The 1153433-nt window shown below is 35.2% G+C and overlaps 15 protein-coding genes and 1 long non-coding RNA gene across 21 annotated transcripts; 7 read left to right on the top strand and 9 right to left on the bottom strand.

The window, feature by feature from the left end:
- The first annotated feature begins 106024 nt into the window (after window positions 1-106024).
- LOC141482209 (uncharacterized) lies at window positions 106025-107084 on the top strand. The gene is made up of 2 exons (XM_074175197.1): window positions 106025-106282; window positions 106346-107084. Exons 1-2 carry the CDS (start codon window positions 106128-106130, stop codon window positions 107049-107051), a joined length of 861 nt encoding a protein of 286 aa, XP_074031298.1. The 5' UTR covers window positions 106025-106127; the 3' UTR covers window positions 107052-107084.
- Window positions 107085-153856: 46772 nt separating this feature from the next.
- Window positions 153857-154700, bottom strand: LOC141482262 (uncharacterized). Its single transcript, XR_012465424.1, has 2 exons — window positions 154316-154700; window positions 153857-154255 (listed from the first exon to the last, which is right to left on the bottom strand). It is a non-coding gene; the product is annotated as an uncharacterized lncRNA (long non-coding RNA).
- A 98594-nt stretch (window positions 154701-253294) lies between these two features.
- On the top strand, window positions 253295-287322 carry LOC111514070 (UBX domain-containing protein 1). The gene is made up of 5 exons (XM_074175196.1): window positions 253295-253454; window positions 253518-253786; window positions 273048-273343; window positions 285123-285435; window positions 287085-287322. Exons 1-5 carry the CDS (start codon window positions 253402-253404, stop codon window positions 287123-287125), a joined length of 972 nt encoding a protein of 323 aa, XP_074031297.1. The 5' UTR covers window positions 253295-253401; the 3' UTR covers window positions 287126-287322.
- Window positions 287323-287954: 632 nt separating this feature from the next.
- On the bottom strand, window positions 287955-298806 carry RNaseX25 (Ribonuclease X25). 3 transcript variants are annotated; one of them, XM_023170316.2, is made up of 2 exons: window positions 298703-298806; window positions 287955-294701 (listed from the first exon to the last, which is right to left on the bottom strand). In XM_023170316.2, exon 2 carries the CDS (start codon window positions 294638-294640, stop codon window positions 293873-293875), a length of 768 nt encoding a protein of 255 aa, XP_023026084.2. In that variant the 5' UTR covers window positions 294641-294701; window positions 298703-298806; the 3' UTR covers window positions 287955-293872. The 3 variants fall into 3 exon arrangements, with proteins under 3 accessions (XP_023026084.2, XP_023026083.2, XP_023026082.2); XM_023170315.2 differs by lacking the exon at window positions 298703-298806 and adding an exon at window positions 297811-297969; XM_023170314.2 differs by lacking the exon at window positions 298703-298806 and adding an exon at window positions 296015-296290.
- Window positions 298807-303073: 4267 nt separating this feature from the next.
- Window positions 303074-303792, bottom strand: LOC111514072 (splicing factor 3B subunit 6). The gene is made up of 2 exons (XM_023170317.2): window positions 303636-303792; window positions 303074-303471 (listed from the first exon to the last, which is right to left on the bottom strand). The coding sequence occupies exons 1-2, from the start codon at window positions 303663-303665 to the stop codon at window positions 303136-303138; spliced, it is 366 nt and encodes a 121-aa protein (XP_023026085.1). The 5' UTR covers window positions 303666-303792; the 3' UTR covers window positions 303074-303135.
- Window positions 303793-316730: 12938 nt separating this feature from the next.
- On the bottom strand, window positions 316731-317416 carry LOC141482208 (splicing factor 3B subunit 6-like). Its single transcript, XM_074175195.1, has 2 exons — window positions 317258-317416; window positions 316731-317129 (listed from the first exon to the last, which is right to left on the bottom strand). Exons 1-2 carry the CDS (start codon window positions 317285-317287, stop codon window positions 316794-316796), a joined length of 366 nt encoding a protein of 121 aa, XP_074031296.1. The 5' UTR covers window positions 317288-317416; the 3' UTR covers window positions 316731-316793.
- Window positions 317417-343605: 26189 nt separating this feature from the next.
- Window positions 343606-350335, top strand: LOC141482246 (uncharacterized). The gene is made up of 2 exons (XM_074175252.1): window positions 343606-344495; window positions 350317-350335. The coding sequence occupies exons 1-2, from the start codon at window positions 343606-343608 to the stop codon at window positions 350333-350335; spliced, it is 909 nt and encodes a 302-aa protein (XP_074031353.1).
- Dhpr (Dihydropteridine reductase) lies at window positions 350228-355087 on the top strand. Its single transcript, XM_074175194.1, has 6 exons — window positions 350228-350448; window positions 350503-350586; window positions 351778-351880; window positions 352057-352197; window positions 353367-353559; window positions 354826-355087. The coding sequence occupies exons 1-6, from the start codon at window positions 350362-350364 to the stop codon at window positions 354923-354925; spliced, it is 708 nt and encodes a 235-aa protein (XP_074031295.1). The 5' UTR covers window positions 350228-350361; the 3' UTR covers window positions 354926-355087.
- Window positions 355088-363822: 8735 nt separating this feature from the next.
- On the bottom strand, window positions 363823-364407 carry NP15.6 (NADH dehydrogenase [ubiquinone] 1 beta subcomplex subunit NP15.6). The gene has a single exon (XM_023168667.2). It carries the CDS (start codon window positions 364311-364313, stop codon window positions 363882-363884), a length of 432 nt encoding a protein of 143 aa, XP_023024435.1. The 5' UTR covers window positions 364314-364407; the 3' UTR covers window positions 363823-363881.
- A 5374-nt stretch (window positions 364408-369781) lies between these two features.
- Rab3-GAP (Rab3 GTPase activating protein) lies at window positions 369782-403834 on the top strand. Its single transcript, XM_023168668.2, has 8 exons — window positions 369782-369989; window positions 370042-370825; window positions 382792-384350; window positions 387217-387675; window positions 394667-395120; window positions 395184-395370; window positions 399765-399962; window positions 403514-403834. The coding sequence occupies exons 1-8, from the start codon at window positions 369905-369907 to the stop codon at window positions 403664-403666; spliced, it is 3879 nt and encodes a 1292-aa protein (XP_023024436.2). The 5' UTR covers window positions 369782-369904; the 3' UTR covers window positions 403667-403834.
- Window positions 403835-412399: 8565 nt separating this feature from the next.
- On the top strand, window positions 412400-974437 carry Octalpha2R (alpha2-adrenergic-like octopamine receptor). 2 transcript variants are annotated; one of them, XM_074175189.1, is made up of 7 exons: window positions 412400-412596; window positions 632182-632529; window positions 669279-669522; window positions 822324-822509; window positions 846426-846653; window positions 882233-882776; window positions 890911-891359. In XM_074175189.1, the coding sequence occupies exons 2-7, from the start codon at window positions 632213-632215 to the stop codon at window positions 890949-890951; spliced, it is 1560 nt and encodes a 519-aa protein (XP_074031290.1). In that variant the 5' UTR covers window positions 412400-412596; window positions 632182-632212; the 3' UTR covers window positions 890952-891359. The 2 variants fall into 2 exon arrangements, with proteins under 2 accessions (XP_074031290.1, XP_074031289.1); XM_074175188.1 differs by lacking the exon at window positions 890911-891359 and adding an exon at window positions 974175-974437 and having other exon boundaries at window positions 412404-412596.
- LOC141482205 (uncharacterized) lies at window positions 580248-582343 on the top strand. The gene is made up of 2 exons (XM_074175187.1): window positions 580248-581325; window positions 581390-582343. Exons 1-2 carry the CDS (start codon window positions 581171-581173, stop codon window positions 582093-582095), a joined length of 861 nt encoding a protein of 286 aa, XP_074031288.1. The 5' UTR covers window positions 580248-581170; the 3' UTR covers window positions 582096-582343.
- LOC141482204 (uncharacterized) lies at window positions 691324-693563 on the bottom strand. The gene is made up of 2 exons (XM_074175186.1): window positions 692578-693563; window positions 691324-692514 (listed from the first exon to the last, which is right to left on the bottom strand). Exon 2 carries the CDS (start codon window positions 692508-692510, stop codon window positions 691389-691391), a length of 1122 nt encoding a protein of 373 aa, XP_074031287.1. The 5' UTR covers window positions 692511-692514; window positions 692578-693563; the 3' UTR covers window positions 691324-691388.
- Window positions 906104-910809, bottom strand: LOC141482207 (uncharacterized). The gene is made up of 4 exons (XM_074175193.1): window positions 910734-910809; window positions 910296-910493; window positions 909611-909830; window positions 906104-909100 (listed from the first exon to the last, which is right to left on the bottom strand). The coding sequence occupies exons 2-4, from the start codon at window positions 910433-910435 to the stop codon at window positions 908915-908917; spliced, it is 546 nt and encodes a 181-aa protein (XP_074031294.1). The 5' UTR covers window positions 910436-910493; window positions 910734-910809; the 3' UTR covers window positions 906104-908914.
- LOC141482206 (uncharacterized) lies at window positions 947839-950528 on the bottom strand. Of its 3 annotated transcripts, XM_074175191.1 has the most exons (5): window positions 950188-950528; window positions 949908-950072; window positions 949749-949850; window positions 949609-949685; window positions 947844-949260 (listed from the first exon to the last, which is right to left on the bottom strand). In XM_074175191.1, the coding sequence occupies exons 1-5, from the start codon at window positions 950195-950197 to the stop codon at window positions 949141-949143; spliced, it is 474 nt and encodes a 157-aa protein (XP_074031292.1). In that variant the 5' UTR covers window positions 950198-950528; the 3' UTR covers window positions 947844-949140. The 3 variants fall into 3 exon arrangements, with proteins under 3 accessions (XP_074031293.1, XP_074031291.1, XP_074031292.1); XM_074175192.1 differs by lacking the exon at window positions 949609-949685 and having other exon boundaries at window positions 947839-948440; XM_074175190.1 differs by lacking the exon at window positions 949609-949685 and having other exon boundaries at window positions 947841-949260.
- Window positions 974438-1064625: 90188 nt separating the features above from the next.
- LOC141482245 (uncharacterized) lies at window positions 1064626-1065369 on the bottom strand. Its single transcript, XM_074175251.1, has one exon. The coding sequence runs from the start codon at window positions 1065367-1065369 to the stop codon at window positions 1064626-1064628; it is 744 nt and encodes a 247-aa protein (XP_074031352.1).
- Between the last annotated feature and the right edge of the window lie 88064 nt (window positions 1065370-1153433).

The following is a 1153433-nucleotide window of genomic DNA, read 5'->3' as shown; positions in this document are numbered from 1 at the left end:
TTTGGGGGCCTGGTTTTCGTAAGGCTGCTACGGATAGTGTTACCGGATCTGAAACAGGTTCTAATGTTGTACTTGGAACCAATTCTTCTTATCCTCTCCGATAATCCTCTGATGTAGGGAAGTGCAAGCACTGGTTGTGACGGCTTCTCTTCCTTGCGAGGCTCCTGCTGTCTTTTAGCCAAAGTCGTTTCTACCATCGCTTTGGAGTATCATCAAGACTCTATTAGACCGTGCTTTTGGGCTCTGTAATACAAAGGAAGGTCTCGAGAAGGAACTAGACATCATCAAAAATGATCTTCAGCAGAATGGATACTGCATCTAATCATAAGAAGTGTCTGGTTCACGTTTGAAATAACAATGAGGTGATATTTATCAAAGTTGTTATCAACTGAGATTGACACTCCAAAACCCTTTCCTTATGATTATCTACGCAGTTAGGTTAGTGTACTTCATTACCGGTGAGTATTCAATGTTGAGTTTCATAAACAATTACAAATACTCAAAATACTTTGCATGCTGTAGTAGCTTGAGCTGGAATATTAATATGGCATGATGAATTCTGTAGTATTTCTGTAGTTTGGGTTCCAAACAAATTCACTGGATTTATGTGAAGATTGTTAGACCAATGATCATTTATGATGCAATTGCCGTGTGGCCGAAAGCTTTATAGAAAACGGCCCAAGCGAAGCTCTCTGGCTTACACACACAGGCTTGTCTGGCTATCAGTGGTGCCATCAGTAACACACCGTCAGTAGCCATGAAGATCCTTCTAAATTACCTCCTCTCCACATTTTTCTGGAGAGAAAGGCTAGATGGACTGCATACAGACTTGTGCACATTGCTAATTGCACAAATTAATTCAATGCAGAGTGCAACAGACTGTTGGTTGACATTGGAAGTCACAGCATTCTGGAAATGACCTCTGACTTTATGCCTCTAACTGTCAACTACGAACTGCCTTATAAAGTACTGGCCCCGAGTAGAGAAGGAAATATTAAGAGTAGATAGTTGTTGGTTCACAGATGGATCAAAAACCTTCCGGTTCTGGTGCAGGTGTTTTTAGTCGTAGACCCAGGGCAGAGATATCTACCTGCCTAGGAACGTATGCGACTGTATTTCAAGCGGCAATTTACGCTATTGAATTGTGTGCGCTATTGAATTGTGAGATTGAATAAATCCAACCTCGCACACAAGTCAATAAAAATATGCTCGGACAGTTGGTAGCTCTTGACTTCTATCGAGCAGCGTCTAAATTGTTAGCAAATTTCCAAAAACGATTCTCCTCGATATGAAGACTTAACAGATTGTCTCTGGTCTGGATTTTTGGCCATACTGACCTGGAAGGCAACGAAGCTGCTAACTCCCTTGCAAAGGAGGGTGCTTGCTGCAAGCAACTTCTTCGGACCAGAACCTGTCATTGGCATTGCTTCAGGCTCTGCCAAACAAACTTTGAACACCTGGATGGCAAGAAGATTTATGGACTACTGGCAGAATCTTCCAGGATTGGCTCACTCCACGGCGTTTATTCACCCTTCGCAGCTTGATACCGAACAGATGTTGGACTACAGTTGGGATGAACTACGATGTCTAACAGGCCTTATTACAGGTCACTGTCATTTGAATCATCATATATAGAGACACTGACTGTCGCCCCGCTGGGGACCGAGCAGGTTTTTAGAGTTCGGCAGAGCCGTACTCTCAACATCTGACCTGAAAGACCACTCACCATTCAAACTAATCGGCTTCGTTAAAAGGCTGGGTTCATTTGGCCGAGTGTGAATAGGTGTGAGTCACAATGAACCCTTGCGAGTTGCTGTGGAGGGTCGAATGACTTTAGACCTAACCTAACATATAATAATAATAATATAACGTCTTCATTCACCTAAAGTAAGAACACACAGCATATACAAGAAAATATTAAGGTGAATGGGCGGAGTGTCAGCAAAGCTGTTATCAAACTTAACCTTCAAGAAAAATAAATGAATTTGAAATGAATAGAAGAAAATCACAGTACAGTTATTATTCAGTCACCAAATCTTTTGTGTAAACGCATTAACCACAGCCAACATGAGGAAAGTGAACTACTCAAATGAATGCTCTTTGAGTCTTTTTTTTGAGTTTCTCAACGAGTAGGATCTGAATTCACTGGGCAAGAGATTGTAAAATTTAGCTGCCTTTTATGAGAAGCTGCGAATAAAAACAGAAGACCTGTATTCAGAAATTACTCGCACTGACCTGTTTCTAATGAAAAAGCTGTTAATATTTGAGAAATAATTCAATTTTTTCATTAAATAATGTGGCATTCCTGTCTTCAAGACATTGTGGGTGTTTCTCTGAGTAGGTGCAGTGTGCAGTGTCCTGATTTTCTCTAGTTACAGCCAACCTGATTCCTTCATGACCGGTGATATGTAGTCGTATTTTCGAAAGCCGAAAGAAAAACAAAAGCAAGTGTTTTGGATTCGTTTAAGACGGAGGGGATCAGTTTGAAGTAATGCGGAGCCATAAATGCTATCGCAATATGACACTTTCGAAATGATCGGCGCTCCACATAATTTCAATGTGAGTTGTTTGGTGAGTGATTTCCGATTTGGAACAGTTGCCTTGAGATTTTGAAAGACGTTTGAATCAAATGGCTAACGTGTTTTGTAAAGCGCAGTTCAGAATCAAACCACAGGCCTTCAGTTACAAAACGCAGGACGTTACTATTTATATGAATATGAAGACTATTTTTAGCAATATTTTCGGTCCAATGATCATTACTGCCAACTTTTTGGAGTTCAACTTCAATTTATGAGCTAATGAAATATCAAATATGGTCTTTAGATCACGATTAATGAGGTTTTGAGCGGAATCAATGTTAGGGAACTGAACAAAAAAAATCTTTTTTAAAATCTGTTTTCAAATCTGTTTTTCCGTTAACCAGCTGTCGCACCCCTACGAACGACAACCCTCAGAAGTCGAAACTTGTGCGAGCTAAGGATTAACGAGGTCTTACCTTTTAACGTGTGATTCCACACAAAGAAGTACAGTTGAGTATCATCTGCATTTGTCTACCGATAATAATAATTGGTTGCTTAGTATAGGTTGGGATCTGACGTAATTGCGCTTGAGTAATAATAATAATAATACGTACGGCACTCTTGCGGTATTGACGAGACATCGGTGTTGCCCTACGCTCCGGGGGATATTGAATCCGTTGTAGGGAACGAGAAGTGCCGAATTTATTGGAACTATTCGTTTCCCACCCTCAGGCTCATACAAGCTAATAAGCCTGATGTGGTCCTTCTCGACCACCAGAGCAAAACGATATTTGTCGTGGAGTTTTCAGCTCCTAGCGAGACGAATATCGTCAGAAAAGAGGAGAAAAAACGGATAAAATATCGATATTTTCTCTTCGAACTCCGCAGACTCTATCTAGGTCACTCTGTCAAGATAGTTGTTCCGATAATTATTGGAGTCCTTGGTGGAATGATTTCCTCTCTACTCTCGAATTTTAAAATCATACCGGCTTGCCGCACTAAGGCAGAAATCTTAGCCGCACAGATGCAGAAGGCTGTCATTCTTGGCTCACTGCGCTTGCTCAGGGCACATGATTCTCGGACCCAATGATCACTTACCCCACGGCGTGGGGAGTGGTCATTGGTTGATTATGCTGGCGCGCCCTCCCGAATGTATCGGGGCTTCGGGGGATAGGGCCTGACCAGCGCACACTACGGTGGAAAAAAAATAATAATAAATTGGCTTCATTGATAATACAAAAAAAAAACAATACCTTCAAATATATATTTGAAAATGGAAATAGGTTACAGGATATTCTGGTACTCCTTTGCGAAGTCTAGCTCAAAGCTACTCTAACTCAACCAACAAGCTACACTCCATAATGCACGCGAACATACAAAAATAAAAGACAATCAACAGTGATGGTGCCATGAAATGAGAAACGTAAATAAAATCAATAATTTGTGATTATCCTCTAAAGAGAGTTGATAAATAATTAACTTTAATTGATCTGTTGTTTATTAATTCATCTAATGAGCAAAAGTTGACATTACTGAGTATCATAAATATAATTTTTATTTTTTTATCTGAACTTCCTGATATTGAATCTCTTCAATTGCTTGGGCAATGAATTATATATTTGTTTGAAGGTGATTGACAATGTTTCGTGATGAATTTCACTAGTCCGGACTTCCATTGTCTACTATATAAAATGATTTGAAATCCCTGAAACAAGTAAAAAAGAATAATTAAAAAAGAATAGTTGAAAATAACAATTATATTAAGCAACAGTAAACCTGAAATGAAATGATAGTGAAATAACCTACAAGTAAAAATATAATAATTGAATAAATAAAAATTAAAGGAATGAAAAAAGGAAATAATAAAAAAATAAAAAAGTGTAGAGATTCCAAGTCACGTTAGTTCACGACGTTTCGATTGTTGGTATCTACAATCGTCTTCATTTCAGGTTTATTGTTGCTTAATATAATTGTTATTTTCAACTATTCTTTTTTAATTATTCTCTTTTACTTGTTTCAGGGATTTCAAATCATTTTATATAGTAGACAATGGAAGTCCGAACTAGTGAAAATGAATTATAGAGTTTTACAGCACAAAAAAAATATCTTTGAAACTGTGCAGTGCGCATAGTTGATTTGTTTTTATGTCTAATGTTTCTTGAGTGAATATTTTCATGCAGAATTAGTTTTTGTATTAAACGGGGAGAATGAGGAAGGGTAATCAATGTATGAACAAAACAACCCAAATGATGAATCAAACGGTTTTTCATATTGAGCCAGCGGGAGTTTTCAAAGGATTCAGAGATTGAGTCATACTTACGAAGTTCATAAATTAGGCGGCAACAAGAATTTTGCACTTGCTGTATTTTTTTTTATCTGAATCATATAAGTATGGTCACAGTAGTTGAAATGGCTTAGCACCAAACTACCACCGAACATTCTTTTTAGAGTTTGGCTCAAAATAAAACGATTACAGTAGGTATAACAGTTTTAATGAATTGTTACTGTCGAAATTTTTTTCGCTACGCCCTATCAAAAAACATCAGAGGACAAAATATCCTTAGAATAGTCCAAGGAAGAGTCCCTTACATTTTTGCCGAATGTTAAATAAACACCCCGTATATGTGCTTCTGAGGTCTTAGATGCGCATTAAGGAAGTATTTTCAAATAATTCAACTCAGATGCCCGTGTGGGGGTAAAAGGAGCGTGTTTACATATAAGAATCACTTTTCATCACTGTTTCTCCATAGCACTATATTTTCGGAGACTGAAATTTTGTGTGTAGGTTCGTTTTTTCTTATAGATGTGCAATAAGCAGAGCTTTTTGAATAGTACAACTGGGACGCCCCCACTTGGGATATGAGGGGCGCGTTCACATACGAAAATTACCTTTTCATCACTGTTTTTCCGTACCGCTATATTTTCGGAGGCTGAAATTTTGTATGTAGGTTTGTTTTATATTGTAGATGTGCAATTAGAAATGATTTTCAAATATTTCAACTGCAGGGGAAAATGGCGCCTTCATAAAATGAAGTTGCCTTTTCATCACTGTTTCTCCATACCCTAAAATTTTCAGTGGGTTAATTTATATACAGTATCAGCATTGCACCCGTTCGGAGCCGGAGCGGATCGCTAGTGGGACATGAACCAAAAGTCAGTTACAAGACAATGCATGCCAACAGAAACTACTTGAATATATTATATTGAAGTGATTGTATTAGGTTCACTGCACATCGACTAATGCCTATCCATCCATCTGGAAGCAAGCAAATGTTCTTCCGTTGTCCAAAAATTTTATTCCCGAAAGTTTGGGCGATCTCCGGCCAATTAGCATCTCATATGCGCTATCAAAAGTTTTTGAAGAAATATCAAACTTGCAGATGTGTGATTATCTGAATGGCTTCAATATATTACCTGAGTGTCAATCGTGGTTCAGACCTGACCACAGTTGTACGACTGCCCTCCTGAAAGTGATGGATAATGTGCACAGATCTATTGATAAGTAATAACAACTCTGTCTTCTGATATTATTGGACCATTCTAAGGCGTTCGATCGCATACACCATGAACTCGTCTTTGCTATTTTGGGCTACCCAGGGTTTTCATTACATGCTGTAGCACTACTGCAATCGTTTTCGAAGAGTTGTGTATAATAACAAAAAATCTGATTGAATACAAATTAAAAACGGTGTTCCTCAATATTCAATATTGGACCCTTTCTTGTTCGTTTATATACATCCCAATTTCATAGGTCATTGCAATTTGCAACCATGCATTTTTATGACGACGAGACTCAGCCATAGTAAAAATCAACCAGTAAGTCCACTTCCACTACTTCCATTCATAAATTCACAAAGTTCTCGGTCGCCTCGAAACGAAGTGCGGAGCGAATTTCGTTCTTTCAATAGGCGTGCGCTCATATAATAATGAAATTTAAGGTTATTATAGAATAGTCTCTGGTAAATTACTTATAACCAACTACAAAAACTGAAAACAATAATAACAACAGCGAATAAAGTAAACACAATATCAATTCCCAACCGTTCATTATAATTAATCCGATGTCCATGGTACCATCAAATCATAGTAGAAGCCAACCAGTAAGTCCACTCCCACTACTTTAACGAAGTGTGGAGCCAATTTCGTTCTTTTACCATAAGCGTGCGCTCATATAAAAAACGAAATTTAAGGTTATTATAGAATATTTTGTGGCAAATCACCTATAACCGACTACAAAATCTGAAAACAATAATAACCACAGCGAATAAACTAAACACCATATCACTATTTCCGACCGATGTCCGTAGTAACGTCAAATCCTTCGATACTACAGCACTGAACGCTTTGGATGAGAATCTAATCCTAAGAGCGGTTGAAGGTCCCCGGCAACTCGGGCGTATCACGTGGTAAGGGAGCCTACTGCTTGTATTATTCTACTGTGGTCAAATCCTTCGATACTACAGCACTGAACGCGTTGGATGAGAATCTCATCCTGAGAGTGGTTGAAGGTCCTTGGCATTTCGGGCGGAACACGTGGTAAGATATCCTACTGATTGCATTATTCGACTATGATTCAGCTGTACATGGAATTCGACGAGAATTCAATCAACGAGGCCCTATAACAAGTTATACCGATTTCGGTATTATTATGCTTGTCAACTAAATATTGCCTATCTGCTAATGCATCTAAATCTCATGTCATTATCTTTGGTAGAACAACGGCAAGAAATCGTTGTTCTGGCCTCATACATATTATAATAGATGGAACACAACTTTCCTTGAAAGGAGTTACAAAAAACTTGGGCCTATATCTTGACAACAGTCTGCGTTTCAAAACACACATTCCGCAAATTCTGAAACGAGGTTACGCAAATTTGATAATGATATATTCCAACATAGCATTTCTGAATAAAAAAAAAATTATACTCTGTAATGCTTTAGTTCTTTCACATGCCAACTACGCAGACGTGGTATATGGTCCGATAATTTTGGAGAGTGACAGTTTTAGAATCCAAAAGATCCAGAATACATGCGAGAACACGTTTCCTATTCCTTCGGGGATGTGAGTTGGTTTAACATTTTTTGGAAAACTCCTAGAGACAAAAAAAATCTTTTATCTTTTCGAAAAAATATCCTTTAGAACTGACGTACACTATCTTAATTCGAGATTCAGGACACATTCAACAATACCACAACATAAAACTTCTCTATTTCCCGGATCTTTCACTTACCATATTACCTACTCATATAATCGGAAAGCCATTGAATATAAACATCTGCCATTAAGAAGCTTCGAACGAAAGATTTAAAAAAATATCTTCTTTCGATAAATAGATCCAACTAATCGAATTATTTCGAAATCAATCAACCTTTCGCCAAGCTCAAAAATAAAATATATTTTGTATTTCAATTTAGCTGTATATATTTTTGATGCACTGTTCTTGATAGCATACTGATTTTTTTCTTTTTCTTTTGTTCTTTCGGTTGGGTGGAATAGCAGCTGCGATGATTCATCATACGCATGTATTGATTCCTGTCATTTGATTGGTTATAATTGTATGGAACCATCAATAAAAGCAATTATTATTATTATTAAGTATTATGGATTGGATTTTTGTAGTATTATATAAACTGTTCAACAAATAATAACCCATGGAATAAACATTATTAAAGTCAATTCATTGTTTCTTTTTCCAGATATAAACGAATATAAGTAACGGATCATAAAAGCTATGATAATTTTTGGTATCGAAGCTACTGACAAAAATATAGCCTTCAAAGTTTCCATTTGAACATAAAACTTGCTAGTCGTCACTTGAGAAATTCTTTGAATGTTCAATGATTAATAATAATAATAAATAAATCTTCATTTTTCAGTTAAAAAGCATAAATGTATGAATACATTCTAGCAGTAACTGACAAAGACGTCATAATTAATATAGAAATGAATTTAAATGATAAGAACTCAGTCATAAGTTATTAATATAAAAGAAGTAAAATATATAATTATAAAGAAATATAAAAAATTCATAGAACCTATCGACTAAATTAAATAAGACCCAACAAAATCCTATTAAAAAAAGGTTGAAAGTGTCAGAGCACAAATATAATATTTGAATTGTCAACGAGGAGACATCTTTATAAAATATACTATTATGTCATAAATTTACTAATACTGTAACAGTTCTTCTCAATAAGAAATGCTTCAAGTCTGGATTTAAAAATATTATTATTTGGAAATGTTTGGATAGAGACATCGAGGTGATTAAAAACTTTGCATCCCAAATATAAGTGACTTTTTTGGTATAGGTTAGTTCTATGCACAGCAGACACAAGAAGATTTCTGGATCTAGTGTCATATTGATGATCTGTTCTATTGAAGAATGTATCTTCATGTTTGTATACATATATGCACAGTTCATACAGATACAAGCCTGTCAAAGTTAATATCTTTAGTCGCTTAAAAGCCTCTCTACATGACTGCCTCCAATTTAGTCCTGCAACAATTCTCACAAATGATATGATAAGAACTTTAATGCATAACCATGTTTTCTTAACTTTTTACAAAGTATATCAACGTGTGGTTCCCAGCACAATTTATAGTCGATTGTTAGTCCAAGCAACTTAGTTGTTTCACTAGCATATACATTCATGTCATTGTCTTTGAAAATTTGAAACTGTTCCATAGTTCCCCTTAAAGTAAATTTCATCAAAGAAGTTTTAGATACATTTACCATTGAATGATTTATTTCGGACCACTCCATTACTTCATTGTATACCATTTCTGATGTTATCACAAGTTCAGTAGTATCTTCGCCAGTTATGAGTAGATTTGTATCATCAGCATATGATATTACTTAGACTTTAGAGATGTCAAGAAGGAAATTAATGAGATCATTAGCATAGATTAAAAATAACAACAGTCCAAGAATTGAGCCTTGGGGAACTCCCTGTTTAACAATGAGAGATTGAATCTGAGTTGTGTTGATGATTACACTCTGGGGTCGATCAGTTAAGTATGATTTCATTAAATTCAATGCTACACCCCTTATCCCATATCGCTCGAGCTTAATTAATAAGAGGTCATGATTAACACAATCAAAGGCCCTAGAAAAGTTGTACCAAACTTTCACTCAAAAGGGAAATTTTCAAAAATTTATCTAAATGGTACAATGCAGACGGCAGCTCTTCGTCGGTAGGCACTATGGGTTCGTTGGCACTATGGGTTCGAGCAAAATTTCAGTAATTTAAAGGTCAAAGGAAAATGAGAGGGGCGCCACTACAACTTTTTATAATATCTAGTCGAAGAGTACTTACTTGGAAAGTTGAGCAACCAAATAATGACTACTTAGATGGTATACCCAGAACTATTAGAGACTTGACCATAAGATGTTCGTAAGTTGATGAGTGTGAATCGACAAATAAATGAAACATAAACACATACAATTTTATTAAAATTTGGCTCTTCACTGATTCGGGAACAGTTTTTCAAAAGAAATTAAAAATTATGTTTCTGTTAGTGGATACTCAAATTATACTCAATTATCAGGTGGATTGTGTGCCATTTTTAGCCACACAGTACTGTGGTGGTTTTACATATGGTTGAGATACATAGTTATACCTGAGTATCAAAATCAGATTTTACAAATTAAATGGTTCTTAATATTAATAAAACCTGTTCACTGGAACCGTGGTAGGAGTCAACGGTGGAATTCTCCTGGATGAATTTTCAGCGGGGTCCAAAACTTCCACAATTCAAAAGGGTTTCATCAAAAATCATACGAAGCGTATCCTGATGATGGTCTGTCTTTCTTCCCAAAATAATCCGTTCCAAAAACGGTTAATCAAAAAAATTGTCTCTCCTTCAATTTACATTCCTCCGAAATAACGAAAAAAACTATTTTTCCAAGAACGATCCTTCCATAAAAACTATTCTTCCAACAAAAAAATCTGTCCTCTCTAAAAACTTTCTCTTGGCGAAGGTTGTTTTTTTATTTACCAAAAGTCGTGGGGAGGCTATGGACTTGATCTCAACGGCGTAACCCTGTTCGGGAAGGGCGTCAGGGTGATCGTTCGATGGAGTCTTGTGGGTCTAAATAAAACTTTGGAAGAAGGAAGCCAAAACCAGACAAATTCTGCCCTTCTTCCGTAACGACCGGTGCTCTCCACCATCAATCAACTCACCTCCTCACCGACTGAGTGACTCGGAGTGACTAACTTCCAGTCAGAGAATTCTTCCCCTTCCCATCTCCCTACTCGTGAAGATGGTGCAAACTGCCATTGTTGACACGTTCCACGCCACTCACCCAGACTGAATGGGTAAAAATCCTAACGCGTTCTGCTACATTCGGTCAGAAACCGAGGTGTCTATACTGCCTCTTGGCATCGTTAGCCATCTAGGACCACGCCAACACGAAAACAAACGAACGAACTCGGGTCGCCCCGAAAGATCTAAGAGAATTGTCCGAATTTATGGTAGGCAAGCAACTATACCACCATCGGTCTCTACAGAAAAACTTCTAAAATTAACAAAGTAAAGTAGCGAAAATTTAATTGCTACAAAGTCAATGAATAGCCTACAAATCTGGACTTTTTCATCCAAGGCTGTTATTACATTTTCTTGAAAATTATATAAAGCAGTTTCAGTATCTCTGCCATTTGTGAAACCATGCTGACTTGAAGATAGCAACTTATTCATAGTTAAGAATGAAAGCCGTTGATTTTTCATATTCAACTCATAAAGCTTGCTAAAACTTGGTAGAAAACTTATTCCTCTGTCGTTTTCAGTGAAGTGGGGGTCACCTTTTTTATGAACTGGGTTTATGAGCCCAGACTTGAGTTTGTTTGGGAAAATCCCTTTTTCTACTAACAAATTTATTAGAAAAGCCAGGGGAAAACACAGTTCCTGACTACATTTCTCAATAAGATTACTAGATATCCCATCATGCCCACATGAATACGTTTTTTTCAGGTTATGAATCAAATCTAATTCCTCAAATTCAGAAATTGGGGAAAAAATAGTGAAGTTGAACAAATAGGTAGGTATACTTTTTTGCGTAAGTTTAAGATCAATTCCGACTTTTCCTGGAATGGGTGTATAATGATTATTGAATTTCCCGACCATTTCTCTAGTGGATAATTCTGTTTCGTTCTCTTTTAAGGAAATTTCTGTTACTTGGTTGGATTTCTTTTTCAGTTGGTTAACCAACTGACATGTGGTTTTTGTTTCATTAGTTGAGTTGGCTATCCTCAGATCGATGTTTTTTTTCTATTCTCTCGCAACTGTTGCCTGTATCTTTTTGTTAATTGCTGGGAGATATCTCTATGTGATGCGACAACGTTAGCTAATTGAGAATATAATGTAACCAACTCTTTTAGTTTGATAATTTCATCCGGCACTACGATTTTGTTATAAATTGACCTCGATTCAATGCGTCTCATAGGAAAAGATAATTCAATATAGTACAAGGTAGTTCTGTAAAAAATATCGTATGCTGCATTGGGACATGTTTCAGTAAAAAGATCGTGCCAATCTTCATTTTCCAAGAATGTTTTAAAGTTGGAGATATTGTCTTCTGAAAAATATCTCTGGTATTTTAAAATTAAAATCTTGTTCTTACGAGCATGACATTTACCGATCTGAATGGGTATCTCAATGAACTGTGCATAATGATCTGAAAAACTTAAATTTATTACTGCTGTACTGTAGTCATTATCCTTAGAGGCGAGAAAATTATCAATGCATGTACTCGAGGCTGCCATCACCCTAGTAGGCTCGGTAATAGTTCTCATCATATTAAAACATTCCAGAAGATCCAGTAACCTATTCAAGTTGAGACTTTCAACATTAAAATTGATATTGAAGTCCCCACCAATAATAACATCGATACCATCCTTACCTAATTTCAATAGGAGACCATTCAACAACTCCAGAAATGAAGTAAAGTTAGTTTCAGGTGGTCTGTAAATACATATTGAAATTATTTAATTTTTTTTTAACCATATTCCACAACATTCCAGAACATGATCAACACAAAATGCGCTTAAATCTAAAACATCATAAAAATGATAAACTTATCATTTTTATACGCCACCATGAGCTAATGTTTTTCTACAATAACCTGTACAGATTGAAAAACTATTCAACTTTAAAACATCAAGTTAATTCTCATTTTACCAATGTTCAGACATAAAAAGAAAATCATGACTATAGTTTCTGTCGAAAATTAAATCTAATTGTGAGTTCTTATTACCTAGATATTGGATGTTCTGATGATATATGGAAATTTTAGAACTGGTGTGGCTAGATCCATTATTATTCATAAAAAAGAACTTTTAAGAGAAGGAGTTGGAGTTGGTAAGCTTTTCACTACCTTGGCTACTTCTAACTGAGAAACGGATTGGACAAGTTTAACTGTCCCAGTAGTTCTGTAAGAACTACTGGGACAGTATGCATTAACTTGAGAATAAATTCCTCAATCAACTTAACATGTGGTTTACTTGGCCATAAGATAACAAAGTCTTGCATGGTTAGGTTTGTGGAATTATCAAGTGCAGTTTTCACTAATTCAGTATCAGTTGCATTCGGTTTAATTATTGCCTCAACCACAAAATTATTTGACATCCTTGATAAATAGAAGGTCAAAAAACTAATAAATAGAGTTTATTCTATGATTTTCATCAAGTATCGGCCAGTTCTATTCAAATAGAAGGTCTCTACCATGGAACCCTGCGATGATTAAACTTTTTGGTTTGGGTTTGTTGAGGGCTTCATCTGTTAAAATAAGATTTATATTATTTTCAGGGATACTAAGCTCTGGATTTAAGATTCTTTGCTCCACGGATTTATTACAGGTCCCGGAGACATATGCATTAGGGAGGGTTTTATTATTATTATGAAGTTTAATTTGTTCACCTTATTTTTTCAATACGCAAAGCTATTTCATGAACATATCTCTTTCTTGTTCCAAAGTGTTAATGGAAACTATCATATTTCTCATCGTTTCATTTACGATTTCTAAATCTTTTTCTAAGTTATCCTTAAGATTTATTAAGCCTACATCTACGGCACTGGACACATTACTATCAGTTAATGTTTATATTGTTTTTTGTTTCACTAAGTTGGTTTGGATTCAACTGGTTTTGAGGTTTTCGTAGGGATGTGTTTTTGTTTTAGTTCTTCGATAGTATTCTTTAAATCACTAATGGTCTTTTTATGTTCATCTAGAGATGCATTATATTCGGATTCTAATTGTAAGGCTTCGTTCATCAGTGTTTCTTTTTCATTATTAAGTTCATTCATATGCTTGTCCTTCAGCAGACAATCAGATGATAAATCATTGATGGTTTGTTCTAACAAGCTTATTTCATTTAAGATGTTCGAGTCAACTTGATCTTCACAGCATATTATTATATTATCTTGCTTGAATTTCACCTTATTTTTGTAACTTCTCAATATGCAACTTCGATGGAAGACACTACTACACTTGAAACATACATAATGGATAAAAGGTTTAGATATACAACACTTAAAGGATATTTCAACGTGTTCTTCTTCACCTCACTACACTACCTTTCGCGACGCATGAACTGCAACATGGGCTATTTCAAAAAATGAAATATGGAATGTTATTTCATCCTATACTTCACCTTCAGTTTGGTTGAGAGTATGTATGCCATTATTTCGACAATACTATTTCACATACTAACTTCTGTTGAATTTTTTAATGAATAGTGTCTGTTTCAAAACTTTTTTTTTAAGTTTGCTGAAACCATTGCAGATAATATTCACTAGTGTGATTATCTAGTGAATAGCCATTCATTATGTATGTTCTTCTCTTGTGGAAATTTATTATCAGTATATTTCATGAATATTGATTTCAGTATAATTTGTCTGAATACTCTTTCGCTTTTTCATATTCATTATCAATTCATTTGATAGGCTGATTGATCATCTGCTCACCAGTTATCTTATGTACACAAATAGTTCATATATTCAATCTCCCCATTTACTTTACGTATAGAATTCCAAAAAACATACGTTCAAAAAATTCTTTGGCTTAGCGGCGAAAGATCTAATTCATTCTCATATGCGAAGTCAAATAGCGTTATTCTTGAACATTATGCCAAGACTGGAGAGGTACTAAAAGAATATCAGAACAAATCATCAGTTTATTGTTTTCTGTTACTAGAAGTTCCTTGGAAATTCAATATTGATATCACGCAACATCAGATCATGAGCTTTGCATGCAGTTTCAGACAAGAAAAGCATGAAGGCTTTATTTTCAATAACTTCAGCAAAGCCAAATCAATTTCTTCGCAATCATGTCGCTGGAATGGCAAAGGCTGTTTCTCAAAAGCTTGGAACACTGTTCCGAACTAGTAAACTGTACACACCTCAGCAACTTTTGATGCTTTATAAAGCTCAGATCAGACCTTTTTCGAAGCATTGTTCTCATGTACGGAGCTTTGCCCCTAAACATACCCTGAAGTTGCTGGATTCCATTCAGAAAAGAACCATCCGCCTGATTGGAGACGCGAACATCACATGCAACCTCGATAGCCTCGAACATCGAATGAAAATTGGAGATTTGTCTCTCTTCTGTAGATACTTTCACGGGAGGTGTATAAGTGACTTGGTTCATTCGATTCCACCAAGAGCGGTACATATCAGAAATACGCGATGAACTGTGACTGCTCATCGTTTTGAGGTTGAACTCAGTACACCCCGAACTTCATTGTTTGAGAAATCTTCCATTTGGAGAACTGCGTTTATGTGAAATAAATTTTCTGAGAACATTTTTTCAAATGGATTTAATCTCCAGCGATTCAAATCCAATGTGAATCGCTACTTTCGCACAGGCACCACTCTGAGAGCGCTTCAAGAATTTTCCTGTAGTGCTTGTGTTTTGTCTTAAAAAAAAAAACTCGTTTATTTTCGAAATAACATTCAACACTCATAATTAAAAGTGCCACACAAGATGGAACTTTGGAATGTATCACAAAGCCGATCACTAGGATCTTTCTGTCTGCGAGTTCATTCTAAAAAATCTGATAGGTTTCTAGCTGAGGAGCTTCCATCGCGAATGCTGCCTAATCTCTTTGAGATAATAATAATAATAATATTAATAATAATACTTTATTTCCATGAAGTCAACACATTAATATGAAGATACTCAAAGTTAATTATGAAAATTAAATAAGGCGATAGAAAAAGAAGAACAGACCTAATAATTGATAAAAAAATCTGCTAGTGCATAATAACAATTTTTAACAGATATGCTTTCAGTGATTGTTTAAAATTATACAGTTTTGTTGAAGCCATCTGGAAAATTACTGTAAATTCTAGGCCAGAATAAGTCACTTTTGAATTCGTAATTGGCACACGGAACTGGTTTGTGATCTTCGTATCGTATTGGTTAATACTCTTGTCCATTGTGAAACTTGGCTTATTTTTCAATACACATACACACATGCCAAATAAAGGGTCCCACATAAGCGCCTTCCAAATTTCGACAATTGATAACGGCCATCTTGTTGAAGCTGCATCTGTCAAATTAATTGTTATTTATACAGTGCCTTTTGCCAAATCACAATGAACGGTTTTAGCATTTTACAATACGTGCTGATAATGCAATTGTTTTATCAAAATGAGAGTTCTGTTCGGGCCAAGTACCGCGGGCTTCACACATTTTACGGTCGCCATAATCGTCCAACGGAGAAGACTATTCGCAATGTGGTAGATAAATTTGAGTCCATTGGTTAGTAAACGATCGACCAACACCCGTACGTCGACAAATCGCAAGATCTGCTGAAAACATCGCCGCTGTCTGTGAGAGTGTGTAGGCAGTCGACTTCGAATCATTCACAAAATCTCGGCCTTTCGCAGACCACAACTTAGCGAATTTGGTCAAGTGACTTGGGCCTGCACCCGTACAAAATTCATCTGACCCAGGAACTGAAAGTAAACGACCATAGACAACGACCTGTGTTCACTGAATGGCCTCTAGAGCAGTTGGCAACTGGCCATAATTGTCATTGAAAACTCTTCTTCAGCGATGTGGCCCATTTCTGAATGAATGGGTAAGTGAACAAACAATATTGTCGATTTTGGGACGATACCGATCCACATGAGATTCAAGAGCATCCGATTCATCCCGAAAAAGTCACTTTTTGGTGTGGATTATGCGCTGGCGGCGTCAGCGATCCATATTTGTTCGAGAAACACGTTTTCCAGGCCATCACTGTCAACGACGAGCACTATAGGTCGATGATTACCAACTTCTTTTGGCCTGAACTGGATGATCTGGATGGCGCTACGTGCCACACAGATCACGTTAAATTGGATATTCTACCAAGATCGTACGATTTGACCTCATTCACCTTTTTCTTGTGGGGGTTTTCTCAACTCGCAAGTATATGCGAATAAGCCACCAATCACAGCAGACCACGAATTCTACGCAACCTTTGCCATCGGTCAAATTCATCCCGATTTATGCGTCAGAGTCGTGAAAAATTGGACTTTTTGGACACGCTCCACCCGCAGAAGCTGTAGCGCACATTTGAACGATGTTATGTTTCACACATAATGGTATCAATAGGTCTTTCAAATCAATTAAAAATGTTGTTGAAATATCACACACTTTGTTTCATTTAAATATAAAGGTGGAAAGCGCTTAATGAAAATCCCTCTATATAGACTATATAGATTAAAATATTCTATTTTTCATAATACTGTTGACAAGGATCTCTTTGCATCAATAAAAAAAAATATCTAGAAATTTAGTTTAAATATCAAACTCATCCAGATAAATACCTAAAAACTCAACACTACTAGAAGCTATTTTCAGATGCAAAAATATATAAACATTGAATTACGAAAGTTTCCAGTGGATTTTACTTATTGTTTTTGACTTCTTAGCTATTTCAGACTTCGTGGTTGTAATCCAAATCAGGTCCAATAGAAACAGTGTAACTTTTCAAACGAATTGTTTTTAGCACTTGAATTACAACCTGTCAAATTTTAAAAAATCTATAACTTTCTTATACATTCAAATTTAGCCTTCCCTCTACATGTTTAAAACAACCTACTCTCAACTGTCTAGTCCAGTTTTCATCCTTTATACGAGGTCCGGCTATTAAATAACAAGACTGCGTGCTTAGAAGGTGCCCTAGAGGGGTGGGGAAAAAACGAATAGTGCGTTGGTATCTGGAAATCTTCTCTATTCACGTACCAAAACACGATTTCGTCATACTTTTAGTATTTGTGCAGTAGCGGTTTGAAAGGAACGTGTTTTTTTTTTTCTCGTGCCGAAAACCATGTGTGACGAAAAACAGGAGCAACATTTCAATCTAAAATTTCTCGTTGAATTGAAAAAACTCCTACTAAGTGCTATAACTTGTTGCAAGAGGCATATGATGACTGAATGGGTTCCAGAAGGTCAGACTGTCAACCAGACTTACCTTCTGACAGTTTTGGCAAAAATACCAGAAGGAGTTCGTAAGAATCGTCCTGAGTTGTGGAGGAACAACTCATGGATATTGCACCAGGACAACGCACCTGCCTTCAACACTCTATCTGTGAACCGGTATTTGGCCGATAAACGCACTCCAGTGCTTGAACATGCGCCGTACTCGCCAGATTTGACACACTGTGACTTTTTTGTTTCTGAAGATAAAATCTGCTTTGGAAGGGACACGATTTGTGTCGTTGGAAGCGGTAAAGCAAAAAACGGCAGAGCTCCCAAAGACCCTCACCAAGAAAGACTTCCAGCACTGCTTCGATCAATGGTGTCTGGCGATTAGGGGAGTATATTGAAAGAGAGCATTTGAATGTAGGATAATTTTTATAATAAAACCCTTTTTCGTAACCAATCTCGTTATTTAACAGCCGGACCTCATATCATGGAATTCACAATCATATTTTAGACCCATTCTATTTCAGACCCATTCTCCATGCCTCACAATTTTGGATTTGATAGTAAAATGAGATAGGAACTCAAGAGAATCAAATGAAGTCATGATATTTTCTGAGTACACCCTTCTAAGTGATCATCAATTTATTCAAAAATAGTTTTAAAATTTTTGTTATCTCCATGTTGAAAGGGAAATCGTCTTCATTCAAGTTCCCAAAAAGTTTCAGATCCGAATCCTTCAATTCTCTGGCTCTCAAATCGAATGGAATCTTTGTCAAAACTTCTTTTCAGTTACTAGTCCATTTTTCATCTGAAATACACATATTTTGTGTACTTCGGTAACATCAAAAATTATCTTCAAGGCTTCATCAATGGAGTCAAAGCTGTCTAGGTAGTCATCAACATAATGCTGTTCGCTAATTGCTCAGACTGCATCAGGAAATGCTTCTTCAAATCCTTTAGCTTTTCTTTCCTCATGACATATGTGGCAGATGTTGGGGATTCATCCGATACTCTTGAGGGGTACCATCTCCACCCCGCCAGAGGAATCTTTGGGCATTTCGATCTTCTTCCCTGACGTGAATTCGGTGAAACTACTCTTGAATATCTCCGGTGAAATTTATTCTCTTTTCTTTGAATCTAAACATCGTTCCTAATAAAGAATTCAACATATCAGGCCCTTTCATCAGATTATTATTGAGACATACTCAATTAATTTTTGCAGCAGAATCTAACACAAATCTGATTTTCTCTGTTTTTTTTTGGATTGATGACTACCATGAGTTACCATGGTAACTACCATGAGTTCTGATTATGTCTGACGTCATTGCAATTTTTTTTCATAGCTTTTTTGTAAGTATTCATCAAGATTTTTCGGGTGGGTTTTAAAAATGCAAAGATCTTTGGATACACACAAGCACCACAGGAAAATCCTTAAGTCGCTCTGAGTCAGGTGCTTGTGCGACAGTAGCAATTCACATTCGATTTGAATCGCTGGAGATTGAATACATTTGGAAAAAAGTTCCCAGGAAGTTTATTCCACATAAAAGCAGTTCTCCAAATGGGAGAGTTCTTAAACAGAAGAGTTCGAGGTGTACTGAGTTGAACCTCAAAAGGATGAGCAGCCACAGTCCGTCGCGTATCTCTGATATGTACCGCACTTCGAAACAACTAGTTTCACGTGAACATTAAATCAATTACACGAAAGAAAAAAGTACTTTTGGAAAAACTACTTCCATGTTAACAATTGATTGCACAATGTGAGAAGCATTCCTATAGATATCATTTGATTCAATTCCATAACGAATGTTTGTAGTTCAAACTGTAGAAAATGATTTTCGTGTAATTCAATGTTCATATGAAAGTAGTTGTTTCGCAACATTTATTTTCTTCCGGGTTATTCAAAGTTCACGAGAATGAAGTTGTTTCGAAGGGTTTTATTTTTCGTCAAGTTTGTGTCTGAAATAAACTCATGTGTATGATCTACACATGTTCAAAAAGAGTTTTCTGTTGAAGTTATTTTTGTTTTCCCACATTTTTTGTTCATTGGTGAAGAAGTAGTAAGCCAATAAGCTTTTTTGAACATATGCGATTCTGTTTTATTCACCAATACTAGATGAGTTTTCTCTTTATTAAAACTAAAGTTTCTCTTATAATGAAAAATTTTCAGTTTCAACATTACGAATATAGGGTTATGGGGATACGGTCGATAATTAAACGCTTAAAAACAATTCATATACCTCCAGGCTTTTCAGTGTTTCAGCAAAATTTGGTCTTATTATTGTGTTCATTGAATTAAGCCTGCTATGATGTTTCATTATACATTACAGTTTGCTCTTATCTGTTCTTCATCCAATTGAGTGCCTAGAGCGAAGCAAACTTTTTTCTAACTTTGAAGTTTGTTTTCATAAGTATTCATTTTGAAGAATGAGAATTAAAACTTCTTTTGTTCAGTATTAGTATCATGAGAAAACAATATTCTTTTGTATATTTAGTGAAGAAATTATCGAAAATCATAGAACATTTTCACAAATTGACAAATAAAAAAATTTTCAGTATATTTGAAAAAAAAAGCAAAAATATTTTCCATCCCTAATCCATTTCCATAATATCAACACCGCGAAAATGTTTTTGAAAGCGGGGATGTTAAAATACAATTCACAATTTTTCTATGTATGTCCGTGTCTTGTTATATTCTTGGATCTGAACAGAAACTAGCTAAAAGAGTTTCCTTAATGCTAGAAGAGTCGAAGTATAATGTTATTCTTTTCCATCGAATTCACAAAAACATAGGACTTATGTGATGGAATCGGCCAATATTTGATGAACATTCATAACGAATTCAAGAAACACTTCATTATGAGATTTTCCCTAAACTGTTTTACAAAAACTCAACACGTATTTCACTTTACAATAGCGGAGAAGTCTGTATAGCTTGAAGAAGCTATTGTATGGCGAGACATGTGTTGCGTTTTTTTAAAACTGTTTAGGGAAAATTTCTTGAAGGCGTAAGGCTTGTCGAATTGGGTTTTACATTATTATATTTTATTATCTATATTATTTCAACAAACTTGTGATGCACTGTTTGAAACTCTTGGTATAGTGCATTTCATTAAATTAAAATTATTAGCCACTTTCACCGGTTATACCCAACATATATATGAAGTGGTTTGAAACTCTGGCCTTTGAAGAAGCCCCGAGAAGGTAGTCCACAATGAATTGCCATTCTTAAACGTATTGATGAAGACAACCGACTCTAAATGGGAAACATCTGTATACCGAAAACACACTCACACGGGACAATATCTTAACCAGGAATCCAACCACCATCAATCGACTAAGAGAGGAATCATCAAGACTAGTAGACCGTGCTTTCGGGCTCTATAATACAAAGGAAGGTCTCAAAAAGGAAATGGGCATCATCAAAAATGACCTTCAACGGAATGGTTAGTCCAAAGTGATGGTGTAACAGACTTCAGCTAGAAGACAGCAAGAGCCTCACAAGGAAGAGAAGCCGCCACAACCAGTAATTTTACTTCCCTACATTTGGATTGTCGGAAAAGATAAAAAGAATCGGGTCCAAGTATAACATCAGAAACTGCTTCATATCTGAGAACACTATCCGTAGCAGCCTCACGAAAACCAGGCCACCAAACTTGGAATGCTATTCCAAGAATTGCATTCACTGGATACCCTGCAAGGGCGAAAAATAATATATCAATGAAGCTAAGAAGCCATTGAAAGTTCGTATTTCCGAGCAGAAGAAACACACACAGCGAGGAGAAACCAGCAAATCGGGAATAGCAAAGCATGTTTGGAGTCATCAACATAACATCAAGTGGGCTCAAGCGGAAATCATTCACAAGGAGGAACACTGGTTCCAGAGAAAATTCAAAGAAGCCATATATATGTTTTGCAACAACGCAGTGGAGAGATACGCAACATATGGAAACCTCTTATCAAGCGGAACACGACCAACTCCTGCCAAACGGTCAGTTCCCGCTAAAACCGATGAAGCGGAGAGAGGGAAGAGGGGATAAGTGAAATCACTCGAATGACCTTAAAATAGTCAGATTTCGGAGAATAAAGTGCAGTTATCACCCAAAGACGATTGTGAATACTAACAATCAAAACGTCGTGAAGTAACTTGGTTTGAAATCTTTTAATTGTTGATTTTCATTTCTTGTTAATAATTTTTTTAATTTTCGTCTCGTGTTAAGATTCCGATTTTGTGCTCGTTTCTTTTATTTCATTTCGCTGTAATTTCATTTTCTTCGCTTGATATATTTGTTATTTTTCAGATAATCTTTTTATTTTTTACAGGTTCTTTCAGAGAGTTTAAATCAATTTATATCATATTAGACAGTGGGATTCCGAACAAATGAAATGCACCACGAAACATTGTCAACCACCTTGAAACAAACTTTGGTGTAGTAATGAACACTACTGAAGTTTCATCCCAACACCAAACCGTTATTTTTAACACCTCGACACTTGTTTCAGTCACCAAGTGATCTTCTTCAAGAGGAAGATCAAACTAATTGAATTATTTCAATCTTTCTCTTGAAGATGGTCACTTGGTGATTGAAACACGTGTCGAGGTGTTGGAAATAATGGTTTGGTTGTGGCATAAAACTCCATTAATATTCATCTCAAGAAACATTGAAGGTTTCATGAACAAGATTTTCAAATGAAAAATACAAATTGAAGGAAACAATGATATATCAAACAAGAAATAAAGTAAAAAGTTTGATGAAATAGCAATAGTTTGAAAATATTGATATTATTCTGTCGACAGCTAATTAACGGAAAAACAGATTTCAAACAGATTTAAACAGAGTAAGAATGCTCATACAAAAATATTTTTGGGAGAGATTAATTTTTGGCAAAGAAAGTTTTTTGTCTTTCACTTCTCCATCTTGATACAGAAAATGTGGGAATCTTCCAAAGGAAGGAAGCAATCAATTTCAAAAATATAAACTTTTTTTATATACTTATATATGAACGGAAAACGCTTTTCTCTATTCCGTTTGAATTCCGTCAATTCGTATGAAATGGAATCAGATATCATTCACAGGATTCCTACACAATATAATCAATGAAAGAAGTATTTCACTTACATAGAACACTATCGTCCTCACTGCTAGACATCCGATATTTCACCGTAAGATACTAGCCTTATCGGCTCTTCAGTAGCAAATACGGATAATAGTATAAGAGAAAACACTCGATCGTTCATAATTGCGATTTTTTTTGTCACGGAATGGGTTGAATCCACCCATGTCATCAATGACAGTACGGAAATGACATTCATTTGATTAAATCCCAGCGATAGGAATCTTGTTTGAATTGAACGGGTTTCTTTTTAGGAGACATTAATTTTCGGTAAAGAAAGTTTTTGCCTTCTACTTCATCTTGATACAAAAAATATGGAAATCTTCCAAAGAACGTCAGAAAAAAATCAATTTCAAAAAATTTACTCTATACAAAGATGTGTACATCATGCAAAGAAGTAACTTTCAGACACAAACTGGAAGAAAAATCCCTATAGTCTTGAATTCATTCATCAATCACTTCTCGATTGATTTTCAATTTGTAGAACAAAAATTTTTCAGTCTCTTAATTCAATGTTCATCTGAAAGAAGTTGTTTCGAAGAATTTCTTTGTCCACTTTGTGTCTGAAAGGAACTGTTGTGTATGATCTACCTACATATATTCTGAAAGAGTTTTTTGTAGTTATTTTTTTTCTTACATCATTTGGAAGTTTACACATTGTTTGTTCAATGGTGGAGAAGAAGAAAAATAAAAAGCTATCTTCTAGATCTTTATCTGCCAATCCCTCAACTGGAATATACAAACATCATACATTTTCATAAAAAGTAACTTCACAATATGAAATATAAATTTCAAATTTATTTTATAAAACTATTATCAAGTCTTTCATACAAAAAGTTCATGCAATTTCTCAAACATTGACTGTTTCATACCTACAATTCCAAAAGATGTCTGTACATATTCATAAAGACATGCCAATCAGGTGTTTATGATCGATATTTCTCATATCAATATTCCATCACAGCAGAGTCGGCATTACTACTGGTATGCAAGTCTACAAAAAGAAAATATGTTTATACGAGTTTAAGTGCAATTCATTTCAGAAATCGTTCGTAGGCGATAAAAATGAAATTGGAAATGAGTGAACTGTGAATCATTGAAAAATTCCAACGACTCACATGCATTTCCACAAGTATTTGCCGAAATAGTTGACATTCCAATACTCTCGATTCAGAGAAATTACTAGCATGCTGTTAATTTTTCACGATAGAATTCAGAGAGGTCACTTAGGAAATAGTTATCAATATATGTATGTGCTAAAGTATTAGTGAGTAAATAGTGCTGATGGTGATTTTGGGTTCGAACCAGTTAGGTATTCAATGTTTAATTCAAACACGTGTAGGCACTGTTACAATGAAAGGATCAACTGAAGTTGAAAAGAAAATATCTCTTTCCGAACCTCAACTGCAACCATGAAATTAAATACATATTGTATGCCTTATAAAAGAAGGTGAAGTTAACTCATGGACAATATAGCGTCAACAATTGTTTTTCATGATACCAGAATGTCATCGTCATTTCTTTCAGGTTTGGAGACCAGCTCCCCTACCCTTTTGGCTGATTGTTGGTCTTGAGGGGGACCAATGGGTTCATGACTGATTGATGACGGCATGAAGTCCTTAGACATCAGTGCCGCCCTTCACGGGATACCCCTACCTGGCTGGGGTGGGATGGATGAGAAAGTTATTCATCCGTTAACGGGGGACATAAGGGCCTCATTCGACAGAGTGTCGGGGCCTTCTATATCGGGAGGGGTCGTCTACAGCATAATCTGTGGCTTCCCTAACTAACGGGTTTTCATGAGTTTCCGTTTTTTCGAAAACTCTCTCATTCCTCGACTGGATGGACTGCCGAATGGAAGGCAGCTGCAAATCTCTGCGGATGGCACGAACCAAGGAGCAATCACAATCATCCTAATTATCTTATTTTGCAACCTTTCCAAAATGGAAATGTTGGACGAAGCCGCTTGTCCCCAGACGCCTGAAGCGTACATGATGACAGGCTTGAACATCGTGTTATAGATCGTGATTTTGTTTTTCGTACTCATCTTTGATTTTCTGTTGATCAGAGGGTACAGACTGGCTATCCGACCCTCGATCTTAGATTTAACGTACATAATGTGCGGGTTCCAAGTGAGCCTACGGTCTATCAGAAGGCCGAGGTACTTTACCTGCGCTTGCCAGTCAATCTCCCTTCCAGAGATTCTCACTTTTCTGGCCGGAGAAGATAGTAATCTTCCCATGGTTATCGTCTTTTCCGGGTTAACTCGGAGGTACCAGCGCTCGAGGTCGTCCAATGCACGTTGCATGTAGACGACGCCGAGCTCTCGACCCATGGAAGATGAGAGAAGAGCCGTGTCATCGGCGTACAGGGATATCTTCACTCGTTCAGACCTAGGCAGGTCGCTGGTATATAGTGAATACAGCGTCGGAGAGAGCACGGCCCCCTGTGGCATTCCATCGAGGATCTCTCTGCTGTCAGACAGAGAGCCCTCTACTCTGACCTGAAAAGTTCTGTCTTTCAGGAAAGACCCGATCCACCGGATCAGGCCCCGAGGCAGGTCGAACGCGTTTAGCTTGTGCAGAAGACCTTCGTGCCATACTCGGTCGAAGGCCTTCGAAAGATCTAAAAGCACAATGTGCACTTTTTTGTTGTTGTTGAGCTCACTGATGGTGTTTTCGACCAACCTCAGAGCCTGTAATTCAGTGGAGTGATCTCTCCTGAAGCCGAATTGTTCGTTAGGCAGAACATTTCGGTCCTCAACTTCTTCGTTGAGTCTTTGCAGTACAACTCTTTCAGCCAGCTTAGCCGCCGACGAGAGTAGACTGATTGGGCGATAGTTCTGCGGGAACAGCTGGTTCTGACCCTGTTTTGGGAGCATGACGACGTCGTCATCCTCCCTGAGGAGTCGGTGAACCCGGTCTTCCAGCAGCATATCGCGATCGATGTCGTCATCGTCGTCAACGTTAACTTGAAACTGACGTTCCATCGTGTCTGCAAAGGCTAACGCCTTCTCGACGGGGGAGTAGCACACTCCGCGCTCTCCGTGAATGGGTGAGAGAGCAGTTTTCTTCCCCCTGAGCCTACGAGTGACTCGCCAAAGCTCGTCACTCCCAGGTTCGAAGGATTCCAAGAGCTCTTCCCACCTTTCGTTTCGATGCTCAATGATGGCCTGTTTGACTTGATTGGCCATCCTGTTCGCCGCTGTTTTGTCTCCTGGGAAAAGGGTTCGTTGATAGAGCCTTCTCAGGCGATTTCTCTCTCGTATCAAGGCTTTGATACGAGGGGGAAACTCGTTGTAGCTCTTCAGCGGACATTCCTTCCTGGAGGTGACCGCTCGGAAGGCATCATTCACAGAAAGCTCGAAACGAGCTGGGCTGTGAAGACATCCCATTCCTTCTTGGATCTCATGCGATAATCAGGGGGAGGAAGATCATTGCCCAATACCAGGATTACTGGATTATGATTGGAATCCAGTTCCGACAGAACGTAAATTCCGCTAGTCAGAGAGACGTTTCTGAGAAGCGTACTGTCTAGTACGTCAGGCCTAGTCTGCCCGCGATAGTATGTAGGCTCATCTGGTCCCAGCACAAGATATTCATGTCTGTCAACATGCGCATGGAGCGCTTGGCCGTTTCGATTTGTGGCTCTGCTCCAAGGTCTGTGCTTGGCATTGAAGTCGCCAGCAGCAATTGTCGGAATGTTGCTTTCCATCAGCAGTTCATCCAGAGATTCTGGGAGTAGACGAATGTTCGGAGGGTTGTAAATCGAGATTATTCTGTGACAACCCCTTCTCAGTTGAATTTCGACCCCCACGGCCTCAGTACCGTGCAATCGAGCACTGTTAATGCCGTATTGGACACACTGTAGGGATCGTTTGACAAAAATGCCAACTCCCCCTCCAGCACGTCCAACACGTTCTCTGTGAAAGAATCTGTAGTTTGGAATGACAATAGATTCGTTCCTCAGATGTGTCTCTTGGACTAGAGCCACATCTATGTTGTTCTCAGTTAAAAAATTCTCCAGCTTCTTTGAACGAATGCCATTAGCATTCCAAAAAACTATCTTCAGAGATCTAGGCAACGTTGGTTATCTAGACATTGGCAGTTCCGGTCATCACGTTAGTATTCACCGTGAACATTGTCTGTAGCACGGGGAATTTGACGAATAACTTTTTCATCTGATCCAGTGCGGCACAGATGTCTGAAACCTCCTGAGGCTGAGGTGAGGATTCAGGTCGAGGGGAGGTGGGCTTTGCAGAAGTACTTGTGCCCTTGGATGCAGCTTTTGCAAAGCTGACCCCCTCCTGGACGCGTCCAGACCCCGCAGGTCTCTCTGAGGAGGCTGGTTTTCTGGATGTAGCCTGCCTCTTTTTCTGTACTTTTGGGTACGCGGGGCAGCCGCGGTAGTTGGCTGTGTGAGCCCCCTTGCAGTTATTGCACTTCGGGGGCTCAGCCCTAGCCTTTTTGCAGGCACTGGTTAGGTGCCTGCCAGCGCATTTGACGCAGATGGGCACTGCCAAGCAATTGCGTTGGCAGTAACCAAAGCGCTGACATCGGTGGCATTGACCCACCGAAGTTTTTGCGTGCTGGGGTTCAACCTGAACCTTCACGCTTAAGAGGTCTTTGACCTCAAAAATATGCTTCTGGTCCCTGTTTACCAAAACGAGGACCAAAGGCATAGGTTTGCCAGCGCGCTTCATGCGCGTGACGCTGGTAAGGTCAAAGCCCTTTGCTTCGAGCTCCTCACGCACATCGTCGACTGCCAAGTGCTCTGGCACTCCCCTGATAACGGCACGTATTTGCCGCTCCTCAAGGAGCGAGTAAGTATGGTGAGGGATTTTTTTCTTCACCAAGAGTCTTGACAGTCGCCGATAGTCATCAGGAGACTCCGGCTGAACTTTAATGCCATCATGTAGATTGACGGCTTTTGAGAACTTGATGTTGTCCTGGGCCGTCAATTTTAACAGCGATACCCGTTTGTCCTTTTGTCGGCGGAATTTCGGTCTTTGAGACCTTTGTTTGTGTGTCATGTTTCGGAGGGGTAGGGGGGGTGGGCTCCTCGTCATGGACTGACCTGATAGTGCTTCCTGTAGTGGAGGCACTATCATTTACATTTACGTCGAGAGTTTCCATCTCGATTTCATTCGTGCCGCTTTTAGCGCTTTCGCTATGTGCGGCCATCTCACTGGCCTCATTTAGGGCCACTTGACGTGTGGTGGTCTCAGACTCGGAATGATAATTCCGAGCCTCGTCCTTGACGTTCTCAAGGACGACCTTCTTTTTAAGCTTTCTGCACTTTCTGGATAGTACTTGTTTATTGTCTGATTTAGGCTTTTCTTGCCGTATCCACTCATCTATGCGACGCTTGGATACGGATGGAAGCGGTGGGAATCCATCATTAAAACGTCCCTTCTTTGAGACCGAAGAGGAGAAGGAGGCTACGCTGTCGGTATCGCTGAAGTCTCTATCGGAAGCTGCTTTCCCACGGCTAGTCGGGGCCTTAGCCACTCCCTGATTACAAGCTGTCATAGACTGATAGTCGTCCCCAGGGCCCGGCGAAGCTCTGCCAAGCAGATCCGACTGGGACAGGCCAAGAGCGGAAATTAGTTGGCTTATAAAACCTATAATTTCGCCCTTCTCCTTCCCTACCAGGCTGCATAGCAGTTCCTCCATACTGCCGTGACTCGAACTTAACTTTTGAAAAACCCAGAAACAAGTTTGAGCACCATGAACGTATCGGAAATGATATATCTAAACGTACTCATCAAAAGTGTAGTCGTCTGCTCACAAACAAAACGAACACGCTATCGAAAGCGAGAAATATCACACCACTGCACGGCTGCAACATTCACAAGTAAACCGGTAAAAACACACTTGATCGCTTGGACACGTCTGCACACTACGAGGTTCAGCAATCGAATCTGTCTGTTAATGTATGTAATGTGTTGTGTGCTCAACTCCGTTTTTCATGATAATTTCTTTAAACTAATTAGGTAGTTGTGATGAAATGTTTGGAACCTTTGGTGTTGTAGAAAATATTACTGGAGTTCTAACGCAACATCAAACCGTTATTTTTAATACCACAATACGTGTTTGAATCACCAAATGATGGACTTTGTTTAAAAATTAATTTTACAATGTTACCTTATCTACTAGTCAGGTGAATCTGACAACTAAAAATATTAGTTCAACCAGTAAATTGTTGGTTATTGGTCCACCATCGTTATTCACGATATTATTATGTTGACTTATTGCTGAGCTCTCATAGGCGTCTAGATGCCTGTTGTTTACTTGTCTAACTAATATTAATGGAATGATTTTCTTGCAAAACAAGATGGGCAACTACTGATTTTTCAGGTTTTCCATATTTCAGGTGTGCTAAGTGTTTCTTATATCTTATTTTAATAGTTCTTTCAGTCTGTCCATAATATTTCAGCTCGCTGTCCTTGCATTTGATTTCGTGAATCACAGACTTTTCCCCCGTGGGTTGGGCTACCTATCGGGCACGTCCCCAGGTGGTAGATAGGGAAACGGCCAGGGAACTGGAGGCCCTGTCCGGGAAGCCAATGTGGCCTTACGGAAGGGGTCGCCGGACTCCTGGACAGTGGCAGGAATAAGTAGGGTGAGGGGAAATAAACCTCCTCAAAAGCCTTTGCGAACCATGCCACCGTGGAAAAGCCTACCCAAACTAAGGTGTAAGGAATCGTGCCGACAGCGGAATGGCCGCAGAGTTATATGCGGTTACGAACGATCCCCATGAAGAACCGGGCGAAACCTCATTGTAATCAGCCTTCCTCTGGTGATGCGAGGTTCTGCCAGTGGTGACCCACCCTTCCCTTGCTACTCGTGGGAACATACATGAATACGGACACAAAACAAACAGACAAAAAAACAACAAATCTCGAGGCTGTACAGCAATGCTCACCTCAATTTAGGGCGGGGGCTGGAGATGAACAGAAATGTTCACCCCAAGTTACCGCTCAGAATGAGGCTGGACATAGCAAAAATGTTGCTGAATGAAGATTGTTCCTTTATGATGGATGAGCCCACTGTATATAACTATGTTGTGGTTGTTATTTGAAAACATTCGAATTTGTTTACTTGTCAAAATATACGTTCCAAAAAAGTCATTAAATATATTTAATTATATTCAATCTTATACAAATTGTATCAGGTTATGGGCCCAGAATTAGACATTTCTCTTGTTCTTGTACTGCAATTAGAAGGCAGAATAAGTTAGATATACCTGTTCCTGATGAAATGTCCATATCAAATACTGCCGTCTCAGCCTCTTCCGAAAAACTCGAGGGAAGTGAAAATTATATCGACTGGAAGAACGCCATGGAAATTCATCTCATCAATTGCGAACTGTTGGAATATGTAGATAGAACAAAAGATGACAAAGAAGTCGGTTTTGAAGGTAAAAGTAAACGAGCACTTGCATCCATAGTGTCTGGTGTGAAAACTCATATCTACACTGAACTAAGGGAATTGAAAACAGGCAAAGAAATGTAGGATCGCTTAGCTAAAATCTTTGAACCCAAAGGATTTTCAAGAGTTGCTGCTTTAATCGAACAATTGTTAATGATAAAGTACAATGACTGTAGAGGCATGAATGATTACCTTTCAAAAAAGTAAAGTTAGCTAAACAACTTAAAGCAGTCGACCACGAAATAAAAGATGGTGTCTTAGCTGTACTTGTCTTTGTAAGTCTTCCGGATTATCACAAACCGTTAATCATAGCTTTGAAAAATTGTGCTGCTCAACTTATAACATACTTGGTAAAAAAACGTCTTTCTGCAGAAGCAGTCAAATTTGAAAACAGCAAGAAAGAACCCGCCTTCCTAATGAAGAAAGGACCAGTTAAAAAATGTTCAAAGGAAAATGTTACATCTGTCATAGAGTAGGTCATCTGTCAAAAGACTGTAGATACTCGAAAAGAAGTGAAAAGGCGAATGTAGCTGACATTAATGAATCCGGTTTGATTATACATTCTTCAGTCCTTGGTATTGGAAAGCTCAACCCAAATGACTGATATATTGATTCAGGAGCATCTGTTCACGTTACTGACAGAAAAGATTGGCTCAAAAACCTTGAAGCAATTGAAAATTAAGATACAATAGTTACTGCATCTGGAGAGAAGTTTGATATATAAGAAATTGGTGAAACTACTGTTCTTTTGAATGTCAATGGATATGAAGTCAAAACTCCAATCCGTGACATGAAATATGCACCTGGACTCAAATTCAATTTAATTTCATGCTGATAGTTAGGAAGGAAAGGATTGAAAACTACCTTTGAGAATTACGTATGTCAAATATCAAACATTTCTACAGGAAAAGTTATAGCAGTTGCAAATTTAACTGAAAGTGGGCTTTATAAATTGGATTGCATACAACAACGTGAAGAAATAATGTGTTATACACAATCACAAAAATGTTTGTCTCATGATATTTGGCACCGAAGACTAGGACATTTGAGTGCTGGTGGTATGAAGTTACTACAAGATGGATTTGCTGAAGGTCTCTGCTTTGTCAAATGTCACAGTGAAAAATTGTGTGACAGTTGTATTCAAGGAAAACAAACTAGAAAACCATTTCCGAAAGGTAAGGCTATAAGAGCCAGTGGAAAATTGGAACTCATCCATTCGGATATTTTCGGACCGATGCCAGAAAAATCAATTGGGAAAAAATTATACTTTGTCACATTCACTGATGATTTTACCCGAAAAACATTCGTTTATTTCCTGATTAACAAAAATGAGGTGTTAAAAAATTTAAAGAATTTTCAGCAAAGGTTGAAACAAGTACGGGTAATAAAATCGTCGCTATCAGAACTGATAATGGAACTGAGTATGTAAACCGAAATTTTCAAGAATATTCACGCCAAAAAGTATTCATCATCAAACAACAGTTGAATACACGCCAGAACAAAATGGTGTAGCGGAGAGGATAAACAGAACTCTATGTTTGAAGGTGATTGACAATATTTCGTGATGAATTTCACTACTCCGGACTTCCATTGTCTACTATATAAAATGATTTGAAATCCCTGAAACAACTAAAAAAAATAATTAAAAATGAGTAGCTGAAAATAACAATTATATTAAGCAAAATAAACCTGAAATGAAATAAAAGTAAAAATGATCTTCAACGGAATGGCTACTTCAAAGCGATGGTAGAAAAGACTTTGGCTGGAAGACAGCAGGAGCCTCGCAAGGAAGAGAAGCCGTCACAACCAGTGCTTGCACTTCCCTACATCAGAAGATTATCGGAGAGGATAAGAAGAATTGGTTCCAAGTACAACATCAGAACCTGATTCAGATCCGGTTACACTATCCGTAGCAGCCTCACGAAAACCAGGTTATCAAACGCGGACTGCGATTCCAAGAATTGCATTTACCGGATACCCTGTGAGTGCGGAAAATCCTATATTGGTGAAACTAAGAGGCCATTGAATGTTCGTATTGCCGAGCACAAGAAACACACACAGCGAGGGGGAACCAGCAAATCAGGAATAGCAGACCATGTTTGGACCCATCAACACAACATCGAGTGGTTCCAAGCTGAGATCTTCCACAGAGAGGAACATTGGTTTAGGAGAGAATTCAAGGAAGCCGCATACATGTTGTCCAACAACGTATTCAGCCAAGGCAGCGTAGAAATACGCAACATATGTAAACCCATCATCAAGCGAAAAATGGCCAACTCCCGCCAAAACGATCATCTCCCACGGAACCAGTGAAGCGGAAAATGGAAAACGGGGATAAGTGAAAGTACTCGAACGACCTACAAATAGTCATCTCTCGGAGGAATCAGTCCAGTCATCACTAGATACTAACAATCGAAACGTCGTGAACTAACGTGACTTAGAATCTCCCCATTTTTTATTTTTATTTCATTTTCTAATTTCTTCATTTCTATTTATTCAATTGTTCTATTTTTACTTGTATTTTATTTCACTATCATTTCATTTCAGGTTTATTTTGCTTAACATAATTGTTATTTTCAGCAACTCATTTTTAATTCTTCTTTTTTAGTTGTTTCAAGGATTTCAAATCATTTTATATAGTAGATAATGGAAGTCCGAATTAGTGAAATTCAAACAGAACTCTAGTTGAAAAGGCCCATTCAATGTTGCAAGATGCAAATTTATCCAAAGAATATTGGGCTTATTATCTGAAAAACAGAAGTCCTACCATTGCAGTTCATGGCAAAACCCCAGAAGAAGCGTGGAGCAGACGAAAACCAAATCTGGAAAATCTAAGAATTTTTGGCTGTGTCGCGTATGCTCACATACCCAAAGTGAAGAGAAAAAAATTTGACTCTCAAACACAAAACTACGTGTTTGTAGGTTATTGCGAAGATTCCAAGGCGTACCGGCTGATAAATATGAAAACACAGGATGTATGTAAGGCGCGTGATGTTATTTTTGACGAACAGAAAATATCTTCAACTAGTCTTCATTCTTCGGGAAACGTGTTTGAAGAAGAATATTGTGATGACAATATTTCCGAAACATATCCTACAGAAATGAAAAAACCGCAATATGAAGATATTCTTATTGAAAATGAACAAGCAAACCAAGAAAATAATGGAGAAATCAAGCAACGTCCAGCATGTGATACTAATGATTGCCGAAATGAACTAATAAACGTAGAAAACATATCCAAGCAACCAGAAAACAGGTACTGTTCACGAGAACGGAAACTGCCAGAAAATTTCAATGATTATGTTTTGCAAGCTGTCATGATAATGGAGGCAGTTAACGAACCAAAAAATGTTCATGAATCTCTCGATAGAAATGATTCTGAGCAATGGATAAGAGCGATGCAAGAAGAATATTCTTCTGTAGTAAAAATAAAACCTGGGAGCCCGTAATTCTTCCCGAAAACAGAAAACGAATTGCATATAAATGGATTTTCAAAAAAAAATGGAGATGGAAAAGTATTAAAATACAAAGTTCCCAAATTTATGGTTTGGATTTTGAAGAAACATTTTCTCCCGTTGTTAAAGGTACAACACTCCGTTTTCTGTTAGCATTGGCAGCTTTGAATAACTAGAATACTCATCAATTGGATGCTGTAACGGCATTCCTTCAACCAGAATCAATAGATGGTGAAATATACATGGAGCAACCTGAAGGTTTTGGAGAGAAATGCGACGGAATCAAGAAAGTGTGTAGACTACGAAAAGCGTTGTACTGCCTAAAACAGTCCAGTCGTCTTTGGAATCAAAATTTGGATGAAGAAATGAAAAGTATTGGTTTACTTCAAGCTAATTTTGACGTTTGTACGTATTACCATTTTGAAAAAAAATCATAATAGTAGCCATTTATGTGGATGACCTCCTCTTATTTTCAAATGACATAAATGGTTCAGAGAAGAACTTATGAAAAAGTTTGAAATGAAGGACCTTGGTGAAGCCAGTTACTGTCTGGGTATTCATATCACAAGAAACAGACAGTCTGGGCAAATATTTTTGGATCAGGAAGCTTATATTAACTAAATTTTGCAGAAATTCAACTTGACTTAGTGCAAACCAGTTTCAACCCCTTTGGAAGTTGGCAAAAAACTCAGCCTGTTCATGTGTCCTTCAAATGTTGAAGAAAAGGAGATGATGAAAAATGTGCCATACCAGATGGCTATTGGAAGTTTATTATATGCTGCTCAATCTACTAGACCATATATTGTGACAACAAGAGTGCAATAGATCTGTCAAAAAATGCTTCTCATCACGCTAGAACTGAACATATTGAAGTTCAGCAACATTTTGTCAGTGAAGCTGTCAGAAATGAAAAAATTATCGTCACAAAAGTTTCCACCGAGAAAATGGTTGCAGATTCTTTAACAAAAGCAGTCAATAGAAGAAAACACGAGTGGTGCAGATATCACATAGGGATTTCTACTTCTGTATTGGGCTCCTCATTAAGTGGGGGTGTTGCAGAATGAAGATTGTTCCTTTATGATGGATGAGCCCACTGTATATAACTATGTTGTAGTTGTTATTTGAAAACATTCGAGTTTGTTTACTTGTCAAAATATACGTTCCAAAAAAGTCATCAAGTATATTTAGTTATATTCAATCTTATACAAATTGTATCAAGACCACCTCGCGATGTAACACAAAGGCCAAGGCGTAAGCGTATTAGCGGCGCCGAAGCCAAGAGGAGAAATAGAGCGAAAGAGGCAGAAAAGGCAGCAACTATGAGTGCACCCTCCCCCTCTTCCACTCCATCTCCAACAACAAGGCCACCTCTTGCGACGGGCGCCAAGAGCTCCACCTTGAAAAAAGGCAAGGAACCGGCTGCCACTGCAGGAAAGCGCCCTCACGCGAGTACCTCCACGAAGGGAACCCCAATAAGGTTAAAGAAGCTGTGCAGCGACAGTAATGTCGCTGCACCTTCCAAAACCTTCGTGGAGGCCGCCTTGAGACACCTTAAGGTAGCCATCATAGATGAGACAAACCCGTACGGTAAGGTTACCGCAGAACAAAAATCTCATCAAAACACAACTGTTAGGAGCTGGACAAGATCATCTTCTCCGCCTCCAGCAACAACAGCAAACCGCCCACGTTCAAGTCATGAACATACTCCGGTGAGATCATCAGAGTGCTCTGCAACGACGACGTGACGCTAGAGTGGCTGAAGAAAGCAACGATGAATATTAAGCCGTGGAAGGAGGCATCACTTGCGGTCGTCGGCGTGGATAAGCTCCCAAAGTTTACCAAAGCCTCACTCTGGATCCCGGAGGACGTCTACAAGACGACATATGGTAAAAAGGAAAGGGTGCTGGGTCGGCTGAAGGCGCAGAACCCTGACCTGACGGTAGCAAGATGGTGCACTTCCCATCATGAGGCTAAGATGAACCCACCAGGGCACCTCTTCTTCGTCGGGATCGGGTTATGACTATCCTAAAGGAGAAGTCGATGCTACGCGTTCACCTCAATGACCATTAGGGTACCAAAGAAAGAAGTAGAGGGTACCTCTGGAGACCCTAGGTCCTCGGAAGTCGAGCCACCTAAAGTGGATATTGACCCCAAGGCCACCATGGGTCCCGAAAAAGAGGTCGAAGCATCTGAACAGATGACAGTCGATGACCTGACGGAGGAAGCACCCAAAAACAGCGAGACCACTTCCCTCCCAGTGGGGGAGCAGATAGACCTCTGAAGGTAACTTGAATCCAACAACTGTCTCATGGGCAAGGATGTTGGAAAAAAGATGAAAATAATACAATGCAACCTCCAAAACAAAAAGGCGGCAATGGTAACACTATGTCGCCACCTTGTATTGGAGGAGGCAATAGCATTGATCCAGGAACCCTGTATAATAAAGACCGAAATTACTGGTTTCAGTAGCCTAACTAGTCAAATTTTCAGCTTACCAAGCAATCAGCAACCTAGCATGGCTGTCTACGTTCCTAGGAAATACAGAGCCTTTTCGATGGCACAATTCAGCACCTCAGACCTCACTGCGGTTAAAGTTGAATGTCCAGTCAGAATAGGCAAATATATGGCGTTGATACTCGCATCGGTGTACCTCCCTTCAGATGCAGCCACCCTACCACCGATCAGAAAAATGGAGTTACTAGTGGATCACTGCCTCAACCAGAGGGTGGAGCTCATATTAACAAGGCAAAACGTACAAGACTCGAAGAGGACTGGGGTATATATCAAGCCAACCTCAGAGAGTTCAAAAAAGTCTGCAGACGAAAGCAAAGCGAAGCCTGGAGAGCCTATTGTGAGGCAGTTGAAACTTCCCACTAGCTTCTAGGCTACAGAAGGCACTCTCAAATGACCACCATAAGAGTATCGGCATCCTGACGAGGGAAAATGGCGACAAAGCCGCCAACCTCTAAGAAAGCGCTGAGATTCTTATGGAAACTCACTTCACAAGTTCTGTCTTTCCTGGAACGACGAACTGGATGGATGTACCAACAACACCCTCACAATACAACTGGCAATCTGCTAGTGCATTAATTGATGAGGACAAATTAAGATGGGCTATATCGGGCTTTTCCCCCTTCACGTCACCAGGACCTGACGGTATTAGACCAGCCCTACTTCAGTGGGGACTGGACACTCCTATGCCGCACCTGGTTGGAATATTCAGAGCCTCTCTAGCTCTGAGGTATATTCTCAGTAAGTAGAGAGAAGTGAGAGTAGTATTTATACCCAAACTAGGTAGGATGGATTACACCCTACCAAAAGCATTCCGACCAATTAGTCTCACATCGTTTTTCTTGAAAACCATGCAGAGGCTGTGTGAGCCACTTCATCCCACTTCATCCAAATCAGCATGCATATACTCCGGGAAGGTCTACTGAGTCGGCCCTTCACCATGTGGTTGGCAGAATCGAGAGATCATTGGACAACAAAGAATTCACCTAGGATATATTTAAAGATATCAAGGGAGCGTTTGATAAAACAAACTTTCCAACAATCACCCAGCAACTACACTCCAGTAATGTATCCCTGGTAGTAGGAGAATGGATATTCAAGATGCTCTCTATTAGAGCAATAAGTATCAATGTAGAATACATCACAGTGAAAGGACTGGTCATGAGGGGATGTCTACAGGGAGGGGTCTTATCACCCCTTCTCTGGAATATAGTTCCGGATACCCTGGATTCTACACAATTGCATACGCAGATAACATAGTTATCTTAGAGACCGGCAAATTTGTAAACACACAGTGCGATAAGGAACACTCACTGTCGATCAATCCCAAGAAGAGAGATGGTCCTTCTCACCAGGAAAAGAAGTTCAACGGGCTTAAAATCTCCCGAAATCTTCAAAAGCAAACTAAACTTCTCTGAAGAGGTGAAATACCTTGGTACTATCCTCGACAGGAAGCTAACATGTAACAGCTAACAGTAGAACATAAAGAGTATACGTGGCTTTTGAGCAATATCGGGAGACAGTGGAACGCGCATGGGGTCTTTCACCCCGTGTGGTCACCTGAATCTATACTGCAATAATGAGACCTATGTTACCGTATGGAGCCATTGCATGGGGACCGAGAGTTCTACAAGCAACGGCCATCCAAAAAATATATCAAATACAGCGACTGGCTTGTTCAAATATCACAGGAGCCATGAAAACAACACCAACCGCAGCAATGGAATTAATCACGGGTCTGACCCCTCTGTATCTGTACGTTAAGGAAGTTGCGTTAAAGGCCATGGTACGATTGCGCATGACTGGTGTAAACTTCGAAGTAGGAATGGGTCAATTGAGGCTACGCTTACTGCGCAACCTCTGTTGCAGGCAACAAGCCATGCAATTGAAACCAGGTTTGTGTTTAATAAACCCTATAAAATACAAATTAAGCAAAACATAGAGTCAGATGATATAAATGCAATACGAATTTATACAGACGGCTCAAAAACCAAAGAAGGCTCAGGATGTGGAGTGTACTCCAGATTACTAAGCCTAAGAATTGCACGTCGTCTTGATTTCATTCAGGTTGGAGCCTGGCCCCCTTACCCTTTGAACTGAAAGCCTAAGAATTAAGTGGGAAATGGGAATAAATACCAGAGTGGTCCAAATAGAATTGACTGGTATCTCAATCGCCACAAAAGGAATAACCAAGAAAGGAATTTTCTGCAAAAACATAACAATCTGCACTGATAGCACACAAGCCCTATCAGCATTGAACAGACAACGTATAACCTCAGGGCTAGTACTAGAGTGTCATCAAGATTTACTCAAAGCCTCGGTAGATAATAACATTGTCCTGAGGTGGGTTAAAGGGCACGACAAGAGTAAACGTAATCGCATTCCCGACTCTTCAGCCAAGGAAGAAATTTTAGGACCCAGTGGCACCTACGGCCTGATGACTTCGACAATTGCGTCAAGTCCCCATTTAATAAAATGGGTATAAAAATAAAACTCCACTTGGATGGCAATGACTTCAAATAGAGATGAATTTTTTTATGCTGAACAACTTTTCTGAAAAACATTTTCCGTAATTTCTCAAAATAAGAGTACTTTCTGTCTCGAAATCAAATATTTGAAGGCTCTTCGTATATTACGTATGTTTTACTACATTTTGGTGCATGTTCAGTTTTAGGGGATGCATAAACTTTTATCAAGAATAACATTTTGTCGAAAAACCCTTAATAAATAAGTTTCCCATATGGTGCATACTTTGGGGATAACACTGTAGAAAATAAAGGTTTGAAACTGAATCATTTGTGAGCAATGGAAAATAATAAACTCGAAAATTCAAACATCCTAATGAATGACCTACTGGATTTGAATATATCACCATTATTGAACTTATTTTCTTAAAAACCGAGAAAGAATTATTATTATTGATGTAGATGTGAGGTAATATGCTTCAGGTGATCATAATTGAAGAGGTTTAGGTAATTTTTTGGAGGTAGTCTCAATTATGGTTACCTGTAGTATATAAATATTAGTGTGGGAAGCAACTTGAAGTATTCAAATCACTTGATAAAGCTACTGTGTTAGCGAAACATGTGATATATGTTTTTCAAATGAAGTTTGTGGAGATCAAATCGTAAGGTATATTTTATAAAATTACTAGATGTTGCTCGCGGCTTCGCCCGCGTAGAATATGTTAGTTGTGGTACTAATTAGTACTATGTTGCTGTGTCGCTGCTGTTCCAATGTTTTGACAGAATCAGAATCAACGTACTTAGACGTACGCAGCGTTATAGAACAGTGCTTTCAAAAAAATTTCTACAGCGCCATCTACTGGTGAGTTACAGAAAAATTGATAGCCTAAAAACCTTTTCTATGAAAAATCACTTATATATGTCAAGTTTCATCACGATCGGTTGAGCGATGTAGAAGTTTATCACTTACCAACCAACCAACCAACAAACATCCATTTTTATATATTAGAATATGGATCTTCAACAAGTAACGGCATCAATCAGAAAATGTTAAATGAATCTTCAATACGAAAACCCATTGGAAAAACTAATTAATACAGTTTATTGTATGATTTTCACTGTAATATGGATTTTCATCTAGTATCGGCCAGTTCTATTCAATTATCGAAAACCCATAAGTGAATTCTTTCCAAACTAAGAAGATTATCATAACAAGAAACTTGAAAAACAGACCTGGTGATGTGAACTTATGAATAATGTTCCTGTATTTGTTTTGTCGAATTTATATGAAGCAATGATGCATTTTGCATTTTAACACTCAAATTTGGTCTGAATTAACGATACGTATGAATATTTCTTGAAAGTCTATAATTGGGAAGACTACAATAGTTACATTCATTTCTTAACTATTGATATCTCAGCAAATGAAATATGTAGATTACTCATCAGTCGAATAATAATCCAGCGCAATTTCTGAAAAAGCTTTTCATGATATGGATTAATTGAGAATATTATTATATTATCTGATGAACCGATTTCAGAGGGATAATCTAAAACAAATTAGAAAAAGGTATTTTTATATAATGGGTTGATAGGGGATTTCATTATCTGATCTGGGGATTTTTTATAAATTCCCAAAATATAGGAAAATATAGAATGAGTGCGAAATTCCACATAAAATATTTCAATACATGAAGATGTAATGATTTTACGTTGCTTGCGTTCGTACCACAGTTCAATAAATTATTACATCCTAATATTGAAAAAATTCAAATGAAAATGAGAATGATTTCATTTCATTACATATCATAATTGATATTATGAATTAGGTAAATCTAATTTTTCATTTCTGTGAATGAATGGCCAAACATTCTGATGATATTTTTTTAATTTCAAATACTCCGGTCTTTTATCGATATTATTATATTTATTAAAGATTATTCTAACTGTTTTGATTTTCTAGTACAGGGTTTCTCAGAGTGGGGTACACGTACCACTGTTCAATCATAGAGGGTACGCGATAAAATTTACGTGATGACGGCGGCCAGGCGTTGAATCAAACTGATTTCAAAAATATGTCTGTGATTGATTTTTGAACAGCTAGAAATCAAGAATATCCGAAGCTTTTCAGTAAAGCGATAAAATTTTTATTGCCCTTCGTGACAACCTATGTGGGTTTTCACACCTGGGGTGTGATAAATCACCCGAAGACGATTGTGGGTGGATACTAACAATCGAAACGTCGTGAAATAACTTGGTTTGGAATTTTTTAATTTTCATTCATTGTTAATAATTTTTTAAATTTCATCTCGTGTTAATAGTTCAAGTTATTTGGTTGTTGCCTTTATTTTATTTCATTGTCATTTCAGTTTCTTTGCTTGATATAATTGTTATATTTCAGATTATCTTTTTTAATTTTTTACAGATTTTTTCAGGAATTTCGAATCAATTTATATCATATTAGACAATGGAAGTCCGAACCATTGAAATGCACCACGAAACATTGTCAACCACTTTCAAACAAATATTTCTTTTCGATTTAACAGTAAAAGAGAATCTGTAATGGGAATCTATAACTGGAAAATGAGCCGGTTTACTGGTCAGTTCCTTATGAATTATTTCCGCCCCAGATGGCCATGAAGATAGTTTTTATTGAGGATTGCAATCGTCAGTACCTAAATTCTACTTCTTGCTTCTCAAATTAAAAAAAAAAAGATGAGGAAGGTTCTCCGAAATTTTACAAGAGGATGGTGATGAAATTTCTGGATCAGAAATATATTTTCCTCTATGTGCACTTGAGAAACAATTGGTTTTTGTTTACTCTTTGGTGTTGAATGATTTCAGTTATCTTGAAATTTTTTGGTTGATTCTATTATTTTCAGTTGAATTTTTCTCTTTTGTTGTACTGAAAGATCTAGTGTTAATATGAATTCAACAATCCAGCTTCATTCAATGGTTAATTTCTGTTTCAGGTTCCACTGATTTATCACTGTTTGTTTTGTAAGGATCCACTTTCTTCTGGATGGATTGCTCAGATTCGATATCAAATTCCTTCGATTTATTTATTTTGAGTAGGTTGTTTCATTATTCAAGTACAGCAACTATTGTTAATACATAGGTAGGTCGGTAGCCGTGCGGTTATACGTGGGTGCTTTGTTCGCTCTCTCAATCGACCGATGTGTGAGTCGTTGGTTCAAGCCGCAGACTGAACAATCGATTTCCACTTGCTATCGTCCAACCCGTGTTACGAATCACACGTTGAAAGGTAAGACCTCGTTAGTCCTTAGCTCGCACAAGTTTCGACTTCTGAGGGTTGTTCTTCGTAAGGCTGCGATAGCTGGTTAACGGAAAAAACATATTTTAAACAAAAACAACAGCATATTCTACAGTTTCGGCTTCTGATAGTAGAAAAGTAGTAGTTCATACATATTTGCAAGTTTTTCCCAACTCTTCGATCTCATTATCCAGTTCCATCAGATATTTATTTTTTCTATTCAAAATTGTTTTCCAGTTTGTTTTTGTGGAAACTAATATCGTTCATCTTGCTATGCAGTGTACCAATCATAACTTTCGGCGTTTTTTCATTCTTCTCATGCTGCTTTTCTACTTCATTCTCAAAATACTGCTCAATATTTGGTTCTTCTTTTTATTTTATTGATTAATGCATCTACGTGCTTCAATTTCTTTGGTGCATTTTTTTTAATATTCGATTCCCCTATATTCAGTTCTGATATATATGGCTTTGAAGTACACAGTAAAACTAATGCCCAAAGAAATGACCACATAATTACCAAAACTTTATCATCAAAAACACTTTTACAGAATATTATTACATGTATCAGTCGAAAAAAACATCAGTATCAATCAGTAGAAGTGGAATATTTATATATCTTTTCAAAACACAATGCAACACAAAACACATCAGATGATGCATCCATTGAGAAGCATCTCAGCAACAAAAAAATATAATTTTTTCCTTCAGAGATAATATTATGACAACTTTCATTCCACATAAACTGGGTTAATATGGAATACACTTCCTGAGAAGGTTTTTTCAAATGAACTTGATCTCCAACGATTCAAACCCAACGTGAATCGCTACTTTCGCATAGACATCGCTCTTAGATCGCCTTGAGGATTTTTCTGTATTGCTTATGTTGTGTCTTCAAAAAAACAATCGTTAAGTAATTTCGAGTATAAACTGAATAAAAAAAAAGGTTTTTGTATAATTCAATGTTCATATAAAAGTAATTATGAAAGTATCTTTCCTTTCGTGCAATTCAATATATATATGAAAGTAGTTGATTGGAGGGGGCTTTCTCTTCCAAATTTTACTGAAAGTTATTTATTCAATAATCACTTCATTGTGAGATTTTCACTAAACACTTTTATAAAAATGCAACGCGTGTTTCTCAAATACGATATGGATTTTCATCAAGTATCAGCCAGTTTGTTCATATGATCTACACATCTTTGTAAAGAGTTAATTTTTCAAATTAATTGCTCCCTTTCTTTCTTTGGAAGATTTCCACATTTCATGTATCCCAAGAATCAATCTCTCGTAAAAGTGTTCCCCTGAGACTTGCTACTTTTCTACATTCATTTTGTACAATGCAAACTATGGAAAAACACAAGTAAGCACTTTCACATCTCATCATTTCACCTTCTTTGCCACTTTTCAGTTCAATTATGGAAATTTTCCAAATGAAATTCTTGATTTAATAATATTGGTGTTTTCTGGTGACATCTCTCCATTTCAAGGTTACATACATTTGTGATTTTTCGCGATTGATAATTCAGATAAGAATCCACGCCGAGTTACCCTAGTAACAGAGGGTATTATTTCTGTTTGACAGCTTCACACCGAGGTCGGCCGTGATTTCTATGAGCCACAATGAGTGTTCAATGCAAAATTTTACTGCATGAAACTGCTTGAAAATTTTCGAACAATTGGAAGTGTTGCTAGAATCAGAGGAGCTACAAGAAACTCTATATAGTTACTCCCCTATAAACTGGAGAAAACCTACAGAGAGAGAAGATGGTCCTGACAGAATAATGCAGTTTTATGAGTTGATCTCCTCTCTCTAGGTTTCCTGGACGTTGCTTCCCACTCGGATGCATTTGTCCATCCTCTTCCTATCAAAATTGACAGGAGCGTCGTCGGTGGGGCGCAGCGGTCTTGCTCGAAGCAATGCTGCCACACCGTTTTGTCCAACTTTTTCAATCAAAAAGCACCAAAACCTTATCACCAAGTTGCCTCCTGCTCGGAAGGCGACTTATTATTATAGGATTGGTACAATCCGATTCCCCTGTGGACTTTCACCCCAACCGCTAACCGGCGTGAATGGGGGTAGATGTTACGTAAATCTACTTTAGGACTCCCACGTGGACATCCGGTCAACCCGGCCTCCATCCTGCGTGAATGAGAGTGCTGTTTCTCTCTAAACACTTATAAGAGTAACACAAATTATTTATTTTCATGGTGGCACCTTCTATGATGGCGGACACTCACAACACAAACTGAGTTCCATCTCCAACAATGACGTCCACGTACCTTCTTTGTGGATGTTCGTTATCGACACGTCCGTCCACCACCATATCAGAAACGAAACTGTCGTCCGAACGTTCGATTGCAAATCGACACTGCATAAGTATTCATTGAAGTGACAAATGCACTTATCTCTAAAACGAGAATGTTCACTGCTAAAATGTGTGATATTGTTCTGACATAAAAGACATAAAACTGAAAATAGTATTTTTATTACTAACGAAATTTAAATACTATATTATCGTTGTATGCCATTGGAATCAACCTTCATGTATTGCAAAAGATGTTACTCAGTTATTTCTCTTTGCAATGAATATTTATTTGAAAAATCTGACATACGCTAGTTGCACACACACCGATTTTGGACGGCCAGTATAAAATCGGCCGATATTTTATTGGTAGCGGGTGCTTGCACACTCACCGGATTTTTATCGGTCAAACAATCAGTTGCTTTGTTGTCGTAATTGGCACGCACTACCAAAACGAAGTTAATGCGTAGTAACTACAATTTCACCAAGCATTCGAAACTGGAATGGTCGGTAAAAAACCGGTGAGTATGCAAGAGTGTATTTAGTCATGTACGCCACTACTTCCCGGTACTGCCGGCGATACAGTGGCAGTGGACGGCTGTTCACCGGTATTTTACCGGTGACGATCACCAGTCGGCGTGTGTGCCAGGTCCCGTTCCCACATGTGGTTCACTATTGGAATTTGGACGACCGGTACAAAGTCGGCCGTCCAAAATCGATGTGTGTGCAACTAGCGATAGGGAGGCGAATTCTGAGTCACAAGTTCAAACATCAATAACTACGCAATCGGTTATCGAAATTCAATAAAATGAAAAATAAAGAATCAGAAATCTGTTTATCGAGTTGGAGTTTTTTGAAGATCCCCGTTATCATTTTGCTGCATAACAAATTTGATTATTTGGATGAATGGAAAATAGAATTTGTGACGCTTATAATAACCAGTGTCGCATGCAAGTGCAGATCAGAAACTTCATTTCCTTCTCGTTTATGAACGTAGACCTAGATGGTGAAACTGATCAGTTCATCACAATTTTTCAATTTCTTGCAGCGGAAGATTTTCAATGAATGTGAATAGTATGATTGATTTGGCTCAAATTCGGCAAAAGTGTTTCCGAAAGCAGAGTTCAGTGATTTATTATTTTTCATGGAGTGGAAAACGACATCAAAATGCTGATATAATTCATCATCTCATTTTTCCATTTGGGAGCAATCTCCTTGTTCAGAGAAAATTAATGATGAAAGAAGATAGCTACTCTCCATTTATAAAAGTGAGAGCATGTGACAAATTCAGCGACGGAAAACAAGTTCCCTGAAACGAAAGTGAAATATAAAAGTGATTTATTGAGAATGTGCGAAGCGAACGAAGGTAAGGGAATCATTGAAAAAACAAATTCAGTTATTATGAGAACAAGTTGGTTTGATGAAAAATTTTCAAGTTGTGAAATATATTTGGAAAATCATATTCAAGATTCAAGATTTATTTGTAGGTCATCATTTTTTCAGTTTTTGCAGTTATATTTACAGTTAATATTTCCCTCAGTGTGAGGATGGATGCACCTAAGTAACTAAAGTACTTGTGTTGTGCTTTCCATCTACCACTCAGGATATCATACCATTGAGGATATCAAGCGGATATTGAATTTACTTTTGATATTCTTGGATAATACGAAATTTGATTGACTTACCGCATGTAACGGGAATCGAAATTAATTTGTTTCAGAGAAAAAAAAAGAGCAACTGAAGGCACCTGTTCAAAAAATCCTTGATTGAATTCTGAATTCTGGATATATATAGTTCTTTTGTTTCTATGACACTCTAGCCCAAATTGAAAACTGTTGAAACACAAAACATGGGACTGGTTTGAAACAGTCAAAATGACAATTTTCCATCCAAAATTGGGCAAGTTCCATCATATTGAACAAAAAATTGTAAAATTCCTCAACATTGGCGACAGAGCTAGTGGAGATGAAATTAAAAAGCTGAATTAAGGTTGAAATTTGGTATGCAGGCTCAAATTCTATTTCCAAGCAACTTCTTCAATCAACTTTTTCAGATATTTCCAACGCGAAGCAAAATATCGAGCATTCGCCCTTTTGGATCGCAGTAGGCTGGGTTTGATGCTAACACTCGAGCTAAGTATTGCAAAAAGTGCAGACCCTGAAGCTCTACGCCTGTACCAAAAATCAAATTTCTCATTTCAAAAATGACTAACATACACAGATGTCTTCATCTTGAATGTGTCACACTGTATATATCTGTTAAATGTACTATATTTGTTTTTCCAATATCAGTTAAAGGAAATTTGAATTTTGAATACTACTAGAACTCTCACATATTTCGAAAAAGAAAACATTAATTTCTCAATATATCGACAAATAATTTAATTTCAAAATCCAAGGCTGAATGTTTAGAACCAGGTTGATAAATGAGAAATCCTTAATGTATTGAGTTATATGAATATTCCATGAAGAGAAAAGTGGTTTTCAAGAATTAAATGGTGATAGTGTGAGGAAATTATGTGCAGCTTTGGTTATGAACTACATATACATGTATGTGAAGCAGATAGTCAACATATACATAAACATATAACATAATAATGAGTCGAAACTTCCATACAGAATTATTTTTGACGTTTCTCGAGAAGTATTGCATATACAAAATTTGAAAATTGGAAACGAAGGCAATTGATAATGATATATTCTTCTGATTGATTCGACCGTTATGAAAATCCACAGTAATTTCATAAACTACACCTTACGATTTGATTTCCACATACTTTATTTGAGAAATATATCACGATATGTTTCGCTAACACAGTAGCTTCTTCAACAGTGATTTGAATTACTTCTTCAACAGTGATTTGAATCACTGTTGAAGAAGCTACTGTGTTAGCGAAACATGTCGTGATATATTTTTCAAATAAAGTTTGTGGAGATCAAATCGTTAGGTGTAGTTTGTGAAATGATATATTCGATTGGAATATTTTGAACCCACATTTGCTTCTGTTCATATTAGAGATTGGTAACAACTTTCAAATTAAAATTGAAAGTCCAGTATGTCTAGTGAATTTTCCATTCTTTTTAAGTTTCGATGTTATCTAGGGTGTATGATCTAAATCAAAGAGAGTGAGGCTCGTGGATAAAATATACAAAAAAGGTTGTAAACCGCGGACACGAGTTTCAATCTATTGGCCTCATCAGCGCGTTGCAGCCAAGTGCATATATATATAACCATTTGAAAAAAATTGTTTTTTTTCTATTGATAAAACTTTCCTATTGAATCAGTGAAGTTGAAGGTGAAAACTTCAAGAATAATTATTTCTTGTCAAAGAAAAAAATTCATATTGACTAAGTATAAATAAATAAAATAAATCAGTCAATTTACAGTAATCGCTGCAGACAACAACGATGAAATTAAAAAACAACAATCAAAATTAATTGGCGTTTCGGGGCGACTTTATCGATTCCAGTGGCGCATTTGCTTTTTCAGCTGCAGGAAAACCCGGAAAAACCTGCAGCACCACATCATCTGAAGATCTCTCTCATAAAACAAAATGTAGGATGTCTCCAGAGGCTCCAATAGATTCAATCGCCAGAACACTTCGTGACACAACCATCGTCAAACTTAAACCATTCCGTTTCGTCTTTGACCAATGCGTAATAATGGCCAGATTCAACGCCAGAACCACAGTGAACAATGACTGCATGAATATTATAATAGTGGTCTGCTAGATTGAAATGTTCATCTATTTCGAACCTTCCAAAGAGTTTCTTGCTTCCGTCAGAGGTTGAGTCTTGTTTGAAGATCATCAGTGTTATTATTAAATTGACTGGTGCCTCAGCTATACTTGTTTCCTTATAACAGTCAGTTAGTTTGACACATGTTTGGCAATACAGTCGATCATCACCTGTTAAAAATTCAATTTTCAGATGATTCATCAATAAGCTTTGCACGGACTGGTTATTAGTCATGTTAGGAAAAGCTAGATGAAGTTCCAGAAATTCACATAAGTTTTTACTACCTCTTGCTTTCTTCGTTCTACCTCTTGAACATTTACTACAAAGTAAACAAGTGAGGATTTTTCCAGCGAAAGATTTACAAACACAAGACGAGATGAACTGTATGGAATCATTCAATCCAGAGCGGTCAAGAGTATTGATTTTGTTATTGTTTTGCTCACGAAGGGTATAAAACTTTGATATCAGTATCATTTGGTTTGTATTCTGTTTCTGTAAGGTGTTGTGCTAATGTACATGATTTCTTTCCGTATCATATCGTTTCGTATCACTTGTATGTTATGTTATTCTATCATTGAAAATTCCAGATGGTGTTTCGGTATAATACAATTGTTACAAGGAATGTTTTAGATATATTTCCAAGATTAGGTATATATTTAGAAGAAACATTGATGGGCGAATCATCATTACAAAAATGTCTGTTGGTTATATCATAATTTGTATTACTGCCAGTATCGAATATTATTTTATTGAGTTTTCTGGGATAATAATTTTCCCTAAGAAGTTTTTGCTCGAGGAAAGGGTGTACTAATTTTTCTAATTTTTTTTTTAAACAGAGTATTGAATTGATTTTCATTTTTCATGAAATGAATAGTGATTGATATATCTTCCTAAATTAGTAAATGCGATATACCAATCAGTGATCAAACAATTATCAGTTCTATGGATAACTCTTGTATCAAGAAAAGAAAGGCTGTTATTATTCTTTATTTCGATAGAATTGTCATTTTTGATCATATCTATCGATATCAAGGATTTTATTTTCGGAATTTGTATCGTAACTGGTCAGCAGTTATGCATTTAAGATACAAATGTTGAAAATTTCTTTGGGTCAGCAGAAAGCGAGAAATGTGTACACTTTTCACACTATATTTCCAATATTTCGATATTCAAGGACAGCTTCACTTTTTTCAAATAATAGTCATTCCAGAAGGCACATGGAATAGTGGGGCTATTGTATCATAGATCCTAGAGCAAATTCCAGAAAATAATTCGAATATCATGGAAAAAAGCTCCTAAGATATTGTTGGAATTTACCCAATTAAGAAGAGGGGGGAACCCTCTACTGATATTATCGGCCTGATATTATTAGCATTTACTCAATCAGAAAAAGTGGGTATTGATAAGTTTGTTTATTTGTTTGAAGGTGGTTGACAATGTTTCGTGGTGCATTTCATTAGTTCAGACTTCCATTGTCTACTATGATATTATTTGAGTTGAAATCCCAGAAAGAATCTATAAAAAAATAAAAAGATGAGCTGAAAAATAACAATTATATCAAGCAAAGAAAATGAAATTACAATGAAATGAAATAAAAGCAACAACCAAAAATTAAAAAAAGAACTATTAACACGAGATGAAAATTAAAAATTATCAACATTAAATAAAAAATTCAAAGATTTCAAGCCAAGCTACTTCACTACGTTTCGATTGTTAGTATCCACAATCGTCTTCGGATGATAGCTTCATGGTCTATCAGTTTTTCTGGATTCCGATGATTTACTCGGAATTGATAATAGAATTACAAGAATGGAGAGTATTCCAATCTTGAGAAACGAACTGATCATTTTAGATTGATCCCATGAGTATACAAAAAATAATCACTCATTATCATCAGGGTTATCAATAACCTGAAGAGAGAATGAATATTATTGGAGTTTTTCCCAACACCAAATCGTTATTTTTACACCTCGACACGTGTTTCGATCACCAAGTGATCATCTTCAAGATGATTATTAAACTTATTATAAGCTATCTTCATTTATACCATACATGTATACGGGTATACCAAACATAGATACAGGTATCTACCTATTCTAGGTACCTGTGTCTTGACTCTTTCAAATTGATTTCACAGTTTGCCTTACCTACTTGTCTTAAATTAACTTTACAATGTGTCCTTATGTAATAGTCAATGGTAAAATCAATTTAAGACTATTAGATAAGGCAATATGTGAAATTAATTTTATATAGCTTAGAATATTTCAATTATTAGATTTACTTGACTTTTACAGAGGACACATTGTAAAATTATTCTAAAACAAGTAGATATGGAAAATTGTAAAATTAATTCAAGACACTCAAGACGCAGGTGCCTAGAACAGGTAGATACCTGTATCTATGTATGGTATACCTGTATACCTGTATGGTATAAATAAGGATAGCTTTGTAGGTATGATTAGTTCAATCTTCCTCTTGAAGATGATGACTTGGTGATCGAAACACGTGTCGAGGTGTTAAAATAACGATTTGGTATTGGGAAAAAACTCCAGTAATATTCATTACTACACCAAAGGTTCCAAACAGTGCATCATATGAAGAGAGAATATTGGATATCCCTTATTAGATCAATGGTAAAAAACTATAAAGAACTTCCCATACTACAGAAGGCAAATATGAAATGGATTATTTTGGCCCATTCACAGTCAAGATAGGGAGGCGAACTAAGGTGAGGTATGGAGTATTATCCTCACTATCAGAGCAATCCACAGTGAAGACGTGGCTTCGCGTAGATTCCTGTCCAGAAGAGGTGCTAACGAAATAATAGGGTCAGATAATGGTACCAATCATTTCAGATGAGTGAACCATGAGCTTTTGGAGACGCTTGATGAACTTCAACTGGAACCCTTTTATGATGAGTTGACCAGTCATGGTATAGTCTGGAAATTCAATTGTCCCCTTTCGCCATTAATGGGTGGAAGTTGGGTACGCTCAAAGGGCTGCTTCAAACGACGAACAGGCGTGCTGAAACAAAAACACCCAACAGACAAAGTTCTTCAGGAAATTTTCAACAAAGTTGAGTTCACAAGCTATAGTTGTCCTTTGAGTTCAGTGTCAGATGACCCATACAAGGTTCACCCCCAACGACATACTCATTGGAAAATCTGCGGATATTATATCACCTAGATTTCTTTCTGCTGATGATCTAGTACTCAGAAAGCAATGGAGGATGTCACAATATTTTTCAAACTCATTTTGGAAACGATGGTTGCGTGAATATCTTCCAATGCTTATTGGACGTTCTAAATGGACAAGGAGGGTGAAGTTGTTGTAATCAATGAACCAAATACTCCCAGGTGAATATAGCCACTCATTGTATATGTAAATACTACGACCAACCATTTCATTATTTTTTTATCTGATCAATTCCGTAGATTGTCGAGGAGAGTGGTGTGATGACCGCTACCTAAGACCTTCCGAATTATTTTTCAGTTTTCACTACTTCATTCACATCATTATTTTTTTAATAAAATCGTTTACCACAGAAAAAAATCACTTACTTCCTTTTCAAGTTTTTAGTTTCCAATTTTGTTACTCAATTCTTCTCATTCTATTTAGTTCGTTCAGTGCATCAGTATAACAAAGTAATATGTAATCCGCCATTTCGTATCTGTGGCCATCTTGAATTTGCATCTTTTTCAAAGTGTACTATTATTCTACTAGTCAAGCCCTGTCATTTAATACTCATATTGGGGTAGTTGTCAAACTGGATGATTACTCGTGGTCATCCCTAAAAGAAACAATCTCAGGTGTACCTCAGGAAAGTATTTTAGGACCCTTGACGTTTCCAGTGTTTATTTTTGATTACCCCACTTTCTTATCACATTGTCGAGTATATCTATACGCAGATGATATACAGTTATATTTGTCTTCTCATAACACCGATACAGAAAGTTGTGTGGCCAATATAAACACAAAACATTCCTATACTCGGAGAATCATGGACTGAAAATCAATCCAAATAAAATTTTGGCCTTATACATAGGGTCTCAAAAACAAATAGTTTAGACTCAGTGTAGCTTCAGGCTCACTTTCGATAACGCAGACATTGACTGAATAGACAGTGCTAAAAATCTTAGCGTAACCATAGATAGCTCTTTGTCTTCCCATGAACATGTGACAAACATTTTCAAAGTATAATTCTTCAAACTCAAATCGCTATATAAATTCAAGTATCAGTTATCAGAAGAAATGAAACTCAGGTTAGTTAAAACTCTTATTTACCTCCATATCGAGTATTGTTGTTTGGTGTATTACAATTTTTTGCCGCAATATAACAAACAGAAGTTACAACGTACAAAATGCTTGCGTGCGATTCGTATGCTGTAAACCATATGGTGAACATGTCACCCCATTTTTATTAAAAATGAAGGAGCTGAATGTGAGGTACAGAGTCCAATATTTGATGTTTTTGTTTAAGAAGCTTCAAACTGAAACACCTAGTTATTTATATAGTTTATTAAGCAGGCATTCTGACATACATATGGCCAATTTGAGAATTAACTCATTCAACATACCTAGGCACCGTACTTAAAATTGAAATCATAGATGCTTATTGCTCAGTGCTAATTTGAAAAATTTAAAATTCAATGTATGGTAGTGCAATGAAATTGTTGAATTGACCAAAATAATCTGTTTCTGTTTAAAATCTGTTTTTCCGTTAATCAGCTGTCGCTCCCATACGAACGAGAACTCTCAGAAGTTGAGAAACTAAAGACTAACGAGGTCTTACCTTTTAACGTGTGATTCCTAACACGGTAATGATGTGAAGAATATTAAGAGTTATTAGAAACTATTTGATGTATTCTTTTTTTCTCTTCTCTATTATTGTTATGATAGTAAATAAATAATTATTTTCTTATACTCACTGTATAATTTTTGGGAGGGGTGGACGATAGCCTTTTATGTATAAATGTATTTCAATGCATAATAAACGATATTATCATTATTATTTTTATTTTTTTCACCGTAGCGTGCGCTGATCAGGCCCTATCCCTCGAAGCCCCGATACATTCAGGAGGACTTGCCAGCATTATCAACCAATGACCACTCCCCACACCGTGGGGTAAGTTATCATTGGGTCCGAGAATCATGTGCCCTGAGCAAGCGGAGTAAGCCAAGAATGACAGTCTTCTGCATCTTTGCGGCTAAGATTATATATGTTATATTATTATATATATATATATATATATATATATATATATATATATAATATATATATATATATATATATATATATATATATACATATATATATATATATATATATATATATATATATATATATATATATATTATATTATTTTTTCCAACGCAATGTGCGCTGGTCAGGCCCTATCTATATAAATTCCAGTTGCCTTGATAATGGTGTTGTTACTGTTCGACAGTTGTAGATTACAGTATGCATCCTATCGACGAAAACAATCACAGCCTTTGAATATTTTGTGTCGAGTCAGTGTGAGAGGAAGAAAGACTTGCAGTATCACTAGTTCGGACTTCCATTGTCTACTATATAAAATGATTTGAAATACCTGAAACAACTAAAAAAGAAGAATTAAAAATGAATAGCTGAAAATAAGAATTATATTAACCAAAATAAACCTGAAATGAAATAATAGTGAAATAAAATACAAGTAAAAATAGAACAATTGAATAAATAAAAATAAAGAAATGAAAAAAGAAAGAAAATAAAAATAAAAAAGTGGAGAGATTCCAAGTCACGTTAGTTCACGACGTTTCGATTGTTAGTATCTACAATTGTCTTCGGGTGATGACTGGACTGATCCCCCGCTTTCCATTTTCCGCTTCACTGATTCCGTGGGAGATGACCGTTTTGGCGGAAGTTGGCCATTTTTCGCTTGATGATGGGTTTCCATATGTTGCGTATTTCTACGCTGGCTTGGCTGAATACGTTGTTGGACAACATGTATGCGGCTTCCTTGAATTTTCTCCTAAACCAATGTTCCTCTCAGTGCAAGATCTCAGCTTGGGACCACTCGATTGTGTTGATGGGTCCAAACATGGTCTGCTATTCCTGATTTGCTGGTTTCCCCTCGCTGTGTGTGTTTCTTGTGCTCGGCAATGCGAACATTCAATGGCATCTTAGTTTCACCAATATAGGATTTTCCGCACTCACAGGGTATTTGGTAAATGCAATTCTTGGAATCGCAGTCCGCGTTTGATGGCCTGGTTTTCGTGAGGCTGCTAGGGATAGTGTTACCGGATCTGAAGTAGATTCTGATGTTGTACTTGGAACCAATTCTTCTTATCCTCTCCGATAATCCTCTGATGTAGGGAAGTGCAAGCACTGGTTGTGACGGCTTCTCTTCCTTGCGAGGCTCCTGCTGTCTTCTAGCCAAAGTCTTTTCTACCATTGCTTTGGAGTAGCCATTCCGTTGAAGATCATTTTTGATGATGTCTAGTTCCTTTTCGAGACCTTCCTTCGTATTACAAAGCCCAAAAGCACGGTCTAATAGAGTCTTGATGATTCCTCTTTTAGTCGATTGATGGTGGTTGGATTCGTGGTTCAGATACTGTCCCGTATGAGTGGGTTTTCGGTATACAGATGTTTCCCACTTAGTGTCGGTCCTCTTCACCAAAACATCTAAGAATGGCAATTCTTTGTGGATTTCCTTCTCCATTGTGAAATTGATGGAAGGTCTCACGCTGTTGATGTGTTTCAGGAAGGCGTCTAGTTCAGTATTCCCATGGTTCCATATTATGAAGGTGTCGTCATATCTCAACCAGACTCGAGGTTTCTTGTGGGCTTCTTCAATGGCCAGAGTTTCTATGTCGGCTATGACTGGTGAAAGTGGCGATCCCATTGGCAGTCCCTCATCTTGTGTGAAGAATTCGTCCTTCATTTGGAAATAACAGTTTCGTACACAGCATCCTAGTAATTCCATGATTACTTCTATAGGTAGATTCGTTCTCTCTTTCAGGTTCCCGTCTTCGGATAGCTTTCTCTGTATGATTTGAAGTGCTTCTTCGACCGGAACGTTGGTGTGAAGGCTTTCCACGTCGAAACTAATTAGTTGATCTTCCTGTGTGACCTCAATTGACCCTAGTAGTTCGACGAAATGCCTTGAATTCTTCACAAAAGACGATGTTTTTCCTTGTAATGGTTATATTAAGGGAAGTAAAAATCTAGACAAGTTTTGAGTAGCCGAATCTCTGGAGCTGATGATCGGTCTAAGCGGAACGTCCTCCTTGTGGATTTTGGGTAGTCCATACAAGTGAGGGGGCTCACTGTGGTGCGGTGTTAGCGATGATCTTTCCTTGTCCGAAAAATAGACTTGGTGTTTTTTCAAAATCTGGTACAACTTCCTTTCGATTGATGCAGTAGGGTCCCGTACGATCTTTGTGTATCGTCCCTTCTGAAGGAACTCTTCGATCTTCTGTTCGTAGAGGACGGTATCCATTACCACAGTAGCGTTTCCTATATCAGCAGGTAGGATCTTGATGGTGTTGTCTCTACGTAGGCCGTTCAGAGCTCTACGTTCTTCATTGCTGATGTTAGATGTTGGAACTGGTTCTCGATCCAGCTGTTCTCTAATTTTCCATCTGAACTCTTCTGCCTCGGTCTGGTCAATAAGGGAACTGGTGGATTCCACTGCAGTAATTATCTCCAGATATTGGCGTAATGGCGAAATTTAGGCCTTTTCTCAACAAGGATTCCTCTATTCCCGTGAGCGGGCGGGAACTCATGTTGATGACGTTGGCGGCTTCATAGTAGTCCTGTTTTCGGTCTGTCAAGGATTCCTCTATTCCCGTGAGCGGGCGGGAACTCATGTTTATGACGTTGGCGGCTTCATAGTAGTCCTGTTTTCGGTCTGTATTTGTGCATTGTTTCCTCACTAACTTCCCCCACTTTCTGTTGTGGGTATTCTCCATGTCTTGTTATTTTCATTTTCTTTTTTCTTTTCTTTATTTTTATTTATTCAATTGTTCTATTTTTACTTGTATTTTTCTTCTTTTTTAATTGTTTCAGGGATTTCAAATCATTTTATATAGTAGACAATGGAAGTCCGAACTAGTGAAATTGATCATGAAACATTGTCAATCGCCTTCAAACAAAGACTTGCAGATTGTTCTGCAATGTATAGGAAGAAAGGTTTTGTCTTTCTACTTCTTCATTTCTATACAAGGAAATGTGGGAATCTTCCAAAGAAAGAAAGCAATCAATTTCAAGAAACTAACTCTATACAAAGATGTGATAATGTTGTTTCATCTAGATTGTATCTGCAAGAATGTTGAAGGTGTACACATTGTCTTGACGATTTCATTTGAAATTTATTTCTTCAAAATCAAAGAAACAATTTTTACTTTTTTTTAAAATAAATCATTTTATGTGCTTTCTGTATGAATTTATGGAAGGGTTTGATTCATGGGAACAATTTCCATACTTGTATATAGAGGACAGAAAGCAAATTTTGAACAAGGGTGAAATCACATCACAAAGATATATATATATATATATATATATATATATATATATATATATATCAAAAATTAAATAATTTGTGGACACAACACTCAAAAAAGGGAGGCAAACCGCGGACACGTGTTTCTGGCTATATATATATATATATATATATATATATATATATATATATATATATATATATATATATATATATATATATATATATATATATATATATATATATATATATATATATATATATATATATATATATATACTTTTTTATCAGATTCATACCAGTTGCCGTGGTTCGAAATTATAAGTGGAAATGATATTGATAATAACTTGTACAATTTCAATTCATTTTTAATCTCTACTTTTGACAGACACGCCCCTCTTAAAAAAGTTAAAATAACCAAACCACCCGCTCCTTGGCTCACTTAAAATCTCAGACTTCTTATGAAAGAACGTGATAAAGCCTTTCGAAAATTTAAAAAAACTAAATCTGTTGATGATCGTATGAGGTATAAAGAATTGAGAAATTATACCTTGTCAATAGTTAGAACTGAAAAAAGGACATATCTCAAGTCTGTCTGTTCTGAAAAAATACCACGCAAAACCTCGAATGTTCTTTCTAACCTCAATGTTCGTTCAAAAAAATAATATTCATTACTCGATCACCTCTCGAATCCCGATGGAATAAACAACTATTTTGCCCAATTCGTACAAAATGTTTGTAATAATTGTGATGAAAATATTGAATTTTATAGCAATAATTATTTAATCAGGCAAGATAACTTCTCATTTCGATTCGCTACTGAAGAAGATATTCATGAGATCCTGAATGATATTAACAGTCAAGCTTCAGGGGTTGATAATATTTCAATCAGAACATTGAAACTTTGTAGCCCGTTTATAGATAAATATATTACACATATCATCAATTGTTGTTTTGAACGTTCATATTTTCCAGACTTGTGGAAAATTTCCATTGGGAAACCCATTCCCAAAAATAATGATCCAGCTAGTTATTCTGATCTCAGAATTATCAATTTACTTCCAACCATGAGTAAAATTTTTGAAAGAGTTATTTATTTACAAACTAATGAATATTTCAATACCAATAATCTGTTATCAGTATCGCAATGTGGTTTTAGGCAGGGTTTTAGCACGGCTACAGCTCTTGCTACTGTTACACAAGACATTGTTGAGGGATTTGATAAGGGAATGATCTCTGGTACTACTAGATTTTTCGAAAGCATTCGTCACCATTAATCATGAGCTGATTTGCATGAAACTCAAATATTATGGTTTTGATAGTGCTGCCTCATTTCTCATCTGGTCTTATTTACTTGGTCGATCTCAAAAAGTGTTTGTTGATGGTCATCACTCCTTACCTCTTGATATTCTATCAGGAGTCCATCAAGAAATGTAAAATACAGGCGTATGCTGATGACATACAATTATACATGCACTTTAAAATCGATGAGTGTGCTGAGGCACAAAATCTCTTCAACACTGATCTTGATTTGATCAATGGGCTATCAAGTGAACATGATTTGGAAATTAATCCTAATAAAACAATGATGATGCACTTTAGATGGCAGAAGAATCGTAAATTTGCAGAAAACAATTTCCGTTTAGAAGTAGGTCATACAATCTTGACTCCTGTCAATACAGCTAAAAACTTAGGGTTGATGCCTGACACTGATCTCAGATTCACTAGTCATGTTAAAAATTTAATGAAAAAAGCTTATATGTCATTGAAACTGTTATACTGTAATCGTTTCATTTTGAGCCAACCTCTAAAAAGAATGCCTTGTGATAGTTTGGTGCTAAGCCATTTCAACTAGTCTGACTTCATATATGGGCCATACTTATATGATTCAGATAAAAAAAGAATACAAAAAGTGCAAAATTCTTGTTGCCGCCTAATTTATGGACTTCGTAAGTATGATTCAATTTCTGAAGCCTTTAAAAACTCCCGCTGGCTCAATATGAAAAACCGTATGATTCATCATTTGGGTTGTTTTGTTCATAAATTGATCACCCTTCCCCATTCTCCTCTTTTGATACAAAAACTAATTCTGCGTGAAAATATTCACTCAAGAAACATTAGACTTGAAAACTAATTAACTATGCCACAACATCGCACTGCACAGTTTCAGAGAGCATTTCTTTTTGGTGCTGTAAAACTCTATAATTCATTGCCCGAGCAATTGAAGAGATTCAATATCAGGAAATTCAAATACAAATATAAAAATTATATCTATAATATAATAATATATGTCAAGAAATAAGCTATAATTCAAGATGTATTAAAGATATCGCGGAACTGAAACACACTCAGAAGTTAAATGTGTTTTCAGAGTGTGGTGAATATATTATCTTGAATTATGTTGAAGAGAGATAGAGTCGAAATACAGTTCGAATTATACAGTGTACTTTACAAATGGGCGAATTGAAGTTATGTGTTTTTTGTTGACTTACCTTGTATCTCAATGATGAAGTGAATTCGAAAATCGACTGTTGATCTGAATTTATTTTTCAGACTTTCGCTGACTCCGCACCGAAAAAACATCAGGTAATATATTTTTTTCATTTCCATCTTTTTAACGTACCCCTGTTGAGTTTATGCCCAACTTTCTATTTCGTTTTTAGAAAATAATGGATAGATGTTATGATACTGAGGAGAATTTATATTTCAAAGGTTTTTTGATATATAATATAATAATGTCGCAACTCAGTACTCGCTTGGCTATCAACGAGAGAATTTTATTTGCTGTTTCAACCATTCATCATTCATCCAAATAATGAAAACACTCATTTGAAAATTTAATCAAATGTTCATTGTGAAGAAACGGAAAAAATACTTTAGGAATAAACCCACACTAAAATGTTAATAAAAAAAATACATTAAAACACAAAAACTCACATTACACTGTCACATTATCTGTTCATGATCTTGACCTCCCTCAATATTTATACGCTGACATGGCATCTTTTATCCGGTCACTATACTAAGGTAAAATGCTCAGTATTTGCGTATTTGGAGATTGTTTTATATTTCTATATCCAGTGATCGGATCAATTTCGATTTCTATGAACTTGGAATATTGAAAGATGGAATTCTGAATACTAAGTGTTTTTGTTTTAGAATATTGAAGTTGAGGTTGGAACAGCTTTCAATTCATGAATTCGCTTAAATGAATTTGAACGATTTAATGATTATTACTGGAGTTTTTTCCCAACACCAAATCGTTATTTTCAACACCTCGACACGTGTTTCAATCACCAAGTGATCATCTTCAACTCACTTACTTTCGTTGAAGCTTTTGGCGAAGTGCCATACAAATTAATTGTATCTCACTGAAAAGGCCATATTGAAACTTCAGAGATTGCATAGAAAATATTCAGAAATGACATCTCAAACGAGTGCCGATATTTTTGAAAGGTTTTATTTAGCTTCTCTCTTTGGTTGTTAGGGTCAAATGTAGTGATTGAATTTTGACAGATTGATTTTAAATTTGGTTCACACATTCAGTTTTGATGACAATACAATTCAATGTATCATTGTAAATCCAAAATTTCGGATTATATAATAATAATAACAATCTTAGCCGCACAGATGCAGAAGGCTATCATTTTTGGCTCACTGCACTTCCTCAGGGCACATGATTTTTGGACCCACTGATCACTTACCCCACGGTGTGGGGAGTGGTCGCCCTACGGGATGTATCGAGTATATATATATATATATATATATATATATATATATATATATATATATATATATATATATATAATATATATATATATATATATATATACGAATATGAAAGTTATTAGGTGACTTGATATAGAAACAGAAGTTAATATCGGACATAGCACTCAAGAAAGTGGCAAACCATAGACACGTGTTTTGGGCTTTTGGCCCATCATCAGTATGGTGCAGCCAAGTGTAAGGATGGGCAACACTCGGTTACCAAAAGATAGAAATACAAATGCACGGAGCCACCAGCAGGAGCCAACCGCACATTTGTGGTTTCAGTTGATAGATCTTGTGTTTACAAGAAAACTATCAAAATCAAAATAGCTGCCTCCCTATATATATATATATATATATATATATATATATATATATATATATATATATATAACTTTTTTTCCTAAAATCCTTCGTTACCAAGTAACGGGCCCTCGAAGTTACAAAATGAAAAATGTTTTTCTTTAATAACTTTTCAAGTGAATATTCAAAATCATCCGAATTTTGGTAATTGACTAAACAAATGAATTCCTTCGATGAGCTTTCATGCAGGAGTCAGTTGTTTTGCTACAAAGTCAGGAACGGACTACCCCCGATGGTCCACACCCCAAAACTTTGAAATGCCAGATATTTTTCAATATTTTTCAACAAATTAAGGTTACTTGGACAATTTTATGAATGAAAGTACTCGTGTGGAAAGTCGATCGAAGCAACGAGTCTTGATAAAAATGTAGTTTCACTCGACGACATCAAACCCGCTCGTCCACCATTATTTGAAATGAATAATTATCAAAGCAGAAATAATAATGATAACGTTAATTCAACAACATTTATCCTGAGATGTCTACCATTATTCGAAAATATTAGTTTTTAAGGAAAATGGAAATGATAGGTAAAATGTTCATAACGAATTTTTATAATGCAAACACGTTTAACTAACGAAACTCAAGAGCCTCAAGAGCAAACAGAAATGAAAAATCCGCTACAGAAACTGCTCGATATGACCACCTTCTCTCTCTATGCATTTTCTTAGTCTGCGAAGACACCCTCTTTGTACTTGAAATAGCATTCCAGGGTCGTTTCGTATGGCTTCACAATGTAATGTTGTTCTATTCAACAATGCATCTCTTGTGTGAATAGGTGTAGCGTAAACAAGGCTTCTTAGATGCCCCCACAGAAAGAAATCCAATGGATTTAAATCCGGAGACCGCGATGGCCATGAATATGGCCCACCTCTACCAATCCATCTATTGTGGAAAATATGGTTCAGATGGTCACGCACAATCAAACTAAAATGAGGAGCCATCATGCATAAACCACATATCTCTTCGGGTTTGCAATGGAACATGTTCCAAAAGTCCATTCAAATCGTTCTGAATGAACTCCAAATAACGTTCTCCGTTCAATCGGTCCTGTAGAACGAATGGTCCTATAAGATGGTTTCCTATGATACCAGCCCAAACATTCACGTTGAATTTCCGTTGGTGTTTGGTTTGCAATATCCCATGGGGATTTTCTTCGGCCCATATATGGAGATTATGAGAGTTGATAACTCCATCTCTACTGAAACCTGCTTCATCAGTGAATAAAACTCGATTAATAAAAGTCATATCCTCTCTGTGCCTATCCATGAACCAATTGGCATATTCCAGTCGTGCTGGAAAATCTTGAGGTGTCATGGCATGTACCTTCTGGATGTGAAATGGGTGGAGCAGTTGTTCCCTAATTATTCTATGAATAGTGGACTTGGATGTATGGAACTGTTCTGATAGATTTATGATGCTCATTGAAGGATCATCAGCGACGGCTTCCAAAATATTTTCCTCCAATACAACGGTACGTACACTCCTAGGAGCGCCCTCACCACCTCGTTTTGGCAAAACTGTACCTACAATAATATCGAAATAAAACAACGTGCTCAAATTAATTATCAATTATTACATACCTGTCTCCCTCAAGCTGCGATCGACACGCTCGAATGTTTCTCTTGACGGTACCGTTCGATCGGGAAAATGCTCGGAATACAGACGACGAGCTTCTGCAGCATTACAAAATGCTCGTCCATAAAATACATGCATATCTGCATATTCATTGAATGTAAACTGTTCGGCCATATCAAAAAAATTCAATATATCCTATAGAATATTGACAATACAATGATAGTCATATGACAACGCACCACCACTCAACAAAACAAAATCGCATTCCAGTTTCTCATTTTTTATCAAAACTTTCTAAAAGGTTTTTTTGTCAACATCTGTGAAAGAAATATTATTCCCTGGATATTTTTCACCTGATCATGTGCAGCAGTTTTTGTAGTTCATTCGTTTGCTTTTTATTAGTATAGTAAATATTTTTTCCGATGTGCGTTTTTTCAGCTAAATTTAGATTCGTGTTGAAGAATTTCTCCCATGAAATTATAATTATCAGTGAAACTCCTCAACAGTTTAGCTGTGAAGAAGAATTTGAAACATTCGAATGTTGAGTTTCATGAGATTCAGATAACTGATCAACACGAAACGTGATTATTCCACACGTATTATGTACATACAAAATATGGAATGAATTCGATATTTCATAGTAGAGTAGCTTGTCAGTTTAAAAACACCACGAATCTACAGAACTTGATATTTCTTTTGAAAAAATATCTGCTATCACAATTGTGACTGAAACTTTCATATAGGTACTGTACTTTTTGTTAACGACTTCATTTTAGCATACTTTGTATTATTCCTGTTATAAATGTTGTTGAATTAACGTTATCATTATTATTTCCGCTTTGATAATTATTCATTTCAAATAATGGTGGACGAGCGGGTTTGATGTCGTCGAGTAGAACTACATTTTTATCAAGACTCGTTGCTCCGATCGACTTTCCACACGAGTACTTTCATTCATAAAATTGTCCAAGTAACCTTATTTTGTTGAAAAATATTGAAAAATATCTGTCATTTCAAAGTTTTGGGGTGTGGACCATCGGGGGTAGTCCGTTCCTGACTTTGTAGCAAAACAACTGACTCCTGCATGAAAGCTCATCGACGGAATTCATTTGTTTAGTCAATTACCAAAATTTGGATGATTTTGAACATTCACTTGAAAAGTTATCAAAGAAAAACATTTTTCATTTTGTAACTTTGAGGGCCCGTAACTTGGTTACGAAGACTTTTAGGAAAAAAAGTTATATGAAGTACTGGTAATATTTTGACCCCATCTATACATTCCCGAGAGGAAAAGAGGAAGTTCAGGGACACCCTATATATATATATATATATATAATATATATATATATATATATATATTATATATATATATATATATATATATATATATATATATATAAATATATATTTACAAATGAAGATTTTATCGAGTGGGCATGATATAAATCAAAAATGGAACTATTCGTGGACACAACACTCCAAAAAGGGGGGCAAACCGCGGACACGAGTTTCTGGCTATTGGCCTCATCAGCGCGGTGCAGCCAAGTGTAAAGATGGGAACACTTATTTGCCGAAATCAGGAAACAACACAAACGCACGGAGTCAACAACAGGAGTCAACCGCACATTTGTGGTTCCAGTTAGAAGACCTAGAATTCCCAGGCCACATCTAACACGACCACGTAGGCAGCTATAGCTACCTGCTATAGCTGGTATTCTAATGTTTTCTAAATACTGAAGGTTTGGTACTTTTCAGCTTACCTTACATGCTTTTAATATATAACATTATCTTCCCCCTCAAATAAAATTAAAACATATATCTGTCAGGTTTTTTTATAGTTCTCAGTGATCTATGTAGTGGTTGGGTTTTCAAATTCGTGGACACAATTCGTGGACACAACACTCCAAAAAGGGGGGCAAACCGCGGACACGAGTTTCTGGCTATTGGCCTCATCAGCGCGGTGCAGCCAAGTGTAAAGATGGGAACACTTGTTTGCCGAAATCAGGAAACAACACAAACGCACGGAGTCAACAACAGGAGCCAATCGCACATTTGTGGTTCCAGTTAGAAGACCTAGAATTCCCAGGCTACATCTAACACGACCACTATAATGTTATATATTAACATATATATGTATGACTATGATAATAATGCAGAAAATAGCTTATCTGAAAACCCAACTACTACATTACGTATCACTGAGAACTATAAAAAAACCTGACAGAAGTAGTTGTTTACAGCTGATTCTCGGCCTCCCCCCACCACTATGACGTATTAATTGCTTTTTTTATTGGTTGTTGTTTGGTGAAGTTTTTTTGTTGTGCAGTGAAGTCAAGGCGTTGTGACCTTGAAGTGTCTGGTGCATGGATCGTTCAGATTTTTTTTCATATGAGATTTTGTGTGTTTATGTGTGTGTGTAGGAGAATGCACGGTACAGGGTTTCATCATGTGCTTGTTTGTCTATGTACAAACATACGTCTGCATACTTCGAAGATCCTCCAAGTAATAAATGCTCCATCGGTGTTAGGGCACCAAGTTAGTAGTGGAGTGACGTCACAGCAATAACCGTTCAACGGCTAGAGAGCGACATGTTCACTCCACGACGTGTGGCAGAGTAATGCGTATTCATCGGTCTGCCCTCACCTCTCCCGAAGCGATGAAGGTTCGCTCTAGCCCCGCTATCGATGGTGACACAACGGCAGCCGAGGACCGTTTGCCTAGCGTCTACCCTCTCCGAGACCGCAACGACCATTGCTTGCTCGTACCGGCAACTGTTATCGCATCAAGTTGGGAGATGGGCTTGGCTGTGACGTCAGGCATCTCTAGTGGATAGCAACTAGCAATGTGAATCTTTCACGGTTTCATGGTGGGGGTGACTCACACTGTTTAATATAAAAGAAATGCCTGGCACACTATGAAATCAGTAGACGAATATATCTGCAGCAGTTAGCAATTGGTAGAGTGTTATTCAGTTCGTAATAGAAGGAAGACGGTGAGTGTATTTGTCTGTTGGAAATTGTTTATATTTTCATATATATTTTCATCATGTCCGTTTCAAAAGTAGACTTGAATAAAATTAATAATTTGATTGTACAGGAGGTTGAAATACTAGAGCAAAAGGCCTTATCATCATTGCCAATTGATGAAGTGTACATAATTAAAAATATGTCAACTTATTCTACACGATTTGGTAAATCAATTTTATTAACTTTGCAAGATGTGAGCAATGATAAATTATTTAAAACATGGCTACCAAAACGTATTTCGTTGCAATTCAGTGATGACGATATATCTTGTATCAACTCATCAGGTGGTAAATATACGATGATGTATTTAGGACAGAGCCAACAAAGTTTTGCTGGCATGAAAACGCGATCTCTAGTCAAATTCAATATGATTGAATAATAGTAATAATTTATAGTGAATTTCTTTAGGTCATAGCTTACAAAGTTTTTTTGGTGTGAAAACGATAACTCTAGTCAAATTCAATATGATTGAATAATAATAGTAATTATAATGAATTTCTTATTGTTTTATTAATATTCATATATTAGATGATAATTATATGGAAATATAAACATTACTAACTTAGTTGAATACACTCACTTTGTAACTACAAGTAAAATGGGAATGTGAGTATTATATCACTGAAAAATTGGAGGTTGCTTATTGTTTTTTTTATTCGATTTCAGTTCCACCATTTAAAGATGTGGATGCAGTACGCAAGTCAAGATTGGGTCGATATTGTAGATCTCAAATCATCGGTTCAACATTTGTCGTCTAAATTGAAGGTGTTGGGTGATGGAGCCGAACATGCAAGCGTTTATGATATGAGTGTATGCTATGATGAAAAACAAATCGAATTATGCCTTCGTGATGCTGAGAACTATTGGAGTGGTGCAGAAGTTTGCAACAAATTTTTGGATAATGAATTGGAATTGTGGCAACTTTGTGAGGTTATGATTGAACTGAACCTAAGAAGATTCCTGTATAGCCTCCAACCATACTTGCCAGAATGGATTATTCATCACTTTGAATTGAATGATGAAAATCGAGAGGAAATTGAAGATGGTCGCGAAAATGATGATTATGAGGAAGAAGTTATTTTAGATAGTCTGTATGTTCCTGTAAATCATAAATAATGTCAAATAAAAAACTTTGTATTATTTTCATGTTTTATTTATTTAAATCTCATGAAATACAATAGAAAATGATTACAAAACAATAAATATGATATAAAATACAATACATGATATAAGTCAGTTACAAATAAAAAAAAAAGATCATAAAACAGTACATGATAGAGTGAAAAAAAAAGTGTCAATATCTGCTATGAACTGAACCATCCAATGCATTGTATGTTAAAACTGTATCATGCAAAATTAATGCATATACTTTAGTGTTGTCTGGAAACTTGGTCTTCCTCGTCTCAAACTCAATCTTTATATCAATAGTTGATGATTTTGTTGCATTCGGTTGATGGGAACAATCGATGACGAATAGTGGATTCTCTCTAAATTGTCCAATGTTCATCAGAGGTTCACTCATATCTTTATCATAATAACTTCGCTGGAAACTCTCAAAAGCATAATAAGCAGGAGCATCAAGTTTTTTATCGAAATTCAAATTCCAACGCTCATATGGATAAACTTCAGAATTCAAGTATACTCGAATACTATTGATATCAGCAGTTGTGAATTTTGTAATATCTTGTGTTCTATCTTCAGATGTGGTAGTACTTTGGAATGCGATGATGACAAAACGAGGAGTTTCCAATGCGTTAGTTGTTTTGATGGCCCATATGTCTGAAGAAGTCCCACGTAATGATGGTAGTTCATAGAGGTCCCACATACGATACGCCAACTTGATTTTGGCATTCAGACCGCTTTTGTTTATTCTACTCAAAAGTTTAAGCTTGTGTTTATCATCTGGTACAATATGTCTTATTTTCCATTCGATTTTATTTATTTCCAAATCAGCATCAACTTCACCTATATATGAGTTTTTGAATGATCGAGCGATAATCAAAATCAATTCCTGTTTGGCATTCAAGATACTTTTGTTGTAATCTTCAGCAAAACCCATCAAATATTTCAGTGGTAGTTTTCCACTAAAAACATGACTGTTTGTATCCAAGATATCTTGCTTCAATTGTGAAAGTCCCCAACCAGATGTCAATAATGTGTTAGCATGAGATTGTCCAAATGATATCATGGTTTTCATTGTAGATGTTATCCCAGGTTTTCTAACAACAGCCACTTGTTCACCACCCATTTCATAACGAATTTCGTCAAAGAGAAATGCAATTGCATTATTCGAGAGATAGCATGTTTTCGCTACATCTTTGGGGGTGAATTTACCTTCTATGTAAATGAAGCTCTCGGCAATATCTAGTATAACATCTTGATTATTGATTGCAATTCTGATTTCATCCGAATTCCTGAATAGCGGTGATCCATAGGGCTTATATGTGTGCTCATGTAAACTTATGAGAGAATGATCGAGCACTGGTTCATTGAATATATTCAACTTTTCATTGTTTGTTTCGAGCACCATTGTTATTTTCTCACTTTCAATCCAATCGATTTCAAAAATTTAAGATCACTCACAGACAGAGCGTTATGTGCTAACTGTTTAGCATACACTTGTGGAATGAGCTTCTTTTTATGCACACCTTTCTTTTTGATAGTGCAACTCGTTTGGGATTGTTCAATGCGATTTTGTCTATTATAAATGAAACCCATAACAACAGTTATTCGATTTTCTTCAATTCCAAAATAATGAAAATCTCTTCTTCACTTCCAAAATCGATAAGGTTATTTTTTTCATCCAAAATACGCACTGTAATGTTGTGAATCAATTGACGACCTTCTGGACTGACAGGCATATATATAATACTGTGTGGTTCTTTAGTAAGATTGTAGCCAGGTTCAACATCAATATCGAATGAGAAAAGAATGTGGGATTCTTCACCATTTATATATGAACCAGATATTATATTGCAATCTAAGCGGATAAGTCTCACAGTTGTAATGTTTATTGGTAATGATGATTCATGTATCTGATTTGGTGGAAATATTTCATGAGCGAACCCCATCATTTCTGCTATTGAATTTGGATGTGTCAGATCAATTTCATATTTGGATCGCATTTCACATTTGAATGTATTATTATTGGCGTGTAGATAGAAAATATCATCTGCAACGACATCATTTGGTTTTTTATCATGAAACAATCTGAACATGATATGTTTCTGTATGACGGCATTGATCTCTTCTATTTCATAAGCACCACATGGAATTTCAATTGTCAACTTTTGGGGTATCGATGAGTTGTCATTACTGATTCTAAAACTAACTAAGTTATTAGCTTCAGTTATATTATTGATTGTATTGCACCCATAGAATCCCAAAAGTCCTAATCCATAACGACTGTTCCTATCCAATTCAATTGGTGGAAAAAAATCCGCACTCAAGACACTTGTCCCGACAGCTTGTAGCTCGAACTTTCGTGACATGACTGATGAATATTTTGAAACACATTTCAATTTATTATTGTACACAGCAACAGCACATTTGAGACAATTTACACTTTTTGGAAGGTGTTGTATTGTAATAAGTATCATTTTTATTGATACCAATATTCACATCCTCTATATTACAAATACAACACATAGATTTCCGAGGTATAGGACCGTCATTAACATCCGATTCTGAATTTTGATCGTGGTGGTGGTGCTCATAACAATATCTATGTTTCATTATATCGATGTCATCTTGCAGATGCTTAGGCAACTTTTCCCAAACATATGCAATCTCATGTGCAACACATGCAAGTATCACTTCCTTAGGCATATTTGCAAGCATCACTTTATCCATTTTTTTCAAGGTACCATATTTTGAAAACATTCTAAGTGAAAACCCCATTCCCTTGATAGCCTCCCGATCCAGTTTTGGTGTTGAATCCATTTTTATTTGGAAAATTATTTAGAGAGAAACTGCAAGCACAAGTGACCACAGAGAACTGTATTAAATTTCTGTTGTCGATCATAGTTATATTTGATTTTTACATTCGAATATTTTCGAAAGAATCGAGTCAATTCCAATGGTGGGGGTAGATCTCCAAAACTATCGAAATATGTGACTTCTTTCCCACATTTTTTATATGCCACCCAATGTGTTCCTGGTCCACTTATTCCATCTAAATTAACAATAGCTGTCTCGTTTTGTTTTGGACCTGAAGATGGTAATCTATCACGCATAAAAACACCACGAAAATGTGGAATTTTCATTTTTTGTGCATAATAACTGAGATCGAGATCAGTAAGAGGCCTCTGAGGTAGGGGTTCAATTAGTTTTTTGTTTTGTTTGTGGCTTTGTATGGTTTTAAATATAGTCCTAAACCTTTACGGTATGGTTTGAGATATATTCCACTTCCGCGTTTGCCTAATGCTACAGCCTCCATGGTTTTATTGTGACGATTGGCTTCCATTAAAGCCGCTCTGCTGGCTTTTGCCGAATTCACGGCCTTGGTAATACCAGCAGCGGCTCCCGCCAAACTTCCTAGTGCGGATAGTCCAGCAAAAATTGGTATCAATGGTAAAAGTCCACCGATCTTGGGAACAGGAATTATGCGTGGTGTGCGGATTTTCTTCTTTCCACCGGCAGCTTTAAGGTATTTACGTGCCGCCTGCAATGCCACAGTGATAGCTTTTTTGCTATTATTCGTCACAAATTGATTCCCACCAGCTTTCTTCAATACATTTCGCACTTTATGGACTATCCCAGCACCAAATGCAACTTTTTTAATTTTATTTTTCTTCGTTTGTTTCCTCTTACATTTTTTCTTATTGGTACTACAACCCATGCCCATATGTCTTTTCGCTTTCATAATGTTGGTGACAAGTAATGCAGCTGCTCTTTCCCCAATACTCGCGTCCTTCGATTTAACCCTATCCCAAGCGCTGTATTCAAGTTCTTTGTCGGCTAAATGTCTTGCTGCAAGATCGGATGGATGCTTAGAATATTGAATATCGTGTTTTTTGCATTCAATATCTAATTTATTGATTCCAGGGTCGTTACGAGCTAAACGTTGTTTCAATTTTGTACCCGGTCCACAGTATTGATAACCTCGGGTAGATGTAATTCGAAAGGAAGTTTGTTTATTAAATCATTAACAAAACCACAACCTCTTTTAATTTTACGATCACTTTCAATACGTCCGTATCGTTTGATGGTACACATTGAAATGAATAAGCTAATAACATTTATATAGTCTCCAACCACGGCACGATGCGCATTGTAAAACAGAAAGAAAAGTTTGCTGTAGATAATCTAGATGAGAAATTTGGTTGTGGATTGAATGGACAAAGGGTATTCAGACATGGTCCACTACTTCCATCATCAGTTCGAGGACTCATTATAGGACCTTCAAATTGTGGAAAGACGAATGCAATGATATCACTATTAACACATCCACAAGGACTGAGATTTAGAAATGTGTATCTCTATTCGAAATCACTCAATCAACCTAAATATCAGTACTTGCGAAGTGTTTTGGAACCTATAAAAGGATTAGGTTTTTATACATTCAGCAATAATGCAGAAATAGTGGAACCCTCCGACGCTAAGCCTAATTCTGTTTTCATTTTCGATGATGTGATATGTGAAAAGCAAGATATTATTAGATCATATTTCTGTATGGGACGTCATAAGGATGTTGATTGTTTTTATCTAGCACAGACATATTCACGGGTACCCAAACAGTTAGTGCGTGACAATACCAATTTCATTATAATGTTCAAACAAGATGAGACGAATTTACATCACATTTATTCAGATCATGTTTCACCCGATGTAACATTCAAACAATTCCAATTGATGTGTGTTAAATGCTGGGAGGACCAATATGGATTTCTAGTCATTGATAAGGATAGAAAAATAGATGAAGGTAGATATCGCAAAGGATTCGATAGTTTTATATACCCATGATCTTGTTTTTGGAACTTATTCGATCACTGAATATTGTAGTGGTCACTTCACCAACGAATTAAGCTTTAATTCAAAAAAAGGGCATTATGAATACAAAAAAAGATCCTGAAAATAAAAACAATGAAATAAATTTGAAACGTCAACTAGTAGAGACAACAGAAGCTGTCAGGCAGAAATTCAACTCTATCAAGAATGATAATATTGAAAATCGTACGACACTTGAAAGATTGTATGAGCCCATAATGAAACCATTGAATGTTTTATCATCAAACGCTACTTCTAAATCACCAGTGTTATCACCAAATCATGGAACTGTTCAATCTACTTCAAATTATCCCATGAGTACTCCAATAGGAAGAAAACAATCTTTTGGTAGTGTATCATCTGTGAATAGTGACACGAGCACACTTCAAGACGATATGAGAACAACTCTATTCGAAACACCATCATCGTCCCACATCGATTCCTCGGATCCTGACATCTCACCTGTTATGAATGAAAGTGGTGAAGATGTTTTGATGAAACATTTGAATAATATAAAATCTAGAAATCCAGCATATGATGGAACATTTGGCGTACGTATGGATCTAATTACACAAAAGCTGAAAATGGGAAGTCTAGTGGTAAATTTCAAAGATGGAAACATTTCATTTTGGGATGCTAATAAAGTGAAAAAATATGAATGCGCAGGTAGTCCAGAATTGTATGATATGATTTTTTTGAAGAATCCACAAGATGTTGATAATGAAGAAACTCGTCAAGTATATTCCAAAATATTGAAAATAACGAATACTCCATATAAACAATATCATCTGAAGAATGGTTTTAAAAATACAAATTCTAAAAAATTTCGTGAAGTTATCAAACCTCTATTAGACTCACGACAATATCCAATAAGAAGTAGAAGTAAAATTGGTGGAGCACTCAAACGAGTGAAAATGGAGAAAATATATAATTCTAAACCTGTGAATTATGTGTACTGGAATTCACCGAAAGAGTTAGTTGCTCGCCTACGACTATTGGTAGCTTCAAAGTCAGCCGGACATACCGGACATGATAATGAAATAATTTCAATAATTGAAGAATTACGTGAAGAAGGTATAATATATTAACATATTCACATGTAATGATCACTGTCACATCATCATTCAATGCAGTAACATTATCACCTTTTCTCTTTAATCATATTGAAATAGAATGACTAATGAAATAAGTGATGTCAAACGACAAGTTGTTAATGAATTACATAAACCTGCAAGACGTAATTCTCGTAGAAGAATAACCACCATCAAAGGTTTTGCAGATCTATGGCAAATAGATTTAGCTGAACTGCAACCTTATGCAAAAAGTAATGAAGGATACCGATATATACTTGTAGTGATAGATTGTTACTCCAAATATCTGTGGACTGTAGCAGTTAAAGATAAAACAGGTAGTACAGTAACTAATGCAATGAAACATTACTGAAAGAAGCCAAATACTCCCCCAAACACATACAAAGCGATCAAGGGAAAGAATTTTTCAATAAAAGCTTCTCATCTCTCATGCGAGAATATAATATCAATCATTATTCAACATTTAGCACAAAGAAGGCAGCTATAGCAGAAAGAGTGATTCGTACAATAAAGGCATGGCTCTACAAGGAATTTTCGATGAGAGGTCACCACAAATGGCTTGATATTCTTCCAATTATAACTAGTAGATATAATAATAAAGTTCATCGTACAATAGGTATGGCACCCATCAATGTTGATTCAACAACAAAATTAAAATTCAAGGGTATCAATGGAATTGGAGGAAGACAAAGTAAACCCAAATTCCAATTAAATGATATTGTACGTATAAGTAAATACAAACATATTTTTGAAAAGTCTTACACTGCGAATTTTACCACGGAGCTATTCAAGATTGTTAAAATTAATAAAACCATCCCAACGACTTATAATCTTGAAGATATGAATGAACAGCCGATTAGAGGATGTTTTTACGAAGAAGAGTTATTACGAACCGAGAATCCTGACGTATATCTGATTGAGAAGGTGTTGAAGAGAAGAAAAAATAAAGTATATGTAAAGTGGTTAGGCCTTCCTAGCGAACAAAATTCTTGGATTGATGAATCAAATATGGTTTAAATGTATATAATAGTGACTTTTATGAATAAAGTAATATTAAAGTTCATTATTGTTTTCATTTCAATTATAAGTATGTGAACTGAAAAATATTGCAGCGGTAAACATTGCCCCAGCCATTCGCAATGTTCTGTGTATACCAAACCAAATTAATTGTATACTCCATTCCCGCTTATATTTTTCAACTCACGATATTGAAAACACATTATCATTCCCAAAACTAATCGCCGTCACTTTGAAATGCAGTATCCAACTCTTTTTGCCAATTATCTCTCACTGATAATGCTGTCTCATAAAGCTTAGTCGACTCCTCAAGCTCAGCCTGAGCTTGCATTCTCGAACGTTGATGGAATTGCTTATCTTCACCAATTTTTGAACGGAGTTCATCAGCATCTTTAGACATTCTAGCCAATTCAACCTTCGCTAATGCAATCTTGGCATCTAATGCTTCAAGAGTTTCATTATTAGCATTAATAGCTCGCTCACTCTTTTCAAGTTCAGCAATAGTCATCTGTGCCTTTACAAGACGGCATTTTGCTTTCCTTTTCATTTCCCCAAACCGATGGAGGGGACTGAAAGAAGATAGCGGTTCAGCTTTCAAATCACTCTTCATTTCTTTAGGAGTACCTTTTGGCTTCCTCTTCGATCTGTCACTTTTCGTTGCGGGTTTTTTCTGTCGCACAACACTTTTGGATTCTTTCTTTTCTTTGAAGTCAGTGACAATCGATGAAGATGCCTTAGTAACCTTCCTCTTGATTGTTCTAGATTTCTTATCAACACCAAGAGGAAGGGTAGATGAAGAGTGTTTGAGTGATGATAATTGCGAAACGATCGGATTTTCAATAATAATTTGCTCATTTGGTTCTGGCACATCTGCAAAGTTAACGAAGTCGTTAATATCAAAATCATTTATCGAATCTTGACTCGATAAATGTAATACTGGAATATTTTCAAAATCAGTCTGATCGATATCAACAAGTGGTGAACCATCTTCAGCAATCAATAGCGGCATAGAGCTCATGATTATTAAGGTCTGAGGAATGATATGTGATAGCAATAGAATGTGGATAGGAAAGGTGATGATGTTACTGAGACCTCACCATTTATAGAAGAAAATAAACTAGCGCATGCGCTCTTTCATCAACTGGCACATGCGCTCTCTCACTAAACTATTCACGCATGTAACAATCTTTGTCATTTAAGAGGAAAACATTGTGTTGCATGCATGTATTTTTAAATGTTAGAAAATAATACAAATAAATTCAAAATATATATATATATTTATTAATAATAGAGGACAATAACGATAATAAAAAATGAAAAATGTTAATATGTCTCTGTGGATGTGGAACGTTCTTTGACTCTATTCCTCAATAGTTGTTGCTCGTGCGTCAAACACCAACATTGAAAAAAATGGATTCTCCTATTGGGGTAGAGTTGACCAACCTTCTCACACAGATCCCAAGTACTTCTACATGCATTGCATACATGATTCCAACAATTCATGGAATATGTATCACAACGCAAACAACGTTGCAGTGGAGTTGGAACGGCAGCACAGGTACCACAAATATTTCTACAGATACCTATATTGTTAAATATTATAGGTTCGGAACACTTCAGACACTGTAACTGTTGTTGACGATAATTCGATTTTGTTCGCTTCGGTGGATGAGAAGGAGGCGATAGTTGAATCCGCAACACGCAATCACTACACATACCAGTACATGGATTGATTGAATCCTTAGGTCTACTTATTTGACAAAAGTAGCACACAATAGCCCCTGCAATCATCATTGGGTAGACACACACTTTTGGTTTTTCATTCCACTCTTTTGGAAACGGCATTTTACTAATTCGATTAGAAATATAAAGAGATGACTTACAGAAACTCTGAATGCTCTCTCCTATACCTACGATCTCTATTTATACAAATCAACATCATGTGGAAGTATAGTGGGATAACTTCTCCTACTATTCCACTCTAAACGAGTCAAGTGGGAGTCGCATCACCTCCTATATAAGTTGACTTGCAAACCTAGAGTTCATTCATTCACTCTCTACAACTGTGAGCAAACAACAACAAGATGAATTCTGCAAAAATAAATGCTGCATTAAATAGAATAGCTGCTGTTGATGAAAACAATTGGATAGACGAATCAGATGATGAGGATGTCAATGTTCCGCTAGAGGAAGTAATAGTTGAAGCAGAAGATGTTGGAGTCGATGAAGATGAGATAGACGAAGTTGAAAACGAGGCCAACCAAAGCGACGAAGATGATGACGTGATGGAGTTTGAGAGGGTCATGGATGAAGAAGGAGATGATGAAGGGATAGAAGCTGACACAACTGAAGGTGATGGTGCTATGAGGATCGGTATGCGAACACTCAATGTCAGTGAGACACTGGAAGATCCCTTGGATTTGTATTGTGCATTGGATGCATACGTATTGATCAGCACAATAGATGGAGAGAACAAAAAACTATGTTGGTGCTGCTTTCGGTTTTATTCGCATAGAAACAATAATGGAGGGTGGTATGCCCATGTCAACACCCACAACACTGTCTCAATTATGGAAATGGGACAGAATTGGTGTGAAGCTTGCGAGAGGCCACTAACAAACTTCACCCGAGTATCTACATGTATTATATGTAATAATGTCCAACCTGTGGCACAATAACCGTGGACCTACTGGTCAAAAAAAAAACAACAGCCCTTTTCAGGGCTACATTATTCACACAAACAGTAGTTAGTTGTATTAGTATTCATAGATTATGTGACAAATGAATACTTTGACTAATAAAAGTCTAAGTTGGAAATTTGTTAGTCTTTGAATATCTATACATTATATGACAAATAAATTACTATTTGTTAGTCTTTGAATATCTATACATTATATGACAAATAAATTACTACTTTGACTGAGAAGTCGAAATTTGGAATTTGATAGTCATTGAATATCTATGCATATGATGAGTACTACTTTAAATGAAAGTTGAAGTTGGCATTTGTCAATCATTCATATGCATATAATGATGAATACTTTCACATACATATATTTCGTTTGAGATTATAATGTTAACATAATGTTAACAATGGTATGAATCTGTTTCTGTTTGAAAGTATAATGGTAGCTCTGAAAAGAGCTATTTTTTTTATTGTTTCAGTCTTTAATTGTAGCCCTGAAAAGGGCTGTTATTTTTTTATTAATCCATGCAATGATATGGACTAACGCTCCTCATCATAATTATGGTATCGTCATCTGAATCAGATGATATACTAATGATATCATCCTCATAGTAGTCATCTGAATCAGATGATATACTCATGATGTCGTCGTCGTCATAATCAGCTGAATCAGATGATATACTAATCACATCATCCGCATTATTATCGTCAACAGCATCTATGTCGTCCTGAATACCTTGTTCCACTCGTTCTGCGAAATCATCAGGAAGATCATAGATTCGCTGCAGAAATTGAGCGAAGGTTGTACTCAAATGATCAGACGTTGAATCTATTTCATGTACTTGGATGGGTCCTGTACTCGACATTGTGGAAGAATGATATAGAACTGGGATTGTTGCTATATTTATATTGGAAGAAATGAAATGGAGGGGGTGAAATGTAGAACAGTGTTTGAGATTCGAAAACATCAAGAATGAAACTCTGAGCGATTATTAGGAGAAATTCTAGTGATTATTATGGAAAAAAAAACTAATAAGAGGGAGAGGAAGGGAGGAAGACACTGCCCCAGCCTCGCAGTGCCTCGTGTACACCAACCAAAAAGTGTGTACTCCGTGGAAGGAAAGGAAAGGAAATGATGGACGAGTAGATGATTATATGTCATCATCGGAATTGAGGACATCATCATCGATTAGGATTGGGGATGGCGGAGGACTATCCTCGATGAGGATAGGGGATGGTGGAGGACGTCTAACGTCAAGCTCGTCATCAGCATCATCACCAGAGTCGTCGTCGTCATCATCGTCGTCGTCGCTACTCATTGGGACAATGTCATCATAAGCAGGGTCCCACCATCCGTCAGGATCTGGATATTCCGAGTCATCCAAGTGTCCTTCGTCACTGCCAGTGACATGTTGAACTTGCATCCTGATGTCGTGATCCCGGTATTCGTATGGCGGACTGTGGGGTTCCGTGGTGGAAGAGACAACCTGTACCTGGCTGTTATCCCAGTAATTGAAGTTGTACCCCTGATCCGGGCAGCTATAGGGTTCGGAGGTTGAATCGGGTTCCATCTCGATGCTAGCTGATCAACTGAATGTTTCATCAGATGATTTCTACTTTTATACTTTCGAGAGGGAGTGGGAGAGGAGTGGAACATTGAGTAGGGGTAAATTGTAGTGTGACATAAGACATATTCAATGAGCAGGGGTAAATTGCAAAGTGACATAAGACATATTCAATGAAAGAGATACTTGAATGGATAAAATACAAATGAAATATACTTGTCGATTTCACTATGAAACATGTCTATTTTTTATTTTTTAAATTTTCTTCACATGAAATTATTTACAAGTGATTAGAGAACACAAAAATTGATGTGAGGTATTTATCTAGAAGAACTTGGAATTGAAATAAAAAAAATAATAATAATAAGAGGAAGTGAAGAAAAATGCTCCAACCATCGCATTGTTCAATGTGTACCAAACCAAAAAACAGTGTACACCCTTTATTTCACTTCCTTTTCCTTTATTCAATATAAACTTAACAAATATAAACTTAAAACTACCATAATTAAATACTCCTAACTAACCTAAAACTAATCTTATATTTACACTTCATCTACAAAAAGAGTGTCCATAACTGTCACTATTTTTTTGTACAGCTTTATCGAAGAGGTCTCTGCTTTACACCTTTCCTGCAGAGATGCATACTTCCGATCTATTTCGGCCATTTCCTTTTGGAGTTCCCTCCGTCGGTTATCCATTTCAGCCATTTGTCGCTTCATGGTAACCAACGCGGCCTCGCTAGATCGGGCAGCTCGTTCTGCTTTCTTGCATCTCTGCAGAAAAACACTCATCTTTTCACTAACCTCTCCGATAGGCTGTGGCACCAACACCTCAGGATCCGCCGGTGTCGCTGGCAGCGGTGGTAGTCGCGTCACCAACGGCGACAATATCACCAACTCCGGAGAAGGACTCCTCGGAATTTCCACTGCTGCTGGTGCTGCTGCTGGTGTGGAGGCCCTCTTACGAGAGGTCGAAAAACTACCTGCATAAGGATTAGTCCTATTGCAAGTAGCTCGGTACTTTGAAATAGGACCAACCTTTGCTGCAGGTCGTTGGCAAACCTTCTTCACAGCCCTGACTTCCTCCTCCTCCTCGAATAAGTCAGGGCTAGAAGATCTGCACCTAACTCGCGAACGCGAAGTGGTTGGCTGGTCAACCGTCACCGCTCTCGAAGATGCTGCCTCCTCCTGGTCAGCGGACACCGGCAGAATAGACGCCACAGCATTATTCACCTCCTGTGTATTGGTTGCCATTCTGAAAAAGAAGAAATAATACAAAGTTAGTTGATATAAAAAATAACATTCCTAATGTACTTACTCAAATATCAAGTTGGTCGTTGGAACGTACTGCCTTGTTGTGGAGTGGACTGCCCTCGATGAGATGACTTCTCGAACTGAATGTTGTGGAGTGCTCTCCGGAGGGTATCGACTTCGATGCGTGAGCGGTGGGAAAATGGTGGGAGCGCACATGCGCGATGAGGGTAGGGGTGTACATGCGCAAATGTTGGGAGTCGGGGGGCGGGGCTTCGGGGAGGGGAGGGGCGGGGCTTCGGAAAGGGGGCGGGGCTTCGGAAAGGGGCGGGGTATCCGAAAAGTTGGTGGCGACGGGGGGGGGGCGTGGCCCGTTAGGGCCACGCCCACTGCCTGGGCTCCGCCCAGGTGGGTGGGGCCTCCGGCCCCAGGTAGGCGGGACATCTGGAGAGACATCTACGCCCTCTTCGCGCACGCGTTCGTAACATAATATGCAACCGAACACCTAACCTAACGTATTAACGTATTAACGTAACCTAACCTAGTACGCTAACCTACCGCTATGCAACCGAACACCTAACCTATCGTATGTATTAACGTAACCTAACCTAGTACGCTAACCTACCGCTATGCAACCGAACACCTAACCGAACCTAACCTAACCTAACCTAACCTAACCTACAGTAACTATTAACCTAACCTAACCTAACGAGGGAATACTAACCTAACACCTAACCTAACGTAACTATGCAGCTAACCTAACGTAACTATTAACCTAACCTAACGAGGGAATACATTCACCATGTTGGTTCCATTAATACATCATCAGTTGGTTTTGGTTTTGGTTGTATTATTCTATGATTTGGATTAATGTTCAGTCCTGGATATCCCAGTCCACCTGATGATGATGGCCTGACTTTATAGTTTCTCTCCAAAACTTCTTTATGGTTTTTCTCCAATACTTCAACTCTCTGTTCCAGTACATCATACTTTTTCATTGTAGTCCCTGTTATGTTTGACATAGCATCAAATTTTTTATTTGTAGACGCTGTTATGTCAGACATTTTTATGTCTACATCACTTGTAAGTTTGTCAAATTTACGAGTGAAAGTTATCCGAGCCTCTGCAATTTTATCGTCAAATGCTTGCCGGGCGTCCCGAGCAATATTGCCTATTGTGGATTGTATTGCAGCTTGTAGGGCTAGAAGTATAACTTCCTTTGCTCCATTAATTTCCCCCTCAAGATATGATACAGTTACACAATCACTCTTGCCAATTGGTTCACTTGTATTTTTCAATATTTTCCTTTGCATGTCATAATGACCATCTTTTGTTAATTTAAAACCATTCCCAGGAGGACCTCGAATGACATTACCACCCCATTTTCTTTTTCTACCAAACTTATCGATTGTTTTAGACATTGTGCACTCTACGATGATTCTCTTCAAACTGATATTTCTGTCATTTACATTATACTATATATTGCAGTAATTGATTAGGGAAATAGAAATAATACAAATAAAATTTTAATCATTTTATATTCTTTACAGTAATACATATACATACACACATAATACATTAATATCACATTACTTCTATCATATATTATTAATTATAAATGGCTACATAAATATCAATATTGAATTTTCCGGTTTTGAAGATATTGAATGATATTTCAATCATTGATCTCGGCAGATAATAAATTAATCAATTGATCCAATGGAGTCTCCTGAGATTGTGATTGTTGAATAATATTACTTATCCAACGAATGTTCTCATTTGGATCGTTTTCATAAAATTCAATATCATTATGACCCCAAGGAAGAGTGTGGGTAGTATTCGGAATGATAAATCGTTTATCGTCGTGATATGATAATGCAACTTTATTTTTTAATTCAGTATACATATCATGTAACACGCTTCTAAATGAATTCATCTTTCTGAATATCATACCACCTTGTTCGACGATTTTTTGATAATCTTCGCATGTCAATTCATTCTTTATTACAGATCGTTTAACCCCTTTGGCTTTCTTAAATTCACCATCAACAGATTTCACACAATATGCTTTAGCACCTGTACCATAAAAACTCATGATTGGATCATTTGGAAATTCATCTTTGAAGTTACCCAAGACTGAACTTGTTACTGGAATATTGAATTGGTTAACTATACTGTAATTGGATGTATCAAATCTACTTATGTTAGTTTTTATGAATTCATAAAAATTTTCTGTGTTTACTTTAAGAATGAGCGAGTCGGTATCTGTGTAAAGTAAAGAGACATTTTCATCAAAGTGTTGTTTGATGCATCCATAGAAAAAGTCATACATGACTGTTTTAGATAATTCTAATATGGAAAATCCCAAATATAATGGTTTATCGTAATGAACCTTCACTCTACCCAATTGAATGGCAACGAAATTATCAGTGAAAATTGAACAATTTTTGAAATTTGGTTTGGCTATGAGAGTGCTGGCACCTATATTTTTCTTTATATTTTCCCAATGTGTAACGAGTCTAACATCAATTCGATTATCTACATTCTCCATTGTCTTTCCATACACCGCATTATTCATTAGTTTATAGAAATCTTTAACAGATTTGTTGTTAGACCTATTACGCATTTCAGTATTAAGTTCTATATAGGGTTTCATCCAGCATGATTGTTTGAATTTCAATACTCTATGTGTATTCATTACAATCAATCCATTTTTGACAGCTTGCTGTAGATTCTTATAATGAACAATATATTTTCTTTTATCATTCAAATTTGGAATTAATTTGGGAATTTTCGATTGTGTACGAGGTGGTATTATTTTTTCGACTAAAAATGGAAGGTCAGAATGTTTATCATGCAACTCTTGTGGATAATGAATGTCCACTTCAAATACATACCCATACGGACTATCAGTACTCACATCCATCACATCAAGATTAAGAATTTCATTTGGTGTCAACCATGTAAATTCACTTGTTGGTAGAGGTTGTGACATACTGTGACCGTATAGATTTGTTGCATCTAAATATGTAATGAATGTGGAAGGTTCGTTGGGATTATAATTGGGTAAAAATCTATTATTTGCTATATGTTTCCTCTCGCTACATTGACTAATTCCACCTCGTATACCTTTTTGAAAAAAGTGAATCATATCAATGTCAGTTAGTAATTCCAATTCAACATTAGTGAACTTCAACATGGCATCCCATGATAATCCAGGTGCAGTGTAATATTGTGCCGGATCTAAGTTATATATCTCTAAACTTGTGGTGCGGAAGTTTTCAAAAATATCACATAGTAGCAATACATCCGACTTCAAATACAAATCAGAGTATTCCCCCAAATTCTGACACTCGAATAAATTCCAAACTTTTCTAGCCCTATCATAATCAGTTTCCGATATATGTTCACAATTGAGTGTGTCATAAAACTGATTTTTTGTCGGAAGTAATGGATAATTCAATTTGTCAATGTCATCAACAAAACTATATGGAAATACACCTTTCTGTCTCATCAAATTGAATTTCTCAATTTGTGGGAAATGTTTGTGCATCTCCAAACATTGATCGGAGGTCAAGTTTGCACCCAACTTCTCCAACGAATTAGTCATGAATTTATAACTATCGATAAATCTCATTTTGAGATAATTCTTCCTAACCACACCATCTTTATCGGTATAGCTGTGTGTAAAGAGATGCTTCGTGAAAGATATATATTTCTCTTTAGTTTGCGGGATAACATCAACTTTCTCTTTATTCCTATACAATTCTTTTATGAATAAATGACAATCATAACCACTTAAATTATGAAAAATGATAGGTATGAAGTTTGGTATTTTGAAATTTAAATTACATTTCGAGTGAGCGGCATGTGATCTTTTCTTTCCTGTGACATGACAATGATCTCTTACTTTGACTTCACCATCAGTAAATGCTTTATTACATATACCACAAGTTCTGGCTGCAACAAACTGTTCTTCTTCTTCGACAGTTTGTGTATCCATTGGTTTAGGGTTTCTGAGATGATTTTCATGTATCTCTTTCAAATCATCTTCAATGCTACTCACAAATTTCTGAGCTGCATCTACACCCCTATATGTAACAAATTTTGTCAAATCATCATTATATGAACACTTTATCAAATAAGCAAATGAATATGGGGCATGTTTGAATGTTTTAATCGTGTATGAACTTCCAGGATTTGGCTCATTCACATGAATCGGTTTAAGCACTGATTCAAAATCAGCATACACTACAAATGGCACCCTCATTTGCCTCTCAAAGTTTTCAAACATTAGTTTATTTTCCGCAACCATTCTACCATATTTATTGATCTTTAAATTAGTAGTTGGTGTTGTGGTACTAATGTGATTACAATCATACATATTATGACGTAAAAGCAATCTCTCATCAGAAAAATATATCAAACATCCGTCACAAAAATATTTTTTCTGTCTATGAGCTGATAGTTGATTAGAAACTAATCTTGAAAGATCTTTGATCCAACAATAGTGACCATTACCGGAGTCATCAGTTATAAACAACAAATTGACATGTCTCCGGAATCTTCTCTGTGAGTATCGCAATGGACCAATCACTTCATACTTCATTTTACCCTTCTCAAATGTACTCTCTAAACCGTAAACATTAATTGAAATATCATTCCTATCTTCGAATATTTCGATACTCTTATTATTAACTTTAACCGGAAAATCCATACCTGTGACATCTAAAACAGTGGAAAAATGTGGATATGACGTAAGTTCGGACACTCGACTATCTGCAGGATATAATGCTGATGTTATAGCCCAAGCAAAACAATATTGATCTTCATTACGAACATTCACAACAGCTTTCTTCCATTGAATACATTGAGGCAGCTTCACATATGAACGTCCTTCCAGTGGACTGTATTTATTAATGTTGACCTCGAGAAACAATATTTTTTCACAAGTCCAACCTGAATTATAAAAAAAAAATATTACTATTCAATCTTATTGAAATTTTTAAAAAATAAATACCTGAGTCACGATCCTGGAACTCAGTCGTTTGAGCCACAATTACATCACGGAATCCATCAAAAACAGCATTCAAATCTGAAGATTGGTCCACTATTTTATTTTGGGAATTAAATGACTTCGTGTCCCTCGAATCATCAGTCTGAAGAATATAATTCCCAAAAACTTCCATATTCACCTTGATGCTTTTATGGATCCTGATGGCTGATTCCAGTAATTCAATGACCTTCTGCCTAATCTTATTGAAAAATGACATGTAGTCACTGGTTACAATCGAACTCTCCACCCTGTATGTAGCAATGCGGCAATTGAATGCATTCGTTATAATTTTAACACCGTCAGACAATTGAACACATGCATTATTTTTATGACTCATGGTTCTTCGGTGAGGATTCACTTGGCTCATAGGAATTGTCACATTACAACAATTGCACGTATACATAGGTGTTGCATTATCCACTCTCACCCGTTTCACTGCAGGCCCTCCTTGGCAACTCTGGAGCTGATGCCGACGAAGATTATCACTACGAGTGAAAGATTTACCACAGTCACAGGAATACATTTTATATAATAGTTCTCACTAACTCACTTGATGTAAACTGACATAGCCAACACTCGTACGCTTCTTAAATACACTCTGATAGGACCCGTCAAGACGTCATAGCCAACCCCACTTCTCAACTACATGCGCCAAGATTACCTCCCAACTGAATGCGATAACAGATGTCGATATACGAGCAAGCAGTGGTCGTTGCGGTCTCGGAGAGGGTAGACGCTAGGCAAACGGTCCTCGGCTGCCGTTGTGTCACCATCGATAGCGGGGCTAGAGCGAACCTTCATCGCTTCGGGAGAGGTGAGGGCAGACCGATGAATACGCATTACTCTGCCACACGTCGTGGAGTGAACATGTCGCTCTCTAGCCGTTGAACGGTTATTGCTGTGACGTCACTCCACTACTAACTTGGTGCCCTAACACCGATGGAGCATTTATTACTTGGAGGATCTTCGAAGTATGCAGACGTATGTTTGTACATAGACAAACAAGCACATGATGAAACCCTGTACCGTGCATTCTCCTACACACACACATAAACACACAAAATCTCATATGAAAAAAAAATCTGAACGATCCATGCACCAGACACTTCAAGGTCACAACGCCTTGACTTCACTGCACAACAAAAAAACTTCACCAAACAACAACCAATAAAAAAAGCAATTAATACGTCATAGTGGTGGGGGGAGGCCGAGAATCAGCTGTAAACAACTACTGACAGATACATGTTTTAATTTTATTTGAGGGGGAAGATAATGTTATATCTATATTATAATCATGTAAGGTAAGCTGAAAAGTACCAAACCTTCAGTATTTAGAAAACATTAGAATACCGGTTTGGAGAACTGTCGGTTTTACTGTCAAATAGGAATGAAGTTGTAGTGTCAGATAATTCTTTGTAATAAAGTTTGATTTCTAAGTATTTGTTCTGTATCCGAAAATACATAACATAATTGGCGACGAGGATGAACTGGTCAATAGTCTGAATCTGAGTCAAGTCGAACTGTAAAAATGTCTTTGGTGGGATCAATTGAACCTTTCAAACCTGGAAAGTCGGAAATATCTAGCTATATCGAGAGAATGGAGCAGTTTTTATGTAATAATATGAAAGAAGAGAAGAAAGTTCTATATATGTACTCAAGAGTCTTCTGAAGATATGAATGCGTTCATAATCGAATTGAAAAAATTATCTAAGCATTGTCAGTTTGAACAATTCTTAGATGATGCGCTTAGGGATGAGTTAGTCTGCGGCCTCAAATCAGAAAACGTCAAGAAAAAATTATTATCTGACGAAAATTTGACATTCAGTAAAGCCTGTCAGATAGCTCAAAGTATGGAACTCGCTGAAAACAAAGCCAAAATCATGGGAATTGATTTGGTGAGTAAAGTTGAAAGTCAAAGTCATTTCAGGTCAAGATTCAAACAGTCAAGTCCAGTCAGTAATGGTTCATCGAAGTGTAAACGATGTTTGCGATTACATATGAATAATTCAAAATGTCCTGCAACGCAATGGTAATGTTTTTCTTGCAATACCATAGGACATATGTCAAAATCCCCCATGTGCAAGAATCGTGTCCATTTTGTAGAAGAATTCGAGGGTGATTTTGAAGATCAAAACCTAAAGGCAAAGCAAGGAAACTCAGATAACGCAGAGGAAAAAGTATTTTATTCCATAATCAAAGGCATTGAAGAAGTTTATCAGTCGAGTAATGGTAAAACTAGTTCGGTCATGATTAAACTTTCAGTTGAAGGAAAAATTATTGAATTTGAATTAGATACAGGTTCTGATAGTTCTATTGTTTCTATAGAACTGTTCAAAAAGTTTTTTCCTACAGTTGAATTAGTTAAAGACAATGTGAAACTTAAAACATCATTTGGTCAAGTGAATGATTTGGTTTTCAAAGCTACCGTTGATGTCAAATGTATGAAAAATGGATGCAGTAAGAGTCTAGAATTGAAAGTGATTGATTTTGAGTCTGGTGTTTCGTTGTTAGGAAGATCATGGTCGAATGCTCTGATGCCTAACTGGAAAAATTTGAATGTTATGATACAATGATGGTAAATAATAATGTTTGTAGCAATAAGGTGGAAAATTTTATAAAGATATTGAAGAATGAGAATGAGAATGTGTTCAATCAAAATGAATGTATAAAAGAATTCATAGCGAATGTAAAGGTGAGAGATAACGTGACGCCAAAATTCTGTAAACCATACAGAATACCGTATGCCCTGAAAGACAGAGTTCGAGAGGAAATTAAAAATTTAGTCAAAGAAGGAATTTTACAACCAGTTGAAATGTCTGAATGGGCTAGTCGGATAGTGATGGTTCCTAAACCTAATGACAAAATCAGGATTTGTGGAGATTTACCATCAATCCAGTCATCGAAAACCAGTATTATCCTTTACCCACAGCTGAGGAAATATTTGCTTCATTGCCTGGAGGAAAATTGTTCTCAGTTGTGGATTTGAAAAATGCATATTTCCAAATTGAGGTTAGCGATGAAAGCAGAAGGTTGTTAACGATAAATACTCCTTCTGGTTTATTCTCATATACACGACTTGCATTTGGTGTTGAATCTGCACCGCATATATTTCAATCGGTAATAGAACCAATTCTGAAGAATATATCTGGGGTGCATTGTTATTTAGATGATTGTCTTATAACCGCAGAAAATCATCAGGAAATGAAGAATAGATTAAAACTTGTGTTCGATAGGTTCAAAAAATATAATGTTCGTATCAATTTAGATAAAAGTAATTTCTTTCTGAAAAAGGTTACATTTTTAGGTCACATGATTTCAGAAAAGGGAATTGAACCTACTGATAAAAAAATTAAGCTATTTTGAAAGCTCCTAAAAAATGTTCAACAGTTACAATCATATTTAGGGTTGTTGCATTATTATTCAAATTTTATACCAAAGTTATCAGAGAAATTATTACCTCTTTATAAACTACTGCAGAAAGGCGTTTCATGTCATAAGAATCGGGAAACTAATACATGTTTCGGAACTAGTAAAAAATTCTTATTGGGCTCGAACATTTTAATGGCTTTCAATCCTATATATCCAATTACACTGACTTGTGATTCGTTCCCATATGGAATAGGCTCTATATTAGCTCATGTACTACCTGATGGGAGTGAAAGACCAGTAATGTATGTTTCTGCTACACTTTCATCAGCAGAGAAAAATTATAGTCAGTTAGAAAAAGGAGCACTTAGTATAATCCATGGTGTTAAAAAGTTTCATAATTATTTATATGGCAGAAAATTCACATTAATCAATGATCATAAATCTTTACAGTATTTACTCTCACCTTCCAAACCATAACCCCCTGTGGCTGCTGCCAGAGTACAACGCTGGGCAGTTATACTTTCGGGGTATGATTATGAAATCAAACATAAGAAAGGTAAAAAATTTCCGCATGTAGATGCACTTTCTAGGCTCCCACTCAAATCTGAGAGTAGTGGAGAGACTATAAAATAGTTTTCAATAGTAAAAGAGTTGCCAATATCATTCAGAGATATTGCTAAAGAAACTCTGAAAGACAATACACTCAGGTGAGTTAAAGATTTCATTTTTATAGTTGGCCAATATCAAATAAAAATACAGATTCATTACCTCATTTCAGAATATGAGAATACCTTATTTTAGATCAAGGATGTATCACATACAATAATAGAGTTTCAATACCGAAACATTTACAACAAAGAGTTTTGTATTTACTCCATGATCAACACCCTGGAGTTGTTAAAATGAAAATGGTAGCATGACAATATGTTTATTGGAACAACTTGAACAGAGATATTGAAGATTTAGTAAAACAGTGTGAATGTTGTCAATTGAATGCAACAAATGTTCCTGAAACTCCTCTTACTTCTTGGTCATGGTATATAAGTGAATGGCAAAGATTACATTTGGATTTGGCATAAAAGAATGACATTAATTTTCTTATTCTCATAGATGCACACAGTAAATGTATAGATGCTTGGATACTCAGATCTACTAGTGCATCAAATATAATATCATGTTTGAGGCAATCTTTTGCTGTTTTCGGTCTACCCGATGAAATTCATACAGACAATGGACCTCAATTCAGCTCGGAAGATTTTATTTTATTCTGTACATCTAATGGAGTCAAAGTTGCGAAATCTCCTCCTTTGCATCCATCTTCAAATGGTATAACTGAAAGATGTATGTAGACTTTCAAGAATAATTTTTTGAAACAACTCTATGATGATAAAACTAATTGTCTGACAAATCAAGAAAAGCTTGACAATTTTCTTTTCTTCTATAGGAATATTCCACACAGTGTTACTCAGTTATCACCTGCTGAATTGATGCTTAAACAAAAACCTAAAACAAAATTATCTTTACTAAAACCGAATTTGAATGGATACATTAAAGATAAACAGACATATATCATAAAGAAAAGAAATAAAAATATTCATCCCAATAGATTCAAAGCATTCCAAGAGAAAGATGAAGTTTATGTTAAAAATGTACGTGGAGAGAGGAATAATTGGTCTAAGGGGATAGTGAAAGTGAGAGTAAGTCCGGTGACGTATATTGTGCTTGTGGGAGATAAACCAAGATATGTTCATATAGATCATCTTCGTAAGGTTTCAACATTATCTAATGATTTTTCTTCTATTGAAAACAACTCTTCATATGATGTTGATTCAGAAGATATAATATTACTTTCAGAAGGGAGAAGCAAAACTTCCAATTCAGAGAATGAAAATGAGCTGAATGGAGATGAATCTTGTGAGATTGACATACAATGCCCAGATCAGAATGAGAGAGTTTTGGTGAAAAAGAGTAATAACTATGACAATAATGCAGAAAATAGCTTTTCTGAAAACCCAACCACTACATTACGTATCACTGAGAACTATAAAAAAACCTGACAGATACATGTTTCAATTTTATTTGAGGGGGAAGATAATATATCTATATTATAATCATGTAAGGTAAGCTGAAAAGTACCAAACCTTCAGTATTTAGAAAACATTAGAATACCGGTTTGGAGAACTGTCGGTTTTACTGTCAAATAGGAATGAAGTTGTAGTGTCAGATAATTCTTTGTAATAAAGTTTGATTTCCAAGTATTTGTTCTGTATCCGAAAATACATAACATAATTGGCGACGAGGATGAACTGGTCAATAGTCTGAATCTGAGTCAAGTCGAACTGTAAAAATGTCTTTGGTGGGATCAATTGAACCTTTCAAACCTGGAAAGTCGGAAATATCTAGCTATATCGAGAGAATGGAGCAGTTTTTGTGTAATAATATGAAAGAAGAGAAAAAAGTTCTGTATATGTACTCAAGAGTCTTCTGAAGATATGAATGCGTTCATAATCGAATTGAAAAAATTATCTAAGCATTGTCAGTTTGAACAATTCTTAGATGATGCGCTTAGGGATGAGTTAGTCTGCGGCCTCAAATCAGAAAACGTCAAGAAAAAATTACTATCTGAGGAAAATTTGACATTCAGTAAAGCCTGTCAGATAGCTCAAAGTATGGAACTCGCTGAAAACAAAGCCAAAATCATGGGAATTGATTTGGTGAGTAAAGTTGAAAGTCAAAGTCATTTCAGGTCAAGATTCAGAGAATGAAAATGAGCTGAATGGAGATGAATCTTGTGAGATTGACATACAATGCCCAGATCAGAATGAGAGAGTTTTGGTGAAAAAGAGTAATAACTATGACAATAATGCAGAAAATAGCTTTTCTGAAAACCCAACCACTACATAGATCACTGAGAACTATAAAAAAACCTGACAGATACATGTTTTAATTTTATTTGGGGGGGAAGATAATGTTATATATTAAAAGCATGTAAGGTGAGCTGAAAAGTACCAAACCTTCAGTATTTAGAAAACATTAGAATACCAGCTATAGCAGGTAGCTATAGCTGCCTACGTGGTCGTGTTAGATGTAGCCTGGGAATTCTAGGTCTTCTAACTGGAACCACAAATGTGCGGTTGACTCCTGTTGTTGACTCCGTGCGTTTGTGTTGTTTCCTGATTTCGGCAAACAAGTGTTCCCATCTTTACACTTGGCTGCACCGCGCTGATGAGGCCAATAGCCAGAAACACGTGTTCACGGTTTGCCCCCTTTTTTGGAGTGTTGTGTCCACGAATTGTTTCATTTTTGATTTATATCATGCCCACTCGATAAAATCTTCATTTGTAAATATATATATTTATATATATATATATATATATATATATATATATATATATATATATATATATATATATATATATATAATATAAATTTTTCCGCCGTAGTGTGCGCTGGTTAAGCCCCATCCCCGAAGCCCCGATACATTCGAGAGGGCGACCACTCCCCACACCGTGGGGTAAGTGATCATTGGGTCCAAAAATCATGTGCCCTAAGCAAGCGCAGTGCCAAGTGCGGCTAAGATTATTATTAATATATAATTTGACATTTTGGATTCACAATGATACATTGAATTGTATTGTCATCAAAACTGAATGTGTGAACCAAATTTAAAATCAATCTGTCAACAGGCAGGGGGTCAAAATTCAATCACTACATTTGACCCTAACAACCAAAGAGAAAAGCTAAATAAAACCTTTCAAAAATTACGGCACTCGTTTGAGATGTCATTTCTGAATATTTTCTATGCAATCTCTGAAGTTTCAATATGGCCTTTTCAGTGAGATACAATTAATTTGTATGGCACTTTGCCGAAAGCTTTAACGAAAATAAGAGGCGTATTCAAACTGAAAGGATATAATATTGTCAAATATGAAAAATTATCATGAAATAATTCAAATTCATTCAATATTCCAAGTTCATAGAAATCTAAATTGATCCGATCACTGGATATATAAATAGAAAACAATCTCCAAATACGCAAACTTTGCACAGATTGCATTCTGAGCATTTTACCTTAGTATAGTGACCGGATCAAAGTTGCAATGTCAGCGTATGAATATTGAAGGAGGTCAAGATCATGAACAGACAGTATTGAGACATTCATTTCATCATCAGTAATGCAGCACATCTCTTTCTATTCAATTCTACTGGGTGGCACTATAATGTGAGTTTTTGGTGTTTTAATGTATTTTGTACATTAACATTTTAGTGTGAGTTTATTCCTAAAGTATTTATTCCGTTTCTTCACAATAAGTGTTTGATTATATTTTCAAATGAGTGCTTTCATTATTTGGATGAATGATGAATGGGTGAAACACCGAATAAAATCCTCTCGTTGATAGCCAAGCGAGTACTGAGTTGCGACATTATTATATTATGTTTCAAAAAACGAAATAGAAAGTTGGGCATAAATTCAACAGAGGTACGTTAAAAAGATGGAAAAGAAAAAATATATTACCTGATGTTTTTTCGGTGTGGAGTCAGCGAAACTTTGAAGAATAAATTTAGATCAACAGTCGATTTTCGAATTCACTTCATCATTGAGATACAAGGTAAGTCAACAAAAAAGACAACTTCAGTTCGCCCAATTGTAAAGTACGCTGTATAATTCGTACTGTATTTCGGCTCTAGCTCTCTTCAACATAATTCAAGATAATATATTCACCACACTCTGAAAACACATTTAACTTTTGAGTGTGTTTCAGTTCCGCGATATCTCGAAAACATCTTGAATAATAGCTTATTTCTTTACATATATTATTTCTCCTTACATTACCATTCAGAACCCGTATGAAACAATACTCTTCCAACTTTGAATTCTCATATTGTTCTGTTGGAACATTCATGATTTCAAAGACCATTGTAATAGAATATATAATTATTGAATTCCTTACTTCCCTTTTCTCCCTTCATTTTTGTCTAAGAGAATATCAGCCTTATATATATCTTTGTGATGTGATTTCACCCTTGTTCAAAATTTGCTTCCTGTCATCTATATACAAGTACGGAAATTGTTCCCATGAATCGAACCCTTCCATAAATTCATACGGAAAGCACATAAAATGATTTATTTTTGAAAAGAGTAAAAATTGTTTCTTTCATTTTGAAAAAACAAATTTCAAATGAAATCGTCAAGACAATGTGTACACCTTCAACATTATTGCAGATACAATCTAGACGAAACAACATTATCACATCTTTGTATAGAGTTAATTTCTTGAAATTGATTGCTTTCTTTCTTTGGAAGATTCCCACATTTTCTTGTATAGAAATGAAGAAGCAGAGAGACAAAACCTTTTTTCCTATAAATTATTTCCTCTCAAAACCATACCTTTTTCAATTTGCACATTATCCCCAAATGTATATTGAGCTACACAGAAATCACTTTCATTTTTCAATTTGTAGGTTCCTTTCCTACTCACTTTCAAAAATCAAAGACATTCAGATGATAGATTTCACTGTTTGCAGCTGATGAGAACAATCTGCAGGTCTTTCTTTCTCTCACACTGACTCGACACAAAATAATTCAAAGGATGTGATTGTTTTCGTCTATAGTATGCATACTGTAATCTACAACTGTCGAACAATAACAACGCCATTATCAAGGCAACTGGAATTTATACTGTGAAAATTGAAAATTAAAACTTCCGATGTTTTTATACCACTTATGTTTGTAACTGTCGTTACTGCAGTTTCCTTCTATAGGGGCATTTTCGAACGAATACAATAAACAGAACGAAACTTCAGTAACGTTTGTTAAAAATACAAGTGGAATAAAAACATAGAAAGTTTCATTTCTCAATTTTCATGATAACGGCTACATCCATCAAATTATTGAAATCTATTTTGAATAATTAGACCTCATTTCAAGTTACTTCATACAAATGTTATTTTTTGAACATTTTTGTGCAGTAATAGTTTATTGTGCCCGGCACTTCATGACACAAAGATTTTTCCAATAATTGAAGAAGGGTTGAACCAATCAGATGCAAGAGGTCTTCCGTAGGGGTGGGTTGTATTGTAAGGAGGTGGGATATCGCTCTTTTCCACCTTATGCCTGTGTGGTTGCTCTGGCCTCCGGCCTTCCCGGACCCAAGTCTCAAGGATTTCTTCAGGACTCCGTTCATGCCTGGGATCAACTGGAGTTTTAGATGACCCGTCTATATCATGCGCCACTGAGGGTCATGTGTTGAGTGGAATAAACTGGCCCCGCCATGAAGCCACCCCCAAGTCTACATCGACTTCGAAGTAACCTCCAGGCCTGCCTCCAAACTGGCGTTCTAGTTCATCCAACGTTTCTTTTTTCCGAAACTTATAAGAATGTCACTTCAGGGAAATAGCGAAGTCTGGCGTCTGAAGCCGTTTGCTGTCTCCTAGACGTTTGCTCTTTCGTGATCAATGGTGGCGTCGAAATTTGTTTTCTTTCGACAATTGTATGCCATCAAGTGTATGAAAGGGCATTCGAGGAGTTTCTACAACATATATAGGTATCTTCTCCTAGAGATTATTCGAAGCTTGTTGAATTACAAGTAAAACTCCGGGATTTCAGACGGAAAACTAAATGAAGTCTTTTCTGCTGCTATTCTCATAGTTCGGAATTTCCTCGATTAGACCTGTAGTTCGCTAGCCACTCTGTGACTTAGGATTCCTCTGATTCACACATGTGGTTGACAAACCCTACAGGAATCAGTCTTTCCTTAAGGTGGGGTCTATCGTTACTAGAGATCATCTCCTGACGATCACTAATCACCTGCAGTTCGTCGATTCGTCGCGTATTTGGAGTGTTCAGAGCCCTGAATAGGTTTAACAAAAATGAAATATTTTCCGGGCTACCCATGACTGGTATTTTCCCGCGATTTGAGGACGCCCTTATCTCTTGTGATATTGCGGTTTTTCTAGTTGCTCGTCACTCAACAAAGCCAACAGAGCCAAAAGTTTGTTTCTGTGCGACCAGGAGTAAGGAACGAATAGCCTCAAACTCAAGATTGACTTGTTGAGTGGTAGTAAGCCTCCAACTTGCTGATCCTCCTGGAGTACGGAAGATGTTGTTTCCGTAGAAAGCAGCTGTCTTATGAGTTTTGCGTCTGCTTTGTAACCTGACATGATTAGACGAAATCGTGCTGGAGCCACTGAGAGTACCTGAGGGAGGAGAAGTTTGCATTTCGAGTTCAAAAAATTCCTAACAATGACTCCGATGGAGTAGAATCAGCGGAATGAATTCACGGACAGCTATGACTCTACGTTCACCCTCTTTAGCGATTGTTACACTCCTAACCTTCAAGGTAAACTAAACTATGTTATAAGTATTTCGAAGCATATCTCATTGAATCGCACCCTAGGATAAGGGTCATCCGCAGGACGGATAAAAGGATTTAATGCACATCAGATGAATCCTGCCGTGAAGCCGGGTCGTACCTTCTTTTATCCATTTGGGCTCTGAAAAGAATCAAAATTGGTGAAAAATCAATTGCATCAAAACTTTTTATCACTTATAAAAGCTCATGATCATGATAAAAACTCACATAGATTCAACTTTCAAGACATAACCGAATAAAGAATATTACAATCCACTCATTTTATAGAAAAATTCCACCCAGAATCAGTAAATGCCCACTTTTGGCCACTGAACCAATCAGCATATACCTCGAAATAGTATTTGCACACAGTCGAAATAGCGAAATTTTTGGCGAACAAACTCATTGTATATGGATAATCTGACTTTTTAGACCTGTTTTTCTACACAGACTATCATTGACGATCTAACGATACCTAGCTCCATGTCACTCTTTGATGAGTCCATTGCACTCATTCCGAGCAGATTTCGCGGCAAGCAGCAAGCAAAAGTCGACCCTAATGACAATTTTCCTGCATTTTCAGAAAAAACCTCAATTTCATCTTTCCTACGATTTTCCTTCATCCTATGAAATATTCCGCATTCTACACATTACAGTTGGATCATGTATATCTCAATGTAGCAGACAGAAAAACGCATTGATGATTCCATGAAACTCGAAATTTCACCACACTTTGTTGAAGTAAAGTTCGCAAAGTTTTTCCAACTCACTACACTTTCCGAGCAAAATTCGTCTGCAATATACCCTACAGTTTCCGACGTCGAGCATTCACTACACTTTCCGTCAGAATAAAATCTCTATAAAATCTATATAATGTATACTTCATCTAATAATCGATTAACCCATGCTTCTTGGAAAAAAGCCGAATTTCCCTGTCTATCTGCTAAAAAAGACACACTTTCAGAAAATGTTTTTTTCTATTTAGAGTACTATAAACCATATATCATTATTACGAAAGATGCTTCTGAATCATAGACAATAATATTTCAGATATTGATTTCCTGAAATTATACTGAAAATCATGAAAAAGAGCATCTTCTAATCCAACGGCCAGCAACAGGCGGACCGCGGTCCGCAAAGGGAGCGCGAAATGTCGAACCTCGGACTGCCAAATATTGTATTCTGTTGTATACCAAGTATAAATTAATACGTAGATAAGGTATACTATACCTTTATTGATTAAAATAATATTTTTGAGTCACATATAATCCAACTTAGCACTTATTTCACTTCAATAAGTTGCCTACTTAACCTGTTTTACAAGTACCTACAACTAATATGGTTTGATTAGTTTCCTATCTAGCCTGTGTGTGTGTTTGTGCGAATTAGTCGATGTTGCGGCAGAATTGACAGATGTGTCTGCCAAGTTGTTGAATCTGTCAAAGCAATCACTTCAAATAGATAATTGATTTGCGAGAAGATGTGTCTTTGCAAATGTATAAAACGGTATCTACTGAAGAATTTTGAGCCAAACATTAAAATTGCAAGAAACTAGCGATAAATTTGGCCACTATCTTTGGCTCAACATACGTATGTGAAATATCTTTCTCATAATTGAATTTTTTGAAAAATATTTATCATTCGAGATTAACGGACGCCTAGAAAACACACTTGATTTGCTGTTCCTATCGAGAACAAAACTATAAAAAACTGGCTCAAGACCGTCAGTGTAGTTTCTCACATTAATCTTAGGTCTTGTGTTTTATCGGTGGGTAGCCGGGCGGTTCGACGTGACGTTCACTCAGTCAATCCCCAGGCTGAACGCTCGATTTTCATTTGTTATCGCCCAACACGTGTTAGAAATCACACGTTGATAGGTTAGACCTCGAAAGTCCTTAGCTCGCACAAGTTTCAACTTCTGAGGGTTGTCGTTCGTAGGGGTGCGATATCTGGTTAACGGAAAAGACATGGCTTCTTCAGGCAAGTTCATAATAATTCATAACGTGATTTGAAGTCAGAATTTAACATAGGTAGCACCTTATTATTGTTCGTTGTTTTTCTAGATCTCATTAAAATTTTCCCACAGTATCCGGACCCTACCTAAAACTACTTGTCGACCCTTCATCCCTAATCCATCAATGATGTTCACTCTGTGAAAGCGGATTGTATATTGAGATATCAGGCCAACAAAATCAATAATAATAATAATAGGTCTTTATTCCCAGAATGATACAAAATTCAGTTCTGTTTCTTGACAAAAAGCAGTCGGTCGTCCGACACCTAGTCCTGTTATGAGTATAAATGCAGCAAGGTCATTTTCAGCTTACGCAATAAGGTAGATCACTTCGACCATTGTCGCATCGCCACTGATAATTTTTATTTGATGGTAGTTGACAATGTTTTATGGTGAATTTCATTAGTTCGGTCTCCCATTGTCTAATATGATTTAATATCACCCGAAGACGATTGTGGATACCAATAATCGAAACGTCGTGGAGTAACTTGGCTTGGAATCTTTCAATTTTCAGTTCATTTAATTGTTCAATTTTTTGCCTGAATTTTTATTTTATTGTAATTTCATTTCAGGTTTTTTTGCCTTATATAATTATTATTTTCAACTATTCGTTTCAATTTCAAATTTTATTTGTTTTTCGCCATTGATAATGTCTGCCAAAGTAGCAGACAAAAAGTCAGTTATAAAAACCTGCAGACCACGGCTAATGAATCAGGAAATATCGAACATGCTGATTGGCTATATACATGAATATTTTAACTGAAATGTATTCCAAAACACTATTTTAAACATTGGCTCAGACAAACAACAGAATCATACTATCAAAGTCTGAACTTCTTGTAATTACATTTTCAAATTATTAGAAAAGTGGTCTGATGCACGTTTTCTCTGTGATATTGTTTTATTCGCTTCAAATAACGATGTTGGACCAATACCTAATAGTATACTATATAGCTTGTTAAAATAATATTTCATTTATTAGATTCACCTTACTATTACATAAGGACACATCGTAAAATTAATTTAAGAGTTGTAGGTAAGGCAGTATTGTGAAATTAATTTTATATAGCTTATAATATTTCGATCATTAGATTTACCCGACTATTACATAAGGATACATTGTAAAATCAATTCAAGACAAATAGATGAGGCAATATTGTGAAATTAATTTAAGACACAGGCACCCTGAACAGGTATCTATGGTATAAATAAGGATACCTTTGTAAGTATGATTAGTTTTATCTTCCTCTTGAAGATGATCACTTGGTGATCGAAACACGTGTCGAGGTGTCAAAATAACGGTTTGGTGTTGGGAAAAAACTCCAGTAATATTCGCTTCAAATGAAAAAAATGACTTTATATAAAAGAAAGAAAAGGTGAGAGCTGGAACTATTCATACGAATAATTGTCCAAAGCACCAAGTGAACGATTGTATAAAAGTGAATCAAGTATGCATTCGTAGATAAAACTGGGATCCCAATGCTTTGTTTTTGGACTCTGAATTAATCTAGTTGCCTGATTTCAGTGAATGTTGCAGGGAATAAAAGACAGTGATTTTTTTAAGCACACCGCCATGGAAACCTCTATTCACCTTGGTTAATCATGATTCGAATTTTCAGCTTGAAAAGGCTAACTATGGCTGCATCATTTGACATATTATGTGTTCTCATTTTGAAATTGCTTGATTTGACTCTATTATTTATCAGTTTGAGCAATGTTTTCCTTCGTTGGATCATTATTAAACTCCTCACTTTTTTTCGTAATCTGTGCCCTCTCTTAGTCTGCGCCCTAAGTCATATACTAGATTGTTGATCTGGGTAATACGGCCCTGATAACAGGTCGATATATTTTCAGCAATACTGATTTTCAATTGGTCTCTCAAGAGGTTTCTTTCAATCTTCTTTCTAATCAAAATTTATTTTACGTTTCCATGAAACTTCGGAACTCTTGTTGAGGTCACTATTATTTCAATTCCTTGCATATGTTAATCACTTCCCACTTTTTCGTAATCTTTTTTTAATTTTTTCCTGTATTTTCTCCACTTGATCCTACCTTTTATCTTACCGATTTGACCATCCTACTGGTTTTTATGGACGTTTCCGGTTTTTTGATATACATATCCCCATTCGTCGTTTTTCACTAAGCGCATTTCAAAAATTTTCAAAACAAATTCAGAACATTATCTCCTACATCGTTTATTCTTACCTCACATGAATTTTCATCTCGTGTGAACAAGACATCGGATTATGATAGTGAAATAAAATGAAATACAATTGACTTGATATTATTTTTTCAGTATGTTATACTATCGGTTTTTTTCAGTAGATAATGATTTCAACCACCCTCGTAAAAGTTTTTTATCACGTATTTGACACCAGTCGTTGGCTTCGAAATCGATCCTAACCGGTAAACTCAATTTCGTTCTACCATTAGGGACTTCAAAGTATTTTGACCTTAAAAGCTTTCAAATTCAATTAACCCCTGACCAAACTAGAGACAGGGTGTGGGTAATTGAATGAAACAATTTTTACAAGAACTCCGAAGCATCCATTAATGGTAGGTAAATAACTAGCTATGGAGGCGACATCCAGCTAGGATGAACAAATATTTAAGGAGTAAAATCCACAATGCTGAAAATTACTTTTCAACAAGACATCTGGTCCTAATGAAATGCTCTTCATCGTACTTAAAAAGTGTACAAATGAACTCGCACCAGTATTTTACAGACGTTTTAACCTATCTTACAAGGAAAGGGTTCTTCTTCTTGGAGCATTGCTCGGCGTTCAGCCAGTTGCCAAAAAAAGCAAGAAAAATCTTCCGCCATAAACAAATATATCCTTGAATATTTGGAAGGCTTCAGCATCTTGAGCAACCATCAATGTGGCTTTCGGAAACAGGCGACCTTCTATCGTATGTCACTCATATTTGGAATAACGCAATCGAGAAACATGGAGAATCAAGAGCTGTTGCGGTTGATATTTCTAAGGCTTTTTACCGTGTGTGGCATGAGGGCCTATTGTCCAAACTTTGATGCTATGGCTTGTTGGATCATTTTTGTGTATGACTCGTCAGCTTCCTGAGAAAACATTCATTGGAAGAAGCCGTAAATGGATATCTCTCGAATACTTTCACCATCAACGCTGGTTTTCCCAGGAATCCATATTGTCACCAACCCTTTTTTTATTGTGTATCAACGACTTACTGGAAAAACGAAGAATCCAAAATATTGGGAATGAAAGTTTTTGGCTTTCTACTACTCCATCTTGATACAAAAAAAAGAAGGATGAGGGAGTCTTCCAAAGAAAGGAAGGAAGTAACTCTATACATGGATGTGTAAGTAGGAGATTTGAGCCGGTTCTAAGCCTCCCCCCACCACTATGACGTATTAATTGCTTTTTTATTGGTTGTTGTTTGGTGAAGTCAATGTGATGTGACCTTGAAGGGTGTGGTGTATGGATCGTTCAGAAATTTTTTCCCGGTTCTAATCCTCCCCCCACCAATATGACGTGTTATTTGCTTCTTTTTGTTGTGCAGTGAAGTCAAGGCGTTGTGACCTTGAAGTGTCTGGTGCATGGATCGTTCAGATTTTTTTTTTCATATGAGATTTTCTGTGTGTATGTGTGTTTGTGTGTTAGAGAATGCACGGTACAGGGTTTCATCATGTGCTTGTTTGTCTATGTACAAACATACGTCTACATACTTCGAAGATCCTCCAAGTAATGAATGCTCCATCGGTGTGAGGGCACCAAGTTAGTAGTGGAGTGACGTCACAGCAATAACCGTTCAACGGCTAGAGAGCGACATGTTCACTCCACGACGTGTGGCAGAGTAATGCGTATTCATCGGTCTGCTCTCACCTCCCTCGATGTAGTGAAGGATGTGACGTAACGCCCCAGACTCGCCATCAATGGTGACACGCAGGCGGGCGAGGACTGTGCTAACGTCTGTCCTCTCCGAGAGCGCAACGACAATTGCTTGTTCGTATCGCTCTCGAAGCAGTGAATGATGTGACGTAACGCATCACCCTACCCTCGCTATTGATGGTGATACGCAGTCGGGCGAGGACTGTGCAAACGTCTGCCCTCTCTGAGAGCGCAACGACCACTGCTTGCTCGTGCCGGCAACTGTTATCGCATCAAATTGGGAGATGGGCTTGGCTGTGACGTCAGGCATCTCTAGTGGATGCATCGATGTGTCCTTACCTACCCTCACTCTCTACGGTGATGCGCAGGCGACGTGGATTGTGGTATTTAAGAAGCGGGCGAGTGTTGGTTATGTCAGTTTCCATCGAGTGAGTTAGTGAGAACATATCATAGAAAATGTATTCTTGTGAATGTGGTAAATCTTTTACCCGTAGTGACAACCTTCGTCGTCATCAGCTCCAAAGTTGCCAAGGAGGGCCATCAGTGAAACGAGTGAGATTAGATGACGCTGCAGCACCAATGTACACATGTAATTGTTGTAATGTGATGATTCCATTGACTCAAGTGAATTCTCACAATAGAACTCTACAACATAAGAATAATACATGTGTTCAATTCAGTGATGGTGTTCAAATTATAAAGAGCGCCTTCAAACGTCGGATTGCGACATACAGGGTGCAGAGTTCCATTGTTTCCACCGATTACATGTTATTCTTTAATGAAATCAGGCAGAAAGTTATAGAATTATTGGAATCGGCCATCAGGGTTCACAAAATCATCAAAGTGAATATGGAAGTATTTGGGAGTTATATTCTACAAACACAAGACCTGAAGGAAACCAAATCATTTAATTCACAGAATAGAACAGTTGATCAATCTACTGATTTGAATTCCTTATTTGATGGATTTCGAAATGGGATTATCGCTCAAACTACAGAATTCCAGGAACGTGATTCAGGTAAACATTTCTACCAAGTTTTAATTGGATGGATTAGTAATATTGTTCTGTATTTAAGGTTGGACTTGTGAAAAAATCATGTTTCTGGAGTTGAACATTAATAAATACAGCCCGCTCAGTGGATGTTCATATGTGAAGCTGCCTGAATGTATCGAGCGTAGGAAGGCCGTGGTTAATGTCCGTAATGAAGATCAGCATTGTTTTGCATGGGCTATCACTTCAGCACTACATCCTGCAATCGATAGAACATCAGAAGTTTCATCGTATCCACATTTCAGTACAGTCATAAATGTAACAGGTATGAATTTTCCGGTAAAGTTGAAAGATATTGTGAAATTTGAAGACAAGAATGATATTTCAGTTAATGTGTACGGTTTGGAAAGTAAATTCGAGAAGGGTAAAATAATGTATGAAATAATTGGACCATTACGTTACTCTCAGAGAAGACTTAGAAGACATGTCAATTTATTACTTATCACAGATGATTTCGGTAATAATCATTATTGTTGGATCAAAGATCTTTCAAGATTAGTTTCAAGCCAATTATCGGCTCATGAACATAAGAAATATTTTTGTGATGGCTGTTTATTATATTTTTCTAATGAACAATTACTATTACGTCATAAGATAAATGATTGTAATCACTTGAGTACTACAACACCATCAACCAATTTCAAAGTCAATAAATATGGGAAAACGGTACCTGAAAATATACTAACTTTTGAAAACTTTGAGAAACAAATGAAGGTACCATTTGTAGTGTATGCCGATTTTGAATCAGTACTGAAGCCGATTCAAACCACTAAACCAAATCCTGAATACTCGTATTCGATCAAGACATTCAAACATGAGCCTTATTCATTTGCTTATTTGATTAAATGTTCATACAATGATGATTTATCAAAATTTGTTTCGTATAGGGGTGTGGATGCAGCCCAGAAATTCGTTAGCAAAATCGAAGATGATTTGAAAAATATTTATGAAAATCATCTCAGGTTTCCTATTCCTATGGATGTACAAACTCCTGAGGAAGAGGAACAGTTTGCTTCTGCCACAAATTGTGGCATTTGTTCCAAACAATTCAATGATGGCGAAGTCAAAGTGAGGGATCATTGTCACCTCACAGGAAAAAAAAGGTCCCCTGCTGCTCATTCATCTTGTAATTTGAATTTTAAATTGCCAAATTTCATTCCTACAATTTTTCACAATCTCAGTGGATATGATTGTCATTTATTCATAAAGGAATTGTATAAAAACAAAGATAAAGTGGATGTCATCCCACAAACTAATGAGAAATATATATCTTTCACAAAACATCTCTTTACACACTCCTATACGGATAAAGATGGTAGGGTGAAGAAGAATTATTTGAAAATGAGATTCATTGATAGTTTCAGATTCATGCCTAGTTCTTTGGAGAATTTAGGTGCAAATTTAACATCTGATCAGTGTATCGAGATGCGCAAACATTTCCCACAAATTGAAAATTTCAATTTGATGAGAAAGAAAGGTGTATTTCCCTATAGTTTTGTTGATGACATCGAAAAACTGAATCATCCAAGACTTCCAACCAAAAATCAATTTTATGATAAACTCAATTGTGAACATATATCAGATAATGATTATGGGAGAGCTCAACTTGTTTGGAATTTATTCGAATGTCAGGATTTGGGTGAATACTCTGATTTATATTTAAAGTCAGATGTGTTACTATTATGTGACATTTTTGAAAACTTTAGAAATATATCTGTTGATAAATATAAATTGGATCCGGCACAATACTTCACTGCACCCGGATTATCGTGGGATGCCATGTTGAAATATACTAATATTGAATTGGAATTACTAACTGATATTGATATGGTTCACTTCTTTCAAAAAGGTATTCGTGGTGGAATAAGTCAATGTAGTGAAAGGAAACATAAAGCAAACAATACATTTTTACCGGATTATAATCCAAATGAACCATCTTCATTCATTTCATATTTGGATGCAACAAATCTATATGGTCACAGCATGTCGCAACCATTACCAACAGGTGAATTTTCATGGTTAGCACCTCATGAAATTCTCAATCTTGATATAATGAATGTGGATATTGATAGTCCTCATGGATATGTATTGGAAGTGGATATACATTATCCCCAAGAACTTCATGATAAACATTCCGATTTACCATTCTTAGTTGAACGTTTGATACCTCCATATGCAAAATCGAAAGTTCCCAAATTAATTCCAAATTTAAACGACAAAAGAAAATATATTGTTCACTATAGAAACTTACAGCAAGCTGTCAATCATGGTTTGATAGTGATGAACACACATAGAGTATTGAGGTTTAAGCAATCATGTTGGATGAAGCCTTATATAGATTTGAATACTGAAATGCGTAATAGGTCTAATAACAAATCTGAAAAAGATTTCTACAAACTAATGAATAATGCAGTCTATGGAAAAACAATGGAAAACGTAGACAATAGAATTGATGTTAGACTCATTACACATTGGGAAAATATAAAAAGAACTATAGGTGCTAGTTGTCTCATATCTCGACCAAATTTTAAAAATGCTCTATTTTTACAGAAAATTTTGTTGCCATTCAATTGGCTAGAGTAAAAGTTCATTATGATAAACCACTATATTTAGGATTTTCCATTCTAGAATTATCTAAAACAGTTATGTATGATTTTTTCTATGGATGTATCAAACAACAGTTTGGAGAAGATGCGTCCTTACTCTACACTGATACCGACTCCCTTATTCTCAAAGTAAATACAGACAATTTCTATGAATTTATCAAAAATAATATAAATAAGTTCGATACATCTAATTATAAAATAGGAAACCAATTCAATATTCCAGTGACAAAGTCAGTTCTGGGTAATTTCAAAGATGAATTCCCAAATGATCCAATAATCAGCTTTTACGGTACAGGTGCTAAAGCGTATTACGTGAAATCTGTTGATGGTGAACTGAAGAAGGCCAAAGGTGTGAAACGATCTGTTATAAAGAATGAATTGACATGTGAAGACTATGAAAAAATCATAGAAGAGGGAGGTATGATATTCAGGAAGATGAACTCGTTCAGAAGCGTATTGCATGATATTTACACTTAATTGAAAAATAAAGTCGCTTTATCGTATCATGACGACAAGAGATTCATCATTCCGAATACCACTCGAACTCTTCCATGGGGTCATAGTGATATAGAATTTTATCTAAATGATCCTAATGATAACATTCGTTGGGTGTCTGAAATCGTTCATTCTTTTTCTCAAGAGAGCGCCTTAGACCAACTAATCAATTTGTTGACTGTAGAGATGAATAATTGAATTATAATTCGAAGTATTATTGCTTATTCCTTCAAACCGGAACATTCTTATTTGTGATTATTTGTGATTATTGTATTATGTATTGTATATGTATCACTTCTACCAAGTTACTTAGATGAATAAAAAATGATAAAAATATTATTTGTTTCATTTCTATTTTCCTAACCAATTACTGTAAAGTATATAGCATAATGTAAATGAAAGAAATATCAGTTTGAAAAGAATCATCGTAGAGTGCACAATGTCTAAAACAATCGATAAGTTTGGTAGAAAAAGAAAATTGGGTGGTAATGTCATTCGAGGTCCTCCCGGGATTGGTTTTAAATTAACAAAAGATGGTCATTATGACATGCAAAGAAAAATATTGAAAAATATAAGCGAACCAATTGACAAGAGTGATTGTGTAACTGTATCATATCTTGAGGGGGAAATTAACGGAACAAAGGAGGTTATACTTCTAGCCCTACAAGCTGCAATACAATCCACAATAGGTAATATTGCTCGCGATGCCCGTCAAGCATTTGACGATAAAATTGCAGAGGCTCGGATAACTTTCACTCGTAAATTTGACAAACTTACAAATGATGTGGACATAAAAATGTCTGACATAACAGCGTCTACAAATAAAAAATTTGATGCTATGTCAAACATAACAGGGACTACAATGAAAAAGTATGATGTACTAGAAGAGAGAGTTGAAGTTTTGGAGAAAAGCCATAAAGTCAGGCTATCAGGTGAACTGGGATATCCAGGACTGGACATTGATCCAAATGTTAGAATAATAGAACCAAAACCAAAACCAACAGATGACATATTAATTGAACCAACATGGTGAATTTACTCCCGCGTTAGGTTAGATTAGATTAATACATACTGTAGGTTAGGGTCATACATACTCCCCTCCTCCCCCCGGGGTGGTGGCCCCATTACGCCCATTACGCCCAATTCGCTACGCTCCCGCGCCGGCGCGAGCGTAGCGAATTGGGGCGTAAGCCGCGCGGAGCGCGGCCCGCTTTCTTCCCACCATTGCTCACCCCGCCCACTTCCTACCATTTCTCGCCCCACCATATTCCAACCATTGCGCATGCACGCCCCCACCTCATTCCCTCCACTCCCAATGATGTTGATACCCCGAGGAGCACGTTCTTCTACATTCAGTACGACAACTCCAGTCATTCAGAGCAGTCCAGCCATACTCAACCAGAAGCAGTGTACTATACGACGAGGAGCTAAGTTTGAGTAAGTTAACAATGTACTTTAATTTTTTACATCTACTAACTTTGTATTATTTTACATTTTCAGAATGGCATCCAACACTCAGGAATTAAATAACGCTGTGGCATCCATCATGCCTATGACAGAGCAGGAGAAGGCATCCACTTCGCGAGTTAGGTGCAGATCTACCAGCCCTGACTTATTCGAGGAGGAGGAGGAAGTCAGGCCTGTAAAGAAGGTTTGCCAACGACCTGCAGCGAGGCTTGGTCCTATTTCTAAGTACCGAGCTACTTGCAATAGGACTAATCCTTATGCAGGTAGTTGGTCGACCGCTCCAAACAGCTCAAGGCCCTCCACACCACCCGCAGCAGTAGTGGAACAACCTAGGGCGCCTTCTCCGGAGGAGCCACCAGTCGTATTGTCCCCATCGGAGGAGGCTCCCATCGTATTCACTCCGTCGGTGGTGCCGCTTTCGCCGATGCTGGCAACACCGGTGACGAATCCTGAAGTGTTAGTGCCACAAGTGCGACAGCCTATCGGAGAGGTTAGTGAAATGTTGGACAGTTTTCTACAGAGATGTAAGGAAGCAGAACATGTTTCTCGAGCTAGTGAGGCCGCGTTGGTTAAAAGGAAGCGCGAAATGGCTGAAATTGTTAACCGACGGAGGGAAGTAGAAAAAGAAATAGCCGAACTAGATCGGAAGTATGCATCTCTGGAGAAAAAGTGTGAAGCAGATACCTCTTCGATAGAGACTTATAAAAAGTTAGTGACTTTTATAAAAACTTTCCCATAGATTAAGTGTAGGTGTAGTAAGATTAGTTTTAGGCTAGTTAGGAATATTTAATTAAGATAGTTTTAAGTTTATGTTTGTAATTTTAGGAAATAAAAATAAAATAAAAAAAAAAGAAGTGAAATTAAGGGTGTACATTGTTTTGGTTTGGTACACATTGAACAATGCGATGGTTGGAGCATTTTTCTTCACTTCGTCTTATTATTATTTCCTTTTTTTTTTATTTCAATTACAAGTTCTTCTATGCAAATACCTCACATCAATTTTTGTATTCTCTAATCTATTGTAAATAATCTCTTGGGAAGAAAATATGTTTCATAATGAAATCAATAAGTATATTTCATATAATTCATATAGTATTTTCAATTTTCTCTTTCATGAAATATAGCTCATGTCATTTTTGAAATTCATTCCCACTTAATCCCCTCTCCTCCCCACTCCTCCCCCACTCCCTTTCAAAAGTATAAAAGTAGGAATTATCTGTTGGAATATTCAGTTGATCAGCCACCTTCAACATGGAACCTGATTCAACTACTGAGCCGTACAGTGACCCAGCGCATCAACATCCTTACTGGGCTTCTATCCATGAAGGGTTCGTTACCTCCACGACGGCACCTCACTCGATGAATTATGATGACATAATTTATGATGATCGGATACAAGTGCTTCACGTTACTGGAACCGATCAAGCGGACCTGTCTGATGGGGATTATCCAGATCCCTATGATTGGCGGAATGATTACGAATGGGATACACAGTCCGGAAACACAGACGACGACGACAGCGATGACGATGATGACGGTGACGCTGACAATGAGTCCGATGATAGTCCTCCACCATCCCCTATCCTGATTGATGAAGTCCTGAATTCAGACGATGATATGTAATCGTTTCCTCGTTTCTCCCATCCTTTCTATTCCTTTCCTTTCCTTCCACGGAGTACACACTTTTTGGTTGGTGTACACGAGGCACTGCGAGGTTGGGGCAGTGTCTTTTTCCCTCTCCCTTATTAGTTTTTTTATAATAATCACTCAGAGTTTCTCATAATAATAATCACTTAGAATTTCAAGAAAATTGTCATTCTTATTGCTTTCGAATTTCAAACACTGAATTGTCCTACATTTACACTTCACCCCCTCCTTTTTTTTCAATATAAATAAAGCATCAATCCCAGTTCTATATCATTCTTCCACAATGTCGAGTGCTGATTCCACCACCGAACCGATGAGTGTACCAGAGTATTCTATGACGAGTACAGGCCCCATTCAGGTACATGGAATAGATTCAACGTTCGATCATTTCAGTACAAATTTTGCACAAATGCTGCAACGTATCTATGATCTACCTGATGATTTCCCGGCACGTATGGAAGAAGGTATGCAAGAGGAAGTAGAGGCAGAGTTAGAGATGGATGTCAATGAGTTAGACGATCTAGAGGATAACGAGCTAGATGATTATGCTAATGATGATGCCATTAGTATATCGTCTGATTCAGATGATTATGAGGATGACATCATCAGTATATCATCAGATACAGATGATGATACAATCATCATTGTTTCTGATGATGATGAGGAGCGTTAGTCCATACCATTGCATGGATTAATAAAAAAACAGCCCTTTTCAGGGCTATCATTATACTTTCAAACAGAAACAGGTTCATACCATTGTTAACATTATAGTCTCAAACAAAATGTATGTATGTAAAAGTATTCATCATTATATGCATACAATGATTGACAAAATGCCAACTTCAACTTTCATTTAAAGTAGTACTCATCATATGCATAGATATGACTATCAAATTCCAAATATTGACTTTTCAGTCAAAGTAGTAATTTATTTGTCATATAATGTATAGATATTCAAAGACTAACAAATTTCCAACTTAGACTTTTTATTAGTCAAAGTATTCATTTGTCATATAATCTATGAATACTAATACAACTAACTACTGTTTGTGTGAATAATGTAGCCCTGAAAAGGGCTGTTGTTTTTTTTTGACCAATAGGTCCAGGGTTATTCTGCCACAGGTTTCACATTATTGCATATTACGCAAGCTGATACTCTCGTGAAATTCGTAAGCGGTCTTTCACATGCCTCACACCAATATTGACCCATCTCCATCATAGAGACCGTATCGTGGATATTAACGTGTTGATACCAGCCACCGTTATTGTTCCTTATTGAATAAAATCGGAAACAGCACCAACATAACTTTTTTATGCTGCCATCAATCGTTTCGATCTGCACATGCGCATTCATCACGCAATATAAATCGGCAGGATCTTCTAAGGTATCGGTGATGTTGAGCATTCGGTGACTGATTCTCAAAGCGCTATCACCTTCAGATGAGTCTGCTACAACCCCTTCATCTTCACCTTCACCATCCACGACTAGCTCAACGACCATGTCTTCATCATCATCGCTCTCAGCCTCAATTTCAACTTCGTTGACTTCAAGGTCAATCTCCACTTCATCGACTCCAACACCTTCTTCAACTCCAACACCTTCTTCAAGTATCACTTCCTCTAGCGGAATGTTGACATCCTCATCATCTGTCTCTTCTATCCAATTATTTGTATCAATAGCAGATATTCTGTTTAATGCAGCAACTATTTTTTGAGTATTCATCTTAACGTTTTCTCACAGTTGCAGAGTGAATGAATGAACTCTAGGTTTGCAAGTCGACTTATATAGGTAGTGATGCGACTCCCACTTGACTCGTTTAGGGTGAAAGAGTAGGAGAAGTTATCCCACTATACTTTCACATGATGTTGATTTGTATAAATAGAGATCGTAGGTATAGGAGAGAGCATTCAGAGTTTCTGTAAGTCATCTCTTAATATTTCTAATCGAATTAGTAAAATGCCGTGTCCAAAAGAGTGGAATGAAAAACCAAAAGTGTGTGTCTACCCAATGATGATTGCAGGGGCTATTGTGTGCTACTTTTGTCAAATAAGTAGACCTAAGGATTCAATCAATCCATGTACTGGTATGTGTAGTGATTGCGTGTTGCGGATTCAACTATCGCCTCCTTCTCATCCACCGAAGCGAACAAAATCGGATTATCGTCAACAACAGTTACAGTGTCTGAAGTGTTCCGAACCTATAATATTTAACAATATAGGTATCTGTAGAAATATTTGTGGTACCTGTTGTGTTAGAAAATAATACAAATAAATTCAAAATATATATATATATATATATATATATATATATATATATATATATATATATATATATATATATATATATATATATATATATATTTTGAATTTATTTGTATTATTTTCTAACATTTAAAAATACATGCATGCAACACAAAGTTTTCCTCTTAAATGACAAAGATTGTTACATGCGTGAATAGTTTAGTGAGAGAGCGCATGTGCCAGTTGATGAAAGAGCGCATGCGCTGGTTTATTTTCTTCTATAAATGGTGAGGTCTCAGTAACATCATCACCTTTCCTATCCACATTCTATTGCTATCACATATCATTCCTCAGACCTTAATAATCATGAGCTCTATGCCGCTATTGATTGCTGAAGATGGTTCACCACTTGTTGATATCGATCAGACTAATTTTGAAAATATTCCAGTATCACATTTATCGAGTCAAGATTCGATAAATGATTTTGATATTAACGACTTCGTTAACTTTGCAGATGTGCCAGAACCAAATGAGCAAATTATTATTGAAAATCCGATCGTTTCGCAATTATCATCACTCAAACACTCTTCATCTACCCTTCCTCTTGGTGTTGATAAGAAATCTAGAACAATCAAGAGGAAGGTTACTAAGGCATCTTCATCGATTGTCACTGACTTTAAAGAAAAGAAAGAATCCAAAAGTGTTGTGCGACAGAAAAAACCCGCAACGAAAAGTGACAGATCGAAGAGGAAGCCAAAAGGTACTCCTAAAGAAATGAAGAGTGATTTGAAAGCTGAACCGCTATCTTCTTTCAGTCCCCTCCATCGGTTTGGGGAAATGAAAAGGAAAGCAAAATGCCGTCTTGTAAAGGCACAGATGACTATTGCTGAACTTGAAAAGAGTGAGCGAGCTATTAATGCTAATAATAAAACTCTTGATGCATTAGATGCCAAGATTGCATTAGCGAAGGTTGAATTGGCTAGAATGTCTAAAGATGCTGATGAACTCCATTCAAAAATTGGTAAAGATAAGCAATTCCATCAACGTTCGAGAATGCAAGCTCAGGCTGAGCTTGAGGAGTCGACTAAGCTTTATGAGACGGCATTATCAGTGAGAGATAATTGGCAAAAAGAGTTGGATACTGCATTTCAGAGTGACGGCGATTAGTTTTGGGAATGATAATGTGTTTTCAATATCGTGAGTTGAAAAATATAAGCGGGAATGGAGTATACAATTAATTTGGTTTGGTATACACAGAACATTGCGAATGGCTGGGGCAATGTTTACCGCTGCAATATTTTGCAATTCACATACTTATAATTGAAATGAAAACAATAATGAACTTTAATATTACTTTATTCATAAAAGTCACTATTAGATACATTCAAACCATATTTGATTCATCAATCCAAGAATTTTGTTCGCTAGGAAGACCTAACCACTTTACATATACTTTATTTTTTCTTCTCTTCAACACCTTCTCAATCAGATATACGTCAGGATTCTCGGTTCGTAATAACTCTTCTTCGTAAAAACATCCTCTAATCGGCTGTTCATTCATATCTTCAAGATTATAAGTCGTTGGGATGGTTTTATTAATTTTAACAATCTTGAATAGCTCCGTGGTAAAATTCGCAGTGTAAGACTTTTCAAAAATATTTTTGTATTTACTTATACGTACAATATCATTCAATTGGAATTTGGGTTTACTTTGTCTTCCTCCAATTCCATTGATACCCTTGAATTTCAATTTTGTTGTTGAATCAACATTGATGGGTGCCATACCTATTGTACGATGAACTTTATTATTATATCTACTAGTTATAATTGGAAGAATATCAAGCCATTTGTGGTGACCTCTCATCGAAAATTCCTTGTAGAGCCATGCCTTTATTGTACGAATCACTCTTTCTGCTATAGCTGCCTTCTTTGTGCTGAATGTTGAATAATGATTGATATTATATTCTCGCATGAGAGATGAGAAGCTTCTATTGAAAAATTCTTTCCCTTGATCGCTTTGTATATGTTTAGGGGAAAATTTGGCTTCCTTCAGTACATATTTCATTGCATTAGTTATTGTACTACCTGTTTTATCTTTAACTGGCACAGTCCATAGATATTTTGAGTAACAATCAATTACTACAAGTATATATCGGTATCCTTCATTACTTTTTGCATAAGGTTGTAGTTCAGCTAGATCTATTTGCCATAGATCTGCAAAACCTTTGATGGTAGTTATTCTTCTACGAAAATTACGTCTTGCAGGTCTATGTAATTCATTAACAAATTGTCGTTTGATATAACTTACTTCATTAGTCATTCTATTTCAATATGATCAAAGAGAAAAAAAGTGATAATGTTACTGCATTGAATGATGATGTGACAGTGATCATTACTTGTGGATATATATTAATATATTATACCTTCTTCACGTAATTCTTCAATTATTGAAATTATTTCATTATCATGTCCGGTATGTCCAGCTGACTTTGAAGCTACCAATAGTCGTAGGCGAGCAACTAACTCTTTCGGTGAATTCCAGTACACATAATTCGCAGGTTTAGAATTATATGTTTTCTCCATTTTCACTCGTTTGAGTGCTCCACCAATTTTACTTCTACTCCTTATTGGATATTGTCGTGAGTCTAATAGTGGTTTGATAACTTCACGAAATTTTTTAGAATTTGTATTTTTAAAACCATTCTTCAGATGATATTGTTTATATGGAGCATTCGTTATTTTCAATATTTTGGTATATACTTGACGAGTTTCTTCATTATCAACATCTTGTGGATTCTTCAAAAAGATCATATCATACAATTCTGGACTACCTGCGCATTCATATTTTTTCACTTTATTAGCATCCCAAAATGAAATGTTTTCATCTTTGAAATGTACCACTAGACTTCCCATTTTCAGCTTTTGTGTAATCGGATCCATACGTACACCAAATGTTCCATCATATGCTGGATTTCTAGATTTTACATTATTCCAATGTTCCATCAAAACATCTTCACCACTTTCATTCATAACAGGTGAGATGTCAGGATCCGAGGAATCGATGTGGGACGATGATGGTGTTTCGAATAGAGTTGTTCTCATATCGTCTTGAAGTGTGCTCGTGTCACTATTCACAGATGATACACCATCAAAAGATTGTTTTCTTCCTATTGGAGTACTCATGGGATAATTCGAAGTAGATTGAACAGATCCACGATTTGGTGATAACACTGCTGATTTAGAAGTAGTGTTTGATGATAAAACATTCAATGGTTTCATTATGGGCTCATACAATCTTTCAAGTGTCGTACGATTTTCAATATTATCATTCTTGATAGAGTTGAATTTCTGTCTGACAGCTTCTGTTGTCTCTACTAGTTGACGTTTCAAATTCATTTCATTGTTTTTATGTTCAGAATCGTTTTTTATATTCATAATGCCCTTTTTAAATTATAGCTCAATTCGTTGATGAAGTGACCTCTACAATATTCAGTGATCGAATAAGTTTCAAAAACAAGATCATGGGTATATAAAACTATCGAATCCTTTGCGATATCTACCTTCATCTATTTTTCTATCCTTATCAATTACTAGAAATGTATATTGATCCTCCCAGCATTTAACACACATCAATTGGAATTGTTTGAATGTTACATCGGGTGAAACATGATCTGAATAAATGTGATGTAAATTCGTCTCATCTTGTTTGAACATTATAATGAAATTGGTATTGTCACGCACTAACTGTTTGGGTACCCGTGAATATGTCTGTGCTAGATAAAAACAATCAACATCCTTATGACGTCCCATACAGAAATATGATCTAATAATATCTTGCTTTTCACATATCACATCATCGAAAATGAAAACAGAATTAGGCTTTGCGTCGGAGGGTTCCACTATTTCTGCATTATTGCTGAATGTATAAAAACCTAATCCTTTTATAGGTTCCAAAACACTTCGCAAGTACTGATATTTAGGTTGATTGAGTGATTTCGAATAGAGATACACATTTCTAAATCTCAATCCTTGTGGATGTGTTAATAGTGATATCATTGCATTCGTCTTTCCACAATTTGAAGGTCCTATAATGAGTCCTCGAACTGATGATGGAAGTAGTGGACCATGTCTGAATACTCTTTGTCCATTCAATCCACACCCAAATTTCTCATCTAGATTATCTACAGCAAACTTTTCTTTCTGTTTTACAATGCGCATCGTGCCGTGGTTGGAGACTATATAAATGTTATTAGCTTATTCATTTCAATGTGTACCATCAAACGATACGGACGTATTGAAAGTGATCGTAAAATTAAAAGAGGTTGTGGTTTTGTTAATGATTTAATAAACAAACTTCCTTTCGAATTACATCTACCCGGAGGATATCAATACTGTGGACCGGGTACAAAATTGAAACAACGTTTAGCTCGTAACGATCCTGGAATCAATAAATTAGATATTGAATGCAAAAAACACGATATTCAATATTCTGAGCATCCATCTGATCTTGCAGCAAGACATTTAGCCGACAAAGAACTTGAATACAGCGCTTGGGATAGGGTTAAATCGAAGGACGCGAGTATTGGGGAAAGAGCAGCTGCATTACTTGTCACCAACATTATGAAAGCGAAAAGACATATGGGCATGGGTTGTAGTACCAATAAGAAAAAATGTAAGAGGAAACAAATGAAAAAAAATAATATTAAAAAAGTTGCATTTGGTGCTGGGATAGTCCATAAAGTGCGAAATGTATTGAAGAAAGCTGGTGGGAATCAATTTGTGACGAATAATAGCAAAAAAGCTATCACTGTGGCATTGCAGGCGGCACGTAAATACCTTAAAGCTGCCGGTGGAAAGAAGAAAATCCGCACACCACGCATAATTCCTGTTCCCAAGATCGGTGGACTTTTACCATTGATACCAATTTTTGCTGGACTATCCGCACTAGGAAGTTTGGCGGGAGCCGCTGCTGGTATTACCAAGGCCGTGAATTCGGCAAAAGCCAGCAGAGCGGCTTTAATGGAAGCCAATCGTCACAATAAAACCATGGAGGCTGTAGCATTAGGCAAACGCGGAAGTGGAATATATCTTAAACCATACCGTAAAGGTTTAGGACTATATTTAAAACCATACAAAGCCACAAACAAAACAAAAAACTGATTGAACCCCTACCTCAGAGGCCTCTTACTGATCTCGATCTCAGTTATTATGCACAAAAAATGAAAATTCCACATTTTCGTGGTGTTTTTATGCGTGATAGATTACCATCTTCAGGTCCAAAACAAAACGAGACAGCTATTGTTAATTTAGATGGAATAAGTGGACCAGGAACACATTGGGTGGCATATAAAAAATGTGGGAAAGAAGTCACATATTTCGATAGTTTTGGAGATCTACCCCCACCATTGGAATTGACTCGATTCTTTCGAAAATGTTCGAATGTAAAAATCAAATATAACTATGATCGACAACAGAAATTTAATACAGTTCTCTGTGGTCACTTGTGCTTGCAGTTTCTCTCTAAATAATTTTCCAAATAAAAATGGATTCAACACCAAAACTGGATCGGGAGGCTATCAAGGGAATGGGGTTTTCACTTAGAATGTTTTCAAATTATGGTACCTTGAAAAAATGGATAAAGTGATGCTTGCAAATATGCCTAAGGAAGTGATACTTGCATGTGTTGCACATGAGATTGCATATGTTTGGGAAAAGTTGCCTAAGCATCTGCAAGATGACATCGATATAATGAAACATAGATATTGTTATGAGCACCACCACGATCAAAATTCAGATTCGGATGTTAATGATGGTCCTATACCTCGAAAATCTATGTGTTGTATCTGTAATATAGAGGATGTGAATATTGGTATCAATAAAAATGATACTTATTACAATGCAACACCTTCCAAAAAGTGTAAATTGTCTCAAATGTGCTGTTGCTGTGTACAATAATAAATTGAAATGTGTTTCAAAATATTCATCAGTCATGTCACGAAAGTTCGAGCTACAAGCTGTCGGGACAAATGTCTTGAGTGCGGATTTTTTTCCACCAATTGAATTGGATAGGAACAGTCGTTATGGATTAGGAATTTTGGGATTCTATGGATGCAATACAATCAATAATATAACTGAAGCTAATAACTTAGTTAGTTTTAGAATCAGTAATGACAACTCATCGATACCCCAAAAGTTGACAATTGAAATTCCATGTGGTGCTTACGAAATAGAAGAGATCAATGCCGTCATACAGAAACATATCATGTTCAGATTGTTTCATGATAAAAAACCAAATGATGTCGTTGCAGATGATATTTTCTATCTACACGCCAATAATAATACATTCAAATGTGAAATGCGATCCAAATATGAAATTGATCTGACACATCCAAATTCTATAGCAGAAATGATGGGGTTCGCTCATGGAATATTTCCACCAAATCAGATACATGAATCATCATTACCAATAAACATTACAACTGTGAGACTTATCCGCTTAGATTGCAATATAATATCAGGTTCATATATAAATGGTGAAGAATCTCACATTCTTTTCTCATTCGATATTGATGTTGAACCTGGCTACAATCTTACTAAAGAACCACACAGTATTATATGTATGCCTGTCAGTCCAGAAGGTCGTCAATTGATTCACAACATTACAGTGCGTATTTTGGATGAAAAAAATAACCTTATCGATTTTGGAAGTGAAGAAGAGATTTTCATTATTTTGGAATTGAAGAAAATCGAATAACTGTTGTTATGGGTTTCATTTACAATAGACAAAATCGCATTGAACATTCCCAAACGAGTTGCACTATCAAAAAGAAAGGTGTGCATAAAAAGAAAAGTGTGCATAAAAAGAAGCTCATTCCACAAGTGTATGCTAAACAGTTAGCACATAACGCTCTGTCTGTGAGTGATCTTAAATTTTTGAAATCGATTGGATTGAAAGTGAGAAAATAACAATGGTGCTCGAAACAAACAGTGAAAAGTTGAATATATTCAATGAACCAGTGCTCGATCATTCTCTCATAAGTTTACATGAGCACACATATAAGCCCTATGGATCACCGCTATTCAGGAATTCGGATGAAATCAGAATTGCAATCAATAATCAAGATGTTATACTAGATATTGCCGACAGCTTCATTTACATAGAAGGTAAATTCACCCCCAAAGATGTAGCGAAAACATGCTATCTCTCGAATAATGCAATTGCATTTCTCTTTGTCGAAATTCGTTATGAAATGGGTGGTGAACAAGTGGCTGTTGTTAGAAAACCTGGGATAACATCTACAATGAAAACCATGATATCATTTGGACAATCTCATGCTAACACATTATTGACATCTGGTTGGGGACTTTCACAATTGAAGCAAGATATCTTGGATACAAACAGTCATGTTTTTAGTGGAAAACTACCACTGAAATATTTGATGGGTTTTGCTGAAGATTACAACAAAAGTATCTTGAATGCCAAACAGGAATTGATTTTGATTATCGCTCGATCATTCAAAAACTCGTATATAGGTGAGGTTGATGCTGATTTGGAAATAAATAAAATCGAATGGAAAATAAGACATATTGTACCAGATGATAAACACAAGCTAAAACTTTTGAGTAGAATAAACAAAAGCGGTCTGAATGCCAAAATCAAGTTGGCGTATCGTATGTGGGACCTCTATGAACTACCATCATTACGTGGGACTTCTTCAGACATATGGGCCATCAAAACAACTAATGCATTGGAAACTCCTCGTTTTGTCATCATCGCATTCCAAAGTACTACCACATCTGAAGATAGAACACAGGATATTACAAAATTCACAACTGCTGATATCAATAGTATTCGAGTATACTTGAATTCTGAAGTTTATCCATATGAGCGTTGGAATTTGAATTTCGATAAAAAACTTGATGCTCCTGCTTATTATGCTTTTGAGAGTTTCCAGCGAAGTTATTATGATAAAGATATGAGTGAACCTCTGATGGACATTGGGCAATTTAGAGAGAATCCACTATTCGTCATCGATTGTTCCCATCAACCGAATGCAACAAAATCATCAACTATTGATATAAAGATTGAGTTTGAGACGAGGAAGACCAAGTTTCCAGACAACACTAAAGTATATGCATTAATTTTGCATGATACAGTTTTAACATACAATGCATTGGATGGTTCAGTTCATAGCAGATATTGACACTTTTTTTCACTCTATCATATTCTGTTTTATGATCTTTTTTTTATTTGTAACTGACTTATATCATGTATTGTATTTTATATCATATTTATCGTTTTGTAATCATTTTCTATTGTATTTCATGAGATTTAAATAAATAAAACATGAAAATAATACAAAGTTTTTTATTTGACATTATTTATGATTTACAGGAACATACAGACTATCTAAAATAACTTCTTCCTCATAATCATCATTTTCGCGACCATCTTCAATTTCCTCTCGATTTTCATCATTCAATTCAAAGTGATGAATAATCCATTCTGGCAAGTATGGTTGGAGGCTATACAGGAATCTTCTTAGGTTCAGTTCAATCATAACCTCACAAAGTTGCCACAATTCCAATTCATTATCCAAAAATTTGTTACAAACTTCTGCACCACTCCAATAGTTCTCAGCATCACGAAGGCATAATTCGATTTGTTTTTCATCATAGCATACACTCATATCATAATTGCTTGCATGTTCGGCTCCATCACCCAACACCTTCAATTTAGACGACAAATGTTGAACCGATGATTTGAGATCTACAACATCGACCCAATCTTGACTTGCGTACTGCATCCACATCTTCAAATGGTGGAACTGAAATCGAATAAAAAAAAACAATAAGCAACCTCCAATTTTTCAGTGATATAATACTCACATTCCCATTTTACTTGTAGTTACAAAGTGGGTGTATTCAACTAAGTTAGTAATGTTTATATTTCCATATAATTATCATCTAATATATGAATATTAATGAAACAATAAGAAATTCATTATAATTACTATTATTATTCAATCATATTGAATTTGACTAGAGTTAGCGTTTTCACACCAAAAAACTTTGTAAGCTATGACCTAAAGAAATTCGCTATAAATTATTACAATTATTATTCAATCATATTGAATTTAACTAGAGATCGCGTTTTCATGCCAGCAAAACTTTGTTGGCTCTGTCCTAAATACACCATCGTATATTTACCACCTGATGAGTTGATACAAGATATATCGTCATCACTGAATTGCAACGAAATACGTTTTGGTAGCCATGTTTTAAATAATTTATCATTGCTCACATCTTGCAAAGTTAATAAAATTGATTTACCAAATCGTGTAGAATAAATTGACATATTTTTAATTATGTACACTTCATCAATTGGCAATGATGATAAGGCCTTTTGCTCTAGTATTTCAACCTCCTGTACAATCAAATTATTAATTTTATTCAAGTCTACTTTTGAAACGGACATGATGATAATATATATGAAAATATAAACAATTTCCAACAGACAAATACACTCACCGTCTTCCTTCTATTACGAACTGAATAACACTCTACCAATTGCTAACTGCTGCAGATATATTCGTCTACTGATTTCATAGTGTGCCAGGCATTTCTTTTATATTAAACAGTGCGAGTCACCCCCACCATGAAACCGTGAAAGGTTCACATTGCTAGTTGCTATCCACTAGAGATGCCTGACGTCACAGCCAAGCCCATCTCCCAATTTGATGCGATAACAGTTGCCGGCACGAGCAAGCAGTGATCGTTGCGCTCTCGGAGAGGGCAGACGTTTGCACAGTCCTCGCCCGCCTGCGTGTCACCATCAATAGCGAGTCTGGGGCGTTACGTCACATCCTTCACTACATCGAGGGAGGTGAGAGCAGACCGATGAATACGCATTACTCTGCCACACGTCGTGGAGTGAACATGTCGCTCTCTAGCCGTTGAACGGTTATTGCTGTGACGTCACTCCACTACTAACTTGGTGCCCTCACACCGATGGAGCATTCATTACTTGGAGGATCTTCGAAGTTTGTAGACGTATTTTTGTACATAGACAAACAAGCACATGATGAAACCCTGTACCGTGCATTCTCTAACACACACACACACATACACACACAAAATCTCATATGAAAAAAAAAAAATCTGAACGATCCATGCACCAGACACTTCAAGGTCACAACGCCTTGACTTCACTGCACAACAAAAAAAAGCAAATAACACGTCATATTGGTGGGGGGAGGATTAGAACCGGGAAAAAATTTCTGAACAATCCATACACCACACCCTTCAAGGTCACATCACATTGACTTCACCAAACAACAACCAATAAAAAAGCAATTAATACGTCATAGTGGTGGGGGGAGGCTTAGAACCGGCTCAAATCTCCTACTTGTGTAGATCATGCAAAGTAACTTTCAGACACAAACTGAAAGAAAGTCCTCCTGAAACAGCTACTTTCATATAAACATTGAATTTGACGAAAGAAAAAATTCTTTCGAAACGAATACTTCTATATGAACACTGAATTATACGGAAGATACTTTTCTCTACTCAGTTTGTATTTCAAACATTTGTTGTGAAATAAAAATCAGATATCATTCACATGAGTTCTACTTTAAATGAATGGTAACAAATTGCACTTACATAGAACACTGCCATCCTCACTGGTATACACCGATGTTTCGCCTTGAGACACTTGCCCCAAGGCTCTTCAGTACCAAATTGGATAACATTATAGAAAATACACACACTTCATTCATGAATTACGATTTTTTAATGTCACAGAATAAGCTTGATCTGCTTATGTCATCGATGACATTGTAATGACATTCATTCACCTATTTGATCTAATCCCAGCCAAGAGGCATCTTATTTGAATTGAAGGGGTTATATTTTTTAGGAGTGAATAATTTTTGGAAAAGAAAGTTGTCTTTCTTCTACTCCATCTGATATAAAAAAAAAACACTTGCCCTAAGGCTCTTCAGAACCAAATTGGATAACATTATAGAAAATACACACACTTGATTCATTAATTACGACTTTTCAATGTCACGAAATAAGCTTGATGTCATCGATGACATAAGCAGATCAAGCTTATTCCGTGACATTAAAAAATCGTAATTCATGAATGAAGTATGTGTATTTTCTATATTGTTATCCAATTTGGTACTGAAGAGCCTTAGGGCAAGTGTCTTGAGGCGAAACATCGGTGTATACCAGTGAGGATGGCAGTGTTCTATGTAAGTGCAATTTGTTATCATTCATTTAAAGTAGAACTCATGTGAATGATATCTGATTTTTATTCCACAACGAATGTTTGAAATACAAACTGAGTAGAGAAAATTATCTTCTGTATAATTCAGTGTTCATATAGAAGTATTTGTTTCGAAAGAATTTTTTCTTTCGTATAATTCAATGTTTATATAAAAGTAGCTGTTTCAGGAGGCTGTCAGTTTGTGTCTGAAAGTTACTTCTTTGCATGATCTACACATCCATGTATAGAGTTACTTCCTTCCTTCCTTTGGAAGACTCCCTCATCCTTCTTTTTTTTGTATCAAGATGGAGTAGTCGAAAGCCAAAAACTTTCTTTCCCAAGTATTAATCACTCCAAAAAAATATAACCCCTTCAATTCAAATAAGATTTCTCTGGGCTGGGATTAAATCAAATAGGTGAATGAATGCCATTACGATGTCATCGATGACATAAACAGATCAAGCTTATTCCGTGACATTAAAAAATCGTAATTCATGAATGAAGTGTGTGTATTTTTTATAATGTTATGCAATTTGGTACTGAAGAGCCTTAGGGCAAGTGTCTTAAGGCGAAACATCGGTGTATACCAGTGAGGATGGCAGTGTTCTATGTAAGTGCAATTTGTTACCATTCATTTAAAGTAGAACTCATGTAAATGATATCTGATTTTTATTCCACAACGAATATTTGAAATATAAACTGAGTGGAGAAAAGTATCTTCTGTATAATTCAGTGTTCATATAGAAGTATTTGTTTCGAAAGAATTTTTTCTTTCGTATAATCCAATGTTTATATGAAAGTAGCTGTTTCAGGAGGACTTTTTTTCAGTTTGTGTCTGAAAGTTACTTCTCTGCATGATCTACACATCCATGTATAGAGTTACTTTCTTCCTTTCTTTGGAAGACTCCCTCATCCTTCTTTTTTTTGTATCAAGATGGAGTAGTAGAAAGCCAAAAACTTTCTTTCCCAAAAATTAATCACTACTAAAAAATATAACCCCTTCAATCCAAAATATTGCTTTATTGACGACTGTAATACCTAGCAATGTCAGTATTTCAAAACATAGAATCATTTGCATGAAATCCACAAATTTCACCGGCGACGTTCGAAAAAAATTATCGCTTTAAGAAAAAAATAAACCAAAAACAAACGATTTCAGTCATGAAGGAAATAACAGTTTAAAATTTATCAGCTAACTAGCGAGAAGGAGAAAATGTTTATGTAAGAACACTTGTGGGTCATATATTATTATTTCAAATACGGGACCGCTGGACGGAAATCTTGGATAAGATAAACAGCCTAGGTCATAGAGACTTGTAGATTGGCGACAGTAATCTAAACAAAAGGCTTTCGAAGTTTTGCTGAGTTAACAGTTTCGTGGGAAGTCGGAATTCTGAGACTTGAAACCGAGCTTAGCGTCCATTAAAAAAAAGGCGGGGTTATGGGTTAATTAATCATGATCTCGACTAATTGAAGTTGACCCCGAGAGAAAGAGAGCCTCCCGGAATTGGTCGAGGGAGGTGACGAAGATTTTGGAACAGGGAAACGGATCTTGAAAAAGTGGCCGGCGAGAGGCAGTGGGAAAAGAAAAGTCGTCTTCAAGCGTAGGGAAGCGAGTTAAAAGATTTTGAAAAAAAAAGTCGCGACGCCGCGGATCGAGGGGATAGAGCGGAATAACGTGCGGTCGAGCGTCTTATTTGAGCGATAATAAGTAATGTTTTAAAGATTGGAGAAATAGCGCGATTTATATGGGTTTATTAGGGAAATAAAGAAGTGTTAATTCGAGCGTATGAGCGTATATCTGGCGGATTTATAGTGAAATTTCGGAATAATAATTTTGTCTACCGTGGCCGGTAAAGCGAGTGAATTCTCTCCGTGAAGTGAGGTTTTTTCACGACATTGAATAATGGATCACTACGTCCCCTCGAGATAGAAACCTTTGGATTAGCCTAGGAAAAATTTGGAAAATAGTCGTTGGTGAGATTTATGTCTAAATAACATTTGTATGAATTTTGGGAAGGAGTTAGCCAAAAAGTAGTATACAGAGTGGCGCAAATGTTTTTCATGTGTTTTGATTCTTTTAAAGTTTCAAGCCAGTATTAAAATGTCATAGGCTGGTCGAGCTGAGTATTACAATCACTCTCCGTATACGATAGCATAGTCGGCGAAGGCACGCAAAAATAGATGTTGACGTTAGCAAGTAAAAACTAGTAGTACCTTCAGAACACTGTTTAGTTTTTTTAATTGTTTAGTGTCTTGCATACCAGAAATTTAGTTTGTTTTCCTTCGTTTTGTTTATCATCCACCGATTCTTATATTATTACATTTTTTTGTTGCTTTGTTGTTCCTCAGTTTTTTATTTTTTTATTATTCAATATAATATTTTATTTACAAGGTCGAGTTTTTTTTCAAAACTCCAACTTCGTAACCTCCTAGAAAAGGAAAAAAAGCTGCTAACTCTCAAAATTCTAAGATAAACCTACTTAAGGCCTTTTCTTCGTGCGAAAGGCCGAATTCATGTTTTCTTTCGGACATAGCCTACTAATCCAAAAAATTTGATGTGAAGTTAGTACTTCACAGAGTCCAAAACAAAATCATATTTTACACGACAGCACACTTGTCTCGTCGTTCAATTTGGATTCCAGGACATCGGCTGCGGATGCACATCTTCACCAGCAGCAAGAGGTTGCATATCTCAATAAAGATCTAGAAGTGACTCCGAATTGGGGTGAAACTAACCAGGTTTAATTCAATGCCACAAAAACCCAGGCGTCGGTTTTCTCCAACAAGAAAAGAAATGTCCCCGAACCAGAAAGTGTCAGGACAGACAATTCCGCTTTCTGCTTCGATGACTTTGCTAGAGGTTAAAATAGACACCAATATGTCTCGGCACAATCATGTACCTGGGCTTCTCAAAAGCTTGGAGTAGTCATTTAAAGGAACAATTCGTTCAGACCAGTCTCAACTCCCTACACTGTAGGTTAATGGACTGACACCTATCAGACAACTACTCCCTTGTCTAATACCACGAAGGGCATTGGATTGTATCCGACAGGTGTCAGTGCAGGAATCCTCATTGGAGTTATTCCTGCATACAGGGTGTAATTGAACAAGTGTAAACCATTTAAGGAGATGATTCCTCATCGAAAAAAAGATAGGATCTTTCATATAAAGAAATTTCATTGGAGCATCCCTTGTTGAGATACAGCCCCTTAAAGGAGGTACATGAAATTTGTATAACAATTTTTTTCACAAGCCCTAAAATTGTTACAATATTGAAATTAACCTGACGTTTTGTACTACCAAAAAGACACTTAGACAAAAATTCATTTGGTTTACCCCATGGTTGTAAGGGGTGGAAAACGCAACCCCTAATATTTATTTTCAATGTAACTTTTTGTCTTATTATTTGTTTACCATTTAAAAATTCAAAAGATGAAAAACTAGTTTATGAATTTCAGATTAAAGCCAGAACGATGTCAATTGTTCGTAAAGAATTCATTGAAATTATTGATAAAATAAATGAACTTTCTTTTGAAACTAAAACCAATTTTATTCCTTCGTAAGTAGAAGTATAAGCATTTGATGAAATGTTTTTTGTTGCCAATGATATTTTCACTTTATTAGAACGAAAGAGAGAGTTGAAACAATAGAATTTTCCTGCTAATGGAGGTTCTAGTGTTCAAGGTTTAAATGCGAAACTTCAACCTATTGAATCACCTAGATTCAGTGGCGTACCGGAAGAGTGGCCAACTTTCTATGAAATTTTCAAAAAGTTAGTTCATGAAAATGAAGGATATACTAATGTTGAAAAAGTTACTCATTTAGTTACGCATTTGGAGGGTTCAGCTAGGTCGGTTTGTGCTTCCATACCACCAACTGCCGATAATTATTCGGTAATTTTAAAAGCGCTAACGGCTAGATTTGATGATAAGAGAGCACTTGCTTAGTCTTACATAGAGAAAATATTGAATATTAAAACACTGCATACTGAATCTGAACAAGGATTAGAAAAATTTCTTTCCGGTTTTGTAGAACCAGTAAACGCACTCAAACAAATGAATTTAGATGACCTTGATCACGTTATATTTTTACATTTCGGTTTGGGAAAATTGGATACAGTAACTTCGAGATTATTCGAAAACAATAATCGTTCTAGCTCTAAAATACCAAAATTTGAATCACTTGTAAAATTTGTTACGGAGCAAACAAAAATTATTGGTCGCAGTAATAGTTCCAAATCAGTTTCTATGGGGAAATCTCATCCGCATTCATCGAATAAAAGTGTTTCTCATACAAAATCGTTTCCCAACGTCAACTACACATTAATAGCGCGAGAATAAAAATCAAGTTCTGGTGATATACATAATATGACCTCACAAAAACCCAAAGTTAGGGTTACTGGCTGTCAGTTGGGTACCTCACACGAATCCCATGTTTTGTATTACTGCCCTATATACAAAAAAATGAAAACTGAAGATAGGTGGACTTACGTTAAATCTAAAAAACTCTATTTTAATTGTCTGTCGCACTTGCATATGAGTAATGCATGTCAGTCTGGTAAGAGCTGTCAAATACAAGGTTGTACTAGGCGGCATCACAGTACACTTCACTATTCACACATCTCCAATACATCCAATATCGATTCAAGCGCATCTTTGAATGAAAATTTTTCAATTTCTCATTCTACACCCGCTCAAACTATTACTTCAATTGAAAATACTTGTCAAACATTTTGTTCTACTGATAGTTTTCATGATATTAATATGCCCTCGACAATTTTACTTGCCACAGTTACTGTTTTAGCTAAAGATTCACCTGGTATAACCCATAAACTTCGAGGTATTCTTGATTCTGGTTCACAATCGCACTTTATTGAATGAATGAATGAATACGTTTATTTAGGAAATCCTAATATACATACAATAATAATAATAATAATAATAAATCAGTAAACAATAATAATATGTCCTTAACCAACAATAATAATAACTAATAACTAGAGTCATACATATGACTGTAACCTAACAATGTTGAGAAATAAAATAGAAAAGGAAATGAAATTCAAAGTTAACTAACTTAGATAAGACTATACTAACAATTTAAAACATACTGATACATGATAATAAATGTTAAGGTTTAAGACTACTGATGTTCTGCATCATTGAGTCTTTTCCTACAAAATTGTGTTTGTTTTAATATAGTTGTTTAGTTTAGATTTAAATATATAAATACTTTCTCTTTGTTTTATGTCTCTTGGCAGCTTATTGAAATGGTTCAAACCTTTATAAAACAATATTTTCATTGAGCTGGTTAATCTGCATCTTGGCAAGTGAAAAAGATAACTATGTCTTGTCTCGTAGTTGTGAGTACTATCACGATAAATAATGAATTCATCAAAATAAGATGGTAACATATTATTAATAGTCTTAAAAATAAATATCATTGCTGATCTATAGAACCTTTCTTTTATTGATAACCATTGTAATGCGTCGAGCATAAACTTTATGCTTGTATAATGATTACATTTTAATATGACTCTCATTCCACGATTTTGTAGTTTTTGTAAAGTCGAAATTTTGTTTTGATCACACCCATATAGTAATGTACTACAATATTCGAAATGAGGCTGAATGATTGTGTTATATATAGTTACCTTGGAAGAAACTGACAAATGATAAGAGATTCGAGTAAAAAAGTAAAGTTTATTTGATATTTTTTTAGTTATGTATTTGAAGTGTGCATTATAAGATAAACAGTTGTCTAACATGAATCCCAGGTATTTAATTTCGGTTACAAATTCTATTTTTTCTTTATTAATTTCCAAAGAATAGTAATTTATGTTTATATATTTATATTTATTTGCTGTGGTCAGAATCATGGCTTTTGTTTTAGATACGTTTAGTTTTAATTTGTTGACGTTCAAGTATTTATGAATCTCCTCCAAGCAGCACACAAGCACACAAGACTTGTCGCAAATTAGGGCTCGTAACGGAATCTATACCTTGTGTTGTGAAAGGTATTAGTTCTTCTCCACTAAATGTCTCTGCCAGCACAATCCTCAAATTTCATTCACGCCTTGACAGTACACATAGGTATGTAGCACATGCACTTGTAGTCGAGAGTTTGGGTGAAAAACTATCGACTACACCTGTATCACTAGCACATCTCAAACACCTGAGAGGTCTAACACTTGCTGATACGCATTTCAATGAAACACTTGAAGTAGATCTACTCATTGGAGCAGAACTTTGGCCATTCATTATTGGCACAAGTAAGGTAATAGGTCCAGCGAATAGTCCTGTAGCTTTAGAAACTACACTGGTTATGTGGTAATGGGTCGTGCAGCTATTGATACAGTGACAAGGTCTGATTCGATCTGTTTTTTCTCACGTTTTCAGACTATGCAAATGCAAGTTCCACTTGAAGAATTTGTTTGTAGATTCTGGGAACTAGAAAATGTACCCACACACAGGCTAATGGGAACAGATGACGCAAAATGTGAAAAAATTTTCATGGATACTTACACTCGCAACACTAATGGAACATTCACTGTTCATCTTCCTTTTCGCAAATCGCCTGAACTTTTGGGTTCATACAAGGATGCTTGTGTAGCTAAATTTATTTCGCTCGAACGCAGACTTCATAAGAATCCATCGTTACGCTTATTATATTCAAAGACGATGGAGGAGTATTTTCACGATGGAACTACATCACCAGTTGGACACATCCATGAAGTTCCAGATGATTGTGCATACTATTCACCTCATCATGGAGTCCATCATCCTCATCATCCAACCACACCTCTACGCATTGTATTCAATGCCTCCGCACCAACAAGCACATCATTCTCCCTAAATGACTTGGGAATTGGCCCTAAATTACAAGCAGATATTTTCCATGTGTTGATACATTTCAGACTTTATCAATTCGTGTTGACAGCTGATCTGAAAAAAATGTTTTTGCAAATAAGAGTTGACCAACAAGATCGTCGTTTTCAGCGTTTCATCTGAAGATCAGATCCCAGCCAACCACTGATGGTTTATGTACTGAACAAGGTTATTTTTGGTAACACAAGTTCTCCTTATATGGCGAAAAGAGTTGTATGCCTTCTGGCTCAATTGGAAAGATCACGTTATCCACTTGCAGCTGCAGTTGCTGAGCGTGATAGTTATGTCGATGATATTGTGACATCTGTTAATTCAGAAACAGAGTTAATAGAGCTTCAATCTCAATTACAGGTAATGTTCGCATCAGGAGGTTTCACACTTTCTAAGTGGTCTTCCAATTCCCGTATACTGATGCATAGGATTCCGGAAGAATTTCATCTACATTCAACATTTGATTTTGATCAAGTACACTATTCCATAGTTCTTGGTGTCCAGTGAGTAACTCACAAGGATATATTCACATATACCATTGATATCAATAATTGGTCCTGTACGAAACGCACTATACTATCATTAACCATGAGTATATTTGATCCCTTAGGATTAGTTGCTCCTGTTACTTTGAAGGCCAAACTGATTTTGAAAGAACTGTGGAAACATAACATCGATTGGGACGATGATCAGTGGAAATTGTCAACCAATGGAAGGATTATAGAAGCTCACTCTCCTTGTTGAGAGGTTTGTTCATTGATCGTCACATAGGGTTAGTTGAAGGCGCACAGACATCATTGGTAGGCTTTGCTGATAGCTCTGCGTGTGCCTACGCTGCTTGCGTTTATGTACACACCTTTACTCAATTTTCTAAACCCGTCGTGAAACTGCTTTGCGCCAAATCAAAAATTACACCAAAACAAATGGTCACAATCCCAAGACTCGTGTTATGTGCCGCTTTGTTACTCTCAAAATTGATGAAATCTGTCATTGACAGTTATGCCTCTAGACATAAATTCCAATCAATATTTGCATTCACGGATTCCAAAGTCGCTTTATATTGGATACGTTCAGATCCCTCAAGGTGGAAAATCTTTGTAGGAAATCGCATCGCACAAATTCATGTGAATGTCGCTCCGCAGCATTGGCATCATATGTTAGGAGAAAATAATCCTGCTGATATCTTGTCAAGAGGTACAACACCCCAGGTTCTCCTTTCAGATTCACTATGGTGGAATCGAATTCGAATTGGCCTCTGGACACGAAAGATGAATCTTTAGAAATACCAGAAATGGAAGCTAAAGTCACTGTATTCGTTGCCACTACGCTTCCTGAAAATATTCTATCGAACTTGTTGGATCGTGTTTCTACGTTGAGAAAATTGTTAGGAATAATAGCATATATTTTCAGAGCATGTACACGCATAAATTTGAGGGTTCCCTTCATAAAAAGGAAAGAATTGCAGAGGGCAATGAAATTTTGGATTCAAAACATCCAGGCGCAATTTCATAATGATGAAACATCAAAATTGCGCAATAAATTAACAATTAACAGTCATATATGCTATCTAGACCCGTTTTTGAGTGAAGATATTCTTAAGGTAGGAGGTCGACTTCAAAACGCACTAAATTTATCGTATCATCAACGGCATCCCACATTACTTCCATCAAAAGGAAAGTTTGTAGATCTAGTTATTGATCAATACCATGTTGATTCTTTTCATGCGGGACAGCAAATTGTTCTTTCACAAATTCGGCAAAAATATTGGATTCCACATGCAATCACACGTATTCGTGCTCGAATTAATCGCTGCAATACCATCAATACACAAACCATCAATAACAAAAATGGCTCCACTGCCTGGATTTAGAGTTGAAAAATCTCATGTTTTTGAACGTGTTGGGGTTGATTATGCTGGTCCTTTTTCCATCACACCGTACCGACGGCGAGGACAACGCATTTTGACTAAAGCATACATGTTTGTTTGTGTGTCTTTCAGTGAAAGCTATACACATAGAACTTGCTTTTGATTTGTCAACAGAATGTTTTCTTGCCGCATACAAACGCTTTATTTTTCGCAGAGGTCCGTGTTCATTAATTCTGTCAGATGGAGGTACAAATTTTATTGGAGCACGTAGGAAATTGAACGAAATAGAGGAGCTGATCAATTCTACTTCATTCCAATCGCATGTTGGCTCAGAATTGGCTGGAAAAGGGGTTGAGTGGAAAATTACCCCGCCAGATGGACCCTGGTTCGGAGGAATTTGGGAAGCTAACATTAAAAGTGTTGAAGGACATCTTCAACGCTTCATTGGGGAACAAGTGCTCACATATGAAGAATTCAACACCGTACTTGTTCAGATTGAGGCAGTGTTAAATAGCAGACCATTGTGTTTATTGAATGATGATTCTCTAGCTCCTACTGCATTAACGCATGCACATTTTTGTACCGTAGGTGCAACATTAGATAAACTTCCAGCACAAAATGTTCAGAACGTGCCGTTAAATTGTCTCACTCGCTACCAAATGATGGATCGCATCGTTCAAGATTATTTGAAACGGTGGCGTACTGAATATCTTCATACTCTCCAGTCACGTGCTGAATGGACCAAAAGCACGAAATCCATTAAAGAAATAACTGTTGTAGTTCTCATGAAGGATAATGTTCCTCCCTTACGTTGGCCCCTTGGAGTCATCGAAAAGGTTTACCCAGGTAATGATGGTGAAATTAGGGTAGTCACGATTCGAACACACTTTGGAACAAACCGCCGCCCTGTGGGCAAAGTTTGCCCGCTTCCAACTCAATAATAATATTTCAATTGAGTTTATGTTATATGGTCCATAGTAATTATTGTTATGTCTCCAATTTGAATTTTTTTTTATTTTCAATTTTTTCTCTTAAATGTAAATTCAGAAACAATGTTTCAGGGTGGGGGGTTATGGAAGCGCAGGCTATAATGTTGTGTAGACCAGGCTTCACCCTTTGAATCAAAAAAACAAGGCAACTGGCATAAAAAGTTTGTTTGAAAAAAGTGAAAGAATATATATAGCAATCGCACGTTGAAAAGTCGAGAGTGGAAGGCTTTTTCCCCGCAATTATATCAAAATCAGTGTTTTGAGAGTGTTTTCAAAAGAAATCAACGAAGAGTAATAATTACTTGGTTCCACCAAGTGCCCAGTTGTTCATCCGATTATCGGTCAACAAATAGTGGAAAAAAGATTCCATTTTGATTTCCTTTCTTTTCCTTACCTTTCATCACCTACCTCACCAGAGCGAGAGATAAAGATGAAAGGAGAGAACGCAGATGAAAACGGGTGAATTTTATATACAGTTCGCATCGCATCTGAATAATTATTATTTATTTACGCAATTATCAATCGCACAAACACCTGTTTTATTCTAAACAAAAATGTCTCCTGGGTTTTTTGCCCAAAATAAACCAGTTCGCAGCAAAACATTATTTTACGTACAACTACAGAGATACATCGTCATAAATGCGAAAATACGAAAGTAATATATCTAGTAGGTCGCTATTAGCGATAGTGACAATCAAATTGGTATGACGCTGGCAGTTTGTGAATTTTCGAAATTGAGTTAATACTAATTGGGTCTTATTGTTCTGTTCTTAATTTGTTACTTCAATAATTCACTTGTTCACTTTTTGGCAGTACAAAACGTCAGGTTAATTTCAATATTGTAATTTCTTCAGTGCTTGTGAATAAAATTTTATGTACCCCCTTTGAGGGGCTGTATCTTAACAAGGGATGCTCCAATGAAGCATCTTTATATGAAAGATCTTATTTTTTTTCGATGAGGAATCATCTCCTTAAATGTTTTACACTTATTCAGTTACACCCTGTTTAAGAATTATTCTAGAAAAGACTTCGCTTCAGATATTATATAAAGCGATTATACATATGATATCAACTCCGTATTATTCCTCTGATATCTTTAGCGATTGTTAGGTATACTTACTTTTTTACTTATTTTCATAGTACAATTTACAGTGCAAGTATATATTACAATAAATATAAAATAATTTTTTGTCACTAGGGAGGGGAAAACATTACCTCAACATGTGATATTCTTGTGATGTAATGTCAAAACATCTCAAGGTGGGCTACAATATTTGGATTGCGTCGAGTGAAAAATAATAATGAACATTCAACTGAAATAAATTGGATATAACAAAGGAAGTAGAGTGTAGAGCGTACAAACATGTATATTTTGAAAGTTATCGAAAATATACTCATTCAAGTGAAAAAAAAAATGAGGATGAGAGAGAGGTAAATAGAGAATGGAGTAGAGAGATCATTGGTTGATATTAAATATATTTGAGTTCTCAAATGTCAAGTATTTGATCTTAAATTTGAAATAACATTATTTTTTCATAGTTTTGAGTTCCATAGGAAATACTTTGTTAAATTCAGCACCACAGTTAAAAATGTATGCTAACGGATATAATTTCCACATATCTAGTTTGTTTTTGTGATTCATTAATATATATTTTTGTGAATGTGAATTTATTTTTATTCAAAAACGTCCATTGAGGAAGTTATAAATATATAGACTACGGATATTCATCAATAATCAACATCAAACAGTTCATCTGTTGAGTAGATTCTGGGTTTCTTGAATAAAATGTTCAGGACAGTATTATGGGTGTTTTCAAGCCTGCTCAGGACACTATCACCCAAAAAGTGATACAATATGTCAATTCAGTTAGAGAGTTATATATCATCAATGATGTTTTTATCCGGAATATCACGGAGAGCATATAATTGTCTCATCAGCATAACGATCAAATTGTGAACCATTTCTATTTGAGGACATGAACAACAATTTGATATACAATCTACAGTCTGTAAGATGTATAGTACCTAAATGTTTTCCCTAAGGAACTCCTAGTGTGAGTTCTCTAGAGCTGCTGATAATATTATATTAGTAGCAAAGTTGAAACACAAATTCTGTAATTCTATAATTTGTTCAGGAACTTGGCATGATATACAGTATCAAAGGCTCTGGTGATATCAAGAACAATGGTAAATTATTTTTCAGATTCATCCAAGTCCCCCACAACTGTATTCATTGGGTCAAGTACTGCACATTCGGTATCATATTTTTTTCATTAAACCAAACTGCTCATCAGTAATAACTTGATTCTCTCTAGAAAAATTCCATTGAACATGTTTTCAAACTTATTTCAAACATCCTTGCAAAATTATTCATCATGAAGATAGGCATGTAGTTACCGAAATCATTATGTGAACCGATTTCAAATATAGGAATTACACAAGAGTATTTCCATTGGAAGGTTAGTATACCATTTCAGTAGATTGAACTAATGATAAGCACTTCAGGTGTCATTAGGTGTGAATATATATTTTTATAATAAATGAAGAGGTGCTGTCTGGTTGTGCCATTTCAGATCCAACATTCATAAAATACTTACTGACTACATTCAATTCGTTATTATTATTATTATTGTTATCAATTCAACCATCCTTATTTTTGATACTATAATTAGAGATACTAGAATTATGATTTTGTATATTCACTCTTCGTTGATTGAATTCAATATCATGCAGTTCCTCACGATATTTTCTCAAATCAGTTTCATATAAAAACTCAGAGACCTCTGGACCATTTCTTGTTATGGTTGTGACGTCACCTGTTATCCTCAATTCACTAGACAGGTTTCAATGAAATCTTTCTTTGTTACTTCTTCAATTTTCAGTATATTTGCCTCAGATGATACCAGTTCGTGAGTTTCACTCAGCAAACCACCGTTATTGTGGATGTGAGTTCGATTCCTGCTCTGAACCGATTGATATCCACTGCCTATGACCTGACCCGTGATAGAATCACAAGTTATAAGATAAGTTCTTTCGTTTGCACGAATCTCTTGAAGGCCGCATAAGATTGGCTATCTTTGGAGAATGACAGCTGATTGACGAAATAATTAATTTCAACTTCAGCTATATATTATTGTCAGTTTTTTCCTTTCATCACAATTTGTTTTTTACAGATTTCCTTTGAACTTCCATTTTCAACGGTTCACTGTCATTTCCACAATCCGACTCATGACATGTCAGTGCCAAATTTGTTAAAGAATGGAAGACTCAAACATCATCTTCTACTCTGGTAGAATATGTCTACCATGTTCAAGATATAAGTTCTAATTATATATGTATTCACTAGATCTGAAAAATGCAATGAAAAAATTTAAAAATTAATATGCCGCAGTGAAAAATTAAATCTGCGCATGTAGTGTGTAATGAAGTTTTACGAGTGTTGTGTATTTCACTCGGTTGTGAAATCACGCTTACGTCTATTTCCGCCCTTCCATTATGGCATATCAGGTGTATGGGAAATGTCCATTACCCCGACTGAGGTTGTAAAAGTTCTGCTCAATCTCATTTTTGTGCACATATTTCAGGACCTCGGAAACATCCAACGACGGACGTCAGTGTTATAATATATTACTCCACAGTATTTAGATGGTATGAGTTCACTGAAAATATAGGATGATTCATGATCATGTAACTTGTCATTTCATTATTTTTCATTTAAACATAAATTTGAATCCAATAAAATTTGTTTACTTTAATATATTCTATCATAACTGTTTCCGAGAGATTTTGAATTTATTGGATTTGTTTACGATCAACCAACTATTTTGAAAGTCTGCAACTAGATTTAGCACAGTCTAGGTACCTGGTAGTTACGGGGAGATTCAGGCTGCTGAGGAACATCCCATGGATACTCAACTGAGTAGAGGGGTTATTAAACATTTCGTGAGGTTTCATGAATTCAGCCCGATTGTAAGATCCTTCACTTGGTAATTTGTGTTTGGTCAATTCAAGGAACCCAGTTAAAATTTCAAAAATCTATCAACTGAAACCGAATTCTTACGATTATTTCAAAATTGTTTCGTTTTTATGAGTCTAATTTGAACTGTAATATCTCAGTGAATACTCATTCGAATCAATCAAAATAGGCATCATTTGAAGCAGTGCACTTCTGCCAACGTAACACAAGTCAGTTCATTCCGTCAGTATAAAAATTGGATGCTTGGAGTTCGATGAAGTAGACGAAGGCCGCTACCGGTGAGAATGTTATCTAAGTGCTTGAAAAGATGATAGTCAGTTGGCGAGAGGTCTGGGGAGTATGGTGGCTCAATTCGTTCAATTTTTGCACGATTATATGTTGTAACGTTTTCGTTTTCACTCACTGCGTATATTTTTATTTTAAGGTGAACAATGTTCAACCCTGTACATTGCTCCAGTTTAGGAACTGAAAAAGATAGTAATAAATTTAATATATTAATATAGTTTTCCCAAACCACCCAATCTGATAAAAACGTATCAACCTACCTCCCTTGAACACATGTACAGTGTCTACGGCCATGTAAATAATTATAAGTGTTCTATATAATTATTGGAATAATCTTGAGCTGACTCCTTCAACGTTCATTTCAACTCATTTCAACATTTCAACTTCAACTCTGTGTTGACAAATTTACCTTTCCGCATTCCATCTCTCTTTTCTTCTAATAAACTGTTAGACTTCGTTTAGTTCCGATAGTGTGTGAACTCTATGAAGAGACCACACATTTGACATAATTATTTCTGAGAACGACAAGAGTCGACAAGGTGAATTCAGATATGGAGTACCGATTCCTTTTAATTAGAAGCGAATCATGTTATGTGATGTATAATGGCAGAACCTTTTTGTGTTTGATATTGAAAATATTGTCTTTCGGAGAATCTAGTTGTCAATTCATTTACAGAAGAGAACCCTCTTGGTACCAGAGGTGAGTCCACTACTACATTGTGTTTTTATTATTCCAAGAATGATGAGAATATTCTTATAGGGTTTTCTTTCCTACGAAAAATGTTCTCAACGTAATCCCAAAGGATTTGGAAACGTTTACCAGGGCCACAAGAGTGTTCCTATTCACTGATTCGGCTCCATTTATCCATTTGGATGTCCTTTTTGACTCAAACGGAGGTAATTTTTACCATAGTCCGGATTTACCAATTCCTAGCCAGTAATAAGGCGAAAAGAAAAAATACAACCACTCTTCCTTTCTTACTGCCTGAGGACCTCATCTGTTCTACGGTTGTTACTTCTTTAGAATCAACGTTGGATGAAAGGCCAGTTATAGACGATAGAGTTCTTTCAGTATTATAGTTTCGATTTAATATTTAAGTTCTTACTTTCAATATTTAACTGTTTATATTTAACCATTCAAACAAACCACTCAAAATTATTTATAAAAATCTGCTATATCATCAATATTCAAGCCCTTTTGAAGTAACATAACTCACAAAAACATCTTATTTTCCATTAGGAAAAATTCATGAATTTTGGCCTGGGTACACGCTTCTTCTTATATATTTATATATACTGGTATCAGCAAGTTATCCGTCAAGTAGGCTTGAGAAGACTCAATATATATGATCGTATGCTTTGTTATAATTGGATAATAGTACCGTACGACTTAATATTTATCTCATTAAATAATATGAAATTGGATATGTCTTTCTTTTATTTCAGCTGTTGTATCTACTCTCTACCTTAGGTTCCTGATCTTTTCCAAATAAGACCTTATAAAAAAAGACAGTGGCGCCCTTATTGTATCCTTATTTTATTTAACAGAATCGCAGTAATCAATCCACTCCCATATGCCTCCGACGAACAGCTGCCGGAGCTACTTTTCCATGTTTTCCCTTTTGTAAAAAGACAAAACAGGGAAAAGGAATAACACTGACGCCTCAACGTGCAGGGCTTTGATTGCTTTCGATTCTTTTTTTTACTGTGTTGTTCTTCATTATTGAATTTTTTTTGCAGAAATTCATGAAATGAGAGTTAGATACAAACAGTGAAATAATTGAAAATCTATGACCCAGAGTTATATTCAGTACTAGAGTATTACTTGGTGACTATAATAGAATGGTTATGTTTTGAAATCCTTCATAAATCTCAGTTAAAGAGAAACAACAATCTCAGTTATCGCCTCTTTTTTTGAAATTCGTCGTATGTTTTATGTTGCCTTGTAGAAGTATTTGATATTGGAATGTACTGTTTTATTCCGTATTGGATTTGAATAATAGTTTTTGAATATATTCATGCACACATTTTTTTATGAGACCAAAGTATTAGTTTTGAATTTTGTTTCGCTGATACTGAGCACACATAATTTTTTAGTGATCTTATTTTTATTTGAATTGAAAAATTTAATACTTTCTGGATTTGTACAGGGTAAGACATAAAGTAACTCAAAATGAATCACGAAAAATAACAGGTGAATCATTTAGTTCATTATGAATTAGAGTATGAACTCGCTATACGTAAAGTTATTACGACACGTAACGTTTCCAACAAACGTAAAATGTTGAAAAGTTTTTTGGATAGAGAACAATTGATTCCAGATAGTACAATTGTTTTAGAGTCATATGCCTTTGATTTCAATAAAGAGCAAGATGATATTAATAAGACTCATACGCAAATTACAGCTAACATTATCGATTTTGCGGATATAGGGGATCCTAATGATAATCTTTTCCTCAGAACTGAGTCTAGGATAAGTCATGTTACTAATAGAATGAATCGATTGGAAAAGTTTTTTAGTACCTCAGGATAAAATTGACTTTCCAATCAGAGTCATTCGCGATTGTTTTGACGTTAGAAGCTGACTTATTCAATTGCATAAAAGCTGTTCCATATGAGACACTTTCGATAAGTAGTAATCTTTCTTCTCCAGTTGTACTGCCAACTGTTTGTCGTTCAAGTAACTCAATACCTATTTCTATTTGGAATGTTAAATTCAATGGAGATCGTAAAACGTATGAGTTTTTAGAACGAACCACTGAATATGCGCATTCACGCAAGTTTTCAGAAGTAGACCTGTTTGAATCAGCAGTTGAACTCTTTGATGGGGACGCTTCATATGGTTTCGAAGTATCAAATCATCTGTTAATATTAAAAATATAATATATTATTAAAATATTAAATTATAATTAAAATATTTAGGACCAGGAAAAAAGAAGCTGAAACAAAAAGAAAATGAATCCGTTTCTATTTATATTTCACATCTTGAAGTTTTTTTCAATAGACTTTCTCGACCTCCTGCCGAGATAACCAAAGTTAAACAAATGCGACAAAATCTTGCCTGAATACGTAAGCCAATTAGCTTTACAAGAAATCAATACAGTTTCAGAATTTTCCGCCTATTGTAAAAAGTTAGAAGAGGCGCATTATCTTTGGAATAAAGATAAACAGCGTTCTAGCCAAGTTTTTGAAATTCAACAAGAAAATGATAGAACAAGTTATAGGAAATTCAATAGCCGTTCTCAGAATAAACATTTCAGGCATTCTTTTAGGAATTCTAAAGGTAGTAATTCCACCACTTCTTCTCAAAAAAATGACCGACTAGAATTAAATTCAGATGTCAGTAGTCCTACTCCCAAAAAGAAAAATATTTGTTGGAAATGCGGTTTAGCTAACCATTTGTATCGAAATTGTAAGGCTGAAAGGAAGGTTTTCTGTTTCAAATGCGGCATGCCGAATATGAAAATCTGCAATTGTCATCGGTGTTCAGAACCAAAAAACGGATAGGGATAGGCTTGTGCAGTGACCAACAAGACGTCCAAATTAATAGAGTCACAAATAACAAAAACTATAGATACTCTAGTGGACATAACCATAAAGATATCTTTTTTAATTCCGATGTGAATCAAGAGTTAAATTATAGTTCAGATAATAATGATTGTATTGTAACCATTCCGCCAGTTTTTATGAAAAAGCCATTAGATAATTGTCCGTATATTAAACTTAAACTGTTAGATCAGGATATAACTGTTTTATTTGATAGCGGAGGTAATGCTTTCATTGTTGGCTCTAATAGATTGGAAACGGACAAAATGTTTATTACAATCGTTATGGAATTGAATCAGATGTCATCCATAGGATTCCTGCACAAATTAATGTAATGTACTAAATGAGAGAGGTAAAATTTCACTTACATGGAACACTGTCATCCTCACTGGTAGACATCTGATGTTTCGCCGTGAAACACTTACCTCATAAGCTCTTCATTACCAAATTTGAATAATTTTATAAGAAAATGCAGACAATTCATTCTAAATTACGATTTTATGTCACAGAATGATTTCAATCTACTCATGTCATCGATGTCAGTACGAAATGCCATTCATTCACATATTTTATCATAGCCTAGCGCAGGAATCTTGTTTAAATTGAAAGGGGTATATTCTTAGGAGAGAGTGAGTTTTGGGGAAGAAAGCTTCGGCTTTCTATTTCTCCATCCTAAAGATATACCCATTTCTATTCAAATAAGATTCCTTTTGCTGGAATGTCATCAAATTAGGTACTTTCGTCGATGACATGAGCAGATTGATTTCTTCCGTGACAAAAAGTAGTTATCCAGATTAAATACTGAAGAGCTAATAAGGCAAGTTTCTTACGGCGAAACATCGGATATGGACCAGTGAGGATGACAGAGTTCCATGTAAGTGAAATTTCACCTCTTCCATTTAGTATATTGTGTAGGAATCCTGTGAATGATATCTGATTCAATTCCATAACGAATGTTTGGAATAAAAACTGAATAGAGAAAAGTATTTTTGTATAATTCAGTGTTCATATAAAATAATTAGTTTCAAAAGTATATTTCTTTCCTGTAATTTAACGTTTATATGGAAGTAGCCATTTCGAAAAGGGCTTTTTCTTCCATGTTTATGTCTGAAAGTTACTTCTTCGCAAGATCTACACATAATTATTTTGAGTTACGTTCATAAAATTGATTGTTTCCTTTCTTTGGAAGATTCCCACATTTTTTGTATCAAGATGAAGAAGTAGAAAGCCAAACGTTTCTTTCCCAAAAATTTTCCTTTCCAAAAAATATACCCGCTTCAACTGATACGATATCCTAATAAACGTTTCAAGTAAACCAACTCCTTTGTTTGAATTCTGTGTTTTAGTGCTTTTCGTTTTATTCAAATGAGTTGATCCTCAGTAACAAGTATGAAAAAGGCATTCTTTTACTACTGTTTATTTATGTAGATGACGTCCAAATAAGATGATTTCATCAAGTTACTCATTTCGATACTTACGGTTGAACGTCCACAGACTGCCGCTCTTGCCTAAGCAATAAGAGCTAACCACTTTCAACTGGGCAAATACAATTCTATTAAGAAAAGGGCACGGTAATCAAAAATCGAAGAGTTAGACCAGAAGCCTAATTTAAGTTGTTTCGAATGAACTTGGATAAAAATTGAAGGATAAAATAAGATGAAAGTATTGAAAAAAGAATTTTGTGAATACAATATGATCTAAGGTTAAGTGGAAGAGCAATTGAATGATGACTTGTCATCGTGTAAATTGAACTTCGCCTTTTATCTTCATATAATAAATGAACTGTGCATGATTAATTTGCTTTAAATGTATTAGAAAATAATAAAGACGATATAACATTATTATGATCTCAAGAACCGTTCTTCCATCCAAATGGGATCCTGACCGATATTGTATCACATAACTCAGGGAGGAACAATACTTTTAAAACTTTCAGACTGAAACATTATGCATTGAATATTAAAATAATAAACTGTTACCTTTCATTTGTAGGTATTCTCGAATAACATAATAGCATCACTCCAGAATGTTTTTCAAATAAATTTCTGCAACTTCTGAAATTTCTTGCTCGATATCAACCTTGTTTCTCTATATGCTTCCTTCTTAGTAATCCAACTCGTTCCTGACCTGTTGTTGCGGCAGTATTCGTTGACTTTGTCCCAATTAGCTTCTGAAGGATATATTTGGAACAAATCACAAGTAAACGCTGAAAGGTAATGTTAGCTGAGGCTGAGCTTTGTGACCTACTAACAATCATGAAACATATTTCATTGTAATTGAAAACATGTTTCTAGTATTATGTCATTTGTAATTCAATGTAGAATTCAGGTAAATGAACTTATTAGCAGAACAGGGTTAAAAGCATAGGATGAAAAATGCTGTTCATCAAATGCGCAATTGTAACAAAAAACTTAATTTTGATGTAAGTGAATTATTTCGGAAAATCCCCCTCCTCTCAACTTTGAAAGGGGAAATATATCGAAGTCGACCAAAATCTGTATGGAAATGGTATCGTTTTTAATATTGAACAAAAGTCATTTTTTCGTCGAAAAAAATCACTTTTTATCGGGTATTTTCACCTCCCACAATCTAAAAAATCATAATTGTAATTGAGAACTTCATACACGTGTAACAAGGGCAAACTTTTCAGCTCACCCCGGTAACTGCGTAAATTCAAAGTATTTTTCACGAAGAAAAATGTTCTATTTATGAAATTATGTAATACTTATGTTAACGTTTCGGAAGCTAAAATCTGCCTCCGTCTTCAGAACTGGACAACATTTAAGTTTATATATAGTTTTTCCTTTGCTTATTATTTCTATTTCTCAGCTTCTTCGACGAAAAAACTTTTTTGACATCTGTGAAGAAGTTGACAAATAAAAAGAAGCAGCAAAAAAAATTGTGTATGAACATAAATTTTGTTCATTCCTGAAGACAGAAGCGGATTTTAGCCTCCGAAACGTTAAGATGAGTATATGAGTATTGTATAATTCCTTAGCTATTTTTTTGATAGGCAAAATTATTGAATACGACAAGTTACTGATGACTAGAACATTTTTTTTCGGTGTAAGCTAAAAAGTTTGCACTTTCTACACGTGTATAAAGTTCTCCCTTACAATTTTCAAATTTTTCAGATTGTGGAAGATGATAATAACCAAAGAAGGTCGGTAAAGACATTCTAGTACTTTTTGCAGGCAGAGCACTATCAACTTTTTTTGAATTAGGAAATGAAGTCTTGTTACCTTTCGCTCGAAAAGTATTTCAATTCAATTACTTTTACTGTTTTGAATTTAGATATTACAGGTTACATAGATATAGTTCATAATATGTGAGAAATGAATCGTATTCACACTAAAATTCATACAAAGGTTCTGACAAAAAAGCGCATTTCGATTTTTATCCTATTTGGGATTTTTTGTGATCGACTATATAGATAAAAATCTACACCATGTTACCCTGCAACAGAAAGTATTATGTTAGCTTGACAGCAGTCACTATGCACTGAAAATTCGGTTAATTTCATCTCGTTTGATTTTTCAAAAATGGTTCATGTCAGATCTTTTGTCGAAAAACCAGAAGAAATCCTTATTCACTTCGATGTCAGCCATAATTATTATGAAAGGTGAGGTGTTGCTAGAACTAGAGGAGCTGCAAAAACCAGTCACAGGTGAGAAACAGAAATCACTGCGGGTGCGTCTGCAATTCGCGACAACATTTGCTCGTGAGAATGGTGTCTCGACAACCACCACCGAAAAGTACGTTAGAAAACATACGTTCTATAAACGGAAGATATCATTCAAGTTGAATGAAAATGGATCAAAAAATGTTAACATATGGGAGTTGTTTTCCGGGTGTTTTGCCGTGGTCTGCAGGTTTCATGCCTGGCGTTTCGTCTACTACTGCGATTAACATTATCAAAAGCGATATGGTAACGGTTCAGTGTCCGATTAGTGCTCGAGTTGTTGTTCCCGTTCCGAATGAAGCTTACCCTTACAGAAGAAAACGGTTTTATGAGTTAATGTCTGAACGTTTGATTGCAAATCGAAAATGCATGAAAAGTGAAGGAATTGGCCGATACTTGACGAAAATACATAAAGTATTCAAGTCACACGTGGTTTAGCAAAACGCAACAACTGCAACACTTGTTTCAGTTTTCAGCTTTCTCAGGCATTTCCATAGTAGCTGATTTGTGCTTGATATAATGAAAATTAGGATCATATGACCTTCTAACTATGTAATGACTACGTAATAATTTCACCTAAGTTTGGGTAGAACAATTCTAAACATCATTAAAGGAACTTTCATCAAGTCATTAAATGGACCAGTAATGAACAAATTACAAATTGTGTCTTATATAATAACAATTTCAATCTATTCAAACCACAAGTTTCTCGATAAGTTTGTGAATCTAACCGACGCTGAGTTCACACAAAATGAAACTCGATTATTGGAAAACGGACCAAATTATAACATCAAACCAAATATCAATAAAGTGCAAGCATCGAATGTTTAGATATCGAAACAGAGCTGGCTGGCTCTGAGAGATATTTCAAATTCAAATAAGCATGAGACTGAACCCATTGATCAAATATATTTCAATAAGAAAATGACATTTGCAAAATCATATCAAAAAATAGCTAATGCTAATGACTTTATACTAACGAGAGCTGGTATTGCTATAGAACTGTTACTGCAGGTCGAACTGTTATTGCTATAGACCAGGGGTCTCCAAACTTTGTAGGCTTCGGGCCATAATGATTTTTTCAGTTTGTTCCAAGGGCCAACTTCTGCCCTTAACTATATTTCTAGACTAGGATAGTCGCAAAGTGCCTGACCTAAGCAAACTTACGCTTTTTTATCATTTCAATTATTATTGTGTATTGTGACACTTAACGACATCTAGTGGCGAGTAGTGATACTATGTACTATCTTTTTCAGCTACCGCTAGGTGACATTAGGCGTAATTAAATATTTGGAATTACCGCGTTGCTTCGAGAAAGTTCTGGTTCTAGCTAATGTATTATGATCCCCTCGAGATGCCAGTAATAATTGCATATAAAAAGGCTAACGGCGCAACTACAAGTCAGTCTGCGTAGAAAAGGCGAAGGAAGCGAAACTGTATATTGTGAAATAAAGTAACACCCGTCAATAAAAGTATTTTGATTTGACTTATTGTTTTTATGTGTGATTTGTTAGTATGGAGAAGAAGCGAAATATCGACAGTGAATGCAGAACGTTCCAAGAAAAATGGAACTTTCAGTATTTTGTGTTTGAGTCCAGTAATAAGGCGCTATGTTTAATTTGTAATGAAACCATAGCTGTTCTCAAAGACTATAACATTAAACGACACTATGAATCGGAAAATCTTCAAAGTTACTCCAAGTATACAGGAAGTTTGCGGAAGGAAAAATTTGAAGCTTTGAAACGCGGAATCAAATCGCAGCAATCTTTGTTTACCAAAGCGAATACTGAACAAGAATCTGCAACTCGCGCCAGCTTTCGTGTGGCTCTTGAAATCGGAAAACGTGGCAAACCATTCACCGATGGAGAAATGATAAAAGAATGCTTGATTGCAGTAGCCAAAGAAATATGCCCCGAAAAAGTAAATGTATTTAAAAGTATCAGTTTGTCAGCAAACACCGTGGCTCGAAGGGTGCAAGACATCGCAGAAAATATATCATCTCAACTGTCTGACAAAAATGGACATCATGAGTGGTTTTCTCTAGCATTGGATGAGTCGACGGATGTGTCAGATACTGCTCAGGTGTTGATTTTTATTCGCGGAGTAGATAAAAGCTATGAAGTGTATGAGGAACTTCATGATATTGATAGTATTCACGGCACGGCAACTGGGGCAGATATTTTTAAGGAAGTTGAAAATGCCATTAATAAAAAGAACCTCCGATGGAGAAATTTGAAATCTATAACAACTGATGGAGGCAAAAATATGTATGGTAAAAATAAAGGAGTGGTTGCACTTGTGTCAAAGGCTGTAGAAAATGATGGTGGTTCAAAACCATTAGTCTTACATTGTATCATTCATCAACAGTCCTTGTGCGGAAAATGTTTGGATATATCTGAAGTTCTAAAACCAGTCATATCAGTTGTTAACTTCATCAGATCCACCGGGCTGAATCACCGACAATTCCGTGAGTTTATTCGACAAATTGGAGAAAATGATTTATCATATCATACTGCCGTACGCTGGCTTAGTTGCGGAAAAGTCCTTAAGCGCTTTTTTGAACTTCGAGCAGAGATCGATTTTTTTTTAAATGAGAAGCAGCGCCCTTTTGCCGATTTAGAAAATAGTGAATGGATGTGGAAGTTAGCCTTCTATGTCGATTTAACAAATCATATGAACGAACTGAATTTGAGATTGCAAGAAGAAAGTCAGCTTCTCCCTGATTTATACACCAATATCAAATCCTCCAGGCAGAAAATAATACTATTTCAATCGCAATTACGTAAAATTCAGCCACACTACAGAGACTGAATTTTCTGTCAATTCTGCAATCGAAACTTTGAGTGCTTTGAAGATAAATTTTGATACTCGTTATTCAGATTTTGATGTCATTGCGAATGAAATTAAGCTTTTTCAAAATCCTTTTAATTCTGACATTGAAACCCTGGCTCCGGAAGTCCAAATGGAAATTATTGATTTACGGTGCAGTGATATGCTTAAGAACAAATATCAAAATCCATCTTTGTTGGAATTTTATAAGAGTCTTCCACTGAAACAATTTGATTACTTGCATTAATTTGCTCGTGGATTGTTTTCTGTTTTTGGTACTACTTACTTGTATGTGAAAACATTTTCCAAAATGAAGTACACAAAGAATGTTTACGGATCTCAATTAACCGATGAGCATCTTAAATCTCTTTTGATAATTGGTACAAGTAAAATTGATCCACAACTGCAAAGTATTGTCGGTGGAAAATCCCAATTACATAAATCTCATTAGTGTTTTTGTTTTACTGTGATTCATTTCAATTATTCGTTAGTTATTAATATGCTTAAACTTAGATACTTGAGTTAGGTTTTCTTTGTCATCATTTCTGTCGTTAAGTTTTCCCTTGCAAGTAAATAAAACCGAGTAATTATCATTCTGTGTTTTCTTCTTCAACTTATCACAGCAATAGTAACAACAATTAGGTAATCATTGGCTATCGCGGGCCAGATTGATGACAGTAAATCATTGGCTGTCGCGGGCCGGATTGATGACACTGGCAGGCCGGATTTGGCCCGCGGGCCGTAGTTTGGAGACCCCTGCTATAGACAAAAGTGACGAACTCATAACCACCTAAAATTCAATGTCTCAACAACTCACATTCGTTTTTAACGGCTACATCTGTGAAAATGTCAGAAATTGACATTAAAATACCTCTTTCTGATAACGCTGAATTTATAACGTTTTTATAACATATATTACCCAGTATTTCGCCAATTGAAACGATTGAGCTGAACTCGGACAGGAAATTCTACACATTCTTACTATCATTCTGCCTCGAAAATTGTTATTCGTGTAGCAAAGGGCTAATAATCGAAAACCCGTTGAGTCCTTGTTGAGTGGACAACCTTGAAAATGATATTCATAATGATCAGTTGATTAATAGTTTCTTATACTGGTATGGATACGTAGATGATATCTCAGTCTGTTTTGTTTATACAGGTAGGCAGTTGGGCAAGTTTGACGAATTTGTTAATTCCATTCACCCACCAATTCAATTTACCACTGAAATTGGGGTAAATAATTCAATAAAACTTCCAGACTTGACTATCAATAAATTCAATAATGACCATGATTTCGCAATTTTTCACAAACCATCTTATACGGACTGGCATACATAAATCCTCGATACACCCCTATCAACATAAAGAAGCAGCGTTCAATAGTATGCTTCACAGTATGTTGTCAAAAAATTATTTTCGAAAAAAAACTCTATCAACAACGGTTACAACGTAGTTATTATCGACTCCATTATTTAGTAGGTATAGATGTACTCGTGTTTCTTCTAGACTTTCATCTGTTTCTGAAATTTTCCAACGCAAAGATTACGAAATATTTGGTGATATATCTAGTTTCAATATATGTTTGATTGATCTGATTATTTTTGAGAGAAATCTTGGTGAAGAATACGTTATGCATTTCAATCAAATATCGAGGAAATTCGTCACATATTGAAGATTATCTGCCCAACTCTCATTGCATAGAACAGTGAAAACTAAAATTCCAATTCATTTCGAATGACCAGTATTGTCCAGTCATTATAGTAAGTTCACTTCGGAATTCGAGATACCCAGCTGTAAGTCTGTAAATACTTGTATATTTACACCCTAAAATTTGTCTCAAAACCTATATATGGTAGGGTGTAAGCAACTATTAAATTTCAAGGTCAAAGGTCACAAAAATCGGTTTTTTGCGCTTTTTTTGGAAATATCTCATTTTCTATGGGTTTTTTGCTATTTGTATTTATTATCAATATTGTAGAATACAAAATTCTCTACAAATTTTGCTTGAAAAAATTTTTTATAGGGTGAACCGTTTTCGAGATAGAGGGCGGAGAGCACGCGGTCACAGCATCACTTCAGATCAACCGGTGCCTCCGGTCGAAAACGCGCCATATATAGTTGATGAACTATCGATAAATCAATGATTATAAATATTTGTCAATTTTTATCAACTATTATATAATATTTTATCATTTTTTTCCTAACTTATCCACTTTTTATTCAGTATTAATTTATTTAACAACACTTATCTGCCCATGTAATTGCAGAATTGTTAATGAAAATATAGGAATTATATTTGAATTTTAACCTAATTAATATTTATAACTTTTCACATGGTGAAAAAAAAAACAAATAAATTATGAACTAATCTTTTTATTAAAAAAATATCATTGAATACATTTATTTTTATTGAAAGTAAAGAAATGGAATAAAGGGTACAAAAACTACAATTTATAATTTTAATCATCTTCTTCCTCTTCATCGTCGTCTTCTGGCTGCTCGTAAATTTCAAACTGGTCTTCATTATCGTCTTCAACGACATTTGTCTCAAGTTCTTCCATGATTTCGGCGTCAAAGGTTCCATCTTCGTTAATGACGCTCTGATATGGTAGAGCATTGAGACAAGCTTGCCCATTACATTGGCCACAAGCTAAAGAGCATTGCAAGCCCGCTTTCCTGCATCCGCATCGCGAACCACAACCACTCTTGCAGTTGCAGAAAATTGTATTTAGCAAATCTTCTGGAGCAGGTGGTAAAATTGTCATGATAGGCTCCAGAAAATCGTTTCGCATTGCTCAACCCCATACCTGGGGTTCCAAATCATGTCCTAACCAAGTTTGAACTTGATAATATACACGGTTGAAATGTTGATGAGCAGCTGCACTTGTTGGTGGAATATTTGAAAGCTGCACAGGTTTATTAAGTTTTGTAGACTTGACGTAATGCATATAACGAAGATGATCGAGACTTTTCACAGATTTCGGAGCATTATAGAATGCCAATAAGATTTGAGTTCCACTCTCTAATAATCTCTGGGCCGAACAATTTTCTTCCTCAAATGCTGCAGCTAGTTCATCCAAATTTGTCAGTTTCTCAAAAACTTTCAAAAATGATTTTTTCCCTTTTTAAAAAGCGCAGAAGTTGTGTCACAGCCACTTAATGCGTGCAGAAATAAAATATGTTTTTTAGAATGAGGATAATTATCAAAACTTTTAGTCGAGTATATCTCCGTTTTTACATTACCTTTCCCAACTTTTTTAAAGAAAATGTCTTGTTCGTAAGACAGTGTACGCCCAATTAAAATGACAAGTAAATCAATATCTTGTCCTATTATAACTGCAGTTTTTTTAGACTTTGATTCTTCAATTGCAGTTTCAACAATAAGAACATCCGCATCATCTCTGGCTTGTTTAGTAGTAATATTTGCAGCTTGTAATTTTTCAATTAACAAATTAATGAACTTATCTTTGTTATTTCGATTTGATAAGAATTTTCCTTGAGTAACTGGTACAACTATTGTTTCATCGAAACAAACTTCATACGTTTTTGAAAGTGCAGCAGGTCTTCTCTGCTGCTCCATAGCTTTTACGTTCTTACTGTAGTCTGAATATCCGTCAAATACAACAATTATTTTGGAACTGTAGTGCCTTTGTAAATAATTCATGTATTTATCAAAAATAATAGAAAAAGTATCTTCTCTGCTCCATACAATATGAATAGATATAGATTTAATGCATGAAGAAAATGATAAAGTATAATTTAATAGTTAATATAAATTGACAAATATTTATAATCATTGATTTATCGATAGTTCATCAACTATATATGGCGCGTTTTCGACCGGAGGCACCGGTTGACCTGAAGTGATGCTGTGACCGCGCGCTCTCCGCCCTCTATCTCGAAAACGGTTCACCGTATAAAAAATTTAAAAAAAAAAATTTGTAGAGAATTTTGTATTCTACAATATTGATAATAAATACAAATAGTAAAAAACCCCATAGGAAATGAGATATTTCCAAAAAAAGCGCAAAAAAACGATTTTTGTGACCTTTGACCTTGAAATTTAATAGTTGCTTACACCCTACCATATGTAGGTTTTGAGACAACTTTTAGGGTGTCAATATACAAGTATTTACAGACTTACAGCTGGGTATCTCGAATTCCGAGATTCTTACCTTATTTAAGCTTAAAAGACTGGATTAAGTAATTTCAACGTTTGTTTGAAGGTGACAATGTTTCATGATGAATTTCATTATTTCGGACTTTCATTATCTAATATTATATAAAATGATTTTAAATCCCTCAAAGAGCTAATAAAAAAGAAGGATTGAAAATGAAATATCTGAAAATTACAATTATATCAAGCAAAAAAACCTGAAATGAAATGACAGTAAAATAAGATACAAGTAAAAAAAGGACAATTGAACAAAAAATGAAAATAAAAATAGGGATTAAAAGTAAAAAGTTGAGAGATTCCAAGCCAAGTTACTTCACGACGTTTCGATTGTTGGTATCCACAATCGTCTTCGGGTGATGACTGAACTAATTCCACTGGACTGGACTGGACTAAAATAGCGATGACTATTCATGAGTCATTCTTGTACTCTTAATTATCTCCGCTTTCCTTTTTCCGCTTCACCGGTTTAGTGGGAGATGACCGTCTTGCGGGAGTTGTTGATTTTTCGCTTGATTATGGGTTTCCCTATGTTGCGTATCTCTACGCTAGCTTGGCTGAATACATTGTTGGACAACATGTATGCGGCTTCTTCAAATTTCTTCCTAAACCAATGTTCCTCCCTGTGTATGATCTCAACTTGGGACCACTCGATGTTATGTTGATGGGTAAAAACATGCTCTGCTTTTCCTGATTTGCTGGTTTTTCCTCGCTGTGTGTGTTTCTTGTGTTCGGCAATGCGAACATTCAATGGCCTCTTAGTTCCACCGATATTGTATTTCACTCACAGGGTATCCGGTAAATGCAATTCTTGGAATCGCAGTCCGCGTTTGGTGGCCTGGTTTTCGTGTGGCTGCTATGCATAGTAATTTCAAATTGAACAATGATCTACGATATAAATGGAAAAAATTACAAAAAACCTTGCAAAAAATGAAAACATTTCAATTCGGAACGGAATTAGTGCGTGAACGATAAAGTTAAAGACGTTTTGAATGGTAGATCTTATATTGTTCGAGATAATAGTGGAAACAGACATAGAAGAAATATAAATTTTTCATATAAAATAAATTTGTTCAACATAGACAAAAAAATTCCATTCAAATGATTTTGATGAGCTGATTCATCCTGGAGGTATACCTGTGACAAAATTGATATGAAAAATAGTCATAAAACTATAACAAAAAAAAAACAAATATTGAAATGACGAATTGAAATGGCTGGAATGAATATTCATCATCATCATTTTTTACCCAAGTACTCTTTCTTATCAAATCATTGCAGAACCATTTCATCGCCTGATGGATATATGACATTAGTAAAAATTATGTCAGAAAAAATGAGCTTAATTTTTTTCATTAAATTCTATCAATCATTATTTGAATTGAGAAGGTGCTGAGGAGGCGATGAGTCAAGTGTCTTAACTCGAAACATCGAATGTCCACTAGTTAGGATGACATTGTGCCATGTACGTGAAATTCTACTCTTCAATTCACTATAGTGTGTAGCAATCCTGTGAATGATATCTGATTCAATTCCATAACGAATGGTTGGAATACAAAATGTAATTCAATGTTTGTATAAAAGTAGCTTTTCCGAAAGGGCTTTTCTTCCATTTTATATCTGAAAGTTACTTCTTTGCATGACCTACACATCTTTGTATAGGGTTAATTTTTGAAGTTGATTGCTTTTATCATTTCTCTGGGACATTCCTAAATTTTTCAGTATAAAGATGTAGAAGTACCAAACCAAAACCTTCCTTTTCCAAAAATCAATCAATTATGAACATAATTGATTGATACACTAAGCCTATAGGTATTGAAGATGATATAGTAATAAGTTCGTTGAAAAATTAAACAAATTATTGTATCATTGTCTGCTTCCTTCATTTTGAAGAGTGTTCATCATCAAGGAGTACTTAGAATGACACATTTTCGCGTGAATTATGTCTGAATTTGAAATCTTTTCCCGTTTAAGGTCCGCACTGTATACCAAGAAATTGATGTTATTTGAGTTTCTAACCTTCCACAATCTGCGAAATACATAAAAAACTCAACAGAGAATCTACTCAAGTGTTAGGGCAAACTGAAAAGTTCACCGCAAAAAGTCACTGCATAATACAAACGTTAGAAGAGTCTAATCAGTCAGTGACTTGTAGAAGAAAGCTCAAAGAAATCGCATATATTTTTTGGTATTTAACAAGTGCATTTCAACTAACAATGTGAAATATTGCATCTTGTTGCCATTGCTAAGGTGACAGTTTGAATATCAAACTAAATTTTTGAGGAACATCCTGTATGTGTTTCATATGGACTATCGAATATGGAATTTCATACTTTTGACATTTGTCCAAAAGAGGTGTTTTCAACAATATTTTTTGACAAAATTTCAGATAGGCTGCATCCGCCGATTTAAAAAAAATGTATGTGAACTTACGTATCTTGACGTGCAGATTACGAATCTGATAGGTAAATTCGGTGTTTCCTCTCATTTCCAAAATTATAGACCTTCAAGGTTCCAAAACTTTTCACCCTTTCTTTTGCACAATACAAACTATAGAATCACAAGTATCCATTCGACTCATCACTTTCATACATTTATCCTTCTCTGACACTTCAGTTTGACAGTCAACAGTTTCTCCTATAAAAACTGGATTCAACAATGGATTCGTTTTCTGGTGACATCTCAATATATTTAGGTTATATACTCGTGACATTTCGAAAAAAAGCAGCTTCGTTAATTATTAGGTTGTTTCAGAAGTTTTGCTCGTTTTTATGAGTCTACTTCGAACTGTAATATCTCAGTAAATACTCAGTAAATGAGCACTATTCAAATCAATGCACTTTTGTCAACGTAACACGAATCGATTAGTCTCATCAGCATGAAAACTGTGAGCTCGGGACTCTCTGAAATCGACTCGATGAAATCTGCAAACGGGCATTGTTGTCTGCTACTGACGGAATTTTCGGTACATTTCGTCCATTTTCTCACAATATGAATCTTCTGTAATGGTTTGGCCTGGTTAGGTTAGGTTAGGTCCGAAGTGAGTGGGTCTATTCGACCCTCCACCGCAACCCGCAAAGGTTTATTGTGACTCGCACCTATTTACACTCGACCAAATAAACCCAGCTTCTTAACGGAACAGATTAGTTTGTATGGTGAGTGGTCTGTCAGGTCAGATAGTAAGAGTACGGCTCTGCCAAACCCCGGTCCCCAGCGGGGCAGGCACAAAGTATGTGCTCTGCTGTTCCATCATTTTCCAAACAGAGGCGACATACACTGTCTTTCGACAGTCCGAGTTTCTGCATATGATGATTCGAATGACAGCGACCTGTAAGAATGCCTGTTAGACATCGTAGTTCATCCCCAGTATAGTACAACTGTTTCGTATCAAGCTTCGAAGGGAGAATGAACGCCTTCGAGTGAGCCAATCCTGGAAGACTCTGCTAGAAGTCCCTAAATCTTCTTGCCATCCAGGTGTTCAATGTTTCTTTGACCAAGCCTAAAGTGATGCCAATGACAGGTTCTGGTCTATGAAGCTGTTTGCGGCACCCTCCTTGGCTTGGATGCAAAAAGTTATAGTGAATCACACTAGCCGCTGAACACCTTACAAAAAATATGGTCTTTTTGGTAGGTTATCGCCTTTTGGAAAGTGCCTGGGTGACTCATCGTTGCCCAACCACTCTCCTGAACGTTTTCTGTTGTAGATAATTCACTGTTCATCATCCGTGATGATTCGATCAAAAATTGGATCGTTTGGATTGCACAAAAGCAAAGAAAAACATACCTCGAAATGTGAAAATTTCTGTCGATCATTCATATCGTAGGGAACCCACTTTTCGAACTTTCAAACATTTCCAATAACTTTCAAACCATCAAAAACCGCATGAGAGCTGACACCCAGTTATTTCGACATCCAACGCATAGTTTGTGATGGGTCAGTATCCACCAGGGTCCTGAAATCCTCGTCCTAGACTATTGTAGGTCGACTTCTTTGGGGCTCATCTTCGAGGCTAAACTCTCCGGAACGAAATTTCACAAACCAATGTCGAATAGTGCGTTCATTTTTCGCGGTGTTTCGGTAGCGCTTTGGTTCGATTTGAATTCGTAGAGAAGAGGCAAAAATTTATGAATTTGTAAAAAAACACCATCAACGTATAGAGTACAAAACTCTCTATTGATCAGTATGTACTACACAGTAGAATAAATATTAATTGAGATATAGAGGTACACAAATACTTATGAAACAACGTGATAATGAAGTTTTACCTCCTCTATGATAATAATGATATCGTCATTCTCCCTTGCCCTCCTATTCGAGTTGAATCCAGGCACAATACCAGGTAAATTATGCCCTTGTTATTGTTAGTAAATGAAGTTGCTTCTATTTTGTAGCAATATAGTGAAACAGGGAACTCACACCTTTGATAATGTAAATGAACTCTTTGTAATGTATTTTCAGATTTCTTATTTTTGTTTGGATATATTTCATCTTATAACTTGATTATAGGTATATTCTTCCAATCAAAATAGTGAATCAGGTACTTTGAATTTTGTCTGCAATGGAATATTAGGTTATTGATCATTATAACACAATCTACAACCCTCTACTCCTACACAGAACAATAACTTGTCATTTTTTCCAGCAATAAACTGACCAATATTCCGCACGAACGTCCTGCTTCAATTTCATTTCAGTTAATAATTCCCATCTAATTTCAACATCTCAAATGGTATCAACTTCTGATAAAAGTGAGTTTCTTGATGACCAATCACCAGCAAAAACCAATTTACGAGTAATTTCCTTTTTGTAGTTGACACGTTGACTGACACGAGATTAACTTTGAGAATCAGTTGAGTTGCCTGGTGACAGATTACGTGTGAAATCGATGAGTAGCGGCTTTTTTCCAATTGCTCAATGTCATTGCTATATTTCTTTTTTAATATTTCCGCAATTTGGATTTTGCAACATACCAGTAACGTAGACAACTCACGTTCATAACTCAAGTCCTTTACATCAGAAAATGAATGATTTCTAATATAAGCCTTCACTATTCTCAAATTAGAATGATAAATATCAATATGGTCAGGAACGAATTGAGTAAACAAGTACGTTTTTTCCAATAAGTGATATTTGAAGTTCTCTGTGCTGATTAGTTCTTCTTTGAACTAACTGAACATGTTTTTATAGAAAATCGCCAAGGAAACAGTGTGTAGAAGTTCAAGTATTTCGACTTAATATTTGGAAGTGTATATGCCTCAATAATTTTCAAAAAGTAATCTATCCTTTTCAACATCAGCCTTATGAATACTAGGACTCACATAAAATCTAAAAATATACTTGTTATGTCTGCTGGTTCCATCTTCGATCTACATCAAACAGAAATCTAAATGTTAAGAAGTACCCACTGAAGTACTACTTGAACCTTCCTCTTTGCGTTACACCTTTCCTGCACGTCTCGGCGGTAGTTTATCCAGTAGAACCTGCCACGCACCCTCTCTAGTGTTCTATTCACTCTGAAATGCCCTTCAGTGCGACCGTCGTGGAGCTATTCGAGTATATTCGCGAAAGGATTATCTAAAGGATTATCTAAAATTTGTGGGTTCTTCATCCGGCTTTCCCATTTTCGAGTGAGTAGGTCATCCCAAATTCACATGGAGTCCCATTGGGGCCAGTAACCCTTTTTTGCTGGCCGTGCTTGAAAATCTTTTGCCATTTCGGCTTCACTTCTTTGTCAATCCATTCTTGTACAACTTTCAAGACAGGATCCTCCTTCTGCGCTACAATGATTTCTTGCCTCGTCATGAAGGTAGTGTCACCCTCGGAGGCTGTTAACGATTGTACCACACTATGGCTAGGTGATTCCCCACATCTTCTGTCTGTAACCATAGACAAGAAAACCGAATCAGCGGGAGGTAGGGGAGCTCGTCTCCCTATCAGAGCTGCCCATAAAAGATTCTTTGCCCGCTACCTTGTCACGTCTGGTAGAAAGTTCTTCCTCTGGTTACTGGGTATCCTTGTTCTCCTGGTGTTGGGAAAATTTGAATTCGGGTTTCAGGCATGGTCTTTTCGAGAGGCTATCTGCGTTTCCTTTCCGATGTCGAATTTCAAAATCGTAAGTTTGTAATGTTACGAACAACCTGGCTATATGTCTTTCCAGGGGTTTGAAGTTGGAGAGTCACTGAAGTGCTGGTCTGACCTGAACTAAAATTAACCTCTGGTAGAAGCCCATTATACATCAAAGTGGAGTGCAGTAGATTTGCAAAGAATAAAAACTCAAAGTCGTCTCCACAATTTATTATCCCCCTCAGATCTTAGAACGGTAAAACCATCAATCAGTATATGTTTCGAACCTATATAGGTTCATCATCACCTAATTATTTAAAATTCTACAATAAAAGAAGAACAACATAGTTAATACGATGAAGTATAAAATACTTACATGGAGAAGAAAATATTTTATGATAGAGAAAAGAAAATTGTCACATGTTACCAATGAACAAATGATCACAATAACATGTTAATAATATTGAAAAAATATTTTAAAAGTAGTAAAAACGACGGAAGTTTATAACATCATATCTTAGAACCTTCATACCCTCTTAATAACATCAAAATCATAAAACGGTACATGAAAACGAATTATAATGAAAGATATCTGAACTGAATTTAATGAAAAAGAAAAATCAACTGTCAAAAATAAATAAAGAGATAAAATCGAGATGACATCTCCCAACAGGAAGATCAAACTTGTTTGATCTTTCTCTTAAAGATGATCACTTGGCGATTGAAACACGTGTCGTGGTGTTAAAATAGCGGTTTGGTGTTGGGAAAAAAACTCCAGTAATATTCATTAATTATTGTTATGCTGTTCTTCTTTTGTTGTATAATTTTCAAAAATTAGCTGATGATGGACATATATAGGTTCGAGACATGTACTGATCGATGGTTTTATAATATAAATAATAATAAATTGTGGTAATTGTGATATTAAATTGTGGAAACGACTTTGAGTTTTCATTCTTCGCAAAACTGATCAAAAATGTACGGCCATATAAAAAGGAGTGCTAGTGATTCACCAATTTGACCACTTCGAGGAGCTCTTTTCTCGTGACGCACTATTTTTTCTGGTGTTTCTAGGGACTTACTGAAATAGCTAATGAAGATTTTCTCTTCTTTTTGTATCTGAAACAGTACTGTTCCTATTCCTCCTCCTGTGGATATGACAAGACTGGGGTACTGGGCTTTTTCAGGGCAGCAAATACTTGTTAGCGGTATGAGAACCAAACGATGGGTTTTTTCCCCTCATTCAAGACAGCGGTATGGCAATTCTTTCAAAGTCCTTCTCGATATGCTGGTAATAGCTTCAGAGCTCAAGGAAATTTACGTCATGCTTGCTCTTCGATGTTGGCCATTTTTGTACTGCCTTGATTTTATCTGGATCTATTTCAACTGCTTCTGAGAATACAACGTGTCCCAAAAAATCCACCCTTTCGTAGAAGAGGCATTACTTCTTGGAATTGATCTGCAAATGAGCATTCCGCAGCCCCGTGAAAATACTCCTCAAGTTTGACAGATGTTTTTCAGTCACTATAAGTCATCAAGATAGACCAAGCATGTTTTCTAGGTGATTTTTCTCAACACCAACTCCATCAAATTGCATAATTTGAACGTCATAAACTTGAACTGATATAATCCATATCCTCGGGGTGAAAGACCAGCTGCCAATTTCCGTTTTTCAGATCCAATGTTGAAAACCATCTGCATTCAGCCAAGATGTTCAGGGTATCATCTGTTCTGGGAAGAGGGTAACTGCCCTTCCTGATAACATCATTAAGTCTCCTGTAGTCTACGCAGAATCTTGTCAATCCATCATTACAACAGGTGACGACCAGGGACTGTTTGATTCCTCGATTTCTCCTTTCTCCATCATGTCTTCAATGATGAATGAAATTTTGAATAAGGACGTCATCTCAGTGGTTGACGTATGGGATCAGCATCGCCAGCCTAAGTCTCATTTCAGCTTTTTCATAGATCGAAACAGCTGTAGCTGTTTCCAGAGTGGGCGATACTGATAGCTTCTTCAAACTGATCCTGTTGGAAGTGTCGACTTTCATAATTGACCTCGTTACTCCATTATCAACGGTAGGAAGGCAATGATGATTATTCAGGAATCCGTCGACAACTAAGCTGTTACTGTTGCGTTCTGTCGTGGAAATCGAATACCTGGGGGCTTGGAATATAGCAGTCATAGCTCTACATTCCATAGCATAGCATCGCTCTAGTTCGGGTAATCTTGATCGCCAGTCTCTTCCTTCATCGAATGCTGAACGTGCGCGAAAGTCCCGCCTTAAGTCCCGCCTTAAATTTCCCTCTCTGCCGCAGTTATAGCATTCAGGCCGCCCTCTTGCCTTGAATGCAGTTCCATTCATCAAATATTCATTAAAGAGTTCCTCTAGACCTACCATGAGTCGGTTTGTTCCTTCGTCTTTCTTTTTTTTTTTTTTTTCATGGCCCGTTCCGTATAATGAAACTATGGAAACTAATCGAGTGGGTGAAGCTATCAGGTGCTTCTGGGTAGGCGAGTTTTACCAACCATTCGTCCTCAGCCGCAAACTCCTGCTGAATCCCGGATGGACTATGAGTTCTCACCTTCAACTGAGCTTGGTGAACTTGTTGAAGGTGCTCGCTACCATACCTGACCTCCAAAGCTAATACGACTGCTCAGTAATCCTTCTGCTTATTCACTAGAATGTTTTAAAAAATTTCAGAGGTCTTTCCTCGTAGTGCCAGTATGAGAGCTGTTGCTTTCCATTATTTTTCGCAGTGGCCTCAAATTGTCTGCGATAAATTAATTGTCCATGAAGATTCGCAATCGATGGTTGGAGTTCCAATAAAACTACTACCAAATAGGAGAGATGTCATTTCCAACTTCCATTTTTCAACAGTATTACTCTTCATCTTCGGTGATTCTATCAGAAGTTTCCGTAAAACCTCTCCAAATTGTTTATCAACTCCTTCAGGATTCTCTTAAAATTTCCTTTCAACCCCCTCAAGCTTCTCGACTATTTTTCAAATTTCGTCTTTGTTCTTTGAAATACTTTCTCAAATTGTTCCTGATTAAATTGTTGTACCTACCCTTCAATCATTTGTAAGATTTCAAATCTTCCAAAAGTACATCTGATTGTCTTCTTCTTGTTTTTCCTGAATATTCACCAATAATTTACGATCCGCTTCTCCGCCTATTTTTTGTTTTTCCTGAATACTTAATAGTGATTCACGATCTTCATTTCGGCAAAAACGTTCTTCTTTCCTCCTTCGTTCTTCATTCTCCACCAGGCCCGCTTGTGAAGCCTCAAACATTTTTTAAGTTCTTTCATCCCTCCTTGCTTCCACCATAAAACAGAAAATTTTCAGTCAATTAACTTCATTTCACTGCTACACTGACAATGCCACCAAACACTGAAGCTTCAAACTGATATTCACATGTCTATAGCCTCATCAAAACATCCCGATGAGCTATGGCGAGTCACCCGCAGGCTCGAGAAGAGGAAAACCGCCCCCTCCCCTCTTCACGGACAGCGCGGTATCTGCTACTCCCCCGCCGAGAAGGCGCTGGCCTTTGCAGACACAATGGAGAATCAGTTCCAACTTAACGTTGATCCGGACGATGATATCGACCGTGATATCCGGCTGGAGCAGCGAGTTCAGCGTATCCTCAGGGAGAATGACGACGACGTGATCCGTCCAGCTTCGGAGGAAGAACTGAGGGGGTATATCAGAGCCGCCAAACCAAAAAAGGCTCCGGGAATTGATTCAATCAACAATAGGTTGAAGCAGCTCCCGGAGAACTTTATCAGATACTTATTAGATATAATAAATAGCTCAATCGCCCTCAGATACTTCCCTCGAAGATGGAAGCATGCCGTAGTTGTCATGATTCCGAAACAGGGCCAGAACCCGCTGTTTCCCCAGAATCACCGACCGATTAGTCTGCTTTGCTCAGCGGCTAAGCTGGCTGAACGTGTTGTGCTGCAAAGGCTAACTGAAGAAGTTGAAGACCGAAATGTTCTGCCTGACGAACAATTCGGTTTCAGGAGGGCACACTCCACCGAGTTACAGGCCTTGAGACTGGTCGAAAACGCCATCTCAGAGCTGAATAACAGGAAGACTGTACACCTAGTCCTCCTGGATATTTCAAAAGCCTTCGACCGTGTATGGCACGAAGGCTTACTTCATAAAATGCTCGATTTCGACCTGCCTCGGGGCCTGATCCGGTGGATTAGGTCCTTCCTGAAAGGCAGATCATTTCAGGTCCGAGTTGAAGGAACCCTGTCTCCGGTCAGGGAAATCCAAGCTGGAGTGCCTCAAGGAGCTGTGCTGTCTCCACTATTATACAGCCTTTACGTGAGCGACCTCCCGAGGTTCAATCACGTGAAGACTTCCCTATACGCTGATGATACGGCTCTCCTCGCTTCTTCCATGGGACAGGGGTTGGCGGTCGTCTACATGCAACGCGCATTGGACGACCTCGAACGCTGGTACCTACAGTGGAAGATTCGGGTGAACCCAGACAAAACTCAGGCGATAGATTTGGGGAGGCGAAACGTTTCTCCAGACACAAGAGTCACGATCTCAGGCAGGGAGATCGAATGGCAAACGCGAGTCAAATACCTAGGTCTTTGGGTAGATCGCCGACTCACCTGGGCAAATCACATTGATTACATCAAAGGCAGGTTGCAAATGAGGACAGCCAAGCTCTATCCTCTAATAAATCGTAAATCGAAGTTGAATCTTAAGAACAAGATTTTATTATACAACACGATGTTCAAGCCTGTCATCATGTATGCTTCAGGCGTTTGGGGACAAACCGCTCCGACAAATCTCTCCATTCTGGAGAGATTGCAAAACAAAATCATTAGGATGCTGGTGAATGCTCCATGGTTCGTGCGGAATGAAGCCATCCGCAGAGATTTGAAGCTGTTAACCATACAGCAGTCCATTCAGTTGAGGAATCAGAGAGTTTTCGAGTCAGCGGAAACTCATGATAACCCATTAGTTAGGGAAGCTGTAGATTACACTATAGACGACCCCACTCGATTCAGAAGGCCCCGTCGCTCAGTTGAGTGAAGGCCCCACGACGTCTGTTAAAATGAACAGTTTGTTCATCAATACCCCAGTCAGGAAGGGGTACACAAGGCCAGAGCGGCATAGATGTCATTGACCTCTATGTCGTTAGCAAAACAACACCTTGAGATTTGAACCACTCGCCCCCATGGCGAACGACAGTTTAAAGGGTACGGGAAGAGATTTTCAACCTGACACATATCAAGATGGATTTCGTCATCAAAACATCCCGTACCACCCTGTCCAATAGACTTTACTTCGTCGATCTTGATGACCATGTCATAATTGATTTACGACGAACAGCGGCGGCCGGCATCATTTTTTTAGAGGATGATTCACAGCAATATGATATTTGAAACCCTGTTCAAATCCCAATAAGTTATCACAATTGGAACTTTTTTATGATTCTTTCTCGAGCTATATGTAGTTTTTGAGTCACTGAACCTTCCATTTATGATTCTAATTTGTTTATTATTTTGTAATAATTGTCACTGAACCATCTATTCATAATTCTAATTCATTTGTAATAATTCTTCTCGAGGGTGATTTTTTGTCACATTCCAAACATTACTACGAATTTTTCTCAGTTTTCATGTTGACTGGTCTGATCGCGTGAATTTGAAAGGCTCAGATTTAAAGTCACCATCAAATGAATGCATTTATCAATTTAAAATGAAATGACAAACTCCCATTCTTGGTATACGTACGACAACAGCGAATCGATAGGGAAGCGAAGAAATGATATATATATATATATATATATATATATATATATATATATATATATATATATATATATATATATATATATCTGTAGGAGAAAAAGGCCATTATTTTATTAACCTCAAAAACTCCCATGAGGCAATGTAATACTGAAACTTTTCTAATTTTCGGTTTTATAAACTACAAATCAAACTTTCAGTTTGCTATATTCCCAATGATCGAAGTTGTTGGAAGAACTCTGATATCAAGCGAAGTTTCCTATATTTATTATGTTTTGAATGATATCGGAAAATTATTTCTTTGGGGATCCTAAATAATTAATTGTTCAGAAAAGTGAAATGATTCAATTCGTATTGCCCTGTTGAGAGTAATAAAAAGTTTCACGTAGCCTTCGATTCATCGACAGTTTTTTTGCATACTGAATCTCAATATATTCACCGTTTTATGACTCGAAAACACTCATACTGAGACCTCTTCGTATGTAACGAAGTAGAACATTTTTTGGAAACCATTTAATAATTGCTATTCATTGGATACGAATATACCAATAAAACTAATCGTTTCAATTATGAGGATGTATAATTTCAATAATGTTACATAATTTGAAACATTGAATCGAATCATAATTTCTAAAAAAGATTATGATGATCATTTTTTGTATAACCTAGAATATACTTTTCTTACCCTCACTCTGAGACTTGAGTGATATAGATAAAATAGAAAATTCGTTAGACGTAACATGTGAAGCTATTAAATCTATAAATTCAATTCCAACCTTTTAGAGCGCAGAATGCAGTGATGAAGTGTCGTTATAGAATCCTTATCTTGAATCTAATATCTGTTTATCTGTTCTGTTTTGTTTAAAATCTGTTTTTCCGTTAATCAGCTGCCGCCCCCATACGAACGACAACTCTCAGAAGTTAAGAAATTTGTGCGAACTAAGGACTAACGAGGTCTTATCTTTTAACATGTGATTCCTAACACGGTGACAGTGTTTCATGTAAGTGAAATTTTTACCTTTCATTCAGTCTATTGTGAAGAAATCCTGTGAATGGTATCTGATTCAATTCCATAGCGAATGTTTGGAATACAAACTGAGTAGAGAAAAGTGTTTTCTGTATAATTCAATGTTCATATATATGTATTTGTTTCGAAAGGTTTTTTCTTTTGTGTAATTCAATGTTTATATGAAAGAAGCTATTTCAGGAAAGTTTTTTCTTCCAGGTTGTGTCTGAAAGTTACTTCTTTGCATGATCTACACATCTATGTATAAAGTTACTTCTTTTGAAATTGATCACTTCCTTCCTTTCTCTAGAAGATTCCCACATTTTTCTGTATCAAGATGGAGTAGTAGAAAGCCAAAAACTTTCTTTTCCAAAAATGTATCACTCCTAAAAATATAACCCTTTCAAATCAAATATCGAAAAAAATATAAGTAACGTTAGTGTTAGTGTTGATTAGTTACAATTTAGTGTCATTTCAGTAATGATGAATAATGAAAATATTCAATATTTTTCGTCAGTTCCACAATTAGACGTTGTTAAAATGAGTAAATATACTATACATATGTGATATGAAAATATTGTTAGTACACAGTTGCTTCAATTAAAATATCCATATTTTTGTTGTCAAAGTTGCGACTCTTATTACAAGCGATTCTAACATTATCAAATAACAGATTTTCATTTGTTGTCTCATTGGTTTTCTTTATGTTGTTGATTTCAACAATATTTTTTCAAAAGTGTAGATATGTCTATAAACTGTAATCTGTTAAAAGAAGTTATATGTGAAAATGTTTGTTCATAAAGTATAATAACTATTCTATATCGTACTATCAATATTGAATATGTTTTTTACACAACAATGCATGTGCAGAAGTGAATAGATGAGTAAAATGTGTCATCTTAGGACGATCTAGGAAATGACAGAAACCACTTCGGATCACGGTTTTCGCAAATCGAAACAAAATTTAACCGAAGAACACGCAATTCTAATGAAATATTATTATATTTCGGTAAAAATTGAAATGCAGTTGCAAATGATTATAAGCAATTGTAAACATTCTTGAGATTATCGTATTCTTAATAGATTATCATTCTTCAAAGTACAATCTTATACATGATCCTAAAAAAAAGGATCCACCTAATGGAAATAATGTTTCCTCGCCAGAATTGAAGACTGTCTCTTTTCTCACTTTTCACTATTTAAGTTCGGTTAGGTTAGTTTCATTCAACTCCTGATGATGCCAACTTAGTTAGCGAAACGCTTGACGAGAGACTATAATTTAGTTCTGATAGGAAAAAAGTGTTTTCATCAAATCTACCTTTAGAATAGATTCATTTCTCAATTGTATTTTCATTACCCAGAAAATTCAATATTTATCCAAGTTTACACGAATACGGAAGATCGCAATATCGTTACATCAGAGGAGGGAGTAATAAAACTATATCAAACAATTATCATCGATCTATTTATAAAAACTTTTGATAAAACGAAAAATATTAACCAATCAAAGACCATAGAAGTCCTTCCTTTTTACATTCCATTTTTATATTCCAAAGAGCAATAGGTAAGAACATCACCCCAAAAAGTAACACAGTTTTTAGCACTACCGCACCAAAAAATAAAGCCCCAACTGCCTTCCAAACGATGTATGCTTTGGTTAGTAGTGAAATAGATATTACCCAAGTTGCTCCTTTGGACCATTGAGGATAATGATGAGTCTTTCTTCCGTCATCTGAAAAATGTTGTATTTGCAAAACCTACAATCGCTCACAACCAAATTTAGCTGTTATTACCAGGTTGTATAATATTTCAAAATAGTTTAACTATCTACGATGAATACAAAAACAATGCAAAAGTTTTCATCAAATGGCTGTACCAAGCTCATTTATTTCCTAGCAATGAGAAATAATTCGTTTTCTCATAAAAAATCTATCATATTCTCAAACAGCGGACATTGACATCATCATCAGATACATTAAAATAAACATAATTACTGACAGTTTTACTACATAGAGTTTCATCAGTATCATTATAGGAACTATTAGCTGATTTTTCATTTTTTCCATATTGGGCTTCATTTGTATCATAGCAAACATTTTTTGTGGTTGATTAGAACTATCTGGTGTCACTTGATTCATAATATTGGAGAAGTTCATTTTTTGATGCAAAATCCTCATAGCTTCACCACTCAGGGATGGTCTCGGAAATGAAATCTTTATTTCACCTGTAAAAAGAATTATGTCATAGTACGGACTGAGTGATGGGTTTTGTATTATTCATCAATATTTGGTGTTAGATTCTATTGAAATTTCCATTTCTGAGAAAGGAATAAAGTCAATATAATTGAAAAATACGATTACAAATACACCAAATTCAAAATACAGTCAGTACATTTGAGACATAGCATGGTTCATAAATTAAATAGCAGAAAAAAGTAATAGAAAGTTAGAAACCTATTTGTCGCAGTCATAAAGTAATTCATTTCGAAGAATAATACGAAAAACCCAGTCTCTTTGGGTCTTCTCTGAAACAAGTTAGAACAATATGAAAATTGCATCGAAATCTGAAATGAAAAACGAAATAAGAAGTTTTGACAGTTTATAGGTTTTGCCTTTGACAGCCTCCAAAGGTTCCTCAGCGGGGTTTTTTGCGAGATATTTTCTTGAGTGCCTAATATCCATTCAATTAATTTCATTATTATCAAAAATAAGCTTCATATTGATTTTTGATATGGAAAAGGTGAAACTGTAACCTCGCATTGAAAAAATCGAAACCAAGCTTTTTTCAATCACCAAAATGCAATACTCTTTTCGAAGCGCGTTTCACCAACCAAGTTGGCGTCTTCAGGAGATAAAGGAAACTGAAGACGTCAACTTGGTCAGTGAAACGCGCGTCGATAAGAGTACTGCATTTCTGTTGATTGGAAGAAGTGCTCGTTTTGGAATCATCTACATTGTTGAAAGATAAAAATTCTCTACTTTCAGTTTCATCTTTTTCCACGTTATGTCACGTACTTCTTTGTTTCCAATAGGATTTTTTGTGAATCAATAATCTAGTTGAAATGAAAAACTGACATCAATTCGAATTTTTGAAATTCCGTTTGCCAGCTTCTGAGGCTAACATGTTTCATCCGTGAAGAGAATATCCCAAGAACATGCTGGCAAGAAACACCTAGTAAATAGATGGGTCGAAAACGAAACATGAATAGAAATTTACAATACAGTTTTTTGCTCGGGCAATATGCATCCATCTGACAAGATGAGTCAAACTTGCATGTTTTCTGAAAAAAGATGAATGTATCCTAACCGGATATAATAATGTAAGGACAGACAATTCCGTTTTCTGCTTCGATAAGATTGTTGGAGGTTAAAATGGACACCAATATGTCGTGGCACAATCATGTCGCTGGAATTGCAAAGGCTGCTTCTCACAAGCTAGGAATACTGTTCTGAACCAGAAAACTGTACACACCCCAGTAACTTTGAATGCTTCATGAAGCTCAGGGAAGACCTCCTCTCGAGTATTGTTCTCGTGTACGGAGCTCCACCCATACACTCCGCCCATAGTCAGGATCATCGAAGAAAGGTTGGAGATTCGTCTCTCTTTTATAGATACTTCCACATACTGGCACATTTGATTTCACCAAGAGCGATACATATCAAAAATACGCGACGGACTATGGCTGTTTAAGAACTCTTTCATTTGAAGAACTGCCTTTATGTAGAATAAACTTCCTGAAAACGTTTTTCCAAATGAGTTTAATCTCCAGTGGTGACTGTGCAAAAGTAGCGAAGGATATCGAGACTGGTCTGGGAATGTCATGAAGAACTGAATAAATGGGTGTACTGAAACCGACTGACTCTATACTAGCTGACATATATCTCAGAAATCGCATATTCTGAACCAGCTGTGGGGATATATTCAATTCGGTTTATTGACCAAAGAAACAATGAATGCTTATAATCAGAAACTATAACTAACTACAAAGTATTATAAAATAACAGAAATAACATAATTTTATGGATGTAGCCGTTGCTACGTGGTAGGAAATCATAATGAAGAAATGAGAATTGAAACTTTCTATGTTTTTTACCACTTTTATTTGTAACGTTAGTAACAAATAAAAGTGGTAAAAAACATAGAAACAAATACCATACTTTACCATGAACACATTATATCTAGAAATAAAAAATACCAAAATCTTTGTTACGCTATAAAATCAGTTAGTGGTTAATGAATACATAAAGCATCTCCACTCAAGGACTCTCCTAGAAGAGAACTGAATAAATGTTCATCAAAGCAAGTCTCGGCCCAGAACAATTACAGGGTTGGACACTGTCCATTGAGAGGGTACCTGCTCGACATGTTTTATGCGAATGCAAGACACTGGATAATTGAGGCAAGCAATATATGTACAACTACATTATGTTGATAAGAATATAACAAACATCCAACAAGGAACATGTACAAACTAGTACCGGAAACAATATTGTTGCAAAGGATGCCATGGTGTGAAACGTTATTACCCCTTGAGACTACAGTATTTTCCAGAAACTTGGAAGAAAAAGACAAGTCAGACGTCTACCAAACAAGTCTTCATAACTTGTCGCAGGGGAGGAAAAGTAGGGACATTATTTGAATTGAGGAGTTGATGGAAATGTTGAACAAAGACATCAAGAATGTATGCTGCTTCACATGATCACCGACATATTTTAATGAGTATAAAATACCATGGACCTGTATTCACAGACAACAAAAACGTCAAAGTGTTTGGATCTGATATATCAAACGATTTCTTTTTCAATATAATATTCAAATTGAAGAGCCATTTTCGTTTGACTCGGAATAAAAGTAAACCAATTCCAATCACCTTTACTTTATATCCAGTACAATAATAATAATAATAATATATGTCCTTTATTTTACGTGACGGAGTTTAGCAAAGCGCTATTCTTCCACTCAACCACTCAACTATACCTTCAGTAACTGCTAAAAAGGTTGTTCTCAGTATAAATACGGTGAGTGAAGTTAGTTTTCGAATCTTGAGTTACACAATGACACAACTAGCACCTTAATATCTAATAATAGGTAACCCCTGAAATACATGGTGTAACTAAATAAGTGTAAAACATTCAAGGAGGTGATTCCTCATCGAAAAAAAGATAGGATCTTTCATATAAAGAAATTTCATTGGAGCATCCCTTGTTAAGATAGAGCCCCTCAAAGGGGGTACATAAAATTTGTGTAAAAATTTTTTTCACAAGCACTGAAAAAGTTACAATATTTTAACCTGACGTTTTGTACTACCAAAAAGACACTTAGCCAGAAATGTATTTGGTTTACACAATGTTTGTAAGGGGTGGAAAACGCAACTCCTAAAATGTATTTCCAATGTAACTTTCTGTCTTATTATTTGTTTACCCTTTAAACATTTTTCTCCGATAGCCTGTTTCATTCTAAACAAAAAATATATTTTGAGTTTCTGCCCAAAATAAACCAGTTCGCAGCAAAAAATTGTTTTACGAACAACTACATAGATACATCGTACGAAACTGTTATATCTAGTAGGTCGCTATTAGCGATAGTGACAATTAAATTGGTATGATGCTGTCAGTTTGTGAATTTTCGATATTGAATTAATACTAATTGTGTGTTGTTGTTCTGTTCCTAATTTGTTACTTTAATAATTCACTTGTTATTAAACTGGCATATACAAATGAGGAAATGGCAGATATGCATTACGTTTAAGGTCTGTCGCAGGGGAATGGGTTAGAAGCTTCTAGAAGATATACTGAAATGTATCCTCAACGGCAGCATCCTTCACATAGAATATTTGCTCGACTTCATCAACGATTACGAGAATATGGTTCATTCGACAAAAGAACGCAGGATTTTGGTCGCCATAGAGAAGTACGAATACCACAGCTTGAGGAAGCAGTACTTAATTTGATTGAAGAACAACCTACTACCGGTACTAGAAAGATTGCTTTCCAGCTAAATATTGATCATATGACGGTATTTCGAATTTTAAAGGAACAACTCTTATATCCTTATCATCTGCAACGAGTACAGGCACTGTTACCGCGAGACATTACGAACCGTCTTGAATTTTGCAATTGGATGCTGGAAATGATTAGAAAAAATTGTGACTTTCTGAAGACGATAGAATTCATAGACGAATGTAGTTTTTCTCGGGACAAGATTACTAATTTTCATAATTACCACATCTGGGCTGATAAAAACCCTCACGCTTTTGTCGAAACTAACCATCAAGAACAGTTCTCTCTTAACGTGTGGCTCGGAGTTATTGGGGATGATTTAATTGGGCCTCATTTTCTACCTCCTCGATTAAATGGTGAGGCATACGTTCAATTTTTAGGAGAAGTACATCTAGTACTGCTGGACGAAGTTCCTTTGGGCGTCTGAAGGGATATGTTTTTTATGCATGATGGGGCTCCCGCCCATATCAGTCAAGTAGCACGTCAGCATTTACCTGAAACATTGATCTGTTTCTCCATACTGGTGAGTCCTAAGATGCTGAAGTTTGGTATATAGATGTTTCATAGGTCTTAGATGCGCACTAAGAAAGGATTTTCAAATATTCCAACTGGCCCTCCCGTCGAGGAGGTGAAAAAGGGACGTTTACATATGAAAATAATATTTCATTACATTTTCTCCGTACCGCTATATTTTCAGAGGCTGAAATTTTATATGTAGGTTCGTTATATGTTGTAGGAGCCAGCCGCAGGGGAAAAGGCGCGTTCATAAAGTAAAGTTACCTTTTCGTCTCTGTTTCCGCGTACCACTATATTTTTGGAGGCTGAATTCCGTATGCATTTTATATTTTTGATGTGCAATGAGAAAGAATTTTCAAATATTCTATCTGCGGATATATATTCTATCCATTAGGAATACAAGGGAAGCGTTTACATATTAAAATTACCTTTTCATCACTGTTTCTCCGTACCGTTATATTTTCGGAAGCTGAAATTTTGTATGTAGGTCCGTTCTATGTTATAGATGTGCAATAAAAAAATATTTTCAAATATTCCAACTGGAGCGTCATCCGCGGGGGAAAATACGCGTTTAAACTTCTCTGATTCATATCAAAGGCAATGAGAAAGTTGATATTTCTGAAAATGGATTCTCTTTTCTAGAATATTTTTGGAGACTCTTCGAAAGTGTTTGGAATGAAAAACTTCAATGAATAAAATAGCACGCAAAAAGTGCCAAAGATAAAGAGAATCAGAGAGATCGATAAAGGAAAGCGGAGAGATTACTCTACTGCAAAAAAATGAACAGTTTTTCGAGTTAGATAATAAAAATCACCTCATGACATTACAGAAAATAAAATGAAACTGTAAGAATTTTTCTTGTTCGGATATTGCTGAAAATTATTTGAAGCGCTCTGAGAAAGGTGCCTGTATGGAAATGGTTATTTACGGTGAGCTCAAATCACTGAAAAATATGTTCATTTGAAAAATAGAGCAAAATATATCGCATCCCACAATTACGGCGTGCTTCAAACTGGAGAGTAAAAGTATCTGTTGAATATAGACAATTCTCCAGGTAATTCACCTGAATGTGGATGGAATCTAGTAACTTCGAAAATATAATTCACTACAGAAGAGACACTCATCTAGGGTTGAAAGTTCAAGTTTCTGTGACCCATATTCGATGAGGGAGGTATATTCAAATCGTTTGAAATTTATTTGATTAGTAATTTCATTACAAATGAAAAATTACCCCGATGTCTCGGCAGGTTGTTGAGCCAATATTTCAACTGAACCATCTCAATTTCATCATATTACTACGGGCACCACGTAAAAAACATGTCGACGTCTCCGCAGCTCGCTTGCAATGTGAGCTTCAAGGTGTACAGCTTGTCAAATATAAGAAGAGACTTGACAATTATCTCTCTCTTTCTCTCTCTCCCTCTTTCTCTCCGTCTTCCTTTCCATATCTCTCTTACTCCCAACGTCTTCTAACGAAGGCACATCAATTGGGCGGGGCTTTCTCAAAATTCAGAAAGCTTTTTCTACATTTGACAAGCTGTACATCCTCCAGTGTCATTTGGATCATTTTCCTGAAAATAATTGCGTTTTGTATGAATAACAAGAGATTCGTTTTCATCAAGATATTCGTAGGTACTATGGAAAATAGGTAATTACCAGAGTCACTAAATTGTCAGTATAATGACATATTACTGCTGGAACATCAAGAGTAAATATAGTGAATAGCACAAAGACATAGGTGGGTCAGTAGGCGATGGAAACACATTCCAAGTAAAGACTAATGAACAATAGGAATACAGGAACTTTTTCTTGAATCTCAGACGAATAATCAATTCTACAATATTAACTGACCTTCAATTCTTATAAATCCGACATATGTACTTAATTGTATTGTTGTACCAAAAATTATTTCACGTATGTTATAACGATGAAACTGTTATCAGCAATAATTATCAATATATCAAGTAACGTCATATCCTCCAATTATAAAGATATAGAGTAGAGGTTAAAAAGAGACATTCGACTTTTGCAATTTAGCAATTCCAAGAAAAATATTATATTCGACATTTGATCATGTAACGTAATGACATCGGGGATTATTTTTCCATTATGCTTCCCCATACTGTTCGCTATATTCCTCACTTATTTGGGAATGAATCCCTGGATATGAGATGGTTAAATAATAAAACAAATATATATAAAGTGTTTTTTCCGGTTTCAAATTCGAATCATTTCAAAATATTGAGCCAACTCATTTCAGGTACTATTCATAAACTTACCAGTATCTATAAAAACTACATGATAATTGTTGATTATAATTGTAATTTCAGTTCTACTCCATTTCATTTCCACCATTCGTGCACTCCAGTTACTTCCGATGGTTGATAATGTGTTTTCTCCTTGTGACATGCGTTTTTGATATTCCTAATCATAACGGGAAATAGTAAAGCACCAATTATCAGAACTTTCTTCACTGCAAAGAGAGCTGAGAATACCATAACAAGGAGAACCATGATTTTCAACATTTTTGCGAAAATCAAAATCGGAATGAGATAAATGTGACGGGGTCTCTTCTTTCCTCTAGATGTACCATCTAAAATGAAATAAATCTCTGTAAAACATTTCATCAAATGGCGAGTGATTTATATGATATAAATGAGGAAATAACAAATTTTTAACTTATCTGGGTATACAGCACAAACACAACTATGTTGTTAGGAATTTCTAATTTATTCATTCCTCAGAACAAAACTCAATATTTCTATTTATTCATTTTTTTTTTATTTCAGTATTTTCAACCAATGAAACACTTTTGTAAATTTGCGAGTCTATATTATAAAACACTCACTAAAAAAATCAAATCACATCTGATGGAGCACAGCATGTGGACCATTAATAAACCGATTTTCAAAACCGATGAATGAATAGAACATCGTTAACAATATTCATTTTTCTGCATCCAAATCTAATAATCGGTGTGATAATACAAATATAAACCTATTTTTCCCTTGATAATCATTTCATGGATTTTCATTTATCACGTTTATATTCCAGTGAGAGTTATATTAAAACTATTTTTGGTCCATGGCTCTTAGTTATTTATCTTGAAGAGAAACGTGAAACAATTCCTCAATGTATGTGACAGAATAATAATTTGCCTCCAAACTATAAAATTCTCTTAGATTAACAATTCCTGGTTATATGTCACTCACATTTTGTTCTTTTATGTAATGAGGAAAAGCGGCAAAAATGCTAACAATAAAAATTGTTTTGTATCGGACAAAATATTCAAGAAGTAAGTTAAAAAGTTGTTATTTCTCCTAACAAGAAATTGATGTAAATTTATTTATCAATACACTCATGAGAAAAAGTTACATAAATTGAAGAAAATATTAAACCTTTCATTATTGAGGACCATTTAATGATTCACTCTCAAATTGTAGATTGAATTAAACTAAAAATGTGGTCAGAGCTTCCATACTATATATCAATCAACAATTTTATCTAACATATTTTATAAATCAGAAAATATTTCTATATGTTCTTTTTCGAAACTGGTCCTAGTGACCTCAGTAACCCCTATATTTTGATCTTTCAAAATCACTGTTTCCGATGCATAATTTGCTTTTTCAAATGTAATAAAAACTTTATAGTCATATGAAATGAGTAAAAAAATATGTTTAACGGTTTTATTGAAAAAAATAATTATGTAGATAATGTACTCATAGCTAAAAAATAATGCGGAAGGTCCTAGGTAGCAGTCATCACACCACTCTCCTCAGTGATCTACAGTATTGTTCAGATAAAAAAATAAAATCCTTGGGTGTATAGTATTTACATATTTAATCAAGTTATGCTTTCAGTACATTATCTACATCGTTATTATGTTTTTTTTTTATTTAAAACGTTTGACATATTTTTTTACATATTTTATTTTCAAGTTTCAAATTTCTAATTTTGTTACTCAATTATCATCATACTGTTTAATTCATTCAGTGCCTCAGTATAACAAGATTAATTTCTCGACAATTTGTCGCAATCTAACTCCTCAAACCTTCCAAAAACTTTACTCGACTTAGGGCCACGTATGCTTGCCCTTCTTCAAACAATTTCAAGCCTAAATACACAACTGCATGGTCTACAGTGCTGCCTTACATTTTGTGGACAGTGGAAGCCCATGACGAAATCAAGGGTTACATCCGTCTTTCAGCCATAACATAATTGAACTTTGCTGGAAACTGTATGGCTTTGGGGTGGATAACATTATCCTAAGTTGGTCTGAACTGCCGGTACACCTGTTTCGTACATTTGAGTTCGACAAAACACATGTCAAACAATTTCTGCAATGTAGCTGATAGCGCCATTCACCAATCCACCTTTCTCATAACTACCTCAATATGTTGAAACACAACATATTGAGGTAGTTATAAGAAAAAATGTGATCCGTCATTTGGTACCTACGGCCATCTTGAATTTGCATAGTGTACTACTATTCTACTAGTCAAGCCCTGTCATTTGATATCCATATTGAGGTAGTTGTGAAACAAAATGTAACCCGCCATATTTTGTAGCTACTACCATCTTGCATTTACAATGATTCAGAATATATTAAATTGTATTGTCATCAAAACTAAAGGTGTGAACCAAACATCAGATCCAACTAAATTTGACTCGAACAAATAGGACAAGCTGAATAAAATCGTTTAAAATTATTCAATTGGTTATCAATTAGAAAAACTGTTGATAGGTTTTTTTTCACGCCTTTAACGAGTAAAGTTTTGCCTCAGCTCAGCGGGGTCTCTTTTTTAATTAATTATTCATTTCAATTATTGATTAACACGCTTTTATTAGCTTCACCTGACTGTATGTATGTTTGTTTGCTTGTAACTCTCAAGCTCAGGATCTGTATTTCACAGAATTATCGGCATTATTGCTCGATCTATTCGCGGGAAGATATCGCTGTACGTTACCTCCTGGATATAATTCGAACTCACTCTACATGTATTTTTTCATTTGAAAAAAGTATATTTTTTATCAACACGCGCGCCTGCTACCTTGGGCTTGGTAGCTGATTTTCGCTCCGGAATCGGAAAATTTCAATTGTCATCTTTCTAAACAATATACGGCTGGTTGATCCCAAAGTTTAGATAAAATAAATATAGTTTAAAAAGACTAAAAAACACGCTTTCATAGCATACGAAACTGAAAAATGAAAAATAAATATAGTTCAAAAAACTCAAAAAACACGCTTTTAAAGAACATCGAACTAAAAAGTTATTTTTTAAAATAAGCTTGAAACAATAACGAACGAAAAATACTAGTATTATTCTGAAAAAGCGTGGGCGATTTGTGCCATATTTTTTGTATATCAAGCGCCCATCGCTTTTTTCACAATAATATTAGTATTTTTCGTTATTGTTTTAGGCTTATTTAAAAAAATATTTTCAACTTTTAAATTCGATGTTCTTTAAAAGCGTATTTTTTAGTTTTTTAAACCACATTCATTCAATGGCATTTTCTTGATACTGATTAAACCTGGTATAGTCGAAGTAAAGATATTGTGCACACTTAAAGTTGGCGGTAATCTCAAAGGCCAAAAAAACCAATACATAGAAATGAACCGGCTGCAAACTAGTCTACGTGGACTGTAGAATTGGCGGTTCGTATTGGGTAATTTTCACTAACCAAGTTTAATGATTGGCTGACGAGTGATAAATTTAATAATGAAGTCATGTTACGGCGACGAATATAAATCGGGGAATGCGGGGATGGTTATCGCCGTCATGCCATCAATGTTCAGTTTAGTGTGATGACAACGCATACTTTTTCCAGTGTAGTGATTCCAATAGCGATGATGAACAATGCGAAAAAGAGATGCCAGTAAATAAGATTCGGGTGCATTCGAATATTGAAACACAAAGAGTATGTTTCAATCTATATAAGATTCTACATCTCAAGTTTGGTTTCAAGAGGAACAAACTATCATTTGACCGACATTCTTTTCCCAACTGTACGTAAAATTGTCAAAAAAACCTGATGAACGCAAGACGCAATGTGATACAGGATTAACAAAACCATTCGATGTTCAGCTAATAAAATCATTGAGAAAAAAACAATATACGACTGTTACAAAAGCAATGAAATTTCTACAACTGAAATCATAAGGAAGAAATTGAATACTTCCGGCCATACGATAGGCTGCTATGACAAAACTCTTCAGAATTGGATAAAGAAACAAGGATTTAGATTTAAAATAATAAACAAACGTCAAGCAGTTATGAAAAGCAGAAGAATAGTGGAATTGCGTAACATATACTTATAACAAATAACTGAATATAGACAAGAACAAGGGCAAATTTTCTATTTGGACGAAACTTGGTGTGACATTCACGATACAGTTACGAAAGAGTGGACTGATGGTTCGAGAATGTGTACACCTATCATTCCTGCAAACAAAACTTGAAGGAATAGAAGTAATTGAAGAAGAAGTATCTAATATTACCAAAAAAAGACTGGCAGAAAAGGAATAAAAAGGTAATTTTAGTTGAAAAAGACTACATGGAGTTTGGCAATTATATATAAATGGTGGAAATACATTCATTATTGATTCAAATGACGACAGTGATATTGATACAGAGAATATGGAAAAGGAATTGTCAGAAATTTTCCAAGAAAGTTAGTGAAGTATTTTTGAAGCGATCGATTGTATATTGTATATGTGATTAAGTAGTATTCAGAAGTATTTTCCATTATCAGAGAGCTGTTGGTATATAGGTTGCACTATATCGTGAACTTGAACTATACATAGCTGGTTTCAGCCATAATAGACTCAAATAAATCTGTGTCTGAACTAGTGTTGGCAGCATTTTGTTTTATGAAACTTTTCTTAACTGCCTGAAAATGGAATATTCAATTGTCTGCGAAGTACACTAATGATTTGATGATTTTTAGAAAATTGCGATTATTTTAGGCGAGTCGCCCTATGATTACTTGTTTTTTCAGCTCAATAGTACTTCCTTCCAATTTTTTTACAGGGCTACCCGAATTTGAGTCTATGCATGGGAATCTCGTAAATGGTAAGAGACAGAGTCCAGGTCAAAATATTATTGGCATAAATTGCCAAAACAACTTTCAATGTCCTATCAGAATGTGATTATAGAATTCTTGGGAAAATCTTTTTAGACTGTCTCCGTCTCCATCTATACAAAAAATGAACTTTATATGAAAAATGAACTATCAGTATTTACGAAGATGTGTAGATCGTGCATCGTGCAAACTGGAAACAAAACATTTGCTGATGATGATGCATGATGTAATTTCCTTAATATAATTTGAAATAACTCACTTTTTTCTTTCTCCGAAAGTTTTCCACATTTTTTACATAAGTTGGAGAAGTACAAATTCCGAAAGAGTTTTTCCCTTAAACGTATCTCTCCCAAAAACATTCCCATTTCAATTTCCTAATCAAATACGATTATACAGGGTGTCGTACAATTTCGAACACCTTCAACTTTAAAATCTCAGAACAGCTTGAGTCGATTTTTGAATACCTATTATTCAATAGTACCCAAAAATAGGCAACTTTCCCACAATTTAAAACAGCACTGATTTAAATAGCACTGGTTATAATCAATATTTTCTCGTACTTCAAAAAAAATGAAAATATTAGTTTTATGAAATATGTGTATATTACATATTATTTGAAACTATATTTTGAATACTAGGAAAAAGGGGGTGACCGCCTCCTTTGATCGTCATCGCTCTTAACAGATCAGACATGAGTAGAAATAAATTATTCTTCATAACACTTCTCGTACGAATGAACAATAGTAATGATAATAAATCTACTGTATTCATTTAAAAAAAGAAAAATGTGGGCACAAGTGATAAAAGTAAATAAGATGAACAGGCAGATTATCAGCGTAAGCTGTTTTTAAAATCAACCTCACAAAAATTACTATTATTATTAAAAACAAGTATATAAGATGAATTAACCAACACAATAATACAAGCTTAACTTTCTATACAAGCTTAGCAAAAGTTACTAGCATTTAAGAAGTAGTTTCAAGCGTGTCTTAAACGTCATTACCGTGTAGAGTCTGAAATTACTGGGCAATTTATGATACAATGTAGAGGAAATATAGGAAGAAATTCTAGTAAAAGGTGCCGAGCTGTGTTTTCGAGTATAATAATGTTAGTCTGGAAAAAACTGTCTTAAGACTAATCAGTTATTTTTGTTAAAAGTAATTTATGTATAAATTTCACTAGTTCGGACTTCCATTGTCTACTATATAAAATGATTTAAAATCCCTGAAACAACTAAAAAAGAAGAATTGAAAATGAATACCTAGCTGAAAATAACAATTATATTAACCAAAATAAACCTGAAATGAAATAATAGTGAAACAAAATACAAGTAAAAATAGAACAATTGAATAAATAAAAATAAAGAAATGAAAAAAGAAAATGAAAATAAAAAGTGGAGAGATTCCAAGTCACGTTAGTTCACGACGTTTCGATTGTTAGTATCTACAATCGTCTTCGGGTGATGACTGGACTGATTCCTCCGAGATATGACTATTTATAGATCGTTCGAGTACTTTCACTTATCCCCGCTTTCCATTTTCCGCTTCACTGGTTCCGTGGGAGATGACCGTTTTGGCGGGAGTTGGCCATTTTTCGCTTTATGATGGGTTTCCATATGTTGCGTATTTCTACGCTGGCTTGGCTGAATACGTTGTTGGACAACATGTATGCGGCTTCCTTGAATTTTCTCCTAAACCAATGTTCTTCTCTGTGCAAGATCTCAGCTTGGGACCACTCGATGTTGTGTTGATGGGTCCAAACAAGGTCTGCTCGGCAATGCGAACATTCAATGGCCTCTTAGTTTCACCAATATAGGATTTTCCGCACTCACAGGGTATCCGATAAATGCAATTCTTGGAATCGCAGTCCGCGTTTGGTGGCCTGATTTTCGTGAGGCTGCTACGGATAGTGTTACCGGATCTGAAGCAGGTTCTGATGTTGTACTTGGAACCAATTCTTCTTATCCTCTCCGATAATCCTCTGATGTAGGGAAGTGCAAGCACTGGTTGTGACGGCTTCTCTTCCTTGCGAGGCTCCTGCTGTCTTCTAGCCAAAGTCTTTTCTACCATCGCTTTGGAGTAGCCATTCCCTTGAAGATCATTTTTGATGATGTCTAGTTCCTTCTCGAGACCTTCCTTCGTATTACAGAGCCCAAAAGCTCTAATAGAGTCTTGATGATTCCTCTTTTTGTCGATTGATGGTGGTTGGATTCGTGGTTCAGATACTGTCCCGTATGAGTGGGTTTTCGGTATACAGATGTTTCCCACTTAGTGTCGGTCCTCTTCATCGAAACGTCTAAGAATGGCAATTCGTTGTGGATTTCCTCCTCCATTTTGAAATTGATGGAAGGTCTCACGCTGTTGATGTGTTTCAGGAAGGCGTCTAGTTCAGTATTCCCATGGTTCCATATTATGAATGTGTCGTCAACATATCTCAACCAGACTCGCGGTTTCTTGTGGGCTTCTTCAATGGCTAGAGTTTCAAACCACTCCATATATATGTTAGCTATGACTGGTGAAAGTGGCGATCCCATTGGCAGTCCCTCATCTTGTGTAAAGAATTCGTCCTTCAGTTGGAAATAACAGCATCCTAGTAATTCCATGATCACTTCTATAGGTAGATTCGTTCTCTCTTTCAGGTTCCCGTCTTCGGATAGCTTTCTCTGTACTCACTCCAAATCATACAGAGAAAGTGAGTGCGGAAAATCCTATATTGGTGAAACTAAGAGGCCATTGAATGTTCGCATTGCCGAGCACAAGAAACACACACAGCGAAGGGAAACCAGCAAATCAGGAATAGCAGACCATGTTTGGATCCATCAACACAACATCGAGTGGTTCCAAGCTGAGATCTTGCACAGAGAGGAACATTGGTTTAGGAGAAAATTCAAGGAAGCCGCATACATGTTGTCCAACAACGTATTCAGCCAAGCCAGCGTAGAAATACGCAACATATGGAAACCCATTATCAAGCGAAAAATGGCCAACTCCCGCCAAAACGGTCATCTCCCACGGAACCAGTGAAGCGGAAAATGGAAAGCGGGGATAAGTGAAAGTACTCGAACGATCTATAAATAGTCATCTCTCGGAGGAATCAGTCCAGTCGTCACCCGAAGACAATTGTAGATACTAACAATCGAAACGTCGTGAACTAACGTTTTTTTATTTTTATTTTCTTTTTTCATTTCTTTATTTCATTTATTCAATTGTTCTATTTTTACTTGTATTTTATTTCACTATTATTTCATTTCAGGTTTATTTTGGTTAATATAATTGTTATTTTCAGCTATTCATTTTCAATTCTTCTTTTTTAGTTGTTTCAGGGATTTCAAATCATTTTATATAGTAGATAATGGAAGTCCGAACTAGTGAAATTCATCATGAACCATTGTCAATCACCTTCAAACAAACATAATTTATGTATGTTTGTAAAGATATGTAGAGTGCATAGTTTTTTAAGCCTTAACCATCCCAAGTCGTCAAACCTACTACTGATGTGCTTAAATTAACGTATACCGAAGGAAAATCTCAAACCAGAGTTTTGAATTTTTTGGAGGCGAAGAGAGTCGTGATGAATAAGGGCAGGTCCATAAATGCAATCGCAATATGATAATTTAGAAAAAGTTGAAGTTTCGCATTGCTTAAGTTTGAGTTATGTAGTAGGAATATCTCTATTGGAAAAAATTCGTCTGAGAATGTTATAATATGATTTGAAAAGATGACTGATATGTTCAGAATAGGTCTGCAATTTCCTCATCACATTGGATCAGCGTTTACAGTTTAGCGCACGATGTAAATTTTTCACCGGATATCCATGCAAATGACTAAATTTTTCACCGGATATCCATTCAAATGATTTTTTTTAGTAATTAAATATGAACATAAAATGAGATTAGTTTATTGAGAAATTCAGCAATTTTCGTCAACAAATGTGTCTGCATAAATACTCGATGGTAGTTCAAAAGTAGTATAAGTACCTATTTAAAATGATAGTGTTATATTTTTAGGAGAGATTGATTTTTGGGAAAAAAGGTTCTGGCTCTCTACTTATTCATCTTCATATCGAAAAATGTGGGAATCTGCCACATCTTCGTGAAGTTTATTTTGATTTCAATTGCTTTCTTTCCTTGGAGTATTCCGCCATTTTTTCAAAGATGGAGAAGTAGAAGGCCAAAACCTGTCTTTCCCAAAAATACTATAATTGTAATTTTCTTTCTTCTTCTTTTTTTCAGTAATGTTGTACATTTCGGAAAACATTCGGTTTTTTGTCTCCCTCCGCTTCGCGTCGGGAGATAACACAACCTCGAGCTAAAATCTAATACTTTTTCCCTTGTATAATAAATAAATATTTTTGGTATGTTTTCGCCTTTGGAAAGTGTCTGGGTCGCTCATCGGTGTCAAACCACTAACCTGAACGTCTCCTGTTGTCGTATAGGATCCATTCTTCATCACACGTAAAGATCCGATCAAAAAAAGAATCGTTTCGGTTGCACAAAAGCAAAAAAGAACAGACATCAAACCGTGACTATTTCTGTCGATCTTTTAAATCGTAGGGCACCGCTTTTCGTAGCTTTTTGAGCTTTCCAATACGTTCTGAGTCATCAAAAACCGCATGGAAGCTGACGGCCAGTTCTTCCGCCTTCACACGCATCGTTTGTGCTGGATCAGTCTCCACCAGGGTCCTTAAATTCTCGTCCTGGATTACTGTAGGTCGACCACTTCGGGGTTCATTTTCGAAGCTAAAATCTCCGGAACGAAATTCCGTAAACTAACTCATACAGTGCGTTTATTAACACCACTATTTCCAAATGCCTGGTTCGATTTGAACTGGTAGAGAAAAATTGGCCGACAATTGCTCATCGACATATAGTATTAAGACATATATTATTAAGCTGAAAAGATCCAAGACGTAAATAACTGAATTTTTTTAAGTTTTGACCGAACAAACGCACAATTTGGAATCAAAATTTTAATGTTGTAAGTATCCTTTACATAATATCACTATTCAAATTTGACAAAATTTAGAATAACTGTTTTCCATAATTTCAATAAAACATTTCAGAATCAAATCAAAAACTCTTCATTGAATGATCAATTGAATAACATCCAGATTAATTGAAAACAAATTAGATTGAAAAAAATCACATTTAATTTGTATAATATCTATCCACTTTGAAAAAACTCATTTTATCCAAACCATCCATAGTCAGGTTTCTCACAAGCAGCTTTTATGTTATTGTACACTGTCGGATATAATAATGCAGCCACCAGTAGTATCTTCAAAACTTTGAGAAGTACGAAGAAGGTCAAAGCCAACATGATTTTGATTTTCAGTAGTTTTATCAGGATAATCTTGGATATTTTCTTCAATTTAATCTTGTCCTTCCACACCAGCTGATGAAAAAAATCTAGAAATAAAAATAATAAAATTATTTAGACAGTTTTTCCTATATTTTCATTGTCGAAATTTAATAACAAATTTTTAACTTATCTTCCAAAATGCAACTCCGAGTATCAAATTACGTTTATGCAAATTCACTATAGTAATCACTGCAAACGTCACAATCACTCAATAATATTCAAAAACACGAATTTCGAATTATCCGGATTCCTGTAAGTTAAAAAGTTGTTATTAGACTATTCGAAAGTTGAATGACGTCTTTGTTCACTCAATAACACCAAAGAAATGTGTTACTCGTGAATGATAGTAACAGCAAAGATATTCAATGATTCTACTGTTGGGAAATAAATTTATCGTATTCACTCAGGGCGAAGTGTAGGTAAAAAATCCATTTTTTCCATAATTTTTTTTGAAGAAAGAAATAAGAGATATTATTTGTTAATGTGTTGTCGCTAAAACTGAAACTGAAATTAAGTTTAGAAGCTTCATGACATATTTTTTATGTATGTCATGGTAAAAGGATCGAAGTTGAAAGCATCCGAGAACAAATTTTGTACAATTTGTATTTTAGTAACACCTTCATTAATAATTTATCACTCACTTTTCAAATCAGTGATCATTTGTCAAAAAATTGTTGAATGTTTTCGCCGTCTATCAGCTGCTTATTTATCAAGTAGTCGAAATTCATTGGTACACTATAGATTTGTCAGTTGAAATTTTTAATAGATATGATGACAAATTTTGACATTCTGTTTTATAATGATCGGAAGTATAAGCATAAACTTGTTTGAGGAAGCTATTGTATAGCGAAACATGTGTCGTGGTTTTTGTAAAACCCATTTATAGTGAAAATCATACAATGAACTGTATTGATTAGTTTTTCAATATGGATTTTCATCAAGTATCGGTCAGTTCTATTCAATCATCCATTTTTTTTCATTCACTGAAAACGTCCAGATCGATTAAGTTCGTTTACTCAAGATCCTGTTTGTGTCTGGTTTACATACGCAGCTAATTCGTAATTATTTTGAAATAAAAGTTAATTTTTTCATCCAATATTTCTACATGATGAAACAAATTATATCTGAAATGATTCCTGCTATGAATATTTCATGATCAAGTTAGTGGTATATGAATATTCGAAATATATCTATCAGAAAGGTATATTTGACGTAATTCTCGTATACCCGTTCGAATGTGACTGACATGTGACACGTGCACTTCCTTACTGCCTTGAAATATTATCAGATTTCAAATTTTTGTTATTTCACTTTTCTATTTTTTTCACTTTTTCTCTGTTACTTTCAGTATCTGATAATATTTTCAAGCAACTGAAATTTTGGTTTTTCTCAGATATTTCATAACCAATTGATTTTTCGTGAAAAATATATTCTGATAAACTCTTTGAATTCAACACTGATTACACATATTTTCACATATTTACTGATTTACAGAATCGATAGAAAAATTTCATTAACATCTGTTAAGAAACTTTCTGAGAGGAACAGATAATGTTTTCATAAATTTTCAATTTCGTGTGTAAAGTTCTTGAAATTGAAGGTATTCGAAAGTAGTATATGTATGATCGTCATGCTCGTCATGAGACAGGAGCAATATCACGTCTCAATAATGTCATGTGAGGTTATAGCCAAACGTCAACCTGCGCAGAACTAACAACGGATGAACACTCGAAGTAACAATCCAGCATATTTCACCAATAACTAATGAAACATTTCAGGATACTCAGTTTAAAGACTCCCTCATACAGAAAAAAACATTCACAGAAATTCAATAGTTTTCAGATAAAAAGTATTCATTTTGAGAAAAGGTTATTATTATATTGTTACTCAATATTTGGTGAAAGTATAAAGAAAACATGCCTCCTTTTATGCCCAAAACCTCAGGAATAACATATCTTCGACTGCAGGATTATATGGTTCCTTCCCAGCCTGCTAACAAAGCCGTTGGCACGACGAAAGAGGAGATTCGCATCATGCCACCAATGGAGTTGATCAAAACACGCAGGGTGCTCCGCAGAATTAGACACAGAAACTGGGTTGGAGAAGACACAGAAACTGGGTTGTTTGGATGCAGAAGTTTGTAGTGTTCCTACAGAAGAAGCTAGCCGACGCATTAACACCGCCTTGCGGTTCGGAAGATCCAATGATGGGTATTCAAGATGGAGGCTAAGGTCACATTGGCGACACAACACGCGTCTCGGATTCAATGTGTGATGGATTTCAGGGCGACTAATCGGCCTATGACGCCCGCAATGCGGAAAATAGCCGCCAAATTACGACTTATCCATCACACTTTGACGCAAGGCGTGCTGCTGACCTCCAAACAGAACTGCCTTGATAGAATACGAATGTTTGTGGCTGAGAAGTCAATAGTGAGGCGAGCTATCAGTATCGCGAAAAAGCCTCAGGTTACGGGAGAAGCCTTCTCGCTTATCTGTTTTTGAAAAATTTGTTTTAAAATCTATTTTCCGCACCCCTACGAACGAAAACTCTCAAAACTCGAAACTTGTGCGAGCTAAGGACTAACGAGGTCTTATCTTTTAGCGTGTGGTTCATAACACAGGTAGGACGATAACAAGTGAAAATCGATCGCTCAGCCTGGGGCTTAGAGGGTGAACGAAGCACCCACATCAAACCGAAGGGCTACCTTCCGTCTTCGGGACTCCACATGTTGTGAATAATCCACCGACCACTGATCAGGACATCTGGAAGAACATCTACAAACACTCGTATCCACTCAACTCAGACACACCAGCCCCAGCGAATTATGAAGCTTTCAGCTGAGAGCTTCTTCAGCCTGTGTAACTAGAAAATCCCGGATGACGTTCGAAGAGTCCTGTGGGTTTCAAGAACTTTAATGCTCCAGGCCCAGATAGGTTGAACAGTTATTGGTAAAAAAAACCAAGCACCCCTCGCCATCTGGCCAGAGTTTTCAACTCACGGTTGTATGGAGAGCAGCCGATTTCCAATTGATTTGTCGAGGGCCAGACCGTCCTCATTTCCATAAGCGGAGAATTGTCGATTCGTGAGAATTACAGACTGACACCATGCTCAAATTCTTATTATAAGTTGTTTACGAGTATCTTATACACACACTCACCGCAGTTAACCGAGTATCCGAACGATATATGAGTAGATAGTATCGAAAATAGAAGTCGCTGGATGTAAAGAGAACCTGCTCATCGATAGATGTCTAACACAGGACTCGATACAGTATAAGCGTTACCTGTCTATGGCGTGGATGGATAGACTCGAGACATTTCATACAACATCTCATGAGATCATCTTGCATTTGCTCAGATGCCTTGCAGTACTCGACAAAATAGTGAGATACTCGAAGGTGTGAAACCCCTGGTAGCCGGAGTCATACAATCACCCATTTGTTTTTTATGATCTTAAACTGTATGCCTCTGGAGAAAAAGATAATAATAATAATTATTATTATTATTATTATCATTTGAGTCCTTGGTGGAATGATGTCCTCTCTAGTCTCGAATTTTAAAATCATACCGTCTTGCCGCACTAAGGCAGAAATCTTAGCCGCACAGATGCAGACGGCTGTCATTCTTGGCTCACTGCGCTTGCTCAGGGCACATGATTCTCGGACCCAATGATCACTTACCCCACGGTGTGGGGAGTGGTCATTGGTTGACACGCCCTCCTGGCACGCCCTCCCGAATGTATCGGGGCTTCGGGGAATAGGGCCTGACCAGCGCACACTACGGTGAAAAATAGTTTATTGCCTATAAAAATAACAAGATAATAACAAAAAACAAAATACAAGAGAGAAAAAAATTAAAATACGTTGTATTTGATTGCAAATGGCTTTTGGTTCAGATCGCGAATTTGCATTCGCATCTGCTCTTCCACCAATGCCGAAAATGTATAAAAATAAATAAATATAAATGAGGACTTGAAGAGAAGAAAAGAAGGAATCAAAAAAGGAAAGAGAAGGTAATATAAAAATATAGATATATAAATAGCTAAAACCTTTTTTCAGGATCCTCGCCGCGGACCTAGTTATTCTGAATGCTAACAGATGCTGTGTACACCTACTTTTAAAAATATTTTCTGACATGTGTAAACAAATGTTTTCCCATGTATGGAGATAATTTATTGTGGAAGAGATATTATAGGAAAGAGATCGTTTGAATATTTGTTTTTAATTTACAGGAATGTTAAGCACTGTCTTTTTACGCAAATTCAGGTTATGGATATCTGTTCTGTAAGACAAATGTTCATATAAGTAGGGAGTCTTCCTATATTTTAATATTTTAAAGAATATGTATGTTGCATGAAAACGTCTACGATTAAATATATTCAACCACTTCAAGTTTGCTAATTTGTTTGAAATTCTGGACCTTCTTCTGATACCAAATATTAAAATAATACAAGAGTTTTGAACTTTTTGTATGCGACACCTGTCTTTCTTCTCTAAACATGAGTGATACACAGCGTCACAGTGGTTGAAATGAGATAAAACAAGTGAATCACATAGCATTTTCTTGACATCTACATCCAAATATTGTCTATGGGGATATATCAGTTTCAATGATGAATAAGCAATTTTAAGTTGGTAGGTTAGTTATATGTTCATGAAATCTTAGTTTAGGCTAAAATCAACCCCAAATTTTTTGAATGCGATCTTAATTATATCTCAGAGTTTTCCATTTTCAAGCTGTTATTTTTTACTTCTTCCCTGATGCTATCACTTTCAAAAATAATAGCTTCTGATTTGTTTGGATTGATTTTCAACAAATGGTCAGTGGACGCTTTTAGAATCGTATTTAAATCAAACTTTATATCGGTTACTGCTTGACCTATACCTGAAGATTTGAAAGATAAATACATTTGAGAGTCATCTGCATAAAGGTGATATTTACAAGACTTCATCTTCTTGATCAATGTGGCAGTATAGAGGATATAGAAAAGAGGGCCTAAATGATGCCTTGAGGTACTCTTGTTTCAACGTCTTTCCAATTAGAGGAAATATCATTAATCTGTACTTTTTGTAATCTATTATCAAGATAAGATGATATCCAAATCACTGTTACATCACTGAACCCAAAAAAATGTAATATAGCAGTATTTCATGATTGATGGTGTCAAATGCTTTTGAATAATCCGACATAATCAAAATGGTGGCTTCATTTTTATCTATAGCTTCAATTGTGTCATCTTCGATCTCTAATAATGCTGTTGCACAACTGTAACCTTTTATTAAACCTGACTGTTTATGTCGCAAAATATTGTAACGATTGATGATATGGCACAATTGATTTTCTATTACTTTCTTCATAATTTTGAAACATGTCGGGAGAATATTTATTGACCTTGAATCATTGAAATTGTTTGGTTGATTATTTTTTGGTAGGGGGATCTTCATCAGTCCTTGAAGGTGATGGTTCACGCATGCTACCGGTATAAAATTCGGGATAGACAATTGTGTAACGGTCAATCTCAAAAGAAGACAATGTAGGGATTACGGAGAAGACGTGCAACTCGTAAAAGAAAGCATCCTGCTCCATCTGGATGTGGAAAAGACGTATACTCACCTCGTAGTGGAACAACGCCACTCACAAGTGATAACAACAGTGAAGAACTCTCTCCGCAACAAGTATCATCGCAAACTCCAACAGATCTGGTCATCGGATCTATCGGGAATAAACAAAGTCACTGCTGTGAACAGCTTGCCAAGAGAAGCTGTATCAACTCGATGTAAAGACCTGAAAGATGATGCATCTCCATAGGCATTTGTATCCCAATTAAAGACCTCGGCTCATCAAAGCGAGGTTTTCAAAGCAATAGGAAAAACGGATGAAATTTTGAAATTTTCCATTCGAAATCCACATACTTCATCCAGACCACTGTGTCAAGATGGAGATTCTGATTATTGGAGTCCTCAGTGGATTGATGCTCTCTCTACTCCCGAATCTAAAGATCATGCCATCAGAAATCATAGCTGGACGAATGCAGAAGGCTATCATTCTTGGTTCACTGCGCTTGCTCAGGGCACATGGTTCTCGGATCCAAAAATCACTTACCCCACTGTGTGAGGAGTGGTCATTGATTGATAATGCTGGCACACCCTCCCGAATGTATCGGGGCTTCGGGGAATAGGCCCCGACCAGCGCAATCTCAAGGGAAAAATAACAATAATAATTATTTTTATGACAACACGAATTGTATGGGATTTGTCAAATACACAGAGATACCAAATGTATTCTATTAAATAAAAATAGATGGGATGCATGAAAAGAAAATAAGTTGTTTTCATTTGTCAACTTCAGACAAAATTTTTCCATGAAGTAAATACATCCCGCCACAAGCATATCCCTCAATTTATTTTTGAAAGCATTCAAAGTCGAGGAATCGATAACATGATTCGGTAACTTATTGAAAAACTGTGGTCATACGATATTGGGAGATTTACATCCGAATTTATATAGTTCATATAATGATACATATGGACAAGGTGTTTGTTTTTAACGAGCTCAAAAGAGCATTTATTTTAATAAATGAAAACACAGAGATCAAAGATAAACAAACTTGGCAGAGTCAGTAGTCGAATTTTTTTAAAAAGTCCACACATGCATGGGTAGTAAATATCTTTTCAATTGCTTTGATGATTCTCTTCTGTACTAAGCATGAGCAAAACAGACCAGCCACATATAATAATTCCATTTATCTCTATTTGTGCATGATAAATAGTAGTAAGGTGCTTGCTCATTGAGAACACTACTCAAATTCCTAAGCATTCACACTAGTGTATTCAATTCATTAGAAACATATGCAGTGATTTCTGAAATTCGGGTTATCGTCAAAATGAATTCCTAGAAATTTAACTCATCATTATTTAATACAGCTGCCCCGAATGCAGATGTGAGTTGAGAGTATTATTTTTCTAATTGTGAAATCTAATCAATGTTGTTTCAGTTCTGTTCAGGAATAAAAAGTTTTCACTGAACGATATAATAGCGTCATTCAATATTCTACTACATTTCAATTCAAAAGCATGGTATGATTTTGCACAGATAGTAAATGAAGTGTCGTCAGCATAAATGGACATAGCATTCGCAGAGATACACCCAATTCCATTTGAAGATGATATAAACAGTATAGGCCTGAATTTGGACCCTTGCAGTACCCCATACTCGACTTTCACTTGATTAAAGTTGATATGGTGCTCTACTGAATCGTTGCGCTGAAAAATGCTGACATACTGCTTTCTACATTTTCAGGAAGTTTCTATCCAGTTCAAAGATCTTTCGCATATACCGTATTCGGCTAACATAACTAATAGGTATGAATGGTCGACGCAGTCGAATGCCCTGCTCAGATCGCAGAACACTACAACAGGGTACTTGCCTGCATAGTTATACTTCACAATATTATGATAAAATGAGTTGATGGCCGTAATTGTTAACTTACGGTTTGTAAATCCATGTTGATTGGTATCCAAAATATTACTTTTTTGCAAAAAAGTATTCAATCTTTATAAAAAGGCATATTCAAAGACTTTATATAGGAACATACGAATATTCAAACATTTTTTGAATAAGACTAGGAATTCCGTTGGAGGCTGAGGATTGTTTATGTTTGAGTAAATTGAATAATTCCTCTTCAGTGTACAGACACAATAGTGATTCATATTCTACAATATTTGTCTTCATCTGTCTATTACGAAAATGTGGTAAACCATTTGGAATTTCTTAGAGAATACTTCTGAAATGCTTATTGGAATTATCAGCAATCACACGTGGAGTCGTCACGCAAACATTATTGACTTTTATTCAAAATGTTATCAAGCTTCATTTTTATTTGTCAATTCCGAGACTACTTTCCAAGTTGTTCAACATACATTCTCATTATAACCTATTCTATCGCGATAGAAATTCTTTTTCGTTTATTGAATCAATACCTTGTGCCTTTTTCAGCTTCAAGATACACCAATTTCAGTTTAAAGGTAATAAAACTTAGACAATGCAAATTTCTGAACGTTGAGCTAGAGCTTTCAACTCCTTCACGTATGTTTATTGATATAATGTTTTCTCTAAGGAAAATTCGAATTGAAATGATAGATAAAAGATTGGTAGCCTGGTAGATTACGACCGTTCTGTGAACCGATGGTTCGATCCGCAAGGCCGGACGATCGATTTTCACTTCCTGTCGTCCAACCCGTGCTAGAAATCACACGTTGAAAGATAAGACTTCGTTAATCTTTAGCTCGCACAATTTTCGACTTTTGAGAAGTATAGTTCAGAGGGGGGCGACAACTGATAAACGGAAAAACAGATTTTATACAATTATATTCAGGTTACTTTGAATATATAGTTCATTCCAGTTTTCATTCCTAAGATTTTCTTCAAAATGATTTTATTGCATTCAGAGAAAATTCTTTGATAATATCAAATTACATTCATCCGTTACATTCATTTCATTAAAATCGTTCGACGGTTTGTCAATAACAAAAACAACTGCGTTATCATTCAAGTTGACGAATGAATGATCCAAACTCAAAACAGTATTATTACTAAACCTTTCTTATTAGAAATAAAATTAAAATCACCGTACATTATGATCTTTCTACATGGTTTGTATACGTTTTTGTATTTGTGTATTTACTGATGATAATAAATTGAATGAGAAACGTAATAAAAAACTGATATCATTGAAATTATATTGTCAACTTGCATTCGTAAATTTTTCATTGACATTAAATATTCAAAATGTATCCCACAGTAAAAGCGACAAAAGCGTAATTTAACTAAACCTATACTACATCTACTTTTATTGTGAAAATTGGTTTGATTCCATTTGAGATTCAACGAATTGAATTGTCTTCCGACGGGATTAAGTAATCTGCTCGTGTAAAATTTTCATAAAACTTTCGAAACGTGAAGTAACAAATGAGTGACATCACCGTAGTGATAAAAACTCATTAAAAATTCAGATTGTATGCATAATCTTTCAAGGATTGAAGTTTGAGAAGACCCATATCATTAATAATCAAATTAAATTGAGGGATGTAGCCGTTATTACGTGGTAGGAGATCATCATCAAAAATAGAACTTTATGTTTTTTACCACTTTTATTTGTAACTAATGTTACTGCAGTTTCCTCCTATAAGGTCATTTTCAAACAATTACAATAAACTGAAAATAAATCGTAATGTTAGCCCTTACATATTTACTGAAGTGAATAATGAAAGTCCTCAAGTTAATTGAGTACCTGAAATGTATTTACCTATGACAATGTGGATACGCTAATTTGGTGAGTAAACTAGATCGATTTGATCATTTAGTAGATTATATCCGCAATGCTTATGCATATGAATTTCCAATTGAGTTTCCAACCCTTGCTTGCATAGTGCAAAATTTCCATATCGTTTAGATTCGGGAACTAGTGGTTGCATTCCAAGGAATGATTTGAAAACGTCGAATCAGTTTCACCTAGTCTGAAGGGCGACGTTTTCAAAACATTCCTTGGAATGCAACCACAAGTTCCCGAATTTAAATGTTACCACGGAAATTTTGCACTATACAAACAAGGGTTGGAAACTCAATTATTTGGAATCCTTGGAAATTCATAAGAATAAGAATTGCGGATGTAATCTGGTAAATGATCAAATCGATCTGGTTTACTCGCCTATTTTCAAATTAGCGTATCCACATTGTTACAGGTAGACAAAATTCAGGTACTCAATTGAGTTAAGGACCTCTATTATTACCTACAGTAGATACAGGGCGTTCCAACGAAAACTTGACCCCCCTGTAAGTCAGAAACGGACGTGTAATCGAGAATTTTTCAATTTTTATTTCTAGAGGTACTAATTTTGATATGGAACTCATACCCAAAACTTCACTCCCTTACGGTCAGCAACTACCCCTCTATTTTTTTCAATGGCATTGGGGGTCGAGTGATACATAATTTGAAAAGTATTTTGTCCCTCTATTACTTCCGTAATTTTCTTCGAAATTGGTTAATTCGTTATTGAAAAATTAAATATTGAACGTTTTATTCAGGAAAAAACAGAAAATTCGCTGTCGCTCTTTTCATTGAGGAAATCCACAGAAGTAATATCAATGGCAACACAAGCAACGGATAAAGTGTTTAAAATGACCTTCATCTAGTTTCATACAATAATAGAGTCTACTTTCGAAAGCTTTCCTTACATTCCTTACATTATTGAAGATGTCCGGAGTCAGAAATCGACATTCCTGAACAATTCTCTGTCCACTGATATCATTTGTTGTTGATTTCCTCATTAAAATGAACGACGACGAATTTTCTGTTTTTTTTTAAATAAAACGTTCAACATTCAATTTCCCAATAACGAATGAACCAAGTTCGAAAAAAGTTACAGAGATAATAAAGAGACCAAATGCCTTTCAAATGATGTATCACTTGACCCCCCCATGGCATTGAAAAAAATAGGGGGGAAATTGCTGACCACAAGAGGGTGAAGTTTTGAGTATAATTTTTATATCAGAATTAGGCCTGCTAGAAATAAAAATTGACGTGTTCCTTAATATTTTCGATTACACGCCAGTTTCTGACTTACAGTCAAGTTTTCGTTGGAACGCCCTATATATAGGGGCTAACATTATGAATTATTTTCAGATTATTGTAATTGTTTGAACATTTTCCTATAGGACGAAACTGCAGTAGTATTAGTTACAAAAAACATAGAAAGTTTTATTTTTCTTTTTTCTTCATAATTAAATTGGATATTCGTAACATTTTCCAACTTGAGAATAGATAGTAACTGTATAACCTGAATAAAGAGATGTTTTACCATGGTTACAAAAATATTTTAATAGACCATATCAGATAAGGATTTCATTTGGGGCACATTTATTTTTTCGAAGTTGGCGAATCTGTTTATTTGTCATCAGTAATGCATGGTAATATTTAATAATATTACCTCAATTCAATATTGAGAATACTAAAAGACAAATAAATACAATAAAGACAGTAAATATAATTCAAAAATTATCATAATATAATCGAAATCGACTACATATCACAAGTGACACTAATGACATACACAGAGTACCCAACTCAGATAATATACGTGTGTTACAAACCAAACCCTTATTGATGTGGACGGTAAAAATGAATTTATTGGAAATTACTTCCTTCTTCAGTTAATGAATAATGAGAGTAGGTTAAAATTTCAAGAACGACCAAGCATTTATCATAAAAACAAGCACCCCATATGGGCCGATATGGATATAAAATGTTTCATAGCATGCGAGCAGACTGGATCGAGCCTAGACAGCAAGATACGAAAGAGTTTCTAGGTTTTCTTCTGAATGGTCTAAATTCTAAATGATGAAATATTGGAGTTGATAGATTTGTTTGAATATTACACTGAAGAGGGAATACGTCTGCCACGGGCAATGATTCAAGTGATGAGTGGAAGGTTATAGGATAAACAGATGATAGATATGTAAACAAAAGGACCAACTTTGTCAGTACATCAATAACCGACATATTTCAAGGGCAACTAAAGTGGAGCATACATCGTACCTGAGATCACATTACTGAGAATATCCAGCCTTTCCTCACGCTGCGTCTCAACATTGGGAAAGTAAAGACCGTCAGGGAAGCGCTTGAGGTATTCGTCTTCAAAAACAGATTAGAGGGGATGATTTCGTCAAAAACTAACGGCCAGGTAGAAGCGTGGGAGTAAGTACTACTCTGGGAACCCCCCGTTATCCTCATATTGCATTTAGTTTTTCGATTATAGCCACGGTAGTTGCAAGAAGATTATCAAGGCTTTGGAGTTTGAAATCGACTTGAAAATTGATTCGATACTGGTTTTTTCGAAAACACATTATCCAGAAGAGAAGCAGTACAATTGTTGGTTGAGGTATGATGATTCCTCGGTCAATAAGGTGCAGGAACACGAGTTCCTTATTTATTGTTCTACAGGCGCAGCGATACTATCTGACCTAAATACTTTTCACAAGCTTTGTCCACAAGATTTATTCTAAATGACAATAAAGTATATTATTATTATTATTATTATTATTATTATTTTTTTTTTTTCACCGTAGTGTGCGCTGGTCAGGCCCTATCCCCCGAAGCCCCGATACATTCGGGAGGGCGCGCCAGCATAATCAACCAATGACCACTCCCCACACCGTGGGGTAAGTGATCATTGGGTCCGAGAATCATGTGCCCTGAGCAAACGCAGTGAGCCAAGAATGACAGCCTTCTGCATCTGTGCGGCTAAGATTTCTGCCTTAATGCGGCAAGCCGGTATGATTTTGAGATTCGAGAGTAGAGAAGACATCATTCCACCAAGGACTCCAACAATCAGAACGACCATCTTGACAGAGTGATCTGGATAGAGTCTGCGGAGTTCGAAGAGAAAATCTCGATATTTTATCCGTTTTTCCTCCTCTTTTCTGACGATATTCGTCTCGCCAGGAGCTGAAAACTCCACGACAAATATCGTCTTGATCTGGTGGTCGAGAAGAACTACATCAGGCTTATTAGCTTGTATGAGCCTGAGGGTAGGGAACGAATAGTTCCAATAAATTCGGCACTTCTCGTTCCCCACAACGGATTCAATATCCCCCGGAGCGTAGGGCAACACCGGTGTCTCGTCAATACCGTAGGAATGCCGTAGATGATAATATAGCACCCTTAGGGCCGCGTTATGTCGATGGATATAGGCCGAGACCGCATATGCTGGACATGCTGATAGCAAGTGCATTAGGGTCTCGGGCGCCTCGCGGCAGGCCCTGCACCTTGTGTCAGGAACCTCTATACCCATCACGCGACTGCGGTAGACTAAGGTGTTGAAGACACCATCCTGGCAAGCCATGATGAACCCCTCAGTTTCCGACTTCAGCCCACTCGACCTGAGAAAAGCGAACGTCAGGCGCTTTGATAAGCCAAGGTCTTCAATGTTATTGAAGAAGACCCCATGAATCGGCTTATCCCTGTGTCTCCGCAGAAGTAAGGTGATCTCTGCGGCTTTTATCTGAGCTTTTTGCTGAACGGGTTCCAACTCGGTGACAGAGTTGTAGTCACCTCGTTCAGAGTCGAAAACTATACCGAGTTCATCAGCTGCTCGAGCAGCTGCCCTAAGGAGAAATGCTCCAATTCCTGCTCTCTCATGGTCACGAACCATGCAGAGAAGGGGATCCGAACTCCTGACGACTTTACAGGCTGTATCCAGTACCATTCTGTCATGTAGACACTCCAAACTCAAAAGTCCACGACCTCCCTGTTGTCGGGGGAAGTACAACCGTGGAACGGACGATTTGGGATGCAAACTCCTATAGAGATGCATCATTTTTCGGGTCCTTACGTCGAGTTGATACAGCTCCTCCCGTGTCCACTTCACTACTCCAAAGGAGTAGAGTAAGATTGGAACGGCAAGCATATTTGTTGCAGCTACTTTGTTCTTCCCCGACAGTTCCGATGACCAGATCTGTCGAAGTTTGTGCTGATACTTGCCGCGGAGAGAGTTTTTCACTGCAGTTACCTCTTGTGAGTGGCGTTGTTCCACCCCGAGGTAAGTATACGTCTCTCCGGCATCCAGATGGTGTAGGATGCTTCCATCTACGAGCTGCACATCCTCTCCGTAGTCCCCGCATCGTCCTCTTTTGAGATGAACCATTGCACATTTGTCTATCCCGAATTTCATACCGATAGCATGCGTGTACTCTTCCACCACCCTCAAGGACTGATAGAGATCCTTCTCTCCAGAGGCATAAAGTTTAAGATCATCCATATAAAACAGATGGGTGACCTTGTGCCTCCGGTTTCCGGGGGTGCCACAGTTATATCCTCGAGTCTTTCTGAGCGCAACGGATAATGGCAATAGTGAGATGCAGAATAGAAGGGGGCTGAGGGAATCACCCTGAAATACACCCCTTTTGAAAGTGACCCACCCTGTTTGAACTCTTGCTTGACCAGATGTTATGGTGAAGCGAGTTCGCCAAAGTGGTGTCAGTTGTTCAATGCATCTCACTATGTTGTCGGGTACCGCAAGGCATCTGAGCAAATGCAAGATGAGCTCATGCGAAATTGTATCAAATGCTTTACGGTAATCGATCCAGGCCATTATTATTATTATTATTATTATTATTATTATTATTATTATTATGAATATCGCCTTCTTAATCACCTTATGAGTAACGTACGAAATTTCTTGATCAAGTTTTTAACGATTTTTTGTTGGTTTCAATGGATTTTTCATTTCTTAATTCTGTTATTCGGTTGTATTGATTATTAGAAAAATAGATGGAATGAAAAAATAACAATACAAACATTATGTACTTTCTAGCCATTTTTCTAGCTGATCTCACTATTGCTATACCGGAAACGACCTACAAGGTCGCTTAAATGGGACAAAAGTTTCCTATTTTGGAGAACCAGAATTTTGTTCCTTCAGATCAAGAATAACAGTCGTCGTTTTTGAAATATTCGCCAAAAACTAGAATTGTCGAATTTCGTTTTTTGTTTTGACTCTACTGCCTCCATTTCGAATTATATAAAAGAGGCGGAGGAACTTCCGATACTGTAACATATTTGATACAATCTTATTTAAACCAATTCACAATGCGACGTTTTGTTCATTGGATATCCTCATCTACTTCATTTTTGTCAAATACGGATGTGTATAATACTGAATTTGCTGCTACAAAAATCAATAAAAAAAATAGAGGTCATTATTTGAAAAATCAAATTGATGATGAAATCTAATGAACAAAACTTTGGTTTGTTCATAAAAAATATGAAACAGAATTGAAAGTTCCTCTGCATTTTTCCGCAATAATCAACAAAATTCGAAAATTCTAGTATTTGGCTGATATTTCAAAACAACCATTAATATTCTCGATTTTAAAAAAAATTATTCTAGTTCTCCAAAATAGAAAACTTTCGTCCGATTAAACCGACCTTGTAGGTCTTACCATTCCGTCCAAAGGGGAGTTTTTGTACTAAAATGTAAGCTATGAATTCTTAAGTTTCCAAAATTACCATTAAAACATTAAAATAAAACAAAAATTCAATGAAGGATTAACTTTTTTCTTCTGTTTTTTTTGTCAAACGAGGATACTATTATTTCATATATAATAACTATATGATAATATATACTAACTATAACATATATAATAAGGTTGCAAAAAACCCAAACTCAAATTCAGGAATAATATTAGGAATTTCCACTGTCAGCCAGCTGTCTCCCTAATGGAACTTTCAAAGAATTTGATGAAAGTTGTGAATTCTACCAAAGTGTTCATTCTCTATCTCGAACGATAAAGTTATAATTTACTTTGAAATCTGTATTGAATATACTTGAAATTTGGTTCATCGAATACCAGATTATCATCTCATATATTTTTGTGATAGAAGGTGTCAATAGTGAATTTTTTGGTACACGATTTTATATACATGAATTAATGTATCCCTTTTATGATTTGTTTACCTGCACTCTTAGAGGAAATGGAGCTATTCAAATCCAGGCTTCTTCCTGTTCTTAATCCAATTCCTTGCGGTAAAATGAATGCTAAGCCATGCGAACCCAGAAATGCAAACATTCGTCTCATCAAGAATTTGAAAAACTTCTGGAACTCTGAATCATCTTCTTTGTATCTTGCTACAGTTGCTGTATCATCACTTTTATCCGAAATTTTAATGAAATTCACAACACTGCTATTAGTCCATTCGTAGTCAAAATCTCGAATAAACCTCAGGAAATTATATTTGGCACAGTAGTATTGATCTTTCGTTGTCGCACACTTCTCGAAGTTTTCTCTCACATATTCATCTTGCGCTTGAACACTCGTCAAACAAAAAAGTACTATCAAAGATATGACCAACATGTTGATTTTGAATGAAATGTTTCAATAAATTATCAATCACTCGCGTTCGCTTATATCTTCAAAAACGGTATCAGTAGGTTATTGAAATTGAAATCATGAAGTCTACGAAAATGAGTCGGAGCCATAATGTTGCATTAAATTTCATCCTCACCGATTAGTTTTAATGAAATTAAATTGGTTTAGTCAGTAATTTAATTAGTAGCATATCATACTTATGATGCACTGTTTGGAACCTTTGGTGTAGTAATGAATATTACTGGAGTTTATTCCCAAGATTAAAACTAGAAACTAGAGTTTCTAGTTTTAATCTTCCTTTTTGAAGGTGATCACTTGGTGATCGAAACACGTGTCGAAGTGTTAAAAATAACGATTTGGTGCTGGGAATGAACTCCAGTAATATTCAGTAGCATATCATAGTTTTTAGATTCTTCTATCAGTTCGTTTCGAAAATTTTGTCCGTTTTAATGTCATGTGTTTCTCTACCTCCATATCTCAATAAATATTCAATCTACTGTGTCGTTGTTCTGACCGATAAAGATCTTTGTACTATAGGTATACATCGATGCTGTTGATGTTTCCCCAAATTTCTATTTTTCAACCCTTCAGCTTTATCATTGTATGTCTTTAAGCGATTTTTGGCCAATTTTTCTCTACAAATTCAAATCAAGCAAAAAGCCGAAACAGCCCGAAGGCACTTAGGAATGATGAACGCACTGTTTGACTTTGTTTTGCGGAATTTTGATACGGAGATTTCAGCCTCGAAGACGAGTCTCGAAGTGGTCGACCTGCAGTAATTCAGGACGATGATTTGAGGATCCTGGTGGAGACTGACAAATTACAATCGGTGCGTGGGATGGCGGAAGAACTAAGTTCCACTTTCCATGCGGTTTTTGGTGATTTGAAACATATCAGAAAGGTCAAAAGGCTTTCAAAGTGGATGCTTCACGATTTAAACGGTCCATAGAAATTGTCACATTTCGGGGTCTATTCTTCTTTGCTTTTGCGCAACCAAACGATCCTTCCTTGGATCTGATTGCCACGTGTTATGAAAAATTAATCCACTATGACAACAGAAGACGTTTAGAACAGTGGTTGGACACCGATGAACCACCTATACAGTTTCCAAAGCCAAAAACCCACCAAAAATAGACCATGGTTATTGTATATCGGAGACTGGTGTGATTCCCTATAACTTTCTGCAACCAGGCCAAATCATCACAGCTTCTATTGTGAGAAAATCCACGAAATGTACCGAAAATTGTGGCAGCAGCAGCCGTCACTGGTCAACAGATGTGGTCTGATCCTGCTTCACGACAACGCCAGTCTGCACGTTTCACAAATCACCGTCCAAAAATTAAACGAGTTGATAGTCAAAGTTTTGCCTCACTCACCATACTCTCAAGAGGAAGATAAAACTTCCTCTTGAAGATGATCACTTGGTAATCGAAACACGTGTCGAGGTGTAAAAATAACGATTTGGTGTTGGAAAAAACTCCAGTAATATTCTTTACCTATCTCTATACTCGTATTTCTGTTATACCAATCCAAATCGTCCTACCATACCAATCTGAGCAGCTCATAGGCACCACAATAAGCAATATGGCATTACAAATTATCAATTTTAATTCTTGAATCGGTAAGAACCTATTTAACTGAAGATAACACAAAACCAAAATACTACCTTATCGCATCGGTTTGACAGATCGCTTGATAGTTGTAATTTTGTGATGACTTCTAAATATGATGTAAACATTGAAACTGGTATATTGAAGCTATCCTCAAAAGATGGACATATGCCATCGTGGACTTTTATACAGTGTCATTCCCAAAGTATGCACCATACGGGAAACTTCTTTTTTAAGGGTTTTTCGACGAAATGTTATTCTTGATAAAAGTTTATGCATCACCTAAAAATGAACATACACCAACAAAATACAGTAAAACACACGTAAAATACGAGAAGCCTTCAAATATTTGATTTTGAGACTGGAGTAAAGTACTCTTATTTTGAAAAATATCGGGAATTGAAATTCAAAAAAGTTGTTCAACAATGAAAAATATATCAAGATTTGAAGTTATGGCCATCCAAGCGAAGTTTTATTTTTTACCCATTTTTTAAATGACTACAAAAGAAAAAATTTGCTAAAACAATAAATAGACAGCATTCTGTATACGACGGTTCATTTCAAAAGCCTGTAATATTACGAATTACACAACTATGGTGTTAACCACGATCAATGTTTTTGAAGAGTAAAATAATTTTCAAAGTTTTTAATGCAAAGTTATTTTTATTTACTGAAAATTATATTGTATTGTAACAAGAACTTATTATTCAATGATATCAAATCACAAAATATCAAAATAAAATAGATATTTCGGAACAAACTCATTGATTTTATGAAGATTTTCTTGCCCAAAATAATTCTCCTAAATAATCTATAGAAAATCAATGAGTTTATTCCAAAATACCTATTTCAAATATATGTTTTGTAATTTGATATTATTGAATATTGAGTTCTTGTTACAATTCTGAATAATTTTGAGACAGGATGCTGTCTATTAATCGTTTTAACAAATTTTTTTCGTAGTTCACATTTAAAAAATGGGTAAAAAAATAAAACTTCACTTAAATGGCCATGACTTCAAATCTAGATGTATTCTTTGATACTGAACAACTTTTCTAAATAACATATCCCGAAATTTTTCAAAATGAGAGTACTTTACTTCATCTCAAAATCAAATATTTGAAGGCTCCCCGTATATTACGTGTGTTTTACTGTATTTTGTTGACGCATGTTTAGTTTTAGGAAATGCGCAAACTTTTATCAAGAATAAATTTTTGTCGAAAAACCCTTAATAAATATGTTTTCCATATGGTGCATACTTTGGGAATGACACTGAATATTATTGAAAAACAATAAAGGGTGAATTGTTTTTCATATCCCAAATACACATACATTGTGAAAAAGTACCGCCACTGCCCCGTCTCCTCACGGATAACTTCGTCTTACTTCAACCAATTCACACAAAACAATAAGCTATACTCACAAACCTTCCTCACAAACCTTCCAAATCTGTGTAGTTTTTGCGCGATTTGAGCTCAAAAACTGCAAAAGATTCTAAAGGTTGCTCACGATCAACCATCTCCCAAATTTTCCGTTCCGTCTCACTCTAATTATGTATGAACCATTTTATAAGTAAGTCGTCAATCAGGGGGTAGCTAGGTTTGGCGTCTCAAGCAAGCTAAGGGCCGGCTGGCAAACGCCTCCTCAAGACCAGTCCGAATCTGTCCGTTGAGTGATTCAATGTCCACTGAGAAACAGAATGTTTCTCTTTGTTCACGAGATGGAGCTGTCACTAGTTAACAATCTTTCTCTCAGATGAAGGTTTCCTACATGCAGTCAAGCCGCGTTGAAATCAATCGAGTCTCAGACACACTGCTATTTGAGTCGGATCTATCTTGCACTGATGAGAGGTTATACCTCGAAACCGGTCTGTAGGTGATTTTCTCAAAAGATTTTAGCATGGTCCTGCTGGATGAACGAGAAACATCTACAAGACTAACTTTGGTGAGGTAATTTGCATAAATGTCTGTCGGATATAAGTCAATGTTTAGCGTGGTATTAGCCGGGAAAGTAGTTGTTTTCCGGCAGGCTTTACCAGAACCTACTGCGTATGTACATTGGGAGAGATGAACGTTTTAAGATCTCCATTTCAAAATATTCATTTTCATATGAAATGTTTTCATAGTGTGTTTATTCAAAGAATTGTGACTACAACTTCTCGGATATTTCATGCAAGGCTACTTTTCTGGCTTCTGTAATCTAAAATAAAAGTTGCAAAAATTGAAATGATTTTTTCAATGCAAAGATGAATGAAAAACACTACTATATTATTGAGTATTTTTATAGCATGTATGCACATTTAGTGTTTCAAAATTCAAGACTTTTTCGTCTTTCAGACGAAACATAGTTATTAACGGACATTTCAATAAACAGAATATCAGTAAGCCGATACCGGTCTATTTTCTGTAATGATTATTAAGAGGAATTAATGTATATGATTCACAAAACTGAGTCAATCAATATCAACAACTCATTATCGAATATAAATTAGTAGGTTATTGAAAATTGTTCACGAATGCTGAATCTATTTTCAAATTATAAATGTCATAATTACCTCGGCCAGATATTAACAATTTTCATTTAATTTGACCTGTTTCCATTACCTTTAATTTTCTTGAAGCATATATTGGCTGTAAATTGAAGGCAGTCGATATATTTTCAAGAGAGATTAATTTTTGGGAGAGAAATATTTTGGATTTCTACTTTCCCATCTTCAATGTTTATTTGAAAGCAGTTATTTCTAGAGGGTTTTTTTCTTTCAATTTTTCGTTGATAGTTACTTCTTTGCATGATCTGCCCATCTTTGTAAACAGTTTATTTTGAAATTGATTGCTTTTTTCCTTCCTTTGGAAAATTCCCATATGTTTTGTATACAGATGGGGAAGTAGAACGCTTAAACCTTTTTTTCCAAATTTTGGCTATTTCAGGAAATTATCGTGTTCAATGATTCTAATGCGAATGGATATGTTGTAGATATCTAAATGATTACAAAAATATGTTTTAATATCCTGTTTTAATATACGTCACTTTGCTTACTATTGATTCCAAAAAAGTATATAATTTTCACAAACAAACTGAACGTGGGAAAAAACCTGTCCTAATTTTATTCCGAGACTGATTGCAGCAGGGTGCACAATGAAATACTTTTTAGTTAGAAATATTGGATAAAATATCAGACATCCTTTCCCGATTTTTATAAATGTATTGTATCAATGCTCATCCAACACTATGTGCCCAATATTTTACATAACCATTGTATGAAACATCCTCAACAAAGTTGCAACTCTAACCATTCATTTATATCTTAATATTACTTACACCCACAATTTTGTAGCACCCCCGATGATGGAAACAATTTATTAAATTTCCGAAAGCTTGGACAAACTTTAAAAAGTACTCTTTCATTTGCAAAGCCCCACTATTTGTTTAGTTCCATTCCTAATCATACAGCAACGACTACCCTCTCATATATATATATATATATATATATATATATATATATATATATATATATATATATATATAGAATAGTAGTTTTTCGGGGATTCGGTCTGATTAGAATAAATATTTACTCTTTTTAGCTGCCCGAGCTTTCGCTAATGTTTATTAGCTTTATCGAGGGCTGTAATATAAAAAGGACATGATAAATATAGATATATAAAACATAATAACGGATAAAACAGAATACCTGTGCTATTTGAGAATATTCAATTTGAAAATTTCAATTTTGAAAGAAGTCTTCAACATCAAAATGACAACTTTTTGACATTGAATAATGTGAAATACTTTTTCAAATTTTTATTATCGTTCATTATGGGGATTTATACTGTGTTACTATTACAGGATGTATTCAGATTTATATTTTTTGTTAGTAAAAATGAATAAATTTTGCTGAGGTTGTCGATGTCTGTCTTTTTGTTGATATTGTTTTCTTTAATTTTGATCTCAGCCATTTCCAGAAATTGCCTTTTATTTGAATCTGGTTCGAAATGGAGAATTTTGGTGTTAGTATAATTGGCTGAATGATCATTATCTAGAACATGTTCTGTGAGTGCACAAGAATTTCGTTTTAAATTTTTACAATTACTTTTATGAAGAGCTATGCGGGTTTTCAAATTGTTTTTTGTTTGACCTATATATATCTTATCACAATTGTTGCAGGGAATTTCGTAAACTACATGTGACTTTTCAAATAACGGATCTTCATCTTTCAATTTTGAATGTAGTTTAGTTAAGGGTTTAACTTTCCTTTGTGAAATTTTTATATTCTGTTCTTGTTTAAATACGTTTATGATTTTTCTGGACAATTCAGGGACATAAGGAATGGAAAAGTATTTGAAATTTGGATTTTCAGCTTTATTGTTCTCTCTGATGTTGATGATATTAGATGGAGTATTGTTTAACAATTCATTTAAAAATTTTGGAGGATAAGAATTAGTTAATAAAATATTGAATAATTGTTTTAAATTTTTTTCTACCAATGTAGGATGAGAAATTTTTTTTATTCGATTTTTTAAACCTAGAACTAAATTAATTTTCATTTTTTGTGGATGGCAGGATAAATAATTTATATATCTGCCTGAATTAGTGGGTTTAGTAAAATAATCTAAAATAACAGAGTTATCATCTTTCCTGATTAAAAGAGTATCTAAAAAAGGTACTGTTTTGTTTTTTTCTTTTTCTATGGTAAATTGAATAGATGGATTGTACTTGTTAAAAATGGTTTTTATATCATCAATTTTGTCAAAAGGTACAGCACATATTATATCATCCACAAACTTTTTTAAAAAAGGAACCTGAAATGATAATTTTGGAATACATTCATGTAATAAATCATCCATCACATACTGGGCTAAAATAGGTGATAAAGTTGATCCCATTGGAGTACCAAGTATTTGTTTATAATATTGGTTGTCATAAACGAAAACAGTAGTATCAAAAATGAAATCTATTAATTCTAAGAAGGCTGTTTTTGTTAATTTGGTATGATTAGTAATAATATTCCAATGTCTTTCAATGCTGTGTTTTACCAGATTTATTGGTATGTTATTAAAAAGTGATATAACATCCAAACTTATAATTTCGAAATTTTTAGGTAGTTTCATTCCTTGCATGAAAATAGAAAATTCAAAAGAATCTTTAATATAATATTGATTATTTGTATTATATGCATTGGTTAAAATTTCTGTAATGAACTTTGAGAGTTTACTATTTGGTGCATCAATGGATGACATGATAGGTCTCATTGAAAGACATTGGAATATTATTACTAATCATACCAAATTAACAAAAACAGCCTTCTTAGAATTAATAGATTTCATTTTTGATACTACTGTTTTCGTTTATAACAACCAATATTATAAACAAATACTTGGTACTCCAATGGGATCAACTTTATCACCTATTTTAGCCCAGTATGTGATGGATGATTTATTACATGAATGTATTCCAAAATTATCATTTCAGGTTCCTTTTTTAAAAAAGTTTGTGGATGATATAATATGTGCTGTACCTTTTGACAAAATTGATGATATAAAAACCATTTTTAACAATTACAATCCATCTATTCAATTTACCATAGAAAAAGAAAAAAACAAAACAGTACCTTTTTTAGATACTCTTTTAATCAGGAAAGATGATAACTCTGTTATTTTAGATTATTTTACTAAACCCACTAATTCAGGCAGATATATAAATTATTTATCCTGCCATCCACAAAAAATGAAAATTAATTTAGTTCTAGATTTAAAAAATCGAATAAAAAAATTTCTCATCCTACATTGGTAGAAAAAAATTCAAAACAATTATTCAATATTTTATTAACTAATTCTTATCCTCCAAAATTTTTAAATAAATTGTTATACAATACTCCATCTAATATCATCAACATCAGAGAGAACAATAAAGCTGAAAATCCAAATTTCAAATACTTTTCCATTCCTTATGTCCCTGAATTGTCCAGCAAAATCATAAACGTATTTAAACAAGAACAGAATATAAAAATTTCACAAAGGAAAGTTAAACCCTTAACTAAACTACATTCAAAATTGAAAGATGAAGATCCGTTATTTGAAAAGTCACATGTAGTTTACGAAATTCCCTGCAACAATTGTGATAAGATATATATAGGTCAAACAAAAAACAATTTGAAAACCCGCATAGCTCTTCATAAAAGTAATTGTAAAAATTTAAAACGAAATTCTTGTGCACTCACAGAACATGTTCTAGATAATGATCATTCAGCCAATTATACTAACACCAAAATTCTCCATTTCGAACCAGATTCAAATAAAAGGCAATTTCTGGAAATGGCTGAGATCAAAATTAAAGAAAACAATATCAACAAAAAGACAGACATCGACAACCTCAGCAAAATTTATTCATTTTTACTAACAAAAAATATAAATCTGAATACATCCTGTAATAGTAACACAGTATAAATCCCCATAATGAACGATAATAAAAATTTGAAAAAGTATTTCACATTATTCAATGTCAAAAAGTTGTCATTTTGATGTTGAAGACTTCTTTCAAAATTGAAATTTTCAAATTGAATATTCTCAAATAGCACAGGTATTCTGTTTTATCCGTTATTATGTTTTATATATCTATATTTATCATGTCCTTTTTATATTACAGCCCTCGATAAAGCTAATAAACATTAGCGAAAGCTCGGGCAGCTAAAAAGAGTAAATATTTATTCTAATCAGTCCGAATCCCCGAAAAACTACTATTCTATACATACATACGGTCGTTACACTATCAATTATATATATATATATATATATATATATATATATATATATATATATATATATATATATATATATAATGAATAACTACTCTTTGATCATTCCCATATTGATTTCAATTTGAGAGCCACCGGTAGACAGCAGCTTCAGCCTATTCGGCATCGTCAGTACCGGGCAGGCGGTCCTCGATTGAAGACAAAATGACGAAATCCATCTTGATTTTGTTCAGGTTGAAAATCTCTTCCCGTACCCTTTCGACTATCTCTCATCAGGAGGACGAGTGGTTCATAACTTAAAGTGTTTTTTGGTAACGGCATAAAGGTCAATGACATCTATGCCGCTCTGGCCTTATGTACCCCTTCCTGACTGGGGTATTGATGAACAAACTGTTCATTTTAACAGACGTCGTGGGGCCTTCACTCAACCGAGCGACGGGGCCGTCTGAATCGAGTGGGGTCGTCTATAGTGTAATCTACAGCTTCCCTAACTAACGGGTTATCATGAGTTTCCGCTGACTCGAAAACTCTCTGATTCCTCAACTGAATGAACTGCTGTATGGTTAACAGCTTCAAATCTCTGCGGATGGCGTCATTCCGCACGAACCATGGAGCATTCACCAGCATCCTAAGAAGTTTGTTTTGCAATCTCTCGAGAATGGAGAGATTTGTCGGAGCGGTTTGTCCCCAAGCGCCTGAAGCATACATAATGACAGGCTTGAACATCGTGTTGTATATTAAAATCTTGTTCTTAAGATTGAGTTTAGACTTTCGATTTATCAGAGGATAGAGTTTGGCTATCCTCATTTGTACTCTGTCCTTGATGTACTCAACGTTATTTATCCAGGTGAGTCGGCGGTCTACCCAGAGACCTAGGTATTTGACTCGCGTTTGCCATTCGATCTCCCTGCCTGAAATCGTGACTCTTGTACTGGAGAAACGTTGCGCCTCCCCAAATCTATCGCCTGGGTTTTTTCTGGATTCACCCGAATCTTCCATTCCAGGTACCAGCGTTCGAGGTCGTCCAATGCACGTTGCATGTAGACGACCGCCAACCCCCATTGAAGAAGCGAGGAGAGCCGTATCATCGGCGTATAGGGAAGTCTTCACGTGATCGAACCTCGGAAGGTCGCTCACGTAAAGGCTGTACAATAGTGGAGACAGCACAGCTCCTTGAGGCACTCCAGCTTGGATTTCCCTGACGGGAGACAAGGTTCCTTCAACTCAGACCTGAAATGATCTGCCCTTCGGAAAGAACCTAATCCACCGGTTCAGGCCCCGAGGCAGGTCGAAATCGAGCATTTTGTGTAGTAAGCCTTTGTGCCATACTCGGTCGAAGGCTTTTGAAATGTCCAGGAGGACAAGATGGACTGTCTTCCTGTTATTTAGCTCTGAGATGGAGTTTTCTCCTGAAACCGAATTGTTCATCAGGCAAAACATTTCGGTCTTCAACTTCTTCAGTTAGCCTTTGTAGCACAATACGTTCAGCCAGCTTAGCCGCTGAGCAAATCAGACTAATTGGACGATGATTCTGGGGAAATAACGGGTTCTGGCCCTGTTTCGGAATCATGACAACTACGGCATGCTTCCATCTTCGGGGGAAGTATCTGAGGGCGATTGAGCTGTTTATAATGTCTAACAAATATCTGATAAAGTTCTCCGGGAGCTGCTTCAACAACATATTGTTGATTGAATCAATTCCCGGAGGCTTTTTGGGTTTGGAGGCTCTAATGTACCCCCTCAGTTCTTCCTCCGTAGCTGGACGGATCACATCGTCGTCATTCTCCCTGAGGATGCGCTGAACTCGCTGTCCCAGTCGGATATCACGGTCAATATCATCATCCGGATCAACGTTAAGTTGAAACTGATTTTCCATTGTATCTGCAAAAGCCAACGCCTTCTCGGCGGAGGAGTAGCAGATACCGCGCTGTCCATGAAGAGGGGAAGGAGCAGTTTTCCTCTTCTCGAGCCTGCGGGTGACTCGCCATAGCTCATCATCTTCTGAGGAGTGCCAGAAGATGACAGTACTACCAACTGTCGAAAGAGCTCGCAGATAATTAATAGAAGATATAAAGCTTCAAATCCTTTTTGTAGAATTTAATATTGAAATATATATATATATATATATATATATATATATATATATATATATATATATATATGATGAGCTGTTTTCTCGGGTTTCGCTCCGTGTTCTGTGTATTTTCTCCCCATAAGGATTATTTTCACAACGTTTCGGCAAAGTCTCATTTGCCATCTTCTGGTGATGTCTGGTTTTTATATATATATATATATATATATATATATATATATATATATATATATATATATATATATATATGTATATATATATATATATATATATATATATATATATATATATATATATATATATATATATATGTATATATATATATATATATATATATATATATATATATATATATATAAATAGTTGAATGACAGTCTTTGCTGACTAGTTAAGAATATTCGAATATTTAAATATTTCGATGAAATGTATTATCATCTTCAAGGAAAAGCTATACAATTCGTATGATTATATGAAAATTATTACGAAAAGTCTCAAACTTACTATTGGATGGCCGTGTCGAAAAGAATGTTACATTCAAACAATTGAAGCATGTCAATACAATAAAACAAGTCACTACATTGAAAGAGGTTGACTTCTCACTGGATATAAAGAAGATTAGTGAATTAAAATTCACTAAATTTACTAAAAATCGTTATTTGTTTTGAAATTATGGATTACCGGTCACAGCTGTTATGTGATTCAGTTTGAAAAAGTGTGTTTGTTTGTCGATGATGAATAAAACAATAGAACAAAGGAGAATTGTTAAGGTACAAGTGTGATCAGAGACATCTGCTGTTCTATAAGAAAGTCGATGAGAAAACCTAAAAATCAAATATATCCAATTTAATATTGATTAATTGACAACACCCTTATTAGTCTTGAGGAAAACAAGTTAAGAGGTGTTGTTAAATGAAAATAAAACCCTGCCATAGGGAGGTTAGAAATTTCTTCAAAAAATAAAATATTTACTACATATTGACTACATCACATCTACTATCACTAATGATAATGACAAAAAGTCCATAGTAGCGCGGTCTACTAATATTATTACTAATATTATTACTCCCAGAAAACATATTAACAACAATTTTTTCCAACACTTTTTCATCAAAACAAAACGTTTTTAAAAGAATAATCCGAATCTCATAGTTACCAAATCTAATGGAGGCAATGTCACTGTGATTCTCGACTGTTACCAGTATATTACCCTTTCTACAGATCTCATTGAAAATTGTGATTCTTACTCACAAGTGAGTAAAGATCCCACATTACAAGTTCAACGTAATTGTAATGATTTAATTAAAAAAATATTAGTTCACTTCGATAAGTTACTGCGTGAGTTCAAAGTATTTTTGCAGAAAAAAATATGTTCAATAGCATATATTTCTCTGTTATAAATAGTGTTACTGATAAATAATAAATAACCATCAAATACTTATCCTGACAATTCGAAGGTTGAAATCTGCCTCCATTTTCAGATTTTTCAAATTTTTTTTAGGTTCGTTTCATTTTCAAACTTCCTCTATAGATGTCAAAAAACTTCTGTGGTGTGGCCGTGCTAGACGGTGCTAGACTGAACCACTCGACTGTCCTTGAAGGACGAACCTGAATGTAAAGACAATGAAATCTACCCTTACGAAGTTGCCATCTATCAGTGGAGATGCCATCTATCGAAGACGTTTCAAAATAAAGCGAACCAAAGAAAAAACTGTCAGATTCACTACATTTTTTCCAATTCAGAAGACGAATACAGATTTTATCTTCCAAAATTTTCAGATAAGTATCTATAAAATTCCTCAGCTCTTTTTTTGGTAGACAAAATGATTGAATAAGACAATTAGCCAATGAATTAAATACTTTTCTTTGTGGAAAGTAAATTGAATTTACAGAAACAACTTTATCCTTTCTACACCTGCATAAAGTTCTCCATTAAAATTTTTAAATTTTTCAGATAGTGAAAGGTGAAAATATTCAAAAGAGGTAGATAAAAACATTGATATCCTCCACATGTTAATGTTGTATGAAAAAATTGTCTATGAGAACTCATTAATACACTTTATTGTATTATTTTCACTATAAATGATTTTACAAAAATCACGACACGTAATACATGATCGCTTGAGAAAGCTATTGTAAAGCGAAACACGTGTCGTGGTTTTTGTAAAACCCTTTATAGTGAAAATCATACAATAAACTGTATTATTGAGTTTCAATATGGATTTTTCAAATGACGCGCCAAAAGAAAAATGTTTGTTGATAAAAGTTGCTATTTTCGGAATATATGGAGCATGCCGGCGTGAAGAGCTGTGCCATTTAATAATAGTAGATTAAATTAATGGACAAATCATTTATTGTTCAAATTGTATTGCATTGTTGGGAAAAACATTGACTATTTTAAAAAAATACGTTGCATTACGCCCTTCTGTTATCAATCATCAACGTTTTTTTCTAAACACTCAAATTATGAATGCAGTGCCAACCCAGTTAGTGCAATAATAATAAATAATAATAAATCTTTATTTCCCGTTGACAGTTACATGTATGGGAATTGTCAAGCCTAATTCTAAGGTTATTAAAAGTTTTGAAAAGCAAAATATGAATTTAGGATAAGGTATCACATACATTAATTTTCAATTAAAAATTCAGAAAGCGAATAAAAACATTTCTCTAATAAAAAATGTTTCAAATCTTTTTTGAAATGTCTCACATTTTTATGCTGCTTAATGATATCTGGGAGTGTGGTAAAAATTCGTGGCCCCATATACTGGAGGACAAAATATGCAGTATTCGCTTTCGCAAATGGAATATACATGGAGTGTTTATTTCTTGTATTATATCCATTAATATATTCAATCAATTCGAACAACGATCTATTTTCAAAAATATAAACAGCTATATCAAAAATGTATATTCATGGAAGAGGTAAAATTCCGTACATTTTGAAAATAGGTTTACATGAGTCCCTAGATGAAATATGTACTAAAGCACGTAATATGCGTTTTTGACAGATGAAAACATCCGATGCTGAGGTGGAATTTCCCCAGAGACATATAGCATACCTAAGCCTTGAATCAATTTGGGTGTAGTAATTTGCCAGTAGCTGTGCCTCATTGAGAACATTTCGAAGATTCAAAAGAATAAAATTCGGGGAATTCAATTTGCCCATTAGCTTATAACAGTGAGTTTTCCACCAAAAAATTTTCCTAGATATACCCCAAGAAATCTGATAGATTCTTGAGTGTTTGTCAAAATTGTCAGATTTACTCTAAAATCAAGATTTTGTATTGGCTTCTGACGATTGTGGAAACGTACTACCTCTGTTTTTGAAAAATGAAGAACGTTCATTGAAAAAATTTTATACATTATTCATCACATCACTACAATTAGCATTTAGTAAATTTGTGTCAGGTGAAGACAATACCAAAGATAAATCATCTGCATAGGCAGAGTGATGACAACTGTTCAAAATGGAATCAATCTGATTAATGTACAAAATAAACAACACAGGTCCCAAGACGGAACCTTGTGGGACACCCATATCAACATCCAGACATTCAGATTTTCTATTATATTTTGTATTATTAGAGTTTATTCGTATAGATATATATTGTTTCCTGTCCACCAGAAATGATTTAATCCATTTCAGTGGGAGACCCATCAAACCATAAAGTTCTAACAATTGTAATAGTTTTCCGTGTTTTATACAGTCAAATGCTCGGCTTAAATCGCAGAAGATTGTTGCTGGACATTCATCGGCAGCAATATATAAACACGTTTGGGTAAATGTCCTCTACCATTGCTGAGTTTCTGAAACTTCCGGAACCAAAGGAATATACAGGTCACTGTTTCAGGAAGTCTTCTGCTTCTTTGCTAGCAGAATCAGGAGCAAATATAACGGATATAAAGATGCTCGGAGAATGGAAGTCTACAACAGTAGCTGAGGGTTACATCGATCAATCGATTTCCTATAAAAATGCTATCGCTGAAAGAATAATACCAACAGCTAGCTTCAGCGTTACAGCATCGTCCTCTTCACTTCAAGAATTAAATGTTAATGCCCATGAAATTGTCATTTCTGATAGTTCAAATATATTACAAGGCTCTTCAACATCGCATGGTATTAATATCAGCAGTTATCCTAATTGTACTTTACATATTGATGTTCATGAATAATAATAATAATAATAATAATAATGTAATCAATGGATATAATACATTTGCAACATAATTTAATTGTATCTATATCTATTGTTCATAATAAAACTTCCTTGAAAATTGAATAATTATGTTTTGTTTATTGCTAGTTGGTCGAAAAAAATCGAGTTGAAAAATACTTTCAACATGAATTTCATACAATACTCTGAATATATGTATATATCTTCATTAATCGTTTCATATAGACAATTGGATTCTCGGATTCATCCCTATTTCTTGTAAAAACTCAAAACTGAAGACACATCGATTGTTTCAATACAATATACTTTGAAATTTTATAACTGAACCCTTTTCCACCGAAATTTTATTGAATATTTGACTTAGACTTATGCAATAGGAAAATCGCATGACTTCTTGTGAAACTATTATTGAAAATATTCACACAATCTGAAAAAAAATAAAAATTGTAATGGAGGCGTAAGCTCAGCGCATATTTTTATACCCGGAACTTCTCCTCAGATATAGATCTAACTAGCTACCCGTCTTGAAGGCAATTTGGATATGGCGAAATCGCAACAGATATCAGGGAACAACGTGTACTTCATCGAATGTTTCAAAAATGAATCAACAATATTGCCAAATTTTATCTTCCAAAACTCTGTCAAGAAAGTTGGAGAAAGGAAGGAATGAAGGAAGGAAGGAAGAAAAAAACTACAAAATACTTTTTTATCAATTTTGAACAGACGCAGTTTTTGGCCTCCGAAACATATATAGATTGATATCTGTACAATTTCTTAGAACTTTTTTATGGGTAAAATTATTAGATACGACAAGTTACCAATGAATTGACATTTCTCTCCACGAAAAATATTTTGAATCCACCCAGTAACTCATCGAGATGAACTAAAATGTTTACCCTTTCTACACCTGTATATATGAAGTTCTCTATTACAATTTTGATTTTTTCAGATTGTGGAGGCTAAAAATCGCCAAAACGGTTGATTGAAAACTCTGAATCTGGTCCCTGAATCAAGGGACCAGATTCGCTTTAAAAAAAGTGACGGCTTCAAAAATGATTTCCACTCGAGAAAAAGCACTGTCGTATCTCTTTGAAATAATTCAGTGCAAATCCCGCATAGACGCCAGTGACAAGAACTAAAAGTAGGTTTTTTCGAACAATCAAGTGAAAGTAAGTTGTTTAGAAAAAATGCCCTTCAATGCGTAGAAGATATATACTTCTTTTCACAAAAATATACCAAACGCCTGATGAAAAATAAAATTCTAGCAACATGTAGTTCAGATGTTAAGTCCTTTGGAAATTTGTTCATTTAAAATATCACAAAATGGGACAAAAAGCCATCTCCTTGAACATCAGCATGTTATGAGCAAACCTTGTATGAGGAATGAAAGACTTCTAAAAAAATCAATTTCAATAAAACTCCTTCAGAAATATGATTATGCGTACAAGTTTCTTTGAGAACAAACCAGAAATAAAAAATATTCTTAAAGCAACTACTAGCGAATATGTTGAATTACAGCTAATTATGCTAATGAATAAATTCCTCCCACCACTTTTGGTGCGAGAAAATCAAGAACCCATCTTCACGTCTCACCCCTCAAGTCTACAAACTTCGCAATGAAGGAGAGTTAGATGTTACAGTCAAAGGTAAACATTTACTAAAAGTGAATGAAAGTGATATTACAAGTGAAGACAAATCGAAGTGAATGCCAAGAGAAGATATTCAACACGTGTTAGTTGATTCTCTGCGGAGTGCAGAAGTGCTGACGTTGTTTTTCTCCTTTGAGATCAGGCAGGTGAGTTGTTATTTGCTTATTTATATCATTGTGCGAACTGTTAATTGCGTATAAGAAGTTTTCAATACTTTAGATATGTTATTAGCCGGTATGGAGGAACTGGCTACCTTGATTCTGGCCCATAGTAGGGCAGACATTAAAAAGTTGTTTGAATTAGTTCGAACAAGATTAGAGACATGCCCTCGACTGTACGATGAACTCGAACAGCGAGAGGAAAAACTTAAGAAGCCGAAGGAAGATTTCTCATACCTGCCACGAAGCAACCGTTTCAAACGGATCCGTATAGGATCAAACACAGGTAACTCAACAAACTCCAAATCCCCCGCCAATCAACATCAGGCAAAAGGATAGCTGGACTTGATTAAGAGAGCAGGCCATCCGGGAAAAGATCGGATTCACAAAGGACATCAAGACGGCTGATGGCATCAAAGTACAGCCAGAAAGCATTCCTGATTACAGGAATATGATGGCCCCACTAGAGAAGATGAAAATTTCTCACCATACATATAGTATGGCTGATGAAAAACCCCTCAGGGTTATCTTCCGCGGTGTCCCAGAATTCCTGGACATCAAAGACGAGTTCATTGCGAGAGGATTCGACATCTTGTCAATCTCCCGCATGAAAAAAGCTAATATCAAAGAGCTGCCGCTGGTTCTTGTGCTGATTCCCAAAGCACAAAGCCATATCTACGACATAAGAGACATCTTGAACATAAGAGTCTGAGCAGAGACTCAGCGACCTCGAACAACGGTAGGCCAGTGCTACCATTGCCAAAGATTTGAGCATACCCAGCGGAGCTGCAAAGCAATTCCTATCTGCGTAAAATGCGCCGGGTGTCATTTAACGTCCGAGTGCAAAAGAGATCGACAGTTGCCTGCGAAGTACAATAACTGTAAAGGTGCGCACCCCGCTAGCTTCCATGGATGTCCAACATTTCCTAGAATGCAGGACACCCGAAAGCACTTCGAGCAATCAGCCCCACGGCGGCAACCGGCCCCCATAAGGCAGCCTGTTCTCCCCCAGTAGCCAACAACATCAGAATGTTAATGCAGTCGAAGGCCTAGTCGCGGCGAGAATGATGACCTAGTTTCCCGCGCTACACACGATGTTCGCGACAAACACCTCCGTCACCACTAGTAACTTAATGGCTAGACGCCATACAGTACTTGATTCCTTCAAGATAGTCATCTGGAATGCCAACGGATTACTCAGGAAGAAACTCGATGTAGAGAACTTCCTGATAGAAAACGACGTGGATATTATGCTCCTGCAAGAGACCCACTCGCAAGGAAACACTATAGAGATCCCAAACTATGTCTTTTATAAAAAAAAGACAGAGTCGGTAGACGCGGAGGTGGCATAGCCATCCTCATAAACAGACAGATTGGACATGCTCAAATTGGTCTAGACGAGGATGCGCTAAATCGTTTAGAAGCTGTAGGTATCAAGTAAATCTTCAAATGGGTCTACACCGAATTATAACAGTATATAAGCCCCCTAACAACCGCATACAACCGGAAGCATTCAGTGCTATCCTGATAGAAACAGACAACGCGACGATAGCTGCAGGTGATTTCAACGCGAAACATACGCAGTTGAGTAGAGCCACCAATATGAATGGCCGAGCGCTTTACGATCACACCGATGAACACGGTTATCAGGTTTTGGGAACGCCGTTGTCTAGCTACTACCAAATACCGAACAGACCTGATGTTTTTGACATAGCAGTTGTCAGGAACATCACTCTCAACTGGGATATACATACATACATATATATATATATATATATATATATATATATATATATATATATATATATATATGATGTGTTGTTCTTCCGGGTGTTAATCCGTTCTGTACTATTCGATAGTCGACGTTTCGCCATCATCTCAGATGGCATTATCAAGACGAGTTACTGCTTCGCTTCGAGAGGTTACACCTCAGTTACACCTCTCGAAGCGAAGCAGTAACTCGTCTTGATAATGCCATCTGAGATGATGGCGAAACGTCGACTATCGAATAGTACAGAACGGATGAACACCCGGAAGAACAACACATCATATTCTACCATCCGTGAAAACCTACATTGTAATATATATATATATATATATATATATATATATATATATATATATAAGAAAAAAGTAGTCTTTTTGCTGACTAGTCAGAAAATAAGTGAAAACAATATTTGGGTATGCAGCAGGCCAAAAATTTTTAGTGTACTCTTATAACACAGATTCCAAGCTTTCGATAATCTTTATTATCATCATCAGGGATGCTACAATAAGGATAAAAAACAGTCATATTTATAAAATAATAATTCAACCCAACTTACAGTGTATGTGAGGTTATGTGGCAGGTTGAAAGAAATATGGACGTCACATATATGAAAAATTACTAAGATGGCACTTAGGACGTTACAGACAAACAATATATAGTAGATTTAATGATATATCATTATATTATCAAATTTAAAAAACCACCTGTTCCTTGAAGAGGAAACCACGTGCATGATTCAAAAAAATGGGATATGACATGTAATTCAAAATTAGCATGCGCTGTATACGCCAATTACAGGGCTTAACACGAATTGACATTCGACATCAAACAAATTGTTTGATCTGTGGCATAAAACCTTAACATTGTTGCAAATTGATTTTCGGGGTCTGGCTGTAGACATCGCATGTTTAAATTCCATTACATTTTAAAACCAACTAATTTTTGTATTTAAACAATATCTTAAAACTTATCCTAATGGATTTTATAATAAACAGTAATAATGAGAAAGGATGATGATGTATTGTATATGGAAGATTCAATCTGTGAGAAGAATACCATTAGATGAGATTTGATAATTTCTTGTTTTGTGATTATCCATACAAATTAAATAAGAGTAAATTTCACTTAGGTGATTTAAATCAGTTTTTTTATTCATGGAGTTTTGTGAGTGTGCTATATGTACCATTTCTAGGAAAAGTCTCTTGGTAGTGTTTTTTTCGGTTGATAAAATTTTAATTGAATTGTAATCCATACAGTGTCCTTGTTTAGAGACATGTTCACTCAAAGCACATCTCTCCGGGTGTAACCTACTGTCACTTTTGTGTGCTGTCATCCGATCTTTTAATAATCTAGATGTCTGTCCTATATATTCTTTGTCACAGTTTGTACATGGTATACAGTAAACTACATCCAAACAGTTGTTAAAGGGAGTTTTGTCTTTTAATTTTGAAAAAATCCTATCGATTGTTAAAACATTTTTGTTTGCAATTTTGATATTATTATTGGCAGACTTCAGGATTCTGGATAATCCTGGGTTGATATCTTTAATGTATGGAAGAGATGCATGAAAATTGGAAATTTGACTCACAGTGGGACCTGCAGTTTTTGCATTCAATGAAACATGTGAATGATCATTCACATTAGTTGAAGTATCGTTGATATTGTTAATATTTGATAATCTGAAATTGTTTGTATTTAAATTGTCTATGGATGAAGTGCTGTACAATAATTTTTTTAGGAATTGTGGTGGGTATGAGTTTTGCCTGCTGCATACCCAAATATTGTTTTAACTATATATATATATATATATATATATATATATATATATATATATATATATATATATATATATATATATATATATATATAACAATAATTAGTGACTGGATTAACTATAAATCGGTTTAATTCGTGAGGTTGCAGTCAATAGCTGGGCTGTTACAAAGAAAACTCTTTGTTATATGTCAAGCTTTCGGTATATTTCACACCTTCGTCAGGACAACTACAATAATAAGAAATTTTGTATACTGAATTGGATTTTTGTTTATTTGAAATTGGAGCTTTTACTTTACTGTATAATTTAGATATAGAAGGGACATTTGCTTCAGATATTTTGAGGTTATTAATTAGGAATACATTAATTAATTTTGGTGTCAATTCTTGAATATATGGGAGTTATTTATATATGAATGAAGGTATAACGTTGTTATGTTCAACTTCTTCATTATTTTGAAAGTTTGTTCTTTCACAAAATAAAATTCTGTTTACTAAAGATTTAGGATAAGAATTTTGGATCAGAATTTTACTGAAATTAGACAAACTTTGGTTTCGTAAATCGGGATGGGTAATTTTGATGATTCTGTTTTTTAATGATTTTATTAAATTGATTTTCATTTTACTTGGATGATAGGAATGGTAATTAATAAATCTATTACTTGATGTTGGTTTTCTGTACCATTCAGTGATGATAATATTTTGTTCTGATCTCAATAACTTCATATAGAGGAAAGGAATAGCGTTGTTTGTTTCCTCTTCAATAGTGAATTGGATATTGAGATCATATGAATTAAATACATTCAAAATTTCTTCTTTTCCATCTGCAGGTATGGTCAGAATCAAATCATCTACAAAACGTTTGATGAATGGAATACGGAAAGATAATTTTTGAATACATTCATCAATAAGCTCATCTAAAACAAAACTTGATAAAATTGGTGAAATGGTGGAACCCATAGGTGTGCCAAATATAAGCCTAGATGTTGTTTCACTTTTCTTTATCATACGCAATTATTTCTTGGGGACACTCTCCACACGCTGCAGAAGTCTTCGGCATGCAAAGAAAAGCTATAAGGGTACTGTCAGGCTTGAAGTACAGAGATGACTGCAAGGACTCCTTCAAAGTTCTACAAATACTTACAGTTCCCAGCTCTTACATTTTCCAGTGCCTTATATATATTAAAACCAACTTACATAAATACACAAGTCACTCTGACATATACATAATCACCACAACAGAAGTTCCAAAAACATATACCTAGATTATCAGAGAGTTTCAAAAAGTCGCAATGGAATCAACTACTATGCTCCAAAATTTTTCAATGCTCTACCCGAATCGATTAAGAATGCACATTTGAACACATTTAAGGTCCAAATTAAGCAACTGTTACTCAGGGGTGCCTTTTACGATTTCAACGAATTTGTAAATGCTGATTTTACAAAGATTTGTGAACTGTAGTATTTACAACAAGTTTTTTTTTGTACTTCGTATTACTATATATATATATATATATATATATATATATATATATATAAATATATATATATATATATATATATATATATAAATATATATATATATATATATATATATATATATATATATATATATATATATATATATATATGTATATTACCATTTTTATGTCTTTATCCTTTCCTGACTTGTGTAAACATTTTTAATGTCATCACACCAATAAAGAATTATTATTATTATTATTATGCCTCAGGAGTCTGTGTACTTACAGCAAAAACACACGTCGAAATTCTGAAACGGGTCCAGAATAAAATCCTTAGGATGTCAACGAACATTCTGTGATATGTACGGAACGTAAACATTAGACGGGACCTGAATCTGCCAACCATTCGGGAGAGTATTCAGCCCCGAAATAGAGGAGTTTTCGAAACTGCGGAAACTCATGAGAACCCCCAAGTCAGGGCCGCGGTAGATTACGCTATCGACGAGCCTTCCCGCTTTAAAAGGCCTCACATCTCCGCGAGGTGAGGACACTGGCTAGTGACCTCGGAAAGCTAGGAGTTGAACGGAGTTCAACAAATAACATGGCGACGAGAATTAGTCTCGACCGTGCAACGCAACTAGGCCTATATCACAGGCAGAGAGCACGAAAGAGTCAGATTTAAAAACCAACTCGATTTAATAAAGGCCGGTCCAGACGCTATATTTTGCACAACGTTTTATTTGCGCAGTTTAAAAATGGAATGAAAACGTTGCAATTGTTGGAGCGTCCACATGGTGCGGAGTTATCTGTGGATTTCGCTCAGTTTGTTATTTTATAAACTGGGGACAGTACTGTCCGCGAAGTTATCTCCGTATGAAAGATTGAAACGTCTCAGAAGTACCAAGCGTTCAAACTGGTCGCGGAAGTGTCTTCTAAAAAGGCAGCACTTTTCCCATATTACATTACTGCGTGAATTACGTGATGAACCTAATGATTGGAGGAACTACGTGAGAATGGACATAGAAACGTATACCTACCTATTTATTGGAATTAGTAACACCGCATATCATCATAGAAAATACTTGTATGAGAACAGCAATATCACCACATGAAAGGCTGACAGCAACTTTGAGATTGTTGGCAACTGGCAGAAGTTACAAAGACCTAGAATTCACAACATTAATATCGAAACAATCCTTAAGTGAAATCATTCCCGAAACATGCAAAGCTATCTTCAAGGTGCTGAAGAATGAATACTTGAAGGTAAGTAATAATGATATTGTCTATAAAAGATTTATATTTATATGAACCTTAAAAACATCAGTGTTTCACAATACTTTTAGTCCAGTCATTATAGTAAGTTCACCTCGGAATTCGAGATACCCAGCTGTAAGTCTGTAAATACTTGTATATTGACACCCTAAAAGTTGTCTCAAAACCTACATATGGTAGGGTGTAAGCAACTATCAAATTTCAAGGTCAAAGGTCACTTTGCGCTTTTTTGGAAATATCTCATCTCCTATGGGTTTTTTGCTACTTATATTCATTATCAATATTGTAGAATACAAAATTCTCTACAAATTTTGTTTGAAAAAATTTTTTATACGGTGAACCGTTTTCGAGATAGAGGGCGGAGAGCACGCGGTCACAGCATCACTTCAGGTCAACCGGTGCCTCCGGTCGAAAACGCGCCATATATAGTTGATGAACTATCGATAAATCAATGATTATAAATATTTGTCAATTTTTATTAACTATTATATTATATTTTATCATTTTTTCCTAACTTATCCACTTTTTATTCAGTATTAATTTATTTAACAACACTTACCTTCCCATGTAATTGCAGAATTGTTAATGAAAATATAGGAATTATATTTGAATTTTAACCTAATTATTATTTATAACTTCTTACATGATGAAAAAAAAAACAAATAAATTATGAATTAATCTTTTTATTAAAAAATATCATTGAATACATTTATTTTTATTGAAAGTAAAGAAATGGAATAAAGGGTACAAAAACTACAATTTATAATTTTAATCATCTTCTTCCTCTTCATCGTCGTCTTCTGGGTGCTGGTAAATTTCAAACTGGTCTTCATTATCGTCTTCAACGACATTTGTCTCAAGTTCTTCCATGATTTCGGGGTCAAGGGTTCCATCTTCGTTAATGTCGCTCTGATATGGTAGAGCATTGAGACAAGCTTGCCCATTACATTAGCCACAAGCTAAAGAGCATTGCAAGCCCGCTTTCCTGCATCCGCATCGCGAACCACAACCACTCTTGCAGTCGCAGAAAATTGTATTTAGCAAATCTTCTGGAGCAGGTGGTAAAATTGTCCTGATAGGCTCCAGAAAATCGTTTCGCATTGCCCAACCCCATACCTGGGGTTCCAAATCATGTCCTAACCAAGTTTGAACTTGATAATATACACGGTTGAAATGTTGATATTTGGGTAAGCAGAATGAAAATGCAGGCATGTGTCTCAGTTTGGTTGATATGTTGACAAGAAGTTTGCAGCAGAAGAGGGGGCAAGGACTTGATGTGTGTGTGTGTGTCTGTAGATCTTCTTCACCGTTCTGTGGGATGATGCGTGAAACTGCCGGAATTTGGCTATTTGTTTCATACTCATGAGTGCGTGTAAGTTGTTCTGGAACATAGTTATGTGGCATAGGCTGCGACTGCTGCGAGAAGGAGTGGTATGGTCCAACTTGTGAAGAAAGAGTATGTGGCATTCTAAATTGTTGGGGCATATTCTGTTGACGCCAATTCTGCCCATTCATTAAACCAAAATCATCTTGACGCTGGCTAGTCATATCAACAAGTTGAAAATTTCTTGTTAGTGTACCCAACTCCGCTTCGAATAAAACATCAGAAATTAGTTTCTGAGCGATTGCGTTTTGTGAACTAGGGACATCTCCGAGTTTATTACCAACATGTTTTCCAAACACGTGGAAAGCATCCTCTACCTGTAGCGACTCCAGTGTAACAATCCGAATATACGAGCATCGAGAAGTAAAATATGTAGGCACGAAGAACTGTTAAATTGATCAATTAACGCGAGACGACTCGCGAGACCAATTAGTTTAATTGAGCGAAAACCTCGATGCATTCTGTCCATCGGTATGGCAGCATCCGTCTGATAATCATAAAACTGTTAGCAATAATCACAACACAACAAAGTTTTTGTTTCGGGGTTGAAACTAGATGATTTTAATGTATTTCCACGTGTTAAAACCGAAAGTGACCATAAAAATTATATATTAGCTCTTGTTTTCAAGATATAGTATCATTATATTATATATATGTATATTGAGTTTTCAACAAATGAAATATTTCATCACCAACATTTGGTACACATGTTTGTTTACACCCCTCTTATCATCTGTTCTTAAGTAGTAAACATAACCTATGTGAGTTTGTCAATTGTACGCACGTGGTTGCTATTGAAATTATCGTGTGAAGTTGATTTTTAAATTAATTTAAGTGCTGATCTGAAATGCTTCGAAAGTGTGTGAATTCTGTCGATAGCTTTTGCTATATATGTGGTGAAATAACATTTAAGGCTCAGAAACGTAAAATGACACCTATCGTTAAGACAGCCTATGAACATTATTTTGGTGTGAAAGTTGGGGACCAAGATAAATCATGGGCTCCTCATATATGTTGTAATTCTTGTTCCGTCATATTGCGAGAGTGGCTGAAAAATAAAAACCGGGCAATGGCTTTTGTAGTACCTATGGTTTGACGTGAGCCTACCAATCATACAGACGACTGTTATTTCTTCTTAACTTCTCCCATTAAGCAAGGTTTATCTATGAAGAAAAGAGGAACGGTTAAATACCCTAATCTCCCATCTGCTCTTAGTAGGAGATTTGAGCCGGTTCTAAGCTTCCCCCCACCACTATGACGTCACGTGGGGTGGATGACCTAGACCGACTCATGTGACCCTGAGAAATATGTCGGTGCATGCCACCTTGAAAAATATGTATGGTGTATATGACCTTGAAAAATATGTCTGGTGCATAGGTGGTATGTGTACATCACAGATTACAGCAGGTTCTGGGCCTCCCCCTACCACTATGACGTATTAATTGTTTTTTTTTGTTGTTATTTAGTAACATCAAGGCGATGTGACCTTGAAGGGTCTGGTGCATGGATCGTTCAGAATTTTTTTCATATGAGATTGTGTGTGTGTGTGTGTGACATAGTGACGTAATTACATTTGATTGGTGTGTGTGTGAGAATGCACGGTACAGGGTTTCATCATGTGCTTGTCTATGTACAAACATACGTCTGCATACTTCGAAGATCCTTCAAGTAATAAATGTTCCATCGATGTGATCCCACCAAGTTAGTAGTGGTGTGACGTCACAGCATCAACCGTTCAACGGTAAGAGAGCGAGATGTTCACTCCACGACGTGCGGCTGAGTAATGCGTATTCATCGGCGTGCCCTCACCCCTATCGCTGCAGTGAAAGATGTGACGTAACGCATCGCTCTAGCCTCGCTATCGATGGTGACACGCAGACGGCCGAGGACTGTGCTAACATCTGCCCTCTCCGAGAGCGGAACGATCACTGCCTGTTGGTATGGACATTCAGTTGGGAGGTGGGCTTGGCTGTGACGTCAGGCATCTCTAGTGGGTAGCGAAGTAGGGTGAACTGAAGAGAGTTAAATAACGTGCATTTGTATAGATAATATTGTAGAATCTCGTGAAGTATTAATCTGAAAATTTCTCGTGAAGTAATAATCTGAAAATTATCAACTTGAGCTGTGCCAAGGTATGGTTAGGGCGAATTAGATACATATAACAATTGACAGAAATTCTCTCTATTATAGCAAAATTTGATCTCACATTTTCGCTTTGAAACCTCATTGAACTATTGAGGCCCGCGTCGGACTGCAAAGTTAAAGGTTATAAAATAATTGGAGATAAGTAATGAGAAGAGTTCATTGCATGTATTCAAATGATTCAACATGGAACAAACCAATGAAGCACAAGTGATAAGAAATGAGAGTTCAGAGAGTGGATTCTTGTTGCTTGTAACTATCCAATGGAATTTAAGATCTGGATCTTGTGCAATGTTATATTCATGATGACGAATGAAAGAACAGTTATTATTTAGGTCTATTTTATGTACGGAAAACACTGAAGAGAGTGAAATTGAATTACAGAATACATATTCGGAAGAGAAATAAATATAGTAGGATTTGGAAAAATCTTGAGGTTTGGTTAGAATTTAAAAATTGTCGAAAGAGACAACTGCTTTGATGAGCCGATTTTCTATAGTTTGTGCCTGTATTTCTTGGTCCCGCATGACAAAAACTTGTCGATTTTGATATTGCACGTAGCTTTTGCATTCTGTTTCGACCTTTACAGCATATGACATCAGCGTAACTATAACTGAAAAGTAGGCTGTGCCATCACTTTGATCGAAAATAAATTCATTCACCTGTCATTGTCAGATTTACCCGGCAAGTTTGGTTTGACTTTGAAATGAATTCAAGGTTATTATCTGCCCCAAAACAGATGCGTAGACTCAACACATAACATTTTACAGGAGAACAGACTGCCATTTCTCACGCATATGCATGTCTAACATGAACTAGGTACCGCATACTTAATGATGATTCAAAATGCTACACTATATTTTTTCTTGAAATATGATTACATTACAATTTGAACCAACATAGTGGATAATATTGACGTAACTTCAACTGAAACGTGGGTACCGCCTCACTTTGGTCTCTTTTTTTCCACACATTGGCAAATCCGATGGTGAAGTTTGGTTTAACCTTGAAACTGAATACTAGAATTTTCTCGAGGGTCGAGTTTTCATGTATGCCGATGACACAACATTGTGACGTCCCCAGATCTGAATGAAATTGAAACGAAACTAGTAATCAATGAATTCGAATGTTGGTATAGAAACAATCATTTAATAAATAATGGAAATAAAACAACATTTATCCAGTTCTCAAGTAAGTATCAGCGCCCTTTCCAAATAAATCTAAGTTTCGAAACTGAATTGTCTTTCAATAATCACATCGAATACTTGTGCACTTCTCTGAAAAACGTATTTTGCCTTCCTAACAATGAAATTAAATTGTTTGGGACATAATCTCTTGGATACATACTATGGTCTAGTGTATTCTAAGCTTAATATAGATATTACCATTTGGGGACACTCATCAGAAATAAATAGAATCTTTATAAGGCAAAAACGCTTCATTAGACTAATTTTTGATCTCAAATACAGAGAATATTGTAAGAAAACATTCCAAGACACAAATTTTTTTCACATTACCATGCATTTATCGTTACAAAATATTAAGCTACGTTCATGTACATTCCCATTTGCTAACAAGAAATGAGGAAACTCACTGTCATTAAACGAGACGGAGAAACGATTTCCATCGGGAAAAATAAACCATATTGAAAGAAATTTTCTCATATTCAAGACAAAAGTCAAAGACTTTTTGGTAACAAGTTGTTTTTACTTCCTGATAGAGTATGAAAATAATATTTTTGTGTAACATGTGCTGTTATTGATATAAGTGCTATAAGATAAAATATCTTTTGTAAAATGTGACGTGTCATATATACATCCATGTATCAAAAATGATGACTAAAATTTGTCTTTGACTTCTCCGTCAATGTCATGCTAGACGGAGATTTGTAGACATGTAGTGTCAACACTTGACATTTTACAGGAGAACAGACTGATATTTCTCACACATATGCATGCCTACATGAACTTCCGCATGCTTAAAAATGATGTAATAATTTAAAATGTCACACTACGTTTTTCTTTTCGAAACATGATTGATTACAAATCTGAAGTCATACAGTAGATGATTATGATATGATTTCCACTGAAAAGCAGGTTTGTTCTCACTTTGGTCTGTTTCTCCCCCACCATGTCAAGATCTGACAGAGCAGTTTAATTCACTGTCATTAAACGAGACGGAGACACGATTTCCATCAGGAAAAAATAAACCATAATGAAAGAAATTTTCTCATATTCAAGACAAAAGTCAAAGACTTTTTGGTAACAAGTTGTTTTTACTTCCTGATAGAGTATGAAAATAATATTTTTGTGTAACATGTGCTGTTATTGATATAAGTGCTATAAGATAAAATATCTTTTGTAAAATGTGACGTGTCATATATACATTCATGTATCAAAAATGATGACTAAAATTTGACTTTGACTTCTCCGTCAATGTCATGCTATACGGAGATTTGTAGACATGTAGTGTCAACACTTGACATTTTACAGGAGAACAGACTGATATTTCTCACATATATGCATGCCCTACATGAACTTCCGCATGCTTAAAAATGATGTAATAATTTAAAATGTCACACTACGTTTTTCTTTTCGAAACATGATTGATTACAAATCTGAAGCCATACAGTAGATGATTATGATATGATTTCCACTGAAAAGCAGGTTTGTTCTCACTCTGATCTGTTTCTCCCCCACCATGTCAAGATCTGACAGAGCAGTTTAATTCACTGTCATTAAACGAGACGGAGACACGATTTCCATCAGGAAAAAATAAACCAAAATGAAAGAAATTTTCTCATATTCAAGAAAAAAGTCAAAGACTTTCTGGTAACAAGTTATTTTTACTTTCTGATAGAGTATGAAAATAATATTTTTGTCTAACATGTGCTGTTATTGATTTTAGTGCTATAAGATAAAATATCTTTTGTAAAATGTGACGTGTCATATATACATTCATGTATCAAAAATGATGACTAAAATTTGACTTTGACTTCTCCGTCAATGTCATGCTAGACGGAGATTTGTAGACATGTAGTGTCAACACTTGACATTTTACAGGAGAACAGACTGATATTTCTCACATATATGCATGCCCTACATGAACTTCCGCATGCTTGAAAATGATGTAATAATTTAAAATGTCACACTACGTTTTTCTTTTCGAAACATGATTGATTACAAATCTGAAGCCATTCAGTAGATGATTTTGATATGATTTCCACTGAAAAACAGGTTTGTTCTCACTTTGGTCTGTTTCTCCCCCACCATGTCAAGATCTGACAAAGCAGTTTGGTTTGAGCTTGAAACTGAACGCCCAGGTTATGCTAGACGGAGATTTGCGGAGTTTCCAAAAGAGATGCGTAGGGTCATGCCGTTTTGCAGTAGAATTGATTGATTTTTCTCACACATGCATATGCTCGCCTAACAAGAACTTTCACGTATTGCAGTACAATCTAATCATTTGAAATTCAACACTATATTGCAGTATCTGACGGTGGAGTGTGGTTTGACTGTGAAAATGAATACAAAGTTCATTCTTAGCGAAAATCATGCTAAACGGGGTTTGGAAGTTCTTCAAAACAATGTATACAGTCATAACACACCATTTTGCAGCGAAAAAGACATATTTTTCCCACCTAAATATATTCTCGACATGAACTACTACATGTCGCAATACACATGTTTCAATTTGAAATGTATTACTATCTTCTTCTTAAAACCCAATATTATCCAAGATTCAAGCCAATATACCATATGACGTAAGCGTGTATTCAACTGAAAAGGAGGTATTTCCACACTTCAACCTGAAAACTGATTCCTCCCCTCCACCATTTCATGATCTGACCTTGAAGTTGAGTTTGATCTTCAACTTGACTACGTGGTCATTTTCTGTCGATGTCCTGCTATACTGGTTTGTGAGTCCCCAAATATTACATAATGCACACATTTTTCGTACATACACACGCATGCTTCACACCATGCATCCTTATGTTTATGTTGTAGTATTTTTCTCGAGAGAATTTATATGGTTGAAGCTGCGATGATTCTGCAACCGTATTAGGAATCACACGTTAAAAGGTAAGACCTCGTTAGTCCTTAGCTCGCAACTTCTCAACTTCTGAGAGTTGTCGTTCGTATGGGGGCGACAACTGATTAACGGAAAAACAGACTTTAAACAGAAACAGAACATTTACTTGCTGCATGATAAAGATACAGTAATGCAACTTGTCGCTATCGATTTGGGTACTGTAATAGCGGTATCAACATTTTTGTCAACATTTTTACTGTTGTTCCTGTGAATATAGTGTTTAAGACTAATATATCATCATAGAAATTCAGTTTTCTGATATACTATGATTCCATAAGACATGTGTCTCAATAGCAGATTTTATTCATATTCATATTTGGTCACATTACTTCTACCGCAAAGTTTTCCCCGCTAGGTAGTGCTGTTTCTAATTTACTGTTCGAGGAATATTTTCTGGCTCTCCATTTCGGTCAATCAGTTATTGTTGAACCTGCTTCTGCAATTTTGAACAATGTTTGTGCTGATTTGATGAAATATATCGCATCTACCTTGAGCCTCATAATAGATGAATACAAGGAGAAAACGGTGAAGGATAGACTTGAAGAGTGTTATAAGGCTTCTAAACGAATGAAAAAAGATCTGAAAAATACTACTACTATGGGTGGGAAACAAAATCTACTAGCATTCTTAATCAGATGAAATTTTAGATGAAGAAAGGAGCAGGCCTGATTAGCCGGAAAGAGACATCCTCTAATCGAGGACATCGGCTTTTAATTCGCGTATCCGGACTGAAGTGATTAGTAATCCCAAGCATAAGAACCCTACCTCATTTTTGATCGACTATAAGACCCTTTTTGTGAGTATAATTCAAAATGCATTGAAAAAGGATGCATTTTTAAAGGTTAATATTGTGGAGAATTTGAGGTTGTCAAAGGCGATCAAATCTTCAACGAATATAAGTATTTCTCAATATTTAACGCATCCATCCATAGTAACACTGAAATGAATATGTGGTTTGAGGATCATGTTATGGAGTCAATCATGATAAAGTTGGAAGAGTTTCAGGAACGTGACAGAGGTTAGACGTTGAAAGCAGTAGTGAATTTGGGGGTTACCGTAAACAAATTTGTGCCGCAGAGAGGTTCATCATACATTGAACTGCCTTCTCAAATCAATCATGATAATGCCTGCTTCGCTTGGGCCATTGTTTCGGCGTTGTATCCAGTTCCCCATGGACAACATTCGGATCACATTCTATCTTATCCTGACTATTCAAAAGTTCTGAAGTTGTGAGGTATTCACTTTCCGATGAAAATTATTCAGATAAATAGTTTCGAAGAGCAGAATGATCTCTCAGTCAATGTTTACACGTTGAAACTTTTTAAATCCAAGTATACTGTAATATCGCTAAGATTGAGCATAGCAAAAAATAAAAGCAAACATCTGAATCTACTCATGATTCAAGACATGTATTACGATGAAAGATGTAAGGATTCAATAAATGTCTATGATGTTAGGTCACCAACCAGAAAACACTTTGTTTGAATGAAAGATCTATCTAGTTTGGTGAGTAATCAACTCGACAACAATAATAGAAAAAAATATTTTTGCCATAGGTGTTTTCACTGTTTTTCCATGCAAGCAATGTTAGATAAACACCTTGAAGACTGCTCGAAGACACTTTTTGTTATAGAAAATATTGCATTGGATCTCAATGGAAGTGAAGATCTATCTAGTTTGGTGAGTAATCAACTCGACAACTATAATTGAAAAAAATATTTTTGCCATAGGTGTTTTCACTGTTTTTCCACGCATGCAATGTTAAATAAACACCTTGAAGACTGCTCGAAGACACTTTTTGTTATAGAAAATATTGCATTGGATCTCAATGGAAGTGTCGCCGTTAGGCCGATAACAAAGGAAAAGTATATCTCCTTCATTAAAAATATTTCTGGTAGCAAGAGCCACTTCAGATTTTTTTACTCATTCAGATTCATGAGTTTTTCGCTGGATACGTTAGTATCATATCTATCAGATTTCCAAATCTCATATCACAGTTCTTCAACCGCTCGAATGATGAAGAGTAGATTTTGACAAAAAAGGGTGTAATGCGGTATGACTATATCAATTCTTTCAAAAAATTCAATGAAGATTGTTTACCCCTTATCGAAACCTTTTACAACATATTGGAGGAAAAACCTTGTCCTAGGAGATCTTACTTACGTGCCAAGCTGATATGGGCTACTTTTAATATAAACACATCGGGTAAATATACGAATCTGTATTTGAAGACGGATGTTATGCTTCTGGCTATGTATTCGAGCAGTTCCGCTCAAGTTTTCATAAAACTTACGGTTTGGATCCTGCCCATTATTTCACTCTGCCTGGCTATACATGGAATGCTATGTTATTCAAAACGAAACAGCAACTTGAACTTCTCACCGATGTAGATCAGTTGATGTTTTTCGAAAAGGGAACAAGAGGTGGACTGAGTCAAGTTTGCTCCAAGCGAAGAGTCACAGCTAATAACAAATACATGGGTGATATCTTATGATAAAGCCAAAGCTGACTCATTCCTAATGTATTTCGATGTTAATAATCAATATGGTTGGGCAATGTCTCAATATCTACCATACGGCTGGTTTGAGTAGATGGACATCAACATTGATATCACAACTGTACCTGATGATGCCTCGGAAGGTTATATACTAGAAGTTGATATGGAGTATCCAAACAACCTTCACGATATGCATAAGGATTTACCGTTTTGCCCCGATCATGTGGATCCTAAGACAAAAAAATTTCGAACCGAAAGTACATCGGATGTGAAACAATTTAAATTGATGGCTACTCTACAGTCGAAGAAATAGTATGTTAATCATTACAGAAATCTCAAGCAGGCCTTAGAAAATGGTCTCATTTTGAACAAGATTCATCGTGTTCTAAAGTTCAAGCAGTCCACACATGGTTGAAGCCCTACAAAGGCTTGAACACACGTTTGCGAACTGCTGCCTCGATTGATATTGAAAAGAACCTATTCAAACTAATGCCGTATTTGATATGTACTGCTATCTTCAAAACTCAATTTTTGTCCCATATATATAAATATTTGTTTCAGGGAAAACTATGGAAAATCTGAGAAAGCACTCTGATGTTCGCCTTGTAACGAGTTGGGATGGGCGATATGGTGCCGAAGCCAGAATCTCCAATCCTCGGTTCAAGAGTTTGACTGTTTTCGATGAAAACTTGACTGCCATTGAAATGGAAAATGCAAAATATTCTTCAACAACAAACCTATATATGTTGGAATCGTAGTACTGGATTTGGCAAAGTTGACCACATATAATTTCCATTATGAATACATGGCTCCTAGGTATAGAGAAATTTTTTGCGCAGTTTATACTGACACGGACAGTTTGATTTATGAAATTATAAATTATGATCCATATGAGATGATAAAAAAATTATTGTCATCAGTATTTCGATACTAGCGATTATCAATCAGATATCATTTATAATATTCCCCGAGCGAATAAGAAAGTGATTGGATTGATGAAGGATGAGAACAACAGAAAGCTTATGCTCGACTTAATTGGACTCAGTTCTAAATTATACTCAACTAAAACTGCAACGTCAGAAGATCAAATCACTGATCTGAAAAAAAGATTGAAGCAGGAGAATTATGAAAATGATGAAATGAAACAAATTGTGGCCAATTTCGGAGTATCCAAGAAAGCGAAGGGCGTTAAACATAATGTTGTCAAAAAAATCGCTTTCGAAGATTACGTGGCCTGTTTGGAAAATTATACCGAAAAAGCAATCACACAAAAAAAAATTTATAAAATCCTATAAGCATAGGGTGTATTCAACAGAACAAACGAAGATTGCTCTGAATGCTAACGATGATAAACGCTATCTAATTCCTGAAACCTACCATACTCTTCCATGGGAACATTACTCAATTCAAAATGTATGAATATTGATTAATAACAATATCAACTACAAATTATTCTCGTCTCACATGAACGGTTCTATGTACGAGTGAAAATCACATATCACATTGAAAGTTTTTGTTAACATATTATCTTGTTGCTGATATACAGGTGTATTTTTGTGAGTCAAAGCAGAAATATTGGAAAAATGAACCCTAATGTCATTTATTTCGAATTGAACCACACACCTATTTTCTTTCGAAAGAGGTTTATATAGGGCTATTGGCATAAAAATTCAGTTTTGATCAAATTGCAGTATATTTCATAGCAAAGCACTCCATTAATTATGAATCTCGATATTATAGAAAATGCCAAGTCGAACAAACATGTTATTATCAGCATATACCCTTTTCAATATTAGTCCTTGTTGAGATTAAAATCTTTCATAATTACCAATCAACCACATCTATCCTTCCGCTATTCTAGACAAATATCTGCAATTTCATCAAAAGTCAAATATGGAGCTACATAATCGAAAATTGGTATGATGGAGATTGCGATCATACTGTTGGAATGGAACAATCACATTACAATTGTAGCGAATCAATTGTTTTGCTATTCGTCTGTAGTTTTGATCTAAATACATAACATCGATATCTTTATGTCTACACATTGAAAACATTTTCTCAAATTTGTACCAATATATTTCAAATACGCACTTGGTGTTATGAGAGTTTACTTGATTTTGAGATTTACTGGTGTGTAATTTTTCTGCGTATCACTAGAATGGCATTCAGTTTCAACCATTCTTAGCTGGAAATAAAGCCCAAACATAACGCATTTATGATTCAATACCGGACAGCCCTGTTTCGACCCGCCATAGCTCCCATCAGTGGTGTTACGTTGAACCACAAATTCATTGCTAGAATCAACTGTAATTGAAGAACAAGCTATAGTAAAGAAGCGGGTTTACATCTCTGCTCACGGCGGGGGTGGAGTTTGCAGACCGGTTTCGGGCAGTTTGGCCACTCGACTTTACGTTCATTATAGACTCGAAACCGGTCTGCAAACTCCACCCCCGCCGTGAGCAGAGATGTAAACCCGCTTCTTTACTATAGCTTGTTCTTCAATTACAGTTGATTCTAGCAATGAATTTGTGGTTCAACGTAACACCACTGATGGGAGCTATGGCGGGTCGAAACAGGGCTGTCCGGTATTGAATCATAAATGCGTTATGTTTGGGCTTTATTTCCAGCTAAGAATGGTTGAAACTGAATGCCATTCTACTGATACGCAGAAAAATTACACACCAGTAAATCTCAAAATCAAGTAAACTCTCATAACACCAAGTGCGTATTTGAAATATATTGGTACAAATTTGAGAAAATGTTTTCAATGTGTAGACATAAAGATATCGATGTTATGTATTTAGATCAAAACTACAGACGAATAGCAAAACAATTGATTCGCTACAATTGTAATGTGATTGTTCCATTCCAACAGTATGATCGCAATCTCCATCATACCAATTTTCGATTATGTAGCTCCATATTTGACTTTTGATGAAATTGCAGATATTTGTCTAGAATAGCGGAAGGATAGATGTGGTTGATTGGTAATTATGAAAGATTTTAATCTCAACAAGGACTAATATTGAAAAGGGTATATGCTGATAATAACATGTTTGTTCGACTTGGCATTTTCTATAATATCGAGATTCATAATTAATGGAGTGCTTTGCTATGAAATATACTGCAATTTGATCAAAACTGAATTTTTATGCCAATAGCCCTATATAAACCTCTTTCGAAAGAAAATAGGTGTGTGGTTCAATTCGAAATAAATGACATTAGGGTTCATTTTTCCAATATTTCTGCTTTGACTCACAAAAATACACCTGTATATCAGCAACAAGATAATATGTTAACAAAAACTTTCAATGTGATATGTGATTTTCACTCGTACATAGAACCGTTCATGTGAGACGAGAATAATTTGTAGTTGATATTGTTATTAATCAATATTCATACATTTTGAATTGAGTAATGTTCCCATGGAAGAGTATGGTAGGTTTCAGGAATTAGATAGCGTTTATCATCGTTAGCATTCAGAGCAATCTTCGTTTGTTCTGTTGAATACACCCTATGCTTATAGGATTTTATAAATTTTTTTTTGTGTGATTGCTTTTTCGGTATAATTTTCCAAACAGGCCACGTAATCTTCGAAAGCGATTTTTTTTGACAACATTATGTTTAACGCCCTTCGCTTTCTTGGATACTCCGAAATTGGCCACAATTTGTTTCATTTCATCATTTTCATAATTCTCCTGCTTCAATCTTTTTTTCAGATCAGTGATTTGATCTTCTGACGTTGCAGTTTTAGTTGAGTATAATTTAGAACTGAGTCCAATTAAGTCGAGCATAAGCTTTCTGTTGTTCTCATCCTTCATCAATCCAATCACTTTCTTATTCGCTCGGGGAATATTATAAATGATATCTGATTGATAATCGCTAGTATCGAAATACTGATGACAATAATTTTTTTATCATCTCATATGGATCATAATTTATAATTTCATAAATCAAACTGTCCGTGTCAGTATAAACTGCGCAAAAAATTTCTCTATACCTAGGAGCCATGTATTCATAATGGAAATTATATGTGGTCAACTTTGCCAAATCCAGTACTACGATTCCAACATATATAGGTTTGTTGAAGAATATTTTGCATTTTCCCATTTCAATGGCAGTCAAGTTTTCATCGAAAACAGTCAAACTCTTGAACCGAGGATTGGAGATTCTGGCTTCGGCACCATATCGCCCATCCCAACTCGTTACAAGGCGAACATCAGAGTGCTTTCTCAGATTTTCCATAGTTTTCCCTGAAACAAATATTTATATATATGGGACAAAAATTGAGTTTTGAAGATAGCAGTACATATCAAATACGGCATTAGTTTGAATAGGTTCTTTTCAATATCAATCGAGGCAGCAGTTCGCAAACGTGTGTTCAAGCCTTTGTAGGGCTTCAACCATGTGTGGACTGCTTGAACTTTAGAACACGATGAATCTTGTTCAAAATGAGACCATTTTCTAAGGCCTGCTTGAGATTTCTGTAATGATTACATACTATTTCTTCGACTGTAGAGTAGCCATCAATTTAAATTGTTTCACATCCGATGTACTTTCGGTTCGAAATTTTTTTGTCTTAGGATCCACATGATCGGGGCAAAACGGTAAATCCTTATGCATATCGTGAAGGTTGTTTGGATACTCCATATCAACTTCTAGTATATAACCTTCCGAGGCATCATCAGGTACAGTTGTGATATCAATGTTGATGTCCATCTACTCAAACCAGCCGTATGGTAGATATTGAGACATTGCCCAACCATATTGATTATTAACATCGAAATACATTAGGAATGAGTCAGCTTTGGCTTTATCATAAGATATCACCCATGTATTTGTTATTAGCTGTGACTCTTCGCTTGGAGCAAACTTGACTCAGTCCACCTCTTGTTCCCTTTTCGAAAAACATCAACTGATCTACATCGGTGAGAAGTTCAAGTTGCTGTTTCGTTTTGAATAACATAGCATTCCATGTATAGCCAGGCAGAGTGAAATAATGGGCAGGATCCAAACCGTAAGTTTTATGAAAACTTGAGCGGAACTGCTCGAATACATAGCCAGAAGCATAACATCCGTCTTCAAATACAGATTCGTATATTTACCCGATGTGTTTATATTAAAAGTAGCCCATATCAGCTTGGCACGTAAGTAAGATCTCCTAGGACAAGGTTTTTCCTCCAATATGTTGTAAAAGGTTTCGATAAGGGGTAAACAATCTTCATTGAATTTTTTGAAAGAATTGATATAGTCATACCGCATTACACCCTTTTTTGTCAAAATCTACTCTTCATCATTCGAGCGGTTGAAGAACTGTGATATGAGATTTGGAAATCTGATAGATATGATACTAACGTATCCAGCGAAAAACTCATGAATCTGAATGAGTAAAAAAATCTGAAGTGGCTCTTGCTACCAGAAATATTTTTAATGAAGGAGATATACTTTTCCTTTGTTATCGGCCTAACGGCGACACTTCCATTGAGATCCAATGCAATATTTTCTATAACAAAAAGTGTCTTCGAGCAGTCTTCAAGGTGTTTATTTAACATTGCATGCGTGGAAAAACAGTGAAAACACCTATGGCAAAAATATTTTTTTCAATTATAGTTGTCGAGTTGATTACTCACCAAACTAGATAGATCTTCACTTCCATTGAGATCCAATGCAATATTTTCTATAACAAAAAGTGTCTTCGAGCAGTCTTCAAGGTGTTTATCTAACATTGCTTGCATGGAAAAACAGTGAAAACACCTATGGCAAAAATATTTTTTTCTATTATTGTTGTCGAGTTGATTACTCACCAAACTAGATAGATCTTTCATTCAAACAAAGTGTTTTCTGGTTGGTGACCTAACATCATAGACATTTATTGAATCCTTACATCTTTCATCGTAATACATGTCTTGAATCATGAGTAGATTCAGATGTTTGCTTTTATTTTTTGCTATGCTCAATCTTAGCGATATTACAGTATACTTGGATTTAAAAAGTTTCAACGTGTAAACATTGACTGAGAGATCATTCTGCTCTTCGAAACTATTTATCTGAATAATTTTCATCGGAAAGTGAATACCTCACAACTTCAGAACTTTTGAATAGTCAGGATAAGATAGAATGTGATCCGAATGTTGTCCATGGGGAACTGGATACAACGCCGAAACAATGGCCCAAGCGAAGCAGGCATTATCATGATTGATTTGAGAAGGCAGTTCAATGTATGATGAACCTCTCTGCGGCACAAATTTGTTTACGGTAACCCCCAAATTCACTACTGCTTTCAACGTCTAACCTCTGTCACGTTCCTGAAACTCTTCCAACTTTATCATGATTGACTCCATAACATGATCCTCAAACCACATATTCATTTCAGTGTTACTATGGATGGATGCGTTAAATATTGAGAAATACTTATATTCGTTGAAGATTTGATCGCCTTTGACAACCTCAAATTCTCCACAATATTAACCTTTAAAAATGCATCCTTTTTCAATGCATTTTGAATTATACTCACAAAAAGGGTCTTATAGTCGATCAAAAATGAGGTAGGGTTCTTATGCTTGGGATTACTAATCACTTCAGTCCGGATACGCGAATTAAAAGCCGATGTCCTCGATTAGAGGATGTCTCTTTCCGGCTAATCAGGCCTGCTCCTTTCTTCATCTAAAATTTCATCTGATTAAGAATGCTAGTAGATTTTGTTTCCCACCCATAGTAGTAGTATTTTTCAGATCTTTTTTCATTCGTTTAGAAGCCTTATAACACTCTTCAAGTCTATCCTTCACCGTTTTCTCCTTGTATTCATCTATTATGAGGCTCAAGGTAGATGCGATATATTTCATCAAATCAGCACAAACATTGTTCAAAATTGCAGAAGCAGGTTCAACAATAACTGATTGACCGAAATGGAGAGCCAGAAAATATTCCTCGAACAGTAAATTAGAAACAGCACTACCTAGCGGGGAAAACTTTGCGGTAGAAGTAATGTGACCAAATATGAATATGAATAAAATCTGCTATTGAGACACATGTCTTATGGAATCATAGTATATCAGAAAACTGAATTTCTATGATGATATATTAGTCTTAAACACTATATTCACAGGAACAACAGTAAAAATGTTGACAAAAATGTTGATACCGCTATTACAGTACCCAAATCGATAGCGACAAGTTGCATTACTGTATCTTTATCATGCAGCAAGTAAATGTTCTGTTTCTGTTTAAAGTCTGTTTTTCCGTTAATCAGTTGTCGCCCCCATACGAACGACAACTCTCAGAAGTTGAGAAGTTGCGAGCTAAGGACTAACGAGGTCTTACCTTTTAACGTGTGATTCCTAATACGGTTGCAGAATCATCGCAGCTTCAACCATATAAATTCTCTCGAGAAAAATACTACAACATAAACATAAGGATGCATGGTGTGAAGCATGCGTGTGTATGTACGAAAAATGTGTGCATTATGTAATATTTGGGGACTCACAAACCAGTATAGCAGGACATCGACAGAAAATGACCACGTAGTCAAGTTGAAGATCAAACTCAACTTCAAGGTCAGATCATGAAATGGTGGAGGGGAGGAATCAGTTTTCAGGTTGAAGTGTGGAAATACCTCCTTTTCAGTTGAATACACGCTTACGTCATATGGTATATTGGCTTGAATCTTGGATAATATTGGGTTTTAAGAAGAAGATAGTAATACATTTCAAATTGAAACATGTGTATTGCGACATGTAGTAGTTCATGTCGAGAATATATTTAGGTGGGAAAAATATGTCTTTTTCGCTGCAAAATGGTGTGTTATGACTGTATACATTGTTTTGAAGAACTTCCAAACCCCGTTTAGCATGATTTTCGCTAAGAATGAACTTTGTATTCATTTTCACAGTCAAACCACACTCCACCGTCAGATACTGCAATATAGTGTTGAATTTCAAATGATTAGATTGTACTGCAATACGTGAAAGTTCTTGTTAGGCGAGCATATGCATGTGTGAGAAAAATCAATCAATTCTACTGCAAAACGGCATGACCCTACGCATCTCTTTTGGAAACTCCGCAAATCTCCGTCTAGCATAACCTGGGCGTTCAGTTTCAAGCTCAAACCAAACTGCTTTGTCAGATCTTGACATGGTGGGGGAGAAACAGACCAAAGTGAGAACAAACCTGTTTTTCAGTGGAAATCATATCAAAATCATCTACTGAATGGCTTCAGATTTGTAATCAATCATGTTTCGAAAAGAAAAACGTAGTGTGACATTTTAAATTATTACATCATTTTCAAGCATGCGGAAGTTCATGTAGGGCATGCATATATGTGAGAAATATCAGTCTGTTCTCCTGTAAAATGTCAAGTGTTGACACTACATGTCTACAAATCTCCGTCTAGCATGACATTGACGGAGAAGTCAAAGTCAAATTTTAGTCATCATTTTTGATACATGAATGTATATATGACACGTCACATTTTACAAAAGATATTTTATCTTATAGCACTAAAATCAATAACAGCACATGTTAGACAAAAATATTATTTTCATACTCTATCAGAAAGTAATAATAACTTGTTACCAGAAAGTCTTTGACTTTTTTCTTGAATATGAGAAAATTTCTTTCATTTTGGTTTATTTTTTCCTGATGGAAATCGTGTCTCCGTCTCGTTTAATGACAGTGAATTAAACTGCTCTGTCAGATCTTGACATGGTGGGGAGAAACAGATCAGAGTGAGAACAAACCTGCTTTTCAGTGGAAATCATATCATAATCATCTACTGTATGGCTTCAGATTTGTAATCAATCATGTTTCGAAAAGAAAAACGTAGTGTGACATTTTAAATTATTACATCATTTTTAAGCATGCGGAAGTTCATGTAGGGCATGCATATATGTGAGAAATATCAGTCTGTTCTCCTGTAAAATGTCAAGTGTTGACACTACATGTCTACAAATCTCCGTATAGCATGACATTGACGGAGAAGTCAAAGTCAAATTTTAGTCATCATTTTTGATACATGAATGTATATATGACACGTCACATTTTACAAAAGATATTTTATCTTATAGCACTTATATCAATAACAGCACATGTTACACAAAAATATTATTTTCATACTCTATCAGGAAGTAAAAACAACTTGTTACCAAAAAGTCTTTGACTTTTGTCTTGAATATGAGAAAATTTCTTTCATTATGGTTTATTTTTTCCTGATGGAAATCGTGTCTCCGTCTCGTTTAATGACAGTGAATTAAACTGCTCTGTCAGATCTTGACATGGTGGGGGAGAAACAGACCAAAGTGAGAACAAACCTGCTTTTCAGTGGAAATCATATCATAATCATCTACTGTATGACTTCAGATTTGTAATCAATCATGTTTCGAAAAGAAAAACGTAGTGTGACATTTTAAATTATTACATCATTTTTAAGCATGCGGAAGTTCATGTAGGCATGCATATGTGTGAGAAATATCAGTCTGTTCTCCTGTAAAATGTCAAGTGTTGACACTACATGTCTACAAATCTCCGTCTAGCATGACATTGACGGAGAAGTCAAAGACAAATTTTAGTCATCATTTTTGATACATGGATGTATATATGACACGTCACATTTTACAAAAGATATTTTATCTTATAGCACTTATATCAATAACAGCACATGTTACACAAAAATATTATTTTCATACTCTATCAGGAAGTAAAAACAACTTGTTACCAAAAAGTCTTTGACTTTTGTCTTGAATATGAGAAAATTTCTTTCAATATGGTTTATTTTTCCCGATGGAAATCGTTTCTCCGTCTCGTTTAATGACAGTGAATTTCCTCATTTCTTGTTAGCAAATGGGAATGTACATGAACGTAGCTTAATATTTTGTAACGATAAATGCATGGTAATGTGAAAAAAATTTGTGTCTTGGAATGTTTTCTTACAAGATTCTCTGTATTTGAGATCAAAAATTAGTCTAATGAAGCGTTTTTGCCTTATAAAGATTCTATTTATTTCTGATGAGTGTCCCCAAATGGTAATATCTATATTAAGCTTAGAATACACTAGACCATAGTATGTATCCAAGAGATTATGTCCCAAACAATTTAATTTCATTGTTAGGAAGGCAAAATACGTTTTTCAGAGAAGTGCACAAGTATTCGATGTGATTATTGAAAGACAATTCAGTTTCGAAACTTAGATTTATTTGGAAAGGGCGCTGATACTTACTTGAGAACTGGATAAATGTTGTTTTATTTCCATTATTTATTAAATGATTGTTTCTATACCAACATTCGAATTCATTGATTACTAGTTTCGTTTCAATTTCATTCAGATCTGGGGACGTCACAATGTTGTGTCATCGGCATACATGAAAACTCGACCCTCGAGAAAATTCTAGTATTCAGTTTCAAGGTTAAACCAAACTTCACCATCGGATTTGCCAATGTGTGGAAAAAAAGAGACCAAAGTGAGGCGGTACCCACGTTTCAGTTGAAGTTACGTCAATATCATCCACTATGTTGGTTCAAATTGTAATGTAATCATATTTCAAGAAAAAATATAGTGTAGCATTTTGAATCATCATTAAGTATGCGGTACCTAGTTCATGTTAGACATGCATATGCGTGAGAAATGGCAGTCTGTTCTCCTGTAAAATGTTATGTGTTGAGTCTACGCATCTGTTTTGGGGCAGATAATAACCTTGAATTCATTTCAAAGTCAAACCAAACTTGCCGGGTAAATCTGACAATGACAGGTGAATGAATTTATTTTCGATCAAAGTGATGGCACAGCCTACTTTTCAGTTATAGTTACGCTGATGTCATATGCTGTAAAGGTCGAAACAGAATGCAAAAGCTACGTGCAATATCAAAATCGACAAGTTTTTGTCATGCGGGACCAAGAAATACAGGCACAAACTATAGAAAATCGGCTCATCAAAGCAGTTGTCTCTTTCGACAATTTTTAAATTCTAACCAAACCTCAAGATTTTTCCAAATCCTACTATATTTATTTCTCTTCCGAATATGTATTCTGTAATTCAATTTCACTCTCTTCAGTGTTTTCCGTACATAAAATAGACCTAAATAATAACTGTTCTTTCATTCGTCATCATGAATATAACATTGCACAAGATCCAGATCTTAAATTCCATTGGATAGTTACAAGCAACAAGAATCCACTCTCTGAACTCTCATTTCTTATCACTTGTGCTTCATTGGTTTGTTCCATGTTGAATCATTTGAATACATGCAATGAACTCTTCTCATTACTTATCTCCAATTATTTTATAACCTTTAACTTTGCAGTCCGACGCGGGCCTCAATAGTTCAATGAGGTTTCAAAGCGAAAATGTGAGATCAAATTTTGCTATAATAGAGAGAATTTCTGTCAATTGTTATATGTATCTAATTCGCCCTAACCATACCTTGGCACAGCTCAAGTTGATAATTTTCAGATTATTACTTCACGAGAAATTTTCAGATTAATACTTCACGAGATTCTACAATATTATCTATACAAATGCACGTTATTTAACTCTCTTCAGTTCACCCTACTTCGCTACCCACTAGAGATGCCTGACGTCACAGCCAAGCCCACCTCCCAACTGAATGTCCATACCAACAGGCAGTGATCGTTCCGCTCTCGGAGAGGGCAGATGTTAGCACAGTCCTCGGCCGTCTGCGTGTCACCATCGATAGCGAGGCTAGAGCGATGCGTTACGTCACATCTTTCACTGCAGCGATAGGGGTGAGGGCACGCCGATGAATACGCATTACTCAGCCGCACGTCGTGGAGTGAACATCTCGCTCTCTTACCGTTGAACGGTTGATGCTGTGACGTCACACCACTACTAACTTGGTGGGATCACATCGATGGAACATTTATTACTTGAAGGATCTTCGAAGTATGCAGACGTATGTTTGTACATAGACAAGCACATGATGAAACCCTGTACCGTGCATTCTCACACACACACCAATCAAATGTAATTACGTCACTATGTCACACACACACACACACAATCTCATATGAAAAAAATTCTGAACGATCCATGCACCAGACCCTTCAAGGTCACATCGCCTTGATGTTACTAAATAACAACAAAAAAAAAACAATTAATACGTCATAGTGGTAGGGGAGGCCCAGAACCTGCTGTAATCTGTGATGTACACATACCACCTATGCACCAGACATATTTTTCAAGGTCATATACACCATACATATTTTTCAAGGTGGCATGCACCGACATATTTCTCAGGGTCACATGAGTCGGTCTAGGTCATCCACCCCACGTGACGTCATAGTGGTGGGGGGAGGCTTAGAACCGGCTCAAATCTCCTACTGCTCTTCGGCCTGTACCACACTCAGACAATTTGCCAGTCCCTTCTCCACCCCAAAACTATGAAATTTTAGAGGAAGGTGATGAAGACTGTTTAGAAGGAGCAACCCATCCTTCTACATCCTATGAACCTGATTTTGAGGTAAGCGATAGGTCTAGTGATCCGCACAGAATTAGTCAAGCAGAGTTGAGTGACCTTATAAGAGATCTTCGCTTGTCTAAGGAAAAGGCTGAGCTGTTAGGGTCAAGACTACAACAGTGGAATCTTCTAAAACATGATGTGAAAATATCACATTAGGTATTAGGTAACAAAAGAGATGATAACTTCACAGCATTGGTTAAAGAGCTTCTTCAAGCTTACCACCAACTTGGATGCAACATGTCCTTAAAAATTCATTTTCTTCAGTCTCATCTTAATTTCTTCCCACAAAACTGTGGAGCTGTGAGTGACGAACATGGAGAAAGATTCCATCAAGACATTGCCTTAATGGAACAGAGATATCAGGGCCGTTGGAATGAAACAATGCTTGCAGACTACTGCTGGTCTGTGTGTAGGGATGCTCCAGAAGTGTTTTATAAAAGACAAGCTAAACGACAGCGATCTTACAATGAATCGGATGGACTTAATTGAAATTTGGTGGTACAAACTTCTTTTATTTGTCAAAACACTAAGAATAATGTTTTTTTTTTATTAATTTTGTACTTAAAATATTCTAAAAGAAACATAACAATATTGTTTTATGTACTTTCACTTTTCACGTATAGTATAACTACTCTTTAAGATTAAGTACTGTGTATCTCAAAAACCAGAGCTAATAAAAATTTTTCATTGTTATTTTCGTTTTTATCACCCCAAAATTAGTAGAAATTGACTAATTTAGTGTAGGAAACATTCAAAAAATATTTTTTTGTTGTGTTGTGAATTTATTATAGAAAAAAAATGAGGGCAGACGGCCGCTTGAACAAAGGAAGTCACACAGCTGCGGACAACAGGTGTTCAGATTATTGCCTCATTATTCTGGATATAAATACAGGAGCAAAATTTGAATTAAATCAGTCTAGTTTGACCAGTCAAGATGAAACTATCTCCGTTAGTAATAAGTTTACGCGAAGTGTTAATCAGTCTAGTTTGAACCGTTGAACAGAAGTTATAACCGTCAGTGAAAGTAAATAATAAAAATGTAACCAGTCTAGTTCGAATCAGCGAAATTGAAGTGAACTCCGTCAGTAAAATGTCATGCGAAATGTTAGTTTCGGTTTAAATGGGAAAATAATCTTTGTTAGTGAATTTACGTGTAACAAAAAGTTTAAGCAGTTGGAAACAAAGTTTCATAACCACCGATATTATTGCCGAAATAAACAAAGACCGAAAAATTCTTCGAGCTTAGAATAAACCGGCCCAAGGAAAAGTAACAGCAAATTATTACGGAAAAATGATGTATTACAGCTCATTTTTACGTGAGTATCATTCAAAAAGAAAGACCGAATTTTCATTGGTAATTAAAGTGTAGACTTTATATCGAGAATAACAATCTCCGAAGATTTATAAAAAGGTGTTGTCACAGCCTCCTCTAAACTCTATTTTACGTAAATATCTGTGTTTAAATGATTGCGATTCGAAGAGTTATTGAATCCATGTTTGTCGTGTATCATATCTATACTATGGTTATTGCAAAACTTTACATATAAGGATATTTTAATTGGCATATATGTTTCTACCTAATATGTACTATGAATTGTGTGTAATGTTTATACCTTGTTGTCCATAGAAATTATGTCATGTCATCGTTACGAAACGATGTTTATTTAAATACCTTTTGAGATAATTGTGCTATGGGTTATTTCCATTTTGGTTTTGTATATTTGAGAATATAGTACAGGTGAACAGAGTCCCTGGTATGATAGCGAATTTCAATATTTTATGTGCCATGGTTTTTATTGTGTTGAAGTTGTGTATTTGTTTATTAATACTGTTATACTCGAATGTTAAAGATCTATTGATATTATGTTCCTTGTTGTTGAATTTGACATTGTAGAATTACAGAAAAATGAATCCTTGTAAATGATTGGTAAACATGTCTCACTGTCTCTTGTACATGAACTGGCGAGAAAAGTAATGATTATATATATTGGTATCGTTTCTGCTATGAGTTATCAGAATCGAGTAAGACGGCGTATCTGCTACTTAAAGTAAGACTGGTAGAAGGTAATGTTAGCGAATACACTTTCTATTTTTTAATTGATAATTGTCCGATATTATACGTTTAGATAATTACATGCACCTGATGTTCTTTGTTTTTGTGTTTACTATTGCAATATCAGTTTAATTCTTATTCAATAAATGTTTAAAATGTATGTTGGTTTGTCATTCAGTAGGTTTATAACAAACATCTAGTTAACCAAAGAAACCTCCTACCTGTTTGGGAACAGCCGCTCGATTCCAAACAGGAAGTTTATTATTGTGGCATACTCAAGTCGTTTTTGAATTTTCCCAAAACATCTTTCTCTGGCAACACAGCTCCCTTGTCGTTGAGAGGGTGAATTTGAACGATCTCTGAGTATGAAAGTCGGCCGGTTTGGGCCACGGTATAAAATCAGGTTGGCGACGTGGTTCATTCTTCACCTATGGTAAGTGTCCCAAAACATCAAACCATAGGGGCCCACCACACCAGTTTCTTTCCTACCAACTTCATAACGTCACTTGTGCCATCATCATTTGGAACTACCTTTCTCTTACGAGTTGAAGAGTGCGATCTTGAAGTATTTCGGGACAATGTTGCATTGGAACAAGAAGTTGATGCTTCGGAAAGAGGAGTAGCAGGCGCTTCAGCAGATAGAGCGTCAGCTGAACTCGTATGCACATCTTCTTCCATCTGAAAATATTAAACAATTATCGCAAATTGTAGGATGCATACTCACAGTCGTGTATTATGAAAATAACACGTTGGGGGCTAGATACCTTTGCCTGTAGGGAAGCGACGTGGTGGAAGGTTTTGCTGCTCACGATTTTTTTTTGTTTCAGTTTTCAAAGACTGAAGAGGAGTGGCTGGAAGTTGCAGCTGAGTTTGAACGACTGTGGCAGTTCCCTCATTGTTTAGGGTCAATTGACGGAAAACATATTAGGATTGTGCCACCTAAAGGAAGTGGGTCCTATTATTTCAATTACAAAAAAACCCACAGTGTTGTTCTTATGGCAATAGCCAATGCCAATTGCGAATTTTTGTATTGTGATATAGGCACAAACGGTAGGATCTCAGATGGAGGGGTCATAAATAACACTACATTTTATGAAAAGCTCGTTGACAACGAGTTGAGCATTCCAAAATACCGGTGCATTGGAAGTTCAAACAGAGTTTTAGGATACGTTTTTGTTAGTGATGAAGCTTTTGCTATGAGTCGAGAACTTCTTAAACCTTATCGACGAGAAGCATTAACAAGGGAGCGAAGAATTTTCAATTACCGCCTATCTAGGGCGAGACGTGTTGTTGAAAACACATTCGGAATTTTGGCTTCAAGATTTCGTATTTTCCACACAAGTATTAATTTGAAGCTGGACAACGTCGATACTGTAGTTCTTGCGTGTTGCGCTTTACACAACTTTTTGCGCAGAAGATCACCCCAAAACTACACACCTCCTGAAAGTATGGATCGGGAAAATATTTCTGAATGTACTATTGAATTAGGTGGAAGATGTGACCCACAATTATTACACGACCTACAGCGTGGAAGAAGAGGCCAGATTTTCAATAATGCTATCACAGTCAGAGAACAATTCAAAGAGTACTTCAATAACGAGGGGTCTGTTCCTTGGCAAGATAAATTTATAACTTTAAACAATTAATGGTGTCATGTATGTAAATAAATTAATAAAACGATTATATAAAGGAATTTTTTTCTTACCTGTTCTGATGGTTCATCAACTTCCGAGTCGTCATTTCAATCATGGTATTCCTAGATTTCCTTGGTGTCTCCTGATCATTTAGGAAGTGTAACAAATCAAAATCCCACAGAGCTGGCTTGTAGATTTCGTCTTCTCCAGCCCCAGATCGATTCGATTCATTGCATTTTGCTACTTCTTTACGGTAAACACTTCTCAACGAATTATTTTTTTAACAACTGTTTCTCTGTTTGCAGTAGCATCAATTTCTTTAAATTTTTCGACTTACATTTCGTACGCCTGCGCCTTCTTATCCCTGTCACTACACTCCTTAGATTTGATACGCCAAAGGCATGGAAAACTTTCATATAATGCAATAAATTCTGTGAGAAACTCCCGAGAACATTGCCGCAGGTCAGCCATTGTCGCTCAAAAACAAACTATTGTCACTCACAAACAACGAAACTGAGGAACAAAACAAGTCGGAAAAAGAAGCATCCGTCTACATGCACCGACTTGTCCGCGCAGTTCCAGGATATCTATGCTCCGAAGCTCAGTTATCGCTGCAACTGTACGCTCTTCGCGCCCGTTTCAAAACTGCACAGATTTCCAGTCCACACGTAACGTTTCATCTGCAACGTGTTGAACTGTGCAGACAACACGTTGTACAAAACGGAGCGTCTGGACCGGCCTTAAAAGACAGGCTTAGGCTGAGTCAAAAAAATAGTTATTAGTTCGAATAGGTTTCAGATATTTTATTGCTCTAAGGTAATTTTTTTATAAATCAAAAGGTGCCAATATTGAAAAACTTCAAAAAACGTGTTTTTGATATAATCGATTTATAATTGTGAAATGATCAGAAAAATACTATTGTTACGCTACGCTCTAAGGCAATAATTTTTCATGTAATTTCCAAGGTTGGCAATTCGAACGGTCCTCCCCTATTGATCATATTCGATAAGGATTCAGTAATGATCAGCTTTTATATTTCATTGTTGCAGTCATAAATCCAGTAATAAATATCTATATGATTGGTCAAAATAATTAGGATATCTGACATATTTGAACCTCTTCACATATTGAAGTTTCTAAAGAAGTTACATGCACCATTCAAAAGAAAGCACGATTTCAATAATTTTATAATGAAAGTGTGGTTCACACACAAGAAATCATGGCAGATCTAAAAAAACGCTATTTTCTTCATAAAAAAGCCAAGGAAAACAAACTACAATGTGACTGGGATAAATATAAAATAAGTCGTAATTTCGCTACCAAAAAGATACGAAATGAAACTAAGAAGTAAGTATTATGAATCAAAGATCGATGAAAATAAAGGAAACAGCTAGGCTTTGTGGAAAACACTGAAAGGTTTAGTAAAGGGAATTAGAAAACAAGAGTTCATAAGTATAGAATTTGATAGTGTTCCCATAACAAATGAAGCAAAAGTAGCAGAATATTTCAATTCGTTTTTCGTTGAAAGTTTGAAAGACCTTACCAACATTATAGTAATACCAATAAATGATTATAAGCATGTTCTCAGTTATGTTATCTCAACAAATGAGATTCTTGGGGAATTGAAACGAATATGTGCGAGTTAAAAAAATAATTTTTCCCCCAAGAAAAATAATACAGGTGATAATGGAATTAATTTAAATATAATTAAGTTAACATTTCAAATCGGTTTTGGACTTGATAAACTTATTGTTAACCACTAGAACATTTCCTTTGGAGAATTGCCACCATCGTTTCTATTGAAAAAACTACAAACACCTTTTTAGGATACCCTACCAATTTATGAGAAAATATTGGAAATCACAGTGAAAGATCAATTGATGAAATTTATAGCGAAACATAATATTTTGATTAAAAAACAATCTGGATTTAGGAAATCCCATTCATGTGAAACTGCACTGTAATTTCTAATCTCTTCATGGAAAGTTGATCTATCTAAAAAACGTATTATAGGTGTTGTCTTTCTGGATTTCAAAAGATCATTTGAGACGGTCAACATTGAGTTACTTTTAATGAAATTAAATAAGTATGGAATGTATTATAAAGTATTAAAATGGTTCACAAATTACCTCGCATATCGGAAGCAGCTAGTTATATAATAATCAAATGACATCCAGCACTTCAAATGTGATTTCAGGAGTCCCTCGAGGGTCAGTATTGGGTCCACTGCTATTCTTGCTGTACATAAGTGACATTGTAATGCATGTTAAAAGGTGTAAGATAAAACTGTTAGCCGAATACACTATGTTGCTTTGTTCTGGACACCTAATGAAATCTCAGAATGTTTGAATGAGGAGCTATCAAATATAAACGAGTGGTTATTTGACAACGGCCTTAAGTTGAATGTTAATAAAACAAAATGCATGTTGATAGGTAGCAAATATCGTTTAAGACAACTGCAAGATGAACAGCTATCAGTGAATATTTATATTAATAATGTCATCATTGAGAGGGTTGCAACTTTCAAATATTTGGGTATGGTATTAGATCAAGAATTGAACCTTAATGCGCACTGTAGTTATATTCAGAAGAAAATAGTCACGAAAATTCATCTTTTATATAGATTGAAAAATAAAATAAGTGAATATGCAAAATTAACAATATATAAATCAATAATAGCATCTCACACTGACTATTGCAGTACATTGCTCTATTTTGTAAGCAATAAAAATCTCAACAGACTACAGGAGCTTCAAAACAGATCCATGAGGGCAATATGAAGTTTTAATAAACGCACATCTGTGAAATACATGTTGGAAACACTGTCTCTCATGTCTACTGAACAAAGGATATCACAGAATATGCTAATATGTATAACTGAAATTAAACACAATATGTTGCCAAATTATTTAAGTGATTAGTTAATACAAGTAGTATTCATGCACACTCCACTAGAAATAGAATAGGAATTTTTTATATCAGCAGAGAGCACATAGGCAGGGCCGTAGCGAAAAGAAATACCAGGGGGGAGGGAAACCAAATTTTACCAACCCCACCAGCAAAATTTACCAACTTTCGAAAAAATGAAAGCCGAGGGATTAGTTACTACTATAATATATTAATTTTCTTACTTAGATTGGATGAATGTTTATGCCTGTTAGAGTATGCACAAACAAAAATGAATTTTGGTGATTATAAAAATAATAATGGAAATGTTTCTTCTTTGGACCAAGGTCCTTGGTCTTCCACCATATCCACCATGTATAGAAATATTCACTACAAACGGAAATAAACAACACTTAAATAATATTATGCTTATTGTTTTCTATTATTATTTCTTCTATCTTCACGGCCCGAAATTTCCCAACTTTTCCAAGTCAAAAAAACAGCGAAAAGTTGGGGACTGTTCTCTTACTTGGGAGAAATTAAACTTTTTTGAACTTTTCAAACAACTCAGAATTTCAAAGTATGGTTCTTCCCCTTTTCTTATTACCTCTCCCTTTATTTTCTCTCATTTTTATTTTTTTTAATTTCCATTCATTTTTTTACTATTATTTTTTTCTATCTTCACGGCCCAAAATTTCCCAACTTTTTCCCAAGTACAAAAAGCAGGGGGGAGAGGCTCTCCCCATCCCCCCCATGGCGACGGCCCTGCACGTAGGTTGTTACTCTTTGTATAGTTCTGGTCTGATTGCATTCAATAATTTGCTTAGTCATATAAAAAGCTGTAATTCATTGAATCCATTCGAAAGAAAATATACAGTGCTAGTCAAAAGTCCCCTCCCCCCTCGTATCTTTGGAACGGGTATACTTATAATAATGAAATTTGGAGGGTGGAAATAAACGGATGTAGGCTTCTTAACTGGTCATAACAGGTGACGCAATAGTCATAAATGACGTCACAAGGCCACTGTGACCAAAAATTTTAAATGGGACCCTATGGCAAGTGACAGCTCGTTTGAAAGGTATTGAAAATACCTATTCAGTCATACCAATTTTGTTTGGGTTTCGGCTGATTTTGATTGATAAATTGAAGAAATACGAAAATTATTGTTTCGCATTTAATTAATAAAGATTTTAAAGTACGCCTCTGGTTCATTGTCAAAAAGGTTGACGTGTTTGAATTATCTACTTGTCAAAAGTGTTTATACCTTGAAAATTTGCCTAAGCTATTGTTTAATGAGACGTTTAAGTGTTTACATAGGCAAAATGGTACGTACTGTAGCCGACAAAGTAGCAGCTATCTTAATAATTGGTGAATGTAGAAACAATTTCCATGCAGCGGAACGACTGTTTAATGAGAGGTACCCCGATCGCCCTATATCGAGGGTTTATTTGAGGGAGCTTCTTCGAAAGTTTCAAGCATCAGGTAGTGTTCAAGATGCCAAACGATCTGGTCGACCAACAATTAGTGATGACAAAAAAATTGACATACTTGGAGAAATGGTAGTGAACCCTACTTCTTCCACAGCCCAAGTTGCGTCTATCTGTGAAGTCAGTCAAAGGACAGTACATAGGGTGTTGGCTAAAAACAAATTTCATCCATACAAATTAAAAATGGTGCACCAACTTTCAGATGATGACCCCGACCGAAGACTAGAATTCTGTGAAACTATGTCCGATAAAATGAACCAACAACCAGGCTACATACAGACAATTTGTTTTAGTGACGAAAGTACTTTCTTTCTCAATGGAAATGTTAACACTCAAAATGTGAGGTATTGGAGTGACACAAATCCTCACATCTTTCGTGAAAAACATACTCAATTTCCAGAAAAAGTAAATGTTTGGGCAGGTATTTTGGAAAACCACATAGTTGGGCCTCTTTTTCTCAATGCTAACTTAACCGGTGAATTGTATCTGGAGATGTTACAAACTGATATTGAGGCGTTAATTCTTGAAATTCTAGAAGATAATCCAGATGAATTCGACAACTTGGAAATAACGTTTCAACAAGATGGTGCTCCTGCACACTATTACGGTGCAGTAAGACGTTACCTAGATGAAGAATATCGTGGTAGATGGATTGGACGACGAGGTTCGATCGAATGGCCAGCTCGGTCACCGGACCTTACACCATTAGATTTTTTTCTATGGGGGTACTTGAAATCTAAGGTTTACGCTACAGCACCTGACAGTATTGCCATTCTGAAACAACGAATTGTTGAAGAATGTAGGGCAATTTCCGCTGACACACTGGGACGAGTACGACAAGAGTTTAGCAATAGGATGCATTACTGCCAGGAAGTAGATGGAGCACATTTTGAACACTTATTATAAGAACTGGTTCTTAAATCTTTATTAATTAAATGCGAAACTATAATTTTCGTATTTCTTCAATTTATCAATCAAAATCAGCCGAAACCCAAACAAAATTGGTATGACTGAATAGGTATTTTCAATACCTTTCAAACGAGCTATCACTTGCCATAGGGTCCCATTTAAAATTTTTGGTCACAGTGGCCTTGTGACGTCATTTATGACTATTGCGTCACCTGTTATGACCAGTTAAGAAGCCTACATCCGTTTATTTCCATCCTCCAAATTTCATTATTAGAAGTATACCCGTTCAAAAGATACGAGGGGGGGAGGGGACTTTTGACTAGCACTGTATTGAATATATTTCAAGTAATAGTCATCAATAACTTGTTTTCTTGTTTTTACAATGTGATTTGTCTCTATTTTTTTATTTTTTGTTTTGTATTTTATAAGTGACTGACTGTATTATGAAGAGTATTATTTGCTAATAAAGAGTGATATCTAGATATAAATATCAATTCGTTTCACAACTTCAATTCTTGTCCAATATGGTCACCTGAACCGCTGTCGTGGACTGTGGGCTGTCCCCACAGTCAATTTCCACTTTTTACCATCAAATAAACGACTGAATAAAAAAGAGTGAAAATTCACTGACAGCTTTGTCAATAAGACCTAATGTTCTTTTGGCAATAAAGCATATTATATATATATATATATATATATATATATATATATATATATTATATATATATATATATATATATATATATATATATATATATATATATATATATATATATATATATATATATATATATAAACTATAATAGGGTCTACCGCATAATAAGTCTTTTACTGATTTTCGAAATACACATCAGCTATCCTCTAAAATTTTAATATGGTCAGGTAAATGATTAAACATCTTGAGACCATTATAATATATAGAGTAGAGGCTGGTATAGGTAATCTTAGGTCGTTAGATTGACGAAGGGTATAATAATTGGAGTAATCGCTAAATATCAATTTATGTTTGTTAATCAAACATACTGTTTTTAAAATAAAAATTCCGAAAACTCTCAAGATTTTATGTAATTCAAATAGGGGAGTCTCAACTTTTGGCCTTACACATGAATCTTTTAGCCATTTCTAAATAATGAACACCGTCTGCATTTGATTTTTGCAACATACTCCACACATACTCCACAGAAAGGAATTCCATACCTTAAATGTGACTCAACAAGTGAGAAATAAGCCTTGCATGAGCAAATGAAAACGTCATTTTTTATAATTATTTATTTTATATAACTCAAAATCATCTAATCATATATTTCTGTCAAGGCAAAAAACTAAACCTATTCTGCACTGAATATATGAGTTAAGTATTCAATTTACCAAAGACAAAATATATAATATATTCTGTCTGTTTAAAATCTGTTTTTTCGTTAATCAGCTGTCGCCCCCATCTCAGAAGATGAGAAACTATAAACTTTAAACGAGACACATATCGATTGTAATCGATAGCTCTCGTATGTTCCTCCTCATATATTACATTTTTGTGGGGTAATGTAGTACGAACAAATTCTGACAACTGACAACAGTAACAGTATTGCCGCAACTTGCAACGCTGTCATTTGTCGATAAGTTGAAGTCCAATTTATTAAATGTCATATTTCGTTGGTTATTTGAAAACGAAAATAATATAAAATAATTCTAATAAAAAATGTCCAGTGTTGTAGATACTCTGGTTGAAATGGGTTTCAGCAAACAAAAAGCGTAAGTGAAAAAGTAATATTGAACTTCATGGAACATAACCTGAAACTATTTCTCAAAAAATAGGGAATTGGCCTTAACAAGAACGGGAACTAATGATATACAGACTGCGATGGACTGGCTGTTATCTCATGAAGCCGACTTAGAATCGACTGAAACCAGTAATCCCTCTGAACCCAATATATCTGAACAACCAGTGGAGTTAAACAACATGGAAACTTCTACACCAGAAGAACCTACAGAACCAGCTCCATCAGCCAATTCAATAAAATGTGACGATTGTGGAAAGTTATTCAAAACCAGTGAGGAAGTAGAATTTCATGCTGCCAAGACTCGTAAGTTATTTTCTGAAAACCATATTCTTCTATTTCCCCATAACTTTGTTGAGGACTAATTGCAGATAAAGATATTTTGGTAATCATAATTCATGATCTACATATGGTCTATACACTTCAGTGATAAAAAGTAAGTACTCGAGGGAAATTAAATAACAACTAATCCCAGGCCAGAACGGTTTGTACTTATCTGAAGAAAAAGTACCTACTAAAGTAAAAGCGTAATTCAGCTGGTATTAGTCTCAGATCCAAATATGTATTTCACACCAGAAACTCAATTTTGCAACTAATATTTCTCTAGGGGATTCACAAACAGTGTGTTTTCCTCAGATGAACCATTACATAATTCTGGTCAGGGATTCCCCCAATCCTTGTAGTGATCTTTAAATAAAAAAAGTAATGTTACATTGTTTGAAAATAATGTTTGTGGAGGAGTCAGTGTATCTAGCTGGCTTTTTGGGTATTTAAAATAAACAGAGTGTAATAAAGATCAGAGTGAAAAATTCACATTGAAAAGGTACTATAAAGAGTTTGATAATCAGTAATTAACATATTTGATGAGTAATGTATTTTCCTCAAATATGTCAGTAGAGAATCTAGAAAGAAAGGAAACAAATATTGAAAAGTCTTTTGAGATTTTTATTTGCTTGCTTTACCTTTCAGTGATATACCTATTTCTGGTGAGTTCACCATATTCAATGTATTCTTTATTATTGAAATAATTGTGTTGTAGGTTTTCTACTTTGAAAATAAATTCTTTGAGGTTTCAAATCCAAGAAGTATTTTTGAAGAGTGACAGCACCCCACTCCCAAATTCCGTAATATAATTGTATTTGAACTAAGGAAAAATATAACATTTCAAAATTTGAATGTTTTTAAAAATGTTGACCAAGTTTAATTTGGATAATCACATCTTTTTTTTATAATGACTCGGTCATTACTCTAAGTATTTAATATTGAGTTAGAAGAATTAATAGGGTTGCTACCCAATTTAGTAAATGGAAGAGGTAACGTTTCACTTACATGGAACACTGTGATCCTCACTGGTGAACATCCAATGTTTTCGCACAAAACACTTGCTTTATCACCTCTTCTGTACAAAATCTGAATAACATTATAATATATAACTCGTGTCATCGATGACAGTACGTAATGACATTAATTTGCTTATTTAAACAAATCCCAGCCATAGGAATCTTGTTTAAATTGAAAGGGGTATATTTTTAGGTGAGATTTTTTAGTAAAAACATGGAGACAGAGAAAGCCAAAACCTTTCTTTCCCAAAAATTGATTACTTTCAAAAATATATTCCTTTTAGTTTATTTTTTTTTAATAATTTTGAAGTCTATTTCTTTTTCAAATGTTTTCAATGTGAAATATGCATGTCAAAACTATGTCATCAACAAAACTGAATAAAAGTCGCCCTAATATACCTCCTTGTGGGACCCCATAATGAAATTGTTCAAGTTTACTAAAAGTTTGATCAATTTTTACCTGGTAAATTCTACTCTCTAGTAATTGTTGAAGAGTATTGGTGTGAATTATTATTTTCTAAAACAATAGATATTTCAACTATTGTTAGATTTGATATAAGAGATATAGGTCTATTTTCATATGATTTATATATTGGTTTGAATATACCTGTTTTGAAGGATTGCTGACATTTATCAAAATTGATAATATTTATGAAATATGCTTAAAACTTGGGAATGATTTTGTTGATTATTCCTGTTTATTTGTTATTTGATCATTTTCTCATTCGATTGTAGAAATATTGTTACACTCTTAAATGTGTCAACTTAATATTTGACATCCTTTGATGGTATTGATGGAATTTCTGACGCCAGCCTTATAAATTTACATTACACCAAGCAACTTTGGTTTAGACATGGTAATCCAGAGGTCTGTGTGATTCAGAATTCGGTAGCTGGAAATTCAGATTTGACTTAACCTTATGGAGAGTCTAACCTGTTTACCAGCTACAAAGAAGTTTCACTATCTTGAAGAAAGAAATATACCGATCAGTCACATATCTTTATTTAAATCAATCCGGTACTATCAATGTTCGATCAGCTATTTACAGAGACGAATGGGGCTTGCAACAAAATTGAAGTGACAAATAAATAGTAAGCGGTCTAATGAAGCTTATCGGTGCTAAAGGACGTAAGCAAGCTAGAGGGGTTAGAAGCTCTACGTAATTTACTTTGAAAACAGTGTTTGTCTGTCACTAATCAGATTCATGCTATGTGGTATACAAGCGAACGGCTTTTACAGGGCTACAATAGAGCGAGAACTGCAAGACAAAGTGGAATCACTGATAAATGTCCCGAAATAGCAAGGGTTTGGCAACTGAGCAAGCCCAAGTGGAACCACCCACAAAGGGTAGAGTGAGAAATGATATTTATCGAAAAGCAAACACTCCCAACGCATCGCAACGCAAACTTCAACTCCTAATGACAACGGATAGACAGCAAATAAAGTCTGGTCAAGTGAGGTGTTGGTTTTGCTGGACTGTTGTTGACATCGCATGGTGGATCATATGGTTGGTCGGCTAAGGCTGAAGTGAAAATAGGCACACAACCTTCTCTGCGGTTTACCCTAGGTTCGGCCGACTGACTTCGGGGGGCTTCACTTTCGAATATATATTTCCTGAGCCAACCCTGAACTAACTTGTTTTCAAACTATATACCTTACTAGATATTTATTTTCAACCGAACTTAATCTTTAACAATCAATAATTGTATTGAATAATTTGTTTATATGCTATCTTTGACGGCAATCTCATAAGGATTATTACTGGGAAATGTCTTTGATGAATATGAATTTTACTGGAGTATTATCATTGTTTAGCAAGAGTTTTTATCATATTTTATCTATTTGTATTCAACAGTGTCATTGCTTTTTTATATAAACATTTGAATAGTTGTAAAAATAAGCTCATTTTGTGACCGGCTTTCTAGTTAAATAAAACGCTTGGTAAGGTACAAATGACTTCTAATTGTGTTGAGTTCAAATAGTCAGATTCAAATAAAGTGCGTTCAACCATTACTAGTGCTTCTACGAACCACCTCTACTCGAAGCCAACATAATTGGCGCAGTCGATAGGATTCCTGTACAGGCAAACCAACTGCCTGGTGATTGACAATTTTTCGACAGAAACTACAATACCACCACCAACCACAATGGAATAGATATTCTCTCACGTCATATAGGGGTGATTTTGGGCCCGAGTATTCAAGAGGTAGCTAACAGCCTTCCTGGAGGACTAAATATCCCTGGACGGGGTAAGTCTCTCACACAATTTCCTACCCTTTTTTTTAATTTTTTTCGTAGTATAGTGGTACTGAAATAATTATTCTCTCATAATAATGAAACTAGTTCGAATTCTGATTTAGAGAATCTAACTTTGAATTTGTTTTCTCAGAATTCAAATACCGAAACTAACAGTCAAGACTCTTTTCAGATATTATTTCGACATTCAGTAGAGATCCACGTGAACTTAATACAATTTCAATTCAATTCTTTATTTATCCATTCGAGCAAATACAGCTATAGGACAAGTCAAAAAACATATAGACATACAACAAAGTACAGTGAGTAAAATGATAAAATAAAATAAATTATGTACATGCATAACAAGAATTGCAGACAAAATAAAATTAACATAGGATAGTGAAATAATACATGTTTACAGGTTGTTCTTTAAAAAATTAATTCATAATAATCTTCTAGAGAGTAGGGACACAGATCAATTAGTATCTTTTTCACTTCAATAAGAAATTTCCGGTTTGAAAAGGATCTATATCTTTGTGGAAGTATGTGATGAAACATTTCAAAATTATAATAATAAAAAACCTAACTTCGGTGTCCTTGCAACTAATAAATAATTTGAAGGTGATTGACAATGTTTCGTGATGAATTTCACTAGTTCGGACTTCCATTGTCTACTATATAAAATGATTTGAAATCCCTTCGGGTGATGATCACCCGAAGACGATTGTAGATACCAACAATCGAAACGTCGTGAACTAACGTGACTTGGAATCTCTAAACTTTTTTATTTTTTTAATATTTTCTTTTTCCATTCCTTTAATTTTTATTTATTCAATTATTATATTTTTACTTGTAGGTTATTTCACTATCATTTCATTTCAGGTTTATTGTTGCTTAATATAATTGTTATTTTCAACTATTCTTTTTTAATTATTCTTTTTTACTTGTTTCAGGGATTTCAAATCATTTTATATAGTAGACAATGGAAGTCCAAACTAGTGAAATTCATAATAAATAATTATAAAGACATGACAAAGAAATCAAAAGTTACACAAATGAGAAATGTTGAAATAATAGTTTTGAGTACATCCTCTAAATATATCCCAGCAATTATTCAAATAAGTGTACGATTGAAAAATCCTGATTGCTTAGAAGATGTTATGAAGAATGCAATCGAGGAAGAGAATTGTTTTGTCTTTAGTAAATGAAGGTGAAAAGAATTCTTCTCAATCTTTACCAACACCAACTTTGAAACCATCCAAAGGTCAAATCAATTGTAACAGAAACAGACTAATCAGCTACATTTCAATGTACCAAATAATTTTCAAACCCTGCAATTTCGTTATGCATTCTCCAAAAGTTTCCCACTAATTAACAAGTTTCTGAAAGATCTTCAAACGTAAATGTTTGGACTCCAATAATTCAACAAGTAAATAAACCAATACCAATGTCTACTTCCACCAGACATTCACCTACAAGACAAAATTTCTTTAAACCACAGACTAAACTCAACTGACAACTTACACAATCTAACAGAACCTAATTCATCTTATGATGATAATTAGTTAGAACTGTCATGATACTGACATGATTAATGCAGAACCTGATTTTGAAATAAATAATCAACAAGAATGCTAATATGAATTTGATAATAATTGCCCAGTATTCAAAGAAAGCCTCAACAACTTGAAAAAAATTACTTTATCGGCCTCTGGAATGGAAACATCTAAGAATTTCATAATATAGATCAAATAAATTTACCTTTTATAAAAATGTCAGATTTAATTTTGAAATAGATTCTGATGGCCATATCTCATTGATCAACCCCCAACTTTTCAGATTATATTGTTATAAAACCAACTCTTATCAAAATTTCTTCATGGACAAAAAACTGCAAAATTTTAAACGCATATTCCAGCTTTTTCAAAATCTTCGACAAATCAACAAAATATTTTTACACTTTTTGACTTCCAGTCATTTTTTGATGGTCTCATAAGCTTTAGAGGTATCTCAGAAATATGGATTTTAATTGGAACCTTCAAAAAGAATATTTATATTGAAATAATATTTTTATCCCAGTCTATCGATGCCTACCTTCAGAATAAAAAATAACTGTAAATGAAAATGGAATTTTTAAAACAAATCTTCCAATTAACACACTAAGAGGTGGAACTTATTACTTTCCACATAAAGAAATTAATTTTCATTGTTTCATACCTGAAGGAATCGTGATTGTGAAAAATGTTCAAGATTTACTTGAAATTCGTAACGTTAACATTGAAGACACTTATGTTCTCAGATACCCTCTGCCAGTTTTACCAATTGATTCATTGGAAATATGTTATACTGAGAATAACTAACTTCCATGCCTACATAAACCAACAAAAAATAGAAAACATGTGTACCGTCATACAACTGCTTCTTCGGGCATGTTACGTTTTTGTAGAACTGTTTAGTGAAATCCTCATAATAAAGTGTTTTTTGAGTACGTTAGTTATGGATTTTCATCAAGTATCGGCCAATTTCATCATATATAGAAAACTTATTAATATTCATATCGATACTTCGTCAATATCAAGAAAAAAAATTCTTACTGTTATTGATAAGTTTTCCAAATTCGCCCAAGTATACCCAATGGTAGGAGTCGACTAAATGAATGTTCTAAAATCTACAAAACTACAAAAATAAATATAGATTTCATGATTGTTTAGCGAGTGAAAGCTGGGCATGACTTTACAACTCAGTGCATGCAGTAACTTCTACAGAAATTTTTTACGATATATTCAATTACCATTTTGATTCATGCTTTCCTAAAATAACAGTTGAAGAAAAAAACAATCGAAACAAACATATTCAACAGTCAAATCCACACTTAGTTCAACTCAAAGAAGATATGAAAATATTAAACACTATATTGAATTCCGGTAGTACTAATACTAATGAAACTGCTGCGTATAGAATGATTCTCAAGGAAAAGAAAATGGAGTATGAACATGAACTTTCTCAGCAAAAAAAGAATATTATAATTAATGATATCAGAGAATCAAGTAATAAACCTAAAACCATCTGGAAACATATCAATAATATTACTGGTAAAAAGATTTTAAATAATCAACTAGAGCATTCTCCAACTGAGTTCAACATTCATTTTTCCACCCAAGCTGATAAAATACTAGAACTTCTGCCCACTGCCAAAAAGTCATTTGAAGATTTCCTTTTACAATCCAACTTAGTTGCGCATACCTCACTTACTTTTCTACCAGCTACAGAAAAGGACATTCATGATGTAATCAACTGTGTTAGAAATTCACACGCTACAGATATTTTCGAACAGCACATTATTATTTAAAGAGAACATTGAATTTCTTGTTAGCCCCATCACTCATTTAATTAATACTATTTTGTGTGATGGGATATTTCCTGACAAATTGAAAATGGCAAAAGTAATACCCCTTCACAAGGGAGGAGACAGAAGAGAGCTCAACAATTATCGGGGAATAGCTTTAGTTCCCATCACGGCGAAAATGTATCTTAAAATCAGGGAATATTTTGAAAGTAATAAACTGTTCACTGAATGCCAGTTTGGGTTTCGGAATAGTAGATCTACATCTGATGCAGTGAAGAGATTTGTGGAGTTTGTAACTGAAGGATTTGAGGCCTCTTCTAACTCATTAGCTATTTTTGCGGATCTCAGCAAAGCTTTTGACTGCGATTGCCATTATATTCTTATAAAAAAGTTAAAATTTTATGGTTTTTCGCACATAGCTATACAATTGATGATCTCATATCTTCAAAACAGATCACAATCAGTGTACTGTAATAACCAAATCAGTGAAAGTTTTCCGGTAAACAACGGAGTTCCCCAAGGTAGTGTGTTGGACCACTTTCGTTTTTAATATATTTGAACGACTTACCTGGAAGTATGACTGCCTTGACAACTTTGTTTGCGGATGATGCAACATTCACTGTAAGAATTAGTGATAGATACTCAGTAATCCAGGAGTGGAAAGAAAATATAATACATCAATCCACAGAATGGTTCACCGCAAGTAAACTGATTCTCAACGAGAATAAAACCAAAACACTTATTTTTGGAAAGAAAAACACATCTGAAGAACACGTTTTATTTTTAGGACATAACATTGATCCGAGTCTGAGCTGAAAAAATCACATCCAGCAGTTAACTAACAGATTGTCCAAATCGATATTTGCAATCAGAAGACTTAAATCAGTTGTGAACTTGGAAGCTGCTCTCTCCACTTACTATGGAATGTTTCATAGTGTTATGGTTTATGGTATCGTTGACTGGGGATATTCCTGTCACATTACATCAGTATTTACCGTCCAGAAAAGAGCTATACCACTGAAAAATGCCCCATTAGCTAAATTTAAACTAGTACTCAAGCATCACCTCCTTCAAACCGCCTATTATGATATATCTGAATTTCAGTACTCATCATGTTGAATTTTATATATACCTCAGGTTTACCATTTTTATATGTAATTATTTTTTATTAATGATTATTGTCTGTTAGGTCCATGTTATATTCGTAAAGAAGATATTTATTTATAAGACATATGTACATATTGTGTCTATATATGTTCTATTATTTCATAAATTGTGTTAATTTTAATTGTTCACTGTGATATTTTACATTTATACATTTTTACTTTTTGAATCTACTGTATGTGACGTATGTATATACACTTCTGTGTAATGACATGAATAAAATATATATCTATCTATCTATCTAACTAGACGGTTTGTTAAACTTAATATCACATTATGGTACTCTGTACCATCGTATGTGATTTTATAATCAAAATTTTCATTTTGGCAAACTACATAAAATAAATATACATTACACAACGCAAAAAATCCTAATTCTAACAACTAGAGTAGAACGATTTCATTCCACATTTCTTGAACAAATAAAAATGAAAACACGTCAAAACCCCAAAGAAGTCCTCAACAATTTGATAAAGTACTATATTACATTATAATAATTCAGTTAATTCATCTACTACTTTTGAAATTGTCTCCGGGCATTATAACTCAATGCAACCTTTTGACACAGCGGAAATAGACATATCGAAATAAATTTCTGAAATTTGTGCAAACTACATAAAATAAATATACATTTTACTACGAGAAAAATCCAACTACTGTATGGAACGATTTCATTCAACAATTCTTGAACACTAATAATAAAACACGTCAACATTCCGAAATTCCTCAATAATTTAATAAAGTACTCCATGAATTGAAAGAGTATATTTTTAGGAGAGATACATTTTTGGAAAAGAAAGTTTTTGGCTTTCTACTTCTCCATCTTGATACAAAAAATGTGGGAATATCCCAAAGAAAGGAAGGAAGCAATTAATTTCAAAACATAACTCTATACAAAGATGTGTAGATCATGCAAAGAAGTAACTTTCGGGTACAATCTGGAAGAAAAACCCCTTCTGAAACAGCTATTTTCATATAATCAATGAACTATAGGAAAGAAAAATACTTTCGAAACAAATACTTTTATATAGTAAACGCTGAATTATAGGAAAAACACTATTCTCTATTCCGTTTGTATTCCAAAAATTCGTATAGAATCGAATCAGATATTATTCACAGGATTTCTAGACAATATTATCAATTGAGGATACTCTACAAAAACACACTTTTGTCTATTTTCCATGATATTTCTTTATTGTTGACTAATTTCGGTCATTACACCATTTTCAAAACCAGCTAGATTACATTTAAATCTGACTAATTTATACCTATGTTGCCTATCTTATAAATAATTTGGTACCTATATTATCTATACCTGGAATATCCCTGAACATAACAAAACAAAACTTTTGATATAATGTAGGTTTTGGGAACTGGATTATAGGTTCAGGAGAGGACTATTGTTTAGATCAAGGTGTTCCTTGAGGATAATAGAATTGGGATTTTTCTTTTACTTGTTTATTTCCATAGATTCCAACAGAAGACTACTTGCATGAACTCCCATCCACCTGCCAGACCAGTAGTTTCATATACCAATACTCCTAATTATAAGCTGTTGAAATTCTTAAATTGCAAATTCAGGGAGATCACTAATTTTAAACCTTCCCACACCATACAAAATTCTATATACCTGACAAACAAACTCAAGGACATAAAAATTAACAAAAACATTAAATTAGTATCGACATGAAGAACATGTTTCTAAATATTCCAACAAATGAATGCCTTCCCTTGATAAAAAACATATTAGATAGACATAATACTAACCCATATGTCAACAGTGAACTCTGTGAACTGTTCAACACGTGTTTAAAACAAAACTATTTTAAATTCAATAATTCATTTTATATACAAAACTCAGGCCTACCGATGGGATCACCGCTAAGTCCGTTACTAGCGGATATTTTCGTGAATAATTTAGAGAATTATCTCATTTTAAATAACTCTCTGTTCCATAAACATATTGTGTTCTGGTTTAGATATGTAGATGACATATTAGTAGGGTTCGATGGTTCAACGAGACAAATAACCCGTTGACTTGAAATTCCTCAGTGGTCTACACGATAAAATCAAATTCACCATAGAGATAGAAGAAACAATAAGATATTTTTTTTAGATATGGCAATATCTAAAAACAATGATAAACTCGACTTTAACATTTTCCGAAAAAACACATTCACAGATTGCACTTTAGTGCACCTTTTGACTCTTACAACCCGATTTCACAGAAATTATCTGCATTCAGGTCAATGATACATAGGGCTGCTTTCACAATACCCCTTTCTGATCAAAACCTCCGAAGTGAAATCGCAATAATTGAACAAATAGCAGTTAATAACAAAATACCTACTACTCTAGTTAACAACATTATAATGAAATATCAACAAAAATCAGTAATGAAAGAATTATATTCAATTTCCACAAGACCAGAACACAAATATATTATTATATTATTTAGGTAGAATATCCGAGAATTTAAAAAATTATCTTTCAAAATTCAATCTACAAACATCATACACATCCAAAGGAAATTTAGGAAACAGATTATTTAATGCTAAACTTAAATCTGGTATATATCAACTAGAATGTGGTGAATATACAGGCCCAACTGGTAGAAATTTTTATATAAGGTATCATGAACATGTCATTTCAGATAAAAAATCATTAATGTACGAACGAACATCTTCAAAATTCTAATCATAAAATAGATGAAGATAATTTATAAATCCTCCACACATGCGAAAAAGGGAAAATGATGAATCTGTTGGAATCTATGGAAATAAACAAGTCAAAGAAAAATCCCAATTCTATTATCTTCAACTTAAAACTTGATCTAAACAATAGTCCTCTCCTGAACCTATAATCCAATTCCCAAAACCTACATTGTATCAAAAGTTTTGTTTTGTTATGTTCATAGGTATAAATTAGTCAGATTTAAATGTAATCTACTTGTATTTGAAAATGGTGTAATGACCGAAACTAGTCAACAATAAAGAAATATCGTGAAAAATAGACAAAAGTTTGTTTTTTGTAGTGTATCCTCAGTTAACATGAATTTCCACAAAATAAACAGGTCGTCAATCAAAGAAGTAATAATATTAATGAAAGAAGTAAAATTTCACTTACATGGAACACTGTCATCCTCACTGCTAGATATCCGATGTTTCGCCGTAAGACACTTGCCTTATTGGCTCTTCAGTAGCAAATAAGGATAACATTATAAGGAAAAACACTACATCGTTCATATTTACGATTTTTTGTCACGGAATGGGTCGAATCCACCCATGTCATCGATGATGACAGTACGTAAATAACATTCATTCGCTCATTTGATTAAATCCCAGCTATAGGAATCTTGTTTGAATTGAAAGGGTATATTTTTAGGGGAGATTAATTTTTGGGAAAGAAGGTGCTCAATATTACATTATGATAATTCAGTTCATTCATATACTGAACCTACTTGATTTGAAATTGTCATTCCACAATTTTCGAATAGTAAGAATAAAAACACGTCAACATTTCAAAGAATTCCTCAATAATTTGATAAAGTACTCCATATAACATTATAATAATTCAGTGCATTCATCTACTGAATCTACTAGATTTGAAATTATCATTCCACAATTCTTGAACAGTAAGGAAAAGAGCCAAAGACAGTTTCCAAAAATGGTGAAATATATATGAAAGAGGAAACTAGAGAGAAACTTGCACCGGAATACACTGAGCTTTAGGAGTCTGAGAAATATGTATTTTGATTGGAAATTTCAAGGAGTATATTTATATCAAAATAATATTGTAATCCCAGTGCATGGATGCAGATTATACAATAATAACAATTGAACCAAACACAAAATAAATGTAAAACAGAATCGTCTTAATATTGGAAACATAACTTAAAAAGACACAATATATATTAATTAATTTTTGGTACTTTCAAATGGAACCAAAGTTTTTACTCTTAATCCTCATACTTTTTCACCCTAGCAATGAATTTATAAGTAGTAGTAATAACTTTATTCATCATTAAAGCAACCTACAGTTCCTTAAATAAATGCTTATCAGACTAGTCAATTATGGATTTACATACAATATCTCAATATCAAAATAATTATCTGATAAGGAAAAAAAAAATTACATTGAACATTCAAACTGTCGAGAATCTGCCTATCTTTCAGAAACTGCCAAAATCATCATACTGCCAAATACTCTTTCATAGAATAAAATGCATTATCAACAACAAATGCCAATAGTTAACTTTTCAATTGATTTAATTGTTCGAAACGTAAATAATCCTATTTTACCCATCAATGAAGAAACAACTGGAAGTATTTTGAGTTAACATACATTTGTAAGTTATCTAAATATTTCAGATTTTTTTAAAGAATATATCATGTAGATACGCAACTGAGTTTCATTAACGAGAAACAAAATTTAAACTATAATTCCGAATTATTATCGCGACAGGCAAATATTTTATCTACTGACATTAATCCCGTGCTAGGAATAGCACGCACAAATTTTGACTTCTGAGGGTTTTCATTCGGAGGAGGGCGACAGCTGGTTAACGAAAAAAAAAATCGTACCTAATTTGCTACTAAGAATATATAAATATATTTTATTCAAACGTAGGTCAAAGAATCAATATAATTCTGAATCATCTAAGTGACAATGACAAAATAAATCAAGATAAAATAAATGATGAAATCTCAGTAGCAAGATAATGTTTGACACACATAAATTGTACTATGTTTTAGATCAAATGACATATATTAAGTGGAAGTAGAACCTCTGTCGTAGAATAAATCCAAAAAAAGCACTGTTGCCGAACACCAAAACTGCAACACTCTTATCGACGCGCGTTTCACCAATTTAGTTGGAGTCTCTTTGACGCGAGTTTCACAAACCAAGTTGCCTACTTCATCTCCTGAAAACTCCAACTTGGTTGGTATCGCTCGTGTTGAGAAGAGTGTTGCAGCTGTGGTGTTTGGTAACTGTGTTTGTTTTGAATAAGTCAAATATACTTGTAAGTATCTCCAGAGCCAATTGAATCAAATTGTTAATGCAATAACATTTGCAAACTTCCATAGGGCACATCCGACATATCTGTCATCAATTGATTTGAATTCTGTCATAAAAAATTGACAAAATTATATGATGAAGAACTAGTTGCTGATTTCAAAAACCAACATAGTTATTCATTTTGGGGAATACAGTTGATTTTTACTAACGAGAGAATAATTTTTCTTATACACTTCCTATTACTGATGCCCATTACATTTCAAACATAGTTCCTATATCCCATTCCAATCCAAATAAAATCATTTCATCCCAAAAACCCTTCCTCATATTGTATGAGAGAACATAACTACTATACCAATACCAGGAAGATCTTTGTGCAGAAATAGAAGATGCATGCTAGTGACAAAATCACCTGCAATCCGAAGAAGACTACATCGCCATAGTCATGTTAAAGAACAAAGCCACCAATTGCAACATAGTGAATGTCCAATATGAAAAATTGCTCATGGTATTGATGATCTTGCAACAATGAAATTCAGCTTCCATCATTGATTATTTCTCACCTATTTACCAGGCTGGATAAACTGAAACTTTACCAAGATGAACCTAGAGCATGCACATATTTGTGTATTTTTGCAAATAAAAACAATTAGACAATTCAGTTTTTTCTTTATAAAACAATTACACACAATATAAACATAGTGGATAAAAAATGCCACTTATTTTCTGTCATTCTAAATAGGCAGAATGACAGGAAAGGTGTAATTTCTTATTCAATACCGATATAAAGCTGAGTTTTATTATTTCGAAATCTGCTCATAACAAAAACATACGTGAAGATATTACTTAGGTTAGGTTGTTTTGTACTTGAGTTAGGTTGTTTTGAATTGTGAAAGGTAAATTTTTTGTCAAAAAAGGTGACATTTTAGCTTTTTGATACTCAAACAACCTGGCTGTCACCACTTTTTGATCTTTCAACAAATGATATCAGTACTGCATTAAAGGAAGGAAATAATTTTATTCCTAGTAAAATAACATTTAAAAGTTAATATTCAGCAGTATTCCTTTGGAACACTCTATTGTAAACATGAATATTCTGTTTGAAGAATTTGAAGATGAAAAAATTTTCGAAAATGATATGAAAATTGTTGAATTAATTGACTATAGAATTCCAAAGAAACTAGGTACATCAAAGATTGAGTCATTTTGAAACTCTAGATGAATTTTATTTTTTCAAAGATTCAGAGTGAATAGAGAAATTATATTGCATTTACATTTCTGAATAATAATAAGTTGATGGATATAGCCGTTACTATGTGGTAGGAGAGCGTCATGAAAAATGGGAATTTGAACTTCCTCTTTTTTTTTATATTTGTTTGAAAATGTCCTTGTAGGACGAAACTGCAATAACATTAGTCACAAATACAAGTGGTATACAAACATAGGAAGTTTTAATTCTCATTTTTCATGATTTCCAAATAATATGTAAGTTCCTCATCTGTATTTTGAAATTTTGTGAAAAGATGAATAATGAAAATATAACTAAAATTCTAGCATCAATCAGTTACGTGAATGTCCTTGATTTTTTACAAGAGGAAAGAATCAGAGTTATTTTGACTAGATAGGTCTATAATATCTAGAATAATAAAGTTGCATGTGGAATCTCCAGGCTCAAACCACCGCTGGAAGAGTTCCATGGTAAAGTTAAGTTTTACGAGATTCCTAGATTTACCAGGGTAATTGGCTAAGTTGACGGTACCTGCATTTGAATCAATTCACCTGGCAAGGCATATGAGTTTTTGAGGTGTGAAATACAGTTTGGCTGGATTTGATAAGTGGTAATGATGCTGAATTTTATAGGAACTAAGCAAATTAGTTTTCTAATAATATACAAGTTACATACAATGCTGATATGAAAATAATGGACATATTTGCACGGTGGCCAGAATCCTCTAATGATATAACCATTTTCCTCAACAGTGAAAAATTTGTAAAAAAATTTTTATTAGGTACGTTTGCCTCAACAGTATCCTTGATGCAGAAATTTTGAAAATTAAAACAACTAAATAGTATTTACAGTATTTTTGGAAGGAAATTTAAAAACATCAATGTCTACTATATGTTTTATCAGGTGGTAGAGGGCTCGGCTTCATGAATTATTGCTTGACTCCATTACCTCAATTAAATAATGAATATGAATGAAAATATAACAAGTTTTACAACTCTACTAGAAATATTGTTGAATATTTAATCGGCATTTTCACGAACTACCCGAAACCGATTTGATATTCACAAACTTTATTTCCAAAAATATCACATGTTTCGCTATTACAGTACCTAGCATTTTCGTAGTGAATAACATATTTTTTCCGGTGTAGTTTATTAAATTACTATGGGTCTTCATCAAATAAAGACAAGAGTCAATCAGAAAATTAATCGGCCTTTGGAAAAGATGATTTCTTTGTTTAGTGTGTGGTATAAAACTAAAACTAGAAAATACTTTGCCTAGCTAAGGAAATGAATGAACCTGAGCCATCTGCTTCTGAGAATATAAAAGAAGATGAATTCGATTATTTAATAGTAGAGAAAATGATGTTAATCTTATTTAAAATCAGTTTATGGATGATAATTTTGCAAATTTGTAGCATACGTTAATGCAGTTTTGATTTTTACAGTGCCCAACCATGGGCATGAATATTTTCCGAAAGAAAAGATTACGTGTACAATAAAGATTTATTCAGTAATAAGCCTTTTTTTAACCAACTCATTAAATAATAATCACTCCATAATTCTCATAAACACATTGCTGAAATAGAAACAAATATTGTCTCATCATTGAAGTAGGAAAAACGACAAATTTTATATCTCACCATATTTTACAACTCTTGAATTTGTAGATTTTGATATTCAAATCTATCAGCCTCATATATTATTCTCTTTGTTTTTTAAGGACAAAACACAAGAACTACAGAAAAATCCTTAAGGCGCTCTAGGAGCGGTGCCTGTGCGAAATTAGCGACTAACGTTGAATTTGAATTGAATTGAATTTCCATTTGGAAAAACGTGCTCAGGAAGTTTATTCCACATAAACGCAGTTCTCCAAATGAAAGAGTTCTTGAACAGGGAAGTTCTAGTTGTACTAAGTTGAACCTCAAATCGATAAGCAGCCACAGTCCCTCGCGTATTTCTCATACATATCGCTCTTGGAGGAATCAAATGTGCCAAGTCACTTGAACATTTCCCGTGAAAGTATCTATAGAAGTGAGACAAACACCCAACCTTTTTTCGATGTTCCAGACTATCAAGGTTGCAAGTGATGTTCGCGTCTCCAATCAGGTCAATGGCTCTTTTTTAGATGGAATCCAACAGCTTCACCTTCAGGGTATGCTTAGGGGCGGAGAACATTCTTCCAAAGAAGGTCTGATCTGAGCTTTATAAAGCATCAAAAGTTTCTGAGGTGTGTACAGTTTTTTAGTTCGGAACAGTGTCCCAAGCTTTTGAGAAGCAGCCTTTGCAGTTCCATGTCGCTGGAACTGTAAGACACATTGGTGTCCATTTCAACCCCCAACAAACTTATCGAAGCAGAATTGTCTGTTCTGACATTATTATATCCGATTCAGAGACATTTATCTTTTTGGAGAAGCCCGATGCCTGAGTTTTTACGGCATTAAATTGAACCTTGTTAGTTTCACCCCAATTCGAAATCATTTCTAGATCCTTATTAATAAACGCAACGTCCTACTGCCGGTGAAGATGTATATCTGCAGCCTGTGTCCTAGAATCCAAATGGAATGACGAGACAAGTGTGCTGCCGTCAGCAAAGCAATATATTGGATTCTTGGGTTTTTCCAATACAATAAAAAGAGGGTTGGAAACTATCGAGAGATATCCATCGACGGCCACTTGCAGCGAATGTTCTTTCAAGAAGTTGGAGAGCCATACACAAAAATGATCCAACAAGACATAGCATCGAAGTTTGGCAAGCAAACTCTCATGCCACACACGGCCAAAGGTCTTATAAATATCAAGTGCAACATCTCTTGACTCTCCATGTTTCTCAATTACGTTATTCCAAATATAAGTGACATACGATAGAAGGTCGCCTGTTGATCTTTATTTTCGAAAGCCACATTGATGGTCGCTCAAGATGATGAAGCCTTCCAAATATTCAAGGATATATTTGTTTACGGCTTTCTCCATGGTTTTTTATATCACTGATAGCAAAGCGACTGGTGAATTCTAGTGTGGGAAGAGTCGGTGGTTGGTGCCTTTCTCAGAAAATCTACTGTGGAGTGGGACGCAAATTGTTCAGCTAGTAATTTTTTTTATTGCTGATGTTGCAATTGAACCATCCACTTGTATTAGTGGTGGAATTGTGGATTTTGTAAAGTATTGATTAACAGCTTTAGCTACCGGCCAGAAGGATCTGGACCCATTGGGATTGTCAAGCAGTTTATTCCTAATTATCTGATTGTGAAATTGTTTACTTTCATTCATTTTAAGTTTGCAGCTGTTGCGAATCAACAAACCTAGTTCGGTTTTCGGCACTGGAATTTTTGCGCCACTGCCGGTAGGCGAGATTTTTGAAGGCGACAGCTTACTCACAATTTTTGTTGAACCAAGGTTTGCCGTTAGAAGTTCGTTTCATTGAAAAAGGAATATATACATTCATGACTGGTAGAATAACTTCCGTGACCTCAGAAGCACAAGTTGATGGATCATTATAGCTGAAACAAACATCAAGCCAGGGAATGTTTCGGAAATGGTCTTAAAGATCCTCCCACATAGCAGATCTGTAATGCCAAACTTTGCGCGGCTTAGATTGTTCCCCAATATTTATCGGTAATTCACTCAACGCTAAAATGAGTTTGTGGTCAGAAGATCCCAATGAAGATCTCACGGTGACTGTGTTAATTTCTGGATTGGTTGTTAGGAATAGATCTAGAAGGCTAGCATATTCTCCATCACGGTCAGGAATCCTGGTTGGCTCATTTATAATCTCTATTGGTATTTTCACTAGTACAAGTATTTTTCAGTAGTTTCTTCTGCATTTATGCATGATTAGTCTTTCATCCACATGGCGTGTACACTTTTCTGCCAATTCGGAGGTTGTAAGAACCTTCACACTGTATCTGGTCATCGACAAGAAGAATTATATCTACACTAACTGAAAGATTTTCCTAAAATCCGAAAACATTACATTGCTGTGAGAAAGGCTGAATATAAGATCAGAAGACTATTAATAGTGATTTTTCTTTATTCAACTCAAGACATTCTAGCAGGTATTGTTTGAAAGAAGATACTAATGATAATAATTCCTTGATTGCATCTATTCATCACTGATAATGTTTCAGTTCCTCATGTTTCTTTTTCATAAACCATATCCGTAAATATTTGGAAAGCTTCAACATCTTGAGCGATTATCGATTACACGCTTGATATTTCTAAGGCTTTTGACCGTATGTGGCATGAAGGTTTGCTGGCCAAATTTCGACGCTACGTCTCTCCAGTTTCCTGAAAGAACGTTCCCTGCAAATAGCTGTCGATGCATATCTCTCGAATACTTTTACTTTTTGAAAAAAACAAAAATCCAATATATTGCTTTGCTGACGACAGCACACTTGTCTCGTCGTTCCAGTTGGATTCCAGGACATCGACTGCAGATGCACATCTTCACCGGCAGCAGGAGGTTGCATATCTTAATGAGGATCTAAAGGTGATTTCGAATTGGGGTGAAACAAACCAGGTACAATTCATGCCATGAAAACCCAGGCATCGGTTTTCTCAGAAAAGATAAATGTCTTAATGTTGGATATAATTATGTCAGGACCGGCAGTTCGGCTTTCTGCTTCGATAAGTTTGTTGGGGGTTAAAATGGACACCAATATGTCTTGGCACAATCATGTCGATGGAATTGCAAAGGCTGCTTCGCAAAAGCTTGAAACACCATTCCTAACCATGAAACTATGTATAGAGCTCCACTCCCAAACATACCCTGAAGCTGCTGGATTCCATCCAGAAATGAGCCATCCGCCTGATTAGAGACTCGAACATCACTTGCAACCTTGATAGTCCGAAACATCGAAGAAAGGTTGGAAATTTGTCACTTTATATATATATATATATATATATATATATATATATATATATATATATATATATATATATATATATATATATATATATATATATATATACTTTCACGGTACCGCCTTGAGGATTTTCCTGTAGTGCCTGTGTTTTGTTCTTGAAAAAATCTTTCTATCTTTCTTCATCCTCGAATTGAATAATTTCATTCAGGTAACTATTTATTTAGATGTGATATTTTCACTGGACAGTTTACAAAACCACACCACGTATATCTCTATATATTTAATAGCTTTCTCTAGCGTTTTGATACTACAGTCTAAAGTTTTATGTTATTGAATGAACATTTTTTCAGTGTTCAATATTTTCCAGGCCATGAAAATTTTTCCGAGTCAACGGAAGAGAAAAAACCTCTAACAGAAGAAGAGAAGAAAGAACAGTTGGCTAAAATCGAGGCAAAGTTAAAACAGCGAAGATTGGAACGTGAAGCCAGAGAAAAAGAGGAGGCTCTGATAAAAGAAAAAAACCGAATTAAGTCGGGAAAAGAACTTTTGGAAGCGAAAAAGAAGCATGAGGAATTAGAGATGAAAAAAATTCTTGAGCAAAGGAAAAGAGAAAAAGAAGAAGAAAGGATAGCCAAGCAGAGGGTTAGAGAACAAATTGAACAAGTAAGCGGAACACATAATTTTTTCTACAATTTGAAAAAAATGCTCATAGTCGTGAATTTTAAAAATGAAGATCAAAGTAGTTGCCCAGTTGCTTATAAAATCGATGACATTAAATCGAATATTTGGTTTCGATTTCAGTATATGCTTAGACTTACTTTTCCTGTGTGAAATTTAGTACTTAAATACAGTTGGAATGATGAAAGAATGTACATGTGTCATCAATTTGTGCACCTGATATAATTCCACAAACTGGAACAATCTAATGAAAACGAAACTATGTGACCACTATTCTGAAAAACCTCACATTTTGATAAAGAATTGCTTTTATTTTTGAATTTCACTTATAGTGAAAGCCGCCCCATATTACGGTTTTGGGTCAATTTCATAAAATTCGTCATCACTTCATTAATTATTCTATAAAAACATATTTCATATTTCACTTTCCTACTGTGATATCTTGCATTTCAAATGTTTCAGTATGTCGAACATTAGACAGAGTCATTCGTAATTTGAGATTAAGATTTATAATTACGGGGTCGTTCAACTATTACGTAACGCAATTTCTGAGGGTCTTATAAACTGTTACGATGCGTTACAGGGGCTGGAGGGGAGAGGGTATGTTATTCTCATTTTGTTTGCCAGTATTCGTCATTGTTTTAAATGCTTAATACGGAGAAGCATATTGAAGTGATCATCGCGCTTCCAACAATATACAAAGTGTAACTGAATAAGTGTAAAACATTTGAGGAGGTGATTCCTCATCGAATAAAAGATAGGATCTTTCATATAAATAAACTTCATTGGAGCATCCCTTGTTAAGATACAGGCCCTTAAAGGATGTACATAAAATTTGTATAACAATTTTTTTCACAAGCACTGAAAAAGTTACAATATTGAAATTAACCTGACGTTTTGTACTTCCAAAAAGACACTTAGCCAGTAACTTATTTGGTTTACCCCATGGTTGTAAGGGGTGGAAAACGCAACCCCTAAAATTTATTTCCAATGTAACTTTTTGTCTTATCATTTGTTTACCATTTAAAATATTATTTCCGATAGCCTGTTTCATTCTAAACAAAAAATGTTTCTTGGGTTTTTTGCCGAAAGTAAACCAGTTCACAGCAAAAAATTATTTTACGAACAACTACAGAGATACATCGTCATAAATGCGAACTGGGTTTATTGTTATTTTGTAGCTAGTACCTACATTAAACGATTAAAGGGTAATAAACAAAACTAATTTATTAATAACAAAACACACAACATGTAGAAATCATAGTAAGTGTTCAATATGTCTACCTCCAGACATTACGCATGCGTCTAGACGTCGGCGCATTGAGCGACATATTCGCTCAAATATTCCTGGAGTCTCTCTGATTACCCTGCACGCATCGTTGATGCGGTTTCTTAAGTCCTCTACTTCGCGAACAGGAGTACGATAAACCAAATGCTGTAAATGGCCCCAAATAGAGAAATCGAGAGGATTGAGATCCGGGGATCGAGCGGGCCAGTTCTGTGGTCCTCCTCGACCTATCCACTGATTTGCATATGTATCGTCTTCAGAAAGTCACAATTTCTTCTAATCATTTCCAGCATCCAATTGCAAAATTCAAGACGGTTAGGAAAGTCTCGCGGTAACAGTGCCTGTACTCGTTGCAGATGGTAAGGGTATAAGAGTTGTTCCTTTAAAATTCGAAATAGCGTCATATGATCAACATTTAGCTGGAAAGCAATGTTTCTAATACTGGTAGTAGGTTGTTCTTCAATCAAATTAAGTACTGCTTCCACAAGCTGTGGTGTTCATACTTCTCGATGGCAACCACAATCCTGCATTCTTTTGTCGAATGAACCATATTCTCGTAATCGTTGATGAAGTTGAACAAATATTCTATGTGAAGGATGCTGCCGTTGAGGATACATTTCAGCATATCTTCTAGAAGCTTCTAACCCATTCCCCTGCGACAGACCGTTAACGTAATGCACATCAGCCATTTCCTCATTTGTGTATGCCATTTTAATAACAAGTGAATTATTAAAGTAACAAATTGAGAACAGAACAACAACACACAATTAGTATTGATTCAATTTCGAAAATTCACAAACTGACAGCGTCATACCAATTTAATTGTCACTATCGCTAATAGCGACCTACTAGATAGATTAGTTTCGTATTTTCGCATTTTTGACAATGTATCTCTGTAGTTGTTCGTAAAAGAATTTTTTTCTGCGAACTGGTTTATTTTAGGCAAAAAACCCAAGAGACATTTTTTTGTTTAGAATGAAACAGGCTATCGGAAATAAATTTTTAAATGGTAAACAAATGATAAGACAAAAAGTTACATTGGAAATAAATTTTAGGGGTTGCGTTTTCCACCCCTTACAACCATGGGGTAAACCAAATAAATTTCTGGCTAAGTGTCTTTTTGGTAGTACAAAACGTCAGATTAATTTCAATATTGTAACTTTTTTAGTGTTTGTGACAAAAATTGTTATACAAATTTTATGTACCCTCTTTTAAGAGGCTGTATCTTAACAAGGGATGCTCCAATGAAATTGAATTAAGTCGCTTTGATACGAAAACTACGTTATTTGAATTATAGATTATTTTATATCAGTTAGCTTTCCGTTTTTTATTGCATTGCCAAAGGTTAAAATGAGTATGTGATTCAATTTCAAGAGATTATCAGTGAAAATGAAGGTGAAATAGTTGAAAGCATGAGAAGAACAATAAATGATGAAGCCGAAAATGTAGGTAGGGTCAGGATCAAATCAAGAAAATGGCGTGATTAAATGTAAGATTAGTAGTAAAAGTGTATTAGTTGAGCCTATCTTAACATGATTTAGTAAATGTTAATTTATGTGATCCTTAAATACTTATGATGCACTGTTTGGAACCAACAACGAGAATTCTGAAGAGTCTGGAATTTACGAAATTGAATGTAAGGACTGCGATGCAAAATATCATGGACAGACAAAAAGATCCATTAAAGTAAGATATAAGGAACACATAGCACACTTAAAATATGGAAGACCTGAAAAATCAGCAGTCGCTTATCATACTTTGCAACAAAACCATTCCATAGACTTCAGTTCATTAAGATTAGTTAGACAAGTTAACAACAACAGGCAACTAGATGAGAGTGTAGAAATAAGTGTAAGAAATAAATAAATAAGTAAACACAATAATGTTATGAATAACGATGACGGACCTATACCAAAGAGCATACTATATAGCTTGTTAAAATAAAATAAAACAATGTTGTTGGGTTTACTGATTACTACATAAGGACACATTGCAAAAATAAATTTGGATAGGCAATATTGTGAAATGAATCTTATATAGCTGAAAATTGTTTTATATGAACATATATTGTAAAATAATAGATAAGGCAAAATTGTAAAATTAATTTAGGTTGGTATACCTGTATGGTTGGTACGCCTGGATGGTTTACCTGTATGGGTTACCTTTAAATTAAATTTAAATATTTAAAATAAATAGGATTAACTCGCACTAGTTCTTAGTTTTAATCTTCCTCTTTGAAGATGATCACTTGGTGATCGAAACACGTGTCGAGGTGTTAAAAATAACGATTTGGTGTTAGGAAAAATCTCCAGTAATATTGATTTAAATAACAATATGAATAAAATAAACAATATATGCGTTACGTATAGTTAGAAATCATTTATTTTATTCATTATCGCAAACGCGATTAAAACAATAACAAAGGAATTTTAGCGACTTTTCATTACTTTGCTCAACGTAATTTTGACTTTTAGGGCAAAATGGTCACTTGGCGTTACGTAACGTCTAGGGTGGGGGAGGGGGTGCTGGAAAACGTTACGGCGAATAACATGGGTGGGGAGAGTCAAAAATTGCTTTATGTAATCCTTGAACGGACCTTACAGTATGAAATTTACCTACTGTGAAATATAATAATAATAGAGGTCTTAATTGAATTTTCATTTCAGTTTCACATAAGAATTATATAATTGTGCACGATTCACCATGACACTTAAGACTTTGATATACACTTTCGTTTTAAGAAATATAGACATTTATACTAAATTAATAAATCTCAGATCAGATTGGAGAATAACTAGTGAATAACTTTGATTAACAATGGAAAAAATAATTCACTTTTTTTTTCAAGGGAAATAACATTGTTAATGCTAAATTAATAATTTTCAGTTTGTACTAGTCAATAAATGTTTAATTTTATCAAAAAGCTAATAACTTTTTCCAAATGAAAAGGGGGTATTTGAAACCTCGTTTGTAGGTATTGCAATTATCTATCAAACACTTTTTAATTTTTGGAAACTGTATAAGCCGTTACTGAGAATAAGCTGTTTTATGTGTTTTAAGGATCTGCAAACAAACGATAAATATGATTTCTAAAAAACTCTATTGAAAATCCATTCAATTTGTGCTACAAACATATTGACGGACTTGAATTTTTGAATCAAATTTGCATAGAAACCCTACATAGTATGATATATGATGATGATGGTACCAATCTAACTTTGACGGGTAATTTTCAATTACTCGCTACACTTACATGGAACCTCATCAGCACCTTTTTGGATAATATTACAAGGTGTGAAGCAGAAATTTCATTCATATCATTAAGACTTCATGTTACGGAAGAGACAAATGTACTCGTGTCACGGTGACGGTATGTAAATATGCTCGTTGATTTAATCTCAGCCATGGGAAACTTGTTTAAACTGAAAGGAATATATCGAGAGGACCTTTTCTTTCAGTCTGTATCTGAAAGTAACTTATATGCATGAACTACACATCACATTTTATATTGAATTAAGGGTTTTCTTCCTTCCTTTAGAAGTTTTCTACAATTTCTGTATAAAAGATGAACAAGTATAAGTGGCTATTACCCAAAAACTGATTTCTTCTAAAAAAATACTTCTTTCAATTCAAACAAGATTTTCTATGCCTGAGATTGAATCATATGAATGTTTACGTACTGTCATCGTGAGTAGATTTGTCTCTTCCTTGATGTAAAGTCCTAATGTTATGAATGAAGTGCTTCATCTTGTAATTTTAACCGTAAAGCTGCTGATGAGTTAATAAGACAAATGTCTCATTCCGAATCTTCACAGTCCGCCATTGAGAATGACAGTGTTCCATGTAAGTGAATATCACCTCTTTCATATTCGATATTGTGTAGCAATCCTATGAATGATATCTGAATCGATTCCATCACAATAATTTCAAATTATGGTCAAATGCGCCTAAATAATGAAGCACTGACCGTATAATAAGAAGAAGAGTATAATTCGAATTATCTTGATAATTTATTCTATGTCTCGAATTATTATGAAAATTTTTTGCCAAAAAAATTATCCTATCAAATTTGTCTATTTCTAGTCATGTGTGTCGAAATAACCAATGAAACCATCATTACACCGATAACTACCCATGGATAGTTTTCACGGGTAGTTATCACTTATGTCATGACATTGCTAAGCAACCAACACAATAAAGTTGTTTGACATTTCAGTAATTCAATTTATTGCGAAAATGTCACTTCCTCGCTTTGGAACACCTATGCAGTAACCGAGGCAAATACAGCAAGATCAACGGAATATCATTATACGAATTGTTCTTTTAATAACTGTGTGTTCAATAAATAATTTTGTTCGAATTGCAAAAAATTTTCTCACCGAATATCCCTCGAACATTGATAAATAACTCATAATTTTATCACAACTTCCTCAAACACGTTATTTTAGGTTACATCCCTCCGCCTTCGGCGTCGGGATGTTACCAAATAACGTGCTTTCGAAAACTGTGATAAAATTATTTCGTTAGTAATCAATGTCCTTGGGATATTATAGCTGATAATCGAATTGTCGATTATTTCAATTCGAATTAGCTCATCACTAGTAGTTAGTAGATGATAGTTGTTCAACACATCAATTTAATCACTATTACCTTCCTGTTATCTCCCACATAAGTAAAATTTTAAATTCTGACTGTTTCATATATTAGATTGTGTAGCGATATCTGATTCAATTTCATAAAGTTTGGAGTAAACTGGATAGGAAAAAATTATTCTCGTATAATTCAATGATTATATGAAAGTAGTTGTTTCGAGGGAACTTTTTCTTTCGTGTAATTCAATGTTCATGTGCCCGTAGGTTGGGCTACCTATCGGGCGCATCCCCAGGTGGTGGATAGGATAACGGCCAGGGGACTGGAGGCAATGTCCGGGAAGCCAATGTGGCCTTACGGAAGAGGTCGCCGGACTCCTGGCCAGTGGCAGAAATGAGTAGGATAAGGGGAACTAAAACTCCCCAAAAGCCTTTGCAAAACATGCCACCGTGGACCAGCCTACCCAAGCTAAGGTGTAAGGAATCGTGCCGATAGCTGAATGGCCGCAGGGTGATATACGGTTACGAACGATCCCCTTGGGGAACTAGGCAAAACCTCATTGTAATCATAATAATAATAATAATATTTATTCACCATTTGTGATACATAGCGTATATATGGTAGGTCAATGATTATTTACAAAAAACAGAACGTCACTTATGAATAAAATTATGGGATCAAAGCTTGAATAAAAATTAATATTTGCATATACAAAGGTATAGGTACATATAGATATATAAAATGCTAATTAAAAAATGAATAAAAAAAAATAAAAAAAAAAATCTGAGCCGATGGCTGGGGATAAACAGAAATGTCCACCCCAATCTACCGCTTGGAATGAGGCTGGACATAGCAGATCACCTCGTAATGTAATACAGAGGACTAGGCGTAAGCCCATTTGCGGCGCCGAGGCCAAAAGGAGAAAAAGAGCGAAAGAGGCAGGAGTGGCAGCAACTATAAGTGCACCCTTCTCCTCCTCTCCAACTCCAACAGCAAGGGCACTGCGGCGGGCGCCAAGGGCTCAGCCTTGAATAAAGGCAAGGAACCGGTTGCCCCTGCAGAAAAGCTCCCTCACTTGTGCACCTCCATGGAGGAAACTCCAAGAAGGTTGAAGAAGCCGCTCAATGGCAGTGAGGTCGCTGCACCTTCCAAAACCTTCGCGGAGGCCACCGTGATACACCTCAAGATTGCCAAAGAGAGTATGTGTTCGGCGAGTCTTGGCCTACACCTGCCAATAATAATAATAATTTTTATTGGTCTCAAGAAACATGAAGTTTGTAGACAGGTCAGTAGAAAAATACATTTAAAAATTTATATAAGGTCATACATTAAAATTGGTTAGTGATAAAAAAATAGAAGGTATAACGCAATAGAAAAGCTAAATAATACATAAAAACAATGGCATTATACATTATAAATATATAGATAGATAGATAGATAGATAGATATGTTTATTCATCACTGAAGTTTTACAAGATACAGCATATAAACTTGCCTCCCTAAAACTTATCGGATTAGTCAGACATACAACAAATACAATTAGTATAAAAATAAAAGCATAAGCTACCCTATACCAATTTATATATACTATGAACGGAATGCTAAGAACTCGTCCATTGAATAAAAGGCATTTGAACATAAAAGATCAAACAATTTTGATTTAAATAATTTAAAGCTCTCAATTTCACCCATTAGTGTGACTGTGTGATTATAGCAAATAATTCCCTGATACATATATGAATTCTGTCCCAGTGATAAGCGAGAGAATGGCAAACGTATACAATTAGCGTTGCGTGTACTATAATTGTGGATCATAAAACCCCTCTCATGGCTGAAATGCCGTTTTTTTACCTCAAGAGTTATTAAATATATATATAAGCATGAAAGAGTTAGAATTCTCAAACGAACAAAGATTTCTCTACAGCTCTCTCGAGGGTTGGCTCTCACCATACATCTTAAAATTCTTTTCTGTATTATAAACACCTTTTGAATATGAGCAGAATTGCCCCAAACAATAAGACCATAACTCAGTGTGGACTGAACAAGACCATAATAAGCTAGCTTAAGAGTTTCCAGAGATACTGTTCCTTGTAGTTGTCGAATAACAAAGCAAACACTGCTTAGTTTGGATACAATATGATCTGTATGAACATTTCATGTGAGCTTCTGATCTATGTATACTCCAAGGAATTTACAATATTTTACTTGCTCTATGGACCTATGATCCATTCTTATTAATGGACTATGGTCAAGACTGATATTTTGTTGTTGAAATACCATAAAACAAGTTTTATTGATGTTGACTGATAATCCATTATTCTCGCACCATTGTTGGAATTCGCGCGCACATGTACTGCTAGTTGTAACAGTGCCTGCTAGAGATTTTTCAGCCACCAGCTGGTTTGTATCATCTGCATAGATAATCATTTTGCTATGAGATGTACATGAATATATAATATCATTAATGAAAGCAATAAATAGTGAAGGACCTAAAATAGAGCCTTGAGGTACACCAGTTGTTACTTTTAATCGGTTATATTTCACTTTGTCTACAACCACTATCTGTGACCTATCCTTTAAATAGGATTCTATCCAAGTGTTGGCCACTCCTCGAATACCTATCCTATAAAGTTTCTCTATTAATAATCTGTGATCTATAGTATCAAAAGCCCTACTAAGGTCATAATAAACGGCTATTGGATTTTGTTTTTCATTCAAGCAGTAATAAATATGGTTACATAATTCTTTTATAGCAGTTTCTGTAGATTTTTTATGCCTGAAGCCATGCTGACAATTTAGAATAAGATTATTTTGTTCTATAAAATTGCTTAACCGTGTATTGTAACTGCTTTCGAGGACTTTCGCGAATTGAGATTGTATACACACGTTTCTATAACTTCCGACGTCATTTCTAGATTCCTTACCCTTAAATATTGGCACAGACTTTGAGGTTTTGAGAACTTCTGGATATTTTCCTTTTTCATAGGATTTATTAATTATGAAAGATAGTGCATTACATATTATATCACTGACAAATTTAAGAGTAACCCCAGAAATATCATCAATTCCTGCAGAAGGTTTCTTAGTTGCTTTTTTTATAATGTCTTCGATTTCAGGTGGACTTGTCGGATACAGAAACATTGTGTTATAAGAAAAGGGGGAGAATTTATGGTTGTTCAGATCTGGTTTTGTATTTACCACATTCATGAAAAACTCATTGAAGTAATTACCTATTTTGAATTTATCATTTTCAAGTTTATCTTCTATATTTATTTGCAAAGTATGTATATAGATAATGATGAATTGTGCTATCAGTATAAATAAAACTACAGGTTTCTGTGGGTCATGAAGATATTTCTGTTTTTCTTGATGAATGTTTCGAATTCAAGTATACTAAAGAAACAGTTATTGGATAGTATCTGTTTTAATTGATTTTTGAATTGCGTCGAGGGTCTATTCCTAAACTCTGTGGGAAGAAGGTTGAAGAGCCGTATGTCGTCTCTTTGCGTTCGTTGCAGACGACATAATGGCACCAACAAATTGTGTTTGTGTCTGGTATCATGAGGGTGAATTGACGAGTGTGTTGCAGGTTCATTTATCTTTGACTTAACTGTTATTATACTTTGATAAATGAGCAGTGAGTAGATGGTCATGATTTTCAATGAAGGAAATAGTTCTCTACAACTGGTATCCCATTGTACATTTAAAATAGATCTTATTGCCGCTTTCTGCAATGTGAAAATTCTCGTAATATGTGTAGATACTGCATTACCGTAACATTGTATTCCATACATCAAGTGACTATGAAACAATGCATAGTACGCAGATACTGTTGCTTCCATGTTTGTGACATGTCGTATTTTTCTTAGTGCAAATATCACTTGCAACAGCTTGTTACTTAAACAGTTTATATGGGCTGTCCACCTCAGTTGTGGGTCTAAAACTATACCTAGAAATTTTATGTGCTCATTTTCAACCAAACTATTTGTACCATTTACACTAAAGATTTCACAACGGGTTTTGGTCTCATTCAAAAAAAGATCATTGGCTGTGAACCAAATCTTAGCATGTGCCATAATATCTTGATAAATAGGTAAATGATCGGTACCCTTTTCAAGTTGTATACAGAAAGTTGTGTCGTCGGCAAACATATTTGTTAGTAAATTATTGCAGGATATGGAATCTGGCATATCATTTATGTATATCAGAAATAAGAGTGGTCCCAGTACAGAACCCTGGGGCACCCCTCTCGTTACAGACATATACGAACCCATGACATTGTCAACAAGTACTGCTTGGCTACGATGAGATAAGTATGACTTGAAGAAATTAAGACAGGTACCACATATCCCGTATCTGTTTAGTTTTAATAAAAAAATCTGGTGGTCTACACAGTCAAATGCAGCTGATATGTCAGTGAAGATTCCCAAACAGTGTTTATTCTCCTCAAAACAGTTCTCAATGTATTCAGTCAAAGATTTTAGGGCATCACTACTGATGCCCTACTGGTAAGGACTTAATATATTATTTAAATTAAGGAAGCTAATTAATGAATTGTAAACTACTCTTTCTAGTATTTTTGAGAAAACAGGAAGAATAACTATTTGTCTAAAATTACTTGGCAATGAAGGATCTCCTTTTTTATGTAATGGGCACACCTTGCCTTTTTTTCATACCTTCGGGAAAAACACCTTCCGTCAAGCACGCGTTAATAACATCAGCTAGTGGTTCAGTTAGAAAAGGAGTACATATTTTAACGATAAACATATTAAAACCATCCAAATCTTCGCTTTTTTATTTTTGAAATTAACAATAACAGACTTAATATCTGATGGGGTGACTGGTTTGAAAAATAATGAATTATGTAATGGGGGTAATTTTATCAAAGTCTCAGGTTGAATATTAATTTTTTCTAATTTTTGGACAATGCTTTCGGCATTAGTAACGAAAAAGGTATTTAAATCATCTTCACTTAAGTTAACAGGTTTTACATGTTTTCTGTTTCTACCAATTTCTTTATTGACAATACTCCAGACTGTCTTCTGTTTGTTGTCAGATTCCATGATACGTTTATTGTTCAGTGTACATTTGGTACTGTCTAACAGTTTGTAATAATTCTTTTTATAGTCATTATATATTTTCGAGTTTTTAGAAGTTGGATGTTGTTTCTGCCAAGAGTGTAGGAACATTAATCTGTTTTTTGCATCATGAATTTCTGGTGTCAGCCAGTGTGATGTTGACCTGATAGATGGTCTTGCATTTTTTTGAGTGAAACATATATTATGGAAATAGCTGAAAGTTGAAATAAAAGCTGAATATTTAAAGTTGAATATAAAGGGGATGTCTCCTAGTGACCTGTCCACCTTCCTGGAAAGGAGAGGATGGACGATGACTTAGGAGGACAACTCCTCGGGGGATGTACAATAGGTCACATGTGGTCTAAGTGCTGTGGGTCTACACTCACCCTCCCTACTCTTCAGTAGTTGTTTCAAGAGGACTTTTTTCTTACAGTTTTGTCTTAAAGTAGCTTCTTTACATGACCAACGCATCTTTGTAAAGAGTTTATTTTGGACTGATTGCTTTCTTCCTTCCTTTGGAAATTTACCACAATTTTTGTATAATAGAGAAGTTGAAAAACAAAAAGCCATTTTTTTCAAAAATTGATCTGCTGAAAAATATACCTCTTTCGATTTATATTCAGTCTGTTTTCTAGTTCAGGTACTTTCTGATTAAAATAAAACTCTAACTCAATTCCAGAACATTCTCAGTCTTTCAAATTTGTTTTGTTACATTGTGCTTGAGTGTTAAGGTACTCCCTCAAACTAATGTTTTTCCATTGATATTTACCACGTAAATTATATAAAATTAATTTGAACACCTTTTTAGGATAAACTTGCCAGAAAAGCAAAATTTGGAAACTCAGTTCCCCCCAATGAAGCTGTTGGCATACCTAACCCTCCCAAATCTACTTCGGCGGTAACTACCACTAAAACAAATTATTCAGAGGTGAAGTTGCAAATACGTATGCCTGATGGCTCAGGATTGACCGAAACTTTTGGAGCTAAAGAACCTCTGTCTGCAGTCAGACTTTATATTCAGATGCATGGAAAGATTCCCGAAGACCCTTTCAACTTAATGACAAGTTTTCCTAAGAAAGTGTTCGGATCTGAAGATTATGACAAACCTTTGGATTCACTGGGTAAGTAATGAACAATTGTTACGGTTATTGAATTTTTTTTCACCCAACTCCTAACAAACTTTCTATAATGTTGAATTAGAGAAGGAGGAAGTTCATTTCAGTGTAATATAGAACAAGTAATTGACTTGAAAACCTCAAATCAGGTGTTAAAAAAAATATTTATTCATCAATTTCTATTTGTTCCTTTCAAAAATGTCCCCCTCAGATATAATACACTTATGACAGCATTTTTACCAATCCTTAAAGTAGTTCTGATATACACTTTTTGGTATTCCTTGAGCTCTCTCAGTGATTCAGTTTTTATCCCCTCACTCGTCACAAAACACCGTCCTTTCATGGATCTCCTCAAACTTGGGAAAAGAAAAAAGTCGCAGGGGGTCAAATCTGGTGAATACGGTAGCTGTGGCATGATTTATTTATTTATTTACGGAATGTCCATGATGATGGTGTTGTTTTTGGCCAAAAAATTACAAGCAAGTAATGACTAGTAACCAGGTGCACTATCGAGATGCAAAAGCCATGAAAATGTTTTTCTACATTACATTTTCTTCGTATTGCTTCTCACAAGCAGCGCATAACTTCAAGATAATACCATGTGGCAAGAACTCCTCATGCACTATGCCAGGTGGCATCAGGGAAAACAGCAGTGAGCTAAACTTGGCGTGCCTTTTTTGGACTTGGCTCTCCTGGGCTCTGCAATTGGGACAATTGGACTTCAGTGTCATTGTCAAAACCATATACCCATGATTCGTCACCAGTTATAACCCTTTTAAGCAAAACTGGTTCGCCGTTGACGTCATTCAACAATTCATGAGCGATGCTCATGTGATGGTTTTTTTGGTCAAAATTCATCAATTTTGAACGAATTTTGCTGACACATGCTTCATGCCAAAATTTCCTAAAAATTGCATAGCGTGAGCCAATCGATGTGTCGACAACCTACGCAACTTCTTTAACGATTATTTGACAATTCTCCATAACAATTTACTTCACTATCAGAAAATATATCACATATTGAACACATACACGTGTGTAATTTGGAAGGGTGAATAGATAAATAGAAAGGTAGAAAAAGGTAATATGAATTCGATTGGAACACTAGCGTAACTGTCAAGAAGGGCGGATGCAGCAACGATTTTTAAACCATTTTGTCTAATTTAGCTGTGATGATTTCGATGTCCTCAGTCAAATGAGGCTGTATTTCCTTCAATTTCTTATTGAATTGGTTCAGTATTTCACTATTGTTGTATCCAGTTATTGTTTTTTCTCTATCCCCAGAAAGTCCATAATATTATGACCTCAACCTTTCTAGCCTTAGACTGTCGCTCTGAAGATTCAAAGCGACTGTTGTCCCCAAGGAGGAAAATTATCACCTCCCCTATAATCGTTGATAATGAAGCTTTGGACTCAAAGATATGACAATGACCTAGTGTCATCCACATTTTTTATAAATTCTAAAAGAAGCTTCTTGTAGTCCACACTGTCTTGAATATAACCCGTATTACCCCCTATTTTGAGGAATTGCTCTAAATAGTGTTGTTCTGGTGCCTCCAACTGGGTCTCAAAATTAATTTGGGTTATTCTGAAATATTCTCTCTGGTAACTTTGAATTCAAATCAACCGTTTCATACTGAATTTTTTTATTCCAGGTTTGGCACCAACAGCGGTTCTCATTGTTAAAAAGAATTGAACTTCTAGTCTTACAATGTAACTGGTGAACTGAACTAAGAAGCGTTATACGGGGCTCACTTCAAAATTTTAATAACCTTATGATTGTAAGTTATATTTTTTTGCTTGTTATCAGTTCAAATTAAAAAAATTTTTCATTGATATTTGTATAAATATGCTTTGAGTGTGAAGATCAATAATAAAGTGGCGTTTATTTTGTATGACATTTTATTGGACTTGATTCAAAAATAAACTATTGATAGCTATGTAGCTTCAAAAAAAGATAAAACCTTTGTTTTTTATTAGTGAAAAAACCATTTAGTTCAAGTTTCCTTTTTTTGACTGTGTACAGGAAACAATATGTCGATAACACCTAAAAAGTAACATACAAATATACTAAATCAAAGAATGAAAAACTGGTTAGTGCACGACGGACATTAAATTATATCCGACAGTCATTTGTGAAAGTTTCATTACAGAGGAAAGTGTTACAAATGTTACTCGTTTGCCCACCAGCAGGATCTTGCTAAACTCCTTCAAGTGATCTCCTACAGACTGGTTTGAAGTATTACTCCTTGTCAGTGCAGAACGGATTTCCGTTTGGAGCTTTATTCTCAAAATGAACCTATACCGTGCTAAGAATTGCACGTTAAAAGGTAGGACCTCGTTAATCCGTAGCTTGCCCAAGTTTCTACTTTTCAGGGTCATCGTTCGTAGGGGGCAACAGCTGGTTAACAGAAAAATGAATTTCAACAAATTATATAGGAATGTTGGGAAAAGTGAATGTTACAAATTTCAATTTCAAATGGCTATTTCCTTAATAAAAAATGTTTGAAATGAACAGTTAACCATTTTAATGAAACAATTTATTGAAAGAACTTAAATATATTTACATTTGACATATATATTCATAAGTTTTACTATAGTTACCCCTAACTAAAACAAAATATGGAAGCGATCTCAAATATTTCCCAATTTTGTGGAATACACTACTAATTGAAGGGGCAATAGAGAATATTTCCAAAAACTCCTAGGTGAGAAATAGTTCAGTATTTATTTTTTCAAGGTGTGATCTTGGAATCTTATAATAATTATAATTGTTGCGACAGTAAAATATATTTCTTTTCTAATTCACTATTTTAGAATTCAATGACAAGAGTATTTAGGAAATTTTCCCATTGCTGCATCATCAAATACAACTATTTCATCCATAACTGAAATTGGTTGTTTTGGGATTATTAGGCCAAATTAATATCATGAAATGTTGTCATTTTTTGTGGTTCAAATGTTATATCACCTTCTGAATATTTAATAAGCCTTTTTCCTGAGAATAGTACAGCGAACGTGTCACGAGAGGCAGCACTAGTAGTAGGGACAAACATAAACTATTCACATGTAAAACAGTGTTATTTACGTAATAATAATTTATTATTTAAAAATATAAATCTGATATAAAAAAAGTATTATGTGCTAGTAGTATAATGCCAACAAAGCATTGCTGTTTTGCGAATTGTACGTCGGATAATCAATATCCGGAAGAAAACGTGTTTTTTATACCATTTATAAAACCTCATATTAATGAGGTTAGATGTGAGAAATGGATACATGCTTCAAGAAGAGTGAATTTAACAGTGCAAAAAATAAATAAATATTCATATGAATGCTCTAAACATGAAATGAATAGTAAACTTTTCATAGTTAATTACCATTGATTAGAAGGAGATATAACCTCAATCGTTCATTAACCTATATTAATTTATTATATTTAATTAAATTTATTTCATTACCATCTATATTTAATTCATATTTCACTCGGAAATGAATGTGAAGTTCATAATTATTTTAAATTTCTTTTATTACAGAATCTACCGCTACTCTTTTACTAGAGTTTGTCTGTCTATTAATTCACTTTTTTTCCAGTTACTTCTAAATTATGGCATGCAAGCCAACATTTTAATGTTACAAAATTGTTATCCTTTACAGTTGCAAATTTTAGTCTTGCCTCAGGAACATCTTCTTGTATTAAAAACATTCTGTTTTAATTGTTCTTTACCATATGTTTATGAGTATTAGGCAATGTTTGTCCCTACCGAACTACTACCGCAAAAGGCTACCTTTGTGGTTGCTAGGCTAACAGCAATTTTTTTTTCTTAATCATTCTTCATCTGAACTTGCATATAACCAGAAATTATTTTAACTGGCGGTCTAAGAGCCGAGCATAAATTAAATATTATCATCGGATCTTCAGATCCTGAGCTGGAACCAAGAATGCCCTCATATTTGGAGTATAATATAGGAAATATTTCATTTGAAATTGGTTCCTTGTGAATTGATTTTTGAGGCTGGTCTTCACATTCACAAAAAAACAACATTAAAGCTGATTTGTAAAACTTTATGTTTACTATATGAACGACCATAACTAATGTTCCCTCTAATCCAGAGACTGGTTATATTTATGTTACATCATTCAAATGAAATGTAGTCAGAAAAAGGCTTTTTATTTTGGCACCTTATATGACACATTAGATTTCAATCTATAAGAAATCTGCTAAGCTAGATGTTACCGTTATGATTTTTTTTTGTTTATCTTTTTCAGAACTGCTATACTCACGATATTGGTTAGTTTCATATTTAATTTTCTACGACTCTCCACGGCTAGAGCTATATTCTTCATGAAGTAAAACTAATTCAACAATCATAGTTGGAAGTCACAAAAATTGTTTCGAATGCAGTGAATGGAACTCTGGCTACTTGTCTTATATTCTTTTGCCGCTCCAAACATTAAATTAAATTAAAGTCAATTAAAAATACAAATACTATGTAGTGAAGGAAGGATAACCTTAAAGACATTTTTGTGTAGGAATCAATAATTCTCGGACCTCTGTGGGTAATTCAAAAATGCATATTCATTTTTCAGATACGACTTACATAACTTTCACACATATTCAGCTATTCAATAATTAGAAGATGACACATAAAATAGTATGATGACTACTTTACAATAATAGATATACATTATTATACTGTTTCGTCTTTACCTCTCTTTTTAGTTTAATTTTAAATCTTTTTTTTTCAACCTGGTGTTTACTGAAAGCATTTTTCTATTATTCGTTGTTCAATATCCAGACCGCGATATTACTGTGCTTGCCTCCATTTGTGACTAAATAGCGCAACCCCCGTATACGATATTCCGTCAAAAACGGTCGGGAGTGCGAGACAACGAAAGGGTCTTTCAAATGCTTGACAAGATGCTCAAGTGATGCATTAGATGAGTGTTGCAGTGAAATGTCTTGAGAGTAACAATATTGCCCAAACTATTCGAAACAAGTCGCTGGAATTCTGAAGGTAAGCACAGTTAGTTCTATTCAATTTGAAATATTTACTGCTTCTTTTCACCAATATGCAAAAGGATAACTTTCTAATTCATAGCCGGATACTCGTGATTTGAGTTTGAACGCTGTATTTGCGAATATATGTGGTTTCGTTCCTTTCAGAAAACACCAGGGTGGAAAAAAATAAAAATATAATAATAACCTCAAAATAAATTCAGAAGAGAGGTAAAGGTGGAACATATATAATGTGATCCATTCAAAATAGAAGCGGCATTATGATACATATATTTTTCAACAGATTAAAATGATCCTTTTTTCATTAGGTAGACATCGGAGAAGTCTACTAGAACCAAATTTCCTGAATAAGTTCATTTTCAAGTCCAACTTTCATTATTTCTCATTGTCAAAAATAAAAATTTATCTGAGTTTTTTTTTTTTATTTGACAACACCACTGGATATGGTTTCTGTTGAAATTTTGTCGGTTCATCATTAAAAACTTATAATAAAATTTGGAAAATATGTCATTCAATTATCTCATCAATTCAGTTCCACAACATTGATCAAAATTCTAACTACTACAATGAATTCAACATGGTTTTGGTTTATCGCTAATGAGATATTCATTAAAATTTGTTAATCATTAAGTTATAGGTAGAGAAAATTTGAAAAATTGGTCGTTCAATTTGTATTTGAGTTCTATCTAATAGTAATAAATTGGTCAGCTAATTAAATGGCACATTTTTCAACATAACTTTTACATAGACCATTTAAAAACTATGTGAATCCAGCGATATTTTGTCAAAAAAATCCCCAATTTCTTCCGATTTTTGACATTGAATAATAATAAAAGTTGTCTGAGTCATGAAATTTGTTGTTCTAGTTAATTTCTGGAATATCTGCCTAATGAAAAAAAAAACATTCCAGTCAGTTGAAAGCTGTATGTTTTATAAGAATGCTTCCATTTTGAATGGTATATGTCTATATTATAGAAAATATCCTTTTTTTGTAGAAGTGGCAGGAATAATGTGAAATTTGGGAGTAAACTGGTGCTCTGCTAAATATCATAGTTTATATGCCCAGTTGCTTGTTGACACATTTACTTCAGAAAACAGGGTTAATTTTGAAGTATAAAACTTGAAAAATTAATTTGAAAATTCAAATTTCCAATATTTCTGAACAAATTCTGCTAAAACTGTGTAATGAATTATTGGACCAACCATGCTCTATCGATTTGGACAAAAATGAAGAAAAACTTGTACATTCTCAATAATAATTAACTACCCGAACGTACAGGTAGAGAGTGGTTACTATGGCACTCCAGGCGACTTATTGACCTTTATGTGTTTTTCAAACCAGGTACGCGTATTAATATAAAATAAAATAAATTTCTTGTTTTTCAAATTACTATTGGAAGTTCAAGATTAACAATTCTCAATCCTCTATAATGTAAATTAATCTTTTTTGAAACTGATAATTCAGAACTATCAGACAGTGGAGAAACCCATCTACAGATCAAAATGCAGACGCCTGATTTTTTCTTAACCTATAATTTATATTGGGTAACTCCCTGAAAACTACTGGGATATTCAAGTGGTTACTAGTTTTATTTAATGTCAAAGGTAAAACAGAAATGTTTATGATATCTCAGGGACTATCCAGAATAGGATAGAATGATTAATTACTTATTGTGTCCATCATACAATTATATACATAGAAGTACCGTTTTTCAAACATATTCAAAAAACACTTTATTGCGAGATTTTCACAAAAACAGTTTTACAAAAACACAACATGTGTTTTATACAATAGCTTTTCAAATATTCGGCATTCTGATAAAAAAAATCACTGCTTCATTTATTTACCAGACAGAGGATACAGCAAGCAATCGTAAAAAGTACTTGGAACTTGGATGTGTTATATACAAACAAAAACTCAAATTTGTATATGTATCTGCCTAGTTCTTTCTGAAATGATGTATTATGTACTACTGTTTCAGTTGAAATCTTTATGTAGAAGAATAAAATGTTCTGTGATTTAAAACAAAGTGGTTGTTGAATTCTTCACTTCGATTTCTTGTTTCTTTTCTTATATTACTTGAAGAGAAAAAATATATTATGTATTAGTGATGTAGAAGTAATGAAATACAGTTTGGTTTTGGTATTTTGTTGTTTATTTTCTCTATTATCGAATTAGATTCAAATTAAGCCCTACTATCAGATGTGTTTTGTTCACATTGATCTTATTCCAAATTTTTCATTCCCACCAAAAGTTATTCGCTCTTCCCGAACAAAGATAACGAATAACTTTTGGTAGAAATGACTAAACCTGGGTGAAAACGAATTACAACTAGGATTGCTCTATATAGTCTCTAATTTTTATATTAAGATGAGATTCTTATGTTTTGCAAGATAATAGATATTTTGATAGCAGAACATTTTTGTAGTATTTTGCAAACAACTTTATTCAGTTATCAATTTAGAATCGTTACATGCGAAGATGTTAAATTTAATTGAATTCGTTAAGTTATAATTATCCTTTGTAGATACATTTTGCTTGTCAGTATATCAGTATGAAATATGAATGTCTCAAAGATAAAGCTAATCTTTCTTTTCTGAAGTACTTTCGAGTATGGTACATCTTGTGAGGAAAGAAACATCGAAGATGAGAATTTTTTTTAAAGTCTCCTGACATTCTTAGATAATTATACTATTTTCGCTATCATGGAGTTTAAAATTAGAAAAGATAATAGCTTTTTTCAATTTTTACTAGTTTTAACGTTTCGTCAATTTTGAGGAGTCAGTAAAAAGCATAGATATTATATACATTATATATAATAGAAACATACTGAATACCCATAGATCCCTGCTGGACAATAGTTGGTTCCCGAAAATATTTGTCATAATCTATTCTCGACTTCCATCATCGAAAAAAATTTTTGGATGGATCTTTCCCATCAATTGAAAATTGTATTCGCACCAATCAGAAAACTTTTGTATCATTGGATGTCGGGAATTTTTAGGGGCTTTTCTCCACTATAAATATAAAAATAGTCCCGGGTTACTGTGACAAAAGTAATTGCCTATCTATAAATTAACTTATATTGTTTTCTCCCAATTACCTAGTGTTAAGTACATGGTAGTGCTTAACCAATGGCAGACAGTAGCTGATGACTGATATTGATGTTTAACAATTACCATAAAAATTCATTTGTAACAAATAGAAATGGAGGTTTTTCTCACTGAATTAGTAAATTTCATATATTTAAATATATGGAAAAATAACGTTATTGATCAAGCCTAGGTACTTTTCTATTCAATGGAAGTAACTTTAAAATGTAATTACCCATTTGTTAAATTTTTTGTTTTCATTTTTTTTTTTTTAATAATACCCCAAATTAAAAATAAAAATTTCTATCAGAGCAAAATTTTCACCCAAGTCAAGTTGTAAACCAAATGAGAAACTTCAAGAACCTGTATATTCCTACATAGTACATCTGTTCTTCATAATGTTGCTTCAAAGCATTATCAGCATAATCTATCTGATAAGTTATATCATTGCTCGGTAATTCAGCAAGATACATAACAGGTTTTTTCACATTGCAGTTACTCAAGATAGATCCTTTTATCCTGTTAATAGGATTGGATGGATCACAATCTATGAGTTCCAAAGATTTGTTGAAGCAAATTCGGATTTCGTTAATCATAGAGTTTTTTGTTTTCCTATCAACAACACATTGTACAATAGGATCGACCTTTAGCACTGACTTGACAGCACCATATATCTGCTCAGGTGTGTAACCAGTACTCCGAGGGATAATATTACTTTTCGCTAAGATATTTGTGAGTTTGAATTCATTATTCCATGTCAGTCCCTGTGTAAAAAAATTTGTGACACTATCTAAAGCTGGTAGAATTGAAGAGCATGTACCATGTTTATCCCATTCGTGCTTCCAAAATGAATATAGTTTTGTGTTTGCTTCCACATTAGTCCAATGCTCTTTGAGCTCGTCCAAGAGAGGTTCCAGTTGACCAGGATCGAAGTGCATTGCCGAGGGACAGAAAAATGGTCCTTCCTTGCCCATTTTTGTTGGCCATATTCCGTGTATCGTCCACTGGCTTTTATCGGCGGGCAGGTTACAAGTATTATCAGGCTTGGTTTCTTCCCACTGACTACAAGAAGTAACAGGCCACCTCTGTGAAAACATCAAGTAGTCCCAGTCATGGTAAGGAGTTGGAGTCGGGTGTTTTCCCAGAGATTGATATGAACTGAAAAATAAAATGTGCGATTTTCTTTTCTACATGAAGCAGGTATTTGTTAAAGTTTTTTATAATGAGACAAAAATTGAATTTCACAATAAATTCAGAAAACCTGTTTACTGTCAAATCAAATCAAAATATACTTTATTGTCAGAAGATTTTGTATCCCATCGACAAAGATTTGTCGGTATAAATATAAGCATAACTAATGGTGTATAAATAAAAACTGGCAATAAATATAACATGGAATACACGTTTTAAAATGATTCATTAAAATACTCTTGCAAGCTATAATAGTTCACCTTATATAGGTGGATTTAAAATTTTACAAGTCAGAGGAAGAATTGCAGCATCTAGAGATGTAGAATACATGAAAAATCTCATTATTTTGGATTCCAAAAGTCATTGCACCTGATTACTCATTCTTCACTATCACGAGAAAATAGGGCATCATAGTCAAATTTTCATCGTAAAAAAACTCGAACACATTCTACAATTGTGTGCAGTGGTTTTAAGTGGTTGGAATGTTTGTTAATTTTGTAAGAATGGTTGTGTGAAACCTTGTTGGTCGGAAAGGTATTTCAGACCTTTCACATTTACAGGCGTGGATTATTTTGGATCGATGAATGTAACAATCGATAGGAGGCGAGAAAAGAGATATGGTGTATTATTCACATGCCTCAGTACAAGAGTTATTCATTTAGAAGTGTCTGTTTTCCTGAGAACAGACTCTGTCATAATGGCTAGACAAAAATTGGTAGGAAGACGAGGACGTTCAAAAAATATTTACTGTGACAATGCTACAAACTTTCATGGAGCAGATAAACAAATGAAAAAGGCCTGAATGAAATCAACAAAAACGAACTTTTGAGGTTTTTTCTGGTCAAGGTCAGAAATGTGTCCACACAGGAACAGTGTTCTGCGATCTTCAGGCGGCATTCGACTGTGTGTCACATGAAATCCTGCTTAAAAAATTGGAGTGGTTCAAATTTGAGGAAAACTCAATTAACCTTGTTAGATCATATCTATCGGAACATAGACAATACTTTTTTGTGAATATTAAGGCATCTGATACCAAAGAAATAAAAAACGGAGTCTACCAGGGTTCGGTTTTGGGACCAATTCTATACTTGATTTATGTGATTGATTTCAAGACTGAACATGACTCTGAGATTACGCAATTTGCTGACGACACATCATTAACGCTCCAAAATACAAATTACGAGGCTATAGTTGAAGAAATGAAAATAGCAGAGTCGAATGCTAATAGATGGCTGACAAATAATAAATTAAAATTGAATACAAATAAAACGCAACATTACTTTTTTACACACAAACAACTGCTTGTAGACCAAAATGAATCAATTAAATGTCTTGAATTCCAAATGGATCCAAAGCTCTCTTGGGAAAAACATGTAGATTTTATTTGCAAAAAATTGGCACCGAACATTTATACTATAAGAAGTTTAATGGGCATCTCATCTATTGAAACCATTATCACTGCTTATCATTCACTTTTTATGCCCCATATGTCTTATAGTCTTATGGGGGCACTTGCCTCATGCAAAAAGAGTGTTTGGACTGCAAAGAAAAGTTTTGCGAGTTATCTTCAAACTGGGTTATCAAGAAGACGTTAAAACAACATGTATTAATAATAAAATGTTTACATAACCTTCTCTGTACGTCAATTCGCGTATAAATTATGTAAAAAAATCCTCACTTATATCTACATCAAAACGATTTTCACTCACATAACACCAGACAATCACAACAGATTAAAATTGAATTCACAAGACTAAATCACTGCCGTTTTTCGAAAAATTATTATGGTCCTATTTTATTTATTAAACTACCAGATGATATAAAAAACTTAAATACAGCCTCGTTTGAAAATTATATCATATTTTGAATTTACAATCTACGTAGCTAGTGATATTTATATTGAAATTGTTCACATATCATTTCCTTGTTTGTTTATTTTTTATTTATTCATTTAATGTTTCATGGTATTCTTATGGTATATGATATTTGACAAAACCTTATAATACTATTGTATTGTTTATGGCGAATAAAGAATATTCATTCATTCATTCAACTCAATTTCTGGTTGTCCATGTGCACCCCATATGAAAAGTAGCTGGGAGATAATAGTAAAATCTGCATAGGCAGCATTAAAAGCTTTTTTTAAATGAACATGCTCCACTAGTACATGTACCTTCAGAAACAGTTTGTGAGGCAGGACCCCAGAAATGTAAATGAGATATTGTTTTCATCGTAGATGGTGATCTCCCACCCAATTGCAGTCCAAAACGAAGAGTAATTGTCTATCCAGGTCGTGATGCTAATGTAAGGAGTACCAATGTGAAAATACAGTTTGGAGGAAAGCAGTAAAGCTGTGCCATTTCAGATGTATTATGAATTTTTATTTCAAAGTTAGAGAATGACATTGTTTTATATATATATATATATATATATATATATATATATATATATATATATATATATATATATACATATATATATATATATATATATATATATATAAACTGAACGTAACTGACATACAACAGGATGACACGTTCAGTAAAGTAAAGTGAATCAACGGAGTCTCTCAGTCAAAAAATCAAAACTGCTCTACTTTGCCAAGCTTTCGCTTCTAATGGGAAGCTTCTTTAGGGAAGTAAAATTGAGTGAAAAACAATAAATTGAACATAAAATTGACGAAAGAAAGTTAAACATACATGTATGTTGTTTTTCACTCAATTTTACTGCCCAGAAGAGCTTCTCATTAGAAGCGAAAGCTTGGCAAAGTAGAGCAGAGTTTTAATTTTTTGATATATATATATATATATATAATATATATATATATATATATATATATATATATATGTATATATTTATATATATATATATATAAAAGGTCTGTTATAAGGTACTGTCAAGTCATTGCATATAAAAAAGGTTTAATAAAGTCCGATATGAAGCTAAAAAACAGGAAATATTGGTTTCAAACAAAAGTATTGCAAAAGCATATTAAACTTCAAGTAAAAGTTGGCTTAGACATCAAGAAATAGATAAAAATCATTGAACACAAAGGTTAATAGTGCATACATCTTACCAAGCATTTTGTATCGTCAGAATTATAAACAAACTCAGCTTAAACAATTCATGTAACATCTTCTAACTAGTTATCTTTTATTCTTTTATAAAAATACTTCCATCAGGTGTTCATTTTCACTTGTCATTTTGGTGGTATTGTCATTTCTTGTCAATTGATCATGTCCATGTGATAATGACAGATTATACACCCAAGAAGTCATTCTTTGAAAAAAGAATTGTTTTTTTATGTTTGTTATATTCAAGCAATATGCAAAATATTGGGTTAATAAACATCACATTCATTGCAAATGCCATACAAGAGCTGTATATAGGTAAACTTTCCACCAAAAAGTTTTTGAATTCTAATGAAGCATCCATTTTTTATTGTTATTTTGTTTTAATGTGATGGCTATGAGAAATAAACATTATTTCTATTATTATGTGAAATTATTTTTCGAAAATATTTAGATAGATATTTTATCTTATTATTCATTGTTGTATATTGTTCTGTGCAACAGTGATTTTATGCTGTTCTGTGATTAAAAAAATGTGTTAAAATTTGTGAATACGGACCTGAGTAGCGACTCTGACCATATCGAAAATGAAAACGCTAAACACAAATGCAAATAGTGTTGAAATTCGAGTGCAGTTCGAATTTTCGAAATTGTTTTGGATTCTTCCTACTGATACGATACTACATCATGCATTGAATTCGTAAAATGTTGAAAACTTCACTAAATACTAATACCAGTTGTTCAATGTATGTAATAATTGGTTGACTGACGATTCTTTAAATTTTTATATTTTTGTCAGAAAATGATCTTAAACGTTCTATACATTCGAAAATAATTTGTTTTAAGCAACAGTACTATTACTATATTTTATTAATGAAAAATTTATTTTTATCTCACCTTTCCAAACACTTAACGAGTAAACAAAAGTAGATGAATCGCTAAACAACTCAGCATAGAAAAATCCCAGAAAGTATATCAGTGCTGCCAACGTATTTCATGAACACATATTACATATATACCACGTTGTATGTAACCTGTGGTAGCCTCAGAGTAATCAGGTGGTAGCAGCATAAATTATTAGAATTAGAATGTTGGCATTGCTTGAGTTCTCAAAATTCACAAAGATATAACCACAGAGAAAAGGGCGTGACGAAATGAAAAATTGCGTAAGCACGAAATACGGACACAAGCCATGAAAAACTTATCAATAAAAAAGTTTTCTATGACAGTTTCTAAATTCTAACCAAACTTCACTAAATAGTAAATATAAACGGATAATAAATACACAGAAAGGAGTATATTTGATATAATTCAAAAAGAGGTGAATTATCGGATATAACATTCAAAAATGGAGCAAAACCGCGGACACGTGTTTCTGGCTATTGGCCTCGTCAACAGCGCGATGCAACCAAAAGTGTAAGGATGCGCAAACATTTTTTATCGAAAACTGCACATGTGCACGGAGTCACTAATAACAGAAGCCAACCGCACATTTGTGATTTGAGTTAGAAGATATATCATTCTTAGGCAACTACTAACTTGATCACGTAGGCAGCTAAAGCTTCCTGTACTTGACTGGTTACCTTCAAAATCAAGATTGAAAATCCAATTAAGTACTCGTTTCATTATGTATACCATTTTTGTATAACATACATTGTGAAAATGTATGTATGTAAATAACCAAAATTTGTGAAATTCTCGCTCGACCTAATGACTTGTTGGTAGCCACTATACCCGGTCGCATTATAAATCAAGGCCCGATTGTCAACGGCACACCTTGATGGTTCAAAGTGTGATGAATATATTTTTGTAGTTCAGTAGGAATATTTTCTCCAGCCACAGCCACCCCAATGTAGGCTAGGTCTACCACGTTTATACTTTATCAGCATGTTTGTCAAGGTGTTCATGTTCGAAAATAATATACATATTCCTAAGGTTTTTTGCTGAATTTTACACCAAAGAGCATGCATTCTCGCCATGTGTTATTTTAAGTTTATTCACAATAATTTTGTAAAAATAATCGAAACTAGAGTTTATGATATAGAAAGTGATTGCCATGATGGCTGGCAACTAAGGAAGAATTGTGATGGATTTGGCCGATACTTTTGATGAAAATTATCTCGTTATTGTGAGACTTTTGTTGTATGCCTTCAACTGCAATCCAGATTTTCTTAAAAGGAAAACTGGTGACGAATTATGGGTATATTACATCGAAACCAAAGTCCAATCATCCCAATGGAAGAGTCCACAGGAGAGCCGAGATAAAAAAAAATACGCCAAGTTCGATCAAATGTCAAGATTTTGCTCAATGTTTTCTTCGACTACTGTATCGTTGTGTATCAGGAGTTCTTGCTACATGGTCGTACAGATAAGGAGTATTATAAATATTACTGGAGTTTTTTCCCAACACTAAACCGTTATTTTAAACACCTCGACACGTGTTTCGATTCAGAGGAAGTCTGATCTTCCTCGAGGTGTCAAAAATAACGCTTTGGTGTTGGGAAAAAGCTCCAGTAATATCCATTACTACACCAAAGGTTTCAAACAGTGCATCACAAGTAAGGAGTATTATAGTAAAGTTATGCGCCGCTTGCATGAAACAATATACAAAGAAAACGTCCGGTATTGTGAAAAAATAATTCATGGCTTTTGCATGACGACTCTCACTTGTCATTGCTTGTTCATAATTTTTTGCCCAAACACCTTATCATGCCTCGGCCACCGTATTCACCAAGATTTGGCCGTTGCGACTGAGAGAGCTCAACAAAATACCAAAAAGTGCATTAAAGAACTGTTTCGAGGATTGGAAAAACCGCTGGCACAAGTGTATTATATCTGAGGGGAACTACTTTGATGGGGACAGAATAGAGGCGGTTGAATATTTATTTTTTGAGAAAAATAAAAATTCACCCCATTTTTTGAACAGACCTTGCATATCGTTTGTGAATTTGCAATTTCGACTTATCTGGTTTGTATTGTTTTTTACATATAAGAGATCATTTCATTGTGGGATTCTCACTGGACAGATTACAAAACCGCAACACGTGTTTCGCATACAATACATACATTATATTTACTATCACTTTATTTGTTCTCCATGCAATGCCTATTCTAAGTAGTTTGACTCATTCGGATAATTGAGGAGGTATTCATCAAGATATCTGATTGTTAGTATTTATGTACCTATACCTAAAGAATAGTTTTCATAATCTATATTCTAAATAATAATTTCATTTCTATCAGTATGAATAATGAAAAATATGATTTTTGTATAACCATGCAATATAAAGAAGTTTTATATAACCTTTATATTTGAAACAAAATGTTGATGCAGTAAAAAATCGCTCACCCCAAGGTATCATGAAGAAAAAATCACAAATATATTTCTGTTTACAAGTGTCGATCCATATGAATATGCAGTATGCCTATTAATTGCATATCTGAGTCAGTGAATCATTTGTTTACCTTTCACACATCTAACAACAGATACAATTTGCACTCTGATTTACAGTATTTCTTTATTCAGTAAGGTACTACACGAGTAATTCATAGTTGTGGAAATACAAGGGAACTTGTTTTTTAATTACATTTTTCTATATCTTTGCAATTAGACCCCTATACGCATGAATCCCAAAATTGTTTGTTTTTTAGGAAATAACAGTAAACTGTATTCCTACAGAGGTAGGTAGGGGAAGGTGGGGTAATAGCGCTCGCTTTTTTTTAATGTAGAATTTACAATTTTTTTTTGTACAGCAATCCTCAGTGGATTCTATTGAATATATAGATTTAACTTTTTTCACCAAAAACGCTGTTGCCCCAGGTGGCGGGGGCAATAGCATATAGTTGAAACGCATTTTCCCCATATCTACCAGTATGTCATTCAAATGGCAAAAAGAAATAATTAGACATCAAAATGTTTATTCCAAAGAAATGAAATAACTATAACCATATGATTATTGTCATATTACAAACATCTAAATAAAAATATTCAGGTATTCTGAAAAATTTAAAAAACTTTAGATAAAGAAATTAAATCAGTTGTTGAACTTAGTGGAACTTAATTGACTTTCAAGGTGCCGAATGACACCCCAAAATCCAAACAGGACTGCTGCCGCTTAGTCATCCCATGGAGAACTGGTTCTGGTAATTTCATTTTGATATTAGTGGAATGAGTGCAATGTCTAATACATTCGGTGAAATGAATTTTTCATGCATTTTATTACTTTTGCGGAAAAACGAAATTTCAAATTCATCATTTTTATCTTTGTCAGTCAACATTTTTCCAACGTAATAAATAATATTGTTTTCGCGTATTTTGAACTCCACTAACACGTAATTGTGCTTAATCTACGTAAATATTATTTAGGCTTTAATTATCACAAAAAAATATTGAAGGAAAGAAACAGTTTTGTACAAACCAAATGAATCATTTAGGAACAATTTAAAAGAATGGATCAAGTTGATCAAAAAGAAAATATCTAATATTTATAAGTATTTCAATGATCGATAATTCGGTACTGTTCCAGTACCCTTCAAAAACAGTCATTAATATAATAATAAATTAAGGAAAACCCAGTAGTTCAAAAAATATATTAATGTCACCAAATAGAAATTTTGAAATTATACTGATCAGCAATCTACCTTACAATAAAAACTTACTCAGAGACCAAACATCACATTTTTAATTTAGATATTTTTACAGTAAAATAATTGTCACCATGAGAAAGTATCAAGAAAAGCGCCTGGGTTAGCAATACATTTTAATTGTTAGAAAAAAATTTTTTTATCGTTATACAAAAAATTGTTGAAAACTCTAAAGTAAGGAAAAAAGATTTCAAGTTCAAAATTAACTCTTCAAATCTACTTTCACATGAACATTGAATTTTACGAAAATAAAAATACTTCATGTGAACATTGAGTTATATAAAAATCACCTTTTCCTATTTAGTTTGTACTTTAAATATTCGTTTTTAAATTAAATGAATGAAAAAATATTTTCGTATGAACATTGAATTTTATGAAAATATTTTTTCTTATTCAATTTGCACTCTATTCGTTATGGAATTCACTCACAACCTTCACCACGTCTGTCAAACGTACATACAATCACCAATTTCATATCTAACTATTGCAATTTGCACTGCATTGCTCATAACACGATATTGCATATTATTTATAACAATCAAATCATTTATTGTTATTTTCACCTCATCATTTGTGAATATTCTTTTTAGGGTTTGTCCCGTTTTGCATTCCACTGAAAATAAATTAATAGATAATAATATATTTATAAAGATTTCAAAAAACATGGTTTGTAGTATTTGAAAAATTCATGTATTAATTCCATATTTAGATTTCATTTTGTCAATTTCCTCTTGTTTCTTATCTATGTCAGTCTTCTTGAATGCTTTATTCGCCTGGTAATATAGAACGACAAGATATCGATTGCAGACATTGAATCCTGATAGATGGTCACAGGCATTTTTAGCATCAAATATGTCTTCAAACACCACAAATGCTGTTCCTCGAGTTTCGGGCGTATTTCCCACCCTTATCTGCCTAATTGCTCCATATTTTCCAAATATATCATACATTTCTTCACCTGTAATTTTGTAGGGAAGGTTTCTTACATATAGAATTCTGTTGATTTCTGGAGGCAATCGAACCTAAAAAAAAACATAAAAGTTAAATTTTTGTTTTCTCATAAACTACACCTCACGATTTGATCTCCACAAACTCATGAGGTGTAGTTTATGAAATTACTATGGATCTTCATCAAGTAACGATCGAATCAATCAGAAAATTAAATTTTTGATTTATTATAACTTACGTTTGCCTTTTTTTGCATAGCTAAAGCCATTTTTATGAGAAATTTTTGAAATATCTTCGCACAAAATACAAAATAACCTTTTCTTTTTGCTTTAACCACTATTGTTTGTTTTGAACGAATGTGAGTGTAGCTTGTCGTTTGTCAGTTTATGACTTCTTCTTATGCGTCTTCTTCTTCTTTCTCTATTAATGGCTTCAGCTGCCAGGGCTATCCAGCTAGGAGTTCCAGAATGATGTTGCTACTACTTACGGATGGCGGATGAATAAATCGCGTAATCACCGGAACTCTGTTATTCTAGTTATCTTTTTCTTTCTTCTTCTCTTCCAATGAACATATTTCTCAACGAAATATTTCATCATAATATAATAGATTGAATCGATCTGCACTATTTAAAGTAAAACAATCTTATTTAGCGGAGAACTGGCGCAGTGGTAGTGTACCCAACTCACAATCGAAAGGTCATTAGTTCGAACTCCACCTCGGGTGGGATAATTCTGCATCGTTACATGGTTGACGTACTGCGAATAGCCATCATACTTCCTTGGTGGCTCGGAGAGTCATTAACATTGCCTAGCCAGAACACGAGGTTCTATTATAATTTCTATATTAGTAGTATTCACCTAGCCAAGTATTTTATCTAATACATTTCTACAGTATCTGCTATCTCTTGTTTAATGTTTTCGTTAACAATATTGAAGTTTTCCTTTACTAAGCCTCCTCATTTTCTGTCTCTTTATAATAATTAGTATTTTCCTTACTTTCCAATCTTTCAGGTAAGATAACATTAGGACTGTCAGAAGGGTAGTTAATTATAGAATTGTTTTTAACTTAATGAACCTTCTATTACGGACTAGGACTGAACTATTTTTCATTTTAACTCTATATGTTCTTCTTCTAATTTTTTTCCCTCACCGCACTGGAAGAGCTTCATGAAGCAAGAGCCGAATCGATCCCTCTACGAAACCCTTCTCCACTTGGAAGGATCGATTGCAGCTTAAGAAATGGTTCTTATGCAGATTATGTGAAACATGTTCTTCCTTACGAATCAGTAGAGAGTTGTCCTGAAAATTTTGAGAATTAAATTGGATTAGATAATTTAGGAAACGCTTCATGGATAGCATTTTAGAAGTGTTGTTCATGACGAAAAATTTCAAGAATGAGGTTTTAATGATGAATGAGAACGAAAATGTTTCCTACTTATTCACAAAACTCGAACACCTGTTCATGCAGCTGCAGTTTCTTAAGAATGTATCATCTTTTCCTCCAACCGATTTCCTGGAGCCTTTGAAGTCCACTAGATACTCGTTAGGACAACAAGAGAATTGTTCTGAATTCTTGAAGTTCTTGTTGAATACTCTTCATGGGCAAAACAATAGCAAAATCAATTCTTCTGACCGATCTGAATTGAATGATTCCATACAGTCTATCTCGTCTGGTCTTTGTAAATCTTTTGCTGGAAAAATCCTCACTTGTTTACTTTGTAGTGAATGTTCAAGAGGTAGCAAAAACGTATATGTGAATTTCTGGAACTTCATCTAGCGTTTCCTAATATGACTAATAACCAGTCCGTACGAAACTTATTGTAAAATCATCTCAAAATGGAATTTTCAATAGGTGATGATCGACTGTATTGCCAAACATGCGCCAACTAACTGACTGTTTTGAGGAAACAAGTATAGCTGAGGCACCAGTCAATCTAATAATAACACTGATGATCTCCAAACAAGACTCAACTTCTGACGGAAGCACCAAACTCTTTCGAAGGTTCGAAATAGCTGAACACTTCAATCTAGCAGATCACTATTATAATATTCATGCAGTCATTGTTTACTGTGATTCTGGCGTTGAATTTGGTCATTATTACGCCTTGGTCAAAGACGAAAGGGATTGGTTTAACCCTTAAATGCATGATTTTTCGAATTTTTCCGAAATAAATGTTGATGGATAGAAATGTCAGAAAAAACAAAAAAAATAATTAAAAAATTCCTATTCATTTACATTGTTTATTTTCCCGGAAAAATGGGTATGTTGCCAAACGGCAACGTTGCGTACGAAAAGAAAAAAATTCATTCAATGTGGAAGTTATAAAAACAATTATTATTCTCATTTAGACATAGTGCCACACCACACCTTCTACATTTCGTGTGTGTGAAACCCTTACAACACGGATAGTTGCACCGCATCTTATTTTCCTCTATAACTGGCCAATGACCATATTGGTCTCTTCTGACATCTTTTGGTGGAATGTACTGAGCAGGTCCTTTTTTCTTTTCATTTTGTATCTCACCTTCAAGGCTACTGGGTCTGCCTCTTTTCGAAATTGTAGATTCCATCTTACACAAACATTCAGCTACCTCAGTACGAAATTGTGCTTGAAATATCGGTTTGGCTTGTTGGTCTTTAGCTGCGAATACTCTCCTACATAATATCCACGAATTCGCCATTGTGAGGTGAAGCAAATGGTAAAACAGACGAATATACCACTTTCTGCTCTTCAGGGATATTTTATATCTTCCAATGTTGCTACCCATCAGATCAACTCTACCCATATGGTGATTATACTCTTTCATCACGAAAGGACATTCCACCTCGATACTTTTTTTTTCTCCTTTCTAACGAAGCGTTTCACTAGACCTACAGGATCTTTGCCAGCGAAATTAAAGAGCATGGTGACGTACTTGTTATCTTTCCATATTACCGAAAATATATCCACATCATCTACCCTTGCCATATATTCAACACTTTCACCACGAGGGGCATTTTTCGATTCATTTTCCGTGGGTAACTTACAATCCGGTATCCGTTTTCTTTGAACGGTTCCCAAGCTGTATATCCCTAATTTGCTCGATGAACCATCAGTTGTACATTCGTATAATAATTATCATGATACAAATTTTTATTTTCCGGTATGATTCTAGACAGACGGATGACAACATTGAAAGATGCACCTATATCAGATTCGCCAGCAGGGCGATCGTGACAATTCTCCTGACCGGAATATATCTCAAAGTTATAAGAAAAACCAGAAACTCCAGCTAGCACGAACAATTTGAAACCCTATTTATGTGTTTTTTTTTGGTAGATATTGTTTCATGTAATGTCCAATCTTGGTCGAACACATCTGTTCATCTACACAAAGGTGTTGTTCAAGAGGAATACTGCAGAACTTTCTATTGAATTCATCAATTATATTGGCCGAATTTCATGCAGTCTATCATATCATGGCTGGTGGAATCGGATGAGATTGCCATTATTATTGAAATTAATGAACTGGCAAATTTTTTCGAATCTATTCAAGGACATAGTGCTTCTTATAGGCTCGAAGGGAAGACTATCACTCCAGTAGGATCGAACGTTGGTATGTGAACTAATGACGCCTAAAAAATTATTCTAATGAACTGTTTTATGTCCACGGGATTGTAAGAATCCTGTCTATTTGGATCATTTTGAACTAAGTAGAGATTTGTCTCACCTGTGATGTTTGTGATTATCTCTTCAGTGAAGAAGTGAGTGGATAATTGAAAAGGTGTTTCTAATGCTAACAACTCTTCATTTAGATTCGTATAACCATAAAACTCTAGTTGATGTTCATTCAAACGGAATCCCTTCTTTTTCCAAACAATTCTAGGTCTTGGAACTTTTTTCGTCACCTTCCTCCCGAGATTTGAGTCCGAGTTTGAGGTGGAAGGCAAAGGCATTTCGATTATTTCACTGGCTTCTATTCCCTCTTCTGGGATATTATTTTCATTCAAAATTTCTACTTATGAATCACCGCTTTGATCAGGAATGAATGGGGGATCTGCAATACTATCTGTAGGTATCTGAAAATTCAACATCGTCATCACTTTCCAAGCCAGTGAAATTCTCCCAATATTCCTCCAATTCTTTCCGTGATAAACGATCACAACGACTCATTCTGAAGAAACGTATATACAAAAAAAGGTGCCCGAATGCATAGTGTTGCCGAAAAGCAACAAAACATATTATCGATATCATGTGCAAACGGAACAATACAATGTCTGGAAAAAACAAAAATCGAAATTTCACAACTTACCTTCTATCTAATGAATTTTGCAATAAAAAATTAAGCTATGATTATTAGAAATAAATTCACGAACTTTCTTCAATAGAGCGGTAAGTAAAGTTAGGTTATGGTCTAAACACCTAATATATTGCAAACAAAATGAAAACGCCTTAGCTGGCCAACTGAATAGATAGAGCGCATCGATGCCTTTCGACAACGTCATGCATTCAGCTGTGATACAGGTTTTTCCGGGTTTTCCTCCAGCTGAAAAAGCAAATGCGCCACTGGAATCAATGAAGTCGCCCCGGAGCGCCAATTATTTTTTATTGTTGTTGTTTTATAATTAATTAAATAAAGTTTTATTTAACTCGAAATGTGACTTGATTAAGGTGTAACTGTAACCTCCGGCGTAAAATAAATTCAAAACGAGCACTCTTCCCAAACACTATAATTGTAAAACTTTTCTCAACGCGCGTTTCACCGAATAAGTAGAATTCATTTCCCGAAAATGTCAACTTGATCGGTGAAACGTGTGTCGAGAAGTGTGTTGACGTTCCGGTGTTTGGGAAAAGTGTATTGAGTTTCCTCTTAAATAAATCATTCTGTTTTGTGAATAAATAACTTTAATACTCTTGTATTTGTTTCAGAAGTTACATCAAAAATCAGAAATTAATCTAATATCAAAAAACTCATTATGACACTTTAATGTCATCGTAGCACAGAAGAAGTTTTGCTCGACCAAGTTTTTACACTTCCCCTATTTGAACAAAGCTTGTATCACAAAAAGAAAGAAATTAATCAGACGAGTCCCATCAGATTACATAGCTCTTGTAGGCGTGGTCTTGCTAATCTCTTCTTCATAGGTTTGTTCTGGTTCTACGAAATGAGCCTTTTTCCTGAGCATAGTACAGCGAACGTGTCACGAGAGGCAGCACTAGTAGTAAGGACAAGCAAACTATTCACATGTAAAACAGTGTTATTTACGTAATAATGATTTATTATTTAAAAATATAAATCTGATATAAAAAATTATTTTGTGCTGGTAAAATGCCAACGAAGCATTGCTGTTTTGCGAATTGTACGTCGGATAATCGATATCCGGAAGAGTACATTTTTTTTACCATTTATAAAACCTCATATTAATGAGGTTAGATTTAAGAAATGGATAGATGCTTCGAGGAGAGAGGAGTTAACAGTGGAAAAAATAAATAAACATTCATATGTATGCTCTAAACATGAAATGAATAGTACATTTTTCATAGTTGATTACCATTGATTAGAATGAGATATAACCTCAATCTTTTATTAAATTATACTCGTTTATTATATTTAATTAAATTTATTTCATTGCCATCTATATTTGATTCATATTTCACTTGGAAATAAATCTGAAATTTATAATTATTTTAAATTTATTTTATTACAGTTTGAATCTACCGCTACTCTTTTACTAGAGTCTGTATACCAACCCAGGTTCTAGGACGTCAGGATCATGCGCAGTTGATATAGAACGTTCTGGTTTATCGAGGATAATTTCGGATTGATGAATACTTTCTTCTGATTTCGATTGCGAAATTATCCTAAACTGTTTTGAACCGCCCCGAATCGTTCTTGCTTTCGAGGCTGAACTGTTCCCGTTGCTTATGCGCATTCATGTGGAAATTTGTTTGGGCCATTTTCTAGGATGTTTTTTTTATTTATTTGATTTAAATAATTGATGTTTAAGGTTAGATAACATTAGAACTAACTACAAGGATACGCTACATAACAAAATGGACATGATCAACAGTATTTTCCCGTCTTCCTCTCTTCATATATACGATAGGTGGCCCAGTGGTCTCCTCAAATTGCGTTCTGGTATAACCAAGTGTCCGAGACTATTTCGGACTGTTTGAGATTTTTTGTTTGTACGCATCATGTCTTGCGCAGTTTCCAAACAGTTTCGGATGTTACAACCAGAACAAAGAACAAACCTGTAGAACCAGAATGAACATCTGCTGCTAGCTAGCAGTTGCTCAGTTGGAGTTTGTTGAATTCCTAGGATTCATTCCGTCTCGCACTCTCTCATGACGAAATGTTTGATTGCTGTGTTTGGTTCTTCGATGCAATTCAGGATTTTGTGCTAACCTCACTGTAGCAGAATTATCCACTCGTAGAATGGGAATCTGTTTCAGATCAATAATTTTTCTAAACAATCCTATTAGCCAAATTATTTCTTTCGTTGCCTCATTAGCTGCTACAATCTCAGCTTCAGTAGTGGATGTTGCTACCATAGCCTGTCGCACTCCTTGAAAAGACAAGAACAATGATATTTGATGTCGAAATGAAAAAAAAATGTGGGGGGGAAAGAGGTTTTCGCAGCAACATATTTAACAAACAGAAGTTACAAACGATGTCTAAAGGAAAAAACTCCAACAGAAATGTGGGCAGGATTTAAACCAGATTTGTCTTGGTTCCAAGGCGTTTGTTCAAATACCTAAAGAAAAAAAAACACAATTAGATGAGAGAAGTGACATATGTAGAACATATGGAACACTATTAGACGATGAATCTTTCAAAATAGGAGTAGGACTTAGGATGGGTTCATCTATTTGTGTGCCTCATACTTGTGTTTGCGGTAATATAGTTGATGAGAAAGGTACACATGGTTTGAGTGGCAGGAGAAGTGCAGGGCGTACATCTCGTTCACCAAGTGAACGACATATTGAAACGAGCTATGTTGTCAGCGGACGTTCCTGCAATTCTGGAACCCTTAGGCACCTGCCGAGATGATGATAAACGACCAGATAGTATGTCTCTCATACCATGGAAATACGGTAAACCTGTGGTATGGGACTTCACTTGCGTTGACACGGTCGCGGCTTCCCATCTAGCCGGAAGTTCGAAGTCTGCTGGAACTGGAGCATTGTCTGGCGTTCCATCTGTTCTTTTGGTGTTTATGACACGGAGTCTCTGTTATTCGTTCATGAACTCGGAAGGAGAATAGGCCAAGCAACGAAAGATCACCGTTCTCTCTTTTTTGATAAAAAAAATCAGTATTGCTTTTCAACGTGGCAATGCTGCTTCTGTCCTTGAAACTATTCCTCCTTCACATAATTTTGATGAGATCAAGCATTGCCCTAATTTCAGTACGGAACTGAAATCTCTTCGAAACAAGCCGAGATATGTGGATATTCATCAGTCTCCTATCAAGGTTAATTCACAAGTGATTGATCCACCTTCTTCTTTTTCAGTGCGGTCAGTGGACTCACCCAAATATGAGTTGCAGTCCTCGTAGTTCTGGTTCCTTTTCAGTGGAAGAGCTTCATGAAGCAAGAGCCGAATCGATCCCTCTACGAAACCCTTCTTCACTTGGAAGGATCGATCGCAGCTTGAGAAATGGAGATTCTGTGAAACGTGTTCTTCCTTACGAATCAGTAGAGAGTTGTCTTGAAAATCTAGAGGAGAAAATTGGATTGAATAATTTAGAAAATTTACATGAAGAGTTTTTTACAAGTGTTGTTCATGACGAAGAATTTTAAGAACGAGGTTTCAATGACGAACGAGAACGGGAATGTTTTCTACTTATTCATCAAACTCAAACACCTGTTCATGCAGCTGTAGTTTCGTAAGAATCTATCATCTTTTCCTCCAACCGATTTCCTGGAGTCTACTAGATACTCCTTAGGACAACAAGAGGATTGTTCCGAATTCTTGGGGTTCTTGTTGAATACTATTCGTTAGCAAAACAATAGCAAAATCAATACTCCTGACCGCTCTGGATTGAATGATTCCGTACAGTCTATCTCGTCTTGTGTTTGTGAATCTTTTGCTGGATAAATCCTCACTTGTTCACTTTGTAGTAAATGTTCATGAGGTAGCGAAAACTTATGTGCATTTCTGGAACTTCATCTAGCTTTTCCTAATATGACTAATACGCAATGCTTGTGCAATGCTTATTGTTAAATCATCTGAAAATGGAATTTTCAACAGGTGATGATCGACTGTATTGCCAAACATGCGGAAAACTAACTGACTGTTATAAGGAAACAAGTATAGCTGAGGCACCAGTCAATCTAATAATAACACTGATGATCTTCGAACAAGACTCAACCTCTGACGGAATCAAGAAACTTGATCGAAATAGATGAACATTTCAATCTAGCAGACCACTAGATTATAAGATTCATGCAGTCATTGTTCACTGTGGGTCTGGCGTTAAATTTGGTCACTATTACGCTTTGGTCAAAGACAAAAGAGACAAGACTGGTTTAAGTTTGACGATAGTTGTGTCACGAAGTGTTCTGGCGTTGCATTGAATCTATTGAAGCCTCTGGAGACACCCTACATTTTGTTTTATAAGAGAGAGGACATTGGTAAATCAAGATCTTCAGATGATGTGGTGCTGCAGGTTTTTCCGGGTTTTCCTGCAGCTGAAAAAGCTTATGCGCCACTGGAATCAATGAAGTCGCCCCGGAGCGCCAATTAATTTTTATTGTTGTTTTTATTTTTATCGTTGTTTTAATAAATATAGAAATAGTTGATGAATTCTAATAGAATCAGAGATCATAGATTCAGAAAAGGAAACGAGGAATCTTGAAAGTCGTTTGTCAAATATTCAAAATGAACGTCAATCATTGAAATGCCATCAATAGAAACTATTTCTGAAGTAAATCGGAAAATAATTACAAAAAAGCCAATCTGGTTAGATGACTTTAAAATCTACATGGCACTAAATACAGATTCAATACTAGAAAATGTACCAGAAAACTATAAAGATATTGATCATTTACCACAAATGGATGCAATCAAATGGAAAAATGCAGTGAGAGAAGAATTAGACTCCTTGATGGAGAATAATACCTGGACTTTAGTGGACTTTCCTGAAAAAGTGAAACCTATAAATGGGTGTTCAAGCAGAAGAGAGTTACAAAGTTTTCAGCAGAAAGAAAATATTGATTACAAAGAAACGTATGATCCCGTTGCAAGATTAACAACAGTTTAGGTTATTAATGTCAGTAGCAGTCTATTACAGATACCCATTGTTCCAGATGGATGTTAAAACTGCCTTTTTGAATGGATATATGGAGGTTCTAGATGGAATGAATTGCGAGAATGGAAAAGTATGCAAGCTGAATAGGTCATTATATGGCTTGAAACAATCACCAAGATGTTGGAACGAACATTTCAATCAATACTTACCAATTTTACTGTTTATATACCGAATTCTGTGAAGAAATATTTGATTCTTTTTGTCGACGACTTACTTTATACTGGAAATAGCCAAAAGGAAATAGAGAGAGTGAAAAGAGAATTGAAAAAAGAATTATATGACTGACCTTGGTAAAGACCTTGGAAAACTGTAAATCAGTAAGTACTCCAATAGAAAAGGATTTGAAATTGGAGAAAATTTCTGACATTAGTCTGAAACCTGACAAACCATACAGGCAACTCATTGGTAGTCTTATGTTTATTATGCTAACTGCACGTCCAGATATTTGTTTTGCAGTAAATTATTTGAGTCGTTTTCAAGATTGTGCAGGAGATGAACACTGGAAACACCTCAAGAGAATTTTAAGATATCTGCGCAGAACTTCTGAACTGAAACTTTGTTACAGACGACTAGAAACGGCCCCAGTAATTATTGGTTTTGCTGATTCTGATTAGGCAAATGACACCGATAGGAAATCAACTTCTGTTATTTATTTAAATCATTTGGAAATCTGATTTCTTGGCAACAAAGAAACAACTTTGTGTTTGACTTTCAACTACTGAAGCTGAGTACATTGCTGCTTGTGAAGGAATTTGGTTGAAAAATCTGATAACTGACGTGAGAATAGATTTTTCTAGTCCTATACAGATGTTTGAGGACAATCAGGGATGTATTCAGCTTTCCAAGAATCCCGATACAAAACGGTCCAAACATATTGATATAAAATATCATTTCATCAGAGAAGAAGTATTAACTGTTTTATTCGTTACCCGAATAATGAAGACTAAACTTAACATTACTTTTATAAATACAGTTTGTTTTTCTGTTTTGTTTCACATCCAGCCACCATGTTACAATCTTCTGTTCTAACCCCACCTTTTCAGTGTTGCTAATACAGTCTAAACCTATATCATAAAATGTGTACTAACTAACATCTTTTAAACTTGAAGCCTGTATATAAATATTTATAACACACTATATAAAAAAATGTACATAAGAAATTATAATACACTCAACTGCATCAAGAGAAAACTTAACTACCTACCTAAATATTATTTAGGCTTTTATTATTACAAAAAAAATACTAAAGGAAAAAAAAACTGTCTGTTTAAAATTGTTTTTCCATTAATCAGCTGTCGCACCCCTACGAACGACAACCCTCAGAAGTCGAAACTTGTGCGAGCTAAGGATTAACGAGGTCTTACCTTTTAACGTGTGATTCCTAACAAGGGTTGGACGATAGTAAGTGAAGATCGATCGTTCAGACTAGGGCTTGAACCACCGACCAACACGGCGGTCAATTCGAGTGAGTGAACAAAGCACCCACGCCGAACCGCTTGGCTACCGAGCGACCAAGAAACAAGAATTGTGCTAGGAGATTATGGATCCGCTGTCATATTTCTAGAGGTAATAAAAAAAATTCCGATGATGATGCAAAGAAAGGGACCAGTACCCACTATACAGTTTTGTACAAACCAATTGAATTATTTAGGAACAACTTAAAAGAATAGATCAAGTTAATCAAAAAGGAAATATGTAATATTATTTATAAGTATTTCAATAATCTTTGAGAAACTAGTTATCGAGAGAATGGTTAACTTTCTGTTGAATTTTAAGATTCTTACTGACTGCCAGCACGGTTTTCGTAAAGGCAAGTCCACACAGTCAGCTGCCTGTAGTTTTGCTCCCTAGACAATGGTACGCACGTGGCAGGAATATTTTTTGACCTCTTACGTGCATTTGACTGTCTATCTTATGACTTTATTAAAACCAAACCTTTTAATCTAGGATTTAGGGGTGTATTTTTGCAATGGCTCAAACATTTTCTTTCAGACCGTACAATGTTGGTAAAAATAAAAGATACACTAATGTGATCCTCAACCAATCAGTTCAGGAGTTCCTCAAGGCTCTGTCCTGGGACCGCTTATCTTTCTATTATTCGTCTACCCAAATACTTCAACATCAACAACAATAGTCTCACTCTCTTTGCTGACGATACCTCGTTAGTGGTCTCAGCACACAGCCTAGAGGAATTGAAGTCATCAACGGAAAGGTTTATAACACACTTCTTAGCTTGGTGCAAGTTAAACAATCTGATTGTTAACTTGAATAAAACAAAATGTATCCATTTTAGTTCTTCCATCGGTCTTGATAAACATACTACTGTCTTTGATATTAGAGGGGTGAAATTGGTATCAACGAATTTTACAAAATTTCTAGGAGTCTATGTGGATGATTGCTTAAGATGGTCTGAACACATTACAGTCACTTGTAAAAAAGTTAACCAAGCGTACTATGCTCTCTCCAGAATAAAACATTTTATGCCCTTGCATGCCTTGCTGGACATATATTATAGCTTGGTCTACAGCTATTCTAGCTACAATGTGGTTCTTTGGGGATATGCCACCAACAAAGATAGGGTTTTTATTTCCCAAAAAAAAATTATCAGAAAATTATTTGATATCCCATGGAGAGAATCGTGCAAACAGCACTTCATATCATATCAAATCCTGCCATTCCCTTGTATTTACATATTTAAATGCTTACTATACATCCACGATAATTTAACAAAATATAATACAAATTCTTCTTACCACAGTTACTCAACCAGAAATGGAAAATTGTTAAGTACTCCTAGACACAGATCCTCTAAATTTGAACAGTCACCCAAATATATGGGAATAAAATTATTTAATCACCTACCTGATCACTTTAAACCCATGAGTTTGATGTCATTTGAAAGAGAAGTTAAAAATTTGCTCCTGTCTAAGACTTATTAGTGTCAGTGAATTCCTTTTAGACAACTTTAGCTGATTTTGTGGTCCAGACTTTAATCCAGATTTTATTATACATCCAATTTTGACTTATCTTGTTTTTTTTCCTTTATATTTTATACTTTAAAACTACTGAGATATTTTATCTTTATGTATGTTTATTTTCTTTATACTATTTTAACGTGTTGTACTGACATGTCCTATACGTTGTTAACGTCTCAAAGGATAAATAAATATTATTATTATATTATTATTAATCGTCGATAATTCGGTACTGTTCCAGTATCCTTCAAAAACAGTCATTACTATTCATGAAACTCTTGATGAAATAATAAAGTAAGGAAAACCCAGTAGTTCAAAAAAATATATTAATGTCGCCAAATAGAAATTTTCAAATTATACTGATCAGCAATCTACTGAACAACAAAAACTTGTTCACAGACCAAACATTCACATTTTTAATTTACATATCTTTACAGTAAAATAATTTTCTTATCAGTCAGTGGGCTATGCTTGAAGACTGACAGTAAACAAATCTAAAGAAATGAACTTAAAACATTCAAGCCAGTCTCGAATATACCTACACGGTAGGTTAAACGGATTGACGCCTATCAGAAAGCAACTACTCCCTTGGCTAATACCACGAAGGGCGTTGGATTATATCCGACAGGCGTCAGTGCAGGAATCTTCACAAAAAATTTCCTGCATATGCAATTGGCAATACAACTGAAAGAGTCGACCTTCAATTTTGGAACGGGCACACTTGCACACGTTATATTAGCCAGGGGAGTAGTTGTTTTCTGATAGGCGTCAGTTCATTTAACCTACTGTGTAGACATATTCGAGACTGGCTTGAAAGTTTAAAGTTCATTTCTTTAGATTAGTAAAATAATTGTCACAATGAGAAAGTATCAAGAAAAGCGTCTGAGTTTGATATACAAGCAAGCTATAAAAGTAAAGCCATTGAAGCAACCATCAGTAAGCCTAGTGAAGGTTGCGAGGGAATTAGAAATTCTAATTTCCTTGCAACCTTCACCAATTCTCTCAAACGTTCATACAATCACCATTTTTATATCTAACTATTGTAATTTGCACTGCACTGTTCATAATAATTAAATTATATATTTATCAAGATTTCAAAAAACATGGTTTGTAGTAATTGAAAAAATTCATGTATTAATTCCATATTTAGATTTCATTTTGTCAATTTCCTCTTGCTTCTTATCTATGTCAGTCTTCTTGAAAGCTTTATTGGCCTGGTAGTATAGAACGACAAGATATCGATTACAGACATTGAATCCTGATAGATGGTCACAGGCATTTTTAGCATCAAATATGTCTTCAAACACCACAAATGCTGTTCCTCGAGTTTCGGGCGTATTTCCCACCCTTATCTGCCTAATTGCTCCATATTTTCCAAATATATCATACATTTCTTCACCTGTAATTTTGTAGGGAAGGTTTCTTACATATAGGATTCTGTTGATTTCTGGAGGCAATCGAACCTACAAAAAAAACTTCTGTGATATATGCATTTATTGTTCAATAATAAGTTTTTAAAATTCCAAACAATTCATTAAATAAGAAAGTAATACAAATCATAAAATAATATTTTTGAATTATTATAACTTACGTTTGCCTTTTTTTGCATAGCTAAAGCCATTTTTTTCAGAAATAAAAAAAAAACTTCACACAAAATAACCTTTTCTCTTTGCTTCAACCACTATTATTTGTTTTGAACGAATGTGAGTGTAGCTTGTCGTTTGTCAGTTTATGACTGGCCGGATAGCCTTAGTTGCTGAGGACATTGAATCGGAAAGAAGAAGAAGACTGCTTTTCATGCTCTTCTTCTTTTTTTTTCCATCAATGACTTCAGCTGTCAACGCTATCAAGCCAGGAGTTCCAGAAAGATGTTACAACTACAGGTGGAACCCACACTGAAGTGGATCTGAGTCGGACCCAAACCCTACTTGGGTTTGCGCTAAAACAAAGTTCAACTGTAATTTGAAGTCAATCTAGTTGAATCATTGACACTGTTATCGGTTGTTCGGTATCAATTACTATATATCATGGTTGCCAGAACTGCATTGTTCTTCAATGCAAAGAACCCGTATAACCAATAATATAACTAACTGAATATCTTGGGACTGAAACAGGTTTCGAATATGGCCGATGAATAAATATCATAATTACTGGATCTTTGTTATTTTTTCTTTCTTCTTCCCTCCCAATGAGCATATTTCTCAACGAAAATTTCATCACAATATAATAGATAAAATTGATTTGCACGATTTAAAGTAAACCATTCTCATTCAGCGGTGAACTGGCGCAGTGGTAGTGTATCCGACTCACGATCGAAAGGTCATGAGTTCGATCCCCAACTCGACTAGATATTTTTCTGGAGGGAATTCATCTAGTTAAAGTTGGGATAATTCTGCATCGTTACATGGCTGGCGTTACTGCGAATAGTCATGGTATTTCCTTCCTCAATCGTAAGTATAAATATATTCATGATTTCTAATCGAAAATTCTTTATATCGGACCTCACAAACCGTACCGCTTGTTCATCAAATCTAAGAATGAATCACAAATTTTTGATTTTATGGAGTAAAGTTCATTATTTTTGAAATTAACATTTATCATTGTTATGAATTAGTTCATTTGAAATAATTTAATTTTAACGCAGTAAACCACGCGCTTTATTATAAAGCCATACATAAATAAAAATCTAGTTGGTGGTAGAAAAACTGACCTCATTTCCATAATCATTAATAATAAATCAGATTTTCTGTAGGAACTATTTGAACAGCTGAAATGATTTATTTTATAAATATATAATATTCCTCCGATTGTCAACTAAACCAACCGCCACTGTTTTATGGTCCAACTTACTTCAAATGTAAATAAATTCTCCATAACCTCTCATTATCCGCCACACCCCCCACCCGCGCCAATAACTTGTAAAAAAAAGGAAAGTTCGATTCCCGCTTCAAAATACATATATTGTATTGGTATAGGCATCGTATAGGCATGGCAGCTCTGTCTTATTATTACTCTGAGGCAGTGTTGTCAACTAGTAGAACTATAAAGTCGCTACACATGAATCGCTACACTGCTTCATATTCCGCTACGCTTGTATACCTGACACAATCAGCTGGCTCATGCGCCCTATCCAAAATTAAATACCACAGGACTTACAGTTCATAGTTTGTGTACAGTTCAGATACCACCAAATTGAACTGTCACTAATGTAAGTAATCAGGATAATGCTAATTTTCAATCGCGCAAATCAATAAATAGTACCTAATTTTATAAGTTTACAGCAGTTAATTCTTGAAAGCTGTCGTCTCGACCAAATATTTCTTAGCCTGGAAAAATGATTTTGAAAAGTAAAAATAAAAATGAATTTGTTCACGTACGTATAGTCACACTGAGCTCTTGAGCGATCATTCGCGACAGGTCTATCCATCTATTCAAGTTGGAATCAGACAAACAATGTTGAGAAAAAGTTTGTTTTCGAAACTTTTTGAATTTTTCTTAACATGTCTCATTCCCGTCAATTCCAACTGCGATAGCTCTTTCGCTCGAGTCATAATCAGATGAACTATCTTCTATTTCCACTGTAATTTGTTTCATATAAGTTATAATACTCGAGACAGTCGAGACTTTTAGTTTCAAGATATTGGAAGTTATATGGTTTATGATATGAATGAAAATATTCAAAAATATTCTTCTTCTCATTCATCATGTAATGGCTTCAGTACTAAGACCATAACGTATTAGCGGTCAGCATCGAGTGCTGTCTGCGGATATCCTTAGTTGCTGAGGCTATTGAATCGAAAAGAAGAAGGAGAGTGCTGTCCACTACCTCTTCTTCTTCCATATTTTTTTCAATATTGATTATAGAAAATTCCGCTACTTTATGTTCAAATCCGCTACGACGCTACCGCCGAGTAAATTCCGCTACAGAAGCGGAATTCCGCTACGGTTGGCAACTCTGCTCTGAGGTTTTGACCCGTCATAGGTGTCATTGGATTTCCCACCTCAAATTTTATGCGCGGCTGAACTATAGCGCAACCAACTGAATCTGATGGTTTACCAAGCGAGCCAAGTTGAGGCATGGAATATTATTACAGAGTGAGTCGTTGTAAGTGGTGGTCTTGTATTTTTGAAAAACTCGTGTGTAGTTTCAAAATGAACAAGTGTCGAGCTGTTGGTTGTTGTAATTTGCAAGGCGATGTCGGCATTATTTTTTTCGATTTCCAACTGACGAAAAAAGGTATGTTTTCCAGTTCCACTAGAAATCCACAAAGAAAAATAATTGTTGAACAACATTTTTTGATTTGGCTAGTATGTATCTGTATGAAAAATATTACTTTCACTGAAATCTCTGCAAAACTAAAGTATCAAATGTATATTCAAATAACCTTTTTTGGAGCCTACTGTTGCATACTTTTTTACCAATTCATCCACATCAATACTGGATATAAAAAGTATTCTGATTGAAGCTGTTAGGCACTTATCAAAAATTGGATTAAGAGTTAGGGGTATCATTACAGATTTAGGTTTTAATTTTTATACACTTGCCAGATAAGATGTCAAAGTGACTGTAGAGCAGCATCCATATTTCTTTGTTGATGAGAAAAACATTATCCAAATATTTGTTACAAACTTATTCTGCACCACTCCGATAGTTCTCAGCATCACGAAGACATAATCCGATTTGTTTTTCATCATAGCATACACTCATATCATAAATGCTTGCATGTTCGGCTCCATCACCCAACACCTTCAATTCAGACGACAAATGTTGAACCGATGATTTGAGATCTACAACATCGATCCAATTTCGACTTGCATACTGCATCCACATCTTTGAATGGTGGAACTGAAATCGAATTCAAAACAATAAGCAACCTCCAACTTGTTTCCATGATATAAATGAAGAAAATGGTGTCAAGTGTGAACATGTGTGACTGATTCTGAGAAAAGAAACCTTTCATATTGGGTTGAAACAAGTATTTACTCACGAAATTGAACTGGAAGTTTACTACTTAAGTGTTGTGTGAAATGGTGAAATTGTTTCCGGAAATATACGTGAGATCAATTAGTAATTTGATTAAGACAATCTACAGAATCGCCAAGTACCGTGAGTAATTAGTCTTGAATTCGCAAATCGCACCGATAAATACCTATCGGCGCACGCAAACTATCCTGCAACCTAGAAATTCAAATCCACATTTCTTTCTCATTTCTGTTCAGTTGATCAGTTGCTGCTGTGAAAGGAGTGTTCAGAAAAATAAATCAATGTTAATTTTTTACGTACAGACATGGGAAAAAATGATAGTCCAGTAACTCTTAATGATCTGTACTCCTTATTGGAAAAATCTTCTCAACGTAATGATCAACTGCACTCGGAGTTGAAAAATGAATTTATATCGGTGAAAGAGGATTTAGTAAAACAACTGTCTGCTATCCGGATCCAGAACAAAGAACTGATTGAAGAAAATGAAAAGATTCGTCAGCAGTTGAAGGAAGACAAAAAAAATATAACTTGATAATATACGGCTTGTGTGGCGAAGAATCTAATACGTACATTGATGTTTTGAATTTTATCAATGACACGTTGAAAATTTCTTGTGGGGAACAGAATGTTCGCGATATTTATAGAATAGGAAATAAAAATGATGATAAACATCCTCGACCTATCGTTGTGGAACTGGTGAAATATAGATTGAAAAGTAATATTTTCCAGAGTTCAAATATCTTGAAGAATTCAGGATTATATTTTGCCAACGACTATATTGCGGAAGATTATAGAGACAGAAAATTTCTAAGCAACCAACTTAAATTAGCACGGATTCAAGATCCCCGAGCAAGGTTAAAAAAATCTTCTATACTTTAACCATAACTCGTATTCCATCGACTCACTTAAGGCGAACCCATTGAAGGAAGCCACTTCACTAAATCCTCCTGCTGAGATATCGGCTCCTACCCCTAAGGACAATAAATTAGAGAAGAGATCGTCTGGGAGGTCGAAGAAATAAAAACTATTCGTGTTTGTTTGGGAAAGAAAGTTTTTGGCTTTCTACTACTCCATCTGATACAAAAAAATGGATGAGAGAATCTTCCAAAAAAAAAGGAAGGATTAATCAATTTGAAAATAAGTAACTCTATACATGGATGTATATATATACTCCTAAAAATATAACCCTTTCAAATCATATTCGTGTTTGTTATTATTTGAATTTATTGATTGTATTGTATTCATTGTTGCTATAATTATTATTGATTGATAGGTTTCCTTTTGAGTTCATTTTTGGTATATTAGATATCGATGTATATATACGCTTTTTTCCTCTCATAGGCCTTTTTGGCATGTGAGTAGGTCGGAAATATGAAAATAAATATATGCCATCTGAATATGAGATCATTGATCGCTCATTATAATGATTCCGTAAATTTAATTTTGTCAAATGATTTTGATATCATCACTCTGAGTGAAACTTGGCTGAACAATAATTGTCGTAATAGAGATATTTGTTTACCTGGTTACAATGTCGTGCGAAGGGATAGGAGCGGAGGGGCCACAGGAGGAGGGTTGGCTATTTATTTGAAAAACACTCTCAAATTTTCTAACCTTCCCAACAATGATAACATTGAGGAATTGTGGGTGAGTGTGAGGTTGCAAAACATGAGTCTTGCGGTAGGTTATATTTATAAGCCGCTTAAATTGAACCTGATAAATTTTCTCAATGAATTTGAAAACAATTTGATATCAATTGTACCTCAATTTGATGAAATCATCTGTATGGGCGATTTCAATGTGGATTTAGCAAATTTCAATAGTTTTTCTGTTCGGAAGTTGAATGAATTATTAATGAGTACTGGGTTGAAGCAGATAGTTAACTTTCCTACAAGAATATCTCAGAACACCTCTTCTATTTTAGACCTGATAATTGTTTCAGATCAATGCCAAGTTACGAATTGTAGTTCTCTTCATGTTCCACACATATCTGACCATGATTTGGTTTATTTTACCCTCAACCTGATTGGTGAAAGTGAAAGCAACGAAATTATTAAGTACAGAGACTTTAAAAATATTGATGGAGATCAATTATATACTGATTTACAGTCAATTCCGTGGCACCATATTTATGGCTTGGGTACCATTGACAAAAAAGTAACTTTTTTCAACGAGAAAATGAACACCTTACTGGAATTACATGCGCCTTTCAAAACAGCTTTCATTAGGAAAAAAACATAAACCTTGGATTAACGGCAATATCAAAATTATGATGAGAGAACGCGATAAAAAACTTAAAAAATTCAAACGAACCAAGAACATTTGCGATTTTGAAGAATACAAACACCTTAAAAATTTCACTAATAAATCAGTAGAGAGGGAGAAAAAAGCCTATTTGAATTTTCACATAAGCAGGCATACTAATAATGCATGGGACACCTTGAAAAACTCAACATATATTATAAGAAAAAGAAGAACGATATTACAGATCATCTTTCAGATGTGAATGACATAAATGATTTTTTTCCTAAACTCAGTTCCCACTGCCGGTAAAGGCTCGGACTTTGAACAGTACTACAGTGGTCGACTTGTTGGTCCCGATGTAAGTTGGAGTTTTAGTAGAATCGAGAATAACGACATTTTCAAGTATTTACTACCTCAGTTACTTTGGCAATAAAGTTCAGCAATATTTCGTATTTTCTATTCTCTTTCCCGAAACAGTGAAAAATGTATTTTGAAGGCATCATGAATATTTGAAATGACGGAAACTATAGAAAATAGTGAACACTGAACGAAAAATCCGAGCAGGGGGCGGTATACTTCTGTCAACATTTTAATCAGACACCCTGCCACCTTCATATTTTGTTATAGTGTTAACAAAAGGAAACGAAGAAATATAGCAGTGACGAAATCAAAAAACCGGCCGTCGGAGGCGGTACAAATTTACCAATATTTTCTCTGCCACTTTCATATTTCGTTATAGTGGTGACAACTGGAAATAAAAAAATATGTCAGCAGTGAAATCAAAAAACCGACCGTCGGGGGCGGTACAGATCCAGCAATATCTCTATTAGAGATTCTGCCTCCTTCATATTTTGGTATAGTGTTAAGAAATGGAAATGAAGAAATATGTCGGATGTGAAATCAAAAAACCGGCCGTCGGGGGCGGTACAGATCCAGCAATATTTTTATTAGAGACTCTGCCACCTTCATATTTTGGTATAGTGCTAAGAAATGGAAATGAAGAAATATGTCAGGTGTGAAATCAAAAATCCGGCCGTCAGGGGCGGTACAGATCCAGCAATATTTTTATTAGAGACTCTGCCACTTTCATATTTTGGTATATTGCTAAGAAATGGAAATGAAGAAATATGTCAGGTGTGAAATCAAAAAACCGGCCGTCAGGGGCGGTACAGATCCAGCAATATTTTTATTAGAGACCCTGACGGCCGGTTTTTTGATTTTTTGATTTCACACCTGACATATTTCTTCATTTCCATTTCTTAGCACTATACCAAAATATGAAGAAGGCACAGTCTCTAATAAAAATATTGCTGGATCTATACCGTCCCTGACGGCCGGTTTTTTGATTTCACACCTGACATATTTCTTCATTTCCATTTCTTAACACTATACCAAAATATGAAGGTGGCAGGGTCTCTAATAAAAATAATGCTGGATCTGTACCGCCCCTGACGGCCGGTTTTTTGATTTCACACCTGACATATTTCTTCATTTCCATTTCTTAGCACTATACCAAAATATGAAGGTGGCAGAGTCTCTAATCAAAATATTGCTGGGTCTGTACCGCCCCCGACGGCCGGTTTTTTGATTTCACACCTGACATATTTCTTCATTTCCATTTCTTAGCACTATACCAAAATATGAAGGTGGCAGAGTCTCTAATAAAAATATTGCTGGATCTGTACCGCCCCCGACGGCCGGTTTTTCGATTTCAAACCTGACATATTTCTTCATTTCCATTTCTTAACACTATACCAAAATATGAAGGTGGCAGAGTCTCTAATAAAAATATTGCTGGACCTGTACCGCCCCCGACGGCCGGTTTTTTGATTTCACATCCGACATATTTCTTCATTTCCATTTCTTAGCACTATACCAAAATATGAAGGTGGCAGAGTCTCTAATAAAAATATTGCTGGACCTGTACCGCCCCCGACGGCCGGTTTTTTGATTTCACATCCGACATATTTCTTCATTTCCATTTCTTAGCACTATACCAAAATATGAAAGTGGCAGAGTCTCTAATAAAGATATTGCTGGACCTGTACCGCCCCCGACGGCCGGTTTTTTGATTTCACATCCGACATATTTCTTCATTTCCATTTCTTAGCACTATACCAAAATATGAAAGTGGCAGAGTCTCTAATAAAAATATTGCTGGGTCTGTACCGCCCCCGACGGCCGGTTTTTTGATTTCACATCTGACATATTTCTTCATTTCCATTTCTTAACACTATACCAAAATATGAAGGAGGCAGAATCTCTAATAAAGATATTGCTGGATCTGTACCGCCCCCGACGGTCGGTTTTTTGATTTCACTGCTGATATATTTTTTTATTTCCAGTTGTCACCTCTATAACGAAATATGAAAGTGGCAGAGACTCTATTAAAAATATTGGTAAATTTGTACCGCTTCCGACGGCCGGTTTTTTGATTTCGTCACTGCTATATTTCTTCGTTTCCTTTTGTTAACACTATAACAAAATATGAAGGTGGCAGGGTGTCTGATTAAAATGTTGACAGAAGTATACCGCCCCCTGCTCGGATTTTTCGTTCAGTTTTCACTATTTTCTATAGTTTCCGTCATTTCAAATATTCATGATGCCTTCAAAATACATTTTTCACTGTTTCGGGAAAGATAATAGAAAATACGAAATATTGCTGAACTTTATTGCCAAAGTAACTGAGGTTATATCAGAATGCATTCGTAAAAGTATCTGGAAACTGAAAATTTTATTTGGATCTCGAGCCACTTTGAATTTGAATCTTAAAAAATGCTTTGCGAGTCTCTAGTTCTTCCTACTTTTACTTATTGCGATACAGTCTATAGCTCTTGCCTTACGGCAACATCTACGCAAAAAATCCAGAAAATCCAAAACTATTGTCTTCGTTTCATCTATGGTATTCGTAGGCGTCAACCCATCAGTCATAAGCTACGAGAAGCCGGGTGGCTAAATATGAAATCTCGCCGAAAACTTCACTGCTCCACCTTATATCACAAAATAATCACTACCCAAACTTCCTCCTACCTTTATAGAAAGATTGTGTTCCGCACTGACGTTCACAATCTTAATATAAGATCAAAAGGTACTATAACACCACCAATCCATAAATCATCATTGTTTGAGAGAAGGTTTTCCTATAATGTATCGACCACTTACAATGCTATTCCAAATAAGAATATGAAACTCTCCTCCTTTCGAAAAAATTTGTTTGAATTTATGAAATCCTCTAATATCTAGAAAGCGGTTATTTGAATCAGCACATATATCTATAGTTTCACTCAATTTTCATTAGTTATCTGCGATCTTTTATTCTTTTCTTCTGTTTGTCCAAAGGTTGAGTGGAAGACCATCTTTGTGCACTCCAGGTGCTCAAGATGAACTCCGCCTTTTCAGTTTGCATAGGAAATGTAGCGTATTTGACAGGTTTAATTTTTTTTTGTAATCCTGTGTTCTACTGAATAAAGAATATTATTATTATTATTATTATTATTATTTTTTTCACCGTAGTGTGCGCTGGTCAGGCCCTATCCCCCGAAGCCCCGATACATTCGGGAGGGCGCGCCAGCATAATCAACCAATGACCACTCCCCACACCGTGGGGTAAGTGATCATTGGGTCCGAGAATCATGTGCCCTGAGCAAACGCAGTGAGCCAAGAATGACAGCCTTCTGCATCTGTGCGGCTAAGATTTCTGCCTTAGTGCGGCAAGCCGGTATGATTTTGAGATTCGAGAGTAGAGAAGACATCATTCCACCAAGGACTCCAATAATCAGAACGACCATCTTGACAGAGTGATCTGGATAGAGTCTGCGGAGTTCGAAGAGAAAATCTCGATATTTTATCCGTTTTTCCTCCTCTTTTCTGACGATATTCGTCTCGCCAGGAGCTGAAAACTCCATGACAAATATCGTTTTGGTCTGGTGGTCGAGAAGGACTACATCAGGCTTATTAGCTTGTATGAGCCTGAGGGTGGGGAACGAATAGTTCCAATAAATTCGACACTTCTCGTTCCCCACAACGGATTCAATATCCCCCAGAGCGTAGGGCAACACCGGTGTCTCGTCAATACCGTAAGAGTGCCGTAGATGGTAATATAGCACTCTTAGGGCCGCGTTATGTCGATGGATATAGGCCGAGACCGCATATGCTGGACATGCTGATAGCAAGTGCATTAGGGTCTCGGGCGCTTCGCGGCAGGCCCTGCATCTTGTGTCAGGAACCTCTATACCCATCACGCGACTGCGGTAGACTAAGGTGTTGAAGACACCATCCTGGCAAGCCATGATGAACCCCTCAGTTTCCGACTTCAGCCCACTCGACCTGAGAAAAGCGAACGTCAGGCGCTTTGATAAGCCAAGGTCTTCAATGTTATTGAAGAAGACCCCATGCATCGGCTTATCCCTGTGTCTCTGCAGAAGTAAGGTGATCTCTGCGGCTTTTATCTGAGCTTTTTGCTGAACGGGTTCCAACTCGGTGACAGAGTTGTAGTCACCTCGTTCAGAGTCGAAAACTATACCGAGTTCATCAGCTGCTCGAGCAGCTGCCCTAAGGAGAAATGCTCCAATTCCTGCTCTCTCATGGTCACGGACCATGCAGAGAAGGGGATCCGAACTCCTGACGACTTTACAGGCTGTATCCAGTACCATTATGTCATGTAGACACTCCAAACTCAAAAGTCCACGACCTCCCTGTTGTCGGGGGAAGTACAACCGTGGAACGGACGATTTGGGATGCAAACTCCTATAGAGATGCATCATTTTTCGGGTCCTTACGTCGAGTTGATACAGCTCCTCCCGAGTCCACTTCACTACTCCAAAGGAGTAGAGTAAGATTGGAACGGCAAGCATATTTGTTGCAGCTACTTTGTTCTTCCCCGACAGTTCCGATGACCAGATCTGTCGAAGTTTGTGCTGATACTTGCCGCGGAGAGAGTTTTTCACTGCAGTTACCTCTTGTGAGTGGCGTTGTTCCACCCCGAGGTAAGTATACGTCTCTCCGGCATCCAGATGGTGTAGGATGCTTCCATCTACGAGCTGCACATCCTCTCCGTAGTCCCCGCATCGTCCTCTTTTGAGATGAACCATTGCACATTTGTCTATCCCGAATTTCATACCGATAGCATGCGTGTACTCTTCCACCACCCTCAAGGACTGATAGAGATCCTTCTCTCCAGAGGCATAAAGTTTAAGATCATCCATATAAAACAGATGGGTGACCTTGTGCCTCCGGTTTCCGGGGGTGCCACAGTTATACCCTCGAGTCTTTCTGAGCGCAACGGATAATGGCAATAGTGAGATGCAGAATAGAAGGGGGCTGAGGGAATCACCCTGAAATACACCCCTTCTGAAAGTGACCCACCCTTTTTGAACTCTTGCTTGACCAGATGTTATGGTGAGTATTCGTGTGTATAAGATGCTTGTAAACAACTTATAACACGAATTCAAGCATGTTATCGGTCTGTAATTCTTAGGAATCGACAAATCTCCGCTTTTGGGGATAAGAACGGTCCGCCCCTCGACAAACCAATCCGGAATCGGCTGCTCTCCATCGAGCCATGAGTTGAAAACTCTGGCCAGATGGTGGTGGGTACTTGGTAGTTTTTTCCACCAATAAGTGTTCAGCCCATCTGGGCCTGGAGCAGCAAAGTTCTTGGAACCAACGAGGGCCCTTCGAACGTCATCCGGGGTTATCGGGTTGCGCAGTTCATTGGGCTCAGGCTGTCGAAGCTCTCTGTTGAAAGCTTCGAACTGCGCTAGGGCTGGAGTGTCTAAGTTGAGTGGCTGCGGGTGTTCATAGATATCCTTCCAGAAGGATTCCACCTGATCAGCGGTCGGCGGATTATCCACAACACGTGGAGGCTCTTGGAATAAGCGAGAAGGTTTCTCGCGGAACCTAAGGTTTTCCGCGATACTTCTCGCGGATTATTATTATTATTATTATTATTATTATTATTATTATTATTATTATTATTATTATGATACTCACATTCCCATTTTACTTGTAGTTATGAAGTGAGTGTATTCAACTATGTTAGTAATGTTTATATTTCCATATAATTATCATCTAAATCATCTAATATATGAATATTATTAAAACAAAAAGAAATTCACTATGAATAATTACTATTATTATTCAAAAACTATAAATAATCACTATCATTATTCGGTCATATTGAATTTGACTAAAGATCGCGTTTTCATGCCTGCAAAACTTTGCGGGCTCTGACCAAATACACCATCGTATATTTACCACCCGATGAGTTGATACAAGTTATATCATCATCACTGAATTGCAACGAAATACGTTTTGGTAGCCATGTTTTAAATAATTTATCATTGCTTACATCTTCCAAAGTTAATAAAATTGATTTACCAAACTTTGTAGAATAAGTTGACATATTTTTAATTATGTACACTTCATCAATTGGCAATGATGATAAGGCCTTTTGCTCTAATATTTCAACCTCCTGTACAATCAAATTATTGATTTTATGGAAATATGTATGAAAATATAAACAATTTCCAACAGAAAAATACACTCACCGTCTTCCTTCTATTACGAACTGAATAACACTCTACCAATTGCTAACTGCTGCAGATATATTCGTCTACTGATTTCATAATGTGCCAGGCATTTCTTTTATGTAAAACAGCGCGAGTTACCCCCACCATAAAACCGTAGTAAATTTCGAAAGGCTCGCATTGATAGTTGTTAGCCACTAGAGATGTCTGACGTCACAGCCAAGCCCTCCTCCCAACTGGACGCGTTAACAGAAGTCGATACGAACAGACAGTGGTGGTTGCTCCATCGTAGAAGACAGACGCTAACACCGTATTCGTCGCATCGAGAGAGGTGAGGGCACACCGATGAATAGGCATTACTCAGCCACACGTCGTGTGGTTGAGTAATATAATAGTACTAATAGCGATAATGAGTAATGCGTATCTCGCTCTCCTACCGTTGAACGGTTGCTGCTGTGACGTCACACCACTACTAACTTGGTGGGCTCACACCGATGGAACATTCATTACTTGGAGGATCTTTGAAGTATGCAGACGTATGTTTGTACACAGACACGCGCATGATAAACCCTGTACCGTCCATTCACACACACACACACACCAACCAAATGTAATTACGTCATTATGTCACACACACACAAAATCTTATATAAAAAAAACTCTGAACGATCCATGCACCAGACACTTCAAGGTCACATCGCCTTGATGTTACTAAACAACAAAAAAAGCAATTAATACGTCATAGTGGTGGGGGGAGGCTTAGAACCGGCTCAAATCTCCTCACGAATTCAGAAGGCTGAAGAAACTATCGATGAATATCTTTAAGCACTGAAACAATTGTCGAAAGAATGTAACTTGAAATCTGTGACAGCAGAACAAAATCAGAATGATAGTATAAAAGATTTATTTCATCAGTTCGGACTTTCATTGTCTAATATAATATAAATTTATTTGAGATACCTGAAAGAATCTGTAAAAAATTAAAAAAGATTAACCGAAAAATAACAATTTCATTAAACAAAAATTGAAATTACAAAGAAATAACATTCAAGCAACAACCAAAAAAATAACAGTTATCACCCGAAGACGATTGTGGATACTAACAATCGAAACGTCGTGACGTAACTTCGTTTGGGATCTTTTAATTTTTAATTTTCATTTCTTGTTAATAATATTTTTTAATTTTTTTTAATTTTCAGCTTGTATTAATTAATGTTTCAATTTTTTTTTGAATGTTGCTTGTATGTTATTTCTTCATCGCCGGTTTGTACTTAACCAGTATACGACAGCGATTGCTTTTGATAAAGCTCGATCTCTGAAAATGGCTCAACTAAATTCTGTAAGTTTTTCATTGCCATCCTCGTCAATAAATGCGGCTTCAGTAGATCCATCATCCTGTTGTTATAGCAGGGGAGGCCACGATGCAAAATGGGGATTTACTCGAGCGTCATAGAGACCTATTAGGTTGCAAAGCTCAGATGATAAGAAGAAAAAAATGTTATATAATATATACCTTTTCATCGGTGGGGAAAGCTGCTATAGATTATTAAATATGTAAAAAAAAACTGTTGCATGGACATACTCGAGCGCGTCAGATAGTGATACCATCAATGTCCTACGTATTTTTAATAATGTTCGTATGTTAATCTAATCGTTTGCATGATGCGGGTGGTTGTACATAAGGGTTAAAAATGGAAAAAAAAATTAATAGAGCGCGTCAGATTAAGATATATATGGTTCATCTTTATGTTTTAGACGTGCTGTCTCATAATCTGGCGATTATCTAGAGGGATTCGCCTAATCTGACAAAAAAATATTTTTTTAATTTTTTTTAAATCATTGAACTTAATCAATTGAAAAGCTCAGGAAATAGCCTGCAAATAAATAAGGGTATGTTTTTTAAGTAGAATACTTGTATTTATAAAAAATAATTTTGAAAAAATGCTCAAAAAAATTTTTTTTTTAATCAATTGATTAATTAATGAAGAAAAGAGAAATGAAACTTTCTATGTTTTTACCACTTTTATTTGTAACTAACGTTACTGCAGTTACTCATACAATGTATAAGTTTGATAATTTCCTTATTGGACGAAACTGCAGTAATGTTAGTTACAAATAAAAGTGGTAAAAAACATAGAAAGTTTTATTTCTCTTTTCTTCATTATGATTTCCTACCACGTAGTAACGGCTACATCCATCAATTAATTGATTAATTAATCATCATCTTCATCACGAACGAGTCTCTGTGATCAGCTGTGATGGCGTCATGGCAACAGAATTCAGAGTGGGGACGGAGAGAGTAATAGATACAGAAAAAGTGAAAAAGGAATAGAAAGGCGTAGAGGGAAATATAGGCATCACGCAGCTGCACGCATTAAACTTTCTCGACGAATTTTTGCTATTTCGGCTTGCGGAAATCGTCAGATTATATATTTTTCGATATCCTTGAATTATTTCCTTCAAAATAAAAAAAAATTAGCTACGCTCGAGAATGTCGAGATGACGTTTTTTTTACAACTTTGCTGCCCTCCCCTTTCTTTACGTCACTCTCAAATTGTCAGATTACTGGAATATACACTTTTTAGCATGTAATTATTTCACCCTACCTTAATCAGACGCGAAATCTTTCATGGTAAATGCGTCTTGCAGCATTCGAGTTTCCATGAGCCATTCAATAACAGAAACGCATATCTGCCATTTCACTGTTAGTAAATTGAACCATGTTTTACAAAAATGGTTCGAAAAATAACCACTCAACACACTTTTTATAACAATTATGAATTGAAAACTTATAAAGTTGACAACAACTGTCAAGTTGTTTATTGAATGCTGTAATCGTTTTCCAAGGCAACCCTTGATTATTATTTATGGTATTTTCAGAAGAGTGCGAAATTCAATGATGCGGCGGCTAGACGGTTGTATTGAAAAATTGTGAAAATAATAATTTACAAAAGAAACATTTAATTCCCCATATATTTCTTGTGAGGTACAGGGATATGCAATTAGGTCGACTTTTTTTCTTAAAAACTAAGCAAGATTCGAAAAAAATTCAAGAGACAAAAAAAAGTTGTATTTCTAATTGTTCAATCTAATGAAATAATAATAATTGCACAAAAGTCAGTGGCGTACATTTTTGAGTCAAAAATATTTGTTCCAATCCCGCTCGAGACGCCACTGGACTTAATAAATTGAATCACGTTCGGGCTAAATTAGCTCTTTAATGTTATAAATACCATTACCAAATTACAACAAAATTAGGTAAAGGATATTTAAGAGATTTACGAATAACTTTTTTTTTTATTTTTATTTCAACACCCTGTATCTTGAGAACGAAGGATTTGCGGACCCATGTTTATTTGAACATTTCGTCTTAAAATTACCTGAAGAATCGTCTGTTGAATTTATGGTACATTCTTAATTAACACCCTGTATTGCGGCAAAAAATTGTAATACACCGAACAACAATACTCGATATGGGGGTAAATAAGAGCTTTGACTAGCCTGTCTTTCATTTCTTCAGATAAGTGTTTGTTGAATTTATACAGCGCATAAATTCACGCATAATTCACACACTATAAGTAATGTCTTGATTCACTGGGCATGCTCTGCCCAGTGAATTTAGACACTACTCCATATATAATTTCAAGAAAAAGTTGAAAACATATCTGAAGTCTTCTGGATAGATAAAATATTCATGTTATGCCTTGCTCATATGGTTTTCCCTTTGTCTCACCTTTGTGTATGTTTTGCTATATTTTACCTTATTTGAACTAAATAGATTTTTAATATTTACTTTGGAATTTATAACCTTTGTTTTTTCTTAGTCTCACAAAGATTCATGAACTACTCACTTACCAATGTATACTAGGTAATTATTTTTATATTTCTATATAAAATATGCTATCCCCCAGGTTAAGTTGTAAAACAGCCTCGGCTGAACTTCGCTCTTTCATTGTTTTTTGTATTTACTTTTTCTTTATAAACAATGTATGTCAATGAATAAAGCCCATTTATTATTATTATTATTTGAGTTTGAAGAATGAAAAACAAAGAGATAGCTATTGAGAAGTTTTAGAAGTTAATTTCGGTGGACCAAGGACTCCTCTCAAAATTTGCAGTTTAACCCAAGCGTCAGTCACACCGGATACTCATCGAATCGGAAATTCAAAGACTTCTCTCGGAAGGAATTATTGAGAAAAGTTAATCGACGGTCCATTGGGATGTTTTACCATTATGCGAAATGGATTCCAAAATATTCTGAAAAAATACAACCACTCATTCAAGTCAAATAATTTCCGATCAATTCATCATTGTAGAAGCTTTCGAACATTTTAAAGCGGACATCGCAAACTTCATGGTTACGTCCATCAGATGTTGCAATAGCTGCTTCATTTCCACAAAATGGAAGGCATTCTATTCAAGAACACTTTCCTAAAGTGAAAAACGGCATTCATTAGCTCCGTGTTAGGTTAGGTTCTTAGCTCGCACAAGTTTCTCATCTTCTGAGAGTTGTCGTTCGTATGGGGGCGACAGCTGAATAACGAAAAAACATATTTCAAACAGATTTTTTGTTAAACAGCTGTAGAAAATGAAGCGTAAGCCATCGTTGAAGCTCTCAAAAGATGGAAACAATATCTTATCACCGACCAAAAATCAGTTTAATAATAATAATAGTTATATTCCTTTATTTTATCATCTGGATGCACAAAGGTTACGTCTATGGAATAACAACACTTACGAAGTAGGATCTTTTTCTACCTTGATTTAAAAATATGAACATTAGGGGATGATTTTATATGATCATCAAGAATATTATAGAACTTACAACCAATACAATGAAAATTTCTTTTGTACAGAGATGTGCGATGAAAATCAGGCTGCAAGAGATTTCTATTACGGATGTTATAGCAGTTATTGTTATCTATTGCAAACTTATTTTTATTCTTATAGATATACGTGCAAGCTTCCAGTATATATAAACTATAAACTGTCAATACACCAAGAATTATAAAGTATGGTTCTCATATTCAATACTTTCCATAATTCGAATTGCGTATTTTTGAAGAATGAAGATTCGATTCATACCGGCACTGTTTCCCCAATTCAGTATACCATACTTCATGTGCGAGTGGAAATGTGCAAAGTACAGCGTAAGCAAGACATTTTTGCTGCAGTGGTCTTCCATATACGTTATGCTGTAACAACTACTTCCCAGCTTATTAGACAATAGTTCTATATGACTTGCCCATTGCAGATGTTTGTCGAAAATTACTCCTAAAAGTTTCACCTCATCACTACAAGTTATTTTGTTTTTCTGTATTTTTGAATAACACAGGTGATATTGGTTTGGAGCGCCTAGAAAATACTGTTACTGTTTTGTTGTGATTCAGTAACAGACAATTGTTTTCAGACCACCGAATGATATCTTCATAAATCCTCTCATGTCTATGCTTGTTCAAAAATTAGTAAATTGGTATCGTCTGCATAACACACTATTTTTATACCGTGGTTTCTTTCCATTAGACTGATTATATAGTTTACAAACAATAAAGGTCCCAATACAGATCCTTGAGTTACACCTGGATTTCATTCATGTTCGACAATAAACATAGAGGAAAAATGGAGAATGACAAAATTCAGATATGGCGTTTAGAACTATCAAGTTACCAATACGATATCATATACCGACCTGGAAAAGACAATGACATAACCGATGCATTATCGAGAATCTGTGCTAGTGCTAATAAAAACTTGTCAGAGTTGTTCGATATCCATCAACCTCTCTGTCACCCAGGTGTTACTCGAATGGTCCACTGGATACGTTCAAAAAATCTACCATATTCTATAGAGTTAATAAAGAGAATGACGTCATGTTCTGTTTATGCTGTAGTCAAGCCCCGTAACTCGTAACTACAAAATTAATGTCAATTAATTAAAGCAACTGTACCATTCGAACGTTTGGCTCTCGATTTCAAAGGACCATTACCATCTACATCAAGAAATCGATACCAGTTGACAGTGGATGAATATTCAAGATTTCCATTTGCTTCTCCAAGTTATGACTTATCTTCAGCAACTGTTATCAAACATCTCACGGTGCTATTCTCGCTATTTGGATTACCTAGTTATATCCATTCTGATCATGGTCCTTCATTTATGTCCTCGAAACTCAAAGGATTTTTTCAATCGAAAGGAATTGCCACAAGTCGAACTGCAGCATATAATCCTCAAGGCAATGGTCAGTGTGAACGAGAAAATGGAATTATTTGGAAAACAATTGAATTGGCTTTTCATTCCAGACGATTGAAAATATCCAAGTGGGAAACAGTGTTGCAAGGAACACTTCATTTCAGACGATCCCTCCTTTACACATCTATAAATGCTACACCCATGAACGGATGTTTTTACATAATCGAAAATCTGCTAATGGAAAATCAATGCCTTCTTGGCTAACAACTCCTGTGTAGTAAATCACCATCGATCTGATAGCGATCCCTTTATGGTCCAAATGATATATCATTTATAATCATATCCCCACAAGAAAAATGCACACTCCCCTGTGTGTGGGATCTTTCAGCCAAAAGGATTACTTTTTAATTTAATTGAATTTAACGGATTTGGAATTAGTGGTTGACTTAGTCAACTTAGTTGACTTAGTTGACTTAGTCCGCCCTTTGCAGGGCGGACGGCTTAATCACCAATTATGTCCTTAGAGGGTGAACTCGGCTATGGCTCAAGTCTTTTAAGGGTTCAAAGAAATGAAATCAAATCAATGTTTTCACAAACCAATACAATAAAGTAGGCCTAATGGTTGGATTATTCCTCTAACAGTCTAATTATCATCACCCAGGACAAAAGTATTTTAATTATTGATCTACTAGTATGTGACTTTTTTACGCCTTTTCTCGTACATTCAGTGTAACGATCAGTCTACTCAAATCCCAAGTATTGCTTATATATATTCAGTGTTCTTTTTTTATAAAATACTTATGGGTAATGAGGATCGGGTGACCCCCATTGCCCGCTAGTGATCACGATTTCCCGCAACGTAAAGGCATAATAATATAACTTTGTTATTCTGCTTTTAGATGCCGAAAGTACGAGTTAGAACTAGGTACCACACTAGCTTACTGGTCAACTGACACATTGAATAAAGCGTTGAAACTTATTGAAGAAGATGGGTTTTCTATACGAAAAGCCGCCAAAGATTCGAATATTCCACTCTCGAGTCTACAGTAAAGATTCAATAAAAAAATAACATAGCACCACGTTCAGGGCGACTGACTGTGTTTAGCGCTAAACAAGAAAAGCAATTGGCTGACTTGATAAAGGATATGGCTAATATTTTCTATGGGTGCACAGTTAAAGAAATAAAAAAGTGGCGTTTAAATATGCCGAAAACTTGAACTTAAACTGCTGCCATTCAAAAATTCAAATAATCAGTTACAATTAATAGCCCAGCGCCAGGCCAAGAAAGCTCTTCAGTACCTAACATATCAATGCAAGTTAATTCACCGCTACCACCGACGCCACCAGGAACTGTTAGCGCCGTTGATTGTCTAGTCCTTGGCCCATCAGTGGAAAGTGTTTCCCTAGCACCTGGTCCAGTGTATTTACCAGTCCCTGGCACATCAAAATAAGTTGCTCCAGCAGTCTCTAGTCTTGATATTGTGTCGAAAATAATTAAGTTGTTAGAGAAAAGCAATACAGACAACACTAGACAAAGTCGCCAAAAGCAGCAAACCAATAAAAAAAACTTGATAGAAAAAGAAAACAAAAAAAAGTAAAATCGTCTGCCAGGCCAAATATTAGGGAAAAGGAAAAATATAGCTAAGGGCGAGAGTCAAGGAAAGAAGACTAAAGTGCCAAAGAAGGGAACCGAAAGAGTAAAGAGAAAGGTTCTCCAGGAATCAAATGATACCTCTGTTTCAGACGTGGCTACTGATGATTTATATCAAGACGATGAGCTAGATGATGCTGGCGACGCAGGGAATACGTGCTTATTCTGCAACGAATTCGGCCAAAATAATGAGGTTTGGTCCAGGTGTACCTCATGTGGTTCATGGGCTCACGCAGATTGTCGGCAACTGTTATGTTAGCGATTTGTGTTAGATATTTGTATGATTCTCATTTCCCACAAGGTGACCACAATTACCCTTACCTCAGTGCAAGTTTATTTTTTTCACTTTTATATTTCCCAAAGATGATTATCAAAGTGATTATTACTAATCTCAAATGATATTGAAATATCTCCTATTTCAACTCACTCAAAAATTTTCCCACACTCAGGAAATCCAACTGACCTACTTTTGAATACGTACGAGACCCCTTTTACCTCAATTCAACTAGCCAAATAAAACGCGAATGGCTCTTAAATACCAAACTCACTTCGCGAAACACTGACTTGAAATATCTCGTATTTCAACTCACTTAAGAATTTCCCCACACTCAGGAAATCCAACTGACCTACTTTTGAGTACGTACGAGACCCCTTTTACATCAATTCAACTAGCCAAATAAAACGCGAATAGCTCTTAAATACCGAACTCACTTCGCGAAACAGTGACTTGAAATATCTCCTATTTCAACTCAGTCAAGAATTTCCAGAACTCTGTGGGATATTCTACTGACCTAATTGTGACTTCGAACGCTACTACCCTTTTCTTACCTCAAATCGTGGAATTGGCCGTGGTGGTAGTGCGCCCGTCTCACGGTCGGATACCCGTGGGTTCGATTCCCGTCGACCAGATATTTTTCTCGAGAGAATTTATCTGGTTGAAGCTGTCATGATTCTGCAACCGTGTTAGGAATCACACGTTAAAAGGTAAGACCCCGTTAGTCCTTAGATCGCACAAGTTTCTCAACTTCTGAGAGTTGTCGTTCGTATGGGGGCGACAGCTGATTAAGGGTAAAACAGATTTAAACAGTTTGTTTGAAGGTGGTTGACAATAAATTGACAAGTTGACTAATTTTTCGTTGTGCTAATTTCGAAGTGTAGAATCTATCTTTCGAGATGGAACAAGTCATAGAAACGATTTTCAATTTTACGAAAGTTCGTAGAAAGCCAAAAGAAGCAAGTCTGGCTATGATATCAACTATTATAGAATACTATGAAATAAGTAGTACCGAACTAGTGGAAGCATATAAATTCTTTGCAAAGAGAATGGACTTGAACTTGAGAAACAAAAAACCTCTAATTTATCGTCTTATCGACTCCGACTCTGACATCAGCGATCTGGATATTATGTCGGGCGAAGAAAGCCAAGAGGCAAAGGTCCCAAAAGAGGAAAAAAGAGCCAGAAGAGCTCAACAAATCAAACAGTTAAAACCCGGTTTTTCCCAGACTAAATGGACCAATAAGCCAAAATCAAATAAAACCATACCCGCCTTATCACAAAAGCCGGGCGTGGCACTGAAAGATCAAATTCAAAAGCCCACTCAGGAAACTGAGTCGGCAAACAGAAGTCCCGCCCCCTGACTCAATGGAAGTAGGCGACGAAGAACCAGTAATAGACAACCCGAAAAATGATCGGGCAGAAACACACAAAAAAGCTGATAAGCCTCCACCTATAACCATCCGCGCAAAAGTGGAAAGTGGAAAAGTGGAAAAAACTGTAAAGCAGTTCCAGTCTGCGTCAGATGTGCTGGACGGCACATGACCAAGGAATGCAAAAGACCTAAAACTCGCCCTTGCGATGCTTTAACTGCAAGGGAGAACACCCAGCGAGCTTCCATGGGTGCCCAGAACGCTCTGAAAATAAAAGGGCCTCAGATAGACCAAACGAAAACAGACAGACCACAAACCCAAGGCCTGTCGGAAGAAACACAATCAGGAGCGACGTCTCGTACGTGAGGGCCGTCTCATCGTCAGAGAACGCCTCTCCCGAAGGTCTCCCAACGGCATTAGGACAGCTGCAGGCGCTTCTAGTGAAGTTTCCGGTACTGCAATCCATGCTTGCCGGAAAATAAAACAAGAAATAGTGCCTAAACGGCCGCAAAGCCAAAGAAGTACGCTGCGACTTGCATACACAGGCCAAGAGCCAAAAGAAGCCGTTAGAGGACCATGCAATCCCCTGCCGCCCCGCCACAGGAACCCAAGAGAAACTCAAACAGCCGAAAGGATAAGGGGCCATAGGCCCATAAATCTGACTGAAATAAGATAACGAGTTTATGCTTGACAATGTTTCGTGGTGTATTTCATCAGTTCGGAGTTCCATTATCTAATATAATATAAATTGATTTGATAACCCTGAAAAAAAATAAAAAAGATTACCCGAAAATAACAATTTGTTTTAACAAAAGACTGAAATTACAAAGAAATAACATACAACAACCAAACAAATAAAAATTGAAATATTGATAAAAGCTGAAAAAAATAAAAAAAATAAAAATATTAACAAAAAATGAAAAAATAAAAATTAAAAGATTTCAAACCAAGTTATGTCACAACGTTTCGATTGTTAGTATCCACAATCGTCTTCGGGTGATAACTGGACTTCGAGGTCATTCGAGTGCTTTCACCTATCCCCTCTTCCCTCTTTCCGCTTCATTGGTTTTGGCGGGAGATGACCGTTTGGCGGGAGTTGGTCGTTTTTCGCTTGATTAGAGGGTTCCATATGTTACATATCTCTGCGCTAGCTTGATTAAATGTGTTGTTGGACAACATATACGCGGCTTCTTTGAATTTTCTCCTAAACCAGTGTTCCTCTTTGTGGATGATTTCAGCTTGAGCCGACTTGATGTTGTGTTGATGAGTACAAACATGCTCTGCTATTCCGGATTTGCTGGTTTCTCCTCGCTGTGTGTGTTTCTTGTGCTCAGCAATGCGAACTTTCAATGGCCTCTTAGTTTCACCGATGTATGATTCTCCGCACTCCCGGGGTATCCGGTAAATGCAATTCTTGGAATCGCAGTCTGCGTTTAGTGGCCTGGTTTTCGTGAGGCTGATACGGATAGTGTTCCCATATCTGAAGCAGGTCCTGATGTTATACTTGGACCCAGTCCGTCTTATCCTTTCCGACAATCCTCTGATGTAGGGAAGTACAAGTACTGGTTGTGGCGGCTTCTCTTCCATGTGGAATTCTTGCTGTCTTCTAGCTAAGGCCTGTTCTACCATCACTTTGGAGTAACCATTCCGTTGAAGGTCATTTTTGATGATACCTAGTTCCTTTTCGAGACCTTCCTTCGTATTACAGAGCCCAAGAGCACGGTCCAGTAGAGTCTTGATGATTTTTCTCTTAGTCGTTTGATGGTGGTTGGATTTCTGGTTCAGATACTGTCCTGTGTGAGTGGGTTTTCGATATACAGATGTTTCCCATTTAGTGTCGGTCCTCTTCACCAATACGTCTAAGAAAGACAATTCGTTGTGGATTTCCTTCTCCATTGTGGAAGTAATGGAAGGCCTTACGTTGTTGATGTGCTTTAGGAAAGTGTCTAGTTCTGCATTCCCATGGTTCCATATTATGAAGGTGTCGTCTATGTATCTCAACCAGACTCGGAGCTTCTTCAATGGCCAAAGTTTCGAACCATTCCATATATAAATTTGCTATAACAGGTGAAAGTGGCGATCCCATTGGCAGTCCCTCATCTTGCGTAAAGAATTCGTCCTTCAGTTGGACGTAGCAGTTTCGTACACAGCATCCTACTAATTCCATGATTACTTGTATCGGTAAGTTTGTTCTATCTTTCAGGTTCCCATCTTCGGATAGCTTCTTCTGTATGATTTGAAGTGCTTCTTCGACAGGAACGTTGGTGTATAGGCTTTCTACGTAAAACTGATCAGTTGATCCTGCTCTTTGACTTCGATTTCCCCTAGTAGTTCAACGAAATGCCTTGAATTTTTCACAAAAAATACCTTGCAGTGGTTTAATTATTGGTAGAAAAAATCTGGACAAGTTCTAAGTGGCTGAATCTCTGGAGCTCATGATCGGTCTGAACAGAACATCCTTTTTGTGGATTTTGGGTAGTCCATACAAGTGAGGGGGCTTACAAGTGCGGTGTTAGCGATGATCTCTCTTTTTCCGGTGTTTTTTGGTGTTTTTTCAAAGTCTGGTACAACTTCCTTTCAATTGATGCAGTAGGGTCTCTTACGATCTTCGTGTATTTTACTTTCTGAAGCACTTCTTCGATCTTCTGTTCATAGAGATCAGTATCCATCACAACAGTAGCGTTTCCCTTATCTGCAGGTAAGATCTTGATGGTGTTGTCTCTACGTAGCCTGTTTAGGGCTCTTCGTTCTTCATTGCTGATGTTAGAAGTTTTTTTCATTTTTTGTTAATAATAATTTTAATTTTTTTCAATTTTTTCAGCTTTTATCAATATTTCAATTTTTATTTGTTTGGTTGTTGTTGTATGTTGTAATTTTCAGTTTTTTGTTTAATAAAATTGTTATTTTCATGTTAATCTCTTTAATTTTTTTTAGGGTTATCAAATCAATTTATATTATATTAGACAATGGAAGTCCGAACTGATGAGATTTAAACAGATTAAACAAAAATTAAACGCGAATAACTCCCGAATACCGATATCAGTTCTCGAAACAGTGACTTGAAATCAAGTCAAGTAGCCAAATAAAATGCTAATAACTAACAGAACGAGATCACTTCGCGAAACAGTGACTTGAAATATCTTCCTTTAACTTGAAATTCAATTTACACAGAGCCCAAGTCCTTCATACGACTTTGTGCCTCACTGATTGATTAGTGTCTTTTGGTTCAGTCACTCAAACTGCTTGGTTGAAGTTTTTATTCACAGTCCAGTGTGTCTTAGGTAAGACAGGGTAAAGTTGAGTGATTGGCAGTCTGCTGGGGCTTTGTGATGATTGGCAATGTTTTCGGTTCGTCTTGATGGGGCTGCCTGGAACGCTCCCGTTGAATTACCCATCAGGTTAGGGTATTCCACAAACTTGCTAGCAATGATATTCCACAGTCTATGATTTGATACAGGTGAACATCATTCAGGGTATATATAAATATACAAATCCAACTTAGCAAATATGCTTCATGTTCGATGATAAAACATTCATAAGCAGTGTAATTTGCTATGAATTTGATATCGGTGCTTGTCAAAATTCGTAATACTGTTAATGATATTCTTGTCCACACATTCCCTAGAAAATGTCAACTCGTCAACAATGAATATAACTGCTATAATCGGAACCAATTAATCGGCGAAATGTTGCAGGAGTTATAAAATTAATTTGAACTAGAGTTTAAATTAAACTTCGAACTAGAATTTGAGCTTTAGTTCAAACCAAATTTTCGAAACGGGCTCTAAAAATGTCCAGCAGTGCATTCGTTCATCTTTGATATTCGAGAAAGAAGTTTTCAGTCGATACCATAGATGTCATTATCGTATGGGAAGATGTCGTCGCCGTCACTTTCACATGCTCTCTGTACACTCTTTCTTTCATGTTTAAAAAAGTGGAATTTCGGAAATTGAGAGTGAGAGAGAATTTCGGAAAGTGGAATTTCGGAAATTGAGAGTGGTAGAGGATTTGGAAATGCTCCTGGAAATCGAATATTACTCCAGAGTAGTTTTAATACATATATATATATATATATATATATATATATATATATATATATATATATATATATATATATATATATATATATATGATGTGTTGTTTTTCCGGGGAGGAGACATTGAGAAATTTCAAACATTTTGAAAAGCTCCGATCAAAAACATCAACACTCGCTTGCGACATCATCTTTTTGATACGATGCAGAGACAACCATATAACACCAACATGCACGAGACTATCCTACCACCTGAAAACAAGAAGAAGTAGCGAGATCCTGAAAAAGGCAAGCTTGTCACTTCTAAGAGAACACATAAGAGAGAAGCGCAAAATTTTAGTAGCTACAGAGAAGGAAACATATCAACTACATATACCACTGAGCCAGACCCTGCACCCTTACATCTGGACCGAAATTGACAAAATCACCGCCTGGAGAACAGAGACAAACACACAAATGAAAACAGAAAAAGTTTGAGCATCTCGGACACACCACCAAGTCCAACACGACTTCCGAAACCAAAACGGTAGTGTATAATATTTCGGATCACTCTCTCACCGACGACGAGACATACGTACTCAGTAGAGGTTTCAATTTTGCCATCACACCAAAATCAGTCCCAAATGAGGAAATAATCTCCAGTTTGGAAGCCACCGTACAAGACATGCCACCAGAGACCGCAGAGGATATACGACATGAAGTTGCACATGTCCTAAAAACACAAAAACCACCCAAATCCAACTTACCAAGGAAAGAAAGAAATGCCTTTCAGAACTTGAAAAAGAACAAGAACATTATAATAACACCGGCAGACAAAGGCAATGCGACAGTAGTCATGAATACCACGGACTATCAGAAAAAGATGATGAACATCCTCCAAGACGGTTCTTATAAACCATCAGCCAGAGACCCGACGACATATTTAGAGAAAACCACAAAGGCCAAAATCCAGTCTTTCAAGCTAGGTCGGGAAATCGAGCAGAAAACCATACCTCGAGAAAAGTCCAGCAAATGCCCGAAGTTGTATGGCCTTCCAAAAATTCACAAGACGGACGTTCCACTAAGACCAATAGTGAGTGCCATCAACTCACCGACACAAAATCTAGAGAAATACTTATCCAAAATCATGCAACCAAAAACGGAGCTGGCAGAATTTTATGTGAGAAACTCAGAGCACTTGGTGGACATCATTAAAAACATCAAACTAAACGACACCGACCTTCTTGCCAGCCTAGACATAAAATCCCTCTACCCGAGTATACCCATAAACGAAGCCCTAGCCACCATTAGAACTGATCATAGCTTTCCGCAACATGTCACGGATCTAGCAGAGCACTGCCTTAAAAACACCTATTTCATATTTGACAAACAGATCTATAAACAGGTAGAGGGAGCTCCGATGGGTTCCTCCCTATCGCCCGTGATCGCAAACCTGTTCATGATGCACTTCGAGAAAGAAGCACTTAACAACGCTCGCCTCAAACCCACCCTGTGGAAAAGATATGTAGACGACATATTCATCATCTGGCCCCACGGAAAACAAGAACTAGACCGGTTTGTGACCTACCTGAACAACATCCATCCCCGCATCCAGTTCACTACCGAAAGAGAGGAGAACAGGCAGCTACCTTTCCTAGACCTACTTATAACACAAAAACCAACTGGCAACTTGGGTTATACAGTTTACCGAAAACCCACACACACCAACCGCTACCTACAAGCAGCATCACACCACCACCCTACCCAGCTACAATCCGTAGCCAACACCTTAATATCCCGCAGTTTCCGCCTAACAGAACCCACAAACAGGGCAACAGAATTGAGGGAGACAACAAAGGCTCTGCGACAAAATGGCTACGGACCAAAAATCATTCAAAAGGCCATCGACAGATAAAGAAGAACCAAAAAAACATCCATTAGATCGACAGAAGACTCTCCACATGACACACAATCTGTGACACTACCTTATGTCAAAGGTGTGACCGACAAAATCGGGAGAATACTAAGACGTAAAAACATCCGGACAACCTACAAACCGCACAAAACGATATCCAGTTGGCTGCCCAGACCGAAAGAGAGAATTTCCCTAGAAAACCAAGGAGTATATAGCATCACATGCGAGGACTGTGGTCAACAATATATCGGTCAGACCAACAGACGTATATCTGCCAGAACCCAGGAGCACAAAAACTCGATAAGAACAAAACAAACCTCCTCTGCCCTCTTTCAACACCATCTACAAACAGGTCACAAGATTAATTTTGAGTCCACAAAACAGATAGCACAGGTGCAAAACCCAAGAATTCGACAAATCAGGGAAGCTATCGAAATCGAAAAGCAAGGCCTCATCAACAAAAGGGATGACTCACTAAACATCCCAAGGATTTGAAAAACAATAATTAAAAACAACCACCAAAGACAACCCCAAATTGATAATGAACCATCGCAGGTAGGAGAACCGCCAGAAGCCATTAACAACCCTCAGGTAGAAAAACAGGTAGGAGAACCGCCAAAAGCCATCAACAACCCTCAGGTGGAAAAACAGGTAACAAATCCATACAACTTACGCAAGAGTAACCATATAAAAACACCACAAGAAGAACCTAACACCAGTTACACCTCTCGAAGCGAAGCAGTAACTCGTCTTGATAATGCCATCTGAGATGATGGCGAAACGTCGACTATCGAATAGTACACAACGGATGAACACCCGGAAAAACAACACATCATATTCTACCATCCGTGAAAACCTACATTGTAATATATATATATATATATATATATATATATATATATATATATATATATATATATATATATATATATATATATATATATATATATATATATATATATATATATAGTGTGACCCATTTTTAATGGAAACACCCCCCAAGTTGTAAATCGATTTCAATATTTTTTTTTAAATGTCAAGTACTAAAATGTCTACCTTGGGACAAAATTTGAAATGTTTATTAAAGTTTCAGGGCATACTACGATATTTTTTCTTAGTCGAAAATCGGGATTTTTTATTAACGACTTTTTTATTGAAAAAAATCACTACGCCACTGAATTCAGAGTGCCTCTAAATAGGTGTGACCGAAATTTCATGAAAAAAAATATCCATTATTAACAAAGTTATAACAACTCAAAAATTCGAAAACTCACACAGCTAACAGTCACAATATATCATTTTTTTATGATTTCAACAATAAAGTGCCGCCAGATGAAAAAAAAACAAATAGCGTAAATATTTTTAATGAAAATAACGGAATTACATTCACACAATTCAACTAACAATGAAGCAAAAAATTTTAATAAACGTAACTAATAACTAATTATTGAAATGTTTCGATTAAATGTTTCGATTCAGTGCAATAATTAATTCTAACTCATATTCTAGTAGCCTCTACTAATCCACCACTTATTTCGATACATGTGTCGTAGCGCTTACAAATGTTTCTGGTTATGTTCCTTAGTTATTGAGGGCTAATATCTGCACATACCTGTCGAATTCTTGCACAAAGTTCATTTCTATCTCTTGAGCGGTTTTTGTAAACCTTTTGTGTGAGAAGTCCCCAGAGAAAAAAGTCCAAAACTGTGAGGTCTGGAGATCTGGGTGGCCACTCTATAAACGGACTACCATGGCCTATCCATCGGTTTGGAAAATGTTCATTAAGCCATTGCCTCACAGCTCTGGCACAATGAACTGAACACCCATCTGTCTGTTTAAAAAAATCTGTTTTTCCGTTAACCAGCTGTCGCACCCCTACGAACGACAACCCTCAGAAGTAGAAACTTGTGCGAGCTAAGGATTAACGAGGTCTTACCTTTTAACGTGTGATTCCTAACACGGGACAATTAAATTTGATCGTTCATTGATTGGCAGCTCGTGAATAGCATCCCAAAACTCTGTGTTTAAAAATTCTAGAAACCTCTGCGCATTAATGTTTTCCTCAAAAAAGAAAGGACCAATAATTCGTTCGTTCAATATCCCACACCATACGTTGATTTTTTGGGAATACTGGCTTTTACAGTTTATTACCCAGTTAGGATTATCCGCTGCCCAATAGCGACAATTCTGTGATGACACTACTCCATTTGTAGTGAAAGTGGCTCCGCTTTTGGGGATAAGAACGGTCCGCCCCTCGACAAACCAATCCGGAATCGGCTGCTCTCCATCGAGCCATGAGTTGAAAACTCTGGCCAGATGATGGTGGGTACTTGGTAGTTTTTTCCACCAATAAGTGTTCAGCCCATCTGGGCCTGGAGCAGCAAAGTTCTTGGAACCAACGAGGGCCCTTCGAACGTCATCCGGGGTTATCGGGTTGCGCAGTTCATTGGGCTCAGGCTGTCGAAGCTCTCTGTTGAAAGCTTCGAACTGCGCTAGGGCTGGAGTGTCTAAGTTGAGTGGCTGCGGGTGTTCATAGATATCCTTCCAGAAGGATTCCACCTGATCAGCGGTCGGCGGATTATCCACAACACGTGGAGGCTCTTGGAATGAGCGAGAAGGTTTCTCGCGGAACCTAAGGTTTTCCGCGATACTTCTCGCTCGCCTCACTAGTGACTTCTTAGCAGCCACTAGCATTCGTATCCTATCAAGGCAGTGCTGTTTGGTGGTCAGCAGCACGCCTTGGCTCAAAGTGTGATGGATACGTCGTAGATTGGCGGCTATTCGCCGCACTGCGGGCGTGAAAGGCCTGTTGGCTGCCCTGTAATCCATCACACATTGGATACGAGACGCGTGTTGTCTCGCCGACGTGATTTTAGCCTCCATCTTGTGTACACGCCGTTCAATCTTCCGAGCCGCAAGGCCGGGATTTCGTCCTTCCGATTCGGAAAGCGATTGGACGACGTTATACACGGCGGTGTTGATTTGCCAGATGTCAGCCTCTTCTGTTAGAACACTATGAACCTCCGCATCCAAACGAGCCAGTTCTTGTGGCTTCAGGGGCTTAATCCTGTGGAGCGCCCTGCGTGTTCTGATTGTCGTCTCCATTGGTGGTATGGTGCTGGTCTCCTCTCCAGCCGTGCCAACGGGTGGTAGAACTGCCACTTCCACCACTTCGTTAGCAGGCTGGAAAGGAGCTATATAGCCCTGCCGCCGAAGATAGGATACGTAATCCCTAAGGTTTTGGGCGGAAAAGGCGGCATGCTCCGGATGTGTTTCACACCACAGAGCATGCAATCTCGCCATGTACCCTCTTCGCGCGGGCTCGCTACTCTCGTAGCAATGTATAAGGCTATCTCTTAGTTCATGCGTCCACTCAAAACGTCCGTTTTCATTGCCAGGGTTGTCATCAGTAGGCAAATCATCGTTTTGGGCCCCACCACCTTGCCTCTGACCCCTCCGAGCGGGTCGATTGTGGGGGCCCCTTCCTTGATTATTGGGAACCAAGTGTTGGGTCCACCGGGTGGTTAGCCCTGTGGACCCACGGCCGGCACCGGAGGAAGAATAGAGTTCTCCTTCCCGGGTACGCCTGGGCTGCCGGTCCGGTTTTGCACCAGTTGCTCGGGTAAGTGGTGTCGCAACTCACCAAAGGCCAAGGGTGTTAGTGGCCATCCCTGCTTATTTATTATTATTATTATTATTATTTTTTTTTTTTTCACCGTAGTGTGCGCTGGTCAGGCCCTATCCCCCGAAGCCCCGATACATTCGGGAGGGCGCGCCAGCATTATCAACCAATGACCACTCCCCACACCGTGGGGTAAGTGATCATTGGGTCCGAGAATCATGTGCCCTGAGCAAACGCAGTGAGCCAAGAATGACAGCCTTCTGCATCTGTGCGGCTAAGATTTCTATTATTCTATATCTAAGATTTCTATTATTATTATTATTATTATTATTATTATTATTATTATTATTATTATTATTATTATTATTATTATTATTATTATTATTATTATTATTATTATTATGAACAATATTCCAGGCGTCTTGCTTCGTCGCCTTCTTGAAGTGTGTGTAAAAATTTTGGCTTGAAAGGTTTGATATTCTTCGCCTTCAGACATCTCCGAATAGTTTCTCGTGGAATATTCAAATCTAAAGTGGCATTCCTTATACTGGCATTAGGATTATTTCCGAAATAATCTGAAATGATTTGATCATTCCTGTCATTCCTGTTTCGTCTTTGTACAGGATTACTTTTTAACATCATTTTTGATACTGCACCAGTTTCATTGAATATTTTATTTATTTTAATTACCGTACCGCAGCTAATACGAGGACCATCTGGATGTCTCTCATTAAATACTCTACAACCCTCTCTAGCACTTCTAACGTCATCTCCCGAAAGGCGTACAATTTCAATTTTCTCTCTTACGCTCAATCTTGCAGCCATGACACAAAATAATTCGAAGAACTGTAAGGTGAATATTATTGACAATATAGTATAGTATAGTACACTTAAATCTTTCACAAGTGTCAAGCTGTAATATCATTTCCATGGCAACTAAGATTTTAATTGAAATATTAGGTCTTAGTTTTAGTTATTTTGCGTGAAAACTTGAATTTAATTCCGTTATTTTCATTAAAAATATTTACGCTATTTGTTTTTTTTTCATTTGGCGGCACTTTATTGTTGAAATCATAAAAAAAATATTCTCATGGCTATATCTGTTGATATAGGGTGTTTTTTGTGACTGTTAACTGTGTGAGTTTTCGAATTTTTGAGTTGTTATAACTTTGTTAATAATGGATATTTTTTCATGAAATTTTGGTCACACCTATTTAGAGGCACTCTGAATTCAGTGGCGTAGTGATTTTTTTCAATAAAAAAATCGCTAATAAAAAATCCCGATTTTTGACTATGAAAAAATATCATAGTATGCCCTGAAACTTTAAAACATTTCAAATTTTGTCCCAAGGTAGACCTTTTAGTACTTGACATTTCAAAAAAAATTATTAAAATCGGTTTACAACTTCAAATTTTAGGGGGGTCTTTCCATTAAAAATGGGTCACACTGTATATATATTTTTATATTTTTTAAATATAATTTCTAGAAACCTTATGATAAGGGATCTTTTTGCAATTTTATGATATCTATCTGAAATTAAACATTTTACACGACACATCTATTTAATATATTCAATAAATACTTCATTGTAAGATAGCTTCTTCAGGCGTGTTGTGTTTTTGAAAAACTATTCAGTGAAAATCTTACAATGAGGTGTTTTTCGTACACGTTATGGATTTTCATCAAGTATCGAAATGTATGACTTTTTCTCTACCCACCAGCCTCGCAACAATGGCAACACGGGAAAAACCGATAACCTCAATAATAACAACCTTAGATTGTTACCACAACCACCGGTCAAGGTTATTTGAAAGGAAATCACAAGATACCTTTTTCGATCTATTTATCTGTTGTGCAGAACTAGAACAGAAGTGTAATTCATTGATCTTACATTTTTACAGACATGGCACAAGCTGGACGTGTAATCATATATGGAGGTAGAGGAGCTCTTGGTGCTAAATGTGTCTCTCAGTTTAAAGCAAATAACTTTGTAAGTATTAACATTCGCCTAACAATATGCTGGATAATATATAATCGCTTTTAGTGGGTTGGGTCGATCGATATGGCTGAAAACCCAGAAGCAGATGTTAATATTTTGGTGAAAAAGGATGAAAACCTACAACAACAGGTGGGTGTGATTATCAATACCTCATGAAATGTTTGGGAGTTACAAATAAATTTGTCTAAAAGATATTACGAAATATTTGAATCTTGAGGTTGAAGAAACAGACAATTTGATGAAATTTTTCATTGAGCCATAGTATTTTTAGTAGAATGCATGGTTTGCCAAGATTGGGCTTCAACCTGATAAACCTTAGTGTGTTATTTCCCGCAACAAAACTCAATTATTTGGATATTAACTATTCAGTATTAAAAAAAAGACTCATTTCACAAGTGTTGTCATAGTTGTAAGTTGATGTCAGTACTTCTATGTGAAATATATTGAAAAATTTGGAATAAAACCCATATATATTTTCTGAGTGGTGTCTCGAAATATTGAATGGATGTGGTTGGTTGCTGTAATAGAGATCTTGGAAGAGGCTTTGGACTTTGTTAGCGGAATATCCCAGATTGTTTCCAAAATTCCAGTTAACACTCATAATCCTCTATCATTAAAATGTAATGTTTCTTGAGAGTTGAGCATCTCTATCACAAAGAAGGTACTTGGAGTCTTCTGTCTCTTGTTAGAGTAAATAACACTGTCTTGTATACAATTGTTTTAAGTTTGGTAGTTATTTTAATAGATATCTTGAAGAAAAAAGTTGCAGCCTACAAGATATCTGTAGGTGATTCAAATTTTTATTTTCTATAGTTTTCAAGATAGTGAAGGCAAATAATAACCAAGATACTTGATAGGGAAGTTCAGTGATTATGCCTAAATGATACTTGAATGAACATCATTAATCACTCCTAAAAATATAACCCCTTCAATTCAAATCATTTTTATTTACTTCAAAGCCTTAACAATTACATCAGCCTGAAACTTTTCTTGAAAAATACACAGAAACTTTGGAAAAATGTTTTTCAAAACCTACTAATCTAATCTAACAGTTCTTTTGTTACAGAACTTGCTAGGAGTTGGTGACTTTAAACAAGATCATAATTCCATCACCTATCTGAAAAAGTTTGTGAGAATTGTTCAAAATCATCAATTCATAGCAAATATTGGTCAGTAGTCTTCAGCTTGTTTCGAACATTTTTGTTTTATAGTCACTGAATTAACTTAAGTACTTTGCCCATGACTTTTCTGTAGCATGCCATTTCTCGTAAGATTATTGATATATCCTTCATCAATAAGCTTGACTTTTTTTATTTCAAGGAGAGTTCTATTCTTGATTCAGTAAATTCAGCACTGAATGGGTCAAAACTTGATGGTATTTTCTGTGTAGCAGGAGGATGGGCTGGAGGAAATGCAGCAAAAGGTATTTAAAAAATATTTGTTTTTCTTAATGGAAAAATAACAACGTACACTGCTTACATAGTACAGTACGTTGTTATTGTCCCTAGTAAGTATGGTAGTCCCGGAACTCCTTAGATATAATAAATACAAATTCAAAATATATAAAACTGTACAACTCATTTTCATTTTTTTTTTCAGATCTGGTAAAAAATGCTGAGCTCATGTGGCAACAAAGTGTTTGCAGTTCACTGATCTCCGCCAGCATAGCTGCAAAACATTTGAAAGATGGTGGAGTTGTTCAACTCACAGGAGCAAAGGCTGCTTTGGAAGGAACACCAGGCAAATATATTTTCCTTTAGTATTTATATGAGTGCATTGTGTTAAGGTATTCACTCATTATTTGAGCTATTTTGCTTAATAGTTGCTCTCTCACAAGTATATAAAAGAAAAATAATCTCAATTGTAAGTGACACTGTTCTACCCAAGAGTTACACAAACCTTTAGGAAAGTGGTAACTTGCCAACAGGTTTTTATTGATTCCAACATAATGTTGGGTCTGCAGTAGCTAGAATGGTTTTTCATTCCCTTTTTGAATCCCATCTTCGTTATGGTATTTACTTTTGGGGTGTGTGTTCTACCACATGCCTTCAATCAGTATTACTGATATAAAAACATGCAATACGATGCATATGTAAAGCTAAGCCTAGGGATTTTTGTCTGACTCTTTTTGCCTCTAACAGAATCCGAACTGTGGTCTCCTTATTTATATACGAAACAATCAATTTTGGGGTGTCTGTTCTACCACATGCCTTCAATCAGTATTACTCATACAAAAACATGCAATACGATGCATATGTAAAGCTAAGCCTAGGGATTTTTGTCTGAATCTTTTTGCCTCTAACAGAATACCAACTGTGGTCTCCTTATTTATATATGAAACAATCTTCCTTCTCTTTAAAAATAAGAACTTGTTCAACAACTTGGACGAGCCAATGTATCAAACCAGGCAAAGATTCAGCTTTAAATTACCTCTGCCTTCTTCGGCTCTAATTAAAGATTCCATTATTTACAACCGTCTCAAAAAGTTCAATCACCTTCCTCAAGCTATAAGAACCATAAATGACCCTAGCGCTCTTAAGAAAAAGTAGGAAAACCTGCTTTCTGTGAGATCTTAGCAGAATTCTACGATGATAATTTTAATTAAGTATGACCAACTGTAATTTTATTTATATTTCGCACAAGGCTTTGTCAATAATAATTTATTCTTCGAACAATAAAGTATATTTTAAATAAAAAAAGCCAGCTGATTCATCAAGATCTGATGCACTAAAAATGATACCAAATTGGCATAGCTATATTTAAGCTATGTAAAAATGTTCAAAGTCCTAATGATATTTTTGGTTCATTTCTTTTTACTGTAGTTGCTCAGCTTAAATATTTTTTTTAACTCATATTGAACAATGATGCTAGTTTTTGTACTTTTTTAATTAAGATTTCATATTTTTCAGGAATGATAGGTTATGGTATGGCAAAAGCAGCAGTTCATCATCTAACAAAATCTTTATCTCTGAAGGATAGTGGTCTTCCTGAGGGAGCCTATGCAGTTGCAGTACTGCCTATTACATTAGATACTCCAATGAACAGAAAATGGATGCCAAAAGCAGATTTTTCATCTTGGACATCTCTTGAGTTTGTATCTCAGTAAGTCAACTTTTTGCAAATATTTATATAATATACTCAATTGAAATTGTAAATGTGAAACAGAAGAAATCACTGCAGTTTTGAAAAAAATAATAAATTTTTATCACTTTCATTTTAGTTGAACAATAATCACTATGAAATTGTATTTGTGAAAAACTGCTTACTTTGATGGAAAATTCACTTCATTTCTAACTGTGCTTTTTTGTAACATGTTAACCACCAAAACAGAATGGTTTTTATGCCCTTCAGGCCCTTGCATTTTTCACAAGGTGAATTTGCAATGGTCTAATTCAATCATGAATTGTCATGAAAAATGAAGGTTATTTATTTCTCATACAAAAAAGCTTTGAATTTGAGACTTGACACTAGGCTCACATAGCCTGTAATGCATCTGAGTCATGTGGGTTAGAAGGCGATAACATTGCAAAAAAATCGTATACTGAACCCTAAAGGAATTATAAATAAATTACTCAAGAAGGGAGATATTGCAGCAATTGAAATTAATGCAGGTATTGTTGTACTAGAGTGGAAGGGTGAACATTAAAATCTTTGTATAGGTAAGAAACACTCGGTAGCATCAACATCAATTCAAAGGCATGATGAACAAATTGAAAAAACTATTTTGTTTTGTGATTATAACAGTAAGTGTTTTATAGATGTTTCTGATCAATTGAAAGGTCATTTTTCATCATTGAAAAATGCTATACCTAATTAAAATGTTAATGGAAATCAAAGAAAAAATCGTTAAAAGCTAACTGAAAATCTATACCAGAAATACAGCGCCAGAATGAAAATGAGGACCATAATGAATTAGATGAAGATCAATTTTATCTGGAGAACTTTGTTGATGTGTGGATTGTTATGAAAAATAAAAAATGATGAAAGTAATATGATTCAGATGCATAACCTGTGATAAATTCTTCTATTGTTTTCTTGAAATATCTAAGTTTAATAAATGGGGATTCATGATATATGTAAAATGAATTATAGATATTATAAATGAAAACATCCAATGAAAAAATCTACTGTTTCATTCCATGAAAAATTCACGTCACTTGTGATTTCTGATCCTGAACAGATTTATAAACAATACATAAGCGGAATTTGTTAAATTTCATAAATGTCATTAATGATATTTGGCAACTACGCAATTGAAATTAAATTTTTCCTTTTTTTTACTTGTTCAAATTGATTATATTTTGATAGTTTAGTAGTTTTCAGTGTTTCTGTGACATGTTAAAACCAATATTTTCATTTATTTTGAAGGTTATTCTTGGATTGGGCATCCGGAAAAAATCTTCCAGAAAATGGTAGCCTGCTCCAATTGGTAACTAAAAACAACCAGACCGAGGTTGTTCCATCTTGAAATGCTAAGAAGACGTGACTGAAAACAAAATGAATCGAACAAAATAGAATCTTTATAACATTAAACAAATCTACATATATGTTGCATGTTGGGAAATGTTATGGACATATATATCTCTCTGTACATTATGATTTTTATATCAATATATTTTTTGTTATTTGATGTTGATAAACTGATTTATCAATAGGTAATTTTATTTAGAATCTGAATTCCCAGAACACTTAGAGGATTGGGTATTATTGTTTTTTACATTAGAATATTTTTTCTGATTCCATCAACATCGAATGTCTAACAAAAATTACTGTGCCTCATGTTGACCGTATTTGAAGTATGACTTCAGAAATTAAACTTGTGGTTGGTATGAGGACTACATTTTTCGACAATAATGAGAAAATTAGATGGTTTATCATTATGGTAGTTCTAGTTTCAATTCCAATTTTTCCCTCATGGGTTTGTAGGTAGGTTAACAACTAAAAAGAAATATCTTATTTTCCAAATGGAGTCATATTTACTTCAATTCACAATTGAATGCTACCGAGTTCTATATATGTGCTGTTAAGAAACTAATTTATTATGACAATGTTTTTTATTTATGGTTTCTGCATTGAATCTGGTTGTTTCAAGTGAACTTTGTTCTTGAAATATTGAATTTTTTGTTGTATGTCCTTATTCACTCTGTTTTTAAAAAAAAATTTTAGGAATGCAGTGATGTTATGAGAAAAATTGGAGTAGATAGATCCAATTTGTAGTAAGCCGTGAATATTGGGTTAAAACATTTGTAACACCATCCTCTATTAACTTGATCGACCCTAGCAACAACCGTCTAGGATATTTTTTAGGACTCCCAAGTAGTACAGCTTGTCAAATCTAGGAAGAAACTTGAAAGATCTCTCTCGCTCTCATAGTCTTCTAACGAACGTACCTCTAGTGGGCGGGACCATAATAGAATTCAGAAAGCTCTTCCTACATCCTATTTCTATCAACTTTTTCACGACACAGTGCTGCTGTTGGTGTGATTTTCATTGCTCCTGTTATTCCCAAACAAATGAGTTTGCATTCTGCTTGATTTATTAGGGTCTAGGATATTATTTTCAATAAAAAAAAAAGAAAATAAAGAAATTATGGACAATAAAGTGCTTCATTACGTCACTGAAAGACTCTGTAGACGTAATTTTGGTTATTCTTAAATTGTTTGTTGCATTGCCTGCAGCTAAGGTTTCCGTTATCCAATCTTATTATGTTCAGATGCTGCAATATATAACTGGAATCAACTTATTTTTAAAGAAATAGACTGTGTGATCTTCCAAATAAGGCAAAGACCTATCGACAAGCAACTTTCAGTTAAACTGGTATGAACATGATCCAGTAGATCCAAATGTTGATAGAAACTACTTGAGAAATTTCTACTTTGCAGAAATTCAGTCAACCTTGGCCTATGGCATATTACCATGGGGAGAGTGCCGGCACCACACAAGGTCTTTTCTCATAAAAAAAAAACAGTATTGCGGACTACAACGAAAAAGTCACTGATTTCTAATATATTTCTAATATATATATATATATATATAAAGAGAGATTTTATCGAGTGGGTATGATATAAAAATCAAAAATGAAACAATTAGTGGACACAACACTCCAAAAGTGGGGCAAACCGCGGACACGTGTTTCTGGCTATTGGCCTCATCAGCGCGGTGCAGCCAAGTGTAATGATGGGCAGCACTTGTTTGCCGAAAGCAGGAAACAACACATATGCACGGAGTCAACAACAGGAGCCAACCGCACATTTGTGGTTCCAGTTAGAAGACCTAGAATTCCCAGGCTACATCTAACATGACCACGTAGGCAGGATATAAAAATCAAAAATGAAACAATTAGTGGACACAACACTCCAAAAGTGGGGCAAACCGCGGACACGTGTTTCTGGCTATTGGCCTCATCAGCGCAGTACAGCCAAGTGTAAAGATGGGCAGCACTTGTTTGCCGAAAGCAGGAAACACACATCGTCAATACCAGGCCGGCGGTCCTCGATTGAAAAAAAAATGTGAATTATCAAGAAAATTACTTAAAAAATAACAGTAAACGCAAGCAAGACATAAGTGGAACCACCTTTTGGTGGTGTGGCACATTTAAGATGAAGGCACCTCTGTATTTTAGTCATTTTTAAAAGCAGAGATTTGATTTTTGGTACAGACGTTGAACTTCATGGGCCACAATTTTTGCAATGCGTAGCCTGTGTGACAGTTGAACCCAGTCTACTGCGATCCCGCGAAAAAGGAATATTCTCGATATTTTGCTTCGCGTTGGAGATACTGAAATAAGTTGCTTAGAAATCGATTTTGACACTACATACCAAATTTCATTTCAAAATTAGAAATTTGCCTTTTCTTTGTAATTTTCGTATTCAAGTCCGATTTTCAATTAATGGTTCCGAATAAGAAGCTATAGAAATGATAAAATAGTTAAAATCGATGAAGTAAGTGTATTCATAATGAATATTAGGTTTTTCATTCTTATTCCTACATCGATTTCCAAGCAATTTTTTCAAATAACTTATTTCGGTATCATCAACGCGAAGCAAAAATCGAGAATTTTTCCTTTTCGCAGGAACATAGTAGGCTGAGTTCAAGGCTGTCACTCGGGCTAAGGATGGCGAAAAGTGGGGCCCATAAAGGTCTGTACCAAAAATCAAATATCTGCTACTCAGACGGTTCACTCCGTCTGAAATGACCTGGTACTGACGAGGAGCAAGTACTCCAAAATCGGTGGTCGTCCTGACCAATAGGAAGTTACTTGCGACGAATTTTCCAAATGGAAAACGTTGCACAGGTGCCTGATGGTTTTTCGTCAGCTTTCCGTCGGGTATCTACCACATGTATCTACAAAGTCATAGGTTCACATGAGAGGAAAGGTCTCATGATTCTGATTCTGGAGTCTCTAAATGAACAGCTTTCCAGTAGGTCTATGTAACAATCAGTAATTTTTAATCATAGCGATTAGTTAATTGTTTACTCTTCTATGTCTTTATGCTCAATAATTCTTTCTATTCGACTGCTTTCTCATATCAGTTCCTTGAATTTATGTATTTATCAGAGGTGGTGTTAAAATAAAACTTTATTATTGATACTACATAGAAATAACGAATAAGATCCCATATACGGGGTATGTTCATAAAATAAGGTGAATTTTAATTTTTCTCAAGAAATATTTATTTATTTATTTATTTATATTTTATCATGATCATATCATCTTTCCTCCTAAAGTTGAAAATGAGGGACTAATGTGGAAATATTTATTTATTTTACTAGTAGAATTTTTTTTTTGTTTTGGCAAATAAAACCTCATGATTGTCCAAACACCCAATTTTGGTACTCATACGAGTAACAATCTTTTGTTACTAACAGCAAAAAGAAAAAAATGCGCTGGGATTTGAACTCGTGAAACCCGTGATCATCATATTGTACCATTCACTTGACACCACTGGTATTCTTTTACAAAACTATAATTTCCATCTTAGAGTCATTCCACTGACCGTATTTATTTTGTGAATCAAAATATATCTGCTATAATGATAACACTGAAGCCGTTTTTGTATAGAACAGAAAATACCGGAGTGTCATATTAATGCGGTTGGAAAAAAATGTGTTCGATTCGATAAAACAGAATTATTATGCGTATACAGGCTGATTCACGGTGGATGGCACATTAGACGTTTCTGGTGAACCAGACAACGGATCACTTTGAAAATTTAATGGAGAGCATATTCGGACATTCTCTAGCCAACTAAAATATTTTCGACAATGCGGTGTTGCCGCTTCTATTAGAAAGCAGTAGCAACTTTGATTTTTCAAATGGAACACTCTGTATATAATATTATTTTTGGAATCTCCAACGATTGCCCGACAACTTTTCTTGATATTTCCCTATACCTATCTGTTACCGTTTTCGAAATAAAAATTAATTTCAATTTTTTTCTTCGAAAATCATGACTTCTAAAAATGCCGATATCTTTTAGTTAAGAAGTACTATGATATCGAAATTTGGTTTGGAGTTAGGTGATACTTGGACACTTCCCACACGTCAGCCTAATCTCCGTTACTTCAATACAGGGTGGTAAAAAAATACAGTTTTTTCGTTTGCTTGAAAAAGTTGCTGAAATTTGATTATTTTAAATGGAACACCCTGTATATTATTGAAAATTCGGAAAGCTGCTGAAATTTGCTTTCTTTCTATGTATATCATACCTATACCTAACTAGTCAAGTTTCGGACTTATGAACATTTATTTGTGAAAATGTCCCTTCAGAATGGTATTTCCATTCGGTATTTGGTAAGCAGGCCATGATTACTATTTGACAGTAGCGTTGTGACATTCTCCTAATAATATCGACATTTTCGTCACTTCAGAAGTTGCAAATACCTTCAAAACGATGGAACAAAACTATTCAAACGAAGTTCTTATGAATTTGTTTATTATTTTTGGACAGTGTGACAAAATTATCAGCAGAACATGTAGAAAGTTCAATGAAATGTATCCGAATCTACCGCCAATGAACCTCAAGAAATATATATATATATATATATATATATATATATATATATATATATATATATATATATATATATATATATATATATATATATATATATATATATATATATTTCTTGAGGTTCATTGTCGGTTCTTGAGGTGTAAATATATATATATATATATATTTACATATATATACCAGAAATACCTCGTATTATAGTACCTCAAGAATTCACTCAGAACTCCCTAGGAAGTCCAACTGACCTACTTCTGAGTTAGCTACTGACTTTTTACCTCAAGTCAGTTTTACCTTAAATCAGCTAGCTAAATAAAACGCGAATAATAACTACTGAAGTCACCTCGCGACCCAGTGTCTTGAAACACCTAGCACGAGCTTCCCCAGCGACCTCCACAAAGGGCCAACTGCCCCAGTCAAGAGCCCCCAAACGACCCTGGGGTCCGCGCACGACTGACTCAATTATTTCCCAAAACTTTTCACCTTAAATCTGTTAGGAGATGTAATTCAAATTTTCTGAAATTATTTCCAAACCTGGTACTCTTAACGTTCTCTACATGTCCGGCGGATAAGTCCGCAAGAATTATTACCTACAGATTCCCGCTATTTCTAATGTATCGAACCTGCTGCTGATACTGCAAGGGTTATTTGGATATTTTCTCTGTCTCGAATAGTAAACTATCCCAGACGGATTCATCAATTTTATCATGTCGTTAAAATCAACGATGACACCCTGAACACTCAGAAAATAAATTTCGATATTTATTATACTTTCAAGTACCTCTTGACAGTTATTCTAAATGGGGTATACAGACTGGATAATATATATTTATGACCCTTAATGACATGATAATGAAATGAATGATGAGGTTGAATGTTTCAAAATATCAATTTCCTTAAACATCCAGCAGTTCATTTTAACGACTTTTCTTCTAAATGGCTTGGCTCTGGTTGGCCTTAAGGTTATTACTGAAAGCTGATAGAGGTTCCCTTTTTCTACGAAAACCCATCTATTTTGGTAATCAATATTCAACGAAAAATAATATATACCTAACTTATTACAAGCGAACGAATGTTTATCTTATTTGTTATTAGGTTATGTTAGGTTAAGTCCGAAGTAAGTGGGTCTATTCGACCCTCCACCGCAACCCACAAGGGTTTATTGTGACTCACACCTATTTACACTCGACGAAATAAACCCAGCTTCTTAACGAAGCCGATTAGTTTGTATGGTGAGAGGTCTTTCAGGTCAGATGGTAAGAGTACGACTCTACCGAACTCTATAATCCTGATTTGGTCCCCAACTGGGCAGGGACAAAGTATGTGCTCTGCTGTTTCATCATTTTCCAAACACACTGTCATCCGACAGTCCGAGTCTCTGCATATGATGATTCAAGTGACAGTAAGACATGTAAGAAGGACTGTTACACAATGTAGTTCATCGGTAATGTAGTCCAACAACTATTTGGTATCAAGCTCCGAAGGGTGAATAAGTGCCATGGAGTGAACCCATCTTGGACGTTTCTGCCAGACGTCCATAAATCTTCTTGCTATCCAAGAGTTCAATCTTTGTTTGGCAAAGCCTAAAGCGATGCCAATGACAGGTTCTGGTCCGATGAAGCTGCTTGCAGCACCAGTCCACCAGTCCTCTCTACTAGGGAACAGTACTTTTGAAGGCAGTTCGTAGTTGACAGTTGGAGGCATAAAGTCAGAGGTCATTTCCAGAATGTGGTGACTTCCAGTGTCAACCAACAGTCTGTTGCACTCTACATTAATAAATTGATTTGTGCAATTAGCAATGTGCACAAGTGTATATGCAGTCCATCTAGCCTCTCTCTCTCCAGGAGAGGAGGTAGATCTAGAAGGATCTCCATGGCCGCTGACGGTGTGGTACTGATGAAACCACTGATGGACAAACAAGCCTGTCTCTGTAAGCCAGAGAGCTTCGCCTGGGTCGTTTTCTGTGAAGCATTCGGTCACCAGACAATTGCATAAGTGATCATTGGTCTAACAATCATCAGATAAATCCAATGGATTTGTTTGGTACCTAAACCCCAAGTTTTACCACAAATCCTTTGACATGTCTATAGGGACAGTCTGGCTTTGTGTAAAACTTTTTCCAAGTGAGCGATCTAGGTGAGTTTTTTATCAAGGACAAAAGATATTTCACCACCGTTCCAAATGGAATGACCTCACCATTGAGGGAAAGTGGCTTTAGATCGTCCAATTTTCTCCTTCTGGTGAAGGGGATTATCACAGTTTTGTTTGGGATTGACAGACTTCTGCTCCCTCAGGCACCAACTGTGAACAACGTCCATCGTGCTTTGGAGGATATTACAAGCTACCCTTCCCGACGTGGACCTTGTCAAGATGACAAGGTCATCTGCATAAGCTTGCAAATCTACTTTTTTTCTGTCGAGGGTATCAAGGAGACTGTCCATCAGGAGCGACCACAGAAGGGGAGATAGTACTCCACCTTGAGGGTAGTAACCCTGAACCTAATGGCCTCGCCTTGAAGAGTCGTAGTTGCAGTTCTGCTTATCAGCGTGGCATAGATCCAGCCAGTTATGGTCGATTATGTTCCTCTCCTAGCCAGAGATGATCCTCTGTAGATTTAGGTTGTGCATTGTCAAATGCTCCTTCGTCAAGGGATTGAGAGATTTTCTCTACAAGGTTGGGGGTATGCATGCAGGGGGTATGCATATAATGCCACCCTGCTGATGTGTCCGTCCAGTATCCTCTCAAGTCCTTTCAACAGGAAGGATGTAAGGCTTATTGGTCGTATCGTATTTATTATCAACAGGAACATAAAAAAATTAATAAAATATGAATTTTCTAATGATGGTGGAATTTATATTGAAACATTTATTATCGATATTTATAATTTAGGGTCTTGAGTAATATATTGCAATAGCTGCTAAGATTTTTGAGATTATTAGAATATTAAAGTCACATTATGTTTTCATGTATATTTTAATTATATATCATTTTTTTAATATTTCAGTACCCAAAAATTATAACAGTAGTCACAAAAAATTATCTATGTTTCACATCTGCCAGGCGTCCTGTGACGGCTCACTTTTTTCCTATTTCTTTCATTTCATTTTCGGTAACAAATTATACAAACAGATTATGAATTTTTTGTTACAGTGGAAATAACTAGAACTGTTTCTGTATTTCTGAGTGAATTTTGAATTATATTTAACAAAAATTTATTATACTGATTGGCTATGACTGTTGGATTTCCATCAAAAGATAATTGGTGTGATGTGTCCTTACCATGTATCGCATTATGAGTGCTCTCTCCACAAGCATTTCATCTTGTATAACTTTATTTTAATAGGATCGCAACCCTTTTTTACTCAACAAAATATTACAGTATTCTTCTGGATTCAGTGTTGAAAAGTTTAGCCAGGCGTTCAATGTATTTCTGTGTGTGCCTGGCTAACTCTATAACTTCTGGATTTAATTTCACTCCTTTTACCCTTTCATGAACGTTTTCAGATGAAAGCATTCCTGAAACAATTGGCAGAACACATAACTGAAATGGTTCCATTGCTCATCAACTGTACTACTTTCAATATGATATAATTTTGACCACTTCAAAGATTTTAATTTACTTACTATTTAAAAGCTAATTTTCTGTATATTCTGGTCTGAAAAAGGAGAGTAAATAATATGTGGGTATGTAGATTCTCAAGTATAACAGCGAATGTTTTCATCGAATTTGAAATGTGTTGTGAATTTGATTTAGTGGAGTAATTGGACATTGATGTATTAGGAATAACTAGAGGTAAGTCAGCAAAAATTCTAAAAGAATTTGGTTCTTGCAGTATAATACATCAATAATATAAATAATTGAAATAAACCCCAAACATTTTTTTTTCAGTAAGGCATAATGAATTTTACTCCAGTATGATTTTATCCACTCCTTCGTATATTTCCAATGCTATAAAGTGTGATCTACAGGTTTCTTCAAAATTAACTCTTTATCAAAAGAAATTTTGACCAATGAATTGAACAGGCAGCAAATTATGAGTTGAAAAACACATTGTGGAAATACATTGTCTTCTACGAGGTAGAGCAGACAAGTGAACGCTTCGCTCATATAAGAGCATATATTTCAACGTGTCTCAAATCATAACTTACAACTCATTAAATTGTACAGCTGTCTTACACCGGGTCTCATTTTATTAAAACACTATAAAAATAATTGAGTTTGCATGACAATTACTAAATTTTTTGTATCATTTAAACGTTTGAAAACTGTATAGTTGCATATATTTTACCACTCAAAGTGAAATATTTAAACTTCCATTATTTATATATTTACAAAAAAAAATAATATTCAAACTTTTCATAGATTGGGATATTTTAATGTCAAATATTATTTACATACATTACAATTAACAGTTAAATAATGATTTCAGTATCCCCCAATTCCTCATCAGTGGGAAGTACAATTTTGGCAGGATCAATTAAGTTGGGATCGACAAGAGGTAAATTGTTTTCTTCCCTTCTTCGCAGCTCTAGAAAAGCTTCCCGCTGTGCCCAATCTCTGAGGTTGTAATCTGGCATATATGCCCAAAAGAATCCACCAACAACTAAACACAAGGTAACAGATGCAAACATTATCGAATGCATAGCATTTCTGTCAGCTTCTTTGGACTCGAAATTATACCCATAACTAACCCAGTTCTTGCTAACAGGAGTTTTAACTTGAGCCTTGCTGACTTCGACTGAAACGGTGTCATGACTCTTTTTAGATGTTGAAACAAGTCTTCTAGATACGGCAGGAAGAATTTTTCTGAAGAGAGATTGCTGAACAACAATAAGTCCTGCCATAATTTAAATAAAAATCTTTTACACTTAATTATTTAGAGGTTATGTGTTGTTATATCACTTCAGGGATGGGATGGATATATGAGGGGTTTCAAAATGTCAAAGATTGTGGCCGCCACCTTTATGATGTCATTGGAGGAAAGTAAGGTTAAGTTTGAACTGATATAGTATATACAGGGTAAAAAGAGAAATTAAAATTTCTATGTTTTTCACCACTTTTAATTATAACTAATATATATATATATATATATATATATATATATATATATATATATATATATATATATATATATATATATATATATAGGATGAAACTGCAGTAACGTTAGTTACAATTAAAAGTGGTAAAAACAGAAATTGTCATTTCTCTTTTCATTATGATCTCCTACCACGTAGTAACAACGGCTACATCCATCAATTTATATACAGGGTGTTTCAAATTAAGTCCGCACCATTGCCAACTCCGTCATTATTTATGCTACGAATTCGCTTAAATGGGCAAACTAGTAGCATTTTTAATGGCCTTCTCGATGCCGAAAACAAAAAAATTTACTGTTGCGTTTTCAAAATATTTCATAAAGTGATATTTTTTAAAATGGAACACCTTATGTTTCGATTCGTAATAACATTCACAACAAAGCTCATATCACCTTTCTTCCTGAAGTTGAAAATTACCGACTTATGTGGAGTACAAAAAAAATCTTTGTTTTTGCGAATAAAGACCTATGAAATATCGAGTAAATATTCAAAAACACCGCCTTTTTCTTGAACACATATTTGGGCCCTTCTCTTTACAATATGTGTTGCTTTCAACAAAATTCGGCCATCAATTCTAATAATAGTTACAATATAATTTTTCAGTTCATATACATTGTTATGTTTTATTTTGTACACCTCATTTTTCATTAATCCACAAAAATAAAAAATCTAGAGGTGTCATGTCTGGTGAACGAGGAGGCCACTTATCACGGCCATTTGTAGCAATTCATCAGTTTCCAAAACAGTCTCGCAAAATTTTTTACGCCACTGAATGTATGTGCTAGTGCTCCATCTTGCTGAGAAGAGATCATCCGACAAGCTTCCAGATCAAGATCATCGAAACACTCTTCCAACACTTTTGTTAATAAATTAATGTAACGGGGTCCGTTCAAAGAACCATGGCGGAAAGATGGACCGATAATTCTGCCTCTAAATAGACCATACCAAACAATACTAAATCGTAATTGCGGATTGTGGGGATGCTCTAGAAATGGGTTATGTCTTTTCCAATAATGAAAATTCTTTCTATTATGCATCCCACAATTTGAAAAATTTGCCTCATCGCCTCATATAATATTTCTATAGAAGTTTGGATCTTGTCTGCATTTATTCATAAACCACCCAAAAACCCCATTCGCCTCTCAGGGTCACCCGGTTCTAGTGTTTGCACTGGTCTTAACTCATAAGGAGAAATCTTATATTTCTTCAGAATTCGTTGAATAACAGATTTCTCTAGAAAAATCTCTTATGGAATTATTCGGATTTACCTCAATGGCTAAAACGTCAATTTCTGTATCTGCAGATATCACAAAACATTTTTTAGTTCTCCTCTTCCTAAATCGACGATGAAGCACAGCAAAAAACACTGATTAGGTAATTCACGATCGAGGAACGAATTGCTGTAGTGTGTGAGTGCTCTTACGCTATTTTTCCGGTAAACCAAGTAGGATTCTGAATATCACATTTTTCTTGACGGAAAAACGGCATTACGAAAAATATTCCAACAGTAGTTGACAGTTACAGCGTATTCAAGACATTTTCATGATATACTTGAGAATATTTGACAAATAATATTTGAAACAAGTTTCAAGGCATCTTGATTACCTATACAGGCTGATTCACGGTGGATGGCACATTAGACGTTTCTGGTGAACCAGACAACGGATCACTTTGAAAATTTAACGGAGGGCATATTCGGACATTCTCTAGCCAACTAAAATATTTTCGACAATGCGGTGTTGCCGCTTCTATTAGAAAGCAGTAGCAACTTTGATTTTTCAAATGGAACACTCTGTATATAATATTATTTTTGGAATCTCCAACAATTGCCCGACAACTTTTCTTGATATGTCCCTATACCTATCTGTTATCGTTTTCGAAATAAAAATTAATTTCAATTTTTTTCTTCGAAAATCATGACTTCTAAAAATGTCGATATCTTTTATCGACATAGTTAAGAAGTACTATGATATCGAAATTTGGTTTAGAGTTAGGTGATACTTGGACACTTCCCACACGTCAGCATAACCTTCGTTACTTCAATACAGGGTGGTAAAAAAATACAGTTTTTTCGTTTGTTTGAAAAAGTTGCTGAAATTTGATTATTTTAAATGGAACACCCTGTATATTATTGAAAATTCGGAAAGCTGCTGAAATTTGCTTTCTTTCTATGTATATCATACCTATACCTAACTAGTCAAGTTTCGGACTTATGAACATTTATTTGTGAAAATGTCCCTTCAGAATGGTATTTCCATTCGGTATTTGGTAAGCAGGCCATGATTACTATTTGACAGTAGCGTTGTGACATTCTCCTAATAATATCGACATTTTCGTCACTTCAGAAGTTGCAAATACCTTCAAAACGATGGAACAAAACTATTCAAACGAAGTTCTTATGAATTTGTTTATTATTTTTGGACAGTGTGAGAAAATTATCAGCAGAACATGTAGAAAGTTCAATGAAATGTATCCGAATCTACCGCCAATGAACCTCAAGAAATTTATACGAATTCAGAACAATTTCAATGCATTTGGATAACTTTGATAATTATTCGCGGTTTGATTCAGTTTAGTTGATTTAGAGAACATTTTCGAGTTTCTGGTATGAGTTTGGGACAATTTTAGGAATAAGTGACTTTTGTTGGAGACTTCAGGAGAGTATCCATCCACGATTGGCTCCACGTCTTCTTGAGGGACTTCTTTCTCGATTCTGGCAATTTTCACGATCGGTTCGCAGGTGCCTACGACTTGTCCTTTTTGATAGTCACCCTGTTATCATAAGAGTTGATTATTCTTACTGAAATGATCTGATTGTTACCATTTACGAGGGATCTGGTCACGAAAATTCTTGCTTCAGAGCCATTGGATGGCTCTATCAATGCTGTGCCTACGCCGCCAGGTCCAGCAATGTAACTTACATTTACTGGCTACAGGAATATTTTTTGTGCTGTTTCTTATCTGTCTCGCAACTATCAGATGTATGTTATATTGTCCAATGAGCAGTGAATGTTTTTCGTGATCTATATCTTTTATTGGAAATTTTTCCAATCGGACAACAATTTTAGAAACAGTCACGTCTAAACGAACGGAATTTTGTTCACCATGACATATCCGTTTGTCCATTGTAGACAAAGTGATTCCTTCGTTCTAGTTAGCCTAAGTGTCTACTACTTCTGCATCTAATAGTGTCACCGTAAACGCCTCATCACAAAGAGCAAGAATCAGGACAAAACTTCATGAAACGTATAATTCTATACGAAATACTTTCAGTAGAATTGTAGTGAAAGGTTTATTAACAGAGTATACACTTCCTCGATTATTATGATTAGTATCTCTTCCTATCGCTACCTGAATTCTATTGACTTTCAATTCTTCGGGTGATAAAAGGATATTATGATGAAGTTCACAGCCGTTCGTTCCACAAACCTTCCTCTTTACACATTTTAATTTTTTATTATTCTTTTGAATGCAACTGAGGCATAGTTTTTTTTTCGGTAACCGTTTTCCATCTCTTATTCATAGTCATCAAAATTCATGTGTGGACAAAAGCTTTCTTGATATATTTTGTCACTATAAACACACGTCTTGTGAATGTTTTGGGTGAGACTATGGTATACTCTTTCATTTCCCTTTACTTGATTTGTAAATTTGTGTGAGAATGTTTCATTGTATGGGGTACTAACATTACATACAAAGCTTGCTTTCACGTTCAACTACAAAGATAAATATTCTAAATTTATATCACCATTTTTTATTCCTACCTTTTCACCCCAGGTTAATTTCATTGAAACCGTAATATTCGTTAGTAATTCTTGGATAAATTGGGAATTCTCGAGATAACGTTTACTTCCTGTACTTTTCATGATTGAAACCATGTTGCTTGCCTCTGTAAAATAATGAATCAGCTTCACAAAGCTATTTTCTCTTATGTAAGGAAGGTTATTGATTCTATTCATCAAAGTGTCTATGATGTATTCAGGACTTTCGAACATTTTCTCTAAAGTTTCAATCACAAAGTCTACGTTATTGTCAGTTAACATCATTCCTGCAACTGTTGTCGCTGCTTCCCCTTTCAGAAATCTCTACAGCTTCAGTATGAGCTCTTCATTGCTGTAGACACGAAACTTGTGGAGATTCTTGAAAGACTTATGGAACAGGAGCCAATCTTGGGGACTGCCATCAAACTGTGGAAAATCCTTTTCTAATATTTTTCGCATGTGAAATTTATCTGGATTCATTACTTCATGTGATGGTGGGGTTTGAGTTGCTGAAACTGTGAGAGAAAACGTCCTGGGAAGTTTTGCAACAGTTGTTGCAGCTGTTGTACTTCTTTTGATGTGATATTGCCTGGTTTCTCTTTACGAAATTGTCCTTCTACCTTGGAGATATTGTCAGTGGGTTTCTCAGTTTTTTTCTTGTTCTTCAACTAATTCTCTCCTGATATTTTCGCTCCTTGCTTCTGATTGAGCCTAACTGTTGCCTCCTTACGCATCTATCTCGGCTTTACGTAGTTCTTATTCGAGTTGAAGGTGTAAACTGTCAGCTTTTTCCCTCTTTTCAACTCTCTACGGTTCTTTTCTTCCAGTGGTTCTTTCAGTTCTAGCTCTTTAGAGCTATTCTTTTTCTTCCCTAATCCAAACTACTTCGTTGAGGCTCTCGAGTGCTTCGAGTGAACCAAACATTTTGTTTTGTTATCTACAGGGTCATGTTAACAAATTGAAGACAAAATTGATAAAAATATTATTAAAATGATATAACAGGTCTTCTTTTATGATAATTTGATAATTGGTTTTTGACATAGATGCATGGAATAATTCATTTCAACTTTTACATTTGTATTGTTTCCGAAAACTATAGAAAGTTTCTATGAAAAGTTAGAGAAAGTTTTAATGACATTTTTTGAAATTTTAGAGTACAGGGAGAATACCCCAGCCTTATTATGATAATATTTTTAAAGGTTGGGCCGAGATTGATTCAGTCGTTCAAAACTTTTTGTGCCTTCTGTATAGGCCTGACATTCTTCAATTTTCAGGCTATGTTTATTGGGTGACTTTAAATGAGCATGCCCCTGAAAAAGATAAAAAAGAAATTGACATCAGTAATTTACCTATCTTGAGAAATTTAGTATCCGTAGATTCAGACTATTTAGAGGAAAGGTGATTTGACCTGGCAACATTGTTAGAAAAGTTCGTCATTCAAACCTTTTTTGTCATCTGGTCATTTGTCAAATACACACAGAAGGCAGTTTTACAGATGTTATGAAAAAGTGTTTGATTTTGATTTTTTGACAAAGGCATGCAATTCGGAAATTCTCATAAATATTTCCGACAAAAATGTCGTGTGAGGTTCGCTTGATAGCTCACATAAAAGAAATCGATGAAATAAGGAGATGTTTATTCCCAACAGATGATCAAAGAGGTTTGGTAATTTTATTGTCTTATAATTTTTTATTATATTCAATTATTTGTAGGTACTGACAGCTGGTTACAACTGTGTAAAATATCTCTTTCACCTATTGGCGATGTAATTGCCATAGCAAATGAGAGGAAAATTGTAATTCTCACTTCCAAATGGGACTCTGAATCCTCCTTGGATTATTTTCATATCACTTACTCTGGAAGTATTCATGAATATGACAAAGTTAAAGCACTTGTTTGTATACCGATCATTGATCATAAAGACAAAACACATGATTGGACCTGCATTCTAGTGGGTTTTGATTCAGGGCATGTTAGGTGCTATACAGAAACTTGCGAAATTCTTTTCGAGGAACAATTTCATGCTGAAAAAATTATTTCAATAAAATGCCAGTCTCAGCATAATTCGAGATCAGACATATCAATTTTTTCTGGAGAAAAAATATATATTCAGTATCAAAGTATTATATGCTTTTTAAGGGGAGCAGATTTTTTCCCTATGTTGAAAAAGATCAAAAGTGAATTTGACAAAGGTGTTACATTAAATCATACTCCAGTCATACTTCCCAAGAAATGGGGATTCCAAGACCAGTCTGTTATAAATGACAGTGCAGTAGTTGGTGTAGGTTTTCCTTGTACTTTCGACTATTTGACTTCAATTTCCACTTGTGGGGGATTTGATACCCGGAGACAATTGGAGACACCTCTTATCACTCTGGTGTTAGCAGCTGGTTCTAAACCATTTTTGGGATATCATTATGCTCCTGAAGCAGGATATCAGCACGAACTAATTGATGTTGCCAAAGCAGTTGCTAGTAAACTGATATCAGCATTGCCGTAAGTAAAATACCTAAGAAACAATTTTTATCAAATATTATAGGTATATGAATGATTTTTTAAACTCAAAGTATCCACATTTAGTCTTCTTATATGTTATATGAATGATATTAATATATTCAAAAATCATCCAAAAAACCTTCAAAATTCAAAAGTAATTTTTCAGTTACAATAAGAGAATAATGAAAAAGTTTTACTGAAACAGATCAAGATATGAAAGAAAACGAACAGTTTACAAAACTGCGACACGTGGTCCACTACACAATAGTATCAAGCATTTTCATACATGTTTTATGAAAATGTTTAAGGAAACTATTGTATAGCGAAACACATGTTGTGGTTTTGTGAACTGTCCAGTGGAAATATCAGCCAATTCCATGATATGAAATGAAAATATTAATATCCCAACTCTAATTGAACTTTGTACATTAAAAATATATGTTTTTTAACCAAAATATTAGCAAATATCCCTGACACTTTTCGAATATCATTTGGAATATTAATGATCCCAGCTATTTAATAAAATGAGATTTCCAAATGCATTTCAGAAGGCAATTTTTCTGAAGAATACTGACACATTTTTCTTAAATTGTAAATTGTTCAGTGAAAATCTCTTAACAAAGCATTATGTAAATGAAGTTGTTGGATATTTTAATCGAATATCTGCTATTTCTTTCATTCTTTATAATAAGTTTTATATGGGTTGAAATCAAAATGATAACTCAAAAAAATCCATTGAGAAACTCATATTTCAGTGTAGTTAACTTTGTTTGAAATTGCCATGGAGTATCATATGTTCGATTAGCTTTGATGTTGAATTGTTTTGATTTTTTTTTGATGGAATGTAAGACACTGTTCAATTTCGAAAATATGTTGCAACTTTATGTTTCTTAGTGATGCTTATCTATTTTCTTGCTACTCTGCTACTTGATAGATTACTATACCAATCGAGTTGATAATGGCAACATATTTTGGCCATTGTGACTGAACAAATAAAAATGGGCCCACTGATGAAGCATTGGATATGCTTAAGACCTCATTCACTAGAATTCACGATGGCAGTAAATATATCACATTCTGCGAATCCAGATTTGATTGAGTTGTAAGGAAAACTCTAAATTCTTCAAAGAAGGCTTGACATTCTTTAAGAAAGAGTTGAGAATTTTTTTGATGAAATTTGTGAAAGCTATTTTGCAGGATTTTATGCCTGACGTTTCGTCTACTACTGCGGCAGACCTTATCAAACGCATTGTGGTAACGGTCGCAGTGCCCGAATTGGTGCTTGAATTGTTGTTCCTGTTGTTTCGACTGCATTACCTACGATGTTCATATTTGACTCTGGTTTTATATTATTATAAGCGGGCGTAGTTTGGTTTCTCTCAGTTGGATTACCTGACCTTGTTTGTGTACCTGCAAGGACAGGTAGTAAGATTGCATTGTCTGTTTTTGAAAGTATTCCTGTTTTTTTTTATTTCTTTTGCCTCTCGATAGTAATTTCGAGTTTGATTGAGTATTACTGTTTCTTCGAATGTGATTATGTGAGTACCTTGTTGAGTTCATATTCGGCAACAGCTGATTTGTTGGTTTGTCTGAGTCGAAAATTTCTCATGTATTCAGAGAGACTGGTACCCACACTTCTTTTCGTGGTTCCAATGTAGACCAACCCGCAGCTACAAGGAATCTGGTATACCCCGGGAATTGCTAAAGGTTCTCTGGGGTCCTTAGCTGATCTTAAACTCTGTCTGATACATTCTTAGATTGTTAAAAGTTGACTTCCTTCTGGAGAAAAACTATCCTTTGATTGAATCATATCTAACCAAAAAATCGCGTGTTTGGCTGAAAAACCCTACTTTTCCCCTAAAAGTTTCATTGAAGGAGCGCATTCATAGTATTTTTATGTACCGAAGTTGAGAAAGAAGAAAGAATCAAACTTGCAACCTCTAGTTCGGAACATCAGAAGTTTGGAACGAAAGAGATATCTAACGAATTTCCCACCGTACCGGATTAATGCATACCTAAATGTTAAAAAAATATAGGAGACATATCTGCCTCTGATTTATTCAAAATTCCACCTGGCTATTCTGTTCTTAGTTGCCTGGAGTCAATAGAAACTGGAAAGCAGGCTCTTATTGTTTATCTACATGGTAGAAACATGTCAAGATACGTACGAGTATTGATTGATATATAATGGTTCTAAAAGATCATATATAAATAAATTATAGCCACAGATATGAACTTGGGGCCCATTGGATCAGAAAAAATGGTACATGCACTTTTTGGAGAAATAGAAATATACGCCATTTTTCATTGTTGTTATAGTGTGAACTTACAAAGCCTGCATGGAAAATATTATTGCACTGTCGAATTATTTAACCCACTAGATGCAACAACTCTATGAATTGAGTATCTATATAACTGAGACAGGTCCAATTGACATTCCTATAGATTTATGTAGCCAGAAAACTGTTATCTGACCATTGTTATGTTATAAAGTATGATTTATTTTTCATGAAAACTAATTCTGGTTGGAGCTTCATGGGAAAAACAGAAAATCCTTTTTCAATGATTGAAAAATCTAATTCTATGTTACAGTCTGAAGTGATATCTTCAATTACAGATCTTAGTGAAGAAAATGAGAGACTATGAAACCAGTTAGGAAAGACATTGATGGCAGATACCAAGTTGATGTGCAGTGGATCATGGGTCATCCTTCTTCATCGAAAAATTTCAGAATGATTGAGAATTTTCTATACTCTTTAATGAGAAAACTGGACAAAGATGGATACTATATAATGATGTCTTCTGAGAATGGTTGGTTGAAGGAGTTATTAAAGAGATACCAATAGATGAGGTCAATAGCGAAGGTGTTTTCCTATCACATCAACAATTAGTGAAACCAACTAGTAGTACAACCAAACTTAGCTCCTTTTTCGATGCTTTAGCCAAACTAAGAGATTATACAACCTTGAATTAATGTCTCTAGAAGGGTATCAACTTGATTAGGTTGATATTTGCAGCCCTGCTAAACTTTCTTTACATCGAAAATTGGAGTAAAGGTAAAAAATGAGCAAGACTTTTTAAGATTTCTTGGGTATGATAAAGATAAGAAGCTAACATTTTATTGAAATTCGAGAGTAGTTCTTGAAATCAACACAAGTTGATGGTTCTTTTAGCCACAAATTATAAATTGTCGGCTTAACGTTCATCACATTCAAAATATTCTGCCTACTATTTAAGAATAAATAATGAAACCTTCAATAAAATGCATAGTATTTCGGAAATTAGTGATCTCAGAATAGTAAATATAAATGCCTGTAGCATAAGGAAAAAGGCGAATCCTCAATAATTTTTCACTATGAAACTATTAGTTTTGATTCATTGTTCATGAATCCTTGGGCTCGAGCAAGAGTCTTGAATATTTCTTTGTGTTTATTCCTCTTTGCATTAGTTTGGAATTGAAAACTTGTACACTAATGGTATTCGGTCACGATACGTTAAATTTACAACTAAATCCTCAGCAAAATATCCCAATACTTCTATTGTTAACTTACTTAAGAGCGTCTGTTTTTTATTATGCCAAAAATTGTAAAGTTCATGTGACGTACCTAGACACATCTTGTTACAAGACATACGGTCTTAACCACGTACATAGACCATTCTGTATATCTGTATCTGTAGACTAGAGAGGGTGAGTGTAGGCTCACAGCACTTAGGCCACATGTGACCCATTGTACATCCTCCCAAGGAGTTGTCTTCCTAGGTCATCGTCCATCCTGTCCTTTCCAGGAAGGTGGACAGGTCTCTGCGAGACATCTCCTTTATATCGGCAGGTGAAGGCCAAGATTTGCCGACGATAACTCTGGACATTCATATAGGACATGCCTGACAGTTTCATCTTCCTATTCACACATCCTGCATAGTGGTGTGTCCTAGCCCCATCTTAAGGAGGTGTTTCCTTAGTTGACAGTGGCCAGTCAGAAATCCTACTACTGTGCAAACTTGCATCCTTTGATTCCATCCCATCTCTTTAGGGGTTGAGCTTGGGTGTAATGTTTGGCTAGTTCCATAATTGTTGTTGAAGTCATCAGGCCGTAGGTGCCACTGGGTCCTAAAATTCTTAGTCCAGCCGCTTCCTTGACTAAAGAGTCGGAAATGCGATTAACTTCACTCCTGTCATGCCCTTTAACCCACCTCAGGATAATGTTATTATCTACCGAGGCTTTGGCTAAATCTTGTTGGCACTCTAGTAATAGCTCTGAGGTGACACGTTGTCTGTTCAAGGCTAATAGGGCTTGTCTGCTATCAGTGCAGATTGTTGTGTTTTTGCCAGAAATTCTTTTCCTGGTTATTTCTTTTGAGATATCAGCCAGTTCTGTTTGGACCACGCTGGTATTTTTTCCCATTCCCCACTTAATCCTTAGGCTTAATGATCTGGAGTACACTTCACTTCCTGAGCCCTCTTTGGTTTTTGAGCCGTCTGTATATATGCGTATTGCATTTGTAGCATCTCACTCGGTGTTCTGTTTTATTTGTATTTTGTAAGGTTTATTAAACACAAACCTGGGTTCAATTGCATCACTGGTTGCCTGCAGCAGAGGTTGCGCAGTAAGCGGCCATAGGCTCAGCTTCAATTGACCCATTCCTACTTCGAGTTTTACACCAGCCATGCGCAATCGTAACATGGCCACTAACGCAACCTCTTTAACGTACAGTTCCAGAGGGGTCAGACCAGTAATCAATTCCATTGCCGCGTTACGGGTTGTTCTCATGGCTCTTGTGATGTTGCTTGTAGAACTTTCGGTCCTCATGCAATGGCTCCGTACGTTAACATAGGTCTTAGTATTGCAGTGTAGATCCAGGTACCACACGAGGTGAAAGACTCCATGCGCCTCCTACTGTCCTTCGACATTACTCATAAGCCACATATTCTCTTTTTGCTCTACTCCATGTTAGCTTCCTGTCGAGGATAGTACCAAGGTATTTCACCTTTTCAGAGAAGTTTAGTTTGCTTTTGAAGATTTCGTGAGGTTTTAAGCCCGATAAACTTTTTTTTCTGGTGAAAAGAACCATCTCCGTCTTTTTGGAATTGATTGACATTTAGTGTTCCTTACACCATGTTTCTATTAATTTGAGCCCATCCTGTGCTATATCGCACAGTGTGTTCACAAATTTGCCGGTCTGCATGAAAACTATGTCATCTGCATATGCAATTGTGTAGAATTCATTATTGTTGAAGTGCTTAATCAGGGTATCCAGAACTATGTTCCAGAGAAGGGGTGATAAGACCCCTCCCTGTGGACATCCCCTCATGACCGGTCCTCCCACTGTGATGTCTTCTACATTGATAATTATTGCATTACTAGAGAGCATCTTGAGTATCTATTCTTTTACTGCCAGGGGTTCATTCCTGGAGTGTAGTTGCTGGGTAATTGTTGGAAAGGTTGTTTTATCAAACACTCCCTCGATATCTATAAATACACCCAGGGTGGATTCTTTGTTGTCCAATGATCTCTCGATTCTGACAACCACATAGTGAAGGGCCGAATCAGTAGACCTTCCCGGAGTATATTCATGCTGATTTGGATGAAGTGGGTTGTGAACTAGTACTTCATCTCTTATGTAACGCTCACATAGTCTCTCCATAGTTTTTAAAAAGAACGATGTGAGACTAATTGGTCGGAATGCTTTTGGTAAGGTGTAGTCCATCCTACCTGCCATTTATTTATTATTTACAGAGAATGTGATAAAGTAATTTCAAGGATATGTGATACATTTGCCACCCGATTTCCGGAAAAAAAGAAACCATCACCAAGTACTGTCAAGAACATTATACTAAACTTCAAGAATTTTGGATCCATAAGAGACAATGTGGAGAAAAATGACCAAAAAAAATTAAATGGATATCAAAGAATATATTTAAATAGAATGAAGAGTTACAAAAAATATTTTAATAAATGTTGAAATTGATGCCCTTGAACTTCTACACATTTCTCGTACTTTCTTAGCAATTCTTCATGGGTGGCTCTCCTCACTGACTGAGAGTTAAGTTATTAAAATTCAGTTCTGATTCTTCGCATGCAAACTTACTTGGGGTTACTGCGGTATTATAAACATTATTTTTGACTGTTCCCCAGATAAAAAATCGAGTACTGTCAGATCTGGGGAGCGGGTCGGTCAAAGATGTGGTCCGTTGTTGGCTATCCATTGACCTATGAAACATATTTTGCAGTTGATTACATTTAGTAGCAGTACAATACATTTCTATGATCAGCCAGCGGCAAATTTTATAGGTAGTTGATTACAAAATTGTGTAATATGTTACGATAACGCTCACCTGGAAATTATTAAATGTTGTTTTATAACTAGAAGAATCAAAACTGTCTTCAGTTGCCATTTGAATTGTCTTCATAAAATTCTAAGGCTACTTTGCTGTCATTTCTTATGGCACAATTAACATTAAATTGCCAGAACTCTTGAAAATTTAATTCTCTAAATGAATGTACATTTGTGTCACTGCAATAATGGGAATTTCGTCGATTAAAAATTCCATTAAGGACAAAACACAAGCACTACAGAAAAATCCTTAAGGCGCTCTCAGAGCGGTGCCTGTGCGAAAGTAGCGATTCACATTGGATTTTAATCGCTGGAGATTAAATATGCATTCGGAAAAGGGTTCTCAGGAAGTTTATTCCACATGAACGCAGTTCTTTAGATGAGAGAGTTCTTAAACATTGAAGTTCGAGGTGTACTGAGTTGAACCTCAAAACGATGAATACCTACAATCCGTCGCGTATTTCTGATATGTACCGCTCTTGGTGGAATCAAATGTGCCAAGTCACTTGGACACTTCCCATTCAAATAATATTATCCAAAAAAACATTTTCTTGAGATCGAAGTGAAATTAATTCACAGAACTCTAATCTTCGTGAAAAGTCGGTATCTTTTAAGATGTTTAATTTTGGAAAAGACTTATGGATGAAACTTGAGGTTTTGTAAAATTCTTAGTATTGCTGCCTGAGATAATCTTGAGTATGCCTCAAAATATCCCTTCATTTATTATTGACAATTTGCAAACGACAAGTAGTGACATTATCGTATCAATTGATTGTTTTCTAATACCGCGCCGTCGTGGCCAACTGACAGAATTTAGAAACTATATAGTAAGTGATCTGTCGATAGAAAAATATCAAATTGCAAATATATCGAAAACTACTAGTTTTCGGAATACGTATCCTCATATAAAGTTCCACTTATTTTTAATGCTTAATAAGATTAAATAATAAAAATGGGGGTTTCCATTTGAAAAAAGTCACTTTAGACGATTTATTAAATTTCATCGTTTTTTGATCACCCTGTATTGATAATTATCGAAATTTCATATAAAGTCTAATAAATTTGGTTCCCCTCTACAAGGAACCCGACCAAAACATAATGATGAAGGTTTCCTTATAGGAAAAATTGATATTATTGAAGAGTCTGCAAACATCATTTTTGACATAAAAACTTGAATATGTCAATAACGATTAGACTTAGATATAGGACATTATACACAAAAAGTACTTAGATTCTTATGTAGGATCCAAAAATGTAATGATATGTAGGGTGTTCCATTCAAAATAACGAAGTTGACAGCTACTTTGAAAATATTTTAACTGAGTTGCCCCCATCGACTTTAGTATTGTCAAATTTTCAGATATATATATATATATATATATATATATATATATATATATATATAGGGTGAATATATATATATATATATATATATATATATATATATATATATATATATTTATATATATATATATATATATATATATATATATATATATATATATATATATATATATTTATATATATATATATATATATATATATATATATATATATATATATATATATATATATATATATATATATAATATATATATAAATATATATATAAATATATATATATATATATATATATATATATATATATATATATATATATATATATATATATATATATAGGGTGAATATATACAGGGTCCTGCAACAGTGGCGCGGTGTTCCATATCTCTATATAGGAAGCAGATAGGAATCTAATTTTCTATAATATTACCTTATTGCTCGAGCTCGACAAAATAAAAATATTGGCGGTCACACAGGGTGTTCGATTTTTTCTGGGCGGATCCCAACTGTGTCTTTTTAAATGGCAACCTATATTTTTTATCGCTTTTTCGGTTTCTTCATAGAAAATAAAATAAACTTTATGTATATCTGCACTTCGAAAATATTGATGGTTTTCGAGATATCTAGCATGACAGGTTTTTTTTTCCAATATTCGTCACTCAGAATATTTGAAATTATAAAGTGGTGCCAAGTCCAGTTGAAATTTTTTTTTTGTTGAATATTCTACATTGGTAACTCTCTCAAACGATATATCTGAAATCGACCTGTGATATACAGGGTATGAAAAACCGCTTGCCAAATATTGTAAATGAAAATTTGCAAAATCTTCCTTATATTAAATGGAACACCCTGTATATTATTGATCCACAAGAAGCGCCAACGAAACCTCTACAAATTTCATTAAGTATTCCCTATGGCTAAGTTCAATAGTTTTTCTTAAATGAGCATTTCTTTCGAAAAATGGTCATTTTTTCAAAGCGAAATCCATTTGACGACTGATGAGAATATACAAAAAATACCCTTTCCTTAAAATATCGCCCATTCCTAAAATTACCTGTTGCTAGATAAATAAGTTGCGAATTACACCACAAAATGATCGTTCTTGAATAGTTACAATAATTTCAAAAATCTCGGAATTTGTGCCATATTCTTTCGGTCTAAAACAACCTTTCAGCGAATGAAATATTTATTGGAAATCAAGTAGTCTGGCAAATGACAGAACAAAATATTTGGCTGCAAATGAATATTGAAATTTTTAGTCAATCGTGAAGTTGAACTGTCGGTATAATTTCATCAGAATGTTGTTATCAGAAAGTGATTTGATTGATATGATTTTCATATTAGGTGAATCAGACAGGAATTGTTTATTGGCAAGTAGAATTTATTCTCAACGGTATCCAGATAGAAGGCATCCAGATGAAAGATCTTTCCGAAAGGTCTTGGGACGATTCGTTGAAACTGGATCTATTAATTATTCCAAACAAGAGCGCATCAAGCCAGCTACTAATGAAGATAATGAATTGCAAGTTCTTCTTGCTGTTGAAGAAGATCCTAGTAGGAGTCAACGACAAATTGGGGAAATAGTGGATATAAGTGAGAGATCAGTGCAACGAGTATTGAAGAAACATCGCTTGCATCCATACCACGTTCAGTTACATCAAGAACTACTGTATGCTGATTTCGAGAAAAGAGTGAGATTTTGCAATTGGGCCATGAACAAAATTCGTCGAAACGAATATTTTTTCAATAATATTTTATGGTCGGATGAATCGACATTCCATAAAAATGGATTTGTAAATCGACATAATTACCATTATTATGCGACAGAAAATCCTCACTTATTGAGACAGGTGGATTATCAACATAGGTGGTCGATAAATGTCTGGGGAGGCATCATTGGAGAATATGTAATTGGTCCATACTTTTTTGAGGGACATATGAATGGTGCAATGTATCTCAATTTCTTACGAAATGATTTACCAGGTTTGTTAGATGATATTCCTCTTGACCTCCGCAATAGAATGTGGTTACAACATGATGGTGCACCTGCTCACTATTCGGCAGAAGTGAGAGATCATCTAAATGAAGTATTTCCCAATAAATGGATAGGACGGAATGGGCCTGTACGGTGGCCCGCTAGATCACCAGATTTGACGAAACTAGATTTTTTCTTATGGGGATACATAAAAAATATGGTTTACGTTGAGCCACCAACTTCTCCCGAAAATATGCGACTTAGAATAACGAATGCTTTTCGCAGCATTACACCAGCTGTCTTGCGCAGGGTAGAACAGTCTTTCAAACATAGACTTCAGCTCTGCATTCAAGAAAATGGAAGACATGTTGAACATATTTTATAAAAGTTTCATTATCAACCTTAATTAAACTCTCCCTTTTGTAGTTTTGTAATTTGCCAGTTGACAAATTTGAATATCTAGAACTCAAGCTCTGAATGAATATAATAACATGAAAAAAATAGTTATTTATAATGTTTCTTTCTTTTAACTTGTTTGGTTTGATATTGCACGATTTATGAGTGAAATTCTGCATCCAATGAAAAAATAATTTTCCATTTAGCAAAAAGTGATAGGTACATACATTTATTTCGTTAAAAAATATTTGTTTGGACACCTTCTAATGTACAAAATTGAAACAAGATATCTTTCGTATATTTTTATCAGTCGTCAAATGGATTTCGCTTTGAAAAAATGACCATTTTTCGAAAGAAATGCTCATTTAAGAAAAACTATTGAACTTAGCCATAGGGAATACTTAATGAAATTTGTAGAGGTTTCGTTGGCGCTTCTTATGGATCAATAATATACAGGGTGTTCCATTTAATCTAAGGAAGATTTTGCAAATTTTCATTTACAATATTTGGCAAGCGGTTTTTCATACCCTGTATATCACAGGTCGATTTCAGATATATCGTTTGAGAGAGTTACCAATGTAGAATATTCGACCAAAAAAAAATTTCAACTGGACTTGGCACCACTTTATAATTTCAAATATTCTGAGTGACGAATATTGGAAAAAAAAAACCTGTCATGCTAGATATCTCGAAAACCGTCAATATTTTCGAAGTGCAGATATACATAAAGTTTATTTTATTTTCTATGAAGAAACCGAAAAAGCGATAAAAAATATAGGTTGCCATTTAAAAAGACACAGTTGGGATCCGCCCAGAAAAAATCGAACACCCTGTGTGACCGCCAATATTTTTATTTTGTCGAGCTCGAGCAATAAGGTAATATTATAGAAAATTAGATTCCTATCTGCTTCCTATATAGAGATATGGAACACCGCGCCACTGTTGCAGGACCCTGTATATATATATATATATATATATATATATATACAAAATCGAGAAAGGTTAATGCAGTCAAGCTGATGGAAAATAATGAAAATCAAAAGAATAATAAATAAGTACCATTCTGATCATTCCCATATTGATATCAATTTAAGAGCCACCGGTAGACAGCTGTTTCAGCCTATTGGGCATCATCAGTACCGGGCAGGCGGTCCTCGATTGAAGATAAAATGTGACCAGAATGTCATTGTGAATTCTTCCAGGTTTGGAGACCGGCTCCCCTACCCTTTTGGCTGATTGTTGGTCTTGAGAGGGACCAATGGGTTCATGACTGATTGATGACGGCATGAAGTCCTTAGATATCAGTGCCGCCCTTCACGGGATACCCCTACCTGGCTGGGGTGGGATGGATGAGAAAGTTATTCATCCGTTAACGGGGGACATGAGGGCCTCATTCGACAGAGTGTCGGGGCCTTCTATATCGGGAGGGGTCGTCTACAGCATAATCTGTGGCTTCCCTAACTAATAAAATGTGAAAAACTAAGAAAAGTACTTAATAGAAATAACTGCGTAAACGCAAGAGAGACATAAGTGGAACCACCTAGTGGTGTGACACCCAAGTCAACTTGCCAAGTTGACTTGGGTGTCATCTTTGGCTTTATCTTTGACCACCAGACCATAGATGTGTATGATATCATGGGTTTAACCACCATCATGTATAGCCAATATACCATGTTTTTTCATAGGTGCGTCTGGCGAGCAACCTCCGCTTTCCTTTTTATCCAGTCCAAGTGTTGGTTCCAGGTCAGTTTGGAATCTAGAATTACTCCCAGACATTAAACCTCCCCCGACAGTGTGTTTATATTATTTGTTCTGTATACTCTTCTTTTTATTCACTATTCGTTTGTGTATATGAACAACTTGCTTCTCAAAATATATGTATAGTTATTTTGTAGTAAAATCGCTTTTCTGTATTTTGTAGGGAATGGCTCACTGGTACAAAATCTCAACCACCAAAACAGATACCATTAGCCATGCAACCTGCTGAAAATATGCTATATGAGTTTGGTCTATGCGACCTGGAACGTACTTCTACAGAAATAATCATGTCTCCAGATCACAAACTAGTAGCAGTATGTGATGCGCTTGGTCGAGTTTTAGTTGTTGATTCTTTGCGAGGAATAACCTTGAAGATATTCAAGGGTTACAGGGATGCTCAGTGTTCTTTCACTCAAGTTCTCGAAGAAAAAAAAGGAAAAAATAAATCTGGTGATAAAGTAGCAACGTTTTTAAATATTTATTCCCCTAAAAAGGGTACTCTGGAGATTTTTTCCTTACAACTGGGAAATAGGATAGCTACTTTCACAGCTTCCAAACATAGTATTTTACATTACTTTAATTATGGCCTAATGGGATTCACCACATCAAGAAGAAGTAAATATATTTGTCCGTACACTACCATTCTCATTGACAATGATGGTCAGATGAAGGGAATTTCAATACCATTTCATTTTGCTTTGCCTGAGAAAAATAATAAACGTATCAGAGATATCCATCTGTATAAAAAGTTACGAAATCTTATTAAATCTGGTGAGACCGAAAAGGAAAAGTTGATAAGGGAAGCCACTAATACTTGTAAAGAGTTAAAAACAATCGAATTTCAGTCTCAAACAATTGATATGCTATTAGGAACTGAAAGTGTTTCTGCCACAGATAATTTAAATTGTATTGAGTGCATACAACACAACTTAGCAGATGATCTTACTGAAGAAGGAGAACATCTGAAATCTAGGTGCGAAAAGGCTTCTACTTTACTGAAATTATATTTATTTGCTACTAGCCTATCTGATCGTGACATGGAAAGCGGCGGCTCAACTCAGCAAGATAAGATTTTCCTCATAGATGAAAAAGAAATGGAAACTATAAAACGGTTATTGGATTTGAGAGATGTGAATAGTGATGTTAATCTCGGTGAGGTACATGTGTCTTTTACAGAAGACTCATCATTCTCTTCCGCTGAATTTTTGTCAGTATTCGATCTATCCAAAAATGATGGTATACATCTCAATGAAACCGTGAGCGAGACCAGTCTGTATAAAACTTCGGAAGTTTTATTCAAGCCTTATATTACAGGAAACCATAATTTGGAAGTGTTTCAAAAGGAAATAATGAAAACTGGACTTGCTACAAAGTATTTATTTCACCTCTTCATCAATTTTTGGGTTAACCGACCAATGCATATCAAGGATAGTTTGGAAAAAGAGTTAGGTAATTTATCCAAATTGATTTACACTTTAGCCAAAACTGCTGATGAAGAAGTTATCAAAATAGAGTATAGTGAAATTTCACAATTTTGGAGTGAGGTTCGTTCCCTCTTGGCAAAGTCTATCAGACCTTTGTCTGCACTCACAGCTGCTACTGTTTGTAAACAAGTGACCCAAGTCATCGAAACTGAATTGCACTCGGATGAATCTTCAAATTTGGACGATTTCAATATGGAGGTGTTGACACAGGAAATTTTGGAATGGTCAATGTTAATAGGTGAGTTTGTCTAACAAAGAGAACAGAACAGTTTCACTCCAAAATATCCTCTGGTTGTTATTTGTATCCATATGCTTGAAGGTTTCTACTCTCTTGGTGAGAGCGCTATCTTCGTGTAAAAGCTACATGACCACATTCAAACAAATGACAGGGCTATTCAACATTTCAATCTTTCATGTGGGTGTTTTCTTTCGCTTGTGCTGATAAAACATACATCCTTGAGAGGCTGTTACCATTGCGGATTATCGAAGATGTTTCCAGGTTTGGATGTTGAACTAACTTAATCCCTCACATTAGCTGAACCACGAGCACCGATTTTGGAGATCACCCTTGTCATTTTACCTTTTTCTAAGATTTCTCCATTTTCAAATGATTTTTGCCACTGTTCAATCATTCAATCCCTCCCCTTGCCCTAAGCTCTGAATCCTATCTCATCCAACAAATATTTCTTGTAGAATTCTTTATTTAGGGTTGTGATGTTTCAATTAAATTCATCTTCTTCTGTTCATTCAAAAGCTTTCGTCTAGGTGTGACTTCTATTAGTTTCAGGTGTCGCTTTTCTCAACTTCAAACTCAAGAACCTATCAGATGAATATTACTGGAGTTTTTTCCTAACACCAAATCGTTATTTTTACACCTCGACACGTGTTTCGATCACCAAGTGATCATCTTCAAGAGGAAGATAAAACTAGAAACTACTCAAAATTAAAGCTATTTATGCTATTCTGGTACGTCATACTGGTAGGTAATCAGTAATACCACTCATAGAAGTGTACCACCCTAAATTAATTTTACCTTTCTATTATTTTACAATATGTCCTTATGTATGTTTAAATGTTACAGCTATTTTCAGCTATATAAAATTAGTTTCACAATATTGCCTATCTAAATATATTTACAATGTGTCTTTTTGTAGTAATCAGTAAACCCAACATTATTATTTCAACAAGCTATATAGTATGCTATTTGGTATTGGTCCGTTATCGTTATTCATAATATTATTATGTTTACTCATTTCTACACTCTCATAGGCATCTAGTTGCCTGTTGTTGTTAACTTGTCTAACTAATCTTAAAGAACTGAAGTCTATGGAATGGTTTTGTTGCAAAATATGATGGGCGACTGCTGATTCTTCAGGTCTTCCATATTTTAAGTGTGCTATGTGTTCCTTATATCTCACTTTAAAAGATCTTTTTGTCTGTCCATAATATTTTTCATCGCAGTCCTTACATTCAATTTCGTAAATTCCAGACTTTTCCGAATTTTCGACTTTGTCTTTTGGACTTCCCAAAAGGCTCTGCAGTGTATGACTTGTTTTAAAAACCACCTTCATACCTAGTTCCTTGAAAATCTTTCCAAAGTTCTTCGTATATTGGTGGTATGGAACTGAGATGTATTTATCTTGGTTTTTGTCCTTTCTGAAAGTCGAGATTTCGTTCATTCTTAACCTAAACTTCTTTTTCCTAATTATGTCATCTACAATACCCCTCTCAGGAATATTCCTGACAGTTCACATCACTGTGGACAGCACAAACGTGCTGGGTTGAATTTTTTGGTGCATCGTCTTTTGACTTTCCCTCTAACACATGATAGGTTCACAAAAGAAAAACGTACAATACAGGAAATAGCAGCCACTAACGGTTTCCCGAGGGGTATTGTAGATGACATAATTAGGAAAGAGAAGTTTAGGTTAAGAATGAACGAAATCTCGACTTTCAGAAAGGACAAAAACCAAGATAAATACATCTCAGTTCCATACCACCAATATACGAAGAACTTTGGAAAGATTTTCAAGGAACTAGGTATGAAGGTGGTTTTTTAAACAAGTCATACACTGCAGAGCCTTTTGGGAAGTCCAAAACAAAGTCGAGAATTCGGAAAAGTCTGGAATTTACGAAATTGAATGTAAGGATTGCGATGCAAAATATTATGGACAGACAAAAAGATCTATTAAAGTGAGATATAAGGAACACATATTTTGCAACAAAACCATTCCATAGACTTCAGTTCTTTAAGATTAGTTAGACAAGTTAACAACAACAGGCAACTATATGCCTATGAGAGTGTAGAAATGAGTAAACATAATTATATTATGAATAACGATAACGGACCAATACCAAATAGCATACTATATAGCTTGTTGAAATAATATTGTTGGGTTTACTGATTACTACAAAAAGACACATTGTAAATATATTTAGATAGGCAATATTGTGAAACTAATTTTATATAGCTGAAAATAGCTGTAACATTTAAACATACATAAGGACATATTGTAAAATAATAGAAAGGTAAAATTAATTTAGGGTGGTACACTTCTATGAGTGGTATTACTGATTACCTACCTGTATGACGTACCAGAATAGCATAAATAGCTTTAGTTTTGAGTAGTTTCTAGTTTTATCTTCCTCTTGAAGATGATCACTTGGTGATCAAAACACGTGTCGAGGTGTAAAAATAACGATTTGGTGTTGGGAAAAAACTCCAGTAATATTCATTACTAGACCAAAGGTTCCAAACAGTACATCATAAGTAACCTATCATATGACATCATCCAGTTTAAGGTGTCACTTCATCCCTAAGGTCTAGCATCGTTACTCTAAAAGTCTGAAATTAGTTTGATGGAAAAATTTTCATGACCATTTGGAGAGGCAGATCTCATTACTATCTTTTTATTATATTTATAATATTCAATCCATTTAAGGAACTGTACACTCTGAAGCTGAAACAGTTTTCATAATTTTTGCTCTATGAAGGTTGTATCTCAAAGTCTCAGCAACGTATTTATAATTTCAGAGGGTGGAATAGTGGTGGGGCTGATGGGTCTGTGTTTATTTAAAAAAATAATATTTACTCTTTTCAACAGGAAAACTTGAAGATGTTTCGTTTCTCAGCATCATTCTCTCTACTAAACCAACCGTTAATGACTGCCCCCTACCGAAGCTCCAAATTGATAATATAAATGTGAGCCTTGAATATGTTTTACAACAAGGAAGAGGTAGTGTAACTGAATTAGTGGCAAAGTGGTTCACATCAATGGGAGTGAATCAGGATAATATTAATTGGAATGAAACACTTGAAGATGATAAAAAAGAATCCGAACCAGCATATGCCCATTTGGACCATGATATTAACCATGAAAAAATTTTTCAGCAATTAAATTTGTTGAAAACAAAATTTCCTTATAGCCTAGAAAGTAGTTCTCTGCTGGCAAATATGGCTTGGGAATATGCTCAGGCATGGCAAAGGAACATTCAGAATTTAGATAACTTAGAAGCAGCAGTGCAATGTCTCAATTCAATTAAAGAGGTGAAAATTAAACAAGGTGAGTATATCAGAAAAAAAAATCTGTTTTAAAATCTGTTTTTCCGTTAACTAGAAACAATAAATAGTTTTAAAAAAGTTCATTAGGAAGGTACTTAGAAACAATTATTCAATTTTATTGCTTTAACTTAATGAAAGGACATCATTATGAAAACCACTGCCAGTAAATAATTAAAAGATAATCTGATAATTAATAGGTAAAAGTCGAGAAGAGAAGAAAGAAAAAAATGTGAAATGCCTTTCAAGTAAAATTTTATGATAACAAAACTTAGGTACATAAATGTTATTGTGATACATGTTAAAAGGTGTAAGATAAAATTGTTTGCCGACGACACTATGTTGTACTATTCTGGGACAACTAATGAAATCTCAAAATGTTTGAATGAGAAACTATCAAATCTAAACGAGTGGTTATGTGACAAAGGCTTCAAGTTGAATGAAAATATAACAAAATGCCTTTTAATAGGTAGCAAATATCATTCAAGACAACTGCAAGGTTGTCAACAGCTGTCATTGAATCTTTATAATGATGATGTTAACATTGCAAGGGTAAACTTTTAAATATCTGGGAGTGGTATTAGATCAAGAATTGAACCTTAATGCGCACTGTAGTTATATTCAGAAGAAAATAGGCACAAAAATTCATCTTTTACATAGATTGAAAAATAAAATAAGTGAATATGCTAAATTAACAATATTTAAATCAATAATAGCATCCCACTTTGACTATTGCAGTACATTACTCTATTTTGTGAGTAATAACAATCTAAACAGATTACAGAAGCTTCAAAACAGATCCATGAGGGCAATATTAAGTTGTAATAAACACACATCTATGGAATACATGTTGGAAACACTGTCTCTTATATCTGCTGAACTAAGGAAAACACTGAATATGCTAATATTTATATTTAAAATTAAAAACAATATGTTGCTAAATTATCTGAGTGATCAGTTAACCTGCACAAGTAGTATTCATACACACTCCACTAGAAATAGAATAGGAAATTTTTATATCAACAGAGAACATATATAGGTTGTGACTCGTTGTATAGTTCTGGTCTGATTGCATTTAATAATTTTCCAAGTCATATAAAAAGGTGTGATTCATTAAATTCATTCAAAAGAAAATGTAGTGAATATATTTCAAGTTATAGTCAACAATAATTCGTCTTGTTTTCTAGTTTCTTGTTTTTTAAATGTGACTTGTCTCTATTTTTATCTTTTTTTTGTTTTATATTTTATAAGTGACTGACTACTATGAAGAGCATTATTTGCTAATAAAGAGTAATAATAATAATAATTCGACATAATGGCAGGATGTTGGCTTTAACAAGTACCTGATGAGGTAAAGGCCGCTTTTCAAAATATTTGTACATTTTGGTATGCTGTATGAAGTCCAAATTTGACAGTTTTTAGATATTCTTGGATCTCTATTTTTTTTCTATATAATTCTTCTTGGATATTATAACACCTGATCTGATTTCATGATTTTTCATATTATGGATTCGTTTCTTGAAACATTTGAAACATAACTAAACAAATTACAGACAAATAAAACAAAGTAGCAAAATCATGCGTCGCGAAAACGGCTAAACCGATTTTCATGATTTTTTTGTATAAGTTGTAAAAGTCTCTGCCCGGAGTAGCATAAAAACTATTGAAACATCAAAAAATTACGTTTTGTTTGTTGGGTTATAACAGTTGTCATGGTTCCTGAAAAAACAATTGCGGTTATGACATTTGTGATTGTGTGTATGAATAATTGCTATATCATAATAGAAGAGAAGTCAGATTATTTACAATGCCCCATGCCAGAAGATTGAATATTTCATGGCGAAGTGGTAAATCAATTAGACTACGAAATATTCCACATTAATCTACTGCAGTCGTCTTTTTTGAAGATTTTCACTTTTCACATTATGAAAAAATAAAAATCGTAATGGAGAACTTGATACATGTGTAGAAGGGTGAACTGAAAAGTTCACCCTGATAAGTTATTGTATGAAGTAAAATTGTTTTTTTAATGGTAATTGTTCTATTCAATACTATTCTTTTGAATTTTATTTAGGAGCTAAACAATTGGTATAGATGAATTTTATTAGTTTGGACTTCCATTGTCTAATATGATATTATATGATTTGAAATCCCCAAAAGAACAAATAAAATTGAAAAGTAAAATGAATAGCTGAAAATAACAATTATATTAAGCAAAAAAACCCTGAAATGGAATTACAATAAATTAAACAAAAAATTGAAAACTGACCAATTGAAATGAAATAAAAATTAAAAAATTTCAAGTCAACTTACTTCACGACGAATGACAATTATATTAAACAAAAAAACCCTGAAATGGAATTACAATAAATTAAGCGAAAAATTGAACAATTGAAATGAAATAAAAATTAAACGATTTCAAGCCAAGTTACTTCACGACTTTCCAATGATAGTATCTACAATTGTCTTCGGGTGATGACTGGACTATTCCTCCAAGAGATGCTAATTTATAGGCCGTTGGATCGCTTTAATCCCCCTTTTCCCTCTCACCGGTTGAGCGGGCGATGACCGTTTGGCGGGAGTTGACCGTTTTCCACTTGATTATGGGTTTCTATATGTTGCGTATTTCTATGCTACATTGACTGAATGCATCGTTGGACAACATATATGCAGCTTATTTGGATTTCCTCCGGATCTGAAGCTAGTTCTGATGTTGTATTTGGACCCAATTCTTCTTATCCTTTTTGACAATCTTCTGATGTAGGGAAGTGCAAGCACTGGTTGTGAAGGCTTCTCTTCCTCGCGAGGCTATTGCTGTCTTCTAGCTAAAGTCTGTTCCACTATCACTGTGGAGTAACCATTTTGTTGAAGATCTTTTTTGATGATGCCTATTTCCTTCTCGAGACATTTCTTCGTATTACATAGCCCGAAAGCACGGTCTACTAGAGTCTTGATGATTCCTCTTTTGGTAAATTAATGGGGGTTGGATTCGTGATTCAGGTACTGTCCCTCATGAGTGGGTTTTCAGTATACAAATGTTTCCCACTTAGTGTTGGTCCTCTTCACCAATATGTCTAAGAATGGCAAATCATTGTGGACTTCGTTCTTCATTGTGAAAGTAACGGAAGGTTTTTAGTTCTGTATTCTCGGAGGAATAGTCTAGTCATCACCCGAAGACGATTGTGGATACTAACAATCAAAACGTCATGATGTAACTTGGCTTGAAATCTTTCAACTTTTAATTTTTGATTTTTTCATTTCTTGTTGATTGTTCAATTTTCAATTGTTGCTTGTATTTATTTCATTGTAATTTCAGTTCAGGGTTTTTCGTTTATAGGATATGCACGTTAAGAAGAGAATGATGTCACAAGATGACACGTTACGGCGTTGCCAACATGTACACTATTTTGAACTTTAAAATTTTTTTCTACTGTTGATTTGTTTTATTGCTATTAACCTTACTTACTATTAACTTACCTAATTGAAACAGTGGCACTTCACCTTTTTTTTCATAATAACTAATGAAAAATAAAATATTTCATTTAAATTCGTTTAATTGTATATATTTTTTAATTACAATTCGTCATCATCATTGTCATAATCATCATCTGAACATTTTTCCTGTCAAACCCAACTTCTCTATCCCAATATAATTTTATGTTTTGTTCGGTATGTCGAATAGTTTCAGCCCATACATCAGGTGTAGCTTTGTCTAAAGTTTCTTTCCATATAGCCCGGGATTTGTCAGCTGAAGTGCCATCTCTTCCCACATTATCCCTATAAACATTTTTTGTTAATCCCCAAATATGTTCAGTGGGATTGAACATGCAGTGATACGGTGGAAGACGAAGCACTTGATGCCCATATTTTTCTGCAGGCGTATCAGCTTCATATATAGATAGTGGTTTATTCCTACAACGTAAATTTATAATGTATTAATTCAGCTTGAATAACAATCTCATTAACTTATTTGAGAAAAGTATTTTCAAAGGGAATGTTATTTTTGATAACCATTCTTGGATATCAGCTTTCTTCGATGTTGATGTTGGGGCTTCATTAATAACAGTGCTGTGATAACTTGCCTTATTAATGAGCAGAGCTGAAGGTTCTTCTAAATTTATTAATAGTTTGTATTCAAACCAATGCAGAAAATTTTGTTGTTTCTTTTTTCCGTGGTAATTACAATTCTTTGTTTTGGAACAAATAATTAGGAGTACCCCACGAATAAACCCAGTACCGCATCCAGCATGAAGTACAATATATTTTGAAATAAAAAAATCAGCTAGTGTATTTTGTTTTCATTTTATGGTTGTATTTACCTTGCACCACCAACCTTAGTCTTTATGACACTTTTTACGTTGGAATGTTTCCAGGATCGCCCTGGTGGTACCATCTTTGAATACCCAAGTTTCATCCAAGAATACAAACTGGCCTAAACCCTCTTTCTTAAGTCATGTAATCATGTAAAAGGGAATACGTTTCATTGCAATACTAGTCAGCTCCATCTCTTTTGTATGTAAAACGAATTTTCTTCAGAATTTTCCATAAAGATGTCTTACAACATTTGAAAAGATCACGTTCTTCCAGTTCATCTTTCAAAGTTTTCAAATTGATATGTTTTCGTGAAATTATTGTTGTCGTCAAATATTTTATATTGAATAAATCAATACAAAATACCTACTGGTTTTGTACACGTCATAGATCACATTTCGAATGGCAGTTTGATCGAAATCATCAATATCTACCACTGGTTTCACCCGTTTTCGCTGTTTCGATGTATTGCTGAATACTTCACCTCTATTAGATTTAGTCGCAATATGGTTTACAGTAATAATATTCAGCTTCAAGGCATCTGCAACCCTCTGAAATCAACAATCGACAAATATTCAATCTAACCTAACATTTATATATTCGCTGTATAATTTTTGTTTAGTTCTTATAGTTGTAGGATAGGTAATTGATACAATTAATATAACTTACATCTCTGACAGCAGTTAGTGGAAGTAAAGGTCCTCCATTCTCGCGTTCTCTTTCAAAGTATTCTATTAAAGACGCTATTATTTGTTGAGACTATTTCGACAATGCTTTAGGCATATTGAATATACGCAGGTCTTATCAAGAGAAATGATTAGTTCTGAAAAGTTTTCGATTCGGTAACGTTTGAAATTTTACTCAGTTGAGCAACTTACAAAATGAAATTTTACTAGTTTCATTGCTTTTGAACGCATTTATTTGGAAATTTTAACGTTCGTATGTCGGATATACAAAATTACCAAAAATGACGTCATTCTATTCTAAACGTGAATATCCTATAATGTAATTGTTATTTTCAGTTATTCCTTTTAATTTTATTGATTCTTTCAGGGATTTCAAATCATTTTATATCATATTAGATAATGGAAGTCCGATCTAATGAAATGCATTTAGATGTTATATTCACCATAATTGAAAAAAAAAGTATAATTTTTGCACACCACGAAAGACTGAATTGAAGATGTGATTCAACATTATTCTTCTTGAATATTACTGGAGTTTTTCCCACCACCAAATCGTTTTATTATTCTTGGTGGCTCTGGTAGCGTAGTCTAGAGAATGCGAGAGCCAGGTTCAAATCACGGTAGGGTCACATCTTTCCAATTTAGTTTTTTATTCATTGACGTCTGCATACAGAAAATCCACTCTTTCATACTCACACGTCTTGGTATGTAATAGTTTCCTCGAGCAAGAATTTTACAGAAAACTATTAGTAAGATTCAATATTAATTTTCGTCAAGAATTGGTCAGTTCCATTTGAGAAGTCAGTCAAATCTACACATTTGAACAATGTTTCTATGTAATACATTCCTTATATTGAGGTTTTCTTAACTTGTTTAGAAATTCTACAGTTGATTTGAAGCAATATTTGGTAGTGATCTGTTATTTGACACAGAATGAAGTTTAACTTTCATAACTTTTTATAAATGTATAACGTAAACATTTTTCTGTTGAATAATTACAACACATGGATAGACAAAAAATAATTTGATGGCCTACTACTAGTCTCCTCCATGGTTTAAATAACAAAACACATTTAGTTTTTCTATCCATATCATTCCTTGTTAGTTCATTTCCTCCAACACCCCACAGTTTCTTTATGAAGAAAGATTTTGATACCCAGATAGGTCCAAAGTGAGTGGGTCTATTCGACCCTCCACATAAATATACTATCTACTACCTAGATAGTATATTTATGTGTATGTTAGTAATCTTTCTTGAGACTCTCAAAGTATACCCAATCATCTATTTTTTTTAAAGTTTCAGTTCATATTTATTAATTTTTGTTGTTGTACACGAAAGAAAAAAAATCTTTTGAAACAAATACTTTTACATGAACACTGAATTGTACAGAAGATACTTTTCTCTACTCAGTTTGTATTCCAAACATTCGTTATGGAATGAAATTCAAATATCATTCACAGGAGTTCTACTTTAAATGAATGGTAATAAATTGCACTTATATGGAACACTGTCATCCTCACTGGTATACATCGATGTTTCGCCATAAGACACTTGCCTTAGGGCTCGTCAGTACCAAATTGGATAACATTATAGAAAATACACACAATTCCCAAAAATTAATCACTCCTAAAAATATAACCCCTTCAATCTTCATTATATTTTACAATTTTTCCATTATCATGTATAGTATGCATTCCCATATATAAAGGATTAGCATAACCTACTTGCAGTAAAATACAATTATTGATAAAAATGCCTATGAGAGAACAGAACTGTTAGACTTATTCTTCTCTACTTATTTTCTTTTTTATTTGGGTTGGACCTTTAAGTATATTTGATGAAGGTGCATTTCATCGTTCAGGTAAGTTTCCTTACAAGAGTGATAACTTTCAAGTTGTGATTGAATACTTACACTATGACTCACTGACCATAATTTTTTTTTTGTAGTTGTAGTTAGCCTTCTTTTCAAATATTCGATTACCATTTTTCCGTTTCAGGTATTTTCCAGTTGATTTGGAACACTAATATGAAAATTGTCTTTGAAAATATCTGTCAACTCATCAATAAAGTGGGAAAACTTCCAAAAGAACGTCTTTGTAGACAAGACACAGGCCTGTCTGACAAACAAATATCTTCATTTACAGAAATTTCCGATGCATTTTTGGGGAATTTTCTGCATACTATATATGCCAGCCATGATGCGCCTGAACCTGAATTGATATTCGAAAATATTTGGGAATACGAAGGTCAGCCATTAGTAGAACTTGCAGTTCATCAAAGAGAAGTGAATGTTCAGTTATTGCAAGCACACTGTCAGCTCAGTTTGGTTATAGAGTTGATTACTATGGTTCCTATCAAGTTCAAGAAGCCCATCGACAATCTTTTTCCATCTTCAATTGTCAGTGTATTTTTTTTTGATTTTCAGAAAAAATGCCAGTTGATTGACACTAGGTAGGTATTCTCATTAAGAGGTAGCTTAGAATGGAAAATTTATAATTTGTTGTATAATTGCAGAACAGATGAGAAATTGAATGAATTTAGAGAACAATTCCTCCTCAGATTGATTTCAACTAGCATGGAAAGCATTACCGTCGACGAACATGAAGAAATTCATTCAGCAGACCACTCTAAATGTATGTTCAAATGTATCGACTTGGCTGGAATTTGGTACTTGGATGTTGAATATTTCAGGCGCTATCAGGTAACTAATTTTTTCTTTGGTTGGCATCAAACGTCAGTTTTAGTGACATTTATCGACCATAGAAGTTAGATTTTCAATGTTTAGGCATTAAAAATGAGTTTTTTAATGCCTAGGCGTGAAAAATGACTTTTTTTTGAAATCTTGCTCTGCATAAGCTGTCGACCAAAAAAAACATACTCTAATAATTAATGACAGAACAGAGTTATTGTAAGTATATTTTTGTGGGAAACATTCTTGGCCTTGAATGGCCACACTTGACCTTGAGCTATGTGCGCGTCATATGACCTTCTTTGACTCCTCAATACATGACCTTGAGAACTATAGCCCCCCCCCTTGTTGATAATTCCTATACATGCCATGAGAACATGCTTCCACACTCAGTTGAGATCACCTAAAGTATTTGGTGAATTCCAAGGTGACAGCAAGTTTCTACCAATCCAAGGAGTGAACATGATCGTCATAGAGATGAACATATTTTATATTCTCAAATCATAATTTCACTATATTTTTGAAATGGACGATTTGAAATTTGACATTGAATATATTAATTTCGCAATAATTCAACAAACTGAGACTTTAGAGCAGAATCCTATAACATCCCTGGTTATTGATAAATAAGTGCTTTTCCACATGATAAATCTATTCAAATAACATCAAAGGATGAGGAAAATAATACTTCTTTCAAAACATGCCACAGAGCGATTCAAGGAAGACATCATTTGTGAATTCATCAGAAGCCAAATTAACGTTTACATTATATAGGTCAGAATTCTCAGGATTATAAGGATTAATGTTCCTGGAGTGGCCCTAATTTATCTGTTAATAGTGAAAATATGGTAGACTGATATAGAATACGTATCGGCTCACTTCGAGCATGTTCAAATTTCAAGTGAGGGCTTATTTTGTACATCATCATTTTCAAACAAACGAATTCAATTTGTGTTTTTTAAGAGCTCTTTCTACTACAAATATGTGGATTTCATATTCAGCCGTAGATTTGGATTCTGCTATAAGAAGGATGTCTTGGGAATTAGCTGATCTGAGTTTTGATGCTGTACATTCATCAAATTATTATCTGAGTATATGCTATGATGCCGAAGAGGTGCGAAAACTTTTGGAGCTCAGCGAGAAGTATGAGCTTGGCGTGCTAATGATTGAAGCAGACTTGAAGTCTTTTCTTTCTCACATATACACCTACCTGCTACAGAATATCATAAAGCTATACCAATTGAAACCATGGAGATCCAACCTACAGGAGGAGGTGGAGGATCTAGAAGAGAGAGAAGGTGTAGTTTTGGATAATTGTGTTGTAGATATTTGAAATATGCTAAATATGCTATATATATCTGCATTTGAATGAAAACTATGTTGCAACTATATTTGCTTGTATCTGTTTGTATGATGAATGAAAGGCATAAAAATTATATAGTCTTTCGTTTATATCAGATTCGAGTATTTCCTTATAATTTAAATATCAATATTATCATATTCCAGTTTGCACAGAGCCATTAAGGGAATTATAAGAGAAAATAGCACCGCGAAGGAAGAGTGCATATACTTTGGTGTGCGCTGGAAGCTTGACTTTACGTGTTTCAATTGTGATATTGACAGTGAATGATTTCATAGCATTGAGTTGGTGGGAACAGTTGATAATGAATAGACATTATGGTCGACCGTACTCCCTATCGCCTGGCTATCAATGAAAGGGAGGCAGTTCGATAAATAACAGAAGATTTGGTGAGGAATAACATCAAGTGAATCACCGTTTGTCAGTCCTGTGCTTTTGAATGTGCGTAGATTTTCGCAAACTTAACCACTTCACAATTGAAAAACTCTTTCCTCTGCCACTTATCGACGACCAATTGGACAGACTGGACAAGAGACGTTAGTTCACATCTTTGGATATGGCTTTCGGTTTCCATCAGATACCGATCGAGGAGGGATTTATTCATCCGCCGCGCGGACGGTCACTTTGATTATCTGCGGATGCCATTCGGGCTTGCCAATGCTCCGCCTGCATTTCAGAGAGCGCTTAACTTTGTTCTCGGTAATCTGAAGGATTCAATTGCCCTAGTTTATCTCGACATTTTGATACCTAGTGCGACTTTGGAGGAGGAATTTGATATCCTTCGGCGTGTACTAGACGCACTTTCTACCGCAGGTGTTTCTTTAGATATTGACAAATTCCGTTTTCTTCAATCGTCCCTGGAATACCTTTGAAGTGAAGTCTCAGGTGACGGCGTAAGAATCGAAAAAATGAAAGGCAGGTAAAAGCTGAGATTTTTTCCTGATTTGATGAATCAATTTTTCTTTGCAATTCAAGCATTGACTTTGTCGAGAGTGTCGCCCTTGTCAGGGAGGCCATCTAAGAATTAATCACCCGATGAAGAATATTTTGTTGAGCCGCCGTCGGTCATAGGAAGCTATGACGTCGAATCATAATTGCGTTATTGAAAGGGAATAAAGGGTGTTAAGCAAAGTACGATCATTGTTTCTATCAATAGATTCTTTTCCCACTAGGTTGGCGTTACACTATTTTTCTCGCTCGGATACCTATAGTGTGTACAGTGTTGTTTACTCCAGTATACATAACCTGTGTTATAGTTAATGAATATTTTTTTAAAGAACCAAACATAAAATATGTTTGACAGTGATAACTTAGAAAGTGAAATTGAGCAGCTCCCTGCAAAGAAATCAAAATCACACTACTACACACTATCAAGTCATCAGTGAGTTATTTATATTTTATAATTAAAGTGTGCATTAAGCCTGCGTATATTTGGACTGTCTCAAGGGTCAGTAAATGTAAAATCTACTCTCTTGGTAGATTAAAATGTACACAATTTTACTATTTTCAATTCAATTATTAATCAATTTTAATTTCATTCTTATGAAAAATACTGCACTAAAAAACTTGCTTGAAGAATAAATTTCATAAGGACTGACAAAATTGTATTTCAAAATCAGCTAATAGCGAGTAGCGTACGAATATTTATGTTATTTGTTATTAACAGGAATATCAAAAAATTAATCAACTAATTAATTTTCCAATGATTGTGGAATTTATATTGAAACATTAATATTCATAGTTTAAGATCTTTAGTAACATATTGCAATAACTAGGTAAGATTTGTACATGAGAGATGATTTCTGTATGGTCGCAGATGTTCAACAATTTTTAAAACCAATAAAGAAAAACTACCATTGATTTTCAATGTAAATTGATGTAAATTGTAAATTGATGTATTTCAATGTAAATTTTGCAAAATATAGATCAATGCCATTTATTACGTTCCTCCAAGAAGAAATTGAATTGCAAATTAACAAGAATCCAAGAGAACCCACTATCAGATTTGAAACAATAGATGCTATATTTATTAGATATCTTGATAATATGTCCAATACTTTTGTAACATAGTTCAATTATCATCGATCAATTGTCAATATAATACCGTCAGAGGCAACATCGAATATAACTATTACCAAAGTCACTGATTGAAAGAATTGAGTTGTCACAATTTGAAATGAATGTTTAAATTTTTTATTTTTGTAATTAATGAAAATGAATGTTTATTGTATAAACAATCATCATTTTCTGGAAAAAAACCGTTATATTTCATTTTTACATTATGCCGTATTAGTTTCTGTCGTTTTTTATGCATTATACTTGTACAAAATAATTTCGATGTTTTACATCTGCCAGGCGTCCTGTGACAGATTACAATTTTTTTAATAGCTGGTAATTTTTACTTGTTATGTTTGCTTCCGATTCAGTTTGTGGTTCTTGTCCTAAATTTTATATTGGCCAAACTGGAAGAACATTTTCAAAAAGAATAAAAGAACATATAAGTAGTTTTTTGAATGGAAACACCAATTCTACATTTGCGAATCATCTTTTGACAGAGGGGCCCGAGTTCAATCATGATTATGACATATTGCAATTGGAAGGGAAAGGTTCAAAACTAAACCTTTTGGAATGCTTAGAAATCAATAGATTCAGGAATTCGAGATTATTACTCAATGATCTAATAGATTTGAATTGTTCCTCTTTAGTGAATATAGTTTACAATGAGGAAGTTGGTAATTAGGATATATATTAAAAGTAGGTAAAATGACGTCTCAGGGAAAACTTGTATTATTTATTTTCCAGTTCAATGAGTTGTTCCTAACAAGGTAAATATTTCAGGTAGTAATAGTTATTAGGATCAAGATTAGTGTAGAAGCATGACACAGAATTTGTGTTTTTTTTTAATATATTCCCAACTCGATTCTGGTTGTCTAATATACAGGACAGTATAGCCGCTCTGTTATACCCCTAATAATAATATATCCAAATTCATTCAAATATGACCCTGTTGTTTCCTCACATATTAATTTGATCATCTTTGTTGCAGGTGGCGCAATTATTCATGAAAGGTTATGATAGTTTGGCAAATTGGTTCGCCGGTCAGGTGACCACTAGAAAAGAACTAGGGAAATTATTGTTAATAGTAACTGGAAAGAGATTAAGATTATTTTTGTCCACTGCTCCGAAAAAACGTGATAATTTCACAGCATTAACTCCCACTGTGTCAATGTACTTGAGGTCATTGGTAAGTAAACAGTAATTTTACAAAACATAGTGTTACCCATACGGGTTCTTTAAGAAGTGGCATTCTTTTAATTAATTCAATTCCCTTGTAGTCTTAAGATGAAATTATGGACACAAATAAAGACACATTGTAGATGTATCAATTTATATAACGATTTGAAATATTTGAAATTATCCAGCTACCCTTAAATAACAATACTTTAAACAACTTCATCCAATAATATCAAATCATATGTTCCTGATCTTTCAGAAAAATAATTGATAAAATCTACAAACTTTTACATCCAGGTATCAAAATCATATTAAGACAGATGAAGAATAAATCTATTAGGTTGTTTTAAAAGTTTTGTCCGTTTTAATGTAATGTGTTTTGTAGCTCCATATCTCAATAAATATTAATTCTACTGTGTCGTGGTATTTACTGATCTATAGAGATTTTGTACAGTACACATTGATGCTGTTATTATTATTATGATGCATTGATGCTTGTTATTATTATTATTATTTTTCCAAATTTTAAATTTTTCTAATGATACATTGCGAGTAGGTGTTAAATAAGCTGCTATCAGCCAGTAGAATAATATGCAGTACAACATCCTGATAAATGTAATAACTGGAACCTCTATACCCATTACTCTTATATGAATATACCATTCAAGAGTTTTGCGAAAGAGATGTTTTCGAAAACATAGAGTGTGAAGCACAAGGAGTAAACAAAACGTGGGCTTCTATTATCTTGTTAAGGGATCACTTACTGCAAGAAACCAACCAAATTGTCAGGAAAATATATTGATTCAATGAAGTTTGTTACAAGAAAAACAATAAGCGAAGTTCGAGGAGAAATTATAGATAGATTTAATTGATGATTTTTTCATACTTTCCTCAAGAATTAGATACATTTCTGATGAAAATAAAGTAATCAATCTCTAGCTTTACTGAAAGCTATTGGTGTGGGCTATTTTAGGATTACAGGATGTGCTGTTTGAAAAAACTAAGAAAAAAGTGATCCCGAGTTTTGTTTACCACTGTATTGAAAAAATACCATAAGGTAAACTTATGGAGACGAAATGAAAATACACTAGCTTCAAGAATATTTCTTTGAAAAATTTCTTCATTTCATTTGAGCAAGTAGGAGATATTCGTTATTGAATGAACCCATTTTTTGACATAAATTTCACTATAACTTCTGAAACACCCGGTATGAATCTAAACAATCCTAAATATTTGACAAGCACTCTGCCCAAGAAATTCAATCGAGTGAAAATATCTGGAGCATTCTATTTAAAAAAAACATAAGTTTGGCCTGTCACACATTCATTGGACATCCTGTAATAATTATTGAAACATAGCTTTTATTAATCTCTACAACTTTTTCCCGGAACATTTTTTTGTAACTCTAATAGGGAAGCACCTATCTTCCACCTACCTTTCATTAATACACCCTGTATATTTTTCAGAAATAGCTCTTATAAATTCTGATATGTGGTTTGTATTCGGGAAGTTACCTATTTGATGAACCCGCAAATTAGAAAAAAAATCAACAGCTTCGAAATTTTTAAGAGTCTGTTGCAATTTTTTTGTTTATTTAGATTGTTTGATATTTTTTTTCCACATAAATTTGAGGGTATTTGGTTATTTTTTCACATAATTCGCAAATTTTTACAACACTTTCAGAGGGATAAATTAAATTACCCTTGTCCCTCATTAAAGCATAAATAGAGTTGGTTTCATTAGAAAACAAGCTATCAATGAATGTACTCATCACAATGTAAAACTGTTAGAATTTTTACTGCAAATCCCACCATACAAATAGTAACTTGCTTGCCAACTTTCATAAGTGAAGTGTCACTCCGAGAAAAAGTTTTATTTTTGTTTGCACTATAGTATTAAAACACACTAAAACAGAACACCGAACCATTTTGATTTAGAAAACTCAACGGTTATGATAAACTAAAAGATTTATTAAACATTTCTTGTAACAATACAGAAATCAAAGCAGAAGAATCATGATATGAGATACATGAGAATCATGAGATACAAATTGACAGAATTTACTGAGGATACACTATAAAAACACACTTTTGTCTATTTTCCACTATATTTCTTTATTGTTGACCGGTTTCGGCTATTACACCATTTTCAAAACTAACTGAACCAGATCCCAAAACCTACATTATATTGAAAGCTTTGTTATGTTCATGGATTTTACAGGTATATGAAACGCAGGTATCAGGTATATCAAATCATTTATGATAGAATAAGCAACATAGGTATAAATTACTCAGATTCAAATGTAATCAGTTAGTTTTGAAAATGGTGTAATAGCTGAAACCGGTCAACAATAAAGAAATATAGTGGAAAATAGACAAAAGTGTGTTTTTGTAGTGTATCCTCAGTGAACATGAATTTCCACAAAATAAATAAGTCGCCAATCGAAGAAGTGACAGAATTTAGTTCATAAAGAAAAAGAAAAAAACGCCTCAAAGGTGCTGCTTAGTTCCCTCCTGTTCATAAAAGAGAAAATATGCCTCCTCACTCACAAGCGATTTTAGTGAAATTGGGGACACGTGTCCCCACGTGCTACTATATGGGTGTCTGCAATATGCTGTGTAATGCCTGTTGTAAGTAGTCCCACTGTGATTCGAAAGTGCATATACATATTTTATAACGACAAAGAACCACATTGTCTGCTGCATAATTGCTCATATCTAATCCTTCTAAAGAAAAGTCAACGGCAACATTCAATTTGCATTTTCTTCTTTCCTTGCACCTCGAACACGTTGGTTTTTCATCTTCATCCAGAGTTTCCTATCTTGTGAAGGAATCCAAGCATTATGACAAACTCAATTGGCCAGTTCTTTGTGGCATGGGGAGAGACAAATCCCAGAAAGGTTCTAAGGCTACTGATGAGTGTCCACAGTGTGTGCACTTCCTAGTTAAATGCATTTTCACAAGAAGTGAACTCTACAAATACTGAATCACAACTAATATGCTGCGATTTATCTTAACATAAGTTTACCATACTTCAGTCGTTACTCGGCAATTTCAGTACTATTCCCTTGGTTTCTATTTCCATGATTTCTACATCTTTGTGAGAAGTTTTTATTGAAGTTTATTACTTTCATCCTTACTTTGGAAGTTCCTCATATTTTTTTTTGTATAACCACCAATCTCCTTTTTCAATTTTTTTTTGAGAACAGATTGTGTTGAAAAACCAGTGGAAACTTTGTATTCGGGTGACTACTACAATATTTTGGAAAGAATCAAAAACAATTTTACCCTTTCAGTAAATGAAAATAAAATCAATCGACAGATTTTTCAAATGAAAATTTACCTGAAAATTCAAACATTTCAAAAACACCAAGTGGAATTGTTATGAAGAAATCAGAATAATTAAGTAAAAATCCAGAAATAGTCTAATAATGAAATTATTGATAAATTTATTCCTAGTTTTAATCTACAGGTGTTCGGAAACATATTATCAAATTGGGAATCTTGTCAGTTTCTACTATTTCACTCATTGTTTATAATTACATTTTTTCTAATTTTCAGGATGAAGAAGAGTGCTCTCCTGTGCCCCTCAGAAAAATAACTCAATTAGCAAATCTAACTCATCACTGTTTGGTTCAGAACTATGAAGAGACTCATAAACTTGCTTCGTTATTATATGATGCATGCAAAAATTTAGAAGCAATTCATTTATGAAATAATTAAAATTATTTAAAGTATTTAGAAGAAAAAATTGTTACCAATTGCATTTTTAGATACTATTTTACCAAATAAGGTGTTTTGTTTGTTTATTAAGATTTAATGTTTATACAAGTTGAATATATCATGTGATCCTTCATACAATAAATTTACTATACATTTAAATATGTCTTGGTTCACAGTTATAACAAATATAAACTAATTCTATTGATAGACCTCAACGATGTCTGATCCTTGACTGCAATTACTAATCTGTCACTTTGATCAATGAATATAATTTTGTGAAATAAAATGTTTTTTGGATAGGATGTTCGCTTCTAAAATGTTAAGTGAACCTATAGACAAGTTGTTGGAAAATGAAAAGTCGGGGATATATGAAATAAGCTCTGCGGACTGTGCAGAAAAATATACCGGTCAGACTAAGCAAGCTTTCAAAACTCGTTTCAAAGAACACGCAATACATATTGGATTTCGATGACCTGAAGACGCCAACTTGGTTGGTGAAACGCGCATCAAGAAAAGTATTGCATATCTAGTGATTGAAGAATTGTTTTTTGAATTAAAAGAACAGAGACGATTGTAATAATATTGCCGATGAGGTTTCAACTGTCAAGTAATTTATTCATGTATATACACGGGCAAGCCCAATTCAGATATAAGTAGTACAGTGCTATGTAGTACTTGATGCAATACAGTGGATTAAAAGTAAGTTATAACAATAATACGATTCCGAAGTAAGATAACAGATAGTTGGGAAAGAAAGGTTTTGGCTTTCTACTACTCCATCTTGATACAAAAAAAAAGGATGAGGGAATCTTCCAAAGAAAGGAAGGAAGTAATCAATTTGAAAATAAGTAACTCTATACGTGGATGTGTAGTAAATCATGCAAAGAAGTAACTTTCAGACACAAAAAAAAATATATAATTCAATTCAAAAATATATAATTCAATTCAAATAACAAATAGATTGTTTAAAAAAAATGAAAATGTATAACAATATGAACTAACATATTTCTTACAGGCAAGTAACACTAGACACAATACAACAACACAAGCACAGAGTATTAGATGGCTAAGTGAAGAATATGGTTTTTAAAGCGGGATACTGATATATTAAAGATTTGAAGGTAATTTAAAGAGTTAGCCAATTAAAGAGTTCTGGGAATAAAGCCGTTATATGAATAATTAAATCTGTGAAAAGAAACTTGAAACGTTTGCACCTGTCTAGTTGAACGACTGGGGACATGTAAAGATATTTTGGAGAGAAGCTCGGGACTGATACTCAGTCCGTTGATAATTTTAAATAGAAGTATTAAATCTCTATATGAAATTATTTCAAAGATTGAGGAAGCTAACCTTTGATACTTCGATATTAACAAATACAACTGAAGTCATATTAAACTGGTGGTCATATTAAACCCCAAATTGATCTGGAATCAACCGGCTTCATGCACCTATGAAAAGCCGCGGGTATTGAAACCAAACGTGGAATATTGTGTATACACAAGAGTGGGAAAACTCATGACATCTTATGCATCTTTGGTTTGGTGAGTGAAGATGAAACAAGTGAAAGATATTACCAAATCAAGCAAGGTACAAATTCTTGCTTGTTTGGGAATAATATGGTCAATGAGAACCACACAGATGCATTGACTCTACCCCTTTTACATATTGTGATAATGGAAGATGCACTAGAGGGCTAATTCAGAATAGAAAACATACAGAGTTACAAGGAATTGGGTAAAACATAAGTTTTGGACCCATGTGTAGAATGAACATATACATGAATGTATTGATATCTAGGTAGCTTAAACTGGTTTCGTGGATACAAATATTGCGTTAAGTCGACCAAAGTTGAGAAAACTGAGTTTTGAGTATGGAAATATCATCATATTCCGGCTTTTGAAAGGGTTAAGAAATAAGGAGATTTACGAAGATAAGCGATCAATGTTCATGAAAAATTGTATTTCAAGTTTTAAAAAAGATAGGTACATTTTTCATTGTAGATGACCGATTGGAGAGGCCAGTTTCTGTATCCACATCCAAAGATACTAATGCAGTTCATAACATGATTTTATCAAACCGTCGTATTGGGCTAACCCAGTGTTTCTCAACACTGGGGCGCCGTGGTACACGGGTGAGTCTCAAGTTACAACGTTCCACAACATAGATAACTGAGAGTAAAGGTAATGAGTCGGTACCTATTAATAAAAATCCTCTGATAATACGATAATATCGGTAATTGCAAAATGCAATCCGTTCAGACAGCCACCTACCTACTTTTATTAATGAAATATCTAGTGTAGTCTTTACGTTCGGGGCGCCGCGATAACCTTCAAAAAACATGAGGGAGCCGTGAATTCGAAAAGTTTGAGAAACACTGGGCTAACCTGAATATCTGAGGCACTGAATTTTTCATATATTTCACGCAGACCGGACATTCGTACATGAGAAAAAATTCTGCAAAATTGATCTGCAAAAGTCGGGATGTTCACAAGGAGCATGCAAGTGTAGAGTATCGCTCTACACTTGCATGCTCTAGATCAAATGAAAATACACGATCTTATTGATATGAAAAATCCCCACCAATCATTATACATACCAACCACACTTTATACATTGTAGTGTTTTCCGCTAATAATTATCCTTCTCTATGAAACCAGTGAAATCCTGTTAATCTCACAAGAAAGCACATCTAACCTAACCTAACGACCTAACCTTAAGATAAGTGACAAGATTATCTTTTGTAGGGGTCTTGTTTATTTCTTATACTTACTTTATTTTATACACATTTTCAATGTAACCACTGCCATTCACGAAATAAATTGATTGATTGATTGATTCGTGTTTGTTTTGAAAAAGATGCAACCTTCTTAGACAATGTTACCTTACTCAAATACATTGTACATTTTTATGACCCAGAATCAAAGCAACAATCGATGGAATGAAGAAACTGGTTTCCAAGTCTTGAAGAATTTCTTGCTTCAATCTATCAGAATTACCAAGGAATAATCATGATCTATTTTCTGGAAAAGGGTAGAACAATAACTGGAAATTATATTCGATCACTCTACGAGGAAAAATAATGCAGGACGATATCCCTACTTACAAATCGCATGTTGTCATGCCAACAATTCGTTATTTAGGGACAGCATTACTTGAACACCCACCCTTATTCCCCAGATTTGTCTTCGTCTGACCATCATGTCTTTCGTCAACTGATCCAATGTGCAGATCTGGTTCCCAATCATGAGGAGGGTATGTTGATTGATGAAATACTTCAATATTCAAATTTTGTTTGCTTGTCTAGTATGCCAAAAATGTTTCAATACATCTCTCGCGCGTTGAAAAAAGTATTGCAGTTCTGGTCGTTGGGAAAAGTGCTTGTTTTGAATTTATTTTACGCCAGAGGTTCCAGTTTTACCTTTAACCATTAATTTTGATGGAATCCTATCAAAAAAATCATACTGTCAATCTACGTTGAAATGTAGTGGGGTGACAATTTAGGTTTGAGATGGGCCGCAAGTGGATCTTATTGATCTATCATGTTTCTGTATTGACAAAGATTTTGAAACTTGTGGTATCGAGTATTAGCAAATAAATAGGAAGAATTTAATAATTATGAATTGTAGCAGGTCACCTTCTGGTTATGCTGGTAAATGTGAGATTTCTCACGTGAATAGGGTGGATTGGCTGTACTGTGTTGAACCAAATAATTACCGATAACATTTTGGTACTTGTGTTATTCTTAATATAGTAACGATTTATTTTCCCAAAAAACATACAATGTTTATAGCAGGTCAAAAATTAAAAAAAATTATTAGCGATTTTTTACAAAAAATCTGACTACACCACTGGATTCGTGATGTTTTCAAATGGTCTATGTCAAAGTTACGAAGAAATGCATCTAATAATAAAATACAAATGAATAAAATTAGAAAAATATGCTGTTTAATCAACTCACCACTTCAATTTCAGAAGTTTCATCTATGTTCTGACTACACCACTGGATTTAGGAGCTCTCGAGATATCACTGGTAAAAATTATGAGGGAGTAGAATTTGAAAAATATGTCGTTTGAAATGTATGAATCATATAAATGAATCCGATTATGAAACAAACTTCAATGTCAATAATTCCAAATCAAAAAACACCTGCATTTATTTCGAGTTTCTCTTATTCACATGCAATGCACAAAATAAAAGTATTCCGTAATTTTTCTCATCAGTAACCTTAGAGTAATTGCAGCACACGCTTGCTGAATTCTTGTGAATAGTTCCGCTTGATGCCTTGGTTGTGATTTGTAGACATTTTGTGTGACATAGCCTCATAGGAAAAAATCCAGTACAGTAAGGTGAGGCAATCTAGGTGGCCACCCAATTAATCTACTCCCCCGTTCTATCCAACGATTAGGGCAGTTTTGATTCAGCAAACTCTTTCACAATTTCCGCATTATGATCAGAACATTAATCTAACTGAAAATATAAATTTCTTGTTTCTGCAATGGGAAGGAAGTTCATCTATTGCGTCCAACAATTCATTCTTTAAAAATTGGAAGAAATTTACGGCATTGATGTTGCTGCCAAAAAAATAATGGTCCAATTATTCTCTCATTCAGTATTTCACACCAAACATTTACTTTTTCTGAATACTGCCTTTTACAGTTAATCACCCTGTTAGAATTTTCAGTGGCCCAATATCGAATATTTTGTGATGAAACCACTCCATTTGTTGTGAAACTAGCTTCACCACTGAATCAAATATTTTTTTTTAAATGTCTGTCGTTAAGGTACTGGTCTTGGTCCCATAAGCAAAATTCCAAACGTTTTTCTTGATCACCCGGTTCTAGAGTGTGCAAAAATTTTGGTTTAAATGCCTTCAATTTGTTTTTTCGCAGACATCGCCTAATATTCTCCTCAGGAAAGTTCAAATCTGAGCTGGCCACACTTAAACTATTATTTGGATTATTTCTGAAATAATCTTATATAGCAACACTGGGATCAGTTTGAAAAACGCTCTGTTAAAGCGTTTTTTTTTAAAAAAAAATTGTAAGGACGAACATTCGTTGCAAAATATGATATTACAAGACTGGTAATTAAAATTAAAATTCATTAAGTTCAAGGTTATCACCTTCCATGGTATGTACGAAAATCATCAGGTTTTGAATTTGTTGAAAGCCCATCACATTGTGTGTTTTTAATTTCAAATGGAAAAAATTTATTATTTTGTAATTGACAAAAGTGCCATATTTATGATTTAAAATGAAAATGTACTCGAGAATAAGTACTCGAAAATAAGTACTCGAAAATACGATTTCTGCGAAAAATATGGGCCCTTGTCAATTCTTTATTTAACGCCGCTCTTTGAACAACGTGGACAGGTTCTTTTTAACGAGTATCTATTGACGTGTATATATTCAATTATAGTTTTCCTTAGATACATTATCTTCCAATGAATTTTGATTACGCATAATGTATTCAAAATTTTTCTATCATCGAAATTCAAAATACTATCATTTTGTCAATCAGTGACTGCTCGTGCATTGGAGAACAGGGGAGGCTAAAGTCATAAAGACTATATACACACAGAAAAGCCTGCCGGAGGCGCGAAAATTTTTTGGGGTACCGCACCTATTTAAAGCAAAATACGTAATTTTTGCATAAATGCAAACAAAAATTGTGTATTGCCGAAAATCATACGTATAAAACTGACCATTAAAAAAACAAAAACAAGGAAAAAGGGTTGTCTTTGAGTTATTTAATATAAGTGAACTCTTCTCAGTCAATAAATAATAATACTTTTCTCTTCTAATATAAGTTTTGTTAAAAATTGCTACAAATATTTTATAAGCACACGTACTTAATTATGCTTATCTTTGACATATCTAAAAACGATTGAAAATTGTGATGTACAGGTAATATCGGTAGTTTCATCAATTTCCCATGTAAAAAAAGAAACACTTTCAATCTCCTTGCTTATATTTTCCTTAATAATATATGCCACACTGTCTATAAGCTCATTTTGGATGGTTTTTGAGGTGCCCAAAAAAACGTTACCGTTTAAAAAAGTGCCAAATTGGGAATCTTATTTGCTCTATAACATTAAAAGTTCCCTGTAATTGCCGCGATTAATCGAATCTTCGGTTTCATCGTGTCCGCGAAAAGCTATTTTGTTTGCTAAACAATTTTAATTTACAAGACGAAAATAAATGCTCTTTAAATTTTAAATGTCTGTAGAACGAGGTGAATTTTTTAAATCGGGGTATCCTATTTTAGACTACGTTTGGTATACGGTTTGTACGGAAAATGAAACACATGGCCAACAAAAAAGTTTTTCTCGTTTAATGGAGCCGGTTAACCAATCGCATTTATCGTACCAACTAATATTAAATCCTCGATTTTGTCGATTATCTGACGCTTTAATTGAATTCACATTTTGTTGAGGCCTTCCCAGAGTTTTGATAATGTAAAATTTATTATCATAAGATGAATACCTAAAATTATTTGTCAGCAACCAATCGACTATATCATTTTTTAATTTCGTATAACTTATCCATAAATGGAAAAAAAAACTTACCGAAAAGTGAAAACCTGAAAACACCTTGAAATTGAAAGAAAACACTTTAAAAACACATTAAAAATATTACCAAAAGCACTGCTATAATACAATACTGCCTGTTTTATACACAAATAACAAATATTATCAAGAAACGATTTACCGAAATATTTTTCAGTCCCAGTCCGTCACGGCATCCCGTCCGAATAATTAAATAAAAAACAAACGCGGCCGTACACTGTAATTTCTGCAACTAAAAGTATAAATCGGGACGTATATCGCTGGTTGGATCGTCTTCGCGAAGCTTGTATTTTTTAAAACGGTCGGAGGCTTGGCTCCCTTGCAACGTATGGAATTTATTATTTCGGGTTGATGGTTTATTCGTTATTCGTTCATGGGCGGTGCGTTTGAGATTTGTTGATGCAGGATACAGTGTGGTACGTACTACATAGTGAGCGATAGTGTTTTTTCGGGCATATTATGTATTTATATTAAAAATTAATGGTAAAGTAATGATACTCAAGCATTTTTAGAAAAAAATAATCATAATTATCTGTCAATATCTTTTAATTTATTGCGATAAATAATCTCGAATTTTATGGGGAGGCTAAGCCTCCCTTGCCTCCTCTGACGAGCCGCCGCTGCTGTCAATAGGATTAACTCTTTCCATAATACAGCATAGTCATTATTGTTTTTACCGACCAGAAGCTCCAACATCAACTAACGATCACTTCCATACCGTGAGGTAAGTAATCATTGAAATCAAGAATCATGTGCCCTGAGCTGACACGATGAGCCAAGTATGACATGCTTCTGTATTTTACAGCATAGATTTCTTTCGTATTGAGGTAGGCTGCTATAATTTTGAAATTGGAGAGCAGAGAAAAGATATTATTCCACCAGGATTCCAACAATTAAAACTGTTTCAACAGAGTGGTGTGGACAGAGTCTGTGGAGTTCAAAGAGAAAGTCTCGATATTTATTATTATTTTTAACCTAAGGTTGCGCTGGTCGGGCCTATCAACCGAAGCCCCGATACATTCAGAGGGCGCGCCAGCATTATCAACCAATGACAATTCCCTACGCCGTGAGATAGGTGATCATTGGGTCCGAGATCACGTGACCTAAGCAAGCGCAGTGAGCCAAGAATGACAGTCTTCTGCATTTGCCTGCTTTTGTTTATCATTGATATTATTTTAATCACCAGATCTTTTTGTGATCTGGTTTCAAATATAGATAGGCTATTCGTCAGTTTGAAATGTCGATTAACCACAAACGACATTTTGAACCCTCGATTATAAATAGTCGACAATCTAAGGAGACTAATTGATTAAAAAATGAAAGTGTTCTGTGGCGTGGCTACAAAAATTCAATATAGTTATTGCTATATGCTTTCAACTCTATTGAATATTACTGGAGCTTTTTTCCAACAACAAACCGTTATTTTAACAACTCGACACGTGTTTGGATCGCCTAGTAATCATCTTCATGATGAAGATTTTACTCTTGAAGATGATCACTCGGTAATCGAAACATATGTCGAAGTGTTAAAATACCGGTTTGATGTTGGGAAAAAACTCCAGTAATATTCATTACTACACCAAAGGTTCCAAACAGTGCATCACAAGTTCAACTCTATTGTTCGCAGACACTTTTTCGCACCATTGAAGTGAAAATTATTTTCATCCCGATATTTAATAACTTCCGTTAAAAAAGGATTTCGTCCGAATGTACTTTTTTTTTGACTATACTCGTAGTAACAAAAGTTTTGTAATTATTTTTCAAAAATCATGTTCTTTTTCATGCTCTTCAAACATTTCCTAGACATTTCAGTTATCAAATGTAAGTATTAGATTATTTCAAGTTTTGTTCGTTTGTCGACTTAATTGTATCCCGAACACCCAATTTTCATGCTGATGGAATTAATCGACTTGTGTTGAGCTGACAAAAGTACACTGATTCAAATGTCGCTTAATTCGACTAAATTGTATAAGTATTCACAAGGAAAATCAATGACTAACCTGTTCATATTAATACCACTGCTTTCAGTACTTTTAAACTCCCTTCAAAGAAAATGTTGATGCTAATTTGTACTCTACTAGTTTGTTATGCTTTTTGCAGAATAATAAGAAAGCGGGCTATGACTTACCCGATCGTAAAAACTGAAGACAATTAAATTCAGTTCATTCGAAAAATAGTTTTCGGTTCTTGGAAGTGTGAATATAATTTCGGAATTTAAACTTTGTGCTAATTAATGAAGTTCGGTGTTTGCTCATATGTCGGTTTTTGTATTGAATGTGTAGTGGTGATATGAGCCCTTATAGGATACAACAATGAATTGGATGTCAAAAACAAAAGCAAAGTAGGCAAAAGGTAAATGCATATTTATCAAATACTTTCTGATTATTTCTTCAAACGGAAATGATGAAAGTAATAAATATCGTCTTCTTGAAATAGGCAGAATGAGAAACTTCTCGAAAAAAAGAAAAAAATCATGTATCGACGAAAATTATTCATCAATAGAATTCATATAGCTGGGGTCAGAGTACCTACATAAATTTGATTTTGAAGGAACGTGCTGATTTCTGTCATGCAATTTCGATTGGTCAATGTGAAGGAACGAATTTTTTTCCAAGAAGGTATGTGTCAAATATTCGATGAACATTCCAATATTTCATTGAATCGATTATCAAATTATTATGAAATATACTTTACGGCCTATTCTCATATTCTCAAAGAATTTCATAATAATTGGTGGAACCGTTTTGGGGAAGTGAGACCATGAGCACTGACAAAAAACAACATTTTATTCATTTGTTTTAATTGTAGATGAAAACTAACTGGGGTATCAAAGGCAGGGCCGGACTTTGGATTATTATTAGGAGGGTCAGGGTTTGATCTTGGCGCCCTTAAATAATAGAGGATGATTCATTCGACTTCAATATAAATTTCATCTGCTTACTGGAAATTTAGGTTGCATCAGTATGTCTTGAAAAGGTTTGTGAAGTTTGTGCAAATTATTCACCTCTGGTAAACTTGATGACGTCCTTCTACTTGCGCTAAGTCGTCTTAAGTCCTACTCGTGTAACATTGTATTCATCGATGATAATAGACACAAACTGAAACAGCTACTTTCATATAAACATCGTGTGGATGATATCTGATTTTTATTCCACAACGAATGTTTGAAATACAAACTGAGTAGAGAAAAGTATCTTCTGTATAATTCAGTGTTCATATAGAAGTATTTGTTTCGAAAGAATTTTTTTCTTTCGTGTAATTCAATGTTTATATGAAAGTAGCTGTTTCAGGAGGACTTTTTTTCAGTTTGTGTCTGAAAGTTACTTCTTTGCGTGATCTACACATCCATGTATAGAGTTACTTATTTTAAAATTGATTACTTCCTTCCTTTCCTTGGAAGATTCCGTCATCCTTGTTTTTTGTATCAAGATGGAGGAGTAGAAAGCCAAAAACTTTCTTTCCCAAAAATTTTAAATGTTTTTAAAAGGTAATATTCTTCACTTGAATGTAACAATAACAGGCATCTAGATGCCTATGAGAGTCTAGAAATAAGTAAACATAATTATATTATGAATAACGATGTTGGACCCATACCAAATAATAAGGTATTTACCTATTCAACCCCATATTTGTGAAAATAGCTCTTTCGAAGAAGAAATTACATCTTGAATGAAATATTGAGTAAACAAACTAATCATTGTATGATTTTCACTATAAGTGATTTACAAAAACTGTGACACGTGTTTCGCTATACAATAGCTTCTTCAAGCATAGGTAGTTTATGCTTGAAGAAGCTATCGTATAGCGAAGCACGTGTCGCGGTTTTTGTAAAACCCTTATAGTGAATATCATACAATAAACTGTATTTATTAGTTTTTCAATATATGGATTTTCATCAAGTATCGGCCAGTTTTATTCAATTATGAAATATTGAGTGTTTCATTTGAAGAAATCAAGAAAAAAACTAATGAGTTTCGGTTCACAACGTATGAGAAAAAAAGATTAAGGTCAAACTATCATTCAATAATGAGAAATCATATTTTCAAAACATCTTCAAAACAAAAAAATATTATTCAAATCAGCTTTAATTGACAATGTGAGCGGTTGAATATATTGACTTTTTGACGTAATTTCTGGCATAACTTCTCAACTTCTTGGTATATACCTATATAATCCTACAATTTCCAAAAGTATTTTTCTAACGAAATCGCAAATCAACAAACATATCTCATTACATTAAAAAAAAATTTATAAGCCACACTTTTATTGGATACCCTGAATATTGAATATTGTATATTGATATTTGGAACTTTTATACGACACATTTTATGATAACTTCACTGCTTCATCTCAAACTTCTTATAGAAGTTAGATGTGACATACGCTGTGTACGAAAATTTGCTGCTGAAAGCTTTGATGTTTTGGTACCATGGTTGTAAAAGTTTGAAGTATTTAGATTATATTACGTCATTTTATGCACAGGGCTCATTCGATTCGGAATGACCTCTAGCAAATTTTTGAACAATTTCAAGAGGGGCTCGAAAAAATTGCAAGAATTTCAAACAATTTTGTAAAAGAAGGAACTTCATCACCAATATTCATAATTTTAATTTAGAGGCGAAAATGGCGCTGAAAGCGGGGGATTCGCTTTTCGCATGCGCTGACCGATACGTACCTTTGAACAATTAGAATCATTTTAATCCATTAAGTATCGTTCTTAAGAAAAAAAATCACATACCTTCTAGACACTTGAATAAACGAAGATCCATGGAAACATTTTTCCCCATGATTACTTTATTCCATATACTTTAGTTAATCAATTAATTTTTAGAAGTTCTAAATTTACATGAAAACCTTGATAATTTTTAAATAAAACCTGAAATTTTGTTCATTTCATGAAGCTTTTCTTGAAAGCCTTCAAAAAGCCTAAAAATGATTTTTCATAATTTTGAGCTCTATTTGTTTAAAAAATAGTCATAAACAAATGTATCGTTTACAAGCTATTTGAAATTTTTTTGGGGGATTTTTATCAGTGATTATTAGGTATTATGATTTTTAAAAACAAAATTGTTTTTCAAAAAAATTTTTTCTTAAAAACGCATTTGTTGATTAAAAGTTTTCAGAAACGATTTTTTCTAAATCATAATTTTTTTATCTCTTCAATATTCTGAAAAAAACTTTTTTTTATGCATATATTTTTTATTCATTTAACAAACAATTGGTTTCAAACAAATTAATTTTCATGATATATATTTTTTTAAAATTACAAAAAAAAACAAAAACATCCATGTGTCACTTTTTGTGTAAAAATTTTTTTCTCAATTTTTTAATTTTTTTTCTATTTTTGCGTTTGGCAATTCCTCATGGTTCTCAATCATTGTTATTGAAATAACTCAAAATAGATCTAAAAATTATGAAAAATTATTTTCATGTAACTTCAAAAAATAAGAATACGAATAACTTTGAATATCGAATTTTTTTTATTGCTTCAATTGAATTTTTCACTTTTTAACGTCTTTGATTATTAATAACAAAGTGGAAAATCAAAATGTTTTACTTTTTCCAACGGGAATCTTTTGTGAAAGCTTTCAAGGAAAGCACCAAAAAGTGAACAAAATTTGAGGTTTTCAGTTTAAAAATTATCAGGATTTTTATGTAAATTTAAAACTTGTAAAAACTAGTTAATTAACTGCAGATTATCTAATAAAATCATCACGAGAAATTTTTTTCCATGGATTTTTATTTATTCAAGTGTCTAGGTATATGACTTTTTTCTTAATAATGATATTTAATTGGTTAAATAATTGTTATTGTTCGAAGGTCCGTACGGTCACCGCGTGCGGGACGCGCATCGCATGCTTTTAGCGCTATTTTCGCCTCTAAATTTAAATTATAAATATATGTGATAGAGTTCCGGGAGGTAGGATTTCTTTTAGGAAATTTCCTCCTCTTTGAGGAGGGTGCTGCAAGAAGCTTCATCGGACCAGAACCTGTCATTGGCATCGTTTTAGGCTTTGCCAAACACACATTGAACACCTGGATGGCAAGAGGATTAATGGACTTCTGGCAGAATCTTCCAGGATTGGCGTTTATTCACCCTTCGAAGCTTGATACCAAACAGTTGTTGGACTACAGTAGAGATGAACTACGATGTCTAACATACCTTCTTAGAGGTCACTGTCATTTGAATCATCATATGCAGAGGCTTGTACTGTCGGAAGACAGTGTGTGTCGTCTCTGGGGACCGAATCAGGTCGTTAAAGTTCGGCAGAGCCGTACTTTCACCATCTGACCTGAAAGACTACTCACCATACAAACTAATCGGCTTCGTTGAAAATCTGGGTTTATTTGGTCGAGTGTGAATAGGTGTGAGCCACAATAAATCCTTGCGGATTGTGGTAGAGGGTCGAATAGACCCACTCACTCGAATACCTTTAATATTTTCCGAGATATTTGCAAAAAACCAAACCCCCCTATTTTTTAATAAATTGTTTATAACTTTTGCAATTTTTTCGAGCCCCTCTTGAAATTTTTCAAAAAGTTGCTACATGCCATTTCGAATCGAATGAGCCCTGGATCATAATTTTTGGTGTCCTTGGATAGAAGTTCCAAAAAAGGATCTTGTGACCCAGACTACATGGACGAATATAAAATTCAACAACACTTGCAAAAAATTAAATTATTTTATCAAAATGGGTGTTCTGTTTGTGCAACGTATCACGCGCTTCACCCATTCTACGATCCTTCCCCATGCCCCCTCCCGGGTTGAGTGTCCTGAGTTGAAATCTTCTCCACAGGTTAACGTGTGCAGAACATCCCATCTCGTCCATCCACCCCCGCTCCTCCGGAGCGGTCATCAACTTACTTATGGGCACTTCAGCAAGATTGACATCTGACCTTCTTTGATCGAAAGTCAGCCTCTTGGTGCTTCTAATTTCTGATCTGTTGAATTGTTTTATCATGACTTTCCTAACTGAATTATTGTTTGGGGTCCCCAAAAACTAACCGGAGACGAGTGTCTTCAGTCGCGAGCAAGTGTTGGTTCTCAGTGAATCTGAAAATGAGATCAATTTGAAGTCTGGTTAAGAAATTTCAATACTTACCGGAGTCGCCTGACAGCGACTCTCGGGGGTGGTTTTTGGTTCTGCTTCGTTGGCCTCCTGTGTTTGTCCCTCTCTCGGGGGTCATTCCTGTTTAGTGCATTATGTAGGTCGCTTAGCGCTAGATTGTCGTGTGCTCAAATTCTGTCAAACGTGTCCTCTGCGTGTATCCTCATGTATGCGTAGTGTCCATTTAGGATGACGTTTCTTTCCGGGTGTATCATCCTTCGGGTGAACAGTATTCCCTGTGACGTGCGCTTGGCTTGTTGATCTCTCCAGCAGAGCTGTGTTGTCCGCGTAGATCGCCAACTTGTTAAAGTTGTTCTCCAGCTTGGGCACGTCTGCCGTGTATATCGAGAAGAGGTGTGGCGCATCGTTGAGAGGTCTTGTCCTACTCTGCAGCGGCATCGCCTGTCAGCTAGAAAAGACTCGATAAATCTTACCATTGGTTTCGTGTAACCAAAGTTGATCATTTTGGCCAAAAGTCCATCTTGCCAGTCTCTGTCAAACGCCTTGGAGACGTCTAAGAAAATCGCTCCGGTGTTGTATCCTTTGCCGAGGTTGAAGCTTTCCGTGGCAAAGTCTACTACCCTCAGAACTTGCAACTCTGTCGAGTGATCGTGTGGTAGTATTCCTAGTTCGTTGGTTGGATCCTCTAATCTTTTCAGGATGACACGTTCTGCCACTTTTCTTGAGGAAGGGGTTAAGCTGATTGGCCTGTGGTTATCCGGGAATATGTGGTTTTTCATTGGCTTCGGGATATGGATAACCATCGCTTCCTTAAACGGGTACGAGAAGTGCTGCAGTATGAGTATAGCATTTAAGATGTTTGTTATTGCTGCTATACCCTTTCGAGGTAGGACTTTCAGAGCCCGGTTTGTTATTTGGTCTGGACCTGTCGCTTTTCGAGTAGCTAGACGTCTTACGATATCTTTCACTTCCTTGGGAGATGTTGGTGCCAGGGGTTGCGCGTTGTCCCTTCTTTGTCTTCTGAGTCTATGAACCGTCGTTTCCACCTGTGTCTCTATTTCTTCTAATTAGTCTGTGAACGGGACGTCGTTCTCTCTACACTGCCTTTCGAAATTGTCCGCGAATGATTCCGCTTTCTCTTGGTCCGTGTAGACTATTCCCTGCCCACCGTGTATTGGCGGGTATGGCTTTCGAGATCCCTTCCCAAGACTTTTCTGCATCCATCATGCAGATGTGTATTTAGTTCTAGTGTAGATGTGTTGATCTCGGATTGCTTTTAGTTCTTCTCGCAGTATTCTGTCGGCTCTTTGCTTACACCTTTTGTTCATTGGTGCGCGAGTCCGTTGATATCGTCTTTTCAGGCATCTTCTGATTCTAATGAGCTCCATCGTTTCTGGTGGGAGATGCTCTTGTATGTTGAAGCGCTGTGTTGGGACTTCCCGTGCGCTTCTTTCCATTGTTTGGGTGATCGTCTGTTGCAGCTCATGTGTGGCGTTCTTCAGATCGTTCTTTGTTTCGATACGTGGTATGTCTCCTATCGCATCGTGTATGGTGCGCTGGAATCTTTTCCAGTCGATGATTTTTTTTGTTGGATTATCTGGTTCCACTTCACCTCTTCCTATTGTAAATGAAATGGGGTTGTGGTCTGATGATCCTTCGTCTAGTTTTTCTGCATCCTTCATGCAGATGTGTATTTAGTTCTTCCAGAAGGGTTGTCCATTGTTGATCTCGGATTGCTTTTAGTTCTTCTCGCAGTATTCTGTCGGCTCTTTGCTTACACCTTTTGTTCATTGGTGCGCGAGTCCGTTGATATCGTCTTTTCAGGCATCTTCTGATTCTAATGAGCTCCATCGTTTCTGGTGGGAGATGCTCTTGTATGTTGAAGCGCTGTGTTGGGACTTCCCGTGCGCTTCTTTCCATTGTTTGGGTGATCGTCTGTTGCAGCTCATGTGTGGCGTTCTTCAGATCGTTCTTTGTTTCGATACGTGGTATGTCTCCTATCGCATGGTGTATGGTGCGCTGGAATCTTTTCCAGCCGATGATTTTTTTTGTTGGATTATCTGGTTCCACTTCACCTCTTCCTATTGTAAATGAAATGGGGTTGTGGTCTGATGATCCTTCGTCTAGTATTTCCATCTCCGTAGTAGTGATGTTCGGCACTATCGCGACGTCAAGAATGTCTGGAACTTGGTCTTCTCGTGGGTGATATGTTGGTGATTCTGGTGCTACTACCATGATATCCTCAAATTCTTCTAGTATTCTGGCTAGCTCTCTGCCTCTTTGGTAACTGTTGGGTGATGATCTGGGAACATTTATGCTATGTTGATTCTCTATCTAGTCTTATACCTTGCAGAGGCAGGTATACCGATGAAATTTTCAGCTGTTTGTAGCGTTTCAGTTTCACTCTGACCGATACTGCTTCTCCGAGTTATATTTCTGGCTTTCTGTCTTCGTGTTGCGCTAGGTCGGTTTTTACTAGCAACGCCGCACCCCCAGCGGCGTGGCGCCATCCTGGCCTCTCTGTCCTATATAGGTTGTATCCCAAGATGCGGTAGTTCTTTTCACTCCTGTAGTGCCATGACGTCTATGTCTAGTCGTGATAGCAGTTCCAGTAGCTCGTTTCTCCTTTCTGTGAAACCGTTGATGTTCCACGATCCTATCGATCAAAGAACTGACATCTATGGCACTGTGATATGTTTGCTCTGTTTACTCTTTGCGGTTCAGCTCGCACAAAGAGGTTTGAGGTAGGTTTGAGTCCTTTCGTTATTCGATTCAGTTTGCACCACTTTTTCAATGGCTACCGTTTACGTCTCCATGTCTTTCATGTGTTTGGTTTTTCCTTGAGCCAATCGTCTTCTAGTGCGGCGGTTTGTTTTTTTTTTGCACTTTCTCGAATCCGTCTTCCGAGTCGGATTCGGTGTTTGCTGCTGGGCCATGTGGCCTTTTGGGAGCTTTCGGGTCCGCTTTATTTTTCCCTTATTCCGGGTTTTTTTTGTCGCTTTTTTGTTTTGTGCTTCCTTCTTCAGGGAGTGTGTTTTCACTCACCTTATTTTTTCCTTCTTCAGGGATTTTTTCAGAGGGTGTTTTTTATTTTGTTTTTGCGCTTCATTCTTCAGGGAGTTCTTTTCCTTTGACATAGCCGTTTTCCTTTTCCGTATTTTCTTTCTCCATGCTTGTCCGCTCCTGTTCTATTTCAGCTATCCTATTTTTCAGCATCTGCATCACTTCCTGCATGACTCTCAGGTCTCTCTCGTACTGACTGACTGTTCACCTCCCATAACTGGCGTATCTCGTCTTTCTGCTCCTCGTTCTTTTCCCTCAGTCTTTTGTTTTCCTGCTCCATTTTTCAATGTGGTAGGTAGTAAGATCTGTAATGAAGAAACGAATTATATTTGTGCATGCACACACACTTTAGTTCTGAAAAGAACTAGTCGCGTTTTTTCTGTGTTCTGTGTTTTTGTCACTCAACACTAGTCACTTCCACTTGTTTCACTCACAGCGCTATCTTTTCATATTACATTCACTTTCTCAACTTAACACATTACTAGGAGATGTTCTCTCTTCGGCGTCTGGTATCGAACTCATGCGCTCCACCCAGAGAAGCCGTGGCGGACTTTTAAACGATGTTATATTCTACATATAATGATAACACTAGGTCTTTCAAACGAATACAAAATTTCGATGAAATCACACACACACACACTTTCACACTTTGTTTTATTTTAATTTAAAGATAGGAAGCACTTAATGAAAGGCCCTATATAATCATTATTTTTCGTTTAGTATGGGGAATAACAATAAAATTGGTCTTTGCGGGCTATGCATGAAAAATAAAGGTAATTTTCATGGTTTTACATTTTTCTCGACTTTTCTTGCAGATTCTCCTCTCGTCTTGTCTCCCAAGATGAAGCAATCTCTGGTCTTGTCGATAGACGACTTGCAAAAAATATATGAAAACCGTACAAAAACTTTCAGCACAGTATAGGTGTTTTAGCATTCTACTATGGTTATTTTATCGACTTTAACAAGATTTAACAAGATTTTTCACTATCTACAACTAAAGCATGAGGCTGAAAAAAATTAGTACTATACAAAACCATACCCTAACTCCCTAAAAAATGTCCCCCTCAACTAATACTAAACTAGTAAAGTACTAGCCATGCCAGAAGAATCTATTGTATAGAGAAACGTTTTTTGATTTTGTAGATGGTTCTGTGAGAATCTCACACTAAAATGTTATTTAATACATTTAAACGGAAATGGACTTTAAACTAAAAACGTTTCCACTGCACAAATGGTGATGGTATGCCATCTATCCCTTGCATAGCTGTTAGTCTAAGGGCCAGCTTAAATCTGACAACACATTTTTTACGGCATCTGTAATTTCGTCCAGTGACTCCTATACCCAGTAAACAAGCAATGAGTATTAGCTAAGCCCGTCCGCGGTAGGTTTGTGTCCTTAAGTATTGTAACGAATTAAAGAATTAACTGTCTTAAACAAATTTATTTTAACAATACTTCACTATCACAACTAATTTATTTACACCACTCAGTAACTAATGCTTAATTTATCTTCACCGTTTGTTTACCGCTCGATTCGCTTTCTTGGTACAGACTACTCTTCGGGACGAATAGCGACGTTTTTATATCGTCAACGAACGTTCCGGATCCCTCTGCGGATTTCGGGACCCATCTGGAGTTTTCGCGGTATGCGTCATGCGTTGGCTGACAGGGACACCGGTCAGGGCCGGCTTCAGATTCATTACATTGCCCCCTCCTTAAATACGTTTCGCCCCGAAATGTCATCCTTGGCGTGTGTCGATACCTGCACTGTGAAGTTCGATGGAAGTAACACTCCACAGTCTTTATGCTCGGTCGTGTAAGATGGTTACCACATACCAAAATCTGGATGCCGCTGGATCTGAAGATCGTTTCCAACATGCTTCTCACAATTCTCCAGTCCAGCCTGTCGAGCCCAGAGGCTAATTTCGGGATCGCCAACTCCACGAGATTCTGGTCGAGCATCGTCTCCTTCAGCCTAGTAAGACTCCTCCAGACATCTTCATAGGACGGTTTGTCTCGAGAATGCTTTTTGGTCACCAAGTAGAAGATGTTTCTCTGACCCTTCTTCAACTGTAGCACTCCTCCGACTTCTGGATTCTGTTCTCGTAATGTTTGAAGCTGACCGAATTTCTTGTTGAATACCACAGCGATGCCCTTGGACATTTGGAGATCCTTTGCCACGCAGTGCGCTGGGGCGTAATCAACTGGAACGTTGAAAAGGTCTCGTGGCTCTTCTCGAGTAACCCCATGTACGACCTTCTGTCCGTTCGAGTATAAGGACATGAATTGCTGGAACGTCATTTCATCCTCTGGTGGTCTGAGGGTGCGAACTTGGTCGTGATTTCCAGCATAAGGAGCCAGTCTATTAAAATGGACGACCCTAGGCTTTCCTCGAGGTGGCTTATGGATTCGGTAGACGAGGTCATTAATCTTTTTCATGATTTTGTACGGACCTTCCCACGAGTTCCGCAACTTCGGTGATAAACCACGGCGGCGCTTAGGATTGTACAGCCAAACTAGGTCGCCGATTTCGAATCCTCCAGCATTCGCCTTGATGTCATAGGCCTCCTTCATCCTATCGCTGGCACTCCGGATGTTCAGACGGACTCGTTCATGAATGTCGTCCATTCTCTGCCGAAGCTTGCTGACATAGTCTTTCCCCGCAGGGTCTTGTTCTGGAGGCATCCCAAATTTTAGGTCGCAAGGAAGCCGCAGCTCTCGTCCCATTATAATACTGGCAGGGGTTTGCCCGGTTGACTCGTGCACTGCCGAACGATAAGCCAGCGATTCTCTCGAAAGGACTACCCACGTTATACTGGCGCATTGGAGCTTTCGGTCGTATCCTAGGTCCGTTACTGGCAGCGCATACAGCACACTTTCTGCACCAGTCCTTGACGTCGGCTTGACAATTATCCCAGTAAAACCGTTGTCTTACTTTCTGGAGGGTCTTCGTTACTCCCAGATGTCCTCCAGTGACTCCATCATGGATTTCTTTGAGCACCTCCCGTCGTCTGCTCCGGGGTACCACTGTCTGGTGCCTTTCTTCTGCACCGTCTTCAGACTCCAACAACCGCTTCAGAACCCCGTTTTCAAGTAACTCAAGTAAGGCCTTATATGCCGAAACCGGTCGTAACGAATGAATAAACACAGTAGAAACTAGACAAAAGTATTTTCTTTATTCTAATAAGTCATCAATCGAACGAGGAAAAAGGTTTATTGATGTTAGTAAAATATATACACAACTTGGTCCACTTCTAACTAAAACCTTAATGGGTTTCCACGCTTTCACTGGTTGTTGTTACAATCCTGTTTTTTTTAAATCGGGGCAAAAAAATCTTTGACGTTACTGAAAAATAACTCGAATTTCAATAAAGCATTCGCTGCTTTCGGTGACATTAGCCTTACTGAGGATACCTTAGTGACCTGTTTAATGTTATCCAGAAGTACACTTGCAGTATGTATAATGATAAAAAATCCATCGATGTTAATGATGGGAGATTTCAGCTGTTCGTTAATTCCTACAAGGCTGCAAATATGAACGAAAATTTTAATAAAAAGTTCGGAGCTTTGATGCAAACTTGATCCCTCCATGTAAATCTGAAGTGTACCAACAAGTTTTAAGGACGCATTATATATCTAGCATTTTGAAAAATGCTCATGCGAAAAGGACCAACATCACTGAGCCCACTGAAATATGGCTGGGTGGAGATGGAAAACCGTTAGGTACGTGTTTAAGTAGTTCAAAGGAGACCAAATTCCTTGCTTTGTCAGCGACTTGATTCTGAATCCTGAAGGAAATGCCATATTGTAACATTCATTTTAATTAATATAAGCTTAATTAAACATTTGTTTTTTATTTTCTCAGAATCTGACTTGGAGGATGAAGATGACTTGTCACTTGTTGGAGACGATTCCGTTGAAGTTGAAAATTAATTATAAAATATTTCATCATTATTTTATCATTATAAATTATTTTCAAAAATAAATATATTCTGATATGAATAATTGGATATATTTAATTAATGTTTGTTACATCTTCATAATAATTTCATATTTGCTACAGCCTTATACATAATGTTACAGCCATAATAAGGAAAGAAGTTTCCTTATTATGCACATTTAGAGTAGTAAATGTGTTCGTTTAATTGTCATATTTATATTTTTTTCACATTTACTAATATAATTTCAATGTTATATAAATTCTATGGATGTGAAAATTACAACTGTGGACATACGAATGCACGGGCTGCAGGTAATGTTTTGCTGTAAACTGGATAGTTACAACCGGAAAAAATGTCAGCCATTTTCAATATTAGCTTAAAATAGTTCAACAAATGATATATTAAAATGGCAGACACCGTAAAATACTTTGAAAAAAAAATTCTTTTTCGAATTTTGAAAAGTGGCTGCCGGGATGTTGCAATCTTCAAAATCAGCAGCCATAGTTATTTTTCAATTTTTCAGGAGGTATATTATAACATATTGAAACGTCAGACGCCGTAAAATACTTTGAAAATTCACTTAATTTTCATAACTGACTCACCTGAGGGACACCAAACCTACCGCAGCCGGGCTTAGCTAGTACCCATTACTTGTTTATTGGGTATAGGAGTCTCACTGGACGAAATTTCAGATACCGTAAAAAATGTGTTGTCAGATATAAGGTGGCTCTTAGACTATGTTATCCACTGTCACATGACAATCTTGCCGTACCTTTTGACCACAGTAGAAAGTTAAAGACCCAGTAGCACATTAGAAAGCTAAAGACCGACGATCAATGTGTGAAAGCTTAGCTCACTCGAAGACCGTGGAGTTATGAACTGGTTTGATTGACAACAAATTTTCGCTTCTTCAGAAAAATTATTATAATCGCGAAACGCTAGCAAAGACGTAGATTTTGTGTTTCATTGTCCAACAGCCTGCGATTTCCCTACAAATTCAACTACTAGACGAAATTTCAATAAATAAAAAGTTGATCGTAAAAGTGCTTAATCCAACAAATAATAGGTCGCCTTAAAAACAAATTTTCGGAAAATGGAAAGTCGGGAATGTATGACATGAGCTGTGAGGACTGTGACAAAAATACATCGGTTAGATTGAGCGAGCTATTGAAACTTGTTTCAAAGAACACGTAGCACATATTCGATTTCGGAGACCAGAAATATCTATTGTCGCTCAATATGCCTTGGACACGTTTATAGAGTGATTGAAAACTATCTGAAATTGTTGAGATGGGTGCACTAGATTTTCGGATGTTTTCGAAGGTTCTTGAAATAGCAAAGTGTGGCATGAGAACAGTGGTCACATTGCAAACAGTCCATTGTTCGATGAATCACAAAATTAGTGGGAACTTTTACGAACAGCAATTTTCCCGCGAGGTTCTACCCTGAATCGTTGATGTGTGAATGAAAATGAGAGTGTATCTCTTCAGACCAGTTTTATAGTTACAAATTGGTGAATTTCATCTACTGGTGTTTGGGTACAGGATTAGTTTTGGATTTATTTTATGACAGAGGTTCTAGTTCTACTTTTAATTTCAGGATCGAATCTTGATGTTGGAGGGGGATTTTTACCGCTTTATCCCCTCCCTCGTAAATCCGCCCTTGAAATCACCATACGGAGGCAACGGCTTAATAATCGCTTAGGACCTAACCTAACGTTACTGTATCTTCTTAGAATATCTATTGGTTCACTACACCTATTTAAGGAAACAACGAAAAAAAAAACGAGAAAAAAAGAAGTTCATCAGTGCACTCTCTATCATAATCACAGAATATATCTACAAAAACATGTCGGTTGTGTGTAATGCTCCGCCGTTCCCCCGGAGCGGGAAGAGTGCTACCCTTCGTTGTGCTATTTGTTTTTCACCTTACTCTGAAAATGATAATAGATCTAGTCTGTTGCTTTTATATATTCTATTAGAAAATTAATATTTCCAAATGAAAAAATGAGAATTGAAACTTTCATTTGTAACTAACGTTACTGCAGTTTCGTTCTATAAGGACATTTTCAAACTTATACATTAGTTACAAATAAAAGTGGTAAAAAACATAAAAAGTTTCAATTCTCTTTCCTTCATTATGATCTCCTACCACGTAGTAACGGCTACATTCATCAATTTATTAATATTTCTGAATGAAATCTTGAAATATTCATCTTTTCCAACTACTTATATCGTACTACGGAAATCAACTACTTCCCCGGCTGATAACACGTTGGATATTATATCTGACAGTGATTTAGGAAAGATGTTTCTCGTTCATCCATCAGCAGGACCATAATGAAAGTATTCGGGATACTACCTCTCATCAGTACAGGAAAGATCCGACTCAAACAGTAAAGTGCCTGGGATGCCTGGGACCCGATTGATTTCAATGCACCTCAACTACATGTACAGTCTCATCCCCAAAGTATGCTCTATATGAGAAACTTATTTATTAAGGGTTATTTGACAAAATGTTATTCCTGATAAAAGTTTGTGCATCCCCTAAAACTGAACAAACATCATGGAAATACAGTAAAACACACGTAATATACGAGGAGCCTTCAAATATTTGTTTGTCAGACAAGAGTAAAGTACTTATTTTGAAAAATCTCGGGAAACGTTATTTAGAAAAATTGTTCAGCATTGGAAAATACATCTAGATTTGAAGTCATCGTTATCTAAGTGAAGTTTTTTTTAATGGGGACTACGAAAAGAAAGATTTTTGCTAAAACGATAAGTAGACAGCATCCTGTATAAGACAGTTTATTTTAAAAACCTGTAATATTACGAATCACACAACTATGATATTAACCACGGTCAATTTTTTTGAAGAGTAAAATAATTTTCAGAGTTTTTGGTGCAAAGTTATTTTTATTTTTTGTTAACACCGAAAATTACTCAAAATTGTACAGTTTTGTAACAAGAACTTAATATTCAGTAATATCAAATCACAAAACATCAAAATAAAAAAGGTATTTTGGAACAAACTCATTGAGTTTCTAGAGGTTATCTTGGAGAATTATTTTGGACAAGAAAATCTCCAGAAAATCAATGAGTTTGTTCCAAAATACCTATTTTATTTTGATGTTTTGTGATTTGATATTATTGAATATTAAGTTCTTGTTACGGTACTGTATAATTTTGAGTAATTTTCGGTGTTGAAAATTATTTTACTCTTAAAAAATTGACCGTGGTTAACACCATAGTTGTGTAATTTGTAATATTGCAGGGTTTTAAAATAAAACGTCGTATACAGGATGCTATCTATTTATAGTTTTAGCAAATTTTTGTTTTCGTAGACCCCATTTGAAAAAATGGGTATTTTTCAATGCTGAACAACTTTTCTGAATAATATTTTCCGAGATTTTTCAAAATAAGAGTACTTTACTCTTGTCGTGTGTTTTACTGTATTTCGTTGCTGCATGTTTAGTTTTAGGGGATGCACAAACTTTTTATTAAGAATAACTTTTTGTTGAAAAACTCTTAATGAAGAAGTTTCCCATATGGTGCATACTTTGGGGATGACACTGTATAAAACTTGTTTCTAAAGGAAATATTGTTAACTAGTAATAGCTTCATCTCGTGAACAAAGCCTCACGTGGGGAAGAAACATCGCATATACTCTAACAAAGATCAAACCGGGTCTGAATACTTGGGTTTTTATAGGATCACCTCGAGTGTGGAAACCTCAATGCTTGAGAGAAGGGTGATGGTTCAAATCACCGATGACTAGCGAATTACTCATGAAGCAAAGCCAAAAAAATAGAAGAAAATGAATTCAATGATAAACTGCACCTACAGCTCATAACACTATTCACGTTATTATTAAATCTGTTTTGAAGTTTTCAAATTTCACTTTAGGCCTGTTAAACATCTCATTCCTAATTGAACCATATCGCAGTATTACTTCGAGTTTATATGACGATAGGAATTTTCATTGATTCGTTCGATAACTATGACTTTAGAATTCAAAGAATGTAATTAATACAAATAGTCGACTTAGATGATGGAATGTTGAGTTGAAACACTTTAGTTTTTGTCAGGAAACACCCTGTTCATTGTTTATCATTAAAACCAGCGTTTTGAAAAAAAAAACAAACAATAGCGAAATGTTGCCAGTCGTGACACGACAACAAAACAAGTAATGTATGGAATTCCAGAATGCCCTGGAAACCATAATTAATTTTCATTTACATAATTACTGTTTTCGAAACAAGAACCATCATTTGAATGTTTGATAAATTATGTGAGGATTTCGAGATCCACGTGCAATGAATTTTCCTTCTGCTGGTGACTGCCCTATATTCTGATGATTTATTTGTGAACTTTTTGTAAATACAAGAGTTTTTAGGGAAATAAAGGTTTCGGCTTTATACTTCTTCATCTATAAACAAAAAAAATTTGGGAAACTTCCAGATCAATAATTTCCAAATGAATAATTTCAAAATAAACTCTTCACTGAGATGTGTAGATCATGCATAGAAGTTACTGAATAGGAAACAAGTGTTTTTTGTATAATTCAATGAAAGTAGTTTTTCGAAAGTATTTTTTTCGTATAATTGGATATGGAAGTAGTTGTTTCAAAAGGGTTTTTTTCCAGTTTCTATCTGAGAATTACTTCAATATTACACGGGAAAAACAAAAAATGCGGTTTTTCGTTTTTTTTCGAATGGATTTGTTATTTTCAAGAATATCAAAAAATGGAAAAAAAATGTTATTGTATACGAAGCGTACTATGACGATTCAATAATAAATATTCGATAAAACGTTTCGTGTCAACATGGCCACCATCAACTTTTTTTTTAAGTACGGATCTGTCTTTTGTATTATAGATATTGATAAAGCAATAAAGTACAATCCAAGAGTATAACTCGAGAAGGGCGAAAGTCTCCCGTACCAGTTACCTTCAATCGTTTTCGTATCTTTTATGGTTTAGAAGCAATATTACCACATGATGAAAGAAACGGCCTATATATATACCCCTTTCGATTTGATATTTTTTCGTATGATTTACCCCCCCCCCCATCCCCGTATTTTAAAAATATGAGAAATCAAAAGAAATTATTGATTTTATATTCAAAGTGAACATTTTCAAGGAACAATTTTAGCCCTTCCCGTTCAACGCCCTAAAAAGGTTCAATCTTGAATGGCCAAAGTGGCGATTTGTGGGGGATTTAAATCTGAGAAAATGTTTTCACAAGAACGTTGTTCTTCAAATGGAAGATTTTTTGAAAAGGGCAGCTAAAGTATGTCACGTACTTCTGATACTGTTGTCGGTGGAATTGAACAGGCTCGATTAACAACATATTTTTCGTGCATTTATCTCTAGAAAACAACAGACACGACATCAACTTGAATATGCCTAGGGGTGGAGCTCCATAAATGCAAGCAATATTCCACAGGTTTTAATCGTATTTGAGTTTCATTGAGCAGTAAAACTTGACGAGATGTGCACAACTCTTTGGTTCGAAATAGTGTTTAAATTTTGTGAGAAGTCGATTCTGCCATTCCAGAATTGCCATGATTGTGCCAAGACATGGGTATTAGTATCCAAATTAATCGACGCAAGTAGCAGAATTGTGTGCTCCTGACGTTTTGTTCTGTTCTGCCTCATTCACCTTCTTAAAGAAAACTGATGCCTGAGTTTTCACAGCATTAACTTCTAATTGATTTTAGTCTTTCTGTCACCCCGTTCCAATATTTTTTCCAGATCCTCAATACGATATAAAACCTCTTGCCGGAGATTGCCATGGCATTGGCAGCCAGCTAATGTTCGAACACTCAAATAGTTTGAAGAGAAAAGTATGCTGTCGTCAGCCAAGCAAACTATTGGATTTTTTGTATTTTTCAATAGAATCGTTAACGGTTCGTTCAATAATTACGTAATGGAATTTGGGAGGAGGGGGAGTCGTTTAAAGCGTTACGATGCGTTACCGGGGCAAGAGGGGGTTCGAACAACGTGTTAGGTTGTTTTCAAATTTAAATATAGAACTAGGAAATTAAAGTCCCCTAATTTGGCAATCCTTTTCGTTTCATGTTTCACAGTTAATTCCTCGACTTTACTGTATGTTGATTTTATTTTGTTCAAGTTGTCAGTATTAGTCATTGTTTTATATGCGTAATACGGAGGAGCATATTGGAGTGATTATCGCGCTTGCAACAAAATATTTTTCAAGCCTATTTTATTCATTGCTAACAAATCACGTTTTTTGGATTGTCATTTTAGTACGAAAAGTACGTTGTTTGAATATAAATAAAATAAACAATATACGCATTGCGTATAGTTGTATAGTTATAACTCTTTTGTTTCATTCATTATTACGGCAAACGCGAATAAAACAATAACAAAGGTATTTTAGCGACTAGCCAGTACTTTGGTCAACATAATTGTGATTTTTAGGTGAAAATGGTTACGTAACGTTTAAGGTGGGGGAGGCGGGTACTGAAAAACATTACGGTACGTTACATAGGGAAGAAGAAGGGTAAACAATCTTCAAAAATAGCGTTACGTAATACTTGAACATCCCCTAAGGAGTCTTCAACGAAGATGTTCTGAGAAGCTATAACATTATAGTTTAATTAGTAAAATTTCATGACAGATACTGCAAGAGGTCTTAGAAATATTGTCAGCCGCAGCTCGAGATTGTATTTTTGAATGGTTTTGGTCTAAAGATTTGTGTCATATTTATATGTATAAGAAGATGCCTGTTGAACTTTATTTCTGGAAACCGTATGGATGATCGTTTGAGATGTTGAAGCATTCCAAATTCCACTGCTAGTGAAGCAACTAGTCTCTAGTTATTTGAAAGCTTTTTCTATCACTTATTGGGAATGGGCTGAACACAAGCAGTCTTCCAACAGGAAGAAGAAACCCCATTTTGTAAGACAATATGAAGATCCTGCAGAACAATAGTACAATTCAATGTTTTTTTTAAGACGAAACAAGTACTATTGGAAAATCTTCAAGACGCTCTGGGAGCGATGCCTCTGCGAAAGTAGCCATTCACGTTGGATTTGAATCGCTGGAGATTAAATTCATTTGGAAAAACGTTCTCAGGAAATTTATTCCACATAAACGCAGTTCTCTAAATGAAAGAGTTGTTGAACAGTGAAATTTGATGTCCACTGAGTTGAACCCCAAAACGATGTGCAGCCACAGTTCGTCGCGTATTTCTGATATGTACCTCTCTTGGTGGAATCAAATGTGCCAAGTCACTTGAACACCTCTCGTGAAAGCATCTATAAAGGGGAGACAAATCTCCAACTTTTTTTCGGTGTTCCAGACTATCAAGATTGCAAGTGATGTTCGCGTCTCCAATCAGGCGAATGGATTTTTTTGGATGAAATCCAGTAGCTTCAGGGTATGCTTAGAGGCGGAGCTCCATACGTGAGAACAATACTACAAAGAAGGTCTGATCTGAGCTATATAAAGCATTGAAAGTTGTTGAGATGTGTACAGTTTTCTGTTCAAAGCTTTTGAGAAGCAACCTTTGCAATTCCAGCAACATGATGGTGCCCAGACATATTTTTTTTTATTAAGCTTAATCCCCAACAAACTTATCGAAGCAGATAGCGGAAATTTCTGTCCTCACATTATTATATCAGGTTCGGAAACATTTATCTTTTTGAAGATGGTGCACTTTTTGAGTACGATGACAGGTACTTCATCAGGAACAGACCTTTTGTTGATGTTGAGCTGTTTCACTATTCTTTTGATTAAACGCTGTCGAAAAGTAATATCGACTATTCCATCTGCTTGTGTTGGTGGTGTAATTTTAGATGTGACGGAATTTTTATTAACGGAATACGTCATTGACCAGAACGATCTACGAGTATAACCGTTGGGACCATCGAAAAGTTAATTTGTTATTCATTAATTCTTATTGCATGTGTTGCGAGCATTAACACAGCTGATAACGATTTTTGGCACTGGAATTTTTACACCACTTAGAAGCGATATTCTGCTTGCAACTTCTATATAAGTATGGTTTCTCGTTAGAGGCTAACTTTATTGAAAAAGTAATGTATATCCACGCCTCAGTTACCTTAGAAACACTTGTTGATGAATCATCAGATCTTTAGCAGATCTATAGTCCCAAACTCCACTACATTCACTCAAAACTGAAATGAGTTAATGGTCACATGACTACAGATGAGACCTAATGGTGATTTTTAAAGTTCAGGATTGGTTATTATGTATTATGGTTGTTATAGGAAGACTAACAAATTGTTTGTCTTGGTCAGGAAACCTTGTTAGCTTGTTTGTAATCTGAATAAGTCACTGCTTATTGCAAAAGCCTAGACTTCGCATCCTTACTCATCATTGATATTTGGAAATTTAGGTCAAATGGTTTTGTAAACACTGAAATCGACAAATTCAGATTTCTCAGCATTGGGATTCTTGAAAAATAGTGCCCTGTATTGTGTGTCGCTTGAAGGTAGATAGACGCGATGTGAATCTAGTGATTCATTTATCTTAAAACACACAAAATTGAGGTTTGGAGGTTCTAGTGTTTACTCTTGTTGGTGAGAGAAGTTACATCAGATAAAGAGATAAATTCCAAAGTGATATGTAAATCGGAAACGAAAGCCTTAGCCTGGGAAAGTTAAGTTGACGGGAATTGTTTGTCTATGGGTTCTCAGTGGCTCCTTAGTGATTAACAACTTCATTCAATACCACAAAAAATTTCTCCTTTCACGATCCCATAGACGATGTCTTCCTGAAAGTGCTACAAATCACTACATATGATTTGTACTACATGTGTATTCTACCTGAAATCATTGATTCGTATCGGAAAGAGGAAGTGTATTCTGTCAAATACAAATAGAGAGTTTCATAGTGAGTGAAGAATTAGTTTTCTTCATCTCTGCTGGACTCCATCCAGAAAAGAGCCATCCTCCCGATTGGAGACACGAACATCACTTGCAACCTTGATAGTCTGGAACATCGAAGAAATATTGGATATTTGTCTCTCTTTTATAGATACTTTCACGGGAGGCGTTCAATTGACTACCAAGGGTGGTACATATCAGAAATAAGTGAAGGACTGTGGTTGCTCATCGTATTGAGGTTCATCTCAGTACAACTCAAACTTCACTGTCACATTTTTTCAAATGAATTTGATCTACAGCGATTCAAATCCAACGTGAATTGCTACTTTCGCACAGGCACCGCTGTAGTGCTTGTGTTCTGTCTTAAAAAAAGTGAAATGCGCATCGAAAGGAGTATTGCATTTCTGGCGGTTGGGAAAGGGTTTGTTTTTTGATATCAATGTAACTCCCAACAATAAGAAAATACACCACTTGAAAGTTTTGAAAAAAACTGTTTAGTGCACCATTTATGTCTTCAATTCTTAAACATAAAGTGGAAATTCTGATTTTTCGAAATTTTTCAACGATGATATTTGCTAAAGTGTTCATAGAATAGCTCGAAGATAGAAAAAATTGCAGGCTTCAATTTTAAAAATTATCAAGGAAACCTTCAACTCATATAAAACTGTTAATTGACAAAATCATAAATCAGAGTGAAATTGCGATAAAAATTATTTGTCAGCTCAGTATTGTTCATTGAACCATCTATCAAGTACCTAATTTTTTCATTCTTTGATACTCATATTTGTGCTATAGATTCGAAAAGTATGATTTTTTTGTTGAAGTTTCTGATCTTCAAGGATTTTTTTTTCAGATTCTAAATAAATTATTCATAACTATTCCTAAGCACAACTTGGTTCAAATCATGAATTACTCTGCGTGAAATTTCGAATCAATTCATACGTCAATCAAAACTTTCGATGAAGGCGAACTGAAATTATGTCTAATAGTTAGGTTAGGTTAGGTTAGGTCCAAAGTGGGTGGGTATATGTGACCCTCCACCGAAACCTGCAAGGGTTTATTGTGGTCCACACCTATTCTCACTCGGCCAAACAAACCCAGCTTCTTGAGCCGATTGGTTTGTATGGTGAGTGATCTTTCAGGTCAGATGGTAAGAGTACGGCTCTGCCGAACTCTGAAGACCTGATTCGGTCCCCACCGGGGCAAGCACAATAGGTATAGTATGTTTGACTCTAACTGGTATTGACTTATAAACTGCAATAAACTACCTGGTTTAATCCCATTGTGTATTAGTGAAGTGTAATGTTGTGATTTTCTTCTCTTTATTTGATTCGGGTTTTACAACTTAAGAGTCTAATTGGTTTTATTATAATCGTTTAGCCAATATCATACACCGTGAAACCTATTATATCAAAAATTGCTATTCAATTCATTTATATTCGTTCATATTCTGAATTCCTTAACACCTTTCTAGATGATAGAGGTTTGTACTTCGAATACTCAATAAGTGAATAAAATCATTTGAGTGGAATGAGATAAATTTCGAATCTATTAGAATTTACTGGAATTCTAGATTTGATACCACGAACTCAAATAGATATCCAATAACGTATAATATAAATCATTTAAAAGCTTCCTGATATAATAAACCTATTCTAGTCTAGTTCACAAGTTGAAAATGGTAGAAATTTGATGAGGATAATGGTCGGAAAAATACGTGCCATGGCGCAATCGATCCGGAATGATATTTAGACAAATGTGCTAGAACCGGTTTTTAGCACATGAAAAATTGATAAACTTATAAACAAATTAAGATGTAAAAGAAGTTATTTGGTTTTCGCAAATATCTCAGAAACTATAAAAAAATTAGGAAATTAAAAAAGAGAGGAAAATTTCCAAAATTGTTCAAGAAATGGTGGAACACATTTTGAACATTTAATGCGATATCGCGTGAGACGGAAACTCAAAAAATATAACGTGAGACATTCCGTTATAATGTTAATTTTTTTCGATTTATTATTTCGTTACATTCTCTTTCGCAACTGTTTCTTTTTCAGTGTGGTGTATTATATTATTAACTATGTGCTTGCAACGATAATTAGAAATTCGATTTCCCATTTTGATGCGGTGTTTCTTGAAAGAAATACATATGTTGTAATATGTCTATGAATTTGTTATCACAATGACTACCAAAATGTATATAAAAAATATACAGGTTCGTATTTGAAAAAATATTGATGATGGATTTCAGTGAACAAAACGTCGCATTGAAAAAAGGGGTCCAAGCAGATTATAAAAAACCTGAAATAAAGTAAAGTAAAATTTTGATATTGAAAATGAAGGTGATAGGGCAAAATCAAAATTTGTCAGTTTTTTGCAAATATCTCAGAAACGGTTGAAGATTTTATCGATCTGAGAATATCATTATAAAATAAGGGTGTATTCTGAATATTATAAAAAATTTATTCTCGTTGGAAAAAAATCTTGAAGTGAATTATGGAAGAGGTTAGGTAATTATTAATTAACAATATTTACTTGACTGTTAAAATTTTTTTTTATCAGTGCACTTCATATGATAACCTCATTAAAGTTGGAAAAATTTCAATATTTTGTTTAATATAATTTTTTCATAGTTACAATAAATGAATAATCGCTGTAATATGATAGTTTTTATATATTCATCATCATATTTTCGTTTTTCTTTTGAATGTAATAGACTTTTTATAATTGTGGAATTATAAAACAACGATAAAAATAAAAACAACAAAAAAAATCAATTGGCGCTCCGGGGCGACTTCATTGATTCCAGTGGCGCATTTGCTTTTTCAGCTGCAGGAAAACCCGGAATGTATAATATTTCTATGTTTGAATAATTAGTTAGAAATGCTTTCTATTTCGAAAGTCATTATTGACATTTCTCTACGAGTTGACATTTTTTTAATGAATTTTGTTTATTAATTAAATAATTTGTTTTGAACAAATTCCTAACCGCGATATATTTCTTTTGATGAACTGCTAAAAATTATAGAAGCGATCATATATTTCAAAATTTTGAAGGTAATTTCTTTTGATTTTATTGCATTTTTGAAAATTATGTGCTACAAAAATTGTTTGTCATTCGATGTGTAAACAAAATAATTAGTATAACTCTGAAACTATAAAAAATATGAAAATGAACATTGAATATATTTCTATAGAGAGTTGATAGATCTTACAAAAGAGATTTTCAACAAAGTTGTAACTATCATTGATCAAATGTTATATGCATCTATTCATAAAATAACAGTTTTTTTAATATTTTGCGCAATTTTTTCACTTCTATCATGATAAATAACGCAAATATGATGATAATATACCTTCAAGGAAATGTTGTTTATTGATTCGATTTGCAACCGATGCAATTGTTTATTTAAAAATAATTAGATTTTTCATCCAATAATGTATTATTCATACTCAAAAATATACTAAACGTTAATGTTTCGACCTTGCACTATTTTTGAAAATGATAAAACGATTTATAATAATAATTTGCGGTTCAAATCAATTTCAATTAAAATTATCACAAATATAGCTGAATAATTATGAAAATTACAAGAAAATAAATTAATAGAAGGAAAGCCAAATTATTTTGAATCTGTTGCAGATTGAATCAGTGAAAGACATTTTCTTGAAGGTACGAGTATATTGTCATATTTGCGTTATTTGTAATGCTAGATGTAAAAAAAATAGAGAAAAACGTAAAAAATGCCTGTTATTTTTTATTGATAACGGGTTCAAATTTACAGTTTTCGACTGATTCAACCATTTGAAATAAAAAAAGATAATGAAAAGTTGAAAATTGTTGTTTTGATACTATAGAAAAATTATAATAATTTTGTTTTAACTATTATGACGTGATCTTATTAAGCACGAGAAGTGAAACATGTTTTGGAAAATTATTTGAACATTTTTTGTGGTCTTTAATAAAGACGCAAGTCAAGTAAAATATTGTTAATTAGTAATTAGTAATATCAGTTATAATAATAATTAGTAATATTGTTAATTAATAATCCACCTTGAGACTTTCTTCAACATGAATCAATTTTCATAGTGTTCAGAATACACTCATTTTTTTAAATGTTCAAATTATTGTATAATATTTAAAAGAGAAATATTTTTTGCGACGTACTTGCTTTAAATCAAAATTATGAATAATAGAAGATATACATTGTTACGATCTTCATTCGGGTTAGAAGGCCGTTTCGGGAGGTGGGACTTCTTTTTGGAAATTTCCTGATTTTGAAGGACTTTTTTTCGATTTCATAATTCTAAATAGTGTTTGAAACCTTTGCAAAATTCTAAATGTGGTTAAAATATGGCGCTAGATAGCGTCAGCGCCATACTCTACATTTACGCATGTGCATGGAGAGTTGAGGATTTTGAGAAATATTCGGGTGAAAGTATTCAATTTGACAAATATTTGCTGAATTTCCTTGAGCTAATTATTGGAAAACTCTCAGTTCTGCGAGATGTATAGCAACAATCTTTGTTACATGGGCTCCTCTCCAAGAAAAATATTCGTCGAATACGGTCAGTACACTTGGAAGGAAAAGGCGGAAATGCAGTTCACTCCTCTACTACTATATTGACCTTCATATGTCCATGATCAGCTGTTGAGGAATTTTCTGTCCCCAAAACCAAATCCGAAGATCCGACGCCCGCCCGAGGCGCGCGACGCCCTACGCATGCTTCGATCGGGAGCGGCCCCGACGAACAGTGTGCCGTCGAGTAGCGCGGAGCGAAGATGCTCAAAAATGAGCCCCCTTTCGAGATGCTCGCCGAAATAGATGACGAGGACCCCAACCTCGATCATATGGGCCTCAAAAGAGGCACTAAACACCCTCTGTTCAAATATTCTTTTTAAACTAGCTAGTGTTCAGTGTCGTCGATTTTGTTCAAACAGATATTTTTGTTCGTTTCATATTTTACCGTGTTCGGATAATTACGGGTACTGTATATAGTGTGTTTAGGGACCAACATATGTATCTTTCATTATAAAATACCTTATAGTGTTAGAATTTGTGAAATTCAAGGTGAATATTACTGCAGTAGTTAGTCAGTTAGTAGTAGAGCTTAGTGCATCTATATTTGAAAACACCCTCTTACTATCACACCAATTATTACATATTCAATTGGAAACCTTCTCTTGATTTTAGAAGCTGAAGATAATCCTGAATACGAATGCAGTTTAAAACAATTGCTAAGAAATGTTTCGTCCATTGAATATCTTTTTCTTAATTTTAGGAACAAATGCGGTTTGACTCCACCTTAAAATCTACAAATACAAAAATCATTTGACATACTTATTCCGTTTTGTATACAATGTATTGAGCCCACAAGTAATAGGATCGTGAATTGATTGAACATTCTGAATAAGACTACAACCCAATCCCCAGTTAGGAAAAACGAGGCAACAAATGTGTGCGAAATCAAATTTATTGGCTCCTGAAAACGGTAAAAATATTTTCAACAATGGAATAACTGGGTTGATGTGAAATCATATGGGCCTCCAAAGAGGCACTGAATAATCTCTGTTCTAATTTTCTTTCAAACAGTGTCGTCGATTTTGTTCAAATAGATATATTTGTTTGTTTAACGTTTTACTGTGTTTGCACGATTATGGAAGTTTTACAAATTCGTGAAGGTGAAGGTAATACTAAACACTGAGGAAATTTACTGCACTCGGAGATAAATAATTCAATCCTTGAATGTCGTTTTGTTGACATAAGGTCGCAATTTTATGAACTGATTGAATGCTTCATTTTGCAACGTTACCCATATTGGTGCTGAAAAGGCATTAAGGCAAGTGACATTGATGATGACAGTGTTACATGTAAGGAAATTTTTCATCTTTCATGTACTATATTGTGTAGCAATCCTGTGAAAGATTTTTTATTAAATCCCTAAAAAGATGATTGAATTACAAAGTGAAGAAGAAAAATTGTTTTCTGTATAAGTCAATGTATATATAAAAGTAGTTTCCAAAGTATTTTTTCTTTCCTCTAATTCAATATTAACATGAATGTAGTCGTTTAGGGAGTTGTTCAGCTGGTGTCTGAAAGTTTCTTCTTGGCATGATCAACACACCTTATTTATTTTGAAATTATTTGAAGAATCCCGCATTTTTTTTTGTATAAAGAGGGAGAAGTAGAGAGCCAAAACCCTGCTTTCCAAAAATTGATCTCTTCAAAAAATATATCCTTTGGAATCTGAACAGAATACATAATCAACACATGCAGAAGAGTGATTATTTGAAATAATCATTTGTTTGCGATCATTTTTTGGTTGAAAATTTAGAATGAACAGTGGTAAACCCAACCCTATCATTAATAAAAACAAGGCAACAAATGTACAGTATCTGGTCTTGAATGCTGGCAAGGAAAAACGCATTCTTGTCCATAGAGTAGTCAATAGTATGTTTATAGAGTGAAACTTTTTGTCATAAATAACCTTATAGAGTTAGAAGTTGTGAAATTTTTGATAAATCACTGCAGTAGTTCGTAGAACTTGATAACTAGCAGAGATTTTCTCAATACCACTATACCAGGACTATGGCTAGGAAACAATGGTCCTATTAACTGGCCACCACATTCACCTGACTTCATTGCGGTGCTTCATTGAAGAAAATGTATTCGGCTCTCTTTTGGCAATATTGACGAATTGAAAGAAACAATAAGGAAGGCTCACATGGCTATAACTCCACAAATGCTGGAAAATTGTCATAAAAATACTATTGCAAGAACGAATGTGTTTGAGGAACGATGGACGGCAATTTGAACATTCAATAAGATATCGGGAACGACTTAGATGGTTAGGAATATTTTGACAATATTTTTTTTGTGTTTTGTTACTTGGTATATTACAGGTTTATCCGATATGTGGAGTTTATGTATAGCTTTCAGTTCTAGACACAAAAAAATATTGATGCCTACTTTTTTGAGGTAGCTGTGACAGAAAATTGTATAACCATGCAGTGATTATGAGAAAAACGTCGGGAAACACATGTATTTCAATACATAGCTGAAATTGTTATTAAAGTGACTAGCTACAAAAATCGATGAAAAAACTAGTGGTCCGTATTCAAAAAATGAAGTTGATGATGAAATATAGTGGACAAAACGTCGCTTCATCATATCAAACTATGACAAATATGAAACATCAGTATATAAAGAATTCAAGTGAGTTCTAGAAATTTAGCGCTTGATTTGTTCTCGATGACACTTCCATTGAGAGTTATTGAAATGTTATCAATACTGCCCCGAAAAGATATTGAATTGATACTATCAGTATCTGAAGATAAGGTTTTATGGAGATCTGAGGTATTATTACCATGCCATAAAATAGTGGTATTCTGCAATTAACGTGAATTTGTCCTCCATATTCAACGATGTGAGATCTTTGTTTACAAAAAAGATGATGAGACCAAGAATAGACCCCTGAGGGACCATTGTGCGATATTAGATGCGGTTGATAAAAAACTTGACCTTTAAACAATTTGAATTCTAGCGGTAAGATATGATTCGAACCACTTCCGAGTCATTCCTCAATGCCATAATAAAACAATTTTCTGAGCGGTATTCCATGATTTAAACTATCGGATTCGTTAGACAAATCATCACAGAACACTGCTGCAGGTAAATCTGATTGTTCACATTGTTATAAATTTCGTACAGAAGGTTACAATACGGCAGCGGAATAACTACCGATGTTTTAAAGAAGGTAGGAAAATAGTCAACTTCAAAGGAATCACTAATAATAATTATTGCTGAAATACTAAAAATTACTTCAGGACGATTATCAAATATTTTCATTATTTCATCAATTCCGGAGGCTTTTTTGTTTTAACGGTTCTTACTGTCTCTTTCAATTCTTTGACATCTGTTGGATATAAGTGAATTCATCTCTGTCAAATATATGTTAGAATTTGCCGATCCTTGATGAAAATCCATAACCAACGTAAGTATTTAAAAAACACTTCATTGTGAGATTTTCACTACTTGTAACAAAAAGCAACACTTGTTTCGCCATGCAACGGCCTCTTCGGGTGTGTCTTTACTAACTATATTCTACATATTCAATGCTTTATACAGGGTGTTTATCAAACCTGCGGCAAGGGACTATTTGGACTATTTTAAGAATATTTTGTCCTTTGATGATTTTTGATAAGGCGTTTTGTTTCGAAGATACGGAGCGAAGAAGAATTTCGACAATAACAATTTATTATCAAAAATTACATGTAATGTTTCTAAATCTACAAGAACTGTAGTACCAACGGAATTGTTAGATTCTTTATCACTTGTAGGTCCAGTGAAGTACAGTATACTTTTATATCGGCTACGTTAATAATTTTAAAATTACCAAAATTGTTATTGTCGAAATTTTTTTTCGCCCCGTATCCTCGAAACAAAGCGCCCTATCAAAAATCATCGATGAATAAAATATCCTTAGAATAGTCCAAGGAATAGTCCCTTCATTTTTTGCCGCATATTCAATAAACACCCTGTATACCTAATTTTACAATTTGAAGTACCTACATTTCAAGTACCCGAGTTTTTCAAATGTGGAAACTCAGTTTCCACTGAATTGAATAATTCGCCATAATTTATTCATGTAGTTCCTGACCTTTTCAGGTATATTAATTCATCAGAAAGTAGGCAAACAAGTAGGTGATATGTTAGAGTATGAAATAGTTGTAACTTATTATTAACGCTTGAGAAAGCTATTGAATAGCGAAACACGGTCGCGGTTTTTGTTAAACCCTTCATAGTGAAAATAATACAATGACTGTATAATGAGTTTTAATGAGTTTAACTTCTATAGTTAGTAAATACACGACTGAAGAAGCCATAGTATGGCGAAGTGTTTTTCAAATACGACTGTCAAATATGTTCTTCAAGTGTATGAGAGGATCATGACGAGTTTTCCAACTACTGTACAGTAAAATTTGTTATGATCATCAGTAGATGCTCAGCTATCCCCCTAACAATTATTTTCTTCACCTCGAAATTCATTTACAATTCATCGGGTTTCTTTAGATTTGTTATTGAATTGATCAATTTTTTTTCTATAAAAGTTTCTTCTAGGTTTTTTCTAGCATACATAAATTTTTTTTGTGAATTCTTCGGTATTGTTTAATAATTTCAAGTGAGGAATCGTCGTTGTTGTCCAAATTTCTAGATAAAATTTTTATCCTTCAGTAAGCCTTTACTTCTTTTGCTTTATTTTGATCTTTTGATATAGACGTGAATCCTCAATGACGTTAACAAGAAAATTGTAGAATGTACCTGATAGATTGCTTATTTTCAGAACATGAAACTCAATTCATTTATTTTGTTGTGTAACGTTCCTGTGTACGATATTTGTTTCAATTTCGTTACGATGTTCTGTGTAATTCAATGTTGATATTCATGTAAGTACTTGTTTCGAATGGATTTTCTCTTTCGTTTATACAGTGCATTTCTTTAACGCCCCTTCCCCTTTCATTTTTTGAACGGGTCAACTCAAAAAATTGAAATTTGGTATAATGGAATTAATGCAGGAATACTTTATTTTGAAGTGAAATTGACAGATTAAACATTTAAGATGGCGACTGGGCGCCAGCTGGGAAAAAAATTGAATGGAAAGGGGGTCTTTTGACAGATCATTTTGAAGCTCCTGACGAATATTTTACAACCCTAGAATATGAAGTCAATATCTTCACCTACTACAAAATCGCGGAACATTTAATAATTTCCTGAAAACAAACACATTAATATTGATATTTCTAGAAATATTCCTTTTTATCTGCCATTTGGCAGTTCTAACAACCCGATAAGGTTAGTTAAGTTATTTTTTGTTTATAAAAACGAGAAAAATGTCAGTACGACAATGAACATTATTGTTCAGTTAGAATATTCTCATTTAGTTTTCGGTTTTACTAGTAGGAAGGTACCACGTCAAAAATTTCTAAAATGGTCAATTCTCGTCCATTGGAAGAAAAAATTTAAGCGATTTTTATTCATGGTGCGACACATAACTTTCACGAGACCGATATGATTCACAATGAACGTTTTCCGAATCGTCCTATCTGTAGAAAATATTTGAGGGAATTTGTATCCAAACTCACAACTATCGGTAGTGTACATAACAAAAAGCTCCCAGATCATCCGTCCATTCCGGAAGAAAAGCAAGTGCAAATAATTGGTGAGATGATAGTAAATTCTGAACTGTCTACTCATCCCGTTGCGAATGTTTGTGAGGTATCTCCTTCTACTGTGTGGAGACTTTTGAAGAGGAATAGGTATCATCCATACAAAATTAAAATCATACACCAATTAACTGAAGATGACACCGATCGAAGGACAGAATTCTGCGGAATCATGACGGAAATCATTGCAAGGCATCCTACCTATCTCCACAATATTTGTATTTGCGACGAATGTACATTTTTTTAAACGACAATGTACACAGACAAACCCTCACGTTTTCCGGAATATTCAGAAATAAGTAACGTTTGGGTAGGAATTTCGGGAAACCATAATGTAGGACCTCTATTAATTGATCAACTACTGTTGACCCTCTCATCACTGAAATCGTCGAATCGATATCCATATCGAATGAATTCAATATGGATATTGTATTCCAACAAGATGGAGCACCACCACATTACTCCAGACAAGTATTAAATTATTTGGATACTATTTTTCCCGGTCGTTGGATTGACCGTCGATGTCCTACAGAATGGCCAGCCCGCTCGCCAGATTCGACATCTATGGACTTTTTTATGATACTATTTGCAGCAAAAGGTGTACGAAACCGAACCTGTTTCAATATTGGATATACGGCCGAGAATAATAAATATTTGTGGAGATATTGACGTTACTGTGTTCGAAAATGTTCATCGTGAAATATCAGATATGCTGTTCATATGTCAAGAAGTTCAAGGCAACCATTTTGAGCATCTTCTGAACTGACCTCGAACTCATTACCTCATAATATGTAGTTAAATGTCAATGTATTCAGTTAATTATTAAAAGTTTCGCCATTTTATAGTAGTTGAAGATATTGACATTTCATTCTAGGGGTGTGAAGCATTTGTCAGGAGCTTCAAAAAGTTGTGTCACAAGACCCCCCTTTTCATTTAATTTTTTTCCCAGATGGCACCCAGTAGCCATCTTGAAAGTTTCATCTGTCAATTTCACTTCAAAATAAAGTATTCATTTTTTATTTTCATTGATCCAATTTTAAATTTTTTGAGTTAAACCGTTCAAAAAATAAAAGGGTGGGGAGACATCAAAGAAAAGCACTATAAAGGGCTTTTCATGATGAGCGTTAATTAGCCGTTTCTGGCTAACTATTCAACGGATCAACCTGAACATTCCACAGTATGCATAAGTCAATATGACCTACACGCCTAAAATATTTTAGATGAAGCGGCGTTGTCGCTTCTACTATAAAGTAGCGGCTTCTTTGATTTTTCAGATGGAACACCCCGTATATAATATTATATTATGATTCATTATCACTTTGTCAACAAATTCATATACTATTTCCCTATACCTATCTATTACCGTTTAGAAGATATATATTAATTTCGATATTTTTTTTACCAAACATGAACTTTTATAAATGCTGATAATCTTGAACTCTCTTGCACTAAAACGATCAAATTTGAAATGGAGTGGAGTGATACTATGAGGATCTTCACTTCGAGTCATATTTCATTTGCCTCATACAGGGTCTTCAAAAAATGCAGATACTTTGATCTCATGAAAAAATGAGTGGAACTCAATTTTTTCAAATGGAACACCCTATATATTTCAACATTTTTGAGCTCTACATCCAATTTTTGAATAACTTCGTTCAGATAATACTATTTCTATTTTGAACTGTTTTCGAGATAAACTGTTTCAAACGGAAATTGACGTGGTTTTTTTGCTCTTTTTTTTGAATTCATCACTTATTTTGGATATTCAACATTTTTTTTATACTAAGTAATATTTATTTTTCATCCAGTTTTTTAACTGTCTCAGATCAGTCAATTCAAAATTGGTATGTATGTACCTAGGTCATATTGACTTATGCATACTGTGAAATTTTCAGGTTGATCCGTTAAATAGTTTGTCAGAAACGGCTAATTAACGCTCATTATATATGTTTAAAGTTTTTACTCATGAATTGCATTACTTTCTTCCTGTACTCGAAAGTTTTCAGGTTTCTTTATAGTTGATGATGTTGGTGTGTAAGGCCTAAAAGTTTTTGTCAAGAATTATTTTTCTCAGGAGTGAAAAAACTATTTTCTGTTCAATATTCAAAAATAATTCCTTTCAAAAAATTTGGAAACATATCTGGGGTATTTTAAAGAATACAGGAATATCATAAATTTCTGAAAAACATTTTGTTCGTCAAATATTACAAAGAAGTTGCATCCTCAAAAACCTATAATTATTTTTTGAAAGAATACCAATTTCGAAAAACTATATTTTGGTTTGAAATAAACCTATATAGAAAACCTCGCAGGTTGAAATGTAAATTTATTCCTGATCACGTGTGAGTAAGAAAGAATATATCTCGCCCAACTCTGAGATCATAAATTGGTTGATACCTCAGATGTGGATCCTGACACTGAATAAATGAATAGTAATAGTAATACTCGCAATCAAATTCAAGAACTACAACCACCAACAGGGACATCGAGATCTTTAACATTGATGCATTAGAGGGAAAAGCACATTTTTTCCTGATGTCGATTGCGGGACAACCAGTTTAATCTTTTGATTCACTGATGAATCGGTTTCAGAGCCTCGAGGAAAAGTCATTCATCACCGACACATAAGATCCGGGTGACATACAGGGTGATGGATCGCCATTTGAAAAGTATTCTTATATTGCTCATTCAGGAAAAAGTTTATTTCAGACCAATTCGTTACTGGCAAGAAGAAAACGATTGTGAATTGTACAGCACTAATATCAAGATAATGGACAGTTATTATGATTAGTGGGGGAAAGGAATATTGAGATGTGAATAAATCTTTTTAAAAGCTTTGAATATAGTTGAAAGCATTCTTGTCGAATGCTAGAGTTTCAGAAATATATTGTCGAACAAAATGTTAACAGATTTGAAATTTTTGGTTTAAGTGGAATACTTCAGTTGCATGTAATAAGTTTGCACTACTATAACGAAATAAGAGATAACGAAACCTACGATAAACTCTTCAGTTTTGACAATGTTTTACTCCACACTTGTTTTTAAAGAATATATCATTAAATGTTAGTTTTTCTACAAAAGAGGGTTTTGATTTATTTGTTTTATTTGTTTTGAATCGTGTATGAGGTACTTTAATTTTTGAAAAAGTAATGTGTATGTAAAAGTAATACACATTCATGATAATGAAACAAAATATTTTGAAATTTTCACTATTTCAACCACCCACAATTTTTTCATATATTTCAGTATTAAACCAGAGATAATTTAAATTTTGTTCTGTTCAATACAATTCATATGATACAACTTAGAGTTTCAAAATGATCATCATTACGAGAGGGTGAATTTCACTAGTTCGGACTTCCATTGTCTACTATATAAAATGATTTGAAATCCCTGAAACAACTAAAAAAGAAAAATTAAAAATGAGATAGCTGAAAATAATGATTATATTAACCAAAATAAACCTGAAATGAAATAATAGTGGAATAAAATACGAGTAAAAATAGAACAATTGAATGAATAAAAATAAAGAAATGAAAAAAGAAAGAAAACAAAAATAAAAAGTGAAGAGATTCTAAGTCACGTTAGTTCACGACGTTTCGATTGTCAGTATCTACAATCGTCTTCGGGTGATGACTGGACTGATGACTATTTATAGGTTATAGTCATCTCTCGGAGGAATCAGTCCAGTCATCACCCGAAGACGATTGTAGATACTAACAATCGAAACGTCGTGAACTAACGTGACTTGGAATCTCTCCACTTTTAATTTTTATTTTCTTTCTTTTTTCATTTCTTTATTTTTATTTATTCAATTGTTCTATTTTTACTTGTATTTTATTTCACTATTATTTCATTTCAGGTTTATTTTGGTTAATATAATTATTATTTTCATTTTTAATTCTTTTTTTTTAGTTGTTTCAGGGATTTCAAATCATTTTATATAGTAGACAATGGAAGTCCGAACTAGTGAAATTCATCATGAAACATTGTCAATCACCTTCAAACATTACGAGAAGGTCTTTGTAAGTTGACTTTTATTTTCAAATTACCCCAAAAAATATTCATAAGGCGTTTTTGAAGGTGTATAGGCATATTGTCTAGAAAGTCTCGGATCATGGTATGAGAAAAGCGTAAGTATTCTTGAGGATTGAAATCACCTTTGAAAAAATTAGGCCGCACTGGAATTTTTATTTTCTTTGGCCCAATTTTTAGAGCTGACAATTCGGTTTGAAATGAAGGTGACTTCGTCTGAATACATAATGTGAAAAGGGTCTAGTACCATAAAAAAAACTTTAATATACGTCACTGAATTTCCGCCCCGGCTCCGCACATGTGCAATGCTGATACTAAATATAAATCCACCCACCGGAAATTTAAAGGCATGGGGGAACAGTGATGAAAAGATAATTTTGTTTTATGAACGTTACTTTTTTCCCCACTACTGGCGACCTAGTTGAAATATTTAAGAATCATTTCTTATTGTACCTACATCTACGATATAAAATGAACCTACATACGATATTTCAGCGGTACAGAGAAACAGTGATGAAAAGGTAACTTTACTTGATGAACGCGCCGTTTTCCCACGGCGCCCCAGTTCGAATATTTAAAAATCGTTGCACATCTATAATATAAAACGAACCCACATACAAAATTTTAGCCTCCAAAAATGTAGCGGTACAAACGCGTCTTTTCTCTTGCGGCTGGCGCCTCAGTTGGAATATTTAAAAACACAATTCCTTAGTACGCATCTGAGACCTAAGAAGCACCAATATACCAAATTTTAGCTTCCTAGAACTTAACAGTAAGGAGTAACAGAGATGAATGAGTGAGTGTTTAGTGAGTGACTTTCGTGACAGAGTGACACTCTGGGTTACAAGATCCTTTTTTTGGAACTTCTGTCCAAGGGCACAGAAAATTATGATCCAGGGATCATTCGATTCGGAATGACATCTAGCAACTTTTTGAAAAATTTCAAGAGGGGCTCAAAAATAGCAAAATATATGAACAATTTAGAAAAAAAGGGGGTTTGGCTTTTTTGCAAATATTTCGGAAAATATTAAAGATACCCGAAACTTGAGAAAAAATCCTTAAAGAAATTTCCTGAAAAAAAGGCCCACCTCCGTGAACTCTTTCACCAATATTTGGAGGCGAAAAAAGCGCCAAAAGCGGGCATGCGCGTCCCGCACGCGCTGACTGATACGGACCTTTGAACAATAAAAATTATTTCAGCCCATTGAATATCATTATTAAGAAAAAAAATTCACATACCTTCTAGACACTTGAATAAACAAAAATCCATGGAAAAAAATTTGCCGTGATTATTTTATTAGATATACTTTAGTTAATTAACAAATTTTGACAAGTTTCAAATTAACATACAAACCCTGATAATTTTTAAACTGGAAACCTCAATTTTTTTTCACTTCTTGGAACTTTTTTGAAAGCCTTCAAAAAAGATTTCCGTTGGAAAAATAAAAAAAAAAAGATTTTCCACTTTGTTATTAATAATCAAAGACGTTAAAAAGTGGAAAATTCAATTGAAGCAATGAATTTTTTTTTAATTCAAATTTATTCGTATTTTTATTATTCCAAGAATTTTTCTGGGAATTTTTATCAGTAATGAATATTATGATTGTCAAAAACAATTGAAAAAAAATTCCAGTTGCCCAAAAACGCATTTGTTGATTCATAATTTTTTTGCTACTTAGTATGAATATTAAGGAACGATTTTTTTTGTAACCATAATTTTTATTTCTCTTTGATATTCTGAATTTTTTTTCAATTTATATATTCTCTATTTATTCAGTAAACAATTTGTTTTAAACAAATTGATTTTGACGATATATATTTTTTTTAAATACTACAAAAAAAAAACAAAAACAACCATGTGTCACCAAATGCAAAAATAGAAAAATATTAAAAAAATTGAAAAAAAATCAGAATTTTTTCTAACAAAAAGTGACACATGGTTGACACATGTATATCGTTAAAATTAATTTGATTGAAACAAATTGTTCATTGAATAAATGAAAAAAATTTAATTGAAGAAAGTTGTTTTTCAGAATATCAAAGAAAAATATAAATTATGATTGAAAAAAAATTCGTTGTTCAATATTAAAAAATTGTTAATCAACAAATGCGTTTCAAGCAATTAAAAATTCATTCAATGTGATATATCCATTCTTTGCTGTATGAGGTGTATTTATTCATTCATTTATTCAGTCTTCAACATACATCTTGAATTATTGTAGTAGGGTGCATTTTAATAATATGGAGTTTCAATAGTTACAGCTTGGTAAATCTAGCTGTCCACTACCAACTTTCATCAGAACAAGAACTTTGGATTGAATAAATTTGGCCCCCCATGCCCCCTCCCGTTGAGTGCCCCGAGTTGAAATCTTCTCCACACGGTTACTGTGTGCAGAACATCCCATCTCATCCATCCACCGCCGCTCCTCCGGAGCGGTCCTCAACTTACTGATGGGCACTTCAGCAAGATTGACATCTGACCTCTTTTAGTCGAAAGTCAGCCTTTAGGTGCTTTTGCTTTCTAATCTGTTATTTGCTTTCCTAACTGAATTTTTGCATGGGGTCCCCAAAAACTAACCGGGGACGAGTTTCTTTTGTGGCAACCATTTTTGTTTCTCAGTGAATCTGAAAATGAGATGACATCGAAATCTGGTTAAGAAATTTTTATACTTACCGAAGCCGCCTGACAGCGACTCTCGGGGGTGGTCTCTGGTTAATAAATTCGGCAAGTGTTGACAACTGCACATATACCAGTAGGGAACGGAAACCCCAATTATTATTGAAAGATAACAAGTGATATATTATTGCAAATAATAGATACGTACATTCTCATCAGAGTTAAATGAATTGAGAGAAAATGGATAATATTACAACCCATAATTGAATGCATAGTTACTAGATATGATTATGAAACGTAGCAGGTAGATAATCTAAAAAAATATTGCTTGCAATATTGATAATAACATACTGTTGATACATGATTTTCGTCAGAAAGTGTTTCGATTCCGGATACATTAGCTACAATCTTCATCCTCTGAAACGTCATACCCATATTCCTCAAATTTTGTTGCTGGTTCACAACGAGATTTCCATTGCTCGGAAAAAGTTGTTGCAATTGAAAGTAACATTTTTATTTGCCACGTAATCTTTCAATCCAGCCCAAATCAACTCAGTTAGATTCGACTCCGGGTGTCATGGTGGTAATCGTACAACGTTGTGATTTGCTGTTAGAAAGAGCAGATCTATTTCCTTTTGGTTCATAGTTGTTAACGAAGGTATATTATCTGGTTTTCAGCATGTTTTTTCCAAATAGAAAATTGGTCGATGTCGTGCATTATCGATCACAGGTCATAGAATTTGTCCAACTGAGTTTCAAACTTTCTGTTGGTCTAGTAGCACGTAATTTCTCAGCCAATACAGCATCATCCCTGGTCACCGTAAAACCTCCATCAAAAAGAGCATTGGTGCTGGTTTTACCTTTTCGGCCAGTTAATTCTACAGGAGTTATTCTTAATAAAATTTCAGACTCCATGATTCAGGTTACAGTTCTGTTTCAGATTCTTTATGTAACAAAGGATGATGTTTGTGAAGGCAGCCATTAACATCATACGTTTTCTTGCTTTTACAAAGTTTTATGTGATGTGATGATCCTAAACAACTGAAATTTACTTTATTTTGTGTCACCCAGTCCCAACGTTTCTCAACTTAAATTTTTTTGAAGTTGTGGCGCTTTTCTACTTTATGTCCGTCTTTCTTCTTACATTCGAATGTTGCTTTTTCTGGTTTTTATCCAGTTCTCTTTCAGGAACAACGTACATTATGGCCTCACTTATTTCTTCAAGCCAAAGAGAAAATTTTACAATTGTGACAGACTTTTTCAGATGTTTTAATTCCAATACTTGTTTTCCCCATTATATTTTTGAATTTGTGCTCAATTTGATCACTGCGTCGTTCAAAAGGTTTGTATTCAACAAATATTCATCATGTTTTAAACTGACAGATTTTGAATTTTATTGGAAAAGTCTGAAATGTTGTCTAATCTGTCTTCTCTCAAGTTGGGAATCGTCCTCACACAATCTACTAGGTCTTGTATAATTATATCGGGTCTACCGAATCGTTTTTTTCAGTGTTTTGATAATTTTTTCGACTTCTTGAGTAGAACTTAGCAAGGCGTAAAGAGATTCTCTGGCTTTATCTCTTAGACATTTCTGAAGTCGCACAATATTTTCGGCATTGGAAAATCCACAAATTTTTGTTGTTTCTTTGAACTGATTAACAAAATTAATCCACGCTCTAGCTTGTCTAGAAAATATTTGAAGTTCCTTGCTGAGCGACTGTCTGGCCATGAATTTGTTCAGTTTCTGGTCTTTCGTCATATCTTCATGAGAGAAACTGTGAAGTTGCATTTTCTCCATGTTATCATTTGTTGATTTTACCCATTTTTTAATGAACGACGATTTACTAGTTTGTGTTTCCGTTTTTTGTCTTGTTTTGAAGAAATGGATACACCACGGTTTTCAAGTTCAGCTTTTTTGAACATAGCTTCTTTCTCTATTAGATGTTCAAGTTCAATTTCCAACTGTCTGCGTCGAATTGATTTACTACTTGAAGCTTTACTACTTTCAGGAACTCTAATTGATATATTTGAAAGTATTTCTTCCCTTTTACTTTCAAATTCTACCGGGATTTGTAGTTTTTCCATAATTTGCAAATTTTTGTTTTTTTAGATATGTCATGGATTTGACTGCCGTTGTGAAAAATTACTGGTACTTTTGCCCTTATCCTTTCACTTCTTCTTAAAGGTATTGAACGTGAAGGTGATGCAAACATCTTACACAGGGTTGTTTTTATTGAAAACTCGAAGGACCACTTAAGTGTCTGACTTAGTTTTACTTTTGAACTTGGTCAAGACTTTGGTTTTGTTTGATATATAGAAAATGAGAAGATAATTCTTCGCATCGTCAACAACAACTTTTTTTTTACAAATTACCCTCTGAATTGTTTTCGTACATGGTTGAACAGGAAAATTAACGCAAACATACTTTGAAATTGAATAAACAAGATTAACAATAACAAACGTTTTAAATTAAACTTCCGTAGGAACAACGCTTCTTAACGGCAAGTTTGGAATCAGCTTATAATTACAAACTTCATCTCGTTGTGATAATCATCTGTATTAAAATTTGATTTCCATCTCATGTGAGCGTTAGACGCAAACCCATTTCAACCACCCGCATGTATTATGATCAGATGTTGCTGTTCACTAACATATTATTTCATACTGTAACGAATTAAAGAATTAACTGTCTTGAAAAAATTTATTTTTAACAATATTTCACTATTACAACTAATTTATGTACAACACTTAGCAACTAACGCTTAATTTATCTTTACAGATTTCTTTCTTTAAACGCACGATTCACTTTCTAAGTATAGACTGACTCCCTCTAGGTATGGGAGGTCGGCTTTATATATCGGCAACGATCACTGCAGATCTCTCTCGTCATTTCGGCACTCATCTAGAATTGTCGTTGCGATTCGTTGACCGTATTCTTTTTGCGAAGAGTCATATCTTTGGTCGCTGAGATATCGGTCAGGGGCCAATTCAACACGCCAATATCCACTTTTCAAATCCAAAGTCGAGAAAATTGTGGAGCCGGCTAGCGTGTCTAGGGTGTCGTCGATTCTTGGAAGAGGGTAGCTGTCTTTCTTCGTCACCTGATTTAGTTGGCGATAATCCACACAAAACCTTGTCGAGCCGTCCTTCTTCTCCACTAATACGACTGGGAAAGACAGGGGCTGTCAGAAGGTTCGATGACTCCTTCTTTTTCCATATCGCTGACTATCTTGTCTGCCTCTTCTTTCTTCGCAAGGGGGAGTCTTCTAGCTAATTGCCGGATTGGTCGGGCATTCCCCGTGTCGATTTTATGCTGACCCACATTGGTTCTGCCGCCTTTTCCTTCTCCAATATCGAAGATTTCCTGGTACTTCTTGAGTAACTCCCTCAATTTAGATCGGTGAGTTGATGGTATGTCCTTGGAGGTGATGTCAATTAATTCCTCCAACTCTTCAGGCAAGTTGTTGGCTTGGCTAACTGAACTGCGTACACTCCGTACGACATAGGAAATGGACGAACAGTGCCCCAGCATTGCTCCCTTATTCAAGGTCACGGGAAAGTAGTTGACATTCATGACCCTGACCGGCACAACTTCATCAACACGCAACAGGGTCTTCCCCAGTGCGATTCCTCGTCCAATTTGCTACGCAAATTGGACATTTGCTACGCACATGTCCATTTTTCCCACAGTTCCAGCATCTTATTTGTTTTCTCTCAGGCAACACTCCTTTCATTACTTTCTTGATGGTGGCCTCAATATCAGCAGGCACTTTTCCATCTTCCTCGATAGCTCGAACTTTGCTCTGGATTTTGCAGGATTGTTTTCAGCCTCAAACTCCAGAGCGCTTGCCAGTGCATCAACGATATGCTTGGGATGGGCTAGCGTCAAGGCTTGCCTTGTTTCTTGGTCGCGAAGTCCATCCAAGAATGCCTGAACTGCTAACCGCTCCGTTACATTTTCGGGTGTAGCAGGATATGCCAGACATGCCAGACGCACCAATCGAGCTATGTCGGCTTCAAACTCCTGTAGAGATTTTCCTGATTTCTGGCAGCGGTTTTTTCAGCTGTGAATAGTAAACTTGCTTTAGGTGGGCCTGTCCATACCGCAGCTCAAAATTCTTCATGAGTTGGTCATAGTCTTCATGTTCTTGGGCTGTGAGAGTTTGCAGAATATTCGTTGCTTCTCCACGCAACGTCAATGTTAATGCTACCGCCTTTTCTCCTGCATTCCATCCATTCGCTCTGGCCGCAGCTCCAAATTGTCGGCGATAATTTGCCCAAGGAGTCTTTCCGTCGAACTGGGGCGGCTTCATGGAGAGCTTTCCTGGTTCAGAACTGGGTTTGACATCTTTCAGTTCCGGAATTGAGTTTTCAGTAACCGTTTCTGTGGGGTGGGCAGAATTAACGATTTGGTTTTGCAACTTGCTAATTGTTTTCTTTATCTCGCTGATTTCTGCCTGCACTCCGCCTTTGATTTCTTCTACTTCCGTAGAAGTAGAAGAACTCTAACTCTAGGAGTTCTTCTTTCAAGCTATTCGAATTCTCTAGAAAATTTCTTCCAAGCTTTTCGAATTTTCCAGCAGCTTGTCTTCCAATCTCTTCGAGTTTTCCAGAAGTTTCTCCTCCAGACACTTCGAATTTTGTTGAAGTTCATCTTTTAAACTCTTCGAATCTTCAAGGTTTGCCGAATTTTGTTGAAGTCCATCGAGTTTCCTCATTATTGAACCCAAATCACCCTTCGAATAAATATGTTTCGGGATCTTCTCCTGATTCAATCAAGTTATCCCACAGTCTCTTCTGGAGTACTGATTTCTTTCCAGAACAATCTAGCTCTCTCTCCTCCAATTCTTTCTTCAACTCAGCAACTCTCAAGTCCACTAGGCGCACTTTCCTTGAACACATTTTGTCTCTTACTGTCTATTGTCCACAAAACTGAATATGTCCACTTATTTCAATCGAGTCCGAAACTCTTTATTCATTTTAACAAGTCTATTTTTCGCGAGAAAGGTCTATCAGTTTATGTTTCCGTACTCCGGTACTGCCCACTTCGCGAAACACAACGAATCAACAGTCTATCTGCGCGAAAGTTTTATAGTCAATTTTACCGTAATACAAAGATTGTCCACAAAGCGTCCACTTCTGGTCACCAATTGTAACGAATTAAAGAATTAACTGTCTTAAAATTTTTTTTTTTAACAAAATATCACTGTCACAACTAATTTATGTACAACACTTAGCAACTAACGCTTAATTTATCTTCACAGATTTTTTTCTTTGAACGCACGATTCACTTTCTAAGTATAGACTGACTCCCTCTAGGAACGGGAGGCCGGCTTTATATAGCGGCAACGATCACTGCAGATCTCTCTCGTCATTTCGGCACTCATCTAGAATTGTCGTTGCGGTTCGTCGACCGCATTCTTTTCGCGATGAGTCATATGTTTGGTCGCTGAGATATCGGTCAGGGCCGGTTTCAGATTCATTACAATACCTTCCATGGTATGATCACTCCATACGTAATAATAGGTCGCGCCTATAGTTCGCGCGCAAACTTTTTTGGCCACAATTACTTGGTCTTGAACCTTCAAAGTTAAAATATAATTTTACTTATCATTACTATTATTTCCCACCTAAATGAATTGTTATTCTATCCGCCAATGCTTCCGCTTGCATACATCTAAATGAATTGTTCACAGTTTCTCTGCTTTCTCCACTGGGCATTTTCGTTCACTGTTCTCAGGCATTTTCAAAAACAACGAATACCTCACAGATCACCACACTGAATGATTTACCCACTGAATGTACTAACACGATGTCCACTACAAGAGTTCCTCGATGTTAATGAGCTCTCGCTCATTAACAGCGCCGGCTTGTCTACTGCACATCCGATATTCAGAGGTACGGCTAAATTTGCCAAGCTGTACTCAATTGTCATATGATCGAAGGCTTGAGCTTGATCCTTGTAAGTCAATTGAAAATATATGACAAAACAACAGTAAATGAAATGATAAATAAAAAATATTCGACATAAAAAATAAGAAATGAGAAATATCAGTGAACAAAATGAAAAGATAATATTCTGATTTATAAATTAACGGCAAATTCTAGAATTTACAAAAAACCATAATTTCGTTGAGGGTTGAATAATTTTCTGTAACTATATGTCAATATTATTTGTTTTTTGTTTCATAAATATAATGTCCATAAAATGTCTTTCAATATAAATTATGCATGTTTCATAAAACAATCGACTGATTGTGAAGGCCCCTTTCATTTTGTACCAAAGTCTTATAATCTACTACCTACCCACAGATCTCAAAGTAATCACAAATATGAAAAAAATAAAATCTCATCAAAATTAATTCGTGAAAGAAAGTTCAACAGTTTTTCGAATCAATTAATGTCACTCACCTTTGACATGCCTTCACATTTATCAGCCTTTCGTGCTTACTCGCCTTTTATTTTTACCATTTCCTCCATTTCACTCAAGTACGAAAAAAAAACAAATTGTTTTGTTGAACATCAGTACTTATTAAAATGATAATGTTCATAATTTCTGTCACTACACTATGTGAATGGGGAAGCACGATACAGGCATTTTCATGCTCATTTGTATCAAATATATATCAAGTGAAATGATTCTAAATCTACAGTGCGACCTACTTGAAAGCGAGACATTTCCCCGAAACTTGCATCTTTTCTCCGATTTCGAAGAACTTTACTTTGGGACCAAATATCATTTTCTTTCTACATAAACCAAAGCCTGCGCGAATATTTTCGTAGGTTAAAATATAAGAAATCGTATCAGCGAAGTTTTAGAAAAAATTTAAAATAATCATTGGACTGTGTATCTTCTCAAATGGTGGTATACCAAATTACATTAAAAAAGTATTCAATATCAATAATTCTGTGGTCGAATCCACATTCACGTTATATCATGATGGAATGTTTACTGCACACATCTTAAATGGTTTTAAAATTTTGGTGAGTTGCCGTGAAACACCGTGCGGATATGCAAAATTGCGCTCTTTTTATTTGGCACTGAAATTAAAAGAATATTGTTGATTATTGTTGCTGCTGTCAAAAACTGTATTGAAACAGTAACGTCAGATTATGCCCGATTAGTGAGAAAAATATTTAATAAAGCGGTAAGAATTAGTGATTTATCATTTATCAAGATAAAATTGAACTTGTGCGCTTTGTCGGAGATAATGCTTTTTTGGCAAGAGAGGCTGCCAGATAATTTCATAACAGACATCCTGATAAACTTTCAGTGAGCAGCAGTACGGTGAACCGTATATATTCTGTTTTTAACGAAACAGGTTGTGTATCGAGGCATATGCTCAAAAACAGAAACAATCCACATCGTGAGAATAGAAATGGTATGCGAATATTGCAATATTTTTGTAATAATCCTTCTTCAAGCTTGCGAACGGCTAGTTTTAACTTAAATATCCCTAGAGAAAATATCAGGAGATGCCTTGTAAAAAATAATATCAAACCATTCAAGCCAAAATTTTACACACTCTGAAACTGGGAGATGACGAAAGAAGGTTACAATTGTATTTGTGGGCTCAAGGAGAATAGTTGCATGATAAAAACTTCTAAAAAACAATTTTGTTTAGTGATGAAGCTACATTTCTTGCAAATGGACTAGCGTCGTCTGGAAAATCAGGGTACTGGTCTGCGAATAATCCCAATTGGGTTATAAACGCAAAAAGGAAATATTCCCATAAAATAAATGTGTGGTGAGGAATAATCCATGATAAGATTATCGGTCCGTTTTTCTTCGAACTTAATCTGGATGCAATTATATTTTTAGACTTTTTGAGAAATGAGTTTTGGGATCGCCTGAATTTGAAGTTTCAATTAGAATATTCTTCTGTACATAATGCAGTTATTGTAGTAGAATGGCTGAACAATAATTATGGAAATTGATGGATAGGTCTAAATAGTCTTTACATTGAGTGGCCGCCGAGATCACCGGACCTGACACCGCTAGTCCAAACTTCAGTCACTAGAAGAACTACGCATCAGAATATCTGCAGCTTGTATAGAAATTGCAACAGAACAACTGAAAAAAGTTATATTGAATATCAGAAGAAGGTATGACAAGTGCATTACAATGAATGGCGAAATGGTTGAAACAACAAAAATTCGATGAATGTTCATTCGTGTTTCTGTGTACAATAATTTGTTGAATATTGTTTTTCAATTGTTCAATTTGTTCAATGATCAATTGATCAGAATGAATATGTTCATTCGTTTATCAAATTTGCCACATAGTTATCAAGGATTACTCGATGTTTATTTTAATTTTCAGTCCATTAGATTAGAATTAATTCATAGCAAAAATGTCTTTGATTCGACCATAGAGTTATTCATATTGGATTTTTTTTTAATAAAATTTGATAAACCATCATTTGAGAGGATACCCAGTCCAATCGCTAATACTATTTCTTGTATTTCAACCTATAAAAATATTAGGCCTGCTGCCTTCGTTCATGTGGACAGAAAATGATATTTGATCCCAAAGTAAAGTTTTTTGAGCTCTACAATTCAAAATAATGTTCTTGGAAATCGGAAAAAGATGAAAATTTTAGGGAGGTGGATCACACTGTATACACTGTTGGTATAATAACAACGGCACATTGTTGTTCCTAATTATCTCTGAGTGGAAAGTCACTTGCCGTCGTCAATGTAGTAGTAGGCAAGGATTATTGTAGTATAGTGGACCCAGAAATCAATGCTAGCTATTTTTTATATTATTTTCTTCATCAATGAATTAAAGTTGTGAGCTGATGCAGCTAATACTCAAATACCTTAGAATAGCTACAGGGTACCTACTTTTTTGTGTACTGTCATTTGGATGCTGTTTTCCGTATTTATCCAATTCATTTATTCAATTTATTCATCTATATGAACTGGCTGATATTTGAAATATTTGAAAAAAATATTTGAAATATTTGAAATCCATATTGAGACTCACGAGTTATTTATTTATTTAATGGTCATGAAATATACAAACAAACACCAGGCGCACTAGAGTAACTACATTATTACATAATTCGTATACCTTTACAGTAGTAGGTATAAAACTATAAAATTAACATTAGTACACAATGATCTAATATCGTATCTAATATCGTATAAGTTGATAAGTTGTAGAATTCCTGACATTAAAGTAACAATTCAACTTTGACTTAAACTAAAATAATATTTTCAAATTTTCAATTCTCTCCTACTCCGAATAATTACAGATTTCGATTCACAACTTATCCTTAATCCACCAGAAACAAATTTAATTATATACCTACCCTTCGATAAAAGAGTCTTTCTTTAGATATTTCATAGCTGAAAATTTTGAACACAATGATTGAAATTATCGCAACGGATAACTTATCAATTGAAATAATTTATCGAAAGTGTCCAATGTTCGTTTTTGACACTGACATGGATATATGATGTGTGATGTATTATTATAATCTCGACTGACTTCAATCAATCAGATGGTAATCGATAACAGTATACAACCCTCGCATATAATAAACTCCTTTGTAAATCACAAACCTGTTGATCAATTCTTTTGTAAAGTTAATGAGACATGCACTGTTACATGCACTGTTCCAACACGGGTGGTTTTGATGTCTTAATTTGGTTTACTCTGTCAATTCGACAACAAAAATTTCAGGAAACTAATTTGTGAAATTTGTGAAAAAAATTGTCCCCAAAAAAATTCCACCAATAAGTATTCTTTATAATTTGCTGAATAGTCAAACGTGCAAATTTTCCTGTTGTGCTGTCTACTAAAAAGGCCTTCTGTTGTGAATTATTTTTTCTTGGCGATTTTGATTTACCTGTTATTCAGCTGAATGACTGACAAATTTACCACTCACTTGAAATGTTAGACTATGAAATCAATTATTGAAATTGAAAACTGGAACAGTTCCTGTAGAATAAATCCAAAAACTAGCACTTGTTCCAATCACCAGAAATGCAATACTGCGGCAGATATCATTAGGGGTATATGCGTTCACTGCGAGAGTGAAGGATATAGAGGAATTATTTGAATTTTTCATAGTGTATCAAAAAAACATTATTGTTTATATATTATGTATCTATCGGTCACCCATAACAGAGGTAAGCACTTTTCTTATTTGACTAGAATTTTTGCTGAACGAACTGCCTCTCAAATCAACTATTATACTTACAGAAGACTTCAGGATACTAATTCTATTTATGTCTAGTTGCTGAGTAACTCATTACGATCATTCAACCTATTTATGCATGTCGCAAGTCCTACTCGTCTAACTAAGCAAGGCAGTTGCACTATTGATTATTAATGTAGCAACCTGAATGATAAATTTATAACGTGTTATGTGGCTTCACCATGAAGCTACCCATTTGACAACTAACATTGAATAAATTGAGAATTTCCTCTAGATATTTGCGATCCCTAAACTATACAAGTAACTTTAACAACGGTGAGTCATTAATTGAATATATTAATCAATAATGATTTATGGTTTTACCGCTCTAACATCTGATGCTGACATTAAATTGTGGCGATGACTTTGAGTTCTTATTCTTCGTAAATCTACTGCACTTTGAGGTATAATGGACTTCTACTAGAGGTTATATTAATAATTACCGAAGAATCAATAGGATAGTTCTTAAATATGCTAAAAGTAACTTCCATGCGAAAAGGATTGCTAAAGCTAATAACAAATCTAAAGAAACCTTGTAAATGAAGTTAGAGGTAAGGAAAGTAACTCTCAGGTGAATACTTCGGTATCTGCAGATGATCTGAACCAATTTTACTGTACCACAGCTGAAAAACTGATAAATAATACTGTAATTCCATACGATCCTCTTATGAACCTAAAACACATTTGTCACGATAAATTCACTTCATATCCAACTGATGTTAGAGAATTGAAAGACAAGATAAAACCATTGAGAACAAAAAAGCTTCTAGATTTGATGATATATCTATGAATTAATTGATAATCTTCCTAAAGTGACTTTGGCTGTTTTAGCATTGATTATAAATAACTCCTTCGAAGTTGGCTATTTTCGTACCTTTCTCAAAACATCTGTAGTTATCCCGCTTTACAAGGGCGGCAATCAAGACGAAGTCTCAAACTTTCGTCCAATTTGTCTTATTTCCTCATTAGTCGAACTAATAGAAAAAATTAAAAAAAAAATGTTTGACTGATTTCTTTATGTCACATAATATAATAATTTGCAACAATCTGGATTCCAACCGAAAAAGTGTACAAATGACGCTATATTGACCCTTCTGAAAGAAGTTTAACAAGATTAACAATCGTGATTTAGCTCCAGCGAAGTTTAGTGATTTATCCAAAGCATTCGATTGTGTAAATCATAGAATACTGCTCAGAAAAGTGTATTTTTATGTTATTGATAGAACGACTCATAAGTGGTTTGAATCTTACTTCTTCGGTACGAGTCAAATAGTTAAAATGCTCACTTTATCATCAACTGCAGCTATTATAAACAGTGGAGTCTCTCAAGGGTCTATTGTTGGTCCCATTATCTTTTTTATGTATATAAATGATGTGACATATAAAGGAAAATTTCAAGTTATTCGCAGATTATACCACAATACTATGGCAGAGTAAAAATAACTCAGATCTTCACAAGAACCCATATGAATTCTGTGTTTGTACTTCAAGAACGATACGTTATCTATCCAAAATGAAACAAGAAGACTACTGAATGCCTATATTCATCAGAAATAATATTTTGCCAGCTTATGCGATTTTCATATTAGAAACGCCCTGTTTGATAAACAAGCATAGATATGAATTTCCTTTGGTCTCCTCTAACTATTCCACTCGTCAGACTGACGATTTCAGACTGCCTATACCCACCTCGACACTCAACTACCTTGGCAATTTAGAATTTAGAAAAGCAATCAAAGTTTTACTCTCGGATAGACTCTATTATAGTTTGAACGAATGTTATGACGATAACTTCCACTGAACACTTATTCTGAAATACATCGTACCCCAAGTTCCATCTAGCATCTTCAATAACTTATACCATTTTTATGTTTTGTGTAATTTTTCTCTTGATTTTTATTTTCCTATTTCTTATCATCACGTTTTACACATGTGGAAATATTTTTTGTTGTAGTAAACATCGGTTTTTAGCAAATTTTTATATGTATATGTATGTATATACAGGGTGGCCCACCACATTCGCCTCGGTATTTCTACGAAAAATGAAGAGAGTTGGGGAAAAACTTTCAGCACAGTTATATGTGGGTCCATGAGGAGCCTATTCCAAAATTATTTTGAAATATACAGGGTGACTCCCAAAAAAGTTACATACCAAAGTTTTTTCTTATGGCACACCCTATATATATTTTTTAGATACTATAGACAAAATAAAGGTGAGTTACTATTATATTTCCCATACTTTAAACCGACCGTTTCTGAGAAATTTAAAAATACAGACTATAATTTTTCACCCTGTACCGCAAGCTGCTCGTGATTAAATGTATTGCTTAGCTCAAAGGTTGAAGTTAACTACCACCTGAAATTTCCAATGCAATATTATTCCGAATGGCGAAAAAAATTGCTTGAAAATTTGGACATACATTCAATTAAATAACTTCTTGAAGTTGAATGAAACACTCCGTATTCAGTGGTGTAATTTGACGCAGGAGTAGATTCCCTTTAAAACTATACTAGGGTTCTCTATACATATCACTTCTGCTTTTTACACAAAACGCGTTTTTATATTTTACCTAAGAGTAAATTTTTTATCTTCAAAATGGAACACGCTTTACTGTAATGATAAGCCTAAAGAGCGTTTAAAACACCTTTTTATCGAAGAATACGTAGATTTGCTAAAAGCACAAGATTTTTAAAAATGAGGTGTATTTAAAGTAAAATGCAGGCAAATGTAAAAACTAAAATTTATTGCCATTTCTGAAATATTAAAAAGCATTCTTCAAAAGAAGAAGAAGATGCATGTGTCTTAATTATTGAGGCAAAATATGTCAAATTCGCTTGTTCCTTAGCAACTATATTAGACTTCATAGTGGAATAAATACTAAAATTACAATATTGGGTCAATAAATCATACATTTACAATTTCCTATAAAACCTGTTCTACTATTTTTTCAATAATAGTAGGCTCTGGCCTAGATAACGATAATTATTATTATGAAACGAAAAGTATTTGACAGTGACACAACTTGTTAATCAAACCATTAAGATTGTTTTAACTAGTTTAAAATTAGTGTCATTTTAAAATATTGTAAAATGATAACGAATTGATATGATTTTGATAATCGGTCAGTGTGAAGAAAACTGTTTATTAGCGTCAAGAGTATATGACTAAAGGTATCCTAACAGAAGTCATCCTAACAAGCGTTCACTGGAAAAGTTGTTACAGCTTTTCCGAAGAACAGGCAGTGCATCTTATAATATGCAAGAACGGCAAAAACCTAATAATATTGCATTGAAAATTTCATGTGGTAGTTAACTTTAACCTTCGAGCTAAGCAGTACATTCAATCACGAGCAGCTCGTTACACGTTATAGGGTGAAAATAACTTTTAAATTATGGTCTGTATTTTTAAATTTCTCCAAATTTTTCAGAAACGATCAGTTTTAAGTATGGGAAGTATAATAGTAAGTCACCTTTATTTTGTCTATAGTATCTAAAAATATAAAAATATAGGGTGTTTCATAAGAGCAAATATAACTTTGGTATGTAACTTTTTTGGGAGTCACCCTGTGTATTTAAAAATAATTTTGGAATATGCTCCTCATGGACCCACATATAACTGTGCTAAAAGTTTTTCCCTAACTCTCTTCATTTCTCGAAGAAATACTGAGGCGAATGTGGTGGGCCACCCTGTATACGTATAGATATTTTTATAGATCTTAAATTATATAGACTCAGTATTTGCTTGTTTACATTTTTATCTTATTCACACACGCTTTGTCAATAAGATTAATTCTTCTGACAATAAAGCTTATTTATTATTATTATTATTATATCAAAGTCTCTAAAATAATTAACCTCCCATGCCTCGACCCGGGTTGAGTGCTCTGAAGTAGAAGCTCCCCCTCCCAAGCTAGTTAGCGAGGATAACCTAATACCCCAATCCATCCACCCCCGCTCTCCGAGCGGTCCTCAACTTACTGATGGGCACTTCAGCAAGATTGACATCAGACCTCTTTTGGTCGAAAGTCAGCCTTTAGGTGCTATTCTTTCGCGATCGATTAAATGTTTTGTCGTGATTATTCCTAACTGAATTTTTGCACGGGGGCCCCCAAAAACTAACCGGCGGCTTTTGTTATTAGCATCGAGCATTCCTCAGTGGATCTAAGGAGAAGTGAATCGCGGTCGAGTTGTTCTGCGTTGAACCTACCTGAAAGAGAGTTTGTCTGATTTGTTCTATGCTTACCTGAGCCGCCTGACGGCGACTCGTGGGGGTGGTCGTTGGTGTTGCTTGGTCGGCCACGGTTGTTTATCCTTTTTCTCGGAATCTGGGGTCATCCATATTCAATGCATCGTGTAGATCGCGTAACGCTGGGTTGTAGTGCGATCTGATTCTATCGAACACGCTTTCTGCGTGTTCTTTCATATACACGTTCACGTATTGCGGGTCCAGGTCTAGGTCTCTGTGTATAAATCTGTTGGGAATCTAGTGCGGTGCGTTTACGGCGGTTCTTACCCTCGCATTCATAAACGACTGTGCAGGCATACAGTATTATGGGCATGAGAACGGTTTTGATCATCAGCAACTTTACTTTCAACCCCATGTTGCTTCTGCGTCCTATGATAGGTGCCAGGCGTTGTCTAGCATGTCTAGCCATTCCGATTTTTTGCCGTACGTGATACTGAAATGTTAATTTCCTGTCTAAGATGACCCCCAGGTATGTCGCTTTGTTGGTCCACGGAATCTTTTGTCCGTTGAAGGTGACGTTGCCTTCTGGTTGTACAAACCTGCGGGTGAACAGTATCGCCCGACTCTTGTTAGGGTTTATACTGATCTTCCACAGGTTGGCCCACTCCTCTAATCTGTCTGCCTGTTGCTGCAAGTACCTCGTGACACGCACTTGGCTCGTGGATCTCGCCAGCAGGGCTGTGTCGTCCGCGTAGAGCGCCAACTTGTTGAAGTTGTTCTCTGGCTTGGGCACGTCCGCTGTGTATACGGAGAAGAGGTGTGGCGCAAGGACTGCTCCTTGCGGGACCTCTGCTTCCAGTAGTCGAATTGTAGATAATTCGTCTCCTACTCTGCATCGGCATCGCCTGTCACCTAGAAAAGACTGAATTAACCTTACCATTGGTTTTGAATATCCAAAATCGCTCATTTTGGCCAGTAGTCTGTCATGCCAAACTATGTCGAACGCCTTGGCGACGTCTAAGAAGACGTGTTGTATTCTTTGCCGAGGTTGAAGCCTTCGGTTGCGAAGTCTACTACCCTCAAGACTTGTAGCTCTGTTGAGTGTTCCGATCTAAAACCGAATTGTTCGACGGAAAGGATTCCTAGCTCTCTAGTTTGATCTTCTAGTCTCTTCAAGAAGACACGCTCCACCACTTCGCCTATGGAAGGCAGTAAGCTTATTGGCCTATGATTATCTAGGAACAGGTGGTTCTTCTTGGGCTTCGGGATGTGGATTACCGTTGCCTCTTTGAACGGGTACGGGAAGTGCTGCAATCTGAGTATAGCGTTTGTGATGTTTGTTACGGCTGCTATACCCTTGCGCGGTGGTACTTTCAGTGCCCGGTTTGTTATGTTGTCCGGGCCTGGTGTTTTCCGATTGGATAGACGTCTTAGGATGTCTTTCACTTTTTCGGGAGATGTCGTGGCCAGGGGTTGCATGTTGTCCGTTGTCTTAGCCTTCGTACCGTTCTTTCCACCTGTCTCTCTATTTCGTCTACCTCGTCCGTGAACGGAACGTCGTTCTCTCTGCACTGCCTTTCGAAGTTGTCCGCGAATGCGTCCGCCTTCTCCTGGTCAGCGTAGATGATTCCTTGCTCGCCGTGTATAAGCGGGCATGGCTGTCGAGGTCCGTTCCTGAATACTTTCTGCATTCTTCATGCAGACTGGTCTTCAGTGTTCAGTTCTTCTATACGGGTAGTCCATTGTCTCTCTCGGATAGCTTTCAATTCTTTTTTCAGTATCCTGTTGGCTCTTTGCATGCACCTTCTGTTCATAGGCGCGCGAGTCTTTTGGTATGGTCTTTTCAGGCATCTTCTTATCCTGATCTTCCATCGTTTCTGGTGGGAGCTGTTTTAGGAAGTTGAAGTGTGGAGCTGGGACTTTCCGTGCGCTTCTTTCCATTTTTTGGATGATCGCCTGTTGCAGCTGGTGTGTGGCGTTCTCCAGATCCGTTCTTGTTTCTATGCGTGGTATCTCACCCATCGCATTGTGTATGGCGCGCTGTAATATGAGATACCAGTCGATGACTTGCTTTGTTGGGTTGTCTGTTTCCACTTCACCTCTTCCTATTGTGAATAGAATGGGGTTGTGGTCTAACGAACCTTCGACTAGTACTCCCATCTCCGTAGTTTCGATGTTCTGCACTAGTGCGATGTCGAGAATGTCAGGAACTTGATCTTCCCGCGCGTAGTATGTTTGGGGTGTTCGGTGCTACTACCGCGATGTCCTCAAATTCTTCTAGGATTCTGCCTATTTCTCTGCCTCTCCTATTTCCATACCTACAGTTCCAGTCTCGCGACGACTTTGCATTGAAGTCGCCGTGGTGGTCTGGGAATATTTCTGCCATGTCGGTTCTTTCTAGTCTTATATCTTGCGGAGGCAGGTATACCGACGATATTTTTAGCTGCGCGTAGCGTCTCAGTTTGAATTTGACCGCTACTGCTTCTCCGAGTTGGACTTCGAGTTTTCTATCTTCATTCTGCGTTAGGTCTGTCGTCTATGTCTAGACGCGATAGCAGCTCCAGTAGCTCGTTTCGCCTATTTATGGAACCGTTTATGTTTCATGATCCTACTAATAATCTTTCCGGGACTCGTGCAGGCATTACTGTTGTCCGGGTGCCTGTATTAAGGCAGCTAAGACCATTTGCGCGATCTTCTGCTGCTCAGATAATTGGAACAGCTCGTTTCTTCCGGCTTTCTGCGCCTTTGGTGCTGGTCTTCTTAGGGCTGGTTGCTGACACGGCCTTTGGTTCTCCGCTTGTCGAGGCTTGTTCCAAGTTGTTGGTGCTTGTCTAGGTTTTCGGAACATCCTACATCCTCTGTAGCTGGCTGGGTGCGCTTCTAGACAGTTCGCGCTTCTGGACAGTTCGCGCATTTTGCTGGATTCTCCTTTGGTTTTTTGCAGTATCTGCTTTCGTGGTTTTCACCACATTTTACTGAAAATACCTTTTCAACACCAAAACAGAAATACTGTTTTAGGAGAGGTTAATTTTTTTGGAAAGAAAGGTTTCGGCTTTCTACTTCTCCACCGGTTTTTAAAAAAATGTGAGAATTTTACAAAGAAAGGAAGGATTTGACTTTCAAAATAAACTCTTCAGAAAGATGTGTAAATTATACAAACAAGTAACTTTCAGACATGAACTGAAAAAAAAGCCCCCTCAAAACAACTACTGTTTGGGTAATTACCCAATTGAGAAAAATGAAATAATGTATCGACAATATAGATCAATGCTATTGAATAAAAGTATTTTTCAGACTTGATGATTTCATGGCGCCATACCGATAAAAAAAGCATTAAGTATTTCTGGAAATCTGGTCTTTGAAACACTCGCTTAATTTTTAAGCACTCAGGCTTCACAGTCGTGCTCGCTAAGTCGCGTCTTTTTGAAGACTTCCACATTCACTTAAATTTTGATATTCTCACTATTCTCCAAGCATTGCATTGAATGAATTATTCAGGTTGTTACTAAATGAAAAAGAAATAAAACAGCGTTTTCGTGATTAGAAAAGTACAGTGGAAAACTTTTCAGATCTATTTGTGATTCTTGACTAATATGACCAGAGAATATTTGCATCGATTCAATTGTCGAATTCTAAAATTTCTGCAAAATGATGAACCTCCATAAGAATCTTGCATCCTCAATCGCCAATTCCACAATAGTGCTTCCTCCATTGAAAGACAAACCCTACTGTCAAGTCTGGAGAGTCTACATGATAGAATGAATCTGGATAAGTAAGATTATCAGGAGTCTAGTTTTTTTTTTCTTTCATCAGTATGTAATGTTCTGAAAATGAAGATTGCAGGATTTTTCTTCAAATAACTACCCGAGCTCGATATTCGATTTCGTTTTTAATTCGACATTCAAAACACTTCTGTGGATATATGGATGAATTTAAGACTGGGGTCTGCTTCAATAACATTGAGGAGCTCGTTTGAGTTATGTCTTCCTTTTTAGTTAAGGTACTAAAGTATTTCAAGTTATTCGACTCCTTCCGTAGTCAGAATATTTTTTTCAGGAAATTTTGTAGACAATTGGATGCGGAAAATGTGGGAAAAAAATTGACAAACCGTTTTAACAATTTCAATATCAGTTTGCTAGCAAATCATGACGCAAAATAATGAATGTTCGATTTATTCGACCCTATCATCTAACATACGATATTAAGTTAAGGATTATTTCAGTTAACGTTTCTCCATTTAGTGTAAATTCTAGTTTTCAGCTGATGGATAAGACATGATGTATTGGCCATCTCCTCATCAGACTTGAATTCTATGGCCTTTTTATCTGTATGGGTATTTCAAATAGTGAGAATGTATTGAACGGAATTTACGTGCAAGATTTGATAGGGCAGTTTTTGACTTCTGAGATTGAAAGGACAACATTTTCTCATGATGATCATAAATGAGTACAGAAGAACTACATTCCTGACAAAGATGAATAATTACTAATTATGTGGATAATAGGTGGAATTTGTAATGTTACACTACAGTTTTTGGAATTCATTATTTGTTCACTCTATATAAGCTACCTACCTGATTCCCAATTGTTTAAAAAATCTGTTCAAAATCTGTTTTTCCGTTAACCAGCTGTCGCAGCCCTACGAACAACAACCCTCAGAAGTCTAAACTTGTGCGAGCTAAGAATTACCTTTTAACGTGCGATTCCTAACACGGGTTGTACGATATCAAAGGAAATCGATCGTTCAGCTTGGGGCTTGAACCCACGTCGAACTCACCGGCTACCGACCTACGTGTCATATCAGTAATTGCACAACATGAGTAATATGGTTTCTGTAAAATTCAATTATACAAGAAAGAGAACATCATTTCATCTGATATTTATTTCAATTAACAAGACTTCATTCGATTTTCCACTGAGAAATAATGTTCGGGGGTCCCGTTTCTCTACATGTTTTGAATCTACTGAATCGGTAAAATTAATTCTAGTAAATATGTAAATTATAAAAAAACTTTATGAAACTTTCAGCTTCAAACTGCGTTCAAAGTCTGCAAAAATAAATTGATTCCACTTCTGAGAAAACCAAATTCAATTATTGAGTTGTTTCAAAAGTTTTGTTCATTTTTATGGTTCTACTTCAAGCTATAATCTCTTAGTAAATACTCACTGAAGTAAATCTAAACAAGCGCCATTTCAATTAGTTCACTTTTTGTTCTACCGGTGTGAAAGTTATCGAAATGCTTGAAAAGTATGGTGGTATCGACGCTCGATTCGTTTGATTTTCGGATGATTTGTGAAACGTGCGGACGGGATTGTCGGTTCTCTTCTGTTGAGCGTTGCCGGCTGCTGACGCAATTTTCAGTGCATTTCGTCGATTTCGTCACAAATAATACGACTGCTGTGTTTCGGTTGCAGAAAGTCATAGTGAAACACACCAGCCGATGACCACTTAACCATGGTCTTTTTTGGTGGTGGAGATAAAACAAATGGCAATAATTATACCAATATCACTAATATTACACGTGTCCAAAATATTCGAAAAACTGTTGAAAAATAGACCAGCATCATTCATTAATTCAAACAGCTTACTGTCGACAATTCGGTTTTAAAGAAAAAACATCTACTCAAGATGCCATACTACCTTTGACTAATGCATTATATAACGATTTCAATGAGAGCAAACCATGTTCATCGTAGTGTTCGTATTTTTCAGACTCATTTAAAGTTTTCGACAGTGTAAGTCATTTTTTACTTTTGCAATCGCTAAAAGATCTTGGCACTGAAAATATAGGCTTTAAAACTGGAATATGTGGATCAGTATTGAAACATCAGTTGAATGTGGTATTCTCCAGGGTACTGTAGTATATATTCTATCCATTCCTGTTAAATATATACATAAATGGATTGTTTTCTTCGAGAAATCAATGCAAAACTATCAAATTTGCAGATGACACTGCCATTTTTCAACAGGTAAATGACAAGCAAACGCTCAAAATGAAGGCTCAAGCAGATTTTAGTATAATGAAAAACTGGCTCGATTATAACTTACCCAGCATAAATTTTGATGAAAAATTTATGATGAGTGTTAAAAGTAGTATTTAATTTTATTAGTGAAAAAGTTTTCATGAACAAAATAAAACTTACTTTCAACACAAATATCATACAAGTTTTTGCACAACTGTCTTGTTTTCATAAAAAAATACATAAATTTGATACCTATTTCTATGAAAACACATTTTGACATCATCTCTTGTCAGTTAACTATTTGCTGTGAAGTATCCCTGTCAGGTGACAACAAATCACCTGGTTACCAACAAAAAATATTGTTTACAGCTCACACATTTTATATAAAGTCACATTTTAAGTTCATGCTCGTGTTTGATGTCTTGAATAATGAAAAACAATAGTGAGGAATTTTGTGTTCCGTCTTCTTAGTCTATCTGGAGGAGAAATCAAAAATATGAAACTCGTCGATATTTTTGGGCAAGTTTTTAATGATAAAGTCGACTGTGCTAATACAAACAAATGCTTCAAAATAAGAGCATTCTCAAAGCGGAAAAATGAAAGTTGTAGGCCCAAAAAATCAAAAACTCTTACGTTTGAGATTTATAAATGAGGCGCCAGATGAAAAATATTTGATGATAAAAGTTGTTACTATTTTCGGAACATATGGAGCTTGCCGGCGTGAAGAGCTGTGCCATTTATTAATAGAAGGCATTAAATCAATGGATAACTCATTGATTGTTCAAATTCCAAATACAAAAAACGAATAGGTCGTTCTTTTTGAATTGTTGAAAAAACATTGAGTATTTTAATGAATACGTTGCATTACTCCCTTCTCTTATCAATCATCAAAGTTTTTTCTGAAATACTCAAATTATAAATGCAGTGTCAACCCAGTTCATATAAACACGTCTGGGAAACTGCCCTATTCCATTGCTGAGTTTCTGAACCTCTCGGAACCAAAGGGATATACAGGTCACTGTTTCTGAAGGTCTTCTGCTTCTTTGCTAGCAGAATCAGCAGCAAATAAAACGGATATTAAGGAGCACGGAGGATAGAAGTCTACAACAGTAGCTAGTGGTTACATCGAACAATCTATTTCTTATAAAAACGCTATTGCTGAAAGAATGATCCCGACAGCTAACTCCAGCGTTACAGCATCGTCCTCTCCACTTTAAGAGTTAAATGTTAAAGCCCATGAAATTGTCAATTCAGATAGTTCAAATATATTACAAGGCTCTTCAAAATCGCAAGGTATTAATATCAGCAGTTGTTCCAATTGTACTTCTCATATTGATGTCCATAAATAATACAAATATTGATGTAATTAATGTATATAATACATTTGTGATATAATTTAATTTTATCTATATCTATCATTCATAATAAAACTTCCTTGAAAATTGAATAATTATGTTTTGTTTATTGCTATTTGGTTGAAAAAAATCGTGTTAAAAATATTTTCAACACGCTACTTTGTAAATATCATCTTTTTATACTCTTGACAACCATTAATAATGTTACTTTCAATGACAGTTGTACAAAAAATATCTTACATTTCTCCTGCAACAGTTTCAGATCTAAATCTTACGATCACCTGATAGTTAATATTCAAGGAAAACATAAAGCGTGTTATCTGTAACATAAAAGTGAAATACTGAATATGAAATTGTACAAACATACATTATTAAGAAATGACAAAGTAATCTTTATAAAATCGGATGTCCGAAAAAAAATGTCATCTCATCAACATCCAAAATTGTATGCCACTCCCTTGTTGAAAGTAATTCACGATATGGTATACTTGCCGGTGGTACTGCCCTCAGAACATAAATTCAACCCCTTGTAGTGTTACAATGGAGGTTTATAGAACTAAGCCTTGATAAATCCTGGGGATACCCATCAGACGAACTTCATTCAGAGAGTGGAATTTTGGTTGTGTGGTAACTATATTACCTAACTCTGAACTTGACATTTCAATCTATATGTCACTTGGCCCGTCACCCATGTCATAATTATCTAAGTTTGCCACCGGTCGTTTACTTTTTCAGCATCAAACAAAAGCTCAATTTTAGAAAAGAATTGAAAACATTCATTTGTGATTCTGTGGTATCATTTGTTGATGATATAATTGAAGAAAGATAATAATAAAGTGCCAGTATCATCGTTGTAATGATATTATGTAAGTTTGAAGTTGGCATTAGCATTAAAATTTTATTGTTTTTTACAGCCACTCACGGCTCTCTCATAGTGAGGTTTATATTTTCGACTACTGGACATTTATTTATGTGTTATATTGTATTTTATTTTTATTTCATTCTCGCATGTTTTACTCATTTCCAAAAAAAAGTGCTAATTCACCTATCGAGTACAATCATTCATATTCAGTCTTTTGCTCAATAAGTTAAGCAAATTATTATTATTATTTCCATTGTTATTATTTCTATGAATAATATTATTATTATCACCCAAATAGATAACCATTTGTAGAAATAGGCTTAAAGGAGTTCCAAAAAACTGATTTAGTTTCTCCTCTTCGTCTGATCTTGTGTTGAAAGTTTGAAAATATGATGGAGTATATTATCGAAACCAACGGGATTGTTTCATGATTTTTGGTTTATAGTTCACTTGAGAGAAATTTCAAATTGAAAAACAGTGCACTTTGTTTCAGCTCTCTAAGTACCGTAGTTTTCCCGTAATTAATTATAAAAAATCGAATGTGGTAGGGTGGTGGCGTCACGGCCCTATTCCCGCTCTTGTTCGATTGACCAATAGGAACAATACAATGCCAAATCGTAAAATTTACGAAGCCTGATTATCAATTCAAATATGGAAGTGTATATGAACCCGTTAACGTTTCAATTAATGAAAAATTTTCCACATGAAATAAAATGTACACGAAAAATCATGTTTGGAAATGAGTTCTATATCTGAAATCAGTACACAAAGTCGAAAGATCACGAGGTATTCACCTAAACTATGATTTTATGTATTATTTAATAATATACAGTTATGAAAATGAAAAAATATAGCAAATTGGATTAATGAATCATTTCAAATATTCAATTTATTCTACAATCCTCAATCTGTACAATTACAATTGATTCTAGAAAAAAAATATCCAACATACATACCTGTTTCTAATATTGCTACTGAATTCAAGCATTATAGGCTCGCTTGAGTAATCTGTTGAATCTTCCAAAACTTGGGAGGAAGGTTGAATGAGGTCAAGTATAGACCGAATTGATTGTACTCGAACTGATCCAATAAAAGCTTCTGAGGTAATACCACTAATCATATGATAAAATTCAATGAAGTTTAAAAAAAAAATCGTCGAAACTTGTGCGAGCTAAGGATTAACGAGGTCTTACCTTTTAACGTGTGATTCCTAACACGGGTTGGACGGTAGCAAGTGAAGATCGATCGTTCAGACTAGGGCTTGAACCACCGACCAACACGGCAGTCAATTCGAGTGAGTGAACAAAGCACCCACGCCGAACCGCTTGGCTACCGACTGACCGAAGTAAAATGTATCATACTTTCAGCAACAGTATTAACTCCGGATAATACTTTCTGTGGAGGATAATTGAAGTTGAAATAAAAAACTGTGTTATCAAATTCAATATTCCCGTCCACCTTTCATTTATAGTCACTTTTTAAATGATTTCATTTCTATAAAGTCTTGGAAGAGAAGAAGGATTGTAGTTCTTTCTTTTCAATACTTTCACCCATTTTTTTTCTCATCATTTTATCCTTTGGGAACCTAAACTCATTATATGGAATAACTCATCTATAAACCAATGCCCTTTCTGTTTTCTTGTGCCTTTCTACACAATTAAAATCAGCACAAGAATGCACTCTATTAATAATAATATTCCTATTAATATTCAAATATAACTCTAAAACACTTTTAAAACACACACAAAGTAAACTCGATAAAAAACGAATTGTTCTCACGCGAGCTGTCAGCTAAGAAAAAGTTGAAATTCAATGTTGCGAAAACAAGCAGAATGGATCCGATATGACATACATTTTCAATGCCGGATAAACCAATAAATTGTGACATGTGTACTCCATTTTCCTGAGAAAATGAACGATCAATTGAAATTTCCTATAATTATTCATTCATTTTTGTTATGAACGAAGCCAGCAAACAAATAAATATACAATAATAAGATCGATCAAATCCACGAATTAAGCATGAAAATGAACAATAATATATGCCTTGATAACTGATATAGTACAAGTTATATCTAAATATGATTCTAAATAGAATTTAACGAGCTGTATTTTCAAATGGTTTTCAAATGTTCATGAACCCTAATAAAATAAATCAATTATTCATTCATACCACCCACCAAAAATAAGAAATTCAACGTTACTGGTATATTAGCCATATTGACATCCAGTCAGCCAGCGTACTCTGTAGTGTTTGCAAAAATGTGCTCTTTCTAATGTCAATGGTTTCTATACATAATTTCGTATTTTAGTCAAAATAATTTCAAAATGAATGTTGAGTCTAGTTTTGTTAAAGCTGACTTCGACAACTTACCAAGAGTCGATTTTGAAGTGATCGATGAATTTTACTTGAAAAATTTGCAATACTTTGGTACCGAAATGAAGAATGAAAAATTGAAACGGTGGGTGGTATATTTAGTAGGTCCCTTTTATTTTTATGACATTCATTTCATACTTTGTATTTTATCGAAGTGTGGAAAGCTTCGATTTAATTTTTATTTTAACTCGGCCAAGGTAGTAATGGTAAAATTGAATCTAAAAATAACCTGAAAAAATATTTTTCGGAATGTAAACTAATGACATGGAATATGCAGCAAAATAGGCATCCGCCGAGACCTACCTTTCACAAAAAAAAATACTTCAATTAGATAATTGTAACAGTTGTTTTCACACCGAGTTGACAACAATAACAACGAAAATGGCGTCTGTCAAATTGGATTGATTGGATAATAAAAACCTCAATAGATATATTTTGAAGCGGGTGTTGTAGTATCATTTTCTGTACAAATTATGGCCGAGAGGGGTGGCGGGTAATGAGGGGTTATGGAGAGTTTGTTTACATTTGAAGTAAGTTGGACCATAAAACAGTGGCGTTTGGTTTAGTATATAATCGGAGGGATATTATATATTTATGAAATAGATTATTTCAGGTGAAAATGTATTCTGTTAAAATAGTTCCTACAGGAAATCTGATTTTTATTATTGATTATGGAAATAAGACCAGTTTTTCTACCACCAACTAGATTTTTATTCATGTATGGCTTTATAATCAAGCGCGTGGTTTACTGGGTAAAAATTGAATTATTTCAAATGAACTAATTCATAACACTGATAAATGTTAATTTTGAAAGTAATGAACTTTGCTTCATAAAATCAAATGAAGAAATTGGTGATTTATTCTCAGATTTGATAAACAAGCGGTACGGTTTGTGAGGTCCGATATAAAGAATTTTTGATTAAAAATCATGAATATTCATAATTACGGTTGAGGTTTGATATTATTATATGATTTCATTCAAAATTGGTATCAAGGAGTCTTTGTGGACCGACATTGTGTTTTTTTTCAATAATTTAAACTGACGAATTCTATTATTACGAAAAATCATTAATGTAAATGAAAAAAACTGTATACAGAAATGAAAAATATGTTTTTCAAATGTGTGCCATAAGTCATGTTCATTCTGTGATCAACAAATTAAAAATCTTTCTGCTCAATGTTCAGTTTGTATACTAAAAAGTTATTCTAGTGCAACCGTTTTTAAATCTGTTATTGCTCACTTAACAACTAACTTACGTCATACAAAGAATATGATTTCCGTTTTAGTTTTATTTTCTTTGCACGAGGCTCTCGCGTTGCATACAGGCAATATTCAATAAGAAATGACGGTTGTCATTATTTTTAATCTTTTTTAACCCCTAGATACCAATTTGGCATGAAATCATCAATCGAAAATTCTTCATATCGGACCTCACAAACCGTACCGTTTGTTTATAAAACCTGAGAATATATCACAAATTTCTTCATCTGATTATATGAAGCAAAGTTCGTTACTTTTGAAATTAACATTTATCATTGTTATGAATTAGTTCATATGAAATAATTTAATTTTAACCCAGCAAACCACGCGCTTCATTATAAAGCCATACATAAATGAAAATCTAGTAGGTGGTAGAAAAACTGGCCCCATTTCCATATTCAATAACGATAAATCAGATTTCCTGTAGAAATTATTTGAACAGAATACATTTTCACCTGAAATGATTTATTTTATGAATATATAATACTATCCCTCCGATTATCAACTAAACCAACCGCCACTGTTTTATGGTCCAACTTACTTCCCGTAAACAAACAAAGTTATGCTGCCTTCAATGTAAGGATGAAAAGGCCTCTCTATTGTCTTTTGTTACTCTGAGTTAAAAACCAATACACTTGGCAACTCCGCTCTAGACACGATCAATTTTATTGGTCAACAGACACGCGGCCAATTTGAATTCTTGCTTTTCAAATTGTTCTTTTTTCTGAAAATGTAAAGAGATTTTGGGACCGATAAGGCTTGATAAATATAATATACCCCTAACTCGATCAGTCTATAAGCAAACCACTATCATTTTCCATAACATGAAACAAGCCCATTGACGATATATTTGATGACAGATAGAAAACTTGTCATGATGAGTTGAATTTTCTTTTTCTTCTAATCTCTAATCAAGACACGCTACTTCAAAGATACGTAATTGATTGAAATTAATTATACTTCGGAAGCAAAGTAAAGCGGTATTGGGCATATTCAAATCATCTGATATCTTCCACACGATCTGAAAAAAATATATTCATCTTTGTTTTTTTCTTCAGTTTTGCCAGTTTGCATACATAAAACCATCCAGTATGAATATCTTCTAGTAAAAGGAGTTCTTTGTATTCTCCTTTGTGTTTCAGAATGGAAAATGTTCGTTGTCAGAACCTCGTTTAATAAGATATGGTGGTCGGCGTCGAATAAAAACGAAGTAATGTTGCGTAGTATCGTAGAAGTATAATTCATGATTAATTATTCATATGGATTGGAACCCATATATAAACAAATTGAGAACATCCTCAGTTTGGAAGAAGTAACGGAGATTACTCCAATTTTCCAACATTATTATATAGCATTAGTAGAGCTTGTTTTATTTCTTTCGCAAGCATGTTCCGTAGTCGCATATTCTTGAACAACTTATCATTTAATGAATAACAGTAGTAAGTGGCTTCACCATATTCATTAATATTAGAATAAATATTACTGGAGTTTTTTCCCAACACCAAACCTCCCTTAAAACACGTCGACACGTGTTTTGAACACCATTATCAATTTCAAGAGGAAGAATAAACTAAATATACATACAATGTTATCCTTATTTATACCATAGATACATCTTCTAGGCACCTGCGTGTTGAGTATCTTGAATTAATTTCACAATATTGCCTTATTTACTAGTCTTGAATTGATTTTACAATGTGTCCAAAGTAATAGTCAGCTGAATCTAATAATTAAAATATTATTTCCTAAAAGGCTCTGTAGTGCATGACTTGTTTTAAAAACCACCTTCATACCTGGTTCCTCGAAAATTTTTCCAAAGTTTTTCGGGTATTAGTAGTACGGAACTGAGATATATTTATCTTGTTTTTCGTCGTTTTTAAAAGTCGAGATTTCGTTCATTCCCAACCTAAACTTTTTCTTCCTTGTTATGCCCTCGAGAAACTATTACAGAAAATAGCAGGTTTTTCGAGGGGTATTGTAGATGATATAACAAGAAAGGAAAAATTTAGGCTAAGAATGAATGAAATCTCGACTTTTGAAAACGACAAAAAACAAGATAAATATAAAAATCAGCAATCGCCCATCATATTTTGCTACAAAACCATTCTATAGACTTCAGTTCATTAAGATCAGTCAGACAAGTTAACAACAGGCATCTAGATGCCTGTGAGAGTGTAGAAATTAGTAAATATAATAATATTATGAATAACGATTGTGAACCAATATCTCATAGTATAGAAAATACTAAGGTAGATATCAAACTACTTCACAGTAACATAAGAAGTGTTAATAAGAATCTTGACCAAATGAAAGTATTACTAGAAGAAACCAAACATATTTTTTACATAATACTTCTATCTAGACTTGGCAAATTAGAGATATAAACCTATATAATATGACTGGGTATAATCTCATTTACAATCATGGTAGCGTGAACCAAAATGATGAAGTTATTGTATTTATTGAAAATAATTTATATTTCACTCATGATATAATACATTTATCAAATGGAATCAAAATTATATAGCTGAAAGTTGAACTATACAATTAAAATATACATTCAACATCTATTTACAGATCACCATCTACATCAACTAATAATTTCATCGAAAGTTTGTCAGAATTTCTAGAATCTTGTGAAGATAACAATATTAACGATCATATTCTGATAGGAGATATCAATATTAATATAATGGAGAATGATGACATCACAAATAACTATCTTAATACGCTTAATGCTCATGGATTCATATCTTATATAAATTCGGTAACAAGGATTAACTCTAGTACTTGTATAGATCATTGTTTCATAAAAGATACGACAAATAACTACAAATACAATTCATTCGTCCTTGAAACAGATATAACTGATCACTTCTCTATTGCACTACAAATTATCTCACCTGAAACAAAGAAAAAACCATCTGATTTATTGAAATATAAAAAATTCATTGATAACAAAAAAACTAAAACATATGCGAGGAAAATTGGCTTGATTTATACTTGACAGATGATATTGAACTTGCCACTCGAATATTAATTCAAAAAACCAACAAAATCGTGGAAAAAAGTACAAACACAATTAAAGTTAGTAGAAAAAACATGAAAAGGAATCCGTGAATAACTGATGGTATACTGAAGTCTATTGAGGAGAAAACCAATCTTTACATAACAATGAAAGGCAACGTAACAGAAATAAATAAAATAAAATATTAACAGTACAAAAATAGACTGAAAAAAATAATTGGAGAAGCCAAAATTAATTTTCATCGAAACAAAATTGAAAATGATAAAAGAGAATCCTCTGAACTGTGGAAAACTATTAATGAAATGACAAATAAAGGGAGTAACGAGAAAACAATCAAAGAAATTCAATTTAATGATGGTTCTATGATCACTGAACCAGAAAAGAATTGCTAACAAATTTGTTGAACACTATAGCAAAATTGGTAAAATCTTGGTGGATGAAATACAAAAAGACCAAATTATAAAAAAAATAAACCAAAAACCCAAATTATGAATTCTTCATTCCTAAGAAAAACTGATGAATGTGAAGTCTTGCAAGTTAATCAGAAGTTGAAGAATGAAAAATCCTCCGGAATTGACACTATTAGAGCTGAAACTATTGAACTAATAGCAAAAGAACTGGCAATACCATTAACATACATAATAAACTGGTCACTCAGTAGTGGATTTGTCCAGCTCCATTCAAGTGTGCTGTTATTTCACCAATATTCAAGTCTGGAAATAAGCTCAAAGTGAATAACTACCGCCCAATATCCGTAATTACAAACTTTGCAAAAATATTCGAAACATCTTGAAATCACGCATTGAAAAATACCTAACAAAATATAAAATCTTATCAAACAATCAATTCGGATTTCAAAAGGGAAAATCAACTACTACGAACAAAATCAGTAAATATTTAGACGAAAAATCACCATTGTTATGTATATTTGTAGACTTGAAGAAAGCATTTGATACAGTTAGCCATGATCAAAATCTAGAGGTACTTGATAGTATTGGATTCAGAGGAACATTCCACCAACTCCTCTATAGTTATCTTCATAAAAGGAACCAATGTGTGAAAATCAAAGACACTCTCAGTGAATCTCGAATAGTACAATATGGTGTACCCCAAGGGACAGTTCTGGGTCCAATCCTCTTTAATATTTACCCAAACGATATTTTTATAGTAGATGTGGAAGGAGACATAATAAGCTTCGCAGATGACACAGTAGTCATTTACAAATCGGAAACGTGGAACTGTCTGAAAGAAAAAGTTGGAGGAAATTTCAAAGCTATAATTCATTGGTTTGAAAGTAAACTATTGAGTATTATTACGGCCAAAAAATTTCACATTACCTTCACATTTACCAAGTTCCAAATCACTACTTATAAAATATGATAATGTGACTCTCTCTATTTCTTCAGTAAATAAAATAGAGTATTTTGGTATATATATAGATGCCCATTTGAAATGGGATGCACATATTAACTATTTGGTGAAAAAATCACGTAGTGTTACATATAGATTGAAATACATGACACCCTACCTAGACATAACTCAAATGATCATGCTATACTATACCTTGTTTGAAACTCACCTCTCCTATGGAATAGTTGCCTGGGGAGCAGCAAGTAATTCTCATATAAAAATATTACAACAAATTCAAAAATTAACTCTGAAAATAACCACAAATAAAAAAAGAACTTACCCCGCAGAAGCGCTATATAAGGAAACATTGACTTGAGACATAAGGCAACTCTACTTCTTCAAAACTGTTTTAAGGCAACACAAAAATAAACATGAATTTAGAAAAATTGAACACCATTATGTAACTCGCCACAAAATGAATTCAACCCATGTACCAGAATCAAAAAATACTTTACAAAAGTGTTATACTTAAATTGAAGGGGTTATATTTTTAGGAGTGATTAATTTTTGGGAAAGAAAATTTTTGGCTTTCTACTACTCCATTTTGATACAAAAAACAAAGACAAGGATGAGGGAATCTTCCAAGGAAAGGAAGGAAGTAATCAATTTTAAAATAAGTAACTTTATACATGAATGTGTAGATCATGCAAAGAAGTAACTTTCAGACACAAACTGAAAGAAAGTCCTCCTGAAACAGCTACTTTCACATAAACATTGAATTACACGAAAGAAAAATATTCTTTCGAAATAAATACTTCTATATGAACACTGAATTATACAGAAGATACTTTTCTCTATTCAGTTTGTATTTCAAACATTCGTTGTGGAATAAAAATCAGATATCATTCATATGAGTTCTACTTTAAATGAATGGTAATAAATTGCACTTACATGAAACACTGTCACCCTCACTGGTATACACCGATGTTTCGCCTTAAGACACTTGCCACAAGGTTCTTCAGTAATTCATGAATGAACTGTGTGTATTTTCTATAATGTTATCCAATTTGGTACTGAAGAGCCTTGTGGCAAGTGTCTTAAGGCGAAACATCGGTGTATTGGTATACAGTGTTTCCTCATTCAGCTCTGGTTTACTTTTCAGCCGACTCGTGCTAGGAATCGCACTTCAAAAGGTGAGTCTCATCAGTTTTAGACTTTTGAGGGTTGTTAGAAGGAGCCACACCTGTTTGATGGAAACACAGTTTTTTTTTTCAATAGGGTTGTCCAAATATTTCTTTTAGAAAGCTTTCGTAATCTTTTAATACCTGTACGAAAGCCGCAGGCTTCAGAATACTTTACGATCATATGGAACGTTCTGTACGCACCACCCTCGGAATCCAATTAAAAGTACTATAAATAGGCACATAACGTATGCAGTTATTAAATGGAATTGATTCCTTTCTGCATCAGTAATAAATGAAATCATATGGAAATAGATTTATATTTCAGAGAAATCTAAGGTTCTAGTCGTAAATTTAATGCACTTCGATACACAATTAAATAATAATTTTTCAAAAATAGCTTGAAAGTGTATTTGAAACTAGTGGTTATGACTAGTAGTGATTGAGAATCTAATATAGTCTTATACCTCTGATTGGCGTATATGATTCACTGAACGTCAAAATATTCACTCTTGTTATTTTGAACTGACTGAAAGGAGAGGACACTTTTTATTTGTGTGAGTACGAATGCTTTTTATGGGGTTATTTCTTTGCTATTTATATATGTCAAAATTGATATGTGTGATTGATGTCTTGTTTATTTTGTGGTAATTCATGATCACTTCAATGAAATGAAAAAAACACTTTTGTATGATTACCACTAGTCAATTTTATTTATACGATCGGTTTCGGGTTCAACCCCTTTATCAAGTATAAAACTGAAATGTGAAATTAGAAAAACTCGGTTATGTTATGAGTTTTTAGGTAAGAAAGGACGGGTACTTAAACGAACCAGGGTGCCTACTTCAATATTCAACGCTGAAGATTATCGGGGTAAATTCAAGAGTGGAGACCTACATGAATCGAGTTGCTCGTTGAGGAGCTTTCAGCAAATCCATTTTCTTAGTTCATTACATATGTGTAGGGTTTTGAGGTTATCTTTATTTAATTTGTGTTTTGATTCTTGAAGATCTTCATACATTGTAGATTTTTTGTACAAACAGACGTGTTTACGGAGCCTAACGTCAACATTTCTACCGGTTTGGCCTGTATATGCTACAGAGTATTTGCCATACTTCATTCCATATATACCTGATTTTTTCATTCTATCTCGTTTGGGTTTTGCATTAAAATAGACTTAGTGGAAAAGTAGAAGTTGAACAAATATAAAATAAAATATAAAAGTAAAACATTGTAAAAGTTAAATGGAAATACAATCTACATATTACATAATAACATAATATAAAATTACGAGTAACGATAATCATTAATATAGAAAAGCACTTTGAAAAAATATCATATAATAATTACTAGTTAAATACAAACTTCAGAAAACGTGAGTATATAATATAAAAGTTGATAAAAACTACACTATAAGAATGTAAATGTAGAAGTTGAAAGAATATAAAATAAAATATCAATATAAAGTATTGAAAAAGTTAAATCGAAATAAAATCTGCGTATCCATATTAAGATGTAAGGATAATTGTAAATATGGATAAGCACTTTGAAAAAAATATCACATAGTAATAACTGGTAAAATACAAAGTTTAGAAAACTGTTGAGCTTATTCAGCACCTGAGAGTGACTTCTTGTAATTTATTGTGTTCTATAGCGTGTAGTATATATCGTTCTGTAGTTGTAACCATTACTTTATATGAGTTTTCAATAATGATGCAATAATGAAGGGACAGTATTCTCTACTCAAAAATAACTTAGATAAGTTGTTGAAGTTGGCAAAGAAAAACCATTCTCAAAAATTATTAATGATTCCTATGATAATTTCAATTCGTAAATGAATTCTGCAATAAAACCAAATAGAAAACGATAATGCCGAATATTTGTTTAATCGATAGTACACTTACAAAAAACACCGTGGAAAAATGTTATGTATTCAATGAATATTATGTAGATATGAATCTTAGTCAAACTTATGCAATCAGAATTGTTGAACCTATCAATTATAAAAAAAGAACAATTCACTTGAAAAATTCTATGATTCTTTTTGATACAAATAATGAATGTGATGTACATGATGTGATAATGTAATTGAAAAATGAAAAATTACCTAGCTACGATGGATCCGATCAGAAACGTTGAAAACAACTGTAAACGGAATTGAAACTTCATTGGTTTTCCCAATTGACGAATGTTTCGATAAAGGATGTTTCTCACATACATTCATAATTGGCATAATAAAACCATCAGATAAAAAAGCGAAACCTTTGATGATTATCTACATACAGAAATACATTATATTTATTTCGATGAGCTGAAATAATATCAATGAAAATATCCGAAATGAACAGTATAAATGTCATGAAAATGAAATGACAAAAGTATCAGTGACGCAATGAATCTTTGGATTGGCATCCTTCTATTTCTACACATTTTCGAAAATGTCTTTTCATGTAATAATTATTGTCCTTGACAAATTTCTTTGCTGTATTGTTGCGAAAGCATTCACAATCCAATTTCTCGGGTCTTTCATATTTTCTACTTCACTTCACACCCTCACACACAACCCTCGTAATACTACAAAAACAGATACGACAAAAACACCAATCAAGGAAAACACCACCGAACGACCAAACACAAGACACAACTCAACATCGAAGTAATCACCGCCTTTTCACACTGTTTATCTTTAGGTTTATAAGTTCAAATCAAACCACGTCTCTAGTCTCATGCATTCCCAGATTGGGTCAAATCCCCTAATTAATCAATCTGCTGATCATATTCTATATTCTATTACTCTACTACTAATTCTATTACTCTATTGCTAATTCTAAAACCCAAAAATAGATCAGTATATACGCAATTTCAAAGTCAGCAAAATAATAACTTATCCATTGGAAGATGTAATGTTTTAACTATCAATTCATTGAACAATAACTTCAAAATATTAAGCATGAATATTCGTAGCATCAATAAAAATCTTGATCTGTTTAAAATTCTTCTAGAAGGGTTGAATTCAGACATAGATTGCTTGATTCTCACTGAAACATGGAATATTGTTGACCAAACTCTATACACTATTGACGGATATGACATGCTATATAATGAAAGTCACTATAATCAAAATGATGGGGTTGTAGTTTATGTGAAAACATCATTGAATTACACTTTTAACCGGACTGAAATTTATAATAATAATAACATAATGGACATTAAAATATCCACTACAGGTAGAAAAAATATAATTGTTACAGCAATCTATCGATCCCCAGATTCAGATGCTAGAGAATTCATAAATAGATTGAATTTATTTCTAGAAAACACCAAGAATACTGATGATATTTGTATATTTGCTGGAGATCTTAACATCAATTTATTAGATCCCGACCAAGATGTATGTTCGGATTATCTGAATACTTTGAATGAGCATGGTTATATATCTACAATCAACAAACCGACAAGGGTCCAAGCCAAAATCGAGTGTTGATATTCAAGACCAAATAATACCAATAATCCTGGAAACATCGATAACAGACCACTATACAACTATTCTTCAAATTATGTTAGAAAATTAAACTCGTAATAACAACAAACAAACTAAAATTATCAAGTTCATTAATGAAAAAAAACTCAACGATACGTTCAAAAGTATAAACTGGGACCTGGTATTCTTTTCTAATGATACAGATTCTGCGACAAATATATTTATTGATATTATTTCTGATTCGGTGAATGCATGTACTGAGGAAAGAAAATTCAATAGGAGACATAAAAAAATTGTACCTTGGATTACTGATGATTTATTGAACTCTATAAATAAAAAAAATAAAATGAAAAAAGCTCACCTAAGAGAACCTTATGATACTGAACTGATTTCAAAATGTATAGAAATAGACTAAACACTATCATAAAAAAAAAACTAAATCAAAATATTATAAAGATCGAATAGAACAAAGCAATCATAATACAAAAAAATTATGGGAAGTAGTACAAGAAATTAGTGAAACTGAAGAAACACACGAATATATTGACTCCGTTTTTGACGAAAGTGGACGGGTGTTGACAGACAGAAGAGATATAGCCAACGAATTCAATTCCACATTTTCAGGTATGGGTAGGAAAATGGCCAACAAAATCAAAAAAGATCCAAATTTTGTCTCAAGACGAATAAATATGTCCAACTCGTTAGTCTTCATTCCGGTAGACTCAGCTGAACTCCAGATCATAATAGGAGAACTGAATAATAAAAAGGCAGTTGGTACTGACAATCTCAGAGCTGAAACAATTAAAATTATATGTTATCATATTCTTGACCCTTTGAAGCATATTGTGAACAAATGCATTGAACAAGGTACATTCCCGTCAGCATTTAAGAATTCAGTAGTAATTCCCGTACATAAAAAAGGAGATACTCAAGAAAGAACTAATTATCGTCCCATATCTTTAGTAACCCACCTTTCGAAAATATTTGCAAAAATAATTAAAAACAGATTAGTCTCTTTCCTCAACAAATATAAAATCTTATCAGAACATCAATTTGGCTTCAGACAGAAGACATCTACTGAAGACGCAATAATTGCTTTAACAACAAAAATAAAAGGAGTTTGGTCCTGACTGCGACACGCTTAACAGCTAGTACGTTCGTGTCCGAGTATTTCTGATTTGATAGTAACCTATATTGATGATATTCACCTGTGTGTGATATAATCATAGAATCCAACTGAATAATAATTTATTGAGTACACAATCATCTTCAAAACTCTATAAATAGCGGAAATCAGCTATACAAAACAAGGCTTTGAATCCTTATCTCCAAAAAACCTTGTCGTCAATCGCTCTTCTTTTTCAAGACAGAGCCGGCATCAGGGCAGATGCTTTTATTTTGGGAACAAGATGATCGATGCACAACTTGAAAAATTACAAAGGATTTTTTCAGAATCGTAATACAGATGGAAGAGCGAGTGGTGGAACGGCTATTTACATTCAATCAAACAAAATAGTCAACAAAATCGATCTAAAAACAAATTTGGAACCAACAGCGGTTACTATTCTAGCACCAGAAAAATTTTCTGTATGCAACATTTACCTACCACCGAACATTGTTATAGATGAACAAGATCTGAAAACTCTGTTAGACCAAATCCCGTCACAACGAGTTATCGTTCGAGACTTCAATGCACACAATATTGACTGGGGATCAGATTATACGAACATTAGGGGACGCAAACTGGAGAATATTTTCAATAATGACGACCTTGTTGTACTCAACGATGGTTCTAAAACCAAGTTTGACACGTCTACTGGAAATTTATCGGTACTCGATCTAGCAATTTGTGATCCCAACACATTGACACGCATAGAATGGGAAATATTGGATGATTTATTTGGTAGCGACCACTATTCCATAATTATATTACACGACTCAAGACAAACTCCCTCCAGAAGTGATGAAGTACTATGCAGAAAATGGAACATTAAAAATGCAAAATGGGATCAGTATTCAAGCTCAATTGAAAACAACATCGACAGAGTTGAGATTTCGAATGAAATAGACATAACCATTGAAAACTTCAATGACCTCATAATAGATGCTGCGAATACGTCAATCGGAAAGACAAAACAGCTGAAAAAACGTAAACCTGTACCGTGGTGGAACAAAGCATGTGAGACTGCAATAAAAGCAAGCAAAACCGCACTAAGGAGATATAAAAATCTCAAAACGAAGGAGAGCAAGACTGAATTTCACAAATGCAAAGCACATGCGAGACTTATCACGAAAAAAAGAATCTTGGAGAACCTATACACAAAGCATTAATAGTAATACACCAATGAATACAGTGTTGAAAAAAGTCAAGAGTATCTCAGGTATACATTCAAACTACGGTATAGCCGCATCAGATAAAAATGGATTGATTATCACTCAGAAAGAAGATATAGCTAGAGTATTTGCAGAACCCTACAGCCAACAATCGTCCAGTGAAAACTTTGATAAAGCATTCATCACATACAAATCTGAGAAGGAATCCTCGCCAATAATAATAACATACAATAAAGATCCAATATACTACCCAATCACTAATGAGGAATTCCATGAAGCACTGATCTCAATGAAAGATACCTCCTCAGGTCCAGATGATATACCAGCTTCCTTCTTGAGGAAACTACCGAAAGTTGTAAGGAACCTTCTCTAACGAATTATCAATATAATTTGGACCGAACGGAAGTTTCTCCAAATTTGGAGACAAGCACTAATCATACCCATTTTGAAGCCAAATAAATCAGCCCTTGAAACACAATATTATTATGTTTACTTATTTCTACACTCTCAGAGGCATCTAGTTGCCTGTTGTTGTTAACAAGTCTAACTAATCTCAATGAACTGAAGTCTATGGAATGATTTTGTTGCAAAATATGATGAGCGTTTGCTGATTTTTCAGGTTTTGAGTGTGCTATGTGTTCCTTATATCTCACTTCGATAAATATTTTTGTCTGTCCATAATATTTTGCATCGAAGTCCTTACATTCAATTTCGTAAATTCCAGACTTTTCCGAATCCTCGACTTTGTCTTTTGGACTTTCCAAAAGGCTCTGTGGTGTATGACTTGCTTTAAAAACCACCTTCATACTTGGTTCCTTGAAAATCTTTCCAAAGTTCTTCGTATATTGGTGGTATGGAACTGAGATGTATTGATCTTGGTTTTTGTCCTTTTTGAAAGTCGAGATTTCGTTCATTCTTAACCTAAACTACTTCTTCCTTATTATGTCATTTACCATACCCCTCGAGAAACCGTTAGTGGCTGCTATTTCCTGTGTTGTACGTTTTTCTTTTGTGAAACTATCATGTGTTAGAGGGAAAGTCAAAAGACGATGCACCAAAAAATTCAACCCGGCACGTTTGTGCTGTCCACAATGATGTGAACTGTTAGGAATATACCTGTGTGCTTGTTTCTTTTCTTAATATATCTAAATATATATCTAAGTTAACCCTCCATATTGGCTCCTCATCACCAAAACGTCAAGAAATGGTAGTTGTCCCTTATTTTCTAACTCATACGTGAATTTTATTGATGGACATCTATTATTCAAAAATAAAACAAACTCCTGAATATTCGATTTTTTGGTATTGAATATCATGAAAATATCACCCACATACCTTAGCTAAATCCTAGGAAAATACTTTGACCTTTCTTTGGTTTCCATTTCGAATCTGTTCATGAACAGGTCTGCCAGGTAGGGGAAAAAGGGATTTCTCATGGCCGTTCCTTCCTGTTGTTCATAAAAGCAACCTTCTACTTGAAACCGATTTTGTTTCATACACAAATTAGTAAGAGAAACGGATTTTATCGATTTCGTTATCACTGAAATTATTTTTCTCTAGTAATTTCCTGAGGTATTGCTAGGGGTTCTTGGACAATTTCGCATACGGTCCGTTAGTAATGAGAGTATTGACCCTTTCATAGTGGTCCGATTTATCCAGAATAACTACTTTGTTACCTTTTTCGGCTTTGAAAGCCGTTACCAAAGATGATTACCGAACTAAAAGACGTCCTCAAGAAATGCGACAACATACTCATCCCTCAACTGAAACGGAAGTTACAACTTTCCAACCCAATTGGGTCGAAACTATATTGCCTCCCAAAAATCCACAAACCGGGAAAATCAATGCGTCCCATCGTGTCAGCTATTGGAGCTCCTACCTACCAAATAGCAAAGTGGCTCACTAAGGAATTTGAACCAGGTTTCGGTATAAAAAACTCTTTAGAGTTCATACAACATACAAAACCCATAGTTCTGCAAGAAGGTGAGATTTTGATTTCATTTGATGTTAGTTCCTTATTTCCTAGCGTCCCAATTTCACAGACCTTACAACATCAGGGAATTACTAGAGAAAAATAATTTTAATAGTAACGAAATCGATGAATTCGTTTCTCTTACTAATTTTTGTATGAAACAAAATCGGTTCCAGGTAGAACGTTGTTTTTATGAACAACAGGAAGGAACGGCCATGGGAAATCCCTTGTCCTCCTACCTGGCAGACCTGTTCATGAACAGATTCGAAATGGAAACCAAAGAAAAGTAAAATTATTTTCCTAGGATTTGGCTAAGGTATGTGGATGATATTTTCATTTTCGCGATATTCGATACCAAAAAATCGAATATTCAGGACTTTGTTTCCTTTTTAAATAATAGATGTCCATCAATAAAATTCACGTATGAGTTAGAAAATAAGGGACAACTACTATTTCTTGACGTTTTGGTAATGAGGAGCCAATGTGGAGGGTTAGAATACGATATATTTAGAAAAGAAACAAGTACGTACAGGTATATTCCTGACAGTTCACATCACTGTGGACAGAACAAACGTGCTGGGTTGAATTTTTTGGTGCATCGTCTTTTGACTTTCCCTGTAACACATGATAGGTTCACAAAAGAAAAACGTACAATACAGGAAATAGCAGCCACTAACGGTTTCTCGAGGGGTATTGTAGATGACATGATAAGGAAGAAGAAGTTTAGGTTAAAAATGAACGAAATCTTGACTTTCAGAAAGGACAAAAACCAAGATAAATACATCTCAGTTCCATACCACCAATATACAAAGAACTTTGGAAAGATTTACAAGGAACCAAGTATGAAGGTGGTTTTTCAAACAAGTCATACACTACAGAGCCTTTTGGAAAGTCCAAAAGACAAAGTCGAGAATTCGGAAAAGTCCGGAATTTACGAAATTGAATGTAAGGACTGCGATGCGAAATATTATGGACAGACAAAAAGATCTATTGAAGTGAGATATAAGGAAAAATCAACAGTCGCCCAACATATTTTGCAACAAAACCATTCCATAGACTTCAGTTCTTTGAGATTAGTTAGACAAGTTAACAACAACAGGCAACTAGATGCCTATAAGAGTGTAGAAATATGTGAACATAATAATATTATGAATAACGATGATGGACCAATACCAAATAGCATACTATAAAGCTTGTTGAAATAATATTGTTGGGTTTACTGATTATTACATAAGGACACATTGCTAATATATTTAGATAGGCAATATTGTGAAATTAATTTTTATATAGCTGAAAATTGTTTTATATATAGCTATAACATTTAAACATTACATAAGGACATATTGTAAAATAATAGATAAGGCTAATTGTGAAATTAATTTAGGGTGGTATACCTGTATGGGTGGTATACCTGTATGGTTTACCTGTATGATATATTTGTATAGCATAAATTGCTTTAGTTTCGCGAAGTTTCCAGTTTTATCTTCCTCTTGAAGATGATCACTTGGTGATCAAAACACGCGTCGAGGTGTTGAAAATAACTATTTGGTGTTGGGAAAAAACTTCAGTAATATTCTTTACTACACCAAAGGTTCCAAACAGTACATCGTAAATGTATGATCAACCTCTGTCAAATAATAAGGACGGGTCCCATCATGTTGAAACAAATTCCATTGTTGAAATGGTTAAGGCTTTCGTGGCCGAGGTTTTCAGTGTAACTATTTTCCAGATTTGAAGGTCGTGGATTTTTGAAATTTCTCCCTGACGTTTTGCTGTCGCGAGTGGCTACCTTCCTCAAAGCTTTATACAGGTTGTTTATTGAACATACAGCAAAAAATCGAGGGACTATTCCTTGGAATATTTTAAGGATATTTGGTCCTTTGATGATTTTCGATAGGGCGCTTTGTTTCGAAGATATAGGGCGAAAAAGAATTTCGAGATTAACAATTTTGGTAATTTTAAAATTATTAACGTAGTAAATAACGTAAATCATTACGACAAACGTAATGAAAGTATAGCGTACTACACTGGGCCTACCAAGTAATAAAAAATCTAACAATTCCGTTGCTATCTATCAACAACATTCCGATAACTATAAACGGCTGCAGACATTCAATTTTAATAATGTCTCGTAAGTGATCCTGGTATTTTTGAAAGAGTTTAGGAGTCGATGAGGAGAATATTGGACTTCTGCATCTGAGCGGGGGTCAATCATTTTTAATAGTTATTGTAGATTGAGAAACAAAACATGCAATTTTTGGTAATAAATTCTTTTGTCGAAATTCTTTTTGATTCGTATCTTCGAAACAAAGCATCCAATCAAAAATAATCAAAAAACAAAATATGCTTAGAATAGTCCAAGAAATAGTTATTTCAATTTTTGCCGCATGTTTATTGGAACCCTGTAGTTCCTGAGTTAATAGCTCCCATGACTGAATATTACCGCTGAGTAACGGTAACGCTGGCTTTGGTAAATTACGTAAAGCGTGTTTATGTTGATTCGGGTAGTCTGGGGTAATTATATCTTGTACTTGAATTTGGTAAATTGTGAATAACGTTCGTTGACTCTTTTCTATGCTGTTTGCTATTCTTGCAATTCTCAGAATGGGATTTCATATTCGATTGCGGTTTACTGCTACTTCTTTTCTTTTGAAATTATACTTGCGTTTGTATGGTATCCCAGGTCGGAAGCAATGAGTTCCGTATTTTCGAACAGAATTATGTAGTTTCCTTCACTGAGTGCGCGTTCTGCCACAGCCGACTTGTCCGTTTGGCCTTGTCTGCTGTTTTTTCCATGTTCCTTTAGCCTTCTTCCCATGGATCGTTTGGTGATTCCGATGTATATTTTCCCACAAGTGCACGGTATGCGATGAACCTCTGCTGCCGATAGTGGGACTCTTTTGTCTTCAGCCGACCTGAGGCTTTGTTGTATTTTTTGGTGGGTTTGAAAATCGTTTTAATGTCGTGTTTCCCCAAGAGTTTTCCAATTCTGTCTGTGACTCTGAAGTGCGCGTGCAAACATCTGAGCTTTTTCCACGGTTCTTCCAGCAGACAATGAAAATGCCACGGTTATTCTCAAAAAGGAAAGAATTTTACAGCAAAATTGAAGATCTATTGGACCCTGCACACTACCGCAAAATTGAACGGAACCCAACACAATCAATGTTGTGGAACATTAACAAAATCATTAAATCTTCCTCGCTGTCGAAAACCATTCTCAGACCTGAAGCCGTTCCACCCAGATTCTACGGTCTTCCGAAAGTACTCAAAACCAACATGCCACTGAGATTAATAGTCAGTGCCCCAGGCTCAACTTATTGAATACCAAAATTAGGAATTTAAAAAATTCAGGATGAATGAATGAATAATAATACGCTGTCAAAAATTTTTCATCATGATTTTTCAGTTTATTATGCAGCAGTTAATTGACAATTTTTTTATACTCAAACAGCAACATTGCCAGTGCGATATGTGTTAGATAACAAATCTGACATTTTTTTTGAGGATCTAAGAATAGGTTTCCGTTTACTCAGGTTGGAAATGAAAAATCTTCATTATTCATTGGATTTTTTTTTAATAATACTATCAATCCGATTTTTATGATCAGAAGCTACATGAAAATGATTTTCAAGAACTTTCATATGCTCAACAAATACGTTGTTTATAAAATGATTCAACACTTTTTTAGGAAAAATAATTTTTGATGCAAAAAAATCTTTTTGAAAACATTTTTTTATTGCTTGAAAACGGATTTGTTGTTTTTTTTCTATCACTTGTAATTGATAGTAGGGAACCATTTCTTGAAATTATCTCGCTCTTTGATAACTGAAAAAAATTTTGGTATCTATTTGATTTTTTTCAAATAAACACTTTGCTAAAAATAGTAAAAAAAATATATACCTATATATTTTTTTCTCTTTCTATACGTTTCAACGAGAACAACCTTGTATTATTCATTGAGGAAAAAAATATTTCTTTGAGTTACGATTAAAAAACTCTTATCCATTCATTCATTCCATTTATACCATTTGTTTATGAAAAAAAATATTTCAGGATTTTTTTACTTTTATGTTTGCATATCCTATCAACTATAATGAATGTAACTATATCACTCAGATAACTTTTTATCCGACGTATATTTATCAATAATTTCAGCTTATCAAGTTTACTTTGAATCTATTATTTTATGAATTGTAAATAAAGGTTAGTTAACCAAAAATTTTGTTACCAAATTTTTTAGCCTTAGCATCTTTAAAACTAAAAATGGACTAAAAATTGTGCTTAAGTTTGCATTTGAGTTTTTTTATTAATACTTGTTTATATTTGCATTTAGTGAAAACGGTATTTGAAATTAAAAAAAGTCATCAAAACGCTATTTCGAATAAAATGACACTTCTTTGATATTTTTCGGAGGCGGAGAAAAAAGTTTGACTTGAAAGGCACTTGTCGGCTAAAAATATCTCTCAGAGAATTTTACTAGTTCGCACTTCCATTGTTTAATATGATATGATTTCAAAACGAGGACCTGGAAGATAGAAATAACTTACCTATAGGAGTTATCGTGGAATTACTTGAATGCTGTATACGGAACTGCTATTTCAAACTGAAGGAGGAATTCTACACGCAAGATGAGGGACTGCCAATAGAATCGCCACTTTCACCAGTTATAGCCAACATTTAGGTGGAGTGGTTTTTTACAACTGTCCATTGAAGAAGCGCCCCAAGTCTGGTTGAGATACGTTGACGACACTTTCATGATGACATGGAACCATGGGAGTACAGAAATATACACTTATTCGAAGCATATTCAACAGCGTGAAACCTTCCATCACCTTCACAATGGAGAAGGAAGTCCACAACGAATTGCCATTGCTCGTCGTATTGGTGGGAAACATCTGTATACCAAAAATTCACCCACACGGGACATTATCTGAATCACGAATCTAACCACCATCAATCTACCGAGAGAGAAATCATCAAAACTCTAGTGGATCGTGCTTTCATGCTCTGTAATACGAAGGAAGGTCTCGAGAACTAGGCATCATCAAAAATGGAATGGTTATTCCAAAGTGATGGAGAAACAGATTTCGGCTAGAAGATAGCAAGAGCCCCACAAGGAAGAGAGCAGCGCTCTACCTTCCCTACGTCAGAACCTGCTTCAAATTCGGAAACACCATCCGTAACAGCCTCACGAAAACCAGGACACCGAAAACCAGACTACGATTCCGAGAGTTGCATTTACTGGATACCCATTGAAAGTCTGCATTGTCGAGTACAAGAAAACCACTCAGCAAGAAAAAACCAGCAAATCATGAATAGCAGAGCATGCTTGGATTCATCAATATAACAAGTGGTCCCAAGCTGATATCAGCCAAAGGGAGGTACACTGGTTCAAGAGAAAATTCAGAGAGGCTGCATATATGTTGTCCTACGATGTATTTAGCCAAGTAAGTGTAGAGATACACAACACATGGAAACCTTCAATTATATGAAAAAAACAGCCAACTCCAGCTAAACCGGTGAAGCGGAAAGTGGCAATTTTAGCTTAAATTTTTGATTTTTTTTGTTCTTTCAGAGTTTTGAAATCATATCATATAATATTAGGCAATGAAAAGTCCGAACTAGTGAAATTCACCATGAAACATTGTCAATCATTTTCAAACTAATATCTCTTACCGTTAACGAGATTCCCATGAATAGAAACGAATTTGCATTTGTATATATATCGAGTAAATACTCACTGTTCGGACACCTAGTACAAACAATAAATAATAATTCATCGATAAAAAAACTATCAAAATGCCAGTAGTATTCTCAATGGGAAAATATTTCAGAATCGAAGCCATTTCTAAATCACAATCATGGTAACCGAGGGATGACATTTTCGTGTATTCATTCAGGTTTGAAAGAATGAAATGAATCCTGCTCCAGGGAGATACGAATTTCCGTTCAGATTTTGAAGGAAATAAATTACAGTTCAGATCTTGGAGCTCTTTCGTAGTTGGCTCATCTTTTTCCGAGAGGGACTTCTTGGGGGTTAGCTCCTAGATTGGTAGGGATTCGTCTTTGAGTTCTTGAATAAGTGCCTCTTTCAAATAACGTTCTTTGTGCTATGAGCTAAAACACACCGAATATATCTTACTCATGTGAATTTTCCCAGGTCTACAAAGTAAATAGTTTTACAATTCGTTTTATTGTCATTGCCAAATTGTGAATCAACGTTTTCATATTCGAGTAAATTGATTTTATATAGAGATAGATACAATTGATTTAGTAAATTGTGCGATTAGTACGGAAAATAGGACGTTTCATACAAGTTTGGCCAGATTATATCGAAGTACTTGAAAATATGGTAGTTGATTGGCAAGGGATCTGGGGAGTATAGTGGGTAAAGCAGAACTACGATGCTCAATTCGTTCAATTTCCAAACGGTGATTTTTGAAACGTGCATTCGGGCGTTGTCATGGAGCAGCATCGGACCTTTTTTGTTGACCAGTGTCGGCTGCTACTAACAAAATTTTTGGTACATTTCGTCCATTTCCTCATCATATCACTCTGCTGTGATGGTTTGGCCCGGTTGAAAAAAATCAAAGTGAAACACACCAGCCTCTGGCCACCATACAGTAACCATAGCCTTGTCGGCTTGGGAAATTGCCTGGGTGTTTCAACAGTGTCCAATCACTATCCTGAAAGTCTTCTGTTGTTATAGGTTATCCATTTTTCATCACACGTGATGATCCCATAGAAAGATTATTGTTTTGGTTGCGCAAAAAAATAAGAGCCTTCAAATCGTGAATCACCCTTTTTTTGTTTTTTTTTGACCTTTTCAATACGTTATAAACTATAAAAACCGCATGGGAGCTGACGTTAAGTTCTTCCGTCATTCCACGCACCGTTTGTGATGGGTCAGTCTCCACCCATCAAATCTTCGTCATGGATTACTATAGGTCGGCCACTTGGGGGATCATCTTCGAGGCTGAAATCTCCGGAACGAAATTTCGCAAACCAACGTCGAACAGTGCGTTCATTGAAGCTTGTCGCCCACTTGTCCGGCACAGCACAGCACGGTCCGTCACGTCAAAATACGGATAGGATTGGAACAATGAAAATGAATGGACAATCACCCACTAGCCAGACACGGTACACCAAAGAGCGTCCGCCGCCGGAAAGGATTCTAGCTCTTCGATCCTGACCGGCAAATAACGGAACGTGCTGTGATGGACTGACCAAGTGAGCGCTTTGCCGGCCAGCGCTTGCCACCATCAACTTGTCCAAAAGTGCCTGGGAAGTTTCTGTCCTTCTGTTGTTTCCATCAGTTGACAGCACAGTTTCCGACCTATGAAAAAAATGGACGAGGAAAAATTGTGTTGCTTATTGAGGCAGGCTCTAAAATATCCAGAAGTTCTGAAAATTTACCTGGAGTCATTCGGAAATACTGAAAAAATTTCTTCTCGTCTTCTTTCAGATTGTTGAAAAGATGATGAAACTCTCCCAGGTTTGCCCTCTCTTGATTTTTTTTTTGACTATTTTCTTCTATATTCAATAATGCGGCCACTATAATGAGACTTCTTCGTCAAAACTGCTAGTGATAGACATGTTTCTGCTCGATTTCTTCGAAATCGAACAAACAGCACCTTCAATATGCTGGTTGTAGCTGGACAAGTGGCGATGCTACTACCCGTAGCCATCAGGCGACGGATAGCACCGTGCTGCCCGTCGCCTAGGATTAGGCGTCGGATTACCAATAAATTGGTGAAGTTTGTGGGGATGGATGAATTTTCGTTTATTATTTTTTCACGCCTAAACAGCTCAACGGATTCAATATGAGTTGGTATATAGATAGATCGTGACCTGGAATAACACATAGGGTAGGTTTCCACGGTGATGTGGGTAAAATAGCGGGGAACAGCTGATATTGTTTGAGTGGGTATCTATTGATTCACTGACCCTCTTATATTAACGTATAGCCGAACTACTGAACCAATAATCTTGAACTATGCAGGTGGTTTCTTTGTATAGCGTAAATAAGCACCAAGAAAAGGAATCAGGAATTTCCACCCAAGGAGGAAAATAGTGGTTGAAGTTTGAAACCTGAAGATTTGGATTAGTAAGAAAATATTGTAACCATTTGTTCAAAATGGTCTGTCACGAAACTTAATGTGACAAACCAAATTCTGGGCGGGCGAAGTCGCGGGCAACAACTAGTAATTTATATTTTTACTAAAGGTAATGAATAGCTTGGGGAATCGAATTATCTTACCTATAAAGAAATTTGCAAAACTAACACAACCATCAACGACGTCTGCCCTCACGGGCCTGCTCGCGTTCAGGTCGCGTTCTCGGCGATGGTGCTTCACTGCTTAGACCGCTCTTCTACCCAGTAATGGCTTACTGCGTTGCGTCAAGTTGATCTTATATTTTTGAACGATTCGTCCAAATTTCCTTGTGTAAAAGACGAAGTTTTTCTATATTGAATACTCGAAATGACAATTGTATCAACTTTTATAAGAATTTGCAGAGGTAGATATATTCTATGGCGGACTTTTGAGTAGAACAATTCAAGATATACAATCTTATGGTACATTATCTGCATATAACTCCACGCCAAGATAGCTCTCAGGAAGCAAGAATTTTTTCGACCTAATCAATACGCATCGTTGTATTATAACAAAAATTACACATAAACCTTCGTAAATTGTAGTATGTATGTTATTCAGATGTAGAAGCTGTATTCATGTAGAGTTTCATCTAAATCCGTTCAGTCGTTTAGGTGTGAAAGAGCCACAAACATACATACATACATTTATACATCCTCACAAACTTTCACATTTATAATATTAGTATAGAATATAGATATCCTATATATAATGCAAAACTACCTCGTATTGGTTTGGATACTTCATTGTATAATGGTCTATATATGATGACTTCATTCACGAGTTTGAGAAAATGTCCCAAATATTATCTGTTCTGTCTCATTCAGTGCAAATTTCGGGATTTCTGGTGTAAGTTGAGTGAGTACTTCCATGACTCATCCTGACAAGTACTACCATAAGTGTTTATTATTTCAATGAAAATATTTTGGGGCGGAAGTAAAAAAGATGGGGTATAACGCAATAAGCTCAGTAGCTGCAGTGTTTTCCGGAGACTTTGAAGAAATATACCAAACAAATGACATCCAAGTAGCAGAAAAAATATATATAGCAATATCATACCAAAATTCACCATTCTCATATTCCATGTATCAAAACTAGGCTGAATTTTACACAAAATATAATTTTGAAGAATGGACAAAACATATATTTTTACGAGTATTCTATGAGAATAATCTTGTGAAATTGGAAAAGAGAGGCATCAAATTTTCTCAGGTTTTTTAATTTTCTCGAATGAAGATGAATTGCCATTGATTATTTGTCGTGAATACAATATTTTCAACAAAACGGTGCCCCTTCCCATAATATAGCAATAGTAAGGAAAACATTCAGATGCAATATTCCCAACAATAGAGATTGGAAACTATGGACCAATTGCCTGATCAGCTTGATTTTCAGATTTTTGTTTGGCGGTACATAAAGGATGGATTTTTTCTGACAACTAGTTCCCATTATGCTGAAAAATTGTCACAGAAATTTTATGGGCAGCCAACCTATCTGCATTCAACAAATAGGTCATCGATTCGAGCATCCAAAGTAGTTCGTCATGTTGAATTAATTTTCTGTATTGTTTTTACTTTTCCCAAAAATTGATTGCAAAATAAACTATTTTTCTCTTTGATTGTTGTCAATGATGATGCTAGTTATTTTGAATGAAACGCAATTGAAATATCAAGTGTGAATTTTCACTGAATTGTTATTTTATCGCTGTATCAATATTTTGAATAGAAAAAGTATTTGAAAGGGAATTGATACTGGCCGTGTTGACACAAAACGTATGATGAGAGATTTATTGTAACATCGTTATACTACATTTTGAATACAATGAAACCCTTTTCCAATTTTTAATATTTTTTGAAATAACAATTCCATTCGTAAAAACCCAAAAGCGACACCTGTTTAATTCAAGGAAGGCGAAAGTCGCTGTAAATTTTTTTCCACCATTGTTACGGTTTAGAATGGGTCGGCAAGTAGTTTTAGGTGGGGTTCGGATACTGTGGGAAAATTATAACGGGGTCCAGAAAAAAAAACAAATAATGAAAATAAAAGACCTCTTATCATTGTGAGAAACTACACCGACGGTCTTGAGTCAATTTTTTATAGTTTGGTTCTCGAGAGGAACAGCAAATTTGAATCGTGAGCGTCTGTTAATCTCAAATGATATTTGTTTTTCAAAAAATTCATCTTTGAGACAGATATTTCACATATGTATGTCGAGCCAAACATAGTGGCCAAGTTGATATCTAGTCTTTTACAATTTTCATATTTTTTTTCGACGTGTTTGGCCCAAAATTCTTCAGTTCTATACATTTGCAAAAACACATCTTCTTGCAAATCAATTATCTCCATTTGAAGTAATGCTTTTGACAGATTAAACAACTTTGTAGCCACATCTGTCCATTTTGCCGATGCATCAATGCCAATGGAGATTTAAGAAACGGAGATAGCATGCCTGCAAAGACTTGGAATCTTGTAGCAAATTCGTTCTTAAGATCGGCCAGAAATTTCACAAACTCTGCAATGTCTTCTTCAGAGGTCTCCTTTTTAAATTTAAGAATTGTCGGAAAATAAATGAATTCTTGTTCAACGATATCATTTCCAAAGATATCCAGCTCACGATGAAAATCAGACACCCTTTGTATCAGATCACATATCAATTTTCCATTTTCTTGTAACTCTGTACTGAGCGCATTCAAATATTTCAAAATATCTTTCAGAAAACTTACAACCAGCATATTGCGCTAGTTTTTCATAAACTCAAAGTGCTTTCTGGGTCCCTGCTTATCCAAGTTTTGCAAGAAGGAGGATACTTGTTCTTTTATTAGCCAGAAAAGTTCAATAATTTGACCTTTACTTAACTAACGAACATTGTTGTGTTGTGCATTTCATTAGTTCGGACTTCCATTGTCTAATATGGTATAAATTAATTTGAAATCCCTGAAGAATCTGTAAAAAATTTAAAAGATTAGCTGAAAAATAACTATTATATTAGGCAAAAAAACTAAAATTGCAATGAAATAAAATACAAACAACAACCAAAAAATAAAAAAATTAACTATAAAGACGAGATGAAAATTGAGAAATTATTAACAAAAAATGAAAAATAAAAAATTAAAGATTCCAAACCAAGTTACTATACGACGTTTTCATTCTCCACATTCGTCTTCGGGTGATAACTGGACTTATAGTCATAGAGGATAGTGCTTTCACCTATCCCCTATGAAAGCACTCGAATGACCTATTAATAGTCAGATCTCGGAGGAATAAATTCAGTTATCATCCGAAGACGATTGTGGATACTAACAATCGAAACGTCGTGTAGTAACTTGGTTTAGAATCTTTTAATTTTTTATTTTCCATTTCTTGTTAATAATTTTTTTATTTTCCAATCTCATGTTGATAGTTGAATTTTTTATTTTTTGATGGTTTGTATTTTATTTCATTGTAATTTCAGTTTTTTGCTTGGTATAATTGTTATTTTTCAGCTAAACTTTTCAATTTTTTACAGATTCTTTCAGGGATTTCAAATCAATTTATATCATATTAGACAATGGAAGTCCGAACCAATGAAGTGCACCTCGAAACATTGTCAACCACCTTCAAACATTGTTGTGTTGTAGTAAGTCAGAAAATGCTAAGTCACATTCAGAAAGTAACTCCTTGAAATGTCGGTGCTGAAGAGAAGAATGAGATCTCATAAAATTAATCAACTTGATCAAGTTGTCCATCACTTCTTTGAGTGTAGCACTAAGTTTTCCACAAAGGACTGCCTGGTGAATTATGCACGGATATGATATTAGACCTGAATTTTTATCTCTGATTCTCTTTACTACACCTTTTTCTTTGCCAATTATTGCTGGGGCCCCGTCAGTTGAAAGCGAAACCATTTTATCATAAGTGATGTTATATTTCGTAATAAAATCATCAATGGCCTTGAATAAGTGTTCTTCTCGAGTGTTACCTTTCAACGGCAATATTGCTAGCAACTCTTCCCTAAAAATCTGACACTCAATGTCAGAAAATTGACAGTTTTTCATCATCAACAATGTCACATGATTCATCAAGTGGGCTATATCTACTGAAAATGGTAATTTTGCAGTCCATCACGAATACCCGTAAAATAAAACTATGAATAATTATACTCACCAACTAAACTGAAATGTCTATAGGTTCGTTCCAACCAGCGTCAGAAACAGTTTCTGACTGTCAGGATTCTGCGCAGTAATGTGATTGCGTTCCAACGTGAGTTTCCAACCATTAGTAAACTATCAGTTTTCTGTTCCATCCAAGATTCAAACCTTTTCGAAATCTATCAGAATGGTTTGAGGATTATCTTCTAACCATTAATCTGACGCATGCGTATTCCGTATTACTGTTTCTGTTTTATGTTCATGTAACTTGCAAATAACATAACCTGCAGAAATTGTTATAAAATAAATTATGTATTTTTTGGCGCAGAAAAAATTAGGAATTCTTTAAGTGAACCTAAAATATGAACATCTTTAATTACACAAATTAATTATTGCGGTAATTACTTTTACCTCCCAGCTCCATGTTGAATAGTTGATTAGTGAATAGAATAGAAATATAAAATACTGCAACCTTCTTTTACTCTTATTTGCTGATGATACCCTTGTGTATACGGAAAACTGTGATTTAAAGGAAGACGTACAAAATATCAATATATCTTTAAAGAACATTAAATTATATCTACGAGTGAATAAACCCAAATTGAATATCAATAAATCTAAGGCAATGATGGTTACAACAAATTCGAATCAAAGAAAGATTGATACTAACGACGTTAATATCAGCATATTCAATAATCAACTCACAATTGTAAATGAAATTAAGTACTCAGGATTCATTATAGACCATCAATTAAATTTGATTAAGCATGCCCAATATACCATTAGAAAGATATGTAAGAAAATGTATTTTTTCTCTAGAATTTCAAAATCTTTGTCAACCTTCACTAGACTAACATGTTACAACTGTATAATGAGGCCACACTTTGACTACTGTGCCACACTGATGTATCTATTCAACCAAAATCAAATGGGACAGTTGCAGAAACTACAAAATCGAGGTATGAGAATCATTTTGAGATGCAACCAGTATACCTACCCCTATTGAATATATGTTGAATACTCTACAGTGGCAGCCGGTACATAAAAGACTGTATTATTTGAGCATGATTTTTATTTTCAAAATTTCGAGTGGGATATAACCATCTTAGCAGATATTTAGTTCGAAATAGTGACATTCATTCATATAACACAAGAACATGTAATACATTTTATATATCCTGAACAAACTATAAGAGTGGAATGATTTCATTGTTCTTTAAAGGTCTAGATAGTTTCAATAAGTTACCTGATGAAATAAAACATGTAAATTCCTTAAAAGTATTCAAAAAGTTATTATTAGACGCACTGTAAAATTATATACGTATATAAATTATTCATATATGCATAACTATATATTGTATATTAGGATTCCTAAAGTGAAGTCTACTACTACTGTCCAGAAATACACTTGATTAGATTTATTTTTGAAGGTTATGTTGAAATTCCATGCCAAACTTCAGTTGAACTATCAGCTGTTCCAATCAGAAATTTCAAATTAATCGGAAACCAATATCTACCAGACATGCGCGTTGACAACGATTTACAAACTGTTGGAAATCTGTTGGTGACTCAAGGTTGGAACGAACCTTATGTGAATTTTCATGCACAATTTTCGGTTAATATTTTTGGCGCATTCGCCACAGTTTAGAATTGTTTTTCGAATAGTCTCTGATGATTTACCTGTTATGGTCCTATTCACTAAAATTTTATGAGCCAAACGAATTGGTTATTTTTTCGAAATGAAATGAAGTTTGTAAAATACATATGTCTAAAAATGGAGATTTCTGAATTCCATAGAGTTAATGTTCAATAACAAAATAATTGCATATTATGATAATTGAATGTAGCCCCTAAATTCAGTCAGAGTAAAATTTTCATTACGAGTCGTCCAACCACAAAGTCAGTATCGAGTGAACTATTGATATGTGATAACAATAATATCCATCGCAAAAAGTTGGGCTCACGAATATGGTGAATAGGAAAATCATCAAGACCATTTGGTCTTTGATTCCACGCCTCACCTTTCCCTAGGTGAGGCGTGGAATCAGATAATATATCAACATAAATGCTACTCAAGTTGCTGAAATTATTTTTATGGACATGGACGATATATTCTTTTCTTGATAGCATGAATCGTTTTCACTATAGGAAGGTGTCGCCATAAAGAAAACTGGCTCGTCAAAAAATGCAATTTGAGAATAGACAAAAACGTAATAATGCATAACTAGAGAATTAGGAATGATCTGCTAGACAGTTCAAATAGTTCTGGATCTTGCTGATCAGTTTACATTCCACCATCAACACGAATGTTTTGTACCATAGCGAAAGTGAAATAGTATCCATTATGATTTACAATACCAGAAAATCCTTTTGACAGTGTATAACTGAGCAAATAATGAAACAGTGGATCTAGTCTAAAAAAACTTTGGAAACTTGCACCAGGGTATTGAAGACTTTTCAAACAAAGTTTTCCCTTCTAAACGGAAGATAATTCAGGTTGTACCCAGGCATGAGCTTTCGAATAATTATGAACCAGTTGCTTCATCATAATTGACATGGGAAATCACGGAGTAAAACTGACGGTTTTCTTACATTTATTGAGAGTAAAAGTGATTTTTCGCTCATTGTTACTCTTACATTCATTAAGTTATGTAAATTTGTTCGATTGATGATCTATTTATTTTGTGGAAATTCACATCAAATATAGGATAGTGAAAATAACTTTTGTCTAATTTCCACTGAAATTTTCATTTGTTACCACCGGTTTTGGTTTATTAAACCTTTCTCGAATAAACTCGAGTTTTCTTGAAAATGGTTTAATTAACCCAAACCAGTCGTACCAGATATAAATCTAAATGAAAATTGGACAAAAGTTATTTCTCTATCCTATATTCACGTCATGTAGAGTTTTACTTCCTATTTTAGATGTTTCATTTACAGAGTGGGCAAAATTGGACACTTTTGAAGGGAAACCCCTGATTTCAAACTAGATAGATGAAAACTGATGGCTGTGTCGAAGGGTAAAATTTTATGACAAACTCAATGGTGGAAACCGCATATCGTTTCTGAGTTACAGAAATTTTTTTCGAAAATGTGCATTTTCGAAAAGCTGCTGTAACTTTTTACCTGTCGAAAATGTCTCGTTTTTTATAAAAACATTTTCAAAGCACTTTTGTACGTATAATATAGTGGTGTGAAAAACTTGATTGTTTCAAATGAGATACATATTTCAAAAGAGTTTCAAATTACCTTTCCAAAAATGTAGCACACTTGATGTTTTTAAGTGTTTTCATGTGGACTTTGAAACAGACACTTTGATCAAGTAGGTTTTGGACGATGTGGCTATAAAACATAATGCAAATTTTTACTGGTTGCTGTCAAATTTTGATTTAGGCATTGAACATGCTCTTCAATTAATGATTTATGTTAAATTTTCAAACACAATCGCAATGAAGTATGAGAAAATTGCAGAATCAGTAAGCAATTTGTATCACGAGAGGTATCTAGAGAGAAGATAACCTTTTAGAGACATTTTCGCAAGATTGCGACACAACCTAATTGATGGTTGCCAATTCGAAAAGAAAACGCCAAAATTATATGTATGTAAGGAGTTGAAATAGTTGTTTTAGGAGCTGTTGAAAATAAATAATCCAAAAACGTCATCGCGAAAATTGAAACTATCAACAGGCCTACCGAGAACTAACGTTAGAAGTATTTCGAAAAACTACAAATTCAAGCCATACAGGACCACAAGAGTTCCTCAACTTACACTAGAAGATTTTGAACGCCACATGGCTTTTATCCAGTGGTTTCTGGAAAGTTATAACCAAGCGCGTGATTTTTCGTTAAGTTGTATTTGGACAGACGAAGCTTATGTGAGCAGTGCCGGCATTTTCAACCGCTACAATTCTTATACTTGGGCACAACAAAATCCTCATTCTATTGTGGATCCGAGAAGTCAAAGAAGATCTGGATTTGGCGTAATATTTATCCTCTTGTTGATGAATTGCCACTAGTGCAATTATCACCAAGTTTTTGGCTGCAAATTTTGGTAATAATTGGATAACCAACCAAGGATCCAAACGTTGGCCGGCCAGGTCACCGGACCTAATGCCTATGGACTTTTATCTCTAGGGAATATTGAAAGAACTCATTTTTTGATTTCCGATCAATTCCAGATACGAATTGGAAGCGGCATCATTATTATTATTATTACTGTTGAAATTGCATTCATTAGTAGTAAATATAGTATAATTTGTTATCAGTTTCATTGAAACTATGCGTTTCAATTACTGCTGTGGAAAGTTCTACCAGACATTTTTTTTCTGTTTTATCGCCACGTCGTCCAAAGCCTACTTGATCAACGTTTGTTTGAAGGTGATTGTTTCATGATGAATTTCATTAGTTCTGACTTCCGTTGCCTGATATTATATAAAATGATTTGAAATGCCTGAAAGAAATAAAAAAGAAGAAATTAAAAAAAAAATTAATAGCTGAAGATAACAATTATATTATTCAAAAAAACCTGAAATGAAATAATGGTGAAATAAAATACAAGTAGAAATAGAACAATTAAACAACAAAAAAAAACAAATAAAAAAAGGTAAGAGATTCAAAGCGGAGTTAGTTCACAATACTAACAATCGAAACGTCGTAAACTAACTCGACTTGGAATCTCTTAACTTTTCATTTTTTATTTTTATTTTTTTTTTCAATTATTCTATTTTTACTTGTATTTTATTTCACTATTATTTCATTTCAGGTTTTTTTGCTTGATGTAATTATTATTTTCAGCTATTAATCTTTTGATTTCTTTTTTTTCAGTTCTTTCAGGGATTTCAAATCATTTTATATGATATCAGGCAATGGAAGTCCGAACTAATGAAATTCACCTACTTGATCAAAGTGTGCGTTTCAAAGCCTACATAAAAAAGCAAAGGCTCTGTATTTCAAAGATGACTTTAGCAAAACATCAAGTATGATACACTTTTGTAAAGGTCATTCTAAGCTCCATTGAAGAATGCAGAAATGTACAGGGTGTCTCATCAAAAATTTTTTTTCCATCAATGAATATTGAAACATGAAATTTTTGAAAGGAAAAAAGTTACAGCAGTTTTTCGAAAATGCACATTTTTGAAAAACATAGTTTGACTCAGAAACGATGATAGATATCCATATGTGGTTTCCACCATTGAGTTTTTCATCAAATTTGTGCTCCAGACACAGCCATCAGTTTTCATCTATCTAGTTTGAAAACAGAATTTCTCCTTCAAAAGTGTCCCATTTGGCTCACTCAGTACAAGTAGAATATGCTTAAGTAAAGTGGTTTTTTCAAATGAATTCTTTCTCTGGAATATAAGAGAAAATATTTAATTGACATTGCAAATGGATATACAAACTGTTGTAGGGGTTGCAACCACCTAACTAGCGATAGTTTTTGGACTTCCAGTGAACTGTATTAGGAATGATAGATGAGAGCTTCTTATATATCAAGAGAGAAATCAAATTGAATTTTGCGAAGCATTCGAATCATTTCTTTCCCCATGCTAGGCCGACAACCGAGAGAGAGTATCATTAGGCGGTAAACCCAGTTTCAACCACGAGCGGAGAACTCAATGTATAGTATGTCACACAATATGTGATAGGTGAATGAATGAATAGGTGAATGAATTTGGAATTCTAATGAGTATATTATTGAAAATATAGTAAATAACCGAATAATCAAATCCAAACATATTTTACATTTAAAATAGTAGAAAAATAACTCGGAGAAAACTTCAGGAAAATATTTTCGAAACCAAAAACAAACCAAGAGTGATCGGCCATCTTTACTATAACAAGATTTTATATAGTAGTTAAGTAGAATAGAAGGTTTGACCACTCTTGTCATTATACCACCGATTGAATGCTTTCTCATTAATTTCTTCGTTACTCGTTTTTTTGGTTTCAATCTCACATCAGAAGATCTCATAATTTCCAGACACACTCCACTTTGAATGCTTTTCGGAATCTACTAATTAATGGAATTGAAAAGTAATTGGAGTACTTTCGCGTTCATTAATTGGATCACCAATGTTTGTTTGTTATCAATTTCATCACTGGCTTAATATTTCCTTTGATCAATGATAAACATTCCACGAGTTTCTTGTTTTTGCGAGATAATTTTAACGATTGAAGCTCCCAAATTGAAATTGATGGAAGCGTAAAGATTTTTAGATTCTTGAAGTGATCATCTCTACAGGATGAGCGTAATTGAAACTCCAACTATACTACGAATAATGCGCTTCTGTGCAATAAAAACATCTGATGATGAGGTGGATAGCTCCCAGAAGCGCACTCCTAGCCTGGAATCAATTTGAGCATGATATAATTTTACGAGTTGTTCCTCGTTGAGGACAAGTTTGAGATTTCTGAATTGATATGTGTAGGAGTTTAATTTGGATTGTAGTGTTCGACTTTTTGAACAATGTCTACATTAACGTAAGTTTCTGTTGATATTATCACATCGGAACAGCTTTTCTGACGGTTATGAAATCTAATGGATTTCGTTTTTTTCATGTTTAGGAGAAGGAGGTTTGCACTGAACCAATCTTTTAGATACGAGAATGTCTCATTGCATTTATCTGACAGAAGTTTGTCAGATTTGTCTGAAATGATCAGTGACGTATCATCTGTGTACATAGTGATAGAAGACTGAACTGGTAGGTCATTCAAATCATTCAGGTGTAATATAAAAAGAATAGGTCCCAAAAACGAGCCTTGAGGGACACCAATTGTGACTGCTCGTTTTGTAGACACAACATTGTCGATAAAAGCTTACTGGTTTCTTGAATCGAGGAAGCTGTGCAGCCAATGATGGGGAATGCCTCTCAATCCACCTTTCAACGACTCGATTGGAGTTATGAATAAATTGAACTGACTATTGTTCGTTGCGATATTCTGTTTCTTGTTATTCTTCACTCAATTCTGGAATGATGCAATCAAGAAAAATGAATGTCAAGGCCTCTGATTGTGTCAGGTATGATAATTTTTACTGACTGAGATTTAATGATTCATATTTTCCGAAAGATTTCAGTTCGTAGCTGTCAGACTTTTCCAAAAGTCGTGATGAAGAGAGGTTCTTTCGCAGATCCACATTGTTCTCAAGCTTCTTTTATTTTATTACTTATTTTGAAATACCAGAAATCCTATTCATATTTTTGAGGAAAAAAGTTTTTGGTTTCCTACTACCCCTTATTGATACAAAAATGAGGGTGAAAGAAAAAAATGTGGGAATGTTCCAAAGAAAGGAAGAAAGCAATCAATTTCAAAATAAGTAACTATACATACATGTGTAGATAATGCAAAGTAACTTTCAGACACAAACTGGAAGAGAAAGCCCTTCTGAGACAGCCACTTTCAAATAAACATTGAATTACACGAAAAAAATTCTTTCGAAACAAATACCTTTATATGAACACGAAATTATACAAAAAACCTTTTTCTCTACTCAGTTTATATTACAAACATTCTTTGGAAAATTCCCACTTTTTTTTATCAAGATAAAGTAATAGGAAGCCAAAAACTTCACTCCTGAAAATATAACATGTTTCACATGTTTTGCCACTTCGCGGCACATCTTCGAGGCTAAAATCTCCGGAATGAAATTTCGCAAACCAACGTGCGAACAGCATCAATGTATAGAGAATAGAATTCTCTATTCTTTATCGACCAGTATACACCACAACACAGTAGAATAAATATTTATTGAGGTATAAATATTTTATGAGGTATGGAACACATGACATTTAAACGAACAAAACTTATTAAAAAACCTTATTAACCTTATTAAAAAACCTTATTAACCTTATTAAAAAAACCTTCAACGCCAACAAAACCCACGAGTCAGTTTCTTTACCAAAACACGATTCTGCTAATCACGTTAGTTGGTTAGTTGAATTCAGTAAGAATATGTCTGGATATAATCACGTTGATAGAAAAGCAGAAGCAGTTTATCAGAAGTTCGTAGAAATTGTTTCGTACTAGAAAGTTGTACATACTTCAGTGCTTTATTAAACTTGAATCAGACTATGACATGCCTAAATCGACATAGTGCTCTCCAACATATACGGCGTTTTCTGTACAAGCATACCAACAAGCATACCCTGAGGCTACTTTATTAGCCTGATTGGACAGTCAAAGGCCACAAGAAATCTTAAGTGTGAATAACCAAAGGATAGAAAATCAAAGGAAGGTTGAAGACGTATGTTTCTTCTATAAATATTCTCATCGTGAATGAATGAAGAAGTACATGCCTACTACAGCTTCTCATTTCCACACCTTCTGAAAACTCATGCGGAGAACGACTTTCATGTGAAATAAACAGAAATTATTTCCGGTACAAAGACACTCTCAGAATGTCTTCAGTATTTTCCTGTAGCTATACTGAGGCGAAATAATAAAAGACTTCAGATTCCCTTCTCGGTATGTGCAGTGACCATGAAAATGAAAGAATTGGAACATTTCTTTTTATCTGTGCGAGTAGTCAATGAACCTGCTTTCGTTTTGAACATTGAACAAGATAAATAGAACTTTATTACCACTTTGGCCCACATTAGAGTCTCAGAGATCGCTATAGCGTATTAGAGCATATGACATTTTCCTTTTCCAGATTAGGTTGGTTCGAGTTAGCGATGGGGGACTGATATTGGCCTGTCAGGATACGATCTTCAACATACCTATATGAGTCGTATGTAACTTCAAATACAGCCTATATCTATAGGCACAAAGAGTGTACTTTGTTGATGAAACGCTTTTCAGATTTGGGCGAAATGATATGGAATTACGTGTTTAAGGATTTTGTGAGTTGTAGTCCACGACTTCTTGATCAAAAATGGTCACGGTCACAACGTTCCAAAATCTACAAATATCCAGTTATTGATTCCGAAGTTCGTGTTGACGGTCCAATGTAAGAGTGATGTCGGGTCATTTGTTTGACATGGATTTTTCAGAAAAAATATAGACCGAGGATGCAGGAATCATGACCATAACATTGATAACTCGACTATTGTCGAAATAGAAAATATACTCTTAATGACAAAACTACATTATTGGGTTCATTATGAGTTGGAGTACTTCAAGGTGACCATTTTAATGGCTCAAGGCGATAGGTCAGGTGGAGGTCGAAATGAAACAACAAAAAACGATTTTCATGGCAGAAAGTAGTTGCTGAGTTCGGAGCGAGCCATCTCAAGGTGACCTTGACTATGACTGAAGGTGGTATATCACTAGTTGGTCAGAATGAAAAAAATTTAAAATTTCAATTTCTTTCAAATAAATACATTTTTGAGTTTGGAAGTTGCAGGTTCGAAGATATTTTCTATATTGTAATCACTGAAAATATCGTGTCTGATTTCAGAATCTAGAAAATTACTTGAAACTGTCCAGGCCTGATTGTTTTCTACGTCCATCAATTCCAACTATTCTAGTTTTATTTCTCATATTCATAATTCTAATGAGTATATTATTGAAAATATAGTAATGAACCGAATAATCAAATCCAAACATATCTTACATTTAAAATAGTAGAAAAATAACTCGGAGAAAACTTCAGGAAAATATTTTCGAAACCAAAAACAAACCAAGAGTGATCGGCCATCTTTACTATTACAAGATTTTATATAGTAGTTGAGTAGAATAGAAGGTTTGACCACTCTTGTCATTATACCACCGATTGAATGCTTTCTCATTAATTTCTTCGTTACTCGTTTTTTTGGTTTCAATCTCACATCAGAAGATCTCATAATTTCCAGACACACTCCACTTTGAATGCTTTTCGGAATCTACTAATTAATGCCATCAATTCCAACTATTCTAGTTTTATTTCTCATATTCATATTTCAATTATAAAATTATTCCATTTGAAAGGAGTCACACATTTCTTCGTTAAAACAACCCCTTGTCAGTCACGCTCTTCCCGTAAACACCTATATGTCAAATATTTCAAAAAAGAATAATAGTTGGGTAGTTTTTTTACACTGTAATGGGGTTTATTCCGTATGAATAAAACAAATAAATAAATAAAAAACGCTCCTGTTTTTTGTCCCTTATATTCCGAAGAATATCAAGTGTTAGTAGCCTACAGCATCTAGTAATTTCTTCCCGTGAATTATCTGCATTAGTTGGTCGCGTTTCCAAGACTTTTCAATCATCTCCATAGAAAAAAGTCCAATGGAGTCAAATCAGGAGATCTGAGTGGTCAATATGTGAAACTTTCCTTTCCAATTCATCGATCTAGAAAATTATCATCTACGATATTTGGCACTAGTACTACGCATTGATTAGGAGCCATATCTTGTTGAAAAACTACTTCATTAAACGATAGAGTATCTAACTGGATGGCGTTTTTAATGCTGGGCATAACTTTATTATTAGCTACTTGAAATTAACTTTCCCATTTATGTTTGCTACCGAAAAGTAGCATATGAAAAGCTATAATATGCTTACTCCAAATTGCTGCCCAAATATTTAGTTTTTAGGGATATTGAGTGTTAATTTGGCGTGCCATATTGAGATTACTTCAGAAATATTGTAACTCGTCTATTCAGATGAAAGTTAGAATAATCCAAAAAACATTCACAGTACAACAAAGCTGGATTACGGTTGACGCGTTCGAGAAGATTTCAAAAATTCAACTCCTCTCACGAAATCATCTTCCAATGAATTGATGGATGTAGCTGTTACTACGTGATAGATCATGATGAAGAAAAGAGAATTGAAACTTTCTATGTTTTTACCACTTTTATTTGTAACTAACGTTACTGCAGTTTCGTCCTATAAGTACATTTTCAAACTTATACATTCAATGTATATTTGTAACTAACGTTACTGCAGTAACGATAGGTACAAATGAAAGTGGTTTCAATTCTCTTTCCTTCATTAAAATCATCTTCGTTTAATCGAGGAATTATTTCCATTTTCCAACAGTGGAATTGGTGTCGGTGACTCATTTCTGATGCTTGAAACAACTCAGTTGAAGTATTCATGAATTCATGTAACAATTTAATATATTTGTCTTATATTTCTACCCGGATGTTTGTTTTTGAAAACACGAGAAGTGCTCTTGCAGATGTTTGAAGTACATTCCACTCTGGAAGTATATGAACCGTTTCTATGAAAAAAGAGGAAATGAATGATATAATAACTCGACTTATCCATATCGGTTGATAATATAGTAGGTTTTTCCCTTGCTCAAGTATTTTCGGCACTTCTGAAATTTTGAAATATTGCGATTACATCGCTTTCACCCCGTTCATGAAACAATAATTTTGTTTCAAACATTTTTGTCGTTTTGTTTGTATCGTGGGCAAAATTTTTGGCCAACACTCATCAATAATACTTGCTGTATTTCTAGAGGGTTATTTGAAATGTGTGATTTGTATACCTCACTACCAGAGGATATTCCTCGCATTTCAAAATACAGGATACCTAAACCCTATTATTTTACCATCAGGTGATTGAAATTAAATCACGGTTGCTTCCCTTTCACACCTGGCTGAAATTAGCATTACTAATTCTAATAAATGTTCACGGGATGGTGTATCAGTTGGAAATTTGAATCACATTTATACTAAAGTACTTAAAGTACCTTGGGACAAAATTTGAAATGTTTATTAAAGTTAGTAGTGTAACAACGTATGTTCTGGCGCAATGGGAGTGGGGGTAACCTATCAGCGTCATCGAAATCGACGCAGGATGGAACGAGTATAGTAACGATTTTAGCGTGGAACTCCGCCCCTCGGCCCCCTTGGTACTCCACCTAACCTATCGGCCCCCTTGGTACTCCAACTAACCTATCAGCTCCCTCGGCCCCTTCAGTCACGTGATTTTAAATAAAAAAAGTTTATAGTTATGAGATTCGAACCTGGGTCGTCCGCGCCGTAGACATTGTCCTTAGCCTCTACACCATCGTAAGATATTGAAGTTAACTGCGAATGTTGGGTATTTATAGCTATCTAACATCAAAACAAATTGTGCGGTACAATAATTACTGTAAGAGATATTTTTCCGTAGATTGTAATCGTCATTATCATATTGAAGATAGGAAAATATACTTAGATTTGGGAAATAATTAATATTTCATGTAAAGAGGTGCATGTGTGTGTGTGTGTAAGAGCGAGAGGCGCGTGTGACGTAATCGATGCACAAATTTACGTGGCTTTGCGTAAATTGAGAGATTCATTTGAATAATTTATCGTACAGAATTGTTTCATGTCCTGTTATCAATAACCGCACAAAAATAGGCGCTCGATTGATCGATACAAAAGTATATGGAAACACCAAAGTTATAGAACACACAGAGTCATCTATGAGTCACTAGCTGAACTATCTATTGGTTGAAGAAGGACACTGTAAATACTAGACTCATAAGACTGCATCTGTCAAATGTCAATACATGCCAGCATGGCAGGTTCGGCGTTGCCAGTTGTACAATAAATCATTGTTTATGGAGTAATGTAGCGTTGCCGGTTTTGGAATTAATCGTGAACTACTCGACGAAAATTGGAAGCGCGAAAGTGATATATTTTATAATAATGAATCAGATTTCAGAAAAAACATTACAGATTAATGAGGCTGTATCGTTTCAAAGTGTGATCCCTCAATGTTACAAGGTATCTCAAAATACATCATTGAAAACAAACATGGCGTCGAAGTGTACAGGGTGCGTCAAAATACATAATTTAAGAAAAAACAACAGTTCCACGAGGCTGTAAGTTTTCAACGTGCGATCCCTCAATGTGTACAAGGTATCTCAAAATACATCATTGAAAAACAAATATGACGTCGAAGTGTACAGGGTGCGTCAAAATATATCATTTAAGGAAAAAAACATGTCGATTTGAAATATGATATTAATGTGTATACAGGGCGTTTCAAAATACATCATTTAAGAAAAAAACATGTCGATTCAACAGAAGTCTAGCGTTCCAACATGTCGGAAGTCTCGTATCTTTATTAACCAAGTTAGCATCATCAGGAGAAAGAGGAGATCCAAAAGTGTCGAGAGGTTAAGCTTTGTGGACTCAACGTGAGGGCAATGGGAGAGCGAAGTATTCGACAATGACATTTCAAAATACGTGGTTTTCCGTGCGTTTTCGATCGTTTTTCGTGCGTTTACGATCGTTTTTCGTGCGTTTACGATCGTTTTTCGTGCGTTTTCGATCGTTTTTTGCAAATTCAACAAACTTGTAATTAAAAAATGTTGGGTTATGAACAACTATAAGTTTATTCTAATTGCAGAAGCTTGATTCAAAACGCAGAATTTATTGACAAAGAAAATGAAAAAAATCATTGGATACTGAAACATATGATATATTTGGATTCCTTAGGGTGAGAAGGATTCGAATCCATCAAAAAACGACCACTTCCGGTTTTCACTTCCGGTCCTCCGATTTCGATGGTTTCAACATCAATGGATTCGTTTAGATGTCATGAAACATAATTAATCATTTGTCGAAGTCAAAAGGGCCTTATAACCTATTTTCATTATACTAGCAGCAACGGACCGATGTGGGTACTCATTTCAAATGATTTCATTTGTAGATTATGAAAAGTATAATATAGAGCGCCTAATGTGAAATAGCATAGAAATAATTGCACATTTGAAGAAAATCATATTTGAAATTAAAAGTTGTCGGGTTATGAACAACTACGAGTGTAATGTAATTGCAGAAGTTTGATTCAAAACACATAATTTGTTGACAAAAAAATGAAATAATCATCGTATACTGAAACATATGGTATTTTTAGATTCCTTAGGGTGAGAAGGTTTCGAATCCGTCAAAAACAGGTCACTTCCGGTTTTTACTTCCGGTCGTCCGATTCCGATGATTTTGACATCAATGGATTCGTTTAGATGTCAAAAAACATAGTTAATCATTTTACGAAGCCAAAAGGACCTCATAACCTATTTCGCTATACTAGTCGCAACAGGTCGGTGTGGGTACTCATTTCAAATGATTTAATGTGTAGACTATGGAAAATATAATATCGAGCGCCTAATATGAAACAGCATAGGAAGAATTGCAAAGAGAATCATTGAAAAAACTTCGGATCGTTACGTACATCATGTCAAATGAAAGAAGAAAAATTGTAGAATTCATCGACAACGAAAAAACAAATATGGTGCAACATATCAGAAGGGCACTAACCCACATCTTTATTAATGATAACTGAATCTCAACGTGCAGCACATCAAATGAAAGGGAAACGAATGCAGAATTCATCGACAGAGAAAAAGCAAATCTGACGCAACATGTCAGAAGGGCACAAAGCCACATTTTCGTTAATAATTGTCGAATCGTCACGTACAGCACGTCAAATGAAAGGAAAAGAAATGCAAAATTCATCGACAGAGAAAAAACAAATATGGCGCAGTATGTCAGAGTGACACTAAGCAACATATTTGTTAATGATAGTTGGATCTCAACGTGCAGCACATCAAATGAAAGAGAAACGAATGCAGAATTCATCAACAGAGAAAAAAAAACGGAGACGATGCCAAGAGGGCACAAAGTTGTATCTTCACTAATAATAGTCGCATCATCACATGTAGCACTCGAAATGAAATGGGGGAAAAAAAGCAGAATTCATGTGTTTGTTGCGCTATTCAAATCCAAGGTGACATGGATCAATGTCAACGCTGAATATGCATCTAACAAAGACTCTTTGATTTTCTTCTGTTTCATTTCAGAATATGTCATCACTAATTTTTATATTCAAACCCAAAGTGACATTGATCACTGTCAATATCGAATCTACATCCGGAGATACGCAGTTCTCAAAGCGACGAAACAAAAGCTCTTTGTTTCATTTTAAAATATGTCATCACTTATTTTACTATAAATACGTCATGCATGGCGAAATGAGTTAGTTGCATCCGTTGAAAGTGATACCAGTGACAAGTGCACCGATTCTATTTGAAAGTAAGTGTTTTAGGTTTGACTTTTTCCTCAGATGAATTTATTCAAATGTAATTTAATTGCAAGTTGTGGAGAATTGTTGAATCCTTTGATTTCCAAAATTTTTCTCGATATATATGTTGGATGATTTCAGTCAAATGTTTTACATGTCGTGGTTTGTTTGAGATAGTATTCGCATATATTGTGAATCAAAAAACATAAAGCTTTCATTTTTTATTTTTCACAGATGGATTTACAAAAGTTGAATGCAAGTTCGATCGTGAAGAGAAAGCCAAGTATCAAAGTAGCAGATTTGCCTGTGGAGATGCCGCAGAGGATATTCACTGGCAAAATCGTGAAAGGAAAATTTGGTGAGGCGGTCTTGTTAGATTTGGGAGATAAAGTATCATTTCTGCCCCACCGAGTGACGGAGGCGTATCGTCCTCACTTAGAAGAATTTTCATCAGGAAAATACGCTATTGTGTTCAAAGGGTTAATGGACATTGGGAAACCGAATCTTGTCGTTTCATTTGAGATTGTACAAAATTAAGGTTAGTACTGTTTCCAATTTTTTCTTTGTTTTATAGGCAAAGAGTTTTTGGGTGTATACAATATTTTTCATTCGGGTCAAAAATTCTCACTGACAGATATGATCCGCATAAAGTAGTGTTTTCATACAATATTTTTCCTTCACTTAGTACGTGCAGAATATGTGTTTTAAATTCTTTATTTTGGATGACACTTGATTTTTTATTTTCATTATAAGTGTAGCAATTACTTCATGAAAGACATTACCCTCTCTGTTGCCAAAAAAATTTTTTTAGTGTATGTTTTTATTGAAAAATCGAATTTATTTCAGTGTATTTTTTTATTGAAAAATCGAATTTATTTCAGAATAATACATCAACGTGTGCAGTATCAGTCAGAGTCATCTCAACAACAACATTCAAAACCGTCATAGCAACCTTTCCAGAACGAGTTTGAAATCTCAGCAGTTTCCATTTTTGTCAGTCTATAGTTGCACATTATGAGGCTAGAATTTGTCGATATTCAGTGATTTGTTGGACAAACTGCACCTATTCAATAAATATACAACCGTAGTGAATTTGGAAGACTTTGAAGATTCATCGTGGTGTGTTCCAAAATTCAAGAAAAACACGCCGTTCTGTATGGGGCATTCCAAAGGAAATTTGTTCAGCTGCAGTCTCAATAACGTTGATATTTTATATAAATGGCTTTATAATATACTACCAAAATAAATAAAATACATATCACACAAATCTTTTTTTGAAAATGAAAACTTATCTTATACAGGGAAAGTTGTCAAAAATATGCAATAACAAAAAATTATATACCAGATTTTATAGAGATGAAGAAACATCATATTGAAAGATACTAGGTTGACAAAAACAGGACATTTTAGAAATAAAGAAATTAAGTTTGTCTGTCATTTTAAATTCTGATTCGTTGGGTCGATATAACAAAAAGTGGCATTTTATATCTTGAATTTTATTCAGGACATTATCATAGATGATTGACATTTGACATTAAATTTCAAGTGTGATATTTGGAAATTCATTTCGTATTGTAGTTTTTTCGAAATTCCCATTCAAAATAGCATCCTTTGATATAGATACCGGACGAGTCTATTATGTGTAGATAACCTGAGTTTCAATTGTTCGGAGTTCTGAGTTCTTGTACATATAAACATAACAAAGTAACGATACAGAAAATATGAAAAATCGTCATAAAATAATTCAAATCCATTCAAGTGAATTCATGAATTGAAAGATATTTTAACCTCAACTTCGATATTCTGAAACAAAAACACATAGTATTCACAATTCCATCTTTCGTTATTCCAAGTTCATAGTCATCAAAATTGATACGATTATAATATATATAGGAATATAAAACTATCTTCAAATACAGTTGCATGAATGCACATCAAGCATTTTGTCGTAGTACGGTGACCGGGGCAAAGTTACAACTTCAGCATAATATGAATGTTTATAAATATTAGGGAAGGTCAAGATCATCAACAGGTATTAAGAAATTCATTCGGTGTCCAAAGCTTTCGGAATACAATGCAAATAATTTTCTTTATGACTATTCGTTCGATATTAAATATTATTACCTCAAAATATATCGAAATCATAACACGTTTGCGATTCATTTTTTCAGTTACATTTGAAAAGTGAGTTTCAGTTTGCAGAAATAATAGCCCACACATGTTGGAAATTTTACCATAGTGTGGTGAAAATCGTATTGAAAATTCTACGAAATATAAGCGCATACATACAGAGTGAATCAATATTTGAAATACGTCGTTTGGAACCCCCCATAACCCTTCTCTATCGAATTTTGGCAGAAATAATGCTGAGTCGTATTGTAGAGTTAACGTTCGAAATTGGGGAAAGTGAAGTATTCAACAGTTTTGCGTGCGACGGTTTTGCGTGCGTTTTCGAACAGTTTACGTGCCTTTATTCGTTATCGTTTCGTCGTTATTGTCGTTTTTTTTTCCTATTTCAATATGACAGTCATTTAACACTTAACGCGTTTCGCTTACCAAGTAAGCATCATCAGCAGATGACTAAAGTCCACGCTTTGTCGTATGAAGGTTCGTTTTGCGAATTTTCAGACTCCTGAACCGAACCTTGAGGAACAATCAGCCTAACTTCTGGTACAGAGTGGTGTCGTAAGCCAATCAGACTGGAGAAATCAAATATCAGTAGAATGATGGTTTTAGATGAAATTGAACTGAGGAATGTGGGTCGAATAATAATAATAATAGTGATAAAACATTAAAACTCAACTTGTGTTACAGAGTGGTGTCGGTCAGCCAATCAGAATGGAGGAATCAAATATCGGTCTAATAATTGTGTTAGATGATATTGAACTGGGGAATGCGGGTCGAGAAATAATAATAATAATGATAAAATATCAAAACTTTGAAAGTAACGTAGTCAGCGTAGGAGGTGGTGGCGTGTGTGAGGATTTGTGGAAATGAATGAGTTATTAGAAAAAAAATGGAGCAACTGTCAGAAGGGCACTAAGTTGTATATTCGCTGATAATAATCAAATCTTCGCTTACAGCACGTCAAATGAAAGGACAAAAAATCCAGAATTCATTGACGAGAGAATACAAAGATGACGCAACATGTCAGAAAGACATTAAGTCACAATTTCACTCATGATATTTGGATCTTAACGTGCAGCACATCAAATGAAAGAGAAACGAATGCAAAATGTTATCGACAAAGAAAAAACAAAGATGACGCAACATGTCAGAAAGGAACGAAGCCACATCTCCGTTAATGACAATCGAATCTCAACGTGCAGTACATTGACTGAAAAAGAAAAAAAAATGCAGAATTCATCGACAGAGAAAAAAAAAAACAAAGACAACGTAACATGTCAGAAGGGCAATGAGCCGTATTTTCGCTAATAATGATTTGTTCTCAACGTACAGCACATCAAATGAAATGGAAACGAATGCAGAATTCATCGACAGAGAAAAAACAAAGATGGCGCAACATGTCAGAAGTGCACTAACCTGCTTCTTCGTTAATAAAAGTCGCCTCGTCACGTGCAGCATATCAAAGAAAAAACAAAAGAGGCAACCAAAAGGGCACTGAACCATATTTTCGTCAATAATAGTCGGATCGTCGCATTTGACATGATTCATTCACTCAAAACTGAAATATTTAGACGATACCAAAGGAGATCTCACGGTGACTATACGTTCTGGTATGCTTTGTTAGGTATCGAATGATGCCTGCAATTTCGTTAATTCCAGCGACATGATTATTCCAAGACATATTGGTGTCCATTTGAACCTCAAAAAACTTATCGAAGCAGAAGGTGGAACCCCAAAAAATAGGAGATATAGTACACCAAGTCAGTGAAGAGCGGCATTTTTCTGCCGAAAAATGTTTGAATTTCTTCAAATTTTCCAAATATCTGTAACAGAAAGACAAAACTCAGCTGCGGAACGCTTCTATCTACTAAAGTTGAGTATGTGTCGGTAGTGTGTAACGAAGGTTTCCATTAAATTCACTGGTTGCGCCCTCTGGAGGATGTTTGTTGCGATACACCATAAATGACAATATTTATTGTTTATCATTTCGAATCCGTTGAATACAAGGGGTTTGGAAATAGAAAAAAACAACGTTTTAACGCTTTGTAGACGTGTTTGATGCTCTATGATCAACACCCGTTATCCATGTTTTCATTATTATCCCGATTGTATGACCACCAAACATTCAATATTATCGGGATTGAAGGGAGCTGATAGGTTAGGTGGAGTACCAAGGTGGCCGATAGGTTAGGTGGAGTACTAAGGGGGCACGCTGGATGGAACGAGTATCGTAGCGGTTTAAGCGTGTAACTCCGCCCCTTGGCCCCCTTGGTACTCCACCTAACCTATCGGCCACCTTGGTACTCCACCTAACCTATCAGCTCCCTTCAATCCCGATAATATTGAATGTTTGGTGGTCATACAATCGGGATAATAATGAAAACATGGATAACGGGTGTTGGTCATAGAGCATCAAACACGTCTACAAAGCGTTAAAACGTTGTTTTTTTCTATTTCCAAACCCCTTGTATTCAACGGATTCGAAATGATAAACAATAAATATTGTCATTTATGGTGTATCGCAACAAACATCCTCCAGAGGGCGCAACCAGTGAATTTAATGGAAACCTTCGTTACACACTACCGACACATACTTAACTTTAGTAGATAGAAGCGTTCCGCAGCTGAGTTTTGTCTTTCTGTTACAGATATTTGGAAAATTTGAAGAAATTCAAACATTTTTCGGCAGAAAAATGCCGCTCTTCACTGACTTGGTGTACTATATCTCCTATTTTTTGGGGTTCCACCTTCTGCTTCGATAAGTTTTTTGAGGTTCAAATGGACACCAATATGTCTTGGAATAATCATGTCGCTGGAATTAACGAAATTGCAGGCATCATTCGATACCTAACAAAGCATACCAGAACTTATAGTCACCGTGAGATCTCCTTTGGTATCGTCTAAATATTTCAGTTTTGAGTGAATGAATCATGTCAAATGCGACGATCCCACTATTATTGACGAAAATATGGTTCAGTGCCCTTTTGGTTGCCTCTTTTGTTTTTTCTTTGATATCCTGCACGTGACGAGGCGACTTTTATTAACGAAGAAGCAGGTTAGTGCACTTCTGACATGTTGCGCCATCTTTGTTTTTTCTCTGTCGATGAATTCTGCATTCGTTTCCATTTCATTTGATGTGCTGTACGTTGAGAACAAATCATTATTAGCGAAAATACGGCTCATTGCCCTTCTGACATGTTACGTTGTCTTTGTTTTTTTTTTTCTCTGTCGATGAATTCTGCATTTTTTTTTCTTTTTCAGTCAATGTACTGCACGTTGAGATTCGATTGTCATTAACGGAGATGTGGCTTCGTTCCTTTCTGACATGTTGCGTCATCTTTGTTTTTTCTTTGTCGATAACATTTTGCATTCGTTTCTCTTTCATTTGATGTGCTGCACGTTAAGATCCAAATATCATGAGTGAAATTGTGACTTAATGTCTTTCTGACATGTTGCGTCATCTTTGTATTCTCTCGTCAATGAATTCTGGATTTTTTGTCCTTTCATTTGACGTGCTGTAAGCGAAGATTTGATTATTATCAGCGAATATACAACTTAGTGCCCTTCTGACAGTTGCTCCATTTTTTTTCTAATAACTCATTCATTTCCACAAATCCTCACACACGCCACCACCTCCTACGCTGACTACGTTACTTTCAAAGTTTTGATATTTTATCATTATTATTATTATTTCTCGACCCGCATTCCCCAGTTCAATATCATCTAACACAATTATTAGACCGATATTTGATTCCTCCATTCTGATTGGCTGACCGACACCACTCTGTAACACAAGTTGAGTTTTAATGTTTTATCACTATTATTATTATTATTCGACCCACATTCCTCAGTTCAATTTCATCTAAAACCATCATTCTACTGATATTTGATTTCTCCAGTCTGATTGGCTTACGACACCACTCTGTACCAGAAGTTAGGCTGATTGTTCCTCAAGGTTCGGTTCAGGAGTCTGAAAATTCGCAAAACGAACCTTCATACGACAAAGCGTGGACTTTAGTCATCTGCTGATGATGCTTACTTGGTAAGCGAAACGCGTTAAGTGTTAAATGACTGTCATATTGAAATAGGAAAAAAAAACGACAATAACGACGAAACGATAACGAATAAAGGCACGTAAACTGTTCGAAAACGCACGCAAAACCGTCGCACGCAAAACTGTTGAATACTTCACTTTCCCCAATTTCGAACGTTAACTCTACAATACGACTCAGCATTATTTCTGCCAAAATTCGATAGAGAAGGGTTATGGGGGGTTCCAAACGACGTATTTCAAATATTGATTCACTCTGTATGTATGCGCTTATATTTCGTAGAATTTTCAATACGATTTTCACCACACTATGGTAAAATTTCCAACATGTGTGGGCTATTATTTCTGCAAACTGAAACTCACTTTTCAAATGTAACTGAAAAAATGAATCGCAAACGTGTTATGATTTCGATATATTTTGAGGTAATAATATTTAATATCGAACGAATAGTCATAGAGAAAATTATTTGCATTGTATTCCGAAAGCTTTGGACACCGAATGAATTTCTTAATACCTGTTGATGATCTTGACCTTCCCTAATATTTATAAACATTCATATTATGCTGAAGTTGTAACTTTGCCCCGGTCACCGTACTACGACAAAATGCTTGATGTGCATTCATGCAACTGTATTTGAAGATAGTTTTATATTCCTATATATATTATAATCGTATCAATTTTGATGACTATGAACTTGGAATAACGAAAGATGGAATTGTGAATACTATGTGTTTTTGTTTCAGAATATCGAAGTTGAGGTTAAAATATCTTTCAATTCATGAATTCACTTGAATGGATTTGAATTATTTTATGACGATTTTTCATATTTTCTGTATCGTTACTTTGTTATGTTTATATGTACAAGAACTCAGAACTCCGAACAATTGAAACTCAGGTTATCTACACATAATAGACTCGTCCGGTATCTATATCAAAGGATGCTATTTTGAATGGGAATTTCGAAAAAACTACAATACGAAATGAATTTCCAAATATCACACTTGAAATTTAATGTCAAATGTCAATCATCTATGATAATGTCCTGAATAAAATTCAAGATATAAAATGCCACTTTTTGTTATATCGACCCAACGAATCAGAATTTAAAATGACAGACAAACTTAATTTCTTTATTTCTAAAATGTCCTGTTTTTGTCAACCTAGTATCTTTCAATATGATGTTTCTTCATCTCTATAAAATCTGGTATATAATTTTTTGTTATTGCATATTTTTGACAACTTTCCCTGTATAAGATAAGTTTTCATTTTCAAAAAAAGATTTGTGTGATATGTATTTTATTTATTTTGGTAGTATATTATAAAGCCATTTATATAAAATATCAACGTTATTGAGACTGCAGCTGAACAAATTTCCTTTGGAATGCCCCATACAGAACGGCGTGTTTTTCTTGAATTTTGGAACACACCACGATGAATCTTCAAAGTCTTCCAAATTCACTACGGTTGTATATTTATTGAATAGGTGCAGTTTGTCCAACAAATCACTGAATATCGACAAATTCTAGCCTCATAATGTGCAACTATAGACTGACAAAAATGGAAACTGCTGAGATTTCAAACTCGTTCTGGAAAGGTTGCTATGACGGTTTTGAATGTTGTTGTTGAGATGACTCTGACTGATACTGCACACGTTGATGTATTATTCTGAAATAAATTCGATTTTTCAATAAAAAAATACACTGAAATAAATTCGATTTTTCAATAAAAACATACACTAAAAAAATTTTTTTGGCAACAGAGAGGGTAATGTCTTTCATGAAGTAATTGCTACACTTATAATGAAAATAAAAAATCAAGTGTCATCCAAAATAAAGAATTTAAAACACATATTCTGCACGTACTAAGTGAAGGAAAAATATTGTATGAAAACACTACTTTATGCGGATCATATCTGTCAGTGAGAATTTTTGACCCGAATGAAAAATATTGTATACACCCAAAAACTCTTTGCCTATAAAACAAAGAAAAAATTGGAAACAGTACTAACCTTAATTTTGTACAATCTCAAATGAAACGACAAGATTCGGTTTCCCAATGTCCATTAACCCTTTGAACACAATAGCGTATTTTCCTGATGAAAATTCTTCTAAGTGAGGACGATACGCCTCCGTCACTCGGTGGGGCAGAAATGATACTTTATCTCCCAAATCTAACAAGACCGCCTCACCAAATTTTCTATTCACGATTTTGCCAGTGAATATCCTCTGCGGCATCTCCACAGGCAAATCTGCTACTTTGATACTTGGCTTTCTCTTCACGATCGAACTTGCATTCAACTTTTGTAAATCCATCTGTGAAAAATAAAAAATGAAAGCTTTATGTTTTTTGATTCACAATATATGCGAATACTATCTCAAACAAACCACGACATGTAAAACATTTGACTGAAATCATCCAACATATATATCGAGAAAAATTTTGGAAATCAAAGGATTCAACAATTCTCCACAACTTGCAATTAAATTACATTTGAATAAATTCATCTGAGGAAAAAGTCAAACCTAAAACACTTACTTTCAAATAGAATCGGTGCACTTGTCACTGGTATCACTTTCAACGGATGCAACTAACTCATTTCGCCATGCATGACGTATTTATAGTAAAATAAGTGATGACATATTTTAAAATGAAACAAAGAGCTTTTGTTTCGTCGCTTTGAGAACTGCGTATCTCCGGATGTAGATTCGATATTGACAGTGATCAATGTCACTTTGGGTTTGAATATAAAAATTAGTGATGACATATTCTGAAATGAAACAGAAGAAAATCAAAGAGTCTTTGTTAGATGCATATTCAGCGTTGACATTGATCCATGTCACCTTGGATTTGAATAGCGCAACAAACACATGAATTCTGCTTTTTTTCCCCCATTTCATTTCGAGTGCTACATGTGATGATGCGACTATTATTAGTGAAGATACAACTTTGTGCCCTCTTGGCATCGTCTCCGTTTTTTTTTCTCTGTTGATGAATTCTGCATTCGTTTCTCTTTCATTTGATGTGCTGCACGTTGAGATCCAACTATCATTAACAAATATGTTGCTTAGTGTCACTCTGACATACTGCGCCATATTTGTTTTTTCTCTGTCGATGAATTTTGCATTTCTTTTCCTTTCATTTGACGTGCTGTACGTGACGATTCGACAATTATTAACGAAAATGTGGCTTTGTGCCCTTCTGACATGTTGCGTCAGATTTGCTTTTTCTCTGTCGATGAATTCTGCATTCGTTTCCCTTTCATTTGATGTGCTGCACGTTGAGATTCAGTTATCATTAATAAAGATGTGGGTTAGTGCCCTTCTGATATGTTGCACCATATTTGTTTTTTCGTTGTCGATGAATTCTACAATTTTTCTTCTTTCATTTGACATGATGTACGTAACGATCCGAAGTTTTTTCAATGATTCTCTTTGCAATTCTTCCTATGCTGTTTCATATTAGGCGCTCGATATTATATTTTCCATAGTCTACACATTAAATCATTTGAAATGAGTACCCACACCGACCTGTTGCGACTAGTATAGCGAAATAGGTTATGAGGTCCTTTTGGCTTCGTAAAATGATTAACTATGTTTTTTGACATCTAAACGAATCCATTGATGTCAAAATCATCGGAATCGGACGACCGGAAGTAAAAACCGGAAGTGACCTGTTTTTGACGGATTCGAAACCTTCTCACCCTAAGGAATCTAAAAATACCATATGTTTCAGTATACGATGATTATTTCATTTTTTTGTCAACAAATTATGTGTTTTGAATCAAACTTCTGCAATTACATTACACTCGTAGTTGTTCATAACCCGACAACTTTTAATTTCAAATATGATTTTCTTCAAATGTGCAATTATTTCTATGCTATTTCACATTAGGCGCTCTATATTATACTTTTCATAATCTACAAATGAAATCATTTGAAATGAGTACCCACATCGGTCCGTTGCTGCTAGTATAATGAAAATAGGTAATAAGGCCCTTTTGACTTCGACAAATGATTAATTATGTTTCATGACATCTAAACGAATCCATTGATGTTGAAACCATCGAAATCGGAGGACCGGAAGTGAAAACCGGAAGTGGTCGTTTTTTGATGGATTCGAATCCTTCTCACCCTAAGGAATCCAAATATATCATATGTTTCAGTATCCAATGATTTTTTTCATTTTCTTTGTCAATAAATTCTGCGTTTTGAATCAAGCTTCTGCAATTAGAATAAACTTATAGTTGTTCATAACCCAACATTTTTTAATTACAAGTTTGTTGAATTTGCAAAAAACGATCGAAAACGCACGAAAAACGATCGTAAACGCACGAAAAACGATCGTAAACGCACGAAAAACGATCGAAAACGCACGGAAAACCACGTATTTTGAAATGTCATTGTCGAATACTTCGCTCTCCCATTGCCCTCACGTTGAGTCCACAAAGCTTAACCTCTCGACACTTTTGGATCTCCTCTTTCTCCTGATGATGCTAACTTGGTTAATAAAGATACGAGACTTCCGACATGTTGGAACGCTAGACTTCTGTTGAATCGACATGTTTTTTTCTTAAATGATGTATTTTGAAACGCCCTGTATACACATTAATATCATATTTCAAATCGACATGTTTTTTTCCTTAAATGATATATTTTGACGCACCCTGTACACTTCGACGTCATATTTGTTTTTCAATGATGTATTTTGAGATACCTTGTACACATTGAGGGATCGCACGTTGAAAACTTACAGCCTCGTGGAACTGTTGTTTTTTCTTAAATTATGTATTTTGACGCACCCTGTACACTTCGACGCCATGTTTGTTTTCAATGATGTATTTTGAGATACCTTGTAACATTGAGGGATCACACTTTGAAACGATACAGCCTCATTAATCTGTAATGTTTTTTCTGAAATCTGATTCATTATTATAAAATATATCACTTTCGCGCTTCCAATTTTCGTCGAGTAGTTCACGATTAATTCCAAAACCGGCAACGCTACATTACTCCATAAACAATGATTTATTGTACAACTGGCAACGCCGAACCTGCCATGCTGGCATGTATTGACATTTGACAGATGCAGTCTTATGAGTCTAGTATTTACAGTGTCCTTCTTCAACCAATAGATAGTTCAGCTAGTGACTCATAGATGACTCTGTGTGTTCTATAACTTTGGTGTTTCCATATACTTTTGTATCGATCAATCGAGCGCCTATTTTTGTGCGGTTATTGATAACAGGACATGAAACAATTCTGTACGATAAATTATTCAAATGAATCTCTCAATTTACGCAAAGCCACGTAAATTTGTGCATCGATTACGTCACACGCGCCTCTCGCTCTTACACACACACACACATGCACCTCTTTACATGAAATATTAATTATTTCCCAAATCTAAGTATATTTTCCTATCTTCAATATGATAATGACGATTACAATCTACGGAAAAATATCTCTTACAGTAATTATTGTACCGCACAATTTGTTTTGATGTTAGATAGCTATAAATACCCAACATTCGCAGTTAACTTCAATATCTTACGATGGTGTAGAGGCTAAGGACAATGTCTACGGCGCGGACGACCCAGGTTCGAATCTCATAACTATAAACTTTTTTTATTTAAAATCACGTGACTGAAGGGGCCGAGGGAGCTGATAGGTTAGGTGGAGTACCAAGGGGGCCGATAGGTTAGGTGGAGTACCAAGGGGGCCGAGGGGCCGAGTTCCACGCTAAAATCGTTACTATACTCGTTCCATCCTGCGTCGATTTCGATGACGTTGATAGGTTACCCCCACTCCCATTGCGCCAGAACATACGTTGTTACACTACTAAAGTTTCAGGGCATACTACGATATTTTTTCTTAGTCGAAAATCGGGATATTTTATTAGCGATTTTTTTATTGAAAAAATCACTACGCCACTGGATTCAGAGTGCCTGTAAATAGGTGTGACCAAAATTTCATGAAAAAATATTCATTATTGACAAAGTTATGACAACTCAAAAATTCGAAAACTAACACAGCTAACAGTCACAATATACCATTTTTCTTATGATTTCAACAATAAAGTGTCACCAGATAAAAAAAAACAAATAGCGTAAATATTTTTAATGAAAATAACGGAATTACATTCACACAATTCAACTAACAATGAAGCAAAACATTTTAATACACGTAACTAATAACTAATTATTGAAATGTTTCGATTCAGTGCAACAATTAATTCTAACTCATATTCTAGTAGCCTCTACCAATCCACCACGTATTTCGATACATGTGTCGTAGCCCTTACGAATGTTTCTGATTACGTTCCTTAGTTCTTGAGGGCTAATATCTGCACATACCTGTCGAATTCTTGCACAAAGTTCATTTGTATCTCTTGAGCGTTTTTTGTAAACCTTTTGTATGAGAAGTCCCCAGAGAAAAAAGTCCAAAACTGTGATGTCTGGAGATCTGGGTGGCCACTCTATAAACGGTCTACCACGGCCTATCCATCGGTTTGGAAAATGTTCGTTAAGTCATTGCCTCACAGCTCTGGTATAATGAACTGAACACCCATCTAACTGGACAATTAAATTTGATCGTTCATTGATTGGCAGCTCGTGAATAGCATCCCAAAACTGTTTGAAAATTGTAGAAACCTCTGCGCATTAATGTTTTCCTCAAAAAAGAAAGGACCAATAATTCTTTCGTTCAATATCCCACACCAGACGTTGATTTTTTGGGAATACTGGCTTTTACAGTTTATTACCCAGTTATGATTATCCGCTGCCCAATAGCGACAATTCTGTGATGGCTGAAAGTGGCTGAAAGTGGCTTCGTCGGTATATAAAATATTTTTTAGAAAATTTCTATTGTTTAAATATTCCCCTTGGGCCCATAAACAATATTCCAGGCGTCTTGCTTCGTCGCCTTCTTGAAGTGTGTGTAAAAATTTTGGCTTGAAAGGTTTAATATTCTTCGCCTTGAGACATCTCCGAATAGTTTCTCGTGGAATATTCAAATCTAAAGTGCCATTCCTTATACTGGCATTAGGATTATTTCCGAAATAATCTAAAATGATTTGATCATTCCTGTCATTCCTGTTTCGTCTGTGTACAGGATTACGTTTTAACATCATTTTTGATACTGCATCAGTTTCATTGAATATTTTATTTATTTTATTTACCGTACCGCAGCTAATACGAGGACGATCTGGATGTCTCTCATTAAATACTCTACAAACCTCTCTAGCATTTCTAACGTCATCTCCCGAAAGGCGTACAATTTAAATTTTCTCTCTTACGCTCTATCTTGCAGCCATGACACAAAATAATTCGAAGAACTGTAAGGTGAATATTGTTGACAATAGTACACTTAAATCTTTCACAAGTGTAAAACTGTAATATAATTTCCATAGCAACTAAGATTTAAATTGAAATATTAGGTCTTAGTTTTCGTTAATTTGCGTGAAAACTTGAATGTAATTCCGTTATTTTCATTAAAAATATTTAGACTATTTGTTTTTTTTTTATGTGGCGGCACTTTATTGTTGAAATCATAAAAAAATATTCTCATGGCTATATCTGTTGATATAGGGTGTTTTTTGTGACTGTTAGCTGTGTGAGTTTTCGAATTTTTGAGTTGTCATAACTTTGTTAATAATGAATATTTTTTCATGAAATTTTGGTCACACCTGTTTAGAGGCATTTTGAATCCAGTGGCGTAGTGATTTTTTCAATAAAAAATCGCTAATAAAAATCCCGATTTTCTACTAAGAAAAAATATCGTAGTATGCCCTGAAACTTTAATAAACATTTCAAATTCTGTTCCAAGGTAGACCTTTTAGTACTTGACATTTCAAAAAAAAAATTAATAAAATCGGTTTACAACTTCAAATTTTAGGGGGGTGTTTCCATTAAAAATGGGTCACACTGTATAAATTATACGTGTTGCTACTGTGCACCTGAAGTAAATAATAACTTACAGCCTGATGCCGCCGGAGAGGTGAACAAAAAGTACCAGAAGGATGATAACAATAACCCAAGTTGGGGATGATTTTCCAAAAGTTTTCGTTCGGTTTTATTTAATTCAGATACTACTAACCACTAGATTTTTTCCTAATCAATTTTCATTATCAGGGGTGATGAAATACTATCTGGTGATATTGTCATGCCGTATGAAATAGTTGGTTCAAAAGGTGATAAACGTGAGGTTAACATGTTAACCTCCTACCCTATGAGTAGGATCCAAGGTCATTCCTTTTCGTATGGTTGATTATGTCGTTTGAACCATCTAATTAACACATCATGACGAAATCAATGAATGTTTCTGATATAAAAAAACAAATTCCACGAAAGTCGTACAGGATATCATCACCTTTGCAGATAGAGGATACTTTACAGAAAATGAAAATTGTTTTTGTTTTGCTGACGCATATTTTTTTGTACGACGTGACGTTTGAAGACGTAGGTACAAGAACTTTTGGCAAATTACCTTCCACCTTGGGTTATTACCTCCACTAGTACAACTGACGGCATGAGGCTGAAATTCATTTTCAATATCAGAACTAGGGAATTCATACATTTTTGAGAGGTATCAGATGACTTCTTGAAAATGTAGTAATGCCGGCACACTCTGCAAATGCATCAGGGAGATAGAGGAATGGTAAATTCGCCAGAAATTTTTTTTCTTACTCAAACTGGTGGAATACATACTATACATTTTCGACATTTCAACAATACCTCAATTAATGAAAGGTTGAAACAATACATACAGAGTGGTAATTTGAAAACTTCCAACCTTTATTATCTTCCTTCCAGTAAACAATATGAGGAATCGAAAAAGCAAGTCAATTTTATTGTCAAGGGGTACGTTTTAATGGACTATTTGTAGCCGTCGTGGTTCAACCTCCTAGGAGGGGTAGATGTTACCTTTAGAATTTTAAACGGGAAGGGGGGTCAAGTATCACATCATTTTGATTGCTTTCAATGGTACGTATACTCTGACTCATTATTTTTTTATGAGCATTGTTCGAAAAATAGCGTTCTAAACTAACAGAAGTAATCATTAGTAGGCCTATACTGAGATGCATGGTTTGACCAGAACAGGTAAGAATATTAGGTGGTACCGTTCCAACCGTATATTAGGGGTAACATCGGCCGTTAGCTGCAAATAATTTTCATCAAAAAGTAATCTAATGGTGGAATGTAGATGGTAGTAAAGTTGTGTTTAGTGAATGTTGAATTTTCAATTATTATCGCAGAAAATGTATCGATAGCCGTCTTTTGTTGCTACTTCTGCTATGAGAAGTTTCTGTTTTCAAGCAAAAAATTGGTTCGCAAATTTGAGCGATGTGATAGTATTGTGCATAAAGTTGTACCCGTTGGGCTGTTTAATGATTACTTTAATGAGTGTTGAAAGTGTAAAAATGACAGACAAAATTGAGATGATTATAATTTGTGGAGTAGTTGGAAAGTGCGCACAAAGGGTGGCATGTGTTTTTAACGAAAGACTTCCAAATTGTAATGTGAATCACCAGTATGTGTTTGACCTGGTGAATGAGTTTAACGAAACGGGTTCAGTGAAAGATAAAAAATAATAACCCCAGAGTACTGAATGAATAATCTCAAATTGAAGTTTTGGGAACATTTGTTGCAGAGCCTACAAGCTCCTTACGATCAGTATCAGAACAGACGCGAATGTCTCGCGAGACTGTAAGAAAAGCATTGAAAATGCATAGATGTCATTCTCAATAACATCCCTACTCTTCTTTTAGATATCTGTTTCAGCGATGACCGTTAATTTTTTCTGAATGGCACTGTTGTCGGTATTGGAGTGACGAAAACCCACATATTTTTGAAAAAAGGCATGCTGTTTGGACTGGTATTCTTGGATATGCCATAATTGGTCCATTATTTCTGGAAGGAAATTTGACTGGCAATCTGTACCTTGAATTGCTTGAAGAGACCATCGATCCTCTTATAACTCACGAGCCAGAAACTCAAATGTATGCAGAAGGTAATGAACTTATTATTTTCTTCTCGTCCATCAGTGGTTGAACGAGAGATTTCCGGATAGATGAATTGGCAGAAGTGGAGTAGTTGAATGGCCTCCGAAATCACCGGATTTAATACCCTCAGATTTCTTCCTTTAGGGACATCTTGAATCCGTTGTTTATAAAACAAATACTTCTGATATTGAAGAACTTAAAAGAAGAATTACAGCAGCAAGCCAGTCAATTCCTAGTGGAGATTTTCGTAATGTTAGAGGGGAGTTCGAAAACAGATTTAATAAGTGTTTAGAGCAAAATGAACAACATTTTATAACATAAGCGTAATAGGACAATAACCAACAAATAAAAAATCCCACGTGTAATACATTCATTTCTGTTATTGAAGTGTTGGAACGGTGCCACTTACTCTTCTAACCATTTATTGAAAGGAATCGATACAATAATGCAGGCCAATTCTAATTACATGTGTGAGTTTATAACGCCATTTTTCGGAATCTGCTGATCAAAAAATAAAACGTCAGGGTATCATTGAAAGCAGAATTGAACGTCAATCAAAATGATGTGCCACTTGACACCCCGTCCCATTCAAAATTGTAAGGGTAACATCTACCCCTCTTTTGGGGTTGACCCACGAGGGCTACAAATATTTCTTGAAAGTGTCTCCCTCGACTATAAAATTGATATGTTTTTTCGATTTCTCGTAGTATTTACTGCAAGGAAGATATTAAGAGTAGAAAATTTTCAAATTGACACTCTGTATATTTGAGATTTGTTACACTCAACTTCTGAATTTCATTATATCTAAGAATTTCGAGATATCTTCTCTATATAATTCATCAACTTGCCCGTTTTCAGTCTCTGAATTTTGTGTTTGACCTAATTTCCGCAACTTGGGAGTATAAGACAAAGGCATGTTTAATGATAGTTGACGACGGGAAATAATTTGTTTTCACAGCCTACTAGAAAAGAGATTTGATAACGAAAGTGGATAGAATGAAATTAGTTCCTAATCACATTTTCCCCTGTAGTTAAAGTTGGCAAAACTAATTAGAAACTGTGAACAATATGGAGTTTTCCCGCCATCATTTTCAATTTGTGATTTTCAAGGAAATGATATAGGTATAAGGATTGACTGAGTAATTATTGAATCTATTGTCGGGTTATTTCTCATTCAGATAATTCTATAAGACATTCCCCATGCAATTAGTTAAGGACCCCACTGGATGTATATCCGGATAACCTTCAATGGTTATTGGTTGAGCAAGTTCAAATATCATTCCTCTCAGTCGTATGGGGGTGTTAGGGAACTGATGGTCCATTGAGATTGAGACTGAGATGCAATTTTACATGAATTTTAACGAAGAGACAGAAGTCAATAAGTTTTGAGTGAAAGTAAATTCAAGAAAGTCAGAATTGAAAAGTCAAGCATGCACCTGGTTACACAAATTATATATTTTTGTTTTCCACTGAGTCTTTATCGCATTTTTAAATGATACATTTCGGTTCTTATTGAAAGTACTAAATGCATGAGAGTAATAAATGCATACGTTAGAGAAAACAAAATCCGGGCTGGTAGGCCGTGATCGAATTCAATATGTAGTACCAATCATTTCTACTAGGACGTCAGGATCATGCGCAGTTGATATAGAGCGTTCTGGTTTATTGAGAATAATTGCGGACCGATGAATCCTCTGTTCTGCGATGGTTTCGACTGCGAAATGATCCTAAACTGTTTCGAACCGTCCCGAATCGTTCTTGCTCTCGAGGCTGAACTGTTGAGAACTATTCCCGTTGCTCATGCGCATTCATGTGGAAATTTGTTGATTTGAATAATTGATGATTGACGATAGATAACATTTGAACTGACTATAAGGATACGTTACATAACAAAATGAACATGGTCAATAGTATTTTCTCGTCTTCATCTCTTCATATATACGATAGGTGGCATAGTGGTCTCCTCAAAAGCGTTCTGGTTCAAACAAGTGTCCAAGACTATTTCGGACTGTTTAAGATTTTTTGTTTGTACGCATCATGTCTTGCGCAGTTTCCAAACAGTTTCGGATGTTTGAACCAGAACAAACCTAAATATCAGATGATGGTGGTGTGGTGTTCATGTGAATGCCCACTCCTGATTGGTTCGTTTTTTTGTTAGGTTGTTCTGATTGGTTCACATTGTTGACAGGCATGCTGCTGGTGGGATGTTGATCGGAATTGTATGGAGATGTACGTGATGATGCTTCGATTTTTCAACCGTGACCGTGGAATTTTGGTTTACTCCTTTTGATATACTACTTACCCATTCCCTGTGCTTGATTTTGATTTCTCAAATCGCATTTTTTTAAGAAAAAAGCAGTTGTATTCGTTTTCATTTCTTTTTTATTACCCAGTTTCCATAATTTCTGACATTGTTGTTTTTGTTACAGGTGAGGATGGTGTATTCATACTCATGAGAAGTAAGTGCACATTCATTATTGATGGAATCAGTAACATTTTTCATGAAATCTCAAGGCTTTGTCCAATAATTATGTACAGGCCGTTTTTTAGCTGATTCCATTATCGCTATTTCGGAAACGGTTAGTTGAATTGGACAAAAATTTCCGATTTTGGGGAACGTGAATAATTTTTTTTCAGATCAAGAATGTTAGTGGTTGTTTTTAAAACATTCGTCAAAAACTAAAATTGCCCAATTTCGTTTGATTTTTCAAATACTAATCGGTATTGTAACACATAGTTGAATTTGGTATCACGATGAAAAAACTAGATATTCGTGATTGAGAAAATAAAGTTGATGATGAAATCTAATGCATGAAATGTCGCTTCGCAAATTGTTTCATATCAGACTATAATAAATGAGAAACAGTGTCGAAACTTCCCCCGACTATTTTTATATCATTCGAAATGAAGGCGGTGAAGTTAAAAACGAATTTTGACAATTCTGATATTTCAAAAATAACCATTGATATTCTAGATCATTCTTGAAATACGCAACCACAAAACATATATAGAACAAATTGTATATAGACGAAGTTGCCTACGAAGCCGAACAACTGGAAGATTTGGAATATATTGAACATAACTTTGAAGTAACCAAAAAGCAAATAGCAAAAATAAAAAAGCAAGAATAAAACTATAGAGTGGAATTCACTGCAAAATACAAAAAACATGCCACAAGAAGAAAACCTCTCAATCAGAGAATAACCGTAGCAAATACAACAGCAGAGTCTAATCTGGCGCAGAATAGATATAGGGAAACCAGAGCACTACGAAATAATCCAAAACCTTTTCAATACTGATTATATATTTTTTTATTATTCTTATGATAACCTTTTCATAATTTCTAATATTTCCACAATTACTTAATTGTACATGTGGTTTTATGCATACAATACCCTGTACTATAACATCCAATTTCGCATTGTAAATTATTGCTTGTAAATATTCAATATGGATCCATATATCCAATGAACAGAATCTAGAAACTAAAACAGTGGACGATTATAAGGAATACAATCACTTGCTAGGGCAAGAAAAAAATGACTGATGACTGCATGATATACATTGAAAATCATTCAACCTACACCGCAGACAAAACAGTTGAATAACATGAAAATTATTGTATTGAAGACCTTCCTACATAATATATCATATAATATTACAGGAATATACAGATCCACATCGACATGTCTGTATGAATATAACAACTCTCTTAATAATTTTCTGGAACAAAATGTCAATAATAAAGAAGATGTTAATATAATCGTGGGGGACATCAATATCAATATTTTGGATAACAATGATTACGGTATTGAATATTTGAATATCTTGAACTCATTTGGATATATATCAATAATAAATGAATATACCAGAATACAAGGAAACTCCAAAACATGTATCGACCACATTTTTACCAACAACAAACTAAAAAATGCCACTGTTGTCCCTATAATCATACATTCATCCATCACGGATCATTTTCCAATTATACTACAGATAAAGAATCCGCATCCTAAAGAACAAAGCACGAGCATTAATAGTGAATATACATGCTTCCTTAACAAAAAGAAGTTTTGTGAACAACTTGAATTAAAATCTTGAGGCGATACTTATAAAGAAAAAGATATTAATAAAATGGCTACCATGTTCAATAACAATTGAAATAAAAAAACTAAGAAAAGCATGGAAAAAGTGATAGATAGACGTTCAGAAATGGAAAGAAAGAAATGGATCACAAATGGACTAATAAAATCGATCAGCACCAAAAACACGCTGCACAAAAAAATTGCATGTCGATCCGAACAATGGACCCTTACAAACCCAATATAAAAAATTTAGAAACAAGCTAAATGAGACAATCGAAAATGCAAAAATAAATTTTTACAAAAATCAAATGAACAAATTGAAAAATACCCCCAACAAACTTTGGCAGGCTCTTAAAACTATTGATAAACCTAATTCTAAAGATACTATCATGCAAATCGAAACAGAAGACAAAATTATGCTCACAAGCAAACAAAAGATGGCAGAATATTTTGTTGATCATTACACAAAAGTTGGAAAAAAGTTAGGTACTTGAATAGGAAATAAAAAAATGTACTAGAATTTACAGAAAATGCACTTATGTCAACTCGTTTTATCCAGAAGAAACTAACGAAAGAGAAATACGGGAAATAATATTCAGCGCTAAAATCCGGGAAATCTCCTGGTATTGATAGAATAAAATCTGAAACATTAATAGAATTTGTCGATTATCTAACTGAACCCATTTCATTCATATTGAACAAATCCTTGCAGTCAGGTATATTCCCGGATATTTTCAAGCAGTTTCGGGTTAATGGGTATTTGAAGGTGAGATCCCGATAATACTAAGGACATTGTTGTGGGGAATGACAGCGGTTCAACAAGAAATATTTTGGAGCAGTTTCTAACATTGTAGTAGGATAGTCTGGGAATAAAAGGAAAATACTGAAATATGGTTGGGACCATATGTCAAAAAAGTATCCTGAGTCTGAGAAAGTGAAGACAATAATGGTATCTTTCTCTATGAAACGCCATATGTGGAATAGACAAATAACAATTAACGAATATCAAAAATAAAAGAGGTGGTCCATTGCAAAGCTAAGCTTAAACATCGACAGCCGAACGGGATTCATCCTGTGCCTTCCAATACAGGTTTGGAACCATAGGTCATAGGTCAATACTACTGGGCTTAACTATTCATGCATTTCTGAACTAAACTGTCCTCAAAGCCAGAAAAAGTAAAGGGAGTTATAGCCAGCGCCAAACGTGAAGGCGAGGTGTCGCGCAGGTATAGACTCTCCCAACTAAATTATTATTGGGCAACGATAAGCCCCTTGCCGGCCAGTGTACCTATTTTATTTGGTATTATAGGTACAGTTCATTAAAATATTATACAGTGTCATCTCCAAAGTATGCACCATATCGGAAACTTATTCATTAAGGGTTTTTCGACAAAAAGTTATTCGTGACAAAAGTTTGTGCTTCTCCTATAACTGAACATGTACCAACAAAATACAGTAAAACACACGTACATACATGTAGATTTGAAGTCATGGTCATCTAAGCGAAATTTAATTTTTTTTTTAATAGCGACTACGAAAAAAAATGCTGAAACGATGAATAGACAGCCTAAAAGAAAGGGATTTTATTCCTAGATTTGAATTTTCAGTATGTTATCAGGGAGAGTACGAAGAAAACGCACATTCCCAATAAATATTTTATGGACTGTTGAAGCAACATTAACAACTAATGGAACAGTAAGTTCACAGAACTGTAGATGGTGGGCTTTAGAAAACACTCATTTCACTATAAAGTGCAAGGACTAATACTCATTTAGGATAAATGTCCTATGTGGACTGTTAAACAATACTGTGAATGGTCTCTTCATAATTGATGGAAACCTTAATGCCAACGGATATTTGCAACTTTTACAAAAATATTTATTACCAGTTTTTAATCAAATGCCGCGTAGACAAAGAGAAAGAATTTGGTATCAGTAAGATGGAGCTAGTGTTCACTGTAGTGTATCAATACCACAATTTTTAAATGAAACATTCAATGGAAAATGTTTAGGACGTTACTCAGAGTGTCCAGTGCCAGCGCGCTCACCAGATTTAAACCCTTTTGGGGTTTATTGAAGAATGAAGTTTACAAATATCGTCCTTTTAGGTATAGAGAGCATTTTGAAACTGTGATTACTAATTGTGAACCGGAGCACATTACGAATGTAGTCAAGGATTGTGTTATAAGAACCGAAAAGTGCATGTTGCGGTATGGACATCATACTGAGATGTAAAATACTTCTTACGGAAACATATTTTTGTTTTTAAAGCGAATATTAGAATTATTTTGGACAAGAAAATCTCCAGAAAATCAATTTGTTTGTTCCGAAATACCTATTTTATTTTGATGTTTTATGATTTGATATTATTGAATATTGAGTTTTTGTTACAATACTGTAGAATTTTGAGTGATTTTCTCTGTTAACAAAAAAATAAAAATGACTGTGCACCAAAAACTTTGAAAATTATTTTACTCTTCAAAAAAATTGACCGTTGTTAACACCATAGTTGTGTAATTTGTAATATTACACAACATTATTACATGATGCTGTCTATTTATCGTTTCAGCAATTTTTTTTCGTATTCCCCATTTAATAAAACATCACTTAGATGGCCATGACTTCAAACTTTTCTAAATAACATTTCCCGAGATTTTTCAAAATAAGAGTACTTTACTCCTGTCTCAAAATCAAATATTTGAAGGCTTCTGGTATATAAAGTGTGTTTTACTGTATTCTGTTGGTGCATGTTTAGTTTTCAGGGATGCACACACTTTTATCAAGAATAACTTTTTGTCGAAAAACCCTTAATAAATAAGTTTCCGATATGGTGCATACTTTGGAAATAACACTGCGTAATGATACACTTATCCAAAAATGAACTTTTGTTAGGCGATGACATTTTTTCAGAAATAACACAAATTATTCAGACAATGCCAACAGCATAATTAGGCTTTTGTACACAGCATTTGTATGTCTTGCAAGAGCTATAGTTGGGGTTACATTGAAAATGAGTTTGTGCGCATGTGGATGGCTCGCAATCACGCTTGGCGCTTGCTGTACATCTCCTTCTACGAAGTCGCCATCTATGAGATGAACTACAAACCCAAACCCCAAATATTAAAGGTGAACAAGATTTTCCGAGAAGGTCCATCGCGAAGCCATGCCCTGACATCAACAGTCGATCGAGAATCGTCCTGTGTCTTCCAAAACGGCTTTCACTGTGAGGAAACTAGTTGCAACTAGATCCCAAAACAAAGTATTCGTGATCCAACCCAGAACAGTGCTATTTCGACCTGTCATAGATCTCATCAGTGGTGCTAGGCTGAAGTACGAAGATATTACTGGACTCAACTCCTTGGTCTTCCACCATTGATGAGACTTATGACGGGTTGGGAGAGTGCAGTTTGCCTCACAGTGAAAGTAACTGTGAAAGAAGAAAACTAATCACGTTCGGTGGTTGATGTCGAAGCTAGTCGTTGCAAAGGACAGCCTCGAGGAGCCTATTTCATTTTTGACATACGTGAATTTACTCTCCTGTAGATGCAATAGATGTGTCTTTGTAACGAGAGATGTTATCGCCTTTACTTTCTTACAATTGAGTCCAGCAATTCAGCCTAGCACCATTGATCAAAACACCGCTGTCTGCTGTTGGATCACGAATGCCTACTTTTTGGTGCTGGATTCTGCACATAACTGGTTGTTTGTCACCTTTGTCACTATATTTGTATGCTGACACTCAGTATAGAATTTGTCTATTCCGATCCGCATTTTTTTCAGTTATTGATGTCAGTTAGGAGGTCATCAATACCTTTAGTGCAGTCTGGATGTCTCTGTCTACGCAACAAAATGATACATTTCGGACAACTACTTGAGTAAAACAAGTCTCATTTGGCTATTTTGATGACCAGCTTTGCATTCCATCAACTTTACTTAGTTCAATTCACATATTGCGCATTAGAGAAAATGGCGTCAATCCCAATATAGATTCTAAAATGGGTAATTCAGTTGACTGATCAATGGCCCTAAAATAATGTAATAACAGAATTAACACGGAAAAGTACTTCGCAGTTGTGTTGTGCATGAAAAGTGTTTTCCTTCACAATACTTATCCTAATTTAATGAATGAATTATTTAACCATATCAGATCGTCAACTTTATGGAAACTATATAATAGAGAATTTATGTTTAGATTATTTAGTTCATGGCATAGTTCAATAGGACGATGTTTTGAGTTATGAAATCGCTGATTTTACTGAAATGGAATATGAAAGAAAGTTGAACGTTCACGTTCAGATTTCTGGGATCTGTTGAATATTGACAGATTTGAAATCTAGAAGGAATTTCTGTGCATGATCCACCCATTTCTGTAGAGAAGTTAACTACTTTCTTCCTTTTCTTGGAAGTTCCCGATAGTTTTTGTATACGGATAAATTGAAAGCCAAAACGTTTTTCTTGAAAACTGATGTCTTTTTAAAAATAATACTGTTTCACTTTTGGGAAAATTTCTGTGGCTGAAATTTGTTCAACCAATTGGTATGATTCTTTTTACATACTGTCATCGTAATGAGAGCGAAATTGTATCTTCCGTTGACATAAAGTCGTAATTTAATGGGAGAAATTATATTGTTTTGTCTTCAGAGTTATTCATAAACGTGCTGATGGATTGAAGACAAGTGTTTCCAGCTTGAAACTTCCAAGGGTTTCACTCCCACCTAGGTTGTCCACAACGGCACAAATATAAATTGTTGTCTACGAAGAACAAGTGGACTGAACGTAGAACATTTACCAGATCAGAGCGAGGTGAAACGACCGAATTCTAACGAAAACCAACAGGTCTCAGAGAGATGGTGCAGTTGTCCAACAACATAAAAAAGAGACTTCCAAACTACCAGCCAAAATAACGAATACTACTGATAAGGTATATAATCAAAATTATAAAGCTTTGACGTATTTTGGACAACCAACGGAAAAAGTGGCTTCATTTTTGAGGAAACGAGATATTAAAATTGCATATAGAACAAGTATTACGTTGAGAAAGTTAGTTAAAAATAATAAAGACAAGACATCCAAATTCGAGATATCGAGAGTTATTAAATTAAAATGTGGAACGTGCCATAAGGTATATATTGGTCAAACGAGCAGAACATTTAGGAATCGAATCCAGGAACATCATACGAGCTATGTGAATAAGAAAACAAATTCAACTTATTCGACTCATCTTCTAGAAAAAAATCATATTTTTAACGAAGAGTTCGAAATTTCGCACATAGAAAATAAAGGTTTGAAACTGAATCATTTGGAAGCAATGGAAATCAATAAACTTAAAAATTTAAACATTTTAATGAATGATCAACTGGATTTGAATAGATCACCATTATTAAACTTGTTTTCTTAAAATCCAAGAAATAATTATTATTGATGTAGATGTGAGGTAATATGCTTTAGGTAAACATAATCCAATAGGTACTTGCCTTAGGTAGAGATTCAGGTAATTTTTTGGAGGTTACTCAATTATGGTTACCTGTAGTATATAAATATTAATGTAAGAATATTTTGAAGTATTCATACACTTGAGAAAGCTACTGTGCTAGCGAAATATGTTGTGATTATATATTTTTTCAAATAAAGTTTGTGGGTAATCAAATCATGAGGTGAAGTTTTTGAAATTACTATGGATCTTCATCAAGTAACGGCTGAATCCATCAGAAAAAAAAAAACGAATCGTAGTCAGCACTTTCAGGTGTGCATCGGTTTTCAGTGATCAGAGCAACATAATTTCTATTTCGACCCTGAAAAAAAGGTCCAAGGCTTTGCAGGTGATAGGAAATGCGCCTGTATTGCTGATATAGTGGTTTTGAGGACGATTGTTCGACGAATCGTGATTGGAAAATGTGTTGAATTCAGATACAAAGGAAACAACATGCTTTTTTCGAGTATATTCAACTCGATGATGAGATATTATCGAACGTCCTGTATTATTAACTGAATTATTTGGAGAATGCTTTTTTTATCTCGTAAATTCCACTTTGAAACACTCAGCTGACCGCCGTGTTGGTCGGTGGTTCAAGCCGCAGGCTGAACAATCGATTTTCACGTGCTATTGTCCAATCCGTGTTAGAAATCACATGTTAAAAGGTAAGACCTCGAGCTCGAAAAAGTTTCGACTTCTGAGGGTTGTCGTTCGTAGGGTTGCGACAGCTGGTTAACGGAAAAACATATTTCAAACATGTATTTTTAAGAGGTAACCGCTAGATTGCTATCATAGTAGATTCATTATTGTCAAAAAATCTATACAGTTATAAGAGTATAAAAATTACAAAAAAATAACGTATATGGATCAACCTAGCATAAAGATTTTTCAGTTTTTAGAAAATACGGTGGTAAATATTGTTTATGAAACGAATAATAACTCAAGCATACATATTGAAATAACAAGACAATATTTGGGTTTCAGATATATCAGAAGTGTGTAAGTTGTGGATCATGTCCGATATTTAACATAGGTAGAACTGGAAGAACATATAAAGCACGCATGAAATAATATAGAAACAATTTTCAAAATGGAAGATAGATATGAGTTCGATCATGAATTCAATATTATCCATTTCTGAAAGACATATTTGAAACTCACCCTTCTGGAAATAGTGAAATATGTACCAGAACTGTAGAGGAAAAAGCTGCTTAAATAGGTAAATTTAACATGAGTTCCAAATTTTTTTTTGCGGAATACTGATTGGGAAAGTGTTCAATCAATATCTATTGATATATTCAAACGATTAACTAACTTCAGGTAAAGGTATAAGTAGTGCTTTCGTTGCGATACTTACGATTGGAATACTGAACATGAACGAAAATCGGGTGCGACGAGGAGGTACGCGAAATGGTAACATACTGAGAATTTCTGAAGAATCATTGTTATTCAAGAGTTTGTGCATGAATATCGTTGCTGATGATTGGCGTCGTTCTGAAGATGATATTTCAAATTTATGTCGTAGATTGAAAGACCTTGTTAAGTTATAGTTTGGCCACTTGTGATATCGCTTAAACAATAAATACCTCAAGAATTTGTTTTGAATTTTCTCTAGTTCTTTCATATAGGTTTGGTACTCCGAAAACCAAATGATGGAAGCAAACTCCAATTTCGGCCTTACCAAAGAAAAATAAACTAATTTAATAATGTCTATATCAGAGAATAAAGAAGTGTGTATAATTACAAAACCCAACATCCGACTACCAGATTTCATTATATCTCGCATATGATCAACAAATAAAAATTGTGTATTATATCTCAATCCAAGATCTTTGGTATCAGTTTTTCTTTCAAGAACCACACCATCAATCTCATACTAAATATGATTGGCTCCTTTATGCGAGTTATTGAGAAGACTGAACATTTATTAAGATTGAAGTATGATTTGTTCTTCAAACTTCAATCTAAGATGTTATTTATATCCTTTTGCAGATATGTACAGTCTCGAACTTTTTCGACTGATTTGAAGAGTTTCAAAACATCAGCAAAAAGAAGACAGTCCGAATATTTCAGAGTTTATGGTAAATCATTGATGAAAATGATGCACAGAAGTGGACCTAGATTTGATTCTTGTGGTACATCTGACCTAGCTGAAAATTTACCTGAAATTTTTCCATTATGTTTGATAATGAAAAACCGATTTTGAAGATGATTTTCTGTTAGTTCTAAAAAGTTTCTTGAAATATGTGATATCACTAATTTCATCTACCCATTTTACTAGGACTCAGTAGATTAGAAATGATATCAGGTTTTTCAGGTAGTTGAATTGAATGATTATCTGATTGAATCTCAGGTTGTAGGTGATATTGTCTAGTATGAAACGGTTACTTTTGAGTAATTTCATCATTCCAGCTCGAAAAAGGTATTGCATGGCGAAAAACATGTCGCGATTGTTATAAAACCCTTATGGTGAAGTTCTGACAGTTGAAATTATCATTATTATTCAATGTATCACTCAATGCTGATATGATATTTCCTAAAGTATATATCAGGTCTATCCAATTTATGTCTCTTTTTTCTGAATTTTCATCAAACCGACCAAATTGATAAAGGCAACTTTACACTCTTTCAGTAAGAAAAGAACTATTTTGCAGAACTAACTCTTCGATTTTATAGTAAAAATTGAATTCAAAACGAGTACTTTTTCCAAACACCAGAATGCAGTACTCTTTTCAATGCGTGTCTCACCATCCAAGTTGATATCTTCATGAGATGAAGTAGACAGTCCTCTGAAGACGCCGACTCGGTTGGGGAAACGCGCGTCGAGAAGGGTCTTATAGTTTTGGTGTTTGGGAATAGTGTTCGTTTGGTAATATCACTGCCCAAATCTTCCATCTTGATGATGTTGGAAGTTTCATAGTTGTCCTCCCAGGATCCTCAAGTACATTATTTCTTCATCAAAATTTACCATTTTCGATTGTATGCATTTTTTGTCTTGAAATAATATTTGTTTGTATGTTAACAAAACTGAAGAAATGATTTTTCTAGTTAATTTTATACATGAATAGTTCCATCAGTAAGTAATATTGCTGGAGATCGGAAAAATCCTGAGTTTGACGCCATCTTTTTTAATCAATATATTTTCCTTGCCAAAGTAGATCTAACTGAAAGTGAATGAAATGATGCTTCCCATCTTTGCTTGGGGATTCAATAACATAACCTATTCAGCACAAAGGGAAGATTTTGAGTCTTACATAACTTGTCAATCTTAACTTGTAGATTGTGGCATACCGATTAGGTATTCAAATTTCTGAATTTTAATTTTCACAGATCTGGAATTCTTCTGATGAGTCTCCAGCAGTACTCAAAATAACACATAATCCGAATAGTGACACCTTTTCTTATTTATTTTGATCATTTTCATTCCTGTTATGGTCAGGTTTACGAATTGACGTCAAAAAGTACTCTTTTTTTTGTTCACTCATTGAATTGTTTTTCATAGTGATTAACGTAGATTGAGAAGTGATGTCATACGGTGGGAGCCCTCTGTGTATATCTTCGAAAGGACTGATGGAACAGGTGGTAGCATCTGTCTGAACTTCGAATCGATACTGATTCTAGGTGTGAAGGATACATTTTTGAAAAAGTCTTTCTGTGCCTGTTATCGCCTGAGAACACGCAGTGATGATTTAAGTAAAAATTTTTGAGAATCATCCGTCAGAATAAATTCTAACTTTTGAGGTATTTTCAAATATTGATTTGAGAGCGGATTATATTAAATCCTATTTTGAATATGGTAATTTTAACTGATCGTAGAGTAGTCATGATTGTTTCACAACGGTTTTTGACATGTCTGGCTACACATAGGTCTTAAGTGGCTACTACTGATTACTGCATCTTGAATCTCAAGAATCGAAGGAGTGTAAAACGAAAGTCTTGAGTTTTCTAGATGTTTTTTTTTTGAAAATAGGATTTTGATGAGAACAGTTTAGTGCATTAAACTTTGGAATAAGACTCTGTATTTTGATATTTTTCCTATTAATGCAACCATTGGGAAGAAAATTTCAGAACTTTGACACTTTTGATTTCTTTATTGAGTGACGGTTCAAATTCAAGATTGATTGATAATTATTTGTTATTACTTCATTCATCTCAACGTTAGGGATGCGAAAAACCCATTGAAATTCTCAAATGAAGTGTATTTCTTATCTCATTGTTATGTTGACACTGTCTAATATCCCAGTGTAACCAAGTTGGTCTACAGTGACAAGTGTTGAAAAGGGTACAGTATTTCTGGAAATTTCTGCAGATGGCGTCCGAGTAAGAGCTTTTATTTGATAACACTTATCAGCATTTATAATTGAAATTCTATGGAAAAAAATCAAGAACTGACTACCAATGACTATAAATCAAGAGCTAGTAGTCATTACAATTGGGCAAAAATATTACTTCCTTGCTCTAAATCGAAAATAATATTGTTAGACACGATGAAATGAAATTATAGCAACTATTATTTTTATCAAGAATATTTTTGCTGTAATTAGTCGATCCATTGAGTAGCTATTGATGAATATTCTTTGAATGTACAGGGTGAGTCAACAAGATTCCCTCGGTCCGTTGCTTTCAGAGGAAACGATTTTTCGAACTGCTCAATTTTTTCTTTCAGTCATATCGATAAATACTACCTTTTGAAATTATTTTGTCGCATACTGTGTGATTCAGCCGAGCGTGGCCAACCAAAGTTTTATTTTTTTTTTCAAATAGAACACCCAATATATGATTACGTCATTCGATTCCATATTTCTTTTAGCTATCTAAGGATTTTTTCAAATTTCTATTGCGGCGTTGCCAAATTATTCCAGAAACACCCATTTTGCAGACAATATTTTTTATTCATCTTCCGCATGTCTATAGCAATTAAGTGGATTTTTTAAGAAATAGTTAGTCAACATCACTGATACAATTTCGGAAATCTCAACTTTCGAAAACAATATATAGGGTGCTCGGTGAAGTTCAATTCATTTTCAAACAGATTTCGTCATTTGTTTCAAATGTTTCAACATTTCACTACATTTTTTATCAATTACAATTTACAAATCAAGTTTTATTAATTGTTGTAACCACAAAAAATGTATTTCCTTACGTTCACTTACTTAAATTTATTATTCGAATATTCAAACTAATGGCTAGTACATTAGCATTTTTCATACCATCTAGTGATGTTATCAGCCAGCGGCTTCAACGCTAAAAAATGCGTTAAAAAGGAATATTCATACTGCTTTTGCCCAGTTATCCATGACTTACATCAAAAAATGAATCTCGGAATTTGTCAATAACGTCATGTGTTGAAGTTTCTTTCACGTGTAGATTGAATATTTTTCATTATGAATTATGTCTTGGAAGATATGGAGCAAATGGTGAATGTTTTGGGGAAAGTGACAGAAACTGCCTCCTTGCATCTAAGATTTACAAAGAGAAGTTCCCCGAAAGAAGACAATCAGATGAAAGGGCATTTCAGGCTCTTAAAACAAGATTTCAAAGAAATGGTGATGTCAATCACGAGAAGTATGAACGTGTCTGTCCTGTAACAAATGAAGACAATACATTTCAAATTGCTCTTCACTTTGTTGAAAATCCCTATAAGTACCCGAAACCTGAACAGGAAATGAGGATTTTCTCAAATCATCGTGTCTCTAATGATACGAGCAAGCAAATTTCATTCTTACTACATGCAATTGATGCAAGAGGAAAAGATTTTGAGAAACGTGTTCAATTTTGCCGATGGGTAATACAAAAGATCTATCAGGAAAATTATTTTTTCGATTTCGGATTATTTTCTGATGAAGCGACTTTTCATAAAAATGGAATTGTGAATCGGCATAACATGCCTTATTATGCAACGAAAATCTCCATTTCATTCGTTGCCTCAACCATCAACAGCGTTGGTCACTGAATGTTTGGGGTGAAATTCTCGGAAAAAGAGTTATCGGTCCGTACTCCAATGAAAAATGTAGTGAAATGTTGAAAAATTTCATACGAATGAAAAAATACATGGTGTTTCATTTGAAAAATTTTAATTGAAAATGAATGAAACTTGACCGGTTTTACTGAGCATCCTATATATTGTTTCCGAAAGTTGAGATTCACGAAACAATCCTAGAGATTTCGAATAACTATTTCTAAAAAATCCACTTAATTGCTGTAGACATGAGGAAGGTGAATTAAAAAATATTGTCTGCAAAATAGGTTTTTCTTGAATAACTCGGCAATGCTGCAATGGAAATTCGAAAACAAAAATTCCTTACAGAGTTAAGAAGGATAGAATCAAATGACGTATTTATATACTGGGTGTTCCATCTAAAAATATAACTTTGGTTGGCCACGCTCGGATGAATCAACCAGTATGTCAGAAAAAAATTTCAAAAGATAGTATTTATCGATATGACTGCCAAAAAGAAATTAGCAATTCGAAAAAGTGTTTTCCCTGATAGCAAAGGACCGAGGGAGTCAGAGTCCTTTTGAATTCATGACGGGAACTTGATTCTGAGGTCGAGAGGCGAAATATCGAAACTATTGATTCCATACAAGAAATATTAAGTTGTTTAATTTGATACATAATTTATCAATTTGATGAAACATTCAACCAACGAGTTTTGTTTATTTTGGAATATAATATTTCCTTTTAGGGCTACACAAAATCCAAGGTAAGCTTTCCACGGCCCGTTCAAATTAAATTACTATAAATGCTCGTTCCAATTCCAGGTTTATTTCAACCCGGAATTGTTTATGGAAAACACTGGATATGCTCAGGCAACCTTTTCATGTAATCTTGGGAAATTATTTTTAAATCTACATGTATTATAATGGTGGAGAATTGATTCGTTCTAGTTTTTTCTGTATCCTAAGTTATTGAAATCCAATTGAAGTATCGGGATCACCATCCAGGATCCTATTCATGAATGGTAGTCTGAAATGTTCCAACTATCAGGTTTACAGATGATTTGGCAATATGTGATGTTTTGTCATAGTAATTTCCTGCCGATTGCATAAATTTCAATATTCTATATTTGAAGGTATTATGAGTCTCAACAGAATTCTATTTTTTCTTTTCACTTATAATTGATTCATTAGGTGATATGTTATAAAATTCAAATTTTCACGCTTGAGTTCCAACTAATTTACTAGAAATATTTTAAACATATTATTTGCCATCCCCAATCACGACTCTTTTGCTCTCAAACAGAACAAATCTGCGAATTCGCAGACACAAATTGTAGGTATTTGTTGTTCAAATGTATATTTGATGAAATCCCCGGCATGGCGACAAATTCAAATATTTAACCATGGTAAACGACGACGATATATCAGCATCTGTTATTTAAGATGTATTTCAACAGTTTAGGATTCCTCCTTTTACTTTTCATTTTATCTCTTTTGTTATTTAATGTTCATAACATGCTTCAGAAGCTCCAAATTGAAACTGCCCCATTTGTTCAAATGTGTCTCACCATTTCTGTCACGTATACACATTTTCATACATATTATTGGTCTCTACGGTATTAGGTACCCAAGTGCTCACTCTACAATTTTATTATCCAGCACGCCACTGGGGGAATTCCATTGGAATTGTGTTTGAGCTACGCTTTGCCTCTGTATCCACTTTTTGGTGATTCAAGCTGTTTGTTACATTCAGTTCAGAACACACAAACGACCAGAAATTATGAATTTCTTTTGCGTTAATACTATTAATCGGATTGAAAAGGGGATATTTTTAGGAGAGGGTAGACTTTGGAAAAACAACTATTTCGCCCTTTACTTTGCCAGCTATATACATAAAATATGTGAACAATGAAATATTAACCAAGTTTTTCATATCGTTGTTCAAAGAATGCTTTTGCTCATTCCATTGGTTTAGACTTTCATTGTTTAATATGATTTTTAGATTTAACATTTAAGATTCATTGATCTTTTAGATACAAATAAGATAAGTCACATATATACTGTTTCGCCGTTTATTCGTGTTTCTCTGGATAAGACAGCTATATATTCGTCAGTAGAATGAACACAATTTGAAATCAATAGATATTTCAGATACTTTTTGAACAAGTATTGATTTAACTTTTTGACATGGGGAGGTAGAATATTGTATAAGTTTGCATCGATAGAGTTTCTACTTGACTTTTCCAGTCTGACTCTACTGGCCCTCAACAAATCACATCCTCTGGTCTCATGATCGTAGAAATCACAATTTCTGTTCAATGTTGATTCATTTTTATGACTATCTATCAAAAATTGATATAGATAAATAGAAGGTACTGTCATTATTTTCATCGAAACGAAATGAGGTCTACAGTAGTCTAAGAAACCAGCCCCAGATAATATCCTCACTGCCTTTTTTGTAACATAAATACCCTATTTGCGTTAGTACTATTTCTCCAGAGAATCGTTCCATATGAGAATGGAAAAAAGCATAGTAAGCTGATAATAGCGCCTGTTGAGAGATTATATCTTTCAATTTCCGAAGAACAAATGTGTATTTCGACAGTTTAATGCTGAGTTGTTCAATGTGCTCTAACCAGTTCCAATTATCATCTAAATGTATGCCTAAGAGTTTAACACTGTGTCCTTAAAACCCAAGAAGTGTTTGATGTAAAAATGATGTGTTGAGTTTTATTTTCATTTAACATTAGATTATTATGATAATATGATACAAAATAATTTGGAACCCAAAAGAACCAACACAATCGAAAAATGAATAGCTGAAAATAACAGCTATATTCAGCAAAAAAACTGTGAAATGAAATTACAATAAAATAAAATACAAGCAAAAAATTGAAGAACAAAAATTTGTATCTTCTGCTTAGAAGTGCTTCTCAAATATTTCACGTGCTTTGTCAAAATTAGAAGTACCTATAGATAATAAAGGGTACGACAAAATTGTCCTTTGGAGTGCTTCATGTGAGATTTGAACGTTAAACGGTTTAGTTTAACACACTGCGTTCTATTACTGAAAAATAATTTGATGAATTTTAGTGAGAGCTCATTACAACAAAAATAGTGAAGTTTGGAGTTCATGATTCATAGTGTCGAATGCTTCACTATAATCAATTGATATAAAGTGAGTTAATTCATTGTTGTCAGAAGACCGAAAAATGTCATCCGTAATTTTCAGTAGTTTGAGGAGAATTGCAAAATCATGTTTATCATTAAATTTAGTAATACATTAAATTAACAAAACCGAAAACTTTATCAAGGAGGGATATATACAAGAAAATGAATATTACTAAATAAAATTTCTGACATACAATCTTGCCTGCAATTTCTAACTTTCCAAACGGGGATATCCGTTTCACAAACTATTTGGAAAAAGCCACTTTGGAACATCGAATTTATCAGGTGAACTGAAATGTCAACAATATTTGTTTTTATCATTCTGATGGTTTTTGTTGATATTTTATCTATTGCTGAAGCGGCATTAGTTTTAAGGATGTCAATTCTCAATATTTCTGGAATCGTGACAGATGTCAAGAATATGGAGTTTTTTATTGGTTCATTTTTTAGGTCAGGTATTGATTCATAATCTTGAAGTGGGTTAAATCTTATCTTTCTTGCAATATTTTCTTCAACTTTGAGAAATGCTTCATTAGATATTTTATATATACATCAATCTCATATTCTTCATTTTCATTACATATAGTAGATGGTTCGCTTGATTCATTATTTGAAACAGAATATTTCATAAGTTGCCATATTTTTTTCGGTTTTTTTTGCATCCAGAGTTTTTTTAGTGAGTGATTTAGTGAGTATATTCCTATATTCCCTGTACTCTTGCCACATTGTTTCGTTATGTTTATCAGCCAAGCTTTTTTTTTCAAAGCATTGACTGTAAAAATTCATCAGTAATCCATGGTTTTAGTTCTTTAGTGACTTTGATATTATTATAATGGACACTTCCCAGATGATACATCAATTGCTGGTGAAAATTATCGAAAGCCTGGTCAATATCATCTTCATTATTCACGTTGCTCCAAGGTTCAGCTTGTAATCTTATATTGAGTGCATTATAATCAATTTTGGCGATTTGTATGAAATCATGAAGTCCCTCCACTTGTTTTATTATATTTTTGTGATGTTCAATAGTATGCTATAGTGATCAGTAATGGCTGTTGCAAAAGTAAATGATGTACAATGCTTTGCATCTATGGCATTGTCTATTCTCAAGGAAATATAATATAAACAAGTTTGGCTAACTTAAGAAATCCTGGCATTTTTACTTTCAAATATGAAGTATAGCCGTCAGAATTCAAAGTATTGGGATATGTATTTGGGCTCAGTTCATTTTGATCAGTTGAATTAATGTTGATGTCACCTATCGAAATGTTGAATTCAGATTTTCCATAATCTAGCGTGCTATACCAAAGTCAACGGGATTTGTTGAAGATAATCTATAAATTGTATTATATTCTCTGTTTATGTGTTGAAATTTTAGGTTTGTAAGAGTAACTTCTATAACTTTATGCTTTGTCACTAACAAATAATTTATTCCCTTCTTGATATAAATGATTATTCCATCACTTCTATTATTTTTACTTGAATTGTAATATATTGTGTAGTTTCTGAGACTGTAAATATCAATATACTCGAGATTCCATGTTTCTGTCATTATTATTATATGACAAGTAAACAAGAAAGACTCCGAGTAAACTGTAAACTCTTCAAATTTTTGTTTGTATACTACGAATATTCGTATGAAATATATTAAGTCCATTTGAGACTATCTTTTCACTAGTTTCGTCCAATTGTTCATTGTTTTCGACAATTTCCTGAACATTGTTATAATTTATAAATTCATCAATATACTCATTACAGTCATCCATTCGTATTTTCTATATCTAGAGCTCCTGACTATTGAAACGGTATTCAAAGTGAATCAAAAATCATTAAACAATAAATATATCAGAGATAGTGATTATGATGACTTAAATCCATAGTGCTCGTATTAATAGGAATTATAGCTAAATCATGATCAGTATTGAGAGAAAAAAAAACGATTACATTCGCATAAAAGTGGATGTTTTTATGAGATAACTGATACCTAATTGATAATATTTTGATTGGTCGGTCGGTAGCCAGGCGGTTCGACGTGGGTGCTTTTTTCACTCACTCGAATTTACTGCAGTGTTGGTCGATAGTTCAAGCCCTAGCCTGAACGATCGATTTTCTCTTGCTATCGTCCAATCCGTGTTAGGAATATCACGTTAAAAGGTAAGATATGGCTAATCCTTAGCTCGCACAAGTTTCGACTTCTGAGGGTTGTCGTTCGTAGGGGTGTGATAGCTGGTTAACGGAAAATAATAATTTAAACAGATTTTAAACATATTTTTCTTGATGGCTTTCTCATTTACATTCTCACTGGTAACAATATTTCCATGCATTGTCCATAAATTTTTGTGAACAAATTTTTTTGTTGCTTTCGTTAGTATCTAAAATCTTGCACTCGTTAGATCCTCCGTTATGCATATTTCAGTAAATTCAATTTTTTTTCTATTTCTCATTACTTCAGTTTAATCCATCATGTTATGGAAATTCACGATGATTGATCGAGGTTTATCATTTGTGCCATTTTTAGGTTTTTCTATTCTCTAACATTCCATGAGATGTTTTTGTTGTATATTCATTTTCTCGAAAACCTTTTCTACTTGCTCATTGTCCGTTCGTCTTGAATTTTCGGCAATACCATAAATCCTAATATTTTTCCTCTAGTTGTATTGCTCCATTTGATCAATTTTATCTTTCAGTTTCATGATTTCTTCCTCGTATTCAGCTGTACAATTCCTCATTTTTTTTCTCTATCCCGTCCATACTTTCCATTAGAATCGACATGAATTCTTTGTCTCGAGCGAGTTCATTCATTGGAGTTTTAATAACAATATTTACTTCCTGTAGCTGCTCCCATGTGAGTGGCATTTCCTATGAGTAAATTTCCACAACCGTTTTAGTCATCATTCACTTATTTGATAAGGTTTCGAAATTTTTAACTCTTATTTGAACTGACCACCGATAGACACGTCTACTCACTAAGGCCGTTCATAACATCATAAGATATACTGTAATGTATACTACACAAGAGGTAACAGCATTGAAGAACTCTCCGCGGCAAGTATCAGCACAAACTTTAACAGATCTGTTCATCAGAACTGTCGGGGAAAAACAAATTTGCTGCAACGAATATGCTTGCCGTCCCAATCTTAATTTTCTTATTTGGAGTAGTGAAGTGGACTCGGGAGGAGCTGTATCAACTCGACGTAAAGACCCGAAAATTGATGCATCTCTATAGGAGTTGCATCCAAAATCGTCCATTTCACGGTTGTACTTCCACCGACAACAGGAAGGCCATGGACTTTTGAGTTTGGAGAGTCTACATGACAGAATGGTACTAGATATAGCCTGTAAAGTCGTCAGGAGTTCGGATCCCATTCTCTGCATGTTCCATGACCATGCGAGAGCAGGAATTGAATGAAGTATTTCTCTTTAGGGCAGATGCTCGAGCAGCTGACGAGCTCGGTTTAGTTTTTGACACTGGACGAGGTGACCACAATTCTGTCACCGAGTTGGAACCCGTTCAGCAAAAAGCCCATATAAAAGACGCAGAGATCACCTCACTTCTGCGGAACACAAGGAAAAGCCAATGCATGGGGTCTTCTTCAATAAAATTGAAGACCTTGGCTTATCAAAGCGTCTGACTTTTGCTTTCCTCAGGTCGAGTGGCCTGAAGTCGGAAACTGAGGGGTTCATAATGACTTGCCAGGATGGTGTCTTCAACACCTCAGTCTACCGCAGTCGCGTGATGGGTATATAGCTTCCTGACACAAGATATAGGGCCTGCCGCAAGGCGCCCGAGACTCTAATGCACTTGTTATCAGCATGTCCAGCATATGCGGTCTCGGCCTATATACATCGACATAAAGCTGTCCTGAGAGTGCTATATTATCATCTATGGCACTCTTACGGTATTGACGAGACACGACGAGACACCGGTGTTGCCCTACGCTCCGGGGGATATTGAATCCGTTTGTAGGGAACAAGAAGTGCCAAATGTATTGGAACTATTCGTTTCCCACCCTCAAGCTCATACAATCTTAGACGCCTGATGTAGTCCTTTTAGACCACCAGAGCAAGACGATATTTGTCGTGGAGTTTTCAGCTGCTGGCGAGACAAATATCGTCCGAAAAAAAGAGGAAAAACGGATGAGATATCGAGGTTTTCTCTCCGAACTCCGCAGACTCTATCCAGACCACTCTGTCGAAATGATTATTGGAGTCCTTGTAGTAATAATAAAAATAACAGTCAGCTATTTACTGTAATATTTTTAATGGAAATATCCCGCAACCACAACCAAAATATATTTCACGTATTCTGTTCGATCGACTGTACAACTCTCTTCAATTTCACTTATCGCATAGTAGCCTTTTTTCTCCGAATCAGCTACTTTCTTATCCTTTGATATGTATTAGCGTAACAGGCGACTTTTCCAAGGGGTAGAAACACTGAGTCAATCTCCTTACACTTGATGGAATGATGCCTTCTCTACTCTCGAATCTTAAAATCATAACGGCCTGCCGCACTAAGGCTGAAATCTTAGCCGGACAGATGCAGAAGGCTGTCATTCTTGGCTCACTGCGCTTGCTGGGGAGTGGTCGTTGGTTGATAATGCTGGCGCGCCCTCTCGAATATATCGGGGCTTCAGGGGATAGGGCCTGACCAGCGTATACTTCGGCAAAAAAAAAACGTTCATTTCAAATAGAAGAAATTATACAATCAATGAATATAGAATAATTTTAACATGTTTACTCACAGAAGCAGGGGATTGCTTGTGTGTGAGACGAAGTAAGTAAATATTCAGTAAACATAATATAGAACATACATACGTAAATAGTTGAATGAATAATCATATTGACAACACTCATAATTGAAATATATGCAGTGAATGCGAAAATAACGATAACACTTGAAATTAAAATATATACCGCAAAAATGAGAGTCATTTTCGAGAAATTTGTGTCACAATCGGGTTATTTTGTCGCGAGCGGAAACTTCAATATTGAATTTGAGTATTTAATACACTCAAAAGTGACTCAAATACGATAAAATTTCATACAATCGAGGTATTTGGTCGTAATAATAAATTTCAATATCTATATTCAGATTAGACTATGGAATAATATATGATCCACAAGTTTTGTTTTCATTAGATTTTGTTGTTGACTATATCACTAAAAAAAGTTTTTTGATGTTTTGCATCCAAATTTTAAGTTTATGTTTGAATATACTGATGTTGTTAATAAATTTAAGTTCTGGAGGAAAATGAGCTAAGAAGCTTGTACATCGTTGTCAAATATTTTTTTCACTTTTGAGAATTTGGACAGTTGTGTTTCTTTTTCTAGTGGGATAATTATGATTGATGGCTTTCAGTTCTATTTTAGATTTGTATATGTTCATAATGATAGTTGGCAGTATAATTATGTTATATCTAGTGTTCCACTCACAATAAAAGAGTTCGTTACTGGAAGAGGCAAGTTTTTTTATTAGTAATTCTCAAAATCCTTCTTTGAAATACATTTACTTTTTCCAGGTGACAATCAAGTACTCCACCCCAACCCATGATTCCATATACCATTTGATAATTGGATTAACGACTAATATACTGTTTCAAAGTTATGTATATCCAGAAATTGTAATAAGTATCTGAATCGATCAATAATACCTCTAATGTTTTTTGTTGTGTGATTAGTATGCTTGTTCCAGCGTAAGTGCCTATCTATTATGATACCGAGATACTTGACAGACTCTACTTCTGGTATTGTTATATTTAAATCAACATATAGATTTCCCAGTTGAGATAAATTGTTAATGTAAGATGTGAATGAAAGGTAACGAGTTTCATCTATATTTAGCGTCAATTTACTATACTGAAAGTATTTTTAAATCAACTGAAAATCAGGTTAGGCAATGACTTTCACATCTTTCCACCTGCGGGCTGCATTGTATCATCAGCAAAGCTGAGAACTGTTTGTTTTATATTCATAGACAATGAACTGTTCATATACAAAGTAAATAATATTGGTCCTAACACAGTTCTTGTGGAACTCCACACGTGACAGTTCTCACCTCACTGATGACTCCATTTACGCATACCTGCTGCCGCCGATCAGTCAAATATCTCTTTGAGAACTCATGTACTTTTCCTCTTGTACCATACGAATATAATTCATTTAGTGGAATTTCATGGTTCACGGTGTCAAACGCTTTAGAGAGTTCCACGAAAATACCTAAAGCTGGTTTCTTCTTATCCACTGCTTCATACAATAATTTTGTATAGGCATATATAGCATCTTCAGTGGATTTACCTTCTATGAAACCGTATTGATGATTTGAGATGATTTAGCAGTTTTTCTATTATTTTAGACAGAGTTGAAATTAACGATATCGGTTTGTTGTTACTAACTTCTGATTCACTCCCTCCTTCATGTAATGGTTCAATGATACCCATTTTTAAGGATTTCGGAAAATAGGCTGGATCAAAACATGTATTTATTATATAATAGAAAGGAGCAACAATGAGAGTTTCAGCTCTCAAACCATTTTAATTTCAGGGAACTTTTTAGGTTTGAGACTATTGATAGTATAGATTATCTCTTTTTGGGTTGGTGGAAACAATTACATTGTGTGATTCAAAGGAGAAATTTTGTCTTCGAAATCAGTAGGATTTTCGATTTCTATTAAATTCATCTGACATTTTTTATCATCTGAGACAGGATTGTTCATCTCTGTTTTGACATTTGTGATTTTTACATGAGAGTGCATGAGAGTCTTTTTATTTTCCTGTATTAGTTTACTCATTTATTTGGAAGAAATAATATCTTATGAAGATTTCTAATCGGTGGTTGTATACGGGATCAATCGCATGAAAATAATGTACAACATCTTCAAGGAGATCGCAGTAATTTCTAGTTCTCTCTCAAGCAGTGGGGTAAGTTCAAACATTCAATATTTTGTCGAACCGATAGCGTATAAAATAAAACCATAACATCAACTCGAGCATTGAGAGGTAATGATGGTAATAAGTTCCATCCTTTCCTTGAGAATTGAATGGCGGACGTAGAAAATAGTAAAGGAATGTTACGATCATTTTTAAAGCATAGAAAGTCACATTGCAAATATCATCCCTCAACTCCAGTGCGAAAAATATTAGCTGTTCGCTTCTACGGGTTTTTCAGTTGGATAAGGAATATTCAATATATTCAACACATTGAGAACCTGCCTTTTCATGTAACCCCCTCCTTTCAAGTTTTGAATGGAAAAAGATATCGAATTCGGACAAAATTTGTATGTGAAGGAATCATTTTAGGTACTTCAACATCTTGAGCGATCATCAATATGGCTTTCGGAAACAAAGATGAACAGGCAATCTTCTATCGCATGCCACTATATTTGGAATAACGCAATAGAGAAATATAATGTTAGGCCAACAAACCCTCATGCCGTGTGTGGCATGAGGGTTTGTTGGCCTAACATTACATTTTTTTGTATGACTCTTTAACTTCCTGAAAAAATGTTAGCTGCAAGTAACTGTCGATGTATTTCTCTTAAATACTTTTATCACCAATCCTGTTGATCCCCAGGGATCCATATTATATTATCTACAACCCTTTTTCCATTGTATAATAACAACTTATTGGAAAAAACACCAAAAATTCAATATATTGCTTTGCTGACGACAGAACACTTGTCTCGTCATTTCATTTGGATTCCAGGACATCGGATGCGGATGCACATCTTCTCCGGCAACAGGAGGTTGCATATCTTGATAAAGACTAGTTCATGTTGGAACGAACATCGCATAAAAAGTGCTATTCAAAATGGCGTCGTGTTTATCGTAAAAAAGTTGAGAAAATCGAACTTTTTTGCGATTTCCGCAAAATATTATACGTCAACATACAATGAGGTTATATTGCTTTAACTCTCGTTTTTTAAGCCCATACATCGAAATTGAATCCAAAATGGACGAATGTGTCAGGTTGTTCAAATTATATCAACTTTACCGTAAAAAGCTTCATTGAGAAAACCTCGTCTTTATAGTGGAAAATATTTTCAAAAATAGAAGAAAATATGGAGAATATCACAATCTTGTGAGAGAAATATTTCATCTATTTCAGGCTCACTCTCTCATTATTCAATAAATTATCGAATTTGGTTGGCCCCTCATTAAAGAAAACTCATTTTACAAAAGAACCCCTCGCCCCTGCAGGCAGTAACGTTAAAATAAGTGGTTTGAAGACACGCTTCTATTAAACAAAACTTGAGAAAATTGTTAGTCCTATATTCTGATATGATGGGGTCTACTCTTAAAAGTCGTAATTCGTATGAGTCGTATGTCATCATTCAGGTTCATGTAATAAAATTCAAAATTCAACAATGAAATCCCAAGATATTGCCAGCTTCAACATGAACAGGGTATTTTGACAATTGAGGCAAATTTGCGGAACCGCAAAAATATTATCGCAATCGTTCTGATATGAACTCGCCTTAAGGATCTAGAGGTGATTTCGAATTGGGAAAATTTAGGCATCGGTTTTCTCCAGAAAGATAAATGTCTCCGAACCGGATATAAAAATGTCAGGACAGATAATTCCTCTTTGTGCTTCGATAAGTTTGTTGGGGATTAAAATGGACACCAATATGTCTTGGCACAATCATGTCGCCAGAATTGCAAAGAATACTTCTCAAAAGCTTGAAACACTATTTTGAACCAGAAAACTGTATACACCTCAGCAAATTTTCATGCTTTAAAAAGCTCAGATCAGACCTTCTTTGGAGTAATATTCTCATGTATAAAGCTCAGCCCCTGAGAATATCCTGAAGCTGCTGGATTCCATCCAGGAAAGAGCCATCCGCCTGATTGGGGACATTGTGATTTTGATAGTCTGGAACATCGAAAAAAGGTTGGAGCTTTGTCTTTCTTTTAAATATACTTTAATGGAAGGTGTTCAAGTGAATTGGCACATTTTATTCCACTCAGAGCGGTACATATCAGAAATACGCGACGGATTGTGGCTGGCTGCTCATCGTTTTGAAGTTCAACTCAGTACACCTCGAACTTCACTGTTTGGGAACTCTTTCATTTAGAGAACTGCGTTTGAGTGGAATAAACTTCCAGAGAAGGGGTTTTCAATTGAATTCAATCTCTAGCGATTCAAATCCAACGTGAAACCCTACTACTAAGGATTTTCCTGTAGTATTTTTGTTTTGTTCTTACAATTTTTTCAACCGTGAAATGAAGTCGTGATGTTATGAATGAATTGAGAGCTTCACGCAGTTGCCAAAGGCGAAAACCCACAAAAAACATGGTTACTGTATGGCGATAAGGTATTTTTGTCGCACAAAAAAAGATTCTCTGAATCTTGGCTGAAGTTAACCCACAAGCATCAGGCAGCGACCTATTCAAGCAATACAAAATATCAACATTTGTGGATATATTATATTTGAAATGTGCGTTTATATTAAAGTTTGGAAGACATAGCTCCTATCATAGTATTGACACGAGAAAGGGTAATAACTATAAATGCAACTGCCAAGTCTCCTTTTAATTCGGGATTGAAAATGTTCAACAATTCTCTTAGAGAGATTGATGAAATTCCTGTTTTCAAACGCAATTTGAAAATATTTTTACTGAATCTCTATACTGTGCAAGAATTTAACTGTGCAAGAATGTAACTGTATGATTTTTCATTATTTTTGCATTCACATACCTGACTATTTCAATACATGTTTATCTCTTATGGAAGATAAAAAATAATTTTATAGTAGTCAGCGGGTGGTGTGATTCACTATGCAACTATTCACACTGCAACTGAGTCATACCCTCACCACAGAGTCCTATTGTGAGAAAATCGACGGAATGTACCAAAAATCGCATCAGCAGGCACTGATCAACAGAAGAGTTCCCATCCCGGCCTTCGTCGACCTTATCGAATCCTGTGCATCCAATTTTCACGCTGACGTAATTAATCGAGTTGTGTTACGTTGACAAAAGTACACTGATTCAAATTGCCTTCATTTCGATAAAATCAAATACGTATTGAAATACACACATCGGAAAAGTCTAGGGATATTTTTAAAAATGGCAATAGTTTTTTTTTAGATCGCTTTAGGGAAAAAAATGTTGACGGGTGATTATTGAACGAATGTAACTTACAACAATATTTATTAAATGGTCAAAAATACTGAGTGCGCATATAAGCAAAACTGAAAAAAATATGGCTCTTCTATGGCACCCCGAAAAAAAATCATAATACAAAAAAAATTGGAATCAGTACAAAGTATGGCCTCCACGCTGGTTTATTACGGTCCTACATCTATCGTGCATCGACAAAATGAGATTGTCAATGTCTTGTTGAGGTACATTTGCCCATTCAGCGATTAAAAGCTCTCTCAATTGAAACGTTGTGTGAATGTTCCTCATATGCGAAGTAATTCTTCGTTGGAACATGTTCCACACATGCTCGATGGGATTCAGGTCCGGTGATTGTGCTGGCCATGTCAATACATCAACTCCTTCGTTGGTGAGCCAGTCAGTCAGTAGACGCGCGACATGTGGACAAGCATTATCGTGCATTAAGTGGAAGTTTTCACCAACAGCACCAGCAAACGGACGGACGATAGGGAGAAGAATGGTGTCGAGGTACTGTCGAGCTGTGAGGGAGCGATTTGGAAAAACGAGATCGGTTCTGCCGTCGATCATGATTCCGCCCCATAGCATTACTGTACCACCTCTGTATGTGTGGACGTGTCTCAAACGTTCATTATTTCCAGGTCGTCTCCACAGTCTTACTCGACGAGAATCTGGATGAAATCCAAATCTGGATTCGTCTGTAAACAAAACTGTGTCCCAATCATTTGCATCCCAGTTTTGATGTTCTTGACACCACTCTAATCTTCTACCGCGATTGTGGAGATCTGCTTCATGCAGTCGATTTCTGACAGTATCACGACCAATGGTTACCTGGTGCGTCTGTTGCAACACGTTAACCAACTCAGGTGCTGTGATTGTCGGTTGTCTTCTTGCGGTTAAGACCAAAAATCGGTCTTGAACTGCAGTTGTAGCGCGTCCTCGCTCTGGATGTTGTTCGGCTGGACTGCCAGTTTCACGGAAACGCCGCCACAATCAACTGATAACACTTTGGGAGACCCCCAAACGAAGAGCTACATCATTTTGTTGCATGCCACCTTGAAGAAGCCCTACAGCTCTATTCATCTCAGCCAATGGTAAGTGACGGCGTTCCATGTTAAAGCACAATATTTCCAGTTTATTTGCTAAGCAAGAACTGCATAGAATGTACAAACTCGACACTTTCAGATTATTCATTTTAGCCGGAAACCTACAGTTTCTAAAAAACTTGATAAAAGATTAGTTACCGTTTTTGAAGGCTTTGTTCAACCCATAGAAATCTACATGGTGGTCGAGTGTACCAATTTGATCGAAATTAAACGACCTCATGCATTTATTTTTATGATATTTAGTATGTTATAAAAATATCCCTAGACTTTTCCGATGTGTGTATATCTGATTACATTTCATAACGAATATTTGAAGTACAAACAGAATTGAAAAAAGTGATTTTTAAATAATTCACTGTTACATCAAAGTAGTTAAAAAGTAGTTTCAAAAGTATTTTTTTTTCGTGTAATTCAATGTTCGTATGGAAGTAGTTGTTTTGAAACGGCTTTCTCTTCCAGTTTGAAAGTAACTTCTATCTACACATCTTTGTGAAGAGTTGATTTTGGAATTGAACTATTTCTTTCTTCCATTGAAAGTATCACCCTTTTTTTTGTATAAAAATGTAGATGTAACACCAAATCGTTATTTTAATACATCGACACGTGTTTCGGTCACCAAGTGATCATCTTCGAGAGGAAGATTAAACTAATAGTGATAGTCAGGTAAATCAGATAATCGAAAAATTATTTCAATAAGCTGAATACTTTACTATTAGGTACTGGTCCACAATCGTTATTCATAATATTATATATTTTCTTATTTCTACACTCTCGTATGCATCTAAATGCCTATTGTTGTTAACTTGTCTAACTAATCTCAATGTGACTAAAGTCTATGGAATAGTTTTGTTGCAAAATATGCTGGGCGACTGCTGATTTTTTTGGTCATCCATATTCTAGGTGTGCTAAGTGTTCATTATATCTAATTTCAATAGATCTTTTAGTCTGTTCAAAACAATTTACATCGCAGTCCTTACATTATTTAATTTCGTGAATTCCGGACTTTTCCGAATTCTCGACTTTGTCCTTTGGATTTCCTTAAAGGCTCTGTAGTGTTTAACTTGTTTTAAATACTACCTTCATACCTATTCTCTTGAAAATATTTCCAAAGTTCTTCGTGCACTGGTTGTATGGAACTGAAGTATTATTATTTTGGTATGAAGGTGGTATTCAAAACAAGGCATACACTCGAGAATTCGGAAAAGTCTGGAATTTACGAAATCAAATCGACTGCGATGCAAAATATTATGGACAGACTAAAATATCTATTGAAATTAGATATAAGGAACACTCAACACACCTAAAATATGGAAAACCAGTAAAACCAGCAGTCACCTATCATTTTTGCAACAAAACTATTTCATAGACTTCAGTTAATTAAGATTATTCAGGCAAGTTAACAACAACAGGCATCTAGATGCCTACGAAAGTATAGAAATAAGTAAACATAATAATATTATGAATAACGATGGTGGACCAATACCTAAGGATATACTATTCAGCTTGTTGCAATAATATTTCAATTATCAGATTCACCTGACTATTACTTAAGGCCACATTGTAAATTTAATTTAAGACTAGTAGATAAGGCAACATTGTAAACTCAATTTAATTCAATTACTACGCAGGTACCTAGAAGAGGTATCTTTGGTATGAATAAGGATAACATTGTATGTATATCTAGTATAATCTTCCTCTTGAAGACGATCACTTGGTGATCGAAACACGTGTCGATGTGTTAAAAAAACGGTTTGGTTTTGAAATGAAACTTCAGTGATATTCATGGGGATGAAGAGCCAAAATCTTTTTTTTCCAAAAGCAATACCTCATGAAATATTCTTTTTTTAATGTAAAAACTCATCGAATTTCAAAAATTCAAAAAATTCACGAAAATTGCAATTGTGAAAAATATTGACGTTACAATGATGATTACAAATTTTTGCAACATAGATTTCATTTCCATCACCCGTTTCACTACGTAGTAGCGTTCTGAACTAGACTGGTATTCCACAGTGCTTTCAAATGTAATTCATACAAATTATCGACCTCAATTGAAAGAGATTACTAATTGATCACGACACAAAACTTCACTCACATACTAACTATCATCCTCAATGGTCAGCTTCGGAGTTTCGGAATAAAACACCTTCTTACCTCATCAGCCACCTTCATGGATAACATCACAAGGTTAATCACTCGTTTCATTGATAAAATTACGAGTTTACGTCATCATTAATTCATTCAAAAAATGCTACCCATCTGTCAATTTCCGTTCTGTTTTTTATTGTTTCATATTTTCATACTTTTATAGAGGACAGCGTTCATGAAAGTCTCAATGTGAAAAATTACCGGTAGATCACAAACTCAAATATTGTGATATCTAGTGAACCTGTAACTCATTCAACTGAACAACAAGAATACATCTATTGGACAATTTGTATACTATCAATGTATTAGATAACAAGATTTACAGTTGTCGAAATGTATTTCCACCAAAGTAACTTTCAATCTGGTTTCCTGCTGAAATCAAATCAAATTATGAATTATGTGCCCGCCAGCAAACAACTATCGAACCACACGACTGTAAATAGTTCTAAATTTTATATCGATGATTGATTTGTGGCCTGTAGTCAGTCGCTCAAAGCTCAGTGCTCAGTCTTGCGGTAAGCGCTGATCAATACAATACACCATTGGCATCGGTCAGCTGAAACTGATGTTTTCCCGATGATTATTCTTCGAAATTATTGCAAAGTCAAGGGCTTTGCTTCGCAGTATCTCCGTTATGGAATAAGTCTGATATGACTTTTTAGGAGTTTATGGAATATTTCTTTCATCAATAATTTATTGGAAACATAAAGTTTCTAGCTCGAAACTATTCCAGCTGAGCGAATAGCTGGTGCTTTTTTCGTGAAAAGTATTAGAGAAGTTTGGTTTTATCACTCAAAATGAAAAGATGGAAAAAGTTGCTGTGAGTGATAAAGTCTTACTATTTCAATCCAACAGTGGGAATATTGATTGTCCCATTACCTATATCCTCCTGAACCGACGTCCAATATTTTGAACGAACTACTCAGAGTGAAGACAAGCCTGAATAAGTATTGCATAGCAGAACAAGTGTTGCATTTTTGTTAAACTATGCAGTGAAAATCTCCCAATGAAATGTTTCTTGAATAATTTATTTTGTGGCTTCAAGTACCGATGTGCTATTATTATGGATAGTTCAGTGATGTTTACCAATTATGAATTTATAAATCAACCCCGAAAACGAGCGCTTTCAGACGTCCTACGTATGAGTTTTATATTTGAAATAACTATCTTGAAAAGATGAAGCACAGACTGAAATGACTTTAGGAAGGCTCAATATTGCCCAAACTTCAAATTTCCAACTGATTGTAACTGTATGGAGAATCTTGTTTGTAGCAGCTTGAAATATTTACTGTATAACAACAAACTAACTAACCTTCTTGTAGAAATTATGATAACATTTTTCGTCATCTCTATTCTGATCACACAAACAGTCACGCATGCACGCATACACACATATACTCCACTGCACCACTAATGACATTAATCACGAATGGTTTTTAATCTCTAAGATGCCACCTGGTAGACGCTGTTAATGAACAAATGATACAATTCAACGGAGTATGTGGTATTGAAAAAATCGTGTGAAATGAGCCTTATTGTGAGGAACTAAAAAATTCTGTTTGTTTGAAAGTGGTTGACAATGTTTCATGGTGAATTTTATTAGTTCGGACTTCCATTGTCTTATATGATGCTGATGTGATTTGAAAACTCTGAAAGAACATATAAAATTAAATTGATTAGCTACAAATATAAATTATATCAAGCAATAAAAACGTGAAATGAAATAACAATAGAATGAAAATGGACAGAAACTTAAAAAATGAACCATTACAAATCGAATTAAAAAAGCTTTCAAAGTAAATTACTTCACAACATTTCGATTGTTACTATCCACAATCATCTTCGGGTGATGACTAGACTATTCCTTCGAGAGATGACTATCTACAAGTCATTCAAAATCTATCACCTATCCCCTCTCGCCTCTATTCGCTTCACCGGTTTATCGGGAATTGACCGTTTTTCCACTTGATTATAGGTTTCCATATAATGCGTACTCTATGCTAGCTTGGCTGAAAGCATCCTTGGAAAACAGATATTCAGTTTCTTTGAACTTTCTTCCAAACTAGTGTTCCTCCTTGTGAATAATCCCAGCTTAGGACCACTTGATGTTATGTTGATGAGTCCAAACATGCTCTGCTATTCCCGATTTGCGGAAATAGCAGAGTGGTTCCTCCTGTGTGTTTTTCTTATGCTCGGCAATGAGAACTTTCAATTGCCTCATAGTTTCACCGATATAGAATTTGCCACACTAGTGAGACTGTTACGGATAGTGTTTCCCGATCTGAAGCAGGTTCTGATACTGTACTTGGACCCAATTCTTCTTATTCTTTTCGACAATCCTCTGACGTAGTGAAGGGCGAGCACTGGTTGTGACAGCTTCTCTTCCATGTGGAGCTCTTGCTGTCATCCAACAGATATCTATTCCACCATTACTTCGGAGTAACCATTCCGTTGAAATTATGTTTTGATGATGCTTAGCTTCTTGAGACCTTCTTTCGTATTACAGAGTTCGAAGACACGGTTTGCTAGAGTTCTGATGATTCATTGTTTGGTAGATTGATGGTGGTTAGATTTGTGATTCAGATACTGCCCCGTGTGAGTAAGTTTTCGGTGATGTTTTTCACTTAGTGTCGGTCCTCTTTACCAATACGTCTAAGAAAGGCAATTCGTTGTGGACTTCCTTCTCTATTATGAAGTTGATGGGATGTTTTACGCCTTTGATCTGCTTCAGAAAGGTGGTTGGTTTTGTAATTTCATTGTTCCATACTATGAAAGTGATGTCAAAGTATTTCAACCAGACTCGGGGCTTCTTGTAGTCTTGTTTAATGGCCATCAATTTCATTACACGTTTTTATTGCCCAATATAATTGATATTTGTAGCTAACTATATTAATTTGTTCTTCTCGAATTTCCGAATCACATTAGAATTATATTAGACAATGTGTAATCCGCGAGGATTCACTAATATATGCAAGCTCATGCTGCCAGTGAAGATGTGCATGCACAGCCGATGTCTTGGAATCCAAATGGAATGTCGAGACAGGGGTGCTGCCGTCAGCAAAGCAATACATTGGATTATTGGTTTTTTCCAATGAGTCGTTGATATACAATGAAAAGAGGGTTGGAGACAATACGAATCCTTGGGAAACACCAGCGTTGATGGTAAAAAAGTATTCCAGAGATATCCATCGACGGTCACTTGAAGGAAACGTTTTTTCAGGAAGCTGGAGAGCCACACACAAAAATGATCTGACAAGCCATATCATAGAATTTTGGCCAGCAAACCCTCATGCCACACACGATCAAAGGCCTTAGAAATATCAAGCTCAACAGCTCTTGACTCTCCATGTTTCTCGATTGCGTTATTTCAAATATGGGTGACATACGATAGAAGGTCGCCTGTTGATCTTTGTTTCCGAAAGCCATATTGATGATCGCTCAAGATGTTGAAGCATTCCATTTATTTAAGGATATGGTGGTTTTCGGCTTCCCACATGATTTTTGATATCACTGATAGCAAAGCGACTGGTCTATAGTTATTTGGAAGATTTTTCTTGCCCTTTTTTGGGAATAGGCAATCTTCTTTCAACAAGAAGGAATGACAAAAATCTTTTTTGATAGCTTTCGCGAGATTAGATCAATCTAAGAGGTAATTCATACAGGACGCCAAATAAATTAGGTTTTTAACCCACCGAAATATGATACAGTAAATCAATGGAAGAATGATTAGTTATTGAAGAATGTCTGGTGTATGGTTTTTGTTTGTATCAAGAAAAATCATATCAATGCTTTGCGAGAGCTTAGTTTTTGATTTCGCAGATTGTCTGTATGGTCCAAACCTCACAGTTTAAAAAAAAGATACAAAAAATACGAAATTCTTATTTTACATTGATTTTCTGTGTTCGTGAATATGAAAATATCACCCATACTTTGGAAGTTATAAACTGGTTGAATATGGATGACCGAATGTTGCTTCACTCTGCAAGCTTAACTTAAGTGATTAACGTTTCGGAAAATTATCCCTTTCCGTTTTCGAAACCTAGGTATTTACTATAAAAATCGCGCCTCAAATTGTGATAGTTCTAATTTATTTTGACACAAGTCAAAACAATGTAATGTCCAGATGTCACACGCGATAGTTTACATGAACACACACACTGGATGTTTTTTGAGTATTCAGTATCAATATTTGATTTTTTCAATTGTATTTTCTTTAATTTGTAGGCAAAATTTATGAATACAAGTTACTGACTAATTAATTTTTCGGGTGAAATTTCCAGTTTACCGTTAACTACACTTCAGAAGATTCTCTATTGATTAAGCTTTAATTTTTTCAGATTGTGGAGGTTATAAACATTAAAAAAAACTGTATGAAATTTGTGAATTTGTATTTTTGTTATGAAAAAATAAATTTTTACACTTTTTTTGTCACTGGTGAAAAATCAAATGAAAAGAGCCATATATTATTCAGAATTAAAAAAAAGGAGGAAATAAAAAAAATCATATCCTGAAATGATTTTCTCAAAAAACAGTGTGAAAATTTATTTGTTCATAACAGATTGCTATCAAATGGACATATGAAAAAATGGAAAAATTTAAATGGTTCGAAAAAACCGGTCCTTCAATATCGATAGAAGTGATTAATACATGCGTTTTTATGCAATAAAACATTTTCCAAATCATTTTTCCATTATCAGATTTTCAAATGGAAAGAATTCAATTCTCAAGAAAAATTTCAATTGAGTCATGAACGATGCATTGGCTTATAATAATTTTTTAAATGAGGAAAATAGAAATTTTATAAACCATTTGAAATATTGGAAAAGAAATTCGTTTATTAATTTATGTTTTTGAAATCCTTCATCATGAAACAAATAAATGAAAATTGAAGTTTTTTTTCGTCTTTGGGAAATTGCTCTAAAAAATCCAGGCTTCACTTTTAAGAGTTATCAAAGTTTTTATCTAAACCTTCAAAAAAATCAAGATTGAAAGTGAAATTGCGACGATTATTTTTTGCCAGCTCAATAATGTTTATTCAACTGCTACTCAAGTATATTATATTATTCATTTATTCATCTGTATTTATATTCAATGAGAGATAGGTATTTTTCTCTTTGAGAAAATATTCTCAAATTTGGAATATGTGCAATAGTTCTTGAGATATTCGCAAAAAACTAACTTATTTGTCCAACTGAATTTTATGTTATTTCTGAACTATTTATTAGCTTGACTTGGCTCAATTCTTGAAATACTCCCTGTGAAATTACGAATCAATTTCGATTTTTCATAAAGTCATGCTGAAATTAGATGTGTGGCCAGCCTTAAGATGGGTGTACACCTGCCTCAGGATGGGCGTACAGATCGAAATGTTGCCTAACGTTTCACCGTGTCGTAGACGATGTATTAACAATGTATTCATGAGGTGCCCGCATACCAGTTGAAACATTGTTCGAACTACTGCGTTTTGTTGTGAATCAAAATGTTGTGTGCGGCTAGCCTTAGCCGGTTTCCTCCTGTTTCGCCGTGTCGTAGTACTAGCGTGACAGCTCAGTCGTTAGGTATAATAATAGGTAGGGTTGGGATTACTTGGATTAACATCTACGCCATAATTTTGTCTTTTTGTTCATTTTATAATAGATGATATGGATATTCATGACTGTTTTTTATGCGGTATTATACGCTTATTCATAATTTTAGAAACAATTTTCGTTTCAATGTAGTAGCGTAGACCAATAGGCACCAGCGGTATTGATAATTTGTGCTACTGCATACATCAGTGAATGGTAACTCATTTTTATTGAAGGATGGTGATTAATTTCCGATATGAGCCTTTTGTGAGTTCTGAATTCTTTATGGAATCTGACGGGTAATGAAAATGGGCAAATGGATCAGAAGTATAAAAAGCTTGTATTTGCATTCAATCCATTCCAAACGTTGAAGTATCAGCGCTGACATAAATCCTCCAATTTATTTGAGAGATATTTCAAGTCTTTTATAGCTTCTACGAAACAGATAACTGTTTCATGACTGAGTTTGGGTGTTGGCTATGTATACTTAAATACCACCTAAAATAAAGTCATAAAATCGAGAAAACGTTCAAATCACTGGCACCAGTGTTGTGTTTTCAGCCCTTATTGTTGAAGATTTATTTTGGAATTGGATAATTCACATCAATACTTCTGTTGAAGTATTGATGTGAAGATCAGGAAGATCAGGTTTAGAAATCTTAGTTCCTTCAGCTGTTCATTTTGAACTTTCATTTCTGATTGATGAAATAAGAATCCATGTCAAATTGATATCATTCAATGAAGTGTTCCGTAATTTTCGAATTATCTGGTAAAAAATGTATTAGCTTTCATCAAATGTAATATGGTGTGTGATATATTTAGAATTATTAGTTGTTATCTGTTTTCCAGAGGAATAATTGAAAGAGTCAATGTCAGTGATTTTTCAATTTAAATCATCTATTACCTATTTAACTATTACAAAGACGCAAGCAGATAATTTATCAGACATAGCACTAAAGAAAGAGGCAAACCATATACACGTGTATCGGTATTTTGGCCTATCATGCAGCCAAGTGCGAAAAAGGCAAATACAAATGCACGGAGTTATTATCAGAAGCCAGCCACAGACCTGATTAGAATATTTTGAAAGTTTTGTCCGTTCTCACGAGTGTACTCGCAACTCAGTGAATAGGTTTTGATTCAATTAAATTGAAATAAGCGCCATTTGAATCAGTGCGGACGCGCGTTGTTGTGGAGTAGGATCGGACTTCCTCTGTTAACCACTGCCGATTACTGCTGCAATTTTTGGTACGTTTCGTCGACTTCCTCACAACAGGACTCTGCTGTGATGGTTTGCACCGATTGCAGAAAGTTATAGTGAATCATACCAGCTGCTGACCATCATACAGTATACATAGACTTCTGGTGGGTTTTCGCTTTTGAGAAGTGCCTGGGTGGATCATCAGTTTCCAACCACTGTCATGAACATCCCCTGTTATCGAAGAGGATCCACTTTTCATTATACTTGAGGATCTGATTCAAAAATAGTTTTGGTTCCGCGAAAGCAAAGAAGAACAGACCTAGAAATGTGACAATTTCTGTCGATAGCTCAAATTGTGAGGTAACCACTTTTCGAACTTTGCGACCTTTCCAAAACGTTTCAAACCATCAAAAACCGCAAGAGAACTGACGCCCAGTTATTCCACTTACCGACTCATCGTTTGTGGTGGATCAGCCTTCACCAGGGTTCTCAAATCCTTATCCTGGATGACTGTAGGACGACCACTTCGGGCCTCATCTTCGAAGCTAAAATCTCCGGAACGAAATTTGGCAAACCAACGTCGAGCATTCCGTTCATTAACACTATTATTATCGCCTGGCTGATTTTTTGGTTTATTTTGGCAGCGCTCTGGTAGTGTTTGAATTCGTAAAAAAAATTGGTCAAAAATCGCTCAACGAAATTATATAGTGATAATCTGAAAAGAGTCAAAAAATTAAAATTTGGAAAAAAGTGCAGCGTCAATGTATAACGTATAACATTCTCTATCGATCACTGCATACCACGACACGAGCAGATTTGTGTCTTCTGGTGACATGAAGTCGCATATCTGAAAAAACCCTTCATTGTAGATTTTTTTTGTTCGTTCTTTGGTAGTATTCCATATCTTTAGTTCAATGATGGAAATTTGAGAGCCGAAAGGCTTCTTTCCGAAAGAACTTAGCTCTGCTATTTTCAATTTGAATGAACTTCCTATGACTGGGAATAACTGACAGAATCAGTGTGATTATGTACTGACATTGTGAAGAATGCAGATTTGTTTCTTTCGGTGACATAGAGTCGTATGTCTAAAAAACATTCTTTATGAAGAGGTTTTATTGTAGTTATATTTTTGTTCGTTTCTTTGGTAGTATCCCACAACTTTAGTTCAATGACATAAAATTTGAAAGCCGAAAAGTTTTTTCCGAAAGAACTAATCTCTGCTCTTTTCAATATGAATGAAATTTCTATGACTGGAAATTACTGACAGCATGAATTCGATTATGTACTGACATTGTGAAGAATGCAGATTTGTTTCTTTCGATGACATAGAGTCGTATATCTAAAAAACACTCTTTATGAAGAGTTTCTATTATAGTTGTTTTTTTTTTTTCGTTTTTTGGTAGTATCCCATAACTTTAGTTCAATGACATAAAATTTGAAAGCCGAAAAGTTTTTTCCGAAAGAACTAATCTCTGCCCTTTTCAATTTGAATGAAATTCCTATAACTGAAAATAACTGACAGTATGAATTCGATTATGTACTGACATTGTGAAGAATGCAGATTTGTTTCTTCCGGTAGCATAGAGTCGTATATCTAAAAAGCACTCTTCATGAAGAGTTTTTATTGTAGTTATTTTTTTGTTCGTTTCTTTGGTAGTATCCCATAACTTTAGTTCAGTGACATAAAATTTGAAAGCCGAAAAGTTTTTTCCGAAAGAACTAATCTCTGCCCTTTTCAATTTGAATGAAATTTCTATGACTGGAAATAACTGACAGTATGAATTTGATTATGTACTGACATTGTGAAGAATGCAGATTTGTTTCTTTCGGTGACATAGAGTCGTATGTCTAAAAAAACATTCTTTATGAAGAGGTTTTATTGTAGTTATATTTTTGTTCGTTTCTTTGGTAGTATCCCACAACTTTAGTTCAATGACATAAAATTTGAAAGCCGAAAAGTTTTTTCCGAAAGAACTAATCTCTGCTCTTTTCAATATGAATGAAATTTCTATGACTGGAAATTACTGACAGCATGAATTCGATTATGTACTGACATTGTGAAGAATGCAGATTTGTTTCTTTCGATGACATAGAGTCGTATATCTAAAAAACACTCTTTATGAAGAGTTTCTATTATAGTTGTTTTTTTTTTCGTTTTTTTGGTAGTATCCCATAACTTTAGTTCAATGACATAAAATTTGAAAGCCGAAAAGTTTTTTTCCGAAAGAACTAATCTCTGCCCTTTTCAATTTGAATGAAATTCCTATAACTGAAAATAACTGACAGTATGAATTCGATTATGTACTGACATTGTGAAGAATGCAGATTTGTTTCTTCCGGTAGCATAGAGTCGTATATCTAAAAAGCACTCTTCATGAAGAGTTTTTATTGTAGTTATTTTTTTGTTCGTTTCTTTGGTAGTATCCCATAACTTTAGTTCAATGACATAAAATTTGAGAACCGAAAAGTTTTTTTCCAAAAGAACTAATCTCTGCCCTTTTCAATTTGAATGAAATTTCTATGACTGGAAATAACTGACAGTATGAATTCGATTATGTACTGACATTGTGAAGAATGCAGATTTGTTTCTTTCGGTGACATAGAGTCGTATGTCTAAAAAACATTCTTTATGAAGAGGTTTTATTGTAGTTATATTTTTGTTCGTTTCTTTGGTAGTATCCCACAACTTTAGTTCAATGACAAAATTTGAAAGCCGAAAAGTTTTTTCCGAAAGAACTAATCTCTGCTCTTTTCAATATGAATGAAATTTCTATGACTGGAAATTACTGACAGCATGAATTCGATTATTTACTGACATTGTGAAGAATGCAGATTTGTTTCTTTCGATGACATAGAGTCGTATATCTAAAAAACACTCTTTATGAAGAGTTTTTATTGTAGTTGTTTTTTTTTTCGTTTCTTTGGTAGTATCCCATAACTTTAGTTCAATGACATAAAATTTGAGAACCGAAAAGTTTTTTTCCGAAAGAACTAAGCTCTGCCCTTTTCAATTTGAATTAACTTCCTATGACTGGAAATAACTGGCAGAATCTGTTTTTCCGTTAATCAGCTGTCACCCCCATACGAACGACAACTCTCAGAAGTTGACAAACTTGTGCGAGCTAAGGACTAACAAGGTCTTACCTTTTAACGTGTGATTCCTAACTCGGATATGATTATGTACTGACATTGTGAAAAGAGCAGATTTGTTTCTTCCGGTGACATAAAGTCGTATATCTAAAAAACAATCTTCATGAATAGTCTTTAGTGTAGTTATTTTTTTGTTCATTTCTTTGGTAGTATCAGTAGGAGATTTGAGCCGGTTCTAAGCCTCCCCCCACCACTATGACGTATTAATTGCTTTTTTATTGGTTGTTGTTTGGTGAAGTCACTGTGATGTGACCATGAAGGGTGTGGTGTATGGATTGTTCAGAAATTTTTTCCCGGTTCTAATCCTCCCCCCACCAATATGACGTGTTATTTGCTTTTTTTTGTTGTGCAGTGAAGTCAAGGCGTTGTGACCTTGAAGTGTCTGGTGCATGGATCGTTCAGATTTTTTTTTTCATATGAGATTTTGTGTGTGTATGTGTGTGTGTGTGTGTGTTAGAGAATGCACGGTACAGGGTTTCATCATGTGCTTGTTTGTCTATGTACAAACATACGTCTGCATACTTCGAAGATCCTCCAAGTAATGAATGCTCCATCGGTGTGAGGGCACCAAGTTAGTAGTGGAGTGACGTCACAACAATAACCGTTCAACGGCTAGAGAGCGACATGTTCACTCCACGACGTGTGGCAGAGTAATGCGTATTCATCGGTCTGCTCTCACCTCCCTCGATGTAGTGAAGGATGTGACGTAACGCCCCAGACTCGCCATCAATGGTGACACGCAGGCGGGCGAGGACTGTGCTAACGTCTGTCTTCTCCGAGAGCGCAACGACAATTGCTTGTTCGGCTATCGCTCTCGAAGCAGTGAATGATGTGACGTAACGCATCACCCTACCCTCGCTATTGATGGTGACACGCAGGCGGGCGAGGACTGTGCAAACGTCTGCCCTCTCCGAGAGCGCAACGATCACTGCTTGCTCGTGCCGGCAACTCGCATCAAATTGGGAGATGGGCTTGGCTGTGACGTCAGGCATCTCTAGCGGATGCATCGATGTGTCCTTACCTACCCTCACTCTCTACGGTGATGCGCAGGCGACGTGGATTATGGTATTTAAGAAGCGGGCGAGTGTTGGTTATGTCAGTTTCCATCGAGTGAGTTAGTGAGAACATATCATAGAAAATGTATTCTTGTGAATGTGGTAAATCTTTTACCCGTAGTGACAACCTTCGTCGTCATCAGCTCCAGAGTTGCCAAGGAGGGCCATCAGTGAAACGAGTGAGATTAGATGACGCTGCAGCACCTATGTACACATGTAATTGTTGTAATGTGATGATTCCATTGACTCAAGTGAATTCTCACAATAGAACTCTACAACATAAGAATAATACATGTGTTCAATTCAGTGATGGTGTTCAAATTATAAAGAGCGCCTTCAAACGTCGGATTGCGACATACAGGGTGCAGAGTTCCATTGTTTCCACCGATTACATGTTATTCTTTAATGAAATCAGGCAGAAAGTTATAGAATTATTGGAATCGGCCATCAGGGTTCACAAAATCATCAAAGTGAATATGGAAGTATTTGGGAGTTATATTCTACAAACACAAGACCTGAAGGAAACCAAATCATTTAATTCACAGAATAGAACAGTTGATCAATCTACTGATTTGAATTCCTTATTTGATGGATTTCGAAATGGGATTATCGCTCAAACTACAGAATTCCAGGAACGTGATTCAGGTAAACATTTCTACCAAGTTTTAATTGGATGGATTAGTAATATTGTTCTGTATTTAAGGTTGGACTTGTGAAAAAATCATGTTTCTGGAGTTGAACATTAATAAATACAGCCCGCTCAGTGGATGTTCATATGTGAAGCTGCCTGAATGTATTGAGCGTAGGAAGGCCGTGGTTAATGTCCGTAATGAAGATCAGCATTGTTTTGCATGGGCTATCACTTCAGCACTACATCCTGCAATCGATAGAACATCAGAAGTTTCATCGTATCCACATTTCAGTACAGTCATAGATGTAACAGGTATGAATTTTCCGGTAAAGTTGAAAGATATTGTGAAATTTGAAGACAAGAATGATATTTCAGTTAATGTGTACGGTTTAGAAAGTAAATTCGAGAAGGGTAAAATAATGTATGAAATAATTGGACCATTACGTTACTCTCAGAGAAGACTTAGAAGACATGTCAATTTGTTACTTATCACAGATGATTTCGGTAATAATCATTATTGTTGGATCAAAGATCTTTCAAGATTAGTTTCAAGCCAATTATCGGCTCATGAACATAAGAAATATTTTTGTGATGGCTGTTTATTATATTTTTCTAATGAACAATTACTATTACGTCATAAGATAAATGATTGTAATCACTTGAGTACTACAACACCATCAACCAATTTCAAAGTCAATAAATATGGGAAAACGGTACCTGAAAATATACTAACTTTTGAAAACTTTGAGAAACAAATGAAGGTACCATTTGTAGTGTATGCAGATTTTGAATCAGTACTGAAGCCGATTCAAACCACTAAACCAAATCCTGAATACTCGTATTCGATCAAGACATTCAAACATGAGCCTTATTCATTTGCTTATTTGATTAAATGTTCATACAATGATGATTTATCAAAATTTGTTTCGTATAGGGGTGTGGATGCAGCCCAGAAATTCGTTAGCAAAATCGAAGATGATTTGAAAAATATTTATGAAAATCATCTCAGGTTTCCTATTCCTATGGATGTACAAACTCCTGAGGAAGAGGAACAGTTTGCTTCTGCCACAAATTGTGGCATTTGTTCCAAACAATTTAATGATGGCGAAGTCAAAGTGAGGGATCATTGTCACCTCACAGGAAAAAAAAGGTCCCCTGCTGCTCATTCATCTTGTAATTTGAATTTTAAATTGCCAAATTTCATTCCTATAATTTTTCACAATCTCAGTGGATATGATTGTCATTTATTCATAAAGGAATTGTATAAAAACAAAGATAAAGTGGATGTCATCCCACAAACTAATGAGAAATATATATCTTTCACAAAACATCTCTTTACACACTCCTATACGGATAAAGATGGTAGGGTGAAGAAGAATTATTTGAAAATGAGATTCATTGATAGTTTCAGATTCATGCCTAGTTCTTTGGAGAATTTAGGTGCAAATTTAACATCTGATCAGTGTATCGAGATGCGCAAACATTTCCCACAAATTGAAAATTTCAATTTGATGAGAAAGAAAGGTGTATTTCCCTATAGTTTTGTTGATGACATCGAAAAACTGAATCATCCAAGACTTCCAACCAAAAATCAATTTTATGATAAACTCAATTGTGAACATATATCAGATAATGATTATGGGAGAGCTCAACTTGTTTGGAATTTATTCGAATGTCAGGATTTGGGTGAATACTCTGATTTATATTTAAAGTCAGATGTGTTACTATTATGTGACATTTTTGAAAACTTTAGAAATATATCTGTTGATAAATATAAATTGGATCCGGCACAATACTTCACTGCACCCGGATTATCGTGGGATGCCATGTTGAAATATACTAATATTGAATTGGAATTACTAACTGATATTGATATGGTTCACTTCTTTCAAAAAGGTATTCGTGGTGGAATAAGTCAATGTAGTGAAAGGAAACATAAAGCAAACAATACATTTTTACCGGATTATAATCCAAATGAACCATCTTCATTCATTTCATATTTGGATGCAACAAATCTATATGGTCACAGCATGTCGCAACCATTACCAACAGGTGAATTTTCATGGTTAGCACCTCATGAAATTCTCAATCTTGATATAATGAATGTGGATATCGATAGTCCTTATGGATATGTATTGGAAGTGGATATACATTATCCCCAAGAACTTCATGATAAACATTCCGATTTACCATTCTTAGTTGAACGTTTGATACCTCCATATGCAAAATCGAAAGTTCCCAAATTAATTCCAAATTTAAACGACAAAAGAAAATATATTGTTCACTATAGAAACTTACAGCAAGCTGTCAATCATGGTTTGATAGTGATGAACACACATAGAGTATTGAGGTTTAAGCAATCATGTTGGATGAAGCCTTATATAGATTTGAATACTGAAATGCGTAATAGGTCTAATAACAAATCTGAAAAAGATTTCTACAAACTAATGAATAATGCAGTCTATGGAAAAACAATGGAAAACGTAGACAATAGAATTGATGTTAGACTCATTACACATTGGGAAAATATAAAAAGAACTATAGGTGCTAGTTGTCTCATATCTCGACCAAATTTTAAAAAATGCTCTATTTTTACAGAAAATTTTGTTGCCATTCAATTGGCTAGAGTAAAAGTTCATTATGATAAACCACTATATTTAGGATTTTCCATTCTAGAATTATCTAAAACAGTTATGTATGATTTTTTCTATGGATGTATCAAACAAGAGTTTGGAGAAGATGCGTCCTTACTCTACACTGATACCGACTCCCTTATTCTCAAAGTAAATACAGACAATTTCTATGAATTTATCAAAAATAATATAAATAAGTTCGATACATCTAATTATAAAATAGGAAACCAATTCAATATTCCAGTGACAAAGTCAGTTCTGGGTAATTTCAAAGATGAATTCCCAAATGATCCAATAATCAGCTTTTACGGTACAGGTGCTAAAGCGTATTACGTGAAATCTGTTGATGGTGAACTGAAGAAGGCCAAAGGTGTGAAACGATCTGTTATAAAGAATGAATTGACATGTGAAGACTATGAAAAAATCATTGAAGAGGGAGGTATGATATTCAGGAAGATGAACTCGTTCAGAAGCGTATTGCATGATATTTACACTGAATTGAAAAATAAAGTCGCTTTATCGTATCATGACGACAAGAGATTCATCATTCCGAATACCACTCGAACTCTTCCATGGGGTCATAGCGATATAGAATTTTATCGAAATGATCCTAATGATAACATTCGTTGGGTGTCTGAAATCATTCATTCTTTTTCTCAAGAGAGCGCCTTAGACCAACTAATCAATTTGTTGACTGTAGAGATGAATAATTGAATTATAATTCGAAGTATTATTGCTTATTCCTTCAAACCGGAACATTCTTATTTGTGATTATTTGTGATTATTGTATTATGTATTGTATATGTATCACTTTTACCACGTTACTTAGATGAATAAAAAATGATAAAAATATTATTTGTTTCATTTCTATTTTCCTAACCAATTACTGTAAAGTATATAGCATAATGTAAATGAAAGAAATATCAGTTTGAAAAGAATCATCGTAGAGTGCACAATGTCTAAAACAATCGATAAGTTTGGTAGAAAAAGAAAATTGGGTGGTAATGTCATTCGAGGTCCTCCCGGGATTGGTTTTAAATTAACAAAAGATGGTCATTATGACATGCAAAGAAAAATATTGAAAAATATAAGCGAACCAATTGACAAGAGTGATTGTGTAACTGTATCATATCTTGAGGGGGAAATTAACGGAACAAAGGAGGTTATACTTCTAGCCCTACAAGCTGCAATACAATCCACAATAGGTAATATTGCTCGCGATGCCCGTCAAGCATTTGACGATAAAATTGCAGAGGCTCGGATAACTTTCACTCGTAAATTTGACAAACTTACAAATGATGTGGACATAAAAATGTCTGACATAACAGCGTCTACAAATAAAAAATTTGATGCTATGTCAAACATAACAGGGACTACAATGAAAAAGTATGATGTACTAGAAGAGAGAGTTGAAGTTTTGGAGAAAAGCCATAAAGTCAGGCCATCAGGTGGACTGGGATATCCAGGACTGGACATTGATCCAAATGTTAGAATAATAGAACCAAAACCAACAGATGACGTATTAATTGAACCAACATGGTGAATTTACTCCCGCGTTAGGTTAGATTAGATTAATACATACAGTAGGTTAGGGTCATAGGTGTTAGGTTAGGTTAGGTTTCACGGCGCGCGAAGCGCGCGGGTGGGGGTGGGGGGCCACCGCGCCGGCGCGCGAAGCGCGCCGGCGCGGTGGCCCCATTACGCTCGCGCCGGCGCGCGAAGCGCGCCGGCGCGAGCGTAGCGAATTGGGGCGTAAGCCGCGCGGAGCGCGGCCCGCTTTCTTCCCACCATTGCTCACCCCGCCCACTTCCTACCATTTCTCGCCCCACCATATTCCAACCATTGCGCATGCACGCCCCCACCTCATTCCCTCCACTCCCAATGATGTTGATACCCCGAGGAGCACGTTCTTCTACATTCAGTACGACAACTCCAGTCATCCAGAGCAGTCCAGCCATACTCAACCAGAAGCAGTGTACTATACGACGAGGAGCTAAGTTTGAGTAAGTTAACAATGTACTTTAATTTTTTACATCTACTAACTTTGTATTATTTTACATTTTTTAGAATGGTATCCAACACTCAGGAATTAAATAACGCTGTGGCATCCATCATGCCTATGACAGAGCAGGAGAAGGCATCCACTTCGCGAGTTAGGTGCAGATCCACCAGCCCTGACTTATTCGAGGAGGAGGAGGAAGTCAGGCCTGTAAAGAAGGTTTGCCAACGACCTGCAGCGAAGGTTGGTCCTATTTCTAAGTACCGAGCTACTTGCAATAGGACTAATCCTTATGCAGGTAGTTGGTCGACCGCTCCAAACAGCTTAAGGCCCTCCACACCACCCGCAGCAGTAGTGGAACAACCTAGGGCGCCTTCTCCGGAGGAGCCACCAGTTGTATTGTCCCCATCGGAGGAGGCTCCCATCGTATTCACTCCGTCGGTGGTGCCGCTTTCGCCGATGCTGGCAACACCGGTGACGAATCCTGAAGTGTTAGTGCCACAAGTGCGACAGCCTATCGGAGAGGTTAGTGAAATGTTGGACAGTTTTCTACAGAGATGTAAGGAAGCAGAACATGCTTCTCGAGCTAGTGAGGCCGCGTTGGTTAAAAGGAAGCGCGAAATGGCTGAAATTGTTAACCGACGGAGGGAAGCAGAAAAAGTAATAGCCGAACTAGATCGGAAGTATGCATCTCTGGAGAAAAAGTGTGAAGCAGATACCTCTTCGATAGAGACTTATAAAAAGTTAGTGACTTTTATAAAAACTTTCCCATAGATTAAGTGTAAGTGTAGTAAGATTAGTTTTAGGTTAGTTAGGAATATTTAATTAAGATAGTTTTAAGTTTATGTTTGTAATTTTAGGAAATAAAAATAAAATAAAAAAAAAAGAAGTGAAATTAAGGGTGTACATTGTTTTGGTTTGGTACACATTGAACAATGCGATGGTTGGAGCATTTTTCTTCACTTCGTCTCATTATTATTTCCTTTTTTTATTTCAATTACAAGTTCTTCTATGCAAATACCTCACATCAATTTTTGTGTTCTCTGATCTATTGTAAATAATCTCTTGGGAAGAAAATATGTTTCATAATGAAATCAATAAGTATATTTCATATAATTCATATAGTATTTTCAATTTTCTCTTTCATGGAATATAGCTCATGTCATTTTTGAAATTCATTCCCACTTAATCCCCTCTCCTCCCCACTCCTCCCCCACTCCCTTTCAAAAGTATAAAAGTAGGAATTATCTGTTGGAATATTCAGTTGATCAGCCACCTTCAACATGGAACCTGATTCAACTACTGAGCCGTACAGTGACCCAGCGCATCAACATCCTTACTGGGCTTCTATCCATGAAGGTTTCGTTACCTCCACGACGGCACCTCACTCGATGGATTATGATGACATAATTTATGATGATCGGATACAAGTGCTTCACGTTACTGGAACCGATCAAGCGGACCTGTCTGATGGGGATTATCCAGATCCCTATGATTGGCGGAATGATTACGAATGGGATACACAGTCCGGAAACACAGACGACGACGACAGCGATGACGATGATGACGGTGACGCTGACAATGAGTCCGATGATAGTCCTCCACCATCCCCTATCCTGATTGATGAAGTCCTGAATTCAGACGATGATATGTAATCGTTTCCTCATTTCTCCCATCCTTTCTATTCCTTTCCTTTCCTTCCACGGAGTACACACTTTTTGGTTGGTGTACACGAGGCACTGCGAGGTTGGGGCAGTGTCTTTTTCCCTCTCCCTTATTAGTTTTTTTTATAATAATCACTCAGAGTTTCTCATAATAATAATCACTTAGAATTTCAAGAAAATTGTCATTCTTATTGCTTTCGAATTTCAAACACTGAATTGTTCTACATTTACACTTCACCCCCTCCTTTTTTTTCCAATATAAATAAAGCATCAATCCCAGTTCTATATCATTCTTCCACAATGTCGAGTGCTGATTCCACCACCGAACCGATGAGTGTACCAGAGTGTTCTATGACGAGTACAGGCCCCATCCAGGTACATGGAATAGATTCAACGTTCGATCATTTCAGTACAAATTTTGCACAAATGCTGCAACGTATCTATGATCTACCTGATGATTTCCCGGCACGTATGGAAGAAGGTATGCAAGAGGAAGTAGAGGCAGAGTTAGAGATGGATGTCAATGAGTTAGACGATCTAGAGGATAACGAGCTAGATAATTATGCTAATGATGATTCCATTAGTATATCGTCTGATTCAGATGATTATGAGGATGACATCATCAGTATATCATCAGATACAGATGATGATACAATCATCATTGTTTCTGATGATGATGAGGAGCGTTAGTCCATACCATTGCATGGATTAATAAAAAAAAACAGCCCTTTTCAGGGCTACAATTGAAGACTGAAACAATAAAAAAAAATAGCTCTTTTCAGAGCTATCATTATACTTTCAAACAGAAACAGGTTCATACCATTGTTAACATTATAGTCTCAAACAAAATGTATGTATGTAAAAGTATTCATCATTATATGCATACAATGATTGACAAAATGCCAACTTCAACTTTCATTTAAAGTAGTACTCATCATATGCATAGATATTCAATGACTATCAAATTCCAAATATCGACTTTTCAGTCAAAGTAGTAATTTATTTGTCATATAATGTATAGATATTCAAAGACTAACAAATTACTTAGACTTTTATTAGTCAAAGTATTCATTTGTCATATAATCTATGAATACTAATACAACTAACTACTGTTTGTGTGAATAATGTAGCCCTGAAAAGGGCTGTTGTTTTTTTTTGACCAGTAGGTCCACGGTTATTGTGCCACAGGTTGGACATTATTACATATAATACATGTAGATACTCGGGTGAAGTTTGTTAGTGGCCTCTCGCAAGCTTCACACCAATTCTGTCCCATTTCCATAATTGAGACAGTGTTGTGGGTGTTGACATGGGCATACCACCCTCCATTATTGTTTCTATGCGAATAAAACCGAAAGCAGCACCAACATAGTTTTTTGTTCTCTCCATCTATTGTGCTGATCAATACGTATGCATCCATTGCACAATACAAATCCAAGGGATCTTCCAGTGTCTCACTGACATTGAGCGTTCGCATACCGATCCTCAAAGCACCATCGCCTTCAGTTGTGTCAGCTTCTATCCCTTCATCATCTCCTTCTTCATCCATGACCCTCTCAAACTCCATCACGTCATCATCTTCGTCGCTTTGGTTGGCCTCGTTTTCAACTTCGTCTATCTCATCTTCATCGACTCCAACATCTTCTGCTTCAACTATCACTTCCTCTAGCGGAACATTGACATCCTCATCATCTGATTCGTCTATCCAATTGTTTTCATCAACAGCAGATATTCTATTTAATGCAGCATTTATTTTTGCAGAATTCATCTTGTTGTTGTTTGCTCACAGTTGTAGAGAGTGAATGAATGAACTCTAGGTTTGCAAGTCGACTTATATAGGAGGTGATGCGACTCCCACTTGACTCGTTTAGAGTGGAATAGTAGGAGAAGTTATCCCACTATACTTTCACATGATGTTGATTTGTATAAATAGAGATCGTAGGTGTAGGAGAGAGCATTCAGAGTTTCTGTAAGTCATCTCTTAATATTTCTAATCGAATTAGTAAAATGCCGTTTCCAAAAGAGTGGAATGAAAAACCAAAAGTGTGTGTCTACCCAATGATGATTGCAGGGGCTATTGTGTGCTACTTTTGTCAAATAAGTAGACCTAAGGATTCAATCAATCCATGTACTGGTATGTGTAGTGATTGCGTGTTGCGGATTCAACTATCGCCTCCTTCTCATCCACCGAAGCGAACAAAATCGGATTATCGTCAACAACAGTTACAGTGTCTGAAGTGTTCCGAACCTATAATATTTAACAATATAGGTATCTGTAGAAATATTTGCGGTACCTGTGCTGCCGTTCCAACTCCACTGCAACGTTGTTTGCGTTGTGATACATATTCCATGAATTGTTGGAATCATGTATGCAATGCATGTAGAAGTACTTGGGATCTGTGTGAGAAGGTTGGTCAACTCTACCCCAATAGGAGAATCCATTTTTTTCAATGTTGGTGTTTGACGCACGAGCAACAACTATTGAGGAATAGAGTCAAAGAACGTTCCACATCCACAGAGACATATTAACATTTTTCATTTTATATTTTTTATTATCGTTATTGTCCTCTATTATTAATAAATATATATATATATATATATATATATATTGAATTTATTTGTATTATTTTCTAACATTTAAAAATACATGCATGCAACACAAAGTTTTCCTCTTAAATGACAAAGATTGTTACATGCGTGAATAGTTTAGTGAGAGAGCGCATGTGCCAGTTGATGAAAGAGCGCATGCGCTAGTTTATTTTCTTCTATAAATGGTGAGGTCTCAGTAACATCATCACCTTTCCTATCCACATTCTATTGCTATCACATATCATTCCTCAGACCTTAATAATCATGAGCTCTATGCCGCTATTGATTGCTGAAGATGGTTCACCACTTATTGATATCGATCAGACTGATTTTGAAAATATTCCAGTATTACATTTATCCAGTCAAGATTCGCTAAATGATTTTGATATTAACGACTTCGTTAACTTTGCAGATGTGCCAGAACCAAATGAGCAAATTATTATTGAAAATCCGATCGTTTCGCAATTATCATCACTCAAACACTCTTCATCTACCCTTCCTCTTGGTGTTGATAAGAAATCTAGAACAATCAAGAGGAAGGTTACTAAGGCATCTTCATCGATTGTCACTGACTTTAAAGAAAAGAAAGAATCCAAAAGTGTTGTGCGACAGAAAAAACCCGCAACGAAAAGTGACAGATCGAAGAGGAAGCCAAAAGGTACTCCTAAAGAAATGAAGAGTGATTTGAAAGCTGAACCGCTATCTTCTTTCAGTCCCCTCCATCGGTTTGGGGAAATGAAAAGGAAAGCAAAATACCGTCTTGTAAAGGCACAGATGACTATTGCTGAACTTGAAAAGAGTGAGCGAGCTATTAATGCTAATAATGAAACTCTTGAAGCATTAGATGCCAAGATTGCATTAGCGAAGGTTGAATTGGCTAGAATGTCTAAAGATGCTGATGAACTCCGTTCAAAAATAGGTAAAGATAAGCAATTCCATCAACGTTCGAGAATGCAAGCTCAGGCTGAGCTTGAGCAGTCGACTAAGCTTTATGAGACGGCATTATCAGTGAGAGATAATTGGCAAAAGGAGTTGGATACTGCATTTCAAAGTGACGGCGATTAGTTTTGGGAATGATAATGTGTTTTCAATATCGTGAGTTGAAAAATATAAGCGGGAATGGAGTATACAATTAATTTGGTTTGGTATACACAGAACATTGCGAATGGCTGGGGCAATGTTTACCGCTGCAATATTTTTCAATTCACATACTTATAATTGAAATGAAAACAATAATGAACTTTAATATTACTTTATTCATAAAAGTCACTATTAGATACATTTAAACCATATTTGATTCATCAATCCAAGAATTTTGTTCGCTAGGAAGACCTAACCACTTTACATATACTTTATTTTTTCTTCTCTTCAACACCTTCTCAATCAGATATACGTCAGGATTCTCGGTTCGTAATAACTCTTCTTCGTAAAAACATCCTCTAATCGGCTGTTCATTCATATCTTCAAGATTATAAGTCGTTGGGATGGTTTTATTAATTTTAACAATCTTGAATAGCTCCGTGGTAAAATTCGCAGTGTAAGACTTTTCAAAAATATTTTTGTATTTACTTATACGTACAATATCATTCAATTGGAATTTGGGTTTACTTTGTCTTCCTCCAATTCCATTGATACCCTTGAATTTCAATTTTGTTGTTGAATCAACATTGATGGGTGCCATACCTATTGTACGATGAACTTTATTATTATATCTACTAGTTATAATTGGAAGAATATCAAGCCATTTGTGGTGACCTCTCATCGAAAATTCCTTGTAGAGCCATGCCTTTATTGTACGAATCACTCTTTCTGCTATAGCTGCCTTCTTTGTGCTGAATGTTGAATAATGATTGATATTATATTCTCGCATGAGAGATGAGAAGCTTCTATTAAAAAATTCTTTCCCTTGATCGCTTTGTATATGTTTAGGGGAAAATTTGGCTTTCTTCAGTACATATTTCATTGCATTAGTTATTGTACTACCTGTTTTATCTTTAACTGGCACAGTCCATAGATATTTTGAGTAACAATCAATTACTACAAGTATATATCGGTATCCTTCATTACTTTTTGCATAAGGTTGTAGTTCAGCTAGATCTATTTGCCATAGATCTGCAAAACCTTTGATGGTAGTTATTCTTCTACGAAAATTACGTCTTGCAGGTCTATGTAATTCATTAACAACTTGTCGTTTGATATCACTTACTTCATTAGTCATTCTATTTCAATATGATTAAAGAGACAAAAAGTGATAATGTTACTGCATTGAATGATGATGTGACAGTGATCATTACTTGTGGATATATATTAATATATTATACCTTCTTCACGTAATTCTTCAATTATTGAAATTATTTCATTATCATGTCCGGTATGTCCAGCTGACTTTGATGCTACCAATAGTCGTAGGCGAGCAACTAACTCTTTCGGTGAATTCCAGTACACATAATTCGCAGGTTTAGAATTATATGTTTTCTCCATTTTCACTCGTTTGAGTGCTCCACCAATTTTACTTCTACTCCTAATTGGATATTGTCGTGAGTCTAATAGTGGTTTGATGACTTCACGAAATTTTTTAGAATTTGTATTTTTAAAACCATTCTTCAGATGATATTGTTTATATGGAGCATTCGTTATTTTCAATATTTTGGAATATACTTGACGAGTTTCTTCATTATCAACATCTTGTGGATTCTTCAAAAAGATCATATCATATAATTCTGGACTACCTGCGCATTCATATTTTTTCACTTTATTAGCATCCCAAAATGAAATGTTTCCATCTTTGAAATGTACCACTAGACTTCCCATTTTCAGCTTTTGTGTAATTGGATCCATACGTACGCCAAATGTTCCATCATATGCTGGATTTCTAGATTTTACATTATTCAAATGTTTCATCAAAACATCTTCACCACTTTCATTCATAACAGGTGAGATGTCAGGATCCGAGGAATCGATGTGGGACGATGATGGTGTTTCGAATAGAGTTGTTCTCATATCGTCTTGAAGTGTGCTCGTGTCACTATTCACAGATGATACACCATCAAAAGATTGTTTTCTTCCTATTGGAGTACTCATGGGATAATTTGAAGTAGATTGAACAGATCCACGATTTGGTGATAACACTGCTGATTTAGAAGTAGCGTTTGATGATAAAACATTCAATGGTTTCATTATGGGCTCATACAATCTTTCAAGTGTCGAACGATTTTCAATATTATCATTCTTGATAGAGTTGAATTTCTGTCTGACAGCTTCTGTTGTCTCTACTAGTTGACGTTTCAAATTCATTTCATTGTTTTTATGTTCAGAATCGTTTTTTGTATTCATAATGCCCTTTTTAAATTATAGCTCAATTCGTTGATGAAGTGACCTCTACAATATTCAGTGATCGAATAAGTTTCAGAAACAAGATCATGGGTATATAAAACTATCGAATCCTTTGCGATATCTACCTTCATCTATTTTTCTATCCTTATCAATTACTAGAAATCCATATTGATCCTCCCAGCATTTAACACACATCAATTGGAATTGTTTGAATGTTACATCGGGTGAAACATGATCTGAATAAATGTGATGTAAATTCGTCTCATCTTGTTTGAACATTATAATGAAATTGGTATTGTCACGCACTAACTGTTTGGGTACCCGTGAATATGTCTGTGCTAGATAAAAACAATCAACATCCTTATGACGTCCCATACAGAAATATGATCTAATAATATCTTGCTTTTCACATATCACATCATCGAAAATGAAAACAGAATTAGGCTTAGCGTCGGAGGGTTCCACTATTTCTGCATTATTGCTGAATGTATAAAAACCTAATCCTTTTATAGGTTCCAAAACACTTCGCAAGTACTGATATTTAGGTTGATTGAGTGACTTCGAATAGAGATACACATTTCTAAATCTCAATCCTTGTGGATGTGTTAATAGTGATATCATTGCATTCGTCTTTCCACAATTTGAAGGTCCTATAATGAGTCCTCGAACTGATGATGGAAGTAGTGGACCATGTCTGAATACTCTTTGTCCATTCAATCCACACCCAAATTTCTCATCTAGATTATCTACAGCAAACTTTTCTTTCTGTTTTACAATGCGCATCGTGCCGTGGTTGGAGACTATATAAATGTTATTAGCTTATTCATTTCAATGTGTACCATCAAACGATACGGACGTATTGAAAGTGATCGTAAAATTAAAAGAGGTTGTGGTTTTGTTAATGATTTAATAAACAAACTTCCTTTCGAATTACATCTACCTGGAGGATATCAATACTGTGGACCGGGTACAAAATTGAAACAACGTTTAGCTCGTAACGATCCTGGAATCAATAAATTAGATATTGAATGCAAAAAACACGATATTCAATATTCTAAGCATCCATCTGATCTTGCAGCAAGACATTTAGCCGACAAAGAACTTGAATACAGCGCTTAGGATAGGGTTAAATCAAAGGACGCGAGTATTGGGGAAAGAGCAGCTGCATTACTTGTCACCAACATTATGAAAGCGAAAAGACATATGGGCATGGGTTGTAGTACCAATAAGAAAAAATGTAAGAGGAAACAATCGAAGAAAAATAATATTAAAAAAGTTGCATTTGGTGCTGGGATAGTCCATAAAGTGCGAAATGTATTGAAGAAAGCTGGTGGGAATCAATTTGTGACGAATAATAGCAAAAAAGCTATCACTGTGGCATTGCAGGCGGCACGTAAATACCTTAAAGCTGCCGGTGGAAAGAAGAAAATCCGCACACCACGCATAATTCCTGTTCCCAAGATCGGTGGACTTTTACCATTGATACCAATTTTTGCTGGACTATCCGCACTAGGAAGTTTGGCGGGAGCCGCTGCTGGTATTACCAAGGCCGTGAATTCGGCAAAAGCCAGCAGAGCGGCTTTAATGGAAGCCAATCGTCACAATAAAACCATGGAGGCTGTAGCATTAGGCAAACGCGGAAGTGGAATATATCTCAAACCATACCGTAAAGGTTTAGGACTATATTTAAAACCATACAAAGCCACAAACAAAACAAAAAACTGATTGAACCCCTACCTCAGAGGCCTCTTACTGATCTCGATCTCAGTTATTATGCACAAAAAATGAAAATTCCACATTTTCGTGGTGTTTTTATGCGTGATAGATTACCATCTTCAGGTCCAAAACAAAACGAGACAGCTATTGTTAATTTAGATGGAATAAGTGGACCAGGAACACATTGGGTGGCATATAAAAAATGTGGGAAAGAAGTCACATATTTCGATAGTTTTGGAGATCTACCCCCACCATTGGAATTGACTCGATTCTTTCGAAAATGTTCGAATGTAAAAATCAAATATAACTATGATCGACAACAGAAATTTGATACAGTTCTCTGTGGTCACTTGTGCTTGCAGTTTCTCTCTAAATAATTTTCCAAATAAAAATGGATTCAACACCAAAACTGGATCGGGAGGCTATCAAGGGAATGGGGTTTTCACTTAGAATGTTTTCAAAATATGGTACCTTGAAAAAAATGGATAAAGTGATGCTTGCAAATATGCCTAAGGAAGTGATACTTGCTTGTGTTGCACATGAGATTGCATATGTTTGGGAAAAGTTGCCTAAGCATCTGCAAGATGACATCGATATAATGAAACATAGATATTGTTATGAGCACCACCACGATCAAAATTCAGATTCGGATGTTAATGATGGTCCTATACCTCGAAAATCTATGTGTTGTATTTGTAATATAGAGGATGTGAATATTGGTATCAATAAAAATGATACTTATTACAATACAACACCTTCCAAAAAGTGTAAATTGTCTCAAATGTGCTGTTGCTGTGTACAATAATAAATTGAAATGTGTTTCAAAATATTCATCAGTCATGTCACGAAAGTTCGAGCTACAAGCTGTCGGGACAAGTGTCTTGAGTGCGGATTTTTTTCCACCAATTGAATTGGATAGGAACAGTCGTTATGGATTAGGACTTTTGGGATTCTATGGATGCAATACAATCAATAATATAACTGAAGCTAATAACTTAGTTAGTTTTAGAATCAGTAATGACAACTCATCGATACCCCAAAAGTTGACAATTGAAATTCCATGTGGTGCTTACGAAATAGAAGAGATCAATGCCGTCATACAGAAACATATCATGTTCAGATTGTTTCATGATAAAAAACCAAATGATATCGTTGCAGATGATATTTTCTATCTACACGCCAATAATAATACATTCAAATGTGAAATGCGATCCAAATATGAAATTGATCTGACACATCCAAATTCTATAGCAGAAATGATGGGGTTCGCTCATGGAATATTTCCACCAAATCAGATACATGAATCATCATTACCAATAAACATTACAACTGTGAGACTTATCCGCTTAGATTGCAATATAATATCAGGTTCATATATAAATGGTGAAGAATCTCACATTCTTTTCTCATTCGATATTGATGTTGAACCTGGCTACAATCTTACTAAAGAACCACACAGTATTATATATATGCCTGTCAGTCCAGAAGGTCGTCAATTGATTCACAACATTACAGTGCGTATTTTGGATGAAAAAAATAACCTTATCGATTTTGGAAGTGAAGAAGAGATTTTCATTATTTTGGAATTGAAGAAAATCGAATAACTGTTGTTATGGGTTTCATTTACAATAGACAAAATCGCATTGAACAATCCCAAACGAGTTGCACTATCAAAAAGAAAGGTGTGCATAAAAAGAAAAGTGTGCATAAAAAGAAGCTCATTCCACAAGTGTATGCTAAACAGTTAGCACATAACGCTCTGTCTGTGAGTGATCTTAAATTTTTGAAATCGATTGGATTGAAAGTGAGAAAATAACAATGGTGCTCGAAACAAACAGTGAAAAGTTGAATATATTCAATGAACCAGTGCTCGATCATTCTCTCATAAGTTTACATGAGCACACATATAAGCCCTATGGATCACCGCTATTCAGGAATTCGGATGAAATCAGAATTGCAATCAATAATCAAGATGTTATACTAGATATTGCCGACAGCTTCATTTACATAGAAGGTAAATTCACCCCCAAAGATGTAGCGAAAACATGCTATCTCTCGAATAATGCAATTGCATTTCTCTTTGACGAAATTCGTTATGAAATGGGTGGTGAACAAGTGGCTGTTGTTAGAAAACCTGGGATAACATCTACAATGAAAACCATGATATCATTTGGACAATCTCATGCTAACACATTATTGACATCTGGTTGGGGACTTTCACAATTGAAGCAAGATATCTTGGATACAAACAGTCATGTTTTTAGTGGAAAACTACCACTGAAATATTTGATGGGTTTTGCTGAAGATTACAACAAAAGTATCTTGAATGCCAAACAGGAATTGATTTTGATTATCGCTCGATCATTCAAAAACTCGTATATAGGTGAGGTTGATGCTGATTTGGAAATAAATAAAATCGAATGGAAAATAAGACATATTGTACCAGATGATAAACACAAGCTAAAACTTTTGAGTAGAATAAACAAAAGCGGTCTGAATGCCAAAATCAAGTTGGCGTATCGTATGTGGGACCTCTATGAACTACCATCATTACGTGGGACTTCTTCAGACATATGGGCCATCAAAACAACTAATGCATTGGAAACTCCTCGTTTTGTCATCATCGCATTCCAAAGTACTACCACATCTGAAGATAGAACACAGGATATTACAAAATTCACAACTGCTGATATCAATAGTATTCGAGTATACTTGAATTCTGAAGTTTATCCATATGAGCGTTGGAATTTGAATTTCGATAAAAAACTTGATGCTCCTGCTTATTATGCTTTTGAGAGTTTCCAGCGAAGTTATTATGATAAAGATATGAGTGAACCTCTGATGGACATTGGGCAATTTAGAGAGAATCCACTATTCGTCATCGATTGTTCCCATCAACCGAATGCAACAAAATCATCAACTATTGATATAAAGATTGAGTTTGAGACGAGGAAGACCAAGTTTCCAGACAACACTAAAGTATATGCATTAATTTTGCATGATACAGTTTTAACATACAATGCATTGGATGGTTCAGTTCATAGCAGATATTGACACTTTTTTTCACTCTATCATATACTGTTTTATGATCTTTTTTTTATTTGTAACTGACTTATATCATGTATTGTATTTTATATCATATTTATTGTTTTGTAATCATTTTCTATTGTATTTCATGAGATTTAAATAAATAAAACATGAAAATAATTCAAAGTTTTTTATTTGACATTATTTATGATTTACAGGAACATACAGACTATCTAAAATAACTTCTTCCTCATAATCATCATTTTCGCGACCATCTTCAATTTCCTCTCGATTTTCATCATTCAATTCAAAGTGATGAATAATCCATTCTGGCAAGTATGGTTGGAGGCTATACAGGAATCTTCTTAGGTTCAGTTCAATCATAACCTCACAAAGTTGCCACAATTCCAATTCATTATCCAAAAATTTGTTACAAACTTCTGCACCACTCCAATACTTCTCAGCATCACGAAGGCATAATTCGATTTGTTTTTCATCATAGCATACACTCATATCATAATTGCTTGCATGTTCGGCTCCATCACCCAACACCTTCAATTTAGACGACAAATGTTGAACCGATGATTTGAGATCTACAACATCGACCCAATCTTGACTTGCGTACTGCATCCACATCTTTAAATGGTGGAACTGAAATCGAATAAAAAAAAACAATAAGCAACCTCCAATTTTTCAGTGATATAATACTCACATTCCCATTTTACTTGTAGTTACAAAGTGGGTGTATTCAACTAAGTTAGTAATGTTTATATTTCCATATAATTATCATCTAATATATGAATATTAATAAAACAATAAGAAATTCATTATAATTACTATTATTATTCAATCATATTGAATTTGACTAGAGTTAGCGTTTTCACACCAAAAAACTTTGTAAGCTATGACCTAAAGAAATTCGCTATAAATTATTACAATTATTATTCAATCATATTGAATTTAACTAGAGATCGCGTTTTCATGCCAGCAAAACTTTGTTGGTTCTGTCCTAAATACACCATCGTATATTTACCACCTGATGAGTTGATACAAGATATATCGTCATCACTGAATTGCAACGAAATACGTTTTGGTAGCCATGTTTTAAATAATTTATCATTGCTCACATCTTGCAAAGTTAATAAAATTGATTTACCAAATCGTGTAGAATAAGTTGACATATTTTTAATTATGTACACTTCATCAATTGGCAATGATGATAAGGCCTTTTGCTCTAGTATTTCAACCTCCTGTACAATCAAATTATTAATTTTATTCAAGTCTACTTTTGAAACGGACATGATGATAATATATATGAAAATATAAACAATTTCCAACAGACAAATACACTCACCGTCTTCCTTCTATTACGAACTGAATAACACTCTACCAATTGCTAACTGCTGCAGATATATTCGTCTACTGATTTCATAGTGTGCCAGGCATTTCTTTTATATTAAACAGTGCGAGTCACCCCCACCATGAAACCGTGAAAGGTTCACATTGCTAGTTGCTATCCACTAGACATGCCTGACGTCACAGCCAAGCCCATCTCCCAATTTGATGCGAGTTGCCGGCACGAGCAAGCAGTGATCGTTGCGCTCTCGGAGAGGGCAGACGTTTGCACAGTCCTCGCCCGCCTGCGTGTCACCATCAATAGCGAGGGTAGGGTGATGCGTTACGTCACATCATTCACTGCTTCGAGAGCGATAGCCGAACAAGCAATTGTCGTTGCGCTCTCGGAGAAGACAGACGTTAGCACAGTCCTCGCCCGCCTGCGTGTCACCATTGATGGCGAGTCTGGGGCGTTACGTCACATCCTTCACTACATCGAGGGAGGTGAGAGCAGACCGATGAATACGCATTACTCTGCCACACGTCGTGGAGTGAACATGTCGCTCTCTAGCCGTTGAACGGTTATTGCTGTGACGTCACTCCACTACTAACTTGGTGCCCTCACACCGATGGAGCATTCATTACTTGGAGGATCTTCGAAGTATGCAGACGTATGTTTGTACATAGACAAACAAGCACATGATGAAACCCTGTACCGTGCATTCTCTAACACACACACACACACACATACACACACAAAATCTCATATGAAAAAAAAAATCTGAACGATCCATGCACCAGACACTTCAAGGTCACAACGCCTTGACTTCACTGCACAACAAAAAAAAGCAAATAACACGTCATATTGGTGGGGGGAGGATTAGAACCGGGAAAAAATTTCTGAACAATCCATACACCACACCCTTCAAGGTCACATCACAGTGACTTCACCAAACAACAACCAATAAAAAAGCAATTAATACGTCATAGTGGTGGGGGGAGGCTTAGAACCGGCTCAAATCTCCTACTAGTATCCCATAACTTTAGTTCAATGACGGATAATTTGAAAGCCGAAAACCTTTTTTCCGAAAGAACTAAGCTCTGCCCTTTTCAATTTGAATGAAATCCCTATGACTGGAAACAACTGACAGTATGAATGCGATTATGTACTGACATTGTGAAAATAGCAAATTTGTCTCTTTCGGTGACATAGAGTCGTATATATGAAAAAAACTATAAAGAGTTTTTATTGTAGTTCTTTTTTCGTTCGTTTCTTTGGTAGTATCCCATATCTTCAGTTCAATAAAAGATAATTTGAAAACCGAAAAGTTTTTACCGAAAGAACTAAGCTCTGCCGTTTTCAATTTGAATAAACTTCTTATGCATGGAAATAACTGACAGTATGAATGTGATTATGTATTGATATTGTGAAAAGAGCAAATTTGTCTCTTTCGGTGCCATAGAGTCGTATCTCTGAAAAAACTCTCTTCAAAGTGTTTTTCTTGTTTTTTTGTTCGTTCATTTGTTATTTTCCGATATTTTCAGTTCAATGACGAATAATTTGAAAGCCAAAAAATATTTTTTCCGAAAGAACTAAGCTCTTCTTTTCTCAATTGGAATGAACTTCCTATGAAATGGAGTAATGGCGATTTCTAGCGAGTACAGTTCTCCACTTTTGGATGTTTTGTGTTGTTAGATCTGAAAGTTCAGTATATGGTTTCACTATTCCTTATATTAGATACTTATTAGGAATAAACTGACTTGGTACTTGATGAACATCAATAACACAAAAATGTTTTAAACCTAATTGGAAAAAAATCGTGAAAATGATTTTGATGATACCTTTTGTGCTGTGTTCGTTTTTTGTGTCTTCCTGTAACATATTTGTTGTCGTGAATTTCAGAATCATTCGTTTGTTTGGTGAATCATAATAAATTCTTATCTATGTTTGTGACGATTGCTATTTCAAGTTATTTTTTCACTTTGGTCTGTTTGTGCTCGTCTGAGAACTGTTTTTTTTTGTTATCTTGAAATGTTTCATTGCACTTTCTATTAGTAGTATTTCCTCTGTTTGCAATAATGTTTTTTTTTTAATTTTCTATTGTTAAATCACTTATATGATTTTTTGTCAGCCTCAACCACCTACTCAATTCTGAAACGAGTTTCTGTTGATATTGAAGAAGGTTATACGTTTCTTCTTCATGCCTTTCAGCTTCTGAGATATACAGATTTTGTTCTCAACATTGCAATAAACTTATTCTTCATTCCATTATCTTCCTTCAGTTCATCAATGATACTATTTCGAATATCAAATTTTTCAGGATGCTCGTCTTCAATGTTTGTGCAGCAGTTTTGCATCAGATCGGGCCATCTAGAAATCAATTCATGGTTGTTCTATTATTGTCCAAAGCTATATGATATTTCATTTCAAAACATCCAGAAGATAAAGAAATTTGGTGAACTCAAAAGTAATATTAGCAATTGAATTTTTGAAAATGAAACTTCAATACTCGACATCTCCAGCTGATTTCTTTGGTGATGTATTTGCTTCCTGTGGCATCCAGGCTATTTGAATGTATGATAAATATGAAGTAATGACTCGATTGAACATGCAGGATATCTGCACTGTCTGGCCAGTCTCAAATTAAATACACTGTAGGTTGATGGACTGACACCTATAAGAAAACAACAACTTCCCTAACTAATACCACGAAGGGCGTTGGCTTATATTCAACAGGTATCAGTGCAGGAATCCTAATAGTATTTCATGCATGTATTGTTGGCGATACAACTGCTGGAATAGATTTTCAATCATTGGAACACTCTTGCAGACCGATTTCGGGCTGTTTGGCCACTCGTCAGTGCAAGGTAGTCTCTATCATCAACATGAGATTGAAGATTTTCCATTGAGAATGGAATTCCTTTCAGAGTATTATTTTTTGAACTATGCAGAAGTAAACGACAAACAACATGTTTATCGCCCCATCTGCCTGTGAACGAGGTAACCAGCCGCATATTCGAATTTGCCAATTCCTCGTATAACGAAGAAAACTTCACGAAGTGAGTGACAGTTGTCGGATATAATCCAACGCCCTTCAAGGTATTATCCAGGGAAGTAGTTGTTTTCTGATAGGAGTCCGTCCATTAACCTACAGTGTAGGTAATTTGAGAATGGTCTGAACGAGTTGTTCTTTTAGATAATTCAATTTACAGCCAGTCTCCAAATATGTCCACTCACTTTGTGAAATTTTGTGTTGTGTTGAATAAATTTGAAATCGAATTGAAATGTATTGAAAATTTTAAAACAAGATAGCCGCCATACCAATGTCGAAGCGTTATAACTCGGCGAAGGTTTGTGATACTTTGGTGGTGCTATAAATGTTGTATAATAAAAATTCTAGATTCAGAAGGCTTGGAAAACCTATTACCCAATGCTAGAATTTTACACCAGAACCCAGAACCCTACAAATTTGAATGAAAAACAATTCGTGTATTTATTACTCAAGAATTGGAAATATAAAAAAACTACATTACCTCTTTTTATGGAAGGAGGGTTCTCTCAAAATCAATGAATACCAGTGAATATATAGTTTTTGCTAGGGCCTTGAGCTTTGTTTTTGTTTCACTGAAATGTTGTTCGACACCGAATTTTTCATAAAAAAGCATTATTTCTTACCCAGATTTATTTTAGATCATTAACTTTGGTGCTATTCAAATTCCATTTAGGGTAACAGTTTTTCACACTGATCAATACCATACGTAACGTGACACAACTGTTTAATATGAAAATTTACGTTGAAATCCCAAAAACTTGGTACGAATTAATAAATCGAATAAACGTAGATTTTCTAGCGACCAATAGACAAAGACTAATTCAATCGTGGGTGTTTTGTCGTTATTCCGTAAACATTCGTAGGAATCATGCGTATCGATTGGAGTATCGGGAGTCAATATACATATTCACGGGGGGATTCTCGAGGTAATTGAAATAATTTTAATGTTGTCGCGGTATTTTAAACCGTGACATTACATGTTCTAAAAAAAAAAAATCTTTAAACCAAATCAAACCCATCAATTTATTATATTACACAATTCATATAATTTGTAAGCTTGACGCGGGATTCACCTGTATAGGTGAACAAGAATACAATATGTAACTTCACCTTGATAAAAGGAATTCTTCAAAAAAATTATATTGTCAATTTCACAAGTTTCATATCACATGAATTGTATAATTCAAGTAACCAACTGTTTCCATATGAAATTCATTTCCTTCGATTGGAAAAATCTAACTGAAGCTTGTTATTGAGAGTATTTTTTCGATAGTACAATTTACTGGAAAGAATCAGTCGTAACACCAGTCTATAAAACGAGTAGAAAATCAATCAAACAACTACAGGCCGATCGAACAATGCATTAAGAAAAGATTAATATGATTCTTTGATGAACATTCCGTTGTAACTAAACATCAGTACGACTTTCTGAATAAATTATGCACTGAAAGTGCTATTATGGACCTTGTTGAGAAGGCTGCCGATGCATTGGACAAGTCGAGGAAGTGTTTAACCATATTCCTTGATTTTGCCAAAGCATTTGACACCGTATCTCATAATCTACTGATAGAAAAATTATATACATATGGAGTGCGAGATAAGACATTATATAGTACAGGCTGATTCACGGTGGATGGCACATTAGACGTTTCTAGTGAACCAGACAACGGATCACTTTGAAAATTTAATGGAGGGCATGTTCGGACATTCTCTAGCCAACTAAAATATTTTCGACAATGCGGTGTTGCCGCTTCTATTAGAAAGCAGTAGCAACTTTGATTTTTCAAATGGAACACTCTGTATATAATATTATTTTTGGAATCTCCAACAATTGCCCGACAACTTTTCTTGATATTTCTCTATACCTATCTGTTACCGTTTTCGAAATAAAAATTAATTTCAATTTTTTTCTTCGAAAATCATGACTTCTAAAAATGCCGATATCTTTTAGTTAAGAAGTACTATGATTTCGAAATTTGGTTTGGAGTTAGGTGATACTTGGACACTTCCCACACGTCAGCCTAATCTCCGTTACTTCAATACAGGGTGGTAAAAAAATACAGTTTTTTCGTTTGCTTGAAAAAGTTGCTGAAATTTGATTATTTTAAATGGAACACCCTGTATATTATTGAAAATTCGGAAAGCTGCTGAAATTTGCTTTCTTTCTATGCATCATACCTATACCTAACTAGTCAAGTTTCGGACTTATGAACATTTATTTGTGAAAATGTCCCTTCAGAATGGTATTTCCATTCGGTATTTGGTAAGCAGGCCATGATTACTATTTGACAGTAGCGTTGTGACATTCTCCTAATAATATCGACATTTTCGTCACTTCAGAAGTTGCAAATACCTTCAAAACGATGGAACAAAACTATTCAAACGAAGTTCTTATGAATTTGTTTTTTATTTTTGGACAGTGTGACAAAATTATCAGCAGAACATGTAGAAAGTTCAATGAAATGTATCCGAATCTACCGCCAATGAACCTCAAGAAATTTATACGAATTCAGAACAATTTCAATATGTTTGGATAAACTTTAAAAAAGCACCAAGAAACTTGAAATTGGAAATATTGATATGAATAATTATAAAAAAATTAAAACAATCATGTGGAATATTTCAAAATATGTTCGAATCGCTGGCCGTTTACTTCCAAGCACTTTAAAATGCGGGTGTTGACAGCTTTCGTGGTGGCAGATCTGATTTCATTGGGATCCAAATCTTCAAATATTTGGGCAATCCTTTCTAACAATTCATCTCTCGAACGCACGGGTATTTTGTAAACTTTTTCTTTAAACATTCCCCACAAATAAAAATCTAATGGATTAAGATCGGGTGATCTCGCTGGCCAATTCCATGGTCCCAAGCGCCTCATCCACCGATCGTCAAATAGTCTATCCAGTTCTGCGCTCACTTCTCTTGTGCAATGTGCAGGAGCTCCGTCTAGTTGGTACCAACAGTTTCGATAATCTTCGAGTGGCAGATTATCCACGAAACTGTCTACAGTATTCTCCAAAATATTCAGGTAGCTTCTGGATGTTAATGACTCCTCGTATATCATGTACCTCAATTTGTTGTCCATCAACATGCAGAAGACATTAAAACTAAATTTTTCTTGAAATCCGGCTTCTTTTGTGACGTGAGGATTTTCACTGGACCAATAATGACGATTTTTTCTATTGAAAATCCCTTCTCTCAAAAATTTCGATTCATCAGTCCAAATAATTTTATTTAAAAAAAGTGGATCTTCTTGAATGCGTGTCAACAACATTTCACAAAATTCTACGCTCTGTTGAGGATCTTGAGGCTTCATTGCTTGAATTTTGGTGAATTTATAATCATGCATTTTATGTCTTCGCAAGATTCTTTGAACCGATGAATATTTTATACCCAAATCTTCTTCAGCACTTCTTATTGATGACTCGGGAAATGCGTGAAAATATGCTAAAACATTAATCTGGTTGTATTCGAAAGTTACGGGTCGAGGCAAGTTTCTTGGTGCTTTCAAAGTTGATCGAAATGCATTGAAATTGTTCTGAATTCGTATAAATTTCTTGAGATTCATTGGCGGTAGATTCGGATACATTTCATTGAACTTTCTACATGTTCTGCTGATAATTTTGTCACACTGTCCAAAAATAATAAACAAATTCATAAGAACTTCGTTTGAATAGTTTTGTTCCATCGTTTTGAAGGTATTTGCAACTCCTGAAGTGACGAAAATGTCGATATTATTAGGAGAATGTCACAACGCTACTGTCAAATAGTAATCATGGCCTGCTTACCAAATACCGAATGGAAATACCATTCTGAAGGGACATTTTCACAAATAAATGTTCATAAGTCCGAAACTTGACTAGTTAGGTATAGGTATGATATACATAGAAAGAAAGCAAATTTCAGCAGCTTTCCGAATTTTCAATAATATACAGGGTGTTCCATTTAAAATAATCAAATTTCAGCAACTTTTTCAAGCAAACGAAAAAACTGTATTTTTTTACCACCCTGTATTGAAGTAACAGAGATTAGGCTGACGTGTGGGAAGTGTCCAAGTATCACCTAACTCCAAACCAAATTTCGATATCATAGTACTTCCTAACTAAAAGATATCGGCATTTTTAGAAGTCATGATTTTCGAAGAGAAAAATTGAAATTAATTTTTATTTCGAAAACGGTAACAGATAATAGGGAAATATCAAGAAAAGTTGTCGGGCAATTGTTGGAGATTCCAAAAATAATATTATATACAGAGTGTTCCATTTGAAAAATCAAAGTTGCTACTGCTTTCTAATAGAAGCGGCAACACCGCATTGTCAAAAATATTTTATTTGGCTAGAGAATGTCCGAATATGCCCTCCATTAAATTTTCAAAGTGATCCGTTGTCTGGTTCACCAGAAACGTCTAATGTGCCATCCACCGTGAATCAGCCTGTATGTCTTGAAGAACTTATTAGGTAATAAATTACAAGAGATTGAATTGATGAACAGTTCAGTACCCCACAAGAAGTCACTATTGGCGTTCCTCAGGGAACTGTTCTTGGAACAGTTCTCTTTCTCATTACAGAAACAGAATCACAGAAATGACCGACTTTGTGGTGCACCTCATCTGCTATTCTGATAACACAGCTATTGTATTCACAGGAGAATCATGGGAAAATGTCTATTAACTTGCTGAAGACTGACTCCAAAAGACATGGCAAAACACTGATCACCCACACAGAACAAAATTAAAAATAACAAGTTTGAGATGCGACTCACATCAACCATGTACATGTGATATAATAGAAAAGACTTCAACTATCAAATACTTGGGTGTTATGCTGGACCAGCATTTCATGTGAGACTAACACATAAGTCAAGTCACAAAAAGATCGAGAAAGCGTATTCACACCTTCTGTACCCTATAAGATATTCTAGATAGGAAGAATTCGAGAATGTGTTATACATCTCTAGCCGAGTCGGTAATACGGTATTGTATAATAGCTAGGGGTGAAACATTTCATAGTATAATGAATTGCATGCGAACAGTGTAAAACACTTCATTAAAAATAATATTCAAAAAACGCAGATTGCATGCAAATGATTCTCTATATAGTGACACCGAATGACTAAACATCAAATCCTTATATACTTTCCAAAGCCTCATATGGATTTAGTCCAACATTGAAAAATATGACCAATGTATGTTTGAAGGTGGCTGACAATGTTTCGTGGTGTATTTCATCAGTTCGGACTTCCAATGTCTAATATAATATAAATTGATTTGATGAACCTGAAAAAAATCAAAAAAATTAACCAAAAATAACAATTTTATTAAACAAAAAACTGAAATTACAAAGAAATAACATACAAAAACCACCAAACGAATAAAAATTGAAATATTATTAAAAGCTGAAAAGGAGGGAAGAGGGGATAGGTGAAAGCACTCGAATGACCTATAAATAGTCAGATCTCGGAGAAATAAGTCCAGTTATCACCCGAAGACGATTGTGGATACTAACAATCGAAACTTTGTGACATAACTTGGTTTGAAATCTTTTAATTTTTTATTTTTTCATTTTTTGTTAATAATATTTTTAATTTTTTCAACTTTTATTAATATTTCAATTTTTATTTGTTTGGTTGTTATTGTATGTTATTTCTTTGTAATTTCAGTTTTTTGTTTAATAAAATTGTTATTTTCGGGTTATCAAATCAATTTATATTATATTAGACAATGGAAGTCCGAACTGATGAAATGACCAATGTAAATCCGAAGTGAGTAGATTCACTGAAAAAAATCAACACCTACCATTGTTTCACAAGACTCACGCTCAAAGATTTGTTTTTTTTTGGTCCAAAACTCTACAATATGCTTTCAGAACCTCAGAAAAATATCAACACTCTTCCTAAATGAAAAAAAATAAAATCATACCTCGCTGAAAATGCAACAATGTTTAACAATATCTTTTGAATCCCCTAGTATAAAACTGACACAAATTTATCATATCATACGAAAAGTCCAAAGAGTTTTCATTCATGAAATACCCGCTCTCGCTCCTTTCTTTGGTCCATTGCATTTACCTTCTCTCTCCAATATATTGTATAACCCATAATATGAAAACTTTTTGTTTCGTTTTCTATAGTCGTAAGAATTCATTCAAACTGAGATGATAGGCACAATACAAACATATTCTATGCTCATAACAGGGGAGCCTACGATGCAAAATGGAGATTTACTCGAGCGTCATTGAGACATATTAGGTTGCAAAGCTTAGATGATAAGAAGAAAAAAATGTAATATAATTTATACGTTTTCATCGGTGGGGGTAGCGGCTATAGATTTTTAAATATTTAAAAAAATACTGTTGCATGGACATACTTGAGCGCGTCAGATATTGATAGCATCAATGTCCTACGTATTTTTGATAATGTTGGTATGTTAATCTGATCGTTTGCATGATGTGGGTGGTTGTACGTAAAGGTAAAAAGTGGAAAGAAAAAAAAAATAATCGAGCGCGTTACATTTTCTAAAGGGGTGTTAAGTGCAACAAAAAAAAGGTCTCATTCAATAATCTGGCGATTTCGATCTGACACAAACTCGCGGTCATTATTATAATGTGCAAAAAAATTCGCCATTTTGAAACACTCAAGCGCGTCAGATTAAGATATATATGGTTCATCTTCATGTTTTAGACGTGCTGTCTCATAATCTCACGATTATCTAGAGGGATTCGCTTAATCTGACAAAAACAATATTTAAAAAAAAATTCAATTCATTGAACTTAATTGATTGAAAAGCTCAGGAAATATAGATAAGAAAGCTCAGGAAAGATAGAATGTATATTTTCTTTGATATCAGTATATTAATATGTATATGATTAACATTCATTTTATTTTTCTAATGAAAATCTTAAATTATTCCAAGGGGATGCACAAAACAAGCGCATCGAGTGCTTAGGAGAACCCTTGGGATGATAAAGGATAACTGTTATAATAATGTATATTCATGTAATTATTTTGATATGGAATAGAAAATAAAATTGAAAAATTGAAAAAACTACGTAAGAGTTTGGTGCTTCCGTCAGAGGTTGAGTCATGTTTGAAAATCATCAGTGTTATTATTAGATTGACTGGTGCCTCAGCTATACCTGGTTTCTTATAACAGTCACTTAGTTTGGCGCATGTTTGGCAATATAATCGATCATCACCTCTTAAAAGTTCCATTTTCAGATGATTTAACAATAAGCTTTGCACGGACTGGTTATTAGTGATATTAGGAAACGTTAGTTGAAGTTCCAGAGATTCACATACGTTTTTGATACCTCTTGAACGTTTACTACAAAGTAAACAAGTGAGGATTTTTCCAGCAAAAGCTTTACAAACTCAAGACGAAATAGACTGTACGGAATCATTCAATCCAGGGCGGTCAAGAGTATTGATTCTGTTATTGTTTTGCTCACAAAGAGTATTTAACAAGAACCCCAAGAATTCGAAACAATTCTCTTGTTCTAACGAGTCTTTAGTGTACTTCAAAGACTCCAGAAAATCGGTTGGAGGGAAAGATGATACATTCTCACGAAACTGCAGCTGCATGAATAGGTGTTTGAGTTTGATAAATAAGTAGAAAACATTTTCGTTCTCGTTCATCATAAAAACCTGGTTGCTGAAATTCTTCGTCATGAACGACACTGTAAAATGATATTCATGTAGCAAGTGTTTCCTAAATTATCCAATCCAATTTTGTTCTCAAGATTTTCAGAACAACTCTCTACTGATTCGTAGGGAAGAACATGTTTCACATAATCTTCATGAGAACCATTTCTCAAGCTGCAATCGATCCTTCCAAATGATGAAGAGTTCCGTAGACGGATCGATTCGGTTCTTGCTTCATGAAGCTCTTCCACTGAAAGGGAACCAGAACCACGAGAACTGCAACTTATATTTGAGGGGCAAGAATGACCTGAGTCCATTGACCGCACTGAAAAATAAGAACGTGGATCAATCACTTGCGAAATAACCTTGATAGGAGACTGATGAATATCCACAAATCTCGGCTTGTTTCGGAGAGATTTCAGTTCCGTACTGAAATGAGGGCAATGCATGATCTCATCAAAATTATGTGAAAGAGGAATAGTTCCAATGACCGAAGTAGCACTACCATGTTGAATACTAATACTAGTTCTTTCTATCAAAAAAGAGGTAGAACGGTGATCTTTCGTTGCTTGGCCTATTCTCCTTCCGAGTTCATGAACGGATAACAAATACTCCGGGCCATAAACACAGAAAGTTTCAACCGTTACTGGATGGAACAGATAGTTGTTACCAAGATTTTGGTATTTTTTCCGTTTGCCAGACAATGCTGCGGTTCCAGCAGACTTAACTTTCATCTGTATGGGAAGCCGCGATCGTATCAATGCAAGTGGAGTCCCATACCACAGTTTTACCGTAGAGAAACAAATTGAAATCGAGAATTCAAACAGAACCCTGTACAATTTGAAGACCATTCGATAGAATGTTCAATTAACGTTTCAATGAATTACACAAGTGACTTTTTCCTTCGAAAATAGCGCCGTAGAAACCAATTTCTCCAAATTTAATATGGCGATACTATGACATCTATGAAAATTTGTTGAACAACTTCATTTATTGAGGAAAAAAAGTCAATGGTTGCTCTGTTTTCAAATGAGATTTTGGAATTTAATTTTTCACTAGTTCATATTCTTGTCATCGATTTTTTTAAATGTGATTTTTCACTGCAATAATATCGAGAGCTCGCCACGATGCTAGAAGACTTCGAGGATACCGTAGTAGTCGCTCAGGAGTACCAACATTCTACCGAAGAGAAGACCAAGTCCCAAACATTATCGACGTCGCCATAGTGCAAAACATCGCTTCATCGGAGATGGGAGTACTAGTCGAAGGATCGTCAGACCATAACCCTATTCTGTTCACAGTACGAATAGGCGAAAGGGAACCAAATGCAACCGATGCAATAGGAGACATCCCTCGCATTGATATGAAGACCGGCCTGGAGAACGCCACAACACAGCTGCAACCGGCGATCATCCAATTTATGGAAAGGAGCGCTCGGGAAGTTACAGCAACGTGCTTCAATCTACAGGACCACATTATACCGGAAATAGTGAAGCTCATCAGACACATGCTCCAATGGACAAAAGGTATATGCACAGAGCCGGCAGAATCCTGAGACAAGAGCTGTGTGCACTTCAAGACCGACAATTGACAACCCGTCTGGAAGAATCAATACCGTAGATTAATATGCATGGAAAATGCTGGAAATCATGAGGAAGGGCTGCCGAAAACCATGTTCGCCAATACACGGTCAGTAAGATATTGTCTACACTTATTAGGAGAAAGCGGAAGCATTTCCTGACAATTTCGATAGACAGTGCAGAGAAAATGATGTCTCCATTACGAACGAAGTGAAAAAAATCGAAAACTAAGTCGAACAGACGGTGCGCTGGATAAGCCGATAGCGAAGGGGCAACGCGCAACCCCTGGCGCCAACATCACTCGAGGAAGTGGAAGGCATCGTAAGAAACCTTGCCAGGAAGGGCATATCAGCAATGACGGTTCCATATCTGTTAAAGGAGGCAACGGCCATTGACATACCGAAGCCGAAGAAAAACTACTTATTCCCGGACAACCAATAAGCTTAACTCCTTCGTTGAGGAAAGTGGCAGAACGGGACATATTGAAAAGACTAGAGGACAAAATCAACGAACTAGGATATCCTCCAGAACAAGCCCTTCTAATAAGCACAAGAACTACGACACTATCTGGACGCACGTTTCGTCAAATAGGCGTCTTCAGGAGATGAAATAAACTCAAGTCGCCAACTTTGTTGCTGGAACGTGTGTCGAAGTGAGTGTTGTATTTCTGGTGTTTGTAAAAATTGATTTTTTGTATTCATTCTAAGCCAGAGATTTCAGTTCAATTGTGGTTTACAAAAAATCAAGTGGCAAAATCTGGCGACAAATAGCCAGATTTCTCAAAATACGTTAACTGCTATGATCAGTTCGTAATATTTTCCGCAATATATTTTATTTTTTACAAATTCCGAATAGAACAGCGAGAAATAGCTGGAACACTGATGAAAATAATCACCACAAACAGTATTTGATGTAGAACCCGAAAAAGCATTCCAGATGAATATTCACATGCATTACACATTTTTGTAAGATCGTTAGAATGTTGAAATATTCAAGTAAATTGATTAAAAAAAAAACAGAAGTTGAAATGGAAACATTAAGTTTTTTGTGAAATTATGATTATCCATCTCTGATCAACAAGACTTCTAACAAAACTTCTCGTACGTTGCTTACACCATACATCAATTTAATCACTTATGTGTCTATTTTACTGCCGTAGTTAGTTACTTGAGTTGGCAACGTGGTAATCAGGATGGGCTATAGAAGGTGAAATTACACTGAATCCATCTAATTATTCCCAACAGAGTGACTTCAGAAGACTGATTGTTATTACAAATGATGTCATATGATCGCTTGAACGCAAAATACTCTTAATTTGATAGTTTTGGTTTGACGTATTTTCCATATAACCATCTTGTGCACCGTAAAAGTCTCATCGGAGCAATCTTTTTCAAATAATTACAAAAATTAAAGTTTTGTTTCAGTAGTATAAAAAAATCCGAATAGCGATGGGTCTACAGTATTTATATTATACAGCGTGATTCACGGTCGATGGTAGGTTAGACATTTCTGGAAACCGCAAAGCATTATTTTTCTGAAAATTTCACCTCTCACATTTCCTTACCTTTTATCGATCTAAAATATTTTCAGCATTGCGGCGTTGCCACTTCTATCAAAAAGTCCTAGCAATTATATTTTTTAAATGGATTTAATGTCCTATACCTATCTCTATCTGTTTTCGAGATAAAAAATAAATTGTGCTCCAAATTGTGGTCCAAAACATAGCCTTAATTGAAATTAAGTACATCAGTACTCTCAATTCATGAAAATTTTATATTTTGATGATAGTTTGGACAAACTCGAAATATTCAAATAACACCAAGAAATCGACTCCATATCATACAGGGCGTGCTAAAATTACTATTATTTCCATTGTGCATAAAAGTAGTCACAAGTTCATTTTTTCAATTGAAACCCCCTGTATATTACTCGGTAAATTGAAAGATGGTGAAAAATGCTTCAAAATGATGTATCATGTCCCCATACCTAAATCGTCAAGTTTTCTCAATAAAGTCGCTTCTTCTAGAAACATTATTTTTTTTCAGAATATGGATTTGGGTAGCAGTGGAATTATCAAGCTTATAGCAGTTCGGTTACTTTCATATCGACGGCGTTTCGAATCATTTTTCAGAATGAAGGCAAATATCGATTATTCAAACGAAGTTCTTATGAAATTATTTATTATACACATGAACAAAGTGATCAAATCATTGTCAGAACGTGTAAAAAATTCAACCAAATATATCCTGAATTAACACCAATGAAAGAGAGGAAGTTTGTAAGTTTACAAAATAATTTTTTTGACTATGGCTCAAAGTTTCCAGGGAACAACTGTACCAAAAATCAGTCATTTATAGGTAAAAAATAAGATGTTGTGGGCTGAAACATGTGAAAGTATAGACAATAACAGAATAGGATGATTCAAAATAACAAAATTGTAAACAAAATATCACATTTTCACAATAAATGCTGAAAATGTTGTCCATTACATTCTAAACACTTTAAAATGTTTTTTTGTACGCGACTTGTGGTTGCTTTTTCAATTTCCTGGGGATCCAGATCTTCAACACTCCGCACTGCACTATTCGCCGTCGCAATACTTCTTTGGTAGGCACTGAAGTACTGTATACCCTTTCTTTTGAAACACCCCATAAGAAAAAGTCAAGAGGCGTGAGATCGGGTGATCTCGGTGGCCAATCCCACGGCCCTAAATACCTAAACCAACGATCGTCGAAGAGTTCGTCAAGTTTCCTGGAAACTTCCTGGGTGGAATAAGCTGGCGCTCCGTCCAGTTGAAACCACGAATTCCTATATTCCTCTAAAGGCAAATTTTCAAGAAAATCGGTTACAGTCGTCCTTAATATTTGGAGATATCTCTCTGCATTCAGTGTGTCTTCTTCTGGCAATGATTTGATCACACTGTCCGTGTATAATAAATAATTTCATAAGAACTTCGTTTGAATAATCAATATTTGCATTCATTTTTGGCGATTTTTTGAAACACCGTCAATAACCATTTATCACCAAACTGTCATAAGCTTGATATTTCCACGGCTACCTAGAAATCAAATTCTTTAAAAATTATTTTTTGTACAACTGTTATTGAAAATATCTGATAGAAACACTTCAATCAGAACACCTACCAAAAATCATTTAGAAAAGTCCACACATGCAGTTCGTGCTATTGGTACTATTAAATCCCTGTGAAGTTACTGACGATGACGAAGTAGTATTCAGTCCAACTGTAGAAAGTCCTTCATGACTAACCAATAATCCTCCTCAAAATAACGTGAGTTGGCTTATGTAGTTGTAACATATGCCCTGTAATCCAAAGATCGTGTGTTCAGATCCCATGGACCCTATAATTTTTTTATTATCAGCAGTAACGTTATACAAAAAAATTTGTATGATACATTTGTTAAAAGTGATTTTATTTTGCTCGTGAGTTTGCTCCACTTGCTGACGCTCGTTTTGCAATAATCCCCACTCACAAAATAAAATGCCACTTTCAACACTTGTAGGTAAAACGTGAATAACAATTTTTCCACAAAAACGGCTTTATTAAGAAAACTTGACGATTTAGATATAGGGTCCAAACTATCATCAAAATATCAACTTTTCATGAATAGAGAGTACTGATGTATTAAATTTCAATTAAGGTTATTATTGAAAATCCTGGAATATATTGGCTTAAGAGATATCTTTTCAAAACTCCTCAGCACCTACTTATCAACACTCGTAAAATCGAAAATAGCTGCGTAAACGCAAGCGAAACATAAGTGGAACCACCTATTGGTGTGACACCCAAGTCAACTTGCCCAGTTTTTATGTCAGTGTTGGTGGTTTGACCAATCAACCGACAACTGCGGTAGCAGAAATTTGGGAAGCTAACCTGAAATGCCATCGGAAAACGAATCCACATATTTCTAGAAATGATATGAAATTTGGAACGGTTAATGCAGTCAAGATGCTGGAAAATAATTCCATGAAAATCAAAAAATAAATAGATAGGTACTTTTTGATCATTCCCATATAGATTTCAATTTAAGAACCACCGGTAGACAGCTGTTTCAGCCTATTAGGCATCGTTAACTTCCCAAATTTCTGCTACCGCAGTTGTCGGTTGATAGGTCAAACCACCAACACTGACATAAAAACTTGGCAAGTTGACTTGGGTGTCACACCAATAGGTGGTTCCACTTATGTTTCGCTCGCGTTTACGCAGCTATTTTCGATTTTTCTCATATATATATATATATATATATATATATATATATATATATATATATATATATATATTATATGCAAGCGCTTTCGACAGCTGGTCGTGCTATCATCTTCAAGGCTCTACTTGAACAATTTGAGTAGAACCTTGAAGATTATACTTCGACGCTACCGTGATGCGCCCAATTCTTAGTCCCTGCTGAGAAAGTTGCTTTTCCTATATTTTCGGTAATAGAATGGATACCCAAGTTATACATTCACATTTGCTGTAAATAAAATGCCTTGTTGGTACTAAGTTCAGGAAGTGGGTGTGTTCGTTGTAGGTCCATCGTTAAATAGCAAACACCTTCACTGTTTTTTGCATGGTCGCGGTCGGCACGTGGTAGTGCTAAGGCTGCCTTTGAATTTTCTTCATGTTCTTCGTTGCCTTTGCCGCTATCGCACGTACTACATGTATCGCTCCTCGGCTTTCTAAACGACTAGATGAATTCAGTGGAAAAAGTCTTGCAGTAGGTGAAATATTTTATTTTGAAACGAGTATCTTTATTTTCTTTCAAACACTTTTCTTGGTACACTTGTACATCTTCAAAATATTTATATAGAAAGAGAGTTATTTTTCTGAGTATTTTTGTTTCTTGAATAGTGATACTTTGGTGCTGGAAATAATCAGATATGTTGTTACATATCATCTGATTTACCTCGTTTATTGGGATTAGGTGCACGCAAACTTTCTGTAATGCCTTTTTAAAAATATTCTACCTTTATTTTGCCAATTTGATACAAAGAACAGAATGCTCTTTTGAATAAAGTCACCTATGTATTAATAATGATTACTTTATATAATAAAGAGGCAGACATATCATCTGATTCACCCCGTTTATTGGGATTAGGTGCATGCAAACTTTCTGTAATGCCTTTTCGAAAATATTCTACCTTTTTTTTGCCAATTTGATACAAAGAACAGAATGCTCTTTGGAATAATGTCACCTTTGTATTATTAATGATTACTTTATATATTAAAGAGGCAGACTTGTGACGAGCAGCATTTTTATGGGGCCTTGCAGGTACATTACAAGCGATACTTCTTAAAAGTAATATGTTTTTAATTCTCATCTAACATGTAAAATTTGGTAAATATGTTTTTTCTTTGTTCTGCTTTCAATTTATCACTACAATTATTCCTGCAATTATTTTCACAAAGCGTTTCTGAATTCACAGTCTTCTTTGGTTTTATTTTCCCTTTTTGGTCACCCTGACATTGCTGCAATATTTTTCTTCCACATATTTGTTTTTTGTGTCTCCTTCTTGTTGTTTTTTCGTCCAGTTTAAACACTTCTGTCTTTTCTATCTGTTTTTCATTTGTTAGATCTTTATTTTTATTTTAGTTACAGCTAATCCAATTGATGGTATTATTTATTTTTTTAAATTCAAACGTCGTTACCATTCTTGGTGTTTGACATTCATCTGTATCCGAAGAGTCGTAAGACAAGTTATCAGAAATAAATTCATCATCTTTAGAGTCTACTTGATAAGTTTCATTTTCGGAATCAGTGAGAGAGTCTGCAATGAAAAAAGTTTATAAATAAATTTTTTTTCCAATCAGCATCCCAATTTACCATTATTAGTCTGGTTCACATGTACTTTTTTTTGCTTATTTTAATGAAATTTACAGACGGTCCAAAAATTACGACCAAGGTGTCATTGGATTCGTATTTTTACCTAAAAAGTTTAAGGAATGGTCCGAGAAGGCGTTAAAAAAAACTGAACAAAAGTTATAAACAATTGTGTGAAAAAAATGGGGCTTTAGTTTTTTGAATATTTCGAAAAATTTTCAAAATTTTGGAAATTTGAAAGAAGATCTGAAAAGATCAATAAATTTTCGTAAAAAAAGTCCTGACTTCCGAAATTGTATCTAAATTATTAATAATTTTTACACAGCCCTGAAAATAGAGCCAAAAACAGGTAGTCTGGCTTCCGCGCGCACTCCGTCACTCTGACATAAAAACGAAAAAAAAGTGTTTGAACATATTAAATGCGAATATTGAGGAATGGAAAAATGCATGTAATGTTGGGATACATCAATAAACAATAATCCGCCGTCAAAATTTTTTTATCTCAATTTCAACATTAATTATGCATTTGTTAATTATTAACTTTTTTTGAATTGAAAGTTAATATAAAATCCCCTATAATTATTAAACTAAGACCCTAGCACTTCCTTTGGTGAAGTTATTCTTAATAGGCTAAAAAATAGAGATTACCGTTGCCAAAATGAAAAACTTGTTATTTTCTAATTTTTTAATAATAATTGAAAATCATAAATGAAAAAAAAAATACATAATTTTCGATTCATTGTTTCAATGTTTCATGGTTAAAAACTACTTAATAATATTTTTTTAATTTTTTTTCTGCTATTGTCAATAAATTTATCATAAACAAATACATTGTGTACAAGCAATTCGAATTTTTTTTTGCATTATGTTAACTGAAAAAAATCATGATTGGAAATGATGGTTCCTTAAAAAAATTTCGTCGTTGCTAAAAAATGCGATTGTTAATTAACACTTGTTTTTTGTGACTAAATATTTAAATCAAGGAACCGTTTTTATTAAATCATAAATTCTATTATTCGTAGAAAAAAATGTTTTATTTATTTTTTTAAATTTATTTACAAATTTTATTAAAACAATAATGAAACATAAAAACAACAATAAAAATTAATTGGCGTTCCGAGGCGACTTCATTGATTCCAGTGGCGCATTTGCTTTTTCAGCTGCAGGAAAACCCGGAAAAACCTGCAGCACCACATACATCATCTGAAGATCTTGATCTACCAATTTCCTCTCTCTTATAAAACAAAATGTAGGGTGTCTCCAGGGGCTCCAATAAATTCAATGCATCGCCATAACACTTCGTGACACGACTATCGTCAAACTTAAACCAGTCCGTTTCGTCTTTGACTGAGGTGTAATAATGATCAAATTCAACACCAGAACCACAGTGACCAATGACTGCATGAATATTATAACAGTGATTTGCTAGATTGAAATGTTCATCTATTTCGAACCTTCCAAAGAGTTTCTTGCTTATGTTATAAACAAATAGATTTTAAATTTTTTTTCAATACTTCATTCTGTAATAAAAGTAGCTATGTGTTTATTTTTAATTTTTTCTATTTTTTATAAAACTTTTAGTATTGTGATACCTTGATACTTGTCTTTTTCATCCGCTCCACCGCTTTTATAATTATAATAACTTTCAAACTATTGCAGATATGACAAATATGCTTCAAGTCTTTTGTGTTCATTATGAATTTATTATCAATATAAGCCTCTTACTAAAGTTGTAGCCCTATTATTTTTTTAATTATTGATTGTTATTTATTAAAAATTATAATTAATTATTGATTGTTATTTATTAAAAAAGGAACATTTTTTGAGTTTTCGTGGAATTCACAAAATCAAAAACATACAGAAAGTAATTTTGAACTTTATTAAATCATGCTTAGTATAGTTAAAAATTTCTAATTTTTTTCATTTTTTTTTGTAATCTTTTAGATCGTTTTAGTGGCGGTGGCTCATCATCTGTGGTTTCTTCTGTATTTTCTTGTCGTGATGTTCCTTGAACCTCTTCGACTTCTTCAAGTATCTGTTGAATTCCTATTGGATAATCTTGATAATCATTAAGTTCGTCTTCATTTCCATCGGGATTACTATCAGTAGCATTTAATCGAGCGATCATGATATCAGCATCATCATTGTCATCATCAAGTGATGGTCTTGTACTGTTAAAACATGTTTCCCCTATATTTTTACATCCACATCGATTAGTACACTCTTTTATGCAGGCACAATTAACCAGCTCAAGCAAGTCGTCAGACACCAGTTTTTCCGTTGTTTTTATTGGCAGGAACATTGTTTGACATTTGATCCAACCCCAATCTTCTGGATTCAAATTATAATTACCAATCCAAAACTGAACTTTGTAATATGTGCTGAATGATTGTGAATGTGTTGATATTGTTGTTGGAGGTACATTCGCTAAGTTGATCACAGTCTTTGATTTCGCAATCATACTTAAAAATCGAGAAACACGACACTGGCCTGATGTTGATTTAGTATCCAATTGACCGTACAAGGCTAGCATAATTCGCTTTCCAGCTACTTCGATATCTTGATGAGAGGCATCGGGATTGTAGAAGACTACCACGTATTGCATCAGCTGAGGATTTTTATCTATAATATCCAGCAATTTTTTTCCCTCTGCCGAAAATAGCGCTCGTTGTATCGCATCCTAGAAAGGCATATTTTTCAAATGTTTATTAATGCTAGTTTCATAAATGACATCCAACTGTTTGGTAGATACTCGCGGTTTCCACATTGGAATATAACTATACTTGAATGTTAATGATCCTAAAACTACTAAAAGTGCAAGTAATGAACTCCTTATGATTTATTGTTACATGAAAAGACTCAACTTATTTTTTAAATAACAATCAATGATTAAATGAATAATAGGGCTACAACTTCAGTAAAAGGCTTGAATTGTTAATAAATTCATAATCAACAAAAAAGACTTGAAGCATATTTATCATATCTGCAAATAAAAAAATAAGAGTTATTATAATTATTAAAGCGTTGAAGTGAATGAAAAAGACAAGGTATCACAATATTAAAAGTTTTATAGAAAATAGAGAAAAAAACACATACCTACATTTATTACCGAATGGAGTATTGAAAAAAATTATTTGTTTATAACAATTTCTTTTGAAATAAACAATTAAAAAAAGAATGGATATTTTTTTCAAAACCTTGATGAACGATAGAATTTATGATTTGAAATAAAAACGGTTCCTTAACTTCAATATTCAGTCACAAAAAACGATTGTTAATTTAAAAAAAAATCCGGATTGCTCACGAATAATGTATTTGTTAATAATAAATTTATTAACAATAGCAGTAAACAAATAAAAAATATTATCAAGTAGTTTTTAACCATGAGACATAAAAAACAAAAAAAAATTTTTATGTATTTTTTTAATTCATAATTTTGAATTGTTAATAAAAAAGGAGAAAATAACAATTTTTCATTTTGGCAACGATAATCTATTTTTTAGTCTATTAAGAATAACTTCACCAAAGGAAAAAATGCCAGGGTTATAGTTCAATAATTATAGGGGTTTTTATATTACCTTTCAATTCAAAAAAGTTATTAATTTACAAATGCATAATTATTGTTGAAATTGAGATAAAACTGTTTTGACTGCGGATTATTGTTAACTGATGTTTCCCAACATTACATGAATTTTTTCACTCCCTAATATTCGCATTTGATATGTTAAAATATTTTTTTTTGTTTTTCTGTCAGAGTGACAGAATGCGCGTGGAAGCCAGAGTACCCGTTTTTGGCTCTGTTTTCAGGGCTCTGTAAAAATTATAAATAATTAAGATATAGTTTCGGGAGTCGGTACTTTTTTACGCAAATTTATTGATCTTTTTCCAAATTTCCAAAATATTGAAAATTTTTCCAGATGTATCAAAAAAAAACTGAAGCCCCATTTTTTTTAACTCAATTGCGCAACTTTTTTAGCGCCTTTTCGGACCTTCCCTTAAACTTTCTAGGTAAAAATACGAATTCAATGACACCTTGGTCGTAATTTTTGGACCCGTCTGTAAAATTTCACAAACAAAAAGTACATGTGAACCAGATTATATTAACGTTTTCAGCAAAATTTTTGACGTTGGACTTTATGCGACAGGATTTTGATGGGCCAGCTATAATAAACACAAAACAAAAAAGTTTAAAAAAATTTGTGGCTTAAGGTATATTCATATTGATAATATCCAGACATTTTTCAATCCCGTCACAAGTCCTGTGACAAGTTATTACGCGTAGGTAATAGTACACTACTTTCGAAAACTTACCTTTTCGTTCTGTAAAATCACACTGTTCTTTATCCAGGCTTTTTAACGAATTTTTGAAAACCTTTGAATTCTCATTTTCCCCAATATCACCCTAATTTTAATTGACCTAAATATTTCTATTGCTTACTGCAGAATTAATTTATTTCTCGAAAAAAAGGTAATCAATAGTAAAGGAAAGCGATTTCATAATCGAATAAAAATCAAAACACACTTGCCCTGTTTGACGTTCAACTACTGACCTATTATTTTAGTGGATAAAGGAGACAAGTGTGAGTAAGGCTGTGACATTCAATGGATGAAGGAGGTATCTACTAGTTTCAGTACATAAAAGGGACTAGTTCGCTAGATACCTCTTTCATTCATAAACTTGTATTAGAAAATATGCACATATCTTCTTTTTGACGTACACATTCTCTTTATTTTTTTGCTACAAAGTTAAAGTTGAGTGACAAATTATCACTTACCCGTTTTATCTATAGGGATATGTCGATTTTTGACAAAAAGTTACTTACCATTTTATTTATTGATTATCCGTTTGACATATAAGTATGTATAGGATCTGTCCAGCAATGAAGAACACATGAAAACGCAGTGTCCGTATCAATATAAAAACACTTTAAAATTAACAAATAATATAAAACACATTACGAAAGAAAACTATTTTATGATATAAAAAATTCGTCTAGGTTATGAAAACAACTATCAATTAAATAAGATTTCGTGTGAATTCATTAATTTTATTGTCAATGTCTTTCGGTAACTTATTAAAGATATTTGAGCCCATCACATAAGGTGAATTAGAAGTAACCTTATATTTACAATACTGTATGTGGAAGTTATATTTTTGACGAGTATTCCTACTATGTATGATTTCAATGGTGATACATTTATGTTTGTTTTTAAAGACAAAAATTGACAATTCAAAAATATACATGCTGACAAGAGTTAAAATGTTAAATTGTCTATATAAACTTCTGCAAGAGGTCCTTTTTGAGGTTTTGGCCATTATTTCCAAAATATACTTCTGCGCAATGAATATATTTGATATTGAAGTCGAGTTACCCCACATACAAATGTCTCAGTCTGGAAGGTACTTGAGCATGGTATAGTGCCAAAAGATGCTGATCTGTCAAGATATCTGTTAGGTTTCTAAAGAGATAACCTAATGAGTTAATGTTACTTGTTGAATTCGAACAGTGTTGTTTCGATGTCAAACATGAATCAATGGTAGTTCCCAAAAAATCTGTCTCTTCTTTTCCCAGAATTGGCATGTTCATGTTTTTGTCGATTGTGAAATCTAACCAATTGTGTTTTGTTAGCATTGAGATAGAGAGAATTAGCTCCGCACCAGCTCATAACAGATTGCAAAGTATATTTACATTTGTCTAAAAGTGACTTTTCATTCATGTCAGATACTATTAAAGACGTATCGTCGGCATACATTGTTGAAGAAGTATCCCTAATATGTGATTCCAAATCATTTGTATATAAAAGGAACAATATAGGCCCTAATACTGATCCCTTGCGGAACACCCATTAAAATATTTAACAAACTTGACCTCCTTTATCCCCTCGACTTTTCGATCATTTTCATGAATGCACAAAGATGATAGATACTTTTGAACGTTCAACAAAAGTGAATGTATTTTTTTCCATAAATTTGAAGAGAAACATGTTCTGAAGATGTTACTTTATTGTATCACCTATTGATCTGGGACATTTCAGAAAGTATATTCCATTTTAAGTGACACATCATGTGTTTGAGAATATCCTTGATTTCTTAGTGCATAAATGGATTCCACTACATCGCATATAATTCTTAATTTTTATTATACTCCAAACCCATGTTGGATTTTCAAGGAGACATATGGTATCTTTCAAAAATGTATGATTTCCGTAGTCCTGTAGTAAAAAATGTGTCTTAGCCTAATGGCCCTATGGCCTAATGGCCCTATGGCCTAATGCATAGGTATTGTATTTGAAAATCGTGTAAAAGTAAAAACAATAACCAAAGTAGGGGTAATTTTACAAAAGTTTCTGAAAACATTTTTGTTTTCGAAAAAGATATTTCTAAATGTAAAAGGTGGACAAAATCCGGGCTGGTAGGCCGTAGTCGAATGGAACCTTAGTAGGCAACGTTCCGATAAGACTTTTGGTTCCATTCGACCATGGCAAACAACCCGGATTTCATTATTATTGATATCAAAAAAAGATAATTTTTTATGTTGAACCCTAATTCTAGGGTGAATATGGATCTTACAGCGTCTTATTGTGAAATAACGTGTATTTAACACGTTCAGGTTGTCTTCACAAAATATCGATATGGATGAAACAGTCTATCCTGAACCCTTGTGAGATTTGCTTATTCCATAAAATGGCGCAGTCGGTAGGATTCACACCTACGCTCTCAAAGGGAATCTGATTTCCGGTCAAACTAACATTTTTTTTGGACTAATTTGTGCAAACAAATAAATGAAACTGTACTTTTTCCTTGTAGAATATGTCCTAAACATATAGTGTCGAATGAAAAAAATTGTTGTACCCACCCTGTCTTGGCATAAAATAGGATGCGATATTTTGTATTATGCAAATTCAATGCATTTGTTAGTTGTGGATTATTACACGAAATTGGTTGAATTAAATCCTTTGAACATGTTCGCGTTTTCAGATACTGTCATGAAATGTTTGAAGGATTAATTTTGGTGCTGGGGAATATCGACGATATTAGTCTCGGACGTGAGTCCGCAGTTCAGTTCAATGGGACTTTGTACATAACATCTCTGAATCTCGTTATCCCTAATTAAATGGGATGGTGGACCGAACGAAACAAATAATCGAAAAAGTAATATCAAAAGCTTTTGAAAAGGGGGAATAATTTGAACTGATTCTACTAATGTACGAAAATACTCCAGTTGAATGTGGGATTTCCCCATCTCAGTTTATAAAGTTTAGGAATCTAGGAGATATTCTGTCTCCTTCGGATCAAGAACTGAAACTTCAGAAAGTCAATTTCGAGCACTATAATGATTCCAGGAACTATCTGAGACTGAAACAAAAACATTACTATAATAGAAATAGTCATGATCTTCGACCCTTACAGATTGACGATAGAGTAAGATATAGAAAGAGTTAGGTTCGACTTGAATATTTGGCAAGATTTTTGATAGACCAAGGGATCGTCATGTGGATTGAAAAATGAAGATGGGTCACAAGAAACGAGAAACTGTGGTTTGAAGATGATTGACAATGTTTCATGATGAATTTTATTAGTTCGGACTTCTATTGTCTACTATATAAAATGATTTGAAATCCCTGAAACAACTTAAAAAGAATAATTAAAAATGAATAGCTGAAAATAACAATTATATTTAGCAAAATAAACCTGAAATGAAATAATAGTGAAATAAACTACAAGTAAAAAAATATAACAAATGAATAAATAAAAACAAAATAAAAATAAAGGAATGAAAAAAGAAAATAAAAATAAAAAGTGTAGAAATTCCAAGTCACGTTAGTTCACGACGTTTTGATTGTTAGTATCTACAATCGTCTTCGGGTGATGACTGGACTGATTCCTCCGAGAGATGACTATTTATAGGTCGTTCAAATACTTTCACTTATCCCTGCTTTCCATTTTCCGCTTCACTGGTTCCGTGTGAGATGACCGTTTTGGCGGGAGTTGGCCATTTTTCGCTTGATGATGGGTTTCCATATGTTGCGTATTTCTACGCTGGCCTGGCTGAATACGTTATTGGACAACATGTATGCGGCTTCCTTGAATTTTCTCCTAAACCAATGTTCCTCTCTGTGCCAGATCTCAGCTTGGGAGCACTCGATGTTGTGTTGATGGTTCCAAACATGGTTTGCGATTCCTGATTTGCTGGTTTCCCCTCGCTGTGTGTGCTTCTTGTGCTCGGCAATGCGAACATTCAATGGACTCTTAGTTTCACCAATATAGGATTTTCCGCACTCACAGGGTATCCGGTAAATGCAATTCTTGGAATTGCAGTCCTCGTTTGGTGGCCTGGTTTTCGTGAAGCTGCTACGGATAGTGTTACCGGATCTGAAAAAGGTTCTGATGTTGTACTTGAAACCAATTCTTCTTATCCTCTCCAATAATCCTCTGATGTAGGGGTTGTGATGGCTCCTCTTCCTTGCGAGGCTCCTGCTGTCTTATAGCCGAAGTCTTTTCTACCATCGCTTTGGAGTAGCCATTCTGTTGAAGGTCATTTTTGATGATGTCTAGTTCCTTCTCGAGACCTTCCTTTGTATTACAGATCCCAAAAGCACGGTCTAATAGAGTCTTGATGATTCCTCTTTTAGTCGATTGATGGTGGTTGGATTCGTGGTTCAGATACTGTCCCGTATGAGTGGGTTTTCGGTATACATATGTTTCCCACTTAGTGTCGGTCCTCTTCACCAAAACGTCTAAGAATGGCAATTCGTTGTGGATTTCCTTCTCCTTTGTGAACGTGATGGAAGGTCTCACGCTGTTGATGTGTTTCAGGAAGGCGTCTAGTTCAGTATTCCCATGGTTCCATATTATGAAGGTGTCGTCAACATATCTCAACCAGACTCGGGGTTTCTTGTGGGGCTTCTTCAATGGCCAGAGTTTCAAACCACTTCATATATATGTTGGCTATGACTGGTGAAAGTGGCGATCCTATTGGCAGTCCCTTATCTTGTTTAAAGAATTCGTCCTTCGGAATTCGGAAAGAGAAACTGTGGGTTAATGGAAATTCTGCCAAATAACGTAGAAAATGCCTCTAAACAACAGCAACTTGAAAATGATAGTGATATTTACTTATAAACTAGTAGCCTATTTGAAATCATCAGTGATGAAGTTTTCAATGTCCCTTGTAGTTCATCAGGTAGAATCATTGAGAAGCCAGATCGATTAATGTATTTTTAGTTTGATTGTATCACTAACCATATTATTTTGTTTACCTAATATTGAGAATCGGAATGAAATTGTTATGTTTTTCACAGAATATCGATGTGAATAAAACGCAGTCTATCATGAACTTGCGTGTGATTTGATTCCTTCATAACGAACAAATTTATAGGACCTATCAAAATAAATGACTTGTTTGATATAAAAAATCAATTTCATTATGGCTATACGGGAGTTTATTACTTTTGCATCTAGAGGACCTTTTTCTGAAGATGATTTTTTCTTCTACTTTTCTGTCCCATTTCTTGTTTGTACGGCGTTTGGAGAAATTCATGTGACAACCTGCATCTAATTCATGAAAGTCGAACAAGAACATTCGGCAAATCACCCCCTCATTTGGGATATTGTTTTCACTTTCTCAAGATTTTCTATTGCGCTGTCTACATCCACTTCAGAATTATGATAATCATACACTCTCAAAAGGTATGAAATGATAATTCAGCATGGGCTTGCATTCTATAAGAGCACAGACGCAAATTTTTCATGCAAATACGAAAAATACGTTTTTTATGGAATTTTTCATTAACTTTACCGGCCTATGTTGGATTCAATAGATAATTTTACCTTCCACACGGTATTTAGACTTTCTGAAAATAGTTAGTTTCTTTAGTTTCTACAGGGTTTGTCGTGAATTATTACTGCACTATTACTGCAAGGCAGTGAATGAACACTATCCTGATCAGTGGATTGATTAGAGAACTCGTAAAAAGGCTCCAAAGTTATCCCGACCTAATGAAGGTAGCCACGAAAGTTATTGCCGCGAGAGGTCGCTGAGGGGCGTGAGGTCAGCTCTCGTGGTTCTTTCGTTGTTCATTTATGGAAATCAGGAACTTTTTCGAATCATCAGACGGGGAGTTAAAAAATCTGTTGAAGATGGCAGGTTTAAGATGGATGATTACCAGGGTGGACCGTATTAAAAGCGGTACTGCAGCTTAGATAGAGTTTTTGTGTGTCCTAACAGAAATCTATGAGAAGTAGGATATAAAAAAACTATGAATGGAAGGTTTGATATATTCAAAATTTCAGTACCGAAATGAAGATGAATAATAAAAAAAAATACAAAAAGTGAAAGTGACAATGAATAATAAAAATTTAACAGCTACAAAATGTTTCAATTGTTAGTATCCACAATTACCATCAGTCGATAACTGGTTTAGCTTTATTTTTAATTTTTTACATATTCTTAACCTGAACTACTAATTATTCGATCCATTAATGTATTCTTTTTTAGTCTATGTTTATTTTTGATCTCATTTTTCGAATATCTTTTTCTAACTGATATTTTTCATATTTCCTCGATTTATTTTTCCATTTAATCATTTCCTTCTCAGTTGGATTTCATTGCCAACTCGTAATTATTAGGAGTGGAATGCGTTTCACAACCGATAAGCCATTTGGCATGTTTATCATCTGTAAATTAGCGATCGAATCCACTCACGGATCGGAGACGCCCTGAGCAATGAAGGGTCATGTTATTGAGATCTAATTTATATGCCAAAAACTTGCAAAACGAACCTGAAATGAGCCAAAATCGAACATACATCTCTTAATACTTGAATAGATGTTTAATGTTAAACTGGTGTTGACTTCTCGCCCTCTAGCGCCCTCTGACGGGCACGGCGATGGTGGGCCTTATTCTAATGTAGATATTTATTATACCTGTGGAATTCAAAAGTGCTTTGTTCCCAACCAATTTCAGTTGAAAAACCTAGTTACTGAGACCTGAATAGTATTCAACATTGCCTGATAGTATTATGGTATAGTTTATATGAAGTCAGTTCGAATGGCATAAAAACTTAATAGTTACCGAACCAGATGTGGCTGGCATACTGTGAGTGGGGGGTAAAAAATTCATACGACGTCTGATAATTATATGTGGGAGGTTCTATAGAGGAATCAACTAGTAAATTTATCAGACCCGAATATTAGTCTCCCATTCAGCTGTTTGGATTGACTCCGTACAGAGTATAACCTATTTGAACCTATTTGAACATTTTTCACTCAAACCAGTTTCTTCTGAGTTCATTTCATTTTGAACTCTCCTGGAACATGTTTTTCAAATAGGTACAACATGCAACAATCAAAAATTCACGTCGTTTTCCGATATATTAAAATTCCATGATAGTAGGCACTGAATTCTCAGAAATATCATTGCATTAAAAACAAAACCATTGTTTGTTTAAAGGTGATTCACAATGTTTCATGATGAATTTCATTAGTTCGGACTTCCATTGTCTAATATTATATAAAATGATTTGAAATTCCTAAATGAACCAATACAAATGAAAAATCAAAAACAACAGCTGAAAATAACAAAGCAAAAAAACTCTGAAATGAAATTACAGTGAAATAAAATGCAAGTACAAAATAGAACAATTGAACAAAAAATAAAATTAAAAAATTAAGAGATTTCAAGCCAAGTTACTTCCCGAAGTTTCGATTGTTAGTACCTATCCACAATCGTCTTGGAATCTCTTGATTTTTTATTTTTTGTTCAATTGTTCTATTTTGTACCTCCTTGCATTTTATTTTACTGTAATTTGATTTCAGGTTTTTTTGCTTAATATAATTGTTATTTTCACCTATTGTTTTTAATTTTTCATTTGTATTGGTTCTTTTAGGGATTTCGAATCATTTTATATAATATTGGACAATGGTCCGAACTAATCCGAACTAATGAAAAATGTTGTCAGGTTGTGATTTTATATATTTTATCAGATGATGAATTGTATAGATTTACAACCTGACAACAATATTTTCATTTTAATGCAATGATATTTCTGAAAATTTTGTGTTTACTGATAATAGTAGGCGAATACAGAAAAAGTGTTCACCATCCTCCTCTAGATTATGTTTTTATAATGAGCTGAGATTTTCGTTATCGAATCTTTTGAGCGGAAGGACCGACAACAAAAAAACCAAAATACTAGATGAGATTATTGTTGAGAAAATGGAAAGATTATGGTCCGGATGAAATCATGAATGATTTGATCAATGATATGGATCTGAGATCATCCAATCACGAACTTGAGAACTTGTTGAATATACGGGAACCAAACGTTTTCGAACAGAATACAAATTACAGATATGTTATATCTGAACAGTTTCTTGCTGTTGTCGCTGACTGTTTCTACATAGAGAACTCTTTCACAAAAACACAGACAAGACATCAGTAGATGAACAAACTTGTTCCTGGCGCACTTCAAGGTCATGCGTCGCTGGTAAGTATTTCAGAGAGAAACTTTAGTGAGTGGAAGAGAGAAACGTGTGACGTCATCGACGCAGGATGGAACGAGTATCGTTGCGATTCACGTATGGAACTCGGCCCCCTTGCCCTCGCCCCCCATTAGTACTCCACATCACCGCTCAGGCCCTCGTGAAACTCCGCATTACCCCTTGGCCCTCTTGTCACGTTTCGGTCACGTGTTCCCAATTAAAAAAAGTTTATAGTCAAGAGAATCGAACCCAGGACGTCCGTGCGGTAGACATTGTCCTTAGCCTCTACACCAAGGTAAGATATTGGAAGTAATTGCGAATGTTGGGTATTTACAGCGTAAAACTTGTCGGGACCGAAATTGATTCATTTATATACTTGACCACATTTTTTTTGATTTCCGTAGAATGTAAGGGAAGTTGTAATCGTCATTATCATGTTGAAGATAGAAAAATATACTTAGATTTGGGAGATAATTAATATTTTATGTAAAGATGTGTATGTGTGTGTGTAAGAGCGAGAGACGCGTGTGACGTAATCGAGGCAAAGAGAGATGGAGATGGTATCGAGGTTTTACCGGTTGCTAGCGCAAGCAGGTGTTGCCAGTTGTACAACAAATCATTGTTTATGGAGTAATGTAGCGTTGCCGGTTTGAAAATGAAGGGTTAGGAATACGACTGTGTACGGGATGTCTCAAAATACATCATTTGAAGGAAAATGCCATTGCGTCGAAGTGTACAGGGTGCGTCAAAATATACCATTTAAGAAAAAAACATGTCGGTTCAACAGAAGTCTAGCATTCCAACATGCCAAAAGGGCACTAATTCTCGTATCTTTGTTAACCAAGTTAGCAGCATCGGGGGGAAGAGGATACCCAAGAGTGTCAAGGGGTTACGCGTTGTGAACTCAACGTGCGTGCTATGGGGGGGGGGCGAAGTATTCAACAATGACATTTCAAAATACGTGGTTTTCCATAAGTTCGACGGTTTTCCGTGCGTTTTCGATCGTTTATCATGGGTTTTAGATCGTTTTTGTGCGTTTTCGATCGTTTTTCGTGCGTTTTCGTGTGTTTTTCGTGCGTTTTCGTGCGTTTTACGTGCGCTTTCGATCGTTTTTCGGGCGTTTTCGACCGTTTTGCATACGTTATATATTTTTGTTTAGGGTATCATAAGGCGGTGAGTTTAGATATAAAATGAGAAATGATTTTGAATAGAAATTTATTATACATTTTTATTTTGGTAATATATCACAAAGCCATTTGTATAAAATATCTACGTTTCGGAGACTGCAATTGTAGTTGGTTCGCTTGCGAATGTGATGCATACAGTGTAAGACACCTTCGTTCTTGTCTGATGTGGAAACCATCCAAGTTGTATTGTCATAGCCCTCCAAATTCACAACGCGTGTAGGTATATTCAACTCGTGAAATTTTTCAATTTGAAAGTCATGTTTTTGATGTCCTCGCACATAAATGACATCGACATCTTGTAGATTTTCCGTGAGGATGGCATCCAATTAATTATATTCCACAAAGCCAGAGGAATACCTCAATACGGTATTCAAATAGGAAAATGGTGTGTTTGGCAGCAGTAAAAAGTTACTACACTGAATTCCAATCCTAATGGCTATTTCTTTAGGATGGAATTTTTGCTCGACGGTGAAGCCTTGAATATCTACAACAGCTATTCTTATGTTGACTCTTCGATTGATACTGAAGCAAAATCACATTTTCAGTTCCATTTTTCAATAATTTCGCTGAGTGGGAGGTGTTCTATGACAGTGTCGTGCACAATTATGCAATAGGCTCTTGTATGCAATAGGTGTGGAAGAGCGCTATTCTATCTTTCTCAGAAGATAGAAGAGCGAACGATGCCATTTGCTACATAACATCAATCAACCTTGTTCTTTGTAACTGCTTTTTGTGTAGCAATAAAAACATTTATTATTATTATTATTATTATTTTGAGGAAATCCCTCGGATGCTTCGATTTCAAGTTTTATATCAACACTGGAACTTTTGATGCTCTTTTCCCTTCTGGAACAATCGATGACAAAGAAAGCTTTGTCCGTAAAGACGGTGGAAGTGAGAAGAGTATTATGTTGATTAGTCATTTTGTAGCTGAGACCAAATTGTGAGTAGTTGAAATAAGCTTGCGAAAAATTCCCCTTTGCAAAATTCAAATGCATATTTTTCTCGGAGTAATTCTCACCGTTTAGAGTGAGCGTTATATTGGTGATATTCAAATGATTGAATATTGTTGGATCATTTTTGACTTTAGTGTGGTCACGATTTTTTTGGAAACATACAATCACATAGCGAGGGCTGTCGAGGAACGAGGAGGTCTTGACGGCCTATATCTTATTTTTTGCACCTTGTGTGAGAGCAGGCAGCATATGAAGTTCCCATTTTCTGAACGGTATGAGAATAGGAGTGTCTGCTTGGTTAGCTTTCAAAAGTTGCAATTCAATTTGATCATGCGGAAAGATTCGTTTAACTTTCAGTTCGATATTTTCAATTTTCAATTTAACTTCCGTTTTCGGCGTTAGTGCAGTAGGAGTCTCTTCTATTTTTTGAAACCGTTGCTATCATCTCCAGCTCGTACTAATCGAATGGTATGTTTACCGTAGAAAACACACTGATAATCGTTGAAGATATTCAAAAAATGCTTGATGGGTATGAGCATGTTGAATGTTAGATGAGTTGTGTTGATGACGCCTGTATTGTTGGGAAAAGTCCAACCGGAGGTGGCCAAGTGTTTGATATCTTCGTCGGTGTAGATGAGAAAGCTTCTAACAGTACTAACAATTCCAAGTTCACGAACTGCTTCCAATTCCCTACCACTCCGCTCATAACTAGCAGATTGAAACATGAAAGCGCCAGAATTGTTTACAAATGACACCTTACCGTCCCCTTTGGTCGTCTCAACTTTTGCACTAATGAACAGCAGACTATCGTACAAAGCATCGTAGGCATCATATTGATTGATGTTGATTTCAATAACATCGTTGTTGCGGAAAGATTTGACATATAGATAGTAGGTCCGCCATTCTACCTTCTGCATGGACTCACCGATTTGCCGTTTTTGGAAAATATTGAACACTTGATTGGCCAACATGATAACCATGAGATTCCGGAAACAATTTATTTTCCGTTGTCAATAGTTGTCGACTAGTGAAGGTCTTGGTGAAGACTGACTTGGGGTACGGAGGTGAATTATTTTTATAGATAGTAGGCACCATACTTCCGCTTCAATTCCAAGCGAATTATTATTGCTTCGTTTCGGAAATCCATGAGCCTAGAATTTTGGTCTAGCACTCGCAGCGTAATATTGTTTATTTCGTCTCTATGTGCAATAGGTAAGTAAATGGGGTGATTAGGTGTTTCGTCAATTGCATACCCAGGATCAACACCAACAGCAAATTCGTATATCGTATGAGTCGGTGTGTCGTTGTAGAAGGCTCCAAACGTAATGTTGCTATCTATGTGTATGGTGCGTACTTTAATGATATCCACAGGTAGATCGGATTCATGATGTAAGTTTGGCTTGAGAAGAGTAGATTAAAACCCCAGTATGTGAGTCAAGCTATTTGCAGGTCGGAAATCAATCGAGTGCTTCAGACAGAATATTTCACTTTTCAGAGTATTAATATTCGGTTTTTGATAGAAAAAATTCTCAGGGTTTTCCTTGAACGTTTTAGGCGTGATGTATTTGTTTATTAATTCTTCAATGTCATCAATTTCGTAAGATCCAACAGGTATATCGATGCTTTTCTGTTTAGTTTTGTCAGCGTTTTCATAGTAGTTGAATTTCGTACCTTCTTCAATGTTAGGTATACTGTTGTACGAATGGAAACTGAGCAAAGCCAAAGTATATTCAGAATCAGAATCTGATCGAATCGGTGGATTGAAAGCGATGAAGAGCGTCGAAGAACGACTCGTTAGCGTTAATATCATAGACATGACTGATATAATGTCAGTATGACATCTCCTTAAATAATGATTGAAACAACAACATCTTGAATAAAAATCATTTATTTTTACAATAAAAGCATTCTATTTGCGAACTTACAGGACCATAATACAAGTGCCCTTCTGACAGTTTCGCTATTATTTTTTGTAATAACTGTAATAATTGTAATAATTTCCACAAACCCTCACACACGCCACCACATCCCACGCTGACTACGTCACTTTCAAGATTTTAATGTTTTATCACTATTATTATTATTATTCGATCCACATTCTCCAGTTCAATTTCATTCAGCACAGTCAGTCGAACGATATTTGATTCCTCCATTCTGATTAGCTGACCGACACTACTCTGTAACAGAAGTTAGGTTGAGTGTTCTACAAGGTTCCGTTTAAGAATCTGAAAATTCTCAAAATGAATCTTCATATGACAAAGCATGGACTTTAGTCATTTCCTGATGATGCTTACTTGGTATCTTTCAGTGCAGGCTACTACTTCAAGTGTTCCTATGACGACAGTCATTCTCATTTCAAAAGCTATCGAGGTGAAGACTGTATTAAATGGTTTGCCGATGAGTTGTCTGATATTGCAAAATTTATTGAAACCAAAATTAAGAATATTGTGCCGATGACAGTGCCTTCAAATGATATCGGTGCTGCAACGACTTGTCATATTTGCGAAAAACTGTTCGCCTCCAAAGATGTTATTGTGTACGATCACGATCACTATAGGGGGGCGGTCCGCGGTTTAGCGCACCAAGCCCCTGTAATGTCAATTTTCGAAAATTATTCGTGGTACCCACTTTTCATAATCTTTCAGGCTACGACAGTCACTTCATTATTAGAGATATCGCAAAAAAAGGCTATGTGAGCATACTTCCCTCAAATAAAGAAAAATACATTTCCTTTACACAGAAGGATGCTGAAACTAAAGTTAAATTCCGATTTATAGATTCTTTTCGATTCATGGGAACATCGTTGAATGAATTAGTATCCACATTGGATCAAAATCATTTGGAAATTTTAAAGAAAGAATTTAGTCATTTAGATGATGAGAAATTCGCTCTTCTCAGCAGGAAGGAGGTATTTCCGTATGATTATATAGATACCATGGAAAATTTGAACATCAATGAGTTAACATCACGAGAAGAATTCTATAATAAATTAAATCATGAATACATAACAGAAGAGAAATATGCTCACGCACAAAATGTTTGGGAATCATTCAAAATTACAAATTTGGGATCGTATGCGGACCTATATTTGAAAACAGATATTTTATTACTGGCAGACGTTTTTGAAAATTTTCTTCAAAAAAGAATGGCAACTTATGGGTTGGACCCCGCATGGTATTATACTATGTCTGGGTACATGTGGGATGCCATGTTGAAGTATACGAAGTGTAAATTATAAATTTTAAAAGACATTGACATGATTATGTTTGTAGAAAAGGGGACAAGGGGCGGAATATCGGTTTGTTCGAATAGATATTCTGAAGCAGACGATAAATATATGGAAGCATACAATCCCGAAAAACCTTCGAAATATCTTTTATATTCAGACGTTGATAATTTATATGGGTGAGCAATGTCAGAATTTTTACCTTACGACGGTTTTCAGTGGGTGGAAAATTTTGATAAAGATGTAACTGAAATTCCTGACAATGCTTCAGAAGGCTACATATTGGAAGTTGGTTTGGAATACCCTGAGAGATTACATGATTCACATAAAGATTTTCCGTTTTGTCCAGAGCATCAAACACCACCAAATTCCAAACAAAAAAAATTAATGGGTACCGTGTATAATAAAGACAAATATATTTTGCATCATTGCAACTTGAAACAAGCATTGAAAAACGGTTTGATTCTAACTAAAATTCATCGGGTTATAAAATTCAAACAATCTGCACGGCTGCGTTCTTACATCGAGTTGAATACTCGTCTAAGGGCTGCAGCCACCAGTTCTTTTGGCAAAAATCTATATAAATTATTGGTAAATGCTATTCTTGGGAAAACGATGGAGAACATTCGGTTAAACAGGGTGGTCAAACTTGTGAATTCCTGGAACGGTCGTTATGGCGCCAAAAATTTGATTGCGAGCCCCCGATTTCAGAGTCGAATCGTTTTCGATACAGACTTGGTGGCTATTGAATTGAAAAATACTGAACTTATTTTCAATAAACCTCTGTTCATCGGAATGGCAATTTTATATATTTCAAAAACATGCATGTTTGATTTCCATTACGATTTCATGGTGCCCACTCTAGATATAGAAAATTGCAAGTTAATGTATACAGATACAGATAACTTCATCTACAAAATAACGTGTGAAGACGTCTATTCAGAACTCATAAATTTGATACTTCCGATTATTCGCCCGATAATAAGTTTCAAATTCCACTTGGGAATAAAAACATTTTAAGGGCGAATCTCGCAGTTACTTAACAGTTGAAGGGGAGGGGGACAATATGTGAATTCTGTTTCATCTAGAGAATAAAAGTAAAAAAATCACAATAAATGAAAGAAAAAAGTGAAAAGAAACATAAGTTAATCATCATCTTTTTTGTCTTTCTCATTTCAAACTATATCTTGATGAAAAATTTTAATAACGAACGTTACTGAGAGTTATTTTCTTTTCAGGGCACTACCAAACGCGACGTTTTTAGCTGCTATGGATGGAATCTTTTTCCTGGTCGACAATACAACGGGAAACGGATCAAATACGACAGTTGCCGTACCTCATTATCCCAGCGGTTACACTCTTCCACAAATCGTGGTGGCATCCATTGTGGTGACCCTGCTCATGATTGTTGTGGTGGTCGGAAATATGTTGGTGATAATAGCGATAACAACGGAAAAAGCATTGAAAAATATTCAGAACTGGTTCATAGCGTCTTTGGCCGTAGCTGACTTTTTTCTTGGATTAGTTATAATGCCGTTTTCATTAGCAAATGAGTTGATGGGATACTGGATTTTCGGAGCTTGGTGGTAAGTGTATAGTTTCACTCTACATCTGATAAGAATATTGATAAGGATGGGTCGAACATTTTTTGTTTTTAGTTTTGTATGGAGGTTATCAACAAGTCACACAATACAAAATGAAAACTGAATAGGAAAAAGGGCTTTTTTGTGTAATTTAATGTTCGTATGGAAGTAGTAGACATTTTTTAGACGAAACAAAAGCACTACAGAAAAATCTTCAAGGCGCTCTAAGAACGGTGACTGTGCGAAAGTAGCGATTCACCTTGGATTTGAATCGCTTGAGAATGAATTCCTTTAGAAGAACGTTCTCAGGAAGTTTATTTCACATGATTGCAGTTCTCCACAAGAAAGAGTTCCCAAATAATGAAGTTTGAAGTGTACTGAGTTGAATCTCAAAACGGTGAGCAGCCACAGTCCATCACGTATTTGTGATATGTACCGCTCCTGGTCGGATGAAATGTGCCAAGTTACTTGAACACTTCCCGTGAAAGTATCTATAAATCTTCAACCATCAAGGATGCAAGTGATGTTGGTGTCTCCAACCAGGCGGATAGCTCTCTAATCTATGGAATCCAGCAGCTTTAGGGTATACTGGGCGGCGGAGCTCCGTACATGGGAACAAAAACTCCAATCAAGGTCTGATCTGAGCTGCACGAAGCATCATAAGGTGCTTAGATGTGTACATTTTTTTTGTTCGAAACAGTGTTCCAAACTTTTGAGCGACATGATTGTGCCAAGCCATATTGGTATCCTTTTTGACCCACAACAAACTTAGCTAAGCAGAAAGCGGAATGGTCTGTCCTGACATCATCATATCCGGTTCGGAGACATTTATCTCTCTAGAGAAAACCGACGTCTGGGTTTTCGTGACATTGAATTGAATCTGGGTACTTTCCCTTCAATTCGAAATCACCTCTGGATTCTTAATAAGATATTCAACCTCCTGCTGCCGGTGAAGATATGTATTGGCAGCCGATGTCCTGGAATCCAAATGGAATGACGAGAAAAGTGTGCTGTCGTCGGCAAAGCAATGTAGTGGATTATTAGTTTCTTCCAATATGGATTCCTAGGGAACATCAGCCTTGGTGGTGAAAGTATTCGAGAGATATCCATCGACGGCCACTTGCAGGGAATGTTTTTTCAGGAAGCTGGAGAGCCATTGACAAATATGATCCGACAAGCCAAAGAATTGAAGTTTGGCCAGCAAACCCTTATAACACACACAGTCAAAGGCGTGTAATTCAATGTTTATATGACAGTAGTTGTTTCAAGAGGGGCTTTCTTGGAAGTTTCTCACATTATTTTGTAGGAAGATGGAGAAGTAGAAAACCTTTTTTTCCTAAAAACTATATTCTAAAAATATGCTCCTTCCAAAAAAAACTGGATACACTGACATTTCCATCAATTTCTAGAACTGATGCACTGTTTGCTTTGAGTTTTTTCTGAATCATGAATATTTCATTATCATCATATCATGAGAATAATACCTAATTACTTTAATCTCTGTTATAACTTGAGTAGCATATTTTATTAATTTTATTGAATTTTTTCATCCCATGATTCATATGATATTTCCAATTGGATTCTGTGAAAATATGAATGCTCCAGAGATTCACAAAGTACTGTTTGATCTCAATTCAAGAAAGACGATTTTTTTGGCCCCAGCTTAATGAATTTTCACCTTTTATAAACTGAAAGAGCACACTTTTCAGTTCACCCCGGTAAGTCACTACGTAAATCCAAAGTATTTTTCACAAAATAACTTTATTTATCAGTAACTTGGCTCATGTAATATATTGGCCTATCAGAAGAAATTAAACAGATACGTATCTTTAAATAGGTTGATGGATGTAGCCGTTACTATGTGGGAGGAAATCATTATGAAAAATGAGAATTAAAACTGTATATGTTTTATACCACTTGTATTTGTTATTAACGTTACTACAGTTTCGTCCTATACGAGGAAATGTTTGTTTTTTGTTGTTTTTGTTCTAAATTGTTGAACGTCCTAGACAGGTGTCAAAGTTCTTCTCATAACTATCGATGTCGACAGAAACAGACGATGAAATTGATTTTTTTTTCAAATAATTGTGAAGACAGTAAAATAGCGAGAACAAAATAAACGTGTGCGTCTCGGGACAGCCGTCAGAAGTGCTAACTTAAACTCATCTAATTTGAACTATTCAATAATGACGAACAACTAGAGACAAGCTTAGGTTATCACTTAAATTCTATGTATGCTAGTATGATAATGGGAGAAAAGGTTATTTATTATTAAAATCTTTTATTGATTATTTTGTGTATATGTACATATATTATAGCTACCATAAGCCCACTGTTACTTTTGTAGGATTGTATTTATGTACTTTGTATTTCATTCATGATGATAATCAGAAATTTTCACAATATAGATTTTATTCTCGATACGCGTTTCACTACAACAGAAGTTTTCTCAGTTGGACTAGCGTATCGAAAATATACAGTGCATTTCTTTAATGTCCCGCCCCCTTTCATTTATTGAACGGGACAACTCAAAAAATTGAAATTTGGGATAATGAAATTGATGCATGAATACTTCATTCTGAAATGAAATTGACAGATATGAAACTTTCAAGATCGCGACTGAGCGCTATCTGGGAAAAAAATTGAATGGAAAGGGGGATTTTGTGACACATCATTTTGAAACCCCTGACGAATACAAAATGGCGGAACATTTAGTAATTTCCTGAAGACAAAGACATTTATATCGATATTTCTAGAAATATTTCTTTTTATCTGCCGTATGGCGATTCCAACATCTTGATATGGTTTGTTAAGATTTTTTGTTTATAAAAACGACAAAAAATGTCAGTACGACAATGAACATAATTGTTCAGTTAGAATATTCTCATTTGGTTTTCGGTTTTACTAGTAGTACGTGTGACGCGTAACTTTCACGAGACCGAAAGGATTTTCAATGAACGTTTTCCGAATAGTCCAATCTGTAGAAAATATTTGAGGGAACTTGTATCCAAATTCACAACTACCGGTAGTATACCTACATAACGAATAGCCTTCAGCAAATGCGAATAATTGGTGAGATGGTAGTAAATTCTGAATAGTCTACTTAGTCCGTCGAGAATGTTTGTGAAGTGTCACCTTCTATTGTGTGGAGACTTTTGAAGAGGAATGTGTATCATCCATACAAAACTAAAATTTGTTTGAAGGTGGTTGACAATGTTTCGTGGTGTATTTCATCAGTTCGGACTTCCATATAATATAAATTGATTTGAAATTCCTGAGAAAATATTAAAAAGATCAACCGAAAATAACGATTATATTTGAACAAATAAACTGAAATTACAAAGAAATAAAATATAACCAAACAACAACCAAAAAATAAAAATTTAAATATTGTTAAAAGCTGAAAATTAAAAATTATTATTAACAAAAAATGAAAAATAAAAATAAAAAAAGATTTCAAGTTATATCACGTCGTCTCGATTGTGGATACCAACAATCAAAACGTTCAGTTTTTTTGTTCAAATTAAATTGTTATTTTCGGTTAATTTTTTTAATATTTTTCCAGGAATTTCAAATCAATTTATATTACATAAGACAATGGAAGTCCGAACTGATGAATTAAAATTAAAATGTTACACCAATCAACTGAAGATGACCCTGATCGAAAAACAGAATTCTGCGAAATCATGACGGAAACCATCGCAAGGCATCTTACCTATCTCCACAATATTTGTTTTAGTGACGAATGTACGTGTTTTATAAACGTGAATGTTTACAGACAAAATTGCCGTTATTGGAGTGACACCAACCCTCACGTTTTCCGGGAAATGCATACCCAATATCCAGAAAAAATTAACGTTTTGGCAGGAATATTGGGAAACCATATTGTAGGACCTCTATTCATTGATCAACATTCAACAGGGGAACTGTATTTGAATATGCTGACGGCCAGTCGCCATCTTGAAAGTTCCATCTGTAAATTTCACTTGAGAATAAAGTATTCATGCATTAATTTCATTATCCCAAATTTCAATATTTTGAGTTGACCCGTTCAAAAACTAAAAGGGGTGGCATTAAAGAAATGCACTGTATATTGTGAAGATTTGTGATTATTATTAAAATTAGTACTATTGAGTTCCATCATGTAACAGGCCAGTGTATTCGAAACTTTTTATTTTGTTTTGAAAAATGTTAGTTAAGTTTTTGCGTCATTTGGTTGACTTCTTTCAGAAGACTCACTTAAAGCTCCCACCAAATATCCAGATCCATAGGAAAACACTAGTAATGATAGCATTATTGTGCTCAAAACTCAAAACACTGATCCTCAGAACTAATTTACTCATGTTGGGCTTCAGATTGGTCAACTGTAACATTTAACTATCGTTCAATGTTTCATTATTTACGAAATCCCCATGAAACAACATAGTACTCATATTGTTCCCTCACCTGTATACTCGACGAAAGGAAATAATCTGAACCACATAGACAGAGAGATGTCGTTGATATAAAATTCCTGATGAAAATCAATTTTTAAAGTACACAACGAACCTATGAGGTGTTAAATTAAAAAGCCAACGAAACTTGAAACTTCGAGTATACTCTGGCGAGGGATTCCACTTCATATGATAATGAATAAACGCTAGTCTCAAAGGACTAAGATTTTAATTACGGGCCGTGTTCAAGATCAGTACAAGCGGCTTTACCGCTAGAGGAGAGATTGACATTATAATCAAATCAGTTAGAAATTGAAGAGATTTTGATGATGAATGGGATGCTGATGCAATACTCACCACATGAAAAAAACACTTCTCCATCTGATATTATCACTCATCTTGAAAAGAAAGATTTGGCTTGAGTGTAATACTTATAATTTAATAATATTGGCTATTATTGAATTCCTATTCTGGAATCAATGAAGTTGCCCCGGAGCGCCAATTATTTTTTATTGTTGTTTTTATTTTTATCGTTGTTTTACAATGAAAGTTATTCCTATTCCTGTTCGATAATTTCAATATTTGATTCAAAAAGAACAAACAGGTTATAATATGCAAAAAAAAAAATTATTTCAATTCAATTTTCCATTGTCTGATATTATATAATATGATTTGAATTATCTGAAGGATGCATGTTTGATGCAGGATCCCACAGAACGATTCGAAAACGATCAGAAAACGGATCATGAATCAGAAGATTCGCCAAGACATGGATAATACTCACAACGGGAAATGGTGAAAGTTGGTGAGGAAACAATGCCCAGTGAAAAACTTAAACAGGACAAACGAATCCGCCAACGTCGCTCACGGACATAGAGAAATCCTTTGCGCCAACATCTGTGTCCAATTTAAAAATATTTACTGCAGTGGTCAGTCCTCCATTGGTCAGTCATAACGAGGTATAAGAATTCAGATAGAAAATCAGGAAATAAACGGATCGAGAACCAGTTCCAACAAATGATATAAGCGATGGAGAACGAAGAGCTGTGAATGGCCTACGAAGAGATAACACCATCAAGGTCCCACCTGCAAATAAGGGAAACGCTATTGATGTGATGGATACTGATCTCTATGAACAAAAAATCGGAAATGTTCTTCAAAAGGGGCAATACCCGAATATTGTGCGGGACCGTACTGTATCAATTGAAAGGAAGTTGTACAAGACGTTGAAAAAACATCGAGTCTATTTTCCAGAAAAGGAGAGATCATCGCTAACACCGCACCACAGTAAGTCTCCTCATCTGTGTGGACTATCCAAACTCCATAAGAAGTTCCATTTCTCAAAATTCGTTCAGTTCTTTACTTGCAATTATATAACCACAACAAGAAAAACTTCATCTTTCGTGAGGTATTCGAAGCATTTCTTCGAAATACTGAGGCAATAAGTCACAGAGCAAGATAAATTATTCAGTTTCAAGACTCTACTGGATCGGGCTTTCGGGGTTAGTAATACGAAGAAAGCTCTCGAGAGGGAACTAGGCATCATCAAGAAAGATCTTTAACGGAATGGTTACTCCAAAGTGATTGTGGAACATATTTTGGCTAGAAGACAGCAAGCGCCTCACAAGGAAAAGAAGCCGTCAAAAAGGGTTTGACCTTTTCTACGTTAGAGGATTGTCCGAAAGGAAGAAAAAATTGGCTCCTAGTATATATCAGAACCTGCTTCAGATCCGGAAACACCATCCGTAGCACCTTCACGAAAACCAGGCTACTAAACGCGGACTGTGATTCCAAGAATTGCATTCACCGGATACCCTGTGAGTGTAGTGAATTCTAGATCGGTAAAACTGAGAGGCCATTGAAAGTCCGCATTGCCGAGCACAAGAGGAACACATAGTGAAGAGAAACCAGCAAATCAGGAATAGCAGTAGAGCAGAATATAGGTGGACTCATCTACCGGTGAAACGGAAAGAGGAAGGAGGGGATAAATGAGAGCGTTCGAATGAACTATAGCCATCTCTTCGAGAAACAGTCCAGTCATCACCTGAAGACGATTGTGGTTACTAACAATCGAATTGTTGTGAAGTAACGTGGTTTGAAATCTTTTCATTTTTTTATTTAATTTTTAGTTGTTCAATTTCCAATATTTGCTTATCTCCATTTCATTGTACTTTCATTTCATGGTTTATTTTAATATACCTAATTGTTATTTTCAGCTATTCATTTCAATTTTCAATTTTCATTGTTCTTTCAGAGATTTCAAATCATATTATATTATATTAGACAATGTGAGTCCCAACTAGTTAAATTTATTCTTTTACTCATATGACTTTTACTTTTATGAATGAGCCGTTTCAAACTAATATCATTTAACTTGCATATAACCTAAGCGGTGACGAATGTCGAAGACGATCCGAACTTCCTACATTCCTACATTTTTTTTCATTACTCTTTTGGTTTTAGGGATAGAACAGGTTCGTATCGGGGTGATATCGATATTATCGATTGTAAGTCACAGGTGTGACTACCACTCGACAGTGGCAACACGATTCATCTTCAATTTTGTGTAGCCATTTTGCCGTGCACCGAGTAAGTCTCTCACAGAAGAAACTCATTCTAAAGTGAGTCGTGGGATCGTATTGATCGCCAGGTACGGAAATGCAATAAGTTGGTTGGTGAATCGCCATGAAATTTCCTGCAGTGTATAGCTATAAAATTCTTCAATAATGGTGAAAGAGGTCAACAATAAAAAGCCCATTAGTGTTATTTAAACTGTGGAATTGAAATCGTAACGTCATGCTCATGGCAATTTTCATGGAATAAGCATTAAAGAAAAAGTAATCCAGTGTAATTATAGTTTCTGAAAACTAGCTACTTTACCTTGAATTTAATAAAGACATCTTCCATTATCATATATATCAATGATTTCGGGATTGCTAACAACTCCTGAATGAAATGAAGAAAGAAAAATGCGTTGTTCGTTGATGTTCATGGTTCTTGTGCCAAGCTATTCTATTTCCAGACTGTCAGAAATATACAGAAATATAGTAATGACTTGTACCGGTGTCAACAATTCAAATCAATATCAATGATGGCCGTTATTCAAGGATGCAGAGCGTCATTTCATGTGTCTGATCTTCAAAATCAAAAACAGACAACTTCACGGAAGTTACTGAAATCATGATTCATTTACTTACTGCTATTTGTAAAATTTTGAAAGCTATTCAGAGTTTCACTTCGAAATATAAATCTGTATTAAATTTTCATACATATTGCAGAAAAAACTATATTGAGAGTTTTACCAATATATTAGGACTCCCTGGATGTTTGAAAGCTGTAGTTCCACCTTTTTCAGATAAAACCCCGATTTTCAAGTTGAACTATATGAACTAAATATTGAAATGTTGATGGATCATTACATTCAGCCAATGTTTGACTGAAAGAATGTAGTGCGAAAGTTTGCGAAAGAATTTGTACAGCTAAACACGCGTTTCGATTGTTTGTGGTTTTGTAAACTGTCCAATGATCATCTCACAAGAAAACAGAGCGGTGGAGCTCCATCTTGTAGGAAGTGAGTAAGATTCACCTGCAACATCATATTACCAGCCGGATCAATTTGATTTTCCCAACTTCATAGTTTTTATTGAGGATAGCTTTGAGTAGAGCTTACCAGTTAAATTTTTCCCATAGAATTAAGGTCCACTAATAGTTTTCTCAAGAAAATCAGCCCAAACGTTCACTTTCTCTGGTCTCTTGTACGATCTTTTCTAAAAAGTGGCGGTTTTCATCGACGGTTGGTAACATGCTCATTGAGAAAAAAAAGTACACACATCAGTAAACCAAATATTGTGCAGAATATTTTGAAGCGAATTAACTAAAAGAACAATCTGTTCAGGCCAGTCTCGATTTACATACATTGTGGGTTAATGGACTGACACCTATCAGAAAACAACTATTCCTCTGGCTAATACCACAAAAGGCGTTGGATTTTATACAACAAGTGTTAGAGCAGGAATCTTCACAGAAGTATTTCCTATATGTGCTGTTGGCGATACAACTGCGGAAATCGATTTTCAATTATATGAATTGGCACACTTGTAGACCGGTTTCTATCTATTTGGTCTCTTGCCAGTGCAAGGTAGTGGCCATCATCAACCTGAAGTTGATGTTATTCCATAATTGAAAATCGAATTCCTTTCAGAGTATCATTCCTCTAACCAGGCTGAAGCGAACGGCCAACAACAAATTTGTCATCGCTCCATCTGGTAAAGAAGGTTCTAACCACCGTATATCCAAAATTTGGCCAATTCCTTGTATAAGGAAACACATTTTCACATATATTCATTAGGCATACTTGAAGACTGCTGTAAGTGAATCAAATTAACTAAAGAAACAATTTTTTCAGGCCAATCCTGACTTTATAGTGAAAATCATACGATAAACTGTATTCATGAGTTTTAATATGGATATTCATTAAGTTCCGGCCAGTTCTTTTCAATCAGTATCGACTTACCTTCACTGTAGGTAACGCCCTTTGTGGTATTAGCCGGGAAAACAGTTGTTTTCTGATAGGTGTCAGTCCATTAACCTATAATGAAGGTCTGAACGAATTATTCTTTCAGTTAATTTGATTTACTTACAGCAATCTTCAAGTATTCCCACTGAATATATGTGAAAGTTTTTTTCTTTATACGAGGAATTATGCGAATTTTGGATTGTTCATCAGATTGATCGATGACAAATTTGGGTTTTGTTGTTCGCTTCAACTCGGTTTTTGGAATGATACTCGGAAAGGATTTCGATTTGTAATAATAGAATATCAGCAACTTCAGGACGAGAGACCAAATAGCTCGAAACCGATCTGGAAATGCGGCCGTTCGTATGATTAGAAATCGATTCCAGCAGTTGTATCGCCAACAGCACATGCAAGAAATACTTCTGTGAAGATTCCTGCACTGATACCTATTGAATATAATCCAATACCCTTCGTGTTATCAGTCAGAGAAATCGTTGTTTTTTGATAGGTGTCAGTCTGTTAACCTGGCCTGAACAAATTGCCCTTTCAGTTCATTTGATTTACAGCAAGTCTTCAAGCATGCCCACTGAATATATGTGAAAAATATTTTGGATTTCATTTATGAAATCCGTTGGAGTTTCATAAATTCTTTTGTCGAAATTGTCATCATGAAGTTAAACACTTTTTATTTCATACGGGTGAAATTCATCCAATTTTAGTGCTTTCCGTGAGACCGTGAGACTTAGCGTGCTACAAGTATATATCGGTATACAAGTATATATCATCTGAAACAGAGTAATTTTTTTGTTAGCAAAGGAACCACTTTTACTGAAATAAGGTTGTTTGAAAAAGTTTTGTCCATTTTTATGAGTCTTCTTTGAACTGTAATACCTGTGAATGACTGTGAACGACAAAGGCCATCTCAGTCGACGTAGGCTGTTCTATTAGGGTCTATCAGTGAGGAAGTTATCGAAGTTCTTGGAAAAATGTTAGTCGGTTGGCAAGATATCTGGGGAGCATGATGCATGAGGCAGAACTTCGACGCTCAACTCGTTTAATTTTCGGACAGTGATTTGTGAAACGTGCGGAAGGGTGTTGCCATGAAGCAGGATCGGACCTCTTTTGTCGATCAGTTTCGCATTCTTCTGACGCAATTTTCAGTATATCCAGTCGATTTTGTCAAAATAGGACTCCGCTATGTCAATTTTGCCCGGTTGCAGAAAGTTATAGTAGATCACACCAGTTGCTGACCACCATACAGTAACCATGGTCTTATCTTGGTGGATTTCAGCCTTCGGAAAGTGCCTGGGTGACTCATGGGTGTCCAACCAGTGTCCTGACTATCTCCTGTTATCGTAGAGGATCAGTGTTTCATCACACGAACAGAATTTGGCAAACCAACGCGGAACACTGAGTTCAGTAACATTATCATTAACAAATGCTTGGTTGATTTTTTGGGGGCTGTTTCGGTAGCACTTTGATTCAATTTGAATTCGTGAAAAAATGACCAAAAACCCTCCAAAGATATCATATGGTGATAAGCTAAAAAGACGCAAAAATTAAAGCTCGGAAAAAATGAACATCTAAGTTCAAAATTCTCTGTCTCTCAGTATATACCATGACTCATTAGAATGAATATTTGTTGAGATATAGAGCTACAAAAACACGTAACATCAAAACAGACACCCAGCGAAAATTTGAAGGCATGGAGAAGAAGTGATGAGAAGATGATTTTGTTTTATGGACGCCCCTTTTCCTCCTGTGGCTGGCGCCCCAGTTGGAATATCTAAAAATCCTTTCTCATTGAACATCTTCAATATAAAACAAACCTACATACAGTATTTCAGCGTCCGAAATTATAGAGGTACGAAGAAACAGTAATGAAAATGTAATTTTCATATGTAAACAACCCAGTTTCATCCCTAGTGGCGTTGTCCCAGTTGGAGTATTTGAAAGTCCTTTCATATTGCACATTTACAACATAAAACAAACCTACAAACATAATTTCAGCCTTCAAAAATATAGTGTTACCAGGAAACAGTTATGAAAAGGTAATTTTCATATGTAAACGCGGCCCTCTGATTCTCCGTACCGGTGAGTCCTAGGAAGCTAAAATTGTGTATATACCGAGTGGTCCAACGAAAAGTATGTACCTTGCTTTTTTCCTTTTTTTGTAACTTAACGCAAAAATGCTCGGACAGATCAATTTTGCTTTTGAGGGGGACACATTTTAGATGTATTTTTCTACCTGTGCCTTCAACCCCCTAGCGAGGGTGAGTAATAACCCTGACATTTTAAATAGAAAGTGGGGTCGAGTGATATATCATTCGAAAGGACACAAAATTCGCTTTCTAATGATATCTAATTTGTTGTATTTACTTGAATAGTTATAAAAAAGCAAGATCATTTACTCGATATTTTTGGTGTTAATGAAAATGCGGAAAAAACAGCATTTTTATCACTACTACATTCCTCAATTTCTCTCGTGCGTTTTTTGGTTCAAATAACAACAGCAGATAAGTGTACAGAAAGAATTTAGGCAAACGTTCATTGATTCAGTTCGGTTGCTTTTGAAATTATTTCAACTTTACTGTAAAAATGATTCATTCCATTCCTGAATGAGTTGAAATTGTTAAACTTTATTATCAACATAATAGTTGTGCTAGACTTACTGCTCGCCTCTTCAATAACAGTCATCCCGAAAAAAATGTAAATGATTCGTACGTTGCCAAGTTAGTCCAAAAGTTTGTCGATACCGGATCTGTCTGTAATGTGAAACATCAGCCATGGAAACCGATCAGAAATGAAGCAGTGAAAGTCGCCGTTTTGGGACATGTCGAATTGGATCATACTCAAAGTACCCGTCAGCTTGCTGCAGCCTAAGGTGTCGCCCGTTCGTCCATAATACGGATATTAAAAGCCTATAAATTTCATCCATACAAAATTAAATTAGTACAGGAACTCAATGAAGATGATCCTGATGGAAGGCTGCAATTTTGTGAACAACTAGCCAGCTACTAATTGATGATCCGCACCTATCATTCAACACGTGCTTTTTCGATGAGAGTACATTTTTTTTGAATGGAGCTGTGAATAGGCATAATTGCCGTTACTGGGACGATAGTAACCAACACTTATTAGAAAAGGTCCGTACCCAGTAGCCTCAAAAAATCAATGTCTGGTGTGGCATATTAGGTAGTCATATCGTAGGGCCACTTTTCAATCCTGGAAATTCAACTGATGAGGTCTACCTGAACATGCTTGAAGATATAATTGATCCTCTCATAACAGAAATAATTGAAAATGACCAAAATCATAATGATGATCGGCTTCATTTCCAGCAAGATGGAGCACCTCCTCACTATGTTGGTCCGGTAAGGGATTTTTTAGATGACCGGTTTCCTGGACGGTGGATTGGAAAGAGAGGCCCCATCGAATGGCCTGCCAGGTCACCTGATTTATCGTCTTTGGACTTTTTCCTTTGGGGACACTTGAAGATCTTCGCCAACGAATTACAGCAGAATGCAGAAGTATAACACCTGATATGCTACAGAATGTTAGGAATAGATTTGAACAAAATCTGTATTATTGTATAGAAGCAAATGGGTCACATTTTCAGCACTTGCTGAAGTAGGATTCTACTAAGTCAATTACACATTTCAAAGTACTGGGTTGTAGTTGTTTTTCTCCGTAAAACCTACATGTTTAAGTGAAATACAACAAATTGGGTATCATTAGAAAAATAATTTTGTGCCCTTTCAAATGATATATCACTCGATCCCACTTTTCAATCAAAATTTTAGGGTTATTATTCACCCTCGCTAGGGGGTTGAAGGCACAAGTAGAAAAATACATCTAAAATGTGTCCCCCTCAAAAGAAAAATTGACCTGTCCGAGCATTTTTGCGTTAAGTTACAAAAAAAAAGAGAAAAGCAAGGTGCATACTTTTCGTTGGACCACTCGGTATATACACAATTTCAGCTTCCTAGGACTCACCGGTACGGAGAATCAGAGATGAATGAGTGAGTGACTTTCGCATTTATAAGTATAAGTTATATTGGGATATATTCATTTCATAGATCAAATCAACCTTTTCATCAATAAATTATGTCATTTGTGGATCAATACATAAAGAACTATGGAAGCGTAGGAGAACAAAAAATTATTTGTTTATTTGATCCACCATAATTTCGACTTAAAAGTCGAAATTTCGACTTATATCTCGTAGTTTCGACTTTTATCTCGTAATTTCGACTTTTTTCTCGTAATTTCGACTCCTATCTCGTAATTTCGACTTTTATCTCGTGAATTCGACTTTCATCTCGTAATTTCGACTTTTATCTCGTAATTTCGACTTTTATCTCGTAATTTCGACTTTTATCTCGTAGTTTCGACTTTTATCTCGTGATTTCGACTTTCATATCGTAATTTCGACTTGAAAGTCATAATTTTGACTCAAAAGTAGAAATATGGTTACTTGAGTGCATTATAATTTACTACGAGGTGATGTTAACAGGAGGTTCGTGAAATTGTTGTGTGATTGAAATATGTGTTTGAAAGTGGGATCAACCTTAAGCTACCCTAAGGTTAGAGAAAATCATTAACTCTGAATCAATCAATACTTTCAACAATAATCATTTCGAACTGAGGTTGAAACAAGAACAAATATTTCAGTTGAATATACATTTTAGAAGATGCTCGTGTCAATAATATTTCATTAAATTTTACCACACCATTTATTATTGCTCATCTGTAATTTTGAAGGTAATTGGAGGGTATTTCTTAAAAGGATGATGTCCCACAACTTTACGAACCGATGTGGGCACTGAAAATGAAGGAGAGGATACAAAAAGCCTTTCATGAAGTATTTACTGAATCAACAAATCGATCAAGTTTTTTTGTATGGAAAAAGCATGCACAATCAAAGGATAGAATCTTGGTGGTCTATATTACGTAAACATAATGCACAATACTGGATGAATTTATTTCAAACCCTAATAGAAGACAATTTATTTGATGCATCATTTTCGGACAAGTCTGTAGTTCAATTTTGTTTCATACCATTAGTACAAGTAAGAGATGAGTTGTTGTTAATTAATTTTTAATTTTAATTTTTATTTCAGAGTGATCTTGATCAAGTATGTTTTGAATGGAATATTCATAGAATACGGAAAACAAGAAATGCTATTGCTCCAGCTGGGAGAACAAGTATATTGTATGTGATGCCTTTCCTTTGTGGAGTTACAGATCACCTCATCAAGATTCCATCATTAGCTTTTAAACATTTTTCGTCGGAGTGTACATATCCCCGGACAGCCTGTGATGAAGATTTTTGGAAATCATGTTCAATTTTTATGAAACAAATAATTACACAAGGTCTCTAGATCCTTATGCCATGATTGATTTATACATTAACCTGAGAAGTGAATTAATTATGTTATTTGAATACATTTTGGATTGATAATTATGCATTATCAATCCAAAATTATCAATCCAGGTACTGAATAATAAATTCAGTACCTTTTTGAAAAAGTAAATGTTTTCCGCACAGTAGGAGAAAGTCGACTTTGGCCAAAATATTAGTTATTCATCATAGTAAATCAATCTGATCAGTAATATCCTTCCTTCATTATCAAAACTTATCTAAAATTCAGTTTTTCACTACAACTGACGAAATTTCTACTAGAAATTCATTACCATTTTGAAAGAATACTCTACACATTCATATCTTAAACGTCATGTAGAAACACAGTTTGCAATGGCAACCAAATAATACTTTTGGTATGTTCTTCGAAGAGATACAATGTTCATTTCTTAGGTATTTTGGGTTTTCTCTCCTCGTTTCGAAAAATCTCAGAGATCTAATGACGCAAAAAAATCAACTGGAGCAGAATGGTTCCCGAAGGTTCAATCAAAAAATGAGTAGGGTTCGAATATTCAATAAAATCGGTTTTTGTCATATTTCTTCGTAAAAAACATACCACTATGAGAAGATTGGAGAACTGTCGAAATTATTTGAAAAAAATGTCCATAATATGATATGTCTATAAGAATTAAAATAAAAGTCGAAATTACGAGATAAAAGTCGAAATTATGAGATAAAGTCGAAATTATAAGATAAAGTCGAAATTATGAGATAAAAGTCGAAATAACGAGATGAAAGTCGAAATTACGAGATAAAAGTCGAAATTTCGACTTTTAAGTCGAAATTATTATGGATCAAGTAAACAGATAATTTGTGGCCCTTCTACGCTTCCGTAAAGAACACTTTCAATTGTCAAAAAAATAATTGGAAGTGAAATTTCAACTTGTGCCAGTTCAAATCTGTTTTTGGCATATTTCTAGGGAGACGATTTTGAAACGTTTTCAATAATGCATGTCATTAGAGAAAAACATTCTGTACCGAAATGGAAAGGCAAGAAATTGTGATATATCCCCTCGAGACTATGGTGATTTCAGCTCCTCGAGGAGCCTGTATCAAATAAAAAAAAGAGATTGTAAAAGAAAGCACTTGGACTCAATTATTCCGAAAAGTTTCTGAAACTTCTTGAAGTTCTTGTTTTTCAATTCAAACTAGGAAAGGCACAGGAGTCAGCGAACACAGTGACATGAACATATCTAATGACTGCAAGAGTTCGTGACATGTGAAATTCTACACAATCAGTATTCTGCATTCCCAGGAAATAGGAGACATTTCCTCAAGTCTCTTATAATCGTCGCAATTATAGTCCTTGAGAGTTTATCAGACATGAAATACTCGCTGGAAACACATACTATATTAATTGATGTCTTTCACTACTAAGGAAAAGTTAACTCTAAGTAGTTTCCTCAATAACTACCACATATGCTACAGGGTAAGACGTTAGGAAGGGAAAATATTAAAAATGAATGTTAATCGTTTTGGCGATTTTTTCATCTAAATCCACGATCAGTTTCGAAATCCTCGAAGAGACCAACGACGAGACCTGGAGAGTAGGCAGATAGAGGTCTCGACGTCAAATCAGAAAACCTTTGCAGAGTGTCACTACTTGTTGTTTGTTATAAATTCATTCCAGAAATACAGATTTTTCATTATAGAATCAATACATAAAAGTGATGGAAGTGAAACTGATTGTTATCTGCACATAAGAGATATTTGAGAAAAACTATTATTTGGGGTATGTCTGTGCATTCGAATGTGCTAATCTGAAAAACGGTTCAACGATTTGAGTGGAAAAATGATAGTATAAAAAAACTTTGGTTGGTTTTTTCCTCAAACAGAGAAATGCAATACATTTTCTGCTGTTACAAATCTGGAAAACTCCAAAAGTTGAATTCTAGGCATCAGCGAATACCTAATAATTTGCTCAAAGCTACTTTTTTCATATTGGACCAAAATTCAGATTTTTCAAATATATTTCGAATCAAAGAGAATGTTTTATTAATCATATGAATTCTTTTTGGAAAGCAATCGGTAAATATCTAAGAGGTATAAATAACACACAGGAACAAATGTCCAATGTTTGCAACACAATTTTCGGAAAAATATTTTTTTCTAACAGGATTTTCAATGATCAATTTTCTTCATTATCGAAAAGTAACTGAAAAGGGTTACAGGCGGATTCAGAACTTGAAAACAATTCACCTTCGTTTCTTTTCGATAAAATATGTATATCACTATACATTATAAAAAAAGCCGCGTCTGATTGTCTTTTGAACGGATTTTCATATGATTCTCGCCAATAGACGGAGATTCTGATCATAGTTTCTCCCTTTTCTGTATACTCATTGCGTTTGTTCTATCACTTTGACTCGAATTCATATGAGCATGAAATTTCTACTCAGGTTTTTGCTGAAGAAGTTTGAAGTTAAAGTTCAAATATTCCTGTCACTATTTCAGTTACAACTAACTGATGGATTAGAGGAAACAAAATCGGGTTGATAGGTTGCGGTCGTATTGGACTTGCAGTATTACACGTTTCGCCTGCTACTGCGACAGACATTATCGGTGGTATATGCGTTGACTATGAGGACGAAGATATATTTCAAAGTCTTAGCAATGACAACTGAGACGATGAAAACGCAAATCAGATAAAATTACAAGAACAATTTGTTCAGGCCAGTCTTGATTTATCTACACTGTAGGTTGATCGACAGACACCTATCAGAAAACTACTATTCCCCTGGTTAATACCACGAAGGGCATCGGATTATATCCAGCAGGTGTCAGTGCAGGACTCTTTACAGAAGTATTTCCTGCATATGCTATTGTCGTTACAACTGCTGAAATCGATTTTCAATTAGAGGAACGGGCACACTTGCAGACCGGTTTCGGGCTCTTTGGCCTCTCGTCAGTGCAAGGTAGTGATCATCATCAACCTAAAGTTGATGATATTTCATAATTGAAAATAATGATAATAATGTCTTTATTTCCAATGAAAAATTAAAAGTTACATGATATTCGTCTGTTACTCAGAAATCCCAAGGGGAGTTCACCCGAAGGTGCTCTATCACTCAACCCTTGCTATTTTAAATATTCATAATATAACTTAAAGACTAACCTAACTAATCCTGAAACCTAAATTTATATAACACAGTTTTTGGCATTTGTCATTTGTTGTTTGTTGGGTCACCTGAATATTCACCACCAACAACAAAATGAAAAAAAAAGTTATATGGAAGATAACGAAAAATGACTACTTGTCAAACACAGATTATAAAGAAAGGGGTATTCGAAAGAGAGATGCATCGGGATGTGTTAACTTGCAGAAGACTTTCAAGCTCTGTTTTGAATTTATAAAAATTACTATGGTGTTTTATCGAATCGGGAATAGAATTATGAAGATGAGAAATCGAATACGAAAAACTTCTCTGGAAAACTGAGGTCTTGTGTTGTGTACATGTGATTACATTTTTGTTTCTCAAATTTAACTTGTGTACGTCTGTCCTGAATGTTATTTTACGATATAAATAAGGAATATTTCAATATAATACAATTTTATGAAATGAACATATTGAATGAAATTTGAACCTATCTTTCATGTTAAACCAGTCCAGTTCCGCAAGTTTGTGGGACACATGTTCATACTTCCTTATTCCATATATATATATATATATATATATATATATATATATATATATATATATATATATATATATATTTATATATATATATATATATATATATATATATATATATATATATATATATATATATATATATATATATATATATATATATATATATATATATATACAGGGTTCTGCAACAGTGGCGCGGTGTTCCATATCTCTATATAGGAAGCAGATAGGAATCTAATTTTCTATAATATTACCTTATTGCTCGAGCTCGACAAAATAAAAATATTGGCTGTCACACAGGGTGTTCGATTTTTTCTGGGCGGATCCCAACTGTGTCTTTTTAAATGGCAACCTATATTTTTTATCGCTTTTTCGGTTTCTTCATAGAAAATAAAATAAACTTTATGTATATCTGCACTTCGAAAATATTGACGGTTTTCGAGATATCTAGCATGACAGGTTTTTTTTTCCAATATTCGTCACTCAGAATATTTGAAATTATAAAGTGGTGCCAAGTCCAGTTGAAATTTTTTTTTGGTCGAATATTCTACATTGGTAACTCTCTCAAACGATATATCTGAAATCGACCTGTGATATACAGGGTATGAAAAACCGCTTGCCAAATATTGTAAATGAAAATTTGCAAAATCTTCCTTAGATTAAATGGAACACCCTGTATATTATTGATCCATAAGAAGCGCCAACGAAACCTCTACAAATTTCATTAAGTATTCCCTATGGCTAAGTTCAATAGTTTTTTTTAAATGAGCATTTCTTTCGAAAAATGGTCATTTTTTCAAAGCGAAATCAATTTGACGACTGATAAAAATATACGAAAGATATCTTGTTTCAATTTTGTACATTAGAAGGTGTCCAAACAAATATTTTTTAACGAAATAAATGTATGTACCTATCACTTTTTGCTAAATGGAAAATTATTTTTTCATTGGATGCAGAATTTCACTCATAAATCGTGCAATATCAAACCAAACAAGTTAAAAGAAAGAAACATTATAAATAACTATTTTTTTCATGTTATTATATTCATTCAGAGCTTGAGTTCTAGATATTCAAATTTGTCAACTGGCAAATTACAAAACTACAAAAGGGAGAGTTTAATTAAGGTTGATAATGAAACTTTTATAAAATATGTTCAACATGTCTTCCATTTTCTTGAATGCAGAGCTGAAGTCTATGTTTGAAAGTCTATGTGCGCAAGACAGCTGGTGTAATGCTGCGAAAAGCATTCGTTATTCTAAGTCGCATATTTTCGGGAGAAGTTGGTGGCTCAACGTAAACCATATTTTTTATGTATCCTCATAAGAAAAAATCTAGTTTCGTCAAATCTGGTGATCTAGCGGGCCACCGTACAGGCCCATTCCGTCCTATCCATTTATTGGGAAATACTTCATTTAGATGATCTCTCACTTCTGCCGAATAGTGAGCAGGTGCACCATCATGTTGTAACCACATTCCCTTGCGGAGGTCAAGAGGAATATCATCTAACAAACCTGGTAAATCATTTCGTAAGAAATTGAGATACATTGCACCATTCATATGTCCCTCAAAAAAGTATGGACCAATTACATATTCTCCAATGATGCCTCCCCAGACATTTATCGACCACCTATGTTGATAATCCACCTGTCTCAATAAGTGAGGATTTTCTGTCGCATAATAATGGTAATTATGTCGATTTACAAATCCATTTTTATGGAATGTCGATTCATCCGACCATAAAATATTATTGAAAAAATATTCGTTTCGACGAATTTTGTTCATGGCCCAATTGCAAAATCTCACTCTTTTCTCTAAATCAGCATACAGTAGTTCTTGATGTAACTGAACGTGGTATGGATGCAAGCGATGTTTCTTCAATACTCGTTGCACTGATCTCTCACTTATATCCACTATTTCCCAATTTGTCGTTGACTCCTACTAGGATCTTCTTCAACAGCAAGAAGAACTTGCAATTCATTATCTTTATTAGTAGCTGGCTTGATGCGCTCATGTTTGGAATAATTAATATATCCAGTTTCAACGAATCGTCCCAAGACCTTTCGGAAAGATCTTTCATCTGGATGCCTTCTATCTGGATACCGTTGAGAATAAACTCTACTTGCCAATAAACAATTCCTGTCTGATTCACCTAATATGAAAATCATATCAATCAAATCACTTTTTGATAACAACATTCTGATGAAATTATACCGACAGTTCAACTTCACGATTGCCAAAAAACTCAATATTCATTTGCAGCCAAATATTTTGTTCTGTCATTTGCCAGACTACTTGATTTCCAATAAATATTTCATTCGCTGAAAGGTTGTTTTAGACCGAAAGAATATGGCACAAATTCCGAGATTTTTGAAATTATTGTAACTATTCAAGAACGTCCATTTTGTGGTGTAATTCGAAACTTGTTTATCTAGCAACAGGTAATTTTAGGAATGGGCGATATTTTTAGGAAAGGGTATTTTTTGTATATTCTTATCAGTCGTCAAATGGATTTCGCTTTGAAAAAATGACCATTTTTCGAAAGAAATGCTCATTTAAGAAAAACTATTGAACTTAGCCATAGGGAATACTTAATGAAATTTGTAGAGGTTTCGTTGGCGCTTCTTATGGATCAATAATATACAGGGTGTTCCATTTAATATAAGGAAGATTTTGCAAATTTTCATTTACAATATTTGGCAAGCGGTTTTTCATACCCTGTATATCACAGGTCGATTTCAGATATATCGTTTGAGAGAGTTACCAATGTAGAATATTCGACCAAAAAAAAATTTCAACTGGACTTGGCACCACTTTATAATTTCAAATATTCTGAGTGACGAATATTGGAAAAAAAAACCTGTCATGCTAGATATCTCGAAAACCGTCAATATTTTCGAAGTGCAGATATACATAAAAGTTATTTTATTTTCTATGAAGAAACCGAAAAAGCGATAAAAAATATAGGTTGCCATTTAAAAAGACACAGTTGGGATCCGCCCAGAAAAAATCGAACACCCTGTGTGACCGCCAATATTTTTATTTTGTCGAGCTCGAGCAATAAGGTAATATTATAGAAAATTAGATTCCTATCTGCTTCCTATATGGAGATATGGAACACCGCGCCACTGTTGCAGGACCCTGTGTATATATATATATATATACAGGGTGTCCCTGGACTTCCTCTTTTCCTCTCGGGAATGTATAGACGGGGTCAAAATATCACCAGTACTTCATATAACTTTTTTTCCTAAAATCCTTCGTTACCAAGTAACGGGCCCTCGAAGTTACAAAATGAAAAATGTTTTTCTTTGATAACTTTTCAAGTGAATATTCAAAATCATCCAAATTTTGGTAATTGACTAAACAAATGAATTCCTTCGATGAGCTTTCATGCAGGAGTCAGTTGTTTTGCTACAAAGTCAGGAACGGACTACCCCCGATGGTCCACACCCCAAAACTTTGAAATGACAGATATTTTTCAATATTTTTCAACAAATTAAGGTTATTTGGACAATTTTATGAATAAAAGTACTCGTGTGGAAAGTCGATCGGAGCAACGAGTCTTGATAAAAATGTAGTTTCACTCGACGACATCAAAGCCGCTCGTCCACCATTATTTGAAATGAATAATTATCACAGCAGAAATAATAACGATAACGTTAATTCAACAACATTTATCCTGAGATGTCTACCATTATTCGAAAATATTAGTTTTTAAGGAAAATGGAAATGATAGGTAAAATGTTCATAACGAATTTTTATAATGCAAACACGTTTAACTAACGAAACTCAAGAGCCTCAAGAGCAAACAGAAATGAAAAATCCGCTACAGAAACTGCTCGATATGACCACCTTCTCTCTCTATACATTTTCTTAGTCTGCGAAGACACCCTCTCTGTACTTGAAATAGCATTCCAGGGTCGTTTCGTATGGCTTCACAATGTAATGTTATTCTATTCAACAATGCATCTCTTGTGTGAATAGGTGTAGTGTAAACAAGGCTTTTTAGATGCCCCCACAGAAAGAAATCCAATGGATTTAAATCCGGAGACCGCGATGGCCATGAATATGGCCCACCTCTACCAATCCATCTATTGTGGAAAATATGGTTCAGATGGTCACGCACAATCAAACTAAAATCAGGAGGAGCGCCATCATGCATAAACCACATATCTCTTCGGGTTTGCAATGGAACATGTTCCAAAAGTCCATTCAAATCGTTCTGAATGAACTCCAAATAACGTTCTCCATTCAATCGGTCCTGTAGAACGAATGGTCCTATAAGATGGTTTCCTATGATACCAGCCCAAACATTCACGTTGAATTTCCGTTGGTGTTTGGTTTGCAATATCCCATGGGGATTTTCTTCGGCCCATATATGGAGATTATGAGAGTTGATAACTCCATCTCTACTGAAACCTGCTTCATCAGTGAATAATACTCGATTAATAAAAGTCATATCCTCTCTTTGCCTATCCATGAACCAATTGGCATATTCCAGTCGTGCTGGAAAATCTTGAGGTGTCATGGCATGTACCTTCTGGATGTGAAATGGGTGGAGCAGTTGTTCCCTAATTATTCTATGAATAGTGGACTTGGATGTATGGAACTGTTCTGATAGATTTCTGATGCTCATTGAAGGATCATCAGCGACGGCTTCCAAAATATTTTCCTCCAATACAACGGTACGTACAGTCCTAGGAGCGCCCTCACCACCTCGTTTTGGCAAAACTGTACCTACAATAATATCGAAATAAAACAACGTGCTCATATTAATTATCAATTATTACATACCTGTCTCCCTCATACTGCGATCGACACGCTCGAATGTTTCTCTTGACGGTACCGTTCGATTGGAAAAATGCTCGGAATACAGACGACGAGCTTCTGCAGCATTACAAAATGCTCGTCCATAAAATACATGCATATCTGCATATTCATTGAATGTAAACTGTTCGGCCATATCAAAAAAATTCAAAATATCCTATAGAATATTGACAATACAATGATAGTCATATGACAACGCACCACTCAACAAAACAAAATCGCATTCCAGTTTCTCATTTTTTATCAAAACTTTCTAAAAGGTTTTTTTGTCAACATCTGTGAAAGAAATGGAACATAATTATTCCTTGGATATTTTTCACCTGATCATGTGCAGCCGTTTTTGTAGTTCATTCGTTTGCTTTTTATTAGTATAGTAAATATTTTTTCCGATGTGCATTTTTTCAGCTAAATTTAGATTCGTGTTAAAGAATTTCTTCCATAAAATTATAATTATCAGTGAAACTCCTCAACAGTTTAGCTGTGAAGAAGAATTTGAAACATTCGAATGTTGAGTTTCATGAGATTCAGATAACTGATCAACACGAAACGTGATTATTCCACACGTATTATGTACATACAAAATATGGAATGAATTCGATATTTCATAGTAGAGTAGCTTATTAGTTTAAAAATACCACGAATCTACAGAACTTGATATTTCTTTTGAAAAAATATCTGCTATCACAATTGTGACTTAAACTTCCATATAGGTACTGTACTTTTTGTTTACGACTTCATTTTAGCATACTTTGTATTATACCTGTTATAAATGTTGTTGAATTAACGTTATCATTATTATTTCTGCTTTGATAATTATTCATTTCAAATAATGGTGGACGAGCGGGTTTGATGTCGTCGAGTAGAACTAAATTTTTATCAAGACTCGTTGCTCCGATCGACTTTCCACACGAGTACTTTTATTCATAAAATTGTCCAAGTAACCTTAATTTGTTGAAAAATATTGAAAAATATCTGTCATTTCAAAGTTTTGGGGTGTAGACCATTGGGGGTAGTCCGTTCCTGACTTTGTAGCGAAACAATTGACTCCTGCATGAAAGCTCATCGACGGAATTCATTTGTTTAGTCAATTACCAAAATTTGGATGATTTTGAATATCCACTTGAAAAGTTATCAAAGAAAAACATTTTTCATTTTGTAACTTCGAGGGCCCGTAACTTGGTTACGAAGACTTTTAGGAAAAAAAGTTATATGAAGTACTGGTGATATTTTGACCTCATCTATACATTCCCGAGAGGAAAAGAGGAAGTCCAGGGATACCCTGTATATATAACGAATACAAGAGTTTTGAACACGTTGTACTCTGGACCAAGTATAGTAGTCAAGACAAGGTCGATAGACCGGAGAACAATTAATGAATTGTGATAAAACTAGAGACTCGCATAACATTTTCTTTATAGGTAAATTGAGGAACATTTTGTGAGGATATAGTAATCTTAATGGACCATAGGCTCTTTGAATATTTTGATTGATATGTTCTCTAAATCTTAACGACTCATCTAAAATTGAACCGAGATTTTTTGCATTACTTTCAATTCTAATTACTTCATTATTCAGGTGCAGTTTCAAGTTATTTTCAACTGATGATGCATGAGCATTGCTTCCAAATACTAGTGCTACTGATTTTTTCGGATTGAGCACCAAGGAATGCTGTTCGGCATCGTTTGATATAGTTTCTGAGTCATTGTTCAGCTTTCTAGCAGCGTTGTTCAGGTCATCAACTTCGAAAGGAAGGTATAGCTGAATGTCATCAGCATACATGTGTATTTCACAATGTTCAACATGTTAATGAAATTGGCTAGTATAAAGTGTAAAAAAAGTGGTCCCAGAACTGAGCCCCAAGAATTCCCAAGATGAAATTTCTAGCTGCAGATGATTGATTTCCCAATTTAACGCTTTGTGTACGATTGTTGAGATATGATTGACAAAGCTGCAGTGATTCCGTATAGACTCCACTTGTTTTCAAGATCTTTAGTAAAGTATCATGCCTAACCGTATCGAATGCTTTACCAAAGTCAAGCATTACCAATACCGTACTCTTATTTTTATCAAGTGATCCAATAATATTATCAGTTACTTGTAGAAGAGTCGTCGTGCAACTATGTCCCTTTCTGAATCCCGACTGAATATAGGGCAAGATTTTATTTTCATTAAGATGTTCAGATAGTTGACTAGCTAACATTTTCTCAAACAATTTAGATAAGCCAGTCGAAATGTTTAGAGGCCTGAGGTCAGAAAAATGTGAGGGAAAGGCAAGATGTAGGGACAACAAATTCCTTTCAGAGTATCATTTCTCTAACCAAGCTGAAGCGATCGACAAACAACAAATTTGTCAATAAATTGATGGATGCAGCCGTTACTACGTGGTAGAAAATCATAATGAAAAGAGAAATGAAAATTTCTATGTTTTTTACCACTTTTATTTGTAATTAACGTTACTGCAGTTTCGTCCTATACGGACATTTTCAAACTTATATTGTATAAGTCTATAACAAATTTGTCATCGCTCCATCTGGTAAACAAGGTACTTACCCACCGCATATCCAAAATTCGCTCAATTCTTTGTATAAGGAAGATTCTTGTACTGTCGTCTGCTAGATATCATCCAGCGCCCTTGGTGGTTTTAGCTGGGGGAATAGTTGTTTTCTGATGGGTGTCAGTCCATCAACCTACAGTGTAGGTAAATAGAGACTGGGCTGGACAAATTATTCTTGTAGTTAATTTGATTTACAGCCCACTGAATATATGTGAAGCTTTCTTTTCTTATACAAGGATTTGGGCGAATCATGGATATTATTTGGTTAATACCTTGTTTACCAGATGGAGTGATGCCAAATTTGTTATTTGTCGTTCGCTTCAGCTTGGTTAGAGAAATGATACTCTGAACGGAATTCGATTTCTGATTAAGGAATATCATCAACTTTAGGTCAAGAGGCCAAACAGCCCGAAACCGTTCTGCAAGTGTGACCGATTCCAGCGGTTGTATCGCCAATAGCATATGCAAGAAATACTTCTGTGAAGATATCTGCACTGATACTAACGCCCTTCGTGGTATTAGCCAGGAAAATAGTTGTTTTCTGATGAGTATCAGTCTGATGAGTATCAGTCGAGACTGGCTTGAACAAATTGTTCTAGTAGTAAATTTGATTTACAGCCAGTCTTCAAGTACGCCCACTGAATATATGTGAACAGATCAGATATTTATTTCAAGTATTAAGAAAATAAAGTTCATCGGCATGAGCGATACTTGATGAAAATATGTATCAAAACTCAATAACAGGGTTTACTGTGAGACACTTGTTTCACTATACAATAGAATCTTCAATCGGGTATAGAACAAATGTGCCATCTTGTTAATTTTTGGTAGAAAAATGTGAAATTGTTATACTTTTTTACAATAAGAATATCCCTGTATTTTAATCATGTTTGGTAGCAGATATTTGATTTCTGGTTCAGGAGAAAATGGGATTATCTGAGTGTAGTTCAGAGAATCAACTGGAGTTGTTGTTTTGCATAATGAAATCTGTGAGAGCATGTTTTCCACGTATGCTCTTGAAGCCACCGATGTCAGGTTTTAACTATTTTCATTTTAGATCCCACGTACAGATGTAGGACACTTATCACTTATTCAAATGAAGTAAGTTTATGACCTGTTTGCATAAATAGGTGACTGAAGAGGGTGTACTGTTTTTGAATACAAACTAGTCTCTTTATGAAGGAAAACTTTCTTGAATTCAAAACTAAGTCATTTTTAAATATTATTTTTCATTCCAATGAAATTTAGGAAAAACTGACTACTGAAGAAGCGAAAGGAGCAATTCTGATAGTAGGCTATTTTGATAGTCGAGTTGGAATAAAATATGAAATATAAAGCGAAATGATCAATAACCTAATACTCATCAACACATTCTTTGAACATTACGGCATACACAAGTATACAAGAGTGGTTGAAAGCAGAGAAGAAATGTTGATAATTGATTACACACTGATAGGTCAACAGATCTATAGTGAAGGATGTGAAAATAAGAAGGGGACCAGAAATAGGTGGGGACCACTACTTACTAACAACCACAATCAAAATAAAGATAGAAACTGAAGAAAACAACGAACGGAAAAAGCAAAGGTCCTATGAATTCCCAAACAAAGTTACGACAGAAAAATATTACCACTACTTACTAACAACCACAATCAAAATAAAGATAGAAACTGAAGAAAACAACGAACGGAAAAAGCAAAGGTCCTATGAATTCCCAAACAAAGTTACGACAGAAAAATATTAGGGCAGAGTGATCCAAAAGTTCGTCAATACAGCATATTTGATAGGAAATTCTACTACAGAACAAATTTGTATTACTCCAGAAGAACAATTTTAGAAGTAGCTATAGACGTATGTGAAATGAGTAGAAAAAAATTCAAATATGCGTTGTGGTTGAGACGAATAAAAGGCAAGCATAAGAACAAATGGAAAAAATATCTTGACAACAAAACAGCTGAAAACTACGAGGCGTATAAAGAACAAAGAAAGTTAGTCAAACAACTAGACTCAGGCGAGAAGAAACAAAAACGGAATGAATCTGGTGAAAAGATGAAAAAAGATAATGAAGAAAGTCACAAATTATTTTATAGAGTGCTGAGATCGCGAGAGAAAGATCGCTGAATAAACAAACATCGTATAAATATATACAATATAAATATGAGTACATACTTACAGAAGATAAGGAGAAAAGGTGGGAGAAATAATGTCAGGAGTTTCTAGATGCTGATAGTAACAACATTACTGATAGCGAACAACAACGATCAGTAGACGGTCATAATGAAGAATAAATAATGAATAAGAATTACAAGATATCAAGAAAAACTTGAAGATTGGGGAAGCAATAGGCTATGATAAAATAACAACTGGAATGATTGAGAAAATGGAAGAAACAGGAACTGAAGTACTTCTTATATTATACGACATAATATGGAAGATAGAGAAATTATCGAAAGATTTGTGAACACTACTGATAGTACCAATTATCAAGAAACGAGACAAAAAAAAATCAATAATTAAAATGGAATGAAGTTATTTAGCACATTTATAAAACAAATGATATCAAAAAATATATCAATAGAAAATACACTAGAAGAATCGCAAAGTGGTTTGGGAAATAGAACAAGTACGTATGACCACATATTTACCGTGAAACAGATAATAGAATACTAACAGCAAGAAGATATGCATAGCCTTTATAGACCTGGAAAAAGCATTCGATGTCATGAGCAACAACAGAAAATCTGAAACTTTCCCAGCATAGGAAGGATTGAGGCAAGTCAGGGAATTGAGTCCAGCATTATTGACAGTGCATTCAAATGAAATATTAAAGAAGTGTTTGACAAAAAACTACATGTTGGATACAGAAATCTACAGAAGGTAGGCATATCAGAAGAAGCTTTTGCAGGCTAAATTGTAATGTTCATAGAAAATGTCAAAAGAATCTACAGTAACACTTAAAAGCATTGAACGCATTATTGAAAAAAACGGTTTTTTATAATATAAATATTCTATTTGCGTTAATACTGTTTCCTCAGAGAATTGTACCGTATGGAATACATGAATGGAAAATAGCGTAGTGAGCTGACTAAAGTAATATATTGTTAGTTCAGTGTGTTTATGGGTCGTCTCAGTTATGAGTGTTCTGCTTTGATTTGCACCAAATGTTCTATGGTGTACGACTTGATGTGAAACATTTTTGCAAATTTTCATTCATTACACCTCTCGACATTCGAGATGATGTCGTGTTGTCACTCGACAAAATTATATCTTAGGTCGATATTTTTCAAAAAAAGAATGGTACTGGCTTACGTTAAAATGATGTATCCGTATCAACACTAGTAATGATTTTTTTGTAGGAAATATTCACTTCTATATGGGTGAATAATAACTTGAGAGTTCTCGAAGAGGCAATATTCTTCATTGTTCAAGAGGGTACCTGGTATTTTTGAAAGATGATGATTTTAACAAAAATTTCTTTACAGATTACTGAGGAACTTGCTATGAATGTTATCAAGATCTGAGAGAGTTCATTATTAATTAGTTTTAATGTCTGAGAGAAACTCTTCATTATGAATCAAATGGATATTTTTTAACTGAATATCTAAAGCCTTTTGAAGGAATCGAACTTTTAACATAAATCAATAAATCTTTCAGGTTGGAAGAATGATGAAATTTATGTAAGTACGATAAGAAATAGCCGTCAGACGATAAATTTTAAATTGAGTTCGAATCTCTCAACTGTTGCAATTTATGGATGCTTGCCATTATGTATATCAGATCCTCTTTTGGAAATGAATAATCATTCACGCCAAGAGAATGCAATACTTGTTATCGGGAAATGGAGTGCTCCAATTTCGTGACCAAACATTCAGTTCGTACAAAAAGTAACGAATGGCACATTGAAATATTTTGAATTCAATCTAGTCCTTGAATGAAGATTTTTTATGGTTTTCCACTTTTGAAATGATCTTACCATTCCATTTCATGAAACATTGGAGCTTGAAACTGTAAACTGGATGAATATTACTGGAGTTTTAACGCGACACCGACACCGAAACGTTATTTTCATCACCTCGACACGTGTTTAAATCATCAAGTGATCATCTCCAAGATGAAGTTTAATGTTACTCTTGAAGATGATCACTTGGTGATTGAAACACGTGTCGAGGTGATGAAAATAACGGTTTGGTGTTGGGATTAAACTACAGTAATATTCATTACTTCACTAAAGGTTCCAAATTCAATATCGTGAAGTCACAGACTGTCTGTGTTTTCGATTTTTAGTCGAACTAAGGGTGTTGGTGTGAATTACCGAACAATCTAAGCCGCGCAAAGTTTGGCATTACAAATCAGCTGAATGGGAGGACCTTCAAAACCATTTCCAAAATTTTCCCTGGCTAGATATTTGTTTTAGCTGTGAAGATCCATCAAATTGTGTTTCTCAAGTGATGGATGTTATTCTATAATTCATGGATGCTTATATTCCTTCTCAAATGAAACGACCATCTAACGGCAAACCTTGGTTCAGCAAAAATTGTGAACAGGCTGTCGCCTCCAAAAATGTCGCCTGGCGCAAAAATTCCAGTGCCGAAAACCGACCTAGGTTTGTTAATGCTCGCAACAGCTGCAAACTTAGGATAAATGAAAGCAAAGAACTTCAAAATCTGCTCACCAATCCCAACGGGTTTGATCCTTCTGGTCGGTAGCTTAAGCTGTTAATCAGAACTTTACAAAATCCACAATTCAATCACTAACACACGCGGATAGTTCAATTGCAATAACAGCCATAGAGAAACAAATCTACTAGCTGAACAATTTATGACTCACTCCACAGTCGATTTTCTGGGAAATGCACCACTCACTGTTTTCACACTAGAATCCACAATGCCGGAAATTACTTTTCGACAGCGTCTAGTCAGGCAAATTTTGAAACAGCTCAATATTAACAAGAAGTCTGGCCCTGATGAAGTACCCGTCATCTTAAAAAATGCGCAAATGAACTCACACTAGTATTTTGCAGACTTTTTATCCTGTCTTACAAGAAAGGGTTTTTTTCTTCTTGTTGAAAGGTTGCTCGCGTTCAGCCTATTCCCAAAAAGGGCAAGAACAATCTTCCAAATAACTATAGACCAGTCGCTTCGCTATCAGTGATATCAAAAATCATGGAGAAAGTCATAAACCACAATATCTTCGAATATTTGGAAGGCTTCAACATCTTGAGCGATCATCGATACTTTCGGAAACAAAGATCAACAGGCGGTCTTCTATGGTATGTCACCTATATTTGGAATAACACAATCGAGAAATATGGAGAATCAAGAGCTATTGCGCTTGATACTTCTAAGGCCTTTGACCATGTGTGGTATGAGGGTTTTCTGGCCAAACTTTCATGGTATGTCTTGTGGGATCATTTTTTTGAATGACTCTCCACCTTCCTGAAAGAACGCTGGAGTTCCCCAGGGATCCATATTGTCTCCAACCCTCTTTTTATTGTATATCAACGACGCATTGAAAAAAAAACAAGAATCCAATATATTGCTCTGCTGACGACAGAACACTTGTCTCGTCTTCTCATTCGGATTCCAGGACATCGGCTACATAGGCACATCCACCAGCAGCAGGAGGGTGCATATCTTAATGAGGATCTAGAAATGATTTTGAATTGGGGTGAAAGTAATCAGGTTCAATTCAATGCCACAAACACCCAGGCATCGGTTTTATCCAAGAAGATATAATAATGTCCGGTCTGATTCTTTGGAATCAATTTATATTATATTAGACAATGAAAGTCCGAACTGATGAAATAAGTGTATATTGGTTTGCGTTTCGTTTACCTGTATTGATGACTTTTTCCAATAATAAAAAGTTTCAATGAGCTTGTTATGTTTCCGTGCTCATTTCGTTCATTCATTACGAATCATTTGATTCTAATTGAACTTAGTTTTCCATCATTATTTTCACTGTGAAAAGTGCCATGCTGGAAATGTCTGTTTGTTTTATATTGAATATAGGTGTTTAATGAACTTTCTTCCACAATGAAATCATTTCCAGTGCTCGTAAAGTTTTACCGTGGTGACTGATCATATTTTTTGCAATGTACGTATATCATATTTCGAAAAAATAAAAATTATTGATATGGTTTGGAAATGAGTTTGCAGGTATCTTGATCCGAGATGTTCAGTGGTATCACACTATTTTTAACATTGTGTTTCATTCGTTATATCATCAGCCGCAGTAATTCTCCAAACAAACCTTGAATATTGTCCAGTCGGTATCTTTGAGGAGAAACCTTATCTAAATGACTAACTGAACGGGCCATGGATTCCCACCAAACGGACAAAACCATGAACAAATAGACACTGTGTCGATTTCTACAAAAAAGAAACTTCAGTTGTTAAAATAAGAAACAGTTGGAATACTTTGTGTCGCGGACGATTGTTTTTGTTAACAACGAAATGTTCCGTCGGCAGGCGGAAAAATGAAAAGTTATCGTTGTTTTGTCTGAGTTCTTGTAGGGTTTGCTATGTGAAAACAACGACAAGTGACAAAAATAAGCAACTATTCAGTTCACTATTTTGTTTTAACGCGTGACTGTATTCAAGGTGTTTCACTGTGGTGGGCATAAATCTCGATGATCTCATTCCTCCATTTATTCCTATGTCATCATCAAACAAATCAGCCATAATTTTATCCGTTTCATAATCTATTCGTCTCCTTTACAATAATCATATCCAGTATCTTGGTTTTTTTTCGTTTTCACTCAAAAGATAAGATTATGAAAAAAAAACGTAGTTTCTGAAAACGAAACCAAACGCAAGCGAGTCCGTTTGGCAGAAATTTGCCTCAATATCAATACTAATTTTTACCATAATATTTTCGTGGCCAATTCTGTAGTGTTTTTCAATTAAAAGGTTGTAGAATAATACTAGATGATTATTCATTATTGTGCTTCTAGTGTAGGAAAAAATAAATAACACTTGTATCGGTTACTTTATATTATTTTCCCACTTGTAAATTATATTGATTTCATTGCATTGCTTTCCTCCGATTTTTTTCTTCCAGCAAATGATCCCATTGTAGATATACTAACAAATGACCTCCTACTGGATTCATTCAATTCTTTCAGTCTTTATCAAATTATTGAGGTGCCTAATCTCATAACTTCTAATTCCGAAACATTTATAGGTATCATCCTTGTTTGAGACAAAGATGAACTGTCGTGTATTGAAATCTCTAAAGTAGGTGGAATATCCGACCATGTGGCAAAATCACCACCATACAATCAACTTTGAAAGTCAAATTTATTTCCTATTGTGATTTTGCCAGCTTCAATCGCGAACTCTAGCGTAATGATATCAGCATGATGATTTTAATGGATATGCTTCTGTACAAAAATATTATCCAATTATTTGACAGACACAACCCCATCCTTACCAAAAAGTTATTGAGCCACCAGTCCCGTGGCTTACTTATACTATCAAGAAAAGTATTGCTGTCAGAGATCGTGCCTTCAGGCACGGTCTCTGACAGCAATAATTTTCTGCAAACTCATTCTCCTACTGCTTGGAATAATTATAAAGATCTTAGGAATTACACAACAGGAGCTATTCGTCGTGAGAAAAAAACATACCTGGATTTTCTTCCTGCGAAAAAAAATTCTAAAGCAACTTGGAATACATTGCGATCACCAGAGAAAAAGTAACAACACAGAAATCCCGAATAAATTGAATGACTCATTAACATAAACTTCAGATCAACTCCTCAACCTAAGCGTTCAAACTATCAAATTTCATTATTAGAACGATACCGTTCTCTTCCAGTAATTGATAAACTTTTTGATTTCAGTGCGGCCTCGTCTGCAGTTATACAGAATTGCCTGAATCGTCTCAACAGTAACGCAGTCGGCTCAGACAATATCTCATTCCTAATGATCCATCTCTTAGATAGGTAATCATCTATTGGATCCGTTAACCTTTCTCGCTAATGCCATTTTAATTAAGAGTGTTTCCCAAGTTGTTGGAAGAACGGTGTGATTATTTCTTTAGCTGAGTGCAACTCCCCTTCGGATTTCTCTGACCTGAAGCCTATCACCATCCTACCTTGTCTTTCGAAAGTTGTTGAGATGATCAAGAAGGACGAAATTTGCAGCTTCATATATCTTAAAGTAACTGTTTCCAAATCGGGACTTACTAACCAAACAACTCAAATTAAAATTATGTGAGGCGTTAATCATTTCGAAAGTTTTATATTGCAATTGCATTCATGGCCCTGCGTTACTTCAGTCTGATTCCCTCCATCCTCAACGAATCCAAAACAGTTGCCTGGGTTTTCTTGGCATTCGAAAATACATCCACATATCAACGGTCATGAAGTAATCAGGTTGGCTGCAAAAATTGAATCATTTCCCAAATATCAACAGCTTCTCCACCAGAAACAGGTCTGTGCTGTTCATTCTTGAACACAAGTCTCTCTTTCTACTCACCGCTTCTTATACAATGCAGCTAAATTCTACAATCTCCTGCCCAGTGAATTCAGATCTTATACGTTGAAAAACTTAAAAAAGACTCAAAGAACATTTATTTGAGTAGTTCACTTTTCTCGTGCTGACCGTGGCTCATTCGTTCATGCCAAAGATTTGGTGACCGAATGATAATAATTTTTTGAATATGGATGTATGTACTGTAATTTCCTCTCATGCATTTCAAATTAAATTTTTTTTTCGAAGGTTGACTTTGAAAACAACTTTGCTAACACTCCGCATATTCATCTCAATATTTTTTTAGTATATTCTGTATGTTTCAACGTTAAGTGAATGAAGATGTTATTAGTATTATCGAAGTATGCGCTGGTCAGGCCCTATACCCTGAAGCCCCGATGCATTCGGGAGGCCGCGCCAGCATTATCAACCAACGACCACTCCCCACACCGTGGGGTAAGTGATCACTGGGGCCGAGAATCATGTGCCCTGAGCAAGTGCAGTGAGCCAAGAATGACAGCCTTCTGCATCTGTCCGGCTAAGATATCTGCCTTAGCGCAGCAGGCCGGTATGATTTTAAGATTCGAGAGTAGATATGGCATCATTCCACCAAGGACTCCAATAATCAGAACAACCGTCTTGACAGAGTGGTCTGGATAGAGTCTGCGGAGTTCGAAGAGAAAATCTTGATATTTTATCCATTTTTCCTCCTCTTTTCGGACGATATTCGTCTCGCCAGGAGCTGAAACTCCACGACAAATATCGTCTTGTGGGGAACGAATAGTTCCAATAAATTCGGCACTTCTCGTTTCCCACAACGGATTCAATAACCCCGGATCGTAGGGCAACACCGGTGTCTTGCCAATACCGTAAAAGTGCCGTAGATGGTAATAGATATAGCACTCTAGGGGCCGCATATGCTGGACATGCTGATAGCAAGTGCATAAGGATCTCGGGCACCTCGCGGCAGGCCCTGCATCATGTGTCAGGAACATCTATACCCATCACTCGACTGCGGCAGACTAAGGTGTTGAAGATACCATCCTGGCAAGTCATGATGAACCCCTCAGTTTCCGACTTCAGCCCACTCGACCTGAGGAAAACAAAAGTCAGGCGCTTTGTTGAGCCAAGCTCTCCCATGTTATTGAAGAAGACCACATGCATTGGCTTATCCTTGTGTTTCCGCAGAAGTGAGGTGATCTCTGCAGCTTTTATATGAGCTTTTTGCTGAACGGGTTCCAATTCGGTGACAGAGTTGTGGTCACCTCGTTCAGTGTCGAAAACTATACCGAGTTCATCACCTGCTCGAACAGCTGCCCTAGAGTGGAATGCTCCAATTCCTGCTCTCTCTTGGTCACGGACCATGCACGGACCATGTGTGTCACGTAGATACTCCAAACTTAAAAGTCCACGGCCTCCCTGTTGTCGGGGAAAGTACAACCGTGGAACGGACAATTTGGGATGCATCATATTTTGAGTCTTTACGTCGAGTTGATACAGCTCCACCCGAGTTCTACGTCACTACTCCAAATGAGTAGAGTAAGATTGGAACGGCAATAATATTTGTTCTAACAACTTTGTTCTTTCCCGACAGCTCCGATGACCAGATCTGTCGAAGTTTGTGCTGATATTTGCCGCGAAGAGAGTTCTTCACTGCTGTTACCTTTTGTGAGTGGCGTTGTTCCACCCCGAGGTGAGTACACGTCTCACCGGCATCCAAATGGTGTAGGATGCTTCTATCTACGAGCTACACATTCTTTCCGTGAACCCCGCATCGTCCTCTTTTGAGATGGACCACTGCACATTTGTCTATTCCGAATTTCATACCGATAGCATGCGTGTACTCTTCCACCACCCTCAAGGACTGATGGAGATCCTTCTCTCCAGAGGCATAAAGTTCAAAATCATCCATATAAAACAAATGGGTGACCTTGTGCCTTCGGTTTCTGGGGGATTTCGTCCTTCTGATTCGGAAAGCGATTGGACGACGCTATACACGGCGGTGTTGATTTGCCAGATGTCAGCCTCTTCTGTTAGAGCACTATGAACCACCGCATCCAAACAAACCAGTTCTTGTTGCTGCAGGGGCCTAATTATGTGAAGCGCCTAGCGTGTTCTGATTGATTCCATTGGTGGCATGATGCGAGTCTCCTCTCCAGCCGTACTAACGGGTGGTAGAACTGTCACTTCTATCATTTCGTTAGCAGGCTGCCGCCGAAGATAGGATACGTAATCCTTATGATTTTGGGCGAAAAAGTCGGCATGCTCCGGATATGTTTCACACCACATAGCATTCAATCTCACCATGTACCCTCTTCGCGCGGGCTCACTACTCTCGCAGCAATGCATCAGGCTATCGTTTAGCTCATGCGTCCACTCAAAACGTCCATTGTCATTGCCAGGGCCCCACCACCTTGTCTCTGACCCCACCGAGCGGGTTGATTGATAGGGCCCCTTCTTTGATTACTAGGAACCAAGTATTGGGTCTACCAAGTAGATAGCCCTGTGAACCCACGGCCGGCACCGAAGGGAGAGTAGTGTTCTCCTTCGCGGATGCGCCTGGGCTGCCGGTCCGGTTTTGCACCAGTTGCTCGGGTAAGAAGTCGCGCAACTCACCAAAGGCCAAGGGTGTTAGTGGCCATCCCTCGTTCATTATCGTTATTATTATAATTATGATTATTATAATTATTATTATTATCATTACGTGTTTTCTCGAAGCATTTGACATGCCTTTTGGTACTATGTTTCAAGTGGTATCATGCAGGATAGTTACGTTTTCACAACATTGGTTATAATATCAATCCCGAAATGATACAAGCGTAAAACCTTTTTATAACCAATAAAATTAAAACTGAAAACTGACGGATGATGTATTTTTTCTTTCAGGTGCGACGTTCACTCTGCCATGGATGTTCTTCTGAGTACGGCTTCAATCATGAATTTGTGTCTAATTTCCTTAGATCGATATTGGAGCATAACGCAGGCAGTGGAATATCTGAAGAAGCGAACGCCAATTAGAGCCATAGTGATGATTACCGCTGTTTGGTTGCTTTCGGCGGTTATTTGCATACCTCCGCTACTGGGTTGGAAAGTGGAACGAACCGCTGATGAGCAATATCCGAAGTGCCAGGTTAGTGTTAGAAACCATGTTCCACGATGAACTTTTATTTACTTTCAACCGGAAGAGACTAACTGCATTCAGAACGTATTTTGTAGATGCATGCACATAACTTTTCACTAAATCACTTGCTTTTGAAAAGATTTAGCCCGTCTGAAAAAAAAATTGGTTTATGTCACAAGAGGAACATCGAACTGCTTCCGAGAAATAAAGGCGGAACGATTAAAATGAGCATGAATAAACACACGAGAACTTTCGAATGTGATACTTCCTCTTTTCCTCACGGAAATGTATAGATGGGAAAAAATATCATCAGTATTTCATGTAATGTTTTTTATAATCTTTCGTTACCCTCGAAGTTACAAAATGAAAAATGTTTTTCTTTGAATTTTGATGATTGACTAAACAAATGAATTGCTTCAATGAGCTTTCATGCAGGAGTAGTCAGTTGTTGTGCTACAAAGTCAGCAACGACCTACTCCTGATGGTCCACATCCCAACACTTTGAAATAACAGATATTTTTCTCAATATTTCCTAACAAAATGAAGTTACTTAGACAATTTTCTGAATGAAAGTACTCGTGTGAAAAATCGATAGGCGCAACGAGCAATATCCAACCTGTGATGTCTACCATTATTCGAAAAGATCATTTTTTAATGAGAATAGAAATGAAAGATAAAATGTTCATAATAAATTTTCATAATGCAAACACGTTAACACGTTAAAACTCATTGTGTAAATATCAATCGTAAGTCTCAAGAGTAAACAAAAATGATAAATCAGCTACAAAGTCTGTTTGATTTGACCCCCTTTTCTTTCAATACATTTCCGTAGTCTGCGGAAATAGCAGGGTTGTTTGGCTACACTATGTATATTTATTCTATTCATCTATCGTGGAAAGTATGGTTCAGATGATCCTACACAATCAAACTTAATTGAGGAGGAGCTCCATCATGCAAAAACCACAGATTTTGACAAACAAACTATTCAGAAAGAAATAAAATAGTTGCGATGAAAAATGAGAAACTAGAATGCGATTGTGTTTTGTTGAGTGTTGCGTTGTCAATCTTCCATAGAATGTTTTGAAGGTTGTTGAAATGTATGCACAGTTTACACTCAACGAATATGCATTTCATGAACGAGCATTTTCTAATGCTGCAGAAGCTCTCTGTTTGTATTCCAAGTATTTTCCCAATCGAACGGTACCGGCAAAAGAAACGTTCGAGCGTGTCGATCGCAGCAAGGAGACAGGTATGTCTAATAGATAATTAATTGGAGCATGTTGTTTTATTTCGATATTATTGTAGGTACAGTTTTGCCAAAACGAGGTGGCTGTGCGTGGCTAGGGCTGTGCGTTGAAGGAAAATATTCTGGAAGCTGTCGCTGATGATCCTTCAATGAGCATAACAGTTGCATACATCCAAGTCCACTGTTCAAAGAATAATTAGGGAACAACTGCTCAACCTATATCACATCAAAAAAGTACATGCCATGACACCTGAAGATTTTCCAGCACGACTGGAATATGCCAATTGGTTCATGGAGAGAGAGATGGAGTTATCAACTCTCATAATCTCCACATACGGCCGAAGAAAATACCCATGGAATATTGCAAATCAATCCAAAAAACCTTGTTTACACTACACCTATTCACATAAGAGATTCCTTATTGAATAGAATAACATTACATAGTGAAGCCATACAAAACGACCCTGTAATGCTATATAAAGTACAGAGAGGGTGTCTTCGCAGACTTCGAAAATGTATTGAGAGAGAATGGGTTATATCGAGTAGTTTTTTAAGCCGATTTTTCATTTCTGTTTGCTCTTGAGGCTTGCCGTTGATATTTACACCATGAGTTTTGCTAAGTCGTGTTTGCATTATAAAAATTATTTATGCATATTTTACATATCATTTCTATTTTTTTATTTCTATTTTTATTCAAAATTGTTCTTTTCGAATAATGGTGGACATCTCAGGTTGGATGTCGTCGAAAGAAAGTGCATTTTTATCAAAAATCGTTGCTTCGATCGATTTTCAACAAGAGTACTTTCATTTAAAAAATTGTCTAAGTAACCTGAATTTGTTGAAAAATATTTAAAAATATCAGTCATTTCGAAGTTTTGGGGTGTGGATCATCAGGGGTAGTCCGTTCCTGACTTCGTAGTGTAACAAATGACTTCTACATGAAAGCTCATTAAAGCAAATAGTTCATTTAGTCAATCATCACAATTTGGTTGATTTTGAACATTCAATTGAAAAGTTAGCAAAGAAACCCATTTTTCATTTCATAAATTTGAGGGTGACGAAGGATTTTAGAAACAAAAGTTACATGAAGTAGGTACTGGTGATATTTCGACCCCATGAATACATCCCCGAGAGGAAAAGAGGAAGTCCAGGGACACTGTACACGGTTCTCGAGTTTGAAGTCAGTTTATATCACAGCGCAGATTAGTTCGAAAGCAAAAAAAGCGACAGTGAAATAAGTTCGATGACTACGAAGTGTGATCAAAGTGAAGTATATATATATATATATATATATATATATATATATATATATATATATATATATATATATATATATATATATATATTTATATAAAATCGACGAAGGTTAATGCAGTCAAGCTGCATATATATATATATATATATATATATATATATATATATATATATATATATATATATATATAAAATATATATATATATATAGATATATATATATATATATATATATATATATATATATATATATATATATATATATATATTGTAACGAATTAAACAATTAACTGTCCTAAACAAATTTATTTTAACAATACTTCACTATCACAACTAATTTATTTACACCACTCAGTAACTAACGCTTAATTTATCTTCACCGTTTGTTAACCGCTCGATTCGGGACGATTAGCGACGTTTTAATATCGTCAACGAACGTTCCGGATCCTTCTGCGGATTTCGGGACCCATCCGGAATTTTCGCGGTATGCGTCATACTGGGAACCGGTCAGGGCCGGCTTCAGATTCATTACATTGCCCCCTCCTTAAAGACGTTTCGCCCCGAAATGTCATCCTTGGCGTGTGTCGATACCTACGAACTCTCCATATTTGCACTGTGAAGTTCGATGGAAGTAACACTCCACAGTCTTTATGCTCGGTCGTGGAAGATGGTTACCACACACCAAAATCTGGATGCCGCTGGATCTGAAGATCGTTTCCAACATGCTTCTCACAATTCTCCAGTCCAGCCTGTCGAGCCCAGAGGCTAATTTCGGGATCGCCAACTCCACGAGATTTTGGTCGAGCATCGTCTCCTTCAGTCTAGTAAGACTCCTCCAGACATCTTCATAGGATGGTTTGTCTCGAGAATGCTTTTTGGTCACCAAGTAGAAGATGTTTCTCTGACCCTTCTTCAACTGTAGCACTCCTCCGACTTCTGGATTCTGTTCTCGTAATGTTTGAAGCTGACCAAATTTCTTGTTGAATACCACAGCGATGCCCTTGGACATTTGGAGATCCTCTGCCACGCAGTGCGCTAGGGCGTAATCAACTGGAACCTTGAAAAGGTCTCGTGGCTCTTCTCGAGTTACCCCATGTACGACCTTCTGTCCGTTCGAGTATAAAGACATGAATTGCTGGAACGTCATTTCATCCTCTGGTGGTCTGAGGGCGCGAACTTGGTCGTGATTTCCAGCATAAGGAGCCAGTCTATTAAAATGGACGACCCTAGGCTTTCCTCGAGGTGGCTTATGGATTCGGTAGACGAGGTCATTAATCTTTTTCATAATTTTGTACGGACCTTCCCACGAGTTCCGCAACTTCGGTGATAAACCACGGCGGCGCTTAGGATTGTACAGCCAAACTAGGTCGCCGATTTCGAATCCTCCAGCATTCGCCTTGATGTCATAGGCCTCCTTCATCCTATCGCTGGCACTCCGGATGTTCAGACGGACTCGTTCATGAATGTCGTCCATTCTCTGCCGAAGCTTGCTGACATAGTCTTCCCCCGCAGTGTCTTGTTCTGGAGGCATCCCAAATTTTAGGTCGCAAGGAAGCCGCAGCTCTCGTCTCATTATAATACTGGCAGGGGTTTGGCCGGTTGACTCGTGCACTGCCGAACGATAAGCCAGCAGGAACAGGTGGAGGTATTGGTCCCAGTCTCTTTGATGGTCAGAGACTACTTTGGACAAGTGGCGGTTTATAGTCCTATTCATTCGTTCCACCATTCCATCGGACTGTGGATGTAAGGCTGTGGTTCTGGTCTTTCGAATGTCCAACAGTTTACATATTTCTTGGAACAGGTTGGACTCAAAATTTCTGCCCTGGTCCGAATGCAGCACCAATGGGACACCGAATCGACATATCCATTCCTTTACCAGGACGTCAGCGACGGTAAAGGCTTCCTGGTTGGGCAGGGCATAGGCTTCTGCCCACTTGCTGAAGTAGTCCATGACTACCAGGATGTATTTGTTCCCATGGTGGGACTCTGGGAACGGGCCGGCGATATCGATGGCGATTCTCTCGAAAGGACTACCCACGTTATACTGGCGCATTGGAGCTTTCGGTCGTATCCTAGGTCCGTTACTGGCAGCACATACAGCACACTTTCTGCACCAGTCCTTGACGTCGGCTTGACAATTAACCCAGTAAAACTGTTGTCTTACTTTCTGGAGGGTCTTCGTTACTCCCAGATGTCCTCCAGTGACTCCATCATGGATTTCTTTGAGCACCTCCCGTCGTCTGCTCCTGGGTACCACTGTCTGGTGCCTTTCTTCTGCACCGTCTTCAGACTCCAACACCCGCTTCAGAACCCCGTTTTCCAAAGTAAGGGAGTTCCATTGTGCCCAGTAGGACTTGATCACTGGCGAATAACCTGCTACCTCCTGCCACGATGGTCTTCGATTACTTTTCTTCCATCCGATGACTAAACCAAGATCTGAGTCTTTCTCTTGGTCTTCCTTGATCTTATCATCCTCCCAGTTGTCGTCTACAGCTGTAGTTCTACAAATAGCTGCTTCCTTCTCTTCTGCTCGTCAACAATGTGAGCAGTCATCGGGGCAAGGTCTCCGTGATAGGGCATCTGCGTTTTTATGGCTAGTCCCAGCTCGATGTTCTATTTCGAAGTCAAATTCTTGTAATCTCTCAATCCAGCGCGCTACTTGGCCCTCGGGATTTTTGAACTGCAGAAGCCATTTGAGAGCTGCATGGTCCGTTCTCAACAGAAATCGTTTTCCATACACGTATTTGTAGAAATGCTCCACTCCTTTGACTACGGCCAACAGCTCTCGCCTGGTGACACAGTAATTACGCTCTGGTTTACTGAGCGTTTTGCTGAAGTAGCCAATAACTTTCTCCTGTCCATCCTGGATTTGAGAAAGAACTGCTCCAAGTCCCACGTTGCTGGCGTCCTTATCCAAAATGAACTTTCCGTCAAGTAAGGGGTAGCTCAAAACGGGAGCGTTGATCAAAGCTCTTTTCAGCTTCTTGAATGAGTCTTGGCATTCCTCAGACCACTGGAACTGGATCTGCCCTTCTGTGAGGCGAGTCAATGGTTTGGTGATGTTGGCAAACCCCAGCACATATCGGCGGTATTAGGTGCATAAACCAAGGAAGCTCCGAAGCTGATGTATGTCTTTTGGAATGGGCCAGTCCTTAACTGCTTTGATCTTTTGTTCGTCTACCGCCACTCCTTCCCCAGAGACAACGTGGCCAAGGTAACGGACTTCTTTCTGGAACAGATGGCATTTCTTGGGACTCAGTTTTAATCCAGAACTCCTCAGACGCATGAACACCTCCTCCAGATTTTTCAAATGATCGTTGAACGATTTTCCGACCACGATTATATCGTCGAGATACACTAGACACGTCTTCCATGAGAGACCTTTGAGAACCGTCTCCATCAATCTCTCGAAGGTCGTTGGAGCATTACAAAGCCCGAATGGCATAACCGTGAACTGCCACAATCCTGAGCCGATGGTGAAAGCTGTCTTTTCTCGATCTTCTGGGGCCAATTCAACTTGCCAATATCCACTCTTCAAATCCAAGGTCGAGAAAATTGTGGAGCCGGCTAGCGTGTCTAGGGTGTCGTCGATTCTTGGAAGAGGGTAGCTGTCTTTCTTTGTCACGTGATTTAGTTGGCGATAATCCACGCAGAACCTTGTCGAGCCGTCCTTCTTCTTCACTAACACGACTGGGGAAACCAGGGGCTGTCAGAAGGTTCGATAACTCCTTCTTTTCCCATATCGCTGACTATCTTGTCTTCTCTCTTGGCAAGAGGGAGTCTTCTAGCCGATTGCCGGATTGGTCGGGCATTCCCAGTGTCGATTCTATGCTGAACCACATTCGTTCTGCCGCCTTTTCCTTCTCCAGTATCGAAGATTTCTTGGTACCTCTTGACTAACTTCCTCAATTTAGATCGGTGAGTTGATGGTATGTCTTTGGAGGAAATGTCAATTAACTTCTCCAACTCTTTAGGCAAGTTGTTGGCTTGGCTAACTGAACTGCGTACACTCCGTATGACAGAGGAAATGGACAAACAGTGCCCCAGCATGGTTCCTTTCTTCAAGGTCACGGGAAAGTAGTTAACATTCATGACCCTGACTGGCACAACTTTATCAACACGCAACAGGGTCTTCCCCAGTGCGATTCCTCGTCCAATTTTCTCATCGTGTAGCTTGGGCTCGAACATTACCACCTTGCCGCTGCTCGCACTTCCGTCCAAGCGAGCCTCCAGGATGGTTTCAGCCCTTTCCGGTACGCACACGTCTTCGGCCAACAGGACTCTAATCATCTCTTCGCTTCTTCCATGAAGCACCAGCTCTTCTCCGTCGACACGTAGGATGCCGTCTTGAAAATTCAGCTCGAACCCTCTGGAATTCATTATGTCCATTCCAATGATCGCATCGTCCTCGATGTCCGCCACCAATGCACGATGTTTCAATTTTGTGCTGCCCAACACCAACTCAATTGGCAGTTCTCCAAGTACATTGGCTGACTCCCCTGTTGCAGTGCGTAACTTCCAGCTTGACGGTTCAATTCTTGCCGGTGTTTTGGCAAAGGTTGGTCCAAGAATGGTTCTCGTCGCACCTGTATCTAGCAGCATGGTGCAAGGCTCGTTGTTGATGAGGCCGTCTACGAAAACACCTTTGTCTTGTCGTTGGAGAACGGCAACATATGCGTTTTTTACGGGGGCTTGCTGGGTACAGGTCGACGATTGCCCCTTCTCATCGACCCCCTCTAGTTTTCCTGATTTGGTGTCTATTCTTTGAAAGCTGGACATTTGCTACGCACATGTCCAATTTTCCCACAGTTCCAGCATCTTATATTTTTCCTCTCAGGCAAAACTTCTTTCATTACTTTTCTGATGGTGGCCTCAATATCTGCAGGCACTTGTCCATCCTCCTCGATAGCTCGAACTTTGCTCTGGCTCTTGCAGGATTGTTTTACAGCCTCAAACTCCAGAGCGCTTGCCAGTGCATCCACGAGATGTTTGGGATGAGCTAGCCTCAAGGCCTGTCTCGTTTCTTGGTCGCGAAGTCCATCCAAGAATGCTTGAACTGCTAACCGCTCCATTACATTTTCGGGTGTAGCAGGATACGCCAGACGGACCAATCGAGCTATGTCGGCTTCAAACTCCTGTAGGGATTCTCCTGATTTCTGACAGCGGTTCTTGAGCTGTGAATGGTAAACGTGCTCTAGGTGGGCCTGTCCATACCGCAGTTCAAGATGCTTTACAAGTTGGTCAGAGTCTTCCTGTTCATGGGCCGTGAGGGTTTGCAGGATATTCGTTGCTTCTCCGCGCAACGCCAATGTTAATGCTACCGCCTTTTCTCCTGAATTCCATCCATTCGCTCTGGCCGCAGCTTCAAATTGTCGGCGGTAATTTGCCCAAGGAGTTTTTCCGTCAAACTGGGGCGGCTTCATAGAGAGCTTTCCTGGTTCAGAACTGAGTTTGATATCTTTCAGTTCCGGAATTGAATTTTCAGAAACCGTTTCTGTGGGGTGGGCAGAATTAACAATTTGGTTTTGCAACCTGCTAATTGTTTTCTTTATCTCGCTGATTTCTGCCTGAACTCCGCAGTAGGGTGCTAATGCCGACTGAACGCCTCCCCCCACCCCTTTTGACCTTGAGACGTCACACGACCTTGAATGACGTCGCCTAACCTTGAACGTCGTACACGTAGTATGAGCTTGAATGCGGTGTTTGACCTTGAGTGTGGGAGGTGACCTTGACGTTCGACACTTCGACTACCTTGAACTTGCTCCATGGCATTGAATGTTGACCTTGAATGAAATCGTGACGTGTACAAAATATAACCTTGAACAGTGGGCGTTCGGCGTTGTCCCCTCCCTTGTTGGTAATTCCTATATAAGTTCAGAATATCGTATGATGTCACCTAACCTTGAACGTCGTACACATAGTATGAGATTGAATGCGGTGTTTGACCTTGAGTGTGGGGTTTGACCTTGACGTTCGACACTTCGACTACCTTGAGCTTGCTCTGTGGCATTGCATGTTGACCTTGAATGAAATCGTGACGTGCACAGAATATAACCTTGAACAGTGGGGTTCGGCGTTGCCCCCTCCCTTGTTGGTAATTCCTATATAAGTTCAGAATATCATGCTTCCACATTCAGTTTAGACACTCTAAAATACCCAAATAGGTAAACAGAAGTATTTGTCGAATTCCAAAGTGAAGACAACGAGTATCAACCCATCCGAGAGGGCGTTTTCGTCAGTGAGGTGAATATATATTTTATTTTAATTAACCGTAATTTCACTATATTTATGAATATGGATAATTTGAAATTTGACATTGAAAAAATTAATTTTTCTATAACTCAACAAAGTGAAGCTTTAGAGCAGAAACCTATAAACGCTCTGGTTATTGATAAAGAATATAAAATTGAAAAAATGTCAATGTATTCCACACGATATGGTAAATCAATTCAAGTAGTTTTATTGGATGAGGAAAGTGATACTCCTTTTAAAGCATGGCTTCCAAAACGTGTCACAGAGCAATTACCAGAAGACTTCATTCGTGAAGTGAATTCATCCAAAGCCAAATTCACACTTACTTATATGGGTCAAAGTTCGCAGGATTATCCTGGTGCTAAAACCCGATCATTGATGAAATTCAATGTTTTAGATTGAACATTTTGAAATTATGAATTTTTTTTGTAAATAGTGAAAATATGGTAGATTAATATAAAATATGTATCAACTTGGTCACTTCATAGACATAGTCAGATTTCAAGTGAGTATTTTTTTTATATTATTTGCAAACTAATGAATGCCATTTATGAATTTTCAGAACTCACCATTCTATAAATATGTGGATGCAATATTCAGCCCAAGAGTGGCCGGAAGCAGTGGATTTGGATTCCGCCATAAGAAAAATGGCTTGGGAGATGGCTGATCTGAGTTTTGATGCTCTACATTCATCAAATTATGATTTGAGTGTATGTTACGATGCTGAAGAGGTGCGAAAACTTTTGGAGCTTAGTGAGAAGTATGAACTCGGTGTGGCATTGTGTCATAAATATTCATATGGGAGTAGAAATTTGGATGAGTTCTGTGAGTTAATAATTGAAGCAGACTTGAAACATTTTCTTCAAGACATATGCACCTACCTACCGCAAAATATCATAGAGAAATATCAATTGGAACCACAGAGTCCCAACCCGCAACTGGAAGAAGCGATAAATGATGGTGTTGTAAATATTTGAAATCTGTTGTATATGTTTGTGAATAAAATAATGTTTCAATCCATATTTGTTTGTATCTAATTGTTTGGTGAATAAAAGATATAACATAATTATTGAGTGTTTTATTATTCATCAATATCGAATATTTCATAGCATATTACATGTCAATATTATTACAATCCAGTTTGAACAGAGCCATTAAGAGCATTATATGATAGAACAGCATCGTGGAGGATGTGTGCATATACTTTGGTGTTTGCTGGAAACTTCACCTTGCGTGTTTCGAATTCTATTTTGATGTCGACAGTGGATGACTTCATAGCTTCGGGTTGATGGGAGCAGTCGATAATGAATAGTGGGTTGTTGCGAAAGCTACCAATATCCATCATCGGTTCACTCATAGTTTTATAATAGTAGCTACGTTGGAAGTTTTCATATGCATAGTAAGCTGATGAGTCTAACTTCTTGTCGAAATCCAGATTCCAACGCTCATATGGGTATACTTCAGAGTTCAGAGATAGTCGAATATTATTAATATTCACATGTGTGAATTTCGTTACATCTTTTGACATATTTTCGGATTGGTCGGTGTTTTGAAAGCCGATGATGATATATCGTGGTCTTTCGAGGCTGCTGGTTGTCTTCACCGCCCATATATCCGAGGATGTATCACGAAGTGTGGGTAATTCATAAAGGTCCCACATACGATAAGCCACCTTCACTTTAGCATTATTACCATTTTTATTTATGCGATTCAATAGTTTCAGTTTCTGTCGATCTTCCGGCACAATGTGCCTGATTCTCCATTCTATTTTATTGATTTCCAAATCTGCATCGACTTCTCCAATGAATGAATTTTTGAATGAGCGAGCTATAATCAAAATGAGCTCCTGCTTCACATTCATTATCCCCTTATTGTAATCTTCAGCAAAACCCATGAGATACTTCAAGGGTAATTTACCACTAAATACATTGCTAACGGAATCGAATATATCTTGTTTATTCACATCGAGTCCCCATCCTATCGGTAGTAGCGAATTTGCATGCGTTTTTCCGAATGATATCATCGTTTTCATTGTGGTAGTTATGCCAGGTTTTCGAACAACAACCACTTGCTCACCACCCATTTCATAGCGAATTTCGTCGAAGAGAAAGGCGAGAGCATTATTGGATAGGTAGCACCGCTTTGTGGCATCAGATGGTGTGAACTTCCCCTCGATATAAATGTAACTATCTGCAATATCGAGTATGAGATCTTGATAATTGATTGGAATTCGTATTTCATCTGAATTTTTGTAATATGGTGAACCATACGGCTTATATGTATGCTCATGAAGGCTGATGAGGGAATGGTCGAACATGGGCTCCTCGAACACTTCCAATTTATCACTTGTGGTGATTGTCGCCATGTTATTACTATTTTTTATATCGCACCTTCAAGCCAATAGATTTGAGAAAGTTCAGGCTACTAGCACTTATTCTATATCTTGACCGTTTGGCAGATATACGTGGAATGAATCGACTGCTGGATTTTCGCTTCTTTAAATGCACATGATCATAGCCTCCACCAAATACATTATGCTGACTCAACTGCTGCCGCTGCGGCAATCGCTGACTATTGAAGCACAACCCCATTTTTAGAAACGATAATCGCAGAATTTATAGTTCCATCAATGAATATCACCTGCTCAGCGTTAGGAAGTAACAAATACTGAGTAACAATTTGATCAACTTCAGCTTTATATTGACTTTTTTCACAGATAATCATCGCTCACCATCGTTTTTGCTCGATCGTTTGAATGCTTATCGAGGGTTGTTTTTTCAAATCAGATTGCAGCGATTTGATATCCTTATCCATATGCTCATACTTTTTTACAAATTCTACTAATTTCAGTCCAAGCGTAATGAGATCTTCCCTCACTGATACGGAATATTTTTCTACTCCATCTAATTTCAAATTAATTTTGTCAATATCAGTATCTAATTCTCCTCTCATCTTTGAGATGTAAAAACCGACATATCCTCGATTAACACAATCCGTACTCTCTTCAGGCTCTGCTATATTTTTCAAACGTTTATTTTCCATATCAAAGTTTCCATCGGTTGTTAATTTGAAACCAACTCCAGGCTGCCCACGCAAAACAGTATTTGAAACTGCCTTACTTCTGCGACCAAACTTATCGATGCTTCCTTTACTCATTTTCTTTATGATACACTAATGACAGTCATCGATGTTCTGAATCAACGTATGAGAAACGATGATTGTTACTAATGACTGTCGTCGATGTTGTGAATAAATATATGAGAAATGATGATTATTATAGCTTTATCAATTCCAATTTGACTATTATTTTTTCACCATTGAAATTGATCAGATTACCATTATCATCCAATATGCGAAGAGTGATATTGTCGAGGTACTGACGACCACCAGGTCGGATTGGCATATAAATAATATTTTGTGGCTCCTTGGTGAGTTTGTAACCGGGCTCTATATCAATATCAAATTCAAAGATGCTATGGATTTCATCGCCATTCGAATATGCTCCAGCTGTGACATTACAATCCACACGAATAATCCTCACCTTATTGATATTCACGGGCAATGTTGATTCATGTATTTCACCACAATTGAAAACATTGTCATCGAACCCTAGAAGTTCAGCAATGCTGTTTTCATGTTTGAGATGAATGTAATATTTCGATCGCATTTCACATTTCAGAGTGTTGTTGTTTGCACGTAGGAGAAATACTTCGTCGATATTTTCTTCAATTCCATTTTCTAGTTGCACTTCTTTGGATTTCATGAATCTTTGAATCACCTTATTAATTTCATCAATTTCATATGCCCCAGGTGGAATTTTTATAATAGTGGGGGGTGAGATAATTGTCTTCGAATAGCCGATAACATTATTCTTAGCATCTACATTGAATATGGAATTGTAGGAGTAGAAACCATGTAATCCCAGACCATAATTACTATTGGTATCCAATTCGATGGGTGGGTAGAAGTTGGCACTCAACTCGCTAGAGTATCCCGACAATGAAAACGTGCGTGACATGACTGACGAATTTTCGATGATTCATGTCTTTTTATTGCTGACAGCAGAAATTGTGGACCAATCGTCGCTTTTTCGGTGGTCTATCCATATCATTATGTGTGACTACATTCACATCATTCACTTTACAATAACAACAAAAAATTTTTCTTGTAGGTGGACCATCATTCATATCGGAATTACTACTGCTACCGCTAGAATCATTGTAATGCTCTTGACAGTACTGATACTTCAAAACATCAATATCATTTTGTAGGTTTTGTGGTAACTTATCCCATACAGATGCAATTTCATGTGATGCACACCCAATCAACACCTCTTTCGGCATATCAGCGAGTTGTTCTTTACTCATTTTTTGTAAAGTGCGTACTCTGGAATATGCGATCAATGAATGACTCATCCTCTTGATACTCTCCCTATCCTGTACTGGTGTTAACTCCATGTCTTGTTCTGAAGAAACTTCAAACACAAATGGCCACACCATACTGTTTTGAATCGTTGTTCACGCTTATAGTTATATGTGATAGTATTGATAGGATTCGAACCCATATAAAAATAGTGAATCAGTTCTTTGGGAGGGGGTAAATCGCCAAAACTATCAAAATATTTTATCGAAGTTCCCCTTTTTCTATATGCTACCCAATGTGTCCCTTGACCATGTCGACTATCCAAATTTACTATGGCAGATTCATATCGGAGTGGTCCTGATTTTGGTAAATCGTCACGCATATATACCCCCCGAAAATATGGAATCGTCATTTTCTTAGCGTAATAGTTGAGGTCGATATTGGAGAGAGCTCTTTCAGGTAGCAAATTTATGAGTTTTTTGAATTTTGAGGTTTCAAATAGACTCCTAATCCTTTGCGGTAAGGCTTCAAGTAGATACCACTTCCTTGTTTACCTATAGCAATTGCCTCCATGTGTTTATTATGGCGATTTGTCTCACTCAACTGCTCCCTACTCGCTTTTGCTGCTTGAACTGCTTTCGTTATACCAGCAGTAGCACCGGCTAAACTACCTAGTGCTGATAAACCAGCAAAAATTGGAATGAGTGGTAGTATTCCACCAATTTTAGGAATCGGTATGATTCGCGGTGTGCGAATTTTCTTTTTCCCACCTGCAGCCCTCATATATTTGCGTGCTGCTTTGAGTGCAATTTCAGCTGCTCTTTTAGAATTTTTGACAACAAATTCACTTCCACCCGCTTTGTGTAGAACATCACGCACTTTCTGAACAATCCCAGAACCAAAAGCTATCACCTTAGAAGCTTTCAATATTTTTTTAACTTTTTTTTTCTTAATAGAACGCTTTTTCTGCGGAATGTGTGACTGCTTGGGAGATGAGTCACAACCCATACCAAATCGGCGTTTCCCTTTCATTATATTCGTAACTAGCCAAGCAGCTCCTTTTTCTCCAATAGTAGCGTCTTTTGCTTTGACACGATTCCAAGCACTTTCTGCAAGCTCCTTATCCGCTATGTGTCTAGCTGCAAGATTATCGGGGTTCTGTGAATATGCAATATCGTGTTTTTTGCATGCAAAATCCAGCTGATTGACACCCGAATCACCTCTCAACAATCTTTTCTGCAATTTGGTGCCCGGACCGCAATACTGATAGCCAGGTAAGTGTAATTCAAATGGTAGATTATTGATGAGGGAATTGATCAATCCTCTACCAGTTTTATTTGAATGCAATTCAGTAGATCTGCATCGACTCATAACCCCTATTTAAATAAAGGAATCGATGTGGAACCCTGCTTATATAGTCTCCAACTGTCATACAATGCGCATATTGAAGCAGAAGCAGCAATTTTCCATCGATAATTTCGATGAAAAAGTGGGTGGTGGATCGGGAAGCGGTGTCAAACAACGTCACGGATCTTTACTTCCACTTTCTATTCGCGGCCTGATTATTGGACCTTCTAACTGTGGCAAGACAAATGTTATGATTTCTTTGCTAACGCATCCTCTAGGATTACGATTCGCAAATGTTTATCTTTATTCAAAGTCTCTTTATCAACCTAAATACGAGTATTTACGTGAAGTATTGTCTCCAATCGAAGGGTTGGGTTTTTACACTTTTGCCAATAATGCAGGTGAAATAGTAGAGCCTTCAGACGCCAAACCTGATTCGATATTCATTTTTGATGATGTTATGTGCGAGAAACAGGATGTTATACGATCATATTTCAGTATGGGTCGTCATAAAAATGTGGATTGTTTCTATTTAGCCCAAACATATTCACGAGTTCCGAAACAATTGATACGAGATAATGCAAATTTTATCGTAATGTTCAAACAAGATGATATGAATCTCAATCATATTTTTTCCGACCATGTATCACCAGATGTAACATATAAGCAATTTCAAGATATGTGTGCGAGATGTTGGGAAGATAAATATGGATTTTTAGTAATTGATAAGGATCGAGAAGTGGTAAATGGACGTTATCGAAAAGGATTCGACGCTTTCATATATCCTTGACGTTCTTGAAGAATTGAATCACTTGAGTGCTAGATAGTGGAGATAACACTTCATTATACAAATTCTTGGAGTGAATTATGGAGGGAAAAAATGATGATGAAATATGTTTAAAAAGAAAGTTAATTGAAGCAACGGACGCCGTTCGGAAGAAATTCAATTATATCAAAAGTAGTCGTCTAGGTGATCAATCAGCACTCGAGAGGATCTATGAGCCAATAATAACACCTTTGAAAGTAATATCTGCCAATACTGAAGGAGCATCTCAAATGAATCAAGTGATGCAGAAAACAAAGCCTGCTACACCATTAACAGCCAAAACTATAATTGAAAGTGAGTGGAAACCGAAATTTGAAGGGGCTTCCTCGAAGGATCTTCAAACCTCTCAATTGACAACTTTAGATTCACAATCACCTAATGTATTCGATGATGGTGATGAAGTACAAAAGCATATAAAAAAGTTACTATCAGGAAATCCCTCTTACGATACAGTCTTTGGAGTACACATGAACACTGAAACGGGAAATTTACAAATGGGAGTAGCTGATGTGGAATTTATCGATGAGAAAATTGTGTTTATGAAAAATGGTAAAACTATTGGCTCTTATCAGGGCACTCCAAAACTATATAACTTGATATTCATGAAAGTACCATCGAGAAATATCCCCTCTTCCGATATGACCACATATGGTGATATACTCAAATTAACAAAGGCTGCATATAAATACAATGAGAGAAAACAAGGTCTTCTATCGAATAATTGGAAGAAATATAGAGAAATAATCCTACCATTATTATCCAATGGAAACCCTAGTAGAGAAGGTGCTGGCATGATCAAAATACCCACCCAGAAAAAATATATCAGAAATAAGCATACAGATTATGTTTATTGGAATGAACTCGAAGAATTGATTGATCGCCTTCGACTACTTTGGAGTTCACGACTGGCTGGACATACCGGACATGATAATGAAATATTAGCCATAATTGAGGAATTACGTGAAGAAGGATTAGTCTATTGACCGCAATATCATGAACATGATGTTTGAAACTGGCTCAGTCGATCACAAACGATCTAACTATGCATACCACAATTGATAAATTTGGTCGTAGAAGAGGTGGTGTTAGTAAACCAATAGTTGGAAGATCTGGTGTTGGATTCATTCTCACACCAAATGGTGATTATGATATTCAGAATAAGCGGTTTCAAAATGTTGGTGAACCTGTAGACAGTAAAGATTCTGTTACTAAAGGATATGTTGACGATCACATTAGAAAAGTCAATGAGACAACTCTGAAGTATTTCCAAGAATTCATTGCATCAACGCTACGTAACATCGGAAAACATATTGATTCAAAACATAATGAGGTGCAAATAATCATTGACAAAAATGCACTCATCACTTCTGCATTAGCTGATCAATTGAGTAATGTGGAAAAGCGAACTGACGTAATAGCTAAGTTGGTTGATACTTTTACTAAGCGAGTCATTGAAGTTTAATAGTCAATCGTTACACTTGCACCTGAACAGTAGAAAAGTGATTCCTCATCTTTATCATCTTGAAGAAGTCTTAGAGCAGTAATATGAGTAATGCAAAATGGCAGGTTGTGAAAGAAATACACAAGCCGGCGCGTCGAAATTTCCCCCGTCGGAAGACAATAATAAAGGATTTTTCTGACTTGTGGCAGATGGATTTGATGGAAATGCAACCATATTCTAAAGAAAATGAGGGATGTAGGTACATCCTTATAGTTATCAACTGTTATTCAAAGTTTGTATGGTCAAGGCCGTTGAAGAATAAAACTGGTGATTCAGTTACTGCAGCTATGGCAAGCGTGTTGAAAGATGCTAAATATACTCCAAAAAATTTACAATCTGATCATGGTACTGAGTTCTATAATTCGAAATTCTCATCGTTAATGAAGAAACACAACATCAATCATTACTCAACATTCAGCACAAAAAAAGCTGCAATTGCAGAACGAGTAATCAGAACATTGAAGAGTTGGCTTTATAAGGAGTTTTCACTTCAAGGTCATTACAAGTGGTTGAACATTCTTCCTAGAATTACTCGTCAGTATAACAACAAAGTTCATCGTACGATTGGTATGAAACCTGCAGATGTGAAACAGTCTACTAAATTGTCAATGTATGCCAAATCTAAGAGTCCACATGTGAAACGTAAAAAAAGTACATTTAAAATTGGGGATAGTGTTCGAATCAGCAAATATAAAAATGCATTCGATAAAGGTTATACAGCAAATTTTACAGCTGAAATATTCAAAGTTGTGAAAGTTAATAATACAGAACCTATAACTTATGCATTAGAAGATGTGAATGGGCAACCAATCAAAGGCTGTTTTTATGGGCTGGAGTTGAATAAAACGAAAGATCCCAATACGTATTTGGTGGAGCGAGTTTTAAAAAGAAAAGGACATCGCCTCTATGTAAAGTGGCTGGGGTTCTCTGAAGATCACAACTCATGGATCGATGAAAATTCTTTAGTGTAATGACATTATCATGATTGTACTCAATATTAGATAAAAAATAAAAAAATTATGTATTAAAATTGTTTTATTTATTAAAAACTAAATAGAATAATAACCTTAGAAATGATGCAAGTAATATGTAAACTATTGGTTTTATTTTTCATAAATTCAACATATTGAAATCACTTCAAGATGTGTATGTTAGCATAAGATTTCCATGAATCCTCCGTCTCTCTATCCGCTCTTCATGGGTTAGACACCAGCACTCTCGAAAGTGGACATCTCTGTTGGGGTGAAATTGGCCGACATTCTCACACAATTGCCAATCATTTCTACAAGCACTGCATAAATTGTTCCAACAATCCACACTATATTCACCACATTGTAGACATCGCTGGACTAATGTATCGCAAGTCGCTACGCAATTTATGCATATATTCCTTGAAATGCCCATATTATTACACATAATCTCTTTCGAACATTCTCTGCACTGCTGGCGGTAGTCACTTACTTCTAGAGTTGAACCATTTATCCTCTTTCGAAGTGGGTCTGGATTCCTTGCCACAACACATCTACGACACAGGCCGGTACATGGGTTGATATATGTTTCAGGCCAATACCCATGGCAGTTGTAACACACTATATGTTTGCCAATTTTGATTGGAAAGCCGCGTATTGTCGGTTTTGTATCCCACTCTTTAGGGAAAGACATATTCACTGATAGATGTACAAATATTCAATCGATGAATTTAACTACACTCTCACGCTCCCATGTTTCCCTCTTATAAACAGGTACCGTGAAGAGTGGGGTAGAGTGGAGGGAGCTACCACCACCACTGTCAAAAATCATATAAAAATCGGTGAGTGATTGTAAACTTCAGTCAGTATTCAAGTATCACCACAAGAATACATTAATATGTCTGCCCAGAGAGCTGCTGTGTTAGCATTATTATCTCAGAGAGATATTAATAACCATGAGCTGGTGGAAGAGTTTGAAGACGTTGGACAGATAGTGGGTGTTGACGAAGAAAATGATGGTGGAGATATGCAGTATGAGGTGAATGAGCAAGGTGCAGAAGGTGGCTTAAATATCGAAGACGATGAGGCAATTGAGCAAGGTGTTGGGGATTTAGATATTGATGATGATGAAGAAGGTCTTGTTGAAGAAGATGAAGGTATCGCAACAGATTCGACTCACGAGACTGACGACAGCGGAGTAGTTATTGGCAATGTTGAGTGGTTGAATATCACTGAGACATTGGATGATCCGTTAGATTTGTATTGTGTAACGGATAGCCATGTCAGGATCAAAACGATTGACGGTGAAATAGAGAAGTTGTGTTGGTGTTGCTTCCGCTTTTATTCTGTGCGGAATAACAATGGAGGGTATTATGAGCACGTCGACATTCATTACACCGCCCGCTTCATGGAGATGGGGCAAACATGGTGTAAAGCATGTGATAGGCCTTTGACCAACTTTAGGAGAATAGCCGTCTGCATCATATGTAACAACACCCCACCTCTGGAGATGTAACCGTGGACCTTCGGGTCAACAAAAAAAACAGCCCTTTTCAGGGCTACATTATTTAAACAAAGAGTAGATATCTCATAATGAGATTGCAACAACACCCCATCTGCGGAGCAGTTACCGTGGACTTTCGGGTCAACAAAAATACAGCTCTTTTCAGAGCTACAAACAAAGTGTAGATATCTAATAATAAGATTGATCACTCAGTCAAAGAAATAGAATATTTTGAGTGTCACATAATCATACGAAGAGTAGTTTGTAATATATGGATATACCTCTAAAATGTACATCCATATACATATGAGGTATGCACAAATGTGTTATAGAATATGTAAGTTCTCTGAATATCTTATCTTTGTAAAATAAATCACATTGAAAAATGATTGTTTAAGCGTCCGAGTGGATTTGAATCTGTTTGATAACATACTAGCTCTCTCTTATCTGAACAATTGCAGAATTCATGTCAAGATTTGGAAATATAATTTTCATAAGACAATATTTCAAATTCGAGGGGTGTTTATTCAGAGTAGTCAATAAGAGTAATTGGTATTGTAATTCAGAATATTTATTTCAAAGGTAGAAAGGAGAGAGGGAGGTAGACACTGCCCCAACCACGCAGTGTCTCGTGTACACCAACCAAACAAAATGTGTACTCCGAGGAAGGATAAAGGATGGGTGAAATAGGGAAAAAAATAGGGAAAAAAAAGGAAAGGATTACAAGTCGTCGTCGTCGTCGCTGTCATCGGGTCGGGGGAAGTACTGCCACATCACCGAACCCTCAGAAAACGCCATTTCCTCCGCAAATGCGTCGTCGTCCCAGAGATCGTCATCATCATCATCCGAGCTGCTCGAGTCTTCGGAGTGGTCTTCGGTACTGGTCACATGCAGTACCTGGACCGAAGATGTGGAAGGGTGATGAGGCGTGGTGGTTGAATCGGCCTCCATATCTGGATTCTCCATATCGGAATCCTCCAACTGAAGATCCGGGAGTGGCGCTGTAGGTTCTTCCGCCTGGGGTCCGGTCGTGGAATCGGCTTCCTGGTATGTTGACATGCTGACGATAGCTACTCAACTGAAGATTACATTGAGGAACTCCTACATTTATACTCTTGCACAGGAGGGGGTATAGTGGGAGGCGGAGTGGGGGGGAGGTGGGGGTCGCAAAAAACGCGCCCCGGATGCAAGTGGTGGATGTTGAGCGCTAAAATTCGGCCGCTCAACATCCACCACTTGCATCCGGGCCGGATGCAAGTGGCGGATGTTGAGCGCCCCAGGCCGCGAAGCGGCCTGCTGAGCGATCGCTTCGCGATCGCCTATACAACCTTTCCCTTCGTTACTTATCCGAATATACATTGCTTGAAATTTCTTTATGATACGAATTTTTATCAACATTATTAAAATAATGTTCCAAAGATATTCAAAGATAATGATTAACTGTTTCCATTTTCTAATTAGTTCATTTTATAGCGAAACAACTAACGTTTCACCGCAAGGGTGTACCGATATAGCCCTATTTTTTTCACTACTACCAAATAGAGTGGTTAGGTTGAATGCTGCCCCACCCACGCAGCATTCCGTGTGCACCAACCAGGTACTATGTGCACTCCGAGGAAAACCTAACCTAACCTACCTGATCATCATCATCATCATCTATAATGATGATGTCAGGTTCGGGAGAATCAACCACCACGATGATATTTGGTGGAGCGATTTGATGATCTTCAAGCCACAGTTGATCCACAAGTTCTGGGCTGGCAAATTCATCATGTTCAAACTCATCTTCGTCTGAGGTTACATCTTGTTCTTCATTCAGCTCTATTGTTGTATCTGAATACCCATCGAATTCATCATCGGGAGATGTTGAATCAACTACAGCAACTTGAATGTCACCATAGGACCAATTCTCTGGTGGGGCAAAATGAGGTTCACTGGTGGAATCAGCTTCCCGAATAATTGGTGTTGCTTGATTCATGATGAACGAACAAGTTGAAGAATATTGAGAATACAATCTTATTTATATGATTTGAAGAAAGTGGGGTAGAGTAAGGGAAGGGGAATATGTGAAAAATAAAGACCCACTAGGTTATTTATTCAAGTATTGATGTGAGAATTGGGGAATAAATCCAATATAATATTAATTAGATTCATGATTTCATTTTTACACATTCACATAAATGAAATTTGTTTGAATAATGTTGAGAAAAGTAATGATGAGAGAAGTGTCAAAAGGTTTTGGAATTATACTCAGAGCATTACTAGAATCACTTTTATTTATTCTCTAGAAAAAATAACTATTTTACTATTCACACACTTTCAAATGATGGAAAGTCTATACAATTATTCTATTTAACTAATTTTATTCTATATACTACATGTGACTAGAAAATGACTAGAATGAAGGAATAAATACTGCCCCAACCACGCAGTATTTTGTGTGCAACAACCAAAATAGATATGCACTCCAATATTCCTTATTTTATTTTTTCATTCATAACATTCATAACCTTAAAATTAACATGCAAGTTTTTATTATATTCCTAAAATTACAATTTTTTTATTCTAAACATACATCTAACTTAAACTAAACAAAAATATATTTACAAAAGGGGTTAGGTATTAAGGAACCCCTGGCACATGGCATCCCATTCCTGAACAAGAGGTCCATATTTTTGGATGTAAGCCAAACTCTTTCCTTGTTGCGAATCTTCTTCTTGAAGTTTCGCCCTAAGGAAAGAGAGTCGCTTCTCTAATTCCAGTTTCTGGGCCTCGATGGTGGAAATATCCGCCATCAAGGCCCTTTTTCTGGAATCAGAACCATCCACAACCTTCTTTTCCCTCAAATATCTCTTTTTCACAGACTGTGCATAGGTAATAGACTCTTTGAGTTTATTACCCTCTACCACAGTCTGTGAAAGGACATTTTCCGGGCCAACCTCTTGTTCGGAATGCTCAACACGTACCTGGGGGGTGACTGGAGGGGGTGACGCATTCCGATGGACCTGGGGGGTGACTGGAGGGGGTGACGCATCCCGATGGACCTGGGCGACGACTTCCACCAAGTTCTGCACCTCCATCACTGGAAGGGGTGCTGTAGGCCAACCACCGTAAGATGAGTTCTTTTCACACTTTTTGCGAAAAGCACTCAACTTACCACCCCTCCCACCTTTGGCTTTGGATGCCTTCACAGGTGCGGACTTCTTCACAGGTGCGGACTTCTTCAAAGGTGCGGACTTCTTCATCTTCTTGGCCCTCTTCACCGGTTTCTCGAACTCATCCCCTGAATCGATGGGGGATAATGGTTCGATGGGCGATAAGAAGCTTTGAAGATGCGATAAATCCGCCAGAGACTCGTCCAGGTCCGGGTTGTAGACATTCAGTAAATCTTCAATTTGGGGTGCTGACGAAGAAGTTGGTCCACTGAATGTCGACAAAGTTGGTGGGGGGTCAATCTCCTCCTCCTCGGGGGTTGGTTTGAAGTCCTCGAAAAAGAACTTCAAGTCAGGAGCCGCCACTTCCTGGGTGGAAGTCATCCCCGGTGGTGGAATGGGAGCCGCCACTTCCTGGGTGGAAGTCATCCCCGGTGGTGGAATGGGAGCTGCAGCTGGTGTTGCAGCTGGTGGTTGTACCATGATGTCCTGTAGGACAACCACCCTCCTCCGCTCTACATCCTCCAACTGTCTCTCACTGAGAGTGGTAATCGGGGTCATCAGAGCATTCCTCAGAAAAGACATGATTCTAGAAAGAGAAAATGAAAATATTAGACAATATAATATAAATAGTATGGAAGTGTGTACTTACATCAAGCTGCTTGGAATTTTCAACTAAGTTGGCTGGCAGGTATCTCAGGTTGGCTGCTTCTTTCGAAGGAAGACTGCAATCGAATGATGAACTGTGGCCTCCTCCTCATGTTTTATAGCCGTATGCTCCCTACCACTTCGGGTGGGAATGGGAGTGGGGGTGGAAGTGGGGTAGGATAATTCGTTTGAAATATTCGACAAGTATGAATTTTACAATTTGTTGAACAAACCAGATAATGAGTGAAAAAATTCAATTACTCGATTGCTCTTCCAATAAGGCAATGAGTAAATTTAATTTCTTGTCACTTATACTGTTTTCATCTTTCAGTACATTCAAAAGAATTCTTAAATTTTGTTCGGAACTTGTCTGATAGAATTCAATATCGTTGTGGCCCCAAGGTAATGTCTTGGTGGTATTAGGAATGATGAATCGCTTATCATCATTATGTGATAGCGCGACTTTATTGCACATCAACGTGTAAATATCATGTAAATCACTCCTGAATACATTCATCTTTCTAAATATTATACCGCCTGTTTCAACAATCCTAATGTAATCTTCAATTGAAATTTGATTTTTTATAACGGATTTTTTAATACCTTTTGCTTTCTTTATTTCATCAGACACACTTTGTACATGATATGCTTTCGCACCGGTGCCATGGAAACTGATGATGGGATCACTCGGAAGTTCATCCTTCATATTTCCAATCACCGATTTGCTAACTGGCACATTGAATTTATTACCCAACCTATAGTTAGAAGTGTCAAATTTGTCAACATTTGCAATCATAAAATTATAAAAATTATCCGTCATTATTTTCAGTATCAAAGAATCCGTATCGGTATAGAGAAGAGAAGCTTGTGGTCCGTAATGTTTTTTGATGACATCATAGAAAAAGTCATAAATGACTGTTTTCGACATATCCAATATACTGAACCCCAAATACAATGGTTTATTATAACAAACCTTAACTTTATCCATATGTATGACGACAAAGTCTTCCGAAAATATGGATAATGTTTTGAAATTGGGACGAGCTATCAAAGCATTGGCACCCATACCTCTTCTTATGGATTCCCAATGTGTGACAATTCGAATGTCTCTTCTATTGTTTACATTTTCCATCGTTTTGCCAAATATGGAATTTATATTCAATTTGAAGTAACCCTTCTCAAACTTATTGGTAGCCTTATTTCTCAAATTTGTATTTAAATCGATATATTTTTTCAGCCACGGTGACTGATTGAATCTGAGAATTCTATGAGTTTTCATCACCATCAAACCATTACGGACCGCTTGTTTCAAATTCCTATAATGAACGATATATTTCTTTTTATCATTCAAATTAGGAATAAGTTTGGGTATTTTGGACTTTGAACCAGGTGGTATAATACTTTCAACCAAAAATGGTAAATCCGAATGTAGATCGTGTAACTCGACAGGATAATGCACATCTACTTCAAGTATGTATCCTTGGGGGCTATCATCTGGAATACTATTGATATCCAACTGACATATTTCACTGGCGGTCAACCAAGTGAACCCACCAAAAGGTAATGATTGAGACATGCTATGACCATACAGATTTGTTGCATCCAAATACATTATGAAAGATGAAGGTTCTTCGGGATTATAATTTGGAAGAAACTGATTGTTTGCAATATGCTTTCTCTCCGAACACTGGCTTACACCACCACGTATACCGTTTTGGAGAAAATGCACCATATCGATATCAGTTAATAATTCCAAGTTGACACCCGTATACTTCAACATAGCATCCCAAGAAAGACCTGGAGAAGTGAAATAGTGAGCAGGATCCAATTTATATGTATCTAAACTCATATTTCTAAAATTTTCAAAAATATCGCACAACAGTAGAACATCAGATTTTAGGTATATGTCAGAATATTCACCCAAATCTTGACAATTGAATGTGTTCCATACCTGCTTTACTCTATCATAATCCTCATCAGAAACATGTTTTTCATTTAATTTATCATAAAAGTCCACCTTTGATGGTATACTAGAATAATTTAATTTATCTAAAGAATCGATAAAACTGTACGGAAAAACACCTTTCTGCCTCATAAGTTGGAATTTATCCTGTTCGGGAAAATATTTTCTTGTTTCCACAAAATGTTTTTCATCTAAATTGTCACCTAACTCTTGAAGGGAAGCAGCCATAAATTTAAAACTATCGATGAACCTTAATTTCAAAAACTTATTTTTCGTCACTCCATTGTGATCTACTATTCTCTCCATAATTATATGTTTCGTGAAGGAAACATACTTTTCTTTAGTTTGAGCAATGACATCAACTTTTGTTTTGTTTGTGCATAACTCTTTTATGAACAAATGACAGTCATACCCACTGAGATTATGAAAAATTATGGGTATAAAGTTGGGCAATTTGAAATTGAGGTTACAAATACTATGTGCAGCTCCATTTCTTTTTTTCCCCGTTAGATGGCAGTGGTCACGCACCTTAATATCACCATCACCAAATGGTTCTCCACATATACCACATGTGGCGGCAATATTGAAATCATGCTCTTCCTCATCAGTCAATGGACTCATTGGAATGACTTTCTTCAAATATTTGTGATAAATATTGGTGACATCAGCCTCCAAGTTTGACACAAACACTTTAGCTGCATCAGCACCTCTATTTAGTACAAATTTAGATATAGAATCATCAAAAGAGCACTTTATGAGGTAAGAAAAAGCATATGGTTCATGAAGATATGTTCGATTTGTATAAGAATTAGCAGGATTTGGCTCATTAGTATGCACTGGTTTCAGAATAGATTCGAAATCAGCATATACAACGAATGGAACCCTCAACTGTTTCTCGATATTTTCAAATTTCAAAATATTCTCAGGTACCCTTTTACCAAATTTATCAACCCTGAAATTTGTGGATGGTGTCGTTGTCGATATGTGATTACAATCATTCAACTGATGTCGCAATAAAGTTCGTTCATTATCAAAGTACAATAAACAACCATCACAAAAATACTTTTTATGACCACGGGCAGATATTTGTGATGATACTAGTCTCGATAAATCCTTAATCCAACAATAATGACTATTACCAGAATCATCTGTAATAATCAACAGATTAACATGACTATTTAATCTACGTTTAGAATAGTGTAATGGACCCACAACTTCATATTCAATTCTACCATTTTTAAAAACATTTTCCAACCCATAAACATTGATAGAGCAATCGTTCATAACCTCAAACTTAGGAATATCTTTCAACTTAACTGGAAATTCCATACCTGCTACATTCAAGACGGTTGAGAAGTGGGGATATGATGAAATTTCATTAAGTTTCTGACTGGCAGGGTATAAAGCTGAAGTCACAGCCCACGCAAAGCAGCACTGATCTTGATTAAGAACATTCACCATACTTTTCTTCAATTCGATGAACCTTGGCAATTTGATGTATGAAGACCCTCCGAAGGGGCTATACTTGTTGATATTCACCTCCAAGTACAAAATTTTCTCAATGGTCCAACCTGAAAATATGGGTTTTCTCTATAAGTCCATCATCATCAACATTTTGACTAGATCACATACCTGAATCCCGATCTTGAAATTCCGCTGCTTTAACAGTTAAACTATCTGCAAAACTGCTATAAACCACATCCAAATCATTCGATTGATCAATTACTTCATTGGGACTATTAAATTATTTGATGTCTGAAAGATCCTTAGTTTGCAGACTGTACCGCCCAAACACTTCCATGTTCACTTTCATGCATTTATGGATATCCAACACTTCTTCGAGTAGTTTCACTACTTTCTGCTTAATTTCATTGAAGAATGTTGGGTAATCCATGTGGTGGTTTTCACTGTCCACTCGGTAGCTCACAATTCGACACTTGAAAGCTGTATTGACAATTTTCACACCTTCCCCATATTGAACACATGCATTTGTTCTGTGCTGCAACGTCCTCCGATGTACATTCATCTGATCGCTTGCAATAGTCAAATTGCAGCAAACGCATGTTTGCAGTGTTGGAAGTGCTGGGGGTGTCAACCGTTGCCTCTTCGATGTTGGAGGTCCATCACCATTTGCGGGTGTGCAGGAATCCCGCTGATGACGACGTAGGTTGTCACTACGAGTGAAACTTTTTTTACAATCAACGCACGAATACATCTTGTATATAGAAATATATACCGTACGATAAGGAGAATTTGAAATGAGTGAAACGTTCACACCACACTCCTTATAAAAGCCCAACTCCCCCCCCCCACCATAACCCAAATGAGAGCTACAAGGTCAACATTCAATGCCACAGAGCAAGCTCAAGGTAGTCGAAGTGACGAACGTCAATGTCAAACCCCACACTCAAGGTCAAACACCGCAACGCCTAATCCCACTGTATATTCTGTACACGTCACGATTTCATTCAAGGTCAACATTCAATGCCATGGAGCAAGCTCAAGGTAGTCGAAGTGTCGAACGTCAAGGTCAAACCCCACACTCAAGGTCAAACACCGCATTCAATCTCATACTATGTGTACGACGTTCAAGGTTAGGTGACGTCATACGATATTCTGAACTTATATAGGAATTACCAACAAGGGAGTGGACAACGCCGAACGCCCACTGTTCAAGGTTATATTCTGTACACGTCACGATTTCATTCAAGGTCAACATTCAATGCCATGGAGCAAGTTCAAGGTAGTCGAAGTGTCGAACGTCAAGGTCAAACCCCACACTCAAGGTCAAACACCGCATTCAAGCTCATACAACGTGTACGACGTTCAAGGTTAGGTGACGTCATTCAAGGTCGTGTGACGTCTCAAGGTCAAAAGGGGTGGGGGAGGCGTTCAGTCGGCATTAGCACCCTACTCTCCGCCTTTGATTTCTTCTACTTCTGTGTTCATTTCCTTCCTGATTTTATCTATCTCTGTCTCAATGGTTCCTATTCTTTCTTCGAGTAGGCTCGCCACACTACAAAGCTCTTTCTTCAAGCCTTCTGCATTCTCAAGAAGTTCTTCCTTCAAGCTATTCGAATTCTCTAGAAATTTATCTTCCAAACTTTTAGAATTTTCCAGAAGCTTCTCCTCCAGGCACTTCGAATTTTCCAGAAGCTTCTCCTCCAGACTTACCGAATTTTGTTGAAGTCCATCGAGTTTGCTCATTATTGAACTCCAATCACCCCCAGAAACTTCGAATAAATATGTTTCGGGATCTTCTCCTGATTCAATCAAGTTGTCCCATAGTCTCTTCTGGAGTACTGATTTTTTTCCGGAAGAATCTAGTTCCCTCTCCTCCAATTCTTGCTTCAATTCGGCGACTTTCAAGTCCACTAGGCGCACTTTTCTTGAACACATTTTATCTCTTACTGTCTATTTTACTCAAAACTGAATATGTCCACTTATTTAATGGAGTCCGAAACACTTATTTATTTTCACAAGTCTATTTTTCGCGAGAAAGGTCAATCAGTTTATATTTCCGTCGTCCGGTACTGTCCGCTTCGCGAAACACAATGAATCACCAGTCTATCTGCGCGAAAGTGCGAAAGTTTTATAGTCAATTTCACCGTAATACAAAAATTGTCCACCAAGCGCTCACAAATTTATTTTAAAAATCCACTTCTGATCACCAATTGTAACGAATTAAAGAATTAACTATCTTAAACAAATTTATTTTAACTAATTTATTTACACCACTCAGTAACTAACGTTCAATTTATCTTCACCGTTTGTTAACCCCTCGATTCGCTTTCTTGGTACAGACTACTCTTATATATATATATATATATATATATATATATATATATATATATATATATATATACATACAAATAGAGATTTTATCGAGTGTGCATGATATAAATCAAAAATGAATAATTTGTGGATACAACACTCCAAACAGGGGGGCAAACCGCGGACACGTGTTTCTGGCTATTGGCCTCATTAGCGCGGTGCAGCCAAGTGGGCAACACTTGTTTGCCGAAAGCAGGAATCAACACAAACGCACGAAGTCAACAACAGGAGCCAACCGCACATTTGTGGTTCCAGTTAGAAGACCTAGAATTCCCAGGCTACATCTAACACGACCACGTAGACAGCTATAGCTACCTGCGTGACTTCCGGGTCCAGGATATAAATACAAATAGAGATTTTATCGAGTGTGCATGATATAAATCAAAAATGAAAAATTCGTGGATACAACACTCCAAACAGGGGGGCAAACCGCAGACACGTGTTTCTGGCTATTGGCCTCATCACGTAATCACAACACAACACCGTAATCATACCTTAGCCAACATATTCACTAGATTCATCACCCTGCGACTACTTTTTCCTATTTCCAAGATTGAAGAGACCCCTGAAAGGACGGCGTTTAGCGATGATTGAGGAGATAAACACCGAATCGCTGAAAGAGCTCAAGGACATGCTTCGAGGATTGAAAAAAACGCTGCCACAAGTGTATTATATCTGAGAGGTACTACTTTGAAGGGGATGAAATAGAAATTGATGAATAAATAAATAATTTTTGAAAATTCCTCTTATTTTTTGAACGTCGTATATTTCATAATATATCATTTGATTCCATAGAGCAGAGTTGAAACTTTTTAGGCATCTTATAGAGTAATACATTTTCTGGTTAGTATCACGTCTACTTTTCAAAGAGCTGCTTGAAATTTTTCAATAGAGTAGGTTGCCTAAGAGTTATACACAATTTGCTTTAGTGAATTAACAGAAGTACAAAGAAGTAGAAGTAACAACAAAATCGATATGTTTCTGGAGTTTTATTATAAAAAATAAATTTCAAAGAGAATTTGGGTAGCTTAATATGATGAATGGAAGCATTCTAACTACCAAATAGTTAGGGTTATACATGATATTCATTCAATTTGCAAAACTCGTATTGATTTTGATAAAACAAATGGATATTCCACACACATTGTTGATCAACCAATTATTTAATGTGAGTATTGAAATAAATTCAAACGTTTTTAGCATGTACACATCTGACATTATCATATAAATTGATGATTGGAATCGAAATTCAATGCATTGTGTGTAGAGATGAGTTTTGTTTTTCAACCAATACACGAATATTTCTGATGACATCTATTATAGAGTGCAAGAGAGGAAAAAAATTATTAACAGCAAAAAATATTAAAGGAGGTAAAAAAAATTCTGTTATTGATATGAAAAATGAAATGAAATTGATTCATATCTATGAAGTGGGATGAATATCAAAATATACAAAGTTTGTATACTTAAAATTCTTTGAGAAAAATAGGCAGTGTTTTTGGTTTCACGAAATTAATATGTTCTTTCACGATATTTTAAAAAAAATCTTTTTGAGATTTTATTTTTTTTTGGTTTTTCTGTGTTATATTCTCAAACCTGAAGAATATCTTATTTAAAATTTGAAATACTGATGTTCCAAAAATCATATTTTGGTATTAAGTGCGTGAAATGAGTGTTTTCAGTGACGCATATGCCATGAAAACACAAATTTTATACATGAAATACAAAAACAATATTTTTTTTATTTTTTATGAACGAAAATTTACATCGTTTGAAATATATCAAGAAAATATGTGTTCAATAAAATCTTATTCAAAAGTTTTCCTTTTCTGAAAAGATTCAAAATAACTGGATTATACTTTCATATTTCACACATTTTATCCTTAATGTTATCAATACTTCCAATACAATTTCACAGCATCCAGTGGTCTTTCAGTGTTGTTACTAATAAAAACGATTGTTGATACGCCGCGTGTTTGACTGTTTCACTGATTGCTCCTAGTTGCTTCAATTTCAAGTTATTTTCAAGAAGATGGATGTTGATTATAATAGTCGTAGTGATACTCCAATAAATATATTTAAGAAAGCAAATGCAATAGTATCTAATATGTTACCGGTCAAAACCAAGTTAGTATATGAGAAAACATATGACCAATTTCGTGAATGGTGCGAAAATAAACATGCCAAAAAGGTTTCTAAAAATGTCCTTATATGCTATTAAAAAAAAAAAAATTAAAACCTCCTACGTTATTCAATGTAGAAGAGTTCATTGAATGTTGAGGAAAATAGTGATATAAGGAAGTTTTCAAAATGGGTCCCGCTCATTAAGAACAATAGAGTCAGATACCGAGAAAAGGAATCTAAAGTTTTATCAAAGAATGATATCAATAAATTCATTCGAGCTGCTGGTAACGAAACAAATTTACTTTATACGGTACAAATATAATCATGATTTTGTAAGATGAGTAGTAGCTTCAATATGTTTTATTTGTACGTTGTTTTAAATTTCGGTATTAGCGGTGCTTGTCGCCGTGAAGAATTATTACATATAACTATTGATGCCATTGAATATGCTACGGTGGCTGAAAATCTGCTTCCGTAGCAGAAGCATATACCGGGTGACTCTCTGAAGTGGCTCACCCCTATAACTTTTTTATTTTTGGAGATGGAAAATGAAATTTGAGGGTTGTGTATTATAGTTCAATTTGACATTTTTTGACATATTTACTTGCTTTGCCGTACTTCCGGTTTGACCGGAAATGACCCTGACTTTCGTTTTTTAAATGGGATATCTTATATATTTTTACTTGTTTCGATTGAGAATGACATCTAAATCCAACAATACTTCACTTGTCAATATTTGACAAATGAAATCATTTTTATTCTAATTTTTATTTTTTGATCTAGAATGCCATGGATCATATGAACCGCTTTATTATTGATCAAGTAACATGGGAAAACTACGACTTTGAGGCTTATGACTTCACAGTCGTTTTTAGAATTATTTCACAGTCGCAAATATGAATTTTTCCATTTACCTTGATTTTCTCGAATTGAAAGGGGGTGGCTCGTTGGCTTTTTGTGAAAAATCATTTTGTTTGATGCCACACACTTTCACTTCATTTTCTCTATTTTTCTGAATAATAGCAAAAAGTTGCAAATTGGTCCATTAAGGTTATACATTTTCAAAATGGGCTCCTCCTCGATCACGGCAAAGTTCAAATTTTTCATTTGTTTTGCGCATCACATTGATTAGCTGTTCCTCAGTGATGTTCTGGAATGCCACCCCCACTTTATGCTCTACTTCTTCACGAGTAGCTGATGTTGTATTGTGAACCTGACTTTAATTTTTCCCCAGAGAAAACAATCTAGCGGAGTAAGATTTGGTGATCTAGAATATGAAAAAGATTAATACATTTATGACAACTCAAGAATGTACCTCGCAGGCCACTGAATAGGTCAATAAATGCCAATCCACTTTTGTGGGAATGTGTCATTCAGATGTTTTCTTATGTCTTGAGATTTATGAGGTGGCGCTCCATCTTGTTCCTTATTGGCCCCAAAAGTTTTTCTTCGATAATACCCATCCAGCATTTGAAACCAAATCGCTCTTGAAAATTTCCTTCTTGTATCAGACATAAATTTGTTCGAGACCAGTACCTTTTATTATTCCCATTGCACATAGCCAAGTTGGTGAATCGGGTTTCATCTGAATAAATAATTTTAAATGGAAAACGTACATCATCTCTGTATTTAGTCAAAAACCAGTTGCAATAAGTCAATCTTCGGTTGTGATCGTTATCGTAAAGATGTTGGTGTAGTTGGTACTTGAATGATCCATAATTATATTTGTGAAGAATTCTCTAAACGAACGAATAACTTATATCACACTCAGAACAATTTGGCGAATTAACGCCGTACACGTCTACTTCTTTTTCTTCACTGACGATGAAGTTATTGACATTTGACAATAACTTGGCATTTATATGTCAAAAATGTAAATTGAACTATAATACACAACCCGCAAATTTCGTTTTCTATCTCCAATAATAATGAAGTTGTAGGGGTGAGCCACCTTAGAGAATCACCCGGTATAGAACAGCTTGAAAAACAAAATTGAGATTTCGAACAAAATATTGAATTGTCCATTTCCTTTCTAACGAATTGAAATATCTGATTAAATTGTGGAATCAACTCTTCAAGAAATATCTAACGTTTCTGATCAGCAGCGACACGGAACATCTTCGGGAATTTATGTAGGAAGTAATTGAATTGTTTTATGATGAATAATCATTTATTAAATGACTCTGTTAAAAATATATCCTTCAAAGAGTAATATTTTATATTTGTGTTATGAATTATTTTGGCAATGAAAAAAGTGTTTTTTTCACGATGAAAGAAAGCCTGTTTTTCACGGCGAAAACAGTGAATATTCACGTATCAATAAAGGTGCAGAAATGTCACCTGAGTTTTAAAGAATAAAATACTATTGCTATGGAAAACTTCTTCAGAAAATGCAAACAAGTGGAAAAAACTGATATTTCAAAAACATTTTTATCAGTTATTCCTATTTTATGACAAAATTTACAAGGTATTTTCACCCCCATTATACACATAGTCATACCAGTAGTCTGTTCATTATCGAAACAGATTTATTTATCAAGAATATACTGACCCGTTAGTTGATGAAAATAATAACACTATCCATGGCCATGATTATAACATTTTCCTATTGAAAATATTGATTTTTTAGCAAAATGTTTTTAACGAAACGACCAACTGAAATGTCAATTTTTACAAAAATGAAAATGATTTATTGAGGATTACTTGCTGAAGACTTGGAGTCATTATCGTTGTTTAAAGGAATTCCAGGAAAACAAATGGAATTCCTTGAACAATCAATCAATCAAACATTTATTGAATCAGTTTTCATTTACAATCACATTAGGCAAACATCATCATAAAATACTGGCTGATACAACAGGTCAAACTATTATAGAAAAACAAATACAAAGCATAACTTAAATAAAAATAAAATCACTAAGCTACAATTAAATTATGATTATGACTCAAGGAGAAACTCATCCACAGAGTAGTATGCTTTTTGCAATAGAAAAACCTTAAGCTTCCTTTTAAAGACATTGATGTTTGAGGACTTAATGTCATTACTAAGCTTATTATATAGTTTAATCCCACAGCACATGGGGTGATTCTTCGATACTGTCAATCTACTATAAGGCTGATAAAGTTGAAGGTTATTTCTGGTGAAATGTTCATGGATTTGCTCATTTCTAGGAATAATTGAAATATTTTCTCTTATATATATCAGAGTTTGGTAGATATACAAACTAGGCATTGTTAATACACTATAACGAATGAATAATGGCCTGCAGTTTGCACTTGAAGATGCCCCAGCCAGAATTCTGATTACCTTTTTCTGAATAACAAACACTTCATCAGCTTTAGCTGATAAGCCCCACTGTTCAAGACCATAGGAAATCACTGACTGAATTGAACTGTGGTATAAAAGCATGAGAACATCAAAAGAGACTGTTTGTTTCAACCTACGAAGTAAATATATATGTTTACTGAGCTTCAGTTTGACACTATCAACATGGAAACTCCAGGTAAGTTTATTATCAATATCAACACCCAAGAATTTAGTACAATTAACTTGATGTAAAGTTTCATTATTTAATCTTACCAAATAGCTTTTATCAATAGTAATATTTTTAGTAACAAAGTTGAGCATTTGAGATTTGGCAGAATTTAGCAGCAGACCATTTGTAGAACACCACTCCTCAATTTGATCAGTTACTTCATTAGCTTTGACAATTACTTCGGACATAGTTTCCGCAGATACCAAGATATTAGTGTCATCCGCAAAAATTATAATAATGGAAGCTTTCGAACAAAATTTCGGAAGATCGTTAATAAAAACCAAAAATAAAAGAGGTCCTAAAACAGAGCCTTGAGGTACCCCTCTTACTATACATTTACTTACAGAGTTAATTCCATTCACACAGACCAGCTGACTACGGCCAGTCAGGTAAGATCTAACCCAATTCAATGCAGGACCACGTATACCATAAAACTGCAATTTGTGTAGCAGTATGTCATGGTCAACGAGGTCAAAAGCTTTGCTCAAATCAAAAAATAACCCCAGAGTTTGCTGTTTGTTTTCCAAGATTTCCAACACATGTTTAATGAGTTGATCAATTGCGCCAAAAGTGGATTTATTTCTTCTATAAGCATTCTGACTAGAAGAAAATAATCTAAATGATTCAAAGTAATCATATAATCTTTGATAGAAACAGTATTCAATAATCTTAGAAAACTGACTAAGTAGCGATATAGGCCTGTAAGATGCATAGTCAGATCTCGAGCCCTTATTTTTATATATTGACAAAACCTTTGACATTTTCAGTATATCAGGAAACCTCCCCTCTATGAAAGTGGAGTTAACTATATGAGTCAAGGGCTCAGAAATTACATTGGCAACGTTTTTTATAACAAGAGCATGAATTTCATCAATACCGGACGATTTTTTCTTACAAACTTTTTTGATAACTTGTTCAATTTCCATCTTAGTTGCTGGATATAAAAAAATACTTTGATGTGAAGATGACATATAATTAATATTTTTAGTATCAGGTTTGGATATGCTACTGCTAACAGTTGAAAAATACTCACTAAAAAGGTTGCATATGGCAAAATCATCAGAAAGAAGGACCCCATCTTCAGCACTTTCTAGACAAGGTATTGCATTGCCAGAATAACCAGTCTGGGATTCCTTGATGATTTTCCAGGATTATTTCACTTTATTATCAGCAGAAGAGATTCTATCATCATTGCTAGTTTTCTTAGCATGTTTCAATTTATCCTGATATATTATTTTAAGTTGTTGATATTCCCTCTGATATAAACCATTTTTATATACTTTGTTCAGCTCAGATAACTCGGGTAACCTTCTACTGATTTCTCTCAACTCAGTAGTTATCCACCTGGAGTCACCAGATTTTTTTATCTTGACTACCTTTTTTGGAAATGAAGTATCAAAATAATAGGAAAATTTATTATAAAAACTATCAAACTTAGAATTTGCTTCAACTGAGTCATACACTGAAGACCAATCAGTCTCCAGCAGTAAACTAGAAAACTTCTCAATATTGTAGTCATTACAACATAGTTTTTTTTTATGCAGAGGCATTTACATAGATAATGTATACAGGGTGTAACTAAATAAGTGTAGAACATTTAAAGAGGTGATTCCTCATAGAAAAAAAAAAGGATCTTTCATAAAAAGAAATTTCATTGGAGCATCCCTTGTTAAGATACAACCCCTTGAAGGGAGTACATAAAATTTGTATAACAATTTTTTTCACAAGCACTAAAAAAGTTATAATATTGGTATTAACCTGACGTTTTGCACTACCAAAAAGACACAACCTGGAGTCACCAGATTTTTTTATCTTGACTACCTTTTTTGGAAATGAAGTATCAAAATAATAGGAAAATTTATTATAAAAACTATCAAACTTAGAATTTGCTTCAACTGAGTCATACACTGAAGACCAATCAGTCTCCAGCAGTAAACTAGAAAACTTCTCAATATTGTAGTCATTAAAACATCTCTTGTGAGTTTCTTGGTTATGGTCAACCTGATCATAGCAGAAAGTTGCCAGCTGGAAAGTGTGATCAGATATATAGGAATGATTAATGGAGTAACTAATAGGATTAGAAGTAGACAAAATATTATCAATACAAGTTGCTGAATCACCCCATATACGAGTAGGTTCACTTATAATAGCACTAATGTTATGTTGCTCAAGTATATTTATGAAGTCAGTTCTCTCATTAGTAAACCTTAACATATCTATGTTAAAGTCACCACAAGCTATTAATTCTAAGTTTTTATACTTACTATACAACATTACAAGTAATCGATCAAATGAATCAAAAAAAATTAAAGTATTACATTGAACGAAAACGCAAAACAATCATGCCTGATCTGTTCATGTGACAGCTTCAATATCAATTTGTGACTAGTAAATTTCAATCATCGACAAAATATATTCAATCAAATCGTAAAAGCCAATTATTTATTTCAATGAACTGCGATGAGTGGGAAAACGAAACATCATAAATAACATCTGGCGAAATTCAACGGACGACTAGTAATAGGTATAAGTAGTTAGTCTGGTCAAACAACGTGATCATAAAACCAAAGCAAATACTCCTAACAATTAACGTCCGCTGAATATCAACAAACCAACAGTAATATGACTTCGAACATGTTATAATGAACCACCAGCGATAGGTTATGGGTTTGAATGTTTAGTGATTTCAGCACGAACTTTGTACAAAGGTGGGTGCCAAATAGAAAAGTCGATAGGAACCTATCGGGGACAAAAAACTGTCACGAAAGTTCCAGATCCATTTCACAAAATGGCAGGAATTACTAAAATAACTTATGATTTGCACCTCGTACCTTTCACCGTTTCTACATCATCGGTGGTAATAATAATGATGAAACGCGAAGAAAGTGAACATTTCGAAATATTTACCTCTCTTTATGTTTTTACTTAATAGTTGGAGTTGCTGTTAGGCGTAAAATTTGTAGAATCTCGGAATTATCTACAACAGTTTTTAACAACAATAAAAAATGAGAACAAGGTAATAAATGTTTAAAAGAAAGTTTTCGAATTAATACGTGATACATAATATTTTCATAATGATTACAATATTAATTCATTCATATCTCGCAAAAAATTAAGAGTTACAGCAAAAATTATTATAACGTATATATACATTATAACATTATTGTTCATTATTGTCGTCCATTCCGGTAAGTCATAGTTGGTTTTGAATTTGAAATACATCCAGAGAATATTCAAATTAAAAAAACTGTGGGAGTTAAATTTGGTTCTTGCTCCGAAATTTTCATTTGACGCTTTTTGAACCCTTCACCAGAAGAAACACGATATACTTGAAGAGGTATATGTTCAGAAATAGTTTTCTGTGTTGAAATCTTATCTAAACCTTCAATTGATTCTCTAGCTTTCATTCCATTACTCAGAGTGACAATTTCAAAGGATCCTAAATTATGAAAAGTATTTTTACCAGCCAGTGTGTTGACGTTAAAATCTGCGTTATCGTGCACATATTGAACAAAAGCACCGGTCGTTATTTTTACAAGATTCGTAAAGGTTGTCGAAGCTTCGTAGATTTTTGTTTTTCAGTGTGATATGCAAAAGCCTGCAGCGTTACATATTTCAATTATTTTTTTGGAGGCAAATTTTCTATGGAGTCACAGCTAGTGCCACATGCAGTGCAGATATGAATGAGTGAGGCGTTACCGCAAATATTATCGCATGAGCTATATTGAGGTGTATTTCGTTTTTCATAATAATTAATGCACTCCGATTTACCTCTTTTGTCATTTGAAATCATTTCTGATAAAAGAATGATATGGATTTCGGTAGTGTGTTATGAACTTTGTCAAACATTAGAATATTATCATAATCCTGGGCCCGGGTATGTTATCGAATAAGTTCACCAGCAGCTTTTAAAAGGCGATAATCTTTTTATTCACTTTCTTTTGACCTCTGACTGTACCAATTATCAAATAATGTTTTGTATTCCTTTTGGTAAAGTATATTATTGTATTAGATCCAAATTTGCTAAAAAATGCAATATCACCCTCATAATGGTTCATTAGTCTCATTTTTATTGTTTCATCATCAGGAGTATGATTAGTTGTTGGAATACTTCTCAATTCTATCAGAGAAAACTGGTAGTCATCGTTTTTCCTAATATTTTTGAAAATCTGTCTACTAGAATTGTCAATAGATGATTTTCCCTCCTCTGGATCTGTTTTAAGGAAGTTTTTGAATGCACGTAACAAACCGCATGATATATCGATCCTTGATCCACTAAATCTAACAAGCCTACAACTCTTTCATGAAACTTGCGACACTTTTCTCTATTTGTCAAATCTAAAATCAAATAGTTTTTTTTATGCAGAGGTATTTACATAGATAATGTATACAGGGTGTAACTAAATAAGTGTAGAACATTTAAAGAGGTGATTCCTCATAGAAAAAAGATAGGATCTTTCATAAAAAGAAATTTCATTGGAGCATCCCTAGTTAAGATACATCCCCTTGAAGGGGGTACATAAAATTTGTATAACAATTTTTTTCACAAGCACTAAAAAAGTTATAATATTGGTATCAACCTGACGTTTTGCACTACCAAAAAGACACTTAACCTGAAATTTATTTGGTTTACCCCATGGTTGTAAGGGGTGGAAAACGCAACCTCTTAAATTCATTCATTAACTTTTTATCTTATCATTTGTTTACCATTTAAAAATTTATTTCCGATAGCCTGTTTCATTCTAAACAAAAAATGTCTCCTGGGTTTTTTGCCCAAAATAAACCAGTTCGCAGAAAAAATTATTTTACGAACAACTACAGAGATACATCGTCATAAATGCGAAAATACGAAACTAATCTATCTAGTAGGTCGGTATTAGCGATAGTGACAATCAAATTGATATGACGCTGTTGGTTTGTGGATTTTAGAAATTGAATTAATACTAATTGTGTGTTGTTTTTCTGTTCTTAATTTGTTACTTTAATAATTCACTTTTTATTAAAATGGCATACACAAATGAGGAAATGGCTGATATGCATTACGTTTACGGTCTGTCGCAGGGGAATGGGTTAGAAGCTTCTAGAAGATATGCTGAAATGTATCCTCAACGGCAGCATCCTTCACATAGAATATTTACTCGACTCCATCAACGATTACGAGAATATGGTTCATTCGACAAAAAACGCCGGATTGTGGTCGCCATCGAGAAGTACGAACACCACAGCCTGAGGAAGCAGTACTTAATTTGATTGAAGAACAACCTACTACCAGTACTAGAAAGATTGCTTTCCAGCTAAATGTTGATCATATGACGGTATTTAGAATTTTAAAGGAAAACTCTTATACCCTTGCCATCTGCAACGAGTACAGGCACTGTTACCGCGAGACTTCCCGAACCGTCTTGAATTTTGCAATTGGATGCTGAAAATTATTAGAAGAAATTGTGACTTTCTGAAGACGATAGAATTCACAGATGATAAGTAGTGGGAGACCCCTCAAACCATATAGTGCTAGCAATTCTAATAGTTCTCCGTGGTTTACACAGTCAAACGCTCGGCTTAAATCGCAGAATATTGCTGCTGTATATTCATCAGCAGCAATATGGCAATACAATTATTTGGTTAAAAAAGATAATATAGCGGTTGATATTGATTTTCCGTCCTGGAATCCATTTTATTTATCAGATAAAATCTTACGCTTCTCTTTAAAATCCAAAGACGGTCGAGAAAGACATATTCAAATGACGTTGAAAATACAGATGGAATAGTTATCGGTTTGTAATTTTCTAATTATTCAGAATTCTTTTTTTTGTGAGTCAGTATGACTTTTCCAATTTCAATAGCATTTGGAAATGAACCTGTTTGAAAAGATAAATTCACCAAATGAGTTAGGGTAGCAATAATATTCTCGAGGACATCCCTAAAATTAACCCTGGGATCTCATCTGATCCAGCAGAATTTTCATTTTTTATTCTTCTCTTTGAAAATAAAAGAAGTTCTCTTTCGGGAAACGGTTGCAAGAAAATGCCCACCTTATTGAAATCGTTGTTACGCTCGAGTTGACTAATTTTAGGAATATTGTTCGATAGATTAATAGGAGTGTTGATGAAGAATTGGTGAAAGAGAGAATCTATTTCAGATGCATCTTCTGTCAATTCTCCGTTATTATTGATTACTATATTTTGGTCAGTTTTCTTATACTTGTTTGATAATTCTGAAATAATTGTCCAAGATTTACGCATAGTATTTGATGATAGACAAATATTATGATACCAATACCAAATGGAAATTGACAATGTAGAATTTATCTCGTGTATTTTGTCGAAACCTGCTATGGGACAGTAAACATTTTTACCTTAGCTCGTAATAAAGGGTAGAAATTTCGCAAAATTACTTGTTCCTTCATTTATTGAATGAACACCATCTCTAGGTAATAATAACAACGTCCTCATTAGTAGACGTGGCTCCAATAGTTCTCTTCTACGTAAAATTGTGTTACGGTCACGTAAAATGTTGCTCACAACTATACTTCAGCACGACTGACCGACCGAAGTTTCGTACCCACGCGAGATACTTCTCCTTATCGCGCCGCGACGCCCCACTGTTGCAATCGCTTGACCGTCGCGATTTTCGTGCCCCCAGTCTCAGAGACCGCGTCAACAGCTGCGGTTGACCCTTCTTTGCTTCCTCCCACCTATCACATTGTGGCCAAAGGACAAGTTTGTAAAAGTTCTCCGTTTCAAAATATAACTTTGAATTATTTACAATCGAAGAAAACTCTGAAAAAGTAATAATCATTTTCTTAAATAATTGTAAAATTGAGATCGCATCAAGTTTTTTAAACTTTTTTTTTATATTGTTAAAAACACATCTCAAAAGTTTATATGAAGATTCATCCACTGGTCTTGGAATCCGATGCATTAATCTCCCATTCAACGGTTTCGTATATTCTACAATTGTGACAACTCAAGGTATATCAATATCAATCCACAATATAGCTTTTGAACTTAAAATGCTATTTATACACAATATTCATGCCATTAATTCATTTTCAAATGAGTTAAAATTACATTAGAATTTTTGCCTATTATTACTTTTTAATAACCGTTTATTCACATTTTTCTGACAAATGTTTATGCATTGCGTAAAACATGAGTACTTGAGTTGAGAATATTTTTCTGGCACCGCTGCGCGCTGTATGTATTAGTGAATCTTTTTCACTGAATATTGTAGCTGCATTTTTGACAACACTATAGATCTATCTAACGTTTCCTCTTTTTTCAGAAGCAGTTAGGTTTCTCAATTTTCGATGTTTTATACTTCAAACTATCTGCATTAATGATAGTGTTAAATCTAGATAAATGAGCTACGTTTATATAATCAGTCAGTTTTGAAAATAGCCTAACTCAACTATAGCATTATGTTTGAAACAATATGCCCGGGTTAACCAAACTTGGGAGTTATTGGTGTTTCATCAATGTTGTTGAGAGTTATTGAGTTTAATGCAATAACTTTCATCCCTTCAGAACAAATAATCTTGCTTGTTAGAAGCTATAATAATATGTCAATTTCTCCATACACTTGGTTGAATATCATATATATTCTAACAACTATTATCTTCATATATTTTGTATCACTTTCGTTTCAACAATACAAACAATACAATGCAAGGATCCGTCAATTTTTAATCGAATGGAACTTTCTGTTCCAGTATTTTCGATTCCACCACCTAGCTAGGGTGTCAATCACCACAAAATTTCAAAATGACATATTCAATGAGCTCACCTTGTTTTAACAACTGATGAATAATAGTGAAATACTTTCAATAGGTTTTTAATAGGCCGACTCACTGGACCTACGAATAATAGTACTTTGGAAGACTCGTTACCCATAATACCTAGTCAGCATAGAGTCGAAATAGAGCGATTAATTCTCAAAGTGAGTCTATTTTAGGACAATTCCTTCAGTCTTCTTTTCTAAATCTCATTATTATCCGTTGCGTTTGTTAAAACTCGAAGCTGGTGCTACAAAAATGCTTGTCATATCGATCTCAGTCTAGTTTTTTGAAGTAATGGGAAAAGCTGCTCCAACTAGACGTGGACACCCGAAAAATTCGCATGCTCATAACATCTGTTTCGTCTAGTTGAGACCGGTTCAGCAGAAGTTCCATATCGAACCCGCAGGCTCCAAAACGATAAGTCAAAAAATGAGGTTTCCGTCAGATATTGAGAGGTCGAACGTTTTCTCAGGATAGTGTCTTTAACACTTTGGTATACCGTAGTCGGGTGCAGGTATGTAGGTTTCTAACGAATTACAAGGTTTGCCACAAGGCACTATGCACTTGATGTTGGCATGCACAGTATTTGTGGTGTAACCTTATACCATTTGGCATAATATGGCCCTTCTAGTACTGTTCTACCATCTTTGGCACCATTGCGAATATAACGAGACATTATTGTTGTGTTATACTCGGAGATATATCGAATCCATTGTAGAGGATGAGGTATGTCAAATTCATTGAAACTTGTTGTTCTCCACTTCCAGACTGATCCGAAATGATAAACCTAATTCTCTTTGCCCATAATATTCAAAGTGAAGTGGGATTTATATCGTATGGAAAGAAAAGCAAAAAGAAATTAAATATTACCAGACTACTTGGTTGGGGTTCCTGAACTTGCCACAATTCTTTTCTCATCACCTCTTTTCGGGACAGAATCAAGCACCTCTTCTTACCTCATGGTGTATTACCCCACTGTTGATGGATAATTGGGGTTTCGGGAAGAGGGTTGAACCGAAATGACCTCTCTAGTCTCTAGTTTCTCAAAAATATTGAATACACAAAATAGGCGTGGTGTTTTGTGATAACATGCCAATATAAATATTTGCAAAGATTATTTTTGTATCAATTCAGAAAAAAATCATACGAACACATGATTAGATGTCCTAATTTTTGTACTTCTATCATTCTGAAACCTGTTTTGCAACTTAAATGCATCGTAAGACTTTTTCTGTTGTACAACATTATTTTATTATTTTTGCCAGTGATTTCCGTGCGGGATTTACACTCCTTCGTTTCTGCATGGCGTTTGATATATTTTCGCTTGAAGAACAGCTTTTCCATAGAAAAATTAAATTCCTTCTTATGTCAATCCTCCCACATACACACAAACACACTTTTGCACGTCGTTATGAAATTGGGTATTATTAGGGATTGAAAATGTATCTAGTAAATATCAGGTGGGCTGAAAAGTTCGTAGACTAACACACATATGGCGCTAATTGTATTTGGAGAAAAAAAGTGTTGTTACATCAAGACAATGCATCCTGTCACAAATCAATGGAAACGATAACGAAGTTGCATGAATTGGGCTTCGAATTGCTTCCGCATCCACCGTATTCACCAGATTTGGCCCCCATTGATTTTCTTTCGTTTTCAGACCTCAAGAGACCGCTGAAAATGAATTCAGTGACGGTGAAAGGTAATCTTCGAAACTGAGACCAATTTTTGATATAAAGACATAAACCGTACTCTAAAAATGGTATCGAAAAATTGTATGACCGCTATAGTCATTGAATCGCCTTCAAAGATAACTATATTGAATAAAAAATGAAATTTTATAAAAATATTTTTTATTTGTTAGCCTACGATCTTTTCATCCCAACAAGAAGCAGATTTTGTCGAGTTGTCTTATATTCTTTTATTTGAAAAAAACCATGATTCATTATACGAATCCAGAGTTTGTTTTCATACACCAGATATTGAGTTGAAAATTCGTTGTATAATAGATACTAACATTTTTTTCACTAACGAAACCGAAGTTGAAAACCCATTAACAAGCATGAAATCTGTTTTTTGTTGCGATGATTATTCAATAGGATCCTATTTCATTCATGGAATGTTGAAGGTGCCTAATAGGCTCATTTTCCTATTTTGATTTCAAAATGGAATCGGCACATAATTTGAATATTAGATGAAATAATTCTCTGATTGAATCTAATACTTCAGAAAACACCCTCAAGAAAACGATTCAGTTGTGTGTATACACCTGCCTATATTGCAGAAGCCTATAGAAATAACTGCGTAAACGCAAGCAAGACATAAGTGGAACCACCCCGCTTGCGTTTACGCAGTTATTTCTATTAAGTACTCTTCTTGGTTTTTCACATTTTGTCTTCAATCGAGGACCGCTCATAGATTGAAATTGTTATGGGAATGATCAGAATGGTACTTATATATGTATCTTTTGATTTTTATGGAAGTATTTTCCAGCAGCTTGACTGCCTTTCTCGACTTTATATATATATATATATATATATATATATATATATATATATATATATATATATATATATATATATATATGTATATGTATAATTGACTCGGTTTCCAATATAAATATTGAAATAACCGTAGGTAAAGATTCTATGCTCTCGAAAAAGGTGTTTACATGAATCCCGCATTTCGCTTTACATAAGTATCTGATAGCCCTTTTCTGCAAGACAAAAACCGACTGCATAAGTTGTTTACTGCAAACACCCCAAAAGGGTATACCATACCTTAGATGAGAGTCTATTAAGGCATAATATACTACTTTCGCTTCAGCAAACCCCAGTTCCTTTGGAATGTTTCTCCTGATGCCAATTTTTTGTTGATTGTGCAATATGCTGGGAGAATTTTAAATTTTCATCTAAATAAATTCTCAAAAATTTCAAAGTGGAGTTATTTTTTATTGTGTTATTGTCTAGGGGGATATCAGGTATATTACACTTGAATGCTAATATATTTGTTTTGCTAGTATTCAATGATAGAAGATTCGAGTCAAACCAATTCTTCACTTTTTTCATGTCTTGGCACATTTTGTTATGCAATCTGTTTTTGTTCTTGTCATGCCACACTAATAACACAGAGCCTTGAGGTACTCCACAATTTATCTCTCCCACGTCCGAGTTAGATGGAGTTCTTCCAAATTGTTTTATGTCAGAAAGGTATGAACTAATCCAAATATGACTGTTGTCCCTTTCAAACGCGTTGATTTCATCATGTTCACCGCTATTTGAAGTACATTTTAGTCCTTCCAGCAAGCTCAAAATAGCTTGTCCTAAAAAAACTTGGCCCCATTCGTCAGACGGATTCCATCTCTACTATAATTGCTCCTTCGCAGTGTGTTATTGCAATCCAGGAAGGATATTAGGTTATTATTTTGGAAGTGAAGTTTCTTGCGGATGGAAAGATTATTTTCATAAATCAGTTGATTCATATTCACATCGAATCTATAAGGTTCCGAGCTGATAATGGTGTGAGTGTTGCTGAGTTTGGAATTAACTAAGTCCAGTGAATTCGTGGAAAGACTTTTTGGCCATATTAATACAACGTCATTCTTAGTAAACTCCCTTGCAAAGTTGATAGCAGTATATACTGATTCCCGGTCCGAGGCATTTGGTTTTACAATGGATAGGATGGAATATTTTTCTGTTTGTTTAGATGAAGCGTCCCACAAGCCTTCACCGTGAGCGGACGATACAATTAACATTTTTTCTTTTTGACTGAATTAGTTGGGATTCTATTAAGTTTGCCTGGGTGTGGTGTCATTTTATTAATTTCCAGTTTCTTCCGCTTCAACACCTTTGTAGGAGATGAAGCAATTTCTCTTATGTAGTTTTCTTCTCTGATGTAGTTTTTTCTTGTGCTTTTTAGATGAGTCATTTCATTCTTCAGATGGAGAATTTCATTAGTGTGTGTAATATTGTTCATTTCCAGCGATCTAATCGTCCTAAGCATCTCTGAATTTATTTCTTGAAGGCTTTCTAAATCTCTAAACTGTTTTTGTAGCTCATCTGTTTTATGTCTTATTTCTCTTCCAGCAATTCATTTCTCTTTTTCATATCATTTATGCCTTTTTGCAATTGAGCTATTAATAGTTCATGTTCTCTCTGTTTATTTGAATACATTTGTTCCCTTTCATAGACTTCATTCTCAAAATCCTGGGTTAATTTTCTAGCACACATATAAACAGCTTCTGTTTTTTTAGAATCTTCCTCTAATTCATCTATCCTTCTCATTTATTCATTTATTTGTTCAAGTTTCTCATCTTCTATTTGATTTATTGTCTCATCTCGTTGGATTATATTTTTCTTCAATTTTTCAATATCATTTACTAGGGTGTCTGCATTTTTTTCCTCTGTGAATCCTTCAGCTCGCATTTTAGGGAACAGTATATTTTGAACCCACCAAGTTCTTTATGATTATATTTCCGGTCCAAACAACTTGGGTGAAAGATGTCCAAACATGTAATGCAAAAAAGGTTTCCAAAGTCTTTCTTGCAGCACTTGAATTTACGCTCCATTTGTGTGAATTTGTACGCCACTGGCAGGTGTTGAAAATTACTTTGAAGTCAATAAAAATCTATCCTATGTCCGCACTTTTCATAGACAATAAATACTCACTTATCAGCGTTTTTTTTATACACAAATTCACCTTCTTTAATTTTGCTTTCCTTTTTACGAGTTTCAATAACTTCATTTGGTACGCCTCTGGTAGGGTTCCCACTTGTCTTGCCAGATGTGGTAATTTATGTTAATTGCAGGCCCTTTTATGGTTCATTCACAGAATATCTGAACTTTTTAGACCCAATACACTATATCATTTTCATCAACTCAGGACCCGAAACTGATTTTATTTTTCACAAAAAATATTCGCGGCAATTTTACTGTCACCCTGATGTAAAATTTGAAATGTTCTATCGACAAAAAACCACACTAAAACTCTAGTTTCTGACGGAACTCTATCGACGCACGTGCGTACGTATTATTACATTTCAACAACATGTCGCTATAATTGCAAAGGCTGCTTCTCAAAAGCTTGGAACACTGTTCCGAACCAGAAAACTGTACACACCTTAGCAACTTTAGATCCTGTATGAAGCTCAGACATACCTTCGTTTGAGTGTGGTTCTCATGTATGGAGCTCCGCTTCTAAGCCATCCGCCTTATTGAAGACGGGAACATCACTTCCAACGTTGATAGTCTGGAACATCGAAAAAAGGCTGGAGATTTATCTCTCTTCTGTAGATATTCTCACGGGAACAGCCTCAGTTCGGACTGCTCATCGTTTTTGAGGTTCAACTCAGTACACCTCGAACTTCACTGTTTAGGAACTCTTCCATTTGGAAAACTGCGTTTATGTGAAATGAACTTCCTGAGTACGTTTTTCCAAATGAATTCAATCTCCAGAGATTCAAATCCAATGTGAATCACTACTTTCGCACAGTTTTGCCCTTGAAAAAAATTCAAATCACTTTTCAGACTTTCCAATCGGCTGTCACTTGAATTGAGTATTTCATGAATTATCATAATTGAAATGTTACATTATATGAGGTGGAATTTAGGATAATTTTACATTTACAGTGCAACCAGATTCTACCAAGGAAACTACGGTGTTAGCAAAACGCGTCTAGAAATAAAAAATGTTTATGAAAATTGTTCAATTATTATCATAGATGATGTTATTAATTTTCATCAGGTAATGGGTCAGTCAATTCATAATTAGATTTGATAAGTTAGTTCTTTCTATCACAATAACACTTGTTTCATTTATTTTTCTTTAATTTGTATCACACTGTTGGGAGATATTTTCCTAATAATTCGAATCATGATATAATATCGCAAATGTTCAATTCTATTCAACACTAGTAATTTATCATCCTTAAAAAAACACCATAATAATCTGCACAACTGATTATTGAAAGATCAATGTTGAGCTTTATTTCAGTCACGAACATTCATTATGATATCAATCGCTCCTAAAAAAGGTGAAATCATTTCGTTTACACCTTTTTCATTGAAATACATGCACGATTTATAGATGTCTAGCTAATATATGCTTCCGGTGATTTTTATCGTGAAACTGTGAAAGAACGGTTGAATCTAGACTTCGTTACGGAAAACATGAATAAACCAGTGATTTAATCTGACTAAGAATTTCTCTCTATTGTAAAAATCGACTGCAAGGGTAACATCATCTACAAATTGATACATAATGTTCAAAAATTAATAATGACGTTTCAAAGTGGGCCATCATATTGAAAAGTGAAAGGCTTATATAACTTGATAGGTGGAAAGAGAACTTCTAGTGTGAAATGAGGTTCTAGTGTGTGGAACCAGAACTCTAGAAAAACACTTTCATCGAAGCGAGTACCAAGTTGGCTAAGTTGTACTGAGTTTCTTAAAATAGTTTATTAGTCAATTCATCCTAAAAACTCAACGGGTTTTCCTTGAAGATTTGAGTGTTCATCGAATAAATAAAAATATGATACTCTTAACATCATCGGAATTTCAATATACAGGGCAGTATAATTGCACTGTTACACTCCCTTTGACTCAGGACGTGATTTCTTTCCAAACTCATTCACTGAACAAAAATTGAACATAAAATTGATCTTCACTAAAAATATTCCTGATCCATCGGTTGATCTATAGCTTTTCTTTTTTCTGAATGAATGTCATGTTTGGTTCTAACTTTCTACAAATTGATCTCTCGCCGATTGATCTACATGTGTTGGTCTTGTTTTTTGCTTCTTGGTTACCATGTTCTAGATAATATTTGATTTATCGAGCATCAGTTGCTGTCTTTGATCTGCTTTATGTATCCTGACTTCAATTTTTTCCTTCACTTTCGCCATGCTCTTTTCCCATGATGGCCTATTCATCACTGTTGACTTTCCGATGTAACCTGCTTCTTCTACATGTGAACCAATGACTTCTCTATAAAAACCTCTCGTAACTGGTTTTACCAAGAAGGTGCCGTCTATTTCTCGGCCAGCGGTTCTCTGATCTTGGTTGGTGGTTAGCAGATATAGGATTTCCAAGGCTCTCCAAGTTTGGAAGCAATAACTCCTGAAAATGTATGCAATTCAATTTCTTCTGGAATAAATTCCGTGTAAAACAGATTTCATTGAATTCTCTCAATCTGATATCAATAGTCTACTTGGATATAAAAATAGGGTTCAATGTTACTGTCCTGGTTCAATATTGCTTTCTCCAATTCTAAGATATTCTGAAAATAGCCATGTTACCATGAACGTGATGGTGAAAATAAGTTGTTCTTTCAGCTATACTTTGTTTCTGCTGGATCACCGTTCTCTTTTAATATATTCTGATGAATGTTCGGCTTCTTCTGAATATACAAAGATATCCCTGTTACGCAGCTCTTCCCTTGTGGTAATATTCAAAAGCTCCCAATCACTATGTCCTGTCGTGAAATAATTGCTTAGTCATAATATATGTAGTTTACTAAAGTGGTCTCCAAGTTGTTCATAAATATGTCTGCTAAAAGTGGACTAAGGGGTGAGCCCATTGGTAAACCTGAATCCTGTTTATAAAATTTGTTGTTGAACTGTAGGTAGCTCTGATTTAGGCACACATCGAAAGCTATTCAAACTTCAAAGGGTGTGATGTGGTACACTTTGGCTTGATATAATGTGTCTAAAATGAGGGGCTTACACTCGTTGTACGGTATGTTGGAGAGCAAGCGATTCTTTCCATCCAGACAGTCATAAATTAGCAGCCAACAATTCAATGTTCAATAATATTCTCGATGGACGTATTGAAGTTCTAGTGAATGAAAAAACTGTTCGTTTTCGATATAAATATACTAACAACACAAAATATTTCATAAAAACGATTTCAAAAAATTCAATTCAAGGTCCAATTTCATAATACTGGAAATGGTAATAAGTAGAGGTGAGAAGAATTTGTGTATACCTGTCCTCACTTCTAAATGAAGATTACCTGACCTTTATAAAAGCTGAACCGGATTGAATAATAATCATATTTGTGTTCATCAGCGCAGAGATAAAAGCTCATAGTTACGATGGAGAGTGCTCAAAACCGACTTAGCTCTCAGAAGCTCATACCAATGGCAATGTTTGGAAAAAGGAAAACTTTTCAGTATGAGAAACGGAATCCATTTGACATTTGGAGTGAAATCGAGTGTTTACAAGTAAATACTCAGTAAAAAGACACGTTTTCAAAGAACTATATTTGTCGGAGGATTATCGGAAGATCTCACCAACAGAGATATCCTGTCATATTCTGCCCAATTTGAAATGGTTGAAGAATTTTTTTTGCCCATCGACGAGACAACGAAACTGAGAAAAGGTTACGGGTTCATCAAATTTCAATACTCGCATGTTGTTCATGATCTGACGAAGATGCCGTACCATTTCATTAAGAATAGCTGTATTGTCGTTAAGGAAGCTACGACGGAATTGTGTCAATATGTTGGAGCAGATAGAGGGGGGCGTGGAACTCGATCGAATCGTGGCGGTCGACAGGGCAGCGGCGGGGCAGGTAGAAGGGGTTATTTATCCCAAAACCGTAATAAGGACGCCACTTTGAAAGGTAACCAGTGGAAGTATGCGCCTATTTATGGTAGAACAAAAGGAGTGTTTCGCTATTAATTGTTTATCTACGTTGGGGAAGCTTGTGTCCAATGCATCTATAGTTATGGAAAATTCAGTTATCTAAATTCTATAGAATAAGTTTTCAGTACTATTTTGTTATTATCGATATGTAATATAGTAAATATACACTGAAGGCGGCTGTTTTTCTTTCATTCTGAAGATTGTTATTCAATGATAGATATTCTTTTACAGACTCTGAAATATATAGATCTGCTCTGGGTGTCGATTGTTCTGCATTATAATCCCATTGATATAAATTAGTGAATGAAACAATATTTGTTGATTCAAATTCATATTTTCCTTGGGTGGGCACCGCATTGAGGCCTATACTTCGAAATTCAATACAATCTTCAAACTCTTATTTTTTCCCTTTGGGGGGAAAATTTCTAATTCCCTGCTCATTTACGCTATACAGAGAACACACCTGCATATTTCAAGATTCTAGGTTCAGTAGCTTTGGCTGTACGTTAATATAAGAGTGTCAGTCCGTTGGGATTAAACAGCTCAACGGACTTAAATGTAAGTTGAGAATTATAAATATATTATGAATTATAATTGATTAGGGAGAAATAAGCCTTGAAAGAAGGATTACGGCAATACAAAGATAATCTTTTACAATAACATGTTCATTGACGTTAAATGTCGGTCTTTCCTCCCCTCCAAAATATACAATTTCTTTTGCTTGTTTTTGGAGAACTTTTTCCCTGATTTTGTCTACAGAAGGTCTGAGCAAGTTGAACTTTGTACGTATATCATGTCCGAAAACTAAAACTGAAGGAGAAATACCTGTTGTGGAATGAACCGACGTTCTGTAATCGAACAGGAAATTGTTCAATGCTGCTGAAATATCAATATTTTTATTATTTCCAAGAGTTTTTCTCAATGAGTTTTTAACAATTTTTACTATTACCTCTGCAGCACCGTTTGACTGAGGATTGAAAGGAGGTGACGTTACTTGTGTAATATCGTAATTTTGCAAAAATGACTGAAATTCTGAACTTGTGAAATTCCGGGCATTGTCAGATACTAAATATTTGGGTATTCCAAATCGTGAAAATATAGAATGAAGTGCTTACATCGTAAAACTTGAAGTAATCGGTTTTGTAGCGAAAACTTCAATCCACTTAGAATGTGCATCTAGCACAATTAAAAAGTAATAATTCAAATATGGTCCAACATAATCGATATGTAATCTGTAAAAAACTTCTTCAGGTCATTTCCAAGGAATCAATGTATTTTTTTGGGGACTAGCCTTGATAGGAGAACAATTTTGACATTCTTTGGTTAACTTTTCGGTATCGTCATTGATACCCGGTCAATAAAAATGATTACGAGCAATACTTTTCATCTTGACGACACCTAAATGAGATGAATGAAGTTGCGCCAATATGTGCTTCATTTGTCCGTCTGGAATGACGATTCGATGATTCCAAAGTAAAATGTCATGTTCAATCGTAAGTTCGTGTCTAATTGAATACTATTGTTTGAATTTTGCATTATTCATTGAACTTCTAGGCCAACCAAATCTAACGTATTTGATTATTTTTTGTAAGACTTCGTCAAACTGTATGTGTTGCCTAATATGCTCAAAACGAACATTGGGCAATCCATTTTCTGAAAAATAGTTGATATAATCAACATCAACACATTTCCACCCACCATCACCTTCGTTAGATAAAGGTAAACGTGAAAGAGATCTGCATTATTTTTTGCGGATTTCACATATTCGATTTTATGGCGATAATTAGAGAGAATTACCGCCCAACGGCGTAATCTATTCGCTGAATACTGCAGTATACCCTTTTTTGGATTGAAAATTGCCATTAAAGGCTTATTATCGGTTATCAAAATGAACTATCTGTTGTACAAGTACTGGTTGAACTTGCACAAAGCATAAATAATACTGAGACCTTCTCTCTCAATCTGACTGTAACCTTTTTCGGCATCCGAGAGCGTACGGCTCCCATATGCTATAGGTTTCTCTTATCAAACGTCAAATACCATAAGAACTCGCGTCAGTTTCAGCTCATAGTCAGGATTATAATGTGTTAATACACTTACTGACATTACTGAATCTTTAATTTTTTTGAATGCGGAGTCACACTCACGACTCCAATTAAACGCTTTATCTTTTTTAAGCAAACTGTATCAGGGATTCAGCACTGTTGTTAGGTTTGGAATGAATTTACCATAATAATTTATCATTCCGAGTATGGATTTCAATTGGGTGACATTTTTAGGAACGGGAGCATTCTTTATCACAAAGAGTTTGTCTTGAGACGTATGCGACTCGAATATTGTACTTCAGACTGGTGAGAACTACATTTATCAGCACTGACTCTCAAACCGGCTTCTTGTAAACGACCAAGAACCTTTTCTAATCGCGAGTTGTGTTCAATATTATTTTTTACGCAAACCTAAATATCATTTAGAAAAACTACAGATCCTTAAATATTCTGCAGTAGGGATTCCATAATCTTTTGAAATTTGGCACATGTGCATGCAACACCGTACAGTAGACGTTGATATTGGAATAAAATCTAATGGGTGATATCGTAACCAACTCTTTATTTAAGCATATCTGGGGCAATTTTTGAAAAACTTGCCCCACCCTGTGTAATCTAGAAAATAAATCTTTTATACCCTAATGTAAGGGTCTGGGACGAAACAATTTAGGAGTTGTTAATGCATCTCTCAATTTTAACAGTACAGTTCTTTTATAAAAAGTACCGAGTCCCGGCGAAAATACTCCTTCATATTTTTTTATCATTTTTTCGATACTAGTATAAGTATCGGAGTAATTCACTGAAACCGTGATTTTCAGGTGGAAAAGGCTCATAAAATCACGTCCCAGTACTGGAATTGCCCCATTCTTCATGACAAATATATCTTTAACGTGAGACACATCATTATAAAATATTTTAACTTGAAAAATGCCTAAAGGTGCCATTACTTCGCCAATATAAAAATGCAAAACTTTGTGTGATGGAATGAGTGGATACTTTTTGAAATTGCTCGAATAAACGTTTTCTGAAACCGCTGAAATACTCGCCCCTGAGTCCAGTTGAAAACAATATTCTTTCTCGCCAATCATAACTTTGATATAATAAGGTTCATTACTCACCGAACATGAGTTGATCGAAAAACATTCATCATCGTTTACTTCTAGAAAATTTTGAAAATCTCTGGAATTGTTCTTCCTACCGTATTTATTTGGACATATTGGTGCCAGATGTCCCTTAATTATACGCGATAACGACACTTCTTCGATGGGTGGTTTGCCCTTCCACAAACTATACATATTTGAGTCGCACTTCCACTTGCACTTGTTAATGGTCGACTCGTTGCAGGATACGTAGTGTAACGATTCTCTTTGAGTGACACGTGATGAAGATCTGGTTCCGATTTGATAACAGGTTCCTCCAACAAGGTATTCTGCTTGGCAGCCATTTTGCATGAAGCTATACGAATAGCTTCGTTGAATGTACAGTCTTTCTTCTCCTCGAAAAGTATATCTTTTACTGCCCCATTTTAGGAACCAATAACAAAACGATATCTCAAGAGTATATCTAGTACATTTGCTTCGAATTCACAGCATGAAGCAAGACTTCTCACCCTTGCGGCCCATTCCGATGAACTTTCCTGCGGTAATTTTGTGGCATTGTAAAATTCATAATGATAGGCAAACACTGACTCGCTGCTTTTAAAATGGTCGTTAAACAATTCTGTCAAATCTTCAAACATCTTATTTTCAGGTTTATCAGGTAAGGCTAGGTTGTAGATTAATCTATAGGTTTTTATCCAGTCTGCGAATAAAGATTGTCCAATCACTAGTATCAGGATCAAACTCTTTGATATGCCCCAAATTTGCCATTTTATAGGATTCGTAAAAATAACTCACTCAAAAGTAATTTATTACTCGTCGCCAATCTTATTTCTGGAGTTTGGTGTTAATATGTAACAAATAAAATACTTTCCCCAATCGATAATATTATATATAACGAAAAGGATGTGAACAACAACTGAAAGATAATATGCTTTTACAATGCAGGAAACCAACGGACATTATAAAAACACTTCATAAGAATAATTTAAAAACAAAGCGGTATGTAGTACAGTCAGGGAAGTAGATATTTCGGAAACGAAATACACTACAGTATCTATAAAAATATCCGTTATCTATATCCTACTTCCACATTTCAGTTGCTATAAATGAAAACAAAAATTATACCAATCTTTATATAGTAGACGGTCGGTAGCCAAGCGGTTCGGAGTGGGTGCTTTGTTCACTCACTCGAATTGACTGCCGTGTTGGTCGGTGGTTCGAGCCATAGTCTGAACGATCGATCTTCACTTGCTATCGTCCAACCCGTGTTAGGAATCACACGTTGAAAGGTAAGATCTCGTTAATCCTTAGCTCGCACAAGTTTAGACTTCTGAGGGTTGTCTTTCGTAGGGGTGCGACAGCTGGTTAACGGAAAAACAGATTTTTTTTTATATAGTAGACGTACAGAAATAATTCAATGTAGTCAATGAAAATGACCACAAATATCGCTAACTCACCATTTATTTGGTTTTCTGAGGTAATAAATCTACAAAATACAGCGACGGCTTCCACGTTGAATCATTTTTGTTTTATTATTCTTTCATTATTTTTGGCGTGAAGTATTTTCACCAGAATAGTAACCTGCCATTCTACCAAATGCAACTTCGAACAACTTGTGAAGATTTTTTTTCATATACTGATCAATGGAGAAGTTTGTGATCTACGAATTCAAATTGAACCAAAGCTCTGCCAAAACAGACCAAAAAATCAACCAGGCATTTGGCAATGCTAGTGTTAATGAACTCACTTGTCGACGTTGGTTTGCGAAATTTTGTTCTGGAGATTCTATCCTCGAAGATGAGCCCCGAAGTAGTTGACATACAGTAATTCAGGATTTGAGGACCCTGGAAGAGAGTGGCTCATCACAAATGGTACGTGGGATGGCGGAGGACCTCGGCGTCAGCTCCTTTGCGGTTTTTGATGGTTTGAAACCTCTAAAAGTGAAAGCCCTTGAACGATCACCAGAAACTATTACCTTTCGAAGCGAGACACTTCCCGAAGGCGAAAACACACCAAAAAACACCAATGGTTATTGTATGATGGTCAGCGGCTGGTGAAAATCACTTCAACTTATTGTAACTGGGCCAAATCATAGCAGAGTCTTTTTGTGAGGAAATCGACGAAATGTACCAAAAATTGCGTCAGCAGCAGACGGCACTGTTCAATAGAAGGCCGATCCTATTCCATGACAACGCCCGTCCGCAGTGCCGTCTGCTACTGGTCTGTTGACCAGTAGTAGCCAGCAGGCAAAAACGGCCTTCGGCGAGTTAATCGAATCCCGAGCATCCAATTTTTATGCTAACGGAATTAATCGTGTTACGTTGGCAAAAGTGTACTCGTTCAAATGGCGCTTATTTCGAGTAAATTGAATAAGTATTTACTGGGATATTACAGTTTGAAGTAGACTCATGGAAACGGACAAACTTGAAAAAACCTAAAACAGCAAAAAAGTCAAGACAATATTTTACTCTTATACAGAATAAAAACAATTGCTGATCAGGTGGCTTTTCAAATTTTTTTCAAAAACAGAGACAGAGCCTATTCATTTTTTATGAGGGTGGTCTAAAAAGTTCCCGACTCCAACATGAAGAAAGCAGCACTCATAAATAAAAGCTTGTGAATTTCATTGTTCATCTGTTGACAGTTACTCACAAAATCGAGTATCGAGCTGTCATTAAATATTTGTTTTTGAAAGACAATACGTCTACGCAAATCAAAGATAAGCTGGATTTGGGCAGCTGCATTTGGATGTGGTCGTAAGACCTTGGGAGACGATGAACGTTCGCGACGTCACTACCGACGAAAACTACCTAAGTTCATCAAATGGTGCTAGACGATCGCCGAATCAAAGTCAGATAGCGGAGGTTATGAACATGTCAGAGAATGTGTTTGTCACATATTAAATTAACATTTAGGCATCAGAAAGCTGTCTGCGCGTTGGGTTCCGCGTTTACTCACATTAGACCAAAAACTTGTTTGAATGAATTTTCCAACGCTCTGTTGGCGCAGTGTTTAGACACAATAAATCTGAGTTTTGGCGCCGATTAATTACTGTAGATGATACTTTGGATACACATTATACGCCCGAAATGAAAATACAGTCCAAACAATGGCTGCAAAGAGGAAACCGGCTCCAAGAGAAGCGAAAACAGTTTTTTCGGCTGGGAAAGTGATGGCAACTGTGTTTTGGGATGGTCATGAAGTTGATTTATTCGATTATCTTCAAAAGGTAAAAACCATCACAGGAGCTTACTACGCATCATCACTTGACAAGCTGAAGACAGAACTTGCGGAAAAACGGTCACATTTGCAGAAAACATAACCTGTTTCAACAAGACAACACACCTTCTCCCACCTCAGCGAAAGTTATAGCGAAAATACACGAATTACGGTTTGAAATGCTTGACCATCTAGCTCCAAGCGACATCTCTTCAATCCCTCATCTGAAAATTGCGATCGTAGGACAGACGCAGAAATAACAGTCGTCGTGGTGGTTTGACGGTTCACGCCAAATCATAGGACTATTGAGGCTCAGGGGATACCTCTTGTTATTTTTTCATAATTGTAAAGACGTCACATACGTTTTACACGCTATATTCGGTATCCAGGGCTTGTTGTTCGTTTCCAATGGACGTTGAAAGTACTCCATGCAGGCATTTTTCACGAAGTCCGACACAATTAAACAGAATTTTTTGAATGTATATTTGCCACAAATGTAACAAAATCTATTTGAATTATTAACACAGGTTCTTCTAGACGAAACAATTTCAAAAAAAAACATATACTATGAAGACGTTGATGATTGCGATATCAATTGTCAAATAGAGAGTACCTTTTATGGGGGTATCTGAGAGTAGATTTGAAATGAGTGAGCTTGAATTAGTAAAAAACAGGTGAAAAATCTCATGTCACAAAAAAAAATTCTATTTTGTTGTACAGTATTGTGAGGAATGTATACAACTATTTTTATTTCATATTTGAGTTGCCTCACCACCATTTTTTTTCTTTTTTTTGAATTTGTTTTTTTAGTTAAGACACAATGGATTTCAGAAACTGTGCCTTGATACATACTTCAATTTATTATATTTTAAAATCAATTTTCTCACTCTGATTGAATAAAACAGCAACATACAAGAGCGAGAACTCGCCTAGAAAATCAATGATAATGTCGTTTGAAGTTATAATTTTTTCACGTAGAAAGTTGCGACCGTCAAACCCTCTACCTAAGCTCTGACAGTTTTGGAGAGCGCGGCATCATTACCAAGCAATAACCATTCCTCATACCGTTTATTGCAGCAAACCTCGAGAGTAGAGAGGATACATTCCATCAGGGAGTGTAAAACTCAGAAAAACCATTGCAACTGAGTGGTCTGAAATGAAAATAAGTCTGAAAAAATGACTTGTATCTTTTTTAGGTGGAAAACTTCTCGGTAGATAATAACATTATCCTGAGGTGGATTAAAGGGCACGAAAGGAGTAAAGGTAATCGCATTGCCGACTCTTTAGCCAAGGAAGCGGCTGGACTAAGAATTTCAGGACCAAGTGGCACCCACGGCCTGATGACTTCGACAATTGCGGAACTAGTCAAATGTTACACCCATGCTCAATCTTTAAAGAGATGGGATGAAATCAAAGGATGTAATCTTGCCAGGATCACCTTGGGCGACCCAGGGAAGCTGGCGCCGAAGAAATATCTGGCGATGACCAGGAAAAATCTACGCCTTACAGTAGGATTTCTGACTGGCCACTGTCAGCTAAGGAAACACCTACATAATATGGGGCTAGTGGACACACCTCTATGCAGGATGTGTGAACAGGAAGATGAGACTGTCAGGCATGTCCTGTGTGAGTGCCCGGAGTTATCGTCAATAAGAGAGTGTGTGATCGGCGAGTCTTGGCCTACACCTGCCGATATAAAGGAGATGTCTCCCAGCGACCTGTCCACCTTCCTGGAAAGGACAGGATGGACGACGACCTAGGAGGACAACTCCTTGGGAGGATGTACAATGAGTCACATGTGGCCTAAGTGCGTGGGCTTACAGTCACCCTCCCTACTCTACAGATACAGATAGGTGGAAAACTTTTCAGACTACCCACGTATAATACGGTAATTTATTTATTATCATGTAATATTTAACCTTCTACAATCTCAATAATGAACAAAGCCAAACTAATTAGAATCTGCTGCAGTGTAATGAAGTTACTGTGTAATATGAATCTGAAAAGTTGAATTACTGTTTTTGTAAAAAGTACTTATGAGTCACTTTTTCTCTTGTATTGGCTCTATGTACATTTGACTTTTTACTTAACAAATTTTTGTTCGAGAAAACATAAAAACTGATTTTGATATTATATAGACAAGGTACATTTGATATGTTGAGATGTACAAATCTAGTCCTACTAGATATATCAACCATAATAACTCCACAATTATAATTTGCTTATGTGCTATTGAAACATTATACGAGTGGTGAGACGAACCTGAAAGGCAAATACAATAATGTATTTGGGAGACAATGAACTGCAATGTGCTGTTCTTTTGCAAGAATAATTTCGAGATTTTTCATAAGATACTTCCTTTGTCATACACCTACCCAAACTTTACGCAGAACGATTTCTCCCACCGGCCATGACTCAGTCCGGTAGCTTTATTTCATAAAAACGATTCCAAAAATATCAATCCGGGGTATAAAATAGCTCTAGAATGGTCCAATTTCATAAACCTGGAAATGGTAATGAGTAGAGGTCAGAAGAATTTGTGTATACCTGTCCCCACTTCGAAATGAATACTACCTGTCCTGGAGGTCAGGTAATCTTTCAGCATGAATAAATACAAGCTGAACCGCATTGAATCATAATCATATTTGTGTTCATCAGCGCAGAGATAAAAGTTCATAGTTACGATGGAAAGTGCTCAAAACCGACTTTGCTCTCAAAAGCACATACCAAAGTCATTGTTTGGTGCCGTGAAGAGGAAAACTTTCCAGCATGAAAAACGGAATCCATTTGACATTTTGAGTGAAATCGAGTGTTTACAAGTAAATACTCAGAAAAAGACACCTTTTCAAAGAACTATATTTGTCGGAGGATTGTCGGAAGATCTCACCAACAGAGATATCCTGTCATATTTCGCTCAATTTGAAATGGTTGAAGAATTTTTCTTGCCTATCGACGAGACAACGAAACTGAAGGAAGGTCACGGGTTCATCAAATTTCAATACTCGCATGTTGTTCATGATCTGACGAAGATGCCGTACCATTTCATAAAGGAAAGCTGTATTGTCGTCAAGGAGGCCACGACGGAATTGTGTCAATATATTGGAGCAGATAGAGGGGGGCGTGGAACTCGATCGAATCGTGGAGGTCGACAGGGCAGCTGCGGAGCAGGTAGAAGAGGTTATTTATCCCAAAACCGTAATGAGGAAGCCACTTTGAGAATTACCCAGTGGAAGTATGCACCTATTTATGATGGAACAAAAGGAGTTTTTCGGCAGGCATAATTATTCATATGCTATCAATTGTATATCTTCGTTGAATAAGCTTGTGTTCAATGCATCTATAGTTATAAAAAATTCAGTTATCTGAACTCGATAGAATAAGTTTTCAATACATTTATGTTATTATCGATATATAGTATGGTAAATATGCACTACAAAATTACACTGTATACTAGTTACGTAAATCACTATTTATTGTTGTATGAATTCCCATGTAGAAATATACTGAATGATGTTGAACTGGCACCATGTCAATAATAACCTCGAAGGACCTATTGTCGTGCCGTGCCGTGAAGAGGAAAACTTTCCAGCATGAAAAACGGAATCCATTCGACATTTTGAGTGAAATCGAGTGTTTACAAGTAAATACTCAGAAAAAGACACGTTTTCAAAGAACTATATTTGTCGGAGGATTGTCGGAAGATCTCACCAACAGAGATATCCTGTCATATTTCGCTCAATTTGAAATGGTTGAAGAATTTTTCTTGCCTATCGACGAGACAACGAAACTGAAGAAAGGTTACGGGTTCATCAAATTTCAATACTCGCATGTTGTTCATGATCTGACGAAGATGCCGTACCATTTCATAAAGAAAAGCAGTATTGTCGTCAAGGAGGCCACGACGGAATTGTGTCAATATATTGGAGCAGATAGAGGGGGGCGTGGAACTCGATCGAATCGTGGGGGTCGACAGGGCAGCGGCGGAGCAGGCAGAAGAGGTTATTTATCCCAAAACCGTAATAAGGAAGCCACTTTGAGAATTAACCAGTGGAAGTATGCAACTATTTATGATGGAACAAAAGGAGTTTTTCGGCAGGCATAATTATTCATATGCTATCAATTGTTTATCTTCATTGAATAAGCTTGTGTTCAATGCATCTATAGTTATAAAAAATTCAGTTATCTGAACTCGATAGAATGAGTTTTCAATATATTTATGTTATTATCGATATATAATATGCTGAATATGCACTACAAAAATACACTGTCTACTAGTTACGTAAATCACTATTTATTGTTGTATGAATTCCCATGTAGAAATATACTGAATGATGTTGAACTGGCACCATGTCAATAATAACCTCGACGGACCTATTGAAGTTCTAGTGATTGAAAAAACTGTTCGTTTTCGATATAAACATATACTCTGCACAAAATATTTCATTAAAACGATTCCAAAAATATCAATCCAGGGTATAAAATAGCTCTAGTATGGTTCAATTTCATAAACCTGGAAATGGTAACCTCGAGTAGAGGTCAGAAGAATTTGTGTATACCTGTCCCCACTTCGAAATGAATACTACCTGTCCTGGAGGTCAGGTAGTCTTTCAGCACGAATAAATACAAGCTGAACCGCATTGAATCATAATCATATTTGTGTTCATCAGCGCAGAGATAAAAGTTCATAGTTACGATGGAAAGTGCTCAGAACCGACTTTGCTCTCAAAAGCACATACCAAAGTCATTGTTTGGTGCCGTGAAGAGGAAAACTTTCCAGTATGAAAAACGGAATCCATTTGACATTTTGAGTGAAATCGAGTGTTTACAAGTAAATACTCAGAGAAAGACACGTTTTCAAAGAACTATATTTGTCGGAGGATTGTCGGAAGATCTCACCAACAGAGATATCGTGTCATATTTTGCCCAATTTGAAATGGTTGAAGAATTTTTTTTGCCTATCGACGAGACAACGAAACTGAAGAAAGGTTACGGGTTCATCAAATTTCAATACTCGCATGTTGTTCATGATCTGACGAAGATGCCATACCATTTCATAAAGGAAAGCTGTATTGTCGTCAAGGAGGCCACGACGGAATTGTGTCAATATATTGGAGCAGATAGAGGGGGGCGTGGAACTCGATCGAATCGTGGGGGTCGACAGGGCAGCGGCGGAGCAGGCAGAAGAGGTTATTTATCCCAAAACCGTGATAAGGAAGCCACTTTGAGAATTAACCAGTGGAAGTATGCAACTATTTATGATGGAACAAAAAAAGTTTTTCGGCAGGCATAATTATTCATATGCTATCAATTGTTTATCTTCGTTGAATAAGCTTATGTTCAATGCATCTATAGTTATAAAAAATTCAGTTATCTGAACTCGATAGAATAAGTTTTCAATACTTTTGTTATCATCGATATATGATATGGTAAATATGCACTACAAAAATACACTGTCTACTAGTTACGTAAATCACTATTTATTGTTGTATGTATTCCCATGTAGAAATATACTGAATAATGTTAAACTGGCGCCATGTCAATAATAACCTCGACGGACCTGTTGAAGTTCTAGTGATTGGAAAACTGTTGTTGTATGAATTCTCATGTAGAAATATACTGAATAATGTTAAACTGGAACTCATGTCAATAATATTCTCGACGGACCTATTGAAGTTCTAATGATTGAAAAAACTGTTCGTTTTCGATATAAACATATACTCTGAACAGAATGGATACGATTCCAAAAATATCAATCAAGGGGATAAGATAGCTCTAGAATGGTCCAATTTCATAAACCTGGAAATGGTAATGAGTAGAGGTCAGAAGAATTTGTGTATACCTGTCTCCACTTCGAAATGAATACTACCTGTCCTGGAGGTCAGGAGCAGATAGAGGGAGGCGTGGAACTCGATCGGATCGTGGGGGTCGACAGGGCAGCGGCGGAGCAGGTAGAAGAGGTTATTCATCCCAAAACCGTAGTAAGGAAGCCACTTTGAGAATTAACCAGTGGAAGTATGCACCTATTCATGATAGAACAAAAGGAGTTTTTCGGCAGGCATATTTATTCATATGCTATCAATTGTTTATCTTCGTTGAATAAGCTTGTGTTCAATGCATCTATAGTTATAAGAAATTCAGTAATCTGAACTCGATAGATTAAGTTTTCAATACATTTATGTTATTATCGATATATAATGTAGTAAATATACACTCAAGGCGGTTTTTTTTCCATAATGAAGATGGTGATACTATGAAAGATGTTATTTTTCAGACTCTGAAAAACATATATGTGCGCTGGGTGTCGATTGTTCTGCGTTATATTCCCATTGATATCCATTAGTGAATGAAACAATCCTTGTTAAATCACTTTCATTCATATCTTTTTCTCAATAATAAAATCCGTATTCTTCAAAGTATAGAATGAATGATTAAGATAAAAATCGATAAGAATCAAATCACGTAATTTGGGTGAGCACCGCATTGAGGCCTATGCTTCCTAATTTTCTATCTATAATTCAGACATTGAATGACTGGTTTTGTGAAAATACGATCTGCCTGCGTAGAATTTGGTTTCTCACATTGAGTTTCATGACAAATAATTTGAAGCAAATAGTTGCAATATTTTTTTATCAACCCAAACCTTCAGGTTTTCAACTTGAAAAATGTCTAATTTCAATACAATCTTTGAACTCCTGTTCTTCCCTTCGGGTGAAAATTCCTGATTTCCTGCTCATTTACGCTATACAAAGAACATACCTGCATATTTCAAAATTATTGGTTCGGCTGTACGTTAATATAAGAGTGTCAGTCCGTTGAGACTAAACAGCCCAACGGACTTAAATGTAAGTTGAGAATTATAAAAATGTAATGAATTATAATTAATCAGGGAGAAATAAAAAAAGTACGAATGTTCATAGAGTTAGGGTACCTACCTGTCGAATTTATTGGGTTGTCTAAATTATATTTTGAAAAAATCCAAACAATTCACAAAAGAAATAACGACAGGACCGTAATTCAAAATTGTTGTTACTGATGATGATATTCATTTGAAATGAAACGTTATAAAAATACTCATCGGTAACAGTAATAAAAAAGACAGGCCCGTATTAAAAAAAAAGTTGTTGATTGTCATTTTGACACGAAACGTTTTATCAAATATTCATTATTACATCGTCATAGTACACTTCGAATACAATAACGTTTTTTTTCCATTTTTTAATATTCATCGAAATAACAGTTCCATTCGAAAAAAACGAAAAACAGCATTTTTGGTTTTCTCCGTATAACTCAAGAAGGGTGAGAGTTCTCGTAAATTTTCTTCGACCATTGTATTGTTCCTGATAACAGTTACCTGTTTCCTTTTTAATCGTCTTCTTATCTGTTACGTTTTGGAGTATAGCATGTTTTTTCAACAAACTCATAATAACATTTGACAGGAACTTGCTTTTGACAAGATATTGATTTTTGTGATGGATTTTCAGTCTTTTTTTACACGCTTCATATTAGCTTCACCTGTATGTATGCATGTTTGTTTAAAACTCTCTATTTCATTTCATATCGGGACCTGTATTTGACAGAATTATCGACAGTATTGCTTGATCTATTCGCGGGCAGATGGCGCTGTATGTTACCTCCTTGATATATCGACATCATTGCTTGATGTATTCGCGGACAGATGGCGCTTTACGCAACTGCCTTGATATATCGACGTTATTGCTTGATCTATTCGCGGGCAGATGGCGCTGTATGTAACCTCCTTGATATAATTCGAACTCACTTCAAATGTATTTCTTCATTTGAAAATAGTATTTTTTTATTAACATGCGCGCCTGCTGCCGTATTTGGTAGCTGATTTTCAGGTTCCCTCTCCGGAATCAAAAAATATCAATGGTTATTTTTCTGAACAATATACGACTGATTGATCCCATAGTTTAGGTGAAATAAATATAGTTTAAAAAGACTAAAAAACACGCTTTTATAGCATACGAAACTATGAAATGAAAAATGAATATAGTTTAAAAAACTAAAAAACACGCTCTTAAAGAACATCGAACTATAAAGTTGAAAATATTGTTTTTTTCAAATAAGCTTAAAACAATAACGAACGAAAAAATTATTGTGGAAAATCAAGCGCCCCTCCCTTTTTTCACAATAATACTAGTATATTTCGTTCGTTATTGTTTTAGGCTTATTTAAGAAAAATATTTTTAACTTTTTAGTTTGATGTTCTTTAAAAGCGTGCTTTTTAGTTTTTTAAACTATATTTATTCATTTATATCGACAGGGTTTCTTAAAGTATTAAGTATTCTTTCTAATATTTAGATGAGCGAGTCTAAGTGAAACAGATTTTTAAAGAGAATGACGCATTTTTTTCATGAATGTGACAAGTAAAAGCAAATACTACTGCCATTACTTCCATTACAAACAAATGGTTGTTTGCAAATAATTGTCAACATCTCCAATAAATTATTTTAGGGGTTATGAATCATAGTGCAGACTAAGACGCCAACGTTATAACTGTAATTAGTAACAGGAAGAGCTGAAAATGGATGACATATATCGTTTTCGTATTTTTGTTATCGAGCTCAACTTTCGAAAGACCAGTTGGGAGTAATGAAATAATTATATTCACGAAGAAGAATGAATAAACAGAAAGAGGAGTCTATACCCTCATTTATGTTCTCCCATCTTTGTGCTTGAAAATAAAATATGGTGAAATGATGACAGGAAAATTAAGGATGAAGAGAGTGTATGGAATTTGATTAGCAAAATAAAAATTTTCGACGTCGTTGAAACATGAAATCACAATGCTACAAAACAGTTGAGAGTTCTTCCTGCTTACTGATTTTCATTTCTGTGATATTTTTCTAGTATAAGTCAATCTAGACGGCATAATTTACGAAGACAGGTGGAAAAAACAAGCTCTGTTACGCCTGCGACGCAAAGTACGGATATCGCATTCAGAAAATGCCACAATTAGGTACTTTCTAGGACCAGTGTGAAGGTGGCCATGCGTTTTCATCCATGTGTTTGGTGAAAGAGAGGCGAGCGCGCTATTCCGCCATAGGTCGTTTCACCGCAATTATTCACATGGCTAGCCATGGAAATTTTTACATTGATAGACTCATTGCTGGAAACGAACTGATGTGATTGGAAATGATTCAAATGATGATGAAAATCCTTTTTTTATGAAATGAACCGCATTTTATTGAAATTGTACAAACAACTGATAATAATAGAAGCAGAAAAATAATTCCAAATAGAAATTCGTTGCTAGGAATATTTTTTCTGTCAATTAATTGAATACACCCCCAACTACCCTTATTTCAATTTTCATTAAAAAAAATCATAAGTCCTTGCAAAAACACATTGCTGAGAGTATTTTTTCATAAAACCATCGAATTTGGCATAATTATTGACCCCAGAGGAGTCACTGATTTTGTCTCACGAAAATACACCCCCTTCTACCATTAATTCAATTTAAATTGAAAAAATCATAACTCCTTGCAGAAACACATTGCTGGGAATATTTTTTCATGAAACCATCGAATTTGGCATGCTTATTAACCCCAGAGGGGTCACTGATTTTGTCTCACGAAAATACACCCCCTTCTACCCTTAATTCAATTTTCATTAGAAAAAATCATAACTCCTTGCTGAAACACATTGCTGGGAATTTTTTTTCATGAAACCATCGAATTTGGCATGCTTATCAACCCCAGAAGGGTCGCTGATTTTGTCTCACGAAAATACACCCCCTTCTACCCTCAATTCAATTTTCATTAGAAAAAATCATAACTCCTTGCAAAAACACATTGCTGAGAGTATTTTTTCATAAAACCATCGAATTTGGCATAATTATTGACCCCAGAGGAGTCACTGATTTTGTCTCACGAAAATACACCCCCTTCTACCATTAATTCAATTTAAATTGAAAAAATCATAACTCCTTGCAGAAACACATTGCTGGGAATATTTTTTCATGAAACCATCGAATTTGGCATGCTTATTAACCCCAGAGGGGTCACTGATTTTGTCTCACGAAAATACACCCCCTTCTACCCTTAATTCAATTTTCATTAGAAAAAATCATAACTCCTTGCTGAAACACATTGCTGGGAATTTTTTTTCATGAAACCATCGAATTTGGCATGCTTATCAACCCCAGAAGGGTCGCTGATTTTGTCTCACGAAAATACACCCCCTTCTACCCTCAATTCAATTTTCATTAGAAAAAATCATAACTCCTTGCAGAAACACATTGCTGGGAATATTTTTTCATGAAACCATCGAATTTGGCATGCTTATTAACCCCAGAAGGGTCGCTGATTTAGTCTCACGAAAGAACACCCCCAACTACCCTTAATTCACATTTCATTAAAAAAAATCATAAGTCCTTGCAAATACACATTGCTGGGAGTATTTTTTCATGAAACTATCGAATTTTGCAAGCTTGTTAACCCCAGAAGGGTCACTGATTTTGTCTCTCGAAAATACACCCCCTTCTACCCTTAATTCAATTTTCATTAGAAAAATTCATAACTCCTTGCAGAAACACATTGCTGGAAATATTTTTTCATGAAACCATCGAATTTTGCAAGCTTGTTAACCCCAGGAGGGTCGCTGATTTAGTCTCGCGAAAGAACACCCCCGACTACCCTTCATTCAATTTTCATTAATAAAAAAGCATAAGTCCTTGCGAAAACACATTGCTGGGAGTATTTTTTCATGAAACCATCGAATTTGGCATGCTTATTAACCCCAGAGGGGTCATTGATTTTGTCTCACGAAAATACACCCCCTTATACCCTTGATTCAATTTTCATTAGAAAAATTCATAACTCCTTGCAGAAACACATTTCTGGGAATATTTTTTCATGAAACCATCGAATTTGGCATGCTTATTAACCCCAGAGGGGTCACTGATTTTGTCTCACGAAAATACACCCCCTTCTACCCTTAATTCAATTTTCATTAGAAAAAATTATAACTCCTTGCAGAAACACATTGCTGGGAATATTATCTCATGAAACCATCGAATTTGGCATGCTCATCAACCCCAGAGGGGTCACTGATTTTGTCTCTCGAAAATACATCCCCTTCTACCCTTAATTCAATTTTCATTAGAAAAAATTATAACTCCTTGCAGAAACACATTGCTGGGAATATTATCTCATGAAACCATCGAATTTGGCATGCTCATTAACCCCAGAGGGGTCACTGATTTTGTCTCACGAAAATACACCCCCTTCTACACTTAATTCAATTTTCATTAGAAAAAATTATAACTCCTTGCAGAAAGACATTGCTGGGAATATTTTCTCATGAAACCATCGAATTTGGCATGCTTATCAACCCCAGAAGGGTCACTGATTTTGTCTCTCGAAAATACACCCCCTTCTACCCTTAATTCAATTTTCATTAGAAAAATTCATAACTCCTTGCAGAAACACATTGCTGGGAATATTTTTTCATGAAACCATCGAATTTTGCAAGCTTGTTAACCCCAGAAGGGTCGCTGATTTAGTCTCGCGAAAGAACACCCCCGACTACCCTTCATTCAATTTTCATTAATAAAAAAGCATAAGTCCTTGCGAAAACACATTGCTGGGAGTATTTTTTCATGAAACCATCGAATTTGGCATGCTCATCAACCCCAGAAGGGTCACTGATTTTGTCTCTCGAAAATACACCCCCTTCTACCCTTAATTCAATTTTCATTAGAAAAATTCATAACTCCTTGCAGAAACACATTGCTGGGAATATTTTTTCATGAAACCATCGAATTTTGCAAGCTTGTTAACCCCAGAAGGGTCGCTGATTTAGTCTCGCGAAAGAACACCCCCGACTACCCTTCATTCAATTTTCATTAATAAAAAAGCATAAGTCCTTGCGAAAACACATTGCTGGGAGTATTTTTTCATGAAACCATCGAATTTGGCATGCTTATTAACCCCAGAGGGGTCATTGATTTTGTCTCACGAAAATACACCCCCTTCTACCCTTGATTAAATTTTCATTAGAAAAATTCATAACTCCTTGCAGAAACACATTTCTGGGAATATTTTTTCATGAAACCATCGAATTTGGCATGCTTATTAACCCCAGAGGGGTCACTGATTTTGTCTCACAAAAATACACCCCTTTCTACCCTTAATTCAATTTTCATTAAAAAAAATCATAACTCCTTGCAGAAATACATTGCTGGGAAAATTTTTCCATGAAACCATCTAATTTGGCATGCTTATTAACCCCAGAAGGCCCTTCCACCCTTAATTCAATTTTCATAAAAAAAATTATAACTCTTCGCGAAAACACATTGAAAGTTCATTCATAACCGTAACTTTCTGTCAATAACTGAAGCAGATTATTAATTTTTTCCAGAATCATATTATTCGCAGCATTCACAATGGGTTTCCAATGATAGTGTTGAATAAGTTTCGAAAAACAAATCCATTGATCTAAGTTTTAGTCGTAGTATTCTCACGTAGAAAAAAATCATCTATTTCGAAACCACTATGCTCTTCAACTTGTAGATAGAAGGTGTTTGAGTTAACTTTCTTGGAGATCATTCCAGCAATGTGTTTCTGCAAGGAGTTATGATTTTTTCTAATGAAAATTGAATTAAGGGTAGAAGGGGGTGTATTTTCGTGAGACAAAATCAGTGACCCCTCTGGGGTTAATGAGCATGCCAAATTCGATGGTTTCATGAAAAAATATTTCCAGCAATGTGTTTCTGCAAGGAGTTATGATTTTTTCTAATGAAAATTGAATTAAGGGTAGAAGGGGGTGTATTTTCATGAGACAAAATCAGTGACCCCTCTGGAGTCAATAAGCATGCCAAATTCGATGTTTTTATGAAAAAATACTCTCAGCAATGTGTTTTTGCAAGGACTTATGCTTTTTTATTAATGAAAATTGAATTAATGGTAGTCGGGGGTGTTCTTTCGCGAGACTAAATCAGCGACCCTTCTGGGGTTAACAAGCTTGCAAAATTCGATGGTTTCATGAAAAATTACTCCCAGCAATGTGTTTTTGCAAGGACTTATGCTTTTTTATTAATAAAAATTGAATTAAGGGTAGTCGGGGGTGTTCATTCGCGAGACTAAATCAGCGACCCTTCTGGGTTTAACAAGCTCGCTGAATTCGATGATTTCATGAGAAAATATTCCCAGCAATGTGTTTCTGCAAGGGGTTATGATTTTTTTTTAATTAAAATTGAATTGAGGGTAGAAGGGGGTGTATTTTCGTGAGACAAAATCAGTGACCCATCTGGGCTTAATGAGCATGCCAAATTCGATGGTTTCATGAAAAAATATTCCCAGCAATGTGTTTCTGCAAGGAGTTATGATTTTTTCTAATGAAAATTGAATTGAGGGTAGAAGGGGGTGTGTTTTCGTGAGACAAAATCAGCGACCCTCCTGGGGTTGATAAGCATGCCAAATTCGATGGTTTCATGAAAAAAAATTCCCAGCAATGTGTTTCAGCAAGGAGTTATGATTTTTTCTAATGAAAATTGAATTAAGGGTAGAAGGGGGTGTATTTTCGTGAGACAAAATCAGTGACCCCTCTGGGGTTAATAAGCATGCCAAATTCGATGGTTTCATGAAAAAATATTCCCAGCAATGTGTTTCTGCAAGGAGTTATGATTTTTTTAATTAAAATTGAATTAAGGGTAGAAGGGGGTGTATTTTCGTGAGACAAAATCAGTGACCCCTCTGGGGTCAATAAGCATGCCAAATTCGATGGTTTTATGAAAAAATACTCTCAGCAATGTGTTTTTGCAAGGACTTATGATTTTTTTTAATGAAAATTGAATTAAGGGTAGTTGGGGGTGTATTCAATTAATTGACAGAAAAAATATTCCTAGCAACGAATTTCTATTTGGAATTATTTTTCTGCTTCTATTATTATCAGTTGTTTGTACAATTTCAATAAAATGCGGTTCATTTCATAAAAAAATGATTTTCATCATCATTTGAATCATTTCCAATCACATCAGTTCGTTTCCAGCAATGAGTCTATCAATGTAAAAATTTCCATGGCTAGCCATGTGAATAATTGCGGTGAAACGACCTATGGCGGAATAGCGCGCTCGCCTCTCTTTCACCAAACACATGGATGAAAACGCATGGCCACCTTCACACTGGTCTTTCTAGGTGCTTTTTAGGTACCGAAGTCAAAAATCAGCAACGCAATGAGAATAGTAATGAAATAATGATGAATATTATGGTGAATATTAAGGAAACACTATTAGGTGCTAATTGAGTGTTAAACGGTGAGGATCGTGAAATTTTCCAATTATTTAACAAAGGCTTCCAATTTCGCTAAACAACAGATCTAAGAATCAGGTCTTTCGAAAACGAGGACGAATGCTCAATCAGGTATAAACTAAGCGTGGTAATAACGTGCTAATGGGTGCTTGCAAGAAATTAAGATGAAAACGACCGTGAATAAGCGGAAAAAAAATTCGGGATACCTGATTTGAGAAAAAATTAACAATATACAATAAAGTCTTGAAATTTTCGTAAAATCATACATAGACAATCAAAATAAAGTGCTAAATTAAGTGCTCACTAGATATTCATAGTAAACCTAGATTATATAATGCCTATGGGGCTCATGGACCTGAAAACCATCATGACTAATGTACTGAGTTCCTATAGAACGTTCCTCAATGAATGAGGGCAAGAGAATAAAGTGCTAATTAGGTGCTCACTAGATATTCATAGTAAACCTAGATTCTATAATGCCTATGAGGCCCATGGACCTGAAAATCACCATGACTGATGTATTGAGTTCCTATAGAACGTTCCTCAATAAATGAGGGCAAGAGAATGAAGGGTTAATTAGGTGCTCACTAGATATTCATAGTAAACCTAGATTCTATAATGCCTATGGGGCTCATGGACCTGAAAACCACAATGACTGATGTACTGAGTTTTTATAGTACGTTTCTCAATACATAATGGTATGAGAATAAAGTGCTAATTATCATTAGATATTTATAGTAAATCTGGATTCCATTATTCCTATGGGGCTTCTTGATTGTCTATGTATTAGTATACGAGCATCTCAAGACTTCATTGCATATTGTTAATTTTTTTTCTCAAATCAGGTATCTTGCAAGCACCTGATTAGCACTTTATTACCACGCTTAGTTTATACCTGATTGAACATTCGTCCTTGTTTTCGAAAGACCTGATTCTTAGACCTGTTGTTTAGCGGAATTGGAAGCTTTTGTTTATTAATTAGAAAATTTTACGATCCTCACTTAATTAGCACCTAATATCGTTTCCTTAATATTCATCATTTCATTATTATTATCATTGCGTTGCTAGCATTACATAATGCTAGCAACGCAACTTTGAGTATTGAGTTGCGGTGTAAGTTCATAGCACCTGATTTTTTGACTTCGGTACCTAAAAAGCACCTAAAAAGTACCTAATTTTGGCATTTTGTAAATGCGATTTCTGTACTTTTTTTTTTAAATTACATTTATTTAATGTCGCACCAACCTCGAGGGTTATTAGCGACAATTCAAATTCCATAGTACATTGATTTCTTACAATAAATTTTCATATACGGTGCAGCAGCTTTATACGTCTTAGAAAGGCAATTAGTTTTTCATAGTTACAATTTTGTCCTAACACTGCTTCAATTGAAGGGGGGATGTCGTACTCGACTCTCTCGTTGGAGTAAGATGCGCACTCAGATAAAATATGTTTAACACTTATGGCACAGTCACAAACTTCACATGTAGGAGGGTTATTACCGTTGAGGATGTATTCATGAGTGAAGCGAGTATGCCCTAGTCGAAGACGTGATAGGATAACTTGCAATTTTATCGTTTTTGGAAGTGATTTCCAGGGTAAGACCAATGGTTTGATAGTTGATAACTTAGAGTTGGAGCCATTCCATTGCTGTTGCCACACGTTAGTAAGGATTTGTTTGTGAAAGGGTTTCAGGTCAGGGTGGGCAATTCTTTTTTCAATATCTGTGAGTGGGTTAGTAATAGCATTCTTTGCCAGCTGGTCGGCCCTCCTGAGAATGCAGTGCTTTCTGCTGGTAGTTTGAAGGAGTGATTGGAGGCAGTACTGGTGAATGCTGCCCCCACTCCTTCTTCTGATTTGGATGCGTCGGTGTATATTTGGATACAGTCTTCGAATTGTTGCAGTAGTTGTTGAAAAGTTGCATGAATTGAACTATGGTTGGTGTTATTTTTCTCAAATTTTTCTGAATTATTCAGAACAATGTTTTTTAATCATGTCGCGACCTCCTCAGCATGTGAAAATATTTTGCGATCACCCTACCCTCCGCTGTTCGTAAATGTTAATATGAAAGTAATTGTTTCGAGAGGGCTTTTTTCCAGTTTGTGACTGAAAGTTACCCTTTTGCATGAACTACACATCTTTGTATACAGGGTGTTTCAAATTGAGTCGGCACCTTTGTCAACTCCATTATTATTGATGCTACGAATTCGGGTAAATCGACAAACTAGTAGCATTTATAATGGCACTTTTGATGCTGATAGTATTAGAAAATTGACAGTCGCGTTCCCAAAATATTTCATAAAAAGATATTTTTGTAAATAAAGCACCATATATTTTATCATGCATTTCAATTCGTAAAAATATTCTCAACAACAAAGCTCAAATCACCTTTCTTCCTAAAGTTGACAACGATTGACTTATGTGCTAATATTTAGTTATTTCGCTAGTACAAAAAATTTCTTTGTTTTGGCAAATGAAAACTCATGATTGTCCAAACACCCAATTTTGGTACTTATACTGTCAGCAAAAAGAAAACATTGTGCTGGGATTTGAACTCGTGAAACCCGTGATCATCATGTCGTACTACTCACTTGACACTACTGAGCTATTTGGTATTAATTTACAAAATGATAATTTCCATCTGAAATCCATTCCCCTAGCCATATTTATTTTGTGAATCAAAATATGTGTGCTATAATAATAACATTGAAGCCGTATTTGTTTATAACATAAAATACTGGAGCGTCATATCAATGCTGTTGGGAAAATGTGTTCGATTCGGTATTAGCCAGGGAAGTAGTTCTTTTCTGATAGGTGTCAGTCCAATAACCTACTGTGTAGGGAGATGAGACTGGCCTGAACGAATTGTTCTTAGATAATTTGATTTATAGCCAGTCTTCAAGTATGCCCACTGACTATATGTGAAAGTTTTTTTTCCATATACGAGGAATTGGGCAAATTTCGGATATGCAGTTGGTTACCTCGTTCACAGGCAGATGGGGCGACGACAAACCTATTGTTTGTTGTAAGCTTCAGCTTAGTTCGAGGAATGATACTCTGACGGAATTCGATTTTCAATTATCGAAAATCATCGACTTTATGTTGATGATATACACTACCTTGCACTGATGAGTGGCCAAACAGCCCGAAACCGATCTGCAAGTGTGTTCCAATAATTGAAAATCTATTGCGGCAGTTGTATCGCCAACAGCATATGCAGGAATAACTTCTGTGAAAAATCCTGCATCGACACCTGTCGGATATAATCCAACGCCCTTCTTGGTATTAGCCAGGGGAGTAGTTGTTTTCTGATAGGTGTCAGTCCATTAACCTACTGTGTAGGGAGATGAGACTGGCCTGAACGAATTGTTCTTGGATGATTTGTTGTATAGCCAGTCTTCAAGTATGCCCACTGACTATATGTGAAAAAAAATTGATATGTTAAAATCCTACTTGGTTTGCCAGAAAAATTGTGTAAGAGCACTCCAACACTACAGCAATTCGTGAATTACCAAATCGGCGTTTTTTGCTGTGCCTCATCGTCGATTCAGAAACAATGAAAAAGTTTTTGAGAAGAGGTAAATCGTTTTGTAATATCTGAAGGTATAGAAATTGACGTTTTAGCCTATTTTGAGGGGAATCCAAATAATTCCATCACAGATCTATCTAGAAAAATAGCTGTTCCATCGTCTGTTATTCAACGAATTCTGAAGAAACATAAGATTTCTCCTTAAAGTTAAGACCAGTGCAAACACTAGAATCTAGTGACTCTAAGAGACGATTGGAGTTCTGTTGGTTGTTTACAAAAATTACATGTTTGCCTATATCTTCTTTATTCGCAGACATATTGAGAATCTGCCCACATTTTGCTAGTGGCACTTAATGTGAGCTATCAGAATATGTTCATGAATCTTTTATATAGGGTATCATCTGACTTGGGCCACCCCCATCTTTTAATTTTTAAATACGGACCTGTATTTTTTTGTTGTGGTTTTTGGATCGTAGACGTTTACTTTATAGTGAGAAATTAATTTTTATTTTATATTTCAGGATGTTCCGGTAATATTTGATTATAACTGGGTGAATAATTTCCTTTTAAATTACGGCCCTGGAAATTGGTTGACTGAGTGAAATAAAAACACAATAGCAACTTTCACGTCTCCTTATGTACTGTAGAGTTTTTAGAGAGTTTTTTTCTCAGTTTTAGATACCTATTAATATTTTTTCATATTTCCATTGCTCTGAGCATTTTCTACAATTAACTTCGAATACGAAAATCTTTTATGATTATCTGAAACAGATCTACGAAAAAATATATTATATGTGTTTTTATGAGCTGAAAAAGAAATGATAGCAATAATAACATCCGAAACGAACATTATAATTGTAATGAAAATTGAAATGAAGTAATTGGATTTCTTCCATTTCGAGACAAATAATGGGCAAATAAGATGACCTGCAAGATCACGAGATCTTACTTTTTTGGACTATTTTCTATGTGGGACAATGAAAAATAGGATTTACGCTGGCAGATAATCATAAGAGGTTTTCTTATTCAAAGTTCATTGAAGAAAACGGTCAGAGCAATGGAAAAAATATATTTAGGTACCTAAAAATAAAAAAAAACTCAAGAAAAACTTTACGATATATAGGGGGACGTGAAAGTTGCTATTGTGTTTTTATTCAACTCAGTTAACCAATTTCCAGGGCCGTAATTCAAAAAGGAATAATTCACACAATTATACTCAGTTACTACCGAAACATCCCGAAATATAAAATTTAATTTAATTTCTCAGTATGAAGTGAACGTCGACGATACAAAAACTACAACAAAAAATATAGGTTCGTATTTGAAAATTCAAGTCAGATGACACCCTGTATAAAAGATTCATTGACATATTCTGATATACCACATCAAGTGCCAATGGCAAAATGTGGACAGATTTTCAATATGTCTGCGAGTAAAGAAGATATAGGCAAAAACATTATTTGGGATTTTTTGGTTTTTCCTATATATCTCCAGAACCAGAAGAGCTTCATTCAATTTTTTCACATCATTGAATAGGTCTTTGAAATACGCAACTTTGCCACCATTCAACCGACACTCTATCTCTTATCGTTTACGAGATCCCCATGTACAGAAACGAATTTGAATAGCCCTGTATATATTGGCTATTGGCCTCATCAACGCGGTGCAGCAAAGTGCAAAGTTGAGCAACTCTTGTTTGCCGGAAATTGGAAACAACACATACCCATAGAGTTAGTAACGAGACTTGGGGGCAAGGGAGATTGCAACCTCGTCCTAGAGACATGTGAGTACATATATATATATATATATATATATATATATATATATATAAATATATATATATATATATATATATATATATATATATATATATATATATATATATATATATATATATATATATATATATATAGGGGGAAATTCGTGGACAGAACACTCAGGAAATACCGCGGACACATGTTTCTGGCTATTGGCCTCATATATATATATATATATATATATATATATATATATATTGATATTAAAATATATCATAAAAAGGATATGAAGCTTCAAAACTTCTATTTCTCATATGCGAGCGCTTTCGATAGCTGGCTGTGCTATCATCTTCAAGGCTCTACCCAAACTGCACGTTGTATCCTCTTGTTTGTTCTTTTATGCGATCAGAATGCCTTAGTGCAGGTTCTGTAGGTATTGTAGGTAAATTTGCCTGTATTTGGGTTATATCAGCTAATATCTTTTGTGTTGGATTTCCTTTAGGTTCATTGTTTCTAGAAATGTGTATTGTTTTGTGTAGTATATTGAATGTTAGGTCTTGTTGTGTTTTGATTTGTATTTGTTTCGATAAGTGAATTATGACTGTTAAATTCATGGATGTTGAAGTTTTACCAGATGTCCACACGGTTTCCTTTATTGACTTGTTTTATGAGTTTTATGTTCTCTGGTGGGGAAAAGTTATGTTTGTTTTCTATGGCGTATATTGCGAGGTTTGATTTTGCAGTCCGAGCATTGTATGCCGTACACACACCGTTTAGGTTTTTGTCTTCTTCTTTTCATAGCTTTTTTATGTTATTTTCATAAAACAAGTCAATAAAGGAAACCGTATGGACATACAGACATATTCAAAGAGTTAATGTAAATTTGTGCAATACCTGCAGTACCTGCACTAAGGCGTTTTGACCGCATAAAAGAACAAACGAGAGGATGAAACGGTCAGTTTGAGTAGAACCTTGAAGATGATAGCAGCTAGCTATAAGTACTATTCTGATAATTCCTATATTGATTTCAATTTAAGAGCCACCGATAGACAGCTGTTTCAGCCTATTGGGCATCGTCAGTACCGGGCAGGCGGCCCATCATCAGTATGGTGCAGCCAAGTGTAATGATGGGCAACACTTGGTTACAGAAAGAAAGAAATGTGAAAAGAGATATGTAAATCCATTCTTGTATATTAAAATTTTTTGGATGGCACCTTCGCTCGTAATAGAGGGTAGAAAAATCGCCAAAATAACTTCTTCCTTCATTTCTTAAATGAATACCATATCTAGGTAATAATATCTCCCTTCTCATTAGTAAACTTGGTTCCTATACTTCCACGTAAACTTGTGTTACGATGACGTGACATTTTGATCACAACACTACTTCAGCAAGACTGACAAATCAAAGGTTCGTGCTTCTCCGTCGCGATAGAGTGGGGGGAAATGGAAGCCAGACATCTGATGCAATGCGGTACGAAGTGGTTTAACCTTCCATAAGAAGTTATTACTTCAAAAAGTTGCCTCGATCACATATTCATTAAATGCAAATCATACAAATTATACAAATCGTACAGACATGACCACTTCATTAATAATTGAAAGATATAACTGGTTACAAAATGATACAATAGAGGTGAAGCACACGACTCATCGTTACACAGAATACTTAGAAATATCAAAAACTAAAACGAAAATTTCAACAGGTAAACTCTTTACGTAAATCAAGATCCGAACCTAGTAATGAACAAATTTATTTATCATCAAAAACAAGTGAAAGAAAAAAACAACGGAGGAAACATTCAAAACTCGCCAAGGGGTGAGTTTTGAATGTTTCCTCCGTAATTTTCTCCGTCCGTAACAAAAACAGAAATCTCCTTCACGAAAGCAAACATATCGCGATGAATTCAACCTTAAATTTTTTGAAATGGGGAATCACTTGTAGATAGAATTATGAGAGATCCAACCCAAAGAATATTTCCGAACACTCCTTCGAACTACAAGATTTCAATGTCAATTGGGACTAATGAACTGTTGAATATAATAATGGGCCTGAAAGATGGAAAAACTGTTAGAGAAGATGGCATAAAAGCAGAAACTATCAAAGTTGTATCCGAATACGTACTGCTTTCTGTTTAACACTTCTAAGTGTATAGACTTGGAAATCTGGCCTAATGAATTCAAACAGATAATTGTCATAGACATGAATGATGCCTTTGCCCTGTGCTGCCCTGGCTCGAAAGCCTTTCTGCTAGGCATCTTCTCTCTATCCTAGCATCACCACTGTCAAAGGACCCGTGCTCGTCCAAATCACTGAGGATCGAAGATCCATAACTTTAATGAAAAAACAAACCAAATTTACATTTCTTCACAACTTTCAAAAATAAACAAAAAATTGAACCATATACTCAAGTATATGTTTCTCTCTAAGGTAATACTAATTAAACTTAACTAAACGATTCTCTCTGAGGTATTGACAAATCATTTTCAACCCGTAAGAGTTCCACAAGTCAGTTAGCTTCTATTCCATGGTTGTCTGAATTGGTAAGATCGTCGTTACTTTAGCGTCATTTCTTTAGCAGCATCATTGGTAGCTTGCCCCTCATCCGCCCCTCTCATCTCTCACGACACTCTCTGCCCACTCGTTCGCCACACGTATCCATTCATTTCTCCTTCCATTCCTGTCTCTCATCTGCATTCCTCCCTTCTCTTGTTCCAGCCTTTCTTTCCATTCGCGTCACCCAGTTCTATCGCCGTCCATACATTTCTTTATCACATGTTCTGCCATTTCAGGCTCCCCCCATCCAGATGTACACGGCACCTCCCGTGCCAGGTTAAACCTAGCCAAGTATCCCGGGAAATTACCATGCCCCGTGAACAGCTGGACTGCCTTTCTCGACAGATCCCGACTGTTCTACAGAACCTGTATAACAGTCACCCAGTCATACTGTTGTCCCATTCTCGCCGCCATTCTTCCTTAATCCATTCCTTTATCCTCTTTCTCTCCTCACTCTTACTACTCATTCTCCTCAGGTTCCATGAAATACTATCCCTACGCATTCCTTTCTCCGCCTCCTTGGGGACCTTTTTATTACCGGGGTTGTCATGTAGGTGACCCTTGCGCCATACGATTACGGTCCGTGTCTCCCTTTTATACCTCTCCTCAATCATTCTCTGTATTCTAGCCACCCTTTTATTCCTCACACGCACCACTTTCATCCTTTCCACCGCAATTGCGGAGTCACTGATCACCCTTAGGTTCTCATTCATACCCCATATTTCTATCACCTTCTCTATCGCAATCAGTTCCGCTTCATTCACACTGCTCTGTTCGGGAATCCTCTCGTTCCTTAGAGCCCATTCACCTGAATTCCTTTCGTGCGCCCATCCAATACCCATTCTTTTCTCGTCCATTCTCGCTCCGGCATCCACATATACCTCGTCCATCCCTTCGTCCTGCGACTCCTCCAGTAAACCCCCTTGAATCCAGGGAAGTATCTTATCTATACCTTTCAATCTATCCTGAGTCTTTCTTTCCCCATTCATTCTCCATTCATGGTATCTAGCCCCAGCTTCTATATGAAGTGGGGCTATCCCCGTGATCACACTGAGCGCGGCTGTCGGCGCCGTCCTATATGCCCCACATGCGGCGATGAGAAAAGGCCTCTGGGCCGCGCCCAGCTGTCTCCTGATTCTACTATCATGCACTCTACTCCCCCACACTTGCACCCCATACATAGCTGCAGGTTTTTCTACCCTTTCATATTGTCATAGACAGTGGTAACCAAATGAAGAACAATTTTTATATCATTAATATGTCGAAGATCTTCCGAAAGATTTTGAATAACGGATTGACATCATTCATAACAGTATGTACTCATTTCCTGAAACCAATACGACTTTTAAAAAATACGTCAACGGAAGAAGCTGTTCTTGCAATGTCTGAAAAAATACACACATCAGTGGAAAAAGAACGTCTATGTCTATGTGTATTCATTGATCTTTCACAAATTACCTCCGAAATAGGAGCCAAGAGGTGAAAGTGCCTGACACAATGAGTAATTTGAGAGATATTGAATATGGCGTACCTCAGAAAACTGTATCGGGCCCTATTTGATTCAATTTGTATGTCAAAGATCTTTTTTCACTCGATCCCCAAGGAAACGCAAAAGGATATGTCGATGATACTGCCATCTTCTACGAAGCAGAAATATGGTCTGAGTTGAAACATGAAGTTGAAAATGATTTCAGGATTCAAAAAAAACTGGTTTGACATAGAGAAAACTAACTTCCTAATTTTCATGAATTTCACTAGTTCGGACTTCCATTGTCTACTATACAAAATGATTTGAAATCCCTGAAACAAGTAAAAAAAATAATTAAAAAAGAATAGTTGAAAATAACAATTATATTAAGCAACAATAAACCTGAAATGAAATGATAGTGAAATAACCTACAAGTAAAAATATAATAATTGAATAAATAAAAATTAAAGGAATGCAAAAAAGAAAATAATAAAAATAAAAAAAATAAAAAGTGTAGAGATTCCAAGTCACGTTAGTTCACGACGTTTCGATTGTTGGTATCTACAATCGTCTTCGGGTGATGACTGGACTGATTCCTCCGAGAGATGACTATTTTATAGGTCGTTGAAATACTTTCACTTTCTCTACTTTCCATTTTCCGCTTCACTGATTCCGTGAGAGATGACCGATTTGGCGGGAGTTGGTCATTTTCCGTTTGATGATGGGTTTCCATATGTTTCGTATATCTACGCTGGCCTGGCTGAATACGTTGTTGGACAACATGTATGCGGCTTCCTTAAATTTTCTCCTGAACCAATGTTCCTCTCTGTGCAAGATCTCAGCTTGGGACCACTCGATGTTGTGTTGATGGGTCCAAACATGGTCTGCTATTCCTGATTTGCTGGTTTCTCCTCGCTGTGTGTGCTTCTTGTGCTCGGCAATGCGAACATTCAATGGCCTCTTAGTTTCACCAATATAGGATTTTCCGCACTCACAGGGTATCCGGTAAATGCAATTCTTGGAATCGCAGTCCGCGTTTGGGGGCCTGGTTTTCGTGAGGCTGCTACGGATAGTGTTACCGGATCTGAAACAGGTTCTAATGTTGTACTTGGAACCAATTCTTCTTATCCTCTCCGATTGGTTCCAAGAGTTCCAAGAATTGGTTCCAAGTACAACATTAGAACCTGTTTCAGATCCGGTAACACTATCCGTAGCAGCCTCACGAAAACCAGGCCCCCAAACGCGGACTGCGATTCCAAGAATTGCATTTACCGGATACCCTGTGAGTGCGGAAAATCCTATATTGGTGAAACTAAGAGGCCATTGAATGTTCGCATTGCCGAGCACAAGAAGCACACACAGCGAGGAGAAACCAGCAAATCAGGAATAGCAGACCATGTTTGGACCCATCAACACAACATCGAGTGGTCCCAAGCTGAGATCTTGCACAGAGAGGAACACTGGTTCAGGAGAAAATTTAAGGAAGCCGCATACATGTTGTCCAACAACGTATTCAGCCAAGCCAGCGTAGATATACGAAACATATGGGAACCCATCATCAAACGGAAAATGACCAACACCCGCCAAATCGGTCATCTCTCACGGAATCAGTGAAGCGGAAAATGGAAAGTAGAGAAAGTGAAAGTATTTCAACGACCTATAAAATAGTCATCTCTCGGAGGAATCAGTCCAGTCATCACCCGAAGACGATTGTAGATACCAACAATCGAAACGTCGTGAACTAACGTGACTTGGAATCTCTACACTTTTTATTTTTTTTATTTTTATTATTTTCTTCTTTGCATTCCTTTAATTTTTATTTATTCAATTATTATATTTTTACTTGTAGGTTATTTCACTATCATTTCATTTCAGGTTTATTGTTGCTTAATATAATTGTTATTTTCAACTATTCTTTTTTAATTATTCTTTTTTACTTGTTTCAGGGATTTCAAATCATTTTATATAGTAGACAATGGAAGTCCGAACTAGTGAAATTCATCACGAAACATTGTCAATCACCTTCAAACAAGCGTTCCTAATTTTCAGTTGTAATAAAGCTGGAACTCGATATGAAAGTCCAAGATGGATCTTTTACAATTTATGCTGTAAAAAATGTTGAATAATTAGTTTATTTACACTCGTACATGAAGTTAGACATTCATATTGATCACATCATAAAAAAACTTCGAACAATTTTATATAAATTATATGTAATACATTAGGGAAAGTAATTTTCGATATGGAATTCTCCTGTAAGGCAGCTCTGATACATATAAATCCACTTGAAGTACTACAAAAAAGATCCCCAAATAAATTATGATGAAAACACAAGATATCTATCAGACTTGTTATATGAACAATTGTAAAGTCATGAATTTGAGGCAACTATTTTATGATTGTGTGAATGTGAAATTGCACTCAACCAGAGTTGTTATATGACCCACACATAATTATGACATACGCCAAAATAACACTACTACAAAAATCGCTTTTCCATAGGACATATGCATATATTGAAAAAAATTTATAAAAATTCTCAAAAGAGAATTGAAAAAAATATATTCTAGGAAGCGATAGAAAAATAATAACCGATTTTTCAGAAATAAAACCATGCACTAGATAAATGAAATAGACACAATTTACTTCACATCAATATGTTAATATACCTAGTCAAATTCATTCAATTACATCTACATTTGTTAGCCTAGTACTCATATTTTATCTACTATATTCCATATATACACTGATATTGTTCATGGTATTTTTGTTTCATCTCATTCCATACATTTACAGCATTTTAATGTGTTGCCTTAGATCTTAGTCTATTTTCATGTGATATGATTCATACACACACACACACACACACACACACACACTAGTAGTTACGCTCAATTCACGATAAAACAATTCAACTCCCAAATTTTACTTTTATCTGTCAACTTTTATCAATTCATTATATCATTTCACTACCCCATTACCATTTTTTGTTTTACACAGTTCCTAATCTAGTTATCTGATATTATTTATACATGTATTTTCTCATAATACTCTCATTATTTGTTTGTAAATATCGAAACAAGTGAAAGATCACTAATCGATTACAACTTTGTTTATTGTAATTCCATTACTATTATTTATATTTATATTTACCTATACTGAATATACTGAATAAAGTTTAATATGATCCCGCATAAACTTTTCACAATATATTTACTCACACACGAACACAAATAACGCTCATTCCATTTCAATCCAAACTAAATAGAGCACAACACGAATAACGGATGAGTTCAAATACATTTATTTCTACATTCTGTTGCCCCAACAATGTGTCGAAACAGTTGGTCTAATGAAGTTTGAATTGAAGTCCGGATGCAGGGAAGTATCGATTTGTCTCTACTGAGTGATCCTGGGTAGCATTGGAGAGTTGAACTCCAGCTTTCGGAGAACATACGATTGGTTCAGTGCATTCTGTGGAACATTAATTGAATTACACTTTTCCAATCTGATATTGGAGAAAAAAGTTTCATGGAAGTTGCCTGCAGAGAACCTAGAAAATTGAATTTGTGTAACGAAATTTTCTGAGGTTTCTTTGGCCGTATCACTGAAAAATTACGTCTTTGGATTTTTAATATATAGTGTCACCATTAAAGTGCGCACCATATGGGAATCTTTTTTTTAGAAAAGTTTCAATGAAGTTCAACTTCGGCACTTATTTGGGCTTCAGATTTAACTCAAAATGATGCGACCAACTGCGACCCACTGACGTTCAGTGTTTGTCAAATTCAACTTTTTTTTTTTTATTGAAAAAGTGCATTTCTAGACCGAATTTGACAAAAAGTTACTAGAAAAAGTTGTGTCTATGGCAATTTTATATCCATATGCCAAATTTTATGCAACTAGGATAAAGTTAACGTTTTGCTTATTTTTGACTGGTATCCCCTTTATTTGAAAAAACAAGTTCTGTTAATTGTCATCAATTCATGTATACATAACAAACTCATCATGGAGTTTAACTTTTCTGATAAATTTTTACTTATACGGACATTTTTAGAGATAAATTAAAAATGGGCTATAAAAATTTTAACATGACTGGTGCAAAGTTTCAATCACTTGGCTATTTTCTTAAACAAACGTCAGTACCTTCAATTTTGAAAAAGCAGACACAACCCAAAAACTGCAGTAAGTATTAATAAAATTACTAGAGTTGAAATTACATTAAAATTTTAATATTCAGTATTTAAAGATTATTTATAAACACTAACTAGGGCGGTAAGGATGCTTAATCACGTTGAATAAAATTTTTAAGTAGGTCTTGACAAACAAAATACATGCTATGGTAGTGTCAAGTTGTTGATTTACTTGTCAAATTTTTAACAGTTATTGTTGCAATAATGTCTCTTCAGGAAAGAATAGAAATAGTTTTGATATGTGATGAAAATACACCATACCGGCAAGTAGCTAACAATTTTAATGAACGGCATCCAGGAAAAAATGTTCAACATACTACTGTGTCAAGGATAATGACGAAATTCAAAGAAACAGGATCCGTAGCAAATCAATTTAAGAGAAAGCACACTCCAAGAAAATATGATGAGGAGGCCCAACTTAACATTTGTTAAAAAGTTATTGAACACGGGCAAACGAGCATAACCGATATTATAAAAAATACCGATTACAAGAGAGATAGTGTTAGAAAAATTTCATTAAAGAATACATTTTGGCCTTACAAGCCAAAATTCATTAACACATTGAAAGAACGAGATTTTGATATCCGTTTGGGGTTTTCATTCTGATTTCAAGGAGAGAGAGAAGAAAATGTAAAGTTTCCGTATAGAATTTTATGGACAGATGAGGCAACGTTCTCTTCAAATGGAACGGTAAATTCTCAAAATTGCCGATGGTGGGCCCAAAAAAATCCCAATTTCACAGTTGAATGTGGTGATCAGTATTCCTTTAAAAGTAATGTATGGTGTGGGATACTTAACGACCAAATAATTGGGCCATTTTTCTTTAGGGAAAATTTATCATCCGTCGGTTATCTCAACCTTTTTAATAATGACGTTAGTGAAGTTTTGGATAATATGCCTTCAAATATGCCTTCGACCTATGGTATCAGCTTGATGGCGCACCAATACATCACATGGTTGCTGTAAAACAGTCCCTCCAACAAATGTTCAGAGGCAGAGTTATTGGACGTAACTGGGAACATTATTGGCCACCTAGATCACCCGACTTGACGCCTTTAGACTTTTTCTTGTGGAGTCACCTGAAACAAAAAGTGTACCGAAGTAGACCATTTACTGACATACAACATCTGCAAAATACCATTTGCTGGGCAAATATAAATCCCCGATTTATTAAAAATGCAGTTACAGATGTTAGTAGAAGGACCGTAATTTGTATCGAACGTGGAGGACGACATACTGAAATGTAGGCTATAAGTGTTTGACAACCTCATTTAGATCAATAAGTAATTTTTTGTACCCATAATAATGATAATAGTTCCACCGAAATGATTTGCATTTATTTAGTTGTCTCTGCTTTTTCGAAATCAAAGGTTTGTTTAAGAAAATAGCCAAGTGATTGAAACTTTGCACCAGTCATGTTAAAAATTTTATAGCAAATTTTTAATTTCTCTCCAAAAATGTCCGTATGAGTAAAAATTTATCAGAAAAGATAAACTCCATGATGAGTTTGTTATGTATACATGAATTGATGACAATTAACCGAACTTGTTTTTTAAAATAAAGGGGATATCTGTCAAAAATAAGCAAAACGTTAACTTTATCCTAGTTGCATAAAATTTGGCATGTGGATATAAAATTGCCGTAGACACAACTTTTTCAAGTAACTTTTTGTTAAATTCGATCTAGAAATGCGCTTTTTCATTTTTTTTTCAAAAAAAAGTTGAATTTGACAAACACTGAACGTCAGTGGGTCGCAGTTGGCCGCATCATTTCAAGTTAAATTTAAAGCACAAACAAGTGCCGAAGTTGAACTTCGTTGAAACTTCTCGAAAAAAAAGTTTCCCATATGGTGTAGACTTTAATGGTGACACTGTATAAATAAGTGAGTGTTTTATCTGAATGATATGTTTTTGTAGCTAAATGAATTGGATATTTCTCTGCGTTATTTTATGAAACTTATAACACTATTCAACTGATCGTTCACGTTCATCATTCTTTTATAATTTGTTTTCGCAAATTCAGAAATTTATAATTTTATCTCTTTTGTAACCATTCTGGATCGAAGAGAATGTTTTCATAATTATACCTACAATATTTAATTACTGAAGTTTGATTATTTCGTGCTATTTCAGACTTCCTGTGAAAATTGATTTCGGAATTCAATTTAACGAGCGCGTGTTTCATTGTATCAATCTAGGAAAGGGTTATGAACGATTTATCATACTATTTCTATTTTGATAATTTCAAGGCATTCTAAAATCGCTCTCTATTTCTTTGACAAACTTGGTGCATGTAGTAAACTAAATGGTAAGTCCGACCAAGGGCGGTTTCAAATCAAAATTTCGGGGATGGGTAATTTCTTAATTTCGAGGAGAGTTATTTTCAGCAGAAATAATTTATATACGAGAGTATGTACGTGTATATATTACAAGCTTGGAATACTGTTCCGAACCAGAAAACTGTACACACCTCAGCAACTTTTGATGCTCAGATCAGACCTTCTTTGAAATATTGTTCTCTTGTATGAAGCTCTGCCCCTAAACATACCCCGAAGTTGCTGGATTCCATCCAGAAAAGAGCTATCCGCCTGATTAGAGACGCGAACACTTACAACATTGATAGTCTGGAACATCGAAGAAAGGTTGGAGATTTGTCCCTCTTCTATAGATACTTTCACGGAAATTGTTCAAATTACTTGGCACATTTGACTCCACCAAAAGCGGTACATATCAGAAATACGCGACGGAGTGTGGCTGCTCATCGTTTCAAGGTTCAACTCTTTATACCTCGAACTCACTGTTCAAGAACTCTTTTATTTGGAGATCTATGTTTATTTGGAATAAACGTCCTGAGAACTTTTTTTCCAAATGGATTTAATCTCCAGCGATTCAAATTCAATGTGAATCGCTACATTCACACAGGCACCGCTCTCAAAGTGCCTTGAGGAGTGCTTGTGTTTTGTTCTTAAAAAAAAACACTTATCTGAGATGTATGGAATGATCAGAACAATCAGTGTTCCGAAACACTAGAATCGCAAAACTTTTCGCGATGCGCGTTTTACCAATCAAGTTGGCGTCTTCAGGAGAATGATAATATCAATTCTCAATTCTGAAACTGGTCTCAATATATACCTAACAAGGTATACTTTCACTTCAAGATACACTTCAATGATTTCAGGTAGAAAAACATAAATAAATGCAAATGAATGATTAAAAGAGAAATATATTTCATATCTGAAAAAAAAACAAAGGCAATAAGGTTGTGGTATTGACCAAATCAGAATACTATGAGAAAATCCTGGGAAGTCACCTGGTGCGACCAATTGTCCCTTCTATAAGTGTCCTTACGAAACAAAAAAAATCAATGGCTGATAAATCAATTTGAAGACATCTCAATATCACAATTGAGTTCAAGGTCCGTTAATTCACATGAATCCATAGAATATATAGTAACATCTGGGCTGAAAAGTATTGGGCCTAAGGAAGAAAACGAGTTCTGTTTTGTTCGAAATTGGCTTCATTTGTACACGTAATCTACGTGAAGATCCACACAATCGTTGTTTAACATTTCAATACCACTTTTGTAGAACTATTTATCTTTTGCTACAAAACAGGCCTCAGTTTCAGCAATAACCTCTTCTTTGCAATTTCGCCCTTAAATCGCTCCATAAAACGTCATATAATATTCACTGTAGATGGTATTTCCCTTCTCAATATAATTGATGAATATTACACCACGCATATCCCAAAATACTGAGGCCATAACCTTCCAAGTCGATTTTTGTCCTTTCGGGTGCTTTGGACGAGATTCACCAGTTGCTCTCCAGTCAGATGACACGTTCTTTTCATATCTTCACAGTATCAGCTTTCTCACGCAACTTCACTTTTCGATCATTCAAAACGATTTTGTGAAATTTTTTTCATGTTTTCTGACGTCCACTGCGACCATCTAGAGGAAATTTTCCGCAATTTTTCACCCGAAATCGTTGATGTGTATCTGAAAGTGAAAGTTTACCATGTTAGATTTGAATAGAGAACAGTTTATGAGTCAGGAATCAGTGTACTTTTTTCCCTGGAGGAGCCAACTTTGTTGGTGAAACGTGCGTCGAGAAGAGTGTTGCGATTCTGTTGTTTGGTAACAGTGCTCATCTGGATTAATTTTACGTCAGATGTTTCAGTTCTGATGATGTGAAAAAATTAATCCACTGAAATCGTGGGTTCCATCATGCATATTTATGGAAAATATAGATTTCAATAACAAACATATCAATAATAATATTGAATATTCATTCAGAACTTGTGATGCACTACTTTTTCCCAACACCAAACCGTTATTTTAACACCTCGACACGTGTTTCCATCACCAAGTGATCATCTTCAAGAGGAAGGTACAGGTATACTTACAAAGTATACTAAGTTCTAGGTACCTGCGTCTTAAGTGTCTTGATTTAATTTGACAATATTGCCTTATCTATTAGTAATAAATTGATTATCACAATGTGTCGTTATATCCCACTAATTTGTATATGAAACAAAACCGGTTCCGGGTAGAAGGTTGCTTTTATGAACAACAGAAGGGAACAGCTATCGCTAATCCCTTGTCCCTACCTGGAAAACCTGTTCATGAGCAGATTCGAAATGGAAACCAAAGAAAAGTCAAAGAATATACCTAGGATATATGTAAGGTATCTGGATGATATTTTCGCGATATTCGATAACAAAAAATCGATTATCGAAGACTTTGTTTCCCTTTTAAATAACAGATTTCCATCAATGAAATCTGTTTAAATATGTCCATAGACTTCAGTTCATTAAGATTAGTTAGACAAGTTATCAACAACAACATGCATCTAGATTCCTATGAGAGTGTAGAAATGAGTGAACATAATAATATTATGAATAACTATGCTGGACCAAAAATTTGTAGTATACTATATAGCTTGTTAAAATAATATTTCATTTATTGGATTCACCTGACTATTACATAAGGACACATTGTAAAATTAATTTTAGACTAGTAGATAGGCCGATATTGTGAAATTGAATTTTATATAGCTTATAATATTTCAATTATTAGATGCACCTAATTGTTACAAAAGAATACATTGTGAAATTAATTTAAGACTAGTAGATAAGTCAATATTGTGAAATCAATTTAAGACACTCAAGACGCAGGTACCTGAATCAGGCATCTATAGCCTAAACAAGTATGTTAGTATGATTAATTTGATCTTCCTCTTGAAGATGATCACTTGGTGATCAAAACACGTATCGAGGTGTTGTAATAACGGTTTGGTATTGGAAAAAATTTCCAGTACTACACCATTACTACACCAAAGGTTCCAAACAGTTTATCATAAAAAATAGGGGTAAGAATCAAAATCTTATAATTTCTACAAATACAAATTAAACCTCGGTTGAAAGTGCTATAAGTAAGCTACTTAGGATCCATCTAGATGACGGATTGAACTGGACATATCATGTCGACAAACTGGCCAAGGAATTATCAAACGTAAAATTTATTATGATTCGTAGATTGAGGCAATTCGCCCGTATCAGAGCGGTCAAAGCTTTTGGACTCTTCCATAGTCATATGGCATAGTGTTGTGGAGAATTCTTGTTATTCTGAGAAAAGTTTGTCGTGCAAAAGAGAGTTATACGTCTGATATTTAATGCCAGCTGCAGAGATCATTGTCGCCCACTTTTTATATACATCAAAATTATGCTGCCTGTTTCAGCTTTCATATATGAAACAATAATTGAAATTCGTAAAAATAGATAAAACTACTACATTCTACAACCTTAACAACATGAATATCCAACGAGATCAGCAAATCTGATAAGAACTGAGAGATTCGGTCTATCTGTATCTCTTCGGTCTGAGCACCTAACAGAAAAAATCATTGAATTTTAAATTCCACAATAAATTATCATGTCACATGAAACAACTCAGTTCCTGATGTTTCAAGCGAAAACTGGAGTAATTTTTTTTAATCACTGTTTTCATTCTATTGATGAATATATGTTATACAACATAGATAATTTATGTGACTTCGAGTGAGTAACGATTGTTCTCATTTTTAACAACAGTTGTTTGATTATTTTATTGGATTTATTATTGTGTACATTGTTCTATTATACAACCATTGTGTATTCGAATATATATAACGATATATTTATAACTTTTGTGTTCTGATTTGCTACAAATATTTGTTCAAACGTGGCTACTAAATTATTCTGTTCTATTCATAAACTATTTATGGCACACCAGGAAAAAAATAGGTTTGACTCGAATCAAAAATTTTCATTTCATTGTATAAAAATTTTGTAGCATATCTGAAATGTTTGGAAAAAATCAATTTAATGAACCTTCTCTGCATTTCTTCCAACCATTGAAGATGAGTTTTTGAAGCTGAACTCCAATCAGAAGTTCGTAGATAGCTTTCCACTAGGAAGTTATAAAGTGTTAGCTTAGGGCATGTTAATTCCTCAATGAGTAACTGAAAAAATTATGGAACTCACTAAACTCTCGAAATATATCGAATGATATGACAAGATTCCCCTACTAGCAATTTCATATTTTATAATGGTTGTGAAAACGTTTCGAAGAAACAAATTACAAAACTGTATCTCTCCCAGAAATGTTTTCAAAGTGTTAATAAAATAGCTATAAATAGGAAATTGGCATCGTTTTATAGCACATTATATTCTTTAATAATATTTTGTAACTCCTTTTACAAACACTTCTAAACAGTTATATAAAAATTTCGGCAGTTACTATAACATTTTTTTGGCACTTCTAAAAAGTAGTTTCGTGAAGAATCTTATAAAATAACTGGAATACAATTTTATAAAAGTTTTTTTAGTAATTCCAAGTAAGCGTTATAAAATATAATGCAGCCTAAAGCGATAACGATGAAATAAAAAAGTGTTCAAAATATTTTTTGAAGGCGCAAGAAATTATTTTGTATTGGACACTAGGAAAATAGATATGTCACTTACTATAAACTAACCAAAAGAAAGGTTGGGGTCATTTTAATAATTTCAATTTTGTATGTATAAAACCGATAAAGACATTGTTTGTACTCCAAAGATTGATATTTCAACTGCGAATGAAATTTTATTGACAAATATATAGCCTATTTTAGTAAAATTTAAGCGCGCCTGTATTTCATTAAAATTTTTGGAAAAAATTATTAATTATACAAAAATTCACTTTGTCGACGTATTAATTTTCTAGTTGCAAATCAACTCAGTTTGTTCTAAATAATATAATCTTATAATATCTCTGTACTTTTCATCTGCAAATATTACTATATGTGCAGTATTTCATATTTTCAACTCATCTAATGTCAGTATTCCGAGTTGCGATCATTTTGAAATGGCGTCGTTCTATAAAATAATTTGGTATCAATAGCAAGAGTTTCAATGTATTTTAGCTTGTATGTTACCCCTATAAAACTGTTATTAAACACTTAGTTCTAGGAGTGATTGTATTGCAGCAGAGTCGGACTACTTTTAAAGCTATTGATATCTATAAAAATTAAGACTCGATTTCTCACGTATTGTTTGAATAAATCTCATCTGTCGGAATGTTTTGGCTAAGAAGCTTCTTCCATCGATTATAAAGGCTGAATTTTGAAGTAGTTTTGAGCTAGTGATTGGAGTGTACCTATATAAACATGGTGCGCTCCACTTAAATCGGAAGATTTTAATCGTTAATTATCCTGTTTTTAGCAAGAACCAAATTGAATCACGTGGGTCATCGTCTAAAACGAACCTCTTTTCTTAATTTTTTTTCAACGACCAATATTACACGACGTTATTAGGTATATATTTATTGGAACGCTAGTAAAATAAAACTTAACAAATTATACTTCATTGCTCGACCTCTAAAATAAATGTCAGCTGGTTTTCCTTAAGTGATGCATTTTATTCTTGGCGACAGCAAATATATATTAGCGGAAGTAATTTGATTTTATAACAGTTATTTTGTTGTTTTGGAATTATAGTAAATATGCCATACTATGAAATAGTTGGGAAATTATCATTGAAGTGATAATATGGTAATGCAAACAAAATTGTGTTTGGAAGCATTCCAATGAAATAATTTCATTAAAGTTACAGGAAGCAGTTATACAATGATTTCGAAATAGTTTTATAGAGAGCATACAAGCCTCACAGAAAAGTGCTGTGAAACTTCTACAAAACAATTTACTTTTATAGGAAAATATGTTTTATAAGTTAGTTGTATAAACGTTTCTGTGATAATTTCGTGACTATTTTATATCGTATTTATAATTTTATTTCATGAACGTTTCTACGACAGATTTATAAAACACATTCATTGCCTACAACTGCATTATATTCACGGCTCGTCTAATATAATCAATTAGCATTTTGGAAGTAATTATAAACAAACAACCAACAATATACCAAAAAAATGAGTGTTTTACTTGTCTTCTAGAAGTTTTCTGACTGCTCCTCAGCAATCTTTGAATTGTCATCCAGAAAAATATAATGAGTGAATTGAAATGAATGAACGAATTATTTGCTATAAGGAGAAAAGTCGTTCCAAAATTTTTCATCATTTCGACCATGAACTGGAGAAAGCACCATTTCGCTTAATGGAATTATGTCTCAAGAAATATATATCGGATGCCGGCATTTCCACGTATAACGCATTCCGCTCTTTATCTCCATTACGTTTCCGCTTTCGAAGTACCCTTTCCCTGGGGCATCCATCACAATCATTCACCGCCTAAATCTTACATTTTTCTGATTTCTGGCAATTTTCTCCTTTCTTGTTCCCGTATCCACGATGATTTCAATCGTGAAAATTGAAGCGAGTTGTAGAAAATAGAGAAGAGGTTCTTATTAGCGAAGCTATTTGGAACATACGACACAGCAAGCAATCCCTTTATTTTTTCGATACGTATTCATTCTTCAAGCTCAGCCAATAACACATGATGAGCAAAAAGAAAAATTGGTGATTTGTGATACAGAAAGACTTTTTTTCTCCCCATGAATAGCATGCTATTATATTGGATGCTATTATATTGATTTCTTAGTCCAAAAAAGGAGACTATATCAGGTTTCTATACTTTCTGTATCGGCATATGAAAAATTTGGTCTAGTACAAGAAAAACTTATCAACCAACTCGATACTATCAAACGAAAAGTTCTGCTGCTCAGAATAATGTCATTTCTCGGGATAAAAGCTTTTGGGCTCTCTACTTCACCACCTCCATACAAAAAATTGTGGAAAAAATAATTTTTTTATGAAGAGTGGGAAGTGGAAGACAGAAAGCTGCTTTTCTAAATGCTAATCTCTACTGAAAATTCATCCATTTTAGTTTAATATCAATTCTGATTTGAAATCTCAACAAGTATTCGGGTGATGACTTCACTCGAAGACGATTGTACATACTAACAATCGAAACGTCCTGAACTAACGTGGCTTGAAATCTCTTAACTTTTTATTGTTATTTTCATTTTATCATTCATCCAAAATATCTTATATTATTCAGATATAAAAAATATTGGGCTCGGTGGGGACATTTTCCATTGCGCTTTTCTGCGGATGTTCTCAATTTCAAAAAGGCAAATTCTTTGTTACTGTACTCAATATTGTTTTTTCCTTTCTCAAGCCTTTCTATATTTTGTCAATTGGAGGAATAATATTCAGAGAAGGGTGAAAGATGGAGTATCTTTACAATTTACTTTATATGTATATTCACAGTAACTACTTTATTTTACTAGACCAATAATTGAATCTGATGTTCTTTCCCGAATAACTTGAACAACTCGAATACTTCAAGTGAAATAACTTGACTTGAAATCTCTTGATTTTTTTTTTATTTCAATTGTTAAATTTTCAATATTGGACTATTTTTTTCATTATTACTTCATTCCAGGGTTTTTTGCTCAATATAATTGTTATTGTCAGCTACTCATTTTGATTTTCAATTTTATCTGTTCTTTCAGGGATTTCAAATCATATTAGACAATGGAAGCCCGAACTAATGATATTAAACATGAAACTTTCAAACAATTACGTAATCAAATGTTTGATCGTTTGAAGTATACCTTCATTCAAATAGTGACTGAAAGTTATTTTTTGGAGAAAATCAGTGTTCTGTATCGACCTTTCTGAGGAGTTTGACCTTTTTTTTGTCCGGATCTTTTTGCTGGCAACTCAAGCGCAGTACAATTGTTGATTTCTCAGTTTATCTTACTAACAACCTGTTGCGAAACCTAAACCCCAAACCTTCTGTATTCAGGCCAACAGGTTTCCATAACTATATTTTTGTTTCGCCTGTGAAGATAGTCTTTCCCACTAATTTTCACACCACTAAGTATTCAAAATATGGAATTTTGTGTCATGGCAGACGCCAAGGAATTCACAAGATGTTTTTGATTCAAGAAGATGTCCTAAAGATATTACTTTTTCGTCACCTTATTATTCATAACGTAAAGGTTTTTTAATTACTGGGTGGTATATAAACACCTAGTAGAATACGTTATTGGTTTCTCACCTCTGAGAGGAGTATTGTGATGCCTGAAGATGCTATTGTAGGTATACAGTGTGACTCACGGTCGATGGTCAGACGTTTCTGGAAAACGCAAAGCATGATTTTTCTGAAAATAACATCTCTCACATTTCCTTACCTGTTCTATCGATCTAAAATATTTTCAGCATTGCGGCGTTGCCACTTCTATGAAAAAGTCCTAGCAATTATATTTTTCTAAATGGAATGGTATATTAATACATTTTTGGAATCGCTCCAGTATTTACTGAACATCAAAAACATCAAAAATGTCACTCCATCTAGTGGACGAGGAACTAACCAACTGCACATCCGTAATTTTTCCCGATTCCTCTAAATAAGGAATAAAAACTTTCTTATTATGTTATGTTCGCTCCAACTTCGGAAGAGGAATGAAATACTCTGAAAGAATTCCGATTTTCAATTGTGGAATATCATTGACTTTAGGTCGATGATGGTCACTATCTTGCACTGATGAGTGGCTAATAAGCCCGAAACCGGTCTGCAAGTGTGCCCGTTCCATAATTGAAGGTCGACTCTTTCAGTTGTATTGCCAATTGCATATGCAGGACATTTTCTGTGAAGATTCCTGCACTGACGCCTGTCTGATATAATCCAACGCCCTTCGTGGTATTAGCCAGGGAAGTAGTTGTTTTCTGATAGGCGTCAGTCCATTAAACCTACTGTGTAGGTATATAGAGACTGGCTTGAACGTTTGAAGTTCCATTTGCTTTAGATTTGTTTATTGCCAGTCTTCAAGCATAGCCCATTGACTAATAAGAAAGTTTTTATTCCTTATTTAGAGGAATCGGGCAAATTACGGATGTGCAGTTGGTTAGTTCCTCGTCCACTAGATGGAGTGACATTTTTGATGTTCGCTCCAACTTCGGAAGAGGAATGAAATACTCTGAAAGAATTCCGATTTTCAATTGTGGAATATCATTGACTTTAGGTCGATGATGGTCACTATCTTGCACTGATGAGTGGCTAATAAGCCCGAAACCGGTCTGCAAGTGTGCCCGTTCCATAATTGAAGGTCGACTCTTTCAGTTGTATTGCCAATTGCATATGCAGGACATTTTCTGTGAAGATTCCTGCACTGACGCCTGTCTGATATAATCCAACGCCCTTCGTGGTATTAGCCAGGGGAGTAGTTGTTTTCTGATAGGCGTCAGTCCATTAAACCTACTGTGTAGGTATATAGAGACTGGCTTGAACGTTTGAAGTTCCATTTGCTTTAGATTTGTTTATTGCCAGTCTTCAAGCATAGCCCATTGACTAATAAGAAAAAAAAAAAAAAATGATCAAATCATTGCCAGAACTTGTAGAAAATTCAGCCAAATGTATCCTGAATTAACACCAATGAACGAGAGGAAGTTTGTAAAATTACAAAATAATTTCCTTAACTATGGCTCCATGTTAAAAGCGCCTTCAACATTACCAAAACCTGTTACTTCAAATGAGAACATTACTGTTAACGTTTTGGCATATTTTATGCATATCCAGAAGCTTCCATTCGCAGTGCAGAAAAAGATTTAGGTGTATCACATGCTTCAGTACAACGAATTTTGAAAAATCATGGAATGCATCCGTATAAATTTACCAAAGTTCAAGCTCTAAAAGCAGAAGACTTCGAACGAAGAATGCATTTTTTTGAATCCCTTTTAATTCATACAGAGGAAGATCGGGAATTTTTGTCAAAAATAATTTGGAGCGACGAATAAAAATTTACGAGGGATGGTATTTTCAATAAAAGGAATGAATATTTTTGGGCTGATCATAATCCTCATGTTACAAAAAAATGTGTTTTCAAGAAAAATTTGACCTGAATGTTTTCTGTATTCTGAAGAACAATCAAATTAGCTTTTTTATTTATGAAGACACACTGAATGCAGAGAGATATCTCCAAACATTAAGGACGACTGTAACCGATTTTCTTGAAAATTTGCCTTTAGAGGAATATAGGAATTCGTGGTTTCAACTGGACGGAGCGCCAGCTCATTCCACCCAGGAAGTTTCCAGAAAAATTGACGAACTCTTCGATGATCGTTGGTTTAGGCGTTTAGGGACGTGGGATTGGCCACCGATCTCACGCCACTTGACTTTTTTTTATGAAGTGTTTTAAAAGAAAGGGTATACAGTACTCCAGTGCCTACCAAAGAAGAATTGCGACGGCGAATAGTGCGGAGTATTGAAGATCTGGATTCCCAGGAAATTGAAAAAGCAACCACAAGTCGCGTACAAAAAAATATTTTAAAGTGTTTAGAATGTAATGGACATTTTCAGCATTTATTATGAAAATGTGATATTTTGTTTACAATTTTGTTATTTTGAATCATCCTATTCCGTTATTGTCTGTATTTTCACATGTTTTAGCCCACAAAATCTTACTTTTTACCTAGAAATGACTGATTTTTGGTACAGTTATTCCCTAGAAACTTTGAGCCATAGTTAAGAAAATTATTTTGTAACCTTCCTCTCGTTCATTGGTGTTAATTCAGGATACATTTGGTTGAATTTTTTACACGTTCTGACAATGATTTGATCACTTTGTTAATGTGCATAATAAATAATTTCATAAGAACTTCGTTTGAATAATCGATATTTGCATTCATTTTGGAAGATGATTCGAAACACCGTCGATAACTCTTAGTAAATTACTTATGAAAGTAACCGAACTGCTATAAGCTTGATAATTCCACTGCTACCTAAATCCAAAGCCAAAAAAAAAATAATGTTTCTAGAAGAAGCGACTTCATTGAGGAAACTTGACGGTTTAGGTGTAGGGACATGATATGTCATCTTGAAGCATTTTTCACCATCTTTCAATTTACCGAGTAATATTCAGGGGGTTTCATTCGAAAAAATGAACTTTCGACTACTTTTATGCACAATGGAGATAATAGTAATTTTAGCACGCCTTGTATGATATGGAGTCGATTTCTTGGTGTTATTTGAATATTTCGAGTTTGTCCAAACTATCATAAAAATATCAACTTTTCATGAATTGAGAGTACTGATGTACTTAATTTCAATTAAGGCTATGTTTTGGACCATATTTAGCACAATTCATTTTTTATCTCGAAAACAGATAGAGATAGGTATATGACATTATCAACAAAAAAGTATCAAAATACCAGAGTGATTCTAAAAATGTGATAATATGTGGGATGTTCCTTTCAAAAAAATAAAGTTGCTAGAACTTTTTTATGGAAGTAGCAACGCCGCAATGCTGAAAATATTTCAGATCGATAGAACAGGTAAGGAAATGTGAGAGGTGTTATTTTCAGAAAAATCATGCTTTGCGTTTTCCAGAAACGTCTAACCTACCATCGACCGTGAGTCAGCCTGTATAAAAAGAGGTGTCACGGTTTTCTAAATTTTCAAGTGGAAATCTTACACTAAAGTGTATTTTTTGAGTACGTTATAATGGATTCTGTTAAAGTATCGGTCAGTCCTATCATACTATTGATGTATACTTTACATACCATTCACAGTGCATTTCTTAAATATCCCTCCCCTTTTATTTTTTGAAATAATCAACTCAAAATATTGAAATTTGGGATGATCAAATGAATGCATGAATAATTTATTTTGAAGTGAAATTGGCAGATGAAACTTTCAAGATGGCGACTGGGCGGCATTTGTAAAAAAAGAATTGTATAGAAAGGGGGGTCATTTTGAAGCTCCTGACAAATACTTCACAATTCTAGAATATGAAGTCAATATATTCATTTAGTACAAAATGGCGAAACATTTAATAATTTCCTGAAGATTAACACATTTTGTTTATGAAAAATTGGAGTGACACCAACCCTCACGTTTTCCGGGATACAAATACTTAATATTCAGAAAAAATTAACGTTTGGGCAGGAATATTGGGAAAATATATTGTAGGACCTCTATTTACTGATCAAAATTCAACAGAGGAACTGTATTTGAATATGCTGGAAACTACTGTTGACCCTCTCATCACTGAAATCGTCTAAGCGAATCCTAATGAATTCGATATGGATATTGTATTCCAACAAGATGGAGCACCACCACTTTACTCCAGACAAGTAATAAACTATTTGGATACTACTTTCCCGGTCATTGGATTGGCCGTTAAGGTCCTACAGAATGTCTAGCCCGCTTGCTAGATTTGACACTTTGGACTTTTTTATGGGGCTATTTGAAGCAAAAGGTGTACAAAACTGAATCTGCTTCAATATTGGATATACGGCAGAGAATAATGAATATTTGTAGAGATATTGACATTACTGTGTTCGAAAATGTTCGGCGTGGAATATTGGATAGGCTGTTCATATGTCAAGAAGTTCAAGGCAACCATTTCGAGGATCTTCTGAACTGATCTCAAGCTATTACTTCATATTATGTAGTTAAATGTCAATGTATTCAGGCAATTATTAAAAGTTACGCCATTTTGTAGTAGTTGAGGATATTGACATTTTATTCTAGGGTTGTGAAGCATTTGTCATGAGCTTCAAAATGATGTGACACAAGATCCCCCTTTCCATTCAATTTTTTTCCCAGATGGCGTCCAGTCGCCATCTTGAAAGTTTCATCTGCCAATTTTATTTAAAAATAAAGTATTCATGCATTAATTTCATTATTCCAAATTCCAATTGTTTGAGTTAACCCGTTCAAAAAATAAAAGGCGGAGAGGACATTAAAGAAATGCACTGTGTTTTGAAAATGGTTTTATAACGGAATCAGAAAATTAAATCACTTCAACATTCCATTCAAAACAATCTTCACTACAACCTACTTCTACTCCATAATGATTTTTTTCGTCTCAAATTGTGAATTATTCTTATTCGGTTCCTACAATTTCTTAGTATTTTTGTAGGTAAAAGTCTGATTTTCAAACTAATCAGTCTGAATATCGTAGAAATATTCAATGTAGTACAGGATCCGATCTAGAGGGGTCCGACGTCTTTAATAATTTCTTTGAAATATTCAGATAATCAACAAAAGTAGCGATAACATTTTGCATTGAGTTTCAACAAGCCAGATGAATACATTTTTTGCTTTCTACTGTATATTAAAAAAAAACAGTTCAAATATAACCATTTCTGAGAAGATTTTGATTGTTATTAAAAGGAATTACATTGAAAGTCTGTTCAGACACAATGATGCTATTCAGTTGAAATTGTCAAAACGATAGGATGGGGTAGATTATTATAGAGTTTCTCATAAACATCAAGAGAACGCGAAAAACGTGAAACTCAAATTGAGCAGTCAGCTCATGCCGCATACTCGAGAAAGTTTCAACATTTTCTTTCGGAGTGGAAACTCGAAGTTTTTATAGATCATTAACCGCTCACTGCAATTTCATCTCACCAAGAATTTAACAAGTCATTTACGCCAATACAAAATTTATAATGGTTTGATACTTTTGAATGTTTTTTTTGCAGTATATACCTACTGGGATAATGTAATATTAGTAAGGATATTTTTTCATTCATAGGATTTTCAGAGTAATCAGATATATTCATGAACATTTACAGTAAGTTCGTCATCATTGAGGTACGAATCACTTTTAATCTGCATATTTTGCTTTTTTAGCAAAACTAAATTTAACAGAAACACCAATTCACAGAGAAATATCAACTTTAATAATCAAAATAATTTATGAAAAAAAGAGAATTAAAGTTTTTGGCTTTCTACTACTCCATCTTGTACAAAAAAATGTGGAAATCTTTCAAAGAAAGAAAAGAAGTAATCAATTTGAAAATAAGTAACTCTATACATGGATGTGTAGATCATGCAAAGAAGTAAATTTCAGACACAAACTGAAAGAAAATCCTCTTGAAACAGCTACTTTCATATAAACATTGAATTACACGAAAGAAAAAATTTCTTTCGAAACAAATACTTCTATATGAACACTGAATTATACAGAAGTTACTTTACTCTACTCAGTTTGTATTTCAAATATTCATTGTGGAATAAAAATCAGATGTCATTCACATGAGTTCTACTTCAAATGAATGGTAACAAATTGAACTTACATGGAACACTGTCATCCTCACTGGTATACATCGATGTTTCGCCGTAAGACACTTGCCCTAAGGCTCTTCAGTACCAAATTGGATAACATTATATATATTTTTAGGAGTGATTAATTTTTGGGAAAGAAAGTTTTTGGCTTTCTACTACTCCATCTTGTACAAAAAAGTGTGAAATCTTCCAAAGATAGAAAGGAAGTAATCAATTTGAAAATAAGTAACTCTATACATGGATGTGTAGATCATGTTATCCAATTTGGTACTGAAGAGCCTTAGGGCAAGTGTCTTACAAACTGAGTAGAGAAAAGTAACTTCTGTATAATTCAGTGTTCCTATAGAAGTATTTGTTTCGAAAGACTTTTTTTCTTTCGTGTAATTCAATGTTTATATGAAAGTAGCTGTTTCAGGAGGACTTTCTTTCAGTTTGTGTCTGAAAGTTACTTCTTTGCATGATCTAGACATCCATGTATAGAGTTACTTATTCTCAAATTGATTACTTCTTTCCTTTCTTTGGAAGATTTCCACATTGTTTTGTACAAGATGGAGTAGTAGAAAACCAAAAACTTTCTCTACCAAAAATTGATCACTCCTAAAAATATAAACCCTTCAATTCAGAGAATTCAACTTTCTATGTTTTTTACCACTTTTATTTGTAACTAACGTTACTGCAGTTTCGTCCTATGAGGACATTTTCAAACATTTTCGTCCTTATAGGACGAAATTGCAGTAACGTTAGTTACAAATAACGTAGTAACGGCTACATCCATCGATCCATTGAAAATCATTTATCTTGAACAGTTTGGGTTGAAAAATGACACCTGATTTCATTACTTTTGTATGAGTATATCTGATAGAATTTTCAAGTCGGGTGGGATTTGTAAAGATTATGTCCTGAAATAACGGGTCTTCCAACCCGTTATTTCAACCCAAATTTAACCTGTGAATTTTTGTAGAAGCATTTATGCAAAGTTTCAATATTTGGTTAAAACCATATTCAAATATTGGTTCAATTTGATTGCGATAGTGACATGAATTGAAATTGTGAAGAATGCTGCATAACTAGGCCCTGAGAGTCACGACTTAGATGTTTCATAGCTGTCAGTTTTATCGCTATTGGAAAAAAGCATTATTTCGAAAGAAACACCACAAGTTTAAAAAAAATGTAGTCGAAAAGTTGACATATTTTAACGACAACTTTGTTATTTAGCAATATCATGAGAGCAAGTAGCATATGAAACCACGAGTTCGTAAGAGGAGTGGTTTTATAAATTACTGTTTGCTCGATTGGTGTTGCTCAGAAATGACAGAGTTGGAGTTCAAAATAAGGCATATTTATCTGGGAACATTTTCAGTTCAAGTAGTGTTCATTTCGTGAAATATTCTCAGCTGAATGCATCGATATACGAACAAAATATCAATTTCCAATTTGAATCAATTTTATTACCTGAATAACAACACATTTCAAAAAGAACATTTGTTTGAAAGTAATGTTATTGAAGACAGAATGTTCGAATATATGAACAGCAGAGTCGGCATCCGAGTCATCCGACTGATTTGACGCAGCTAGATGTGTTAACTGTAGGTCACTTATTCATTTCGATTTTGATGAAACTGCTTCCATTCAGAATGACGTTTCAATTCGAGTAATTAACTCTGTTACGGGTCATGAATCCGCCCTTGATATAATTCATAGATAGACAGATTTAATATTGGTTCGTTTCAAAAGTTTTGTTCGTTTCTATGAATCTACTTCGAACTCTAATATCTCAATGAATATTAATTTGAAATAAGCGCCATTTGAATCAGTGCACTTTTGCTAACGTAACACAAGTCGAATTATTTCGTCAGCATCAAAATTGTGTGATGGACTCGATGAAGTCGACGAAGGCCGTTTTTGCCTGGTCCTGATTAGCAAAGATTTTACCAGTGAGATAGTTATCGAAGGCAGAATTCCGACGATAAATTTTCGGACGGTGATTCGTGAAATGTGCGAACGGGCATAGTCATGGAGCATGATAGGACCTCTTCTGTTTCTGCGTTTGGGAAGCGGCTGAGTGGTTAATTGGGGTTCAACTACTATCCTGTATGTCTCCAGGTGTGTCGCAGATGATCACACGGGACGATCCCACCAAAAAAAGGATCGGTTCGGAAGAACATACTTCAAAACGTGACAATTTCTGTCGATCTCTCAAATCCCAGAGCACTCAATTTTCGAGCTTTTTGACATTTGCAGTATGATTCAAATCATTATAAACCGCATAGGAGCTGTTCTTCCGCTATCTCACGCACAGTTTGTGATGGATCAGTCTCCATTAGGGTCTTCAAATCCTCGTTCTGGAATAGTGTAGGTCGACCATTTCGACGTTCATCTTCGAGAATAAAATCTTTGGAATGACATTCCGCAAGCCAACGTCTACAGTGCGTTCATTAAGACTGTCATTGCCAAATGCCTGGTTGATTTTTCGGCTGTTTCAGCAGCGCTTTGGTACAGTTTGAATTCGTGGACAAAAATTGGTTGAAAATTGCTTGAAGATAACATGAAGTAAAAAGCTGAGGAGAGGAAAAAAATTGAAATTGAAAAAAAAACAGCATCAATATATAAAGTACAAAATTCTCTATCGATCACTACATATCACGACATAGTAGAGTTGACACACATGCATATATCAAGAAGTTGCAATATGAATGGTTCCAAAAATAAAATGGTAATTGAGCATGTAAATATCAGATCTCTGAATATGGGGTTTGATGAATTTGTTCATTAGTATGATGTTGACATTCTTACAGTAAGCGAAACATGGCTACTTCTGGATAATCCAGATGAAATATATAATATAGCAGGGTATGTACTCAAGAGACAAGATCGCACATATGTAGAAGAGGAGGTGTGGCTCTATACATCAAAACGGGAATAAAATTTGCTGAATTTGCTCATGATCTAGGGTTTGATATTGAAGTGAAATACATAACCCTTACATTGAATAAACAAAAAACTCTTCTCTGTGTTATATATAGATCCCCGATCGACAGGCAATTCCTATCTGAATTCGATCATTTTTTATCACAGGTTACTCCATTCTTTGAAACTATACTGGTTTTGGGGGATATAAATGTAAACTTGCTCTGATAAAAAATGAACTATTACAAATTGTAAATGTTTACGATACGAAACAGATTGTAAATATTCCTATCAGAGTTAATGATCGTTCCAGCACCTTGATAGATCTAATATTTGCAACTTCTAATACTAATATCACTTTCGTTTGTAGACTTATCAAATGTGTCTGACCATTATATGATATTAGCTACACTTGAAAGTCCAAAACCAAGAAAACCAACAAAATTTATCATATATAGAAATTATTAAAATATTGATACTGCCGGATTCAACAGAGATTGTCACAATTTGAGTTGGTATGACATTCTCAAACTTCGCAATGTCAACGCAAAATTTGAGCTATTCAATAAGCTAGTTCTAGGCCTGGCTAATATGCTCCCCTGAAAAAACTACATATTCATACGCCATGAATAACTAATTCATGATGGACGAAGCCAAACGTAAATATCTTAAAAATAAAACACAAACTAACCTCGAATATTATAAACATCTTAGGAACTAAACTAACCAATCAATCAGAAGAGAGAAAGAGGCATATTTTAGATAAGGTATCCTAGGCAATTAACGCCCACTTAATTTCAAATCAATATATTATTTAATGAAATGATTGAATTGAAAAACTGTTTGGGAAAATAGTTTTATTGCCAATAAAGAATACAGAAAACTAACACATTAGTGCTGTCAGTCATCTAAGATTATGTAAACAAAGACTTTTTGAATAACCTGTCATGGGCGTCATTGAACATACAGTTTTTAGTAACGCCCATATGTCAATATACGTATTATCTTAATGAACATAAATATCTCGACTTAAAGCCGTACAAAATCTTAAAGTATATTATATTGTCTTTTTTAGATAGCATTATCATTATATGACCTACGAATACTACAATATTTAAATTTTGTAACACGTCCAACACATCTCGTCACTTCTACTTAATCATCTTTATCAAAAATATCTCACTTCTAACATGTGTTATAACTATAGAACATCAACATCTAAAAGATTTTTAATTCAAATATAGATAATTATGAAATGCTCATTGAGCGCTATTAAACTTAGATGACTATTGACGCCCCAGACTAGTGCGTCAATTAACGCCCTGAAATTAAGTACAACATTATAGCTTGAACATGAATGAGATCAGTAATCAACTAATTACTATATCCTAAGAACTATTCTCAGTATCAGAATCAGTCTTACCAACCTTTGGAATTTTGATACGTTTTATATTTATTCATTATGATACACATAAATTTTCGCCTTGTATAAATGCGCCCATACAGGCTATTAACGCCCAAACCTCACTCAACGGGGCGATATTACCTACCTGAATAGTACCTTATACCTAGATCTCATATTTTCACACATAATTACAAAAAAAAACAATCAAATCGTCAATGGAATATGAAATAAAGGTATCTAAAATGAACGCTAATCACAAAATTAGAAATGTAAATTATAGAAAATAAAGCAAAACTTTTGAATTTGTCGGAGTATTTTTTATAATAACACTGTGCGCTATCTGCATCCTTGATGTGTTGTTCTCAACTGAGTATTTGGTGGCGTGAGCCGCGCCGCGTCGCGTCCGAGTGTTCCTATTGGTATATTCTATGTGTGTGTAAAGTGTAACACAACTCGTGCAGCATCTCCGATTTTTAGCATTCGGGCGTTATTACACATTGGGCGTTAAATGCTATACCTACCTTATATTTTCTTACCTCACAATCAGAAAATATTCTGGCAAGCGGCAAATAACCTGAACTTTATCAAAAACAAACATTCTACCATTCCTGATCAGTTACTAGACGTTGAGAGTTTTAATAGTTATTTTATAAATTGCTCTAGTAATTCTAGTTTACCAGATACAAATATAATCGACTACTATAATACCCATAGTCATTCAAATGTACCTGATGCAGATTTCACCTTCAAAGGCATTGAAATTTTTGAGATATGCAAAATTATAAATAATATAAAAACCAACGTTGAAGGTTGTGATGGTATATCCTGAAAAATTTTGAAGCTGTGTACTTTTAGATGTCTTGAAGGATATAATAAACTGCTCTATTGATTCTTGAGAATATTCTGAATTGTGGAAAAAATCTATAATTTTACCAGTAGCAAAAACAGCTGCACCAGCAGATTTTAAAGATCTGAGGCCTATCAGCATCCTTTCTGCAACTTCGAAAATCATCGAACGTCACAGTAACTATTTAGAAGCAAATAGTTCACTCAACTCGAAACAATCTGGGTTAAAAAAAAAACATGGTACGAGCACTGCACTTATCAATATCGTAGATGATGCGAGAATGGCTATTGAAAACCAAAAAGTGACTTCTCTGATACTTTTGGATTTTTCAAAAGCTTTTGACACTATCAGTCACCCCGTATCAAAGCTCTGATAATCAGGTCTATCCTCTGGTAGTGTCAACTGGGTGAGGAGTTACTTCGAATCTCGATCACAATGTGTATCTGTAATGAAAAACCAATGTATAGTTAGATCCTTGATGAAAACCATTGAACGAAAAGTTACACAAAGATTTATTTTGGGGCCCATTTTTTTCACAATTTATATTTATTATTTTGACATGAATTGCAGTATCCATCATTGCGATAATTCTCAGATGGCTCTTCAATTCCCACCCAAATACTATAGAACTGCAGAAAATAACATTAACGAAGACCTAGAGGCGATAAAAAGATATTCTGACTCCCATTGCTTGAAAATTAATCCAAGTAAATCCCTAGTTTTGTTCATTGGCACCTCAAGCGCACTTTCGTATTCAGAACAAACAAATATGCAGATAAAATAATTATCAAATCGCACTAGTATTTCTAAAGGGGCACAACTCAAAAATCAATATGAAAAAAATCGATAAATATTTCTTTATCGATCATATAAACTGTATCAAGTTGATTCAGTATCATCTGAACTATATCAAGTTGATACAGTTTGGATTTTAATACAACTTGATACAGTTCAGATAAAGAAATATTTACCAACTTTTTCATAGTCTCAACTCAAACATACCGATTTTTGAGTTGTGGCATTTTAGAAATACTAGTGCGAAATGATAAAATAAATCCAGTGAACGTGGTCAAAAATTTAGGCGTTTATTTGGATAGCTCCCTAACTTTCTCTAAACACGAAAAATCGCTTTTATGAAACTGAAACACTTATATAACTATAAAAATGTTGCCGCTCCCAGTATAAAATATAAACTTTGTAACACTTTAATACTCAGCTTATTTGACTATGCCGATGTAGTATATACACATTCTGTTGCTGCATCTACAGCCAAGCAAATTCAACACGTTCAAAACTCCTGTATGTGTTACTCCTTCAATATACCATCTCGAGAACACATTACTCCGTATCTAAATAACCCTTCTGAGCTCAATATGGAGAAAGGAGGGGAACTCCATTTCAACACTTTAATTCACAATCTACCCGCAAAAAAGCTCAAGCTTAACAACCATGTACACAGAACTAGACATCATAACACAAATTTTGTCTTTCCAGTTCACAGCACCGCTTCTTATCGTAAATATTTCACTTGTGTAGCCGTACAACGTTGGAATGGTTTATCTATTGGAATAAAAAGAATTAAATATCACAAATTAAAAAAAAAATAAAACTCAAACTACTGAATGAAAAAAGACTCTTCAGATGAACTCTTTTCAATGCAAAACTGCAATAGAAGAACTGATAATACGATTTTCTACATATACATGTACTGTCTAGTTATTACAAATATTTCAAAGAGCAATACGTATAAGAATTCTTCAATAATTTCATTTCTATTTTTCTTCTTTAAGTTTTTTTTTTTGTTATACTTATATGTTTTCATTACTCATCTGTATACAAATATGTGAATTTGTTATTACCACAAAATTAGCTCAGGCATTTTTGTCTTGTATTAAAAAAACAGTTGTTTCCCAGGGAGAAGTGGAAGAGCAACTACGTTGAACTTCTCTCCTTTTTGCCCTCATATTTATCGAATTTTAAATACAATGTATTCGACATAATTGTAATAAAATATTTGGGTGAATAAACGTATTATTATTATTATCATTATTTCATTAAAGTGATTATGAATTACCACAAAATAAACAAGTCATCATTCACACATATAAGAGTTGATAATTACTGAGATATGAAGATACAAAAATTCAATATTGAAACGAACAAACCTTTGGAAATAATCCAATATCAACGTCATAAACCTGTCAGTGAATCGACCTTAGTTGTTATTTGGTATAAAAATAAATCTACATAGTTACGAATCCATTCTCATTAATTCGAATTAATTTTTGTGAAAAACCGCCACGGAATATTTCAGAAACGATCATTTTACTCAAGCTGTTCATAAACGAAATTGAAAATCATAAAAATACTCAACACAAAAACCTGACGACATGCAATGTCTCTTTTCCTGAAACAATCATAGTAGCAAAGTATTCTCCGGAAGTTCCCAGAACATGACCCTATTCAAACACAATTTTCGAGCGGAGTGATAATTTTGCAACCCTACCCATTTCCAGAAGTTATTCAGGAAATTTCTGCATTATATTTGTTAATGTTCAATTTGAGGAATTATTTTGATTCGAAATCAGATTCCATCATTGGAATGAAAGAATATTTCACCCTGGAAATATCATGGGAAATTATTCTCAAATATATGAAATGAAAATTTTACTATTCTTCAAACGACATTTTTTTGTGGAGGACTCAATAGTTACTGCGTAATATAAACTACTGGAAAGTCCAATTGGTCAGTAACTTGTCGTATTCACAAATTTTGTGTACGAATTGAAAAAAATACATTGAAAAAATTAAATATTGATACTAAGCTTTCTTAAGTGGATAACGTTTCGGAAAATAATCCTTTTCCGTTTTCAAAACCTGTACTCATCATGAAAATCTCGCCTCAAACTGTTATATTTCTAATTTTTTTTGACTTGTAGGCGAAATATATAAATACGACACGTTACTGACTAATTGGAATTTCCAGTAGTTTATATTAAGCATTAACTTTCCGGGATGAAATTTTCAATGAATGTCCTCTACTACACTTCAGCAGATTCTCTTTCGAATATTACTGAAGTTTTTCCCAACACCAAACCGTTATTTCAACACCTCGACAGGTGTTTCGATCACCAAGTGTTCATCCTCAAGTTTGATCTTCCTCTTTAAGATGATTACTTGGTGATCCAGATGTTAAAATAATGGTATGGTGTCGGAAAAATCTCCAGTAATATTCATTACTACACCAAAGGTTCCAATCAGTGCATCACAAGTACATATTCTCTATTGATTTATCTTTAATTTTTTCAGATTGCGGAAGGTTATAAACCCAAAAACAGTATAGAAAATTCTACTGATTGTTACGGAATGACTGATCTTATTCATACCAATATCTTGTTTATTTTGTATTCTGTACAGCTATCTGTTAAGTGATGTCAATGAAATCACCAAAGTTATCGGTGACCTTAAAAATAAAAAATCACCAGGACCAGATGAAATCAAGAATGAATATCTGAAATTAACAGTTGAATATATTGCAAGACCTTTGTGCCATATTTTCAATAAGTGTATGGAAAAAGGAAAATTTCCATCTGCTCTGAAGATGGGATATATTAAACCTATTTTCAAATCTGGAGATAGGCTTAATGCCTCTAACTACCGCCCGATATGCTTAACATCGTCTATAGCAAAATTATTGGAAAAAATTATAAAAATTCGATTGATGAACTATGTAAATAAACACAAAATTATTTCTCCCAAACAGTATGGATTCAGAGAAAGTATATCAACCCAGGATGCCATAGCTGATGTTATAAGTAGGATATATGAAAATGTAGATAAGAAAAAAGCATGCCTTGGAGTTTTTGTGGATCTTACAAAGGCTTTTGATACTTTGAGTCATGGGCTTTTGTTGGAAAAGTTGGAAAAAATAGGCATAAGAGGAGTTGCCCTTGATCTTTTCAGAGATTACTTGAGTAACAGAAAACAGAGAGTAAAAATTAGCGATGTAATTAGTGATGAAAAAAGAATAATTTGCGGTGTCCCACAGGGCACTGTACTTGGACCGATACTTTTTAATATTTACATAAACGAGCTCCTTAGCCTAAATACTTGTGGTTCTATAATATCGTTCGCTGATGATACTGTCATCATATATGAGGACAAAAACTGGTTGAATGTGAAAGATGCGGCAGAAAGAGACCTGAAACAGATAATAGAGTGGGTTAAAGAGAATTTGCTTACAGTAAATCTCAGTAAAACAAATGTTATCTGTTTTACATCATATGAGAAGTACTTACCCCCATATGAGTCAATAAAAATTAATAACCAAGATGTCAAACTAGTACTGTCAGTAAAGTATCTAGGTATTTTTATAGATTCGGTATTGAGATGGGATATACACATCGAAAAGTTGAAAAATAAACTCCGAGGACTAATGTTCAAGTTTTATAAATTAAGAAAAATACTTTCTGTTGCACAACTCAGGATCCTCTATTATGCACTAGTGGAATCTTTGCTGCAATATGGAATACTTGGTTGGGGTGGAGCAAACAAAACAATTGTCAAAACCCTTGAAAATGTGCAAAAACGAATCTTGAAAATAATATATCGCAAATCACTTCGATTTTCTTCTGATTCATTATATATCGAGTTACAAATTCTTGACATCAGACAGTTGTTTTCCAAAACGGCAATATTTTTTATCCTTCAGCGTAAACAGTATACAAGTAAATTAAGTCATCCATTCAATACAAGGGCCTTAATATCGTCCGATTTTGCCATACCCAAGGCAAATAAAGCAGTAGGTCAGAAATGTTTTACGTATTTAGGACCAAAATTGTACAACATAATGCCAAATTCTCTTAAAGCGATCCATAACAAATACAGTTTGAAGAGGGAACTCAAAAAATGGATACTTTCAGAAAATAGACATATTTTCCATGAACTGATTGATTCTCCTAAATGATTCATCCCATTTTTTTACAATGAGTTTTTTTTTTTTTTCCTTTGCTCTAGTTATTGTTCAATGTCTATGCTTTTCCGAGTAGATTGAAAATTAAGGAACCATTACTATAGTTATTCGTTTTTTTTCTTTGTATGTGTCTGTTATTACTAGAAATATTTTTACTTTTCAAAAATTAGAAAAATTATACTGAAATATGAGCAGTATTTATATTTTTAGGTAGTATTCATTGTTGCGTATTTGTATGATTAAGTATACCCATGGACAGGGTCTTCAAGAGCCTATATGGGAAAATATATTTCTGAAATATTTGTTTACAATGTCATACTTTCCATATTCTATAATCATGTAAAAACTGTTCTTTTGTAAATAAATATTATTATTATTATTATTATTATTATTAATTAAGTTATATTATCGTTATATTCTTATTATATTATTATTATTATACTACATTGATATTGGGGAAAATATCGGTCAGGCAAAATTTTCAACTGATGGCTGCTCTCATTGTCTTCATTATATTCCAGCGACTGACAAAAATCATTTTTACTGATTATATCAAATATTACGAGTAGGTTTACCAGTACGAACCTATATAATCCCTCCAATCAAGTTTCGAACGGGGCAGGATATCGGAAGAGGACAAATTTTCTGTAAAAATATATTATTTTGAGTAATCTTTAATGAAAAAACCAGTAGTGTGCAATCACTTTCCGCCAAAAGGGCTTTATAACTTCTTTAGAAATAGAAAGGGGAGACTTGTGATATTTCATATGGAAAGTATTTCAATTCTCTGAACGACGATTTATACTTTTCAAAATTAGAAAAGAGAAATGGACGTCGTTTGTTAGTAACATCTAATATCTAATGAAATAGTGTGTATCATTTTCAAAGGCATAAAACGATATATCTGTTTTAAAATCTGTTTTTCCGTTAATCAGCTGTCGCCCCCATATGAACTCGTAAATATGTATCTTTTTCATAAACAATCAGTTGATCACATGTTCAATATGTTTTCTTTGAACCTCCTGACAGTAAAGCAATCTATTTTCGAACTCATTTCTATTATTTCAAAATGTTTTCGAGATAATGCTAGTACAAGTGTCGATAATTTCGGGTCTCAGGTTGCCCAACATGAACTATCGATATGATATAACCCCGAGATGAGTCAAATCCAGTGAATGAGCTGGTCATTCCAAAGAACCGCGCTTACCAGTCCACATGCCTGGGTATGTGCTACGAAGCATTTTTAGACGGTGGTGGATGAGATATAATTCCTATAAGCAACTACAAGCAACACTACAGACGCAACGATTTTTATCTGCTTCTCATCCCAGACAGATTTTATTTCTACTTCTCTTTACAGCTTCAGTTGTTTGGAATTGTTCAATGAATTCTTTACAATTTTTTCGGCAGATCGGATTATAAGAAAATCTCGCATTGAATAAATACTCTTTCTGCCTAATGAAAATTACGGCCGGCTTTGGAGTGAATAAGGATTGATTTTGTGTTTTTCCTCTAAAGGTCTGGCGCGAACCAATTTTGAAAATTTGAACGTAATGAAATGAAGCAAATTTTCAGTATCACTAGATACATATGTCAAACTTATACAATACTCATTGTAACGAGTGTAACAAGATATTTGAATCGGATTAAAAACAGAAAGGCGATTTCTTGCCGAATGCTTTGGTTGAGTTTTATCCTAAATAAGATTCATTTCCGTGAACCATTTCTTTCTCTTACACATCACAAACATTATGTTACCTGTGATAACTAACTTGGAGCTGTTTCATTCCTCGTTTGCAAAGTTACCGAGTATTATTTTCCCAAGTCTCCAATTCACACATCAATAACTCCGCAACCGGCTATCCAAATTTGAAACAGTGAAGCTTGTTGTATAGAGAATGAAATACCTTTTAAAAGAATCTTCAAAGAAGTTGTTAGCGTCTTCTCTGTATCTGGTGATGTCACACCATTAGCTTTTCATCAAAAGGTATTAGACATGATTCCTTTGCATGGAAATAATGTCCTACTTTGATATCTTGCTCTGTTCAAAAGTCAGCACTGTATGTTTTTCATTGTTGACTATCAAATTCGAAAATGATATAGGTATATGGAAAATGAGGAATATAATTATTGTACCTTTGAATTTGCAATATTTTGTTTAATAAATACAGAAATTGCCACACTGCTTGAGCTATTATCTATTGTTCTTTAATTCGTGGAGTATGTGAGGAATTTTATGTAGAGATATGTTGAAAAACAAGGGCACAAGAAAGATCAGAGGCAAGTCGTATATCAAAAACTTGATTCTATATGTTTTTGATGAACTGAGACGTTAAAAAATAAGTGAAGTGAAGACACCAAAATGAGTGTTGTTGTGAAACTGAAGGTGAACAATTCTGGAAGTTGATCAAATCAAATCAAATTTATTCATCAAGTAACGTTTGTTTTTTGTAGCTGCCTGATTAGAAAATTAGAAAGTGCATAGTGCTAAATTTTTTCGCAAGAAAAAAGATGTGTTCCTTCCATGTCATCTTATGATCCATAATAATTTCCAGAAATTTGATAGAATTCACTTGTTCGATGCTTTTATTATTGATTTTTATCAGAAAACTAACATCATTGTTCATATTTTGCGTTAAAAATGTCATAAAAATAGTTTCAGGTACATTTACTGATAATTTATTATAACCGATTGCCCTCGGTTGTGACTTACTTTGATTCATGACTACTACTTGCTTCCTATTTTTCAAGTATGAAGCAATCCAATTATTTACCATACCTCTAACGCCAATACGGTACAATTTATCAAGTCAGAGTGTAAGACCAATTGTTTCAAATGCCCTACTGAGATCAGTGTATAGGGTTATCAGGCGTTCTTTCCCATTCAATGCAACGTATATATTCGTTAATAAGTCTACAAGTGCTGTTGTTGTGGATTTATTATTTCTGAAGCCATTTTGATAACTGAATATTAAATAAGGCACCGAAATTTTTTGGGAAATGTGTCTGAAGACATACATTTCGATAGTTCGTAATGTCCTTTCTGCACACTTTATTATGGTAAATTGAGATGGACTTTGATGTTTCAAATATTTCTTCGACATATTTTATAGTTTTCACAAAAATTCCATCTATGCCTTGATTCTCTTTACGTGTCCTTTTCATAACTTGGAAGAACTTATGAGGATTTTAAAAGATAGTTCAAGGACTTTGAAAAAAATTTCTTCAGTTCGAGTAGGTCTAAGCAGAAAATTCAAAATCGAAACTAAAGGACCTCATCCAATTGCGGAAATCAAGTATCTCATCTCAGAAACGACACTTTTTGATATATCGTATTGATTCTCCGTACGATAGGGCTGAGAAAAAAATTGAAAAATTGGTTTTACAAAAAAAAAAGGTTGTCATATTTCCTAAGACCCAATTAACAATGAGGACACATTGTCTGTTCGATAGTCTGCAGGAATTCGGACTTGCAGACTATGTTCATAGTTCGTAAGAAGGGTTTGGAGACGTGGGTTTTCGACATGAATTGAATATGAGGCAGCACCCAAAAATTTTTGAGGAAAAATTGAAGATAGGGCGACATCAAGAATTCATTCAATAAAACATTGGCCAAAAGGGGTATGTAGGACAGGACTGTCAGATTTACAAGATACTTGTAGTATTAAAAAAAAACCTAGTTCAGTCAATATATGTAGAAGATGATATTCAAAGTGCCAGCAAATTTTAGTTTCCATTAGAAGATGCAGTGCTTTCAGTTTAGTTTTTGATTAAGTCTCGAATAGTGTAGCAATACAGACAGTGTTGGACTATAAAATTAACAATTTTGAGGTTGAAACTATTTACGAAATGATTCTATGATTTGAAAATACTTCGCTTATGGAAATCGTGATGAAACACTAAGTGAAAAATCTCATTAGAGATGATTGGACCCGTTCGCTTGAAAGTAGAGTTGTAACCATTCACCCACTCTACGTAAAAATTAGTTCATTCCAATAGGAAAAGTAAATACAAATGGTAGATACCTTGGAAAAAATGTTGGTAATAGATATTAATCCTGTAGTTATTGACATTGATGAAGTATACGCCAGCTTACTATCGAACAAATTGATCCATCTCATCATAAAAGTACTACGGAACTGGCTCATTATGAGATGGAAACTGGTTTGCCGAACAGATTTAGTTTTTGCATCAATAGTAGTATAATAAGGAGAATAAAGAATATCCTCCACGTGCCATATCGCCTTTGTCCACCGCATTTGTAAATGGTACATTAGAATAAAAACCCACAGATCATGACTAACAATAGCTAGTTTAGACACGACATTAGATTATCACCGGCACAGCCAGACCTAAAAACTTTCTGCAAAGTTGAAGCCTAGTATAAAAATATTTGTTAACAAGTAAAAGGTAGTTGAGATGAACTTTGAAGAGTTTCAAAAGCGGTCCCTTATAACCTAACGGCGCCTCATTTTGTAAAATCAAATAGAAATGTATTTTTCAAAGTGGTTGACAATATTACATAGTGTATTTTACTAGCTTGGACTTCCATTGTCTAATATGATATAATATGATCTAAAACTGATCAGTTTTGACATGGAAAGCCTTCATACCAACGTTCCCGTCAAAGAAGCACTTCAAATCATATAGAGGAAGCTATCCGAAGATGGTGACCTAGAAGATAGAACAAACTTTTCTATAGAAGTGATCATGGATTTATTGAGATGTTGTGTGCGCCACTGCCATTTTCAATTGAAGGACGAACTCTTTACGCAAGACGAGGGACTGCCAATGCGATCGTTACTTGTACCGGTTATATCCAACATATATTGTAGTGGTTTGAAACTTTGACAATTGAAGAAACTCACAAGAAAAAGCAAGTTGGGTTGAGATTCGCTGACGACACCTTCATAGTATGGAACCAGAGAAATAAAGAACTATATACATTTCTGAAGCACACCAGCGTTGAACCTATCACCTCCACAATGGAGAAGAAAATCCACAACAAATTGCGATTCCTTGATGTATTGGTGAAGAGGACCAACACTTAGTGGAAAAGATCTGTATATTGAAAACCCACCCACACATGACAGGATCTAAATCACAAATCCAACCACCATCAATCTACCAAAAGGGGAATCATCAAGACTCTAGTGGATCGTGCTTTTGGGCTCTGTTAAAAAAACTAGACATCATCTTAAAATATCTTTAATGGTTACTCTAAAGTGTAAGTGTAACATATTTTGGCTAACAGACAACAAGAGCCTCACAAGGAAGAGAAGCCTTCACAGCCAGTGATTGCCCTTCCTTATGTCAGAGAATTGTCAAAAAGGATAAGGAGAATTGGGTCCATGTATAACATCAGAACCTGATTCAGATCCGGAAACACCATTCGTAGCAGCCACATGAAAACCAGGCCACCAAACGAGGACTGCGACTTTAAAAAATGCATTCACCGGATATCTTGTGAGTCCAGCAACTCTTTCATCGGTGAAACTAAGAGACCATTGAAATTCCACATTGTCGAGCACAAGAGGAATACATATCGAGGAGAAACCAGCAAATCGAGAATAGCAGAGCATATTTGGACTCATCAACATAAAATAAAGTGGTCTGAAGCTGAGATCATATGTAAGACTAACATTGGTTTAAGAGGACGTTCAAAGAAGCTGCATGTATGTTATCCAACGACGTATTCAGCTAAACTACTGTAGAGAAACGTAACATATAGAAACCTTCAATCAGGCGGTAAACCGGTCAACTTCCACTAAACCGGGAAGCGGAAAAATAGAAGAGGGGATAGGTGGAATCGGTCATCTCTCCCGGACTCCCAGAGAAATAGTCCAGTTATCACCCGAAGATGATTGTGGATACGTTGTGAAGTAACTTGGTTTGAAATCTCAATTTTTATTCAATTTCTAATTATTCACTTTTTAATTTTTTGCCTATTTTCATTTGATTGTATTCATTACTCGATATAATTGTTATTTTCAGCTATTCATTTCAATCTTATTTGTTATTCAGAGATTTCGAATCATTTGAATTGAAGGGGTTATATGTTTAGGAGTGATTAATTCATGGGAAAGAAAGTTTTTGGCTTTCTACTACTCCATTTTGTTACAAAAAAAGGATCAGGGAATCTTCCAAATAAAGAAAGGAAGTAATCAATTTGAAAATGAGTAACTCTATAAATGGATGTGTAGATCATGCAAAGAAGTTACTTTCAGACACAAACTGAAAGAAAGTCCTCCTGAAACAGCTAATTTCATATAAACATTGAATTACACGAAAGAAAAAAATTCTTTCGAAACAAATACTTCTATATGAACACTGAATTATACTAAAGATACTTTTCTCTACTCAATTTGTATTTCAAACATTCATTGTGGAATAAAAATCAGATATAATTCACATGAGTTCTACTTATGATGCACTGTTTGGATACTTTGGTATAGTACTGAATATTACTGGAAATTTTTCCCAACACCAACTCGTTATTTTCAACATCTCGACACGTGTTTCGATCACCAAGTGATCATCTTCGAAGAGGAAAATTAAATCTCAGTTTTAATCTTCCTCTTTGAAGATGATCACTTGGTGATCGAAACACGTGTCGGAGTGTTAAAAATAACGATTTAATGTTGGGAAAAAACTCCAGTAATATTCACATGAGTTTTACTTTGAATGAATGGTAACAAATTGCACTTACATGGAACACTGTCATCCTCACCGGTATACATCGATGTATAGAGTTACTCATTTCCAAATTGATTACTTCCTTCCTTTATTTGTAAGATTCCCTCATCCTTTTTTTGTATCAAGATGGAGTAGTAGAAAGCCAAAAACTTTTTTTACCAAAAATTTCAAATCATATTATATCATACTAGATTATGGAATTATGAATTAGTTAAATGTTTTTTGACTTCGAATGAAGAGACAGGCATACTCTGGACCCATTCAAGTTTTACGAAATTGTTTTGTTCGACAAAAAATTTTTGGTGAAAATTTATTATTTGCTGCAATGTTATTCGTAGCGGAAGCCTTCGATTAGAAAAGTGTACTTTGGAATATGAAGAAAATTTAGTACAACGAACGAAATAATATCGTGTCTGACTCTGACTCTGACTCTGAGTGGGAATTGATTTGCTTTCAATATTTTTTGATTATTATTCGAAGTTTTTTCACACATTCGAAGTTCATTCTGCATAGCAGTCACTGATGTTGCTGTCAATAAAGATTTCCAACTGAATCTGGTTCACTCTCTGCTATGAAATTATCGTTCTCTTCCATTTCATATTGTTCGCAGAGGAGAACTTCAAATCATTATTGAAGGAATGAAACCGTAAACTTCATATAATTCTTAAACTTTTTCACTTGCGTGCCGGGAACATCATATCAAGGGTATAAATGCAGAGGCGAGTGATTTAACTCCGTTGCTGAAAATGAACGGAATGGGATAGTGCTATTCATGCTCACTAGATAGACGTTTCAGGAGTTTTGCTAAGTTTCAGACCATCTGAGAACAGAGATTTATCTGTCGTGAAACTGAGAGAATATTCAGGGATATTCCATTCATTACAATTACGTTTAATTTGAATGTGACGTTTTCGAGGGGTGATTCATCATCTTCTTTCACTGTTCAGAAATTGCTTTCAGCTGAAGTTGACAGATTTTAGTCTCCGAGCGACAAATACAAATGTTCACTGTCGGTGAACGAGTCCACTTCAGTTATTTGCTCTCTAGGGGTATCAGGGAAGAAAGAAAAACGGATTCATTTGAAATCACGATTAATTTTTCGCGGTTTTGTGAGATAGGAATACAAGATTCATTTGGACTCAATTACAATTTTTGCAGATAAAATAATGGTATGAATATATTTCACCCGAGTATATAACAATTCACAATTGAACTTAACGATTGAACCATCACCGCTTTTCCTATCAGAATATAAACAACTAAATGAATAACAATGCTCTTGCCTGACACGCTCGAATTGACTAACGTTTGTTTGAAATTGTTCGACAATGTTTTGTCGTGCATTTCATTGATTTGGTCTCTCATTGTCTAATATGATATAAATTGATTTAAAATCCCTGAAAGAATCTGTAAAAAATTAAAAGAGTTAAAAAATTAAAAAAGAATAACACTCACCTATATTGAGCAAAAAACTGAAATAACAATGAGATGAAATACATGTAACAACCAAAAAATACAAAAAATTGAACTATTAACCCGAGATGAAAATCAAAAATTAAAAGATTCCAAACCAAGTTACTTCACGACTTTTCGATTTTTAGTTTCCACAATCGTCTTCGGGTGATAACTGGACTTAAAGACCACAGTCATCCTAATTTTGAACAGGTTGGAGCCTGGTTTCGTTACCCTTACGATTGGCGCTTGTCTGAAGGACAAATGGGTCATAACTGATCATGGGATTGCGGCATTCATGTCCTCAGACATCGGTACTGCCCTTTACAGTGAATATCTGTCTGGTTGGGGTGAGATGGATGAAAATATTGTACATCTGTTATCGGAGGACATGAGGGCCTCATTCGACAAAAAGTCTGGGCCTTCTATATTGGGAGGGGTCGTCTATAGCATAGTCTATGGCTTCCCTGACTAACGGATTATCGTGAGTTTCCGCACTATCAAAAATTTGCCGTTTCCTCGACTGAAAGGACTGCTGAATGAACGGCAGCTGCCAATCTCTGCGGATGGCTTTGTTCCGTATGAACCACGGAATCACAATCATCCTTATGTGGAATTGGCCGCGGTGGTAGTGCGTCCGACTCACGATCGGAAGGTCGTGTGTTCGATTCCCGCCTCGACCAGATATTTTTCTCGGGAGAATTTATCTGGTTGAAGCTGGAATGATTCTGCAACCGTGTTAGGAATCACACGTTAAAAGGTAAGACCTCGTTAGTCCTCAGCTCGCACAAGTTTCTCAACTTCTGAGAGTTGTCGTTCGTATGGGGCGGCAGCTGATTAACGGAAAAACATATTTCAAACATATTTCATATTTCAAACTTTCTTTGCAGAATGGAGATATTAGATGGAACCGCTTGTCCCGCATACATGATGACAGACTTGAACACCTTTTTGTAGATCGTAAGTTTGTTCTTCAGACTCTGTTTGGATCGTCTATCGATCAGAGCGTACAGACTTTTGATCTGACCCTTGATCTTTGCCTTCACGGTTATAATATGCGGGTTCCAGGTGAGCCTACGGTTTATTAGAAGGCCGGTTTTAGCGGAAGCTGACCGTTTGGCGGGAGTTAGTCGTGTTCTGCTTGATTAGAGGTTTCCATATGTTGCGTATCTCTACGCTAGCTTGGCTTAATGCGTTGTTGGACAACATATATGCGTCTTCTTTGAATTTTCTACTGAACTAGTGTTCCTCCTTGTGGATGATTTCAGCTTGAGCCCACTTGATGTTTTGTTGATGAGTCCAAACATGCTCTGCTATTCTTCTGCTAATCTTTTTTCATTTTTCAACTTTTTTAATTTTTTTCAGATTCAAATCAAATCAATTTATATCATATCAGACAATGGAAGTCCGAACTAATGAAATTGACTGACTAATTTCAATCCAATTTCTCCGGCCCTACATTTTTTTCGAGTACCGCGTTATTTTTTCACCCATGTCGATAATAGTTTCTTACACTATTACAGCCTAATTACATGAATGGAAAAATGAATTCATATAATTCTTGGAATACTTATGAAGGTGTAAAAATAGCAAATTGAATACCAGAACTGTAGAGATAAATACTATTTAAATGGCAATATCCAATAAATATTGTATGTATGTATTGTATGTATTTTATGTAGATACCACTGACTGAAATTCGTGGAAAATCTCTGGGGAGTAATGCCTGCACTCTTGAAATATGGTATGCGTATAACAAAAAATCAATCAAAATACGCCAAATAATTTGATGAGAAATATCCAGAGTTCTAGCGATCTTTCTCGTACTCGTCTCAGGATCTTCCTCAATTTCTTGCAGCACCGCTTCCTCAATTTCAGGAGTTCTTACTACACGAGGTCTACCTTCCGGAGTCCCTTTCTTGAAACTACCAGTTTCCCCAAGTCGACGATGAATATTTGAAAAGGTTCGGCTATCTGGTAAGGCACGATTAGGATATTTTTCCTGATGAATGCGCCTGGCTTCTGTTGCATTACCATCGGCAAGGCCATATACGTAATGCATTTGCGCCATTTCCGCATTCGTATAATTCACCATATTTACTGATATTCAGAAAAACAGCGGACTACCAAAATAACATCAATAAGACTTCAAAATCAATTGAAACGCGCTGTGACAGTTTTTAACACCAACACCTTACTTTAAACCAACATCAATATTAGCTACTGACGTTTGTACATACAGAAAATTCGTTTTTTATTGCTATGGTGGGTACGCTGTTTTTTCTGCTTTTAATCTTTAAAAGAAATCACATATCGACAAACTCCATATTTCCAAGAGGTGCAGTAAATAAATTCTGCTACACGTCATTTATTCCAGGATAACTAAATTAATGTTTTCAAAAATTATTAAGCGCTGCTGCGTTATGACGTAATTTTAATTGAGAACAGTGCATCTGACAACAAACAAATACCTTTCAGATCCTCAATTATTTTGCAATAAATCTGATCTCTTAGTTTGCTTTCAGTCGATGCACGGTATCGTGCATCGACGATACCGCATCAGATTTTTAAGGAATTTATCCTTAAGTAAAGCGATTTTTAATTTTTTGAGCGAAAACCATGCGTCGGACAAAGAAAACCCAGCAAATCAAATGTGCTCAAAAATGTATGGAGATTTTAAAAATAATTTTCAATTCAAGATAAAGCAGTGGCGTACTATTTTTTTCGCCAAAAATATACATTTTTATTGAGAACAGTGCATCTGACAACAAACAAATACCTTTCAGATCCTCAATTATTTTGCAATAAATCTGATCTCTTAGTTTGCTTTCAGTCGATGCACGGTATCGTGCATCGACGATACCGCATCAGATTTTTAAGGAATTTATCCTTAAGTAAAGCGATTTTTAATTTTTTGAGCGAAAACCATGCGTCGGACAAAGAAAACCCAGCAAATCAAATGTGCTCAAAAATGTATGGAGATTTTAAAAATAATTTTCAATTCAAGATAAAGCAGTGGCGTAGTATTTTTTTCGCCAAAAATATACATTTCAAAACTCGTACGTACGCCACTGGCAGAGAAAATTAAGAAAATTGTACATCAGAAAATGCGCCTTGAGGCACGGAACATATGTACCAAATATACCAAAGATGTCTACAAAATTATCTCAGTTATTATTAAGAAACTGATTATTTTTGAAAACTTTGCCACCCTGTATCTCAAAAGTTAAGGCGTTTAGGACATACGTCCATAGGAAGTTTTTTTCTTAAAATGGGTCTAAGAATTACCTCCTTAAATATTAGCATGTGTTTACGGAACACCCTGTATAACATGAGCGAAAATCGGGTGCGACTAGGAAGTACAGGAAATGGTGCCATAATTAGAATTTCTGGGGAATTAATGTTGTTATTCAAGATATTGTGCGTGAATATCATTGAAAATAACAGATTTCATTATATCTCGTATATGATTAACAAATGAAAAAAATTCATTATATCTCAACCTAAGATCTTTGGTTTCATTTTTTTTTGAAAACCATTTCAAAATTATATTCTTTATATTCAATTGGTTGGAGCCAGAACCATTTTATTCTAGAAAAATCGATCGGCAATGATTTAAAAGGTTATATTTTTAGGAGTGACTGATTTTTAGAAAAAAAGTTTTTAGTTTTCTACTACCATAAGCTGATACAAGAAAATGCGGGAATCTTTCTTAGGAAGGAGGGCTGTGTAGATGCAAAGAAATACATTTCAGATACAGACTATAAGAAAAAGGCCTCTGGAGAAAGCTATTTTCATTTAAACATTGAATTACACGAAGGAAATATACTTTTATATGAACGCAGAATTCCTCTAGATCACAATTTCCGGCGCTTGAACCAAGTGTTGCAAGTTGAATTAAGTTTGGCAAGTTCAACTTTATAATTGAAGTTGAATTCATTCTTTTGAGAACGTAGCCTTCTATAATTGTTTTGAACACATTGATTGTACGTGAAATAGTGAACAATATTTTCATTCATGAATGTATTATGTTTTTAAAAAATTTAATTTCTTTTGGGTAGGTACTGTTTTAATGAAACGACAACTCTCAGAAGTTGAGAAACTTGTGCGAGCTAAGGACTAACGAGGTCTTACATTTTAACGTGTGATTCCTAACACGGTTGCAGAATTATCCCAGCTTCAACCAGATAAATTCTATGTAGAAAAATATCTGGTCGAGGCAGGAATCGAACCCACGACCTTCCAATCGTGAGTCGAGCGCACTACCATCGCGGCCAATTCCACAATTCCTATAATTATACTATGAATAATTTGTGTGGACTATCTCATAAGTAACCATTTTTCATTGAATTTTGACGATTTTTCAATCGTAGATGTTATGAAACAGATTTCGGTAATCTACAGAAAATATACTGGGTGTTCCAAATTAGGTCGGCATCATTGCCAACTCCGTTATTACTGATGTTACGAATTCGGTTGAATGGGCAAACTAGTAGCAGATATGCGCATTCGGCATTTCGCAATGAAAAGCGAATTACACCTTCAATTCAGGTTTTTTGGTATTTGTATTTGTTTATTGCAATGATCTCAAACACACGCAAACACACATATAAATTACATCTTTACAATTTACACATATAAATTACAAGTTATATATATATATATATATATATATATATATATATATAGATATATATATATATATATATATATATATATATATATATATATATATATATATATATATATATATATATATATATATATATATATATATATATATATATATATACATATATATCATTATATCATTACATAGAGTACGTTAATTTGTAGCTGTTACAAAAAATAAAAAAGTATGCATATCTTAACTGATACATGAATATTACTGGAGTTGTTCCCATCACCAAACCGTAATTTCAACACTTCGACACGTGTTTCGATCATCAAGTGATCATCTTCAACAGGAAGATTAAACTAATCATACTTACAAAGCTATCCTTATTCATACCATAGATACCTGTTCTAGTTTTAAGTTAATTTTACAAAGTGTCCTTTCATAATATATATGTAGATCAAATAATTAAAATATTATAAGCTAAATAAAATTAATTTCACAATATTGCCCTGTCTGCTTGTCTTGAATAACTTTCACAATGTGTCCTTATGCGATAATCAGGTGGATCTAATGAATAAAATATTGTTTTAACGAGCGATATAGTATACTATTAGGTATTGGTCCACCATGGAATGGTTTTGTTGCAAAATATGATGGACGACTGCTGATTTCTCAGGTCTTCCATATATTAAATGTGCTAAGTGTTCCTTTTATCTCATTTTAATAGATCTTTTTGTCTGTCCATAATATTTTGCATCGCAGTCCTTATATTTAATTTCCTGAATTCCAGCCTTTTTCGAATTCTCGACTTCGTCTTTTTGACTTCCTGAAAGGCTCTGTAGTGTATGACTTGTTTGAAAAACCACCTTCATATCTAAATCCTTGAAAATCTTTTCAAAGTTCTTCGTTTATTGGTGGTATGAAACTGAGATATATTTATCTTGGTTTTTGTCTTTTCTGAAAGTCGAGATTTCGTTCATTCTTAACCAAAATTTCTTCTTCCTTATTATGTCATCTACAATACCACTCAAGGAACCGTTAGTGGCGGCTATTTCCTGTATTGTACGTTATATAACTCATACGTTACACTTTACAGACATTGTAGTGTTCGTCAAGTGAATATAGAGGATTTTCAATCAGATATTCCTTCAGAATTCGTTTGTAGATACTCATTGTATTGATTTCTTTGGAATGAGGAGGCAGTGCATTATATATTTTTATACAGTTATAGGACGGACCTTTCTCAAATAGACTTGTTTTATGTTGTGGAATGCGTAGATGTTTACTTACTATTGTTACTATATTACAAATGTATTTACTATTTGCAGGAAGTAAACTCCTTGTATCGAATGATGCATATCTCACGTTGCTCGCATATTCTCATATTGCTCACATTTTTTTTTTGAAAAACAAAACACAAGCACTACAGGAAATCCTTGAGGCGCTCTAAGGATGCTGCCTGTACGGAAGTAGCGGTTCACGTTGGATTTGAATTAATGGATGTTGATTTCATTTGGAAAAACGTTCCCAGGAAGTTATTCAAATGAGAGAGTTTTTGAACAGTGAAGTTTGGGGTGTACTGAGTTGACCCTCAGAACTATGAGCAGCCACATTCCGTCGAGTATTTCTGATATGTACTGCTCTTGGTGGAATCAAATGTGTCAAGTCACTTGAACATCTCTCGTGGTAGTATCAGTAAAAGAGATACAAATTTTCAACCTTTCTTCGATGTTGCAGACTATTAAGTTTGCAAGTAATGTTCGTGTCTCCAATCAGGCGGATGGCTTTTTACTGGATGGGATCCAGCAGCTTCAGGGTATGCTTAGGGGCGGAGCTCCATACATGAGAACAATACTCCAAAGAAGGTCTGATCTGAGCTTTATGAAGCATCGAACGTTGCTGAGATGTGTGCAGTTTTTCGGTTTGGATGGTGTTTCGAAAATTTGAGAAGTATGTTCTTATATCTGAGCAAAGAACAGTAGATCCTGGGTAGAATTACGGTCGGGTCACAATTTTTTCAACCCAGTTGTTTTTAGAATAGAATAGAATTTGAATTTCACTAGTTCGGACTTCCATTGTCTAATATATAAAATGATTCGGGATCCCTAAAACAATTGAAAAGAAGGATTAAAAATAAATTGCTGTAAATAACAATTATATTGAGCAAGAAAACCTGAAATGAAATAATAGTGAAATAAAATACTAGTAAAAATCAAAGAATTGAACAAAAAATAAAGAAATAGAAAATGAAAATGAAGATAAAAATAAAAAGTTGAGAGATTTCAAGCCAAGATAGTTCACGATGTTTCGATTGTTTGTATCCACAATCGTCTTCAGGTGATGATTGGATTGAATCCTCCGAGAGATGACTATTTATGGGTCGTTCGAGTACTTTCACTTATTCCCGATTTCCATTTTTTCCGCTTCATTGGTTCAGTGGGAGATGACCATTTTTTGCTTGATGATGGGTTTCTATATGTTGCGTATTCCTACGTTGGCTTGGCTGAATACGTTGTTGGACAACATATATGCGGCTTCCTTGAATTTTCTCCTAAACCAATGTTCCTCTCTGTGTAAGAGTGCAGCTTGGAACCACTCGATGTTGTGTTGATGGGTCCAAACATGGTCTGCTATTCCTGATTTGCTGGTTTCCCCTCACTGTGTGTGTTTCTTGTGATGGCCAATGCGAACATTCAATGGCCTCTTAGTTTCACCAATATAGGATTTTCCGCACTCACAGGGTATCCGGTAAATGGAATTCTTGGAATCGCAGTCCGCATTTGGTGGCCTGGTTTTCGTGAGGCTGCTACGGATAGTATTACCGGATCTGAAACGGGTTCTGATGTTGTACTTGGAACCAATTCTGCTTATCTTCGATAATCTAGGCTAGTTCCTTTTCGAGACCTTCCTTCGTGTTACAGAGCCCGAAAGCACGGTCTAATTGAGTCTTGATGATTCTTCTTTTAGTTGATTGATGGTGGTTGGATTCGTGGTTCAGATACTGTCCCGTATGAGTGGGTTTTCTGTATACAGATGTTTCCCACTTAGTGTCGGTCGTCTTCACCTCGTACTCGAACGACTCATAAGTAGTCATCTCTCGGACGAATCAGTCCAGTCATGGAAGTCCGAACTAGTGAAATTCATCATGAAACATTGTCAATCACCTTCAAACAAACGGAGAATAGAATTTACTCGTGAAATGCATACAAAAATAGTATTCGCATACGTCAATGGGATAAATAGTATATAAATTAAAATTAATGTAACACAATACAGTCAAATAAATACATAAATATTGTTGTATGAAAATGTATCTATTATTAGACACGCAACAAATTTGTTGATGAGCTGAAATAATTAAAATATTCTTTTAATGTGTTGAAGGCATTCTGTGAAAGAATACTCTAAATTTCCACTTTAAAAATGTTCATACTCATGTCCAAAGTCTAAAACTCATATGGTAACAGGTTAAAAAATTCGAAGATATATAAATGAAAGTTTTGCGATTTACCTAATCTATATTTGGGTAGCCTTACATTTGTTTTGTCCCTGGTATCATGGTAGTGTATGTTCTCCTGCTCAGTCAATTCATTTTTGACATAACACAGACATTCATATATGAAGCAAGATCGCAGAGTTAATATACGGAGATTTTTGAAAATAGGTTCAAAGTGATCGTTGTATTTAGCCTCTGCCATAATTCTTACTACTTTTTTGTAGTTTAGATATTATATCTAAATGACATGATGAACCCCAAACTATTAGTCCACATGTCATTATGCTGTGAAAAATGGCAAAATAAGCTACTCTTAAACAATCCGTTGTTGATATTATGTTGCTAAGTTGTCTTATCATATATATATATATACACGTGGATAGTCCCTTTGATAAATTGTGAATATGTGAAAACAAATTCAGAGATAAGTCAGAATATATTCCGAGAAGCTTGACTGGTTCATTATTTTTTATATTATTCATAGTTGAGAAATCTAACGTTTTGGTTTTATCATCATTTATACTGAAATAATTGCTTTTAGACCAGTTTCAGATGCATTAGCGTTAGAAAGTAGATTGTGAGGCATAGTTTCACTCAACAAAAAAGTTACATCATCAGCGTACATTATAGGAGACTCATTCATAAATAATAAATAATACAGAACCCAGAAGTGAACCCTGTGGTGCTTCATAATTGACTTTTGAAGGTTCTGATATCTCGCCATTGAATTTAACACGTTGCTGGCGGCCTGTGAGGTAGAATGTAAATAGATTCAGATATTTTCCTCTGATCAAATAATATTCTAATTTTTGTAATGATACAACCATGGTCCACCATATCAAACGCTTTGGACATGCCATAAAATTTCGCACAGCACAATTTACGCTCCTCAAAAGCTTCTAGAATATTTTTATACATTTCACAGATTGCACCGAGAGTAGATCTCGTCTGTCTGTAACCAAATTGAGCATTGCTGAATAAGTTCTTTATTTCAAAATATTCTAATAATCTATGTGTGCATATCGTAAATTTCATCTTCGGAATTTACAGACAGAAACTTTCGTTGTTTTTTATTTTGAATTGTTTTTCGCAATGAGATTCATGTTCAAATTGATAAAGGTATATTTTTAGGATAGATTAATTTTTGGGAAGGAAAGGTTTTGGCTTTTTACTTCTCCATCTTCATATGAAAAATGTCGGAATCTTTCGAAGAGAGTGAGAAAGTATGTAATCAAACTCAAAAAGTAACTTCATACAAAGATGTGTCGATCATGCAAAGAAGTAACTACTTTCATGAAAACTCTCAATTTCATGTTATGTTCGTATCATCGAGCAATTCCAGAGTTAATTGTCCAGAATTTTGTTGTCAAGCTGTTCACGATTAACAAATTTCATACATTGCGAACTAATATCTTGAAAGACTGAATTGACGATGATATGCCGGAATGATCAGATTATTCATTCATCTATTCATAATTTGATCCCATAATGAATATCATGATCTTGAAATGTCTTTTGAGCTGTCACTAGAAAAACGAAATTTAGATATTCAACGAGTTCAGATGTTAAACCCCTGGTTTTCCTTTTAAAATGCTGAAGGAAATTTTCCTCGCAATTTCTTCCATAAAATAACACTCAACTCTCAATTCTTCTACAGATTTTCTATCAGCGTATGGAAATTGAAATAAGTCATAGGATTTTTTTGTTTTATTTCACCTTGGCAGTGGAGCATTTCTTGCCATTAGAAATATCAAATTTCCGTTCCATCCGAGTGCTCGCTTGAGAGCCTGGGATTTGAGATAACGACGGCGTTATAAACCATTTTGACATCTGAAAATGCCTAATCAATAATCTTGAAGAGAGTCTTCCATTTGTATACCTGCAATCCGACTTAGTGGCGCAGAAATTGAAAACGGATGTGGTTCTTTTATGAAACATTCGTAATTCACTTATTTGAAATGAACAATTTACAGTTTTGCGGCTGTGGTTCAATAAAGTGATGAGATCAGACATGCAGGAATATCTTGTTTAGAAGTGCGTAGTATTGAAAAAGGTTACATCAAGCCCTTTTCAATGATGATAGAGTTGATTAATCATAAAGTCGTTGAAAAATTCTAATAATGACAATAATAGAAAATCATTTTCATGAATCACATCAGGTACAATCAGCATATCATGAATCAGAAGAAGAAGATCATTCAGTTAATTTCATCGATAATAATTTGCGTTCTTGTAGTATTACTATTGATGAAATTAACTGTGTAGTCTTCTTTTTTCAATTCATTATATATACTCAATGTTACTGTTATTTGATTAGTTTTAAGTTATCTATTTTCTTGATCTTAATACCGTTGAATTATTGTTGTTATGGTGTTGTTGTTTATGTAAATTTGACATTGTCAATAAAATAATTGTCCTGACTAAAAGTGGATATTTTTTGGCACGAAAGTTTGATACGAAATAACAGTTACTAATGTAACATAACACGTAACTTAAATTTCAGTTTTTCTACGAACACTTTGTTTTTTAATAATACCTTGAGAGCAAACAGCATAATGAAACCACGAGTCGGTATGGCCACTGGTTTTTAGCTGCTAGCTGATCGATTAGTATAATGCCGTTTAAGTTTTAAAACACATTTATCTGAGAAAATTTGAAGTTCGAATGGTAGTCGTAATAATTATTTTCTAAAATATTCTCAGCGGAATGCATCGATAAAAGAAAGAAACGTTAAATTAATTTTACTACCTGAATAACAAGAAATTTCTGACTGAAGTTGTGTTTGTCAACATAGCCGACCAACTTGAAATGGCACAAATTCAAAATAACGTGTCCATTCGAATTCAAAATATCTTATTATATACGAAAAAGTTTCGAATATGAACTTGAAATTCCTGGATATCATATGAAATTCTTGGTATTCAAGGAATTTGATTCGAAGGACTGTTGTCTTATTTTCGTGAGGTTATGTTGATCAGTCAAGTGTGCCAATTCAGTTTTGATTTCGGTATCTTGTATATTTTCATTGGTGTTGGTTATTTTTATTTGATTTACATATTCATATGAGTTGTCTCAGTAGAGTTAGTAACTATCATTGTCAATCATAATATCAAATTGTACCTGTTAGGTGAATGTATACAAACTATTGAGTCACAATCATATTCGAATATTTGATTTCATTGGTTCAACTTGATCAGTACAGTCACGTATGATTCAAGAATAATCACACCAGGGTGTGAATTTCATGACTGTCAATTTTATCGCTGTCGAAAAGAAGCGTTATATCAAAAATCGAAACGACCAAGCGCTCTATGCATATGTCGACAGGCATGAATATCTTGTGCTGAGTCCGGATGAGCCTACGTACTATTACAGGCAGACAAGGTCTGACGTACTAGACATCGCGCTTCTCAGAAACGTCTCTCTGACTAGCGAAATTAACGTTCTGTATGAATTGAATTCGGATCATAATCTAGTAATCCTGGTATTGGGCGATAATCTTCCTTCTTCTGAATATCATATGAGATCTTTGACGGACTGGAATATCTTCACAACCCAGCTCGTAGAGATGCGCGCCCCTCCTGAGGCACTTTGCTCTTTCGATGAACTCGACGCGGCAGTTGGACGTTTCGAGCTTTCTGTGAATGATGCGTTTCAAACAGCCACCTCAAGGAAGGAGTGTCCGCTGAGGAGCTACAACAAGTTTCCCCCTCGTATCAAAGCCTTGATACGGGAGAGAAATCGCCTGAGAAGGCTCTATCAGTAAACCCTTTTCCCAAGAGACAACATTTCGGAAGCAGAATGGCCAACCAAGTTGAACAGGCCATCATTGATCACCGAAACAAAAGGTGGGAGGAGCTCTTGGAATCCATAGAGCCTATGGAGAACGAGCTTTGGCGAGTCACCCGAAGACTCAGAGGGAGGACTGCTCCCTTATCCATTCACGGAGAGCGCGTAGTTGTGCTACTCCCCGACGACAAAGCGTTGGCCTTTGCAGACACCATGGAATGCCAGTTTCAACTCAACGTTAACGACGACATCGACCGCGACATTCTGTTGAAAGATCGGGTTTACCGTATCCTCAGGAAAGATGAAGACGATAATATCCGCCCGGCTTCTGTGGAAGAGCTGAAGGGTTACAACAGGGCCGCAAGACCGAGAAAGCTCCGGTGGTCGATTCAATAACCAATAAGTTGTTGCAGATGCTCCCGGAAACCTGGGTTGGAAGCCTAGTACTGATTATACACAGTTCGTTGTCCCTTAGAAGGTGGAAGCATGCGATCGTTTGTATGATCTCAAAACAGGGTCAGAACCAGCTGTTCCCGCAGAACTATCGCCCGATAAGTCTGCTCTCGTCGGCGGCTAAGCTGGCTGAAAGAGTCATTCTGCAGAGACTCAACGAAGGGGACAAAAATGTTCTGCCTGACGAACAGTTCGGCTTCAGGAGAGACCACTCCACTGAGTTAAAAAAGGCTCTGAGACTGGTCGAAAACACCATCGTGGAGCTGAACAAAAATCGAAAATTCTATGTCGTCCTACTTTGACCGTGTATTGCACGAAGGCCTTCTGCATAAATTAATCGCATTCGACCTGCCTCGGGCCCTGATCCGGTGGATTGGGTCTTTCCTGGAAAACAGAACATTTCAGGTTAGAGTAGAGGGCTCTCTGTCTGACAACAGAGATATCCTCGCTGGAGTGCCACAGGGGGCCATGCTCACTCCCATGCTATACTCCCTTTACACCTGCGACCTTCGAAGGTCAGAGCGGCTCTCCTCTCATTTTCCATGAGTCGGGAGCTCAGCGTCGTCTACATGCAACGTGCATTGGACGACCTCGAGCGCTGGTACTTCGAATGGGAGATCCGAGTGAACCCGGAAAATACTCAGGCGATAACCATGGGAAGGATGCTATCTTCTCCAGCCAGAAAAGTGAGGATCTCTGAAAGGGAGATCTACTGGCAAGCGCGGATAAAGTACCTCGATCTTCTAATAGACCGTAGGCTCACCTGGAACCCGCACATCACAACCGTGAAGGCAAAAATCGATGTTCAGATCAAAAGTCTGTACCCTCTGATCAAAAGACGTTCCAAAATGAGCCTGAAGAATGCAATTATGATCTATAAAACGCTTCGTTTTATAGATGGTGGTTCGTGGTTCGTATGGAACGAAGCCATCCGCAGAGATTTGCAGCTGCCTTACATTCAGCAGTCCATTCAGTCGAGGAATCGGCAAGTCATTGATTGCGCAGAAACCCACGATAATCCATTAGTTAGGTAATCTATAGATTATGCTGTAGACGACACCCCCCCGATTTAGAAGGCCCAGACACCATCGAATGAGGCCCCCATTTCCCCCGTTAAAAGATGAACAATATCATCATCCAAACACCCCAGCCAGGCAGGGGTCCACCGTGAAGGGCAGTACTGATATCTGAGGACAGTCATGCCGCCATCCCACAATCAGTCTTGACCTGTTTGTCCTTCTGACAAACACCAGTCAAAAGGGTAAGGGAGCCAGGATCCAACCTGATCAAACCAAGATGACTGTCGGAAGCGTTATATCACTTCAAAACTCTATGATGGTGGCCTAGCTTCAAAATTTTTATCGGATTCAAGAAAATATTCAAGTTTATAATTTTTTGAAATATTTTAAATGCCTACTGTCTTCTCACAAACTTGTCATTTCTAATCACTCATTCCAAAGTGAATGTTCACTTTTTAGTTACAAAATGAAGGTGAAGCTCAGTAAAATAATTCCATTCCAAAAATATGCCAGCATGAGATTCAGGTTCATTGGCCAGCAGCAGTTCAAGTCAAGTGAATGGATGGGCAGGTGCTGGTTGCAAGAACCACAAATGTGTGTATGGTTAGATTTTTCTGAGCGCAGTAACTGTGAAAACTGTGAAAAAGTAATATCACAAATGGTTTCTGTGGACTCGTTAACGTATGCTTCTTGGCTAAATTATTCTGATGCGATGATTTTTTTTTTCATTGAGAGGGGTATATTTTTAGGAGTTTTTGGGAAAACGAAGTTTTTGGTTTCCTATTATTCCATTTCTGAACGGAAAATGGGTGAAGTTCCCGAAAGAAGAGAACATCAATCAAGTTCAGAATAAACTCCTCACAAAGATGTAAAGATGCATACTTTCAGATGTTACCTGCTCCCGAAACAACTACTTCCAAATGAACATTGGAATAAATGGAAGAAAAAATACTTTAGGAACAACTACATTCATATGAATAATGAATTATACGAAAACAAACTATTTAGTTTGTACTCTAAAGATTTGTTAAATGGAATTGAATCAACTTTCATTCATAGCAAAGTTACATAATATAACACAAATGTTACGATATAAAATTTTACTCACATAGCGGGCTTCTTAGTTTCGGAAAAAACCTTGTTTTATTAGCTTGAAAGTGATTGACAGTATTTCATGGTGGATTTTACTAGTTTGGACTAATATGATTTGAAATCTATCAAAGAATGGCAATCTACACACATCGGAAAAGTCTAGGGATTTTTAAAAAATGGCAATAATTTGTTTTTAGATCGCTTTAGGGAAAAAAAAGTTGACGGGTGATAATTAAACGAATGTAACTTACAACAAAATTTATTAAATGGTCAAAAATACTGAGTGCGCATATAAGCAAAACTAAAAAAAAATATGACTCTTCTTTGGCACCTCGAAAAAAAATCATAATACAAAAAAAAATTGGAATCAGTACAAAGTATGGCCTCCACGCTGGTTTATTACGGCCCTACATCTATCATGCATCGACAAAATGAGATTGTCAATGTACATTTGACATTTGCCCATTCAGCGATTAAAAGCTCTCTCAATTGAAACGTTGTGTGAATGTTCCCCATATGCGGAGTAATTCTTCGTTGAAGCATGTCCCATACATGCTCGATGGGATTCAGGTCCGGTGATTGTGCTGGCCATGGCAATACATCAACTCCTTCGTTGGTGAGTCAGTCAGTCACTAGACGCGCGACATGTGGACGAGCATTTTCGTGCATTAGGTGGAAGTTTTCACCAACAGTACCAGCAAATGGAGGGACGATAGGTAGAAGAATGGTGTCGAGGTACTGTCGAGCTGAGAGGGAGCGATTTGGAAAAACGAGATCGGTTCTGCTGCCGATCATGATTCCGCCCCATAGCATTACTGTACCACCTCTGTATGTGTGGACTTCCTGGACGTGTCTCAAACGTTCATTATCTCCAGGTCGTCTCCACAGTCTTACTCGACGAGAATCTGAAGGAAATCCAAATCTGGATTCGTCTGTAAACAAAACATATATGTTGGTTATAATTAGTGAGAGTGGCGATCTCATTGGCAGTTCCTCATCTTGCGTAAAGAATTCGTGGTAAAGAGGACCGACATTAAGTGGGAAACAACTGTATACCAAAAAACTACCCACACGGGACAGTATCTGAATCACAAATTCAACCAACATTAATCTACCAAAAGAGGAATCAAAACTCCAGAGGATCGCATGTGAGTGCGGAAAATCCTATATCGGTAAAACTAAGAGGCCATTGAAAGTCCGCATTCTTGTGCACAAGAGAATCTCAAAGTGGAGAGAAACTAGCAAATCAGGAATAGAAGAGCATGTTTGGACTCATCAATATAACATGAAGTGGTCCGAAGCTGAGATCATCCACAGGTAGGAACACTGGTTCAAGATGAAGTTCAAAGAAGTGACATATACTTTATCCAACGACGCATTCAGCCCAGCTAGCGTAGAGATACGCAACTCATAGAAACCGGTGAATAGGCGGAAATCGATCAACTCCCGCTAAACCAGTAAAGCGGGAAGATGGAAGAGATGATAGGAGAAAGCATTCGAATGACCTATAGATCGTCATCTCTTGGAGGACGATTGTGAATACTAAAAATTAAAACTTCGTGAAGTAACTCGGTTTGAAATATTTCTTTTAATTTTTCAATTGTGTAATTTTTTGTCGGTTTTCATTTTTTTCCCTCTCTACTCTGTGGTCATTTATATTTTTTATTCTGATTAATTTATTAATTCAATTGTGAGTTCAACATATATTGTTGTCACCAAAACTTGCAAAGTGACATGATTCGAAAGAAACACCAAGTCAACGTAACATATTTGATGATGGCATTTCTGTGAAATGCGGAGAGCTCAATATTTCTTACTGTTTTCGGGATATGAATTAAGCTGAGTCATTGAGGAATCTGCTGAAGTATGATAACTGACTGAAAACATACTTTGTTCATTTTCATATTCCAAAATTCACTTTGAAACTTTCGCCACAATTGTGAATGGCTATATTATTATGCGTATCCGGAGCAGTTTGTGGAAAGAGCCCTCAATAAAGTTGGTAAAAGCAATACATAACGTATACAGATTCCACAATCATCACAAACCCAATATTAATACACATATACCTCACAAATAATGTTCCCGGCTTGTCTGAGAAATTAAGACGCACGGTTAAATTGAGACAACTTTTAGAACTACCCACACGTTGAAATATTATTTCATAGAAATGACGAGAGAGTGTATCTACAATATATTTCGTTATTGTATAAAAAGTTATATGGATGAAACCTCAAGACCTCTAGATGTGAAGAGAAATTTCCATCAAGAATATATGAGGAAAAGACAGATAACGGGATAGCGGAGCAGGACAACTCTTTGTGGAGGATGGCGCGACGTCTTGACAACAGATACGAACCCATGCCTACCATAGAGAGAGGTAATGAAAGTTGGGTGGCCGACGTTCAGAAGGCCCAGAGTGTTCGGCGAATATTTCCATAATGTTCACCGAACAACGTCAGACAGCACAGAAGAGCATAGAAACATCACCGAGACGGCGAGGAGGGTGCGTTCAATGCCTCCGTCACGCCTAAACCGTAAAGATCTTGCTAAAATCCTCCCCGACTTTGAGAAGGTGAGAGACACTATAAAACGCATGCTACAATACAAGGCCTTGGCAGCGATGGCATTGGAGCAATTCTACTCCGGAACCTGCCGCGCTCGTACAAATGGTATACATATATCATCAACGGGATAATCAGATTGCAACATTACCTACTGCCTGAAGCGCGCGGAGGTAATACCCATTCATAAGCCGGGAAAACCGAAGAACCAAAGAGAGAGCTACCGACCGATTTCGCTACTTAGCTCGGTCGCCGAGATTACGGACAAGATCCTATTGAGCAGACTTCTCCGTCTTCCCGTCTGGAGGAAAGTCTGAAACTTGTTCCGGAGAAACAGTTTGGATTCAGGCAGGCCTTTCACCAGAAGAAGAATACAGTCATGGTCCTGTTGAACATTCATAAAGCCTCTGACATCGTTTAGACAGAGGGATTCATCGCGAAAATGTGGACGGCACACATGCCTTTATACATAATAAGAATCTTGGATTCTTATCTGGTCAACCGGAAATTTAGGGTAAGAATACACCAAGCTATCTCTACGGATTTTTCAATGGAAGCAGGTGTTCCGCAGGGGTCCTGTTTATCCCCACACCTAAACCCTCTGTATACATATGACTTTCCAATGTTCGCAAAAACGAATGTAGGCATATATGCAGATGATACTGCCATATATGCACATTCTTACTCTAGTGAGGTGGTAACACGCCAAATACAGATTTACCTGGATCGGTTAGTTGTACCGTACATGGAGAAGAATAAGATAAGGCTAAGTCCGTCGAAGACTGAACTTGTCAATTTCACGAAGAAATTCACCGGCGTGAAGATCTTCAGGAAATTGACGATTCAAGGAAAGTGTGTGGAAGAACAGAAAAGTGCAAAGTATCTGGGAGTTACCATGGACAAGCGCTTGAATTTTCATGAGCACCCAAGTCTGGCAATTCAGAGAGCGGGAGCGGTGATTAAACGAAACTACTCTCTCATTGCACGAAATTCCAAACTGAGTGTGGACAACAAGCTCCTGATATATAAGCAAATCATCAGGCCAGCTATGTTGTACGCTTGTCCTGTGTTCTGTAGCCTTAAGAAGACTCCGTTGCGGAGACTCGAGACGATGCGGAATAAGGTGCTTCGTATCGTGTCTGAAAATACATACATTTCAACCCCTGCCGTCACGGTGGAATGATTTATGAAGCACTCGATATTTTCCATGAGCGACATGTAAATGACCGTTTGTAAGGTCATGAAAAAACTGGCATAGACATTCTGTCCTGGTTTTTTCATAAACTTTTTCCAGGGGTATCCAGCTAACCAACTCATCGACAGCTATGTTTTCATTTGAATGACCTGAATATCAAAACCATGTAATGATGTGCATGAGCCTTAGCGGCAGGAGGCACATTACCTAGTCGCTTTAATAAAGTCTATGTTTCTGGGTGAGCATCAACCCGCCTCCTCTCGGCGGGGACGCGAGGGCGCGTCTTGCTACTCTATCCTCAAGATAGAGATACTCATGAAATGTAGGCATGTAAATAGTTTATTTTAATAAAAAAGATTTTTGCTTTTGCATAATAGAGAGAAACAAAAATTATCACCAAAGAAACCTATGAAAAACCTAGAAAACTCGAAGAATCCGTATATATCCTTCCAGCAGGTAGCAAGTGTATTTCAAAAAATTGATGGATGTAGCCGTTACTACGTGGTAGGAAATCATAATGAAAAGAAAAATGAAAATTTCTATGTTTTTTCCCACATAAAAAAGTGGTAAAAACATAGAATTTTTCATTTCTCTTTTCAGTATTTCAAATAGCTTTGTGAAAGTGGATCATACCTGGTTTCCATTGCTGAGACGAGAGGTTGGAAGCAGAAATGTGAACCTTTACTGAATTATGAAAAACATCCAGTATATGTATTCATATAGACTCATGTATATTACATCTGTTCATTCTATTCCTTTCACGTATGTCAAAAGAAATACTTTATTCTACTTATAATCGAGACGAATTTTTTAAAGGGAAATTTGGGTAATGAAAACCGGAAAAAAGTTTCCGATACGTCGACCACTAAAGAAAGCTGATTATAGAATTATTTTTTCAACTGACTTTATTTTGAAACAAAATTTATGAAAACGACAGGTGTATGAAAAATTGGACTCTTCGGTGGTTTACGTTAAGCAGTAAATTTTTAGGGTTAACTTCACAATTTGCTCTTCATTTCACTTCAGCAGATTCTCTATTCATCAAACTTTGTTTATTTTTCAAATTGTGGAAGGTCATGGAAGTATACCTTCAAAACATTAGACGTATGACATGATGTTTTTTTACCTTCGGGTGTAGAATTTGAGATGATGCGCTCTTGTGGGTAAAAAGTTCTGTATTGAGACATTACGAAGGTACTGAAAGCCATACGATATTTTTGCTCCAATCGACAGTTCGAACTTTTCATAAAATATTCAACCATTTGAGCTGTCACGATTTTCAATTTTCCCCAAAGACTCCAAAACTTTTTCCTTGAATCTATCAATGAAATATGGAGTAATTTTTCTGAATACGGACTACTGAAAGACTAGCAATATATGAATGGAATTCTATGGGGAATTCTACCCTTGCCCTCAACTGTGGGGTTTGCATAATTCATAAAGGTATAGAGGGCATTACAAGCAGCCAACGGGCTGATCATTAATGCATTGATGCATTCGGTTCGTTATGTATGAGTGAACCAAAGACAAAGTGTTTCCGCATATATTGTTATTGCATAGTTCTCTGATGGAATGTTCATAATTCAGTAATGAAACGTTACAGAAAGTTCCAGAGCTTTGTGTACTTTCGGATTTGTAAATATTTCAGTTCAGTATTGCTATGATCGTTTTTTTCGCTAAAACACAAAACCAATAAAAATAGTTGATTTCAGGTCATTTGATTAAATACAACCAAGTAGAACAACATTATACTGAAAAACAGATTCTATGGATCGTTCTCAGTCTAATGTGGATATGAATATATTCTGTGAGAAAGAAAGAGTTTGGCTTTCTAATTATCCTTCTTGATACATAATCTTCAAAAAAGGAAGGAAGCAACGAATTTCAAAAAGAGAAACTCTATAAAAATGCGTAGATCATACAATGGAGTAACTTTCAGACATAAACTGGGAGAAAAAGCACACGAAAAAGGTTTTGAAACAGATAATTTTGATATGAACACTTATTAAAAAAAATACTTCTACCTATTCAGTTTGTACTCCAAACAATGTCAACTGGAATACCATCCATCAATTTTATAATGTAGATGAAATGCAAACTTTTTTCAATAACCAGGTTATGAATATATAGTTTGAAAAAAAAACAAAAATACTTGGAATACCCTGAGATTACTAGAAGTACTTCGTGATAAAAGTACACCTGAAATTCATCCACAATTAGAGAACTTGGATTTACTAAATGAACATTTCACTAATACAATGCCTCAATACAATCAAAAGCAATGCTGTAGGGTTTGATGGAATTTTTATTAGCATGCTAAACTTAGCATGCTAAACTTGATAGTACCGCATTTATTGGGGCATATTGCATATATTTTCAATTTTTCTATGAAATTCAATATATTCCCCTCTCTGTGGAAACACGCTAATGTCTGACCTTTAGCTAAATGTAATAATCCTGCAAAACTGTCTGATATAAGACCAATCAGTATTCTTCCAACTCTCTCGAAAGCGTTCGAAATGATAATCAAAGAACACGTTACGAGATATATTAGTATAACGAATCTTATGACTGAAGTTCAATCTGGATTCCGTCCTCAATACAGTACAACCACAGCATTGAATCTGATTACAGATGATATTTTCAGAACAATTGATGAGGAAAATTTGACCTGTCTCATTCTTTTAGACTATAGTAAAGCTTTCGATACTTACCCGTCTGTTTTATGAAATAAACTGAAATATTTTGGCTTCTCTGGCGGTGCAGTTTCACTCCTGGAGAGTTACTTAACTGGACGAACTCAAACTGTCAATTTGAATGGTGAACAATCTTCTTTTGTTTGAAGGTGGTTGACAATGTTTCGTGTTGTATTTCATCAGTTCGGACTTCCATTGTCTAATATAATATAAATCGATTTGAAATCCCTGAAAAAAATTAAAGATCAACCGAAAATAACAATTTTATAAACTGCTACTTCCAACTGAAGGACGAATTTTTTACGCAAGATGAGGGACTGCCAATGGAATCGCCACTTTCACCGATCATAGATAATATATATAGTGTGGTTTGAAACTCTGGCCACTAAAGAAGCCCCGAGTCTGGTTGAGATACGTAGACGACACTTTCATAATATGCAGAACTAGACATTTTCCTGAAGCACATCAACAACGTAAGTCCTTCCATCACTTTCACAATGGAGAAGGAAGTCCACAACGAATTGCCTTTCTTAGACGTATTGGTGAAGAGGACCGACACTGAATAGGAAACATCTGTATATCGAAAACCCACTCACACAGGACAGTAACTGAACCAGAAATCCAACCACCATCAATCGACTAAGAGAGGAATCATCAAGAATCCACTAGGCCGTACTTTCGAGCTCTGTAATACAAAGGAAGGTCTCGAAAAAGAAATAAGCATCATCAAAAATGACCTTCAACGGAATGGTTCTCCAGAGTGATGGTAAAACAGGCTTTAGCTAGAAGACAGCAAAAGCTCCACAAGGAAGAGAAGCCGCCACAACCAGTACTTGTACTTCCCTACATCAGAGGATTATCGGAAAGGATAAGAAGGATTGGGTCCAAGTATAACATCAGGACCTGCTTCAGATCTGGGAACACTATCCGTAGCAGCCTCACAAAAACTAGGCCACCAAACGCGGACTGCGATTCCAAGAATTGCATTTACCGGATACCCTGCGAGTGTGGAGAATCATACATCGGTGAAACTGAGAGGACATTGAAAGTTCGCATTGCTGAGCACGAGAAACACACACAGCGAGGAGAAACCAGCAAATCCAGAATAGCAGAGCATGTTTGGACTCATCAACATAATATCAAATGGGCTCAAGCTGAAATCATCCACAAAGAGAAACACTGGTTTAAGAATGAATGAAAGAAAATCGTTTATTCAAAATTTTTAGTTAATTACAATTCATTTATTAGGTATGTTTGTATGCTGCTATAGGCTAATGCCTCTTCAGGGTAACTGGTTTAGGAGAAAGTTCAAGGAAGCCGCATATATGTTGTCCAACAATGCATTTAGTCAAGCTAGCGTAGAGATATGTAGCATATGGAAACCTCTTATCAAGCGAAAAACGACCAACTCCCGCCAAACGGTCATCTCCCGGTAAAACCAATGAAGCGGAAAGAGGAAAAATGGGATAGGTGAAAGGTGAAAGCACCCGAATGACCTATAAATAGTCAGATCTCGGAGGAATAAGTCCAGTTATCACCCGAAGACGATTGTGAAACGTCGAAACGTCGTGACGTAACTTGATTTGGAATCTTTTAATTTTTATTTTTTATTTTTGTTAATAATATTTTTCAGTTTTCAGCTTTTATTATTATTTCGATTTTTTCATTTTCTGGTTGTAGCTTGTAAGTTATTTCCTTGTAATTTCAGTATTTTGTTTTAATAAAATTGTTATTTTCGGTTAATCTATTATTTTTTTCAGGGATTTCAAATCAATTTATATTATATTAGTCCGAACTGATGAAAAACCTCTACTCTTTGTTCTCTATATATCTGATTTCCACGGGTGCGTCAGATCAATCAGAATACACCACTACGCGGATGACAATCAATTATACATGTCGATCAGTTTTAGTGAAGTCATTTTTGCCAGGGATATCATAAACAGAAACTTGGAACTATTCTTTGATGCATCTCATGCACACAATTTGAAGCTCAATTAAAAAAAAATCGTAAGTGATGCTGTTTGGTTCCAAAGGAAAGAGAAACTCCGTCGCCAACTCACTCAATATAAGAATTATCAAAAGTCCTATTCAAAAATGAGAGCAAAAATTAGGGTTTTTGGATCGATACTGACCTAAGATTCATTAAGCATGTTAATCAGCTGTGTAAGGCCTCATATAAAGTGTTACGGCAGCTATAACCCAGTAACCACTTGATGTCAAAAAAACTGAATATTCTCCCGATTATCGTATTGCGACATTATTTATGGACCGGTCCTAGTTCAGCATAATGCGTTACAGTTGCAAAAAGTCCAAAATAATTGTATTCGATTCGCATACGGTATACGGAAATATGACCATATCAGTAATTCATTCAATGACTCACGTTGGTTGAAAATGAATTGAATTAGAGGAACACACCTCTTTGCTGTTACCCATGAAATTTTGCAATCAGGAACATTATTTTATTTGCGGAAAAGTGTTTTTTTTTGTCGCGAAAGAATGATTCACGTAATAAACATCAACTGCTCATTCCGAAACATGAAACCGCATTATACACACGTAATTTTTCAAACATTACAACAAAACTATACAATAGGTTACCCCATCAGCTCAAAGACCTCAGTTTGAAAAATTTCAAAAAACGTTTGAAAGTCGTCCTCCAAATAAGATAAATGATGTCTTTACTATCTGATGACTCTTGCAATGATTTTTGGCACATGTACAAACAGGCTTCAATTCTAACGATATGAAATTATTAAATTAAACAGCCACTTTACTTATCAATTTTATTATCACTATTTTTTTCACCTACTATATTCATACAGATATATTAATATTGAAGGTTTTTGTGGTACGTCCAAGGTTGGGTTTGAAAGCAGCTTTAATAAGCTGAACCCCGCCCATTCTTCATTCTTGTTAAACATTCATTTATAAACCATAGAATATGATGAATGAAGGCATCTTATTATTATCATTCGTCATGGCATTGAATCAGATATCATTCACAGGATTCCTACACAATATACTAAATGGAATAGTAAAATTTCACTTACATGGAACACTGTTATTCTCATTGATAGACAACTGGTTTTGACATTTTGAATTATGAATATAATTTTTTATTCAACTATCTTAAATGGAATATGATGAATGAAATTATCAAAATATCGATTATAAGGAAAATGTGTTATGTAAAAAATTTATAGGAACACATTTATCTATGGACATGTGAAATGTTCAAAAACAATTAGATGAAAATCTGGCAGCTGAAAAATTAGCATCTATTTCGAAAAGTTCACTGTGAACGCGAGAAAGAAAAATGATAAAGGATTCGAAAAGGCTATGGTTGAAACCGAACCAACAATTATTGAGATTCAAAAGAAATCATATCATGAAAAAAATGAAGTTCAGAAATGCTGCTTTTCCACAAACGATAGCTTTCCGTTATATAAATAACCAAAATGGTAGATTCGTGGTAAAAAATGCTACTGAGGAGTGGTATGGATAGTAGGTAGGGTGCTAATGCCGGTTATCAACCTCTCCGTACTACTTGACGTCAAATGATGTTAAACGAAGTTATATGAAGTTTGAGTTTGATATTCGACTCTGTCTTCGAAAAATTTCCTTGAGCTTGGGTCACTTCATATGATCTTGAATGTGTTTATACAATGTGGGCTGTTTCAACTTGAACGTTCGCGAAATCTTTAGTTTTATTATGTGTGGAAAGTTCCAGTTGAAACCTTTTTCTTTCATTGATGATTCAGAACATCACGCGTCAAACATTCAGTTACCTGACGTATTCGAATAGCTAATGAGTATTTTTTGAGTTTTGAGGTGACAGCAACAAGAAGTGAAGATCATCGTCAACATCGTTGAAGAGGTGAACATATTTCATGTTCCCAAAGCGTTATTTCAATATATCATTTCAACTTATATAGGTTGACGTCTTTCCTATCCTGGTGGGTACCAAAACCCGCTCATAACTTCAGTCTCTCTGTAAATAGTGTGAATACTGTAGATTAAATTAGCAAACTAGTTAAGGCAATTTGTGCTCTTTCTCCTAAAGATGTATGGATGGAGTATTCAGCTGAGGAGTGTCCGTAAGAGACGGATTTGAATTCTGCTGTAATGGACCCAAGTTTGGATGTCCCATATTCACTAAATAATGGTTTGAATGTATTTTAAGATGTTGAAGAAAACATTTGCAGTTCAATGAGAAGTAGGAGCTTGAGGTAGCATTGCCATCACCATTTGTGTGAAAACTTAAATTTGGATTAATTTTTCGAGCTGATGATTGAAGAAAATTTGAAGTTTTTTTTTTCCAACACGAACACTAAACGAACACAGAGTATCATAGAGAAACATCAGTTGGAACAATGGTAATCAAACTCAGAGAAGGAAGTAGAAGATGTGGAAGAATGATGAAGTGTAGCTTCGAGTGATGGCATTGTGAATATTTGAAATATGTTGTAAATATTATAAATGAAATGATGCTAGTACATTTGCTTATACCTATTCGTTAACTGAATAATAGGCAGGAAAACTACTGAATATTCCAATTATCACTATCGAACATTTAATGATGATTTCTATGTCAACCTTATCATAATCCAATGTGAACAGAGTCGTGAAGAGAATTCTAATGTCGACAGTGGACATCAGGGCATCAGTTGGGGTGAGCAGTCGATAATCGCCAAGCTGCGAATATTTATTATCAATTCACTCAAAGCTTTATCTTTGTAGGTGCGTTGACAGTTACCATATGCATAGTAAGCTGATGTGTCTGATCTTCAGTCCAAAGCCTATATGTATATACTACAGAGTTCAAATATAGTCGGATATTTTCAATACTCGCCTGTATCAATTTTGTCACTTCGAATTGGTCGGTATTTTGAAAGCCTATAATGATGTATTTAGGCCTCTCAAAGACTGTTGGTTGTCTAAACGACCCATATATCTGAAGTTGTATCTCGAAATGTGAGGAATTCATGAAGATTCCATATATGAAAAGACATTTTCATTTCAGAATTATTTTTGATGCGGTTCAGAGCTTTTTGTTCCTGGCGGTCTTCCAGTACAAAATGTCTGATTCTCCATTTCATTTTGTTGATAACCAATATCACGTCGATTTTTCCAATGGATGAATTTCCGAATGAGCGTGCTATAATCGGAATAGGCTCCCATTTAACATTCAATATTCCTTTGAAGTAATCTTCAATAAAATTTATGCGATACATCTAAAGTTATTCAGCGCTGAATACATGGGTAACATTATCCAATATATTTCGATCATTCACATCATACCATTCCACGTCATACGTTCATACCATTGTTTTCATTGTGATAGTTATACTGGATTTTCGATAAACAGCCACTTGCTCGCCATCCATTTCATAGCTAATTCCATCGAATAGAAAGGCAAGGGCATTATTGGTTAGAGAGCACTGCTTGGTGACATCTGCTGTCGCGAAGTTTCACTCGAAATGAATGTAACTGTAGGTAGTGTCGAAAATGGATTGGAATTCTGATCCCACCCAAATTCTTGTAATATGGTGAACCAGACGGCTTATATGTATGCTCATGAAGATGAAGGATTGGTCAAACATGGACTTCTTGAATATCTTCAGTTTATCAGTGATGATATAACTTGTTCTCATTTTGCACTTTCAAGCCAATGGATCTGAGGATGTTTGAGTCACTAGAGCTTATCCTATATCTCAACCGTCTGTTGTATACACGTGGAATGGGTCGACTTCTAGGTTCTTTTTCTTCAAATGAACATGATCGTTGTCCCACAAAATACATTGCGATGATTCAACTGATGCCGCTGCTGCAACCACTGTCTATTGAAGAAAAACATTTTTTTGTCTGTGATTATTCGATTCAGAAACAATCGTAGAGTTATCATGTCCAATTTGATCATTATGTTTTCACCTTGAAGAGTTATTAATCCTACAGCTTCATAATCATTTTCTTGCGCTGTTTAGATGACCATCCAATATCAGAATCTACTAGTACGTTCCGAAAAGTAGGTCAATGACTTTGAATTAAACATTCAAATCATCAGAATGTGAGAAGTATGATTCAGAATCTAAGTTAGTACTGAAGCTGCAAGCAGCTTCATCGAATCAGAACCTGTCATTGGCATCGCTTTAACCTTTGTCAAACAAAGATTGAACACCTGGATAACACCTGGATGGACTTCTGGCAGAATCTTCCAGAATTGGCTCACTCCAAGGCGTTTAATCACCCTCCGAAACTTGATACCAAACAGTTGTTGGACTACAGTAGAGATTAACTACGATGTCTTAAAAGCCTTCTTACAGGTCACTGTCATTTGAATCATCATACGCAGAGACTCGGACTGTTATAAGACAGTGTGTGTCGCCTCTGTTTGGAAAATGATGAACCATCATAGCACATACTTTGTGCCTGCCGCGCTGGGGACAAAATCAGATTTTTAGAGTTCGGCAGAGCCGTACAATCTGACCTGAAAGATCACTCACTAACAAACTAATCGGCTTAGTTGAGAAGTCGAGTGTGAATAGGTGTGAGCCACAATAAACTATTGCGGGTTGCGGTGAGGGGTCGAATAGACCCACTTCCTTTGGACCTAACCTAACCCAATCTATTACTGAAAACGCCTTATGAAAACACCTTGTTACAGATCGGGAAAATCTATTGTATATATTCTCGAATATTTGGAATATTCCAACGTATCGAACGATTATCAAAATAGTTTTTGAAAGCAGACCTTCCAACAAACTTATTTTATCTTCTTTTGGAACAATGCAGTTAAGAAACACCTAAGCTCCCAAACTGTTGCAACTTTTTCATAAGACTCAGAAGAATAGTAAACTTCGATGTTGAAGCCTGTCAGATAGTTTGCGATCGTTGTTTTCAGCTTTTTTTTTCTCAGTCATTCATGAGTCTCTACTATATATCCTCACTGTTAACGCTAGTGTTGTCTTCCACCGTTTTTTTTTATTATACATCAATGACCGAAGGCATTGCTTAAAAATCTAACGTTATTTTGTTGACGAAAGCATACTTGTCTCTTATTCGTTTTCGGTAACAGCAAACAGTCTCAATGAAAATTTGAAAGAAATTTTGTCGCGGGATAACAGTAACTAAGTAAAATTTGGTAGTATGAAAATCCAGGCACAAGTTTTCTCTAGGAAGGTTAATGTGGCTGAACCAAACATCTTCATATCATGACACCCAATTTCGCTAGCTGCGTCCCTTGAATTTTTAGATATCAAATTGAATATCATTCAGTCTTGGCACAATCACTTACTTGCATAGCAAAGTCTTCTTCTTAGAAACTCAGAACATACATCGAACTACTTTACTCTCAGTAACTTTTAATGATTTATAAAGTTCATATTTGACTTTCTTTGGACTATTGCTTACATGAACTTCAGTAAAACATTCAATTTGCTATTCAGTATATTTGGCAGTTTCTACCAGACTATCAAATCGTAATAGTCATTACGATAGGTATAGAACTATAATAGTATTTAGAGTATAATACTGATAGATAGGTAAAACTTAACTACAAAATTAGTTTATTATCAGAAGAATCGTGAAATACAAATCAACTAACAGAATTTAGCTTGATGAAAGAGAAAAAGAAAAAAAACTCAAAAGTGCTGCTTCGTTTCCTCCTGTTCATAAAAGAGATATGTGCCTCCTCACTCACAAGCGATTTTGGTGAAATTGAAGACACGTGTGAATCGTTGTATTCATTCCACGTGCCACTATAAGGGTGTCTACAATATGTTGTGTAATACCCATTGTAAGTAGTCCCACTGTGATTCGAAAGTGCATATAGATTGTAACGACAACGAGGCACATTGTCTGCTGCATAATTGCTCATATCTAATCCTTCTAAAGGAAAGTCAATGGTAACATTCAATTTGCCTCTGAATCTTTCCGTTGAAGAGAATATTTTTGAATGAATTATTAGAATACGTGGAATCTTATGGATTATTAGAGACTTTGTGCATTTTTGTCTTTCCTTGAACCTCTAACAGGTTGGTGTTTCATCTCCATCCAGGGTTTTCTCTTTTGTGAAGAAATCCAAGCATTGTGACAAACTCAATTGACCAGTTCTTTGTGGTATGGGGAGAGACAAATCCCAGAAAGGGTCGAATGTTACTGATGAGTATCCACAGTGTAAGCACTTCATAGTAGACTTTGATTGACCAACGAAAGTGTCTACAATCTCAGAGTTGTTCATGTTCAAGTATCTCAGCTAGGACTCCTGCACTTTTTCGCTGTCGCTCTCCGAGAGATAGATATTATGATATTTTATTTTACATGTTATATTCAACAACAAGAATATTATACAGTACGAATATTTTAAAAATAGGTGTCTCATGAAAGATATCTAAAAACACGTCAACTTAAATTTTTCACGGCCCATCTCATGATATACATTTGAGATACATTTCATCACCGGTGTTGGCATGATGACGTGTCGTCATGTCATGTCATGTGATACCTGATTCAAAAGGTCTACTAATCGATAATTCAATGGTATATTTATTTCAATATTTATTTATACAGGGTGAACCAAAACTTTTTATTAATTTAAATACAATGGAATCATAATAAATTTTCAATATTGAAAGCCGGAGAGTGAAATCATTTCTAGAGTTTTCGAAAACTTCGGGGGTTATTTGCGCAATCTCCGTTCTGATGCGTTTCAACTCTTCAAAATAATTTGGTCGATTGTGGTTAACTTTGCTCTGCAAGTATCCTCATGTAAAAGGCTAGCGGTATTGAATCCGAAGACCTTGGTGGCCATTCGAATTGTCCTCTTCTTCCTTACCTCGGAAAATAGTATTCAGGTAAGTTCGTACATCAACAGCGTAGTGTGGGGGCGCCTCATTCTGCTGAAACCACAAATCATCTCCATTTGGATTCAGTTGTGGCATCAGATGACCCCGAAGGAAGTGTAGATACCGAGCATCAGTTACGCTTTCTTCAGAAAAGTATGGCTCTATCATCTAATTGTTCAAAATTCCGGCCCAAACTTCCACTTTTTATGGACATTGTGTGCTATGCTCCTTTGGCCCAGTATCGATACGTCTGACGGTTTACGTGGCCGTTGAGCATAAAAGTAGCTTCATCTGAAAATATTATTATATGTATGAAACTCCGATCTGAGTTAAAGCGTTTCATAATGATCAGGTAGAATTCGACTCTTCTGTCAAAGTCATCTTCTAATAGCTCTTGTACCAGATAAACTTTATAGGAATGCCACATTTCTTTTTTCAACATTCTAACAACAGTCGATTGGTGTAAATTATTATCCAGTGCAACTTTCTTGAGCTGGTTGGGGATTTTCTTGGAACGCAAGTACACCTCAGGTTTTTGGGTTTCTGAAATCGATTTTCTACCAAAAAGCAGAAAAAAATCTCAAAACGATAATTAAATGGTTCGAAAGTAAATTATTGAGTATAAATATATCTAGAATATTTTACATTACCTTCACTTCGTATGCCAAAAATCTACCAGATTCCAAATCACTTCCAATAAAATACAATGACGTAGAACTTTCCGTTTTATCAATAGATTGAAATACCTTGGTATATATATTGACGCTCATCTAAAATGAGATGCACATATTGATAACTTAGTCAAAAAACTACAATTCGTTACAAATAAATTAAGATACGTGGGACCATACCTACAAACAGCCCAGATGCGAATGCTATACTATACATTGTTCGAAATCCATCTCACATACGGAATAATTACTTGGGGAGCAGCAGACACAACTTTTGTGGAATACCTAGAACAAATACAAAAATCAGTTTTGAAAATTATCCAACTCAAAAAAAGAACCTACCCGACCGACTCATCATATAAAGAAACATCAATTCTTGACATCAGAAAACTCTACTTTCTCAAAACTATAATGAGACAACATATTATTAGACATGAATTGAGGAAAATAGAACACAACTATGAAACTAACACGAAAATAATTTATATGTCCCGAATTCAAGGAAAACCATCCTTCAAAGGTCTTACTCATACCTAGCTCCTCGATTATGTAATCTCGTCCCATAATTAAAATAATATGTCTAATATTTCTGAAACGTTTTACCTTTTATTTATTTATTTATACTATTTTATATTTTGATTTTTGAAATTGTATTCATTAGTATTCCAATTTCTGCAGAACCCACGCACAGGTATATCCTTCTGTGGGATTTCTATATTTATTCGGAAATTGCTTCGTTCAACTTGTGACATATATTTGCCAATATATGTTATTGTTATTATTTCAGGGAGATCTTTAACATGGTCCGTTTCTCGAAGCTTTTCCTAATTTTACTAATTGTTGATTGAGAAACGGGATCTCGGTTGTGGTATTTAGTATTGGATAAATCACAAACTTCTGCCTTAGTCCTTAGTATATCTCCACCTCCTATCATAACTTAAATTTGTTTTCGTTCGGTTTCTATAGGTCTCGTCGCTAGATTATAGGTGATTAAAATATATTTATTAGAAACCAGCGACCGACCCGGCTTCGCACGGGTGCAATACTGATATCAAATAAAAATTCACCCACCGGAAATTTAAGACCATTTTTGGATGTGATGCCCACTGAGACGCCCCTGGACATAATAATTTCAATCTAGTTTGGGCGCCTTATTACTCAAATAACTAGCAAATAACTACCATTCTTTAAACTTCATAACCCTAAATCTCAGAAACGAAGCAACTCTGGACATATGTTCAAAAGAACTTTTTTCTTAAAACGAGCTACCGAATCACCCTCTGAAGTTTGGTATCGTAGTTAGGAGTTTAGCACTATTCTTACTGCACTTTTTTGGACCCATCCGTTCGAAGAACGACGCACCTGTGAAATAAACTTCCCGAGAAAGTGTCGAAACATCTCCATGAAAAAAGTCACTCCACTATTCATAATAATAAGTTATACACGTGAAGTGTATGAAAAAGCCGTTCAACTGAATGTATGTTTTTCTCTTTTTCACTGTTGAACGACTGGTCGGATTTATACGAAACTTTGCATTAATACAGCTTATAAATCAGAAAAACATATAGCCTACAATTTACAAAGGTTCTGTGTAATTTTGGTCATAATATAACGATAATTATTGAGCGAATCTAAAAAATTCTTACTTCATGAGAGCTATCTCAACGTGATCTGCCTATACTGTTAGAGTTACACGTAGATAATGTACCGTAATATTGTTCATCTTAAACAGTTCTTAATAAAAAGTCCGCGATAGCATATATCTACCTCTTATGTGGCAACCAATTTATGCAAAATACTGAACCATAAATACAATTAAATTGGACACTTTTTTCACAATGTACACTAAGTAATTTGAACGCATCGTTTAAAAGTTATCACGATGAGAATAACTTGACGCAACGCATTGAAACATTACGCGGTGCGTCTACTGTAAGACGATGGAGGACGATGTAGTGGGGTAGAGAAGCGGTCTAAGCAATGAAGTCACATCGCCGAGAACACGATCCGAATGTGAGCAGACGCGTGAGGGCAGAAGTCGTTGACGGTTGTGTTAGTTTTGCAAATTTCTTTATAAGTAACATAATTCGGTTCTCAGAGCTATTCATTGCTTAGTGCAGTTGGCAAATTTTCTCAATCACTGTATTTTTTAAGAAAAAATATAAATAACAAGATGTTGCCCGCTCTTATATTAACTTACAGCCGAAGCTACTGAAACTAGAACCTTGAAATATGCAGGTAGGTTCTTTGTAGCGCGTAAATAAACATCAAGAAATAAGTTTTGGGGTAATAAAAAATATTGTAAGTATTTGTTTGAAATGGTCTGTCACGAAAATTAATGTGACAAACCAAATTATACGCGGGCGAAGCTGCTCTTTTATTAGGAATAGTAACCACCATAAAACGAAGTATGGAAATCAATAATTCTTTTCTAACGGTCACTTCATTTTTATTTCAGCTCAGCGAAGAACTAGGCTACGTGCTCTATTCAGCTCTTGGGTCCTTCTATATCCCTTCCTGTATAATGGTATTTGTCTATATCAGGATATACTATGCCGCAAAAGCACGAGCTCGTCGAGGAATCAGAAAACCTCCCCGGCGGCAAGCACAGGATGCAGTAACGTGTTTCTCAAACAGCCCTGGGGTGAGTTTAAAATTATATTCGAAAAAAACAGGTATTTTGTGAAAACATAATTATGATATTTGGGGATAACATATATTCATACTTATATGCTAATGAGTGAAATAATAATTACTGAATGTTAGATGTTTGGACATACATTGTTTCAAATGGTGTTAACAATTTCAAAATTGAAATCAAGTTAATTGAAATGAAATAAAAATCACGAATGACCAAGACCAAACTGTTAGTTGAAAAAGAAATGATAAAAAAGAAATGAATGAAAAGCGAATATGGAATTCAAAAACATGCGAATGATAAGTTGTAAAGAAAATAAGTTGTGACCTGAAAAGAAAATCAATCTATAAATGGATAAAACAATAAGTGGAATGTCAATACAATGCAATTGAAGAATAATAATGAATGAAAATGAAATAATGAAGATAATTGACGAACAAGAAATAAGAAAAGAGATCTCAAACCATGCTAGATCGCGACAAGTAGCTTCAATATTTTTCTTCGTTAGAGTAGAGCGAAGATTAGCAGATGTTCGTCAAGCTCTATCGGAACCTGAAACTCGAGTAATTAATAATAATGATAATGAATAATTTCATTGAAAGCTTACTCAGTACTAGAGATACTAACCCAATCCAAGAATATCAGAATTCAACATCTGCACATGATAAATCGAGGCAGAAATTGCTCATTCTTTTGTAATCATTGATAGTTCACCAAATTATAACATTTGTAGGTTTCACAAGATAACGTTGAATACATTCCAATATCTATTCGTTTTTCCCCTCGCTTCTGATTATTATTTTATGGAAAATTCAAAAACAGTTTCGAATATGAGAAGTGTCATGGTATTTATTCCATGTTTTGGTGTTGTTAATGAATATTCTTTCCACCTTCTATTTGTTCACTATTTTTATTTTTTCAAACTGAAGATAATTGATTGAAGAATTAGTCAAATACATATATTCGTATATTTTTCTGTTATTCAGAGGTTAACCATAATGAATGATTTGTTCATTTCAAAACTAGCTCTCTTTCTCTACAAGTTATTGATTGGAGACATGAACATCAATTGCAACCTTGATAGTCTGGAACATCGAAGAGAAATTGGTCATGTACCTCTCTTTTATAAAAACTTACAAGGGAGGTGTTGAAGTGACTTGGCGGTACATATCAGAATTACACAGGTTCAACTCGGTACACCTCGAACTTTCCTCTTTAAGAACTCTTTCATTTGAGGAACTGCGTTTATGTGGAATTACCTTCTTGATAACGTTTTTCGAAATGAAATTAATCTGCAGCGATTCAAATCCAACGTAAATCGCTATTTTCGCATAGGTACTGCTCTTAGAATGACTGAAGTATTTTCCTGTAGTGCTTATGTTTGTTTCTTGAAAAATATATTTTATTTTCGTCAATATATGTATAAATCTTGCGATTTATAAAACAGGATGGATTCTTCAGGAACTGGTGACCCTCTTGATTTTTTCATATCTATAGAAGGTGTCGAATTGAAAACTTTCCACCTTTAATATCTTCCTTGTAGTAAACAGTATGAGGAATAAAAAAACAGGTCAATATTATTGTCGCGGGGGGGGAGCACTTTCAAGGACTATCTATAGCCCTCGTGGTTCAACCCTCTTTGAATTTTAAACGGGAAAGGCGTCAAGTGACAATTCTGCTCAATTCTGCTTCCAGTGGTACCCTGACTTGTTATTTTCTGACGAGCATTTTCCAAAAAATAACGTTGTAAACTAACAGAATCAATTATTAGTAGGCCTACAGTGAGATGCATGGTTTGACTAGAACTGGTACCTATATCTAGTCGAATTGAACAATATTATGCACTCTTAATGTTGTCGGAACTCTCAAAGGACCAATACATAAAAATGAACCGGCAGCAAACCAGTTTCACGTGGACTGTAGACTTGGCGGTTCGTATTGGATAATTTTTACTAAGCGAGTTTCATTATTGGCTGAAGATTCATTAAATTGAAATTGAAGTTATGTTACGGTGACGAACAAAAATCGGGAAATGCGGCCTTGGTTATCGCCGTCGTGTTCAGTTCAGGAACTGATCGCGATGTGAGAGTTGAAATTCGATATTGGTTCATTCATAATAACTTAAAAATTTTGTTATCTGTTTGAAATGTGGCGTCCTTGGACAAGTACTGATAGTAATAATGAGTTTGATAACAACGCAGACTTTTTCAGTGTAATGATTCTAATAGCGATGGTGAATAATGCGAAAAATCGATACCAGTGAATAAGATTCGGATGACCTTGAATATTGAAATAGAGAGAGTATGTTTCAATGTATATAAGAATCTACATCTTAAGTTTGGTTTCAAGAGAAACAAACTATTACAAATAGTCAAACAAATCTTATGAGCGCAAGACGCGATGTGATACAGGGTTATCTATATCTGTATATGTTCCTCTAATAAAATCATTGAAAAAACAAAATAGCACTGTTAAAAAAAGCAATGAGATTCCGACAGCTGAAATCATGAGAAATAAATTGAATACTTCCGGCCATAACGTGAGCTGCTGTGACAAAATTCTTCAGAATTGTATGAAGAAACTAGAATTTAGATGAAAAATAATGAACAAACGTCAAAGAGTTATGGAAAGCAAAAGAATAGTGGAATTTCGCAACAAATACTCAGAACAAATAACTAAATATAGAGAAGAACCCGGCAAATTTCTATTTGGGCAAAACTTGGTATAACACTCACGATACAGTTAGGAAAGGTGTACGGCTAACATGCCTGCAAACAAAGATCACGGCTAATCATTGTGCATTGTGGAGGAAGTGACGATGGGTTCCGAATTCTTGAAATTATATGAAAAAAAACTTGAGGACTATAATGTTGACTATCATAAGAACATGGAAGCTAATATTTTTGAGGAATGGTTTGAAAACACATTGATCCCAAATTTGAATGCGAATAATGTAATAGTTCTTGACAACGCTTCCTTTCATTCGCGAAGCTCATCAAACTATCGAATAAAAATGGATAACAATTTGTATTTTGAAGATTACTATACCAAAATACAACTACTTGAATTTTTAGAGACAAAACCATTTGAAAAAGTTTTGCTCTTGAGAATATTGCTGAAAAATATGGACATACCATACTGAAACTTCTTCCTATTTTTGTGTTTTCAATCCCATCGAGTTGATTTGGAGAAAATTGAAACAAAGCATTCGGCATAAAAATAATTTTCCAAAATTTGATAAGAAGGTAATATAGCTAATTGAAGAATTCTCTTATATTACCGAAGAAGACTGACAGAAAAGTAATAAAAAAGTAATTTTAGTTGCAAAAGGCACTTCCATATTAATGATGAAAATAAATTCATTATTGATTCAAATGACGACAGAGATAGTGAAACAAGGATTATGGAAGAGGAATTATAAGAAGCTTTCAAAGAAAGTTAGTGAGGTATTTTTGAGACGATCAATGCTTGCCGTTGGCAGTGATGGCCTGTTCTAGATTGTTTTTTCAATTCAACCGATCCTGTAGGTTTTTCAGTTTCTGACATAGCAATGTGGGATCAGCAAAAGACGGCCTGTATATATATATATATATATATATATATATATATATATATATATATATATATATATATATATATATATATATATATATATATATATATGTAGTCGGTAGCCAGGACGGTAGCTGGTTGCGTTGTCGTGAGTGATTCGTTTCACTTATTCAATCGATCATCTGGTGAAACGGTGGTTCGAGCCTAGAGGACGAACAATAGATTTCTACTGCCTATCGTCCAACTCAAACTAGGATTCGTACGTTAGAAGGTAAGGCTTCAATTATCCTCAGCTCGCACAAGTTTCGAGTTTTGAGGGTTGTCGTTCGTAAGAGAAATAACAGCTGGCTGACAGAGAAACAGATTTTTCATATATAACGTGTCTTCCTACAGGGACATCCCAACTTTGACAATTAGTAATGGTCCATCTTGTTGAAGCTACATCTGTCAAATCAGTTGTCATTTATTCAGTCTGTTTTTGCCAAATCACCATAGACAGATATAGCATTCTGTCACGGAATGAGTTGAATCTACTCATGTTATCGATGACAGTACGTAATGACATTCATTCGCTTATTTGATTGAATTAAAGTCGTAATTGAGTGTTTTTTCATTATTTCGTCATTCAGATTCGGTTCTAAAGAGCTGATAAAGCCGGAATTATATTATTGTGTCGTGACGCGCCACAAGTTTATCGTATATGTTTAAAATTATATTACTAAAGTGCAGTGTGTCGGGACGCGATCTGTCGTGACAGCGATCGGTTGATCTAGCTAGAGCATAGTCGTTTGCATTTATTTGTGCACAAGATATCGAACTAACTCACTGAACTTGTAAGAAAATATGGCATTGCATTTTTGTAATATCATTTCCCACTATACTTTACTCAAAGTGATTTTTTGACATCATGAAATATTGATGAAATCTTTCTCCATCACTAGTAAATGATATTCGCTTCGACTACCTGTCAGATCATTTACTGGATGAACCCAATATTTTCTCTTTTTTTCTTTTTTTTTAAGTAAACTTTACATTAGCAGACACGCAAGATTTTCTTGAATATCACTATCCGAATCGGAAGAAAGCATTGTAGATGCTCGCATGCGTTTCCTCCAAAGGCCACCACTGTATTGACTCGAAATAACTTCAGAACGCGCCCCGACACGACAGAATAGTCTGCACACTTGCCGTCACGTTAGTGAGCATCACAACAAACCACAACATATTAATGTAATTTCAGCTTAAGGCAGGTGTCTTACCGCGAAACACCGGATGTCTGCCAGTGAGGATGACACTGTTCCATGTAAAGCCGGAATTATATTATTAGGTCGTAGTGTGTCGTGACGCACCACAAGTATATCGTATGCATACATTTAGTATGTTTGGAATTATATCACTAACGTGCAGTGTGTCGGGGCGCGATATGACGTGACGGCGATCAGACGACTCCCGATCGGCGTCAGAACGATAGTAGGGTTATGACGCGTCAGAACACTCCACACTAGTATGTTTCTAATCTGACGCGTTAACCAGCTAGAGAATAGTTGTTTGCATTCATTTGTGCACAAGATGTCGAACGAACTCTTAACTTATTGAAAATACGGGTTTGCATTTTTTTGGTAAAATTTTCTACCATACTCATCAAATCGATTTTTTGACATCCTGAAATATTGATGAAATCTTTCTTCATCACTAGTAAATGATATTCGCTTCGACTACCTCTCAGATCAATAACTGGATGAACCCAATATTTTCTCTTTTTTCTTTCCTTTAAAAGTGAACTTTACATTAGCAGACATGCAAGGTTTTTTTGAATATCACTATCCGAATCGGAGGAGCTGATGCTCGCATGTGTTTACTCCAAAGGCCACCACTGTATTGACTGGAAATAACGTCAGAACGTGCCCCGACACGACAAAATAGTCTGCACATTCGCCGTCACGTCAGAGAGCATAACAACACACCACAATACCTAATACTGTAATTCCGGCTTAAGTGGAGTTTCATCTCTTTCATATACTATATTGTGTAGCAATTCTGTGAATGATATCTGATTCAATTCCATAACTAATGTTTGGAATAGAAACTGAATAGGGAAAAGTGTTTTTTGTATAATTCCGTGTTCATACAAAAGTATTCGTTTCGAAAGTATTTTTTGTCGTGTAACTCACTGTTTATATTATGAAACTATCTGTTTCTAAATGACTTTTTCTTCCAGTTTGTGTCTGAAAGTTGAAAACTTCCTTTCCCAAAAATTAATCTGTCTTGAGAACATACCCCTTTTAACATAAATATGATTACATTTATGATTCCAAATGAAGCAATTAGAGGACCTTTTTCCCATAACAAAAGAAACTTTGTCACCATTCACATCAAACGTTCACCAGAATCAAACTCCGTCCTTTTCCAGAACACAATGACTCAGTTGAAACCATTTCGAAACTCCATTAAAACTCATTAAATAATTACTCATTTCATCAACTTCTCGATCACCGTACACCAGTAATTTCACTTCAGACAACCACGTAGCACAGCTCTTTTTCCTGTCAAGCAAAATATATTTCAGAACTTTGCTTTGTATGATCTCGGTAACAGGCACATCATTTTGGGAAAAATGAGTTGAAGTATATTTTCCGTAGATTAGCTTTCACTTTCTCATGAACGACAACCCTTGGAAGTCTAAATTACTGTAAGCGAACAGTTCACGAAGTTCTGCCGTCTCCTAGCGCTGAATTGAATGAGTGCAACAAACCCGTGCTAACCAATCGGCTACTGCCTGAATCATTTGAAATATTCACGGACTGAATGAATCAGTTTATAGCAACAAAAAATGTTTTTATTGTTGTCAAACAATTTAGCCAAGATGAAACACAACGGAACAGTTATCTAGAAATGGGTTTACATTCTGGATAGATGTAAGGACCAGTAGTTTTGTACTGGTCCATGTTCTAATTTGTTAATATAAAGTTTTTGGTCATTGATTATTTCATTTGAATGGGGGAAAATGCACTTGAAAAGACGCTGAAAATCTAAAAAACATCAAACTGCACTGAATGATTCATTATAACGGGTTTTTCAATGGCCAGTGGTGGACTGGCCAATGTTGTTCTTGAAGAAATATGGACCGATGAAGCCTCAAGTCCAAAATACACACCAAACAGTGACTTTTTCGGGATTTTCTGATTGATTCGGCCGTAACTTGATGAAGATCCATAGTGATTTCAAAAACTACACCTCACGATTTGAATTTTTTTCGGGATGCATCATGAGAATTGGTATCGTTCCAAAATCGACAATTTTGTTTATTCATGTACCCATTCATTCAGAAATGAGCCTCATGTCTGAAGATGATTTTCAATGAAAATTAGGGCCAGTTGCTAACTGCTCCAGAGCCCATTCATGTCGTAGTCTATGGTCGTTTTTCTTCAGTTCCTTAGGTCAGTTGAATTTTGTACGGGTACAGACTCAAGTCACGATGCAAAATTCGCCAAGTAGTGGTCTGCGACTTCTTGTGAGTGACGCAAAATCGACTGCCTCGAATTCTCCTGCACACTCTCACAGGCAGCGGTGACATTTCCGTCAGATCTTGCGTTTCATCATATATAGTTGTTGGTAGATCGTTTACTGAACAAGTGGACTCAAATTCATCCACCACATTGCGAATCGTCTTCTCGGTAGAACGATTATGGCGACCATGACATGGGCGAAACGTGCGATACGTTGCCCGAACAGAACACCCATTTTGATAAAAAAAAAATTTCAGTTGCATTTGTTGATGAAAGTTATATCCCTACATGGTGATTTTGCAAAATCAACTGAATAAATGAAATAATTTGATAGATGTAGCTTGAACAAGATGACAGTTATCAATTGTCGAAGTTTGTTAGTTCCTGTTGGAAGGCCATATTGTATTATAAATTATTATCAGAGCTTATCAACCTGGTAGTTATACCTTCCACCTCACCATACAAAAATAATGTTTCATAACTATGGTGAGAAACTTCAGAGGGTGGTTCATTAGGTCGTTTTGAGAAAAAAAAGTTATGGATATATGTCCAGAGTTGCTTTGTTTATGAAATATCATAAATATCCTTGCTTCGATTCAGTTGATAGTCGCAGTTATTTTAATTGATGAGACGTTTATTTAGCACTAACTAGACTGAAATAATTGGCGTCTCAGTGGGCTCCACAACCAACAATATTTTATTTCATTTTTTCAGATTAAGTAACTGAAAATACAATTTTTTTGTCGCTACTGGGTAGGAGCTCATCATGAAAAATGAGAAATGTTTATTTTATGTTTCTTACCAATTGTATTCGTAACGGAATGTTATTGCAGTTGTGTTCTATTAGGACATTTTCAAATCATTACAATAAACTGAAAATCTATCTATATCTATATATACACCAATATTACGAATGTCAAAGTTTGTGAGGATGGATAAATGTATGTATGTATGTTTGTGGCTCTTTCACGCCTAAACGACTGAACGGATTTGGATGAAACTTTACAGAAATACAGTTTATACATCAGAATAACATGAAGGCTTCAATTTACATTTCAGAATATATGTCAAATTTTTATAATAGTTGTTACAATTGAAGTTTTAATCATTCAATATAATAATAACTTCATTCACAAGAGTGAGTGTACATTTTTTTCAAGGAAAAAGTTGAATGAAGTGCCTAGGTGATAAGTGCCACTGCACTTATCACCTAGGCAAACAATCAATAAGTATTATGAAGTGATGGATGTAGCCGTGGTAGGAAATCTTAATGAAAAAAGAAATGAAACTTTCTGTGTTTTTTACCACCACAAAAAACTGTTGGAGTATAGTTTGAAAATGTCCGTATAGGACGAAACTGCAGTAACGTTAGTTACAAATAAAAGTGGTAAAAGACATAGAAAGTTTCATTTCTCTTTTCAATAAGTGTTATATAATGAAAATAATACAAAATACAAAAAATAAAACAATAAAAGAGAATAATATTACATAACGAAAAATATAAATGATAATGAAATAATAAATGATGAAATAGTTAAAATAATTAAGAATAAAATAATAAAAAAGTTGAAATGAAAAAATTAAGATTAACAATATAGGTGATGCCTTGATGATATCATATTGCAAGAGAAATATCTGAATGAGGTATTTAAGGTGAGTAGATAAAAACCAAGATGACTAAATATTTGTTTGGGACCTTTTTTGTAAACTTCAGTCTAGAAGATTCATTACGAAATTTTTGTCATTTTCTTATATGAATTTTTCAATTCTTTTTCAAACAATAACAATATATTTCTTATCGCTTCCGGTATTGTAGTAAAAAGTTTTGCAGCAGTGAAAGAATACTTTGTGATATTGATTTTCTCACGATAACTAGATAAGTGAGTTTTTATGTCGAGTGATTTCTGAAGTGATATTTTATATTTGTACAAAAATGATATAGCTGTCGGAGATCCATAACATAACATTTCTTGTATAGTCGATCTGTTGGAAAACGTACATTTTCGAATACATTAGTTTTGAAAATCTCCTCTGGATAATTTCTGATTATTTCAAATGTACTCGCAAAACTGAGCCCCACGCTGTAATACCGTATCTCAGGTGTCTTTCCAATAAGGCGAAATATAGTTTTGTACTCCCTCCGTTAGTAAACATATTTTGAATAGTCGAAATCTATACAGTATTGATTAGTTTCAGATAAACTTTGTGCTTTCACACTAAGTAATTTGAAAGAATCGTTCAGAAGTTATCACGATAAAATTGTATTGACGCAACGCAGTAAGACATTACGCGTCGCAACTACTGTAAGACTACGAGGGACGATGCGCTGGGGTAGAGGGTCGTTCTTAGCGATGTAGAGAACGCGACCCAAACGCGGGCAGACGCGTGGGGGCAGGCGTCAATAACGGATATGTTAGTTACTGTATTTTTGAAGTAGAAATATGAATAACTACAAATAGTTGCAATATTTTTGTATCAACCCAAAATTTCAGGTTTACAACTTCAAAACTGACGAAATTCAATTCAATCTTTGAATCCCTATTTTTTCCTCTTGAGGGTGGGAATTCGCGATTTCCTGATGCTAATTTATGCTATACAAAGAACTCACCTGCATATTTCAAGATTTCAGTTTCAGTAGTTTTGGCTGTACGTTAGTATAGCCTGCAGTTACAGTGCAATCTTCCTGGTACTATTTGAAATATGCCCCTCTATCACATCAAGTAAAGCTTCTTTTAGTTCAGGCGATGTATCAGTTTCTGATCTTCCACCACCTGCATTTTTATTAAAACTCACAGTTTCATATAATCTTGCATGTAGATATCTAAATGTTTCTCTGTTAGGATATCTATTCTGGTAAATTATCCGTGTTTCCTCCGCATTTCCATTTGTTGATCCGTAAATGAAGTACATATCAGCCATTTTATCGTTAGGAAATTATTCATGATGAAATCACTGCTAATTAACAACTCTAACTTTCACTGATATATAAAGCAGTTGTTCATGATATGCAAAGCAACTTCAATTTTTTTCTCGAAAACGAAGCTAGTTTATTGATTAAAAAAAACACAACAACAAGTCAGTGGCGTAATTTTTTCCCCAATACTGTTGGCTATGGTGTCCAGTGAGACTCCACTGGACCTAAGAATTTCAATCTAGTTAAGGCTAAATTAGGGCCGCGTTACTTCAAATAACTGTAGCAAATTTCAACCAAATCGATGTGAAGATACTCATGATATTTTATAAATATCTTTTTTTTTTTTAACTTCAATGCCCTGTATTCCGGAAATGAAGCAACTAAGGTCATTTGTTGATGAGAACTATTTTTCCCAAAACTACCTTATACGAATCATCTGTTGAAATTTCGTACTGTAGTTAGGAATCACCTTGTACAGACTTATAAAATTTATCTATTATAAGAATTATGGCCATACCCTCAAATTCCATTATTCCAAGTATGTCTCGGTATTGACATTATTGACCGATCCGATTCTAAATTATTCACAGTTGGATTTACGACGAATGCTTTTTTAACATCTAATAATGTTTTGGTCATCCCCAAATATTATTACTATTTACTTTTTGTGTACCTCATTTAATATTCATTTTCTATTGATCAGCTACCGACCATTTCAGCTAAGAAATTGAATTATCGAAAACACTATTATGAATATTTCAGAGAATAGAATAAAACTCAAAATGAATCTGTCGTCAACTGAATGATAACATAACATTTTCAAAGTAAATTATTTATAACCTAACCTATCAACAGCATTTCAAAAACACATATCATAGTTTTCTGTTTTTGCTGTTTTTGGGTACTTTTCAGAATTTAAAAAATAAGCCGAGCTCAATCGATAGTGAATTTGCTATTTCGTATCTTGCGAAAATCAAAATCAGGTTATGTATTAAAGTATACAAGAAAAAGTCAATAAAGTCCCCAAACATTGCATTTTTTTATGTATATCAGGAAGGAATAATAAACGATTAGTTATATTCATCAGCAGTAACATATTTCAATAAGTAAAAATGAAATGTATTCTGCTTGCATGATTTTTTCTAATTCAGCTATTTGCTCCCAAAGAATGTTGATTATATCATGAAAATATCTTTTGTAGAAAATTATTTGACAATCTAGTTCATAATTTGCCTGAACAACTGTTTTCTGAATCATTTGTTCATTACTAAAAGTAAGTAAAATATAGAAATCTGAAATCCCAGATTTTTTTTCTGAAATTTTGCATATTGTGATAGTCTTTTGAGATATTTTTTTCAAAAACTTTTATATTGTAGCTGAATAAATAGTATACTTTCCTTTTTGTTTAATAAGTTCAAATTTCTGTCATTCAATAAACGTGAGATGACTTGAATCATGTTTGTCTCAGGATATGATGGGTATTTTGAGTATGTCAAATAGCTTCATATTGGCATGAATAGTTCATGGGCTAACATAAAAAAAATTGATTTAATTTGATTTAATTATTCAATATAGTCGCCTTCGAGGGAGACACAACGATTACAGTGGCCATACGCTTTTTTGATACCTATCATTTTTATAGTACGATTTGAATTTAGCCTCTAAATAGGCCTCAGTTTCGACCATTACTCCTACATCGGCGCTAAATGTCTGCCCAGCGAGCATTTTATTCTGATCTGAGAACAGAAAATAGTCGCTTGAGGACAGATCTGAAGAATATGGTGGATGCGAAAGCAATTCGAAGCCCATCTCGTGCATTTCTGCTATTGTTTTCTTTGATGGTGAAGCACTTTATTTTTCTTCAAATGAGGCTAGTTTAAAATAACCTTTCCAGCCGACTATTACATCTTAGCATGCTATGGAGTCGGTTCACCACGTGCATTTCACTCAGATGACGATGATTTTGATTCTGGTGTGGAAGGATGGAGCCGTATTTTATCCATTATTACATATCGACGCTCAAATTCGGATTTTTCATGGTGAAACAGCTTCAAACACTGCTCACGTTCCTTTGATATTTATAGTCACAGCTATGTCGATCAACTTAATATTAAGGTCATCAAAAAATTTTTTGTGAACCTCGTTTGAACTCAGCAAACCACTTCTCAACAGTTGATTTTCCTGGTGCAATCTTCGAATAATGTTTATGTTCATATTTAAGCCAAGACTTTGCTTCAATTGTTTTTTTTGTCACAAAAAAGCTATGCTTTATCAATACACGAAAGTCCTTTTCAACTATTTCCTTCAAACTAACAAAAGTTGCTCCACTGAAAATGTTCCATCTCACTGACTAATGATTCGACGGCTGTGAAATTTGTACGCGTAAGTTTAGGGTTACCGAAAATCATATGGATATACTACTACTAGCGCTATCTGTGTATCCGAAACAAAATCAATCTTCATACCCATTGCAACACCGAAACAACTGTTGATTTTTAAAGATAAAATCGCACTCGGTGAACTGGTAGAATTTAGATTATTTTACCTACTTGCTGAATTGTTTTCTGAAATTATTTGAAGGGATTGAATTACATCAGTTTCATTGAATCATGCGGTGCCCTGAAAACACCATGGAAGACAGACAATATTGTTGAAAGATCTTGTTGTATTAACCCCCAGATCAGTTTTCATTGCATTTGTTTTCTAGTATTGTTGTTCTTTGAATCACCGTTGTTCCTGTTGTTTCTTCCGTGTTTTTGTTCCCATTGTGTTTATTGTTCCTGTATTGGTGTTGGATATTGTTCCTTTGTTCCAGTTGTTTTCTGTTCGTGAGTTCCTGTTCATATTTCAATATTTCTGAAGTTCCCTTTTTAACTGATATCAGCTCATTTTGACTGACAAAGTTCAACATGGCACGTCTGTCACTTCAAGCAAAAATTGAAACTGTTTTAATTGTTGGTGAAGGGGTGAGGTCTTATCGTGAAGCGGCCGCTGAATTTGATAGAAAATACCCGCTAGAGGTAGCTGTACACCCTGGAACTGTACATAAAATATATAATCTATTCGTGAGCACCGGCCAAGTAACAAAGGACAGAAAAATTGTAAAACATCATATTGATGATGATACGATATTGGCGGCTAATCAAGCTGATCCTAGAATTAGTTTGGGAAACTTATCGCTTCAACTCAATATGAGCCGCAGTAAAATATGGAGGTGTTTAAAGAGGCTGAAATTGCATGCGTTCAAACCCAAATTTTTACATACTTTGCACGAGGGAGATGAAATCCGCCGTATGGAGCATTGTTTATGGATGCAGGGAAATTATCTCAATGACACGAATTTTTTAAAGTATATCTCATACAGTAATGAGGCTACCTTTACCACGAATGGTGTTGTATCTTCCCAGAACATGAGGTTTTGGCCTGAACAAAATGCAAATTGGGTGGTGACTTGTAAAGACCAAATATCTCAGAATGTTAATGTGTGGTGTGGTATCCTGAACGAAAATATTATCGGGCCATTTTTTTTCGATCAAAATTTGAATGGAAGACTATTCGTCCATTCAAATCTATCAATGGATAGATTTGAAAAATAAAGTTGATAAGGATAGGCCAACAAATAAGGAAGATCCTGACAACAAAATAAAAAGTAAATTATATGTGTGAAAACAAAAGTCGAGTTTCTCTTAAACGGCGGACAGTGTATATCATTTCACCCGAATGACCTATAAAATAGTCATCTCTCGGAGGAATCAGTCCAGTCATCACCCGAAGACGATTGTGGATACCAACAATCGAAACGTCGTGACGTAACTTGGTTTGGAATCTTTTAATTTTTATTTTTCATTTTTGTTAATAATATTTTTTAATTTTCAGGTTTTAATGATATTTGAATTTTTTATTTTCTGGTTGTAGTTTGTATGTTACTTCTTCGCAATTTCAGTTTTTTGTTTTAATAAAATTGTTATTTTCGGTTGATCTTTTATTTTTATTTTTTTCAGGGATTTCAAATCAATTTATATTATATCAGACAATGAAAGTCCGAACTGATGAAATAATAATAACGACGTTCATTAACCATACTCGGATATCTAAATAGACCTGACACGATGGAGTGTGATTGATTTCTATTTTATAGAACTGTGAGAGAGCCTCAAAATCTAATCAGATTTTTGTGGATAACCATTACGTTATAGCCAGTATATGAGAACTTCTGAGTTCCAAAAATTTATCTCAAACAAGAGTCTTGTAGTTTTTGGTAACGAAAGCTTTTCTTACTGTTGAACAAAGCCGATAGATCTAGTTACAGTAGGTGAGATGTGGGATACTATTGAAGATTCGCATAGACGTATTTTGAAAGTCTTGCTCATATACTTTTCCGAATGTGGAGGAGGCATGATGGCGAAATTTCAGAACATTGAAAATAATTTTTTGATTGCCTTCAGTTGATTCTCTTCTAGTTATATGTTTATATCAGCTTAGTTGTGAGCCTGAAATAATAAAATAGATGACTCGGAGGTATTCATAACTGAATGATGGGTCTTCGATATTTTCACAATTCGATATAGGTTTCCATTTTTTTTTCGTCAGCAAGTGCATTGAATCAAAAATAGGATAAGCATACATAAAAACATGTGAATGATTCAGAATATTCAGGAAGTTATATGTGTATATAATGTATAATAATGGTCCACGAGTCCGTGTTGGGAATCACACGTTGACAGGTGAGAACTCGTTAGTCCTCGCATAAGTTTCTCAACTTCTTAGAAGTTGTCGTTCGTTTGGGGGCGACAGTTGATTAACGGAAAAACAGATTTCAGAAAAGTTTTTTTAAATAGATCTTTATAAAAAAGCAAATGGAAATCTTTTGAAGGGAAAAAAAAACCGAAGATGTGTAGATCATAACTGTCAGACACAAAACGAAGAAATGTAGATACCTCTCGAACCAACTACTTTCAAATGAACATTGAATTACACAAAAACAATTTTTCTTATCCAGTTTATGCTTCAAATATTCGTTATGGATTGCTACACAATATAGCATATGAAAGTGGTGGAATTTCATTTATATGTAACATTTATTCGCTTATTTGATTCAATCCCAACCATAGGGATCTTGTTTATATTGGAAGGGGTATATTTGCGGAAGAGAATAGTCTTCACGAAAGAAAGCTTTTGGCTTCGCACTTTTCCATCTTTGTTTCTATAAGTTACTTTTCTGCATGATCTACACATATTTGTAAATAGATGGAAAAGTAGAAAGACAAAACATTTTTTTTCCAAAAATTAAAATCTACCAAAAATATACCGTTTCCATTTTGAATAGTGATATGTTGTAGTATTTGTTGTTTGCAAAAAGTGATTGTTCATTTTATTCGCATCTATTCGAAATTCGATTTTCCCTCAATTATCTTTTTCTGTTAGCTGCTGAATTCTTATGACAGTTATATAATTCCTTAGTTATTTTACACTGTACGGGTGTTTTTTGTTCATGAATTTTATTGTTATTCAGTAAGTTGATATTGAAAATACCTATGCATACAACCTTATTAAGTTTGGAACTATTTCAGAAGTGTTTCAATATTTGGAATATTTTCGTAGATTATAATTTGGAAATAGCATTCACTATGGATATTGACAAATTCATCAATAAAGTATCTTTGCCTCTCGTTCTCTGGGATATGCGTTCCTCAGAGAAAACCCGAAAAAATCCATACTTGTCAAATATTTTTATCGAACTGAACGCTGAAGTGGCAATAAAGAGAGTGTGTTGAGATATATGGTTTCACGTCGAGGTGTATTTTGATCAAAGGGATAGCCGACTCCTCATATGAGTGCAGTGATCCGGTAGCTGTTGGAAATTCAAATTCCTGTTTTGCTATATTACCAACGCATTCATCCGGGTCATGTGTCTTTCCGGTAAAATGATCGATTGGTTTACCTACTCAACTATCTTTTTGTCAAACCTAACTCTTTTTCTGTAATTTTTGAATTCCTGATTCATCCAAATATCGCAGACGAATTTTCAGTTCATACTGAAAACAGTTTGTGACGGATTTTTTTATTGAAAACGAATGAATCTTCGAAATGACTAGTTTCATGAACAGCAATGCTCAAATTGACAACTTGACAAAGATTGAAGGAAATTCCATCTTGAACTTGTGAGGCAAGTGCAGAGCAAACGACTATTTTCGCTACCTTTATATGCATATGATATCCCGTGTACAGGGTGTTTCAAATTCGATCCTCACCAATGGGACCTCGGAAACTATGAGAGATACGAAGATGGTTGAATTGGGTCAAAGCGCATTTATCTGACTAGCAATACGCCGTTGATGAAGTTCTGAAATTCAGAGTTTATCCAGAGATATCCGGAAAAAACATAAATTTCGGAAAATGGTTTTCATTTTTTCCTGGCTTCATTTTTGGAAAGATTCGAAAATAAATTGCACCTCCACATTGACACTTTTCCTCTGTTACATAATGTTGTTTTCAGTTTTGCTATCGGACGTTTCGTCTTCCGGCCACCATCATCAACTTTATTTTTTCTTATGGGCGCCATATTGAATTCTTTCTGTTTTGAATAGAAACAAATTTTACCTTTTCAATGATGTACCATAAAATATCATTTTTTTTTGAAAAACTGGAGATAATGAAAAAAATGTATTCTTATAATAATAGGCTTTGACTTTCAATTTGTTACACTCAATGACATCTTGTTATTGTACAAGTCATTGAATTTTTGACGAAAAATGGATTTCACGAATAAAGAAAAAAAGATATGATACAAATTTATTACAAATACGACAAAAACAATGTTAGGACATCGGAAATGTATTTAAAGTTGTATCTCGAAAGACAACAACTATATCGAATTGTGTTCAAGTCATTGGATCAGAATCTCACCGAGTTTAGTTCATTGAAAAATGAAAAAATACGGAGACAGAAGCAACAATCAAAATTTGATAAATGAGGTGTGTGTGAGGTAAGTTAGACATTGTATCCTTTTCAATAAAAAATAGAACTCTGAACAGATAACAATAATTAACAAAAATGTAAAACCAAAAAAAATTACAGAAAATGCTCAAAATGCTGGCATTGTTCATGATAATATAACTGTGTTGAAGGTCCTCAATATTTTGATATTTCATCTGACCATAAACTCTATTTTTCAGTGTACCCCAAAAGAATGTATCCATAATACTCAAGTCTGGAGACCTTGCTGGCCACCTCCCCGGCCTATCATTTCCTATCCATTTATCACCTAACTTTTCAGTCAGGTACCTAACTAGATACTCGTCTGGTAGTGTACGGTAGAACACCATCATGTTGAAACCAGATGTTGTTATAGTTAGCCAAAGGTAGTTCATCCAAAGTGTCTCTGAAAATCGACATTAGAAACTCGCGACAGGTTTATCCATTCGGAATTCTGTCAAATAAATAATCTGGTTAACGGAAAAACAGATTTCTCGGAACTCTCTGTGGTTGTATATGCTCCAAATGTGTTCGTTATTTCAGTTGAATATCCCACAATCCGTAAAAGTGCTTTCATCTGTCCAAATTACATTTTCCAGGAAAACAGAAAAATGAGGTCTTCTAATAAGCCAATCATAAAATTCTAATCACCTTTAGGATTCACCTTGATGCAACTTTTGAGATGTGTGTATTTTGTAACATTTCAATCCGCTTTTTTGAGATGTCTCCAAGCACGTGTCTGACAAATATTGATTTAGAAGGACGTGTAAATTTCTCCGGGTTCATATTAATCTGCAAATTATTAATTTTTATTGAAAAGGATATACATTTTCTTTAGTTTCCTGGTTCATTGTGTCACCGTATTTTCTCCTCGGTTTTTCAAATGAACCAAACTCGGTGAGATTTTGATCTCACTAGTTGGATGTGGTTGTTGTCTTTCAGGATACAAGTTTGAATACATTTCCGATATCCTAACACTGTTTCTATCGAACTTGTAATAAATTTGTATCATATCTCTTATTTCGTGAAAGCCATTTTCGCCAAAAATTCAATGACTTGTACACACAAACTGTCATCGAGTGTAACAAATTGGAGGTCAATTTTAGAAACATCAAAGTCAAAGCCTATTATGATTGATTTTTTCAATATCTTCAATATTCCAAAAAAGAATGATATTTCATGATATACCATTGAAAAAGTTAATTCTGATACTATTCAAAACAGTAAGAATCCAATGTAGCGTACATAAGAAAAAATTACGTTGAGGATGGTGGTTGGACGACGAAACGTCTGATACCAAATCTCAAAACACCGCTATGTAGCAGAAAAAAAGTGGCAATGTGAAAGTGCAATTTGTTTTTGAATCCTTCGAAAAATAAAGACAAAAAAAATAAAAACCTTTTTCCGAAATTTCTCTTTTTTCCGGATATCCCCGGATGTACTCAGAAACTTCTCAACGGCATATTGTTAATCAAATGAATGCGCAACTTTGCCCCAAATTAAACATCTTCGTATCTCTCATAATTTCCGAGTTACCAATGGTGAGGATCGAATTTGAAACAACCTATCTATATATATATATATATATATATATATATATATATATATATATATATATATATATATATATATATATGATGAGCTGTTTTCTCGGGTTTCGCTCCGTGTTCTGTGTATTTTCTCCCCATAAGGATTATTTTCACAACGTTTCGGCAAAGTCTCATTTGCCATCTTCTGGTGATGTCTGTTTTTTTCAACTAGACTGATTACTTCGAACTCTGTGTCTCAATTTATAGGGATGGATGTTTCCCTTTACCTATAAAGTATAAAAGCGGCTGCCAAGACCACACGGAAACAACAAAAAAATCGAGATACACCGGTCATAACAACCACACTACCATATATTGCAGGAACAACAGATAAAATCAGCAGAATTCTTCACCGACATAACATATCAACTTCGTTCGTACCAGAACGAACAATAAGGTCCATGCTTCGTAATCCCAAGGATCAGATACCACTGGAATCACAAGGAGTGTATGAAGTACCATGCCATGATTGTGACAGGACTTACATCGGCCAGACCAACAGACGAATTAACATTCGCAAAGATGAACACAAACTAGCAGTGAAGGGAAAAGTCACCACGTCTTCTCTCTTCCAACACGTACTTCAAACAGGACATAACATCAATTTCGACAACACAAAAATGCTAGCAAGCAACGAAAACTTTTACTCACGAACAATCAGAGAGGCAATCGAAATTGAAAAACGACCTAATAATATGAACAAGAGGGATGATGCGCAAAGATTACCAACAACATGGAGATCCGTTTTATCACTTCGCACAAGCAATCAGACCGCTCAACTTCAGAGGCAAAACTCGGTACATGACAATACAGGTACAATAACAGAGACAGGAGAGGCAGCTCAGGTAATAAGACCAAAACAGGTACTCGAACAAACACAGGTAGTGGCAGCAACGCAGGTAAAGGGAAACATCCATCCCTATAAATTGAGACACAGAGTTCGAAGTAATCAGTCTAGTTGAAAAAAACAGACATCACCAGAAGATGGCAAATGAGACTTTGCCGAAACGTTGTGAAAATAATCCTTATGGGGAGAAAATACACAGAACACGGAGCGAAACCCGAGAAAACAGCTCATCATACTTTATCCGTGAGAATCTTCGAGTTAACATATATATATATATATATATATATATATATATATATATATATATATATATATATATATGTATATATATATATATATATATATATATATATATATATATATATATATATATACGACAGGAAACAGTTTGGCAAATTTGACTAATGTTATACTTCCAACTCTGCAGTCCTTGATTGCAGTATTGATTATAAGTATATGATAGGACAAGGAACGCTATGATGGCGCTGATATAATTGAATATTTCTCTGAGAAAGTTCAAGCATTTAATCAAGAGTCATTTCCTCATGCTTTGTATTTTCACTGTAGTTCCCTTTTCTGAATTCAGTTATGGAAAATCAAAAAGTGTAAGGCCATTGTTAAGTCACTGGATGGCTGCACTGCAGTATTTATACAATTTATAATCACTTGCCTGCTTACATGAAAGCCATTACATACATTCGAAATGGAATCATGTTCATTGAAAATTCTTTTTGATGTAAAACAATTATAGCCGCACGAAAAACCAGTTGCTGGCATGACGACGCATGTCGTGGCGACGAGTCGTCATGCGCAAGCAACTGTGTGATTCTTTTCCTCATGGTTCAGCATTACGCTATCTCTTTTGCCACACTGAGATCGGATACCTATAGTGTATAAAGTTGTGTTTACTATAATATACATAGCCTGTGTTTAACTAAAAGAATATTTTTTTAAATAATTTCTGATGATTCAGAAAGTGAGCATGCTCCTGCAAAGAAAGCAAAATCACCCTACGACACACTATCAAGTCATCAGTTAGTACGATGTCTTTTTGTATTTATACAAACAGTTTTATTGAAAGTAATACAAATTATGAAAGTATGAAACAACAACAACAAAAATTAATAGGCGCTCCGAATTGACTTGCTTCCTCAGCTGCAGGAAAACCCGAAAAAACCTGCAGCACCGCATCATCTGAAGACCTTGATATGCCTTTCTTTCATAAAATAAATGAAATGTAGGGTTTCTCAAGAGGCTCCAATGAACTCAAGATATTGCCAGAATATTTAGTGAATTATATTTTATAATTTATCAAATTGTGCAGTAATCTTTTTTATAGCACATAATATTTTTGAATTAATCAATTGTTTCACAGATGCCAGGCGTCCCCTGGCGAGAATTTTTCTCTCCTGAATATCCTCTTATCCATCAGCATCATGTTGTGTTACAATTATATGTCTTCATCAATGTTATATTTTTTATTAGGAAGTATTTTTTCTTCTAAAGGTCACATTTATGAATTGACTTCATTTCTGTGATCATGTTGACATTTCTACATCATTTTTGACAAAAATTCTGAATATATTATCACCCTTATTATCATCATTATGGTTATGAATAGTTTTTCTAAGACGTTGTACCAGTTGGACCCTGTCTCCAAAGCCCCGATATATTCAAGAGACTCGCCGCGCCGGCTTTGTTGAGCCGTGGTTTTCAATGTTGTTGAAGAAGACCCATGCATCGGCTCATTCTTGTGCAGCCGCAGAAGTAAAGTGCTCTCTGCGGCTATTGCACAACGGGTTTTCAGCTCGATGACAATGTTGTGATTGCCTCGTTCAGTGTCGTTAACTAAACCAAGTATATCGGAGCTTGGGCAAATGTCAGTAGAAGATATGCTCAAATATGTGCTCTCCCATGGCAGAGAACGAGATTTGAATTCCTGATGACTTAACAGGCTGGCATCTAGATAATTCAAAGCTTGGGGGCTCTATCTTCGACGGTCCCACACATATGGAAGGCGCATCCACATCACTAATTACCTTTCCACACGGCGAGGTGACCAATCATTGGGTCCGATAATCCTGTGCCCTGAGCCAAGAATGACAACCTTCTGCATCTTTCCGATCAAGATTTCTGATTGAATACGGCAATCTGGCATGATCTTGAGAAATAAGGGAGTGAAGAAGGCATATAATTATCAAAATAATCACCTCAACAGAGTAGTTTGTATACCGTCTGCAGAGTTTCTCTCTTCAATTAGTTTGGTTCTGTTAATTATCAGTATTTCCGAAATCAAATGCAGTTTTTTTTTAACTATTTTTGTCTCATTGATTTCAAAATTTTGGATACACTGGAAATCTGATCCTGTAACATTGCGAAAAAACATGTTCAAACACATACAAGCAAAATAATTATAGCTTCCAAATAATTCAATACTGTTGAACAAGCTGAATCGAAACTAAAATTATGTGGAATGAGAACATTTAATTATATAACATATTCAAAGCCTATCGAAACTGCCCAACTTTGAAATTAAAATAAGTTATCACATCAATGCTCATTATTGAATATATTAAATCTGCTATCATTTCCTTCCCCAGATGAGAGGAGAAGTGAAATGATATTTACATATGTATTGTTTACTCTCTTGGGTATGTTATATTTAAGTGAATTGAATCTGCATAAATCCCAAGCCGTAGTTCTGGACAATGAAGAATCGTAATATTTTATATAACGACTCATTTCTCAATGAAAAAATTGGTGCTACATTACATCAATTGTCCAGGCGTAACTTTTGGATACGTCTGGTTTACTTCTTGGAGATTTGGGGATCACCACAGGAATTCTCTGCTTCCATTATTCGTTTATTTCACCTCGGACATTTCACATTTCAGAAATCCTACCAACTGCACCAGTCATTATATTTGAGTTATTCAAATACACGTTTTGAAAAACAATATGCCGAAATTACAATATGCCAAGATGAAATATGAACTAGTTGGGTTGAAACCTTGGTCAAATGAATGATGACGCTGTTGTATTTCCTTTGTGAATTTTACCAGTTCGTACTCCTTTTGTCTGATATAATTTGAAATCTATGAAAAAACAAATGAAATTAAAATGAATTGCTCCAATATCAATTATATTAAGCAATAAAACGTGGAAAGAAATTATAATAAAACACAAAACAATTGAATATTCAAGATGAAAATGACCACAGAGTACAAAGAAATAAAAATATAAATGAACCCAATGAAGAAGGAAGTCCACATCGGATTCATGTTCCTAGACGTATCGGTGAAGAGGACCAACACGAAGTGGAAAACAACTTTATACCGAAAACCCACTCACAAGGAACATTAACTGGATTACGAATTCAACCATAATCAATCCACCAAAAGAAGAATTATCAAGACTCCAGTGAGTCATGCTTTCGAACTCTGTAAATCGAAGAAAGGTATCGTGAAAGAACTAGGCATCATCAAAAAAGATATCCAACGGAGTGGTTACTTTAAAGTGATGGTGGAACAGACTTTGGCTGGAAGATAGCAAGAGGCTCACAAGGAAGAGAAGCCGGCAGTCACAACCAGTGCTTGTCCTTCCCTTCCTTACCAAACTGGGACTGCGATTTCAAGAATTGCATTTACCGGATACTCTGTGAGTGCGGCAAATCCTATATCGGTGAAACTGAGGGGCCACTGAAATTCCGCGTTGCCGAACACAAGAGAAACATCAGGGACGATGAACCAGCGAATTGGGAATATCAGAGCATGTTTGGACTCATCAACATAACATTAAGTGGTCCCAAGCTGAGACCAGGAACACTGGTTTAGGAGGAAGTTCTAAGAAGCTGCATATATGTTGTCTAATGAAGCATTCAGTCAGGGTAGCGTAGATATACGCAACATAGAGAAACCTCTAAACAATCGGAAAAACGGTAAACTCCCGCTAAACCCCTGAAGCGGAGAGGGAGAAGAAGGGGTAGGTGAAAGCATTCGAATGACCGGTAGTCATCTTTCAAAGGAATAATCTCATCATCACCAGAAGACGATTGTGAATACTAACAATCGAAACGTCTTGAAGTAACTTGGTTTGAAATCTTTTTTATTTTTCATTTTCTTTTTTGGTTTTTTATTTTCATTTCTTTTTACTCTGTGGTCATCATCATCTTTTATCTTGATTATTTCATTCGTTTCATCTCAATTCCATTTCACGTTCCATTACTTAAAATAATTGATATTTGAGCTACTCATTTCTATTTTATTTGTTCTTTCATAGATTTCAAGTCATATCAGAATCATATTAGACAATGGAAGTCCGAACTGGTAAAATCCACCATGAAACATTGTCAATCACTTTCAAACAAATGTTGTATTTCTTGGGTATACAGTATCTTCCTATTTGGAACTTTTTTGTATTTTCTTGTAATAGTGCTGGATTGTAGGTTGAATAGGAATCGAATTGAAGCTGTATGATTTCTGGACAGTGACGCCTTGCTTTTGTTTTTGATTTTTTAATAAAACCCGCTTTTTTCAACAGGTAGCAAAAAATGGCAGTGGAGGAGATACTCCCGCAGGGGGATCGATGGTGGATAGAAATAGTAACACATCGCCGCGGGACGGCGAAAGACAGATCGCCACGATCGAAGCCCACCCCAAGCCCATCGCTATCCCAACAGTAACTTGTGATTTGGCGTCGGACATATCCACCAGTGATAACGCCGAAAATGCAGGGACGGAACCTCAAGAACAGAAGGATACACTGAAAGTGAGTGGAAGATACATGTTAATAATTTTTATTAATGCCAGAAATTCTATTACTGATGCACACAAGTGATGTTAATCGTGATTTGTTACAAGTTTTATTGAAGGAATTTTCTTTATGTTTCTCATGCCAGTAACTCAAAGCAATATTACCGGATACATTCTTGTGATAATTGCGAATATCAAATATTCTACGGAAATGAATCGTTTCTTGAACCTCTTATTCACATAACTATTTGTAATTGTAATCAATAGGGTACCACTTTATGTGAAAGCAAATGAAAATATATTGAAAAATTATCGAAAAATTACCTTGTTATCGGGATTTCCTAAATTACATGAGGCTTGCGGCTTCCCTTGCATGTGATAAACTGCTGTAAGAATATCAGCACGACTTCACCGATCAGAACAGCCAACATTTGATAAGTCACGGATTGTTTCGGATGTATTCATCAACTCCTAAGATACCTTAGTTGTGATAACCACAAAATTTCATTCTCCTGACAAATCTGCAAACATACGAGAAAGGACTAGTCTAGTTCACTCCTCATCGTTTAGACTGTTTATATTAGGTAACAATTAAAAATGGAATGCCAGAAGAATCTGTTGTATCTTCGTAATGATATTTGGAACAATAGCCCAAAAACAACCGTATTCGAGAACCAACACCAGACAGTGCGGTTTTGACCCGCCGTAGGTCTCTCAATCTGACCTGTTCTAGTACTAATAATATTTCTGAGTTTCTCCCTCAGTTGTGCAAACAGTGCCTTCATTTCAAAACCATCCACCCCTAGTACTTCGTTTAGCAGGAAGAATTTGCCGTAGGCAAAAAACATGTCAATTAAGATATCGAAGTAGAAGTTTAAAACCAGTGCCAGTGGTATTTTAGGTTTAACCCCCTCACCCCCAGATATCCTCACTTAATAATTTTAAATAACACCCCCTATCTTGTAACACATCATTTTGAAGATCTTAAAAATCCTCACTCAACCTCGTTTAGAAAACTGAAATTGGTTGATCCGTTCTCGTGAAATAGGGAAGAGGGAAAATTAATTATGATGAAAAATAAAATAAAAGCTATTGCAATTGAATGAATGTGCCTTACTTTATTGGGTGTTCAAAATATTCACCATTGGTAGCTGAGAAATCTATTTTCGAATTCCTGTCGGACTTATGTAAATGTTTTGTTATTAATTTGTCTGCATGTGTCAGTAATCCTGTGTCTTAGATCTTGAATGCCCTGCGGGGGAGTTTTGTATACCATCGTCTTCAAATAACCCCAGAGAAAGAAATAAAATGGCGTTAAATCCGGAGATCTCGCCGGCCATTCCAGAGCGCCTCTTTTGCCAATCCATTTGTCAGGATACCGTTGATCGAGTCACTGTCGGACCTGCAATGCGTAGTGTGGCGGTGCGCCGTCCTGTTGAAAATGTAAATTTTGTTCATCCAAGAGCGGGTTGACTTCTTCATCAACTTGGCGTTCTAAGGACTGTGTTATGAGTGGATCGATTACATTTTCCAATTAGTTTAAATACAATCGGCCAGTTAAATTTTCTTCAATAAAAATAGGACCAATTATTTCGTTTCCCAGAATTCCAGACCAGACGTTTATTTTTTGTGGCAAATATTTTTTATTAAATTCGGGTCATTTTGAATTCTCGCAGTCATTATTTCACAAAATTCAATTCTCTTATCATAGTCATTCTCACTGAGTTGCTGAAGAATAATCATTAAGCAAGGAAAGAACTTGTTTAGTTTTAAAACTTTGTGTATAGAACCAACTGAAATATTTACTAACTTAGCAACTTTCGAAATTGAAGTAGTAGGCTCAACGGCGAATTGGCCTAAAATCTCAATCTGTGCGCGGCTTCCATAAGAACTCTCGGCTGCTTTACTGCTTTGTTGCACACAGAACCGGTCTCTTCACATTTTTGAACAAGGTTTGGAACATATCGGTGACTCATATTTTGGCCTGCATGCCTTTCATTAAAAACTCGGGCTGTTCTACGAGCACACCTATCTTCAGCACCATGAATGTTGCATGTTCATACATCACCTCTCTCATTTTAAATTTTTGGATTCCTTGACAGACATTCTCTCAAATTTCACTTTTCATTAAAACAACATGTTGATCATCCACGTGCTTTGTTCACTGGGATGTTTATTGAAATGTTTTGATTTTTTGTGTACTAATCAATGTATATGTATACAGTGATTAATAGCTAAATGGATGAATTCATTATTTCGGTCACTGTACATATATATATATATATAAAAAAACGGAATACATCAAACGTAAATTATAATTTGACATGTTTTAACGTAAAAGTCCCACCCCGACCTTGAACCTTCTTCGAATGACAGGTACAACCCCCTATTTTTCAAATGAGAAGTATAGGTTTGTTATATATCGTTTGAAAGTTCTCTTCATTCTCTATTCAAAAACGTTATCGCTTTCAAGTGTATTGCAACAATTAAAATAAAATCATTTAAAATTATGTGGTTACCGAAATTCCATAAAATACAATTGAAAACTAAAATTTAATGCAAAACGTAATGAAATATAGAATACGAGAAAGAATTATGGATGTTAACGAAGTTGATGTTCAAAATGTTCATCGCGAATGTCTTGGCAATATCCTAATCTCGAATAAAACTGTCTTCTTACATTATTTAACATATCAGACGTCACCGACCTAATCGCAAGCGTTATTCGTTCTTTTAAGTCAATCAAATCTGAAGGTTCAGTTTTGTACACATTGTTTTTTACATATCCTCATAAAACATTTATTAATAAAACAACGATAAAAATAAAATAAAAACAACAATAAAAATTAATTGGCGCTCCGAGAAGACTTCATTGATTCCAGTGGCGCATTTGTTTTTTCAGCTGCAGGAAAACCCGAAAAAACCTACAGCACCACATCATCTGAAGATCTTGATCTAACAATGTCCTCTCTTTTATAAAACAAAATGTAGGGTGTCTCCAGAGGCTCCAATAAATTCAATGCATCGCCAGAACACTTGGTGACATGACTATCGTCAAACTCAAACCAGTCCGTTTCGTCTTTGACCAAGGCGTAATAATGACCAAATTCAACGCCAGAACCACAGTGAACAATAACTGCAAGAATATTATAATAGTGGTCTGCTAGGTTGAGATGTTCATCTATTTCGAAACTTCCAAAGAGTGTCTTGATTCCGTTAGAGGTTGAGTCTTGTTTGAAAATCATCAGTGTTATTATTAGATTGACTGGAGCCTCAGCTATACTTGAGTCCTTATAACAGTCAGTTAGTTTGGCGCATGTTTGACAATACAGTCGATCATCACCTGTTAAAAATTCCATTTTCAGATGATTTAACAATAAGCTTTGCACGGACTGGTTATTAGTCATATTAGGAAAAGCTAGATGAAGTTCCAGAAATTCACATAAGTTTTCTGTACTTCTTGAACATTTACCACAAAGTAAACAAGTGAGGATTTTTCCAGCAAAAGATTTACAAACACAAGACGAGATGGGCATCCAGTCCAGAGCGGTCAGGAATATTGATTTTGCTATTGTTTTGCTCACGAAGAGTATTCAACAAGAACCCCAAGAATTCGGAACAATCCTCTTGTTGTCCTAACGAGTATCTAGTGGACTTCAAAGACTCCAGGAAATCGGTTGAAGGGAAAGATGATACCTTCTTACGAAACTGCAGCTGCATGAACAGGTGTTTGAGTTTGATGAATAAGAAGAAAACATTCTCGTTCTCGTTCATCATTAAAACTTCGTTCTTGAAATTCTTCGTCATGAACAACACTTGTAAAATGCTATTCATGTAGCAAGTGTTTCCTAAATTATCCAATCCAATTTTCTTCTCTAGATTTTCAGGACAACTATCTACTGATTCGTAAGGAAGAACATGTTTCACAGAATCTCCATAAGAACCATTTCTTAAGCTGCGATCGATCCTTCCAAGTGAAGAAGGGTTTCGTAGAGGGACCGATTCGGCTCTTGCTTCATGAAGCTCTTTCACTGAAAGGGAACCAGTTCTACGAGGACTGCAACTCATATTTGGGGAGCAAGAATGACCTGAGTCCACTAACCGCACTGAAGAAAAAGAAGGTGGATCAATCACTTGTGAATTAACCTTGATAGGAGACTGATGAATATCCACATATTTCGGCTTGTTTCGAAGAGGTTTCATTTCCGTACTAAAATTAGGGCAATGCATGATCTCATCAAAATTATGTGAAGGAGGAATAGTTCCAAGGACCGAAGCAGCATTGCTATCAAAAAAGGTGTAGAACGGTGATCTTTCGTTGTTTGGCCTATTCTCCTTCCAAGTTTATGAACGAATAACAGAGACTCCGGGCCATAAACACCAAAAGTTTCAACCGCTACTAGATGAAACAGATAGTTGTTTCCAAGATTTTGGTATTTTTTGCTTTTCAATTTCTCGCCAGACAATGCTGCAGTTCCAGCAGACTTGGAACTTTCGGCTAGATGGGAAGCCGCGACCGTGTCAACGCAAGTGAAGTCCCATAAAAAAATCTAATGATCGAACCTCGCCTCCCTATACACCGATTGGGAAATGTTGTATCGAGGTATTGCCGGACAATAACTTGGTGATGTAGTGGTGCTTCATCATGCTGAAACCATATCGTATTCACTAGAACTTGGGGATTTCCTGGATCAGGATATGAATTTGCCAAACTTGGAATGAATCAGTGCCAAATAATTATCGCCATTCAAGTTGTCGTCAATGAAAAAGGGAACAATGATACGGTTTCCTACAATCCCTGCTCAAACATTAACCTTTTGAGGGTATTGCGTGTGTTGATTTCTCATCCAGTGAGGAATTTCCGTTGACCAGTAGCAGCAATTTTGCCGATTAGCATGACCCTTAAGAGACAAAGTACACTCAACAGAAAACATAACATCTTCTGATTGGATGATATTGTTATCCAACATGTCCATCATTCGCTCAAAAAAATAAGTTCTTCTATCAAAATCGTCTTCCATTACCTCCTGCGTAGATATCATTTTATAGGGATACATTTCATTTTCTTTTAATTTGTTTACTATCGATGTGTGGCTAACATTGAATGTAGTAGATGTCTAGGTCAAACTCAAGCATCGCAATCTAATTTGAGTTCTTCACTCATTGCATTGGCAGCTGCTTTTTTTATATGCCCCACATGACCAAGCTTGCGAAACTGCTTATCTACTTTGCTCATTGTTCCTTGAGATATGGTAAATTAGGTAATTTCTCATGAAATAGGCGAGCTATTTCCTGTTGTGCTCGGGTTTTATCTCCGTGAGCAATCATTTGTAAAACTGTTATTTTAAGCATTTTCATTAATGTAACCATTTGTCAGACTTGAAGTTAACGAACTTAAAACTTCGAATAAAATACTGACATATAATGTGACATACAAAATAATTTGACAAGGAATTTTCAACTAACGTTGCCACGGAAATTACTTACAGTTTTTTAAAGGACACCATCTAAAAAGAACATTGCTATGGTTTTTGTTTACTTTTTTATTATCAATACTTCAACATGAAATAAGTTTTTTGTATATTGCAATAAGTTTTGAGTGTATTTTATTGGATTACGGTAACCACATGATTTTAATTTACTCTATCTTAACTGTTGCAATAAACTTGAAAGCGATAATATTTTTGAATAGAGAATGAAGAGACCTTCCAAACGATATACCACAAGCCAATACTCCACATTTAAAAAATTGGTGGTTGTACCTGTCATTCTACGGGAGTTGAAGGTAGGGGTAGTATTTTTCCGTTGAAGTATGTCAAATTATAATTTAAATTTAACTTGTTCCGGGATTTTGTTTGAATATGTAACATAACTGAAATAATGAATCAATTCCATTTGGCTTTTACACACTGTGTATAATTGGAAAAAGTTAATACAGTCTGCAGAAAAATAATTCCTTGAGAATAAAAAAAAATTAACAGATGAGTACTTTTCTGATTTGTATCAATTCAAGAGCCACTGCCAGACAGCGGATTCAGCCTGTTGGACATCATAGAAGTTTATGTCTAAAAGTGCTGCTGTATGCCACCGTACGCCACTATCAACAATTTGTTACAAATTCTTTTATTCAATTTTTTCGATTGCAGAAAATCGCTGAACACGCAAAACACCCATAATTTTTATGCCTCTCACCAATACACTAAACATGCTAAACAGCTGAGTGTACCAACAAAAAAATGAAAAAGTCGCTAATCGAATGTACTTAGTTCACGAAATTTTAACATTCACCTCATTTTTTGAATAGACCTAGTATATTAAATACAGTACAAATATTTCCTAGTCAAATAATGTGTCATTTCAATACACATTTCAAATATTAAACTACCAACCATGTCCACTGAAAACAGTTCTGTGCGGTTCCTTTGTGGACGTATTTATCGAATATGAACGCATTCACTCTGAATATAATTAATTCGAATTATAATTCAATTTATTCTGCCAACAGCGCGGTTGCTTTTAAACTTGTTTAATGAAGTAATTTACCATTTGAGTTACTTCTGGCAAAATATATATTAAGGCCACAACGGCACAACCACATATGCCGCTTGGCGTTCAAAACAGCAACTTCACTTTATGAAGTTAACATTGTTAATATTCAGATTTTGTATTGAAGGATTCCGCTCTCCTCGTGTTATATGCGGTTTCGTACCACTATACCACTTTTTGTTCCAGAGAGTACAGCCAAAGTGTATTTCGGCTTCAGGAGGGTCGTGATCGACCATTTTCATCTGTAAAAGTTTGTAAAGTGAACAGATGAATGAAAAAAGAAATTGAATAATGTCAATAACTGATTTTGTTATAATGTCCATGTTTCATTTTGATAGAATTGAATTGAGTTTCACAATTAACGGTTCTCTTCAATTCTTAACAACAAGTATTTGTCAGTATTTGTGTTCCTGAAGAACATCGAGAGTACAACATTCCAGAAATAATTCAAAAGTCGAAAATGCAATGATTTTTGAAAAGTTTCAAAAATTTTCAAATGAGATTTGAATGAAATTTGTTGAATTTCTAAATTTGTGTCACCCCAGAGTTGATAATTGATTCAATCTGCTATGTCACAAAATAGTTTACAAGCCAGCAACAGGTTTTTATCACCAATTGCCTCTCAAGCAATAACTTATGAAATGCTTCGAGAGAGTAGTGCCGTGAAGCCTCGTGAACGTCAGCTGCCGCTTGGAGTGTGGGTGGTGCCGTGTTATTCGCCTACTCATGTAAAAAAAATATTTTCAATCATTTCCTTCCATCTGAAAATTTGTACAACGACAGTTTAGACAATTATTTCACGTTTCAAAAAAGTCAGCTGACCTTACCGTGGTAAATTATGCGTCAGCTGCTCACACAAACATGTGAAAAATAATTATCTCCAGTGATTTCCTCTCAGCTGAAAATTTGTCAGATGACAGTTAATATGCTAGTTTGATTGAATAAAAACGTCAGTTGGCTCTATATTGGTGAAAAGGTCGTCGGTTGATGATGTGAAAGGTGCGGCGCGGGAGCCAGGTGTGAGCGCTAATCGCCTAATTGAATACGTCAGCTCACGGGTTTTCCACCTTCATATTGCCAGCTGAATTTTTTTATTATTATTGATATCGTATTAATAATCATATGGTAAATTTTCGACCGGGAGGAAATAACTCATCCAGGGTTATTCACACACGTATTTTGAATTAGGCTCAAATGAGTTACAATTTATAAATGATATATATATATATATATATATATATATATATATATATATATATATATATATATATGTATATATATATATATATATATATATATATATATATATATATATATATATATGAGTTACTGCTTCGCTTCGAGAGGTGTAACTCTCGAGCATATGGCATATGGCATACAAACTCCCCTACCTTGTCCAAAAGTTCTTCTCGATTCTCCGATGGCTTTGACATTTGTGTGAAGCAGTTTGTAAAATCGCAAAATACACATACATTAAAAATCGTAATTCATGAATGAAATGTGTGTATTTTCTATAATGTTATCCAATTTGGTACTGAAGAACCTTAGGGCAAGTGTCTTAAGGCGAAACATCGGTGTATACAAGTGAGAATGACAGTATTCTATGTAAGTGCAATTTGTTACCATTCATTTAAAGTAGAACTCATGTGAATGATACCTGATTTTTATTCCACAACGGATGTTTGAAATACAAACTAAGTAGAGAAAAGTATCTTCTGTATAATTCAGTATTCATATAGGAGTATTTGTTTCGACAGAATTTTTTTCTTTCGTATAATTCAATGTTTATATGAGGACTTTCTTTCAGTTAGTGTCTGAAAGTTACTTCTTTGCATGATCTACACATCCATGTAAAGAGTTACTTATTTTCAAATTGATTACTTCCTTCCTTTCTTTGGAAGATTCCCTCATCCTTTTTTTTTGTATCAAGATGGAGTAGTAGAAAGCCAAAAACTTTCTTTCCCAAAAATTAATCACTCCTAAAAATATAACCCCTTCAATTCATTATTTCAGTTAAGTTACATATTCAAACGAAATCCCGGCTTGTAATACATCGTTTGGAAGGTCTCTTCATTCTCTATTCAAAAATATTATCGCTTTCAAGTTTATTGCAACAGTTAAGAGTAAATTAAAATCATGTAATTACCGAAATTCAATAAAATACACTCAAAACTTATTGCAATATACACAAAAATTATTTCATGTTGAGGTATTGATAATTAAAAAGTAACCAAAAACCATAGTAATGTTCTTTTTAGATGGTGTTCTTTAAAAAACTGTGAGTAATTTCCGTGGCAACGTTAGTTGAAAACTCCGTGTCAAATTGTTTTGTATGTTACAACATTATATGTCAGTATTTCATTTAATGTTTTAAGTTCGTTAACTTCAAGTCTGACAAATGGTTACATTAACGAAAATGCTTGAAATAACAGTTTTACAAATGATTGCTCACGGAGATAAAACCCGAACACAACAGGAAGTAATTCGCCTATCTCATGAGAAATTACCTAATTTACCATATCTCAAGGAACAATAAGCAAAGTAGATAAGCAGTTTCGCAAGCTTGGTCATGTGGGGCATATAAAAAAGCAGCTGCCAATGCAATGAGTGGAGAACTCAAATTAAATTGTAATGCTTGAGTTTGAGGAAAACCCAGACATCTACTACATTCAATGTTAGCCATACATCGATACTAAACAAATTAAAAGAAAATTAAATGTATCCCTATAAAATGATATCTACTCAGGAGGGTATGGAAGACGATTTTAATAGAAGAACTTATTTTTTTGAGCGAATGATGGACATGTTGGATGAAGCTACCAAGCTGTCTGTATAGTGATTTTTGGCTTCTCTTAGTAAACGATAGAACAGTTTAGGTGTATGCACCGACTAATATTCCAGTAGAGACGAGTGTGGGTCTTATTATTATTATTATTACAAAAGAAAATGCTTGAGAAGGCGCCAAGTGATTTACAACAAAATGAAACATACACCTCTCTTAAAGCTGAAATCACTAAATCCAATTGGCTTATTTGCCAAATTATAGGTTAGTTGAAATTGAGGTAAATTTTCGTTTTGAGGGCAACCGGTGATTTTGAAAAAATTTTTGAGTGTCCTTACGTATTTTGATGCGTAGATTATGAATCTGAAAAAAAAAAGTGGCGCTCTCCCTTATTTACAAAGTTTCGGCCCTTCAAACTTCAAAAAAGGGCAACTTTTCGGCCTCCTTCTTCACAAAATGAACTATTGACAAACATAAGCATTTATTCACTAGGTCACCTTTGAACTTTTTTCCTCCTTCTTCGACACTTTTCATTTTAATAATGAACATTTTTCTTATAAAAAACTTAATTTTAAAACGAATGCTTCTCCTGGTGACATTCTTCTATTTCTAGGTTAGTTACTAGTGACATTTCAGAAAAAACTGTTGGTATTTGCCGCCGCCTACTATGTCAAATTCGTAATACACCACCAAAAACCAATTAACCATATAAAGAATGAAGGTAAAAAAATTTGAATCACTTTAGAAATATTGAGTGCATCAGTCGTACCAACCATGCCATTAACCTTAAAAACGTAAAATACAGAGATATGTAACCAAAAAGCAGCTGCGTACATTTTTTAACATTTTTATTGAAAAAATATTGATTATTGAAGTGAAAAGTGTCAAAGAAGGAGAAATAAGGTGTAAAGGTAACCTAGTGAATAAATGCTTGTGTCTTTAAATAGTTAATTTTGTGAAAAAGAAGGCTGAAAAATCGTCATTTTCTGAACTTTCAAAGGCCGTAACTTTGTGGATAAGGGAGAGCGCCGCTTTTTTCTTTCGGATTCGTAATCTTCGTATCAAAATACGTAAGTAAACTCAAAAATTTTTTCAAAATCGCCGGGTGCCCTCAAAACGAAAATTTACCGAAATTAAAAAATAGGTGAATGATATCAATAGGTCTCTACAATAGCAGTAAATATATTATAATACAAATTATAGAAAATTTGAAAGTGAATGCAAAGAAAAACTCTCGAATGATCGATTCCAGAATAAATTCTATAAAAATCAGTTTTTATCTCAGAAGGCACCTACTTATCAATCAGTAAAACTAAATTAGGCGAAATAAGTGTATATAAAGGCTTTTAGAAAAAAAATACTCGGTTTGTTCATGCACAGCAAGTGTTTTCCTTATGTGCGCGCACTAGGCAAAAAATAAAGTAACATCCACTGGATGGACGCTCGGTTAGTTTCAAAACCCGTGGTTTGAGTTTTTTCAATCAGACACTCATGATGACTTCAAAAGGTCATCATTAATTCAGGTGATTTTACCAGATTTATTCAGTTATCTGAAACATCTTATCTACTTCTGAATATGGAGTAAGTAAACTAACACAATGACAATTTTTCGATGATACTGTATTCAGTTCCAAACAAGTACTCAGAAACTACTTTTCAGAGTAATTTAACATCCTAAGAGAATACTGAAGACAGTGTAGACTTATACCTGTACAAATTTGTACACGTCCTTCTTCATTTTTTTTTTTGTAAACACTTGACGAGCCAAAGCTCCGTTAGCTTTCTTCTGTTACGATATTTTTCCTGTCATGTTTTGACACTTCTTCGAATTTTTCCTCAGGCGGTCTCTTTTTTATGGTGTGTATCACCAAAAAAAACTTTCCGTGTATTTTTTTTGCTGATTTACGAAATTTTCTGATGTAATCCTATACCTCAGAGTCGTATTGTGGACCAAAATTTTGTTTAAGAGCCCATTCATCAGTAAACTCATAAGCTTCATCGTCGTCTGTGATTCCTGGCACACATAAGAGAGGTAATTCATTACTGTTTATTATCCTACCCTATTTATTTCAATATCCGTTGTAGGAATCACACGTTGAAAGGTAAGACCTCGTTAGTCCTTAGCTCGCACAAGTTTCTCAACTTCTGAGAATTGTCGTTCGTATGGGGGCGACAGCTGATTAACGGAAAAACAGATTTCAGGTTTCAGATCTACGGAAAATTCTTGCTGATAGTGGGATTGTATATGTATACTTCCTCTTGAAAGACGACGGATGTGTATTGATAGACTGAGTAGCTGTAAGGTGAATCTCTAGTTATCCACAATGTGTATTTCTTGTTTTATTTTTGACCTGTCTGTGATTCTACCAAGCAATTTTTCGTGATGACTGTTCATATTCTTTCTTCACAGTTTCTGACTTCAACCGTCAACTTTTTATCGAAAGTATAATTCAGTGTGATATGGTCCAATATCATATTTGACTTCCGTTCCGCGTATTCCGGAATTGATATTTTTCTGTCTACCCAACCTTGCTGTTCCAGTTATAATAAGAAGTGAACAAGGTAGATTCCAATCCAATGTCGTGGATTCCATTGATTAGGTAATTTACAACAAAGCAGGTTTGTCACTCTTCATAAGCACTCATTTTCCTATGGCCACCAAACATTAAGAAAATATCATATCTGTCTAAAGGTGCATCTAGACAACTCAATACTATCCCTACCTTTCTTTCAACCAGTCGAAATGTTGGTTCTGCTGGGATCCAATATGACTCTTAGATATTCTCAATCTCGGAGTTGTAACGGTCCCAGTTCCTCTACATTGGTGAATGCTAATTTAATAGATTCAGATGGCAAGTTAGAAAGTCGAAAGGATTTTCAATTTCAATTCAAGTTCAAACTTGACAGAGAATCTTCTAATATGAATGTTTATAGACATTCTATGACTAGTATTCAACATTCACAATGCGATTTCGGTCTGTCTACCTCAAAGGAGGAAGCCTTTTCTTCTACAGGGTCGTTTCTGAAATTTTTTTCTTTCTGTGCTTGCTTCAATTCCCATTCAATGTATTTTCAATGTGGGTGCCGACCATTTTGTCTCCGATATTACGTCCGACCTTTTTACAATTTGTTTGAAACTTCCTTTTAAAAGACGTTGTGGTCACGATGTATGGCTCCGCTGAATTCCCTCGGGGAGAAAGTTTCATTAGAAGCAAGTATTCGCATAATTTCTCAACTAGTTTGCATCTTATCTTCTGGTCTTTCGAACTCGTCATATATGACCAACATTATTTTGAAAGCTGTTTTGGAGGCGATGTTTCATTTTGCGCTGAAGGGTTTGTTTTAGGCTGGAAGGGTTGCTTCTTCCTCATTGGATTTTTCTTCTGTTTGTAGGTCTGAGTTTATTGGATTTTTCATTCCTGTATTATTGTCCGGTATTGATTCTTTATCGAAGTCTGAGTTTCATCTAGTTGAGTTCACAGGTCGCCTATCGGATCCTTTGTATTTTATATTTCCCTTATAGGGTTTCTTTCTGGGGGAGTCATGTTCTTAGGATTCACAGGAATATACTCTTTCATAAAGTATTCCTTCGCCCATTTACCATCTCCGGGCTCCGACCCCGGGGAGTGTTTTTTCATTGAAGGTAGTATATCGGAAAGTCTGTATATCGTATCTGTAAGTCTGTAAGTCTGTTTATCGAAAAGTCTGTCCTTTTCTCCACACGTTCTGTGATGAAATTTTTGCGCACGCGCTTATAAATTATGGTGTTGATGCCTCAACTGCTCAGGACGAACACTGAGATATTTGACAGAACACCTAAGTCGGACGATATTATAGCTGAGGATAGCTATTTTCAGCAATCATTGTCACGGAATAATCAGTTTCAATTGTTTTTGTTGTTTATTGTTATCTTATATATTATCATAAATTTTCAATAATTTTCATAGAGAAATAATCAGTTTCCCTCATTTTTGTATCCTAATTTGTCCCCAATTATTGAGGTTGGATAATGAAAATGGTTCTTATCCTAAATATTTCTCAACAGCGTCAACAACATGGCTCTTTACCGAACTGCAAATTTATAGGAAGCAATTTTTCCAATATTTGAGCTACTACCCAAAATATCTCTTCGGTATCGAAATCAAGTAAAAGAAAAGAATGTTTGAACGTAGAATAAGTGATTTGCTTTTCAAGAAAAATATTTTATGGCAACGAAAAAAATTCGGAATAGTCGAAAGAGTCCGGACGCGAAAATAGATAACACCCTTTACTAAGTTGAATACTTCATTATAGCCTTCTGTATTCAAGAACCTTGAATACAGAAGTTTGTCACCAAAATTCAAATTGAATAGTTTCAGAAATAAACGAGGCATGGGTATATTAACATTTGGATGAATATCAAAATATTAACACATTTTTATGCTGCAAACGAAGCCTTTCAGTATGTGGTTAATGAAAATTATCCATAGTAGCACTCTCCCAAATATTTACATGACATTAAGAAACGCGCTATTCACTGTTTTTATTCATGTACTCACTTGATACACTGACGATATTTCATTTTACTGAACAAAACTCAGATAACGAGTAACATATTACAAGAGAAAGTGACTGAAAGAGGAAAACTCGAGAAGCCGCCATTTCTAATATTCTGAACAAACTCGATATTCCATGTCATCATTCATCAAAAGATGATGGAATGATATCCAGGGTATACATGTCAAAGTACTAATGACAACTGCAACAAACATTAGGAAATTGAAAACTGAACAAAGTAAATTTGTTGTTGATATGAACGAATGCTCATTTTGACAATAGCTCGAATTGAATAGCTTACGCAACTTGGCCACCGAGTTGAACACAATCCAAATGAGAGTATTTTTGTTGAAGCAATAATATACAGGTCTAGGCAATATTCAGAATACATTTTATCGTTGAAGAATACGGTTGTAAATATAAAATATTGGTTCATTACTCCTGCTGATTTTTTGATAGCATGTTTTCTGAATATCACGAGAAACATGACGTAGGTGTAATGAAAGATATAGATTTTTGGTCAATTCGTGTAAGAAACTTCGTGTACCATTCTTTAACAGGTCTGTATGATGATCAATTTGAGTTCAGTGAGTCATTTGTGTTAAGAACGATTGCCTTTAAATGAAGCTAGGAAAATTATATCTCTAACTTTTTTACGATGTTCTAAAGTCACTTCCAATGAGGTGAGTTTCTCTAACGTATTCCAAAAACACTTTATTGTGAGATTTTCACTAGATTGTTTTACAAAAACGCAACACGTGTTTCGCCATACAATGGCTTCATCTGGCTTGTCTTGTGACACGCCAGATGTAATTAACAAACTCTTCTGCGTTTAAATTAGGTGATGGGTGGGTATTTGAACTTTTTTTTTCCTCTTTCTTGGTTAATAATTTTCCATGTATCCCTGGCCCTATTATTCGAATTAAGAATGTAGGTGTCATATTTCAGACGTTTTGCTTCTTCAAGCGAGCAATTATAGTATTTCTTGAATTCTTTGAAGATCTCTTTATCCTGTGTCGAATTACTAGAATCACTTATTACTTTCAATGCATTCAATGTGTTTCGGATTTCTTTCAGTTCCTGATTGAAAAAATTCAATGATGATTTGCAGTTATTGTTGGCTGTCTTCCTTATTGGAAAATTTTTTGTAACTTGATATTGTAAGGAACTATTTAAATATTGCGATAAGATGTCGACGTCAGTACAAGTATGAAATATATTTATATCCAAGTTTTCGATTGATTCTTTGAATTTGGATAAGTTACGAGTTGTAACTTGACGAAATAAAATTTTTTCAGGACTAACATTGGAAGGTGCAATAATTTTAATATATTGACCTCGGTGATCAGATAAACATGTCTCTAATATCCCAACATCGTACAATGAAGAGTCGTGATTTGTAAGAATGTTGTCAATGCAAGAAGTGGTATCGGTTCTCGGATCAATTCTGGTGTACTCTTTTATAGTTATTTCCAGCCCAAAAGAAGTTGCAAGGTTTCTAATTTCTCTCGAAATACTGTTATCGATTTCAAAGTGTAAATTGAAATCGCCCGAAACGATTACTTGATTATATATGTCTGATAGATACGATAATAACTCTTCAAGTTTACTCATGAACAAATGAACATCTCCACGGGCACAAAATCTGTATAGAGTTATCAAAACGATGTTAAGTTCAGTTAATAATATTCTGCAAAACTCAGCATGAAATGCTACATTATATTTATTTAAATTCAGGCGTTTGAATTTAATGTGTGTTCTCACAAAAATTGCCACACCTCCATGTAAATTGTATTCTCTACAATATTCCGTTGCTAGATTAAATTGGTCAAATCTTATAGTGGAAAGAGTATTTTGCTGGAGCCAGTGTTCACTCAAGCAGACAATAGAAAACTCATTTTCGCTCAAAAAATGTGAAACCGCATCCATCTTATTAGACAAACATTGAATATTCAGATGTAGTATACACATTTCGGTGTTTATACAATTTTCACGTGACAGAGGAGACATCACTACTTCACTGCCTGCATCCCGTGCTTTGGGTAAAAAAACTTGCTGATGCATGCTCCTGCTGGCCATATATTAGGATTAATTGCAAGATCATAGTTGGTATGGTGAATATTCACCTTGAAGGAAGAGTAGTGACCTGGAAACTTCGGTACAATTGACTCGCATTCTACCTCTGGAGAGTGATTTTTCAACAGAGTAGTCAGTTCGACCAATGTGGTCTCCTTATCCACTCTACTGACGTGCAGTGCTGTAAACTTTGGAGCACCTTTTACCGTGAGCTCCGTATTTTTCCCGTATATAATTTGTTTTTTTCTGCATTTGTTTCTATTCTCCACCATTTTCCATCCTCGTTCATCACTCACATTTTTCGTATCAGTGTCTTTGGATAAATTCACGATTTCATTAATTTTTTGCTCACTTTCAATCCTCAGTAACTCGGCTCAGTAACTCGGCTTTGTTATCAATTGTTTTTCCTTTGAGGATTCACCTCGGGAATTCTCAGTTTTTGTTGGAATTTCTTTACTAGACTCTGGCTGTGGCCCACCAGACAACTCAGGTTTTTGTCTTGTGGTCATTCCATTATCGTTTTTACTCAATAAAGAAACCTTATCAACTGGATGTATGTCTAGATTAATGAGTTTTTTTAATAGTTCGATATGGTTGTTCAAAACTGAAATTTTGTTTCTCAGTTTATTTATCATATCATCCTTTTGTTTTATGATATATTTGAATATCCTTGGGTCCAGCTTACCTGCTGCATCATCCATGGCATCATAGAAATCAGAGTCTGGTGTATCGCACTGTTCGCACTTAAACTCCGAAGGAGGTGAATTTTCGTCAATGTTAGCACATTTGAGGTGTAATGTGATGAAACAAATTACACAATTGACCCCTTTGGCCACTTTTCTATTGCACTTCACACATTTGTTATTTGAATTCAAATGGAGCTCTCTAGACACGTCCGTTCCACTCGCCATATCGTATTATAATAGTTGAAACAAGTGATCGTTTCCAATTTATTTGATTCTAGCTAGCAGATACGTTTTTCTATGGAGATAGCTTAACACCCTGAAGAAAATATTCTTCGTCACGACAATATTCACATGAATAATATGAAAAGAAAAATCAGAAGTTCAGGTTCATTACGAGTTGAGTTGCACGAAAATATTCTACTAACTCTTTGACAATAGAAGGTGTTTCCACGGTGATTTTCCTTGGAAAGTTAATAAGAGATGTAGATGCTGATTACCTGCTTGGTATAAATCCTGCGTTTGCAGTTATTGTTTTTAATACTATTACAATATGCTCTAAAGCACACAATATAAAAAAGAAACCACACTCATCCAAAAATTTCAAAATCCCTTCTAGGTACTTAACTGACAAAATAATTCGACAAGGCAAAAATTCAGTTAGGAATCATCTACTGAATTAGTTTTCGTCAAATTTTCGTTTTTGAAGAACTCAACACAAAATCGCTTCAGGGTTTTTTATATCGCATTGATCTTTCCAACTTTTTCAACGTCGGAAAAATGTATTGATTGAACTTATCATGTTTTGAAAATATAAAAACAAAATTTTTGAATGCATATCAGCGTTTATTATTATTTTTTTGTTATCTTTCTCTGTGGTGAATTCATTACTCAGCTCAAGTCTGAAAATCAGACAGTTCAATGTAATTTGTTTGGAATAAAAAAATTGTCTATATTAGTAATACAACCGCAATTCAGATATATTTTTTTGGCGAAAGTGGCTTCTCCCACCAACAGGGTTGTTTTTCAGTTTTCATCTGGCCAAGAAAATTGGTGGCGATCCAATTTTCCCTTCCATTATTTTGAATTGAATGAACTCACGATTCAGTGCGCATCAATGGCAACCCTATTGTTATTTTCCTAGATCTTGAACAGACATCCAACGTAACAGTCTGGTTTTGACAATGTGTCCGGTATTCGAAAATAATAGCAATTGACTGAACATCAACTTCATTATAATGCCCTGCTGATTCAAAAAATAACCAGTGATAGACATTCAGAGGCTCGTGTTGACTACAACGATATGGTAGTTACTTCAAATGAAACGCTATAAAAATATCAAATGTGATATACCCTTGGATTGTGAATTTATAGTTTTATCAATATAAGTAATATAAAAGACAGGTCCGTATTTAAAAAAAATTGATGGTGGCCATGTTGAAACGATACGTTTTATCGAATATTTATTATTACATCGTCATAGTAAATTTCGACTACAATAACATTTTATTTTTCCATTTCTTGATGTTCCCAGAAATAACAATTCCATTCGAAAACAAAATGAAAACCATTTTTGGTTTTCCCCGTATAACTCGAGGAGGGTGAGAGCCCCCGTAAATTTTTTTCAACCATTGTATTGTTCCCGATGACAGTTACCTTTTCTCCATTTATTCGTCTAAGTTTTTGTTAATTTTAAAATATAGCAATGTTACCACATGATGAAAGAAACGGCCTGTATAATATCAGACAATGGAAATCCAAACTAATGAAATTCATCATGAAACATTGTCAATCACCTTCAATTCACAGAGTTGTTTTCTCATGAGAAACACCAAGAAAGCTCTACTTGCTAATGGTGTTTCTGTTTTATTTTTCATTAGATTTAACGTACTCTAGCACTATAAAATGTACTATGAGAACTTGAGCAATTAGAGAAACTCACCCCATTGGAAGTGACTTTAGAACATCGTAAAAAAGTTAGAGATATAATTTTTCTAGCTTCATTTAAAGGCAATCATTCTTATCACAAATGACCCACAGAACTCAGATTGATCATCATACAGACCTGTTGAAGTATGGTACACGAACTTTCCTACACGAATTGATCAAAAATCTATATCTTTCATCACACCTCCGTCATGTTTCTCGTGATATTCAGAAAACATGCTATCAAAAAATCAGCAGGAGTAATGAATCAATCTTTTATATTTGCAACCGTATTCTTCAACGATAAAATGTATTCTGAATATTGCCTAGACCTGTATATTATTGCTTCAACAAAAATACTCTCGTTTGAATTATGCTCAACTCGGTGGCCAAGTTGCGTAAGCTATTCAATTCGAGCTATTGTCAAAATGAGCATTCGTTCATATCAACAAGAAATTAACTTTGTTCAGTTTTCAATTTCCTAATGTTTGTTGCAGTTATCATTAGTACTTTGACATGTATACCCTGGATATCATTCCATCATCTTTTGATGAATGATGACATGGAATATCGAGTTTGTTCAGAATATTCGAAATGGCGGCTTCTAGACTTTTCCTCTTTCCGTCACTTTCTCTTGTAATATGTTACTCGTTATCTGAGTTTTGTTCAGGAAAATGAAATATCTTCAGTGTATCAAGTGAGTACATTAATAGAAACAGTGAATAGCGCATTTCTCAATGTCATTTAAATATTTGGGAGAGTACTACTATGGATGATTCTTATTAACCACATCCTAAAAGGCTTCGTTTGCAGCATAAAAATATGTTAATATTTCGATATTCATCCAAATGTTAATATACCCATGCCTCGTTTATTTCGGAAACTATTCAGTTTGAATTTTGGTGACAAACTTCTGTATTCAAGGTTCATGAAGAGGCTATAATGAAGTATTCAACTTAGTAAAGGGTGTTACATATTTTCGCGTCCGGACTCTTTCGACTATTCCGAATTTTTTTCGTTGCCATAAAATATTTTTCTTGAAAAGCAAATCACTTATTCTACGTTCAAACATTCTTTTCTTTTACTTGATTTCGATACCGAAGAGATATTTTGGGTAGTAGCTCAAATATTGGAAAAATTGCTTCATATAAATTTGCAGTTCGGTAAAGAACCATGTTGACGCTGTTGAGAAATATTTAGGATGAGAACCATTTTCATTATCCAACCTCAATAATTGGGGACAAATCAGGATACAAAAACTAAGAAAACTGATTATTTTTCTATGAAAATCATTAAATATTTATGATAATATATAAAATAACAATAAACAACAAAAACAATTGAAAATAGCTATCCTCAGCCATAATATCGTCCGTTCGTCCGTCCTGCCATAGATTTAGGTGTTCTGTCAAATATCTCAGTGTTCGTCCTGAGCAGTTGAGGCATCAACACCATAATTTATAAGCGCGTGCGCAAAAATTTCATCACAGAACGTGTGGAGAAAAGGACAGACTTTTCAATATACAGACTTACAGACTTACAGATACGATATACAGACTTTCCGATATACTACCTTCAATGAAAAAACACTTCTCGTGGTCGGAGCCCAGAGATGGTAAATGGGCGAAGGAATACTTTATGAAAAGAATCCTAAGAAGGATCCGATAGGCGACCTGTGAACTCAACTAGATGGAACTCAGACTTCGATAAGGAATCAATACCGGACAATGCTACAGGAATGATACAGGACCTACAAACAGAAGAAAAATCTAAAGAGGAAGAAGCAACCCTTCAGCGCAAAATGAAACATCGCCTTCAAAACAGGTTTCAAAATAATGTTGGTCACAGATGACGAGGTCGAAAGATCAGAAAAAAAGATGCAAAGTAGCTGAGGAATTATGCGAATACTTGCTTCTAATGAAACTTTCTCCCCGAGGGGATTCAGCGGAGCCATACATCGTGACCATAACAACTTTGAATAAGTAGTTTCAAACAAATTGTTAAAAGCTCAGACGCATTATAGGAGACAAAATGGTCGGTACCCACATTGAAAACATATTGAATGAGAATTAAAGCAAGCAAAGAAAGGAAACATTTCAGAAAGGACCCTGAAGAAGGAAAGGCTTCCTCTCTTGCAACATGGATGAATCTGTTACGGAATACGTGAAGAAGTTATTGATGACGAGTTCTATGATGATGAACCACTATCAACATTCGTCTCATAAAAACTCAAAAAGATAAAGATTCCAAGGAATATCCCAGTCTTGAACCAAATCTCGATAAATAAATATTACTGGATATTTATCCCAACACCAAACCGTTATTTCCAACACTTCGACTCGTATTTCCATTACTAAGTGATCATTTAGTTTTAATCTTCCTTTTGGAGAAGATTTAGTTTCAATCTTCCTCTTGAAGATGATCAGTTGGTGATCGAAACACGTGCCAAGGTGTTGAAAATAATGGTTTAGTGTTGGGGTAAAACTCCAGTAATATTCATTCCTACACCAAAAGTTCCAAACAGTGCATCACAAGTACAAATTTCAATAGTTGCGCTTTGATGCACCAGAGAAATAGTTTACATGTAACAGATACCATCAAGGTGGTTTTTGATGATGACGTTATGGACCTTCTGGTTTGGAATAAAAACATTTAACCATAGGGAGAAAAGTCGATGGAACTGTAAATATAACTCTTCGAAGGAATCAGATATATTTCTAAACTATAACATTTGTTTGGTATCCTGAATATAAAAATTTTCGAATTCGCCCCAATAGAAAAGAACCATCACATTTAAGGAGCCATACTGAATTAATATGGACCCTATGGCTCCAAACAGTTTATAGGAGGTAAACCCATTAGCTATAAATATTCGTTTCAGATAAGAGGACCAGGCTTGGTTACATGATCCACTACGACCAATATCAAGGATCTTCATAAATAAATTTGCTTTCAGGATGTAGCCTTACGAGATTAGGCGCCTGCGTGGTGATACGAAATACTGACCATATTATTTGTTTTCTATCTGACCGACTCTACTGAAAGAGCTCAGGCTTACAGAAATCAAAGGCACAAGAATCATCAGAGCCAAACAGATGCATATATGTTTTAGAATTGTACTGTATAAATGAAAAGACTGTAGCGTCATTGAATTGATCTCAAATGTTTCGCCTTATTTGCCTTCGTTAGAGGTTGAACGATGTTCTCAGTTCAGAATGAAACAAATTGTTTTTTTGGAAAAGAAAGTTTTCTCCGGTTGAAATGAACGATTTCAATTGTGGCCTGGGTCTGCGAACCTTATGAAAAAAAAGTAGCTACGGAAAAACCGTATCGTATGTTTCGGTCAACGGAATAGTGAATGGGTAGATTTTGGATATAATGGATGAATAGTGCCTATTACGTATCGTTATTACCGGATTCTCCACTATTTTCATTCCAAATCGTCGAATTTCATTTTGGGTTATAGTATTTTTTTTGATATCGCCGGATTCTCTCTATAATAATAGAGGATAAGTCTAAGGTATATTAATATTCAACGTCTCAGGATTGCGTCGGGTTTTTGCACATGAGGCATTTTATGATACCGTTTCGACCAGTATTTCCAATTCTCCCGAGGAATAGGAGTTTGCGGTAGTCTTCGAGGTAATAAAAGGGTTAGATACTATTTTTTTGGAACTAGAAAGAACGAGTTTTATTTATCTTCGATACAACATAAGACAGCTGGTACGGGAACTGATTAAGTCTCACCTTATCTCGTGAAACGTCCCGATTGTTTTCGCTTAAGGACATAGTGATAAGTACCACCCAGTGGATGTTTCTTTATTTTTTTGCCTAGTGCGCGCATATGAGGAAAACACTTGCTGTGCATGAACAAGCTTTTTCCTTGAAGCCTTTATATACACTTGTCTAGCTTAATTCAGTTTTACTAATAAGTAGGTGCGTTCTAAGATAAATACTGATTTTTATAGACTTTATTCTGGAACCTTTCTTTCGAGAGTTTTTCTTTGCATTTACCTCCAAATTCTCTATAATTTGTATTATAATATATTTACTGCTATTATAGAGACCTATTCATATCATTCACCTATTTTTTTATTTCAACTAACCTATAGTTTGGCAAGTAAGCCAATTGGATTTAGTGATTTCAGCTTTAAGAAAGGTGTATGTTTTATTTTGTTGTAGATCACTTGACGCCCTCTCATGCATTTTCTTGTCTGATAATAATAATAAGACCCACACTCGACTCCACTGAGATATTAGTCGGTGCATGTACCTAAACTGTTCTATCGCTTACTAAGAAAAGCCAAAAATCACGTAACAATGTGACTCTACAGACAGCTTGGTAGTTTCATAAGGAAGGTGGTGGAGATTTTGATCAGATTTCTTTCTGGGGGGTGGTTACAATTGAGTTTGTTGAAATATATCAAATGTTCTACCAGACATTATTGAAAATCAATAACACTATTCTTGATAGTTATTACAAATTACCAACTGGTAGTACAAGTTGTGCTGGTAGGTCAATTGATGAACCTACTGTTGTTGTGAAACGCGTATTGGAAATGAATTCCATGATATGAACATTTTCGATAATTATCATGAATCAGCATAGAGGTCTTTGTTTCACAACAAGGCAACATCATATGCACCAAGTGTAATGTTCCACCTCATCTTGAAGATTGTTTATTATTATTATTACACTTCGTTAAACAAACATTCAACGGCTGAAAGTAATCCATAAACCCGCCATTGCTGGTGCTTTCAGATTTATTGGTCATATCTAAGGAAGAAACAATATTATTTTCAAAAGAGTTTCAGGATAGTATGGAATGAAATAATGAGTTGAAAGAGCACGAGTCATAGAAAGACCGGAAGATATAGGAGCAACCAATAACATTTCCATGAATACACATCAAACAAAACTCAATTATTTCACCGACTGACTACGTACCACACAATACTTCCCCGGGGTTTTACATCAAATGAATGTTCAGCTTCAAAATAAATCCTTTCTGTAAATGCTGGAGGAATATCTCAATTTCATCGCTAGAAAACAACAAAGACTAACTTGAAACTATCCGAAATAATATGTTGAAATATCCGCAAGCGAATGTTAAGCAAACATCTGTTCATGCCTTAGGAAATAAACTACAACTATTCACTATTGCAGAGTTCAGATTGTATGGAATCCGACATTCGCATGAGATCGTATTTACAACAGTTGATAGGGTAAGTTTTTATGAACGAGACAGAAAGTACTGAAGTATGTATACTCGAACTGAAAAAGTTTTCTGAAACTGAAACAATAAATTACAAACCAATTTCGGGTCTAACCGAGATATGTTGTATCTAATCTTTTAATAAAAATTCATTATTATTTCATAATTGTTTCTCTGTAATCTTCGATTACAAAAAACATAATTTTCCATCAGGGCTATCATAACACATTTATACAGGATAATTGAAACAGAAACGTGCATACCAGTCTCTGGAAAATAACTGAATCTCCCCAATTTTGTTTTGAGTTATTTCAATTACTCATTGTAATTAGTTAGGGAATCATGAATTAGGCACTAGAGGCAGTAGCAAAATTATGAGTTACATCAAAATCTTTTGCAAAGTATTTGTCCCATCGAGCTTCCATTAGAAATTTGAGATGAAGGAGTGGAGTTGTCAATAAATTGTGATTCTTCAACATATTCAACATTGTGTAGCTTACTCGGTAGAAATATGGCGTATGAAAGTTTTTTGAAGAATGATTTACAAATGCTGGGGATCGCACGTTGAAAGGTGACACCTCGTCAGTCCTTATCACAAACATATTTACAGTTTTGAGGATTGCCGATCATAAAGAGCGACATCTGGTTAATGGATGAACAGATTTCGATAGCTCTTTTAACAAATAAATTCTGATTTCGTCATAAAAGTACTTTTATTATATCTCGTGAAACATCCCGATTGGATTCGCTTAAGGACATAGTGATAAGTACCACCCAGTGGATGTTTCTTTATTTTATTGCCTAGTGCTAACGTTATCATGTAGTCCTTGAAAAGTGACCTCGACAAAGTGCTTTTTGTTTTACATTCTCTCTGTAAATAAAGCTAGGAGAAAATAAAAACGAAATTCTCAAATTTCGGTTTTTCTCGGATATCTCCGAAACTTCTAGGAATATTGAAACTTTTTAAATGACATCGACCCCTTATCACTTACCGTTTCCGATATCCTCATGCTGTTCATTCTTATCTTGGACACAGTGTATATAGGATTGGTATTAAAGAGATAAATTCAGGAAGAACCACTTCTCATCAGTAACCAACGACAAAAGGGTTTATGATGGAGACGTCAGGTTAATTAATTTCAACCACTTTGTTGTATGGCCCCTAACTCCGAACAACAGGAAATAAAGAACGCTGTGAAAAATTCGTCAAAAAATGAGTGAACTATGAAAACATTAATTTGTAACATTTCATTGTAAAATTTTCCATGGTGATGGTACTTATTGTGGACCACTCAAAAGATGTTTCGGATTAAAAAAAAACACCGTTGATTCGCATGAAATTTTGAATATAAAAATATAGTTTTTTTGAATACTCATATACAATTGTGAGTTTGAATCATGTTACATGGAAATGAATGATGAAAATGAATAAATTTGTCTTTCAGTCTGAAAAAATAATTATATTGAATTTTGAGATTTCTTTGTTATCCACACTTCAAATAGGTCTAGTTCTAATGAATATTGAAAAAAATTGTTTTCATTCTCGACATTTTATACTAATTCATACAAAAATCATTTATTTTTATGATTTTTTTCTTACAAGCTTCCAACAGGTCTGTGACTTAATTTCACATGAACAAATAGAAAGTTATGATCTATAGATATACCTTATTGGATGATATTTAGTGGATCATCAAAATGAAAATTATCAATTACTTTGAACGGAGTGGTGGTAGGAACGAATGAATGATTGAGTGATCTTTTTATTACTGTGGAGAATGAGTACAAAATCATATTCAGAATTATAGCCAATAATCATCATAACTACATTTTTCTAGTATCAAATCGCATATTGCAATCATAATTCTTTTCAGCCGAAACCTTTTGAAACCTAATATTTTCACTTAGAAAATAAATTATCCAGGCAAGATTTTCGCTAAATTTTATTATGAAGAAAAGAGAAATGAAACTTTCTATGTTTATTAGCACTTTTATTTGTAACTAATGTTACTGCAGTTTCATCCTATACGGACATTTTCCAATTTATACCATTATTTAAGTCCGTATAGGACGAAACTGCAGTAACGTTAGTTACTTAGTTACTTAGTTACTTAGAAAGTTTCATTTCTCTTTTCTAATTTTCTACCACGTAGAAATGGCTACATCTATCAATTACAAAATTTAATTTCTCAACAACTTGCAATTATTTCATCCGGTGATTCACAATTAAAACTGTTATTTCGAATCAAGCACCTAATAGCCGCACATGAAGAAAATAAAAATCAGCAGAAAAACGAATCTACAAGCTGAACAATTTGCTTCCCATTCCACAGTCGATTTTCTGGAAAAGGAATTCCGACAATGTTTAGTCAGGCGAATTTTGAAACAGCCCAATATCAACAAGGCGGCTGGTCATGATGAAGTGCCCGTCATCATACTTGAAAAGTGCGCCAATGACCTCGCACCAGTATTTTGCAGACTCTTTAACCTCACTCACAAGACAGGAGTTTTTTCTTCTTGTTGGACGATTGTGTGCTTTCAGCCTATTTCAAAAAATAGGAAAGAAAAATCTTCCAAATAACTATAGACCGGTCGCTTTGCTATAAGTGGTAGGCTTTAACATTTTGAGTGATCATCAATATGGCTTTCGGAAACAAAGGTCAACAGGCGACCTTCTATCGTTTGTCACCCATGTTTGAAATAACGCAATCGAGAAACATGAGAGTTTGCTGGCCAAACTTCGATGCTATGGCTTGTAGAATCATTTTTGTGTTGGGCTCTCCAGCTTCCTGATAGAACGTTTCCTGCAGGTGGCCATCGATTGCTATCTCTTGAATACTTCTATCATCAACGCTGGTGTTCCCCAGGGATTCACATTGTATCAACACTCTTTTTATTGTGTAGTATCAACGACTTATCGGCAAAACCAAGAATCAAAAATATTACTTTCCTGAAGACAGCACATCTCGTTATTCCATTTGGATTCCAGAACATCGTTTGCGGATGCACATCTCCACGGGCAGCAGGAAGTTGCATATCTTAATGAGCATCTAGAGGTGATTTCGAATTGGGGTGAAAGTAACCAGATTCAATTCAATGCCATGAAAACCCAGACATCGGGATTCTTCAACAAGATAAATGCCTCCGAACAGGATATAATAATGTCAGGACAGATAATTCCGCTTTCTGCTTCGATAAGTTTGTTGGGGGTTTATATGGACACTAATATGTTTCGGTACAACCATGTCGCTGAAATTGCAAAGGCTGCTTCCCAATAGCTTGGAACCAAAAAACTGTACATACCTCAGCAACATTTGATGCTTTGAAAAGGTCAGATATGACTTTCTTTGAAGTATCGTTTACATGTATGGAGCTCCGCCCCTAAGCATACCCTGAAGCTGTTGGATTCCATTCAGAAAAGAGCTATCCGGCTGATTGAAAGCACGAACCTCACTTGTAACCTTGATGGTCTGGAACGTGAATCGCTATTTTCACATAGGTACCGCTCTTAGAGTGCCTTAGGAATTTTCCTGTAGTGCTTATGTTTTGTCCCTAAAAAAAGTTGATTTCAGTAACTAGCCGTGGTGAAAGAGAAAAGGCAACACTGTAATTTATCCTATGTTTGGAAGTCAGGTTTATTTCAGTGAGGAATTTAGTAGCTTGTATGTAGTTTCACAGCCGTGTAATCGATGAAATGATGAATTCGAAATATATTCGCTAGTAGAGTTTGACCAAATATTAGAATTTCAAGTAAAAGTGTTCAAGAAGTTCTTAAAAAATGGCAAATGATTAAAAGAGTGAGCTGGTGAATCATTTGGCAGTCACAGAGATAATTACACTTTTCAATGAATAAATATGTTTTGCAGTTGCTTCGTCAGTGAATGTATATGAAATTATACCTCTAAGAACAAATATGTCAGTTTTTTCTTCTCCAAAGATGAAGAAATGTCAAAAAAAGTGTATCTGCAATAGTTCATCCAATTTGATGAAGTGTTCCACTAATTTTTGTGAGTAAGATATCATTGAATATAGTCCACTGTAGGTACTATCTTTTCGAAATGGTTCTACTCAAAATGCCTTGCTGAGGGCTTCAAAGTTAGTAATAACCTCAGTACCTTCAATCATTTCAAATTTGTCTGAGTATCTTTAGAAACTTGTAGCCCACTGATCAATCGAAGGAAATTCACAAAAAGAAAAACAGATTTACTTCTTCTCAACAAGCACCTACCATTCCATACTATATTTGCAACATTTGTCCACAAATCTTAGCATCCCTTCAAATCATATTGTTGCTTGATTAACATTCCTTCGTCACTATTACTGGGTGATGGAATTGTTGTTCTTTCACTTGGGAATGGACTATGGATCTGGATATTTAATTGGGTCAATGATGCTTCGAAAACCATTTTAAATTTCACGATATCTTCAGCTTTTGAAAACTATCATCAAATGGTTAAATTACTGTCTGTTGGAAATATTATAGTGGAAATGGAAAAGTTTCGTCGGTCTGAGTGTTATCGACAAAGTTCAGAAGCGTAGCTTTCAAATTTTATGTGTTATAACTTGTAAATACAGAATCAATAGAAGTATGTTCAGAAAAATATCAAATTCTCAGAATCCATTAAGAAATGAAAAATCTTTATTTCATAGTCATGAAGACTTTGTTCGTGTCATGAAAAATACCCCAAACAACTACCAAACACTGATAAATGACCGATCATTATAGATTGATGTGTGAAATGGGTGGAAATGCTAGTTGCGCCCTTTCTAATTATTACTGCAACAATTTTCAAATGATTAACTATTCCATAACAACACACCTAATACACAAAAATCAAATCAGTAACATAGATTTTTTTTTTCGTGTAATTCAATGTTTATATGAAAGTAGCTGTTTCAGAAGGACTTTCTCTTTCAGTTTGTATCTGAAAGTTACTTCTTTTCATGATCTACACATCCATATAGTTACTTATTTTCAAATTGATTACTTCCTTCCTTTCTTTGGAAGATTCCCTCATCTTTTTTTGTATCAATTTTCCCAAAAATTAATCACTCCTAAAAATATAACCCCTTCAATTCAAATAACATAGTATTCCCAAAATCAATATCTTAAATGATAACAAATCATGGACAGATGACATATAAGTTGGTTTCCGTCACTCGTTTTCAGCACTGCACTAGGAGTACTACTATCTTTTTTCTTGGACTTCCGAATAAGATCGATACGGATAGTCGTGTGTTTATAGGAAATTATTTATTTATTTATTCATTTATTCATTTTTGTATTTAGGGTTATAATCAAGCAACTGCTTAATGCTGCTCTTTTATTACTGACTCGCAATATATTCGGTGAAAACCTCATTATATGAAAATAATAATTATTGTTATGAAAATCAATATGTTCTAAATCATGAATAGAATTCTAATACTTATACGTGAATACAGTTACATTGCATCTACGAGTAGTTACTGCCTAAAGCCGAATGGAAGGGAAAGTTATTGAAAATTATGTTTTTAAACCACTATAAACTTGTTTGGGAGGGAGAACAAAGTTGATATCTGACATTAACATGAAGTTGTTTGTTATTTTGATCATTGTGATGATAGTTGAACAGTTATTTGTTGATACATATGGTACATCAAAGAATGAGTCTTGTTCTTTTTTTCGGAATTCTCTCTTTCAGCAAAGATTTGGAATTGGGACAGTTATAATTTTTTTTACATATCTTATAACACATTAACACTATACTTGTCTGTCTTCTATTTCCTAGTCTGGGCATTTTGAATTCATTTCGTAGTCCTACTGATCTAATTGTATTATAATCGGGGTATACTTTTTGTAATATAAATATATCAGAAATCTGTTTTGAATTTTTCAAATCTATTTTTATGAACAATATAGGAAGGAAGCCATACTACAGTTCCATATTCAATTTAGGTCTGACTAAACTAACATAAAGTGTAGTAATCGTTTTAATATCATTAAAATGTGCACTTTGTCTCATTACAAATCCCATAACATAATCCAAATGTGGTTTGTACGGAGTATGGAGTTATAGCATATGCCTAAATCTTCGACAGTCTCTACCCCGGATGATTTAACATCAATCATTGAGTAATTATCTAGTGTCTTATTTAGTTTTCGGGTACAAGACGGGACACAGCATTTGGATACATTGAACGAAAGCTCATTTTCCACACTCCATGGATGAACACTATTGATGTCCTCGTGTTCCGTCTATGAAATTTAAGGTCATCTGCAAATAAGAGACACTCGAAGTACTTTAGATTTTGAGTTAGATCATTATTGAATATGAGAAAAATGTATGGACCGAGGTTTGATCCTTGAGGGCCTCCAGAGTTTGCGCAGAATTTCCCTATACAATAACTTCCATATTTGACTCTGAAATATCGGTATTTCAAATACGATGCAATCAATTTGAGTGCTTGGGTATCAACGCCATTTCTATGTAACATTTCCAGTATCAAATCATGATCAACTTTATGGAATGCCTTCTAAAACTCTGTATAAATAACATCGACCTGTTTATTGGTATCTAGATGGTTGAGAACATGATGGGTGAAGGTTAGTAGATTGATATCCGCTAGAATGATAGTAGATGTTAGTAGATTAGTAGATTTGTTGACGTCGACTTTTATGGAACAAATCCGTGCTGTTCATTACAAATGTTTTCGCCAAAACCCCCACACTTTTGTATAGATGAGATCTGTTCAAACAGTTTCGCAATCCTATTGGAACTCATACTGGCCTATAGTTTTTAATATCAGATACACTGCCAGACTTATGGATAGGTGTCACTAATGCTTCCTTCCATAATTCTGCAAACGTATTTGATTTTATTGATGAATCATAGATATAAAGAAGATACGAAAAGACTTCAATGGCGATAACATAAAGTCTTTCGGGCTTTGAACGAAGCCCCTGAGACGTCGATTTTTAAAATGACGCCATATGAAATTCACAGCAATTAGAAAACGATTCAATAACATCTTCAATCAAAACTGGAGGCCCAAACCAACTCTGTATTATCTGCTTTGAGGACAATCAGGACACTTCCTCCGATGCATCATTGCTTTTGATAACGTTTATCGCAATAGTCGACACTACTGAATAAGTTATGAAACTATAACTTGGTGTAGATGTATATCTGAAACTGCTTGAAAGCTATTTTTCGAAGAAGAAAGGGAATAATTTGTTGAGATCGAGTGAGTTCCACCACTTCTAATAAAGTTCAGGGCTGCATATATCACTATGTTGATGATACGTCGTGGCAGGTGATGAAATGAGGCACTATCAAAAGCTGAATTGTTTAATGATCTTAAAAAAGTGGATGTTAATCTGTTCAGTCTCAATTTCAATGAATATAAATTAATTTTCCATGTAAATTATAAAATCACCAAATAAGGTAATCTCTGAGAAGATCTATTATTTATAACAGGGGTGTCTAGAAAATGAAGCAGACAATTCATTGCTTTTATGTGATTCTGCTATACAAACTTTACCGGGAGGAAAATATGAAATATCGAAAACAATATTGACCAAAATCTAATATAAAATTATCTATCAACTCATTTGATTAATAAAAAATGTGAATTCAGGACAATAAAAAACTTTTCGGCTGAAATATGATTTCCGTTGTTTATCAGGCATTGTTTTTATTGATATAATCTTATGGAATCATCAGCTGTAAATATTTCAAACAGATATATTCAATGCAAAAGTTTGATTTGGAAAATATTCATCAACAATTCTCTCAAGAAGTATTGAGCGAACATAATTTGCTTCCTGTGTGACACTTTTTGGCCTTGTTCAGAAAAAAAGCTTTTTGATTCCAAACTTCCCTATTGTTTCACGAAAAGAATATGTAAAACTTCTAAAGGAAGAGAAAAATAATTGAATTCAAAATGAATCCGCAACAAAACTGGAAAAACAAGCCCCTCAAAACAACTACTTCCACATGAACATTTCAAGTCCGCATCGAAAATGAAATACTTCCCTCTGTGACCGAGATAAAAAATTCAGGATTATGGTTTGAGCCAAAACTTCGCTTTCCTTAACATGTCAGCTATCTGAAATAAACTTTTTATAAGTTTCTCAGGCAGCTGTTTCTAAATCGTGATTTGGTTAAAACTTAGATTATGCGAGTCACTGATCATGTCAATAATTTCTCATTGCTTTTGATATTCGGAAATACGACCATATATCCTCAGCTATGTAAGAATCAGGATTGTTATGATTTAGAACGCTGCGCTGCATATACTCACTAACACACATAAAGTTTTACTATCTCTTCAATCTGAAGGAGCTTAGAACATTCTCATCAATTAATAGTTTCACAAATATGATAGAACTGACCGATACTTGAGGGAAATCCATTATAACGTTTTCAAAAAACACTTTAATTTGTTATTTTCATCTGAAAGTGTGTTTTCTATACAAAATAGTTTTTTGTCACTTCACGGAACAGTTTAGTTTTGGTCATCCCCAAACACAAATCTTCTATCTTCACCCGTTACTTTTCATATAATGCACCCAGTTATTATAATCAACTATCCTGTGAGTTTTGATCGTATAAAATAAAAAACTTCAAAGGAGTCTAAAAACCTTTTTTTAACCCCCTCCCCTTGACATCAAACCGGAGTTTATTTTGCCACAAAATTTTCGAACCTATCGAGTTAGTACGATTCATACTGATATTTTAGATTCAATTATGAATGTTAGAATTATGTTGTATATTTTTTCATTGTCTTTAGGTAAAAAGACTGTTATATTGATTGAAAACGAAACATTCAAGAAAAGCAAATTATTTAAGAAATCCGTCCGATACAGCTCGAAGTTGGGACATGTGAATGGGATGTGATTTATATCCACTAAAGAAAAATTGTCACAAGAGCATAATGGAGATGTGGCTCCAAAAACATTCTTAACTGTCTAGTCTCTTGTCCCCGACCTTGGAAATACAAAAAATGATTTTCTACAGCGGTGACATCAACTAGTTTCCTGATCTCATCATCACAGTATCACTGTTAACTCGACTTTTTTGTTATTGTTATTTAATTATTGCTATTACCAGGTTGAGTTAAAAATGATACTCCGCCTATTCACCTTCATACTGAGTTTTTTTGTTTTCGTCTGTTTCGATTTTACTTTTTATGGTCAATGAAGATGTATTATTATTTTCTTTTTCCCGTAGTGTGCGCTGGTCAGGCCCTATCCCCCGAAGTCCCCTGACAAGCCATGATGAACCCCTCAGTTCCCGACTTCAGCCCACTTGACCTAAGAAAATAGCGAACGTCAGGCGCTTTGATAAGCCAAGGTCTCCAATGTTATTGAAGTAGACCCCATGCATTGGCTCATTCTTATTCGAGTTCATCAGCTGCTCGGGCAGCTGCCCTAAAGAGAAATGCTTTCTCATGGTCACGGACCATGCAGAAAAGGGGATCTGAATTCCTGACGACTTTACGGGCTATATCCATTACCAGTCTGTCACACTCCAAACTCAAAAGTTCACAGCTTCCCTGTTGTCGGGGGAAGTACAACCATGAAACGGACGATTTGGAATGCAAACTCCTATAGAGATACCTTATTTTTCGGATCTTTACGTCGAGTTGATACAGCTCCTCCACTTCACAACTCCAAACGAGTAGAGTGAGATTGGAATGGCAAGCATATTTGGTGCAGCAACTTTGTTGCTTTGATGACAGTTTTGATGACGAGATTTGTCAAAGTTTGTGCTGATACTTACTTCTTCATTGCTGTTTCCTCTTGTGAGTGGCGTTGTTCCACCCCGAGGTAAGTGTTGGTCTCTCAGGCATCCAAATGGTGTAGGATGCTTTCATCTACGAGCTGCACATCCTCCAGGAAGTCTCATCATCGTCCTCTCTTGAGATGGACCATTGCACATTTGTCCATCCCGAATTTGATACCGAAAGCATGCGTGTACTCTCCCACCACCCTCAAGGATTGATGGAGACTCTTTCCTCCAGAGGCATAAAGTTCAGGATCATCTAGATAAAATAAAAGGGTGACCTTGTGCCTCCAGTTTCCAGGGTGCCACAGTTATACCCTCGGATATTTCTGAGTGCAACGAATAATGGCAATAGTGAGATGCAGAAAAGAAAAGGACTGAGGGAATCGTCTTGAAATACACCCCTTCTGAAAGTGACCCACCCTGTTTGGACTCTGGCTAGACCAGATGTTATGGTGAAGTGAGTTCGTCAAAGTGGTATTAGTTGTTCAATGCATCTCACTATATAGTTAGGTACCGCAAGGCATCTGAGCAAATGAAAGATGAGCTCATGCGATATTGTATCAAATACCCTACGGCAATCGATCAGGGCCATAGAGAGGTTACGCTCATATTTTATGGAGTCCTGCGTTACACACCTATCAATGAGCAGGTTCCCCTTACATCCAGCTACTCCTCTTTTCGACCCTCTCTGCTCATATATCCGTTCGAACAATCGGTCAACTGCGGTGAGTATTCGTGTGTATAAGATGGTTGTGAACAACTTATAACACGGATTCAAGCATCTTATCGGTCTGTAATTCTTAAGAATCGACAAATCTCCGCTTTTGGGGATGGGAGCGGTCCGCCCCTCGACAAACCAATCCGGAATCGGCTGCTCTTTGTCCAGCCATGAGTTGAAAACTCTGGCAAGATGGCGGTGGGTGCTTGTTAGTTTTTCCACCAATATGTGTTCAGCCCATCTGGGTCTGGAGTAGCAAAGTTCTTGGAAACCACAAGGGCTCTTCGAACGTCATCTGGGGTTGTCGGATTGCGCAGTTCATTGAGCTCAGGCTGTCGAAGCTCTCTGTTGAAAGCTTCGAACTGCGCTAGGACTGGAGTGTCTGAGTTGAGTGACTGCGGGTATTCATAGGTATTTTTCCAGAAGGATTCCACCTGATCAACGGTCGGCGGATTGTTCACAACACGTGGATACTCTTGGAATAAGCGAGAATATTTCTCGCGGTACCTAAGGTTTTCCGCTATACTTCTCGCTCGCCCCACTAAGTGACTTCTTAGCAGCCACTAGCATTCTTATCCTATCAAGGCAGTGCTGTGGGTGGTCAGCAGCACGCATTGGCTTGAAGTTTAATGGATACGTCGAAGTTTGGTGGCTATTAGCCGCACTGCAGGCGTGAAAGGCCTGTTGGCCGCCCTGTAATCCATCACACATTGGATACGAGACGCGTGTTGTCTCTTCAACGTGATCTTAGCCTCCATTTAGTGTACTTGCCGTTCAATCTTCCGAATCGCAAGCCCGATATTTTGTCCTTTCGATTTGGAAAGCGATTGGACGACGCTATATACGGCGATATTGATTAGCTAGATGCCAGCCCGCTTCTGTCAGAACAATAAGAACCCCCGCATCCAAACAAGCCAGTTTTCGTGGCTTCAGGGGCCTAATTCTGTGGAGCGCCCTGCGTTTTCTGATTGACTGCATTGGTGGCATGATGCGTGTCTCCTCTCCAGCCGTGCCACCGGCTGGTAGAACTGCCACTTCTACCATTTCGTTAGCAGGCTGGGAAGGAGCTATATAGCCCTGCTGCCGAAGATAGGGTGTTTCGATTGCTTGAAAGAATTGAATTTTGGTATACAATCAACTAACACAATATAATAAGCATATTTTCTCTTGCTGAAGCGTGAGTGTGAAGCGACATATCCAAAATGGTACCTTATGTATCATTGCGGGACACTAACGAGTCGATTGATTGGTTTCATCGCCCATTCAATCTCAATACAACACACTCTCTCTGTTCAGTACTTTCAATAGAAACAAAAAAATATTTTCTTCTGTGTTTCAGGTGTTCAGTGCAGGTGTACCTCAGGTGATGCGGAATCCCCTGGCGCAGTGTCAATTTCGCGGTTCAACGTTGTCCGTAAACGGTGAGCTTCAACAACAAGCAGCAGCGTTTGCCAGGAGCCGTCAGCCGTCGATGGGCATCGACACAGACATGGTTAGCGAGTTCGACCCGAGCAGCTCCGACTCGGGCGTGGTGGCCCAATGTACAGCAGTGAAACCTCTGAAGTTGAGACTCTGTAAGCCGATTTTCGGCCGTAGTAAAAATACCAAAAATCGTAGCAAAACTGAGGAGAAGACGTCTCAGAAAGTGTCCTCGCCTAGTGAAAAAGTGGTACTAGAACATATTGTGCCGCGAGTGCAAAAACCCAGGGACCCAGAACGTGAAAAACGAAGGCTAGCTCGGAAGAAAGAGAAGAGAGCTACGCTGATTTTGGGGCTTATCATGGGGTCTTTCATAGCGTGTTGGCTGCCTTTCTTCTTCATGTACATATTGAGGCTGGCCTACGATATTCCCGGATTCGCCTTCTCGACGGCCTTTTGGCTCGGTGAGTTTCAATAAAATGATTCAACAAGGTTCAAAGTTCAAAGTTCAAAAAAGTTAATATAACACAACAAAACATCCACTACAATGACTCGATAAGTTTCAATACAATGATTCAAGAAAATTAAAATAGCTCATATGAAAGTAAATATAACAAAACATCCACTACAATGACCTGACAATGTGTAATTCATTGTCTGCTGTCGCTGAAGAAGTTGAATTGAATTGATTTGGAGTGAAAGCATTTTCATAAGAAGAGATGTCATCGCCTTTTCTCACTGAGGCTTGTTCATTGAGCGATCGATGTTGAAGCTTAGCTTTGCAACAGATCGTTCCAGAAGTCTTGTACATCATTGATATTCGTGATTTGAGTCATCTGTTGAACTCATAGATGATATAATTGTAAGGACAAATGTATTTCAGCAATAGATAAGTTCAACAATGCATCCTCAGTTTAACCACTCATCACTGATGATACTTGTTTGAAAGTGGTTGACAATGTTTCGTGGTGTATTTCATCAATTCGGACTTCCATTGTCTTATGATAATAATGATAATGATAATCTTTATTGGTTTCAAAGACCTAAAAGGTATAAAACAAGTCAAAAGAAATTTGAACATAGATTAGGCAAACAATACATGTACTTTAAAATGCTATAAGGAGCAAAGAGAGTTCACTACGAAGATAAGAACTCGTCCATAGTATAATATGAGTTATCCAGTGAGTATGTTTTCAGCGTTTTTCTGAATCTGAAGTAAGATACCTCCTGATCGATTTTTGTCAATAGGTGGTTGTAAACCCTAATTCCATTGGAAATAGGGCTATACAGGCATATATTTAACTGATTTTGGGATGTGTAAAGATGATAACTGAATCTTGTTGCGTAATTATGGATGTCATTATGACAGGGAATTTTGTTTCTGTTTTTATGTATATAACAGGAAACTTTCATTATATATATATATATATATATATATATATATATATATATATATATATATATATATATATATATATATATATATATATATATATATATATATATGCAGAAAAGTGGGAGTATATTCAATTATTTGAAAAGAGGTTTGCATCATTCTCTCTGATTTTTATTTAACATTGCACGTATGCATTTTTTGTACTAGGAATATTTTTTGTGCTGAAGACGACATGCATAACAAAATTCCATATGATAGTCGGGATTGTATTTCCGCAAAATAATAATTTCTAAGAACATTTATATCAATTACTCTCTGAAGACATCTGATCTGGTGAAGCTTACTATTCAATTTTTTTATTGTTTCACTTATGTGAGATTCCCAATCAAGTGTTTCGCTCATAGTTACACCTAGAAATTCAATGGTGTGGCACTTCTCTAGAGTCGTTTCCCCTAAATGAATCTCTATATTTTCAGCCGTTCTCTGTTTCGTGTGGTAAGTAATAAACTGTGTCTTGCTAGCATTGATATAAAGACTATTAATGGAGAACCATAGAATTATTTTTTCCAAGAGATCATTGAAAGCTTGTTGATTGAGATTGTGAGTTTTTTGTGATACTAATATGGAGAGATTATCAGCGTATAACGTTAATTTAAAATGTGAGAGGTATTTTACAATGTCTGCTATGTACGTTGAAAATAGAGCTGGAGCAAGAACACTTCCTTGAGGAACTCCAACTTCCACATGTGCAAGATGAGACTGGTGAATTGTGTTTTGACCGCTATTCTCATTGCAAGATATTTATACATACTGATATCTATTTTTGAGAAAAGATTCGAACCAGCTAAAAGCAGATCCCCTGATACCATAAGACCAAAGCTTGTCAAGTAGTCGATCGTGTGAAACACAATCAAAGGCTTTACTTAAGTCACAATATATGTCTATAGGGCTCTTTTTTTTTCTAATTCATTGAGAATGTGTACATATGTATCTGTGGTTGCCGTATATGTAGATTTAGATTTTCTGAATCCATGCTGTTCTTCTGGGATAATTCTCAACCTTGCAATAAATGAGTTTAGCCTCTCTAGCATACAATATTCAAAAAGTTTGGAAAAAACTGATGTAAGTGATATGGGTCTATAGTTATTCATTATATTTTTTCCTTCTTTTTATGGAGTGGAATCACTTTCGCTATTTTGAGAGCGTCGGGAAATATGCCTGTTTCTAGTGAAAAGTTTATTAGGTTTCACCAAATAATTTTTGAATTCTTTTATTATATTGTTAGGTAAGTCATCAGGTCCAGACGAACATTTATTTTTGAGTTTAGAGAATATATTCAGCATTTCTTCCTCGGTGAAAGTAAGTACAACCATTGAAGTAAGATTTCTGTTGAGGCTATGATCAAAGTTGTTACTTTCAACCTGTGGTATATCATCTATAACCAGTTTGGGCGCACCTATGAAAAACTGTCCAGGAGGTTTTATTTTTATTTTCAGATAATTGAATTAATTGGTTATAATGATTTCTTTTACAAGTTTCCACAATATTATGGTGTTTTCGTTTTTGTATTCGATAATGACCTTTCAAAATAGGGTAATTTTCTGAAGAATATACAGATCTTTCAACTGTACACTCGACCTTTTGATTTCATCGGTTATCCACGATTTTGGGACATTTTTGAGGATTTTATTCTTCATTGGAAATGTCCCAAAGAAATGACTTTGTAATGTATTCGACAATTTTTTATATTTTTCATTGCATTATAGTGCATCATATGTATCGCGCGAAATTCATTTTGTAAAATTTGGGCAAAGAGTATTTTATTTTTATTGCAATAGTCTTTGAAACAATTGACCTCTTCAATATGTTTACAGCATAACTTATGTGAGTTGATTTTAACAATTATTGTACTATGATCAGTACATATGTTATGGTTTTCCATAACATATGTACGTGCGTTATTAAAAATATTGTCAATTTTTGTATTAGAACTTGATGATATTCTTGTAGCCTGATAAACAATACTATGAAGGCCGTATTGTGCAAATATATCAAGTAGTTCCTCTCGTTCATGTGATAAGATTTTGAAATCTATATTAAAATCACCTCTAAGACCCATAAAAGTGAGTTTATGCTAAATATTTGGTGTAACATTCCCTGAAGTTTCTGGTAGAATGAATGGATGTTTCCTGTTGGTGATCTATAAATTGTAACTATTTTATGAGTTTCAAATACACATCCACAACATTCAAAAACTTTTTCAATACTTAGGTTGTTAATATTTAAATATTTGAAGGAGTTGTCAAAAGTTCTTGTTTTGCCCACAGGGCAGTACCACCACCCTTGTACATACCGCGACAGTAAGCACTCGCAAGGTTATATTCATCAATTGAAAAATTACTTACTCCAAAGTCCTTCAACCATGATTTTGTTACTGACAAAAACATTGGTTGCTGGACAGAAAGCTCTACTTCGAGCAAACTCTACTTGCTCCTTATACTTTGCATATTTGCATATAAAATGAAGTTTACTTTCCCTTCGTTCCTATCATCAATATTTTCGCCTTTGCTATCTATAAAAAATGAATGCTATTCCTTTGAGCATTCGTATACTGCCTATAGCGCCTGAAGTCAAATCTCTTGAAACCTACTCCTCTGGGCCAAAATTCTGGTGTATATAATTTTTCTTTGTGGTAGAAATCAGCCCCAACCATGAAACATTTCAGTTGGTTTGAATATGTTTGCAGCTCTTGAACTGTGACATCACTATTTTCTTCACCTCCTGTTTCCTCCGGGTGAAGCTTTTTTGATATGAACTCTTTTATTTGGGTGTCGTTTACGTTTCTGGTTACTCTGTATAGGTATAACCATCTTTCATATTTGCCCCTGTGAAGTCGGTTTTATCTTCACTAATGTCAATATATTTAGTTGGATTTCCTGATTTTCTATTTATGTTGTTATGGCGTCGACTGTTTCTACTCTTAGGCCGTACAAATTTTTTTCCATCACCACCATCACGGCCAGCGATACCAGTAGTTTCCCCTTGATATATGATTTCATTCATCAAACTCACTTGTTCTAGTTTGATCTTACTAGGCATCCCTGTTAGTTCAGGTAAATCATGTTTGTTTACAATTCTTTGGACTGCTGGGGATTCCTTACTAGGTAAAAAACTTGCAGGTGTATACGTTTTTTTTAGAATTTGACTGGATTTTGTTTTGTTCGGTTCATTTTTCGTTGGTGGCTTATCTGTTGTGTTTTTATAATCCTTTAGTTTTTCTTCTAGGTAGTGCGCATTTTGTTTCAATATATTGTTATTTTATTCAACGAAAGTCATTTTTTGTGGAGGAAAAAAATCAGTTTTTTATCGACTTTTTTTGGGTAATTGTTACCTTCCACAATCTGAAAAAATATAAAAATTATAATGGAGAACTTTATACAAGAGTAGAAGGGCAAACTTTTCATTTTCCCCGATAAGTTACTGCGTAAAAATCAAAGTATTTTTCACAAAGAAAAATCTTCTATTTATCAGTAACTTGTCGTATTTAACAATTTCGCCTATCAAAAAAAATAATTTCATAATTTCATATTTCAAAACTTGACATCTGTCGAAGAAGTAAAGAAATGAGCTATCAAAAAAGGAATAACTGCGTATATATTAGAATTTTTTATCCATTTCTGAAGATGGAGGCAGATTTTGGCCTCCGAAACGTAAAAGATAAGTATTATTTATTAATGATTTTTTTTGATAGGCAAAATTGTTAAATACGACAAGTTACTGATAAATAGAAGATTTTTCTTTGTGAAAAATACTTTGATTTTTACGCAGTAACTTATCGGGGTAAACTAAAAAGTTTGCTCTTCTACTCTTGTATAAAGTTCCCCATTATAATTTTTATATTTTTTCAGATTGTGGAAGGTAACAATTACCCAAAAAAGGTCGATAAAAAATTGTTATTTTCTAATAATAAATTGTACTTATCTTCTTTCTCTTTCAGCAGGGCTCTTAACATACGGTTTTCCATTTCCAGGTTTTCATATTTGTTAAGTTTGTCCTTTTTTGCGTCACTTACTGGGTATTGTTTTCTATCTAGCCCACAGCACTGTATTCTGGAATCACATATTTTGTAGCACTTAAGTTTGTTTTTAATCGCACATGAAAGATGGAGAACATTTCCACAAACAACGCAAATTATAGATTCACTTGGCTCTGTTTGGCAACATTTATGAGCCTTTTCACCGAAAATTTCATCTTTTAGTTGGATGATTTCTTCAAGCTCGTCGTCAGAAGACGCCATCTTGAATTATTCTTCAAATCAATTCATATTATATAATAATATTTGAAATCTCTGAAAAAAAAAATAAAAAGATTAACCGAAAATAATAATTTTATTAAACAAAAAAACTGAAATTACAAAGAAATAACATACAAGCAACAACTAAAATAATAAAAACTTGAAATATTAATAAAAGCTGAAAATTAAAAAATATTATTAACAAAAATTGAAAAATAAAAATTGAAAGATTCCAAACCAAGTTACGTCACGACGTTTAGATTGTTAGTATCCACAATCGTCTTCGGGTGATAACTGGACTTATTTCTCCGAAATCTCACTAATCATAGTTCATTCGAGTGCTTTCACCTATCCCCTCTTCCCTCTCTCGCTTCATTGGTTTTAGCGGGGGATAACCGTTTGGCGGGAGTTGGTCGTTTTTCGCTTGATTAGAGGTTTCCATATGTATCTCTCAGCGTATCTCTACGCTAGCTTTACTAAATGCGTTGTTGGACAACAAATACGCGGATTCTTTGAATTTTCTCCCAAACCAGTGTTCCTTTTTGTGGATGATTTCAGCTTGAGCACACTTGATATCATGTTGATGAGTCCAAACATGCTCTGCTATTTCGGATTTGCTGGTTTCTCCTCGCTGTGTGTGTTTCTTGGGCTCAGCAATGCGAGCTTTCAATGGCCTCTCAGTTTCATCGATGTATGATTCTCCGCACTCGCAGGGTATCCGGTAAATGCAATTCTTGGAATCGCAGTCCGGGTTTGGTGGCCTGGTTTTTGTGAGGCTGCTACGGATAGTGTTCTCAGATCTGAAGCAGGCCCTGATATTATACTTGGCCCCAATCCTTCTTATCCTTTCTGATAATCCTCTGATGTAGGGAAGTACAACTACTGGTTGTGGCGGCTTCTCTTCCTTGTGGAGCTCTTGCTGTCTTCTAGCTAAAGTCTGTTCTACCATCACTCTGGAGTAATCATTCCATCGAAAGTAATTTTTGATGATGCCTAGTTCCTTTTCGAGACCTTCCTTTGTATTACAGAGCCCGAAGGCAGGGTCTAGTAGAGTCTTGATGATTCCTGTCTTAGTCGATTGATGGTGGTTGGATTTCTGTTTCAAATACTGTCCTGTGTGAGTGGGTTTTCGATATACAGATGTTTCTCAATCAGTTTTTTAGTTTAATAAAATTGTTATTTTCGGTTTATCTTTTTAAGTTTTCAGAGATTTCAAATCAATTTATATTATATTAGATAATGAAAGTCCGAACTGATGAAATACTGATGAGACTTGTGGCACTTCTAACGAGGGCTGTCTAGTGCGGAGTCACGATTGTTCTGCTTTCGTGATCTGGTATCCATACTATTACTATACGATATCTAATACTATAGGAAATATTTCATATAGTATTCTAATATGTAAGCCCATACGTCCGCCCCTGGTGGGACGATTTTGATGAATTAATCTATAATGGTTAAGATTAACAGTATCGCTGGTAAAGACTGAGTGTAGCCAAATTTCGGATACCCCTACAATATCACAATTTGCACCTATAACTTGTTTTTAGAATCAAAAAAGTTTGCCACCAGTGATCTCTTATTGAAATGAGATATTTGTAGTTTCATTTCAATTCAGCTATTACTTACTACTAAGATTTCAGAGATGAAAAGGAAGTGAGAATGAGAAAATGAAATGAAGAAAATACTGAAGGATAGATCACACACGTAGACAATAAATATTCAAATTTCACCTCAAATTTGACTTGAATATATGAGCAGAAAATCATAAATCATGCAGGTATCAGCCCCGAAATATTAGAATATATTTTGAGTTTGAGAAGCTAACTAGCTGATAAAAATTAGAACCAAACAACAAATAATAATACAATGGATTGAAAAATATACATGTTTCGTTGTTAGTACAAGAATATTACGTTAAGTCTCGTTTTAAACTACTCACCGAGATGAGTATTTTACTGTTTACGTCCGTAAAAGAACTTGCAAATCGTTTAAATGCATTTCAGTAGAAAAGATATAATGTACCTATTTGATGCATAGAAAAACACTCTCCTGCTGTATTCGATACACGCATTCATTATTCTTCACGAAAATGTTGCCGTTGCGACACCACACATGTTTCTTCGTGAATTTGTCAATGGCACTTTTCATCAGGGCTGATCTAAATTCCGTTAAACCTTCTTGTATGGATATTCCCGTTGATTTCAGGTGATTTTTTCGATAACTCAAGATTTTTTCCGAAATATTGCACATTTTTATTTCTCGATATTTTTTACATGTTGTCCATCGCAATTTTCAACTCATTTTCCTTTCTTCAGAGAAACCAAATCATTTTTAGGATCTGATATCATTTGGTTATGTTTGCCTGGAATATCTTGATAATTTTGTACACTACACCTAGTAAATATTCTTCATTTTATTTTTAATGGTTGCTATTTGATCGAGATCCCGACTTGTAACACACATTGTTATTACCTTTTTAATCGAAGCAGGCGGTATGAACAAAAACAAAGGGTGCTGGATATTACAGAAACTTATCTATATCTTCACTCAATGACACGAAAGGCTATAACTTCATTACTTCACAACATGCATTGAAATAGTAAATTATCAGGACCGATGCGACAGCGTGAATTACTCATTTGCCATCTTTAAACGTATGTGTTTTTTTTCATTATCTTTTAAAAATATTTCAGTTGGCTATTCAACACTTGTAGTTCCTACAGATAAATATCAGTTAATTTACCATTAACATAAGGTCATTTGTGACACCATTGGTTCAGTACATCTTTTTGAATTGTTTTAGCTTGTATCACTTTTTCGAAAAGCTAGTTTATATCGAAATGTGGCAAAAATTTCAGGCAACACATAGTAGATTATAATAACCGAGTATTCATGTTATTTTCAGGTACAAAAATATGTACAAATGTGTGTTATTTCCTAAAATAAATATTAGAAATGGCTTCAATCCTCCTGAATACACATTCAATCACTCGATGCCTCAGTAGTTGTTCGCCGACTATTTCAACAGAATACACATCCTCTTTTATAAAACCTCAGGAAGAAGTCGATAGGGTTAAGATCAGGACTTCTGGCTGGCCAAGAAATGGATGCGCCAGGGCCCCTTTCAATCCAACGTCCGGGGTACAGAACGAAAAGATATTTCCTAAGACCGTTATCGAAATGCGCTGGAGCTCTATATTGCATTCGTTAATGCCACATATTTTGCCGTATTTCTAAATACACCTCTTTCAAGTATTCTGGATAATGGATGAAGAAATAATTGTTTGTCTAATTTCTACTGTGATTTTTATTTGTTACGACCATTTTCGGTTAATTAAACTATTTTCAAGTGAACTGGGGCATTTTGACAAATATATACAATGACACAAAGAATAATCAGTGTCTTATCTGAAATAACAAAATAATAATCATTCAACTCCAATAATATATCAAAATTACCGACTATTGATCCAAAACACTTGTGGATTGCTTCAAATACCAACGGATCCTACGAGTAAACTGACTATTTGGGATGTTTTTGTCATGTATGTAAGAAAAAGGGTCACTTAGCAACTGTTTGTAGGGAAAAACAAGTAAACAGAACTAACAAATTTCGTTCAAATAAAGAAACACAAAACTATCTGGAAGAATCAGCTGATCTTTCTTTGTACAGTTTAGATTGTGAAGTCATGCCAATATGATTAGAAATTTTCATTGGAGGGAAACCATACACATTTAATTTAGATACCGGTGCTTCTCACACTGTTTTTTTTAATAATTTCAAAGATTATTTTTTAGAAAAAACGGAGAAAAGATTTGATTTATACAATGGTGATCATATTATTCCATTGGGATATTTCAATCGTTTGGTTTCATTTAAAGATAAGCAAACTAATATGAATATTTATGTAGTTAAAGACGCAACCGGACCACTAGTTTTAGGCCGCGATTTTTTTAACGTGTTTCACGTCAATATTTCAGATACTATTTCCAGAGAAAATAACTATTTTCATGAGTTGCCAAGTGATATTCAAGGCATATTAGATGAGCATAAAATTATTTTTGAACCTGGCTTGGGTAGATTTAACAAAGGATTATTTTCAATCAATTTGAAAGCGAATTTCTCTACTAAATTTAAAAGAGCTCGCCCCCTTCCTTTCGCCATGAAGGATAGGGTTGACAAGGAGTTGGAGCGATTGGAATCATCAGGAGTCATAGAACCAGTGGATTATAATCCCTGGAGAACACAGGTTGTTCCCGTTTTGAAAAAAGATGGATCTGTCAGGTTATGCGGGGATTTTAAAGTCCTTTGAATCCTAGTATTAAGATTGACCAACATCCTCTTCCTCGAATTGAAGAGTTGTTTGTAAAATTGCAAAGCGGCGAAAGTTTATCCAAATTAGATCTAGCAAATGCATACACACAAGTATGTTTGGATGAAAAATCGAAAAATTATGTAACGATTTCAACACAAAGGATTATACCGCTACAACAGAGCCCCTTTTGGTATTGACAGTATTCCGGCCAAATTCCAAAAACACATGGAGTCGCTGTTGAATGGTATACCGGGTGTTGCAATATTTCTAGCTGGTTTGGAAATTGCTTTACATAAATGCGATTTTTTCAAATCACAAACATCTCATTTTGGTTTCAAAATCGACAAAGAAGGTTTACATACCTTTCAAGATAAGATATCGGCGATTGTTAATGCCCCAGTTCCAGAAAATATTAGTGAGTTGAACTCCTTTTTGAGAATGGTCAACTACTACGGTAAATATGTGAGGAATCTCTCAACTATTCTGAATCCTCTATAAAATGTGTTAAAAAATAAAATCATTTGGGATCGGTCACACAGTTGTAACAATGCTTTTCAACAGATAAAAGATATTCTTACTTCAGCTGAAGTGCTTGTTCATTACAATCCTGACCTAACCTCTACGATTAATCACTGACGCTTCTCAATATGGAGTTGGGTCAGTTTTAGCACATGTTATGGCCGATAGACAAGAACGGCCACTTTGCCTATGCATTTCGAACTTTATCCGAGGCGAAAAAAATTACTCGCAAATTGAGAAAGGGGATTTCTCAATTATTTTTGGACTGTGTAAGTTTAACCAATATCTTTATGGACGAAACTTCACACTTGTTACTGATCATAAACCAATCATATCCATTTTTAATCCAAATTAAAACATTCCTCAATTTTCTGCCAACAAAAACTAGGCAGTAATTTCATCCAATTAGGTACCGATACAATATTTAATTTATAAAATCGGATAATAATCGCGCAAATTCTTTGTCTAGATTGCCTACAGAAATATTGATATAAATTTTGTTGATTATTTTTCCAGAAATGATCTTTGCCCAATTAAATTTGAACAGGTAAGAGAAGAAACTTCAAAAATGTTAAATTATCGAAAATAATAAATTATAATGAAAAAGGAAGGCCAGGAAAGATAATGGATTCTTCGAAACCGTACCATAGAATTAGAAACGAACTTAGTGTGGAGAATGATTGCTTAATGTAGAACAATCGGTTAGTTATTCCTTTTACTTTGAGAGAAAATATTTTTAATAATCTCCATTTATCTCATTTAGGAGTGGTAAAAATGAAAAGTCTTGCTAGGTCATACTTCTGGTGGCCTGGTTTTGATAAAATTATTGAGCAGATATGTATGTTATGTGCAACTGTTTGTTACGAACAGCCTGATAAGGCTGTTCGTAACAAACCTTGGCGAACAGAAATATGGTCTAGGTTACACATAGATTTTATGGGTCCATTTTTAGGAAAATATTTTTTTATGGTCATAGCTGCACATTCAAAGTGGATAGAAGTGTTTATCATGAATTCAATCACTTCAAGTGCAACCAATAGTGTTCTCAGAACTCTATTTGCCAGATTCGGATTACCTCATCAATTGTATCTGATGATGCAACAACGTTTTGTTCAAATGAATTCCAGACCTTTTTGCCTTTGAATGGTATTAAACATATCACTTCCCCTTCTTTTCATCCGTCTCTAATGGTGCAGCCGAAAATGCCTTGAAAACTGCACTAGGCAAAAATAAAAATTTAGAAATCAGTATCGCGTCAAACATTTTTTTTGATTTTCGCAACACAAATCATTGCACTACAGGTGTAGGTCCAGCATGGTTGATGTTCAAAAGGAAATTACGTACTAGATTTGATTTGCTAAAACCAAATGAACAGGAAAATTGTGGTGAGGCGTGTCTTAAAACAGCAAGCCAAACACGTGAAAGATTATGGAGGCAAAAGATTTTCACAGTTTTCTGAAAACGAAAGTATCACTGTTAAAGATTATAGATTATCTAAAGTAACTTGGATTAAAGCACCCATTTTCAGGAAAATCGGAAAATCTACTTACTTGGTTAGGATTCCAGAATTAAATAATGTTATTTGGAAAAGACACTTGAATCAAAAAAAAAAAATATCATTTTAATATTTCTGCTCTAACTACAACTAGTAGTGTATCGACAGAAAAAAATTTTCAAACCGTTCCAAATGTTGATGATACTGTTGTAGAAAATGTGCGAGTGTCAGATATGAGAGAAAATATTAATACTTCAATTCTTAGACCCAGACGGGAAATAAAACCAGTTCAGAGACTGAATTACGATAGATTGTAAATAGTGTAACTGTAATTTTTTTGATTTCCCAGGGCCAGGAAGGAGCCAGTGGTATCAATTACACTTGGTATCTCAATGTATTAATCTTCAAAATGAAAGACATACACCAAAGTGTATTCTCAATACATTTTTTTGAATAGATTTAAAGGGTATGATGAATACTACGTTTGAGAACACTAATGAAAAAAATATATTAACGATGCTATGTATTTGATTATTTTCAAATTGTCAAAGTTTTGAACCCACTTCTTTATCACCTGTTCTTTTGCTATAGTTTGAGCTGATTAATTATCATGGTACAAAACACATTTTTATATACCAATTCATAGGTACCTATGACAATCAGAAAAAATGTTGATTTCGGTTTCGAAAATACCAAGGTTTGTTTATTATTGTTTGTCAACCATGAATTCATTGTAAGTTTTTTTACTGACTGAAAAGATTTGCAAAACTACTCGGCTTGTGGACTACGGATATGTTTCACAATGACATAAATAACTTGCTCTGCTGTAATTGAATATATTGTATGGAACATCTGGTGTTGGGGTATATTCAAGTATTTTTCTCACGACACCGAGTTGTCGACATACATTTTCCAATCTATAATCAAAAACTTCAGTAACTTGAAAGCTATTTGAGAACATTTGAAAGTCAGGTTATGAAAACTAATATGTGCATATGAAAACAATCAATCAAAAAACACATTATTGTCAGAAGAATACTTTCCTATTAGGTGATAAATTATATTTTCGAAGAATTAATTATTCAATGTCAATAATGTTTTAGAGGAATGACAGCTATTCTGCCGGAAATTGATAATAATAGTTTTTGAAAACAAAATAAAACCGAAACCTTTTGAACATAATTATGATACCAGAAGTAGAAAAAATACATTTGTATTATCAAGATGTCAAAAATTGGTGTATCATTTTCAGGAGAGAATAATTCTTGTGAAAAAAAGATGGCTTTGGAATTGATTCAGATATCATTTACAGCATTGCTACAAAAAATAGTACATGGAAGGAGTGAAATTTCTCCTACATGAAACACTGTCATACTCAATGGCGAACATCCGATGTTAAAGAATGAGACATTTGCCTTATTGCCTCTCCAGCACCAATCTGGATAACATTACAAGATGAATCACTACACTACTCAATTCATTCATTGAATTACGACTTCATGTCACGAATGTGTTGTATCGACTCTTGTCATCGATGACAATGCGTAATGAAATTTATTCGCTCATTTGATTCAATCCCAGCCATAGGAATCTTGTTTGAATTGAAAGGGGTGTATTTTCAGGGTAGATTCATTTGTGGCATAGAAAGTATTTGGTTCTCTATCCCTCCATCTTCATACAAAAATATGGAAATATTTCAAAGAAATGAAGACAATCAATTTCAAAATAAACTCTTCACAAAGATGTGTAGATCATGCAAAGAACTAACCTTCAGAAACAAAGTGAAAGAATATTCCCTCTTTCTCATGAACTGCTATAAATTGCGTTCTTCTTTTCTTTGAAAATTTTCGCATTTTTTGTGAAGATGGAGAAATAGAAAGCCAAAGCGTTTCTTTCCCAATCGAAAAATTCTGATAGATCCATCAAATCATCAATCAAAATGATTTAAAAACAAGTACTATTCTTCTTATTGTGAGAATTTTGATTTTTCGGCTTCATTCTCACTACACTGAGGTCTCAATCTGCCTACTTCTCAGGTAGTCACTCGCTGTAAGGATTTTATAACCTGACGCCAGGGTATCAATCTGATTACTCCTACATAATACTTTCACAAGATGTTAAGCTGTATCTCATATCTGAGAAGTCTACAATCTATATACTACTACTGCTTTTCCGTTAACCAGCTGTCGCACCCCTACGAACGACAACCGTCAGAGGTCGAAACTTGTGCGAGCTAAGGATTAACGAGGTCTTACCTTTCAACGTGTGATTCCTAATACGGGTTTGACGATAGCAAGTGAAAATAGATCGTTCAGACTTGAACCAGCGACCAACACGGCGGTCGATTTGAGTGGGTGAACAAAGCACCCACGTCGAAACCAATCAGCTACCGTCCGTAAAAGGATACTTCATTTTATGAATTCGCCTTTTTTCTCAGCAGGCTCTCCAGTTGAAATATTCAAAAATACTCTCTTATTGCACATCTACAAATGGTAATTTTCATATGTAAACGCGCTGCTTTCATCCCTACGGAGGGTGCCCAGTTGAAATATTCAAAAATCCTTTCTTATTCTACAACACGAAACAAACCTACATAAAAAATTTCAGCCTCGAAAATATAGCGGTACAAAGAAACAGACCCCCTTTTACCCTCCCGGGGGTTCCCAGTTGGAATATCTGGAAAATCCTTCCTTATTACGCATCTAGACTAAAAACTACCTATACCGAGTGTAACTAAATAGGTGTAAAAAATTTAAGGAGGTGATTCTTCATCGATAAAAAAATTGGTTCTTTCATATGGGTCATTTGAGTCTGTTTTCAAATCTGTTTAAAATCTGTTTTTCCGTTAACCAGCTGTCGCACCCCTACAAACGACAACCCTAAGAAGTCGAAACTTGTACGAGCTAAAGATTAACGAGGTCTTACCTTATCACGTGTGATTCTTAACACGGGTTGGACGATAGCAAGTGAAAATCGGTCGTTCGGCCTGCGGCTTGAACCACCGACTAACACGCCGGTCGATTGAATGAGTGAACAAAGTACCCACGTCGAACCGCCTGGCTACCGACCGCCCAAGTACTACCCCTTATCTCCTTATTTCCTTTCCTTCTTTGTGCGATGGACCCTGCTGGTTATATTACCCCCTATAGAGGAGATGGATGTTGAGGTTACAACTCCAACTGACCTCCCTGTAAATTTAGATCAGGAGCGAGAGCTCTTTAACTCTCCAACTCCTGATCCAATAACTGAACCTAAAAAAAGGTATGATGGTGCAGCCAGGAAACGACTGAATTATCTCCTCGAAAGCGGGGTACCTTAAGAAACCGCCTTGCACCAAATTCTTGAGCGGCGTACGCAGAATATATCTCAAGTGGAGGAACAAACCCCCCATAAGCAGGTTAGCAAACGTTTGCGCTCAAGTGATGATTCACCAAAACCAGAGGCGAAAAAGCCCTGCACGGTTTAATCTAAGGCATCGTCAGGTGTAGCTGACGTGCAAAAATCTTCATATGGGAAGGTTTTCGTGGGTATCAAGGTGGATATCTTGCACCTTGACTATTTGACTACCTCATTATTGATGAAAGAGCAGAGCATAGACTTCGTGCCTGCCCCGCTGGGGACCAAATCAGGTTTTCAGAGTTCGGCAGAGCCGTACTCTTACCATCTGACCTGAAAGACCACTCACCATACAAACTAATCGGCTTCGTTAAGAAGCTGGGTTTATTTGGTCGAGTGTGAATAGGTGTGCGGTGGAGACTCGAATAGACCCACTCACTTTGGACCTAACCTAACTTAACCTCTTTCTGCTCCACGGCTTTAATGGGAGATGATTGTTTGACGGGAGTTGCCAATTGTTCGCTTGATTATGGGATTCCATATGTTGCATATCTCTACGTTAACTTGGTTGCATACATTGTTGGACAACAATTATGCGGCTTCTTTGAATTTCCTCCTAAACCAGTGTTCATCCCTGTGTATGATCTCAGCTTGGGACCACTCAAAGTTATGTTGATAGGTCCAAACATGCTCTGCTATTCCTGATATGCTGGTTTCCCCGTGCTGTGTGTGTTTTTTGTGCTTGGCAATGCGGACTTTCAATGACCTCTTATTTTTACCGGTATGGGATTTTCCGCACTCACAGGGTATCCAGTGAATCCAATTCTTGGAATCACAGTCCGCGTTTGGTGGCCTGGTTTTCATGAGGCTGCTGCGAATAGTGTTTCCGGATCTGAAGCAGGTTCTGATGTTGTACTTGGACCCAATTCTTTTCATCCTTTCCGATAATCCTCTGATGTAGGAAAGTACTTGTACTGGTTATGGCGGCTTCTCTTCCTTGTGAGGCTCTTGCTATCTTTTAGCCAAAGTCTGTTCCACGACCGCTTTGGAGTAGTCATTCCGTTGAAAATAATTTTTGATGACGTCCAGTTCCTTCTCAAGATCTTCCTTCGTATTACAGAGCCCGAAAACACGGTCTTATAGAGTCTTGATGACTCCTCTTTTAGTCGATTGATGGTGATTGGATTCGTGGTTCAGATACTATCCCGTGTGAGTAGGTTTTCGGTATACAGTTGTTTCCCATCTCAATATCAGTATAAATAATGTAAATACTCGCAAGAACTCCAATAACAATCTGATAACCTCAAAATGTTAAACTATTTACGTAAGAAAGAGATCGAAAATGAAAATATACAATTTCAATATGAATATGAAAAGAAACCTAATGAACATTCATATAGTCCTAAAAAAGCAATATTTTCATACCCAAAAAATACTGAATTCATCAAACAAATAAAAATCAAATTAGACTGCAGCGATGATAAAGTCTCACTACCAAACACTATTTTTCAAAATCAGTATCAGAAAAAATCAAAACATTAGATTTACCTCAAAATCAATTTTCCTTCATCTATAACTCACCATTTAGTTCTATGTATTTTATTCTTTACAGTAACTCGAAACTGGAAACTATAATAATGAGTTTCAAAAATGAAACGACAGCAGGTGTTGACGAGATTCCTTTGAAAGTAGTTGGAACTTGTGCTAACTTGTCAAAAAACGTACTATCCTAGACGAAGGTATTTTTCCAAAGCAACTAAAAACAAAAGTCGTGCCAGTTTATATATGTGTTCTAGGTTCTATTTCGAAAATAATGGAAAAAGCTACAGTTTTTTGGAACAAAATAATTTGATAAGTTCTTGCACGGCTTGAGAAAAATTTTTCAATTACCTGATATAATCCAATATAGTTTTGATAGCATAAATGAAGGATACTACACAGTTGGTATATTTTTTATCAAAGTAGAGCTTTCGAAATAATCAACTGGAAGTATTTGAGTAAAAATATCTATAAAATGGGAATAAGAGGGTCAATTAATCAATGGTTTGAATCTTATGTGAGTATAACTGGAAAATAGTCGATAAAGTCAACGACAATAATTATTAGGATCGATTTGATATGAATCTGGGGGCCCCACAGACGAAAAGTTGCTTGGACCACTATTATTTCTACTTTATGTTAATGAACTACCCCAAAACATAAAGGAGGGTCGAGTTTTCATGTATGCCGATGCTGTGACGTCCCCAGATCTAAATTAAATTGAAAATAAAACGAAATTAGTAGTCAGTGAATTCGAATGTTGATGTAGAAATAATCATTGAATAAATGATGAAGATAAAATAACATTTATTCAGTTTTCAAGTGAGTATCAGCACCCTCCCAAATAAATCTAGGAATCGAAATATACAAAATTCCTTGGAACACAACTTTACATGAAATTTTCATTCAATTATCACATCGATTACTTGTGCACTTCTCTGAAAAAAACGTATTTGGCTTTCCCAACAATGAAATCAAATTTTCTTAGGCATAATCTCTAGTGTATTTTAAGCTTATTATAAATATTACCATTTGGGGACACTCATCAGAAATGAATAGAAACTTTAAAATGCAAAAACGTTCCATTAGAATAATTTTTGATCTCTAATACAGAGAATTCTGTAAGAAAACATTCCAAAACCAAAAAATTAATTTTACCATTTATTTAATTTTACAAAATATTAAGCTGCGTTCATACAAATTCCCATTTGCTAACACGAAATGAAAAAATTCACTTTCATCAAACAAAACAAAGAAACAAACGACTTCCACCAGAAAAAAATAAACCGAAATGAGTACAAAGGTTCGCCAAAATATTTCAACTTATTACCACAGAGCAAGGGAAACAAATTTTCTCACATTCACGAAAAAAAGTCGAAGGCTTTCTGGTAACAAGTTATTTTTACTTCCTGATAGAGTATGAAAATAATATTTTTGTGTAACATGTGTTGTAAATGATATGAGTGATATTATATAAAATATATTTGGTGAAATGTGAAGTGTCATATATATAGTCGTGTATCAAAAATGTTGAATAAATTTTGACTTTGACTTTTACTGGGTGACTTTTTTTTTATTATTCAGATTTTCAATATATAAAAAATGTAATACAAATTATGAAATTATGAAACAACAAAAATTAATAGACGCTCCGGGGCGACTTGATTGATCCCAGTGGCGCATTTGCTTTTTCAGCGGCAGGAAAATCCGAAAAAACCTGCAGCACCCCATCATCTGAAGATCTTGATCTGCCAATGTCCTTGTAGAATAAAATTTAGGGTGTCTCCGGAGGCTAGATGAAGTTTCAGAAAATCACATACGTTTTTGCTACCTCTTGAACATCAAAGTAAACTTGTCGGGATTTTTCCAGCAAGAGGTCAACAAACACAAGACGAGATAGACATTATGGAATAATTCAATCCAGAGCGGTAAGAAGTATTGATTTCGCTATTTTCCTGCTTAAGAAAAGTATTCAACAAGAACCTCAAGAATTCGGAACAATCCTCTTGTTGTGCTAACGAGTTTCTAGTGGACGGTTGGTGGAAAAAAAAATGGTACATTCTAACGAAACAGTAGCTGCATGAACAGTTGTTTGAGTTTGGTGAATAAGTAGGAAACGTTCTAGTTCTCGTTCATCGTTAAAACCTCGTTCTTGAAATTCTTCGTCATGAACAACACTCGTTAAATGCTATCTATGTAGTCAGTGTTTCCTAAATTTTCTAATCCAATTTTCTTTGCAAGATTTTTAGGACATCTGATTCGTAAGGAAAAACATGTTACACAAAATCTGCATCAGAAACATTTCTCAAGCTGCAATCGATACTTTCAAGTAATGAAGGGTTTCGTAGAGGGATTGACTGGGCTTTTTCACTTTTTCTACACAACAGAAATGTTGAAACTCTTCTCGATGCCCATATTACCAAACAAACTGACATCTTTAGAAGATGGACACTATACAGTATAATCATTTCCTACTGACACCAACTTGATTGGTATAAGGTATATTCTCTATAAACAGTCGTACTTTAAGACATAACGAAATATAATAACTCGTAATTAACATTAGACAGACATTCATATGATAAGAAAACATCTATCTTGAAAATTGAATCTAATTATATTGATCTGAATAATTTGTACTAGATTGAAAACCCATTCTCCACGCGTGATTTTTGTAATGATGAGAAAAACTAACTTTCATATGAAATATAGAGAATTCATAGGAATTTCAATGATGAAGGAAATTGCTGATAGGAGATCGCAGATAGACGTTTCAACTAGATTTGGTTGTCAACACAAATAAATTATTCCAGTTCAGTCTGGAATGAATCTTTGAATAATTTATTAATATTGCCGAATGAGTTCAAGTAAACATAATTCATTGAAGGCGTGTCAAATCTAATTTGATTGAATATTGGAAGCGCCTATTTTGTGTGTTACCATTATTCTAAGTTAACAATAGTTTGTCAAATAAGACATTTCATTTCCATTACTTTATCATCGGAGTTTATATCGACAATATGTCGAAGACTTTGAATAATTGATGACAATCGGAATATTTTATCATTAACGAATATATTCCTTTGCGGATATAATTGTTAGGAGAGGGATTGCTTCAAAGTCATACAAGGTGAGTATTTGGTTTCATCACAAAACTCAATGAATATTTTTTTTTTGATATGGGTGGAAATTTTTAATTTTGAAAATTTTAAAATTCACAAATAGCGATTATTATTATATTGTTGAATGAAAGTGGGCCATTCACTTGAATTTCGGTCAAAAATGGGAAGTTCTTTCGGAAGACATTGCCTTGTTAATATTGTTATCATCTGAGAAAGAGTCATTTGGTACATATTTTTATAGAAGGAACTGACTATTTTCAGAACGAGAATCTCTTATCAATTCAATTCATTAATATCGAATGCTCATCTCCATCGTCATGCCCGTTTGTCCACAAAGTTCTACTGTCGATCCAATATTTATCTTTTTTTTGTGAACAGTGTGAGGATGGTTTTTATAAAGTACCAGCCCTAATCAAGGAAGTATCAGAACTGAAAGAACTTGTTAAAAAACTGGAAAATAATGAAGAAAAATTCGCAAATAATGAAGACAATTTCCAAATATCGAATACAACTAGTGTATGTCAGATACCAGACATGGAAGAAGTGATATCTGAAATGCTGGATAGGCAAAATAGAGCCTCAAATTCAATAATTTACAATATTGATGCATCCCAGAAAAATACGCAAAATGAACGTAACTCAGGAGATGAGCAGGCAGTTGAATTCATTTTAGAGGATTATAACGTTAACAAAAACAATATTAAACTATTCAGGGTTGGAAAATTCAATGCAGCAAAAATTAGGCCACTTAAAGTTATTCTGAGCTCTCCAGAAGAAGCTAAACTTGTTTTAAAAAATAAATCAACAAAAATCCCAGGAATAAAAATATCCGGAGACCAAACCAAACCTCAATAAGAATATTTTAAACGTATTAAAGCCAAACTTGAAGAGTTCATAAGAAATGGTGATGATTCAAAAACAATAAAATTTATTAACAATAAACCAACCATAGTAAACAAAAATATTACTTCACAACACAAAAAACCGATAAAGGACCCTTATATCCACCTCTTTAGTGATATCATATACATGAACGCCCAAAGTTTGCTGCATAAAATTAACCAAATTCAAATAAGCATTTTATATTACTCTCCAAAAATAATTCTAGTTAGTCAGTCTGAAATTACTGCGTACAATGCGATTATCCAACCACATTTTGATTACTGTGCTTCTATTATTTTCTTTTTTAATCTTAATCAAACATCTCAATTACAAAAACTTCAAAATGGTGGTATGCGAATTGTTCTATAAGTGAATAGATTCACTGAAATCGGAATTATGTTACAAACTTTGCGGTGGCTACCAGTTTCTTTACGGTTGTATTACTTAACTATGACATTTATATATAAAATTCTGAATAACTTATCACCCCCATATTTTTCTGAATTTGTTAGTTTGAATTTAGAAGTGCACAAATATGCCACAAGAAATCATACTAATTTGCATTTATGCAGAACAAATAGGAGAAGTGCCATGAATTCTTTATTTTTCAAAGGGTTTGTTGCATACAATAAATTGCCAAATGAGATTAAATCTAGTCCATCATTAAGTATTTTTAAAAAACAGTTATTGAAATCTATTCACAATGCTAGATAGAATAAAACTCGGTAAGATAATATTAATAAATATAGTATTTGTATGTTGTTTTCTGCTTTTTATCATTGTATTGGAGCTACACCTATATTGCAATGTATTTTTAATAGCAAATGTATGTCGTTATTTTTCAAACTGTAAATGTTTATTTTCATTTTCTATGTTAGTAATATGTTTTATATAATATTGTGTAGATATTAGGATTACCTATTTCAATAAATATATTCTTCTTCTTACCAACTCTGCAAAGGCGTACCAAAATAATATTTTTATTTATTCAATCACATAGGTATTTACGTTAAAATTGTTACATTAGGTGGCGCTACCTGGTGTCAATGGTAAAACTGATTATATTTTCTTATTATGCCTAATACAGTACTTCAAAAAGAACAGAAAAATATACAAAATAATTATTATGTTCCTTTTATATAGAAATAGAACTACAAAGCAAAGAAATAATTACCTATGTTATGCTTATGAAGTTTCAGAATCCATTGACTCGTCCGAAGAGGAATCCCCAGTCACACTTGAAGCTATTATTAATTGGTCGAAAACAGTGGTTACCATTCCGTCCAATCTCCACATTTTCTCTCCTTCCTTGATCACATGGGCTACAGCATTAGCCCAATCTTCTTTCCGTATCCGTTCCATTGCGAGTTCTAATAAACGTTGGACATCAGAAATGTTATGTCACGTTTTCACGAGCTACGTAACCCTTAATTTGAGCCCAGAGTAATTCTTTCGGGTTTAACTCGCAATAGTAAGGAGGAAGTCTCAAAATGGTGATGCCTTCAGCACGAGCTATTGTATCCACCACATGCTGATGATATCTGTCACGATGCTGTTTAATGACACTCATAAGCTCGGCCTTAACCATGTCCTCGGAAAATGGAATTCCTTTTTGTCCTAACCAACTCTGCATGTCTGCTTTTCTGGTGGTTATAGTTGGCAGCTGTTTTACTAATCGGCTGTGATAAGAAGCGTTATCCATTCCTATTACCGAATTTGGCTCGACTCGTGAAAGAAGGAATTCAAATCATCATTCAAACCATCCATGTCTTCGTGATAATCCCCCGTTTTTTTTTATAAAAAAATTAGTGCACTATCGTCTAAAAAGCCACTCTCGCAACCTATATGGACGACAATTAGTCGTTGCCCTTTACCCGTTGGTCCGCGTAACCCTGTTGATAAACCGTCCACAAATGCTTGACGATAACCAGTTACAGTAGTATTTTGCCAGATCTTAGATACTGTGTGACCAGCATTCACCCACGTTTCGTCCAGATAATAAATATTTTTGTGAGCAGAACGCATTTCTTCTCTTTCTATTAAGACAGACTTACGGGATCGTTTGGCATACATAAATTTTAAATCTTTTATTATTTTCCTTAACTTCTCTTTGCTCATTTTTGGAATGAGATCATTATCCATTAACTTTGTCCTAATGGATTCGAGGGTTGACGCTTCATTCTCAAAAAAGAAAGAATGAATGGTATAGCGTACAAAATTTTTCTAGTAGGTACTCGTCCAATTCAATTTTTTTTCTACTACGACAATGTACTTTTGGAGCTTGCACAATCCCAGTCACCTTTTTTTCACGTACAATGCGTACAATTGTCGACACGAATATTCCCGTAAAAAATGAACACTGGGCTACAGCTTCCACTGTACGGAGTGTATTTTTTAAATTTTCGTACACTCGACAATCTGTTTTTCTTCTAACGACATAAACTTTCGCTTTCTTTGTACATTACTTGGACCTGCTACGGCATTAATCTTAATACTATAAAAATAATAAAATTCAATCATATTATTCCATGGACGTAGAAAAATAAATGGACTCGGCAAACCAATACCTTCAACACAGAATGTTTTGAAGCCGCTCGGTTCGGTGGCGAGCGGGTTACGGGGAAGGAGGAATCTTGCGATAGACTGTGACATACCCTCCAACGACAGTGGCGCACGCAATAAATTCAATATGGGCAATGTAAACGAAAATGTGCAAAATGTTATATACTTATGAAAACTTCAGAGATTTATTCATCAATTATTGTTAGAGATTATAGATATTTCCGATATCAATTACAGGAAAACTTCATTGTATTCGAAATAAATATAATTACTCGAAAAAATCGGCTCTTTTAAAAAACTGTTGAAAATTGATAAATAAAAAAAGAGGAAAAAGGAACAATGTTTTGAATTGTGTATTTTGATCTATTCTAGTTCTATCATATTGAAGGTACAAAATAACAATCACAAAACGGTATTTCTTTGTAATTTTAAGAGTAGATGGGTTACTAAAGTAATTAGTAAGAAGATAATATTCACCTTTTGATTGAATTTACAATTTGACTGTCTAATTTTCTTTAACCCACCATTATTTTGTCGTAGCAGACTTTCTCTCTCTAACAACGAAAATCATCAAAAGTGTCATTGCCTCTCCTTGAAATCAAAACTCATTGTTAGATTTTACATCAACTATTATTTTTGTGCTATCACCAGATATATTTTGCAACTATATCAACTTCATGAGGCTTTCGAAAAAGCTTGAATTTGGCTTCCTGCACGAAGAGGAAGTCTTTGTTTGCATCTCAGATGGTATCTTTTTCTTGTTCTGAGGTAGGATTGTAAATTAAACAACTCGAGTTTAAAGAATAACTGTAATGAAACAAATAAAACAATACAAAATAAACAACAATAACAACAATAAAAAAAAATTATTACAATTTGAAAAGGAACCAAATATAAATATATCCATGAATCCATACCGAATAATATCATATGAGAAATAGTGTCGGTTCACAATTGAAACTAGGCAATTAAAAATTAACCTTTTACAATTATATAGTATTATATAATCATATTGAAACAACTACCCAATAATTTTGATAAATAACCCACTCGATAATATGAATGAAAATATTTTTCAGAAATAGTTGTTTGAAATTAGAAACTTCGAAGAAGATGCAAACCCAAACACCAAACTGGAATCTCGCACTCTACATACGTTTCGCTAACCAAGTTAGCGCTAACTTGGTTAGTGAAACGGGCGTCGAGTGCGAGTGATTCCAGTTTGGTGTTTGGGTTTTCATCTTCTCCAAAGTTTCTAAGAGTTTTATTGATTTCGAAACAAAACAGTTTTTGTCAATATACTCCTAACTCGTTTTGTTGATGAATCTAATTTAGAGGATGTTTCATGATGAATTCTAATGTTGAAATATTTTTTTAAAATCAGTTTCAATAGCTACAATGAATGACCACCAATGGCATCTTCATCATACAAGTGATCACCAAAATAATCATATATTTTTGGTGGCATGTTTTTCAGAGTATTATTCACCAAAACATTCATTAGGTTTTTTATTCTATTACTGAATATGTTGTTAGTTTTATGGAAAAATCTAAAATACTTTTCAGCAACAACACAAACTTCTACTAATAACTTTAATGCTTCAGTGAGGTTTCGATATTCCTTTCTTATAAGCAGTGTAGAGGTAGTCTCATCATTTTCATGAAATAAAAGGGACTTACATCTAAAACGTGAAACAATATTTTCCAGGCTCCTCGACATATAACCCGCCATATAACAGACAGTATAATTAACATAATATGTTAAACACCCAGCAGAAGAATGGAGAAAATCCAACGCTCGTATGTCTTCACTCAGTTTATTCTCAAATATAAGAAAGATCTTCCCCATTCTCACTGATGGTAACTCGACCACTGTTACAAAATAATATCGAGGTTGCATCTCAGTTCAAAGAATTTCCCGTATCTCCAGCTTTTATTTCTGAATGAACTATCAACCTTTTATAAGCTGCCTCAAATTGTCTAGCAGTTGGATTGTTATTGAATCCCACACGACTTCTAACTGCTCCAAAGAACAATTCAACATGATCCTGGGATAATTTATAAGTTAGAATATATTTCAGTTTTCCAGATTCAACATAAGATTTGTAGAGGCCTTTGAGGCTTTCTATACAAATAAGAAATCCTAAAAAACCAGTTTTTCTCTTTGATTTCAATACCTCAACTTTTCCTGTAGACAGATGCAATATGTATTCCTCAATAATGTCAAGATAGTCGAAAAATTGCCTACTCGTTACAGGAGACAAAGGTTTTTTATAATTATATTCAGCAAATCTATTTTTTGCTTTGAAAATGTCGAATAAATCATTGAAGTAACAAGCGAACAATGCAGTTGCTTCCGCTCCTTGGAATTCAGGCAGTAATAAATCTTTACATAGATATATCAAAGAATCTGCTACACTTTCACATAGCGTTTGTGTGGCGATTTTGACTTTCATTTTTCCTCTAGTCCACAGTATGTGACGTTTTCGCAGTTTTGTTGCAGCATGTAACCCCTCATTATATTGAATGTTAATTAATTTGTCAAAATAATCTCAACTCACTTGATTTTTATCAGAGTCTTGCAAGTTCTTATAAGATCCTAAACAATTTCTTACCAATTTTATCATATGACATGGATCTAGAAATAAATATACCTTTTCCTTCGTAACAGGATGATTAAAATGAGTTTTCATTGGTGAAACATTGAAATCTGCTCCCAGAATTGAAGCCATCTTGAAATTGGCTGCAGTACTATCAAATGTTACAGAGGACACAATTACTCCAGTTTCATCAACCAACTCTAAACATTTCTTAACAAGACCAGCTTTGTCAGATCCAGAAAGACCATCTAAGAGAAAATATCCAACAGGTATTTTCCAACAACTGTTCAAACAAACTAGCATAAACACCAACACTTCTTCAGCTTCAAGAAGTTGATCGCTATCCAAATCAGTACCAATATCTACATACCCACAAAACTTTTTGCCAGTCCATTCAACTTGTTTTCGAATGGACATTTCATCAAAAATTAAATTACAAATAATATCACATTTTTTTTTGTTTAGCTGCATTAACTTTCAGTTTCAATGCTGTTAACACTTCTTTTGTCCACCCAGGAGCACCAGCAACTGATTGGTATCATTTTGATAAAGTTGTCGGGTGCGGTGAAGAATTATTGAATGTCGTCCTAACATAATTATATGCCTTAGTAGAATAAAAGCTCAGAGTTAGAGCAAATGATCTAAGTGCTGGTGTATATTTTTGAGTTCTGGGACCCTTAAGCATCCTTTTGGAAAGTTCAGATGTTGACTCTGACATAGAAGCCTGCAACAAAAAATATGCTAGATTTCTTTGAAGATCAAAAAGTTGTTATCACATGATTTATCATAATCGAGTATGTATGAATTCAAAAGAACATAAAATAGTAAGTTGCTGGAACTTTCAACTTCTCAGAATGAGTCGATTATTCATAAAAGAAAACTTTTGTTTCAATTCTTTCACAGAGTGTTGAGATGATAAACAAAATTAAAATTTTAGAGTAAGTGGAAAAAAAGGAGTTTTTGTATATGTTTAAACTGTACCCATAATGCTACTTGAAATGAAGTGTATAGAAAAAAATAAACACAAAACCCAATATATCCCATAATGCGCTACATATTATAGCACCGAAAATTTTTCAATCACTTCCTTATGACATCAAAGATGACTATTTCATTATCATTATCATATTTTCTGCTCGGCAAAGAAGTTCATGAGCAATCAACTCTACAAAAATCTATAATTTTCATACAATTTGTTGTGGTGGTGAAACGGATTGAAACCTTATTAACTCACTCTCAATGAACTTTCACAATCTTCACGGACCAAAGATTTAGCTTTCAAATGGTTTATCAGTGAATCCGAGTTTGTCACCTTGGACCGCAGTCTCCGCACTGACTGTTGTAAAGTTCTAATTTTAGTTTTCTGGCCTGTCAAGATTTTTTTCATTGTTTTCAGATTTCTTCTGACCTTACGAGGAGTTGAAAAATCACTGGTAGCTAGGTCATCAGGAGCTCTGAAATGAATATAAATGAAATTCAGTTTTTTATCAAAAACTGTTCATCTTTTTTTTAACATGTTATATTGAAGTTTATTAATTTAGTATTATTTCCCTATGAAATGAACATCGTTCATGTTTCTTGGGATTAATAAAGAATAATAATAATAATGTTCAAGCTGTTATTTGTATTCACAAGCATGCACATGTCAAAGAACATAATTCTGAATATTCTGGAAAACTATAAGATTAGACTGCAAATATCAACAATAATTAATTCACATTGAAATGACAAGCAGAAAAATACTGGCCTAAAATATCAAAATGAACTGAAATTATTTTTATTATTATTGCACGCATATTGTTACTATTGACGGATACAGATTTGGGAATCATGGTTACAAGTAGCTTACAAATACAGCTAACCCATTGCTTGTGATAACTTCCTAAAACTATTTCTCTGTTAGATTATTTTTCACTTACTTTCTCTTCTGCAAATTTGTGGGCGAGTTTGTTTCCTTTTCTGTGACTAAGTTATAAATTAGTTCAGTTTCGGATGCAGTCAATGTTTCTGGGCTAGAATCAATACATTTTTCATATTCGCCTTTTGAATGTATGCCCATTTCTGGAGTCAGAGTATGAGATATTCCGGTCTGATGAGTCTGCACATTGCTTCTTAATCTAAAAATTTTAGAATGCTCAGATTGGGCCAATTTCTAAATGGAAAACACTATTAGTTTCAAAATCCCACAGGAAACATTGGAACCAATTCAGTTTTCCTTTGATATTTTTTTTGGCACTGAGACTACAAAATTCCGTGAGCATAAAAGATCATTATTTGATTATTAGCACAATACCAGGAGCAGAAATAGTTATTAAAATGAGCCTCATGCATGTTACACCACCTGGGTTTGATCTTACCTCTTTAGTGGAGGGCCATCAATAGACTTCCAAAAAATTGTTTTCTGAAGCTGTATCTGTTGAATTTGTAGATGAGTCATCCTTTCTGAAACAAGTTAATTTATGTTACGAAAAAAATATTGTTAGAAAATGATAACTGTTGAATGATTACTATACCTTGAAGTTGGAGGAATATACTCTTGATTAAAAGACAAAGGACGGGCACCTTTTTTCAGGAATATTTTTCCACTGGATTTCACTTCAAACGTTTCTCCCTCAAAATGAACGGAACAAATTCTTGCATACTTTAGAGTATTTTCGGGGCGTTGTTTCAATCCCAAATTCTCAAACCAAACTGCTCTTTCAGTGTCATCAGTTGGAAATCTGAAAATTTTTGCTTTTCATTCATTAATACGTGTAGATAGAAATTATTAGAATTTGTATATTCAAAATGTTTTCATCTGAAAACATTGCATTTTACTGCGTGCCATGCAAAATGAATTTTGGTTTCATTTTGAAGTACCTATCTATAGCAATTCGAAACTCATTGTGATGCCTATGAGCAAAAACCTGTATTCACTCACCTGTGTAAGGTCAATTTTTAGTTAGAACATTGGGATTGCTTGCAAACCCAACAGTAAAGCACCATTATCAGTTTCTATCTATTATTTAACTATATATAAACCAAACACAGTAACAAATTCACTATTTTCAATAAATATCACAAACCAAACTATGTCAACACGAAGTGGAGGGAAACAGTAAACACTCTAGGATAACATAGACAAACAGAACAAGGCAGCAGTGTTGCCAATGGGAATTGTACAAAATGCATACCAACCTGTCGCCGATGTAATTATTCTATTCAATCAACTGTTTCTCTTTCCCTCTCTCTCTCACTAAATATATCATAATAAAGAGAGATATCCAAAATCCTTGCAGAATATCAAAATTCCTTACAAATTCCTTGCATATCTTTATTACTGCATTTCAGTTTCTGAATAATCGGCTTACTTGCTAATGCAGTAATTACTGGCAAATTGGCATCACTGCAAGGCAGGTAGTAGGCTTCCAAACGACAAATTCGACAGTGTTGCCACGAGTTCACTTGTAACGAACTGTGCCGATTTATATGGTATAGACAAATATTTTCGAAGTGAATGTGGCACTAGTTTAGGTTCTGAAATGTTTGATGTCTATTTTAACCTCATGAGAGAGGTCATAACTTCATGCTGTTGAATGTAATTTGTTAGTTTTGAAGTTCCGCACACTGATATTAAAGAATTATCACGGATTCAATATGGCAACGTCCATATCCACATCGTGATCTTAGAATGCTCCCATTCATTGGCTTCATTTAATGAGGTAAATAACTGAGTCCATTTATTTTTCTACGTCCATGTATTATTCAGCTATTTGTCAGTTGTTTACTTACCACAAAAACTATTTTAAAGTTGATGTATTTTGAAAAACACCTTATTGTGAGATTTTCACTAGAACAGATTAACAAATCCGCAACACGTGTTTTGCTGCACAGTAGCTTTTTCAAGCGTCTTCACTAACAAACTAAATCCTACATACATTGTGATTCATATACCCTTTTTGAAATATTACTATCTACCTAGAAACTAATAATATTCTAGGAACTGATTAATGACAGTCATACCTGTGTTTAACGAACATTTGTACCTTAGTTTAATGACTAGGTCAACTAATTATCTCACAATGAAGTGTGAATGTGATGAATCTCTATGATAATTTATTTTGAAAAACAAGTATGGGGCAACTCTATCTTATATTTTAAAATTAATAAATATAACAGTGTATTCAATAAATATAATAGAATATATTTAATAAATACAAAACAAAGTCACCTTCACAAGAAACAGAACACACTACGCCTATGCAGATAAGGACGCTTGATAATGAAGAAACCGAATGACTAGTTATGGCATTTTAAGGACGCAAATATAATAGACTTGCGAAGTATCGATCAGTTTACCGATGTTTCAAAGTATTTAACGAACTGGTTCACCTATTCCTCGTACATCCTATCGATATGCAGAAGCTATCTTGTTACGGGGGGCAAATTTTATGGAATCATCATACTTTTTATTCATTCACAATGGCGATGCATAGACAATAAAAATGACCCCGGTAAAAATGTTGTTCTAATATTGGACATTGTTGCCGTTAGTTCTCAGTTCAATTTGTATATGAGTTACCTTCAATTGAAAATTGTTATAGTATAGAAGCTCCTTCTCTAATGTCTTCTTCCTTATTGCCGTTTCGATTTCCGTTTCTTCAGTCTTATTTATTTATAAACACGGGCAAGCCCAACTCAGATATAAGTAGCACAATGCTATGTAGTACTTGATGCAACAGTTATAGGAATAATACATTTCCGAAGTAAGATAACAATTAGATTATTTAAGAAAAAATTAAAATGAATAAAATAATGAACTAATATAATTCTTAAAGTTATTTAAAGGGTTAGCCAATCGAAGAGTTCTGGGAATAAAGCTGTTATATGAATAATTGAATATGTGAAAAGAAACGTAAAATGTTTGCACCAGTCTAGTTGAACGACTGGGGACATGTAAAGATATTTTGGAGAGAAGCTCGGGGCTGATACTAGGTCCGTTGATAATTTTGAATAGAAGTATTAAATCTCTGTTTTCTTCGAGCTTCAAGAGAAGGTATGTTCAAAATGCATTCCAATGTAGTATAGTCATAGTATACAAGCATCTTGAAGGCACTATATCGCAGGAAATTGTGCTGTACGGCCTCGAGTTTCACTTTTTGTGGAATAATAATCGAGGTAAGATCTAACCAGAAAAAATAAAGAGATTCAAAGGCAGTGATGTTAGTGAAATCACGAGTGATTCTCTTTATAAAGCCAAGCATCTTCATATATTTTTTAATTACAGCGAAAATTTGTGATTTGTAGCCAAGTGTGGAGTCTAGGATCACACCTAGGTCTTTGGTTTGAATAGCAGAATGTAAGGTCCGATCATTTATACTATATTCGAAAGTGATTGGGTGATGTGTCCGATGAAAGCGAAGAATTTGAAGCTTGACTGCTCCCAATGCATTCATTTGATTTGAAAGGAGATTTTCTGATTGCTCTACGACTTTTAACTGCTGTCGTGACTACTTCAGATTCAGTTTCTAGCTTCTTTTTCTTCTTTTTTCAATATTTCACTGTACCTCAGGTTTTGAACAGGTTCACAAGCATTCATGCTTTCTATAGTGATGTTTTTTGCATATCTCGAAGGACCATATGTTTTTTAATTGCCTGTAAATTGTAGTTCAATTCGACTCGAAGGACCATGTGTTTTTGAATCACCTGTAAATGATAGTTTTTTCAATTTTTTGCCTATTGCCTATTTATTTAAATACAATAAATAAGCCTGATCAGGCGAGGGACATGAAATGCTTTTGTCGAGATGTCATAATAGGAGACAACCGTTAGGCATCAATTTTTATATCACACTTACGTTATTATTGTTGACATTCAGGAAAATAGGATTTCCTATTATTCGTCCAAAGTTTCTATTAGGGTACAATCGTTTATTACATTTCTTCTTGCATACCGTTATACAGAGTTTGTTTGAAGGTGGCTGACAATGTTTCGTGGTGTATTTCATCAGTTTGGACTTAAGATTTCAAACCAAGTTGTCACGACGTTTCGATTGTTAGTATCCACAATCGTCTTCGGATTATAACTGGGATGATAACCCAGTTATCAATCGTCTTCGGGTTATAACTGGGGTGATAACCCGGTTATCACCCGAAGACGATTGTGGATACTAACAATCGAAACGTCGTGACATAACTTGGTTTCAAATCTTTTATTTTTTTTATAATAATATTTTAAATTTTTTTCTTTCAGCTTTTTAATAATATTTCAATTTTTATTTGTTTGGTTGTTGCTTGCATGTTATTTCTTTGTAATTTCAATTTTTTGATTATTAAAATTTTTATTTTTGGTTAATCTTTTTAATTTTTTTCAGGGTTATCAAATCAATTTATATTATATTAGGCAATTGAAGTCCGAACTGATGAAATACGTTATACGTTTCACCAATATTTATAATTTCAATTTATAAATTGAAATTTATATAAAAACCCTGATAATTTTTCAAACTGATAATCTCAAATTTTTTTCACTTCTGGGAGCTTTTCTTGAAAGCCTTCAACAAAGATTCCCGTTGGAAAAATCAAAAAGTTTTGATTTTCCACTTTGTCATTAATAATCAAAAACGTTGAAAAGTGAAAAATTCTATTGAAGCAATTTTTTTTCAATAGTCAAATTTATTCATATTCTTATCATTTGATGTTATATACAGATGATTTTTCATATTTTTTGGCTCTATTTGTTTAAAAAATGTACTGTTCATAATATATTTAAAATTTTAGGGGATTTCTATCAGTGAAGAATATTATGATTTTCGAAAACAAAATCGTTTCTATAAAATATCTGTATTGCTTCAAAACGCATTTATTGATTAACAATTTTTTTTGCTACTAAATATGAATATTGAGAAACGATTTTTTTTAATCATAATTTCTATTTATCTTTGATATTCTGAAAGAATTATAGTTTCTCAATTCATTCAATAAACAATCTCTTTGTCGTATCTCGAATAGTTTATGAGTTATAAAGATTTAAATGCCATCAAAAACAGATTTAGGGGATATTTTAGTAAACAATTGTCAAAAAATTTGATAAATAATGGGGTTAGAGCATTTGTTCAAAATCTGAAAGGAGAACAGAAAAGAATTGAAGTGTCTTTGTCCTATCTCCATTAGTTTATGAGTTATTTTCATAACAATGATTGAGAACCATGAGGAATTGCCAAACGCAAGAATAGAAATATTTTAAACATTTTTCAAAAAATACAGAACATTTTTTTTTCACAAAAAGTGACACATGGTTGTAGTTGATTTTTTGGTAGTATTCAAAACAATATATCATAAAAATTAATTTGTTCAAAACAAATTGTTGAATGAATAAAGAAAATTTAAATTGAAAAAATAAATGCGTTTGAAACAATAAAAAAATCCTACAGAATCTATTTTATTTTTAAAAATAATAATACATAATACAATACATTTGTTTATAACAATTTTTCAAACAAATAGAGCTGAAAATTCTGAAAAATTATTTGTATATAACTTCAAATGATAAGAATACTATTCTAATACTATTGAAAAAACATTTGTTTTCATTGCTTCAATAGAATTTTTCAGTCTTCAACGTTTTTGATTATTAATAACAAAGTGAAAAATCAAAATTTTTTATTTTCCCAACAGGAACCTTTTTTGAAGGGAATCAAGGAAAGCTCCAAAAAGTGAAAAAAATGTGATGTTTTCAGTTTAGAAATCATCAGGGTTTTCATGTAAATTCAAAACTTGTAAAAATTAGTTTATTAACTAAAGTATATCTAATAAAATGATCACTGGAAAAATGTTTTCAATGGATTTTCATTTTTTTAAGTATCTAGAACGTTTGTGAATTTTTTTCCTATAAATGATATTCAATGGGTTGAAATAGTTTTTATTGTTCAAAGGTCCGTATCGGTCAGCGCGTGCGGGACGCGCATCGCCCGCTTTTAGCGCTATTTTTGCCTATAAATCAAAATTATAAATATTGTTGATAGAGTTTCGGGAGGTGGGACTTTTTTTTAGTAAATTTGCTCCTCTTTGAGGATCTTATTTAAAATTTTGGATATCTTCAAAATTTTCAGAGATATTTGCGAAAAACTAAACCCCACTTTTTTTTACTGAATTGCTTATAACTTCTGCAATTTTTTCGAGACCCTCTTGGAATTCTTCACAAAGTTGTTAGAGGTCATTCCGAATCGAATGAGCTCTGGATCATAATTTTCGGTGCCCTTGGATAGAAGTTTCAAAAAAAGGATCTTGTGATCCGGACCACAAGGGTTATTTTCAATGTGACATTATATTTTCAACGTGCTCAGCAATATCTTCTCAACGTGCCCGCTAGATCATTGGTGTTTGATTCTTTGGATGGGGTCATTCCTTCTACGCCCATAATCTCAGAGGCTACAGGCATGCTTTACATACCATAGCAGTTATCCAGTACTCTAAAGTAATCAAGATGCACGCGTTTCACAAACTTCAACACACTCAATTACAATTTTTGAATATATATTCATCACAGATATTTCAGAAATAGCTAGGACTCTTTACAGATATTACTTGATGTAGACATTGTTAACAAATAGTGAGATTGTAAAAGAATCACTCGGTGTTATGAAAATTGGGTGTAACTTGTTCACAAATATGATCAATAGCTGTATCTCAAAAACTTGAACCGTTAGAAAATTGGGAGGTGAGATTTGAAATTAGCAACCTTAAGTTATCAAACAACACTCATGGAAATTTATTCAAGAAAAAACCATAGACTTTTGTTTCCTTTTGTTTTCAGTGTGAGGAATTTCACCAGTTCATCCTGATGTGAATTTTATTGTGGAGTGTTTCAATGAAACATTAATTGAAATAATGATGACCTGTCTTTGAACTATCGTTCTTCAAACGATATAAATCTATCACTAGATAAGTATCAAGCGGATGATTATTTTCATTGTCTGTTTGTCTGTTATATTTCTCATATATTAAACTATTTTTCAATCTATTGATATTTCCAAAACAGTACTCTCTTTCATTTTTTTTTCAGCCTCATCATTTCTGTATCCCCCAAATATTTTCACTGTCTCTTACCAAACGCGTTTATGAAGGGTTTAGTATAATGAGAATAGTGGCTGCTCATTATCATTAGTTGCTCTCGTCATCAAGATTGTTGTTACGCCAGAAGATGGTGTTACATGACTATCGATAGTCTTCAGTTATGATAATGTCTTCTACGAATGATGAGAAACTTCAATTCGTTTTCAACTTTAAAATCCACTGAGCTCACTTCATTATAATAATGTCTATATTTCAATTGAATCTATACGTATTCTCAACGCTCTACCCAAAAATATTTTAGCGATAGTTTTCCCCAAATTACAATGAACAATATTGATGAACATTAACAGAAATTTCTTGACGTAACAGTTTTCACGCTATTTTCTGCAGCCTCTTTCAGTCTTCCCATCTCGACTGAACATTGCCGCTAACTGATGTTAAAACATATGTTACGGTTTCGTGTATAATTTGAATATTAAATACCTTCTTTCGTTTCTTATCAAGTAATAAGAAGCTTCTTCAGGGCAGTAAAATTGAGCAAAAAACAAAAAATTGAAGATATAAATTGACGTAAAAGTTAACATGTATACAAAAAAATCTGAAACAGCTGTCTACCGGTGGCTCTTAAATTGAAATCAATATGGGAATGATCAAAAAGTACTTATCTATTAATTTTTATATAAAATATATATGTATATATATATACATATACATATATATATATATATATATATATATATACAAATAGAGATTTTATCGAGTGTGCATGATATAAATCAAAAATTAAACAATTTGTGGACATTGGCCTCATCAGCGCGGTGCAACCAAGTGTAAAGATGGGAAACACTTGTTTGCCGAAATCAGGAAACAACACAAACGCACGGAGTCAACAACAGGAGCCAACCGCACATTTGTGGTTCCAGTTAGAAGACCTAGAATTCCCAGGCTACATCTAACATGACCACGGAGGCAGCTATAGCTACCTGCGTGACATCCGGGTCCAGGATAAATACAAATAGAGATTTTATCGAGTGTGCATGATATAAATCAAAAATTAAACAATTTGTGGACACAACACTCAAAAAAGGGGGGCAAACCGCGGACACGTGTTTCTGGCTATTGGCCTCATCAGCGCGGTGCAGCCAAGTGTAAAGATGGGAAACACTTGTTTGCCGAAATCAGGAAACAACACAAACGCACGGAGTCAACAACAGGAGCCAACCGCACATTTGTGGTTCCAGTTAGAAGACCTAGAATTCCCAGGCTACATCTAACATGACCACGGAGGCAGCTATAGCTACCTGCGTGACATCCGGGTCCAGGATAAATACAAATAGAGATTTTATCGAGTGTGCATGATATAAATCAAAAATTAAACAATTTGTGGACACAACACTCAAAAAAGGGGGGCAAACCGCGGACACGTGTTTCTGGCTATTGGCCTCATCAGCGCGGTGCAGCCAAGTGTAAAGATGGGAAACACTTGTTTGCCGAAATCAGGAAACAACACAAAAGCACGGAGTCAACAACAGGAGCCAACCGCACATTTGTGGTTCCAGTTAGAAGACCTAGAATTCCCAGGCTACATCTAACATGACCACGGAGGCAGCTATAGCGGTTTGCCCCCCTTTTTTGAGTGTTGTGTCCACAAATTGTTTAATTTTTGATTTATATATATATATATATATATATATATATATATATATATATATATATATATATATATATATATATATATATATATATATATATATATATATATATATGATATATTCTACCATCCGTGAAAACCTACATTGTAATATATATATATATATATATATATATATATATATATATATATATATATATATATATAATATATATATATATATATATATATATATATATATATATATAATATATATATATATATATATATATATATATATATATATATATATATATATATATATATATAATCTAGAAAGGTTAATGCAGGTCAAGCTGCTGGAAAAGAATTCCATGAAAATCAGAAAATAAATAGATAAGTACTTTTTGATCATTGATTGGTCAAACCACCAACACTGACATAAAAACTTGGCAAGTTGACTTGGGTGTCACACGAATAGGTGGTTTCACTTATGTTTCGCTTGCGTTCACGCAGCTATTTTCATCAAGTTTTTTCTCATTTTGTCTTCAATTGAAGACCGCCTGCCCGGTACTGACAATGCCCAATAGGCTGAAACAGCTGTCTACCAGTGGCTCTTGAATTGAAATCAGTATGGGAAGGATCGAAAAATACTTATCTATTTATTTTACATATGAACATGCCAATTTGAGCGAATTCACCAGGCCTTTTTCATTTCCACCCTCAATCTTCCTCATTCTGCCTCCGGAAGCCTCCAAGAGAAATCATCATTGTTGGAAGGGTAACATTAAAACCACTCCAGGAGCAGGCTATCTTTGGATGCTACTGTTAGGTTGTACCATTTACGAAGAAACTATATAGTTTGGCTGGCAGCTCGACTTGGCTATTCGTACACTCCATGCAAAGTAAGATCTTCTCTCATATATTCTCTCATAGAACCCAAGAACGAAACTAAATCTGTCACAGTCAATAAAGGATATAACTTGGATTCTGAACGGAAAACTCTGAGTAATCCATAAGTTTGCAACCACTCAAGGTTACCTACCTTATCACTGTATATTAATAGTATACTTCTAGGCCAGAAGCTTGTACTGATCACCTCCACATCCGTCTACATAATCGAACAGAATGTTCTCGGTGGAAAATTCTTTCTCCAGAATCCCTCTCCAAAGATCTCCGTCATTCAAATTTTGGCTTCAAAAATTAAACACCCTTTTTCACTAAGATCGAGGCATGTTACACGTATCTAGCAAACGCTTCTTTCAATACAGCTATACTGGCAGTTCATAGAGGAACTGTTATTCCATTTTGATACATAATCCAATATATTCGGGAAAAATATACTTTTTTGTAAAAATAATATAGATTGCGGAATATACTTCGTTTGACACAGCTCTTTTTTGGAAATACATGTTCTTTTTTCATTTGTGGCACAATATACCATTATCCACAATATCTTTGTTCGGGGTGTAACATTTCATTTTGTCACTCTCCATTTTATATTGCATGTGAGACTATCTGAATATGAAGAATACTTTTTTCCCGATTTCTACTTAGATTATAACATACTTATTATGGTCTGACCCTTCTGGACCTGTACGTTAAGGTGGTTGCGATAATGGCCATGTTATGATTGCTCACGGCTGATGTGAACCTCGAAGTACGAATGAATCAAGTAGGGCTTACTGCACAGCCTCTGCTGCAGACATCCAGTGATGCAATTGAACCCAGGTGTGTATTTAACAAAATACAAATAAAACAGAACACATATTCAGATGCTACAAATGCAATACGCATTCATACAATCGGCTCAAAAACCAAAGAAGGCTCAGGATGTGGAGTGTACTCCATGTCACTTAAACCTAAGAGTTGAGTGGAGAATGGGAAAAATACCTGCGTGGTTCAAACAGAACTGGCTGGTATCTCAATCGGTACAAAAGAAATAACCAGAAAAATAATGTCTGGCAAAAACATACCAATCCGCAATGATAGTAGACAAGCCTTATTAGCCTTAAACAGACAACGTCTTACCTCAGGGATAGTACTAGAGTGCCACCAAGATTTAGCCAAACTCTCGGTGGATAATAATATTATCCTGAGGTGGGTTAAAGGCCACGACAGGAGTAAACGTAATTGTATTGCTGACTCCCTAGTCGAAGAAGCGGCTGGACTAAAAATTTCAAGACCCAGTGATGACTAGGCTTGATGACTTCGACAATTGCGGAACTAGCCAAACATCACATCCATGCTTAATCCGTGAAGAGATGGGGTGGAATCAAAGGATTCAATCTTGCCAGGATCACCCTGGGCGACCTTGGGAAGCTAGGGCCGAAGAAATATTTGGCGATGACCAGGCTACTGTCAACTAAGGAAACACCTCCATAATATAGAGCTAGTGGACACACCTCTACGCAGGATGTGTGAACAGGAAGATGAAATTGTCAGGTATGTCATAAGGGATTTTGTGCAGAGTTATCTTCAATAAGAAAAGTGTTTTCGGCGTGTCTTGGCCCACACCTGCCGATATAAATGAGATAACTCCTAGTGACCTGTCCAACTCCTCGGTAAAATGTACCATGGATCACATGTGCTGAGAGTGCTGTGGGCCTACATTCACCCTTCCTACTCTACAGATACAGATACAGAACATACAGATTATTCAAATTTCTATTTTATATTTTCACAGATCTAGGATTCCTCTGAGCAGTCTGCAGCAATACACCGTAAATTATTGTCAAAATTCTGACAGCTATCATTCGGTCATAGTAAATAACGTGACTTGAGAATTGAGGTACAAAAAAGAATATTTACCTATGTTTGCGAGGATTAAAATCGGTGGGAGCTCTCTGTGTTCATGAACTGATGGAACAAGTGGAAACATTGCCTGGGTTCTGAAATAAAACCCATTCTATGTGTGTAGGATGAGATTTTGAAACAAATATGTTTCTGTCTTCACACGAAGAACACGCAGTGGTGATTGAATTGAACATTTTGAAAATCACCTAGCAGAAAATATTTTACATTTGGAAAGTTCTGTCAGACAAATCAAAAAAAAACTTCAAAGTGAAATCATTATTGCGGACAACGTTGTAATTTGGGTCGAATCAAAGTCATGCTTGTAGTAGACGTTCTTACCTGTATCGAATTAAAATCAAGATTGTAATTGAAGTTATTCTCGTAAGTGAGAAATAGAAGTCGGATCCCAAAATTGAAGACAGTCCTTAAACATCTGCCTAGGATCTAGCAGTAACTAGATCCTACATAACTGCTGACAAAGATTGACGGAGTTGATTGACGCGGTTGGTTACCTCGTTCATAGGCAGATGTGGCGAGGACAAACATGTTGTTGGTGGTCTGCTTCAGCCTAGTTCGAAAAATGATACTCTGAAGGAATTTGATTTTCAATTATTGGAAATCATCGATTTAATGTTGGTACTAGACAATAGACATTACCTTGCACTGACGAGTGGGCTAACATCCCGAAACCGTTCTACAAGTGTGTTCCAATAATTGAAAATCCATTGCGGCTGTTATATCCCCAACATCATATGCAGGAATAACTTCATTGAAGAATCCTGCACTGGCAACTGTCAGATATAATCAAACGCCTATCGTGGTATTAGCCAGGAAGTAGTTGTTTTCTGATAGGTGTCAGTTCATTAACCTACAATGTAGGTTATTTGGAACTGGCCTGAATTAATAGTTCTTTTGATTTAAAGCTAGTCTCCAAGTAGGCCCACTCAGTTTGTGGGATTTTTTGACAACTGGTTTTCCATATTTTGCATCGATTTGAGTATATGATTCAATTTATGGGTGGGATGATTATCTCAATATTGCATGCATGTATTTTGCTTATCAGTTGAACGATTACTGACAGTAGAAATAACATCATATACTCAGCTCTCTTTAGATGATCAACGTTTCGGAAAGTTATTCCCTTTCGTTCTCAAAATGAAAAAAAATTCACTTGTGGAGAATGCCCCAGTTATATTTCCTTTGGAAAGGGATTACTTTCTGAAACCTGAACCGTCTTAAGAAAGCTATGTGATTGTTTCTTCATTGATTATGCACTTGGAAGAGAAAAATTTGAATTCTCAATGGTTACTATTATGCAGAAACTATTCGATACCAACTTTTCAATTTTCCCTCCATCATACTTCAGCAGATTCTCTATTCAACAAACAAGAGATAATGATTCCTTCACGAAAAATGTTTTTCACAGTTAATTTGATCAAATTTCTTCATCTGAAGATCATTCATGAATTTCAGATTGAATACGATATCAATATTCTACTTTGAACCACAAATATACAAGGCTTTTCATGATGAGCGTTAATTAGCCGTTTCTGACAAACTATTCAACGGATAAACCTGAAAATTTCACAGTATGCATAAATCAATATGACCTACACGCCTAAAATATTTCAGACGAAGCGGCGTTGTCGCTTCTACTATAAAGTAGCGGCTTCTTTGATTTTTCAAATAGAACACCCCGTATATAATATCATATTATGATTCATTATCACTCTGTCAACAAATTCATATACTATTTCCCTATACCTATCTATCATCGTTTAGAAGATATAAAGTAATTTCGATATTTTTTTTTACCAAACATGAACTTTTATAAATGCTGATAATCTTGAACTCTCTTGCACTAAAACGATCAAATTTGAAATGGAGTGATACTATGAGGATCTTCACTCCGAGTCATATTTTCATTTGCCTCATACAGGGTCTTCAAAAAATGCAGATACTTTGATCTCATGAAAAAATGAGTGGAACTCAATTTTTTCAAATGGAACACCCTATATATTTCAACATTTTTGAGCTCTACATCCAATTTTAGATCAACTTTGTTCAGATAATACTATTTCTATTTTGAATCGTTTTCGAGATAAACTGTTTCAAACGGAAACTGACGTGGTTTTCTTGCTCGTTTTTTTGAATTCATCACTTATTTTGGATATTCAACATTTTTTTTTAATACTTAGTAATATTTCTTTTTGATCCAATTTTTTAACTGTCTTAGATCAGTCAATTCGAAAGTGGTATGTACCTACCTTAGAAAAAGTTACAATTTGTATACATTGAGGTATTAGTCTCTAACGTACAACAGTACACATTAATATTTTTCAATAGTGTGCTTTGGAAAAATAAATTAACCAATTATTTAACGTCAGACTTCCGTTGGTGGTTTTGACTACCTATTATAATAGAATAATGTCAAGATTAGGTTACAGTAATGATTTCTTGAATTTATTAATAATTTATGGTGAGTGCAATAGAATTGCAAGTAGAACATGCCGAGTATTTCATGAAAGATATCCACAACTTCCGAAATCGAATAATAATGTGATAAATCGACTACTAAAAAACTGTAGGTTGAATGGAACCTTCCGTTCAAAAATCATTGGTAAGAAGACTAAAGTGGATGATGATGACAATGGTATAACAGTTTTGGGATACTTTCATGCATTTCCAAATGCTTCTCCGCACGAGGCTGAAAGGGAGATAGGTATACCCTACGTGACAATTTGTCGAATTCTTAATAAGCATAAATGGCATCCCTATACGTTCTACTGTGTCCAACATTTGAAAGAGACTGATTTACCTCATAGAGTGGAATTCTTCGAATGGTTACTTATCAAGACTCACGAGGATGAACATTTCCTTGACAATATCATATGGACAGATGAGGCCAAGTTCACAAAAAATGAAGTTTTCAATAGACACAATAGTCATTATTGGGCGCCAGAAAATCCCCATGTTGTCCGCCAAAGGGGTTTTCAAGAAAGATGGCAATTCAATGTATTTTGTGCCATAAAGAATGAGTAAATTTTTTATATCGAGTTTTATGATGATAATTTGAATGCATCAAAATATGAAGATTTACTGAGGAATGGAATTCAAATGATTTTAAATAATAGACCAGAAAGAGAACGTGTATGGTACCAAATGGATGGTGCTCCACCCCATAATTCTCATTCAGTCAGCGAAGCTTTAACCGAAATCTTCAAAGACAGATGGATTGGTAATAATGGACCTTCTCGTTGGCCTCCTAGAACACCAGATGGCAATCCATTAGATTATTTCGTGTGGGGTTTCAGTAAAAATATGGTTTACTCTACTCCAATAACAACAATGGAAGATATGAAATCGAGAGTTACAACTGCTTTCAATAGTTTGACTCCAGTCTTGATCAGAAGCGCTACACATGACAATCTTTTGAAGAGATTACATTTTTGTTTAAGTAGAGGTGGAGATGTGTTTGAACATATTCTGAAATACACTGACGATTAAATTAACTCATTAATTTATGGGTTTATTATTTTCAGTTCGTGTTTCAGCGTTAATAAAACTATTGTTTGAAGAGAAGTTTCATTCTATGGTTGAGGAGTATTTTAATAATTATCTTTCCATTGTATTATCTGTGACTAATTGAGAAACGAAATCTGTTTTACAAAAATGAGTGATGAACAAGGAAACCATGTCAATTTCCGTTTGAAACAGTTTATCTCGAAAACGGTTCAAAATAAAAATAGTATCATCTGAAAATAGTTAAACTAAAATTGGATGTAGAGCTCAAAAATGTTGAAATATACAGGGTGTTCTATTTGAAAAAATTGAGTTCCACTCATTTTTTCATGAGATCAAAGTATCTGCATTTTTTGAAGACCCTGTATGAGGCAAATGAAAATATGACTCGGAGTGAAGATCCTCATAGTATCACTCCACTTCATTTCAAATTTGATCGTTTTAGTGCAAGATAGTTCAAGATTATCAGCATTTATAAAAGTTCATGTTTGGTAAAAAAAATATCGAAATTAATTTATATCTTCTAAACGGTAATAGATAGGTATAGGGAAATAGTATATGAATTTGTTGACAAAGTGATAATGAATCATAATATGATATTATATACGGGGTGTTCCATTTGAAAAAGCAAAGAAGCCGCTACTTTATAGTAGAAGCAACAACGTCGCTTCGTCTGAAATATTTTAGGCGTGTAGGTCATATTGACTTATGCATACTGTGGAATTTTCAGGTCGATCCGTTGAATAGTTTGCCAGAAAAGGCTAATTAACGCTTATTATGAAAAGCCCTGTATAGGAAACACTCTGTTCCTCAATGTATCAGATTAAACTGATGCAATAGACAATTCAAAGTTTTTATCCTATTTCTCGTAATACAATATCAATGAATTATCAAGTTTAAAGTGAAAAAAAAATATAAACTAGTTTATAGTCTTGAATATCACTGTATGAGTAAGTTTGTGAATTGAATTTTGAAGAGTAATATTTGGTCGGGGAAATTCTCAGAAAAACTGAATGAGCTGAATTATTGTGTTGTTTCCAAATTTTTGTCGAAATTTCATTAAATATTTATGATACTGTATCGTGTTTCTTGCCTCTTGCCAGCTTATTACTATATGATGTCGTTGAGCGATTTTCGGCCTAAGTTTCTCTAAGAATTCAAATTGAACCATAGCGCTGCTAATATAGACCGAAAAATTAACCAGGCAATTGGCAAAGATAGTGTTGATGAACGCACTGTTCGATGTTGATTTTAGAAATTTTTTTCCGAAGATTTCACCTATGAAAATAAGCCCTGGAGTGTTCGACATACGGAAATTCAGAACGAGGATTCGAAGACCCTGATGATGACTGATCCATCACAAACTATGCGTGGGATGGCGAAAGAACTGAGCTCCCATGCTGTTTTTGATGGTTTCAAACGTTGTGGAAAGGTCGAAAAGCTCCACGATTTGAACGATAGACACAAATTTTCACGTTTCGATGTCTGTTTTTTTTGCTTTAGCGCAACTAAAACGATCCTTTCCTCTATTGGATCGTGAATCGTGACGTTTGTAAAATGGGTCCTCTATGACAATAGGAGATATTCAGGACAGTGGCTGGATACCGATAAGCCACGCAGGCATTTGTTGGAGGCAAAAAACACACAAAAAAACCATAGGTGCTTTATGGTGGTCAGCGGCTAGTGTAATCCAACGATTATGGACATACAGAATTGCTTACTTACATATATCGCCACGTTAAACAAGCGCCGAGCACATGTGACGTAACAATGATGACACTTTTAGTAGCTGGGTGTTATTTTAACATTATTTGAGGATCATTTTCGGAAAGTATTACATTGTTTTTGTTTATTTTGATTGAATTTTTATTTAATTATACCAAATAGGTTTCTGAAAAATTAGGTATGTTATTGTGAAAGTCGTATTTTTGTGTGCTTTTGGACATTTTTTAAACTGGTGTAACGAGTAGACGCCATATAAGACTCTGTTATTTTCTTCTGTTCTGAGGTTTGTTTTTTACCATTGTGGAACTTTTTTTGTTTTTTGACCATTTTAAATTAAATTAAGGTAAATATTGGAAATATTCACATTTTTGTAAGTAATAGCAATATTTGTCTTATTATTGAATAACCTAGTGATTTTTAGTTAAAATGCCTGGTCGTATTTGTGCAGTATCAACTTGCAAAAGCAATCAGTTAACTTTAAAGAAAGGTGGTTGTACTGATGTAATATTTCACTCTTTTCCTATTGCTGAGGATATGGTTTCCACAACTTTGCAAATAGAATGGATTCGTCGCTGCAAAAGAGAAGATGAATTCACTCTCAAAAATGGATTTGTTTGTTCCAAACATTTTACAGAAAATGATTATGAACGATAACTTGAAAATGAATTGCTAGGTAAAAATTTTATTAATTCACCATTTAAAATAAATATGTTTTTTTATAGGTGTGCCTTTGCGTCGTAAATTAAAAAAATAAGCTGGAGACGATTTAACTGGCTTTGAGAAAACAGTTGTTCTACAATTTGATGAAATGAAAGTTAAATCTGTTCATAATATTACGTAACAAATGATGAAATTATGGGACCCCACAGTTACATGCAAGTTGTACAAGTTCGTGGGCTCTTTTTAAAGTGGAATCAGCCAGTCTATATTGCATTTGATCAAAAAATTACAAGGGAGATATTGCTAAATATTATTTCTGAATTGCAGAAAATTAATTATGATGTGGTGGCATGTGTAAGTGACTGTGGACGTGGGATTATGGAAAGAATTGGGGGTTGATCATAATAAAACCTTCTTTCTTCATCCTGGCACTGTTAAATATGTTTATATGTTTGCTGATGCTCCACATCGTTTAAAGCTCATTCGTAATTGGATACTTGACACAGGTTTCATTTTGTATGGAAATATAAAAATTACCAAAGAGCCCGTTCACGCACTCATTGGTTTAACAAATGCCGAAGTTAATCCCTGTTGGAAAATCAATCAATCTCACCTTGATTGTGAGGAAAGTCAAAGGCAGAATGTGAAAATGGCTGCTAAATTTTTATCACATACTGTAGCAAAGGCACTTTTACGGCACAAGCCATCTCCAAACAGTAACGGAACATTCGGAACATTAACGGAAAAACAGATTTTAAATAGATTTTTTGAACAGATTGAAAAAAATGAGGATTTGACTGAATTTATTGAATGTATTAATAATTGGTTTTACATTTTTAATAGTTATGTCAAAACTGGAACTGTTCCATTCAAAAGTGCTTATGGCACACATATACAGATGCAAGAAAACCACCTAACAAAGATTGTTGATCAAATATTTTCGATGCGACCAATTGGTAAAACTGGATTGCAAATTGCTTTTTAAGAATATGAAAGATTTGTTTAATATTGATTATGTATGCACCCATAAACTAAACCAAGATCTGTTTAAAAATCTGTTTAAAATTTATTTTTCCGTTAATCAGCTGTCGCCCCCATACGAACAACTCTCAGAAGTTGAGAAACTTGTGCGAGCTAAGGACTAACGGGGTCTTACATTTTAACATGTGATTCCTAACACGGATGAACTTGAAAGTCTGTTTTCTTAAATTAGAAGCCGTGGTCCAAATGAACATCCTAGTCCATTGGAAGCAATTTACCGAATCAGAATGATCATTTTGGGAAAAAAATTCTACCATCCTCCAGGCTGTAGTAAATACTGAAGAACCGACAATAGAAGAATATATTACTCCAAAAGTCATGAAAAATGTGGAAATTGAAATTAACGCAGACACAATTTCAGAGCAGACAATATGATCAAATTGCAGTAGCTCCTTTTCATTTAGTAGTTCTGCTATTTCTACTATCATTTCTTAAACTTCGAATACAAATATTTCAGAAATGACAGAGGACTCTTCAGAATGTATTGCTGGATACTTTGCTAAAAATCATAAAAATGATCTACCTGGTTTGGGCGATTATACTTATAAAATAAAAGCAGGAGACCATAATTATAATATACCTTCTTGGGTCCAGCAACATTCATTGGGAGCTCTTATTTAACCCACAGATAAATCTACTTATCTAACCCACAGATAAATTTAACCCACAGATAAAATTAACCACAGATAAAATTAAAAGCTTTTCGGAAAACAGCATTTAAATGGATTTGGAAAAGAGTCTGGAATTAAGTCGAAATACTCTTAAAAAAATTGCAGGAAGGGACGATTTTCCTTTAAATATTATTTTTGAATTTAGCAAACTGAGAAGAATTATCAGAATAAAATATAATAACTCGAAGGCCGACGAAAATAGGTCACTTGAAATAATTCAAACAATTCTGATAATAGAAAAAAATCGGAAATTGAATAAAATAATTCATTGGTCCTTTAAATTTATTTTTCTACATTCATGCAAAAAAAATTAATTCAAATATATTTAGTGGACAAAGAAGTTCTTTTCTGCTCTAATGTAGTGTTATAATATATCAAATTGTAGATTTATCAATTTCATCATTTATGGAACAAAGTTTAAGTTGAATTATTCTTTCTAAATTTTTCTTTTTCTCGATAAAAAATAAAAACCGCATCATGTATTTTCTGTCAGATAAATAAAAAAGTTGTTACACCTATAAACAATTCATTACTTACATATATTTTTGATTATTAGGCGTTTATTATAAAATATGAAACAAAAAGTTTAAGAACATTTTTTTCAGATTATACTGTTATCTGAAACAAAATTCATTACAAAGGTTATGTGAGAGTTACAGTTTTCGCGAGAATAATAAAAAATTGATGAAACCTGTTACTTTTAAAAAGGGAAAAATAGCTCGCCGTATCACCCACAAAAGAAAAATTTTCACTCAGTATCAATCCATTTATATCATGTATTCAATCCTATATGAAAATAATATTTCATAAGGGATTTACATGAAATATGTTTATTTTAATTTAAAAGTACAGTACCGAATCAATCCAGAGTCACCACTGTTACGTCACGAGAACACGTGACGTGTCTAACAAAATCGCAGAAGTAGGCAATCCTGTATGTCCATAGTCGTTGGGTGTAATCCACTATAACTTTTTGCTATGGGACCAACCATCACAGCAGAGTTCTATTGTGAAGAAATTAACAAAATGTACCAACATTTCTACAGTAGCAGCCGACATTGGTCAACAGAAGAGGTGCGATCCTGTTCCACGACAACGTCAGTCGGCACGTATTACGAATCACTAACCAGTCGAAGTTCTCCCTCACCCACCATAATCCCTGACCAACTCCAGGCATGAACGACTTTCGACTTAATCGAATCCCGAGCACCCAATTTTTATGATGTCGAAATTATTCGTTTTTTGTTACGTTGACAACACTGATTTGAATGACACTTATTTCGATTGAATTGAATAAGTATTCACTGAGATATTACAGTTCGAAGTTGACTCATAAGAACGAACGAAACTTCTGAAACGACTTTATAAATACAAATCTGGCAATATCAGAAGTAATATAGAAAATCCCGAAACACGTCAAATTCAAATTATAATCTGACACACTTCAACGGAAAAATGTTACCCCTACCTTCAACCCCCTTCGAATGACAGGTACAACCCCCAATTTTTTAAATGGTATAGACTTGTGATATATCATTTGAAAGGTCTCTTCATTCTCTATTCATCTTGGGGTATTGATAATAAAAGAAAGTTAGCAAAAACCATAGCAATGTTCTTTTTAAATGGTATTCTTTAAAAAACTGTAAATAATTTTCGTGAAAACGTTACTTTAAAACACCTTGTCAACTTGTTTTGTCTGTTACAACATTAGTTGTCAGTATTCAATTTCTAGTTTGAAGTTCGTAAACTTCAAGTCTGACAAATAGTTATATCAACGGAAATGCAGAAAATAACAGTTTTGCAATTGATTGCTTACGGAGATAAAACCCGAACACAACAGGAAGTAGCTCGCCTATTTTAATGAGAAATTTCTTGATTTACCGCCAATGTCTCAAGGAACAATGAGCAAAATAGAGAAGCAGTTTCGCGAGCTTTGTCATGTGGTGCAGATGAAAAAAGCAGCTGTCAATGCAATGAGTGATGAACTCAAATTAGATGTGATGCTTGAGTCTGAAAATAACCCACATACATCGAGTAGACAGGCATTCACTACATTCAATGTTTGCCATACATCGATAGTGAACATATCAAAATAAAATAAAATGCATACCTATAAAATGATACCTACTCAGGAGGTTATGGAAGACGATTTTGATAAAACTTATTTTTGTGAGCAAATGATGAACGGATAACAATATTATCCAATTGGAAGACGTTATGTTTTCTGACGAGTGTACTTCGTCTCTCAACGATCATGGTAATCGGCAAAATTACCGCTACTGGTCAACGAAAAATCCTCACTGGATAAGAGAAGAACACACGCAATAGAGAATGAAGAGACCTTTCGAACAATATATCACAAATCTATACTTCCCATTCAAAAAATTGGGGGATAAACCTGTCATTCGACGGGGGTTGAAGGTAGGGGTAGCATTTTCACGTTGAAGAATGTCAAATTATAATAAAAATAATGAATTTATTTCATTTGATTTGTACACACTGTATACTGCTGAATCAATTTAAAAAAAGGTTATTTGTCAAGAATGTAGAAGTTATTACTTCACTGTCATTCCAAAATATTGATCAAAATATGAAATTCAAAAGATCAATCAATTCCACATCAATTTCAGAACTTTCTCAAATCAAGATAAAACATTATATGTCAAAAATCTACAATTAAACATCTCAGAGGTTTAATACAGACCATCAATGTAATTTGTTCATTCCCCTTGATACTCATCTAGAGAATGCCCTTTGTTCCAAAACGGCATTCAGTTCTAATGTTTCAGTTTATTCACAGTTTCTGGATCTGAACATCTCCGGATATTTATTATAGCATTTAATCTGCAAGGTATACTTACTCTCTCTGTTACAGCGGTATTCTTGAAAATATCTGATGCGTCTTGTCTTTTGTTGTGGTATTATATTTATATACTTATATCCCTATTTCTTGAAAGGTTTTGCTTCTTTCATGACAATCCTTTTATAGAAATATACTGGTGGGTAGGTAGGTCCTACAAGGTTAGTTGGATCAAATAAACATTTTCTTATTGAATATCAATCAGAAGACAATCCATAGTTGATCCACTAAGAGGTTTAGAATAGACCATATCAATCAATCAATCAATTTATCAGTTAATGAAGTATTCAGTTACAATACAAGAGCCTACATTGTAACATTCTAACTTAGGTAACACGTTGGATATGCTTAACAAAGACAGACACCAATCAACCTAACATTATAAAATCAAAATCAAAATTAGACTATCGTAGTCAAAAATAATTATTTATTATACAAGGGAAAAAAGTATTAGATTTCAGCTCGAGAGCTATAATCTAATATTTTTCCCGTGTATAATACACAATTTGTTTCTGTGACGAAAAAAACGACGATTTAATATTGAAAAGTTCAATTTCTACCTTTACTTATGTATATACAGTGTGTCCAAGATAAGGATCCTAAGCATGGGAATCTCAGTACCTGTTGGAGATACAGCTTAGGTTAAATTAGGAAAAGGTTGTGTTCTTTAAAGCTTATTTACATGCCGTTTAGAAACTTGAAGAATTTTCATGGCCTGCTGAGATATTTGGGAAAAACGAGAATTTGACAATATCAATTTTATTTTTTTCTGACTTTATTTGAAAAGATATCAAAAAACAAATAACACTTTTTCATTGGCACTTTTAAGGTACTACACGATGGTATTTTTAGATTTCATATCCGACGTTTCGTTTTCAAGAAACCATCATCAACCTTATTTTTTTATATGACCCGAAACAAAAGTACACCCTGTATCTGATTCCATTTTTTATTACGAATTCAACGATGTATCACATGCCATTGTTTTCTTTTTAGTTTAAAGGAAAATTACATTTTTTTCTATTTTTAAAAAATCTTTAAGTAGGCGTTGCAAACAAATGCTTTGACGTAAATACCTGTCACCGAGCCTGTCAAATATTATTTAATTACACGATAAAATAGTAATTGTCGTTATCGTTAGCCTGTTTGTCGAGTTGTTGTTTTTAGAGTTATTGTTACTGTTGTCGTTATTATTGTTTATTGTTGAATAGATAATATTGTGTTATTATCGTCGAATATGCCGGGTGAGCATTATAGCCATGAAGAAAAGTTTGACATGCTAACGTGCTACATTTTGTGCCACAAAAATACTGTAAATACAGCAGCAATGTATCTAAATACATATCCAGAAAGAAAGCAGCCATGTAAGTCCATTTTCTTAGAGCTGGCTCGAAATTTAAAAGAATATGGTTCATTTAAAAAGCCTGTTTTATCTCGAAAAAAAAATCTTCAGAAGAAGCCCAAAATAATGTTTTACAAGCAGTTGTTGAGAACCCTGAAATATCAACTAGGCAAATCGAAAATAATGTAGGAGTAGCCAAATCCACAGCTCAATTTATTTTGCGTAAAATAGATATCACCCCTATAAATTTAGGATTTGCCAAGGACTTAAACCAGGGGATTTCGAACGGCGCCGACATTTTTGCGAATGGTATACACGCGCGTGTGAAGAAGATTATAATTTCCCTTCAAAAATAATATGGTCCGACGAAAGTATGGTCACTAATAATGGTATCTTCAACCGCCGCAAAACGCATTACTGGGCTCAGCAAAATCCGCGTGTTAAGAAAATATAAGACATCAAGAACGTTTTGGGTTTAATATGTGGTGTGCAATTTTAGGAACTAAAATACTAGGTCCGTTTTTTTACTATAATTCTTTGACCGCCGAACGATACCATCATTTATTGCAAAACTATGTAGAAGACTGTTTAGATAATTTACCTCTGGCACAGGTCAATAACTGTTGGTTTCAACAAGACGGTGCTCCTGCACATAATTCTAGACAAGTTCGAGAGTATCTTTCGCAGCGATTTCCTGGAAGGTGGATTGGAACCTTTAGTGAAGTGTCTTGGCCAGCGCGATCCCCTGACTTAACACCTCTGGGCTTCTTCATATGGGGTTTTGTTAAAAACCGGGTTTACCAACATTCTTTTGAAACTGAACAGCAATTACGAGAATGTGTAACTGTCGCATTTAACAGTATTACACCAGAGATGTTACGTGATGTTTTAAGTTCTACAGTTAGAAGATCATACTTATGTTTGGAAAATAACGGAAACCTGTTTGAACAACTCCTTTGAATTAAATAAAAAATGCATTAATTTCTTTATTGTTTTCATTACTTTAAAAAAATCATTATTAACCTACTTAAAAATACATTTTAAAAATAGAAAAAATGCAATTTTCCCTTAAACTAAAAAGAAAACAATGGCATGTGTTACATCGTTGAATTCGTAATAAAAAATGGAATCAGATACAGGGTGTACTTTTTTTTCGGGCTATTTAAAAAAATAAAGTTGATGATGGTTTTTTGAAAACGAAACGTCGGATATAAAAACTAAAAATACCATCGTGTAGTACCCAGAAAGTGCCAATGAAAAAGTGTTATTCGTTTTTTGATATCTTTTCAAATAAAGTCAGAAAAAAATAAAATTGATATTGTCAAATTCTCGTTTTTCCCAAATATCTCAGCAGGCCATGAAAATTCTTCAAGTTTCTAAATGGCATGTAAATAAGCTTTAAAGAACACAACTTTTTCCTAATTTAACCTGAGCTGTATCTCCAACAGGTACTGAGAGTCCCATGCTTAGGATCCTTATCTTGGACACACTGTATATATGAAATCGAGAAAGGTTAATCCAATCAAGCTGCTGGAAAATAATTCCATGAAAATTAAAAAAAATAATGAATAAGTATCATTCTGATCATTTTTCCATATTGAATTCAATTCAAGAGCCACCGGTAGACAGCTGTTTCAGCCTATTGGGCATCGTCAGTACCGGGCAGGCGGTTCTTGATTGAAGACAAAATGTGAAAAACCAAGAAAAGTACTTTATAGAAATAACTGCGTAAACGCAAGCGAGACATAAGTGAAACCACCTATTGGTGTGACACCCAAGTCAAACTTGGCAAGTTGACTTGGGTGTCACACTGCAACTACAGGTCCCACTGAGTTGGGTCAAATTTTCATTTTATATGCATCTCTTCCATACATTAAAGATATTAACCCAGGATTATCCAGAATCCTGAAGTCTGCCAATAATAATATTAAAATTGCAACAAAAATGTTTTAACAATTGATAGGATTTTTTCAAAATCAAAAGATAAAACTCCCTATAACAACTATTCGGATGTAGTTTACTGTATACTATGTATGAACTGTGACAAAGAATATATAGGACAGACATCTAGATTACTGAAGGATCGGATCACAGCACACAAAAGTGACAGTAGGTTACACCCGGAAAGATGTGCTTTGAGTGAAATGTCTCTAAACCAGGGCACTGTATGGATTGAAATTGTATCAACCGAAAAAACACTATCAAGAGGCTTTTCCTAGAAATGGTACATATAGCACATTCACAAAACTCTATGAATAAAAAAACCGATTTGAATCACCTAAGTGAAATTTACTCTTATTCAATTTGTATGGATAATCTCAAAATGAGAAATCACCAAATCTCATCTAATGGTATTCTTCTCACAGATTGAATCTTCCAGATACAATACATCATCATGTTTTTCATTATTATTGTTCGATATAAAATCCATTATGATCAGTTTTCTCACAAATTGTTAATATACATTTTCATCCAGATATTGTTTAAAAAATTTCTTTAGCTTCAAAGTGTAATGGAATCTAAACATGCAATGTCTACAGACAATCATGCTGAAATCAGCTGTTTTTTTTTTCAAACAATCGGTGAGAAGTTCATTTCTGTAGAAATTCGTCAAGGGATGGAAAGTACTAAGTGTAGGTCTGGAGACTGTGGAATCTTCTAAATTAAATTAATAAGTTTAAGATTGAACTTTCTCGCAGTAAAAAGTAAGTTGTGAATTGAATTGGGCTTTATACTTATTGCGTTCATGCCTCAATGTTATATGTAATAATTTATTTCATTCAAAATTTATATACAATTTCAACATAACATTACGATATTATTCCATTCATTTGTAAGTGTACGATAAGTAGAATAAAAAACCTAATGTTGGTATCAGCCTAGAGGATGAGAGGAATCCATAACGTGAAACGTAAACAACAGTAAAAACCGAGGTGAAAGATGTATCTCGCTTTCCGCTTTTCGGTAGACTAATACTGCTTGTCAAGATTAAAAATAAGACTCATTCTGATAAACAATGGATGTTCTTCGTTCCGTCTCGTTGTTTCAGAAAGTCTGTGGGAGTTCTTCGATTACTCGGAACGCTGTGAAAACGTGAACGAATCGAGGCGTAGAAGTAATTTCAGGCAGCAGTACGGTTATCATATCTTTCATTGGCCAGTTCATTTATTTAGTGAAATTGAAATACTCTGAAATAATATCATATATAATGACATAACGGACAAATCAATAGTTTGAATGTGGGAACAATGTTTATAGATACTGGATGACAAAGTTTTTTAGTGAATCGTATAGGTTCGAATTTTCACTGCCTGAAAATTTGTTGAAGATTTGAAATCTGTGAGAAGGCGAATATGAATGCGTTATTGAAAAGTCCAGTACCAAAACATTTGACGGGAACAAATAATATCAAAAAATGAAAATAGATAATCAATGAGTATAAAGTTCCAAATTAAAAAACTCTCATTTCTGAAAAAAATGAGAATTGGATTTGAATTTGAGCTATTCTTTGAAATACATTTTTTTTGAAGGACATCACTTCATACAGTTTTTTTTCTGTTTAGCTTCCCACAATCTGAAAAATAAAGAGAGCTAAATCAATAGAGAATCGGCTGGAGTGTGATGAAAAGAAAACAAAGTTCACCCCGAAAAGTTACTGCTTAATTAAAAAAAGTGAAGAGTTCGATGAATCAGTAACTTGTCGCATTCATGACTCTTTCATACAAGTTGAAGAAATTAAATATTTATACATAGTTTTCTTTATTGGTCGACGTTCCGGAAATTTTTTCTCGTTTTCAAAACCTGAAATGCGCTATAAAAGTCCCGTCTGAAATTATGATAGCTCTAATTCTTCCGGCAAACTATTCAACTATAAGTATTTAATTTCTTCCAATTGATGTTTCCAATTTGTGGGCAAAATTTATGAAAACGACAAGCAAGTTACTGACTAATTGGACTCTTCAGTGGTTTATATTACTGAGTAACTTTTCGGGGGGAACTCTCCAGTTTGCCCTTCGCTACACTTCAGTAGAGTAGTAGAATCTCTATTGATTCAGCATTCTCTATTTTTCAGATTGTGGAAGGTGATATATCCAAAAATCAGTAAAAAATCTAAGCTACTTCGTGACATTTCAATTTTTGATATCCACAAACATTTTTGGTGATAAATAGAACAATCATGAAACCTCGAATCCATTTATAGGTGAATTCTTTCCTCACCTTCCTTCTCTCAGTTTTGAGCGTAAGTGAACCGTCCTGCTTGACTCCATGCGTATCTGATCTCTGCACTAGCTTGTTTGAATTGATCTAGTTCACAGGTAACATTTCACACAATTTGAGTTTACCTTGATCGTAAATTTTAATCTATATGTCTTCTCATTCGTGATTCCACATAAGAGTAATTTACGAATCACGCCAAGTTGCACTTTCAAATAGTTTGAAAGTTATAAAACATTCAGTTGAACAAAAAACAGATGTTCGTTTTTTGCAAATAACTCAAAAACTCATGCAGATATTCAAATAATAATAATAATGATAACAATGATAATTGGTTCATACATAAGTAATCAGTACATACATAGCTATTATCAAATGGCAGGATTCATTTTTCACCTATGTTCACACATGGACAAAACTTGCTCTTCTATCCAACCTGATTCCTATTTGAAATTTTATTTCAAAAATAATAATTGAGCATAAATACAAATGAAGATTATGATTATTGGGTGAGAATAAATAAATAACAATTTATAACTGTATGGTATACAAGATATGATATAGATTGAAGGGGTTATATTTTTAGGGGTGATTAATATTTGGGAAAGAAAGTTTTTGGCTTTCTGCTACTCCATCTTGATACAAAAAATGTGGAAATCTTCCAAAGAAAGGAAGGAAGTAATTTGAAAATAAGTAACTCTATACATGCTTCTTTGCATGATCTTCACATCCATCTATAGAGTTACCTATTTTAAAATTACTTCCTTCCTTTCTTTGAAAGATTCCCACAATTTTTGTATCAAGATGGAGTAGTAGAAAGCTAAAAACTTTCTATCCCATGATATAGATATTAAAATGCCTACTTGACAGGTCTCAAGATATAGTGAAAATACCCAGCAAAATATCTCTCTTAAGTTTCTTTTTCAGCGCACCAGAAAAAATATGGATATATCCATTCGATAACCGGTTGTTTAGCCAGGGTAGAAAAAATAGAAAAGAGCCTCTGAATTGAGAGGTTTTATGTTTTGGTGTGGTAAGCTGATTTCGGAACCGAAGATTGAGTTTGTGAATGTCCGTCCTGTAACTGATTTTTCTATAAAGATAACTAGGTTTCTCGTCATTGATTATTTTATGAAACAAGACAGTAGAATGTGAAATGCGTCGCAACTCCATATTCAGCCATCCGATATATTTCAAATGGTGTGATATATGGTCGCGTCTTTTTGTTCTACTCTTCAGCCTCACGCATGAATTCTGTAGCTTTTGTGATCTATTCATGTCAGCTTCATGGAGTTTGGGACCATATACTACGTCCGCAAAATTAGCATGTGACAACACTAAAGATTCGCACAAGGTCATTTTGTTTTTTTTTTTCAACAGTGTTCTATTAGAATAAATCATTTTGAGATTGCTGTACCCTCGTTTAGGAATTTGCGATACGTGTCGTATGAATTTTAGAAATATCCTCAAGAGGTAACTCAAATCCGTTTGCAGTTATAGAAACCTTGTCTCAATAAAATATTCTCAAAGAGTAGGAAATCCCCAAATCGAATTATCCCATACTCGATGCATCGGTTTAAAACAATTTTTCAAAAAATGAAAAATCAGTAACAAAACATACTATTCGAAACTTTTTTAACATCTTTGATGGGAAAATTATTGGAATTGAATTTTGACATTTTCATAGCAAATGATCTTTTCAAAATTCTTAATATAATAATAATAATGATGATAATAATAATAATAGTAATAAGCAGGGATGGCCATTAACACCCTTGGCCTTTGGTGAGTTGCGACATCACTTATCCGAATGTATCGGGGCTTCGGGGGATAGGGCCTGACCAGCGCACATCACGGTGAAAAAATAATAATAATAATAATAACCTGTTCAGCAAAAAGCTTAGATAAAAGTCGCAGAGATTACCTTACTTCTGCGGAGACACAAGGATAAGCCAATGCATGGGGTCTTCTTCAATAACATTGGAGACCTTGGCTTATCAAAGCACCTGACCTTCGCTTTTCTCAGGTCGAGTGGGCTGAAGTCGGAAACTGAGGGGCTCATCACGTCTTGCCAGGATGGTGTCTTCTACACCTCAGTCTACCGCAGTCGCGTGATGGGTTTAGAGATTCCTGACACAAGGTGCAGGGCTTGCCGCAAGGCGCCCGAGACCCTAATGCACTTGCTATCAGCATGTCCAACATATGCGGTCTCGGCCTATATTCATCGACATAACGCGGCACTAAGAGTGCTATATTATCATCTACGGCACTCTTACGGTATTGACGAGACACCGGTGTTGCCCTACGCTCCGGGGGATATTGAATCCGTTGTGGGGAACGAGGAGTGCCGAATTTATTGAAACTATTCGTTTCCCACCCTCAGGCTCATACAAGCTGATAAGCCTGATGTGGTCCTTCTCGACCACCAGAGCAAAACGATATTTGTCTTGGAGTTTTCAGCTCCTGGCGAGACGAATATCGTCAGAAAAGAGGAGGAAAAACGGATAAAATATCGAGATGTTTCTCTTCGAACTCCGCAGACTCTATCCAGATCACTCTGTCAAGATGGTTGTTCTGATTATTGGAGTCCTTGGTGGAATGATGTCCTCTCTACTCACGAATCTTAAAATCATACCGGCTTGCCGCACTAAGGCAGAAATCTCAGCCTCACAGATGAAGAAGGCTGTCATTCTTGGCTCACTGCGCTTGCTCAGGGCACATGATTCTCGGACCCAATGATCAAATACCCCACGGTGTGGGGTAATTGATCATTGGGTCCGAGAATCATGTGCCAACCATTGTGTGGTTGATAATGCTGGCGCGCCCTCCCGAATGTATCGGGGCTTCGGGGGATAGGGACTGACCAGCGCACACTACGGTGAAAAAAATAAAATAAAATAATAATAATAATAATAATGTTTATTCATGAATATACAACAGCACAAGATGGTAACATGTAAACAAAGCAATACAAACAAACATGGAGAAACCCTCCTAAACCGAAGTTACGCGTGGGAATTCTTTAGTTGCACAATGCATAACTGACAACTAAAGGACACAAATGAATGATTAATTTTTTAAAAAGAAAGGTATGTATATATATATATATATATATATATATATATATATATATATATATATATATTTAAATGAAAATACATTCAGCAGTAAACGAGTATGACCGAACAATGACAACGTAGATATTTTATTTTGAAGTACCAACAAGAATCATTTATTTATTCATGAGTATATCATGAACAATATCTCTATTAGTATTATATATATACTTTTTGAAGATGGTTTTCATCAGGTTAAAATATTCATTTTATGAACATATGTTTTGTACAGATCAGATAAATAATTGAAAATTTTTGCACTGTGGTTTTTGTAAGAGTGTTGCCCAGTTGACCAAATTTCTGATTTTTTCAATAAAATAATGATTGTAGCCATTAGTTACTACGTGATAGGAGATCATCATGGAAAATGAGAATCAAAACTTCTTTTGTTTTCATACCACTTTATATTTGTGAGTAACGATAAGTACTGCAGTTTCGTCCTACAAGAACATTTTCAAACGAATACAACACACTCATTGTATTCGTAAACTTATTGTATTCGTTTGAAAATGTCGTTGTAGAACGAAACTACAGTAACGTTAGTAACAAATACGAAGTGATATAAAACATAAGAAGTTTTATCTCTCATTTTTCATGTTCATCAGATTTTTCATTTTTCAATATTCATGTTCAATGTTTTTTTTTTGTAGAATCGAAAGTTGGACTTTGCGTATGCAAGACGAACTATCCGTTTTTATTCGTATTTTCACTGCTCGATTGAAAATATGATCAATGGTGCTACAATTTCAGGCGATTGATTTTTTGTTCTGTTCAAGCACCTTTCCTTTGAGATCTTTAAAAAAAAGAACTCCTATTTTTTTGTTCAACTGTACTGTTTGTAACAAATAAATAACTTGTTGGCTTTACTTTTTCCAAATCATTGATTACACTGTGTGAAATTACGAATCCAATGAGAAATAAATCATAATTTTCGATCGAAATGGTACTTGGGATAAATCAATCAATCAATATTTAGTTCCACTTTTCGACATGGCTTACATGTATTGGAATTGTCAATTGGCAGGTAAATCAAATCAAATCAAATCAAAACTTTATTCACAAAAAACTCTTGTTTTGTTGACAAAGTAAAATATCACGTACAGAAATAAAATTTAGGAAGAATACACACAATTATGTAAAATATAAATGAAATAAGATAAAAATAAAATTGTTATATAAACAAGCAGTATATAAACATATTCATTTATCAATTATAAATTTTATTCAATAGAATATGTGTCAATAAATGAATAAAATATCAATCATAAAATGTTATTAGAACATTTTGTCAATTTTACGACTTATGATTTAACAGTGTAATCGAGTATCCTATACAGTACCCGTAGGTTTTTTGTGTATTTTCTAAAGCTGTCAATACTATCGTGGTTATACATTTTAACACCGTTATATAAAATGGATGAAGGGATGTAGAAGGCAATGGTGGTTTAAAATCATTTTTGTTTTTCATCCAGTGCTATGACACGAAGAAATACATATATTCAAATTTTGACCTATGTTTGTGTATAAGACACACAGTTTCCATTACAAAGAGAGCCACAACTGTCAATATATTTCTCTCTGCAAATAACTGCCAACATGAATTGCGCGGTCCTAGTTTGAACACATATCTAATGGCTCTCTTCTGCAGTTTGAGTACTGAATCTAGCAGACTAGAGTTACATGCCCCCCAGAAAGGAATGGCATATCTCAGTTGAGATTCAATTAATGCATAATATGCGTTCATAGCCGTGGCAGTACCAAGTTCTCTTGAAATAATTCTCATAGCATAGCAGCTTGAGGAGATTTTATTCTTCAATTGGTTAACGTGTGCTTCAAACTTCAATTGACTGTCAATATAAAGGCCCAATTTTGTGCAATATTTATTTTCAATTTTATCATTTTCTAGAGGTATATCTTCTAGAGATTACATTTATGTCTCTGATTATGTTATTATTCAGATCTTCAACAGTTTTACTATGCCATAAAATGGTGGTGTCGTCTGCAAAAAAGGTGATTTTTTCAGAAGTTTTTATACACAGTGAATCATTTATATATACAAGAAAGAAAGTGGGTCCCAAAACCGATCCTTGTGGCACTCCATAATTTATATTAATATAATTTGAAGTTACATCACTTTTTACGAGTTGACTGCACCCAGTTAGGTAGAAGTCGAACCAATCCAAAGTAAATCCCTCACAGCCGTAGCAATTTAGTTTCCGCAAAAGTATTTTGTGGTCTACATAGTCAAAAGCTTTCTTCAGGTCACAAAATACTGCTGCAGCTACTTCTCCGCCATTTATATCTGAATATACCTCATACAGGAAGGACAAAATTGCATCTTGGGTGTTCTTTTCAGCCTGAAATCCGAATTGATTTTCTTTGATGATTTTATGAGCAATAAAGAATTCATTGAGCCTTTTTTTTTTCACTAGTTCTTCAATTATTTTTGCTTGGGTCGGGATAAATGATATTGGACGATAGTTAGAGGGAGCATCTAAGCTACCGCCTTTGTGCAAGGGAATTATCACAGACTTTTTCGAGAATAAAGGAAATTTACCGTTGCGAAACGAAAGATTAATTGATGCGACAAGAGTTTCAAGCGCTACTCTTGGAGGAGATGTCATCGTATCCAGATGATTTTTCATTCCTAATATCCCTAAACATTTCGATAATTTCATCAAAACTAGTATCGTATAATATAAAAGTATCTCCGGTATGACAGATATGAACATTAATAAGAGGGTCGAAAGGAACAATTATGTTATTATTAACCTTGCGAGCAATTGAACACTAGCACTCATTGCTTTCGTCTGCACTGATTGAAATTTTAACACTGTTTCTTTTTTTAGGAGTCTCTCTTAGGTCATTTACTATGGACCACGTCTCCTTCATTTTATTATTCGCAGAGTTAATTCTATTTTGGAAATAGCTAGATTTGACAAGCTTGAGAATAGTTCGGTAAATTCTGAGGTAGTTATTAAAGTGGACATGGAAATCTGGATTCAAGCTGAACTTTCTTATATAACTAAGGGACCGTACATTTCTTGAGGACGTCTTGATATCAGGTGTTATCCAAGGTCTTTACGCTTTTTTTAATTTTCTGTATAGGAAATGATACACTGAAAAGTTCTGAAAGTTTGTTATAAAAAGCAACGAATGGTTCATTTAAATGTAAGACTCGTTCCCAGTCAAATTCAAGACAGTTCTCATAGAACCTCTTATAGTTTGCACTGCTATAAAACCGTCCATATTCATGTTCATATTCATGTTCATATGTTCTGTTACATCTAAAAGAATGGAGCATTCTATAGCTTCATGGTCAGATAGATCGGTGGAGATAGTTGTAGATGAAACTTTTTTTAGGTCATAATTAGTGCATACATAGTCAATACAGGTGGAGGAATAATTACAAATTCGAGTGTATGATCTGACGTGCATATTGAGGTTGAAGGATCGTAGGTCATTCACGAACTTGTGTAGCTGCACAATTTTTATTCACATAATTTATATTGCGATCGCCTCCTAAGATTCTTCATTAACTAAAATCATAGTTCCACCATGACCATAATTTCTACAATATTTGGAGAGAATCATGCAGTTTTCCATAAAACGTAGTTCTTTATCTACAAGCCAGTGTTTAGTCAAAAGGATAATTTTTGGAAATTTTTTATCTGCAAGTAATACAAACTTCTCATCAGCTTTGTAGCGAGTAAGTACGAATATTGAGTAAGAAAAGAGTGATGTTGTTGTACATTACCTTTGCCCTTTTTGAGTTTCCACGGGCTCTAAAAAAGATAAAGAAGTGGATTTTTCAAGACAGTTATTACTCGATATCTTATTGCATCTACATCTACAGTATTACCGCTTACATATAAGAGACAAGACATTACTTAATTAAGTAATCCAAACATTCTTTCTTTTTGCCTACTATCAATAAGGAATCGAAATGAATTGCATCTGTTACGTTTCTTGAATTTATTGATTTCTCTCTTAACTTTTTTAATGATGATCTTGTCCAGATATTGATTTTTTTACGACATTATTATTAAATTCGTGAATTTGCCAATGGGCAATATTTGCTTTAGTGCTAGAGTCAGATTTCTATTATTACTAACATTGTTGGCATTGAACATAATTATGACAAAATCTTTAGATCCATATTGTATCGTATCTTGAAAGATATTGCTTGTTGAATCCGATAGTTCTTTTTCCGACTCCAAAATTTTCCTAAATTGATGTGTTAAGTTTTTTTTTTGAAACTAAAGGAAAGTTCTCTGTGTATTGGTCCTCTATTATCATGAAATATACTGAAATATAATAAAAATTTACATTAAAAAGTTCTTTAACTTATGTTAAGACAATCTCTAAATATATATAACTCAAAGATGACTGACAGACTGACATAGTGATCTATCAACACACAGCCCAAACCACTGGATGAATCGTGCTGAAATTTGGCATGCAGGTGAATGTTATGACGTAGGCATCCGCTAAGAAAGGATTTTGATCAATTTTTCATTTTTCTTCAAGTTTGTATGAAACTTTGTCAACTTTAAACTGATCGGGCTGAGACTTTGCATGCATGAAGCTACTACATTTCACTCGTAAGGGGATAAAATAAGGGATGATGGAGGATGTAAATGTATTAGTTTGAACCTATCAGTACCTAATGGAACGAATAAACTAAGACGAACAAAATAATTTTGAGTTCCAAATGCTGACAATAGATGGCGTTAGTAGTATTTCGAAACGCTTTATCGTTGTGTTTTCACTGAGTTACATATACCCGATGATGACTGGCCGCCGTATCTACGTACATACTATACCTAAATATTTCTAGCGATTTTGGCTGTTCTTTTCTTGGCATATTTTGGATTGCATTTGCTTTGTTTCGGTTTAGTAGTTTTGGTTATAGACTCTGCATTGTATTTGGCATTTGTTTTGTTTTCGTTTGGTTTGAGTATAGGGTTTGTCGGTTAGACTTTTTCAAAATGGCTAAAGAAGATATAAACGTTAATGGAGAGGTTGAAGAATGTACTGTCGTCCCTATTGTTGGTGACGGTGGATGTTTGTTTCGTGCTCTCTCTTATTTAATGTACGGAACACAAGATAGAGCGATGGAGATGCGTTCAGATATGTGGTTAATGACTGGAGCAAGTTTTCAATTATGACCCACGACAGGAATGGTGATAGATACATAACACCTGACGAATATTTTGCTGATATTATGAAAAATGCTACTTATGGCGGATTTTGTGAGTTAATAGCAGCAGCATTGATATTCCCATTAAAGTTTGAAGTTTATAGAAATGGTCTCATATATACGGAATCTGGATCTAACGACTATCCGGTAGGGCGATTACGATTCAGTAAAGATTTGTCCTGTAGGCATTTTGATGCCTATCTTTTTATAGCAGCACAGAAAATTACTCGGCGTCGTATGGAGGTAGCTCTAGAAAAACATGATTTTGGAATTGATACACCTTCGCAACTGGAAGTTGATAAGGGTTGTCAGGAGGTACCTATTTCAGAGCGTGAACATTCATCTGTTGTATCTTCAATAAATTATGATGAAAATTCAATGAGAAGTTTATTGTCCCAATCTGAGTCTGTGACTCAGTCTGAGTCTGTGACATTGATAGAAAAAAAGGAAAACAAACGTAGGGCAAGGTTCACTAATTACACACGAAAAATCAAATAAAAAAAGCACAAAAAATATGGATAGACTCTACCTGAATGCCACCGTGAAGCTGTGTCTGAATATAAGAAAAAAAACCCTGATATACAGAGGCAAGCTGTCGCCACCTACCAGGCTGCACACTCTGGAAAACACAGGCACGCTGTCGCCACCTACCAGGCTGCACAGCCTGAAAAACACAGGCAATCTGTCGCCACCTACCAGGCTGCAAACCCTGAAAACCATAGACAATCTTCTGCACTATATCAGGCCAGAAATACCGTTGTGCATAGAGTGATTCAGTCACGGTATAGAGAAAATACAATTCAGCGTGTAAGGAGAAGGAAGTTGCTTTCGGGTTTGGCGTATGACCCAGATATTGCTTATGGAACTGATAGCAGTATAGTCTTAGGTTCTATGACGTACAAGTGTCAGTGGTGTAATGCCTTGAAGTGGAAAGATGAGACACCTGGCATGTGTTGTAGTGCCGGTAAAGTACAACTTGAGCTGTTTAAACAACTGCCTGAACCACTTTACAGTCTGGTTAATGATTTACACCCAAATCATGTACATTTCATGGATGATATCTGAAAATATAATGCCTGTTTTGAAATGAAATGAAAGAAGGTGGTTTTTTACCAACATTCAAAGTTTAAGGACAAGTCTATCATTTAATTGGAAGTATATTACCGGAACCTGGGCAGGATGCACAGTTTCTGCGAATTTATTTCGTCGGTGAAGATGATAGAGAAGCTAATATTCGATGTTTTAAATTTCCTGATTAGAGACCAAATTTAATCAAACAATTGCAGCTTATGTCACATGAGGTGAATCCATACATAAAAGATCTATAAACAGCCATTGATAAAATATCGCCTTCAGAGTCATTCAAGGACGTAATATATGCAGATAAAAAACCACAAACAGAACAAAGAGGTAGATTTAATGCACCAACGGTAAATGAAGTGGCTGTTGTATTGGTAGATCAGCATTTTGACCGAAGAAACATCATCTTCGAAAGCTGAAGTAACTCACTTCAGCATATCAGTGAGATACATCGAGCTAAAGACGCGCTGCAGTACCCGTTGAAGTTTTGCTTGGGGGATGATGGCTATTCAATCAACATACCACAATCCGATCCCACAACCATCGTCCATAGATATTCTAATAAGTCTGGTAACTCCTTTGATGTGGGTAAAATATGCCGCTTTTTTTGCGAGCGGTCGTAAATCATGCGGCTACCAGTAGAAATACGTTATACGAGGGTCAGTCAGCAGCGCGAACAATATGTTTACTCGAAAGTGTGTCTACGAGGGTCAGGCGTCAAGTGTTGATCATATTCATTATATATTATGTATTTATGTTTTTGTATGATCTTTCATTGAGATGATTATATAATATGAGATTCTAATAACAATAAATTGAGGAATATTTCGTTGTAATAACTGGCATGAATTATCTGATTTCTTAAATTATGGGCAGGTAAAAAGGTTGAGATACTTATAAAGGGACTCCACAATAAAAAGAAAATGAAGATGAATAATCTTTATTTACATATTACCTAATCAAATGGTGATTTGTTGTTTTCTTGAGTATACCCTGATAGTATAATTATAATCTATTCAGTATTTTGGCATATATATTTAGACACATTTCAAATATTTAGCTGGGGGTTGGTTGGAGTTAGGTCGAATAACTGAAACTACTATTATTTCGTTGCCGACGTTTCGACTTTTATAAAGTCATCTTCAGGGCACTACAAAGTTACAGTAAATCAGATATAAATACACACAAGATAAAAAAATATTGAAATTTGCGACAAGAATCACTTCTGCGAATGAGAGGTCAATATTGAGTACATTAATTTGGTACAATTCAATTGACCTCCTCTGTCCTCTACATTACATTTTTACTGTCAATTGAATTGTACCAAATTTACTCAATCTTGACCTCTCATCCGCAGAAGTGATTCTAGTCGCAAATTTTAATAATTTTTCACCTGTATGTGTGTATTTATATCTGATTCACTGCAACTTTGTAGTGCCCTGAGGATGACTTTATAAAAGTCGAAACGACGACGTCTCTTGACACATTATAAAATAAATTTGATTTGATTGACATTTCGTCAATGCATAAAATACAATCCTTAGTTTTACCTGACATCAAAGGTACTCTTAATTCCAAAATTTTAAAAATGAATTCATTGAATCCTGGGGTAATTTTCCAATGTTCAGTCAGCTTTCTCAGAGTAGAGGGAGATGGCAATCTCATAACTTTAGATAATTTCTTGTATGCTTCTGGTCCTAATAAAAATAAGCTCAAAGCAAAATGCTTGACTTCTTTAGAGTACCTGGCTCCTTTGGGATTTTTGTCGAGTAATGTCAGTTGATTTTTCATCAACATAGTGGCCTCCTGTGGGTACTGCTCGTCCAAAAATTGTTCAACATCTTCTCGTGTTACCGTTTTGCGCCTTTTCGAAGATTTGAGCTCGCTTTGCAGCTCCTTAATTCTTCTCCTGAGTCCTTGCTTTCTGGGACTGCTATCAGATAATTTGGAAGAAGTTTGACACGATACATCTATAAAGAAATTAGCACATATTAGAAGTGATTCGAGGAATAAATAGAAAGAATTTTAGGTTAGATTCAAGTACCAATTAGTGTATTTTTACTGAGGAATTAGGTCTTTTTGTGGAGAGAATGAAGTTTGAGGAACAATTTTTTGGTTTTCTTCTTCTCCAAATCAAAAAAATAGATGGACTCTTTATTCCCTTTTGTTAATGATTCAAACGTCTTTGAATGATATACATGAACCTATCAACAGAGAGTGTTTGTAATTTTTTTTTTGATTTTACTTCTTTCATGGAAGTTGTTATTTCTATTTTTTTTGATTTGGAGAAGAAGAAAGCCAAAAAATTGTATTTTCACCTTCCACGAATTCTTGAGATAACCCACTTTGGACTGATTTATTGATACATAATCAGTTTCTTTGTTGGGAATTAATTCTAAAAAACATTTGTAATATGAATGAGTGATTATGTTCATCATCATAGAGCTTTGGCATTTACCTTGTTCAACTTCATGACATGTATCTGTTTGTGTACACGCATCTAATTTTGAAGGAGCTAATACGCTGGAGGGACCTGGATTGTCATTGTTTTGATCATTACCTGAAAATAACTCATTCAAAAAAATATTCCATGCTTGTGAAGTGGAAAATTTTTTACCGTCCAATTTTGTTGGAAACTTTAAGGGCACAGCAGTGGTAAGTAAATGTTTTCCAGAGGAAGTGAAGGATTCATCGTCAAAATGTTTTCTACAAACTCGTATTCTAATGTAGGCTTGCTCAGGTGTTAAGTTAGCATATTTGTGGTCTCCAACAAAACCAAATGCTGCGAAATATAGTAAATATAGTTTGAACATTAGTTATAAATAGTATCTAAATCACATTACTACCGAAACATTTTTGACCTATAACTGACATTATGTATTTGATGAATTTATTACCTTGTGGCATCTTTGGGGAATCGAAAAAATGAAATATTTTCACGTAAACTATCACAAGAATCCACACTGCAAAAGGTACGGTGAGAAGTCATCACAACAATAAAAAATGTTCAAATAACTACAAGAATAAAAGTTCCAATAAAATGTTTATTTTACGCACTAAGTATAACTGGCCGGAACGATGCGAACTGTTCAATCGGAGACACTCTGTTAAACTGGCGCCCCCGTCAGACGGGCACTGACGACCGACCGGCCAGGCAAGGGACGCGCGAGGACGGAGGGTGATGATTTGGGTCGCTGCTGAGAGTGAGCGGACTTATTAGAATATCTATGGACGATGCCACAACTAAGTTGCCCTTGAAAATAACAGTCTCTGCTGTGAGTTTTTATTTATACAGAATAATGATCAGAGAAGAAAAAGATAACTTTTTGATCAGATATCGCGCTCTTTTTAGTCAATATTTGGTAGCAAATACGCAAAAATAGAAACAGAAAGACTAAACTACATAAAAAACAATCAAGCCAAATTGCGCGCAGATAATTATATTCATTTAAAAGATGCAATTGGACGGCAAGATACTGAAGCAAATCAGCTGGGACAAATGGTAGGACTTTCATCATCTTTTACTGGTGGACCAAGATACATGCACGAAAAAACGCAATACGCCATGACCTATGTTAGACATTACGGTCGTCCCGACTTTTTTATTACTTTTTCATGTAACCCACGCTGGAGTGACATAATCGATACGATATTATTTCGCGTGTCTTTCGATCAAGGTAAAAAAGATCATGGATTTGTTGATAAAAGGGAAAATATTCGGTGAAGTGAGATGCTATATGTATGTTTTATGGTTTCAACATCGCATCACTCCGGATCAATTGACAATATTATTTGTGCTGGAATACCTAACCCCGATCGTGATCCTGAGCTTTACGAAATTGTTAAAAGTAATATGATATATGGCCCCTGTGGTAGTTTGAACCGAAATTCTCCATGCTGCAAACGTTTTTCTAAGGCTCTTATTAATCAAACTCAAATTGGTGATGATGGTGATCCGCAGTACAGGAGACGTTCTCTGGATGACGGTGGATTCTCCGTCAATATCAAGGGTGTTATAATAGATAATCGTTGGGTGGTTTCTTATATTCCAATGCTATTAAGAACATGTAACGCTCACATGAACATAGAGTATTGCCATTCAGTGAAGTCAATCAAATACGTTTGCAAATATGTTAATAAAGGGTCAGATTAGGCTACGTTTACTTTAAAGAACAGGGAGGATGAAGTTACAACCTACGCAAGTGGTCGATATATAAGTTCAGCTGAAGCAATTTGGCGAATCCTTGAATTCCCAATACATGAGCGTTTTCCTCCTGTAGTGCACCTTGCTGTCCTTTTAGAAAATGGACAGGGAATTAATTTTAATGAGCAGAACTTGTGCGATGAATTGAGTATTCATCCTACAACTACACTCGTCTCCTTTTTCGATTTGTGTAACGTGTATGACTTTGCAAAAACATTGCTATACTCGGAAGTCCCTGCGTATTACGTTTGTAACAAGCGATCGTTTCAGAGAAGGAAGAGAGAAGTGAATGTTGAAGGATGGTCAGGAGTTAAAATGAACACGTTCTAGGTAGGGTTTATACTGTTCATCCAAACAATACAGAATTCTACCACCGAGGAAACTATGTGCGTCACTATTTGATATGTGAACAATTGATTGAAACATTTCTCTAAACCAGTGTTTCTGTAGATAATTTTAGCTTTTGATAACTTGATCTTATGTTTATGTTTCCAGAAATAGTAATTTGTACAAGAAATTCTTAGAGTCATTGTTCACGACTGATGGTTTGATTTTTGTGAGGCTGCTTGCTTCGAGTGATGTTCTCGGATCTGAAGCAGGCTTAAGAGCCACCGGTAGCTGTCTACCGAAGTCAATATGGAAATGATCAAAATGGTACTCATTTGTTTATTTTTTATTTTCATGGAATTATTTTCCAGCAGCTTGACTGCATTACCGGCAACATTAAGTGATACGGGATTGACTAAATTAAATAAAAGTAGCGCATGGATGTGCCTAATGATATGCCTTTCAGAAAGTTTCAATATTCTGAGTAGTTTCGGAGATATCCGAGAAAAACCAAAATTTGAGAATTTCGTTGTTATTTTTTTCTAGCTTTATTTTCGAACGAAATGTGAAACAAATAACACTTTGCCGTGTCCACTTTTTGAGGACTACACGAAGCAGAATTATTCTGCCATGTTTCGTCTTTTGGAAAACATTATCAACTTTGCATTTTTGAATGGGCCAAAACTAAAGTATACCCTGTATACGACTCCATTCTTCATTGTGAATACAGCAACGTATCACACATTATGATTTCATAACCATTTCTCGCGCGCTGGAAAAATGACATTTTGATACATGAAGTAAATTGATTGGTCTTATTTATAATAAATTTCAACTCACCACTTGCCGGAATTTTTGCGTTGTTGAATACAAAAATGATAAGTATTTACTTCAAACTAGACCGAATCCCCGAAAAAACACTCTACTCTTTAGCTGCCCGAGCTTTTGCTAATGTTTACAAGCTTTATCGAGGGCTAAAATATGAAAAAGGACATAATTAGTATAGATATAAAACATAATAATGGAAAAAACAGTAACATACCTGTGCTATGTGAGGATTATTACTTTATGAATTTGGATTTTGAGAGAAATCTTGAACACGAGAATGACATTTTTGAGATTGAATAATGTGGAATCCATTTTGTTATATCTACCTGAGCTGCATGAACTACCTATCGTATCACAAACATTCGGTGAAAGTGAACTTTGTCAAATAATTGAAAAATAGAGTGCTATTCGGTTGATAAATAATATTTTGTTCAATACACCAACGTCTCGAGAAACTAATAATTTAACTACCAATGTAACTACCCATTCTATCAATGACAATACGACTTGTGATGCCCCAATCCAATACATTTTCACAACCTTACCTTTGGGAGATCACTCCCAAACTATCTAGGATATTTCAGAGTTTACCGAACATAAAAATGGCTAAGAAAAGCCAAAAACTTTCTTTCCCAAAAATTAATCACTCCTAAAAATATAACCCCTTTAATTCAAACTAACAAAAGAATTCTAATCATACAGTCAATACAAAGCAAAGTCAAAGACAAGGTCCCCTTAATAAATCAAGTGAATGTTGTTTATAGTATTCCGTGTCAAGAATGTGATAAGATATATGTTGACCAAACTTTGCGATCATTAGGTGCTAGAATTACTTCGCACAAAAGTGACTGTGGATTACACCCAGAAAGATGTTCTTTAGCAGACCATGTGAATAAGTTTGACCACCATATGGATTATAACTCAATGAAAGTGTTAACCACTGAATCAATCTCAGTTAAGAGGTTCTTTCTAGAAATGTCCTACATTTTTGAAAACAACAATTATAAGAACAAAAGAATAGACATTAATCACCTAAGTGAAATTCATTCCTACTCATTGACTCCAGGCAAGAAATTTCACAATAATAATATCAATTTGAACAATTCCATTGTATAATCAGATCTTAATTTTGATCTCATCATAGAAATTTCAAACTGAAAAATTGTACATTATGAACTAGAGTTCACTTGGTACTCTTAGTGAAAAATTTTAAACCTTCTATCACTTGTCAGTAGTCAGTCTGTCATATTTGAAAATTCCAACCTCAAACTCAATCATTTGAATCTTGCACACACGAGGTCAACGACGGTCTGACAGAAAAATATATTTTCAAAAAAAATCTGAAGTCATTCAGAATTGTTTATCATTTCTCATCTTCACCAATACACCAATGTGTCATCATTTCTTATTCAACATCAATGTAACCATCCTCCCATAAGATATGAGTCATATTATATATATATATATATATATATATATATATATATATATATATATATATATACATATATATATATATATATTACAATTTAGGTTTTCACGGATGGTAGAATATGATGTATTGTTTTTCCGGGTGTTCATCCGTTGTGTACTATTCGATAGTCGACGTTTCGCCATCATCTCAGATGGCATTATCAAGACGAGTTACTGCTTCGCTTCGAGAGGTGTAATATATATATATATATATATATATATATATATATATATATATATATATATATATATATATATATATATATATATATATATATATATATATATATATATATATATATATATATATATATATATATAGAAAAAAAGGTTATTGGACAAAGCACTCATAGGAAGGTGGGTAAACCGCAGACCCGTGTTTCTGGCTATTTAGCCTTCGTCAGTACGGTACAGCCAAGTGTAAAGGATAGACAACACTTGGTTGCAAGAAAGGGGTCGAACAAGCAAGCGGATTCATCATCAGGGCCCACCTTCCTATGAGTGCTTTGTCCAATAACCTTTTTTCCATCGATAATACCATCTCACTCAATATCCCTCTATCTTTTTTTATTTATCTTGGACCCGGATGTCACGCAGGTTGCTATAGCTGCACGGAGTTGGGACTTAGTCCGTGTAATCACAAGGGCTTCCAATGATGACACGAAATCGCAATTAGCCCCCGATGATGAATCCGCGTGCTTGTTCGATATATGTTTATGTATATATATATATATATATATATATATATATATATATATATATATATCAAATTACTGCTGCATGTTCAATGAACAGCTTGTATACAATAACTTTGATACGTTATAAAAGTTAAATAGTCATTGTTGCAGTATTGATATTGATAATTCAGGTAACATTTTTTATTTCAGGGACATATTGCGGGTACCAAAAGCACATTGACTTTATCATTGTATATTTAAAGACTTGTTTGTCAAAATGTATCAGTTTACTGGTTGAACAAACCGTAATTAATTTTCTTCATCATATATTCAATTTCTACAAAATAAATAGATCATCAATGGAACAAGAGAAATCCATCACATTTTCTTTCCCATTATCATCTTTTCAGTCAATTACTTTGAAGATTCATACATCTCTAATTCATTCCGTTCCTCACTCACTTTCCACTCAACTCTTCCAACCTGGAAACTTTCCAAATACCGCATTCGAAACATTTGCTCTTTATTGAAGCCCCGGACAACTGTTTGTCCATAACCACAGCCATATGAACGCCAAGAGTAACGTGGGTAGTATATGTATGCGGGTGTAAGAACCTGAGTGCATTTTTGTTCTACTCGACTTCGAGTGACTTTGCATTTGAAATTCATCATAGAGAAAAGTACGTAGCTGTCGGGTTATATTCTCACAGTAGTAGCTACATCAAATATATAACTAGCGCTGTTACATGTTGAATCACAAATGCATTGTAGTCTAGTTCACATGCACTTTTTTTTGTAACATTTTTCTGCCCTGTTCAAAAATTACGACCAAGGTGTCATTCGATTCCTATTTTTGCCTAGAAAGTTTAAGGAAAGTTTCGAAAACGCGCCGATAAAAATTACAAAAGTTATAAACAATTAAGTGAAAAAAAGTGGGGCTTTAGTTTTTTCTTAATATCTCGGAAAATTTTCAAAATTTTGGAAATTTGAAAAAAGATTTGGAAAGATCAATGAATTTGCGTAAAAAAAAGTCTCGACTCCCGAAACTGTATCTCGATTATTTATAATTTTCACAGAGCCCTGAAAATAGAGCCAAAATCGGGTAGTCTGGCTTCCGCGCGCCTTTCGTCACTCTAACATAAAAACAAAAAAAATTATTTAAACATATTAAATGTAAATATTGAGGAATGAAAAAATTCATGTAATGTTAGGATACATCGATAAACAATAATCCGCAGTCAAAAAATTTCAATTCCAATTTTAACGTTAATTATAAATTTGTTAATTAATAACTTTTTCTGAATTGAAAGTTAATATAAAAATCCCTATAATTATAAAACTAAAACCCTGGCATTTTTTTCCTTTGGTGAAGTTATCCTTAATATGCAAAAAAATAGATTACCGATGCCAAAATAAAAAAATTGTTATTTTCAATTTTTTATTGACAATTGAAAATTATAATTTTATAAAAAATACATTACAAATTTTTTTTCCAATTTTTCATCGTATCAATGTCTCATGGCTGGAAACTAATTATTAATTTTTTTTTCAATTTTTTACAGCTATTGTTAATAAATTTATTATAAACAAATACATTGTTAATAAGCAATTCAAAATTTTTTTTGCATTATGTTAATGGGAAAAAAACATGATTAAAAAAAAATTGTTTCTTAAAAAATGTCTTTGTTGCTAAAAAATGCGTTTGTTGATTAACAATCGTTTTTTGCAAAATCAAGGAACCGTTTTTTTTAAATCATGAATTCTATTGTTCTTTTTTTATTCTTTCTTCAATTGTTTATTTAAAAAAATTGTTATAAACAATTTTTTGTTAATTTTTTTTCAATACTTTGTTTTATAATTCATTCTATTTTTTATAAAACTTTCAATATTGTGATACCTTGATACTTGTCGTTTTCATTCGCTCCTTCGCTTTTATAATTATAATAACTTTCAAACTATTGCAGTTATGATAAATATGCTTCAAGTCTTTTGTGTTCATTATGAATTTATTAACAATTCAAGCCTTTTACTAAAGTTGTAGTCCTATTATTTATTCAATTATTGATCGTTATTTATTAAAAAAAGAAAATTTTTTAAATCTTTTCAACATAAACTTCGTGTCATGTAACAATAAATCATAAGGATTTCATTACTTGCACGTTTAGTAGTTACGTACGATCATTAACATTCACTTATTGTCATATTTGTATGGAGTTTAAGCAAATTAAATGAATCAATTAGTCATTCTGTTAATTTAAGTTTACTCATTAACCTTCTTTAAATTTCCGATGCTCACAAATTTTTAAATTACTTTAAAATTCCGGTTTATACCTGTATGCGATATTCTTTTGTTACGTGGAAGAAACATCTGCTTACGGTTTTGGAGGGTTTACCTCCAAATGTATGGCATGCTCTCCAGAGCATGCCATACAGTTCTAGTATTCAGTTAACAGTGAAGTAGTTCGTATCGTTCGTGTATTTTATTCGTCTGGAATTTTGTTGTTAACATATTTATTATCAAAAATGGCCATTGATATTTCTGTGAGTTGTTTTATTTGTAGCAATCTACTTGAAGTATTACCCACGATTATTCTAAAAGAAAAAGCTATCAGTTCTTATATTTCTTATAGTCAAACTTTGACTGATGATAAACACAAACTTTTAGAGAACCTAACTGTAGTTAAAATTCACCGGAAGTGTCGAGATGATTATTAGTCTGCCAGACGTGTTGCTACAATGCCAGAACCTTCTATATTTCGTTCTTCATCACGTGGCTCCTAGGATTTCGATTTTTCACAATTGTGTCAAGTATCAAGGTATCACAATATTAAAAGTTTTATAAAAAATAGAATAAATTGAAAAAAAAACACATAGTTACTTTTATTATAGAACAAAGTATTGAAAAATAAAAAAAATGATTTGTTCATAATATTTTTTTTAATAAACAATTAAAAAAAGAATAAATAAAAAAGTTTTTTCAAAACCTTGAATAACAATAGAATTTATGATTTAAAAAAAAACGGTTACTTAATTTTAATATTTAGATGCAAAAAACGATTGTTAATTAACAAACGCATTTTTAGCAACAAAGAATTTTTTCAAGAAAACATTATTTTTCTAAAAATCCGATTTTTTTCAATTAACATAATGCAAAAAAAAAATTTGAATTGCTTATAAACAATGTATTTTTTTATAATAAATTTATTAACAATAGCTGTAAAAAAATAAAAAATAATATTATTAATTAGTTTTCAGCCATGAGACATTGAAACAATAAAAAATTAAAAAAAAAATTTGTAATGTATTTTTTATAAAATTATAATTTTCAATTGTTAATAAAAAGATTGAAAATAACAATTTTTTCATTTTGTCAAAAGTAATCTTTTTTGCCGTTTTAGCGCTGGTCGTTTATCTCGCCATTATGCAATTAATGATCTAATCAAAAGGGCTTTAACTTCAGCAAAAATTCCTGCGATTTTAGAACCCATAGGCACAAGTCGAGACGACGGAAAACGGCCGGATGGTATGACACTTGTTCCATGGAAAAATGGTAAATCTATTGTTTGGGACTTTACTTGTGTAGATACATTAGCAACTTGCCATCTTCCTGCTACTTCTGCGAAAGCCGGTGCTGCTGCTTCTTTAGGAGAAAGTTCCAAACTACGGAAATATCAGAATTTGGGAAATAATTATATCTTTCGCCCAATAGCTATTGAAACGTTTGGTGTTTTTGGCCCTGAAGCCTTATCTTTCATTAATGAAATTGGAAAAAAGGTAACCGATGAAACCCACGAATCAAGAGCCACATCTTTTCTCATTCAGAAAATTAGTATTGCCATCCAAAGAGGAAATGCAGCTTCGTTTTTCGGTACTCTCCCTGATTCCAAAAAACTTGATGAAATTTACTTGTTTCCTGAAAACAAATTTTATAAAGAAAAGAGAGGTAATAGGAAACCTCTTTATGAAATTAAAATAAAAGCAAATAAAAAAAAATACTTTATCTCAGCAAAATTCTCAAATGGGTTTCAAAGATATTTCGGATTGTTCAGTGATAAATTCTTCAGTTGAAACCTTTGGGTTAAATGGTTTAAAAAATATTGGTAACACCTGTTTCATGAACAGCGTAATTCAATGTTTATCAAATACGAGATGGTTATTGGAATATTTGAAAAATGATCAATTCATGAAAGATATCAATACTAGTATTTCTAGTATGAAGGGTGCCTTAATAAAATCTTTTGCAGAAGTCATCAAGGAGTTGTGGTCAGAAGATTCATTTGATAAAGTAGTAAATACAGCCTCCTTAAAAAATCAGATTCAAAGTTTTGCTCCTCGATTCATGGGTAATTCCCATCAAGACGCCCAGGAGTTTCTCCGTTATCTTTTAGAAGGATTACATGAAGAGGTTAATATAATTGATGAGAAACCTGAACCAATCTTAACGGAGATTGACGAAAAATTGAGCGACAGCGGAAATGGACAAGATCATGGCTCACATATTTGAGGATGCATAACTCTGAGATTGTAGATAATTTCGTTGGCCAATTGAAATCCACGATGAAATGCACACACTGTGGATACTCTTCAGTAACATTTGATCCTTTCTGGGATTTGTCTCTCTCCATACCACAAAGAACCGACCAATTGAGTTTGTGGCAATGCTTAGATTATTTTACAAGAGAAGAAACTTTGGATGGAATTGAAAAACCGACGTGTTCGAAATGCAAGGAAAGGAGAAAATGCGTAAAGTCCCTATCAATCCACAAGTTTCCCTATATTTTAGTAATACATTTAAAAAGATTCTCTCCAACGGAAAGTAGAGGCAAATTGAATGATGTCATCGAATTTCCTCTAGAAGGATTGGATATGGACAATTTTGCAGGAGAAAATGTGGCTACTTGTTATAATCTATATGCACTTTTAAATCACAGTGGGACTACTAACAGAGGACATTATGAAGCATACTGCAGACACCCGTATACTAGCGCGTGGCACAAATACAACGATTCACACGTGTAACCAATTTCACCAAAGTCGCTTGTGAGTGGAGAAGCATACGTCCTCTTTTATGTAAAGGATGGAACAAAATCGCGCCTTTAACCGAGGGAAAGTTTTACTCTTAGTTTCTTCAATTTTGTAATTTTTTTCAACTTCTCATTTTTGTAATTTCTGTTTACAAATATAATTCACTTCACCAAAGGAAAAAAATGCCAAGGTTTTGGTTTAATAATTATAGGGATTTTTATATTAACTTTCAATTCAGAAAAAGTTATTAATTAACAAATTTATGATTAACGTTAAAATTGGGATACAAATTTTTTGACTGCGGATCATTGTTCATTGATTATCCCAAATTTACACTAATTTTTTCATTCCTTAATATTTACATTTGATATGATTAAGTAATTTTTTTTGTTTTTATGTCAGAGTGACGAAAGGCGCGTGGAAGCCAGATTACCCGCTTTTGGCTATATTTTCAGGGATCTGTAAAAATTATAAATAATCGAGATACAGTTTCGGGAGTCGGGACTTTTCTAACGCAAATCTTTTTTCAAATTTCCAAAATTTTGAAAATTTTCCGAGATATTAAGAAAAAACTAAAGCCCCATTTTTTTTCACTTAATTGTTTATAACTTTTATAATTTTTATCGGCGCGTTTTCGGACCTATCCTTAAACTTTCTAGGCAAAAATACGAATCGAATGACAACTTGGTCGTAATTTTTGGACAGGACTGAAAAATGTCACCAAAAAGAGCTAAATCGAGTACATGTGAACCAGACTATTGTATTTGTGCTCTGTGCGACCAGTTGCCTTGCAGTGAACAAATGAGGATGAATCTCGTCGGTAGTTTATGTCAAAGCATGGCTCTGTAGCTGATCGCCTTGGGGAGCTTCATTTTGATATTCCAGGATTGAGTTCTTTGTCGGTTCATTCAACAGAATTTCCACGTGTGTAGTTGCAACAAATAATCCAAAATTATATGGAAACAAAACAGTTTCTGAAACCCATTTCACTAGTTTTAGATTCTGAAATGTTCGATGTCGATTTTTATTTCATGAAAAAAGGGTCGCAATTTGGAATTACTGAATAGAATTCGTTGGCAGTTCAGATCAGTGACCTGAGAATGTTCGTGAACGCCGACTTGACGAAATCAGATAATCAAATAGTGTTTTCCGGCAACTGAATTTTTAATATTTCTAGTACGAATAAGTATAGCTGGTTATTCCTGTCCAAAAGTTTAGTTTTTCTGGATACTAAGTGTGTATCTTTTCTGAATCGATGCGGATTTGCATTACTTCAGTGTCGATGACTTTCTCTATTCAGATCACCATTCAACATAAATTTACTTTTAACACTGCAACATATACCTTTAAGAAGTCTAGGTGAATTGTCTAATGCTCACAAAACTGAATTCTCAGGTCTGGCTCATGAAATGCCTGGAAAATGCCAGGCATTCACGGAAACCTACGTTGTGGATATGTTAGGAGAAATGAATATGTATGTTTCTTCGATACAGAATTCAAAATCTATCTCTTGCCCCTACAATATTATACGCAACGTATTTCTGTCTTCACTTACTTATACCTCCTTCTCAAATTCCGTTCGCCTCGCCCAATCACAATTTTCGTAACGCTGTCGTCACGCATTTACCAGCTTACTCCCAAGTCAAGCGCGCCTAAATAAGTTTCACTTCAAAAAAGTATTCTCGATATATCAGTCTTTGTCAGAATCCATAATGAGATATCTTATAATAGCATAAGGTGGTACTTTCAACAATCACATCAATAGCTCACAAATCACGCATAAATCAATTTTAAAAATAATATAAAGACATTAGCGTTTCTCAACTGATCATCTATATCAAGAAAATAATTTAGTTTTCATAAACTACACCTCACGATTTGATCTCCACAAATTTTATTTGAAAAATATATCACGAAATGTTTCGCTAACAAAGTAACTTCTTCAATAGTGATTTGAAAACTATGAATTGCTTCTTACGCTAATATTTACATATCACAGGTAACTACAATTGAGACTACTTCCGTCAAATTAATAATAAACCTCTACAATTCTTGTATATCAGAGGTACCTCTTCAATTATGATCACCTTAAGCATATTACCTCACTTCTACATCAATAATAATACTTCCTCGGTTTTTTCAAAAAACAAGTTCAATAGTGGTGATCTATTCAAATCCAAGTGGTCATTCATTATAATGTTTGAATTTTTTAGTTCATTAATTTCCATTGCTTCCAAATAATTCAGTTCCAAACCTTTATTTTTTATGTATAAAACTTCGAATCCTCCGTTAAAGATATTATTTTCTTCTGAAAGATGATTTGAATATGTTGAGTTTGTTTTCTCATTTACATAGCTCATATGATGTTCCTGGATTCGATTCCTGAATGTTTTGCCAGTTTGACCAATATATACCTCAAGACATGTTCCATCCTTCAATTTATATAGACCTGATTTCTCGAATTTGAATGTTTTTGTTTATTATTTTTAACTTACTTTCCCAATGTATTACTTGTTCTATATGCTATTTTAATATCTAATTTTCTCAAAAATAATAAAAATAAAGTTACTTTATCCGTTAGAGCTCTATAATTTACTTAATGTTAGATCATTATATAGTTACCCGTGTCTAGTATGGATTTTTTCACTTCAACAACTATGTAACCCATACAATAGTAAGAACTAAAGCAGTCAAGAATTCAAATGATGAAATGATTTTACCAAAAAAACACACACAAATATTTGTGTTCTATTACGGTCCAGAACTCTACAACCTACCTCCAGTATAATTGAAAACAATGAATAAAATTGATAAATTCATAATAGAAAATAAAAAAAATCAACATATACTGATAAAAGAAATTTATTCTCCCACATTGAATGACAATTCCAATACCATCTGTATCTTTCCTTTCACTTAATTCATATCTACTAGTTTTTATATTCTCTATGACTTTTGAATTTCATTTTTGCTAATTATATTACTATAGTTTTTTATCTTAAGTTTGTCATTTTGTTATTATAAAAACTGCATGCAAACTATTATCTGAATGAGTAAATCAATACAATACAGGCATTTCACTGCCTAGGTGAAAGTCGTCACTCATTCAAGATTATTGAAATATATTAACTCAAATGTATATACATACACAGAATTAGCCAATGACATGAAATCGAAAGTAGATATGAAACAAATTTGTGGCCAATAATATCTTCAAGGTCGGTGCCAAGCTGAAAAAAATAGACTCCTCATTTGTTACGATCAACTTACTTTCAATTTGGTTTTGTAAAATAAAATACTAATTTATACTTTCGCGTTAATTTCTTTTTGAAGTAGAATTGAATTCTTCAAATTACTTTTCATTCTTCAAAAGATTAGAGATCTTTATGGAGATTACGATAATGTAACCCAATAAAATTATAAATCATTACATTTGATGTTGAACTCAATAGTTGTTCAGCAAATTTTCTGAAGTTATGAATGTGCTCGCAATTTAATAGATTAAATTTGCTGCAGTCAGAATATAACCCTTGAATAATCCTCGCTTTTTGAATATACTGAAAGCTCTATTGAATTGACTTCATATCGTTTGGGTGAAAACTAATGGTTTGGTGATTTACGACGGCAGTCGTATAAATGCATTGGATTATAATCACTTGAGAGTTACCTATTCACTCACTTAGTCAGACTCTTACAGTTTGAACAAGCCTACTTTACGTTGATATTTTTTTGATATTTTCAACGTCTTGAAAATGCACACGACATGGAGTTGAGATGAATCAAATTCAGACAAATATAAGAAGATGATTTTTCTATCGAATGCCAAAAGGTCAACATCAACTTGAGTTTTCGCCCAGGCACTTATATAAGAAAGAATTGAATTCTTTTTGTCACTCCATAAATTATTGAAACTGCCTGATTTTCGAAAAATCAGCAGTGTATTTGGAAAGTATTTTTGTGAAATGTCGAAGATAGATAGATATACAGCTCTGAAAAATTTCGTTAGTATTCGTATGATCACAGAAATAATGTTCGTTATGATACAACTGATATACATTCAGACAATCCGATAAACATACGTATTATTTCCATCAACAAAAGTATTATGAAAAAAATCCGTTATTTTCGTTAACAAGCTGTCGCACCCCTACCAACGACAACTCTCAAAAATCTAAATTTGAGCGAGCTTAGGACAAACGAGGTCTTACCTGTGGAAGTGTAATTCCTAACACAGGGTTTGTAGCACGTAATTCAAAATAACATTATTTTAAATATATAAACAAGATAAACAGGGGAATAATAATCGAAAGCTGTAAATGATACAAAATTGGTTAAATCAGAATAAATTGACTGTTTAAGAGAATTTTAAAGATGGAGGAAATTCTCATTATGTATGATGGGTAAAGTCATTGCCAAGATAGCTGACTTACATCTGGGAATTCTTTTTTTCTGGTCCATTTAAACATTGAAATCGGTGAGAGTAAACCCCAGCATGTAAACTCCATGATTAAATATGTTATCTCATGATTTTCGTTGAGCTGATATCTAATCAGTTAGAAGTTTGTATTTCTACTGAAATGTTGAAAAAAATACTTCATTTCTAAGTAATTACGAACGAAACATAAACAAATACTCGAAGATTAGAGTTATCAGTTATGCAAATGGCAATTTTGAAGAAATCATTTTATAAAAGCAGAATAAACCCATTGTTTTGTTTCCTCATGAATTTTTTGGCAAGAGGTGGAGGTTGATGAAAAAAATCGGATTTTCTTTCACTTATGACTGTCATCCAAAAGTCGTCTGTTGTGGGATATTATATGTAGATTATTTCCATGCTTCAAATATTTTCAGATACATATTGCAACTTACATATGATCATCCCTTTTAGTGAGTTAATAAAAATATGTTAAGTATTTTTAATGATGTATATCAAACAAATAGTTGAGGGTCAAAGTTATAAGTGGTAGTGAACATTTCTTCCCTCAGAATCCATGTTAAAAACCAAAATTTCAAAAATCTAAGAGTATTAGTTGTCAGTACTAACTCACCAAGTCATATTAAATATTCAGTATTCTGTCAGGTTTCCCATTCAATCTTTCCAAATGATATTTCATGTTGTGGACACTGTTGCCCGTATTTCAATATACTTGAGCTTTCGTTTCCATCTTTCAAAAAGCATGAATTTTTCCGCATTTACCAGTTATAACGATTTGTGGCCCAGGTGGCTTTACGATAAATATGTCATTAGTACAAGGTGCAGTAGAGTTCACTTTGTAGATAATATTCGAATTTGATGAGATCGACTGATCCGAGTTGTTCACGGAATGACGGAATGAAGGAAAAGAACACAGTTATGCTCCTGCTGGATATAAGAGAAGCCTTCGACAAGGTGTGGACAGAAGGGTTTGTCACCAAAATAAGGTCGGCTGACATGCCTTTATTCGTGATAAGGATTCTTGCATCCTACCTGACCAACTGAACTTTTCATGTGAGAGTGGACCAAACCACATCTGCACATTACCCGATTGAGGCAGGTGTCCCGCAGGGATCCTGCTCAGCACCGCATCTATATTCATGTACACGTACGACTTTCCACCTCGGTTACTTTGGCAATAAAGTTCAGCAATATTTCGTATTTTCTATTCTCTTTCCCGAAACAGTGAAAAATGTATTTTGAAGGCATCATGAATATTTGAAATGACGGAAACTATAGAAAATAGTGAAAACTAAACGAAAAATCCGAGCAGGGGGTGGTATACTGTCTGTCTGTCTGTCTGTCTGATTTTAATCAGACAATCTGCCACCTTCATATTTTGTTATAGTGGTGACAACTGGAAATAAAAAAATATGTCAGAAATGAAATAAAAAAACCGGCCGTCGGGGGCGGTACAGATCCAGCAATATTTTTATTAGAGACTCTGCCACCTTTATATTTTGATATAGTGTTAAGAAATAGAAATAAAGATCTATGTTTGAGGTGAAATCAAAAAACCGGCCGTCGGGGGCGGTACAGATCCAGTAATATTTTTATTAGAGACTCTGCCACCTTCATGTTTTGGTATAGTGTTAAGAAATGGAAATAAAGATATATGGCCGAGGTGAAATAAAAAAACCGGCCGTCGGGGGCGGTACAGATCCAGCAATATTTTTATTAGAGACCTTGCCACCTTCATATTTTGGTATAGTGTTGAGAAATGGAAATGAAGAAATATGTCAGGTGTGAAATCAAATAACCGGCCGTCGGGGGCGGTACAGATCCAGCAATATTTTTATTAGAGACCCTGCCACCTTCATATTTTGGTATAGTGTTAAGAAATTGAAATGAAGAAATATGTCAGGGGTGAAATCAAAAAACCGGCCGTCGGGGGCGGTACAGATCCAGCAATATTTTTATTAGAGACCTTGCCACCTTCATATTTTGGTATAGTGTTAAGAAATGGAAATGAAGAAATATGTCAGGTGTGAAATCAAAAAACCGGCCGTCCGGGGCGGTACAGATCCAGCAATATTTTTATTAGAGACCCTGCCACCTTCATATTTTGGTATAGTGTTAAGGAATGGAAATGAAGAAATATGTCAGGCGTGAAATCAAAAAACCGGCCGTCAGGGGCGGTACAGATCCAGCAATATTTTTATTAGAGACCCTGCCACCTTCGTATTTTGGTATAGTGTTAAGAAATGGAAATGAAGAAATATGTCAGGCGTGAAATCAAAAAACCGGCCGTCCGGGGCGGTACAGATCCAGCAATATTTTTATTAGAGACCCTGCCACCTTCATATTTTGGTATAGTGTTAAGGAATGGAAATGAAGAAATATGTCAGGTGTGAAATCAAAAAACCGGCCGTCAGGGGCGGTACAGATCCAGCAATATTTTTATTAGAGACCTTGCCACCTTCATATTTTGGTATAGTGTTAAGAAATGGAAATGAAGAAATATGTCAGGTGTGAAATCAAAAAACCGGCCGTCTGGGGCGGTACAGATCCAGCAATATTTTTATTAGAGACCTTGCCACCTTCATATTTTGGTATAGTGTTAAGAAATGGAAATGAAGAAATATGTCAGGTGTGAAATCAAAAAACCGGCCGTCTGGGGCGGTACAGATCCAGCAATATTTTTATTAGAGACCCTGCCACCTTCGTATTTTGGTATAGTGTTAAGAAATGGAAATGAAGAAATATGTCAGGCGTGAAATCAAAAAACCGGCCGTCAGGGGCGGTACAGATCCAGCAATATTTTTATTAGAGACCTTGCCACCTTCATATTTTGGTATAGTGTTAAGAAATGGAAATGAAGAAATATGTCAGGTGTGAAATGAAAAAACCGCCAGATTTGACACCTTTGGAGTTTTTTATGGAGCTGTTTCAAGCGCAAAATTGTACGAAACTAAATCTGCTTCGATATTAGATATACGGCAGAGAATAATGCATATTTGTAGAAATATCGATGTTACAATTTTAGAAAAAATTGGACGTGAAATATCGATTAGGCTGTTCTTATGTCAAAAAGTTCAAGACAACCGTTTCGAACATTTTCTCAAGTGAAGTCAGCTTATTTCGTCAATTTATGAAGTTGAACATCGATGTATTCAAGTAATTTTTTAATGTGCCGCCATTTTGTAGTTGGTGAAAATAGTGATAAATGATTCATTCAAAAAATAAAAGGGAAAAACTTTAAGGAAAAGCACTGTAGAATTCAGTACGCAGTGTCTCCTATTTATTATAAATTTGTATTATTTTACCAATAGACTCCCGATTTGAATTTTATTCATATTAATTTTTTGATATTATATTGTGATATAGAGTTCAGTTTGTATTGTTATTGATTTATTATGTTTTTTTTTATATGTATGTCAAATGGGTTTAGATATAGATTTTTAAGATATTTTGTGTTTTGAGATTGTTTTGTTGTAAAATTTAGTTTGCCTTGACTTTGATTTATGATATAATTGCATTTTTTAGGATGATTTACGTTTTGTTTTTTTTTTGAGATTTTAATAAGTAATATATTTCAGTTTGCATTGCCATTCATTGTTTATAATTTTGGATTTATTTTGCATGTGCCGGTTTTAATTTCCTATCTGCCATTTCTCTTTATACTTAATCAATAAACTACAACAAAATATGAAAGTGATTGGGGCTCTAACGAAAGTATTGCTGGATCTGTACCACCGCCGAAGAACGGTTTTAATAAAAATATTGCTGGATCTGTACCGCCCCCGACGGCCGGTTTTTTGATTTCACACCTGACATATTTCTACATTTCCATTTCTTAACACTATACCAAAATATGAAGGTGGCAGGGTCTCTAATAAAAATATTGCTGGATCTGTACCGCCCCTGACGGCCGGTTTTTTGATTTCACACCTGACATATTTCTTCATTTCCATTTCTTAGCACTATACCAAAATATGAAAGTGGCAGAGTCTCTAATAAAAATATTGCTGGATCTGTACCGCCCCCGACAGCCGGTTTTTTGATTTCACACCTGACATATTTCTTCATTTCCATTTCTTAACATTATACCAAAATATGAAAGTGGCAGAGTCTCTAATAAAAATATTGCTGGATCTGTACCGCCCCCGACGGCCGGTTTTTTGATTTCACACCTGACATATTTCTACATTTCCATTTCTTAACACTATACCAAAATATGAAGGTGGCAGGGTCTCTAATAAAAATATTGCTGGATCTGTACCGCCCCTGACGGCCGGTTTTTTGATTTCACACCTGACATATTTCTTCATTTCCATTTCTTAGCACTATACCAAAATATGAAAGTGGCAGAGTCTCTAATAAAAATATTGCTGGATCTGTACCGCCCCCGACAGCCGGTTTTTTGATTTCACACCTGACATATTTCTTCATTTCCATTTCTTAACATTATACCAAAATATGAAAGTGGCAGAGTCTCTAATAAAAATATTGCTGGATCTGTACCGCCCCTGACGGCCGGTTTTTTGATTTCACACCTGACATATTTCTACATTTCCATTTCTTAACACTATACCAAAATATGAAGGTGGCAGAGCCTCTAATAAAAATATTGCTGGATCTGTACCGCCCCCGACGGCCGGTTTTTTAATTTCACACCTGACATATTTCTTCATTTTCATTTCTTAACACTATACCAAAATATGAAGGTGGCAGAGTCTCTCATAAAAATATTGCTGGATCTGTACCGCCCCCGACGGCAGGTTTTTTAATTTCACACTTGACATATTTCTTCATTTCCATTTCTCAACACTATACCAAAATATGAAGGTGGCAGAATCTCTGATAAAAATATTGCTGGATCTGTACCGCCCCCGACGGCCGGTTTTTTTATTTCACCTCTGACATATTACTTTATTTCCATTTCTTAACACTATACCAAAATATGAAGGAGGCAGAATCTCTAATAAAGATATTGCTGGATCTGTACCGCCCCCGACGGTCGGTTTTTTGATTTCACTGCTGACATATTTCTTTATTTCCAGTTGTCACCACTGTAACGAAATATGAAAGTGGCAGAGACTCTATTAAAAATATTGGTAAATTTGTACCGCCTCCGACGGCCGGTTTTTTGGTATCGTCACTGCTATATTTCTTCGTTTCCTTTTGTTAACACTATAACAAAATATGAAGGTGGCAGGGTGTCTGATTAAAATGTTGACAGAAGTATACCGCCCCCTGCTCGGATTTTTCGTTCAGTTTTCACTATTTTCTATAGTTTCCGTCATTTCAAATATTCATGATGCCTTCAAAATACATTTTTCACTGTTTCAGGAAAGAGAATAGAAAATACGAAATATTGCTGAACTTTATTGCCAAAGTAACTGAGGTCGACTTTCCCATGTTCTTGCAAACGAATGTGGGTATCTATGCGGACGATACCGCAATTAACGCGCATTCATTTTCGAGCGAGAGGCTAAGCAGCAACTGCAGATCCATTTCGGCAGGATGATCATGCTGTACTTTGACAGAAACAAAATTGAGATGAACATATCGAACACTGAGCAACTTTTTGAAGAAATTTATCGATGTAAAAATCTTTGGGAAGTTGAGAATCAAAGGCGTGAGCGTTGATGAGCAGAAAAACGCGCGATATCTGGGAGTTATCCTGGATAGGCGCCTTAATTTTCAGAAACAGTCGAATCTGGCGATCCAACGCACGTATCCGCACTGCAACAAAAAAATAAAGAGCATAGTTTCTTCTACATCTTCATTAGTGAAAGAGGTACACTCAAAGTAAACCTTTGAAAGTTCAAGAAATGACCCTTCCTATTGAGATTTTCTAGATAAACGAAGTAAAATATGACGTTTAAAAAGAAATGCGGAAATTCAAGCGTATTGGTAGAAAATTTCAATTATTGAAGTAATATTCGAAAACTTTCGTCGTTTGTTTCTTCCTACGTCATATTGTTTGACAATATTTCAATACATGATGTCATAGGGCAGCCATATTGAATTTGAAGTAAATGGTTCCTAAGCCGCCTTTTCAAATGGAAATGGCCACATGTGTTATATCGCTGGAAAAAAAATTTCACATTCGATCAACTGGTTGAAAAACTTGTACAGGGTTTCATTCGAAATTCTTGGCTTGGGTTTTTGTTCGGTTAACCCTGTATGAATTTTGAGTTGTTTCATTATCGAAAACGTCAGATTTGATGAAGTATATCTTTATTTCGAATTTCAAATTTCTCATCTCATGAACAATTGAATAGCGTCGTGTACAATGATTTCATAGTCACACGGAAAAAGTGTAGTATAGAAAAAGACCTTTAGAAAATTCACAATCGATACAAAGCATGGTTCGGTTTATTCATATCGACAGACTTTGTTCAATCGTGACAAAAAAACCAATACAAATATTTTACACTGTTTTTTGGGTTTATAACATCCTACAATCTGAAAAACTAAAAGCTTAATCAATTGGTCTCAGCTGTAGTGTAGTAAAGGGCAAACTGAAGAGTTCACCCCGAAAAGTTACTGTTTAATAGAAACTACTGAAAATTCCAATTAGTAAGTAACTTGTATTCTCAAATTTTACCTACAAATTGAAAAAATCAATTGAAAAACTTGAAATATACTTAGTTTTTTAAAGTGATTGATGTTTCTGAAAACTATCCTTTTCAGTTTTCGAAACCTGAAATTCACAATAAAAATCTCGCCCAAAACTGTGATAGTTTCAATTCATTTCGATCAAAGTCACTTCAGCACATTATCTATTGATTAAGATTTTATTTTTTCAGATTGTGTGATTTAATAAACCCCAAAAAACTGTGTTGAATATTGAGTCCAACACAAAAAATGTCTTTTAGAGAACATGACAAATATCTATCATAAAAAAATGAACCAGCAATGAATTTCCAGTTGTTTTTGATGTATTGAGGATAACAGATCAATTCGAATATGTAATCGAAGGTTTGCAATTCAACCATGATTCGAGTTCGTCTGAGCTGAAACTCAACAACAAGAATAAAAAACGGAAAGCACATTTCTGTTCCTTAGAGGAAAAATACTAGAAAATACAAAATGATATGTAATAATCAACTACCACACATTCATTCAAAACAAAGTTACATATTGAAGGTTATAATTACCAGAACAGACATGGAGTTTCAACGCTGTTCTCATTAATTTTTGAGAGAACACTTTCAGTCAGAGAATATGAAATAGGGACAGTAATTTCGGACTCATACTACGTCAATAGTCATCATATTGGAAAAATGGTACTTCGTGGTCTTATTTGACGAAGAAATCATCTATTCGTTAACAAAATTGTGTAGTCTATTGTTCTAGTTAATTGTTTCAGGAAAACGTTAAAAAAAATCTGTTTTTCCATCAACCAGCTGTCGCACCCCTACGAACGACAACCCTCAGAAGTCGAAACTTCTGCTAGCTAAAGATTAACGAGGTCTTACCTTTTAACGTGTGATACCTAACACGGGTTGGACGATAGCAAGTGAAAATCGATCGTTCAGACTAAGGCTTGAACCACTAACCGACACGGCAGTCAATTCGAGTGAGTGAACAAAGCACCCACGTCGAACCGCTTGGCTACCGACCGACGTCACTTGAATATTTTAACGAATTTGAATTGAAGACGTTATATTTTTAGGAGTGATGAATTTTTGGGAAAAAGTTTTTGACTTTCTACTACTCCATCTTGATACAAAAAAAATTTAGGAATCTTCCAAAGAAAGGAAGGAAGTAATCAATTTGAAAATGAGTAACTCTTTACATGGATGTGTAGATCATGCAAAGAAGCAACTTTCAGTCACAAACTGGAAGAAAGCTCTCATGAAACAGCTACTTTCATATAAACATTGAATTACACGAAAGAAAAAAATTCTTTTGAAACAAATACTCTTATATGAACACTGAATTATACAGAATATACTTTTCTCTACTCAGTTGGTATTCCAATCATTCATTATGGAATAAAATCAGATATCATTCGCAGCAGTTCTACTTTAAATGAATGGTAACAAATTGCACTTACATGGAACACTGTCATCCTCACTTGTAGACACCGATGTTTTGCCGTGAGACACTCGTCTTAGTGCTCCTCACTACCAATCTGGAAAATACACACAATTCATTCATGAATTACGATTTTTTATGTCACGGAATACGTTTTATCTACTTGTGTCATCGATGTACTTACATTACACCATGTATGTAAAAATTGTATATATTCTGACAATCCATTGAGAGTGTATATGGTAAGAAAATAACTTCTTTTTCATTTCTAAGATTCATTCAGAAATTCAATTTTCAATTTTTTTCTGTTAAAATTTTCAAAATCGACAATTTTGCTACAATTTAACCTATTCAATATACTGTACTTTTGGAGACTCACGAATTTGAATAGCCCTGCTTATAACCCCGTACTTCCACAATGAAATTACCTCAATCAGTGAACATATATGTGACATGTATATTAATATGATAATGTAAAAAAAGGTTATTTGATAATAAAATCTTCTATTGATAATTTTGTCTATAATCAAATGATGATATTGATAATCAATATCATCACTATTGGGCCATGTTTCACATAATGAAAAAAATATTACATGCTTCATAATACTGTCATGAATATATGTCTATCGCACACTAAACACTGGGCTTCGTCCGATGAGGAAGGAGGAGTCTGACTTTCGCTCACATATGCGTGAGAGAAAGGGAAGCCAGACAGACTGGCGTTGTAACACGTTAGGTAACGAAGCGGTTTACCCTACCATAAGAAGTTATAACTTAAAAAAAATTATAAAATCAATTCTATTCATAAGTTTTATGAGAAGATGGTTTACTCATAGAATTTTTTAATTCCGAAGAAATATGAAAGACTCGAAAATGAATGTTATGTCACCACCATTGGGACTCACCCCCTTTTTTAACCACGTTCCAAAAATTATATGATATATGTGAGAAGGAAAAAAGTAAATGAATGAGTATATGAGATGAGTATTCAATCAGTTATAGTGAATCAAATATCTAGTTAACCAAATTCCAAATATTCAGTTTCAAAAGTATTAATAAAACACTTAAATGTGAGATTTCTATTTGACAGTTTGCAAAACCGCGACACGTGTTTCGCTATACAACATCATCTTCAGGTGTCACGAACTACTATAAAAATATATCATAGAATTTGTTTAGTCAGTATTGGAACTCCTGAAGATGCTATTTTATAGTAAAACACGTGTCGCGGTTTTGTAAACTGGCAAGTGGATATCTCACATTGAAGTGTTTTTTTATATTTTATATTGTATATTGAATTGTTATCAAGTAACAGTCAATTCCATTATATTTGTGGAGCTTATGTTTCGTGAATCATCAAATCGACCTCAGAAACAAGTTGGCAATGTTGCCCACACAGTCAGAATAACAGGAATACAGAAATGAGAAGTCAAATTATGGAATGTGAATAAATTTTACGGTGTTGCCAATTACATAACAAATGCTATCACGATCATCGTTTTCACTCGGTTTTGAGAGAGTTATTTACGAAAAATCATAAAACAGGGTACCATGTTGTGGAATTGGCCGCGTTGGTAGTGCGCCCGACTCACGATCAGAAGATCGTGGGTTCGATTCCCGCCTCGACCAGATATTTTTCTCGAGAGAATTTATCTGGTTGAAGCTGGAATGATTCTGCAACCGTGTTAGGAATCACACGTTAAAAGGTAAGACCTCGTTAGTCCTTAGCTCGCACAGGTTCTCAACTTTTGAGAGTTGTCGTTCGTATGGAGGCGACAGCTGATTAACGGAAAAACAGATTTTGAACAGATGTAGTTTTCAACCATGCGATTATATCAACATCAGTGTAAAGCCCCATTTACATAGAATTTTTCTTTTCAGGTTACATGAACTCGGCGTTAAACCCTGTCATCTACACCATCTTCAACAAGGACTTTCGAAGAGCATTCAGAAGGATCCTGTTCAAGTGATGTTTAGCCTACGTGTGCTGCTACGAGTGTGTCAGTAGGAGAATACTTACTGCGCAGTATCGCAGTGCACCTAGCGCATTTTATCGACACTAATATACTTTTTCGACAATCCTAATCTCATGTTTACTCTTCAAAATCTGAAATTGGTAAATTATTCATATATTTTGGTTTTGCTGCTGTTGTATCTAGATCATTTTTACAATTCCATTGGTGAATATATAACGTAGACAAATTCTTATCTCTCAGTCTTTCATGTTGATTGAACTTATATTGATAAGAACTATTTCTAGAACTACCACTCTCGTATATAATTAATTTCGTTTCGTGACACATCCGATTGCTTCAACTATAAATCACCGATCATTTGATAGTTTGTTAAAAAAACGTTTCGTTCGACTATTGTAAACAAATACCAAGCTCTGATGGTATTCGAGAGGATTCATTACTACTTGAAAATAAACACATGAATTCCTCCGAAATGACCACTCGTTGTTATGGGACCAAGAGGACAAGAAATCCGCTACGAAATTAAATTTCAATGATATTATTTCATTCGTAATTACTGAGATGATGAAATACGTCAAAAATATCAGAATTCTTCATTTCTTTCATAGTTTTTGGAAGTTCCAAAGTTGAAGATGCAAATATAAATCAGTTAGATATTACTGCTTTTTTGAAAAAAGTACATTTTTGGTTTATAGTCATCCATAAATTATGTTAAAGGAATCCAAAAATGGATGAACACTTTTTTTATCATTATTGTATTATGTAACTGTACAGCATCCATTTTATACTTCATAAATATATCTGTGGAATTATGTTAACAAATTGAACTCTTATAAGGCTGGGGAATGCATTGAATGTTCGAAGAAAACATATTCGAATATTTTTTTGATTGAAGAATGTGCAATATTATATTGAAAAAAATCATAAAAACTATTCAGAAGATATATCAGAGCTCAATCAGTTTCAAACGCCGAAGTTTCGAATGATTCTTCAACTAAATTCTTATTTCATCAATTATACTTTTTTAACCCTTTTCATATTGAAATTATGACCTGGGTTCGGAGAAATTTTTTATTTGGTTCTTGTAATATCAAGATTTTGAATTTTTTCAAATCCCATATTTCCCAACAAGTAATTCAAAAATGATCTTTATGGGCTGATACCAATTTCCAACAATTTACAACAAAGTACCAATATAATTATGAAAGCGAATTTCTGAGAGTTCCATTAGCAATAAAATTACTCTCAAATTCCGAAATTGATATATATGGTTAATGGAACTGAATTCGGTAATTTATTCGATCACGACAGTAAATTGAAACTGAACTATAACAGCTATATAAAAATCATATAATTCTTCATTTTTACTTCAAATCATTGAGGTTATTGAAATTGTTGATTTATAAAAAAGAAAGTAACATAAATTGTGAAATTATGAAACAACAACAAAAATTAATTGGTGCTCTGGGGCGACTTGAATAATTCCAGTAGAGCATTTGCTTTTTCAGCTACAGGAAATCCCGGAAAAACCTGCAGCACCACATCATCTGTAGATCTTGAGCTGCCAATGTCCTCTCTTTTATCAAATAAAATATAGGGTGTTTCCAGAGGCTCCAATATATTCATAATACTGCCAGAATATTTAGTGACACGACTATCGTCAAATTTAAACCAGTCCATTTTGTCTTTGACCAATGCATAATAGTGACTAGATTCAACGCCAGAACCACAGTGAATAATTACTGCATGAAGATTATAATATTGGTCTACTAGATCGAAGTGTTCATCCAGATAAAAAAAAACAGATTTCGAACCTTCGTAAGAGTTTGGTGCTTCCGTCAGAGGTTGTGTCATGTTTGAAGATCATCAAAGTTATTATGAGATTGACTGGTGTCTCAGCTATACTTGTCTTATAATATTTAGTTAGTTTGGCAATACAGTTGATAATCACTCGTTAAAAGTTCTATTTTCAGATGATATAACAATAAGCTTTGCACGGACTGGTTATCAGTCATATTAGAAAACGGTAGTTGAAGTTCCAGAAAGTCACATACGTTTTTGCTACCTTTCGAACATGTGCTACAAAATTAACTGGTGAGGACTTTTCCAGCAGAAGATCTGCTGGAAAAATCCTTACCAATCATTTAGTTACAGAGCGGTCAGGAGTATTGATTCTGCCATTTTCCTGCTCACTAAGAATATTCAACAAGAACCTCAAGAATTCGGAACAATCCTTTTGTTGTCCTAACGAGTATCTAGTGGACTTCAAAGACTCTAGAGAATCGGTTGGTGAGAAAGATGATATAATATCTCCATAAAGATCTTTACTTATTTATTTACGATTTATTTACGTTTACCCATATGATGAAAATATTCCTTTTTTACCATTCCTTTTTAAGGAATACTATAATATTCTTCACAAACAACTATCGTTTTCAGTGACGATTATATACTATTCAATCAGAGAACAAAGATGCATTTTAGTCATCATTTCAGTGTTTCAATATATGCTCACATACTTTTTTCAAATCGATATGAGATATCTTCATGAAAATCATTTTCAATATAACATTTGATACTCGTTTCATCGGTTCCATTATTATTTCTATATTATTATTCTATTTTTATCATTATAGCTTCCGATAGGACTTTTCAACATCTAACAACTCCAACTGTAGGGGTAGCTAGGTAGGTAGGTCTAAAGTGAGTGGGTCCATTCGACCCTTCATCGCAACCCATAAGGGTTTACTGTGGCTTACACCTATTCACACTCGGCCAAATAAACCCAGCTTCTGAACGAAGCCGATTAGTTTGTATAGTGAGTGGTCTTTCAGGTCAGATGGTGAGAGTACGGATCTGCCGAACTCAAAGAACCTGATTCGGTCCTCAGCAAGGCAGGCACAAAGTATATGCTCTGCAGTTTCATCATTTTCCAGACAGAGGCGAGACATACTGTCTTCCCACAGTCCAAGTCTCTGCATGTGATGATTCAAATGACAGTGACCTGTAAGAAGGCCTGTTGAACATCGTAGTTCATCCCTACTGTAGTCCAACAACTGTTTGGAATCAAGCTTCGAAGGGTGAATGAACGCCGTGGAGTGAGCCAATCCAGGAAGATTCTGCCAGAAGTCCATAACTCTTCTTGCCATCCAGGTGTTAAGTGTTTGTTTGGCAAAGTTCAAAGCGATGCTAATGACAGGTTCTGGTCCAATGAAGCCGCTTGCAGCACCCTCCTTTGCAAGAGAGTCAGCAGTCATTGCCCTCCATGCCAGTATGGCCAGGAATCTAGACCAGAGACAATCTGTTTGGTCTTCCTATCAGGGAGAGTCTTTTTTGGCAGCTTTCAATACCACTTGACTGTCCGAGAATTTTTTTATTGACTTGTGAGTGAGGTTGGATTCATCCAATCTCTCCGCACACAATTCAATAGCGTGAATTTCCGCTTGAAATACAGTCGCATAAGTTCCTAGACAGGTAGATAACTCTGTCCTGGCTCTGTTACTGAAAACACCTGCATCAGAACCGGAAGGTGTTTTTGATCCATCTGTGAACCAACAACTATCTGCTCTTGATATTTCCTTCTCCCACTAGATCCAGTCCTCTCTACTTGGGAAAAGTACTTTATAAGGTAGTTCGTAGTTGACAGTTGGAGGCATGAAGTCAGAGGTCATTTCCAGAATGCTGTGACTTCCAATGTCAACCAACAGTCTGTTGCACTCTGCATTGAATTGATTTGAGCAATTGGCAATGTGCACAAGTCTGTATGCAGTCCATCTAGCCTCTCTTTCTAGAAAAATGTGGAGAGGAGGTAGATCTAGAAGGATCTCGATGGCCGCTGACGGTGTGGTCCGCTGACGGTGTGGTACTGATGGCACCACCGATAGCGAGACAAGCCTGTCTCTGTAAGCCAGAGAGCTTCGCTTGGGCCGTTTTCTGTGAAGCCTTCGGCCACCAAGCAATTGCACCATACGTGATCATTGGTCTGACAATCATCACATAAATCCAATGGATTTGTTTGGGGCCTGAACCCCAAGTTTTACCATAAATCCTTCAACATGTCCATAGAGACAGTCTGGCTTTGTGTAAAACTTTTTCCAAGTGAGCGTTCCAGGTGAGTCTTTTATCAAGGACAATGCCAAGATATTTCACCTCCGTTCCAAATGGAATGACCACACCATTGAGGGAAAGTGGCGTTAGATCGTCCAATTTCATTCTCTTGGTGAAGGGGATTAACACATTTTTGCTGGGGTTGACAGACATCTGCTCCCTCAGGCACCAACTGTGAACAACGTCCAACGCGCTTTGGATAATATCACAAGCTACCCTTCCTGACGTGGACCTTGCCAGGATGACAAGGTTATCTGCATAAGCTTGCAGATCAACTTTTCTTCTGTCGAGGGCATCAAGCAGACTATCCACCAGGAGCGACCACAGAAAGGGAGATAGTACCCCACCTTGAGGACAGCCTCTGGTGACTCTGAACCTGATAGCCTCGCCTTGAAGAGTCGTAGTTGCAGTTCTGTTTACTAGCATGGCATAGATCCAGCCAGTTATGGTCGATTCTACAAGCCTCTAGATTTAGGTAGTGCATTGTCAAATGCTCCTTCAATATCAAGAAATACAGCAACCGCAATCAATTTTTTGTCAAGGGATTGGCTAATTTTCTCAACGAGGTTGTTTAATGCTGAATCTGTTGATTTGCCGGTTTGATGAGCATGATGGTAGTTATTCAGTGGGGATGCATATAATGCTACCCTCCTGATATGTCCGTCCAGTATCCTCTCGAATCCTTTCAGCAGAAAGGATATAAGGCTGATTGGTCGTACTGTAGGGGACAGTAGACTATTTATTGCTCGAATAAAATCTTAGTATTTGAAACCAGTTTTTACTGAATCCATATCCATTTCTAATTCTCTCAATAAAAATGGATGTACCTTCATTGGATGCTTCATAAAGCTCACATTTGACCTTCTTTGAAGTATTGTCCTCCACTCCTAAGCATACCCTAGAGCTGCAGGATTCCATCCAGAAAATATAGTCTGAAACATCGAAGAAGGATTGGAAATGTGTCTTTCTTCTATAGATACTTTCACGGGAGGTGTTCAAGTGACTTGGCATTTTTGATTCCATCAGAAACACGCGGCGGACGGTGGCTGCTCATCGTTTCCAGGTTCAACAAAGTACACCTCGAACTTCACTGTTCCAGAACTTTTTCATTTGAAAATCTTCGTTGACGTGGAATGAACTTCCTGGGAACGTTTTTCCAAATGAATTCAATCTCCATTCAAATCCAACATGAATAGCTACTGTCGCACAGGCACCGCTCTCAGAACGCTTCAGGGACTTTCCTGTAGTGCTTGTATTTTATCCTTGGAAAAATATAAGTGCCTTAATTGAAGATGGCCAAAGTGAGAAAATTAGAAACTGTGAGAGGTACATAACAGTTGATTGAGGAAGAAATTGTCTGTTTCAGAGTTTATTCAGATGAGATTTCGAAATTCCAATTACTTTCGGAGATATTCGAAAAGAACCAAAATGCATTGATTTTGTGTTAATTATATTATGACCTTATTCAAGAAGATATTGAAAACGAAAATACTTCATCTCTGTTACTTTTTGCATTGAACAAGATGTCCTTCATACATTTTCCATCGGATGTTTTTTGTTCGAGAAACTATACCATATATTTTTCATATGGACCGAAAAATTAATGTATGTGGGGGAAAGTACAGTTCAGTAAGGGTGAAAAAATAGTGGTGAGTGACAGCTAACAAAAATTATGGAAAGGAGTAGGAGAGTGGGCAACAGATTGTCTGAATTGAAAATAAAGGATATTATGTTGGGCAGAAGGGTTAGGGAATGAGGAGGAGAGAGAGTGAAAGAGAAGTAATTAGATCACTAGAATAATTTTAGAAGGCTTGATTAATTGGATGAATGGTATAGGAAGTGAATGAAAATCACAATGGACAACATAAACGTACAGTTTATGAAATAATAAAACATACCGAAGCCATTTCAAAAACAAAACTTCAACTCAAACGATGTAACAAGTGGTTGACACTTCATCAATCGAGCTGACTGGAGTAGCAACAATGTTGACAACAACCGAAATAGAGACTGATCTTTAAACCGAAACAGACTGTCCAGAAGCATCAGGAAGTCGAAACAAGAGAATAAGGAAATGGGGATGATCAAGACTGTAGTCTTGGGGAAGAGAAGACTGTAGTTCTTGAGGCCAATAAGGAAGATTCGACATCAACAGTCGATAGTGCGTGAACAACTCCGAAGCAAGGAATGTATGAAATACGTTGAAAATATCACCGCAGTGGAGATGTACTGAAAGGGAAGTCTGATGAAGGTAGGCAAAGAAAGAAGAATAAATGTGAATGCTAGACAGAAACCGATTTCCCACAACCTGCTCGCAGATTTGATGTTCTGTGCCATATATCCAACAGTGGTGCAGGTTCGATTTCGTACACCTTCTACTTCAAATATTTCCGTAAAAAAGACTCAATCCGTCAAATCTAGCGAGCGAGCTGATCATTCAATAGGAACTCGATGGCCAACGAACGGGGAAATTATTGTCCATAACTTCAGCCTTCAAATGCAATATCTATATTAATTTCATGTAGAACGTAAATAATATTTTCCAACGTTCGATGAATAACTGTCCTACAATAATGTAGTTTCCCATGCAATATCCCTGCCCAAACATCAATATTTTCTGGATATTGTTTTTTGGTTGGTGTCACTCCAGTAAAGACAATTTTGTCTCAGAACGTTATCGTTGGAGATAATGTATATTCATCACTGAAATAAATATTTTGGAAAAAGGTAGAATGCCTTGCAATGTTTTCGGCTATTATTTCGCAAGTAACTTGTACATTTGGATTTTGTATGGATGATACTCATTTCTTTCTAGAAGTTTTCATATATGGAAAGGACAAAGTCCACAGATCGTAATGAAAAAAGTACTCTGTTGAATTGTTGGAACTAGTTTTTTTTCCGGAACGGACGGATAACCTGGAAGATTTTATTTTTGACGCTACTAGTAGTTGTAAATTCCGCTTAATATTTCATACAGATGAAACGATTCCTAAAATGATAGTTCGGTTTTGTGAAAGTTACGTGTTGTACCGAAAAATAAAAATCGCTTCGATGTGTGTGCTATGAAGGAGAATCAAACATTTGACTGTTATTTCATACATAATCTATCATCAAAACTGGAGAAAAGTTTGTTTTCAACATAATAACATTTCAAACCTTATCGATGTTGCCGTCTATGTACAGCAGGGAGAAACAAATATTTGAAAAAATATATTACAGATGTTAGTACATTTGTATTCAGGTAATTGTTGAATGTATTCCCATTTTGTGGTAGGTAAAGATATAAAAATATTCAGTTTCATTTTCGATGTGGTGTCGAGCTGACATCTTGAAATTTTCACTGTCAGTTCCACTTCATTATTTAAAATTTCAATTTTCTCAAGTGATACTTTTAGAAACTGAAAGAGTAGACATTGAAAAAGTACTGTTTGTCTATTATATGTTATACATTAGAATTTCCATATCATTTTGCATATATGGCGTATTTCCCAACTACGGTACGAAACTTCAGAGGGTGATTCATCAGATCTTTTAAAGAAAAAAGTTTTTAAGAACATCTGACTTCCACTGATATGACAACACTATCACTTTCTGCTGGTCTCCAAAGCAGGTGTTCATGATATGCAAAATAACAATTTTATTCAATGGGCGTACTTTGGCAAATTTCGGATATGCGGTTAATTATCTCATTCACAGACAGATGGGGCGATAACAAACCTTTGTTCGTGGAATGATACTCTGAATGAATTCGATTTTCAATTATCGGAAGTCATCGACTTTATATTGATGATAGACGACTGACCAAACAGCCCGAAACCGGTCTGCAAGTGTATTCCGATAATGGAAAATCTATTGCAGCAGTTGTATCATCAACAGCATATGCAGGAATAACTTCAGTGAAGAATCCAATGCCCCTTGTGGTATTTGCCAGGGGAGTAGTTGTTTTCTGATAGGTGTCAGTCCATTAACCTACAGTGTAAAGTGTTGAAACTGGCCTGAACGAATTGTTCCCTTAGATGATTCCATTTTGTTTTTTTTTTTCTAAAACGAAGCTAGATATATGAAAAAAGCACAGGCGAAAAAAAAGTTGTATTTTCAGTTGAATTATTTGAAAAAATAAAATACTACAAGTTAGTGGCGTACTTTTTTTTACCAATATTGTTGGCTGTGGTGCTCACTGAGACTCCACTGGACCTAATGATTTCCATCTAGTCAAGGCTAAATAAGCGTCTTATTACTGCAAGCAACTGTAGCACATTTCAACTGAATCGGTATAAGGATATTTATGGTATTTTATATATACCGATTCTTCGAACTTTAACGCTCTGTATCTCAGAAATCCCAGAAATATGTTCATACAAACTTTTTTTCTAATACTACCTAACCAATCATCCTCTGAAGTTTTGTACCGTAGTTAGGAAACACCCTGTAAAAATTATTCAACTAGAAAATGAGATGTCATTTTCAGGTTCATTTTTCACGTATGATAATAAAATTTTTGGATTTGTAACTTGTAACTTGTCTTGTAAATAAATAAACCTAGACTTATAGAGCTTATAGGGCAAGCTGGAAAGTTTGCCTGGAAAAATTACTGTGTTATATAATATGAACTTTCAAAGAATGAGAAAGTTTGTCAATATTTCGTGGTATTTATGATTTTTTTCATCAAATTATATGAAATTTAGCGAACTGGTAGTGTACACAATCCAAAGAGCGTAGGTTCAAATTCTCTTTTGATCAGATGTTCTTCCCCAAATAATGCATCTCATTGGAATTGAATTGATACTGACTAGTTACATGCCTGGCAAGACTGCGAATAAAAAAAAAAATCTGTTTTAAAATCTGTTTTTCCGTTAACCAGCTGTCGCACCCCTACGAACGACAACCCTCAGAAGTCGAAGCTTGTGCGAGCTAAGGATTAACGAGGTCTTACCTTTTAACGTGTGATTCCTAACACATAGTCATGATACTCCTTAGGTGGCTCGGATAGTCGCCAACATTGTCCTACTCAGAACATCAGAGTAATGAACGAAATGAAAATATGGAATTGATTAAAAAATTACTTTCATACTGTTCTCTGAAGACATGTTGATGTTAGAAAGTGTTCCTTGCCATTATTTGAATGTATTTCTCTCTCTCCAAAACTCACTCGACAAGAGGGTTTGAGAACTGCAAAATTGAATATGTATACAAGCATTTCCCTTCTATTTATATTTGTCGCAAAACTCCTGGAACATTCTTCAATTTGATTATTCATTGAGAAAACAGTATGATTCGAAAACGAAATAGTATAACCTTACAAAACGTCAAATATTTTGAAAGCTATAAATAATAAATTTTCCATCAATTCCATTCCATTGTCGAAATAAAACTAACATTTCATCAATTAGTAAACTTCTCAACTGTTTATTTGATTTGCTGGATGAGTCTTTATCTATCCGATGTGTACAACAACTTGAATGAATGAAAATACGAATTCTATTATAGTTTCGCAATTCAATAGTGAAATTTTTTTCGATTTACCTCATCAAATAAGCCATTTCACTGGTTCTTAAGAGTAATGAGCTCAAAATAATATTGCACTACAACCTCAGTAAAATATCCTAAACGAATCACGGAAATTCACAGTAGCCTACTCTTCATGGAAGTGAATCATAGAGAAACATTTAAAAATGAAATTAGTATAATTCTTTAAACATATCCAAATACGATTAGCGGTGATTATCAGTCATCTATATGAATTATAGGAAAATGTTAATATTGGTACTTCCCTGTAATTTCAGATTTTGAATCACATAAAAGAGAAACTGATTGATTTATCATTCATACTTATCATTTCTTTAAATTTTCTACTAACGGTAGTGAGAGAATATGATATATGCAGTGATGAACTATAATTGAATGGATCATTTATTAACTCAGGAAGTCTCAAAACATATATCCTCAACAAAAATTGTTTCTGTCATCTGAAAATTTTTACTTAATCTTCATCTCTTCGAAATCGATAAAAGTCAACGGATTTCTGAATTTTAGGCGAATCACTTCAGTACGATTCCATTAGTACCAGAAAAATCAAAAGTGAAGTGTTGATATAAGTTTATTTTCCTTTTTTGAAAAGTTTTGAGCGTTTCCAAAATTCACAAAAATCTGGCTATTATTGGAAGACAACTAGTCACTGCAAATATCATTTCATTTAATCATCTGAGAAGAGAGTCCATGAATTTTGGATTATTTTGCGAACAATTCTAATGAAATCAGCACCAATTCAATAACAATAATGATCATCCAGATATTGCCAGTAAACAAAAAATTGTTTGGATGCAACTTACAAAGAATTCAATATTTGTGGACGTACCGTGTTTTAATAAAAAATTATGGAGCAATGACTACCACTGTGATAATATAACGCTTTTATTCTGGTATTTATCGTAAGTAATTTGATCTACTTAAATACAAAATATTGTTAGGTGTTTCAAAATATATTTGATGTCTAGACATTCGTTTTTCCTATTTATATTATCTATAATTAGATATATTGAGTTTGTAACTAGAAGAGAGTGGTTGTTAGTTTGAAGTGTAGCCTCTTACTCTGATTTCCACTAACTTCTATCACTAATGAAGAATAAATGAAATTGGTTTCCCATCCTTGGTAATCATTTTGATTCACTATATCAAGTAGAATGACCAGATATAGTTTTGGGCAAAAACGATTCTAAGAAAGTTGAGAATGGTGATTTCATGTTATTCAATAAAATAAATTATATTGTTTTTGATACTGAATAGATTCAGTTGGTTATATGTCTGCATAATGATATCTTCGCGAAATGAGAATTATCGCGTTTTCTAGTAGCATGAAGTTCCGATCGGAATATTCAGGCTATATTGAAACACAACCACTATTTTCTAGGAAAATAAAGTATAATCATCGGTATGATACGGTGTGAATGTTGGGGAATGTACAAAGACAGGGTGGGGTATCAGTAACTGACAAATTTTTTCCATTATTTCTGTAGAGAAATATTAGCGTAAGTTAAGAATCACTTTCATTTCCAATTGAAATCTATCAGTTATTCATGCCCTATATGCCATTCTAAAAAGCAAATATATCAAAACCACTGGAGTCCCTTGGCCATCATTAATATGGCATTCCCTTCACCCAAATTTATATTCTATTTATATAAGAATTTTGCCTTCAAAAGGTCTCCAGCGGAAGTCTTCCATAGTGGGTACGATTAATTTGTATGTTTTTGCTGGGTATTCTTTATGAAAATAACTTTGAATTTGGAGTAGTATACCTGAAAATCAACATAATATGTATTTGACGAAAAAAAATTCTCTATGTAAATAATTGAAATAAATGTTTTCAAATATGAGATTCCATTGCAGGAGGGTTGATATATTTTGAAAATTCTGAGCTTTTGAAACGATAATGTATTCAGAAATTTTTGGTATTGAAAACTGATTGAAATATTCACTGATGAATCGAAAGCAAGGAAATTTTTCAAACTAATCATGTCAACTTCATAGACTTTGCTATAGTAGTTTCGACTCAAATTATCTGAAACTGTTTGATAATTGCGACTCCGATAAATCGAAAGTAAAGAAATTTTTCAAAAATTATCGAAATATTGAAAAATGTTCGGTTCTATTCACATGAGAACATTCATCAATCGTTTCATCTCCATAGACCCTTTTCTCGATCCAAATTATCTGTAGCTGATCGATAATTGCGACTCCAATACATCGTAAGTAACGAAATCTTTCAAAATATTGAAAACTTTCTGATTTCATTCAAATTAGATTATTCATCAATCTTTCCAACTTCATAGGCCTTGATATAGCGCTTTTGATCCAAATTGTCTGTAACTGTTTGATATTTGCAACTCCGATGAGTCAGAAGTAACGAAATTTTTCAAAATATTGAAAACTTTCTGGTTTTATTCAAATTAGGTTATTCATCAGTTATTTGACTTAACAGACTTTGTTATAGTGCTTTATCTGTAACTGTTTGATATTTGCAACTCCGATAAGTCGGAACTAACGGCATTTTTCAAAAATTTTCAACATATTGGAAAATTTCCTTTCCTACCCACAAACAAGCAAGAAACAAGAAGGAAACATTTTCAGAAAATTGCATATTTCTTTCTAACAATGTAACATTCTTCATTTGCTGAAATGATTATCATGAATTTTGCGTTCCTATCATACTTTTTTAGAATTTATGTGAATTGAACAATTATAATGTTCAATAATTCCGCGGTAATCAGCTGAAATTGAAAAACCAAAATACGCATTGTGTAACAAATCCAATTTATCATACTTTCTTGAAAATTCTATTGACTTATTTTGACTGACGAATTTGATTGAATATTCAAAAAAACAACTACGATTTGTTTATAGTTTGAATTGTCTTTAGTCAGATTTGTGTTTTCAATTCTGGAAGAATAAATAAAAAGTGGATTTCTTCCACTAATGGAAATTTCAGAAACTCATAACTCTGTACATTATTTCGCCCACTCAAATTGTTGCTATGTGTCCAAATCGATTGCATACCGACGGAAAATTTAATATAACATACTGGCTAAAAAGTACCAGGGTTTTGGTCTAACTCTCCTTGTTGATTTTCTTCACAACTTCACCCGTATTTCCCTCGATATACTTCCTACACTTTCTTATTGGCATTTTCCACTATTCAAAACAGTCTCCGTTGCTGTTCTTCTTCACAGCTGTTACTATATTAAACCTGGTTTCAATCAATGTTTCCGTCACTTCCGAGAACAAGAAAGTCACACGGCGTTAGATCTGGAAAGTAGGGTGGATGTTCCAACACAAGAATCCCATGCATAGCCAAAAATGACCTAATACTTAGTGCAGTGTGGGCTACAGCATCTAAGACTTGTTCCTTCACAAGTATAACTGCTTTCTTCTAGATGGAAGGTAAAACAGTATGATTCGTCACATGTACTACTCTTTTACAACTTTTTTTTGTGCTTCTCAAGGTGTCAAAACAAACTTCTTTTCATTAGTTTTTTCGTTCAGATTTGAGGTTTTTAGGCACCATTTTGAAATACACATTCGTCTAACTGATGTTTTTGCTAATTTTGATACTATCGGCATTTGCATCTAGACTCAAACAATAATCTTGATGGATGAAGTTGCCTATTATTTTCATCTTCTTTGAAACGTTTATAACACTCAAAAACCATGTACGTGATATTAATTCATCTCCATAGACTCGTTGTGAGTGAAAATGAGTTTTTATTGCGGATTTACCGAGTTTTTCTGAAAATTGTACTCAATTGAAACGCCTACTATTCTGCCGATGAGTAGCAGATAGAATATTCGACACGACCTAAGGCATCCAACTGGCTAGAAGGCAGAGGAGGTACGTCAGACGACTCGGAAATATAGTGTTTGACCTTGCGGCTCCAAAGTTTGTCTTAATTTTTCACGTTCATGCAAACATTTAATTTTCATTTACCAAACAGGTTTCAATAACGATACTTCGCTCTTTCGACATTGAGTTGAAGTATTTTCCATTAAATATACAGTATTACTCATCCAATTCCCAGAGCAGACCTATATGAACATAACAGGTTGATAATATGTAGTATTACTTTTCTTCATGATTGATGAGTTTCATGCATGTTTTGACATGAGCAAATATAAATTGGTCACGAATTCATAGCACAATCGATATATGTTTCAGATGCGGGTAATTCATAAACATTTTCAACATAGTAATCGTGTAGGTATTACGAAAAAATCTGATTGAATTCCCATGAAACAACAAAAGTAATATTTTTCGGTTTTTGTGGACAGAATTCATGAACTGAGAATATGTTTCAGCTCTCATAGCAGAAAGAATGTCACTATAAATTTTCACCTGCATACCTGCAAATTCTTTCTTTATCAAAAAATCTTTGCTTTAAATCATCATTGTTCATTGTTCCACTTCATTCAATCCAGCCGCTTGAACTCTACTGATTGAAAGTATGATTCCATGTATATACTTGTTACAAAGATGTTCATCAAGAACTGAATATAGGTAAGTTGCTTTTTTCAAACTAAAAATTGATTCTATAATGAAATATATATTTGAACAGAAAAATTCCAACTATAAGTTTTTCAGTTTGGAACTGAACAATTGCTACATTTAGAAATTTCAGGTGGAAATATCCACAAAAGCTTTACTATACGCGAAACAAATTACATTTCCAGAAAATTGTTAGTCAAAGTCACAGTGATAACGTTACTTTTTCAAATCATGATTTCAAAATGTATTTATTATAACTATTTATTATGACAATAATGCAGCTGGAATGCAAAAACTCACCACAAAATAAATGAATTCGAATTTATTCAAAATTCATGAAACTCATGGATTCTGTTGATGAATTGCTAAGACATAAATGGTATTGCAATGGAATTATAGTTCTGAAATATAGTAATTCAGGAAAAAAATATAAAAATTATTTTTCCAATACCCGCCTCATCTGATACTGAAACTCAAAAATGAAAATGTTTTTGTTTATTCTAAGTTTTAATAGTTGCCGTATGATATTGAATGATATTGAACGATGACGACTCTGATAGAAACATTTTTTTCAACCACATCGTCATCGTCATTATGCAATTTTGAAATTTTCTAGTTTGTTCATTCCAAAACATATATCGCAATTGATTTCTGACCTGATATTTCCGTCAGATTTACAATTAAAACCTCTCATGTCTTTCTGATATGTTGTTAGGTATTTTGACAACAAGCAACTACTGATTTTATTAACATGTTTTTTCAAGCGTGTTCATACTAACTCAATTCTGCCTACTTGAAGCTTTATAAACACTAGGTTAGGTTAGGTTAGGTCAAAAGTGAGTGGATCTATTCGACCCTCCACCGCAACCCGCAAGGGTTCATTTATAAACACTAATAAGGCGAATACCAGTCGAAAGGGTAAGAGAGCCAGGCTCCAACCTGTCCGAAAACAAGATGGCTGTCGGTAATAACAACTCTTTTATTTCACTTGTTGAAAAATACATAACAGTGGATAATTCTGTCAGTACAAAACAAGGTAAACGTCATAAGATTATATGGTTTTCATATACATATATTCACACATAAGTACCTATCTAAATATTTTGAAATATTTGAGATAAAAAGATAAAGGCAAAGATGTAAACACATAAAAGTAGTGAAATACTTCAACAGTAAAATTGAGTGTCATGGTAACAATTTTTTTTAGCACACTTAAAATATGGGAGACCTGAAAAATCAGCAGTCACCCATCATATTTTGCAACAAAACCATTCCATAGACTTCAGTTCATTAAGATTAGTTTTTTTATCAAACCTCTCTGGCATCAAACCGTTCATTATGTTTATTATTAAGTTTATTATGCCACATAATTTTCGAATCAATCAGAAAAGTTTAAAATAAGGGTAATGTCGAATGGTGACAAGAACGTTAAAAAAGAAAAAAAACACCTGAACTCAAATTTCTATGAGAACGGCTTTCAGTCTTGATTTGAAGATATTGACAATTGGCATTCGTTACCGAATTATCAGACTTATTGTAAAATTCTGGTTCAAAAGAAAGGTGGCTTTTTTGGTATATGGTGGTTCGTTGCATATGAGGTACCTATTAATAAGTTTTTAGAGCGGGCTAGGTATTTTTGCTGATTAAATGTAGAATTATGACCATTCTTCTACATGTATATGCCCAATTCATTAATAAAAATACCCGCCACAGTGAGAATTTTGAGTTCTTTGAAAATGTTTCTTCAAGATTGTCTCCATGCTATATGAGCAACAGTTGTCATGGTATATTTCGGCAGATGATCCAGTGCCCCAGTTCAGTATTCCATATCGTATATGACAGTGTATTGTTCAATAGTACAGCTTCAACAACACCTGTTTACTGGAATGGTTCGATAAAAACCTCAGTGCATAGCAATTTCTGCTGAGTTTGTCGCAAAAAGTTTCAATAGTTAAGACTATTCAAGAATTGCAACAGGTCATTTGCATGTATGAGAAACAGTAAGGGGCCAAAAATTGAGCCTTGTGGAACACTCTGTTCAATGGTCGCTAACTGATACACAGTTTTTTGAATCACTACTTTTGGGTCCTGCCCTGCAAATACTACTTTCAATGCGGTTCCCCTCACGCCATATCATTCCATTTCCTGAAGTAGAAGTATATGATTTATGATTTACACAACAATATGGCCATCTCCATACATAATTCCTCAACACATCCTCATCAGCATAAAATAGCAGATTCAATAGTTTGCTTCACAAACCATTGAATATTCTTCTACCGAAAGATATTTTCAGAGGAAATAATTGAGTTTCATCAAATAACTTGCTGTCAACAACAGCAAGTTGATGAAGAAATATATGATTTCGAATTTGAAAAATATAGGGTATGACCTTATGGACAAAGGCAGTATATGAAGCAGAAAAATGGAAAGGAAAGCTTCCAACTTTTTCTGATTGTCTAGAACTAAACCTCATATTTGGGATCTTGTTTTCAACACCCGATAGTGCTTTCTGATACTGAAGCTTCACAGAGTTTGATTGGCAAAATAACTTCTATAGATTAGGAAATACCAATACAATTCTTCTAAGAATGTTGAGATATCCTGAACATGTGTGTTGACTTTATTTAACTGATTCCAATAACTGTTATTTTCATGAAGAATACCTGCAAATATTTTTCCGGAAAAAATCGTACCTTGAGCTCGTGGGGTTCACTTTGATTCTCGAAAAAATTCTGCAACGAAACTATGGTGCTATTGACTGCTCGACGGCCCAATACAGGGCCCCTTCTTAGCCGGCCCTGATATAGCAGGAGCCTAAAAGCATGTCCTAATGTACAGATCTTTGAAATTTTCCATTAGCTACTCCTAAGCTGGTCCTGGTAATTACGACCAGCTTGGAGCCAGCCCTGTAATGGGCCCTTATGTGGCCCCGCGCTGCAGGATTCAAGTTCGCTATGAGCCCGCGGTCTTGCATCCAGCTAGCTCCATTATCTTGTTACATCTTTAGACTAATTAATCATTGTTGAACAGAATACCAATTATAACTATTCTACTGTCCTATATTTGTGTGTGTACGTTTTTTCGTGAATATAAAATAATTATAAAGTGACGAGTATAAATAAATGAATTTAATGACTGGATGATGTTTTGTTTCATTATTGCCCCAGAAAGAAACTCTATAATATGAATGAAAAATATTTTTCTATTCCATTCACTGATTCCTTCAAAATATCGTAGTGATGTGAACAGCTTGTGAGCTCTCCAGAAGAAAGAAAAAGAAAGGGTGATCAGAGAAAAAAAAGAGTAAGGTATTTATATTTTATACCATAAGTCTATATTGATAACGTGAACATTGTTGATGAACGAAAAAAAAAAAATACGAGAAATATACAAGTCTGCTGTCTGAGAGCTGTTTTGGTTTATTTACGTAATTCTTATATTTTCGGGTGTGCTGAATCCGAAAATGTTTTTCATTTTGTCATGGAACTTCACGTTTTTGACGATGTGGGTGGGTATCTATCTTAAACAAGTTATCATCTCAAAATAAAAGATGAAGTACGAAAAAAATTATTTTTATTCATGAATTCGTAACAAAACTTCTTTTTTATTTTGAATACATCAATATTCAGTAAGCATTGGTGAGAATTGAACACATTTCTATTTCCTTGAGAGTCCTATTGAGAGTCTTTTTGCTATATTTCCGTTTGTTAGAAGCATTTGGAAAGTCTCTCTGAAGCGTCCAACAATGTTCTACCATCATTGGGACCCTTTATTTTTCTGGGTCTTTTTTCCATTCCCTTAATATCTCAGTGAAATCATTTACCTTGCTTTTCATTCACATCAAACCGTTATTTACAACACTTCGAAACGTGTATCAATCACCAAGTGATCATCTTCAAGAGGAAGTTTAATCTTCCTCAAGAAGAAGTTTCAATCACCAAGTGATCATCTTCAAAAGGAAATTTAATCTTTCTCAAGAGAGAGTTTGATCTTTCTCGAAAGAAAGTTTAATCTTTCTCTTGAAGATGATCAATTGGTGATTGAAACACGTATCGAGGTGTTAAAAATAACGGTTTGGTATTGAGATAAACTCCAGTTATATTCATTACCACACCAAAGGTTCCAAACGATGCATTACAAGTCTTTTTTATTGCCTAAAAATTTTTCTATGTCCTCTTTGAGGATCAGTCATGGTTGTGAGGATTTGTGAATCAGTCATGAGCCATCTAATATCTGGTCCAACAAAAACACCTTCTTTCCACTTTGCTTCAAATACAAGGTACTTGAAGCAATTACCATTTCTTGGGAGTGACTTTAAAAATCGTTTCATCAACCCCAGCTTTATGTGAAGCGGTGGTAGAAGATCTTCTTGGTAATACACCAAAGTTTCATGCAGGACGTTTTTTTTGCCAACCTACCCTGAAGTTGCTGGATTTCATCCAGAAAAGAGCTCTCCGCCTGATTGGAGACGCGAACATCAAGTGCAACCTTGATAGCTTGGAACACCGAAGAACGTTTGGAGATGTGTCTCTCTTCTATAGATACTTTCACGGAAAGTGTTCAAGTGACTTGGCACATTTAACTCTACCAAAAGTGGTACATATCAGAAATACGCGACAGACTCAGTACACCTCGAATTTCACTGTTTAAGAATTCTTTCATCTAAAGAATTTGAAACGTTACTTTCGCACAGGCACCGCTCTGAGAGCGCCTTGAAAATTTTCCTGTAGTGCTTGTATTGTCCTAAAAAAAACACTCTGCAGTTCAGTGATTTGCTGGGTATCTTCAATCCCACAGAAAGCAAGAGAATTTGGTAAACCCAGTTTGTTCGAGCAACATGCCCAAGATTTTTAAATCACCGCAGAGTTGCTAACCGTGATCTTCATATTTTAATTCGCAAAAAATCAATTTCTTGAGGTGTAAGAAATTACCGACAGAAATGGAGGCATAGAAACCACCGTTATGAAGCAGAACTGCTTTAAGGCTTGTTTCTGAAGCATCTCTGAAAATACGCCACTGTGCTGGGTCATATAAAATATTAAATATTTTTTTGCTCGCGCCATACCATCGGAATCGGAAAGCTTTTTCTTGCTCTCAAACCAATTTCGAAGGTCTTCAACACATTGTTTGCAGACAAACTCTATTCTGATATCCAAGGGACCTATGTGACGGTATTTTAAGCAGAAATCTATACAACATAATTGTGTGCGGAGAGATTGGTAGAATCCAACCTCACACACAAGTCAATACAAATTTTCTCGGACAGTCAAGCGGCTTTGCAAGTTCTTGGCTTCTTAGAGCAACGTCTAAATTGGTAGAAAATTTACAAAAGCGAGTCTCCTCAATAGGAAGACTCAACAAATTGTCTCTGGTGTGTATTCCTGGCCACACTGACCTTGAAGGCAATGAGGCTGCAGACTTCCTTGCAGAGGAGGGTGCTGCTAGTAGTTTCATCGGACCAGAACCTGTCATTGGCATCGCTCTAGGTTTTACTAAACAAACATTGAACACCTGGATGGCAAAAAGATTTCAAAACTTCTGGAAAATATTTTGAAAAATTACAATAATTTTATGAATAAAACCTTTAAAAAAAAAACTACATTCACCTGAGCATTTGATTCCATGAAAAAAAAATCTTTTCGAAACAACTACTTTTATATGAACAATGAATTAAAAGAAAAATCATTTTGTATCATTTGGTGTGTACTATGAACATTCGTGATGGAATGAATATATAGATTTGGGAAGCTGAATATACTTATTGAATGAATGAATCGAAGAGTTTTGTTTGAAACTGTATAATTATAAATTCTTATTGCAAAGCGCTTTCATTCATTCACAAAACACTTTCGTTTCAATTAGATCACTTACTCTCAGGAGAGTACTGATGATGACGAAGGTTGAAAGCGCTTTGCAAAAAGAATTTACAATTATACACTTTTATACCTACCATTCTGTTGTAATGCAGCTGGAGCATCCCCGTTCGATCAGGTAACAATAAAACTGATACACCTTTCCACATCTTTCCTGAAAAGAAAATATGGGACCTCCATATTAAACATACCGTCAATAAATTGAGGACCATTCTATTCAAATTTAGGAAACCTTAAGAACTCCTACCCCTAAAATATCTCAAAACTTATTACTACTCGCTTGTGGAAAGTCATATCCGCTATGGAATAGTAGTTAAGGCAGGAGCATTGAATAGTCATATTTCTCAAATTGACATTATGCAAAGGTGTTTTCTTAAATTATTATTCTTTAAAAATGGTAGATACCACTCTGATAGATTATACATCGAAACTCATGTGTGAGATATACGACAGTTGTATTTTTAATGCTCTAGCATAAGATATCATACAAATAGACATACGGCACATCAGTACCACACCTGCCAAAAAGATCAGTATACCACACCCCTCATGGTCAGGTTCGTTACTCAAAGATCATTTACTTACTTTGCGCCTAAACTCTACAACCGAATTCCTGAAAATATAAAATCTATCACAAATATCTATCGCTTCAAAAAAGAGTTGAAAGAGCGTATTCTTCAGAGTCAGAGACTTGAACTTCTACGTCTCTTTGAATAGATGGGAAAAAACCATACGTACCTTTGTTATATTGTCCACTTACAATTCTGTAATACATATGTGTTTATACAGGCTGATTCACGGTGGATGGCACATCAGACGTTTCTGGTGAACCAGACAACGGATCACTTTGAAAATTTAATGGAGGGCATATTCGGACATTCTCTAGCCAACTAAAATATTTTCGACAATGCGGTGTTGCCGCTTCTATTAGAAAGCTGTAGCAACTTTGATTTTTCAAATGGAACACTCTGTATATAATATTATTTTTGGAATCTCCAACAATTGCCCGACAACTTTTCTTGATATTTCCCTATACCTATCTGTTACCGTTTTCGAAATAAAAATTAATTTCAATTTTTTTCTTCGAAAATCATGACTTCTAAAAATGCCGATATCTTTCAGTTAAGAAGTACCATGATATCGAAATTTGGTTTGGAGTCAGGTGATACTTGGACACTGGTAAAAAAATACAGTTTTTTCGTTTGCTTGAAAAAGTTGCTGAAATTTGATTATTTTAAATGGAACACCCTGTATATTATTGAAAATTCGGAAAGCTGCTGAAATTTGCTTTCTTTCTATGTATATCATACCTATACCTAACTAGTCAAGTTTCGGACTTATGAACATTTATTTGTGAAAATGTCCCTTCACAATGGTATTTCCATTCGGTATTTGATAAGCAGGCCATGATTACTATTTGACAGTAGCGTTGTGATATTCTCCTAATAATATCGATATTTTCGTCACTTCAGAAGTTGCAAATACCTTATTTTTGGACAGTGTGACAAAATTATCAGCAGAACATGTAGAAAGTTCAATGAAATATATCCGAATCTACCGCCAATGAACCTCAAGAAATTTATACGAATTCAGAACTATTTCAATATGTTTGGATAAACTTTAAAAAAGCACCAAGAAACTTGAAATTGGAAATATTGATATGAATAATCATAAAAAAGTAAAACAATCATGTGGAATATTTCAAAATATGTTCGAATCGCTGGCCGTTCACTTCCAAGCACTTTAAAATGCGGGTGTTGACTGCTTTCGTGGTGGCAGATCTGATTTCATTGGGATCCAAATCTTCAAATGTTTGGGCAATCCTTTCTAACAATTCATCTCTCGAACGCACGGGTATTTTGTAAACTTTTTCTTTAAACATTCCACACAAATAAAAATCTAATGGATTAAGATCGGGTGATCTCGCTGGCCAATTCCATGGTCCCAAGCGCCTCATCCACCGATCGTCAAATAGTCTATCCAGTTCTGCGCTCACTTCTCTTGTGCAATGTGCAGGAGCTCTGTCTAGTTGGTACCAACAGTTTCGATAATCTTCGAGTGGCAGATTATCCACGAAACTGTCCACAGTATTCTCCAAAATATTCAGGTAGCTTCTGGATGTTAATGACTCCTCGTATATCACGTACCTCAATTTGTTGTCCATCAACATGCAGAAGACATTAAAACTAAATTTTTCTTGAAATCCGGCTTCTTTTGCGACGTGAGGATTTTCACTGGACCAATAATGACGATTTTTTCTATTGAAAATCCCTTCTCTCGAAAATTTCGATTCATCAGTCCAAATAATTTTATTTAAAAAAAGTGGATCTTCTTGAATGCGTGTCAACAACATTTCGATCCTCTAATGATTAATCATTTGAAAAAGCTAATGTTTTAGCGAAACATGTTATGATTATTTTCAATAAAGTTAGTGGAGATCAAATCGTTTAAGTGTAGTTTGTGAAATTACTATGGATCTTCATCAAGTAACGGCCGAATCAATCAGAAAATTATTATTATTATACGAAAACGCTTCAATTCATTCATTAATTTGATATATGAAGGTATTGACATGAAATTGTCACTTAAAAGGAACACTATCATCGTGACTGGTATACTTTGAAGTTTCGAAACGAGACACTTGTCTAACCATCTCATCAACACCATTATGGATAACAATACAAGAGAAAACACTCATTTATTCATTAACATTACGACATTACGTCTGTGGGAGAGACATATCAGCTCTTGAAAACGATCACTCTCGTTTTCAAGTTCGTGTATTGTGTTTTCCAATAAACTTGTGTCTTCTTTGCCTTCTGCATTAGTTTCTGCACTACAACATTTGAACTTGGTTTCTAACAGAAATCTATTATTCCGTTCTTTTAACAGACAACTCTTGTGGAACACATTATGACACGTTATGCAAACATAATGAATAAAATATTTTTGCAACATTCAAAGATAACGCTACCGATTGTGCACATGTTGTTTGCTCGGTAGTCGGCACGACTACATAACATATAGAATCATAGTATGGGAAGTATCCCAGGGGGCCGATAGGGTACTCTACCTTCAGAAAAGAACAGTTAGAAATATCGTTGGAGTGGCCAGGAGAGTAAGCTATAAGAATATATTTGTACAGCTGGTAATCCTGACTTTCCATTTTTTGTATGTCATGAATGTACTGATATATGCCAAAACAGAGCTATCCTCATTCAGAGCACTGAGAAACAGTAGATATCACACAAGAAATGCAGTAATTCTGGAAGTGCCGAATCACCGTCTCCAAAACGTTGCCCAAAATACATGGCAATAACCTTGTATCATCATCTATCAAACTGCTACAAAGATCTTCCTTTGAATTAATTCAAAATGGTAGTCAAAAGTATCTTATTGAAAACAGCGTACTACTCTATGAGTGAGTATGTGAGAGACACAGAATTTATATTTTATGTATGCATGCATATTTTCATATTTTATATTTTATCAAATCATTTGTTATTATTGCTTCTAGATGTTTTTATGTATGATCTGTAATCTGTAATCTCTTCATAATTTGAGTCTCTCATTTGTATTATTGAAAATTCGCGTGGACAATATGTTCCTGACACCTCACTCGTTCTGTATTATGTAAAAAATTGTAATAAGAACCAATAACAAATAATTATTTACTTACACCCTTACTATTTTATTGAGTCCTTTTACATGCTTTCATGCACTTAGTCACATCAATAACTATATTAATGATATTCACTACAATTTATGTAAAATTTTTTCAATATAACTTTAGACAATTACTACAAAAATGATACGTTTTTCATCAACTGATCGGTGGGTGGGTAATTGGATGATCAGTGAGCTTCATTCAGGAGCTAGTCTGTGCACTGGTTGAATCCTCCTTTTCTCCGAAGATGAGATGAGATGACAAATGCGAATTTTCGTTTCGAATCTGAAGCGCAAAGAATGTTTTCGAATTAACATTCTAAAATAGTGTCACAAAAGTTATTCTGTTGCCTGGAATCCCACTAAATCCTTAATTCGTGAAGGGACAAAAACTGGTAGTCAAAAAAAAGTTCTACTATTTTTTTGATCACTATTGTATCGAATGATGCAACTATTTCACAGTCAGTATCTCAATTTCTCTCATCACGTTATGTTCCATTTGGAACGGAGGTGAAATATCTTTGCATTGTCCTGGAACGCTCACTTGGAGAAAGTTTTACACAAAGCCAGACTGTCTCTCTGGACATGTCGAAGAATTTGTGGTAAAACTTGGTGTTTAGGTCCCAAACAAATCCATCGGCTTCAAGTGATGATTGTCAGACCAATGATCACTTATGGTGAAATTATTGGTGACCGAAGGCTTCACAGAAAACGGCCCAAGGGAAGATCTGCAACAGACTGTTGGTTGACATTGGAAGTCACAGCATTCTGGAAATGACCTATGACTTTATGTCTCCAACTGTCAACTACGAACTGCCTTATTAAGTACTATTCCCGAGTAGAGAGGACTGGATCCTCCGGAAAAAGGAAATATTGAGAGCAGATAGTTGTTGGTTCACAGATGGATCAAAAACACCTTCCTATTCTGGTGCAGGTGTTTTCAGTCGCAGACCCAGGACAGAGTTATCTACCAGCCTAGGAACTTATGCGACTGTATTTCAAGCGGAAATTTGCGCTATAGAATTGTGTGTGGAGAGATTGGATAATCCAACCTCACTCACAAGTCAATAAAAATATTCTCTGACAGTCAAGCGGCGTTGAAAGCTCTTGGCTCCTTGGCTGGTAGCAAAATGCCAAAAAAGACTCTCCTCGATAGGAAGACTCAACATATTGTCTCTGGTCTGGATTCCTGACCATACTGGCGTGGAAGGCAATGAAGCTGCTGACTCTCTTGCAAAGGAGGGTGCTGCAAACGGCTTCATTGGACCAGAACCTGTCATTGGCATCGCTTTGGGCTTTGCCAAACAAACACTGAACACCTGGATGACAAGAAGAGTTATGGACTTCTGGCAGAATATTCCTGGATTGGCTCACTCCAAGGCGTTTATTCACCCTTTGAAGCTTGATTCCAAATATTTGTTGGAGTACAGTACAGTAGGGATGAACAGGCCTTCTTACATGTCACTGTCATTTGAATCATCACATGCAGAGACATGGACTGTCGGAAGACAGCGTGTGTCGTCTCTGTCTGGAAAATTATGAAACAGCAGAGCATATACTTTGTGCCTGTCCCGCTGTGAACCGAATCAGGTTCTTTGAGTTTGGTAGATCCGTGCTCTCACCATCTGACCTGAAAGACCACTCACCATACGAACTAATCGGCTTCGTTAAGAAGCTGGGTTTATTTGGCCGAGTGTGAATAGGTGTGAGCCACAATAAACCTTCTGGGCTGCGTTAGAGGATCGAATAGACCCACTCACATTAGACCTACCTACCTACCTATCACGGTTATACGAAGGTGACTGTGTATTATGGCGAAACCGCCGGTCCCTTTTAGCCCAGCGAAAGATTATATTTGTTATCAGCGCATTCGCCATTTCATTCAGGGCTGTTCAACATAATTTGTAAATACTCTTTTAGATGTCATACAGCGAAAGAAAGACCATTCAGGATCATGTTTCCAATACTAAAATGAAGAAACTGCAGGAGGGCATGATGGTGATTATCTGATAGATGGAAGCATATATAAGTTTTGTTGAAAAACCTCAAAATTTTATCGAGAAATTTCCATTTTTTTTGTTATTCACCAATGCTCTAGGAAGCAATAAGTATGATAAAACGAGTCCGGAGAACCAGCATTTCTATTAATTGAAGTTTGAATGTAAAAAAACACAAATTCATGATAGTTCGTACTGGATCCTCTATCGTTAAATGAATCTATTGAAAATACTTTCTCAAAACACTACAAAATACGGTTTCTCGACGTGCATTTCGCTAACCCAGTTAGCGTTCTCAGGAGATCGTTATGACTAAATTTACTACTATGTTAGTGTTTTTAAATGCCTGACTACTATCTGTTATTTTCTACCGGTTAGTAGTACCTATCTACTATCTACTATCTGTTACTGCTAAAATACCTGTTTTTAATACCTTTCATAATACATAAATTAGAGGTATTAGAAAACAGATAATTTAGCGTAGAAACAATAACAGGTAGTGGGTACTAACTATTAGGTAGTCGTAAGGCCACTATGATATGAAAAACTAACATAGTAGTAAAATTCAGTAAGGACGCTAACTTTTTTAGCGAAACGATCGTCGAGAGACCGTATTTTGTTCTGGTGTTGGAAAAGTGTTTTCAATAGATTCACATTCATATGAGAGAATTTTAAGGTTGAAACCAATATGCATTTTCGAGATACAAGTAACCGTCAAAATAATAATATGCACTGAAAACTCACAAACTTTATCATAACGTCTAGTTGAGCTATATACTGAAGTAGGTTATTTTTAGAAAAACGTGTATTCCGGGAAAATTCTGTCAGTACAAATCTATTTGCTTATCATTGTTGCATCAGCTATTCCACTCACAAATAGATGAATAGATAGATATCATTTTGTTGTTCTAATGAATACAATATCGAAGCGATTTTCCAGATTTTTTTTACCGTGTTCTGATTTTTACGTCTGACGTTGCGTCTACCACTGCCGAAGATATTATTTGTATAATAGTGCTTGAATTTGTCTTCAATATTATATTTTCATAGGTCAAGTGGCTCCGTTTCTCTTGATTGGATTACCTGACCTTGTTTGCTGACAACGAGAGGTAGCCAGATTCAATTGATGTTCATTGCCTCTTCCTTTCTATTGTAACCAATAATGTGTTTCTGAATTCCTATTGCCTTCCTATATATTCTTGGATAGTAATTTCGAGTTTATTCGAGTATTTCTGTCGGAATCTTCGACTGAGATAATGTGAGGTTTTTTTAAGAGCATGTTTAGCTACAGCTGATTTGTCGTTTTGTACAGAGCAAATGCATTTCTTGTGTTCAGAGAGACGGGTACCTATACTTATTATCCTGGTTCCAGAGTAGATCGACTCTTAGCTACAAGTAATCCAGTATATACCTAGTCCTGCTGAAGGCTTTCTGTTGTCATTAGCTGACTTCAGATTTTCTGTAACATATTTTCTCTCAAGCGCTTGGAAGTAGGCAGACACAAATTCTTAAAGTTCACTTCCATCATTGAAAACGAATACCACTTCATCGAATGACAGTTCAATCTTTCAGAGAATAATCATGGAAAGGGACGTTTATGAATAGAGTTGAACTCAGGAATGGCTGTCATTTCAGAGTTGAAAATCTTCCAAATTAATTTTCATAGACATCTCGCTTTGCTTTCGTACAGTAACCAGATAATAGAACAAATCAATATTTTCATAGTCGTCATTTGATACGAATTTCAGCAGAAATGTAAATGGCAACAACACATCATAGACAATGAATAATTTGAATTTCGTTAATTATCAATTATCAGTAATGCTTTATTTTGAAAAATCAGTATAAATCATGTAAACTGAGAATCCATTTCAGCAAATTGTCGTTTCTAACAGTATTCATTCAGAACTGAAATTCTATCAATTCGTAAAATCGATACGCAAACAACTAGCATATGAAAACATAAACTTCATATCGCAAAGGGATCCATCTAACATTTTCAAAAATCGACGTCAACTGGAGATATCTCTAGAAGTTTACGGGCGAACAATAAGTGAACACTATTCAGGGTGAAATATGGATGAACTTCAGAAAACGGGAGCTTGAAATATTCACGAGGGTCAATCTTTTATTCGAGCACTGATTTCAAACTTATTGATCTGAACTAAAACTCAAAGTTTTTCACAGGAATATGTTTGTCCATTAGATGTTCGTCTAGTCTCTACTGAAATGCACTTTTATTCTCAGATGTGGAATGGAGCCTGTTTTCCATATTATCTCTATTATTCAGAAACAGAGAGCTCATATACCCAATACTTGTCATGTTTGCTGACCCTCGAGGGGCTTACGAAACATCCTCGTGTTCACTATACTGGGGGCGCTTCGGCCGAAACAAGCTGAGAGGCATACACATTGAAATAATTATTCTTTCACATAGCATCGGTTTACATTCGTAATTCCAATTGAATGTCCTTGGTCTCAACGATGAAATTACCGCTGTCAGATTACATTTCGAATTCATTTTTGTTACCATAAAAGAAAATTGAAAACATCGTGATGGGAGGAAAGGGGTCACGTATCGATCAGCAGCTCATAACAGTTTTTGTTAGTTTCACACATATACAGTACTTCCATATATACTGTATGAGAAATAATTATTGATAGAATGTCAGATGAATGTATTTTTCTCAATTGTTTTTTTTTTCACATGAGTGTTTCAGAGGAAGCGACCCAACTGAGTTGAATAGAGGCAGCGGTATATTAGTAATTGAATAACTGAAACAAATTTCACTTCAAAATGTCTGTGAGTGTTTTACGATTTCAAGGATAACATAAAACAGTTCTGAAATACTGACAAGTTTCAACATTTTCAACTTATTTTTCTTCGTTACTTGCATCAGCACATCAAATGTCAGAAATGATAATTGGAAACATGTTGAAAACTGCAATAAATTTTCGACTAGCGAGAATATATCTGGGGATATACAAACAACGTTAATGACTAAATGACGGATTATGACTCCAAACGAACAAAATTTTCATCTACAAGAACAGAAAAGGATGGTAGAATTTTTAGTCAAATGAAAAGAAGTATGAAACACCGGACTTTTTAAAATCAATTATTGGAAATGGATTCGTCATCCATTCAGTGTTTGAGCACTGAATCTTGAAATGATATTTTGAGCATCATTTCGCCACAAGGAATGTTTTATAAATTGTTTACAATTTTTTGGAAAAAAAAGTTTTGGATTTCTAATTTTTGGAAGGAAAAAAGCAATTGAATTCAAAATGAAATAGTTACTTTCAGATACAAAATGAAGAAAAGGCTCCCTCGAAACAACTACATTTATATAAAAAATGAATTACCCGAAAAAATTAATACTTTCGATACAACTACTTCTATATGAATACGAAAAATATTTTTTTAAATGATGAGATATGAAACATTTACTCTGATAAATATGATCTCATGGATACATTCAATTGTCCAAAAGCTTATATCAGTGAATTCTCTCCAAATTCTCTGTAAAATCGAAATAAAAATCATATTTTCAGTGAATTTATTCTTCAACAGTTTATGGGTTGGTAATTAATCTAGTTATATTCGCGTATCAACAACCATTTGTTTTAATCAAGAGCTCTCATTCAGTATCACGCAAAAATTAAAAAATGAGTGATACCGATCAAGAAATTTGTGCTAACCCACCAAATATTACCGAGCAAGCAAATATTGTGATAAATAATTTGCTGCCAGCAAAATCAAGAGGAAACTACGAATATAATTTCGAAAATTTCATGAATTGGAGAGAGGAGAAAAACATAACTTCGTTTTCCAAAAATGTTCTTCTTGTTTATTTCCAAGATTTAGCAAAAACTTTGAAACCATCGTCATTATGGAAAATCTACTCCATGCTGAGGAGTACCTTGAATATCAAGAAAAATGTGGATATCATCAAATATTCCACATAACGTAACTCTTCAGATGTATTTATTCACTCACAAAATGGATATCAATTATGTTTAGTACTCATATCACTATCAGACAATACATCGGTAATTTCCAGAGTAGCTCAGTAGTAACATGTGTATAAAGGGCGTTCTAGCGAAAATTTGAGCCCCCTTGTAAGTGAGAAACGGACGTGTAATTGAAAATTTCAAAGAGCACAGCAATCTTTATCCCTAGGGGGACTGATTCTGATATGGAAATCATACCCGAAACTTCACCCCCTGCGGTCAGCAATTACCTCCCCTATTTTTTCAATAGACAGGGGGGTCGAGCGTTACATCTTTTGGTCCTCTATTACTTCTGTTATTTTTTTCCAGTTGGTTCATTAGTTATTGAGAAATTAAATGTTGAACGTTTCATTTAAGAAAAAACCGAAAATTCGCTGTTACTTATTTTATTGAGGAAATCAACAAAAGCAATATTGATGGAAACACAATCAACGGACAAAGTGTTCAAAATGACCTTCATTTAGTTCCATACAATGATACAGTCAACTTTCGTTGACTTACATTATTAAAACGCAAATCTGATGTTTATAAACCAAAGAAATCTTCGACGCTCACCAGTGAACAAACAAATCAATTCATTAAGGAAGCTCCAGACGACAAATATTTGTTTTTGAAGGTAACACAACTCCGCTTTTTTCTTTTTTATGAAATTTTTGTAACAATTTTCGAAATACCAAGACACAATATGAAGGTTAAAACTGAATTATTCAACCTCACCAGCCAATTTTATTCCATTTGCCAGACGCCTCTGAAGCAAAGCCTACTTCCTTCAATTCTATGAACTATAACAGCCAAGCAAGATGATTTGAAAATATTTCACCTGTTCCCATTGATATTTGACATTATTATATCATTTAAAACTCTTCAAATGTATTTATTCACTCACAAAATGAATATCAATTATGTTTAGTACTCATATCACTATCAGACAATACATCGGTAATTGCCAGAGTAGCTCAGTAGTATCATGTGTATAAAGGGCGTTCTAGCGAAAATTTGAGCCCCCCTATAAGTGAGAAACGGACGTGTAATTGAAAATTTCAAAGAGCACGGCAGTCTGCATTCCTAGGGAGACTAATTCTGATATGGAAATCATACCCGAAACTTCACCCCCCTGCGGTCAGCAATTACCTCCCCTATTTTTTCAATAGACAGGGGAGTCGAGCGATACATCTTTTGGTCCACTATTACTTTTGTTATTTTTTTCCAGTTGGTTCATTAGTTATTGAGAAATTAAATGTTGAACGTTTGATTTAACAAAAAACCGAAAATTTGCTGTCGCTTATTTTATTGAGGAAATCAACAAAAGTAATATCAATGGAAACACAATCAACGGACGAAGTGTTCAAAATGAACTTAATTCAGTTCCATACAATGATACAGTCAACTTTCGAAAGCGTTCCTTACATTATTGAAGATATCCGGAGTCAGAAATCAGCAGTCCCGAACAATTCTCTGTCGCAGGTTTTCTGTTTAACGTATTGATAGCTCACGTTGTCATCTGGATGATTCGTATTAGAACATTCATTATTTCGATAAAAGGTTGCATCAATTTCTATTCTTTCTTCAGTAGAATAAACCATATTGGAACACAGTGAACAAGGATGACTGAATATAATTCTTGAGGAAGTGTCAGTGGCCAACTACCTACTTTTTGTTCCGCAACTACTATATTCAACAAAATCTACCAGTGCAGAAAAAAGTAACAGTGTCGTCCATTTCAAAACGTTTACTTCTAATGAAATACATTCTACAAATCTTAGAAGACCTGCGACAGAGAATTGTTCGGGAATGCCGATTTCTGACTCCGGACATCTTCAATAATGTGAGGAACGCTTTCGAAAGTAGACTGCATTGTATGAAACCAAATGAAGGTCATTTCGAACACTACATCCATTGATTGTGTTGCCATTGATATTGCTTTTGCTGATTTTCCCAATAAAATGAGCGACAGCAAATTATCTGTTTTTTCTCAAATAAAACGTTCAACATTGAATTTCTCAACAACGAATGAATAAATTTCGAAAAAAATTACAGGTGTTATAGAGGGACAAAAAACCTTCCAAATGATGTATTACTCGATTCCTCATGCCGTTGAAAAGTATAGGGGGATAGTTGCTGACCCCTGGGGGGTGAAGTTTCGGGTATGATATCCATATCAGAATTGGTCCCCCTAGAAATTAACATTGACTTATTCTTTGGAACGCCCTATATAATGCATACATTTTTCTTATAAACCGAGGTCCAATCCCAGTGCTGGAAGTTTTTTTTTGTTTTTTTTTTACGTGAATGATATAATTATATATTGGTTATAGTTTTTGGAGGGTAGTGTTAAAATGAAATGATATTAACAATTTGAATTTATTTCTGGGTTGCAATGATTCACAACACAACAAAAAAATATTTTTTGAATGTTTCCTACACTAAATTAGTCAATTTCTACTAATTTTGGGGTGATAAAAACGAAAATAACAATGAAAAATTTTTATTAGCTCTGGTTTTTGAGATACACAGTACTTAATCTTAAAGAGTAGTTATACTATACGTGAAAAGTGAAAGTACATAAAACAATATTGTTATGTTTCTTTTAGAATATTTTAAGTACAAAATTAATAAAAGAAACATTATTCTTAGTGTTTTGACAAATAAAAGAAGTTTGTACCATCAAATTTCAATTAAGTACATCCGATTCATTGTAAGATCGCTGTCGTTTAGCTTGTCTTTTATAAAACACTTCTGGAGCATCCGTACACACAGACCAGCAGTAGTCTGCAAGCATTGCTTCATTCCAACGGCCCTGATATCTCTGTTCCATTAAGGCAATGTCTTGATGGAATCTTTCTCCATGTTCGTCACTCACAGCTCCACAGTTTTGTGGGAAGAAATTAAGATGGGAGTGAAAAAAATGAATTTTTAAGGACATGTTGCATCCAAGTTGGTGGTAAGCTTGAAGAAGCTCTTTAACCAATGCTGTAAAGTTATCATCTCTTTTGTTACCTAAAAACCCATGTACAACCCCCCTTAAAGGCTTCCCAGGCTCTTTTTTCATTTCCTGTTAAAATCATGTCAAAAGCAGGATCATTTACTATTTCACGGATTTGAGGCCCAATAAAGATGCTTTCCTTGACTTTAGCATCACTCAACCTGGGAAACTTTGCTCTCAAGTACTTAAAAGCTTGTCCTTCCTGGTCCATGGCCTTCACAAAGTTTTTCATTAGTCCCAACTTAATATGTAATGGGGGAAGGAGAACATCCTTAGGATCTACAAGAGGCTCGTAAACTACATTTTTCTCATTAGGGTTTAGGTCTCGTGTAGGCCAGTTCATTTTTTTATAGTGAGATTTTCTATCTCGACTGTTCCACAGACACAAAAAACAACAGTACTTGGTGAACCCTAATTGCATTCCTAGGAGTATAGCAATTACTTTCAGATCACCACAGATGTGCCACTTGTGTTGTTCATATTTGATTGATTGGAGAAGTGTTTTCATATTTATATACGTTTCCTTCATGTGAACTGCATGACCTATAGGAATAGAGGGTAGCTCTATATATGCAGAAGTACAGCTTTTAAGCTTAGTTTTGAAGAGTCTATAAACAGTCTCCATTCAGATGGAGTGTGATCCAAATTCAAGCAGTCCATCAAACCATTAACATCAGAACAAACTACGAGGTTTTCTTTTTTCTCAAAAAAATGAAGCAAATCTTTTTGACGCTGTCTGTACTGAGATATTTTCACATCATGTTTTAGAAGATTCCACTGTTGTAGTCTTGACCCTAACAGCTCAGCCTTTTCCTTAGACAAGCGAAGATCTCTTATAAGGTCACTCAACTCTGCTTGACTAATTCTGTGCGGATCACTAGACCTATCGCTTACCTGAAAATCAGGGTCATAGGATGTAGAAGGATGGGTTGCTCCTTCTAAACAGTCTTCATCACCTTCCTCTAAAATTTCATAGTTTTGTGGTGGAGAAGGGACTGGCAAATTGTCTGAGTGTGGTACAGGCCGAAAAGCAGATGGAAGATTAGGGTATTTAACCGTTCCTCTTTTCTTCATAGATAAACCTTGCTTAATGGGAGGAGAAGCAGAAATAACAGTCGTCTGTATGATTGGTAGGCTCACGCCAAACCATAGGTACTGCAAAAGCCATTGCCCGGTTTTTATTTTTCAGCCACTCTCGCAATATGACGGAACGAGAATTACAACATATATGAGGAGCCCATGATTTATCTTGGTCCCCAACTTTCACACCAAAATAATGTTCATAGGCTGTTTTAACGATAGGTGTCATTTTACGTTTCTGAGCCTTAAATGTTATTTCACCACATATATAGCAAAAGCTATCGACAGAATTCACACACTTTCGAGGCATTTCAGATCAGCACTTAAATTAATTTAAAAATCAACTTCACACGATAATTCCAATAGCAACCACGTGCGTACAATTGACAAACTCACATAGGTTATGTTTACTACTTAAGAACAGCTGATGAGAGGGGTGTTATGTAAACAAACATGTGTACCAACTGTTGGTGATGAAATATTTCATTTGTTGAAAACTCAATATACATTTATATATATATATATATATATATATATATATATATATATATATATATATATATATATATATATAATATAATGATACTATATCTTGAAAACAAGAGCTAATATATAATTTTTATGGTCACTTTCGGTTTTAACACGTGGAAATACATTAAAATCATTTAATTTCAACCCCGAAACAAAAACTTTGTTGTGTTGTGATTATTACCATTTCTGGAGCATGCTAAAAAAAGAACTGAAAGATATGCAAATAGATCATATTAAAGATATGGGTCAAGAACTATTTATACATCAAAGTACCGGACACAAAAACATTTATTGTTTCTTGCAATTTTTACAATATTCAAGAAAGTACATGAACTGTGACCAAAAACTGTTGACAACTACCAATTTTTTTGAATTATCAAAATGGGAAATGCACTCGTCAGGTTGTTGGACTTAATGGGTTGGGAGACCAACCAAAAATTATTGCCGAATTTTTATATTTGGGAAATCCAGAAACTGGACACTGGACACTGCTTCAGAAGGTTATCTGCAATCACCTTAGTTACTGGAGGGGGTGACCTAATGGCATTAAAGCGCCATGGTGTCTGGAAAAATCATATCGTGGCCGAAAGTTATGTCGATAATTTTATGGCATCCATGAGAAACACATCAAATGTACTCATGAATAGTATTGTAAACATTTGTATTCCTACTGTTTCACATTCTCAACAAAACGGAATGAGACTGTCTTCCTCCCACATTAACGGCGGAATATCATTGAATTAACTTTAAATTGAATGTAACTATAAATGTACATTATTATAACAAAAATGAACCCTAATTAGAATTTTCAATTCATTTAATTGTGTTATGACTGACTGACTGAATGAGTTGATTATCCAAAGCCATAATCTCAATAAAATATAAAGACCATTTCTTTTCACGGTCAGTCGTAGAAAAAGTATAGTACACATCTCGAGGATAAGGTCAATTACGTCGACTTCCGAATTATCGAACTCGGCTTACGCCTCGTGCTTACAATTTTCCGCTCATGGGTAATAGGTTTCTTATCCTACTTGGTACGTAATATACTATTTCCTATTCAGTTTGTTCTGCAAATATTCGTTATGGAACTGAATCAAATATTATTCACAAGATTGCTACATAATATATTATATGTAAATGTAAAATTTTACTTACATTAAACACTGTCATCGTCAATGGCAGACAACAATGTTTCGGAAGGAGACACTTGCCTTATTGCCTCTCTGGATAATATCACGAAATGAAGCACTCAATTCATTCATAACATTATGACTTTATGTCACGAATGAGTTGAATCTACTCATGTCACTATGACAGTACGTAACGACATTTGTTTATTTGATTCAATCTCAGTCATAGACATCTTGTTCCAATTGAAAGGGGAATTTTTTAAGGGAAATTAATTTTTGAAAATAAAAGGTTTTGGCTTTCTACTTCTCCATCTTTATACATAAAAGTGGGAAACTTCCGAAGAAAGGAGAAAAGCAATTGACTTCTAAATATACTCTTTAGGGGAGACCGGGGCAAGATGAAGTTCGGGGCAGCACGGGAAGTAAGCTTGTGTGCGTGAATAGTAATCGTGTTCGGAGCGGCGACAGCGCCATTTGCACGAACTTCACTCTCCGCTAGTGTGTCCAAGCAGAGCAAACAGGTTAGAACTCGTTTTTGCGTTGCAGAGAGAAAAAAGTGATATTGCAAGTGTTTTTACGCGATATTTGATTCGAAAACTGATGTACAGACATGTAAGTACCTATGTTAATGTATTATTTCAATCCCGAGCTTATTATAGTAGTCCAAAACATAATATTCAAACCAGATTTTTTCGCCGGTAAAGTTTGAGGTTAGAATTGCGTCATCTTTTTTACCTACGTGTGGATCGGGGCAAGATGATCGGGGCATAATGGGATACTATCCCGGTTTGCCCCGCCCTTGTGATTAAAATAACATTTTCTATGTACTGATAATGAAGTGACTGAAAAAGGTAAAGAACAAATAAAGACACTTGGAAAAAAGACTGCAAAGGAAATTAAAAAGACAACTGACAAGAACAACCTGCAGAAAAAGCGTCAAACCAAAAGGTGCAAAAAAGAAACTGAATCGGAAAATAGTTCATCCCAAGAAGAGGATGATGACTGTGCTTGCATCTATTGAGGGTACTTATACACAAAATCAACCGAAGGTTGGGTCATCTGCGGCGTGTGCCACGGTTGGGCGCATAATTCATGTGCCGGAGTAGATGAGGAAGATGAAGAGGCACACATTTGTGAACGCTGTCTACCCGATTGAAAAGCGTACTCGTTTTGCCCCACAGCGTTTCCCATCGTACCCCAGTTATGGGGCAAAACGGGAAATTTGCCGAGTTTATTTTTTCATTATTTACCAAAAAAAGTTCTGTCATTTTGCATGCTACAACGTTTAATTATAAGAGAGAAATATATAATGGTTACCTCTTTTGTTAAAGAATGTTATTAAAGAGTTGAATTTTCCTTGTATAACGAGTTTTGTCTTAGCTATCTCATCTTGCCCCAGTCTCCCCTACAAAGAGGGATATTCTTTCCAGTTTGTGTCTGGAAGCAACTTCTAGGCATGACCTACACATCTTGTAAGTATTTCAGTGTTTTTAGAAAAAATATTTAGTCTGTGGAGGCAAACGTTATTCGCCTAAGGCAAACAAGAAAGAAACAAACAAGTTTTCACTGATTCTATGAGAGCCTCACTACTAGTCGAGTAGAAACAGCAGATGAGATTTCGAAAGGAAATTGAAAATATAATCATTATTTTTCGTTCTGTATTGAGAATAAAAAAAAACTTTCTGTTTGAGAGCTGGGTATGAAAAATAAAGTGAATTTTTTGACTCATTGTCTTGTCTTGTTGAGAGAAAATTTTGCAAAAAAAATCTGCTCTTGTTTCGTTCGTACAGGACAAGAACCGAGAAACTCTTGATTTGATGACAACGTTAACCGAAATCAATTTACTGAGTTTTCGTGTATACTTTCCACCACAAAACTCTCTGTATTGGAAAGAAGTTCATTGATTTATATATAATTGTTGGTAGTTAGTGAATTTCATTGATTGAGATCTCTGGATTGTCAATATTTCGTGATGATTTTCTACAACTTATCTTTCTGAAAGCAAATCAGTAACGAAAGTATGTGCTGAATAAGATAGAAACGAAAAAACCTCTCAGACAAATATTCAATAACTAGTAAAGTAATCAGATGCAAATTGGTGTACGAGTATTTGGAACCGACATCAATCAGTAACCAGTCGGTCGTCATAATTAACTGACAAGTGAATACTTTCATCAAATTGTTATTTGGAAACTAGAGTATAACTAAAAAAATCGACTTTCGAGTGATTTACCAAACGTCGTTTTGTTATAAAAATTCAATTTATCAGTATATACTTCAGTGATATATGCTGTCAGAATGTTTGTTCCATTTATAAATGAAAGATCACTTCTCCAGAGAAATGAGACTTTTTGAAAACATTGGAAACATTTGTCCAACTATGAAATTGATAAAATGAATTATCACGAAAAACGAGAAATCTTTGAGTCTAACAGATATGGAACAAAATTGATTCCAAAGAAATTCGAAGCAAATAAAAACTTCCATCACCCAGTACCAAGAGAGATTTGTCACAAACGCTTGAAATAACTAATTGTCCTTATTTTTTATCCTAACAATTCAACAGTTTCACAAATAGATAGCTTACATCATTGTATAGGTCAATAGCTTATGTGTCACGAAAATTGTTAGAAACTAAAAAGAAATTGGTAAATATTGAAAGAGAAATTGTAATTAGGATAATAACAATGATAGAACTGATATTGTTAGGCTAGATTGATTAATTGCACTTGTTTTCCAGATTTCATACTGATGTGATGAGTGATGAAGAATCAATTTTTCATTACAGAAATAGTTATTTACATACAAGGGAAAAAGTATTAGATTTTAGCTCTCGTGTACAGAAAAAATAACTTCTTTGTACAACTCTCGTTAAAAGTAACATTTTTAATGGTTGCCAAGAGTATTAAAAGATGATGTTCACAAAGTTGCATGCTAAAAATATTTTCAACACTGGTATTATAAGTATTTTCAACACGATTTTTTTCGACCAAATAGCAATAAACAAAATAATTATTTAATTCTCAAGGTGGTTTTATTATGAAAAATAGATATGATTACAATTAAATTCTGTTACAAATGTATTATATATACTGTATATATAATACTGTATATATATACTGAACTATCTGAGTTGACAATTTCATGGGAATTAACATTCAATTTTTGAAGTGAAGAGGACGATGCTGTTATGCTGGATCTAGCTGTTGGGATTATTCTTTCAGCAATAGCGTTTTTATAAGAAATAGATTGATCGATGTAACCACCAGCTACTGTTGTAGACTTCCATCCTCCATGCTTTTTGATATGCGTTATATTTTTTCCTGATTCTGCTAGCAAAGAAGCAGAAGACCTTCTGAAACAATGACCACTATATTCCTTTGGTTCAGGCAGCTTCATGAACTCAGCAATGGTAGAGGACATTTTCCCAAACGTGTGTATACCAACTGTGTTGGTACTGTTCAGAATGTTATAACTTTTTATATTCTGTGTAGACGTTCAAGATCTGACAACATTTACTGTCTTGTATTGGTATGCAAATGTAAATAGGTATATTTCTGACGCTTGCCACATGTTGGGTTTTAGATAATTTCAAGTGATTTTAACATTAACATTTGTGCGACCAGGAGAGTAAAATTGGATACAGTCCACGAAGGTTGTGTTGTAATAATCTAAGAAAGTGAACAATATATACAGACAGCAAACGCTGGAATTTTTCTTGTTTAGAATAATTGGAATTTGAATTCAAGGGGATATACCCCAACATAGAGGTCCATACGAGACTGGATATATATTTAGAGATTGAAATACATTCAAAAAAAGTTTAACAGCTTTTCAAATTCAGTCGTTTGCTGTCGATCGGTATTGAGCTATTTCAAGTGGAGAATTAATTGGACGTTGAAACGTACGGACATACGTGAAACACGTAGTGCATCTCTGTGTAAGTCATTGGAGTGGAGTCGAGTCATTGAAGGCGGTATCGAGTGAGGATACGATACCTGGTGAAGTGTAGCTGATGTGAAACAGTGGCGGAGATAACTATTTATACTAAATTGGTGAGTCGTTCAATTATTTCCTTATTCCTGTTCAATTCGTTTCTGTGTCAATTTAGGGTGATTAAATTCAATTAGTAAGTCATATCAGAAAATCATTTAAAAGTTCTTAATCACAAAAGAGGTATTGTTAATTTTGCTCAAAACCAGAACTCAATTGATAATGATTCGATAGTGGAACTAGATACACGATTAAAAAAAGCTTCTTGTGTGCTTGACGAATTCGAGCAAATCCAAAGTGAGATAGATCTAGTTGTTACTGAGAAGGATTATCAGATTTAAGCTGAGAGTAGATTACATTTTGAATATCTGTAGAAAGAAAACTGCAAAAAATTCGGGAATGCGGGAAATGTACGTAGAGTTCATGGAGGAGTATTCCAGAATGGGACATATGTCAGGGAGTGAAGGATCAGTAGGTGAATCATCCTTTCACTTACCTCATCATGGAGTACTCAATGAGAGTAGCTCAACCACGTAACTTCGAGTAGTCTTCAATGGTTCCTCGGAAACATCTTCTGGACTTTCTCTGAACGATACACAGGGTCAAAGTTACAAGATGATTTGTTTATGGTTTTATTGAGGTTCAGAAAACATTCAGTGGTGGTATGCGCGGATATTGCAAAGATGTACCGCATGATATGGATTGATGCAGACTATCGGATGTATCAAAAAATAGTTTGGAGAGCAAATCCTGCTGAAGAATTAAAGGTGTACACTCTGAATACCGTAACGTATGGTCAGCCCCGTTCCTAGCAATAAGATGCTTGAAACAATTAGGTATTGATCATTCATCTGAATATCCAGCAGCCGCTGAGGTTATTTTGAAAAATTTTCATGTTGATGATATGTTAACTGATGCGGAATCCGTAGAGACGGCTATTGCCTTATGTCGGGATATTTCCTTCGTCCTCCGAGCGGACGGAATGAACTTGAGAAAATGGGTGTTAAAACATAAGGGCCTCCTTGAACAAATCAATAGTACTCTGGTTGATGAAAATGTTGTTCATTTCGGAGGAAAGGAGCAAAGTAAAACTTTGCGATTATATTGGCAGGATATCTTGAAATTTTCAATAGATTTTTCAATAAATAGAAACAAACATATAAAATAAACAAAGATACTATCTGATATTTCTAAGATATTTGATCCACTTGGTTTGGTAGCACCTTGTGTTATGATAGCAAAAATACTGATGCAAAAACTGTGTAGTGGAAAATAATCTTGGGATGAAACGTTGCTATTGGATTTGGATTACCAATGGAAAAAATTGCAATCTCAATTCTCCGTTCTAAATGAATTGAGCATTCCAAGACATACTCTAATGTCAAATTATGTTCAACTGAATATCCATGGTTTTTCAGACACATCATCGCAAGCATATGGTGCTTGTGTATATTCAAGAAGTATCGGAACAGATGGCAGTATCAAGGTATCCCTTCTCTGTTCTAAGGTCAAGTTTGCATCATCACGATCCCAAAATTGGAACAATGTGGAGCTCTTCTGCTCGTAAAACTGGTTACAATAGTCAAATAATCTTTATCGATACAATTTGATAACACCTACTAGTGGACAGATTCAACTGTTGTTCTTGGTTGAATAAAGATCTCTCTTCATCGACTACAGACATTTGTAAGTCATAGAGTAGCTCAAGTACAGAATCTTGTCATCTCACAAGAGTGGTACTATGTTAGTTCAGAACATAATCCAGCAGACATTATATCAAGAGGTATATATTCTGCTGAAATCATAAACTCACATATGTGGTCGAATGGTCCTGAGTGGCTTTCATTAGCCACTCAGCCATTAATGGTCCGGTGGAATGGCGTTAATCAGCGAAGACTTGTCAGAATTGATGAAGTTGGTCAAGACGAGTAATTACTCGATGCTTGAGATGAGAACAGTTAATCATGTGAATTCTAACTATTCTACTGCTGAAGAACTAAATAGAGCTATGACCTCACTGGAAATAAAGGTCTGTCAAATAAAAATTTGCATAAATTGAACCCCTTCATTGATGAAGAAGGGATACTCGGGGGAGGGGGGAAGATTTCAATTATCTAGCTGGACTATTCGAAAAAACATCTTATGTTGTTGTCGAGCAAACATAGGTTCTCTGTTGCTTTTTGAATCCGAACATAAAAAATTACCTTACGGTAGACCAAATTTGGTATTGACTTCAATTCGCGAAAACTATTGGGTTTCAGGTGGTGAAAATTTAGCTAGAAGGGTTACATATCAATGTTTTATGATTAATCCGAAACCACTTCAACAAGTTATGGGTGTACTTCCAAAGGAGAGAGTAACCCATACTTTCCCATTCCATATAACTGGTATAGACTATGCTGGTCCTTTTATTATGAAACATATCCACGGTGAAAGTGCCAAAGTCAACAAATGTTATATTTGCTTATTCATTTGTTTTTCTACCAAAGCAATCCACTCAGAGATTGTATCGGACTTGACAAGTGAGGCGTTTCTTACAACATTTCGGCGACATCTCAAGTGGTTTCTGACAATGGGTCTAACTTCATTGGAGCTGATGCTGAACTCAAACAACTAGCTGCGGTTCTCGAAAACCAAGCAGATTTTTTGAAAAATAATATTGAAAATGAAGGAATGGTTTATGGGAGGCAAGTGTTAATTCTTGTAAACACCATTTGAAATGAATATGGTGTAAAGGTTCGTTAACATATGAAGGATTCTCAAGTTTAATCATCCAGATTGATGAGGCAATCCTCAATTCACGTCCGCTATTCCCTTCATCGTTCCGCCCTGATGATATGGATGTCCTTACTTCTTTCCATTTCCTCAATGGACGACGTTTGACTTCGTTACCAGACCCAGATATTCGGGAAGTTACAACCAACACACTTTTTCACAGAGTTTTCTAGACCCTTCCAGAAAAATACTAAAAAAAGTCTAGATGATGAAAGAAATCTATGTTCCAAGAGTTCCTATGATCCAAAAAGATCATTTGAAGAACATAACAATTGTAATCATTCCTCTAATTGTAACTCTATTACTTTAGTCTTACTCAACATTCAGTCCCTTCGGAACAAATTAGATGAACTTTTTATATTTTTAAGTGACTTGAATTTTCCTACAATAGTCTTGCTTACGGAACATTGGTGTAATAAGCTCGAACCAATAAGCATTCCTGACTAAACTGTAATATCTAGATACTACAGAAACTGTTCTAATCATTGAGGAACTGTAATATCGATTAGGAATTCGGCTCTTGGTTAATTGACTTTCGTTCAAGTTGATAAGTTCCAAGACTTGTCCGAAGACAAATCGTTTGAGTTTTCCGTCTGCTATAGCAAAAAAAAATAATCTGTACATTTTATGTATTCACCGTTCACCTTCTGCTGATGTAGATATATTTTTTAATAACCTGAGTTATTTATTATCTGAATTATCTGTCAACTCATCTACATTATTGACTGGTGATTTTAACATAAATTATAACAATGAGGATTCGACAGACTCAGACTCACTCTGTAATTTATTTTTAACTTTTGACTTGAATATGCACGTTGATTCACATAATCGTGTTTCCAAATTCTCTAGCTCTTGTATTGACTATGTTTGTAGCAATTTTGAAGTACAGAACGTATCATGCTCAGTGATACCATCAGGTTTATCAGATCACGAAGCAATTACTTGTTCTGTACGTCTTGACTCATTAATTACACAACGTAAACTCAAGTTTGGGAGACTTTTTACAGCAGAACAAATTTCAATAGGTTTCATCAGAATTGTCTAAAAATTAACTGGGAAGGTATGCTGTCCCAAAGTGAACCTTTTCTCGCATTTCACAACGCGCTATTGAATGTATTCAATAAATCATTCCCCATGCAAAAAAGTAAGTAACCATGGATTAGAGCAGGATTGAAAATTTCTTCGAAAAATTTACGTACACTGCATAAGATACGAAAATTCACTGACAATCTTCACTTACATGACTTGTTCAATAACTACCGCAGAATATATAGATCCGCTATTAAGATAGTGAAGGAAATTCATTATGATAACCAAATTACTAAGTCGACTAATTAAATGAATGAAGCATGGATTGCTATCAGTGATCAGTGAATAAAAAAAATATGTGGAAATATCACTTAGTCCTGATAAAATCAATCATTATTATTGTTCGATTGCAAAAAACCTTAGTGAGAATATAGTGGTACCTTACGAACTCTTAATAAATCTTGAAGATGTCAAAATTGAGGATAACCTAATATTGTACGATACAAGTATTAGTGAATAAGTAGAAATTTTAAGGAATATAAAGAATAAAAATGCAACTGGTTATGTGGTGTCCCACAAGGATCAATTTTGGGACCCATCTCATTCTTATTATATGTCAGTGACATTGCAAATTTGAGCATTTCTGGAAATTTCACTCTTTTCGCTGATGACACGACGATATTGTGGAACGACAAAAACTCAAACTATTTACTCAATGCAAAATCTACTGATATGAAAAAAAAAATCAAAGAGTGGTGTGATACTAATTTGATATCCTTCAATATCACTAAAATAAACATTTTATCATTCAGATGTTGACCTGTCGGTTGGTGATAACTTAGTGATCAAGAACGAGACTCAATCTGAATTTCTAGGTATTCACATTGACAACAAGCTCAAATTCATTTGGCATATTGAACAACTTAAAAGTAAAATTTGTTCTGGATGTTACGCAATTATAGTAATTTCAATAAATTTGGGAATCAAAACTGCCAGAACGGTGTATTACGCCCTCGTTGAATCCCACCTAAGTTATGGAATAACGTTCTGGGAAGTATGCAATTCATTAGCACTTCTGTCTGTATTAGTACTGCAGAAACGGGCTATCAGGTATATGTGTAAAATTGAACCTCGTGATTCATGCAGACACAAATTCGCTGAGCAAAAGATTTTAACAGTGATTGCTTTGTTCCTATTTGAGGCTTCATGCCATTCTTATAATAGCACCCGTTCCACCGCGTTGAAATTGCCAATTCCTTTAACAAATTTGGCCAGGAATTCTATTGGTTACAATGGGGTCAAGATGTTTAATCACTTGCCCTCAGACAAGACATACAAATTTGACCAACAAAAAGTTTAGAATAAGAGTAATCACATTTTTGGCTGATACACCCTATCATAATTTGCAAGAGTTCTATAATGATGAATTTACGTGACAAAATGTGCCTATTTGAATTTAGGTCATATAAGATTTTTGTTTATATTCTTGTTTGGATATGAATGTCTGTTTGTCTGATGCAATGGGTGTGTTTATTTATGTTATATTATATATAAGTATATATATATATATATATATATATATATATATATATATATATATATATATATATATATATAAACAGAAGTTAATATCGGACATAGCACTCATGAAAGTGGCAAACCATAGACACGTGTTTCGGGCTTTTGGCCCATCATCAGTATGGTGCAGCCAAGTGTAAGGATGGGCAACACTTGGTTACCAAAAGATAGAAATACAAATGCACGGAGCCACCAACAGGAGCCAACCGCACATTTGTGGTTTCAGTTGATAGATCTCGTGTTCACAAGAAAACTATCAAAATCACCACGGAGGCAGCTATAGCTACCTGCGTGACATCCGGGTCCAGGAAATTATACAAATATGAAAGTTATTGAGTGTCTTGATATATAAACAGAAGTTAATATCGGACATAGCACTCATGAAAGTGGCAAACCATAGACACGTGTTTCGGGCTTTTGGCCCATCATCAGTATGGTGCAGCCAAGTGTAAGGATGGGCAACACTTGGTTACCAAAAGATAGAAATACAAATGCACGGAGCCACCAACAGGAGCCAACCGCACATTTGTGGTTTCAGTTGATAGATCTCGTGTTCACAAGAAAACTATCAAAATCACCACGGAGGCAGCTATAGCTACCTGCGTGACATCCGGGTCCAGGAAATTATACAAATATGAAAGTTATTGAGTGTCTTGATATATAAACAGAAGTTAATATCGGACATAGCACTCATGAAAGTGGCAAACCATAGACACGTGTTTCGGGCTTTTGGCCCATCATCAGTATGGTGCAGCCAAGTGTAAGGATGGGCAACACTTGGTTACCAAAAGATAGAAATACAAATGCACGGAGCCACCAACAGGAGCCAACCGCACATTTGTGGTTTCAGTTGATAGATCTCGTGTTCACAAGAAAACTATCAAAATCACCACGAGATCTATCAACTGAAACCACAAATGTGCGGTTGGCTCCTGTTGGTGGCTCCGTGCATTTGTATTTCTATCTTTTGGTAACCAAGTGTTGCCCATCCTTACACTTGGCTGCACCATACTGATGATGGGCCAAAAGCCCGAAACACGTGTCTATGGTTTGCCACTTTCATGAGTGCTATGTCCGATATTAACTTCTGTTTATATATCAAGACACTCAATAACTTTCATATTTGTATAATTTCCTGGACCCGGATGTCACGCAGGTAGCTATAGCTGCCTCCGTGGTGATTTTGATAGTTTTCTTGTGAACACGAGATCTATCAACTGAAACCACAAATGTGCGGTTGGCTCCTGTTGGTGGCTCCGTGCATTTGTATTTCTATCTTTTGGTAACCAAGTGTTGCCCATCCTTACACTTGGCTGCACCATACTGATGATGGGCCAAAAGCCCGAAACACGTGTCTATGGTTTGCCACTTTCATGAGTGCTATGTCCGATATTAACTTCTGTTTATATATCAAGACACTCAATAACTTTCATATTTGTATAATTTCCTGGACCCGGATGTCACGCAGGTAGCTATAGCTGCCTCCGTGGTGATTTTGATAGTTTTCTTGTGAACACGAGATCTATCAACTGAAACCACAAATGTGCGGTTGGCTCCTGTTGGTGGCTCCGTGCATTTGTATTTCTATCTTTTGGTAACCAAGTGTTGCCCATCCTTACACTTGGCTGCACCATACTGATGATGGGCCAAAAGCCCGAAACACGTGTCTATGGTTTGCCACTTTCATGAGTGCTATGTCCGATATTAACTTCTGTTTATATATCAAGACACTCAATAACTTTCATATTTGTATAATTTCCTGGACCCGGATGTCACGCAGGTAGCTATAGCTGCCTCCCTGGTGATTTTGATAGTTTTCTTGTGAACACGAGATCTATCAACTGAAACCACAAATGTGCGGTTGGCTCCTGTTGGTGGCTCCGTGCATTTGTATTTCTATCTTTTGGTAACCAAGTGTTGCCCATCCTTACACTTGGCTGCACCATACTGATGATGGGCCAAAAGCCCGAAACACGTGTCTATGGTTTGCCACTTTCATGAGTGCTATGTCCGATATTAACTTCTGTTTATATATCAAGACACTCAATAACTTTCATATTTGTATATATATATATATATATATATATATATATATATATATATATATATATATATATATATATATATATATATATATATGTATATGTGTATATATACTATAGTGTATGTTCTAACTCTACTATTTTCTAGGTGTTTTTATATTCACATTTTATATTTCTAGACTTACATTTGTATGTATTCTTCACGAGCTTTGTCCACAAGATTTATTCTTAATGACAATAAAGTATATTATTATTATTATTATTAAAAATGTTCTGTAGCGAAACGAAAATCAATATCATTTTATTGTCCTACTTCAGCATCTGAAAGCCATCTTTTGCTGTTCATTGAAGCATATAGGAAAGATTATAAACTTCATATGAAATAGTATATAGAGGAGAGTGATGTTGTGACTGATATCGTATGGCTCTTTTCTCAGTCATACAATTATATAAAAAAAATATATGGATTTAAATGAGCGTAGTTTTGCAGTCCCAGTCTTCCACGAAACTTGCGTCGAGGGATAGTGCTCCAGTTCTGGAAAAGAAGAAGTGTTGCATACAGAAATGATGTGCCCTGATCAGAAGCAGATGGAGTGAAAGAGATGGAGTCATATTTCCTTACAGAGATATCATTTATGAGATTCATTTATGAGTGATGAGACTTATAGCGGGACAATGCTGTCTGATGTTCGATCGTGAATGCTTTGTTGAGCTTTGGTTTTGACTAGCAGATGAAGAGTTTGTGGTGAACTCACAATATGACATATTCAAAAACGTTCTGTATTGAATCAAATAACATAGATGGCGACGAATCAGCTATTTTATCAGATATTGACTAAAATAATTCCACCCCATGGAAGTGAATTGTTGATTCAGTAATCGAACAAATTTTAGTTGTGATTGAAAACTATGGTTATTCGAACTGGTTCTTCAGAATGAAGACATTGGCTCTGAACGTTCCACCCATAAAGACGTCGAGCATCTTCATTGGAATTCGGTAGCGATGCGTTGCGACATCCTAGTTGGTAAACCCGTTTATGAGAACCTAGGTTGCGTCAGTGATATTCGTAGAACAGGATAGTGGGCCGAAATTTTCTGATTGTTTCGGGTGGTTTTGGGTTTAATGGGCCATCTGCTGAGAGCTGGATCTTTGGGATATTCCCCTGTCAACTTGTTTTCTAGGTTGAGACTCGTGTGATAATGACCTGAAGTTTGAAGCACGTCTGTTTTATCAAATCATATCTCATAGTCTTCTTGTAGTGCGTGTTCAACATAATCAAAATTTTCCATCTGTCTAAAACAGCAGGATCTCTCATGTTTTTTAAACGAGTTCTCATATATTGAGCCTCAGAAGCACGAAACATGGTGAACACTTGAGTTGGGAAGAGGACCAATGCGGTTGTTGGGCGAGCGAAGGTATGCAAATAGTTTTCAAGTGGGCTTTTGATGATGTTTCTATCATGTCAGTAATTTCGTAGGTTAACCGAGTCAACAATGGCTGCCTAGATGAGTACTTGCCTGTTTCACTCCTTTGGTTATATTATATTATGAAACTGTTGGCTTGGAGGGCATGGAGCAGATATTGTCTTCTAACTCCGAGGTGCACTAATTCATCAATACGGTCAGCTCATTGAGTGGGGATCTTGAGTACACTGACCACAGTGATGCCTAGAATTGCAGTATAGATAATAGGTATATGTATAAGTAACTGGGTGTCCAATACACTATAGGTCTCAGTCATCCATCTGGTCTTTTGAATAACTATCCGATGGTTGATAAGATTTGGTGATGGAGTGAATTCAAATCTGTAGTCCACATAATGAAGTCAGATCCTGGGCGTAGTGTTTCAAGAAAATGGGAGTTTGCATGAACAGGTTGGCTACCGGTGGACTGGTAGAGCTTCTCATGACGACACTGTCGATTTGTTCTTGCAGTTGTGAGAATGAGTAGGAGATAGTGTAAGAGAAAGAACCCGCAAAATGTTCGGAGTTTCTGTTAAAGGGACTATGGTGAAGAGAGGGAAAATGTCGAAGCTCAGCAGTAGTTTCCCAGTGAAATTCATTGAATGATTGATGAAGGATACATACGATAGGTGGGCTAAGCATCAGCAAAATCTAGTATTTCACAACTGAGTAATCGATGATACTGACAATCAGATTTGGGACAGCGCAAGATTTGTGTGTTTTTGGTAACCTGTAGGGAATAATTGGGTATGTTTCAGATCTATCAGTATATGTTCCGTAGGATCGTCAAAGCATGAAGTCAATGGTATTACTCAGAAGACGAGTTATCGCATGATGGTAAGCGGCTGGTTCTAGGAGGTCGTCGTAAGCAATACTGGTCATGATGTCGGTGGTATCTTCTTGATCACGAAAAAACGATATTGTTTTCTTGACTGACATTATTTTTTGGTGAAGTTGGAATTCTGGACTTTCACGTAGTGCAGAATCCGAGTCGTTTTCTCCCTGATCTCCCCGGCTCCTTCTGAAGAAAGATTGATGATGTTGAATTAGACATTGGCAACAACGTTCTGAGTTGAATTGATGCTATAATCCTTACCAGGAAGTCATAGAGATCCATGAATATCGAAACAACTTCAATCGGAAAGACGAAATCAAGCGGATCAAGAAATATAATATCCATGTCACATCTAACGTGATACCACACGAGCCAAGCAGTGAAGTTTACTTTATAAATATCAGTCGCAAAAAACTGCTTTCGATGAATGTTGAATATGCCTATTGCAGTTGTGGATAAAACGTTCGGAGCTGATCTCTCCGTTGGGGCATGGGTACGTAGCCCTAATAGTGTCATTCGACTTCTGGACATGAAATCGTGGAATTTAAGTTGCTTTACTTAACTTATACTGTGTCACACATAAAGTTCGTGACATATGAAAGTTTTTTATTCTATTAAAAAAAATAGAATATAGAATAGAATAGAATAGAATAGATAAATAGAATAGATATAATGAAAATTTGACTTCGTAGATAGTTTGTGCTTGAAAAATAAGTAAGAAGCAGCTTTTTTCCTTTCATATTTTTTTCGAAAATCCTGAATTTTTTTTTTTATACATTTCGAAAAATGACAAAAACAAAGGTACTCGGTTTCCAATTTTATACCCTTGCTCGAAATTTGAACTTTTTACTGTCACATCAACTTTTTCAATTCTTCGAATCTTTCGCTCTATCGATTCAAACGAAACATGATTCAAATTTTATAATTTTGATGAATACGAGACTTCACTGTCATATCTTCCCCAGACAATTCCTGCATTGGCCTGTTACCAGAAAAAGAACTGAATTACACCTCCAGAAATTCGTCTTTGTTGTTGCAAAATTCATTTACATTTCTCATGTCATTGGTGAGCTGATAAGGATTTTCAATGTATGGACGTTGATATGTCAGTAATCAAATAAATGTATTTTTCTTCATTCTTATTACACTCCTTCCCTTCCACAGATTTGTATCCCATTGGCTGCAAATGAGTTCGGAATATTTTGATGCAGTTTACATCCAATAATGTCACCGTTGAATATTATCTGTTAGATGTAGTTATCGAGAAAATAATAACGCTTCTTGAGTTGTTTTCATGGTTCTCATATTCATTTTCACCATTATTTGTGTAAATAACATTAAACCAAAATAACTATAACCGAATTCACAACATAACTTCATAACATTCATTGATTTATCTCAATAATCTTATAAAGAACCCGAATTCATCATTCAGTATGCCATCCTTTCCGTTATATAGAAATTATAGTCCTTTCATTCACAGACTCTGTGGCATTTTCAATAAATAGGGTATTAGCACAACACTTTCGAATGGTATTCTCTGAATGTTTCTTGTTTGCGAATAGTCTGTACTCATACACATACACATAGAAAAAAGTTAGATGGAGATAAGTCCGGTGATCTTGGTGACCAATAATCTTTCCAATATCGTCCTATCACTTTTCCCCTAAACACCTGACTGAGACACTGATTCGTTTGTACCGTTTGGTGGATCGGTGCCCCGTCAAGCTGATACCACAAATTCCGTCTAACACTTAGATGAAGATTATTCAAAACTTCAGACAACTGATTCATAATGAAATTATGTCTGCGTTCAATCTTTTTCCAGAAAAATATGGTCCAATTATTTTATTATTTGATAACCCACACCACAGAATTGTCTGGAATGAATATTGGTCACGACGTCACGGCATTCTATTACAAAATTTGGATTGGACCACGAGTGAAAATTTTGGGAAATGTTTCATTCGACATATAAGCTGCCTATGTACCTACAATGAAAATCCTACTCGTATATCGAAATCTCAAGAGTGTATGAACTTAGGCTTATAGGGATGGCATTTATTTTTGTGCAAAATTCTTCTGACGATTTTTCTGCTAACACCTGTATCTTCACTAATAGTCCTTATATTAGTTTTTTCGTTTTCAACAACGCTCAAACATACATTGAGTTGTTCTTCTTCATAATACTTTATTATGTGGTTTCTTGAAAAGATTGTTGACAGAGCCAGTTTCTTTGAATGTTGTCAATATTCTTCACACGGTACTGAAGTGAATATTTTTTCCTGGATGCCGGTGATTGAGAATATAAGCAACATCTCGATATGGCACATTCCCATCACATAAAAGAACGATTTCCACTTTGTCTTGTGTGGATAACATTGTAAATTATGATTATTTATACAGAAAAATATGATATTTTGGGTTAGTTTGGACAGAAAAATAATCAAACTGGATAGAAGGCTATTTGAAAAAGGAGTAAGAGTGTAATAAGAATGAAGAGAAATACGTTTATTCGTACGTTTATTCGTCCATACATTGAATATCCGAATCAGTTCAACAATGAAATTAATAAACTAGATGAACAACAACACAGACGAATATCTGGAGGTGTATTTATTTCTTTTTTCTGGTAACAGGCCAATGCGGGTATTTTCTGGGTAAGATATGACATTGAAGTCTCGTATTCATCAAAATAATGGAATTTAAATTATGTTTCGTTCAAATCGAGAAAGCGAAAGATTCGAAAAATTAAAAATATTGGAAAAAAGTCAAAGTGACAGTAGAGTCCAAATTCCGAACAAGGGTATGGAATTGGAAATTGAGCAACGTTTTTCATTAGCATGTTTGGAAATTCACAAAAAAAATGATTTTTTGAGGAATTTCGAACAAAATATCAAATTTGACAGATTTAGAGTAGCACACGACAAAAGAAAAGAGGCTGCGTTTTACTGTTTTTTTTTTGAGAACAAGCTTACTGCGAAGTGAAATTTTCAGAATCTATGTTTTCCATATGTCGCGAACTTTATGTGTGATACTGTATAAGAATTCGAAATGAAATACAAATGATTTTTTATCAAGTCATGATTTTAGCAAGATATACCGCTGCCTAAAATTTACATGTCATGTTTGCATCAACCGTTTTGAAACTATTGATCAGCGAATCTAATATTATAATTAACATGGGGAGTAACTTTCTATTTGTACTACGACGAGAGCACTTTCTTGTGCCGTAACGTACGACAATCTTTAATCCTATCTTCCTGTTCTGCATACAGAATCACGAATATACACAGATATAAGAGCCGTAGCTTCCCAAATGAACTTTGTAGAAGTGAACTAAATATATCACGGAATCCTTTGACTCTCAAATTTCAATGCGTAGAGAGAAATTAAATAATTCGAAATTTAAAAAAACAATAGAAATTGTGAGTTCAATAAATTAGTTAGTGATCAGTCATCAAAGTAAATAAATATTTCGATATGGAATTTCGAAACATACATTTCTCCCAACGTTTCTACACAGTAGGATCTGATAAATATCTGTCGGAAAACAACTACTCTTCCGGCTAATACCAGTATGAACAATGAATGGATGTTTCGAAATTTCATAGGTGAACTTTGAAGTAGCTTTTTCAGGGCGAAAATTCAGTACAATTCTGTATCATTGAAATGTAGAGTAAAAACACATGGAGTTTGTTAGAGATAATGTTTCATTTCCGTAATATCACGAAAAGAAAATTAAACAGTATTTGATGAGGAATTATGGTAGTCCAAAATTACGTTATTTTGAGGGTATATGAAAAATTATTCAATAAAAAAATACAAGAAAAAACAATTATTCAGTTTCTAATGAAACGGATCAAATATGATCATATGTATTTTCATGCTCAAAATATTCAGTAATGTTATACATATTGCATCGCAAACATATCTCATATGAGATCATCTTCTTTGAACTCATAAGGATAAAGATGATAAAAATTCTACAAATATTCGTTTATCAGACATATCACATCATCAAATTATTGGAAAACAAAATGGCAATCAACATTTCCACAAACGATATAGTTCTGTGCTATAGGGTGGGGAAGAAAGAAGATGGAGGCAAACCAAGAGGATATATTTTTGAAATTAAAAGATTTTGAAAAAAAGCTGGAGATATATAGGAAGAAAAAATTACTGAAAGGTTCTCTAATAGTAATTCGGGAAGATCTAACAAGCAATAGAATTGATTTACTGGCTCGTATAGTTGAAAAAACATCTCTGCAAAATGTATGGACAAATCTTGATTGCAAATCTCAAAAATAATTTCTCCCCAGGACCTGATGGAATAACTGCTAAAATGATAAAACATACTCACTCACAGATCATAGGACCATTGGCACATATTATAAATTCATCGTTTCAAACAGGAGCCGTACCGCGACAATGAAAATAATCAGTCGTAACACCAGTCTATAAGACGGGTAAAAAATCAATTAAACAACTACAGGCCGATCTCTGTCATTAACAATTTTGCAAAGATTTTCGAACAATGCATCAAAAAAGGTTATTATCATTCTTTGATTTGGCCAAAGCATTTGACACCGTATCCCATAATAGTCTACTGATAGAAAAATTATATACCTATGGAGTGCGAGATAATACACTAGATGTCTTGCAGAACTATTTAGCAAATAGATTACAAAGAGTTAAAATTGATGAACAGTTGAGTACCCCAGAAGAAGTCATTATTGGCGTTCCTCAGGGAACTGTTCTTCGACTAGGTTCTCATTCTTATTTAGATAAACAGTATCATAGAAATGAACGACTTTTGTGGTAACCTCATCTGCTATGCTGATGACACAGCTATTGTATACACAGAAGAGTTATGGTAAGATGTCTATAAACTTGCTGAAGACGGGCTCCAAAATATCAAGACATGGCTTGATTATAATCTAATTACTTTGAATGTAAGTAAGACGAAATTTATGACATTTTCTCTGCAAAACACTGAACACACAGAACAAAACTGAAATGAGATGCGAGTCACATCAACCATGTACATGTGATATAATAGAAAATACTTCAACTATCAAATACTTGGGTGTTATGCTAGACCAGCATTTCAGGTGGGATGAACACATAAATCACAAAAAGACTGAGAAAGCTTATTTACACCTTGTATAACCTACATTGATATTCTAGATAGAGAGAGAGAATGTGTTATACATCTTTAGCTGAGTCGGTAATACGGTATTGTATAATAGCTTGGGGTGGAACAATGACTTGCATGCAAACAGTGCAAAACCCTTCAATAAAAATAATATTCAAGAAACAGAGATTGCATGCAAGTAATACCAATATAATCTATATTGTTGACTATTTCTTTGATACTGTCAACGTAATATTTGTTTAAAACCTCGGGCATTTCACATATATCTTTCACAACTTGATTTTCACTCACCTCAATCTCCGTGAATCTAAGTTCTTTATTATTTTCAGGTGTCATTTCCTTCAATATCTTCCACAATTTAACAGAGTTTTGTTTGTTATTTTCAATTTGTTGTTCATAGTATTTACTTTTTTCTCGTCGAATTACTTTAACTGCTAAATTTCTTGTCTGTTTGTATTTCTCTAGATTTGAAGGAGATTTGTTTAAAATATATGCCTGATAACTAATATCCCTAGCTCGGGTAGCTTTTTGAACAGTGTCATTCCACCAATTTTTATACTTGGGAAAAATCTTAATATCTTTTATTGGTGCTACTTCATCTAATATTTTTATAAGCTTTAAATAAAAGTCATTGTATCTTTGATTTATATCTAGTCTATAATTCCATTGTATTTCAGATAGTTTTTCATTTATTTTAAGATAGTCAATATTTCTACTACGGCTTCTTATTACTACAGGTTCTCTATCATGTAAACTGTCATTGGTATAGATCAATATATTAAAATGTGTACTTATTTTGGGAATCTTTTTAATTTGTATACAGAAGTTTTCCGAATTTGTTAAAACTAGATCTATAATTGAACCACCGTTATCGTTATTAGATGGATGAGTAATATCATTGACTATATTCTTTAGACCATTGTCAGAAATAAAATGCTTTAATTCAACACTAGCTGTTGTATCTACCAGCCAATCAATGTTAAAATCACCCGTAACAACTATATTACAGTTATTGTCACATAAATATGTCACTACAATGCTTTCAAAAAAGTCTAGAAATATTAGAATAGATCCATTTGGTGATCGATATAAACTAACCACAATATAACTTACGTTTTTAAACATGAATTTAATCATCATAAGCCAGTACTGCTTTGGTTCACCAAATGACCTATTCCAAACTACATTCACTTGTTTGTCTGCATAAATAATAGCCCCTCAAGTATGTCGGCTATCACTGTTAATTCTATGAATATCATAGTTAAATATTGTTATTTCAGAATCAAATATATCATCAGTAAGATGTGTTTCTGACAAACATACCAGCAGAGGTTTTTTATTTAAAATTAGCGTTGAAATTTCTTCAAAATGATAGGGCAGACTCTGAGCATTCATTGATAAAATAAAACATTGCTTTTGAGTTGCTTCAGTATTTATGTGTCTAAGATACCTAGACCTACCTTCCGAAAATTTTCATCATTATCTTTAACTACACGAAAGAATTATTTTCTTTCGTGTAATTCAATGTTTATATGAAAGTAGCTGTTTCAGGAGGACTTTCTTTCAGTTTGTGTCTGAAAGTTACTTCTTTTACTTCTTTGCATGATCTACACATTCATGTATAGAGTTTCAAATTGATTATTTCCTTCCTTTCTTTAGAATATTCTCTCATCCCTTTTTTTTGTATCAGATGGAGTAGTAGAAAGCCAAAAACTTTCTTTCCAAAAAAATTAATCACTCCTAAAAATATAACCCCTTCCATTCAGATAAATTTATGTTTGTATGTTTGTTTGTCGCTCTTTCACGCCTAAACTACTGAACGGATTTGAATGAATCTTTACATGAATACAGCTCATACATCAGAATAACATATAAGTTACAATTTACAAAGGTTTTGTGTAATTTTGGTCACAATATTTATCTCTATAGGTATTAAGTAAGTTGTAAAAATTGTTGGTCCCTGAGAGCAAGCTATCTTGGCGTGTGCTACCTGTATCGTTGGAGTTACATAAAGATAATGTACCATAAAAAATTTTATCTCGAATTGTTCTACATGACAGTCCGCGATAGCATATATCTACCCCTTAATTTCATAAACTACACCTCACGATTTGATCTCCACAAACTTTATTCGACAAATATATAGTATAGTACGTATTGACCTGAACTATTCTGATAACCTATTATTGAAATCAGGTGTACCCCAAGGATCTATCCTTGGGCCTGTTCTCTTTTCGCTATAAACAAGTCAAATTATCAAACATTTGGAATATTGTCGAATGCACCTTTATGCAGACGATACACAAGTTTACTATTCATTGATCCTAATGACATTGCTGATGCACGTGAACGCATCAATATTGATATCAATGCATTTGTAGCTTCATCTTCAAACCACGGTCTACAAATTAATGCTAGTAAGTCAAGTATTCTATTCTTTGGCTAAAAAAAAATTGTAATATTGTTAAAAATCTTGTGGAAATCAAAATTGGACAAAATATACCCGAAGTGGTTGATTGTGCTAAAAACCTAGGAGTCATTATAGATAAGAATCTTCGTTTTGAAAAACATGTGATTGAACTAATTCGCAGAGCATATGGACATTTGAAATTGATATACAGTAGTAGATAATATTTATCAAGAAAAATCAAATCAATACTTTGCGAGAGCTTGGTTTTGTCCAATTTCAATATCGCAGATTGTCTGTATGGTCCAAATCTCACAGTTTTTTATGAAAAGAAAATACAAAAAATACAAAATTCTTGCTTGAAATTGATTTTCGGTATTTGTGAATATGAAAGCATTACCCATACTTTGAAATATATAAAGTGATTGAATATGAATAATCGGATATTGCTCCACTCTGCAAGCTTATATCATAGTATAACTGAAACTAAAACAACAGAATATCTATATAATAAAATAAAATTCCGAACTGACGTACATATATTGAACTTGAGGTTTGAAGGGCTTTTAACACCCCCATTGCACAAAACACAACAATATCTAAGATCCTACAGTTATCAGATCTCAAAAATTTATAATAAAATTTCGAACAGTTTGAAAGAGGTGAAAGTAGATAAGTTAAAAGAGAATCTGAAAAAAATTTATATTATATCAGAACATGATTTGCCAACACAATAGCTTTATCAAGTGATTTGAATACTTCAAGTTGCCAATTGTTCTGCCAGTTTGACCGATATATACATTAGGACACGTTCCACTACCTACTTAATTTACATACTCCTGATTTTTCGAATTTGGATGTTTTGTATTCATTATTTGTAACTAACTATCATTTATCAGTTGGAACTAATGAAGACAAAACATCCAAATTCGAGGAATCAGGAGTATATAAATTAAAGTGTCCTTAGTATATACCGGGTGTCAACGAATCTATTAGACAAGTCATAACTTCTAGACTATTAGGTGTATCAAAACGAGATTTGTTACAGATAAATGGTATGTGGAGAGGAGAATTTTCACATATTTTTCACTTTCCGGTCACTTCCGGTTTCAGCGGAAATGGCTCCGGTTCTGAATTTTTAAATGGAACACCCTGTATATTGTAACATTTTTGGATTTCTGAGACAATTCTGGATCAGAAACTGACATTTCTGGAAGTTTTTCAGCCTACTTGATTTTTTCAGAGTCACTTTTAAAATTGCATCTAGGTGGCCATGATCGGACGTAAACTAATCTATGAACCTGAAAAACTGAAAAACTTCCGGAAATATCAGTTTCTGATCCAGAATTGTCTCAGAAATCCAAAAATGTTACAATTTACAGGGTGTTCCATTTAAAAATTCAGAACCGGAGCCATTTCCGCTGAAACCGGAAGTGACCGGAAAGTGAAAAATATGTGAAAACATTCCTCTCCACATACCATTCAACTATACCAAATCTCATTTCAATTCTCCTAATAGTCTAGAAATTATGACTTGTCTAATAGATTCGTTGACACCCGGTATTGGTCAATTGTCATTTTGAGTATTTAATATAGATGAACTTTGTCTTTTACACTAAGTGATTTGGACGAATTGTTTAAAAATTGTTACGATAAAATTACCGCAGTAAGACATTACGCGTCGTGTCTACTGTAAGACGACAGGGACGATGCGCAAGGGTAGAGAGGCGGTCTGATCAATGAAGCACCATCCCCGAGAACGCGACCCGAATGCGGTCAGACGCGTGGGGGCAGACGTTGTTGACGGTTGTGTTAGGTTTGCAAAATTTCTTTATACATAACATAATTCGATTCTCGAAGCTATCCATCACTTAGTGCAGTTGGCATATTTTTTCATTTACTGTATTTTTGAAGTAAAAATATAAATTACTAGCTGTTGCCCGCGGCTTCGCCCGCATAGAAATTGTTTTTCACATTAAGTTTTGTGACAGACCGTTTTAAAAAAATTGTTACAATATTTTTTATCAACCCAAAACTTCAGGTTTCCAGTTTCAATACTGACGAAATTGAATACAATCTTTGAATCCGGAAATTGGATGTGGAAATTTCTGATTCCCTTACTCAATGCTTATTTACGCTATATAAAGAACCTAGCTGCATATTTCAAGATTTTATGTTCAGCAGCTTCGACTGTACGTTAATATAAGTATGTCAGTCGATCAATAGGTACCCACTTCATACAATAATAGCTGTCTCCCGCTGTTTCACATGCGTTACCGTGGAAACCTACCTTATGTGTTATTCCAGTTCATGATCTATGTATATACCAACTTACATTTGAATCCGTAGAACTATTTAGCTGTGAACAAATAAAAAACGCCAATATATACATTATATTCATCCATTACATTTATCCCGTAGAATTAGTAGAATTACCAATGTATATCATTCTGATTCTTTCAGATATTATTGCTGGTGCAAAATTTTATAAGTGGGTACCAATTGATTGACTGGCACTCTTATATTAACGTACAACCGTAGCTACTGAACCTAGAATTTCGAAATATACAGGTAGGTTCTTTGTATAGCGTAAATGAGCATTAAGAAAGGGAATCAGGAATTTACACCCCAAGGGGGAAAATAGGAGTTTGAAGATTGTATTGAATTTTGTCAGTTTCGAAGTTGGGAGCCTGAAGTTTCGGGTTATTGAAATAATATTGTAACTATTTGTTCAAAATGGTGTTCACGAAACTTAATGTGACAAAACCAAAATCTACGCGGGAGAAATTGCGGGCAACAACTAGTGCTTTTATACTAAAAATTTCTATCGTATTTTGTATGTACTTTTTCAGACATAGCCAAGCGGTTCGGCGTGTGTGCTTTGTTCACTCACTCGAATTGACTGCCGTGTTGGTCGGTGGTTCAAGCCCTAGTCTGAACGATCGATCTTCACTTGCTACCGTCCAACCCGTGTTAGGAATCACACGTTAAAAGGTAAGACCTCGTTAATCCTTAGCTCGCACAATTTTCGCCTTCTGAGGGTTGTCGTTCGTAGGGGTGCGACAACTGGTTAACGGAAAAACAGATTTTTTTTTAAACAGACATAAATACGATTAAGCTTTTGTTATGTTTATACAACAGTGGAAATTGTGATTCATCTCCTGAAGGAAAACGTTTTCAGGAAAAAGTAATTTTGATGTTGTCCGTGATTTCCAGAATGAAAAACATAGGTATTTTCACCAGTACACAGAAAATATGGTAGTGGTAGTGCATTGTTTTTTCACACTATCAGTTCTTGTATATTATACTAGCTTTGTTATTGATAAATATATTTTTATAAAATTCTGGTCACATCAATTTGAAAACACTGTAAATTCAATGGCGTAGTAGGTTTTTCGAGAAAATGTGCTCATGAAAATTATCCGTTTTTAATTACGAGAAAGTATTGTAGTATCCCTAGAGATGGGAATGAAGATTTTGAATTTCATTACGTGCTGACGATGAAAAATTTGTCAAAATTAGTAAATGAGTCAAGTTCACAGGGGTATTACTAATCTAAATATATACACCATATATTTTTACTTGGAAATGTTTCTTGTTCGATTCGAAGTTATTTCAAAATTTCCATCGCAATATCATCATTATGAATGTATTATTCCCATACCTTGTTCTCAAATCATGAGCAAAGTATGAATAATTCGATGAAAAAGTAACTGATACCCCTGAAGAACAGTGTTTTCATCATTTTGATTTCTTTTTCGAAAGAATCTGGTACCTTCCTCAATTATTCATGAGATTTTATATTCCTGATTTGTGACAGAATCCTCTCGATGGAATTCGTATATTAGAGTTGTATGTAAAAAAGGTAAATTCGACGCTACCCATTCCTTGCGAAATTCAATAACTTTCATCGTCTTCATTCAAAGGAATACCTACATTACGCCTGAATGATACTTCGACAAAAGAATTCGACTTCAGGAAAGGTATACCTACTCGTAATTGACAAGTAAGTGAATAATGAAAATGAATATCTGTAATTATAGGTGTATGAAATTGTTTTTGAATTGGAATCGATGGGTCAAACGATTAGTAAAACTTATCACTGAGAAAACAAGTTATTAGCATTTGATTTGAGGAAGTGTTACATCTTCACACTATTATTTCCGTTATATATATATATATATATATATATATATATTAATATACATCAGATTTTAGGTTCTTCCAGATTTTATAACGGTAAAATGTACTCATCTTTGATTTATGAGGATAACTTTCTACACAATATGAACATAGTTAATACAAGTTTCAACGAAAACAACTGAAAAGTATATTAAGTGTACCCTTTTTCAACAAATTTCCCAAGAGATTTTTTTCAGTTAACATAACTTTTTGAATTATGAACTGATTGAAATGTAATATTAAGGTAAAAGACAGCAACACATTATATATTTATTGTATTTATCAACCTACAATTCATTACATTCAATTCAAAACTTGAATGTTCGAAAAATTAACATTCATTCTCACCATCCTGAAATAGAGAGAGTTCAAAGAAAGTTCGAAATCATATCATGTGCACTGAAGTGAAAATTATAGGTAGCAACATTGGAAAACAACTTGAAAGTGCTAACTCTTCTTATGTTATGAAAATACAATTTATAGTAATATTATAGAAGAACTCTCATTTTACGTCCATTCAAACAGAAAAAAAATCACGAATTTCCTCTGGGAAGACATTCCAAAACTTGAAACTGTAGTAACAGAATTAAATTTTCCATGAACTCAGTAACATGTCAATATTTCTCATTATAGGAAATGAGTCCTTCGAAGAGAGAGTATTCACATTTCATATACCGGAGTTAGTAGGAAAATCCCTTACTGAAAAATCAGGTTGGACAGGTTGCACAAAATTATAATGAATCACACTAGTCGCTGACCACCATACAGTAACCATGATATTTCTTGGTGGGAACTTGGGTAACTCATCGGTAATATGAACCTGCCTAGGAATCTATGCGACTGCATTTCAAGCGGAAATTTAGAATTGTGTGCGGAGAGATTGGAAGAATCTAACATCTACCGAGCAACATCTAAATTGTTAGCAAACTGCCAAAAACGACTCTCCTCGATAGGAAGACTCAACAGATTGTCTCTGGTCTGAATTTCTGGCCATACTGGCTTGGAAGGCAATGAGGCTGCTGACTCCCTTGCAAAGAAGGGTGCTGCAAGCAGCTGCATCGGACCAGAACCTGTCATTGGCATCGCTTTAGGTTTTGCCAAAGATTGAACACCTGGATGGCAAGAAGATTAATAGACGACTGGCAGAATCTTCCAGGATCGGCTCACTCCAAGGCATTCATTCACCCTTCAAAGCTTGATACCAAACAGTTGTTGGACTATAGTAGGGATGGAATACAATGTCTAACAGGCCTTCTTACAGGTCACTGTCATTTGAAACATCATATATGCAGAGACTTGGACTTTCGGAAAACAGTGTGTGTTGCCTCTGTTCAGAAAAAGATGAAACAGCAGATCACATACTTTGTACCTGCCCCGCTGTGGACCTAATCAGGTTTCTAGAGTTCGGCAGGGCCGAACTACTGTCCTGAACGTTTCCTGTTGTCGTAGGAGACTCACCTTTCATCACACATGACGATCCGATTCAAAAAATGATTTTTTTTGGTTGTGCAAAAGCAAAAAAGAAAGCAACAATTTCTGCCGATGGTTCAAATCGAGGAGCACCAACTTTTCGACCTTCGTGACCTCTATAATAAATCATCAAAAACCGCATGGATTCTTCCGCCATCCCACGCATCGTTTGTGATGGGTCAGTCTCCATCAGTGTCCCAACAACCTCATGATGTAGATCCACAACTTTGCGGCTCGTCTTCGAGGCTGAAATCTCCGGTGCGATATTTCGCAACTGAACGTCGAACACTGCGTTTCATTAACACTATCAATATCAAATACCTGTTTTATGTTTCGGACTGTTTCGGTACCGTTTTGTTTCAATTTGAATTCGAAGATAAAAAATGGCAGAAAATCGCTTGACGAAATCATATATAATGAGCTGAAAAGAGGCAAAAAAATTACATTTGGAAGAAAAATGCACGGAATCAATATATAAATTATGAAATTCTCTATCGATCAAAATATACCACGACACAGTAGAATAAATATTTAATGAGATATGGAACTACAAAAACACAAGACATTGGAACGAACAGTCGAACAACCTAATATTTCAGTAGACGTCTCATGACCAATATTTTCCAAATGATTTTTCCCTAAGTAAAAAACGAATGAAATTTCATTACCAATCAAACATAAATGGGGACACTTTTACAAAAAATCCTTAGAATTCGATCACCTTGTTTTGATATACTACGGGTCCCATAAGACGGTTATTAAATACTGATATTGAATCAATATTTCACAAAGATTTTTAAGGCTTTGACATGTTCAGAATATTCATGTTGGAATGAAATATGACATGATGAAGGTATAAAACTTTATAGTTATGCCTGACGAATTGGCATTGCGTGATTTACCTTTTCCGAGACATGAAAACATGTTTTTCTGTGCCATACGTTTTATTACAGTATGCCCATTTTATGACAGGTTTGTGTATTTGCTTCGTTTGCAGATATAAGTAGATGAAAAATATTTTTATAGAAACATTTCATGAATGGAAAATGAGTTGAAAGTAATAACCGAATGATATGAGATTTTGGTCGTCGATTTTCTAGATAAATGTTCCATACAAATATATCAGTCAGAAAGTAGCCGCTTGATCGGAAAAATTCACTTATGAAATATTGATAACATTTATAATGCTGTTAGTGTATCCAGTAAATGTGGACTCACTGTGAATAACTTTTGGTACAATGATTTGGAGGAAAAATAAAAAACACGTCAACCATAGTATACAGGGAGACAAATTTTGACATACACAGATTTGATGTTACTTTTCCTATCGCATCCCCAAGAGCATGTAACCAATTTTTTTATGGATCACCCTATATTGTTTTGCAATATCAGATGCTCCATGATGAGTTGATTTCAACAAGAAATAAAACATATACTCTGAAGATTATGATTCGGGAGCTACAAATTATTTTAGTTGAAAACTAGCTTTTAGAACAATGATTTTCAGAAAAAAATAAAAAACACCTGAACAATAGTATACAGGGGACACATTTCGACATATTCACATTTAATCTAACTTTCCCTATCGCACCCCTAGAGCATATAACCATTTTTTTTATTGGATCAATTGTTTTGCAGTTCCATGATGAACAGATTTCAACAAAGTAGAATACATTATGGTCTGAAGGTCATAGTTTGGAAGCTAATAACTATTTGAGATGGAAACGAGTCACCCTGAATGAACTTCTGTACAATTTGTTACCTAGGTTTCATAGGTATTTTTGTGAAGTTTCCTTCAAAGAAGTCTTATTTTCCCTAGTTAAGTTTGAATTCGATACTCTCTCCATTTTGTATTTGTCTCATTCTATAATAACGGTTACTTACCAGGTGAAGTTACAATTGGTGTTTTTGTCAATGGGCTCATTTTACAATTTTTTTTTAATTTCATAATTTGAAAGTTTATTTTTCAAATAGTACATCTGCAAAAAATCTGAATTTTCACTCTTTATCTTCCCCCTCAAATCAATTGTTGAATGTGGCGTTCACCGAAACGGAGCGTGGTCAAGCTTGACGTCACATCAGTCGACTCGGCGACAAGGGAGTGCTGACGGATAAGCGAAATACGTGTGCTACGTTACATACTATTACAAGGTTTGAAACGTAATGAATGAATTTTACATAAATGCAATGTTTCACAACGATAGTTAGAGAAGGGGTCAGATTGATCTTTGGAGGGATAAACAAAGGTTTGGATTAACATAGGTAGGAGATATCATAATAGCGGGTAATTTCCAAGGTAAGTGATACAAGGAATAATTGGGGAATCAAAAATGTACGGGTTGCTTGAGAAAAGATATTTGGAAATATTGAATTTTATGAGCATGAGTGGATTAGAAAAACCCATAAATTCGAGACCAACTGGAAAACCCCGATTATGAATAATGAAAAATTAAATAACTCAAACAAGATTAGTTAACAAACAAGATATATATATATATATATATATAATATATATATATATATATATATATATATATATATATATATATATATATATATATATATATATATATATATAAATCAAAAATGAAACAATTCGTGGACATAACACTCCAAAAGAGGGGGCAAACCGCGGACACGTGTTTCTGGCTATTGGCCTCATCAGCGCGGTGCAGCCAAGTGTAAAGGTGGGCAACACTTGTTTGCCGAAAGCAGGAAACAACATATATGCACGGAGTCAACAACAGGAGCCAACCGCACATTTGTGGTTCCAGTTAGAAGACCTAGAATTCCCAGGCTACATCTAACATGACCACGTAGGCAGCTATAGCTACCTGCGTGACATCCGGGTCCAAGATATAAATACATGCAAAGATTTTATCGAGAGTGTTTGATGTACAAATCAAAAATGAAACAATTCGTGGACATAACACTCCAAAAGAGGAGAAGAAATGTATGACACAAATACGTTTCGGAATTATTGATCAAATTTATAGAAACTGGATCTGTCAACAATGAAAAGCATAACCGCTCAGGGGTTGTCAACAATGGAGCTATTTGTTCTGCAGTTTTAGAGCACGTTGGACTAATGGAAAATTCGCAATCTCTTACTGAGTTCCCTCAAGAATCAGGAATCAGTCGTACTAATGTTTTCAGGATTCTTCATGAGTACAAATTTCTTTCATATAAGATAAGTTTTACCGAACGGATCAACTTGTATCAGAATTTTTTGTATATAATTTGTTTTTCGGATGAATGTACTTTTGGTTTGAATGAAGACGTAAATCGGCGAAACTGTCGATACTGGAGTGATACGAATCCTCATTTATACCGTCAAGTTTCATACCCAACGACCTCAAAAACTGAATGTTTGGGCAAGAATTTTAGGTGACCACATCATAGGACATTTATTCATCGATGATAATTTGATTAGTGATAAATATTTGGATATGTTGGAGAATCGAATAATGCTGTGCATCAATATGACAATCGAGGAGGACATGAATTCATTCGAAAACGATATAGTTTCTCAGGTTTCTCAGCAGGATGGTGCACCTCTTCAGCTCCAGTGCGATCATTTTCAGATGATCATTTTCCTGTTCGCTGGATTGGCCGTTGGAAGTTGGTAGAAACGTTTTTGAACATTTACTATAGAAAATATTTTTCTTCATATTGTCCAGTCATCAGATTTTAATTCAAGAATTATTAAAAAATGTATTTTTCTGATTTATTGCTTCCATATTTGTCTCTAGAACGAATATTTCAAAATATGGCCTCCTGTATAATTGTTAACCTGTTTTTTTTATTTTTCCGGCAAATCATTATTTCAAAAGTTATTCAGGGTGGCTCCTTTTTCAACCCAAATATTTTGTAGCTCCAAACCATAAGCTTCAGACCATATGTTTTGTACTCTGTTGGAATGATAATGCAAAACAACATAGGGTGATCCATTAAAAAAAATTGGTGACATGCTCTGCGGATACGATAGGGGAAATACCATCAAATGGGAATATGCCAAAATGTGCCCTCCTGTATACTATTGTCAAAGTGTTTTTCATTTTTTCCCAAAATCATTATACCAAAAGTTTTTCAGGGTGACTCGTTTTAAACTGATTACACTGTATATATACGAGACACCTGCTCCGCCCTACGCTCCGGGGAATGGTTAATCCACTCTGAGTAATGGAAGGTGCTAAATTTTTGGGAAATATGTATTCTGATTTGTCGGTTCAGACAAAAAATCCTCTATGTACGAACATCTACAAGAAACAAACCAGAAAATAAGTGAGGAAAACCTCAAATTCTTACAAACATGTAGTAAAGGAAGGAAAATGAATTTGTTGGAAGCCATGGAAATCAATAAATCAAACTCAAAATATAGAACCCTTAACGAACAAACAGATTTGTGTAAGTCTCCACTTTTGAATTCATAAAAATGACAACGCAATCAATCATAGTTTGAAGTTTATGTAGTTGATATTAATGAATGTAGGTATATATATCTTATTACCTACTCTCGGATATATACACACCGATATTTCTCTCAGCTCAGTAGTGTTAGAATACTTGAGAATGATCATATGATCACCCGATGATCATATACCCCACCACTATATGGTAGCTCCTCAATGCCCAACATTTCATCATTCACAAAGCCTTATTATTGGATGACGAATGAAAATGGTAACACGATGATCTCAAGAACTAGTAAAAAATTTTCTTAGGCTCAAATTGTGAGGCTATATTTTTATGAGATATTGATTTGTGAGAATGAAAGTTTTTGGCCTTCTACATCTTGATGAAAAATCCTCCAAAGAAAGGAAGGAAGCAATCAAGATGTATCAAGATGGAGAAGTAGAAGGTCAAAAACTTTCTTTCTCAAGATTTTCATGAGGTTTTCACCAATGGCCGGAGTGATTCGATATGTGTAGAATTCACTTACTATCAAAACTATTCACTACATATTGATATTATTTTATAGATATACGAAAAATTTTACACTATACCCATTTCAATGTTCACAATGACAGACGCATCCGAGGTCATTATTATCAGTTACTAGATTGGGTACCCGGCTTCGCTAAGCATGTTGATATAAAATGATATGGTAATTGGAATAGAATGATAATTTTTGAATTATATCAAATCATATCAACGTCGTTACCTATTGGTGGCAATAACCATACAAAAAAAGGCTTTGAATGATCTACAAATTTCCAGAATATTTCGCAGCATTCTCTAGACTGTTCTTGAATATTTCTCAATGCCCTGAGATGTAACGGGATGTTTCCGAACATCCTAAACTATTCCCAATATTCTAAAACATTCTACAAATGTCAGGTAACTTCCGGAATATTCTTGAATGCTCTCGAACACTTACATATTCCAGACTGTGTATGAATTTCAAATGAGTTGAACTTCCAGTTCCCATATTTTCAAAAGCATACGGTAACCTAATTCTGGGATGAAAGATAGAAGGCTAAGAAAACATATGTATCCCTTGATCATTTTACAATGACCTGGAATATTCCAGCAGGATGTTCTCTCACGTTACAGACCACTGCTAAACATTTCTAGAAGGCAAGCATTATATTCCTTTTATTTTCAAAAAGTATGCTTTGCTATGTTTAACAAAAATCAATACATATATATCACAATAATCAAAGTCCCATATCCGTGAATCATATTCAGCATCATCGTTCTTAACCACACTTTCAAAACGCTTGGGATAATTCCATTGGACAAATTTAATATTTCCATTTTCAGAAGTATCAAAAAATCACAAGAATCGTAGAAAAAAAAGAAGGAAATAAAATTGCCTGCAATGAGTGCACGCAAAAGTAATCATTTCACTTTATCAGTTATTGATGAATGGGAAAATAGAAAGGCTTTGAAGAAATACCTACAGTTCAATTTTTCCCTTTCCAGAAGAAAAATTGGAGTACAATAGCTACACGCAATGGTACTTATTCCATTTCATCAGTTATTGATGAGTTCGAAGAAAAGAAGAAAATTAAATTGCGTACAATGAGTACACACAATGGTAATCATTTCACTTTATCGGTTATTGATTAATGGAAAAAAGGATGGGCTTTAGGGAAACAGCCACTGTTCAATTTTTCCATTTTCAAAAGAATCGGAAAATTACAAGAATCGTACGAAAAAAAAGAGAAAATATAATTGCGTACAATGAGAACACGGAATGGTAATTATTTCACTTCATCAGTTATTGATTGATTGTGAAAAGGGTAGGCTTTGAAGAAACTTCCACACTTCAACTTTTCCATTCCCAGAAGAATCGAAAAATTACAAGAATCGTACGATAAAAGAAAGAAGAAAGAAATTGCCTACAATAAGTACACGCAATGGTACTTATTCCATTTTATCTGTTATTGATGAGTGAGAGAGAGAATAGGCTTTGGAAAAACACTTACATTTCAATTTTCCATTCTCAGAATACTCGTTCGAAAAAAAGAAGAGTAAAAAAATGCGAACAATGAGTACACGAAATGGTAATTATTCCACTTCATCAGTTATTGATGAATTGAAAAAAAAAAACTGTTATCTATCTATATTTTTCAATTTTCAGAAGAATTGAAAAACTACAAAAATCTGTCGAAAAAAAGTAGGAAAAAAAATCACAAGAATCATTAGAAAAAAAGAAGGAAATAAATTTGCGTACAATGAGTACACGCAATGGTAATCATTTAGCTTTATCAGTTACTGATGAAAAAGGAAAGGCTTTGGGAAAACAGTCTCAGTTTAATTTTTCCATTTTCAGGAAATTCGAAAAATTACAAGATTTGTAGGAAAAGAAAAAGAAATAAGATTGCGTACAATAAGTACACGCAATGGTACTTATTCCAATTCATCAGTTATTGATGTGTGAGAGAAAGGGCTTTGGGAAAACACCTACATTTTCAGAAGAATCGAAAAATCACAAGAATCGTTAGAAAAAAAGAAGGAGATAAAATTGCGTACAATGAGCACACGCAATGGTAAATATTTCACTTCATCAGTTATTGATGATTGGGAAAACAGATAGGCTTCAGGGAAAGACCCACAGTTTGATTTTTCCATTTTCAGAAGTAACCAAAAATTACAAGAATCGTTTGAAAAAAAGAAAAAAAAAGTTGTGTACAAAAAGTACACACAATAATTCTTATTAGTCATTGATGAATGAGAAAAAGGTTAGGCTTTGAGGAAACATTCACGATTTGATTCTTTCATTTTCAAAAAAATCAAAAATTAATAGAATTATTCGAAAAAAAAAGGAAAAAAATTGCGTATAATGAGTACACGCAATGGTAATCATTTCACTTTATCAATTATTGATTAATGGAAAGGAGGATAGGCGTTGTGGAAACAGCCACAGTTCAATTTTTCCATTTTCAGAAGATTTGAAAAATTACAAGAAGCATACGAAGAAAAAAAGAAAATAAAATTGCGTTTAATGAATACACGGAATGGTAATTATTTCACCTCATCAGATATTGATGAATTGGAGAAAGGATAGGCTTTGGGGAAACACAGTTCAATTTTTCCATTTTCAAAAAAATCGAAAAATCACAAAATCGTATGGAAAAAAGAAGAAAATAAAATTGCGTACAATCAGTACACAGAATGATAATTATTCCACTCCATCAGTTATTGATGAATTAAAAAGGATAGGCTTTGAAGAAACACCCACAGTTCAATTTTTCCATTTTCAGAAGAATCGTACGATAAAAAGAAGAAAAAAAATTCGTACAATAAGTACACGTAATAGTACTTATTGCCTTTCATCAGTTATTGATGAGTGAGACAAAGAATGGGCTTTGGTAAAACACCTACAATTTGATTTTTCCATCTTCAGGAAGTTAGAAAAGTAACAAGTATCGTTAGAAAAAGGAAATGGAAATAAAATTGCGTACAATGAGTACGTACAATGAGAAATGGTAATCATTTCAATTTATCAGTTTTTGATGAATAGTAAAATAGTACAAAGAGTACACACAATAATTTTTATTAGTTATTGATTCATGAGGAAAAGGATAGGTTTTGAGGAAACAGTCACAGTTTAGTTTTTCCATTTTCAAAAGAATCGAAAAATTACAAAAATCGTACGAAAAGAAATAAGAAAAAGGTTGCGTAAAATGAGTACACGTAATGATACTTATTTCATTTCATCAGTCATTGATGAATGAGAAAAAATTCAGGCTTTGAGAAAATACCCACAGTTTAGTTTCTTCATCTCCAGAAAAATCGAAAAATCACAAAAATCGTACGAAGAGAAGAAAAAAAAAATTGCGTAAAATAAGTGCACGTAATGGTACTCATTACATTTCAGTAATTATGGATGAATGAAAAAAAGTATAGGCTTTGAGGAAATACACACAGTTTAATTTCTCCATTTCCAGAAGAATCGAAAAATTACAAAAATCGTACGAAAATAAAAAGAAAGAAAAATTTCGTAAACTGAGTACCTACACGTAATAGTACTCATTCCATTTCATCAGTTATCCATGAGTAAGAAAAAGTATGGGCTTTGAGGAAACACCCATACTTTAATTTTTCCATTTTCAGGAGAATCGAGAAATTACAAGAATCGTTAGAAAAAACACGAAAGTAAAATCGCGTACAATGAGTACACGCAATGATAATCATTTCACTTCATCATGGAAAAACGGATAGGCTTTGGGAAAACATCCACAGTTTAATTTTTCCATTTTCTAAAGAATCGAAAAATCACGAAAATCGTAGGAAAAAAAGAAGGAAATTAAATTTCGTACAATGAGTACACGCAATGATACTTATTCCTTATCATCAGTGATTGCTGGGTGAGAAAAAGGATAGGTTTTGAGAAAACACTCACAGTTTAATTTTCCATTTTCAAAAGAATCGACAAATTGCAAAAATCGTACGAAAAGAAATAAGAAAAAAGTTGCGTAAAATAAGTACACGTATTGATACTTATTTCATTTCATCAGTCATTGATGCATGAGAAAAAATTCAGGCTTTGAGAAAATACCCACAGTTTAGTTTCTTCATTTCCAGAAGAATCGAAAAATCACAAAAATTGTAGGATGAGAAGAAAGAAAAAAAATTGCGTTAAAATAAGTGCACGTAATGATACTCATTACATTTCAGTGATTATAGATGGATGAGAAAAAGTATAGGCTTTGAGGAAACACACACAGTTTAATTTCTCCATTTCCAGAAGAATCGAAAAATTACAAAAATCTTACGAAAATAAAAAGAAAGAAAAATTTCGTAAAATGAGTACCTACACGTAATGGTACTCATTCCATTTCATCAGTTATCCATGAGTAAGAAAAAGTATGTGCTTTGAGGAAATACCCACACTTTAATTTTTCCATTTTCAGGAGAATCGAGAAATTACAAGAATCGTTAAGAAAAACACTTCATCATGGAAAAACGGATAGGCTTTGGGAAAACACCCATAGTTCACTTTTTCCATTTCCAGAAGAATGGAAAAATTACAAAAATCGTACGAACATAAAAATAAAAAAAAGATAAGTACACGTAATGGTACTCATTTCATTTCATCAGTTTTGTATGAATGAGAAAAAGTATAGGCCTTGAAGTTTTCCATTTTCAGAAGGATCGAAAAAGACAAACATCTTTTGAAAAAAAGAAGAAGGAAAAAATGCGTACAAGGAGTACACACAATAATTTTTATCAGTTATTGATCATTGATAAAAAGGATAGGCTTTGAGAAAACACTCAATTTAATTTTTCCATTTTCGAATCGAAAAATCACAAGAATCGTTGAAAAAAAAGTAGGAAATAGAATTGTGTACAATGAGTATACGCAATGGTAACATTTGAATTCATCAGTTATTGATGAATGGTAAAAAAATGAACAACAGGAGGGAACGAATATGAGCAACCCCTTATACCCCTACGTGGTAAACCAGCTCATCAGCACATTCGAAATGGAAACCAAAGAAAAGTCAAAGTGTTTTGAAGATATGGCTAGGATATTTGATAACAAAAAATCGAATATTGAGGACGTTATTTCCTTTCAAAATAATAGATTTTCATCAATAAAATTCTCGTTATAAAATAAAGGACAACTTCCAATTCTTGATGTTTTGGTAATGAAAAGCCTATATGGAGGGTTAGATTACGATGTATTTACGAAAGAAACAAACACTTACATGTATAGTTTTCAAGAGAACAAATTTCTACTAGAATTCAAACTGTATTCAACACTGTAATATTTTTGACATCACAACTTTCGGCATTATGAGAAAACTTAAAATACTCTCTTGAGTTTCTGTTCAATTCAAAACTAGAAGGTCAACCTTAACACATGATTTCAATATTTGAAGTTTTGAAAATGAGTACTATGGAGTGATATGCAGTGTGACACACTTAAGATGAAGACATCCCTGTGATTTAGTCATTTTTGGAAGCAGATATTTGATTTTTGGTACAGGCATAGTCCTTCATAGGCCGCACTTTGCACAATACTTAGCTCGAGTAATAACCTTAGCCTTGCTGCGTTCCTGCGAAAAGGGCAAAATTATCGATATTTTGCTTCGCGTTGATGATACCGAAATAAGTTACGTGAAAAAATTGCTTGGAAATCAATTTTGACCCTACACACCAAATTTCTACGCAAAATTTAGAATTCGATTTTTTTGTAATTATCATATTCAAATCCGATTTTCAATTGATGGATCCGAATAAGAAGCTACAGAATTGCTAAAAGAGTCAAAATTGATGAAATAAATGTATTGAAAACTGTTGCAACACAAAGTATGATATTGCTTTGAAACATTGAGAATGACGGTTTTCCATCCAAAATTAGTCAAATTCGCAACCAATCACATTCAATAGGAAATTGAAGAATTCCTCAATATTGGCGACAGGCTAGTAAAGAAGACTAAATTCGATCATCTTAGATTTGGTGAAATGATAATTTTCAATTTTAGTTATTTCAATACATTTATTTCATCATTTCCTTAGCTTCTCATTAGGAACCATTAATTGAAAATCGGACTTGAATATGAATATTACAAAAAAATTGAACTTTAAAATTTTGGGTTGAAATCCGGTATGAAGGACCAGAATTGATTTCTAAACAATTTTTTTTGGTAACTTATTTCGGTATCTTTAACGCGAAGCAAGATATCGCGAACTTGCTATTTTCGCGGAATCGCAGTAGACTGTGTTTGAGCCTGTCATTCTCTATTTACAAAAATGACTGAAATACAGGGGTGTCTTCATCTCAAGGTGTCACATTGTGAAAATAGTTAATAATGTTTGCTTACGAGGGGATTATTAGCCACTCATAAGTGCAAGATCATGGCAAGGTCGATGATGGCCACTATCGTGCACTGTTGAGTGGCTAATGAGCCCGAAACCTGTCTGCAAGTGTTCCCGTTCCAAAATAGAGGGTAGACTCTTTCAGTTGTATTGCCAATTGCATATGCAGGAAATTTTTTGTGAAGATTCCTGCACTGACGCCTGTCGGATATAATCCAACGCCCTTAGTGGTATTAGCCAGGTAGTTATTTTCTGATAGGCGTCAGTCCATTCAATCTACTGTGTAGATAAATTTGAGACTGGCTTGAACGTTTGAAGTTCATTTCTTTAGATTTGTTTACTGCCAGTCATCAACAAAGCCCACTGACTAATAATGAAGTGAATGTTCAAATTTCTCAGGCTGAGTACATTCGACTAATTTATTTTTTTATTTTTCCATAGTCATCCATGTCGAATATATGTCCACAGTTTCAGCATGTTCAGCTCATTTGTGAGGAGCATGAAAGTTAAAAGTGTTTTGCATGTTTGGCAATTTTCTGCTATCGAAAAATTTGGATCAAAGAATTTGCATCAAATATTGTGTTAATAATGGAATTCAAAAATACTTGAAATGTTAACAGTGACATACGATGATTGTACTCTGAGTCAGAAAAATGTTTACTACAACTGGTATAAGCTTTTCAGAGAAGGTCGAGAAGATGTGAATAACGACCCTAGCCCTAGACGCCCCAACAAATCAACAATCGATGAAAATGTTGAGAAAATGAAGAAAATTGTTATGAAGAATCGTCGAATAACCAAAAGAGAAGTTGCCGAGGATGTCGGCTCATGCCATGCAATTTTTTAAAAAAATTTGGGCATGAAGTGTATGGCAGCGCAGTTAGTTTGAAAACTGCTGAATTTTGACAATAAAAACATCGCATATGTATCGCTGAGTTACTGGTGACGAATCATGGGTATATGTTAATGACATGGAAACCAAAATCCATTTTTTTCAATGGAAGAGCCCAGTAGAACTAAGATCAAAAAAATCACGCAAAGTTCAATCAGACGTTAAGGATTTGCTCACTATTTTTTTCGATTATCGTGGCGTAGTGCATCAGAAGTTCTTGCCACATGGTCGTTCGGTCAACAAGAACTATTATCTTGGAGGTATGCCTCGCTCGCAGAAAAAATACGGAGAAAAGTTTCAATATTGTGGAAAATTAATTAACTGCTTTCATCGTGTCTTCCATTAAGTGCTTCCTATCTTTTAAATTTAATAAAACAAAATGTGTGTCAGATAAAATCGTATATCTGTATTTGTTCGAAAGCCCTATTGATGCCATTATGTGTGAAATATTTGTGACAATTTTCTAGGCATCTGACGCATTAATCGTGCTGAATTTGACTGAATTTGGCATGGGTTATGTTGGCTTTGAGAACCGCTGTGATTTGTGGCTCATTTGCATATACCTGCGACTTGAGAAAACCCCACAATGAAAAGTCTAACAGGGTCAAATCGAATGATCTTGGTGGTTAGTTCACATCACCTTCACTTGAGATGACCATGTCTTCAACACGAATATCCCATGTGGCATGAGCTGTGTTACACGTTGCGCCGTCTTGTTGAAACCACATATCGTTGGTGTCCAGATCTTCCAATTCAAGCCAAAAAAAGTTGCTGATTCTCGACTTATAGTGCTTGCAGCCAACAGTGATGACTTGGCCAACGTAGTTCTCAAAGAAATATGAAACGATGACATCGCCAGCTCAAAATTTACATCAAACAGTGACTTTTTCGAAAAGAATTGGGATGAATTGTATATTGATATCGTCCAAAATTCATCCAGAAATGGGACTCATCGCTGGAGATGAGTTTCCGATGGAAATAAGGGACAGTTACCAACTGCTCCGATTCTCATTTAATGAACACATCTCGTTATCTATGGTCGTTCACCTTCAGTTCCTGGGTCATATGAATTTTAAGCATGTTCAGGCCCCATTCACGACGCAAAATTCGACAAGTTGTGGTGTAAGAAAAGCGGAGTTCTTGTGAGAGACGCGAAATTGACTTTCTCGGATTTTTCTGCACACTCTCGTAGACAGCGTTTCGTCGCCATACGGGTGTTGGTCGATCGATTAGTAAACCAGTGGACTCAAATCAATCCGCCACATCGCGAATAGTTCTCTTTGTAGAACGGTTGTGGTGACCCTAAAATAGGCGAACCGCAGGGTACGTTGTCCGAACAGAACACATATTTCAAACAAACAATTGTATTATTTTCATGTGTTGTTGAATGTTATATCCGTTCATGGTGATTTGGCAACACAGACTGAATAAATGACAACTAATTTGACAGATGTAGCTTTACCAAGATGACCGTTACCAATCGTCAAAGTTCGCAAGTTCCTGTTGACAGGCCCTATACATCACGATAAGTGATGTATAGGGCCTGTCAATAGCGATATTCAGTACGATAATGCTCACGCTTCATTGCTTGCTCATAATTTTTTATCCGAAAATAACATCGAAATCATGCCTCAGCTACCGTATTCACCAAATTTGCCTTGTTGCGACTTTTTCCTTTTCCCATGATTGAATAAGCCCATAAGAAGTCAGCGTTTTGCGACGATCTAACAGAGACTTCTTCAGGGGAGACAGAATAGAAATTGAAGAATAAATTATTATTTTTTTGTTAAATTAAAATTCACCTCATTTTTGAACACACCTCGTATATTTTGTAGTTCTAGGCCACGTTTCTTGATGGAATTCATGTCAGTCCTCCACTTAGTTGTCCAAATAATTGGAAGTAGGTACATATGTTTTTAAAATTCTCTGTTAACATAAATCCCACCTCCACAAAATGAAAATGTTTGATGAGTTGATGGTAGGTGATTCCAACAGAAGCATTTCATTTTGTGAAATCCTATCAAAACGCGACAATTGTAATTCAGAGTTATTGTATATCACGAGTTTCACAGATGATAGTACTTTTTTTTGATATCCCCAAAACCTCATGGTTTGAGCAGAACTTTTAAATAACCATATTGAAGAATCATTCTCTTCGAAGCAAGCCTGAACAATTATGAACATTTATGCAAGATATTCTGTGATGGAGAACCATCTCATGACTATCAACGTGTTGTATTGAATGGCTACCCAGGTACCCCGATTTGACTCCACTAAAGTTTTCTATCGAAATGGTTGAAATCAAGAGTCTTCGAGACGCAGACACCTGTAGATAATTTACCAAAAGAAATTTCTGGTTGCTGTAGGATACTTGTACCTGTTATTCTCTAAGATACTATTGTATACATGTGAACTGTGCTCAATTCATAGAATGTTTTTTTTTTCAATCAACTCCACTTTTTAGTGCAAAATTCATGCTAAAAGAAAGTTTTATTTTTTCTGTCATTGCTTATCGTTATGATGTTAAAAATTGTAAAGGATTAGATGCAGAATTGGAAAATCTTTCAGATTTCGTGTCGTTCGACTATTATTTCAATTTGAAATGAAAAATGGGGTATAATGATGAGGGATGATAAACAAGAAGTTGATTTTCATTTAGCAATGTGTCTCCCTGAGAATTCCAACCGCAAATCAAATGAGCTAGTCAAGGTGCACTGTACTGTTTTTAAAAAGTTTCTGAAAAATTTAATTTTTCTTTTAGGGATACAATATATAATTGCAGTACTAACATCAAAACTCTATTTTTTCAAGAACTCATATCGCACTATTTTCAATGGATGGTTTGTTCACCAAACATCCAACAATGTTAGTATATATAATTATTTTCTACAATTTACAACGAACAAAAATAATATCTAAGATTTATCACCTTAACTGTACCTGAAACAAACTCACTCCATATTACTCAAGCAACAAAGTATTTTGTTGTTTAGTTAACCTCACCTCTTCCACATAAATCAAGCCATATTTCGACTGCGCATGGGATAGAAAACGTTGATCAATACATGAACCAAAAAGTGAAGTAGAGCCGCCAGTGTCGCCACTCGCTATGATCTTGTTGTGGAATATTTCATGTTAGAATGCTTCGTTGAAAGATTAAGGTATTTTCATGGATTATTTCACCAATGCAATAAAATTTTTACTCAACCACAATTGACTTTGCCTTTCTCAAGTTTGTTTGAAGCTTCTGAGGTATCCTAGAAAACAAAACAACTCAGTATTATATAGAAAGCTCCCATCTTTTATACAAATTAGATCCTACAGGATGACTACGAAATCATTTTACGTGACGTCATTCAGTTGTTTCTGGTGTAAGAAATTTGAACCTAGAAAAAGAAGTATAGTTTTTATGAGGCACTCTTTATAATGAAAAACAATTTGAAACTCATTTTGGTTGACCCGAAAATGAATTTAACTCAACAATTTCAAACAGAGCCCTTTCGATGGAATGTAAAAATATTTTTTTAACGATATAATAAAATACACATAATACGACGTCGTAACATGTAATACCTTTGAACTTGTTGTGAAACAATTCAGTGTAGTGAATAAAAGAAGTAACTTTCAGACACAAACTGAAAAAAAAGGTATTTTTGAAACAACTACTTTCATAAAAACATTGAATCACACCGAAGAAAAAATATTGAATTATACAAAAACACTTTTTCTTATCAGTTTGTACTTCAAATATACTTCAAATAGGTGAATCTTCCTCATCGTCTATTACAGACTTCGAAGTTCCGGAATGAAACATTTGTCATATTGCCTCATCTGCGCTTTTTTAGATTATATTACGAGACTGAGTAATAGGGATCATGTTTCAGTAGAAAGCGGTATATCTTCATGCAAAACATTGTGGAAGTTTCCAAAAAACCTTTTTTGAGAAAAATGTATTTTTCCTTGAGAACATACATGTTGTGAATTGCCTCACATTCTTTTATTGGAATAATATTGGATTTTTCCGTATAATCATTAGTGTTGGTATGTCATATTGAATATTTTGTGCCTTACGAATCTTTTAAAAATTGTGCTGTCCGAAAAATTTTTTTGGACGCTGAGGAAAAGTGCTTATGCGAGTATTCTGTTGCAGCATCTCATATGCATTATGGCCTTACTCGTCGAGATCTACGATTTTGCAATAAATCTTTTTCTGCTTCCTGGGAAAACGAAGGTCGGACAGGAAAACAGTGGTATTTGGATTTTGTGAAGCGCAGAAAAACAATGAGCTTAAGAAAACCACAAGCGACAAACTAAGCCCGGTCTACTAGCTTCAACAAACCCAATGTTTCTACATTTTTTGAGAAGCTTAAGGGGTGTATAGAAAAATACCAGTTTACCGCTGATAAAATCTACAATTTGAATTAGATTGTCTGGTATTTGACCTTTTAATGAGAATATCTTCTAAGAACATGAGTTCATAGGATCATCACTAACTCATCGACCATATGATACACCATCTACATCACAAGGAGCCTCATCTTCACAGATGGCATCCGCATCCACAACAAATCTTTTCACAACTGCATCAGATATTCATCCATTCGCTGCTGCATCTCCATCAAACACGACTCCATCCACAAAAAATTTGACTCCATCCACATTTAAAACATTTATCTTCCCAGAAATGATACGCCCGTTTCCAAAAGCAGCTCCGAGACTGGCTTCCACTAAAGGAGGAAAAAAAAGGAAAATGCCAAATACTTACAGATACACCAGAAAAACTAGAACTTGAAGCCAATAAAAAAACAGTTATAAAAACACAAAAAACAAAGAAAGAAGCAGTTAAAAGAAAAGTAATGCAGTCATCATCTTCATCTTCAGATGAAGATGACATTGTTGTTTATGATGACGATTCTGACTTAGACGTTGGAGATATCGATGAAATGGATAGCACAGAAGAATGCCAGGATGAATCTACAACAAATTTTCGATTTGTCAGTAGGAAATTTCTGTCTTACTAAATCAATGTTGAAAAAAAGGATTCATTTTTATGTTTCAGAAGTAACTGCTATAAATGAGTCCATGTTTAACGGTGCAATATCTAAATAGAATTTGCACAAGCAATAAATTTTCTGGCCCAAGTGGTCCACATTTTGACATTGATATTCAAGATGTTTTGCATAACCTTACACCAATATGTCACGCTGGATTGTCAGAAAGACAAAAAGGGATACATGTCTTTGATTTAGACTTTGTGAAGTTCAATGTTGAATAGCAAATTTTTTCTGTTTTTTTTTCAAACCGGCTCACGGTACAAGACTACGTGGTCCATGGTACACTACTGGTTTGTACTTTGGACCAAATTGATTGTTAAAAATTAAAATCTAAATAGTATGTTTGTTTTTATTTTATTAGAATAACCTCTTAACATAATGTTCTAAGGTATATAAGCCACAAGTTAGCCCAAAAATTTTACGTTAAAATTTAAAAACCTGAATATTATTGAGCCTCAAAAAAGTCCGGTTCAAGGTACAAGCTTCTCCCCTACAAAATGAGGAGCGGGTATCGGTGGCCGTTTCTGGTTCTGATATAAATATAAATACGAAATAATATATCGACTCTTTTCGATATCTATGATTTATACTGCTTCAGGATTATTGAACATCAGAGAACAGAAGAAATGTAAATTTTGCAATGACAGACATAAAACTGAAGACTGTTCGGAAGTGAAGAAGTGGATTCTATCAGAGCGAAAGAAGAGATTGATTGATCTCGGCTGTTGCTATTTATGTCTCAAATTTGGACATATTGCTAAAAAATGCAGAGTCAATTCTATATGCTCGATTTGCAACGACAGACATGTTGATATTATGTGTTCGGAAACTGAAGCACTTGTACCACAGTTTGATGAAATTCCATTATCAGAATTACTAAATCCATGCCATTATTTACCATCGCCCTGTAAGGAAGAAAAATATCCCTACTACATAGATTAGACCAGTATTCAATGCTTCGGCTAAAGAAAAAGGCCATTCTGCGCTGAATCAGTGTCTAGAAAAAGAAATTAATCTCATTGAAACGATACCACCAATATTACTGAGATTCAGATTGGGAAAAATAAAATGGATTTTCGACATTCGAAAGGCTTTTCTTCAGATTGGCTTAACTTCTAGGTATAGAGACTTTCTGCGTTTGCTGTGGTTTGATGAAAATGGGGAATTTAAATTATTTCGGCAAGCTCGTGTTGTTTTTGGAGTTACTTGCAGTTCATTTTTGCTCGGTGCGGTAAAAGAGTACTACTTGAAAACATTTTTAGAGTCGAATACTTGAAATATATCGTTTTCAAATTGCTGGAGAATTTTTATGTCGATAACTGCGTGACTAGCTTAGGTAGCGAAGTAGATATGAAAGTCTTCATTGATGAGTCCACACTCCTTTTCAAAGATGCCAAATTTGTGTGATAACACTGAATTAACAACTTAGTTGTCCTCAGTTTTGAGTCTCAACTGAAATAGAAATTTGGAAACTCAGAAGTTGAATTCTGATTGGTGTAAAGATATCAACATAGATTTGATATCCAAGAAAATTGCAGAAAATTTGGAAGGATGAGATTGGATGGGATACGGAGGTGAGTGATGAAATTAAATCTAGTTTTTTGACTTGGGTGAAAAATATTCCTTGTCCAATGCATTCTAACATTCCTATATGTTTGGTGACGTCTGTCGAACGTTGGATTTTAGACTCATTTTGTGATGCAAGTCATTATTTTTATGCAACTGCCATTTTTCCAAGATCTGAATCCAGTCAAGGAGTTAATGTACAGCTAGTTTCTCCTACCAAACCAATGACCATACCTCGTCTGGAATTATCGTCATCCACTATTGGAGCAAGATTATCTAAGACAGAAACTGAAAATATGTCATCGAATGTACCAGTTTTTTGGTGGACTAATTCGACTACTGTTTTGGCATGAATTCAAAGAAAAGAGCATTGAAAACCTTTTATATGGAACCGGGATGAAGAAATACAAAAATTTACCAAGAAGAAAACACGGTTTCATCTTCCAGGTGCCTGTAATCCAGCCGATCTTCGTTCCAGAAGATGTTCTCCAAAACATTTAATTAGTCGGTCGGTAGCCAGGGGTTCTACGTGGGTGTTTTGTTCCCTTACTCGAACTGACTGCCGATTTTCACAATTTTCACTTGCTATCGTCCAACCCGTGTTAGGAATCACACGTTGAAAGGTAAGACCTCGTTAATCCTCAGTTTGCAGTCAAAAACAGATTTTAAACAGATATAGATTAAAATTGAAAGAGGATCTACGACGAAGAGTTAGAATTGAATACTCAGGCCATCTGAAAATGGTTTCGAGTGGAAAAATATCAAAGATTGCAGAGAGGGAGATGTTGTTTCAATTGGAGTGGACAACACGAAACCACTAAACTGGCCGTTAGCTATCACAGAAAAATTAATGCCTGAGAGAAATGGTAATTTTCGCGTTGTTCGCTTGAGATCAGGATATAGATTGAAATTGAAAGAGGATCTACGACGAAGAGTTAGAATTGAATACTCAGGCCACCTGAAAATGGTTTCGAGTGGAAAAATATCAAAGATTGCAGAGAGGGAGATGTTGTTTCAATTGGAGTGGACAACATGAAACCACTAAACTGACCGTTAGCTATCACAGAGAAATTAATGCCTGAGAAAAATGGAATTTTCACGTTGTTCGCTTGAGATCATGCGAGATATTAAGACCGCTATGAAGAATTTATCCTCTGGAGGACACCACGAGGTGTGGTAGAAAAGTAAAGTTTCATCAAGGTTGACAATGTGAAATTTGAGTTGATTTTCTGTTCTGGAAATTTGTAACTCAAGATGGGAGTCCTACATTTTTTTATTGGAATAATATTGGATCATTCTGTATAATTATTAGTGTTGATATGTCATATTGAACTAGAACGTTTCAATTGATCCTAGTCTTACGTAGAAGCTATTCCATCTCCATATTAGACGTTTTCACACACCAGGTAGGTGTTTTTCGAAGACTTGTTGATTTTAATGTAATAATGAATACTTTTGGAACAATCAGTATATACATCCAATGGAGGTCATTCAGTACTGGCCGGCTCGCAATATTCATTGACCGGTTTAGGGACGACCACCTAAGTGCGACGTTGTCAACTCAATTGTGAATACCAAATGTAAAATATGTAACACACATAACATGTAACATACTATAGTACATTCGGTATTTTCTGGACAGGCTGTCTGAATATTTAATAATTATGGTACTTGTGTATTGAAAATGTGTGCAAAATTTTTTTTTTGTTTGTTGGTAAAATCATCAGTAATTTTCGTTCGATTAGTTTAAAAAAGCAAATTCTGTTACGTGAAATGTTCCCACTTAATCGAACAACAAAACACATCGTCGTGCGTAGTTGAATAAGGGAAATCCCAATCATTAATGGTTCGATTTTGAATTCCTACTTCGTAAATTACCTGTAACCAGCCAGGCAGATCACTTGAAATATTTTATTATGTTATGATCAGCATTTTTTCATTTTTCAACAATCCTAGCTTACCAACGGTACCTCATGATATACTTCAAAAACCGTGGCTGCTGACATTTGCGAGTATAATGCAAAATATTTTTTTGCTCGAAATGGATAGGTTTTCTTGATGTGTTTGTTGTTGATAATCATCCGTTTGATTCGAAGGATTTCAAATTGTTTTCATATTCAGATTTACTCTCCGACATTTCGTCTTCTGGCAGTCATAATCAACTTTTTTCTTATTACTTCATAATAAATTTGATATGAATAGTACGAAAGCAGCACAAATTTATTTTGAAGTATTTCCGAAAAGACAACAGCCGAATATTATCCGCTATATTGGACAAATACTTGGCTGAGTAGGGTGTACTTCAAAAACCAAGAATGAAATCATGAGCTTGTTAAAAATGCACAAAAAGTATTACAACAAATGTTCGAAATGAAGGCCTTCCTCTTGAATATATAGGTGAGCTCATCATCTCAAATTGAGAACAGCCCTCACAATAACCCTTATTCTGATAGACCTCTTTCTCTCTAACTTTGTTGGATTTTGATTTCCAATGGGGTGTCATTGTCCAGGCTCCTTCTATCAAAGATGACAGGAGCTTCTTCGGTGGCCAGCATTGCTCTAAGCAGTGCTGCCATTCTTTTCAATGATGAAAATAATTCAAATTTTCTACTGTAGCCTTCTGCTTGGAAGAATTTTTGATTTTTTCCACATATATGTTTGAGTCGCCTCTTCTTCGTGAGACCTCAGGGTTTTTAAATTCACATACATCGCCCTCTTTACGTGATTATCCGAACCATCCCGGCCTGGATACCGGCGTGAATAAAGAGGACATTTCTGTTTGAACTTTCACATAAACTTCAACATATTGATTACTTTGCACAGTAGACAATCATAACGTACGCATCCGCGTACCTTCTTTGTGGACGGACGTTATCGGCACGTCCGTTCACTACAATGGCCACCAGAAATCTCCTTCTGATAGACTCTAATTGAGTGATGACATTTTCTATAAGTTCACCTACTGTGTGATCTTCTTGATCTCTATGGATTAAGTTCTTTAAAGTGCCCCACAAGAAAGTATCGAAAATTATAAGGCGAGGTTACCTTGCCGGCCACCTCATTGGTTTAGAATTTCCTAACCACCTATCAGGAAATCTTTGGTGTAAATATTCGCAAACTGCTCTTATACTGTGTGGAGGAGCCCCGTCATGCAGAAACCAGTAGCTGTTATAATTGGCCAGGGAAAACGTATCCATATATTCTTCGAATTCATTTCGTAAGAACCGAAGAAAGGTTTCCCTGTTCAAAGTATTAGAGAAGAAATAAGGTCCAAGTATTCGGTCGTTATAAATTCCAGCCCACACGTTCAACTAATTCGTGATATGACTTCTCTGAAGTGTCCTGGATTATTTTCACTCCAAATGTGCTCAATATAATTATTTAAAACATCAAATGAATCTTACTGGAGTTTTTTCCAACACCAAATCCTTATTTTTAACACCTCGACACGTGTTTCGATCACCAAGTGATCATCTTCTAGAGGAAGATTAAACTAAAAAACTTGTGAGCTAACTCTATTTATGCTATATAGGTATACCATACAGGTATACTACACACAAAGGTATACCACACCTTTGGTGTCTTGAATTAATTTTACAGTTTGCCTTATCTATTGATTTTACATATGTCCTTTTTTATCAGTTTAATCTTCCTCTTGAAGATGATCACTTGGTAATCGAAACACGTGTTGGGGTGTTGAGAATAACGATTTCGTGTTGGGAAAAAGCTCCAGTAATAATCGTTACTACACCGAAGGTTCCAAATAGTGCATCACAAGTACAAACCTATGACGTTTGATGAGTTTTGACAACTAGTGTTCATTAAACAAAATTTTTTGATGGAGTCATGACCACAGCAGATGCCGTTGTTTTTTTGAATACCTGTCGTTTCTGAATAGCAAATAATAACAAATTATACATCATTTCATAAACTACACCTCACGATTTGATCTCCACAAACTTTATTTGAAAAATATATCACGACATGTTTCGCTGAAACAGTAGCTTCATCAACAGTGATTTGAATACTACCTAGTATACTGGGTATACCTAGCATACAAATCACTGTGATTTGAATACTACCTAGTATACTAGGTATACCTAGTATTCAAATCACTGTTGATAAAGCTACTGTGTTAGCGGAACATGTCGTGATATATTTTTTAAATAAAGTGGAGATCAACTCGTGAGGTGTAGTTCATGAAATTACTATGGATCTTCATCAACTAATGGCGAATCAATCAGACAATTATATATCAATGATATCAAAATAGAAAGCACTGTTCGTCTTTATAAAAAAAGTGGAGCTCACTTACCCCACGGTGTGAGGAGTGGTCATTGGTTGATAATGCTGGCGCGCCCTCCCGAATGTATCGGGGCTTCGCGGGATAGGGCCTGACCAGCGCACACTACGGTGAAAAAAAAATAATAATAAAGACGAATATCGTCAGGAAAGAGGAGGAAAAACGGATAAAATATCGAGATTTTCTCTTCGAACTCCGCAGACTCCATCCAGATCACTCTGTCGAGATGGTTTTTCTGATTATGGGAGTCCTTGGTGGAATAATGTCCTCTCTACTCTCGAATCTTAAAATCATACCGGCTTGCCGCACTAAGACAAAAATCTCAGCCGCACAGATGCAGAAGGCTGTCATGATTCTCGGACCCAATGATCACTTACCCCACGGTGTGAGGAGTGGTCATTGGTTGATAATGCTGGCGCGCCCTCCCGAATGTATCGGGGCTTCGGGGGATAGGGCCTGATCAGCGCACACTACGGTGAGAAAAATAATAATAATACCCATCTGTCTTATATGGATGATTTTAAACTTTATGCCTCTGAAGTGAAGGATCTTCATCAGTCCTTGAGGGTGGTGGAAGAGTACACGCATGCTATCGGTATGAAATTCGGGATAGACAAATGTGCAATGGTCCATCTCAAAAGAGGACGATGCGGGGTCTACGGAGAGGATGTGCAGCTCGTAGATGAAAGCATCCTACACCATCTGGATGCCAGAGAGACGTATACTTACCTCGGGGTGGAACAACGCCACTCACAAGAGATAACAGCAGTGAAAAACTCTGTCCGCGGCAAGTATCAGCACAAACTTCGACAGCTCTGGTCATCGGAACTGTCGGGGAAGAACAAAGTTGCTGCAACAAATATGCTTGCCGTTCCAATCTTACTCTACTCGTATGGAGTCGTGAAGTGGACTCGGGAGGAGCTGTATCAACTCGACGTAAAGACCCGAAAAATGATGCATCTCTATAGGAGTTTGCATTCCAAATCGTCCGTTCCACGATTGTACTTCCCCCGATAACAGGAAGGCCTCGGACTTTTGAGTTTGGAGTGTCTACATGACAGAATGGTACTGGATACAGCAGCATGTCCAGCATATGCGGTCTCGGCCTATATCCATCGACATAACGCGGCCCTAAGAGTGCTATATTATCATTTGTCGTGGAGTTTTCAGCTCCTGGCGAGACGAATATCGTCATAAAAGAGGAGGAAAAACGGATAAAATATCGAGTTTTTCTCTTCGAACTCTATCCAGATTACCTTGTCAAGATAGTTGTTCTGATTATTGGAGTCCTTGGTGGAATAATGTCCTCTCTACTCTCGAATCTTAAAATCATACCGGCTTGCCACACTAAGGTAGAAATCTTAATCGCACAAATACAGAAGGCTATCATTCTTGGCTCAATGCGGTTGCTCAGGGCACATGATTCTTGGACCCAATGATCACTTACCTCACGGTGTGGGGAGTGGTCATTAGTTGATAATGCTGGCGCGCCCTCCCGAACGTATCGGGACTTCGGGGGGTAGGGCCTGACCAGCGCACACTACGGTGGAAAAAAAATACTAATGGCTTTCATTAATGGTTTCATTCCATTAAAACAAATCAAATGGCAGGATTCAATATCTGCGTATGATGAATCATCGCAGATATTGCTCTTCCATTCAACCGTGGGAACATGAATTTTCCTTTGCTCCTTGTCCTGGCCGACAGCCTTTCAATTGAGCATCTTCCCTCTATCTACCGCTACCACTACCAAGGGAACCCCTACTCCTCCTGACTCACCCCCTTCTCGCATCCCCGTCACAGAGCGACGACAATGCGGGAGGACGAACCAGCGGGGTAGAAGACCCTTTTTCTTTATTTATTTATCCAAACATTACAATATTCCAATATACATATACAATAATAAAAATAATAATGATCCTTGAACTACTAATACAAATACTAATGACATTAACAAAATAAATAATAATTCTAACAAAACTAATTCAGCTCTCTGCTCCCCAGACTCCCTTAAACAATACTAATATTCCTAATAACCTGTCTACCCCTAATTTTATTATCCCATCGCCCAGCCTGCCTTGACGGCCTGACAGGGCACTCATCCTTTTCCATCCCAGTTTCTGCCTCCGCTGTACGCCTCAGCTATCTTCTTTTGTCCTTTCATTCGTTACTGACGACATTCTCCGCCCATTCATTCACGAATCTTATTCAATCGTCCCTCTTTCCATTCCCTTCCCTGAGTGTAATATCACCTTTTTCTCTTTCCATTCTTTCTTTCCATTCGCGCCATCCAGTCCTGTCCCCATCCATGCATCTCTCAATCACGTGATTTGCCGTTTCCGGTTCTCCGTATCCACAGGGGCATGGCACTTCCGGTCCCAGGTTGAACCTAGCTAGGTATCCTGGGAAGTTTCCGTGCCCCGTCAGTAGCTGCACGGCCTTCCTCGACAGATCCAGCGGTTCGTGCCCTACTGTTTTACAAAACTTGTAAAACAGTCTCCCAGTCATTCCGCTCTCCCATTCCCTTTGCCAGTCATTCTTGATGCATTCCTTTATTCTCTTTCGTTCCTCATTCTTACTGCCTATCCTTCTCACCTCCCATGTCACATGATCTCTTTCTAACCCTTTTGTGGCTTCTTCATGCGCCTTTCGATTGCCTATGTTGTCGGCTGAGTGTCCTTTTCTCCATGTAAGTCCTGTCCGTGCTCCCCTTTCACTCCTCTCCTCAATCTTTCTCTGAATCATCACTGCTCTCTCATTCTTCGTTCTCCCCCTTTTCATCCATTCCACAGCCACTGCGGAGTCACTGACTATCATAACGTTCTCTTCCATACTCCATATATCCATCACCTTCTCGATCGCAATCATCTCCGCCTCATTCGCGCTGCTCTGTTCGTTGACTCTTTCATTCCCTGTGACCCATTCACCCTCCTCTCTCTTCCATGCCCATCCTATTCCTATTCTCTTTTCATCTAACCTTACCGCAGCATCCACATGCACCTCGGTCGTGCTTCCTTCCCCCGCTTCCCCCAGCAACATCCCTTGTATCCATGGGGATACCCTATCACCTCTTTTCACTCTGTCTTCAATCTTTCTTATCCCGTTCACGCTCCATTCCGTGTATCTGGCCTTGGTTTCCACATGTAGTGGTGCGATCCCTGTCATCACGCAGAGCGCCGCCGTTGGCGTTGTCCTATAAGCCCCGCTTGATGCTAGTAGGAAGGGCCTCTGCGCTGCGCTCAGCTGCCTTCTTACTCTACTGTCATGCACTCTGTATCCCCATACTTGGACCCCATATAGCATCACCGGTTTTGCTACCCTTTCATAGATGATTCTCACGCATTCTCTCCTCAGTCCTACATTCTTTCCGGTCCACCTCCTTAGCTTACCCGCCAATTCACTCATCTTCTTTCTCACCTCTTTGTGGTGGTCGATGAATAGCAATCCAGTGTCCACCACAACTCCGACGTATCTCACGTTCATTCTTATCTCTAGCTCTCTCTCATTTGTCCTGATGACCGGAAGTCTTTCATCCCTTCTCGCTGGTATGTACATGCATTCTGTCTTTCTTTCGTTATATTCCAGCCACATCTCTATTTCCCATGCTTTGCATTCATTACATACCAGCTTCCACCTTTCCTCTATGTTTCTGACGGAGTTGCCTTCGACGATGACCAGCTGATCGTCCGCGTAGGCTTGCACGTACACTCCATGCGCTCCAATGCCTTCTCTATCTTTCATCTTCTCCATTCTTTCGAACCATGCCTCCATCAGAATCAGCCATAGGGTCGGTCCCAGACTGGAACCCTGTGGACAGCCTCTGTTCACCGTTTCAGTGACTCTTCCACAGGAGACTGTTCTCTCCCCTATGAAACTCATGCATGTCCTACCCACGTTCTCTGGCATTCTCATCTTTCTCATTCCCCCTTCAATTGCTGTCGCCCACGCGGTGTTAAAGGCGTTGGACAGGTCTAACGCCACGACCAGACTGTGTCTCCTTGCTCTCTTGTTCTCTTTTATCCTTTCTACCATTTTCTCCACTGCCATGACTGTATCCATTCCCTCTCTGAAGCCATATTGCTCAGGAGAGAACTTCAACCCCCTCTCGCACCAGATTTGTATCCTACCGCTAAGAAGCCTGTCCAACACCCGTCCCATGCCTGTCAGTAAACTGATAGGCCTAGGCTTTCCGTCCTTCTTGGGTATCCACACAACCTTCGTTTGCTTCCACACTCCAGGGAAATGCCCTCTCTCCAAGCAGGCGTTGAATAATTGGGTCATACGTTCTCCCTTTCATTCTACAACCTTTCTTAGTACCTCATTAGGTACCCCATCCACTCCAGTGGCCTTACCGTCTTGTAGCTGTTCTGCTATTGCGTGCAGCTCCCCGACTGTAAAGGCCGACTGTTCTTCTCCCCATTCGTCCTGCTCTCTACCTCTTATTCGCCGCCGGTCCTGGTTATCGCTTCCTGGATCGTCCTTTGGGAAGTACTTCTTTATCAGCATCCTGCTGGTTTCTTCCTTCCCTTCGGTGAAGGTTCCGTCCTCTCTTTCGACATTCGATGGCATTTCCCTGGCCCTATCATCCTTGAGAAATCGATAGGCTCGGTCCCAGGGGTTTTCGTCCTGGATCCGTTCCACTCTCTCTCTCAGCCATGTGATTCTTGCATTCTCTATCATTCTTTTATACCTATTCCTCTCTCTTCTGTATTCATTCATTCGTCTCATCCTTTCTCCTTCCTCCCTCGTACTCTGTGCTTCTCTCCTTTTTCTCCTTACCTTTCTTCGTGTGCTTTCTAGCTCCACGTTCCACCACTCTTTCTCTGTGTCCACCACCCTTTCACTCCTAGGTATATGTCTCATACATGCCTCTTTCAGTATTCCTTGAAGCCTTTCCGCTTCCCTATCAATCTCCTCTTTTGTATCTAACCTTCCTGGGCAGTAATCGACGAGCATTTGCTCTAGCCCCTTCCCAGTTGGTTCTTCTTACATTCGTTACAGACACTCTTTTCATCTTCGGCAACCCCATCACGGTGAACTCTATCATTCTATGATCACTCAGTGTCTCATCCATACTGACCTTCCAATCGTTGACCTGCACGTTTTCACTTACGGTCAGGTCAACCCAACTCTCGCCTCTGTTGCTGTGGAAAGTGGCAGGACTACCACATGCATTCTCCATTGTGTATCCCTTTTCAGTTACCCAATCTAGTATATCCTCTCCTCTCTCGTCCGTGATGTTACCACCCCATGCCGTATTCTTTGCGTTCACGTCCCCAACCAGTATCTTTCGTCCTTCCCATTCATCAAAAATCATCCTAATTGCCTCCATTCGAATATTCCTTCTTCCACCTGGCTCATCATACACATTTATGATTCTCATGCTTTTCCTCTCATTTCCTACAATTATTCCTATCCCGTTCATGCTTCTTGCATTCATGAGGGCCAAGCTTTCAACCGTATTACGAACCCATGTCCTTACCTTTGTCCCGTCTCCCCCATCGTGTCTGACCCATCCCTCCCACTTTGGTTCCCTTATCCACGGCTCCTGCACACATACCACTGCGGCACCCCGCTCTTCCGCGGTCTTCCGCAGCAGTGCTGTAGCCTCACGTCCTTTGCCAACATTAATTTGTAGTACTAAGAACATTGTTCGTTTTCCTTCTTTGCAGCTCCACCCTCCTCAAATACACCGGGCACTTCGGATCTATTGCCGAGTACCTCCTCTCACTCGCATTCACTCCGGCTTCTCTTGCAGTTGATGCATCCGAGCCCCCTATCACCCCTACATTCACGCCCCTCATGCTGCCCTCCGCATTTGTGGCACGCCGGTTCCTGCTTACACGCTTTCGCAGTGTGTCCAAATCGGCAGCATTGGTAGCACACTGCGACGCTGTTGTGTTCTTCAACGTATATATTCATAAGATCAATACTGATTACTTCCATATTCATTAGTCTTCGAAAGAGCCTCGGATTCACTTCCACAATCACATTCTCCTTCCATTTATTCATTCTACATTCTCTCCTTTTCTTGATCTTAACCTGTTCCACATCCTCCTGTGAGAGCCCTTCACCCAGTTCGGGGTTCTGCGTCAGCAGGAGATGGATCAGTTCCAAATCCCCATATCCCTTCTCAACACCAGTGAGCATGACATGGGGATTTGGCTTTTGATCCTCCTTTACACTCACCCTACTCTCTTCCTGGAGCACGGACCTGATCATTCTACTCTCCTCTTCTGACTTACCTTTGACCACCACTTCACCACTCCGATTTCTAATTACAGCCTCGACGAAGTTCATGCATCCCCCTTTTATGAGCTGCTCCCTCACTATCCTCGCCGCCGGTGTCGCATCCTCTTGGTCTTTCTTGACTATTACAATCTCTTCACCTGCTGGTGGTGGTGTCTTCCATCCTTCCCTCGTTTGTGGCTGCTTAGTTCTTCCTATCTCTGTAGGATAGGTTATTCTACCCCTGTTACCCCTACGTCTAACTTTACGTCGGGTCTGTACCTCCTGAAATCCTTGTTCCCTTTCACCATCCGTCTCCATTTCCGTGGTTGTAATCCCACCTGATCCTTCCACTGATGTTGCCGTTCTCTGCCCTACAGAGATCTGTTCTGCTACCATGTTTTGCCGGGGTTGAATAGGTCCTTTTCTCAGGTGCCTCTCGATCTCCTCCACTATTTTTTTCATCCCTTTCCATTCACTTCCTATCCAATTAAACCATCCTACCATTCCTTCTAATCTTACAGTCACTGCTGTTATGAATTCCCTTTCTTTTTCATACCGACTCAGTCTCTGTTCTAACTCTTTCACTCTCTCCCCTAGCATACTATTTCTTACCTCTAGTTCGTGAAAACCTACATTGTAATATATATATATATATATATATATATATATATATATATATATATATATATATATATATATATATAGATATATATATATATATATATTCATATATATATATTCATATATATATATATATATATATATATATATATATATATATATATATATATATATATATATATATATATATATATATATATATATTCATATATATATATATATATATATATATATATATATATATATATATATATATATATATATATATATATATATATATATATATATATATATATATATATATATATATATATATATATATATATATATATATATATATATATATATATATATATATATATATATATACAGGGTCCTGCAACAGTGGCGCGGTGTTCCATATCTCTATATAGGAAGCAGATAGGAATCTAATTTTCTATAATATCACCTTATTGCTCGAGCTCGACAAAATAAAAATATTGGCGGTCACACAGGGTGTTCAATTTTTTCTGGGCGGATCCCACCTGTGTCTTTTTAAATGGCAACCTATATTTTTTATCGCTTTTTCGGTTTCTTCATAGAAAATAAAATAAACTTTATGTGAATCTGCACTTCGAAAATATTGACGGTTTTCGAGATATCTAGCATGAGAGGTTTTTTTTTCCAATATTCGTCACTCAGAATATTTGAAATTATAAAGTGGTGCAAAGTCCAGTTGAAATTTTTTTTTGGTCGAATATTCTACATTGGTAACTCTCTCAAACGATATATCTGAAATCGACCTGTGATATACAGGGTATGAAAAACCGCTTGCCAAATATTGTAAATGAAAATTTGCAAAATCTTCCTTATATTGAATGGAACACCCTGTATATTATTGATCCATAAGAAGCGCCAACGGAACCTCTACAAATTTCATTAAGTATTCCTTATGGCTAAGTTCAATAGTTTTTCTTAAATGAGCATTTCTTTCGAAAAATGGTCATTTTTTCAAAGCGAAATCCATTTGACGACTGATAAGAATATACAAAAAATACCCTTTCCTTAAAATATCGCCCATTCCTAAAATTATCTGTTGCTAGATAAACAAGTTGCGAATTACACCACAAAATGGACGTTCTTGAATAGTTACAATAATTTCAAAAATCTCGGAATTTGTGCCATATTCTTTCGATCTAAAACAACCTTTCAGCGAAAGAAATATTTATTGGAAATCAAGTAGTCTGGCAAATGACAGAACAAAATATTTGGATGCAAATGAATATTGAAATTTTTAGTCAATCGTGAAGTTGAACTGTCGGTATAATTTCATCAGAATGTTGTTATCAAAAAGTGATTTGATTGATATGATTTTCATATTAGGTGAATCAGACAGGAATTGTTTATTGGCAAGTAGAATTTATTCTCAACGGTATCCAGATAGAAGGCATCCAGATGAAAGATCTTTCCGAAAGGTCTTGGGACGATTCGTTGAAACTGGATCTATTAATTATTCCAAACATGGGCGCATCAAGCCAGCTACTAATGAAGAGAATGAATTGCAAGTTCTTCTTGCTGTTGAAGAAGATCCTAGTAGGAGTCAACGACAAATTGGGGAAATAGTGGATATAAGTGAGAGATCAGTGCAACGAGTATTGAAGAAACATCGCTTGCATCCATACCACGTTCAGTTACATCAAGAACTACTGTATGCTGATTTCGAGAAAAGAGTGAGATTTTGCAATTGGGCCATGAACAAAATTCGTCGAAACGAATATTTTTTCAATAATATTTTATGGTCGGATGAATCGACATTCCATAAAAATGGATTTGTAAATCGACATAATTACCATTATTATGCGACAGAAAATCCTCACTTATTGAGACAGTTGGATTATCAACATAGGTGGTCGATAAATGTCTGGGGAGGCATCATTGGAGAATATGTAATTGGTCCATACTTTTTTGAGGGACATATGAATGGTGCAATGTATCTCAATTTCTTACGAAATGATTTACCAGGTTTGTTAGATGATATTCCTCTTGATCTCCACAATAGAATGTGGTTACAACATGATGGTGCACCTGCTCACTATTCGGCAGAAGTGAGAGATCATCTAAATGAAGTATTTCCCAATAAACGGATAGGACGGAATGGGCCTGTACGGTGGCCCGCTAGATCACCAGATTTGACGAAACTAGATTTTTTCTTTTGGGGATACATAAAAAATATGGTTTACGTTGAGCCACCAACTTCTCCCGAAAATATGCGACTTAGAATAACGAATGCTTTTCGCAGCATTACACCAGCTGTCTTGCGCAGGGTAGAGCAGTCTTTCAAACATAGACTTCAGCTCTGCATTCAAGAAAATGGAAGACATGTTGAACATATTTTATAAAAGTTTCATTATCAACCTTAATTAAACTCTCCCTTTTGTAGTTTTGTAATTTGCCAGTTGACAAATTTGAATATCTAGAACTCAAGCTCTGAATGAATATAATAACATGAAAAAAATAGTTATTTATAATGTTTCTTTCTTTTAACTTGTTTGGTTTGATATTGCACGATTTATGAGTGAAATTCTGCTTCCAATGAAAAAATAATTTTCCATTTAGCAAAAAGTGATAGGTACATACATTTATTTCGTTGAAAAATATTTGTTTGGACACCTTCTAATGTACAAAATTGAAACAAGATATCTTTCGTATATTTTTATCAGTCGTCAAATGGATTTCGCTTTGAAAAAATGACCATTTTTCGAAAGAAATGCTCATTTAAGAAAAACTATTGAACTTAGCCATAGGGAATACTTAATGAAATTTGTAGAGGTTTCGTTGGCGCTTCTTATGGATCAATAATATACAGGGTGTTCCATTTAATCTAAGGAAGATTTTGCAAATTTTCATTTACAATATTTGGCAAGCGGTTTTTCATACCCTGTATATCACAGGTCGATTTCAGATATATCGTTTGAGAGAGTTACCAATGTAGAATATTCGATCAAAAAAAATTTCAACTGGACTTGTCACCACTTTATAATTTCAAATATTCTGAGTGACGAATATTGGAAAAAAAAAACCTGTCATGCTAGATATCTCGAAAACCGTCAATATTTTCGAAGTGCAGATATACATAAAGTTTATTTTATTTTCTATGAAGAAACCGAAAAAGCGATAAAAAATACAGGTTGCCATTTAAAAAGACACAGTTGGGATCCGCCCAGAAAAAATCGAACACCCTGTATGACCGCCAATATTTTTATTTCGTCGAGCTCGAGCAATAAGGTAATATTATAGAAAATTAGATTCCTATCTGCTTCCTATATAGAGATATGGAACACCGCGCCACTGTTGCAGGACCCTGTATATATATATATATATATATATATATATATATATATATATATATATATATATATATATATATATATATATATATATATATATATATATATATATATATCAAAATATCCATACAGAGTTGTCATAAGTCATATCGATGAAAGGAATGCAAAGGTGTACTTCGAAGTATAATGACTTTCATTTTGTCATATCCGTACAATATATAAAAAGAAATTTCGAAATGTGAATGAAAATATTTCAGTTGCATTGACTTACACACAAACACTATATATATATATATATATATATATATATATATATATATATATATATATATATATATATATATATATATATATTTACTGAATATGGAAAAGTTGCATAGAGACTACTAAAACCGTTGAATATATGAGGCATTTTATGAAAAAAATGCAATATTCTTGAGTTCTGACTCTCTAACGTCTTTTGGAAGATGTATTTTCGTTCATTTACTGATTGCCAATGAAACACGATATGGCTTTGTGGTATATCATTCAATCGCTGACTGCACTGGTCGAACATCAATAACCATGAGAGGAGTGAACCAAATTGTTAACTGCCGCCAACAAAACGTTATTGTATACCTTATATCCCCTTTCATGAAATGAATGACCTGCCAGACAACGCCTGGCACCTATCATAGGACGCAGAAGCAACATGGGATTGAAAGTAAAGTTGCTGATGATCAAAACCGTTCTCATGCCCATAATATTGTATGGCTGCACTGCCTGGAACCAGTGCGTATAGGCATACAGAAAGAAAATGTTGCAGAATGAAATGTTCTTCTGGATTCCATATTCAACCAACCCACATCCCCGAACTGATAGAATATATGTTTCCGTTTCCTCATACCCGTAATGAGCCTAATGCATGCAATCTGGAGTTTCTGGATTCCAACACAATTCAAAATTCCCGGACCATACATCACGTCTGCTTATTTGGCATGTGAAAGAACTGAAGCATCGCAGAGTATAATTTAACTTTTTTTATTCAGAAATGCTCTGTTGGAATATATTATTTCCAAAATTGTGTAACCTCGTTTTAGAATTTGGGAAATGTGTGTTTTAAAACGAAGACTGTTGTCAAGATATAGGCCCAAGTTTTTTGTAACTCCTTTCAAGGAAAGTTCTGTTCCATCTATTACAATATTTATGAGGCCAGAATAACGATTTCTCACCGTTGTTCTACCAAAGAGCATGACATTAGATTTAGATGCATTAAAAGATAGGCAATATTTAGTTGACAAAGATAATAACATATCGAGATCGGTATTACTTTGCCATAGGGCCTGGTTAATTGAATTCTCGTCAAATTCCATGTACAGCTGAGTATCGTCGGCATAACAATGTATGATTGCGAATTGCAGTGACCTATGAAATTGAGATGTGTATTAAACAAACAAGAGAGGGTCCAATATTGAAGCTTGAGGAACACCGTGTTTAGTTTGTATTGAGCTCTTTGAAAACGATTGCGGAGGTAACTATAAAGTAGTGCTACAGCATGTATTGAAAACCCTAGGTAGCCCAAAATAGCAAATAGGAGGTCATGGTGTATGCGATGGAACGCCTCAGAATAGTCCAATAATATTAGAAAACAGAGTTTGTTACTATCAATAGATATGTGCACATCATTTACAACTTTCACACACCGCAACCGTAAAAATTGATGATTGCTATAAGACGAAACGTCGGATAGTAAATCTGAAACGTGTAGTTGAAAAAAAGTATCAAGAAAAATGCTTTTTTGGTTTTCAGCTAAGTTGTCAAATAACTCTAGAAAAAAATTAAAATGAAAATTCCGATTTTCAGTTTTTTCCGAATAGTTCCGAAAAATATTCAAAGAAAGTCATTTTTTGTGGAGGAAAAATAGTTTTTTTATCGACCTTTTTTTTGAGTATTTGTTACCTTCCACAATCTGAAAAGTATGAAAATTATAATGGAGAACTTTATACAAGTGTAGAAGGGCAAACTTTCTAGTTTACCCCGAAAAATTTTGTTAAGCACAAAAAACGCAACTTTGTCCCAATTTAATATTCGACGTATATCCTGTAGTTTGGGAGATCCCAATTGTTGAGGTCGAATTTGAGTAACGCGTCTGAAGTTTTTATCTTTTCGACGTTTCGGCTTCTACTAGCGTTACGCTAGTTCCACACTCACACCGATTTTGGACGGCCGATTTTATACCGGTCGTCCAAATTCCAATAGTGAGCCACATGTGGCAATGGTACCTTGCACACATGCTTACCGGTTATCGACGCCGATCACCGGTAGGCATGTTTGCAATGTCCCGTTCCCTCATGTGGTTCACTATTGAAATTTGGACGACCGGTACAAAGTCGGCCGTCCAAAATCGGTGTGTGTGCAACTAGCGTTACTTGAGTCGCCCGACGGCGACTCGTCGGGGTGGTCGTTGATTTTGCTTTGTCGGAATCTGGGGTCATCCATATTCAACGCATCGTATAGATCGCGTAGCGCTGGGTTGTTGTGCGATCTGATTCCATCGAACCACTTTCTGCGTGTTCCCTCATATACATGTTCACATATTGCGTGTCCAGGTCTAGGTATTTACTTAAACCATTTATGAACAATATATCCATATATTAATAAAAAGACCTACGAACTGAATAAGAATAGAAAGTACTTGAAATCAAAACCAGAAATTGGACTCTGCCGAATTACAGTGACCTGCAATTCATAAACTGACAATTACCACATTTATTCGGTGTTTCTATATTGAATAGTTCGTTGTTCGCTGTAGATTTAGGACTTTCTTAGAATTAAGGAATTTTCTCTTTTGACAATTGATAAATTTATATATTTCTGAATCAAACATATTTTTACTTCTACAATTAAAAATGTTCTATATTTCCCAAGAACAATTGTGTCTTCTGTTTTCACTTTGCTTTGTTTTTATATATTCTATGAAATTGAAAGAATGGTTTTGAGACAAAATGAAATTCATTACACTTCGAAGTACACTTTTGAATTCATTTCATCGATATGACTTATGACAACTCTGTATGGATATTTTGAGAATTGAATTTCTGCGATTCAGAATAATAATTCAGTAATACTGAAATAATTGAATACAATTCGTAAATAGCAATTTCATAGAATTAGTATTCCTATAATCATCGTTATGCATACCTGAAAAAGTTGATATCGAACGTCCATTTAAAGTTGTTGTAAAACGCATGAGAACAAAGTTGGGATTATGAGTTCATCCAAACAGTATACTTTGCTGCTGAGCTTTGACTATGAAAATTTCAAATTGAAATGTGAATATTTTCTAGCAGAGATTCTTCCTTGGAAAAAGTTTTGATTGGCATTCTACTCCTCCATTTATCCTCAACATAAAATATGGTAATCTGTCACAGAAAAGAGGAAAATAATGAACTTTAATAAAAATTCCTCACAAAGATGTGTAGTTTATGCTCTTACATTTTTGTCAGGTACAAACTGGTAGAAAAAGCCCAATTGAAACGAATCATTTTCTTTATATAAACATTGGATGAGACGGACATTTTTTCTCACACAATCAGTACTCGAAATGTAGTAGATTTGTCGCTTCCGGAGACGTACAGTCGTCATTTCATATATAATATAATATTTTATATATAATGAAATTAGTTATTTTACTTGTAAATGTATGCAAAATAATGCCGTTGAAGAGATTATTTCGAAGTTTAACAGAAGTTTGAGTATTTTTCATGTAAGTGAAATTTTCATATTTATACTTTCTATCGAATATGAATATGATTGATAGTAGGTATCACATTGTGTAGCGCTCCTGAAGATTTTATATCTGTTTCAGTTCTCTCACGGATGTTTGGTTAGCTTACCATGATTGAAAGTGATTTTTGTGTAATTCAATGTTAACAACATTCTTGAAAGTAGTTGTTTGGGTTGGATTTCTTCTTCGTTTGTATTTGAAATTCATAATGGATATATATTTATATTCCAGATGAATCGAATACATTATGCAGAAAATATTTCCATAATTTAATAGTTGGGAATGAATATTTAGGATGATATCAGTTTGAAAACGTCATTTGAAGGCTTTACTGAACGCATTCATCATTTTGATTCCTCAGCGACCCATAAATCAAATTTTCATAACTTCCATCTATAAGATGTTCGCGCTGTTTCATTACCATATAATATTTGAAGAAATATAATGCACAAATTCCAAAACTCTTCTGACGTCTGTCGAAGAAGTTGAGATATAAATAATCAGAAGGAATAACTGCAAATATCTTAGAATGTTTTTGTCCATTTCTGAAAACGAAGGTTGTTTTTGGCCTCCGAAATGTAAAGATTGTAGAAGGTAACAAATACCCAACAAAGGTCAATGAAAAACTGATTTGCCTCCACAAAAAATGAGTTTCGTTAAATATATTTCACATGTTTTACGTTTGACCATTTCGTATTGAAACGTTCTGGATGGAATGGTTTATTTTTATTGCATTGTCACTCGAAAAGCGAAAAATAAAAAAGCATGAAAGATATTAGGAAAAAAAAAGAAAAATATCCAGCATCACTGGATAGATGCCATTCGGTACTGGTGCATACTTGGGTCTATTCGATGTCCTCCCATTACTCTCTCCATGAGTTTCTCTTATTTTTCCTCAGTGCCTTGTAGAATTCAAATAGGGAATTATTGTATTCATACCATGAAAATTATTCTCTTGCACTTCCGGAAGTCTTTCTAGTTTGATGTCTCATACTTGTCAGATCTTCATTCCACTAGAGACCAATCCTGTTAGATCTGTGGTTGACTGTGGGGTCAATGTTCGTTGAGACAGTAGCTCCCAGTAATCTGTCTGCTGCCAACTCCAATTATGTGGAGTATCTTATTTGATAGCTCATCCGGTCTAAGCAAATTATTAGGTCTGCCTTAAAGACTTCACAGTCTGTTTCCTTGGTAAATGACAAGATATGATTGATGTATTAGATCTCCTGTCTTCAAAGTGATTTTCTTCATCATATTTTTCTTTATATTATTTTTTCAAAATGTAGTACCCAACGTTGAGTCTAGTTTTTTCCTGAAACTTGTGTTCACAAAGGCAAGTTCATTTCTTTCATTTGAAGTGTATTGAATATTTACCATGATTGAACTGCAGTAAAAACCCACCCTTTGGTTACTGTTATCTGTCTATTCGGCAGGCAGTCTCTCAACTTTCTGGCTCGTGGCGGTTCGTGACTAACGTGAAGAAAGTAAGCTGATCCAGTAACGATGTCTTCACTCCTTTCCACGTTATTTATCTTCAATTTGTCCGTTGTCAAGTTCCTGGCATAAAAGTTACTCAATGAAAGGATATTTATAAGATACTTCATAAAAAAAACTGAGAAAAAAAGACACATCATCAGGAAATGACTAACACTAAGGAAAATATTCTGACATTATTTATGTTTTATTATGAAGAAACATTACATGTTTATGTTAGAGAAATACACATCTTGACTCTTTCTGGAATTTTAGAAAGTATCTGGATTATTTTGCTCTTTGCTCATCTTTCATGATCTTTGTTGCACCTACCTCTTGCAACCATAGAATATTTCGAGAGGTATCTATTCAGTGAATATACATTTCACTACACAATTTATCAACTTATTTTGAACCTGGAATTTGAGACGTGCATTGCGCTAACCATGTTTTCAAGTCTTTAGATATAATCAGGAAGTGATTAAGTCATCAGGATATGAATGAGTCGTAGTCATTATCTGTTGATGATAACTTTGGTAGTGGAATGATTGGAAAAAAAGTTCAAAAATTGGTAAATTTGAATATTGTCCGGTTAAATTTCTATTTAGATGAATATTTTTCTGAACACTAGATTGTGGGACGAGGCAGCATTGAGTGACCTTCGCAGTAATCAGATATTTTGCGATTTTTGTTTCAAGATAACGGAAAATGAAATCTTTAGAACGAAACCGGTGTCTCGAGAAGATATGACGAGGCCTGATATTTTTCTGAAACGTTGATGTAGTTCCTAATGTTGACTCTATTCCATTTTCTTACTGAAGTAAAGTAATGTGGCGATCTGGCGGGTTGGCTGTCCTTCTTCATCTTCCACTGTCTGTGCATGCTGTTTTTAGCGAGTGTATTGGCTTGAGATGTGGGGGCTGAGCAAACCGGCCATCGGATGCCTGCTTCCACGTAGCCTCGCTGGATACGGAAAGGACAGAATCACTTGTGGTTCCTAAGTCCTAAGGTGGGTGTATCCATGGCGAGAGGATAAATGACACTGAGCCTATCAGATGTCTCTACGGAACCTTCGAGATACCGGGCGTCCTCTCGTCGTAGCATCGCCTTGTCACGGTTATGCGGGGCTCTGCCGTGATTGACCTTCTTTCCCTAGCTACTCGTGGGACTTTTATGGATAGAGTAAAGTTAGAAGTTCTTTCTGGCGCTAAGTCTATAGAGGAGATGGATGTTGAGCTTACGACTCCAAGTGACATCCCTGTAAATTTAGATCAGGGGCGAGTCTACAGAGGAGATGGATGTCGAGTTTACGACTCCAACTGACCTCCCTGTAAATTTAGTTGAGGAGCGAGAGCTTTCCAACTCCTGATTCAATAACTGAACCTAAAAAAAGATATGGTGGTGCAGCCAGGAAACGACTGAATTATCTCCTCGGAAGCGGGGTACCTTAAGAAACCCCCTTGCACCAAATTCTTGGGCAGCGTACGCAGAATCTATCTCAAATGGAGGAAAAAACCCCCATAAGCAGGTTAGCAAACGTTTGCGCTCAAGTGATGATTCACCAAAACTAGAGGTGAAAAAGCCCTGCATGGTTGAATCAAAGGAATCGTTAGGTGTAGCTGACGTGCAAAAACCCTCATATGAGAAAGTTGTTGCAGGTATCGAAGTGGTAATCTTGGGACTATCCGACTACCTCATCAACGATGAAACAGCAGAGCATATACTTTCTGCCTGCCCCGCTGGGGACCAAATCTGGTTTTTAGAGTTCGGCAGAGCCGTACTCTAATCATCTGTCCTGAAATACCACTCACCATACAAACTAATCGGCTTGGTTAAGAAGCTGGGTTTAATTGGTCGAGTATGAATAGGTGTGAGTCACAATAAACCCTTGCGGGTTGCGGTGGAGGGTCCAATATACCCACTCTAACTCTGGACCTAACCCAACTCAACCTAATGTGGTGATCTGTGGTGATCTTCACAAAGAAACTTGATTATAGTGAGGTTTTCCCGTTGTATTTATATTGTCAAGATGTAATTAGTCGCATACAGACTCATAAGGCACCTGACCAGGACTATGTTGATGAAGCTCCGCTCTAAAAAGAGAAGAACTCATATATAATAACCACACATTTAAGGGTATCGATAGTTATTGATGAAAAAGTATTTATTTTAATGAGTTACCCTATAGATTTCTGCATATTTCAATAGATCTCAAAATTACTTACCTTTCCAAAAATTCAGCACAGTCAATGTTTCGCTATAGTCATTTTTGAAATACAGAGCTTTTAGGATTTTTCATGTAGACTTTGAAAGGCACACTTTGATCAAGTAGGCTTTGGAAGACGCGGCGGTAAACAGAATGCAAATCTTCACTGGTAGGTGTCAATTTTTGATTTGAGCAGTAAAGACGGTCTGTTAGTGGTTTTTGTTCAATTTTCGAACACATTTCCAATCAAGTATAAGAATTATGAAAAATGGGATGATGCAGACTAGCAACTAATTCGTATTACGAGGAATTCCAGAGAGAAGACAATACATATTTTGTGGACACTTTTGCAAGATTGCGACATAACCTAATTGATGGTAGTCAATTTGAAAAGAACGGCCAAAATTTTATAATCAATTAGAGATAAGGAGTTGAAAGAAATAGTCGTTTTAGGATCTGTTGAAAATAATCCCAAAAAGTCAATGCAAAATTTGAAAATCAACAGGCATACGCCGCATGGCTTTTTGATGGAAAGTTCCTGGTTCCTGGTTGCTGGAAAGTTGCAACCAATTGCGTGAATTTTTGTTGAATTGTATTTGGATATACGAAGCGTACAATTCTCATACTTGGGTACAACAAAATCCTCATTCTATTGTCGAGCACAGAAGTCAAGGGAGATTTGGATTGAGTGTGTGGGCACGTGTTTTCGGGAGTAGAGTCATCTGCCTGTTAATTTATATCACTCTCACATCTCAGAGGTATTTAAAAATTTTAGGGCGAAAAATTTATCCGTTTGTTGATGAATTTTCACTAATTTTGTTCAGAAAAATATATTTTCAATAATATGGGGCTTTGCCCCATACTGCATTCGTAACCAATCTTTTGGCTGCAAATAATGATAATAATTGCATAGCCAGCCAAGCACACAACCGTTGGCCAGCTGGTAGACATTTCGAACACCTTACCCGAAAAAATATATTTCATTGTTTGTTCTATGTCAATATTTTTCTTTTTGTTGAAGTTTCATTTATTAGTAGTGAATATACACACATCGGAAAAGTCTAGGGATATTTTTAAAAATGGCAATAATTTTTTTTTAGATCGCTTTAGGGAAAAAAGTTGACGGGTGATTATTAAACGAATGTAACTTACAACAAAATTTATTAAATGGTCAAAAATACTGATTGCGCTTATAAGCAAAACAAAAAAAAAATATGGCTCTCCTTTGGCACCCCGAAAAAAAATCATAATGTAAAAAAAATTAGAATCAGTACAAAGTATGGCCTCCACGCTGGTTTATTACGGCCCTACATCTATCGTGTATCGACAAAATGAGATTGTTAATGTCTTGTTGAGGTACATTTGCCCATTCAGCGATTAAAAGCTCTCAATTGAAACGTTGTGTGAATGTTCCCCATATGCGGAGTAATTCTTCGTTGAAGCATGTCCCACACATGCTCGATGGGATTCAGGTCCGGTGATAGTGCTGGCCATGGCAATACATCAACTCCTTCGTTGGTGAGCCAGTCAGTCACTAGACGCGCGACATGTAGACGAGCATTATCGTGCATTAGGTGGAAGTTTTCACCAACAGCATCAGCAAACGGACGGACGATAGGTAGAAGAATGGTGTCGAGGTACTATCGAGCTGTGAGGGAGCGATTTGGAAAAACGAGATCGGTTCTGCCGCCGATCATGATTCCGCCCCATAGCATTACTGTACCACCTCTGTATGTGTGGACTTCCTGGACGTGTCTCAAACGTTCATTATTTCCAGGTCGTCTCCACAGTCTTACTCGACGAGAATCTGGATGAAATCCAAATCTGGATTCGTCTGTAAACAAAACTGTGGCCCAATCATTTGCATCCCAGTTTTGATGTTCTTGACACCACTCTAATCTTCTACCGCGATTGCCTCTCGACAAAGGTGGACATCTTAGTGGCCTTCTGTTGTGGAGATCTGCTTCATGCAGTCGATTTCTGACAGTATCACGACCAATGGTTACCTGGTGCGTCTGCTGCAACACGTTAACCAACTCAGGTGCTGGGATTGTCGGTTGTCTTCTTGCGGTTAAGACCAAAAATCGGTCTTGAACTGCAGTTGTAGCGCGTCCTCGCCCTGGATGTTGTTCGGCTGAACTGCCAGTTTCACGAAAACGCCGCCACAATCGACTGATAACACTTTGGGAAACCCCCAAACGAAGAGCTACATCATTTTGTCGCATGCCACCTTGAAGAAGCCCTACAGCTCTATTCATCTCAGCCAATGGTAAGTGATGGCGTTCCATGTTAAAGCACAATATTTCCAGTTTAATTGCTGAGCAAGAACTGCATAGAATGTACAAACTCGACACTTTCAGATTATTCATTTTAGCCGAAAACCTACAGTTTGTAAAAAACTTGATAAAAGATTAGTTACCGTTTTTGCAGGCTTTGTTCAACCCATAGAAATCTACAGGGTGGTCGAGTGTACCAATTTCATCGAAATTAAACGACCTCATGCATTTATTTTTATGATATTTAGTATGTTATAAAAATATCCCTAGACTTTTCCGATGTGTGTATATAAATTGTTATCAGTTTCATTGAAACTATGGGTTTTTGTTACTGATGTGAAAAGCTTTATCAACATTTGATAGCTACTATCGAACAATTTCTTTCTATTTCATCGCTACGTGATCAAAGTGTGCGATTCAAAACATACAGGGTGAGTCAACAAGATTCCCTCGTTCCATTGGCTCGTGGCGTGGCCACCCAGATCACATGACCTGACCAAAATGGATTTTTTTGAGGGTATATCTATTGGATTGTCTACCAAACTCCTTCAACATCTATACTTCTATACTTCTTCAACATGACTATAGAAGTCATTAAACGAAGAATCACTAGAGTTTTCAGGAAAATCCCAGTGGATATGATGGTATGTGTAGAGGACTTGTTAAAAAAACGACTGACGTTATGTGTTCGACATTTTGAACAACTTTTGTAGGCGTTATTGTTCATATTGAAAACATTTTGAGTAAGTGAACGTAAATAAATGAATTTTTTGTGGCTACAATAATCAATAAAACTGGGTATGATTTATAAAATATCTGTTTTTCATTTGATACAAATGAAAAAATACAGGGTGTTGCATTTGAAAAAGTTGATTTATGTCTGTTTGAAAATGAATGAAACTTGACCGGTTTTACCGAGCACCCTAAATATTGTTTCCGAAAGTTGAAATTCCAGAATTTACCATAGTGATGTTGACTAACAATTTCTAAAAGAAATCCATTCAATTTCTGTAGACATGCTGGTGGTGTATTGAAAATAAATGTCTGCAAAATAGGTTTTTCTGGAATAACTTGGCAATGCCGCAATAGAAATTGGAAAAGAAAAATTCCTCAGAGAGATAAGAAAATGTGTAATCAAATGACGTATTTACTTAGTGAGTGTTTTTTTTAATATAACTTTGGTTGGCCACGCTAGGCTGAATCACCTATTATGCGAGAAATTTATTTTGAAAGATAGTATCCATCGATATGATTGCAGAAAAGTTGAGCCATTCGAAACATTGTTTTCCGTGATAGCAATGCACCAAGGGTACTATTGTTGACCCCGTACATGAAAAAATCTAAAAACTCTGTATTTCAAAGATGACTCCAGCAAAACATCAAATATTCTACATTCTTAGTAAAGTTATTTTGAGCTCTATTTATACATCATAGAAAAATAGTTCTTCATCAATAACTATTGATATCTCGTATGGAAATATAAACTTTTTCACACCATTGAATTCCAAGTAAAAAACTCCTTCAGAAATTATTTTTTAAAGAAAAAAAATTTGATACGAAAAGCAACTTTTCGAAAATGCACATTTTCGTTAAACATGCTTTAACTCAGAAGTGATGATAGATATCGACATGCGATTTTCCCAGGCTGTGCCTGGGAGTTTTACTCCCAGGCACAGCCATCAGTTCTCATTTATGTAATTTCCTTTCAAAAGTGTTCAATTTGACCCACTCTGTACAACAATTATCTGGATCAAAGTACTTACTTTTTACTGACGATGTCAAGACTCACAGTGTTATCATTCATTGAACAGATTGATATCCTTCACAACATCATTTGAACCGAATAGCATATTGATTTCTGGCAGATAGAAAAAATAAACTATTACATTGTGAAGCGCTACGCCATTTCCATTTTTTATTTCAAAGTGTATTCAACTTCAATGCAGGGTGTTCTTTATTCACTTTCGAATGAAATCATGTGCTTTTTCTCCCACGAACCCACATTGCAGTATAACATGTTCGGTCCATTACCATCTAGATTGTTTACCAAGTTCTACAAGAGGGTCTTCAATGGTTAAACTCTCTACTCCTATATCCAAGAGGGCGTGATAGCTTTTATAGGCTATCGAGACTTCGATCCACAATCTTTTATGCTCAGATATCTTTTGTGTTGCCAATACGATGACGGTGAGCAGTCTTTTCATGCAATTCAATGTCGGATGTTACCGGTGGTAATTTCTGAGAGCAGGCCATTGACAGTTCGGCAGTGAATGGGATATACAGTGTGGTCCAACGAAAACTTAACACCTCGAGTTTCCGGCGTTAACATGAAAATGTGGAAAATCGCTCGAACCCGTCAATTTCTGATTCGAGGGGGAACAACTGTTCCACTGTTTTCATCCCCGTGACTTCAACCCCCTAACGGGGGTGAGCACAACCCCTTGATTTTGAATAGGGATGAGGGGTGTTGAGATACCTCATTTTGAAGATCTTATCGTGTACTATCTGACCGTAAAATTTCGCTCCAAAATATCCATCGATAACGACATGACAGGTAAAAGAGTGGAAGAGTACGTACTTTTGTGATTACTTTATTAAATGTTCGAAATGGGCACCATCCACTTCCATGCAGTAATATAAGTTTTGCTGAAAACGTTCACGTACATTACTCAAGATGTCTGGTGTAATTTGACGGCATTCATTAATGATCCGAGTTCGCAAATCATCCAGTAACTCAGGCTGGGTAGCGTAAATCTTGGATTTCAGGTGACCCCATAGAAAAAAGTCCAGTGGAGCCAGATCCGGTGATCTGGGTGGCCACTCAATATGTCCCCTTCTTCCAATCCAGGCGTGAGGAAAATTGTCATCTAAAAACTGACGCACCGGTTGAACAAAGTGAGGTGGTGCGCCATCTTGTTGGAAAATGATCGTTTGATGGTCTTCTGCATTCTCCAATACTTGCACGAGGGCTGGATAAATAGCGTTCTCCAATAGATCGAGATAAAGTTGGCCTGTGAGATTACCGGGTAGAAAAAAAGGGCCGATTATGTGATTTCCATAAATACCCGCCCAAACATTTAATTTTTGGGGGCGCTGTGTATACACCTCACGAAATAATCGTGGATTTTCATCTGACCAATACCGACAGTTATGCCGGTTTACAATGCCGTTAAGGTAAAATGAACACTCGTCCGAAAAACAGATATCGAACATGTAGTTTTGATTGCAGTTAATTATTTCACTGATCACTTCACAGAACTGGAGTCGGCGATCGGGATCATCCTCATTCAGTTCCTGAACCAATCGTATCTTATACGGATGGAATTTATGTTGTTTCAGGATTCTCATGATTGTTGTGCGTGAAACACCAGATACCTCGGACAATTTCCTAGTACTAACGGTCGGATCCATTGCTATATGACCTAAGACAGCCACGTCCCTCGCTTCGTCTCTTTCATGCACCCTCTTTTTGTTTCCAACTGACCCAGTAGCGTCAAATTTGGCAACCAGTTGCACAACGTAAGCAGCGGATACATTTTTTCCAGGATGTCGTTCGTTAAATAAAGCCGCTGTTGTGCGCGCAGAGTCGTTATTTCGGAAAAATAATTTTATAATTTCCACCCTTTCTTCTACGGAATACACCATTTTAATTCCACTACAAATTTACAATCGCTTGTACACACTTGTACCGTTCTTAACAATTCACGATAGACTAAGGTACAAAAACAAGGTCCGTCTACTTTTTTGGACAAAAAATTAACCACTCAATACCTTTGAAATGCGTCGGATACGAATAATATTCTCGAGATAAATTCCATATTGCCTCTTTCACTATTTTCGCTGTTATTTCATTATCGATGGATATTTTGAAGTGAAATTTTACGGGCAGATAGTACACGATAAGATCTTCAAAATGAGGTATCTCAACACCCCTCATCCCTATTCAAAATCAAGGGGTTGTGCTCACCCCCGTTAGGGGGTTGAAGTCACGGGGATGAAAACAGCGGAAAAGTTGTTCCCCCTCGAATCAGCAATTGACGGGTTCGAGCGATTTTCCACATTTTCATGTTAACGCCGGAAAATCGAGGTGTTAAGTTTTCGTTGGACCACACTGTATAACTTTTTCACAGTATAATTGAAATTAAACCAAGTGTCTCTTTTCTTTTCCATTATCCGAAGATTCCACGCGACTGTGGAACAATTTTATAAATATGATACTTTTACAAACTCAATGAAGAGACGTCAATAGCAAACTTGAAGCAGAGACTTTCATTTATATTAGATGAATAAACATATAATGAATATCTTGTGGGGATATATTTTGAAATAAACAGTTGCATTAGATCAAGTATAACTTCTGACATTTCTTTTATTAGCAATACAAAACGTAGTCACTTCATAAATTTTATCTCTGCGTGACAAAACAAGGGCTCTGAATGATATCAAAATTCCAAGCAGCACACCGCTCTGAGAGCGGTGCTTATGCGAAAGTAGCAATTTATTGGATTTGATTCGCTATGGAGATTAAATCCATTTGGAAAAACGTTCTCAGGAAGTTTATTCCACATGAACGCAGTTTTCTAAATGAGAGAGTTATCAAATAGTGAAGTTCGAGGTCCATGAATGATATGAATAATACAGCAGGTTTTTGTTTTAGGCTTTCTATAAGATATTTGGGAAAGTAAGTTTTTGGCTTCCCCTTTATCCATCTTCATTCAAAAAAAAAGATGTATGAAGTTGGAGAAGTAGAAAGCCAAAATCTTTCTTCCCCAAAAAGTGTATCTCTCCTGAGAATATAAAACATCAATTCAAATAAAATGATACTCTTTCAAATGTTTTCGAGGGGATATCGTTCGATAGTAACAAATATTGTTTTGTATTGTACTTTATTGGTCAGTCATTGACTACACCTAATCCAAAATGTAAATAAAATTTGTTTATGAATAGAATATTGAATTCCACAATAATTGTTATATATTTTCACGAAATTTTTAAAATTTATGTACATGTTTCTAAAAATGGGTTTAATAATGTTACACACAGTTTATCAACTAACATTGAGGAAATCTAAATTCATAGTACATCGTACATTGATCGTAACAAATAAGTGCAGAAAGAGTATTTTAAAAGAACTCCTTAGTTCATACTTGGAAATTGTAAAAATAAAGGGTTTAGCACATTCGTATTGTTGGTGACCCTCGATAAACAATCAAATTGGTTCGATTGCAAAAACTTATGACGCTTGTAAGATGGGAGTAATCCACCAAAATTTGTTTCATGCAATTGGGATTGGCTTATGGAGCCGTGGACTAGAATTAATGCCAAGTTTTCCGGTTCAGTTGTTGGTAAACATTTCTTATTTGTACAAGATGCTACATCAAAATGGATTGAATGCTTTGAAGTAAGTAATAACATTTTTTAGGGAAATTTTCGAAAGATGTCGGTTACCCTTTCAACTGTGTACGGGCGATGCCGCAACATTTTTTTGTCTGCTAGATTCCGAAGTTTTTTCGATACCAATATCGTGGAACATATAACGGAGTTCCTTACCATCCTGCCACTAATGGACAAGTGGAAAGTACTGTCAATTTTGAAAGCATGACAATAAAAATGATATCGATTTCAATCGGATAATGAATCAATTCTTGATCCATTCCAGAAACACTTCGCAAACAACGGGTGAAATACCTGCAAAATCAAAGCTCGGACGGAAATTGCCATGTACTTTCAAATTATTTTTACCATCTATGCCAAATACTATCCACAGTAAACAAAACTTGCAAATGATAAATTTCAATATTACCCTGTATCGAACGCCCATATATCGTTGTCAAAACTCGATTACTTTTCATATTCATGTACTTCTATTCACGATCCACGACGGTTAGCTTGAATAGCATTTATTTCAGTAATGGATAAGTCAAGCTCAAATTAGTGGTGTTTATCAATTACATTCTATTCGAATAGTAGATTTAATATTCATATGGAACAGTTTTCTGAAAGAAGGCAAGCATAGGAATTCGTCTTCAGTGTTCTGAAATTCCCAATTAGGAATTTTCAGACGTTCTTCCCGTATAAAATTTTGCATACGATCAAAATGTTAACTTGTAGCGACCTGATTTATTGTCCTTATCCATGTTTAACTTGTTCTTCTTCATGCAGTGCATTTCTTTAATGCCCCCCCTTTTATTCTTGAACGGGTCAACTCAAAAAATTGAAATTTGGGAGAATGAAATTATTGCATGAATACTTTATTTTGGAGTGGAATTGACAGATGAAACTTTCAATATGGCGACTGGCGCCAGCGGGATAAAACTATAAGGATACATCATTTTGAAGCTCCAGACGAATACTTCACAACCCCAGAATATGAAGTCAATATCTTCACCTACTACAAAATGGCGGAACATTTAATAATTTCCTGAAGATAAGCACATTATTATCGATATTTCTAGAAATATTCCTTTTCATCTGCCATATGGCAATTCCAACAGCCCGATAAGCTTTGATAAGTTATTTTTTGTTTACGAAAACGTCAAAAAATGTCAGTACAACAATGAATATCATCGTTCGGATAGGATATTCTCATTTAGTTTTCGGTTTCACTAGTGGAAAGGTACCAACAATCTCTAAAATGGTCAATTCTCGTCCATTGAAAGAAAAAATTGAAGCGATTTTCATTCACGGTACGACGCGTAACTTTCACAATGGAGCACCACCACATTACTCCAGACAAGTAAGAAACCATTCGGATATTACTTTTCCCGGTCGTTGGATTGGCCGTCGAGGTCCTATAGAATGGCCAGCCCGCTCGCCAGATTTAACACATTTGGATTTTTTTATGGAGTTATTTGAAGCAAAAAGTGTACGAAACTGTACCTGCTTCAATATTGAATATACGGATAACAATGATGGATATTTGTAGAGATATTGTAGAGATATTGACGTTACTGTGTTCGAAAATGTTCGGCATAAAATATCGGATAGGCTGTTCATATGTCAAGTACTTCGAAGCAATCATTTCGAGTATCTTATGAAATGACTTCAAGTTAATTACCTCATATTATGTAGTTGAATGTCAATGTATACAGGCAATTATTAACAGTTCCACCATTTTGTAGCAGTTGAAGATATTGACATTATATTCTAGGGTTATGAAGCTTCTGTCTGGATCCCAAATTTAAATTTTTTGAGCTGACCCGTTCAAAAAATAAAAGGGGGAGACATTGAAAAAATGCACTGTATATTATCTACCTGTAGTTTTACCAGTCTGGTACGCTATGTAGATGTTTTGTTGAGTTAGCAGTCATTTTTTTATGCTGTTCCGGTATGTGAGTGTTTTGTAGGTGAATCGTTTTCAATGTGAGAGTATTCTTGATAATGGCCTGTTTGAATAGTTTTTTGCTAAGAATGTGATGAATCATGTTTGGGTTGTTTTCGGGTTGTAGTTGTTATTCACTGAAATTTGTTTTGCCAAATTCAATTCTTTATCAAAATTCTCTGTAGACATCGGGATACTAATGAGTCTGTGGATCATGCTATGGTCAATTGCTAATTTATGCTGATGGGGATGATAATTTGAATGATTGTTGATTGTTGTCTGCATAACTGGGTTCATGGTGAGTTGTGAAATCATGTTTGTTAATAATTTATGTATTTGTGAAATTTAAAAAATTTTTCGAATTCTCCGTTTCTAGTTCTATCATTAATTTCATATTTTTTGTGAATAAAGTTATTGTATTGAAGGAATTACTGTAATTGTCGACGATTTTCTGTGAAGCAAGCTATAATATGATCAGCATATCTATGAAAATTCGAATATTGTTGAATAGTTTTTTAAACTCGTTAATGAACATTTCAGCAAAAAAGGATTAACAATTATGTGTCCTTGTTCAATGTTGGTGTCAATGGTATCGACTGCTATGATCATTAGCCTCGTGTTTTGGGTAGGCAACGTTAATAACTTCCGAAGCCCCTTAAGATCACCATGGTTATTCAAAGTTCTTCAGCTATGAAACGTTGCAGAATCATCTCAACTCCAACTTGATGAATTCTCTGGAGAAAGATTTTTGTTGTTATATATGATATTATCGAATTGAAAATAATTTTCTTGGACATGTTGACAATAGTGAAAGGATATTGGAATGGTTTCATGCGTTTGAATAGCTTTTGAGTAGTATTTCTTTTATGATTTTGTATGAATCTTCTGGAGGAATGCTAAGCATGTATTCATGATATGGAAATAAATCAATTAGGTATTAAGTGGAAGATGTTTCTCATCAGTTCATGCGAGTTTTGAGATGAGAAATTAATGTAGTTTTTTATGGTATTCAATAACAATTTGGAAATTCTATACAAAGGTGTTGTTAGAAAAAATACTACTGGTCTGATGAAACGATGTTGTTTATGATATTTGAAATATGGTTTTAGAGAATGTGGGATAGACATAATGTATTTATATCTTCGTTCAGGTTTGATGACGGAGATAACTTGTTGGGTGAAGTTCTTTGAAACCATTTTCAATTTGTTCATTTGATCAACCAAGTACTATTTTGTTCGAAAGTGATTGACCATGTTTCATAGTGGACTAGACTTCCATAGTCTAATATGATTCGAAATCTATGGAAGAACAATGAAAATTGAAATGAATAGGTGAAATATCAATTATTGATGAGAGATAAAACGTGAAATGAAAAACTACAATAGTATGAATTGAATGAAATAATCAAGATGAAAATGACAAAAGAGTGAAATTAAATGAAAAGTGAAATAAAATAACAGAAAGCAGAAAAATGGAAAATGTGTTAAAAAAAATTAAAAATCTAGAAGATTTTAAACCAAGTTACTTCACGACGTTTCGATTGTTAGTGTGTTCACAATCCAGTGTTCGAAGATGATTGTCGATACTAACAATCGAAACATCGTGAAATAACTTGGTTTGGAATCTTTTCCATTCTTTAATTTCGTATAAATTTTTATTTTTTTATTATTTTGTATATTTCCATTCATATATACTCGCTAATTGTTACTTTAATTTTTCCATTTATTTTTACTCTGTGGTCGTTCTCATCATTCATCTAGATCAGGGGTCTCCAAACTACAGCCCGCGGGCCAAATCCGGCCCGCCAGTGTCGGCGACAGTGTCCGGCGACAGCAAATGATTACCTAATTGTTGTTACTATTGCTGTGATAAGTTGAAGAAGAGAACACAGAATGATAATTAGTCGGTTTTATTTACTTGCAAGGTAAAACTTAACAACAGAAATGATGATAAAGAAAACTTAACTTAAGTATCTAAGTTTAAGTATATTAATAACTAACAAATAATTGAAATGAATCACAGTAAAACAAAAACACTAATGAGATTTATGTAATTTTGATTTTCCAACGACAATACTTTGTAGTTGTGGATCAATTTTACTTGTACCAATTATCAAAAGAGATTTAAGATGCTCATCGGTTAATTGAGATCTGTAAACATTCTTTGTGTACTTCATCTTGGAAAACGTTTTCTCACACAAGTAAGTAGTACCAAAAACAGAAAACAACCCACGAGCAAATTTATGCAAATTATCAAATTGTTTCAGTGGAAAACTCTTATAAACATCCAACAAAGATGAATTTTGATATTTGTTCTTAAGCATATCACTGCACCGTAAATCAATAATTTCCATTTGGACTTCCGAAGCCAGGGTTTCAATGTCAGAATCAAAAGGATTTTGAAAAAGCTTGATTTCATCCGCAATGACATCAAAATCTGAAAAACGAGTATCAAAATTTATCTCAAAGCACTCAAAGTTTCGATTGCAAAATTGACGGGATATTCAGTCTCTGTAGTGTGGCTGAATATTTCACATGTTTCAAAATGTGTGAAACATTTTTTACGTAATTGTGATTGAAATAGTATCATTTTCTGCCTGAAGGATTTGATATTGATGTATAAATCAGGGAGAAGCTGTTTTTCTCCTTGCAATATCAAATTCAGTTCGTTCAAATGATTTGTCAAATCGACATAGAAGGCTAACTTCCACATCCACTCATTATTTTCTAAATCGGCAAAAGGGCGCTGCTTCTTATTTAAGAAAAAAATTGTTCTGCTCGAAGTTCAAAAAAGCGCTTAAGGACTTTTCCGCAACTAAGCCAGCGTACGGCAGTATGATATGGTGAATCATTTTCTCCAATCTGTTGAATAAACTCGCGGAATTGTCGGTGGATCAGCCCAGTGGATCTGATGAAGTTAACAACAGATGTGACTGGTTTAAGAACTTCAGACATATCCAAACATTTTCCGCACAAGGACTGTGCGGAACCACTATCATTTTCTACAGCCTTTGACACAAGTGCAACCACTCCTTTATTTTTACCATACATATTTTTGCCTCCATCAGTTGTTATAGATTTCAAATTTCTCAATCGAAGGTTCTTTTTATTAATGGCATTTTCAACTCCCTTAAAAATATCTGCCCCAGTTGTCGTGCCGTAAATACTATCAATATCAAGAAGTTCTTCATACACTTCATAGCTTTTATCTACTCCGCGAATAAAAATCAACCCCTGAGCAGTATCTGACACATCCGTTGACTCATCCAATGCTAGAGAAAACCACTCATGATGTCAATTTTTGTCAGACAGTTGATAATGATATATTTTTTGCGATGTCTTGCACCCTCCGAGCCACGGTGTTTGCTGACAAACTGACACTTTTAAATCAATTTACCTTTTCGGGGCATATTTCTTCGGCTAGTGCAATCAAGCATTCTTTTATCATTTCTCCATCGGTGAATGGTTTGCCACGTTTTCCGATTTCAAGAGCCACACGAAAGCTGGCGCGAGTTGCAGACTCTTGTTCAGTATTCGCTTTGGTGAACAAAGATTGCTGCGATTTGAGTCCGCGTTTCAAAACTTCAAATTTTTCCTTCCGCAAACTTCCTGTATACTTGGAGTAACTTTGAAAATGTTTCGATTCATAGTGTCGTTTAATGTTATAGTCTTTGAGAACAGCTATGGTTTCATTACAAATTAAGCATAGTGCCTTATTACTGGACTCAATCACAAAATACTGAAAGTTCCATTTTTCTTGAAACGTTCTGCATTCACTGTCGATTTTTCGCTTCTTTTCCATACTAACAAATCACACATGAAGACAATAAGTCAAATCAAAATATTTTTATTGACGGGTGTTACTTTATTTCACAATAGACACTTTCGCTTCCTTCGCCTTTCCTACGCAGACTAACTCGCAGTTGCGCTGCTAGCGTTTTTATATGTTATTATTACTGCCATGTCGAGGTGATCGGAATACACTAGCTAGAACCAGAACTTTCTCGAACCAACGCGGTAATTCCATATATTTAATTACGCCTAATGCCACCTAGCGGGTAGCTGAAAAAGATAGTACATAGTACCACTACTCGCCACTAGATGTCGTTAAGTGTCACAATACACAATAATAATTGAAATGCAAAAAAAGCGTAAGTTTGCTTAGGTCACGCACTTTGCAACTATCCTAGTCTAGAAATATAGTTAAGGGCAGAAATTGGCCCTTGACAAACTGAAAAAATCATTATGGCCCGGAGGCTTCAAAGTTTTGAGACCCCTGATCTAGATTATATCATTTTATTGTATTTGCATTTCTCGTTTTATTGATTATACAGTGTGTATGGAATAAATTCATTATTTCGGTTACGGTACATATTTCAACAAAATTTCGAAACACTTGAAATTTTAATAATGATTTGACATACTCCAACGGAAAAATGCTTCCCCTACCTTCAACCTCCGTCAAATGACAGGTATAACCACCTGTCATTTGACGCTTTCCATTTTTTGAATGGAAAGCATAGGCTTGTGATATATCGTTTGAAAGGTCTCTTCCTTCTCTATTGAAAAATGTTATCGCTTCCAAGTTCATTGCAACAATTAAGATATAATAAATTAAAACCATGTGATTACCTAAATTCGATAAAATACACTTAAAACTTATTGCAATATAGTCAAAACTCATTTCATGGTATAGAATAATAAGAAAGTGAGCAAAAACCATAGCAATGTTCTTTCTAAATGGTATCGTTTGAAAATCTGTAGATAATTTCCGTGGCTACTTCAGTTTAAAACGCCTTGTCAACTTCTGTATGTTACAACATTAGTTGTCAGTATTTTAATTTAGGTTTGAAGTTCCTCACTTTTAAGTTTGACAAATGGTTACATTAACGGAAATGCATAAAATAACAGTTTAGCAAACAATTGGTTACGGAAATAAAATCCAAACACAACAGAAAGTAGCTCGCCTAATTTCCTAATTTACAATACGCAAACAATAAGCAAAACAGAGAAGCAGTTTCGTGAGCTTAGTCATGTGATGCAGATAAAAAAGCAGCTGCCAATGCAATGAGTGATGAAATCAAATTAAATGTGATGCTTGAGTTTGAGGAAAACCCACATACATCGACTAGACAGACATCCATTACATTCAATGTTAGCCATACATCGATAGTAAACATATTATTGGAAAATGAAATGCATACCTGTAAAATGATACCTACTCAGGAGCTAATGGAAGATGATTTTCAATGAAGAACTTATTTTTGTGAGCAAATGATGAGCATGTTGGATAACAATGTCATCCAATTGGAAGACGTTATGTTTTCTGATGAGTGTACTTTGTCTCTTAACGGTCATGCTATTCGGCAAAATTGCTGCTACTGGTATCCGGAAAATAATCACTAGATGAGAGAAGAACACACGCAATACCCTCAAAAGGTTAATGTTTGGGCAGGGATTGTAGGAAACCATATCATTGGTCCCTTTTTCATTGAGGGCAACTTGAATGGCGATAATAATTTGGCACTACTTGATGCCACTTCAAGTTTAGCAAATTGTTATCCTTAAGTTTCAGTGAATACGATATGGTTCCAGCAGGATGAACCACCACATTACCAAGTTAATGTCCGGCAATTCCTCGATACATTTCCCAATCGGCGGATAAGTAGGCCAGCGCGATCACCTGATCTTTCATCATAAGATTTCTTCTTATGGGGATATGTTAAGAGCAATGTGTACAGAATTAAACCATCAGTTTTGAATGACTTAAAAGAACGAATAATGCTTGCGATTAGGTCTGTTACGCCTGATATGTTGAATAATGTTAGAAGACAGTTTAATTTGAGATTGGGATGTTGTCAAGATGTTTGCGGTGAATAGTTTGAACATCTTCTTCGTTAATATCCATAGTTCTTTTTTGTATTCTACATTTCATTACTTTTTGCATTACATTTCAGTTTTTGAGTGTATTTTATCGGATTTCGATAACTATATGATTTTAATTTATGTTATCCTAATTGTTGCAATAAACTTGAAAGCGATAATATTTTTGAATAGAGAATGAAGATACCTTTCAAACGATATATCACAAACCTATACTTCCCATTTGAAAAATTGTCATTCAAAGGGGGTTGAAGGTAGGGGTGGCATTGTTACGTTGAAGAATGACAAATTATAATTTACATTTGACGTGTTTCGGGATATTTTTTAAATATGTACAGTAGCCGAAATAATTAATTTATTCCATCTGACTTTTACACCCTGTAAATATACTGAATATTTTAGCTAGGTATTCATTCCAATTTTATATGTTCTTCCATATATTTCGAATCATATAAAAATCATATAAAACAATTAAAGTCCGAATCAGTGAAATCCAACGTACTGATTTGTATGAAGTCGACTATTTCGTTTATTTGAATGTCATTAAATATGGCGATGATTTGTTCCCTTTGTCTGCTTCTGTGAATGTGATGTTATCGTTACGGATAATTCTGTTTCATTGATTTTAGTGTTTCTGTTCAGAATTGCGCCTTTGTGGAATGGAAAGACATGATGATGTAAACTGAAGCTGATATGGAAGGTTTTGGATTTGAATACCTACAATTTCTGTTTTTTGCTGGATCGAGTATTTTAATATTATGTTTGAAACCTTAATTTATGAAATAGATTTCTGTTTTGGAGAATTTTTCATTGGTTAAGTTAACGAATCTTAAGTAGAAATGGTGATCTGAAATTTGTGTTGTGGGGTTATTCGATGATTTGTATTCACTAGGTGTTTTCAGTTCGTGTTTTTAAGTATTGCATTTTCTGTGATTGATACTTTCAACTTCTTTACTGGGAAGTAATTTTGTGTGTATTATTAACACATTAGTTACAACAAATTTTTCCTGAAGCCTACCATTGAATACGACAACTGAATTTAATATTTTTTTGATAGAGTATATTCGTAATCTGTGATCAATGTTTTCGTTATTCAGCTGTCGCCCCCTCATGGACGATAACTCTCAGAAGGAAGGAATATGAGGTGAGAATTGAAGAGATCTTGCCTTTCAACGTGGGATTCCCAGCATGGTTGAACAAATGAGTAGAAAGAACCACTCATGCTAACCAATCGGTTACCGTCTCTCCCTATATGAAATCACTTCCTCATAAATCCGCCTAAGCTTTGATTTTATGCAAAATATCATTTTGTTTGCTGAACCGTACCGAATTCCACCAGGAACAACAAAAACAAACAACTTTTTGCAGTCGCAATCGAGTATTAACTTCACCAATAAATACAAATTGAGGGATCGTAAACAAGAGGGGGTACTGGCAATGTAATTTTCTAATAAGTGTGATTGATCACTTGTTTACTGTATGGTAATTCATGATCACTTAAATGAAATGAATAAAAACGATTTTGTCTAAATACCACTGGAAAATTTTATTTATACGACCGGTTTCGGGTTTGATCCCATTATCAAGTATAAAACTCTTGATAATGGGATCAAACCCGAAACCGGTCGTATAAATAAAAAATTCCAGTGGTATTGAGACAAAAGTGTTTTATTCATTTCATTTAAATGTAATTTCCACTTTCAGGGACTCCTATATATGAAGATTGCGAAATTTCTGTTCCAAAGTATATTTGGATACGAAACGAAAGACTCTCTACTCAGAAAATGAACAATTTTTTCATAACCTCGGGATGACCGAAAAATTATTCTTTTAATGCAAAGTCATGTTCGCATTAGGAAATATTTCAAGACAAGACTGCAAAAAAAAACTGCCAAAACTTTCAGTCAGGAAATATTCCAATACACGTTTAGATTATCCGTATTCACGTAGCCAATCAGTTCCACCGAAACATTCAAACCAGTGATGGAGTAACCAAGTCAAACTGCTGAAGATGCATCCGGAATCAAAAACGTTACAAAATGTAAGGAATGAATTCATGGAGAACTCCTCTCACGAAAACGCCACTTATGGGATCGATAGAAGGCTCAATCCACGAATATCAAAGATAAACGAGGCTCCGCAAGGGAGTCAGTTGCGAATCCAAGCTCACTTTCCCACTACGAGGTTGATGTCGAAGTTTTGCTTCGCAACGAACTGATTTGAGAAGCCTCGTTTATTCTGATATTCATAGATTGTGTCTTTTGTCGACCGTATAGATGGCATTTTCGTGAGTAGAGATATCATAGTTTTCATTCACTCAGGCTTGTTCATTCGTAGTTCAGCACACCATTAATTTCTTTGGGAATTTGGTATAACATTTTATTGTGAGCATATGACTCTTTCACTAAACATAACCTAATTTGTTCTGTCGCATTGAATGAAAAGTTCCCCAAAGTGTAATTGAAATTATTGAATTCAATACATTATCATTCAAAAAAAGCATTGAATTACTCTAATTTAGTGAATAAAGTATCACAAACAGCTATTATATTTCATATCGGTGGAAAATATCCGACAGTTGAATTGTTCCATTAATCATTTCAATTCAAATAATGTATGAAACATTTCTAATGACCATGTTGCAAATTCACTGATTCGGACAACAATGATATACATTGATATCGTTGAATAATTAATATCGTTTTATTAAATTATGAGCATTCATTCAAAAATCTATATCGTTTGTCAAATAAAAATGACAAATTGAATCAAAAATGAAAAAAATTATAGACAAATGCCCGAAATTTTTTCATGATAGGGTGGAGTCCATGGTATGTTAGTTTAAGAATATCCAAAGAGACAGTGTCGTGCAGTTGTCGAATAACAAAGCAAATACTGCTCAATTTGGATACTTAATTTTTAATATGAATTTCCCATGTGAGCTTATGATCCACATAAATTCCAAGAAATTTAATGTGATCAACTTGTTCTATAGACTTATGATTCATCCTTATCAATTGACTATTATCATAACGAATATTCTTTGGCTGGAATAGCATGAAAAATATCTTTTGTATATTAACTGATAGTCCGTTATCGACACACCATTCATAAAACATATTTGCTGCAATATTTGATATTTCCACTGATTTTGCTAGATTAATCTCCGCGATTAACTGATTAATATCACCAGCATAAATGATGATTTCATTTTCGGATCTGCATAAACATGTTGTATCACTAATGAAAAGAATAAAAAGTAAAGGACCTAGAACCGATCCCTGTGGCACACCAACAGTTACATCTGAAGGATTTGACTTGACATATTCAATAATTACTATCTGTGTCCTGTTATTTAAGTAAGATGCAATCCACTTATTAGCCACAACCCAGACGCCCAGATTGTAGAGCTTATCTAATAATAGTATATGATCAATTGTGTCAAAAGCGCGACTCAGATCGAAAAATAGAGCAATAGGAATTTTTTCATCATTCAGATATTGATAGATTTGTGAGCAAAATACTTTAGTGGCAGTTTCAATGGATTTCTCATGTCTAAACCCGTGTTGACAATTTGAAATGAGATTGTTTTGTTCCAAAAAAGAAGTGAGTCGTATATTGAAGGTGTTGTCAATTACCTTGGCAAATTGGGATTGTACGCATACATTCCTGTAATTGCCCACATCTTCTCTGGATCCTTTCCCGATTTTGATATCTTTAATACCTTTGGATAATGTTCGTCAACAAACGACATGTTTATTATATGTGATAGTGGATAACATATTAAATCATTAACTTTTCCTACAGCTCTTCCGCAGATATCATCTACACCTGCAGAGGATTGTTTCGTTGTTTTTTTTATGATTTCATAGATCTCCTGTGGTGTGGATGGTCCTTAAAATATAGTATAATATCGAAAAATGTACGTTTCATGTTCTCCAAGTTCGGTTTAGTAGCTCCCACGTTCTTGAAGGATTCATTGAAGTGATCACAAATCTTTGTTTTATCTCTTTCCTGAATATTATTTATTGTCAGTTTTGATGGTAGTGGAGTTGGTGATTTATTTTTTGCTTCATTGATTATCTTCCAACTTTCCCTTGATATGTTATTGGCATTGTTTATTCTATTATTATTATATTCTAATCTAGCATTCTTGAGTTTTTCTCTATACTGAACCTTTAGACATTTATAACGTTCTATGATGAAATCATTTTGTGTATGTTTGACTATTTTCGACATTTCACATATCATTTGAGGAAGACTCTTCATTTCTGAGTTGAACCATGGCTTTTTGTTATTCTTGATTTTTTTTCTTTCTTAATGTGAAAACAAGTATCCATTTCAAAAACCTACAGTTTTTGAAATGGATACTTTAGTCCATTTTTCATTCAATACTAAGTTTCTGAAAGTTAAGTTAGATTCTGAAAAGTCCCGTTTGAATATAATTTCATCTGACAATCATTTAATGAACATGGAAATGTACAAATCTGAAATGTATGGTCTGATAAGTTTGAGTGTTCGATATTCGTTGACATAATGGATAGATTAGAGAATATTACATCTATACCAGTTGAAACAGTAGTAGAAATGCGAGTTGGTTCGTCAATGTGGTTTATCGTGTCAAATTCCTTGGAAAAATTGATTACTTTGTGAGTGTCTTTATTTTCAGTTAAAAAATTTACATTGATGTCACCACATACAAAGTAACGATTTGTTTTATCATAGATAAGGTTCATTAGACCATACATGCTTTCTATAAATATATCTAGATTGCTGTCAGGTGTTCTATATACAGTCACTACAAATAATTTGCCTATTCCAAGTTGATTCGCCATCATAACTATAGTTGCTTCAAAGTTTTTCTCCCGACAAGACTGAGATGGTTTTTTAGAAAAATACACGCACCATCATGATTATATTCTTTCCGACAAAATGATTTCCATGAGAGACATGTTATTTCATACATTTTCAACCAGTGTTCACTGATACAAACAATGTCAGTTTTGTTTATATCCAATAATATTTCCAAATCATCTGTTTTACCATTTAGACCATGAATATTGAAATGCATGAGATTGAAAGTTTTTACAATGTTTTTCCTGTTATTTGACGTTAGTTCTGACACAACCTTTTTTACTTGGTTTTCCTGTCCTATGCCTGTCTGAAAAAGAATTAGGTCTATTCTCCACCTTTCCTTCGAGAACATCTCTAATTTGATATTTTTCATAATAATATTTAAAATCAAATCTCTTGACCATAACACCTTGTCGCCAGAATTTAGGATCATAAAAATTATTTCTATACTTGAAGTTAGCTGCTACCATAAATTCTTTGGATCGGGCACCTTGGACAGTCTTAAGCTCCTTTATGATGGAGGGTTTATTTTCATCACTTGTTTCCTCTCTCAAATATGATGAGATATTTTTTTCCGATACATCTGATTTAACCTTATACAAGAACAACCACACCTTCAGTTCTTCGCTTTTAAATCTTCTTTGACTGTCACTTTCCCCTCTTAATTTTTTCGAGGATCCCCTTCTTCTTTTCTTCTCACATTCCTTCGGTATCTTCAGGTTCACTAATTGTTTTTATATATATGTACTCATTCATTTCAGATGTTTGAGCTTGTTTTAGTTCTTTCAAACAGTTATTTTCTGCATTTCTTCTGCAGTTCTAGAGTGGTTTGGCAACGCTGTTGTATTCAAACTATTTGAGGCCTTGTCAACATATGATACCTCTTTTTGTTTAGGAACTTCATTGTGACGTTTTTATTGGCTTTCTGAGGTTTTTTACTTGCATATTGATTGATTTTTGAAATCACTAAAATATGTTTTTCCGTTAATCAGCTGTCGCCCCTATACGAACGACAACTCTCAGAAGTTGAGAAACTTGTGCGAGCTAAGGACTAACGAAGTCTTACCTTTTAACGTGTGATTCCTAACACGGTTGCAGAATCATTCCAGAATTTCTTCCAGTAATTGATTATTTTTCTTCGAAAGTGTATTATTTTCCAATAATAATTTGAATTTTTTTTCTTGTTCTCTAAGTAACCTTTTCAGCATTTCGTTTTCAAATGAAAGCTTTGAATCAATTATTCCTGAATGTTGTGTTTTGCAGCAAACAATCCTTGTATCACATATTCTAAGTACACTTCAATTCATTTTTCACTGCACAGGATAGGTGAAATATCTCTCCGCATTCTATGCACACTATATTTTCTGTTGTTTTTGTTTGACAACACTTGAATTGTTTTTCATTAAAATTAGCTTCACTAATAACAGATAACACATCAGACGGCTGTTTGCCAGTTTCCGCCATCTTAGAGATATCTAAAATACATGGATACATATACTATCGATATCCATTGTATGGCCATCATATTCATTCAATTTTAGTAAAGAAAGAAAATTTTATTAACACTAATAAATACAGATTATTTCAATGGAGAACATTTTTATGGAGAGAAAGGAGGAGGTAGGAGTTAACGGAGGCTGAGAAAGAGGATTTATTACTGACTTCACAAAATGAGGAATGTGAATCAAATTATCTAAAAGAAGTATTCATTCAGGCCAGTCTCGAATCACCTAAACTGTGGGTTAATGGACTTACACCTATCAAAAAACAAGTACTTCCCTGGCTAATACCACGAAAATACCGAAAATGATTTGCAATTATTGGAACACACTTGCAGACCGGTTTCGGGTTGTTTGGCCACTCGTCAGTGTATCGATTCCGGCATTTGTATCGCCAACAGTATATACAGGAATAACTACAGTGATGAATCCTTCAGTGACATTTGTTGGATATAATCTAACACCCTTCGTAGTATCAGCCAGGGAACTAGATGTTTTCTGATAGATGTCAGTCCATTAACCTAGAGTGTAGGTGATTTGAGAGTGACCTTAGCGAATTGTTCTTTTACAGAATTTTATTAATAACCACCCGTTAAACAAAAAATCACATATTGGTAGTCAGATAATTTTGTAGCACGGAGTTGCATCACTCACTCATGAATGAGACTCCGTTATAACTCCTTTGAAACATGTACAGACGAAAAGACCTTGGTTTAATGGTTGAAAAAGTTATTTTGTCTATACTATATTTAATATGAATTTCTACAAAATGAATAGGTCATCAAATGAACAAATAACCTGACTAATCTCATTAGTTTATAAATACAAAAACTATCACTCATCATATCGGGTATTTTGCAATGAAAACGATTTATAAAAAACTTGCTAACTAGATGTTCGATAATGACAGAAATCAAGGTGATCAGAGATCACCGAACAGATTTTTCTACGGTTTTCACCAATAGACGACTTGATTCACGAGAAAGGTTTATGTGTGTGATAAATTACTATTTCGTGTGAAATGGTTGAGATATGATGATATTATTCGGGCAATATCACGGCGGTAGTGCTATCTTTACAAAGCCAAGGTACTTTTTTCGAAAACGCTGCCCAATCACTATGAGATTTGATAAAAATTGTTTACTATATAGGGAAGTCTGGGAATGATGGCGAGGTAAGTTGTTACAATCGACTTTTTTGTTAAATTGTCTATTGTGAGAAAATTACAAAAATTTTAATAACTTTTCAATCATATCATATAGCTGAATAGACATACTAATGATAAAAGAAATCAAATGTGTGAATTATTTGTTAACTTTTGTCATAATGACAATTATCTATAAAAATTGTAACAACGTGCTCCCCGCTCCCCTAGTCCGATTACCTAAAAAATCTATCGAGAATTTCGAATATTTGGGATTATTATTGCTCTCAGATGATCTGATCTTTTTAAAAATCGTCTTTCGGGAACAATAAATGCCACTTTTCCAATGATAAGCTGAACCGAGAACAAAATCACATTGCGATTCACGTTTCACTTACAGCATTGCGTCTAAAAATAGAAATGGTATGGCTAGCTTAGACGGTAAAAGAGACACTCAACGAGATTTCCTTCATATCGCTAGAGGCACGTATGCTCAACTTTTTGTTTGTCTACGAATACTAACAAGTTTCATCTTCTTGCAAGATCACGATAATACGGTACTAGAATTACTTTAGTAAGAATGGTTACTCATAAAAGTACGAATACAATTCCTACATGTTTGTTTATTCACTTAGGTATTCAGGGTCAGTAAATCGAACACGATTTAATTCCTTTGTCAATTTTTCATTTCAATCAACCGTTTATTATTGTGCGAATTGAGTGGATAAAATTTCCAAAATGTGAGTCAAAACAAATCTGGGAGAAAACGAAATTATCAATGAAATACTTTCAAGCAAACATTGAGAGTAAATAAACTCTTCAGTTTTACTTCGAATCGAGAAGACATATTGATAAATATTCCAAACGGCAAATTGTGAGTTTTTATTGTTAATTGAACTTCGTGAGACAACTTATTGCATTCGGAAGTTCTTGATTCGCGGAGGCAAGGGTACAGGTCCGGTCTTGATTTTTTATAGAAATTCAAAGTGCTGAAAAAGGTTAACAATTGAAAGCTCCCATTCGAACGCCATATACATAGATTTCTAGAAATACTGTACCCCTTTTCAACACTTGTCACTGTAGACCAACTTTGTTAGACCGGGATAGGAGACACTTCAAGAACACCAATAAAACAATGAATATGTTTACTTGGGAGTTTTAATAGGATTTTGGAATGAATGAATGAAAATACTGAACTATCACTATTGAACATAAATTTCACTAGATAAAGAAATTAGAGTAGGTATAAAGGTTCTGAGATGTTGGTTAGTCTGATATGGATCATACTATGGTGAGCTGCTAATTTATGTTGATGAGAATGGTTAATGGTCATTGATAGTTGTTTCTGCAAGGGTTGGTTTGTGGTAGATTTCGAAATCATGTTTGTTGTTGATTTATGTAATTGTGAGGTCTGAAAGTTATTGGTTTCTAGTTCTATTGTGAATTTTATGTTTTCGTGAATAGAATTCATGTATTAAAAAAATGGCTATAATTGTGTTGCTGTGAAGTAGGCTATAACGTCATCAATATACCTATTTCAATAAATACATGTTTTACCAGATAATTCGTCAAAAGAGTGTTGTCATCACCTACTGCTACATGGAAGAGGTCATAGGAAATTTGATATACCAGTAACTGATGAAGCTGATGACGTGTAGCGAAACGCGTTTTCCATCAATTAATGGGTTGGAATATCCATAATTTGAAACGAAATGATGATAATAATGCACCAACACTTGAAATATTCACATGTGAGGCCACACGCTTCATTGGCTTCACTGAGTTTCACATAATTGTAACACATGGGCTGAAAAGTCCCGGGGCTGAAAAAGAAAAACGCGTTCTTTGTTTCTGTTCAGAATTGGCTTCATTCATCTACGTCATCTCCATCAAGAGCAATACAATGATTCCAGCGCCGTCCTAATATTTCAATATCACTTTTATAGAACGATTTATCTATTGCCTCAAAATAGGTCTCTGTTTCAGCAAAAACCTCTTTATTCGAGCGTTGAGCATTTTTTGAGGTCTGCCAGTAGTCGGTGGGTGCCAAATCTGGCGAATACGGTGAATGTGGGAGTAATTCGTAGTTCAATTCATGTAGTTTTGCCATTGTTTTTTGATTGACTTGTGACACGGTGCGTTGTCTTGATGAAATAAAATGTTTTTCTCTACTATATTCGGTCGTTTCTTTGCAATTGGGGCCTTCAAACACTCCACTGTTGATGGTATTTTCTTTCTCAAGATAGACGATGAATATTATACCAGATACATTCCAAAATACTAAGGTCATAACCTTTCCAGACGATTGTTGTGCCTTCGGGCGCTTTGGACGAGGTTCATCGGTTACTCTTCACACAGATGACAATTGTTTTGATTCCGGAGTGAAGTGATGGATACATTTTTAATCCATTATCACATATCGACGCAAAAATTATGGTTTGTTATATTCAAACATGGCCAAACACTGCTCAGAATCATCAACACGTTCTTATTTTTTGGTCAACAGTGAGCTCGCGGGGAACCCACTTTGAACAGAGTTTCGTCATAGAGAAATGCTCATGGAATATAAAGCCAACACTTTTTTTTTATATTTCCACAATGTCAGCCAACTCACGAAACTTCACTTTTCGATTATTACAAAAAAATTGTGTATTTTTTTTGTTTTCTGGTTTTACTGCCTCATTTGGACGTCCACTGCTTTCTGATTCAACGGTGTCTCCGACCACGTTTGGAGTGGAAACCAAAGATTAATTGTTGTTTCTGATGAAGCGAACTTCTTATAACACTTCTCTAGCCACTGCATGGCTTGAACGGTATTTTTTCTTATCAAAAGCAGTGTAAAATTAAAACACGAAATAGTTTTTGATCAATTGTTTTAAAAATAACGAAAGTAGTGTCACTCTTAGTACAATAACAAACAAACTTATTGGTAGAATATCATGAAATTTCAAATGCTTCGTTTTGGTAGTTAGTACTAACTGAAAAAGCGGTGAATGCAATAAGACTAGCGCCATCTTTGTGTCAGGCCCGAGACTTTTCCGCCCATGTCAAACGAATGTCAATACATGATGATGGGGAACTCCCAATGGATCGAATAATCACTTCGCGTCCCTTTACTAATTGCGGCTTAGATTTTGCAGTTCCTTCTAATTAACGAGCCACGAAATCCATCTTGATTTTAATCAGGTTAAAAATCTCTTCCCGTACCCTTTCAACTGTCGTTCGCCATGGGGGCGAGTGGTTCAAATCTCAGAGTGTTGTTTTGCTAACGACATAGAGGTCAATGACATCTATGCCGCTCTGGCCTTGCGTACCCCTTCCTGACTGGGGTATTGATGAACAAACTGTTCATTTTAACAGACGTCGTGGGGCCTTCACTCAACTGAGCGACGGGGCCTTCTGAATTGAGTGGGGTCGTCTATAGTGTAATCTACAGCTTCCCTAACTAATGGGTTATCATGAGTTTTCGCTGATTCGAAAACTCTCTGATTCCTCAACTGAATGGACTGCTGTATGGTTAACAGCTTCAAATCTCTGCAGATGGCTTCATTCCGCACGAACCATGGAGCATTCACCAGCATCCTAATGATTTTGTTTTGCAATCTGTCCAGAGTGGAGAGATTTGTCGGGGCGGTTTGTCCCCAAGCGCCTGAAGCATACATAATGACAGGCTTGAACATCGTATTGTATAATAAAATCTTGTTCTTAAGACTCAGTTTTGATTTGCGATTTATCAGAGGATAGAGCTTAGCTGTCCTCATTTGTATCTTGTCTTTGATGTAATCAATGTGATTTGCCCAGGTGAGTCGGCGATCTACCCAAAGACCTAGGTATTTGACTCGCGTTTGCCATTCGATCTCCCTGCCTGAGATCGTGACTCTTGTGTCTGGAGAAACGTTGCGCCTCCCCAAATCTATCGCTTGAGTTTTATCTGGGTTCACCCGAATCTTCCACTGTAGGTACCAGCGTTTGAGGTCGTCCAAAGCGCGTTGCATGTAGACGACCGCCAACCTCTGTCCCATGGAAGAAGCGAGGAGAGCCGTATCATCGGCGTATAGGGAAGTCTTCACGTGATCGAACCTCGGAAGGTCGCTCACGTAAAGACTGTACAGTAGTGGAGACAGCACAGCTCCTTGAGGCACTCCAGCTTGGATTTCCCTGACCGGAGACAGGGTTCCTTCAACTCGGACCTGAAATGATCTGCCTTTCAGGAAGGACCTAATCCACCAGATCAGGCCCCGAGGCAGGTCGAAATTGAGCATTTTATGAAGTAAGCCTTCGTGCCATACTCGGTCGAAGGCTTTTGAAATATCCAGGAGGACTAGATGGACAGTCTTCCTGTTATTCAGCTCTGAGATGGCGTTTTCGACCAGTCTCAAGGCCTGCAGCTCGGTGGAGTGTGCCCTCCTGAAACCGAATTGTTCGTCAGGCAGAACATTTCGGTCTTCAACTTCTTCAGTTAGCCTTTGCAGCACAACACGTTCAGCCAGCTTAGCCTCTGAGCAGAGCAGACTAATCGGTCGGTGATTCTGGGGAAATAACGGGTTCTGGCCCTGTTTCGGAATCATGACAACTACGGCATGCTTCCATCTTCGAGGGAAGTATCTGAGGGCGATTGAGCTATTTATTATATCTAATAAGTATCTGATAAAGTTCTCCGGGAGCTGCTTCAACAACCTATTGTTGATTGAATCAATTCCCGGAGCCTTTTTTGGTTTGGAGGCTCTGATATACCTCCTCAGTTCTTCCTCCGAAGCTGGACGGATCACATCGTCGTCATTCTCCCTGAGGATACGCTGAACTCGTTGTTCCAGCCGGATATCACGGTCAATATCATCGTCCGGATCAACGTTAAGTTGGAATTGATTTTCCATTGTATCTGCAAAGGCCAGCGCCTTCTCGGCGGGGGAGTAGCAGATACCGCGCTGTCCGTGAAGAGGGGAGGGAGCAGTTTTCCTCTTCTCGAGCCTGCGGGTGACTCGCCATAGCTCATCATCCCCAGGTTCAAGAGATTCCAAACACTCGCTCCACCTCTCGTTTCTGTAATCAATGATGGCCCGTTTGACTTCGTTGGCCATCCTGTTAGCAGCAGTCTTGTCCCCAGGATAGAGGGTCCGCTGATGAACTCGTCTGAGTCGATTCCTCTCCCGGATAAGGTTCTTTATCCTGGGAGGGAACTCATTGTAGTTTCGCAGAGGACACTCCGTCCTGATTGTGGCTGCGCTGAAAGCGTTGTTCACAGACAGTTCGAAATCTGCCACTGCCGCGTCGAGACCGTTGCGAGTTTGAAGTGCCTCGCGGTCTGTAGGTGTCTCCACTAGATGAGCCTTGAAGGCTTCCCAATCCGTGGATGATCTCACGCGATATTCCTGAGGAGGGAGATCATCACCCAGCATCAGGATGACTGGATTATGATCTGAGTCTAATTCCGACAAAGTGTACACTTCGCAGGACATGGAGACGTTCCTGAGTAGTGCGATATCAAGCACGTCAGGTCTGTTATCCCCACGGAAGAACGTAGGCTCCATGCTGTCAGCATGGAGCGCTCGGCCGTTCCTATTGGTGATTCTGCTCCACAGATTGTGCTTGGCGTTGAAGTCACCAGCAGCAATTGTGGAGGTATCTGTCGACAACAGCAGTTCATCCAGTGATTCTGGGAGTAGACGATTCCGCGGAGGGTTGTAAACTGAGATTAGTCTATGACGACCTCTTCTCAGTTGGAGTTCAACGCCCGTGGCTTCTGTGCCGTGTAACCGATCCGAGTCAATGCCGAATTGTACGTGAGGAAGATTACTTTTGACAAAATTGCCAACTCCTCCTCCAGCACGTCCAACTCGTTCTCTATGGTAGAAACGGTAGTTTGGGATACCAAAAGGGTCGTTGTGCAGGTGGGTTTCCTGCACGAGTGCGACATCGATGTTGTGTTCTGTAAGAAAGTTTGTGAAGTCAAGTTTTTTACTTGTGATGTTATTGGCATTCCAAAATACAACCTTAAGAGAGCTAGGCAATGTTGGTTGTCTAGCCATTAACAAGTTTCAGTTATCACGCTGGTGTTCACCGTAAACATTTTCTCGAGTACGGGGAACTGAATGAAGAGTTTCTTCATCTGATCCAGAGCGGAGCAGATGTCACTAACCTTCGACGGACTAGGATCTCTAGGTGCTGGGGTCGGCTTAGCGGAGGTGTTGCCGCTCTTAGCCGCTCCTGCGTAGCTCATCCCTGGGCGCGTGCCAGATGCTCCGGCAGGACGCCTCCCAGGTGTGGATGCTTTTTGGGGGACATTTGCTGCCACCTTGGTCCTCCTGCGAACCTTGGGGAACTCAGGACAACCTCGATAGTTCGCGGTATGCACCCCCTTACAGTTGTTGCACTTAGGGGGTTCTGCCCTAGGCTTTTTGCATTCACCTGGAAGGTGTCTGCCGGCGCACTTGACGCAGAAGGGGATGGCCAAACAGTTTCTCTGGCTATGTCCAAACCGCTGACATCGGTGACCCTGTCCGACCAGTGTCCTCTGATGTTGGGGCTCAACGTTGATCTTAACGTTGAGCAGCTCCCTTTCGTCGTATATGTTCTTCTGATTTTGGCTCACTTGAACCAAAACCAGAGGAAGCGGGCGGTTTCCACGCATCATTCGGGACACTGATGTGGGTTGAAAGCCTTTCTTCACCAAGGCGTCCTCGATGTCAGCGATCTCCAGGTGTTCTGGGACTCCTCTGAAGACGGCTCTGAGTTGCCTGTCTTCAGGTAAGGTGTATGTGTGGTGAGGGATCTTTTCCCTCACCAGGAGTTTGGACATGTTCCTGTAGTCCTCTATCGTCGAAGGCTGTACCTTGATGCCGTCGGCCAGGTTCACAGCTTTCGTGTAGTTCACCTTGTGAAAGGTGGCTAGCTTAATGAATTGAACCCACTTGTCCTTCTGGCGAACGACAATTGGGGGAACGCGGGTTTTCTTGGCGCTTTGGGGCGCTCCAGAACGCGGGCGGGGTTGGGGGATGTTTCCCAAATCGTTGAGATTTTCAACCTGTTTACTCGGGCCACCCTGTATAGTGGCGAGAGAGATCTCTGATCTGTTTTCGAAGTCGTCAACCGACATTTCCATCTCTCCGTCAATGGAGGATTCGGTAGTCGATATCTCCGACTCTGAGACGCTGTGTTTTGCTTCTTTCCGAAGCTTGGTCTTCTTCGTTAGCCTTTTCGGCTTTGCTCCGGTGTTTTCTGCAACACTTGAAGGAGCCGGTTTGGGAGGAAGAGAAGGAAACTCCTCCGGTAGACGTCGCTTTTTGTTTGCCGGTTCTTGCGGCTTTGTCTGGGCCTTGTCTACTTTTGCATCTGGCGTAGAGGAGGTGGTGTTCGCGGAAGCACCTTCGGGGAAGGTGTTCTGTGACGGGCGCTCGAGAAGCTCTCTGACCCCTGGTGGGGGGACAGAGGGCGTCCGAGCTACCGCCCCAGGACTGCCTCTTAACAGCTCTGATGGACTCAGGCCCAGGCGGTCAAGTAATAAACCCATAAGGGTAATTACTTCACCCCTGTCCCTGGCCATCAGGCTGTCAAGCAGTTCCTCCATACTGCTGCGACTTAACAAAGTATTGAAACTTCCAGAAGCTATTGAGCACCAGGAAAGGAACGGAAATGAAATATCTAAACGTACTCACCAGAAACGTTTTCGCTCGCTCAAAAAAACACAACGCACCAAACTACACCGAGCCAGAAACACTGCAGCACGGCTGAACATTCACTAAGAAAATTGGCGGAAAAAAACACTAAATCGCTACGATACGTCTGTTCACTTCGGTATCCAGCAATCGAATCTGTGTATGTCAATGTAATGAATGTCATATGTCATGTCATGTATGTTATTAACGAGCCAGTGAGCTCAGGAACTATGAAATATGAAAAGCTGAAATGCAATTTTGAATAAATTCAAACGTTATATATCTTAGACGAGATTACTGAAGAATATCTAGTCAGACAGACAATGATACAAATTCATATATAACAAAGAGCTGCAGCCAAAAGAATTATAAGCTTCACTGAGATTGAAATTTCTGCCAATCGGGAAAGAAACACAGTTTGAGGCGTTTCGCGTGATTGTGTTACATGCTTTCGAATATGCCGAAGGAATATCAAATCAATACATGACGGAGAAACTCCAAAAAAATCGGAAATTCAAACTCCAGACATTTTATGAAAAAAATGCTGCAAAAAAATCCCGTAAAAGCTTTCAGTCGTACAATTGATTAATTCAGAGTTTCTGCTCACTTCAAAGTGAGGTGAATTTTGAAGTTCTCGAAACTATTTTCATTTCTACACCGATTCGACTGCACCATTATAAACCGATAATTCCAGATTATCAAAAAAATGCTGTGAAAGATTTTCATTTTTTTTTTCATTTATTGTTTCCACTGTTGGAGATTGAGAACAGCAAGTAGCTATATAGCATTTGCTTCTAATTTTTTAATCCAATTGTGAAGTAACTTTTATGAAAGTTCAATAATACAAGTACTTTACAAGAAACCAAATAACTGATTAAGAAAAAGTATTATTTGTTTCTGCCCAAATTTTTTCTTGAAAATTATTGTTGATGCCTTTTATATAAAGAATAGGTATTTGAACCAAATTTCTTTCAGAATTCATGAATTATGGCTGTTTATATCTATTTATAAATGGAAGTGCTCATCAAATGAACAATTCATTGAAAATACTCGAATATGAATAAATATTTTTTCGTTAACGATCCGACATTCTCAAACAAATGATAACCCTTAGTCGAATTAACGAGGTTTCATCTTTCAAAGTGCAATTTGAAGCATATTAGAATAGGGCACCATACATTCATAGTATATGATGAATTCTCAACGTCGAATGAATGAACTCGAACAATCTGACGATTGATTCATACTCGACAAGAAAAAGAAAATACCGCTGAAATGGAAAACGAATTACCTGAGCGACCCTTGTCTCTTTAAAAAGACTGGATACTCCTTTGGGCTAGGTGCTTTTGCCTCAGTTAATAGTTGATCAGATCCAACGTTTAGAAAGAGTTCAATTTCGGAAATGTGCAGTTATAACAGTCAAGAATAGACCAAGTATTTTGATGAAGTTCAAACTATTGATGAAAATGTTACTATCAATAATAGTTTTCGATTTTATATTGAAATATTTATGACATCTGTTTTTATCCAAAAATATTGAGTTCCACTGACTTTATAGAAAAAAATCAGCAACATATTGAAGTAACAATCGTTTCTATGATATTGTAAAAAAATGAAGTACTTCTTCAGATATAACACTTGAATTAGTGAACTAGCATAGAAATAGCAATATCATTCATTTGAAATACAGCGCAATATAACTAATGAATGGAAGAGTAATATAAAACTTCTCATGAAAAATACTTATTTTCAAATCCTCGTGATCCTCTTGGAACGAAGTGGATATGTTTTTCATTTATAGTAAATATAGTAAATAAATATGAAACTATCATAAAGAGAACACTAAAAAGGGAAATATCAGATATACCTATTAAACGTGGAATAATGAAAAAATAAGGTGAATGTTCAAATTTCGCGGGTTACGTACATTCTATCAGCGATTTATCAATTTTTTATGTTGGTGCAGCTGTTTAACATCTTCAGTTCATTGGTAAGAGACAAAAATCATGCTCATAGATTTTATATAATTGAAGTGTATGCTAACCAATTAACACAATTCAGACCTTGTATACATAAGTAGGTGTCTCTTTGGCTGACCCTCAACTGTGACACAGTAAACAAATGAATGAAGGTACTGTTATTCAACCAAAAGTACAGTTGTTACTCACATTGTTCTCACGTTTTTAGTCGAGCGAAAAAAAGTTTTCCAACAGAGTTTTCTGCGCTGATTTCTCCGGATAATTAGGCAATTAACAGAGGAATAATGATCACAATTGACTTAAACTCAATAATACTCAAACTTTAATCTGCAGAAAATCAATAGGTTCCCGAGCGATTTGAAGTGCAAAAATTAAGATTTGTATAAAGAGTTATTCGAATCCAAAATTGTAATTACTATTCTTGAGATAACGGAGTGAATCGGAGTAATCCAAAGATTTCAAGTAAATAACAATAATCAGTTAGTCCCATACTTGAGATTTCAAGTAGACTGCTGAAAATATATACAGGGTGTTTCTAACTACGGTACGGAACTTCAGGTCGTTTTAAAAAAATCTCAAGAACATATGCCCGGAGTTGCGTCATTTCTGAGATACAGGGCGTTGAATTAAAGAAACTGTTTTCATGAAATATCATAAATATCCTTACACCAATTTGATTGATATGCACTACAGTTATTTGAAGTAATGAGGCGCTAACCTGAACCTGACCTAACTAGATTGGAATTATTAGGTCCAGTTGAGTCTCAGTGGATACCACGATCAACAATATTGGGATGAAAGTACGCCACTGATTTGTTGTTGTAGTTTTTTATTTTTTCAGATTATTCAACTGCAAATACAACGTTTTTCGCCTCTATTTTCTTCATATCTAGCCCAATTTTCGAGAAAAAAATTTAAGCCAGGTTGCATAGTATGAACACCTGCTTAGGAGACTAGCTGACAGTGATAGTATTATATCATATCAGTGTCAGGTGACTAAGTGTCATATCAGTGAAAGTCAAAGTTGTCAATTGGCAGTGATTTCGTTATGAAAAATTCTACTAACGCTGAAATGGCTCACATGCACTCTATTTATGGATTAGCGAATGGAAATGCAGAAGAAACATAGATAATTTAAAGTTAGTTTAAAGTTAGTCAAAGTTGAGTCCACAGGAGTCGGTAACAAAGAAACAAACATACAAGTGGAGCTAATAAAAGTGTGTTAATAATAAATATAGTTTGAAAAACTGAAAAACACGCTTTTAAAGAACACCGAACTGAAAAGTTGAAAATATTTTTTTCAAATAAGCTTAAAACAATAACGAACGAAAAATACTAGTATTATTGTGAAAATAGCGACGGGCGCTTGATATACAAAAATTATGGCACAAAGCGCCCAAGTTTTTTTCACAATAATACTAGTTTTTTTCGTTCGTTGTTGTTTTAAGCTTATTAAAAAAAATATTTTTAACTTTTCAGTTCGATGTTTTTTAATAGCGTGGTTTTTAGTTTTTTCAACTATATTTATTTTTCATTTTTCAGTTTCGTATTCTATAAAAGCGTGTTTTTTAGTCTTTTTAAAATATATCCATTGTATCTAAAATTTAGGACCAATCAAGCGTATATTGTTTAGAAAAATGACCATGGATATTTTTTGATTTCGAAGAGGGAGTCTGAAAATCAGCTACCAAGCCCAAGGCAGCATGCGCGCGTGTTAATAAAAAAAAAATACTTTTTTCAAATGAAGAAATACTTGTGAGGTGAGTTCGAATAATATCAAGGAAACCTCCTTGATATAATAGGTATAACGTACAGCGCCATCTGCCCGCGAATAGATCAAGCAATAATGTCGATAATTCTGTCAAATACAGATCCCGTGCTTGAGAGTTACAAACAAACAAAAAAAACATACTTACGTAAATACATACAGGTGAAGCTAATAAAAGCGTTTCAATAAAAAAAATTAAGTTTGTGGAGATCAAATCGTAAGGTGCAGTTTATGAAATCACTTTTTGTTTATTCAATGAATATTATTATTGTTATTTTCATTGAATATAGATCATTCAGAACTACCCAGGTATCTTTCATTTACTTTTTTGTTCATTTGCCACCATGTAGAAGCAACATTTTTTGCTCCAAGTCTCGTGAGAATGACGTAATTATTTGCTGGTTTTCTTTTTTTATCCAATTATCGTCTCAAAGGGTTTTTTTTTATTTCTCGCTTACTTAGTTGAAACATAAATGAGAGGAGTAGAATACTGAAAAGTGGTCTTTCCAAAGTATACAGATCACAATTTCAAGAGAGAAGATAATTTTCTGTTAAATATTCAAACCAATGATATATAATTGAATTCATCTTCTTTTCAGAAATAGCACTTCTCAGTTCAGTTCAATAATTATCTGTGTTGTGTCGATCGATGGAATGAAATTGAATATCTATCTGTCTACTTCCAAGAAACGATTCAAATCATTTCCTGGTTCATAATGAATTCACCAATGCTATGATGAATTTGCGGTTATTTGTGGTTTGATAATTGAAGAGCAATCGCAGAGAATAAAATTGCAAAGATTGTTTACCTGCAATTATCTAGGAGAATTACGAAACAACTTAGCATTAATGATAATTTTTTAATAGGACTCAGCACATAATATTTCAATACAACTCAAGCCGTCACATAGCCTGACAGTTGCTATTTGGTTGATTAGTGACTTTTGGTACTTGAATTTTGGATAACTATTTTACGCATAAGGTTTCAAGTACGTTTATCGACTTTACCGCCACTGAATTTATATAAATTGAAACTTCAATAACGGAAAAATTATGATTATAATAATATAATTTTCAAAATAATTTATATTTAGGACGCATTTTGCTACAGGTAGCCTCATGAGTTACTGGTACATCAAAATATGTCTTTTATATAAGAGTAGCTAATGACAAAACTCATCAGATGAATAATTGAAACAAGTAGATTTTGGAAAAACAATTACAATTAAATATTACGACACAGGTAAAATATTGGCCTTCAATGTCAAAACTGTATAAAAATAACTAATACACTTCATTGTATGATTTTCACAGCCAATTTTGGTACTAATACGAATTATAGTGTGCATACTCAAAGGTGTCGGCGCTCTCAAAAGCCAAAACAATCAATACATAGAAATGAAGGCGCTGCCAACTAGTCCACGTGGACTGATGAATTGGTGGCTCGTATTGGATAATTTTTACAAACCGAGTGTTATGATTGGCTGAAGAGTCATAAAAGTGAATTTGAAGTTATGTTACGGTGACGTATAGAATGCGAGGATGGTTTTAGCCGTCATGTTGTCAATGTTCAGTTCAGGAACTGATAGCGATTTGAGTGTTGAAATTCGATATTGGTGCAGTTATAATTACTTGAAATTTTTGTTACCTGTTTAAAATGTGACGTCCTTGGACAAGTAATAATAGAAATAATGAGTGTGATAAATAACGCAGACTTTTTCCTGTGTAGTGATTTCAATAGCGATGGTGAACAATGCGAAAAAGAGATACCAGTGAATAAGAATCGGATACATTTAAATATAGGAATACAGACAGTATGTTCCAATGTATTTCAATATTTCACTAACTATCGTAGCGTACGGACGTGTTTGTGTGTGTCTCTGGATGAATTGAGTTGTTTATTTTATCCGAGTGAAAATGGTGGTTACTCGTACTAAAGTTGAGAGTAACAATGATAACCAACTAGTAGAAATAATCAAAATTTTATTCGAAGTGGAGCTAAAAAAAAGCACTCAAATATTATTGGACGAGATATCGAGTCTAAAAACAGATATAAAAAATCTTAAAGATTCTAATATCGAGTTGGTGCGACTCTTATGTGATGGGAAAAAAAGGCGAAGGAGAATTATTTGATATGGAACAGTCATTTATGTCAAGTTCATCAGCAGATACAGTGATTTCTGTCTCGGAAGGCAAAGAAAAAGGTACAATTGAAAAGCAGATATGGACTGAAGTAAAACGCAAAAAAAAGACTCCTAAAAACCAAACTGATTTGCAAGTTAATTCTATACCACAGCAGGAACAGATGCCCAAAAAAAGGGAGAAGAAAGAAACAAAATATCTCGTAGGAACACATTCTGTCGATAAGGATGATGATTTTAGCGGAGGTGAACCGAGGCTTTGGTTATATGCCGGACGCTGCAAACCACAGTCTACAACAGACAAGGTAAAGTCATATCTAGAAGAGCGATCTCCTGGGCATGAGTTTGAAGTTACCGAACTGAGTTCTCTTGGAAGATATAAATCTTTTAAAATTGGGGCAGACATGCAACTTCAGAATATTTTATACAATCCATCACATTGGCCCGAAAAAGTGATAATAAAGAGATTTCAATTTCGTAAATCTTTTCGACGGCACCGCCCGTCAAATGTCTCAAATGACTTCTGATTCAATGCTCAAATTAGTAGACTCATCATTAAAAAAAATTTTTAAAATTATGCATGTGAACTCTCAATGTATTTTAAATAAGACAAACCAAATCGAGGTTATTTTAAAAGATGGGAACCCAGATATTTTATGTGTTTCTGAAACTTGGTGTAGTGGCTTGAATATCAATACTATTCATTTCGAAGGTTATAAAATAGCTTCTCATTTCACTCGACGAAACCATATTCATGGTGGAGTGTTGATTTTGATAAAAAATTCATTAGTTTACAAGAATGAAACAAACCTGGATAACATGTCCTTAGAGTTAGAATATGAAACTTGTGCAATTTCTTTTTGTGTAAGTAGTATAAAATACTGTCTAATTTCATTATATAGACCTCCTAAAGGTTGTATGGAAATATTTGTGGATAGTTTGTTCAATGCTCTTGAATATTGTGACAAAAAATTCAATAATATCGTAATATGCGGAGATTTCAATATTAATTATTTATGTGACTCAAACGATAAAACATCTTTGAATGATTTATTACACAGTTTCAATCTTGGAATCAAAAGCCTTGAACCGACCAGAATTTTTACGTACTCAAATGGAAAAACTAGTACTTCAAAAATTGATTATTTCCTCACAAATATTTCAGAGGCAAAATATAATGAAAAAGTTATAAATGTGAATCTTGCAGACCACCTAAGCCTCTCTTTTGAGATTGTGAATTCCCAAATCAAAAGATACGATAATAGAAAAATAATTCATTTCGCGAACATCTGTAATGAAAATCTTGAAAATCTACGACTCTGTCTGGAAAGGGAAAACTTTTATTCAGTTTATGAAACCTCCAATTGTATTCAGTCTGCTTTTGAAGCTTTCGTAAATACTTTGAAATAATGGATTGATATAACATGTCCTACTGTGAAAAAGACCGTTAATCTTGAAACACAGTCGCTTAAAAACCAGTGGGTAACCGAAGAAATAGTTCTCATGGGAAAAAGTCTTAAAAATCTTTTTTGGTTAACTAAAAATGTAGATGATCCAAGAATTAACAAACATTATATAGACTCAAAAAAACTATATATACAAAAAATTTATGAAACAAAATATTCATTTTATCAGAATTCACTTGAAAATAAGAGTAACCATGAAAAACAAAAGAAAATCTGGAATATAGTAAAAAATCAAACAAGTAGAAATAAGGTGAGATTTAATCTTGAATTGTTAGTAAATAATAGAATTGTAAGCGATAAAAGTATAATTGCTAACAGTTTTGGTCTGTATTTTTCTACTGTAGCAAAGGATTTGATCAAGAAACATTTTTAATTTACAACCTTCAACGACTACACAACAATGCATGTAACTAAAACTTTTCATTTTACTCCTGTACACCCAATAGACATGTGTGAAATAATATCTAGCCTGAAAAACACAAATGCTGTGGGAATTGATTGCATTTCTACAAAACTTATAAAACATATCATGAACTGCATTTGTGAACCTCTAGCATACATGATAAATATTTCAACAGAAACTGGAATATTTCCTCACAAATTGAAAATTGGAACGGTTACGCCGATATTTAAAAAAAGGGATCCAACTATGATTGAGAACTACAGGCCTGTAACAGTCCCAACAGTATTGTGTAAAATTTTCGAAAGGTGTATCCATAATAAAATGCTGGCTTTTCTAGATAGATTTGGAATTATTTCCGAATTTCAACATGGTTACTGCCCAGGTAGGTCAACGGAAAGTGCATTTTACACTTTTTTCAAGTATGTCTATGATTCACTTGATAAACGAAAGTATGTTGGTGCCCTTTTCTTTGATTTATCGAAAGCTTTTGACATTATTGATCCAGCTATTATTTGCAGTAAATTATATTCACTTGGCTTCAGAGGTAATTTTCTATCGTGGCTTAAGTCCTACCTGAATCTAAGAAAAATACATGTTAAATTGATAATTGTCATTCTCAATCGTATGGCATGGATTTAGGAGTTCCTCAAGGATCTATTTTGGGACCTCTAATTTTTTACTTTACATTAATGACATGCCAGACTATGTTAGCACGAATTGTATTGTCTTATATGCGGATGATACAACTCTAGCAACTAATGCTGAAAGTCCCGAGGAACTTCAAGATAAACTGAACTTATTGTCATTTGAATTTACGAATTGGTGCAAGAAGAATTCATTAGTAGTTAATTCAAGTAAAACAGTATTGATGCAATTTTACTCTAGAACAACCAGAAAAATTGAAGAATTTGTTGTTAGGGTAGGAAATGAGAACATTGAGTCATCAGATAAAACCAAATTTCTTAGTACCTTGATAGATAGTAATATGGCATGGGAATCAAGTATAGCACAAGTGAGTAAAAAAGTTCATTCGGGTTACTTTGCTATTAGACAGTTAAAATCATTATTTAACAGAAAACAGCTGCTCAATGTTTATTTTGCCCTGGTATATTCCCACATTTCCTATAATATAGCTGTATGGGGTTGCTCCACCAAGCTACATAAAATATTTGTTTTCCAGAAAAGAGTTATGCGCTTCATATTCAAATTAGACAGACAGAAGTCATGTAAAACATATTTTATTGAACATGGAATTATGTGTGTACCATGTATATACATCTACAAGTGCATACTATTTTTTAAGAAATACATACATGATCATCACCGAAATTCTGAAATGCATTCGTACCCAACGAGACATGGTGATTTGATAAGACTTCAACAACATTCAACCTCGTTTTTTGAAAACTGCCCGTCTTTTGCTGGTGCAAAATTTTTTAATAATCTACCTCACATAATTAGAAGTGAAAAAAGCAATATTATCTTCAAAGCCAAACTTAAAAAGTTTCTGATTAGCGGTTGCTTTTACAGTATTGCAGAATATTTGAGTCAATGTGAGGACTAATAATAGATGCTATGTTAAGTTCTATTTGCCAACTAGTTTATCTATACCTATACCTATATGTATGTACGTTTATTTGCGTTCATTTATACTTATGTGTATGTATTATCTTTATCGTTGCATTTACACTTATATTTATAATTATATGTATGTATATTTATATTTATGTTTGTATGTATATATTTTATTTTCTATAAGACGTATCCTATATCATTTTTTGTGATCTTAAAGGATGTAATAAATATAAAAAAATATATATAAATATATGTGAGAATCTACATCTCAAGTTTAATTTCGAGGGAAACAAACTATTACAAGCAACATCAGATTTGACCAAAATTCCTTTCTCAATTATACGTGAAATAGTCAAAAACAAACCTTATAAACGCAAAAGGCAAGACATATATATATATATATATATATATTTTTTGAATGATGCAACTAATTTTCCTTTATTTTCCGTATTTTAATATTAATGTAAGTCACAAAAAGGATTTGAAGCTTTAAAACTTCTCTTTAATTATATGCGAGCGCTTTCGACAGCTGGTCGTGCTACCATCATAGTAGTAATAGTAGCTTGCACAAGTTTCTCAACTTCTGAGAGTTATCTTTCGTATGGGAGCGACAGCTGATTAACGGAAAAACAGATTTTGAACAGACAGACAGAACAGATATTAGCGTCAACCAACTTCCACTTGAAAAATTTTAGAGAGAAAAACATTTGGCTGGATTCGATTCAAGAAACTTGTTATAGTGTCAAAAGAAGATTTTAATTGAATTTGTTACCTACGACTAAACAACCTAAGATAACGTTGTCCTTCTGATACCATAATGACATTCGGAAATAATCTTATTATACGTTTTTCATAAATTTTTCGAATAATATAAAACAATATTTTGATACGGATGAGATGTACCTGTGATTTGCAACTACTAACAACTTCCTGTTTTGATGGAATGATAATTTCATTTTAAACTATTTGAAATCGATTTGACAAATACAACCGGAATGAGTGAGTCGTTCTGATGTTTTCATGAATTCAACCAAATTGAAAATATTTTCCTCCAATACCTTTTCTATTTAATTTTCTTCAACGTCAATTCAAAATAATAGCTGAATAGAAAATGTGGAATATACACATAAAAAAATGTGGAAATGTTATAAAACAAGGAAGCCGGAACCTTTCTTTCCCAAAAATTATTTTCTCCTGAAACTGTACCCCTTTCAATTCAATAGATGAATGTTATTGAATACAAATAACAGAGTAAGCTATATTTGTGGTGTAATTTTGGTATCCTTCAGTATAGTGAGAAATATATTCATTACTTAAAAAACAAAAAAGAATTCTTAGATGTATCCCAAATCTAAATCTAGAAGGAGCTCTTCTAAAGACATTTTGACATTTCCCTCGTACTTCTTGGGTCGTGTCTGCTTTATAAAAAAATATTTCAACCTGTTTTCCAGAAGTTGTGGTCAATATTTCAATACTTTGAATATTAACAACAGGAATTGTAACAAACTAGCTATTCCCAGTCATAACTCTACATATTATGAGAAAGGAGCTTTATAATTTATGAACTTGGACTAATCCGATCTATTTATTGTTAATTGGATATGGATGTAATAAATTCAAATTTGAATAATAAAAACAGTAAAGTGTGAATTTACATCGAGAACGAAACTAGTTTGTGTTGTTGAGAGAAACCATAAATGTTCTGTTTCTGAGACTGTATTTTTCAATTTTCCAAAAAACATCTGAAGGTGTTGATATGGCATTACTTCTATCATTGCGCTTTGCAGAGTATGGAAACCCTTACGTTCAACAAAGTAATTCTGCTGATATAATAATTTTCAATTGTTTAATTGACTGTTAGTAGTACAACAAAACCGTAACTGGACGCCAACATCCTGAATGCAATTTGATTCATTCAATTGACTCCTGTTTTACTTTAATTTATTTCATTATCGAAAATCAATGAATCTTTGGCCTAAATGGAATTATTGTTATTGAATTGAATTGAAGTGACAATATTATTCGAAAAATGTTGAGTATTCAAATTCATTGAAGTGAATTCTCAAAATGTTCTCAATTTTCTTGTTTATATAGTATATTGCTTGATTCCTTCTAGTTATCAGCGAGATATAATATTTTTGATATTATATCTACACACAGGGTGTCCCACCCAATAACTTCGTTATTTGTGAAGCTGAAAAATGAAACTAAGGCGATACTGATAAGGGTCAGGATGCCCTTCTGGGATTATTTTCGAATTTGTTGTTACCATTGCAGGTTTGAAGAAACCAATTCCAACTTTGTTTTTTGAAATAGCACTCACAAAAAATTTCTACTTTTTTGTAGTTTCTACGTCACTGTAAAAAAAGTTAGTTTGAAAAAACGAAGCTCTTTTCGCATATAGGGCCGTCGTAATACGGAATTCATTCCTGGCGTTTTGCTAGCACATGTGGCTAGCTTGTTCAGAAGTGCTTTCCAGTGGCGTAGCTTGAGGGTGGTGGTGGGGGCCATCCCTCCTATGCGGCATACGAAAGGGGCGGGATCGATATTATGAATTGTAGAGGGCAAGCTTACGATAACGCTGCCACGATGGCTGAATGCCACAGGTGTGCAGCAGCGGATAAAATATATCAACCCCTGTGCCAAGTTTTTCCTTGCTTTAATCATTCTTTAAACCTAGTTTGCCCACATGCAGCTGTAGTTGAAATACATTTTCTCACTCTTTTTGATACGTTAGAACGCTGTTTCACTTTTTTTTTCTACGTCGAGGCATCGGTGGGAGGTTCTCCTTGCAGCCACTGGAAAGAGTTTGAGAAGAGTTCTGAACATACGTTAGAACGCTAGAGGAGATGCTGTAAACTCCATTAGACACAATTACAAAGAAACAATGACTGTATTGGAAAAACTAATGAATGCAGGTATGGATGCAGAATATTTATTAGTCGCTGTGCAATCATTTTTGAGTTACTATGGCTTCTGGTATCCGGTACTGCGTGAGGTTAATGATAGTAAAAAATATTTGCAAACCTAGGGACTGAATATACACCAGTGTGCTCAGAAAATGAATGCTTTATAGACCTTATTACAAAAAATTGAGGGATGTAGTCGTGACTACGTGGCAGGAAATAATAATGAAGGAAAGAGAAATGAAACTTTCTGTTTTTCACCACTTTCATTTGTGACTAACATTATTGCAGTTTCGTCCTATACGGAAATGTGAAACTTATATTGTATAAGTTTGAAAAATTGTATGAGTTTGAAAATGTTCGTATAGAACGAAACTGCAGTAACGTTAGTTGCAAATGAAAGTGGTTGAGAACAAAGAAAGTTTCATTTCTCTTTTCTCCTCTATTACAAAAAATTGTCAGGAAATTGTACACCGAGCTCTCCAATATTCTAAAGGTGTATGTGAACAATTAGAAATTTGTTTGGAACCCTCAAGACGAATCAGGAAGATGCATATTAATTTCTGCCTGAGGCGAACAATGTTTACTTCAGTGGCAAAATCAAGCAGCTGCAAAATCTAGTGCAAAATATGCCTTTTCAATTCCTGCCATAAGCAAAGTTGATTCTGAAATGAGTTTTTCAAAACTTAAATCAATTGAAAATTAGCTAAGATCGAATATGTCCACCTTAAGTTTAAAAAATAAAGCCATTCTTGCCTTAAGGAAACGATATAAATGTTGATATAGATGGTTGGGTGAAGGAATTTGCATTTGAAAAAACATGTAACTTACAGTTTTGATTGAACTTTCATGCAGAAAAATATTCTAGCTTAGGGATTGGTGCGGGTTGACAGATTTATCTAGTGATCTCTTCGATGCCGATGTTAAGTCTACCCTGCAGACTGCAGTGGAAATATTGCTTTTCATTATTCAAAGTTCATCTCAATTACTGTAATAAAATCGTTGAATCCCCTCAAGCACATAGTTGATAGTTATCAACGATTCTCCTAACTCAAAATCCAAAGTGAGTTTTTTTTGTTATCGCCGTTAGGAAATTCCAGTTGGCTCTTGACTGCCACATAAGTATAACCCGTTTGTTCTTGTTGTTTTCATTATTATCTGTAGGTATGAACCTAGAGTCAAGTTATTCATTTCAATAGATGAACTTTCTGGAAATATATGATGTATGTATGTACATAATATGTTCCTTCTGAAGTAGTTATGAGTTTATCTACATTTCACTTTAAAAATAAATAACAAGGGGCGGCGTATTTCCGGCCGGCCCCAGACGGCGAAAACCCACGCGACGCCACTGGTGATTCCATCTCGTAAGTTGAGAGCGGACTGTTGTATCGAGGCGATGCCGCACTAGTTTGTAAGAGTGGTAGGAGAATCTGGGCGGAGCGCTATGTTGCTATCTTCGATCTATTGAGAAAAAGCTTCATATTTGGTGAACTTTACTGTTACTTACTTCTTATTGAAGTTAGACGTGTGTTTTTGAATCCCTATCGAGTCCCGTACTAATCAATTCGACTTATAGTATCCTTCATCTGGCTCTAGTAACTTAATTCATACAAAGAGAATTTGGTGATCTTCCTCCCTGAAAGCATATTTCGCAACTGCTGACTTATATTCTGCCCCAATCTGCAATTTCATCGGTGTTCCTTCATTCTTGTGGGCACATGCAAATTTTTGTGATTCCTATGTATACTTCACCACACTATGCAATATGCAATATATCTCCGTAACTGAAATTTGGTAATTGAGAATATTTTTCAGGTCATTTGTTGGTTTGAAGATTCTTTTATGGTGTGTTTACCTAGGGTTGAGAGTAGGTACATTTCAGAAATACGCAACGGACTGTGGCTGCTCATTGTTTTGAGTTTCAACTTCAAATCCAACGTGAATCGCTACTTTCACACAAGCAGCACTTCTAGAGCGCCTTACGGATTTTCCTGTAGTGCTTATATTTTGTTCTTGAAAAAAGTAGGTAATTTGTTTATCCGAGCTCTAGCGTACCGAAGCTTTTGGTGTCAGAACCTTATCATTTCAGATATTGCACATTCGTTCGATTGAGGTGACTGAGTTCTTCACTCAGTTATTGATTGTCTGACGCGTTCTACAGGTATCTTTTTGTTTTTGACAGGGATCATGATTGGAAAGTGACTTTTCCAATGAAATCATCTCTGAAGAAGCTAGTTACACGTGCTAGCGAAACGTCAGAAAAGTTTTCACATTACAACGGCCCTCAAATCCGACAGTTATTCTAATGTTATTTTAACAGTGATATGGAGAATCAATTATTGTTACCACACAAGCATGTATCAACTTCAAAATAACAACTATTTGAAAAATGGTTTTAGTATAGTTTGTGATGTTTAAAGAGTAAATCCTGATAGTTCAACCATTTTGTTGGTTCCCGAACAATATTTGTCTTATAAGAACTCGAAGAAAAATAGTCTGAATAAACTGACAATTCGACGTGTGACTCACGAGATTTTAATGGAAACCTGTTGATGACCGTGAGTGAATGCCATTAAGAAAATCAGTGCAAATACTGAATTGACTACTTTTGTATTTTTTCACTTCACACAAAACGTCGGAAAGTATCAGAGACGCTGTCATCAGCGTTTTGCATAAATACGAAAACCCAAAAGTTCAACGAGCTGATTTTGCTGTCATTATAATTCTCAATGAATTAGTTAACTATAACTTGTAGTTCATCAACACAGTAACTAGATGCCAACATCCGGTATGCAATATTGTTTATTTGAATAATTTTTGTCTAACTTTGCTTATTCGAATTTATTGTAGAAAATTAACGTGTCTTTGACATAATTGACATGCCCACTGATATGCCCACTGACATATAGTCAGTGGGCATACTTGAAAACTGGCTATAAATCAAATCATCTGAAAGAACAATTCGTTCAGGCCAGTCTCAACTCCCTACACAGTAGGTTAATGGACTGACACCTATCAGAAAACAACTACTCCCCTGGCTAATACCACGAAGGGCGTTGGATTATATCTGATAGGTGTCAGTGTAGGATGCTTCACTGAAGTCATTCCTGCAGATGGGGCGATGACAAATGTATTGTTTGTTGTCCGCTTCAGCCTAGTTCAAGGAATGATACTCTGAAGGAATTCAATTTTCAATTATCAGAAAACATCGACTTTATGCTGATGTTGTATGTTGTATAACCAACAGCATGTGCAGGAATAACTTCAGTGAATCATCCTGAACTGACACCTGTCAGATATAATTCATTTCCCTTCGTGGTATTAGTCAGTGGAGTAGTTGATTTCTGATAGGTGTTAGTCCATTAACCTACAATGTAGGGACTTGAGACTGGCCTGAACGATTTATTATTTCAGATGACTTGGTTCATAGCCAGTCTTCAAGTATGCCCACTGACTATAATATGTGAAATTCAGTCTTTCCTTATACGATGAATTGGACAAATTTAGGTTATGCGATTGGTTACCTCGTTTACAGTCACATGGTGCGATGACAAACCTGTTGTTTGTTGTCCGCTTCAGCCTAGTTCGAGAAATGATACTCTAAAGGAATTCAATTTTCAATTATCGGAAATCATCGACTTTATGTTGATAAGAGACACTACCTTGCACAGACGGATGGGCAGCAGCCCGAAACCGGTCTAATAATTGAAAATTTATTGCGGCAGTTGTGTCGCCAACAGCATATGCAGGAATAACTTGAGTGAAGCATCCTGCACTGACATCGAACGGATATAATTCAACGCCCTTCGTGGTATTAGCCAGGGGAGTACTTGTTTTCTGAGTGTAGAGAGTTGATATTGGCCTGAACGAATTGTTCTTTTAGATGAATTGATACATATTATTGATTTCAATCTTGTGACAACAAACACATTCATAATCAACAGCAATGAATTTCATTTTCAAATTCCAGGAATTGTCAGTGTTGTCAGTGAATATCTAGCTTATTGGAAACATTTTTTTTTAATATTTTTTGCATGCAAAATTTCATCGACTATAAAATTTACCAATGTTTCTTCATGAATTAGTCAGTCTTATTTTTGATTCGATGAACCTCATTGGTGTTACGACCATCCACAAGAGTTTTGTTAATTGTTCTGTTGTACCTACATAGTTATGGCAGTATTTATAATCATATTATTTTGTCGATTATTACAAGGTTCACAACTGAATTTTTTTTCTCTACTTAGTGTTTTGTTTACTTTAATTAACCTTTTTGTTTTCATATTCACATTGTAAATTCCGAAAAATCTCCATATTCTTCATAATGATATGATTAGATGGGTATTATGGCACATCTTTCAATAACTGATCAGTTTTCATTGAACTTTTCGAAATTTTAAAGGCTCTCAGAAAGAAAAACACATTCACCATCATCAGTTATCTATCACCAGGGATAACACCTGCTTATCTAATATATAAATACTGTATATTCTTTCATTGACACTAAAAAACAATTACTTCTGCGGCCCCACAACTCCTGAAAAAAGCCCCCAAAAAAGGTAAGAAATATCCTATGTATTAATATTTTAACAGAAATCAAAATGACTGCATCACTGAGAGATATAAACGTATCAATGAAATAAATATCGAAATGAACATTTACCTCTCGTGACGTAGGATCTGATAAATAACAATAATTTTATTCGCAATAACGAAATACATATACTGAATTTCAATCATTCACAGATTTGCAAATATAAGAGTTCAGTGATTTATGTTCTGGCGAACCTGTCTGTGACAACTACTCACAAGCAGAACTATTATAATAAACAAATTCAATTAATGAATACTGCTAGCGAAACAAGTTCCGAAAAGAGAGGCAACAGATAAATGGAAATTGTAATATTCAGTTCGACCCGCTGTTCTATCTGAGATATGTGTTAATTGAGTTAACTCATTTTTTTCTCTACTCGAAATCAATTTTGACACATGAAAAAAAGTTCTATTCGTTTTGAGGACATTCTTCTTGAAAATAGGTTTGCTATAAATAATTCTTGTACTTTCTGGCAATGTATTATACACGGTGTAACATAAGTACTTTAAAATATTCAAGTGACGTATTCCTGAGACAATTAAAAAAAAAGTTCATATGAACTTGTGTCCGAAAATGCTTCATTTCGGAGATACGGGGTGTTGAAATTGAATTTTTTTGTTCGCTTTTTGAAAATAACTCTTGCACAAAATAAGTTATCTGCACGTGGGAAATCATAATTTCGTATTAATTTTCATGTATCATCTAGAGGGCGCTGCGTACGCTGTCATTATTCATTTCAAATTGCCCTAACTTTTTTGGCAGTGAACTTTTGATACATTTCATGAAAAAACCTAATTTCCACACCTTTTCCAAGTAAAAAAGGTACACTTCTTCAACAACGCTGGAGGTGATCGTTTTCGAGATATTCACAATTTTCTATATCGATGCATATTACTTAGCTCGTATGGCGCTAAGTGAACTTGCTGAGAATATTACAAAAACTAAGTATGTGGTGGATCTCGTCAAAATAAAAAACTTTTTCCGATTAAATGTTAAACGAAAAATGATTCGTTTTCAAAATACAGATTGTTGAAATTTTCCAAAACATGTAAGGTTTTTGTCATGAGTGTTTTACAATTTTAGTTATTTTCATCAAACTTTATACGCAGTATACCCGTACAAACTGCTTCTTAACTGAGCATTATGGAACTGCTTATTCAATCCAAATTGAAATATTGGTCAGGTTTAATTATTCAATTAGAAAGTACTACATTTCGGAGTTTGTAGAAAAAACAATTCGGAGAACTACTATGTTATTTATTAGGAAAATGAATATATAAAAATTAAACGACACAACTATTATAACAACTGTTCAAAGTGACGATCCCCAACAGTAATGCAATCTTCTGTTTTCCTCATCAAAGAATTCCGCACCCGTTGAAAAATGCCCGGAGTGTTACTTATCGTTTCGCAGCAAGCTATGATGCGATCCCTCAACATTTCCTCGTATCAATGGGGCTAGCATAAACTAGTGATTTTAGGTGTACCCAAAAAAATTAATGTGATTGAGGTCCGGTGATCTCGGGGGCCAACGCTCAGTGCCTCCTCTTCCAATCCATTGTTGGGGATATGCTACGTCTGAAAAATTTCTTGCTATCACACTAAAATGAGCAGGAGCTCCATCGTGCATATACCAAGAGTGATTTCGGAGACCAATGGGAACATCTTCCATAAGTTGGGGAAGCTCGTGTTCCAAAAAATGTAGGTGAGCATCTCCATTCAAACGTAAGGGGAGAAAATAGGGCTCAATCAAATAATCCCCAATTATGCCTACCCATTCATTAAAAGATAATGTGTCTTGGAAATGAGTTTCCGTTATCGCATGTGGGTTATCTTCCGCCCAGATGTGGTTGTTATGGAAGTTCATGATATCTTTTCTTGAAAAATTAGCTTCATCTGTGAAGAGGATTTTTGATAAAATTTGCGGATGTTGTTCGACTTTTCTCCGAATCCATTGAGCAAATTCGATACGTGGTTGGAAATCACGTAGTGTAAGTACCTGGACACGCTGAATATGATAAGGATATAATTGCTGTTCTTTTAAAATTCTGTAAACTGTCATGTGACTCACATTTAAAGTTTGACTAATTTCTTCGAGAACCGCCTCCTCCAATTCTACAGTTCTTGTAGTCCGTGGCCATCCTTCTGCAGAATTTGTTTCAAAGCTTTCAGATTCGGAAAGCCGCCGGAAAAGATTCGCAAATGTTGCTGCACAAGAAGCCACGCGTTAGGGATACCTTTCCTGATAGATGCGTCTGGCCTCGCTTGAATTTCCGTCAGCCAAGCCGTATGCAAAAACCATATTAGCCATTTCAGCATTCGTGAAGTCGGGCATGGTACCAAAAATCACTTTACAAACTCCGAACTGTGAATTTGTCAATTAAGTGACAGCAAACTATTTTTATAAAGAAACTTTCATAGCCTACTCGATTCAATTAACTCAATTTGCAAGCGGAGACTGACAAAAATTATTGAAATCAAATTTAGCTATAAAGTAATATGCGTCGATATAGAAAATTGTAAATATTTTGGAAACGATCACCTCTATCGTTGTTGAGAAGGTGTACCTTTTTTACTTGGAAAAGGTGTGGGAATTAGGTTTTTTCATGAAAAGTACCAAAAGTTTACTGTCAAAAAAGTTCATATAGACTTTTTTCTGAAAATTGTCTCAGGAATATATGTCACTTGAATATTTTAACGTACTTATCTTACACCCTGTATATTTTAGGTACTAGATAGGTACCTTACTGCTTTCTGTGCTCCTGAAATTTTGAGATAATCTGAAACTAACGCCCAAGTTCAAAATATGTCGGGTTATTTGATGCCAAATTCAAAATATGTTTGACATATGATTTTTGTTTTTGTGGTTCAAAGGCATCGACTACGAGGTCATTGGCCTTCTACTATTAGTTTGTTTATCATTTGCTTTCTTGTTAAAATGTTTGAGTATAGCCCAATAGCTTTCATAAATTTTATAATTCTATCCAGACTTTCATTATGATCTTTCAAACATTCCTTCATAGAATTTGGTATTTCAAATCGTTGTCTAGCCTCATCATATTGGACAAAATTCAGCAAGATATGTTTCACTGTTAGCCTCTGCCTACATTGTTGGCATATTGGTTGTTGTTCTCCTGAGAGCATGAATAATATATTAGTTGAGTTGGTATGACCTATTCTCAAGCATGTAATCACAGTTTGTTCTCTTCTTGTCTTTGGAATAGAATGCATCCAGGGTGTGATTTTTGGCTTCACCTCTTTCAATTTTGCATCTGTTTCCTCCCATTCAGTTTGCCATAAATTCATAATCTATTGTTTGAAGTGAAGTTTCACGTCTTCCGGTCGAATAGGAATATTATTACAAACATCAGGTATTTCGGTAGTTCGTTTGGCTGCCTGATCTGCTAATTCATTACCCGAGATTCCTTGGTGACTAGGAGTCCATGCAAATTCGATGTGTCTTCCATTCCTATTCGTCTAGTGTATTGAATGAACTTTCTAGTGCGTGCAATGAGCTTGAGGAGTCCGTACGAATGAGAAATTTTATTTCATTATGGAATTGACAAAAGTAGGTTGCTTGTAGTGTAACGAATATTTCGCTACATTCATATATTCTTAATGTCACCTATAATATCAATATTTCAATCACAACAATTTCGTTCATCTTTATACTCCGTAAACGGTATAATAGTCACTGCCGGCTAGATCTGAAAAAAAAAAAACGCAAAGACCGAAAGAATTCGTTTTCGACGGAAATGATAAAAATACTCTTTTCCTTCCCTGCGTTTGACGGGAACGGTTGATATCTGGTACGTGTTGACCTTTTGTTGGAAATTATCTTTATTCAAAGCAAATTTGTTGAGATCTGTTTGAGTTTATCTTTTGCCTTCCCTGGAGTTTGCTATTTAGTCATAGAAATCAGTTTAATTATGTAATTTGTGATAATTACACTGCATGTGATTGGAGGTTATATTTTGTTAATTTATCCTATACTGGCTTTCATTCAGTCATCGATGGAATTCAGAATGATTCACCTATTTCTTGACATATTTTTGTTTAGAATTGATCTAAGAAGAGATTTTGCATCTTGCTGTTCTTTAGGTTAGAGGATTCATTTCTTTTTATTCTCGTAATCTCAAGTCATCCTCTAAATACAGTGGGATCACAGAGTTTTTTCTAGATCAAATCAGATAACCGTGGTGATATTTTTTTCCTAAAAATTGAATTGGCTCTAAAAAACCACAGTTAGTGAAGTTTGTGCTTTGCACACCTCCTTCATCTTTGAATTGTTGAAGGAAATCTCTATCTACGCTTAGTAAAATTTCAGATACCGGATAATTGGTATTTATTCCTGGTAAATACAATTCTCGAGCTACCTGTTGCTGCAGTGACATTTTCCTTATTACTAGGATATTTGGAAGTGGACAGGAGAGTTGAAGTTGATTGCTTGGTGACATTCAGGCAGTACCATTCCAGGACAATTCCTCAGGTGAGCATTTATTTTCTATATGACCTATTTTTGGTCAAATTAATTTCTCTTTGAGAAATAAATGCGAACTTGAGAGAATTTGTTTTTCTGGCCTGATTTGTTCCTTAGTATTTGACTGATACCCTTCTATCCTTATCTTCAGATTTATCTCATCAAGAATACTCAAGCAGTCCACGCTATCTGAACTAACTTTATCTTATAAGGTCAACCAGATATCATCCCTTCCGTATATATGCACTTTTGCTTATTATTCCCCTGGCACTTTTTTTTTGGTTAGAAGCATTTGCCACCCTTCATTGATTCAAAATCAATAGCTTTTGTTTCTCATTACTTAAAAGTATATTGACAAGCTATCGAAGATTTTTGCTTATTTCTATTTGCATCAAATTCAGTACCTTATCTTTAATATTTTCTTGAATCAGTTGTCAATTTGTTTGATAATTTTCAGTCTAGTGTTGAAATAGTTGATTGATGTCAAACTATTAATTCTTTTCTTTTTTTAGTTTTGATGTAACTGAATTCCATTGGAATTTATTTTTTCAAATTCAGAATATAGTATTCAGATTCTAAGGATATCTGTGTTTTTCCCATCATAGTATGATTGTATCTGATTCATCTCATTGTTTCGCATGATATCGAGAAACGATGTACTGGGTGAAGGACTGATACAAGCAGGAGGTTTCCTATAGAACATAATTAAAGAGCCACTCCAACGTGAGCTCTAAATACATCTACAGCTAGAGCATATGGTTACAAATCTCTGCAGCCCTCTTCAGGACCAACCACTCATCAGTCATCCCAGGTATTCCCTACAACCAGCGAAACTGAATCATACAACTATCAACCATTTGTAAATATTCTGATTTTTTTTACTATTATTATATTATATTTTTCTATATTATATCACCATCTTCATATACACACATCGGCAAAGTCTAGGGATATTTTTATAACATACTAAATATCATAAAAATAAATGCATGAGGTCGTTTAATTTCGATAAAATTGGTACACTCGACCACCCTGTAGATTTCTATGGGTTGAACAAAGCCTGCAAAAACGGTAACTAATCTTTTATCAAGTTTTTTACAAACTGTAGGTTTTCGACTAAAATGAATAATCTGAAAGTGTCGAGTTTGTACATTCTATGCAGTTCTTGCTCAGCAATTAAACTGGAAATATTGTGCTTTAACATGGAACGCCATCACTTACCATTGGCTGAGATGAATAGAGCTGTAGGGCTATTTCAAGGTGGCATGCGACAAAATGATGTAGCTCTTCGTTTGGGGGTCTCCCAAAGTGTTATCAGTCGATTGTGGCGGCGTTTCCGTGAAACTGGCAGTCCAGCCGAACAACATCCAGGGCGAGGACGCGCTACAACTGCAGCTCAAGACCGATTTTTGGTCTTAACCGCAAGAAGACAACCGACAATCACAGCACCTGAGTTGGTTAACGTGTTGCAGCAGACGCACCAGGTAACCATTGGTCGTGATACTGTCAGAAATCGACTGCATGAAGCAGATCTCCACAACAGAAGGCCACTTAGATGTCCACCTTTGTCGAGAGGCAATCGCGGTAGAAGATTAGAGTGGTGTCAAGAATATCAAAACTGGGATGCAAATGATTGGGCCACAGTTTTGTTTGCAGACGAATCCAGAACTGGATTTCATCCAGATTCTCGTCGAGTGAGACTGTGGAGACGATCTGGAAATAATGAACATTTGAGACACGTCCAGGAAGTCCACACATACAGAGGTGGTACAGTAATGCTATGGGGCGGAATCATGATCGACGGCAGAACCGATCTCGTTTTTCCAAATCGCTCCCTCACAGCTCGACAGTACCTCGACACCATTCTTCTACCTATCGTCCGTCCGTTTGCTGGTGCTGTTGGTGGAAACTTCCACCTAATGCACGATAATGCTCGTCCACATGTCGCATGTCGCGCATATTATATATATATATATATATATATATATATATATATATATATATATATATATATATATATATATATATATATATTTCCGGCTTTTAGCCATATTGTCAGACGGAAATAAATTTGTTGATTTTTTTATATTCATTTAGCCTTCCAATCCGAGCTAGGTTCAAATTATCTCATTATCTTTGGTTTTGCCTTTTGCAACCTGGCGCCCAAATATCAGAATTAGTCAAATAATCTCAAGGTTCATTTGATTAATAGTAAAAAATCAGTATCAGCTATTAATCAGACCTGTGTTGAACCTACTTACTCCCTCCCGTATCAAAGTGAGCCGCCTATCAGCAAAAGGTGTTGGCATCCCAAATTTTGAAATTATCAATTTGCCTTTTCAAAATTTGGGGGGTTACAGTAGGATAGCGTATAATTCGCCTGTGAAAATACTTCTTTGTGCCGGTAATCTCCAACTGTCAGTTAACATCCAGTACCTTCTTGGGTTTTTGATCCATCGGTGTAAATAACTATGAATCCAGTGTAAGTTGAGAGGTGTTCGTTGAATTCTGCCCTCAAGATATCTCGATTACCATCTTTTGCAGTGTGGCTGAGTTTAAGATTCACTCTAACTTTTTTCAATTCCCAAGGAGGAATTTCTCCAGGGTTATGAGTATAAATGGCTGGAACTGTATACTGAGTGAAGTTCAGTATTTCTTTGAACCTTATTTGAGCTGGCCTTGTTATCGTGGGTCGGTTTTCGTAAACGTCATCAGTGTCTTCATTGAATGTTGGGTAATTGGGGTGATTAGGCTGCGCTAAAATGTTAACAGCTCATTTCGAAAGGAGTCGTTGTCTTCTACAGGGTCCTGCAACAGTGGCGCGGTGTTCCATATCTCTATATAGGAAGCAGATAGGAATCTAATTTTCTATAATATTACCTTATTGCTCGAGCTCGACAAAATAAAAATATTGGCGGTCACACAGGGTGTTCGATTTTTTCTGGGCGGATCCCAACTGTGTCTTTTTAAATGGCAACCTATATTTTTTATCGCTTTTTCGGTTTCTTCATAGAAAATAAAATAAAATTTATGTATATCTGCACTTCGAAAATATTGACGGTTTTCGAGATATCTAGCATGACAGGTTTTTTTTTCCAATATTCGTCACTCAGAATATTTGAAATTATAAAGTGGTGCCAAGTCCAGTTGAAATTTTTTTTTGGTCGAATATTCTACATTGGTAACTCTCTCAAACGATATATCTGAAATCGACCTGTGATATACAGGGTATGAAAAACCGCTTGCCAAATATTGTAAATGAAAATTTGCAAAATCTTCCTTATATTAAATGGAACACCCTGTATATTATTGATTCATAAGAAGCGCCAACGAAACCTCTACAAATTTCATTGAGTATTCTCTATGGCTAAGTTCAATAGTTTTTCTTAAATGAGCATTTCTTTCGAAAAATGGTCATTTTTTCAAAGCGAAATCCATTTGACGACTGATAAAAATATACGAAAGATATCTTGTTTCAATTTTGTACATTAGAAGGTGTCCAAACAAATATTTTTCAACGAAATAAATGTATGTACCTATCACTTTTTGCTAAATGGAAAATTATTTTTTCATTGGATGCAGAATTTCACTCATAAATCGTGCAATATCAAACCAAACAAGTTAAAAGAAAGAAACATTATAAATAACTATTTTTTTCATGTTATTATATTCATTCAGAGCTTGAGTTCTAGATATTCAAATTTGTCAACTGGCAAATTACAAAACTACAAAAGGGAGAGTTTAATTAAGGTTGATAATGAAACTTTTATAAAATATGTTCAACATGTCTTCCATTTTCTTGAATGCAGAGCTGAAGTCTATGTTTGAAAGACTGTTCTACCCTGCGCAAGACAGCTGGTGTAATGCTGCGAAAAGCATTCGTTATTCTAAGTCGCATATTTTCGGGAGAAGTTGGTGGCTCAACGTAAACCATATTTTTTATGTATCCCCATAAGAAAAAATCTAGTTTCGTCAAATCTGGTGATCTAGCGGGCCACCGTACAGGCCCATTCCGTCCTATCCATTTATTGGGAAATACTTCATTTAGATGATCTCTCACTTCTGCCGAATAGTGAGCAGGTGCACCATCATGTTGTAACCACATTCTATTGCGGAGGTCAAGAGGAATATCATCTAACAAACCTGGTAAATCATTTCGTAAGAAATTGAGATACATTGCACCATTCATATGTCCCTCAAAAAAGTATGGACCAATTACATATTCTCCAATGATGCCTCCCCAGACATTTATCGACCACCTATGTTGATAATCCACCTGTCTCAATAAGTGAGGATTTTCTGTCGCATAATAATGGTAATTATGTCGATTTACAAATCCATTTTTATGGAATGTCGATTCATCCGACCATAAAATATTATTGAAAAAATATTCATTTCGACGAATTTTGTTCATGGCCCAATTGCAAAATCTCACTCTTTTCTCGAAATCAGCATACAGTAGTTCTTGATGTAACTGAACGTGGTATGGATGCAAGCGATGTTTCTTCAATACTCGTTGCACTGATCTCTCACTTATATCCACTATTTCCCCAATTCGTCGTTGACTCCTACTAGGATCTTCTTCAACAGCAAGAAGAACTTGCAATTCATTATCTTCATTAGTAGCTGGCTTGATGCGCTCATGTTTGGAATAATTAATAGATCCAGTTTCAACGAATCGTCCCAAGACCTTTCGGAAAGATCTTTTGTCTGGATGCCTTCTATCTGGATACCGTTGAGAATAAATTCTACTTGCCAATAAACAATTCCTGTCTGATTCACCTAATATGAAAATCATATCAATCAAATCACTTTTTGATAACAACATTCTGATGAAATTATACCGACAGTTCAACTTCACGATTGACTAAAAATTTCAATATTCATTTGCAGCCAAATATTTTGTTCTGTCATTTGCCAGACTACTTGATTTCCAATAAATATTTCATTCGCTGAAAGGTTGTTTTAGACCGAAAGAATATGGCACAAATTCCGAGATTTTTGAAATTATTGTAACTATTCAAGAACGTCCATTTTGTGGTGTAATTCGCAACTTGTTTATCTAGCAACAGGTAATTTTAGGAATGGGCGATATTTTAAGGAAAGGGTATTTTTTGTATATTCTTATCAGTCGTCAAATGGATTTCGCTTTGAAAAAATGACCATTTTTCGAAAGAAATGCTCATTTAAGAAAAACTATTGAACTTAGCCATAGGGAAAACTCAATGAAATTTGTAGAGGTTTCGTTGGCGCTTCTTATGAATCAATAATATACAGGGTGTTCCATTTAATATAAGGAAGATTTTGCAAATTTTCATTTACAATATTTGGCAAGCGGTTTTTCATACCCTGTATATCACAGGTCGATTTCAGATATATCGTTTGAGAGAGTTACCAATGTAGAATATTCGACCAAAAAAAAATTTCAACTGGACTTGGCACCACTTTATAATTTCAAATATTCTGAGTGACGAATATTGGAAAAAAAAACCTGTCATGCTAGATATCTCGAAAACCATCAATATTTTCGAAGTGCAGATATACATAAAGTTCATTTTATTTTCTATGAAGAAACCGAAAAAGCGATAAAAAATATAGGTTGCCATTTAAAAAGACACAGTTGGGATCCGCTCAGAAAAAATCGAACACCCTGTGTGACCGCCAATATTTTTATTTTGTCGAGCTCGAGCAATAAGGTAATATTATAGAAAATTAGATTCCTATCTGCTTCCTATATAGAGATATGGAACACCGCGCCACTGTTGCAGGACCCTGTATATTTCAAAGGAGGATTTCCTGTTTCAGCCGAAAGTGATGAATATAATTATCATGATTACTAAATCCTTATATAGTTGATCAGTTGGGAACGTTCTTTTTTTGAATAGCATTACTTTAAATGATGTTTTTTCTATCAGTTACAATTACTCGCAACGCAAGAATTCACAAGATTCTCTCTAGAGAGCCCACTGCTGAAATTGGGTCGCTTAAACGACCCGATGGAACCTTTACGACCTTCAGTGAAGAAACGTTAGAGCTTCTGATAGAAAACCACTTTCCTGGAAATCTGACTCTTGATAACAATAGACCGCTCATCTTCGAGGGCGCTAAACGCCCAAAAAAGAACGACTGGGAAGTCGCAAAAAAGGTTATCACAGCACCGGCAGTTGAAGTCTTTTCAACCTTCCCGGAGAGGATGGTATATTTCCAGCTCTTCTTCAAAACGGACTGGAAATAATTTTACCTATTCTCACAAAATTGTATAGAGCTAGTCTGGCGTGGAACTATATACCACCCAGTTGGTTGGCAGCAAAGGTGGTATACATACCTAAAGTGGGCCGGAGAGACCCACATCCCAAATCGGTACGATCAATAAGCCTTACATCCTTCCTGCTGAAAGGACTTGAGAAGATTCTGGACGGACATATCAGGAGGGTAGCATTATATGCATCCCCATTGAATAACCACCAGTATGCTTATCAAACCGGCAAATCGACAGATTCAGCATTGAATAACCTCGTTGAGAAAATCTCCCAATCCCTTGACAACATGGAGATTGCTGATGCTGTATTTCTTGATATTGAAGGAGCATTTGACAATGCACTACCTGAATCTATAGGATTGTTTCTGGCTAGGAAGGGTATAGAATCGACCATGACTGGCTGGATCCATGCCATGCTAGTGAACAGAACTGCAATTAAGACTCTTCAAGGCGAGGCTATCAGGTTCAGGGTCACCAGGGGCTGCCCTCAAGGTGGAATACTATCTCCCCTTCTGTGGTCGCTCCTGGTGGATAGTCTGCTCGATGCCTTCGACAGAAGAAAAGTTGATCTGCAAGCTTATGCAGATGACCTTGTCATTCTGGCAAGGTCCACGTCGAGAGGGGTAGCTTGTAATATCCTTCAAAGCGCATTGGACGTTGTTCACAGTTGGTACCTGAGGGAGCAGATGTCTGTCAACCCCAGCAAAACTGTGTTAATCCCCTTCACCGAGAGAAGGAAATTGGATGATCCAACGCCACTTTCCCTATATGGTGTGGTCAATCCATTTGGAACGGAGGTGAAATATCTTGGCATTGTCCTTGATAAAAGACTCACCTGGAACGCTCACTTGGAAAAAGTTTTACACAAAGCCAGACTGTCTCTATGGACGTGTCGAAGGATTTGTGGTGAAACTTGGGGTTTAGGAACCAAACAAATCCATTAGATTCATGTGATGATCACGATCACGACGATCAGACCAATGATCACGTATGGTGCAATTGCTTGGTGGCCGAAGGCTTTACAGAAAACGGCCCAAGCGAAGCTCTCTGGCTTACAGAGACAGGCTTGACTGGCTATCAGTGGTGCTAAAATTACCACACCGTCAGCGGCCATGGAGATCCTTCTAGATCTACCTCCTCTCCACATTTTTCTGAAAAGAGAGGCTAGATGGACTGCATACAGACTTGTGCACATTGCCAATTGCACAAATAAATTCAATGCAGAGTGCAACAGACTGTTGGTTGACATTGGAAGTCACAGCATTCTGGAAATGACCTCTGACTTCATGCCTCCAACTGTCAACTACGAACTGCCTCATAAAGTACTATTCCCGGGTAGAGAGGAAATATTAGGAGCAGTTAGTTGTTGGCTCACAGATGAATCAGAAACACCTTCCGGTTCTGGTGCAGGTGTTTCCAGTCGCAGACCCAGGACAGATATATCTACCTGCCTAGGAACTTATGCGACTGTATTTCGAGCGGAAATTTACGCTATTGAATTGTGTGCGGAGAGATTGGATAAATCCAACCTAACTCACAAGTCAATAAAAATATTCTCGGACATTCAAGCGGCGTTGGAAGCTCTTGGCACCCATCGAGCAACGTCCAAATTGGTAGCAAACTGCCAAAAAAGACTATTCTCGGTAGGAAGACTAAACAGATTGTCTCCGGTCTGGATTTCTGTCCATACTGGCCTGGAGGGCAATGAAGCTGCTGACTCTCTTGCAAAGGAGGGTGCTGCAAGCGGCTTCATTGGACCAGAACCTGTCATTGGCATCGCTTTGGGCTTTGCCAAACAAACACTTAACACCTGAATGGCAAGAAGAGTTATGGACTTCTGGCAGAATCCTCCAGGATTGGCTCACTCCAAGGCGTTTATTCACCCTTCGAAGCTTGATTCCAAACAGTTGTTGGACTACAGTAGGGATAAACTACGATGTCTAACAGGCCTTCTTATAGGTCACTGTCATTTGAATCATCACATGCAGATACTTGGACTGTCGGAAGACAGTGTGTGTCGCCTCTGTCTGGGAAATGATGAAACTGCAGAACATATACTTTGTGCCTGCCCTGCTGGGGACCGAATCAGGTTCTTTGAGTTCGGCAGATCCGTACTCTCACCATCTGACCTGAAAGACCACTCATCATACAAACTAATCGGCTTCGTTAAGAAGCTGAGTTTATTTGGCCGAGTGTGAATAGGTGTGAGCCACAATAAACCCTTATGGGTTGCGGTGGAGGGTCGAATAGACCCACTTACTTTAGACCTACCTACCTACCAGTTTCAATTGCTTCAGGTAAACCTTCCTAACACCGCCTCACCCAACAATTCCGTAACTCAACAGAGATTCTACCAGAGCAAAATATATGGCCTTCAGCTCATTGACAGTAAGTATTTGACGATATGAGTAGAATTCACAGAAAATTGCTCTTATTTTTCTTTTCAAATTCTCAATAAGAATATTTCATTTTAAGACAGAATCCAAGAGATACTTAGATACTTTACAGATTTTGTGAGTTCTATATCATGATTATACGAACTAATTGTTCTGTATTTGGGTAAATATGATTGGTAAGATGAGAAGGGTGATTTATATGTTTTATTAACATTTACCGTCTATAAATTAGTCTTGAATCATATTGGTATTTCATAAAATATCGCTCTTCTATACTCATAACTTTATTCTATGAATCTGTAGCTTCAGTAAGGAATTCAAATAAATAACGAAAAGAATCGGTGCTAGGACCGTACCCTAAGGAACGCCCCATAAGACTGATTCTTTCCAACTCGTGACTACACTCACTTTGAGACGCTGTTTTCTTTCTATTAGGAAGTTTCTAATCAAATCAAACACCACTTCTTTCACACCAAGTTGTTCCAATTTCTCTAGCATTAGCTCGTGATTTACCATGTCAAAAGCTTTTGTGAGATCTATGAAAACACCTAAATAATTTTTTTTGTTATCAACAGTCTTATTAATCATACAAGTAATCTTTGCAATGACGTTTTGGGTGCTTTTGCAAACCATATTGTGTTTTCGAAGTAATGCTATTTTGGACCAAATACATCACTTATCTATTTTTGAAAGTAATAAATAGAAGGATTTCATCGTGAAACAATGATAAAATAAAAACAACAACAAAAATTAAATGGCGCTCCGGGGTGACTTCATTGATTTCAGTGGCGCATTTGCTTTTTCAGATGCAGGAAAACCCGGAAAAACCTGCAGCACCACATCGTCTGAAGATTTTGATCTGCCAATGTCCTCTCTCTTTCATAAAATAAAATGTAGGGTGTATCCAAAGGCTCCAATAGATTTAGGTATGACTATCGTCATACTTAAATCAGTCCGTTTCGTCTCTGACCAAGGCGTAATAATGACCAAATTCAACGCCAGAACTACAGTGAACAATGACTGCATGAATATTGTAATAGTGGTCTGCTAGATTGAAATGTTCATCTATTTCGAACCTTCCAAAGAGTTTCTTGCTTCCGTTAGAGGTTGAGTCTTGTTTGAAAATCATCAGTGTTATTATTAGATTGACTGGTGCCTCAGCTATACTTGTTTCCTTATAACAGTCAGTTGGTTTGGCGCATGTTTGACAATACAGTCGATCATCACCTGTTAAAAATTCCATTTTCAGATGATTTAACAATAAACTTTGCACGGATCGGTTATTGGTCAAATTAGGAAACGCTAGATGAAGTTCAATTTTTCATGATATTTTAGAATGAATTGGCAAAGGATGAAGTTAAGGATATTGGTCGATAATTTGATACACTTGTTCTCTTTCCTCCTTTGTGTTCATTAGTGGCAGTTTTGAAATGCTCTGGTACTTTAGCTTTTTCCATACATGAATTCAAAATATAGGAAACTGGTTCAGATATATAATCAGATGAAAGTTTGATGGTTTCATTTTTTACATTGTCCGGTCCAGGTACTTTCCCATTTTTTAGGTTGAAACACATATATCTCAGTTCCTCTTCATCAATAGATTTTAAAGAAAAATATTTATTCAAATATTCAAATTTTTGATCTCTAATAGGATTGTCATTTTTTCTTTCAACTATAATAGCCCTACATGTGAAAAATAATTATTCGTTTCATTAGCTATTTCAAGCGAATCCGTAATTTCAGAATGCCATCTAATTTTATTTTCATGATATTTTCCGTGTTTATTTCGATAATCATTCGTGTTATCATTTATAACTCTCCACAAACTTTTAGGTGCTTTTACAGGTTTCGCGATTTTCGAATTAAAAATCCTGTTCAGTTTTTTTATATAATTTGTTCATGTATTCAATTAGACCCTGTGACATCTATGGTTTCTTTTCACCACCAACCCTACTGATACCACGATGGATATGGAATTACATTCAACAATTTGCCGAACGAAGAAGAGAAACAGATTGAAATCAATCTATAGAACTGTTTCGAAGTGATACTGGAATGGTGGGAAGATGCAACTCAAACAGACGTGTGCTCGACTGCATACATGAAACCTTCTTCCAGATGCAGGATTTTGTGTTTGATACGATTCGATGTCCATCATTGTATTAGCCAGGAAAGTAGTGGTTTCAAGATACCCTACTATATAGGAGCATTAAGAGATGACAGACTCTCATCGATATATGTAGTCGATTTCCATCCGCCGAGTCGGTCAAGGGTTGTTATGTCTGCACCACAGTCTGCTACTATCCTGGCAACTCATTGTAGTGTACGTTTGCCCTCCTGGTGATTTGTAAAAGAGTAGTTGTGTAATCCATATGGTAGTCGAAGTCCATTATATTTCAGTCCAGTCTCATCGTCCCATCTGCCTGTGAATGGGGTACCCAACCACATATCTGAAATTTGCCCAATTCCTCATATAAGGAAAAAAACCTTACATATAGTCAGCTGGCATACTTGTGGACTGGCTATAAATCAAATCATCTAAAGGAACGATTTATTCAGGCTAGTCTCAACTCCCCAAACTGTAGGTTAATGGACTGACACCTATCATAAAACAACTACTCCCCTGGCTAATACCACGAAGGGCGTTGGATTATATCCGACAAGTGTCAGTGCAGGATTCTTCACTAAAGTTATTCCTATATATGCCGTAGTCGATACAACTGCCGCAATAGACTTTCAATTATTGGAACACACTTGCAGACCGGTTTCCGGCTGTTTGGCCACTCGTCAGTGCAAGGTAGTGTCTATCATCAACATGAAGTCGATGATTTCCGATAATTGAAAATCTGACAAATCTGTTGTTTGTTGTCCGCTTCAGCGTAGTTCGAGGAATGATACTCTGAAGGAATTTGATTATCAGTTATCGAAAATCATCGACTTCATGTTGATGATAGACACTACCTTGGACTGATGAGTGGCCAAACTGTCCAAAACCGGTCTGCAAGAGTGTACCAATAACTGAAAGTCTATTGCGGCAGTTGTATCGCGAACAGCATATGCAGGAATAACTTCAGTGAAGAATCCTGCACTGCCACCTGTCGGATAGAATCCAACGCCCTTTGTGGTATTAGCCTGAGAAGTAGTTGTTTTCTGATAGGTGTTAGTCCATTAACCTATAGTGTAGGGAGTTGAGAGTGGCCTGAACAAATTGTTCCTTTAGCTGATTTGATTTATAGCCAGTCTCAAAGTATGCCCACTGACTATATGTGAAAAGAAATTCATTAAATTTTTCAAATATTTCCTACAAGGAGTATTATATCTACTAAAATAGCCTAGTCATATGCTGAATATCACACATGATGAAACTTCTTTGCTCTTCCCGTCTGCATATTCCTGTTATCCCAAAAAAGCGAAATAACAGATGGAAAAATGTTTTTAACAATTTCCTCTAGTAGATACATATTAGGAGCTCCATGTGATAATTGTAAAAGTTCTTCGATAGTGGTCCATCCTTCTGATTTTCTTTTAAGGAATTGAGAATGTAAGTTGTTTATTGACCACATTGTCGAAGATTTAATCGCTTCAAATGATCCTCTAAAGGAGGTACGCCCTCATAACATATTCTGTAAGGAAATTTCACCTGTGGGTTTGTCGCCTCTCTATGAAAAGGTGAGGAATTTTGGACTAATGACTCGTCTCGTTTGTCTGTTTGTACAATGTGTGGAGGTCATCATCATTTCAATGATAACTTTTTCGGATGATTGAAGGATTTTTGAAGTATTGAATAGTCTTGACAGATTTGTGAAAGCTATTTTCTGGATTTTTGTGTTGTATTCTGCTACACAACTACTTAGGTAAACATCATTGAAGGCGATGTGTTAACAGTTGTAGTGCCCGAGTTGCTGCTCCAGTTGTTCCGAACGCATTCACTCTTTTTTTATCGAACTTTTTTTGGGTATTTTCACCTTCCACATTCGGAAAAATATGAAAATTATAATGAAGAACTTCATACAGGTATAGAAGGGGCAAACTTTTCAGTTATTGCGTCAAATCAAAGTATGCTTCACAAAGAAAAATATTCTATTTATCAGTAACTAAGAAATAATACAATACTTATCTCAACATTTCGGAGGCCAAAATCTGCCTCCTTCTTCAGGAATGAACAAAATTCAAATATAAAGGCAGTTATTTCTTTGCTGATTGCTGATTTTTTATTTCCCAACTTCTTCAACAGATGTCAAAGGAGTTTTGAAAAGTAAATATGTCAATGTTGTTGATAGACTCCTGAAACATTCGATATTGTACAAGGTGTTTCTCGATATCACCTGCATAAAATTTTCCATTATAATTTTAGTGTTTTTCAGATTGTGGAAAGATGAAATACCCAAAAAATGTCGATAAAAAACTGATTTTTCTCCAAAAAAAAACTTTTGTTCAATATACATCAACTCTGATTTCATATTATCATACGTGAGCGTAACTCGGTTTCTCCCAGTTGGATTACCTGACTTTGTTTGAGTAACTCTAACGACAGGTAGCCAGAATTTATTGATATTCATTACCCTTTTGTTTCTATTGAAATAATCCTGTTTCTGAATTTACATTGCCTTTCTATTTTCTAATTCAAAAACACAACAATAATTTCAATAGAAAAGTCTAGCTACCTGTCTTCAGAGGTCTACACAAACAAGGTCAGGTAATCTAATGAAGAGAAACCAAGCCACGACCACTAATAATAATATAGAATCAGCATCGTAGTGAAAGCGTTCGAAACAACGGGAGCACCGTTACCACATTGCCTTTGATAACGTCCACCGCGGTAGTAGATGAAACGTCAGGAATAAAAACCTGCAGTTCACGACCGAACTAAAACAAAAAATATCTTTCACAAAGTCATCTTCGGCCGCGAAAGTTTACGATTTTAACAGATATCCAAGTAACGTGATGGGAAACGTAAGCAAACATGATAATGTCATGAAGCTTTATCCTGATATAAACAAGGTGTAATTGTGTAGTGGATAGATCAAACGGTCCTGGTCAAGAAAGGAATCATTAGTTTACTAAATTTTGCATTTTGAAATGGAAATGTGCAATAATATTCCACGTAGTTTAGTGCATATGTCCGAAAGTCACAACTTTCTTGTTGGAAAAGTAGTATAAAATATGATATTTTTTGTGTTGATCATAGAAAAAATATTTGCGTAGATAGTGTGAACGAATATGACATTAATTTCCAACTGGAAGGTTTTCATTTGCTAGAAATAAAAAGAGAAATGGAATTTTTTTTTTGTATTCAAATATTTACCTTACCTCCATTTCAAAATCAATTTCATTCGAGAAACCTGAATAGTTATTTGTCAGCGACGTATTTTTTCTCTGTAAAGGTAATATATCGTCTCGCTTCAAATATTATCATTATTGATAAGAAGTTTTGAATAACACATTGCTGTTAGTCAACGACAACTATTTTTCTCTATCAATACAATCAAATATTGAGGATTTTGGTCAAATATTAAATTATTAATGTATATTTCGAACATAATTTCGTGATTGGTAACGGTCTGGTCAACTCTATAAACCATAATTATTCTAATTTTCATCAATAAAATAAATATTTAATTGGGTTGGTTATGTGATGAATAATAACCGGATGTATTTCACAAACATCATAATCATCTATATGAATATAATTTTCATATAATTTTGAAGGTCACTTTTCAGGTGTTGGTCACAAAAATTTATAACAAGTTTCCCGTTCGAATTTAATTCCTGATGAATGAGATTGTTTAACATGAAAAATTTTGAATAGAATATAAAAAGTTCAGTGAACCTGTACCTAAATATGATTCAAAATTTATCCAAATGGTGCTAAGTTTCATTTTCGTTATCTTGTATACATACGGAGAAATGAAAAATGTTTTGCCACATTTTCAAAAACGATACGCTCAAAATGAGTTTTTTTGGTAACTTTGGTCATAGTATGTGTGTACCCAACAAATATTTTTTTCGCTAACCTCTTGACTTGGGAATAGAAAGTAATAATATGACAACTAGCCCATTATGTGGCTATGTGTCAGTCAGGTTTCATATCAAGTAAACTGAATTCCTGAATTCAGGAATTCCTGAATCAAGTTCAAAATATCTAATTTGGATAATTTGTAGCATACTCATAATCAACCAATAGTACAACAGATGATAGAATTATTGAAAACCAAAGATTTTTTTTGGTACCTTGGGAGCTGTCTTTCTTGTCCATTTAGTACAAGTCTCCAGAAAACACTGCAGCCTTTTGGGCTTATTGCGTTTGTTCTCCCATCTTCTCATGACAACAATTCCATCAGTCTCGTTCTCTGTACTAGTTTGTACAGGTTCCGTGTTGGATATTCGTCATATTCTTCTGGACGTAATTTCGTACATCCATATATTGCCTGCTTCCTGTGATTGATTCAGTGCCTCACATTCGCATAAGATATGTAGAGCTGTTTCTATCCCTTCGATGCATAATCTGCAGCTAAGGTCTCCGTTATACAGCCCCATTTTATTTGGGTGTCCTCTAAGCGGACAATGACCGGTCAGTAACCCTGTAATTATTCTGAGCCAGTATTGAAGTAGTTCTTTGGTTTTTTTCTTGGACAGTTCCCTAATGGAGGTTCTACTGTGTTTGTTGCCAGGTATTTTTGTCCAGTACTCTGTGTGCTTCTTATTGGTCAATGTCCTAATCTGGTTTCGTATCAATGATTTTGGTACCCCCAGAGCTGGTTCAGGACCTATATATGAAGTTGATGATCCGCGTCTATCGCATTCATCAGCTTCATAATTATCTGTGATTCCTGAATGCTCTGTCATCCAGTAAAAAGTTAAGGTGTTCCTGTTTGCAAATTTATTCAGTTCTTCATGGCATTCCCAGTCCAGTTTTGATGTCACCTTCGGGTTTGTCAGAGCCCCTAGTGCGCTCTTGCTGTCTGTAAAAATATTGATCCGCTCATTTCTTTGAGGTCTCAAATTATAAGCCTTGCGCACTGCAAGATAGCGTACACTTCCGTCTGAAAGATGGATGTGTATAGTCCTAGCGGATAACTGTATTTTAAATTTCTATCCGCTCGGTATATTCCAGTTCCCGTTCCTTGTTTGGTTTTCTATCCATCTGAATACTAGGTGTTTTTTCCAAACATGTTTTCGGGATGACTAATGGTCTTCCACCCTTCACGGCTTATGATTTTGGCCGTGAAGTTTGTGTTAAAAAGCGTACTTCGGTGTCATGTGGTCTGTGCACATAATCGATATGTGCTCCTCCACTTGTTCCGAAATCTCTGTTCGGTCCGATCTTTTGTAGTTCGGTGAGTTTTCCAGTCTGAATTGGCCCATCCTGGCCTTCCCTAAGTGTAAAGGAGGTAGATTCAGGACTGTCTCCAATGCAGCTGTTGGGGTAGTTCTCATTGCTCCCGTCATTCCCAAACATGCAAATCTTTTCATCTTGCCTAGTTTGTTGATGGCCTGCATCATCTTTGGCCACCAGACCAGACTACATTATTGTATTTACCCTGCACTTAGATGACTAAGTCGTTCGCATAGCCCAGTGCTTCATACCCATTGTGGTCTAAAAGACATAATAGCTCGTCCACTGCAAGGTTCCATAACAGAGGAGATAGAACCCCCCCCTGAGGACAGCCCCTTGCTACCCGTGCCACGACTGTTTCCCCCATAATGGTTGTATATACCAATCTTCCCCTAAGCATGTAGTCTATCAACCTACAGCTTGTCTTGTCGATCCCTCTTCTCCTCGACGCCTGGATGATTGATTCTAACGACGCCCTCAATGTCCAAGAAAGCAGCTAAAAGATTACTCTTCAACAGCCAACCAATACAAATCTAAAATTAAAGAGAATGGCTGAAAGTAACAATTATATTAAGCAAAAACCCCGAAATGAAATATTACAGTGAAATAAAATACAAGTAAAAAATAGAACAATCAAACAAAAAATAAAAAAGGATGAGAAGTTGAGAGATTCCAAACCAAGTTACTTCACGACGTTTCGATTGTTAGTATCCATACTCCTCTTCGGCTGATGGCAGCCATCACTTGTATTTTATTTCACTGTGATTTTATTCAGGGTGTCTTTGTTTAATATAATTGTTACTTTCAGATATTCTTTTTGAATTTTAAATTGAATTGGTTCTTTTCGGGATTTCAAATCATTTTATATATTATTAGACAAATGAAGTCCGAACTAATGAAATTCAAGGGATGAATTAGTCGTCAAAAACCATAATTAACATAGTAATTTGCGAAAAATAAAAAAGGATGAAAAGTTTAGAGATTACAAACCAAGTTAGTTCACGACGTTTCGATAGTTATCCACACTCCTCTTCGGGTGATGACAGCCATCACTTATATTTTATTTCACTGTGATTTTATTTCAGGGTGTTTTTGCTTTATATAATTGTTGTTTTCAGCTATTCCTTTCGAATTTTAAATTGAATTGGTTCTTTTCGGAATTTCAAATCATTTTATATATTATTAGACAATTGAAGTCCGAAGTAATGAAAGTCAAGGGATGAATTGTTGTTTCGATTGTTAGTATCCACACTCCTGTTCGGGTGATGACAGCCATCACTTCTATTTCATTTCAGGGTGTTTTTGCTTAATATGAATTCTTACTTTCAGCTATTCATTTCAAATTTCAAATTGAATTGGTTTTTTTCGGGATTTCAAATCATTTTATATATTATTAGACAATTGAAGTCCGAACTAATGTAATTCAAGGAATGAATTCGTCATCATAAACCATAATTAACATAGTGATTTGTAAATGTCAAGTTATTTTCCGTTTTTTTCTCATTCAGGCAGACACTTGAATGGGCCATGGCTTTCATGAATTTCAAAAACTGTTCTATCGATATCAAAACACTTCTTCCAATTAAAAAATTTTGTGGGGAAATATGCAAAACCCAGCAATCATGTTCGTCATAAATCATTTCTGTATTTGTGTTATCAAAACTATGAGAGTGACAATATTCACAAGTTACAGAAAGCTAGAGAATTACTCAATTTTTACTACTCTCTGGTCGATCTCAAGATAATATTTGTAAATTATGCCCTCAACCTAGTAGTTCAAATTTCATAAAGTTAAAATTTTCTGCTTGTGATTCACTGTTCAGAACCTTTGGTGTATTCATGGATATTAATGGAGTTTTCATCCCAACATCAAACCATTAGTTTAACTCCTCAAATATGGAAGACCAGAAAAATCAGCAGTCGCTAATCATATTTTGCAATAAAACCATTCCATAAACTTCAGTTCAGATAGGTGAATAACAACAGGCATCTAGATGCCCACGAGAGAGTAGAAATAAGTAAACATAATAATATTATGAATAACGATGGTGGACCAATACCTAATAGTTTACTATATACTTTGTTGAAATAATATTTCACTTAACAGATTTACCAGACTATTATGTAAGGCCATATTGTAAAATTAATTCAAGACTAGTAATTAAGGCAACATTGTAAAATTAATTTAAGACAATCAAGACACATGCACCTAGCAGAGGTATCTATGGTATACATAAGGACAACAGTGTGTGAAAATTTGGTTTAATCTTCTCCTTGAAGATGATCACTTGGTGATCGAAACACGTGTCGAAATGTTGAAATGATAGTTTGGTGTTGGAATAAGTACTCTAATAATATTCTTTGAAGTTTTCTACATAAAATTCACCTCAATCTATTTCGTACATTCGTGTATACAAGGTGAATATATCTTAATCCGACCCTGTCAAAAGTTTTTTGATTATTGAATTTGAAAGTGTTTTTATGACCCGAGTTTTTGAGCAGTGGACTCCAGTACAATAGTAAAAATAACGGTGGATTGTGGGACTGTTCCAAATATTTTGAATTTGGAGTTATGAGCTTCAGATATGATCGCACTCTTCTAGGTTGACCTAAAGTTACAAAGCATATTGACATAGTTAGCGATATTCATTTGAAGAGTCATTATTTTAACCAGTCTGAAGGAATTTTTATTCGTTGTTCAGATCATGATTTGGATCATCATGATATTTCGACATTGGACTGGTTTCAATGAATTGGTGCCTTGTTAATAATAATAATATTAATAATAATAATGAAAGCCTCTATTACCCAACAGTTGAAAACCATTTACAGGGTTAACTAAGTATGTTGAAAAAATAATATAGGTCCTTATAATTACGAAGTTACAATTCGAGAAAATGAATAACAAAATTATAATACTATAAAATGAAATAAAATAAAAAAGAAACTATAAAAAAACTTGTTACCACAGATGCAGGAGTATAATCCATCGGAACTTTCGGTAAATTATATTTTTTATTTATTATTTTACATTATAAATAAAATAGTAAAGACTTTCTCGTCAACGAAATGCTGCAGGTTTTCTCAATTTTGCAGCTGCAGTGAATAAATCATGTTCTTCTTTCTCATTTCAATGTTGTTTAAATTATATTAGGTCTATTCCTTCCTCGAAGTTTTAGCATACAGAAAGTTTATATCATTTCATTCAGATATATCCTGTGAATGTCATTTGTTTTCCATATCAATACCAGCTGATCCGACAAACGTTGTTTTTCCACATTAATTATTTCTATCAGAATAATATCACTCACAGATGATATTGATCCCTAAATGCTATTGTGTTAGTCCATGTTTATCGCTAACACAAACAAACTGGATGGTTTGCCCACTCGAGAGCATGCCACGTATAAGTGACCGTATTAATTGTCATTGCAAATGCCAATCTAATTGGAAATTAGAATTGAAATAAAAATGAATTGGCACATCTTTAATAGGGAATAATGAATCAACCGAACCATCTACTATATGTAATGAAAATGAAGAATATGAGACTGATGTATATAAAAATTCTGAAATATTCATTAATTATTTCTCAAAAGTTGGAGAAAATATTCAACGAAGGTCATTTTTTGTGTAGGAAAAAATCAGTTTTTTATCGACCTTTTTTGGGTAATTGTTACCTTCCACAATCTGAAAAAATATAAAAATTATAATGGAGAACTTTATACAAGTGTAGAAGGGCAAACTTTTTAGTTTACCCCGATAAGTTACTGCGTAAAAATCAAAGTATTTTTCACAAAGAAAAATCTTCTATTTATCAGTAACTTGTCGTATTTAACAATTTTGCCTATCAAAAAAATTATTAAGAAATAATACTTATCTTTTACGTTTCGGAGGCCAAAATCTGCCTCCGTCTTCAGAAATAGATAAAAAATTCGAATATATACGCAGTTATTCCTTTTTTGATAGCTTATTTCTTTACTTCTTCGACAGATGTCAAAGAAGTTTTGTGAAAGGTAACAATTACCCAAAAAAGGTCGATAAAAAATTGGAGAAAATCTTGCAAAGAAAATTAGATCTAACCCACTCTCAGATTATGAATCACTACCTGACCTGAAAGATAAGCCGATAAAAAATCCCTATTCTTGACACCTGTCACGACTTCAGAAATATTAAGAATAATTGGCAACCTAAAAACTAATGCCACTTCAGAAATAGACAAAATATCAGCAAAAACGATCCAAATGATAAAAACGAATATTGTTGATATTTTAGTTCACCTGATAAATTTGATGTTCCATTACTTGTATATTCAAAGCCGGATACCACATTTTGTTAATTACCGACCAATATCTGTCATTATTGATATTGCAAAATTGTATGAGAAAAGTATAGACAGTAGGTTACAAAATCATGTCGATCACCACCAACTAATCTCTCACAAACAATTCGGATTCAAGGCAGGAAGTTCCACTGAAGATGCACTGCATTACTTCACAAATGAAATCTACTAGCACCTCAATAAAAATAATGAAGTGTTGAGCATTTTTTTAAACTTAGCCAAAGCTTTCCACAGCACTTCACACGATAAACTTTTGAAAAAACTTGAAAAATACGGGATTAGAGGCCTACCGTTATTATTATTTAGAAGTTATACATCGAAGAAAAAATCTGTCGTTAAAATAAAAAATAAGTTTAGTGAATCTTCGGAAATCAAATATGGTGTCCCTCAGGAAACAGTTTTCGGACCTTAGTTATTTCTTCTCTATATCAATGAAATGTTGAATGTTGAATATGGAAGTAGGTGGAGATATCGTCTCATATGCGGACGATACGGTTCTCCTGTTCCATGGAACAAATTGACAAGAACTTACGAAAAAAGCGGAAAAAGGTTTATATCAAATCAAATGTTGGATGGACTGTAATCTCCTGAACTTTAATGAGAGCAATACTAAATTCATAACTTTCAAAAACAGCCCAAAAGTTAAACCCAACCTGAAATCAATTAAATTTCATGAGAGATGTGATCTGACCAACTGCGATTGTAAGAAGACAATTCAAAATACTTCAGAAATCAAATATCTGGGAATTATCATCAGTGAAATGCTCAGATGGTGTAATCATTCAGTATATTTGAATAGCAAACTTTAAAAAGTGGTATTTGCATTTTATAAACTCAGGGATATTCTTTCAGAAAAAATTTTGAAAGTAGCCTATAAATCCTTAGTAGAATATGTGATGTTCTATGGAATAATAGTATGGGGAGCTGCGTACACTAAAATTGTTTGAAAGTCACACATAAATGGATTTTGAAATTAATACTAAGGAAAAGGCGCAGATTTTCCAGCGAACAGCTCTCTATAGGAAGTAAAATGCTCGATTTAAAACATATGTATATTTGTCATATTGCGAAATTCATGTACAAAAATAGAAAGAGATTTCCCACAATCACAGTACAAAACAAAAAGGTCTGAAACATTTGAATATTCCCTAACCTGATTCTACCCTTTATTAGAAATCGATAGCATTCAATGGCCCTAAAATTTACGATTACATCCCAGAGTCCATCAAAAATATTCATATTTATAAACAGTTCTGCAAAAAGCTGATGTCCTTCTTTTCTCATGAACTCTAGAGCTCTTGAAGTACTCATACAATGAATGCCAATATATAATTCTCTCAGTTCCTCAATTTCTTATAATATTAGTTTAGTATCTTAGCTTCTGATAATTTTAGATTATTTTCTTCATTATTATATTATTAAGGCTTATAATATATCACATATCAAATGTTCAAACACTAATTTATTAGTACTATTTAGGCACAAGACGATCAGATGAGATCAGGTGCACACAATTTGTGAAAAAAACCGTAATGTAATGAAATTGTATTATTATTATCATTATTAATATAAACATCTTTAATAGGGACTCGTGGTATTAATATACTTTCACCTCGGAACTTGCTGTTTAGAATGTTGACTTCGACAACATTTTTTATCAATTCTTTAAAGATTAATCGCGTGCAGCTACACAGCCGTGGTGGATTCAAATTACGGAGCGGACCAACCTTCAGTTGTAAATTATGCGGTGGCATGCCTGGCAAATCCAATGAGTTGAAAACTCTGTTGTATTTACGCTCGATAAATAAACAATACATAATAGTGGCCGAGAACTCTGTAGACAGTGAGAGAAGGCTAATCGTGTGAGAGAGACAGAAGACCGGCTTCGTTCTCATCCCTACTCCATGCTGTTTACTCAGTGGGAAGTGACACCACTAGACGCCTGGCAAGAAAAACAATAATTTAATTACTACAATGGCTATTAAAAACAGGGGTTGGTGATCGAAGGGTGAAAATTGAGTGGTTATATTTTTTCAATACCACATCATGAAAAAATGAACACAAAAAATTGAAAAAATAATTTTTTTTTGGGGTATGAAAAAGAGATTGAAACCTATTCTCAGACCTACCGAGTATAGTCTGGGTCACAAGTTCCTTTTTTGAAACTTCGGTCCAAGGGCACTGAAAATTATGATCCAGGGCTCATTCGATTCGGAATGACCTCTAGCAACTTTTTGAAAAATTGCGAAAGTTATAAATAATTCAGTAAAAAAAGGGGAGGGTTTAGTTTTTTGCAACTATCTCGGAAAATATTAAAAATATCCGAAATTTGAAAAAAGATCCTTGAAGAAGAGAAAATTTCCTGAAAAAAGTTTCACCTCTCGAAACTCTATCACCAATATTTATAATTTTGATTCAGAGGCGAAAATACGGACCTTTGAACAATTGAAATTATTGTAACCCAATAAATATCATCATTAAGAAAAAAAAATAACATACTTTTTAAAAACTTGAATAAACGCAAATCCATGAAAAACATTTCTTCTGTGATTATTTCATTAGATTTACCTACTTTAGTTAATCAACTAATTTTTACAAGTTTCAAATTTACATATAAACCCTGATAATTTTCAAACTAAAAACGTCATACTTTGTTCACTTCTTGAAGCTTTTCTTCAAAGCCTTCAAAAATATTTCTGTTGGAAAAAATAGAAAATTTTGATTTTCCATTTTGTTATTGAGAATCAAAAACGTTAAAAAGTGAAAGATTTAATGAAAGTAATATAAAAAATGTTTTTTTTTCAATATTTGAATTTATTCGTATTCTTATTATTTGAAGTAACATAAAAATGATTTTCCATAAGTATTAGCTCTATTTGTTTGAAAAATTGTTATAAACCAATGTATTGTTTATATGATATTTGAATTTTTTTGTGGAGATTTTTATCAGTGATGAATATTATGACTTTCAAAAACCAATTTTTTCATTGTTCAAAAACGCATTTGTCGATTAACAATTTTTTTTGCTACTAAATATGAATATTAAAAAAAAAGAAAAATATTAAAAAAATTGTACAAATAGAGAAAACTTTTTTTACATAAAAAATGTTTTTGTTTTTTTGTAGTATTCAAAAAAATATATTGTTAAAATCAATTTGTTCAAAACAAATTATTCATTAAATGAATAAAGAGAACATATAAAAAAACAATTTCAAACTATCAAAGCGAAATAGAAATAATGATTAAAAAAATTATTCCGTAATATTCATATTAGTAGCAAAAAAAATTTTTCTCAAGAATCAATTTTGTTTTTGAAAATGATAACAATTCCCACAGAAAAATTTCAAATTCCTCATAAACAATATATTTGCTTTTAATTTTTTTTCATAAACAAATAGAGCTAAAAATAAAAATAATTTTTATGTAACTATGAATAATGAAAATATGAATAAATTTGAATATTGAAAAAATTTTTTCATTGCTTCAATTGAATTTTTTACTTTTAACGTCTTTGATTATTAATAAGAAAGTGAAAAATCAAAATTTTTCAATTTTTCCAATAGGAATCTTATTTGAGGGCTTTCAAGAAAGCTCCAAGAAGTGAAAAAAATGTGAGGTTTTCAGTTTAAAAATTATCAGGGTTTTATGTGAATTTAAAACTTGTAAAAATTAGTTAATCAACTGAAGTATCTTTTAAAAATAATACCGGGGATTTTTTCCATGGATTTGCGTTTATTCAAGTGTCTAGAAGGTATATTATTTTTTTTCTCAATAATGGTATTTAATGAGTTAAGATAATTTTTATTGATCTAAGG

This window comes from Leptinotarsa decemlineata, unplaced genomic scaffold (assembly GCF_025532065.1).
Source record: "Leptinotarsa decemlineata unplaced genomic scaffold, Ldec_3_MD MMD2_tig00000882_RagTag_RagTag, whole genome shotgun sequence".
In the NCBI taxonomy this organism is placed as follows: domain Eukaryota; kingdom Metazoa; phylum Arthropoda; class Insecta; order Coleoptera; family Chrysomelidae; genus Leptinotarsa; species Leptinotarsa decemlineata.
This window is presented reverse-complemented; position numbering and strand designations above follow the sequence as displayed.

Bases quoted from the DNA above. Each gene is read 5' to 3' on its own strand.
- LOC111514072 (XM_023170317.2), bottom strand. From the start codon at position 303,665: ATGGCTTTAGCTATGCAAAAAAAGGCAAAC. The intron at 303,472-303,635 runs GTAAGTTATAAT...GTTTTTTTTTAG, and splicing joins CTATGCAAAAAAAGGCAAAC to GTTCGATTGCCTCCAGAAAT.
- NP15.6 (XM_023168667.2), bottom strand. From the start codon at position 364,313: ATGGCAGGACTTATTGTTGTTCAGCAATCTCTCTTCAGAAAAATTCTT.
- LOC141482209 (XM_074175197.1), top strand. From the start codon at position 106,128: ATGCACGCCCCCACCTCATTCCCTCCACTCCCAATGATGTTGATACCC. The intron at 106,283-106,345 runs GTAAGTTAACAA...TTACATTTTCAG, and splicing joins CGACGAGGAGCTAAGTTTGA to AATGGCATCCAACACTCAGG.
- RNaseX25 (XM_023170314.2), bottom strand. From the start codon at position 296,142: ATGTTCGGTGCCAATTTTTTGCAAATAAAATCTACATGTTTTTCCCAA. The intron at 294,702-296,014 runs GTAATGTTGCGT...TTTATTTTTCAG, and splicing joins AGTTGTTTGTGTGTAAAAAA to TTCATATCAATCTCTGGGAA.
- LOC141482207 (XM_074175193.1), bottom strand. From the start codon at position 910,435: ATGGGCATACATTCAAAAGGCGAATATGAAAAATGTATTGATTCTAGC. The intron at 909,831-910,295 runs GTAAGTGAAAAA...TATTCATTTCAG, and splicing joins ACAAATTTGCAGAAGAGAAA to AGCTCCTGATGACCTAGCTA. The intron at 909,101-909,610 runs GTGAGTTAATAA...TTTTTGTTGCAG, and splicing joins ATTGTGAAAGTTCATTGAGA to GCTTCTATGTCAGAGTCAAC.
- LOC111514070 (XM_074175196.1), top strand. From the start codon at position 253,402: ATGTCCAGTGTTGTAGATACTCTGGTTGAAATGGGTTTCAGCAAACAA. The intron at 273,344-285,122 runs GTAAGCGGAACA...ACACCTTTTTAG, and splicing joins TTAGAGAACAAATTGAACAA to GATAAACTTGCCAGAAAAGC. The intron at 285,436-287,084 runs GTAAGTAATGAA...TTTTTATTCCAG, and splicing joins CAAACCTTTGGATTCACTGG to GTTTGGCACCAACAGCGGTT.
- Octalpha2R (XM_074175188.1), top strand. From the start codon at position 632,213: ATGGATGGAATCTTTTTCCTGGTCGACAATACAACGGGAAACGGATCA. The intron at 822,510-846,425 runs GTGAGTTTAAAA...TTTTTTCAACAG, and splicing joins GTTTCTCAAACAGCCCTGGG to GTAGCAAAAAATGGCAGTGG. The intron at 882,777-974,174 runs GTGAGTTTCAAT...TTTTCTTTTCAG, and splicing joins CTCGACGGCCTTTTGGCTCG to GTTACATGAACTCGGCGTTA.
- LOC141482206 (XM_074175190.1), bottom strand. The intron at 949,851-949,907 runs GTAAAAAATTTT...AGTTATTTTCAG, and splicing joins GTTTCCAACAAAATTGGACG to GTAATGATCAAAACAATGAC. The intron at 949,261-949,748 runs GTAAATGCCAAA...ATTTCTTTATAG, and splicing joins ATGTCATGAAGTTGAACAAG to ATGTATCGTGTCAAACTTCT.
- LOC141482246 (XM_074175252.1), top strand. From the start codon at position 343,606: ATGCCACCAGAGACCGCAGAGGATATACGACATGAAGTTGCACATGTC.
- LOC141482208 (XM_074175195.1), bottom strand. From the start codon at position 317,287: ATGGCTTTAGCTATGCAAAAAAAGGCAAAC. The intron at 317,130-317,257 runs GTAAGTTATAAT...TTTTTTTTGTAG, and splicing joins CTATGCAAAAAAAGGCAAAC to GTTCGATTGCCTCCAGAAAT.
- Dhpr (XM_074175194.1), top strand. From the start codon at position 350,362: ATGGCACAAGCTGGACGTGTAATCATATATGGAGGTAGAGGAGCTCTT. The intron at 351,881-352,056 runs GTATTTAAAAAA...TTTTTTTTTCAG, and splicing joins TGGAGGAAATGCAGCAAAAG to ATCTGGTAAAAAATGCTGAG. The intron at 352,198-353,366 runs GCAAATATATTT...CATATTTTTCAG, and splicing joins TGCTTTGGAAGGAACACCAG to GAATGATAGGTTATGGTATG.
- LOC141482205 (XM_074175187.1), top strand. From the start codon at position 581,171: ATGCACGCCCCCACCTCATTCCCTCCACTCCCAATGATGTTGATACCC. The intron at 581,326-581,389 runs GTAAGTTAACAA...TACATTTTTTAG, and splicing joins CGACGAGGAGCTAAGTTTGA to AATGGTATCCAACACTCAGG.
- LOC141482245 (XM_074175251.1), bottom strand. From the start codon at position 1,065,369: ATGTTCTTAGTACTACAAATTAATGTTGGCAAAGGACGTGAGGCTACA.
- Rab3-GAP (XM_023168668.2), top strand. From the start codon at position 369,905: ATGTCGTGTGAGGTTCGCTTGATAGCTCACATAAAAGAAATCGATGAA. The intron at 370,826-382,791 runs GTAAGTAAAATA...TGTATTTTGTAG, and splicing joins AAACTGATATCAGCATTGCC to GGAATGGCTCACTGGTACAA. The intron at 387,676-394,666 runs GTGAGTATATCA...TTTCCGTTTCAG, and splicing joins AGAGGTGAAAATTAAACAAG to GTATTTTCCAGTTGATTTGG.
- LOC141482204 (XM_074175186.1), bottom strand. From the start codon at position 692,510: ATGTCTTTTCTGAGGAATGCTCTGATGACCCCGATTACCACTCTCAGT.